The 903,824-nt window shown below is 40.0% G+C and overlaps 1 protein-coding gene, 1 non-coding gene and 1 pseudogene across 2 annotated transcripts; 1 reads left to right on the forward strand and 2 right to left on the reverse strand.

The window, feature by feature from the left end:
* The first annotated feature begins 303,345 nt into the window (after positions 1-303,345).
* OPCML (opioid binding protein/cell adhesion molecule like) lies at positions 303,346-844,101 on the forward strand. The gene is made up of 7 exons (XM_077112406.1): positions 303,346-304,119; positions 583,174-583,406; positions 722,008-722,133; positions 827,714-827,851; positions 828,239-828,359; positions 828,813-828,964; positions 843,819-844,101. The coding sequence occupies exons 1-7, from the start codon at positions 303,953-303,955 to the stop codon at positions 843,917-843,919; spliced, it is 1,038 nt and encodes a 345-aa protein (XP_076968521.1). The 5' UTR covers positions 303,346-303,952; the 3' UTR covers positions 843,920-844,101.
* Positions 466,096-498,669, reverse strand: LOC143643819 (PEST proteolytic signal-containing nuclear protein pseudogene; annotated as a pseudogene).
* Positions 527,298-527,368, reverse strand: TRNAS-GCU (transfer RNA serine (anticodon GCU)). Its single transcript has one exon. It is a non-coding gene; the product is annotated as a tRNA-Ser (tRNA).
* Positions 844,102-903,824: the final 59,723 nt, after the last annotated feature.

Raw genomic sequence — 903,824 nt, forward strand, 5'->3', positions numbered from 1 at the left:
AAAATTTAGACACCCACCATCCTGCTCCTTTCTGAGACGAAAGAGCTGTTTCCCCCTCTTCTCCAGCATGTTTTTCACCTGTCCAGCAAGTATTGCTCCTGGGACCTGGTGAAGTGGTGCAGAGCTGGCCAGTGCCCACAAAGGAAAGCTGGGATTTGAGCTGAGAAGTGGGAGCCAGGGGGTGAACCTCACATGCCACACTCCGCTGGCAGTATTCAACTCTCTGCAGACAACAGTCTCAGCCCAGAAGGAAAAGGTTGTATTATAAATTTGGTCAAGGAGTCATGTCATAGTCGGGCAAGGACACAGGGAACAGATATGATTCTACTGCAACCAGAATTGCAGCAAGAATCTGATTGTCATGAGAAGTTAGGAGGTCCTCAGCCTCGGCACTGTTGGCATTTTGGGCTGGATATGTCTTTGTTGGGGGGAAAGGGCTGCCCTGTGCATCATAGGATGTTTAGCAGCGTTCCTGGACTTTACCCATTAGATACCAATAGCTTCCCATCCCTACTGCCAATTATGACAGTCAAAAATTGTCTTCAGACATTGCCTAATGTCCCCTGCGAAACCAAGTTACCCCTGGTTGAGAACCACTGAGTTAAGGCAATCTCAGCTTTCCACGTCAGGATGGCTCAGTGTATGTTCCTTGAACTGACAGCAGCATCGTCACCAGGCAGGATGTTAGGAATACAAAATTTTGCATCCTGCCCCAACCCTACTGAACCCCAATTTCTAGGGTTGAGGCCCAGGGAGTTAAGCTTTAAAAATCCCTTCACGTGATTCTTATCCATGCTGAAATTTGAGAAGCACTGCTATATGGTAGTCACCTGTCACATATTTAGCTCGTTTTGATTAACAAAAGTTAACTAAAATTAAAAATCCCATTTCTCGGGTGCTCTAGCCATAGCTCAAATGCCCAACAGCCATGTGTGACTGGTAGTTACATATTGGATACCAGATTTCTAGAACATTTCTTTTTGTATCATAAAGAAGCTGCCTATAAACACCCTAAAACTGTCTCTTTTGCTATTAGCCTAACCTCATGGTGTCAGGCAGTGGGTTGGGAGGAGCTGCATTCTCCCTCTCTGATACTTGTATACCAGGTAGGTATAACAGCACTTATCTGCCGGGAGTCTATCGATGCTAGTAAGAGTCAAAGCAACTGAGCAGAGAAACAAAACATAAAGTACTGTTTGGGTTAAAATACAGAATATTGAGCATGTCTAAATCTCACTATAAGACAATGGATAAGGGTGGGGAAATAAAATCAGTCACATTTCAGCTACCAACAAGGAATATACAGGCCTTTGATTCTTGAAAACGATTGTATAAAATATAATTTTTAATATGTGACTGTGTGATTGTGAAAACCTTGTGTCTGATACTCCTTTTATCCAGGGTATGGACAGATAAGTAAAAAAATGGATTAAAAATAATAAATAATGGAAGATAAGGGGTAAAATAAATTAGGTAAATGGAAATACTGGTGGTCAATGAGAGGGAGGGATAAGGAGTAGGGGATATATGAATATTTTCTTTTTTTCTGGAGTGATGCAAATGTTCTAAAAATCATCATGGTGATGAATACACAACTATGTGATGAGATTGTGAGCCATGGATTATACACCACGTATGGACTGTGTGTGTGATGATTTCTCAATAAAAATATTTTTAAAATTAAAAAAAGAATATATAGGCCTATGTTTTCCTATATGTTTGGCTGGGGTACTTGGCTTTATGGTGGTGTGATGGGGACAGCTCCTTTTAGTGGGCTAAGGACCCCTATATAACTGCTGATCTTAGGTGAGTGCCAATCTTGCAGACTTCCTCACACCTTGTACAAGGTTCTTACTCTATCAGAAGCAGACATCGCTCGGCAGATCCAGAGTAGAACATATCAGTCCTGAGAGCACCAACCTCCAGGTCAGGTTAGATCGGGCTTGGCAATTGCCTATAGGCCACCAGGTGCCTGTCCTGTGTCAGCCACAGACACCATGAATTCAGCACCGTAGGCTTTCCTGTGAGCCCCCACCCCCACCCCCTGCCCACAGCCATCACCAGTCCTTCCAGGATTATACCAACTTTCTGTTTTCATCCCTGGGCAACTCAGATTCTTTCGCCTGCCTCAATTTCTCTTTGGGGAGCCAAAATTCGACATTTCTACCATAAGATATTATAGAGCTATTCTCCTTCAGTGAGCAGAAGAAATGTTTCTTGGCTTCCCACAGGTAGTCACTTAATGTTTACACGTCCGCACTCCCCTTCTATCTACAAGCCCTGTATTTCTGCACAAACTGTAATTCTCCCTCCTACACTATATTATCAGCATCTCAGAAGCTGGACAGAGCCGGGCAAAGTCAAAGGGACTCCTGGATTGGTTTTTAGCTGCTGCTTCTTAACTTGATTCCAATTTGGAAGACACCGCGCTTGGAATGCTCTATGATTTCTTCTCAACTGAAAAAAAAAAAACCACCAAAATAAAACACAACTTGAGAGAAAAAGGAAATACGTGCAACATCCCCATCCCAGTTATCCAAGACCCCAGCCCGCATCAGTTTCAGCGAGACCCCCTATACAGGAAGCCAGTCTTGAGTGAAATCTGCCAGATGATGAAAAGCTTTTAAACGTCGGCCGGAAAGCCCACAGGGCTCAGTGTAATTTGTCTCCCCTGCCTCGCTCCTCTCCCCTGAGACAGTCTGTGAGAGAGCTTCACTGAACAAGAAAATGTAAAAGGCGCTGACCCCCCCCCCCCCCCCCCCCCCCCCGGGCCGGACCCAGCAGCCTGAGCTCCCGCTGCGCAGCTAATCCACCTCTCCCGCCACCTGCTCTTTGCGCTGCTGGAGGGAAGACAGAGCACGAGGACCTGGCTTCCTCTCTCCTTGGGCACCGCATTTCTGAGAGGCTAGCCCTGCCGGCCACACCCTGGCTGTTCCCCCAGTAAGCGTCAGGGGTAAGAACAGACAGAGAGCTTCAGGGAGCCTCATTTTCAGGGGGGAAGGACCCGAGAGTCCATGGGCTGAGAACAACACCCCTAGTGTACCCCGGGGGGAGGATAGAAAGCCAAACAATATTGGGAAAATGAATCTTCAAAAATGGGGAGGGAAGTGGGGCAGCATACCAGGTGATAGAAAAGTCTAGAAAGAGAGATGCAAGAGAGATGCATGAGAGGCTGATTGGAAACCAGAGAGGCTGGTGGGTTGAGTGTAACTGCACCACAGACCTGAAGGAAGGGCCTGTTCCTGAAACCTGAAAAGAAAATAACTCAGCTCTTCCAAAGATGAGGTAACATGGGGAGCTTCTTGGGTGAATAAGTGTCTTTTTTTTTTTTTGCATGGGCAGGCACGAGGAATTGAACCCAGGTCTCTGGCATGGCAGGCAAGAACTCTGCCTGCTGAGCCATTGTGGCCCGCCCTAAATAAAAAGAGTCCTAGATACCAATCTCTGTATTAAACCAAGGCAAGACACATGCCCTTTCCAGGCTCTATTTCTACAAACGCACCCAATATCTGCTTCTGGATATATATATATATATATACATCCAGAATTTACTCACACAGTACACATATTTATATGTATATAAATTACCTACATACTCCTATATGTACATACAAGCATATATCTTATTTGCATCTAAAACACCACAATGAAAAGATTTTACTCTAAATATGTGTGTATATATATGTGTGTGTGTGTATAAATTATTGCATGATAGTAAAAAAGACATAGTTTTCACATTCAGATAGTTCTGGTTTTGAATCCAAGTTCTGTCACTTAGGAAGTGTGGCTTTGAGAGGATTATTTCAAAGGGCCTCACTTTCCCTTTTTTAAAGTAGGACTAATGATCCATATAAGCCTCAAGCAGATGTGATGGGGAGTGAATAAGATAATGTACATAGAATAGATGGAGTAGGCAATGCACAGTAGATATGGTTGTATCTTACTTCTGTTTCTTCTGCTAATGCTAGCTGAAGAATGGAGCCCTTATTTCTTGGGTGGGGGGTGGAAATCAGGACAGAGGCCTGTGACACTTCTGTTTGACATTTTCCAGACAAATTCATCCAGCATGTACCATACAAAGAATTCATAAAAAATGACTGAGAGAGTGCATTCAGGTGCCCCTGTTGCTAGAACACCTTGCGGCTCTTTTACAGCTGGGTGATCTATTGGAGGAATTGCCTGTCATTTGGGTTTATCAGATGCAAGGGTCCAGGTGGTAGCTTGTAGAACCAGTTTCTGGTAAATGTCAACTCCACATAAAGGAAAACTTCCTAAGCCAGTGGGCCCTGGGAGGAGGGAGGGAGTTCTCTGCTACACAAGATGCCCCAGCAGAGGCGCGGCTATCACACATGGGAATTCAAATATCAGATGAGGCTTGCACTGGGCATTCTCCGAGACAGTGTTGCAACCCAAAATCCAAATATTCCTTGGCTTTTTAGACAGTTCATCCTGCAGCGGTGCACCGTGGTTTCTGTTTCGCCTAGACACTTACCCGCCTTCTCCCTGCCCCCGCCCCCCACCTCCTGGTGGCCCCTATTCATCAGTTAGGAGGCCCTGAAGGGATCCAGTAGTGAGGAGGTGAGATTACATTCTGAGGAAATGGGTAAACTGAAATGGGAATGGGATAGAACTCAACCGGGCAGCCAGCTTTATTTAGAGGCTTGTGCAGTCTTATTAGGAAAACGCAGCTATCCAGAACAGCAGCTATCACGGTTCTTCTGGCAGGAGGGGAAGGCTGGGGTGCTGGGCTGGGCGAGGACCCCATCCGGTCCTTACATTGCGCCCTCCAGGCGCACTTGACGAGGGGCTCACTCCTTTCTGTTACCAAAGCAGATGGCCCTGACAGGTCAGTCCCTGTTTGCTGTGTATGCTCCTTTTGAGCCTCCTTCCAGAGGGACTGCCCCCCTAGCCTTGCTAAGTGTTCCCCCAGGCCACTGCTGACAGATATTTTCTCTTTGCCAATCTGCAGATATAAAGCATGTTTCAGTGGACCCTGGGAGTAGGACATAGAACATTGAGTATCAAGATTAGAACTAACCATAGAGATGGGAAATTAGGAAAATGATTTTTGAAATCCAGGAGAAGGCTATCTTCTGTCTGTCCAGTGTTATGAATGAAAAATGAGTGGTTACAATGCAAACAGAAGGTGTGAAGGTTGGTCTAGGGAGAAAGAATTACTAGAGTTCATAAAATTCAAACTCCACCCGTGGTGGACACATAATTCCAGAGATACCGTGTTTGTCCGATTCTTAAATCCTTAGACTCCCCTCCCTCCTCCTGCCTCCCTCTCTCTCTATCTCACTCACACACGCATATGCACACACGGTTAAAATATGACATTTTCTTTAACCCCCTGTGCTTCAAAGATAGGCTGAAAGGAAGGACCTCTGGCTCCCTGGTTTATATCTGCTTAAACTTTTCCCATCAGCAAAATGTAGATTCATTTGGAGGTGGAAGCAGGTATTTTTGCGTCCATGGCAAGTTCAAGATGTGTGCTTATGCCATTCTAAAGGCAGCCTTGGCAATTTTAAAACGAAAAATGTCACAGAAGTTTGAGTTTCTGTAATTATCTATTTATATGCTATGGCCATCCAATGAGGAGTCCAGAGATTGCCTCATTTGCTGGCTATAGAGACATTCATAAGTAAGTGTAATGTGACACCCTATATTGGCTCACAGGGATTGGAAAATTAGTTATGTCACATCTGAAAGCCACTTTACATTCATAGGTCATAAACTGAGAGGAAAAATGACTCAAAGTTTCAGTATTCAATTTGTTTACTCTGAGCAAAATGCATCCTCTTAAGCTGATGAGAGGAGGGTGGAAGAGATAGAAAAGGCTTTTAGGAGCTCACTTTGAAAGCTCAAAAGGTGTCTGGGACATTAAATAGCTGATAAGAGCTCTAGTTGGATAATTTAAGTGTAAATGAGTATGAACTATAAGGATTAAATTTGCCTTAAAACACCAGTCTGAAAAATTAAGGAATGACTATTTGAGACAGAGTTTGCCTTTTTTTTTTAAACCTGAACACTTCGGAAAAATAATTTCTGAATCTCCATGAAAGCTAAATGCAGTCAGATTTAACTGTCCTTAATGATTTTCCCATTAAAAGCTACAATTCAGTAATAATTATCTCCGTACTATAATAAGTACATATGTTTATACACACACAACCCACAAAAAGTGTATAAATTTAGGATAAGCTTTTAAAACCTATTCTATCATAAATGATATATATCAGCAGAAGTTTAGCCTGTGAATCTACAAATGTGGATTAGAAAACCTTTACAATTTGATATACTGATTCATTTGGTCCTTTTGGGTGTCAATTTTATTTTTATTATTACTAAAATTGGAATTTTATGTCCTTATATTAAGTATATTTTACCCTCAAACTATAACTAAAGCCCTTCATTTTGCAAAATTAATTTATAAAGAATGGCTTTACATTTGAAATCATGTTGCTCTCAAGTACCAAGTTTTCAACTTTAATTCTGACCTGTAAAAGCTGTCTTTCTACGTTAGAGGTTCACTATGCAATGAGACTACAAATGAAAAAGTGTCTTGTTGATTATTCATTATTATTATCATTATTATTCTTTTAAGGCCTCTGTTTTGCTTGATTTTAATTTTTTTTAGAAATTAAATATTAGAGCAGCTTTTAGCGAAAAAATACAAGCCCATTATAAACATGTATACTCTATTGCTCTTCTTTTCGAATATGGTGCCTTTCTCTCTTAACTCATCAGGGTATTGCAGGTTAAGAAGAAAGGGAACCAGGTTTGAGAGAGGAGAAAACTGAGGCATGGGAAAGTCATGACCTTGCCCAAGGTTACAGTGGCAGGAAAAGGGGGTGTTGGGCTGCAGAACGCCTTCCCATTTTCCAATTTCCAGGGTCATCCAGCGTGATAGCACTGATAGGTCTTTTGGAGTTTCTTAGGTACCACCGAAATTAGTTAGATGTGACGTTGAAACAAATGACACAGATACACATATGGAAATCCATATTTGGAGTTTTATGTCTGAGGTCAGTTCTTGGGCAGGCTCAGACATGGAGGGTTTGACATCTGCAAAGCGGGAACCTAAGTTTCACATCTCTGACTCACGTGGCCTGTGGCCATTGCTATGGGAGTGCAGTTTAGACATTATCCTAACACACAATTTCCATGAAATCATGGTTTAATGTGCAAGTTGCCCTTTGAAAAATACTCATTAAATCAAATATAATTTTGTTTAAATTTCCATCAGTATACAACCTAAAATCATTGAGCGTGGTAATTTGAAAACCCTAAGCTGGCTTTTTGAGAGAATATCTTCAAATCAATCCAATTCAATTCAACAGACCTTGGCCTGTTGAAGAGCCCATGAGCCCCTACGGATTAAAAAACGGAAAAGACCTGTTTCCTGCATCTCAGACCTTCATCAATTCTTTGTGTTCTAGCAGTAGTGTATAACCTGTGTATCACTCTGTTTTTGCTGTGTAACAAATTAACCCAAAAGCTTAGTGGTTTTCAGCAAGCACTTATTGTTTCTTCATAATTCTATGGAGGACTGGATTTCTGGCCTTGCTAGGCTGGCTGATCTCAGGGTCTCTCTGGACTCAACTGAGAGAGATGAGAATGAGTTTGGCCTCGCTCAAATATCCAGCAGTCAGTTTGATGTTGGCTGTAATGGGGAGGCTCGTCCCTATGTCTCTTGTCTTTCAGCTGCCTCGCAGGGACTTAGTGCATGGAAGAAGTCACGGGTGTTTCATGAGCAGCATGAGAACAAGCCGCAATAGACAGGTGCCTCTGCTGAAGCCTGGTTTGTTAATGGTCCATTGCCCAAAGCAAGCCAGTGGCCAAGCCCGCCCAAATTTAGGAAATAAACAGACTCCACCTCTTATTGGGAATGGCAACAAAGTCACCTTACAATGTGGCTGTGTACAGGGATGGAGGATTTTATGGCCACTTTTGCCATCTACCACATTACAGCTTAACCAATTTTAATGTTTAAGGGTAGAAATTGGCACAAGGCACTAAAATAAATAAGGAATCAGATTTGACCCATCAAGGAAGACTTTGGAGAGCAATTGACCTGTGCATAAGAATTTGGAGGATATATGGAAGTTCTTTGATTAGAAGAACTAGGCCCAGGAAGGACAGAAATAGAGAGGCTAGGGAGTCAAACTGCACAGTGGAGAAATAATCAGACTCTACTGCCCTCTTTAGAGAATAAGGCTGGGCCGTAACCATGCTTCTGGATTCACACGTAAAGTACTTTATTGTTCTTATGACTACTCTTATTGATCTTATTTCTATTATTGTAAGCTTTTTTCCCAATTTTAGATTTTTTTCTCAGCCCATATAAAAAATTGAATATGTTTTTTGTAGTTGTGACTTTGTCTTTTTATTTTCTACGGTGATGTGTTTGCAAGCCTTCCTTTGCAAATTAATTGTGAACATTAAACATGCTTTTCATTTGAAGGATATGGCCTAGAATAAGCAAGCAATCAAACAAAGGCCAGGATACTTTCTAGAAAATTAGTTCTCAGAACTTAATTTCCCCCAAGTTCCTCTTTAGTCATCTATCTCTATCTATTAAAACAGTCAAATGCTCGCTCAGCCACGGCATTGGACTCATCCAAAGGTGTAGCTGGATTTTTCACTTATTATTTAGTGAACTGAATGTTTGAAAAATAAGTTTAATCAAGATTCCTCAGTCCCATCTTTCTTTCAACAATTATGTTTTGAGTTTCTACTATGTGTCAGACTCACTTGTGTAGGCACATGGATAAAACAGACATAGGGCTGCACAGTCATGGGACTTCTCAGATAATAGCAGCATTCACAGTAAGAAAGTAAATCATACAGATTCTTATAATATGGAAAGTGCTTTGGATAAACGAAAAGTAGAGGGTAAAGGGGATCAAAAAAAAGTGACTGTGGGATGGGAGCGTGTGTTGCCCTTTCCGATAAGGTTCTCAGGGAAGACCACCTTGGAAATGAGACAGTTGAGCAAAGACTAGAAGAAGATGAGGAATTTGCCATACATTGGAAAACAGCTTCCCAGGCAGAGGAAACAGACAGTGGTGGAACGTGCCTGACAAATTCGATGGACAGCAGAGCAGCCAGTGTGGCTGGAATGAATGAGCAGTGGGGAAGAATGGCAGGTGGAGAGATCTGCGTGGCAAAGGAGGAAGAAAGAGGGCAGATTACACACAGCCATGGAGCCTACCATAAGGACGTCACACAGCATCTGATTTGGACACCCAAAAAAGACACCTTTTATTTTTGAGCTTGCTGGTTGGGTTGGTTGTGGTGGAGAGGGTGTGCGTGTCATTTTGCTGTGACTGGTGTGTTGGGGGATAGATGTTTTCCAGTTCAGTTTCAAGCAGCTGGGGCATCCCGGCTCCTGTGTCACTGTGCTGTTGCACCTTAGGCTTTTAGAGACTCTGCTCTCAATGATGTAGGTTGTAAAGATGACAGCAGGTATGCTTGGGGGTCTGTGTCATCAGTCTTTAGAGCACTAGGTTTGTTCTCTGGGCCAGGGTTCCTGCATCTGGACCACATCCTAGACCTTGTAGGGTATTTGTGATCATAGGTCTTAAGACTCAGTCAGTCCTGCCCTCAAGTCCACATTCTCACACTCCCTAACATGGAGACTTTGGGTCAAATGTCCCTACTCTTCAAGCCCTAGTGTTGCCTGCTTCCCAGGGCTGTTAGGAGCTTTAAGAGATGTGTCAAACGCACCACAAGGGGTTGGCAATGGGAATGAGGCAATGATTATCACACTGTTGAGGAACAGTTAATCCAACTCAGTTTTGCCACAAAGCTCAGCAGGAATGTCTTCCTTCTATTGATGCCAAAGTGAAAGTGTGGTCAGGGCTCTGGAGAGGGCTCAGGGTTTTCATGGCCCCCAACACATGTAAACTCACATCTCTTCTGGCTTATATGCACCTCATGTGTGGGAAAATTGATCCATAGGGACCCAAAGATGTTTATTAACAAAATCTCACTGCAGTGTGGGAAACACATCTTCCCCAGGTGTGAAACTGTGGAGTTCCGTTGGTCCAGGGGAATAAGGGAGCCATCTCAGGACTTCTACAGAACTTATAGGAATATTTGACTCTTTTGACTAGCACATCAATCAGCTAATGATTAGAAAGCTGTGTTGAGGTGTGCCAACCTCCATCGTGAATGGTATCTCATTTCATATTTGTTAACAGGGTAGTTGTGGTTGATAGAGAGATCTCCTTCCATCTTTTCTTTGATTCTGTTCTTTGGCTGGATTCCCCCATCCCCATCCAATCATATGGAGGTAAGGCAAATATGGCAATGATCAAAAGTTTGGGATAGGAGCCTGCTCCTGGAAAACACTGACAGGTGCAAGGAGACCCAACTCGTCTTTATTGTGGACCCATTTGGTACCAGACACTTTATTTAATCCTCATTAGACTCATAAAAGGAGTTTATATTCAGTAAAGCAAGTTCAGAAAGGTTAATTTCACATGTTATATAGCTCCTATGTTGTGGAAGTGGAATTTGAACCCAGTTTCTTCTGATTTAGGGTTCAGGTTGATTTTTCACGAGACAATGGCTACAGCCTATTCCCAAAATTCCTCCAAAAGAAAAAGAAATAATAATGCATGAAGGAACTTCAATTACTCTTCAGCCATTGCCTCGTCACTTCCATTTTGGTGGACCTGGAAATGAGGAAGACAACAAAGAGGAAATGTCCCTTTGAGCTCAGTTTCTGTGGCTTTACCAGTCAAAAAGAAGATGTTCAGTCAAAGAAGTATATAATGCTGAGGGGCTTTTTGAACAGAGAGCTTGAGGCCAGTCCCTCAGAGAACCAGCTGAGGCTGACAGAAGGAATCTCAGCCATGTGACTATACACACCAGAACCCTGAAGACAAATCCTGCAGACATAGAAAAAGGGAGAAGGAAAGCAGGGGCTGGTGTGCAAAGGAAAAGACTGGTGAGAGAAGTGGGGAGGGGCACATCGTTTTCTTTATTATCCTGTCCATTTGCCTCCATTTTTCTGATGTTCTGTCCATTGGCTGCTAATACCTAATTCTCTAAAAAATAAATACAACTTGAACAAATTAAGTGAAAAGGCTTTGGAGAGGCCAATTACTCTGTGTCCCCCGGATGCTTGGAAATGGACTTCATTTCCCAGTAATGAACAAAATGGTGAGTGACAGCCTGGCGAAATGAGGCGCGTCGCAGCTCCCGCTTTGACTGTCAGGCACACTCGCAGAAAGAGACTTATGAATTGTCGCCGGAGCGCACATGCGGGTATGTGTGAGTGTGTGTGAGTGTGTATGTGTGAACATGCATACTTAAACTAAATTGAAAGGCACCTGCTCCTGGGACAGCTGCTGTTTTTTCTTCCCAATTCATTATTACACATGCTACCTCTTGAAAATCTAGTAGGTTCCTGAGAAAAGTCATGTTTATTATGGAAGTCATTTATTAATATTGCATAGAGGTGAAACACAGAAACAGATATATTATGTTTCCATATAACTAATGTGAAAGCACTTATGGATGATTGAACCCTCCCGTACAGTTCAGACCCATTTCTTCAGTTATCGCTTTAGATATCTTTAGTTCATTCATACATTCATTCAACAAATACTTTATGAAAGTAAACTCCCTGCATGTGCTAGGTGCAGGGTGGTTGCAAAGCCAAATAAGCAACATTCTTCACAAGAAGTCCTGATTCAGGTAGAAAGAAGCATTGAAAGCCAAATCACTGGAATGGAATGTGTTACGTAGTCTACTAGAACATTCCCTATAAGGAATTCAGCCTATAGGTTTATTAACCATGGTTTTGCTGTTTTGCCAAACTCTACCTTGGCAGATGCAAGCTGGCACTTCTATATCCAAATGTCAAATGTGCCATTTAGGCAGCTGAGAGATGTCTCTTCTTGTGTGATGTGACCCTCTGATTCTTAAACTTCTCAATACTGAAAAGTTGCCATTTTATAATCATCCACTTAACAAATCATTGTTAAGTATCTCTTCCAGGTAATACCAGATACTATACTAGCTGTTGAGGCTACAGGGTTAAACATGGCTCATATACTTCTGCCCTCATATGGCTTTTAATCTATTAAGGAAAATAGACATTAGACAAGTAATTACACCAATAATCATTTAATTATAGCTGTAATGAAGTGATATGATGGAAATGGGCAAAATGTTTAAGTGGGTGTCATTAGGATTCAAGAAAGGCATTGCTGGTAAATAAAATCTGTAGTATGAGTTAGTTTGGGGAAGAGGGCACACGTCAGCTTTGCAGGTGAACTCTTTTATGTTGCTGTTGTTTTTTTATTTTTTTTCACATGGGCAGGCACCGGGAATCGAACCCGGATCCTCTGGCATGGCAGGTAATTCTTGCCATTCAGGCATGGCAGGCAAGCCACCGTGGCCCGCCCTGTTTTTCCCATACAAGCATAGCTTTTTACAAGAAGGAGTGGGTCTGGTTCTTAGACATCAGTGAATATTACAACAGAGCTGCCCTGGAAACAGTCACAAGAAAAAATTAGGCATGGAAGCCCCATGCCCTTAAGTGCAAGCTGCCAAAGAAATGCTTGGAAGGTCCTAGATAAGGCTTTAGATAGAATGGCTTTTTCAGTCTTATGGCACCTTTTGTTTACGTGGATCTTCTGCTGGGAGGGCTGGCATTTGTGAATTCCTGCGATAAAAGACAATGGGAAGGTGCATGAAAGTGACAGCAGAGAAAAGGAAACTAGAAAGTGAGACATGTACCAAAGGCACACTTCGGTTCAATATTTCACAAAAATGGAGAGCCAGACTTGCTGTCATATGATAATTATTGCATACTACAGACATACATCATTTCACTTTATCATTCCATTTTATTTATGCGAAAATTGAGTGATTGAGAAATTTAATGAGTTACCCTGGGCCACATCTTACACTCAGTTGACCCTAGAAAAACCCAAAATGCTAACCTCCTGTTCCTTCCATTGTGCTCAGTTGCTTTCCACAGTGATGCTATCTGCAGCAAAAGGCACAGAGCCATTTCTCCACTTGTATGACTTCCTAGGCACTTGGGGTACACCAGTGAGCAAAACAGGCAGAGCCTTCCCCAGTGGAGGGGAGAGAATCAATCCAGTGAGCCATTACAAGGCAGCATGCTAAGTTTCTTTGAAGGGAGAAGGTTTAAGAGGCCATGGGTACTTAGAGTGGCAGACTCTCACCGCCCATGGTGGTGAAATGCTATCTGTGTTGTTAATCACATGACATTAGTGATGCTAAGGAAACATGCCAAGAAATGAAGGGATTATTTTACAGGCAAAAGAGGAGCATGAGTGAAGAGCCCTCAGCTCTTCCTGAGCTGAGACGACCTCTGTACAAGCACAGACCAACAGTGTCTTGACCTCTGTCAGTCAAGGGCTATCTCAGAAACAGATTTCTTTTAATGAAAATATGATTTGAGACAGAACTTGAAGGTATCTGAGAAGTCATCTGGCTCTACTGCTCCTAACTCACCTTTGCAAACAAATAAGGTCTAGCTCTAGATGATGACTTGTAACAGTCATCTGTTTAGGTAGCAGAGCTACTGGCAGGTCTAAAGCTAGAATCAAGATCTTAAATTGCAAAGGCTTTAAATGGGTTTATCAGCATCATTCTTCATTTCTAGAAGACGAGTCTAAGAAGCTTGATCTTCAGCTGCTAGTATTCTTGCTTGAAGTCTGTTAATTTGGTCGGCATCGAAGTTACCATTTGGACTGAGATTATTTTTTCATGGCTTTCCTGCAGAAGGTCAAGTGTAGCTCACAGAGAGGGCAGGGGAATGGGGGGGGACTTAGAGCCCTGCATGGTGGAAGGCTTTGTTCAGTCTTTGCCCCCATGTGCCTGTAATCTTTCAACCTTAGACACAACAGATCACTGCAGCATTTTAAACATTGGTCGGAGCGCAGAGGTTGGAAATCTGTGCTTGATTCAGTCACAGATTTGATGACCATAATCATTTTTAAGTTAGTGCGTTTCTTATTTCCGTTTTGGGCCGAAAGTTGGTAAACAAGCCGACTTGCAACACACAAATACAAGACATGCAGGTAAGAGATGCAGTCTGTGTTCAGCTCTAGTGATCCCTCAGTATAATACTGAGTGTCGGCTTATTAGGCTAGCCTATATGTGGCCTACCAAACCCACTACCCTTTATTTTTTTAATGGCTTAGAATCACAAATGTTTCTGCAGGCACAGAATGCTCCAGAAGGAGAGAGAAAGTGAACAGTGAGTTCTCTTTGTTCCTTCTTCTCTTAACACACCACAGAACTATAACCAAAGAATCACAGAACCCAGCAGTTTTAGAGCTGAAAGGACCTTTGATCATCTCATTTTTCTATTTTATAGCTCTGGAAACTGAGGACCCCAGAAGTTACACAATTTTCTAAAAGTTCCATAGCTGGTTAGTGGTTGATAGAGAACTGAGTGAGTCAAACTTGCTAAGAAAGCGCTGTAGGAATGGACATATGTATGACAAGTTTGACTGACTGTATTTAATTACTTAGACCTTTAACAGTAATGCCACCCCATTTGTTGAACTTTTTTTTTTTTTAGGGACTATGAAGAACATTTTATGCATTTTTTTTTTCTTTTTTTTTTTCCGCATGGGCGGGCACCTGGAAACAAACCTGGGTCTCCGGCATGACAGGCGCGAATTCTGCCTGCTGGGCCACCATGGTCTGCTTGCATTGTCTCTTTTAAGCCTTAAAAGAGCTTTATGAAGTGTAGTAGACTCACCATCTTCCCTGTTTTACAGAATAATAGTTAGCATTTATTAAAGGCTTACTCTAGCACTAGACACTGTTATAAATCTTTTATGCGCATTAGCTCATGTAGTCCTCACGATAGTTCTAAAATCTTCATCTCATGGATCAGGAAACTGGGGAAAAGCGAGTATACAAAACGAGTCCAAGACTACAAAGCTAGTAAGCATTAGGAGGCAGGATTCGTAGAGCGCTCATTACACCTTTATGCTGCAGGATTCAAACCCAGATTTGTCTGACCCTAGAACCCCTACTTTTTCTTACTGGGCTGTACATTTTTAAGTTGAATAAGCACAAAATATAACTTGCACCAAATAGCACCCACTTGGGATTCTTGATTTCAAAGAAGAATAACAACAGCAATATTTCTTTATCCCAAACGGATTCAAGGTCAGTATCAACTGATGAACTCTGATTTCCGCACTCTGAGAAACAGCAGCTACCGTGAATAAGCACCCTCTTGCTATCCTGCCCTTTCGAAAACTAAGATTGCTTTTGTTCTTCAGGAAGTATCTTCATTCCCGAAGCATCAGGAAACTAATTGTATCATTAGTTGATGCATAAATGGCATCATTTCCAGGCCATCCAACATCTACCTCCTCCCCAGAAAGAAAATGCAAGCAATTGACTGTTGAGTTCCGTGGTGTCTCTGTGTGTATATCCACAGCTGTGTGGTGAGGCCATGCTGCAGTGTGGCTCAGGCCACAGGGGCATGATAAGGTGTTCCCCACTGGCCGCTGCCTTTACATCCTCACTGGTGCCCAGAGAGCAAACGACTTTTCTTTATAAAGGCTTGATGTGCACCCTGTGCTTTGAAAACAACGTAATCTATCTCTTTTTTCATATTCAGACTAACAGAAACTGGAGAATGAACATAGGTTTAAGAGATCAGGGAGAAACAGAAACTACCCATTCATATGAATATCAAAATAGAAATTTCAAAGTTGGGCTAAAAAAAATTCATATAAAGTCAAATGACCAATTTATTATTTTCTCTTTTAATTTGGCATTCAAGTAATAATGACCTTGCCTTGATTCTCACTTGTCCTTTTATTTTCAGAGTATCTATTTTTGTCCAGTTTTAGTAATTCCTAATTGATAATGTTAAAACTGAAGAAACGGATTCCTCATCTATTGGGTCTTTTAAAACTATTCTGCAATAAGTTGCAACTATGTTATTCAAAATGCTTAGTAAATCTGACATATAGATATGGTAATGCTTCATTAAACTGGCCTCTGCAAACTCAGAATTTTATAATAATTAAGTCAGGATTACGCAGAGGCTGCAGGTGATCTCCTTTTCCAAATAACTGATTTTTTAGTTCCACTTCTTCATATAGCTAACTCACAGCTAACTATGGGGTGCCTCTTGTGTAGAGAGTCTCTGAGCTGAACATCAGTATCTGTCTCCCCTCCAATGCCATCCAGGTACCTCTACAGCTCTCACCTGAAAGCATGGATGTTCCCTCTTGACCATATAGATGCTTTCACAGCAGTGCCTGAGAGGGGAAACGGTAGGCAGGGGACTGAAACCCAGGCCCCTTTCCTAGTACAACCAGTCTAAAGGTCTGTTAACACTGACAGTGTCTCTTGACACTGGTGCTCTGTGCATTAGCAATTCACATCTACAACAAAGAGCAGCCTCAGACATTGCACACTTGGAGATGTAATGGGAAGGATGGATATGTATAAGCAGAACAAAGATTTCTTGAATTCAACATCAAAATGCTAGTGGCATTTATTCTTCTCTCAGTTGTCATCTTGAAAGATAAAGGGTCAATTTGTTTAGCTCATCTCTTCATCTAGCTGACTGTGTCTCTCCCTGCTGTTTTATCAGGCTTCCATTACCCTGAGACTGGAAAGTCAGGGCCATGCATTGGCACACTGAACTGTGAACTTGATAAAAGCAGTTAAAGAAGAAATGATTTTTTTAAAGCTAAAAAAATTGATTACTAGTAGAATGATAGAGTAAATAGGATTTTCACAGGCAACAAATATCAGCATAACATTTTTCTCTTTGTTTCATCTGTGAGATAATTTTAAGCAAGAAATATTCTCAGTTCCTCTATCAAACGCTGCCTAAAATTCTCTCTTGCGCACCCTCTCATCAACCCCAGGGCAAGTTATTTTCCTTCTTTTCCTGAATTTCTTCTGCCCATGTAGAGCTGGGTGTGCCCAACAACTCTGGGTAAACAAGAGCCTCCTGGTCTTCACAGTTAGACAGGTTAAAACGTCCCCTTTTTGTATGCATCATTTCTTCTCTGAGAAGGAAATCACACTGTCGTTATCCATCACTTGTCTGCATTTCTCTGTGTATGGGGTGTAAGTTATTTATTTAAATGCCTTGAGTTATGTACCTTCCAGTAAAACTATTTTAAGATACAAAGAGATGGATTTCAGAGGTCATAGACTGCCAGTATTAGAATAAAGCGTATAGCTCATCTCTTCATATCCTCCAATCCCATGTTCATCTGAAACAGCCTCTGAGACTCCTGAGGATTTTTCTGCTACCTATTGCATCTCATGCTATTCTCCGGAACAATGGCTGCTAGGACCCTCTCTTACATGGCATGCCCATCTCATCTTTGAGTCCACCCAACGATACTGCTTCCACCCTTAGGAGCCATGAAGAATAAATGTGATTCTACTTCCACCCCACAACTTTTTCCATATCTGCAGGCAACTCTCCTGTCTCTCTGACATCCTCTTCTTTATATTCTTCCAGAGCCCAGTGATGAGCTGTCTTGGTTATTCTCTGCCAGATTGTCTTGGTTTAATAAATCTCTATTTTTATAGTCCCAGATAACATATTATTAAAGTAGAGTGGATCAGGCAGACCAGTTATTTTGATTTAGATACCTTGCTTGTATAATGTACTCACTATGTAAACTAAATGAAATTGATGCTCAAAATTTCCCTTTTAAAGAGGCTATTTCACTTTGTTTACTCAGAGCTATGAGAATACCAAAAAAAAAAAAAAACAAAACAAAACTCCTAAGAATTCTCCACACATGTTGGTATTAAAACACATCTCTCCATTTTGTGTTTAAGTTTTCAAATAAGGTCCCATAACAATCAAAATGGAATATATGTTAAACAGTTTCTTAACACCCATCAGTATACAAATCATCCAATGGCACAGAGATCTCTTGAATGCATTTTGGAAGGGTACCAAAGTGAATTATCGCTTGTCCTAGGAAAGTTGAAAAATGCCAACTTTATTCACTTTTCTATTAGTATAAAAAAAGTGGCTAAATTATGTGGAGAAGAAGTAGCTTAAAATAGGTGGTCTGTCTGGGTTGATAATTTTGTCTTTGAGGTAGGTTTGGCAGTTGTGCAGTTAAGCCTTCTGGAGAAAACCACCTTAGCACCTAGCACTCCCCTTCTTTTCAGACTCTCCGAAGGCCTAAACTTCCAAGGAAGCGCTTTCTCCCTTGCTCACCTGTTCTTTGACTAAAGAATGTTTGGGAACCATCCTATATAGGCACTGTTCAAGCAGGGGATCAGTGAAGTCAATCCACATAGGCGCCTGCAAAAGAAGCTGATGACTCAGTCTTACAACATCTCAAGCTTTTGGGAGATCAATATCCACTGCGGCAGTGTGCCTATTGACTTGGAATGCATGGCTGTAGCACTGATGCTGGCCTCGCAGAGAGAAGAGTTCATGAGCAGCCTAAAGAACTAGCTCTCTCCTGCAATTAGTCATTCCCATCTAATTGCGGTAAATGGCTTCTTTTCTTGGCATTTCCAGATCTTAGTCACCCTTGAGAAGCAGTGGGATGTGGAAATGAGTCCACTCTAGCAGGCTTAGTTATGTTAGTTCTCTTATTATAGCATTTATTAAGCAAGCACCATGTGCTAACTTTGTACACAATTTTGAAAGGATATGGTTTCTGCCTTTAATAAGTGAATATATGTAGGTTTAATGATCCTTTTTACCAAAAATCCAATCCTATCCTAGACAAAAGACGATACATCACTCTAGAAGTAGTTATACTCATTGTTTTTTTTTTTTGTTTTTTTTTTTTTTTTTACATGGGCAGGCACCGGGAATCAAACCCGGGTCCTCGGGCATGGCAGGCAAGCACTCTTACCTGCTGAGCCACCGTGGCCTGCCCTAGTTATACTCTAATGGTATAAAACTTTTCAGATTTCATACAGCAAGATTCCAAGGATCTATGATGGTCTGGTTGTATCTTTCAGGATGCTAATATGAGAAGGAGGGATTTTTTTTTTCTGTTAAAATTCTATATTGTTTACAATGAATATAAAATTTTCTAGGTGTCTGGATGGATTCCATCTTCCAGTGTGGGAAAGGCTTAACTCAATTTAATGTAAAACAGCACATTTCTGCTGGTATGCTGATCTGGAGCAAGACAACAGATTCAATATAAGTCATTTCCAGTTGACTTAGCTATGTCCTTCTGTATCAAGAAGGACAAGGTGCCTTCTCTTTGGGTAACGTCAAATAGTACACAGAATAGTGCCTGCTTCCAGTAAGCCTTTGGAGTCACAGGACTTATCGGAATAGATACTTCTGCCTCAGACATGTAAATGAATAGCCCCTTAGTATTTCAGTTGCTCATCAGTTACAAGTGTCCACACCTCAGTAAAACTGGGCAATTGACCATTGTCTTGGCTCAGAGACTTCACTTTTTTAGCATTAATTATTTACTCTAGCACCTGCAGTGTCCTGACTGTCCCTTACCCTCTTCACTAACAGAGCCCTGTTCTATCACTCTATTCTGGCTTTTGCATAAAAAGAATGATATTTGATTGCCAATAAATCTTTCAGTGAGTGGTGCTATTTGGGGGCAAAGTATTTTTACTTAAAAGTCTGTTTCCGGGCAATGGAGGCATTTCAGAATTGGTGCTTTCATCACCAGTCTATCCTCTCTGATATCAAGATGCAGTCTGCCTGGCAATAGAGTTAGAAAATAGCCTTTACCAAGATGCTTGGATTTCACTTGTCACTTTTGCAAAGATTAATATGCATGAGTATCTCCTGCGAGCATCTGAGAGTCTTATTGGTTGGAGGTGGGAAGCCCAGACATCGAAGTCCCCATGGAGAGAAGATAAGGAGTCAGAGTGAACAGCTGCTGGAATGAATGCATTAAGCTGATACTAAAATCATCAAAGTGCCTAAGAAATCCCCTAATAACACCTTGCAAAGCTCAGGGGGCAGAATCAATTTAAGGAGTTCAGGAAGTTCCACAGCTGACGTAGTGCAGTAGACCCCAAAGTAATTACGAAGAATTAGTTAAGCCCTCTTGTTCCTCCCACATTTATTGTCCTTTGATCCTATTTAGTTCTTTCCTCAATCTCCTAAGGTACAGGTGTACACTGATCTCAGCTGCCCCATGAAGATTTGCAAAGCTAAGGTTTCTTGCAAAGGAATTTAACATGCAAAAGTCCCAAATCGATGCCTTACAATTTTATCATCTGACTCTCTAAACTCAAGGAGATGTTTGGGATTGCTCAGAGAAAAAAGGTAGAAATATTCTGGTCCAGGTTATGCTACCATGAAGGGCATTGACTGATTCAGAATGGCAAAATACATCACTCAGGTAACAAATACGAATTGATTCTGCTTAGTGCTGGGGAATATAATTATGAAGGAGATAGATATGGTCCCTGTCCTCAGAGAAACTACCATCTAATGTGAAGATCAAGGTATACAAGCAGAAGATAATATGGTGTAATAGTAGTAAATATGATCCTTTGGGAAATAAGGACCACTTTCATAACTTTTCTTCCCATACTAATTTAATCCCACTCAGATCCTATAGAGATATTTTATGAACTGTGTGATTGATGGCAGAACACATTGATTTTGTTAATGACATTTGATTATGTGGGCTTGGCTGACATAATAAGTCTTGGAAATAGAAGAAATTTCAATATATTAAAGAAATAAAAGGCAGAATGAGGTTTGGCAAGGACAGGCTCAGGTTTTACAGAGGGGCACAGACTGTAAGTTTTGAAAGTACCAACATCTTTTCTCATGGATTATCTCCTTACCTTACCAACAGACTTCAGTGAATCTTTACTAAATTCTTACATGCCACGCAGGACATATGAGGAGATGTCAACATACCAGGGAGATGTTGGTGAATGTCAAGGTAAAGCTAAATGAGAACATGGTCAGGGTTTTACTAAAAGAATAGATCCTAAAATTTTAAGGTACCAGCATTTTCCCCCATGGGTGTTCTCCCTATTTGTAGCAATGGAATTTGATTAAGCACGTAATACATGCAAAAATATTGCATTTTAGACTCTTGGGATATACTAAAGGAGAATTCTGTATACGTTGCATTTTGTACAAGGAAAACCTAAATCAATGTTTTAAAAATGGTGCCATCATGACTATACCAGAGTGCAAGGGAAGCAGGAATCAATGTTAAAGCTAAATAAGACACCACTAGATAGAGGAGTAGCGAAGGAGTTGGCATTTGAGCAGCACCTTTCAGAAGTATTTCAGCAGGTTTTGAGGAGATGCAGTGAGTTCCATACTGCCAATCAGGCTGAGCAGGTGAAATACAAGTGAGTATGTGGTGCGTGGGGGTCACTATGGGTCTGTTGGTAGAAGAAAATCCTAAAGGGAATATGTAATGGGAAAAGCTATAGTGGGACCATGTCATCTACACAGATTTTGAATATTAATTCTGCAGGCAATAGGCAATCATGGAAGGGTTTCGGGAAAGGTGGTGCTTGTGTTTCATAAACATTTCTGTGAAGGCAAAAGGAAGGATAAACTGTAGGGGAAAGAGTCTAGGTGTGTGAATGGGGGTGGGGAAGAGGGCAGCCATGAGATGATTATAAGAATTCAATCTGAGAAGATGTGGCCTGAAGTAAAGCTAATATACTGTGGCCAGTATCGATAGCTGAAGCAATGGGCATGAGTTATTATAGGCCCTAGTAAATAAATCAATAACAATGTGAAATAAAATTAAAAATACATTTAAAAATAAAACTTCAACTGGCTGAAAAAGTAGGTTTGGGTGGACTTAAAGAGCTAGAGAAAGGCATATGCGTTTCTCTCTTCACCTGAGCTATGCCACCTTATTTTTCAAGCCAACAGACAAATCTTTTCAAGCCAGCAGACAAGCCAGTAGGCACTTGTACCTGGGACAAATCTTGTTGCTGAACCCAGTAATTTGAAATGATCGTGCTCTTGAGAACTTCCTCTTTTTCTAACACAATAAGTTGCATTATTCTGGGTGTTGTTTTCTTTGTCTTTTTCCTTCTATTTTATGGGCCACATAGGACATTGATTATTGTTGTTATTATTGTAATTCTTAAAATTGCATTTCCTTTGAATCATAAATCAATGGATTATCTTCCCTCAGGGAAGTTCTTCTATTTAAAGAGCCAGATCGATTTTTAGAGGATATGCCGACAGTAAATCTTTGGATCATTTGCTTCCTCCTGAAGACTTTTGGATCAGGATTATTATCATCATTATTTATTATTTATTGAGTTCTGTCAGTGGGCTTAGCAGTACACAAATATAAACAGATAGACATAATCATTAAATCTGTTTCCAAAAGGGGCAGGTGTTCGTCATGAAAGAAAGTATCTGAATTACCAAAATAATGCCCATTAGTGGTTTTCATTTCCTGGAAAATATTGTCTTTGTGGTCATTCAACTCCTGTGGCATTTTAGCTGGAATAGATGGGGCCGATTTCTCATTTCTGGCTTGTTTCCAAGTTGGGAATTACCTCCTGCTTTTTGAAAGTTGTCCATGATTGGATTGGATCACCTTTGGCTTCATCTCTTCTAATGCTTTCTGTTCATTAGTAACTTAAACAAAGCCCACCGAATTACTTCAGGGGAGAGTCTTTCACTTACCCCTTGACTTTCTCCCTTTGGCCAGTTAAAATGAAGCCTATCCATCCAGGAGCTGACTTCCTTTATGTCACAGATAGTGGTTGAGGAGAATAAGGGCCACAGCCTGGAAATTACAGACCCAGGATTTTTCTGCTTCCAATTAACACAAGTTGCAAAGAGCTGTGCTCTTTGATATAACCAAGAGGGACAATGCCACCCCCTCAAGCCTGTCACCACCTCAAGGGTCTCTGATAACAGAAGCGTGTTGTCCCAGCCCTTTGGGTCATGTTCAAGCAATGTCTGTGGACTCAAAGAGGCGTTTTTCTAGCAAAACCTCTTATATTCTGGGTTAGCAGAGAAGAAATACAAGGCCAAAAAAATCAACCTTTTATCTCCAACCTTTATTTTAGTCATCTGCTTTAAACTCTTCCCAATTACCACATTAACAGGAGCTGAGAAGAAAGAAAAACCATAAGCAACTAATCTAGTTGACTTGAGGTTACCAAAGAATTACAGCAATCACAACTAACATTAGTTTTGAGTTTAGCACATTGCAAGGTGACCTCCCAGAATATCTCAATTGATATTCACAAGCATACTGGAAAGGAGGGAAGCAGCTTATAATAGTTAGCATCCCAAATCTATGGATGTGGAAACTGAGACTCAGAGAGCTTATGTGACTTTCTTACAATTAAACATCTAATACATGGCAGAAATTGAATCCTTGACCCTTTTTATAATTGAATATGACCAAGCAAAAGCCAAAGGACAGGCAACTGAGAGTATAGAAGCATAGATGAAATTCAAGGAATGAGGTAAATCTTCAGAGAGTGAGTGCCAACTACAAGGGCAATAGAACTGCTGAATGAATGACTTTTAAAGAACCTTCTAGATCCATGAGTAAGCAGCTGGTCTGAGAATTACATACAACTTAGATCTGTTTATTTTCCCAGAACTAGATGAAAACCATCTCATGTATATATTATGACCTACACCGGGAAACGGACCCATTTGTAGATAGGGCTATCACTCTGCGAATGCGCTTCTCTCCCTGTCCAAAACATTTAGGGCCATCAAGACATTAGTGATATTGGCTCTGGCTTCAGAAGATCAACGACTTGCTGACCAGGAAGGAAATAATTCTGCCCCTTAGCTTGCCTTTCTAACTGAATAAAGCCGAGCACTTAAAACCCAATGTCTCACAAAAGTCTTCTGTGAATTTTATGCCTTCAGCTGACATTTAATAAACACTTACTATGTACAGAGATGCTTCATTATTCTTTTTTAATTGTTCTTATCTCAAATTCATATGACATCAGATTTACCTCAGGTTTAAATAGGGGCCATTTCATATGGCTCTGTATACCTCTAAGGTCTTCTACATTTTGAATTAGAGACAATGGACCATTCACTGAAAGATTTGTCCAATTACAAATATGGCCAATGATTGCCATAGGTTTTAACATGCAATAAACATATGGAAGTGCCAGTGAGACTACAGGAGGTGAGAAGAGTTACACAGAGACACTTTCATATTTTGGTAGAAATCAGAATAATTTACTTGTCTCTAATGATTTCTCATGTGGTAAAATATACATTCAATATTGCAGATTACCATCTTTAAGTATTTACATGAAAGCATCAGGAAAATATCTCTTACAATTCAATAATAAACAACAAATAACCCAATTTCAAAATGGGCAAAGATTCTGAATAAACACTTCTCCAAACATATAAAAATGGGTAATAAGCAACTGAAAAGATACTCATTATCATCAGAGAAATGAAAATAGTCATCAGGGAAATGCAAATCAAAACCATAATAGGCTATACTTCATACCCACAAGGACAGCTATAATAAAAAGAAAGCAAGATAATAGCAAGTGTTGGCAAGGTTGTAGAGAAATTAGAACCCTCATGCACTGCTGATGGGAATGTAAAATGGTACAGCTGCTTTCAGAAATGATCTGGTAGTTCCTTAAAGTTTAAACGTGAAGTTGCCATATGACCCAGCAATTTCACTGTTAGGTATACAGCCAAGAGAAATTAAAACGTATTTCCACCTAAAAACTTGTACATGAATGTTCATAGTAGCATTATTCATAACAGTCAAAATGTGGAAACACCCAAGTGTCCACCTGATAAATGGATAAATGAGAAATGTAATACAGTCATACAATAGAATGTTACTCAGCAATAAAAATAAAGTACTGACACATGCTACAACTTGGATGAACCTTGAAAAAGTTGTGCTGAGTGAAAGAAGCTAGTCACAAAAGATAACACATTGTTTGATTTCATTTATAGGAAATGTGCAGAATAGGGAAATCCGTAGAAGCAGAAACTAGATTAGCAGTTACCTAGGACTAGAGGGACTGGGGAAATAGAGGGATGACCATTAAAGGCCATGGGCTTTCTTTTTCAGGTGATGAACAAGTTCTAAAATTGATTGTGGTGATTGAACAACTTTCTGAATATACTAACATCCATTGATTCCACACTTTTAGTGGGTGAATTGTATTTGGGAAGTTGATCTCAATAAAGTTGTTACTGAAAGAAAGAAGGCAACAAGAATTCATTGGCAATGGTCATTCCAAGATATCACCAAAGCATTTCTGATGCACATTGATTCCTTCTGCCTTTCTCTTCCTTTCATTCCTTATAATAACTTTGAAAAAGGCATCAAGTGTTTGTATATGCAGCCTTACAATTTTTTCATCTCATGTCTCCAGGAGGAAATTTTAGATGTGGGGAACTGATGATGGCTTAGAGCACATTCCCAGCTGATCAGGTGCACGTTTGGACTCTGACTTTCAGGTTTGAAATTCATCAGGAACTTTTCTGTTTGCACCTCTCTGTTGGATTATTTCTTTATTAATGAGGCCTGTCTATGACCAATGGGAAATATGTGGAAATGGCGAAGTCCTTTGGAATGAAAGATGAGAATCTGGTGAGAACATGATCATGTCCCTCTAGAGAAGGATGAAGTGTCTGTGTGGAGTATGTCAATACAAAGCAGCAAACGCCTTGGATTTCCCTGTCCACTTGGAAGAGCATTCAATTGTCCTAGCTGCAAGCAGTCCCCAGGCATAGATGAGAAGTAACCAAGGCTTTTCCCCAATTACTTAGACAACTGGTTTATTTGATAATCAACCGTGAATAGATTGGATCCTTACCTGGTGAATGTCCTTTAACATATATTAAAAAGTTGGGAGTATGTTGTGTTATAAATTAGCAAAGGGTATCATCGATGAGATCAATTACATATCTAATATTCAAAAGTTATATTAATCTATGGAAAGCATAGTATTTTCTATTTTTTTTTACCTACATCTTGATTCATTCATTTAGCAAATAACTACTGAACACTTATATATGCTGATCATTGTACTAAGAACTGGGAATATCGAGGTCAAAAAGATGTACTAAGTCTCTGCCCTCATAGAGTTTACATTTTAGACAATGGGCACTAAAAATAAGTAAGCAAACAAATAAAGAAGTTATTTACAGAGTCTGATAATTACATTAAAGGAAAGAAACAAGGATGAAGGTAAAGCTTTACTTTAAGATGGGATGCTAAGAGAACTTCTCTGGAGAGGTGATATCTAAGTAAACACTGAAGAATGAGGACAAGCCAGTCATTTAAAGCTTTGAGGAGTAAAAGAGATATAGGGAAACAAGTTCAAAGGCCCAGAGGTAGAATCAAACTTGAAGGAACAGAGAGAAGTCATGTGTCAAAATCCTAAAACCAGGAGAAGAATGAGATGATGTTGGGGATGCAGCCAACAGGTAGATTATGGTAGGCATTGAAAAGGGTAGTAGACCGATTAACTTTTATTCCAAAGCAATGAGAATGCAATGAAGAGTTTTAACCAGGAGAGTGGGTAACTTAAATTAACTTACATTCAAGTAAGATCACTCTAGGGATTTTATGGAAGATGCATTTGGAAGTAAAGTGGAGGTAGAGGGGCTTTTGCATTAATCAAGGTGTAAGGATAGTAGTTTGAACACGGTGGTGATAGCAGAGATGGAGAGAAAGAAACATTTAAATACATGTGAAGGTAGAAAAGATAGAATATGCTGATGGATGGGAAGTCAGGGATGTGGGGTAAGAAGGAATCGAGGATAAGCACTTGACTTGAGTAAGGGGGTGGACGGCAGTACCATTTAACTAAATTGAGAAAAACTGGGAAGAAATAGGGTTTTTTGACTATTGGTTTGTTTGAGAGATTGAGTACAAGAACCAAAAGTTCATTCTGAATTTACTAAGTTTTGCTGAGAAATGTATTAGAAATATGAGGAGATATCAAGTGGGAAGTTGTACATGCAAGACAATTGATAAAACAACTCCCTACCAGTGTCAAAGATCAGAAATCTGGCCTGGGAAAGGAAGAGAGAGGTGGAAAGTGCATTTAAAAATGATGAACCTGTTTTTCTTTCATCTAGAACAAATCCCAAACAAATTTTTTTGGTTCAATCTTGTGTTTTCTATGGGAGAAGTATAAACTTGCCCCCCACTTTTCTTCCTCTTTGAAATGAACATTTTGCAAGAAGTATAGCCCTGGTAAGTATGACGACTAAAACTATTTTCCCAACTGTTCCACAGAGAAGCATTAAATGAAATGTTGAAATTATTTTGTCCTGAACAATGGGCTTTCATAGAAAAAACAATGGTGAGGACAAAAAAGAAGAAAAGCTTTTCATGCATGGTCCAGATGTTTGCTCCTGGAACAGGATGAGGCCCGTGCAATGGTCCAGTTGTCTCACAGCTAGGAGTGCAGCAAAGTCTGATGGTGTAGGGACATCAGTTTCTAGGGAGATACATTCGTTCTTTGCCACTCACTTAATCACTGACCGGAATTTAAGCTTCTAGTTGTTGACTACTGTCATTTCCTCCTAAGAAGAAAAGAGCAGTAAGATGTAGAGGTCCAAAACTAGATAAGCTGTTTTATACCTCAGAACCCATTGGCTCTTGCCTACCCAGTATTGACAGCGTGGAATGGACAGAATCATGCCCATAATTGAGGCGATTCCATCTGTGTCCCAACTTCCCTGTGTATCAGCTATATAGTCTGGGACCATTAACTTCATCCTTCTAATCTTCAGTTTCCTCTTTATAAATTGAGAAAAAATATGTAAATACTTATGACAATTCCATCTGTACATCACATGTTACAGGAGTATTACAAACATCACAAGAAATAAGAGATTTGACAGCCCTTTAGGAAGCGTTGTGTATAATATATGTGTGATATTGTATCCAACACAGGCGAAGGATATACGCTCTCAATTTTTTTAAAACACAGTATCTGTAGAATACATGGCACAGCTGCCGATGGCCCAGCTCTTGAGAGAGCTTCACGTTTCAACTTAATTTAGCTTTCTTGGCTTTGTTTGCTGCCCTTGGCATCTTTCCGTCCTGACAGGTAGGGAGAGGGGAAGTCCAAATAGGGATTAGAGCAGTAAAACAGGCAGACCAGGCAAAAAAGAAAGACTGGGTTCAGTTTGAGGCACACTGGCAGCTGGTCCAGCATTTGAAACTAGTACTTTCAATCAAAATCATCAGGCCCCAAATGGAAACTCTCCTCCAGTTTCCTCTCTGATTTCCTCTCCCATACCCTCTTACTTAGTCTGTTCCAGGTATGACAACTGCCTCACTATGGACACCTTAGCTATACTTTAGGTATTTTCTTTGCCTATTCTAGGATGTTCTTCTCCTAGGTATTTGTGTGACTGACTCTCTCACCTGCTTCAAATCTTTGTTAGTCACCAGCTTCTTGTGAGGCCCAGTCTGACCAGCATCTAAACCTGCAAAGTTAGCTCTACCCCCTGTCTGCTTTAAAACTGTTGTACAGCACTTATCACCACTGATCAGGCACCTTGTCGTAGAGAAGGTATATGAAGACAAGGATCCTTGCCTGTCTTGTAAACAGATGTAACCCAAGTAACTAGAATGGTACCTGGACACAGTGGACATTCAATAACTAGCTGTCATATGATTGAGAGCAAAGTTCATTGAAACAGAGTAATAGGGAGTGGGGGCTGACAATGGTGAGGAGGCCTAAGGAAGACACAAGGTCCTTCTCCCTTATTCCTCTCCCTTCCCCAGCATCATTTTCACTATTTCATCTTCCTCCTTTTTTTTTTTTTTTAATGGGCAGGCAGTGGTAATTGAACCCAGGTCTCCAGCATGGCAGGCAAGAACTCTGCCTGCTGAGCCACCGTGGCCCATCTTCATCGTCTGCCTTTTTTAGGCCTCACTCTTGCCTCTCCCGGATCCTAATGTGCCCCATCTAGCATGCATGCCCACTTCAGAGGTTAAGCAGCAGCAAGTGGTCCTGAATTTAGATAGCATTTCACCATGTGGTCACAGAAGGGATATATACAAATTAATGACTATCCCAGATTGACAGAGGCACATGTGCTATGTGCTGCTAAAATCTTAATTGTGGGAGGCTGGGTACTTATTTCCTACTGTGCCCCTTAGTTTCCCTTTTGGAAAAGTTTTCTCTTGGAATGATGGGCACAATTCATAGCACATCCTTTGGAATATGCTCAGAAATAACAAACCTCTTTCCCTCAAATGGAACCACTTTTGAGGAGCAATTAGGTACCTTATAGTGAATAAGCTAAGACCGATGAATGAATTAAATGATCAAACTGGATAATATCTGTTTGGAGCAGAACTGAACTAACTATAAAGAACTGAGGCTAACTTTCTGGTTTAAACCTGAACTGGCAATACTCAAAGAGGTATGCTTTAAATGTCTGCAATTGCGGTAGTGACATCTTTGGAATACATGCCCTCAAAGTGACCTCTTAGAGAAATAGTACTCGTATATCTTTTGAGAATCTAATTCATAAAAGCATCAGTCCATCATCATCTTTTATGTGTTTTATAGATTTCACAAGCCCCCTGTATTTAAATTTCTACATCTCTGGAGTTGTAGTAAAGACTGTGTTCTTTCCATGTCATGCTGGGAAAACAGGAGTACGAGGAAGTGAAGATATAACTGATGAGAGTTCCATCAAGAAATGGCACCATATCAACTATGAATCATTGTATTTTATCCTTAAATAAAGTAGCCATGGAGGTCAGAGAACCAAAGCACACTATTCTTGCTTCTCATTCCCCCCTGTCCTTTGCCTCCCACTTTCTCGTTGAGTTTTCTTAGTAGGTTTAACCTTCTGGATTATGCTCTATGCACAATTGTTCTCTAATTCTTTCCACCGCCACGTCCCCACTGAGCGACCGTTTTGTCTGTCCTGTGGGGATTCATTGTAGAAGGTTGTCTACTTTCCCTGTGATTGGCTGAAGCCTGCAGCAGCTCTCACAGAGGCCCTGCTGACACAGTGAAATAAAGTCAGAAAGCTGTATTAATTTAAATGGCTTTTCTTCACATTTAGGACTGCTATTATGGTGTTGATGGTTAGTAATAAAAGACCTTTTAGTGTGGGAAATCAAATAATCTTATACAAAACACAAATGGGCCCTCACAATGATTATCCTAATGTAATTGGAGAATGAGCTCTGATTATGGGTGTCAGTTCTCGCTTTTCTTAAGGTATTTTAGGGCTAATTTACTGAAGGATAGATTGACACTTCCTCTTTTTAAGGTGTAGAGTTTATCATTAATCTGCTTCATTTCTTACATTTGGCTTCTCTGTGCCCCAGACTTTTATGAATATGAGGTTTAAAAGCTGTATTGGCTTTGTAGAAATTTCCAGAAATTTTCCTCAATGAACTATAGTAGAGTGAAGGTAGGGGAAAAATTGAGCAGCGCATCAAAGAAAGTTTCCAAATGGCAATAAGTAAGGAAACATTGAGAATGAGATAAGAAAATTCCTGTGGGAAACAATTCTTTATTCTTCAAGGCAATGATTTTTCTGCCTAAGAAAACGTTTCCACTTACCTGGACAGTGTCCTTGCCCTGTGCCAAATAACATATGGAACAAATAACAAAAACATATTTGTTGAGATTTTATAACTTCACAATCGATATGTCTTCTGCAAATAGTTGCCTACTTGGTAGCAGAAATCTACTGTCTTATTGAACAGTTCCTTCATTACTTTAATTAGCTAGTTAATTTAATGGGCCTAGTTTTATAGATGTGTCGAGGGTGATTTTTATGTGTCTGTCATAGAGGGCCAGAGGAGCACCCACTGTCTAAAGGACAGACATGGACCATTGCCATCCTGTCTTTACTCACCTTTCCTCCTCCTCATTAGAAGTCGTTCTCCCTCCCTCAGCCTCCTCCTTCCCCTACCCTCCAGGCAGTATCTCCCTCAAAACCTCCTCATCCTTCAAGGCTGAGAGCCCAAATGTCACCACAGCCAGGAAGCCTCACTGGATTTCCATAAAATAACTCCTCCTCTGAAGTTCTACATGGCTTTTTCTTTTCCTGTTACAGCAGTCATCACTTTTTCCTATTCTGTCACATTCATCCTGTATCTCCCCAAACATCCAGTAATGTCTTATTACGCAATAAATGTTGGATGAGTGAGCAAATGAATGAATGAAGCTCAGAGGTGGAGTCTGCCCTCCCCTGAGGCATCTGTCTTTTTAACCTTTTTCCTTCTGCTCCAGGCCAGCAGCTGAGGCCCCATTTCCTCCCCATATTTTTTTCCCAATCTGAGGTCCTCTCAGCTGAATTTTGTCAAATACCTGTAATGAGTTTGTGCTGCATAAATAAGTGGGTCTCAGATGAGAACCCATTAATCATATTTCAATGCAAGTGCAGACTGAATTGAAAATCAAAGCATTTGTTTCGAGTATTGATATATAGGAAGTACTGGGAAGTTCTTTGAAGCTCTTGTAGAGTTTATTTCCTCTTCTAAGTATGAATTTCTTTCAGGTTCATGAAGTAAATTCTTTATTTTGTCACTAATTCATACACTTCCTATTTATGTATTTTGGGTATTTATCTAATGTCTTCAAATGTATTATGAGTACCTTGAAGGCAAAATTGGGTAAGACGGTGAAGAGAATTTTTTTTTTTTTGTCATCTGGATAATCCTTATCCAATAGTAGTTAGAAGGAAATATTTTATAGTCATGAGAGAGCAATTTCTCAGCTTGGATCCTGCCACAAAGCAGAATGCTTCTTCTATAGGAAATTCTACAGGCTTAGGTATTCTCCTTCAAGGAGTTAACAGTTCGCCGAAATGGTGAGATGCCACTTTGCAGAGTGAGATTGAATTTAGGATACAGTTTGAGATTAAGAATTTTTCTCTCCATTTTTATCCGGCAGAAACCATGCAGTCAGTCCACATTTCCTGTTTACTTTTGCCAGAGTCCAAAAAGAGCACATTTTAGCTCAAAATGGATTTTATTTCTTAGACTTTAATGCCAACTTCAAATTCCCATGAAGTTGGGATCAAGCAGTTTTCTTTTCTATAGATATTTATAATCAGAGATTTGGGCCCACAGATAGTTATAGTAATGAGATTTTGTTGCATGCTCCAAAATAATTTTATTTCAGATAAAAGGGACCTCATCAAAATTTAAAACTTTTGTGTATCAAAGGACTTCATTATGAAAGTAAAAAGAAAATCTGCAGAATGGGAGAAAATATTTGGAAACCACATGTCTTATAAGGGTTTAATATTCAGAATATATAAAGAAGTCCAAAAAAAGAAGACAAAAAATCCACTTAAAAGTAGGCAAAAGTCTTGAATAGATATTTCTCCAAAGATGATATACAGATGGCCAAAGCATATGAAAAGATGCTCAACATCATTAGTCACTCAAGAAATGCAAATCAAAATCACAACGAGATACCATTTTGCACTCACTGGAATGATTTCTATTTAAAAAAGGAAAATAAGTGTTGGAGAGGATGTGGAGAAATAAGAACACTCATTCATTGCTGGTGGGAATTTAAAATGATGCAGCTTCTGTTGAAAATAGTTGGCAGTTCCTCTGAAAGTTAAGCATAGAATTTCCATATGACCTGGAAATCCCACTTACAGGAATATACCCAAAAGAATTAAAAGCAAGGACTGGAGCAGATATTTGCATGCCAATATTCATAGACACATTATTTACAAGTTCCAAAAGATGGAAGCAACCCAAGTCTCCATCAAGAGATGAATGGATAAGCATGTATAAAATGTGGTATATACATACCATGGAATATTATTCAACCAGAAAAAGGAATGAAGTTCTGATACATGTGACAAAATGGATGAACCTTGAAGATATCATGTCTAGTGAAATAAATTAGACACAAAAGGACAAGTGTAAGAAGATCTCATTGGTATAAAATAACTAGAATAAGAGTTAGAAACTAGAATACAGTTTACCAGGGGGCAGGGTGAAGATAAGGAATAGGTCATTTGCTTAAGTGGTACAAGAGTTTCTGTTTGGGGTGATGGAAAAGTTTTGGTAATGAATGGTGTGCTAGTTTGAAATTATTTATGCACCCTAGAAAAGTCATGTTTTACTCCTAGTCCCATGTTATAAAAGCAGTCACTTCTTCTAATCCTTATTCAGTACTGTATGTTGGAAACTTTAATTTCCAGGTGGGTATTAAACCTGATTAGGTGGAGACATGTCTCCATCCATTCCATGTGGGTCTTGATTGGTTTTACTGGAATCCTTTAAAAGAATAAGCACTTTGGAAAAAGACAGAGAATGACAAGAGAGAAAGCCATGAGATTCTGAGAGAGCAGAATGCCACAGACAGTCCACCAGCCAGTGACTTTTGGAAATGAAGAAGGAAAATGCCTCCCAGAGAGCTGGAGAGGAAGCTAGCAGATGACGCCATGTTCACAATGTGCTCTTCCAGCTCAGAGAGAAACCCTGAACTTTGTTGGCCTTCTTGAATCAAGGTATCTTTACCTGGATGCCTTAGATTGGACATTTCTATAGACTTGCTTTAATTGGGACATTTCCATGGCCTGAAAACTGTTACCTTGCAATTTATTAAATTCCTCTTTTAAAAGGCTGTTCCATTTCTGGTATATTGCATTCTGGCAGCTAGCAAACTAGAACAGATGGTAATGATGGTGACACAACCTGTGAACATAATTAACAACACTGAATTATATATTTAAATGTGGTTAGAAAGGGAAATTTTAGGCTGTGTATGTGTTATCAGAATAAACATTTAAAAAAGTAAACAAGATATTAATATAAAACCCTAATACAAACTATGGGCTATAGTTAATAGTACAATTATAAGAATATTCTTTCCTCATTAGTAACAAAGGTAATGCAAAGTGTTTGTAATAAGGGGTTATATGGGAACTCTGCATTTTCTGCATGATTTTTCTGTAAACCTACAAGTCCTCTAATTTAGGAAATGAAAAAAAAATCCTTTAAAATTGGCTTGAAAATGTATTTTTAAAAACACTTTATTGCAATAACCAATACAGAGCATAAGATTTCCCATTTTAACCACACTCAAGTGTATACTTCAGTAGGAATTAATTATATTCACAATATTGTGCTGCCAGCACTGGTATTTACTTACCCCGCCCTCTTTTCTCTTCAAGCAGAAATTACTCACCCATTAAGCTCTGATTCCCTCTTCCTGCCCCACCCTCTCCCCCTTGCCCTTAGTAACCTATAAACAACCATCTGTGTCTATGAAGTTTGGTTTCTCCAGGTATTTCATATAAGCAAAATCATGCAAGGTTTTTTTTATGCATCTTATTTCTGTCAACATGGTGTCTTAATGAGATTTTATTTTGCACTAAAAAACCGGCAGTATTTGACCTCTTCACTAGCCTACCTCACGCGAGGATACTGACAAAATGAGCACTTACTCAGTTTACGGGCTCATCCAGAGTCTTGCCTGGGCTGTTAAGGGCTAAAGCTTCAGAATAGCTAACTGACTCAGGAGTGGGCTTCCTCGTGCTGTCTAAAAGGCAGGACATCGAAGACTGTTCTCATTTTTTTGCTTCAGTTCCATCAAGTTCCTTGACACTCCTGTAAAGAGAACAACTATAAATCACCTATTTTTATATTCACTTAATCAGAAACCTCGGTTTCCATTTCATTGTTTTCCTTGTGGGTGAGCTTTCCTTTGGCACCTTGGCTCTGACTTCCTCACTTCCCACCAGATAGCACTGCCCCTCTCTGCAGTCTGGGAAAATTCCTAGCAACAGGTCTTTCTTGCTGGAGGTTTACAACTCTCCTTGCAGAGGAAGGATGAAGCAGTATTCTACATTGAGCATTCAGTTGTCTTTCCTCACTTCCCTACAATGTTTTCCTTCAAGGACATGACTGGATCTCTCATGATAGCTTTGGGCTGGTGTAAAAAGGAAAGAATGAGAGATTTGTTCAGCTTAGAAAACCACACAAATTCCTTAACTGCATCTTTTTTTCGAGTTTTAAATGCTATAGGTATTTTCTAGCACCAAAATTATAAGAAATCAAGGGAATGGCTCATCTTCTGGTATCGTTTTAGCATGAATTAGTTACAGGAGATTAGCCATCTCTCAGAAGACTGACATCATCCAAAGAAAGGCGCCTTTTATTCCCGATACATGGATTTTCTGTGAGACACAGAGAGTTTGCCATCGCCAAGAGCAGGGACATTAGTTAGCATTTGGGATGAGACTACATTTTGTCTTGAAAATCTCAAGGTGTTAACCTTTTTAAAGGGAGGACACAGAAGAGCATTTTAAGAACACTTTTCAAAGGGGTATGTTTAGGAACTTCTTTACTGGAAAAACATGGTTCTTTCCAGGGCTCTCTAGGTTCTATTCAAGGCAGATTAGAGAAGTTAAGTGCTAAAGGAGGGCAATGGAAGAGATGATTTAATGCCAGCTACAGAACTGCCCTCCAGTTACTCAGCTGGGACACTCAGTGACAGGCTACTGTTTTTTGAAGACAGGGCTTTGAGAAAGCAGCCAGGAAGGAAAGTGTGAAATATGTCCAATTTATGTAAATCCCCACCCTACATATGAGCACATAGATTAGTCATTTGTCTGATGGCAGCTTTGTTCCAGTTTTATCAAGAGACATTGATGAATTCCAAGAGAGATCCATGGGAGCTCCAGGAGCTGCTAGCTTCTCCATAGCAGATTTTTTTGAGGAGGAAGGATCTCATCAGAGTTTAATTTTGGGACTCATGGTTTGTGGCATAAGTGTACATTTTCCCCTGCAAAACAATGGTGTAATTGAGACTTTAAAGGGTTTGATTTATAAGCTATTGTAAGATGTAGTGCAGAGGAGGCCTGTGTACCCTTCACCCAGTTTCCTCCAGTGGCAGCACCTTACAATATCACAACCAAATATTGGCATCAATACAATCCACTACTTTATTCAGAGTTCCCCCAATTTTACATGTACACATGTGTGAGTATGTATTAAATTTTATGCAGTTGTATTGCATGCATAGTTTCCTGTGTCTACCATCACATTTAAGATAATGAACATTTCCAACATCGCAAAGATCCCTAACCACACCCACCTCCCACCCACCCCACCCACCCACACCCATTTCTAATCCTTGGCAACCACTAGTATGTTCTCCATTTGTATCATTCATTTGAGAATGTTTTTTGCATGTTCAGGCACTGGGAATCGAGTCCAGGTCTCTGGCATGGGGGGCGGGGAAGAACTCTGCCTACTAAGCCACCATGGCCCTCCTGTATATAACCTTTTGAGACTACCTTTTCCAACCCAGTGTAATTCCTTTAGGATCCATCCAAATTGTCATGTGTGTCATTTGTCCATTCCTTTTTGTGGTTGAGTAGTCTTCCAAGGTATCGATGCACCATGGTTTATTGAACCACTCGTCCACTGAAGGGCATGTTGGCTGTTTCCAGTGCTGGGCAGTTACGAACAAAGCTGCTGTGAACATTGGTGTACAAGTTTTTCTTTGAGCATGAAAACCTGTGGGAGTGAAAGGTTTTTAAATCCTATTCCCTCCCCTTCCAGTCTCCCCCTCACACACATACACACTTCTTGGCTTCTCTGAACACTACTTGTTCTTACAATCAATCATAGTTATGGACAGAGTACCAGCTGCCCAGGTTATGCATTACACATAAGCCTAATAGTGTCCTCACACATTTACTTTCTCTTAAGCAGGCAAAATGTCTTTTCCAAAAGTGGAACAAGCAGGGTCATCTGCTTTTCATGGGGCTGGGAGATGCACTAAGGCCTGTGCATGCTCCTGGGTGCCCAGCTAATGCCCATGCTCTTAAACCAAGCTCCATCCTTGTCTTGGGAGACATTTGCACCTCTGATGGGACAGACCCTCCCTTCAGAGCTTTCTCACTTACCTTCTCACAGGTTGAAAGGAGCCTAGCCTGAGAAAAGATCACAGAGAAATGGGATTCTCCTTGCAGTCACCTTGCCTTCTGCAGATGGTTTACATGAAGCCCATGTTTGTTCTGATTTTAATTGGATTGACACTGAACAGGAAAGAGGGGTGGTGAAAGAGAGAAGGGTTCTGGGAAGAAGCAAGAGCAGTTCATTGATTGTTATGAATTTGTAATCAAATTCTGAGGTTACATGCTTTCCTCCGCAAGACAGGAACTGTCTGTTTCTCACTCTCCCTGGGAACCAAAAGACATTTCAGTCACTCACTAATGGGCACCCCAGGGCCTGACTCACACCACGAGGTCATGCCAGGGCAGCAGGGGCTGTGATAACCCTGGCACTGACTGTAGGTTTGTCCTGATGTATTCTCACTAAGGATGGAGGTGAGAAGGTAAGAAGGTTGTGTGCTAAGGGTCTTGCTTAACATGACTCTCTGAAAGGCATGGAGATGGGCTCTTCTTTCTATTCTGTTCTAGTCTCCTAGGATGTGTACAAAAATTAAAAATTTCCTCCAAGGTTTTTGTTGCCAAGAGGAGCAGAGGTATCTCATGCCTGACTATCAGCATGATGGTAAATAAATGGGTATGGTCTCAAGGAAAAGAGGCAGAAATGAATCGAACTGCCATTGAGGAAAAGACATTTTGCCTGCTTAAGAGAAAGTAAATCAGGCTCTTTTTCCCTCTGCAGAGAGGGCGAGGGGAAGCAATTGAAAAATCCAGAGTAGAAGTATTTTTTTCTGTGAAACATCTGCATACTGTATGTGTGTTTGTGTAAGCTAAATTAGACTTCTTGTCTCAGAATTTGAGCAATAATTATGTCAATTATGCTTGTTAAGCTCACCCCAAATTATTAATTAAAGTCTCTATGGAAAAAATCTACCTCAGTTGAATACTCTTCTTACTTGACCCCACTCTCTGAAATCATTGCCCTCTTCATATCATTGCATCTCATTTTGTACACTCAGAATAGACACTGTTCTGTGTTTGTGAAATTGTGTTGCATAAGGCTGATTCCTCTTCAAAATATTGCTTCATTCATTTCTTTTCCTTGCTCTCAGGGGAATTTGTGTCCTGTCTCCAACTAACCTCTGGGTTCCAGGAGATAGAAAACAATTCTTTTATGTACTCTGTACATAGGAAGTGTCTAAAATATATTTTCATATTAAAAGAATAATCTTCTCAGTTGAAGAAGGGCCCATGGACTGGGTCAGGCCATTGGGAAAGCCGTTCTTAACCATGCAACTCAAACCAGGCAGCCTGCAGATGGTGAGCCAAGGTCACCTTCACCTCTAAAGAACAGCATCCATATCGCAGGGGATGTTCACAACCCAGATTGCCTGGTCATAGAGCATGGAGGCCACCAATGCCTTGTACCATACAAGCTGGGATTCCCATTCTGTGTCTGAGGCCATTGAGTCCCAGGGGCATTTCATAGCCTTAGTACAGAAATAGCATGATTTATACTTTTAAGAGCTCCTGACTTTAAGTACTTATGAATTTGTTCACTTATTGTCATTTGTCTTTGGGAACCTATACCACTTGGCTGATCAAACGGCATCCTAAAATATATAGTACTAATGAATTTGTTCACTTATTGTCATTTATCCTTGGAAATGGATACCACTTGGCTGATCAAGATGGGTCCTAAAATATATATATCAACAAAGCTATCTTAAGTCTGCATTAAATCTTGGAATTGCCTCCTGCCAGCTCTTATTTATTTGGGATAGAACAAGAGAACAGAGGCATCTTGAAAATGTCCAGATGGCCCTGCACGCCAGCCCTGCTTTCTCTCTTTCATCCTCGTGGAGTGAATGAAAGTCTAACGTAAGTGATTTTGAATGTTTAATCCAGTCCTTTGATATCAGATTTTGAAGCCATTTCAGTTAGTTTGTGGCACTGAGTTCATAATGAGATTTCACATTTACTCAAGCAGCTGGAAGAATCTGTGCGCCTTGGTGAAATGCACCCCCATGATAGAGATTGCAATGGCTAATTCTGAGAAGTCACACTCTCTGTGAGAATCATGCCTTTGGGAAGGTCTGGTCAGGGTGAGGAAGAAAACAGGAGTTGCAGTCACATTTCCTTTAGCTACCCCAATAACTAGATTCTGGAGTTTCTCTCCCTAGAAACACTTGGCTCTAGTGCAATCTTTTATGTCTGGTGTTTGCAGGATGTTGATTTGTTTATTTACTTGCTCATTCATTTCAGTGGATTCAGCTAAGCTTAATAAAATCAAGCAACCTGTCCAGAATCATAAATTAGCATTAGTAACTCAAGATTACTGATTTCCTCAGGCCTCAACCAGAATTTACAGCACTCTTCTCTTCCTTTGAATCACAGAATCTTAAAAGGTCTTAGAATGTTTACACCCCTTATTAGCTGTCCCTTAGGCATGCATCCCATTACCGTGTATATCAGTGGTTCTTGACACTTATGCAGAAACACATCCGTGTGCCTTGAGTCCTTCACAGGTGTGCCCCTAAACATTCATAAATGAGTAAAGTTTATTTTTCAAACCATAGCATGTGTAGGTAATGGAGATACTGGACCTTGGAGCAGTAGCCTTTCAGGCTACATGTTGTGTCACATGGTGTTAATTTGGGCAGGGCTTCTGAGTAGTAGCACAGGCATTAGAGAACGTAGAGCCGCCACTAAAGAAAACTCAAATGCTCTTGGGCTGTGTGACACTCTTACCTCCGGAATATATGAAGATATGAAGAATAGAGGCATGGCAAGAGGGAGCTCTGCCCCACCCATGAGGTATGGCTGAAAGAGGTCCCAAGATAGGGGGATGACCACAGATGCTTTTGTAGACAAAGCAACGTATTTCATAGTAAAGCCTGTGTGGCAATTATTACAGACTTGCTAAATACTGTTTTGAAAATTTAGCGTTCAAATATTGTCATGAATATAAAAAGGCTTAGATTACTGGATTTTTCTCTTTTGCTAATGGAGTCTCTTTTCTTCATAAAGCATTCTATTCCAGTTTTGCACAGTTTTGATATTGCACATACCATATTAAAATACCATATTCCAGTTTTGCACAAATTTGATATTGCACATACCATATATTGATACAGCCTTAAAATCTAAATCCCTGCAATTTCCACCTAAGATTGTGTGTTTTCTTTTGAATAATGATAAATATATCAGACTCAACGTTTCCTACAGCTGGCTCTACATTCACTTGCATGGAGACACGCTTTAAAGTGTGGGTTCAGAGCCCCACCCAGAGACATTCTGTTTTAATAGTGGCCCAAGAAACCCATATTTTTATAAAGCTTCATAGATATTGCTGATACACAGCTAGGTTTGAGAAATACTGCCCTCCAATTATCCTTCAGCCAGTAGTGAAACTCCTCTAGATTAATTGACATTTTTTAATAACATCGAGGCACCAGTTTTTCATGGGGCTAAGAACCAGGCTTCCAATACAAAGATCTCATTCATTGCACATTCTCATTTCCCTTTCATTTAGAGCCACGGCACCAGCTACAAAAGAAGACAGAATTCAGATTCTCAAGCTGACCCACTAGTTCGTGCAGGCCTGGCCTGAGTGGGTCGCTAAACCTAACACTGATCATCTAGGGATGCTTTAAATCCAGACTCTCTCTTAAAATAAAAACGTCAGTGAAATATAGACTTTTCTTTTAGGACTCATCATCCTTTCCTGTCCTTTCCTTTCAATTTCAAGTTTCCTAATTAAATGTGTGAACAGAGAAACTGTGTTCTTGATAGATGTTACCTGTCATGAATGGTAGTCCATTATGGAAAACCTAGTGGTTCTGTTTGTCTTTTATTCTTTCCTTCTTCTATTACACTGGTAAAACTATACCAAAGTAAGGAAGGTATCAACATCTTTAATAACAAGAATAAATAAGCAATAGAGGAGATGACCTGTCAGGCTTTGAGAGAACTTTATCACCATGAACCCTAAAATAGAATGCACTATTCTTACTCATGACTCCGGTAGACTCTGAGCAGCTAGAAATCCTTCCTCTCAGCCACATCCTCTCTGACTGCAGCCTCTTCCATTTGAATCGAGCTGTGGTCTTCTTCTCTCTGACCACATGGATTATGGACCCCCCAAAACTGTACAGCATGGTCCCTTTCTTACATTGGCTCAGACGGAAACATAACACTGAATCAATCTTTTGTAGTATCGATGAGCTGGTGACAACAGTTCTATAATTCTTTTTCCAGACTTAATAAAGTCTATACTTAAAGTTTCCCTCACCTCAAGGCCCAAGAAATATATATTAATTGCAAATAAATTACAAAATAGAGCTTGATAGACTAAAATAACAGTAAAGTAGATGAAAATATAGACAGATATATTTTTTAGAAAACATGGAAACACACTATACTTTCAGTTGTTTAACTCACTCTTTTTCTTCACTAAATAACATTTCACAAGCATCTTTACGTACAAATAAATGTATATATTTGCTGTATAGATATAGTACAATTTATTTTTTATGATTATTGGGTACCTAGGTTGTTTCTGGTCCCCCTCTCTTATAGATGATAATGCCATAGCCATCTCTGTGTCATGAAAAGTAAACACTGATATATTTTTCTAACTCAGCTAAGAAAATCAGTCTATCTTCCAGAGATGAGGGTGAGGCTTTGGCTATTTTATTCCATCGTGAAACCTGGTCTCTACAAGGATCCCTCCTCTTTTTCATCTTTCTCAGATTGAGGAAATGGTTTAACGCAAATCGTACTCAGCCTTCTGAGTTCTACTATGTAGTTCATTTCCTCCTTCTTGTCATGGGAAAGTGGCACTTCCTCATTGCAGAGAAGGTGGAAAAGATGGGGAAGGGACTGAGCTGACAACACAGAAAACGCTGACATAAATTAATCAAACGAGGCATCTCACAAGATTGAATTAGTTCCTGATTTATGACTGCAGCACAGGACTGCCAGGCTATTTCTTTATGCTCATCTATTGTTCCCCCTGATTTATGTCAAAGTCTCAGTGCATTGGGTGACCAGGGATCCTTGTAGGATGGATGGAAGGGAGAGCGCTGCTCTAATACTGGCCATCCCCTGTCCAATCTTCATTCCACCCCTCAGAGTGCAAACTATATATCAACTTCATTATGTGCCTCATAAACTTAATATCTGCATCTTTAAGCTCTGTCATACTGCTCTGGAAGCTGGCATAGTGAGGAAGAAAGAAAATTCTATTTTCTTGACTTATGCATTCTTAGAAAACTTAAGCCTCAACAGGAGGGAAGTTAAGTCAATACTGATGTTTCCTGGGATTACCTGCAGGAAGTGTCCACCTGTATGCTAGCTTCATCAAATTACTGCTAATTGTAGTAATGAAAGGTAACTGGGGGTGATTTGTAAATTGATATGGCTTGAACACTGTTGCTTTCTCCTTTGGAGAAATAATATACCACTGCAACATTTCTATAGAGGAAAATAGTTGTTGAGGACACTTTGCTATTTATTCTACAAATCTATCTGTGACCTAATGAATGTTCAAGCTTTCATTTTTTCTTTTATGTTCTTACTATGTTGCCATATACTGAGTCTTCTCCTCCTATCTCCCTATATTCTTGCCGTGATACCCAACCTGCAAGGATTTAGGGCCTGCAGAGTGAAAGGTACATTAAATATATTACCATATAAACAACCACATGACTCTAGCTGTCACAGTGCTAATGACAGTAATTCTGGTACATGTATTCAAAGCTATGTGGTATATAGGCAAACACAGAAGAAACTGACACCTTGGGAACACGGTTGAAACATCCTTTTAATGTATTAAATGTAGGGGTGAATATTTTTTTAAAAGCATGGATTTGGTTGTTGGAAATGTCTGATATTAGTTACTTGGAAGCATTCTGAAAATTGTCCAAATGGTGTTTGATTATTACAGCATGGAACGCTTGTAAATTTAATCTTTAGATATTATAATTATGATCTCCAAATATATATTTCAAGCAAAATAATAATCTCTAACCTCATTTTTTCCTATCTAAATAGGAAAAAAATATTTTTCCTACCTCAAAATAATGATACAAAAATTATATGAGATAGTGTATTTAATATATCTAGTATAATCCCTGGCATATATATATAGATATTTAATAAATGCCTGCTTTTATTATACTAGCTTTTTTTCTAGCACAGATCTTGCTCCTGTGTTTCAGAATCACATATTGTTTATTGAACATCTCCAATTGGATATTCCAAAATCTTTCAAAATTGGAATATACCAAAGGACACTAGTTGAACTGTCACTCAAATCTGTGACTCTGGCTGCTCTACTGATATCCATAAATAGCTACCACCATCTACACCCATGTCAGAAGTCTTGTATAATCTGCCACCACCCCCATGCTATATTTCTAGGCTCTAGCCACACTGAGCTACTTTCTTTCCCTCCACCACACCTGCTATCCCTCACTTCTGAGTCTTTGCACAAGTGGTTCCCGAAACACTCTGCCTTCTCCTATTTCAAGTATGTATCTCCTATGAATTCTTCAGATCCCAGCTTAGAAGTCACTTCCACAAAGCTTTACTAACCCCCCCATGCTTCTGTTGTAGGCTCGGTCTTGGTGCCCTGCACTGTTCCTATCAGCGTGCTCAGCACGTTGGCTTGTAAATAACTCTTTGGGAATGGGCCATGGTGGCTCAGTGGCAGAGTTCTCATCTGTCATGTTGAAGACCCAGGTTCGATTCCTGGTGCCTGCCCATGTTAAAAAAAATAACTCTTTGGTATTTCTAGATTTGTCTATTGTCTCAATGACATCAATAACAATCATAGACATCAAACTATTATCCCCAGTGCCTTCCAGAATCTGAGTAGTTGCTGGATACTCCGCCACTGAATGATGAGTCTATCTTCAATGGCAATCCTAATAGTGCAGAATTTCAAAAATGACATAGACTAAATCAAAGAAGGGGCATTCTTGCAATTCAGTTCTAATCATCTATGGTCATATGGTATTACCATGCAGGGAGTTTCTACTATGTATTCAAATAAACGTTTACAGAGGGAGCAGACCAGCATTCAATCAATTTCAATGAATTTTCCAAGAAAGATAAAATAAACCAAATACATCTGTGGTAAGCAGGTCCTAGCCCTTGGCCTTTTACTGAGCATCCTGATCTCTTCCAGGAGATGGTTCTTTTATCCTGGAAAAATAGCAAAAATTCTTCCAAATCTCTCCCTTTGCTATTTCTTTGACAACTTTCAAGAATTTCAGCGTCAAAGTCCACTTTAAAAGTTTTGACCTCTTCTCCTGGGGTACCAGATTTTCAGAAGGTTTCTCCATTAAACCGTAGGGAAAAGATGAGCAGTCTAAGACCCTGACTGTGAAGTTGTTCCTAGACAGCCTGGCATCAGACATAAGCACAAACCATCAGAGTCTTTGGCTTCCTGTGTGGTATTGATTTTGCCTCTCTTCTATAGCATTTTCCTCATCCTCTTAGCATCCACTGAGAAAAGAAACATGAAATTTGAAAAACTGAAAATACTGAAAGTGACTGGTAATTCTGGCATCATGATTCAATTGAATGGGGACCAGTATTGTCCTTCAGTGCTCATGGAGTGGACTTTTAGATTGTGGAGCAGACCAAGGCAAAGGATAGGAATTAGGACCAGCAGAATGAAAATCTTTTAAAAAAAATGGCTTAGAAGAATACTGGGAGGCACATTGGGTGAGATGATGGAAGCCAGGGATAATGGCCCCACGTCGACAGCAGTGAATACCTTCCTGAGTTGCTCTTGTAGCAACAGAGTTGCTAACTATAGACTGTTGGAAAGTGTCGGTGTGGGTGACCAGTTCTTAAGTGAAACTATAAGCTGGATGGCCAACCTTGTTCCCTGAAAATATCATCATCAACTTGTCCTATGTCAGCGGGTGACTTTGAGCCCCACTGGTGGTGAGATATCCAATGCCGTGGCTAATCCAGTTAAGATTAATTAACTCTACACATAATTAATCCAAGTTCCCATAGTCTGTATCCATTCCTACCCTAGAGGAGGACATATTTGCAAATTTTCTCCTAACGCACTAAAACTTCATTTTATATCCTTATTTGTGTCTATCTCGCTTTAATTTAGCATCCACCTTCAGTTAACAAGTAGAATTATTGCTCCAGATATCTGTTTCTCACTTGCTCTCCAGTTCTGATTTCTAGATGGGGTTCTTACTTTCTGCAGCTGCTTTCCTTTATTGAAAACTGCCCTAATACTTTAGTTAAACCCTAGAATTTGTATCCTTCCTGGATTGTCCTTTTGTGCATTACACTTACATGTTGAAATGTTTGTGGCACTTCTTAGGGCTCTATGCCCCCAACTTCACTGCCTACAACTTGCCTCTGCCAACCGCCACCTGTTTGCTGTTTTATTTCCTTGAAAGTCTGTCTTTAGGTCATAGTCATACCAGAGCCATAGCCAGTACCTGGATACTTCAGAGGAGGAATTAGTCCTAGAATTTCCTCCCTGTCTTACTGTGATTAAACGAGTCAGACCCTATATCTGACATTTGACACTGGTCTCAACAAAGAGTGGGTGAAGTTGAACTTTTCTGCTTTTAGAACATGTCATTTAGTCTGTTTACACAAAAGGACTGACTGTACTTGATCCCCTGAGTTGATCCCCTGACTTTTATTTCAGTCTGCCCGTTGGAGTCCACCTTGGCCTGAATTTCTTATAAGAAATTCTAACTCAGTGTTTGTAAGCTGAAGTCATCACTTCCTCTGAAACCTGCTTCTCCTCCTCTACCCCTATTTGTGTTAATTCTACCACCATCTGACTACTTAGGTCAGAAACTCAGGAGTCAATCTTGACTCAGCTTCTTCCCTGAGAAGACCCATAACTTAGGTCTTCTACTCCGATCTGTCTATTCTTTCTCCATGCTCATCAAATTCTACAACTTCAATTAATATTATCTGAATTTTGAAAACACACAAATGTATACAGCCTACTTGGTACATGACTTGCATATCTAAAAGCATCTCATTTTGATGTTCAAAACAGAACACTTGATGTCTGGCCCTAACACCAACTTGCTCTTTCCTCAGGCTTCTCCCACCTCAGAAATGGATCACCATACTGCTTAAAGCCAAATCTTTATAGTGATTATTAATTCCTACTCTTTCTTCAATACCCACCCTTTCTATAGCCAATCTGTCAGCAAAGCTTTTTGATTCTTCTCCAGATTATATCCAGGACCCATTCATTTCTTTCCATCTCTATGGCTATCATTCAAACCCAGCTACCATCATGACCTGGACAAGTGAGCTGCTTTCCCACTGGTATCCTTGCTCCACTCCTCTGTGAACCATTCTGCATTCAGCAGCCAGAGCAATTTATTAAAAATGAAATCATATCACAATAGCCCTCCTTTTTAAAACCTTCCAACAGCTATTTACCATGCTTTGAGATCCAAATGTGTTCCTTTGTCTACAATGTCCTCCATGATCCAGCCCCACCTCACCTCACTCTCATCTACTTCTGATAAAGAAAAGGGATCCTCCTTGAGGGTCTCATTTTGTACATTTCTGTTTGCAAGTCTGATGACCCCACCTTTACTCACTATAGCGTTTCTGATCTAGGAGTTATCTGGCTGTCTTTGAAGAATGGTCATACACTTTTCCTCTGAAATAAACTATGTATATAGAGAGTGTATATTATTTCTTGGTCCTCAGAATGGAGAGTGGGGTTCACAGTTGTTTATTATAACACTTTGGCTGAAAGTCTACTTATTTTTCAAAAAAGTAACATGATATTTTTCTTTAAAATACATGCTTCACCATGCTAATACAGTTCCCAGAGAAGTTGAGTTTAAAACCTTTCCTTTAAACTGAGTCTTTACCTTCTCCGTGAAGTCTTCCTTGACTCCCTTCAGCCCCTCACTAGTCTTCTAGGTCTCAAAGCATCTTCTGAACCACCTGCCAATGCTGTTGAAATACTTTGCCTGTGTATTTCTGGATTGACTGAGCCCTGAGATGTTGTAGCAGAGCTCATTTGTTTTCAATTCTATATTTCCAGTATTTTGTAATTCCAATAAATGTGTGTTTAATGACCTTACTAATGAATGATTACAAGAATGAAGGAGGCAATATTCCAGCAGTAAAACCTGTATCCAAAGCAAGAAACAGTTGGCTCTGTAAGTTAGATTTTTGACTGAAAATTGCCAGGAATGAGGCCAAATCACTATTCAGCTTTGTTTCTCTCATCTGTGCTTATTATTTATTTTTATTTGATTTTTTTTTTTTTACTCAGAAAAGGGGCATTTACTCTCTTTTCTCAAATGCATTTTGTGAGCTAATGTGGCAAAATAGGTAAGGAATTTGACCTTGAACCCAGCCTGGTTAGGTTCAAATCCAAACTTTCTCACTTTCCAGCTGTCAACTTTGGGAAAGTTGCTTGATCTCCCTTTGCCTCAGTTCCTTTATCTGTGATGAAGTAAAAGTAATGTTACTTTCTCATGGCTTGAGGTAACAAATAGATGAATTACCACTTGTAAATAATTCACAACAATTCTAGAACATAATAATGGGCATGAGATAAGCATGGGCACTCAGGGCCAGCCTGGTACAAATGGCCTACCACTGTGTACAGAATCTAACATGACTTTTAGGCATGCTGCTGGCTTCTGAAGGCCTCTGGAAAGATGTGGCCCAGATACTCTTGTTATAATGCATAATAGCACAGACTAAGGCACAGGATCAATCAATTCACCATGAGTTTCCTAAACTTGTGTCATATCACATATTTCCTCATTTTATTGCTTTAAGTCCTCTCTCACTTTGAACTCAGCCTTATCGCTAAACCTTCAGCTTTCTTTGTTCCCAGGGCCCCATGCTTTGTCACTTTTTGTTGACCACTGCCTATCCTGAAGCACCGTTTCCTTGAACGCTGGAACACATGAGAACCTCAAGGCCACCTAGTCCGAGAAACAGACCCAGACTTTCCGAATCGCCTTACCACGTTTTCCTCTTCATACATCCCACCTTGTTTCTCATTCCCCAAATCTGACTGGGGAGGCCTTCTCCCCAGAGCTCTTTCCCACACCACACAACATTCTCTTTCTGGTGAGAAGGAAAGTCCCTGGCTTTCCTGCCTGTGGGTGCAATTGAGCTGTTCAGAGACGCACTTTAGCAGCCAGTCCAAGGACCCCAACAGGTGCATAGAACTCTCTAGCTGTCATTCATGATCAGGGGAGGCCTCTCCCTATTTTTTTATGGGAACAAGCAGCAGAGCTGAACTCTTTTGCCCTCTTTTCCAGGTGAATGCACTGACATGCATTCTCATTTTCATGTATTTTTGTAAGAACAGAAAAACAAGTGTTCTCTCTAATACACTAAGAGGATAACTGTTTTCTATAATTTTCTTGAGAGAAGAAGCAACTATGAAATGAATGAATGCATGGAACATAGATAGGGGTGTGAAAGAAAGGGACAGATGAGAAACCATGTAGATTTCCGGTTGGGATAACTAGCTAGATGATGTTAACTGGTAGATAGAAAAACTCCTGATGTCTGGAAATGAAGCCAGAGGAAGAAGAGTTAAAGATCATTCTTGTTGTATTTGATGAGCTAACAGTTGCAAAAAGGTTTGTGCTGAAAATGTGGGTTAGGGAATCTCAAGTGTGTCGACGGTAGTTCATAACTCATGGGATCACCTGGACATTATACAGCTGGAAATATGCAGAGGTCTCAGGGTCAAATCTGGCAAAACACCAACATTGAACCAACATTTTCCATAGGAATGGAAGAAAGGTAAGCAAGTTCATAGCCTGAGGAAAAAGAAAGTGAGAAAAAGTTTCCTGCATAATGGGCCTTCAAAAGGTCTGCTGAGGTTAGGCCTTTTGGCCCAGTTTAGAAGGCAACTGGATTTTGTGTCTGTTGGAAGGCAACTGATTTTAATAAGAAAATAAGTTTGGTTGTGTTTACCAATAATATCTAACATGGATCTAGTGTTTTCACATATATTATTTATTTTGCATTTCTCAACAATCCCATAATTTTAGGTCTTACTATCCAATTATTAGAGGTAAGGGGAAACAAACAGAAGCCAGGAGACTGAGGAGATGCGTCCAATCGACGCATCCTGGCTGCCCTACCCTAAATCCTAACTTCTTGAAAGAAGACATTCTTATGTGCCTCTGTGCCTTTTCATCATCTACTCATCTTACTCTATTTAGCCTAATTCTTTTTACCTCCTGGTTCTATGCACTGATATTTTGCTATCCTGATGAAAACCCTAAACTGATAATGAGAGAACAAGGACGACGAAACACTGGAGAGAAACATTCAAGCCTGTTCTCTGTTAATCATACACTTTTCTTCTAGATAACAAGTCGAGGCTGCAAGGGCAGTGATCCAAAACAATGCCAATACTCATTCAGCTGAACTGCTAAGAGCTTTTAATGCTTCCCCTCCCCCATCCCGAAAAGAGGACAGGTCTGGTAATTGCAAATGAGTTTAATCTGTTTCACATCTGAATTATCCTGGGCTTAAGTACCCAAACTGGTTTGCTTCTCCAGTTTGTCAGATCAGTCTCTTGCTTACTCTTTCTTGTGGAGGCAGAGGGAGGTCTGATGAGCGAGCAGGGGGCACAGCTCAGAGACAGTCTGCTCATCAGGCAGGTATGCACCCATCACCTATGCATGTAACTCAGTGTGACTCTTCTCCACCGTTTTCCTGTTACCCCCCTCTGCTCCCAACAGAAGAAGCTTCTCCCTCCTCTGGGTGCCCATTGCATATGCCAAAATTACAGCATCAATCACATCCCCCAGGGTAGCGCTAGGAATACAAATTCTGGAGTTAGGCTTCCAGGGCTTGAATCTGAACTCCAACTAGCATTAGCCATGTGATCTTGCATAGATCACTCAACCTCTTCCCCAACTTCCTCATGTATAAAATGAGGATATTAAAGTACCTACCTCATCTGAAAATATTGTATGGATTAAATGAGTTAACACATATGAGGGACATATCTTGGCGCCTTGAATCTAGGTGTTACACTGTAAATGTTAGTTATAATCATTAATTTGTTTGAAAAACTGCCTCCTGAACTAAACTGAGGATCTTTAAGCATGGTTAATTCCTTGATTATTTTATATATTTTTGCCCATAACAATATCTGGATTATAGAAGGGGCTCAGTTAATGCTGGTTGAAAGGAGAGATGGCTGTCATCTGATAATGATTGGCATAGTGATTGGAAATTAATGGCAATTGTTTAATTGAAGGAGGGAGAGAGTAATGAGCATAAAGCTTGTGCAGAACGGGCCTTCAATAACTCTTTCAAGATGAGAGGCGTGGTCTTTAGCAAGACATCCATTCTTTGTTGCTTGCTTTCATTTTAATTTTTTATTTTTTTCCAATTAACACCCCCACTACACACCCTCTCCTGGAAACCTCTGATTTACTTTTTCTCTCTGCGAATTTGCTATTTCTAGTCATCTAAGTAAGATATAATATTTGTCCTTCTGTACCTTGCTCATTTCACTGAGCATGTTTTCAAGGTTCTTCCATGTTGCAGCATGTCTCAGAACTTCCTTCTTTCTCTTTTTTTTTATTAGAGAAACTGTAGATTTACAGAACAATCATGCATAAAATACAGCCTTCCCCTATCGACCCTGTCATTAACACCTTGCATTGGTGTGTTACAATTGATGAAAGCACATTTTTATAATGGTATTATTAATAGTACTACATGGATTGACTGGTCACAGTTTGTGTTGTGTAGTTCCATGGGTTTTTCCCTAAAATTGTTATTCTGGTATTATATATACAAACTAACATTTCACCTTTTAGTTTCATTCAAGTAGACACATAATTCAGGGCTGTGGATTACCTCACAGTGTTGTGCTACTGTCACCACCATCCATCACTGAAACATCTCCATCATCCCAAATAGAAACTCTGTACACTTTGAGCCTTAATTCCCTATTATCTACCCCCACCCCTACACTGCTAGCCTATATTCTTGATTCTGGCTCTGTGAGTTTCCTTATTCTAATTATTTCATATTAGAAAAATCATACAATATTTTTGCTATTGTGTCTAACTTACTTTACTCAACATGATGCCTACAAGGCTCATCCATGATGCTATGTGTATCAGAGCTCCATTCCTTTTCATGACTGAATAATATTCCATTCTGTGTGTACCACATTTTGTTTACCCATTCATTGGTTGATGGATACTTTGGCTGTGTGTAAATATTTGTTCTAACCCCTGCTTTTAATTCTTTGGGGGTATATACCTAGAAGTGGGATTCTACACAAAACTTTCTGAAGAACTGCCAAGCTGTCTTCCACAGTGGTTGCACCATTTTACATTCCCACCAGTAATGAGAGAGTGTGCCCATCTTGCCATATCCTCTCCAATTCTTGTAATACTAATTTTTTTAAATAGTAGTCTTACTCTTGTAATCCTATGTTTGTTTTTTAATAATAGCCATTTTAGTGGGTGTGAAATGGATTTCATTTGGATTTTCTTAATGGCTGATGACATTGTACATCTATTCATGTTCTTCTTAGCCATTTGTATATCTTCATTGAAAAAAATGTCTTTTCAAATCTTTTGCCCATTTTTAAATGATTTTTTTGTCTTTTGTTGTTGAGTTGAAAGATTTCTTTATATCTTCTGGATATTAAATCTTTTCTTAGTTATGTGGTTTCCAATATTTTCTCCCATTCTGTAGGTTGTCATTTTACTTTCATGATAAATTCCTTTGAGTCACAAAAGTTTTCAATGCTCCTGAGGTTCCATTTATCTATTTTTTTTTCTTTTGTTGCTTGTGGTTTGAGTATAAAGTCTAAATAATATTGCCTAACACATGGTCCAGAAGCTGCTTCCCTATATTGTCTTCTAGGAGTATTATAGACCTGGTGATTATATATAGGTATTGGATCCATTTTTAGTTTATTTCTGTATATTGTGTGAGGTTAGAGTTTCACCTTCAGTCTTTTAATTTTTACAGGTGAATCTTTTTCATGTAATTTTATTGAGATATATTCACACACCATACAATCCATCCAAAGTATACAAACAATGGTTCACAATATCATAACGTAGTTGTGTATTCATCACCATGATCATTTTTAGAACATTTGAATTACCCCAGGACAGGAAATTAAAAGAAAAACCCCATACATCCCATATGCCTTACCCCTCCCTTTTATTGACTACTAGTATTGCAATATAGTCTATATATATATCAATTGAGCAAAACAAAATCTCCAGAAGTAGATCCATAGAAACATGGGCAACTGGCTCTTTTTCTTGTAACATAGTTATACAATTATTATAAAAAATCAGGGATAGTAGATTATGGTTCAATAGCTTAAGGTCTTCCCTTCTGGCTGTTCTAAAACACTAGATACTAAAAAGAAATATCTATATAATGAGTCAGTATTTGCAGTCATTTGTTAAATCCTAATTTCTCAGTTATACCTCCTTCCTCCCCTTTGATCTTTTTCTCAATCTTCAGGAATATCTGGGCAATGACCATTTTAATTTCTTTGTGCTGGAGAGGAGTGTTGACCTTCTGGGGTAGAGGAAGGAACCTGGTTGTCATTCTTGAAGAGATTGGTATCTTTGGGTTTCAGGACTTATCTGGCCTAAGATTAATCTGGAGGCCTTAAGTTTCTGAAAAAAAAAATAACTAAGAAAAACTTTTATAGAGACTTAGATAGAGCCTGGCACTTCCTAGGGTTTTCAGGAAAAATGTTGGAGCAAGGCATACTGTTGTAGTTTGAAATATCCAGCCAAAGCGTGCATAAGAGTAACTCCAGAATGATGTCTAGACTTATTGGAAATCTCTTAGCCTCTGACACTTTATATTGCTCCATTTCTTTTCTCCATTATGGTCATTCTCAAGCCCACAATATCAGGCCAGGCTCATCCCTGGGTGTCATGTCCAATGTAGGGGAGAACACTTTCATTGTTTTACAAATGGAAATTCAGTTTTCCTTGCATCATTTGTTGAAGAAACTATTCTTTCCCAACTGAGTGGTGTGCAGGTTTGAATCTGTGGTGGACTCCAGAAAAACCAAATCCTTTAATCCTCATTCAGTATTGCTGGCTGGGAGCTTTTTGATTGTTCCCCTGGAGATGTGACCCACCCAATTGTGGGTGGTAACTTTCCATTAGATGATTTCCATAGAGGTGTCTTCACCCATTGAAGGTGGGGTTGCTTTTTGGAATCCTTTAAAAGAGGAAACATTTTGGAGAGAGCCCCTTTTTAGAGCCACAAGAAAGCAATAGAAAGCTACAGTAGAGTGGAGCAGAGTAACGAGGCCGAGAGCCCATGCCACCAGAGATATTTCGAGATGAAGAAGGAAAATGCCTCAGGGGAGCTCCATGAAACTAGAAGCTGGGAGAGAAAGCTGAGAGACATCACCACATGCCCTTCCAGCCAAGAGAGAAACCCTGACCTTCATCGACCTTTCTTGAGTGAAGGTAACCTCTTGTTGATGCCTTAATTTGGACCTTTTTATAGACTTGCTTTAATTGGGACATTTCCTTGGCCTCAGAACCGTAAACTAGCAATTTATTTAATTCCCCCTTTTAAAAGCCTCTTTGTTTCTGGTATATTGCATTCCAGCAGCTAGCAAATAAGAACAAGTGGTAATTCTTCCTGTTCAAAAATCAGTTGTCTATAAATGTGAGGTTTAATCTCTCAGGTTTTGATTCAATTCCATTGGTCTGTTTGACTGTTCTTGTGTGAGTACCATGCTATTTTGATTATTGTAATGTTGTAATAAATTTTAACACCATGAAGTATGTGACTCTTCCAACTTTGTTCTTCCTTTTCAAGATAGCTTTGGCTATTCAGGACCCCTTACCTTTCTATATAATTTTTAGTCTTTCACCATTAAGTATGATATTCACTGTGGATTTGTAATATATGCCCTTTATCATGTTGAGGAAATTTCCTTCCATTCCTGGATTTCTAAGTGTTTTTATCAAGAAGAGGTGCTGTATTTTGTCAAATGCCTTTTTTTGCTTCAATTGAGATAATCATGTGGTATTTTCTCTTCATCTGTTAATGTGGTATATTATTTTAATTGCTTTTCTTGTATTGAATCACCCTTGCAAACCTGGGATAAATCCCACTTAGTCATGTTGTATAATTCTTTTAATGGACTGTTGGATTCAGTTTGCTAGTTCGTTGCACATTTCACATCTATATTTATAAAAGATATTGGTCTATAATTTTCTTTTCTTGTGATATCTTTATCTGACTTTAACATGAGGATAACATTGGCATAGTAGAATGAATTAGAGAATGTTCCCTCCTCTTCAAATTTTTGTGTTTGAGCAGGATTATTGTTAATTTTTATTGGAATATTTGCTAAAATTCCTCTGTGAAGCCATCTGGTCTTGAGCTTTCTTTGTTGGGAGGTTTTTGATTAATGAGTCAATCTTTTGCCTAGTAATTGGTTTGCTGAAATCTACCACTTCTTGTTGAGTCAGTGTAGGTAGTTTGTGTGTTCCTAGGAATTGGCCCATTTCATCTAGGTTGCTAATTTGTTGGCACACATGTGTTCATAGTACCCTCTTATAGTCTTTTCACTTCAGTGGGGTCAGTAGTAATGTCCACCTTTTCATTTCTGATTTTAATTACTTGTATTCTCTCTTTTTTTTCTTCATCAGCCTAGATAAAGCTTATCAATTTTATTGAACTTCTCAGAGAGCCAACTTTTGAATATGTTGAGTTTTTTCTCTCTTTTTAAATTCTCTATTCCATTTCCCTCTGCTCTAATTTTGGTTATTTCCTTCCTCTGCTTGCCTTATATTTAGATTCCTCTTCTTTATCTAGTTCTCCCAGTTTTGAGATTAGGTCTCTGATTTGAAGTCTTTCTTTTTAAATGTAAGCATTTAGAGCTATAAATTCTCTCTCAGCACTGCTGTTGCCGCATCCCATAAGCTTTGGTTTTTTTGTACTTTCATTTGCCTCAAGATGTTCTGTTATATCCCTTATGACTTCCTTTTTAACCCACTGCTTGTTTAAGAGCATGTTGTTGAATTTTCACATTTATGAATTTTCCATCCCTTTCTCTGTTAATGATGTCCACCTCATTTTATTATAGTCAGAGGAGTTATATTGTATGGTTTCGATATTATTGAATTTATCAAGACTTCTTTTGTGACCTAAGATATGGCTTATCCTGGAGAATCATCCAGGATACTATTGCTGTATGTGTAGAAAGAATGTGTATACTACTGTTGCTGGATGAGGTGTTCTACATATATCTGTTAGGTCTAGTTGGTTTAGAGTATCATTTGAGTTTTGTATTCCCTTATTGATCTTCTATCTAGATTTTCCATCCATTATTGAAATGGTATATTAAAATCTTCTGCTATAAATGTAGAAGCATCAATTTCTTCCTTCAAATTTGTCAGTAGTTGCATATAATTTAGGACTTTGTTGTTAAGGTGCATATGTTTATATTTATATACCCTCTTGTTGAATTGACCCCTTTATCAGTATATAATGATTATATTTGTCCTTTGTAACTATTTTTGCCTTAATAATAATAATATTTTATCTGACATTAATATAGCTACCCTAGCTCTCTTAAGATTGGTACTTGCATGGTATATATTTTTTCCATCCTTTCACTTTCAACCTACTTATGTCTTTTAATTAAAAGTGAGTCTCTTGTGGCTAGCATATAGTTGGGCAATATTTTTTTTTAATCCACCCTGCCAATCTCTGCCTTTTAATTGGAGATGTTAGTCCATTTACATTTAAAGTCACTACTGATAATGAAAGACTTTATTCTGACATTTGTTATTTAATCTTTGTATGTCTTATAACTATTTTGCCCCTCAATTCTTCCATAAATGCTTACTTTCATGCTTTTGATTTTTCTTATTTATATATGGATTTTAAAATAATTTCCTTGTGGTTACTATGGGGTTAAAATTTAACATTCTGATTATATAGGAATCATATTTCATTTGATTCTAACTTCACTTCAATATCATACACTTACATTATCCTTATACACCTCCTTCCCCCCACCCTTTTTGTACTTGTTACCAATTTTATCTTCATAAATTATATTTCCAAACCACAGATTTATCCTTATTTTTTATGCATTTGCATTTTAGCACATTTACAAAGTAAGAAGTCAAGTTACATACCAAAAAATTCAGTATAGTATACTGGCATTAATTAACTGGATTGTTACCTTTACTAGTGGTCTTTATTCTTTATGATACTTTGAACCACTATCTAGTGTCCTTTCCTTTCGGTCTGAAGAATACCCTTTAGCATTGCTTGTAGGCCATGTTTGGTAATGATGAATTCCTTCAGCTTTTTTTATCTGGGAGTGTCTTAATCTCTCCATTATTTTTTTAAAGAAAATCTCACTGGGTATAAAATGATTGGTTAGCAATCATTTTCTTTCAATACTTGAAGTATTTCAACCCGCTACCTTCTTGCCTTCATGTTTTCTGATGAGAAATCTGAACTTAATGTAATCGGGTCTCCTTTGTACCATAACATGTTGCTTTCCTCTTGCAGCTTTCAGGTCAGGACTCTCTCCTCGTACTTTGCATTCAACAGTCTGATCCATATGTGACAAGGCATTTTTTTTTTTTCAAGTTTACCCTGATTGGTATTCTCAGGACTTCTTGGATATTCATTGTCACATCTTTTGCTAAGTCTGGGAAGTTTTCTGTCATTATTTCTTTCAATATTCTCTCTGCCCCTTTCTCTCTTTCTTCTTCTTCTGGGGCTCCCATTATATGCATATGGGCATTCTGATGGTGACCCAGAGGACTCTTAGGCTATTTTCACTTTGTATAATTCTTTTTCCTTCTGATCTTCAGTCTGACTCATTTCAGTTGCCTTTAGCAATCATTTTCTTTCAATACTTGAAGTACTGAAGTACATTTGCTGATTTTTTCTTCTACCAGCTCCAATCTGCTTTTGAACCTCTCTTGGAGATTTTTCATTTCAGTTATTGTGGTCTTCAACTCCAGTAGTTCAGTTTGACTCCTTTTTTAAAATTTCTATCTCTTTATTAAGATTTTCATATTGTTAATTAGTTGTTTTCCTGATATCCTTTAGTTCTTTCTCTGTATTTTCCTTAATCACCTTGAGCATACTGAAGATCATTTTTTTAGGTCTTTGTCATGTATGTCTATAATCTGATCTTCTTTGTGGATTTTTTGTCATCTTCCTTTGGATAGCTCATCATTTCCTGTTTCTTTGCTTGTCTTGCAATCTTTTGTCGTACACTACATATTTTAATAATTAAAAATTTTAAGTCTGGGATTTATTTCCTGAGATGTCTGTTTCTTGAGTTTGCAACTAGCTGGGGTTATGACAAAGATTTTCTTAAATGCCAGATCTCCTATCATGAAGGTCAACCCAAGGTGAATGCAAAATACAAGTCTTTCCTATAGTTTCTGGTCCTGTGTTCAGGGCTTATGCTTACTAGTGGCTTAGAAGTTCCTCTATTTACAGGGGTTTGAATGCCCCCTCTACTTCTCAGGAGACTAACCATCTCCTTCTCCTAGGTGTTTAACTACTGGAACTAGAGCAGGTTAGCTTTTGCCCCAGACTATCCTCCACAATTGTTCTGTTGGCTCAAGCTGTTTTTGCCTGGAGGGCAAATTCTGGGAGGAGAGGCATGCAGGAGAGTATTTTCCCAAGGCAGTCTTCCCCATGGGGAACAATGCTAAGGATTCACAAGGGGAGCCCTGACCTCAAACTGCCCTGGAGTGGGGATAAGCTAGGGCCAGGAAGAGGATCAGGAGCTTCTTCCACAGCTCACCAAATCTGCACTTGTTTGAGCTACCCAGCAAATTCAGCCCTTTAACTGTCCTCTGCATCTCTGAGGATGTGTACCACCTTTAATCCTCCTCAGACACCTTTTTCCAGGGTGAGTTGGCATACAGTAGCTGCCCTCAGAGCTACCCCCCCTCCCTCCATGATCTGAAGTAGCTATTTAAAGCCTGCACCCCTCACCCCTGGGGCTTGGGGAGATAGATTTTTACATCCATTTTTGGCACCAGAAAGCTATGCCAGGTTCTGGAATCCACTGCTGCCTGCCACGTGAGTGTGTGGGTGATGGTAACCACCGCACAGAGAGAGCAATTTACCAGCTGCTTCTGTCTACTCTTCCCTGGATGCAATATATTGTTCTACTGGACGGTGATATATTGGAATAGTTGATTCAGGCAGTTCCTGCATATTTGCTGGCATACTTTTTTTTTTTTTTACATGGGCAGGTACTGGGAATCGAACCCAGGTCTCAGGCATGGCAGGCGAGAATTCTGCCACTGAGCCACCATCAAACCACGCCCTGCCTATTTGATAGTTGTTCTGGTGCAGGGACTGATTCCTGGTACTTCCTACTCTGCTACCCACTTCATTCTTTCTTATGGCTAAATTTCATTGCCTGAAGTACCACGTTTTCTTTAGCCATTCATTTGTTAATGGGCTTTTAGGTTGTTTCCACCTTTTGGCTTTTGTGAATGATGTTGCTATAAACATTGGTGCACAGGTATCTGTTTCACTCTTTTTTTTCTTTAGGTGCTTCTTTTTCAAAATTTTTACTGTGAAATATATATGCAAAAGTTCATTGTAACAAGTAGTTATAGAACAGATTTCAGAGTTTGGTATGGGTTAAAGTTCCACAATTTTAGGTTTTTCCTTCTAGCTACTCCAAGACATGGGAGACTGAAAGAAATATCAATATAATAATTCAACAGTCATAGTCATTTGTTAACTCTTATTTTCTCTGTTATAACTCCTCCTTCTCCTTTGATCCTTCTCCCAAACTTTAGGGGTATTTGGGTTATGCCCATTCTAACCCAAAAATGGTTATGCCCATTTTTTCCTGTTGGAAAAGGGTGTTGATAATATGGGATAGGGGGATAGAACTAGTTGATGTTCTTGGAGAGGTAGGCATCTCTGGATTTCAGGACTTATCTGGCCTAGAAACCCATCTGGAGATCGTAGGTTTCTGGAACATAATCTTAGTATGTGACATTTTTATAGATCTCAGATAAAGTCCTAGATGTTCTTTAAGGTTAACAGGAATTATGTTGGTTGGAGTTTGGCAAACTCTGGTAATTAGCAATATCTAGCTGAAGCTAGCATAAGAGTAGCTTCCAGAATAACCTTTCAACTCTATTTGAACTCTCTTAGCCATGGATTGATATCCTATTTTGTTACATTTATTATTCCTCTTTTTGTCAGGAAGGCATTATCAATCCCACAGTGTCAGGGCCAGTTTCATCTCTGGGAGGCATGTCCCATGTTGCCAGGGAGACTTTCACCCCTGAATGTCATGTCCCATGTAGTGGGGAGAGTTATGATTTTACTGGGCTTAGAGACAGGCCATATCTGAGTAACAAAGAGATCCTCTGGAAATAGTGCTTAGATATAACTATAGGTAGGCTCAGGTTCTCCACTACAGAAATAAGCTTCACAAGAGCAAGCCTTAAGTCAAGTAGGCTTGGCCTACTGACTTGAGAGTCCCTAATGTTTGAGACAATATCAGGGTTTCCCCAGTGGCAAAGCTTAATAGTTCCATATTTTTTCTCTTGCCACTCAAGGGACTTAGCCAATTCTTTTAAAGTATCTGCTCAACATACTGTGGGATGCATCCAAATATTACATTAAGCTCTACAGAATTACACACCCTCATTCCCATTCTGGGTTCCATGTGTTTAGGTTGTTTAAGTGAGCTATGCAGACATGTTGAGTTAATTTATGTGCTACAGAATATTTAGGCTTTGGATAACATACATCTCTCTTCCTTTGGTCTCATACAGTAGGTGAGCTCTAAAACATCTGCAATGTCATCCTTACCCCTGTATTCTGAGTTACCTTAGTCCCAACCCGATTGCCTTCAGTCTTATCTCTGTTTCTTTAACAGTTCTTGAATGTAGCAATGCTAACTTTCCAAGCTGCAAAGTCTTGACTCTTAGGTGTCACACAATTATTCAAAGTTCCAGAGAGATACCAAGTTATACATATTTAGCACAGCCTCTCAAAATCTAGAAATAACATTTACAACTTGGACTAAATGTGACTGCTACAAGAGCTTAAAATCTAGGTCCTAATTTCTAAGTACTTTTCTAATGAGACCATACAATATTTGTTCTTTTGTTCCTGGCTTATTTTGCATCATATAATGTCCCCAAGTTTCATTCACCTCGTTGCATGCCTCATGATTTTGTTCCTTTCTGTAGCCACACAATATTCCATCATATGTATATGCCATTCACTGTTCTACTTCTCAGTCAACTTCCATCCATTGAGCATCATGTACAATGTCCACAGTCAACAGTCCATGTCTCATATTATCCTCACCTAGTTGTATAATTATCAGCACTCTCAATTCCAGACAACCTTCATGGCTCTAAAGAGAAAAATAACCAACAAACACACCCTCATCAAGTAGAAAATCCAAACTTTTCCTTAATTCTTGTCCTTTCCCCCTGTTTTCACTCTTTTGGGGTGTCTTCTAGTTTGCTAGCTGCTGGAATGCAACACACCAGAGATGGATTGGCTTTTAATAAAAATGGATTTATTTCATTAGTTCTTCAGAGGAAAGGCAGCTAACTTTCAACTGATGTTCTTTCTTACGTGGGAAGGCACACAGAATGGTCTCTGTCGGCCTTCTCTCCAGGCCTCTGGGTTCCAACAACTTTCCCCAGGGTGATTCCTTTCTGCATCTCCAAAGGCCTGGAGTGAGCTGTGAGTGCTGAGATGAGGTATGCTAAGCTGCTTGGGTTGTGCTACATTGTGCTCTCTCATTTAAGCACCAGCCAATTAAATCAAACATCATTGATTGCAGCAGGCACACCTGCTAGCCGACTATAGATATAATGAGCAACAGATGAGGTTCATGTACCATTGGCTCATGTCCACAGCAACAGAACTAGGTGCCTTTACCTGGCCAAATTGACCACTGAATCTGACTACCACAGTGTGTATACCTAGAAATGAAATTACTGGTTCATATGGTAATTCTATATTTAACTTTTTGAGGACCTGCCATATTGCTTTGTACAATGGTTGCATTATTTTACTTTCCCATCACTAAGCCTTTAAAAGGATCCCATTGTCCTCCAAGGGCTTTATTATATAGAATATGCAGTTGGGCACGTTGGGTCAGAGGACTCTAGTGCTGAATTTCAGGACCTGTGTGACCTGGATTTGTCAGAGTATCCAAGGGAGAATTCTAGAGGTGAGTCTTGAAGGAAAAACAGGTACTAGAGAGCATAAGGAGGAGGAGAGAGCCTGCTAAGACATGCACCTAGCTTCTGCCTTCCTTTCTTGGCTTTGTGTGGTAAAGCAAACACAAGAAAGAAAACCCAAGTATGTAAACTCTGTCCACAGGGAAAAGAGCATGGAAATTATTGAATAATAAATTTATTTCAACTGACCCTTTAAAAATGAGAAAATGGACATTTAAAATCTTGGAAAGTGTCGAAACCTTAGGTTCAGAGTCAAAGAGGGAATGAGACCTTCTCAAATTGCAAGTGTATTCAAGGAGCTTCACTGGCCCAGCAGAGTAAGCTTGTTTCATTTGGTGAAACAAGATTCCTCATTCAGCACAGAGGTTTTTCACCAGGTTGCTGGCAGCTATTATGTACATGAGGGTTTCTCTGAGCTGAGCACAATTCAGTAGGCTCCTTGTGGTCTGAGCAGCCGTGATGTTCCCTGGGGTTCTTCTGCATATCCTCAGTATGCAGACATACGATGTTTTAAACCCTCGTCATACATCCCGGAGAAATGTGAGAGTTGGACTTCCCCACAGTTTGAAACCCTCTGCGTAGCTCTGTGGTGAACTGAGCCTATGTAGCTGCACGTGGACTCTGCACTACTGGGACTCAAACAACTCTTTAAGTGCTCTGGCTGTGACCAAATCGCAAATATGTTTTGCTCTGAGTACGTTCCCCCTTAATTTTTAAATGTATATGTACTTCAAGGGAAATTAAATCCATGGGTTTCTAGTTCATTTACCCTTAAATCATTAAAACGCTGTTTAAGAACATTAAACATCCAAGGAGCTTTGCAAGCCATTCTAATAAGCATTCAAGAGACTCTGTTCTCCCCTTAGCAACAGTTTCATCAGGAGCAAATGGACGTAGAGTTTCAGAGGAGGAAGTTGAGGTTTGGAATTTCAAGTCAATGTTTTATGTGAGGTACGGCACCCCAACCCTCATGAAATACGCACTTCTCCCAGCACAGGGAAGGTATAAAAACAATTCTCCTGTTTTTACCAGCTGTGAGTCCAGGAGAGGATCTTTAATACACTTCTTGGAATTCCTGAGGTATAATCATAACTCGAGCTAACATTTATTAAACACTGAAAGCACATGAACCCCTGTGCTCAGGGCTGTAACATTTTTAATGCATACAATATCACAAGCAAGCAATCATCCCCATTATTCAAACTAGGTGACTGAGGCTTAGAGAAATTAAGTCTCTTCCCTAAAGTCTCCAGTGGTGGAACTAGGATATAACTTTCTGACACTGAAGCTCTTTCTACCATTCCCCCGCTCGTTTGACATTTTCCTTGGGTAAGAGTACAAGCTAGCTTTTTTTAAATGCAATTTTACTGAGATATAGTCATGCACTACACAATCCATCCAAAGTATACAATCAATGGCTCACAGTATCGTGAGATAGTTGTACAGCTAGCTTTTTTAAGAACTTGCAGTGCGCCCAGAGCTTTAACAATAATCCATACAATAGTTAATCATCTATTCAGGAAATATTTGTCAAGATCTCCATTCCAGGCACTCAGTTAATACTTAATAATACTTCAAATTAGATATTACATCTCCATTTCACAGACTGAGATGGGGTTGGGGGACAAGGCTCAGATTAAGTTACTAGCTGAAGTCACCCAGTGTCACCTGAAAATCCTTTGTTCCCTTTGTGACACGACCTCTCTGAGACAAGAGTCTCAGGCAAATGATTACCTGGTGTCACTGCAGTGTGGCTGGTCTGATTTAGACAACTTCTTTTTAGTAGTGACTTGATATGAGTCACTTAAAAAAAGGCACATTGGGTGGTGCAATGGAGGCTCAGTGGCAGAATTCTCACCTGCCATGCCAGAGACCAGGGTTTGATTTCCGGTGCCTGCCTATGTCAACAAAAAAAAAAAAAAGAAAAGAAAAGAAAAAAAGGCGCCCTAGCTCAAACAGTGGCACCTTAAAAGCCTTGCCCTTCATGAAACCATTTTAAGTATAAATGTTGGGAATAAGATATCAACCCCCTACTTGTACAATGGGAGGCGTGACCTTATCTGGTTCATTAGCAGGCAGGGATTTATTGGTTTCTTCAGAGACACCAAGTCGAAAGCAATATGAGAGATTTTTAATGAAAGTCTAGCTGGGGTTGCTGTGATAGCAAAAGCAAAATGAAATTGGGGAGAGGTAATGGTGCCTACTCATTTGAAGTACAGCTGTTATTTCTCTGTCTGATATAATTATAGCAGAGTTAAAGAAGACAGGGGCAATTCTCTGTACTGTTAAAGATTAAAAATGGGTGGGTTAGGGAGAGCACCGAATGAAATTGCATCTTTCCTTCAGCACACAGAAGGAAACGTTTGGAGAAAAGGGACCACTAGAGGGCACTGTCCAAACAGTCAGACGGCCTGAGACCATGCAGTGTGCACCATTTATTGAAATTGACAGGAAGGCACTCGTTTAAGAAGTATTGCAATGGTCTGTAATCTTCAAACAAACTATTATTCCTGAATCACTCCTGCCTTATAAACTTTCACAGACATCCGCCCTCAGCTCTGGTAATGATGAACTTTTTGTTTTCTTCATTTAACTGAAGAGAGAAAAAAAGTTCCTCTGAGCACTGCATCCTATTCCTTTGCCACGTGCTCCCTGGATCAGTAATTTTCAGGTTTATTACATGTTTTATCTACCCAACTTTTTATATCCAATTCGACTGAGATGTATTCACACACCATACAATCCATCCACAGTATACAAGCAATGGCTCACAGTATCTCACATAGTTGTGCATCCATCACCATGATCAATTTCAGAACATTTGCATTACTCCAGAAAAAGAAATAAAAAGGAAACCGAAAATATCCCATGCCCCTTAACCACCCCTATTATTGACTCCTAGTGTGGTACATTTGTTATTGTTGACGAAAGAACATTAAGATTATTACTGTTATCTCAAGTCCATTGTTTTCCATAGGTACATTTCTTTCCATGTACCTCCTAGTGCTAACTCCTTGTAATAGGGTAGTAATTTTGTTCTAGTTCATGAAGTTTTTTTATATTTATACAGTTAATCAGTCATCGTCCACCACAAGATTCACTGTGTTACACATTCCCATGTTTTAACTCCCAGCTTTCTTTCTGGTGACATACATGACTCTAAACATCCCCTTTCAGCCACATTCACATACCTTTCAGCACTGTTTACTAGTCTCATGCTACGTGCTCCCATCACTTCTATCTGTTTCCAACCATTTAAGTGTGACCTAATTAAGAATTCTGCACATGTATAAGCAACCATGCCGCATTCTCTAGCCTCATTCTATCTCCTAGTAACCTATATTCTAGATTTTATGGCTATGAATTTACATATTATAATTGGTTCATATTAGTGAGATCATGCAATATTTCTTCTTTTGTGTCTGACATTTCACATAACAAAAAAAAAAGCAACAACTTTTACCCTACAGTCATCTCAGTACATACTTTAACATTGGCCTTAACTTGATGGTCTCAGAATATTTTATAAACCAGATTTCTACTTAGGTTGCATTCATTCTAAATTACCAAGAGTTGCATGACATGTAAAATAAATGCAAACAAACATGCAAAGAACAAACTTGGCAATTAATAGAATTAGTCTCAGTATGCCAGTGTCATCTCACTTTGAAGAGCAACCTTCAAGAAATTTTCATATATGTAGTTTATTTTATCATTTTATATTCATAACTACCTCAGGTTTTAGGATTGCCTTTATCAACACACCCAAATTATTGAACAGTTAAACAGAAGCTCAAGATGGCACCTGCCCTGGTTAAAATCTCAAGATAGGTGCAAACAGCTTCAGAACTCAAGTTTTCACTCTTCTTTTCTTAGTCTGAAATACACCCACCACTGTGAGATACCTCTTGGTTTTCAGCAGACATATCAGTGGCATTTGGTTAACCCTTGAGTTTTGGTAAGGAAACAAAGTTGTTGTGCATTAAACAAACTAAATCCATAACAGAGAGTACTGCGTGCTAGCTTCTAAGGTGTTGTGATGCTTAGGTTCTGGTGTCAACTCGGCCAAGTAATGATGCCCAGTTGTCTGATCAGGCAAGCACAGGTCTGACTGTTACTCTAGGATATTTCATGGCTGGTTGAGAAACCAGAAGGCTGGTGTATTAAATCATCTGTCAGTTGATTGCAGCTGTCCTGATTACATCTGTGATCAACTATGGCAGCTAGTTGATAATCCAATCAGTTGAAGACTTTTAAGGAAGAAGAGGGAATCTTTCACTGCTTCTTCAGCCAGTGAACCTCTCCTGTGGATTTCCTCAAGACTCTTCATCAGACCTGCCTGCCTCACAGGCTGCCCTATGGATTTTGGACTCTCCCATTCCCTACAGTTGTATGAGATACCTTTATAAATCTCCAATTTACAGATCTCTCCTGTTGGTTCTGTCTCTCTAGAGAACACTGACTAGCACAGATGTCTTCTAGCTGACCTAACCCCTGATCCTCTCCTTGCTCCCTTTTTGGCTGTAAGTGTAAACTTCCCCTCCTGTGGGTACTGTTGTGGTGATGAGTGACGCCTATTTATTTGTCATCCAATCTGGCATAGTGGCAAGTAGTAGGTGAGGTGCTACATAAACCAGCAGTGGTGAACCCCAGATTTATAGCCTCTCTCCCTAGACCCCCTATCATGAACAATGGCTTACAAGGTGCCCCAGCCAAGGGAAGGTGGACTGATACACAGGCACCTTTTCTTTTTTGAAGCAAACATGAACTAGAGCTGCTGTTCCATGTTATCTTCATGTCAGTCCAGCCTCAGGGCAAAATTCCCCAGTAAGCAGAAGGTAAAATCAGCAGCCAGCTTGCTCACCCAGCCTCAGAGACATTCAGCCCCTACATGCCCAGCACATCCCCCAACCCCACACCCCCTGCCCCTGGTTTTAAGGGCTGCCTCTCAGGCTCCACCCGTAAGATGAGCTTTCCCCCACTCTCTTTCATTTGCTGCAAGTTATTGACAGTTTGCATGTACTATCTCTTCCTCCCATCCTGTTCAGATTTCAGTATGATTGACACTGAATTGACTAAAGTTCACATTGGGGGAAATATGGTAAATGTGGCTGGTCAAATGTGAAAGACCTCACAACAGGCTCTAGTAGGGAATCTGTCCCACCTTTCAGCATTTTAAGAAGTGACTGATCAATCAACTGGTACATGCGTAACATTGTTTTATGAAAACACACAAACAGACTTCCTCTCTCAGGGCTAGAAAAACTCATGTTTGTTTGTTTTCCCTGATCTAGGAAAAGGATTAGGTACTATGCTGTGTTTTGAAAATGTTTTTTGAGCTTTAGTTGTACTATTTTCCAGCTTTATTTCTTTTTTGTGTCAATATATTGTTTGTGTATTTAGCATTTGCTATTATGTGTGTGATCCTATGGTATCCAGAAAATTGTGTTTGGGGGGGAGTTAGGAGGTACAAAGACATATAATATCCATGCTCTTAAGACAGACATATAAATACTTCCTAAAGTAATAATATAATAATATATATTGATAAGTTAAAAATATAGAAATAATACATTAGAAATTTTTCAAGAATCTTCTGTAACTTGTCCCTAAACTGTCCTGGCAGCTTGCATCCATACTTCTTCACCATACAAATAGACTCCATCTGCTAAACCCCAATTGCAGTTGTTTTCGTCTCTCTATTCCTGTCACACAATTACTCAATCTACGCTCTTCTCCACCTATTAGCATTCTAACCTCCTAGGGCTTCCTTCTATCCTCATTGGGAATTTTTTCTCTCATCAATTAAAAAAGCTCTCGCCCTCCCCCAAATGCCAATAACCACATATGCCTTTTGTTACCTCTTCTATTGAACTCTTTTTTTCTTCTATTGAATTCTTAAACATTGTTTTAAAATTGGTTATCTTTCAGTTTTCTTTTTTAACACTTTATATTTTGTCTCTGCAATGGGCCAGAATTGCCGCCTCCAATATTCTTTCAGTCTTGGGGCCACAGACACCATGAGAAAAGACATGGAAAAATAGGTGCTGAGTGTCATCCTATGGATTCCCTTCAAGTTAAATAACAAATGAAGAGAAATGCGAGGCAGGGGCCATTGCATTTCCATTCAGCCCACAGCCTAGTCTTCGTCAGGCCTGCTGCCTGCTTTCCCTTGGGCTCCATGGACCTGGGCAGGGCTGCCTCCCCTTGCCAGGGGGAAGATATTGCAGCCTGCTTGCTTAGCCAGGCCAGCCAGGTGGCTCTCCAGCTCTCCATACGCTTCATGAGCTTCATTTCCTTCCAGGACTTCATCAGACTTCTCCAGACTTCTTCCAGGAATGAATGCATTGTCCACTTCTTGGTGGTCTCTGTTTTAGCTTCTTAGCTGCTAATACAAATACCCTGGGTAGGCTTAACAACAGAAACTCACTGGCTTACTGTTTCAGAGCCTAGAAGGCTGGCTTCCTCTCAAGGTCTGTGTCTTCTTGCTGGGCGGCAATCTTTGGAATTCCTTGACTTTTCCATCATGTGCCAATGCACATGTGGCACCTTCTCTTTTCTTGTCTAGGTTCCTTTGACTTCCAGCTTCTAACTGTGCCTTTTTTATTCTGTATCTAGTGTCCTTTGCTTATCAGGCTTTAGTCCTGTTGGATAAAAGCCCACCTTCCTTCAGTTTGGACATACCTTAACTCATAACATCTTCAAAGGGCCTGTTTACAAATTGTTCACACACAGAGACAAGGCCAGTGTTGGGACCTGAATCTGCCTTTTGTGGGGAATATGATTCAATTCCCAAAAGCCTCTGAGCATCCTTCCAGTATGGAGGTAAGTCCAGCCAATCTGCCCAAGCTGATGAGGGTACAGGCCACACTTAATGGGGATTCTTTATCAGGCTATGGGCCCATGGAGACACTGTCCCAGAAGGGAGGTAAATCAGGTCAGGAGACAAGATACAAGAAAAGGCCACCCTTCACTTTGGAAGAGTCAAGGCAGATCAGTTTATGGAGAATCCTTTCTAATGCACATTTTTAGTGAACTCCTGAGATCTGGCCATTTTGGGGACCTGAAGTGGGGGCTGGACAGTCGTACCTGGCACACAGTAATGCTAAACACTTATGCTATCCTGTTTCTTCTCACCAGGAACTGTGAGAATGGGGTTCACTGTGGACTAATTCACTTTTCCTACTTAATGGGCAGGCATAGCATTAGTGATCATAAATGGAGGGATCAGGGAACAAGATCTAATTTGTGCCTGCATATCTCAAGTTAGTTTCTAAGTAGTTCTTTGAGGAGTATTTCTGAAGTAAATAAATAAAATCAGAGATACAAATCCTTTTTGTAAGATTTGTTTAAATGACAAAATGTCCCTGAACCAATGTCTGCATGCCTTGAAGCTTTACCCTATATCATATCACAATGTGCCGATATGTGACTTTGACAGGTGGTTCTTTTTCCATAAGTTATGTCCTCTTTGTCTTGGCTTCCCTGTACCTCAGGCAAAGTTGAGATCACAGGGCACCAAGAGGGAGGCCAGGTGACAAGTTTTCCTCAAAGCTAAAACTTAATGTTCTAGTTTGCAAGCTGCTAGAATGTGATATACCAGAAATGGAATGGCTTTTAAAGGGGGAATTTATTAAGTTGCTAGTTTACAGCTCTGAGACTGTGAAAATTTCCCAATTAAAGCAAGTCTATAAAAATGCCCACATTAAGGCACCAACAAGAGGTTAGCTTCACTCAAGAAAGGCCGATAAATTTCAGGGTTTCTCTCTCAAACTGGAAAGGCACATGGAGAACATGGCAGCATCTAGCTTTCTTTCCAGACTTCTTGTTTCATGAAGCTCCCTCTGGGACATTTTGCTTCTTCCTTTCCAAATGTCTCTGGCTGCGTGGGTTCTCATGGATCTTGGGGTTCCCACAGCTCTGTCTCTCTCTCTCTCTCTCTCTCCAAAATGCTTCGGCTTTGAAAAGATTCCAGTAAACAAATCAAGACCCACCTCGAATGGGTGGAGTTATGACTTCATAGAAACCATCTAGTCAAAAATTACCACAACTGGGTGGGTCAGATCTCCACAGGAACAATCAAAAGCTCCCACCCAGCAATATTGAATGAAGATTTAAGGACATGACTTTTCTGGGGTCCACCACAGATTCAAACCAGCACACCTACTGTGAAGACGTGGGGTGTCTATAGGGCTCTGTGGCTGTGGGGGTGCTGGGATGAATCTAGATGGAGACATGCTCCTTAGCTTTTTTGTGACTGGGCTGGAAGGACAATGGAACTGTGAGAGATTCCATAATCGTGGGGCCATGCATATTCCAGGCCTGGTAGAGCATCAGATACCACTGTGGGATTTGCAATATTAGTAAATATTTGCTTTCCTTCTCTGTGGGATGATTATTTATCCTTTTCCCATTGAACTCATGGGAGGCACATGACTTGCTTAGCCAATGAAAGGTGGGTAGAAACAACAGTGCCGATTCCAAGCAAAACTTTTATTCACCACGTCCCTCTTTTCCTCTAACATGAGTCTGGCATTATGCCATTTAAAGGCTGTTTTGTCTACTGTGGTCCAGCATGAACACAATGTGGGATGGAGGGTGGGGGATGTTCCCAGGAGTGAGAGGCAGAGTTGCTTGCAATGACCTTTAAGATTTGGTCGTTTGTTTTTGTCACTTAGCCTAGCCTGTACTGACTGATATAAACATTTTACCCCCAAACACATCTGACCTCTCCCTTTTCCACAGGTGCCCAGAACACAGTACAGAGTACTTGTAAGAATACAGTATCACACTCAGAAATGCTTGCCAGAACATGGGTAATGTGCTGGCTTTGCTTTAAAATGTTCAAATGTGTGAAGATTAAAAAGGACAATCCCTTGTAGTATCAGTTCACTCAAGCACAGGCCTGACCACATTATTTTACTTTCTATTGGCTTGGGATGTTTCACAGAAAAGAGGGCACAGAGGCAAGGAGGACTTCCTGAATCACTTCAAGAATTGAGGAATGATGCAACTATTTTTATTAACAAATCTGTGATGAATGGGACAAGACATCGGGGAGTGCACGTGTCCGTGCTGTCTCTTTGCCTAGTTGCAGATCCGTGCCAGGAGATGGGGTGCTAACAGCCCCCAGCTCTCACTGGTCCTGTGAATGAACAGTCTTCTCGACAGGAAGGAAACTGTCAACCCCTCTCTTTGCCCGGTTCTTTGGGCCTTTCCTTTCCTTTCTAAGTAGGGGGATTTCACACCTTGTGGGGCTTGATTTATAGATATGAGACTGAGACTCTTAGGAATTGCCACATTTATATTTGTGACACCTTCATTATAATCATCATTTGCTGATGAGATGTTCAGTTTTATTTTTGTTTTTCCATTTAAGCCTCTTGTTTCTATTGTGTTCGGAAAGACAAATTACTTTGGGGCAGCAGAGAGGGACTTTCATCCAGGAATTGAGAGACTGACGCCTGACCAGAAGTCTGCCCTCCCTTTTGGAGCTGGCCCTGACAGTCCACCAGTCCAGCTCCTTACCATAAATTCCCAGATAAGGTCATGCCTCCTGCCATTGCTTGGAAACACACATCTCCACATTACTCTGTTCCCAAAGCGAAGTTCCAAATGTACCTTTACGACAAAGAAGGGTTTGTTTTGCCTTCTCCCTGTTAGATTTCAGTTTCCTGTGGCTCTGCGCTTCTTGCTGGCCCTCGCTGGAACCCTGGATGCAGATCCCCGAGATGTGGCCTCTTCCATCACCAGGGCCCCACGGGGCCAGCAGAATGACTTGTTTTCAGAGATGTGCTTTTCTGTTTTCTCATTTTCTTTGGTCCAACAGAAGAGGAGGCAGTGCGAGGTCTCAGATTTTTGGAAACCAGAATCAAATTAGAAAGCTAGGTGGACATACCAAAATTGGACAATTTAGATTCCATTTTCCTTGGGTTGTTTCGACAGATTGGTACAATTTTAGTTTTCAGCTTGATCCAAAAGGGGAGTTGGGTGTTACTGATGCTGAAATGAGCTTCCTTCATTCCCTGTGTGTGCTGATGGAGAAGAGCTCATAGAAGCAGCCAAAGGAAGCCTGTTACTGGGAAAAGGAGGCGGTGAGAGAGAAGGGAAGCAGAAAGTGGAGAATCAAAGAAAGAGTGAGAAGGATGGATATTGAAAGTCCAGCTTGCTTATTACTACTGAGCTCTGCTTGCTGGTGATTAACCTGGTAATAAATGTTAACTCTGCAAAGCATCCCAGAAATCAAGAGAGACCCCAGAGTGGATGTAAAGCAATCTCCTTTGCTCCAGAATTGACAGCTGATGTCATCCCCCTGTGGAAGGCTGCAGGAGGTGCTCCAGTCCCCAGTCAGCATTCTGGATGAGCTCCTGCTGCAGCTGCCTCATCCTGATGAACCACTAGATGCTTCCGCACAAACTCGATAGGGTAAAAGTTTTCTCTGCAGCTTTAATTTATAAGGTCTTGTGATGGTTTTTCATAATCATGACAGCCTGCCCATGGAGCCTGCAGAACACCGCAAGCACACCGACTTTTCCTTGTCCTTCAGCAAGAGCTATTTTGCTCATTAGCTTCAGTGTGAGGGAGAAATTGCTGGCTCCCTCTGAAGACTTTGCCATTGGGTGACCTGATAAGCAGAATGCAAATGTGCAAATGTAGCTGGAGCTTAGCTCCTGGTGCCTCAAGGCTGTGAGGATGCATTTTTCTAAGTGTATGCGTAGACTGAGAAATTCAGGGGTTACAGGGAACCAACTGGCTGAGAGAGATGCTGAAATGGATGGAGCAACGCGGGCAAAGTCCCACATATCTTTGTCTGGTTTCTGGAAAGATCTAAATCCTTCGGTGTCTGAGTGAGGTAATTGGAGCAATGTATTTATAACCGCAATAAAACAAAACCCACTCTAATTTTGTCTTGTGTTTTTGAGGGGATTTGTTTTTTTAAAAACTTAGAAAGTCAATTTTTCTTCTTTGGGGATTAAAATACCCATTTACCCAAGGGACATCCTTTGGAAGACATCTTTATAAATAATCATTGGATTTACTTCATAATTCTTTGTAGGTAGCTTTATGGTGAATTATTATGTTATTATTATTTTATAAGCATAACTCAGTAAACCTTTAATAAGCTCCTATTATTTAAAAGACATGCTGCTAAGGAGATGTTATAGAAACATGATTCTTGCTCCCAAGAAGCTCTTCAGATAGTGAAATAATAAGAAAAATAAAAAGAAATTACTGAAACACATATGTAATTACTTTCATACAGACAGGTTCTGGGAATTCTATGACCATAGAGAAGGAATAACAAAGGAGTGTCCTTTTATGTATTCAGTGATGGAAGTCTGAGCCCTGCAGCCTTGAATGGGCATTAGCTAGGAGAGGCAGATAGACCCAGGAATTCCCATGGCAATGTGTACCTTCAGTTGCTGGTAGTATCTCAGAACTAGATGGAGAGTGTGTAAAGTACAGGTAAGAGTTGAAACAAAGAGATGAAAATAGGCAATTACTTGGGAATCTTTCAAACACTTCATATAAACAAAAATGGGAGCTCTTTCTGCAATGCCAAGGAATTGGGATTTTTAATTTGAACATTAAAGTGTGACTTCAAAAAAATTGAAGCAGGAGAGTGATATGGTCAAATGTGCATTTGTTAAAGATGTTCTGACAACAAAAAAATAGGCTGGAGAGAAGTTTATATACTGGTGGCAGAGAGTCTAGCTAGCAGGTTCTCTGATAGGTTAAATAAGGAATGATGAAGGATATAGTCAAAGCATTGGGAAGCCCCAAAGTCAGGTATCTTGGATGTGGACAACAGGATTACAGAAGACAGATAGGTTTGAGGGATGTTTATTAGATTGAGCAGAATCTGTCAGTAGTTTGGATATGGATGATGAAAGAAAGGGGCAGGCAAAGATGGTCCCAGAATTTTGCCTTTACTAGCTGGATGGATGAAAGCTTTGCTTAAAATGGGGACCAGAGGAGGAAGAATAAGCTAGAGATAAGTGTTTGGGGGAAGAGTGTAGGTGTAAATTTGGATCTGAGGAGATAGCCAGTAGATAGACAATTAGATAAATTCAAGTTCGGGAGAGAGTTGGATTTAGATATGGCTATATATATATATATATATATATATCCATGTATAGATTACATCAGAGTACTCATAAACATAGTAAATGTCAGTGGTAATGAGTAGATGATGAATAGTGGGTATACATAATGAGAATAGCTGAAGGTTAAGTAGGAGTCTAGAAGTCCAAGAAAGATGATATGATCAAAGAGTTGGGAGGGATTTTAGGAGATGATTTCATGGAAGTGAAGTAGGAAAGTATTTCAAGGATAGATTGGTCATAAGTGTCCGTAAGAGGAAGCCATGTAGTGATTAATGATCTTTTGTGTTTAGTGAATTAGAGCTCCTTGGAGGTTGTTTTAGTTTCCTTGGCTGCTCAAGTTATACCACAGAATGGGTTAGCTTAAGCAATGGGTATTTATTGGCTCACAGTTTTGAGACTAAGAGAAATCTAAAATCAAGGCATTACCAAGGTGGTACCTCTCCTGTAAGACTGTTGCATTCTGGGGCAGCCTGCCAGGGATCCTCGGTCCTTAGCTTTTCTGTCACATGGCAGTGGACAGGGCAGCCTCTCCTGGCCTCTCTGTTCTCTTCTAGGTACCATTGATTTCAGCTTCTGCCTATGCCCTCTGTGGCTTTCTCTCCATCTGCCTGCATTTCATTCTGCTTACAAAGGACTCCAGTAATAGGATTAAGAACCAACCTGATTGGGTTAGGCCCACCTTAACTGAAGTAATATTATCAAAAGATCCTACTTATAATGGACTCATACCCGCAAGAATGCATTAAATTTAAGAACACGTTTTTGGGGAACATAGATCCAAACCTCCACAGAGGTCAGCATTATGGTAGAATTGGGAACAAAATGATTGGAATGAAATCAAGTGTTGAGGGAGGTAAGACAATATAATATTGAAAGCAGACCCCTCTTTTATGAACTTTCTCTATTGATGGAAGGAGAAAGGGTGGCATTGCTGAGACAATAGAATGCACCAATGCATAGATGGACACAAAGGGGCCTGCTTCTTGCAGACTGTTGGCTTTTGTAGGATGAGTTTCCTCCTTCTCTGGTTCCTTTTTCTGGGTTTAAGTGGCCCTTCCAGTAGGATAAGAGGCAAATCGGGCACATTAGCAGTAGGTCTTTTTCTGTGTGTGTGGAAATGCTTAGCCACTGTTTTGGTTTCTTAAACTACTTAAAACAGAATACTATGAAATGGATTGGCTTTAAACAACGTGAATTTATTAGCATATAGTTTGAGTGTGTGAGCATGTCCAAATCAAGGCCTATCCTAGGCAATGCTTTCTTCCTGAACACAATGAAAAGCACATGGCCCAGTCTGCTGGTTTCTCCCTTCTCTTCTGGGTTCTGTTGCTTTCAGCTTCTTGCCTCCGTGGCTTTCTCTCTCTCCTGTCTTCATTCTGTTTATAAAGAGCACCAGTAAGAGGATTAAGACACAACCTGTACGGAGTAGCCTCATTTAAAGACTCTACTTACAATGGGTCCACGCGCACAGGAGTGGATTAGATTTAGGAACATGCTTCAGAGCTCCACAGCCACCTCTGTTAACCAAAGAACAGCATAAGATCTGACTACACCATCTATCACTCCTCAGGAAATATGCAAGAAACAGTAATGGTGCAAAGTTCTCAGAGATAAGAAATTTGCAGCTCAAGGCAATACAATGCCCATGTCTTCCATTCCTAGAAACTTAGATTCTTACTTTTACAATATTCAGCATTTTATTAGCCTCTTTGCTCTTATTCCTTTCTCAATCTTCATTCACTTCCTCTTTCCTTTCATTGCCCACTTTTCAATCTGGATTTACTCCCAAGTCCCAGCACCCTTTCAATAAGCACATTACATTTTGGATGGCATTTTCCCTCTGATATGCTTGAGCTTTTTCTCGGAGTATTCTGTATAATTTCTAGGAAGCCTTTTGAGATCATTTAATACTGATAATTAAAAATAACAGTAGGTGAAAGAGCCCTTTTCCCCAGTGAATGAAGTTTCCCAAATATTTGGACAGAAAGATTGAAACTAAAATCTACAAGGAAGAATAGTCATAATTGCATAATCTGTTGTAAAAATCCCAATCATGTGAAAAAAAATTCGGAGGAAAAAACAGTGATTTGAAGCCATGTACCACATCACTTATCTTGCCACATTTTTTTGCTAGGTCATTGTGCTCATGACGATGTCTTTTTAAAAATAAATAACATGCATGGGGCATGAACACGTTTGTGGAAGATAGCAACCATGGCATCCGTTTCCTTTCTGGTCTCATTCTGTTAAGCACATCCCCTGAGGACCTTCCATAGGTCAGGACCCTGAAGTAATTTGGGCTGAGCATGGGACCTCCATCAGAGCTCCCTGGATGAGATGCTCCTCGGTGCTATCTTTACAGGGCCACTCTGGTCAAGCCCCTGACTCCTAAGACTTTCTTATTCTTCCCCAGTATCCTACCAAAGAGTAAGGACTTCCTTATTCTCTGTGAAGAGACAAAAATGTCAGCTGGTAATAATGTGTCTCCTTGGTGTAACTGTACATGAATCTGATTAAATGGATCTAACTTCAAAATTCAGAAGGAACTTGGATGTGGTGACGTTTGACACCCATGAGATATTCTGGGACATCTGTGAGATATCCAGGGGCATTCATCTCATTGCATACCCCAGAGAGATCCCAAAGCATTCCTTCCTTTATCCTCCTTTTAACTTGGATGATAAGGAGAGGTGAAAGTGAGGAAGGCATCCAGAGTGGAAGCTTGAGATGCTTCCACCATGCCAGTATCCCCTTGAGTTATGCCACCTCTTTGGAAAGCATTGTGGAGCTGGATAATCTTGGGCTCTTCAAATACGTTGGCTGGTGCAGAACTGCTGGCTCTCTCTCAAGTAAGCAGGACTGCATCTCGAGTACTTTTTAGCAAACCACCTGAGAATGCTGCCCCATGTGGCTCAGAATGTAATCAAAGCACCAAGATGCATTTGCCTGCTGCAGGGAAGGCTAATACCCTCAGAGTTCTCAGCCCTTGCTTCAGTATAATTGCAAAGAGCTAGGTAACACCTGAGCCTACCATTTGGGCAGCTGGATTCTATTCTCTCCCTCTGCAGGTTTAGTTCACGCAATCCTGCCACAGTCTCCAGCAGAGAAGACTTCTTTGTGACTTCAACTTGGGTTCTTCCAAGCATAAGTCCCCACCCTGCAGCTCCCTTTGGAGCTAACAGAAAATGGCCTTATACCTCCCACCTCTTCCCAAGAATGACTGGAGGGAGCTGCCCGAAGAGCTGGCTCTCTCCCAGTAATTTCTAGTGCCTTCCTCTGAGCTGCAGCTGCCTCTGGGAGGCCTGAGCCAGCCCGGTTTCGGATGCCACATGCAGCTGTCCCAGGACTGTCCACACACCGGATGATGCCTTCAGGGTCTGGGGTGCGGGGCCCTGGAGAAGGTGACCCTGAGAAGTGCCGCCGTGCCCTGTGGACCCTCCTCAATTGCTGCCAAGGCTTTCGGGCTGTGAAAAGAATATTTTATTACCTTATAAAAGGAGGAAGGTTAAATTAGTGAAATGCTGATTAAAAAAGAAAGGATAACCTGACTTCAACCCTTTTATTATGCATCACACAACTAGACAGCAAATTGCGTTCTGGGGCTTCTGCTTAGATGGCTGTAAAGAATCTAACTTTTGCTTTCAAATTAACCTGTCAAATCATATATTTATAAAGGAGTGGAGGGAGGAAAATGAGGGGCCCAGGTATCCCACGCACCAATTAGAGAGAAATTAATTACAATTTACCTGCATTAGCAGGCTAACACTCCCCGACTATTGAAGAAGTGTGTCTGTAACAGGAAAAGAGGCACAACAGACCACTCGGTGATGAGATTGGGAGAGAAGGGGTTACCTTGCCTCCAAAGCAGGAGAGGAGGGGTTGGGAAAAACTGACAAAGACGGTAAAGGCTGCTGGCAATTAGACATCTCCCTGGTATGTGCTGATGCTGAAGCCACCAATGAATGATATATTGTGATGAGGCAACCTCTACAAAGAACCTCCAAGTTCTGAAATAACGAAATGGGCCTCACGTGGAATAATATGATGACGTTCAGATAATAATATGTATCTCTCCTACTGTCAAAAAGAATCCCCCAATAAAAGCAAACATCCTTTTTCTCTTCCCCTGGGGAATTTATCACTGAGCGAATCATAGGCGGATGGCAAGTTAGGAAATTAGAAAGGGTCTCTGACCCTCCTTTACAATATTTACTCAGTATTGTAAAAACACCTTGGATTTTGAAGGAAAGGAAAAGGAGACAGCTTGTGGTTCCTAAACTCAGGTGAAACAGCACATGGGGGGAAAATCAACTAGTGAGCAGGTAATAATTTAAATTTTCATCTCTGTTTCTCATAAATGGAAGTAAGGATGATATTTTGCTTCATATAAGAATCACCAAAACCCTCTGAAAGGTTTAGAGTTAGCAAGACGTATTTCCTTCCTTTCTGAGCCTGGTCAAGGCTCAATAAGAAAGCCTCTTTCTGCAGGAGGTTCAAATGGAAAGAGTAGATGATCCTGAGGTCCTTTTTCACCCCATGGGAATCAGCTGAGATGTTTGTTTGTTTTTGCTGCAGTCTAGAGAACTTTAGACTGGGCCTCCAAACTTGGTCATCCTCTTCTCTCCAGAAACCCTAATCTCTCCAGCAAAGATTCAAATACTAGAACCATGGATGTGGGTTTCATAGTATGAGAAATGATAACCTACTGGCCCAAGGTTCAAAAGACCAGGGATGCATCTTCAGGAAACTCTTAAGCTGTCAAAGATTCAGTTTTCTCATTTGAAAAATGAGGCTAGTTAAAACTGCGTTACTTTCACTCAGTGATTTAAGGATCAGAATTTATGTGTGAAAGCTTTTCATAAACTCTAAAGAGCTGTACACATTTCAGGCCTTGTTGTAGTCTGTTCTCCCTTTAAAAGGTATTTTTTTCCTTTTTTTTAAGCAAATAAATTCTCTTTCTTCCCTTCTCCCCCATCTTCCTGTATCTCCAGTAGCTGAATTTAAAACAAACAAACAAACAAAAAAGCTTCACTAATTGTGTGGGACTCTCTGAGGCCCATTAGGTCTTTGTTTTCCTATTTTTTACATTTTTTTTTCTTTCCCTACTGGGTTGTTGAATTATTGATGTCTCTGAAATCATTTCGGAAGCCACTCTCTCCTGAGGACAGTTCCTGTGGCAGGGGACTGTGTATTTGCCAAATAGAGCCCCAGCCACTGTCTCCCCCTCTTCCCTTCATTCCAGCACCTCTGCTCTCTCATCCAGCCTCTGCGGCCACTCAGCACTGCCTGAATCTTCGACAGTCCCCTCTTATGCTGGTGACAAGGACCACAGACCCCAGCAGAGGCTCCTGCAGACATGTGAAGAGCTGGGAAAAGAGGAGAGAGGAGGAAGGCTTTGTAGCTGCAGTGCTGGGGTCTGGGCATCTAAGCAGAGACTTCCCAAATGAGGCTGAGTCCTAAGGTAGCCTGCATCCTATCTTCAGGGAGCTACTGAGTCTGGAAGGTGAGAACCAGTTGCCAAAGCTCCCGGTTTCCCTTTTTAGAAAGAACATGATAAAGCAGCGTAAATAAAGCACATTAAGTGATAGAGCCTGGCAATCATAAATGTGAAGACTGCAGATGTGGGTTCAAATTCCTGCAATGCTGGTATTTGATAATACAATTCAAAGCACAGGCTTTGTGTCTCAACTCCAGCTCCATATTTAGTAGTTGTGCAAACTTGGGCAAATTACTAACCACGAAGGAGCCCCAGTTTCCTCGCCCGTAATAGGACCTCTCAGCATTGTTGAGAGGGTTAATCGAGATCAGTACTTTTTGCACAGTCCCTCGTGTAAAGTTAAAGTTTGATAAACCTTAGCTGTCATTAGTATTACCAGGAGGGAGGTCTTACTTACTATGAGGTTTGTTTCTTCATTGATAACTTGGGGCGCTTGATACCTAAGACATGTCTCTAGAGGCCATCAGTGAAGGTCTAAATGAGATAACGAAAGTAGATGGCTGAGCAGAGGGGAACGCAGAGAGGAAGGCCTGAGAGAGGGGAGCACAGTTCATCCAGGAAGCTCCTTCCTGAAGGGTCTGTCTTCAGGTCCCCAGGTTGGGACCTGTCAGTGGCAGGGACAGAGTACTCAGAGGGCCAGTTCTAGAAGGCCCATCCCTGGTGCTGAGTGAACATCATGCACTCCTTACGCAGCCCTTATAGCTCCTCTCCCCAGGCTCTACCACCCCTCTCCCCTCAAAAATAGAACCATTCTCAGTTCCCCAGGCAAACCTTCTCTGGATGATCTGGCTTAGGATCCAAATTGGATGCATGCTGTTGAGACAGCGGATTACTGAGTTGATGGGATGTGCGTACTGCAGCCTCAAAGGTCACCTGCACAGGTGCAAAAGGAATAAGCAGAGGCTTCTGTGAGCAAATAGTGCACCCACACCTTCCAGGAGGCCAGCGCCTGGCCCTAACAACTAATAACTCTTTAATAAATGGGAAGCTGGTATTTTCTCCTTCAAGAATAAAGTAGGAGGGCGGGCCGCGGTGGCTCAGCGGGCAAAGTGCTTGCCTGCTATGCCGGAGGACCTCGGTTCGATTCCCGGCCCCAGCCCATGTAACGAAAACGGAGAAACAAAATACAATAAAACAAGAAAATGTTTAAAAAAAAAAGATGTTTCCCTTTCTTCCTCTCTTCCTTCCTTCTATCCTTCCTTCCTTCTCTCTGTCTTTCCTTTAAAAAAAAAAAAAAAAAAAAAAAAAAAAAAAAAGAATAAAGTAGGAAGTGTGGGGATTGGAGGTGAGGGAGTTTGAAGGGGCAGGTAGTTTTTCACTGACAAACTGAAGAGTAAAAGGAAGGAAAGATAAGAGGCTTACATTTTAAGTCTTTTTAAGTAAGTAAATTAACTTTGATTTACTTGAAGCTGGAGGGATAGGTTTTGCCTGGGGCCTCTCTGCATTGCCTCAAAGTGGTAGCCTGGGATGAGCAGAAAATGGAATTTGCAAGGGAAACGTATGGGCTCCATAACGTAACATCAAATTGGAAGATTGTCTGATATCCACAAACTGGAATTTGTCAGAGTTTTCCATTTGGGACCTGCTCCAAATGTTATCCATACTGATCCTTAATTTATGTAGCTCTATTTGCAAATATCATGGCTTATAACAAAGCTAGGATGAACAAATCACAAAACCTAAAAAACAGACCTTCAGAGGAGAGGAGGAGAGCCATCCATTTAGATTTTTAACCTGTTAGGTAGAATTGAGGTGGCTGAGTGGCTATATTACTTTTACCAGCTCAGAGAGCAGGTGAATTGTGGTGTTCGGGGAAGGACAGGGCTGGTTGAGGCTGAAGCATTTTTGTCTCCCTTCCTTAGCCCCCCCTCTCTCCCCAAGAAGGTACCTCCCCTCAACCTTCCCAAGACCAAATGCACAAGCCTGATGCATTTATCAGGAACCCAAACCCCAAATTAAGAGCCCTCCCTCCCCCCAGGTGTTCTTACCTCTTTAGTTGTGGTCTTCGCCAAGATGACCCACTGGCATCAACATCTGCATAGGGGCCTTGTCAAAGCTATTGCCCACTGGGTCTCTGACCTTGGGCAGGTCACTCGAGCCCTGGCCCCCTCTGTGCCATTTGTGAAGTTGGGACCCCAGAACAGCCTCCGATTCCCACCTCGGGTGGGTGAGGGGACCGAATGAGAGAAGGGCTGTGATGGGGTGCCAGGGTGGCACAGGGGGCGTGATGTCAAGGTGGTCCCCTCTGCCCTAGCTGATTGCGTATTTGCCATGCCACTTCTCTCTCCAGGGAGCCTGAGGCTGAAACTCCTGCCAGGCTGGCAAAGTTTCCAAACCAGCACCCCGGGCCACAAGGACCCACAGCTTGGGGTCATTCTCCCTTCTTGTTTGCAAGAAGCCAAGAGTGAAGCAAATCATTTCCGTTTACTCCTGTAAAGAGCAGAGGCCCAGGAAGGCCGAGAGGAGCCCCCCAGGACTACTTCTTTCCATTTCTTTGCCTCCGGCTGGGTATGTGCTGCACAAATTGCCTAATCAACGGCACCAGGCAGATAAGCTTGGTAAATGTTAGAGCTGAAGCAGCGGATAAACATCACTGCACAGGGCCTGGGCCACCGGAGACAGGCCATTTAGTGGGCTGAGCTGGAGAGGGCTTGGAGCTCCAGGGACTCTTCCCAAAGGAAGAGGGAAGCTAGGTCCATGGGTTCTAAAGGAGCTTTACATTTTGAGGAATCTACTTAGTTTGCTTCTGAAAGGCAGCTACTTTTGAGGTGGACTGTGGCAAGAGGCCTGTAGGGTGGAATCCTAACCTGTAACTCTTTTTGGGCTCTTCTCTCCCCCCCAACCCGACTCTATAGGGGGTGAGGTAGACAGGAAGACAGGCAGGGAAAAAAAACACGTGTTGGGTGAATGCTGTATGGTAGAAAGTGAGCGAGTGTCATGAATGTAGAAGTGTGATCATTCCGTTTTTGCAGATGAAGAATTGGAGGTTATGAACTAGCAGAGTACGCACAGATGATAAATACCTTCACATCAGCATGGATTCTCCAGGGCAGAAATTTTATCGTATGCAGTTTTGGACAATCAGGTTCTGATATGGAGCCTGGCAATTGGTAGGCACTAATTTGAAAAAAATAGAAAAAAGAATTGAGGCAAGAGATGGTGAGGCCCATGGGGTGCAGTAACATTTGTTGGTCACCTACTTAAGTGTCAGACACTGTACCTGATAGCATCTCATCTGAATGTTACTTTATCTTATCCCAGAGCCTCCATCCCAGGGAAGCATTATCATCCCCTTTGTATAAACTCACACCGGCTGATGTCAAAGGCAATGCCGTTTATACTTGGAATGGGTCCTTGAGCTGCTCGGGGGCTGGGTGCTTCATATCTTGAAGTCGGTGAGCATTTCTTATCTACCTGTCTGTCCAAAGAGCACCCCCTTCTCCCAGGTGCTCACTGCATCCCTTGAGGCTGGGTTCAGTCTCTCTCATCCTAAGCTTCCACCCTATCAAAATCTGGTCATTCCTCAAATCCCCATGACCCATCACCTCCTTGATCTTCCCTCATCTGCCTCTCTCCTTTCTGAGCAGTCAGCAGGCTTGCTTTATCCTCTGTGCATTGCCAGAGTCACAGAAGCCAAAACCTGCCCACAGAAAATGGCAGAGCAAGTCCGTCAGGTATAGGGTTAGAGCCCCAGAAACAGGAACGTCCCCTCTGACAATCTCTTGGAAACTCAAATGATCAGAGCAGCCTGAAACCCTGGACATCCCAGGCCTGGGCCCCGTGCCCTCCTGCTGATGCGGACTGAGGTAGCACTATTCTTTTAATAGTGGATGGGGCAGCCTTGGGGACATTTATTTAAGTATGCTTAGCTCATCGGAGTTCCTACAGAGGAGAAACGTGCTGGGGAAGGCTCTACCGCTTCTTTGCGCTTGGCAAAGGTCAGGAAGGGAACAGCTGACAAATTGGACAGCTCTTTTAGAAGTCTAATCTGAGACGTAATTTTTTTTCTTGTCTATATTGAACACTAGCTCTAGCCCTGTCATGTCATTAGACCTGGCCTGCAAGTCCCACAGTTTAGCAGGAGACAGACAAGGCAGATAGAGTGAAAATCTCTGCACTCTAATTGACCCTGGCTTCTGCTCTGAGCTCAGAACATCTCATCTAGAGGTCAGCTCATTCATCATCCCACATCCTCATCAAGCAGGTCATTATTAGACCCATTTCTCTGCCCTGTAGCCAGAGTCCCAGGAAGGTGCAGTGATTTATCAGACAGCCCACAGCCAGGTAATGGTAGACCTATGGTAAAATTCTCTACATTCAGAGTTTAAGTCCACCTTGCTAACCATGCATTCTGGTGGTTTTAAATGGGACTAATAAAACATTCTTGCCGAGCTGCCACTGTTAGAATTGTATACAGGCAGCCATAATTACTTGTACGGTATTTGCTAATGATGGGTGTTTTGTTCTTATTTTTGCAACATGTATTTGAAGGTTAGCCTGGGGCCTCTAACTTCTTGGGGTCAAGGAGAACCACCACCTTGTCATCTGTAATGCTCAGAAAATGATGGTCCTGCACGTATTGAACTTAGAGTGACTGATGCCTTTCTTTTTTTTTTTCAATCAACTGTATCCTAAGCCTTCTACATTATGAATTACAAAGTTCTTATAGGAAGTTAAGTCTGAGAAGGCCTGCACCCAGTGGTTTCTGTCTCTAGTCCAGCTGGTCAGGCTATCTGAGATGAGCCATGATGTCCACGAATGCTAGAGGAGAAGGTGCATATCCGCGGGATCTACATTCTCCAGTGCAGGAGCGAGGCAGACGTCTCCTGGTAGGAAGGGCCCATCCACAAGTTGATATCATTCCTATCAACAATGACATTCAAACTTAACCAGTCTTTAAAAAATAGGGGAAGTCTCTTTATTGCTTATGCTTAATGCTCCTGCTTACCAATTCCATAATTACCTATCTCTGGTCTGTACTTAATATATCCCCTCTTGTTATAATCTTCTTTCCTACCTTTTTTCTTCTTCCATAATTGCCATCAACATCATCTTTAGCTTTCAGTGCTTAAGTAAATATGTTCTCCTCTTAAATATCTTACCGGATACACCGCCATCCCCTTACCTTGAAAACAATGCCTTTCTTTAGTGTTGACATAGCATTCTGAACTTACATTGTACCAATCATCATTAATCAAGGACACCCTTAGAGTAATTAGCAATAGATATTGCTCTCTGTCCCATTATATTCTGGTAAGGTATTAGTGACCAAAGTTCTCACTCTTTCTTTTGTTTACCCTATAGAATCAGGAAAGCATGCGTTAGGAGCCCAAAACTTATTTGCTGAAATAAATTCTTACCTGGACTTGTCTTCTTCCCCATTTCCTGCCAATTCCTGAAGGCTACCTGAGGGCTCAATCTCGTATGGTCTCCCTGTTGTCACAGGGTCTGGGATTTTTCTTGTCTGGATACCCAAAAGGCACTATTTTTTGTTTCCACAAATTCAAATTACTTCATTACTCTGTTTTTCTAATTTCCCCCAGAGCAGCATTTTTAATTTATTCCTTGAGCTTTAGACACATGGCCCCTATTATTTTCTTCTACAATGTGATAGAAGCATCTTTTACCTACCCATTTACAAACAACATTCAAAAATTAGCTTAATTTGTTAGAATATAGACATTTAATCATCTACTTCAATCTGTTTGAAATAAAGTTGGATATAAACAGATAAATAAACTGATGGAAATATGCACTTGGCCCACATTTGTAGGAAGTAAGGCCATAAACAAAGTCCTCAAATCATTTATTCAATCAGCAAATATTTATTAAGCTTTGACTGAGTGTCATCCATCATGGTAGATTCTGTTGATATGGAGGAAAGCTGGCTGAGCGCTACTTGGACTCAACTCTCACTCTTGAGTGGTTCATTCATATCATGTCCATACCTACTTACCATCATTTCTGGATTTAGAGATATTTGAAACTGATAGACCAATGTCTAATGGAATAAAACTCATAATTTATAGGAAGGGTCAAAGATTGACCTTCCAAGAAATATTGTGGGATGCTCATTGGCCTGTTTTGCCCTTTTGACATGGGCCAGGATCTGCTTGGGAGGCACGGTGGTGGGGGGTGAGGTGGGGAGGAGAGTAGGGAGAGTGACAGTCAAGAGTGCAGAACCTTACTAAATCTCTGGGAACCAGCCCATGGAAGAGAGCACAGTGAAGTAGAGTGGGCTGTTTTCCCTTCCTTTTTTTCCAGCAACTTAAGCACCATTGTGCAAGGAAGGAAAGTTACCCCATCTTCACATTCTCTTCTTGAAGCTCCTCTCCAAACCCTCTCATTAGAGAGGAGACAACAGGGTATGATGAGGCAGGCAGACCTTGACTAAGTGGCATCTCTTCACATTCAGACATAAAACAAGAAACAGACAAAACAGCAAGGGCTTAAGGGCTGGCACTCGCTCTTCTCCATCCTCATGCAGCAGAGTCTCAAGAGCCCTTATGCCTTCCTTCTCTCTTCCTTCTTCCTGCCTCTTAAAAAACAGAGCAATGTGGTTGATAAACCTGATCCGAAGTCAGTACCTCAGAGGTAGAATACGTAGATCTGTGGAAGAAAATGGAACTGTGGCATTAAGCAGTGGTTTTATATTTATGACAGAGAGTGTGTTAGAGTAGGAAGATAAGGAGACAATTTCTCAAAAGCCCCAGCTTCTACTTGAGGGATTTGGGGCAAACCATCCTCAGTTTTCTTACAAGGAAAATGGAATAATCAGATTTATCCCTCTTATATCCCAAATTTGCTCTGGGGTTCAACTGAAATGAGATGTGGGCAAGTATTTTGAACAATGCTTTAGTATGAATAATTCTAGCTGTTGTATTAAAAAAAAAAAAAAAAACAGAAGATCTTCGCAGTACTATGTGGGAGAGCAAGAGACCTCTGCCCAGTCAGTCACTTTAACTCTCAAACATCCTCAGTAGCAGGCTCCAATGTCTTCTGGTCATTCTAGCCAGCAGAGACTGGGAAGGAGAGAGGGCATGGTTTGAGACTGGAATTGCCACATTACTTCCATTCATATTCTATCTGTGAAAACGAATCACTTTTTTCCACTGAATGTCAGGGTTCTGTGAAGTAGAGTGTACCATGAGCCCAGGCAGAGATGGGGCTGGTGATCATCAGGCCAGTCCCGGGTTCAGTCCTAAATGTCAGGTGTCATTCATTTTGATAAGCTTGAAGAGGCAAGGCCACTTCATCCTCACAGCATCCCTCCAAGGTCAGGCTGCCCCGACCCAACTACCCAAGTTTCCCAAAACAGAGCAGACATTCAGTCCACACTGAGGCTGACCATTTGAGAGGCCTGTGGACTTTCTAGAAAGCTGTGACTTCAGGGATCCAATCACATCTGAGGACAATAAAAGGCAGGCAACGTGGCATGTGCTGCGGCTGAGCAATTTCATTCATGTTGAAGTAACTATGGTCAGGGAATGTGGAAAAGCCCCAGCAGTCACTGCCCAGGCTACACTGCACAAACACCCCTTGGAGAGAAAAAGTGGGCACTTGGCCCATTAGCATCAGAATGCTCTGTGTGGGAACAGCCATCTCTATGCCATGCTTTCCCACCAGGGTGCACGCTTGGTCTTTCTTACATATTCCCTTCACATCCTTGCCTGATTTATCAACCTCACAGTGTTTTCATAGACATAGGCATCTCACTCACTTTTATTTAGTAGAAATCATTGAGAACGCATTGTGCGTCATGTACTGCCAGGGCTAAAGACAAAGGTATGATCAAGTTTAACTCTGTCAGAACCTAGCATCTAGCAACAAAAATAGTAAAATATGTGTAATTAGTATTGAATGAACAATATCAACAAAAATGCAAAATGGAGTGAAAAGAAATTACAGCCGGGAATATCAGCGCAATGTTTGAATGGGATTTGGGCTCAAATCTGAACACATGTAGATTTTTAAATAACAAAGATGACATGGACATAGGCCTGACAAACAGTAAATCCATCCTTCCCACCAGAGTAATAAGAAGAGAGAAAGACTGCTGGGGTAATATTGATGTCTAGACTACAAGTTTCTGATTTTATTTATTAGATATTTGGGAGCATTTTTGGGATTGAGATTATGACATCATATTATAAGAACAATATGTTTGTTAAACTCTTCTATTGGTATAGGGCATGGTGGATTGGAATAGAGGAGAACCTTAATCTTAGCAACCAGTTTATGAGGTATGTACTATTATTATTTTATTTAATTGATCATGTAAAAGTCAGTGCTGAAACTCTAAACCAATTCTGCCAAACCCCAGAGCCCATGCCCTTAAATACTGGGAGCAAGGTGTAGCTACAAGGACAGCTTGAAATTTGGGTGGTGGCTACAAGAAAGAAAGATGAACAAGGCAAAGATTGTGAAACAATGGATTGAATTTACTGACAGATTGCATTTAGAGGGTAAAGGAGAGGTGAAACATCAATCCCTGTTTTCATTCTGGAGAATTTTAAGGAAAAATATTAAGAAAATTATGATGAAAAGTTGTTGAGGGGGAAGAAGGAAGTAATTTTTGTTTCAGGTCCACTTAGTTTCGGGTGGAAGTGAGTGAAGATAGGAGCTACACTGGTGATTCAGTAGAATAATTTGTCCTCTCCTGGAAGAGAAAGAGAATTTTAATTCCTGGTGGGGAACATCCAGGGAAGTGTGTCTAGGAGGCATGTTAATATGGGATCATAAAAGATCCAGATGTGGAGGTCGTCTGTGCAGAGGTGGAGATTATGAAGTACAATATTCCATAGATAATGAGGGAGAGAAATATGGGATTAGGGCTTAACTTGAATGAAAAAAACCTAGGTTACCCCTTACCAAGGAACAGTATAAGAAAGTCAAAAGAAATGAACACGATTTTGTCCAGTAACATTGGAACAGTTATTGAAACCAGTTATGCATACACAAGAGATCTAGATGAAATGAAAAAAGAGAGAGAAAAGGATGTTAGTATATTGTTAGGTATAGATCTGGAAGCAAGATGAAAGGGATGTCAATCTAGGGAATGTGCAATGGATGGGTGAGACTACAGGGAAAAACTGGACGAGTATGTAGATGGGGCACATCTGCTTTATTCTCCCTGTTTTCACTTTCCTCTTCTTCACCTACTGGAGTAGTGGTAATTTTGTTTCATGAAACAATCTCTCTTGATTTCACACACCCTTGCTTTAAACTCACTCTTCTCTTCCTTTCCCTCTTCTAGCTAAAGGCTCCTGAGTTACCACAGGAAAATCACACTTGCTGTCTTTTATTTCCATTTGTAAGGGGAAGATATGAAAGACAAATCGTGGCCCATTTGATTGAGAAGAGTCTTACTTAAGGAAAACCCAAGCCCTACATTCAGTTATGAAATCAGACATAGTGGAGGGTAGAATCCCACAGCCCCTAAAAGGATCAGATGCTCCCATTAAAGAGAACTATTCCAATCTGCCTCTCCTCTTCTAACTAATTGTTCCTATTTCTCAGCATAAGAACCCAAATAAATACAAAGAAGAGAGGAGCTGATGGACAGGTATATATAGTTGATAAATTCCTCTTTAACCTTTTCTCAGAAAAGCAGATACCTTGAGGCAACAGACTGGGTTCAAATCCAGCTCCACCACTTACTAATGGTGTAATTTTGGGCTGAGTCTCTGCATCTCAGTTTTTTCAAGTGTGAAATGGAGAGAGTAATGTTACTGGACAAAGGCTGTGGATTCTTTTGCCCTACATGCTCAATAACCAATTCCTGATTCACTGAGGTTTCAAAGAGGGAAAGAGTTTATTACTAGGCACCTAGTAGGAGAGCTGATGGCCTAGCAGCCCAAAATCTGTCTCCCCAAACTGCAGTCATTCTAATGTTTTATTAGATTAAAAGATGGGCAAGGTTTAGGATAATGAGCACAGCAGCCTCAGATGATGTTATTAGAGGTGATCTAATTATTGAGTAAGTGCAGATTGATTACTGTTAGACACAGAAGGCATGTAAGAAAATGGCAGAATGAGGTGTAGGTGACTTGTCCGTTAAAGTCTAAGCTACTGCACATGTCAGGTGGGCCCACTTTGAATAGATCAAGTCTTGGTTATTAAGATAACTTTGAACTTGGGATGGGTTAGTTCTGGGCTGACCCAAGACCCTTCATTAATACACATTAGGGGCTGTCTTTAGTGATCACAAGACTCTAAAGTTGAATAACTGGGTACAAACGAAGGTTAGTCTCAAGGTTTTTGCAATCACAGGGGCAGAACATAAAGGCTACACAGTCATTATCAGAGATCAAGGCAGCTGGATTACAATTCAGAAAATTCAGGTATTTCCCTCTGCCTATACCAATATACCAGAAAGCAAAAAAGGAATAGCTATATAGTGATTCAGCAATCAAAATCATCCCTTAAATCCTGATTTCTCAGTTATGGTAATAGAACCTACTTCATTGGGCGATGTGAGGATTAAATCACTTAAAATATTTAGACACTGAGAACTGTACCTGATATGCAAGAAGCCCTGCATAAGTGCTACTGATATTGTCAAGGTTGGTATTAAATGTCAGGTCCTGTGTTAATGTCTGGATATGCAAAGGTGAATATGATGTCATTTCTAGCCTCAATGAACTCACAATAGAAGAGAGTCTTATTTATTTAGGTTAATGTTTTCCCATTTTGTTTAATTATTAATGTCACAGTGGCGTTAATTAATTAATAATGCCACAATTATTTTTTGTGGGCCCATGGAAGACCCTGACAATCGTTATAGTATTATATCTGAAATACAAAGATACATACTGCATGCCATACAACAATGAACAAATGCCTCTAGAAACAAATTCCCTGAATTAAGAAACACTTTATGTACTTAATATGCTTGGTTTGTTCCCTTATCTAGAAAGTAGACTCATGTATCAGTGTAAGATGCTCTTTTAGGCTTATGAAGGAAATAGTCTTGTCTTCTAAACCCAGAAAAGGGAAGTTCATCACATAGGCATCTTGGAATGTTGTCTGGGAGCAAACCTGAAGAAGGCCATCTGCAGGTTCCAGAGAAGTTTCACTCTAAGACTTGGCTCTGGGAACTACAGTTAAACCTATGCCATCTGGGGGAGGAGGCTCTTTCTTTTAAGCATAAATGGAATTTGGTAAATCCAGGAGGAATATGAGGAATAGCTATGGAGGCCAAGTTGTATACTATGAAGTCACTGCAGAGACCTGAGTGGGCTCCTGATGCTCAGATGAAGAAGAGACTTGATTTTGAGAGGTTATGAAATGTGCTGCAAGTCAGAAGAAAACCCTGCCTTTCAGCCAACAGACAGGAGAGCTACATGTTGGGGTGATAAGGTTCCAAAGACTCTCATCCCCCCACAACTTGAACTTGATGGAACAGAGGGACCCCTTCTTTCTAGCAAAGGGGTCTTAAAAAGAACCCATATTTTAATTTCTTGGTGCATGTAATTTGCTGTTTGCAAACCTCTCTTGACTGTTCACACTTCAACTGGAGGTCGATTTTCCTGACATAAGAGCCCCTGACTTTGCTAGAAAGTGCAATTTGCTGTTAAAGTGTGAAACTTCGCTCTAAATGGAAAGGGGCGGAATTTGAAGCAACCACAACATCTAGGTTCTATTTCCCCAGGCGAGAGGTAAAATGTTACGTCAATGCGAGCCTTGCTGAGACCAAACTTGCATTGTGTGTCCTTGACCTTCACAGTGGGTTCAGGGGAGCAGCATGCCATCATAGTGTGAGTATATAGCAAATTCATCTTTATGACTCTTACAGATGTCACATATATAGGGACTATAGCAAACATTATATTGATTCTTATTGAAATGACTAATGGATGAGAGACAAATAGGACTCCTTGACATTCATTTTGGGCTATTCATTAGTTGTGGTAGTTAGATTCAGGTGTCAACTTGGCTAGGTGAAGGTGCCTCGTTCTACTGCTGTGGACATGAGCCAATGGCATGTGAACCTCATCTGTTGTTGATTACATCTGCAGTCAACTAGGAGGTATGCCTGCTGCAATGAATGATGTTTGATTTAATTGACTGGTGCTTAAATGAGAGAGCTCAACGTAGCACAGCCCAAGCAGCTCAGCATGCCTCAGCTCAGCACTCGCAGCTCAACCCAGGCCTTTGGCGATGCAGAAAGAAATCACCCTGGGGAAAGTTGTTGGAACCCAGAGGCCTGGAGAGAAGGCCAGCAGAGATCACCCTGTACCTTCCCACGTAAGAAAGAACCTCAGTTGAAAGTTAGCTGTCTTTCCTCTGAAGAACTAATGAAATAAATCCCCTTTATTAAAAGCCAATCCCTCTCTGGTGTGAAGCATTCCAGCAGCTAGCAAGCTAGAACATTAGTCAATCGTCCTTACTTGAAATTAAAAAAAGCAAGGAACATCAAATTATTTAGGACTAAAACAGTTGAATTCATGTTTTTTTTCCCCCTGGCCTAAGTAAAGTATCCCAATAATGCACACCTCAATTTCAAGTAGAGTTAAACAAATGAATAAATAAATATGAAAATGCCATTTCTACATCTCTAAAGAAAGTGTGATACCTTTCCAGAGGAGAGATTGGTTTTCTAGTTGTTCAGGCTTGATCTTGTTTAGAAAAACCCAGAATTAGAGGAGTTTTTCAAGACAAGTTCATCTAAGTGCTCTATAAAAATGTTTCTCATTTTTTTTGGCAACCTTTTCAAAAGTACCTTCAGCTTCCTGTTGTTAAATGGGAGCTAAACCAGTGATGACAAAATCATCCTTCATGTTAATGGGATTTTTGGCCTTTTTGGTCCTGTAAACATGCAAATTCTCTTGAAGGCATCTGTCACAATAGTTTTTCCTAAATCGTTTACCTTTTTAAAGGCAGAATTCTGATGACCAGTCTGATATGCTAAAAAATAATATCACCTTAAAGTACCCCCCAAAAACACAACAAACCCCTTTCCCCACCAAACACATACACACACACACACACACACACACACACTGCAGTGTTTTTTCCTTAAATTGTAAATACACTCCCCTCTCCTCCATGCAGGTCCTTCAGAATCTATCCACACCCCAAATTTTCCATCTCTTTTCCAGTGCATCATGCCCTCCTCCTAACTCCTTATTTCTAGATTCTCCCTTTTTCCCTGTCCCTCTTTCCTAGTAGCTCCTATTCTTTCCTGCTTACATGCTTGGTTCGTGGAGCCCCTCTCCCTGGAATGCCCACCTCTGCCCTCTACAAGCCTTCCCAGTGCACAAAGAAACTGCTCTATTTTGTGCAATTGTTAAGTTCCAAGCTGCTATAAACTCCAGTATGCTGCAAGGGCTTTGATATCGATCTGGAAGCCTACCCTAGGGACCCTTTATCCCATATCCTGAAATGCTCACAGAGCCCCATCTTTAAGGCACAGAGGAGAGCCATGTGCTCTGCCCTGTATGGCACAGTTCGCCCTGCCTTGTTTGAGGGAGGTTTGGGTTTGGAACTAGAGGTTTGGCCATTGCAGGAAATCGCTGTGTTCTCTTCCTGCCATCTTCTTCTGTCTCTCCTTGATTTCATTCCAGACTCTTACTTCACTAGCTTGACTCGCAGGAGCCCTTTTTCAAGTTAGAAGAGTAAACGGGCTTTACTGTATGCATTATTAATTTTTCTTACCTGTCTCCTGCTCCCAATCTCAGACAGTATATCCCTGAGCATCTGCAAATGCCAGTAATGAGTTTCTCATACTAAGTAGATAGATTCTTAGGCTTTTGAATAAATATGGGTGAGGAATAAGCTATCAGAGTCGGTCTGTGATGGGTAATATGATATTTCTTGGTCAATATTACTTTTTGCCCCACAGTGGAATTCTGCAGCTGTTGCGTATGGCCACTTTCCAACTTGGGTAATTACATTCTGCTTACCTCTGTTTCTCTTGTGGTTCTAACCAGCTTATTCTTCATGCTGTTTCCTAAATAAAACAAGGAAGCCTACTTTTGGCTTTGCTATTTGCAGAGGCAACAGAGATGAGGAGAAGAAGCAATGTAGAGAAAATGAGAGCTGTTTTAGAAGCTGGAGAGTAGAGACCCATGCCAGACATCCAGACGGGGTCATTAACTTTACAACAGAGCCTCAGTTTTTGCATCTGTAATTTGGGAACGTAATTCTCTTTTCTGAGTGCTTGTGGAATTATATAGCTTAATGCTAGTGAAAGGGCTTTAAAAGGTGCAATATATAGGATAATGTTAATGAAAGGGCTTTAAAAGGTGCAATTTTTAATGAAAATCCATGGGTGACTGTTGACCAACCACAAAGAAAATGTCACCACTAGGGACAGGTATAGCAGAGCATTTCAAAAAAAAAGAGGAAATTCTTCTGTCTCAAAAGCAGAGCCCCATTTGTATCAGCTATTAAGAAAAGTGCAGAGTCATAGAGGGTAAGGAAGAGAAATCACCATAACTGCTGCCAGCACAAAGAAACAGCTAATATTATTGAAGGAAAAAATGGCAGGGGGACAGGTGTGAACAGGTTTGATTCTGGTAAAATCTGAGCTGCTAAGGAGCTAACCACCTGTTAATTGATGAAGTCATTTTGCCTATCTTAAAGTCCTCAGTTACAAGTAGAGATATATCACACTTCGTTGTTATTTTTGATGAATATTGTTGTAAAGGTCAGAGAGATAAGTGTGTGAAACTCTATCAGAAAGGAACCTCTGTGTTGCTAATTAACCAGAGAGAAATCCCAGTCCTAGCAAGTGAGGTTAAAAAGACAAAATAATCCTTTCTGGAGCATTTCTTCCAGAAGTTCCCTTCCAGGGATTGTGCAATTCTGTGCACCTCACTTGATTCTAAAATGAATGTGAAGCTGCCTTCACTAAAGAAAAGGATCAGTACATTTGGGTACGATGAGCAGCAGAACAATATCGAAGAAATGAAGAGGCATAGGGGCTGGAAATGGGAAAAAATACTCCAGGAAATGTAAGTAAAATATAGCAACTATAATTATGCACAAAGGCTCTGAACCAAAGGACCTTCTTGGGGATTCTGCTCCCTCCTAGTTCAGCTGACTTTGGGGTTAGGGGAAGAGCACCCCCAGTGCTTTTGCTGGTCGAACTTCCATTTCACTGGTTTGGGCTTGGTGTCCTTAACTTTAGCCAGGTCCACACAAGAGTTACCCATCCAACAAAGAAGGCATAAGACCAGGGTACTTCATGGGGAAGAGTGAGAAGAAGAGAGTCCTGATGGACAGAGCAAGAAGAGAGGGATGCAAATGAGGGTTCAGGAATAGGAATGACCCGTCCAGTACTCTTTTTCCTCCTGCCTCCATTGCACCAAAGTCCAAAAGAATATGGATGTACAAGCACCCACCCATCCAGGACTCTGAAGCCTCCAGCTGAGGGCTGAAAGCCACAGTAGCTCAAGACTGTGGGTATGTTGGCCTTGAGTCCATCCAGTGTCTGGGATGAAAGATGGCGTGCCTCTGAAGAGCTTCCTTATACATTTTATGTGTATTTCATTTTGCATGTATGGAAACCGACCTGTGCACCTTTCACTAGTTAAGTCTGCAAACGGGGAAGTTAAGCAGGCTTTGAAGTGCTCTCACCATGTGAGCAGGAGAGGGGAGTGGGGATTCTACAGGAGGAAGATGCAAGGCCTGGGAGAGCCTTATTAATAGTTAAGTGGACAAGGCAGATAATGGGATATCTTTTTATTGGCCCAACAGATAAGATATAATACACAAGCTTGCAGGCAGTCCTGTGATTTGCATTGATACAATTCAGGCTGAGGTTTTCATTATTTGGCAGGGATGATACAGGAGCCTGTATTATCAAAGGCAGCTGAAAGGAGTTCGGGAGCTATGTCATATTCTGTGTCTGCATTTTCATTAATGGTTAGTAAGGTGCTTTGTCCCAGGTGGTACTGCATGTTTCATGGTGAATCATTAACAACTTGAACAGCTTCATACGTAGGCCTTATTGATGTGTAAAGTCATTGCAACCCCAGGCTATTCTGTTGTTCTTTTTTTCCCCCTGAATGGATGAGTTCTGTTTTATTGAAGTTTCTACAGAAAGCCTACTAAGGAAAAAGAACTTGTGCAGGGGCCAGGGCTGTTGCTGCTGGCAATCTGACATAAGATATGAAATGAAGAGGTGATGCACTTTTAAGAAAGAAGATGGAGGCAGGAGGTTTTATTACTCGAAGGGGGAGGGTTCTGTAGCTGTCCCCCAAGGCAGGCAGAAGTGGGGCCCGAAGCCATTTCCCGGGACAGATGGAAGGGTGGCTGTTTCTCCAGGTGGTCGGAGGCCCTTCTGGAAAGGGGCAGTGTGAGAGCAGACTGTGAATGGTGAGACAGAGGGCAAAGGGAAGGGAGTGAACAAGCCCTATGGGGAGTAAAGGACTGGAATGGGGGACAGAAGATGCAGGTGGCTGGAGGCAGGAAACAAAAATGGTGAGCCTCTGACAGAAAATGCAATGGCGAAAATAAAAGGAGGTGAGGCATCTTCTCCTGGTGGGAGATGGGAAGAATAAATGGGATCATAGAAACCATTTGTCTCCCACTGTGTGCCCAGGACACAGCTTTGGTGCCAGATTCCAGCTGCATGGTGCCCTCAGGCCTGGCGCCACCTAAGAATGGCCCCGGAGCTGAGTGACTTACAGCAGATTGGGTGTGAGCCCTCGTTATCACAAGACAACATTTTAGGGTCATGCCTTCTGAGTTCTAACAGAACAGAGAATTTCCTGGCAGGGTTGGACCTATTTGGTGGCAGAATATCAATCTCCGAGTCATTAGCCACCAAACAACCAGAAATCAACTTTCTGATTGCCCTGACTTCTGTTCTAAACTCTTGCAGGCTTCCTCAGAAAGTGCAAGTCTGAAAGTGCATCCCGGCTCTTAACTGCCATTCCCTCTAACCCACGTCCACCTCTGTGGTATGAGTTCCTATCAGTTTAGTCCATCTTAGACAAGCTTTGCCTACCCTACCCACCCTCTACCTCATGCATGATGTGGTGGTGCAAAACCCATTGAGCTGCTTCATTTGTTCCAGCTTTATTTCAGATATAATCGACATATGACACATTGTACATACTTAATGTACAACTTGATGACATATGTCATATGTATACACCCACGACACCATAACATCAAGAGAATGAATGTAGAACATGTCCATCACCCCACAAGTTTGTCATGCCCCGTTGTAGCTTCCATCTCCACCCCCAGGCTGTTCTGCTGTCTATCAGAGTATGTTTGTTTGTGTTGCTTAGTTTTTTAATGAATGGAATCATGGAGTATGTATTCTTTTCTTATCTGGCTCATTCCCCTCCACATAATTATTCTGAGATTCATCCCTGTGCATCAGTACTTCATTCCTTTTTAGTGCTGAATGGTGTTTCAGTGTATGGATGTCACAGTTTGGTTATCCATTTACCTGTTGATGAACATGTGAGTTGTTTCCAGTTTGGGCTGTTATGAATAAAATTGTCATGAATATTTGTACATAGGTCTTTATATGGACATATGCATTCATTTCTTTTTATAAATTCCTAAGGGAGGAATGGCTGCATGGATCCTGTGCCCAAACTCTTTGCTAAAACAGCTGTATCATTTCACATTCCCATCAGAAGTGAAGGGTGTGAGAGTTGCAGTTCTTTTACATGCCCACCAGTGCTTAGCGTGGCCAATCTTTTCAATGGGAGCCATTCACATAGATGTATAGTGAGGGCTTGTTTCAGTTTGCTAAAGTTGCTGAATGCAATATACCAGAAAGGGGTTGGTTTTTACATTGGGAACTTATTAGTTTACAAGATTACAGTTCTGAGGCCATGAAAATGTCCAGATTAAGGCATCAACAGGTGATGTTTTCTCCCCAAAGACCGGCTACCGGCAGTCCTTAGCAATTCTGGCACATGGTCAGCACATGATTACCTCTCCTTTCCTGGGTTTCATTGCTTCCAGCTTCTGGCTTCAGAGGCTTCCACTCTGTTTCTTGGTTTCTCTCTGTTTTCTGTGTGCCCTCTCTGAGCTTCTCTGGCTTTTTCCTTCATCTTCTTTTAGCCTCTTGGAAAAGACTCCAGTAAGAGAATTAAGATCCACCCGGAATGAGATGGGTCACATCTCAATCTTACGTCCTACTCACAATGGGTCTGTACCCACAGGAATGGATTAGCTTTAAGAACATGATTTTGTGGAAGTACAAATAGCTTAAGCCATCACAAGGTCACTGGTTTTCGTTTGCGTTTCCCTATCAACTGAAAACATTGAACATCTTTTCCTATGCTTATTATATATATATATGTATATATGTATGTCTTCCTTGGTGAAGTGTCCTTCAAATTTTTACATTGGGTTGTTGGTTTTCTTATTATTGAATTTTAAGAGTTTTTATATTTTCTGGATATAAGTCCTTTATTAGCTATAGGATTTCCAAATATTTTCTTCAAATACACACTTTTTTTTCCATTCACTTAATGTCTTTCAAAGAGAAGTTATTAATTTCGGTGAAATCCAACTTATTGATTTGTTCTTTTGTGGATTGTGCTCTTTGGTGTTTTCAAGAAATACTTGCCTAGCCTAAGCTTACAAAAGTTTTCTCGTATATTTTATTCTAGAAGTTTTGTAGTTTTATGTTTTACATTTAGAACTGTGTTCCATATTGAGCTAATTTGTGCATGGTATGAGGGACAGATAGAAGTTGATTATTTTGCATATGGATACCCAAGTGTTCTAGCATCATTTGCTGAAAAGACTCTCCTTTTCTCCATTGAACTGCTGTAACACATTTGGCAAAAATCAGGTATCCGTATATGTGTGGGTCTACTCCTGGATTCTTTATTCATTCTGTTGATTTATTTCTCTCTCTTTCTGACAGTACCACACTGTTTGATTCCTTAACTTTATTATAAGTCTTGGAATCAGATAGTGTCAGTCCTCCAATTTTTTTTTTCCAATGCTCCTTTGGATAATCTAGGCCATGGATTTTCATGTGAATTTTAAAATCAGGTTTTCAATTCCTACTAAGAAGTCTCTGGGATTTTCATTGAAATTAATGGATTCTATAGCTCAATTTAAGAAGAATTGATGTCTTTGGCTGGTTTGGGTGTTAGGGTAATGCTTAACTCATGAATTGAGTTTGTAATTATTTTCTCCTTTTCAATTTTCTGGAAGAGTTTTGTGTAATTGACATGATTTCTTTATTATTTGGCAAATTCACTTATGAAGTAGTCTGGGATTGAATTTTCTTTTTGGGAAGGTTTTAACTTCAAAGTCAATTTGTTCAATAGATGTAAGAATATTCAAGTGATCTATTTCTCCATGAAAGACTTGTGGTACTTTGTGTCTCTCAGTGAATTTTCTTTTCATCTAAGTTACAGAAATTATTGGCATAAGGTTGTTAATAACATTTCTTTAACTATAGCAATGTCATTTTTAAAAACTTGTGTATTTTATCAATGTAGTTGACCTCAAAAATTTTTTGTTTTTATTAGTTATCTCTATTGTTTTTGTTTCTTGTTTTATTGATTTATTTTCTGATCTTTATTATATCCTTTCTTCTACATCCTTTGGGTTAAATTTCCTCTCCTTTTTCCAGTTTCCAATGTTATAAATTTCCTCTCTTAGTGGCAGTTTGATACGTTGTGTTTCCATTTTCATTCCATTTAAAAATGATTTCTAATTCTTCATTTTGACATATGAGTTATTTGGTTTCCAAATAATTGGGAAATTTTCCAGAGATATTTTTATTATTGATTTCTAATTTGATTCCATTATCATTAGAGAACATGTTTTCTCTCCTATTAAATCTATTAGATTTGTTTTATGGCCCAGAACATGGACGTGCCTTGGTAAATATGCCGTGCACACTTGAAAAGAATGTGCATTCGGCTGTAGGGCAGCGTGCTCTTCAGATGTCGGTTAGAAAAAGACGATTGATAGTGTTAAGTTCTTTGTATCCTTTCTGGTTTACTGTTGATTTTTTTCTATCAACTATTGAGAATTGAGTATTGAAATCTTTGACTATAGTTATGGATTTGTCCATTTCTCCTTACCATTCTATCGGTTTTTAATTTATGTATTTTGAAGCTTTCTTACCAAGTACATAAGCACTTATGGTTTTTTTCACTTTTAAACAGTTTTATTCACACATTGTACAATCCAACCTGAGTGAATCACCACCATAATCTATATGAAAACATTTCCTTTCCTTCCACAAAGAATCCATACCCTTCCCCCATGCCCCCCACGTGCTAACATTTAGTTTTGGCATCATGCCCTTGTTACATTCAGTGGAAGCCTATTACAGTGTTACTGTTGACTATAGACTCTAGCTTGCATTAATTGTACTTTTTCCTGTACACCATCCATTTTCAACACCTTGCAATATTGACATCCATTTGTTCTCCCCATCACAAAAACGTTTTTATATTTGTACATTTAATCACCATCATTGTCTGCTCTAGGCATTCCGAAGTTATACCATCTTAGTCTTTATCCTCTTCCTTTCTGGTTTCATACATGCCCCCAGCCCTTCTCCCTCAATCATACATTCAGCTTCATTCGATGTACTAATATTATTATGCTACAATCATAATGTATCCATTTCCAATTTTTTACAGTCAGTCCTGTTGTACAATCTGTATTCCTTTAGCACCAATTTCCCAATCTCTACCCTATTCTTATCTCCTGATAGCCTATGTTCTTAACTTCAACTCTTGAAGTGCACTCATTAATGTTGGTTCATATTAGAGAGAACAAACAGTATTTGTCCTTCAGTTTCTGGGTAATTTCACTTAGCATAATGTCATCAAGGTTCATCTACTTATGATTGCTTTTCTTCTTTGTGAACTTCGGCTTTTACCATTAGGAAATGAGCTTCCTTGTTTTTAGTAATATTGTCTGTTTTAAAATATTCTTTGTCTAATATCAATATAGTCATTCCAGCTTTCATTTGGTGTACCTTCTTCTATTTTTTACTATTTCTTTTACTTCCAACCTATTTGTGTCTTTGTATTTAAAGTGTGGTTCTTTAAATATAGCATGTAATTGAACTTTAAAGATAGCATGTAATTGAATTTTTCTTTTTTATGCAATCTGATTTTATCTTCCTTTTATTTGGGTTTACATTTAATATGATTTTAAATTTATTCTTAGGTTTAAATCTGTCACCTTGCATTTGTTTTCTATTTATCCCATGAATTCTTTGTTTTCCTTTCACTCTTTTCCTGTTCTGTTTGGATTAACTGATTAGTTATCACTATTTGTTCTGTTATTTTGGAGGTTACTTTATCACTTATAATATTCATTAACTTATCAGAATCTACTTTCCAATGATATTATACCATTTCAAGTATAATATAGGACAATTATTAAAGTGTACTTCCACTTCTTTTCTCCCAATGTTTATGCTATTCTCATATATTTTACTTCTATATATGTTACAAATTCCATACTACATTGTTATTATTTTAAACCATCAATTATCTTTTAGGTAGGTTTAGATAGTAAGAAAAATTATGTATTTGTTCATGTAGTTATTACTTCCTGTTTCCTTTGTAAAGGTCCGTATTTCCATCTGAGATCATTGTCTTTTGTCTAAAGGACTTCTTTTAACATCTCTTGCAGGGAGGATTTGATGGTGGTGAATTCTTTCAGTTGTATTTCTAGAAGTGCTTTCATTTTGGCATCCATTTGTAAAGGCATTTTCACTGGTTGTATGTGTTGATAGTCCCTAAGACCATAGCTACATTCAGAGATACGCTGATTGGACTAAGTGGGCTAAATACAGAGTTGTCTCAGAGTTACAATTTATTACATCAATGTAGTAAGGAGACAAAGGCAGACCATAAAGCACACCCCCCGCCCTTATCAGTTAACTGTTAACTGGGAATTCTCTAGGAGCCAATTTCCCAGACATTAACTAACAAGCAACCTTGGAGACAGGGTTTTCTAAGGACAGCAGTGTCAGACCTGCTACATTACTTTTTTTCCTTGCACAGCATAGAATACTAAGTTGACTGTTTTCTGTCAACTTTATAGAGGTATTTCCACTCTTTTTAAAAAAATAATTTTAATTATTTTTAACAGGCAATACATGTTTTTATATAGTACAAAATTCAAGAAGTACAGACTTGGGTAAGGTGAAGGTCTTCTCCCATGTGTCAACCAGTTACACCAGTTTCTTTTATTATCATGTATATTCTTTCAGAGATACCAATTATATATGTATATATTTTCTTTCTGTCAGTTCTAAATGAAGGTGGCTGCTATACACACATACTGTAGTGAGCTTTGAGTTTCTCACATAAAAATAATCATGAAGATTATTTCATATCATTACCTTATAAATTCCTTTATTCCTTTTATATAGCTGCATAGTATTCTGTTGTAAAGATATATCATCTTTTATTTAGCCAATCCTCTCTTGATATTGTTCCAATCTTTTATTTGTAACAATAGTGCTATGGCAAACAGAGGCAATCTGATATATATACTCTTAATATTTTAATTGAGAAATCTCCACACATACTGTGCAGGTTTGAAATGATGTATGTACCCTAGAAGCCATGTTTTTAATCCTAATCCCATTTTGTAAAGGCAGCCATTTCTTCTAATCCCTATTCAGCATTGTATGTTTGAAACTGTAATTGGATCATCTCCTTAGAGATGTGATTTAATCAAGAGTAGTTGTTAAACTGGATTAGCTAGAGGCATGTCTCCACCCATTTGGGTGGGTCTTGATTATTTTCTGAAGTCCTATAAAAGAGAAACATTTTGGAGAATGAGAGATTCAGAGAGAGCAGAGCAGAATGACATAGTCACAAGTAGCAGAGTCCACCACCCAGCAACCTTTGGAGATGAAGAAGGAAAATGCCTCCTGGGGAGCTTCATGAAAGAGGAAGCCAGGACAAGAAGCTAGCAGAAGACGCCATGTTCACCATGTGAACCTTCCAGATGAGAGAGGAACCCTGACTGTGTTCACCATGCACCTTCTCATTTGAGAGAGAAACCCTGAACTTCATCAGCCTTCTTGAACCAAGGTATCTTTCCCTGGATGCCTTAGATTGGACATTTCCATAGACTTGTTTTAATTGCAACATTGTCTTGACCTTAAAACTGTAAACTAGCAATGTATTAAATTCCCCTTTTTAAAATCCATTCTGTTTTTGATATATTGCATTCCAGCAGCTAGTAAACTAGAACACATACATTCCATACATGGTGGACAATCAATGGCTCACAATATCATCACATAATTGTGTATTCATCACCATGATCACTTTTTAGAACATTTGCATCACTTCAGAGAAAGAAGTAAAAAGAAAACTAAAACAAAAACCTCATACATGCCATAACCCTTACCCTTCCCTCTTGTTGACCACTAACATTTCATCTATCCAATTTATTTTACATCTTATCACCCCCTATTATTTATTTTTTTTTGTCCTTAGTTTTTTACTCATCTTTCCTTACTCTGGATAAAAGGAGCATCAGACACAAAGTTTTCACAATCAGACAGTCAGATTGTAAAAGTTATGTATTTATATAATCCTCTTCAAGATTCAAGGCTACTGAAACACAGTTCAACAGTTTCAAGTACTTCCCTCCAGCCACTGCAATACACCATAAACTTAAAAATGATATCTATATAATGCATAAGAATAACCTCCAGGATAACTTTTTGACTCTGAAATCACTCAGGCACTGAAACTTTATTTTGTCTCATTTTTCTCCTCCCCTTTTGGTCAAGAAGGCTTTCTCTTGACCCGGGATTTCTGTCCCATGTTGCCAGGGAGATTTACACCTCTGGGTGTCATGTCCCACATAGGAGGGAGGGCAGTGAGTTCACCTGCCAAGACAGAGGCCACATCTGAGCAACAAAAGAGGTTCTCTGGGGGAGACTCTTAGGCCTAATTCATTTCACTTTTGCTAGTTTCTACTGCTTTATCTTCACATTCATTCTTTGTATCTCCTTCAAAGTCTAATCTGCTATTATTTCCATCTAATGTATTTTTTACCTCACATATTATTTATCTCTAGATGTTCAATTTGGTTCTCTTAAAAATTTTTCTTATCTCTGCTTAACTTTTTGAATATATGGACTGCAGTTCTAATAACTGTTTTAATGTCATTGGCTGTGAATTTTAACATCTATACCAGTTCTGAGTAGGTTTTAATTGACAGATTCTTTTTTCTCCTCAAGTTTCTTTATATGCCTGGTAATTTTTTATTGAGTGACAGAGACTGTGAAATTTATCTTGTTTAATGACTATTTTTATTTTTCTATAAATATTCTTGACCTATGTTCTCAAATGCAACCTTGGAAATAAGTTGATCCCTTTTGGTCTTGATTTTAAAATTTGTTAAACAGGATTGGATGTATGTTACATGTAGGTCTAATTACCTCCCACTCTTGAGGCAAGTTCTTTTTGTGTATTCTACCCAAAATCTTATGAAGCATGAGGTTTTCCAGTCTGGTGGGTAAGAAATTTCATGTGTGACCACCATGTGCCATTACTACTTATCTTTTTGAGTACTTCTTCCCCCAACCTTGTTAGTGTCCTCAAATGTATGCAGCACTCACTGATCAGTATGCAACTGAGAACTTGATGGGAACTCTGTGCAGACTTTTGAAATTCTCTTTCTGTATAGCTCTCTTGTCTTTAGTGGTTTGTGCTACAGAGTCTAGCTGCCATGGTCTCCCCGGACTTTCAGATCCATCTTGTCTCAGGCGCCATCAATGTTTACCCTGCCTGTAAACTCTTTTAAAGCAGTAGGCTAAGGCAATCATAGGGACCCCTTCCTTTGTTTCCTATCTCTCACGGATCACTGTCTTTTGTTGACTGATGTCCAGGGTCCTGGCAGTCAGAGTTTCATAGAGTTTTTCTTTTTTCGTTGTTCCAGGAGGGAGTGCAAATCTGGTTTCTGTTACTCTATAGTGGCCGGAAGCAGAAGACCTTGCATGCAAAGATTTCAATGGATGCTCATGAGAAAAATGGGCTGAGCTGCTTTACTTTGATTGGCATTGCTTTTGTATTCTTTTGGCTCCAGAGATTACTCCTGTTTTCTAGTGTCAATGAAAATCTGGTTCCAAAGATTCAAGTTCTGTCAAGAGCTGTGCTGGTAGGCTTGAGAATTTGCATCTTTTCTACCCCAGAGTCCACAGTCAGATGCCAAAAAGTTTACCCCCATCAGAAGCCTCCTTTGAAGCTGAAGCTGTGGCTGATGCTCATTCTCTTCTTCTGAGATACTCTTTCAGTGGTTCCTGTCACTGCCAGGGAAAGCCTGAGACATGCTTTGCACAGGTGGGGAGGAGCTCATTTTGTGGAGCAGATTGCTTAGCTCAGGGAGCCAACTATATAGATTGAGTCGAGAAGGAGCAAAAGGGATAATTGTCTTGGGATGCCCCTTTCTCTTTTCTCTGTTCTACAATAACATTTGAAAGGAATGAGAAGTTGAGAGAAATATCCTTCAGATCTCTGAGACTGGTTCTGGAAGGCTGGAGTTAAAACACCTGCAAGAGCAGCACTAAATTCAGGCTTTGCTGCCATGGGGATGTCTGGGAACCTCTGTGCCCTGGTCAAAGGATGCAGAGCTGCCGATGGCGTTCATCAATCTTTCGTTCTGTCAATTTTCCTTAAACCCCCTACATTCAGCAGCCACTGCCAGGTGCTGGGGATAAATGGATGAAGAAATCTGGTTTCTGCTTTCAGAGAGGGTACGGGCCAAGTGCAGTGGGAAGGGGAGATAAAACTGCAAATGAACAGTTGCGATCCAGTAAGGAACTTGGTATATAAGTGAAAATATTAGAAAAGCATAAAGAAGGAGAGCTTAACAAAGCTCGAGGGGTTTCTGGGAGAATTTAAGGGGGATTTGTTATGCTGTGCTAATATCTGCTGGTGGTGACCTCACAGTCCAGAACCTGCATGTCCTAAATCCGCATAGCTACACAGTCTCCTCAGTGGAGAATAAAGCACATGGCTGTCCCTCTTCTCTTGGCCTACTCACACTTATCCCTTAGGACTCAGTTTGACTTTTTCTCTATGAGATAGGAAACTGCTACCTCCCACGTCGAGATTAGGTTCTGCTTCCCCTTAAATACAACACATTTTCATGTTTTGCCATTTTCTTTGTTTCTCTTCTTCACTCGATTATAAATTCCATGAGAACAACCATTTGTCTTGTTCACAATTGCATTCCAGAGCCTATCACAGGCCTGCATGCATTGCAGGTACTCTAAATACTTGTTAAATAAATGATCACTGCTTATTTTACCCTTCAAATAGCCCTGTAATTTAAACGGAGGATGTGTAATTTATTACTACTTGGGCAAAGGAGACCCAAAGTGCCTGGATTTTGAAATCCTGGGATAATGGTACTTCACGATTACCAATAACTTGAAAAAAGTTCAATACAGGACATGGCAAGGATGCATTTGGGCTTGGAAATACAAGATGATGGGACAAAACAGAGGAAGGAGGCAGAGCCCTGGACAGCTCTAAGTGGCCCTTTCCTAGGTTCACAGACTCTATCCCTTTGAGAGGTTGGAGAAGAGAGAAAGAGAAGGGTCAATAATTGGAAGTAGAGCACCAGACTACCACTTCTCTGACCGAGAGCTGATTTTAAAAGAACCATGCATTTCCCTTACCTGTCATTCTTTGAGGCACTCCCTTCTTAGTTGATGGTTTTTCACGTTTTCCAGTCCTATCACCTTGTCAGTTTCTTGTCCGTGCACACACATACCTGTGGCTCAGAGACCTCAGAGAAGGTTTGTGTTCCAGTCCCAGATTTTCCTTTGGTGGGTATGCTGGGCAAGTTATTCAGGGTCTTTCAGCCTCACTGTTTTCCTAATCCAAAGGGCATGTGAATTCATAGCACTATGGACTCCATGGGCAGGAGTGTAGGGGGTTGAGGCTACCTATAAGGTTTTCATTCTAAAAAATTCTGAAGCAAAAATGGCAAAATGTAGCATTGTTAAATTTAGATGATGGATATGTGAGTGTTTGTCCTATTACCCCTGTCCTTTTCTTTATCTAGTCACGTTACAGCATTACAGGCTGGGGGGTGGGTGCGGTGAGACAGGGTAATAATATAAATCTCTCACAGTGTTTTGTAAAAACCAGGGATTCTACAGCTAAAGTGCAGTGCAGAGCTGACACGGCAGGTGCTGGCATTTATGCAGTGCCACGGGGTGTGGAGGGAGGGGGAAAAAGAGAAAGAAACTGAATGATGAAGGGTTCAGGTAGTAAAGCTCAAACGGAGACACCGGGAAGGCTTTGATCCATTAACCACAAATTAACCCTGGGGACTGGTGGAGGGATAAGATAATTTCATTTAGAGAAAATAGAGATTTCCTGGATTTAAAATATAAATAAGCACCTCTGGTAGGCGTGAACCATTTCGCAGCCCCGTGTGGGCTGGACGCTCTCTGCACACATCCAGAACTTCCAGGAAGGGGCTGCCCCCTCCCACCCCCGCTGTGTTTCTGATAACCAGGGGGTGTGAACTTGATGTGTGAACAGTGGTTAAAGCCTTCCAATCCAACCATCTGCTTAGACAATCAAGGATACCGCCCATTGGGCTTTATCGTCCTTATTTGCATCAATACCTGACCCACAGGTGGGTTAGGTGTGCACACTCAGGTGTGCACAGGTATGAAATGGTTCCATGCTGTGGGTGCCTAGGGAAAGCCTTGCGTCCTCAGGGCTCTCTGCTGGCCCCTGCAAGAGGACAGGTCGTAAGGAATTGAATGGAGAGATGGTTCTGGTCTCCTCTGTGGTTTAGGACAAGCTGTGGCTGCTGTAGGAGGAGACACCATGGAGGAAGGTAGAGGGGAAAGCGCAGGCAAGGGGAGTGTGTGTAGGCTTCCAGATCGGAGGGTCCCAGGCGGGTGGGCCTGAGGGGTGCTGGAGATGGCAGCTCAGCTGTCCCTCACGTTGCCTGCTGGGCCACGCTGTGGGGCTCTGTGATTAGAACGGGCACCTCTGCCCTCTGTGAATGCTCAGCAAATGTCAGGCTTTAATGAGATTTCCTACATTGTCAAGCGACTCTTGTGAGGTGCGTGCCCCTCATGGGAAGTCACCAGCTCACGGTGGCACTGTCCTGCCAGCGTGGGGACAGTCTGCTGAGCCTGCAGTGAGACACATCAGCTGGGCCCAGGAGCCGCTGGGCAAAGGAGGGGTCCAAGACCCCAGGCTTCCATACTGGTCCATCCCTGGAATTTGCTGAGTGCTCTGGGATGGAAGACTACGGGAGTGAGAGAGAACTGTAAATGTCACCCTGCTGAATGTTCTGCCTTCAGGAAAAGCTGCACTTTAAGAGAATCTGAGGATAAAAGCACTTTCTTAAAATGCCTTCTTTATTCCTTGAGGGCATGACTTGAGTGTTGGGGAGAAATGGACTAAACCTTCCTCTCACTGGTGCTCCTCTTATCTACTTCCTTCCCTCTGAGACTTCCCAGGCTTTGGGTCACACACCTGCAGAGCAGAAAGGAGGCTGCCCTTTGTGCCTTGAAGGTGTGGCGGCCACAGCTGGCATTTCTGCTACGGGACAGTGAACACTGTGGGAAACTTTCCTCCCTGACGTGCTACAGTCCTGTGTGAGCTGGCTCTCAAGAGCCCGTAAGCCTTCCTCTGGCTTAGAGGCCGCTCAGCTTCCACCACTTCCTTATTTCCATTTGATCTTCTGAAGCCCCAGATGAGCTGAGGAGGTTGATATCAATGGACTAATGCTTAGAAGAGTCATAATAATGCATCGATTAAAGCCCCACACTCCCGGAAAGCACCAGGGTGCTGACTCCCAATGCAAAACTACAGAGAGAGAATCAGGAAAGATGCCACTCAGGGCGAGGTGACCTTTGGCATACAGCCATTCAGGGTTGGGTGCAATGGTTTTTAAAGAACTCTCCAAGAACCCATCCATCTGGACCCCTGCACTGCTCTGCCAAGCATGCCGAGCTGCCCAGATGGTCCTGGATGAAGCAGCTTCAGAGGAGAGAGGCAGGGAACCATCCAGAATTCATTTGTCATTCTCAGAGGTTGCTGCCCTTGGCTCAGGCCCATCCCTTGTTTATATCTTTAAAGCAAAGAGTTTGCATGTGCATGTGTTGTCATTTCCACAGCATAAACAATAAAAAAGCTCTCCGGCAAGTACACATCTGAGGGAAACACAAATGGACCTTGATAAACAAGGACATGGTTTCCAACATGAGAATTTCTCCATTCAGGCTCTCTGCTTCATATTAATGATCATTTCTAAACACTTGAAAGCCTGAGAAACACAAGGGTAATGCAAGGACAAGAATCTCCTGTCACCCAAATGAATACGATCCCAAACCATATACTCAATAGATGATCTGCAACTGAGGGAACTTCTTTCCGGATTGTATCATGGGGAAGGCTGACCTCCACATCTGTGCCCTTGGGGTTTTCGTGCTGAAAAGGAACGTAGTCTGGGAGGAACTTGATCTTATAGATTGGAATATTTTGTCCAAGTCACTTCTTAGGATGAATTCATGGGGAAACATAATCTCTGCTTTAAGAAGACTAAAAACATTGCAGAACATCTTTGCACAGCATTTCAGAAGCACTTTGCTAGTGATTTCCAAATGAAAGGAGAAAGTATCTAGGGAACAAAAGAGTCACTTGATGTCCACACAGTAAAATGTCATAGCAGTGTCAGTGAGCATATTTCTAAGTCTTTAATGAGAAAGAGAAGAGATTTCAAGTTTGCCTTTGGGAGCAGATATATGAGATGCCCTACACTGGAGTTCCATGGGGTGGGGGTGGGAGATGTCAGAATTATATAGAAATTAATAGATGCCTAACTGGGTAACGGCTGAGCTATGCTGGAGAAAAGAGGAAAGGTTGGGCGCATTAAGGGGGGCAAGTATATTTTGACTGAAAGATCCTGAAGGATTCTGATGGGTTCTCTGCTTTCCACACCTCAACCTCTATGGAGAACCACTGTCCAATTGGTCTAAACACATGAAAAGTTTTAAACCTGAATAACCATATGGATAGAAAAATTAGAGGCCTCCTGCCCAGAAGTATAGAAGGAACTCAATGCTAATATTTTGGAAATCGAGAACTGAATTAGAAGTCAGAACACCTATTCTCTAGCCCCAGCTCTGTTGCCAACCAGTGAGATAACATTGCATAAACCCATTTTACTTAAAGATGATATCACTCTACCACTCCCATGGACAAGAACACTCAAGTCTCAAGACAATTAGCCACCCCTCTAGCCACCTCCCCCAAAGGTCAGACAGCCAGTTAGAAGCAGAGCAGGACCTAGGACTCAGGATCCCCAGCTCCTGAGATGGACAATGGACAAGGACACCTCCTCATTATCTCTGTTACTACCAGAAGCCATAAGTTTATACTGTTCCCAATGTGCTCTCACAAATGCTGTGTGGATGAGTATGAGTATAGGGGGATCCTGGAAATTATGGCTTTTCGATAGGCATCTGATGATCACTTCTCAGAATTTGGCTAAGATCAAGTGTACTAAGAATTTGACAAAGCTCTACATAAAGGAACATTAAAAATATATTTTATTGACAAATCTATACACACATACATGGTGTACAATCAGTGGCTCACAATATCATCACTTAGTTGTGTATGCATCATTACGATCTGTTCTTAGAACATTTGAACCACTGCAGAAAAAAAAATAAAAAGGAAAAACTCAAACATCCCATACCCCTTACCCCTCCTTCTCATTGACCCACAGTATTTCAATCTACCTAATTTATTTTACCCTTATTCCCCCCATTATTTACCTATTTGTTATCCTTATTTTTTTTTTTTTTACTTATCTGGCCATACCCTGGATAAAAGGAGCATCAGGCACCAGGTTTTCACAATCATACAGTCACACTGCAAAAGTTATGTTGTTATACAATCATCTTCAAGAATCAAGAGTACTGGAACACAGTTCTACAGTTTCAGATACTTCCCTCTAGGCACTCCAATACACCATAAACTAAAAAGGAATATCTATATAATCCATTGAGTAAACTCCAGGATCCCTTCTAGACTCTAAGGAATAAATTTTTAAAATAATGATAAGGAGATGGCACATAATATTTACTAATATATCAAGGTCAGAAATAAAACATAAATACAGATGATCATCTTTCTGGGAATGGGAGAAAATTGTGAGTTTTCTGAGTACTTTTTTAAAAAAAGATGTTTTATTGTGAACTATAACATATATGCAGAGAACTGAGAAATTTCAAAGCACAGTTTAACAAGTAGTCATAGAGCAAATTTCAAAGTTTGATATGGATTACAGTTTCACAACATCAGGTATTTCCTTCCAGCTGTTCTAATATGCTAGAGACTAACAAGAAATATCAATATTGTGATTCAGCAGTCACAGTTATGTGTTAAAATATTTCTTTTCTGTTACTCTCCCCCTCACATTTGATTCTTCTCCCAATCTTTAGGGGTATTTGGGGAATGACTGTGCTAACTTCCTGTTGAAAAGGAGTGTCAACCTAATGGGGGAGGGGGATGCAGTGAATTGTTCTTGGGGAGACTCGTACCTCTGTGTTTCAGGACTTCTCTGGCATAGGAACAATCTGAAAGTTCTAAGTTTCTGAAAAATAAACTTAGTGAGTAAAACATTTATAGTCTCAGAATCCTATGTATTCTTTAAGGTTTTCATTAATACTATTGGTTGGGACTTGGCATACCATGGCAATTTGCAATACCTAGCTGAAGCTTATATAAGAGTAACCTCAAGCATAGCTTCTGGACTCTATTTGAACTCTCTTAGCCACTGAGACCTTATTTTGTTGCATTTCTTTTCCCCCTTTCAGTCAGGAAAATATTGTCAATCCCATGATAGCTGACCACTTTTTGAGACACTCCTCAAATCTTTGTGCTTGTGTATGAGATTACATTTAATCTCAAAACTCTTAGAGAGTCTTAAGGATTGTCAAGAAATGATATCAGGAAAATATGCAGGCAGATTTCAAAAGCCTAAAAATGGGTCAGCAAGAAACAAACTTTATTGTGGTCAAATGTAAATGATTCGATTAATGGGAATGCAATCTGATTAGATGTAAACTGCTTCCCCAGATCTCACCAGCCTGGAGATAAAAATGAGACTGTAAGAATGGTGGTAAACCAATATACAGACTTGAACTCATCCTTTCTGACTGTCATGGTCAGGTTCAAGTGTCAGCTTGGCCAGGTGGTAGTGCCTGTTTGCTGGTTGGGCAACTGCTGGCCTGTCTCTTGCAATGAGGACATTTCATAGAATTAAGTCATGATTAGGTCAACTGCATCTACAGCTGATTGCATTTGTAATCAGTCAAGGGGAGTGTCTTCTGCAATAAGTTATGCATATTCTAATCACCAGAAGGCTTTTAAGGAGGATTCAGAAGAGACAGTCTCTCTTCCTGCTTCAGCCAGTGAGCCTCTCCTGTGGACTCTGTCCAGACCCTACATCAGAGTCATCAGCTTCACAGCGTGCCCTACAAATTTTGAACTCTATGTTCCCACAATTACATGAGACACTTTTATAAATTTTATATTTACAGATATTTCCTGCTGATTCTGTTTCTCTAGCGAACCCTAGCTAATACACTGACCTTTAGCCAGAACCCCTATACATTCCACTCCCGTATTCTACCACAGGCATTTTCGGACATCCCAATAGTGCTTTTATAACTCTAACGAGTATCTATCCCTGTTAACCACTCACTGACAAACGAATAAATACCCAGGTTTGGATGATTTGGTAAAGCAAAGAGACTTTCTGGAAATTTCAGCCAGAGGAAATGTCTCTTAGTTATAGACCCATTGAAAGCTAAAGTTTGCTGCATAAATCTGATATCTAAGTAGATATGATGGGATATTTGGTGAACAATAGAGAATAAGAGCAAGGTTGGGTATTTATCATAACAATTGATAATGCTTAGTGTCTTGCCTGCAGTTGGACACTCTATCCTGGAAATAGTCTACCACCTACTCACTGGGAACATCTCTAGGATGCGTGCATTTATAGCAAAGTGACCAAAGCATGAGCTTTTCAGACAGACCAGAACCACCAAATGATATTCACATAGCTGTTTAACCTCTCTGAACTTCAATTTTGTTCTTTGAAAAACGGAATCACTTCGTGCTTAACAGTGCAGGCTTTTAATATGTACAGAATTTTTAATGAGATTGAATTTAAATGTTTGCAAATGAATAGAGATGAAGGTAGTTCATTATTGGGATTATAAGTAATAGTGCTGAATTATAAGAATTACGCTTAATTGTAGGTGAATTTGGTTGAAAGGGGTTGTTTGGAGTTAACTATATCACTGATTAACACTACAAATATAAATAAGTTCTTTCATGAACTAGTAGAAATATACGACACTTGTAAAAAGAGTTAATAATAGAGTGGTACATGGGGGAAATTACCTATTGCAAGCTATGGGCTATAGTTAACAGTAATATATTAACATTTTTCATCAACAGTACTAGTGTACCACAATGGTGGGGGAGGGGGTGGTAAAGGGTAAGGAGTATTTGGGATTTTACTTTGTTATATCTATCTGCTATTTTTCTTTATGGAGCAATGAAAATGTTCTAAAATTGAATGTGATGGTGATTGCACAACTAGGTGATGATACTGTGAGATATTGTATACTTTGGATGGATGATATTATATGTGAATATATCTCAATAAAATTTGCAGCTTAAAAAAGAAGTACAGGCACTGAGTCTAGATACCCAAAGTTTAAATCCTGGTCATGCCATTTAGAGGGTGGTCTTGAGCAATTTTCTTAACCTGACCGTACTTTAATTTATCTCCTATGTGTCATAGAGGTGCTAATACCTGCTTTCTTAAGTTGTTGTTGAGAAGCCAATTGATCGATTCATATAAAATGCTTAGAACAGTGCCTGGCAATCAGTAAGTGCTCAGTAAGATTTAACTCTTGTGTTTTTCCTATTGGATTTTAAGCTCCATGAGGGCATGGGTTTTATTTTATCCCCCATCTCCACCCCACTCTACCCCCATGTCTAAAACAGTGCCTGCCTAAAGTAGGTGCTTAATAAATGTTTATTAAATGAAGTAGTCTTTGAAGTAGAAATGATACCTACTACATATCTAGGTACAAACCACCTCACTTAGTACATCTCCTGTATATTTCATATACATGTGTTCCAGCAGTGGTGCTCTGGAGTGCTGAGCATGCTGGGATGGAGCATTGAAGACAGGGTAGGACTTGCTTCCCAGACTAGAGCTAAAGAGTTTTGATCAGCTGTAGTGGAACAGGCCTGGCAATTATGCTGCCTCTTAGTTCAAGTTAGCCAGGTAAGACCCAAGGCTGAGAACAAGTGTAAAGATCCGAGCCTAGATTTTTCATTTCTGATGGCTCCACATGGTTCTTTCCTTTCCTATTGAAAAACCTCTCCTGCTTTCCCAAGCCGGCCAGAGGAGTCTACAGCCCTGGTGCAGCATCACCCACTTTGCCATCTTGCTCCAAACCACCTCTCCCAGCTTGTCTTCCCCCCCCTCCCCCCAACTGCTCCCTGCACCCTTGTGCACATAGTGCATTATCCCTCCCTGTCATGATTCCAGACCTCTGGGAAGGCTCTTTCCTTTCTCTATCTCTTCTCCAACTAGCAAACTTCTCATTGCTCCTGATCCAGCTCAAAGTCATCTCTTCTGTGAAGTTTTCCTCCTCTCCCCTCCTCGGTTTCAATTTTACCCTTTGAGAACGTCCCACAAGACTCTGTCAATACTTTTAATACGCTCCTATGTTAGTTTGAACTTCATATATTCACTGACTGTATTTTATTTCCTGTGGCTGCTATAAAAAATATATACCACAAATTAAGTGGTTTAAAACAACAGAAATTTATTCCCATACTTCTGAAGATGAGAAGTCAGAATCAAGGCTTTGACAGGGCCATACTCTCTCTAAAACCCCTAGGGGAAAAATCCTTCCTTCCTCTTCCAGCTTCTGAGGGCCCCAGGTATCCCTTGGCTTGTGGCAGCAGCATTCCCGCCTCTGTCTGTCTTCACACGGTCTTCTTTGAATGTGTGGCCTTCTCCCCTATGTGTCTCATGTCATGTCCTTTCCTTATAAAAACAGCAGTTGTTAGCCTGGGTCCACCCTAAGTCCAGGATGAGCTTATCTCGAGACCCTTAACTCAGTTCCATTTGCGAAGACCCTATTTCTAAATAAGGTCACTGTGCTGGTTTGAAGCTATCATGTATCCCAGAAAAGCCATGTCCTTTAATCCTCATTCAATATTACTGGGCTGGACCTTTTTTTATTGTTTCCATGGAGCTGTGACCCACTCAATTGTGGGTGGTAACTTTGGTTTAGATGGGAGATGTGTCTTCACCCATTTAGGGTGAGGTTGCTTACTGGAGCCCTTTAAGAGGGAACCATTTTGGAAAAAGCTTTAGAGCCACCAGAACCTAAAGAGCCCACACAACCAGTCCTTTGAAGCAGAAGGAAAATGCCATAGGGAAGCCTTATGAAATGAGGAGAGAAAGCTAGCAGATGTCACCATGTGCCCTCCCAGCTGAGAGAGAAACCCTGAATTTCATTGACTCTTTCTTTGGAGTTAGGGTATTGTTTTAGTTTGCTAGCTGCCAGAATACAACACACCAGAGACAGATTGGCTTTTAATAAAAGGGGATTTATTTTGTTAGTTCTTCAGAGGAAAGGCAGCTAACTTTCCACTGAGGTTCTTTCTTACGTGGGAAGGCACAGGATAGTCTCTGCTGGCCTTCTCTCTAGGCCCCTGGGTTCCAACAACTTTCCCCAGGGTGATTTCTTTCTGCACCTCCAAAGGCCTGGACTGAGCTGTGAGTGCTGAGATGAGGTATACTGAGCTGCTTGGGCTGTGCTACGTTGAGCTCTCTCATTTAAGCACCAGCCAGTTAAGTCAAACATCATTCATTGCAGCAGGCATGCCTCCTGACCGACTGCAGATGTAATCAGCAACAGATGAGGTTCATGTACCATTGGCTCATGTTCACAGCAACAGAACTAGGTGCTTTCACCTGGCCAAGTTGACAACGGAATCTAACTACCACAGGTATCTTTCTCTGGATGCCTTAATTTGGACATTTTCATGACCTTAGAACTGCGAACTTGAAACTTAATAAATTCCCTTTTTAAAAGCTATTCCATTTCTGGCATATTGCATGCTGCCAGTTTTTGCAAACTAGAACAGTCACATTCCCAGATTCTCAGGCTTAGGACTTGGACAAATCTTTGGGAGGATACAATTCAGCCACTTAAACAGGTTTATCTGCCCACCTGAAATAGGAATTTTGTAAATTTATTCAAATATATTATTAATCTGGGTGTCCCCAGTGCCCAGTCCTGGGCTTGGTACTAAGAAGATGCTTGATAAAGATTTGTTGAATTAGCCCACAAGTGAATGGGGGATAGCTTCTCTAGTTGCATTCTAGGTAGTCAGATATTTCTAATATGTGCAGTTCCAGTTTCCTACAAATCAAGGATAGTGGGTCCTTCTTGGATAATATATGTCCAAATATATCTTAGACATGAGAAAGTGGCAAAGGATCAGGCCCCTGGTAAGGAGAAAAGGAACCTGGAGCTGAGAGCAGAGTTCTGCCTATATCACATAAGCTTCTTCTCTGCAACCTTCTGTCCAGTACATTTGTCTCTAGCTTGACTGAAGGGATGAGCCATTTCCAGAGTCTGGGGCTTTATGGCCGTGGAAGTTGCCTGAATTGATGCTGATAAAAACATGCCAGCATGGCATTATGTGATATTTATGTGCACAGTTGGCCTCTAAAAAAGTGATTATCTAAAGGAAGTAATTGTTTAGAGCTTCACATTGAATTGCAGTCCTCCTTTGGTCTTTGGGACTAACACTGCTAATCAGTACCAAATTACTGCTATTTTAATACTTGAATTTAAAACAAGATTAGCCATTTGCTCAATGGAGGGTAGTAGTGAGATCCCATTCATGCATGGGTCTGTGCAGGAGAGCACTTTGCATATTCTTGGCTGCCAGTGCACTTTGGGGAGAGAAAGAGACTGGGCCAGGAAGACCTTGCTGTCAGGCAGCTTCCTGCCTTATCCACCCATCTTCTAGAGCTGCAGGGCTCCTGCAAGGATGAGTAGCGATGCCATGCTCAGAAACTGTGAGTGGGTTAGAGACATTTTTGATATGGTAAAAATCTGTTTCGTGTGAGAAAGACAAATGGTCATGAAGGTGGCCTCTAGGAGATTTCTTCTTCACCTTATATCCTCCTTGCTTTTTATCCCATTATGATTTTTGCTGCTGAGCCAGTGTCTCTCCATTCTGTCTCTTTGACCAAAGGATATAATGGCATGGTCCTTTCCATCTCCTTCTAGTTGTCTATTCTTTTTAAACAGGACCATTTGGTAAACTCTGTGAAAGGGAAGCCAACCCTCATGATAATTATTATTAAAGAAGCAAGTATTACTCATTATTAAAAAAATAACTTAATCCATTAGTTCAACCCTAGACACTGAATCTTGCAAAGCTAAAATTTTGTTTAGAAAGAACCTTCTTCCTACACCTCTTATGATATGAACAAAGCCTAGGACAGTGTGTCTTGTCAAACGTAGACTCTCCAGAAAGAACAAAGCATCTTACACATCGAGGCAGATGCTGACCTTTAATTTTAGAGTCATATTCAAAAGCAGTTCTTTGTAGTCCAGAATTTTCACCCCAGGCATTGTTATCTAATAGGGGAGGTGGGACTCAGGCTGTGATGTGTTTCTTTCTAAAGACCATTTTTACCTGCTGGAGCAGCATCAAACTTTGGTACCTCAGATAGAACACAAAAGCTGCTATTTGGTATTCCATCCATCTCCAACTCTCCAAGGATGGGGAATCCTGGGCAGTACCAATTCCCTTCTGGACACACTTTCTTGTATATTATTTGGAGATGTGGCAAGGACTTGGAAGACTTTCAATAATTTATTTTCAATAATCATTATCATTGGCAATATAACCTTTATCCAAGAGTCAGAGCATGGTCTACTTCTGATTTAAGCAATTTTTCTAGCCTAGCATTCCATTGAAAACTGTAGCTTTCTCTCATTTTTCTTCAGTGCAGTTTACAATTCTCATTTTTTCACTTTGAAAGCAATTATCAGGATGGTCACTGTGAACCCAATAACCAGGGATTTCCTCTTTTATGACCCACGCTTTAGGTTTAAATTCAGACACTCTCCTCTCTCATGTGAGTACAACAACAATTAGCAATTTTTCCTAGAATCAGTCATATAAAGTTTAAAAAGAGAAGAAAACTCTCATCCACTGGGGCCCAGGTGTCCCTGGTCCTTGAATAGCCTATTGTAGGGCTCCTCTCAGAGACCTGTGGTGAGCTCTGTAAGACCATGATTGTGGGAAGTTCAGTGAAAGCTTTGGTTGATCCCAGGCTCTCCTGAAGTATAGTCAGAACTCCTGAACTCCCAGGCTAAGGAAACTAATGTGGTGGAAGAAAACCGTACAAGCTATTCAAAACACCCAAAACTCCTTGGTGAAATGAATGGATCCAGGGTCGAGGTAAGGAGTTATGAGATAAGCCCAGAACATCTTCATAGGCCCCAAAATGAAGTGCTCAGAAAACAATGGGTGGGGGGTGCATGGATGGCTCAATAGTAGAGTGCTCACCTTTCATGCAGAAGAACCAGTTTGATTCCCAGACTATGCACCCCTCCCCCAAAACCAACCAACAAACAATGGGGACATAAGAAAGGACACAGGTCTGGGTTGAAAGCATCCCACTGGACAATCTGAGTATCAAAATGAATGACAGTAGTGACTTATTAAAACCAATTGAATAAAATCAAAGAGTCCATGCAAAACTAAATAGATAAATGAATGAATGATTGGATGGATGGATGGATAATGGCAAAAAAGGGAAAAATCACTCTGATGGTATAATCCCAACAAACAATGTAGAAGAAAAGATGGAATCACAAAATCACCATTTGCATTCATTAAAGCATTGCTTCAGACCCAATAACCTGTATTAATTAGTATTAATCCCCAATGGATTCTAAAACTAGTAGATAAAAAGTTGATGAGGGGGCCACGGTGGCTCAGCAGGTAAGAGTGCTTGCCTACCATGCCCAAGGACCCGGGTTCGGCTCCCGGTGCCTGCCCATGTTAAAAAAAAAAAAAAAAAGTTGATGAGGAAAGTATATATACATGCATAGTGTTAAAGTATCATACCACAAATTACTTATAAATTAGAAAGGAAAAATATTCAACTATGCATAGTAAAATCTGCCAGAAACCACCTTAACCAAGTAATCAAAATTAACATCACTAGTAACAAGATGCTCCTATCTCACATACTTCTTAAAGAGAGACACAGATAAGGAGATAGGGACATTTCCAGGTGTGCCTACCATTACTGAGAGTACATCTGCAAACCAAGACAAGTGCTACATTAAGGAGCAGTCAACAAATTCACTAGCCTGCATCTCCAAACAATTAAATTTGAAAGATAAAGATAAAGAAAGCTTGAGGAACGATTCCAGTTTTTAGAAAATTACAGATACATGACAACTAAGTGCAATGCATGATTCTGTATTGGATCCTGAACTTGAGGAAAAAGTGCTCTAAAGGTTACTATTGAGATAATCAACTTAATCTTAATATAAATTATGAATTAGATAATAGTGCTATATTGATGGTAAAATTTCCTGTGGTTATGTATGATCCTTGTTCTTAGGAAACATACACTGAAGTATTTTGGGAGTAAATGTGTTTGAAAATTCAAATTTAGTATTAATTATTAAAAAAAAAAAGAAGTGGGCACACAAGTGCAAGTGGTAAAGAAATTGGGCCAGAATGTTAACAATTGGTGAATTCTGGATGAAGCGTAAAAGGGAGATCTTATAATTTTTTTCTCTAAGCACGAAATTATTATAAATTTGCAAATTAAAAAAAAAACACAGCTTTGAACTGTGTTTTCTGTGCTTTGAACAGACCTGAACACTGACAATTTCACTGAATTTGGAGTCCCTTTGTCTTAGGAAAATGGACTATTTTCCCAAGATGCACAGAGGATGAGTTTCTTACATCTGTGAAACAGAGGCTGACATTCCATTAAGTATGCCTGCTTTGAACCATTGCAGAACTTGAAGTGATCATTCTCTTCTCAGGATGGCTCAGAATCAAAATTCTAGGCACTGAAATTCTATTGCAGGGATGCCAGCTTCTCAGTACTCATTTGCCTTGTAATCCCTTAGCACATAGGGTGGCGTCTCCAAAGGGCTTAGAGGGACATCCCCAGAGCCACTGCTGTGAGGTAGGCCAGGACCACCTGTCACTCTAGTTCACCTGTAACCTGACAGGCAATGAGGCTTTTGATCTGCAACCAAGAGAGCAAGTCTCCTTGGTGACCCAGGAAAGTGTGTACCCTTGTTGGGTGGCCACAGAGTTGGGCTGTAGATTGAACAGCTGTGAACAAAGGGGTTACTGGTATATAGGCAAACATTTCAGTGTCAATTTGTGATATGCTCCTTGACCTCCCACTCAATCTTATGTAAATAACAGGCACAGAATTTAACTGCAGTCCTATAAGACCCAAACTTTGATGAGTGTCTTATCAAACACAGAGTACAGTGACATAAAATAGTAACACCAAAAACACCTTCAGTTTTTATTCTGTTCTAAGAAAACATGAAAGGGAAGTATTGGACCACATTGGATGGAATCATGGACCACACAAAAGACCTGTTTAAGTTTTAACCCATGTATAGTGGGTGTGAACCCGCTTGTAAACAGGACCTTTTAAAGATGTTATTATTAGTTGTGCATAGGATCTTTGAAGATCCTAATTAGATGAGGCCATGTTGATTCAGGCAGGTTCTTAATCCAGATGACTGAAGTCCTTATAAGCAAAGGAAATTGGATATGGAAATAGAAACTAGAAGTCAGCAGCGACAAGAGGAGTAAACACAAAGAAAGGCAAACTGTTATGTGATGGAGGCAGAGATGTAAGCCAAGAAACCCACAGATTGTGACCTTGGGTTCACCAGAACCATCACCAGAATGCTGCAGATTCTTGGAGAAAGTGTCACTTGCCAAGGTTTTCATTTTGGACTTCTAGCCTCCAAAACCACGAGACAGTACGTTCCTGTTGTTCAAACCAACCATTGTGTGATATTTGTCCTAGCATGCTGCGCCGGCAAACTAAGACAGGAAGGGAGTACTTAATAATTCGCAGCAAAACATCTTAAATATTCTTTGTCTCCATCCCTTCCATTCCTTACTCCTAACCACCATTCTTTCTGAACCTCTCAGCCTAACCTTCAAGACTAACTTCCCTATATATTCATTCATTCAACAACCAATTATCTAGCAACTACTCTATGTCAAGTACTATTCTAGGTACTGGAATTAAAAAATTAGACCACATTTCCTGTCCTTGTGGCTCCTAGATCCTATAAAAAGGAACCATTATATGAGTAGGGTGCAGATAACATAAGATCCCTAAAGCCCATATATCAGAGTTTCATTTTTCTGAGAGTGGAATGCAGAACCACTAAAAGTGGTTCTTGAACAGCAGTCACTTGATCCAACCTGTTACCTTTAAAGGATCTCTCTGGCCATGGGTTAAAATCAGAGATTTATTGTGAGGCAGGCAACTAGGCAAATGAAACTTAAAGACTGTATGTTGGATGAAATGACAGAACCAAAACACAAATATTATCATGCCTCATTCATAGAGACTAACGATAATATAAAAACTTAGTGAACTGAAGTCGAGAGCATGGATTCTCAGGTTCCTACAGTAATCACATATATTCAGGAGTTGTAATTATCTTTTCTAAATTCTCAAATACTGAGTTGTTTGTATAAAACCTGGTCATTCCCAGAAACTTCGGATATTTATGAGACACCTGAGACTCAGAGCTCTGAAGATATGAAAGGCAGCACTACCCAATATAGGAACTGTTTAAAAAGCTGAAAAAGTGATCAGACTTTGACTAGATAGATGAATGAAGCTGATCTGGATAGGGGTAGGGTAGATCAAATACAGGGTAAAGGATGATATTGTCCATATTTTAAAACTTCAACTTGTATGTGAGACCAAAGGGAGAGATGCTTATTTGGTACAAAATTTATATTTTGGGTAGTGCATTTCTTAATTTAACTTGTATGATCAGCTTAGTTAAATATCATAAGTACATGGAGTCTTGAATAGGGAGTAAGATCTAATTGGTTTGTCTGGGTTAGTGTGATGCTCTGATATATCGCAGAATAATTTGGGCAGTGAGTAAATAAGTATTTACAAAGTCCCCTTGGAGGACTGAGGAAAAAATGGGAAATATTCACCTTCCCCATTTGGAGAATTTCTGACATTCTAGCAAGCAATAGGTACAACCAAATCAATAGGCTGAGCCCTCAATCTAGGGGCTTGCCCCTACGAAACTTATTTCTGAAAAGAATAGGCTAAGCCTACTTATAATTATGCCTAAAATTCACCCCCAGAGGACCTCTTCATTGCTGAGATGTGGCCTCTGTCTCTCTAAGCCAATTGGGCAGGTGAACTCACTGACCCCCCCCTCCACCACCACATGGGACATAACTCCCAGGGGTGTAAATCTCCCTGTCAACATGGGACAGAGCTCCTGGGATGAGCCAGAACCTGGCATCAAGAGATTGAGAAAGTCTTCTTGACCAAAACAGGGAAAAGAGAAATGAGAAAAAATAAAGTGTCAGTGTTTGAGGGATTTCAGAGTCAAGAGGTTATCCTGGAGGTTATTCTTACACATCATATAGATATCCCTTTTTAGTTTATGGTGTATTGGAGTGGCTAGAGGGAAATACCTGAAACTGTAGAGCTGAATTCCAGTAGAGATGTTTCTGGAAGTTAATATATAAGGATATCACTTTTTTTTTTTTTTTTTTTTTTTATTAACGGAAAGAAAAAAAAGAAATTAACACAACATTTAGAAATCATACCATTCTACATATGTACTCAGTAATTCTTAACATCATCACATAGATGCATGATCATTGTTTCTTAGTACATTTGCATCAGTTTAGAGGAACTAGCAACACAACAGAAAAAGATATAAAATGTTAATATAAAGAAAAGAAATAAAAGTAGTAGTAATAGTAAAAAACAACAACAACAAACAAACCAACAAGCAAACAAAAACAAAAAAAAACCCTATAGCTCAGATGCAGCTTCATTCAGTATTTTAACATGATTACTTTACAATTAGGTATTATTGTGCTGTCCATTTTTGAGTTTTTGTATCTAGTCCTGTTGCACAATCTGTATCCCTTCAGCTTCAATTACCCATTGTCTTACCCTGTTTCTAACTCCTGCTGAACTCTGTTACCAATGACATATTTCAAGTTTATTCTCGAATGTCCGTTCACAACAGTGGGACCATACAGTATTTGTCCTTTAGTTTTTGGCTGGATTCACTCAGCATAATATTCTCTAGGTCCATTCATGTTATTACATGGTTCACAAGTTTATCTTGTCTTAAAGCTGCATAATATTCCATCGTATGTATATACCACAGTTTGTTTAGCCACTCTTCTGTTGATGGAGATTTTGGCTGTTTCCATCTCTTTGTAATTGTAAATAACGCTGCTATAAACATTGGTGTGCAAATGTCCGTTTGTGTCTTTGCCCTTAAGTCCTTTGAGTAGATACCTAGCAATGGTATTGCTGGTCGTATGGCAATTCTATATTCAGCTTTTTGAGGAACCGCCAAACTGCCTTCCACAGTGGTTGCACCCTTTGACATTCCCACCAACAGTGAATAAGTGTGCCTCTTTCTCCGCATCCTCTCCAGCACTTGTCGTTTTCTGTTTTGTTGATAATGGCCATTCTGGTGGGTGTGAGATGATATCTCATTGTGGTTTTGATTTGCATTTCTCTAATGGCCAGGGACATTGAGCATCTCTTCATGTGCCTCTTGGCCATCCGTATTTCTTCTTCTGGTAGGTGTCTGTTTAAGTCTTTTTCCCATTTTGTAATTGGGTTGGCTGTCTTTTTGTTGTTGAGTTGAATAATCTCTTTATAAATTCTGGATACTAGACCCTTATCTGATATGTCATTTCCAAATATTGTCTCCCATTGTGTAGGCTGTCTTTCTACTTTCTTGATGAAGTTCTCTGATGCACAAAAGTGTTTAATTTTGAGAAGCTCCCATTTATTTATTTCCTTCTTCAGTGTTCTTGCTTTAGGTTTAAGGTCCATAAAACCACCTCCAGTTGTAAGATCCATAAGATATCTCCCAACATTTTCCTCTAACTGTTTTATGGTCTTAGACCTAATGTTTAGATCTTTGATCCATTTTGAGTTAACTTTTGTATAGGGTGTGAGAGATGGGTCTTCTTTCATTCTTTTGCATATGGATATCCAGTTCTCTAGGCACCATTTATTGAAGAGACTGTTCTGTCCCAGGTGAGTTGGCTTGACTGCCTTATCAAAGATCAAATGTCCATAGATGAGAGGGTCTATATCTGAGCACTCTATTCGATTCCATTGGTCGATATATCTATCTTTATGCCAATACCATGCTGTTTTGACCACTGTGGCTTCATAATATGCCTTAAAGTCAGGCAGCGCGAGACCTCCAGCTTCGTTTTTTTTCCTCAAGATGTTTTTAGCAATTCGGGGTACCCTGCCCTTCCAGATAAATTTGCTTATTGGTTTTTCTATTTCTGAAAAATATGTTGTTGGGATTTTGATTGGTATTGCATTGAATCTGTAAATCAATTTAGGTAGGATTGACATCTTAACTATATTTAGTCTTCCAATCCATGAACACGGTACGCCCTTCCATCTATTTAGGTCTTCTGTGATTTCTTTTAACAGTTTTTTGTAGTTTTCTTTATATAGGTTTTTTGTCTCTTTGGTTAAATTTATTCCTAGGTATTTTATTCTTTTAGTTGCAATTGTAAATGGGATTCGTTTCTTGATTTCTACCTCAGCTTGTTCATTACTAGTGTATAGAAAAGCTACAGATTTTTGAATGTTGATCTTGTAGCCTGCTACTTTGCTGTACTCATTTATTAGCTCTAGTAATTTTGTTGTGGATTTTTCTGGGTTTTCTACATATAGTATCATATCGTCTGCAAACAGTGATAGTTTTACTTCTTCCTTTCCAATTTTGATGCCTTGTATTTCTTTTTCTTGCCTAATTGCTCTGGCTAGAACTTCCAACACAATGTTGAATAATAGTGGTGATAGTGGACATCCTTGTCTTGTTCCTGATCTTAGGGGGAAAGTTTTCAATTTTTCCCCATTGAGGATGATATTAGCTGTGGGTTTTTCATATATTCCCTCTATCATTTTAAGGAAGTTCCCTTGTATTCCTATCTTTTGAAGTGTTTTCAGCAGGAAAGGATGTTGAATCTTGTCAAATGCCTTCTCTGCATCAATTGAGATGATCATGTGATTTTTCTGCTTTGATTTGTTGATATGGTGTATTACATTAATTGATTTTCTTATGTTGAACCATCCTTGCATACCTGGGATGAATCCTACTTGGTCATGATGTATAATTCTTTTAATGTGTTGTTGGATACGATTTGCTAGAATTTTATTGAGGATTTTTGCATCTGTATTCATTAGAGAGATTGGTCTGTAGTTTTCTTTTTTTGTAATATCTTTGCCTGGTTTTGGTATGAGGGTGATGTTGGCTTCATAGAATGAATTAGGTAGTTTTCCCTCCACTTCGATTATGTTGAAGAGTTTGAGGAGAGTAGGTACTAATTCTTTCTGGAATGTTTGATAGAATTCACATGTGAAGCCGTCTGGTCCTGGACTTTTCTTTTTAGGGAGGTTTTGAATAACTAATTCAATCTCTTTACTTGTGATTGGTTTGTTGAGGTCGTCTATTTCTTCTTGAGTCAAAGTTGGTTGTTCCTGTCTTTCCAGGAACCTGTCCATTTCTTCTAAATTGTTGTATTTATTAGCGTAAAGTTGTTCATAGTATCCTGTTATTATCTCCTTTATTTCTGTGAGGTCAGTAGTTATGTCTCCTCTTTCATTTCTAATCTTATTTATTTGCATCCTCTCTCTTCTTCTTTTTGTCAATCTTGCTAAGGGCCCATCAATCTTGTTGATTTTCTCATAGAACCAACTTCTGGTCTTATTGATTTTCTCTATTGTTTTCATGTTTTCAATTTCATTTATTTCTGCTCTAATCTTTGTTATTTCTTTCCTTTTGCTTGCTTTGGGATTAGTTTGCTGTTCTTTCTCCAGTTCTTCCAAGTGGACAGTTAATTCCTGCATTTTTGCCTTTTCTTCTTTTCTGATAAAGGCATTTAGGGCAATAAATTTCCCTCTTAGCACTGCCTTTGCTGCGTCCCATAAGTTTTGATATGTTGTGTCTTCATTTTCATTTGCCTCTAGGTATTTACTAATTTCTCTTGCAATTTCTTCTTTGACCCACTTGTTGTTTAAGAGTGTGTTGTTGAGCCTCCATGTATTTATGAATTTTCTGGCACTCCGCCTATTATTGATTTCCAACTTCATTCCTTTATGATCCGAGAAAGTGTTGTGTATGATTTCAATCTTTTTAAATTTGTTAAGACTTGCTTTGTGACCCAGCATATGGTCTATCTTTGAGAATGATCCATGAGCACTTGAAAAAAAGGTGTATCCTGCTGTTGTGGGATGTAATGTCCTATAAATGTCTGTTAAGTCAAGTTCATTTATAATAATATTCAGGTTCTCTATTTCTTTATTGATCCTCTGTGTAGATGTTCTGTCCATTGATGAGAGTGGTGAATTGAAGTCTCCAACTATTATGGTATATGTGTCTATTTCCCTTTTCAGTGTTTGCAGTGTATTCCTCACGTATTTTGGGGCATTCTGGTTCGGTGCGTAAATATTTATGATTGTTATGTCTTCTTGTTTAATTGTTCCTTTTATTAGTATATAGTGTCCTTCTTTGTCTCTTTTAACTGCTTTACATTTGAAGTCTAATTTGTTGGATATTAGTATAGCCACTCCTGCTCTTTTCTGGTTGTTGTTTGCATGAAACATCTTTTCCCAACCTTTCACTTTCAACCTATATTTATCTTTGGGTCTAAGATGTGTTTCCTGTAGACAGCATATAGAAGGATCCTGTTTTTTAATCCATTCTGCCAGTCTATGTCTTTTAATTGGGGAATTCAGTCCATTGACATTTAGAGTTATTACTGTTTGGATAATATTTTCCTCTACCATTTTGCCTTTTGTATTATATATATCATATCTGTCTTTCCTTCTTTCTACACTTTTCTCCATGTCTCTCTCTTCTGTCTTTTTGTATCTGACTCTAGTGCTTCCTTTAGTATTTCTTGCAAAGCTGGTCTCTTGGTCACAAATTCTCTTAGTGACTTTTTGTCTGAGAATGTTTTAATTTCTCCCTCATTTTTGAAGGACAATTTTGCTGGATATAGGAGTCTTGGCTGGCAGTTTTTCTCTTTTAGTAACTTAAATATATCATCCCACTGTCTTCTAGCTTCCATGGTTTCTGCTGAGAAATCTACACATAGTCTTATTGGGTTTCCCTTGTATGTGACGGATTGTTTTTCTCTCGCTGCCTTCAAGATCCTCTCTTTCTCTTTGACCTCTGACATTCTAACTAGTAACTGTCTTGGGGAACGCCTATTTGTGTCTAATCTCTTTGGGGTGCGCTGCACTTCTTGGATCTGTAATTTTAGGTCTTTCATAAGAGTTGGGAAATTTTCAGTGATAATTTCTTCCATTAGTTTTTCTCCTCCTTTTCCCTTCTCTTCTCCTTCTGGGATACCCACTACACGTATATTTGTACGGTTCACATTGTCCTTGAGTTCCCTGATACCTTGTTCAAATTTTTCCATTCTTTTCCGGATAGTTTCTGTTTCTTTTTGGAGTTCAGATGTTTCATCCTCCAAATCACTAATTCTATCTTCTGTTTCTTTAAATCTGTCATTGTAGGTATCCATTGTTTTTTCCATCTTTTCTACTTTATCTTTCACTTCCATAAGTTCTGTGATTTGTTTTTTCAGTTTTTCTATTTCTTCTTTATGTTCAGCCCATGTCTTCTTCATGTCCTCCCTCAATTTATCGATTTCGTTTTTGAAGAGGTTTTCCATTTCTGTTCGTATATTCAGCATTAGTTGTTTCAGCTCCTGTATCTCATTTGAACTATTGGTTTCTTCGTTTGACTGGGCCATATGTTCAATTTTCTGAGCGTGATCCGTTATCTTCTGCTGGCGTCTGGGCATTTAGTCAGATTTCCCCGGGTGTTCGACCCCACAGGTTGAAAGATTTTTCTGCGCAGTCTCTCAGTTCTGTTCTTTCTATCCTGCCCAGTAGGTGGCGCACGTGGCACACGCCTGTCTGTGGGTTCCACCAGCGAAAGTTGCTGTGGGTCCCTCAACTCTGGAAAACTCTCGCCGTAGGGGAGGTTCGGCAACCGAAGCGTCTTGGAAGAATGCCAGCCGGCCCGGGGTTCCAAACGCGGGGAGGGTCGCCGGCTGTCGCAGCACAGGAGAGCGTCCGGCCAAATTAGCTAGTCGGCCCGGGGCACCAAGCGTGGCGGGAGGGCGCCAGCTGTCGCAGCCCGGGAGAGTGCACTGTTCCCAGCCGACGGGGGAGTCACGTGTTTGGAAGGGATCCCCCGGTCACTGTTCTCCGCAGTCTGGGGATTTCCGACCCAACTATCTCAGTTGTTCCAGGGGGCCTCGTGTGGTGGGGGCACCAGCCGCCGCGGCCTAAGGGGACCGCCTGTCCAATTCTACCAGCTGGCCTGGGAAGGTGGAAGGAAGGGACTCCGGTCGCTTGCTGTCCCACCCAGGAAAGCCCGTGCCCCTTGGTGATCTCACCGGAGCTGGTTCTCCCAGATAGTCAGCCGTTCCAGGATGGGGTACGCTGTCCCTTTAATCTCCCTCGTGGCTCCGGGAGCTGCTCTGTATTATCTCCACTCCCCCAGTAGTTGTTCTGGAGGAGGAAAGGTGAGGGCGGCAAGGCTGTCGAGGCTGGTGGCGGAGGAGCACGGTGAAGGCGGGGGAAGAGGGCACCGTGTTGGTTGGAGAGCAGCCGGAGCAGGAGGGGGAGGAGGGGGGTAGGGAGGTCGGGCGGCTCGGCTGCTGCGGGGCGCGTGCGCCGCGCGGCGGGCCGGCGGAGAAAGAGAGGGGGTAGGGAGGTCGGGCGGCTCGGCTGCTGCGGGGCGCGTGCGCCGCGCGGCGGGCCGGCGGAGAAAGAGAAGGATATCACTTTTACAATGTGACTGTGTGATTGTGAAAACCTTATGTCTGATGCTTCTTTTATCTAGGGTATAGACAGATGAGTTAAAAAAAAGATAATAAATAAATAATGAGGGGGATAAAGGGTAAAATAAATTGAGCAGATTGAAAAATTAGTGGTTGGGCAGTGGCTCGGTGGCAGAATTCTCGTCTACTGTGCTAGAGACCTGGGTTTGATTCCCAGAACCTTCCCATGCCAAAAAAAGCAAAAGATTAGTGGTTAGTGAGAGGGAGGGGTAAGGGTGTGGGATGTATACATATTTTCTTTTCTCATTTTATTTCTTTTATCTGGAGTAATACAAATGTTATAAAAATGATCATGGTGATGAATACACAACTATATGATGATATTTTGAGCCATTAATTGTACACCATGTATGGATTATACGTATGTGAAGATTTGTCAATAAAACTATTTTTTTTCAAAAAAAAGATTAATTAAATAAAAAACAGAGAGTTAGAGGCAAATGGAAGAAAGTCAGAGATTGGTGGGAGACCATGGTTTGGTGCAGTGGAGGTAATGAACAATGACAAGATTCTGGATAAATCTTGATAGAAATTCTGATCACATATGTTGTGGATAGGGAATGGCATGTGAGAAAAAGAAGAGGATCAGAATGACCCCACGTTTTGGCCAGAGAGGTTAGAAAGAGGAGGCCAGGGTGGGCCACGGTGGCTCAGCAGGCAGGAATGCTTGCCTGTGGTGCCAGAGGACCCGCGTTCGATTCCCGGTGCCTGCCCATGTTAAAGAAAAGAAAGAGGAGGCTGCCAGTTACCAAATCTGGGGGACCATGACAGCAACCAGAGGGAAGGAGCTCAGCTTTGGTGCCAGTTAGTCATTCAAATAGAGCTCACAGGAGCATCTCAACATAGGAGGGCAGGTACACGATGGAAATGTCAGTGTGGGAGTCACTGGGGCAAGTCTAGTTTATAAGGTTTTGTGAGCATCATGATTCTAAAGCATGTGACAATTCCTTACAAACGGTGAGTATAAGAAATTATTATTCTTTTAAACTCATAGCTCTGTCCATTTCTAAAGAAAGAAAAGCTGGGTTTGTATAGATGATAGCAAATACTATGCTCTCTTTCTAAGCACAGGTCCAGATTCCCCCAGGAAAAAAAGCAGCTTTATCTGAAATACTCATAGGTTTCTCTAAGAATGGCTCTTACAGGAATGGGCAAAGCATTTAGTTTTATGCTGATGAAGGAAGAATCCAACATGTATCTGAAACTCAGAGGATAGAGCGCTGCGCTGGATAATGAAAACGAACAGCTTTCCTCATACTCTGGGTTGGGGGGGAGCCATAAATAGTTTTCATGTGGTGGTTTAAAAAAATGCTTTATAATTAGTTCATTCTTTGGTCCTCAGTCATCAAGTAAAATTGACTTTTCCTTTAATACAATAGGAAATCAGTTAGCTGCCGGTACTATTTGCTTTTCAGCCTTATATCTGATTCCTTGCTTTCGTCCCAAATCAGTATTCTACACTATTGTGTAAAGAACAATGAACTTGGAGTCAGAAAGTCTCCAAGTTTTCAAAGTTAAAGTCCTGGCTCTGTGTGCCCTTTGAACTTCAGTTTCCTCAGTGTGATGATCTCTTGTGTACCTATCCATCAGTGGCTTATGAGCATATACAATCATGAAACCATTAAAAAGTGCAAGACAAATACACTTCTATTATTTTTCTCTCTATCTTCGTTGCTCCTTCCTTTTCTTCTTGAAATGCTCAGGTGTATGACAATGCTCTAGGGAAACAAATTAGAGGGTGATTGATTTAAAAGATTCTTGTAGTGAATTGCGTTTTCTGATGTTTCCATTCCTTTAAGGGTAGGTCCAAGAAATGAAGCACATGGAAAAGTGGTAAAACAGGTTCCAAATAAAGCAGATAGAACCAGGTAGAAAAACTTTTATACCCATTCAGTTTACCTCTGGGCAAAAGGCCTTCTCTTCTGCATGATGAATGGAAAATGCCCAGCATGTAAATCTGGCTTTAAAGGCGTAATTTTAAAATGCGTTCAGCATATTCTCACTTTAGCTTAAGAGCTAGAAGATAAAAGGGCACAAATACTCTGTAATTGCAGATAAATAGCAGGTGGTAATTATAAATACCAGGCTCTGCCCAGGTCTGGCATGGAGCAAGTGGAAGACGTATGCTACGGTGTCTTTCCTTGGGGGCTGCTGGCTGATGCAAGCACAGTGAAATCCTCAAAGGGCAGGAGGATGACAGCTTTTTCTTCCTTGAGCCATTTGTAATTAAAGAGTTTTTCAGTGTCCTTTAACTTGCCTGCCCTTGGATTTCCTGGATGCTTGCTCTTGAAGTACTGGTGACAAGGGAATATACTTTGTAGAAAGGACAGGAGGGAGTGTTACTGAACTGCAATGTGAGAGAAAGACGCAACTTTTCTCTTCCTTGGCTAGTATTTACTAAACCTGGGGGACATTGATTTGTGAAACTGTAGGGCAAATACCCCCTAGTCTTAGATCTTCCACTGGGCAGTGGCTCACTGGACTCTGACCTCTTTTATTCTAAAAAGTCCAATCTTACTTGTCCCTCTGAAAGAAGAAAATACTTAAAGAGCAGCTCTTTTTCACCCATGGCTAGAACATCATTTGAAGATGTTGTGATTTGGGGAAAAGTGAGACTGAAACAGTTGAATTTTTAATTTTTTTTTTATAAATGTTACTCATTTTTCTGCTCATTTCATACCTCATATACACCCAGCATCAAAAGAGCTTATTTGTGTGTGTGTGTGTGTAAAACAATGATCATTTTATTTTCTTACCCTTCGGTGATCAGATATGTGTGTCAGGCTCAGTTGGGTGGTTTTTCTTCTAGTCTCATTTGGTGTCCCTTCATTCAGCCATAGTAAGGTAGAATAGTTCAAGGTGGTCTCATCCTCTAATCTGAAATCTGTATTTCAAGGCAGCAAGAGGGTAAGAATGTAGGCAGTATGGTGTCTTACTTGTGAGCTAGCTTTGGAACTCCCAGAGTATCACTTCCACTGCACTCTGTTGATCAAAGCAAGTCATAAGCTTAGCTCAGATTCAAATGGGTGGAGAAATAAACACCTCTTGATGAAGGCAATGACATTATCACACTAAAAGGGTATGCATACACGGTTTGGAGGAAATTATAGTTGTATTTTACAACCTACAACAAGCAATCAGATTTCTAAGGTAGAAATCAGAGCAAATCGTTCACCTGTATACGACCCTCCAATATCTTCCCACTGCTCATGAAGGGCTGGCCTCTGCCTACCTCTTTAGCTTTATTCCCTCACCCCTACCCTTTGTTCATTGGGCCCTAGCCACCTCTCTATTTCTTGGACACCCCTATCTAATTCCAGACTCAGGATAGTTCCTTCTTTTTTTTATTTTTAACTCTCTTTATTGTATGGTATAACATATACACAAAGCAATAGTTTTCAAAGCACTCTTCAACAACCACAGTTTGTCATGGGCTACTGTACAATCTTCTCATATTTTTCCTTCCAGCTGCTCCAGAATATTGGAGGCTAGGGAGCTTAAATATTTTTTTATTGTCAAGATCAACCTTTTTAAGAGCTTATTTTTAAGATCAACATTTTTTTTTTTAATGTATAAGGTTTTCCACTCATCTGAGTTTTCCGAGTACTGTGAGATAGTTTCTTTAGCCATTTTGTGTTTTCATTTTTTTGGTCAAGAGTCAATGAACTTGAACTTCAGAAGGTTTGGGCTTGGTTTAGAATTTTTTATATGTACAAAGTCTGATTTAAAAAAAACTTGGATAAAACCACCCAAGAATCCTAGAGTTAATGTGGGAAATAAATAGCTTTGCCATCAAGCTACCTCTCACCTTATCATAACCAGAGTAATAAAAATGCATAAATGGATTATTTAAATATTACATGCATTCTGGCAGAATAGTTCCCAAGACCCAGCATGAAAGTAGATGTACGGGACAATTTCCCCCAGTCCAGCATCTGTAGATCTATAACAACATCTTAAAGCTAGAAAAAAAAATAAAAGGAATAATATCCTTCACTACTGTCCTTGAGTGACAAAGCTGATGAAAAATAAAGTCACAGATAACTCTGGCAGACAATACGAGCATCCTTCACCTAACCTGCAGGTTATTAACAGGTGTCAATCACAGGTGGAAATCTAATCAAATCCCAATGTAATACCTTAGGAAATGATAGGACCAAAATAATCTATAAAAGATCAACGCCCCCTTACCCCCAAAATCCCTCTCCTCCCGTTAACTTTGTTTTGTGGAAGCCCTCATCTGCATAGGAAAGGAAAAGTCATCTAAGTCCATTGTTTTCCTAGGCAGGTGGTGCTCCATGAGCTTAAAGGGAGCTCCAGATGGGCAGAGATGATGAAAGAATCATCTGAGTGAACCACTTCCCTCCTGGGTGTTAAATATTACATTTACTGCGGCCGTGGAGCTGTTGAAACCAATAGAACTAATTAAGAGAGCTGGTATCAGAGAGAGACTTGCACTAACTAATATTGGAGAAACGTGCCAAAGGAAGAGCCAGTGACCTCTTGGAGGGCTGTGGGACATGGGGACTGTCATCTTGGAAAGGTTTTCTCCTCTGCCACAAGCAAAAGACAGGGAACAATATTCATCCAGGGACATTTGGGTTTTAATCTAAGTTACAGTGAAGGGACATATGGAAATAGAATAGACAGAGAAACTAGTTACAATGCCAGTGAGTATTTTTCAATTATTATTATATTGAAAATAGCATAAATGAATTCTGCTAAGACTATAATATATTTATGATTTTTTTCTCATTCACAGAGAATTAAATACATTACCCAAACTCAAAATAATGCTCAGAATTCTATTTTCTATGGATAACAGAGTGACTTAGAGGAGAAAAATAAGGTTCCTGTTCTAGTTTGCTAGCTGCTGGAATGCAATATACCAGAAACGGAATGGCTTTTAAAAAGGGGAATTTAATGAGTTGCTAGTTCACAGTTCCAAGGCCGAGAAAATGTCCCAATCAAAACAAGTCTATAGAAATGTCCAGTTTAAGGCATCTGGGGAAAGATACCTTGGTTCTAGAAGGCCAGTGAAGTTCAGGGTTTCTCTCTCAAATAAGAAGGCACATGGTGAACACAGTCAGGGCTTCTCTCTCTCGGCTGGAAGGGCACATGGTGACTATGGCATCATCTGCTAGCTTTCTCTCCTGGCTTCTGGTTTCATGAAGCTCCCCCGGAGGCGTTTTCCTTCTTCATCTCCAAAGGTCACTGGCTGGTGGACTCTCTGCTTCGTGGTGCTGCAGCATTCTCTGCTCTCTCTGAATCTCTCATTCTCCAAAATATTTCCTCTTTTATAGGACTCCAATAAACCAATCAAGACCCACCCAAATGGGTGGAGACATGTCGTCACCTAATCCAATTTAACAACCACTCTTGACTAAATCACATCATCCAGGAGATGATCTCATTACAGTTTCAAACATACAGTATTGAATGGAGATTATTCTACCTTTATGAAATGGGATTTATATTAAAACATGGCTTTTCTTAGGGGGCATACTTCCTTTCAAACCAGCACATTTCCTAACCTTTAACCTGAGACCAAATTACATTGGCTGGTTGCTTTAGCCCCATTTACTTACCCCTTACTTTGGGACTACCCTAAACACTTTTTGCGTATTGTCTCAGTTTCCCTGTCAACTACTGTACGAGGTAGGTATTGTTATTATTCCTATCTTACAGATGAGGGGGCTGAGGACTATAGAGATTAAATAACTGATTAATAGCCAAGAGTTAATAAGTGTCAAGGGTCAGGGTTCTAAAGCAAAATGACTCCAAAGTTCATGATCTTAACCACTGTACTGGATTCCACTACCCCCATTAAACTCCTCTACCCCCTTGTCTACCTATTTTCACTCCTTGGTGGGGCTCCAGTGTGCAATGGGAAATGCCAGTAAATAGTTGTTTGTCACCTGGCACTTAGAGCTAAGAGAGGATTGGATGAAAGAAAAAGCATTTTGCATATTATCACAACTGGAAGCTACCGAGCTGTGGTCCAAAGTTGCCCCCACACTCAGTAGGTGATGGAGAACTTGAGTCCCAGAATGGAGGTAATTCAACTTGTTCTAGGTCTTGAGGAAGTTGCAACTGAGCTGGAATTAAGAGATGAGTCTCTTGATTTTTATGTCAAGTTTCTTCTCAAAACTCTCCACTTCCTTCACCAATATGGCACCCCAGTTCTAGTTTCAGGAAAAAGGGTATCATTACCCACTGGGCCCTGCCACCCTCTGCAATGTGTCCAGAGCCTGAGTCCTCTAAGAATGCATGCCTGAGTCTCGGAATCCCAAGCTGAAGCAAGGCTTAGAAGGACAAGACTTTTCTGTACCTGAAGAATTTAGATTTCTCTGGTTATGCTTTTGCTCATTAGTATTTATGCATAATCACAACATATTCACAACTGAGCATACCTCACATTCTAAGGTTAGTGCTCTGTGGAGAATGGACACTCCAGAACCCACAATACAAAGTTTACCTTTTCTAGTCCATCCTTTGCTGTGGGCATTACACTGCTTTAGTGGACTAAATTAAACTTTAGTATTGTTGAGTTTTTGGACCAAACAGTGCTTTATGCATTATAGGATGTTTATCAGCATCCCTGCCCTCTACCCACCAAATGCCAGTAGCATCTTCCCCCAGTCATGGAAGTCAAATGTCCCATGATGTGGGAGCAAAATTGCCCCCAATTGAGAACCACTGGACTAGAAGCTTTTTGAGATTTAGTACTACACATTCTATTTGCTTTCTGATCTTGCCTCACTTTCCTTCACCTATAAAATGGAAGAGTTGGATTTGTTAAATTCTAACTTACCTCTTACGCACAAATTCAATGAGTCACCTATTTTCTGGGTCTGATCTTTCAGGACTCAACAATGCTTCTTTTATTTATTTATTTATTTTTATTTTAAAAGCATTTATATTGAGAAATCTTCACATTCCTACAGTCCATGCATGGTTTACACTCAGTGGCTCACAATATCATCACATAGTCATATGTTCATCACCATGATCATTTTTAGAGCATTTGCATCATTTCAGAAAAATAAATAAAAAGAAAAAACTCATATTTCCCATTACCCTTTCCCCTCCTTCTCATTGACCACCAGTATTTCAATCTACCTAACTTCTTATCCTTTATCACCCCTAATATTTATATATTTTATCCTTATTTTTTTACTCATCTCTTCATACCCTGTATTAAAGGAGCATCAGACACAAGGTTTTCACAATCACACAGACACGTTGTAAAAGCTGTATAGTTATACAATCATCTTCAAGATTCAAGGTTACTGGAACACAGCTCAACAGTTTCAGGTGTTTCCCTCTAGTCATTCTGGTATACCATAAACTAAAAAGGGATAGCTATATAACGCATAGGAATAACCTCCAGGATAAACTCTCGGTTCTGTTTCGAATCTCTCAGCCACTGAGACTTTTTTTTGTCTCATTTCTTTCTTCCCCCTTTTGGCCAAGAGGCTTTCTCAGTCCCATGATGCCAGGTCCCAGCTCAGCCTGGGATTTATGTTCCACATTGCCAGGGAGATTTACATCCTTGGGAATCATATCTCATGTACAGGAGCTGGGGAGGGCAGTGAGTTCACCTGCCGAGTTGGCTTAGAGAGAAAGGCCATATCTGAGTAACAAAAGAACTTCTCTGGGATGACTCTTAGGCATAATTATGAGTAGGTTTAGCTTATCTTTTACAGGAATAAGTTTCATAGGTGTGAACCCAAGATTAGGGCTCAGCCTATTGATTTGGTTGTCCCTACTGCTTGCGAGAATATCAGGAATCCCCCAAATGGGGAAGTTGTCAACAATGCTTCTTGACAGGGAAAATTAATGAACAAGTCCTGAAACAATTCCAAGGAAGTAAGCTACTAGTGGAAAAGCATTCTAGAGCTAAAGTGGTGGTCAGGAGGTAGGAGGTGATAAGGAGTTGACTAGAGAATACAGAAAGAATTTTGGAGCTAGAGAGACAAATTAATCCAGGCAAAAAAACAGGCAAAGTAGTCAGAAAATCAGAGAAAAATGCAAATATGTATTTAGAAAGCAAAATATGTATGAGAGTAGGAAAGTGAAAGGTTGCTCTGAAGCAGTGTGCTTGGGTATGAATTTTTGTTGACTGAGGCTTAGTAGGGGCTTTAAGCAGAAGAACCATACTGAACTATGCATTCGAGAAACAGTCAAAGCATTTCCTTACTTGGTGTAGGTATAAAGGTATGCTTCATTTATGTATTTAATGTGCATTGTTTTGTCACTTACAGTTTGCAACATGCTCTCTTTATTAACATGGGTGATATGAAGATTAATTAGATATGATATTTGCCTCAGTGGAACATAAAATCTACTGAGGGGGATATATTGGTATTCCATTAATAAAAGAAAGTAAATGACAGCCTTAGGGATGGATAGGTGGAATGCTTAGTATGGGATCATCATGAAACCATTAGTCTAACTTGTAAAATGACCTCTTTACACCACTGGCCACTTTACACCAATACTACCATTCTATCCACCTGGAAAGTTCCAGTGCAGAGAATTATGCCCCGGACTCAGGACAGGAGACAGAGGGTCCATTCTTCCTTGGAGTCTGAATGATTATTGACTGCAATTTTAATACCAAGAGTTGAATTTTTATTATGTATTCTTAGACCACAAGTGCATCAACACCCCACCAAGTAAATGTGTTGCCAAGTGTCTCTAATTCTAATTCTAATCTCACAATAAAACAATGTATGGTCACGTAGAAGAAGAACCTCCTTTTAAGGACGTAGAATGAAAATAGAATCGCATATTAATTCACATCAAATTCACCTCTTGGCTCATCCTCAAAGTATACCCTTACACTGATCAGGAAATGTATGCCAGCTTTTATCTGAGTTTTTTAAAAGTGTTTTTCTAGGCTTATTTCTTTGTTAATATAATTCTGTCTTGATCTAAAGTGAGCCTTCTCCTGCCATAAACAAGAATAATTTGGCTGCTGTGCCTTTGTGAGTCCTAAACCCTTTCCTTTAACAATCTTGATGAGCATGTGGTTGTGCTCTGCATACCGATAGCCACTCCAAGCCTGAAAAAGAGGTATTCGACCCAACCCACACCATCTGTGGTCTCAGCTAGATTTGTGGCATGCCTCCCTGAGCTACAGCAAACCTCCCTCTGTCTCGAGGAAGTTGAGAATCAGAAATAAAAAATAAATTAAGACAAGTAGGCAAACATTAAAATGAGTTGTTACAGAACGTTTGTGTAGATTCCAATCTTCAATGTCAAGAGAGCATCATTCTGCTATAACGGCTTCTTTTCATGAAAGCACTCTGTGGCAGTCAGTCATAAATAAGCAGCCAGTGAAAGAAATGATAACATGAAAATGGAAACCGAGTCACTGAGGATCTTTGTTACTGCTTAGACAAAGCATCTGTGACTATGAAGAGGGAAGGGTGAACAATAACCATGACGAAAAGAAATCCAGCTATTGTATTGCTGTCTTGTCCATGTCAACAGGAGATCTGGCTCCAGTAGGCTGACAGGTTGTCTGGATAAATAGGTTAGGGCCGGAAATGTTCATTTGTGATGAGAAGTTTCGCCCAGCCTGTATCAGGAGTTCCAGAAGCACTGACAAAGACAGCAATGGCTCTATAAATCAGCGAGGGTATTTTGTCTGGTTGAAAAGCATTATCTTAGCGCTTGTCCAGGCAATTTTGAAGGCTGCTCTCCCTCTCCCTTATCAGAGAGCAACAGCTTTAATGCAGATAGGTATCCTCTAATGAAAATGCAAACAAAAGTCTTCAATCCTTGTAAGTTCCAGTTAATAATTTAGTTATGTGTTCTGTGGCATTTCTATCTACATTAGAGCCTTTTGTGAATCCCTTACCTTACAAAAGTGGCCACAGTTCTAGCACAGATTAAGCTTCCTTTGTTGTCCTCCTCTTGAGTGGAGAAGAGTGCTCTGGCCTGGAGTTAGAGAGAGTTCTTAGTAAAAGGTTTAGTTAAAGGCTCTTGGCTCTTGTTTACCTCAAGTTCCAAATGGGATGGATGCTTATGACTAAAATATATTAATGAGAAGGCATTTATTTCCTGCTGAATTATTAGTAGCCATTCTTGAGAGAATCTTCTCTTCAGGAAAATCCATAGAGAATCCAGCTCTTTCTTTGGGCATTAAGTGGCCTATGGCCTCTTTCATGTTGAGGGGGTTAGGCAAAAGAGAACTGTTGAGGCAAGAGTAGGGAAAGATGGCCTATTTGGAAAGCATGAGTCCCTTTGAGAAGCATTGAGTCCCTCCGAAGGAGTATATGTTTGTATTTATGTTTATGTAGTGTATATTTACTTTTCATTTCAATCTCCTCCTCCCACCCAAGCAGCTGACTTTGACATGTGCTCCATTGTCAGATGCTGGATATGTCATTTGTGCTTACATTTGCTTTGCGGTTTGCTATTTGAAGTATCATTAGTTGCTTCCTCATCCTGGTTTTACCATCATTCCATTTGCCATCTGGATGGAATGTATTGCTATAAGCACTGCAGCCCCACATTCACAATTACGTAGCTCCTTAAACTGCTGGTGGGTTCATTTATTTCTTTAGAAAACAAGGATGTGATGTGCATAAAAGCTTAAGCTCTGATTTTACCATCTAAGGCATTTGACAAATTCTTTGAGGGTATTTCTAGCCCCCATCATATTTCTAGCACACAATCTGCATTATGAATTTTCATGGTGCTCTACTGAGTGTTCAAAAGTCTGCTAAGTGGGTGCCATCCTTGCTGTCTAGAATCCTGCTTCTCCCAATTGGACAGTCTCAACCTACATTGGTAATAAGACCCAACCATACAGTCTATGAAACATCATTTTCTCCAATGAGTTTTTGTAGTAAAATAAATTGACAAAACTGTTGCTAACTTGACATGAGGATATATATGTGTTATTTAGTAGTTGGAGCAAGTGTTCAAATTGGAAATTAAGAATTATGAATATTAGAATAGTCCAATTTGTCCAGACCCATATGGATCCAGATAAAGTATTGCTACTTCAAAATGATGCCATTGAACAGGTTTATATTCCTACAAAATTGTTCCTTTCGTTTGTTTGTTTGTTTATGGAATAATAATTTCAGTTGCCCTGGCTAAAAAACTCAAAATCTTCTTTGAGTCCTCTTCATCCTTCTTCTACTAAATCAAATCTGTCATCAAATCCTGATATGTTCCTTCAGAGCTTCTCTTAACATTCATAATCTTTTCATCACTACTTTAGAATTATCCCTGAACTTTTGCAGCTATCTCAAAGGAAATCTCCTTACCCTTGGCATCTGCTCCCTCATTAATCAATGGCTCTGACATGCGACTTATAGGCATCCATATCTTTTCTATATTTCCTGAACCTGGAAATCCCTTCTTTGTACCATTTAGTTATATAAATCTTACTGCTACTTCATGACCACTTCAAGGAAGCCCTCAGCCACTACATTTGGTAGTAAAATAAGTTATTCTTCCTTGAACTTTGTGTTGCTAGTTAGCACCACACTTACATAATTATCTGTTGTCTTGATTACCCAAGACATCCGTTTTTCTAGGCATTTTAGTTCTAGGTCTTGCATTTCATTTTTAGCCACTGTTTCATCAAGTGTAGAGTTGTTTAAATACACATAGTAGGTGAGCAACAAACCTTTGATTGTTTTACCAAGCATATCTCTAAACAATAAAGGTTAAGGATACACAGAAGGTTCTTAATGTGTCTAACAACCCATTATACATCTATAACATATAATTTGTTCAAATTATTTCATCCTAATAATATTTTGCTTTACATTACCTCTTGGGTTAACAGGCATTAGTGGTTGGATTCTGACGGAGAGTGACCTTTATCAAAAAATTATGGCTACAGTTTCTGATTTTGATTTGGGCATTTAATATTTTTCTCTATAGCTTGGTTGTGAACCATGATCCATTTAATTAAAATCCACTTTTAGGTACAAAAGAAATCAGCAATCTGAATAAAAATGAAATGTCACATTCTTCAACCCTCTCCCTTGAGTGCTCTGAAATTTTTCTTGAAGTATTTGCTGAAGGCATTTATAGACCCTTTTCATAAAAAATAAAACTTAACACCAGCTGAGTCAGAACCAAATCTTGAACATGTTTTACTTTCATGTTTCTCAATCCTAATGCCTCTATGAGTTCATGTTTTAGTTACCATATGCATATGGGTTATATACGTTCCAAAGCATAGGACAGACTGTCAAAGCACCACCAAATGAACAAATGACCAAGAGGATGGGAAATATCTCCAAAATGAACCTGTTTTATGTCATGTCCCCTCTTTAGCCAGACCCTATGAGGTTAGGATAAGTTTACTCTAAGTAACTAAATATTTGGATGCTTCAATTTGTGGCTCTCTTGCAGGCCCCAGTCTAAATGAAGGAAAGGGGAGGAATTTATGATGCCTCTTCAGTACTCTGGACAGCTCCTGCTGCCTGTCTGCCATGGAAAAGCTTCATCAACAGATTGTTAATTTCCCTTCTTTCTCTCTGAATAGCATTATGCCTTCTGGCAAGAGCAGTGTGTTGCATCCATCCACACAATCGCACCTGTGGACATGTGAACCTGTCTAATAGGCTACTGCTTTTTGCCCCACTGGGCTGTGACTGAGCAGGGAGACAGAGCTGCACAAGTTGCTAATTGTCTCAGCCTGTAACTCTCGAATGACGAAAAAGATTAAAAGGGAAGGAAAACAGCTATTATATCTCTTTCTTGAAAAAACTTGCACTGAGAAAGGCTTATTAACATCATTAGTGTTCCATTAACCTCTAGCCAGACAAAAAAGCTGGAGGTAATTTCAGAGCATGGGGAGAGAGGGACAGAAAATGGAATTTAAAAATTATCCATGTGTAGGTGACATTTTCCAGCTACCTCGATTGAACATTTGGACAGACACCAGCAACTTGACTTACTTTCATGCCAGCCTAGTAATGGAGTTCAGCCAGATCCCTGGCTGCTAGGAAGGGCTGTAGGTAATAGCAAGTGGGGAGATTCATTGATTGGGACAAAATGAAATTTATTTTAACACGACAACACATGAAATCTTGCAAAGGAACACTGTGTGCTACAATACTAGCTTAAATAATGTCTACTACAAAATTATGTTCCATTGTATGAATAAAAGCCTTTTTCTTCTTGTAATTTTCCCTCGTCACATTTTATTTTATTCTAAGCCACCCCTCCAGGACTGAACCTCCTCCTGTGGTCCCTACACGAGGTGTCTGGTAAGAATCTGGAAGTTCAACGCCAAGCATTGTTAAGGCTTCTTCTTTTTGTCTTTAGGTTTTGTGGTATAGAGAGGGCAATTTTGTAGATGGATGAAAGAAACCTTTAGCTTTTGTTCCTGACTCAATCCTAAATACAATGTGGATGGTGGTAATGCAGCTTTTCTTTCTATAAAAAGCAGATGCCCTAAGCACTCTGTATGAAAAATAGTAGGTGTGCAAATTTTTATCAAAGTGTAATAAGTGGTAAAACTATAATCTCCCAGTTATTTAATATAAGTCAAAACACATTCCTATGCTAAAGACATCTGTCTCAAAGTAGGAATCCCTGGGTCACTCTTAGTATAATATAGTGTTTCATTTTTAGGATTAAATTTTGATGTAGAAATGATTTGTATCATGTCTTTAATTTTGTATTCAAGTATGAAAAGTTAATGACAGTATTTAGGGTACCTTCATAAGGGTGCTTTCCTCAATGGCTGCTGATCATTCTCTATTTTACTCCCGGTCAAGGTCAGGGTGTGCTAGTTACTCTGAGAACTTGGTGTAAAACCTGGGGCTCCACATTCCTGTCCCATACCCCATAGAACCTATCTCATGTTTGGAGAGATTTCAGTTTCCATCTGTACTGACACATAACCTTGAACAGTCAAAGTCAAACTTGGCTTAGTCTCTCATGGTGTATATTTAAGATCCTTTCTCATCCCCAGAATGATTCTCTTAGACTTGATGGGGATGTTCAGCCTTTGTAATTATAATTCAGGAGCTATTGCATCAGTCGTTTCAAGTAAAACTCTCTTCATTAGCACGATGGATAAATTTTCTCTCCTCCCTTGGATTTGGGAAGAAAACTTTAATTTTATCTTCACCTGAAGAGACTTGGGGTAAAATCAGATGCATAAACACAGAGCCTTTCTGAATTCTCCTTCAAAGTTAATAAAACCTTCCTTCCATCACATAATTGTTCATTTATTTACTCTCTCCCTGACAAAAGTCTATTAGGCATCTTGCAAGACACTAATGATATAAATACCATGATGTCTCACCTCATCCCTCCCCATAACCACTTCAGAGATGATTTCACTTACTCCCTTTACTGCTTAGAACATATAGATATCTTGTCCTGTTTGCCATGGGCAGTAACAGATGTACAGTTGCAAAAATCTTTTACATTAAAATCATCCTAGCCTCAGCAAATCAGGCAATGGTGCTTTTTATTAGAATATCTGTATAGATTATCTTACTTACCAGATGAGGAAATGTGTGCAATTCATCATACATATTGATCCAGAGAAATACTGCCTGGCACCAGGAGGAAAGCTAGGTGAACAACATATTAACGTTAAGCACTGACAACCATTGCATGGAAACCTCCAGCATCTAATGGCTCTGTGGACTTTTCCCTTGGGGATACAATGTGACATATATGGCAGAATAATCAATTTGGATTACATACATAATTGAACTTTGTGTACTAAATGCCAGCTGCTAGATGAAGAAATATTTCCCCAAACCTGCAGATAGTTGAGTGTCCAGCCTCAACTGTATCCGGTACTCTCCTTACATCCATGATTTCATGAAATCTCTTTCCCAAGCTCAAACATCTGCTAGATACATGCTTCAAGACCCTGCTGTTGCAAACTCATTTCCAGCATCTCAAGAGAACTTTAAGGCAGATGTTTGAAGGTGTAATCATATAGTTCATTCCAGACATTGGCTCCCTAATAAGTTGTCATTTAGTACTGTCTTACTCTCTCTTGTCATTTGAATACACAAGAAATCTTCCTTCGTTCTGGTGATTTGAGCTTTCCTAGAGACCCTTGCATCAGGATAGTAGTAGCAAGACATCATCTACTGACAGGATAAACAATGCAAACACACTACTTGCAAGCAACACTCCTTTGGAGAGGCATCATCAATGCAGTGTGTCAGATACTGCAGGTGGCCAGCTAGAGGTAGTGCAAAGGCTGACAAACAACAGGCATATGCAAAGGCACTAGAGAGGGTGACTGAGGCTCTTTAGGGCACTTGTCAGGAGCTGCAGACTTGAAAATATCTGAGCATTTGCCCCTAGTTTGGTGAATTTTCATTCTGGAGTTTTTAGAGCCCTAACTCCTGTCTGATAAATTTAGCCTATAGGGGCGGGCCACAGTGACTCAGCAGGTAGAGTTCTTGCCTGCCATGCCAGAGACCTGGGTTTGATTCCCAGTACCTGACCATGAAAAAAAAAAAATTTAGCCTTTAAGCAAACTGACTTTAGCCGAATGTATTCATTGTTAACTGGGTGCTTTGTGTTAGATGTTTTCTTTCAGCTCTCCTTCTTGGCTTAACCTAATATCACTTTTTCATTTAAAGAAACTTCAACCTATATGTCTCAAAGGCAAAGTATATTTAACACCTATTTTCATATTACCCAGAGCAGATAACTATATCTGCACTTATATACATATATATATGTATTTTTTTTTTTTTTTTTTTTGCATGGGCAGGCTCCTGGAATCAAACCTAGGTCTCCAGCATGGCAGGTGAGAACTCTGCCTGCTGAGCCACCGTGGCCCACTCTACATCTATATATTTTATGAAACAGTTTATCCCAGATCCGATAAATAGAGTAAAGTTGTTAAATGGTTGTGATTATTCTTTTAGCAATCAGATCATGGCTAGCCAAAATCAAGATGACCTAGACAATGCAGTCACTGAAATTATTACCCAACTCATATTTTATACTTCAGTTTTGTTTTATATTTACTGTAAAAAAAGTTTAAGATTCACCATTTCTGTTTGTTTAATTGAATTGGATTGACTGAAGTTAATGTGGAGATGGTTTTTGCCTGGTAGGTCCCTCTTTTACCATACCATTCAAGAGCTCCAATGGCTATTGTTAAGGTTATAAGGGCAGATTTCTGATTTTGGCATAAAAAGCTCTACAGAACCCATACCTAACATCAATTTTCTACATCCCTTGGAAAAAGTTGTATTATCCAGTTGAGCAGTATGCTTTTTTGAACTACACTCAATGAATGCCTACTAATTGCTTGTTACTGACTTTTGAGACAGATAGAACTGGATTTGAATTCATGCTCCAACATTTTCTGAGAATAATATCAAATCTCACAGATCATTGTGAGGATTAAATGATTAAAAAAACCTGCAGGTTGTCCTGTCCACATAACAGGTGCTCAATAAATTATAGTCTTTCCTATTATTGTGCATTCCTCATGGATTGGTTGTGTGTTGCAGAATCCAGCTCACACAAGCTTAGGAAAATAATGGAATTTATTAGAAGGACATTAGACATTTCTTAGGGCCAACCTATGAAATAGGAAAGGTGCAGCTGGGTCTCAGGGATAATTGGCACAAAGAACTCAAGTGTTGTTATTAGAACTTCTCTCTCTAGTGCTCCTCTCTCTCCCCCTCTCTCCCTCCCTTTCTCTCTCTCTCTATCTCTCGGTCTCTCTCTCTCTGTCTCTCTCTCTCTCTCTGTCTCACTCTCTCTTGCTCTCACTTCTTCACTTTCTCTCTCCCTCCCTTTTCTTTATTTCTTCCTGTGTGTTAGATTCACTCTCTCTCATTATACACCAATCTCCTCTACAAGAAAGAGCAAGATAATTAACAGTTCTTGAAATTTATTTTGTAAATTTCACATAGAAACATACAGTCTCTGTGTTTCTCAGGTCAAAAGTTTCAGGAATGGTTCTCTTTGGTTCACCTTGCATTAGATGCCTATCCCTGAACAATTAACTGGGGTCACACATCTGTGTGTTGGATCAGCCTCAGGAAAGAAAAAGATTGCTGTGAGATGGGAAAAAGCAGGGATTATTCACTAAAATTGTTTCAGAATCTGAGCATACAAAGATAGCAAAACTAAATCCCTGACCTCAAAGAACTTAAAATCTAGGTGAGCAGGCAGCCAAAGACAGAGTTACAAAGTAATTATTTGTGAGTCACGCTAGAGTTATGTAGACCGTTCTGTGAAAGTAAAGACAAGGAACACCTAACTATGCTGGGGGGATGAGGAAGGCAGGGAAGGTGCTGACTTACGGGAAGTGGGCTGAATGCTAAAAGACATGGTGTATATGTGTGTGTGTACTTACACACATGTGCAGTAAGGTGGTATTGAGTGTAAAGATATTTCAGGCAAAAAAAAAAAAAAGAGCATAATTTGCAAATGCACAGGAATCTGGAAACATCTGCTGTCTTTGGAAACTCCTGGGTTAGTATGGCTCTTTATATAGTCCCATTAGGTCCTATGGAAATACAAGGATAATGGTTTGAAAAGCACTAGAGTCTGCATATCTTGGAGAACCTTTTATGTGATATGTAGGTTTTGAACTATGGATGGTAGGTAATGGGATCCATTCAAGGATTTCAGTTAGAAAGATGATATAATAAGATTTACTTTTTAGAAAGTTCCTTTTGATACGCGGAGGTCAAATTCAAAGAGAATTAGGGGGTTGGAGAGGAGAAATCCAGGAGATAATAAATAACAAGGTAGAAATGTTAAGACTGGATAGCTTATCTGATTTCAGGGAGAAGAGAAAATGAGAAGTCGAGGGTGACACTTACGTGTCTAGCTCAGGCTTTGAATGCCTGAGGTGGGAGAAGAAGAGAACAAGGCTTAGCAGAGAAAGATGATGAGCTCATATTTGTTTATGTGGCATTGAGATGTGTGTAAGTACGCTTTCAACCCACCCACAACTGCTCTTTTCATCCCTGCTATTGACAGTACTAGGCATCTGATACCTTTTCATCATATAGGACATCCTATGCAGGGTACTTGCATAGACTGCTCCCTTTGATTGCAATGCTATTTCCACTACTTTTCACCAGGTTAATTGCTACATATCCCTGAATTGCAAGTCAATAATTATCTCTGTCAGGACTCCTTTGTTTCCCCTATCTTTTCTCCCCTCTAGCATGGAGTCATGGCACCAGGAGCCTCTCCTTCACAGCAATATCATCTATAATTTTGGATTTGCGTGGGTGATTGATAATTATTGTTTTCCCCGCTAGAACGCAGGCTCCAGGAGAGGATAGAGAATCTGTCACTTTTGTTCTCCACTTATCCCCGATACCTAGAACAGTGCCGGGCACATGATATGTGCGTAATAAACGTGTGTTTATCAACTTGTGGCAAGCAGATGTCAGATTTTGTTTCTTAACATGAGCTATCACACTATCCCTTCTGCTCCAATCTCCTTCTCCAACATCGCTATCCAAACACAATACACTGTTTTTGTTTTTGTTTTTTGGTGTTGCCTGAAACCACCCTCCTCAATGAAGCATTCTCTTATAACTTTAACTCCAATGGATCCCATTTTCTGAACTTCTTTTGGAAGTTCAGGAAGTCATTCACTGGACGCATTCACATTCTTCTTCATTATAACTAGTTTTTATGTCCTGAGAGAACAGGACATTTGTCTGAAGTCTTTTTTTTTCCCTTTAGCAGACAGAATGTGGTTATTTTTTGGTAAATGCTCTGTCATTAGCTCCAAACAAGTGAATGCATTCAGTAGTTAACATGATTAATACTTAGCCCTAAAGATGTTTATAATATAAGAAGTCATATATAGTAAATACTTAAAATTTTACTCATAAAATAATATAACATCTATCTAGGTAAGTAAAACTCCCTTTAAAGAAATTGCCTTGAAGGATGATGCCATTGTTGTTAAAATAAATTCAGAATTCCTTTTAGCATAAGGTTTGGCATATTTCAGATGCTAACTGCAAAGCTATATTTGTCACATAGTAGCAGTGATCTCAACAGACAGTTGGCCCCGTACACTTACTATTATCAGAAAAAATGACTTAAGATCAGCTGTTTATATTTTCTTGCATTTGTCCTTAAAATTTAATGACCTTATCAGAGTCGAGAGGTTATTCTTATGCATTATACAAACATACCTTTTTATTGGAGTGGCTAGAAGGAAGTACCTGAGGCTATTGAGCTGTATTCCAGTAGACTTGATTCTTGAAGAAGACTGTACAATTATATAGCATTTATAGTGCGACTGTGTGATTGTGAAAACCTCATGTCTGATGCTCCTTTTATCCAAAATATAGAGAAATGAGTAAAAAAAAAACTTAAGATTAAAAAATAAATAAATAATGAGGATATAAAGGGTAAAAATTGTGTATTTTGAAATACTGTGGTCAATGAGAGGGAGGGGTAAGAGTTATGGGCTGCATGAGTTCTTTTCTTTTCTTTTCTTTTTCTGGAGTGATGTAAATGTTATAAAAATGATCATGGTGAAGAATACACAACTATGTGATGATATTATGAGCCATTGATTGTTTAACATGGTTGGACTATCTGTGTATGCATATTTCTCAATAAAAATATTGAGCAAAAAAATATAATGGGCTTAGATCCAAAAATTCTATATAGTGGGCCAAATCATTCCATTCCATTGTGATACATTTGGCAATTGGTGTGTATCAGAAGGTTCACCCAGAAATGACATAACTTAATATTAGTCTTCTTATGGGAACTTCTGGAGATGCTTTTATTGCTGTGATAGATACTTGATAAAACTTGCTTGAAAATTTTTCTGGTATAAAATTATTGTAGCCATGCTTTATATATTGGAACATGAGATTTGATCACTCATTATCCATGCTTTATAAGAACTATCAACCACAGCCTTCACTCAAAATATGGTCAAAGCACCTGGCTCTCCCTGAGTTTGCTCACATAGACTACCTGCATTCTAGTTGCTTGCCAGAAACATAACGACTTTTCTATTGTTGCACTCATTAAAGGTGTGGTTATAGGAAATGTTATTTACCAAAATCATATAATTAATTACATTTTTTGCTAAGCTGCTGGAATGCAATATACCAGAAATGGAAAGGCTTTTAAAAAGGGAATTGAATTAATTGCTAGTTTACAGTTCTAAGGCCATTTGAAAATGTCCAAATTAAGGTGCCAATAAGAGGATACGTTCACTGAAGAAAGGCTGATGCCATCTGGAACACCTCTTTCAGCTGGAAAGGCACAAGGTGACATCTCTTAGCTTTCTCTCCTGGCTTCTTGTTTCATGTAGCTTCCTTAGGGGTGTTTTCCTTCTGCATCTCCGAAAGTCTCTGGCTATGTGAGCTTTGCCACTTCGGAGGTTTCTCCAAAATGTTTTCCCTTTTAAAGTACTCTAGTAAACTAATCAAGACCCACCCTGAATGGGCAGAGTCACATCTCCATCTAATGAGAAGTTCACAGGCATAATTCGGTGTGTCACACCTCCATGGAAGTAATCGATTACTTAAGATTAAACCTTAAGCAATAGGTGTGGCCCCACAAGATTGGATTAAGACTAGAACATGGCTTTTCTGGGATGCATAATAACTTTAAACTGGCACATTAATCAATAACTGATTTAAACTAAGACAAATATGCACAAACTGCTTGTTTTAGCATGCTAGCAAATTATTTGCAGTGCACTTCCTTTAGTATTTTAATCTAACTATTGCAGGCCAATGGCAAAAGAAACTGAGGCTGAAAGTTGCTATTTTATATTTAAGGGTGATGAGGAAAGTGTCCGCAATAACTGTCATTTACTCTGAGCCCACTGTCTTTGAAGTAATGGCACAAATTGTCCTACCTCATGAGCGTGGCATTCATAGTTATGTGCATCATGTCCCATGTATGGAAAAGGAAATTGTGACTTACAAAAGTCATGTATTTTGTGAATCAGCACAGTTAGCAGGAGGAAAAGGTAGGACTCAAGCCTTTTCCTGTCATGGTTCATGTGTCAGGTTCATGTGTCAGCTTGGTCAGGTGGTGGTACCTGTTTGTCTGATTGGGCAAGTGCTGGCCTATCTTTTGCTATTAGGACATTTCATAGAATTAAATCATGGTCACATTAGCTACATCCACAGCTGATTCCATTTGTAATCAGCCAAGGGGAGTGTCTTCTTTAATGAGTGATGCTTAATCTAATCACTGGAAGGCTTTTAAGGAGGAGTTAAAAGAGACATGCTTTCTTCCTGCTTCGGCCGGCAAGCCTCTCTTGTGGAGTTCGTCCAGACTCTCCATCTGAATCATTAGCTTCACAGCCTGTCCTACATATTTTGGACTTGACATTCCCACAGTTATGTGAGACGTTTTTATAAATTTTATATTTATGAATATTTCCTGTTGATTCTGTTTTTCCAGAGAGCCCTAACTAATACAACTTGGTACCAGGAGTGGTTCTTAAGAAACAGAATATTAAAAATAGTTTTTTATGAATGGTTTTCTACTCTGACCAGACTCAAAAGCACTAAGGACTGTGATTCCCATGATCAGAATGATACTGCCAATCCATGGGGTGAGTTGGCAAAAGAGATAGTCAAAATATCATCATTTGATTCTTCTAGTGCATCGCTTGTATGAAGCCAAGCTTTGGGGAATAATGTTTTTGACACCTTGATGTAGTTCTGTGAAAATAGTAAGTATAGAGATGTTGGTTGGTTGTTGAAATTAATGAGTGAAAGGGATGGGCTTAAGGCTTCAAATGAGAAGCTTATGCACCGTCTGACCAATGTAGAAGTTTCTGTGAGTGTCTTGAAGGAAAATTTTATTTCCTGTTGCTGTAGACTTGAGATCTCCAAAAATCAGACTTGAATCTTACTGTTAGGGTAGCAACTCTACAACTTAAACTGAAATCTCAATCTTGCATGGTGTCTGCCATTAAAGTGAGGACACTGATTGGAAAACAATGGGGCCCTGAAAAATGGTATGGTGACATACGGAATGATAATGATGTCGGTGGAGAGATTGAAATCCTAGGTCATGCTGAGTCTTCTCTAGATAACCCTGTAATAGTCTGCCCTGAGGACATAGCCACCCCACCTCCAGTCTGCCTTGAGGAGTTGCCACCCAACCTCCTCCTGAAGGGATTAGCCCTACAGTGAGTAATCCTGTTTCACCAGATGAAACTGCAAATGAATGCCCTAAAGCAAATGACTTGGAAGATACTTCTAATTCTTTTCATGACCCACCCACCATCCCTCATTTCTTCCAGAAATAACTAGACTAATAAATAATAAGTGACTAGAAATAACTAGATCTATAACTAGACTAAATTCCCAATTGGCCCCTAAAGGTGAGGTACAAAGTATCACACCTGAGGACGTACGTTATGCTCCAAAAGAACTGTGTGAGTTTTCTAATTTATATAGACAGAAATCAGGGGAATATCTGTGGCAGTGGATTTTAAGGGTGTGGGATAATGATGGGAGGAATATAAGGCTGGATCAGGCTGTATTTATTGATATGGGCCTACTAAGCAGAAATTCTGCATTCAATGTTATAGCTCGAGGGGTTAGAAAAGGTATTAACGGTTTGTTTGGATGGTTGACTGAAACATGGATCAAAAGGTGGCTGACAGTACCTGAGGTTGAAATGTCAGAACTGCCCTGGTATAATGTAGATGAGGGGATCCAGAGGCTTAAAGAGATTGGAATGTTAGAGTGGATTTATCATACAAAGCCTGCTCTTACACCCCAGGAATGTTCGGAGGGTGCACCTTTTACCAGAACAGTGAGAATAAATTTGTGAGACTAGTGCCATCATCTCTGAAGAGCTCTGCAGTTTCAGTTCTCTGTAGGTCAGATATTACTGTGGGTACTGTTGTCACTGAGCTGGAATCTTTAAACACAATGGGGATGACCAGATCCCGAGTTGGCAGAAGCCAGGTGGCAGCACTTAAACACCAAAGAAAGGGTGGATGTGGCTATTATAATAAGCAGCGAACTCAAAGCAGGAGTCAAAATAATCTGACTGGCAGAGATTCATGGCATTGGCTAGTAAATCATGGGGTACCTAGAAATATAATAGATGGGCATTCTACTAAATCCTTGTTTGAGATGTATAAACAAAAGAGCTCTAGCTCAAGTGAACGGAAGTCTAACCTGAATTACAAAAATACAGAAGTATGGCCTCTTAATTGTTTTCCAGACTTGAGACCATTTACAGACCCAGAGCCCCTTGAATGAAGGGGAGGCCAGGTCCCTTTGGGGAAGAACCCTGCTACACTGCTACAAATCTATACTGTTAATCTTCTTCCAAGCCTTTCCCAAGGAGACCAACGGCCTTTTACTAGGGTAACTGTGCACTGGGGAAAAGGAAATGATCAGATATTTCAGGGATTATAAGACACTAGTTCAGAAGTGACATTAATTCCATTAATTCCAAAATGTCACTCTGATCCACAAGTCAGAGTGGAGGCTTATGGAGGTCAGGTGATCGATGGAGTTTTAGTTCAGGTCCGTCTCACAGTGGGTCCAATGGGGCCCCAGACCCATTCTATAGTTATTTCCCCAGTTCCAGGATGCATAATTGGAATGGACATACTGAGCAACTGGCAGAATTCCCACATTGACTCTCTAACTCGTGCAGTGAGGGCTATTATGGTGGGAAAAACCAAGTGGAAGCCACTAAAACTGCCCCTACCTAGCAAAATAGTAAATCAGAAGCAATACTAGATTCCTGGAGGGATTGCAGAGATTACTGCCACTCTTAAGGACTTGAAGGATGAAGGAGTGGTGATTCCACCACATCCCCATTCAACTCTCCTATTTGGCCTGTGCAGAAAGCAGATGGGTCTTGGAGGATGACAGTGGATTATTGTAAGCTCAACCAGGTGGTAACTCCAATTGCAGCTGCTGTTTCAGATGTGGTATCGTTGCTTGAGCAAATCATTACATACCCTGGTACCTGGTATGCAGCTGTTGATCTGGCCAATGTTTTTTTCTCAATAGCTGTTAGTAAGGACCACCAGAAACAGTTTGCTTTCAGATGGCAAGGTCAGCAATATACTTTCACTCTCCTACCTCAGGGGTATATCAACTCTTCAACCCTATGTCATAATTTTGTCCACCAGGACCTTGATCGTTTCTCCCTCCCACAAGACATCACACTGGTGCATTACATTGGACCTAGTGAATTAGAAGTAGCAACTACTCTAGACTTACTGGTGAGGCATTTCCATGTCAGAGGATGGGAGATATATAAAAAAAATTATAGGGGCCTTCCACCTCAGTGAAATTTCTAGGTGTCAGTGGTGTGGGGCATGTCAACATATCCTTTCTAAGGTGAAGGGTAAGTTGCTGCATCTGGCCCCTCCTACAATCAAAAAAGAAGCACAATGCTTAGTTGGTTTCTTTGGATTTTGATGACAACATATTCTTCATTTGGATGTGCTTCTCTGGCTCATTTATCAAGCGACCAGAAAATCTGCCAATTTTGAGTGGGGACCTGAACAAGAGGAGGCTCTGCAACAGGTCCAGGCTGCGGTACAAGCTGCTCTGCCACTTGGACTATATGACCCAGAATATCCAATGGTGCTGGAAGTGTCAGTGGCAAATAGAGATGCTGTTTGGAGACTTTGGCAGGCCCCTATAAGAGAATCACAATGCAAAACCTTTAGGATTTTGGAGCAAAGCCTTACCATCTGCTGCAGATAACTACTCTCCTTTTGAGAAACAGCTTTTGGCCTGCTACTGGCCTTAGTAGAGACCAAATGCTTAACTTCGGGCCACCAAGTTATCATGAGACCTGAGCTGCCTATCATGAGTTGGGTGTTGTCTGACCCACCAAGCCATAAAGTTGGGTATGTGCAGCTGCACTCCATCATAAAATGGAAACGGTATATCTGAGATAGGGCCAGAGGAGGTCCTGAAAGCACAAGTAAGTTACATGAGGAAGTGTCCCAAATGCCTATGGTCTCCACTCCTGCCACATTACCTTCTCTTTGCCAGACCAGAGCTATGGCCTCTTGGGGAGTTCCTTACAGTGAATTGACTGAGGAAGAGAAAACTCGGGCCTGATTTACAGATGGTTTAGCATGCTATGCAGGTACCACCTGAAAGTGGACAGCTGCAGCACAACAACCCCTTTCTGGGGTGTCCTTGAAGGACAGTGGTGAAGGGAAATCCTCCCAGTTGGCAGAATTTCAAGCAGTACACCTGGTCATTCATTTTGCTTGGAAGAACTGGCCAGAAATGTGTTTGTACACTGACTCATGGCCTATTGCTAATGGTTTGGCTGGATGGTCAGGGACTTGGAAAGACCATAATTGGAAAATTGGTGACAAAGAGATCTGGGGAAGATGTATGTGGATAGACCTTTCTGAGTAGGCTAAAAACATGAAGATATTTGTGTCCCATGTGAATGTACACCAGAAAGCGACTTCCGCAAAAGATGGTTTTAATAATGAACTGGATAAGATGACCTGTTCTGTGGATACCAGTCAGCCTCTTTCTCCCAGAAATTCCTGTCATTACCCAATGGGCTCATGAACAAAGTGGTCATGGTGGTAGGAATGGAGGTTATGTATGGGCTCAACAATATGGACTTCCACTCACCAAAGCTGACCTGGCTACAGCTACTGCTGAGTGCCCAATCTGCCAGCAGCAGAGACCCACACTCAGCCCCCGATATGGCACCATTCCCCAAGGTGACCAGCCAGCTACATGGTGGCAGGTTAATTACATTGGACCACTCCCTTCATGGAAGGGGCAGTGATTTTGTTCTAACTGGAATAGACAGATACGCTGGATATGGATTTGCTTTCCTTGCATGCAATGCTTCTACCAAAACTACCATCTTTGGAGTTACAGAATGCCTTATCCATCATCATGGTATTCCATACATCATTGCTTCTGATCAGGGAACACACTTCACAGCAAATAAAGTGCAGGAAGGGCACATGCTCATGGAATTCTCTGGTCTTACCATGTTCCCCATCATCCAGAAGCAGCTGGAATGATGGAATGGTGGAATGGCCTTTTGAAAACTCAATTATGGTGCCAACTAGGTGGCAATACCTTGAAGGGCTGGGGTAATGTTCTCCAGGAAGCTGTGTATGCTCTGAATCAACGTCCGCTGTATGGTGCTGTTTCTCCCATAGCCAGGATCCATGGGTCCAGGAACCACGGGGTGGAAATGGGAGTGGCACAATTCCCTATTATCCCTAGTGATCCACTAGGAAAATATTTGCTTCCCCTCCCTGTGACCCTGAGTTCTGCTGGTCTACAGGTTAGTTCCAAAAGAGGGAGTGCTTCTACCAGGAGAAACAACAGTGATTCCATTGAACTGGAATTTAAGATTGCCACCTGGTCATTTTGGGCTACTCATGCCCCTGGAGCAACAAGCCAAGAAGGGGATTACATTACTGACTGGGGTGATTTTCCCTGACCATCAAGGGAAATAGAACTGCAACTACACAATGGAGGTAAAGAAGAGTTTTCCTGGAATGTAAGAGATCCCCTATGGCATCCTTTAGTACTACCATGTCCATTGATTAAAACCAATGGAAAACTGCAACAAACCAATCCAGGCAGGGCTACCAATGGCACTGAAACTTCAGGAATGAAGGTTTGGGTCACCCCCACCATGCAAAGAACCACGGCCAACTGAAGTGCTTGGTGAGGGTAAAAGGAACATGGAATGGATAGTGGAAGAAGGTAGTGATAAATATGAACTATGACCACATGATCAGTTACAGAATCAAGGACTGTAATGCTGTTTTGTTCATGCTATACTATTTAAGTTGTAAGATATCAAGTTTAAGAATGAATATTACCCAAGAACTTGTACCCCATTCTGGAGAGATTTAATGTGTTTCCAGTTATATGCAGGACAGTTGAGTATTGTTAGGTGAGAAAAAAAGATGTGTCTTTTATTGTTTTCTATTTAGAAATTAAGTATGGTTTAAGGTGATGCATACAGCTGCCAAGTTGACAATGGGTGGACTGTCATGGCCAGGTGGTGGTACCTGTTTGTCTGATTGGGCAAGTGCTGGCCTACCTTTTGCTATGAGGACATTTCATAGAATTAAATCATGATCACACTGGCTACATCCACAGCTGTTTCCATTTGTAATCAGCCAAGGGGAGTGTCTTCTTTAATGAGTGATGTTTAATCTAATCATTGGAAGCCTTTTAAGGAGGATGCAAAAGAGACAGGCTTTTTTCCTGCTTTGGCCGGTGAGCCTCTCCTGTGGAGTTCATCCAGATCCTCCATTGGAATCATCAGCTTCACAGCCTTCCCTACAGATTTCTGGACTCTACATTCCCACGGTTACATGAGACACTTTTATAAATTTTATATTTATGTATATTTCCTGTTCATTATGTTTCTCAAGAAAACCCTAACTAATACACCATATAGACATTTCTGATAGGTTTCAGGACTGAAAGAAGCTGCAGTTCTCCTGAGAAATTGGCTTATTTTGAGTTTATGGACTATTTGTTTATGGTACATGTGGTAGTTTGAAGCTGTTATGTATCCCAGCAAAGGCCAGGTTCTTTTGACCCATTCCTGTGGTTACAGACCTATTGTGGGTGGGTGTGACCCCCTGTATTCAGTATGGGTCTCAATTCTCTTGCTGGAGTCATTTATAGAAGAACAAAAGACATGCAGAAACAAACAGATGAAATGGAGAGAAACTCACAGAAAAAAGACCCAGAGAAGCTGAGAGACAAGAAGCCACTGAAATGAGAAGCTGAAAGCAACAAAACTCAAGAGAGAAGGACCAGCAGATGCTACCCATGTGCCTTCCCAGTGACAGAGGTGTCTGAGATGCCAGTAGCTTGTCTTCAAAGTCTAGGCATCGCACTGTTGATGTCTTGAGTTTCACATTCCAAGAACTGTAAATTGTAAGTTGATAAGTCCCCATTGTAAAAGCCAACTCATTTCTGTTATACTGCATTTCAGCAGCTAATTTAGCGAACCAAAACAATAAGATGTTTTCTTCATTTCTTAGGCTAATAGAAAGCAGAGTCAAACTTGCTGTCCACTCTTATACATTCATATGAAACTTTATCACATAGATAATTGTACTCATTTCCTATGTAGCTGTATTTATTTCTCACCCATATCTTCTCTTCACACTAATTTTCTCATTTATTTACTTTATAGCCATGTATTTGTGCACTTTTGCTTTCTTCTGCAAATCCAACTTGATAATTATAGTTCATCCCTTCTACATATTTATACCATATCATTTGATCCTCTTATAATCTTGTAAGGAAGATACATTCTTATTTTCTAGGTGTGAACTCTGAGGTTCAGATTATATGAAAAAGAGACTGTGAACATCAGCTTTTGCCTGTGCAAAACTTCTGCAACTTTCTAGCAGGATGAAGCATTTCCCCAGCATCATTCACTGTACATTAGGGTATGAGATGTATTAATAGAAGCTCCTAAAAACTCTTTTTTAAGAAAGAGTCTGTAGTCAAACTATACTTGCCAAAGTACTTGTAAAGCCTTTGTCTCTCAGGAAGTTGCCTAAGGTTAGTTAACCAGTTAAACTCTCTGAGAAATCCAGCGGTAAATAAACCTACTAAATACATTTATGAAACACTGAATTAAATTGGCTTTTTATAAGTTTATCTAGTCCAGAACTACCCCCACCTTTTTTTCTCTTTCACTCAATATGCCTGTTAACATCTTCCTAAAAAGCACAGCTTGTAAAAGGAAATAAAAATCGTCTAAATGTCTAAGTAGCAACTCCATCATCCTCTCAGCAATCTGCTAGCCAGCAGAGTGACCTTCATTCAGTTACTTAACCTCTTTGGGCCTTAAGTTTGTCATCTGTTAAATTATAGGTTTGATCCAGATGATCTCAAGTGCCCTTCTCAGCACTAATATATTTTTATGTCTGACTCCAAGCACAAACTCATTTGAGCAGGATTCAAGTGTATACTGAGGTTCTGAGGGTTAATATAGCATCCAGAAGAGTTTTGATTTGAGAGTATGCGCAAAAAAAAAACAAACAATGAGGATTTAGTTCATCAAGATATATTAGGGCATCTCTTCAGAAGCATAAGGAAACAAGAGAGGAATATCATGGCCCAATTTCAGGGATAAGTGTGGGGCAGAAGGAACTTGGAGAAGCAGCATGAAGTCCTCTTTCTCCCAAAGGAAAATACGTCCTGAGTCGGAATATCCAGCCACAGAGAGGACATGGTGGGAAGACAATAAGAATATTTCAACAGGTGATAAGCTGACATTTTATTGCAAAGCTTATTTGCCTTGCCTTTCCTACTTATATTATTCTCCATCATGTAGGAAGCTCAAAAGGGGGAAAAGAGAGAAGGTATTAAAATCTTGATGTCCCTTGCAGAGTTAAAAAAAAAATCAACATCACATTTTATGTTAGGTTTTTAAAATGGGGGGGAAATAATTATACCTCAAATTGAGAACATTGTTTGACTGTAATATCTCTTTTCAAGTAGATTCGACTAATTCCAGATTTAGAAAATGAAAATGTGTTCATAGAAACCATCAGAGCAAGGCAGATGGAATAAGGTATTTGAAAATCTTAAAGCTGCACTTGAATTATCACCTTTGGATCTGCATTTTTGAAATATATTATTAAAAGCCTTTCTCTAGCAGTGTTTTATATCATCCTCTGAAATATACAGAGAAGGATCATTAACTGTTCTCTATTTTCTTGGAGGTCTGAATAAAGAGAAAAGGGATTTAAACTGCAGCAGGAAGGAGTTGAGTTAGATATTAGATGAACTAACAAGTTACTTAAAAACTGCAACTAGTTTCCAAGAATGTCTTGGCTACTGTAAAATCAACATAAATATGACGTCATAGAAAGACTTCTACTTTTACAACTCATTTTCAGGCTGAGTTTCCTACTAGGACTCAGGAAGTCTCTTTTCTACTTCATGCCCAGCTTAGAATGCCTATGCCTTTGTCCAAATCCCAGCTCTTCCTTGAGGCATGCATGCTCTTTCTTTCTTTTGGTATATGTGGTTCTTTAGTATACTTCTGTATTGCTTTTTACTCATGAATAGAATATGCTTTGGCACTTAAGTACATGAATATATAACTAGTGTTAAATAGGTTATGGCATTGCTTTATTAGCTAATTGCCTGGTTCATCTTATCAAATACATTGCACAATCTTTCATCTCAATTTAACAAGGGGAGTGTCTGCTCTTTGTGCCTGGGCAGTGAAGGGATCATGAAGATAAACCACCACCCGTGGTCTATAAAAGCATCCAGTGTGGTGGATGGCACACACTCACTAATATAACAGAGAGCTGCACGCAATCCGGCTGTGGTGGAGACAGAAGTGCCATCCGCAGAAGTTTCATGACAGAGAGCATCTGAGCGTGGGGTCCGGACCAGGTGTGTCTTAGGCAGATCTGAACCCCACACTGCAGCACAATGGTTGCCACATGGTAGGTACACATGAAATGCATTTAACTGCAGGACTGAATGAAGAGATGAATATACCTTTACAGGTAAAGACAACAGAGAAGGAAGCTCTAAAAGGAGCTGGGAACAGGAGTAATGAGTAACAAGAATTGTTACTTTGATCAGAAAGGAAAGTAACTTTGGTTTTGCATGAAGGGGTGTTGAAGGAGATTAATTTAGAAATATAGGTAGGAGTAAGACATTTGAGCCTTTGACGGATACGTAATGAATAACAAATAATCCTGATTCTGTAGGTAACAAAAATCAAGGTGGACTTTGAGCAGAGGACCGATAGGATTGGGGTTTAATGCCGGTGTATCAGCTTCTTGTAAGAAATCTATACTGGATTAGATGATGGTACATATCCAATGCCCGAATTGCTATTTGAACTCTAGCAAAATTCAAAAGGGGATATTTTTAGTAGAAAAAAATGGACCTTACATTGCTAAAACTCACTGATCTAGCAGGTCACCCCATCCTCACTGAGAAGAAGGATATGGAAGCTCAGTGAGTTTCAGCAAACAGGCTGGGATCAGAACCCAGACCTCCCGCTTCCACCCACCTGCCCCCAGCTGCCTTAGCCCCCGAAGTTCCCTCTGGGGTGATGTGCTACAAACTTCAGATAGGCTTCCCATGGAACCTAGTCTTTTCCAACTCCATTTTTAGAGGATGAAGTGCATCCAGTTTTCAAATCTAGACACCTGCAAGTGAAGCCTGGGTCAATATTTGCCTCCCAGGTATGACGTTCGTGGTATCTAAGCTGAATCTTTCAGCTGAGGCTTAAGATCATTTTAGTGTGAAACTAAAACTTGAATTTGAAAATTGACCTTCATAAAATTTTAACTATAGGTCTTAAAACATTAATGGTTAAGAATGAAGGATGAAATGGTCTTTATTGAGCGCTTAGTGTGTGCCACGCAGCGTGCAGGAGTCTGAGGCTGGAATCCCAGCGCTCTTAGACAAGCTATTACCCACCCCCATAAGTCACTTGCCTTATTTGTAAAATGAGTATAATAAAACCTATTTTCCAGGTCTCTTTTGCAGATTAGCTACAACGTATAATCTGGTCTCTGCTTGCCACTTAAAAATAGTCCAGACAGGTCTCCCCCTTCAAAGAATTTGCCATCTAGTTAGGGAGTGAAGGAAGGAGAATGCAAAAAGTTAATTAGCAACAAAAGATTAAAATAACAATTCCAGACAACAATAGAAAAGATGTCACAAACCTGTATAAGATTAATTGCTAAATGAATTCTATACACAATAAGAACTCAAAGAAAGAAGAAAACATTTAAGATAGGAAAGTCTACCAAATTTATCACCTCTTGTTCCAGGGTTAACCATTCCTGGAGCAGACTCCTCCTGCACCCACAGTGGACTCTCCTAGACGCACAACCAGATGGTGCCCCGTCCTGTCTTGAGAGCATCTGGGGGTCTACCTGACCTTCCTGTTTGGTGGTCAATGATCTTATCCCTCCTAATCATTCCTCAGTTCCTGGGATGAATGTCCCCCAGAATATATTATTATGGTGTTTAATAATATATCACCAGCTCTCTTTGGATTTCTAGTGGCAAAAAATGTAACTCAAACCAGCTTCTTAAGATGTGAATTTACTGGTGCAATAGCTGAAAAAGTCCAGGCTCCTGGCACCACCAGAGCCTCACCAGAACTCCCCCATCCCTTTTCTCTGCTTTCTTCCCTCTTGTTGCTCAAGAAGACTCTCTCCATGTGGCGGGTAGAGCTCAGCGTCCATCATCCAAAAACCTGCCCCCTCCCACAGAAAGGGCCCCCATATCCCCCAGCCAGGGCATCCATCCAAGACTTCCCAGGTCTCAAGTGTGCCTGGGTGGGTGGGACACACAAATTCCGAAAATGTTCAGGGCTGACAAATTAACAGCAGATGCCCATTTCATGATATATTCTAAGCATGTGAATATCATGATATATTCTAAGCATGTGAATATTTTCTTTTTCTCAACAGAGATACATGCAAAGCTGAAAAGAAACTTGTGCTTTTAAAAGCTTGCCTACATACCCACCCATGGGGGGCGGTGTTGGGTACATGATCGTGGGTGCGTGTATGTGCATGGGTGTACCTATGCATGTGCATGTGTCCGTGTGTAAGGGTGTGTGAGCATGTGTGTGTCTGTAGTAGACTGGGAGGAGCCCTGGGGAATATTAGCCAAAGTCTACAGCTTTCTCGCTGACACTCATGAATCCTCTGAGCCTTCCAAGCTCTTCTGGTGAGGAAAAGATGCTATAAGCTCATTGCGGTATTTCTCTATTATTAGCTTAATCCTCTGCTATGTTGTAAAGCAATGTTGGGTTTGGTTTTTCCTAGGGCTCTGAGTGGTCCCTTCTGGCTTCCATCTGTCTGTTGGGTTGAGCTCTGGGGCACCTGGGGCAGACCCCCTGGCCCCCCCTGGCCCCCCCTGGCCCGACTCCTGCCCTAGCTGAGGAGGTCCAGAGGGGCAAGTCACACTCCTCGTCTTGGCCTGGGGCCCTGGGCGTTATTGACCCCCCTCACCTGCAGGGCTCTGAGCTGTCTAATCCCTAGGCCACCTCCCTGCTTTGCCTCTGGCCGTAGCTCTTGCTCTTGAAATCAAAATAGTGAGCACAGGTCCCAGACAAGTCCAAACAATGTCGGGGCCAGTGGGCCCCCCAAGGGGACCAGATGGGAGGCGCCTAGAGCTGGGAAAGGAACGTTGAGGGAAGGAGCACGTCTCCGTGACCACCTTGGCTGCCTGGGAGAGTTGGGTAGCAGGAGAAGCCTGCAGGGCTGAGTGGTATGCAGAGCTGATGGTGATGGAGGGGCTGCGACCCACCCAGGGTGAAAGGGAGGGTGTCTCCTGGCACTGGGGACCCCGAGGAGTTGCGCTCTGGGGAAGTCAGACGAAGTGAGGGGGTCAGGGGCCTCTGTGCTGGGCTGCCCGGCCTTTGGGGATATTTTTGGATGTGCACTGCACAGGGCTAGGCCCTGGGGAAACCAGAGGACCCCGGCGTGACCCTTGCCTTCAGGAGCTTGGTTGATGAGGGGCTGTTCCCCCAGCCAGCTTGCTACCATGGCAGGGGTTGTTGGGTGCACACCCTGTAAAGGCCTGCCAGAAGTGGGGTCCCTCTTGGGGAGAAGGGATGGCAGTCTTTGGCTGGATGGAGATGAGGATGACATCCTAGTTAGAGAAGAGGACAAATGCAAAGGCAGAAAAGCATGGGGGGGGGCGCAGGCTCCTTTATATGCAGAAGTGTGTGCGGTGGAGCAACTGCAGAGAGGCAGAGCAGGATGTGGGGTGCAGAAAGGGGCTAAGCTGAGATGCTGTGGTGAAGGTATGCTTCTTGATTTGGCTTCAGGCTCTTTTTCCAGGAATAGGATTCTTGACTGGGAGATATGCACCACTGAAAAATGCCACAGAAATCCATGCTCTACTCATCCCTGGCCTGCCTTGGGGCTAAGAGGGGTGTTTGAAGGACTCTTAAACCAAACATGCCTTTTACATGCCACTGGCCATGGACCCTGTACCTGGGAGATTCTGATAGAGAGCCCATCTTCTTTCGTCTCTAGGAAAGAGGTAAACCTACCACAACCCCCATAATAGACCCAAATGCTACTGCATGTGGGAACTCTTCATTCACTCCTGCACTCAGGTATCTATGTGGCACCTTCATAATGCTGTACTCGGCAGTGGGAGTTCTGTTAGGTACCGAGAGTACAAGAAAACTGAGACTCTGATATTCTTGCAAGCAGTGGGGACAACCTAATCAATAGGCCAAGCCCTCAATCTTGGGGTTTATCCCTATGAAACTTATCCCTACAAAGGCTAAGCCTACTTAAAATTAGGCCAAAGAGTCACCCCCAGAGAAACTCTTTTGTTGCTCAGATGCAGCCTCTCTCTCTCAGCCAACGCGGCAAGCAAAATCACTACCCTCTATCCTCTCTACATGGGACATGTCTCCCAAGGGTAAAAACCTCCCTGGCAATGTGGGACAGAAAACCTAGGATGAACTGGGACTCAGCATCAAGAGGTTGAGAAAGACTTCTCGACTGAAAGGGGGAAGAGAGAAATGAGACAAAATAAAGTGTCAATGGCTGAGAGATTCCAAACAGAGTCGAGAGGTTATCCTGGAGGTTATTCTTACGCATTATATAGATAACCCCTTTTTAGTTTAAGGTGTGTGTATTACAGAGGCTAGAGGGAAGTGCCTGAAACTGTAGAGCTGTGTTCCAGTAGCCATGTTTCTTGAAGATGATTATATAATGATATAGCTTTTGTAATGTGACTGTGTGACTGTGAAAACCTTGTGTCTGATGCTCCCTTTATCTATGGTATAGACAGATGAGTGAAACATATGGATTAAAAATAAATAATAAGGGAACAAATGTTAAAATTTATATATATATATATATATATATATATATATAGGGTAGATGGGAAAAAAAAAAAAAGAAAACTGAGGCTCCATCCCAGGGGTCTCACAACTTGCAATCGCATAGATGGAGCAGGAGGATGCAGTGTCCTTAGAGATGTCCCTTAGGCGTGTACTGGATGTGAAGGCCTCACCGAAGAAAAGAGAGTGCGAGCCCTGCCAAGAGCAATCTCCAAAAGGGGATTTGGAAGGAAAGCTTTCATGGAAGAAGGGTTCGCCTGTTTGGCTTGGTGGAGAAACGCCTTTCCAAGAGATAGTGCGGTCAGCTCGTGGCGTCAGCCGGGTGTATTGCCACGCCCTCAACACCAGGGGCGCCAGAGGGCAGAGCTGAAACTATAGCGCAGCCTGGAAAAGGCGCACCGGGTGTCTGGCAAGGGACCGCCTCATTTGCAGTGTCTAGATGCCAGGGCCCTTTCATTTCTAAGTCTTCGTCTGATTTGTGTTTTGGGGGTATAATGTAGCAAACACTCCCCTTACCCCCCCATCCGAAGTTATGTAAAGCCCGTGCTATGTGCGCCTTCTGTCCGCAATCCTTCTGGCCCTAATACTCTTATTACTTGTCTCTACCTCTCATCGAGTTCAGTTTTTAAGATCCATGAACAGAGCCTTGTTCCATGGCGAAGCCCCAGCTTTGTGCACAGTCCTAGGCGCGCACCAGAGCCCTCAGGGAACGAATGAAGTAGTAAATGAATGAATGGAGTGCACAGACGTCTGCCAGGTATTCAAAAAATAGAAGCACCTTTGTGCGAATCTTCTGCCTACCCCCCAGACCCTCGGCAGTCTAAGGGAGAGGAAATGGACACAGGGTTCAAGCATCCTGCCTGTTTGAGGGCAAACTTGTTTGGTGGAGCCCTGAGCCTGCGGGTGTGCCCAGAACTGAGGTAGGTTCTTGGCTGTATTATGCCTGAAGCACTCCACAGGAAGCAGTGCAGCCTGTTTGGAAGAACTTCAGGAAAAGCCAGGGCTCACACAAAAAAATGGAAATGACTTTTCAGGGGTCCATTGTGTGCGCGAGGCCTCAGAACTGTTATTCTATTTCTTCCCCCAGAGGTTTCCCTTGGAACTTGTTAGAAATGAAGACACTCGGCCCCGCCCAGACTCTGTGAAGCATTTGGTCCCTGGGAGATTGGTGTATGCATTGAAGTCTCTCAAAAGCACCGCTCTGTGTCCTGTTTTGTTAATTCAAGGGTCAAGGTCCGTATGTCTGCCTGCCCGTGTGTCTGGCTAGGGTGCTGTAGGTCTCACCATGTGGCAGTGACTCTGGCACAGCTGTGGGGTGGGATGGGGCGTGCAGGTTCTGCTCCTGGGTCATTGTGATGCTTGTCATTTATTGGTGGCAGCTGGTGGGCACTGACCCCTCTGGCAAGATGCTTCTCCTTGTGTGGGATTGATTTTTAAAACTGTTTTTGCTACTATGATTGACATCCCAAAGGCACTCCCAAGAGCTGTTTCATTAAGAGTGCGGAGCGAAAGCAGCCTTCCCGCCCTCCTGGGGGCTTCCCAGCACTTCCCTGAAGTCTGCAAGGGCCGAGGCCAGGGAGAGGTGAGAGATGGGTGGGACTCTGGAGAGTGAACCAGAGTGAACCTTTATCCCTTCGGTAAAGGAAAGTGGAGCTGGGAGGCAGGGACTTACCGGGTGGCTGAGCTCACAGTCAGCTGGTGTGAGAGAAGGAAGTAGAAAGCAGCTTGCTGGAGCAGAGCCTCCCACCATTCCCAGGGTGCAGGATCGCTTGTGCTCTTTGTTAGGTTTTTAAACTCAGGTTCTCTTCACTCCTTAACAAGTTTGTAGTGGCGCTAGCAGATTCTTGAGTCTCCTCTTCTACATAAAAGGGATTTCAATTTAGTTGAAAAGAAATCAGATTGGAGATCACAAGTTGAATCCACATATTTTAAAAAAACACACAAATTAATGGTTGGAGGTCATCTTAATGACCATCGAGCTCAGCCACCCTCTACACCCTGCCAGCTTTGTGGATGTCTGCTCTTGAGCACTTCCAGGAAAAAAGGAAATTATTATCCAGCAAGATGGCCCTGCTACGAGCTCTCAAGGGTCATTTGGTCATTTTTTCCTTCTATTGAGCTGAAATATCCCTCCTTTGACTTGGTAGCACAAAATATGCATGAAAAACACATGCAAACAAAAAATGCAGGGCTGTATAGCACAAACAGTGAGCCGTAATGTAAACTATAGACTACAGCTAATAGTGTAATTATTGTGTCATTAACTGTAACAAAGGTACTACACCAATGCAAAGTGTATCAGGGAAAACACTGTGTGTGTGCAGAGTGGGGAGGTGTTGTATGGGAACTTTGTATTTTCTGCAAACCTACAACTTCTCTAATATAAAATTAATTGATTGAGAATGCATATATGCAAATGCATATCAAACAGCCTTCCCACAGCATATGTCTGTCTCACAGGCAGGCCTGGGAGAGCAGTCCAGCAGAAGTGTATGCTGAAAATTTGGTGAGATCAGAGTAAGCTGTGGGTGGGCAGATGAGTGGATGAGTGTTGGGGTGGGGGGTGAGCTGTGATGCCCAACAGGGAGAACAAGCAGGTGTAATTTGGGGAGAGGAAGTAAACCAACCAACCCTGCAAAGAGCTTTCTCTAACTCTGGATTTCTCAAAAACCTGTCATTCATTACTCCTTCATTAGGGCACATCTGTGTTTGTCCAGCAGTGAAGGAACAGCATTGACTAAAGTCCAGAGCAGAAGGGGGCAGTGGGGAGAGGGGAAAAGATCATCCCCAAATGAGAATATTTTTGGTGAAGTTTGATTTGGAATGACAGCTAGGATTATAAAAATCTGTGGGCAAGCTGCGCCCCTGTGTGGTTGTATAGAGCCAGTGCAGCGCTGTGAAAATAAGAACCTTCGCTATTTGGGAACCGCATGTATCCAATCTTAGCATGCCAGACGGCAGTTGATTTCAAAAGATGTCTGCTCCCTTGGCACAGAAGAGAAACAGGGAACATAGTCAGGAGTGATAGAGCAGGGGCTAGATCCCACGTCTCTAAACTTCTGAATCGTGTTGCTGCCATCCCCTCCTTTTTTTTTTTTTTTTTTAACTCAGGCAATAGTTAATGAAGAAGTCACCTCCTTTTTGTGTGTGTGTTATCACCCATGGCTTGCACAAGTTGCATCTTGTTCTTTCCTGCATTTCCTCTTTTGTTAACTCCCCACTCCTAACCCCCAAGCCCCCTCAGGGTAAAAGCGACCTAGAATGCTGCTTCTATTAGTGTGTCTTGGTGTAAAATGTGTATCGATTCTTATCTGTTGTTACTTTCACTGAGCGATTCTGTGTTATGTATATCTCGTCATTCCTACATGTTCCACTCAGCGCCATGATTTTCGGTCTGCCCACACTATCCTGTGTGCATTGAGTGCATTGCTCTGATAGCTGGGTTGCACTCTGTGCACACGCCCCTGCTATCTTTGAAGCACCTAGTAGATGTGCACATTCAGTATTTGCACTACACTCTGCTACACAACGCCATACTTTCATATTGAAGCAACCGTCCTTGCAGATATGTCTTGAGGATGCGCTTGCTATTTGAGGGTCATAGAATCCCTGAAGTAGAAATGAAGGGACGTAGGGAATGTCATTTATTTATCTAAGTGCTATCTGATTTCTTTCCAGAATAGAAACTTCCATAAGGTTTCTGCAGTTCCTCTATCATCATCCAACATTTGACGTTATCCAGTTTTCCAATTTTTCTCAGTCAATAAGGCATAAAGTGATTTTATTTTGTTTTTTTTATTTTAACTCAAATTTGTCTGACTGCCAATAAGATGGCCATCTCTTTCTGTCATTGATAGCCATTTAAGTGTCCACTTTAGATGGTCTGTTCATATCTTTTGTCCATATTCCATTGTGATTCTTCTTTTTCTGGTTGATTTGAGGAACTTCTCTGTACATACAAAGTATTAATTCCTTGGTGTTTTTATCCATTGCACATTTCTTCTCTCCAATTAATTGAGTATTTTGAAAACATTCCAGTGTTTCCTTCACTGAATGGAAACCCTTAATTCTGACAGTCATCATTTTTCCTTTGTGTGTTTTGCTTTTGAAGTTATTTATAGAAATTCAAAGAGTTCTTCCCCACTCTTGGTTCACAAAGACATACTCTGACATTTCCTTCTATTGATTTTATAATTTTTCCTTTCACATTTAAACCTTTAACTAATGCAGAATCTATCTCTGTAAGTGACACTAGGTCTGGTTTTATTTTACTCTTGATTTCCGATTGCTTTCAACCTCTCCTCACTCAAGCAAGGTGTCACGCCAAGCCCAGGACAGAACTGTTCAGCTTGAATTTGATCCAATGAATTCAGACCCCCGAGTCACAGGAGAAATCCTAACTCCTGTTCTTTAAGGTAGTTGGGGAACAGGACCTCTTGCAAATATTCCCGGGCATCTCAGCCTTCCTGAAATCCAGACAAGGTAGAATTCTTAAATAGAGGACAGAGGTGAAGAAACTTGGATATCAACCTTGTTTCACTTCTTCAGAATGAAACTAGGGAACCCAGGACTTGGGCAGAGATTGGCTCTGAATGTACAGAGACAAGTGATTCCATCTTCTGCAGAATTCCCCTGAGCACATGGCAGCACCCACCTGTTGTAGTTAGTTCCAAGAGGGGAGAATAAAATAATTCCTCTCCTGCCCCACTAGCGACCAGAGCAGACATCACTAAGTGATCACACATTTCCCATACTATCTTTTAAATAAGTGCCCCTGGTGATCAACTGAAGTTGGAGTAGAAACTGAAATCTATCTTGTTTGGGCCTTTGCCCACTTGAAGGAAGAGAATAGGGTGAAATCAGAGGGTGTGTGCCAGATAAGCAGGAGCCACGTTTTGCATCCAGCTCCATCACAGCCTGCTGGCCGACTCTGAGCATCCTTTCCTCTCTTTGGGCCTTAGCATCTTCATAATAAAAATGATAGTGGTGCACAGTCACACATGATTTTACAGGGTCTGTATCATTTGAGCTTCTCAGCAGATGGGGAAACTGGCCAAGGAGTAGGAATGAACTAGACTCCTATTGGCACTTATATGAAATTCAAAGCTACTCCTGGCCCCCAAACTCTATAATTTCATAAAACATCCCTTCCCAATGCCTTAATGTCCCCCCAGAATAACTGCATCCCCAAGAGCAGGGTTATTCTTCTGCTTGATCAGCAGTGGGTGATGCGAAGGAAGCAGTGGAGGGTCTCAAATCTGCCAGGTGTACATAGAGCAGAGAGGTCTATGCATCTTCAACAACCCAAATGATTCAGACAGGAACATTTCTGGAATGTGGGAAGGGAGGCGAATCATTTGGAAAAATAAAGGTAGAATTAACAGAAGCAGCCGATTTCTTCCTGATCAGCAACAATCAAAACGTCTTCATTTGACATCCCTCCCAGCCACCTTCCTCTGCCTGGCTCATGTTTCCCCCCATTATGAAAAGACACATTAAGACTCCAGTGTCACTTCAGTGGCCCACCACATTTTCCAGAGAGGAGAAGGGACCTCAGCCCAAGTTACTGCTTGACTGTGGATAAAAGGGTATTGACTTAAAAGCTCATAGACAAAATATTGTCGAGTAAAAAAAGTACATAAAATAGTGTGTATTCCGTTACCCTGTCTATACATAAAAGTAAGAAATGTGCACAGATTGTATATGTCTATACAAACAAGGAAATTATGGAAGAGTACACAGTAAATATGTGACATTCTAAAAAGTAGTAAAATCAGTGTAGATGGAGATGCAGAGACTACAGATTTTATCTTAGATATTTTACAGTTTCAAATTAGGGTTTGAAAATCAAATAGTTCAAGAAGAAAGGAAAGAAGGGAGGAAAGGAGAGAGGAAAGAGAGAGAGGGGAAGGGTGGGAGAGGGAGAGTGAGTGAGAGAGGAAGGAAGGAAGGAGGAAAGAAAGAAAGGAAGAAAGAAAGAAAGAAGGAAAGAAGCTGGCACCAGGACAGTTGGGATTTTGCCAGCAGAGTCTGTTGCTGTGGGCTCTTTCAGGTTCTCTCATAGAAGGATACATCTTCAAAGAGCCAGGACTTTGGCAGGGCCCTGCTCTCCCAGGCTTGGGCTCCTGCTTTCTGTCTGTAGCCTCCCAAAATAAAGAAGGCATCAGATACTGAGGAATGGGAGGTTAGGGTGTCCTGGGCTTGCCCTAGAGGATTTCTTCCTCCTGACTAAGAGGTCTGAGAGAGATGAACCATGTTTTTCTTGGTCAAGAGACTTTATGACCTCAGTTCTATGCAAAAAAATTAAAAGTCCCTGTGTGCAAACAGGGGGTCCAGCTTCAAAAAAGTATGGAAGACTAGCATGCAGCTTCTGAATCTACCGCCAAATTCTACTCTCTCCCACACCACTTCAACCTCCCCCCACCCACCAAAGCTTTTGGAAACATTTTCCTTTCTTTGGAGAGGCACAGAAAGAATAAAGGAATTCACCTGTTACACAACCTTGCCTGAGTCATTGGCTTCAGGAGAAGTTTCAAAACCCGACAAACCTTCTCTTACGTTGCATCTTAGGTTCCGTGTGACCTAGTAATAAAAGCCTGATGAACCTATCGCAGACTAACAAACTGGTGCTGACAATGTCATAGAAGTATTGATCCTACAGTCAACTCAGATATCTGTCAGCCTCAACATTCTGCACTGTTGAAGCTACTTTAAAGGCGAAAGAGAGAGACTGAGATGCCATGTTCCACCCTTCAGGCAGCCCAAGAACCCTTCTGTTCATATAGCAATGTTTTGTGACAAGCTGCAGCCAAGGCGGATGCACAGGGGCAGAGAGACTTGTGAGGTTCACCATCTGATCTTCCCATATGCTCCCATCTGCTCTGTTCTCTTCTCCTCTGCCCCAAAGCACATCTGCATGAGCTGAGAGAAGGACCCTAAGAGACCCCGAGTGCCTCATTTTTGGTGATTTTTGAAATGGGACTTAAAGGCATGGCTTTTGAGCTCTGTTTCCATCTATACCAGCATTTATAGTGCCTAAAGTCTGTGTTTCTAGGGCTTGGATAATGATGAATGATCGTGGATAAGGTCATTGTATTTTTGCAATTAGATTAATAATAGCAAGAAGGTCCTATCAGTCATTCTCTGTGAGCTTCAGCAAGGATCCTAGGGCTGAGGGTCCTGCCTCTTCTTTCTCCCACCCCTGCTACCCTGGTATTGGGCATCACCCATTTTCTCCAGGACCCTGTCTCCTTCCTCCTGGGAGCTAGAGGATGATCACAGAAGGACTATGGATATCTCTGTATGGCACACTCATGTTAAGGGCTTCTTCTTTCTTCTCTGTCTCAAAGGGAGTTGGGATATACTACAAGGCATCGTAACAAACTAAGACCAGACAGTCCGGTTAAAATAACTCTGTAGTAAATTTGGTTACTAAAACTCTGAGCCTCCTGGTAGCCAGGGTAAAGAGAGGGGCCGCCATTATACCAGCCACAGAGGGACAAATTCTCTGGATTGGAAAGACTTCAGAGGTTACAGGCACAGATCCTGCCTATAACATCTGAGGCCAGATTTCAGAGAAGCAAAGTAGCTCTTTTAGACTTGATGGTCTTAGAAAAATTAAAGATTGTCATTAAAATGAATTCCAGAAAGATACAGATGTTTCAAGTAGATTTGCATACTGAGAGAAAGAAATGTAGACTGACTTATTCTGTATGGCCCCAAGGGCTCTCTAAAGATTGAACAAGCTATCTCAGCAAATAATGAATGAAAGTCCCATTACTGGAATCATTGATGTAGAGAAAGGATGGTGTGGGATGGAGTAGAGATTAATATTTAAGAATATACCTTTTGGTTTTGAATCCTGGCTCTGCCATTTACTACCTATATAACTTTGGGTCAATTTCTAAGCCCCTTTCTTTATTCACAAAATGACAATTCTTCTAAGGAGTTTTGTGAATTTTCAACGATATAATACATATAAGTACACAGCTGTGTCCCTGGCTCAATACGTGCTCAAGAAATGATATATTTTTATTGCTGTTGTTTATAATTGTTTGGCAAAAACCTTGCTGAAGGCATTTCACACCCCTTCCAAGCTTGTGATGTTATGTTCTGTTGAATGTCACTCAGTAACTATTTATTGAGAGCCTGGCATATGGCAGGCACTGGTTTATACTGAGCGCACAGTGGTAAAGGCAAGTAACATAACTCTTGCCCTCATGGGACATGCTGTCCAGACTCTGTGATGGGCCACGTGAATAGCAGGAGAAGTTCTAGGGAGTAACAATTTAGATGGCACAGAGAACTTTCCTCCTCTCCCCAGTCTCCTGTGAGGTCTTGGGTTTCAGTTGTTGAACTCTGGCCAGTAAAGCCCCTTGGCATTGCTCTTCTTTGGTTTCAAATGTCCATGGGTGTCTTCATACCCAACTCCATCGTGCCCCAGCCCACACCCTTTCTGCCCACTTTTTATTCTGGCCAGTGCTGCAGTAAGGAGCTTCTCACAGATGTAAACTGACAGCAGCTCATGTCAGGTCAGCTGTACTTCGTTTTTCTGCCCCAGAGCTTGGCTGGTGCCTATAGGAATTTTCTGGACATTAATCTGAGTGTGAGAGTGTGAACAGCCCATGGGGTGATTGCCTTGACAAATAAGGGACTTGGAGACAGGACAGATTCCACCCTCTCCATCTCTTGAACAAGTGACTTTGAAGTGCATTTTAACTGGCTTCTTAGAAGGTTCCTGCAGGATTGCGCCTCAACTCAACTTCGATTTAGAGTTGAAGACTAACTCAAGATCTCTTCATCATATCACCTTTTCCTTCTTCCATGTTTCACCTTCCCCAGTTTCCCACACCTGCCACTTGGATTCTCTTCTAATATAATCTATTTGCCCACACACCCTTGCCTCTGGCTCTGTTCTCCTGGCTGAGACATCTGACATCAATATAGCATCAATCACACATGCAACAAGTGTCTTTACTAGATCTCTGCATCTCATGATTTGGTACTTAGGACCCAGATATGTGTTGGTGGGGTGTGAGGTCCCAGGTTCACTGTAAAGTCTAGAGCTGAGAACTCTCCAGCCTACTCTGCACTGCTCTTATTCAGAACTGTGCCTGGTCCTCTCAGCACTTAACTCTTCTCTCATAAGTAGCAGAACAGACTTCTCTAATTGGCAATAACACAGTAGTTCCTAAATACATTTTATGCTTCACAGACTTATTCCATGTCAATGATAAAACAGCCTACATAGGTAGGTAGGTAAGTCTGAGCATGAGTATCCTTTTGGGTGATATCCCACAGGTATAAATCAGTGATTTTGGTGTGCTTAACCATATCTACATTTAAAATTTTTCTCTTTCTAACCACTTTTATCCCTCCCTAAAATTCACAGGAGGATTATTCTGCCCTTGCTTTGAGTTATTTTAAATGCTTGGACTCCCATTTGTTTCCTTTAAATACAAAGTTCTTTAATACCATTTTGAATGATTGTCACAGTGGGTTTTTTAAAATTGACATATAACTCACATAAAATATTCACCATTTTGAAGTGTGCAATTCAGTGCTTTTTAGTATGTTCCCAAGGTTGTGCAGTTTTCACCACTAATTAGAGAATATTTTCATTGCCTTTAGCAGTCACTTCCATCCCCCTGACCAAGTAGTGCTTTTTTTTTTTTTTTTCACCTGGGAACAGTGAATTTTATTTGCATATTTTTGGGGTACACTTATTTTGCAGTTAGAAGAGAAGTCAGTCTGATTTGGGCTATTGGTCCTTGTGCAGGTCCACTTAAGGGCATGGGAAAGCAGTTTCAGTTGAAGAACTCTGGGTTTTGCTGAGAAACATCATGACAAGCTTCTGCCGGGGTCTGGCATGGCACCTCCATCTTAGTTAGGCTAGGCCTGCACCATTTTTCATGAGAATTGCTCTGTAACTCGTCTACTTCAGGAAGCCCGTGTTTGTGGTGCTGTGTTGAAATGAAGGCCTGTTGGGCACCAGAAACAAGTCTTTTAGGACATTCTACTCTTCACAAGTGTCCAAGCAAGTGGGCAGGTTTCCTTGGCCCTGGGGCACTGGGTGCCCTCAGACGTGGCGTGCTTGGCCAGCTCCCTGGAGGTGATGGCGGAGCGCTTGTTGTCATGAACCCGAGCGGTGCCTCGACAATGTCGTTGGTGAATGAGTTCATGACGCCCATGGCCTTGGGCGAGACGCGGTGCTGGGTTGACTTGCGTCGGCCCCTTGTGCACGTAGACCGAGTAGCTCTCCTCACGGCCGCACTTCCACTCCTTGCTGTCCTTCTATGCCTGGTCACCGCCTTCCCGGAGCTCTTCTTCTGGGCTGGGGCGAGTTCGCTGGTTCCGGCATCTTAAGAGCTCAAGTGACAAAACAAGCCCCATGTAGTGCTTTAATTTTTTTTTTTTTTTAATAATCTCAGACTTAGAAGAAACTTGCAAAAACCATACAGAAAACTCCAGCATACCACCTCCAGTTTCCAGAGCCACCAATTTTAACATTTGCTATATAATTCTATCTATCTATCTATCTATCTATCTATCTATCTATCTATCTATCTATCATCTATCTATCATTCCATCAATCCATCTCTGCTGGATCGAAAGGATTATATGCCTTAGAAAAGCCATGTTTTAGCCCTGATCCACCTGTGGAGGCAGCTGTTTCTTTTATTCCTTATTCAGTACTGTAGGTTGGAAACTTGATTAGGCTATCTCCGTGGAGATGTGACACACCCAATTGTGGGTATTAACCTTTAATTAGAGGGAGATGTGACTCCACCTATTCCAGGTGGGTCTTATTGGAAGTCTTTAAAGAAGAAATATTTTGGAGACAGCTTCAGAGCCACCAGAAGCAGCAGAGCCCACACAGCCAGAGATCTTTGGAGATGAAGAAGAAATGCATCCCTGGGGGAGCTTCATGAAACCAGAAGCCTGGAGAGAAAGCTAGCAGATGCTGCCATGTGCCTTTCCAGTTGAGAGAGAGACCCTGAATGTCATCGGCCTTCTTGAACCAAGGTATCTTTCCCTGATGCCTTAGATTGGACATCTCTATGTCCTTTAATTTGGACATTTCACAGGCTTAGAACTGTATATTAGCAACTTAATAAATTCCCTTTTTAAAAGCCATTCCATTTCTACTATATTACATTCCAGCAGCTTGCAAACTAGAATACTATCTCTTTCTCTTTCTCTCTCTCTCTTTCTATTATCATCTGTCTTCTGAACATTTGAGAGTCGGTTGTGTACATCACACTCTGTCTCTCATCTACCTTTCTATTATCACCTGCTTTCTGAACTTTTGAGGGTAGGCTGTTCACATCACACTCCTTCAACTCATATTGCTTCCATGCACATTTCCCAAGAACAAGGGTTTTCACTGTTGTAACCACCTTAAGTGCAGTTGCCAAGATCAAGACACAGAAGGTTTCTGACTTCCTGTTGCATAATTTCATTTTGCCTGTCCCAAACTGAGTATTGTGAATAACTGTACAGTGTTTTTTCAGGAGTAAGGAGAGATTGGCAGAATGGGGGCTTTCCAGGATATACAATCCTGATTTAGAGACTTACTTACTCAGCACCTTTGCTCAAGCATTCTTGAACTTGTTTCACATTCATAAAATAAGAGATTTGCACTTTATTAAGAAGAATTGCTCTTGGATTTGTGGGATAATAGAAGTAAAAGGTGTATAGTGGACCCATGAGTACAAGGTATTTACAATTTTGAGAGAAAATTCGTATGTGCCAAATTCAGCAAAGCTATCAGAGTCTGACACCCTCCCCAACACTGTCCTAAAATGAACAACCTATGGCCTAGGTGATAAAACATCCACTACAGCTCTAGCATCTCATTATCTTCTACATTTTACATCTGAGAAAATTGAGTTTTGGGGAGGGGCTTGCCCACGTGCCACAGACAGGATGAATGCGCAAACACAACTGACTTCTACCTTAGTGACTTCCCCCACTGTCTTTGAAAGAATCCAGGCTTTGGAATCAGGAAGATGTTCAAGTCTCCTTTTAGATATCTAAAAATGCAATTAGTAATACTTATCTCTTAGAGACAGCACAAAGATTTTATAAAGGTGTCTTAGACATAGTAAACACTCAATAAATTACGTTTTTATGCTCATCTCACTTTATGAGAAAGGCTTCTGCATTTAAAAAAAGTACCCTCAGGCAGGCCACGGTGGCTCAGCAGGTAAGAGTGCTTGCCTGCCACGCCCGAGGACCCGGGTTCAATTCCTGGTGCCTGCCCATGTTAAAAAGAAAAATAATAATACCCTCTCCATTCCTGTTCTTTATCACAAAACTCTTTTCTAATCTAGTTAAGAACTTAGCCCTTGGAAATGTACACTGTAAGGAAAATTGCTTTTTTCTCTTCCCAGCTACCTTTGCAGGTGACTATCCTCATCCTCATGCATCAGGATGAGTGGGAAGGAGCCTGAATGTCTAGAGAAGGATGTTGAGTGCATCTCCGAAGACTGATAGATGCCACTAAGTTTGCAGAAATCTAAGTGAGCTGAGGGTATGCCCTCTCCTGCTCACCTTGGAACCCTGGCAAATTGGCAGAATCTAGGGAATGGAAATCAGTCTACTCTGAGTACTAGCTTCCGTGGAATTCTCTGTGAAACAATTTTAATTCTCACATTCCCAGCTGCCTGTTCTGACCACCCAGCCAGTGCAAACCTTGGCAATGGAAACTAATTATGATATTAGCTTAGGCACAACATAATTATAAAGGACATTGCTAACAAACAGCAATAATTTGGCACTCCAAAAATCAATTGTATATTACTCTGAGTTGTGCCGTCTTTAGGAACTAACCAAACCACAATTTCTCTCCATAGAGAGCCTCAGAGTGGAGGCTGAATCTTCCTAGTCCTGTCCCATTTTTCCCCATGGGCTGGGCTTCTGGTCACCCACATCCTGCAGTGGAGAACTGACATCCACTTTTTCCCCAGGGAAGCTGGATAGAGATTATGAACCCTGAGCCTAAAAAGGACCAGTCAGAGAGACTTTAGCAGCTAATAGAAACAGGGCCAAGGGGGTTCCAGGAGCTTTAGTCAGAACCGGGACAAGCAATGAAGCACAGAAAATTGACATTGAAAGTTGCCTGTTTGAAAGACACGACAGCCTTTGCTTGCTGCAGAGCTAATTATTATGCAAATTTATGCTAATAAACTCTGCCTTGAATGTTGTTGAGAAGCTGCCTTTTCCCGTTAACATAGCTGTAATGAGAGGTAAATTTGTAATGCAGATGCCCGAGGTAATATATCCTAAATCACTTTATGGTGTTATGGACTCTCTCACCCTACCGACACAAATGTCAATTTAAATTAGCTTTTGCTTTGCATATTTATTGAAGCTTTATTTATTGTTAATATGTACTAAGGACACCAACTAAACAGTCCCCACTACTTGTTAGAAGTGGAATTTAGCAGGGAGCTGGGGATTGGCGTTTGTTCATCAGGAAATATTGCATTCCCCCTGCCCCCATCTCCAGCTAGAGATCGGTATCAGGGTATATTGGGTCCAGAACTGTCCATGTGGCTTCCTGCTCTTCTGAGCTCGCTCTCAGATTAGGCTTTGCAATGAGAGAGCAGCTCTATCATGATCATTACATGGCATATCTAGGAGTTAATAGTCATTGTCACCTCTGCCTTTGTATTTGTGACACCACCCAGGGCTGTGGAAACACTCCTGATCACAAAGAGGGAGCTACTGTTGAGGTTGTACCCATTTGTCCCTGTGCAATACTCAGACACAGCCATGCACACGTGCACACACACACACTTAAGCAACACACTCTCACACTCTTCTCTATGCATACTGGGGCTCACACACGCAGATGCACAGCCAGCTTTCCTTCTCGTGCAAGCTTAGACACATTTTCCTTCTCATGGAAGCTCTTATACACTTCCTCTCTCTTGGGCTCAAACACACACACCACCATTCACCCATGTACCCAGTTACCAGCTCACATATCTGACACCGACTCTTTTCCCAGTAGGTGTGGACAGCACATGTGCTTGGAAAAGTTCCGCCAAGTGATTCTGAAAGGAACTGCCACCATCAGATGGGAGAAACAGTCCTAAACCAGGAGTGATCTCATTTCCAGTTGTGCTTCTATTGCTTAAAAAAAAAACAAAGTGTCTACTATGAAGTTAAGCATTTTGCTCACACTGTTTCATTTGGTTCTTCAATGACTTACAGTGTAGCCATTATTATCCCCATTTGGTAGATAGAGAAACTGAGGCTGTGTAGGCTAAAATAACTTGCCCAAGGTTATCCGCCTGTGATGGATGGTAGATAAGTTGGAAATATATGTCCATCACGCTCCAAAGCTTATTTTCTTTACCCTATACCATTCTATGTCTTAGTTAATATCTCCACAAATTTGAGCTTGGGTGTCTTCTATAATTTAAGATGTTGAGCTTGAGAGCTTGGAAAGTTCTTAGCTCAATCTAGCTCCAAATTATGTTCTTGTATGGTAATGTAACTAATTGTCCCCTGGCATTTTTGTTTTTTTCCAATTTTTATTGGAAAATAAGCTTAAGCTAGTTATACTTAAAGTTAAGCTTAAAGATTCTTGACCAATGCTACCTACCAAGTTAGTTACCTGCAAATTTCTTCTAGGAAACCTCGGCCCTCAATTGTTTTGTCTGAAACAGACATGGAAAAATGGGTCTGTAAAGAATCTGCACTAACACAACACAGTAAAAAATGCAGACCAATGTGTTAAGTCATGTATATTTATATTTGGGGAAAGCCAAAATGTCCATCTGTCAAAAATTATCCCCATTGTATACATATTGGGTACCTACAATTTTTCTCATAAGAATAACTCTTTTGGGTCAAGTTATCCCCAAAGTCCCCTGTGAACATTTAAATTCACATAATATGGGCAGCACATCAACAGTTTTTGCAAGTAACTCCCTAGAATGTATTTATCAACTATCACAACCTAAGCAGGGAGCCCAGAGAGAACAGAGCACATGAATTCTGATGAAAAAGTGTGCTGGGAATGTCTGCAGCTATGTCACTTCCCCAAAGACAGGCTGATAGTAGGGTTTCTCTTTTACCGTTTGACATAAAATAAGGCTGCAGCTATAAATCTACCATTTATAAATAAATAGCCAGCTGATAAGAACTTTTTGTTCTAATTTATCATGGAAGGAAGAATCACTTCCTGGCAATTTGAGGGCAAATTGTACAGGCAGAGTTTAGGGTCTCTTCATCTCCCCACACTTATGCCCCAGTTCTAAGCTGTCTCCCCAACAAATTCGAATGCCTGTGACTCTACTTTCTAATTTCAGTTCTGTGGCTTAAAGAACTATACCAGGTCATAATGATGAGGCAGGGAAAAAAACACTCAGTCTTTTTTTTTTTTTTTAAGCATGGGCAGGCACTGGGAATCGAACTCCGGTTTTCAGCCTGGCAGGCGAGAACTCTGCCACTGAGCCACCATTGCCACCTTTCTTTTTTTTTTCACCCAGTCTTCTATACTTTACTATAAATAAGTTTACCAGGTCAGTTTTAATTGTGACAATGGCCTGAGGAAAGGCTTAAAAAGTGACATATTATTTTATGTTTAGAAAACAAACATATTTTCATGATTCAAAGGAAAAAAGAAACTTGAAAATATTGAACAATACAGAGAAAGATGTAATAATTATCTATAACTCTATTTCAGATGTATTTATCCTTAAAAGATTAATACCATCCTCTCTCTATGCCACTGGGCACAGCTGGTAGAATTTTGGTTGTAGATAGGTGGTTGATTGAAAACAGTACATCATGAATGTCTTCCCAAGTGTGAGGGAGACTGGTCAACACCTTTTCCTGGGAAGAGCACAGACTTGGGTTTGAGTCTCAGAGGAGATGAGGAACCAGGGTGCTGCTCTCAGAGGCAAGAGGTGACATGGGAGGAGAGAACATTTAAGAAGCAATGGGGGGCTACAAGAGACAAGTTTCCCCTACCATCATTCAGCCAAGATGTACTTAGACACTGGAAAGTATCTTATCCCATTGATTCAAATCATTTTGCCTCCCTGGGTCTTCACTTACTTCTTTGTAAAATGAGAAAGCTGGACTAGCAGATCTCAAAGACTCCCTTCACTCTGTGAGTTTGTTCCACTTAAAAAAAGCATATGAAGTTCTTCGTCAGTCTTCAGTTCTCCCAAGGGTTCGCCCAGGACCAAACATGAGAGCTCTCAAACCTAAGACTTCCTGATTCCTCTCTTAGAGGAATTCTCCCAAATAGAATAGCAAATCCATAAACTGGATTCAGAAGACCATCTTCAAGCAGAAGCTACATTTTTTAGTTGCTGTGGATCTCTGAGCAAATGACTTCACCTCTCTTATCCTCAATTTCCTAATCCAGTAAACAGAACTAATTCTACATCCATTAAAGGATTGTTGTGAGAATGCATTATTATATATGAAAGTGTTTTACAAATTTCAACAGACTTTATACCATGAACGATCAACAAGTTAAAGAATAAGAATTGTGTGATTCCTTAGACCCAAAATGTAATCACTCATTAATAATACTTTTCTATTCAATTTGTTTAGCACTTCATTTTCCAGTAGCATTCACCTCTGTAACTCTATTATCTCATTGTAACTTTATAGGCACCTGGCAGATACATGGAACATGAGATATCAGCTCCATTTGACAGAAAAAGGGAGACTTAGGGCATTTTGATGACTTGAACATGGGCATGTGGTGATTTAGTTGTCTGCTGTATGCCACAGACAGAACCTGGAATTGTATTCAGTCTAATGTAATGAAGAGGTTTCAAGACCCAACTCAGGCAACCTGAGTTTGGTTTCTACTTCTCACTCAAGCTATTAGTCTCAATGAAGTCCCTTAATCTCTCTCTGGATCTTGGCAAAATGAGGGGGTTGGACCAGCATTTTCCAAGTTTCCTTTATCATTGTTAGCCCATTATTTTGGGTATCAAAGAACATTTCTATTTTCTGGAAAACATCTGTGGTTTAAAGTCCACAGGCAACAGTCCTGGTTTGCTCTCTATTTATATGATGGGTTTCCCCTTCAAGGGGAATGGCCATTAGCGTGAGTGGATATGAGATAAGTGGAGGTTCTCCACTGACTTTCTCATTCACCCTGGAACCAGCCCACCCTCTTAGTGGGGAGGATTGTAATCCAGGTGCAGCTGGGCATGGCAATATGGAAACAGTTGCTCTTTTTTAGCACTCTGGGGAGACCAGATGCTGTGTCCTCTTTGGTTCTTTTGCCCAAAAAGGGTGATTTTTGCTCATGTCAGAAGGTAAGTAATGAAGGGCTTTCCCCTCAAACAGCATATCATCTGTTAGGAAGAGAGATGCAGTCACAAGAAAGAAACAGCAAAATAGAGAAGATGAGGCACTGTCTTAGTTTGCCACTGTCTCTATGATAAATGTCACAAACTGGATACTAGAAGTTCAGTATCAAGTTACTTCCAGGTTGTGTTTTCTCTTGGTGACTAGTGACCTGGTGCTGGCTCATGGGAGATCCTTGGGTTGCAGATGAATTTCTACTTACATCACATATGGCTGTGCCTCTCTCTCTTTCTCTGGCATCTACTTCCACTTCCAATTCACTTATAAGGACCCCAGTCATATTAATGAAGGCCCATATTCACTCAGTTTGTTCTCACCTTAACCAGAAAGATCTTCAAAGGTCCCATTCACAAATGAGTTTACAAGCACAGGAGTAGGGTTTAGGACTTGAGTATGTCTTTGCAGGGGACCTGATTCAATCCCCAGCACAGACCAAGCCTCAATGGGGGGATTCTGCCTCTACGTATTACTGTTAAGAGGAGGTTCAGAAAGGCTTCACTTGGATTTGAATGATGAGGAGTGTAGATGGGTGTAAGGGGCCAAAGAGAAACTTCTAGGAATGGCGCATCAGCATGAGCCCACCACAGCAATGAATGCACTGGATGAAATGCCCAGTGTCTCACCATCAAACTCTATATACCACACCCATCACATTCTCTTGACTTCCGTCAAAGTATTTGTGCACAAGGAGGAGGCCTCCGGGACAGTCCAGCAGAGGGGCATTGTGATCCCAGTTACCTGTCAAAATATAGACAAGTATGGGGGTATCAGGCTTTCAGCACAGTGTAGGGGTGGGGTGGGGCTAAGCCTGCACTATCAGAGGCAGGGTTGGCAGCTCTGTTGAGAAAAATATAATTCACATCTTCTCTGCATAGGGGAGAACACTTATGAGCATCTTCCTGCTTTCAGGTGTCTTCCGGCTTGGGGGGCAGCTGTGTGCTGTTGAAAGACCAATTCGAGTCTATAGATACACTTTATTTGGGACACCAGAAAGTTTTGTGACCATGAAGGAAGTCTGATCACTTGCAAACACGGAAGCAGCTTTGAGCTTCTAAGGATGGTAAACAATTGTTACAGAATAGAAAGGAAGTGAGCTTGACTCTCATTGATTGGATAATAATTTGCTCCTCCTACAGGGATGGCCTTAGGGCAGGCTGGTTTTATTTGTATTGGGTCAAACATAACAGACTAGGGGCTTGACTGGTTATCTGGGTCAGTGGTCTCAGTGGAGATTTCAAATATCAACAGATTTCAAGAGGAAGCCAAAGAGGAAGTAGGAGACAGTGTTTGAGCTCTGAGCTTTCCCTTTATAATTTTATCAGGACCATGGACAGTGCCCTGGAGACGCCTATGCCTCCAACGAACAGTCTGGCTACCGGACTGCTCCCTCCCTTCTCCACCCATCCCCCATGAATACAGGACCGCTGTGGGGAACACGTCCTTGGATTATGGTGGCAATGTCACCAGCACCCTTCTGAATGCAACTTGTCCTTTTGACCTAACCCACTCTGGGCATCTGCACAAACTGTTTGGAAATGCTGTTCTCAAGGCTCTGTCCCCTTTCACAAGGCCCCAGTCATGCTGCCCTCCCAAGAGGAGTTCACACCCACTCATGTCCAGCTTTGAAAATCGGTTCTTGTTCATCAAGCAAAACGTTGGAGGCACTTCCTCTACATCCTTCCCTCTTGCAGGTGATGCTCTGGGAATTTCTAGCACCTCCAGTGTGGCAGTCCTTCGTGCCCCACATGGCCCTGACCATCCCTGTCCCCTCCCTTGCTTTGATTTCCTTCTTGTTCTTACCACTCTTTAGAATATTATATGTATATTGACTTATGTATCCTCTTGATCACCTGTGTTGTTGCCGAAATACGAGCTCCGTAGTAGAGATGCTTCTCAGTTTTGTTCCATGTTGAATGTTAGCACCTAGAAAGTACTTAGCACCAAGTAGGTGGCAGCAAACATGTTTTAGTTTCTCATATTTATGGACGGGTTGGCCTTCCCCTGCAACGTGGATATTGAGATGGATATAACTCCATCCAGGCCCACACGGGCATCTGTAATTTATCGGGGTCTCTTCATATCCCCCAGTCCCTGCCATCTGTTCTTCATAAAGGGCTGGTCTGTTACCCATCCGTCCGAGGAAAGTATTTCAAGAAGTGCAACTGCAGAACACCGTGCATTTCCCTCCTATGGGAAATGCAGAACTGGGGTTGGAAGGGGACAGCCCAACCGGCTGGCCTCTGAACCGCCAAGCTGAGGCTCCCGAATGCTACCACAGTTCCTTCTCTCTCCCCTTTAGGCCAGCTGCACACAGATGGTGCATGCAACTACGGGGAACAGGGGACATCTGCGCTCAGGTGTGAGCCACCCACAGGGAGTGTAGCTAACTGTGGCTGACTTCTAGAAGGTAGAAGGTATGTCCTTGTGCAGGAACCCCATCTTCACTGGGGCCTCAGCCAGGAAGCTGGGAGGGGCATCTTGCAGTACCAGAGTCTGTCCACCAAGTGGAGACAGATGTCCATGGATGGAGCTCTTGGGTCTTCCAATTTCAGGAAGTACCAGTAGCCTTGTCCCCAAAACCGTCAGTTTGTAGACGCTGGCCTGCCCTCTCTAACACTCTCCATCTCCCTACCCCTAACCTTCCCTTCTTTCCTTTGAGAAAAGAACTCTTGTCTCAGGTCCAGTCCTTGGCAATAAGCCCCACTACAAGGCATTTTAGGAACTGGCTTTAAAGAAAAGATTTTGAAGCAGCATCTGCCCGGCCCTGGCTCTGACTGACACAGATATGTTTGGCTGGTTTCCCAAGTCAGGACCTGTTTTGAAGATCGATCACAAACTGCTCTGCACACAGCCTCTTCTGAGAATGAGACTGATGAAAATCTGCCATCAGAATGAGCCCCAAAGCCATCTTTGGAATCCTGTTAAGCCGAGGGTTATTGCAGACCCACTTCACGGTCTGAATTGCATGAATATTACTGGACAGTCTAGCAGCACAGCCCCAGGGGACTCTGCATAAGACCATAGCACATGTGGTGGAGACCATAAGAAGGTGGCAATTCTAAGAAAAGAGATTTGAGGTGCTGGGAAAGGGGCTTAGGGAGGGTCCCCTGGAGCGGGGAAAGTGAACCGTTTATATACTCCTCTCTCCCTTTGTATGATACAGAATATCTGTCATATCTCAGAACCTGAGCTGTCCTGGTTAAACCTGATAGAATAGAGCAGAAAGAATGGGACAGGATGGTGCAGCCCCTGAGAAGGGGGTCTCTGAGGAACAGACCCAACAACACATGCCAGTGAATGAGATGCGAAGGAGATCTGGTCCATCAGGTTCACGGATCTGCCCAGGGCAGGACGGGTACCAGGCAGAGGCAAGAAAGGTGCCATTGCCTCTCCAGACCATGCTTTAGGAAGGCCCCCTGGCAGCAGATACCAGCAGGCCTTCTACCAGCCTCAGGCATCTGGTAGGACGAGGCAGGAGCCCATTCAGAGAGAGAATGGAATATAATCTAGGATACTGAGCTGAGCTCCAGGAACAGGCAGAAATCCATGGGGACAGTGTTTGCTGACTTAAGGCAGAACTGGAAAAAGAGATCCAAGTTGGACTGGCATGAGGGCGATGTGGTGTGGCCCCCCAGTCAGCTCTAGCCTTAGCGATACCCTAAGTCTGTACGCAGGAGGTCAGGAGGCCTCATCCGGGGGAACAGAGACAGGAACCAGGCAGAACGTGGTATTCTGGACCAAGACCTTTGTGCAAGTCCTTCATGTCAAACTTACAATGAATGTGTTGCCAGAAAGAAAGACTCTGAGTCTGTTTCTGTTAGACCCCATTATCTGTGAATTCAAATACTCTGGGAAAATGCCTGAGGCGTCTTTGCAAATGTTGGTGGGTGCCAGTCAGGGTTTGAGAGAGAAGGCACTAGAAGAGGGGTGCCTTCACCTCCACCCAGCTGTAAGGGTCTGTGAGATTTCAGATGAGGAAGCTTCTGCAGATAATGGTCAACTTCCTTTAACTCAGGGATTGACTCATCTGGAAGATCCAAAGACAGCCTGTTGGGGTCAGACATTTAGAAGTGTCAGGGGTAGGGGTAGGGGTGTCAGTGGCGTTGATACGTCTTGTTCTGAGTGCAGACTTCAGTGGATATTCAGTGAGCGTGGCTGAGAATAGCACAACATAAACCCTGGAAATGACAGGGCACAGAGGCTGGGCTAAATGATTCCCTCTATATCTTCATATCTCTTTCTAGGAAACTTACTCTAACACGCTTGTTTTTGTCTCTCTGTGCAGCTAAACAAGAACCCCTAACTTCCCTTCCTCGTGAAAGATTCCTTTCCAATTTTCAAATTTTTCAATCCCACCCTCCCTGATTTTTCTTTCCTGTGCCATTTATGGCAGTGCCTAAGTGTACATAAATGGGAAAAAAAGAGAAAAGAAAGTGAAACCCAGATCCCTGTCTAATTTTACTTGCATGAAAGTTTTTGGAGGAAGAGGTGAGATGATCCCTTTTGCATTAAAATAATTTATGGAGAACTTCTCCCTCCAGCTAAGGAGGTGGTCAAGATGAGAGGATAAATCTTTAAAAGAATAATGTTTTCAAAATCAGGTTCCTTGTCCTCAGATCCTTTGATGTATGAGTGTAATAGCAGGAAGGACACATAGTGAAATATACATGAGAGTTCCTGAGAGGAGAAAGCAGAGTGGGGGGAAATATTAGTGTTTACATCAAAACTCAATTGGAACACTCGTTTCAAGATGATAGTTTATTATGTTGAATGCAATATAGTTCTGCGGGGATGTTTTCTTTCTGTCTCCAGGATTTTCTCCATCCCAGCTCCTCCTCCATTTCCCTTCCTGACAGTAGTTAGGTCTAAGAAAGCAAAACACATCTACAGTGGTTGCCTTCTTTTGAGTGGCTGTGGGTCTTTGCAGACCTCTTATATCCACTTTAAGAGACAATATCCACTGCAAAAGATAAGGGGAGGCAAAATCAATCTTGTTGGGAAGGCTGGCTTGGAAAAAGCAAGTTCTGCCTCCTAGAGGCAGGGGTTCCCTCTGGCTGACACAGACTCAAATCCAGGGAGAGGTTGGGGAAGCCATCATCTCTGCAAGCTGTCAGTCCCTCAGTCCACAGGGGTTAGTGACACACTGCTGTGTGCAGCATTCCCAGCCTCCATGCAGGCCTAAGAAGTTTGCTTTTTCTAAGGCTTTCTCAGCATTCTTCATGTGAGCACAGACCTGGAATGAAGAACCTACCTCTCAGCAAGCCAGCAGGATGCCTGTGTTTCTCACCTGCCCAAGCCCTGTTGTCGTAGAATGGCCACAGTTGCCTTGCACGGTGGAGCCAGCAAAGCTAAAGAAGGAATGACTACCTTTCCTCCCCCACAAACATACACACTTTGTCTTTCACCTAGAACCTCCATCATCACTGGGGGAAGGGGGGTTGCTCAGGGCATGTTGCAAGTGTCTGAGCACCATCCTGCTTGCATCATCCTGCATGTTGGTGCTAAATTACAGCTCAAGATTGGAGGAGAGCTGCAATTCTCCAACAACTTGTGGTTATTGCAATAGTGCCAGCATCTTTTGTTTTCAGATTGTGCAATTCCCAGGGGGTAATGGCAGAGAAAGAAGATCATTCCTTTCTAACAACTTTACCATGGAATTATGTATCTCTTCTTCTTAGAGGCTTAGAGACTGTGGAACCTAAAGAGGAAAAGGGAGAGGATAGGAAGGGAAGAAATGACTTAAACAATCCTTTATTCTCATTCAATGTTTTTAAAGCTTACTAATGTGAGACTCAGAAAGAAACATGGCTTTACAAAAGTAATAAGGTTAGTTGGTAGCAGATCTAGAATTTAAGAACATGTCTCGACTTGCTCTTCTTCTCCCTTGGTGGAAAGGCAAGGAGCTGAGGGAGGCTGAAAAAGGAACATGAGGACCATCTCCTGAATTCCCTAAATCTCATATTTTTGTCTGGTGATGGGCATACATCCTGTGGTTTAGTTTCTATCTGATTATATATTCTAGTCAGAAAGAGATCTGCAGGATTCTTCTAGATTGTTGCCCAGCACATAATAGCAGAGGTTGTCCAGCCAAGTCCCTGGCCAAAGACTGAGTTTTCTTTAGCTCTGTTCTTTGTGACATTTTGAAATTCTTCAGATCTTCCAATACTTTGGCTTCTTAAAGGGCTGGCTATGCTTCACAGTTGATGAGGCTCTGTCTTCACTATCACAGTGGTTTGCTGCAGAGTTTCTAGACAGCCCTTAGTTCAAACTTCTTAGCTATTAAAAAGACTCAATATCCTTTTGGCTGATGAGACCCATAAATAGGGGAAAGTGCAAATTCCTGCATAGTAGTTGGTGAAAATAAAACCCAATTACAGAATACATCAGATGTGTATTATGGTTGATTAAAGCTATGATTCTCAAACTTTTAGTCTCAAGACGCTTTTACACCCTTAAAAATTATTGAGGATCCCAGAGAGCTGTAAAAAACACATTTACACACACATGCAAACATATATACACACATATATATACATATACACATACTGTATTGAAATTTAAAATAGAAAATATTTTAAATATTCATTAACTCATGTAAAAATATGTTAGCATAAATAACACATTTTATGAAAAATTATGTTTCCTCCAACCAAAACAAAACAAAAATAGTGAGAAGAGTGGTATTGTTTTGTTTTTGCAAATATTTTTTCCACCTGCCATGAGGGAATTGGATCCTCATTTCTGCTTCTATACTCAATCTGTTGTAATAGGTTGTTTTGGTAGAAATATAGGAAGAAAATCTGGCCTCATCTGAATAGATAAAAGAGAGGAACATTTTCCTGACCTTTCCAGATAATTATAGCTATTATTTTTTGATACTACATTAAAATTTGGAAGCAGTAATTTCTTAGGATAGCTACAATATGAATCTGAAACATTACCAATGGATATTTTGTACTGCTGTGTCAAACCATTGGTCTCTCGTGTACTTTGAATGGCTATTTTTTGTAGCCTCATATTTTGTGACATCAGTTGCTTGGAAAATATTGGATCATTGAGTTACAATATCAAGAATTGTATTAATTAATATCACCACAGATCTTATCAGAAAAGTCTGTGTTTTGGAAGCCATAAAGACAATGGTGGCTGACAGAAGATTTTCAAAATTATAATTTTTGCCTGTAAGCTCAAATTTCATTATTGGCAACAGGTATTGTCAGTTGCTTTTCTTGAAGTCAGAAAACAGTTGTTTTCCTTGAAGTGACTGGCTCCCCTCATTCATTTTTGAGAAAATGACTGCCAAGTACCCAAGTCTAAATAACCGTAGATTGCCTGTCATTTCTCCAATTAAAAATAGTGTTCCATGAAACAACAGCTAGTGCAGCCTGCAAATCAAGCAAACATACAAGTACTTTTCCTTGTGACAACCATAGTACTTCAGAACACGGCAAAAGTGCTTCTTGAGAGCTTCCTCTTTCACCCCACAGAATGTTAAATATGTTTGTACTCAAGGGTTGAAATTTATTTAATTCAAAATTTTACTGCTTCATCCAGGTCATTCTTAAGTGAAATGACTTAAGCATTTGAAGTTTTACTGCAGGTGTGTGGAGGCGAGAATACAATGAACCCTAGTACAATTTTGAAGTCCCTCCCTTGATTTGTGTTATATGTCCACAGTTTCCCCACTCTCTTGGTTTGCTTGAGCTGCGATCACAAATAACACAAGTTGCTTTTGACTTAAATAAAAAGGATTATTTGGCTCACAGTTTAGGGGCTATTAGAAGTCCAAAATGAAGATATCAGCAAGGCTTGTTTCCCCCCAAAGACTGCAGTGTTCTGGTATTGGCTGTAGGTGACCCTTGGGGTTCCTTGGCTTCAATTTCTGCTTCTTGCCACATGATGATATCCTCTTCTATCTATCTGGATTCTCTTTATACATTCACCAGTGATCTGGATCAAGACCCACCCTCATTCAGTTGGGCATCCAGAAAGAGGATGGAGAGGTCCTCTTTCTGATAGATTCATACCCATGGGGACCTGGAGTAAGGTTTAAAACATGTGTGTGTTTAAGTACGTAATTCAACCTACCATATCCCCTTTTGCTTTTTTATCATCATTACAAATGCCAACACAATGAAAAATATCAATTATGTCTTAATGTTCTGTTTGTTTTTTGTTTATTTTTTCACATGGGCAGGCACTGGGAATCGAACCCAGGTCTCTAGCATGGCTGGTGAGAGTTCTGCCACTGAGCATAATGTTATTTTGAAAATTGCTCTGACCTCATACGCATTCTGAAAGGGTCTTGGAGGGATCCTTGGTTCCCTTTTTGAGAACAGCAGAATTAAAAAATAAGCAGAGTCTTTGAGTACAAAGGCTCTAGGCTCAAGCTTTTCAGTTTCCTTCCTTGTATTTTATCTGTAAGATAAGAGGGGCAGGGTGGAAATAAGACCCTAAACAGGTCTTCTGTAATATTGATCTATGTTATTACCTCAATGACATCTGAATCATACAACATAGAATCAACAGTTCTACTATTTTAGATTTTTCCTTCTAGCTGCTCCAAAACACTGGAGGCTAGAATAATTTTTTTTCTTTTTTTTGTGAAAAATAACGTATATATAAGAAAGCAATAAATTTCAAAGCACATGTTTGCAACAATTAGTTGTAGAACAGATTTCGAGAGTTTGGTATGGATTACAATTCCACAATTTTAGGTTTTTCTTCTAGCTGTTCTAAGATGTTGGAGTCTAAAAGAAATATCAATATAATGATTCAGCAGTTATACTTGTTTGTTAAACCCTACCCTTGTCTGTATAACTCCACCATCGCCTTTGAGCTTTCTCCCACTCTTTAAGGTTATTTGGGCTATGACCATTCTAACTTTTTCATGTTGGAAGGGGCTGTTGATAATATTGAATAGGGGGATGGAACTAGTTGATGTTCTGGAGAGATTGGCCTCTCTGCATTTCAAGACTTCTGTGGTCCAGGGACCCACCTGGAGGTTGTAGGTTTCTGGAAAGTTACCATAGGGCATGGAACCTTTGTAGAGTCTTATATAAAACCCTAGGTTAGATTGGCTGGAATGGTTTTGTCAGTGGCTTCCTTAAACAGCAGGCATCCCTTGTTTTCTGAAGCTTATCAAATTAAAGATAACTCATCTTTCTATTTTTATATTTATCTTTAAAATACATAGTATAAAGTACACAAAGGATAAAGACTCTCAGCAGTTGACGTAAACTTTGACAAAAAACAGAAAGGAAAATTCTACTGCCCTTTGTCCAGAGGCAGCAGAGAATCACTGAAACAGATTGATGTTTGTTGGGTGACATTTACTAGTACTCGATACTACTAGATACTATTACTAGGTACTAGATACTACTAGATAATGCCAGTGCTCTCTGAGACAGCTCAGTCCTTCCAGATGTTGTGTGGGGGAGGGTGAAATGTGAAGGCCCTAGTAATTGCACCATAAGATAGAATTTGAGGTAACCAGAAGTTCTGTATGTGGGTAAGGAGTGGTTTTCATTCTCAATGCATCCCACCTTCCCAACCTCACTTCCTTTCGCTCTTCCTAGTAATTCTCATATTTTAGTATACATCAGGATACTCACCTTCCCCCAAAATGTCATAATCCTCTATATCTTGGATGCTCTTTGTTCAAGCTGTTTCTTCTATCTGGAAAGCGCCGTTCAGATCTTCTCTTTCTAGGACATTTATACTGATCCTTTAAATACCCATGGCGTATCCCACCTCTTCTCAATGATCAGATTCCTTATGCCCTGATTCTATCTCACCAAGTCAGAATTAAGCTCCCCCCTTTGTTTTTGCAACCTCAATGATACTACTGTTAAACATGCATTACCTGGTATCATAGTTCATTGTTTACCTAGCTTTAAATTTTTTAAAGTTTAAAATTCCTCAAAAGCATTCACAAGCATAAATGATATTTGAGGCAAGCACTAGACCAGGTTCTGGGTATATGTTGAAGAAAGCAGATGGGGTAACAGGACACAAGGATTCACAATCTATGATGAAGGCAGGTAATAAATCAATAAAAATAAAGCATATTATGATGTGTTGTAAAGGAAACAAATATTCAGGGTTAGGGAAACTAAGAAATTTTATTAATTTTGTACTATGCTACTAATATCCATTTAGAACATTATCTTACACATTGTAGGATTTCAACAAATTTTTGTTTAGTGAATGCACCCTCATTTTGCACACAGGAAACTGAAGATGAGAGACATATCTGTCAGGGTATTGGTAGAAAACATCATGGATGTAATTGAAGAAGGTGTGATCAAGAGACTTTACAGAGGTGTAGGCAGGGCCAGCGGGCAAGCACATGATAGTGCAGTGCCCAGGGATTAGCAACAGGGGAGTCATTGCCTTCCTTGGGCAGACAAGGCAAAGGCAGGGGCAATGGGTCTCACTGGGGAGAGCTATGGCTGTGGAAGAGGGGCTGCCCAATAGGTACTGGGCTGTTGGTCCTCAACCCCCTCTGTTTCCACCTGCCAATCCCCACTTGGGCATTCCATTGCCAAGCACAACCTGGAACTCGGACAAGGGAGTAGTGGTGCCTGTAGAGTCAGCCTCCAAGGGCACAGAGCAGGCCAGGGAGGGGTGGAGAAGGGAACTGGAGAAGCAGTCAAAGAATAGCTCCCAGAAGAGGTTAAGCCAGATGTCATCAACTTTCTCTAGCTTTTGGCATTGCAAATTCTGAGTCAAGTCCTTTGCCGGCGTGCGATTGATGCTGCTTCCCCTGTTCACCTATTTTACACAAGGGAAATTCTTTTAGATTTTGGAGCCTAATATTTCACTATTCTGGCTGCCTATAGACATGATACAGAAACCTAGTCAAGTACCATTAAGAACAGACGATAAAAGAGTGAGGAACCTAATGTCTCTCCTCTTGAGGGACTGGAAATCTGTTTTCTGAAGAAAACAATGTCCTTGAATGAGATTTTACACTTACAAAACCACATATAACCATTAAAATTAATATAAAATCATCAGAATACAGCACATGCCTGAGGGCTTGGCAGAGATTAGGTGTGATCAGAATCAGGTTAACTTAATCAGGCACTAATGGTTTAGATGTAGGATAAAGTCCAGTTAAACTGAGTTTAAAGGAATGTCACCCAACTGTAAGAGCAGACGTTTTCCCCAGGGCATATGATATTGGAGGGATCCTTGAACTAACTAGTGAATTTCACACTACATTTATTCTTTATGCTTCCTAGTTCATTTCTACTTTCACAGAAAGAGATCTTCTCTCTACTATTAGAGATTTACTGAAACCAAGGAAAGGTTTAGCATTGATTTGGCTTACCCTATTGATTTCTAATCCCCCAGTGTCTAAACAGGTATTGATTTAGATGTTTATGCAGCTAATCATCATGTACTCATGTTCACTGAGGCTGGCCTTCTCATTTTTCCTATTAGAGCCAAACAAGGTAGTTTATGGCATTTCAATAAATTTTGTATCAGATGTTCAGGAATGACCAGTTGTGATTTCTCAGTAGGTTCCACAATAGAATAAAATTATTCATAATTCATTCTTTGCCCCCACTTCACTTCCCAACCTTTTTTGTTTCCTAATCCATGATATTTGGGCTTACTGACAGGGTAATTTGAATAGCAGGATCTTTTTATTATTATTTCTTTTATAATAGAGACAGTGTAGCTTCCATGGAAGGGAAGTCTCACCTCTTGGAAGTATATTTCTCAACTCCAAGACTCCAGAGCAGGGGGAAAGTGAGCAGTTAGACTCTCTAAGGTGCTATGAGTAGAGAGAAGACTCAGAAGTTTCTCTGCTACTCAGTGATAGACCTGAACAATCTTTGCCTGTTGCTTTCAAGTCCCTGTCTGTCTTTCAACTATGGTATGTGTGATAGTGCACCCAACCAGGCAAGACAGACCATGAATCAGTAAATAAATAATATCCTGATGAAAAAAAATGCAGAGGACAGATTAGAGAATGAACGGGGGTGGGGAGGATACTACTTTGGGCAGTGTGGCCAGGCAAGGGCTTTCTGGGGAGGAGACACTCCCCAGAAACATAGCAAAGAACTAAACTATGAGGGGCAAGCATGATAAGACCTAGGAGGGAAGGCAGCTTTCTGGGCAGAAGGCATAGCAAAAATGAGGCTGTGAGGCTAGGAGCAGGCTGGAAGGGTAAGAGGGCTGCCTGGAGCACAGTGGCTAAAGGACAGGGTATAGAAGGAATATGCAATGCTGTCAGAGGAATATGCAAGCACCGGGTCAGACAGAGCCATTTTAAGAAGGTGTAATGGGAAGCCAGGGCACATTCTGAAGAGGTAGAGGTGTGACCCGATCTGTCAGCCTGCAAGGGGGCAGATGGAAGACTGGACACCAACCAGGAAGAGCTGACTGCAGTTGCTCTGTGCTTAGGCTGGTGTGGAGGGGACAGTGGGAAAGAGAAGAAATCAGATTCAGAGTCAATTTGAATCAGAGCCTAGAGGGACTGGATGCATCTGTGGGGAAAAGAAAGGAAGCAAAGATGGTGTGTATGATTTTGGTCTGAGAGAAGAGCAATAGCATTCTGTTGACCAAGAAGGAGACTCCATGAGGAGGAGAGGGACGGGGAAATGAACAGGTCGGGTTTGTTCACATTGTGTTTATTTCAGAGCCAACAGAAGGTGTGGTCAGATCTAGGAGGATGGGCCTCAGAGGAGAGCTTGGGTCCAGGGCACATCTCAAAGCCATTGGTCATTAGTGTCTCAGTCCTGTTCCTGGCCACAGGCTGGAGGAGACGCCCCCCTAGGAACTAGGGTGACTGGAAGAGGAGGCAGCCCCAGCACAGGAGATGGAAAAGGTGGAGAGTGAAGTAGCTGAAAAGCCTAGTATACGGTTTCCCAGAAGCCCTGTGATGGAATTGTTCTGAGAGAAAGAATATGACCACTGCGATAAATGCTACCGAAGGGCTGCGTGATAGGAGAGAAAATCTAATCATTGTTTTTGGCAAGATGGAGTTCATGGGTGACCTTGACAATAGCAATTTCAATAGCAGAATGGGAACAAAAGCCTGATTAGAATGAATGGAAATCAAGGAACAGGAAGTGAAAAATGCAAAACAGAGAGGACATGTGATTTCTTCAAAAAGAGTTTTATTGTGAAGGCAAGCAGTGAGGCAGGGCCATTGCTGGCAGGGAGGGCGTGGAGCCAAGAGCAGGGGTTTCTGACGTTTCTGAAGATGATGATAACAGCCATTAACCTCATCATCATAATGACAACCATTTATCGAGTGCATTCCATGTGCCAGGCACTGTGTACCATGTCAACCCTTTTACATACATTATCTCATTTGATCATTCAGCAAACCTCTAAAGAAGGTTCTGGTATCGTTATGATGGAGTTGGGAGCCAGCCCAGATGTGTCTGACTCATGATCAGAGTCTCTCCAATGCACCAGACTGATATGTTCCCTTTAAAAAACAGCTGAAAATGAATGAAAGTTTTTACTGGACTTAGTCCTGGCCTATTTTGGCTGCAAGGGATAAGATATCTCAACTCCATGCAGCTTAGGGGGAAAAAAGAGTGTGGGAGGTTTAATTTGTGTATATCAGAAATCCAGAAGTAGATCTGACTTCAGGTAGAACTGTATTCAGAGGCTTAAGCAACCTCATTAAGATCTGGTCTCTCCCTACTGCTGGACGCTACCGCCTTTATTTGCAAGTGGGCTTTCTGCAGGCAATAGCAGCTCATGACTCACTTCCAATGGGTTGGAAAATCCATCAGCCCACGTTGCTATTATTACATGAGGCAGGTCAGCTGCTCATCTCTGAAACAATTGCTGCCCCAGTGGCCTGAGACCATCTCATTGGCTGGGTCTTGCCCACATGTCTGCCCCTGAAGCATAGGATAAGCCCTCTCCTAAGCCAGAGGCCTGATAATTGATGTAGGTGTTGGTATGGATGGAGGGATTGTTTGAGGTAAGGAAATTTCCAGTGCTATTAACAAAAGAAAAACGGGCAAGCAAGAAAGACGGATGTGCACTCAGCCACTATTGCATTTTGAGGTCTAAACCCTTGCAGACAGCATCCAGGTAGGCTACCCAGTATCCTATGAAAATAAATGTTCTATGAGGACAAAGGTCTTTTAGGTCTTATTCAGCAAATATTGTATCTCACAGAGTGACTGGCTCATCAGAGACTCAGGTTTGAAAAAATATTTGCTGAATGAATGAATGAATAAATGACCTCAAGTGGATCCACTGTCATTAATACTAGTCTGTTTCACTCTATTTACTTGTTATTTTAATTGTCATTGGAGAGCACTTCATGCATTTGAAACCCATTATTATTTTTCCTACCTGTAGTCCTCCAATTTTCCCAAACCTTTAGTTCACTGGGGAATAGCGTGTTCGATCAATGTTCTAGTCATCAGAACAGAGTTTTTGATGTTATTTTATACAAAGGGGAAAAATGGCCTCTGTACTAAAACTCCAGCGCTCTCTGTGATGTCCCCTGAGGGTAGGAACCCGATAGTTTAGCCAGAATTGAAAATCCCCATGAATTCTAATGAAGCTTTGCTTTGGTGAAGCCCTGTGGGTTTATTTTCTCACTGCTGGCGGACTCACTAAGGTGAGGCAGAACTCTGGGGAAAGGCAGGTACCTGACAAAAAACTGTTTGGGGGTTTTTTGCTTCTGATACCAGAGTGCCTGTGGCAGAACCAGCCATCTGGAAAACTCTCAAGTGGGCAGGAGATGAATATTGTACCATCTTTGGAAATGATCTGAAATTGTGTGCTCCGGGGAGTGCTGAAGGGTCTCTGTTTGCATAACAAGAAATTTGAGATCTTGTACAATGATTGTTGGGGAAGGCTTATAAGTGGAAACTCAGGTAGCCCAATCTTGTCATATCTTTACTTGGTGGCTTCTCCTGGACACATGTGTAAGAGATAGCCCTGTGCTGGTGAGCTGGTGAGAGAGATGGGTGAGAGGAGGCCAAGGGGGCAGCCAAGTTTGGTTTGCTTTTCTAACCTGGGAAAACCATTTTAGGTAAGTGTACAGGGGCGATGCATACCGTAATGTATCCGGTATGGGCAGTGGCCATTTGCTGTAAAGATTACAAGCATGGGCTCCAGAGCTGAACTGCCTAAGTGCAGACCCTAACTTCTCCCTCTTTTAGCTAGGTGACTTCTGGCAAGATGCGAATCACCTGTCTCAGTTCTCTTCCTGTTAAGTGTGGATAGTAATAGTGTGACCTCATAGAGGTTAGAAGTCAGTCGATATACGTAAAATATTTAGTACAAGTCTTGACACATAGAAATCAACATATGTGGCCTTGTGTCCATTGCTCTGAATTTGAATGGGGAAAATATGGGTATGTAAGTGTTAGTGTCCTTGGGAGAAGTTAGGAGCTTTGATCTGAATGTTTAGAGGAAATAAGCTCTGCATGTTTGTACATGTGGGTGAATGTGTCTATAGCAGGAGGAGGTGGAGAAGGAGGAAAGTTTCGTTCTGAGACTGATCTCTTCCGGCTGTACTCAAGGTATTTCAATATTCTGGGAACTCAGAACACCTGTTTGGTGTCTCACAGGTTTGAGAAGAGCAATTGCTCTGAAGTCAGAAATGGAATTAATGTTGTGGAAAGAACCAGAGGCTGATGTGAATAATTAAGCCTCCTAATGAGCGCATTAATATTTCCGCAGTAGATTGAGTTAGTGTTTCTTTCCCTGAGATTGTTGCACAAACTTACCTGAACTGGCCATCTATCTTGATTGACTGGGACAGAGTGCCCTGAAAAAAAAAAAAAAGCTGATGGACCACCTTATTTCACAGCGAAACTCTAAGGAGAGAGTATAACCTCCAGGGATCCATGAGCCACGGTGGGGCTTGAAAATGAGGGCTCCAAAGCTAGTCATCGCTGGACTTCTTGCTATGCTTTATGAATTCTTAGGTTAAAGGTGGGCTACCTCCTCGGCCCATTCCTCACTGCGTGATGGGCCTGGGGCTTGTGTCTCCCAAGGTCACTTAGACATGATGACAATCTTTCTTTTAGTATAAGAACTCCCCATGGAGGGAGCTGGGTGATCATTGTAGGCACATCACTGGGCAAGTAGGAAAGGATGGGCTACCAATCAAGGTCCGACCAGAGAAGCGGAACCAGCAGGAGATGTATATGTCTATAAACAGATTTATTACAAGGAATGGCTCACTGAATTGCTGAGGTTGGCTAAGCAAGTCCAAAGACCTTAATGCAGAAAGTCGGGAGAGAAAGGTCATGAGCAGGCTGGAGGCCCCACTGTTAGGAGCTGAAGCTTCTTGTCCACAGATGGAGATCAAGAAGGAAGGGCCAGTGAGAGGGGAGAGCAGTGGCTGATCCCGGAGCTAACTGGAGCTTCTCCGTCGGAGAATGGCTAGGCCTACTTTTAAAGCCTTCCAGCTGATTATGTCAGGCCCACCCAGGACCATCTCTCTTTTGATTAACTTAAATCAGCTAATTAGGGAGCCTAACATCCGCAAAATATCTTCCCAGCAGCACGTCGGTCACTATTTGTTTGAATAATTGGGAGAAGACATGTATAGGTTGCAAAATGGCCTCTGCTTCCCTTCTGGCCACCGACCCTCCTGAGAAAATATCCCCTGAAGACCACCCTAACCAGGAACACACTGGAAATGGGGGCTGCAGATCTCACATCACAAAACTATCACAAATGGAGAATAAAGGTCAGATGTGATATCAACCCCTAGAAAACGTTTCTCCTGTGCATCCTCAAGGTGGAAGCAGATCAGATTATAGGACTGTGTATATTTATCAAAGTTACATGCATTATTTTATCTATATTAACACTTTACATGTTCGTGTAATTTCAGATCCCAAGCACTTTTGCATTGCAGTCCTTTTCTGTCTTGTTTTGCTTTGCTTTGAGCTTTATGTAATTCTTCGAAATAGGTGCCATGGGGATGAGTCTCCCTCATTTGACAGGTGCAGATGCTGTGGGGTCATCACTTGTGGAAGGTGACACGGTTGGTGTGGGGTAGGACAGTCATGCCTTCTGAATTCAAGTCCGGGTCCATTCCACACCCCAGCCTGCCCAGGGGGAGACACAGCTCTCTCAGTGTCCAGAGCACTGTGTCCATGGTAATGCCTTCAAGACCACTGGGTCTCTTAAAGTCACCCAGAGATGGGTTCTAGACTTTTAAAGTCATTATCAGCCCTAAGAAGTTATGTCCAAATTGTGGCCTGCCCTAGGAATTAGTTCCATTTTGCATAGCTATCTCGTACTCTATGCAATTGACATAATCTTAGAAAGTTGAAAATCACAAAGAATTCAATTTTGCACTCTCAGGAAGATCAACATTCAAAGAAAACTGCTAGACTGTAAGCTCCCTGAGGGCAGGGATTTCTCTCTGTTAGTCATCATTTTGTCTATACTGCTGGGAGTAAAGTTCTAGTTTGCTGGCTGCCAGAATGCAACACACCAGAGATGGATTGGCTTTTAATAAAAGGGGATTAATTTTGTTAGTTCTTTAGAGGAAAGGCAGCTAACTTTCATCTGAGGTTCTTTCGTATGTGGGAAGGCTCAGGGTACTCTCTGCTGGCCTTCTCTCCAGGCCTGTGGGTTCCGACAACTTTCCCTGGGGTGATTCCTTTCTGCATCTCCAAAGACCTGGGCTGAGCTGTGAGTGCTGAGATGAGGTATGCTGAGCTGCTTGGGCTGTGCTACTCTGCACTCTCTCATTTAAGCACCAGCCAATTAAGTCAAACATCATTCATTGCAATAGGCACACCTCCTAGCCGACTGCAGATGTCAATCAGCAACAGATGAGGTTCACGTACTATTGGCTCATTACCGCAGCATCAGAACTAGGTGCCTTCACCTGGCCAAGTTGACACCTAATCTAACTATCACAGCCACATAGCTACTTTTCAACAATATTTTCATATAAGCTGTAATGTTTAATGAAGCTATGAATCCCCAAATCAACAGGAACCATTCGTTTGTTACTGAGGAAGTACTTTCAAACATTCTGACCACACTGGTTAACCTGTCACTTGTTCAAAATGCAGAATATATATGCGGGGCATGCTTACAAACAGATTCTGAAAGTCTCCTACAATCAATGACCTAGAATCATCCGGAAGACAGAGCTCCATGCTCTAATCTTGAAAGGCAGCCTCCCTCTGGGACAGCGTGGCAGAGCCTCTCGGCCTCAGCTGCCTGGACTAGTGGTGTATAATTCTATACATAGTATGTTGGAAGGAACTATGAGCCTGTAAGAGAAATGATTTTTTTTCCCAAAGGGGGGCTTTTATTTCTTCTCAAGGCAACACAAAATCGCAAGACGAATTAGTCGGTGATAAACTGAGAACTGTCCTTTGCCCAGTGGGCTCCTGCTGCCTATCTAGACCATGTAGTTTCTGACTTGAAGTGACATAGTGTTGGCAACATTCTTTTGTAGAATTATCTTTGATAATATTGGAAACAAAACTTATGATAGACAATATAGTGTTAAGACCGAGAAGAGGTGTCCTCGACTCACTCTGCCTGAGTTTGAAACTTCATTTCACCATTTATTAGCTGATGAAGTTCATGTGCCTCTCTGCATCTTTATTGCTTCTCTGATAATATGGGGATAATAATGATTTTTGCTAATAGTATATTTGCTACCATCATGTTGTTGTAAGAATTAAATGTCAGTTATGTGCCAGTTGCCTGGCCTAGAAGTTCTCAGGAAGAATTAGCGTGGTGGTTTCTAACCGTTCTTTAGTTAGCAGAACACTGCATTTGGGGAGCAGATGAGACTTCATCTCTTTCTGAAACCTGGGACCTCAGGCCTTGTCAGAGCAGTTGGAGATGGGGAAGGGGTTGCTCCCATGGCCTTGGGCCACCAATAGTGCTCAGGCCTCTGAGCAGGGCCGAGTGGAACAGGAGCTTCCGGAAGTCTCCTGCCCATACATGTCACAGCGTGGAAACTGAGCACGTCTGCTTCTTGGAGGAAGCGCCGCTAACGTCTCCCAGGGGACACTTCACATTCAGAATTCAGACAAATTGCTGCTTTTTAATTAACAGAGCCCCAACAACTCTGTTATCTATCTTCTCATGAATCTATTTTCTCTCTAATCCCTTCTCTTTTTCCCCTCCCTGTCTGCCTCAGAGCTGTAATCTTTCAAGATGTTCCCCGAGGAGTGGCTACGGGGAGGAAGGTACGGATGGCGATGGTGACACTGAGGGACAGTGATGGATGGCTGGTGATCAATGGCCAGCAATCATCCAACTGTCTGTTAACAGCTGCAAGAGACTCGCCACAGAGACCCCAATGTGGGCATGTGTGCGCCGTGTCATCCACAAACCAAGCGTTATTAAAGATGTGGCCGAATTCCCTTGACACAACCGAGTGGAGGACGTATTCAGGGATGCATCCCAAATACCCCATTAATTTAAGTGTAATAGGACAGTCATTGAATAATAAATAACAACTGAATCAAGGAAACATATTTATCAAGGACTTATACCCAGATAATGCCATTGTGATTACACCAGTTGAGACGCCATTGTCCTCAACAGCAGCAGCTTTGTAAAGAGGATACACTTGCAGGAGCACTCGGGGTTCTTCTCAACCCTCCAGGGATCCCCGTACAAGTGGCATGTATCGTGCACGGCAGGGCCACCCCCTTTGGCTGGGAAGTTGGGCACACACATTATCACCCTGGGCCAAGACAAGCTGTAATCAAGTTTTGTTCTGTAGAGTGTTCTCTGTGAGCTCTGTGCTATAGAAATGTAAGATATGTTCGCTTTGTCTCAATCACCGTTTCACATCTGACCTGCGACTCTCTTTGAAGCATTTCTCGGTTTCTAGAAAACAGTTTCTTTCCAGCTCCATTCCCAGAGGGACACTTTAAAATGGCTTTGGAAAAAAAAAATTCTGAAGTTAAAAATATCCCCTTCCACTCCCCTGCTCCTAACTTAGTAGAACAATGCCTAAGGCAGCAGAGTGTCATTGGGTTCTATTTGTGATGGGTCTGGAAGAGTTGAAATGTTTATGAATATTTACATCTCCGAGAGGAGACTGCTTGCTGTTAAGTAGAATTTTTTTTGTTTTAATTCTGTGAATCTCCTCAGCATTAAAATGCTACAGGCCATATATTCAGATGAGAAAAGGCACAGGGAAAGAAGACTGGGCCACTGTGTGGGCTCCCCAAAGCCTATATTTCACAGAACCCCAAATGTCAGTGGAGAAAGTAGAGGATGTGGGTGAGCTGTGACTGGTAGATGCCTGGAGTTGTGCTGTGTTCCCCCAGCTTTCTGTTCACACGATGCTTGTGATACTTTCTGACCTTAGACGAAAAGTTCCCTGGCATTGAAATCTTTTAACAGAGGACAAGGGGAGAGAGGCCATAGCTCATTCATGCAAGAGCGGAGTGTAAGAGATGGAGAAGGCACAGACTGAGTGTCTGCAGAAAGGATATTAAGATATGATGTTCTTTAGTGGACTAGCTGCTTTGCAAATTTGGTGATCCGTCATTTTCAAACTGTCAGATATGAACTACTGCTTCTTACTTGTCTCTATTACCTCTTCCAAGGAACTTAAACATTTAAATTACTGGAAAATTATCAAATTTCCCACATGAAGGTACGATGTGATTGTCCCAGAGAGTCTAAATAAGTTACTTGAGACCATACAACGGTCGAGAACCAATCTTCCAGCCAACCCTCAGGCTGGCATCTCTAGAGTGTGACAAATGCAAAATCCTTGGCTCTCAATGTCATATCTGATAGAGAGCAGAGAACAGGAATGGCTTCCATTTACATAAACCCTTTCATGCCCATGTTGTAGCTTTCTGCGTTAGCAGAGTAACTCCCAATGACTGTCAGGGATCTGTCTCAGCTCTCACTCCTTTTGTTACCGGCAGCCATCTGAAGCAGGCGACTATTGAGCCATTACTGTGCTCTAATTTGCAAGTAACTTTGAAAAGAACCTTCCCTTGGCAGGCTGTCGTACCATTATGAAGCTGTCTACCAGTAGGCAGTTTTGCACGTCCCTCAGCTAATTTAGAAAACCCAAGTAAATGTCTCTAGCATTGTAGAGGATGCAGACTTCACTGAATGTTCAGTAAATGGGTACCTGGTTATGGATGATGCTTCTGATTTGGCAAGTGGGAAGATGTTAGAGATCAATATAGATATGGCTCTTAGTGGAAAGCTTCGTCTTGCCTGGCCAAGCAGTGGGACCCTGACTTCTTATCTCTATCATCTATTTTAGGGGACCGAAATCTCACATCCTCTTATAAATACTGTTCAGCTATTGTTTGAAGGATTTAAAGCCTCTGTATTTTAGGTAATGAATGAAGTCATATGTGGCATCCTCTGAAGTGGGTTGGTCTTTTATTCATTCAGCAAACCTATTGAGTGTCTACTTGCATAAAGGTTTATAGGAGAACAGAGAAACCTGAAAAGCCCTCATGAAACCAACTTGCTGACACTCAAAGAGCCAATCTAGAGTGGGAAACAAAATGCTTATGGAAAATGATTAAAGATTAATTGGAAATCAACCTGTAAGCAGGCACAAAATAATAGAGCATGAAGCTAATACACCGATGGCCTAAGGTGGCTCAGGTAAGAGCAGAATGTAGGGGCAGGGGCAGGTTCCTGCTGTATGGCTTCCTGATTAGGATTTTTAACCAGCTCTTGGCAGTAGCAAACTTTTTCCTTGAACGATCTAAGTCAGTTCAGGAAGATTTGATTCTTCTTTTCTTTACAACTGGTGGAGATGCATTGAGAGAGGAGAGGTCTCTTTTTTTATATCATCTGAGATTCTGGGCTGGTCTTCAGTTCCCTCACTGCTGAATGAGAGAGTTATTTCTAAGGTGCCCTCTTTCACTAGTGTTTCCAAATCCTTGGCTATTATTTTCCTTTGACCTTTAAGATTTCATTCCATATGCTGCTGCTATGGATTGGATTTTAAGGGCACAGGCTCAAATCAGCCTTGTTGGATTCAAAGCCTGGTTCTCAACTGCATGATCTAGTGTAAGCAACCGAAACTATGGCTCAGTTTCCTCATCCGCGAAATAAGGATAACAATAGTACCTGCTTCCTAGAACTGAGGGTGGATTAAATGAGGTAACATTGTAAGTGAATGACAGAGGAAATATTCAATAAATATTACTTATAGACTCTGACTGCTCACTACCATCCTCTTTTATGAGCTCTCTCTCTGATGAGATTTTAATGCAATTTTATTGAGATATATTCACATGCCATAAAATCATCCAAGGTACACAATCAGTAATCAGTGGTTCACAATATCATCATATAGTTGTGCATTCATCACCACAATTTTTGAACATTTTCATTACTCCAAAAAATACATATAAGAATAAAAATAAAAATATAAATTAAAAAGGATACTCACATCATCCCTTGCCTCTTATCCCCCTATTATTTATTTATTTGTCTTTTTGTTTTTATTCATCTGTTCACCCACTGGATAAAGAAGTGTCAGCCACAAGGTTTTCATAATCACATGGTCACACTGTAAAAGTTATGTAGTTATACAATTATCTTCAAGAATCAAGGTTACTGGAACACAGTTCAACAGGTCCAGGTATTTCCTTCTAGCTATTCTAATCCACCCAAAACTAAAAAGGGATATCTATCTAATGCATAACAATTACCTCCAGAATTACCTTTCCACTTTACTTGAAACCTCTCAGCCACTGAAATGTTATTTTGTTTTCCATTTTCTTCCCTGTTTTGGTCAAGATTTTTCAATCCCATGATGCTAGAGCCAGGCTCATCCCTGGGAGTCATGTCCCACATTGCCGGGGAAAGTTACACCCTTGGGAGTCATGTCCCATGTAGTAGGGAGGACATGAGTTTATCTGCTGAGTTAGCTTCACAAGAGAGGCCACATCTGATGAGTTTGAATTACTGGTGTGACTCAGCCATCTGACCTGGACTTGCCTCCTTTCCCTCCCTTGCTGCCCTTTCCTAGACTCTCTTCCTGGTGACTTACCTATCTCCATGTTCTCCACCTCCCCCATTCCAAAGGTTCTGAGTCTTTACCCCCGTCCTGAGGTGTGCTGAGCTAGCTTAGGAGACCCAGTCATGCCATCCCTTTCCAACCCTGCACTCAAGGACCTCTTGTGGATAGCCGTAAGTCTGCCATACTGGATAAATATACACCAGGAATAGGTCAGTGCTGCAAATCAGGGTTTCAGTCAGTTGTTAAATAGCAACCAGCATACCTCTGTCTCCAGCCTGCACCTCTGGAGCTCCAGACCCATATGTTCAACTTGCTAAAGGCCATGCCCATCAGATGCTCTCTGGATACTTCAAGTTCAATATGTTTAGTACTAACTTATTCACTATCCTCAAAACTTGTCCTTTCCTGTTCCCTTTTCATAAAATGACACCAATTTCTCATGCAGAAACCGGGAAGTCAGCTATGACAATTCTGTCTCTCTTGCCTCCCACATCCGATCAGTCAACATTCCTATTGATTCCACCATGTATGCAAATACACTTATGCATATATATTTCTCCCTCTTCTCTCTCTTCACTGACCATACCCTTGTTGAAGTCATCACCTTTTATCACAAGAAGAAAATTACAACCTCCAAAGAAGACTCCCTGTCTCCCGAGTAACCTACCTTCATTCAACACCACACTCCGCAGCTGGTGTGATGACTGACAAGTGCTAGTCTAAGCATGTCATTCCCCTACTTACCTTGACCCCACCCCACAGTGATTCCTGAATTATTGTTAGAAGTAAGTAATTTTTAAAAAGCTCTGTGTCATAGCTTATAAAGTGTTGCCTGATCCAGCCACTGCTTATCTCCTTTATTATTGCCTTCCTAGACACATTCTTTGGCTCTAGGCCTCTCTATGTTGTTTTTCCCTCTTTCCAAGCTCCAGCAGGATTATGTGTGGAGAAAAATCCTCCCACATCCACATGCACATGCAAAAATGCATCCATGCACACATAATAACATTCATACACACAAGCACATGTGTGCATATGCATAATGCACACACACGGATTTGTATTGCACACATGTATAAGCACATGCACACACATGCAAATGCATGCACATGTGTGCACACATGCCCTCCCCTCACCTGGCTGACTCCTACATCTCTTTCTAACTTCAGCTTAGACCTCTGTTTGGCTTAGGAAACTTCTTCCTTCTTAGACAGCTGAGCTCTTGGGTTTCTCCACCAAAGCATTTGACACACGACTGCAGATGTCTGTTCACTTGCCTGTATTTCAGTTGCCAGCTTGACAAGAACAGGAATTGTCTATTGCATGCCCCCGCCTGGTGCAATGCCTAGCATCTGGTAGGTGACCAACAATTGAATGAGCAAATGAATGACTGAATGAAGATATCAATAAATGAATTCCCTATTATATACTCCTTTTTTTTGAAGTATTCCTTAGCTTGCAATTATTTGAAATCTGTAGGAATGATTTTACCTGGGTTTTTCCCATTATTTTTGTGTCCCTTCTTTGCTCTGGAAATTTCAAAGCACACATTCAAACAACTGCACACAATCACTTACTATTAGGAGCTTCAATGAGAGGACAAGAATGCATGAGAGAAAGGCTCTGCATGAGCAGAGATGCATATTGTCAATTCCTCCTCACAACTCTGAGCTGTGGGCACAGATCCTCCTATAGCAATATCAAGATGCAGCCGGAAATCTATTTTCCTGGGTGTGCACAGCTGCCACCTAATGCTTTGGGGGAACAGCAGGTGGTTCATGGAGAGGCAGAAAGGAAAACCTGGTTAATTTGGGAGCTGAGGTAGAGGGGCATGGTGAGGTAAAGGCCTTGGCCAGCCGGGTTCCCTTAAAGAGGGTGTAATGAGAAGAACAGCTCCTTAAGATGACTTGGTAGGGTTTCATATGTGTGCTCTCACGATCAGTTGCTGAGGAAATCTAGTCAGGTTTTAAGTCAAAATAGGATTTTTTTCTAACAGCCAGAACAGACCATTGCACCTGACCGTGGTTTTCCAGCTGGGCTCTCTCTGCCTCTGCATTCCCCCTGGCAATAAAGATTCCCAAACAAGAAGAGAGTTGATGATGTGTAAGAACAAAGGGAGCCCATCTGGGGTTTGCTTCAGCTGTCTTGGCCATCCAGGGTCCCAACTTGCTCATTTTGGCTAGTTGAGAGAGATGGCTGAGGAACCATGGAGAATTCCACCCGCGAGAAGAGCAGGGGCACTGGGGAGCACCTCACAAGGAAGTGCTTTCTGGGTGTGCCTCGCTTGGGAGACACTTTCTTTTCTGCATCTCATCCCCTAATTTTCTCTCTTGCTAATTAAATTACAGTAACAGTGATGCCAAAATAGAGAGGGGTCTTGAGTGTCTTCAACATTAAATTCATCCTGTGACAGAAATGCGATTTGGCTATACTGGAGCTTTTCCTGCTTCACTGAGTAGCTAAGGATTCCAGAGTTAACCTCAGCAGTTAAAGGTGTCCTCTGATGTTTGGACACTAGCCAAGGTCTAACCATTTGGTTCCCCCGAAGAATTGAATAACAGAGCCACCTTGGGCAAAATGCAAAGGGAGCATGACAATGCTAAAGAAAATTCTCTGACAGTGTAAGCTTGGGCTTCGTGAAGACAGGTGGGGACTGCATTTGGGATACGAGCCTCTCGAGCTAGATCCCTAGAACACTACTGTAGTAGAAAATGCAGCAGATTTCAGTGAGCTGGATGCTAGGACTTTATTCATTCACTACTCTTACAGTTCTATCCTGGCTTACCCTCTCTGAACCTCTATTGCTCTCTCTGTAAAGAGAGGCACGGCTGGTAGAATTGTCCTCCCTAACGGAGTTGTAGAAAGATTGGGCACACATCTGCCAAAGGCTTCACAAGTGCTCTGCATAGGAGGGTGAAATTTTTTTTTTTACTTTTTTTGGTACTTTGTGGTACCAGGACCTTCCATCCATTAAGCAACTAGGATCTTTTCTAATTAATACGGAAAAGGTTACCGTGCAGGGAAGGTGAGTGAAGAGGGGTGAGATGCATGGGGAGTGGTCAAGTGCATTGGCCTGCCTTCCCATCATGGCCACGCAGTGCCCTGAAGGTCGCCTTCATTAAACAATGAGTAGGTCCTCTCGGCATGCCTGTCACACGCGGCCGTGAGCCTAATGGTGGTGATCAGTCAGTGTCCAGCGAGGGAAGGAGGGGCCCCCGTTGCCCCTCCAGATCTGCACAGCATGCTGAGTGATGCATTCTAGAAAGGGATGGAAAGGTCATTAACCACGGCACTGGATATTGATCCAAGGAGTGGCCTTGGGATTAGGAAGCAAGTCACAGCCCTTTCTCGTGGAACACGAGCTGTAATATTTCTGGGAGTTCCGAGCCCCCAAAGGCCCAGGAGACTACTGCCCTTTGGGGGTAGTGGGGCCCAAAGAGAACCCTTGATGAATCCCAAATCAGGCTATGTCTGGTATAGAGTGATGGGTGATATGCCCTGACTTTGAGGGGTGCTCCTTTCTTTTTGATATTTCTTCTATCTTTTCCCATTCTTAATTCATGGCCACGTTCACAGGAGATGTGCTCTCACTCTGCTGATAAAAGATCATGCAGAATTCACACACGAGGGGGTGCAATGTGTTTCCTCTGGATAACACTGAATGTCATCCTTCAGCGAATGTGGTGGAGCCAGGTGGCCCACTGGCTGGAATAGGTGGGCTAGGATTAGCAAACATACCGAAACCAATCCTCAGCTGCTTCTCAGCAGGATTGTTTGGCGGCCCTCACACATGCAGAAGGAGGATGGGAGAGGTACAGGAGAAGGTGAGAGAGAAGATAAGAGGTCTGGGGGTAGTACAAAATTCAGAGGAAAGAGAAGTGATAATATCAAGAGGCAGATCGAGTAGCCATGAAGTTTCTCACTCACATTGAATGATTTGATGATAACAATAACAAAGATAAGACTCACTGATCTATTGAGCACTTACTGTGTACCCAAACCCAGGCTGACCGCTTTAGGTGCACTGTCTAATTTATCTTTGCAAAACCCTAAAAAGGGGAGGCTCCTGTTACTCCCTACAAAGTTAAAAAGAAACAAAACACAGAGAAAAATAAATACCCAAAGTCCAAAAAGTCTGAGTACCTTTCCCAAGGCCACCAGCTAAAAATGCTCAGGGGTTAAGAAGGTGGGTTTGAACTTGAACTGCCCACAGTACATCCGATCATCAGGCTTTGTCCTCCATGTTTGGCTAACTTGCACTCCTCTCAGTCTTTTCTCATCCAAGCCCTTACAAAGCTTTCTGACTCCTTCGCTGAGGGTTGCTACCTGATAAGAAGATATTCTGTCTAGTTTCACATTCTGTTCTTTGGGTTATGAAAAGTGTGGGCCTAGTGTTTAAACTGTCATTTTTCAGAGCGTGTGATAGGTGTCCCCTTCTTATATCCTTTCTCCTTCTACCATCCTGGTATATTATTCATGTAGAGATTGGAGAGCGTTTATTGAGCACCTATATTGCACAATTACATCATGCAAGTCATGTTCTAGATGACCTTGCCCTCCAAGCAACAGGGTATCCTCTTCATATGAGGGGCCCTTGCCCTGACAGCTCACCTCTGGGCATGTGCCCAAAACTTGTACGAGGCAGGCTTCCACTTCTCTTTCAGATGCATGTCAAAGTCATTAAAACCTCTCTGCGCCTTTTCCAGACACCTCCCCCCACCACATGCAAGAAGAATTCAAATAAATATTCTTATGGAGAAGTAGCAAAAATTTGATTTGGAAAGACAGAAGGGGCCAGTGAGGGACAGTCCTTGCTGCAGAGACAAAAGTGTTTGGCCTTAAAACTGAAATTGTTAGGAGACCATGTGAGGAATAGAGCTGGGTTTTAGGGAAGGTGTTTAAGCTACTGTTTTTTTTTTTGGGGAGGGGAGTTCAAACTTCAGGATGGAGCAGTTTTGATTAATATTAAGAATGAATTTGGAAAGAACAGAATAAATCTACATGTGGCCTGAGGATAGATGATGTGAGGGAATCTCAGAGAGGAGAAAACACCTATTGCAGGGTAGGGTGGGGCATACAACTCTATGGTTAAGAAAATAAAAATTAATTATATTTTATTGATATATATTATATATTCACATAAAATGTAACCACCCAAATATACATCATGGTTCACAATTTCATCATATAGCTGTGCATTTATCACACAATCAACTTTTTTTTCTTTTTTGAGAAAAATAACATATATGTAAAAAACAAAATTTCAAAACACATCACAACAACTAATTGTAGAACAGATTTCAGAGTTTGGTATGGATTGCAATTCTACAATTTTAGGTTTTTACTTTAGCTACTCTAAGATACTGGAGACTAAAAGAAATATCAATACAATGATTCAGCAATCATGTTCATTTGTTAAACCCTACCTTCCTGTACAACTCCACCATCACCTTTGATATTTCTTCCACTCTTTAGGGATATTTGGGCTATGGCCATTCTAACTTTTTCATTTTGGAAGGGGCTGTCAATAGCATGGAATGGGGGAATGGAAGTAGTTGATGTTCTAGAGAGGCTGGCCTCTCTGTATTTCAGAACTTATCTGGTCCAGGGACCCATCTGGAGGTTGTAGGTTTCTGGGAAGTTACCTTCATGCATGGAACCTTTGTAGAATCTTATATAAGACTTTTAGGATAGTTTTTTTTTAGGACTAGTTGGATGGTTTTGGTTGGGGGTTGGCAAGTTATGATAGGCAGCAATGTCTAACTGAAGCTTGCATAAGAGTGACCTCCAGAGTAGCCTCTTGACTCTATTTGAACTCTCTCAGTCACTGATACCTTATTTGTTATATTTGCAAACAATACATTTTATCCACTGTTCAGGTCTAGGGGTGATTGGGGGATATCAGTGATTTGGGGCTTTTTCCACATGGCTGGTTGAAGTTTTCATAAAAAGAGACCTTTGCACCTGATGCTCATGCAATGAAAAGCCTTCTCTCAGTCTGATACTAATCAAAACCTTTGGGTTCTCTGCCAGATGTACTCAAATGACCAATTCCCAAGACACTGGGGTTTCAAAAGAGAAAGGTTTATTTTTAGGTGCAAAGCAGATCAGATAGCCTCTTGGCCTGAAAATCTGTCTCCCTGAACTGCAGTATCTCCATGGCTTTGTAATATGAAAAGATGGGCAGGTTTTAGGATAATGAACACAGTGGGCCCAGATGATGTAATTAAAGGTGAACTAATCACTGAGCATGCAGACTGCTTACATGCTTAGTCATAGAAGGTGCATAAGAAAATGACAGCCTTAATATGATGATGGGCATGAGATATATATCTATATATCTCATATATGTATATATGATATATATATATATATATAATGAGATATATCATTTTTAAGCTTAAGCTTATATATATGTCATTTGGGCCTATTTTGGTTATGTCTAACTTCATCCAGCAAGATAGCTTTACAATTGGGGTGGGTTAGTTTTGGCTGCTCGGTCCTTCATTTACAAATACTAGGGGCTCTCTTTAGTGATCCTAAGACTGAAAAAACAGGATAAAGGGCATAAGTGGGGTCAGTCACAAAGTTTTTGAAAATCACAAGATAAAGTCCAGAGTTTACAGTCATTGTCAGAGATCAAGACAGCTGGATTACAGCTCAGAAATTCAGTATTTCCTCAGTCTATTCTAATATATAAGAGAGAAGAGAGATGTCTATAAGGATTCAGTAATCATAATACTTTCTTAAATCCTACTTTCAGTTATAAGTCTGTGGCACCGAGTTATTGGCCATAAGTTGGTTGGATTGATGGTGGAGGAGAGGAACGCTGTGACTCAGCACTGAGCCTTCCACCTACCCGTCCCTGCTCACACTGCAGCCTTACCATGCCCAGCCAGTGTGTTCCCACTTTTACACAACATCTATGGAAGAGGATAGTGAGTGTAGATCCCTTACTGTGGAGAACTCACCTGACCCAGAAGCCTCTGGCGAACGCTAAGGGCTGTGGAGAAAAGTTCTGAATGAAAGTTAATGAACCTAGAAAGCTTCCCTGATTCCTTAAGTCCTCTCAAGACTGGTTGAGTTTGCCTTGAGCTTGGGGGCCTGAAACGGGGGGAAATGCCAGTGTCCAACTGTCTCTGCAGCAGGAGTTGGCACCTGCTAGGGCAGGGCTGATGCCCGTGCTACTTTGATATTCACCTCTTCAGGGGCATAGATATTGAAATTGTCTGTTCTCATTTCCTTCTCCCCAACATCTCCTCTTTCTACCCTCTGCCTGGAATTTACCCTGAAAGACTTGAGAAAGGCCTGGAGTTCTGATGTCTCTTAACAAGCCCCTGCCAGGCAGCAGGAACTGGGGAGCAGCATTTGCCATTTTCCTGCTAACGGTTTTGAAAGGAAAAAGACAGGTGTGGGCTCTCTGACTCCTGAATCTGTCACAGGTGAGAAACAGCAGGAAATGGCAGGAGAGCTTTGTTGGCTGCAGTCTGGCACCCTGGCCATGTTCTCAGACGCTGGGGGGAAGAGCTGTTTCAACCGGAAAAAAAAACCAGCATTTTTTCACAAGTTAGTGGTAACAGTGACTAAGAAGAATGAGGAAGGACCAACCATACCTGACTATTGCCACTACTTTTTCATTTTTAAAACTCTTGCATGCACTCACTTTAGGCAGCAGAGAGTTGTGGGATCCTGTCTCCATTCCACTACTTGATAGCTGTGTGGCCTAGGGCAATGGGCATACCCTCTCTGTGCCCTCATTAAGGGTGAAGAAACCACAAGGAGGTTGGGAAACCACTACTTGATAGCTGTGTGGCCTAGGGCAATGGGCATACCCTCTCTGTGCCCTCATTAAGGGTGAAGAAACCACAAGGAGGTTGGGAAATTTATGTTTAGTAGTATTTAATAGCCTGAGCCACATGGCTGGCAATATATAACAGTTCAAAGCTAGCTGTCATTATTTAGAAAAGACATTTAAAAATCACAAATCCTTTTATATAGGTAAAGTTGCATACTTTGTTAAACCCAGCCTATTGACAATGACCCATCTTGGTAAGCCAACAACCATGAGGAAAGGAATTTATTTTCACACATTGTGTGTAAATAAAGACACTAAAGCCCAAAGGAGTTTATAACATCACATGGCTCAGTTGTAAAGAAAGACAGAGAAAATGGATCAGGCCCCCAGTTCAGTCCAGAGATCTTCTGTCTCCTTTCTCCCTCACACCCAGCCACGTGGGCATCAGACGGTAGAGAGAAGCTGAAATATGCACCCATAATGAAAAGGTCTCTAAAGTCTTCCTGATGAAACATGGAATTAACAAAGAGAAAGATTCCGCCTCTTTCGGTCTGGTACTTCAGGCAATCAGTGACAGGTCTAAAGAGGGGCTTCTGTTTTCAAGGTCTTGGTGTGAAGCAGAAAGAAAGGGGAAGAGCTGGGAGAAACACTCAGCCTCATCCATGAAGATCAAAGATGGTCTTAATTCACACAAATTCCAGCCATTTCAAAGTCTCGGCCCCCTTTCTATCCCTGGGTGTCCGTAGCAGAGCTAGTTGATGACTAGCTTTTATATGAAGGTAAATACTAATTGCAAGGGACAATGACCTTAGCAACACAAGAGGTGATGAGTCAAAGACACTGGGTTTCCCATCTTATTCTTCAGCGAGATCTGAATTTTTACCCGCAGCTGTGCAAAACCTAAAATTGACATTTGAGCTAAGTATAAATTTCACTCATCTCTGAAAAAGTGCCAAAATGTGCCCATATTAGGACAGCTTGCACTTTCACTCCAGCTTGCTCCAAAATAAAATATAGTCCAGCTAGGTGAGAAGAACAGAATCTTAAATTAGAAGCAACATTAGAGGTCATTCAGACCTACCTCCACTGTCTGCAAAATCCTACAGCTGGTGTAATGGCCTCAACTTGAATACTTTCAATAACAGGGAGTTAAGTATTGGCAAGATAATCAAATACAGACTTGAACAAGTCTTTCTTTTTAAGGCTCTTGCATATAAATTGAACCTCGTCTTTGGTTTCCTATGACTCTACCTGTTGGGGTTACTCCTAGAAATGATGCGTCCTTGGCCTCATGTGTTAACCTCTGATGTCAATTTTGTTGCTGCAGATAAGTCTAGACCTTCACTCCTATTCATTTTCCATTAACTGAGCCATTCATTATGATTTCCAGCCTTTCGTTTTCCTCAAGGCCCTCTCCTAGGATTAGGAAGACCTTGTATGAATGTTTTCTACTGGGACAAAGCGGATTAGCCAGGTAGAGACTTTATCCTCTAAGGCATGGTAGCTGGGAGAAAGCTGACACTGTGGGAAGGGAGTAAAAAAGGTCGTGGCCATGAAGCAATTCAGAACATCATCTCCCAAGAGGAGGCTGGCCAAGAAACAAGAGGTGGCAAAGTGTAGCAAGTGGATCACAAAAGAGAAGAAAGGAGGTAGAGAAAGGACAGACAAAACCATGCTTTGTCCTCTTCCCCATCTCAGCATTGTCTTGAGCCTCTGGTTCTTTGAATTCAAATACAAGACTTTATGTGGAATCGGTTCCACCATATTAGTTATATGTCATTAGTTTCTTCTCCAGACGTTGAGATCTTTCTGAAATGTGATTCTGTCTCTCTGGGTGTTAACTACTTTTCTCAGTTTTGTATGTTCCATAAGCAACATAGGGATCTATTCTACATCTTTTCTCAGGTGCTGTTTAAATGATATGTACTATAAGCCAGAGCCAAGTTAAGAACCCTGCAACTTGCCCCTGTGTCTGACCATATTAGACAAGCCTAAATCGAGTCCATTGCAAGGTCTGGGGATGGACTATGAGTTACGCAGAGAATAATGATGTTAAAGGAAGTATTCTGTCATCTAATTACATTATACGGATGTGACAACAAAGGCTAACAATAAAATTTGACATTTCTCTCACTAGACCGTGGAGAATACTTTGGTGGTCTTTGCTAATTTAGCAACGAAGCAGTGCCTGGCACACTGTGAGAATTTATCCATGCTTGTTTCTTTTACAGAAATGAACTCATACTCTTTGGTATCATCCTAGGAAAGAATGAGATTTGGAGATTCTCTGAGCTCTACGGCCCTGGGCTGAGATAGTAACCCTGGAACAGAACTGTGATCCCAGCAGCCTGGAATTGTGCCTGACAAATGACCGCTTCTCTCTCGCGCTCTCATATGGGGAGTAGGTTTTGAATCTGTAGTTTATTGAGGTCTCAGCTACCTTGAGAGAACCTGTTCTTCCCGGTAGGGAGTGAAATAGGAAGAAGGTGAGTGGCAGAGCGATTTGACTCGGCTTCAGGTCTATAAAGAGCAACACGCTGGGACTATACCTCCTCTTTGGATTTGGTTAGTATAAACCAGCCCTTGGACACTTTTCTTCTCATCAGTGCGAACTGGGAAGTGCCCCCTACACCTGAGGATCTCATTTTCCCCGTGATTCAAAGACTGAGCCTGAAATGGAGTTAACAGAGTGGCCTCCAAACCTGCACCTGAAACGTTACTTCTGTGCTTGATGGAGTAGAAAGTTTCTCTGGGAAGGAACAGCTTTACCGCTGCTACAGGCAGGGTGACAGATAAGTGTGTGGTGGCCCCGCGCCCACCTTCCGATCAGGCTGACTGTAAAGCTTGTGCATGATCAGGAGAGCAGGGGGTCGAATCAGCAGTGTCCTCCCTCATAAGAACCGGGAAGGAACAGGACTGATGGAAAACAGTGCTGCAGTGCATCCCTTCTGGGGTATTAAACACCTGGAGTTGAAGATCACCTCAACTCAATGTGGAGTGTGGGGGGCATTTGGGAGAGGAGGGGAGGACGGAGCTGATGGCAATGGTTGCGAAGAAGTCCACTTCATCATGCCAGGGTAGACAAAGAGCTTTGGCTGGCAACTCTGGGGACCAGTGGTGTGAGAGTGTAAGGGGGGAAGGGAGACAGGAAGAAAGAAGGTCCAGGTTCAGGATGGGGTGTTCTCCATGTCAGCATATGGGCTGTAGCTCCTGCAGGCTCAGTTCTTACCACCTCAACAGCGGTAAAAGCAACAAGGCCGATTAATGCTACTGAGCACCAACTATATCTTGGCCGCAGTTCTCAGGGCTCTTTGTATCTCATTTGACGGTCACAATGCCCTTACCAGCAAGGTACTGCTATCATTTCCCATCTTCCAGGCTGGCACATGGGGTACAGTGAGGCCCAGCCATTTGCCCAAGCTCACACAGTTAACGGGAAAGCTGGGATTCAAACTCAGACAGTCTCACTCCAGAACCTCTGTTCTTAAAATGCTATGCTCCATATTAATTAAATCTTATACTTATCAGGCATTTGAGATGTGGCAGGCATGGGTCTAAGATCAGCTCATACAACTAGTAATTGGATTTGTGTCATGTACATGCACACACATTTCAGGTATATGCATGTGTCTGTCCGTCTCCGTTCCTCTCTCTCTCTCACACACACATACTCAGCAACACTTCTAGCGTCTCACTAGCCTCAGTGAGGATGGAGATGTGATTAAGATGTGACCAAAACAGCCTTATCTCTGGGATGAACATATTCCCCAGTCCCTTTTGCAAAACAGGGCACCTTCAACCCTGCACTGGCAAACATGTCCTTTCAAACTTACAGGGATCATCTATGTCCAAATTAACCGCTATACTTGCTTCAATCACAACTAAGCCATGTTTGGCATCAAGAAGGTAAGATAATAAAGGATGATACTGAGAATATTGTTCTCAGAGACAAGTAGATTTGGTCATCCTGCTTCTGACGCACACTTGTGAGCAAATGATGTTCCTTTCTGAATCCCGGTTTCCTTATCGTTAAAGTTGGAATATCTATCTATCTCAGCACTGCTGAGAAATTGATCACACGGCTAGTAGCTTGCTGAGAGAGGATTCAAATCCAAGTTTCTTTCCATAGCCATAACCACTAGCTAAAGAGGTTTTTAATTTGACTGAGAGTCAGGGTCCCCATCTATAGAATGGGTGTTTAATTCCAATCTCACTGATTTGTTGTGAGAATGAAATAAAGTGATATATGTGAAAAAACCAGTGCAGTCCTGGGCATATTGTGCTCAGCATGGTAGCTATTTTTAAGATCAGGGTAAGCTACCATAAAAGCTTTATTCTGTGTAGTGGCTAGCAGTTTTGTTTACTATCAGAATGCACTTGTCTTAATTTGCCAGGGCTCCTAGACAAGACACCACATATTAGTTGACTTAAACAAAGAAAGGTACTTTCTCATGGTTCTGCAGGCTAGCTGTCTGAAATCAAGTGGTCGGCGGGGGCCATGCTTTCTCTTAAAGGGAAACATCAGTTCTATGGCCCTCTCCTGGCTTCTGGTGGTGGGCGGCCCGCAATCCACTGCATCCCTTCCCTTGAAGTGACTTAACGCAATCTCTACCTCCGTCACGTGGCTGTTTCTCTGCCTCTGTCTGTCCTCATTTCCTGTTGAGAACACTAGCTATCTTGGGTTCAGGCTCATTCCAGTCCACTGTGGCCTCACTTAACTGAAAACATTTAAAAGATCCCATTTACAAATAAGTTCACATAAGCTGGGTCTTAGGACTTGAGTATACCTTTTTTGGGAACACAATTCAGTCCTTAATGATACTGATCAGAATGATAGGCATAATATTTTGGAGTATCTGAAAATTGCAAACTAGCCAAAGAAGCTAGACTGGAAAAGGAGCTATAAAGGATGCAGCTAGCTCTGCGAGCATATGTTTGAGAGGAATGTGGTCCTACCCCATATAGAAGGAGGGGTGCCTGAGGGCTCCGTGGGATGGAGTTGTCAGCTTCAGAACAACCAAGGCACTTTGTCTTGTCAGCCTGCTGGTAATTTATCAAAGAGAATAAATGGACAGAGTGCCTTGCGTGAATCTAATCTCTCCTAACCTACCAGACTCAATTCCCAAGAAGGAAGGTGATGGGACGCAGACTGGAGCAGTGGGATGCAAAAGATGAAAGGCGACCTTTCTGTGCAAATCTCTGTGCATTCTCCTTTTTTTATTAATCCATTTTTAGTTCTCGAGCAAATGGACATAAATAATTCCCACCATTAGCAGCTAAAAATGGACAACCATTTCTGAAGCAGGAGAGAGACAGACTAATTATATTAATGTAGAGTAATTATATATATTTATGTTCACTATCTTCACTGCAGTTCTGAGACAAAATTCACTTGAGAAGGGAATCGGTGGAGTCAGAGGAGCAGTAGGGTGCTAGGCAGGTGTTCTGGAAGGTTCTGGTGAAATGTCAGCTGTCTGAAAGTAGAAGAAATGTTTGTATCTGTGTCTTTAACTTGCACCAAATTCTGGGTCAGAATAAATTGTACTTTGGTTGTTAAGAAGCCACACCAGTTGCTAACTGGGGGCTCACCAGTTGCTGTTAGGGTTCAGGGGAGGGGATAGGGAATTCTTTTATCAATGCCTTACATTAGGTCTTTGGTTTAAATGGCAGAGTGGAATTCTCCACCATCCTGTGTGTGTGTGTGGCATTATGCCTGGAAGAAGAAAAGCTTAAGTGAAATCTTTTGCCATTTACTGCTGTGAGTTCTGGATTGTTTGCCCCTGATTCTCAGACTTGAGGTGTCAGCCTGCAAATAATGTCTCCAAGACCAGTAGGAAGAGGTGAGAGTTTCAATTATTTCCTGAGTCCCCTCTTGATTTGCAAAGAAAGGAACGTACTAAGCCAAGCTCAACCACACATTCTGGATAATGACTGAGTCCATTGAGAAAGGCAGTGTCCCCATACAAGCCCTCAGGGATTTGGACTGCTCTGTTCTGTGCACAGCAAGCTAAGAGCCTGAGCCTTAAGGCAGAACATGAGGATGTTGTCTCATTGAACAGTCTTGGGGCACACATTCTACTTTGGGCCAATCATTTTGGCCAGAGAGATTAAGTGATGTGATTAACCAAGCCTAAGTCACCTGCCCTCTGTTGGGCTAGAGAAGAGCAGCTGAGGTTGGTGACACCATGAGAACCAATGAGTATGGAAGGAGAGAAGAAGCCTCTGCATTTAGAGAAGTTGAGAAAGGGGATGTTGGGCAGATAAATCTACCAGGCATCCCTATAGCCGTCTTTCAATCATTTTGGGAAGAGAATGTTAACTCTTCTACCTCCAGATAAATGGGGACCACAGTTTCTCCCTCACAATGTTGAAGATTAAATGAGTTAACATCCATACAACACAAGGTACTGTGCTTGACGTAGAATAGGCACTCAATAAATGTTCATGCTTTTTGTACCAAATTGATACTGATTTTAATTCTGTCATCTTGACGTGCTGATTTGAAGGCTTGGTTCTAATGTTCTGAACATTAGCAATTAAGAGTATATATATTATATTTTTTTTTTTCTGCCATATTGCCCTACATAAGTCCTAATAAGTCCGGAACTTTCTTGTTCTACTCTGCAGGGTTGTGTCTTTATGTTGCACTCTTTTATGGCTTCTGTAAATACCATCTCAGAAGCAAAAGCTATGGCTGCCCCTTCCTTCACTTCACCCAGTCCTTGGTAGCTTCTCATCATCCATCCATCCATCCATCCATCCATCCATTCATCCATCCATTCATCTCTTCATGAGATATTTTTTGAGCACTTACAATATGCCAGACACTATGCTGCATTTACACTTAGATTTTAATCCTAGCTCATGCCTTTTGGAATAAGACTCAGGTTGCCTTGTAGATCTGGGGACAGGCAGGAAAGAAACAGTCAAAGGTCATTTCCTCTACCTTCCATAAAACAAGTTTTAGTGAGACTTTTAAGTGTACAGTTGCTTATAGTATCGTATTTGAGAAAAAATATAAAAACAAACAAAAAACACATCAAAGCTCTAAGCACAATACAGAGGTTAATGGGGTGATTTGGGATTCTTCTGCTTTGTAAGGAAAAATTCATCACGGAAAAAAAGAGGCAGGAGTTCAAACTTTCCTAGATGGCATTGTCAGAGGCCCAGATCATCCAAATCATTTCCAAATAACCCCTTTAAATTGATACAGGACAGTCTTGTCAAGTAAATGTTTAATGGACACTCAAGCTAGCATATTAATTTTAGGTAAACTCTATGAAGCAGCAGGCTCATGTTTTTATGCTGCACTCTTTTATGGCTGTTGTAAGCACTGATAACGCCTCGCATTTATACAGCACCTTACTGCTGCGGTATGGGTGTGCTTTCTCTCTCATGAGCCTTCTGAGGATTCTGTTAGGTTGACGGGGCAGCTCCTTATCTTACAGACTAGGAAACAGAAGCTCAGTGTCCTTCAAAGTCTGGGTCGGGCATAGCGTATAGCACAGTGGCAGGGCCAGTTACAAATCCAGTCCCCATTAGGGTAAGTTCTGGGTGACTTCTGCTCTACTCTTATTGGCCCTGGATCCCCAGGGCAATGGAAAATGGGGAGGGGATGGTGGGATACATCTCTACCCATTTCACAGACCTTGGATGTAGTTGTTCTTAGTGCCTCAAGGATTTTACTCTGTCCCCATAGCGTATTGTTGCTCGTGTCTGAGACTTTTAGCATGGAGACCTTGGGGAGAGATGGTTTGGTCCTTCTGTCCTGGAAGGGAATCCACCCTGGGAGGATGTGCTTGCTCAGTGACACTTTCAAGCAATGCTGTGTGGCCAGCAGAGGGCACTGCTCCCCAAATTTGCGCTTGTGTGGAGGGGATTGGGTAGCAGACAGCAGAAACTGGGCCCTGGAGCCAGACTCCTGGGGTTCAAATACCAACGCCTCCATTTACAATCACGGTGGACTGGGCCAAGCTATGGCATCTCTCTGCTCCAGTGTCCTCGTCTGTAATGTGACGTGATCAGTGTTCTGTGCATGCATGGCTAAGAACATTAAATGATCACCTGCTCCCAGAGTTGGATGTCAGTACCACCCACTCTCTCTCTTCCTTCCTCATATGCACACACACCCCTCTACCCATAATGCAAGATTTCTGTGCACGTGACAAGCGGGTTCCAAACTTCTACACCTCACAGGAAATGATCTGTATGCTTCTCCCAGTGAATGACATGATGAAATTTGAATAGGAAAATTAACTCAGGAAGTTTCACATGAAAAAAGGAGATAAGAACTAGCTTGAAATATACCCTTACTGACACAGTATTGAAATCCCCTCACTGGTAAATTATTCTTCCAGGCTTACCTTTTTATTTTTCTCTAAAGGTCACTTGAAGTGCAAACCCTTCTAGGAAATCAGATCCTCCAAAGGACAACACTTATTGGGACCTAGACGTTTGAAGAGAGTCAAGTAGCAAGAGAATCCCTAAGTGAGGAAAGAGATGGGAGGTTTTGCAGCTCAAAGATACATACTTCCAGCTTCACTTTTTGTATGTGAAGGAGACTAGAAAGTCGTTTTTGTTTTTAATTTTAATACATTCACCATAGGGAGGAGTTGTAAAAGCATATTGAAGCTTTTTTGAGCTCTGACTCAGGCTTTATACATCTCCGGTCAACCTTTATTCCACAAAAGGAAAAGCTTTTAATATATATGAGCATACACGTGCATATGCACACCTGTGCACACATATGCACACATGTGTACACACACGCACATGTACGTGCCCACATGCACAGAAATAACCCAGGCTGTGTAGGTTCCTATGTTCCAGTCATTGCCTGTTCTGTGACGAAATTCCAGTCACAGTTCCCCTAAGGGACACTAAGTCCCTTAACCTTTCTGAGCCTCAGTTTCCACCCTTTCACCCCGTTAACTGGTATTGTTAACATCTTCCTGCCTCCCTCATAGATTGACTAGTCCGAGAGGACACTGAGAAAGTGCTTTATAAATGGTACAGGGCTCCTCGGGGCCAGCAAGCACAGTTCCCCTGCTGAGTGGACATAGCCGTGTCCTCATGGAAGATCAACATGAAGGTCCATGCAAGCTGCCCTCTGCATGCATCCTCCCAGCTTTCCATGCATGCAGCCACGTGCTGGGCATGTGTGCCAGCCAGCTCGTCGACCAGCACAGGAGATGTGACATCAGACACCACCCAAGGGGCCCCAACCACATGGAGAAACTCTGATGAGAAAATATGGCCTTGGATTAAAAATACCAGCTATTCCTACCCTATGAATTAGGACAACTGTCTAATTCTTCATTTTTGCTTTTACCTGCAAGTCTAAGTGCTACTTTGTAACCCACACTGAGCCTACATCATGCGATAAAAGCTGACTTTCAGTCAGCATTTCTGGGCACGTACCATGTGTTAACCCACAGCAGCTCCGTGGGTTTCTTCTCCTTCTCTTGCTTCTGCTTCAGCTACTTCTGCTGCTGCTGCTGCTCCTCCTCCTCCCCCTCTTGCTTCTTCTTCTTCTTCCATTAAATACAGAGGAGGAGACTGGTGAAGTAACTAAGCATCCTGATCTTTCCAGGACTGAGGGTGTTGCTCAGATACGAGACTCTCAATTTTGAAACTGGGAAAGCCCCAGGAAAACTGGGATGTGTAGGTCACCCTAAAACCAAGCCACAGATAAGTAAATTTTCCAAGTTACTTTCAGAGTTCCAGTTAGTAAGTGCTGAAGCTGAAATTTGAGTCTACCTAAGTGGTTTTGGCTAAGGATCCCTCAATCTCAAGGGGGACCTCTGGAACCTGCCTCAACTCTTCTATATTTCAGCTTCCCACTATGAACAGGCTATTAAAATAAAATTTTTGAGGTTAATAGTGTATCTCATAAGTTATTATGTGTATCAGAACATTCTAATCTATTTGTCAAGCTATATATCAAGTAACAATGGAAAAAATTAATGCATTAAAAATCTGATAAAATAATACAAACCAAAATTACAACATATACAGGCATAATATATGGTCCTTGTCCTAATGCACTAGCTGAGAAGATAAAACTAATATGCATGAAACTATTTAAGATTTATTACTGTTCAACACGTGCTGCTAATTATAAGAGTTATAGAATTTCAAACAGCAAAGAAGCAAGGGGCAGATTATGAGAGAAAGCACTGCAAAGATGTAGGACATTAGTTAGGAGGAATCTCTGTTTTACCTAGGGCTGACGTAAATATTCAGCACAGAGAGATTTCTAGGTGAGAAAGCAAGAGAAAAAAGATGCAAGCAGGAAAATATCAGTCCCAACAAGGATGTTAAGGATAGGATGGAAAATGAGAAAGGAGGATGAGGAAGAAGAGTGCAAACACATCTTCCTAAGGAGCTATGGGACAACTTTGCATACTTTATTCTCTCATTTGCAGTCCTGTATATTTTTCAGATATTTTCATTGTGGCTACTATGGCTTTATATTTTACATCTTAAATGTATAACAATTTAGTTTGAATTGATACCAACTTAACTTCAATAGCATACACCATCTCTACTCCTACACCCCTCAGTCTGCCCCACATTTAGGCTGTTTTGTCACATATTACATCCTTATATTTTGCCTGTCCAATGACAAGGAGAAATGAATATTATATGAATTTGTATTTTATATCATGTAGGAAATAAATAAGTAAAGTTACATATAGAAAATACAATTACCCTGCCCTTTATGTTTATCCGTGTAGTTATCTTAACCAGCAACCTGTGAAGCTTCTCACTGCCCTGCCTGCCCTTTCCTTTTAACCTGAAGAACTACCTTTAGTGTTTCTTGTAGAACAAGGTTAGTAGGGAGTTGCTCCCTCAGTTTTTGTTTATCTGGTAATGAGTTAATCTCTCCTCCATTTTCAAAACGCAGTTTTGCCAGATTTAGAATTCTTGGTTGGCAATTTTTTTCTTTTGGCATTTTAAATATGTCATCCCATTTCCTACTTGCCTCAATGGTTTCTGATTAGAAATTGACATTTAATCTTATTGCAGATTCCTTGTTCATGATGAGTAACATCTCTTGCTGTATTTAGGATCATTTCTTTATCTTTGGCCTTTGAAGTTTAATTATAAACATGTTTTATCGTGGCTGTCTTTGTATTTAATCTATTTGGAGTTCTTTGGGCTCCTTGGATGTGCATAGCTGTGTCTTTAACGAAATTTGGTAAGTTTTGGGCCATTACTCTTCAAGTTCTTTCTGCCCTTTTATTTTTTCTTCTTCTTCTGGGGCTCCATAGTACATACATTTGCATTCTTCATGTGCTCCCCAAGATCCCTTAGGCTTTGCTCACTTTTTTCATTTTTTTTTCTGATCTTCAGGATGAAAATTTTCAATTATCTGTCTTCTAGTTTGCTGATTATTTCTTCTCCTGTTCATTCTGTTGTTAAACCCCTCAAGTGTATTTTTTATTTACATTTTGCATTATTCGTTTTCCCGAATTTGCTTGATTCCTGTTTAAATTTTTTGTATTCCTCCTTTTGTTCATGCATCTTCTTAATTTCCTTCAGTTCTATGCCCATGTTTTCTTGGAGTTCATGGAAGTTGTTTAAGAGAGTTGACTTAATACATTCAATTAGTTGTTTCAATGAGGGGATTTCCTCTGTTGTTTTATTTGTTCCTTTCAATGAATTATCTATTCCTGTTTCTTTGTATGAATTGTGACCTTTGTTGAAGTCTTGGCATTTGAATATTTTGATGTGCTTACTTGGGAAGTATATTCTTTCTTTCCCAGAGTTTTGGTGTAGATTGGCTCTGTCTCAAGAGTTTTGTTCACACTTGACTCAGTTCATACTGAACCTCTAGGTAAGCCCATGATGAGCACTTAGGGTCTTCCCAGGCCCTTCTGAGTAGTTTTCATTCCTTGAGAATACATGGTGACTTTCAAAATTCCCAGTATTTATGACTCTTTCCCTTCCAAAGATTTTCCCTCACCAACTTCTCCTCCAAGTGTTCTAGGGTGTGTTTTTTTATCTCTATCACACTCTTTTGTCACAGGTGGCAGCAGTCAGCTCATCTGTTCTTTACCTTCCCATGCTGCTTCTCCACACTTTTTAGGTAACCCAGACACCTGCCTGGAGTCAGTCTTATATGGAACCAGTTGGGGGCCAAAGTACTAAGATACCCAGTTTGTTCATTTAGGTGTACTAGTAACCAGATCCAAACTTGAGTGGACGTGGGCTACCAAACCACCAAGCCACTGTAGGTCACATGAACTGCCATGTCATGTGGGAGAAGGAAGATCCCAGACAAGTCCTGCTGTTTTCCCACCAAGCTTAGGTTTTCTTTTCCTGATTTGGCATTTTCTGAGTCATTGTCTATCCTCAAGTATTTTTCAGAGTTTTTGGAAAATTGGTTTTGACAGATTGTGCCTGATGTTTAGAGTTTCTAAGGGGGATCATTTGCCAGGAGTCTTACTTTGCCTTCTTACTGACGTCACTACCTCAGATTACAATTTTTCACTATTACAAGGGCTATAAAAACAATAATTATTCAGATAGGTGATTTGTAAGTTATTATGTACAATAGAAAACTTCAACATATGTACCCAAACTACTCATCAGTTCATTATGGAGGAAACAATAATACATTAAAACTCAAATTAACATAACACAAAAACAAACACACAGATAACTTACTCTTTTACAACTCCCAGCATTGAGTCCAACTGTATAAGTCACTGTTTCTAAGAAACCCTATTGACTGGTTTTCCAGGTAAATAGTTAAAACCTAGAAAGTTTGCATTACTTAAATTCAGTCATTCAAACTCCTTTTGAGCCACAAAGTTTGGGGTGATTTTACCCAGCACTAGTTTCAAGCCAAGAGACAGCAATCTGTATAACCAAGATCTTAATAACAGCCATAATCACCCACGGAGATGCCAACATTAAAAGCTGACAGTCCCAATACTTGGAGGTGCAATTCACAAATGAGAAGAGACTGCATATATTTGCACAAATAAAAAAAATTTACATTTCTGTGAACTATGGAATGAGTCACTCCATATTTATGCTTACCACTGTGTTGTGTATTGTGGTCTAACATTCTAATTACTGCCAACTCAATCCCATTTTAATTTTTATGGAAAGAAATGAGCTATGGGCATACTTATGCATATTCTAGTTGCCCCAACTCATCAGCCTAAAGTGTTCTCAAAGTATAGTTTGAGGATTTCCTGCTACAGAAGCATCAGTGTTGTATATTAGAATGCAGATTCACAGGCCCTGCATTGTGCATAGTTTCAGAAATTAAAATATATTAAAAACCTGTGCTCTGAATGTGATCTTGAGCCCTCCAGTTTGTTAAATTACTGGCATAGAAAGTCCATGAAAATAGTTCCCTCCCCTCGTTGGGTTGCCTGTTGAAGTGGAGAACTGGGCCATGGATGAGTGACTTTATGCTCTAGGTCTCTGACAAAGTGGGCCTCCTTGCCTGGGCTTAAATTTGAGATGATTGGCCAAAACACACTGTGTGAAAACTTTCCCATTCTCCAAATATTTTACTGTCAGAATGACTTCACTGTATCTGAATTGTCCTGGGAAAGTATGAGCCTTGCTTGACATGTTTCACAAGTTACAATTAAATACTCACAGAGCAAAAATCCACATGTAGCTCTTTGTTGTACATGAATTATGTGCAAAGAGTACATGATAGCAGGTAAATAGCATTTCTTGAACAGCGCAACTTTATAACTGTGAAATTTAAGCCACACTGCCAGGTGAATGGCTTCTCCTTTGCATGACCTGTGTGCTCTACCTACAATTCTTCCATATTTTACCCCTCTCCAGAAGTCTCCCATGTTAAAGCATAAGTCCAAGGGGCATGTAGTCTGATTCACCTTTTGCAAAATGTTTCCTTCCCAAAGCACTCTCCTAGCTTCTATCAAAACTTCTCAATCCAGTTTCTCCAGTAACTCTCTCCTACCTTCTTCCCACTCCTAATTGGCTGAAATCCGTCCAGCAACTCTCCTTCTCCTTCCTGCTCTGTGTGCCCTCTCAAGCAGTATAGCACGTCCCTGCTGACATGTGCATGCATCCGTGACATGCTTATGTATTTATCTTAGTTTCCCCATGGACCATAATGAGCTCAGGGAGCAGAGCACTCTACTGCTTCCTTTGTGATACCTGCAGATACCCATGTTCCACACAGCAATTAACTCTGTGCCTCTGCACAAAGTAGATGCTTGATCACGGCTGACTTGGGGACCATTATTCTTCTTTCATCTGATGATGGATAGAATGGAAATGCTTCCTGCCACCCACAAAATGAAACTCGATTCCCCAAAGTGTTCATTTTATAAAACCAGGAGAACCAAACTCATGTGACTCCATCACAGTGAGTTAGCCTCAAAGCTCACATCATGCAGGCATTCCTTTCTCTTTTTCCTCCTTACAGCCTATTTTTCAAAATCCTAAGTAAATATATTTAATAATCAGTTGGTAAATTAGCATACAAAACTAGTCTTAACTAAATTTGAATTCCGTCTTTATTTGAGGCAGTGATGGCTAATATTGACTGTTGCACAGAGTTATGAGAAACCCCTGAGTAGTCAGCTCCAGTGCAGCCTCAGTCTATTTTTTAAAACAGTTATTGATTTCTACAAATAAGCTTTCCTCAAGGCTCTGGCAGATCATGGTCTTTAGGTGAAGTGTGGTAAGGTGATGGATAGTAAGGGCAAGTACATTTTCCCTTTGTTCATCTACATTCTTATTAATAATAATATCTTTCATTTATAACTCCTTTCATCCCCAAGCCTCGTGAAGTGCTTTGCAGATATAATAATGCTGTATGGAAAAATCCATCATCTACCTCAGAGGCGAAACCCAAGAGCTGTCTAGCCGCCCTGCTCAGTGAACGGGTGGCTCAGGACTCCAGAAGGAAGGCAACGGCCAACCAAAGCAATTTCGAGAAGACGATTACAGGTGCCTAGATTGGAGCGGGGATGAGCTCTTTGACCTAACACTTGTCAACTTGGAGCACAGATACTGCAACTGTTAACAGTGCCAAATTTCCCAACAACTGCATGAGGCCAGGGCTGCAAACTATTAGGATATCTCAGAGAGCTCATCCATCTAAGAACAATGCTTAACGGTCCCCCACCCCTCCTTAAACCAGGAAGGACACAACTAGAAAAGGCTGATGGGCGTTCATACAAACGTGGGCTTGTCTTCCATGGGCACATCAAGCAGTGACAGCATGCCCTGTTGTGTTATGAGGCTCAATGCAGATGCACACTTCCTCTTCAAAGCTTCTGTTCCTGTCTCTCTTATTTGCAAAGAGGCAACTATGGCATCATGATTGCCCAAGTTTAATGGGTAAACCTTAAAGAGGAAGTTTGCCATATTGTCACTAACTGATTGTGTGACCTTGGGCAACTGGCTTAACCTCTCTGCCTCAGTTTCCTCAACTGTGAAAAGACAGTCCTAATAGAACTTATCTCCTAGGGCTTCTTGTAGCACATGCCAAGTAATACTCACTGATTTTGGCTCTTAGAACCACTACTCTTAACCCACAGGCAAAGTCAGGAACTTGTCCAAAATTTGAAGATTCTGCTTTGAATACTCCATGATTAATTTTTATCTGAATCTTTTCCTACCACTTTGGTGGGTAGTGCATAACAAATATTCAAAAACATGTCATTTGCTTAAAAAGCAAAATGATAATTTTTAACAAAACAGTGGGAAAAGTGAGTAGGAATGACTGTTGAATTCATCCACTGTTTCCCTTCAAAGAAGTTTGACCTTGGGACTTAGAGGTATTTTCTTCAAGGATTTATTGAATTTCATCATTTTCCTCATTATGTGGACATGTCCCAAAATTCTACCTTCTCCAGAAAAGCTTGTGGAGAGCGATCAGCAAGGAAATTGCCAGCGCCTCTCAATCCATACAAGGAACTCACATGATGAGTCTTCAGGACCTCTTTCTAATTAGCAACTAGATCCTTCCACCCCCAAGCAACCCATCGACTCAATATAGGATGTTAATATCTTTCTCTCATTTATGACTCAGTTTGGTGGTTTTACTTCACTGTGGTTTAGCCTGTACATGTATATTTAGACGTCTTCTTGTGCTTAGAAGGCAAACTCTTAAAGTGTGAGCATTGGTCTGTCTTTTCCTCTAGCACAGGCCCAACACATGTCCTGTCATGGGCAAGTGGATGCTTAAATATCCCCTGATGCCAATTCAGGGTGGGCTCTTTTGTTGTGATCAATGAGTGCAGATAATTTTCGACCAGTTCAATATTGGCTGTGTGAGCAAGACACTGGCTTAATTACCTTTCCTAACGGCTGAAGGATCAAAGGATGGGTGAGCTGGAATGCTGACTGGTACCAGCTGCCATTTCCCATTTCTTTGCTGTCCTGAGCCTTGTCTATGAGATGCAGGATTGGAAATGACATCCACTTATCATCACTTTTTCTCCAATGACATGTGCCTCATACTTTTAAGTGGGCAGGGGTCTCCCTTTTCTGTAGGTGGTAAAAGGAGAGAACTATGTACTCCCTTCTGACTTCACTATCCTCCCTCTGGTAAAGAGATGCACAACCCTAATTGCTGTTGAGTCAGTTAAGATGGCATGGACCACATGAGCTATTTGAGTCCTCAGCTCATGAACCAGGATGTGTTATAGAAATGGAAGGCTGGGCAACAGGTCTTCTTAAATAGAAGCAAGTACTGAAGGCTGCTCCTTTGGAATATATATTTTTTTTTTGAGATTTTTTTTTTAAGTCTCTTTTCTCTCTGGAGTTACAGTCATTTCTGAGACAATATTCTGACCTAAAAATTTTGGGAAAAATATTTCAGTCTCAGAAGCCAATGACCTCTACACTTCTCTGCATTCATTCGTTGCCACGTATTTATCCACTTACTATACTGTGAACCCCAGGAGGATCAGACATTCCCAGTGCTTAATTCAGTGCTTGATGCATGTCTGCTGAATGACTGAAGGAATTGAGTAAGAAGTGGATTAGTCCTTTGGTGAATATAGAAATGGAAACCTCAACAAATGAGCAAGGATGCATTTGTATCTTAAATTAAATATCCTACGATGTCATGTGCATCTATCAGTTAGACTAATCTGTACAAGAGTCCAGGCCTGCTAACTGGGGTTGGAAGAAAGAAAAAGATCAAACTCCCTTCTTTGCACAGGTTGCTAATGCAAAATTTTTACCTAAGAAACAGAAAAAGAATAGAGAGGGAAGAAAAAAAATTCCTAGTGGGATCTGTTATTGTTGTGCATTGACCCAAATCTTAAAAAATGAGTATCATTCCTCCATACCATTAAGTCACTTTTTGGTCATGGAGTTGTTTAATTTCATCCCAACAATTCCTAGGTGCCAGCCAAGAGATTCAGAAGTTGGCTTATCTTCAAACATCTTGAAAACTGCCTTTGCCCTTGCCTTCATTAACCCTGAGTTCCCAGAAAAGGAAAGGGGAGGAGGGTATATCTCCAACTCCCTGCTTCTTCCACAATGCAGACAACTCAGGGAAGACAAAACCATGACCTCAGATGCTTCTTGGGCCACTGATAGCCAAACCCACTCCCTCTCCCCAAATACACACAAAGGGTGCACACCATTCAAACTCATTTCCTAGCAGACTTTCAGTGGGATGATCTTGAAGTAAAGACTTCCTAATGGGGGCAGGTTTGGGTGAGAGGTCGTCAAAGGGTTTAAGGTGGGCTTGACCAGACAGGCATACAAGATGTTTGTGGATGAAGGGGCAGGAAAGACAGATGGCAGAGGAAGGGCATACTCCTGCTATCCAAAACTCTTGAGTTAGGTTCACAATCCATTTTCAATTTAGGGAAGTCCAAATGTCAGGCTTGGCTCATTGAGATGTGCAGGCCGTTTTTGAAACTGTCTTCCTATGTATATTTATGTAGACTACCCAGCACCCCTGCAAGGAGCTACTGCTTGTTATTTTGACTGATTACAGGTGAGTGACTGTACTACAATAGCAGCAGCCACTCATTAGCTGTGGTGGGCCAGACAGAAACCATCAACTCATTCTGACCACAGCCACCCCTGGAGGTGAATATTCAACAAGAATTGATCCTCCTTAATGAGAACACAGCCCTTGCTGCTTCAATTAACAGCAGTAGAATTTTAAATAGTTAATTATGACAAAGGGTCCAGCATGTGTACATGTGTGCATCGGGAAGAACACGCTTGTGTCCCTGCCTGTTGGCATGCTGGTGGTGCACTCAGAGGGCACTCGATGGGTCGGTGGGTCAGTGTGTCTTTGGAGGATGTCCTTGGAGAGTGATTCCAGGTAATGACATTGAGCAACCAATGGTTGCTCTTCATATCCAGGAAATTCCTGAAATGAAGCCCTTGATGGTTTATCTTTCACTCTGACCCCAGAAGGACACCCAGGGATTGCTCCCTAGTATACTTCAGGAAAGAAACTTGTCCCTAGCCTGCCTCTTGCCCCTTTCCTGTGACAAACGAGCCAGGGAATGATAAAGATGAGTGCTGTGATCTAGGAGGACAGATATGTCCATTCAAAACAAAATAGCTCCCTTTCTCTAAAACTTGGCTCAAATTTCTCCTTCCTCAACCCAATGAACATAATTAAGAATAGGCCGAAATGGGCAAGATGACATGATAATTGATTGTGGCCTTTCTGTCTGGCAGCTGCACTTAATTAACCTTTAAATTCAAATATCAAGTAGTATCTAGATGGAGAGGCATGGAGAAAGAGTGGGCAGATCCCACTCAGTTCTGCTCACTGTAAGAAATGGTTCAGAAGCAAGGCTTGGGCTGGACTTGACCCTCATTCCCAACCAAACATTGTTCAGAGACTTAGAGTTTCTTCTCAAATCACCAAAGGTCATGAAACTTCTCACATTTGATGGTGCATGTGAAGTTCTAGTGACACCTGGAACAGTCTGTTTGGGTTTTGAGTCATAATATCCCATAAACAGGAGTTCATTACTTGGGCTCCTCTTAACCCGGTCTTTCAAAAGACTAGCAAAGCCATAGTGCACAGGTCAGATACCATGGGCTCAGGAAACAAGAGTGATGGTCTACTCTGGCCTTTTTTATCTCACCAGCATGCAGAGATCACAATCACCCACAATACATCCTCTTTGAGAACAAAGCCCCACAAATTCAAGAACTTTAGGTGAACTCAGGGATTTGGAACTCTGCTCACACTCGCTCAATAAACTGGAAAGGCAAGGAAAGGCAGTTTCTCTACATTTTCTGGGTAACCTGAGGGAGCTTTGGTTTTTCCGGTTCTCATTTGAAAGGTGACCTGATGCAACCACATCAGCTGTGGTCATCTGGAGGCATGTTGTTGGGGGATGGCATGACTGTACTTCACGGAATACTGGCTGTGAGGTGAGGCAATGAGTCCACTGGCCTCTTCTGCCCTCTGAGATCAGAATGAGACTGTTTCCAAGTATTAGCCCTGTTGGAACTCACTATACTGTATAACTTCTCAAAGGCTGGTGCAATGGACATTCTGACCTACAAATAGAGCTTGGAGCATAATTCATGTCTAGTCTCCTTCTGACTGGTAATATGGTTTTAAAAGAGAGTCAGATTTCCATGACCTACAAAAAGACAGGCCTGAATTGGCATCTATTTTGGAAGTTGGTGATGGTGTCTCTGGCTGTGCTTTGCCTGCCATGGCTGGCCATTTTGAAGAAGAGGAAAAGAGGGAGGACAGGAGAAGAGAAGAAAGGAAGAAGGGAGGAAAGAGAAAGAGAGAGAGAGAGAAAGAGATTGAGCACCCAATTGAAGATTAAAAGAAAGGAAGGAAGGGAAATTATATGCACGCACGTACACACATTCACATTTTTTCTCCCTTTTTTATCTCCTATACCTACTTTAACCCCATAAATTTCTCTGTTTAGTCCATATCTTAATATTGGGTCTATTCTTTCCCTTTCAGATCAGATGAGTTTTCTTCTCCTTTTGTTTTTCTTTTCCTTTCTCAAAACCAAAAAAAATAATAGACCATTAAATAAGAGAGTTTGTACTTTAACCAAATGAACAGCGGAAGCAGAGAGACCCCACCTCTTGAGCTGACTGCTAGTCTCCTACCTGGTACTACTTTCCTGTCATGGCTGCAGTAGTCAGGCATCCTACACATTCTCCTAGAGCCTGTACTGGGAGCCTGACCTTACAGACAGGTGCTTGGAAGGCAAAAATGTACACCATCTATGACAAAGGAAGCCAATGTTTCTTTGAATCAGTCTTTCTGCTTCTGCAAAACTGGAAGATTCATTCAAAATGACTCCTGGCCAATGATGGCCATTGGTTTCTCCCAGAGTGGGTGTTCACGTATTCTTTCACCTCCATCAAATGGCAAGACTGTGAGCTATCTGCTGGAACTCAGGTATAGAGAGAGTTGAGCATTGAGTGCCCAATTGAACATTGATATCATAAATAAGAATTAAAGCTAAAAGGTATCATCTAAAGAAAAAGGAGTACAGGCTAATGGGTTTTCAAATATCACATCACACAGGAATCATCTAGGAAGCATTATAAAAATGCATATGGTCGGGCATTGATTTGAAGTGGGGCCCAGGCCTCTGCATTTTAGCAAGCACCTCTGGTGATTCTGAAAAATGCATATGGTCAGGCATTGATTTGAAGTGGGGCTCAGGCCTCTGCATTTTAGCAAGCACCTCTGGTGATTCTGCTGAAAGGGGCTTCCTGGTCTCCCTTGGACAAAAATGATCAAGATTAACAGTGCTATCTTTTCTTAGGATATTGCTCCAATATCTCTTTGGACCAAGAACATAAGACCAGTTATGAAGGAACAGAATAGGGTAGGGTCTGTGATTCCCAGGGTGCTACTTTGGGTGTGATTGTATGTGAGGATGCTTGTGTGTACTTGAGTAGGATTAATGTGAGGTGTTGAAAGAAGCTTTGGATACTTCTTTTTTTTCTCCCCTCTCTCCATTTTACTCACTGCAGTGGAGACTGGTGTCTTGATTAGATTAAGTTATGCAGCACAGCTGACCTCAAAATAGGAAGATGTTCTTGGATTACCTAGATGGGAAGATTGTAATCAGAGAAAAGCAGAAAATTTTCTCCAGCTGGTGGCAGAAAGAGAGTAGTCAGGTGATTCAAAGCATCAGGAGAATTTGTTGGATGTTGGATAGCTTGGAAGATGGAGGGACAATTCCAAGGAATACAGGTGACCTTTTGGAGCTGAGAGTTGCCCACCACTGGCAACTAAAAAGCCAATAAGGTATCAGGGGCCTCAGGAAAGGAAAAGAAAGCAAAGGAAAACCTGAATGAGCATGGAAATGGATTCTTCCCCAAAGCTTCTGAATAAGAGACCAGGATGGCTGACACCTTGATTTCAACTTTGAGATACCCTAAGTAGAGAACCTGCTGAGCCCACCCAGACTTTTGATTAAGAGAACTGTGAGATAATAAACTGTTTTAAGCTGCTAAAAATTGGCGGTAATTTGCTGCAAGCAATATAAAACTACCACGCTGAGGGATTTAAAAATGAAGAAAACATTGCCCTGCCCTCCAGGATATCATCCTAGAGAAACCCAGCAATCCACAACCAATTCAAACATTCTGCATTATGCATTCATTGAAGGGATAGGTATAAAGAACTATGGAAATTGGCAGGAGACTTGTTCTTGCTTGGTGTACTGGAAATATACTGCAATGTTTTTAAGAGAAGGTAACATGTGGGCTGGATCTTGGAGACTGCATGAGGATTTGTAGGGAGAGAAGTGGGTAGGATGCAGCAAGGGGTGGAGTTTTCTAAATGCGCTTTGTTATGATTGGGAAAGAGGAGAGAAGAGTCAGTTGCAGCTGGAGCTTATCATACATGGACAAGAATTAGAAATGATGTTGGAAAGTTAGGTGGCTGTCAGGCTGTGGCAGAATTTTTCACATCATGCCAAAGGGACTGGAATCATCTGTGATAGGGAGTCCTATAAATTGGCAAACAGAAGAGGGATTAGTCAGTGTTTTGTTACCACTTGGAACTCAGGCATGCAAAATTGGATTAATTATAATTATGGGTTCATACCATACTCTCAAGATTAAGTGTGTGGTTTTTCTTCTCTTCCTTCCATCCTTCCTTCATCTTTCTCTCCCTCCCTCCCTCCCTCCCTTCCTTCCAATATAATGCATACTCTTGAAGATTGCCCCTGACACAGAAGCCAGAACATTGACAACTTACGTCTATCCGTGTGTATCCTCCCCTATGGTCCTGTTTTTTATCAGTCTATCATCTATCATGCATTTATCTTTTGTCACACCCATGTGCATTTCTTAATTGCATGTTTGTTTGTTTGCTTGTTTTTTAACTTAGAAAAGGGCATCATGCTGTTTGTAATCTTTTGTATTTGTAATTGTATTGCTAAATTTCATCCCATATGTTCCCTATAGCTATAATGATGGTTGTATATTATTCCATTGGGTGAATACACCAAAATGCTGTGGGAATGTTTATGCAAGAGTTCTCTTAATAGAAGAATGTGACACTAGAACTAAGACAACCGAAGTGAGCTGGAAAAGAGGAAGCAGGTTAAAAAATTATGTTAGATAAACTGGCCATGACCGATATTCAAAATGGCTGGCATAGGAAATACTTCTGTTCAACTCAGCTTAAAAGCATATACACTCTTTATTTCCCCTTCTCCTGCCAGACCTCACATTGCATCATGCAAATGGAAACCTCATCCAGCTGAGCCTTGTGCTCCAAGAGACAGAGTCAGAGCATGTACCTCCATTCATGGCCAAGTATCAGTATATTCTATGCAACATAGAGAAAAGCAATGAATCTTTTTCTGCAAGGAAATATAGCTCTAGGCAGCAGCCTTTGAGACTTTGCTGGTCAATGGATGGTGGTATTAATTAAGCAGTCCTTTAGTGCAGCCCCACCCTTCCCTCATGGGAAAGGAGTCATGATGGAATAACGATCTTGAGATAGAAAACGCAACAGGCAGAGAAAACCTTGCAGCCTGACAGGCAAGAATTGGAATTGAATATAGCTTTGAGTTTTTCTGACACTTGTCCTGGACCAATTCATCACCTGCTACAGGTATGAATACCACCGTGAATTTTCAGTAGATACAGGACTCTTCTTCCCTTAGCTATCAGCAACACTGAAGAATACTGGCTCAATACACTGTGAGTTTGGAGCTGTGAAGGCAGAACAAGGGGCAATTTTGGCCATTTCCCTTTAAAAATTTATTGCAAAGCAGGGTGGTAGAAAAGAAGTTAAATTTTTAATTTTTATTAGAAATTATCCTTACATTTTAATTCCTTCTGTCAAGTGGACCATTACACTTAAAATGAATAATCATCTTTATCATCTTAAAATATTTCATCTTCAAAGAAAATATTTAAATAAACCTTTGTCAGAGTACTTAAATATGATATGCTGTCCTGAGTTTCCCCTTAATGAAACTTGGCTTTCTTGTGAGGCTGACATAAATTAAACATGTACGTTGTTTAAACTAGTTTTTCCCATTCATTCCATTATTTAAATGTTTCATTTTTGAGATATTGTACACTAACCAAAAAGTGCTTTGATCATGAAAAAAAAAAGAAAACATTCTTGTATTTTTAAGATCCAAGGGAGGTTTTATCTTGCAATGATGAGCTGCCTTTCTCTCTGTAGAGCACAGCCTACACAGTGTGAGGAAGCCAAGTGGTCTTAGCCAGGAAACCTAGTTCTAGAATTAGTTTTACCACTTAACAGTATGTCACCAAGAGCCAGTTACCTAACCTTTTTTTTTCGCCTGTTTCCTTGTTTGTAAAATGAGGGGGTGGGTGAAAGGACGGTGGTGCTAATTCCTGCAGGAGATGCCAGCCCAGTTCAGATGCAGATAACATCCTGAAACCAAGAGGAAGTTAGCCATCTGGGAGTCTTGGTCAGAGTGCTAAGAATATCCAGGATGTTAAGGGAAAGTGTCAGTGCAAACCTAGTTTTTTTTCCAGCATTGAAGTACATCTTAATTCTACTTTTTTTTTTTTTTTTTTGTATGCTGTATGGTGGCAGTCAGATTTCATTCTTTCTCCATGTGAGTATCCCATTATTGCAGCACCATTTGTTGAATTTTTGTTTGTTTTGGGGAAGTGCATGGGCTGGATATTGAACCAGGGCCTCCTGTATGGCAGGGGAGAATTCTGCCACTGACCTACCTTTGCTTTTAATTTAGCTAATTTAGTATATAGGTTGAGTTTCTGCTAGTGCAACCCATACCATTATTAAAGAAAACAGGCTCTTCTGTGAGGTTACATTTAATAGTTTTGCAAACGATCTGAATTTCCAGAGCCATAGTTTCCCCCTCTATTTTCCAAGAGCCTCCAAACCAAAATCCTCAAGGGTTCTGTGTGGTTTGGGCCCCAAAAGTCAAGCAGAGTGTGGAGTATGCTGCTCAGGACCTTGAGTAAGTACAAAGGGGGCTTTCTTTTGTCTGGATGGAGACTTCCCAACCTTGGTACAATGATATTTTCAGCTGGGTAATTCTTTGTGGCAGGGGGCTGTCCTGTTCACTGTAGGATGTTTAGCAGCATCCTGCTTTCTATACCGAAGATACCAGAAGAATTATCCCTGCACTGTGACAATCGAAAATGTCTTCAGACATCACCTAACATCCTCTGTGGGGTAGACAAGTATTTCCCCAGTAGAGTGTCACTTGTCTACATCAAGATTCAGCAAACTGTATGCTGTGAGCCAATCCAGCCAGTCACCTGTTTTTGTAAATAATTTCATTGGAACACAGTCACATCCATGTGTTTCATATTGTCTTTCTCTGCCTTTGTGTTACAATGGCAACTGAATAGTGGCAGCAGAGATCATACGGCCCTTAAAACCTAAACTATTTACATAAAAAATTTGTCTACCCTACTCTAGACCAATACAAACAGTGTGAAAAAGCCTGGAAGCAGCTACTTTCCCAATTGACCAGCAATAAATTGTGGTTCCTTAGAGGAGAGTGGATGTGATGAGGGGGCGGCAGACGGACATGATGACAGTGGCAACAAGAACACATTCACCTCATAATTTACTCAATCAGTTTTTCTAGAAGTTTGCCATGCATACTATTTTATTTGATCTTTTCGATAACCTTTCCATATTGGGAGAAGAAATACTAGCCCCAGTTTGCAGATGAGCACATAAAGAGTGGGCTAAGAATGGCTAAGTGAATTGCCATTTTTTGGTCACAACTAGGAAAAGAAAAAACACCTGTTGAATGCCCAAATTCTTTCTACTTTATCTCAGGATTCTGGATATTGAAGAGATTTTAAAGATCATCTAGCCTAACTTCCTATGAAATACAGGGCCCCCATTATAATATCTCTGGAGGGGTAAAGAAGTTCCTGTTTATTCCATTTTTAAATACTTTTCATTTTTAGAAAGTTTTTCTTTAAATAAATCCCAGTTGGGTCTTCTGAAGATTTATAGCATGTTTCCTTCAGGTAAATGCACAAGGTCTTAGGAATCTAACTGTCATCCACTCCAATTACACATGAAATTCATAAATGTACCCAAGTGTGCACCTGCTGGCTATTCAGGGAGCTGCAGACCCAACACCCCGAGTGTCTAGTGATCTTACTACAATAGTTACACAATTGTTGCACAGCTGTAAGGGACAATTCCTCCTTTTATGGAATTGAAGTCAGTTTCCCTATGCCTACTACCATTAAGCATCATTTTGCCACTTAGAATCTACAGAAAGTACATGATCCTGCTTTCCCGATGCCAATCTTCCAGTTGTTTTTCATTTAGCAGTAAGACCTCTATTAAATGTTCTTGTCCCCGTATTTAGCCTGCCTGGACTCTCTCATTTCCTTAAACAACATATTTTGACAAATTCTTGCCAAATTTGGTTGCTCTTTTCTGAGCAAGACCTGAGGGAGGTTACCTGCATCCTTCTTAAAAAATGCCCGGATACCCAGTACCAATCATGCTTCCTAAGTCTGCATTAACTTTCAGGCTTTAAGTTGATTCACGATGTGAACTCACTATGAATTTACACAAAACCCAATTCCTATGGACTTTGACAAAACCTGCTGCTTACCTACAGCTTTCTCATATTTTACAGTTGTTTGGGGATCTGATTGCATGGCTTTCTATTTTTCTGTCTTTAATGTCAACTTAGTAAATTCAGCTCATAGTTCTGGCCTCCTGAGATATTTCTGGATCCTGGTTTTGCCTTCCAATTCATTTATTAGTCCAACTGGCTTCACGCCACCCACAAATTTTGACAAGTATGACGTCATATCTTCATTCAAGACACTGATAAAAATACTGAATAGGACAAGGCTAAAGACAGAGTCCTAGAGACATTAACAGAGACTTCCTTCCAGATTTGTCATGAATTCATTAATCAGAAACTTTTGGTTACAGTCATTAAGTTAATTACAGATTCCCTCCATTAAACTATGATCCACTCCATATTTCTTTATTGTGTTACAAGGATACTTTAGTAACTCTTTAAATATTTGGAGACACTTCCATCTCTTAAAAGTCTGCTCACTACCAAACTGCTTCCTCTTGTATTTAGAAATTGTTTATTCATTTGTTCATCTACTTTCTATTCATGCCTCTCATTCACTTATCAAATAGCTATTGAACTCTTTCTGTATATCAGACACTACAAAAGTACAGTACTCTGGCAGTCGTTGTGTAGATGACCAAAAAGAGAGGGGGAAAAGCCATGACAGCAGTCAGAATGAGAGGAGGGAATGGCCGCAGGGAGTTGGCATCACTGAGAAGGTGACTTTGAAGCCATTCCTTGAAGAGTGAACAGGAATATTCCAGATGCTAAGGGCAGAAAGGACCACTGGGACAATGTATGCAAACCCACTAAAGTAGCAACAGGACTGTGAGAAGGTCTTTGGTTTTAAATTGTAGGATATGAAAAGGGATGAGTGACAGATGTGATTTTAGAACTGCCCCTCAAATAAATGACTTTTTGCATCTTTTAACATTCTGGGCATTCTCCTCTGAATGTCTCCCATTCTAGGGCCGGCGTCCAGAACAGTATGAAGAAAGTTCTTTATGTTGCCTCACTGGTGTAGAACGGAGAGGACTGTCACATCCCTTAGTCCAAATATTCTACTGCCAGTGAATTAAATCACCTGGGTTCTTTGAACTTTTTAAAGCCAAGTTCACCAACGTTGCATCAATACAATTGAGTTTAGGAACTCAGGAACCAGATGTACACAATGTATTCTTACTGATACAAACTTATTTGAGTTGGGCAAACCATGAGAAACTTTTTTTATTCTAAATTCTATTATTCTTCACATTTTCCAGCTTTCCAAATGTACATCATTTCATATTGACAAGCAAGCCATTTATGTCTTCCTATTTACAAGACTTGAAGTTCCTTGAAATCAGGGAGTATGACTTCATATGGTTGAACCAAAATACATTTTTCTTGTGACGATAAAGAGTAAATAAGTGGTAACCAAAGTCATCACTCTTTGTTAGATAATACAGCACCAAAGAATGCTTTTAAGCCCCTGGGAGCTTCCACACATGCAGACTTTGGTTAAATAACCAGAACTTTTTCCTTAGATGCCCAAATAGTGATCAATCCATAGCTCTACATAAAACACACCAATGTCCTTAGCAATGTAAAAACTTGGCCACATTTTCTTTCTGCAACTCCCTCACTAGGAGTTGTTATGCACAGATCATTCTTATTACCAGATATCTTAGGTTGAAGGTGGTGGAAAGGAGTTTCAGGTGGAGAATTTGTGCATTAAGTTACTGAACATATAACCAGTGAAGGGTTCAGGATCAGGAAAGGAAAGGATGCATTTTGTAGCATTTGTACCCAAGGCTTCAGTCAGTTCTGTGTGTATTGGGGGTGGGGTGGGGGCAGGATGCCAAGCCAAGAAGTTCTCCAAATGGGGAGAGGGAGAAAGATCTTTGTGATCACTGCTGGGTGCATGGGTGTGGACTGCCTCTGTAAAGCAGGTGACCTTGAGTAAGTTTGTCCTCTGCCTCTGAAGGCAGTGCCAGGTGGGCGCAGACTGTGAACCTTTGTCCTGAAGGGGGATCTAGGCAGCACCCTGCAGCATCTGCTGCTCTAGAGAAACAATATCCTGAATCCAATCTTGGTTGTCTTCTGAGATTGTGCTCTGGTTTTGATGGGAATCATTCCTTTCACTACCTATTTCCCATTTCTATTGCAGCTGTTTAACAGGAAGTAGTGACAGGCAGCAATCAAATGCCAGCTCCTTGTGGCTCATCCATTCTCCTCCTATAGTCACCACTGACCAATCTGTGACCCAGCTCAGCTCTGCACCCAGTGAAATGGCCCAGAAATTTCACTTGGAAAACTGGAGAACATTAATAGGAAGCAAACTCTTTGGTGCACCAGCAAATTTCCAATGCATGGAGCCTGACTACACCATGCACTGCTGGGACATTATTGATACACAACACCCACTGCACACTTGAAGTATGTGTTGACATGTGTGGGCCTTCATGGAATTTTCTGCATTTCTGGGAAGAAAAAACACATACATTTATAATAGACCCAAACACAACATGATATGTGCAAGAAAAACATAAATGATTTCCCCCAGGAAAATGTAGGGGATTTCTCTCCATGTGCCAATTACAAAAAGCTGGGAGAGGATTGGCCCTGGCAAAACCCAATGCATATATTAAACTGTTCAAAATTTCTGTGCTTGGTATCTATGCCCCAGTCTGCTTGGGTCTGGGTCTGCTCGTATTACACACTGAATTTTCCCAGCCTAATTTCCTTGCCAGTCTCTCTGTGTACCTGCTATTTCCATGGCAGATTAAAAGAGAATAAAAACACAAAATAAATACAAGCTTGTGTGTCTCAGCCTCCAGAGAACTTTCAAAGTTTCAAGCTTTGCCTCTCAAGGCTCAAACCCCTTGAAATGTTCAATTCTCCACCCTGCTTTCTAAAGGAATAGGGAATCTGTCTATTGGACAGGTTCATTAACAAATTAATAGAATAATCAGCAGGACATTGTGTGCATTTTGGAGATAAAAAACTTGTAACAACATTCTTTGACTCTTTAATGGGCTGATAACCACCAAGTATCTGCTCTGTGGCTGAGCTAATCACACAGATAAGGGAAGTTAAATCAATCCAGAGTTCTGCAGAGGTCATTTATAGACAGAACTGCACTCAAGAGAAGCAAGGAGGAGCTCAGGCATTTTTGACTATGATAAAAGGGAACCTGTAAAAGAAAGGTGAGGGAGACAGGCCCCAATATTTTATTGTGCCTTGTGGTACAAAAAGCCCCAAAGCCAAAGTCTGAGGGCTGCCGTTATGGAGGTGCTTGGTAAGTTTTTGGGGGAAACAGAAATGCTTTAGGGATGTGCTCTTGCACTGGTTTGACATCTGACCTGAAAAACAGAAGAGAGAAGCATTTCTTCTGACTCCCCTGCCCCTCCTGTTTTAAATTAAATGGTTGCTTTTGAGAGTGAAGGATTCATAGCTCAGATTTTGCAGACTGTTCCAGTTTGCAAAAGGTGCCGGAATACACTATACCAGAAATAGGTTGGCTTTTACAAAAAGGGATTCATTAGGTTACCAAATTTATAGTTCTAAGACCATAAAAATGTCCAAATGAAGGCATCAACAAGAGTATACCTTCACTCAAGAAAGGCTGATCACATCTGGGGTTCCTCCGTCACATGAGAAGGCACATGACATCTGCTGCCCTTCTCTTCAGGCTTCTGGTTTCAAACGGCTCTCCCAGCTTCTGGTGACTCCTTCCTTCCGCATCTCTGAACATCTGTGTTTGTGTTGACCCTTCAAGCATCTGTGCTTTCTCCAAAATGTTTCCCTCTTAAAGGACTCCGGGAAGCACATTAAGACCCACCTTCACTGGGTGGTGCCTCATCTCCATGGTAACAACCTAATCAAAAGGTCTCACCAAACAGTAGGTCTTCCCTCACCAGATTGGATTGAAGGAAGAAGACTTTTCTCGGGTACATAACAGTTTCAAACCAGCACATAGGTCTTTATCAGGAAGGCCTCCCTGAGGTTGCAGAACCCTGGCAGGAGCATGCTGTGTGGCTGCGTCATCCACCTCTGTGCAGAGGGTGTTTGGTCTGTTTTGACAGTCATGTCAGCCTATGTTTTGTGCCTGACCACCCAGGGCATTGCTTGCTCCTGAGCAGAAAAGAGGAGCTGCAGCAAATGTTGGGTAGATGTGGTCAAGCCCATGCATTTGATTTCACACCTGATAGTGGAGAATGGGTGTAAGGAACGATCTCACAGTGAAAAGTGGAAACAGCAGGCACATGGTAAAAGTGTTGGTTGCCTTTTACATCATTCTGGCCAACGAGGCATGGCAGCTAGCCAGCAACCTTGGACGCCAACCTATGCCAGAAATTGTGCAGAATGACACAGTGTATTAGGGAAAACTGGGTTTGTTTGTGACAAAAAAAAATTAGGATGATTTAATCGAGATTGAACTTTCCAGTTTAAAGGTAAAGAAGTAGGTAATTCAAAATCTTATGGTGGCTTAGAATCAGAGAATCCACTTTTATCGGCAACGTTCTCCATTCCCAATGTCATTTTATGATTCCAGACAAAAAGAAGGAAGAAGGGGAAGGATGAGGGGGTGGAGTACATGCACTTTAAGAACCCATCCTAGAAGCTGCACAGATCACTTTAGCCAGAATTTAGTCATAGGACTACAGATAACCCAAGGAAGGCCTGTAAATACAGTTTTTAATTTTGATGGCTTTTTGTTCAGCTATGATTCCAGAACTCTATGATTAAGAGCCAAGATAGAAATAGATTCTGGGTGATGGTTAACAGGCTTCCCCTCACCCCCACCATGGAGGGTAACACCCATCTACTGAAATAAAGGCATTTATGAAGTAATGGGATGCACAAGAGAGATCTATAGGGAGAACTGGGATCATTGCAATACAAATAGACATATTTATTTAATGTATTGGTAAGTAACTATACATGCGTAACAGTTTATTTCTTGGATCTTTGAGCCATGAGAGAGGGGTGGTGTGAAAGTTCTGCAATGTATCTGCAACCTCTAAGAAAAGTGCCATATAGGGCGGGCCGCGGTGGCTCAGCGGGCAAAGTGCTTGCCTGCTATGCCGGAGGACCTCGGTTCGATTCCCGGCCCCAGCCCATGTAACAAAAACGGAGAAACAGAATACAATAAAACAAGAAAATGTTTAAAGATGTTTCCCTTTCTTCCTTCCTTCCTTCCTTCTATCCTTCCTTCCTTCTCTGTCTTTCCTTTAAAAAAAAAAAAAAAAAAAAAAAAGTGCCATATAAAAATTGCAGTCCCTAAGAAGTACCTCATGTCTGTAGAAATGCAGAGAAGACAAACTGTATTGTTGTTAGCCAATACGATATGCTGTGTGCTCTTACAAAGAGAAGCAAGTACCAAAGTGCAGAGAGGTGACAGGAGAGGAAATGGAGAACATGGGTATTGGGGTGAAAAGCATTAATTTAGAAACTGCATTTATGGTACTATGTTCACTTCTCATTTGCTGTCATACCACTTACAAACAATCACGGGAAAGAATCTAATCACTCGTTCATTCATTTATCACACCACTAATACTTTAGCCTCTTCTATTTATCAGGATTATGCTTGCAATAGGGATTCAGTGTGGTTAGGGTCCAGAGGCATGGAGAGTGAGGTGGGCAAGCACCAGAGCACATGTGGTTTTATTCTTAATTTGGATTTTATTCTGAGCTGAATGGGAAACTGTGAAAGAACTCGAAGTAAGAGTAGTATTTTTGGAAGATCCCTCTGACTGCTACAGGCAGTGGATTTGAAAGGAGGAAGACTGAAAGCAAGTATAGAACTAGGTGAGAAATGGTGGAGCTCAGTGCGTTGAGGGGAAGGAAACAGTAATGGAGATTTCAGAGTTGTTGAGGAGAGAGAGGGAGGGAAACATCATAACCCATTGATCATGTGTATGTGAACGAGCTTCCGCCAGAGCTGAGTGGGAGTTAGGTTCAGGCTGATAGAGCGGAAAGACCAAATTGTGACCCAGGAGCCCAAACCCTTTCCACCCAACGGCCTTGTGCAGACTGGGTCAGTAGAGGGTTGGTATCAACCAATAGCAGGGCTGGGCACTGAAGCAAAGAGGGGCATGAATTCCTTGCTGGTTGGAGTCCTGGTATAGCTGCTGGTTGTGGTGGAGGTGGATGGATCAGAGCTGGGTAGAGTGGAGCCTAGGATGGCCACCATCAGCCCTTATCTGGAAAGGGTGCATGCCCGTTTTTGTGTCTACAGGAAGGGGTTAGAATGACTATTAGTTGGATGCAGACATGACAGAGGCCAGGGCTGAAGAGGCTGGTCTCACACATGCTACCACCTCCTCTCCACAAAGTACTCCAAAGCTCCTCCCTTCCCTGCCTTGTTGGTCTCAGCTGCCAATCACCAAATGATAAACAAAATTCTGACTGCTTCAGAAGAGAAAGCAGGACCATTAATAAAACATCAAAACCACAAGCATTGAAGGAGTCATCAGAACCCAGAAGAGAAAGGAGAGGGCATTGTCACGTGACAACAAGGCAGGGATACAAGCCAAAGAACCACTGGGATGGTAACCAGACTCAGAATGCCACAGTCTTCAGGGAGGAGGCATCACCTTACAGATACCTTGATTTTGGACTTCTAGCTTCAAAACCATCCTTTCAACTCTCCACCAAAGTATACCATCAGGTTTAATGCAGTCTGAAGCTTTGAACAACCAGCCAGAATGGAAAGAAACATCTTTCTCAAGACTTCAGAAAATGGATTGTAATAATAAGATGAGAGCCAAATCTAGAAAAAAAAGCCACTTAAAAGCGGTAAGATCTCATGGTGTCTCCTGGGATAAGCCAGGACCTGGAATCATGGGATTGAGAAAACCTTCTTGACCAAAAGGGGGAAGAGAGAAATGAGACAAAATAAAGTGTCAGTGGCTGAGAGATTTCAAACAAAGTCAAGAAGTTATCCTGGAGGTTATCCTTATGCATTATATAGATATCCTTTTTCAGTTTATGGTGTATTAGAGTGGCTGGAGGGAAATACCTGAAACTATGGAATCAACCCTTGATTCTTGAAGACAATTGTATAATGATTTAACTTTTACAGTGTGACTGTGTGATTGTGAAAACCTTGTGTCTGATGTTCCTTTAACCTAGGGTAAGGACAGAGGAGCAACAAAATAAGGATAAAAATAAATAAATAATGGGGGGAAGATAAAGAGTAAAAATTGGGTTGATTAAAATACTGGTGGTCAATGAATGGGGGGAAGGGGTATGGAATGTATGAGTTTTTTTCTTTTTTCTTTTTTTTTCTGGAATGATGCAAGTGTTCTAAAAATGATCATTGTGATGGATACAAACCATGTGATGATACTGTGAGACTGACTGCATACTATGTATGGACTGTATGTGTGTGAAGATTTCTCAATAAAAATATTTAAAAACAAGAGGTCTCATGGCACTCTGATTGATCCCTTCTCTACGCACCACTGAATCACCATATGTATCCCTGGTCCTATTGAGGAGGGAGCAAAGGACCTCTTGTGCACATCCAGGGACACATATTTCAGGTCAATCTGTCTGGTAGTGGCCTGAGGGATGTGTTGTCCCAGAACTTGCTCTGCAAGTATAGGGCAGCTTACAGAACTCTCCTGCAAAACACTGTGGGGCACATACTCTTTGAGACCAATGGAAGAAAGGTTTATTTGGTTTGGAACTAAAATTTTCTGTAGTGCATAATCTAATTCAACCTATCTGTATAGCTCATTTGAACAATTGAAACACAGAGAGCATAGAATATGAAAGAGGTTCTTTAATCCTTTATAGATTATTACAATGCCTGGATACATCCTAGAGTATATTAACCCGATAATCAAAAAGTATTGGCAAATACTTTCTTCCCTGAGGGAGGGGAGAAGGACAATGGAACTATTAAACCTTACCTTTAGGGAATCCCTGATACTGTGTCAAACTTTAGGGACACCCAAATCAATAGGCCATGCCCTAGATCATAAGGCTTACTCTCATGAAGTTTTTATAGGTAGTGGAGAAGCTTAGACTACCTATAGGCATGCCTAAGAGTTACTTCTGGAGGAACTCTTTTGTTGCTCAGATGTGGCTTCAGTCTTTCTAAGCCCAACTCTGCAAGTGAAATCATTGCCCTTTCCCCTACATGGGACATGACATCCAGGGGTAAAAGTCTCCCTGGAGACATGGGAGAAGATTCCCAGTGATGAATCCAGCCCTGGCACCATGAGATCAACAATTACATCCTGACTAAAAAGGGGAAAAGAGGTGTAATTCATAAAATATCAGTGGCAGAGAGAGTTCAAACAGAGTCGAGAGGCTACTCTGGAGGTTGCTCTTATGCAAGCTTCAGGTAGAACTTGCTACCTATCATAACCTGCCAAACCCCAACTAGAACCATTCCAGCCAATCCTAAAGAACACCTAAAGCAATATATAAGATTCCAACAAGGGTTCCAGGCACTTGAACAACTTTCCAGAAACCTACAACCTCCAGATGGGTCCCTGTTCCAGATAAGTCCTGAAACCTAGCCCAACCTCTCCAGAATATCAGATAGTTCCATTCCTCTACCCCATAATAGTGACAGACCCTTCCAGTATCAAAAATTTAGAATTGTCATAGCCCAAACAACTCCAAAGAGAGGTATGGAAAGATCAAAGGTAATAGTGGAGTTATATAGAGAAGATAGGACTTAACAAGTAAATAGAAATGAATACTGAATCATTAAATTGATATCTCTTTTAGTTTCCAATATTTTAGAGCACCTAGAAGTAAAAAAATAAAATTGTAAAATTGTAACCCATGTCAAAGTCTGAAATATGTTCTACAACTAATTGTGGTGCTGTGTTTTGAAGTTTATAGCTTTTTTGTAAATATGTTATTGTTGACAAAAAAATAGAAGGAAAAATAAGTCAATGAAGAAGTATTAAAGCCCTCTAGCCTCCTATATTCTGGAGCAGCTAGAAGGAAAAATACGAAAGGATCATATGGTAGCCCATGACTAACTCTGAAATTTATCCTGTAACCACTTTTTGAAGAGTGCTTTGAAAACTATTGCTTTTTTGCTTCTTTGCTTTATATATATGCTATACTATACAAAAAAAAAAGTTGAAAAAAAACAAAAACAAAAACACCGTGGGAGAGCAGTCAAGTCCTGCTGCCTGCTGCAAGGGATTACTTGCTGTAGGACATACTGTGCAATGCATGGGATCATGAGAAAATTGTTTCTTATGGAAGAAGGGACATTTGGAACTGTGCAAATGGGGAAATCTTAGGGCCCAAATACATGCCCAAGACAAGACACATGCACAGTAAGCAGCGGCAAGGCCCTATGCTTTGGCATGGAGCTATTCTGTAAACTCACTGTATGAATAAACCCTGCGAAAGAGCACTTGCACAGCTCAATATGCAAAGACTGGGGAAGGTGTTTACTTTCTTCCTTCTTATTTATTTATTTTTAGGTGAGTTTCTGGCATTCAAGGAAAGCTGTTTCATACCACTAGCTGGGTAAAAGCTTAAGGAGCAGATGGTTCAGAGCGCAAATTCCAGAGATAACACATAAAAATATCAAAGTGTCCAACTTTCAACAAAAGATTACAAAATATACAAAGAAACAAAAAGCAATGGCCCATGCAAAAGAGAAGATTAAAGCATTAGAAACCAAGAATGAAGAGGAGCAGAACTGGGAAATACCGGACAAGACTTTAAGAAATGATCCTAAATGTGATCAATGAGCTAAAGGAAAACATGGGCAAATAACTAAGGGAAATCAGAAAAAAACAATAGATGAACACAAAAAGAATATCCATAAAAAGAAAGAAATAATGAAAAGGAACCAGACAAAACTGAAAAACAAATAAAAAATTCCCTAGAAGGTTCAACAGCAGATAGGCAAAAGGAAGAATCAGGGAACATGAAGATAAGATTATTGAAATCATTCAATCTGAGAGGCAGAAAGAAGAAAGAATGAAGAAAATTAAATAAAGCCTAAGAAATGTGTGGGACACTGTCAATCATGCCAATATACAAATTCTGGGGATCCCAGAAGGAAAAGAAAGAGAGAAAGGGTCATAGAGAATATTGAAAGAAATGATGGCTGAAAACTCTCCAAATTTAGTGAAGACAGCAATATATACATATCCAAGATGCTCAACAAATGTCAAATAGGACAAATCCAGATAGTCCAACACCATGGCATGTTATAATCAAATTGTTGAATGTCAAAGATAAAGAGAGGAAAAAAAAAAGATAAAGAGAGAATTCTGAAAACCTCAATAGAGATGCAATATGTCACATACAAAGAAGGCTCAATATGAGTAAGTGCTGATTTCTCATTGGAAACCATGGAAGCAAAAAAGGCAGTGGGAAGATAAACTAAAGTACCAAAAGCAAAATTGCCAACCATTCTATATCCAGCAACACTGTCTTTCAAAAATGAGTGTGAGATTAAGACTTTCCAATATAAACAAAAGCTGAGGGAATTTGTCACCACTAGACTGGTCCAATAACACGTGCTAAAAGGTTTCTGCAGTTTGAAAGGATAGTACAACAGACAATAGATAGAAGCTGCATGAAAAAATTTAAATCTCTGGTGAGGGTAATGACGTGGGCAAGTCTAAATTCCAGTACTATTTTATTTTTGTTTTGTAACAAAAATACTTTGGACTTTCCATGGGGTCTAAAAAGGCAAATACATAAAATATAATGATAAATCTGTGGGTTTGGACTCACAAGGCATATTGATGTAATTTGTGACAATAATTATATAAAGGAGTATAGTCTATACCATTGACGTTATTATCAAAATGAAGAAGATTGTTATAGTTTTGAGATGTTATCTTTAAGCCTTATGGTAACTACAAGGAAAATATTGCAGAATGTGCAAGCTCACAGAGACAGACTTTAGAGTACAGGTTCCAGGCGCGCAGGGCAAGGGTAATGAGATGCTAATGCACAATGGGTGCAGGGTTTCTGTTTAAGGGGAAGTTCTGATAATGGGAAGTTCTGATAATGGATGTTTTGGGGAGCAAAACACCGTGAATGTGATTAATCCCACTGAATGGCAAGCTTCTGTGCAATGGAGATGGGAAAGTTTATGTTGTATATATGTTTCCATTATTAAAAAGAAAGAGCAACTAAAGAGAAAATTACAATTAAAGGAGTACATGATTCTGAATAGGGTTCTAGCAAGGGAAGAGAAAGTCTCAAAGGGACATTGCTGGGCTACAAGAAAAAACTTGAATATAGACCGTAAGTATCTATCAATGTTAAATTTTTGATGTGCATTTAAGGTAGTGACAGGTGAATATCCTTGTTTCGAAGAAATATGGTGGTATTAAGTTCAAGGAGAATGATGCATACAATCTACACTCACGTGGTGATAAAATCGATAAATAGACCAATAGGTGTGTGGTTTGGTGGATAGAAAGATAGATAGATAGATAGATAGATAGATAGATAGATAGATAGATAGATAGATAGATAGATAGATAGATAGATAGATAGACAGAAAGATAGACAAATATGTAGATATGGCAGATATGACAAAATTTTAAAATTGGTGGATTTGGGTATCTAGGGAGGGCAGGTTGAGATATGTTGTTGTTCTCTGTATTAGATTTCTATTATTTGTGTAACTGTCCTGTGAGTTTGAAAATATTTCAAAATAAAAAGTTAACAAAAAACCCCACAGGAATCCAAAAGAGCCCCAAAATAAAACAAAAATTAAATCATAAGTCACAGCTGGAGAGAAATCACACTTTCTCCCCTCTCTGCACTCTCTAAGGAGTCAGCTCTGTCCCGAGTGGTGCTGACTCTGAAAATAGCTTTCTGGCAGTACAGATGGAGGAGCTCTTGGTGCTGATGGCACAGAAATGGGGACGCCTGGGGGTCCTGCTCCTTCTGCAGAAGTGTGTGTCTGTCCGACTTCCTTCCAAGCTAGAGTATATGTTCCTTGTTCTTTTGCCTCTTGGTCTACCCTTTCTCAGACTGCTTTTTCACCTGGTTCCAGTGGGGCAAGAGGTGTGTGACAGCTTCCTTAGAATGTGATGAGACTCCTTGAAGTCATCAACTTCAGATGGGGGCAGTGTGATGGCTATTGCCCACCTGTGCATTCAAAATACTGAGCATGTGGGGTGTGTTTTGACACCTGTCAAAAGGGATCTGGGGGACCAGACGGATGGCAAAGATCTGCTTTTTATCAATCTCTTGGAGAAGTTTTGTTTTATAATAGCTAATGAAGGACTGTCTCAGTTGATTTCCTGCTCAGGTTCCAATATATTCCCTGGCTCCAGGAAGTAAGTTAGATCTTCAAGAATTAGAGACCTTAATCCATCACAATAAGCAATAGGATACAACGCTTCACAGTTATGTTCCTGCAAAATAACAGAATACTGTGGCAGACTGAAAAATGCCTCCCTCCCCTCTAACTCACCAAAAAAGGATACCCACGTCTTAATCCCTATGAATGTTACTAAAAACTGGTCTCTGCAGGCATGATGAAACTAAGGATCTTAAGATGGGTTATCTTGGATTTTATATGTAGATGCTAAATTCAGGGAGAAAGAGTTTGACAACATATAGAGGAGAAGACATATTAAGGTAAAGAGGAAGGGAATTGGAGGGTTGGCCTTGAAGACTGGAGAGATGTGTCCACAGGCCAAGGAACACTGGCAGCCATCAGAAGCTGGAAGAGGGAGGAATGGACTCTCCCTGGAGCCTTTGGAGGGAAGGAGAAATCAATCAATTTTGACCCAGTGATACTGATTTCAGGCTTCTGGCCTCCAGAACTGTGAGAGAGAAAAAAAGTTTGTGTTTTAAGCCACTAAGTTTGTTGTAATGTATTAGAACAGCCACAGGCAACTAATGTAAATACCAATAGTGACATTTTCCCAGTTTACAGAAAGCAATGCTTCAATGGATAACCTTTTCTTTAAGTTTTCCACCACATTTTCTTTTCAGGTATTCAGTGTATGCTAGCATTTGCAATGAGTAAACAAATTGTTCTCAATATTTTATGGCATACCAGAAAATACACAGCAACTTTTGGATTGTTCCAATGAAATAAGGCAGATAGAACGTACAACTCTCATGTTTGTTTTAAATGAGACCAATTGTTTGCAAGTACTCTTCAAACTGTCTAGTTCTATACAATATGAGTAGTTTGTGAATTTATTTTTATTAAATTATTATTATCAGATTGATATACTCATAGAAAAAAATCAGCAAGCTCAGTCACACACACATGCACATTACTTATGGAAAACTATTCCATATAAATATGAGCAATAGCAGTATGACTATGTTTTGTATTTGAATAACAGTTTAGAGTTTATTGAGACCTTTTCTACTTGCCATCTCATCTAATGCTTCTGGCACTGCTATGAGCACCAAGAGCTGTCACAACATTCTCATTTATAGATGAAGATACACTCGAAAATGTTAAGCGACTTTCTCAAGGTAACATGGACACTAGGTGGTAAGCCAGGCATGAAAGTCAGACTTTCCTTCTACCCAATTCTGTGAAAGTGGGCAGCACTCTACACCTATCCAGACCTGGGTTTGAATGTCGGCTTTGCCCCTTAGTAGCTCTGTAACTTTGGCCAGCTTGAACCTCAGTGCCATCTTCCTCATTGATAAAATTGGAATACTGGTCCATTCCTCAAAGGCCTGAGCATTAAATTGAATACATTAAAGGAAAAATGCCTGGATTCATTCTTGGCTGCAAGAGGTCTCCTTTCCAAAGCATGGAGCCTATTCTGTTTTGTTAATTCCTGTCTAGTTGTTAAGGGGTTCAACTGCATTCATAGTATCTGATCTATTTTATCCCTTTCCAATGACTTGTATTCCATTTTCTCTCTTTCTGTTGCTCAAAATTAAGTTAGAATTCCAACCACCAGCCACTTAAATGAAATGTATTTCTCTTAACTAAAAAGACACCTATTACCACAGTTACACCACGTTGAAACCAGGGCCCTAAAAACATGCTTGGCAATTGCAGCATTGCTGCTTGGTGGTTACAGAGGGCCACTGGGCCTCCTGAGGTGGGGCTGGGACAGGGGGCGATGCTGGGGTGACCTTCAGACCCAGACTCTCTGACTTTCACGCTCTCAGCACCCTCGGCATTGAGCAGTGTTGTATGCAAACCCAGCTGGAAGCTGCTCCTCATGACTGCCCCACCACTAACTCATCATAGATCACTCTAAACACATGACAAATTCGCTCTTCCAGGTCCAAGCAAGGAGTAGTAGTGCAGCCTGCTGTGGGCTGGGCATCCGGGAAAGTTTGGAAAGCTTGGCATGGACCATTTATTGTCTCACTGCCACAAATGACCATGAGTGTTAGGGAACAAGATTAAAGTGAATTTAGACAAAAGCAGATTGAGGTGAAAGGCACAGTCTTCTTCTTTCTTTACCTTTTGCTGAGAAAGCTTTTTATCTTACATGCAGCCTGGGAAATAGAGATCATTCTCAGAAAGGCAGGGCGTATAATAACAATTGCAAAGCTTTGGGAGGTGGAGGGTTGGGAGAGAGAGTGTGTGTACCTTAAACATTTGAAATTGGGCTTAGGGCCCCCCGTCCTAGTGAACATAGTGACTGGTCATTTGTAATTTTGTTTTTCTTTTTAAAGATCCCTGTCTAACCATTCTACCTCCTTTCCTCAAGAATACACACACACACACACACACACACACACACACACACACAATATGTACATATACATAAACCACATATGAATAAAATATATATACATTAATACATTTAAAATATATGTATATATTTAATTCTCGACCATTGGCTTATTCTTTGAATGAAATGGGATTATGGTTTCTATGTATTCTTTATGACTTCTGCTCCTCCATCTGGGCGTTTCACATGTTTTCTGGAGGATTTTGTTTAGTATGACAAATGGCCAAGCTGTCTGCAGCTACCAGTATTGGACCTTTCCCAGTACAGACCTTGAGAGCTGCACTTGTTAAACATGGGCTATTGTTTATTAAGTGCTTGGCTCGGTCAACGGCACAGTATAGCAAATGTTAAGCACCAGGTTTGTTTCTCTTTTGTCAGCTTTGGCTTATTATTTGGCTAGTAAAGGGTCTATATAGGGAAGAGGGATTTCCCAGTTTGGAGGGTTGAATCCAGGCAGGCTTCCTGCAACAGGCTGCATTTGGGAATGCCTGTGTTTTGTTGTAGGAGGTCAGGATACTTCAGAAGAATGGAGAGGCTTAGCCTTTACTTCTATCCCAAGAGAGACCCTTATCTCCTCTCCCCTGTGTTGCTGAGGGAACCACCCTGAAGCTCCAGTTTTGTGATCCGCTGGTTTTCTTTTGGGGGAAACTCAAGCTACTTAGAACCAGTTCGGCAGTCTCCTTGGCTCCCAAGTGCCTGGCACTTCTCATGCCCGCCTCTGGCCGGCCCACGAGGTGCGCTCACAGCAGCAGGCACAGCTACAAGAAAAACCTAAATTTAAATGTTAAAAAGCTTTTGTTCATTACTGGTGGCATCTTCCCCCGCCCCCATTTGTCACTTGGAGCGGAGCTGTGACTCTTTTAATATCAAACAAATAATAAGCTCCCTCTAAAGTGATTTTTCTGACAAGGAGCTCAATATATTAAACTTTATCTATATTTTAATAGCCAATTTCACACCAAACTGCCTTCTTAATAATGTATTTACCACCTGGGGATATTATTCCAACCCATCTGGAAAGAATTGGAAATTAACTGTCCCTAAACCGAGTCTGTGTGTGCTGTATACTTGCTGTAGAAAACAGCAGTGTCACTGCTTGGGGAGGGTCGGGGGTGGGCTGAGACAAGAGGGGGACTCGCCACCTGGGGAGAGTGTGATCTGGAGGAGAAATGGTAGCTGGTTTGGAGACATGAATTCCTTCTCCAGAGGCAAAGCTCATGCTCATTAAGAGCTTAGAATAGCTGCAGCACCCACACAGGGCAGGGCTTCCGGGAGTGAGACGGCGGACAAAAAAGAAAGAAAAAAAAGGACTTTTTTTGCTACCTAATGGTGACTACTTGACCTTGGACAAGTTCTTAACATCTGACCTCTGGTTTCTTCATCTGCTATGGGAGAGAATTCGACCAGAAGACGTCACAGGTTTTTTTTTTTTTTTTATAAAATGGGTATGCATCTTTGAGGCTTGAGGTTCCCTCCTCAAAACACTTTATCCATGCCTGGACAGATGTGGATTGGTTCGGGGACTGTCATTGGCCCTCTTGGTTGTTAATACTCATGAAATCTGACAAAGGCTGAGAGGCCATAAGGAAGCTAAAGAGAATAAAGAGCCTGTGGAGTAGAGAGCAAAGCTTCTCTTTGGGGAGGGAAGGGGGGTGGTTCCCTTTCCCATGAATAAGTCTGCAGTAACCATACTAACAAATAAATGCAGGCTCCCTCCCAGTGAGAAGACAGGGAGAAAATGACACTTTGCCTTATAGCCCAATCTGGTGTCTAACGAAGTTGTTGGATGAATGCCTTCAATTCACCCAGCTAAATTCAACAAACACGGCTGAACTCATAACTACACATAAACAAAGGATTGCACTCTGGGGTGATACGTTCCAAAATGAGAAGAGCTGCAACTGAGCGACAGACGCAGGACTCTTCTCAGGGATGCTCAGAAAGGGTCACAAAGGAGACTGGAGTTTTTAACTGGGACTCAAGGGATGGACATGCGGCCACAGGACATTTGCTTTAGGGGGTGGAGGTGTGATCAAATGAATTGTGTGGAATCTGATGGGGAGACAGGAGAAAGGCACTTTTTTTTCTAGGGGTCAGACAAGTTCTTGGTCCCAATTTGGACAGGACATGAACCTCCGGTGTAGGATAAAATCAGTCAGGCTTCAAAGGGACCAGAGAGAGAAAGCTGGATTTTGTGAATCTGGAGACACAAAAATTGTGTACAGTATCATCCTGAAAGAAAAATATCATTCTGGGATGTGGCTGATAAAGGTCAAGATTTCAGGAGTGGGAGAAACAGATTAATTAATTAACAAATTAATGCTTGTGGGAAACACACAGGCTCTTTGAAGCAAACAAAACCAGATGGCGCCTGCTGAGGCCCCCATGAACCACCACCACCAGGCTCTTCCCTCCAGAGACTGAAGAGGAACGGTGGCGAGATGCCCTCACTAGCAACTCCGTCTACAAGTCTTACTCAGATCCCTGGCCAGCTAAGGAGCCAGGGGAGGTCTCCACAACTGCCGACGTAGCCTGTCAATGAACCAACACCAGCACCCTCTCTCCAGCAGAGTTCTCCATCATGGTGGGCCATGCAAGGCAGAGGGGCATGAGGAGAGGTGTAGGAGCAAATAGAGGGAAACAGCCCTCTGGTGTTAGAGCAAATGCATTTGATTCGCCAAAATTGAACAAAAAGATGTGTATGGGAAGGAAAACCTTTATGGGACATTTGGTGGCTTGTGTAGACAGCAAACCCACAGAAAGACCAGAAAGCAGTGATATCAAAAGGCTGCGCAACAAATCCTGGGTCTCTGTTTCCTTCCTAGGGCCTTGGGAGCACTTGTGAGGACGTTTGTGAGGGTGAGGGGGCAGGAATAATAGGTTTCTCTTAGGTCCTGGGGAACCCAAGTCCCAAATTAATCAGCAAGCACGATGGCTAACTGTGACAGACAGGCCAAGGAGCAGAGGGTGAAAGCTCCTTTAATTCTGAAATCGGGAGAAAGGCCATGCTTACAGTCACCTGGGGACACTGAGACACCAGATTCCCTAACTTAATCAGGCAGATAATGGGAGCAGCCGTGGCCAAGACCGTACCAGGAAGTGAGGAACAATACGAGATGCCCTCTCAGGACCTCGTGCTGTGACAGAGATAATAAACTATATAAAAATCTGTCACTGAGTGATAAGTGATGAATTAGAATCAATTATACGTTTAAAATAATAGACGTCCCCTGGCTTCCCTACTGGAAGCAAGCATGATGGTTTTGACTGGCCTCAGAGATCATGTCAGGGGGATGACTCTCTATGATGCTGTTCATTTTGGGGCTTTTAGGACTTTTCAGGTCAAACTGTCAGGGATTTTTTGTTGTTGTTGTTGTTTTGTTTTTGGTAAAAGGAAAGATAGAGAGTTGTGAGCCTGGTTTTCCTCCCCACCTCAAGGCCCATGCTTGTGCATTCATATCTTGTTGCAGGGACCCAATCATTTGACAAGCAACTCATCTAAGGGAGTCTCCAGTCTCTATTTTTATTTTACTTTTTAAATTTTTTTTATATAGGCAGGCACTGGGAATGGAATCTGGGTCTCTGGTATGGCAGGCAAGAACTCTGCCACTGAGCCACAGTGGCCTGCCCTCCAGCCTATATTTTTGAAAGTTTTATTTTTCCAGCTGTGTACAACACTCTCAGTAATTTGATCTCTGATGAAGACTGACATTTATTAAAAATATGCAAAGTGCTAAGGTCTATGTAGAATTTGTAACCAAAGTGAACCCATTGCTGTGAAAGTAGATGTGGTATGTCGGGTGAAGGAATCTAATTCTATTCCTCAAAATCTCCTTGTTCTACTCCTCTATTCCTTCCTCTAGCCACATGAACAGAGTCAACATTTGAAAAGAAACTCCAAGTATATGGAATGTAAAATTATTAACTGAAATTAACTGAAACTACCAACCGCTACTAGTATGTTTATTAAAAGCCTTGGCCTCTGGGGCGGGCCGCGGTGGCTCAGCGGGCAAAGTGCTTGCCTGCTATGCCGGAGGACCTCGGTTCGATTCCCGGCCCCAGCCCATGTAACAAAAACAAAGAAACAAAATACAAGAAAATGTTTAAAAATGTTTCCCTTTCTTCCTTCCTTCCTTCCTTCTCTCTGTCTTTCCTTTAAAAAAAAAAAAAAAAAAAAGCCTTGGCCTCTGGATCTAAATTTTCCCTTTATAAATGGAGAAAATCATATGTACACCACGCACCTGTAATATCTTCTCTTGCTCCTGTCTCCCTGGCAAACTTCTACTCATTCTTGAAAACCCTGGCTCATCCTTTGTCTCCTTGGCAAAGCTCTCTCCACCAACCACTTCCCTCCATCGTATTAAGCCCTCTCTCATTTATTCTAACTTTAACTGCAATTGACACATTTGATTATTTATGCACTTATCATAATACACTGGGAAATAGTAAAGTAACCGTTACTTAGAAGTGTGGCCTGGGTGTTCTTTTATCTTCTAAAAAATATCTGTTTCCTCAGCCAAAAACTGGGTATTGTAATAACAGCATCTGTTTTAGAGGGTTGTCCTGCATATTCAATCAAAAGTATCTGCATCTATTAAGTACTCAAAAAATAGTACTTGATTTGTTATAATGTTTTTACATTAATTTGGTTACAGGTCTGTTTTATTTCCAAGAAGGTGAGCACTTTGACAGCAGGGACTATGTCCCACTGAGCTGTTGGAGTCCCAGACCCAAGTTCACAGTCTCACATCTAGGGGCACCTCAGTGCCTTTAAATTGTACTGAAACAACGTAGATGGCAGAAGCTGAAGCCAGGTCTCCATGGATCCATTTGGGCCAGTGTGGGGTGCCAACGAGTGTTTCCAAGCAAACATACCTGCATCCACCCAAAGCAGCGCTCTGTCCCCTGTCTTTGGGTGTTTCCTTTAAGGGCACCCAAGGAATGTCTTATTATCTGAAACTCCAAATGAGGGAAGAGCCTCCGCTGGCTCCTCCGCCTGCCTCCCCCACCCTTACCTCCTCTCTCCTTTGCTGCCACCCCTCCATGGCTTTGTTCACTTCTTCTGTTGTGCGATCCGGTATCAAAAGTTTAATTAGAAAATCACACCTGGACGTTTTAGTCGCCGACCCACACTGCCCAGCCGCGGCCCCGGCGTCTCACTGCGCGCCAGCCCCTGCGAGCTCTGGGGATCTCGCCCTGAATCTTATTTACATTAGGACTAACAATAGCTCCAGAGCCTGGCTATAAATAATTTCTGGGGAAGAGTTGTCTAATTAAACGTGCAGCAGTAAGAAAAGTGCTTTAACCACAAGGCTGGTGTCCTAATGAACGTAATCACCGGATGGGGAGAGCTTAGGAACGCTTCTCGACGTCTCCCTGCGGAGGCAGAGGATGGGAAATACGGCGGAGAACTTCCAATCAATATTTAATTGTGTAGTGTGTTAAACCCGTTAGAGGGCCTTTTTTTCTTCTCTTTCTCTATACCCAGAGGGAACGAGGACTCCAAAATGCACCTTTAAAGGGTGGTCGCACTCAGATTCTAGTGGGAAATGTCTGCACGCTGCCAGAGTTGAATAAACCTCCTTTGAGCTCAGTACTGGGAGGCCACGTGCGCACCTGACAGCTGCCCAAGTGCAAGGTGAAGGCGCGGGTGAGGCCGGACTGCGTGGTCTTCTCCTGCCATCGTCGGCTGCACTTTGGAGCTCTAGCTCCTCAGAGGCCAGGGGCTTTGCATCTGGTGCGTCCCTGTGGGAGAAATGCCCACGCGAGGCCAGGAAGGAAATGCAATTCCAGCTTCCCTACTGGCGCTATTCAAGCGGGTCAGTGCAGTCCTGCGGACCTCTGGACCGTGGGGGTGGGGGTGGCCTGGCCCAGGGGGAAGAGAGCCCAGGCAGCCGCGCCCCTTTCTGCTTCTTTAGAAACCAAGGATAGTACATCAGGCTGACCCAAAGGATAAGATCAGGGTCCCCTGCAGGGTTACTTTCTCTCCATGACCTGGTACAATGCCAGCACAGAGAATGCCATCTGAAGAGAAGCTGACTCGCCATCAGACTGTCATGTGAAGCTCAGATGTACAGAAACACATTATGTGTAAATACACATACGTGGATGTGAACTTTGTATGTAGATAAACAGACATGGACTTATGCAAACACACATACATGTACACATAGACATATTCAAGCACAGATAGAGGCATATACATACAGATGTGTAAACACATATGAAGACACCTATACACACATGCACACATAAATTCACATATACACATACATGTTCATCTACAGACACATACAGAGACACACGTGTAGACACCTATACACATCTATGCACATTTTATGGACACATATAAGTAGCAGGTATGACATGGGCATATCGCTGTGCAACACGCAAGCAGTGGAAGCCAAGTCGAGCGAGGATGACAGGAGCACCAGCAGGGCAGTGGAGGCAGGGGCTGGGGAGGGTGAGGCTCTGGACCTGAGCACAGCGCTCCTATCCCACCCCCTCCCCACCTCGACTGTACACAGAGAATAAAAAACAAGTGTGGGTACCTGTGATTAATCTAACTCACCACTGGATGTCAACATTGCTTTAGCCAATTAGAGCCCAAGCAGAAATCCCAGTGTCCTCCTCTCCTACAGGAGGGAAGGCTGAGCTTCAGGTGGTGGGTGATCCTCTTCTGGTCTGAGCGAACCAGGGGAGGGCAGGGGTAGAAACCACTCCTCAGGTAGAGCCCACGAGGGACCAATATCACATTTCAGTTTGTCATTTTTGCTTTTCAGTCACCACATCTGCAATTCCTTTTCCCCATCTGGCATTCCCCCTGAAGCATCCTCTCTTAATTTAACATCCCCCATCCTCATGCACTTGGGTTTTTCCTGCCCCACTGAATGCAGACTCCAGAGGGCTGAATCTTTTGTCTTTTTTCAGTGTAGTAGCCATGACGCTTACAAAGGTGCTTGGCAAAAAGTGAGAGTTCAGCAAGTGTTTGTTTTGAACAAATAAATGAATAAATGACAGAGACATATTCCAATAATAATGGAAGGTCTCCTCTTCTCTGAATGATATTTGGATAGCTAGAAAAATGGGCACAAAAGCAGATGCTTAAACTCAAGGAACACCAGGTTTGGAAGAGTTTTTAGGTAAAGTCTTCCAGGGTGTAACTGAGTTTGAATGTCTGCCTCTATGCATGTTGTAACTTGAGAAAGCAATGTAACCTCTCTGAAGTTCAGCTTTCTTGCCAATACAGTTGGGATAATGACATTAATGTTTTATGAGATCAAATGTCTGAATATTAGTTCAAAATGCATTAACATGTGCCAGCTTCCACACACACACACACATTTGCACACACACACACCGACTGTAAACCCTGCAGAATTGCACACATGGTATTGTAAATATGGATAATATTATCCTATTCCAAAGGTGAATATGGATATTATTAACCTTTTCCACATAATTCACGATCATTCACTTAACGAAATTTCTTGACTCTTGAGGTAAATTGCAATGCAAACAGAGATCAAGAATCAATCTTAGGTGGATGAAAAGTAGTTTTTTCACCCAACATATGAACGCAGTACTGCAAAGAGACCCTTTCCATGAGAGGCCTGAGTCTCAGGTTGGATGCTGCTCTGAATCTCCCATTTGGGGATCTATTAAAGACTGCTATGAAAGAAAACTAGCATCCTTCCAAATCCATATGTTTAATTTTTAATAAATACATTAAATTAAGCAAAATTAGGCCTACAGTGTAGAGCCCGCTCAAATTATTTACTATGCTGTCACTTTGAGCTCATTGATGCTTGTTAATGTTTCAAATTTAATGATAAGCACCATTTATAAGCTAAATAAGACATTATTAACACTCTGCTGGCAGAAACGTACAAGGACATCGCTAATCTAAGGAGAAAAACGCATTATTGAATGAAATTTAATTAGTAGATTTTGTTCTATTAGTGGCTTGTATATTGCATTTATGAAAATGAATACAAATATGATCCAGGCAATCTTTCCACTGAGAAAATGTCACTGATAATCTAACTTCACTCCAACTCTTTAACGCAGATGCAGAATGAAATTGATGTTCTGGTCACTTGCCAGTCAAAAGATTTTCTAGTTGGTGGTTCAACTAGTAATAGTCAAATAGTGCAGAGATGCCTTGTGTGAGTTTGGCAGGGGTGAAAAAGGGTATCTGGTGAGGATTAATTGTAGAAATTTTTTACAGCAGTCTTTTGGGCATTTCGTCACAAAGAATTGGGTTGCAATTATGCTTTGCTTAGCAAGGGCAAGTCTACGTTGTCTAAATTATTCTCCCATGGAGTCATATGGCTTTGTCAGAAAGGGTAGGTGTTTGAATCATAGACCTGGGGTTTTAATCACACTTCTGCTATTTATAAGCATCATGTAATTTCTTTTTAAGTGAACACATTAGCTACCAGGTCTCATTCATCCCTCCAGTAACCCCAATGGGTCGTTATTATTATGATCTCTATTTTATAGAGAAGGAAAGAGGATCCAGAGAGCTTCTATTACTTGCTGTAGCTCACACAGCCATTACCCTGAATTCTCCAGATTTTCCATTTTCTTATTCTTACAATGGAAATGATAGTGCGTATCTCATAGTATTATTGTGAAGATTAAATGAGATAAAATTACAATGTACTCTATGCATCGTATTCAATAATTGTTTAGTCTGAGTCCACATTTCCATCCCTACCCCTTATTTCCTGGTGATGTCTAGGAAAGGACATATCAGGCAGGAGAGCAAAATTCTCACTTGTAGGTGACCCATGGAAGGTCTCTCCAAACCTCAGCTCTCTCAAATGACAAATAAACCAGAAAACCCCACCCTTCCTCCTCATGTTTTTGTGAGAATCAGTTGGACAGCATATAGGATATTGCAGTACAAATATAAAGTGTTGTTGTGAATATTGGCAATCATTTGACCCGGTGCCCAGTTGAAATGATTTAGGACATCTGGGAGAAGAAATGCCTGAGGCTGATGATATGAGAACATTTCTTTGCAGTGGGTTGGGGGATTGAAGCTGAGTGCAGACTCTTAGTGAGTTACTTATATTCAACTTATGAACATCCTGTACATATTAGGAACTGGGTAAACCCTCTTAACCACTCATTCCAGCAGACTATGCTTGATATTTTGTCCCTCTAGTCCTCTGACATCTTTCTGGAATCATTTAACTTGCTATAAAAAAAAAGCGTTTTTTTATTGTGAAATAGAACATTTATACAAAAAAGTAATAAATTTCAGAGTACTTTTTAGCAAGCTATTATAGAACAGATTTCAGAGTTTGGTATGGGTTACTGTTCCACAATTTTAGGTTTCTCCTTCTAGCTATTCCAAGACACTGGAGACTAAAAGAAATATCAATATAATGATTCAGCAGTCATATTCATTTGTTAAATCTTAACTTCTTTGTTAAAATTCCCTCTACTTTGATCCTTCTCCCACTTTTTAGGGGTGTTTGGGCTCTGCCATTTCTACATTTTTCATGTTGGGAAAGGATGTCCAAAGATGGGATAGGTGGATGGAACTAGTTGATGTTCTGGAGAGGCTGGGCCTTCTGGGTTTCAAGACTTATCTGGCCTAGGAACCATCTGGAGGGTGTAGACTTCTGGAAAGTAATCTTAGTGCGTGACACTTTTGTGGAACCTCAGATACAGTCCTAGATATTCTTTAGGGTTAACAGGAATGGTTTCATTTAAGGCTTGGCAGACGATGGTAATTAGCAATATCTACTGAAGGGTAGCCTCCAGAATAGACTCTTATCTCTAATTGAAGCCTGATCTTTTTTTTGGCTTCTTTAACAGTTATTGTATGCAGCAAAGCTGACCTTCAGAGCTCCAGAACTCCCCAAATTGCTTTTAATTGCCTCTAAGACCTGTATCTGATACTGAGAATGATCTGACCCAAGTTTTCTTCTTCACTACCTCCCATGTTCCAAATACCAAGTCATCATGCTTCTTTCCCTGTCTCTCCCACTCAGAATTCAGGTTATTTCAGCCAGTCTAATCCATTGATGCCTATTCATATCACCCATCTCCTACCTTTCTTTTCTTGCCACCACTTTGCTACACCAGGAAACTTACCCTAGGGTGATATAATAGGTGAATTTTCAGGGAGCTACCTCCATTAATGATAGAGTAGAAGGAATTTTTTTTCTCTAAAAGCCAGCAGACCTATATCGGGGTAAAATATATTTAATAGTTGAAGTGTTGTTTTTTTTTTTTTTTTCATTTTAAAAAGGACCTAAGATCACAAAGTTACATTAATTGAACATTGGTCTATGATGCACTCTTATCAGTAATCTATGCTTGACCTCCTTTTTAGTTTATTGAACGTCTACAGATACACTCCCTCCAAAAGGAAAAAGGACAAAAAATGGCACAAAGCTAAGTTTTTCGTATCAAACTATATCTCAATGATGGATCTTCCAACAGCCCATCCTCCTGCTTCCCTCCTACCCCAAAGCAACCACCACCCTGAATTCTGTGTTCCTCTCATGCTTTCATTTTTTATATAACTCCATCATTCATATATGTCTCTAAAATTAATTTTTCATTTTGTTGTTTTTCATATCCATATTAAGGGCATGCATGGGGCTCTCTGTGAAGTTTAGGACTCTTTCACTTATTTAATTTTTAAGATGATCCATGCTTTGGCATGTCACTGTATTTCATTTGCTTTAACTGCTGTATGTTATTCAAATTTATGACTATATCTCAGTTGAATTTTCTGCTTTATACTGATGGGTACCTAGTTTGAATCCATGGATTTGTCCTATTGTAAACAAGGCTGCAATGAACATTCTCCTGTTATAAATAGTTACATATGGGATAAGTTTCTCTTGGGTATATACAGAGTAGTAGCATTGCTGGGTCAAGGAATTTGGGAAGGTTATAATACAGAAAGTGATGTCAAATAGTTTACCAAAGCATTTGCAGCAACAAATACTACACCAGCTATATACGAAAGTCCTGAAGAATCCCAGCTTCTTCCATACTTGGTAGTGGCAGAAATTTTAATTTTTGCCAACTGAATCTGCATAAAATGCTTTCATATCTTAATTTAGAATTATGTAGAATATCTCTTCAAATGCATTCCATCCTTTATGCTATGCCTGTTCATTTCTTTTGCCCATTTTTAATTGGGTTGTTGTAGTCCTGTTCTTGACTTTTTGTTAGGAGTTCTTTAAATGTTCTTGACATCAATTTTTGTCAGTTTTATGAAAAGTCCCATTTTATGAAAAATCCCATTTTAAATCCAATTAAAATAATTAGTCCAGAGAATAAGGGAAACATGGATTTCTTTTATGCACTGATCAAATACACCCATTATGCTTGAACTCACTTCATCCCCTTTAATCTTCACTTCTTCAAACTCTAGCAAAGGGAGAGAAATTGTGTCAGAACCAGAGAAGGCTATAATCATTAGTACATTACAAGGAAAATGACAGAGCTAGTAAGACCTAAATAAAATGCTTCATTTTATTTATTCTGAAAGAAAGGCAAGCAGCCCTCCCAATTTTTATCCAGATTTAATTAATGGACTGTGTTGATACCTTTACCGTCTTTTCAGAAAGTGGACTTTCTTTCCCCAAAACAGCCAAAGAATTACAGGTAGAGTCTTTCTTCCTTTCTATTCTTCCCTTAGCTGAGCTGAGACAGACATTGGAAAGGCATATAAGGATTCATTATTCAGGCAGATGAGTCTCACAATTCAATAGAACTAATTTGGAAAATGATGGAGTAAATTAGCACTTTATGTAAGTTCATTAATATTAATAAAACTGCCATTTTTACCCTGAGGTTAAAACAAAAGAGGAGAAAACAAAACAGACCTATGAGTGTCTACAACATGATGGCCCTACTGGGGCATGGCCACCCTCTGTCAGCCTGGAGAATCGTGTTCCTTTTCTGCTATCCACGTTTTCATGAGAGAAAGGGAGATGGAGATATTTCAGAGGGATGGGTGAGCTCTCTTGGTTTCATTACTTGGCTGCATGAAAGAAAATTCCATATTTTCTCCCTCACTGATAATAATAACTAGGAGCACATTACTGTTCATATGGCAATTTTAAATCCATTATCTTATTTAAACTTCGCAACAAACTCGTGAGGTAATTGCTACTATTTTCCCATTTATAATTTAAAAATTTGTTCACATGTCTTAAAATCACTTATTTTTCTCCATATCCTTTGCCAGTAACACTGTTTTAGCTCCAGCCACCATCCTGGTTTCTATTCTTGTACCAGAAATCCATTCTGCAAACTCTCACGAGACTAATCATTAGAAATCACAAATCTGATCGGATTGTCCTCACCCTTGATTTAAAACTTTTGATAGTTCAACTTTGCTTTCAGAATTGACCCAAACTCTCTAGCATAGAAAACCCTTTCACTAACCAGCACTGCTTAACTCTGCACCCTTATCTCTGGCTGGTCTCAATTTCGCCTTCAGTGATTCCATATTCCCAACACACTGAACTACTTCTGTTCCAGGAACACATAAGGCAGGACTTCTGGGTCAGAGCTTCTGCTGTTACTTCAGTCTTGACAGCTTTCTTCCCTTGAACTCCTTCCCCTGACACATGAGGCCCCAGTATAGAAGATAGTCTTTTCCAAATGCTTTTGGGCCTCCCTGCACATTCAAAAAAAGTGTTTTCAAGGTATTTGATTGTCTTTGCATAGTCCTATCACTGTGCCATCACTTCTCCTCTACTCACCAGCCTTCCATACAGCATGGTAAGTTCCCAGAGGGCAGGTGTGGGGACTTGTCCATCATGCTATCGCCCCCCCTGCCTAGCACATTAGTTGGCACAAAAGAATATCAGGAGAATAAATGGATGTGGGACAGAGTGAATGAATAAGAATGTGGAGAACAATGTGGCCACTAGGAGAAGGAGGTTTTAGAAACCAGACTTGAAATTCCACGTTCTTCCGAAAATTCACATTGTCTCCTTTGCTTGTTTCTGAAATGAAGGTGAATTCCTGAGCCCTCTCTTTATCCTTCTTAGAGTGCTGGTTTGGAGAACCTGTGAGGTTATTCATTAGAAGGAGCTTAAGAGGTTCACATTTTCTAATAATCATTGTTGGAATTCTTTCTACATCTTCATTAGAGGGTCATGGAGATTTATAACAAATTCTTATTTTGGTTTACTAGACTTTTCTTTTTCCCTGACTGTAATTAACTATTACCACTCTTCTTTTGGTTTTCCAAATGCCAGATCAAGTTTTAATTCCAATTTAACAGAAAAAAAATTTTTAAATATTTTAAAGCTACATAGATCCAGAATTTCTGCAATCTTAAGTCTTTCTATGGTTTCTCAAATTGAATTATTCATTTGTCTAACCTTGGTTTTGTTCAAAAGCATTTATTGAGTAGGTAACCTACTGTGCTCCAAACAAAATGCTGGGATTAAATTTGGCAATAGCCAGGCCATATTCCTAAATCCATGATCTAAATTTCCCCTTAGAAATGGCCAGATGCCTCCAAAGCCTGTTATAAACTTGCTTGTTTCCCCTACTCTGTCTCTACTGAATGTGTAATAATCAGTGACTTATTAAACCTTAGTTATACTGTTTTTTTGATCCATGAAATGATTACTACACTTTCATTTGTGTAGCATGTATATGCAGTTATGTAATGGGTATGGTTTTTTTAAATGAAATGAAACATTTTCTCAAATCTCAGGGAATCTAGTCAGAGTGATAGATGAGTAAACCAATGATTATTCTGCAATGGAGTAAGTAAGCTTAAATAAAATTTTGCAAGGAAATTTTGCAAGGGAAAATAGGCTAGGCACCTCCATTAGACTGAGAGGCAGAGAGTGTGTCAAGAGAAAGGTTTTCAGACACAGTTGATGTTTAATTTTAGCTTTGAAGGACAAATAAAAGTTGGATATAGGAAGAAGAGCTTAAGAGAAAGACACTCCAGGCAGTGAAAAAAGTATGCTTGATTAGTCTGAAGCATGAAACAGCATGACCCTTAAGGAAAAGCAAATGTAAATCCAAACAAAACCAAAAACACACAGTTCAGAATAGAGCACATAAAAGCAAAATTTGAAGAAAGTAGAAAAGAAAATCTGGAGAGATCATTGGAAAACCAAAAGAAAGTATGATCAGATTAGTGCAATTGAATGGTGTCTTGTAATGAAAAGGAAAGAGCAAGTCCATTAAGGAGAAGAACAAAAAACAGATTTCCTTCCCTGGTGTGCACACCCCCTACAAGTCTCTTCCTTGAGTGTAGGTGGGACTTGTGCATATTATAGAGGATTTCAAGCTTGTGGTTAGGTTAATTTATATGAGAGAGGGAAGGATATTGCAGATATAATTAGGGTGCCTAATCAGTTCCTCTGAGTTAATCAAAGGGGAGTGTATCCTGGAAGGGACTAACCTAATCAGATGGCCCCTTTATGAGAGAGGGGTTTGAAGTGAAAGGGTCTCTATGGCCTTGACAAAGCAACCGGCCATGCTGTGAACTGCCTCCATGTGGCTGAGCATGGTGCCCAGTGACCAGCCAGTAAGAAAACTGGCACCTCAGTTGGACAACCACAGGGACTGAATTCTGCCAATGACCAGTGAACTTGGAAGATGGCCTTGAACCTCCAATGAGAATCACAGCTGCAGCCAACAACCTGGTAAGAGCCTGACCTGAGGACCCACTAACCTGCACCAGGACTCCTGATTCAGGGAAACTGTGACAATACATTTATGTTGTTTCAAGTTGCTAAGGCGTGGCAATTTGTTATGGCACAATAGGAAAGTAATACAGGGTCACAGGTGTTTGCAAGATAACTTTCAGTGGAAGGGAAGAAAGAAAGCCAGATTATGCAGGTTTAGTAGTGAATGACAGATGATGAATTTATGAGGGATAGAGAAGGATAAAGCAAGCAATGTTCTTATCTTATGAAAAAAAAGGTACTTGAGGGCGCTTGGGCTGAGTCAGTGGGAAAGTTAGTTGATGATAGATCTACCACATACAATGGAAAGAAGGAGGTGGCAAAAGTAGGTGGTGGGGTGTAAAGATGCTACTGAGAATGTGAGAAAGTACTAGAAACTAAAGGGATTTTCAAAATTCAACAATGTCACAAGGTGGCAGAGATAAAAAATTTGAAACTATTAACTGAACTCTCAAGATTTTTGCTGTAAATATGTAATAGCTTCAAACAAATCCAGGCAGAGGCAACAAGTGTTCTCTGAAACTGGCTAATGCTCACTTTTTGGGGGGTCCAGTAGGCAATCAGCAGCTTTGGTTGGAACTCTAAAAGGTCATCAGTGTTAGGTTGGGGGACATATACAAAGTGATGCCCTACACTCTCTAAAATGCGTAGTGATGGGTTTAAGACAGCCAAAGTTCCAATTCAGGTTCTACTCATTAGTTCTTTTACCCTGGACAAGCTATTTAACATTTTTAAGCCATACTTTCTTTACCTATCTACAAAGGGAAATAACAATGGTTAATAATGCCTATTGCTAAATGTTCTAATGATTTTGAAAGATCATAAATCTCATGGTGATTCATACAAGTATTTATTACTAGTTTTATTTAGTGTTCCAAATACTGTTGTATCTTTATTTCCCCCAAGATTCTGACACTGAGAGGTACAACATATGTAGATAGCGTACATTATAAGTACCTAACAAGTATTTGTGAAATTCAGCCTGAATGAATAATAATAGAATATCTTTCAGGTCTAAAATCTCCATTTCTGAAAACTAGCAAATGCTAATAAAACTGAGAGATAATTTCAAGTTGTTGTTTTATGTCTCAGCATATACAATCTTCAGGTAGAGATGAGGGCATAATTGGGCCTGAATGCAGGTAAAGGCAGTAGTTGGTCAGGTTTCAAGCCTTGGCTAAGCAAACCTGAAAGGTAAACTAAACTTCTGTGATGAATGGGCATTTCTGAATTTTGGGGTCTCTGTAAGCTCAGGCATTGGTCAGAATGTAAAAGCATAGTCCTCAAGGAAACTTCTGATGAAGACAGAACATTCAAAGCACAACTCTTAGTCTCCTCTTTCATTTCTTTCTTTGTTTTCCTTCAATTGACCAATAAGCAGTAATAGGTAATTGCATGGTTGTCTTGACCTCAGAAAGAGGCACTGCAGGAAACACACAGGGTCACGATATGCTTAGATTTTTGTTTATATATATAAGTATATGTATATATATACATACATATGTAACAGACATATGCAAAAATATATCTAGCTTTGTGGGTCACTCGATATAAATAAAGACATTTGCTGGGTAAGATAGATGATAAGGAAGAAAAATCATAAGACATGAGCCTCATTCTCATAGATTTCCAAGTATCTGATTAGCCATTCAACTATTGTCTGGGGCTTGAGGTGACAGACAAATAAGACATGATCTCTGTCCTCTAGGAGCTCACAATTTGATACCATAAATGATTTGACACCATAAATAAATGATTATTCTGTAAAGTGGCAAGAGAAGCGAGGACAGCATGCCCTAAGGTGGTAATGGAAGGTCACTCTCCAAACCGTAGCTTGGACATGATCCAAGACCTGACATGCCCTCATCTCGTAAGGTCAGTGCTGGGTGTCCTGCCTGGCACAGAGGAAGCGCTTAACACGTATTTCTGGACTAACAGAATGGCTTCTGTTAAAGTGAAATTTTGACTTCTCAGATTTGAGTCACTAAAGACGTGAGCAGGCTTGGGCCAGTCCCATAAGTGATTTACCCACTCTGGGTAAATCTGGTTCTGCTTCTGCTTTTCTCCAATGCACTGGTGCTATGGGATTGTGTCTGCCCATTTGGGAAAGGCCGCTTGGCAACGGCTTTAGCAGACATTTTGAGGGAGAGGAGAGGCTGGAGTTTCCTCTCATTTGCCAAAGTAACTTTCAAGGCTGGTCTGGCCAGGGCCTTGTGAGAAGCTGGAGGGGCAAGTTCTCCCTGTGGAGCCTGAAGTCTGTGGCATCTCCCGAGCAGCTGTTCAGAGACAGGGAAGACAGCTTCATTCAAAGGGCCCATAACCTGGCAAGGAGTGCTCCAATCAGCAGCCGTCCTAATGCGTGTAATTGTCATGCAAATGATCCGCGACACGTTATCCAGGCTGGGAACTGGAATATAAAACTCTGTGATTTGCAAAGGGCCCAAGAAAACTCTGGCTGGCATCCCACACTCAGTGGGCGCGTGTTGGAGCGGGGTTGGTTTATATTTTGGAGGACAAACTGAGATTCAGAGTGAAATGATGGCTGGTCTGAGTCTCTCAGCACGTATTTGCACCAGACCTAGCTTACTCGGCTCCAAGTTCAGGGTTATGCTGCACTGAAGTCCACTGTCTCATAAACTCACAAAGCTGCATGTTTGCCTTTCCCTAATCTCTGAGTCTTTTCTTTTTTAATATTTTCACTCTTTTCCTGTCCAAAACATTCTCATTAAAAGGAAGTATGAGAATCACTGGTCAGATCAGAGGTCATATTTTATTCTCCAGGTGCTGCAATCTAGTATTCTGGATGAGATGACACTCAGCTCCAATTTTAGTGGAATAAGGAAGGAGAGAAAGGTGGAGAGAAAATAAATGCTCCAAAGCAGGTGGGAGATGTGCACAAGCTTTGTAGGGTAAATGGGCTTTGAGATGGGTCTGTAAATGATAGATAGGGTTTTAAGAGAGATGAAGAAGGAGATGAGAAAGAGGTAGGAGAGAATGGGAGGAGTAGCCACAATGACAGATGAAATATAGGGCATGCATGAGGAACAGCAGTGGTTAAAGTGGCTGTGATTGGGGGAAGGTGGATAGAGCAGAGGTAGATTAGTGAGGTCAAGACTAAATCTTAGAACCAGGAAGAACTCTGTGCTGAGAATCAAAAAGCCTGTCTTTATATCTCATCCCCACCAGAGACTGGACACAGGACCTTGCAAAAGTAACTTTAAACCTCTAACTCTTGATTTTTTTCCCCGACAAGTGTATGGTGAAGATAAAATATGATAATGATGTCAAAGATCCAACACAGTACCTAGAACTTAATATGTGCTAAATAAAAATGAATTTCCCTTGCTTCTACACTACCTTGATTTAGAGACTTAGCTGGTCTCTGAAATCTGACTTAGCTCTCATGGCTGGCCAGTGCTCATTTAGTGATGTCACTTCACCCTAACCCTAGAACTATCCAAGTCCAAATTCACTTCATCAACCATGACTGTAGTAATTGCCTTCTTTTGGTTTCCCTTAGTAAAATCTCTCTTCTCCGGTCATTGTTACATGTAACTGTCCAATTAATTTTCCTTAAGCACTTCTTCAGTCAATAGTTAATTGTTAGCTGTTTATAAATGGGCAGCGGCTCCTGCATTTGTTCCTTGTCAAATATATATTCCTTAGGTGTGGCAATCAATGTCTTTTCCAACCAGCCCAAGTTACATAACCAATCTTATTTCTCACTGCTTCCCAACTCCCCCCTCAGCTCAGATCTCCTTTTCTTCTTAGATATGCTGCACATATCTAGATCCCTTTATTTATGCTTTCCCTGAACTTTGACAGCCTTTCCCCTTCATGCACTAATCCAGAAGGCACTGTGCCTTCAAAGCTACTTTTGCCCTCTGGAACCCACTCCTGTCACCTTTGGCTTGTCCATCACCACTATGGGGTCTGTTACAGTGCACTGTGACATTGCAGCTTATTACAAATTGCTTCTTCATCATTCCCTGTGTGCTATCTGTTTTACTGCTGCTATAGGACTCAAAGTACTTTACAGACTAATACCTTTTTAGTTTCTTTTGTGGCCTTCTTAGCACTGAGAACAGTGCACATAAAATAAATGCCTAATAAACTCCTGTGAAATCAAAGTTACCACATACCTCAAAGTTCAGTGCAGTTTCCATTCTTGCCCATAGGGATAGAGTGAATCGAAAAGAAACCCTTGGGTCTGTTTCCCAGTTCCAGGCAGAGTCTGAAGATGTGTCATTTACTGAATTATCTCTTGCCTGTGAACTGAGCAGAGATGGCCTGGAAACCACCCAGGGAGAGTAGAGACGAAACATACTTGTTTTTAGAGTCAATTTTCTGACTATAGAATGCACTTAAAAATTAAATTTGCTAAAGGCACTTCAAGTGCTTTCCTTGCTAACACTTCATTACAAGGTACTTATCAGTAATAAATCCACAGGGCATATATGTGTGTGTGTGTGTGCTTTTTTAGGAAAACAAGAAATACTTAGAACAAATAAAAACACCTTGCTTTCCTCCCACTCTCTGCTTTAGTTCTAGGGGAAACAAGTCATGTCTGTTTGAGTGGATTAAAAATGCCAAGCTATTATTAATATAATACATTTAATAATAACAGGAAATGCCAAACTTTTCTTTAATTCCTTTGTGCAGGAATTTAATATAAACAAGTAATTAAGACAGCAATGGGAGTTTCTTGCTGACATTGTATGTCAATTTTTGATCATCCAGCTAAAGAACTCTTTCACTGAAAATTATCCAGGAAAATTGTTGAAATTTTAAAATACCAGATAGCATCCCTGGCTTTCTTTTCCTACTTTCAGATCATAGACCAAGCCAGAGGGTGGTGAGACCTCCATAAATACCCTGTCTCTGAGAGTTATTCTCTGTTCAGTGTCCACCCTGTCATCTATTGTCCCTTCACAGTCCAACTTCTTAGAAAACAGGGTGATGGGCTACATGGGCCATTCATAAATCTTTCTCCCTCATTCACTTTTCAGCCCACTATAATCTGGCTTCTCCCTTTCTCTACTCAATTGAAATTAATTTCCTTAAGTTCACCAATGCCTGCCCCCAAAATCAGACCAGATGTTCAGCTTTAATTTTGCTTGCTTTCAACAGTGTCATTTGACACAATGCTTAAATCTTTGTTATAAAACTGGCCCCTCACCTTCTGAAAAGCAAGCCCTCTTCTTACTTTCATCATCTCTCTGTGTCCTTCACCATTAGCCCCTCTTCCTACCTACCTCTCTTAAATATTGTTTTTCTCCCTCTCTAAGCTTTTCCTGATTAAACATGTCCATTCCCACAGCTTCTAAATATTATGTTCTGATGACAATCAAATCTATATATTCAACTCCCATATTTTTCTGGAGATTTCAAGTAGGCGTTCCTTCAAGTCGAGGAGACGGTAATGCATTCATTCATAAACATGTCAATAAGAATGGAGTATATTAGGTGGCAATACATACTAGAAAATAAAACTAGGAAGGGGAATGGGGTTGCAATCTTAAATAGAGAAGTTGGAGAAAATTTCCCCAGGAAAATGGTCTTGGAAGAATATAAGCAACCTCACACTAGAGGCATTCCCATGCATGTTTTCAGGAAGACCATCTCTGGAATAGGGATCTGCAATTTCATATGCTTCAAAGCAAGAGTAAAACTCGAAGAGTAAGAATCAGAGAAGCGTGGCTGGGCTGGAGGTGTGTGCTGGGAAAAGAGGTCAGACAGGGGAAGGTGGGGAGCAGGAGGTGTGCACTGGGAAAACAGGTCAGAAAAGGGAAGGGGTAGCCAAACCACACAAGGCTCCAGGTGAGGACTTGGGGCCAGTGGAGGATTTCAGGCAGAGGATTGAAAATATCCGACTTGTTTAAACATTCCTACTGCTCTTCTGATACTCAGTTGTATGGCAGAAGAAGGGCTGGGATCCTGACTTATTCCAAAGGTGGATCTGGCATTAGTTGCTGATAGATTGGGTGTGAGGTGTGAGTGGGATGATAGGAGTCATGGTGACTCCAAAGTTTTGGGCCTAAACAACTGAAAGGATGAAGTTGACATTTACTGAGCTATAAAATATGTTGGAGAAGGCAGCTGGGAATGGGAAAAAATTAGGAGTTTGATTTTGGACATATTAAATTTTTCATGTTTAATGAGAATCCAAGAGAAGAGGAAAATGAGGCAGATGATAGTCAATTCTGGAGTTCAGAAGTCTTGTCTATATTATTTGATCCATTAGCAATGCAGGATATTTTAAAGTTATGAACTGGATGAGGTCTCCAAAGGAGAGAATCTTGATAGAGAAGAACAGAGATCTAAAGACCGACCCCTTCTCCCTCACCATGAATATCTCCTTGGCAAGTTTACAAAGCCTTTCCAATTTGATCTCAGAAATATCTGTTTTATTCATAACTTCTTCAAAGTCATAATTTGTGTACCTCAGGGCAACATTTATGCTATAATCTATTTAAATGGAGCCACTTTGGACCACAACTAAGTTGAGGGTAGGGACAATTTTGCTACAGTGCTGGTCTCTCCTTTCTTTACCTGAACAGCACACTTAATTTAGGCCCTCATCATTTTAAGCCTTCTCAGTGCAAAGACCTCCTGTTCCACTTAATTTTTCCCTCTCTTGTGACACCGGGGAACTGCTCTAAACCAAAGTCTGACCATGTTATTTTCTTAAAAACCTATAAAAACTTCTCACGTATTTGAAGTTAAATATTATTTTCTTTTATAGCCTACCCAAGATGCCCCAAACTATTTCTTGACCTTTATCTCCTACCTGCGGCTTGTTCATCAACTACTCACATTTCTCTATACCACCTCTGCTCTAAACATGGGGTCCCTCTGCACCATACAAAAACACGTGCTTTAATTTTCCCTCCTGCGTCCAGCCATTCATTTTACCTTTGCCCGTTTGACCACGCTATTTCTCAGTTCAGGGTTCCTTAAATTTCCTCTCTGTGTCTCGAAGCCCACACAATATTCTGGGCTCAAATCAGCTTGCACATCTTCTACCAAGACTTCCATGACTACACTGGCCCATTGTAGCTTTTAATCAATCATCTGTCATCTCTTGGTGTTCTGCATTGATTTCCTGAATGTATATCTTATCTCTCCATTGAGAGTATATGTTTCTTTCAGGCCTAAAAGCACACACACAAAACTCTACTATATTTCTTTTCTATTCCTCATATCACTAAGCAGGAGAGAGGGATTTTAATAAATACTTTATTGATTTGAATTAAGTATATTGAGCCTGCTTCCTATTTTAGCAAGTTTATAGATCAGGCAGGTCACCAAAGACTTCAATATGCTCCTATAATACTGTCTGCCAGCTCTGGTTGGGTACCACGGCTCCCAGTGCTCCTAAATATTATATTTACAATTCACTAGGATGACACAGGTTCTGCTTAAGTGAATTTATAGGAACCTGAGAAAATACAGCCATGCAAGTGCGAAGGTGGGGCTGCATGTACAGTGTGACACGTGTTTTCTTGTGATTTGTGAAATGCAGTACAGAGAGCTGTCTATGAGCTAAATCTAGAAGGAGGCTGGCTTGGTTCCAGATTCTGGGTATTTTGGGGAGTTATTTCATTGTTATTGGCACAGTTGAGAATTCGGCGCAGAGAATCAAGAGAGATAGACCTTTCTTAGGAACCCAGGTCAGGTGAACAAAGAGGCTGCAAATAGCCTAGCAATCAAAGCTTGCTATTTTGAGTAACTGTCTCTAATAAGCAAAAAACAAAACCCTTCATAAGCAAAAATAAATCTATTGAGCCTGACAATTCGCAAAATATTTCCAAATTTATTATTTTATTAAACATACCAACTACCTTGCAAAATGAAGGTTGAGAAAAGATGATGATCCACTTCTACAAATAAGGGGGTAAGGCTCCTAACCACTGAGAAACTGGTGCAATGTTGCTACAGTAGCAAAAACAAAATCAAGTGTATTGGGCAAAGGTCTTCAGAATCAACATCCACTGCTTCCTGCCATCAATCACATAACATCGCCAAGCCACAGAAGTTTCAAAAAATCCCTGTGGTTTTATCTAAAGATTCCTCTTCTCTCTCTACTAGCTTTTGAAATAAGGAATTCCCTAGAAACACAATCACTCATTCATATATTTGGCAGCAAAGTAAAAGTGATGCATTTTTTCCTTGAACTTTAGAAGGTAATTTAATAAATAAATGAAGAATAAACTGAGATGAGTAGCTGAACCAGGTCTCATGTATGTAATAGAATCATAAATGCCAGAAAGTGCCGGGAATGATTTATTATCCCGTTATTACAAGTGACTGGGAAGCTTTCAATGGAGTTCTTGCTAATTTCTAGCAGCTGCATTAAATCAGAAACTCTATTAGCTATTATAAAATCATCATTCCGTTTTTCTGCAAATCAGCTTGAATGCCTGATGGGGGTTAGGAGCTATTTGTTACTATATTTGCTAACCTCATCCTTGGCCTCAAAAGAGAAATAAACCCAAGTCAGAGGTGGCATGATATTGACCGTATCAAATGTTAGAGATTAATAAATGGCTGCCCACTTTTTATAGGACATATTCTTGATGTAAGAACTAGCTTCCTTCAGCAAATACCACTTCATCAAGAGAACAGGAACTGAGATATCATCAAATTAGACGTACTAATTGAGTGTGAGCCCCTCCCTCAGCTTTTTTTAATGTAGCCTTATTACCAAATCCAGCAGCTTTCTGCCCCGTGTAAGAACAGAACTAACAAATAAATACATAAAAATCCACCAGAAATTCACTTCCATTGCTGGCAACTCTACCTTTCATCAAGATCTCCTAAAGAAAATTTACCTTCAAAGGGTTCACTCTTTCACATGACCACATGATTTAAAATAGAACACCCATCACTTGCTGTCCCTTTGCTTTGCTTTATTTTTACTTCATAACATGGATAACTTCCTATCATTATATTTTTTATTTTTCATTTATGAAAAATATCCTTCCACTGGAATCTGAAGTTTCATGTGGCAAATGCTTTGTGTATTTTGCTCACTAATTTATTACCAGTGCATAAAACAATGCCTGGCCCTTGGTTGGTGAGCAGTAACTGTTGAGAGAATGAATGGTTGAGTCCCAAAAAAGATATTAAAATGACTGTTGGATATATAAGTAGAGAGTTCTATGCTTAAGAAAGTAATTAGTGAGTTAACAGTTCATAGGTAATTATTTAAGTCTTGGACTCTGGAGTGAAAGTATACAGTAAAGTCAGGGATTGTCATATATACACAAGACTCTTGGTAAAGTTCCCAATATTGTACATGTGCCTGAAAGCATCTGATCAATGCTGTTCAATCTTGTGACTCTGAATGATCAGGTGAGAGGGATACAGAATGAACTTTCTGGTGTCAAAGATGAATGAATCACTAGAAAGTAAAACAGTAATAAATTCAAAGAATTCCAAGGCATAATTCAGTAGCCATGTGTCTGCTAACTGTTCTTTGATAATGTTGGTGTTTTAACCAAATTTACTACTGACATTAATGGTAGTATTAAATTCCTGTGATTATTAACATCCTATTGCTTAGTATCAAAAAAGCAGCTTTGTGTTTGGGACATTTATTATCTGAATATTTGCTTTTGATTACTGCCATAGATAAATGAAAGATACCTAACATAGTTATCAAAATACACTTACCAAAATAAACTGAACTTAGAATCCAATCTAGAATCCAATTGCAATATAGCAAAGTAGTAAAACAAGAGTTTAAAAAATAAGGTAGTATATTTAATCATATTGCACTCAGTAATACATTTCAGCAATGTTACTATATAAAATTATATTGAAAAAAGTATACAGTAAAATGATGAGAGTTCCTTGGCCAAAGTCTTAAAGAATTCTAATATTCAAAAGTCAGATTGAAATAAATGAGCTTGCCATGAAAACAAAGAAGAAAGGAGAAAATCCAGGGAAAGTAATTGTTCAAGGAAGTGAAGTGTTGGATGATAAAAGACAGGTCAAGCAGATAAAGATTTAAGAATATCCAGTAAAATTAATAATATTGAGATCACTCATGAATATTAAAGAATTGCTGTGTTGGAGTGATCAAAGTCATATTGGTAATAAAAGTGAAATCGTAAATAACATGTTTGGAAGAGTCTTGAGATACTTGGCTGAAACAGGAAGGAAAATAATAGAGATGTAGCTGAAAGAATATGTGAACATTTCAAATAAATTTTGTATTTATTTTATTTTTTATATCTTAGAAGCCAGTTGGAAGGATAGACTTGGGAGGTTAAGGCTGAATGTATAATACAGGCAGGAGTAATTTTCCTGAAAAGTCAAAAGGGGACAAAATCCAAAGCACAGGTTGAGTTATAGGCTAATATAGGAGGAGGGACATTTCTATAGCCACAGGAAGAATAGAGGATACAAATGTAGATAGGTTTGTATGTATAGTAAGGGGGAAGGTTAGTGCATCCTCATGTAGTGGTTTCTCTTTTTCCCTAGAGTAGAAGATGAAGATCCTCTGAAGGTGAAGAGAATATGAGTGGGATTTAAAGGATTGAGGTGGATGCAAAGCATTTGAAATAGTCCCATGGAAAGTGGAGTATGAGTTGACCAATGAGTGGTAGAAAAATTGTAGAATAAGTTAGAGGGGCCACTTTACACTGGTGAACAAGAGTTTATATAATCATCAATATGCCTTGGTATCCCTTGACTCTGACTACTCAGCTGCAGGCTCAGAGAAAGTAGAAAGTTGGGTTCATCCAGGGTTAGAATTTGGTGACCAGATTGTAACAAAAACGTGTGAAGAGCAAAGGAATTCAGGGTGTTGGCCCCATTGGAATAAAGGACCATGGAATCCAAGTTGGCTTAGGAGAGAAATGAAGAGAGTAGAGGTCTAATGAATTGGATGAAAGTATAGGAGTCAATGAACAGGAACCCTGAAGGCGTCAAATACATATCATGGTGAAATGGTTAGTATGGTTAGTCAAACAAGTTGGAAGAAGACAGGATTATAGTATGAGTGGGATATTTGAATTTGTGATTTTGTAAAAAGGAGTGATTATATTTTGTGATAAGTTCCACTTGCTAAGAACAAGTCTGGCACCATGAGCTCCATAAAATCCCTTAGAGTGAGGGCAGCATTTGTTTTAAAATCTAGGCCAGGACAGAGGCTGAAGTAGGATTAAGAGACTCATCAATGAGCAGAGAAAGGTTGCCAAGGCAGGGCACTGGCACTAGCTGACAAGTTGATTAAAAACAAACAAGCAACAAACACAAGACTGCCATACTTAAGGTCACTGCTTTGAGGAGAGACATGGATGAAGGAACTTGCCAGATGAGACCCAGATGAAGTGCTTGCTGGATTTGGGTACACTGATTCTTCCTGACCCATGCTTCGAGGGGACAGGTAGTTGTAGGGCTGCTCTTTCTCACCAATAAAATGATGTTCCCAATGTACCCTCCCTCTAGTCTAGGGCATGAGTAAAACTAGTCTCTTGGTGCCTCAAGGACAGAGAAGCGGGCCCTGCTTTCCCATGAAGATCACATAACTCAGAGAACAAGGAAGAGCCTGTTCCCTGTTGCATTTTTGTTCAGCCACAGACTCACTTGTCAGGCTCATCGTCTTCACACATTGCCACTGTAGCAAGAGTTTGAAAGAGGGTAGAGGGAAATGGAGGAAAAAGACATTTAAAGGAAAATGTCACCATTTCCAAATGCCATATTATTTGACAGTTTCTCTTTATGTTGCAACAGCTGCTTAACATGACAAACGATGGCTTTAATAAAAATGCACACAAGGAGATGCAGCACCAGAAAATGAATAATGGCGCTTTCTGTGCTGATCCGTTGTGGAACACATTCACTCAGGTTGCTTTCAGACAACCCCCGGTAGGTGGTTGGCCCTTGTGTCAGTCAGGTTGCAGTCATAGAAAGCACAGAGCACGTTGGGGCTGGTTACTGCAAAAAAGATTCAGTATGGGGCATTAAATGGCTTATGCAATCATTGAGAGGGCTGACAAAACAGGTTGAGCTTTTGAAATGACTTCCAAAGCCACAGCATAGAGCTAGGACTGCCGAGAGATCCTCTTTTTATCAGCAAGAAGCTGCCACTATTCCAAATCATAGCCAATAAATCAGGAAGCCACCTCTATCAGGAAGCTACAGCTATTCAGAAGCTGTCCCAAGCAGGAAGCCACACCACACCTGCCTGTGTGACCAGCCCAGTCTTGGGGTACCTGAGGTAGCAGGTATGTAGGCACCAGGGCCCCTGCCAATGCCACTGCAAAAAACGAATGCTTCTATGTCAATGCTTGCCAACAGGAATAGCAGCAGCAGTGGTAGGCCTGTGGCTCTTGTACAAGTAATTGAAGTACAGTAAATTATACTCAAGGTGCAGGTGGTAGGATGCAGCTGGCAGAGTTTGGTGGTTTTAGGATCCTTTAAATCTGATTTGGGAGTAGAAGGTAAGGCAAATATTGGTAGGGTTTGGAGGAGACAGAGAAAGAGATTGGAGAAGAGGGTGATAAAGGTGAGAGTATACTAAGCAGTCTGTTGTCAGCCTCGGGATTGCAGTACACTGAATTTTGATAACCATGGGTTTTCACACTTCACCTGCTGAATTGTCACCTCAGTACAGTCACAGGAGAGGCAGAATGGCTTAGCCATAGAAAATTTCAAAAAAAATACCACTCTAAGGCACTGTTCAGAGTTAAATGTGCCACGTCAGGGAAAGTTACAGCATGTAGCAAATTGACACTGCAGAAGAACCATGAAAGGGATGGGATTGAATAAGTGGGATCATGAAAAGAATCATGCAAGGACAGGCTGTATTTGCAGGAGGCTTGAGGGCTTGCACAGGATACCAACAATGTCACAGAGGCCTGTTATTGTTTGTTTTAGCACCTTAGGAATGCAAGCATTAGGTAAGGGGAAGGAAAAAAAAGACAAAGAATGGTACAGCAAACTACACAGCAGTCATTGAATAGTTTAACTCAATATTTACTGATCACCTTCTATGTGCAAGTTATTGGAAAAAAATAATATTTACCCTGTGTCCTCACAGGAACTAAGACATGCATTAACCTCATCAGAGCCATTTATAAGAATTTAAAGGATGCAATTTTTCAGCTTACTTTTTTCTTGACCTCTTGAAAGAAGACTTCTTATTACAGTTGACCACTATGTCTAAAGGACCACAGTTCCTATAGTACTATGGTAGGAAGAATAGAAGGAAAAAGTAAAGAAGGAAAAATAAAGCCACTTCATAAAAATAAATTCACTGTCCCCAGATTTCAGCCTACTTGAGGAGGTAACACAAACTAGGGAAAAAGCAGTACACAATTTAATTGAAAAAGACTCAATAGAAGAGAAGATTCAAAATAGTAAATTTCTAACAGACAAAAGACAAACATATATGTAAGGAGTAAATATTATAGTAATTAAGATAAGTGAATGGTTACTTTAGCTTAAACACTGAAGGAAGTTTTTATAGAAGAGATGAAATTTATGCTGAGTCTTGAAGGAAGATCAGAACTAGCCCTGATTTAAAAGCAGGGTAAGAGTATCCTAAGCAAGGGCTGCGACACAGAGAAAAATATATATGGATGATAATGAGTGAAGTTTGACTTAACTGAGAGTTTATAGGATATTCATGAAAAAATAATTTTATTAAAAATAAAAATTTTAAAAGCAGGATAAAAGTTGAATTCATATTAAAAAGAGCCATGAATGTCAAGCTAAAAATTTGGAATATACGTATTCTTGGGTTTACAACATAATAGCTACTTTAGGCACTGTAGAAACTGACGTTCTAGAAGAGATAATCTTCATGTTTTCCAGAAACAATTGTATATGATTCTAGTCTTTCCATGAGCATGAGAAAAGAAGAGTTACTTTTTATCTCTATCCTCTCATATTTTTATATGTATGATTATCTTCATGAAAACATACTTTCCCCAAGTGAATGATTACCTTTTGGGCAAAGCAACTCCAGAGAAGAAAGAACAAAACATTCTGCATGTACCTACATAAGTATAAAGCTTGAGGATGTTCAAAGAGTACAACAAATATGGGAGAAATGCACTGAAAGTATAAAAATATATTTTGTACCTACATAAGTATAAAGCTTGAGGATGTTCAAAGAGTACAGCAAATATGGGAGAAATGCACTGAAAGTATAAAAAATATATTTTTAAGGTGGATGTGTTGAAAACAAGGTGTCTTTGAAATTTTTGGTCCTCTAAGGTGGAGATTGAGGGACACAATAAAAAAGACAACCATAAAGAAGGAAATGACCAAGTCACTAAACAAATAAACAAACCACAACAAACTCTGGGAAGTGTCCATGATACATTATCTACACTGTCCAGATTAAAAAAAAAGAGAGAGAGAGACATAAAGAAATAGAAATGTGTGATCCAAACAAGGGAAAGAAAGCAGGGAAGAAAAACCTGAGAGAAGGCCCAGATGTCGGATTTAATAGACAAAATGTGAAAGCAGCCTGTATAAATATTTTAAAAGAATGACAGGAAACCATGCTTAAAGAAATAAAGGAGTGTATCATAACAATGCATCATCAATATAGAATATCAATAAAGAATTAGAAGTTATTAAAAATGGGAATTCTGCACTTGAAAGGTACATAACTAAACTGAAAAATTCACTAGAGTGGCTCAACAGTAGATTTGAATGCACAGAAGAAACAACTCAACAGTAGATTTGAATGCACAGAAGAAACAATCACTGAGTACAAAAGTAGGTAGAAATGGTGCAATCTGAAAAAAAAAAAAACACAAAGGAAAGTGAACAGAACCTCAGAGAAAAGTGGGACATTATTAAATGCACCAACATATACGTAGTGGGAGTACCAGAAGGAGAAGTGAGACAGAAAAGTGCATAAAAACATTAGCAAAAATAATAGCTGAAAATTTGCCAAATTTGATGAAAACCATTAATTTATACATTCAAAGAAAAGAAATTGCAAGTAGGATAAATACAAAGAGATTCACACCCATGCACATCATAGTAAACATACTGAAAAACAAAGACAAGGAGAAGAATCTTGAAAGTGGCAAGAGAAAAGTGACTTATCACATACAAAGGAAACCCAATAAGATTAACAGCCGGCCTCTCTTAGAAACAATAGAGGCCAAAGTGCAGTGTTTTGGCATAAATGGGCTGGGGGAAACATCCTCAAAGAATCTTATATAAAAACGAAACTAACTTTCAAAAATAAAGGAGAAATAATTATATTCTCAGAAAAGACTTGGATAATTCATTGCTAGCAGATTTTCTTATAAAAAATTCTAAAGGAAGCTATTTAGGCTGAACACAAATGACCCAAACAGTAATTTAAATCCATACAAAAAAAGAAAAAGAAAACAAAAAGCACAGATCACCAATAAAGGTAATTATTTCACTATAAAAAACAGTATGATTGCCCATTCTTCTCATTTCTTCTCTTAGCAGATTTTAAAATCAAGTGAATAAAACAATATGTATCTAATTGTGTTGTTGGCAGTATAACATATAGAACTGTAATATTTTGGACAATAACAGCACAAAAAGGGTAGGTAGGAGCGAAGCTATACTGGAGTAAGGAAATGACACCAGATGGTAACTTGAATCCACAGAAGCAAAAGAAGAGAATAAAAAATGGCAAATAAGGTTAACATAGTAAACTCCATAAATATATACTTGCTCTCTTTTCTTCTTTCAGCTTCTATACAAGACATAAAATTATCATATAAAATAATAACTATACTAATATTTTCTTGGGTTTATAACATAATAGCTACTTTACTTAAAACAACAACAGCACAAAGATTGGTAAGAGGGAATAAAGCTATATAGGAGTAACATTTCTCTATCTGTGGTAGTTAAATTCAGGTGTCAACTTGGCTAGGTGAAGGTGCCTAGTTCTGTTGCTGTGGACTTGAGCCAATGGCATGTGAATCTCATCTTTTGATTACATCTGCAGTCAGCTAGGAGGTGTGACTGCTGCAATGAATGATGTTTGATTTAGTTGGCTGGTGCTTAAATGAGAGAGCATAACGTAGCACAGCCCAAGCAGCTCAGCATACCTCATCTCAGCACTCACAGCTCAGCCCAGGCCTTTGGAGATGCAGAAAGAAATCACCCCAGGGAAAGTTGTTGGAACCCAGAGGCCTGGAGAGAAGGCCAGCAGAGATCACCCTGTGCCTTCTCACGTAAGAAAGAACCTCAGTTGAAAGCTAGCTGCCTTTCCTCTGAAGAAATAACAAAATAAATCCCCTTTTATTAAAAGCCAGTCTGTCTCTGGTGTGTTTTATTCTGGCGGCTAGCAAACTAGAACCATATCCAATGGAACTGTTAGTATAAATTTGAAGTATATTCTGATATTAAGATGTATATGGCAAGCCCTACAGCAAGTACTCAGAGAACTTCTCAAATGATAGAGTGAAAATCATAATTGGAATTAAAATGCCCAACTAGAAAAATGTCCACTTAATGTAAAGAAAGCAATAAAGGAGAATAAAGGAACAAAAAAGTCATGAGATATATGAAAAACAGAAAGTAAAATGGCAAATAAGTCCAACTATATGAATAATAAAATTCAATGTGAATAGATTAAACTACCCAATCAAGAGGTAGAGATTGTCAGAAAGGATGAAAATACAAGATCCATCTATATGCTATCTATGCCTCTAGGAGAAAAACTTTACACTCGAAGATACACATAAATAGAAAGTAAAAAGATAGAAAAGGATAGATTAATCAAGCAGCAATGAGAAGGTTGGGTTTCTATACCACCATCAGACAAGATATCACAACAAGCAAAAATTTCCAGGGATAAAGGGACATTTTATAATGATAAGTAGGTCAATTCATCAGGAAGATATTAAAATTATAAAAATAAATGCACTTAACAACAGAGTCCTAAAGTGCATGAAGAAAAAGCTGACAGAACTGAAGGGAGAAGGAGACTATTCCTTACTGAAATTTGGAGATTTCAGCACTCCATTTTCAATAGTGGGTATTATCATTGTTTAAATTCTGTCCCCTCAATATGTACTTTCAAGTCATAACCTCCAGGTCCATGAATGTTATCCTATTTGGAAACAGGATCTTTGAGAATGTTATTAGTTAATATTAGGCCAGACTGGAGTAGAGTTGGTTCTGATCCAATATGAAGGCCCTTAGAAGGAAAGAAAATTGGACTCAAATAGACAGAGCTAGAGGGAGTGTCATGTAATGACTGAGTATTGCTCGAGGACTTCAACTGCCAGAAGCTAGGAAGAGGCAGCAAAGATTCTCCCCTACAGGTTTCCGATTTCTAACCTCCAGAATTTTGTCAATAAAAATCTCAAATCAATGAAATGATCCTGTAGCTAAGACAGTGGAAAAGTAAGAATAAATTGTACCTAAAGCATGCAAAATGAAAGGAATAAAAACGATCATAGCGCAAGTTAATGACATAGAAGAACAAGAGAGAGAACAAAAACTGATTCTTTGAAAAGATCAATAAAGTTGACAAAACTTTAGGAAGGGTGATAAGTGAAATCAGATAGAAGATGCAAATAGCAAAAATCAGAAATGCAAGACGAAACATTACAACTGATATTATAAAAGCAAAAGGAGTTATAAGATAAGACAATTAATAAATTTATGCCTACAAATTAGATAACTTAGGTGAAATGGAAAATTTCCTAGCAAGACATGAACTACCAAAACCAATTTAAGTGGAAATAGAAAATATAAACTGAAAAGTACAGAAATTGAATACTTAATTTAAAAACTTCCCACAAAGTAAGACCAAGAATCAGATTGCTTTCTGGTGAATTCTTCCAAATATTTAAAGAATGATTAATACTAATGCTTCACAAAGCTTTTCAAACAATAGAAAAGGAGGGAAATTTTCCTAACTCATTGCATAAGGTCAGTACTGCCCTGATATCAAAATAAGATAAAGACATCACAGGAAAAGAAAACTACAGATCAATATCTCTTATGAATATGGATTCAAAAATCCTCAACAAAGTACTAGAAATCCAAACTGAGCAACATATAAAAAGGATTATACACCATGACCAAGTAGGATTTATCCCAGGGGTGTAAGATTGCTTTAACATCTGAAAATCAATTAATGTAATACACCACGCCAATAGAAGAAGTTAATGGGAAGGATGAACTGCAGCCAGTATCTCTGCAGTTGATCCTCAAGGTCGCAACTGACACTCATCCTCTCTCGCCCCCACCCTCCCTCCATTCCAGATATCCTCACTCTCATTAACACCTCTCCTGGTCCCCCTGGCTTTCCTGGTGGTGTGTCACACGTATCCCTGAGAAGTTTGAGCCTCTTGTCACCAATCTCTTTATAAGCCAGTGTTGCTGCATCTGTCCATTTATCATCCCAAACAGGCATGGCAGTACGTAGAGGCCCCCATGTGGATCACATGAATTTTACATACATTTCTCTGGTTCCATGTGTCACAGCATGATCAGGCTAGGTGGGGGAGTTCGCCTGCCCTCTGTGGGATCTCAGAATAACAGTCTCAGAGAAAGGTATTCTCCTACCTCCATCCACCCTGCTTTCTCCAATCTCCTTTTCTTTTCTTATTTGGAATCTTGCTTTGTTTATAATTTCTCTCTTTTGTCACTTATTTGCAGCTTGTTCCTTCTCTGTTGTCTACAAATACATTCAAGTTCCAAGATGATTTAAAAAGCAAATACACAGCGAGAATGACAACAGCAAACTTCTCTCAGTACTCCCTTCTTTTCACGATGTTCTTTTCTTTCGTTACTTCGCTTTATTGTCAAACTTCTTAAAAGAATAGTCTCTATGTACTTCCAGACTTCATCTTCAAGTTGAAGTGCTGAAATCTCCAAATGATCTGCTTATATTGCCAAAAGCAGTGGACTAATATTTGTTCTCCATTTTCAATCTGCATCACGGGACAGTATTGTCCATAGTTTCTTGATACTCTCTTTCCTTTTGGCTTCTCTCACCGTTCTTTGGTTCTCAGCCTGCATCTCAGAGACCACTTACTCTGACTTCTTCACTGCATATATTATTTGCTTCACTCCATGAATACTGCTGCCCTCACAGGTTTTTCTTCAGTCTTCTCTTCCTGCATTTAGTATTACCCAATCACTAACAATCAACACTATTCTTAGGTATTCCAAGGCTCTCTCAACAGCAACTCATTTCCTCCTCAAGACAGCTCAAATTAAGTAAACCAAAAAAAAAAAAAAAAAAACCCTGAACTCTCTTAAAACCAACTCTTGCCATTATTATATTTACTCCCTTCTTTAACGTAACGTCACTAGCCTTGAAATTTGAAAGAACAGTTGAGTCATACTGACTTCTTTCTTTTCCTTACCTTGGTGACTATCAACTATCAAATCCTGTTCATTCTACTTGGAAACCTGTCTCTTAATTCATCCTTTTATCTCACTTCCCACAGATTTCAACCAAGACAATTACACTTTGACTGAATGGATGTGATTGACACTGACTGGCTTTCAGCCTGGCCTGGTCAGTTTTCTGGAGTGGTCTGGGTCTTGTTTTCTTCAGGCAGAACATAGGGGCAGCTCAGGTTTTGTTGCTGGACCTAGCAGGAATTTTGACTTTCCCTTTCATAGGGAAGGAGAGCAGACCTTAAAGATTCTATATTTCTACCAAAGGGAGAAAGAAGGGCTGAGGCAAACTGTGACAAGCTGTCAGGAAAAGTGGAATGGTTTTTTTGGTGGGCATACACTCTGGGAAATGGATTTTCACATGTGTCAATTACTTTTCCTTTGCATGCAGGGACCTAGAAAGAGGGTCTTGGCGGTGTCAAAATCAGATAGGCAGATGCGATAATCTGTAACACTAACTGAAGCTTTACAATGACTAAAATATTCATTTTCATTTCTTTATTTTTTTATACACTGCCATTGTTCATAAAACATTTTAGACAGTGTTTAAAACATTGTTTTTGGTTTGGAGGACATAAAAATAATAGAAAAAGATAAATAAAAGCTTCAGCCACAAGGGAAATAATATATACTAAAGATATAAAACCATATACATGAAATAGTTTAGGAACTTTAGAAGTAGGTACAGATTTCTCTGGTGCAATGAGAACAAAGGGGCTGCTATAGACTGGGTTTAAGAGGAAGTAATCTCTGAGATGGCAGCCTGACTTTCTGGGATCTGGAAGACCTAGCTATTGGGTGTTCCTTTCTCACCATGTGATGGGAACTATGGGTTTTCTGACAATGGGTCTAGACATTTCATGATTTTCTGTATAATCACCTCACCACCCAAAGGACAGGCACTGTTATTCTCCTACACTTGAATTAAGACATGAACTTGTCTTAATCTGCATTCCTGTGGATGTGAACCCATTTGTAAATTGGACTTTTGAGGACGTTATTAGTTCAGGTGGGGAGTCATTTGTGAATAAGCTCTTTGAATATCCGTTAAGGTGAGCCCAATTTGAATAGGAGTGTAAAGCACTGACTAAGCACTTTCTTCCCTGTAAAGATAACTTGAGTCCTTAACCCCCATGTCTGGAGTTCTGGTAAGAAAAGAAAAATTGAAACATAATCAGCATAAGCCAGAAGTCAGTGGAAATCAAAGGAGTAGATACAAGGAGAGAGGGATCTCCATGTGAGAGAAGATTGCCAGAAAGCTACAGATTCTGGAGAAAGCAAGCCCCGCCAATAGCTTGATGTTGGACTTCTTACCTCCAAAACCACGAGACAATGAATTCCTATTGCTTAAGTCAAGCAGTGTATGGTATTTTTCATAGCAGCCTGACAAACCAAGACCCTAAGCATCACACTGAGCTCTGGTAACACTGGTCCATTGGCTGGAAGGCCAGTTGACTGACATCTCTGTACAGAGCTTCTTACTGGGTATCTCAACTGTGCCAGCTCTGTCAGTGGAAACGTGCTCTCCAGGCACATAGTACACAGTGCCCTATTTCATGCTTACTTGGAAAAAGCTGATAATGATCATAAAGGTACGGTTGGTGTGACTGTGCCAACTTGCATTCTCAGAGATGGAGTTTAGGCCATAAAATGCTTATTGGGGAGTGCCTCTGGGATCAGCACCTCTGGAAAGGATGGGCAGTAACAGGTAGGGAGAGGGACAGCCCCAGGTGTGACTCTCCCGACCGCATCCTCAGCAGAATCCAGGTGAGCTACGGAGTAAATAAGGCCCATTGACGTTGTCCTATGGTAGGTGGAAATGATCAGGTCTTTCTTCTCTTTCTTGGTGATGAATGTGGGGGCTAGAGCTCCTTTCAGATAGGAAAGCCTGGAGACTGTCTTCCAATTGCACTCCTTGTAGGAAAATATAGCTAGCTCTTTTCCATGTCCACTGCAGTGATGAGAACTAAACTGTATGGAAGTGCTTAGTAAGTGCTTTACAGGGATGAATGAATTTAATCTCAATAGCTACCCTATAAGGTAGGACTGTTAACATTCTCTTTATCAGATGAGGAAAATAAAGCTGTATGGATAAGTAACTTGCTCAGGGTCACACGGCTTGTAAGTGGTAGAATCCAGATTAGACACCTCTGCTTATCTGAGCTTATTTTTCTACACTGTGTCACCCATGGAGTGAGAGATACACAGAGGTATCAGAAATGGTCAGCAATCTGTAAAAACACACTCTCTCATTAGGCAGAGAAGAATTATATCCTTGAGAAAGAGACATGTAAAATATATCGTGTTACAGAATAAAGGCTGCAGGGGCTAGATAAGTTTGAATCTACCAACTTCTGGCTGTGTGACTTCGAGCAAGTCACATATACTCTCTGAGCCTCAGATTTTCCATTTGCAATAGAATCTACACAGCATGTAGTACAATACTACTAGATTATATCACCACGTTTACCTGCAGGAGGGGTGAGCAGACCTCAGGGAGGACTATAAGGTTCATGGAAGACAAGGAGTTAGGCTGAGCTTTGAAAGGTAATGATGAGGAAAGGAAGGAGGAGGGAAATCTTGGGAGCTAAGAAGGAATGATGACTTTTTTAACAATGGGTCTAGACATTTCATAGGTTATTTGTGTAACTGACTCACCACCTAATGGATAGTTTTTGTTATTCTCATTTTTCATATGAGAGAACTAAGGCTTAGAAAGTTATGAGATATGCCTTGAGTTCAAATAACTACTGAATGGCAGAACCAGGGTTTGAACCTAAATCTGGGATCCCGAAGTCCATACTCTTTCCATCTGTCATGCTAATGTCTGTTACTTGTCTGTTATAACATGTAAGTTCTGAAAAGCAGCTCTATTGAAGATGACAAATCAAGCTTTGAAATGGAGAGTCCTCCCATTCAAATAATATTTTCATGTGGTCTGGAGTCAGCGTGATTCAGACAAGGTCTGTGAAGAAATTATTCTTTCCCTTTCCCCATGTTTCCTTCTCTTGCTTGCCACTGCCTCCCAGGCTCTGAGGCGTTTTTAGGATGTTCTTTTCTGCCTTGCCCTCTGGGTTCAGTACAGAAGGATTTATCTGCCTACCTCTGGAGGCTTCCTTCCCCGACATCGTCTCTGCTTTCAGAATAGGCACAGACTTGATCCTGCAATAAACATTCACTGACCTGAGCTGACACTGAAGGAGGGAATAACTAAACTCAGCTCCAAGTTTGTACTGCCAGAAGGGATCAGGATGCAGCTGTGGCCTGGAAATATCAGGTACTGCACTCTGATGCTGGGATGTAGGGAGAATGGGGACAGAGATAGCGTGCGAATGTAAAATAATGATAATCATAGAGCGACAATTATGATGGCAGCAACGATTAGCAATAATAATACTGTGATGGTGATAGGGAGAAGATATCATCTTTCCTGAAGGCAGCCTCCTCGCCCTCACATTTCTCTCCTGGTTGATTAGAATAGGGCAGTAAATGGAAACAGAAGGAACATTCCAATACCAAGAGCTGATCGGCAGCGTAGGGAGCCCTCTCCCTGCAAACGTCTGAGCTCTGCTGTCCTTGGATCAGGAATCACACAAGGGAGACGCTAACACTAACTTCAGGTTAGAGGAAGTGAGGGCTGAGGTCCCTTTAAATGGGAAAGTCAAAAATGCAGGGATTTTCTTAGCAATCAGGTGTCTCCCTGTCATGACATGAGGTTGTAGAGATGGAACGCGCAGTGTCAAGTCAATTTCAGAATGTCTTCGGACACGAGGACTGGATCAGGCTTCATGGTTGTGTAATTACAGGTGCCTGTAGATATGTCTCTGTGGCCTGTTGAGCAGGGATCCTGTGCCACCTGGCAGACACGTGGTCTTTTTTTTCTGTTTCTTCATCCGCTTGGGAAAGGCGGTTTGCTGGGAATGTACCGCTCCAAAGGTCGGAGGTGCTGAAGCTAAACTGAAAGCTAAAGCGAAATTGGTGGACAACTCTTGATTTAAAATAAATATTGTACAAAATAAGATAAAGAGTGAGAAAAATTTAAAGCAGTTAAGTGTTTGCCTATAAATAAATCCAAATCGTGCTCCCTCTGGCAGGCTCTTTCCCTGGAAGGTGGGGCTTTCTTTAAAGTTAGAACGGGTGAGTTCAGCAGCAGAGGCCAGGGTAAGTGAGGAAACCAATTTTAAAGATAGATTTTCACATTGGGTAAATTTAGAAGATGGAATACTCATAAAGAAATTAACCATCATGTCCTTAATTTAGTGTCCCGTCTATGACAAATACAGGAGTACTAGCCAGATTTTTCCTTTTGACCACAATTTTCCTGTCCTCTCACACCATGGTCTAGACTTAAATTATTTTCCTCAAGCTCTGAGTGGAAATCAGTGATGAGGCAAACTGCTGATATATGGGCAAAATGATTGTTTGCCACGTGGGAGTTTGCTAATTGCAAAGAAACTTGAGTTCACAGGCACAGTATCATCTGTCTGTGGGATGCTGTCTTTTCCATAACGGAGGAGGGGGCCAGGCAGAGAAAGAGTGAGATAATTGGGCTAAGTTCTGTGCTTTGCTTGCCTCTTGCTTGGTTTTCTCCCCAAGATGACTCACTAAGCAGCCATTGTGCAGTGCAAGAAGCAACCAGTTGACGAATGCCGCCGTGAATACGGGGCTCCTGTGGAAGCCTGCCACGCTTTTTCATTCAACGAGTATCTGTTGAGCACCTTTCCTTTGTGCTAAGTAAGCCTTGCCCTGCAAACTGAGAACAGGGACACATCTGACTCTCAATAAATCAGCAGAGAGCATGCCCCATACTACTAGGTCTAAGGCATGGAGGAAAGACTCTAATAATGAAGGGTAAAATCCTGAAGAGGTTCAGAAGAAGGAGGACTTGCTTATGCCCCTGAGAAGGTAACATTTGAGCTGGGCCTGAAAAGTGAGTTTGGGAACCTGATCAGCAAAGGAGACATTTCACGTAGGTGGAACAATGTGGCTAAAGCAGAGAGAGCTGCAAATGAGAAAATCATGTTGGAAAAGGCAGTGGTCCAGTTACAGCCATGGCTCTATAGACTACTACATCTGAAAGGGGCTTTGCAAAGGTGCTCTCCAATGGTTTAATTTACAGATGAGGAAATCGAGCCCAGGATGGTGGAATTCACTTATCTGTGGTCAGAATCCATGGATTGCTTGATTCCTTTATGCCAGCTCTGTGTGGGTATATTTGCATTTACCATTCTTAGGACATATTGATGGAATGGAGTTACTTACTTTTTGTGTAATTCTGATTGTGCTGGCTTTTCCCCTTTTGCCAAGTTCACATATAGCATTCTCTTGGCTCGTCTACGTTACAGGAATCAATCAACCACCAATCCATCACTCTATTTAGCAAATGTGCATAAACTAAGGGCAATGTCCAACTCTCGATACACTATTTGTTTATTTCTTTTGCTTAGTAGAAGCACACATTTCTTTGTCTTGCTCATCCTTACAATGGAGTTAATCCTGATTGCTTTCGGATGACAAAATCTGAGAATCCATTCTTGTTCAACTCTTTCAACATGCCTCGAGGCACACATTTCCAAATGGAAAGCACACTGGGATATAGCTCAGTGGGCCATTTCTGTGTCCGTTTTGCTCATATATGTTTCCAAGAAAACTATTTTTAGGACTCCCTGCCCAGCACCATTAGTTTCTGTTAATTAAGCTGAAGAGGATGAAGGTTCTTTCTGACAGACCCTTTCTTCTTGCAGAAGAAAATTTCCTCATGACCTATTTTGGAGTCTGGGGAGCTTGACTCCAGATGGAGGCTGTTAGGAACCAGAGCCTAGGGTGTGTATGGTAGCTCCTGATTTCGGCTTTTCTCGGTCTCCTGGCTCCTCACTTCACACTCAGCTCTATTGCATAGGTGCAGGGCTGTCCAACTGCAGACCTGAGTGCTCGACTCTTCTCAGACCCTCAGTGTCATGGGCTGACATATTCGAAGATGTCGGAGCAAATACCCTCCCCTGGGAATTGTCAGAAAAACAGTCTGTAGAATAAAAGGCACACATTGTGAAAAGGGAGGGGAGTTTAGAAAGCAGGCTGTCTTGACAGAAAGAGAAAAGTGTTGGAATTAATTCATAAACGTGTTGGATGGAAATTAGCAGCTGAAGATTTGCAAAGGGAGAAGAGACAGAGGGAGAGAAAAGAGGAAAGAGACAGACAGATGGAGAGGGGGAGGGAGAGGGTGGAAAATAGAGCAGAAGACACAGTTTTATTTCACACGCTTGCTTTACCATCAGCTGAGGCAGCCTGTGCTTTTACAGGAAGCCATCCTTGCCTCTGTGTTTTGTTCCCCTGTTAACCTCCCCCATTCTCATCCCCTTCTCCTGGCCTCCCCCCAAACTCCCACTCCATCACAACAGTTGTGCTTTTCACCCAAGTGGGATTCCCAGCTCTTAAGAAGGGGACTCTCTCTATACTAAAAGCACTAAACTTCTCACAGGCCCATAGCAAGGAAGAAAGAACCAGGGCTTTAGAGACCCATCTTGACAGCTGGCACTGATTGTGAAAAGTTACTGCACTTCTCTGAGCTGTAGTTTTCCACCTGCAAAATTAAAGTTGTCAGGCAGGCTAAAGAAGATTGTGCACACAAGATATTAATCTTCTAAACTGTTACACTGCATGCGCTTGGCATTATTATTATTATTATTGTTATTTTTGTCAGTAGTAGCAGTAGCAGTAGAAGTAGTAAAGTTTAAATCTTTCTCTGGAGTTCTATACTTAGTAGGGCACTCTTTCAGATACAGGCCCAGAAATCCAAGCAATATGTTTAAACTCAGTTTTAGAGCAAGAGCGGCATGTGTTCCCCAAATTCCACTCCTTAATTGGGCAAATGATGGCTGGAGTTTGGCCAGGTAACAAGTTTTGGTTCCATCCTCACCATAATACAGGCAATTCCCCAATTTCATTTTGAAAGCACAACGGAGATTACTGAGTGTGAGCTGAGACCAATTGAGTTAATTTCCCACATTGCAACTACAGTGGTTTGCTCCGAAGTATCTTCTCCCATTTCCTTTCTACCTCCTTAGATTCCAAAGAGGCACTGCTGATTTCTGCAGTACTCTGTGCCTGCATTTGCTACTGCACTTAGTACGATTGTGTGTAGATGCAGATTTTTTTCCAATAGTAGAAGCAGATAAACTGAGGCCCTGTGCACAGTCATAACTTTTAGATAGTTAGACTCCTCTATATTCCATTTTCTTTCTCGTCCTCTGTGGCCTAAACTCCCTTGCTCTTTACCATTCTGCTTTAGAACTTCTCCCAAATAGGGAAGTAAAAACAAATGGTTCTTTGGGTAAAAGTCAGTCACAAGGATGCACCAATTCTTTCCAAGTATTTTACAATTTGAATTATTTAAACTCTAATTGGGCTTAGCTTCTCATGCATCAGAAGTTGCTCCTCTCCCTGTCGTTTCCCCTCCCTGGCTTCTGGACTCCAGTTCCCCATCATGGGCAATTCTGAATCCGTTCTTCAAGGTGATTGGGAGCTAAGGAGGCTGGGCAGGGGTGGGCGTGAGTGGGGTTGGGGTGGGCAGGAGAATCGGTGGGGTCACTTATCATGCAACATTTCAGTGCTGGGCCAGCAGGTGGGGGCATGGGTGGAGATGAAGAGGCTGTTGAGAGACAGATCCTGAATACTGATGTTTTAATACGTGTGTGTGGTGATGGTGATGTTGCATTGAGCTTAGCAGAATTTTAGAGATTGCCCAGTACAATGCATTTAACTCACTTGGCCAACACCCACAACAAAAATGCATTTTTAAATGTCACAGAACACAAGTGTAGGGGTGTGAGCTTGAGGGCGAGTAGAAATGAATGAACAAAGCCTTGGCTCTTTCATGTAGTAATACTTTATTAGATGCTTACTATTTATGCTTAGCTACCATAGATCAAAATGATTATGTAAATCACAAGCTATGTTTCCGATTACCTTGGTTATGTTTTATTGATTAGAACACTAATCTCTGAAGCTCGTCTCCATTGTTTGTTAGCCATGTGGCACAACCACCTGCTTTCCCCTGAAGATGAATTTCTCTCAATATAAATAATAGCATGTTCCGACATCAGTACTATAGGGGCACAGGGACTTTAGAGTGATACAAATTGAACTATAATTCTAATTCTTCTTCACTTGCAGCCAAGTTGCTACTAATAAAATTGTATCCGATGTCCAAATGGGGACAAATATCCTCAATTATCTAGCATTTGGTTATGTGAATCTTCAACAGCTATGGTGTCTGTGAGATTACAGAGTATGGGTTGGAGATATATAACTATTTTATTATTAATTTAACAAATATTTATTGAAAATCTACTCCATACCAGGAACTGTTCTAGGTGATATAGAAATGAACCTTGAGGGGAACAGGAAAAGATTTAGCATTGTCTACTTCCAGCTCCTTGGAAGCTGCTTTGGCATGCAAGAGTTTTTCTTTATTTGCTAGTAATAATAATGCCTTTTTCATAGAGTTGTTAAAAGGATTCCATTAGATAGAACCTGGAAGAGGTGTTTACTGCAGCACCTGTCATATAGTAGGGTAAAAAATAATGTCGATAATCATTGGTGGTATTATTATTATTATTATTTAATTTGACTGATTGTTCTGCCTCCTAGTGGATCCAGAGACATAACTTCTGACCTGTTCACCTCTACGAGTAGGTATTGCACAATGCTGTGATTAGTACAGGAAAATCCACCATTTCTTCAAGAACCTCTTTATCTTCAGGCACTATATATAAACATTCAATCTCTCACACCAAAGATGAAGTAAAACAGATACAAAGCTAGCCACGCTCAGAATAGACCTGCATCTCTGTGCAACACAGCCCACAGGTTCTCCCTTTCCCTTGTTTCACAGCCAAACTGGCTGCATTTGCTGTCCACGCCTCAGCTCACCACCTCCTAGCTCTTATGGATGCCCCGCTGCAAAATCATTTTTGCCAAAGTCACCAGTGTTTCCCCTGGGTTCCACCGAGATACGGAAAAGTGTTCTCCCTGAGGTCACTGGTACCCGATGTTCCTTCTGCTTCTTTGGCTGCTCCTCAGAAACCCTATGAGCTCTTCCCCCATCAGTCAATTCACAGACTGCTTGATTCCTTCCCACTCTGAGCTCTTACCAAGTGGCTTCATTAGTATCTGGGGCTTCAGCTCCCCACTTACACAAAGATGACCCCCGAATCTATAATTGTGAGTGTCGTCTTTTTCTCAAGCTCAACCCCTAACTATCCAAATGCCAACAGATTATCTTTACTTGAACGTTTCACCAACATCTGAGCTTCAGCATCTCCCACCTTGCCTCAATTCAGTGCCCACTATTTTCCCCGTTTCACTGTGACTGAGAACACTGTCCACTCAGTTGCCCAAACCAGAAACAGGGTGGCAGCCTAAAGCCCACACAGACTTTAAAAGGAAGCCTGGTCTCACTTTCTTTTGCAGCTCTCCAAGACCTCCAACTTCATGTTGATGGCTGGCCTGACTCTGAGACCCCCTAGCATATATTCATTCAAAATCCCATCACACTGCACTATGATGTCTGATTTAGTTCCCCTGCTAGGCTATAATCTCCTAGTAGGCAGATAATATATCATGTTCTTGGGGTCCCACAGTCTTACATGTTCAGTGAATGTCTGTAAGGAAAAAAAAAAATGAATGCTTGAATGAATCCAAAGATTGTTCAACAAACAAACACTAACAAAAAATTTGGCAAAAAAGATCAAATTGAATAACAAGCAATTATAATATAAAATACAAATTTGAATTCCTCTCTAAGACTGAGAGAGGTCAGACTCATGTTGGCCCAAGTGAGGTGACAACATAGTGCCTGCTCATTAAGCATGTAAGATATGCCAAGCCCTCTGCTTGTTTAATCCTTACAGGTAACTTGTTTAATCCCTAAAAAAAGGTGTGGCTTCCCCCAACTAACCAATGTGAAAACTTGGGCTCAGAGGAGGCTGGTCCAATGCCCAGGGTCCAGCTCTTAGATGGCAGATTTGCAGTTGACCACTGATGGGTGACCTCTCCTGTGCTTGCTGGGTTTCCCTGCACCTTCTCATGGCAAAATCCACTTTCCACAGGGAGGAGTCTTTGAAATGGAGACTATGGTGAGCCTCAGGAGGGGTAAGACTGCAAGAACTACTATTGAATATTTAAAAGACATATTTTACACCTTGTAGGTCTATAATTTTTTGTTATTTGATTTGTAGAACGATATGAGATGTGAATATAAAGTAGCAAGGCTGATTTTATTGTATGGCTTGTGGAAATTTGTCCCTTTACAAGAGTATCCAGGCTTTCTAGAAGGAGGTACTTGTCTTCAGCTAACTTCTATTGATTTCCTACAAGATAAGGAGTTGGAGGAGCAGGGAGGGAATGAGAGGGCTATGAGGAGAGTCCCTTAGTAGGAATGGGGATGGATCCTGTGTCAGCTTCACAGACCCTCTGCAAACTATGGAGAGTGGACATCAATTCTCCCATTCAAAAAAAGATTTGCTTAGCACTTACTATTTTTTTTTCAGCTCTAATCTTATGGTGGAAGATTCGGGGATGAACAAAGCAAAGAGCCTGCTCTTATGGAGCATAGCTTACAATTCTAGTTGCAGGGAGACAATTACACCTGCATGTGCACACACATACTTTGGAGGAAAAAGAGTAGAATAAGGGGCTGATGTGGTGGCAACTGGATTCTATAGCTATCAGTAAAGCGGGCTCTAGGTCTAAGGGGATACTTCTTACACATCTTGCTGTACAATGCAAATTTTGCATGCCTCATTTTTTTTCTGTTGGCTGGTTTATTGCAGTTTGCTGTTTCTGTTATTGTTATTTTTGTTTTTCCTTGGGTTTATTCTGTGGTGTTTGGTTTGGTTGATTGCAGTCATTTTGGCATTAAGGATTGAGAAGGGAAAAGGAATCAATGTTCACCAGTTTTGATAGTTATCATTGCACCAGGCCCTGTGAGAGGACGTTTTTCATGTATCACCTCCCTTAGTGTTCACCGCAGCCCCAAGACTTAGCTCTTATTAACCCTGTTTATAGAGTAGGAGACAGACTCCCAGGGAGGGTAAGTCATTCTCTGAAGTTTAGAGAGCTGGGGTTCTAAACCAGGAATTGGAATAATTCATGCCCCACGTCCAAAGGCAAGTCCTACTTTGGAAAGTGTGTGATGTGATGAGTCGTGGCAAGAGCAACAGATTAACTGACCTGAATTCTGGTCTCAGATCAGCAGCTGACTAGGAAAACCATTTAATATATATTGGCTTCAGTGTTCAAGGGTTCAAAATGAGAATGAAAAATGAGAGCCTTCATTTATGTCTTGCATTGCTTATGTAGGATATTGTATGGGATTGCTTTGGGTTTTCGATGACGGTAATTGTGTCACATTTAAAATATTGTGTTCCGTCATGTGATCCAATCTCTTGAAACTTCTTTGAGCCTAAAAACCGAAGCCGCAATCAATTATTACCTCTCTGTTCACTAGCACAATATTTCTAGTTTACTACACCTCCATTTCTCTCCCGTGAAAATCAACTCTGCCACATCAACATCTTCAGCTCTGCCACAATGGTTCTTCAATCGCCCCTCTCCACTGAGGCTATGATTTGGGTAGGTTTATGTAACATAAATATGCATCAAACACAGGCTTCTTACTTTATGTAATGCATACACAGAGCAGCTTGGTGCAACCTTCTCTCAGATAAACACAAGCTGTAAGTTTTCCTTATTTATGAATAACGCACAGTTTGAAATTGCTTTTACAACTGGATACAAATTTCCCTACATCAATTCACATACTTCCTTTGGATCTAGAATTCTCCAATAGCCATCACCATCCACGGTACAATGAAAGTTTATTAATAACCATCAGCTAAATTTGGCTTTTCTTCAAAATCAGAGAAAGACCTCTCCTTGCTCCCCACATCACACACCCACAAAATCTTTGGACACCCTAGGGGTTTACCTGCCCTACTCAATCCAAGTTACTTGCCCTTAGAACCACTTCATAGAAGAAATTGGAGACATTGGGGGAATGAGGTCATTTTCTATAAGTATTAAGAGCTAACATTTGTCGAGTGCCTGTTGAGGGCCAGGCGTGATATTGATCACTTTACATGTAACAGATACTACACTTTCATTGTTATGATTGCCCCCATGTGCAAATGTGAATACTGAGGATTAGCAAACCTAAGGGACTATGCTAAGTCACAGAAACAGTCACCAGTAGAGGTGGGATTCAAAGGGATGTTGGACTGAGGCGTCTACCTGAAACCATTGCACCAAAGGCTTTCAAGTGGCCTGGAGCACAGAGAATGAGTTGCAATAGAGCTTTAAACCCAGGTCACTTGACTCACATGAAGGGTGCTGAGGGGGGCAATGTTTTCTTATTTTCTTAAAAGCAGAGTGATACATTCATGGCCTTGTCTCCAAATGATTTTAGAATCTGATCTAGAAAGCTGATACATGAGCAAGCAGAGGATATATATTAAGGGACAAATTTAAAACAGTGGAAGAGTGTGGATTCTATAATGTAAGACGAGGGACCTATTTCTAATATATAAATAAAAGCAGAGGAGCCTCCATGTCTGGGAGGAAGTTTCCATGAGTAATACGTCCCCTACCACATACACGTGCACATATAATACACAGCAGGGTTTTACCACCATTTCTTTTTTCCAGTAAGTAGAAAAGCAGGCTTGGGATGAGATAGTAACTTTATCCTCAGCTGTCTCCCATAACTTCAGAATCTTTTATTCCACTGCCAGCCTTTCATCAATGCGTGGCTGTCTCATTGAACTAATATCCTTTACAAATTAATCAGTTGGGACTCTTCATTCATTCTCCCAATCCCTGCTTCCCTAGACCTTTTCCTTCTAGAATTATCCCCATTGCAGGAATGGCACCACCCAGTTGCCAACAAAACCATAGGAGTTGCCCTCAATCACTTTCTTTTCCTTAACTCCCAAACCCAAATGCTAAATTTCCATCTACCTTCCCATTTTCCTCCATCACTATTGCTGCTGCCATAATTTCTTGCTGTTCTACTCTTGAGCCTCTCCTTCTTTGTACTCCTAATACCCATTCTCTGCACGACAGCCAGAGAGACATTTTATACTTGATAAATCAAATCGTGTCACTTACCTGCCTAAAGTTTTCAAAAGTTGCTGCATAGTACTTGTAATAAATTCTCAAAGCGTTGCCATGGCATCCAAGACCCAGTGTAATTGAGATTTCCTCTGTTTCTGGATCCAGGGGTTTCCTCAACCTCCTGCCTCTTCATTCATCCTTTGTTCTACCTCAGAGCGTCACACAGCTAGCTGAGTCTGTTCAGTTAAGTCACAGCTCAACTGTTCCCCTTAAGAGGCTTTCCATTACTATCCAATCCATCCACTTTCCAACCACCAAAGTCTGTTTTCTCCCCCAAATTTATAGCACTTAGCAAAATACAAACATGTGTCTATGTTGTTTATCTCTCTCTCTCAGCTATCTATCTATCCATCTATCTATCTATCTATCCATCCATCCATCCATCCATCCATCCATCCATCCATCCATCCATCCATCCATCTATCTATCTATCTATCTATCTATCTATCTATCTGTCTGTCTATCTATCTGTCTATCTGTCTATCTATCTATCTGCTCACCTGCCCTCCCAGAACAGAAATGTACATGGAAGTTGATCTTTCTTGTTGAACACTGTATCTCCAGCCCCTAGAACAGTGCCTGACATAAGGTTGACATGAAATACATTGGTACCAAACTATTTGATGACTAATAAATGAAACTAATATTAGAGTTTCTATTGGACTTCTTTTGTTTGTCTGTTTGTTTTTCCTCTTTTACTGGTATGTTTCCTTCATTACTTGTCTTGGCTATTCACTGCTGATGGCAGTGATTTTTGAGAAGAATCCAAGGCAGATAATGTGGTGCCCTTGGCAAGATAGTTTCACAGCCCCATTCTGGTTTGGGGCATTGGAGCACACCCACAGCCTATGAAAGATGCCCGTATGGATTGCAGGGGTCTGATGTGGGTTTAGTTGTCAAAACAATTGCTTGGGTTATGAGCAGAAGTTGCTGTCTGCAAAGCTCGCCTCCCTCATGTTTCTCCAGGTCTGCTCCTTACTTTGGTGGTACTTCTTCCTGGGATGCAGGTTTTTAGGGTCTGACCATAGGTTCATCACTGGGCAGGGTCCACATGCAAACAGGAAAGTAATGGACACACAATCTTATTTAAGCCAACTGGAAATTAAATAATGTTATCCTCACACTATTATAAGTGCGTTTCCCAGATGGGTTGCCTTAATTCTCACCTGGCTTCTCTGGGACATTCTATCTTCTTTAGGTTCCAAATACCAGCTTGCAGTTTTAAGTTGCTAGTGTCACCTGAGCTTTGAGTAGGTTCCAGCCCTTCTTTCTGCCTTCATCGTGCCTCTTTTCTCCTACCTGAGAGAATTCCTTTTGATGGGGATCCACATTCACAAGCCTTTCCATAATTAATTCTCTCTGCCTAGCCAGTGGTACCCTTTCTTTGTGGTCACTGTGTGCCTGTAACCAACTTTGCATGTTTTCCTGCAGAGTGCCACAGGTAACAGAAGTCCACAGATTTTCGGCTGAGGGTTAAGTTGTACGCAGAACACTGACCTCTCACTCACATTTCTTTACATGTCACAATTTTTTTTGTCACGTGAAAACAGGAGTTTTGCTCTGTGATCATAATTTATGAATATTAAGCTCTCCGAGTGTGCCATGCCATTGGTGAGGTGTTGCTCATATTATCCCACTAATTGTCCAACCTTATGAGATAAATGTAGGTACCAGTTACCCAGCTGGAGGGTCGAAGAGACAGCCAACTTCATTCTCCATAATCTTAGACATCATGCCAATGTGTCACCATAAAACAGTCCAAACACCAAGAGGGGTTTTGCTGGGGATCACTCTATCATGGTACTCAGCCATAATGAAAATTTTCAATTTTCATAGAAAATTCCGATAATAAGTTACTTTAATCTTTGTTTACTGGGAACCTCACCTCTTTTCCTCTTTCCCATTTCAATCTGTTGTGAGTCTTCTGTTCCATTAATGGGCATGCTTGTCCTGGCAATGCCCTACAAATGAATGAAATCTACACAAATTGTAGAGTGACCTAGGTTCACAAAAAGATCAGCCCTTTGTAGTGGTTTCTCTGATTCACTAGCCCTTAATTGACCCATTTAATCATTCCACCAGTAGTGAACTGGTAGAGAGTCTTACAGAACAGAACAGATACAGGCTCTTCTCTCTAGAGTCTGAGATAACCTCTAGTGGGGGGGAGCCAGAACTGCAAGAAATGGGGTACTGGGTGTATTCCCTCCCCCAAAGGCAGGACTTATCATGCCTTATTAAGTAATTCCATGCCTAGCTTTTTCCTGTCTCTACCTCCTTCCTCCTCTTCTTCCTCCTCCTTCTTTTTTTTAATTAGAGAAATTGTAGGTTCCTCTCTTCTTTACCATCCTCGGCCATTTCTCTTCTTCCCTGGAATCTCATGCTCTTTCCACCTTTCCTTTCTTTTCTCTCCCAACAACTCTTGCCATCTCAAGCAATCCTACATAAGCTGACTTAACACTGAACAGCTACATTTTTATCACCTGAGAAGCAATAGGGCCAACAGGCATCTAAACAGGGAATGCAATCTGAGTTCCTGCACCCAGCTGGCACTGCCACCCACCATGCTCAGAGTGCTCATTTCCTTGGCAGGGGGAGGCAGTGTTCAAGATACAAACTCTGCAATTGAAGAAAACCATAGGCATCATCTCCTCTTGCTAGTTTTGCACAGGTTGGACATTCAAGCCTTTTCAGGCTGGAGATCATGGACAAAAATATTGCAGAGTTCAGAGAATTAGGCACAGTGAGCATACAGAAAACCCAGGTATGCTCAACTCTTAAGGAAAAATGTACGCTATTAAAACTAGTGGGAGATCCCTGAAACCCTGGACTGTCTCTCCTCTCTGCATCCTTTCTCAGAGCAGTGCAGCCCCAAAGCTTACTGTGTCCTACTCCGCTCTTGCCTTTATTTATGTCTGGCTTTGGGGAAAGGATCTAATCCACGCTTTCAAGGATCTAACCCATGTATTGTTTCACCTGTGATAAGTATTGTCTCTTTCTGAGGTCTGTTACTCCAATTAAAAATTTCTGACCTAAAAATAAATGTGGGCTAACTGTTTCGCAAGCTGGGTCGGGGGGAAGAACAGTATTTATTTGTGTTCAGCCCCTTGCCACTGAGACCACACAGCATGCCTCTGCATCATTCAGCAACTAAGGTAATGCATTATAACAGCTTAATGCTTATTTTTAGAATTAAATTTTAGTTTTTACAATTGTTCAGAGGCCAACCTAATTTAACAAAAGGATTTGAGAAAGAACACAGCAAGGTATCACACAACCACCATTAAATGGGGACATGAGGGTAAGTCACATGCAATAGGGGTGGGGGCTTCTGCTTGCTGGAACAGATAAACCTGTGGTGACATGCTCTTGGATTAAAGCCTGGAAGAAATTCGTCTGAGCCCCAGGAAACTGAGGGGTTGGTCTCTGGGAACAATCTCACTGGGGCTTTTACCAACCCATTATGGCGTTACTACACGATCTTATCATAAAGCCACAGAAAGCTTCTGTGAAAATCCATCCCAATACTTCTTGGGCTGTCTGTGTATTTTTCTCCCAGTCCATGCTTTTAGGGCAATGAGCCACACTCATAACAAGCATGGGTAGAATGGGGACCATTTTGCACGTTGCGCAGAAAGAAGAGACTCAGATTTGCCAGTATGGAGACTGCTAGCGAGTGGAGGGGCTTGAGTGTTTCAGAGGTGGGTCCTCGGAGCAGGAGGCTATTCCATATTTTCGCAAAGGCCCGGGAGAGCTCTGGCAGGGGGCTGTAAGTTGGCTAGGGGAAGCCTTACTTGGGACGGGAAACGGAGTTCAGCACTCCGGGGGTGGGGTTTGGCAACTTGGGCATCCTGCATCCAGAGCAGGGAAGGCACGAGTCTCAGTTTCCAACACGCTGCTTTCCCCAGAACGCTCTCTCACGCCCTCCCTCTGCAGGTCCCCTCCCTCCTCCCCCACCAGCCACCCCCTGCTAGGCAAGCTGTGCAGAGGGGCGCCGCGTTCTCTCTCTCCCTGGCTGGGGCGTGCGCGCCTCAGCGGGCTGGGCTAGGGGAGCAGGTACAGGGCGAGAGCCCGCCGGCCCCGCGTGGACCCCGCGCCCTGGCGGCTGCGGGCCGGCGCGGAGCGGGTTAAGTGTCGCCCTCCCCGCTCCGCCCGAGCCCGGTGCGCGCCGAGAGTGCGGGGACCCAGCTGCGGTCAGCGCGCCGCGGCTGCCATGACAACCCGGGAAGCAGGCGCGGGCCTGGGCAGCGCGCGAGGGGACGCGGGCGCGGGACGCGGGCGCTGAGAGGTGCGGTCCCGCGCTGCGGTCGCCGCGGGCTCGGGGGACCGGCGTCCCGGCGGAGGCGGCGAGGTCCTCTCCTGCGCCCTGCGCGGCGCCGGCGGCTCCTCCGAGGGGACCCCGCCCGAGCTGGCCGGAGAATACCCAACGGACCCGACGATCCGCGGGCGGGAGCGCGGCGTGGCCTGGCCCGGGAACTTTTTACCGCCTCTGGGGTGTAGACCAGAAATCCAGGCTGGCTGATAAGTACATCTGTCCATGTGTGTGATCTAATAAAACAGTTTCTCCTCTCCTTGAAGCAGCAGCTTTTTATGGCAGCTCCTTTATGTCAGAGACACTTGCCTCGCTTCTCTGGGTTATAAACTTTTGATGCCAGACCTCTGCAGAACGTGCCCAACTGAATCCTAAAGTAGCGAGCGTCTTGAAGAGAGAGGCAGAGAAAGAGCAATCTGTGACCTTCATCATCAGTGAACCTTCCTTCTTCCTCTCCCTTCCCTGCCGCCTCCTGCCTCCCCAGGGGAGCAACGAGAAGGCTCTTTTTTTGGCTGCAAAGAGGGGGCACCTGGTTCTGCCGGGTTGGAAAGCTGAGGCAGGAATCAAGGAAGGACCACTGGACTCGGGAGAGCCTGAACTCTTTTTTTCTCTGGCCCCCTCTCTGCTTCTGGCTGGCTCCATCCCTTTCCTTCTTCCCCAGGCTACTTCCTGTGGCCGGCTGGTGTCGGGGGCCAGGACCTCGCTGCCGCCGGAGTTGTGGGAAGTTGTGTCTGCCGAGGATGGGGGTCTGTGGGTACCTGTTCCTGCCCTGGAAGTGCCTCGTGGTCGTGTCTCTCAGGCTGCTGTTCCTTGTACCCACAGGAGTGCCCGTCCGCAGCGGAGATGCCACCTTCCCCAAAGCTATGGACAACGTGACGGTCCGGCAAGGGGAGAGCGCCACCCTCAGGTAGGGAGCTCTACTTCAGTGGCGGTGGGGGGGGGGGGGGGAGAGCGGGGCACAGGCAGTGAGCCCCTGGGGTGCAATGACCCGGGCAGGGGTGAGGGAGCTTGGAGCATGTGAGAGGGCCTTGTGCGCGGTGGCACGGGCAGTGCCCACCTGCCCACAGTGGTAGCTGGCATCATTCTTCTGGACAAGTCTGGCTCTAGCTTGGGCTCTTCTGGAGCAGGATCTTACTTGTCAGTGGTCACCAAGTCCGTTGCTGGGGCTTCTTGTATCTACACGGCCATGACGTTGCTGGATTCACTTTGAGAACATGGGGACACTGGAATGGAGATATGGGTTGGCAGGCTTGGCGTTGCTCAATGTCTTGGTGGCTCTCTTGCAGGCCGGAAGCTATGTGATGAGTGTGATCATTCTCAGGACTGGCAGGCTCACCCCTTGCAAAGAGAAACCTAAATCCCAAGCCCCAGAATTGCTGGTGACTGGCCAGGGTCCTTTATGAGTCTGCTGGAGAAGCAGCAATTCATGTCAACTCTGTGTGGTTCTCCTGGGGCCCCTATTATAAATTATGGGGGCAGTTTTATATTTCCGGGCTTGGGCCAAGAAGAAGAAAGGCTTAGCTTTTATGCAGCGACATCACTCCTGTGTGAAAAGCACACTAGGAAAGCTTTTTGTTTTACCTTAATGAGTTACAGAGAATCACTTACAGGCTCCGGGCAGAGGGGTGGAGCTCCTTGGAATATGAACCTTTGGGGACTGGGCCTGCTGCAGCAGAGACTTTAATAAAAATGCAACCACCACTTTCCACCAGCTCAGCAGATATCATCTTTTATCCCTTTAATGAGGCAGTTCTGGTCCTGGGAGACAGATCCAGGGACAACTCAGCTCTGCCATGTCTCACAGTGTACATAGGGTAAATGCATTTGTCCCATGACTTTGATGGTTATGGGGAAAATAAAACATTCTACCCCAGAATCTATCTGCAGTCAGAAAGCCTGGCTTCTCCCAAGAAGAGAATGAGGTTTGGGTCTCCTCTCTCTGTTCTGGAAACTCTGGTTGGAAGCCTATTGCATCTGGATGTCTCTGTCCCTGGGGAAGCAAAGAAAGGCCTTTGGGTTGCCAGTTCTTCTCTTCTAATCCAAGTGCTAAGGATTCTTGCCACTTTGGGTGATTCTTGGATGAATCTTCTTTTGAAGTTGAACAGGCCCCAGCACCCTGTCTGCTGGTCCTTGAGGGATGTTAGGATACAGAAAAAAGCTGGAAAGGGAAGTCCCTCCTTAAAGGCATGAAGGAAGAGCCTTGCTGGGCACATGGGGACCCCTAAATCTGCCCTAGATTACTTAATTGCCCCGCAGATGTTTGGTGACACCTCTCTGAGAAATGATTTATGGGATCTGCATTTCCAGCAGAATCATTAGGCTCAAAGGCAAGAGTAGCTCTTCAGCTACAAAGCAAATGGATGTCAAGGGACGACGGTGCTGCCAATCTTCTCTCTTCTGGTTTAGTCTGTCCTGGGGCAAAGAGGTCCAGGAAACTCTCCAGAATGCTTCGTCCTCTTCCTGCCCCTTGAAGTTAACCAGAAACTTAAAAAACTTGATCTTTCTGCTTTCTGGGATGCAGTAAGACGATGCCACCAGCAGAGGGCCAGCTTTGCTGTGCTTTTTTTTTTTTTTTTTTATTAGCTGCTGGCCTGTTTTCATGATCTTCAATTCTAATGTTTAGCAGCTGGGCTTGGTAATGGGGATGGGAATAAAAAAGGAAACGCTGAATAGTTGTTTTTTATGCTTTGCGGGAAAAAAAGCCCTCCCACGTTCGAATATAACTGTTATCTGTTACCTGATTGCATGTTTTAGTATTTTTAACGTAAGCATGTTTTATGCTGATTTTGCCTCTCCTGTATATTTTTCCTTCCAATAGAGAAATTCAGCACACTGTCCACAATTTAATCTCTTTGTATTTCCTTTCTTTTATGGCTCGTGGTCTTTTCTTTTAATCCTTCCTTCATTTTTTATCTAATGCCGTCGTTATATGTTTTAGCCTATCCATTCTCTTCTCCTTTTCTTCCTTTCATTACTTCTTGTTACTCCCTGAGTTTTTAAGCTCTGATTTTATGGCTATCACAATATTTCTGAAAACAATATAAAATCCCCTGACAATTTCTGTGGGTCTCAATCTCTCTCCTCTTTTTTCAACATCTTTTGCTTTATTGACTAACTGTTGTATATCGTCTTAACAAAAAACTCATCTCCAGTAGTTTGAGGAGAAATCCATATTTCTAGGCTCTTAAAGGTCACAGCCTCAGACAGGCCACGGTGGCTCAGTAGGCAGAGTTCTTGCCTGCCGTGCTGGAGACCCGGGTTCGATTTCTGGTGCCTGTCCATGTGGGAAAAAAAAAAGGCAGTGGCCTCAACCCCAGATGACAGTATCATGTTGTGTTATTTTGTGTTATTTGCTTATTTATTTATGCTTTTAAAAAATGATAATCCTTAAGGATACTCACTTGCTAGTCTCCTGAAAGACGTGCCATTGAGAATTCTGTGTTCAGAATGCATCAGATGTTCAGAATGCACCAAAAAAAAAAAAAAAAAAAGAATGACCCACACATCAGTCACAGAAAGCCTTTTCCGATGTGACTGTTTGAAAACCTATTTCTGAATCTGGAATGACGTCACATAGGAGTCCAAAGACCTAGCAAGAAAAGGTAAGGAATCTAGAAACCTGAGTCCTCCTTCAAGTTCTCCAATGAAAAATCGCACAGCTTAGAGAAGAATGATTTCCTTACATGGAGAGAGCAGTTTCACTGTGACAGTTCTTGGCACTGCGGGACCTTAGGAACTGATGTGCTAAGACACACTGACAGAGTTCTGAATGTGGCTGAAGCTCATTTTATATGTGAGGCAATATTATCTTCCTCATAACTCCTTCATAGCACTCCTTAAAAAGTAAAAATAAGTATTGGAATATTGAGGGATTTTGCCTTCTTGGAGGAAGATGTGGAAAATGAAGGTGGTATTCACTGTTGTTGAATTAGAGCTTCTATGAATCTGATTTGAATTCATTATTACAAATGGGCCCTCTTGGCTAGAATCATTTCATTACAATTATCTGCTGTTGGGTTAAAAATGTTCTGTGCCTTTCAGTTAGATTAGATATGACAAGTATCTAGCAGGACTGCATCTGAATCAATGCTCGCGTTGGAAATGAGCCCACAAGCCTCAGTGGGGTCAGCTGGTATCTATTAAGCGTCTCTGTACAGTTGATGGCCAGATGTGCTGGCTTCGTGGGCCCCATTGGCTTCTAAATTTGCTTGAGCTTCTGCGCAGAATGAGTTGGTCTGTGTGCATGAACATCTTGAGGCGGTGGGGGAGGGTGGGGAAGGGGTTATTGCTGTAACTTCCCTTTAGTGGGAAATGCCCCCATCACTGTACTGGTTTGTTTCAATAGCAGAATATCAATTTGACAGATCCAGGTTTGTGGTCTGGGCTTATGCTTAGTGAGTCTTTTCTAAAATACTACCACATTTTCGTTTAGGGTTCTGTACTAATCCATTCAGGACCAAGTATTTGAGGGTCAACTAACAGCCAAAGAATCATCTTAGCAACAGGGTTTTGCAAAGCTACTGGGACAGTGGAGCTCCTAGGGACATGTTCTATTGTTTGTCTAGGCTGTTTGGGGGCTCTTATTTTATTTCATTGATATTTTGTACTCACCATCAGCCAGTTTTGCTTTAGTATAAATTAGGAAATTCAGAGTAGCCAATAGGTCATTCAAAACAAGTGTGAGACTTGTATTTCACTGCCTCAGTTTCCCAAACTAAATAAGATTACATATAATTACAAAGTCTTTGCTCTTGATCTGGGAAGATTGGGACATATAAAGACCCTTGTGTAGGGATCAGTCCAGAGGAGGCTGATAAAGGAGAAGTACTGACTTGTTTGCACATTGGGGTAAAACTAGGATGCTTTGCAAAAATGGCCATGGTAGGCCCCTGGACCCATTCAGTCAAAATCTCTGTGGTCAGGCATGGGTGCAGGCATCTTCAAAGCCAATCCAGTATTTTAATGTGGAGCCAGAGAAGAGGCTCATCTCTCACAAACCCTCTCCTGCCCTGGAGCACTTCAGCAAGGCTGGGCCGAGTGATTCTCAGACATCTGCTGATGTTCCTGGTAAATTTCTAGAAGGCCTCTGTGGAGGAGTCTCATCTCTGGTGGTCTGTGGGCTAGTAATTTGCCCTGCTGACCCAGGTTGCAAGGAGGAAATGGGCAAGGCTTGTTTTCAGTGTTGTCCTCACCTCCCATCCTGGTGTGTGCCTCCCAGCCCACGGGCTGCGTTAATGCTCTTTCTGAACACCTGTGCATGAGTCCCCCCCCCCCCCACTGAGTGCACAACCTGGAATAGTCACTTAGGCCTTCTGAGTGAAAATTGCGCACAAGTGGGAAATAATATCTATTAGCCTATGGCATTAGGTGAGATGAAGTATGCGCATTATTCTGTTAACAGTAAGACAGCAGGTGCATGCCAGTTGTTACTGGTGCGAAATGAAATCCTCACCAACACCCTGCAAAGCTCTAAACTTTTACAGTTCTCATCTGTTCCATTCCCTTCCCCCTCCATCCCCCACCCCCACCCCCTATACACAGCTTTAAACTTATTAGTCACGAATCCACTCAACATTTTCCTTTTTCCTTGGGGACAAGATCACCCTTATTTGAGTTCCTATAATTCTGGACTCAGCCCTCTGCTTTCACAGATGCACATTGGAACTGTTGTTTCTTCACCTGTGGTTGCAGTTAGTCTGTGAGTTCTAGGAGTTTGGACTCTATGCCTTAGATTTTGAGGACAGACGTTGCAGTGGATGCTAAGGATTAGAGAAATTAGTATTTGTGGCATGCTTTAATCCCTCCTAACTAGATGCAACCTCTTGTAATGTATTATTGCTTCTGCAGCAGTGAAGTGCTTAGCTCTAAATGGTTTCATTCTCTCCAAAGTAGGATGTGGGAACATTCAGGTACAGCAGTGGGCTTAGAGAGTGCTGTGGCCTACGGGCTTTTGGATTCCCCTCAAATCTCTTGCCAGAGGGGACAGTGAAGCAGCCAATGGCTGCAAGCAGATCTGAAACTATGCAAAACTCTTCACTCTCCCTGAGGCCAAGGCAGCAAGGCAGCAAATGGAAGAGGAGTCTTGGCTGCAGCAGGATGGGGGATGGGGGTGGGGTGGCTGAGTCTGCAGAGGATTGCCTTGCTATACACAGGGGATGTCAGGAGAGGGTAGGCAGACTGCTGAATGGGGAGTCGGTGTGTCTTGGATGGGATATGTCCCAGGATCCAGTAGGCCTGGAAGAACAGGGCCTGCTTGATTCTGCGACTATCTTTAATGTCACTTACTGGAAGAAATGCCACCCCGATACATACAAGCACAAGGGCACACATGCTTGTGCGCACACACACACCCATACTCCAAAGCTTGTGGTTGGGAGCTCAAATATGTATATACGCTCCATGACTGCGAATTGTTCTGGGAAACTCAGCAGCACCTATCAAAGCCCAGCTGCTCCTTTAATGGTCTTTATGTAAATTTGGTTTAGGGTCTCAGTTTTGTCTTGTCTTTCTCACTTCCCCTCCATCCACCTTCTAAAAAAGGACTCTTCCCTTGTCCTGCTTGCAGTGCTTACAGTCTGGCTGGCTCTAAGGAGTCAGCGAGCAGGACCCACCAACAGCGTGTTATGAATCTGATGGGATCCAGCAATGAGATGCAGCAGAGAAAAGGAGTAAAATGGGTTTGATTTGACCTTCCCAGGGGAAGACTTTTTAAATTACTTATTAACTGGAAGCAGTCTTTACAGTCTGGAGAGAAGAGGGGAATTGCCTTCTAAGAAGACTTCAGGGCTTGCAGAAATTTGCATTGCCTGTTAAGTTAGGAAGGAAGTGTTAACCTCTCTCTCTCTCTCTCTTTCTCTTTTTCAATGCAACAAAACAGTAGCAGGTTATTATTTGCCCTGCAGGGAGATGCTTTTGCCAATGTCGGAGTTCGCAGAACTGGTGATGAAGTTGGCATGTGGGTTGTGTTTGGGGAGCCGGCTGCATTTTTTCCCTCTTGGTCGATTTTTAGTCCCCTTCCATCTCTGAACAAATGACACCTTCCTGTGCTCATATGCTGGTGCATCCTTTTTTAAGACATAAAATGGAAGCGGTGAGCTCTCTGCATCTCAGCACTCTCCTTGCCTAGAACCTTGAGCCACTGGGTTAAATGGGGAAGTATTGGAGCTTCCTGTCATTTTCTCTACAGGGTTACAGACCCTTTCGTAAAATCTGCAAGGTGTTGCTTCTTAAACAGATAAATAAACCTGTTTTTTAAAATCATATTTAGCACACACACAGAAATCCTGTTTATGATTTACTGTGTGTCCAATGCCTGCCCAATTCCCTATCCTTTTGCTTAATTTTCAGAAAATTACAGCCCTCAATTAATTGTCAAAGAGATTGAGATTCAGGAAAGGCAAGCAACTTACCTGTGGTCACACAGCTATAGGGTGTCAAAGTCTAGGTTTGTGTCTAGAAGACCTTTTTTCTTCTTCTTAGGTTTTTCCCTCTCTCCCTTTACAAAGAGTACAGAGAAAGGTGCCATGTGCTGCAATCAGTAAGAGCAAAGGTACCCTTTCTGTCCTCTGCACACGTGTTTGCCAGAGGTCAGGCTTTCTGCATTTCAACTCTAGGCTGTAGCTGTCCTACTTTCACAGGCTCCTTTGCCCTCACTTGCCCTCTAACTCAGTCTTCTTTCCTGAGCTTGAAGCTGGATGCTGCCAATGAGTGCACACGACAGCATTGCCCTGATCGACCCAGGTAATGCAGGGCGGTCGTTGGCGCTCTTCACCGGGAAACTGTCCTAAATCCTGTGCTCGCCCATTAAGTCAACTCCCGGAGCTTGATGTGGTATCTCAAAGGACACTGCAACGTAATTTGTTGACAAGAATTACCCAATGCGTGAGCCGTTCTCACGAGAACTATAAATGAACACGTGAATCCGAAGTTCACAGCGAAGAGAAGTCATTTTTTTAAACCCTAAAATACCTGTAATTTGTTAATTCCCCCACTGCATCCCTATATTCATATTTTAATTTAAACCATTAAGGCTGTGAAAATAGAGCCCAGGTCTTACTCAATTTGCCACTGATTCATGGGACCTTTATTGATTCCTCTTTCCCGGAGAAATTACGCTTTCCTTAAATCCAAAAGATGCTGAAGGACTTGACCTGGCTTCTCATCAAAGTGCAAATCAATAAAATTTCTAAAAATTAGTTTGGAATGTTAAACATTTTTAGTAGGTCTGAAGATTTATGGTATCTCGATTAACCAAGTTTCCACTGCATAATAGGAACAAAGAATATTCTAAGTGGTTGTTAAGTTTTCTGGCTAGTCCACAGAAGATAATTTAACTCATAATTACCCAAAATGCTATGTACTAGCAATGAAGAATAATAGAAAACAACATTGTTGCAGAAGAAGTAATTACGCAAGAGAGAAAAAAACGAATATAATAATTTTCTATTTATTGTGAATGCCAATGCTGAAGAAAAGTAGGCATAATTAGAGGAAGATAATGTGGAAACATTTTCTCAAAGATATTTCTGAGTACTTTGAAGAGTTTTGAGTTTGGAGTGTTGTTTCTATTGTGCCTAATTTAATTTTAAAATGCATAGCTTCCTTTTTATTTGATTCAAGTATACATTTGTCACTACTCTGATGATTGGGGATAGGTTCATAAATATTGATGAAGAGAGGGAGAGACATAAAGAAAATGATAGATTAAGATAGGAAAACGACTGGGAGAAGACAATAGGAAATAGTTTGCAAAGGTATCAGCTCAGAGCTAAAGGAAAGGGAATGGAGAGGCTGAAAAAGGGGTGGATGTGTGTATGTGTAGGAACAGAAACTGCCTGAACTGGAATTAACTGAATAGCCAATGGGAGAGAAAAGGAGGAAAAACAAAGTGGTATACAAGAGCTGGTGTGTCCGCGTGGCCAGACTGTGGCATGAGAGCCCCTCTCTCCCTTCCTGGCAGATCTTTGGGACCATAACGACATGGATGACATTGGATAACATACAGTCGTTTTGCAAGCCCAGGCAAGAGCAGTTTCAAGGCAAGCCCCTGCTTGCTTCTCTGCCCCATCTCTTTCCAAACCTCAGATTCCATCTGCCTTGCAGCTGCAAATCCACTTACTGTCATTGAGTTCTAGTCCATGTCTTAGTGAGCTATGTCGAACCTACTACAGTTGCTGGGTGATTGGGGATCCTGCCTGGTTCTGCCAGGACTTCCTTCCCTTACCTGCCTGATGGCACAGGACTTCCCAGTGCTGACCCCTTCCTGCCTGGTGGCACAGAGCTTCCTGACATTGCCCCTCCAAGCCTGGTGGCCTGGGGACTTTCCAGTGTTATTTATTTGCCTTCCCACCCAAATGTCCACTTTGGAGAGCACATCACTTGCAAGCAACTGAGTGGGCAGGCCTCCGGCCTTGCTCATGTGCAATGCAACAGTTTACTCTCAGTTGCTCATGGACGTGCGGGTTGCTGTGTCAAGTATTTGTGCACCATCCATCGTACACCACTTTTTGATGCCATCACAATACAGGAACCCTTGCTTACTGTTTGAAACTTCCCCTGGGGGGTAAACTGAGGAAAGACAATGTGCAACTAACATCTGTATACATGTGAATGAAGCAGCCAGAGGTTTCAGAGTGCCATGCTCACACTGAGATACTAGTCTGCAAGGTGGCCTGTGTAAGGCGAGGGGATATGGCATGCATATCTGTGTCATTCTCTGCCTTTTCACCATCTCTAAAATTACTCCTCTTCCAGTTGTTCCCATGCCTCCCTCATGTTCTTTGTTAGACACGTGGCTACTCTCTAGTCATCTTTGTACCCTCAGTCTCCAAAGCAATGCCCAAAGCATGTATAGGAGGTGCTCAAAGTTTGTTGAAAGGCAAATACTTCTCTTTATCTCTCTTTTCCCCCTTTCGTATGCACACATCTACACACATACACATTCACCCATGCATACGTCTGCATACGTCTGCTTTTCAACGTAGATATTCTCACCCATTTCCAAATAATTGGGAAGTTACTGAATTTGCAACCAGAAATTCTGACATTTGACTCCTAGTTGAGATAGCACCTCTCCATAGAAAGTTGACATTTAACTCATTTGAGCTCCTCTTGCTTGTTACTTATAATTGCAGTATTTGAGAATTTCCCAATGTTTTTATTACCGCTGTCTGGAGATTCCAAGCATTCGCAAAGGAGATACCTCTGTCCCATCTCTTCCCTTCTCCTCAAGATCATGAGAGAGGAGGACACCTGAAAGTACATCTGCAAACTTCATGAAGGAAAAGCCAACATGAGTGATCTACCAAGGCTGGGACCTGTCAGAAGGAAGAGGCTTAGGGACCCACTTCCTTGGCTGGGGAGATGCAGCTGCTTCTGAGTAAGCTGTCACGGCAATATCCCTGATTCACTGTCTCAACAGTGTGCCCTGCTGGACTTGCGCAGTGCAAACTGCTCTGGGAGTATTCTGGATTATGATCAATTGGTTAATCAACGGGTGCTTATTGACACATGAGAGAAAGTATGACCCCTCCCAAGAGAGTAAAAGCAGACTTTAGCATCAAAAAGACACATTTAAAATCCCAAGTCTGGTATTTATGGGCTGTATGTGCTTGGGCAAGTGGCTGAATCTCTCTAAGCCTCAATATCCTGATCCAGAAATAAAAATGATGGGGAGGACTATATACCCACTTTACTGGGTTATTGGAGGGATACATGATATCAGATTTATGAGGCGCTTAGACTAATGTCTGGTAAACAGGAAGCTAACAGTAAACAGTAACTAACATTTAAAATATAAGTTACTGAATTCACAATTTGAAAAAGCAGCATTTAGTAAATGCCTACTAGATGTTATCCACTATTATTAAGTTGCAAGTTGCAGTTCCAAGGCTGTGAAAATGTCCAAACGATGGCAAGGCTATGCAAATGTTCAAGTTGAGGCATCCAGGGAAAGCTACCTTGTTTTAAGAAGGCCGATGATGTTCAGGGATTCTCTCTAAGCTGGAAAACTACATGGCAATGTCTTCTAGCTTCTATACAGGAATCTTCAGTGGCTTCCCTAGGGCTCTATCTGTTCTGCTGGCTCTGTTGGTTCTGGTGGCTCTAAAGCCTTTTCCAAAATGGTTCCCTCTTAAAGGGTTCCAGTAAGCAATCCCATCTTGAATGGGTAGAGACACATCTCCAAGGAAACTATCTAATCAAAAGTTCCCACCCACAATTGGGTGGGTCATATCTCCATGAAAACAGTAAAAAAGATTCCACCCAACAATGTTGAATGAGGATTAAAGAACTTGGCTTTTCTGGAGTACACAACAGATTCAAACCGGCACATCCCACCCTTTGGACCCCCCAAAACATGCTCTTTCCAAATGCAAACTATATTCATCCCACAACAATATCAGAAAGCTTAAACCATTTCAGTAACAATACATATGCAATACAAAGTCAGAAACAGTGCAGCATTTGATCAGTCAGCAGCTGCAGGCATGGTCTCTCCTAAGGCAAAATTCATCTCTGGCTCTGGACCTGTAAAACTCAGACCAAGTTATCTGCTGCCAATATGCGAAGGACGGATGGTCATAGGACAGATGTTCCCGTTTCCATAGGGAGAAATTGGAAGGAAAACGGGGGTCACTGGACCCAAGCAGTTTCGAAAACCTACAGGGCAAAGTCATTAGATTTCAAAGTCTGAGTCCTATGGCATCAGGGCTTTGGAAAGCAGCAGCTCCACCCTTTCCAAGGACCTATACAGCAGCCCTCCTGTCACCTTTTACTATAAGCTTCAAGGAAAAACCAGACCACACTTTCCACATTTCATTTGGAAATCTGTTGCGCTAAAGCCCATGGCCTTTCTTCATTTTTAGATTGCACTAGGATCATGCAGCACATTTAATTTTTATCATGTCTTTAATTGTGGGAACAGAACACTAAACTTGAAATTCTCCATGTCATCCACTCCGAAGTTTATCATTCAGTGGAGTGAATCAGCGTCACAATGTTTTCTTTGCCCTTTTCAAGTCAATCCTTGGCTTCTCCTTATCTCCTTTCTGACAGTGTAGTTTTATCTATTCCAGAATTTCGGACAGTGCAATGTTATAATATCATATGCTGGTCTTTTCAGCCTGGCTTCTGAAGTATTTGAGATTCATTCATGTTGCTTCTTGTACTACACTCCGTTTTCCTTGATCAGTAGTATTTCAGTAAATGGATATACCACGATTTGTTATCTGTTTACCTGTTGATGAGTGTTTGGGTTGTTTTTAGTTTTTGGCTATTATGAAAAAGTTACAATGAACATTTGAATACAAGTCTTTATAAAGATGTATATCTTAATTTTTATCAGGAGATACCTATGGGTGTAATTATTGAAGCATATGATAGGTGTAGATTTGAGTTAAAAAAAAAAACAAATAATAAAGACCCCACCAAATTGTTTCTCAAAATTGTCATGTCAGTTTAAGCTCTCACCAGTTATAAATGAGAGTTCCGACTGCTCTACTGCTTCACCAATGTGTGGGTTTGCCAGTCTTTTTTTATTTTAGCCATTTTAATGAGCGTGGGTAGTTTACCTTTGTAAACATTTAATTTGTGTTTTCCTGAGGATTAATTACTTTCCTTTCAGTGTCTGTGTGCATGCTCACTGGCTATTCCTTTAATGTCTCATTGACTATGACCAATCGAAGAGATTGGTCATTCATTTATTCATCCATTCATCCATTCAACAAATAGTTTTTGAGCACTTTGTAAGTATATAACACCATGTTACAATATATGCCAAAGAGCGTCATAGGAGCTGGATTACAAGGGTGAACCTAAGAGACTGAGCCTTTTCCATCATAAAGCTTACATTATTGTGCAGGAAGACAGATATTAAACAAGATAAATACATTAAAATATAAAATAATGCCATGGTGATGAGAGCTCCAAAGAATAAGATAATTGAATTGAGAAGTACAGACAACACTATTCTAGGGGCAGTGCTCAGACACTGACTCTCTGATGAGGGACAGAGACATGGAGGAGGGGCAGATGTTGGACAGGGGACAGAAACATTGGGCAAGGAGCAGACTTAGATTGGAGGCAGACATTGGACAAAGAGCAGAGACATAGGTCAAGGGACAGAGACTTTGACGAGGGGCAGATATTGAAGCAGAACCAGTTCAGAGGGTAAGAGTAAGCCATGGAAATATCTGGGGAAAGAGGTTCCAGAAAAAGGAAACGGTGAGCCTAAGGGTCTAAAGCAGCCATATTCTTGGAGCAGCAAAGGCTGGAGGATAGTAAGCAAGAGAATGCGTGGGGAGAGGTGACAGTCAGGGAGCAGAACTCACAGAAACGAATTCATCCAAACCAGTGCTGATCACTCTGCCTCTCCCCTTCAGCCTCCAACATTTGCTGACCCTACTAACCAAACAATTTGTTTATTGTCTTTTCCTCTGATACACTCATGTACACACGTACTTTTTTTTTTTCTATTTTCTTCAAGTGATGTTAGTTTCATGAAGGCAAGAATAAGATTTCAATTTCATTGCTTCAAATACCTCCTGTAGTGGATACAGGGGTAGTTCAGTGGTTAGAATGCCCACCTTTCATGCGGGAGAGCTGGGTTCAATTTTCAATTCCAGGACCATGCACCCCCCCCCCCCCAAAAAAAAATGCCTCCTGCTGTGCTCTGCAAACAGAGCATGGTGATGTCTGCTCCACAAGTGGCAGGCAGATTGCGTCTTTCTCTGCTCTTCTCCCCAGTTGGGTAAGTAGGCACAATCAGACATTTTTATTTTAGTAATTGTACCAAATATGGCAATAATAATGGAAATAGCAACTTGTATCTGTGCAATGTTTTGCAGTTTGCTATTTCTCTTCCTGCAAAGTTCTTTCCCAACCCCTTTCTGCATCCGGCAGATTTGAATCATCTTCCCAGCTCCTTTCAAATGCTACTTCCTCCTTTAAGCTTTGCTGACATTCCTCAGCTTGCTTCAGCTCAATGCTTTCTAATAGTCAACAGGGAAGATTTTTAAAACACAGATTTCTGCACCCAGCCCCAGATTTAGAATCAGCAAGGTTGAGGTACACAGTCGGGAATCTGATTCTCCTGCATTGTTTGGAAATATTGCCATCTGAATTTATTAGTGCTTCCTGCTCATCAGAAAGTGCAGGGGGAATAGGCTGGCCCTGTTCTCCAGCCCTTCGTGCCCATACTGCTAACTGTGACCTACTCTGCAAGTTCTCCAATAACAGGAATTCATGTCTCCCATGCGCAAGGCTCGAGTTCTGGAAGGCAGGGATACATATCTCCTTCATCTCAGTATCTCTGGTTCTGAGTACAACATAAAGCTTTACCTTAGTCTTTTGTTAAAACTTACCAAAAAAACACTCAAACTTCTTCAACAAAGAAGTAGACTATTAAAAGGAGCATAGAACCCAGTAGAGTGGAGAACTTTGGTTCCTGAAAGGCAGAACCAGGAAGTAGGCAATCTTAAGAGAAAAGGCAGCCACTGTCCTCTGCCTCTTTCTTTGTGTCCACTTTGTCTTTTATTCCTACTTTTGTATACACATCTTCTTTATTTTTCTTTTTATCCATGAGCTTTTCCCATTTCTATGGGGAGATGATGGCAGCCTACATCGTCTGAGTTCCCATGTTTTCATCTTGACCTAGTTAGAGTGTCTAGCAGCTCTCTGTCCCAAGTTCAAATTCCCAACAGGTAAAATATAAGTCTCCCAGCTTGGATTGATGTCCACCAACTCAATCAAGACCTGGAGTGGGTAGAAGGAAGGGAGACATGCATCAGGTAGGATGTTTTTGGCTCTAGGTAATAACATATAACACTAAAAGTGGCTTAAATAATAGTAATATTTATAATCTCACTTTATGAGAATGCTTAAAAGGGAGGCAATTCCATCTTTATTGTGTTGCGGTAATCACCTCTTATCACAAAAAGGCTGCAGCAGCTCCAAGCATCACATTCTCATACCACAAAATTCAAAAGTGTTATTAAAGGCTTGTAAGGGTCACTTTACAATATTTTCCAGGTGCTCCTTCCCAGCACGTGTCTCCTCTGATGCCATTGCCAAAATGGTGTTACATGTGCAGACCTTAGCTGGAAGGGTGGGCTTGCAAGGTGGGTTTCTGGCATTTCAGCCTCTGTAATGGGAGGTGGGCTCTGTCAGCATGTTACAGGTAAGAAGTTGCTGTTGAGTTTGCAAACAGTAGTACTGGTCACAGATCCCATGGTGTACACGTACTTCTCATGTCTTGCTGCTGAGACTGCAGGGAGGTTGGGTAGGGTGGTGATCAGAATTCTCAAAGAATGATAGGTTGTGACCTGAACAGGTACATCAACAGATGTTCTCTACAAGATTGAACATAGATGGGTGGAAGGTACAAACTGAAAAAAAAGTGTCTAATTTTCTCACTGTGGTCGTCCTTTCCTGATTGAAAGTAAACCGGCTAGGGTAGCCTCATGTCTCAGAGTCACCCGGATATCTTGAATCAATACACGTTAAGAAAAAAAAAAACTGAGATTAATGAGAGAAGGAGGAGGGTTCAAAGCTGTTGAAGGAAAGTTCTAAGTAGCACATTAGAATCAAGAAAGGAAGCATCTGCAATAGGAGGAGATGGAGGAAAGGGGAAAAAAAAACACAGACAACAGAAGTTGAGGTGAGGAGAAAATCCTCTGGGAAATAATCCACAGTGGGTAGCTTCTGGAACTGAATAGGTCAGAGCAGTAAAACTTCTTAAATCAAGGCTGACTGAGCCAAGAGACGCTGTGAGAGGACAGCAGCGAAGGTGCCGGTGGGAGAAAGGTGCAATAAATGGAGACAGGTGCTACCAGCCCCTGCAATGGGCACCTGAGAGGGACGCATGGGCTGGGAAGACACCTCTCTGTGGGGGTCAGTTACTTATTTATTTTGTAGCAGAACCTAACAAATTCTGAAACCAGATAAATCCAATTACCCGTGTTTTGCCTTCAGGGAGTGGAAAAGATTAATGGTGGTATTTTGGCAGCAGCATAAAAAGAAATAGATGGTAATAATGAGGAGGTTTCAGAAAAGGAGCCCGCCTGCAAGCTAGGTTTGGAAAGTTGACTGCAATTTTCCCACCATGGGGCACCGGCCTGGGTCCCAGATGCACTTGCAGACCTCAGCTTCCAAAGGGAGTGGAAAATGGGGCAATGGGCCCAGAGGCTTTCCTCTCCCTTTCCTCTCCCTTTCCACCAGCCCTGTTGCCGAAGAGTGTGTAGGGCATACTCTTTATTTTCCAAAAATATTCTGTCTCCTTCACAAATAACATTTATTTCTGGGATGAGGGGAGGGAGTGTCTGTTTCAGAGTTGACAAAGCATTTTCCCATGGGTTGCCTGTTGATCATCACAAAACCAAGGAATTCGTCGAGGGTACAGATATGGAACCTAAGTGGGGGAGAAGATTCTAGAATTCACTTCTCCTGACACAGGGCTTTTGGATTCAGGTTCTTTCTCCCTTTGCTATGGGGGTAACCATTTTTGGAAACACTTATTTATAAAAATGAATGTAAGTGGTACCACTTTAATGCAAACCGTAGATGGAGCCTGATAGTCATTGGTGTATTAGTAAAATGAAACTTCCAGTGTTTTCACCCAGTTTTCTATTTGCAGAGTGGTTTGTTTAGTCTGATAAGTTTAGTCTGATAAGACTTTGGTCTTTTCCCAGTGTAGCTTTTGGTATAAGAAATGTTGATTCCTAAAATGCCCTACTTGACATACAAATATACTGGTCTTTTTACTTTCGTTTGTGTATTGAAATAGAATTCATATACTTTAAAATTCATCCTTCTAAAGTGCGCAATTCAGTGGTTTGCAATATATTTACAAAACTGTGCACGACTATCAAATTCCAGCACATTTTCATCCCCTGCAAAGAAGCCCCATACCCATTAGCAACCACTCCCCATTCGTGCACGCCCAGCCTTTGACAATCGCTAATCTACTTTCTGTCATACAGATTCACCTAGTCTGGGCATTTTGTGTAGATGAGCTCCTACCACACAAACACTCTGCTTTTAACTTCTTTTCTCTTGCTAGACTCTTTTCAGTGACCCAAGCCTTGCAGTTAAATCTGGACTCAGGGCTGCTTTGAGTCCCAAGCATTGCCTATTTCTGGAATTGACATCATTATGCCCGTGTAAGTGACGGACTTCTCTGATGCCAACTAACACACTGAATCTTGCCACATCTCATGTATTTCGAGTTCCTTCCATTGTACATCTTACCGAAATCCAGATAGCTCCTCTGCCTGACTCAGTTTGCTCCTTTACCCTGCAGGTAATTGAGCCATCCAGTACCATGTCCCAAGACAAGACACCACTGGATCCTAGATGTCATCCTTACGTTTCTTACTCCCAGGTCTCCTGTTTCATGAGATGGATATAGTGACAAAGATGATAACTTTTTCCCCTCTAGCACTCTATGTTTTCAAGACTGAGTTGAGAAGGCGGTTGTGCAATAGACCCCTCTTTAACTTTCCTGGTTGAAAGGTTCTCATATTTATTCACTGGGTACTTTGAGAGTGACTGGGGAATTTTAACAAAAATATTTAGGTTTCAGAATTTAAAATTAAGAAATCTAAGACTAATTTAAAAAGGATTGGTTTATAATTTACGTAGTAAAGTGGTGCTGACTTACTTAAAAAATAAATCAAAGACCCCTGGATTTGATGTACTTATTTTTACTTTTAAAAATGAATGTTGTCCGGATACCCAGGATGACAATGTATGACTCCATTTTTATCAAGTGAGGAAGAAGCAAAACAAATCAGTAATGGAAGAAGTCAGTATAGTTGCCTCTGGTATGATGGTAGGAAGAGTTTTGGGGGTTACTGGCCAAGAATTGTTATGGATGAAACTTACAGGGTAGTTGAAATGCTTTAGAGTTTAGTCTGATTGGTGGTTACATATGTACATAAGCATATATATATATGTCAAAAGTCTTTGAGCTGTAACCTTAGGATGAGTGTCCTTTGTGGACTTTATATATGGTAAGCCTCAACAAACTAGACTAGAAAAATAAAAACATAGTAATACAAAACAGTTTATGCTATGAATGCTAAAATAGCTTTATAAGCAAGGTGAAATTAATTTTAATTAAGCTAGCAAACCAGATGTATACCTTGCGCTTTTACCTTATTGTGAGATTATTCTCAGGACTGTTGCTATAGAGCTAACCCTCATCAGAGAAGAAAACCTATTACACCAATAAAAACAGAGACTACTCCATATAGAGGTGGAGGTGAAGCAGCAGCTCTCAAAAATCGTGGATGATCCAGAAATGGACGAAAAGCTTGTTTATTTGGAGCATTGGTTGAACCTAAAGTCTTGTGTCTTTTATTGCAGTGTAAGAGGACAGGAGTTTGGAGTGGTCTTAGCAAGACCTTGAATTACATTAACTGCTGCCACCCCAAAATCCTTACCCAGTGTGGCCAAGATTGAGGGACAAAGCCTTTGTTCCATTCCCTGTTGAGGAAAGTAGTCGGACCCTGTGCAGGGAAATGAACTCTTCATCAGACTCCAGAGAAGGGTTACTATGGCTGATCTAGTTCCAGGTACCATGGCAACCAGAAGATCCACAGCATCTAGACTTAGACTTTCTTTAGAGGAAATCAGGCACTTCAGAACACTGAGCTGTGAATTTCTTCTTTTCCCAATCCCCAGTAGAAGCCAGGGGCCCCCAGACTCCATAGGTTACGAAGTCACTGCTTTTTGGATCAATTCACTCCATCTGGGAGTTGAATGATTCTTTTTTATGGCATATATAGATAGGAAGCAGCGAGTCAGGCTAAATATGGAAGCATGCTAACAATGCTGTAGTTAACCAAGAACATATATGCCTGATGCCCAGCCTTAAACTTTAATCGATGGATATTAATTAACAGAGAGCACAATAACTGTCTTATTAAATCAGCAGTGATAAAATCAGGCCAGCACTGCTATTGAATGGTAATTGTCAGTTGATGACTGCACTTACATTCATTTTTCTAAATAAGTGTTTCCAAAAATGGTTACCCCCATAGTTTCAGAGGATGAGCGTGCCCAGGCGAGGTATAATACAACGTTTTCAATACCTGCCATGCTGCTAACCCCTGGATGTGGTGTCTTAATAATCAATTGGACTTGGACATATGGTATTTGTCTAATTAACTCCACATTGACACCCGGAGCCAGCTGTGCTGGTCATAGGTGATGGATTGGTCATGGTGGCTGGACTTGATTACTGGAAGCCATGCCTTCCCTAGGCTTTGGGGAAAGCCCCATCTCTTGTTCATCCTTCCATCCACCCTAGACTGCCAAAGGCAATGCCACCTTCAGGCTCCTGTAAGATGGGAAGAGGCCAACTAGCTCTTTGCTGCCCATGTTTTCCACCCAAACACCCCCTACAAAGTCTCAGGCAGTCTTCCCTGATGTGCTCATTCTTTTTGCACCTGGCTTATTTTCCCCTTCTCTTCCGCAAATTTATACTACGCTGTTCCATCACTTTCCTTCAACACATGGAGGACCGGGTGTGTTCTGTTCTTTACTCCACATGCAATTTCACATCATCATGGTGTCCCCTCCCCTTTTCTTTTATTTCACCTCATTGTCTCAGTTAAGACTGTTAGCCCAAGATTAAGAATTGTCTTGAGAAGCCTGCACAGGAATTCCAGAAACATCCATGCCTGTCCACAATGCAGGTGTCTGTACAGCAGAAGGAGAATAGCCACATAGCTGTTTTCACCCCTTACCTTGGATTTCCTAGACCGTGGACTCCTAAGAGTCACAAAGAAGGGGAACCTTGGGGGTTGTTACCCAAATAAAGAACTCTTTCTCGTGGTTGGCATACCACAGGTGCATTTTTTATTATCTATCTATAGTGTCCTATTTCAAAGGAATATAAAGGCAATTAATGAGGATACAGATATAGCATATGTTTCCATAAGTTAGGAGTTGGTGAGAGTACATCATACTACAATAAAAAAATGAACGGCAGGTGGATCAGAGAGCTTAATATTAGTATAAATCTAAAAATTCTGACAGCATCAGAAAAATACAGAATTTTATGCACACACACACTTACATAATCTTGAAAGCTGGGGATATTTTGTAATTAAGTTGGCAAAAGCCATGAGGGAAAAGATTGACATAGTGATAAATGGATAGATTGGCCTCATTAAATATAAAAGATCTAAGCAAGAAAAGACGATATAAACAGTTTAAAAGGAAAGTGGTAGAATGGGAAAAAAAAAGATTAGCAGTTTATATCAGATTAACATCTAGATTATATAAAGAACAGCCATAAATCACAAACAAAAGGAAAAGAATATGAATCAGCAATTCATTGAAATAAAATTTCAGGTAAATATGTGAAAAGATGTGGTATCCCAAGGGTCCAGGGAAATATATTTAAAAACAGAATTCACATTACCGCTCAATAATTAATAAAATGAGTAGCAGTTTGTGTTCATGAAGACTCAAGAATTAGGTCATTCTCAGACACTATTGGTAAGAATATAAATTTGTGAATCAGGGAAGGCAAATGGTGATAGAATATCGATACAAATTAGAAATTTAAATAGTTACTGAATTCCAGTCCTCAAAGTTTCTGGGAACTTAGAAAACATTTTTGAGAGGTGCTCTGTTGACAGAGACCCACATGGGACTTCAGCCAGGTGAAACTTAGGAAACAAACTAAATGGTTAAATAGCCTAAAGTATCACCAGCCTACCAGCCTTTCTGTGAAATCTTATGCAGCTATTAAAAAGAACAAGGCATGGTAGCACACATTGACATTAAAAATGCACATGCTTTATGGAAGGTTAAAAAAGGCAGATTGTATAACATATTGATATAAATAATGTTTAAAAAACAGATATATGTGTCTCTCCATTCATTTATATACATGAAAAATGGAGAGGGAGACCCCATGGCAGTGTCCATGCTACAGGAATAGGTGACTTCCAGGAGGCTAATGAGAGAAGGGTTGGCAGGGAAAGGAGGTATTTGTGTTTTCTATATACGTCTTTGTTATATGAAGTGATTCTATGTATTAAAATGCTTTTAGACGGAAATGAAAAATAGAGTAGTCATAGAAATAAGAACAAAGCAAGTGCATCAGACCCCCGTGGCTGCCAAAGCCTAGAGGACAATTTGACCAGGTGTATAACTTTCAGTGTCTGTTTCATAAAGATGAATCAGATTCTGGGGAGAAGCATAACTGGTTCTCATTCTGAGACCATAGCAAAGCTCTTCTAGGGGGTGCACAGAGAAGACCTGTGCTGTGTAATAACATCGAGTCTTCGGTCACAACATGATTTTAGCCAGGGTTCTGCTCTCATGCTACCAGGATTCCCCATCTCCTCTGCCTGCTTCGTCCAGGCCTCGGTAACTGCTCTGGGATGTATGGAATGGCCAACCTGTAAGCCTGTTGACATCCTGTTCTTGTGAGCTGTCTTGGTGAGAACACACCTGTGCAGGTAGCACAGACGTGACTGAAATCAGGTAAGGAGCCTGCCTTCTGGAATGGCAGCTCATGCTTCTGTGAAGACCCTTTGTTCTCTCAGTCTAGTCTCAAATTCAGAGACAAAGGCATGAAGGCTATCGGAGTTTAAGTAGCAGTGAAGTTTAATTTCTGATCATTCTGCCTTATACAGAAGTAAGAAACTGGATAGCATTTGGTTGATTTAAATGATCAGATAAAGATATATATGTAGAGAGAGGCATATACAAGCATCGTAAGGCCGAAAAGTATACTCTTACTGACAGAGTAAGATGAACAACCACATATCTTTTTCAGAAAAGTGACAAAAATAATCAAGTTATGAAGGTCTAGGTGTGTTATCAAGTTCGGAATGGGTCAAGTGTCATTCCCTTATAACTGGGAGTGACGAAGCACAGTGGAGCTAGAGAAAAGTCTCAGTGGTGGGGCTGTGCAGGGACTGCTACCCTCTAAGCATACAAAACCAATGACTCTCCTGTGTCTTCTCCACTTCTGGTACAGAATGGGTGCCGGCCTGTTGCCAAGAGTAGTCCCAGGCACCTCCTTACAGTAGAGAGAACTGGAAAGTTGTTCAGTGAGAGCGGTGAGATGGATTATATATGGCCTCTGGCTCTTTGAGACAATCAAGTTGTCCTTCACACTCCAAGTGGATGTAATTAACTGCGCTGATAGGATGTTATGCCAATAGCAACGCAGAAAACACTAGAAAATGAGTCAAAAGGATGCCGAGTGGAACACAGCCGAAGCAGAAGCGGGAGCGGGAGCTGGGGGAGCTGGGTGGCTCGCCTTCGCTTGTGCCGCTGAGAAGAAGACTTGGGTTCTGTGCCTTTTTGAAAACTCATGCAAAGTTGTGTTATCTCCAAAAAATGAAGAAACAGGGTGCATGCTCTTTGGTCCCCTCTCTGGATGGTGGGTTATTTCAAGAGGTTAACGGGATGCAAAACAGAATCATGGACATAAAAGGGACTGCCCAGGAGGGGCAAGAGGTTAACGGGATTCAAGAGAGAATCATGGACACAAAAGGGACTGCCCAGGAGGCCAGAGCTGCTGGAACTGGCTGTACAGCCTTGGGGAGCATTTTCCCTATGCCAAGCCCAGGGGTCTTGCCTGTAAAACAAGGACAGGGAGCAGATAATGTCAGCACATTGCTTGTAATGGTTGCTGGTTCTACAAAATAGTATTTCAGTGAGAAAGATAGAAAAGGAGTGATGTGAAGTGAATCAAATTACTTTCAATGACATACCATTAGCCATTTTATTTCCTGATGAACCATAATCAGAAGTGATATTTGTAAGCAAAGTGTACCAATGTTTACTAGCGGATCATAATTTTAAGTAATTAAATACTAGTTAATTGATTTCCTGAATAATAAATTTAACTTTCCAGTAATTGTACTCCATTAATGGATGTTCTCTTATAAGTGTTTTTACTACAATAAGTCATTAGGATTTCCTGAATAATTACTCTTCAAATCATTGATTTTAAGTTACTTTCGCTAACACAGACGCATAAAATCTCATAATGCTGCTATGTATCAATTACAATCAATGTAGTTATGACAATCTGTGATTTGTTTATGTTTTACTTTTAAGTAATAAAAGAAAGGTTAGGAAAAAGGGAGATTACTGTAATAAGTGGAATATTTTCTAAATCACATGTAATATTTACCAAATTGTATCTCTAGTCAACTTTAATTGCATCAATACGTCTTCTAGCAGATTATTCGAAGGATCAATTAAGATTATAAATAAGGAAGCTCCAAATAATCCCTGACACATATTTGGTATATAGGAAAAAGTTGACTATTTCTTTGCTCATTTGTTTTCAGAAGACCCTCTGGCAGATCTGGCATGGTAGGCTAAGGGGCTGCATTTATCCTTTGGGAAACTCCTGAGAGGTTTTAAGTAAAGCTGTGATGTTTTATTGGGTCATCTGGTAACAGACAGATAATCTAATGGCAGACAGAGTAAAGTAGGCTGTGTAGAAAAAAACAAAATCTAGCATACAACCCCAATTAAGATGTTGATGCAAGAGGTGATAAATGCATAATCTTGAGAATTGTTGGGATGCATAAATAGAAGAGGATTGTTTTGAAAACTATCACAGGAGTTGATTCACTGGACCAGGGTATCAGATTGAATCTGTAGGTAAAGAGGAACTACAGTCCATCTTTTGGAGAGTGACAGGTCTGAAACAAGCTCCAATATTTGCTATAGAAATATCCCTGATATAACTGAATAGATCACCTACTTTTCTCAATCTTTCTTTTCTTCATCTTCCTCACTATTCCAAGGACTTGCTTCCTATATTTTGACCTTAAGAATGATATGTACAATGGAAGTTATATAAATAGATGAAAGAAGTGGATAGAGAAGGAAAGCAGAGGGAAAAGAAGAAAGGAGAGAGCTTATGGAGACAAGTAGGGCCTCTGCTTTAGACCGGGTGTGACAAAGAAATATTGACTTCACTGGATTTTGAATGATCCATTTATAATATTTAGATTTAAGGGGTGATGGAATTAGGTGATTTTTTTTCTTGGTGTCTGAAAATGCTAATCCATCCCACCCACTATATTTGAAATAATATTTTCCTTATCAATTTTAGTCTTTTTTCATTTACAAGTACTAGCTGATTGGATCCCACAGATGTATTTAGCTTTTTATAAAGTGCTTTGTGAAAATATACACTTTTTAAAAATACCATTGGTAATGGTGGGAACGGTAGAGTTAATAATTAATTGTGCTTCTCTGATCTCATAACAAAGAAGTAGAAAAGAGCTTATTATGTCCTGGTGACTTGTGCACACTGGTTCGAATATAACAGTTTCATTAGCATCCCAAACTACCCTAGTCACCCACAGAGTTCATAGGACTCTCTATTATATAAATATTTTTCTTATGCTCTTTTGCCATCATAATATGAAAATTTTATACTTTTAACATTACTGCTGAAGGCCCTGCAGGCTTAGCTGTTTGTCTTCCTTTTTTTATTGGAGTTTTTGGGAATTCTCTTTCTTCTCTCTGTGAGAAGGATTCCATGTTATTTCATGACTTTATATTATGGAATGCGGAAAACAAGCCTTCTTCTGGTCCGTTGAGTCTAGTAGGGAGAATAAAACCTACTGCAGCACATCCTAATGATTCCATTCCCTCAGAAATATTTTGCAAGAGGAATGATTACTTTCTGGTGAGTCTCAATTAGTCTTAGCATTTTCAACATTAGGCTCTAACATCATGTCCTGAAGAAGAACAAAAGAATAACTTGCCAACTACCTCCATCTCTCCATTATGAATCTAAGCTTAGAGGAAGACTGTCTCAACTGTTGGGTTGAACTTCTTGCTCCACAAGTACGGAAGCATACAAATGTTTTGTATTTAAATAAACAGGGGTGGGTCAATGCTAACGGTATCATTTTTAGAAACTAAATGGAGAAAGGGAAGTATCTTTGCAAACAGCCCTGGGTTCACATCGTTTATGCCCTTTAAAAAGCCCTGTGTGAAGACAGAGGTTAGGTTCTCAGGAGAAATCCCATTGCTGGAAAGTTATTGCAGCCCCATGTTACCCAGTGCTATCTGTTTGGCTTTCTCTTAAATACCACGTCAGTCTGCTTACTCCTAGGGGGGTTACCCAAAAACACCAGGAAAACTTTCCTGGGGGCATCCTGATGAATGTATGGAAAGTCAGGGCATTTTTCCCAGTGTGCTTTGAATAGGGGCTAATAGATCCCAGCTTCCTTGGCATGTCCCTTTCCGCACCATGGGATGATTTTTTTCCAGAGTTATTTTGGGTTAACACAATTGGTACCCTTGTCTTCTGGTTGTTTGGCAGCCCAAGAGACTGGAACACATATTTGCTGCTCAATTAAACTGATTTCCAGCTGTTGAGAGAGTCACAATGTCCTTGGAACTCAAAGACTGAATGCTGCCCATAATCCCTTGTGAGAGTGGAGAGGGAGGGAGGAATACTTTTTGCATGTGAAATCCTGCACAAACTGGTGGAAGAGTATTAGGGAGTGCCTAAGTCTTCCAGGGATGCTGTAACAAATTCCACAGACTGGTTGCCTTAAACAATAGAGATTTATTGTTTCACTGTTTTGGAAGCTAGAAATCCAAAATCATGGTGGCTGCAGGATCATGCTTTCTTTGAAGTCTTTAGCATTCTGTGGTGGCTTACCAGCAACTTGTCACTTGCTTTCTTCCCTCTGTCTCATGGCATGGCCATATGTCTCCTTCTTTCCTACTTTTCCAGATTTCTTGTGCTTATAAGGACTCTAGTCATATTGGATTAAGATCCACTCTGATTGAGTTGGGCCTCATCTTAACTATTAACATCTTTGAAGATTTGCAAGTGGCTTTACGTCCATAGGACTGTGAGGTAGGACTTGAATTTGTCTTTCTGGAGGATGTGATTCAGTCCATAACAGGGGCAAATGTAGGAGTTCCTGAGTCAGAGGTGTGAATTCCTAGTACAGCTCTAAGAGCCAGGTGTATCTTCTTAGATGGCTCCTTAACACTCTTGGTTTTGATTTCCTCATATTTAAAATTAGAGATATGCACTAAGATGATCTCTATCATCCTTTCTACCTCTAAATTCCAGCACCTTTCTATTTTTCTCTAATTTATCCCAGGTCTTTGTCCATTTACAATCATTATCTAGTTACTGTCAGGAAGCTCCCAGTGGTCCTGGAGATTTGTGTGAAACTCTTGGCTAATAATCTGTAGTGAAAACAGCAATGAATTGCAAATATAAAGGCTTGGCTTCTCCACTGAGCTCCACCTTAGTGAAAATTAGCTTCACCCACTCTGTATGTGCATATACTTATAGTTCCACCGATAATAATAGCAATTAACCAATCCCTACTTAAAGAGGACACCATGTGATGAGGACACAATCTCTCACTCACATTGTAGGAAGCAGTCCTCTGTAGATGTGCCCTAGTAGGATTTTGATAAAAAGGAAGAAAGTGACACCATCAATCCCCCCTTGCCCCCCCCCCGCCGCCCCAGACACGTAGGCTTCAGGGCTACCCATGGTTTGCACCCTCCCAGGTTTTAGAAATCCCATGTTTTATTCGGTAATTTCTCCGCATTCAACTCTGCCTTCTGGCAGTATAAAATTCAGAGACTCTCGGCCATGTAATTAACTTCACATCTGCAAAGTCACTCTCCACACAGCTCCAGGTTCTGGCCATTGCTTCAGACTGCTCCAGGGCTAGCCCTGCCTGTGTTGGGGGGATAATGGCCAGGGAATCTGTGCCAAGTCCCCACTGTCCCTTGTACCTTTGCCAACCCCCACGCCTGCAGACTCCATTAGGGACTGCAGCTGAGGTTTACCTTTGTCCTGTGGTTGCTTTAATTGCGGTGAAAGGAGCTTATTGAAAGCAGTGCTTCAAGAAGGCAGGCCTCCTGCACCAAGATTCCACATGCAGAAATGATTTCTATTTTCAGTACCAACTCTCTCGATGGAAATCTCTTTCTCTCCTGCTCACTTCCTGTCTGCTGAATAAAAATTCTCTACACAGTGATGGTTAAAAACATCAATTAACTCTAAAACAATTATTATTTTTTGAAATGCCATTTTATAAATGTAATAACACGACACAATAATCCAGGGTTATTTAACAGAGCATTTACCCTGAAAACAGTCATTACTCTTTAAATGCAGTAGACTCTAGAAGCCTCTTAACATTAAATGGCAAGCGAGGCAGAAGCAATATTGTCAGAAGTGCCGCATCCTCTGCATATATTAACAGCAAAAGGCTGGCAAATGCCCTGCCCACTGACTGCCATTTTCTTGGCATTTCTTGGGCCCCAAAGCTTTCCTGCTCAGACTGACATTGGTTGATACTGACATGACAGGCTGACAGTTGAACGAAATGCTCCGTGAAGCATTTTACCCTCTTGCCTTCACCCTCCTCGAGCTTCCACAAGGGATTGAAATTTCACATAGTGGTCAGCTGTGGTACCCTTCTTGCAGATTCGCTGTTGAACCTCAATGTGGAAAAGAAAGCACTTTGCAGCAGCAGAAGGGTTTGAAATCTCACTTGTCACCTAAACACTACCTGGGTTGGATGAGTACTGCTATCTTCCAACAACGCAGGATGCAAAAACTTTTCTGGCCCAGTGCACAGAGATAAGCAATGAAAGAGATATGGAGTGTCTTTTAAATTGTCTCCTAATTTTTAATTAAATCTGAACTCTATTTCTATTTTTGGATGCATAAAAGCATTTTGAGCTATATGAAATTCCTATAACTCTTCACACTTGGGGTCTAGAATTCCATCTGAAATTGTTAACAAGTCAATAGAATGGCTATTTAAAAAAATATATAATGTAGGTGTGTGGAATGTAGAAAAAGTACACCCCCCAGCACAGACCTCGCTCATGATCATTAACCCTGTGTAGCCCAGAGAACCAGAGAATCCAAAGGGTGGCAGCAATGACATATCTTTCTCTGAGATGTCTTTGCCATTTTGAAGAGGAGTGATTGAGCAGTGACACCACAGTGACGTGACTCCTCAGTGATGCACTAATTGGGGTTGATGGGACATTGGGGAACCTGGGAGCCATATGGCAGGGAGCTCGGGTGTTTGGATTCCTCATGCTGGCTCACACACATTGAGGCCTTACATTCATAGGGTAGACATTCTTAGCCATGATCTAAGAGAGATACCTTTAACCTTCTTTTACTAATATGAATGTGCAGAGTTAGATGTAGCTTTATTGTACATACAGATCAATTGTTTAAGTCTTTCAAACCACGCAATGTCTTATCTCTGTTTATGGTAAAGAAAACAAACCAACTGCTCAGAATTAGTGAAACTGCGGTCAGAAAAGAGGTGGAGGCCACGCTCCATGGCCTAGGTCTTCAGTTCCCTTGTCAACTTTTATGGAGTGAGCACAAGGACGCTTTTATTGACCAATTGAGACGGCTATCAGGACAACCCCAGGAAAAGGCTTAAAGGCACAGACATTTAGGGCAAAAATGAAACTTACAATTCATATATGCTGAACTTCCGGAAATTTTAAATTATTGGGACCCAGACTGATTGAGGACTTGCCTAAGGTTAAATAGGCAATTAGTGGCAGGGTTTGAATCCACATCCAGGACTTCTGTCTTTAAATTCTGTGTGTGTGAGTGTGAATGTGGTATTCTATAGTTTGGTAGAGGTTATTGCTTTCATTTTTATTTTTATAATATCATAGCACTTTTGTCCCTCTCCTGGTCCCTAAGCAGGACATATCTAGTAAACTGGAGTCTATCCTCCATCTAAAAGTCCTCTGCTTTTTCTCCCATGTTTTTTCCTCTTATCCCTAGAAGTACACACCACTCTTGGTGATGGTGGCCGTGAACTTCTTCTGGAAAATAGTTGTTCCAGATATCAGATTCCTGACTGCAATAGATTTCAAGGCACAGACCTAAGGTCCTCTCTAAAATAGCTTCTGGAAGCACTATGGTTTTTTGGAACACGTTTCTTCAAATTTGAAAAAAAGTTAAACTATCTCCTTCATTCAGTGTCTCATTGATTCATTCCATCATTCAACATCTCTTAGCCGTCTACTGAGGGCTAGCACCTGAACTAGGGATGGGGTGGAGAAGGCAAATAAAACAAGGCCTCCACCTTCAAGGATGTAGCAATGTAATGGAGCAGGCAGTCACATCAACCACTACACAGGCTTGAGCAGGGTGGGCATCTGATGGAGAAACATGCAGAGTGCAACTGGAGTGTGGATGAGAAAGTGACTCATTCTGTGAGGGCAGGGGAGAAGTCAAGAGAAGAGGTCATTTGGAGAGGTCAGGTCACCACCACAAGATGCTGAATTTCTTGAAGTGGGCAAAGAACAGATGGGTGAGGAAAAGCCTTGCAGAAAAAGGAAGCCTCATGAGGGCCTGTGACCAGGTGCAGAACCCATGTGGCAGCGGAGAAAGGGACATTGTTTTTCATGGCTACAGAGATTGGTAGATGATGGAACTGAAAACATATAGGGGTCATATTGTAAAAGGACCAAAATTAATTAATTAATTAATTAATTAATTTTAAAAGAAGGATCTTGTGTGCCCCTTTTAGGTTAGTAGGAGATTGTTATGGTAGTTGGGGTGGCTTTTAATGGTTGAGATAGGAAACAGTCATCACTTTCAGGAAACAGACCTGTTTTATTATCATTTTTATATTTTTATTGAGAAATCTTTGCACACATCTCATTTCTTTCTTCCCTCCTTTGGTCAAGAAAGCTTTCTCAATCCCATGAGGCCGGGTGCCAGCTCCTCCTGGAAGTTCTATCCCGTGTTGCCAGGGAGATTTATACCTCTGGAAGAAAGACACCTGTTTTAGATGTCACATGAAAATTGTTGTTTAAACTAGAATGATTTTAACCTCCTGCATTCTCCATTTTGCTGCAGTCCCTGCTATCTCTATTGCCTTACACCTAGCCAGTCTCCATGGGCCCTCTGGGCATTTGAGGCTCAACCAAGGACATACTCTTGGGGAAGCAGAGGAAACCCATCTATGCCAACCCAAAGAGGTATTTTGAAAAGAAGCAGTGCATTCCTTTCTGAAAAGATCTAGTTCCATTTTTAGTCTTCCCCTGAGTTTCCCAACCCTATAACAAAGGTGCTCCCCTTCCCTCCTTTCCCGTAGACTCACTGACCTTTTTTTTTTTTTTTTTTTTTTGCACCGGGAATCGAACCCGGGGTCCTCTGGCATGACAGGCAAGTGTTCTTACCTGCTGAGCCACCATGGCCCACCCTCACTGGCCTTTTTCATGCCTTAGGAGTATAGTACTTGCATCTGAAGGGTAGGGATTAACTAACTGCTCCCTGTGTAGCAGTTCTGAATGGCAAATGAGCCTAATGGAATAATATTTCTTTCCCTTCTTCATGTGCTGTTCCCAAACAAAGAATTAACATCACCCCCAAAGACTTGACTCCACTATGGAGACCTCCCAAGAAGCCATGCGCAGAGGCCTTTTGTAGAAAAAACTTTAGGGTCTTGTATGTGGGGGGAGGAGAGCCCTTTAGGGCTGACTATTCACAGAGCCCTGAAGTTAAAACAAAATAGCTTTATTTAAAGATTTATTTAAGATGTTTTAAAAATTGAGTAGAACATACATTTTTAATTCTGATTGATATTGCAAAGCATTCTAATGAGAATCTGCCCCCAGGCCCTTGCCAGTTCCACAGACAAGAAGCGCCTTTGCATTCCTTCCATGAGTCCTATTTTAGTCATGGATTAATACATTGATGAAAAGTGCCCCCATTCTGGGAGGGGCAGAGGGAAGAGAATATAGAACGGTGAAAGGAGAAGAAAGAAGGGAATTGTGGCATGCTCACTGCTTGTACCACGGAATGGCAGAGCGTATGGGTCTTAGCATGCAGTACTCTGATAATCATTGCATAGATCTTTTTGGAAGCCATCTCAGTAATGGCTGGAGAACCTCAAAAGTCAGATGTTTGGCTGCATTTCAAGAAATGCTTCCAAAAGAGAGAGACTTCATGCTCCTGTTCTGAAATATTCCTTCCGTTTAGAAAGTGTGCATTTGAGAAGTTGTTGAAGGCTGTGAATATATGACATGCATCATTAACTAAATTATGATCCCCATTTATTGATCACTGGCTATGTGTCAAGAAAGACTTCCTGCTTTTTTTATAAGCAGTAGTTCACTGAATTCTCATAACAAAGAAGTGGATAATGATACTAGCCCCATTATACAGATGTGGAAAATTGGGTTTAGAATCATTTGATGACTTATCCAAAGTTAAAAAGCACTGGAGCTAAGATTTATAAACAGGCGACTTGTCCTAAAGGCTCCCTTGCACACTCTTTTTATTTTTTAAACCACCAGGCTAGCCTATCTCTATTAAAATCCTCCTAACATGAAATCACTCCTAATTTTGCATGGTGAACATCCATTTCTCCCATTGATCCTCAGCCTTCCATCCTTTGGAAATCTTTGTATAACATGGTGGTTAAACTTTGGTCTCTGGAGTCAGAATTGCTTTCCTGTCCTAGCTGGACCCCTTGCCCTCTGTGAGGCACTGTTTAAGTTATAGCATGTCTCTGAGCCTCACCAGTTTTAAAATGGGTATCACATTGCCACCAACTACACAGTAGTGGTGTTAAAACCCAGAGAGATGACCCAACTAGGGCTTACACAGCATTTGGCCCATAACTCAATCCATGCACACCCAAGACAAAGCAGAGGTTTTCCAGTAAAGGGGGCCATGCTTTATGGCTTCGACTGTGCTTCCAAATGAACCTGGAACTCTGTTGGTCTCCAGTGGGTTTGCTTTATTACTGAAAAATGTGCAAACTCAGTTCAAGTTTAAGGTTTCAAGAAAAACTGCACTCCAAATAAATTCGCCACCTCCTAAGGGGTTCCGTCAGGTGAGTGTTTCACAGTTCCAAGGCCCCCACTCAGACTACCTCAGGAGAACCCACCAGGTCAGGCGGAAGGAACCCAGTTGCAGCTGTGCCCAGGCTTGCTTCCTGGCTGCTTCTCTCTTGCCTCAGTGCCTGGCTTTCTGCAGGCAGTTGTGGTGTTTCTTGCCTTTGAATTTATAGAACCATTAGCATAGAATCCAAACAAAACACCTAGTTTTAATCGCTTAGTCAGTAGGTGGTTCACCAACAATTTCAAAATCTAGAAGCAATACTAAGTCCCCAGAGGAGCAGCAGTTGTTGTTTGGAAATAATTCTCCAAAATGCATTGATTTCACAGCAGTCTGAGGTCACAAATTCCAGAGCATTGAGAACGCTCGTCAATTAGATATTTCGATCAGAATAGATCTGTCAAAATGACATGCCATCTAAAGAATCAATTGGGATGGAGAAATGAAATCTAGCCACTGCTGCTGTTATTTAGGATTTTTTTATTATTTTGCAATTTGTTGGAGTCAGTGAGCTGGGCATGGATGAGTGCCGAGGAGTTCATGGTGGGTATCATGTAATTTGATATAAATGCATCTTCCTCTGTTCGGCGTTTATGCTGTGTTAATGGCGAAACAGGTGGAAAACATTTCTTGAATGGCTAGATAGAGAACTACTGAGTTCAAAAAGGGGACATCTAGGACCTTTTCCAGCTGTGTGGGAGGCCCACACCTCTACTCTCTCCTCCTTCCCCACAAGGCAACACTTCAAAGAATCACCAAAGAATGCCAGCCTCTGGTCCAGTCACCTAGGATTATAAAGTGACATTAAAGTGTTATAAGATAGTTTGTTTTTCTTGAAAGTCACATATGCATTTTCTGATTTCAAACAGAGGATGTTATCTATAAAAGACAGGTCACTGAACTGAATTCAACACCACTTCCATCAACCTTCACCAATGAAAACTATGAAAAAGCACATGTATACAGATACACGCACATATCCATCCATCCATCTACATATACAATTTTTTCTCCCTCAGATCATAAAGGGAAAGGTGAAATAGCAATGAGTTGAGAGGTTACAGAGCATGTATTCAGTAAGAGGTTCCCAGCTTTACTGTTGTAGCATTTCATTATTTTAATCTTGACTGGAAGTGGGGTGAAGAGCTGACCCAAAGCCCCACCTAATTCTTTTTCCACCTCTCTAATTTTTCTCAGTAGTGAGCAATCCAAACTCATTTTGAGAGAATGTCTGTTATGGGGCCAGAAACTCCTATTCTTAGAACTGTAACCTGTGTCAGAGCCCAGTTGGACTCTTTCATGGAGAGAAATATGGCTCAGAGGCCGGGGTGTTGGCCAAGGTCACTCTGATGTTGAGGGCAGGTCCCACCTGTGACCCAGCTCTATTCCCTAGCCTGTTTCTCTTTTCCTCATTGAACACTACCTTTTAGAAGCCACACTTTATTTGGCTGTAATGTCAGACTTCTCAGGGTTTTAGATATATAAGAACAGGGAAGCGATAGCTACTCAGTATAGTTTTAGAACACAGCATGTTCTAGTTTGGGGCATAAATATTATCTAAAGTTCTCCCATTCTCTGATCATATATGGGCAGACTTCCACAGTGCTGGCCTTCTCTTTATAGTTCAATAAAAGGTCTGCTATCTCTTTTTGGAATTCCTCCTTTCTTCCTCTGGCCCCAGGCCTTTGTCTGGTTCTCTGGTCTTGTCCCTTAGTTCAGGATAATATGCATTTCTAGTGGCTAAATTGTGGAGTCACAGAAATAATGCCAGTGCACATCCCCCAGGGCCAGACACTCTGCCAAGCAATTCATGCTGAGGCTCTTACTCAGAGAAACCTTCAAGAAATTCTTTGTTTTTACTTCCTCCCAGCTTATTGAGCTATTAACCACCTCATCCCTGATTCTCGACTTCTTGAGTCTGGTCTTTGCTAGGATAACAACTGCGTGTGTGAGTTATGAGGAAGTTTTCCATGAAGAATGTTGGCCTCTAAGCATGTTGGATCTCTAAGTGAAGGTCTGGAAAGCTCCAACATGCTGTAATGCATAGGTAAGAAGCCCTAATTTATTGATCGCTTTCTCTAACTGGTCTCCCAGTTGATGGTTTTCAATCAGAAATTAACACTTAAAAGAATCTTCATTTACATAGACATACATAAATTTACATCCCTCTGGACTGAAAGGGGATTACATAATGTCCCTTATACATACACAGGGTGGCAAGGTTAGTCATCATGTTGGTGATTCCTTTTCCAAAAAGATTCAATAGAGAGTCCTTTTAAATACCAAGATTCCATGTGAATTCAAAGTATGATTCAGTTTACACATATTTTTCAGAAACACATCTGCCGTGTGTAAATCAAGATGCATTTGAATAATGTACTTGCCATCCTGAAAACTGTCATTCTTTTTCTTTTATGTCTCCTCATCTTGTCTCTTTTCACTGCTACTGATGACTTTCCTTATGTAACAGAGAAATAAAAAGCCAAGCTAAAAGTGGAGGAAGTGTGAAGGCCATCTCTAAGAAAGACTTTCTTGATAAGAGTGAAGTGGCCAGTGCTGTATTTGTAATAGTGGGGAATCTGTACCTCAAATGTGTTGCCCTAATTGTGAACCCTGTTCTATTTCATTTCCTCTGTCTCCATGTCATTATATGTGTATATTTAGCGGATAAATAAAGAAAGTTCATCTTCACTGAACATATCTTATATAACAAACTTGGTGCTAGGCTATATGAATATGTTATTTTATTAATGTAAGAATTTGAGAGTTTTGCCATGCAAAGGAGGACTCCAAGAGATGTTCTCTCATGCAACACGCAAGGGGTTTATTTACCACACATGTGTGGGGCTCACTGAACACGCAGGAATAGAGAGCCCCGAGCCTGGGTTTGGGAAGCCTTTTAAGGGCCAGGATAAGGGGGTGGGGTTTGAGGGTTGAACATGAGTTACAGGTTCTGCTTTATGCAGGAAGTAGATAACGAACGTTTTGCAAGAAGTAGATAACAAACATTTTGCAAGAAGCAGATAACAAACATTTTTCATGCATGAGTCATGGGAGCTGCTTCATGCAAGAAGCAGCTGTCTCGTTGTGCAAAACTCCCTTACTCAACCTTCTCAGTTGCATTCTTAGATAAACTTCCTCCGGCAGTTACAACCTTGCATAACCAAGGCAGCAGATAGCCTTGCATAACAAAGGCAGCAGATAACCGCCCCTGGGAAGTCCCGGGTTGTTTCTTAGCCTGATGGGGCCCATAACTCTTTTCTTTACAATTCTTAACTCACACCAAATGCATAGCAGTGAACATAAAATGACACAAATGCTTTTGCTGGATATTTCTATCATTCAGAAGCTAAAATATATGTAAATAGCTAAATTAAGCAGGAAAAATTAGCTACTGTTAAGCTTTATAAAATCCTTCTTTACATTAGTTGTGGAAACAGCTCTGTGAAATAGTTATTTTTCCATTGTATACTTTAGGAAACTGAGGCTCAGAGAAGGCAGTTATTTCATTCCATCACTTACTTAGCAAAACAAGGCACTGTTTATTGGTCATTTCCTTTTGGTGAAGTTTAATTATTAATCAATGCTTATGTAGTCTCCCCTATGTGTCAAGTACTGTGCTGTCCAGTATGGCTGCAATGAGGAACAAGAAACAGTGAAGACATTTGACATATTCACACAGGCTAAAGTGACTCCGTGTAAGGCATAAGCAGATTTGGTGGGACTGAGGGATTTGAGAGGGGATTTAAGCCTGGTTAGGAATGTCAGGGCAGGCATCCCTGATTGCAGAAAACAAGTTGGAGTGTTAGGGGGAATTTGTGACAGGAGCAGTATGTGCAAAGATCCTGGGGCAGGAAGGTGCCAAGAAGGCCAGTGCAGCTGAGGTCAGGGAGCATAGAGACAAGGCCAAGTCCAGTAGAGCACATTAAGGAAAATGATTTTTATTAAGCCAATAAAGAAACATGAGTGGGGAGAGACAATGGTTTGAACTATTTTTAACTTGTTTAAGGCAATTCTGGGTGCTGTGTAGAGAGTGAATATGAAAGGACTGGCTGGATTTGAGGGACCCCTTTTGGGGTCTGTGCAGTAGTTTAGATGAGAAATGATGGTGGCTTAGACTGAAATGATTGGTGGAGACAGAGAAAAATGCACAGATTTGAGAGAACCTTTTAGACATTTTGGTGATACACTGGATATTGGAGAGGAAGAAAAGAGAGATATCAAAAATGATACCCAGTTTCCTGATTAGCTGAAATTAATGGCTAGTGGGTCACTCACTGAAATAGAAAGCACAGATCCATCACGAGCTTCCTTTGGGTATGGCTTTTGCAAACTGCCTTTGAGGTAGAGTTGTTCAGGAGAGTGTAAGGCATAAGGTCTGCTGATCAGAAGAGAGTTGAGGGCTGCTAAGCAGTGTTAGCCACTGAAGTCGGGGCATGGATTAGCTCCATGGGGGAGAAAGTACAAATTAGAAACAAGAGTGTGCACTGGAAGAGTCCTTGGGGCTCTTCAGGATTTGGTGCTTTGAAGTTGAATGAGAGAAAGACAAAGATAAGCCAGGAAATAAACAGGAAAGCCAAGCTATTTTCAAATATCAAAAACCCAAGAAAGAGTGTTTCAAGAAGGAAGGAATTGTTCAAAGAACCAAATGCTTCTCTAAGTCAAGCATAATGACTGATAAAAGACACAGTAGATTTAATAACAAGATAGTTGGTGACATTAATGAAAAGATTTTCAGTCAAATGATGAGACCAGAACTTAGAAGTGAGTGAGTTTTGGAATGAATGGAAAATAATAAAATGGAGACAAAAAAGATGATGATTCTTCACAGAGGAGAAAAGACTAGGGCTATAACTAAAGGAATATAAATAGTGGAGCAAGTTGTTGGTTTTGTGTGTGTGCATATGTATGATGTGAAGACAAAGATGTTACCTTCTAGATGCTTACACTTGGGTGGAGGGAGTCAGACAAAGAAGCAATTAAATAGCACTTTGATAAATGGAAGTACATAAAGATAGCCCTTCATTCCCTTGAAGGTATGAAGCAAGGAAGCAAGGTGAAAGCATGCTACTTTTGGAAATGATGGTTTAACTTGGCATTCTTTTTCAGTTTTGACTGAGGCCCCCAAGCAAGATGCCAAGTACTTCCATGTTACAAAGCAAGGAGCTGAACCAGTGGCATGGCTTGCAAAGGAGTGGGTTAAAAACTGGCTTAAGAATATTGCTAAGTAACTGTTCACCCTGCCATCCCAAAGTGGTTGGCAAAGGGTTGGCAGTTGGAGAGATGTGTTCATGTGTCTTTCATAGAGAACCCCTGATGTTTTGTGAGTTGTACCCCTTCCGGCTGAGGTGTTATGGAGGGTAATTTTCCCTCACCCTAAGACTAAGTGGAGAAACTACAACTAGGCCATGCACAGAATTCAGTATCCTGACGCTTGATCATTTTTGTTGGACCAAACAAGAATAGAGACTGCAGACTGGCTGAGGGGTCAGTGGCGGGAGAAAATGGGGTTGCATATGGAGAAATCTGTTCTCTCAGCAGTGGTGTTTCAACAGTCAGTGTTTCCTGAGGTTGATATGTGAGCCAGACTGGAGAGTTTTGACTGAGTTTTTCTTAGATCCTGTCCAAAGGTCTTGAGAAATGATTCAGAACAATACAGAGAAATAAGGGCCCAGGAGCAAAGATTGGAATACTTGGGAATGTAGAAGGGTGGTAGCAGAGGATGAAATGTGAGTGGGAATTTGGGAATTATATGCACTTAATGGGCCAGCCTGTTATAGAATTTGGGCCAATAGAGAGGTACAGAATGTCCAGGAAGGGATTTTTCAAGCCCCTAGGCGTAATATCTGTGTGTGCCAAATCTGAGTGTAACTCATGTAAAGCAGGACTTTTTTGTTTCCCACTTATGATATTCTTCTGCATTATGCCCCATTTAAACAAACAGCATTCCTGCAATGACAATATCAAATATTCATTTGAAAGCAAATCAATCTATTTTGAAAACTAGGAGGGATCTCTCTTTATAACACACATCAAAGTAACTTAAAATCCTCTTTTCCAGTCATATCACAATGGCACATATGCTCAGTGGCTGCCCTCCCACTCCAAACAGACCTTTGCTCTTCTCAACCATCCCAACCTGTCCTCCAAATCCCATAAAAATAGACTTTTTTTTCCCACAGTCCCCTTTACATGCCTTGAAGAAGCAGTCTATAAGGAGATGAACTCTGCCCTCTGCCTCTAAATTTTGCTATTTCTGGCCTCTCCATCTTCCCAAGCTCCTTTTAGCCCCATTACTACTCTTAGTGAAATGATAGAGAACTTCTGGGTGAATGTCTAGGGACAAAGCCTTCTGCTTTTTTGAAGGGATAGGAGACAAGACCTTGGACATTCATGTTTTTAGTATTCTAATTTTAATCTAACCTAAATATTTTTAAATGCTGATAGAAGAGTGCCAGAGGGAATGGAAACAGAAAAGTTGACAGAGTGAATCCTTAAGAAGGAGGAGGATGAGATCAAAACACAGGTGAGGGAGATTCCTCAGAAAGCAGGAAGGTTCTTCCTTCATTGCAACAGATGGGATGGAGAGGGACAAACAAAAGTTAAAGTTAAGAAGTCTGGTTGTTAAGGGAGTTTCTTCCATGCACTAACATAATCACCCAACTAGAAATAAATGGTGAAGGCCTTTCAAAGGCAGTGGATTATTTTGCTTGTTGTGCTCAAATGACCAATTCCTGAGACACTGGGGTTTTGGTTAGATCCAATGTTGGTTATCAAGATAACTTTGGACTTGGGGTGGGTTAGTTCTGGGCTGATCTGAGGCCCTTTATTAATAACATTAGGGGTTGTCTTTAGTGATCACAAGACTCTAAAAAAAAAACTGGGTAAATGGGTATAAGTGAAGGTTGGTCACAAGGTTTTGACAATCACAAGGGCACAAGATATAGGCTATACAATCAATAGCAGAGATCAAGGCAGCTGGATTACAGTTCAAAGATCTCAGATATTTCCCTCTGTCTACTCTAATATACCAGGAAGTAAGAAAGGAATTACCTATATAATAATTCAGTAATCATGATCATCCCTTAAATCCTAACTTCTCAGTTACAAAAGCAGTAGTTGAACTAAGTTAGTGGAGGAAAGCTATCACCCCAAAGTTCACTGTTTTCACATGCCATAACATATTCATTCATTTGTTCATCATTCATTAGTAAAGCAAACATTCCTTGAGTACCTGCTCTGTTTGTGACCCCGTTCTCATTGAGGGCATGAGAGTAAACAGGACAAATAAAGTATGTGCTCTCATAGAGCTTATATTCTAGTGAAACTGAGATAGGAGAAGACCATTTACACAGAAACAGACTTAATTTCAAATATTGACAAATATTTTAAGGAAAATAATAGAAGGTGGTTGAAAGAGAGAGGAAGGGGTGTGAACCAGAGCATTAGCTAGAGTGTCAGAGAAAATCTCCCTTGAAATTATTTGATTTATGAACTCAGATCTGAAGTCAAAGAGCAATACCTGCAATTTTGTGCTCTTAAAGATGTAAAAGCAACGGTCAATGAAGTTGACAATTTGACCAAGGGAGCATGTCAATTTTAGGAAAGTAAACCAAAATATTTTTTGTAAAGTAAATTTCCAAAACAAGTAACTGGAATGACCTTACCTTGTTTATTTAAATGTGCTAAATTATGCATGTTGATTCTTTTAAGACAAATAAACTTAAATGTTGCTTAGAAATTGCATAATTCTACTAAATGGGTTGGTTATTGAGATCATGCTGATAAGCCTTAGGGGAGAAGGTGTTGATGTAAAGAAAGATCCAACTGAGATGGCTAAGCTCTGAATCCATTTTGATGCTTTCTTAACCTTGGGTCATTTTCCCTTCTTATTTTAAATTTATTTTATCTTGCTCTTCTGTCTGCATCTTTGCAAACCAACCCCCCTAAAATTCTTTGGGGTAAAAAGTTGGATGCACAAGCAAATAAATAACACATGCTAGAAACTCAATTGTTTTTCCTTTCTGGTTCTTCACTTCTCTGACCTCCAAGACTGACATGGAAATGTGCATCTGTCTATCTTGTTGAATTAAAATGAAAGAATCTAGATTTCTAAAAGTTTGTCTCATTTGTAACTTGCTTCCCCCATAAGCTGAGAAAGAGGTTTGGAGTGTGAAGACAGGTGTTGCCAGTGGAAATGGCCCTAGCTTTATAAGACTTTTTTGACATAGAAGATAAAGAAATTTTAAAACACTCGGATGCCTCCAGCCATACCCCTGATATCAGAATTCCCTGAAACTGGACATCTGGGGCATTTAAAACATCTAGATTGCAAAGGGAAGAAGGAGTGGAAGGCAGGAAAACATTATAAAAGCTCTTCAAAGAGGAAAGCTGCCTTTTTAATGAGGATAGAAATTTCAGCCAGAATCTCTTGCCTAAAATATGAAATTGTTTTAGATTCTGCCTCTCTTGAATTAAAAAACAAACACTCAATAGCATATCTCTGTCCACTAAAATGTACATAGTTAACAGTGATTGTGCCCTTTTTCATGCATGAAATTAAAGTTTTGACTTGTTTCTGCAGCTTCTATTTGTTTATTCATTCAACAAGCAAACATTTATTCACATCTACTACATGCCAGCACTGTATTAGGCAAGTCTTGGCAGGGTAAGAGTTCCCCTACAAGGCTGTCACCCATTGTGTTAAGGAAACATGGAAAAGGAATGACAAAAATATCAATAGCATAAATATTAATATATCCTGGACACTAGCTAAAAGAAGGAAACATCTCTGTAGGAAAGATCTGAAAGAAATCTAGTTCTGTTCTGCCACTTGCTATCCATCATTTTAAACTTTCAGTAACTGTCTTTCTAATGAGATGGGAAGTACATGGGAATGTTCTGGCCTGCTCGGAGGGAAGGACACTTTATGGTAAGGAGTTCTCACCATCCTGGATGCTCTTTTAAAAGTCTCTTCTAAGTGAAGTGCCCCCATTCCATATGGTCAGAAGCACCCACTTGCTAAGCATCTCAAGGTTGTGCCTGATGAACGCTTAAACAGCAGCCAACATCCTGGCAACTGCCCTTCTTGGTCGGAGCACATAAGGAGTGTTTGATCTAGAGAGCAATAGAAACTGGCAGTATTGCAGCTTCTTCCGTTGGTCCCAAGCTTAAACCCAGTTGTCTTGAGCAAAATCAGTTTGCTTCATTTGTCTATCTTTGAGGATTTCTTTGCAATGGTATTAAAGTTGCAGGCCCGAGGCAAACAAGTTGATATTCCATACATATTCTTTCTTTCTTAGGCTGTCATCCTCCCTTTGTGCATGGACTTAGGTCCTGAAAAGCTGTTCCCAGCTGCCAGGTTCCCTATAACTGTGGCAATGCTCTCAAATAAAGAAATCAAATGTATGATTTCTAAGAGTTTAGGGCTGATTTGTCCTTTTCATCTATTCTGACATGATTTAATGTTCCAGAACTTGTAAAGGGAACAGATTTTTTTCTTCTTTTTTCTGTTGTAAAATTTGTGAATAATTTATCAAGTTACTGAAAGAGCCGTGGCTTTCAATTATTAAAATGCAGTTTGGTTTTGAAAAGAAGATGTTAGAGATGTTTGCGTTGGCCCTTTGCACAATAGCAAGAAACTCCTACAAATTCAGGGACTGGGAAGGTGATTTTCAGTGATTTATGGGGTGACTGAGAGGGAGCCACACACACACAAAAATAATAATAAAAGATCACCAAACAAACAAAAGAACAATACGGACAACTTTCATTTATTTAAGACAGAACAAATAACCGAAGCAAATAACCTTTTGTCGCATCTCCAGAGAAATGACATTTTCTTTCCCTTCTCCTGCTTTGCAAGGACAGAAGATGAGTGGGGGCAGGGTGGGGGCAGGGAGAAATTGAAATATATTAAAAGAAAGGCATTCATTGACTGCTTCTCATTCTTCTTCGAGCAAGTTGAAGGCACCGCTATGCTTCCGTCTATTTGTCACACACCAGCGACAGTGCACAGCCTCTGATCTCTAGAGAATATTATCCGTTCCAGTTAGCCTGACCTAAATAATAAACTTGTTCTGGGCCTGGAAAACAAGCAGAAGCCAGATGGCTGGCATTTCATATTCCACATCCAGCGTGTGGGTGCCTGGCCTGGCCCATGTTGCTTTCTTATTGTGGGTGTGGCCCTCAGCAGGTATGCCCAAGAGAGCAGAGGCGCTCAGACCCCTCCGCCTGCACATAGACAGGGAACAACTCCACTTGAAACTCTCTTGTTCCTACCACCTTCCTTTACCCATCTGACCAGATTTGCCAATAACAGTCTCTTCAGTGGTGCTTCCACGGGCTACCTTTCCCTCTGAACATGTCCCACTGCCTAGGATGATGGGAGGAGACCATTCTAGTGTGGTCTCTGGAGCCACAAGATCTGGGATGGTACATTACCAGCCCCTAGCTTGATCCTAACTTCCTGTATACTGATTATAAATTCCTGAAAGAATTCTCTGAAATTGGAAATACATCTTACATGGCCAACAAAAGTCAAGTAAGTTACAAAGCTGAGGCATACTAGAAAGCCAGGGAGAGTTGCTGAGGTGTTAGTAGGGGCATTGAAAACAACAGTTCCTTTTATTGGTTGGCACTCTCTCTTAGGTGGAAAGTGTTTCTCATCCCATCACACGTGCCTGTATCTTTAATATTTTGATCCCGCACTCTGAAGAGGATGGGGAAAGTGAGGACACTGTAAGGTGCAATTTCAATACTCTCATTTGGCTCTTTTGCATAGTTCCAGAATGGGTCTCGCTATCCTCATGTGTAAGTCTAGACATGTTATAATATGTTTTCATCTTCCTGAGCTACTATGGGATAGTGTGGGCATTCTCCCAAGTTGCATGATGTCTGTTGCAGTCATCCATTCCTTTGGATTTCTTTAGGGATTATGCAAGGGCAAAAGCCTGGAAAACATCTTACTCTTGGTTCTCCTTCTCAGAACAAGGGATGGGAAAATGAATATAGAGGTAAGGTCTTCAAATGATAGAATTTTACAATTGAGAGTGGCTTGGACCTGACTTAGCCCAGTTCCCTCCTTTTGATCATGAAACTAAATCCCTATCTCCTGACCACAGCCCAGAGCTCTTCCATTCCATTGGGCTGTCTGTATTCTTTTTTTTCTGGCATGGGCAGGCACTGGGAATTGAACCCAGGTCTCTGGCATGGCAGGTGAGAACTCTGCCACTGAGCTACTGTGGCCCACCCTGTCTGTATTCTTTGAGCAACGTATGGCCACACTCTGGGACATGCAAGTTGGACCTTTGGAAATTCCCTCCAGAGAGGACTTATTTGTGAGGACTGGAGAAGTTCTTCAAGGAGAAAGTAGAGGCATGGGCTTTGAAGACAATGGTGGCAGATTGTGTTTCCAAAGATGCTGCAACCATGCCCCCATCCCTTCTACAAATTGACCCTTTCCCCACTCTCTTATCAAAAGGTAGAGTCTAAGTTCCCTCTCCTTGAACTTGGTCTTCCCTATGACTTCCTTTAAACAACAGAATGTAACAGGCCATGCAGTGTCTGCCCCTCTGGCTTGGAATGGTCATTCTGGATGAGTCATCCACCATGCAAGTCCCCAATCCAGAGAACACCATGCTGGAGAGGCTCCAGAATGGAGGACCCCCTTCCAGTCATCACTGCTAAGTGTTGCACATGTGAATAAACCATCTTGGAAGAGGATTCTTCAGCCCCAGATAATTCTGCCCCAGGTGTCTGAGTCCTCTCCAGTCATTTGAAACTCCCCAGTTGAATCCCTAGACACCATTGAGCAAAGACAAGCCATCCCTGTCCTGCCCCAATTCCTGACCCATAAAAGCTTCACATAAGAGCATGGTTGTCATTTAACTACACTAAATTTCAGTTGAGTTGTTATGTGACAATAGATGAGTGGAACAGTATTAAGTGTTTTTAATAAGAAAAACATACAAAGAGCCTGAAGGTCTATCAATATGGGACTGGTTATGCGAATTGTGGTAATCCGTACAATGGAATACTCTGGAGCCCTTATAGGAATATGATGGAACAATATATATTATAAGATGATGCCAAGACATATTGCAAGGTGGAAAAAATTGAGTAGCAAATCAGTGTGTGTACTGTAATCTTGCTTGTACAAAGAAGGGAAAGAAAACCATCTGTTTAATATGTGTGTGTGCATGCCTGTGTGTATAAGTCTGCTTCTGTCTGTGTAAGTCTTACATATGCACAAGAAATGTTTAGAAGGATACACCAGAAACTAGTAAGTAGTTAGCTCTAGATAGTGGAAAGGAGGAGTCAGGGTATGGAGATCATAGAGTGCCAAGAGAAATTTACTTTTCACATTATACTTTTCTCTACTGTTCGATTTTCTACCATGAGTTGGCATTACTTAGAAATTAATTCTTTCAAAAATTTAAGGTAATGAAGATTCTATACACTACCCCCAAAAAGAAGAAAAAATTGTTCTTTATTGCAGATGCCAGCTGAGGTTATGTATTTTCAATTTTAAGTGTCACAAGGACAATTAAAATGATTTTTAAAATTATTTGAGAACACCCTTTTACCCAATGAGGTATTAAACCTACTTCATTGTCGGTACAGCTTGGATCTGGGTGCATGCACAAAATACTATAAAATGTGATGTCACAGGAAGCAGATCATATTATTAGGGAATTCATTGTCATTTATTTCTGCACCTCCTGACCCCCAACCAAATCAGCATAAACAGCATGTTTAACCACAGGCAGAAATTAACTCAGTCACCCAAAGAGAATGGCAATTAGCAATATGTGGTTTTTAGATTATTGGACACGCTAGCTCTTTTGTAGTGGGTACCCATATTGTGTTTTGCAGCCATTGAAATGTAGACCTTCCCAGCAGTCCACATTGTGGGCATCTATTTCAAGAGGCATCCACCATGATGCTCTGCAGATAATGTCACAGTCCATTGAGGTAGACGGCTTATGCCATGGCTCACATGGAGAGATGTGGTATTTGGTGGTAGGGTGCATTTGTGGCTCATTGGTAAGTTAATTTATATGGTGGAGGAGGAGGTAGGGGAGAAGGGACAGCACATGGCGTGGGTAGATGATGTCCACTCTCAATGAGGATGCACTGGCCAGGTTCCACCCTGACTCCTGTGTTCTTGTGCCCATGCGTAGGATAAGAACTGATTCATGCAACTAAGCATCTTCCTTTAAGAGACTATTGGAAGCCACAGTTTCCATGCTGATGTGTCGCAGATCTGAGCCACCATTTTTGAGCTCTATGTGATAAAGCCTATACATTGTATGGAAATAAGCTTGTAATGCTCCTGAATTCTTTCCTCTTTTTTTTTTTTTTTAATTTTTGACATGGCAGGTTGGCCAGACTCTTAAACTTTTACTTATAGCCACTATTGGAATATTGCACAAAACTAGAAGGATCACTCTGAATTTGTATATGTCAGTTAATGGTTTTCATATGAATAAACTAAAACCCTGTGCTGTTTTGAAACTGGGATGCACATTTTCTTTTCTTTCCCTGGGTCTAGTCAAATAAAGAAACCCCAGGCAATCATTCTTACCCTGGTATTTGTCTCCTTACGTTATTTTCCTTGTTTCTTTGGCAAGTCCTCTCTAAGGCAACCTACCCTCTACTAATAGCCATCCACAATTACCTTTTCTCAGTTCTCCTTTGCTTTGGCTTCTTTAAGCCATTCAACATTTTTGACTACCTGCTGCTGCTTAAAAATCTGCCTTTCCTGGCATGGTGAGGACTTCACTATCTGTTCCCTGTTCCATAATCCTCTGCCCTACCTATTAAGCAAGCCTTGATCCTGTCCCTAAAAGGTGGATGAACCCAAAGGACAGTCATTGCCACTCTAATATATATTTTCTCTCACATGGCACTCTCATTCATTCGTTAGTGAGTGAATTTTTCCCAAATGGCTAACCCCGGCCTTAATCTCTTTTTGGGACTTTAGTTCTATGACTATACAATTTTTAAGATGCCTTCCAGCCTTATAGATGTATGACCCTATTATGTCTAACTGCTCACTAGTTATTTCCACTTACATATTCCGCCATTATCTCAAACTCACCATACCAAAGTCCAAACACATTATGCATCTCATCAAAACATGGGAGGCATGTTGAAGGGAGCTCACACAGAATTTGGAATATAGTAGATCCAGAATTTGGTTTTGGCTCTCCAATTTACTGGTAGTGTGCAATTGAGAAATTTGTGAAACATCCTGATTTGCAGTTTTTCCATTTGAAAGTGGAGATAATAACTTTATAGGGACTTTACGAGAATTCAATGAGCTGAAGAATGTAAAATTGATAGGTAAATAGTAGAAAGATGGGTGGCACGTAATGGATATTAGCTGTCTTCCCATGCTTTTGCTGGTTTTCCTGATTACTTTGGTCTGTCATTCCCTTTTTAATTAGACTCAAAACTTCAGTGTCATTCTTGTTTACCAACCCAACCTGAATTTAATCATGTTGCATAAGCCCCTCTTCAAAATGCCATTCATACCTATCCTTTGTTGTTATTCCCACTGGAACTAGCCTAGCTCAGAGCTTTAATTCCTTCACACCTGGGATATTATGGCAAGCTTCTTAAGAGCTTCTACAATAGCCTTCTTGTCTCTAGAGCTAATTAATCCTGCACTATGTGCAGGTATCTTCTTAATTCGCCTAAGATTTTCAAGAAGAATGATTACAAATGTATGCCTAATACAGTGTCTGACCCAAAAGAGCTATTTAATATGATGGCTTCCTCTCTTTTGTTTTATTTATTTATTTATTTATGTATTTATGTATTTATGTATTTATCTGCATGGGCAGGCACCAGGAATCAAATCCAGGTCTCCGGCATGGCAGGCAAGAACTCTGCACTGTGCCACCATTGCCTTCCTCTCCTTTATTTTTAAAAATAAATGGCCCCCACTTCCCACAAAATGCTTTTGTTAAGCACAGTGGTCTCTCTTTATGGTGGTCTCTATTTAAACACTGCTTCCACATGGCTTCAGTATTTTATTTCTTGCCTAACCATCTGCAGTATCTTCATCCTGGGGATGCCTCACTCTCAAATCTGACCATTCTGGTTTTAAAAGGAAAGTCTCATCTCCTCTGTATCCTTTCCTAACCATCCCAGCTGACATCTCTTTCTCTTTATTCTCAAAAATACATTGTGCATTTTGGGATTTATTTACTGGGGACTGAAATTCATGGATGCAAATGCTTTTATACACATAATTCCGTAATCCCCACTGACTGGAACTACTCCAATCCACCCCTCTTTCTCTGTGTATTGAAATCCCTTACTCTTTCAGCTATAGCAAGATCAAGCATTCTCTTCCCTTGGGGACCTCTCCTGGCCTCTTCTGCCCTGCTTTTCCATTCGCTCTCAAGTATATGTGGGCATTGGGTTATGTGTGCACTCATCCCATATTTCACAAGATTCTCTTATGGCTCTTATTACGCTGTGATCATTTTCTTAACAGCCTGCTTTCTACATGGCTTTCCTAGCAAGCTGGGTCTATATCCCTGTTCATCTTCATACTCTCAACCCAGTGGATTTCCTAACACAAAGGAACTGCTTCGTAAATTTGCATTAAGTGAGGTATGGGGGTGGGATGGGAGTCAGTGATGCATGATGAATGTCAAGATTCAAGAATATTCTAGAAATACTAATTGTCTGTCTAACCAGTGCAATGCCAAGATACCCCCCAATACCACAGCCTGGGACAGAATGAAGGACAATGTCCACCTGGCCCTTCACTACCTTCCTCCAAGGCTCCTGTGACTGCTGGCCCATTTTCTATCTGCAAACCCATTTATTTCCATCCTCATAGGAATTTGCATATTGCCAAAAGCATGATGAACCAGATCTGGTTTTGCACTACTTTTGTTTTGCTTTAAAGGGCTTTGTCTTATATTTTCTTATAAAAATGTTTATACAGTTCATCTTCACTTACTGTTTTCAAGTTGGCATTTTAAATGTACTTGGTAGATTGGTAAATGCACAATCCTATTTTTTAATATGATTGGTTGTTCTTTTCCTTGCCTCCTTCCCCCCTCTCCATCAAATTTGGGGGTTTTCTTTGAAATGTCCTCAGCCTGAATACCAAAAGACTTTTGTTCCAGAAGGGAAAAAGTCAGAAAGAGGAGGAAAAAGTTGGGTTAAGTCTCCTTAGCCCCTAACCACAGGGCTAGGATGCAATGAGAGTGAAATGTACTAATTTATCTTATTTTACATAATTAGAGTTAGGGGCTATTGAACACAGAATGCAAATGTATGCTAAATATGCAAATTGGTCACATTTCCCAGATTTGAAGAAGGGGGAAATGTGGTAGCCTTATGTTAGATGGTTCTCTCTTATCTGTGAACACAACTTTTCAGCACTACAAATGCAAGCAACTGCGCAGTCACAGTTGGGGCTGCTAATTTGGAATTCTAGTTTAAGCTGATTTGAAAAGACAACAACATTTTTGCAATCATTGGTGTATCTTTTATAATGGAGCTGGCCGTGCCATTTCTTGTTTTCTGAGGATAGTCTTTTTCTTACTTTTTTTTAAAACTTGGGACCTTGCCCAGCTTTTTAATATAAAGTCTGGGCCTAAATAAAACAGGGATTGGATGGATAGAAGTTTATTGGGATTGTGCTCTGATCTGGCTGCGGAATACCCAGAGATGTACCCTTATCCAGACCCCACACCAGGCTATGGTCAGATGCAGGGAGTGTGGTCAGCTCATGGCGTCAGCTTTTAGCTCCTAGTCCCAGTGGGACTGCCTCCTTCATGGCCTCGCCACCCCCTTCCCAGGGTAGCTCACACACGGTGACTGGGCAAGGCAAAGGAGGAAAGCTCTGGCCATTTTGTTTCAACAATAGCTATGGGTGGTGGATGTTTTTGCTCTGGGGCAGAGACTGGCCGAAGCTGTACTGGGTCAACATCTTTCTCTGCCTCTGCCTTGTACAAGGCAGGTCCTCTGGTCTTGAGTCCCAGACTGAAATTTAGCATCTGATTTAGGAAGCCAAACCTGTGACATGTCCCTTATTCTCCCATTCTGGAGAATATCCTCTAGATCCACAGACACATTGTCTTCCAAATATCCCTGAAAATGGGTCAAGTAAATTACCTTATCCAAACAAAGCTTAAATGGTGGTATTTCAGGCGGTAATGATTCCAGGGTATTGGACAGCTGGTCCGAGGCCCTTTCAAATCATGTCGTGAGGACAACCACATCGATCCAAGGTGGACCTCCTAATGACACTATTTTTAGCTTTGTATTCCACTGTATCATTACTCTGGCCAAAAATGATGAGAGGTGGGGGTTGGAGGGTGAGGGTGTTAAGTGTTGTCTTCAGATTAAAGCAATATCAAACTCCATTTCAGACTAGGGGAGGAAATACGGACACCCTGGATGGGTGGCAGGTTTTAAATTACTATCTGGACTTAGTCAAGAGAATTATGCACCATTACTTGAACATGGTATGTAACACTATTATCGGGAATAGAATAATATGACCATTCTGCCAGTAATTCGGCTAATAATTTGGTAGTCATCTCCAGTAATTACTGTAAATGCTAACCAGTTCATTTCCCAGTACACATTTCCTTTTGGGCGTTCGCTTTATTGGGTACATTTTAATTGACTTTTTGTGCTAACAGTCTTCTATAGTCCATGGCCTTACCTGGAGCTGAGTCAGGAAAGAGCAACTATGTCCCGCATTCTGCATGCTGCTGCTGTATAATCCGGATGAATCCACATGGGTCTCGGCCACCGTCATAATCAACTCAGCCTGTTTCTTTTGAACACTGACTATCTGTGTGACATTCTGATGGGGGAGATAATTATCAAGGAAATCACTGGGTTTGCCAACTGGAAGAGGGAGGTCGGCACTTAGACTTGTAAAGATTTTAACAATATATTATAAGACACTCAGAAGTGTGTGTTGTCTGTGCATAGGAGCGTGTGCAGGTCTTAATTTAATTTCATATTCTTGGTGAGTTCAACAATTTATTAGAGAAAACCCGAGTGGACTGAAAGAGAAAAGTTAAGAGACACTAAAAAGAAAAGTGATAAAAGGAGGTGATTGGTAGTAGGTTTTGGAAGTAAAGGAATTAAGGAAAATTAGAAGATATTTAGTGTCCATCTGGAAAGTAAACTGGATTACCATTATGCAAATCAAGGGTAGGGATTAAATCTGGAGGCAAGTAAACATGTGCTTGGCATATCTCAGAGTCTCTTTTTATCCTTCTATAAAATGGGGCTCAAAATGCCCCAAATTGCTAAGTTACTAAAAAGAAGGTATTATTGAAAAGTATGTGTTTTTGCTTATTTAGTCTCCAAACATGGTTTTTACATGAAACCAGCTCCTTGAATATATTCCACTATTATTACGAACACAAGTAGAAGAAAAATCTGTATTTTAACCCTGAACTAGTCTTAGAGTTAACTCACTATGCTTTTTCTGAGGATAGCTGTTATCTAGGAGTTATTTTATAGTTTCTCAGGACAAGAGTTTTAATAGATGTTTGGTGTAACCTCACATTGAAGTTTGTTATTCTCACCCATCATATTTTTATCACAAAAATGTCACTTTGCAGGGAGAAGCTCACTCTCCCAGTAGCTTTCCCACTTTAATTCTTGTAAAATGTAACTCAGTTCATGGGCTGGTGCTAATAACTTGCAAAGCCTAATTTCTATTTTAAATTTTTCTTTCTCACAACCTTGTTTTAAAACATCTCTTTGCTTTAATTTGTTTATTTCTGGAAAGCTGTAATATAGAGAAGGTTGTGTTCATTCATTCATGATCCCATGCCTTGGTAGTCTTTGGGTAATCAAGATTCTGTAGCTTTGGCTACACACTTTCCCTATTTTATTACCAATGTTTAAAATATCTTTTTTTTTATCTTGGTGGCTAGTGCAAAGTATCTCATACAGTGGATGTCTCATAAATGTCTGTGTAATAAAAACTAAATCGGCATCAGTGATTTCCATTTTGCTTTGTCTTAGATTTTTGGCTCCTGGAAGGACAAGCTCGTCCTTATTTTCATTTCATTTGTATAAAGTGCCTCCTCCAAGCCACATTAAGTGAGGTATGTTGAAATGGTGGTCCCTACTGTCACACACATTAACACATGGTTTCAGCCTGGGGGATGGGCCACTCTGTTCACCTGGTGAGCTTTTGGTGAGTTCGCCTTTTAACTAGAGTTACACCAAATGGAATGAGAGGCATTTAATGCTCAGCTCCTTGAATTCCAGTCATGCTCTATGCCATCCTTTGTTGTAATACCTGAAGAGAATGCTTGAATGTCTCAGATCTGAAATCTGTGATCAGCATTTCCTAGGCCAGCCACCTTCAGAGACCACCCCCAGCCAATAAAAAACATCCTACCAAAATGCGCATACATTCATGCCATGATTCATGCTATCATTCTTTATTATCTGACAAATTATTGTCAGATCATAAAAATGAATAAAATGCCAACATTTAGAATAGAAGCTTCTAGACCTTGGTCCTATCACCATCTGTATTTGGTAATCATCGTTTACATTGGTTTAGTCACTAGTGTTCAGCTCCTCCATCTTTCTGAGGAAGAGCCACTTTGCAAGACTCTGAATTTGAGACTGGGCATAGAAGAGGAGCCTGGAAAGAGATAGGGAGAAGGTGGAAATATCAGAACAGGTACCCACAAGAAGTGTAGCCTAATGAAGGAAACGTGCTAGTTCTCCTTCCAGACAGCTCCACACAGGAGGACTTGAGGTGTCCAGCTGGGAGAGTTTCCCAGCTAGACTTTGAGATCTGAGGACCTTGCTTTTAACCTTTTACATGTCCTCTGTGAAGACTCTAATGCTAGTCCATGAAAATAAGTCAGGTGACTATTGCTGCTCCTTTTTACAGATAGGAATTAAGAACTGAGAAGCCAAGTGAACTTCTGAGGCCCACAAAATCAGCGTGTGGCAGAGCTGGGACCAGCTTCCCTTCCAAGCCCACCTAGTGCCAGCAACTGTTCCTTGCCGAGTGCATTACGTGAGACCATGGTTTCATTCTTCATTATCTTAGGGCGTCTTCACCTTTCCCTTTACCCTCATTCCAGTGAGTACGGCATCAGCATTTACTTAAAGAGCAAAACACCTTTTCAGTGAAGGTTCTCTGCTATGAGCTTATTTTGTTGGCCCCCTCAGTTCCTGTCGATGACTGACATAAAAAATGCTGACTGTGAATTTCAGAACTGAAGGATTCAAACTTTCTCTGCAGGTTGAAAAGCTGCATTTTGCACATCCATCTCTGAAGAATGTACCTGCTGCTTCTCAGTTTGTGGGGCGTATATCACTTATAAAATGCCACCATTGCCTCTGGCCCACAGAGAAGCGGTAGGGTAGTTTAACCAGATTTCACTTGCATTCAATAGAGAAATCCGAAGCAAAGTACCTGATTCTTTTCTTCCCACAAGGACAACAGCTACCAGGTACATTCCCTTATTAAAAATCATTTCCTGGTGAAAAATTACACATTGTTTTGTTTTGCTTCCTTTAACTGTCTGGAATCTAAGGCCCCTTCCTAAACCTGCTTGTCACGAAAAGCAAAAACCCACATCTTTTACCCCCAGAGACCCCAGTCGGTGGGTGCCTGTACCTAGTCCCCAAGGCAGTTATGTTCTGCTTCCTCAGAAAGCAGCAGGCACATTTACCTTTTCTTTGAGTCCCCATCACCACCTTCCATTCTGAGCAGGGCAAGATAAAACTGGGGCACTAACACATGCCTGGCCTTTCCAAATCTCCTACCGTCGGCACATTTATATTAGATATTGATTTCTGTTTAATAGAATAAGCCAGGAAAAATCACACTCTTTGTTGGCGTTCAAAGGATAAACCATAAAAGCCATTAAGGAGTACTGTAAGCACAAGGATGATTAATGGAACTTGAGGTGCCGTCCACGGACCATTTCCAGATAATGTCTTTGAGAGATTCTATTGCTTCTGGCTGCAGTTCAGAGCTATTTATTTGCAAGGTGAAATTCTGAGTAATGATGTTTCTCGGGTAACCCTGACTGACAGTGTTAAAGAGACACATCTAGGCAGCCCTGAACTCTTGAGCTTGCAGGGGTGGTTCCAAGGAGTTTCTGGGAGACTTCAGGGGTCCTGTGTTGGAACATAGCGCCTCTGTCTTCGCGACTTCTGTCCCTCTGTGGGAAGCGAGGCCCCTCTCCATGGGGCCTACTGGGCTTCAGGTTCCTGAGGAAGAAGTTATTGTAAAGAACTGTCCATCTCTGTCTTCTGCGAAACCAGTGCGATTGCTTGCTTTCCTTGCATGGCAAAAGTCAGAGGACCCAAGCTGCCTCCATAAGTGGAGAATCCCTTGTGTCCAGATCAGGATCTGACACAAAATAGACCAGTTCTTGGATAAATGAAGAAACGGTCAGATAGAAGCTACCATCTTTTGAGCACTTATAAACCAGTGATTTATATGACAAATTGAAAGTTTGCTATTATTCTTCCTGTTGGGCAGAGGAGAGGAATCAGATTCAGGAGTGACCCGACAAAGGTGATAGAGGCAGGGTTTAAATGCAAGACTATTTCACTTTTTGATCTAACAACAAGAGGGGTTGGGTTCAATATGAGCTTCCTCATATAGCCTGTGTACATTGCATTTTCTACTTACATAAAGCAAATAATGATACATTTTATAAGAACGGAAAGCTTTCTGGATTTCTAAGTGCATATCCACTTTTCCTCGGGAAAATTTAAATGACAGTACTTGGCCTGCTTGAACACATATGTGGACTTATTTCAGATAATGCCAACATATCCATTAGGATCTGAGCCTGCCCATTAAACATTTCATTGAGGTGGGGATGTGATTTCTGCCTTTGTTCACAAAGGAATTTTTAGTTGTGCTAATAGAAGCACACATATTTCTCTACTGGACAACCTGGCCGTGTGTAAGAAGCATTCTTTGATTCCTTACTGCCCCCCAGTCCCCAGTAGCACCAGGCTCCTCCCTTGGAAAAAAAAAGTAGTTTTTTTCACTAATCCACCTTCAGGGTTCATTCATATTTCTTTCAATCCCATGTTGTGTAGCCAAGACCCATCTGCTGGTGCCTTTATCTGTCTGTCCTCATCAGTGGTGACAACTTTCTTTCCTTCTAAGACCAGAGTAAGGGGAGTCTCTTCCCCGAGAACAATCAGCCTGGGCTCCTAGCGCAGCTTCTGGATGAAATACATCCTTCCAAAGAAGATGGGTTTTGTTTTGTTTTTTTTTCTTTCATTTAAAAAATTATATATCTTGTGTTCCTTAGCTACTTCTTTTGATAATCTCAATGATTGCTTTCCCTGGACACTACTGCAGGTTTCTTGAAAGTAATCAGCCTTGCCATCCAGGATACAGATAGATTTTCTATCAGCCACGCCAAGCTCTAAGAGTCTATCACTGAAAATAATAATGATAATAATAAGAATAGCAAAAATAACCACCCCAATTACGATTGACAAAATGTCACAGGGAGAAAAGAAGGATATAATTGATTGTAGTCATTAAATAAAGATAGGAACTCAGGAGGGGGTCCTGTATCCTGGAAGGACACATTGCTTTTTTAACGAAGAATTACAAGAAACATAACCCTTGGTTGGTGTGAAAGTGAGGGGCTGATCCAGCGTGACAGGGTAATTATTTATTTCTTCAGCTACCGATTTTTAAATCACTGCAGGGGCAAGGAAAAGAGATAAATTTGTGGAATGCTGAGCAGTGTTTATTATTTTGAAGAAATATACAGAACTCTGTTACTAATGCTTTTTTGCATTTTAATTCTTCTGTCACCTTCTTTAATTTTCTTATGTTTTAGTTGCTTTAGTCACTCTTCATTTCTTTGTTACATTTAACCGACTCTTTAAAAAATATGCATTTCCCTCTTCCTTCATTATTATTATTGTTGTTATTTTGTCCACAACTCTTCACCCCAATCCAGTTGCATGGATCGTTTCTTATTTTCCTTTTTTATTCCACTTCCATTAGTAGTTCCCTTCTTAATGTTTATATTCTCCTTTCTTTCTTTCTTTTTCTTTTGCTTTAGTCTCTCCCCTACTGCCCCTTCCCTTTCCCAGTGCCGCATCTCTCAATCACCAAATGGTGATAAGGAGTCCTTTATCATGACTTTCAGTCCTGAGAAGTGAACATGGACTTTTCTTTTCTTTCTTTCTTTCTTTGTTTTTTACACGGGCAGGCACTGGTAATCGAACCCAGGTTTCCGGCATGGCAGGAGAGAACTCTGCACTGAGCCACGGTTGCCCGCCCTAAACATGGGCTTTTAATAAATTTCATTCCCTTCCATTGGAGAGGAGTACCAGTAAAGAACCAAAATACTGAAGGATGTATCTATCCACTACCCACAGCTGCTCTTTGATTCAAAAAGAAACCAAAACAGTTTATTTGAAGGCAAGCGTGTCCTTTAACTTGGCTTGAGTCATTATCAAAAACCCTACTTAAATATCCCAGGATGCTATTTTTTAATTAATTAGAAATTGTATGGAAGAAGAAACTAAAAATAATTAAGAGAATCGCCAAATGGTGAAGATGAGATTTTCATGAAGTCTAAATTCAGTCCAGCTTGCAAAATGATGAAGGGAATCCATTGACTGGCCTTTTGAGTGTCCCTGGAAGGAACAGCGAGCCTCTTTCTTGAAGGGTGGGACCCCGTTCTGAGTGGTCATCTCAGCCTTCACAGGGACATGAGGCCAAGGGCTTCGAGAGACAGATGGCTCATCACCACTCGACTGGATTTCGAGAATGACCGGAACCACTTGCCTCAGCTCCTTCCAAGATGTGGGTGTGTGGTAGCTGCCGGCCGCTGGGTTCCTGCACATGGAAACCCTTTCTAAAACAGAAGACCTTCCATCTGTGCTGTAATGGGTGGTACCAAACAGCCAGCTGGGCAGCAAGGCAACGTGCCAGAAGGATATCACATCATGTAGGCAAATAATGAAAGCAGGAACGTGGAGCTCTCTTCATACATTCATTTACTCTGACTTTCTCTGACAGATTCATATTGAACTCCTGAGTGTATCAGGTTGAGATAGTTTTCTGGAGTCAGACAGATCTCATATCTACTTTGCTTCTGACTCTCCACGGGATTAGGCAAGTTACCTACATGTTCTGGGCCTCATATTCCACTCTGTAAATAGGAGCACATTCACGTTTGCCTTGTGGGTTGGTTATGGTATTGCATGCTTAGAATGCAGATTTCTATTCTGACATTTACTAGCTGTGCCAACCTGGGCCAGGACTGGAACTGTTCCGAACTGTAGAGTAAGGTAAAGTCTTGCCCTTCCCTCCTCTGCACACCTTAGCTAGAGGAGAGGGTCCCATACGATGGAGAAAACCTTTCAGAACTGTTAATAATTCACCAATATGCACCATCCAAAACAGCTCAGCAACTTGTTTCCCAGCAGTCAAGTTCTAAAGGCTGATTTAATGACATTGGCAAAAAGTTTGTATATATAAAAAGAAACCACCTATCCTCTTTAAACTGTTTTGGAATAAAGGTCATATTATTTTGTATTTCCTTAAAGATGAGTTTTATTATTCTTTTCCTTTTGTTCATCTATGCAGCAAATATTGTTTGCGTCCAAACTATATCCCACAAGCTCAGAAATCAAGAGCACACAAAAAAGATAAAAATCTGCCCTCACAGAGCTTGCTTTTTCTTTTTATTTGAAGGAAACAGATAAATAATGTAAACCAATGTTAGAAACTAAACCAATGGAAGTGAAGTACTGGAAAAATGAGATGAAAATTTATATATGGATGCATTTGAATTTGAAAATAATTGAAAATCAACCATAACCTGGTTTGGTGATGGGAGTTGTTAATCAACCTGTTGAAGCAGGTTTTGTTTACAACTAAACAGCAAACCAAACAAAGAGGTACGTACATTAATTACAGGTGTCTATGACGTTAAGAGAATGATCACTCTTCTGGAGTGTTTTGCAAAGCAGAAGGCAATTTCAATAAGAGCAGCCATATGAATTCATTCAAAATGTGGCTCTTGAGTGCAGACTCTGGGCTAGGCACTGCTATGTAAGATGAGTAAAAGAGCAAGGGTCCTGGGTCCATGGGGTATATTCTAGTGGGGAGACAGACAATCAACAATAAGGAAAAAATAAAGATATAGCATAGTATTACTGGCTAGATCTCATCATCCTAAAGGAATGCAGCAGTATCGAGCCATGTTTAACTGGGTGAAAAGAGCACTCATGGACGTTTGAATCAGGCAGACTCTCTGGGAGCTACTTGTTAGTTCTCCATTCTTGAGCAAGTTATTTAAATTCCCACAATGCCATCTTCCATATTGTTAAAATGCATCACTAATAGCTATTTCATATTGCTGCAAAAAGGTCATGTAGTTAAAGACTCCAGTGTGCAGTAAGCAGACATATAGCAAATAAGAAAGAAGAGACTATATATATGTTATTATTCAAGTTAATCAATACAAGTTGTAACAGTACTTATGATTTCTACCTTAGTTTATATATAATATGTGATTGTTTTTCTCAAACAAAATGCATGGATAGAGGGAAGACAGTAGGAGAAATGAATAGAGAACAAATGAAAGAAAAAGAAAGAAGGAAAGAAGGAAGGATGGATGATAGAATGGTGTGGCAAACATGGCAAAATATTAAAAGTTGGTGGATCTGGGTTTCTGGGTGGGAGGTTTGCTGGAGTTCTTTATATGGGTCCTGTATTATTTTGCAACTGTCCTGTAAATTTAAATGCATTTCAACATAAATAACTTAAATATGTAGCAGAAATACATCATGCTCACACCTGCAGCACAGCCTAGTGTATTTCAGATTTTTGAAGATCTTAGTTTACTCATATGTGTTGAGGTCCACTTTGTGCAAAGTATGTTTGGGGCACTATGACAAATGCACCAAATTAGTATAAACAGTTGTGTTCTTTCAGAATCTAGCAGAAGAATTAGATGCCACATCACAAGATCCACAATATGAATCAGTCAGTTACGTTAAATGAGAGGTACAGATAATGCTATAGAATATTTTTGTATGCATAATTATTTAGGTAATATTACCAAGTTCAAGTTTGCCAAGTTCCGTCTAAAGAAAAAACACCCATTGTCCCACCACCATAATATTAGCATTTCCACATCGTTCCTTCCAAGCTGTGGGTTTTTTCAGATGCAGGTATGTATGTATCTTACATCCGCACACATACTGCTCATTGATGCTTGTACCTTGCCTTCACTTACACTTTTATGTCGCAGCATGCCCCTTTGCTCTGGCCCTCTGCGCCTGGCCCTGGGTCCTCTCTCACTCGTCCAGACTGACACTGTGATTAACCATGCTGTCCCTGCCTCCCTACCCCATGCAGCCTGCATTTTCCTCAGCATCTCCAACACAAGACTGGAGGTAAACAACAGACTTCCCTGAGTATTTGGGGATGCTTAGATGAAAAAGGAGAAGGAAAATGACGTGATGTTAAATGTTACTGTTCCAGCATCTGTGGCTGCTCTGGAGGGCCACCTCTCTCGGTTCTCAGAGGTCTGCATCTGCCCCAGCAAGGAGGGGCATGTCCCAGCAGGACCCTCGGGAGGCAGGGTAGGGGGTGCAGCCACCGCCCTCCTGTCGGGCCTGCCAGTGGGTTTGAGATCAGGCACACACTCTCACATACACACACATACACACTGCATACCACACAGCTCATGCACACACCACAGACAAACAGCATGTGTACCATGTATCTACTGCACATCCACCAGACACACACACACACCACACAACTACACACAAGTGCCACACCCATCACCTACTACACGCACATGACCACACTGTTTTAATTTGCTAGGCTGCACAAAGCTGATGCCAAGAAAAGGATTGGCTTTTAACAATGGGAATTTATTAGCCCACCATTTTGAGGCTGGGAAAATCTTCACATCAAGCCATCATCAAGACGATGCTTTCTTCCTGAAGACCATCTGCCAGCAATCCTGGGCTCTTCTGCCACGTGGTGAGGCATGTGAGGTCCCCGCTGCTCTCTCCCTCTCTTCTGGGTTTCATTGCCTTCAGATCCTTGCTTCCCATGATTTGCATTTTCTCTCTCTCTCTCTCTCTCTTAATCTCTCTACCCCCTGCTCCCTCTCCCTCCCTCCCCTTCTCCATTTTTCTTTCTCTCTCTCCCTCCCATTTATAAAGGGTTCTAGTACAAGAACTAAGACCCATTGTGAATGAGGAAAACCACACACCTTCTCTGAAGTAATCTCATTAAAACATCCTACTTACTATGAGTTCACACCCACAGTAATGGATTAAATTTAAGAACATGCCTTTCTGGGGTACATATAGCTTCAACACGCCACACACATCACACACTACCACCCCCCCTACATTACAGCCTGTACCACACGCACAGACACTCCACACATCCCACACGCACACCACGTGCACCATGTACACCACACATCCACCACACACATACAGAGCACATACACACCCCATACATATGCCTCACACACACACCTTGTATGCCACCCCCACACCACTCTCAGAAACATTCATCCCCAGAGACAGTGCAGCCTAAACCCACACCCAAGGATAGAAATCTGTTCTTATTAGCAGTGTAGCCAGGCCAGGTAGCCCTGAGTGCAACACAGAAGCAACAGCCTGGGTCTTCTCTCTCAACTCTAAGTACCGAGCCCACTGCCCTCGCGGGTGGAAGAAACAAGGCAGCACTAGACAGACTTCCTCCTGGAAATTCACCCTCAAAGTTCTCTTTCCCCTGGGCAAGAACAAAAACTTAGACTGAGTTTCCCACTTCCCACCGCATTCTATCTTGCCGGTTCTATTGGCAGTTCAGTGACGGGAAGGAAACAAGGAGTAGTCCAATTGTGCAAAGGATGAGGCATCGATAGACAGAAAAGTTAAGGCAAATGTAAGACGGACTCTTAAAGTCCTCACCATCCTGTTCTCCACACGGTTTCTTTTTAACGAGTTTGCCGCATCCCGTAACCCCAGACTTGCATGGCACATTCCCTCAATCACAGCAGCAGTGGGAAATATTAGAAAATGAGCAAGCTCTCTGTGGCTAGAAGATCTCATCCGCCACTTATTGTACCCTTGGCCTTGTTTGCCTGATGGGGAGAAACTGAGAAAGACACGTCAGCATGTAGTTCCTTGGTGTCTCCACCGAGCCACTGAGAAAATAGCCCTTCCTCTCTGCCCCACTGCCTACAGGAGCAGGTGGTCAGAATGTTGATGCCAGCAAAGCACTTTGCACTCTCAGAGCATCTTTCACAAGATGATACCAAAGAACGGTGCTGTCTATTATTACTAAGTAGGATTGGCCTGAGCACAGAGCGCCAAGAGAACTCCTTTGTCACTTGTCGCAACTAGATCAGGTGCCATTTTCTATGACCCTGTCCACTTTGCCTGCTATCCACCTGCTCATTAACCTAGATAATAACTCTATTTGTACTTTCCTCCTGCCTTTCATTTAGGGAACTTCAATTGTCTTGCTAGCCTCATTAAACCAAGCATTGCGTTTGTAGGTAAGCTATTACTAGTACCATTATGCTAAGCAAGAGGGTGGGTAAGGGTGCTGGAGAGGGCAGGGCAGGTGGGAGTTCTGACTTCCTGAGCTAGCTCCACTAACTGAGTTTTTGTTCCTGCCCCAGAAATGACTAATTCCGCAACACTGTGTTCTCTCCCAGCCTACTTCCTGAAAGCCCCGGCTAAATTGTAAGAAAATTGCCATGGATTCACTGCTGTGCTCTATTTTCAGCTCCTTCCATAAAGAAATCAATTAAATTTGTCTGACAGTCTACTTTTCCTGAAGCTCTGCTGGCAGAGAGTTTAACTTTATATCATTCTCCACAGCCCCAAAACAAAACAAGCATTTTATTTCATCCTCAATGAGAGTTGCTTCTATTTATCTTGGTGAGGTTCCCAGGCTAGCTAATCTAGAGTCACCAGTTGGCGTGCCTTTGTTTTCCAACCCCACTTTCTTGGCTATTGCATCTTCATGCCTGAGTCTCTGAGTCTATGATAGAGGAACCATGCTATCATTTTAATGAAGTGAGTTCTCTTCCAGTGTCACTCTTTTCCACAACTGTCCATTTCCATAACCGTCAAGATGTCACATGCAAAATAAAACGAGTTGCCACCCAGTGCCATGCAAAAGGCAATTTGGGTTAATACTGAAGTAGGTAGCTGGGAAGACTTTGAGAGATTGCTTTGCTCATCTCTAATTTTTTTTTTTTTTATATTTCCCTTTGAACCCGAATTTTAAGCAATTATGATAGAATTTTTCAACTTCAAAAGGCTTAAGCAAGTGGAAGTAAATGTGATGTTTGAGGCACTATATTTAGAAGAATCTCAGCCTGGGCTTGGTTCTCTCAGCCCTTTTGGCTGCTATCTCACACCTTTAGTGGCTGGTCAGTGATACAAATGAGCAACAACATAATATAGAAATAAGAACACAGAATTTGAAGTAGAAAGCACAGGTTCACATTCAGAGCTGTGGGGCCTGAAGAAAGATGCTTAAGGTCACTGAAGCTTGTTTTAGTCCTTGGAAGTGAGCATAATGGTATTGACTCCATGTACTTCATAGGGTATAAATGATATCTTTAAGACAGCATTCAAATGTTCTTGGTATATTGTAAAATACAATGTAAATATACTTTGTTATTCTTAACATTGTCAGTCAAAACAAACTAATCACAGAGAGAAACATGGAGTAAAAAATGTGAAATGTATCCAAAAACAAATAGAAAAGACATTTTGCAATCTACAATTGTCTCTTCTATTTGTGATGGTTTCTTTCTACTGGTACAATTTGAGGCAAACAACTAGAAAATTGGCAAGACAAGTAATAATACCTCTAGTGACCGACCTGGATTCTTTTCTTGGCAGGATGCTTTAGAAGAGACTCCTGTAGTGCTAATGTGAAGAAAAGACCACTGGATGAACACAATAAAGTTGTATCCACAGCTTCCAATGATCACATTAGCATTGGATGATTTAGCAATGAACTTTATAGCATCCTTTGTTTTTTCCAAATCCCCAGCTTCACAATGAACTTCTGTGAATGAATGATTTACCCTTTTTCTGTCTCAGTTTCCTCGTGAATAAAACAACTTAAATCCTCCCATGCGTTTACCGAATAATGTCATAAAAATCTAAGGTGATTATATGTGCAAACACGTGGAAATGCTCACTATCATTTAAGATCTCATTACAGCTGATTCTTGCTTTTTATGAGCTATCAAATTTTTTTGGCTACTTTTTATTCCTACAGGGCAGAGGTGGAGCAGAACTAAAGGACATCCAGAGGTGACAAAATTTCTAAGAATAATGGAATGAAGTGAAATATGGAAAATGTTGCTGACCACCAGGAATAAATGGATTCCTGAAAAAAGCCACTAATAGATCTGGAATTACCTCTCACAGGAAGCAGTAGAAACATTTACTGTTCAACTGGATAAAGCACTCTCAGGGGCTAGATGACCTGCCATTTCCCTCTGCATTATCTATGAGTTTTCTCTAATAATAATAGACAACCCAAATTGGCTGCCGTGCTATAATCACTCTGTATAGGTCTCAGGCTGCATCACGATTGCAGCTGGCCATGTTGGGAGATAATCACTCTCCATTTAGCCTTGGTCTTGGTGACTCCCCTCCCAACTATTGACCACTATGTCCATATCTACAGAGAGCTACAGCAGTGTCTACATTCGTATTACAGGCATTTAACCAGGTGGGGTCACGGTGCTTTTCAGATAGTAAGCTGGGTTCAGACAGCTTGGGAAACTCTATAGAAATGTCTGTGCTCTTTAAATGCTGACACTGGAGCCCAGAGTGTTGGGTGCCTGACACAGAGCCATATTTCCTCTGCTGGGTTGAGCATATGATTCCGTTTCTTCTGCTTGTTCAATCGTAGCAAACATTTTTCATGGACTCTACACAGTGTTTGCAAAAATGCCTCCTAAGCAAAACATCGAAAAATACACTTTCTTCTTTGTACAGTTTTCAAGTTCAAATTGCAAAAAGCTTTGTGAAGAATGGTGAACTTTTCACAAAGCAAACTATATTTGATATTGACAGATGTGTTATTTGCTTGTTTTTAAGTTCAGTCTGTAAGAAGATCATTTTTTAACTTATATTTTGATACTGGTCTCTGGAAGCAACTAGACATTCCTCAAAGGGGTTATTTAATAGACATATCATGTTTCTAATTCTATCCCCTTCTTTGACTTACCAAAAAAAAAACCTTAATTGAAGAATTAAAAGTAATAATGACTGTTTTAAAAGAATACCTAGGTGTATTTCAGAAAATTGAAGAAAGAGGCAGTGCCTGGCCCAGCATGGGCTTCCTGCCATCCTGTGACTACTCCTGGATAACCCTCCAGCAGCGTGGGCCTTGCTGTCCATCTCTTCTGGAAGCTGGGCCTCTGCCTCATTCTTCTGGGAATTTTTGGTGCTTGGTAGTTGCCTGTTTCATAAGAGATATGCTGTAATCCTCCATTAAAGTGTTATGCTCTGAGGGCTCTTCCTACTCTGTGCTATTTTGTTGTTATTTCTTAACCATTCTGGGAAACACTCTCAAGGAGACTTATGTACAAAAAAAATTGTCTAGGGAACCATTTCTTAACTGAGATATGAAAATCAATGGTCCATCCTTACCTGTGGCTCAGGACTTCATGTGTCTTTTCTTCTCTTCTTTTTTCTTTCATTTTAACCCAATGGTTGTTTCCATATCTTACTTCATGGAAAAAATTTCATCCAAATTTTTGAAAATCCTGCTTGTAATTTCCATTAAATCCACACTTTTAGATGAACAATGGCAGAGAACTTTTGGACCTAGTATTTTGATAATATTTTGCAGCTACTGTATTTTGGTTCTTCACTCTGACCCTGTGAAATGGAAGCAGAGGTATTCTGACCATGATTTTTCTGACCATGATTTTATAGATGAGAAAACCTGAGGCTCAGAGTACTTAAGGTGTTTGACTGAAGTTACACAGTGAGTTGGTGACAGATCTGAGTCCTAAACAACTGTTGCATAACTCCAAATCCAGTGCTGTGTCTGTTATTCTACAATTGCTGCAAGGCCTTTTGTGATTCTTTACTGCTGCTTACAATGTTTCAACTTCAGTCATCAACCCTACCATGTTTGAAGAACCCCAGTGGCAGAAAATGTTCCTCTCCTTGAGGCTGTTGGACTGCTCTGACTTAAAAAGTTCACAGCTCATGCTATGTGAAGTTAACCTCCAGGCAACACACCAATTTAAAAGTATTATTGAACACCTTTGGTGTCCTAGGTAGTTTTTTCCTTTCCAGTCGTCTGGAATGCCCATCATCATGGCTTAAACTTAGGAGCAATTAAAGCCAAGTCCTCTGAAGACTGAAAAAGAGAAGTTGGGGGACTAGAGGTGGTCAGAGAAAGGAAGAGTGGATGAGGGACAGGAGGCGTGGAAAGCAATAGGATTAGGGGAGTAGGGAAAGGGATTCATGAAAGACATGGAGGCAAACTGAGGGGGGTGGTGATTGATGTAGGGCATGAGAAAAACTGAAGGAATGAAGACTATCTGGAAGGGTGGAAGAGTTGGAGCTCATTCTTATATCTTGTATACATTCATAGAAAGAAGTCACTAGAACAGAATCTGCTCAACAGGAAGAGCATTGTTAAAATGCACATGGTTTTGGAGATGTTGAAATATTTAAAGAGTATTAATAAAGTGTATTTGTTGTTGTTTAGTGCACAGGATCACTCATAATTCTGTTTGTTATCTATGGTTTGATATTAAGCAGGTTTAAAACTGTTGTGTACCCCAGAAAAGCCATGTTCTTTAATCCTCATTCAGTATTGTTGTGTGGGATCTTTTTGTTTATTTCCATGGAGATGTGACCCCCCAATTGTGGGTGGGACCTTTTGATGAGATGGTGTTCTAGTTTGCTACCTGCCAGAATGCAACACACCAGAGATGGATTGGCTTTTAATAAAAGGGGATTTATTTTGTTGGTTCTTCAGAGGAAAGGCAGCTAACTTTCATCTGAGGTTCTTGCTTATGTGGGAAGGCACAGGATGGTCTCTGCTGGCCTTCTCTCCAGGTCTCTGGGTTCCAATAACTTTCCCCAGGGTGATTTCTCTCTGCATCTCCAAAGGCCTGGGCTGAGCTGCGAGTGCTGAGATGAGGTATGCTGAGCTGCTTGGGCTGTGCTACATTGCGCTCTCTCATTTAAGCACCAGCCAATTAAATCAAATGTCATTCATTGCAGCAGGCATGCCTCCTAGCTGACTGCAGATGTAAATCAGCAACAGATGAGGTTCATGTACCATTGGCTCATGTCCGCAGCATCAGAACAAGGTGGCTTCACCTGACCAAGTTGACAACTGGATCTAAATGCCACAGATGGTTTCCATGGAGATGTAGCTCTCCTTATTCAAAGTGGGTCTTAATCCACCTACTGGAATCTTTTAAGAGGAAAGAAAATACAGAGCCAACATGAGTCCCAGACATTTGGAGACACAAAAAGAAAATACTCCCAGGGAAGCTGTTTGAAACAAGAAGCCAAAACTCCCAGCAGACAACAGCTACATGGTTTCCCAACTGACAGCCGCATGCTTTCCCATTGGCCTTTCTTAAGTCAGGGTGTCTTTCCCTGGATGTCATAGTTTGGACATTTCTATAGCCTAAGAACTGTAAACTTGCAACTTAGTAAGCTCCCTTTATAAAAGCTGTTCCAATTCTGGTATATTGCATTTTGGCAGCTCTTGCAAACCCAGTACAGACATGGAATCCAAATGGACCCAGGTCTCTTCAGCATCTGAACACCATGAGACCACTGTCTTAGTTTTCTAAGGATGCTATGAAAAATCCCACATGCTAGTTGACACAGGAATTTACTGTCTCTTGATATTTGAGATTAAAATTTCAAGGTCAGAATTTTGGCAAAGCAGGCTTGCTCTCTCCTGGAGTCTGTAGAGTTCTGGCAATCCTCTATTACATGGCAGTCTCTCCTTGTGTCTGTTCATTTGATTTCTGTTGTTATCTGGTTTCTGACTTCTGGTTTCTACTGACTGACTGTGCCCAAATTTCCTTTGCTAATATGGACACAAGTCGTATGGATTGAGGCATTTCTTAATGCAATTTTTCCTCATCTAAATAGGATCTTTGAAGCAGATGAGTTCCCAACTTTAATAAAATAATAGCACCTTCAAGGTCTTACTTACAAAGGGATTCATGCATCAGGACCAGGGGTTACAACTTGAACATGCCTTTATGGGGTGTACATATTGCAACATGTACAATATTCCCAGCAGATCATATTCCATGTAGCTGTACTCATTCAAGGTGAGTATCATCATTAGCTACATGGTGCCCTCTTGGAACTTTACATGTGTGAGCTGGAGTCTGCATCCATTCTTCATGCATCCTCCCTGAGGCTGCAGCATCTCATTGGGTCTGTGGTTGGTCATGACCTGAGAAGATCAAATCCCTCTATGAAGGTGAAGTTTGGGGAGGTGGGAAAGAGAACACTACTTGTGCCAGAATATTGTCCAGTGGCTCATCAACATGACTCATTCAGTCCAAACTCTTCTCTGCAAGGGCTCAAAACCACTTCTGCAGGAAGACACACATCTGCCCTCTCCTCCCTCCTCACCTCCCCATCTCCATGTTAAAGCTGAATATGCCCATTTGTTCTATTTTCTCAGTGCCAAAAGCTCCTGCTAATATTAATTCATGCAAATATAATTCTGGTCACTGCCAACAAGCACACTGTGCTGCCAGAGGGAGCTCAGGGGCTCAGGATTCCCTGCTGCAGGAATATTATCATCTCTTCCATGCCCCTGCAGCCTAGCTACTGTGTGGGAGAGTCTAGCACAGAGAGGCAGTCCTTTGAAGTAGATAGTTATCTTACCCCAACGCGACCTGACCACAAATACGCACACATCTCCAATGGGAGTCATCTTAAAAGCAACAAAACAATACTTTGCATAAAGAAAATATTTTCTTAACCTCCAAGAAATATTGCAGCATAACCATTCAAGATAAGGTTCTGCATAAAGGGTGAGTTTTATGATTTATAATCTTCTTTTATGAAAGAACAGCCTGGAAACTTTAGGTTGTGTTATGTCTAAGGAATGGAAATATTTTAATCCAAAGAGAAAAGCTTTTGGGAATAACTGAACAGCCAAAGGGCTTCTTTCTGTAGCTTCCAAGTATGAGGCAAGGGAAGGTCCCACTAAAATCTTTTTAATACGCTTTGAAGTTACAGTCTTGTGTGTCCAAAATATGCAGCCCACCGTTTCCCTTAGCTGTTTCTGCCCTAGCCAGGAAACTTGGCCATGAGCAATACAAAGAGCTTTGGGTTTTGCAAGTCTTTCATCTGAATTTATTTCAACAAGCAGTTTGACCTATGAGAAGCCACTGAGCCTCTCTTACTCCAAATCTCTTTATATGTAAAAAAGGAGTTTGATGGGATGGCCCAAGATCCTCTCTAGCTCTGTTCTGTGGGAATCCATGAAGAAATTGCTATACAACTTTCATTGACAGGAAACCAAGGATACCTTGGGATGTTCCCAAACAAAGCCAAACTGGAAATAAATGATGAGACTGGATTATCCAGACTTCTGTTTCCATCTGTGATGCAGATATAAACAAATAAAGAGCTTAAATGGATAAGTGCAAAAATCGTTGGGTGCTTTAAAAAATGCTAATCATTGAAACTAATAATTAATTGCATAGGAAAAGATAGATCTAAGATGTATAGAATTATTTTCTGAAATCACAGTGCCCCCTTGCTAGCTATTTAAAATGGAGTTGTTTTAGTTTCTGTGCTACCTTTGCTTTTTTTAAGTTTCTTTTTTATTTTTGCTGCCTTTGCTTTTACTATGCAAACCATCATTCTAAATTGAAAAGTTCATAAGCATGAGGGTTGGAAATAATTGTTAATCCAATTAGCAATTTATTCAGATTAATATAATTTATATTGAAGAAGTGATTTAAAGAAAGAAAATGCAAACTGAACAAATGTTAACACCTAGTGGGAGGAAGCTCATTGTCAAAACTTAACTTGCTTAGAGCAAATTAATTAATTAAATCAAGCGAGAGAAAAATTAATAAAAAATCCTTTTAATTAATGTCTCTCCAACTCTGAGTCAGTACCTAGACACATATTCAGACAAGCACATACATATTTATGTATGATTGTGTATGTATTTGTAGTTATATGCATATATATGTACATATATGAATATATGATTATCTTGAAAGTTCAACCGTAACATGCAGGTGTTATTATCCTATGTTCCAGTTGAGGAAGCTAAGATTCAGAAGTAACTCAGCTGCAGTCTTTCAGCTAATGCAAGAAGCAGCTCAGATTTGGTATCAAGTGCCTGATCCTAAACATAATTGCCTTGACATTATACCCCATTTTCTTAAGTGAGGGTTTTTCTGTAAAATGTCCCTGGGGTCTGCTGTTGATAAAATGTTAAATTTAGCTTAAACAAATTATGCAAGTTTTCAATATTTTCATCTTTGGCTTCTTTTTCCATAAAAAGGGAAATGAAACAATTTACTTTGGGGGCTCTTGCTAGGGTTAAATGATACATAGTGTATGGAAATATCTACAGAAGTCCTTGGTACACCATCAGCTTATACAGAATATCAGTCCATTTTTTCCAACTTTCTTTGGACTTGGATCTTTTTTCCTTTTGCAAGAGATCCCCCTATAACCACAAAGAAGACTGCAAGTACTAATATGGAATATCTTCTAGTAGGTAATAACTTTTTATGTGTCAAAATCCAAAGTTGATTGAGGTAATAATCAAGAAACCTTTCGTTTGAGACAGTGATAGTTAAACTTTTAAGTTCAGTTTTATGAATCCCAGTTATTTCGATGTTTGCTAAGAATTCAAACTGCTTTTTTTGGTTAAAGTGAACTTTGGGATACTAAAAATTCACTAAACTTTGCTCTTGCACTACCTCAATCCTCTGGTTTAAGAGTTAGTTTTCCTCTAGGGTCCTTAAAAGGGAACGTTTCCTCATCTTAAAATTGGACACAATAGATTGTCCTGGATTCCACCTACATCTTGTCTTAATGCAGCCTTTAGGGGAGAGTTCATCCATATTATCCACTCTACAGAGGAAGGTGATTTAATAAGGTGATCATATTGTGCCTTTATAAAATGATCTAAGAACACCCTTTCTAAAGAGTCATGTCAAATGTCATCCCATATAAAAATCAGTTCATAGATAAGAAAGCGGGCCTGAATCCATGGACACTTCACGTATCTCAAGTTCTGAGATGAAAACCAGCCCCTCTAGATCTTTGTTCCAGCTGGGGTTCAGGAGAGCAGGGATTCTTGTCACCATTTTCAAGTCATCGAGGTCTCTGAACTAGAATGAAGTCAGTAGACAGTCCCAGCAAGGTATTGTCGACTTTCATGCATTCAGCTCTTTAAAAATACTTACTTTCCTAATTGTATTTTGATTTTGCCAAATCTCAGCCTTTCTACTGTGATGGATGAATTTATTTTACAGGCAGTCTCAGGAGGTGCTGTCTCTTGCCATGGTCTGGTTTCATAAGTGCTTCCTTCTTTGTACTCCATTTTTTGCTTGTACAGTTATTTGAATGCTTTATTGCCTTTTTGCCATTATTTTTTTCAATGAACAAAAAGCAGAAAATGAATGTATTAGTGATTGGAAGCTGAGATCTCATAAGTTTGGAGTAGCTGAGAGAATGGTGGAAATGAGTAGGCATGTCGCATGCAGAAAGCCTTTACACTCCATTATACTAAGGACACTCAAATTGCTTATTTATTAAAGGAGTACAAAATTAACAGTGTTTGAAATCCTGGAAATACAATGTTGAAAAGTATGTCTAAAAGGTATGTGCAACCAAGGAAAACTATGCTATTTTTGCTGTTTGCTCTCAAAATCTATTACACCTAGGAAGCCTGCTGCTGACCCTGGAACATTACAATTTCTTGTGTTCTTTCAAGAAAGTACTGTCTGGTGGAGTAAGCTGCTGTCTGTAATTATCAAACTCCTACTTGTCCTGCCTCTGATATATCTCTTCCCCAGGATGCAGATGCTTCTCTGGAATATTTCTTGGACAGAGAAAAAAAGATTTCTCTCACTTCTGAAGTCCACACAGCTTTCTCCATTATGGAAGAATGAATCTCAGGGTATAAAATCTAATCTGTGCAGTTGTATGTGGCTTGGGACCCAGTTAACTTAGAAATTGATTCTCTTCCTCTGCACATTCCAGGTCATTGAAATAAGTTGAATTTTTTTTCCCAATATATTTATCCACATTTAAGGTGTGGTGACCTAAATTTTCCCTTGAGAACTGGCATCTCTGAATATCTCCTACTTTTAGTCTTTAATAGTTGGTCTATGGGTGTTCTGGTTTGCTAACTGCCAGAAGGCAACACACCAGAGATAGATTAGTTTTTAATAAAAGGGGATTTATTGATTTAACATATAGTTCTTCAGAGGAAAGGCAACTAACTTTCAACTGAGGTTCTTTCTTATGTGAGAAGGCACAGGGCAATCTCTGCTGGCCTTCTCTCCAGGCCTCTAAATTCTAACAACTTTCCCCGGGGTAATATCTTTCTGCATCTCCAAAGGCCTGGGCTGAGCTGCTAGTGCTGAGATGAGGTATGTTGAGCTGCTTGGGCTGTGCTATGTTGAGTGCTCTCACTTAAGCACCAACCAATTAAATCAAACATCATTCATTGCAGCAGGCACGCCTCCTAGCCAATTGCAGAGGTAATGAGCAACAGATGAGATTCACATGCCATTGGCTCATGTCCACAGCTGTAGAACAAGACACCTTCACCTGGCCAAGTTGACACCTGAACCTAACTACCACAATTGGACTTAGGGAGCGTATCAGCATGTTAGTGTACTCATGTTGTTTTTGTAGCTGCAGGGTTTTCTACCCTCATCCACTTCCTTCAATCTACCTACCTAAAAATGTAAGGGGTGTTTCTTTTTATATTATTATTATCATTTTATTACTATTGTCATTATTATTTTAAACCACAAGAATTTCAACTGCTTTATTTAATGTATGCTTTATCTCTATTGTGGTTCCAAGCAATTTGTGGAATAAAATAAAGAAAGTAAATATTCGTATTTCAGAGAAATCTAGCTCATTGGAGGGGGAGAAAGAAACATTCAGTATTTAAATTAGTCAAGGTTAAGTATCATTGGCTCAGAGAATGAAGAGGACATAGAATGCTCCCTTTGAATCCCAGTGTATATAGTAGCAATGCTAGTTAGACTCTTTTGCATTTCTGTGCCGCACCACCCCATAGTCAGATGCATCTATGATATTTTATAAAATATTCATAAAGACCCTCTGCATTATGTATTAGAATGTGCTTTTAAATTTAATAACAATAACTTATATTTATAGAGGAGTTTTACATTTTAAAAATGTTTGAATATGTATTTCTTCAAATAATATGAGATTTCATGCCCCCTTTTGTGAGGAGAAAAGGAGACTGAAAAGTTAAAAATGCCCCAGCCTTGCTCTTCCCACCTTTGGGAAGAAAGAACCTCAGGAAAACCCTTTCAGGTGGGCAGGGCCTCAAGGCTCCTGCCTGGGGACCTTAGAGACTTAGCTTGGTGTGGTTAGGTGCAGCTTTGGTTGGTCCTGATACCTCCTGTGCTGGGACGGGTCCTCAAGAAAAGAGACACTGGGTAGCCTTAGTTCAGGTAACACCTTGAAGGCATGCCAGAGGTGAAAGCCAGACTTGCTTCCTAAAACTCCATAACTCTTCCATGTTGGTTATTTTATGTGCCCCTATCAATTTCCCATCACCACTTAGTAATAGAACCATGATTTTCCAGGGTGTGTGTGCTTGAACAAGAAAAGGGTAGCCTACTCCCTGCAACCTGGAGGGAGAAGGGGTTGTGGAGATTGTTCAAGAGAAGAGGAGGTAGGCTCAGTGGCTGAGGTTGGAGTGGGAAAGGGAGGGGGCCTGGGACCCTGTGGGAGCTGGGAAAGGGAACCCCAGAATTAATAGAAGGGCCCTAGTGCAAGCCCGTGGCAACAACCCTGGAGCCCGGGTGCTGGGCAAGCTAAGCTGTTGGATTTGGGTTTCTACCATATGTACCCTGCTGCTTTTAGTTTACAGCTCACTGAGACTCTTGTCTCTTCCTTCCTATGCCCCCTCAATTAATGATTTTTTTTGTGTGCATGTATGTGTGTGTATAAGAAAACCTGTCACTTCTGCCTCCGGGGTCCTCCCTTCACTCTGCTTCCCTGCAGATAACCCATCCTGCTCCTCAAGAAAGGCAGTGCCATCATCATTTCTCAGGGGTCCAGCAACCTTCTCGGCTTGTCTTCCCAGAGGAAACCCTCATGGATTAGATCAGCACTTCTCAAATGTTTTGGCCTCGGGACTCCTTTACATACTTAAAATTATTGAGGATCCCAAAGAGCTTTTGTTCATGTGTTGACCATATTAGAGATTAAAACAGAAATGCCTTAATGCTTATTTATTAATTCACTTAAAACTAACAATGCAAAGCTCATTACCTGTTAATATGAATACTACATTTTTATGAATGAGCTGTATTTTTCCTGAAAATAATGTGAGTGACATTGCTTTACATTTTCATTAATTTCTGAGCAGCCACCTGTATTCTCAAACCTGTTTCTGCATTCAGTTTGTTGCAATATCTTGCATTGTTTGAGGTATACAAAGAAAATCTAGCTTCACGCGGAGTGTTGTTGGAAAAGGAAGGAGTATTTTAATAGAATTTTAGGATACTTGGGGATTTTCTTCCTTTATACTTTATCCAAACTTAATAAATTGTAATTTCTTAAAGAGTAATTGCAATGTGAAATCTGAAGCCATATCAAATAAATTTTCTTGATCTGTTACACTCAATTCTACTGATCTTCTCTACTAGCTTTTCAGCTTCCTGTGGATCTTTAGGTACTTAAAAATTAAAAATAGGCAAAGAATTTGAATAGGCATTCTCCAAGGAAGAGATTTGAATGACACATTAGGGAAATGCACATCAAAGTCACTATGAGATATCACATTACACCCACTAGAACAGCTACAATCAAGGAATTGGACAGTGACAAGTGTGGGGAAGGTTTTGGAGAAACTGAACCCCTCATTCATTGCTGCTGAGTTGATACACCCACTTTGGAAAACAGTTAGATTGTTTCTCAAAATGTTAAGCATAGAATTACTATATGACCTGCTACTCCTATGTATTCACCCAGGAGAAATAAAAATATGTCTGTGCACAAAGTCTTGTATGCAAATGCTCATAAATCCATTATTCCAAAAAGGAAACAACCCAAATATCCATCAGTAGTGAATGGATAAACAACATATGTTTTATCTATATAATATAATATTATTTGGTAATAAAAGGGAAGGAAACCTCTTTTCATGAGTGAACTTTGAACACATTATAATAAGTGAAAGAAGCCTGTCACAAAATAACTCATTACATTTTAGTTTTATAAATGAAATGTCCAGCGAAGGCAAATATGGAAGGATAGAAAATAGATAAGTGGTTTCCTAGGGCCAGGGTTGGGAATGGGGAACAACTGAAATGGGCAAAAGGTTTCTTTGCAGGGTGATAGAAATGTTGTAAAATTAGATTTTGATGATATTTGCCTAACTTTATACATATACCAAAATGCATTGAATTGCACACTTAAAAGCGAATTTCATGGTATGTAAATTTCACTTCAGTATTTTTATTCACAACCACTAGTCTGTCTTGCCCTTTGAATAAATAGTTTATCATGCCCACTCTTGTAAAATCACACAGTGGACATTTGGAAAATATTGATTCACAGAGACATGCAGATCTTCCAAATGCTGGCACATTTAATTATGCAATATTTTAAAATAACTGTCTATGAATAAAACCACCAATCTCATCTCGAAAATCTTTCAAGTTAGCAGTGATGAATTCAACTTTCCTAAAATTCTTATTTTACAGTGGAAGCTCAAATTATATCACTAGCCAGAAATACTCTTAGTTTTCCTGAACATGACACTTCATTCATTTTGGATAAAATGTCTGCCAGACACCAATTCTGAATAACCACAGTTTTTCTATCTGTAGTTCATTCAAATAAAATAATGTTTCATAAAAAAATAGTTAGTTCTGCTCACAGTTCAATTCAGATATTCACACAATTGCTTTCCCCTACTAGCAAATTTTTCCTGAAAGAGGCAGAGGGTATATATTTTAGGATTTGTGAGCCACACAAAGCTCTGTCATATATCCTTTCTTTTTTTTACAAGTCTTTAAAAATATAAAACACACTCTTAGATCATGGGCCACCCAAAAGCAGATGTCTAGCCACATGTGGTCCACAGGCTTTAGTTAACCAACCCTGTCTTCTAGAAAACCCTTATACTTTGGTATGAAAAAGTGATGCATGCATGCCGCACATTAAACTCTGTGTATTCAAGAGTTAAGATAGATTAAGATTATTAATCTTTACTGCTTCATGAAGGGCATCCTTATGTGAAGTTGGCATTTTTTCTTACTCTGTTATTATATAGTGAATCATGCCCCCAACAAACAAAAAACTAGTCCAGGACCTTTGACAATGGAATTAGTTGATGTAAGACCAAAATGAATCAAGGCAAGCTTTAATTCAATATGACTGGATCCTTTATAAATAATGGAAATTTGGACACAGTCAGAGTCAAAGAAAGAAGAAGATAGAAGGCCATGTGACAGAAGCAGAGATTGAGTTATGAGTTTCTGGCAAGCCATCTGAACACTACAGACTTCAGAGAAGGCATGGCCCTGCTAACACCTTGACGTTGCACTTCTAGCCTCTGAAACCATGAGACCATAAATTCCTGCTGTTTAAGCCAATCAGTCTGTCGTGTTTATCATAGCATCCTGGACAAACTGAGACATGCCGTGAGTGCATTGTGGTGACAAATACAGTGCTTGCCCAATACAGTTTGGTGTCCCTCCTTGGAATCATGCTAAAGCACCTGAAATTTTACCCATTTTTGTTTTTGCACCTTTGGTGCATGTTAACACAATGAAAAAGGCAAATGCCATCTTAGCATTATTATGAGAACAGTTTTGATGGTCTAAGGGCCTTTCAGGGGTCCACAGACCACACTTTGAGAACTGCTATCTTAAATGTCTTTCTCTTTTCTTTCCTTCACATCATATTCCCTAGTGTGAAACAGTATCATGTAAAAATACCTCCCTGCTGTATAGCTTGCTGTAGGTTGAGTGTTATCAAACATCACTCAATCTCCTCATCTATAAATGAGTTTTAAGGGAATAAATGAGACTTTAAGTACTAAGCAGTGTGCTTGGGAAGAGTAGCTACTTTATTGTCAGTTATATTCTTCTTTTCTTTTTATGTTATGAATTAATTTCTTGAGTACTGCTAAATAATAGCAGGGAAGAAAGATTGTATTCAAAGTGAATTCTCTTTCTGGGGGACACCACGGCTCTGCAGCAGGTAAGTCAGGAGATGTGAATTTGGGAAAGGCTAAGGGAGGCTGTTGACCTTCGCTGGACCTTCTCACAGAGCCTCTTAGGAATGCAGCCCCATACCCTTCGTCACTTTGTCTTCATTATCTTTTCTGATCTGTGGACATCCTTTGACATGTGCAAAGGATTACCAAGGAAACCAATTCTATTAAAATACAGTTATCAAAATATTCTAAAAATTGTGATGTAGCATTAAATGATTAAAATCTAGTGGGAGTGTAACATTTGAAGAAGTACTTAATGTAAAGGATAGTTTGAGATATCATCAAGTATGATATGGTATGAAATCACTGTATTTCTCTTGAGAGAGAGTCATGGGCACTGCCAATGCTACTGTGATTGGTTCTACCTTTCAATTAAAGGTTAATGAGAACAAAGAGATAACTCCCCATTAAGCTAATAGAAATCCCTGAATTCATAGACTGTTCAGGGAGCTAGCAGACCTCGGGTTACTAGCCTTTGAAGCTCTGTTATCTCCTTGCATTTTTGGCCTATAGTTGAAAGGGTGTTAGATGTTGGAGAATTGTCAATTTTCTGATGAATTTTTAAGCTGAGCAACTAGGTAGGCCTGGAGTTTTGTTTTTTTTTTTACCTGTATTATGATTATTGGATTCATGTTGTATTTGCTGAATAATTGCTGGTTTCCCATCTACATTTAAGCTCAGCTGACTGAGATTTAGAAGATGAGAATGCTAAAATATCCTTAATTACAAATTATGAAGTTAAAAATACAAGCACTTTCTGACTCTTCAAACAATAATCTCTCACTCTGTGGGTAGTTTCCGCTCCAATCACGGATTGAATTATACAAACTATACACATGAGTGATTTTAAATCCGAACTGAAATGTAAACACACACACACACACCTTTCCACAGCGTAGCATCATGAGATAGACAAATTGTTTAACTTCCAACACCCTGTCTGGCCCTAATTGATTCTTCTTACCCAACTGTGCATTTTAACATGTTCCAAGTTGGAGAAATCTACCAGCACTAATTCGATGCTGCAACTGTTTATGAGCCTTTTAATGAGCAAAGGGGGATTGATCTAATTTCTAAGGATGACTGGGGAATGTGTTAAGTGCCACCCGATGGGTGTACTGAGATGAGGTAAGAACAGTTAACCGTAACTGTTGGGGTAAAAAGGGCTTATTTTGGTAACATGTGAAACACATCCTGGCAGAAAGGGGGACTTTATATAGGGACTTGATATCTTAATAATGAGGATTATATCATTAAGAGGGAGGGATACATGCAAAATCTTAGATTAATTGTATGCAATGCAGTTTGGACCTTCCTGGTTGAGGAAGAAAAATTTGTACTCTTTAACCTCACTTTCAGATTAAAGCTGAAAGTATTTAGGGAAAAATTTAACATGCATAAAGTTATTAAGGTAGAAGAGAGATGTCATCTCACCTGCTCAGGTGAAAACAGCAATGAATTTCAGAGATGTGCAAGAGAGTTTCACATTCATTCAGGACAAATTCTCTCTGTACCATGGCTGAAAGGGACCATGCTGCCTGCCTGACCTCATACTCATCCCCACTCCCCTCACTCAGGCAGCTGACCCACTGCCACCACGCAGACTCCCTAGAACGTGCCTACTTGGTCTGCCTTAAGAGCTGCACATTTGCTTCACAGTTTCTGATCCCCAGCCGAGAACACAACACTCTTCCCCAAGACATTTGTATGGACTCCCTTGAGTATAGAATAATTACCATCTTCACACATCCTGGCACCCTCTTCCCCCTTACTCCACTTGAATTTTCTCCATAGTACTTACCCCATATTCAACTATTCTGGGGTTACCAATTTGTTTCTTTATGGTCATCCACCTCCACTAAAAGAGTATAGCATCATGAAGACAAGGGCTTTGCCTGCTTTAGTCATTGGTGTAACTACAGTTCCTGAAAAAATGGCTTGGCATTCTATTGGTGCTCAATAGATATGTGGTGAATAAATAAGTGAATCAAATAGATAGCTCTTGTCTTTATATGAAGGTGCTAGAACAAATTAGATCTTACCACTGATTTCCAGAGTTCTTCTATAGCCAATAGTGATTGAGCAAGTTCTTTGACCTATATCAAGATAAGGTTTCATTACTATAAAGTGGAAAACATGGTATTTATCTTGAGATTGATAAGATAAGACAATGCAAGTGTGGTAGTTAGGTTCAGATGTCCACTAGGTGCCTAGTTCTATTGCTGTGGACATGAACCAATGGCATGTGAAGCTCATCTGTTGCTGATACATCTGCAGTTAGCTAGGAGGCGTGCCTGCTATAATGAATGATGTTTGACTTAACTGGCTAGGTGCTTAATGAGAGAGCTCAATGTAGCACAGCCCAAGCAGCTCAGCATACCTCATCTCAGCACTCACAGCTCAGCTCTGGCCTTTGAAGATGCAGAAAGGAATCACCCTGAGGAAAGTTGTTGGAACACAGAGACCTGGAAAGAAGGCCAGCAGAGATCACCCTGTACTTTCCTGTGTAAGAAAGAGCCTCAATTAAAAGTTAGCTGCCTTTCCTCAGAGGGAATATACATTTTTAACTAAATAAATCCCCTTTTATTGAAAGCTAACCTGTCTCTGGTGTGCTGTATTCCGGCAGCCTGCAAACTAGAACAGATTTGGTACCGAATATGTTTGATACTGCTGGGGTGCTGCTGCAATTTGCCAATACCAGTCATGTTGGACCAGTTTTTTTGATGGATAAGGGGAAGATTTTGGAGGAAAATGAAGAGAATGATGGAGAAGTCCTGGGAATGCTTGAAGAGACTGTTGGTGTAAATGAGACCACTGCCAATTTGGACAAAGCAGGACACAAAAGGGACAGTTTGAGGAGTGAGAACCATGGAAGTTCAGGTCTGAAGCCAAGACACCTCGGCCAGGAGAGTGGACTCACCCATATACACGGAGAGGGTGAGTTTGCCCTGAAGGGTGAGGTTGAGTCTCCCACCTCGTTGCAGTGGAAGAGTCATGCACCCTCAGGCCTTGGAGAAGGTACAGCATGCTCCTTGGGGACTGGGGAGAGACTGGCTGCCACCACATAGAGTGGTTGAGCGTGTGCTCCATAAATGACAGAGAGCTCAGGTGTGGCCCTGATGCTTAGAGAGGGTGGAGCCGAGAAAAGGTGGTCTCCTCATTGTCCCCTGAGGTTGATTCAGAAAGAGGCAGCCCACTGCGTAGGCCCTTGGAAAGGGTGAATCTACCACTTTCTAAAGCCCCGAAGATTAATGACTTTCAGACCTTGAAATCCAATGGAGTTTGCCCTGCAGGTTTTCAGAACTGTTTTAGTCCTGTGACTCCTGTGTTCCTTCCAACTTCTTCCTATGGAAATGAAAACATGTATCCTGTGACTGTCTTCCTTTGCATATTGGCACCAGATAACTTGTTTTGAGAGTCATAGGTCCACAGCCAGAAGAGAATTTTTGCCACTTTAATATCATTTAAGGTAAAATATGTATAGTTGCCAAGCTGACAGAGGGTGGACATGTGGTAGTTCAGTTCAGCGTCAACTTGGCCAGGTGAAGGTGCCTAGTTCTATTGCTGTGGACATGAGCCAATTGCATGTGAATCTCCTCTGTTGCTGATTACATCTGTAGTTGGCTAGGAGGCGTGCCTGCTGCAGTGAGTGATGTTTGATTTAATTGGCTGGGACTTAAATGAGAGACCTCAATGTGGTACAGCCAAAGCAGCTCAGCATACCTCATCTCAGCACTAGTAGCTCAGCTCAGGCCTTTGGAGATACAGAAAGGAATCACCCTGGGGAAAGTTGTTGGAACCCAGAGGCCTGGAAAAAAGGCCGGCAGAGATCGCCCTGTGCCTTCCCATGTAAGAAAGAACCTCACATGAAAGTTAGCTGGCTTTCCTCTGAAGAACTAATGAAATAAATCCCCTTTTATTAAAAGCCAATCCATCTCTGGTGTGTTGCATTCCGGCAACCAGTAAGCTAGAACAGCAAGTAAAGGAGCACCACAAACTATTTAACACTCTGAATGCTGTATTTCAGTAGACAAGTACCAAAACCTAAGAAGTTCTGATCCTGTGAAGGTCTTTGTGTTGTTGTTGTTACCTTGTTGTGGCTCCTTTGGGCAGTGTCAGTTGCTGGATGTTCCGATTATGGATGAGGAGAGACAGGAATATGAAGAGTGGAGACAGTCATTCACCTTCACCAACTTTGCCAAACTGCAGCTTGCCTTACTTTTGTAAAAGGCCTTATAAAGACTTTTGGGGGCATGATATAACTGGGTTTTCAAAATCATTCTGTGAAAAGGAAAGAAGTGTCCTTATTACCATTTTGCAGGAAGCGGAAGACAGAAATTAAATGACTTGCTCAAATCATGCAGCTAGTAAGAGGCAGTGTAGGAACAAGGATTTTGATCTTCCAAATACACCTCAGTATCTTATTTACTGTGCTGTGTTACACTGCATCAGGAAAGTTCTCTGTCCGAGTTATTCACGTTTCATTCTTACAAAGCTCAAGCCCATCCTAATCTGGTCCAGTCCCAATACCCTCCTCTTCTGGCCTGAACAAAGCTTACACATAGGTAGGGGGAATGCTTTCGGTGCTTGCTTCATTTCCATGGAGATGCTGCCATCACAGCATGAGCATGTACAGACCTTTCAATACTTGAGGAAAATGCTGAGAATTCCACACACATACTCAAAGCAGAGAATCTTGGCTGATGAGTTGCTTGGAATGTCTTAAGGGATGACTTTGCTCTTTCCAAAGTCACTGGAAAGACATGTTATATGTGAACATATAATATGCCACAATGGAAACCATCATCCATCACCTTTCTAAAACTGTATTCACCATGTTCACAACAGGGAGAATGTTCCTTAAATGTGACAGCATACTGTGAAATAGTGATATTGCTTGTTGCAGGAGTGACTGCAAATTTCCATAGGCTACTTGGAATCTGTACTTTCCCTTTGGATAGACAATCTCAGCTAAGAATATTTACACTTTGTTTTCAATTTTCAGCTGCCAAAAAATAAAACTTAGTTAATCCTTATGTTTCCCACAGATCTTTATATCAGAGACTTAGTGCTATGTGCTGGTACCATTTGCTTCTCAATGCAATAAGCAACTGCTCAGCACCATTACCAGTGCTGACAAGCCAGTCTGACCTACCTCTGTGATAAGTCTGTGTTGGGACTGGGAGGAGGTAGGGGATTCCTCCTTCTATTTTGTGATACCCCTGACTGCTGCAGAACTTTTTTTTTTTTTTTGACTGATTAGGGAGCTGGAAGTTGAAGCATCTGGCGCTTATGGGCAAAACAAACATAAATAAGAAATCATGTACAGATGTGGCTCTGACAAATCCCCAGCAACAAGAAAAGAAGTAACTCCAACAAATGAAAGGAGAAAAATCAATAGTAAAAGGAGAGAAAAAAAGAAACAGAGAATCCTTCAAAGACTATACTTCAAAAGTTTAACTTCAGACTCAAATACTTGACCAAAAAGATTATTTTAAGTAATAGTTGAGAGTCCTGAAAAACTAATTATGAAGCCTGTCTCAGTTTGTCAGGTTTCCCTGGCAGATACTACAAACTGAATTGGCTTAATAGCAGAAATTTATTGGGTCATTGTTTAGAGACTGGCTAGAAGGCTTGCTCTCTCCTAAGGTGAGTAGCCTTCTGGTGACTGGCAATCCTGAAGTTCCTTGGCTTGTACCCCAGTTTCACATTACATGGTGATGTCCTTTCCTGTCTTGTCTGGATTGTATTGACTTCCATCTTCTGGCTGGTCCACTAGGCTTTCTCTGACTATGTCTGAATTTCTTCTGCTTCTAATGGACTCCAGTCATCTCCATTAAGGACCACTGTCATTTGGCTGGACCACACCTTAACTAAGCTAGCATCTTTAAGAGATCTTATTTACAGTGGGTTCACCATCACGGGAGTGTAACCAAGAATAATTCTATATTGGAGTGCATAATTCAGTCTACCACTGGGACCAAATTATGAATTCACAATTTTCCTCTCTCTTCTCTCTCTAGGAATCAAGAGAGTTACTTATCAAGAACAATTGATGCAGATAGAAGAACACATATGTATTAAAGATCACTAGCATTTACTATAAGCTAAAAATAGGGCCCATGTATTCTACTAGATGAAAGTTAAGAAATGTGAGCAGAATCTTTGTTGTTTTTTAATCCAAACAACTAGGTAGAAATAAACAGAAGTCTGGAGACTCACTCCTAGGATGTTGTTAGTATATTTTATCAAGAAGATGCTCCTCTTATTTTAATATAATGGGTATGTATCTGACTAACAAAAGAGACATTTTAATAAAATAGAAATAAAATATTTAAGAAAATAGTGAGATGTTGGAGATTATGAACTTTGACAGTGTCTTTCCCCTTGGTATTTTTTTTTCTTTTTTTACTATTAATCCTAATGCTTGACCAGGAGAGTGTACAAATTCACCTTTAGTAGTCATGGGTTCATGTTCTTATTTGACCACAGATTACAAGAGATATTTTAGGCTGATACATTAGATGGGATTATGTAGCAGAAATAGAACATGTGGATGTGAATCCATTGTAAATAGGACCTTTTGAAGCCAATCTTTTCAGTTAAAGTGTGGTCAACTGAATCAAGGTGTGTTTTATTCCTATCACTGGGGCCTTATAGAGTAGCCACAGAGATGAAGCCAAGAGAAACAAGAAGCTGGAAGTTAACACAACCCAGAGGAGAAAAGAAGTCATCACTGTGTGCATTGTCATGTGAATAGCGAAGAACCAAAGTATGCCACCACAGCCCCAGAACACCAGAAAGCATCACCCTGCTGACAACTCAGTTATAGACTTCTCCCAACCTCAAAACTATGAGCCCATTAACATGCTTTGTGGAACCACCCTAATGTATTACTAGGTCTCAAAAAATTAATAATAAAGCAGAGGGGAGAGAGAGAGTGACAGAAACAGAGACAGATAAAGAAGGCTTTCATTGAGTCTGCCAACGACAGACAGGGGCTTCTATATGAAATAGAAAGTAGGAAATTTAAGGAAGATCCTGTTGAGTTTGTAGAGACATAGTCCTAGGAATCAGGCCAGACTGAGATAACATAGAGCCCCTTTATTGATCATCTATCCAACTTCAAAGCTTCCTATCCCTAGGAGCCCAACATCTGAGCACTGTGTATGAGCCAATTCCTGCCTAAGTCAACTGAAAAGAAAGCAGACCATAATATCCTATAACTTTTGTTTTGTTTTCTAGCTTTTTAATTTTATAATAAAACATATACAAAGCAAAGAAAGAAAAAACAATAATTTTCAAAGCACACTTCAACAAGTAGCTACAGAACAGATCCCAGATTTTGTCATGGGCTTCGACTCCTTCATCTCAGATTTTTCCATGTAGCTGCTCCAGACCATTAGAGGCTAGAAGAAATAAATATATGTATTTATTTATCATTACAATAAACTTTTTTCCTCTTTTGTGAAAAAATAACATATATACAAAAAAGCAATGAATTTCCAAAGCACATCACAACAATTAATTGTAGAACAGATTCCAGAGTTTGGTATGGGTTACAATTCCATAATTTTAGGTTTTTACTTCAAGCTACTCTAAGACACTGGAGACTAAAAGGAATATCAATATAATGATTCAACAGCCATACCCATGTGTTAAAACCTATTTCCCTGTATAACTCCACCTTCACATATGATCTTTCTCCAACTCTTTAGGGGTATTTGGGCTATGGCCCTTCTAACTTTTTCATGTTGGAAGGGGCTGTTGATAACACAGGATAAGGGATGGAACTAGTTGATGTTCTGGAGAGGCTGGCCCCTCTGCATTTCAAGATTTATTTGGTCCAGGGACCCATCTGGAGGTTGTAGGTTTCTGGAAAGTTACCCTAGTGCATGGAATCTTTGCAGAATCGTATATATGAGGTTTTCTTTAGGATTGACTGGAATGGTTTTTGTTGGGGTCTGGCAAATTATGGTAGGTAGCAATGTCTAACTGAAGCTTGCATAGGAGTGACCTCCAGAGTAGCCTCTTGACTCTGTTTGAGCTCCTTCAGCCACTGATACCCTATTTGTTACACTTCTTTTCTCCCTTTTATCAGGATAGAATTGTTGATCCCAGGGTGCCCACCATACTCATCCCTGGCAGATATGTCCCATGCCACCTGGGAGACTTTCACCCCTGAATGTCATGTCCCATGTAGGGGGGAGGGCATTAATTTCACTTGCAGAATAAGGCTTAGAGAGAGAGAGAGGTCACATCTGTGCATCAAAAGAGGTCCTCTGGAAGTAACTCTAAGGCATACCTATAGGTAGGCTAAGCTCTTCTGCCACAGACATAAGCTTCACAAGAGTAAGCCTGATCGAGGGCATGGCCTATTGAGTTGGGTGTCCCTAATATTTGAGGTCAGGGGTTTCCCCAGTGGTAAAGTTTAATAGTTCCATATTTTTTCTCCCATCCCCCAAGGGACTTTGCCTATACTTTTTGATTATCTGTTTAATATATTCTGGGATGTATCCAGGCATTACATTAAGCTATACAGGATTAAAGGCCCTCATTTTTATTCTGGGCTCCCTGTCTTTGGATTGTTTAAATGATTTATCCACAAAGTTTGAGTTAGATTATGTGCTACAGAAAATTTAGATTCTGGACAAAATAAACCTTTCTTCCTTTTGTCTCAAAGAGCAGATGAGGTTCTAAATTATAAACAATGTCTTTCTTACCCCTGTATTCTGAATTACCTTAATCCCAATCTGATTGGCTTCATTCTTATCTCTCAATACAAGGTTATACATATATAAAACAGCCTCTCAAAATCCAGAAACAGTAATTACAACTCCAGACTAAATCACTACTATAAGAGCATACAATCTAGGCTCCTGTTTTATTATAAACATTTTCTAAGTGAGACCATGCAATAATTACTCTTTTATTTCTGGCTTATTTTGCCTCACCAAATGTCCCACAGGTTCATTCACAATGTTGCATGCCTCATTCCTTTTTGTAGCAGCACAATATTCGATCATACGTATACATCATTGTTCGCCAATCTACTTCTCAGTCAGTGCATCCTTCCACACCTCCATTCATTGGGTAACATGTATAATGTCCAAAGTCAACAGTCTATCAACACTCTCAATTTCAGGTAACTTCACTGTTCCCAAGAGAAAGATAACCAATAAACACACCATCACCAAATAGAAAATCTAAACTTCCCCTTAACTCTTGCCCTCCCCTCCTCCACTATTTACTCCTGGTGTTGCTGCAGTACTGTTGAAGTTTTCCCGTAAAGTATAGCCCATATCATGCAATAGTAGTTCTTCCCTATTCCCTGATTATACCACTTTGTACAGGATCCATACCTTTGAAGTAGTTCATGCAAGAACTTATTTATATTTGTAGTGTTGATCAGAGGGACACATGGGTTTGTATAACCCCTTTCAGTCATGTTCATCTTAAATATGGTAATATTACTTAAAGACCTACTAATGAACTGCCTTCACTTCTATCTGTTCCCTTACATTTGAGTGCAACCTCGTTAGCTAACCATTCGCTCATCTCTGGCTTTTGTGTATCTCTAGGGCCCTATAGTCTATATTATAAGCCTCTGATTTTACCTTTTCCATGGCCATAAAAGTGAAATCACCCAGTATCTATCCTTTTGTGGTTAGCTTATTTCACTCAGTATTATATCTTCAAGGCTCATCCATCTTGTCATGTGCTTCAGGACATCATTTCGTTTTACTGCTGTGTGATATTCCATAGTATTTTCATACCACATTTTGTTAATCCATTCGTCTGTTGATGGGCACTTGGATTGTTTCTATCTTTTGGCAATTGTGAATAATGCTGCTATGAACATTGGTGTGCAATTGTCTGTTTGTGTCATTGCTTTCAGCTCTTCTGGGTATCTATTAAGTAGTGCTATTGCTAAGTCAGAGGGCAACTCTATATTTAGTTTCTTAAGGAACTGCCAAAATGTCTTCCATAACTGTTGTATCATTATACATTCCCACCAGCAGTGCATAGTGTCCCAATTTCTCCACAACCTCTCCAACATTGGGAGTTTCCTGCTTGTTTAATAGTAGCCATTCTTATAGATGTAATGTGGTATCTCATTGTAGTCTTGATCTGCATTTCCCTTATATCTAATGGAAATAGGCTTCTCTTCATGTGCTTTTTAGCCATCTGTATTTGCTCTTCAGAAAAATGCCTATTCATATCTTTAGACCATTTTATAATTGGGTTGTTCTTTGGTTGTTGAGTTGTATGATTTCTTTATGTAACAGAATATCAAACCTCTGTTTGATGTTTGATTTCTAAATATTTTGCTCCATTGAGTTGGCTGCCTCCTTACCTTTTTGACAAAGTCTTTTGAGGCTCAAAAGCATTTGATTTTGAGGTGTTCCTATTTATCTATTTTTTCTTTTGTTTCTTGTGCTTTGGCTATAAAGTTTAGGAAGCAGCTTCCTATTACTAGGTCCTGAAGATGTTTCCCTACATTTTTTTCTGGGAGCTTTATGGTACTAGCTCTTATAGTTAGGTGTTTGATCCATGTTGAGTTAATTTTTGTATAGGGTATAAGGTAAGAGTCTTCTCTCATTCTTTGGGCTATTGGTATCCAACATTCTCATGCCAGTTTATATTGTCCCAGGTCAGTGGATTTGGGGGTCTTGTCAAAAATCAGTTGGCCATGGATTTGGTGGTCTTTCTGCAATCTCAATTCTATTCCATTGGTCAATGCTTCTATCTTTGTGCCAGTACCATGCTGTTTGAGCACTGTGGTTTTGTAATAAGTTAAAAAATCAAGAAGTGTTACTCTTCCTGCTCCTTCTTTTTTAGGATGCTTTTAGCTATTCGGGGTCTCTTTCCCTTCCAAATGAATTTGATAACAAGCTTTTCAAAGTCTTCCAAACACATTGTTGAAAATTTGAATTGTTCTGTGTTGAATCTGTAGATTAACTTGGGTGGAATCGACATCTTAACTATATTTAACCTTCAAAATCCATGAGCAAGGAATGTCTTCCTACCTGTTTAGTTCTTCTTTGATTTCTTTTAGCAATTTTGTGTAGTTGTCTGTGTACAAGTCCTTTACATTCCTAGTTAAGTTCATTCTTAGTTACTTGATTATTTTGATGGCTATTTTGAATGGAAATTTTTTCCTTAATTGACTCCTCAGTTAGGTCACTGCTTGTGTATCGAAGCATTATTGATTTTGGCACCTTAATTTTATATCCTGCCACCTTGCTGAATTTGTTTATTAACTCAAGTAACTTTTTTTTGTGTGTGTATTTCGTCTAAGTTGTCTAGTTTGTTGGTGAATAGTTGTTCATAGTATTCCCTTATGATTTCTTTTATGTCTTCAGAGTCTGTGGTAATGCACACCTTCTCATTTCTGATTTTGTTTATTTGCATCTTCTCTCTTTTTTCTTTGTCAATCTTGCTAGTGGCCCATCAATTTTATTGATTTTCTCAAAGAACCAACTTTTGGTCTTATTGATTCTTTCTATTATTCTCTTGTTTCCCATTCATTTATCTCTGCTTTAATATTTGTTATTTCTCTTCTTCTTCTATTTGCTTTGGGATTAGTTGCAGTTCTTTCTCAAGTTCCTCCAGGTGTGCTAAGTTCTTGTTTTTTGCTCTCTTTTTTTTTTTTTCGGTGCATGGTCCCGGAATCGAGCTCAGGTCTCCCACATGAAAGGCGAGCATTTTTCTTTTCTTTTTTTTTTTTGCATAGACAGGCACCAGGAAATGAACCCTTTCTTATTTTTTAATATAGGCATTTGGGGCAATAAATTTCCCTCTCAGCACAGCCTTTGCTGCATTCTGTAAGTTCTGTCTGATCTATTGTATTTTCATTGTCATTCATCTACTGATTTCTCTTGCAATTTCTTCTTTGACCCACTGGTTGTTTAAGAATGTTATTTAATCACCATATATTTGTGAATGTTCTCATTTTTTGGTGGTTCTTGAGATCCAGCTTCATCCCACTGTGATCAGAGGAAGTGCTTTGAATAATTTCAGTGTTTTTAAATTTATAAAGGTCTATTTTGTGCCCCAGCCTATGATCTATCCTAGAGAATGTTCCATGAGCACTAGAGAAGAATGTATGTCCTAGTATTTTGGGGTGGAATGAACTGTATATGTCTGTTAGGTCTAATTAATTTATCAAACTGTTTAACTTCTCTGTTTTCTTGTTGATCCTCTCTCTGGTTGTTCTACCTATTGAGGAGAAGTCTCCTGCATTTATTGTTGAAATGTCTATTGCCCCCTTCAGTTTTGCCAATATTTGTCTCATGTAATTTGGAGCTCTTTGATTGGGAGCATAAACATTCATGATTGTTATTTCTTCTTGGTGAATTGTCCCTTTTATTAATGTATTGTGTACTTATTTGTCTCTTATGATATCTTTACACTTACAGTCTATTTTGTCTCATATTAGTATAGCTACTCTTGCTTTCTTTTGGTTACAGCTTGTGTGGAACACCTTTCTCCATCCTTTCACTATCAATCTATTTGTATCCTTTGTGTCTAAGATGAGTCTTTTGTAAGAAGCGTATAGCTGGATTATATTTCTTAATCCATTCTGCCAGTCTGTATCTTTTAATTGGTAAATTTAGTCTGTTAACATTCAAAGTTATTAATGTAATTTCCTTTCTTCAACCCACATCTTCTTCTTTGGATTTTATTTGTCAGCTCTATGTATTCTCTTCCTTCTACTGGTTTTTATGCTCTAAGTTACCCTTACTCGTATGCTTCAATTCTGTGCCCTCCTCCAGACACCCCTCCCCTGTCTTTTTATTTTTTATTTTTTCAGCTGGCAGAACTCCCTTTAGTATTTCTTGTAGGGCTGGTCTCTTGTTGACAGATTCTTTCAACATTTGTTTGTCTATGAAAATTTTAATTTCCTCAATTAAAAAAAATTATTAATAAAACCAATCAACATACAATATGAACATTCTTTTTTATCACATAGTTGTATATTCATCATCATGATCATTTCTTATAGCATTTGCATCAATTCAGAAAAAGAAATAAAAAGAAAACAGAAAAAATGCATACATACCATACCCCTTACCCCTCCTTTCATTGATCACTATCATTTCAATATACAAAATTTATTTTAACATTTGTTCCCCCTATTATTCATTTTTAATCCATATATTTTACTCATCTGTCCACAAGGTAGATAAGAGAAGCATCAGACACAAGGTTTTCACAATCACACAGTCACATTGTGAAAGCTACATCATTATACAGTCATCTTCAAGAAACATGGCTACTTGAACACAGCTCTACATTTTCAGGCAGTTCCCTCCAACCTCTCCAATAAACCTTAACTAAAAAGGTGATATCTATTTAATGTGAAAGAATAACCTTCAGGATAACCTCTCAGCTCCATTTGGAATCTCTCAGCCATTGACACTGTATTTTGTCTCATTTCTCTCGTTCCCCTTTCGGTCGAGAAGGTCTTCTCACTCCCTTGGTGCTTAGTCCCAGGTCATTCTAGGATTTCTGTCCCACATTGCCAGGAAGATCCACACCCCTGGGAGTCATGTCCCAAGTACAGAGGGAGAGGGCAGTGAGATAGCTTGTTGTGTTGGCTGAGAGAGGCCACATCTGAGCAACAAAAGAGGTTCTCTTGGGGTTGACTCTTAGGCCTAATTTTAAGTAGGCCTGTCCTTTGCATGGTTAAGTTTCATGTGAACAAATCCCAAGATTGGGGGCTCAGACTATTGCTTTGGTTGTCCCCACTACTTGTGAGAACATCAAGAATTCTCCACTTGGGGAAGTTGAAATTCCCCCTTTCACACAATTCCCCCAAGGGGATTTTGCAAATACTTTTTTATTCACTGTTCAAATCCTTCTGTCCACCCCTTTAATTTTGAAGGACAGTTTAGCTGGTTACAGAGTTCTTGGCTGGATGTCTTTCTCTTTCAGGATCTTAAGTATATCATACCACTGTCTTCTCACCTCTGTAGTGCCAGTTGAGTAGTCTGAACTCAGTACTATGTGGTTTCCCTTGTATGTAGTAGACTGTTTTTCTCTTGTCACTTTCAGGATTTTCTGCTTCTCTTCAACGTTTGATAGACTGATTAGTATGTGTCTTGGAGAAGGTGTATTTGGATTTATTCTATTTGGAGTTCTTTGGGTGTCTTTAATTTGCACATTTATCTCCTTTATAAAGATTTGCAGTTTTACTCCCAGTATATCCTCAACTAATCTTCCTAACCCTTTACTTTTCTTTTCTCCTGCTAGGCACCAGTGATTCTTATATTGTGTACTTTGTTTTGTCCATCATTTCCCTGAGATCGAATTCAAATTTTTTCCGTCTTTTTTGCCATTTGCTCTTTTGTGTTTTTGAAATCAGTTTGTCCTTCCTCTAGTTCACTTTTTCTTTCTTCTACATCTTCAAATCTGCTACTGTGTATCTCTAGTGTGGCCCAAATGTGCTTATGTCAGGGATGTGCTTGTGCTCTGAGCTGATCCGGGAAGGTTGTTAACTGATGAACACACACCTAGACCTGGGGTGGGGTGGGGCATGGGGAGGTTTCAGGACTGTATGGGCTGGGGGCAGGTGTGGCCTGTGTATGAAGGTGAGTGCCCGCAGCCTTGATGCTCCAGTGATGGCCTTCAGGGGTGGGGGTGGGGGTGGGTGAAGGGCTGGGTGCCTGTGTGCAGGTCTCAAGAGGAGCAGGGCAAGACTACGCTTTTGCGCATGAGAGGTTGGTCAGAATTGGGCAGACATGCGTGTGCTCACGGTAGGGGCATGGGGTGAGGTCAGGGTGGGGGCGCTTGGTGTGTGGTGGGGGTGGGTGATGGGGTTCAGGTGTGGGGGTGTGGAGGCAGCCCACGTGAGAGTAATGCATTCAGGGGACGCGCTTGTCTTACTTCTTAGTCAATTACCCCAGAGGGCTCCGGGCTTCAGTTTGGAAACAGATGCATTGGGTTGTTGGCACCAGCTGGATGGTCTCTGGTTCTCTGTGTCTCAATTCTTGAGTTTTTGTAACCAAGCCCTCCCCATGTGGTGTAGAAGACACTCCCAGGTCACTTACACTCTGGAATTGCTGTCCTAGTCACCTTCCTGTCCCTTCTCTAGCTTTCCCTTGGTGCAGGGGTGAACTCGACCTGTCCTATTCCACCATCTTCCTGGAACTCGGTGCACAACCTCTTAAAAGGTATCTGAGTTTGAAATGTGATGCTTTGCTCCCCATTTTACTTCCTAAATATGTTTTCTTAAGCTGTTATTAAAAGGAGTTTCCCCTCATCAGTTACAAACAACTGCAGTAGCCTTCCCCCATGGTAAATGACGGTGAAGGGCTGTTCTACTTGCAGAAATTCAAGTTAAAACTTTATGAGGGAAAATCACAAATGAATAATTTAACATGAGGGTGAGGCATGAGGCTAAAAGAAAACCACCAGGAATCATGCCAAGTAATGATTTTAGAGTAAAGTTGCAATTACCTACTTTGGGGTTTCTTAGAAATGATCTTTATAGAATGCCCAACAGGCTCCTGCACCACTGAGAGAAGGAATTGGTGTGGTGTGTGTATGTGAAAGTGAGTTCATTCGTGGCCTATACAGGTATAATTTTCTGATTTCCTTTCAAAATTATACTGAATTATGTTTAAATTTCCTTTAATTCCACACACCTTCTTCCATCCTTTCATGTATCAGCAGTGAATCCACTGTACAGGCCCACTTGTGAGTGGTGTAGTACATGGTGAGCCAGAATGTCTGTGCACAGCACACTACAGCCCAGAGACAAAATCTGGCCTGCTGTCTGCTTGTGTAAATACAGCTTCACTGGAATGGAGCCTCACTCATTTTAGTGGCACCTATGGCTGCTTTCACACTACAGAAGCAGAGTTGAGTCACAGTGGCAGAGAATATATGTCCTACAAAGCCTAAAATATTTACTATCTGTCTCTTTACAGAAAGGTTTGTTGTCCCTTTGATCTACTCTTGATCACCATCATTTCTTATCTGATTGGTTGACAAAATTCCCTCTTGCCCCCATTCTTTCTGACATCAAATATATATATTTCAAGGGATATCCCTAATATTTAAATCTGAATTGCCACTTCCCTTCCCATCTTCTGGGTAATAAAAATCTAGCATCCTACCATGGTGTCCAAGACAACATGACCTCCCAGAGCCATTCCTCAATGCCTCCTTTCTAGATACACTACTGACTCTCCCCAAATGGGTCATGCTCTTTTTTTCCTACTCTAAGTCTTCAGAAATACTAATTCATTTATTTGAGAGGATGAGTCCTTCTTTCTTTTCTTGAATAAACTGTTATGCAAAGCCTAGTCTAGGTAATAGTCCTTCAGGGAATCCTGGCTGTAGTTGGCTAGCTGAGGTCCTGCCACATGCTGAAGATACGTCTATTGAATGCATTGATTAATACTGTTCTTCCCAATATACCAGCTGAGTACCTAGGACAGCTCTGCCAATTAGGTAAAACATACCTTTAGATTTCTGTACAATGGGTTTAGTCTTCAGATACGCATGCAGGCCTTCTTTAATACTTCCACATATGTGTTCTTCTTAAACTATTACATGCATTCAGCAAATACTATGTAGGTGTGGTCAGCTCAACATAATCCTTAGCTCTGTCTCTGTCTTTCACATCTATGGTAGACTTTTTTCTAACTCATATGACAATTCTGCTACAATTTCAGATAGCTATGGTCAACATCTTAAAGACAGAATCTTTTCCTAAAGTCACTGTTGATTCATTAACAAATGTTGAGTGTGTGCTTTGTTCCAGACTGTTCTAGGTGGCAAGGAAACGTGTTGTAGAGCCACACACGTACACATGAATTTAAAGTGATGTTAACCGTGTGTTTCAGACTGTGTTTCTCCTCCTGGGCCAATCATCACCTCACCAAAAGTACACTGTTCTAGCTCTGTTGCATCAGATTCTTGATGGTAGATTGTGTTTATTTTGGAAAAAGATTTCCCAGCAGAGTCTAATGCCCATCCCTGAATAAGAATCACACTTTAAATGTTATTGAACACTTACCATTGTGTGCTTTCTCGAAAAAGCAGAAGGAATAGAAAAAAATGGGGTAGGACTTGATGACTTACTTCTACAAAAATTGGACTTAGATTAGCTTTGATTAAGAAGTATTTTAAAGGCAAGAATCACCCAAGCATGAGTTATTGAAAAATCCGTATACCTGGCAGCCAGCATCTTAGGCTGACGACTGTAAGCAGAGTGACTTAACTTTTCTAACCTTCAGTGTCTTTCCATTCCCTAGCGTCTTAGGGCATATAAACAACTTAGATGTCAAGGGAGAAGGTGGAAGGAGATAACGTCTAAGATGGGTTAAGCTTTAAATGTGTCTGCATTTTTGGGCAGTGTGACAGTGGCTCAGTGGCAGAATTCTTACCTGCCATGCCGGAGACCCGGGTTCAATTCCCGGTGCCTGCTCATGTTTTTTAAAAAAGGATAAATATGTCTGCATTTTCATAGGAACTTTTGGTAATGCATACAGACAGATCCCTAGCCTGTGAGCAGATTGACAAAAACCTCACACTAGGCATGGTGGGGGAGGCTTTTCTATTTCTATGACCAAGATTTGGAAACAGTATCTAAATCAAGTAGAAAAACTCTGAGAGATGAACATGAAATCAAAAAACTATCCAATATACAATACTAAGGTAGAAGTTTTTCTTAAAGTCTGTGATCAGTGGGGTTTTGTCCACAGGGTTGAGTGCTACGGCTTCCCTAACCCCCACGGTTGATAATAGAACAGAAAGAATTTGCTTCAATCCTTGGGTCCTCAATCCACCTTTGTTTAGCCCTTAAGCTACTATGAATATTGCCAGAAAGAGGGAAGGCTATAGCCAGAGCGGCTGGAGTGCAGTGATAGTCTCTCTGAGCCCTGCTAACGCAGGCATCATTCATCAGTGTGATCCTCAGCAGCCTCCTGCAAGGGCTGAAAACAGGGAATGATTTGCTCCAGCGCAACGGTGCATGGTGTAAAAGAGAGACTCGGTATTGGGGTTACTCATGGGACCTCTAACTGATCGCCCTGGAATGCCAGCGTGGGAGTAGGAAGAGGGGATGATAACAGATAAAATTCCATTAAAAAACCAGTTATCCTCAAAGGGCCATACCTGAGGGAATGATTCATGGATAGGAAAGTGACAGTGGCCGGTTGTCTTTAATTCTTGTAATTCAAACCCATGTCCATGGCTCCTGAATCTCCCCTGTAGACGTGAGAGACTGTCTCCTTAAGCTTTGCCCTTACTGATTAACTTTAAATGTGGCTTCTTTCAATGAGATGCAGATGAGCGAGTTGGGTCTAGCTAAGAAAAGGTCCTGTGCTTTGTAGAGATTGTTACACAAAGAAGAGTCATTAGAAATGGTGAATATGGTTTATTGCTCCTCCTCATCTTAAGGTATATTGTGTTTTTCTGAGTCCTTCTCTCCCTAAATTGCTCAATCTCCTCCCACAACCTGGGGGAGGTTTTGAATGTTTTCCATTGCTAGTTAAAAACGAGGGTTTGATCTGGTCTCACCCCTGGCTGGGCAGGTCCCTCACAGAGCCCCCATTCACAGTTGTGTGTTCAGCCAGCCCATTGTACTCAGAGCCCTTGGGTTTGCAACTTTTACTCACAGTACCCAATAGGACCTTCTATTTCTTTTCTCTTCTTTAGAAAAGGGAATGATTAGCTGTTCCATTTGGGGAGGGAGAAGGGAAGGTCAGTAGGTGCTAGATAAATGAATTATAAACTTCTGCATTATATTTAAGAATGGACAAGTATGTAATGTTTTGGCTTATAAAAAAAAAAGAAAGAAGGAAATGAAAGGAAAAAAAGAAAGGGACTCGTCCTATCACAGTGTGAAGTCCTGTGTAATTGCATGCAGTGTTCCCTAATGGCTAATTTAATGGCTAATGCTTAAGAAGCCCCCACATGGGCCAGATACTTTAAGAGCATTTTTTTCCTTCCGTTTTCAAACCACCCTATAGAATGAGCATTATTTTGCCCCTCTTTAAAGATGAAGAAGCTGAAGTTAGAAAGTTTGGAGAACGTACCTAAAATTTCATAACTAGTGGGAGCAGAGTCTGGGTTTGCACTTGTCCTGGGCCCCCATAAAGCCTCCACCTGGGCCCCAGTCTCGTCTTTTACCTGTGTCTTCTTCCCCTCACCCATCTCTCCGTGCTTTCTTCCTTCCGTCTTTACTGCCCTACATTTGTGGGCTCCTGCCTTAAATTTTCTATTGTCCTCCTTTAAAAAAAATCAAAGCATTCATAAGAAAAAAATATTAAATTATAAAAATAAATATGAATAACATTTTACAATTTACTGAGGGCTTAATTCTAGTACTTTTGAGCAGGCCTGTTGATACTGACTGTATCACACTCTTTCTTATGGACTAGGAAATTACTTTAGGGATATTCAAAGACTTTCCCCAAATGCTCCCAAAATCAGTAGCTGAGGCAGAGCGCAAACCTTTATGTTTTCACGCTATAGGGTTTTCCATCCACTAGTGAGACCTCAAACTCAGATTCCTACAGGGCCAGAGTTAACAAGAATGATCACCAAGACATCAGTGGGAACTGGGAAGTGAGGAGACACAGTGTCCAACCTCAACGAAGGAGAGAGAGCTTCCTGGCCCCATTAGTGGTTACCATAGGGGAATAAGGGCTCGGGGTTACTCGCTTTTTCTAGTATTTCAAGGGAGCAAGAAATCTGAATGTTTTAAGTAAAATGTCCTGTTCTTTAAATTTTGGTTTGTATTTTAGAGAGCTAAAAGCACTCCAGGGGAGGTGGACATAATCATGAGCAAGGTGACTGTGTTGTCCCACAAGGTGACACTTGTTCATTCCAAGGATATACACCAGAGCTGGAATTCCCTTTCTTTTTGTCCTGTCTTGTCCTAAACTCTCTGGTTATTGCTCTGACCCTATTCTCATTTGCCTATCTTTTCCTGTCTTCTTTCCCTCATTCTAATCTCCCGTCTTTGTCATAAATATACTCCCTTTAGTTTTCTCAGGGAGTTTCTCCTCCCTGCCTCCTGCCTCCTTCCAGTAAGCCAGGTTGCCGTATGATATAATCATGAGTGGCTATTTACAAAGCAGAAGGAAGTAGTGATTTGAAGAAGCTCCGTCCACAAAGCTAGAAACCCTCTATTCAGGCAGCCGATGAAGGAAAACAGAATTGGAAATGATTTTATTTCAATTAGATTTTAATTAGCTCCTGTCTTGGAACCATCGGATCTGTTGCCGAATAATTGGAAAAGCAACCATGTTTGCATCTGTTGCTCCTAAGAATAGCAATTTTGCAGCATCTGATCCATATTTTATTCAGGAGGTGATCAGGAGGAGGCTGGGGGCAGGGCTTCAGATGAAGTAATCAGTGTCAACAAAAGCAGTGGTGGTGGGTCAGCCCAGGAGACTTTAAGAGCAGCTCTCAATAGCCTTGCCCTAATTTTACTTTGCATTAATATAGAATGGGTGGCAAAAAGCATTTAATTAGCAGCCTGAACAAACTTACCATGAAGCTCTAGCAACCCTAGTTTAAGCACACTGAAAGAGGAGGGAAGGCAGTCATTGTAGCTGAGTGGGAGGGCTAAGCGAAGCCTCTGAGAGAGGAGATCCTCAGTGGGTACGAAGGTATTGGTTTCCAGCCCTGAGAACCTGCTCGTTCTTTCCTCATTGTCTCTCATCAGCACTTCTCAGCTATGATCTTTTGCTGAGATAAAAATGTCACACAAACTGTGAGTGGGCTCAGACCTATGTCTCACCTGATTTTCTGAGGCCATTCAAAGACTCTGTTCATAACTTTGCAAGATATCTTTTTTCCTGACAAGACAAAAAGGATTTCTGAAGCTATGAAGTTGATGAAAATGCTTTTCCTGTGGGAAATGCAAGTGGATGTCTCTGGGAATTTTCTCTGGAGGAAATGTGGTGTTCGAGAGACTAAACAGCTCATGCCCTTTGTTTTCTCTGGAGACCAGTTTTCCTTCTCATGGAAAAGTGTATTGCAGAAAAACATTCTGCCATTTTTCTCTATTGTTATGTGGTGGGTAATGTCTTTGAATAAATCTTAAGGGTCTCCTTCCTGCCACAAATTAATGACCGTGTACTTGACTATAGTTCTCTTTCCTTCTTGGAGGATGCTGAGAAGATGATTGCTCAGTGTTTGGTGCCGAGTCAGTGCTTCAAATGCTCTCCACAGATATGCTGCTTCCTCTTAGAACCACTTCAGGGAGGTCAAAAATTTATGACTTCAATTTAAAGATGAGTTAATCTCATCTTTAAATTCCCACTCTTGTTTTGTGTACTTCTATGGTATCTGAATCTTTATAGTGGGAATGTATTAATGGTAATGCCTGTATAATGCAAAACAGAATTTGTTACAAATCTGCTTTCTGAAAATAAATTTAAAATAGCAGATTGCAATTGTGCTATATGCAATCAGAAGTAAAATTATCATCACGACACTTGCAACAGCCTTATCTAATACATCTGTTTGTTCATTGTCTCTGCTGTTGATGCATCTTCTACATTGCCATTAGACAGGTAGTTCTTCTAGAATATCATAAATTACCTATAAGCAGTATCTGGGTGTTTTAATTTGCCAGGTCTGCTATGACAAATACCACACACTGGTTGACTTAAACAACAGGAATTTATGGGCTCCCAGTTTAGGTGCTAAAAGTCCACCATCAAGGTATCACCAGCCTATGCTTTCTTCTAGAGTTTGTAGGGTGCCGGTGTTGGCTCACTGGCAATCTCTGGGCTTCCTAGGTATAAAGATGCATCTCCACTTCCGTCATGTGGCATTCTCCCTCTCCTTGTCTGGCTTCTTCTGATTGCATCTGAATTTTCTCCGACTATATGGACTCTGATCATATGGATTAAGGTGTACCCTGATTCAGGTTCGACTTATCCAAAGAGGATCTTGAAAGATCCTATTAACAAATGATTTCAAACCCACAGGACCAGGGGTTAGAACATCAACCTGTCTTTGTGGGTGACATGATTCAGTCTACTACCACTCCGTGTCATTTATTCAAGCCGAATTATGACATGATATAAATTACTTGATAGCCCTTTTGCTTTTCTTAAGTACCCCACATGACTCAGTGGTCCCTATCCACCCCTGACACTTTGACTCTGTCCCATTATTTTACTTTTTTTCATAGGATGTATTACTATTTACAATAATCATGCATTTTATTTGCCTTATATAACTATTGAATGTAAATACCTTGAGGCCAAAGACTATATACCCAGTTCTTCAAGAGTGCCTGGAACATAATAAGATTTTAATCACTATTTGTCTAGTCAGTCATTCAATAAACATTTGCTAGATACCTCCTATTTAGCCAGAAACATTGTAGCATGAAGTTCCAGGAGTGAACATGATAGACAAGGTTCCTTCTCTCATCATATGTATAGTTTAGTAGGGTAAGATGGACATTATATAATTACATAATGATTACGTAAGCAATAACCTAGAACCATATTATAGAACACATATACATACTAGGTAGAGAATTTAAATAGGGTGATGTGACAGTGACTGAGGGACTGAACTTGAGTCACTCTAGTCCTGAAAACTGTATAGAAGAGGTGACGCCTTCATGGAATATTTATAATCAATGGTCAGAGTGGTCAGATGAAGGCAGAAGATGGCATGTCTTGGCCATAAAAACAGAAGGTGACGTGTCTTGACCATTTAGGCAGAAGGTGGCATGTTTTGGTCATAAAAGCAGAAGATGGCATGTGTTGGCAAGAAGTTACTAATATCGTTGGTCCTTTGTTCCCACTGCTTTCCTCTTTGGAATGTACTTTCTGCCTGGTGAACACCTGCTTTTCCTCATATTTTAGCTCCGTGTTCAACTCTTCTTTGAGGTTTTTCCTATCTTTTCTCCCCAAGAAGAACTAACCACTGTCACGTTGTGACAGTCCCCTTTCTCCTGCAATACATTCACATTAGTAGTTGTAATATTTTCATTTCATTCGTTTGCCCACATATTTTTTCAGGTGCTCAGAGGATGAGTACTATGAGCACTATACTCATAGTATCATGAGTACCCTTATATATAGGGTATAGCACAGACTCTAAGCTTTGAAAAATTATTTCCTAGATTAATGACCGGTGAGTATATGCAATAATGGGTTTTGGTGTGCTAAAGCTATCATTATGCAATATACCAGAAATAGGTTGGCTTTTTTTTCATGGACAGTTACCAGGACTCGAACCTGGGTTTCCGGCATGGCAGGTGAAAATTCTGCCTGCTGAGCCACCATCACACTGCCCTGGGTTGGCTTTTAATAATGGTGATTTATTAAATTACAAGTTACAATTTTAAGGGTATGAAAATGTACAAATTAAGGTATCAACAAGAGAATACCTTCTCTGAGGAACAGCTATTGGCATCTGGTTTCCTCTGTCATATGGGAAGGCACATGGTGAAATCTGCTGGTCCTTCTCTCTTGGTTCTGGTTTTAATGACTGTCTCTAAATGTCTCTTGGCATTTCTCTCTCAGCTTCTCTGAGCTCTCTGAGTTTCATCTGTCTTTTATCCTTTCATGAAGTACTCTTTATGAGCAAGGGAAATAAGACCCATGTTGAATGAGTTGGGTCACATCTCTATGGAAACAGCCTAATCAGATGTCCCACCCAGCAATAGGTCTGCCTCCACTGGTATGGATTGAGAGAACATAGCCTTCTGTGGGTTACATAACAGTTTCAAATCGGTGCAATGGATAAAGTATATGAAGGAGAGGAGTAGAAAACTACCGAAAGATTCTTCCATTGCTAGGGACTCCATGTTTCATCTTTAACATTTTGTACTTCCTCCTTTCTCCAACTCACCAACTCTCCTTCCATAACTTTTGACTTTATTTTTCTTGTGGGTCTTTTTGATTTATGTGACTGGTCACCTGTCCACTTTTGTCATCATGTGAATTCTAAAATTACCTCGAATCTACTTTTGCCATCTACTATCCAAATGATATCTGCCCCTTATGCCAGCTCATACCACCTCATTATTTCCTGTCTTCTGATTTTTCTACTAGAGCTTAAATAAATTTTAGATCTTATTTAATCATATACATTCCTGTTTCCAGACCTCAGTAGCTGAATCTATCTATTCTTTGTTGTCTGTATAACATAGGACACATATTAAGAGATAACATATTGGTAGCTTAAAAATGAAACAGGGATTTGTGCTAGTATATATTAGAGAAGCTTCAGTTTGAACTGTCACAATTCAGTGAAGTTAAATTTATTCTCAAACATATGAAATAACATCAGAGGATTCCCTACCAGCTACAGTAATTTAATTACCATCATTAAAACCTCATACGCACACTTCCTCTGCAACTTGAACTTCAGATTCTTTATACAGATATGCCATATATACTATTTCTGAGAGAATCCTCAAAGTACAATAGTCACACAGTGCTATGACTACTGGCTTCCTAGCATATGAACAATTCTGTGGAGAACACTTAATCTAACTTAATAGATAATGCCAAGTGGGCAGGGTATTAATTCTTTCAACACGGACAAAATTCTATAATGTTTTCCTTTTTCTATTTTTAATTATTTGAGAAAAACCAGCATGATATTTATCTGAGAATTACACACTATAGATACAGACATTAAGCCTTTGAGATATATCTGCCTAAGTTCCCTGTTAAATATGTAGGTGACTAGTGTTCTCTCTGCTCAAGTTTGCATTTTGAAATGCATCCTTTTCCATCTATCCTGGTTCAGGAGTGAGCATACAAACTCACATATGGCCATATATTTTAGAAAATGAATCCTTTCAACTTTCAGGTTCCCAATAAAAGTGGATAGAGGTTATGAACCAAAAGTAAGGGTATTGGTATGTAAACAATGCATTTGATTTTTGACCAGCAAAAAGGAGAAAGAAAGACAAAGGACTACTGTTTTCTTTTTTGTATATATATATTTTTTTCTTTTTTTTTTGGTTTGGGTAATTTAGTCAATGGTTATTACAGAAAAAAAAAAAGCACAGAAAGGAAGAGGTTTAAAGGAAAAATTATTCACTTGAATTTTAACTTATTGCCTCTTAGTTGTATGTTGTGTTCAAAGAAGAGATAGTAAAAAATATTTTCTATATGCCATGGCTTATTCTAGGGTCTGGGGGTTGGTGAATGTATAAAGCACAAGTTTTTCTCACAGGAGGTTTAGAATCTTAACGTACAAATGTAATTCACAAGGGGTTTAGAATCTGCCATGGATGGAAATATACAAACATTCAGCTATAATACAAACAAATGCAAATAGAATGTACTGCTTGGAATCTAGAAAAATCAGAATCAAAACCGGTCAGCAAGACCCTGGTACTTTCTAGGGAGAAACAGACTCTGGTTATACGTTACTGGTACAAATCCACTTAATTTATTCAGTAGGCGTTACTAAGTACTTGCTGCGTATACAGTACTTGATTCCTCAGTTATTTAATTATATGGAGAACTGCAATTCATGAAACTTTATAACTCAGTTGTGTTGAGGATATTTCTAACTCTTTTTGTATTGATTCTGTTGATCTTCAGTTGGTTCTCCCTGGTGGATATGCCCAGAAGGAAGTATCCGTAACATATAACCAGTCTCCTCTATCAGGCCAGGGAGATTTCTCACTGTAAATTGATAAACCACTGTGTTGGTTTATGTCAATCTTTGGTCAGATAAGTGGGCGTGGACCAGTCCTCTAGAGGCCAATCACCTGTGGATGAGCAGATAACACTGATGCTATGATCTACAGGGTGGCGGCTTTCACTCTGGAAGGTGGTGACCCTCTGCTCCCTTCTTCCAAGGGGTTGCCATCCCAGGGGACTCTGTCTGAAATGGCTTATTGTCTTATTCTTGTAGCTGTAGACTTCATTTCAGCAAATTTCAAACTCTTGAATTTGTTAGGTTTTTTTTGGGGGGGGAGGTAAATTTTTATTTAACTGTACTATAAGGAAAGTCTTTTTGACTATGACTCTAAAACTAGAGGCAAGAAAAAAAATGGAAGGATTGTCCATTTCTACTACCTAAAAAATTTACATGGCAAAAATGACCATAAACAATGTCAAAAGACAGCTGAATCTTCTGAAAACCTCCTATAACTAATAGGTGAGCTCAGCGAGGTTACAGGATACCAGAACTACACCCCAGATCAGTCACATTTCTATACACTAACAATGAACATGTGGAAACCAAAGTGAAAATCAGAAAACCATTTATGATCACTCCCCCCAAATGAAATGCTTAGGTATAAATGTAATAAAATAGGTACAAGATCTTTATGCTGTGAATTAGTTTTTTTTTAATATCAGTGTCATTGCACTAGTAAATTTCAAGCCAACAAGATTATGGTTAACTTTCACACTGGGCTTGGAATTCATATAGATTTTTCTCCCATGTATTTCTTCTCAGAAAGTAAAAGTAGATGCTGAATCCAAAAGTCACTGAAGGAACTCTGGATCTATCTTCTCTGATTTCATTTGTCTTTTCTCTCCCTTTACCCAGTAATCGAGAAGAATACAGTCAACCTCAGGCAATCTCTCAGAAAAGGAACTATGAGCCAGGAATTAATGACCCAGAAATATAAAGTAACACATTAAGTCTCATAAACTGCCTCCCCCCTGACCCCCCAAAAAAGATTGCCTGGAAGTAAGGCACCAATAGGTGAAGAGTTAGCATCTCCTTTCACTAAATTGTTTACTGTGCCCGGATGATTAGAACTTTTGCCTTTTCATGCTTCATCTCTTTTTCCGATTAGACCTGTTTTTCTCCATAGTCCTCACTGCAAATTGTTAAAAACGTATATGATAAGAAGGTGTCTGAATCACTCTTCTCAGATTTTTTGTTTGTCTTTGATTTTTTATGAAAACATTGACTCCTTTGAAAACCTGATTAATTGCTATGAATAAACACAGGTATACACACATACACACATAAATGTATGCGTGTGTAATTTGCACACCATCTCAGAAGGCTAACAAATACTGCCTGATTCCAGTTCATGGTCCATGTGAGTTGAATAATTATCAATGAGTAGAAGGTATCAGATTCCTTGATCGGGATAAAGAAATTCGTAAGAAGTCAGCATCAGTTAAACTGTAACATAATCTGTCTCTCCCAATTATGTTTTGAAATGTGGGTTGCTTTAAGAATGTTGGTTTGATCTTCTTTTCCTTTATTTTGGACTGTGCATTCAAGAGCTTTAAGTAGCATTTTTTTTTTCATCACAATCAAAAAAGAGGCAGGGAATGAAGATGCAATTAGATGCTTAATTGCCTTTTGATGAGGCTGAGGGTTGTAGAGTTAAGGCATGTGACTGGGGATTCTTTAGCTACTTAAAGCCTTGCAGGAGAAGGCTGTGGTTCAACAGGACCACTAGAACCATGGTCAGTCTCAGTCGTTGAGCCAGCATTGTCATGCTGTGAAGATCCTACAGGAGAGGTAAACATTGTGGGAAGGATCTGAGGCATGAGTACTTCTCTTTGACTGGAGGATAAGAGGTTGCTGGAGATAAAAAGGTGGCAGAAGTGAGCAAGGAAAATGAAGAGGGCAGATAGAAGGTATACTTTGAAAGACAAAGCAATTGCTATTTAAGACCATATTTTGTAGGACGGGACAAAAAGGAAACCTCCCCAAATGACATTAAAAGTCTTCATTATCACAAGGTTTGTGCAGGGCATTTGGTGCCTATACAGATTTGACAGCATAACTTTGAAGTGTTTAAAACTTGAAGGGAGGAAAGGGGAGAGGGAGTAGTTGTGTGGGAGGTGTTGAATGGGGGAAGGAGTTTTGGGAGGGAGGGTCAAGAGAAAATGACTGAAGTGGCCATTTCTGGCCCTATTACCAGTTATGATGGATGGGTTTTGGAGAGGCAGAAGAGTGTCTATTTAAAGATGGCAATTAAGAAAATATGTCTAAGGAGAGAGAAAATGGCAGTGCCGATTCTGGCTGTTGATGTGTCTGATGAAGCAGGACTGATTCACCTACAAACTGACACAGCTGCATTAATGTGGCTGAAAATAGCAGTTCTTGTCTGCCAGTGATAGAGCTGTGGTGGAGAGTGCCTCATCACCTGTGGGCTTATAAATGTTGATTATTCCCCTTTGACTGGAAATCATTTTACCTGGTTTCTTCCAAGGGTGTTGAATCACTGCCTTCCATTGTCTGCTGAATGAGCATTTAAACACCAATTTGTTGTTTGGAGTTTGGACCTCTGTCCATTGGGTGATAGTGAGGTATATTAACCTTATGCTTTCAAATTTCCTCTTGTATTTTGTGTGGGTCTTTTTTTTTTTTTAATGCCAAGTGTAATTGCCGTGATTTGCTCAATTGCTTTCATGTACATGTAGTGAGACAGGTTTATGATACAGGGATATACGAGTCAGGTATCGAAATTAAGCCTTCATTATCTGAGTCTATGACTGTAGTTCAGTTATAAGAAAAAAATGCAGGTGGGAGAAATTTGATTCTGAACCTAAAGAGACCTAGTCTCACACTGGTGTTTTCTAAATATATCTTACTGCATCTAAACGCCTATTGAATTTAGTTATGCTTCTGCTGCACTTTCTTTCACCGATATTGCTGAATATCAAGATTGCTGGGTGTAAAGAGATGCATTCACTTATAGTTTTAAATTGAAACATATTTTCATTTTTCACTCATAGATGACACCCATGTTTGTTTCTTGTCCTCAGAAAAGTAAGATTCATGTACACTCTAAGGAAAAAGTTAGAGAAGCAGAATTCATTAAAGAAAGGCAAGCCTTCTACCTTCCACTTCTTGTAGATTGTGTTCTACAAATGAGTCTCCTTGGAAACCTCCCTGGATTCTATATATCAGCCAACACCTCCTGGAGTTGTCTGTAATTGGGAATGCTTACACCAAAATGATTTGGGATTTTGATATTCTTGGGGGAAAGGACAAAAATAAAGGGTTTGATGATAAAGTGAAAGGGATCCGGGTAAACCAGCACTTGAGATAGAATATGCAAGTGCAGGGAAAGGCGCTAGCAAATCAAGGCTCCTATTTGTTGTTCCTCGTGCTATCAGTCCCAAACATCAAGGCAGGAGTGATTCCACGTAAGTAGGAGAAGAGTGTCCAACATAGCTTTGTGTGCATGTGGAGGTGAAATTATAAATCATATACCTAGCATTTGGAGAAATCAAAAAACTCAAAGAAGTTTGAGTTTGATTCCAAATAGTCATTAGAAGGAACATCAGAAGTATAATAACCTTTTGGACAAGTGATTAAAAGATATGACACATGCTGCATTGATGAACAGAGAGAAGGAATAGTGCAAGAATCAGTACAAATGCAACATATGTCCATGAAAATAATATGGATTGGGAGGAAAACTGAGTCAATACAGATTCTATCCTACTATTAGAAACTAGGTGATACCACATCTTGACATCTCTCAATTCATGGTGCTCTGTAAATGTTAATGTAGGATATTTTCTTTCTCTAACTGAATTTCATGGGTTGAAATCTGGATTCATCAACACACAGTTAATATCAAGGTAGAGAATAAAAGAGTGAAGCAGTGTGCCTTATGATGGGAGACAGATGGACAAGGATAGCCTGGACCAGAAGTACTGAGAGGTCAAGATAAGGCAAAGTAGAGGCCAAGGTCAGGAAGTCTAGTCAAGGTGGGTGGCAAAGACAGGCAGGTAGCAGAGGTATAGGCAGACAGGGTTTCAAGATGAAGAGATTTAGAGCACTGAGTCGAAGGGCATCAGAAGCATACAGTTTGTGAACTCTAATCCTAGAACAGAGAGGTTTTTTTCACCTGGCTGGTTTTGTTTGGCTAGAAGAAGGCAAGAAAGTGTTCCACTGAATCCTGTCCTCCATAAAGATAGGGCAGAGATTCAGTGTCTTAGCAGAGTTGAGTTGTGAGACTGCTCGTGTGGGCCAGTGTAGGACAGAGGGTTAGTTTGGAGAAATGGTCCTAGGCCCTTAGATCTCTGAACTTTTTGCTTTCCCTGAAGAGATGAGTCAATAGGGAGGCAAGAGGCCTTTATCAGATACCATGTGTGCACTGTTATTTTGATATTTTCTAGTAAGCTACCTGTTTTGTGCTTTTTGCTGGACCTATCCTGCTTTCCCACCATGCATTTACCGACTCATTCAGCAATATTCATTCATTTATTCAATATACCAGCTGCCATTGACTATGCCTCCATCATGTGTCATTAGATCTAACTTTTACTTGCTAAATAACCTTCCATTAAGTTACTCATTGAATGAAAATAATAATATTATCATCACAGAAGTTTTTTGTGAGGAATTGACAAGTTAAACCATTTGAGACTTTCAGCACATGATAAGGACCCAAGTTTATCCTAGCTGCTGCTATTTTTAAATCCAATTTTCATTGGCATTAGCTCAGCGTAATCACTATTTTGGACTAATTTGACCCCTCCAGAAATGGCAAATTATAGTTTGTCAATCCAGCAGGAGCAGGTATAGCTTGCTCTGATTTGTCTCATACTAGGGCAAATAATATCCTCGCTCAACTTGTTCAGATGAAAGCAGGTGAGCTTTGAACTTGGAATAATCTGGAATTTGAATGCCAATTTTTCCAATGACTTAAATCCTCTATGCCTCAGATTCTCTGTCTTTCAAGGAGATTGCTGTTTGCACAAAGTTGCTGTATGGAGAAAATGGGCCCACCTACCATGTCCAACAGCCTGCTCAGGGGTCAGTATTTGGCTAACCAATGAAATCTAGCCCCCTGTCCAGTGCTTTTTGCCCTACCCCCTCACTTAATCATTTGTGGAGAAACCCATTGAGGGCACCCTGCCATTTCTAAATAATAAATAGCCAGATATTCTAGATGACTTCAAAGTGGCTGTCTTTGGAGGAAGACAGAATTCTTCTGGTTAAGATGTGTATGTCCAAAAGTTTACCATTTGCACATGACATGGAGAAGAATTGGTAGACAGTAGAAAATGTCGATGATTTTTTTTTTCTGTCTGGATACAATAGAATAATTTTGGCTTTGTTTTTTTCCCCCCCGCTAGTTCCTAAAGCTTTAAAGTGGTAATGTCCTGTCCTTAAAAAAGAAACAAACATGGAAGAACAAAACTTTCTACCTCGAATTAAGTTTCAAAGTGTTAAGAAGGACCAGATGATGAATACATAACTATGTGATGATATTGTGAGCCATTGATAGTAACCGTGTCAAGTATGTTTGTATGTCAAGAATGTTTGTATGTTTGTTGCTTATAATAAAAATATAAAACAAAAAGAAAGAAAAGATGCTGAAAGGAAAGATGCTTAGATACTTACTGGATTTTAAAAAAACAATTCTTACTCCTTTTTGCCTACATCTCTTCCCTACGAGTTCTGGCTCCATGAATAGGGGTTCCTGGTAGAGGCTATTCATGGACACTAGAAAATGTTGGATAAGTCCTCTTTGTGTGTGCTCAGACAAGCAAGCCTTTTCCTGCTCTACCTCTTATTAGAGCAAAAGTGATAATATCACCTTCTCTGTGGTTATATACCCACTTATCTATTACTGAGATTCAGAAAAGTTAGGATAGAAAAAGAAAATTCTATGGGAACAACGCAGTAAGAGGTCAACTAAGAGATTTATCTTCTAATCAGACAAGTGGGCAATTGATAATTAAAACAATTCAGGCCATTTTGAGGAAGTGCACAGGCCAGGTACATAACTAGGCTTATCTGCTCTGTGGGGTGTCTTGGGACAAAGAGAAGCTGGAAAGGCCTACCACGTGACTGTTGGACATGAAGCTTCAAAGACTTCTTGGAACACCTTAGCCTTGTAAAGGCCAACATGGATGCCTTTTGCGTTCTCCTGGCCGCCCCCTCCCTCTGCATTTTCTCTTTGTTGTTTCCATTCACCGGGGCTTCTTTCAGTACCTGTAGTTCAAAGGAAACTATCACCATCCCGCCTGCCCAGCCTGTCAGTCTGAAAGTTTTGAAGATAAGAAACCCTTTCCGACTGAAATGCACTGTGGAGTGTGTTTGAAAATGAAGTTGTTAATGACAATTGTCATTAAAAAAAAATTCTCTTCCCAGTGCATTCTCCACAGTTTCCATGCCAAAAGGAGCTTTTCTTGTATTGGAATTTTAGACGGTTGGCTGACTGTGTGACAGATGAGCCAGCACACTCAAGTGTGTACAGGCATATATGCATGCGATTATCTGCACACATGGCTCAGAGAGGCAGATGGGACACAGGTGGGACTGCTACAAACAAAAACAGCAGCCACATCCTTGGGCCCTGGACATTTGTGGAAATTCCCCTTCTGAGAGACCGAAAGGAAACAGGACTTCTTAGGGTGTTAATGTGGTTGGACATGGACAAACAGAAAAAGGGGGGAATAAAAAAGCAAGAGCAATTTACTGGGAGGTGATCTCATAGACAAATTCCCTTGCTCCCTCAGCCCACCGGCTCTCCTAGCCCAAGCATATATTTCCTTCTCTGTCTGAGCTTTTCCCTTCACTTCGTTAAACTAACTGAAATTCTACCAATTAATAATGTATTTAGGTTAACTAACTTCTTCTGCGAAGGCTAAAGGCCAAGAGTTATTCACACACCGGCGTAAATTTGTTTAATTGGAGTTGTTCCACCCGCCCCTTTCCCTATGGCCTCCTGAGATAGTCTGCACTGAAGAGAGAAGAAAAGAGCGGCTGCTTGTGGGTCCTTCCTAGGTGCCACACACCAGCTCTTCATAAACTTGATCTCAACACTCACAAGCGTTTTCCAAAGTAGTTATTTTGACCTCATTTTATTGTGGAGGAAACAGAGGGGTTTGAGAATGTGGCCAATGTCTCCCTTTCAAATGGAGGACATGTGGGTTAGCTCCAGGCCTGCCCTGCTCATGAAGGGGAATTCTGCTGGCCACAGGGCTGGAGGAGGTGGTTTTGAAATACTCAGGTTTGTAATTTGGGCTTCAGACATCCTGAGCTTGCTGTGTATCTAGAGGCCCAGATGTAGTCAGGAATTTAGGCAGTAGATAATTTATTTATTCATTTAATAAATAAATATTGATTAAATTAGGCTGCATGCCAAATACTTTTCAAATGGATGGTGATATGGAGAGAAACAGAAAAGGCGAGGTGATGCCTGTCATGGGGTTCATGCTGTAATGAGGGGACACAGATGCTAACCAAAGATAGAAATGATTTAAGAGGAGATATCAAATGATAAAGGCTGTGAAGGATATAAAAAAGAGGTGGGGCAGGGAGGGAGGTCGGGCACTCATGGAAGGGTGTTTGAGGATTTTTTTTTTCTAATTGAAGTTTAACACCTTTGGAAGACTTTTTCTCGGATAAGAAAGGTCGCTGCTTGGAGGGGAGTGCATGCATGGGATAAGATGAAAACATCACTAGAGTATACAAATGGGACTTGAGGTTGCCTTCACCTCGGAAGGTTGCAAAGGAGATGGAAATCAGGGCAGATTCTAGACACAGGTGGGAGCTGGAATTGACAGAGCCAGCAGACGGACTGGATGTGAGAAAAAATGAGAGAAAAATGAAGGATGATGATTAGGTTTTTGTCTTGGTGGACGCCAGAGAAGGGACACTAGTTATTTTTGGAGGGGGGTGGGTAGATGGTGCAGAAAGCAAGATTTTAGATAACGCTTTCCATTCTGATTAAATGTTAAAATGGGCATGTAGAATAAGCAGTAAGCACTCAGGACTGAGATTTAACTCAGGAGTCTTCAGGATACAGAGTTTATAGTAAGAGTGTTGAAATTAGATCAATAAGAGAAGAATACATAAAGAAAAGAGGAGTGTCAGGATTCAGTCTTAAGGCACTCTGACAATTAGCTATCCAACAGAAGGGGGGCGGTCAGCAAAGGAATGCTACTGAATGCTCAGTAGTTGAAGAGCAATTTCAGGGGCGTTTCATAATGAAAGTCTGGTGGGGTACGTTTAAGAAAAAACAATTGACAGTAAGAGGAGGCAATGAGTGTATAAGCATGTGAAATTCTTTTATGGTGTTATGCTGTGAGGAATAAATAAGTGAAGTAGTAATTGGAACGAGCTGAGAGAGAAAAGGGGGACTTCGTTGAGTTGTTTTCTTTTTAAGGTGAATTATCCTAGATTATGTCTGGATGCTGATGAGAATGAGCCAGCAGAGAAGCAGGAATGGATGATGCAGGAGAGAGGCAATGACTGCAATCTTGAAATTCTTGGGTAGCAGGCCAGAGCGTCGGGACCTCTGCCACAAGGGGATGCTGGTCTCTGATAGCAGTGGAAATGATTCATCTCTGTGAACAAGAGAAAGGCAGAGGGCATGAGGACAGGTACTCCTAGTTTTGCAGATATGCTGGTGGGAAGAGGAAGTTGGTCCTCATGTGAGTGCTTCTATTTTCATCATAACTTATGAAGCAAGGTTCTGTTGTAAAGGGTAAGGCAGCAGGTTGCGTGAAAGTGAAGGTTTGAGCAACCTAGGGGAAAAAGTAATGCAGAGACAAGTGTGGAGTTGCTGCAGTGGTACATCTTGGGAACAGAAATTCAGGGCACAACAGACTCTTTTAGCAAAGGGTCTCTTTGTTACTTGCATAGCTTAAAGAGCGTACAAGAGCTTATAACTTCTTTGTTACTTACACAACAGGAAGTCCAGAAGATCAGGGGAAGAAGTTCCATCATGGCCAGTCTGCTGTAGTGGCTGAAAATTGCCTGGGTTGGGGTAGGTAGATGGCAACTCCATACACCACACTTTGCACTGGAGAAGGGAGACAGATCTATTTTCTTTTAAGGTAGTATTTATCCACTTTGGGAGGAGAGGCTCTGCCACTGGGAATTCCTGCCTTGATTAGCATCTAGAGCTGCTTGTTCTTCATTTCTGGATTTAAGGTCTGGCCAGGCTTTTTCATTAGACAGAACATTCCTTCTGGAATGTCACACAGTAGAAAAAGAGATGGGGTGTGGGGCAGGTGAATGCTAGGATATGAATACTTAGTGTGTCTCCCTGACTTCCCCACAGGAGGAAGTGGAATAGGTGAGGTCTGGGTGACGGCCACATAACAGATGTTTCCTAACAATAAGTGAGCAGATATTCTAGGGAAGAGCTGCCAGGCAGTGAGAGCCCATTAAAGTCCTAAACATAAGGTGACCTAGTCTCTTGATGCAATTGACATGGAATGTAACTGGTGAAGAAATGCATTCAGAGATTAAAAATTGACTTAGGACTTAGACATAATATATTCTAATGGTAATAAATATTCATTAAGCTTACTTTGCGTGCATTATTTCATTTAATTCTCATGATTTTATGAAGTAGAGGGAAATGAGACTTGGGGAGGAGGTCTCCTGATAGTTGGAGGCAGGGTCTATTAAATGACAAAGCCTTCAACATTGTGACCCTTTGCTGTACTGCCTCCTTAGAGCACAACGGAACTGTTCACAGGCATGACTTGCCCAAAACTGTGTGCCACAAGTAACATTAGGAAAATAGAAGGGCTTGTTTTCTGTTTTTGTCTCTTTCCCTTGACGATCACTTATCTGGAACCTAGGGCCACCAGGGAAGGGAAGGAGGCAGACTGGACTCTTTCTCAAGGAGGAGCTGCTTTCGCATGCACCCACATGCTCACACATACAGACACTCACTCCCTTGTCATCTGTCACAGATGCAAAGCCTTGCTGTTATATTTCTCCTTGTAATCCATTCACTACCTCAGAGACTCCTGATTCCTCAGGGGAATATCCCAGAGCTGCCTTGTATCCCTGCATGCATGGTTTTACATCTACTGCCAGAAGTTATCCGCAGGATGTGCAAGTGGCAGGAAGAAATATGGAGCCCCTGCTTTCAGGGGGGAATCTTAGAAGCATGGATGATAATGGAGACCAATGACAGGGGACTGGGGGCAGGAAAACTACCCAAGAACACAGAGAGCCGTGGAAGCCTCAGCTGCTGGCGGCTTTGAACAGGCTCTCTTGGTCTTCCATCTTGGAGAAGGTAGCTCTGTGCCCCATCTGCAGAGGGTTGGCTCTAGAGGAGTCCCAGCGAGTTAGGAAAAATAGTATCACAAGGGTCTCTAATCCCCACCCTGAGCCAGGTTTGCCAGTCCAAGGATAGAAAGTAAGCAAGGGAGGGCCGATGAGAGACAAGTCTCAGTTTGTTTACTCTGTGTTTTAATAATTGGCTGATTACATTCCATTTTTATTTGGTTCCTTTGGCAATCAGATAGAGAGCTGCAATACCCACTCACACCTTGTAATTACCATTAATTTCTTCCCTTTACTCTGAAGTCAGGACAAGGTTGGCAGAGAAGCCATGGGAGACGGAATCAGACCGGATGAAAATGCATATGCATGAGGCTAAACTAGCCAAGGCTCTGAGGAGATCTTTGGTGGGGAGGGGTGGGGAAGAGAGGAAAGGAAGGAGGCTGAAAGATGGGAAGAGGGAGGAAAAATACCTTGAATTGGAGACAAAGGCAGAAGGAGAAAAAGTGTCGAAGTCAGCACAACATTCTTGCTAGCTTAATTACCATAATGATGTAAAATAGTCCAATCAGCAATCTGGGGCTAATCTTTCATGTATTACAGGTCTCTCCTTCATAGAGCTCCACAGCTTAAATGCATTTTTAATGAAGATATTCGAGGCAAGCAGATAATTTCCCAGTCTTTACAGGAGGGAATCAGTGCACATTAAATGGGTTATTCCTCTTTCCTGTAGCTGTCCAAAGTTCTTGCTCTGTCTGGAGCAAGGGGGAATCACAGCCTTGCAGGATGGGATGCTGTCCTCTCTGGAGTCATGTGTCTTTCATCCACATGTCCGTCTGGCATAACCAGGTAGAAAGGGTTGTGGCTGGTCCCAGGGCCCTCCTCTCCATCCTGCCTTATTCCTAAGGGGCATCTGGATTTCCCTTCAGAAATGAGAGAGATGTGACTCCAGGGAAATCACCTGGGCCATGCACAGTCACACCTGGCAAGAGAAGCTTAACATCCCCTTGTCTGAGTTATGCTAAAGGTGCAGATACCATTGGGAGCAACTTGAACTCCATGCTTGGAACAAAAAATGCATTTGAAGCTATTGCTTGTGACCCTGACACATTTGCATGATAAAATGGGCAAAAGAGGAGCCCGAGCCAGCACTGACCCTCCTTGCTAGCTAGCTAAATCTTTCACTGTGGTCCCAGCATTCAGTGGCTCATCGTTTATAATAAGTTCAAATGATGTGCAATTAGATTGACTTGAAAAGTGGAGGTTTTTTCTTCAACCTTTAATATTGTATGGTCCAGGAGCCTAAAAAGGCTCAACTGAACCTACAGGCTCAAGGGTAGTAGGCATCTGTAATGAAGGATAGATGGATGGAAGAAGTGGAGGAAAGAAAGCACAGCTATGGATTGGCAATGTCCTGGTTAGGCAAAAGCAGGTTAAAGTAATTTCTTACTTTATTATTGGAGGGGGAGGCACATTAATTGTCCTTTTGCTAATGTTTCCTCCTGCCATGAACCCTCAGATGTAACTGTAACTTTTAGGTGTGTTTAGTGAATTTCAGCAGGATTTCCAGAACCTACCCTCAATCCCTACCTCAAACTCTTGGCTTCTAATGGTCTTCACCTTCTCAGTGATTTACTGTAGGGAAAAGAGCTTGTAGGACATGCATGTTTTATGGATTTCTTATTGATTTAATTATTCCACACAAGCTTATTTCGAACCTAAGACTGCCCATTATCCTAGAAGTATAATGGAGAAGTAAGGGTGGCAGAGTCCTTGCTCTCTTGCAGCTTTCAGTTATATGCCATTACTTAATGCCTTTGTTTTGCCCAAATGAAAATTTGAAACTTTTCTCATTGCTTTCTCTTTCTTCTAAGAGACAAAACATTTTCAAGGTTCATCTAAAATATATTAGATACACCTCTTTCAGTATAGTGAAGCTTCAAGAAAATGTCTCATACTGTTTGTTTTTTCTCCTCCATTGTACATCTCTCTTTCTCCTTTTAACACCCCTCAAGTTTTAATTTCTTTTCAAATGCCTGTTTCCCCACTTGAAGGCATAGATTTGTCTGTCTTTCCCACCCTTGTATTTAGGGTTTCACATAGTTCCTGGTACATCTTAGGTACTTAGGAAACATTTTAGGTATTTAGGAATGAATGAATGATGACTGAACCCATGCCAGTTTGCCAAATTGTTTCAGCAAAATATCTTACCCGTCCTGTGCCAATGTGGGAGACTTTCATCTCCCTCCATAAATGCCATCACTTCTCTCTTTTTTTTTCCTAAAAACATCTCTTTGCTCCACCCTCTTTAATTCTCTTAAATCTGAGTCTAGATTAATTCCTCCTAGTCCGGCAACATATCAGAACTCTTTGTTTTATTGTTTCATTTTCTTTCATGGGCAGTAGAGTAAGATTCAAAGGAAATGAAATGAAAGAGTTGAAAGACCCTCTTCCAACTGTGTCTTTCAACCATCCAGTTCCTAGAGACAAAGTTACCAGTTTTTGGCCTGTGTAAATTGTAAGAGATATTCTATTTATAGATAAATATAAATACATATACATGCACACATAAATATGTATGTATATATGCACTAGTTATGTTCTATACAATTGCTGCAGACACTATTAGCAGATACTGAACCAATTCTCCTAGGGAAAATGCAGGGTTAGGTTCTTGTGTACTTTTAATTGCAACATTTTTGTCTACTGATTGTAATTTTGTTTAATGTGTGCTTCTATTTAAAGACATCTTATTTGTTCTATATTAATGATTCATTAACTTTGAAGTCATGACCAACATCTCTATAATTTATGGCTGAACAGAGCTTATCTAGCACACATATTTTCTCTGTAAGGCACATCACAGCCTTCTTGCATTTAGAAAGAGGGACAGCACTTCATACTATACTTGGGGTCCATTGAGCCAGCAAAATTGCCAATAAAAACACAAAACTGAAAAAAATGTGTCTCTAAATATCCCAGATAAAGTATGAGAACTGAAACAAGAAAACCAAGCGTCTTCTTGTTCAGACTCAGCTGGAAACATGTGTGTCAGATTACTCAAATTTTTGCCATTCTGTGCATATCTGTGAAATACCAGAACAGTAAGTATTAATTTTACACTTAAAAATAAATTTTAGTGAACAGGCAAATTTTAAATATGGAATCCACTAATAATGAGGATCAACAGTTTGTGTGTATAAATATTTCCCTTTATCTGTCCACATCATACTGTATTGTGCATTCTTATAACTTTCAGTTGACAAAATATATTGTAAAAAAAGTACATAGAGAAGCTCCTCATCCTTTTTATGGTTGAATAATATTTATTGCATAGTCATACCATAATTACTATAACTGTTTCCCATTGGAGGACAAAGTTAGACTGATTCCAGTTTTTGATATTATGAATAATGCTGCAGTGAATAATGAATAATGCTACAGTGAATACACTTGCAAACCTATCATTTCACCCAGACATGAGCACTTATGTCTCTAGAATTTAAATTTCTAGAAATGATACCTGCCTAAAAAAGACTGCTTTTTATATTTTTTGAAGAGAAGGTTGGCTGACAACAAATTCCCTCAGTTTGTATTTATTTGAATATGTATTTTTTTACCTTACAGTTTGAAGGATATTTTCATTGTGTATAATAATTCTAGGTAGGAAGTTATTTTCATTCAGCACTTAGAAATAACTTTTTTTCATTGTGTTTTGACTTCCATCTTTTCTTCAAAGAAGTCACCTCTTGTCTTATTGTTGTTCCTTTAAAAGTAACATAGCTCCTGCCTCTGGCCACTTTTAAGATTTTCTCTTTGTATTTAGTCTCAGCAGTTTTATTCTGAAATACCTATGTGTGATTTTCATTCCACTTATCTTTTTTGGGGGATTGCTGAGTGTGCTGTTTTGACACTTTACATACCCAGAAAAGCCATGTCCTTTTACCTGATCCTCTCTTGTGTGGGAAGCCATGTTTCTTTTAATTCTGATTCAGTATTGTGGGGTGGAAACTTTGACTGGACTGTTTCCATGGAGATGTAACACACCCAGCTTTGGGTGGGAACTTTGATCAGATTATCTCATGCCTAGAATCCCTAAGTAGTCCAAGACTAGGAAAACAAAGTTTTCTCTAATACTTGCTTAACTTTGCTTCTTCAATTCTTCCTTGATTTAATTTGTTAAAGCTGCTGGAATGCATTTTATCAGAAATGGAACTCCTTTTAAAAAAGGAATTTACTACATTACAAGTTTGTAGTTCTAAGGCCATAAAAATATCCAAACTAAGGCAAGGCTGATGTCTGTAACATGGGAAAGCATATGGCTGGTGTCTGCTCGTCCTTCTTCCCAGTTCTGTTGCTTCCAGTTTCTGATGCCAGTGGTTTCCTCTCTAAGCGTGTATGAGCCTTCCTTTAGCTCCCCTGGGACACAACTCTGGCTTCTGGCTTGCTTAGCATCTCATTTGAAGGCACATAGTGATGTCTGCTGGGTTCCAAATGTCCCTGTCTAGGCATCTGCTCTCTGTTGGCACTCCAAGCATCTCTAATCCTTTCTGTCAACTCTGAAGAAACTGTTCTCCTAGCATCTCTATCGCTCTGAGGTTTCTCCAAAATGTCTCCCTTTTTAAAGGACTCCAGTAGACTAATTAAGACGCACCTTGGATGTGGGGAATGACATCTCCATCTAATCAAAAGGCGACACCCACAATTAGGTGTGTCACATGTCCATGGAAACAGTCCAATCAAAGTTTCCACCCCACAATATTGAGTCAGGATTAGAAGAAACAGGACTCTCCCCACCCCACAAGATTGGATCAAATGAAAGGCCATGTCTTTTCTGGGGTACATAACAGGTTCAAATTGACACATTCCTTTATTGACTCTTTCCAGCATGGTTCCCTCTTTCTTTTCTTCCTACACCAGAGCACACTGTTTTTTTTTTATGCTCTAACTTCAAGCTTATTCTGTCTTCTGACTGTCACTATCAATGCTCCATTTTTCCTATGTGAATTCACAAACAGTATGATAACAAATCAGACTATGATTCAAGGACTTCCAAGTGCAAAGAAGGATGTTGAACTACAGCTGTACCTGGAAGATCATGGCCTTGAAATCGTGACTGTGTGAGACCTGTAATTGACCCCAGGCATCCTGACCCAAAGGACCAATTCTTCATTCTGAACCTTATAGGAATCAAGGGCAAATGTGGGAAAACCTTGCTTACACAATGTTGCCACACTCATATCTACACTAGGAATGTTGATAAAGGTCTTTAATGCCATCTATTTGTTTGCTCATTCAGATGCTACATATACTTATCCAAGTGTTCAGCTCTGGGATGTGTGGTTATTCTCAGTCTATTCTTCACCTTCCTCAGGAATTGCAGGTCTCCTTTTGTCATGATCAGGTTCATGTCTCAACCTGGCAGATGGTGGTAGCTGTTTGTCTGGTTGGGCAAGTGCTGGCCTATCTTTTGCTATAAGGACATTTCATATAATTAATTCATGATCATGTTGGCTGCATCCACAGCTGATTCCATTTGTAATCAGCCAAAGGAAGTATCTTCTTTAATGAGTGATGCTTAATCTAATCACTGGAAGTCTTTTAAGAAGATTTCAGAAGAGACCTTCCTTCTTGCTTCGGCTGGCAAGCCTCTCCTGTGGAGTTCATCCAGACCCTCCATCAGGAATTGTCGGCTTCACAGCCTGCTCTACAGATTTTGGACTCTACCTTCCTATGGTTATGAGACACTTTTATAAATTTTATGTTTGTGGATATTTCCTGTTGATTCTGTTTCTCTGGTGAACCCTAACTAATACACCCTTCTGCTCCCTCACCATTTTATCCAGAACTTCTCTCTCTTGGTATAGTGACAGATATTGAAAGAACTACTTGCTAGGTAAAACAAACTGGTGATAACCAAAACAGAACAGGTTTAAAACGATAATGACAACAGCACAAAGATTCATATCTATTCTTATATATTCCGTATACTTGGAGAGGGCATTTTGGCAAACAGGTATAGCTGTGTCTCCCCTATGCATGTGACATCCCATCTAGGGGACACATTATCCAGATCATTCTTTTTTAGTTGACCCAGTTTATCTGACCAATAACTTATAATTTCTAACTTCTTTTCTCTACAAGCATCCATTTCATGTCTTATTTTACTTACTCGTTACCTCTTCACATCCAGGCTGTGTGGGGTGCTCTAGCAACCAGGGAGGGAGCCAAAATTTATTTATTGTTGGACTTTATCCAATTCTTTATGTTCCTCGTTATTCTGATACACAAATCAATGCTTTCTCATTTCCAGCTCTGGCTCCATTTCTTGACACCATATTTGCCTTGTCCATTTATCTACCAAACATTTATTGAGCACTTATTACAAATGTCCTTAGCAATAGGTTTAAGGGAATAAAACCGTAATAAGACATGTAACTCAGTCTAGCTAGGGAGACAGCTGTTTAACAAGTGGTCACAGAATAGAATGTTAAAAGCTGTATTAGTTGGATGTATAAGATGGACTGGCATGACAGGGGAGAGTGATAAATCCACCCGTGGGCAAGGACACAAAGGTAAAAGAAAGTTTTACAAAGAATACAAATCTTTAGTTTCACTTTGGAGTGCTCTTTCTCCAAACTCACTATTTCTACAATTGTTTCAATTGTTAAAAGTTGAGCTTTGGAACTACTCCAAGTTCCCAGAATGGTCCAACATTACTAGTGGGCCTCATACAGTCAGGAAGGGTTTATTCTAAGGTTTTTGGGCTCTTACCCAGGTTTGTGTTTTCTTAACACAAAATGTCTCTATTTACCACCTCTTCTATCAGATGCTGCTTTACGATGAGGTCCCATCTTGAACTGCCATATTGTGGTGAATACTCTCATTATTTCATGTCTTGATGGTGATTAAACTATTTTAGTTTGCCTCTTTAAATTAAATTAGAACTTAATTTTGTTTATTGCAAATAGTCCTTGAATCCATATGTAGATTTATGCAGTCACAGTATTTTCTCCTGATAATTACTAGACATCTCCTTCATATTTTTTGTTGGATTACACATTTATTGTCTCCCACAATTATACTTTTGTATAATCCACCCTTCTCTTTTGCCCCTAAACTTTAAATTCAAATCTTCCCTGCTATAGCTGAGTGGTGTCCTGCCAAATTCAAAATTCCGTTTCAGGGTTTGGGAGATATTTCCTGCCCTTGTCAGGAGAACATGCATCTGAAAGCATCTGCCTATGTCAAGAAAAGTAAGCTTGTTTTCCTTCGGTATCATTCACCTAGCCAGCTGTCTGCTTTACAAATCTGATTTTCTTTTCTGAAGGCACACACACACACACACACACACACACACAAACACACACACACACACAAAACAAAGGGAAGAAATGAAAACACCACCTGTGGCCCCAAGTCCTTCAGTTTCCTACCTGGGACTATAGAATCAACAGAGATACTAATCAGCTTTCTTCTGTGTGCCCTATACACACATACACACACACACATACACTCTAGCCACTAGCCTCCACTGGGTTGGTGGATTGGAGGACTAGAGAAACATTCTCTTTTCATAGTGTGTCTTCTTCAAAAGCAAAAGCACACCTAGTCTCCCACCCCACCCCAGTCATGTGAAACTCCAGTTGCATGATGACATATTTTTTCCTTTAAGATTGAATATGAAATTCTCAGCCATCACATCAAGCCACAGATCAATCGTAGATACCACACGGAGAAAATTACCATTCGGCAACATCCGTCACCTTTATAAGCACTACCCACATCTACCACCACCCGATCCAATGTCTATTGTTGCCGCCTCCTCCTTTCTTCAGAGTATCTGCATTGGACCAGAAGGGTCTTAGTTCCCATATTGGGGTAGGGCAGGAGGACAGAAATGCTTTCACGAGAGGCAGCTGTTTCTTTCTAGTCCTGGAGTTTGATGACAGCTCCCTACTCACCTTTGATTTTTATGACATCAGTAAAGAACTGAGGCTTTCCTTGTTTGTTTGTTGCCTCACCACCCTTCCCTCTCCCTTATACTACTGATTAGGAAAAGGATGGATACTGCTGTGAAGAGAGGAGAATAGTAACTACAGCCTAGGGTGAAGATAAAAATCATAGAAGGTCAATGTGAGTTGTGTATCTGTAAGTTTTAAATTCAGATCATGGAACTGTTATAATGTGAGGCCACCACAGACCAAAACTCACTCAAGACTCTCAAATTTGCTTTGTGATTCTCTATTTTCTTCCTCTCTGATGGGTAGGAGCATTGTTCCCTGAACATTTAGCTCTCTGATATATCTTCCTGCTATAAACAAAATGTCTTATCTGTAGTTGGAAGTAAATGCATATCACTTTTGTTGGAAAGATCAGCTTATTCCGTAAATGAGAAAAAAATAGATATGAGGGTAGACGTGTAAACAAATAGGAAAAACATTTGTGCTATTCCAGAAAAGGGTTAGTGAACTACAGCCCATAGTTTAAATACAGCCCACAACCTATTTTTGTACAACCCATGAGCTAAGAATGGATTTTATACTTTTAAATGGTTGAAAACAAATCAAAAGAAGAATGGTATTTCATAACACATGAAAATGGAACTAAAATTTCAGTGTCTGTAAGTTTAAAGTTGTATTGCTACACAGACACATTCATTCCTTTAAATATTGTGTATAGAGGTTTTCAAATAAAAACAAAGTTTTCAACAAAACGCAATGGTCCTCAAAATCTAGAAGATGTACTCTATCAGGCCTTTGAGAGAACGTTTATCCAACCCTGTTCTAGGGCTGCAAATGATCTAAGAGAGAATACTGGTTTATGATCATGTTAAATCACAAACAAATTGGAAACAATATTCTCCCACAATATTTATCTTGCTCCTTGGAAACCTTCTGGGTGCTTAGTCCTACTGCTCTCCATGTCCCAGAGCAGCTATTCCATCCTATTCAGTCTCCTCAGTTCCCAGGACTCTCCTGCTACCTTCACACTGACCGGCTGGTATCATGTTCTACCTCAAATAGCAGAAACTTGGGCCATGAGGTGTGAACTCCTTCAGGCTACTTCTTCCTTTCCTTCTCTTATCTGTCTCCAATACTCATCCTGTTTCCTTTCTGAGATCAGCATTTAAGGCACATCTGTCCATCTCTCTTTATTTCTCCTCCAGGATTTTACTCCACCAAATATCCTTTGCCTTTTTGAGACCTTCAACCTCAACTGGCTCTTTTGTCACAATGTATAAACATGATTGAAAAAATAACTTTGAAGAATAAGAATTTTAAAATGATCTCAACCCATACCCTCTTTTAACTGCCTCCCTTTTCTTTATTCTCCTTATAGCTAAGCCACTTGAAAGAGTGCATTCACCTCCCACATCCAACGCACAGAAAATTAAAGACATGAAAGAGCGTTAAATATTTGGAGGAACCAAATCTAAGATGGGAGTGCAGTGTCAGGTCCAAAATGACCTTAAATTTTACTACTTTTTACTTTGAACTTGATCCTACGAGTGAAGGGCACTTACTGAAGCAATTCAAATGCTATATCCTGTCTATTTATTGGTTTTTTTCCATAATAGAAGCCTTGCTGATGCACTAGTCTAATCATGTATGTGTAACCCCCTCATATACTTAATAAGAAGTGTTATTGATTTGCCTGCCATCTGACTTACAATAGAGGATTCTGAAAATACTCAGTTGGCCAATAAATCAAAATGAGAAGCCTTGCGTTCTTCTTCTGGAAAGATGTGAAAAGTCTTGCTGGGTCATCAAAAGGAGAAAGACAATCTGATACATGTTTTGGAAAGATATCTCACAACAGTATGACGAAGTGGGTTTGATCTGGTGAATCTGGAAGCAAAGAGATGAGTTAGGAAACTACTAAAATATTCCAGGCAGATGGGGATGACAGCTGGAACCAAAGGCTTCAACTTTATAGCACAGGGTGTTATGGGGTCACCGAAATCAGGTAAGAAATTAAATCAAGCTCCTTGGGGCAAGACACTTTTAAAGTTCTACAGTGACATGTTCACAATGATTAAGTATAACAATTTTACTTCTAAAGGAGTCACCATCCATTTAGTTCAAACATCTGCATTAACTGTGTGCTGTTGGAGGCAGTGCCAGCCTTATCTGCACCAATGAGAGTTCCTGAGTCCACAATGCTAACCTGTATTCCATTGGCATCCTAAGTCCAAAATCCTAATTTTCCCATGGTACCCCATGGAAAATTACCATTACAATAAATGCCATGACATCAGGCACTGAGTCCCACTTATTTGGCACAGTTCTGACATATGGTATGCATTTGATAGTGTTTTGAATGAATGGATAAATTAAATGAATAAACATATGAAGGAAGAACGTGTGACCCTGGAAGTGACTGTTGCTCTTCCCCCAACATCTATTAATTATTTGTTAAGCACATACTTTGTACCTGAAAACTGTCCTGGACATGGGGTTTGAGTGGGTAAAAGGCACATTCTTTTAGAAAGTTTTAGGGTCTCATTGGAAGAGCAGACCTCAAAAGAGGTAATATTAATACAACAGATGTGTCTTTTGAAAAGGTGTCATCAGTGTGTGTAAAACAAGTACTTATTTCAGGAAAGGGGGATGAATCCTGGCTTCTAGGATAAGGTTGTATTTATACTGAGGCTGAGGGTGAAGAGTAATTAGCCAAGGGAAGGTAAGCTCAGGGAGAACAACACAACAGAGGAGCAGCAGAGGAGGGAGAGAAAACGGGGCTTGAACCAAGTGAAGTAGTACAGTGTTACTGGAAAGAAGAGGTAAAGATGCACAGTGAGGCATGATTTTGGAGAGAAAACATATGAGGAAGGGTCTGGGCTCTGAAGAGTCTATATCTAACCCTGAGGGCAGAGGTGAGCCTTGGAGGCAGTTCCCCTCCAATGTTGATGGTATATAGGTTGAGATGAGATGTAAAGGACTCAAAAGAGCTCCTTCTGCAGACTTTGGTACTGTGGTACTGGTGACGTAGAGTATCCATGGTTGGATTTTTGGTGTGCATTGTGCAATGAAATGCTTAACATTAGAGGTTAGGTTTTATATGCCACAGGGGGATGCTGTAGAAGTGGAGAATTTACCTGCCTTCCCTGGTAAAGTAACACCTTTAATACTCTTTCTATGGGGCAATATGTTCAGAGTATGAATTACCAATTTAAAAATGGACTTCAGAAGTGCCAATTAATTCCAATTTAGGTAATGTTCCTAGTTATGTTTTAGATTAAAGAAAAAGAAGAAGAAATATTAGGCCACCCATGCAAACACAGAGCAGTAATAGATGTCTAACAAAATCTATATAAACTTTTGAGTTCTGACTTAAGGTAAGCTGGGAGAGAGAGAGAGAGAGAGATTTTAAAAGTATGTGAAAAAAGTTGTATTTGTACAAAATGGAAGCTTTAAATGATGGCAAATAACTGTAAGTTGCAAGAGAACAGGGACTCTGCCACCCTGGTTCTCCATTATATTCCTAGCACAATGGGCTGGGGTAGGTACAAAATAAATGTGGGTGAAATAATTAAATCAGTAATTCCTAACTGCTATCTCTAATAGTCTTTCCTCAGCTTTCAGTTGCATATCCTGTTTGTAGCATTTGATTTTAAAACTTTCTCCATCTCCGGTCTCTGTAATCTGTATATTATACGTCACACACACACACACACACACACACACACACACACACGTATATACATACACCATTTCCTCAGTTGGATTTTCTCCCTCTGTAGCATGGCTCAGGCTCAGGTCCATTTACTGCAATAGATTATATCTTGCCTGCATCCCTATCTTTTATTGGGTCCTGTTGGTCAGGTGCACCTCTCTTATACAGGTAATAAATATGAGTAAATTGGTCCTGCAATTTTCAATGACCAGTGTGAGGATTTTCCAGTGGCCTTCCATACTGGCTGCTCAGAGGACTGCCCTAAGTAAGAATATGCTACTTCCCAATCCCCTTCCTTCCTTAAGCTTCAGTAAAGCTTGAGGTGGGCCCAGGGGTATGCATCTTTTAAAAGAAAAGAGAGACTAAAGTTTTAGGGGATCCACCCCAGTACAAGGATCTTATGCTGCCAACCACTGCATCTAAGTTAGGTTTGCACCTAAACCAAGAGGTAGAAGAGAAGGCAAAATCGCTGCATATATATTATGAGCAAAAAGAACTCATTGTTTGGTGATTATGTCCCTTTAGACCGCTGACCAGGACAATGCTTTAATCCATCCACCTTTGGAGTGTTATTCTCTCAAAACCCATGGGTTGTTGTTGTTGTGCTCTTAAAATAGGATATGATTGTGCTGCTGTCTCTGTGTTTGAACCCTTGGTGGGCATTGACCTTTCCAGTCTCCAAGTGATTAAAGCTCTTATTAATTTCCTGTGGGGCTGCTGGCACTCTAAGGCAGTGGAGTGGTGGGAGCTCATTAACATGTGGGGCTCTAATTAGCCAGCAAAGGATTTGTCTCTGTCCTCATCCTGATATCTAACAAAGATTTAAAAATAGATCTATATGAGAAAAAAGCATATAAAATCACAATTGAGAGAAAGACAAGTGCTGACTTGTCAAGAGAGGATCTTTATAACAAAACAATCACCCGGTTTTCTTCCCTCGCACTCTCTTGGGGCATAATCAGGCTCTTCTGGAAAACTGCATCTGGGTGGGATGTCACAGTGGGAGAGACAAGAAAATCCGAGGGGGTCTAGATTAGCACTGGAAATAATTATTGATTGGGTTATATTTTGAAGTCCCTTCTGAACTTGTGGGTCTATGAATAGAAACACTAAGGGAAGAGGGAAAGGAACTGGAGTTACTCAGTGTTCAGAAGAGAAGAAAGAAGGCTTTAATAACGATCTTTATGTCTTGGTAGTGTTTTAATGGAGAGGATGGTGGCCACATTCTCCATTTCCAGAACTAGAGAGGAAATGAGTTCAGATTGCAGTTGGGAACAGTTTGATTTGTTAATTAATATTTTGGGAGTGCTTACAATGTAGTAAGCCCTGTGCAAGGAACTTCCCAGTAGCTACTTCACAACTCTTTGAGGTACCTAATTATACCAGATGTGCATTAAAAAATCCCGACATGGACAGTGAGCCCATCAGTTTGTCTCTGGAAGCATATGAAGGTTGTTAAAAGGTCAGAGTATTCTCAAGAAGGCCGTGCCAGTTTCCCCCCTCCCTGAAGATTTTTATGAACAGGAAAGGAAATCATCAAACTTGAGTTTAAGGAGCTGGCCTGACCTGCAGAGGTGAATTGGCTCTCTAAAGCTTCATCCTTTAGGAAGGGCAACAGGTGACCCTCTTCCTTCTTCAGTTCCCCGTGCTATGCATTTGAGGCACCAAGAGTAGACACTTTGAAGACTCAGGTGCCAAATTCTATTTTCAAACAGCATTCCTTGGCATTTTGTTATGATCCAACTGTACAGATGCAGAAGCTTGGAGGTCTCCACATGTGTATCCACTGAGACAAATTTTATCATGAGTTGGGGACTCTGGATGCGTAACAGAAAGTATTCCCAGGGCAAAAATCTACTTGCAGGTCTGATGTCCTTTTTTGTGTTCATGATTCTTCGATTTCACTTTCCTCAGGTTTGGTAGCCTAGGTACAGAGTTACGATTAGAAGCCCATTTCAGCCCAGAGAGGGAGTGGAGTCTGCCTACCTGTTACCACAGATGGACAGACTCAGCTCTCTAAGCTTTGCTTCTTTGCCAGCCTGTTCAGAATCAGTATGCATTAAATGGGAATGAATGGGCACTACTCAGAGACTGCTCCCCACAGAACTCAACTACTGAATCATAAACAAATACTGGAGATGGCATCTTTTTAATTAAACTTTTTTAGTTCTGAAGATGGTATTTTAAATAAATGGGCTATCAGTGTACCATGCTTATTGTCTCTTATTAACCCTAGGGAGCTTAGAAATGTACTGTTAAAAATATCAGTATTTACAATCTCTGTTAAGGAACATAAAGTAGAAACTCCATATGCCCATGTGATGTTAAACAAAATAATCCTGGCAAGGCACATAGCATGCATTTGACACACAATGAGCATCCAATAGGTGTTAATTATTGCATGGGCTGCTTTGTCCAAATGAGGCTCCTAATAACTTAGGAGCCTCATGATTGTGGAAGCAGGGGTAGAATGGAGAGTAATTCTGGTGTTACCTAGTTCCCTGACAACGCTACTCACTTCCTCCCTCCCATCTTCTGTCTTCTGTCTCCTTTGGCTGTTTTCCTGCCTATTCACCCCAGTGGATAAAGGAAATAAAAGGAAAGATGTCTTCAGTCATTTTTTACTTCTTATTAGTTTAAGTGAATGGTTCAGTAAGGGAGCTAATTAGCATCATTGACTAAAATGATTTGAGCATTCTTTTGTGCTCTTCCTGTTTTTATTCATTTGTTTATTTTTAAATCCTGAGTGTTTGTGGCACTTCTATTATAAGCTGTCTAGACAGCTTCTTATACTGTGACCATGGTGGGGTAGGGGTAAGAGGAGAGAAGGAATAAAAACAAAATGAAATGAAACTTTTCTATTTGGACTATTAAATAATACTGTGTTGGTATCTGAATGATATTCATATCCAAAAGTGGAGAGCTTTGGACAGCTCAGTCCAGTGGTTTGGCTACAGACACTGGCTTTTCATAGAGTCTTGCTCAGTGCAGGCTCCAAAGCATATTAGTAGGATAATCAACGATGTGTACTGGTGTTAGGAGAGTTCTTTTCAGCTCTGTGATTCCAAGTAATTTGCCAAGAGGAATTCAGTGCAACCCAACTTGCTTTAAATCCTTTACAATAATTAGTCAGCAACAAGTATGTGGAAGGAGAAAACAAGGCAAGGAGAGAAGACAGACCTTCACATTCACCATCCTGCTTCATTGATGCTAGTGAGTGAAGCATGTGCCTCATTCTTGGGTTAGACCCAAATCTTGAAGATATGATCACAAAACTGACATCAAATTTCTTTGTAAAATACGTGGTGCCCTTCATTATCTAGGTTACAGCTTTCACCTCATGTGCTCTGATTCTATCACTATTCTTAGTTGTCTTCACTGTGGATTTTTTTGGTTTTGTTTTGTTTTAACTGTATGAATCTATTCAAATATCCTTAACAGGATATGCATCCTTGTAGCTCTGTGCAATTGCATAATTCTGTTCCCACTGCCAGGAATTTTTTACCTCCTGCCTGCTGATCTCCTACTCATTTATTACAACAAGAAAGAATACCTAGGGAGCTCTCATGCATGTTTTTGTAAGGCTGTTACTGTGCCTATACCTTTGAGAGCTGTAGCATTGGCCCCATGTTCTTGTAATCATCCCTGGAGATGTTGGCCTAGCTTCTCCAAATTGCCAACCTCCTTAGGTAGGGAGCTGCATTTCATTCATCTCTGTATCCCCAAACCCTAGTATAATACTGAATCAGAAAAAAGTGACATTGCAGATATTTGACCCTTTTTTTTTACCTCTTACAATTTGTATAACAATTTCATACAGTTTAATCTAATATATTGCTAGAATAAAGAACTGTCAAAAATATCTCTACTGAATGGGAGAAGGCCTGAACAATCCACATCTACTCATGTAATATGTAATTTATACTCATGTAATATGTAATTTTCTTTCATTATGATGTCTTTGCCAGTTTGTGTGAGACTTTATTAATTCTTTCATGAATGGTTGCTAGAAATCACCAGTGAAAAAAGCCTGTAGTTTTCTTTTTTTTTTTGTATGCTGTATGGCAGGGGTCACGTTTCATTCTTTTTCCTTGTGAGTATCCCATTATTGCAGCACCACTTGTTGAATTTCTGTTTGTTTTTATTTTTGTTTGTTTGATTGCTTGTTTTTTGGGGAAGTGCATGGGCTGGAATCCAACCCAGGACTCTCATATGGCAGATAAGAATTCTACCACTGAAGTATCCCTGTAGTTTTCTTTTTATGAAGATTTTTAAATTGTGTATCCTATTTCTTTCATTGATGTAATACTTTCAGTTAAACAGTTAAATATATTGATAGGAAGTTGTTAATGCTACATCCCTATCATTGTTTGTATAGCCCACAAATTTTGATATTGTTATCTTTCATTAGTACTCATTTTGAAATAATTTGTAATTTCCCTGTGGTTTATTCTCTGATTCATGGGTTATTTTAAAACACACACACACACATATATACACATACACACATATATATTAAAATATGCATGTATTAAAATATATTAATATATGTATATTAAAGTATACATATTTAATTTAAATGAACATACATACACATACATATATATTAAAATTAATATTCAGATATGTATATAATGAATGCATATATTAAAATATATACATGTGCATATTTTAAACATCAAATTTGTATGTACTGAAATTTCAAATTGAGTCTTTGAAATCTATTTAGTTATTTTATTACCAATATGTGCACTTGGAAAGAATGTATATTCTGTCATTGTTGCTGTTTTGTAAGTATTAATTAAATCATGTATGTTGATAATGATATTTAGATGTATTGTCCACTTCCTTGTTTTAAAAATCTGTGTAGCAACAAAAGTGTCTAGTATGCTTCTTCCTATCTATAAATCAGAGTTCCCATCTGATAGCATTTTTCTTTGAAGAATTTTATCTGATAACGTCTTTATTTCACTTATGCTTGAGAATTTTTCCCTGGAACCGAATTCTGTTTTGACTTTTCCTTTTCTTTTAGCGATTTAGAGATGTTGTTCCATTGTCTTCTGCCCTCTGTTGTTTATGATGATAAGTCATAAGTATTGTAATTGTTGTTCCCTGCATGCAATATGACTTTTCTCTTTGGTTTTCAATAGTTTCCTTTTTTCCTTTTATTAGAGAAGTTGTTATTTTTCAGGAAAATCATGCAGAAAGTACAGAGTCCCCTTATACTTACCATTCACACACCCAGGTTTCCCTATTACTTACATTTTGTTTTAGTGTGTTACTTTTGTTAAAATTGATGAAAAATATTATTATAGTTATGCAATTAACTATAGCCTACTGTTTACATTATGGTTCACTCTTTTTGTTGTACACATCTATATTGTTTTTTGTTGTTTCATTTTTGCAGGGAGTAATTTATATATAACCTAAAATTTCCCTCTGTATCCCTTTCCAAATAGACAATTTAGTGGCATTAATCACCCTCACAAAGTTGTGTTTCCATCATCATTATCCATTGCCAAAACATGTCCATCACTCCAGAAAGAAACTCTATAACATTGAAATATTAACACATTATTTTTCCTTCCCTACCCAGCCCCTGGTAAACTATATTCTGGTTCTTGGCTTTATGAATTTGTCTATTCTGCTTTTTTTCCTAAATCACACTGGATTAGTCATTTTTTGTTTGACTTATTTCATTCAGCATGAGAACTTCAAGTTTCATCCACATTGTAGCCTGCCAAATAGTATTCCATTGTACATGTATGCCCCGTTTTTTAATCCATTCATCTGTTGATGGACGTTTGGTTTGCTTCCACCTTTTGGCAATTGTAAGTATGTACATGAGCATCAGTGTGTAAATGTCTGTTTGAGTCCCTGCTTTCATTTCTTTGGGGTGTATACCTAGAGGTAGGATTGTCATGTCATGTGATAACTATATACAAACTTTGTGAGGTGTCCCCAAAATGATTTCCACAGTAATTGAACCATTTACCTTCTCATCAAAAATATACAAGGTTTCCTATTTCTTTTCATCCTCTTCAACACTTATTTTCCATTTTTTAAAATAGTAGCCATTCTAGTGGGTGTGGGGTGGTATCTAATTATGATTTTAATGTACAATTACCTGAGGATTAATGACAATGAACATCTTTTATGTACCTATTGGCCATTTGTATATTTTCTTTGAGAAATGCTTGATTAAGTCTTTTTCCCCCCTTTTAATTAAGTTGTTTTCCTTTTTGTGCTGAGTTCTAGGAAAGCTTTATATGTTTTATAGGATATTGTTTCCAAATTATTTTGCCCACTCTGTTAGTTGTCTTCTTACATTTTTTGATGAGGTCTTTTGATGAGCAAATTTTAAAAAATGATTAAATCCCATTTATGTATTTCCTTTTGTTGCTCATGCTTTTAGTGTAAAGTCTAAGAAACCAATGCCTAATACAAGGTCCTGAAGATGTTTCTCTATATTTTCTTCTAGGAGTTTTGTAGTTTTAGTTCTTATATTTAGGTCTTTTATCCATTTTGAGTTAAATTTTATCTACTTTGAAGTAGGTTTCCATCTTCATTCTTTGGCAAATGACTGTACAGTTTTCCCAGCACTATTTATTGAAAAGAATACTCTTTCCACACTGTGTGCACTTGAAGCCTTGTAAAAATTCAATTGGCCCTAGGTGTGAGGGTTTATTTCTGAACTCTCAGTTTGATTCCATTGGTCTACATGTTGGTCCTTGTGTCAGTACCATGTTGTTCTGATTACTATGACTTTGTAATAAGTTTTAAAATCAGGATGTGTGAGTCCTCCAACTTTGTTTTCTTTAAAGAAAATTTTGGCTATTTTGGGCTGCTTATCCTTCCATATGAATTTAATGATTGGCTTTTCCATTTCTGAGAACAAATCTGTTTGAATTTTTATTGGAATTTCATTAAATCTGTATATCACTTTGGGTAAAATTGACATCTTATCTATATTTACCTGCCTAACCATGCACATAGGAAATATTCTTCCTTTAATTTAGGTCTTCCTTATTAATTTTAGATATATTTTGTAGTTTTCTGTACAGAAACCATTCAGATCCTTGGCTATATTTATTCTCAGATATTGGGTTTTTTGTTCCTATTATAAATGCAATTTTTCTTTAAATTATACATTGCAATTGTATAGAAACCCCACTCATTTTTTGTGTTACTCTTGTACCCCACATTTTTTAGGATTCTCTATGTATAGAACAATACCATCTGAAAACATGGAAAATTTTGTGTTTTCCCTTTCTGATTGGGTGAGTTTTATTTATTGTTCTTGCCTAATTGCTATGGCTAGAACCTCAATACAGGGCTGAGTAACAGTGGTGGCAGGTTGGAATCCTTGTCTGGTGTCAGATCTCAGAAATCTTTCAGTTTTGTATCATTGAGTATGACATAAGCTCTTTTTTGTGTGTGTTTATTTTTTTCATATATGCCCTTTATAATGTTAAGGATGTTTTATTTTTCAGTTCTTAATTTTTTGAGTGTTTTAACAGAAAGGGGTGCTGAATATTTTCAAATGCCTTTTTCTATATAAATTGAGATGATCATGTTTTGTTCCCTTGTTCTATTAGTGTGATGTTTTACATTAAATGATTTTCTAATGTTGAACCATCCTTGTACACCTGGGATAAATCCCACTTGATCATGATGTACAATTTTTAATGTGCTGTTGGATTTTGTTTGCCATTATTTTGTTGAAGATTTTTCTTCTATATTCATGAATTTTATTGGTCTTTAATTTTATTTTCTAGTGATACCATTATCTGCCTTTGGTATTAAGGTGATATTGGTCTCATGGAATGAGTTGGGAAGTGTTCCTTCCTCTTCAATTTTTGGAAGAGTATGAGCAGGATTGTTAATTCTTCATTGAACATTTGTTAGAATTCACCAGTGAAAACATCTGGTCCTGGGTTTTTTTTTATTCGAAAGAAAAATGTTTTGTTCTTCAAGGAATTTTTCCATTTCATCTAGGTTATCTAATTTGTCAGTATGATGTTGGTCATAATATCCTCTTATGATCTTTCTTATGTCTGTAGTGTCAGTAGTAATGTCTCCTGTGATGGTAATATTCACGTGTCACCTTTGCTAGGTTATGGTGTCCATTGTTTGGTCAAGTAAGCATTGGCCTTATTATTACTATAAAGATATTTCATGGCTTTAAATCATTAGGTAGTTGATTGGATCTATGCCAGATTGCATCTATAATCAACTAAGGAGATTGTCTTCAGCAGTAAGAAAAGTCTCATTCAATCAGTTGAAGGCCTTAAAGGGAGAATTCAAGAATTTCTTTCTCTACTTCAGCCAACCAGTTTTAGAGATTCATCGAAAGCATTTTTGGGGATCCCCGTTTATGGTTGGCCCTACAGAATTAAGTCTTGCCAATTTCCATGGTCATATGAGTCAATTCCTACAATAAATCTCATAATATTTACATATCCTATCCATTTCCTTGAGAAACTTAATAAAACCCCCTTCAGTCCTGATTATGTGCATTTGCATCCTCACACTTTTTTTCTTCATTCTAGCTAAAGGTTTGTCAAAGACCCAAGTTTTTGTTTCATTGATTCTCTCATTTGACTTTATTTTTGTTCCTATCTTATATGTGCACTGATCTTTGCTAATTCTTTCCTTCTGCTCAGTTTGGGTTTTCATTAATCTTCTGTTTCTTCCAAGTGTGAGGGTTGAATTGTGATTTGAGATCTTTCTTCTTTTATAAATGTTATTACATTTAGAGTTATAAATTCTGGGTTGACTTTTTCTTTTTCCTTTAGCAATTTAGATATGTTGTTCCATCGTCTTCTGCTTTTATTGTTTCTGATGAAAAGCCAGAAGCATTTTGATTGCTGTTCCTTATATGCAGTGTGTCTTTTTTTCTTTAGCTATCTGTAATTTGGGTATGATGTGCCTAAGGATAGTAATCCTTATATTTATTCTTCTTGATGTATGCTGAGTTTCTTAGATCTATAGACCAAAATTTTCTTTTTAATTAAATGTGTCAAGTTCTCTGCCATTACACCTTAAATATGTCTTCCCCAATATCACTCTTTTTTTTGTTAAACCAATTGCACATATATTAATACATCTGATATTGTCCTGCAGGCTCCTGAAACTCTATTTAATTTTATTAAGTCTCTTTTCTCTCTGCTCTTAAAATTGGATAATTTCTATTTAATTCAAATACACTGACTTTTTATGTCATCTCAGATCTACTTTTGAGTCCATCCAGTGAATTATTTCAGTGGTGTAATTTTCAGCTGAATAATTTGCATGTGGTTCTTTCTTCTATAACTCCCATTTCTACATTGAGATCCCCTGATATTTAATTTAGACCATGGTTTCCTATAATTTTGTGAACATGTTTGTGCTAAATTCTTTAACCATTTTAACTACTTGTCTGCTAAGCCCCAAATCTAGTTATCTTGGGCTCAGTTTCTATTGACTACTATTTTTCTTAACTGTAGAACAATGTCCTTTTTCCTTTCATGCTTTTTGCTTTTTTGACTGAATACTGGTCATTGTAGATAATATAGAGAATCTAGATTTTGTTACTTTACTAGAAGACTATTGATTTTCTTCTACCAGGCAGTTCAGTTACTGGCTGAGCATATTGATCTAACTTGTGAGTACTCAGCCTCCATATTGTGACTTCATTTTCAAATTTTTTAGGGCTTCAGTTTAGGCTTTGCAAGAGTGAGCCTAGGTAAAGTTTATTCTATATGGGGTCTTTACCCCTTTGCTAGAAGTCAGTAGTTTTAAGGAAATGTTAGAGAGAGCTTACCTGTACCTAAACTCCAAAATACCCTGTCACTACTCTTTCCCTTGCAGTGCCTGTACTAACCGTGTTCTGGTTTGTCTTCAACTCCATAGAAGCTGTCATCTGGTAAGCTTTAGGTGGTCTTTCCCAGTGAGTTCTCATCAACTACAGACATACAGGGGACTCTCCTCCTATCGTATTCTAAGCTCTTTTCTGCAGTTTTCTCCTCTCCATTTTCCCACTCCCAAACTTTAGCATTCCCAACTGACTTGAGCTTTGATCTCTGCCACCCAAGCTCAACATGATCATAGTAGTCTGCTCTGTCTCCAACTCTTCTCAGTCTTGTTGGGAAATTATACTCAGGTAGAAAACTAGACAATTGTGAGACTCACCTTCTCCCAAGGATTGAAGTTAATCCTTTCTATTCTTCATTGCCTAAGAACTGTTGCCTTATATATTTCATTATAGCTAGCTATTTATGCCCAAAGGGCTTTTCTGCAGTTACTCTATTATGGCTAGGAATGAAATTAATGATATAATCTGTACTACCTACTCTCATCAGGCATAGTAATTTTTCTTTTCAACAAACACACTGAATAAAAATAGGTAATAGCATGACGTATAATATACTAGGTACTGTTTTGAATACCTTATTGTTAAACTCAAGTAATCCTTGCTAAAACTCTCTAAGTTGGGTATTCCTCTGGTCCATGTTCCTACATAAAGAATTTAAAATACAGAGAGATTAAGTAACCTGCTGTAAGTTAGTACATCTAAAAGGACCTTGAGTCAATCACTAGCATTAAGTCCTGTACCCTAAGTACTATACTATCCTGCCACAAGTATAAAGTGAATAGTGATTAAACAAGAGGAAATGTCAGACCAGGAAGCATTTAAATTCATTAATAAATGGATGAGTATTATCACTTGTATCTGAGTGAGTCTCAGCTTGAGAATTTTGTCTCCCTGTTACAATGTGCAACTATTTTTACCTCATCCCACCAAGTCATTGTGTATTTACTATTGAGCACTATATAAACACAGAAAAGTGCTTCAAATAATAGTGAGATCCATTCCTATTCTCTTTCCACTCCCACCCATTGCCTTTTCATTTTCTTAGTTTGAATGTGAGCCATTAAATGTGCCACTGAAGAAAGTTAGTTTTAGATGTATACCTTTATGTGGAGTAATATATGTTAGATTGGCCATTTGATCTATCTGTGACAAGTGTTAAAACACATGTGCATTGATTTTCTTTGAAGAGTGTTTCCAAATGTAATTTATTAGTAGTATTGAGCATAGCTTTTACTGGTGGAGAGGAGGAGGGGAGAACAAATGAAGAGAGGATGCTGCTAATGGTGTTTCCCTAATACAATTGCTTAGGTCAGTGGAAAGCTGCCACAGCTTAATGCACTTGCTGTTTGAGGATGTTATCATGTACAGGATTAAGTCATTCCTAAGCACAAAAACAACAGCATCTTTGTACAATGGAACTTGTTAAATACCTTATATTGAGCACTTATGATCATTTTGAAGAAAGAAGCTATGGTTCTTACCTTTCCTTCCTTTAATTCTAAGTGAAGCCTAAGTGCTAAGAAGGAAAAGCATTTAATTTTCAAAGGAGGGTGGGAGATACCACAATAAATTCTTTCAAAGGCCCCTCTCTTCTATCTTCAGCCACTTGTGGATACCAAAATTTGTTTCTAGAGGGAATTGAGGAATTTTGTTCTAAAATAAGATGTTTCTAGAACCAGGATATAGTTTAATAGATGAAAGGTCTTTGACTCAATGCACCATTTTGTTGTTAAGGATTGAAGGGTCAACTTTTCTTTGACACCATGTCTTCTGATATTTAGAAAAATGCAGTGAACATTCTGGGATATAATCTAAATTCATATTTATTTCTGCTCTTATTTTTTCATTATGTTTAGGTTATATAGATCAGAAATCCTCTCTAATAAGGAGGTAATTAAGATGTTGCAACTGGATCATGATGAAGGTGTTAGAAATAATTTCTAAAAATCCTTGAGGATTAGTTCTTCATTCATTTCTTAAAATATATTTCTTAAGTACCAGGACACTAGTGTGCATGGATCATATTGGGGCAATAAAAGGGATAACTCATGATGAAGCTGGAGAGGTAAACATGGGCTGCATGCATAGCCAAATCCATGTCAGAGACTTCAGATTTAATTTTAAGTGCAATAGGAAACTATGGAAGAACTTTAAAAAGAGAGAAGGGGTGGTGTTACCTGATTTACAGTAAATAATGTTCATCTGGATTTGAGGTAGAGAATGGGTTGTGGGCAAGAGGAGAAGGGGATATATGTAAGAGGTTGGAGATAGTGATGGTTTGGAATTGTGAAGGTAGAGAGGAGTAGAATCATTCCAGACATATATTTGAGGCAGTAGTGATCAGATTTTTCCAATGGTATTGAAGGAAAGAATGACTTGAATTCCAAGAACCCTTTCCAGGATTTTGTGTTGACCTTGGTTATTGTTACTATTTATTGAGGTAGCAAAGGCTGGGCTCAAGGCAGGGGTGATGGATATGGGGAGAAAGAAATCAAGAGTAGCATTTGGGAAATAGTCTTGAAATGTCTTAGATAAATCTAACAGGAGTTTACAAAGTTGGCAGTTGCATTTGGTATAAGTTGTAATTGCTTTGAAGGCAGGGACAACATCTGTCCTATATAACAAGCACATAGAATGCTGTATGGCACATAATAGCAATCAAGAAACATTCCTCAAATTAATGAATCTAGAACTCAGAGAATGAACCTAGGCTTGGAACAGAAACAGGAGAGATATCAGCATGTAGAATTTATTTTAAATATATGAATGAGCAAGCTCAAGATAGGTATTAGCAATCTATCTGTTTCAGTTACTTACCAATAAAAAGAAGTTTCAGATGATAAAATGAGAGATTTTTTAAGGGCTAAAAGTCAATACAATTTATTTATTTCAATTGGAACATTTCTTAAATTATGGAAAGAACAGATAAATTATAGAACCCCCCCTTGTTTGATTTTATTAGGAATTGTTTATATGTGAAGAATGCAGGGCTGGCATGCCCTGTCTGGAAGACGTATTTTCCTCCCCAAGCAAGAGTCATTGAGACTTTTCTCATTTCTTGTATAAAAAAAGACCAAAAAGCAGTCTGCTTCTGTCAAAAATCTTTTAAAAGCTGAAGTACCATGTTATTACACTCATGTGAAATAGCTACAATATACAAACACAATAGATAGAAAGTAGAGTAGCATTGCCAGGGATGGGGGATTGGGCAGGAGGAATGGGGACTTAATGTATAATGGATATCAGGTTTCTGTTTGGGGTGATGGGGAAGTTTTGGTAATGAACAATGTAAGGGTAGTACAACATTGTGTATTTGATTAATCCCATGGAATGGTATGCTTTGGGAGTGGTTGAGATGGGAAAGTATGTTGTATATATGTTAACACAGTTAAAACAAAAAGAGCAACTGAAGAGACAATGATAATTAAATATGACATTAAAGAAAGAGAAAAGGCCCAAAAGGAAGTTTTTGGGACATATGAAGAAAATAAACTAGACTATTAGACAACAAACTTTATATCAATGTCAAGTTTATTGAACGTAGTAACTGTACTTAAAGTGGTTACATAAGTGGATATCCTTGTTTTAATAGAATGTACATGGGTGTGTGGGTTTTGTAAATATTTCAAGTAAATATTTGAGAAACAAAAAACAAAACTACCAGTTGGTTAAATTATGTACCAATCTGACAAATCTTTACTGAGACTGAACAAGAGAAAAGCAAGGAAGGATAAACTTAATAAAATAAAAAATGAAAGAGGGAACATTACTACTGACCGACAAAATAAAAAGGGTTATGAGGGAATAAAATGAACAACTATATGCCAACACATTAGATAACTTAGGTTTAATAGACAAATTTCTAGAAGGACACAAACTGCCAAAACCAGATGACTTTGCTGGTGAAATATGATAAATATTGAAAGGTTATGTATCACCAACTTTTCACAAACTCTTCCAAAAAATGGAAGAGGAGGGAAGATTTTCTGACACATTCCAAGTGGTCAATATTATCCTGATAAAAATCAGACAAAAGCATCTCGTGAACAAAAACTGGAGATCATATTCTGTGAATGTTCCCCATGGACTTCAGAAGAACACATATTCTGCTGGAACTAGTTGAATCATAGTGATGTTTAAGTCCTTTATTTTCTTATCAATCATCTGTCTAGTTTTTCTATTCATTTGTGAAATGGAAAATTGAACTGTCTGACTATTATGGTAGAACTACCTACCATAATACAGAGTTATATGTCTATCCAAATAGACACATATTTACTTTTTTCTCCATGTATTTTGGTGTTCTGCTGTTCCCTGTATATAAGTTTATAATTTTTACATGTTCTTGATAGGTTGAAACTTTCTTTTTAGTTTTTTATAATTATGGTTGTTTTAATTTTTGTCTATTTTGTAGTGTGCCTATTTAATTTCTAGGTATTATTTGCATGTAGTATCTCAGTACTGTTTTCCATTCCTTTGTTTTCAACCACTCTGGTCTTTGTATCTAAAGTGGTTCTCTTATAGGCAATAAATGGTTACACCAAGCTCTGTTCTAATTAAGTAATTACTTTAAATGAAAATTTATTAAGATAAATGAGAACAGAGCTTGGAATAATGAATAAAATTACTTACAATGAAAAACAAACAAAAAAAACCTGGAGATCAATATCTCTCATACATATGGATTAAAAATCTTCCACAAAATACAAGCAAACTAAATGCAGCAATATATTAAAAGGATTGCACATCATATCCAAGTGGACTTTATCCCAAGAATGCAAGATTGGCTTAATATATGAAAATCAGTAAGTGCAATACACTGTATCAATAGAATAATCAACAAAAACACAAGAAGAAAAAAATGCAAGGAAGGCATTTGACAAAATCCAAAACACTCTCATAATAAAAACACTCAAGAAACTAGAATAGAAGGCAACTTCCTCAGTCCTTCTCCACATGGGCCTTTGCCAGGGTTGCTGGAGTGTCCTCATGACAGCTTTTGGGTTCTACCAAAATATAACAGAAACTGCATAATATTTCATGACTTAGCTTTAAAAGTCACCTGGTGTCACTTCCATAGTGTTAAACTGGTCATTTAATGTGGGAGGGGAATACACAGGGTCATAATCTCAGGAAATGAAAAACACTGGGTGCCATCTTCAAGGCTGGGTACCACAATCACCTACGTAAATGTGGGGGCAGTGCCCTCTTGCCATTAACTGGAAGACCTGTATTAAATAAAAGTCTGCAATATCCAAGGAGTTCCTAATTATCACCATCCAGTGCTTTATTGTGAAAATAATTTGTCCTTTGATTTAAAATTTTAATGTTGATAAGTCTAAGCAAGTTTTCTATGTTTTTCTTGAGTCAATATTCATAATATAATATTTAAATAAAATTTCACATTTGGGCATTAAATATATTTATGATATGTTTATTACATATAAACATATTGTATACATAAATAATGTTCTTATATTTACTTCCTTCTTTCTGCTATAAATTTCCCTTGAGATAATTTATAAGTTGCTTTATACTAAGCATTTTTGTTGTCATTTGGGTATATATAACAATTATTTATAGTATAATTATTCTGAACCATGGTTGTTTAAGCTAAGTTTAGTTGTTTTCAAGCATACAACTGTACAGTTTCAAGTTCTTTTGCCTCAAAAATTTAAATTATTGATTACCAAATTTATTTCAGCTTGCTTACACTATATGGTCTGAATGATATTGTTTCTGTTGTATTTTATCGAGGTTTACCTTGTGGCCTGGAATGTGGTGATATTTCTAAATGTGTTAGGTGTGCTTGTAGAAATTACTCAATCTCTAAATTTGGGGTTCAGTGTCTTAAATGTGACCATTAGGACAAACATATTTATTATACTTTGTCTATCTGATATAATGATTTCTGAGAGAGCTATATTAAAAACTCCCAGTATGATTGTGAAGTTTTAAAATTTTGTCCTGCAGTTTTGTTTGGATGTACTTAATAAGGTTGCTTTGAGTTAACAAGTTAGTTAACACATTTGGCATAATATGTGACTCATAGCCAAGACTCAGAAATGTGTGTTGCTTAGCTATTCTGTTATTTTAATTATATTGACATTGCTATAATAACATATTACCTTTTAAAACTGTTTGCATGATATATCTCTTTCCATAATTTCCCTTTAAACTTTAAGAATTTCTATGTTATATATATATATGCTTTTTGTAAAAAGCATATTGGGGTGTGTGTGCGTGTGTGTGTGTGTGTGTGTGTGCATTGAAGAATATATTTAAGATTTTAAACCCAAAATTTAGAGAATGCATATTTTCTTCAAGTGTAACCAACTCATTAAAAAAATAGCACACATATGCAAACAAAATGCTGACCACACTCTAGGCCATAAAGCAAATATATTTATATACACACATAAAATCTAAATATGTTTGGCAGAGCTCAATCATTTTTCATTCATTAAGATTGCTAACATATTTGAATTTATACTTAATATATTTAATATTGTAGGTTTTTGTACTTTCAGTTCAATTTTATATTTCTCTCCCCTTATATCATATCTCAATTTTTGTATTGCTTTTTCTCACTTCTTCTGGAAGATTACACTTAAATTTTTGTCACCTTTATTTTTTATTGTTAACATTTGACTCAAAGTTTAAGTTTAATTTTTGACTCCATCTTCCTCCTAGTCAATGGTAGGACCACAGAATATTTTAGTTTTTATCATCATTAATTGTTTTGTTAGTCAGTGCTTATTTGTGTTTATCAGTGTGTTTATGAATTTCTTCCCCAACCATTGATTCCTGCGTTCTATTCTTCCTTCTGGGTTCCATTTCCTTCTACTTGAAGTACAACCTTTACTGATGGTCTGAAACTAACAAATTATTATTATTATTTTACTTAAAAAAAAACACAACACCTTATTCAGGTCTCACTCTTGATTAGAATTGAGTGTAAAATTCCAGGTTGACAATTTTGTCTTACTTTTAAATTCTCTTACTAATTTGAATATGTTTGATGGTCATCTGGTCTCTGTTTTGATGATTGAAAAGACTGCAGCTATCAGTTTAATTTTGTTCTTTTAAAAGTAATCTACATAGTTTTCCCTTGCTATTTTAAAGTAAACTTTGTGTCTTTAATGACTGTGGTTTCATTTTGATGTATCTACATTTGGAATTTTCTTTCTTTACCTTTTATGCTTGGGATTGAGTACCCTTCATTAGCCAGACTTCTTGTGCCTCACTTCTAAAGTTCCCATTAGTGACATGCTTGACTTTTCAATTTACTATTCTTGGCTTTCATATCTTCCACCTTCTATTTATATCTTCAGCTCTCCATGATTCAATTTTTGTTATTTCCTCAAATGAATTTTCTATGTCCTTATTGTTCTCTTCAACTCTACCTAAATTTCTGTTCAACCATTGAATTTAATTTTAATGATTATAATTTTTAATTCCTTAGATCACATAGTTGCAAAACTTATTAAGAGAACCCTTCTTGTGCATGGAAACCTGGATTCACATTCTGGCTTCAATGCTTAGGCGTTGTGTGATCTCGAGCAAGTATGTAACCTATCTCTTCATGCCTCAGTTTCCTAATCTCTAAAATTGTAATAATAATAGTATCTACTTCAAAGAGTTGTGTTAAAGAACTAACAGATTAGAGTAATTGCAATCTTTTATATGTCTTATGTCAATGTCTGGCATTTAGCAAGAACTCTACCTTTTTTTTAAACAAAATTCCCTATTCTATCATAAATAACTTTCCATATTTTCTATTCCTCCCCTTTGTTAATTTAATTGCTTTAAACAAAATGAATTTTCTGTATTTCAGATCTGGGGTTTGTGTGTCAGAATTGGGCCTCTTCTATGATTCATGCTACAATGTGTCACTTCCTCAGTGGTTGTAGTTTTCCCAGGGTGCTCATTATTCTCATTTCAGTGAAGCTTACTTTTTACTGTTTGTTTTCTTGAGAGCCTCACTCACTTGCCTTGGGTTGTGGCTAAATTTTTGAAGTGTTATTTCATGTGAAAGTCTAGCACCATGTAATTTCAGATACTGCAGTAACATGTGGTATATGTCTAAGGATCTGCTATCTATTGCACTTATACTCAGAAATCCAAAACAGATGAATCATTGTTCTCAGCTTCCCAAGCCTGGTAGGTGGAGTTTTTCTATTCCTTCTCCCTTCTCCCACCCATGAAATTGGCAAGTGTTTGAGAGTACTGGCTCCATGAAAGACTCACAGTTCAGCTTTGCATTTTGTATGGGCCCATGGCCACATCTCTTTCTACATGGATGTTTGAACCTTAGCTTCCAGCCCCAGAATCCATGTCCAGGTTCAATAACTTCCTGAATTCCCACAGTATCAGCTCAAATGGAGAGCTCTCTTTCTTTTTTTTTTTTGTTTTTTGTTGTTGTTTTTCTTGCACTGGGGAATTTTTATTTTCTCCTTTGAAATAAAGTATACATTTTGTCATCCTTTATTTGATTTTACCTGGCATTTCCATGCGTCTGTGGAAGGTGGAGGTCTGGGCTAAACCATGTCCCCATCACTTCTTTGTTCTTCAGTTTATTGAAGTTCAGAACTAGCCTACTCTGTTCTCCCTGAGGTTTATGAGAAAGGGGAAAGGGAATGAGTATTTATTTGCCAGTCCTAGTCCCAGAGGATCTATTTATATTTTCAATGTATACTATTATTATTCTTTCTACCAAATAGATAGGAAGGCCAATGGGGATTCAGCCTGACTTCATTCCATGCTCTTCCATTACGTCATTCTGTAGTACTTTAATGCAAAACGTAGTAGTTGAATACTGAACTCTCTGACTACACTTAACCAAGTAAAGTTTCTGATCATGTTTGTTGAATGCACATTCTTTTTCAAATTCTGTGCCCCATTCTTATTGTCCTTAAATGATACATACTTCCACTGGTATCCAACATAGCACAGCTTCATACATGCTTTTTAGTAATGATTCAGTCATTCTCTCCTTGTTGGAGTATTCATTCAGCAGATATGGAGCTCCCTTTGCTGCTAGCAGTTGGCTCAGATTACGTACAGCATCACCCTTATACTAGGCAGCAGCGATGCCTGCCCTGGGCCTCATACCTCAAACTGCTCTTTTTTGAGACCCTTCCCTTGGGGTGAGGAGTTAGATCCAAGGGGACATGACCATTGGGGACATCCCTTTATAAAGTGGTCAGTATGCTAAGAACACCAAAATCCTGACCAATCATCCCAAACCCCCTTCCATTCTGGACCACTCTGCCGGTGTGTGCTTGTAGGCCCAAGAAGCAGTCGAATGCAGGGTGGTGACCAAGGACTATGTAGGTGGCCTGGGGTGCACTCCCATACAAGTTCACAAGGTCCTTTCCAGAGTGAGATAGACCCAGGGGTAGGGACAAATTATGAGAGGGTCAAGAAGCAAGATGGTTATCCTGGCATGCCAGATTGCAGCCAAGAGCTCTGAGGAACCCAGACATCTAAAATTGAACTCTGCCTTCTAGGTCATGACAAAGGAATATTTATCAAGATGGAAGCATAGAATATATTTTTCTTAATGATTTGATAGCTCAGTTTATAACTTTTAAATCTTTAGAACTGGTATGCAGGCCATTTGAACCCTAGCCCTGGGCCCTGCAGATGTTAGTTGTGCAAAGACTTTAATAGTGTCAGAAATGGGTTCTTAAAGAGATCATTAGAATAAAATGTGGCACACTCCATGCTAAAGCATGCTCGGAGTATTATGGGAATATAAGGGTAGAACACTAATTTAGCTGTCACTTAAATGTGAAGGAGTTTGCCTGGAGACATGAAGGAATTGAGTACTGCAAATATTTGAGACAGCACAAACAGCCTCATGAAGGTTGGAAATGGCATGGTGGATGTCAAAGAATTTCAAATGGAGATACATTGATAGTGAGGGAAAAAAAGAAAAGCTGGAAGGCACCAGGGTTAGATGATACAATTGGAATGGGATCTGGCTTTCTAAAGGAGGCCGTGGATGGTTTGGTCCAGTAGCTGACTTTGTCCCCTGTGTGGGGGGAGACAGTGTTGGAATTGGAGCAGCTAGAGACCCAGGCAGAGACCCAACCAGAACCATGTATCATATAAATGTTTTGGAAGTTGCATGGAGACAGATTTTGAGGTACAAGACCCGAGGCAAGGAAGTTTAGGTAGGAAGTTGCTAATGCAAACTGAGTAGGAGAAGATGACAAAGGGCCAACCTAAAGCAGTAGTAAGGTTAGAGAAGGGGAGAAATTTAAGAACTACTGAGATGACATTGGCGTGACTACCTAAACTCTCATTGTCAGACTGATAATTGCATACCCTCTAGGAGATGGCGACTTCTCAGGCTGCTTGGATGTTAGAACACTAGAACAGACATCAGCCCCAAAGAGAATTTAACACTCTTAAGTAATCTGTATTGATTTGATCTCTTTTGTGGGTGCTAATGCTCCCATTTCTACAGATCCTGTAAAATGTTACAGAAACGTCATACATTCGCTTTGGCTGTAAGGCAAAGAGGGCATTAGAGGCCCTAAGTGTTTCCAGCCCTGGGACAAATATCTTTTTAATATTTTGGTGTGGAAGCTGTGTACATATTTTTCTGGGCGGTAAAATAGGTGCATCTACAAGATTATGAAGTGGGAATAAAAGACTCATGATTTCTTTGGACAAATCCTGACCTTGGGGAAGTCACAATGGCATGTCCCAATTTCCCTCTAGTTTTTGATCATGTGTGGCTACCTCACACATTGGGGGTCTGAGATGAAAAGAGCTGGGTCAGGGCAGGCAGGGTCAACAGGCCACAGGTCCATCAGTCTCTCTTGTGCCATTCCTCAGCCATCTGTCAGGTGGAGGAGATAGAGATGGAGATTTCCTGGCTGTTGGACCCCAGCCTGCCTACCCACCTGTCTGGCCATCCGAATCCACAGTGCCTGCTCATGGAAATGCACGTAATCCTGCTGGAAACATGAGTGCTGTCAGGAGCACCCAGCTCCGTCACGCTTATCAGAAATACATTATCGGGTGGGGATTAGACAGAAGTTAGTACTGGTGTGCGGCCACACCGGCAAATAATGAATAATGAAAATTCCATGCACTGGAGACAAACACAGTTGACAGACAAGGGCTGCCAGAGCTACCCTCTTGCTTGATTTAATGGAAAAAGCCAAGTTCCTCAAGACTTTCCGCTCCACTCCCCAGGCATGGGGACTGGGGATGGCCAGGCAAGGGTGGGAAGCTGCAGATTCCCTCACTCTACTCTCTCCACCCTTCGGCCTTGGTCAGTTTTGCTTTAAAATTTATTATGTCCAGCAAATACATTGTTTTTTTTTTAAGGAACGTATGGAAATATCAGTAGAAAGAAAAGAGGAGCAAGGAGAAACTTGTACAAATGCCCAAACCCTTTATTATGGAAATGGTCAGCTCAGGGAGGAAAAATAATCAACCACCATAGCCACAGTGGGGTTTACTAAGAGCTTTAATTATTTTGAACTTTAAATTCCTCAGTTTTTCTCAGAATTGAGCTGGCGTTGAGAAAAGTAGTTGAAGTTTTTCATGCAATATGGTATTTACATATTTATTTTTTATTTATTTTATTTTATTTTTGGCATGGGCAGGCACTGGCAACAGAACCCAGGTCTCCGACATGGCAGGTGAGAACTGCCACTGAGCTACCGTTGCCTGCAGGTACAGTATTTATAATAAAAAGATCAAAGTGTACTTTAATTCCCTATATTCCATACCTCTCCCACTTTCATTATGGCAGAAGAGACTAAGGAGATGGAATTAGCAGCTTTAACACAGAAAATAGGTAGCAGTAATGGACTCTTTGACCACAAAACAATGTCCCTCATTTTTAGGCTATGAGGGTATAATAAACAGGACTCACAATAGCCTATTGCAAAGAAAATGGGGGAAAATCCAGATATGAAGGGGCTTTGATAACCAGATCTACTTTTTTGCTAAAAAGAGGACATAGCACAGGTTTTTCCCAGTCATAATTGGTGTGATTTTAAAAAGTCAGTTTAACTGAACACACTGATCCTGTCTGTCAGATGGCACTGATTTCCCCACCTCTGCTCTCTGGCACTGCGAGAATTACAATCCCTCCCTGTTGACTCACGCTTACAGCACTTCACAGCCAAATCAATCAAATAAGAATATATTAATAATACAACGATTTCCACTGCTGCTACTATTTATATCTGTTTTAGTTTCCTGGCTGCCAAAGCAAATATCATGCAATGAGTTGGCTTAAACGATGGGAATTTAGTGGCTCATGGTTTTGAGGCTAGGAGAAGTCCAAATGAAGTCACCATCAAGGCACTGCTCTCCTCCTGAAGGTGCATTATCCTGGGCCTGGGTCCTGGCAACTCTTGGTCCTTGGCTTTCCTGTCACATGGTGGCCTCTCTTGGCTTCTCCTTTCTGTTTTGGGTTCCATTGACTTTTAGTGTCGACTCCCTCTGGCTTTCTCTCTCTTGGTGACGGTCTTCAGAAATAGCATTAAGACCCATCCTGATTGATGGGGGAGTCACACCTTAACTGAAATAACCTCATGAGAAGGTCCTATTTAGAAGAGTTCACACCCAGAAGAATGGATTGAGTTTTAAGAACAGGTATTTCAAAGGTACATAGTCTCATACCACCAAAATGTCTAATTACTGTTCTAAAACTACAATTGCAGGTTTTCCTGAAGGGCTCCACATTATGTCTTCACGGCAGACTCAGAATATAGATTCCTTTTCTCCCAGGCCCTGTTTTCTGCATGATCTCTCTGATGAGATGGTACTGTTCTCCCTCCTCCAGGATAACCACATATTGGAGGATGGTTGTTTACATCCCAGGTAGTCTTTGTACACAAGGCTGTGTGTGTGTGTCTGTGTGAGCCTCAGGCAGGAGAGGGAAAAGTAGCTCTCCTGGCACCTGCTGCCTTTTCCAGTAATACTTTTGCAAATCGATGCCAACTTCATTTCAATGATAGCCATGTACCACGTTGTTCTCACAGTCACCACCACATGCTCAATCACCAAGAGGATATTAGGAATTTCAAGATATCCAAAAGAATGCCGGCAAGAGCCAGCGCAGTTCCTATGAGTCCATGGTGTTTGGGCAGACTTTTTTCCTATTCTGCATAGTCTGAAAAACTCGACCCCTGTTGTCTTGATTTAAAAAACCAACCCTGTTGGTTTTATGAGATGTCTAGCGAAGGAATCCAAGGAAACATTCTAGGATAAGGCTGCTGAGGGCCAATGCAGCTGTTTAAGGCAAGGTTGAACTCTGAGACTTGTGAATCCCTTCAGCACCCTCCCTGTTCATGGCACCTTCAACCACACACTACTCAGCCCAACAGGAGGGCAGTGATGATTTGGGCCAATTATGACTTGTGGCAGAGGGCAGTGTACCAGCGTGCCTGAGCGTCTATGATAAATATCACGAACATGTTTTGGCTTAAACACAGGAGTTTATTGGCTTATGGTTTTGGAGCTAAAAGAAATCCAATGTCAAGATACTGGCAAGACGTGCTTTCTTCTGGAGTCTGTATGTTTTGGGGCAGGCTGCCAGCAATCCCTGGGGTTCCTTGGCTCTTTCTCTGCCCCCTGTCACGTGGTGATATTGTCTACTTTCTGGTTTCTGTGACTTCTGAGTCTTCTTTGTAAGGCCTCCAGAAATATGCCTTAAGACTAACCCTGATTTCGTTGACCACACCTTATCTAAAATGTCCTATTACAATGAGGTCATATTTATCATGGGTTCTTATTCACAAGGACATAGACCAAAAGCAGGAACATGTGTTTGTTGGGGTACATGAGACCCTTGCCAGTATAAGGGAAGCACTTATGTTTATTTTATATTTTCATCTGTTTCTTATTTGTTTCAGGCTCACTCCTTCCAGCTTACCGTGAGGTCTTTTGCTCAGTTCTCCATTCCCAAGGGAAATAATTGTTCTTTCCGTTTGGGTATGTAGTACAGGATTTACTAAACCTTTAGGTTCACACCTAGACTGCTCTATAGGGGAACTCTGTTCTTCCTGGTCTTCTGTCCAGAAATCCTTTTCATTAGTGCCTTTTCTAGGCCCTCAGCTGAGGCCGTACCAGAGTCTGCTTCCTTCATCTGTTCTTTAACCCTTCTCAGCTCACTTCTTGTAAATTCTTTCTCTTCTCATTTTCAGCTCTTCTTATCAGCATCTCCTGTCTCCCTGCTTCTCATGTACGTTGACAGATTGTCCTCTGTTCTGTCTTTTTATCGATTGTTTTTTTGTAGAACATTCATACTCATTTTACCAGGTCTGCATCCTGATCCCTGTCCTCTGGGAGCCAGATGAGAAAAAAAACACTCGCACAAATAAATGCTGAGACATTATATCAAGTGTTACAGAAGAAAAGACGGGACAAGAGGAAAGTCTAATTTAGGCTCATAGGGCCAGAGAAAGCTTGCCAAAGTGGTGAGAGCCAGGCTGAGGGAAGAGCATGTGCAGAGGCCTCTGAAGTAGAAATATGTTCAGGTAACTGGCAAAAACCAGCGTGGCGGATCATGGTGAGCAGAGGCGTAGATGAAGTGATGCTCATGAACTATGCCAAGGACAGACTATACAGATCCCTGAAGACCCTGAAAACGATAACAGATTTTATTCTAAGGGCAATAGGAAGCCATAATAGGGCTTAACCCAGGGAGTCACACTAATTTAAGACCATGCAAGAAGCCATAAAATCTAACATGGGCTCTGTTACCTGTAGCTCTGCTGCTTCTAAGCATAGAACTTTGCATAATTTTTTCATCTCTGTGTTTTCATTGCATCCTCTCTAAAAAGGCGGGGTTGAGGGGGGAGGTAATGATAATACTACAAAGGGTTGTGTTCCTCTATAAATGACTAAATATACAATTCTTATATAACACACAAAGTGCTGTATAAATGTTAGCAATGATTGTGACGATGGGGATAGTGATGGCTCTTCAAAAAAGTCCCAGTCTCTGCTGTAAGGAGGTGAGATGGTAAGGGCAGGCTGTCAGCAGGAAGGCAGGAGTCAGGGAGACTGATTAGGTGAGCAGTCTTCCACTAGTCTGGGAGAAAGATAATGCCATCTTAGATCAGGATGGTGGTAATGGGGTGGGGGGAAATTAACGAATTAAAATATATTTTGGAGACAAAATCCATAGACTTGGTGATGGATTAGATTGGGTTGAGGGAGAGGGAGGAGCCAAGGATAATACTAAATTTCTGACCAACTGGATGGTTGGAAGTACCATTTCTTGGGGAAGAGCAGATTTTCAGCAAAAAGAACAAGAGTTCAGTTTTGGACATTTAGTTAGAGATATGTGGGAAATCTTCAAGTTGAAATGTGAAGATGCGTGTTGGATTTACATATCAGGAGCACAAAAAGTCTGGGTCAAAGAAACAAGTTTGGGTGTTTTCGGCAAAGAGATTGGATTAAATGGGCCATTTAAGAAAATAAAATAATCAGAAGAAAAGAAGATCCTGGAATAGTTTTGAAGAACTCTAGTGCTTAGGATTTCAAAGAGAAGAAGTCTGAAAAGGCAGGGGCTATCTTTGCTCAGATCTAAATAGAACATAGTAAAATATCACTAGAGACGATATAGAGCTTGAATATTGTCTGTGGTGTTTAAAGTACTTTTTCCTAACATAAGCTTACCTGATCCTATTGGATTGACGGCTTGAGAAATATCCCCATCTGAAAGATGGGACTGAGTGAATAAAGGTTGTGTGGTTCCCCTCAGTTAATAAAGAGTTTGAATCATTTACAGAAAGTATTTATGTCAGTCAGGGTTCTCCATGGAAACACAATGAGAGGGGGATATATATATATATATATATATACACACACACATATATATCAGTTATATATACTATACATATTATATAAATATATTACATATTATATGAATACATAAATGTAATATTATGAGTTATTATGGGAATTTATCCACACAACTGTGGGGATTAGCAAGTCCAAATTCCACAGGGCAGGCTACAAGCTGGGAACTCTGATGAAAGATTTTTGACGAATTCCTCAGGAAAAGTTGGCTGGCTGAAGTAAAGATGGAAATTCTTCCTTCTGACTGCTGAAATCATCATTTCTCCTTTTAAGGCCTTCAACTGATTGAATGAAACTTCTCTCATTGAAGACAAACTCCTTAGTTGATTGCAGATGTAATTTAGCCATGGATACAATCAAACTTATTGATAATTTAAATCCACAATCAGGCCAGTGCTTGCCTGACCAAATAACTGGACACCAAAATCTAGCAAATCAACCCAAAACTTAACCATCACAATATTCCTAAGGTGCTTATTGTGTACAATCAAAGAGGACATACTCATAAAACAAACAAATTCTTCAGTGTCCACATTGATCAACTAGGTGCACATGTTTGTTTCAGATTTAAAAAAATGCAGGCTCAGAGAGATTGCCCACAGTTGCACAGCAAGTCAAAACATTAGAATTTTTATTGGTAATGTTCATGTTGAATTTAGGATGCAGTATGTGTAGAGCACAATGATGCTAGAGAACATCTCCCTGTTTTCCAGGGAAGATTGCAGGTTTGATTTAGTCTAGACCAGTCTAGCACCAACAGGATTCCCTGGGAGCTTGTTATGAACACAGTTTCCTGGGCCTTCCCCAGACCTACTGAATCAGAAACTGTGACGATGGGGCCCAGCGTGTGTGTTTAACAAGCTCCAGAGGATTTTGGTGCATGCTGACATTTGAGCACCACTGGTCAAGAAGAGATGAACTTTCCACTAGTCATGCGGTCTTCGTCCTTGATATAACGTCCTCACCCAACCTCCTACCCTCATGCAGTCTGAGGAGCACAGGTTTGTCAAGGCTTGACTCTAACTGGTGAGGAGTCACTTTTCAAGAATGATGAAAAGCAGTGTGTATATGTAAAATGTGACATGCTTTCAATGCAGCAGACATTGCTCGAGCACCTACTGTATGCACGTCTTGTGGGTGGAGAGAGAAACACGTACGTACCACAATTTTCAAAAAGTAGAGTTTGCTCCCTAATCCATCTTTCCCAGAGTCCTTCTAAAATATTAATATTCTTGAGAGGCACAGAAGGCAAATGTTATTATCATTACTTTCCAGGTGGGTAAGAAAAGGTAAAGGGAATCAAGCTGGGAAACACCAGATGTCAGAATCAAAGCTATTCATTTTCTCTAGAAGTGACAGTGAAATCACTTACTTTATTTGAGTTATCCAAAAAATATCTATGGTGTTAATATCATTCCCCCATTACTTTTCATTTCAGTTAATACCTTATATTTGTACTATTGTGTGCAGTTTTAAATTAATTATTATACTCTTAAGCCTAATTTTGGTTAACACTTTAATTATGAAGTCATTTTAGCTTTTAGATGAGTTACAGCTGAAGTTAATGAACAGTATTTACTTTCATTAATGACAATTTTCATAACTCTTCTCTTCCACAATAACCATGCAGCGAGAGCTTTCAAAGCTAGGCAGCGAGAGCTTTCAAAGCTAGGAGAGAAATCCAATAAAGGAGAAATTCTAAAGCCCACTGTTCTCTGAGGAGAGCAGATGGAGATGGCACGGGATGAATTGTGAAGCTGCAGAAGGTGGAATGTGGGTAAAGAGAACCTTTGATATCGAGACCAGTGTCCCCAGCCTTTTCCATTGTCCACCTGAGCAGTGAGAGCTACAGAGCCCAACTCTATCAGATGTGGCTATCTGACCGTGGAGCACTGTATTCTTGCAACTCCAGCTTCCCTGGGTGAAGTATTCTTTAACTTGTCAATCAATCAAGTCTGTGCTTTGTTTATATGATTGGCTACCCTTGGTTATTTGGAAAAATTAGAGCTGAGGTTCCCAACCTGGGTATATATCAGAATAATCTGTGGAGTTCTTTTAGAAGATCCATGCCTGTCCCGGAATCTGGGAGAGAAGCCTAAATCTCAGGGGGTCTGGGGTAGGTCCTAAGCCTGTGTGTGCTTTCTACAATATTCACAGAACCTCTTTTTCTCCGTTTTTTGTATGTTTTGTATTCTGTAGATGTTCTAGGTTGCTTGCTATATATTTAACTAGAATATTTATAAAAACTTTCTTTTCCACCTTTTTCTTTATGTTTTGTATTCTGTAGATATTTTGGGCTGTTTGTTAAATATTTTATAGGGATTGCTGTGTTTGGGGTTTGTTGTTACTGTTTGTCTGGTTTTAATGAGAAAAGGGCATATTTGCTGCTCTTTTGTGGAAGCATTGTGCAGTTTCTCTTTCTCTGGACTTTCCTTCTTAGTTCAAGCCAGGATGAGCCTCCTCACGCTGAATCGTCATTTGCCAAATGGGTCAAGTGCGTGGCTCCAGAGACTGTTTGTTGTTGAGGAAGCCTGTACCTGCCATGCACTATCTGGTGACTCTGCCAGGCCTACTTGACCCTCAGATCCCTCATCTGTTAACTGGAATAGGTAACAGGCACTGTCTGGTATGCCTGTTCTGAGGGTTAAATGTATTAATGCATGTAAGGTGTGCTGGTGGGCCCATGGCATGTAGTGCATGAAATGGGCTGCAGATCATTGTGTCAGAGGCACCTTTACCAACATTGGTATTGCTGCTGTCGCCATCAGTGGAATTGCTGCCTGGGCTGCACTGCTGTTTCCACTGGCACCATAGAAAAAGAAATCAATTTCTAAGCAAGGAAATTACGTATACGTGAGGTCAGGGGTGGTGTATAACATACTTAAAAAATAAACTATCTTAAGAGAAATTTTCATATTGATTGTTGGTATGCCTATCTGATCATTAAATCAGGATTAAACCTGGACTTGTACATTAAAGCTGTACATTAAACATATACTTAGAAATTCTTTAAATTAAAGTAAACTTAAAGTAATAAATTTGCATTGATTTTTCAAATATTCCCATAGTAGTTAACTAAATGAATAAGTGCTTCAGATCAAATTGATTTTAGAGCTTATTTTAATGTGTGATGGTTTTTCTCCCACTGGGTTTAGAGTGAGGTTTTACTTAGATTCACTTAGATTTTTAATAAACTCAATGAATATTTCTATGCCCTTAGATAGGGAGAGGGGTAGTAAATTACATCATTGAAAATATACATTATTAGAAAATAGCTCAGTAATTCTTTTGGGAAGTATTGTGCCTTTATTTTTTCCCCCTGGATTTTTTGTTTAAGGTTTATTTACAACTTTGCTTAGAATAATTTTATGATTTGATTGAACTATGTTCCTGGAGAACACTGAGGTGGAAAATAAACTGAAATGTATTTTTGATAGAGATTATCTTGTTTATGAGTAAAAATTGGCAAGGGGCAAACCACCAAATGGAAGGCAAGAGTTAATTCTTTAACAGAATGATACATTTTTGGATTAAGACATGGCATTTAAATATGACCTCTTTGGTTACATTTTATTGCCTTTGAGGTATATGACTTAACTCCATTAATGCAGAGGGGTTTGATATTCCTGGAGTTAAGATGAATGATATATGGAAAAGGTGTGACTCTGGATGTTTTGAAAACCTGTAAGGCCAAGGTTTGTTGGCCATTTTCATATCGTGTCCTCTAGGCTCAGTCCCTCCCTCTCTGGCTCTTGTGCTCTAACTTTGCCTCATGTAAGAAATAGGGATGTTGAGACTTTTAGAAATGAAAGAGATTGTAGGAATCGACTCTTCCAAAATTTTCAAGTTAAAGATGAATAAATAGGGACTCGAGGAGATGAATTAGCCTTTTCAAGTTTGCACAGTGAGTTAAAAGCAGATTCAAGTTCACATGGTGAACTTAAGTTTCTCCTCTACCCTGCTAAGCTGTTCTGGCTCTCTGAAAGTAATGAGAATACAGCTGGATAGCAGATGCACACACACACACATCCAGCAGTGAAAATATTCCCCGACTCTGCTTCTGCCTGCCCATTGTTCTGAAGAAATGAGAGATGCATTGCTTTTCGTTCCCATTAAGGAGAGGGGTCCTTGGGAGAAAGAACTTTTATTCTTCTGGGGATAAGTTAGGGCAGAACTTGGCAAGTTCTTTGAGCTTTTTATGTCTGAAATCTCACCAGTAACCAAAGAGAAAGGCAAAAACCAAAGCTGTGATCTCATCTGTAAGTGATGTCACATTTTAGTGTAATTAAATGCATTCCTAGCATTGCCGTTTCTCTGGCCGAGGACACTAGCATTGCTCACTGTTCACCTTCCCAAGAGACAACCATCTCGCAGCCAAGAGAGGAAACGTTGATCCTGTGAGCACCGTGGAGAAGTTGGCCCTCATTGGCATAGCTCCTCTCTACTGGCGAGCAAGGGGGAGGTGTGGGCAGCACCGATGGACTGCCTGGCACCAGCTTTTCCACCATCTCCATGGAAACCCAGTTGGCCATAGTGAATGAAATCTTCACAAGACCCACCTGCAGCTCTTGCCTCAGCCCATTTGCTCCCCCCACCCTGCTTCAGTCCCATCTTTTTATTATGTGTGTGGATTTGTCACCACTGACTCTCTCAGACAGCAGCCCAAGGGTCCAGATTTCAGAGAAAAATAAAACTTCCATTTCAAACATTTGCAGAGACTCAGAGTCATATGGCGGTGCTGCAGATGCAACCCAAGTTGAGGCAGCCCTCTTGGGATGAAGTGACTTAATTACTCTAGCTGTTCCTTCTCTGAGGGAAAAAAAGTAGAGCAGAAGCAGTGAGCTACCTTCACTGTTCCTGTTGATTAAGTCAGCGATGGTAGAAACTATCAGCTTAGTTGTGCAGCTATAGTCTCAGGAGTGTATTAAATGTGAACTGCAGCCTGGTTTAAAAGTTTACTTAACCTAAGGACTATTTTCCTTCTTCTCAGAAGCCTTCCTCTGTTATTTTCCGAAGTAGTAATAGCTGCTCTTGCCAGCCTCATCTGGGAGCGTCCATCCCATGGGCATGGTCTCTGCATGCCTTGGGTACCAGTTTGGCTTTAACCTCTAAAATAGGACCTGAATTGTAGCCAGCATCTGATGAGATCTCTCACATATGTTATGGAAAGGGGTAGAGCATTAAGAAATAAATGGAAAATATACAATAGAGACAAAGGCACTCAGTTCTTCCCCTTTATCATTTTTCATGCCTTGTAGCATATGTAAATTGTCTCCATGACTCTTTGTCCACTAGCCCCTGGAGTCAAAACTTCAAAACCCATAGCCTGGGCATGGCTTTTTGTTTATTTGTTTGTTTACGGCTAAGGGGTTGACATTTGCAGCTAGCTACTTATGAAGAGCTTCCAAAAATAAACAAAGTGTTCTAGGGCCTCTCACACTTACTAGCATGAGGTGAAAACAAAATGGGTCTGAGCACACAAACTCACACTCACTCTTACGAGTGAATGTGGACCTCTCATCGATAATAAACCACCCTGATTCTTTACAAATCTATATACCGATAATATTTTTGGGGGTGGGAGTGGGGTGCAGGCAATGGTTTTTTTTTTGACATGGGTAGGCTCCAGGAATCAAACCTGGGTCTCCAGCTCAGTAGGTAAGAATTCTTGCCACTGAGCCACCGTTGCACCACCCTCAGGCAATGCTTTTAAATCCACATTTTCCAGTCATCCACTTACAGAAATGCCACTGCATCAAGCTCTAGTCATAACCATTTTTTCCCAGATATCAAGGATAGAAATATGAAGCTTAGGAAAGGTATGATTTAACTAAAAAAAGAAAAAAAGAAAGGAAAAAGAGACAAACTACTATAACGGAGTGAATGCCCTGTGACTGTCCCAGCACAAAGCTTCTGTGCCTCCTCCTTGTGCTCGCACCTGCTGATCCTGCATTCATTAGAACCTGCAAAGCCCTCTCAGTCCTTTACCTACAATGTGGAGCAGAGTTCTTACCACTAATTAATGTCGCAAACTACAGCAAGCAAATGGGCTGGTGTCCGCAGTACAAAAGGTCAGCAGAAACGTGTGCCCTTTTATTGTTTACTGAGCCCCATAGTATTTGTTTAAGGCCTGATAATGCGTGTTGATGAGTAGCATGATGACAGGTATGGATTTAAAAAGCATTTGGGTTCTTCTCTTGGGAAAAACACACACAAGTGCACACACACACACACACACACACACACACACACACACACACATGATCCACCCAAGAAGCAGAGCAGCAGTCACTGAATATTAAACCACCAGAAAATTAAAAAAAATAATAAAATAAGGAAGATGAAGAAAGGAAAGTGGGCACGCATGAAAACAAGCCAAAAAGGCTAAGATCAAGAAGAGAATCCTAGAACAGTGTCGGTCTGTTCAGAATGAATTAATCAGACGATTAAACAAATCTTTTAATCTAAAGTATCCCTTTCATTTTCTGTACCCTGTAAAACAAAGTGACTGGTGTGTCGATGGAGGAATTTGCCGCTGCTCCTTATTTGTATTACACAGACTGGCGTTCTGGCCTCATTAACATTCCCCTGGAGTCCAGGACCACACATCGCGGCTGAACGCCGGAGTAGGAAACTCTGAGCATCCCTGAGCTCTCTCCCAACGTGATATGAACCACCTTCCATTGACTAGCCAGAGGGGAGGTCCCTTCTTCTCTGTTAGTTATTTATTATCACCTATAACTCAGAGAATATGATGAAATCTCTGAAGAGCTTCTCATGCCCCAAAAGTACCTAAGTCCCTTTATTCAAATTTGAGCACAATTTCAGGAAGTGAAGGGACCCCCCAGCCAAAGCCCATCCATGGACTTGGAGCTTAATGGAAAGGAGAAAGTCAATTTCCTCTCCACATCTGTACTGATATTATAGAGAAACTGTGTTCAAGTCACTTAGGTGGGACCTACTTTGAGGCTCATTTCAACTCAATGAAATACATAATTTAAGTGCCACGTGCTGTGTTACCAACTGCATGTCAGAATTAGTTGAACCAGAGATTCAATTACAATTCTCTCGGTTGCATTTTTTATCAAAAGGTACATTGGCAATGGAAGCATTAAGTGGGAGAGTGGGGAAGCATAGATCTAAATCCAAGATCTCCCAGTAACTGACCCTATGACTCTGGGCAACTCAGTGCATTTCTCTGGTTGATTTCCTCGCCTTTGAAATGACCTGGTAGACTAGATGACCTCAACGGTCCATTTCAATTTTCATTTTCCTATTCTTATATGTTGATGGCATGGAATAGAGAGAATTATAGTGATCATGAAAGGAACAAATGGAAGGTATAACAAAATATAATTACCAGTATAAGACAGTAAAATTCCATAGAAGAACAAAGATGTAAAATACATCTAAATGTTTCTTGCTGTGTGGATACTTTTTCTATCAATGTAATAGTCACTGCTATTTATGCTTTATCTCCTCACAAAACTTTATGCTTCTTGAGCCCATGATTTCCATTTGATTTTTCTTTTGAAAATCTCCTACGTCTTCTTTTATTACACCTACTGTCAAGGGTATGCTCGAGAAATATTTGTAGGATGAGTAAATGAGCATGCAGAGTGAAAAGTAGGGGAAGGGTTGAATGGGCATCCGTGGGTAGTCTGGTCCAGAAAAATGTCTGACTGCTGAATGGCCAATTCAGTAGAGTTCTTGGAAGTGGTAAGTTTTTAGTAGCTGTTTGATTAATACAAACAGAGAGCATTTGGCAGGCAGAATGGAAAAGAACGCTTTATGTAAAGCTATAATGGCACAACACACATTCTCTCCCTGGTTTTTCTAATCACATCTGCATTTCAATGCTTCTGCTGTCCTGTGACTCTCTGTAAATTATTGTGGGTCAGCATTCCAGGGGAACACAAACCTGTCTTCTTTCATAAAACAAAGGGGATGCTTGGCTTAGGTACCTCATGGAAGTTACTGCTGCTCATCCCGGAAACCACAGGCGAGGAATGCCAGATGGAACGATGAGAGCTCCCTGTCCCTTGAGTAAAAAGAAAAAGAGAGAAAAGTTTTATCTCATTACTTGGGAATAAAAAAAAACTAAGCTAGCTTCATAGTAGTGTGCCTTGAAACCCCCGTTGAAATTTCAAGTGTGAGACCACATTTGAATAAGGAGAACACATTTTAATAAGGAAGCTTCTTTCCCCAATTAGCTTGCAGCCTCTTCCTCTCATTCTCCTTCATCTCTGTCTCTGCCTCAACTCCTACTCTTCCCTCCCCTTTTTGGAATCTAGCAAGATTAAGTGGCTGGTTTATCTCCTCAATGCTGAAATTTAAAGGGAACAGTTAGCTGTGTGATCCTATTATTAATATTTATACTTTGTCACCAAATGTTGACAGATTAATTATGCAACATAGTATAAAAATCAGCAGGCAGCGTGGGTGAGTGGTGGCAAAGTTCACATATTAATAACTCAGCTGGTGGTGAGCACGTGGCCCAGGATGCCTAGAGCTCCAGAGCTCCAGGCCTCAGTCTTGCTCAGGGATACTACCTGCTGGCTGCATTTCCCTCTACTTTACAGTTCAGCATATCATTCTTTGCGACATCAAAAGTCAGTGTTCATTAAGCCTTCTTTGTGCAGTAGATCTAAAAGAATTAAGTGGGTCTCTGGGAGCTGACACCATCAGTCATATAGGAAACACACATCATCCAGCAGAGCCAACAAAGATTCGAGAGCCGCCAAATGCATGGGTTTCCTTTTCTTAGAATATAAAGAGTCACTGATTGATTAGTGAGCATCATCAGCACACAACATTCTCCTAGGTACTTGGAGGGGACCACAAAGTTAAGAAAATATGGTGCCAGAGTTCAGGGGGCTTTGACTTTATTTAGAGAAGCTGCAACAATGAAAGGAGACACAATGAAGGCTAATGTCAGTAGGCCTTCCCAACTTTGGGGCTAATGGCTACTCTGTGTTGATAAGCTCCTTTATCTCCATGGATGTCAGGTTCCTCAGGTGATGCTGGGTTGATAGAACAGTCGTTCTGGTCTTTAGAGGGTTAAATTCTATACAATATAGAAGAAAAGAACATAAAGATCAACCATGTGGTTGTTGCAGAGCTGTGAGGCAATATTGGCTTCAGTGCTGTGTGCTCTTGGGCAAATTATATCAACTTTCTCAGCCACCAAAGTCTTTCTTTGTGAAATGGGATTGTAGCACTTACCGCCAGGGATTGTTATATAAGTGGTGTATGTGTACATAAAGCACTTTAGCATGGTGTTGAAAAGTAAGTAATAAAATATTAAATGACAATATAAGAGATGTTCCTAAAAGAAGCAGGATGCATTCAGGTTACTTGAAAGCCTCTCTTGTCTCAGATCTTGCTGTTTTGCAACTTCCCTTCTCTCGTCCCAAATTTAATTTGTGTACATAAAAGAGCAATATTTTGTCATTAAATATGACAGACAATATGTGCAATGTATTATATAGCATCTCTTCCTAGAACCATGTCTAGCACGATGTAAGAAAGGCCAAGGAGTGCTGGTAGATTCTGTGAGCCTCTGTAGGAGGCACAAGGTCCAGCATCCTGGGGAGCTGTAGCAAATGTTGACTAGTGTTAGAAATCGTGGTAGCAGGATGCTGCCAACCAGTCCAGGAGGGGCCCTGCAGTGGCCCTTGACTGGTGGGCGGCTCTGAGAGTGGTCATGTCAGCTCAGGCTAACCTGCCTGCTGGGGCAACAGATGTTCCATGTGTGCAGTCTGTCACCGTTAACCTCTTTGAGTTTGTGCATGTGCGTTTGGTGGCCATTGAAGGGAGATGAATAGTTAATTCTGCAGAGAAGTTCATATTGGGTCACATCAGAAAGCTGTTACAATCATGATATATGGACTGGGGGACAGATATGAAGCATAAGATACGGTCCTTGCCCTTAAAAATTAGTTGTAATAAATGACACGCAAGCAGCAAATGAGAATACAGTGTGGTAAATATTATGCTCTTTGTGTTTAATCAATAAGGATTTATTAGTCACCTACTGTGTGCCCAACTCTTAATATTCGCGCAGTCTTGGAAGCAGAGCCCATGATAATCTTTGATCTGGAGGAACTAACAACCTACTGGAGAAGTAGAAAAGGGAAACATAGGATAAAGAGAAGGGTGATCCTAAAAAAGGGAAGGGTGAATGGATTCCAGAGTATGGATGCAAATCTCCAGGAAGCTGAAGTTTTGTGCAACATGCTTGCACAACAAACTTCTTTTGATAATGCCCCTCCCCCTTGGAGTTGTAGGCAGTAGATATTCACTCTGTTTTACAAGTAGAACATGAGAATCACCAAAGCGCTCGGGGGTGTACATCATAGTAAAAGAGGGGCTGGAGATGGAGCCAGGCTTTTAGACTGCCAGGGCACTGTCCCACATCATCATCTATTTGTCACATCCTCTGTTCCTATTGTAGGCTGTACAATGAATCAACCACCCTGGAGGTGGATGTAAGGTATTTGGGGAGGTAATTTAGTGCTCTTAAGCCCTTAGAATGTCATTTAGTGCATTAGTAGTAAATTAATAGTGCTAACAAGAAACGGGGTATTATTCAGTGTGTGGATCAGAATGGCAGGGAGGAGCATATGCGAAGCTGCATATTCTAAGCCTACCAGTGCTGCATTTGTATGTGTCAAATAACCTCCTAGAAGGTGCCTCATTTAAAATGGACCCAAGTGAAGATTAACATGTACAGTACAGTCTGTTTAAAATGAGCCACACCGTAGGGAAATTTGACAGTGTGGCGCAAGATCTATCCAGACAGGCTGTGTTGTAGGACACGACTTCAGTCCAGAAATCTTTGAAAGTCAAATCCGTACTATTCAGCTCTGACTACAGAGTAGTGGGTGCTAAGTAGAGCCTTTCCTCCTTTTCTCTTTACAAAACCCAATTAAAATGTGCATGTACAATAATCTCACTGTTTCGAGCTCCGTGGGTGATTGATAGAGTTATTTCCAAGTATGTTTAGGCTCTGCAGAATTGCATAACCCAGTATGGGACATAGACTAGAAAGGGAGAGAGGAGATAAAAACGAGAAAGCCAAAGCAGGAGGAGAGCATCCAGAAGAAATGGGGGGGGGGGGTACAAAAACAATTACGCTAGTGTGCAACAAAAATGAGAGGGGAAATGAGTTCTCTGAGAATTGTGCTCTGTACCCATTCTCAAAAGTGAAGAAAGTTCTCGAAGGGCGAGGCACCGTTTTCGATGCCAAGCTTACCACGTGTTTGCCATTGCTGAGGTTAATTGTGAGGCAAGAACATGCCTCCGTGAGGTTGTGCCTTTTTCCATGGCTGCTTTTTGTCAGCATCTCCGGGAACCTGCAAATGCAGAACAGGTCCTTTGATAGCTGCGCTGGCAGCCCACGTAGCTCACCGCACTCGGGCAGGTTAATGTACCGCTGCCAGCCCTCCAGACTGAAGCAATCAGAGGCACCACTTGATAGAAATAAAATGAAATGTGGTGGGGAGGAGGGGGTGCCTGCGGTTGGTATTTCAGCTGCTGGCAAAGCATTCTCAAATTAAACTCTCGGTGGAGGGAGGGTGTTTGGGGAGAGGCTGAGGGCACCTGCAATGCCTAGATTAGTCCCCTTTTGTTTTCTTTCGGGTCTATCGAGGCACCGCTGAGTGGAAGCATTTCTGCTGCCCTCCTTCCTGGAAGGGAGCTGCAGGCTGACAACAGAGGATGGGTGGTCATATGTCACCTCTCAGCGTGCCTCTGTCCCTGTCTGTCTGTCTCTCTGCCCTCCTGCCAATCAGCCCTGCCTGCCTTCTACTTCTCTGTGATTTGTTTTTGTTGGTGTTCCCTGAATTCTTATCTCATAGTAGAGCAAGACAATGGCCGACTCTGATAACAGAGCCCCAAAAGGTGTTTCTCTCTTTCTCCAATGCAAGACATGTCATACTTTCAAGACAAGTATTAAGTGACCAAGGGGAAACTAAACTGGGCTTTGATCCCACTCTGGTTTCTAGTCCAGACACAGTTCTCAGGCTATGCAGATGTCTTTTGCAAATTAACAAAAGCTGTGCAAAATATCCCTTGGGGGCCCTATTGAAAGGTAAAATGACCTGATTTCTGACATTGGTCTTCAACATTTTTATTTCAGCAGTGGAATCAATGCTTGGCAAATAAAGTATGATTTTTAACCTCTCTATATGAAACATAAAAGTAGATGGCTCCAGTTGCTGGAGGAGTGGGAGGCAAGTGAGGGGAGAGGTGGACTCAGCTCAGTGAGCTACCCACTTCCAGGACACCCCCTCCTCATAATTAGGAAGGTATCTGTAGCTGTCCCTGCTCCTTGGTCTAGTCTGGGTCATTGGGATGGGGGCGCCTTGCTCACGTCCATACAGAGCTACCCTATGGGCTAGCCGAGGCTGGACCCCATCCTTGAAAGACAGATGGGTCCCACTGGGACTCTTGAAATCCCATGTACTAAGGGAGGGCTCTGCTATATTTTCACAAAGGAGGTGCCATCTCCTAGTATATATCTGATTATTAATCAGCAGTACCTGTCCAGCATCATTTTGTTGACTGCTTTGTATGTGCATTTTCCAGGGAGGCCATATTTAGGGTACAATTTTAGATCTCAGATCTTTGATAGCTGGGTTCTTAGTCTTTCAGATAAAGATTCTGCCAAAAATTGTAATTGCTAGTTGTTAACTATTTGCATTTTGCAGCATCAGGTAACAGGAAAGGTGAGTTTATCCTTGCATCTTATCTCTTATCTGGTATTTCATCTCCCAGTTATGTGAGCAGTGGAAACATTTTGGGTCTAGGAATCAGTACTTTGGAAAAATAGCATGTACCCTACTGTGGTGGTGCCCAGGTAGAATTCTCTGCTTTGGATCATGTTGCCTGATGCAGGGAACTAGAGGACTATTCCCAGCTCATGTGTGAGATGCTTCAATGTCCTGCCTAACTGAGCACAGTGATGCTTCATTGTCAAGAGGAGGCAGCTTTAGCGCCTATCTCATGTGGTGTTAAATGGATATGAGATGTAACCCGTTTTTCTTCTAACAGCACAAAACTCCTTCCCAACAAGAGTCACCTTGAAGAGATATGGTTTCTTGCAAAGAACTGCTGTCTGGGTAGTTAAATCAGACAACCAAAAAGCAGAATTCTGAGTTTATATTCTGTGTATTTTCATTGACTTGGTCTGTGGCTTTTTGGAGAATTACATTTCCACTTTGGAATTGTTAGTTGAGGAAGTCTCACAAACTTATAAGGGAATGCAATATGCACAAGCATGTTATGTGAATGAAACAGGCCATACAAATGTATGTACAAATTTATGTATGTTTAAAGGGAAACTTACTGGGAGGGGAATTTAGGCAGCCTTGACGTAAAAGAAAAATGGGGGGTTAATGGCTCCTCTTCCAATTGTCTCTGCTCTTCTGCCTTCAGCATCGGTAAAAAGAGCCAGTGGCACATTTAAATGCATTTCCTTGCTGCGTAATTTGCTAATTGATTTATTACAGGCATGGTCTTTCTGCTTTCCTCCTTAGGACACTAAGGTGAGTTTTGTTCCCTTCTTGGCCCCGTTTATTGCATCCCCATCCTGCAGGTAACTGGTAAGCTGGCACTAAGCAGACAGGGGGAGAAAAACACATTTTAGAAAGCTTGGTGGTTAAATGCTGGCTCCTTCTTAGGGGGATGGCTCCCCGGTCCCAATGCTTTTTGAAATATGCTCTAAATAACCTATCTTTCCCTGTGAACATAGGGCTCTGTGGATGACGGTGATTTCCAAGTAGCACTCAAGGTTAAAGTTGGTTGCCCTTCCAGATGGTTTCTATCTAATGCTTTGGATGATGATATTGAAACGCCCTGTGATCAGATCTCCTAGTGCCAAGAATAACAAGAAGTGGAAGCCAGCCGCAGTGAGGGCTGCTGCTCCGAGGGCATGCAGAGATGTAAGGGTCAAGGCCAGACCATATGGTCTATCAAGGCCCCACTGCAGTAACCCCAGGAAATGCAAATCATCCCACAGAACTGCTCATCATCTGTTTCCTATTGCATCAGTCACTGTCCCGCCCATGTCCCCTCCTCTCCAACTCTGTCTTGCACTGATTTATGCCACAGGCTTCTCTCTGCAGTAGCTGGTTCAATTCCAGCTGCCACAGTTTCTAGCAGGCTCCTCAGGAACTTGTTTGAAAAGGGTCCCATAGTTGAATGGAACGACCAAGGGGCAGGGGGCAGGGTTTACACATTCAAGGGATTCAGACACCTGGAACCCAGCCACCCTAGCAGGAAAACCAGATGTGAAATTAGTTCACCAACGAAAAGCTTTCTAGTTGTGGGTGATTGGCAAGCAAGTAAACTTGGCTCTCAATATGGGGCATTTGGGCACAGATCACTTGAGAGAGTAGAGACATATTTGTCTTTGTTGTTTTCCCTCTCTCTCTCTCTCTGTTCCCCCTCCCTCCCTCCTTCCATCCATCCATCCCTCTTCCCCTCTCTCCCACTCCTCCTCTCCCCCCTCTCTTTCTCTCATTCTCTCTTTTACTCTCTTTTTTTTTCTTTACTCTGAAAGTAGTTACTCAGCCACAAAGCTAACTGCCTTCAGATACGTGCTTTCTCTCAGCAATCGTATCACAAGGCTAAATGCCCTTCACCGAATATAAGATGCCTGAAGGTCAGCTTCTGTGTCTGTTTTGCCCTGTATTATTCCCAGCCTCTAAAACAGTGCTTGTGACATAGAAAGGGTCCAATATCTGTTGAGAAAATGAATGGCAGAATAAAGTTGAAAATAAAAGCTGAAATGTTGAGCCCTTTCCCTTTTCTCATACCACCCCCCACATACCCCAGCCTCCAATCAAATCTGGAGGATCTTGCTTGAGAATCATTTAAAATTGCTGTCATTGCCGTTATTTTTCCATGAGACACATTCAAATGCACAACCACCCACTGATGAGAACTTGATTCTGCTCTTCCCCCTGCTATCCCTTTGCTAAGTCTTCAGAACAGCACCTAAGAGACAATTCTTGTGTTCATACATGTAGGGTTTCAATGGACGATCTTGAAACTTCCATAAACTATATTTCACTTGGGTTCTTTCTGTTAGTAGATGAAAGAACAGGATGAATGGTGTTTGTACCACAGAGTGATAAATTCAGTGGGGACCTAATACTTTGAGCTCTTCCTGTCAAAGCCAGTTTTGGGGTGGTCAAGTTCAATTTTTATGTGCATATATACATGTTTTCATCTTGTTTTTTTCCTCTTTTCTTCACACCTTGAGGATTGATCCTGCCTGGTCACAGAAAGGCAAAATCGACTTTTGGGTGGGGGTGGGTGGGCAGATGGTGAAATGAAAGTTGTTTGGAGATTGTTTTCATTTTTAATGATTGGTGCCTGTCCCAGCCCTCTGGGAGGGTGCAGCAGCCTGATGCTTAGCAGGGCATTTTCTCTTTTGGAGTGAAGGTGGTTCTGGAGTTAAATAACCATTTATTTCTGCTACAGTCACAAACTCTTGTTTGCATGGCTGTTTTCCTTTATTAAACCACTCGGCGTGTTTACCACTTATTTCTATGCAGACCCCAATAAAACAATGGAGCAGACCCAATGTACCCACACACCCCCAATTCCCAATAGCACGGCAGGGGCCACAAACCCACTCAGCAGAACAGCCCCTTGTCACACACGGAAACAGTTATGGGGCTGACTTGAAGACCAATTTCGGTCAGGAGCAGAGAGGCTTGGTTGTTCATAAACCTGACATTTATTACTTGGAGATTCTTTCTCTACAGCCCAAGCTGCCCTTTGCAATTTTACAGTCTTTCATCAGTGCCGCACTTTCCCACCAGTTTCCTCTCCTTCCCACGGATCGCTTTACTGATATGTTTTATGGCAACAACTGGAAATCCGGTGATGATGGCCTGGAAGTCAGTGATCTGGCACCCAGAGTACAGGATGGACACTTCTTTCCTTTTCTTTTATTTAGGCAGCAGTTAGCAAGAGTAAGGAGGGACAATGATGTGTTTCCCATCTTTAAATCCATCAGGCTCTTTGCACTTTCTGGTTTGCCAGCTCAGACCGACACTTATGTATTACAAACATTTGAAGTTCACAAATGGTTAGCATATGATAAAAAAAAATATATATTTCCCAGGCTGAAGAAAGAATGATAAGGCATGATATAGAATTGCTATGCTTATAGTATTTTAAATAACAGCTGACCCCTACCCCCCCAATTTTCTGATCGCTATATTTCCCATCTTGATTTAATTAAACTCATAATTTTAGAAATGGAGAGTCAGGAGCTGTGCTCAGTGGTCTGGGGGCAGGGGACCATTTGAATGGATCACACTGAATTAATCCTACTACAAATTATTCAGTAGTATATTATATATAGATAGAATTTAGGGCAATCTCTTTCCCATTCTGAAATCATAGATGGTCTTTAAGACAGTTGTAAAATCCAAAGTGAAGACGGTAGAGTTGTAAAGAACTGGGAATAGTCTTCAATAAATACAATAGAAGCTTTACTCTGGTCTCAGGATGAACAGGAGGTTTGTTAATCAGAAAAAGCTGTGTCCAGTGGGGATTCATAGACAATAATGTCAAATATCATTTTGTATTTTAAACATGTCAGTGTACCTTCATTTCCTCTGAGAGTAAGTCTACCCTGGAACTTGATTTTCTTTCATAGACAGCATTCATAGTTTGTCACTCCTGATTTCTAGTTGAGACGTCTTTAAAGTGGAGTATGATGGTGAAGGTTCTTGTTGTGAAACTTGTGTGAGCAAAAAATGTTTCTAGAACTATTGCATTTTTCCCACACCTAATTCAACAGCAAATTTCATTTTATTTCTTTGTAACTTTCTTTTTGAGCCTTTCCAAATTATTCTACTTAGTTTTCATAGAAATAGCAATTCTGTTTTCACACTCACATTGTATCCATCTATGAAGAATTTAAGTAAATATGTGATTACAATAAAAAAAAATACAAGAAATCTGGGAAAAATTGTAGCTGATTGTTAGTGAAAGCATTAGTACCATGAGATGGGAATTCAGTGTACAATATGACTGACAGAAAAAAAAAAAGGAGAATGCCAGTTAGTTTAGCATGCCAAGTACCTGGAAGTTAAGAAATTAGTTAAGAGAGGTTTCAGTTCATGCTTAAAGTGGACTCAGGTTTTCTGAATTCATCTGCTAATATTAGTTATTGACCTCAGAAAAATCATATCAACTCTCCGAGCTTCAGTTACTTGTGTGTAAAATGTGGATATTACCATCTAACCTGAGCACACGTGCATTCACGCCACCCGGGGAACCTTAAGAAGATCAAATAAATTAATATGCATGGTTGCTCTGGCAACTGTGAGATACTCTACAAATATAGGCTTATTTTTGACTTTTTACTTTTAAATAGTTTCAAAGTTACAAAAAAAAATGCAGGAATAGTACAAAAACTCTCATAAGTCCCCTCAAAAATATTCCTGTTATTAAACTTTTGTTATATTTGTTTCATCATTCTGTCTAGGGATGGATGCATGTATGGATACAAAGAGAGTTGATATATAATAGGTAGAAAGATAGAGTAGATGCTTGATGATAGACAGATGATACATAGATAAACACAAGACAGATTAGATAGAGATTACATATCTATGCGTGTTACTTTTTTCTTCCCATTTCACTGTAAGCTGAAGACGTCATACCTCTTTATGCCAACAGTTAATATGCATTTCCCTAAGAACAAGATAAGTTCTTAAAACGATTAAAATTAAGATATTTAAGCTTGATTTAATGTTATTATTCGATATATAGTTAACATTCAAAATTTTTTTCCCAGTTTTCCCAAGAATGTCCTTTAAAGCATTTTTTTCCACCCAGCATCTTGAAGTACAGATTCACACCATGCATTTAGTTGTCATGTCTCTTTAGTCTCCTCAGCCTTTCTTTGTCTTTCAAGACATTGACATTTCTGTAGCCTGCCCCTCTGTTTGAATCTGTCTGATGTGTCCTTATGATTGGATTCAGGTTATGCACTTTTTGGCAGGAATGCCAAACATGATGTGTCCTTCTCAGTTCCTCCTGTCAGGAGGTATATCATGTTGGTTTGCCCTGTTATTGGTGATGTTAAATTTAATCACCTTGGTTAAGGTGGTATATGCCAGGATTCTTTGTTGCAAAGTTATGACTTTTCTCATTTTAATGAGTTAGAAATTTGGGAGAAGATTTTTTTGAGACTTGTAGATAACCTGCCCTCATCCAACTTTCACTCGTTAGTGATTTTCTTTGAATCCCATCATTGCTTCTATACTTATTAGTTGGTACTCTCCTGTAAGGAAGGAGTTTTCCTTCTTCACTATTTGTTTAGTTTATTTTTAAATTATCAATATGGGATAATGAGGTTTTGTTGTATTCAATGGATTGTGAGACAAATGTGTTATCATTTGCTTTGATGTTAAAATCCCCCTAGATTTGGTTAGTAGGTATCCTGTTGTACTGGCTCCAGTGTCCTTTTGAGATTCCCATCATTTAATGAATGGTTCTCTTCTTTGGGCCCAACAATATAGACTCATCTCTGCTTTCTTTTCTCTAGTCCTGAGAATGGGCATTTCCCCAGTGAACCCTGTTTTTATTAAGTAGTAATTGGTATTTAGAAACCAAGATCAAGAAGCTCGATGTGCTCAAACTCCTGGAGCATTATTGTTTCTACCCTTTCAGCTGATAAGATCTACATACAAGTTATCTTTTAGACATTTCTCTCTCTGTAATATTTTCCTTCTTTTAGACTTCTGCCTTTGTCCTCATATTCTTCATTGATAACTATAACCATTGTCATTAGTTCACCTGCTTGTACTCTTTCAGACAGCACAGGGTTAGAGATCCCACAGTGAAGTGGAAAGTTTCCTGAAAGGGCTCCTCCCTTAGGGAACACCTTGGAAAGTACTATCATTATTAGGTATTAATAATTCTATTTATAGTATCCGTTGTACTCACTGATTGTTTTCTGTTTTGCTTAATATTCACTACAACCCTCCTCTTAAAATCCTATGACAACTGAGAACAGAAACAAAAATGTGGATGAGAATCAAAATACCTAACAGTTGTATCCTCTGAAATCTAGGGCTCCTTGCATAGTCTTAGAAGATGTGTCTTTGGCTCCTGCCACCTCCATCATAATGAGATCCTGTGGCCCTGTTTGGAGAGAAGCTGGATCAGCAAAGTGATCACTAGTCACCCTCACACCTGCCTTCTGAATGGGGGGTTGGGTCCTGCTTCATATCCTATCAAGTGCAATGGGGAGAGAGCGTAAGTAAAAGTAAAGCAAGTTTCAGCACAGCTGGAAGGCAGGCATGGGTCTTGCCCAGCTAAACTGGCTGAGTAGAAGCAGAGGTGGGGCAAGGGATGGGGTGTGTTGCTAGAATCTGGATCTGACATAACAAGGGAAAAAATCCAGGTCACATTTGAGCTTACCTATCCTTAAATGTGGCTTGAGGAATTCCAGGATATCACAAATCGGTGAAATCATTCTTCCTTCATTAGATATCAGTGAGCAAGAGGCTGGAGAAAGCAAATTGATTCATAGATTCTGTAGACAGAAGGTCTATATTTGGACATTACTTTCCACTTATGAGCCATGGGATATGGCTTTACCACCAGGGGTGAGTTTCCCCATCTGTAGAATGGGTATGGCTAATACTGACTATAAAAGATTATTGTGAGCATTAAACCAGATAATGAATGTAAAAGTCTTACCACAGAGCACACAGTAAGTATTGAAAAGAAATACTTACTCTACACTTCCACCCTTGTGTTTCCGTAGAGGACTTCTACTTCCCTTAACAGGAAAAGTAGGATCAACTCAACACGTCTGCTTAGCCTCCAAATCTACTCATTTTAGGGAAAATAGGAAGTGAAGGAAGTGTTACAGGCTGAGTATTTACATGCTGGGTTGGAGGAGAGAGCAGTCATGGGAGCGTGAGTGTCCAACAGATGAAGTGTCAAACTCAGAAGCCATGCTACAGTTCCACTGCAGCCTTTTCCTTGACTACCAGCAGTTCAGTAACCACTCCCCATTCTGAGTTTATTACCAAACAGAAGATGATAAGAGGGATTTCTTTCAATTCTCTATTATTTTTTCCTTCACTCTTTAGAACATTTTGGTGCTGAGAGATCAATGTCTGCTGCTAATGAGCCATCTAGCAGCCTAATGAAAATTTCAAAATATTATTTTTAATTTCCTTACAACATCAACTGTCCTCATGTTTTTGAGCCCTAGAGCTTGGGAGTCCTTGTAGTCACCAACCAAAGCAAGCCCTTTGAGACTAGCAGACGTGTTGGCTTGATTTTCATAGTTCTGTTGCTTTAATGTTAGATTTTTGAGCTTGTTGAATTGTGGAGCAAAGTTGGTGGTAGGATCAGACATGAGAGAAGGTCAAGGAGGCACCTACCTAGGAGTGCCAGTCCATTTACTTAGCTGGACAGTGCTGTGTCGACTCAATCAATGCTATGTTTATACCATACAGAGATCTGGAACATTCTGGCACCACGGTTTCTGTTTGCTTCTCTTATTCTGTGTTAATCAGTAGCTCCTTTTAGAAGTCTCAGACTCATGAAACCACATGTTCTATGTAGCTCTAATTGTATGTTCCTAGAGGTTCCACTTCCTCTCCCCATATCCCCTTCTAATTCTTTCTGGACTTCTCATTTAGAAGAAATTCTGATCATAAGAAGCCACAGAGTATCATGGAAAAAGCCCCATTTTTGAAGTTAAGAAGACTTGAATTTAATCCTAACCCTACCACTAGCAAGTTGTGAGACCTCTGGAATTGCTTTAATTTTTCTAGCTCTCAAATTCTTCCTCCATGAATTGAGACTAGTATTTTTCTTTTCAGTGTGATTGGCTGATTAAATGAGTTAACACATACAAAGATTTTGAAAAGTGATTGGTTCTTGATAGGCTACTCCTAAATTGTAGTCATTGCAATTACTGTAGAAATTGCTTTTTAATTGCTAGTATATCTCTTATCCCTTCTTTGGGGGTAAGGCTTTGACTTCTGTAAGTCATAGATATGTTCTTCACCATTTTATTTCTCATGCCATATGCATGAAATACAATTAACATAGGTCTTTAAAGCAAATGACTTAATCTTGTAGTTGCTTTCTTTAGTGCTAAGTGTTAAACACAGCTATACCTTTTGGTTACTATAACAATGATGATGATGATGTCAACAATTTTTTATGAAAGGAATCACTTCTCTTCCTGTTTTGCCGTTATCAAATGACTTTGTTCAGGGTGTTTTAATATTGGGAGCATTGCTAGTATCAAATTATTTCAAGAACTAGATTAACAGTTACACACAATTACACATGCATTTAGTAATAGTTATTACTATTGACCACTACGTTCGTTTAGTCAATTCAGAAAATTAAGTCTTGAAGCACATACCCCTCTCCACCATGGATACAGGAGTAGGTTCTGAACTGCAGTTAGGCATGGCAGATGACTATACAGAGACTGCCACAGTTGGGTTTTCTTACAGACCATATGTAGGATTCTGAAGACAGAGTTGACTCTCAAATGACTACTTAGACTGGTGACAAGGTGTCATTCCTTGGGCGAGCCACTGGACAGCTTCCCTCAGTGTCCTGGCTATCCCCACTGTTTGGCACAGCTGTAGCTGGCCACTTTGTCTAGGTGAAGAGTTCTGCATTCCTCCTCAAGCATTTTGGTTTCCTATCTGCTAAAACAAAGACCTTACAATGCGTTGGCTTAAACAATAGACATACATTGACTAACAGTTTCGAGACCAGGGGAAGTCTAAAATCAAGGCATAAGCAATGCAATGCTTTTTCCCCTAAGACTGTGTCATTCTAGGACTGGCTACCAGTGACACTTGGTCCTTGATTTTTCCATCACAGGGCAATATACATAAGGATATTTCTTTTTCTCCTCTAGATTCTGTTGACTTTCGGGTCCTTCTGTGGCTTCTCTCTCTATGTCTGAATTTCATTCTTCTTACAAAGGACTTGTCATGGTCAGCTTCATGTGTCATCTTGGCCAAGTGGTGGTACCTGTTTGTCTGGTTGGGCAAGTGCTGCCCTGTCTGTTGCAATGAGGACATTTCATAGAATTAGATCATGATCACATCAGCTGCATCCACAGCTGATTCCATTTGTAATCAGCCAAAGGAGAGTGTCTTGTGTAATGAGTGATGCTCAATCTAATCACTGGAAGCCTTTTAAGGAGGATTCAGAAGAGACAGGCTCTCTTCCTGCTTCAGCCAGCAAGCCTCTCCTGTGGAGTTCATCCAGACCTTCTATCGGAATTGTCAGCTTCACAGCCTGCCCTGCGGATTCTGGACTCTGCTTTCCCACGGTCATGTGAAACACTTTCATAAATGTTATATTTGCGAGTGTTCCCTGTTGATTCTATTTCTCTAGAGAACCCTAACTAATACAGGACTCCATTAATCTAAATTAAAACCCAGCCAAATTCAGTTGAGCCACCCTTAACTGAGACATCTTTAAGAAATCCTATTAACAATAGATACATGCCACCAGAAAATGAACCAAGATATAAGACAATGTCTAAATGGGGTACACAGTTCAGTCCACCACATCAAAATCATCTATGCTCCAGAGATGTATGAATAACCATATCAGTGTTGCTTGTAGTTTATTTTAACTTTGCAAAGGACTTACATGATTTGACACATTCCTGTATGATACAGGACAAATGAAGTAGCCATTTCATAGTTCAGTTTGCCTAACTGAAAAAAGTGTAGATTAGAGTAGATATCATTCTAATTTTATGAATTAGTATAAATCATAAAAATTATTCTGTCATTTATAATATACCAGGATCTATATTGTATAATAAAACATAGCAGCCCTAGATATTTTGCTCTAAACTATGCTTTTAAAGCTTCCTTTTACTTAAGAATAAAACAAACAAATGTAATATTGGGGTTTTGATGAGATCAGAGTTTAAATAAATCAGGATTTACATAGAATCCTAATTTGAGTAAATTAGCTATGAAAAATATGTTTGAGACAAGTAGTATTTTGAATATGGACTATTAGGTGATATGAAGGCACATTTGTTGATTATATTAGCCATGATAATTAAATTGTGTTTATGTAGAAACCCACCTATGTTTTAGCATTCATATTAGATATTTATGGGAAATATGGCTAAGTGATGGAATTTCAAATAGTTCAGGGAAGAAAGGTGAAAGTGAAGCAAAATATTTGCACTTGCTAAATCTACATGAGTGGTCAATATCTTGATCTTGAGGCATATTAATTTGCTATTTGATCTCTTTTGAACTTAAAAATAGCTATTTCATAAGGTTCAACCTTATTCTAGTCTCTATAATTTTCTGTATTTTTATTTTTTATTTTTTATTTTTGGATGTGAGGTCTGGTAATTGAACCCGGGTCTGCTGCATGGAAGGCGAGCGCATTCTACCACTGAACCACCATGTACCCTGTATATTTGAATTTTAATGAAAAATTGTTTTAAAGGTTTCTATTTGTCTATAAGAAAAATTCTGGATTCCTTAGTATGGTACGAAAGACTATTAGTAGGTTGGTGTCCACCCTTACTTCTCCAACATGTCTCTTTCCTTTCTACCAATCCCCGCACCCAGCACACAAAATGAAACTTCCAAGGACTGTCCTTATTTTGAATTGCTTAGTTTATCTATGCAGGCCAAGTCTTTTCTTGTGTCTTTGCTAAAGTTCCTTCCTTTGCCTAGAACATCATACTCCTCAGCAGTCTAATAGCAACTCACCTTCTGCCTTTTTTTTGCCAAATCTGCTGTGACAAATACTGCACAATGGATGGGTTTAACACCAGGAATTTGTTGGCTCACCAGTTTCAGAAGCAAGAAGTCTAAAATCATGGTATTAGTAAGGTTATTTATAATTTATTAATTATTTTTTTTGTAGTATTGGTTGCCAGCAGTTCTTGTGATTCCTTGGCTTCTCTATCTACGTCTTACCACGTGGCAATGTCCTCTCCTTTTTGGCTTCTGTGACTTCTGAGACCTCTTTATAAGGCCTCCGGTAATCCAGATTAAGGCTCATCCTCTTTCAGTTGGGCCTCATCTTAACCAAAAATAACATCTTCAAGAGATCCTATTTATAATGAATTCAAACTCACAAGAATGTAGATTAAGATTAACAACATGTGTTTTCTCGGGTACGTAACCATCTACCACACCTTCAGAACTAAACTCATGGGTCTCATTCATCTGAGCCTCTCCCTCTTTAGTCTCTTCCTCTCTTACCCTTATTGCCCCTTGGCTTCTTTCTGAGTAGTTTTCACCAGGCTCATTAGACATCATAGCATTTGTGTCTGTCGAGGCTGTTTTCCTTTATAGATTAAGTACCTCAAAGTTATGGAGAAAACCTTATCAGTCTTGTGTCTTCAGGAGGGTCCCCTTGCTTGCTGTCTAGTTCAGGAAGCTGGGGCCAAAGGGCTGTCCTTCTGACTGTACTGTCCTGCAGCTGCATGGCATCTGCTTAGCCTCCCACCCATCTCAGCACCAGCCCAGGGTCAGACCCCCCCCCAAGAAGGCTTACTTGTTGAATGAATATACAAAAGTTGTGTTCTGCCTCCAGCTAGGTCTTCCTTCCATGTACCATTTGTTATTCTTTCTTTGCTTTTTAGGGAAAAATAAAATAAAATAAATGATCAAAATGGCAGCAAAACCCAGAAAGACAGAGAGGTAAATGCATAATCAAAGCATGTGGGAGTTAAGGTATTATTTTTCCCACTGTGCCTGTAATAGATTTTTGCGTCAAGGGAAATATTTTTGGTTGGTTGATGTTCTAGCAGTAGGTTCTTTGAACTTTATTCAAGTTCTGCTTCTTGCATAGGACATTTTCACTGTTCGTACCACCTGAAATCATTTTCACATTCACTGATCCTCCTAAGTGCTCTAGTATTCTCATCATCTATTCACCTTCTGTTCTAGTTTGCAGGCTTCCAGACTGTGATATGCCAGGATTGGAATGGCTTTTAAAAAGGGAAATTCATTAAGTTGTAGGTTTACAGTTCTATGGCTGTGAAAATGTCCAAATTAAGGCATCACTTCTTGAGAGAAGAGCTTTTTACTTAGTAAACTGTGTTTCCTGTATGATAATAATAAGGATAAAGATAAAAATAGCACTCAATACTTACGTACTATGTACTAGATACCTTGTAAATATTTTAAATAAATGAACTCATTTAATCTTCATGTCCCCTAAGAGGTAGCCATTATTTTAGCTATATTTTACAGATGAAAAAATTATGAGGAAAGAAATTAATGTCTTCCAAATTAGTTAGTAAGTTAATATGTTTATTAAATGACTGTATGTATAACTAAATGGTATTTGTATACAGTGGACACTACGTTTATATTGGTTGAAGAAGAAATGAATGAAGGCAATTATAATTTCAATAGCATTCTCTTAATATATTATTACTGGACTTTGCACCTCTCATAATTCAGGAATGCATTTTGAAGATGAATGGAGTGAATGAGATAGACTTTAAATTCAATGAATTAAAAATAATTATTTAATTACTCAGTGTGGACAGTGTCCTGCAATAGTATTGCCGAGGGCTAGGGTAATGGATTAATAGGGTCCCTGAGAGAGACTGAGAGCCAGGGAAAGAGCAGGGCCACTTAAGGGGCTACAGAAAGGTCACAGAGCAAGTGGAGGAGTAGATATGGCAGAGTCTTGTAAGGAGGGTGACTCTGTAATTCATACTACAAACTGGGTCTCATTTGTAAGTAGATTTGGGTGCTTAAATTATTACACCATAAGCACAAATCAATCAAGAGTGGATGCAAAGAGCCACTAAGGAAGCAAGTACAATTGTTCAGGGAGAAGATGATAGTAGCTAAGATTGTGGTGTGGTGATGGGAATGGAGAGAATTGGATAAATCTGATTTATGTTAAGAGGTACATAACAATTCAACAAGACACAATTGAGAGAACTAAACATTCTCAGGAACTTCTCAAGAGGAGATTTCTCTTTCTCACTCTCTCATCTATCTATGTCTTTATCTATATCTGTATAGCTATGTCATCTGTCAATCATTGATATATCCATATCTATTTGTCAATATATCTTTATACTAGTCATCTGTGTATCTGTCATCTATTTAATCTATTTATATATCATCTAACATCTATCTTTTTCCCTGTAAATGCTGTGATTATGGCACAAATTCTATAATATATACCAGTAAGAGGAGAAAACCCATCAAAACATATACTGGAACTGATATTTTTAAAGTATTGATTAAGTAAGGACTTAGAGAGAATGCTAATGAATCTCTTAGCCATAGCTCTAGGGGATTAAATTCTACAGATTCTTTATTTTCTCTGGATTTTAGTGGGGCTTTTTTCTTACTATTCACTTCTATGGCAGTGAATTGCGTTTCTCTCCAAGGCTCCTCAACAAACAATTTACAGTGTAAATATATTTGTTGGCATGCAAATCACTTTGCATTATGAGCCTTGATTAATATTATAATGTGTTTATGAAAGCCTGTAAGTGGTTCTTGGAACCAAGGTTTCAGACAAAGATGTGCTGTTTGGGTGCAGAATGTTTGTTGAATATTAGATTAGGTTTTTTGTTTTGCTTCCCTTTTTATTATTATTTTTTTAATTTTAAGGAGCTGCTGAATGTGAAGTACTAACAAACTTCAAAATATACAATTAATTAACACAACCAATCTATCACCGAAACTGCACAAAAACACTCCTCCCCATGCACTTATGATGCCTGATCATACCCAAGGCTGCTTTTGTGTCTGGGGGTCCTTTGGTTCACCCATTTAGCCTCTTGCTCATTGCCAGCATCCTGTCTCCAGAGAAGTATTGTTCTGTAGCATCACATGCCTTTTAATTCCTGCATGTGCATGGGGGTTGATTAGACCTTGTGTCCAATTCGCAATCTGTCCACTGAAATGCAGAGATACTGCTACTGGGCTTTGCTTTTGTGAAGCCTGGTTTCTCTTTAATAGCTTCATCCACACTCCAGAACAGAAATGGTGGGCTTTCCACCTCAAGCGACTCAAGTATTGAAGACACTTTTCTTTCATATAGGGAGCTTGAATAAACAACCATTCAGTGGGAAACACATAGACTCAGAAATTAAGCTGTAATTAAGAGCGTGGGGCTCAGGATGCAGGTGGTATCTGGGAGAATTCCAGCTCTGCTACCTAATAGCTATCTGACCTTGACTAACTTCCTTTGTAGCTCCAAGTTTCAGTGTCCTCATTTGGACAGTGGTCTTACAAATCCCTATTTCTTGACTCTAGAGTGAAGATTAAATGAGATCATATATTTGAAGTGCTTTCCTGCCCCCTCTGCCCAATAAATAAGTAAGTAAAAGTGCTCATTAAATGGAGGCATCCTCAGCCTCTGATCCAGTAAGGAAGAGAGTCTGGAATTTGACTGAAATCTCCTCGAAGCCTCTGAGTTTTATTTGATCTGATGATCTTTATGTGCTTAAAATGAAGAATTTGGACTTTACTCTGCATGTCATCCCCTTTTCCAAATGGGTGCCTGAGCTCTCATGTCAGTGTTTGCAGAACTTTAGGAGCATACTGAGTCCTTTGGGATGCGGTGTTTGTCATGACTCTCTGAATGGGTACCAATGCACACAGAAAATGAACTAAAAGCTGAGCCAGGGGCCATAAAGAATGAAATAAGGAGACACAGAATGAGGTGTGGCAGAGGAGCTGACTCTGTGTAAAGGAAGGCACAATAGAGGCTGAATTTTCATGCAAACAAGACACAGAGGCATGATCAGATTTGTTCTTGCTGTATGACTCCTCAGTGAAGAGACAACACTTGAGAACAGAAGAGTTCTATCCTCTAAGGCACATGTGAGTTGCTAAAGCCCTTTGGTAGATTATGTTGCCCACAAAATGACTGAATTACCCACTCAGGAGTAAAGAAAATACTCTGTGTTTGTCCCCATTAAGTCAGCTTGAAATGACTTTGGTGGGAGAGTGGGAGGAAACCTTTCATTGCAAATGACATTCTGAACCACCAAGAGGTATTCATCAGTAGCTCGGGATTATTGTTTCAGCAAGTTAACATCCCTTATTTTCCTTTTTTCATGAAAAAGTGGATATGGGTTTGCACAGAATATTTAAATCCACTGCTAGACTGATGAGTATTTATGCATTAGTGAAATTAAATGAAATTATATTTGTACCTCCAGCTTTCTCTTTCCCTCCTTGTTCTTGACTTGCTGCTATTCATCAGAAGGGTGTGTGCACACACCTTGTCACTGAACCTCCCCACTCACCTACTCTGCCTTCCTCCTGTTGTAATGGATGTCCATTATATTTCCATTGTCAACTGAGCTCCTTCTGTGCTCTGGTCCTGTAATTGTCCTTTCCTGTGGCATTGGTTTTCCTTCTGTATTGAATCTTTCATTCCCATAGCAGACACACAGGTACCAATATTTTCCATCTTTAAAAACTTTCTTTGACCCATAGCTGTCTGCAATCTATCACCTTATTTCTCTACTCCACATTACAGCAAAATTCCTCAGGAAAATTGCTATATTCATTGTTTCCATTTCATTCCATCCTATCCTCTTTTAATTCCACCCCAATCAGGCCTCCATGCCTATTATTTTACCAAAATTCCCCTTGATAATAACTGTGATAGATTGAATTATAGGCCTTCCAAAGGCATGTTATTAATCTTAATCCATATTCGTGTGTGCGTGTGTGATTTGTAAATTGGACCCCTCAAAGATGATATTTAAGGTGGGGCCCAACCAAATCAGGGTAGACTTCATCCTATATTGTTGAGGTCCTTTATAATCTGAAGAAATTCAGCTGCAGTAACACAGAGATGGCTGTAGAAAGAAGTCACAAATCGGTGGAAACCTCAAGAGTGGACACAAGGGAGAGAGATTGCCGTGTGACCAGGGGGAGATACGAAAGCCAAGGAACACCAAGGATTGTGGCAAGCCAATGCCAGAACTCAACAGGCTTTAAGGAGAAGCATGGCCTTGCTGATGCCTTCACCCTGGACTTCTAGACTACCAAACTGTTAGCCAATGAATTTCTGTGGTTAAGCTAACCCATTGTGTGCTTTTTGTTATAGCAGCCTGGCTATGACTTCCACCTTAAATGACTTCCACCTTAAATTCAGTAGTCACATTTTACACAAGTTTCACTGCTACTTTTTTAAGCTGTTTCTTCACTTGGCTTCTAGGACATCCACTACCCTCCCCTGCTTTTCCTTTTACTGGCCTTCCTTCAATGAGTTCTCATCTTCTAATCCCTGAATATTGGGAATTCTCAGAGTTGTGATGCTCTTCATTTCTCTATCGGTGCCAGCTCCCTAGGTGACCATATCCACTCTATTTCTTTTTTTTTCTTTTAATATTTTTATTAAGATGTCTTCACATACTATATAGTCCATCCAAAGTAAACAATCAGTGGCTCAAAATATCATCGCATAGCTATGTTTTTATCACCATGATCATTTTTAGAACATTTGCGTCACCCCTGAAAAAGATATAAATAGAAAAAAAACATACATCCCATATCCCTCACTCCTCCTTCTCAGTGACCACTAGTATTTCAATCTACCCCCAAATTTTTTACCCCTTATCCCACCAATTGTTTATTTATTTTTATCCATATTTTTTACTTACCTCTCCATACACTGGATAAAAGGAACATCAGTCACAAGGTTTTCACAATCACTTGGTCACATTTCAAATGCTATATAGTTATATAATCATCTTCAAGGATCAAGGCCATTGGAATACAGTTCAACAGTTTCAGGTGCTTGTCTCCAGCCACTCCATAGACAATAAACTAAAAAGGAACATCTGTATAATATGTAAGAATAACCTCCAGGATAACCTCTCAACTCTGTTTGAAATTTCTCAGCCAGAGACTTTATTTTGTCTCATTTCTCTTCCCCCTTTTGGTCAAGAAGGACTTCTCAATCCCATGAGGATCCCATCTAATCCTTGAGAGTCCTGTCCCATGTTGCCAGGGAGATTTATTACACCACTGAGAGTCGTGTCCCACATGGGGCTGGGGGGGGGGTGGGGGAGGCAGTGAGCTTACCTGCTGAGTTGGTGTAGAGAGAGGGAGACCACATCTGAGTAACAAAAGAGGTTCTCTGGGGATGACTTTTATGCATAATTACAAATAGGCTTAGCTTCTTCTTTGCAGGAATAAGTTGCATAGTGGTGAACTCTAAGATTGAGGGCTCAGCCTGTTGAATTGGTTATCCTCACTGCTTGGGAAATATCAAGAATGCCCCAGATAGGGAAGTTTAATATTTCCTCCTATCTCCCCAGTTCCCCAAGGGAGCATTGCAAATACTTTTTTATTCTCTGCCCACATTATCTGGACTATATTGGGACATCACACTGACCTGTAGAAGCCAATAAGATCTCACTTCTTTTTCACGATTCCATGTACTTGTGGTGTTCAAGCAAATTGAGCATACAAGTTATATTAATAATGCACTACCAAAAATGTAAATTTTACACCAAATAAACATCTCTCCCTTTGGCTGCACATAGAAGTTGAGGCTTGAAAATATAGACCATATCATCCTTTACCTTGTATTCTGATTTACCTTAGTCTGCCCATCTACTTTCATGGTTTTGAATACCATTCTCTGCTGAGGACATACACATTTATATCTTTAGCCCTGATCCATCCCTTGATCTGCAACCTTGTATATTCATGACTTTTATATGACATCTCTGTTGAAATTTCTAAGAGGTTTTTCAAACTTAAGTGCCAAACAATAACCTCTTAGGTCTAGAAAGTCATAGCTATAATCCTCCACCGCCCACTCAAGAATCCTGCAAAACCACTGCCCTTTCAATCCTTTCTATCCCCTTCAATGACAATTCCACTCTTATTGCTCAGGCTAAAAAGCTTAGTTCTATCTTTGACTCTTCTTTTTTTTTTTTACCCTATATCTAATCCATTAGAAGGTCTCCTACCAATTCTACCTTCTAAAATTTTCCAGAATCTGAGCTATTCTTAGCTCCTTCTTCCCAACTCATTGGGTCTGAGTCCCATCATCCTGTATCTGACCTCCCAACTTCCACTCATGCGCTTCAGCACATGTCCTCTCAACAAGGCAGTCAGAGCAATCCTATTAAAACATAGCCCAGCTCATATTACTCTTGTGTTCAAAACCCCCCAACAGCTTTCCATTTCACTCGGAGTAAAAGCTCTGCAGGATCTGTTCTGCATGCCCTCTCTGAACTCAGCCCCTACCACTCCTTCCAAGCTCACTCTTCTGCCACACAAGTCTCTGCTTTACTCAAGCACAGGCACTTGACACCATTCTATTCGGCTTCCTTTATTTTTCCTCATTCCACTACAACATCTTATGTGTTTTTTTTGTTCGCGTAAATCTTCCACTAGAAAATAAACTCCACAAGGGTGGGCACTTTGTTGTAGTCATTACATATCTCTAGCCCCTAGAATGTCACTTGGAAGATAATAGATATTCAACAAATATTTGTGAATGAAGGAGAGTGTAGAAAGAGGGGAAGACCCAGTGAACTGAATAGGATTCCATAACCTGGTTGGCAGCAGGATTTATGTGGCTAACCTAAAAGAAGTGAATTCTAAAACCTTTAGTCAGTGTTCCAACAATTCCCTTAAATATCATCCAACGTTAAAACCTATCTGCTACTAAACTTGTCAGAGTAAACCCTCACTTTCTCAATAAGGGAAACAAAAACAAAAGCAGAAAAATACAACAGCAAAAAGAAAAGAAAAGAAAAACCTAAAAGAAAAAGCAGTGTTCATCTCGCTTTCAGCAACTTCCTTTTTTTCAAAAAAGGCAGACGGAGGCAAAAATAATATAATAGGATTTCTAAAATAGAAGAATCTGTTGTTGTAAGGGAAGGGTTGGGCATAGGTTGATGCAAACTCTATTAAACACTTGCTTGCTTAACTCATTAAAATATCACTAAGTCACCAAGACAGCATATTGCACCCTCCATTAACCTGTCTGAAATCTACTTCAGAGAACGAATTCTTCTTGACAGAGCTAATACCTCTTTATTATCCAGGTAGATCTAGTTATCTTTCTATCCCTTTATAATTCCCCCTCCCTTCTGGAGTTTTGTCTTCTGGGGTTCTGTAGGTCTTTCGCCTGAGTCGCAGAGCAAAAGCAGCCCTCAAACATGGAAGGACACAGGACTGACGAAGGCACTCTGGATTAATTGCACATACCTACATTATCCTCCAGCTCATGGATTGCTGGGTGACTTCCTGAGATTACTAGAGTTGCCAAGGACCGTCCCTATTGGGATCCTATTTGATGAAAACCTTCCATGATCCTACCTTATTGGGAACAAATCCAACTCTTCTTTTCAGTAGCCAGGCCCTTCTTTCCAGCACTATTTTCTCTCTTTTCAGAGCCCACAGAATCTTCACTCTGCTTTGACCAAACTGGTTATCTTCTAAACTTGATTCTTCCCCTCTTTACACCTTTGTTCATGGGTTCCATAGCTGCTGGAAATACCTCTTGGTTTCTTTCCTACATCTAAAAATTCCTGGTCAAGCTTAGTTCTTTATGAATTTGTCCTGAATGTCAGCTCATATTCATTTCTTCTTTCTCTGAGAGTCCTTAGAAATTAACCTATCAGTTTGACACTTCATCATATTCTGGTTTGCCTTTCCATTCCGTTATCATCACTTCAATTATAATATAAGCCAATAACAATAATACCAGCTACCCTTATTACCTGACCCACACTTCTCTTACATTATCTTATGTAATCATCAGAGTGATTTGAGGGTGGACTTCCTGTTATTACCATTTTATAAATGAAAAGGCTCAGATAACTCATCTGCATTCGCACAGCCAGTAAATGGCAGGGCATGTCTCACTTCTGGCTTAGTGCACAGCTAAATTCCCTGTGCTTGAGCCACTTGAGCCACTCTTTCCTGAAAGGACAGTATTTGATTTCAGGCTTCTCTTTTAATTCTCAGAGGCTAGGCATATTAATTCATACCAATAAATCAAGATTTTTTACAAACCTACTTCTGTGACACTGCATTATTGAATTAATATCAGTCAGAGGAGGTTTGGTAGGATTCCATTTTTCCAGATATGTATTACTTAGATGGATGAAGAACAAAAAGCTTATCCAGTCCTATTTCGCATGAAGGCCTGAGCCCCCACCTACAGCTGACCTTTCAGCTTCGTTATGTGATGTCATTGCTTCTGTGCTGCAGGGGGGTAGGAATGGTCAGTGGAAACCTTATGGCCTTTCTGAAGTTAGACAGTGTTCTAGTTTGCTAGCTGCTTCAATGCAATATACCAGAGACAGAATGGCTTTTAAAAGGGGAATTTAATAAGTTGCTAGCTTACAGTTCTAGGGCCGAGAAAATGTAGAAGTGTCCAATCTAAGGCATCCAAGGGAGAGATACCTTGGTTGAAGAAAGCTGATGAAGTTCAGTGTTTCCCTCTCATGTGGAAGGGCACATGGCAAACACAATCAGAGTTTCTCTCTCATCTGGAAAGGCACATGGTGAACATGGCCATGGTTTCTCGCTCATATGGACAGGCATGTGGCGAACATGGCGTCATCTACTAGCTTTCTCTCCTGGCTTCCTTTCACAGAGCTCCCCAGGAGGCATTTTCCTTCTTCATCTCCAAAGGTTGCTGGCTGATGGACTCTGCTTCTTGTGGCTATGTCATTTTGCTCTGCTCTCTCTGAATCGCTCAGATTCTCCAAAATGTTTCCTCCTTTATAAGATTTCAGAAACTAATCAAAACCCACCTGAATGGGTGGACACATGTCATCACCTAACCCAACTTAACAACCACTCTTGATTAAATCACATCTCCTGGGAGATGCTCTAATTACAGTTGCAAACATATAATACTGAATAGGGATTAGAAGAAACAGCTGCCTTTACAAAATGGGATTAGGATTAAAACATGGCTTTTCTAGGGGACATACATCCTTTCAAACCAGCGCAAGAGTCCACATTTCTACCAAGTTTCTCATCAAAACATTCTAGGCCTTCTCCATCAAAATTCCTCACAATTCTTCCAGAACCTTCTCCTTATCCATTTAAAAAGCTTCTCCAACATGTTTGATATTTGCAAACCACAGCAGCATCACCCCACTGTCCAGTACCAAAATCTGTTCTAGTTTGCTGGCTGCTGGAATGCAATATACCAGGAATGGAATGGCTTTTTAAAAGGGGAATTTATTAAGTTGCAAGTTTACACTTCTAAGGCCGAGAAAATGTCCCAGTTAAAACAAGTCTATAGAAATGTCCAACCAAAGGCATCCAGGAAAAGATACCTTCGTTCAAGAAGGCCGATGAAGTTCAGGGTTTCTCTCTCATCTGGAAGGGCACTTGGTGAACACAGTGTCATCTGCTAGCTTCTTCTCCTGACTTCCTGTTTCATGAAGCTCTCTGGGAGGCATTTTCCCTCTTCATCTCCAAAGGTTGCTGGCTGGTAGATTCTGCTTCTCACAGCTATGTCTTTTTGCTCTGCTCTCTCTGAATCTCCTTCATTCTCCAAAATGTTTCCTCTTTTATAAAATTCCAGAAACTTATCAAGACCCACCCAAATGAGTGGAGACATGTCATCACCTAATGCAGTTTAACAATGACTCTTGCTTAACTCACATCTCCAGGGAGATGATCTGATTACAGATTCAAACATACAGTATTGAATAGGGATTATTCTGCCTTTATGAAATGGGATTTTAATTAAAACATGGCTTTTTTAGGGGACATACATCCTTTCAAACCAGCACAGACAGGCTTGTGTTCAGCCCGTAGTCAACTACTTAACTTCTGAGCATTAGGGAGTGGGTGGGAAGGAGTAAATGCACATGAAATAAGAGTAGTATGGGGGGCTACGAGGATAGTTCAGTGGTAGAATTCTTGCCTGCCATGCAGGAGACCCAGGTTCGATTCCCTACCCGTGCACTTCTCCCAAAAACAAACCAAAATTCAACAAATGGTGCTCAATTCAACAATAACGGGATACTCACATGGAAAAAAGAAAGAAATGTGACCCAACCGTACAGAACACACACACACACATGCAAAAAAAGAAAAGAGTGGCATGCACTCAGGGAGTTGCCTGGGAGATTAAATAAGGTCACTTATGTAAGCCCTTCAATATGATTCCTAGCCCATTGTTGGCACTTCACTTTTGCCCTTCCTTTCCTAAAGAGGAGTCTTTAACAAAGTTCAAGAACTGTAAATGAAAGCTCCATGTCCTGACCTTTATTAGCTGCTGCTTTGTTCTTGCGATGACAAGGAGTCCTGTAAAATATCACATTTCCCCTCGTCTTCTTGTCTACTTCCTGGAACCAGGAGATTTGGGGTTGGTGAAACAAGGACATTTTCTGTTAGTTAAAAAAAAAAAAAATTAAAACAACTACTACAACAAAAAACCCTCAAGGAAGCTGTGGGGAGGCAGGGCAACCATGAGTGAACTGGGCACCCACTGTATCTCAACCATCTCTCTGCATGGACTATGCAGATGTCCTCTAACCATAGCCTCCTATCTTCATCTCCCTACAGATGTCTCTGCTGGGCTGGCAGCTGACAGCTGGAGTCACTGCCTTTTACACAGAGCTCTCCCTAAGATTAGAGGTTTGAAAGCAGCCCAAGCTCCTCACTGAAAGCTTTTATTGCTATATTTCAGCTTTAAGTACGGTTCCACCCTAGTCCAGGGGCCTCTTACCTGACACTGAAAGCGTAACTGTAATCGCAGAGATGCTGCTACCCCCTGGCCTGAAGTCCACCCCCTTAATTACCCCCCACCCCCCCCACCCCGAGATGGCTCTGGAGGCTGCACACCCCCAAGAGCCAGGAAAGTGGTTGGGAAGATGGAGAAAAACCCCAAACAAAGAGAGAAGGCTTAGGACCATTGTCCTTTTCTGTCCTTTTCTTCTAAAGACAACAGTGCCTTTTGGAGTACTTTTAAATGGTTGCCAGGGAAACAGAGCCAGGGAGAGGAGAAAGGTTATATGGATACTGGATAAAGCTAATGCACTTTTTAAAAACATGAACTGACAAGTGCTTAAGACTCCAGAGGTTCTGGAAATGTCTCAGTTACAAAGTTCCACTTTCTAGAGCCTCAAGTACCTCACTATCGTCATTAACAATATTTTAATCATTTGTAAACTACAGTTCATCTCCATCAAAGGCTTATGCCAATTGGCCTTATGAGTTAAGTTGTAAAGGGCCCTTGGAATGAAGTGTCTGGTGTGCTGGACCACAGGTCCAGAGGCCTTGGCTTAAAGGAATTTGACTGAAGAAATCAACATCTCCCTCCACTCATAAGTGGCAACTTTTAAATGCAGCTGAAGGCTGTGAACACCACAGTTCATTAAGCAGCCTCAGAAGGCAAGTGTGGCTGTGTGCGTGTGAGGGTGTGAAAAGGCTTGGTGGAAATAAAACAATGCGTGTGTACCACATCTGTAGGTGGGAGAACATTTCCACTGGACAGTGTGGTTCCTCAGGGAGCCACTTGCTCTTCTATTTAGTGAATATTTACACGGGCCGTTCGCTTCAGTAAGCATGCTCTTGAATTTTAGTTCAAACTTCATTTTGCCATTGTGAACTCCAGTGGGTATTTATAACTCCTGCTCCCCAGAGTATTGTCCCACTTTATATTTTCTATGCCCCCTCAGCATTTATTTGCTCAATTTGGTTGTATTAATTTGCCTATGTTTATTTATGGACTTGAGTTCTTAAACATCTCTATATTTCCCAATCTAGTCTTCAGCGTAACTCTCCCCAGCAGTACCTAGCAGCTTAAGTTTTAGTGAAAGAACAAGACATTCGATGCTTACTGCGTACCAGCTAACTCTGTGATGCTCAGCATGTTCTCAGAAACAGGTAGAGGAATCTATATAACCAATTAGCACTGGAGCTTTCCACACAGCCCCATCTGCACCAGTACTCCTGGTGGTTTGGCTGTAGGAGGTAGAGTCAGGGTTTGAAATGAGCCAAGACCAAATCTTCAGGAAAAGACTGAGCTCAAATACTAGGAAGAGCAAGTTTAGAGAGAATGGAGGCGGGAGTGGACATAAGAACGATGAGCCTAAGGGTTCAAAGTAGGGAGGCACTGGCATCTAAACAAAAGTATCAAGGAGGATCCTGTGTGAGTGCTAGAAAACTCCAGCTATAACTCAATGGATTGTCTTTTGGGGCACAGAAAGTGCATTGCAAATCGTCCAGGAGTACTCTGGGCTGGCATAGTGAAGTTACATGGTGTACTCAAATTCAGTAGAGAAGCTGCAGTGTAGTCACACATTTACTGTCATCAGATTCATTGTTATGCTCCCCCACCTCTGCATTAGCCATGCCATGGTCAGGAATTAGTGACTAGTGACTAAGGGTGGAATAGGCAAATGAAGCATTGGTACCAGAGTAGGTATTAAACTTCAAGGACCACTTAGCATGAGGTTCTCATGACTAGTACACAGTCATACACAAGGTAAATTGAGTGGTAAAGACCTTCCATCTAGCATGGTCTCATCTCATAGAATATGAGCTGAATTTGTGGCAAGATAGAAATAACATGCACCTGTTTTTGTCCCTCTTTGTCATGGAGATGCTACTGTGGTTTAGATGAAAAACCTTTTAAGACATCAGGTGGAGGAAATGTTGCTTTAATATGAACATGGAGAGATACCTCAGTGAAAAGCAATTATGGTTTAACTCCAGGAAGACATCCCTTGGTTCAGAGGAGGATAGCGTGAAATGTGGGACTAGCATGCTTGATCGATTCATAATCTTATTTTGGATTCTCCTACAGAAGTGTCGGTTTTGCTTTTGATTCCAGGAAGGAGAGCACTTCTACTTTTCTGATCTGATCAAAGACATGGGAAGGGCGATTTCTTTTTGAAAAAAAAAAATATTACCAAGAAGATTTCATGAGCTCACTAATTATTTTTGCCCAACCACTGAAAATGTTTTCAGGCAGAAAGATCATTGGCTTCTGATCTAAAATTGCAAACTGAATGATGACCCTCTCTTCCATTGTCAGTACAAGGAGCTCAGCTCCTGTGATTTAGCCTCCTGTTTGAAGCTCTGCTTTAGCTCTGCTATTGGACAGGTCATAGCAACATAGCAGATGTACAGTGAATATAAGTAAAGGTAAGATGGGAGGAAGCCAGAAATACCCAATCCTGTCCTCCACATAATCTCTCATTTTTGGAGGGGCTCTAAGGATGATGTCACAGGGTTGGTGGTGGGGGTGGAGTGGGAAATACCACTTAATACTGGTTGATCCAGTTCGCAGTGAGTCCCAGTGCAGAAGTGAGGTACAGTTAAGTTGAATGAGCAGGCCCTGAAGGGACCCCACACCTCCTTTCAAATCTAAATCTTGAGTATTTGCTTATTTGCCATATTGTACAATAACCAGAAGCAATAACCAGCATTATCAAGTACAGAGAAAGAAAGAACCCAAAGAAGAGACCTTAGCTCAACTCACCAATTCCTGAACACAAAACAGAAGAGGCAAAGTGCTATTCAAGTGCACAACCCTGGTTATTCTAAACATGGCCTGATTGAGATCTTGCAAACTGATTTATCACATTGGCAGCTCCATTTGAACCGGGAGTTCATAAGAAGTTGGGAAAGAAGCAGGAGACGTGGACAGAGGGCAAATTTAGAAAGAAAACCTTAGGGTGACATGTGGTCACTTCAAGTTACCTGGATTCTCATCTAACCTATTTTGGATAAATGATGGAAATAGTGGTCTTAGTATCTAACATATTGACGTGTAGTCACACGTCAATATTTTGAAAGAGTTTTTACCTGTTTTATATATATATATATATATATATATTAATGGCCAAGAATTGGCATCACTAGTAGTTTTGTATCATCTCTGCAATCTTCTGTTATGAGCTGCACCATGTATAGAGGACTCTAAAACTCCTCTAACCAGACATTCACAGCCAAAGGGTCACACCACTTTGGCCTCTCCCCACTCACTAAAGCAAATACTTTTTAAATTATTACAATTTTAAATGGGAGAATGTTTTCAAATATGTTGAGAACAGTGTCATTGTTGGATGGCTTTAGTGGTTAGAATCTATTTAGTCTGACAAGGCTGGTATAATAACCGAGTAACACAGACTGGTTGGCTTAAACAATAGAAATTTGTTATCTCATGGTTCCAGACCTTAGATGCCTGAAATCAAGATGTTAGCAGGGTCTTGCTTCCTCTTAAAAGGGAGAATCTATTCAGTTCCTTTCCCCTAGTCTCTGGAGGGTGGCTGGCAATCCCTGACATTATTTGGCATCTGGCAAAACTCAGTCTCTGCCTCCATCACATGGCCCTTTCTCTCTGCCTCCTATTGAATGTGTTCAAATGTTCTTTGCTTATGGACACCAATCATATTGGATTAGGGTCCACTCTAATCCATTTTGGCCTCATTTTAATGATTAATCCCTTCAAAGATCTTATTTACAAATATGTTCACATTCAGAGGACTGGGAAATACGACTTGAACATGTCTTTTTGGAGAACACAGTTTAATCCTTAATCAATGGCTTACATTATTTTTTGAATGGAGGGAAGAACTCACATTTATTGTATAACTTCATAGTCACTTATTGACTAACTTTCACTGAGAGTTTATGATGTTTTAGTTCTAGCCTCCTAAGATGTTAGAACCACTATTCTTTTACAGTAGAAGGACTCAAGTCATGTTACTCAGTTATTATATAAGTAGCAGAACTGTACTTGAACCCTTGTTCATATGACTTCCACGGTAATACTCTTTCTAGCATCCTAATGCATCAAAAATATTTTCAGCTTTTGAACCTAGGAACACTTTCAAGAGATAGGTATTTGGATGGGGGAATTTATTTACTGATGAGGATGCTTAGTTTGTTTCTGAGGTGTGAGTGTGAGGCAGGCAAAGTGTCAGTAGCTAGGAACATAGCACTGAAGGTCGACTGTGCCTGGCCACCTCAATTTCACATAATTTGAGACAGCATATTTTCTGCATGACTGAGGATTATTGGGGTGCTTGCCTCAGAAGCATACTTAGGTAATGTTAATTATGAGGAAGATGGACTCCAGGAAAAGTTAAGGAACATAGGATAATGCAATCATACTGCATCTCCATCATATTACCCATTGAATAAGCTCCATTAAAGCAAAGGCTGGGTATTACACTCATTATATCCCAAGTACTTGGTATAGTGCCCAGCAAAAAGTAAACCTTTAATAAATATTTGTTGGTAAAAATGATTATCTAAATGATACAATAACTACTTTGGAATGAAGCTAGATTTCCTAAAGTATTCTGGTTTAGAATTATGTTCTTCGTTTTATAATACCTTCTCTTCATGTATCATGTTTATTTTTAAAAATTAGATTGAATGAAAATTAATTTTATGTCAAGAACATTTTAAGATGCAGTGGCCCCATAAGAGATATTATGAAATAGGCTTTGGGAATCACTGACCTAGATTCAGTACCAAGGTGATAGGTGCTACACGAATATAATAAATTATACTGAGAGGTTTCCCCAGGCCTTTCTCTCCAACCAGTGCAGATGATCCAGAAATAGTCTGAAGAAACATTGAAGAATATCTCAGGGCTGAAAATCTTAGCCCCTCAGGCTGCTTTTGCTACCCATATTCAAATTGATTTATTTAATATCAAATCATTCATTCTCCAACTATATTCTGAGTGTTTACAATGTGCCAGGCAGGGGACTAGGCTCTGGGAAGGCAACAGCAAACCAGCCTTCCCTGGTCTTCCTCTTATGTTATATATGCTGGAGGCGGGGCAGGGCAGGCATTAATTAAATGTACATATGAGTAGATATGCAAGATCTGTTATGACTCTTTTTACTTCTGTGGATAAGATGTACACAGTACCAATAAGCCTGCTTTACTCTTACCATCTTTTCCCTGACTCCTTATCCTTTGACATATGTCAGCCTTTTCTTTCCACAGCATCTGTCTCTTCTAACCACTGATGCAAGTATAGGACTGAAATGTTATATCCACACACTCATCCAGTTGCACTTTTTGGATGGGGGAGAGGTTGAGCAAATAAAAATCAGACGAACCTGTCTGATTCATGATTGTACCTCCATAGGAGAAGCTCAATTGGTATCATTGAAATAAATTGAAGTAGCAAGAAAAACTCCAAATGACCAATTAATACCATAACTCAGTACCAAAGCTGACAGGGTAGATGGGAGTTTGATTTGGATTATACCATAAATCTCCTTAGGGCACAGTAGATATTAATGATGGTGATAATAAGCTAGCTGTAAGACTCTGGTACATGAGAAAGGACATCACTGAGAATTCGGAAAACAATATCATGAGCACCAATTTTTATACTCATCTTTCCTTCACAATTTCCTCATCACACAACTGTCTTTCTTTGCCCCTGTTCCCAACATACACATATACACAGCATCCTTATCATCTTGTCATCAACTGATAGGATGTCCCAGGAGGTAATTATTAGATTTGTATTGGTTCCCACACACAGCACTCCCTGCATTCATAGTAGCACTTTTCTTGGCCATAGCTAATGAATCAAGTGCCTATGAATAGTTCTCTTCTAGATCACCACCTCTGTTTGTGAAGCTGGTCCCAAAATACTGATAATGCTCTCAGTATTTTCACCTTTCTGAGAGTTTACCACTCAAGGTTAAATGCACCACACACCACAATAGACTTTAGAAAAAAGTATTACTTGTTCAAAATTATTACTCCAACTGCAAAATGTATAAGAAGCTTAAATAAGACAACTTTCAATGAAGGACATAACTGTTGTTTCCAAAACATTGGAAGCAATAAATATCTACAGTGTGATAAACTGAACTCCTAACTTATAGAAAACAGGTAGCTGTTGTATGAAGTAGGAGCTGGAACAGCAAGCACAACTCAAAGTAAAGAATGAGCTAAGCTAATAAAGACAGATTGCAAGTTTTTTGCTTTTTTGTTTTTTTCTGTAGGACACACTACAAGTTGCAATCACCTTCATAGGTTGGGGATAATCCTCTACAGAATTAACCATTTAAAGTATACTTTGGGTACCTCAAATGCAAAAATCAAAATAGGAAACACTAGTGGAAGGTGTACATGCTTGCATGTGTTAGGAAAGAGAGGGCAGGGAGGTATTTAAACTTCATAGACCAAAGAATACCATTTCAACAGACAAGCCTGTGACTTGGTGACACTTAAATTTTCTGGTCCTAAGCATGAAGTAAGAGGTACCATTATACACATAAAACCATGTTCACTAGAAAGATGACAAAATTAGTTACATTTTGTAATTAGCACATTTTAAACGTGATTTTAGAAAGGATCTTGACACAAAACTATTTTTTATAAGTTTGGAAATGTGTCAACCACCTATATGGAAGAATTTTGATTAGAAGTCATTAGGCACCACTATTTGGTGTGCTATAGAAGATTGGGAATGAGTTTTGAGGAGTGTGAACTGAGTCCTGATTCCAATACTTCTTCATTATTCAAACATTATCACACCAGCACCATGACTGCTTGATGCTTACTTTAGTCCAGTGCAGAGTTATCCAGCTTCTCTGCATGGTGTAGGTTGAGTGAACTAACTCATAGATTGAGAGATGGGGGTGGAGGCCAATGGAGGAATGGGGAAAATTTATACAAGAGAAACATAAGCAAACTCATTGACTAAAATCTGAACATGGACATACTCATGGCTGAAGGTCATGGCTGTGGGTCCAACAAAAGCCACATATTTCCACCCTTGATCTCTGGGATAGCAGTTTAGCAGGCAGTCAATTTCTGATGCCCAACTCTTTTTTTTCTACTTTCCCATTTTAGTTAACCCCAATAACATCCAACAATTTATTCTAGGTCTAGACTAGGAGGAGAAAATGTGTATTTTTCTGTTTAAAATAGCCAAGAGCCTTAAGACTAAGTAATATCACCCAGGAACATTTTCATAGAGAAATAACTGAAAAGAAGGAGGAAACTCCCTACCCAGCAAAACTTTTAATTGGGGGTAAAATAAAATAAAAGTCAGCAATATGGGAATGGCTGAGCAAATTATTCTATATTCATTCAAGGAAGTATTTTAAATAATATTTGTGACTAATATACTACTATATTTGTGACTAACATAGTACTATATTGTTACTAATATACTACATTATGTAAAATGACTATAGCAGATTAATAGGTTGAAAAGGAAAATGTAAATTTTGCTTATAACTATGTGATTATTCACATACATATATCCACGAATATTTATATATGATCTACAAAACTACATGATCTGTTCCTCAAATAGTATTACATCTTTTTCATCTGTATTGCGTTTGTGATAGTTATAACATTCTTGAGACAACAAAAAATCATGGGAAAAAGTGAGCACAAATTTGGGGGCACAATATTGCTTTTTTGGTCTTTAATCCTTTTCCCTTGTAAAATGAGTGAGGTAAAGATTCCATCTCTTTTGAAGCTTGTTTCACTATGGTGTCTATTCTCATGCTATAATGCTTGACTTCCTTGCAACCCACCAGCACACATTCATAGAGAAATTTGGAAATTAGGTGATGGTATTCCAGTGTTCCAGATTATGCCATTTTCCAGGAAACATCAATATCCCCATGGAGACGTTTCAACACTCGAACGTTGAATTGTTCTCTTCTCTCCAAGGAACAAAATCCATTTCATTTCCATCATTCATATTCCATAGCCAAACTGATTATTTCATCATCTAGGATGGTCACAATTATCTATTGCTGTGTAACTAATTACTTGGAACTATAGAAGCTTAAAATAACAATAAACAGTACTCATAATTTCTATCAGTTCCTGAGGGTCAGAAACTCAGGAGTAGCTCAGCTGGCTGATTCTGGCTCAGAGTCTCTCAGGAAGTTGTAGTTAAGATATGAGCTGGAGCAGAACACCAGGAGAGAGCTCACTGCCAGGATGCATCCTCATCTACCTCAGCCACCCACCACAGACCCCAGGCTGCTGATGCAGGAGGGTCACTCTCTCCCCATGCCCATGACCTGAAAGCTGGATGGGACAACTATGCATGTGGCCTGCATGGCTACAGGTCCTTCTGCACTACCCCCCTAACTTACCTCATCACAGGGATATCCACCTACCCCAGGTTCTATAACATCCACAGTCAACATGTCACCTTGTAACCTGCCAATTAGATTATCATTGCCAGAGATTTCCCAGGCTGCAGAGCATGGACCTCACTGACAAAAACTTAAAAACAAACCCTCCTGTCCTGTGTGAACAAGATAACTGCCTGGAGATGCAGCCTGGGAGGATGGGGGAATGGTCAAAGTGACCATGTCGGGCCCCTCCCCCATGTTCCGGGATGCAGCCCAGACAACTGGGCATTGTATGCTCTAGCCCTAACTCATCTATCCCATTGCTTCTCTTGTTGCTGCCTGGACCATAACTGATGAGCTGGACCCAATGACTGCAGTTCCAAGAATGCATATCTGGAAGGCCTTGTATTTTTAATCAAAGCTTATTCATCAGGGCTGGGCTCAAATGCTTTCCTTCAAGAAGCCTTCCTGATGCTTCTCAGGTAACCTAAGTTTCTTTCTCCTTCTCTGCCACCCTCTTAACAGCCCTAATATATTGTCCCCTGCGCTAGCATCTAGATTAGGCTTATACTTACTTATGTCACTAGGGCTGAGTGCAAGATCTGGTCTATAATCAGCTGGCCAATAAATACTGGCCTTATGCCTACACTGAACTTAAATACAAGTGAACAAAGTGTTAGAAATATACATCAGTCAGGCTGCTTCTCTGGAGTTATTAATTACCTATTAAAAGGGATCAGTAAGCAGTTACCACCATTAAAATAGTCTGAAGTTGCCTCCTAATTTAACATTGTGGGAATTTTTAAAGAAACCATTATGCTGAATGTTTCTTTTATTTATGACTACACTTATAAAGATGCATTTAACTGTCAAATTAAAGAAAAGTTCATATACAATACAAAAATTCCAAAAACAAATCAAATCCTATAATACAGAGAACTATCAAAGTATATGTCATCAGGAATTTCATGAAACATGTTTGAAGATGCATTCTCTTTCCTTCTATTTCACTAACATGCTTTTGAGAGGCCATTGGTCTGTACATATACACTTAAAATAAGCCATATTAACCTATTAATAAGAAAGTTCAATTCAAATTGGATTTCATAAGTTATTTTTAATGCTTTGAGTAAGTACAGAAAGTACATTTTCTTATTTTCCATCTTAATGCCATGTTAAGTTTTTTTGGTGTTCATAACTTATAAAAAATAAAAATAGTCAAATATTTAAGCAATATACACATTTATATTTTTTGGTGGTGGTTTGTATTTTAAAAGAAACAACTTCCTCAAGTTCTGGTGGAAATGTTATAGGAACTCGCTAATAACAAAGACCAACAGAAGCACATTCAAATACAGATTTACTTCAGTAGCAAAAGATGAATGAAGGTAGACAAAGACCCATTAAGGTAGGTGAGCTATTTCAAGTACTCAATAGTTTACATCAAAATTTTTTTTAAATGTTTATTTTAAAGAGCTAAGCATCTGTAACAAGTGATGACTTGAAACAAAACAAATGCCCATAGAAAAAGGTTGAAATGTGACCCCACCATATAGCGTACAAAAAAAAAAAAAAAAAATGCCTGTAGAAAATAAAGTCATATTTTAAGTTTAAATCTAGATTTATATTCAGTCAATAGTCCAGTAACATTCTCCTCTCAATACAATACTCCCTTTCTATAAGGCTATTCCTAGGAGCCAGACAGTTTAGGTAATGAGGAAGTTAAGAAAGCATCTACTTACATTTTGGACCAGTTTAAATAGACAATAACTTTTTGCTTCACTCTTAATGTCCTAATAATTGTGTCTAAAAATATGCAATTTTTAAAAACGTGCCAATTCTGATTTCTTTATTATCTGTAATGTTTGGAAACTAATCACATGAAGCTACAAAGTTAGCAAATGTCTTGAAATTTGTATATAAAACATAAATTACCACTAATTTCAAACTCTCATTTATTAGTGTACCACTCAATCTTAAAAAAAAAAGGAGGCTCCAATGATAGTCTTATACCCTTCTTTACAAGGAAACTGTTCCTTTTAACTTTACACCCACCCCCACACCCCAATTTCAAAACACATAATTTAATTTTGTCTTGGTCATGGACATTTCTAAGGTGAGATTTTATGTCACTCCCATAACTTCTGGTTATCAGAAGACTCATGCTTTCCTTTGTTGAAAGGGTTTGGTCCTGCTGTATGCCTTCCAATTTTCTTCATCCTCATCTCTGCTTCTGGAGGTATTTCCTCTGGTTCACTATCTTAATCCTCATTAAAAGCAGAGAGGGTTTTTGTAGCATGAGTTGGAACAGTTTCTTTAGGCTTCTTTGATCCGAGTTTGATGGATATGGCTGATGATTTCTTTGTCTTCTGACTACCTATGGCAAATCCAAACCTGGAGATCTTTGTTGGCTTATGGAGGTCTCCAGCTTCTTCTTCAGCTGATTGCTTCTCAGTGCTGCTACTGGAACTTTCCCCTCCATTATTGGAAGAACAGCCTTAGCTTTCACAGGTTTTCTGCTTCTTCTTCAGGTCCCCCAGTGGTTCCAGCTCACAGCAGCTTCTCCAGCTTCTCCTCTCCTGCCTTCCAGTCCGCCATTTTCCCTCTCTCCATGGTTCTTGGCTCTGCCCTTTGGGCTCTTGGTTTCACTCTCTGAGTCATCCTTATTTTGTGTTGTGGGTAGCTCCTGTTTGAGGCTAAGTATTTTTGTTTTCCTGCCAGCTTCTTTTGTACAAAGGTTTGGGCATCGAAGACTTCTTTTCTTTTTTTACTTTCTCTGTCCTTTTCAATCTAACTTGGCAGTATTCCTGCCAATAAAATCCTTTAAAAAATGTGTGGGTCCCCTATTGGAGTTCACTCCATTAGACAAAAGCAATATTCCAAAGTCTCTTCTAGAAAAGCTTTTTTCTACCTTGGCCTTGGGATGAAGGACAAGATATTTAAGCTTTTTTAGAAGCTCTTATTGTGTTACTGAATGGTTCTCTGAGGCATCAGCCTAGATCCTTCTGAGATGATTTTTAAAAGTTTACAGCTAATTTTTAATATCATTTTTTCTTGAGAGTGGCTTGGAATTGATTTTTTGCACAGTAGCTATATTTTTTTAACATCATTGGATGTCTAGAGATTCTGGTGTTCTTCAGACCAGCAAGTTCTAGTTTCTTTATATTTAATAGTCTGTCCTATTAAATAGTTTATCTCTCCTTTCTCATTTTACAATAATAACATGAAAATCCAGGCAGCATGTTCAACACTCTGCCTGGAAATCTTATCTTGATTACCTAGTTTATTAGGTACATTTTCTACTTGCCATGGTTTTACAAGCAACCATCTTGCTCAACATCTGTCCCCTGTAATAATATTTTTTCTCTTTTCTCCAATTAGATTTTCCTTACTTTTCTTTAAACTCTCAATGATGGCCTTCCCAACATCTATGAATATTTTGCCAATAGTTTCTTCAAGCCATTTTAGACTTTCACTTGCAGTCATCTTAAACTCTCTTCTGCTTTAGCACTTACTGTACCTTATATTTTTATTATTGACAGCACCCCTTTACTGAGTATCAAAATCTATATTAATTATTTGTTGTTGTGTAACAAATTGCCCCCAAAGTTTAATGTGTTAAAGCAATAATAAACATATGTCATCTCACATAGTTTCTGTGGTAGCTCTGACTTGAGTTGTCTTATGACTTTGCAGTCAAGATGTCTTCATCTGAAGGCATAATTGGGACTAGAGTGTCCCCTCCCAATTTTGTTCACTCATATGGTTGGTAACTGAGTTGACTGTTGGCAAAAGGCTTTAGTGCCTCACTTGTGACCTCTCTGTAAGGATTCTTGCATGATTTTATAGCATTGGTGGGTGACTTATTTTGGAATGAGTGATCCAGGGAAGTTTAAGCTAGAAACTGTAACTTATTTTGTTACCCACCTTGCAATCACATGACATCATCCTCACTTCTACTATATTCAGTTAATATCACTTGAGACTTTTCTGTTTTATTTCATATAGTCCTTGAGAATTTTCCCTTTTCATACAATTCAGCAATGTCTTTGGTTTTCTTTCCAGGCTAGGCTTTTCTTCAAGATATTCTTCATGAACCCATCTCTCGAGAGCTGCCCCTCACACACTGAGGCTCCCTAGGGTTTTACCTTCAGATTGTCCTTGTTCTCAGTCAGTCTAAGTTAGAATTCAAATCTATCATCTTGGTTCTAAGTATCATTTTATGATGAAAGTTTCCATATTTATATCTCCAGCCCAGACATCTGTCCTGAGATTTGTACATGGAAATGCCTACAGGGACCTCAAACTCAGTATGTTCAAAATAAGCTAATTAAGTCCATCCCCATTTGGCACTTCCTTTATAACCCCTCACTCTCTTAATGGCCTCATACTCCTCATCCCCCCCTACTCAGTTACTGTTGTTAGAAGCCTAAGATTTGACCATGATCCTTTCTCTTATTTGTATCCCACAACTAAGTAGTCATTGTGGATGGTAGGATTTTGCTCTTAAATGTTCCTTGAACCATTTACTTCTTTGTGCATGCCGTCAAGTTCCTTACCAGTGACTTAATTTAGGCCCTTATTGTCTCACATATGAATTATAAAAAATATTCTAACAACAGAAAAATATTCTCTGCGTACAACCATTTCTACAATCAACATCCTTTATACTTTACTTTACATGTCCACCCTCTACACAGAAGCCATACTTCTCTTTGTACACAAAATGATCCATTTAAAATAATACTTACTAGAATCATGCAGGATTTCCCATGCTGCCAGAAAATTGAAATGTATTTCCTTACATAAATTTGAATCACTGCCTATTACTTTTCTACTCTTACCTTCCATCTCTTCCTCTCCCACCACATCTCCCCCTACTTAATAATCATTATAACCTTAGTTGCTTGTCAACCCCTACGGGCACTCTCCAGTTTTATTTCTTTCTGTCATTGCTTAATTTGTTGCCTCATCCCAGAAGGCCTTCCTTAGTATTTCCATCTCCTTACCTGCCTATTCAAGTTCAAGAATCAAATCAGGAGTCATATTTCTTGAGAGAGTGCTCCTTGATCCCATGGCATAGTTATATGACTTTCTGTGTACTGCCACAGAACTTTTGAACATAGCCTGGAGACACATACCCTTAATATGGCCTAATACTGTGCTGAGCAAATGTGCTGATTTTAGAGAACAGTTCACATTTATACAGGAATGTTTTTCTTGTAGTATGCAGAGCAATATGTTTCACGAACTTTTCCTTGTTTTAAAGTCTTATCTAATAAAGCAAGCTTTTTGGATCTTTCAACAAAAGTTAACTTAAGTTTGTTGCACTGCCAGATTGATCAGAAGTATTAGCCCCTTGTAACTTTTTGCTTTCGATCCATATTCATTTCTAAACCTCTAGTTGGTCAACTTTCTTGAGTCCTGTACTTGTTCTTGAACCTCTAGATCTGTGCTAATACAGTGCCCACTGTATTAAATTTAAATTAATTAAAATTAGAATTCAATTCCCTGGTCCCACCAGCCACATTATAAGCATTCAATTGCCAAATGTGGCCTGTGGCCACTCTACTGGATAGCATAGATTATAGAATATTTCATCATCACAGAAAGTTCTATTGGACTGCACTGATCTAGATTTAAACAACAATAAAGTATCAAAACAAGACAAAAAACAACACCTTTGTCTTCCACCAAAGGATTTCAGACTGTCTTAAACTTGAGTATTCATTCTTTTGTGTTCAGTTTTCCAGGCTTATATTTACCAGCTGATTCCCTCTTACTGCATATATGGACTTCACCTGATGTTCTAAGTCAGCTTTGGGTTTTAATCTTCCTGGTGGACAACTGGAGTCTCCATGGCTCTGCATTCTCCCTTGCTGGTCTAGCAGATTTTCAATCCCTTTCTGTTCTCATGTAGGAGCTGTCTCGCAGTTGGGCTGAGGGACACAAATTTCCAGTTTATTTGTTTAGCAGAGATAACATCCACTCTTGAGCCCCATAAACATTCCAAATTTTCTATGTCCAGTTTACCCGATCAGCTCACTTCTGCAAATTCTGACAATTCATCACTGAGGTGCTTCTCTAGGGAGTGATTTTCCTGAGTCTCATCACCACATTTTTATAATATCAAAATTACATTTCACAGAGAAGAAAAATAATTGACGTAATATCTATCAAGGGAGGATTGGAGCTGTTCTTTCACAGCTGCTATACTTCATTTGCTTTCAGAGCATTTTAGCTGATATATGACATTTTTTAAACATGATTTTTGTCATTTGTTTCGGTTTCATTTTTTGTAGTTTTACACTACTGTTGAAATAATTAACATTAAAGCATAACCTTAAATTATGTCTGCTATGTTCTTTGTTTATTAAACATTATTTAATTAACCAAATGCACTGGGTACCTGCTATATGCCAAATTATGTTGCATGAAAGGCACAGTGGCAAATGCAACTTGAACCCTGTTTTCAAGGAACTCACAACCAGTGTCTGTCTTCCTGGTAATCACTAAGGATAGTCTGTCATGGGAAAGCATCCATTTAATACCATGTGGAAGATGCTCCAATTGACTTCTGTAGGTGATTATCTTTTTATCTTGCTCATCCCCTTTGTAATGTATCAAGACCTTGCATTTTTCTTCACTTGATTCCTGACAAGGGCCCTCAATCATCAACCAACAATGACTATTCTTCAGAAGGCATTTGAATACAAACCACATTAACTCATATTTTAATTTCTAGAAGCATTACAAAGCAGCCTGAACCTCCCTCAAGCTGGAAGACTCCTTATGATTGAATAGATACAATGGCTTCAAGTCTTTTCCAAATGGGAGAGTATGATTTTAACTGTAGTGAAAGAACCTTGGAAAAGCAAAGGAGATGATCCAGGAAAACCCAGAAGAAAGAACTACTAGAATTACAACACTTAGAATCTTTTAACACCATGTTCACAATCTAGGCTGAGCTTCTGCTTAATCTCAGTCAAGCCCCATAAACTTTTCCCAGCCTCAGGAGTGCCTGTGATTGAGTGTGTGTTCAATCTGTAAAATGGGAGAGTTCAGTTTGGCTTATCACAGCTCCAGGATGTAATGAAATACTTCAGTAGAATGTGCTGTTGCCATTTTAGGATTTACCAAATACCTACACATGAGGAGTTTTGAAAAGAGGTGTCTGGGTATGCACGGGTGTTTCAGCTTTCACCTGAGCTGTGTGAAAATATTAAGCAAACTTCATTATGCACAATGTTAGTTGACAAGAAGTCCAAGTGTATCAGCAGAAAGCTCACCAGGATTTATTTTTGCTTGCTCTAATACTGTCACATCTCCTATTAAGAGAGATATTGGAGAGGAGTGGCCATCCCTTAATTCCTTAAACAACATTTTTCCACAATGTACTTTTCCACTTGCCCCTGCTTTGACTTCTGCTTCTCCTGCTTCTCTTCTTCTGCCTTCTTGTCCCTTTTTCTTCATTTTACTGGAGTTCAGCATTGGTGTGTTAGAAAGAACACACACTTGGTAACAGATGAATTTGAATTGGAGACCCTGCTCTACTGCAGATTTGCTAGAGGATCTGGGAGAATATATGTCACCTTTCTGAGCCTATTTCCTCATCTTCAAATGGCATGGGTAGCGTGCACTTTTCATGCTTACTTTGAGCATGAGCCATGTGGGCTCAATGAATGGCACTTGATAGGTGATATTTTATTTAATTATTTAAGCAGATGTATATTATCATTTATTATGTCTGGCATTGCTCTAGGCACAAGTTCCAGCAGGAACAAGTCATGCTCCTGGCACCATGGAAACTGTGTTCAAGTGCAGGAGAGCTTGAGAAAACAAACAATTGTTTGTGATAATAAATGCTATGAAGAAAATGGGCAAGGCTGTTGTTTTTTAATAATGCTTTGTCTTCTTGCAGGGCCCCTCCTGGCTCCCTCGCTTGGTCTTGTGTTTCTTCCTGTAGCTCTGCACACTGTAAACATGCCTGCACCTTGATTCCAGGGCATCAGGTTCCCCAATGAGCTGACATCACTCCACTTGAAAAAGAGACCAAGTACAGGGAAGGAATGATTTATGAGACTTCTGTCACGCAGGCAGGACAATCTCAGCATATTCTCAAATAATTCACAACTCCCTCTCTGTCTGGGGCTAAAGGAGGCTGACCGTTGGAGAAGAAGTGCTGGCAAGTCCAGGGCAGGTTTGGTCCTAGAGCTGAGGTGTTCTAAGGGAGCCTGGATTGCTCAAGGTGGGCATATCTTTTAGTCTTTGAATGGTTTCCCCCGTGAATCAAACAGTGAAGCTGCTCTTGAAGCAACCTGGTAGCTGTTTTAGTTTGTAAGCTGCTGGAATGCGATATGCCAGAAACAGAATGGCTTTTTAAAGGGGGAATTTATTAAGTTGTAAGTTTACAATTCTAAGTAAGTGAAAATGTCCAAATTAAGGCACCAGCAAGGGGTTACTTTTACTAAAAAAAGGCTGATGGGTCAAGAGCACCTCTATCAGCTGGTTAGTCACGTGGCTGGCATCTGCTGTCTCTTGCTCCTGGGCTCTGTTGCTTTCAACCTCTGTTCCTGTGGGGATTCCTCACTTTGCTTCTTGAGGGCTGGATTTCATCTCTTGGCTTCCCTTGGCTCTCTCCACATTCTGGCTTGCTTAACATCTCTTGGTGATGTCTGCCAGACTCCAAGAATCTCCAAACATCTGTGTCTCTTTTCTCTAAAGTAACAGTTCTCCAAGCATCTACATCTGCTTTCTTTGTTGGTTCTGAGGCTTCATCATTTCTGGATCTCTCCAAAGTAGTAACTCTTTTAAAGGATTCCAGTAAACTAATCAAGACCTATCTGGAATGGGTGGAGTCACATCTCCATCTAATCATAAGATCACACCCACAATTGTGCATGCCACATCTCTGGAGATAATCTAATCAAAGTTTCCACTGGACAGAATTGAATCAGAATGAAAAGAAACAGCTGCTCCCACAAGATTGGATCAGGATTAAAACTTAGCTTTTCTAGGGTACATAATACTTTCAAACCTGCCCATAAGCAATGTGTCTGAAATGCTAGTAGGAAGGTTCCAGAGAACAAACCACCGCTAACCTGAGCGCCAATGTCCTGTGTTAGCTTTGGGAACTTCTTGGAAGCCCAAGCCCTAAGCAAATAGGGTATTTTCTTAATTAAGGCTCAAGTTCTAGCCCTATTCCCATCCTTAGCATTGCTTATTATATATTTTATATATATATATATATATGTATATATATATATATATACACACATATTTGCATGGGCAGGCAGTGGGAATTGAACCTGGATCTTTGGCATAGTAGGCGAGAACTCTGCCACTGTGCCACCATTGCCCTCCTAGCATTGCTATATTTTAATAGTATGCTTTTCATCTTCCCTTTTAAATGGATGATATGTTTCAGAAACAAAACTGGAAACTCATCCTTTTCAGGAAATAATTTTGCATGGCTCTAGAGAGATATTTCATCCCATGAAGCACTTTCTAGATTGGATGTTCCAGAGCAGAGGTTCTCAGTCCCGGCATACTTTTTAAATCCTGATGTCCAGAATATACCAAGACCAATTCCAGCATAATTTCTAGATGTGGGGTTTGGCTGTCGGTATTTTTAAAAGATAGCCAGAGAATCTGGCATTAGGAATGACGGCAGCAGGCTCTAAGGCCCAGCATCTGCAGAGATAGCAGCCAAGCCTCCTCAGTTGACTCCTGAATGCCCCTGAAGCTTTAGGGATGGATAAGAATGTTGTGTCTTTTAAAGAAAGCAGTGTCTGGTGTGTAGGAGGGCTCCGTGCACATTGGTGGAATGAATGAAGAGATAAATGAATGAGTTTACAAGTTACTGGGGAAACAGGGATGCAAACCCTCCAAAACTTCTTGGCAGTGTGACCTTGGGAGAATGATTCTACCTCTGTGTTCCGATTTCCTATTCTGTAGAAAGGAGTACCTAGGAGCATCTACCTCCAAAGGATAAGGAGATTAGTTGATTGCTATAGAGAGAGAGTGCTGATAGCAGCATCAGGCACAAAACCAGTGCCCAGTTTTGCCAGCCGTCAGGGTAATGCTGAGTGTTGATAGCTGTGCAGTATGTGTGTGGAGTTTCAGAAGCACCCAGGGATACTTGACTCATTCTGCAAGGGGCAGGGAAAGGTCCTCATATCATGTGACATTAAAATTGGGTTTGAGCAGGTTGATTTTGTTCTGAAAATAATAGGAAGAAGGAAGACATTCTAGGATATGGAGCCACATCTTTTAAGTTTGTCAAAGGAGCTATAACTTAGAGGAACAGAAGCAGGGCAAAAGTAGACTTGTCATTTGCCATCACAGAGAATCCTGCTGCCTGAATCTCTGCTTCTTCCTATGTGGTTCTGCTTTGGGCTATAGCCACTGTCCTGCCATCCCAACAAATCCATGAGGTACCCTAACCGCCTCTTTAGTTCTGCAAGGGACCAATTCAATATTTATTTTATAACTGGAAAGGATTTCACAAGCCACAAACCAAGGCTAAAGTTGCAAAACCTATTCCTTGGTTATTATTATTTTTTTATAACTACACTTAATATTTCTCTCACTCCATCTGCCCAAGGCAAGAGCTGATTCTTAGTCAATTCAAGGTAAACTAGGTCAGATCATGATTTCTTTAGTCAGTTCTATTTTTTTTCCATATACGCCCTTCCCCGGGTGACCTGGAAGTTTGGGGGTACTTATTCAGTGAGCATGTTGGGGAATTGGTGGTTGGGGGGTGGTGGGGCTTAGGTCTCTGGTTGTCATCTGTCCTAGGCATCCATGACATTTCCTTGTGCCAGTGGGGCCTTTCACACTAGTCCACAACTCTCTGAGATGTCTGTAGGTCCTAACTCAACTCCTGCCAGGCCAGAATACCTGGGCTGGTCTCCTGGGTACCTCAGGGTGACTCCCTGAGACCATCTTCCTACACTCTGCCGCCCAAGGTGGGAACATCCATTTCACTGTACATCACATGGCCTGGCAAGCAAATCCCTTACCCAGGAGCTTTCCAAACCCCTGGAGCTGGAGGCAAGGTATGGGCAAGGATCCTGGTTCCACAAGTAATCATACCGATATTTCAAGCAGGATGACCAATTCAGAAATGCCAAGGACATATGTGGACTTCTGTTAATTATCTTTGCATTTCTGTTGTCTTTTGCTGCCTTGGAAAGGGATGGGTGAGGTGGGTAAGAGGAGAGAGAAGGAAGGATAAAGTAGCTGGATTTAATAGGGAAAGAAGTATTGGTAAAATATTACAAAATTCTGACTTGCCATACCTTTCATAATGATTACATCACTGAAATTATTGAATATTTACTATATGCCTTTGTTCTAAATTGTTTTTCATAATTGGCTCTTTTAGTTTTTACATTTACCGTAAGAGGCAGGTATATTATTGAGGGGTTCAGAAGGGGTAATGAACTTGCCCTGCATTATACAGTAGTTAAATGGCAGAGCCTGGCTTCCACCCCAAATCTGTTTGGATAGAAGCCCACACTCTTAACCACTCTGCTATACCACTGTAATGTGTGAAGATGTGCAATAAGGAACCAGATGGAAATGCTCAAAATGTTGAGAAGTTTGGCTTTAATTTGGGGGGGGAGGGTAAATAAATGCATTTTTTAAATGCACTGTAATTATTCTTTATTTAAAAGCATCCTGTGGTGAATTCCTTTGAAATGCTAATGACCATTCATTCTCTAATCACCTGGCTGTTTGTTCTGTTGTTTGCTCAGTAGGCTCTTCATATCAGGTTTTCTTTAGGCAAGGTGCAATGCCAGGCTCTCTTTAGTCTAGGATATTCCATTCTCTGTAATTGAGCTGAGGCAACTCCAGAATATCATCTCTTGGGTCATAATGAAGCGTCCCCATTAGCCTTCATCTCTTATCATTCCTTCCTTATATTTTCCTTGAACAATAGGATATAAAGAGCATGCTGTGAAATTTTCACAAATGATGAGAAATAATATGGCAGAATAGTGTCAAAGCTCACTACCTTTCAGATGGAAATACTAGTGGTCAATGAGAGGGAGGGGTAGGAGGTATGGTATGTATCATGTTTTTGTCTTTTTCTTTTTCTGGGGTGATGCAAATGTTCTAAAAATGATCATGGTGATGAATACAAAGCTATGTGATGATATTGTGTGCCATTGATTGTATACCATGTATGGAATGTATGTGTGTGAAGATTTGTCAATACAAATATTAAAAACAAAACAAAACTCTCCACCTTTAAATGCAAGGGAAAGACCTGAGAGGTCTCCGTGTGGGATTTGGCCTCTTCTTGATGTTATTTCCAGCCCCTTGGAAGAGTGATAGTTGACATACAAGGCTGCCTTTCACTGAAAATCTCTCAATAAATAAGCAGGGGAAGTGATGCAAATATATCAATTAAAGGTGATGTTACAATTGTCCAGTGAGCTCTTCAATAGAAATTATGAATTTCTACTTGTTTGAGGATTTACCTAGGAAGAACAGGCCATCCTTGTCCCTTCTGAGTCTTCCAGCTCCAAAGCCATTTCTGTGACTTTTACTGCAAGAAAGTGCTAGGGGACTGGAGTAATTTCTTGAAAGGTTATGTTACCTGTTGGGTTCTTTTGTTTTGTTTTGTTTTGTTTTGTTCTTCTTTTCAGTGCAAGAAGAAAGAACCAACCATTTTAGATCAGCATGCCTTTTTAAAATGCAGAGTTTTTTTCACTCTAAAATCCAACTTTTCAAAATGGGTATGAAATGAGTTTAGATACTTGTTAGAAGGAAGGATGAAAGAGAAAATATGTTCTTTTTGCTTCAGCACATGAATGTCTCCCATCTTAAAAAAATAAAAAATAAATCCCCAAATAGCTTCAAACAGGCACCCTTTTTTAGTCACTGATCTCTCTCCTTTCCTTCACCTCCAGATGTCTTGAAAGGCCTGTCTATTTTTATTGCCTCCACTTCCTTATTTCCTATTCAGTCTTCATTTACTGCAATCCAGTTTCCACCAACCTCCTCCACCCCTGCACGGAAACAGCATCTCAGATATGTGCTTCCCTGTCCTTACATTTCCCTCATCCATCTGTCCTTTCTACCACCAGAAAAATGGTTGCAAAATGCAAATTGAATCACAATATGTCTGTGCTTAAAATCCTATCTGGGCTTTCTGGCAACCAGAGATGAATTTATAGTCCTTCGCAGGGCATTTGAGGTCTGTGCCCCTTTTCAAAACTATCTCCTGTGGCTGTGCCTCCTGCGTGCTCACTGTTGCTATCTCACACTTATCTCTGAGCATTGGTAACTCTTTTAACAAACTGTTTGTCTGCTTCCATCTCTACCCACAACTCATACATAGCTTGAACATGTATCTATTATAATATATATTTCAGTACACTGAAATTTGTAAGTGTCCTTTAAGGCACACACACTCCAATTAACTGTGACCTCCCTTGAGGGTTGAGCAGTTCTTATTTCTTAGTTTTGTGTCTCCAGGGTTGAACAAAGCCTTTGGCACATTATGCTTAATGAATGAATGAGTAAGCAATCAAACTATCTTTTAGATCCTAAGATGTCAAACTGTGTGGGATAAAGTCAATGAGAAGAAATGGGGATTATTCATGATGGATTTAGAATTTTAATTTAATTTAAAATGATTGCTGTTTAAATTATCTGCAAAGATAATTTTAATTAACTCATCCAATACTATAAGTTATGCTTTTGTCTTATATTAAAAACAAAACAAAACAAAACTGAGTGTGAGGTTTTTAGAGAAAAAAATAGCAGCCATGTCGAATTAGAGTTATAAACTAGTTTACATAGACGAAGTAATATAATTATTATGTGACATTTTAAGAAAAAAAAAATATATAAATAGGCCAGCTCTAACTAAGCAGTATCTCCAGCTACTTTTTTTTTGCTGGTTATCTCAGTAATTGGATCCTAGGTCAGACTTCAGTTATATAAGAAGAGTTGACAATAAAATGGACATTTAGAAATCACATCTCGATAATTCTGTCTAGAATAAATTCCAGGATAAATAGTGAGCCAATTAAAGGAATATATGTGTGCTGATGAAATTTTGAAAACTATGCCAGTGAGCTAGTAGAAACTTTGTAAATGCCTGGATTCATCAGTGACTGAATTGACAGCTTCTTTTTGGCAAATCCAGTTTTTAACTGCAAATAGTTTCTTCCAGAGATTTTAAAAAGAGTTTTGGGAGGAATCAGTTGGGAATTTATAATGGGCAATCATTTGTCTTTCTTTTCCTGGCACAAAGTAAAGGCAGTGAAATAGGGACAGCCCGAAGAAGCCTTGAAAGAGCTGTTTGAAAATAGAGTTCACTTTGACCTTTGAGGACAGGGGAGTGTCCAGGGCTCAGCTAACAGGCTGACTTCTGGGACAGAGAAAGGATCTCATTGTTTTGACAATGGACTATGGTTCAAGGTCTGGTCCTCAGTCCTATGAGGCTAAAAAATGACTAACAATATGCCTAGAGTTAACAATCCTTTTGCCATGGGCTGGACTCACCAGAGATTGACATATAATGCAAAGGGTTAGTTCATTTATTTAATATGGGAAGTCTTAGTTTGCCTTGACTGCTATCACAAACACCATGGACTCATTATGGCTGAAAAAACAGGTATATATGACTGCCTTTTTCAGAAGCTAGAAATTCAGAATGTAGGTACTGGTAAGACTTGGTTTCTCCCCTCAAATTAATGTTGTAGTGCTGGTTGACCAGAGTCCTTATGTTCCGGGGCTTTCCCATCACATGGTGATGTTGCCTCCTTTCTCTTCTGGATTCCCTGCTGACTTCCAGCTTCTGGCTCCTTCCTGTGGCTTTCTCTTTATAAAGACCCACCCTGCTTCATTTGGCCACACCTTCACTAAAAGTAACATCTTCACAAGGTCGTAATTACAGTGGGTTCCCACGTGCAAGGATAGGGATTAAGATTAAGACCCCATGTTTGTTGACATGCATGAGCCAGCCTGCCACACGTGGTGCTCCCCTTTGCTGTAAGGGGAATGCCTAGCTCTCCCACCTAAGGATTCCGCAGATATATTTAGTATAGACATTCCATTTTGTCCAGTTCTGACATCTTCTCTCTGTGCTATGCCTGGTCTTTCATGAAGAAGGGAGCAGATGCAGGTAGAGATCCACATAGTGGGCCTCCAGGTTCAACCAGTTGACCCACATCCAACCTTTGAGTGAGTTTAACCAAAGGCTTTCTAGAACTGAATATGGGGGAGATGACCACTGCAGCCCTAAAGCTTATTTTTTAAAAATATTTTTATTGAGAAATCTTCACACATATACAGTCCATCCGAAGTGTATAATCGATGGCTCATATCATCACATAGTTGTGTATTCATCACCATGATCATTTTAGAACAATTGCATCGCTTCAGAAAAAAAAAGAAAAGAAAAAGAAAAAACTCATACATCCCATACACCTTAGCCCTCCCCTTCCTTGACCACTAGTATTTCCAGTTACCCATTTTTAACTCTCCTAAAGCTTATTCTGCGAGAAAGAGCTTGCTGTTTGGCAGCCCGAAGAACCCTGCCCCTGCCTGGCCTGTCCTATCTGATGAAGGTTGATGAGCTCTCCAAGTACACTTGCTAGGAGAGGAAGCCATTTCTCTGACTTTTTCAATCATGGCAAAGTGATTTCCAATGCAGTACTGCTCTTTGCCCCCAGCCCTATCCCTTCCTTACCTTTCCCTCACCGTTAGATGAACTTGTGAGAAGAAATGTGGGTGTATGGAAATCAACTGTGTCTGGGTTCTCTTTGGTAGGCAGCCTGGCCACAGCCTTCAGGTCTGTTCTCTGGTGTCCCAAAAGAACCTCCCTGTGACTGTGAGAAAACCCTTGTAGTCATGGCTAAACTACCTCCACCTGTATCAGGAATACAGCTGACACAATGATCTCAGTCTGCTCTGACAATCCCTCAGGAGAAAAAGAGATTGCTTCCACCCTGCCTCCGCCCTAACCAAAACCAAACGTGGTATATGGTTTGGTAAAATTTGGTATATTGTATATGGTTTGGTAAAACCTGGTAAAATTTTAAAAGCTTCATACACCATAAAACACAAACCATTATCACACAGGAAATACCCACACCATGCATAAAGTATGACTTATTTCTATGTTTCATCAAAAAGTCTGGAAAAGAAAGCTGCTTCTGTAAGTTTTCAGAAAAAGTGCACCGTGGAAGTAATCTGTGGAAGCCGGGTAGGACCAAATGGCCAGGGCAGCAACCAGGAGCAGGTAGGCCTTGTCCATCTTTCTCCTAATTTGGAATTCCCTGCCTACAAGGACTCCCCTTTCCAGAGTGGAGATAATGCCTGGAGTTCTCTATGGCATCATTTCCCTGACCTCAGGCAGTGAAGGGTTTATTGTGAATTAATGATGCTAAATTTTAAGCCCCTCCCTTCCATGGGTCCCTAAACTCTAGCGAGAGCTCTAGAAATTTATTCAAATAGTCATTTATTTAGTAAATTTTGCATTCTAAGTGTGGTGGTCAGAAAACCATGTTCTTAAACCTTATCCATTTCTGTGCGTGTAAAACCTATTGTAAGACCTTTTGATGAGGTTACTTCAGTTCAAGTGTGGCCCAGGGTAGGTCATGATCCTATTAATGGATTTCTTTATAAGGAAATGGAATTCATACAAAAAGAAAAAGCCACTGAAGTGAGAAACTAAAACCAATGAAATTGCAAAGAGAAGAGAATGGCCAGCAGACACCACCATGTGCCTTGCTATGTGGCAGAGAAGCCAAGGATCACCAGCAGCCAATCTCCAGGAAGAAAACACTGCCTGATGATGCCTTGATTTGGTCATTTTATTTAGCCTAATAATTGAAAGCTGAAAGCTAATCAGTACCCATTGTTAAAGTCAATGCATTCCAGGGCATCTGCTTTAAGCAGTTTAGAAAACTAAACCACTAAGATGTTTTAACTTCTAGAGATCATTGTCACTTTCCACTTAGTCCCCCCTACCTTACACTTCCTCTTCTCCCTGGCAGATGATGTTTCCATGGTATTTGTGGAATTCACCTTACAGAAGTCGCGTGAGGAAAACAATGTAGTTTAATTTTATAAGTGTGTGTTCTGCGACATAGTTATGCCATAACTGTGCTGGTGTGGGAAAGCTTCCCAGGAATACTCCTGCAGCTACAGTGTGGCTCACCCAGCATCATGACCAAAGGACCAGGAGCTGTGTAGATGACCATGTGATGCAGGGCCCAGTGCCAGAAGAACAAGGATGAGATGGAATAAAATTCTGGTCTGGGGAAAATTCATCGGGTCATCAGAAAGTAAATTTACAAGTGCAGTATTCAGTGCTCTTCAATGCTGTCTTAGCTTTCTAGGGCTCCTGGAACAAAGTGCCACAAACTGGGTGGCTTGAAACTATAGAAATGCATTGTCTCACAGTTTGGGAGGGAAGAAGTCTAAAATCAAGGTGTCAGCAGGTAGTGCTCCCTTTGAAGCCAGTAGACAAGAATTGGCTCTGCTGCCTCTCTTAGCTTCTGGTGCTTGTTGACAATCCACACCACCCTCCCCTCTGTCTCTGTCTCTTTATCCCTGTCTCTCTGTCTTTCTCTGTCTCTCTCTGCCCAGATTTCCTCTTCTAATAAGGAAACCAGTCATATGAGATTAGGCTCTACCTTCATCCACTGGGCCTCATTTTAGCTAAGAACATTTTCAGAGATCCCACTTCCAAATAGGGTCACATGCATGAGACCAGACATTAGGACTTGAACATGTGTTTTGGGGAACACAGTTCCATCCATAACAGATGCCTGCTCAAACTGGTATTGCTCTCCTGCTAGGAATATACACAGTAATGCAGCATATACAATTATAAACACACTATCTGTAATGTACTGTGATTTATTTTCTCATTCTAAATACTCATTTTGTGCCTAACTTAGTATTCATGATTTTCCATTCTTTTTCTTTAAAGAGTTCCTCTTAAATTTTAAAAGCTTCATATACCATAAAACATGGTCCTACCTCTAGCTCTACAGGATCAGCTGATAAAATCTTGCCTCCTGCCTTTGATGTAAAGGAGAATCTGCTTTTGAGATATCAGATAGATGAGCATCAAACCACCTCCAGGGACTGAAAAAAGAGGGCAGGTGAAAGTGTATGTCCTACAGATTAGTGATAATCACTCGGACCGCCTAAGCAGATTGGACCTGCACTGTGTGTCTCATTTCTCTGTCTCACCAGTTGGGCTGGGACATGAGGTTTGCTTTCGCTTCATCTTGTGGAAGTTAAGAAAATGGAGATTTCCTCCTCCCTGTTCCTTGGGCAATAAACTACTCATCAACCTCATGAACGATAGCAGTGTCCCATACCTACTTCGTTTTTGTAAACTGATCCATTGGCGATTCTCAGACAACACTACCCTTGGCTCCTCACATGTATATGGCTCACTGACTTTGGTTTTTGGTATCTTTTGGAAATTCCCAATTGCCCCACACAGAGGGAGGCAAAAATTCAGGAGAGAATACAAAAAAATACAGTGTGAAGCTATTCCTTAGCTTCTAAATATGCAGATTTTCTAAGGTCTCTTCCTTTCTATTTATTTTTCTGAATTTGTTTGTTTGGTTTGGATGTGGGAGAAATTGGGAAATGTCATCTTTTTTACTATAATGTAACAAATTTAATTTTAGAAAATTTGGAAAAGAGATAAAAAATAAAAAGGAGAGAAAAGATTTCTCATAATTCTACCACCCGGAGATAATGTCTGTTAAATTTGTGATATTTTTCCTGTCCACCTTTTATTTTAATGCGTGTTTCTTTTACATAGTGTCGGTGATATTTATGTACTAGTTTGTATCCTGTCTTGTTCACTCTTGATTCTATGAACATTTCTTAGGACAGAAATTATGACTTAACACATGAAGTGATGGTCTGCATACTGTTCTGTCACACTACCATGATCGCCTCACTCAGGTTCCTGTGTAGAGCAGCAGGGTGTTTTCATGTTTTTACTGTTAGAAATTACTCTTTGATACCCTCTTTGGCTATTAACCTGTATGCGCTTCTCTGACTACTCCTAAGTAAGATTCCCAAATGTCAGGCCGATGGGTCAAAAGCATCCAGTGAGGGTGGGTCACGGTGGCTCGGGAGGCAGAGTTCTTGCCTGCCATGCCCTGGACCTGGGTTCAATTCCCAGTGCCTGCCCATGCCAAAAAAAAAAACAGTGTCCAGTGACCCAGCCAATGGTCATGGTGCTTAACGAATCTACTAACCATGAATTCTGGTGCTGATTCCACAGGGCCCCTGCTCAGCACTGTGCAGCATTACCATTGCTGTTACTGATTTTAAAGTTTTAACACACATTATTGTTATTGTTATTATTTCACTCTTATAGTTGCTTAAAGTGGCTCATGGTTTTAATTTCTAGTCATTTGTTTATAAGTAAGGTTGGTTTTAGACATGATTACTAACTGTAAATCCTTTCTGTGAAGTTTTTTTTATAATTTTCAATGGGAGGAGTTTTAAAAAATAATGTATAAGAAAGAACTCTTCTATCTTCTAACTTGAAGGCATTTTAAATGTTGTTTGTTTAAGGCACTAACTCTGTACATTCCACATGCCTAGCCTGTACTAGGTGCTCAATACCTGATTATTCAGTTTTTGGATCTTCTTGATTAATTAGTTAAAATTATGGGATTAAATGCAGAGTGCTATTTTTTATAGTGATTACATTAACCTCTGTGTTGTAAAAACGTGTACATTCAAGTTATATCAAATAGAAAGAGTGTACGTTTTTAAGGGAAATTGTATTAAGTTGCATCTCCTAGAGAAGTGATTTAAATTAAATTTTCCTGACAATTTTTATCCACACACAACCAATCATAGGGCCCTCTTATCTAGGGAATTTCTGTTGTTATTAAGGAAATTACAAATAGATAGATGGCTAGACAAGGATCGATAAATAGATAGAAGACTGGGAATTGATCAATAGATTGATTGAACAGTAGATGATAGATAGATAATATATTTTTACCCTGTGCCCTCACTGTAACACAGGTCCTTTAAGCTGTCAGTCTGCATCCTTAGACAGGTCCTGTGAGCCTCTGGTATTTGAATTGGAGACGCTGTGAGTCAAGGATGAGGACAGAATGAGTTTTAGTCTCTATTGTACTGTTGTCACTTACCTGCGCATATGTGGTGCTGGGCTACAATGAAAGTCTTCAGCTGGCTCCAAAAGCAGCTTTTTTTTTCTAGAATGGCATCTCCTTTTTTTTTTTTTCTGTAGATATGTTTGAGAAAGATAGCTTTCCACTGCTGTCTGTACTGAATCTTCTAGCAGATAGAGTTCTGAAAGTTAATCAGCACTTACTTTTCTTCTGAGACTTGACTGATGGGTCAGGTGGGTCTACCATTTTAAAAAGGTCCTTCATCAGGCCTCTACTGTGTGTCACCTATTTTACATACATTACCTTGATTTCTCCTAATAATCTGTAAAATAGGTCTCATTATCTCAGTTTTACAGATGAGAAATGGGGATTTAGTGAGGTTATGTAAATTGTTTAAGCCTCCACAATTTCAAAATCTGCATGCTCTTTTTAAAAAAAAATTATTATAGTAACATGTACACAACACAAGATCCCCCATTTTAAACTCTGTACAATTCAGTGATATGATCTTCATTTATAATATTGTGCTACTAATACCGCCATCCATTAACTAAAATTTTCCATCACTCCAAATAGAACTCTACCTATCAAGTAATAGCTTCCATTCGACATTAGCCCATGGTAACATGTGTGCTATTCTCTGTCTCTATGTATTTGCTCATTCCAGGCATTTCATATAAGGATAATTATGTTTTCGCATCTGCTTTATTTCACTCACTATTATTTTTTAGAGGTTCATCGACGTTGTAGCATGTCCTTTCCTTTCAATCTGAAAATCTCTTTGTTTCTCTAGGAGTATCTTAATCTCTCCCTTACTTTTGAAGGACAATTTTGCAAAATGTAGAGTTTTGGGTTGGTAATTTTTTTTAAGCATTTTAATTATGTCAACCTACTGCTTTATCACTTCCATTGTTTCTGAGAAGAAATTAGCTCTTAATTTTTTGAGGCTCCCTTGAATATATGATGTATTGCTTCTCTCTTGCTGCTTTCAGGATTCTTTCTTTGTCTTTAGCATTCAACAGTTTAATTATAATGTGCCTCTTTGTGTTTGTCTTATTTGGAGTTCATCGAACTTCTTGGATATGTATATTCATGTGGTTTCTTTGCTAAACTTGGGAAAATTTTAAGTCATTCTTCAGTCAAATATTCCTTTCCCCCTTTCTCTCATTTTTTCTTCCTCTGGGACTTAAATAATGCAAATAATGATACACTTTCTGGTATCCCACAGGGCTCTTAGGCTCTGTTCACTTTTCACATTCCTGTTTCTTTCTGTTCCTCACACTGGACAATTTTGATTGTTCTGTCATCAAACTTAATGATTGTTTTTTCTTTTAAAAAATCAATCTGCTATTGAACCCTTCTAGTTTTTTTTTTTTCCTTTTCTTTTTTTTAAGTTCCAGTTACTGTGCTTTTCAGCTCCAGTATTTCTGATTGGATCCTTTCTCAATTTCTTTGTCCTAGTTGTCCTTTAGGTCTCTGAACATTTTAAGAAATTTTTTTTTCAGTCTTTGTACCTCTCCAACTTTCTGCAGAATTGCTTACTGATGTTTCTGTCACTTTGCTTTATCCCTGTGAATGAGCTATCATTTCGCAATTCTTTCTATGCCTTGTTATTTGTTGCTGAAATCTGGATATTCGTATATTTTAATGTCTTAAATCGGATTCTTCTACTTCCCTAGATTCTTCTACTTATTTTTGTTGAAGTCTGTACTTATCTATTCGTTTAGTGATCCTTCTGTACTGTTTACACAAATACTGTATCCATTAAGGTTTGCAGAAACTGAAGTTTCTGTTCCTTAACCTTGTATGCAACTAATGTTTTGGAGAGTTTTCCTGAATGCCAGGCTCTAACCACAACAAAAATGAAATAAAACACCTTCCTCAATCTTTGCGGACTGGCTTTGTGTTTTTCTCTCTCCTTCAAATCTTAGCCAACCTTAGAGTGGGCCAAAGAATAGCCAAAGGCAAAAGCATATGATCTCCTCAGGTCTTTTCTGGTCCTGTGTCTTGTACTGGATGTGCACACATGCCCTTTACCATTCCTCAGTATATTTTGATGCTTGGTATGTGCCAAATTTCCATAGGAAATTCACAGCCCTTCCTACCAGCCCAGGCACAATGGTATGTCTCAACCAGTAATGCTTTTAGCCCCAGACAGCAGTGCTTTGAATGGTTTTCTTTGCTATTTCATTGGCCCTGCCCACTGCTTCAACATCCAGAGCAAACACTGATCCTGGCCAGACAGAGAAGAACTTCCTGAAACAATCCTTGAGACACGTATGCACTCTAATATGTGCATAGGATTGATTCTGCTCCCTGCAGAACCAGAGAACCCCACCATTTTAAAATTGCCTTTCTCTTGATTCTGTGCTCATCCCAGTTGCTGCAACACTTCAACTCTTTTCCAGAGCTCTGACAAAGTTTTTGCCAGTGTCTGCTGGTGTTCAATGTTGTCACAGAGGAACAGAGTTTCTCACTCTGCCATACTGGCCTTACTAGTCAAAGTCTGTGTTCTTAACACTATGGCGCATGCTCTTTGTGAATATTCACATGCAGAAAGAAATATGCATTATTCATCTGTCTACCTGTCACATTGAACATGGTGCCTGGCCCAGGGTTGAAGCTCAATTAAAGTAAATTACATAAATTTAGTAAGTGAATAAAAGGGAAAGATTCCCATGAAAAGTCATCTTTGACACAAGCTTTGTCTTATGGGTTGCAATAACAGGAATAGAGAGAGTTGGAGTGCAGGAGTTAAATAATATCGAGGAGTATAAGACTGGAAGTTCCTCCAGATGTCCAGGTGTATTTTCTGCTAGCTGGCCCCTTCCCCAGAGCGGGGAAATCAGGAGAGAGGCCAGTCGGGGGTCACTAAGGGATTGAAGCAGGGACCAGCTGAAAACCTTTGCTTTTCCCAGACTTGACTTTCTTTCCCTGGAGCCCTCCTTTCCTTGAACTGTGAGCTGTTTTCTGCTCCATTTCCTTTCCAAGCCCTCAGATTACCCTCAGAGGTCTCTGTTATCTTCCACATCATCCTCCCTGGAATAAAATATAACTGTATCTGAAAAGTACAGAAATCAAAGCTCCCCTTGGGGATTTTTTTCCCAGATCACCTGTCGAATTGAAAACCGGTGTGTCCTTGGAAAGATATATATTTCAGGCTGCAGGGGTGCTAATTTGCAAGGCCCATTACTCAAATAAAACATTAAAACTGTCTTCAATAAGCCGGTGCTCTTGGCCTATTTCCACTCCTGCACAAACATCTCCAACTGTAGGTTTCCTGTCAAGCTTGAGAGCCCAAAGTAAAGATTTATCAATTGATATTTTGACTCTAACTTTTACAGTTTCATTATGTCGTTGCATTTGCAAGCTCTGTTGCACCTCTCCAACTTTGTGCAAAATTCTTTTTCCTGTCCTTGAAGCCAATGTAGAAGAAGATGTGGTTTTAGTGTGAAAATCCTAATTTGCAATCGGCATATTACTTTTAAGGGAAGGAAAGACTTATTTGCAGCCTGGTATCCTTTAAGGTAGACATAATATTAAATGGTATTGAAGAATGCCCGCATATTGTGAAATTCTTGCAATGTTTTTTATTCTTTTTTTTTCAATTAGAAATGTCTTCACTTGACATGTTTCAATGTCTTCAAAAGAGAAAAGAATGGGGAAAATGAAGGAAACAAACTACATCAGCTAGAGAGAGCTAGTGAACACTACTGGATATTCTTTTAGTTTTTATTGCATTTTGATAGATTCTGAATTATACTGTATCCATGCATTTATACCAGTACTTATGATTTCCTTATCATTCATAGTTTTTGTAAACATTTTGAAATTTCTGCATAATATTCTGTCCTGCGACTATACCATAAATTCATTAACTAATCCCCCTCATTGTTTACTTAGTTTGTTTCCATTGTAATGGTTAACACTATAATGATTGTTGTTTTCCATAAGACCTTTTCAGGGGAGAGAAGGGAGAAGATCATTTTCATGGGAGAGCTTCCTGGGTATGGAATCACTGGGGAAATAGTTATGAATATTTTAAATTCTTAATAGCTGTTGGAAACCAGGTTTCCACAAGCAGAGCAGAAGCACACTAGGGTTCTTTGACCGCTCTCTTTTTCTTCCTAGCATTCGTATTTGTAGCACAGGTACATAATTGTTGGCCTGAATGCTGAAATCAGCGGAATGAAATCTGGATCTCTGGTGAATCCCAGATTTCTGACTGAGCGCTTGTAGGTTATGTATGAGTTCCTGGAAACACTATACCTGTCCCTTCTACTGAAGCTGTTGTCTTCTCTTTGTAACAGTGATTCCTAAGCATTTTGTTGGAGAGTAGCCAAATATGGTGTGTCCTTGAAGTGAGTGGTGCCATTTTTGTTAAAAACTTCAAAAGTCACTTTTAATGACTGAAAGTGAATACATTGGAGCCTACCTTTAGGTGTTTTAGGATAGAAAATTTGGGGCGATTGTTTACCCCCTCTGTCATTTTAATTCCCGGAAACCAATTTCTATTGATAGCAAATAACGTTTCTTATCTTCTATTTGCTAAAAGACTGTAAATACATTCACATTATTGATAAAATGGATGATTCCTGACCAAACTGTTCCTGGAAACTGAAAGAAGTAATTGTAATTTTGGAGCAATTACTGCAAACTACTGCACCTGTAGAATTAGAGGCCATTATCCTAGAATCTTGGCTGGATTAATTAATGAATTGGCAAATAAAGCACATGATGAATTACAAAGCACAGTGTCATTATGGTTTGATGATAAATTATCTTGTTCTGCGTGGTATTACATTTTCAATATGAAATAATGACTGGCTCCCTCGAAATCTTAAAGGAACTCTCAAGCTGTTTAAGATAGAAGAGAGGAAACAGGCAATAAGAATAAAGGAAGGAAGAAACAGCCAGTTCTTCTTTGCCTTTTTTAAACAGGCCCACATTGGGATGTGAAAAGCAAATGAAGATTCTGGTCCTAGAAAGCAGTGATGAAATTTGTTTAAATGCTACATGGTTGGACAGAAAGGAATACCTCCAGCATCCATACAGAGAGATGTGGTTTTAGCTGATTTGACTACTAGGGTTCATTTATTTAATTTTTTCTTTCTTTTTGATAAACTACATGTTAGTTGCCCTCTTGTCCTCGGGCCATCAGGCTGCCCAGTGCCTGTATTCTTCATAGAAACTGGAACCCCTGCAAGAAACCGGAGCGGAAATTGCTTTTTGGTGCGCCCGATTTCATGCTGAGCAGGAAGCTGCAGCTCAGAGATGAACTGGAAGGCCACGCTTGTCAGCGAATGAAATGTGATGAAGCTCAGAGTTTTATTGACATGTGGCGGCTGCGTTAGCAATAGCAGCGGGCACAGCACCTCCTGGATGTTGTCTTTTTGGGGTGGGAGTTTCACCCCAGTACTTTCTGTTAGAGATGATACATATTTATTAGACTATAGAGCTCAAAGGAGAGAAGTAGTGTGCCTGGTGTCAGATGCTATTGGAACTGAACCTATCTCTTATTAAAATAAATACCAACCATTTCCTTGTGACAGCAGCTCCACCAAGAAGGAGCTTTATTAAGTGGTGACCTTCATTCTCTCTGCAGACGCAGGCAAACTCGCAGCTGACCACTTGTTGGCGAGAAGGGACACGGAGAAGGTGGGGGCACCTGTGGAGCGTTTTATGGGAAAACTAGCCTGAAGTCCTGAGTTGCCTGCAGTTGCACTAATTGTACTCATCCTCCCATTCGCCCCTACAAAATCTATTGCAGAAAGCATCCAATCTCATTTTCCTTGGTTCATTTCTGCAAGATACAGCTGTCCTCCCAAGCCTTTCCTCCCCTGCAGGGATGGCTTCCTGCCATCTCCCTAGGGGACAAGGGATTTAGAATGTGAGGGACGTGGAGAGTGGATAAATCATAAACAAGATAATTCTTAGGATTCTTTGCAATAGGCTTGGCCAAATTGTGAGAGCAAGAGGCATCTACATACTTAAGGCAGGATACTGTTGATAATTTGGTTGAATATTTGTTCTTAAGCTACTATATATTGGATACCATTGTTGTATGTGTTTATTTTTGTTCCTGTTGTTTTAAGTTAAGGGAAAAGTGAAAAGGAAAGACAGGGAAAAGAAGGGAGGATTTCCTTTTTCTTTCAAGCATGTATATACCATATATATGGTGTACACAAACATACACACTGTAAAGAGAAAAACTTTTCATGCAATTTAGAATCTCACAGCTTTATTGAGCAATTCATGAATCAGACAGGATCCCATTCAGATAGTAGAAAGAAGAGAGCTCCACTGGGGAAGTGGAAAAGGGAAACTTAAACAGGGTAAACTGGGAAACAAGCTAGAGGATGTAGTGATTGTCTGGCATTAGGTTCCACTTCACTTGGATGGTTGGGGGCTCTTATAAGGTGGGGGGCAAATACAGAGTCTTATAAGCTAACTCTGTTGGACCAAAACTATCACCAAAGGTTGTGTATTTGCAGTTCTGAAGAATATGTTCCATTGTTCCACTTTCTCAGAATGCTCTTACAGATCAATCATTTTTGTCTTCTGAAAAATCCTTTCTTGGGCAGGGGTCCCTACTGACAACACCCAAGGCAAGTGACCAATTTATTTTATTTAACAGCCCCCACCCCACCCTACCACCCTCACTTTTGATCATTTTCCCAGTGATCTTATTGAAAACTTGACCAAAACTGTCCAGTCCTCAACCGTCAAGCAGTTTAGGGAGCTCAGCCATTCACTTTGTTCCATTCATTTTCCTTTTTTGATTGCAGTGAGGTTAGTTGGGTAGCTGTTCAATGGCATTTAAGACCCTTGGAGTGGAGTTACTTACTCAGCTGAGTGGGCTACAGGTACAGCCCTCTCTCTGTGTCAGGGTCTAATATTTTTATTTTTTATTTTAATGTTGGTCCATTATGGATTATCCCACCTCTATCTCATTTTCCATTTGATTAGTTATATTAAAAGCAACCATCTCTCTTGAGGGTGAGAAGGAATTTGAGCAGAATACTGAAACACAGCTTGTACAAGACAGAAAAACCGTAAAGACATAAATCCTAAGCATATTAGTTTGTCCCCATATTCCATTAAACAAAGATGCTTGGTCAGAAAATAGGTTTGTCCATGTGAATGGTTAAGCCTGACTGATACCATGAAACACCTTAACTTGGTCCTTTAAAATATTCAGGTTAATTATCACTGGATCAGACTTTTTTACATAAATGCAGCATGGCTCATGGGCAGTCCAGGTATCCGGAGTCCATCTGTTTTGTCAAAAGGTTGAGCTATGCTGTCTACTTCAGCATGCAGGGCCTGGAGAACATTGAAGGTGGTGGTAAATCTGTTTCATAACCTTGGATGTATTTATAACTGCTCACCTGAGTTCAGATTTCCTACAGAGGATGTGATGGTGTGCCTGAAAGAGGAGTAACCTGTATTCTGGGGGTAACCTGATTGGGCGAATTAACCATCATTTGCCAGGTTGAGCTCTGATGTATGAAAGATCCTGTTAGCTTTTTGACTGACATCTAGGGTAGACAATATATGCAAGGTCCCAGGATCCAGTCCGATTTGCAGGTAGGTAACAAAATCATGCAGTTATCTGTAGATTACAAGGGGATGCAAAATATACCAGACAATGATCAGGAGCATAATCTGATAACCCGTAGGGGTGTGGTATAGTTTTCTATTGAAATATGCAGTTGTTCTCCTTCTGGCCAAACAATAATCCCCAAAACAATGTCCGTATTTCTGGCCTGATTATTTACACAGGTGCAGCAAGAATGCTGATTTACCATGTATGTTAGCTCGGCAGGTAGCTTTCATGAGGAAATTCCTGTTGAATTTTTTTTTTTTTTTTTTTTTTGGTGGGGTGCATGGTCTAGGAATCGAACCCAGGTCTCCCGCATGGAAGGTGAGCATTCTGCCACTGAAACACCCATGCACCCCATCACCCCCATTGGATTTTTAAAAGCTTCTCTAGGCCAGGAAGCAAAGTCAATAACTTGACACCAGAGTTTACCTGTATACCTATAGATTTGGTTGACTTGCTCATTCTTGAGACTTCCAAAGCAGCAAATGTTTCCTATGCCTGCCAAAAAGTAATCTTCTTTACTGAGCTGTAAGGCTGGGGACCCTGGAACCTAAGTTTCAAAATCAGTTTTTTCAAGGGGTTTTATAAACACAACATTACTTTGTTAAAAGTCTCTGGCCATATCTGATCAAATGATCATCGTTCCAGTCAAAGCCTTGGTTATATACCCAGTGTCTCCAATAATGTCTCTCTTATAAGAAGGAATGTTCTAACTGAACCTGTGCAAATAATGATCTTGCCATAAAAATAAAAATACTCAATGAGATTTTTTTGAATTCTGGTAGGATCAGGCAGGGAGAAAAGAATGAATGATTTATGAATTATAGATAGCTTAAGGGAAAAGAGAAAAGGATTCCATGTGTCTAGAAAATAGAATGTGAAAACATGAGCAAAAATCCAAACAAAACCAAATCATTCTTTTTCGGTTTATTCAGTCGTAGGTAATCAGTCACGGCTCTATTTGACCTTGTGTCAGCAATCTCATGACCCATTGGCTTCTTCGAAATTCTGGAGGTCCTGACTCAGTCCAGTGATGTGGTCTCAAAGTTACTTAAGCAATGTGAATAGAGGCCTGTGTCCCAGCCCTGCTTAGTGCAGTCTTTCCAATGGGTTTCTGAGGTAGTCCTTTTGATTGAAGACGAAGCACACTGGTCTGCAACTGATTGCAAGTTAAGAAAAAACGAAAAACATCTGTAGATGACAAAAGACTTAAAATGACCGTGGTTAAATTATTGCTGTTTTACAAAAGTGAATGCTCTGGGTGGGCAATGGTAACTCAATGGCAGAGTTCTCGCCTGTTATGCTGGAGACCCAGGTTTGGCTCCTGGTGCCTGCCCCTGTTAAAAAATAAATAAATAATTGAACGAATAAAAAAAAAAGTGAATGATCTGATGAGAGTTCACTGAAAACATTATTTTAAGAATAATTGAAACTATGACCAATAATGCTATTGTTTTCTACTATCAGGAAGGTCAGTACTGGGACAACCCATAGCCAGTAAGGACCTTGATAAATCTCTAGGAACTTTATAGAATTTCTGAAGTGTTTATATTAATAACATTTTACCCATACAAATTTAACCAGCAGAAGGTTAGAAATCCTTTGTAATTTGACATTTTCTATTCAAATCATAACGTCAGATAAATCTAACTCATTTCAGCACTTCACTTTTTACATGAAAAGAAAATATCATTTGCAATTTCCAGCAGCCCTCTGAAAAACCCTAAAGACAGTTTGAGATCAAGGTGACATCATTTAGGGTTTGATTTGGGAAAGACAGAATGTCAAAAGTTATCAAAAGTTTGAACATTTTGTTAAAAAAGATCATGGGTCATTGTGAAATAAAATTGGGCTCCCTGTTTAATCAAAGTGACAATAATAGAGAAGTTAACATGATTGTAAACAAAACAAAGCAAAACAAGAGTTCTTTCACAAACGAGAAACCGTGTTCTCTAAAACAACAAAAGACGACAAGGTCAATGTAACTCAGAAGAGATTATTCTGATAATCAAGATACAGAATCGAGATACAGAATCTCTGCCTTCTATATGCAGATTTCTCAAGTGTCTAAGAAAAACCTGTTCCAACCCTCTAAGGACAGACCATTAATCCAAGGAAACATTGTCATTTTAAAGCTAGAAAACACAATTTTAGTTTTTCATGAAATACTGTCTGATAAGAAAACTCTTTACAATCTTATAAACTTATCAAATCTTAGCTATCTTTGACCATGACAAAATTCATTTTCCACAAACCTTTTACAACTTTCTCTATTCATTCAGATTTTGCCCTACATGTTCTTATTTCTCATTCTGCAACAATCAGTCATTTTACCTTAATAAAAAACTGTTCACTTTTTTTTTTCCTGGCATGGGCAGGCTCCAGGAATTGAAATCAGGTCTCTGGCATGGCAGGCGAGAATTCTGCCACTGATTCACTGTTGCACTGCCCCCAAATTGCTCACATTTTCCTTGACAGAAATACATCCTGCATATCTTATATATTTGTTACCAAAAAGATCTTGGAAACTGTCTTCAAGCCAATATCTTACAAAATACAATTACTCTTGAAATAAAGTAAATAAGTAAATAATAATAAATAAATAAAGAGTTACAACTCAGTTTGGTTAAAAACAAAGTTGTATCTTTCACCATTTTTAATATCTAGTAGGTAAAATGCTAGCTTCTTTGATCAGTAAACCGGTATAAATTTAGGAAGAACATTCAAAAGTTAAATAAAATTGTATGCTTGTATTGTACTTAACATTGATAACTCAGAAGATACAGCTGTTTTATATTTAACTAACATTATTAAACCAGCCCCTTTTGTCCAAGTTTTATCTGAATTATGTGAACCTGAATTTTTCAAAATTGTTTGGCTTTCTTAATTTCTAGGGCATTATAGTATTTTTATATAAGTACTTATTTATGTTTATACCAATTTGAATAGAGCTCTTTTAAGAAGTTTTATAAATTAATTCGGTAGTAGCATCCAGAGGCAGGAAAATATCATACATCAAACTCCAGACAAACAAAGAGAGTTACAGCTTCAATCAAATACTTTTTAGCCATGAATCAAACATAAAAACACAGAAAAAATGGAAATACAAAACTCACTAGTTTATATAAACTATTTTAGAGTCTTGAAGCTTCTTAGTAAACTTGGAATAACAATTAAAATAGGCATTCCATTTGACCTGTTTAATCAGGGAGCCTTTTACTTTAATGCATTTTTGAGATGAGTAAGTTTGTCTAATTGGAGCATTCTCTGTAATGGCCATTGCAACTATAGGTTGTCCTTGGTGAGATTTTGACATTTCTTTAGATAGGCATAGCTTCCAGTTCCTTACTTTTTTTTTGTATGCTATATGGCAGGGGTCACATTTCATTCTTTTTCCATGTGAGTATCCTGTTATTGCAGCACTGTTTGTTGAATTTTCTTTTCTTTGTTTGTTTTTGGGGAAGTGCATGGGCCAGGAATCAAACCCAGGTCTCTTGTATAGCAGACAAGAATTCTACCACTGAACTACCCATGCACCCCCACTTTTTTTTCAGAAAGAGATGATTTCTATTTTATGGGTACTGTTGCAAAGCATACCAATATCACATCAAAATTATATCAATTAATTTACAAATGTAGCATGATACTGATAAAAAACTCCATCAAATTTATAGTTATTTGAACAGAGATATAGATATGAAGATGATCAGCTTAGTGGTTTTTTTGGTCTTTTTTTAATCATCACAATCAACTGTTTTTTCTTTTTTTGTGTGAAAAATAACATTTACAAAACAATACATTTCCAAGCACATTGCAACAATTAGTTGTAGAACAGATTTCAGAACCTGGTATGGGTTACAATTCTACAATTTTAGGTTTTTACTTCTAGCTGCTCCGAGATACTGGAGATTAAAAGAAATATCAATATAATGATTCAGCAATCAAACCGATGTGTAAACGCTGCCTTCTCTGGATAACTCCACCATCACCTTTGATCTTTCTCTCACTCTTTAGGGTTATTTACTCTATGCCCATTCTAACTTTTTCGTGTTGGAAGGGCTGTTGATAATATGGGATAGGGGGATTAACTAGTTAATGTTCTGAAAAAGCTGGCCCCTCTGCATTTCAGAACTTATCTGGTCCAGGGACCCATCTGGAGGTTGTAGTTTTCCGGCAAGTTACCCTAGTACATGGAACCTTTGTAGAATCTTATGTAACACCCTAGGTGCCCAGCACCTTCCTTTTTGAACATGTAGTATGCCAGGGTGCAAGCGGTGGAGAATTGAAGTTTTTAGAGTTGAAGAATCCCATCTTTATCTTGTCACCTCTTACTTTGTGCACAGGCCAAAGAGACCAGCAATAGCAAAAGTGGAACTGTGGCCTTTACCAAAAGGCTAGGGACTTGGGATTTATGATCTTATGGCTTTACTGAGCAATTCACAAATTGGGCTGCATTCCATTCAGAAAATAGAAAGAATCTTCTCCAAGGAATGAGAAAAGAGTAGCTGATTTTGGGCGAAAAAAGAAGCAAGCACAAAAATGTTCTGACTAGCTAAATTCCTGTTCTACATAGGGGGGTCTTACAGAATGGGGAGCAGATATACATCGGTTAGTATGGTATGCAGTCCATTCTGGTACTCTCCCTGTCCTGGACTGAAACTGGATTATCACCAGGTATTGTCTGTCTGCAGTCCCGTAGCGTATATTCTATTGTTCCAATTTCTTGGAAAGCACCTGCAGTCAATTGTTTTTGTCTTCTGGAAAATCCTTCCCCAGAAAGGGGTGCCTCCCAGCAATGCCCAATGAAGGAAGTCATTTTATTTACTTAACAACTAAGTATATATACATATATGTGTGTGTGTGTATATATATATATACACACATATATGTAGAGAGAGAGAAAGTGAGAGTATGTGTATATATAATGTTGTTAAGTAAAATAAAACGTTTATATATATATATATATATATATATATATATATGCTTTCATACATGCACATACATCCACACAACCCCACACACATGTATATAGATACATGTAGATACATGTACATACACAGTCATGCTACATAGTTCAATGATTCCTACTGGATGTGAACTTAAAAAACATGGCTCTGCCAACTCTTTTCCTGGACAATTCACTAACAGTCTGTGAGCTTGAATTTCCTCAAAGGTAAATGAAGATACTATCTGGTTCAAGGGCCCCATATGACAATCAAGATCAGGTAATTCATTTAAAATTGCTTTATAAATTTATGTCATGGCCTAGAACCCTTTGCAGTCCCATTATATTTTGTGGGTGATTTTATCTGTTCTTTATGTGTACTCACTTGGATTTGTTCTATTTAGTGTCATTCTTTTTGCTTCTTTCCATTTTTTTTCCCATTTGCCAACATAATTTTTTAGTGCAGTTTTACTGAGACATATTCACACACTATGCAAACCATCTGAAGTGTACAATAACTGACTCATAGCATCATATCATTGCATAATTGTGCATACAAACCCATGATTGATTTGGAAACATTTTCATTACTCCATAAAAGAAATAAAAAGAAAAAAGAAAACCCAAATCTTCCCATACCTCTTATTCCCATATTATTGACCCACAGTAATAGTGTAGTACATTTGTTACTGTTGATGAAAGAGTATTAAAATACCACTGTTAGTTCTAGTCCACAGTTCACAATAGGTGCACTTTTTTCCATTTATCCCTCTATTATCAACTCCTTGTAATAGTGTCATACATTGTTCTGTTTCATGAAATCATTTATAATATTTGTACAGTTAGTTACAGGCATTGTCCACAAAAGATTCACTGTTATATATTCCCATGTTTTAACTTTCAACTTTTCTTTTGGTGACATACATGACTCTAAACTTCACCTTTCCACCACATTCACAAACCATTTAGCACTGTTAATTATGCTCAGATTGATGTGCTACCATCACCTCTGTCCATTTCCAAATGTTACCATAGTCTTCACATCATCCAGCATTATTTGGGTAACCTCACCTGCAGCAAATCATATGAGAGTTTGCTGAGAGGTGAAAAATGGATTGGTTTTCCTAAGCACCCTATCAGGCTGCTCCCTTACTGAATCCACATGAAGTTCACATTTTTATTGTCTGGCATTCAATGTTCTCCCAAACAGACCTCATTCATCCACCCATCTCTCTGTCCCTGGCATGGATCTGTGACATCTAGAGGAGGCTCTTTCTTCCTCTTAAAATTCTGTCTCCTCCCCATCCTCTGCTAATTACATCTTTAAGTATCCTTCTTTCAAGTCACCTCTTCTGATTTCTCCAGCTTTCCCATATTCTGGGACCCTTTGAAAATATCATTCCCTTTCTATGACCCTCTGAAAAATATTAAACAGTTAATGAACTAATTGTTTATCTTTCAAACCAACCATGAGCAACTCTGGGGCAGAGCCAGGACTTACACACTTTTGTGTCTCCTCTAAACCATTTACCATATTGTAGTTCTTTTACTTACTAACCATTTGAGGGATGGGATCACATCTACTTTCGGAAAGTGTGTATCCAAATACTGGAAATGCTATTTATTTTATACTCTGCCATTTACTAATTTTTCATTGAGAAAAATGTGTGTTTTTCCAAATAATTTTTGAGACTCTTATCCACTTATATTTGTACTACATGATGTCCATGTTCAGCAAAAACAGGTGTGGCCCAAGTCTCTGCACTTTTAACACGCTCCGCAGATGACCCGAATGTGCACTAAAATTGGAGAACCACTTCCACATGTTCATTGGGTCCTGATGTAATAAGTGAAGGATATTAATGAGAGCACTAATTATAATTCAGATATTTAGTAAACACTAAAATTTGTTTCTTAATTGATATGATATTATATGGTAATTTATTTAAAATATACCCATATATCCCATTAAAGCAAACTTGTGTTAAGAAGAATACCTGCTTGAGGCAAGATCCACTGATGAATGCTAAAATTGGTGGGCAAAATTTTAAGGAAAAACAGGATATTTGCAGTCTCAAAGTATCTCCCCCCAAATGTTTATTAGTCAACTGTGCTGGTTTTAACAAATCATAAATTATTTCATACTCTTTTGACTAAGAGGTAGAATTTAATTCCTTCTAATTGAATGTGAACTGGACTTAGGGGCTGCCTTCGAATGCATGGAGCATAGGGAAAATTTTTATCTTTATAGTAGAGAAACACAGCAGATAACACTTTAACCAAAGGAGGCTGACACCAAAAGTGATGTCATGTAGATACCATGTACCCCATGGTTTGATGCAATATGAAGGCACATCAGCTGTATGGTATCTTTCCTCAGTCTAATCAAGAGAGGAGAAGGCAAACCCAATTTCAGGGATGTTCTACAGAATAGGTGGGCACTGCTCTTCAAAATGTCAAGGTCATGAAAGATAAGGAAAGGTCAAGTTACTGTCATAGATTGGAGGAGACTCAGAAGACATGACAACTAAATACAGTATGAGATTGTGTACTGGGTTCTTGAGCAGTAAAAGGTCATCAGTGGAAAAAACTGGGGAGATCTGAATAAATCAGTAGGAATTAATGGTATTGTACCAATGTTAATTTCCTAGTTTTAGTTATTGTATCATGGCTATGTGATGTTAACATTAGGGGAAGCTGGGTGAAGAGTAAATGGCCACGTGCTTTTTATGTTATCTTTACATACGTTCTGTATGTAAATCCAAAATTATTGCTCTCCCCAAAAACTTCTTTTTTAAAGAACATGAGAAAACAATGCCTGCTTGAAAGGCTTCACTTTTTATTACAAACCATGCTGGAGTACCTGCTTCCACCAGGCAGGTGAAAGGTACTCCACAGATGCAGGTGAGATGCAGGTGAGATGCAGGTGGTCTGCTGTGCAGTACTGATGGGTATCCACACAGGAAGTTAAAGTGTAGTGTGTCTGGAAGCTCTGCAGAGGGTAAGTGACAACTGGTGATGTTCGCTTCATGTGTCTTAAACACCCGCTTCCCTATTTTAAGGAATGTGAGACGATATAACCCATGAGGCTAAAAGTAACAAATACAAGTTAAGGGGCAGTCATCCATTCCATGTTAAAATGCCCAATGTGAAAGAAGTATTCAGAAAGAACGAAAAAAAGTAATCATTGTGTTAAGCTGTTCAAGCCTCTTCATTCTCATCGTCCATCTCCCGATGCTGGCAGTCATAATGTAGATGGGAAAAGGAAGGTATCTTATGATTTTTGTCAAATTTTTAGAGCTATCTGCAGTTTCGTTATTCTGTTTCACAGAAATTTTCCTAGCTTTACTCCATTCTCCATTCAGGAAACTTTGAATATTGTCTGAGGAGAAAACATTTTAAAAACTATTCATCTTCTCTGACTTTATTAGTAGAGTTTTAGTAAATCACGTGTACCTCAATAACATGACTACCAAACATGGTATGCACTTATATAGGGATCAGGTGAATTTTACTCTGTTACTATTCTGTCTGATTTTTGGTTCTCTAGTTAATATAGAAGCCTTTCGGTCATAACTACGCATAAGGTAATGATGATTCTTTTAGCACCTAAATTACATTCTAAATTGAATGATCTGCATATATGGAAATGTCATTGATTTTTAAGAGTTTCTTTCTATTATTCATAATACTCCTGTGCTAGTAAGGGTACTCATATCTTTTCTCTGAGGTATTTTGGACTACAACGGGAGGAATAAAATATATATTTGGAGGAAAATGCCAATGCCTTCGTGTAGAATTATTAGCCTTGCATTTAAGAACTGCAGGCCATAGAATTATAACTAAAGAGTTCAGACAGAGCCAAAGAACCTCTCCGTCTACCCAGGCAGCATAGGAATTCATTTTCTGGTATTTCTTCACAAATGATCATTTAGTCCCTACTTTAGATATTTGTAGTGACAGGGGTACTTTTTTTTTCTGTATGCTATATGGTGGGGGTCACATTTCATTCTTTTTCGATGTATCTTGTTATTGCAGCACCATTGTTGAATTTTTGTTTGGTTTTTCCTTCTTTTGTTTGCTTGCTTGTTTTGGGGAAGTGCATGGGCTGGGAATCGAATCTGGGTCTCCCGCATGATGGTCAAGAATTCTACCATTGAACTACCCTTGCACTCTTTTTTTTTTTTTTTTTTAAAGCATATTCCATCATCAGTTGAATTTGGGGTAAAATATAAACATGCAATTTCTATCATCCTTGAAATTCTATCTCTTGGTTCAATTTTCTCTGAAGTTTCTTAGAACATGCTTTCTTTCTCTTTTACATTACAGTCCTTTGCATTTGAAGGGAACTGTCATACTTGCCCCAAGTTGAATGTTTTTCAGGCTCAGTATCTCCAGTTCCTTCAAACAATTCCTCCTATAAAATGGTTTCCAGAAACATGAATGTATAATTATGATCCTCTCAAAATGTGCTACCAAGAACTGAACAGGGTCTGTACCAATTAATGTGAATAATTACAGTTATGCAACGTGTTTGTGCATATCAGACTTGGAAGATACACACACACACTCTCAGAGTGTGTGGAATAAGACTTCTAAGGCATGCTATAGATGACTGTATTAAGATAATTTGTGAAATAATTCTGCAGAGGGGTTTAAACAATTAATCTCCTTTTGAACCATTTTTCAACAATACCTCTGTATTATGTAATAATGTGGCTCTATAAGGAGTCCTCATAAGTTTGTCTTACTCTTTTTCTCAAAGTCAGTTTCAGGTCATTAGGGTAATGATATTTGGTATACTCACAACTAAAATAAGCTATATGAGGTTTTGAACCTCAGGTGCCTAGCAGAATGCTGGCAGATACTAGGTATTTAATAATAGCTAGCAACTTCCTTCTTCCTTAATGTCTCTGCTAGGAGTGAAAATATCATTTATTCCTTAATTTCCCACAGTCTGCTGAAGCTAATGAGAGGCTAGAGCATATGTGTGCATTGCTCTCTGGTTCTGGCATTTGACTGGGCTTTGGCTCTGAAGCTCACTGAATTGGTTTCATATATCGCTGTGCCCAAGCTCTCTCCCACACAATGAGTCATCTGTCCCATTAGCTCTGTCAACTTTACACAGCCATGTCTCCCTCAAAACCTGCTGAATACTTTTACCTGTGGAAACAGTATCTATTTTATCATTTCACTATTTCAATTAAATTACATTAAAAGCACATACAGTAAGGTTAAAAATGATCACTATATCACTCCAACTTTCTCCCATCTTCAGAAGGTTAATTGAAAGGCGGCCATCTTGGTGACGTTTAGACAAATGAGGATAATTACATGTTCTCCAGCTCTGAGAGGTTAATTGCTTAGATGTACAAAGCCTTGAAGAACAAAGAAGGAATAAATCAGATGCAGGACTATAATCTGATAATGTAATTTTGTATATACATGTACAACTCAAACAAATAAACCCCTAATTAGATGAACTCATGGACACCGCCAATTCACCCATATCAGCCTCCCCAAACCTCTGTACTTCATCCAGAAGTCTTTGAGGGGAGAAGGAGGATTACAGCTGTGCACAAGTAAAGTGGGGCTCAAAGGGGTGGTGGGGGAGGGGCTCGCGTAATGGAATTTCACTGTCTTTTCAGGACACTTCCAAGTAGACGTAGAATTTTTACCTCTTAATCAGAGGGCTGATTCCTTCTCTCCTCCTCAAATGCAGCAGCTCTTCTTTTTTTCAGGAGCCATCATTTCCAGCATCTAGAGAGAAGTCAACAGCTTGAAAAATATTGCTCTGAAAATTAGAGTAGACCAACAGTGCCTGCAGTGGGGGAGGGCACTGAGAGTATTGGGTCTCTGTGATTCGTATCCTTCATCAGTTTGTCATCCATCTTGGTTGTAGGCAGTAGAAAGCCTTGGAGTCCAGATAGGGTGAAATGACTGATTCTAACAAGGTATGTATACTGTAGTTGTTCTAGTTTGCTAGCTGCCGGAATGCAACATACCAGGGACGGATTGGCTTTTAATAAAAGGGGATTTATATTGTTAGCTCTTCAGGGGAAAGGTAGCTAACTTTCAACTGAGGCTCTTTTTTACATGGGAAGGCACAGGGTGATCTCTGCTGGCCTTCTCTCCAGGCCTCTGGGTTCCAACAACTTTTTCTCCAGGGTGATTCCTCTCTGCATTTCCAAAGGCCTGGGCTGAGCTGCGAGTGCTGAGATGAGGTATGCTGAGCTGCTTGGGCTGTGCTACATTGAGTCTCTCATTTAAGCACCAGCCAATGAAATCAAACATCATTCATTGCAGCAGGCATGCCTCCTAGCCGACTGTAGATGTAATCAGCAACAGATGAGGTTCATATGCCATCGGCTCATGTCCACAGCAATAGAACTAAGAACCTTCACCTAGCCAAGTTGACACCTGAATCTAACTACCACAGTAGTCAACTTTTTTTTAACACTTTTCTTATCAAAGTCATACATGCGCATAATATATAAAGAAGTAATCATTATACATGGGTTTATAATAGGAATAATAATGCATAACCCCACCATTCCTCATTTCTAGTCCAGGTTTTAAGCATTCTAAATAATATGCTTTTATCAGCATTGCATGTATCTCAGTTTTACACCCTATTTATTAACTCCTTGCTACAAAAGGTGAGTGGCTAGTTTATGTATATTTTTTCTTCTTTACTCTCCATTTCAAGTAATTTGTTGTTATTTTTATGTCTGGTTCTTTCCTAAATGGCTTTCTTTTTTCTTGCTAAGAAAATAAATATATACATTTTCACCATAATCCTAATGCCTTCCATTTTTTAATATGTTCTATTCCAATATTGGAATCCATTTTATTCTTCATAAAGCCATTTTGAGGGATTCACTGGCTTCCTGTGGCCTAAATTAAACTTTGCTTTCTAAGACTGACATGCTGCTGTTAACTTAAGATTTATCTCCGTTGGTTATTGGGTTAACACCATATTGTCCACTTTCTTTGTTTTCACCTTTATTTGGATGGGTACCAGGAAGACTTTCTTTGTTTTGTCCTTAATTTAACTTCAGTACATCCTCAAGTAACTTTCTCAGAAATATGTAGGAGAGATAAATTGTCTTGATCCTTGAATATATGCCTGATTTTTAATGGTTTGCCCCTACATTGCATATAGAAATTTAGTTTTGAAACAATTGTGTCACATTTAGCCTCTTTCTTCCAGGATTCAAAATATAAGAATTACTGTTTCTCCTGATTATTGATCTTTTATGGAGAACCTATGTTGAATGTACTCAGGACTTTTTTTTTCCTTTAGAAACTTTCAGTGTTGCTTTATTCTTTCTGTTTTGAACTTTCACAATGATAATCTGTACGAGTCATTTTTCATTCATTTGGTTTGGGTACGCAGCCAATTATTATTATTATTTAGAGCAAGCAGGTGGAAAGTTTATTAACTACACGTGCAAGAAGACGTGGGCACCCTTACAAGGAAAGAGGTGAAAGGCCAGAGGCTCCAGCACTGTGGGACAATCTGCTTTTTTTGCTTGGCTTTACTTATCTCCCTCCCCCATCTTGTTCAGAGTTCTTTTTCCTACCCTCTTTTCTCTCCAGGGTGGTATCTGGTGGTAGATAGTGCTTTTGGTGGTTCAGCTACCACTGGGTGTTTGCATAGGTGGATAGTCCAAGACAGGTTTTCTATGCAGGACAGGCCCTCCTGACCTTGATTAACCATCCTTGCTCATGGTATCTTCTCTCCCCTCCTAGGTCCCTTCTCTAGCCTGCCTTAACTTCCCCCTCAGAGAGTTCTAGCCCCTTACTCTTAAGAGTTATTGAGGGATGAGGGTCTGTCTTCTGTAGCTGGTTCCTGCTTGTCAGGGGATAGACAAAGGCCCTACTGATGGGGAGTAGCACCTTCTGGCTATTTTGTTTAGGTTGAGAGGGGGGGAGTCTGGAGGAGTGTTTGGAACAACAGCCAATTAATTTTTTTCTTTCTATTGTTTATTTAATACTTTCCTCTCTTCTACTTTCTCCATTCTCTCATTCTCTTGATCAGTACTGGACCTTTTCAGTTGACTATATGTTTGTGTGTGTGTGTGCATTAGTATTTATGCAAGTTTTGAAATACTAATACATGACAGGCACTGTTCTAACCTGTATTAAGTCATTTCATTTTTTCAACAATTCTACGAGGGTGGTACTAATAATATCTCAATTTGTAAGGTAACAAAATCTAGCCACAAATTGATAAAGAGAATGTTCTAGGTTCCAGCTATTAAGTGACAGGCAGTATTCTAACCTAGGTAATCTGGCCCCATGGCCTGTTCTCTCAGCACTTCAGTGTACAACATCCTCACACACCTAACTTCTTTGTCCGTCTTAAATGTGTTCTGAGACGTTCCCTCTATTTTATCTCATAGTCTAATTTATCTTAATTTAACAATGATATTTTTTATTGCCATGGATTTGTTACTCTTTACCCAATGAATACTTTTTCACAGTGTCCTGTTTTTATTTTATGGATATCGAATCTTCTCAGATAGCTGAGAATCCAAAGTAAAGGCACTTTTAAAAATGCTTTCTCTTATGTTCCTTGAATCATCAGTTTCTTCTGAGATTAGTTCTCTTTGTTTATCTTGGCCTTTGTCTTTTTTTTTTTTTTTTTTTCTTTTTTTTACTGGGCAGGCACCAGGAAACGAACCTGTGTCCTCTGGCATGGCAGGCAAGCATTCTTGCCTGCTGAGCCACCATGGCCCTTGGCCTTTGTCTTTTATTTTACTGTTCAATCTTATCATTGTCATCTATACTTAACAATGTAGAGCTAGGCTGATATTTCAGGAAAGCTAGTGTGGGTTTTCTCTCATCTTATCAATGGAAATCTCTTTTCCCATTAGGTTTCTCCCATAAAATCCAAAGGTAGGTATTCTTTGTTATGAAGCTTCTTGTCTGGCAGGTCCCATGTTACTTACAGATACAGAACTGACCCATGTGGTGGAGTATTGCCCAAGTGTAAGAATAAGGCTGATGCCCAGGCAGCTGGTTATTTATTTATTTACTTTTTTTTTTTTTTTTGCAATGGCAGGCACAGGGAATTGAACCCCAGTCTCCAGCATGGCAGGCGGCGAGAATTCTCCCACTGAGCCACCATTGCACCACCCTTTATTTGCTTTTATTTTTAAAAGAAAAAGAGCCACATCTGTTCTATGTGGCTGCCATGTCTGTGTACGCAGGGTTTGTGTCCAGGGGGACACAGTTGTTTTGCCACTGAATCTGCTTCCAGCCTCACCTGTCGTCCCTGCCCTCCACACCTCTGCCTTCAGGCCCACACCTGCCCAGATTCTGTCTCACGTACTCATGCTCTGCCACACCCTCTCCGGCAGCCTGGCCACTCGTGTCCATCTGTATCAGACTCCCAGCAATTTGTGGAAATTCCCAGGCTGCTGCTATCCTCCCTTCTATTTTCTTTGATGTTACGTGACTATTCCTTACTACCCTTTCAGTGAGGTGTCAGGAATGAGAAGAAACCAAAGCCAAATGGCCTTAGAGAGCTCCCCCTGACCCAGGAGTTCCTAGTTCCTGTCGCTCTCCTAGCTTGTCCAAGAAACCGATTCCCTCATCCTGTGTGTCAGTAAATCAATATACTGTGTTCACAGTTCTGCTAAATGTATTTGTTTCGCTTTGCTTCCCCCCTTATGCATCAAATAATAATAAGCCTCCCTTAGACTATTGAAGGTGTTTGCCACCCCCCTCCCCTGTGACCCTTAGTGGCTCATGCTCTCATTCAAAATAAAGCCCTGGCTTCTTAGTCTATGATGCAAGAGCTCTTATCGCCTTGAGCTCCCTTATCTCCTTCCTTGCCAGCCTTCATAGTGCATTGCCTGCTTTGAAATGGAGGCTCTAATAATACTGTTCATGCATTTGGGGCCTCTGTGCCTCTTTCACCTCCTCCCCTCCTCCCTCCTCCTCCTCTTCCTCCCCCTCCTCCCTCCTCCCCTCTTCCCGCTTCTTCTCCCTCCTCCCTCTGTCCTACAATGTGCCATATCCCTACTGCTTTCTTCTTCAGCAGACTAACAGTCCTCATCCTTTAAAGACTCAGGAAGCATATTACATTCCAGAAAGCTCTCCTAGACTACCACATGCTGTGTTTCCAAAAAACACACTCTCTCCCTTTTTGGGTCTCTCCCTCTCTCTATACCCTCTATTTCACAATCTAAATCTTTCACAACATTTACCACATTCCTTTTCTTTGTATGCTGCATGTTGGGGTCACCTTTCATTATTTTTCCATGTGAATATTCGTTATTGCAGCACCATTTGTTGAATTTGTATTTTTGTTTGTTAGTTTTTTTTTGCATGGGTAGGCTCTGGGATTTGAACCCAGGTCTCCAGCATGGCAGGCAAGAATTCTGCCACTGGGCCACTGTTGCACCACCCTTTGATTGTTTTTTGTGGTTTTGCTTGTTAGTTTTTTGTGAAGTGCACAGACCAGGAATCGAACCCGGGTCTCTCGCATGGCAGGCAAGAATTCTACCACTGAACTACCCTTGCACCCCTACCACATTTTGTTTTAATTTATTTCTGTATGTATTTGTAGGCTCCTTGTTGTGCCAATAGCAAGAATACACTGTGTCAATTGAGGTTTTATTTGGCTGCAAGAAACAGAACCTGAATTTAACCAAATAGGAGTTGATTTTTCTCAAGAAAGTCTGAAGGTATGCTTCCAGGGATAGGCAGAGCTTCCCTTATGTGATTAATGTCCCAGTACTTCTCTTTTATCTCTGCAGTCTGCAGTGTATGGTTTTCATTCTAACTCTTGTTATTTTCTGGTCTCAAGATGCCTGCTCCAGATCTACCTTGTTTTTTCCCTCTAGACCAGAGTTAAAATTAGGAAGGAAGGGAAGAGACACAGCATAAATATCTGGAAAGTAATAATTCCCAGAATTCCAAGGCATGTTTCTGTCTATATCTCACTGGAAAGAACTGAGTCACATGGTCACCTCTGGCTGTGAGACAGTCTAGGAGGACGTTTGTTTTAGCTGAGCTCATTGCCACCTCGAATAACACCTGGGTTCCTTTTCTTAGTAAGGAAGAAGGGGCAAATGGATATTAGCAGTGACTAACACAGCTGTTCTTATTTTTATACCTTCCTTGTTTAGCACAGTACCTGGCGCATAGTAGATATTTGCTAAATATTTGTAGAAAAAGACATTGGCATTAAAATATGAAAGGCACTTCCCTTTTAGGAGAAGAAAGTTGGGCTCCAGAGAATTTAAGTGATCTCATTAAGATCCACAGTCATGGATATGGAAAAACTTTGAGAAGTTCTAGAAAGAAAGTCAAAGCTGGGCCTCTACCTGCATTCCTGCAGAATTCATCCAGTTGGATAAATGGAAATAACGAGTCATGTGATCTTGTGTAGCTGGAGTTTGAGATTCTTAGTCTTGGGTCTCAGCAATTTCTGGGCAGACTCATGTGACTCCTATTTGCTGAAACCAAACCATTCAGTCTCCCACTGAAGTGTGTCTGGCTCCCTTCGTGGTGGTCCTTGATTATTTCTAGCCAATAATGCAGAATGGAATTCCAATTTCTAAAGGAAAATAAAAACAAATTACTGTAAACCTTAACAAGGAAAATAAGGTGGTGGCCTCTCACCACTCCACTTCCTCAAATGGCTTATTTGATTTTGCTTAATTGTTGGTGAAATTTTCTCAAATTGGCAATTATAATCTAGGGCTGATTGCTTACCCAGGTAATTTACAAATTTCTCATTTGGCAAGAATGCTTCATAACAGTTCTCATGAAGTCTGGTTGTATCATCCTTTAGCTGAATTCTCCCTTGCTTTCGTATATAGCCTTTCTTCAAAGGTGTTATTACTTTGGTCCAGAGTGAAGTTTGGGTGCTAATTCTATTAGCTGCATGTTTCTGATGAAATCAAATGATTGTTTTTACAATTTAATTTAAATCATTTAGGGCCCCAGCTGAATTGATTAGGTATTCCCCAAGGCAAGAAAAAATAATCAAGTAAAGATGGATATTTATCAAAATTAGCTGCAGTGTATCAACAATTAAGATTTTTTTGGTACTGGCAAGGAATCTTGGAGGTCGCTACTACGCTGTCCTTCTCTGCCTCTGTCTTCTAATGCTGGGTCCTACTCACCCCTTGTCAGCTTAGTCTGAAATCAAAGTTTAATTATCCTTATTTGCTCTTCTACTGTGCATTAAGATAGAGTTTATCCAGCAGTCCAGCTGTGTTGAAGATAATTAGTAGAGAATTCAACCTGATGTAAAGTAATCTTCCTCGGCAACGAGCCAGACACTGAAGCTTTATCCTCCGAAGATACCAAATTCTACATCACTTGTAGAATCTATCTCAAATCAAATACTGTGCATTATGTTATCAATTTTTTTTGGCACAAACATGAGTGGTAGAAAGTATCTTGCAAATAATGTTAGTGCTTGCTTTGTTTAATTATTCACTCATTAAACATTCAAGGAACACCTATTAGGCTCCTGGCACCACTTTAATCACCTTGAATGATGTTATGGACAAAACCTGCATACCTTCAGGAAGCTTACTAGTTGGGAGGGATGATACTTCTGTGGCTTCTTTCCTACAGCAGTGAAAGCATCTCACTTTGGCGAATGTTTTATTAATTTTCCACCAAATTGGCCAGCTGGCTCTGGATCCGAGACTGTGTAGGAAGCAATATGGTCAGGTCCTCTTTCATGCCTCCTAGTAGTGTCACATGTCCTTCTGCACACTGTGCTATAGCTTGGAGGGATACTAGCCAAGCCCCAAAAGATGTCCAATCCTATAGATGCAAGAGCTGAACGACAATGAATGTTAATTACCAGCACCCAATTATAGCACTCATTTTATATGGAATATATTTATTGCTGCTCATTGTGCAACCTTCTCCCACTTTCTTGGAGACTAACAGTTCATGCTTTCTGCCACCTCCCAAGAAGCGGAAGTAGAGAAAAAGAAGAACCTGATCTTCCTATTGAACTTCAGGTTCTTGAATTTTCAGGTCTGCTAACATTGCTTGTGATAAATGATGCTTTTCTTCTGCTGCTTTTGATTGAAGAACACTAGAAATCAGTCGGGGAGCAGGTGCTGCATTGTGTTAGATTAACGCTGATTGAATTCTTACACAGCCAGCTGATTGAAGCACGTGTTCTGCAAGCTTATGAATCTACAAACCCTAGGTTGCTCCCAGGAGGGTATTTTGCCATATCATGTCCTTTAATCAACACCCTCAAATCTGTCAATACTGTCAACCAGAGCTTAGATTCCTTGGCCTGCTCTGGAATAGCCGGATAGCCTGGTCACAAGCACAGAAATGGATTTCCAGAAGGAAGAGGAGAATTGGTTTTGAATGCTGTTTCCTTCTCATGCTGAGTAGGTGAACTCTTAATTTGTGGAAATCATCAGATGTTAATCAGACTAGATAATGATGCAGGATAGATGTGGGCCTTTTATTCTATACACCCTGATTTGCTACCAGGATGTGAAAATATGAGTTGTTGGCACCAAAATGCTTGAGCCTCCCCCGGGAGGGCAGCAGGTGCTGTCTCGGGGATGGGCTGGCCCCAGGCATGTGGCAGACGCTGAATGACTGTTATCCTACATTTTAGAAATGTGGTTTATGTAAGCTGTATGGCACTTTGAGGCCATCCTCCTGGGAAGAAAATGGAGTTTGTTGCTAGGAGAAATAACACTGGGGTAGACACAATTGAAAATAAGAGCTTGCACAATCATCTGAAAACCAACAGACCACTTTTCCAAAAGGACTTTGATTTGGCCCAAACAATTCCTGGTAGGCTAATGGTCCATTCTGGCTGGGAATAGCTGCACACGGGAAGAAGATCAGAAGGTATCAGCAGTGAGCTAAAATGTCTTACAGCCACTGAATGCATACTGGTCCAATCTTTCTTCCTTCCTTCCTTCCTTCCTTCCTTCCTTCCTTCCTTCCTTCCTTCCTTCCTTCCTTCCTTCCTCCCTCCCTCCCTTCCTCCCTTCCTTCCTTCCTTCTTCCCTCCCACCCTCCCTCCTTACTTACTTCCTTCATTCTTTCCCTCCCTTCCTTCCTTCCTTCTTTCCCTTCGTCCTTAATATATCCAGGTATTTTCCATCAATTATATATTGGATAACATAAAATCATCTTGACAGAAAAGAAGAAACTATCTGTGCCTCAGCTTCCTCATATTTTAATGGGCATGATGAGGGCGCCCACCTTGTGGGATTGTCGTGGGGCTAAAATGACTAATGTTCTGGAGAATGTCTGCCACCTAATATGAACTATATAAATCTTTGCTCTAATTATTACTCTGAAGACAGAATAAATCAACCTGAAATTCTCTCTATTGCCTATTTCCCAGGCTATCTTTATACAAATGAACTTTCTGTACAGAAGGCTCATGAGGTCTTAAGATGTTTCCTTTTAAATTCACAGTGGCTTCCCAGTTAAGTCTTACAGTGAAGTGCAAAATCCTCCTAGCAAAGAACTGAGGTGATGCTAGCCTGTTACCACTCCAATGTCAAACTCCTTGTCTGTCTTGTTTTATGCAGTAAACCAGACTCTATCACTCTGCCTGGTATGCACATGCACACACACACATCATACCCACATAAACATTTGGATGGATGATTGGGTAGATGCATGCATACCCAGGATAAAAGAAGTGTTTGTCCCACTAACCATTTCATTTCTCTGCCATTGCCTCAACTACTGGCCTTGATATTTAACATGAAAGGGAGACGTAAGCAGTCACTTCATGTAATAAGCTCTCTTTGCTTTCCTTTTACACTCTCCAGCACTTTATGTTATTACATTTCTGGGCATGGAGATATTTCAATGTAGTGTCTAAACCAGTGGTTTTCAAAAATTGCTCCCCAGCCCAGCTGCATCAGCATCACCTGGGAACTAGTTAGAAATGCAAGTCTTCTGGTTCTTTTTTGGACTTCCTGACTCAGAACCACGGGAAGTGAGTTTTCAACAAGCCCACCAAATGATTCTTCTCTTTTTTTACTCCTGACTGTAAGTTTGAAAATTTAATGCTTACCTCCACATTATTCGGATGCAGCCTGAAGTTTGAGAACCACTGATCTAAATTAAATCTAAACCCGCATATTAATGGGTATTCTGAGTCCTAGGCCAGTGTGACACAGGGTTGTTGCATATAAGCTTCTGGAAACTTGGTTAGAATTTTTCTTCTATATATACCTGTTCTATGTTTCAGAGCAAGTCATTTTCCCTCTGGATGAGGCATTAGCACTCCATTTTTTTTTTTTTTTCTGAAAATGTTTATTTAAAGTACTCTGCAAATTTTAATGCTTTCCTAACTTCCTAATAAAGTTAGCTTGGCAAAATGAATTTGCTCTATTTCTATGGTAAATTTCACACAGTTTATCGCCTGAGATAAGAAATTTTTTTAATCACCCTATTATAGAAAAATAAATGGAACCAGAGAGGTACAGCCACTTGCAGAGGGTAACACAGGTAAGTGAGCAGCAGCAGGAACGTTTGAAAGCCAGTGGCATTCTGACTGAGACCGTGCTCTTAAATCTCATGGATACTGTTCTCCATATCACACAGCACCTGACTGTTAAATAATAAACTGAACCAATGAGTTAAGTTGTTTGTATTTTTCTCTCCTTCGGTAGGAATGTAATTGCTTTGGAATCACAATTCTATCAATACAAGTAGCAGACTTTGTCCTATTCTTCAGAACAAAATCATTAGTGTTAACTGCAGATTTTGGACTGTCAGTCATCCAAAAATCTTTGCTCTTCATAAACTAGCTGTCCCAAATCAATGGGGGAAAAAGAGGGTGCTTATTCTGAGTGAGGAAAGCTCACCGCCTAATCCAGTGAAAATCCCAATGTAACAGTGAAATCATCCTTCATAACTTAAACGGCTTTATTGGATGCTTTCTCTGTATATTCTCAACATAGGCCTTAGAAAACATATTAAGATTAATTACTGAGACTTACTCTACAGACTAGAGCAGCAGCCTCAGGATTTCTTACACATCACAAATAATCCATGGGACAGCTCAGGGGCAAATAACAGCCAACTCATTTTATAGGCACTTTATTTTTCAAATACCTGCAAAGGAACTCTTTTCACATTTCAAATCTATTAGACAATACATCCTTTCCCTGAAAAAATGTAGCCTACTTTTACTTAACATAAGATTGTCCAGTAACAATTTCATCAAAAACAGAGATACCATCATTATTAGGTGAAAAGGACACATTATAAAGTATAGCTTCTAATTGGAAAAGTCCTGGCTACCATTTCTTCTAGCACTAACCTGGTATTTCTGATTGGATAACTGAAAAGTCATTTGATTTTTCCAAGGCCATAAATATCTAGTCGGTGGCAAAATAAAGACTAGGGGGCACCACCAGTTGAGTATTTTTATTTTCCTCCCGTCCATTTATTTCTTGCCTGGTCAAGGAAGATGATTGTGGTAGATTGAATCATGTCCCCACAAAAGACACATTCAGGGACCAACCGTAGTTCCTGTGTGTGAGAGCTCATTTGTAATAGGATCTTCCAAAATTCTATTACATTGAAGTCAGGCTGAATCAGGGTGGATTTTAATCTGGCAGGACTGGAGTTCTTCTAATGAAAGGGAATTTGGTCATAGACACATAAGCCACAGGAGGAGAGAGAAAGAGAAAGATGGCCAGGAGACAGAGGCAGAGATTGATTGCCAACAATGCCACCATTATAATGCTACAGACTTCAGAAAAGGCATAGTCTGTTGATGCCTGGATTTTGGATATCTAGCCTTGAGGCTGTGAGCCAATCAATAGTCCAGCTGTTTAAGCCAACCAGTCTGTGATATTTTCTACAGAAGCCCTGGCAAACCAAGACAATGACTAATGCAAAATATGTCCAGTCATTCTGCTGTTTTTTCATGAGAGGAAAGTTTATGTTTTACCTTTACCATGTAGAGTTTTTTTTTTAATTTACTTTTTATTGGGAATCATGGAAACATTATTATTCCTGAACAGAAATGCAAGAATAATTATCACTATATCCAAAAAAAGGAAATATTTCCAAATTTTCTTTTAGGAATCTGCATAGATTTCCCTTTTGGTAGAACCATCATTTCCCAGATAAGAAACATGAAAACCAGAATAGTTAACTAACTTCGTGAGAATGGCACAGGGAGTTTTTGAAATCTCTGTGAGTGTAAATCACAGAAGGTTCCATTCCCAAAGCAGATTAGTGGGTTTTCTGTTTTATATAAAATATTTCACTTAAAAATGTCTATTCCTTTGCTGTTCAGAGTATGGAAGTAGCTGCATATAAAAGAAAGTAAAATGATGGATGCAAATGAGCCTGGATATATTATAGGAACCAAATCACTTCCTAAATACTTGGTACTTAGTACTTCAATTTGGCAGTTGATTTTGTGACAAGCAAGAGACTTGCTTTCAGATGGAAAACATTCTGATATGACATAAAATGGTGAGATTAAGATGGAAGAAGCTGATTTAAATGTGAGTACTGCTTTTAATTCCCTGAGCATTTAGGGATTAAAAAGAAAAGAATGGAAAAAGAGATATATATTTTTAAAAATTAGTTTCCTATACTAAAGGCTCAGTTTTAAGTTTTGCAGAAGAACATAGGATTTTGTGCCAAGGATCTCAAATCACAAATCAGTGCTATCCAGGTTGATAACAAGACGCACACACACATGCACATATGCACACCTGTTAAGGCAGGCCAGTTCATAATAACTACATAGAATGAGAATTAGAAATCCCTATCTTGAACAGAGCATGCAAATCAACATAATGTTTAGTTTGGCAAAACTGGCCTTAATGGGATGAAACTAAATTAAGGAAAATTTAGTCTAATGGTAAGTAGGGACGATTTCTAACAGCGATACATAAGAAAAAAGGAAAATACTTTCCTAAGGAAATCATCATTCTTCCTGTTATTATTTAATGTTTATCAAGTACCTACATTTACAGGACATCCTCTTTAAAATAGAATTAGATAACAGTCTCAGCCCAATGACTCTGTAATATTTGCATGATGGATGGAATTGAAATATAGGCTTCAGCTAGCTCTAGAAACATCTTGGGGTATAGCTGAGCAGTCTGAAGAAATACCCCAGACATCCAAGACAGTTCTCCATTTTCAAACAGGGAAGTTGCAAATCAATTTTCTGGACCTTATGCATCAACTGTCTTTTAACTTTAATTTCCTTCAAGAAAGATTGTCTTTCCTCTGAAGATGGATTTAGGTGGTGTGTTAGTGTTAAGCTGTTAGGTATCCCAGAAAAGGCCATGTTATTTTAATTTATTCCTGTGGATGCAGACCTGTTATGGGTAGAACCCTTTGGTTAGGTTATTTCAGTTTAGATGTCGCCCACCCCATTCAAGTTGGGTATTAATCCCCTTGCAGGAGTTCTGTATGAGAGGATAAAAGACAGATGAAACTCAGAAAGCTCAGAGAAGATGAGAGAGAAATGCCAAGAGACTTTTGGAGACTTCTTTGAAACCAGAATCAGAGAGAAGGGCCAGCAGACATTGCCACGTGCCTTCTCATGTGACAGAGGAACCCCAGATGCCAGCAGCCTTTCCTCAGAGAATGTATCCTCTTGTTGATGCCTTAATTTGGACATTTTCGTGGCCTAAGAACAGTATAAGTTAATCGTCCCCCCATTGTAAAAGCTGACCCATTTCTTGTATATTGCATTTTGGTAGCTTTAGCAAACAAAAACAAGTAGGAAGGAAATGCAACAGATAGCCCTGTGGGTAATGTGTCCAGATCAGGGCACCCTAAACATCAGTATGAGATTTTAGAATACAGAGTGAAATCAATTGAAACCTGGGATAAATGGACAACTTAAGGAAATTTCTCAGGACAGTGAAGCATAGGTATAGTCCTCAGTAGGAAATGCTCCTACTGAAGTATTTTAAGATAAACAATGAAATTGGAATATTAAGAGGTTATCTCTATTTTTGCTCTAGAGAATTAATATACTGGCCAGAAACTGAAACTGTCTGCATTAAAAATTTGGTGCTTTGGAAAAACTTCCAATCTGGCAGAGAAGGAAGAGTGTGAGGGGTGGAGTTCAAGCAGACGCCTTGATAGCAAGTTAATACAAAGTTGTTCTCCTTAGATTGTAGTGAGTTTGTCTCTGTCTTTCGTGGTGGATCCTCCTGGTGGGAACAGCTCAGACCTTCATTGAATTAGCCAATCATACAACAAAACCCATAAGATCACTGTTAAAGCTCCATTTTTCAGGGCAAGGCATTATGATTTCCATCTTCATTTTCAATGTTATTGTATTTGAAACTGTCATGTTTCCCCAAGGCCCATTGCACAGTCTTACTTAGGAGTGATGGGCTGCACACATCTGCTTCAGGGAAGCTGGGATCAGCACGTGAAGGGACAGCCTAACACTGATCAACCAGAAATCTACCAGAAATTTGGGAGAGCAGCCACAGATGGACCAGAATCAAAAATGGGCAGCTCCATGGGTTAGGGAAACAATACAATGACAGCAGATGGGAATAGGTATTAAGTGAACACACCTCGTGCTCCAGGACTCAAAACAAATTCCAACTAGAACAATAATAGAAGCCCAAAGGAAGTTGCTACTCCTTTTGGGATCCCTTGTATTAAACCTGAAGTTACACACTACAGATGCCATTGAACTAGAGGCTAATTTAATAATTTACATTGTTGAGAAAGGATTAGTGATACCTCGTGTTTCTATAGCCTGTTCCTAATTTGCATCTTTAACGAGGTGGGACTCAAGCCAGGTTCTGTTCCTTTGTGTTTATTTCCCAGGAACTGTGTTTATTTCTGATAATTACAAATAAATCTTCCTTCTTTTTCTCAAACTGACTGAATAAAAGATGTTGGGAGTATGGTAACTCCATAGCTTGAATAACTATCATAAAAGGGAGAAGTAAAATCCAATTATAACTCCCTCAAAAATGTAATTAATGTTTTCTTCCCAAAGAGGTTGGTAGCTATGTTTAATTTTAAAACATTTGTCTTCTCTTTGTAGTTTCTTGCAGCTTGTCTAAGAGAAATTGCTCCACAGGGAGCAGTGACTCTAAACCAGTGTGTCATGACCAGAGTGTCATGAAAAAATGATAGAACCAAAGAAAATGTAGGTTAGGGAGAACGAATATCTAGACTTTAAAAGTTGATAAAGAAGTTTTCCAATTCATTGTCAAATAACTCAGAAAACCAAAGAAAATCTCTCAAAGTTGACTAATTGTAAAGCTCTGTCACAGAGCCAAGAAAGAGCTGTCATGTGTATTTCCAAATTCAACTAAGACTGTCACCTTTCAGAAGTAAAGAGCCATTTCAATGACTGCAGAAACTGAAAGGGAAAATCAGTCTCATCTGTTGTACTGGAATACTGGTTTGGAGATAGCAGGACAGGATGAGACCTGATATTATTTGAAGCATATGTAATCCAAAAGCACTCATCTGCAAGTTCCACTGACTGTAGATAATTTAACAAGGTTGGGGCATTAATCCTGCTATCAAATTAAAAATCATCACTATATAAACACAACTGCATTGAAGATAATTTCATTATCTCTTACTAGGTTAATAGGAATTAATAAAAGAGCTATTAGTGGGTATGGAAGAACCATGATTTTAATACCTAATATTTATAACAGTCTGGAGACAAAGCTGTTACTTTTCCCAATAGCTTTAAGGCAAATGGGAAAATCAAATGAAGAAAATCAATCTGAATGATATATTTATCATCCTAAAACAGTGACCACCAAGTTATTTATATGTCAGTTTGTTTGTTATTGAGAAAATGTATATATATATAAAACTCAGCTCCATAAGAATAAAGATTTTCATCCATTTTTCACTGTTCAATCACAGTGCATAAACACTGTTTTCGTTTCCTAGGCTGCTCAAGCATATACCCTGAAATAGGTCAAGTTAAACAATGGGGATTTATTCGCTTACAGTTTTAAGGCTAAAAAGAAAGACGAAATCTAAGTATCATCAGGGTGATGCTTTCTCCCCAGAGACTGACACTCTGGGGCTGGCTGCTGGTGATCCTGAGGCCTTAGTGTGCCAGATGGCAATGCACTTGACGGCCTCTCCTTGCCTCTCCTTTCTATGCTGTGTTCTGATCAATTTCAGCTTCTTGCTTCTGTGGCTTTCACTCTCTGTCCAAATTTCATTCTGCTTATAAAGGAGTCCAGGAGTAAGATAAAGACCCATCCTGATTAAGGTGGGCCACACCTTGACTGAAGTAACCTCATCAAAAGGTCCTTTTTACGATGGGTTCACACCCACAAGGATGGATTAAATTAAAGAGCATGTTTTTTCTGGGGTATATACAGCTTCAAACCACTGCAGATTTACTTAGCACGTAATAGGTATACAAGTAATATTTTTTGAATTAATGAATCCATGGTTTGATAATTATAATCTTTATTTTTAAAATAGAATTAGGAACCTTTTTTCCCTTTTGAGGTAGAAAAATTATGAAGCCCACGTAAGTCAGCAAAGAGATTAATTTAGATGTAATAGTTTTGTTTCTTGTGGGAATGGCTTTATAATATCATGCATCTATTTTATATTAAAGTCATGAGAGTTAATATGAATCAGCATGAATTTTATAGTCACAATGGGCCTTTAGTCCAATTCTATGCCACTCTTTACTAACTATTTGACCTTGAGCAAGATACTTAATCTTTATGAAGATCAATTTAATAATTTATACAATGGAAATAAGATTTCCTGTCTCAAAAATTTTGAGAGAATGCACATAAAGGATCTGAACACAGTGCCTGGTATATCTTTTTTTAAAATTTTTATTAATAAAACCAATCAACATACAATATATACATTTTTTTCATCACATAGTTATATATTCATCATCACGATCATTTCATAGAACATTTGCATCAATTCAGAAAAAGAAATAAAAAGAAAACAGAAAAAAAATTCAACAAGCCATACCCCTCACCCCACCCTTTCATTGATCACTAGTATTTCAATCTACTAAATTTATTTTAATATTTGTTCCCCCTATTATTTATTTTTAATCCATATGTTTTGCTCATCTGTCCATAAGGTAGATAAAAGAAGCATCAGACACAAGGTTTTCACAATCACACAGTCACATTGCGAGAGCTATATCATTACACAATCATCTTCAAGAAACATGGCTACTGGAACACAGCCCTACATTTTCAGGCAGTTCCCTCCAGCCTCTCTGTTACATCTTAACTAAAAAGGTGATATCTATTTAATGCATAATAATAACCTCCAGGATAACCTCTCGACTGTTTGGAATCTCTCAGCCATTGACATGGTATTTTATCTCATTTCTCTCTTTCTCCTTTCGGTTGAGAAAGTTTTCTCACTCTTTTGTTCCTGAGTCCCAGCTCATTCTAGGATTTCTGTCCCATGTTGCCAAGAAGGTCCACACCCCTAGGAGTCATGTCCCATGTAGAGAGGGGGAGGGTGGTGAGATTGCTTGTTGTGTTGGCTGAAGAGAGAGGCCATATCTGAGCAATAAAACAGGTTCTCTTGGGGGTGACTCTTAGGCCTAATTTTAAGTAGGGTTTACCTATCCTTTGCAGGGTTAAGCTTCATATGAATAAACCCCAAGATTAGGGGCTCAGCCAATTGCTTTGGGTGAACCCACTGCTTGTGAGAATATCAAGATTTCTCCACTTGGGGAAGTTGAATTTTCCCCCTTTCTCACCATTCCCTGAAGGGGACTTTGCAAATACTTCTGACTGTTCAGATCCTTCTGGGATTTCTCAAGGCATCACTCTGGACAAACCTACAAAATCTCATGCCCTACTCAAGGTTCATTACTTATGGTGTTCAATTAAGCTGTCCATATAAGCTATATTAGAAAGTGCAGTAGTCAAAATATGAATTTTGTAACAAATAAACATTTTTTGCTTTAGTCTCACACATAAGTTAAAGTTTTAAAAATTACCATCTATTTTCAACACCCTGCATTACGGACGTTCCTTTTTTCTTCCTCATGCAAAACATTTTTAAATTTGTACATTTAGTCACTATCATTATACACTCTAGGCATTCCTAGATTACACCATCTCAGTCTTTGTCATATATCTTTCCTTCTGATTTCATTTGTGCCCCTAGGCCTCCTCCCTCTATCATTCTCACACTCAGCTTCATTCAGTGTTCTAACATTATTGTATAACAGCTAGGTAGTATTGTGCTATCCATTTCTGAATTTTTGCAATCAGTCCCATTGCACAATCTATATCCCTTCAGCTCCAATTACCCAATATCTACCCTATTTCCATCTCCTGATGGTCTCTGTTACCAACTGAAATTCTCCAAGTTCATTCACTAATGTCAGTTCATATCAGTGAGACCACACAGTATTTGTCCTTTTGTTTCTGGCCACTCTCACTAAGCATAATGTCCTTAAGGTCCATCCATGTTGTTACATACTTCATAACTTTATTCTCTCTTACAGCTGCATGATATTCCATCGTATGTATATACCACAGCTTGTTTAGCCACTTGTCTGTTGATGGACATTTGGGCTGTTTCCATCTCTTTGCAATTGTAAATAATGCTGCTATAAACTTTGGTGTGCAAATGTCTATTTGTGTCTTTGCCCTCATGTCCTCTGAGCAGATACCTAGCAATGGTATTGCTGGGTCATATGTCAATTCTATACTTCGCTTCCTGAGGACCTGCCAAACTGCCTTCCACAGTGGTTGTACCATCTGACATTCCCACCAACAGTGGATAAGTGTGCTTCTTTCTCCACATCCTCTCCAGCACTTGCCATTTTCTGTTTTATTGATAATGACCATTCTGGTGGGTGTGAGATGATATCTCATTGTGGTTTTGATTTGCATTTCCCTGATAGCCAGGGGAGTTGAGCATCTTTTCATGTGCCTTTTGGCCATTTGTATTGCCTCTTCTGAGAAATGTCTGTTCAAGTCTTTTGCCCATTTTATAATTGGGTTGTCTGTCTTTTTGTTGTTGAGTTGAACAATCTCTTTATATATTCTGGATACTAGATTTTATCTGATATATCATTTCCAAATATTGCCTCCCATTGTGTAGGCTTTTTACTTTCTTGATGAAGTTCTTTGATGCACAAAAGTGTTTAATTTTGATGAGTTCCCATTTCTTTCTTTCTTTCTTCAATGCGCTTGCTTTGGGTGTAAGGATTAAGAAGCCACCTCCAATTATAAGATTTATAAGATATTTCCCTACATTTTCTCCTTACAGTTTTATGGTCTTAGATCTAATGTTTAAGTCTTTGATCGATTTTGAGTTAATTTTTGTATAGGGTGTGAGATATGGATCCTCTTTCATTCTTTTGCATGTGGATATCCAGTTCTCTAGGCACCATTTATTGAAGAGACTGTTCTGTCCCAGGTGAGTTGGTTTGACTGCCTCATCAAAGTTCAATTGTCCATAGATGAGAGGGTCTATAGCTGAACAATCTATTTGATTCCATTGGTATATCTATCTTTATGCCAGTATCATGCTGTTTTGACCACTGTAGTTTCATAATACACCTTAAAGTCAGGTAGCGTGAGACCTCCAACTTCATTTTTCTTTCTCAGGATACTTTTAGCTATTCGTGGCATGCTGCCCTTACAGATAAATTTCGTTATTGTTTTTTTCTATTTCTGAAAATTAAGTTTTTGGGATTTTAATTGGTATTGCATTGAATCTGTAAATCAATTTAGGTAGAATTGACATATTAACTATATTTAGTCTTCCAATCCATGAACACAATATGATCTTACATTTATTTAGGTCTTCTGTGATTTCTTTTAACAATGTCTTATAGTTTTCTCTGTATAGGTCTTTTGTCTCTTTAGTTAAATTTATTCTTAAATATTTTATTCTTTTGGTTACAATTGTAAATGGAATTTTTTTCATGATTTCCCCCTCAGATTTTTTATTACTAGTGTATAGAAACACTACAGATTTTTGAATGTTGATCTTGTAACCTGCCACTTTGCTGTACTCATTTATAGCTCCAGTAGTTTTGCTGTGGATTTTTAACATACAATATCATATCATCTGCAAACAGTGAGAGTTTTATTTCTTCCTTTCCAATTTTGATGCCTTGTATTTCTTTTTCTTGTCTAATTGCTCTGGCTAGAACTTCCAATACAATGTTGAATAACGACGGTGATAGTGGGCATCCTTATCTTGTTCCTGATCTTAGGGGGGAATTTTTCAGTTTTTCTGCATTGAGGATAATGTTAGCTGTGGATTTTTCATATATTCCCTTTATTGAGGAAGTTCCCTTCTATTCCTATCCTTTGAAGTGTTTTCAACCAGAAAGGGTGTTGAATTTTGTCAAATGCCTTTTCTGCATCAATCGAGATGATCATGTAGTTTTTCTGCTTTGATTTGTTGATATGGTGTATTACATTAATTGATTTTCTTATGTGGAACCATCCTTGCATACTGGGATGAATCCTACTTGGTCATGGTGTATAATTCTTTTAATATGCTATTGGATTCAATTTGCAAGAATTTTGTTGAGGATTTTTGCATCTATACTCATAAGAAAGATTGGTCTGTAGTTTTTTTTTTTAGTAATATCTTTGTCTGGCTTTGGTATTAGGGTGATGTTGGCTTCGTAGAATGATTAGGTAGCTTTCCCTCCTCTTCAATTTTTTGAAGAGTTTGAGCAGGGTTGGTACTAATTCTTTCTTGAATGTTTGGTAGAATTCACATGTGAAGCCATCTGGTCTTGGGCTTTTCTTTTTGGGGAGCTTCTTAATGACTGATTCAATTTCTTTACTTGTGATTGGTTTATTGAGGTTGTCTATTTCTTCTCAAGTCAATGTTGATTGTTCATGCCTTACTAGGAAGTTGTCCATTTCATCTACATTGTTGAGTTTATTAGCATAGAGTTGTTCACAGTATCCTCTCATTACTTCCTTTATTTCTGTGGGGTCAGTGGTTATGTCTCCTCTTCCATTTCCGATTTTATTTACTTGCATCCTCTCTCTTTTTCTTTTTGTCAACCTTGCCAATGGTCCATCGATCTTATTGATTTTCTCATAGAGCCAACTTCTGGTTTTGTTGATTTTCTCAATTGTTTTCATGTTCTCAATTTCATTTATTTCTGCTCTAATCTCCAATATTTCTTTCCTTTTGCTTGCCTTGGGGTTAGTTTGCAGTTCTTTCTCTAGTTCTTCCAAGTGCACAGTTAATTCCTTGATTTTTGCTCTTTCTTCTTTTTTGATATAGGCATTTAGGGCAATAAATTTCCCTCTTAGCACTGCCTTTGCTGCATTCCATAAATTTTGATATGTCATGTTTTCATTTTCATTTGCTTTGAGATATTTACAAATTTCTTTAGTAATTTCTTACTTGACCCACTGGTTGTTTAAGAGTGTGTTGTTGAGCCTCTATATATTTGTGAATTTTCTGGCACTCTGCCTATTATTGATTTCCAACTTCATTCCTTTATGATCTAAGAAAATGTTTTGTATAATTTCAATCTTTTTAAATTTACTGAGACTTGCTTTGTGACCCAGCATATGGTCTATACTTGAGAGTGATCCATGAGCACTTGAGAAAAAGGTATATCCTGCTGTTGTGGGGTGTAATGTTCTATAAATGCCTGTAAAGTCTAGCTTACTTATTGTATTATTCAAATTCTCTATTCTTTATTGATCCTCTGTCTAGATGTTCTGTCCATTGATGAAAATGGGGAATTGAAGTCTCCAACTATTATGGTAGATGTGTCTATTTCTCTTTTCAGTGTTTGCCTCATGTATCTTGGAGCATCCTGGCTCGGTGCATAAATATTTATGATTGCTATGTCTTCTTGTTGAATTGTTCCTTTCATTAATACATAGTGTCCTTCTTTGTCTCTTTTAACTGTTTTACATTTGAAGTCTAATTTGTTGGATATTAGTATAGTTACTCCTTCTCTTTTCTGATTGTTATTTGCATGAAGCATCTTTTTCCAGCCTTTCACTTTCAACCTATGTTTATCCTTGGGTCTAAGATGCATTTCCTGTGGACAGCATATAGATGGGTCCTGTTTTTTAATCCATTCTGCCAGTCTGTGTCTTTTGATTAGGGAGTTTAATCTATTAATGTTTAGTGTTATTACTCTACAGGCAGTACTTTCTTCTACCATTTTGCCTTTAGGATTTTACATGTAACATCTAATTTTCCTTCTTTTTACCTTTACTGATAGTCTTCATTTCTATGCTCTTCTCCACACCTCTTTCTCCTGTCTTTTTGTATTTGTCTCTAGTGCTCCCTTTAGTATTTCTTGCAGAGCTGGTCTCTTTGCTACAAATTCTCTCAGTGATTTTTTTTTGTCTGAAAATGTCTTTATTTCTCCCTCATTTTTGAAGGACAATTTTGCTGGATACATTATTCTGGGTTGGCAGTTTTTCCCCTTTAGTAATTTAAATATATCATCCAACTGTCTTCTCCTTCCATGGTTTCTACTGAGAAATCTATGTATAGTCTTATTGGGCTTTCCTTGTATATGATGGGTTGCTTTTCTCTTGCTGCTTTCAGATTCTCCCTTTCTCTTTGACATCTGACATTCTGATTAGTAAGTGTCTCGTAGTATGTATATTTGATCTATTCTGTTTGGGGTATGCTGCACTTCTTGGATCTGTAATATTAAGTCTTTCGTAAGAGTTGGGAAATGTTCAGTGATAATTTGCTCCATGATTTTTTCTCCCCCTTTTCCCTCCTCTTCTCCTTCTGGGATGCCCACAACACATATATTTGTGTGCTTCATGTTGCCATTCAGTTCCTTGAGTCCTTGCTCATATCTTTCTATTCTTTTCTCTACATTTTCTTTTGCTTGTTGGATTTCAGATGTCCCATCCTCTAGTTCGCTAATCCTATCTTCTGCCTCTTGAAATCTAACATTGTAGGTTTCCATTTTTTTCATCTCTTCTACTGCACCTTTCATTCCCGTAAGTTCTGTGATTTTTTTCAGACTTTCAATTTCTTCTTTTTGTTCACTCCTTGCCTTCTTTATATCCTTCCTCAATTCATTGATTTGATTTTTCATGAGGTTTTCCATGTCTGTTTGAACATTCTGAATTAATTGTTTCAACTCCTGTATCTCATTTGAATTGTTGGTTTGTTCCTTTGACTGGGCCATATCTTCAATTTTTTTACTATGATTCATTATTTTTTGCTGGCATCTAGACATTTAATTACTTTAGTTTATTATGGAGATTGCTTTCACTTTTTTTACCTAGGATTTTCTTACTGGATGACTTTGTTGTCTATCTGTTCTTTGACATTCAGTTCAGCTTCTTCTGAACCTCTAGCTTAGGTTCTGTTTAACAGATCAGGATTTTTCAGTTCTTGTTTCTTGCCCTGCCTATATGGTGCCTTTTTTTCACCCCTTAGGAGGGTCTATTATAAACCCCAGCCAGAGTCACCTGTGTCAGTTTTCCCTGAGAGTGAGACCCAGATTGAAAGGCTTTCCTATGAAGCCTCTGGGTTCTCCATTTTTCCTATCCTGCCCAGTATGTGGTGTTTGTCTGCCTGTGGGTCCCACCAGCATAAGGTGATGCTGTACCTTTAACTTCAGCAGACTCTCCCTGCTGGGGGCATGGTGGAGACAGAGGAGAAGTTGCAGTCTGATTTTAATTGCTTCACTTTTCCAGACCCTGGGGTCTGAACTCCTTGAGGGAGGGATTCCACCTTAGCTGGGCCCCACCCCTCTCCTGGGGAAGGCACAGGCTCCAGACAAACACTCAAACAAGCTTAATTTTGCCTATGCCTGGGGCAGTGGAGCCTGAGAAGCCTTGCAGCTGTATCCAAAGAGTAGTCAAGCCATAGAAACACAGCCACCAAAATGAAAGAGAAAAATCTTTTTCAGAGCAGGATCCCTGTTCCTCAGGTTTGCCAATCAAGAGCTTAAGTTGGTACATTGCTCTGTGTATCTCCAGGTCGTATGTGCCCCCTCCTTTCCTTCAGGGCCCAGACCTTTTCAAATGCAAAAAACTGTTTGCTTTTTTTCCTGTCAGCCCTGTCCCCTCTGTGCCAGGGCAAAAACCAGTGACCTCTGCCTTTACTCAAGGTTCAGCTGAGCTAGGGGCCCATTTTTAGTTGTCAGAATTTGTTAATTAATTCCACAATTGGAATTTGGTTGCACTCAGTCTCTGCTGCTGGTAAACTCTCTTTCCTTTCCCCTTTGGAAAGCAGCCTTTGGGGGAGGAACGCCAGCTGCCATGGTTTGGGGACCTTACGGTTCTGGGTGGCCTTGCAGCTAGTCCAGCTTGTTCAGAATGGGATACACTGTGTGCCCAGTCACTGATGTGGCCCCAGCAGTTGTTCTGTCCTGTTCCTGGCTATTTATTAGCTGCTATGGAGGATGAACTAAACCCCACACCTCACTAAGCCACCACCTTGGCCCTTGTCCTGCCTGGTATATTCTTAAGAAGCATTTAAATAATGACAATGGCTAACTTAATTATCATCAATATTAATTGGTCTGTCTCAGCTTGTAAATTCATTAAGGACAGTTATGGTAAGTTTTTATTTTATCTATTTTCTTTTAAATCAATCAAACCACAGATCATTGTCCAACATTCTATAGTTACTCAACACATATTTGTAAAAGTGATTTAAAAAAAAGTTGAGATTAATAGCATTGCATTATTTGCTTTTCAAATAAAGTCCATGGAAAGATAATAGAATATTTAAAAAGATTTAGTCCTAGTATAGAATTGAGGGGAAACATTCAGACAGAGACAATTTAGGGAGGCAGAATTATAAGGAACCCATAAAATAGTACTTGGAATCATAATATATTAATGGTAATGAGAGGGATATGAGTTATGATTTAACACAATCCCTTCATTTCACAGATGAGAACACCTTTTCAGTGAGTTCCTTACCCCAGTCCACTTGCCCAAGGCCACTCAGAGACTGTCTTGTGCTTTCACAGGGACAGCTACTCAACCTGATCCATGAATGGGCACAGTTGTACGCAATGTCACTCAGAGAGGACGCATTCTGCTCCCTAATGATGGCTCCTTAAAGCAAAGGAGTGGGAATGATGAGAATATTAGACACTGGTAATAAACAACTTTGATCCATGCCATGTGACTTTTAAATCTCTTTAACAAATCCCCCATTTTATTCCCACAATCGTTCCACAGTGGAGTCATCATGATTTTATGAATGAGGAAATTGAGGTTCAGAGAAGTTGTTTAGTTTACCTAAAATCATATAGCTGTTAGATAGTAGGGCCCAGCCTTAAAATCATATTTTGTGACTTGAAATAATTTACTTTTTCCAATACTGGAGCTGTCTTTTAGGACATATGGACCATTTTATGCTTTAAAAATAAATATTATTTTTCTAAGAAAATAGCATAACTATCTTTTTTTTTTCTTTTTGTTACAAGTCATTTAAAACCCAGTATGTTTCAATGGAAAGTGTAAGAGGTAACCATCTTCTGCATGTAGGGTATAACTCCTCCAGGACAAAATGTGAGAGTTACCCATTGTATAAATTATTATCTAATGTTTGCTATGCTTACAATGGGAGAGAACAACTTTGACTTATGCCTGATTGTTCTAGTTTGCTAGCTGCTGGAAGGCAACACACCAGAGATGGATTGGATTTTAATAAAAGAAGATTTATTTCATTAATTCTTCAGAGGAAAGGCTGCTAACTTTCAACTGAGGTTCTTTCTTATGTGGGAAGGCACAGGGTGATCTCTGCTGGTCTTCTCTCCAGGCCTCTGGGTTCCAACAACTTTCCCCAGGGTGATTTCTTTCTGCATCTCCAAACGCCTGGGCTGAGCTGTGAGTGCTGAGATGAGGTATGCTGAGCTGCTTGGGCTGTGCTATGTTAAGCTCTCTCATTTAAGCACCAGCCAGTTAAATCAAACATCATTCACTGCAGCAGGCATGCCTCCTAGCTGACTGCAGATGTAATTAGCAACAGATGAGGTTCACACACCATTGACTCATGTCCACAGCAATAGATCACCTATTGCTGTGGCACCTTCACCTGGCCAGGTTGACAACTGAATCTAACTACCACACTGGTTTTGGTCCTTTACGTGGGTTCTGGCCCAGAAAATTCCATTCTCCTTCTGGTTGCTCTCTAAAGGAAAGGTTAATTATCTCCTTAGCACTTCTTCATTGCCCTGTGGGCATAGACTGCTTTTGGATTGCCATAAGCCAATTTTTCTCTGAACGTACTTTCTCAAAATGCAGGTGATTAATTAATGAGCCAAGGTTGATTTTTTTCTCTTGTTTTATTCTTATGTTCCTTTTAGCAAGCATTTTGGAGAGATTTGCCCCATTTTCCCTTATGAACATGGAAAACACAAAAAGGGGGAAAATAAATTCAAATAAATGATGGTCCATTATAAACTATAAAAAAAAATTTAGAGTTCTCTTCGTGGCCACTTCTTTTGAGTAACATGAGTGACTCTGTCTGCTTAGGTAGGAATTGCCACCAAAGGTAGCAACTTTTGGGGGAAAGTCCTGCAGCTTCAGAGCACGATGGACAATTAACCTCACTTCTTTTTCTGTTACCCTCTTCTCCAGACTTAGGCTACCACAGACTGCCAGATATTTTTAGCTGGAGTAACACATGTAGTCTGGGATTATCTAGCAACTTCCACAATCCTCTCCATCACTAATGCCATCACGAGTCTAAGGCTTACCTGAGAGAAGATTTTACTTTGTGCTGAGAGGGAGAGAGCAGAATTGTGAGTGAGTGAACTCAGGCGATCTCTCTTGTTTAATCTTCCGTGTGAGGGAGCAGCATGTCAATATCATTAATGAAGCAAGGCATGCAACTGCCAGAGTAATTCAAGCAGGGGCCTAGCTAATAGGTCCCCAGAGTGGAGACTGACCAGTCTCTCTTCTGGAATATAAAAAGCTTATCAACAGTGTGATCTGTATTGTTGACACTAAGTAAAATAATTCTTTGGAAAACTTCAACATTAGCATGTAAGGATGAAGAACCGTTGCAATTAGAGCAGAGATAGTAAAGCCTGCTGCTGCCCCCAGCTCCCTTCTTGAATGCATCTTCTTACTTGCTTGCACATAGGGTCAGAACACTTTTCTCTTTAAGGTTCCTGCACCTGAGATTTTTATCCTTTGACCCTGATCGAGGCAAATAGAAGCTGTCTTTGTGTGGGCAAAGGAAGTAGCTGCTTACGTGGGAAGGGCTGATTCTCCTCCTATTTGGAAGGAAATCCTGCTCATTAGTATCATGCCTTTACACAAGCTAATGCTGATAATTGCCCAGAGAAGACAATTACTAAATCTCCGGGTTACCTGGAGGATGAGTGTTGATGAGAGCGACTCACACTACCGTAGGCATTAGCATTGATGGGGGGTCCTCAGAAGAGGTTTTTCATGGTATACATCGAAGCCCAGCTGTACAGGGATGGGCAGAGGGCAGGTCTGTTACACAGTGACCTGGCCATGACTTTTCAGCTCCAGAGATAAACCGGAGTGGTTCACTGTCCTCACATTTACCCCAGATACGTGGGAAACTCTGATCCATACATACAGGTACAATCTGAAATGCACACATGTTTTACAAAGCATTTTGAATCCCCAAAGGAAAAGAATAATTGGTAGAGGAGAAAATTGAAATACAATTTTCTCTACTATTATGACTTCTAAAAAGCCCTTCTTTAAGCGTCTGCATCACCTACCATTTCCCAGCCACAAAGGGTTCCCTGGAATAAACATCAATGTGACTCTTTACCATTACAACATTAATTTTATCAGGTAAAAACAAAATGCAAAAGCAGTGAGGCTATCTTGTTCAATGACGATCTCCCATGGTTTAAGCATCCTCCCTTTTTTATAGCAGTTTTATTAAGATATAGAGTCACATATCACACAATCCACCTTCTTAAAATGTACTTTGATAGCTCTTAGCATATTCATAGCATTGTGCTACCGAGAACATAATTGATTTTCCAATATTTTAACACCCCCCCAAAAAAACCCCAATACTCGTTAGCATTCACTCCTCATTTCCCCTCAACCAACACACCTAAACCCTAGGCAAGCACAATTCTACTTTCGGTCTCTGTAGATTTGTCTATAATGGACATGTGATACGAATAGAATCATACAATATTTGGCCTTGTGTGACTGGTTTCTTTCATTTAGCATAATGTTTTCAACTTTCACCCATGTTGTAGTATGCATCAGAATTTCATTTATTTTTATTGCTGAATAATATTCCATTGTATGGATAGATCACATTTTATCCACCCAATTATCAGTTGATGGACATTTGGGCTGTTTCTATCCTTGTCTGTGAGGAATAATGCTGCTATGAACATTTGTATGCAAGTTTTTGCTTGGATGTGTGTTTTCTTTTCTTTTGGTTATAAATTTCAGAATGGAATTGTTGGCTCATATGTTAATTCTATATAGAACCTTTTTTGTGAACTGCCACACTGTTTTCCATAGTGACTACACCATTTTACATTCCTGTAAGGTCTAAGTGTCCATATTTCTCACCAACACTTATTTTTATCTCTCTTTTTTATTATAGCTTTCATAGTGAGTGTAAAGTGGTAACTGCTTATGGTTTTAATTTGCATATACCTGATGTTTAACAATAACCAATAAATGGGTATTGGCCATTTGTATATCTTCTTTGGAGAAATGTCTATTCAGATGTTTGCTGATTTCTTAATTGGGCTATTTCTCTTTTTGTGTTGTTATAAGAATTATTTACATATTCTAGACACAAGACCCTTTCACATATATGATTTGCAGATATTTTATCTCATTCTTTGACTTACCTTTTTCACTCTTTATAGTGTTCTTTGATGCACAGATGTTTGATAAAATCAAATTTATCTAATGTTTCATTTGTTGCTCTTGTGCTTTTGATTTCACATCTAAGAAACAATTGCCTAATTCAAGGCCATAAAGACTAACACCCATCTTTTCTTCTAAAAACCTTACAATTTTAGTCCTTGAATTGTATTTTTGATCCATGTTGAGTTAACTTTGTATATGGTATGACGTAGCGGTCCAGCATCATTCTATTACATGTGGGTTTCCAATTGCCCTGCACTGTTTGCTGAAAAACTAGTTTTCCCCATTGAAGTGCCTTGGAATTCTTGTTGAAAATCAAGTAATTCAAGTGTGAGTGTATATTTCTGGACTCTCAATTCTATTCCATTTATCTATAAAGCCTGTCATTTTTCCAGTGCCATACTAGTCTGATTAATGTAGCTTTGTAGTAAGTTTGAAGTTTGGAAATGTGAGTGCTCCAACTTTGTTCTTTTTAAGATTGTTTTTTGCTATTCTGGGTCCCTTGAATGTTCATTTGGATTTTAGGTTCAGATTGTAATTTCTGCAAAGAAGCTGGAATTTTGACAGGGATTTAATGGAATGTTTACTCCACAAAATCCATTAGTGGAGTATTGTCACCTTAATAGTAAATCTTCCAATTCATGTACAATATGTCATGTCTTTTCCTTCATATAAGTTTTATTTAATTTTTTCAAAAAACTGTAGTTTTTAGAGTGCAGTTTTGCACTTTTTTGTTAAAGTTGGTTTCAAATATTCTGTTCATTTTTATGCTATTCCAAATGGGATTGTGCTCTTATTGCCTTTTCAGATTGTTCATTGCTAGTGTACAGAAATACAGTTTATTTTTAACTGTATATTGGCCATCTATCCTGCAATCCTGCAACCTTACTGAACTTTTTATTAGTTATACTAGTTTTTTAAATTAAAAAAAAAAAACTTTGAAAGGATTCCTTAGGGTTTTCAATATAAAAGGCCATATTGATCTGTAAAGGTATGGTTTTAATTTTTCCTTTCCAATCTGGAGGCATTTTATTTCATTTTCTTGCCTAATTGCCCTGGCTACAGACTCCAATGTAATGTTGAATTATTAAGTAGAATCCTTTCACATTTGCAGATAACTTTATGTTCTTGTCTATTAATACAGGAAAAATATTGGAACATTGGATTAAGCACATGTATGTGCAATCAGAACTCTTAATTGTCTTTCTAATTGCTTTCTAATGTTACTCGATCTGGTCTCTCTTCATGGAGGGTATAGTTTTAATCATGCATTGAAACTGACTAATGTCAATAAGCAGCAATATGAAAAGTAGTTAATTTAGAATTGTCGAACGAAGAAGCTTAACCTTAGAAAGAGAAAACTTAGAAGAAATAATATTTTTTATCTACCCGAACAGTTACCATGGATAAGAAGTATTGGATTTATTTGAGGCTTCAAGGGGAAGAGCTGGAACCAGTAGGTGCACATTAGCAGTAGATTGCTACTCAGTGTAAGAAGGTGCTTTTTTTGCTACAGCTGATGAAATGCACTATCCCAGAAATAGGTTGGCTTATACAATAGGGATTTGTTCACTTACAAGCTTACAGTCTTAGGCTGTGAAAATGTCCAAATCAAGGCATCAACAGGATGATACCTGGACTCTGAAGACAGGCTGCTGGCATTTTCAGCTCCTCTCACACATGGCAAGGCACATGGCCCACTGCTGGTCTGTCCCTTCTCTCCCTGGTTTCGTTGCTTCCAGCTTCTGGCTCCAGTGGCTGGTCTTTGAGCTTTTCATGTTTCTCTTTTAGCTTGTGTCTCTCTGAGCTTTGGTGTATCCTTCTCTAAACTTCTCTGGGGCTTTTTTTGTTTTAATGTCTTAAAAAGGTACCTAAGAGATTAAGACCCACCTTGAAGAAGGTAAGTCACATCCCAGTTGAAATCATCTAGTAAAATGGTCCCTCCATAATTTATCTATCCCCACAGGAATGGCTTAAAAGAACACAATCTTTTCTGGGGTAAATACAGCTTCAAGACATCACAGAAGGTCTTTCAGAAAATACCACAATTCAATACTAGAAACCACTTCCTGAATACTCCAAATAAAATAAAACCGATACATGGAACTACTATGATCTTAAAAATTGATGAAAGGTCAAGAAAAAACAGCCATAGTTGCCCATCAAAGTTATCAAGCCTTGTTTTTGACATTTATTTAATTATAGAAACCCAGGGCTGCCCCACCTTGGTTCCTAATGTGACGCATCAACCTGAGTACGATTTCATCTTTGTCAAGAGTCTGGCAACTTAAATTGGCTAATTTTCCACTTAAACATTTTTAAATAACCTGATTATTCACTGGAGATTTCCCCTAGCTGAAAAAGTTCAACCTTGAAAGATGGTGCCAGGTTTTCTCCTGGGCCATCTATTGGGCCTGGCTTAGCTTGCAGCAAATTCAAAGGTTTCTTGTTTCAGATGTGCTTGAATTTCCACTCCCTAGATGGTCCTTCCACTCAGGGTAAAATTACAAGCCTCTCCAGCATCTCTGCTTTCCCTCTCCCTCTCTTTGCTCTGGCACTGAGCTTTCTCTTTTGGATTTACAACAATATAATTTCTTCAGAGGTGAATGAGATGCCTTGAGGAGAGTGTTAATGTCCCTTTGTTTTTGTTCTTAATTAAATTCCTTCAAGGGGAAACCTCCTGGCCTGCTTTATTATCTAGCTTTGTCAGAGCTCTTTCTGCTTTATCTCAGCACTTTGAAGAAATCTCACCAATATAGCACTTGGGTGCTTGTAGGGTGGATTTTCATAATACTGGTCAATTGGAATAGGGTGGAATGTGGGTGGCACAGATAAAGGAATGCCTTTGGGTAAATTGCAGGTGGTTCAGAGAGGTGGGTGAGGGGGTAAGGAATGGAGTTGAACTTTGCAGAATCTGAGACTACTACCTTTAGAGTCATGCTGTCTTATTACTATTTAGTTTTTACCCCAACTCTGCTTCTGGAAAAATTTAAGATGCTGTTTTGACAAGTCATTATAAAATGAGAAAACATGGGTGCAGAAATTCTCCTTGTGGGGTTCTAAATGGTGACGGATGAGTTTTTCTTCCATTCAGAAGCATAGTTCCCAATATACAATGTGACAAAAGAATGTTCTTTTTCTCTCCTGAATCTTTCAGGATGCCCCGTTTTAAAAACAGAGATAATTTCCATATCCCTCCCCTCCCCTAGAGCTCAAATGAAGCTAACAATGTGGATTTCTGGGTTTCCTGGTTTTGCTAAACACTCTCTCCTCGTCAGTGGCAGGCTGCCTCTATTGGCATCTAGAACATTTGCTGAGGTTCTTGATTCCTGCTGCTTACAACATACTCCTACATGGTTACTTTTCTGGTTTTCTAGAACAGACATACAAACATTTTCTGATGTCTGTTTCTCCTCTTTCCTCCAGTATTTATCTGTTTCTCCTCTTTCCTCCAGTATTTAATCATCATCATCACCCATTCCCATTTGTTAAAAAGTGTTAGAAAATATATTATTTATAGGAGTTTATTTGAGCAATTTATGATTCATGAAGTGGGCAGCATCCAAACCACACATGGAAAGGAGGCCACTGAGAAGGTGGAAAGAGATGGTTTTAAAGGGCAAACACAGAAGCAAGTGAGGAAGTATTTTGATTGTATATCTGAGCTGCATTGCCTTATTTGGGCTTTTTCCAGTGAGAAGCCCCTTCCTGAGATGTCTATTCTTCATTAGTTGAGTTTCTGTATCTTAGTACAGCATGCTTTTATGGGAAAGGTATGGCAGGAGTTTACAGGAAAAGCAGCTTTTCTTAAATATTTATTTTGTTACTTGGGTTTGTTGGTGAAGGATTAGCCAAGGCTATTCACCGCAGTCTAATTTATTTCTTGAATTTTATTTTAGCACGTTTTGCTTTATTTTGTGTATGTACACTGGTTTGAACCTTGGCCATGTTCTCTAATGGCAGGCCAAGGTTGAGAGTAGACGATTAATTGCTCATAGTGTAAAGAAGGATGTCACTACTCTCCAGAAAATAGGGGCAAGTGGCTTGTGCCACCTGCAACATTTAGATAAATCTTTCCTGCTAGTAGGGATGGATGATTTAGGAGTATCCACAGGACAAATGACATTCGGGATTTTTATTTTCTAGATGTTAGCAAGTGATGACTCAGAAAGTCTCTTATTTCTTGAGTGAATGAAGCCTGGGGCCCCAGAAGCTCTTATATCCTGAGTTCGTGTACCCTGACCCCCGAAGGAATAGCACAATGCTCAGTGGGGTTTTCAGAACGCCTGGGTGTGTTTCATTCTAGGCTTGTCCACATAACAGTGATGATGAAATCTAGTAGAAAGCAATGAACCTAATTAAGCATGCTGCTTCTTCCAGATGGGCAGGATCTCCCATTAGTGTGAGAAACGGTCTGCACGCTATGGGGTGGGTGCGGTGGAGAACATTTATTGAATTGGAAGCAGTTCTCTAATTACCTCCTGATGATGGCTACAGAAAGGCAAGCGGAGGTCCCGCTGAGACCCTCAGGTTGCTTCCTTGACTTTGGAGCTACAATAAAATAACAAATATGTCATAAACAACCTCCGCTTTAAGTGGAGCTGCACACACAAAGCAAGGTGGAGTGGAAGCTTGATTTAAGCCTCTCCCCCCACCCCCCCACCAAGATCTCTAAGTACTTCAGTCCTTTAATAAGGGAAGAAGGGTGGCTTTTGGAAATGCCTTAGACGGGTATTTATAGGAACCCAGATTCACCAGTTATCTCCCTTAGGTATTTCTGCCCTGATTCTTCAGTGTACAAGATGAATAATTTACCAAAAAGCTCATGTAAGTATCTCTTTATTATTCATTATAATGAACTAAGACAGGAGTAATTCTCCACTCTGCTGGAATCCTCTAGGGCTTAACCAGACTGCTTTGCTTTCCCACAGTTAATTTGGTGAAAGGAGACTCTCCTCCCTGGGCTGAGGCCTAGCTGGGATTTGTTCTGGTCTCAGTGTGCATGGGAAAGGAGAGTGCAAGGCCAGGACTACCTGGAACGGTAAGGGCAGTGTACAGTCAAGGCTTAAGAGCACTGGCAGATGTGTTAGGTGCCAAGGAATGAAGTGTTACAAGGAATTGTCAAAGTATAACAGGAATTAGCAGTCAGTGTGTGCTCAGGAAGGGCATAATTACTTTCAAAATTCACATGATTAGAACACAATTCAGACTCTTCATAAGCTGAAAAGTTTAGGGTAAGTCATGCATTTTTCAAACAATCTAAAGATTTATGCTTCTATCGTCTGTCTGTCTGCTTATGCATCCGTTCATCTATCCATCCATCCATCCACCCGTCCATCCATCATCTATCATGCTATGTATCTTTCTTTTTCTAATAATCTATTTATGATTTCTATATCTATCTATCATCCATCTAGATCATCTGCATCATTATCACCTTCATCTAATCTGTCTTTCTAAGGCCATGATAAGGAAATTCAGCCTTACCTTATTATAGTGAATAATATTTTTTTTTCCAAAGTTCTTGAACCCACTCACTAATAAATTTTTCTGGAAAGATACTACTCTCTACAGAGCTCAGCCTTCATTACTGCTTTGTAGCTTTGAGTTCTACTGCATACCTTCTGCTTTGCATGTTCTGTGTACTCCTGCATATATGTTTCTGCCTTCTTTTCAACACATGAATAAAATGGGGAAGGGGAAGAAATTCAGGATGTTTTCAGGTCAGACAGCATCTCTCTTGGTTTCCACTGAGCAGTCCACAGAGGCACAGGAGCCAAGAATACCTCTTCCTCCTGGACTGGAAACCTGTGGAGCCCAGCTCTTGAAGATATAAATGAAAAGCAGTGATGCTCTTGGCTTCAACTGGAGACAGTTGCAGAAGTGAACCCTGTGACTTTATTGCTGCAGGGAATATCTCTCTCATGGCCCAAAGGAAGAGTTTTGCCTTCCATTTTATTTTTTTTTAAGACAAATTGGCTTGCATAATCTATACTGGAAAAGATGATTAGGTTATTAAAATATATATCATATTTCTAAATAGTCAGAGTGGACATTCTATAGGAGAAGGGTTTCTTAGAATGGTGAAGTGATGGTGAAGGCATCCGTTTAATGAGAGTTTTGTTTTAAAAACTCAAATAGGGTTCTGTTCTGATGCTTGGTCTATTTAGGATGGCACAGGATGAATCAAGTGGTCTTAGCGGCCTCCTGATTAACCATTAAACCACAATCACTTAAACACACAGGATCTTTATTTTCTAAACTTGAAACATCATGCTTTATTGGTTGGGATACAAAGAAAAGGATACCCCTGCTTAACTTTCCAGACTTTGTATTTGATATTTATGTAGCTTTAGAGATGAGCACCAGGGGAGAGTGAAAATCATCATCATAGTTGGTTTATTATTCTTCAGTTTTGAGTACTTATAGCATAGTAGCATCTCCACACTGGGATGGTAGCATTGAAAATGGTTATTTCTTTGAATATGAACAAGAATCTATGGTGTTTTTTAAAATATAGTCCAGTTTTATAAATGAACAAAATGATGCTCAGAAAGGATCAGGGGTTTAGTGAATTGTAATGCTTTGGCAGGATTGCACATACTTCATAATAAAACACTCATTGTCTCGGCCAGTATATTACACAGAATTCTTATAGATAGGAAAAACACAAATCGATTCACAGCGTATTTTCTGGTTTCCTAAATCAATCAGTCCTTTAGCAGTTCCTGGTATGTTCTGCCTGAATAAACAAAATGGAGGGGTTTCCTTAGGCACAATCTTGGAGCACAGTTCTGAGGAAAGAAGAATGACCTTTGAAGTTTGTCTGTCTGTGGGATTCCAGGATCCTCTGCTTTATATTCAGGAGGGTGTTTGCAGGGAAATCCATGGGCTGTAATTTCTGCAGTGCCAGAGTCTCTGCTCCCATAATCCTCATGCTGGGAGCCTGTGGCTGGCTTGCTCCATTCTTCAAAAAGATATCAGGCTCCCCAGACTCTTTGCTTTTAATTTAAAATTTTAATTTATACTTTTTCATGGATGATCCTGAGACAGACATGGCTGTGAGTAAATATGTCAGGATAATCTATTGAATGGAATTAAAATGGTGTGTGCTTGGGAAACATTTTAATTTCATCTCGCTCAGCTCTTTGCCAAGTGTAATGAACAAATCGGGAGGTAGAGTTTTAAAGCTGTCCAGGATGTGGAGGCTGGGGAGGGCGGAGTGGAAGCCAGACAACAAATAAATAATGGGAATTGTTCAGGGTGACTTTTCAACGCCTCCCTGACTCTCCCTGGGCAGCTCCTGAAACTGCTGTAGATTGCGAGCAGGTAGGTGTGAGTGTGCCTGACCTCACTGGCTTCTACAGCCCTGCATAGAATTCCATACCATTGGCAAAGGATCAGAGGGGCCAGGAAATGGACCGAATGAAGGGAAACAAGAGACTTTCATCCTTCTTATCTTAAAAGACAACTTTTCTTTTTCACCCAAGGGCTCATTTCTTCTAAAATAGCTTTGCCTTATGCTTTGGCACTAACAGTTTAAATAGAAATCACAAAGGAAGAAGGTAAAACGAAGCATCCCAAAGTCAGACTGTGGTTCAAAAAAAGAGATGACTATATATCCCAATGAGTTGTTTACTTGGAACATTTTTCTACCAAGAAACCCCTTGCTAAAATCTGTGCTTGTCCTTCATCTGGGCTAAGATATTTCCACTGCTTCTGAAAAACTTTCACCAGCTAATGATAACTCCTTGGGCTGTGAGTGTGACCTGTAGAATCATTTTCCCTTTCCCATGATGCCCTCTCCATGCAGTAAATGTCTCTTAAGAGAATTGGATTATTTTCTCTGGAGCTCCTTACCTCCTGTGGAAAACCTCACCCAACCCATCTTTATTCATTCACCTGTGATCCTATCACCATTACTCCATTGTTCTCATCTTCAGCACTTACAGTGTTCATTTGACTCCAGGCCAGGTGAGAATGAAATGTTCTCAATATCTGGTTCTTCAAGATTGAGGGTGGTCCTATTTATACAATGAAGCTGACTACAACAAGGACACAACTTCAGCTTTCGAGGCCTGCAGGCCCACTGAATTCTCTTTCAGGTGTGCACAATTGTATTGATTGATCTCTCAATTATGTATTTTTAGAAATACAGCACTTTACTAACCAGGGGTCATCAATCTAGAAACCAGCCCATCAACCATTGTGTCAACACTGTGAAAGAATCTGATAAAAATACAAAGTTAAAGTTTTCTTGATGACTTTAGCCGTAGAGGGAAATGAAATCTTACTGAAAAACTCCACACAGGTCAAGCACAAAATACTTCTGAAAAGTTTTCTAAAAAGAAAATCTGATTAGAAGTGAAAGAATCTAAGGACAGACTAGAAAAGCAATGGCTCAATTAATTTAAAGAGATAACACTAAAAATGTAAATCTGAAAGTATTTCTGACTTTTTAGTCAACAGAATAAACCTGGCCTAAATTTGGCTGAAACAATCCTAGCTCAAAATCCATTCTTTGTAGATTTGAAGATACAGGAGAAGGCTTCAAAACTCCTTGGAAAATGATGAGCAAATGGATCCAGTATTCAACTTAAATGTAAGCTGAGATAATTGAAGTTGATTTACATTTGTCCAAATGAGTCAATGGAGCTCTCTGGCAAAAGAAATAGAGCAGGACAGTTTAAAGAATGTCAGGGGCAATTCTGGTCCTTGTAAATGCTCAGCCTCACTGAGTGAGTCCTCATAATAACACTGAATAACTCTGTGAGGCAAATATGTTCATCCCACTTTACAGAAGGGGAAATGGAGGTTCTGAGAGGTTAAGTAAAATGCCTATCCTATGGTGCTCATTTAGCAAGTGGCAGGGCCACGTCTGCGTGATGCTAAGCCCACCACAATATACTACTTCTTCTTTTTTCCTTTTTTTTTGGGGGGGGCAGCATGGGCAGACATCAGAAATTGAACTTGGGTCTCCAGCATGATAGGCAGGAGTTCTGCCACTGAGCCACTGTCACACTGCCCAATATACTACTTGGAAATGCTCAATTCATATGTGTCATCAAAGCTCAGAAAGAACTCCCACCTCCCATCATCTTCTCTGTGATGTTAAGATCCACTTAGATGGGCCAACTAATCTCTGTTAGTTGACCCCTCATTGACATTGGCTACTACATTCACACATCTCACTACCCATGGGTTTCTTTTATTCCAGCTCATTTGTTCAAGGATCTCATCAAGAATTCCAATGCATTGAACCCACTGCTTTCCCCTAATCCATCAGCATCTCCTATCTTCACTCCTCTTACTCAATTATTTCTCAATTCTTTGAATCCCTGGAGTCTTCTCTCTTGCTCACCTGGTACTCTCCAACACTGGATGAACAAACCTTCCACATTCTCTATGCCTGTTCCTGAGCAGCTGAAAGTTGTTGGAGACTATCCTCAAAACTGGTAGAGTGTTGTCAGTACAAATCCATGGCCATCACTTACAAATGTGACCTCTATTCTACCTCACAGTTCCCTCACAATTTTGCTCTCATTCTCTGCAACAGCTAATTCCCTTTTTCTTGCTTCCTTTATTTTCTCTCCTCTACTCCTCCATTTACCTTTCATTGATAACTTTGCCATCTAATCTGAAGACATTAGAGACCATCGTTTGTTGCCTTCCTTGCTTTCCTTAGCCAAATCCAGAAGCCTACTGTGTTTCTCTTGTTCTTTTCTCACTTCTGATACAAAGAAGACCATTCCTTCATGTCTCTTATATCCTCTGCTTTGTCACCTTCACTGTGACTTTTCTCAGTGAGTTATCTCCTTTTTCCCACATCATCAGACATTCCCATTCAATAAGATCTTTCTCATCAGTGTATATTCATCTACGGGATCATAAGACAGTAGAAATCTTGTCCTAGTCACTACTGAATTTCTAATGCCTCAGATTAGCCATCACACCTTGCTACACAAAATGTGGTCCCCAAGACATCAGCTCATTAGGGAGCTTGTCAGAAAGGCAGTCCCCACCCAGACGTTGGGAATCAGAATCTGCAGTTTAACAAGATGCACAGGCCATTTGTGGGCACATTAAAGTTGGAAAAGCACTGGCCTACACCCAGGAGGTACACAGTAAATGTCTGCAAAATGAATGAATGAATTCCTAAGAGTTTCTAATAGTGAAAAATCAATCTAATCTATGAACTTCTGGAGAGCATAGTGCCCTCTATCTCCATTTTTCTCCCCACATTTGGTGCCAAACTTCTTGAAAGTGTAGAAACATTATTATTAACATCTCACTCCTCCTTAAGGATTCATTTCTTAATCCCCCTTTTTTGGTTTCCACTCCTGGCTTAAGCTACTTAACCACCCTGGCTTAGCTGTCTAACCACCCTGGCTTAACCCCTCTTGTCAATCAAGTTAAAAGGGATACAATGGTCCCTTTACTTATCCCTCTGCCTCTTTGCCCTGTTATGACCCATTTTCCAAAGAGAGCACAATATATTCTCTGGGAGAAGATGCTCAGACCATGACGTACCTGTCTGGAGATGTATTCAGGGCCGCCCCATCACGCCTGCAGACATTGACGATGGAGGTGGGTACCTCCTCAACCTCATGCGTCGGGTCTGCTTTCTCATCCTCCTTTCTGGCGCCATTCTGGCTGCTATTCTGCTGCACCCAACTCCTTGTCTGAGTCTCTATTGGCTCTGGCGCCCTCACATCTCCCCTGGACTCCGTCTTCTGTGCCCTCTGGAACCACGACATTTGCATGATGCTCTTTCTTGTTTTTTACCCTTAGAAAAAAATTATTTACTTTTCCAAAGTGACCTGTCTCCAGACTGCACGTCTAAGTAGGCCTTTCCCACCCGACCCCCTGTTTATGCCTATGCTACCCATCATCATGGTACAGTCGTTATTAGATATGAGCGTCTGTACAGTTCTTTATTGTCTAATGACCTCACCAAAACGAAAGCTCCTTAAAGGAAAAGCCAATGGCTCTGCTCAACTCGCGTCTTATTCTTAGGGCCTAGCAGTCAGTGTGGGACTTAGATGCCTAATACATGCCTGTTCAATGAATGGGTGAATTTACAATGGTAATGATAGTTTGCAGTTTTTATAACATCCATGAATGCAGCAGGGTGTCTTTTAATGCTTTTGCATGCTATCCTTTGCCAAGGACCTTAAGAATCTTGAAGGCAAGTATCATCTCTTATGATGGCTTTGTTGCTGTTTTATGTTGTTCTTGCCTCTCTCCCCTTAGGAAACAAAGTTATCTTCCTACACACCTTTTGGATCTACAGTGTAACTTGAAAGCTGGGAAGAAGCTGGGTCAATCATTGTATTCAGAGAACTTCCTCTTCCTTTCTGCCTACCCTTTCTTCCCTTAATCGTGTTTAACTAACCCTACGCTTTACCTTCTGTTACCAACATAGGAATTCTCCTCTTTCCAACCACAGCAGTGTGGTTTAATTCCTCTCTTGGACTTCTAAGCGATTTCCACTTTGCTGATCCATCTTTCCACATCCATCACTCCCTTCATTTTCCTTCATTGTTTCAGAGGCTCTGTTCAGAAGCAGTTCCAGCCTGAGCATCCCGTGGGCTGTGAGGTGTGTAGAGTTGTCTCTGTATTCAGGCAGCGCCCTCACTGCTCTTGTGGGAGCGGAAGTTCCCCTTGCCTGCTTCAGGACACCATGAGCACTTTTCTGATGGACTCATATATCACCGGTCATGGCTGAAACCACAGCACATCATCATCTGAGAGCTGATTTTCTGCCTCAAATGACACCATTTTCGGGACGCATCACACCTTCCTTGGTTTTGTTTCAAGTACTCTGTTTCCTTCAGAGCACTTACCCTAAGGTATTTATCTAAGTTTTCTCTGGATATACATCTCACCTGCCCACCCCAAAATACACACAAACATGTAAATAATATGTGTGCACATGCACACACATGCAAACACACAGAGAGAAACACACATACATACACGTATATATACATGTGCACACATTCATACACCTTCACACACAAATACACACATAAACACACCCGCATGTGCACACACACACTTCCTCCCTGTGTATTAATGTCATTTCCCACTCAAGCTAGTGTTAGTGAAGTGCCACCTTCCAATTAAGCATCATCAGCAGAAGTAGTGCAGATGTGATATAGTCGATTCCCTTGCTCTGCTGAAACATTTTGTACTAGACCCTCTCTGAGCAACTTTCAGTCCTCACCACTATTCTGCAGAGGCTCTCTGAAATGTATGTTCTAAACCAATACTTTTTCAGAACAGATTAGCTCTTGTAGAGTTATTGCTTGTGTTGAATTTCCAACTATCTGAATCATAAAATATTCACTTTTGTCATGCAGGGTGCTTGTTGATGCTTTAAAGTTGGCTCTATTTGTAACTCAGGAAATAACTGAGTTGTTAAAACCTCCCAGGAGGACAGCTTTGTGCAATTTAGAATACTTTGGGAATTGGTCTAAAAATATTTCATTTTGGCTTACCTTTTCTCCTTTTCTTTTAAAAATGTATTTCTTACTGGTCTCGGAATTTTCTAAAGATCTTCTTCCTCCCATTTTTCCACTGTCATTATTAACATATTTTGGTACATAGCAGCACTACTACTAATTTCTTAACCGAAATTGAATTAACTCTCAATTTATGAAAAAATGGAAATGATAAAAAAAGAAAAAAAGCAATAAGTTAATATAAGGGGTGCATCAGAAAAAGATATTCTAAGAAACACATTGTGAGGCTTGCCCACTCAACCCCATCATGTCTACCAGCACTTCCTAAGTTGAGGGCTCAATGGGCAGCCGTTCACAGGGATAAAACTTTTATTTTATTCTTATATACATTTATAAATGCCATAAGTTTATACCCTGGTAAGACTCCAAATTCTAAAATTACAAATTATGCACATATATAACCAATGAAATCTAAATTAACAGCATTACTTCAGTGGAACAGACGATGTTTTATTGAAGTTACATTTCAAGCTGCAATGTGATTATTTGGCCTTAATTGCTGGAAGACAATTACATTGCTATGGGATGACTGAATTTTCCTTCCACATCAGTTTATTCCAACTCTTGCAAACCTTCCTTCCTGCAGCATATCCCGGCATCATTCAGCCTTCATTGGCAGGAATGCCTGGTAAATCTACCTCTGTGTTTTTCTCATTAGCTTGAGACAATGAAAGAAATACCTTTAGATGCCAATGTGACAATAAATGCAGATGCAAATCTGAACCTCTTTATAGAAGGGTCCCTCCTTATACAGTGGTTATATCTAGAATATGTGTATATTCTAATTTTCCAGATTATTATGGAAATGAAAGCATTTACTTTAAATATACATGTAGAGAAGCCTTGGACTCTGAATATGTATTTTTTTGTTGTGTATATGTGTGTACGTGTACGTCAGAGGTACTCATGATAGAGTGTATAAAAACCAGAGGGGCTCCTGTTTCTGTAGTATTTATAGCCTATCAAATAATTACATACATATTTAATTTAACTAATGTATCTTCTATGAAGAGGCCAATATCTTCGATATTAACATTATACTACAGAGACAATGGAAGTTGAGAATGATAAGTCTGTCTTAGAGATTAAAGTATATTTGCCACTGTCTACTCATTAAGGCAGAGAAGTATGTCACATATTTTAGGTATTTTCTCAGTGTCAAAGGTAGAAATATAAAGAGATATTCTAGCTAACTCTCAGTTTCCCCAAGTTTTAATGACTGATTCTTTGAACTCGTATATTATTGTTATGGATAGAGGAGGCTGGCTGAAAAGACTTGCTGTCTTGCTAACCAGATTATCGAAATGTGTCTTCTGAGATCAGTGTATATAGGTGGTATGTAACTTTTACTTTTTGGTTAATTTGATTATGACTTTCAGACATGTATCTTACTGCATTCACATTTAGAGGCATAAACACTTCCACACTTAGCAGGCAGGCCACAGAGGACATTTCCTGACCACTGTGTGAAAAACATGCCCCCAGTTCCCAGGTCACTTTCCTTTCATTACCATGCTTTATTTGTCACCACGCTTACTATCTAAAATTAATATATGCACTTATATATTTTCTTTGTCTCCCAATAGATATACCTTCATGGGATGTAAGCTTTATCTGGCCTTTCCCTGTTTTCTCAGCACCAAGAAATTTGTCCTGAATACATTAGGTACTCATATGAGTACCTGTTGAATGAATGAACTATCATTGCACTTGTATTCTTTTGCATTTGCAGAAGCAAACAATAAAACTAAAGAACATAAAAAACACAAAGCTGGCCAACTTCACATATCAAGAAGAATGTATTATTTTGATTTTGATTAAATTTCCAATCTGTCTCTTGTCTGGTTTCCTTATGACAGTGGTTCTCCAAGTGTGGTCCCCAGACAGCAATGTTGGCATCACCTGAGAGTTTGTTAGCTATGTAATTCTCAGGCCCCACCCCAGAGCTGTTAAAACCAAAGCTCTTGGGGTGTGTGGGGGGTGGGGCACAGCAATCTGTGTTTTAAAAACTTTTCTAGATGGGTAAGATAACCATTTAAATTTGGAAAACTGCTGCTTTAAGGAATGAATTTCTCCGAACTTTCCTCCCCACCCCCCAATAAACAAAACAACCCTGTATCTTATTCCACCTCCCATACTCAGTGGCTTTCCAATTAGATACTTTGTCTTTCTGATCCTACCAGATGTCTGACCTTCAATGTCTTTCCTGATTTTTACCTCCTCTTCCTCTCCTCATACCAGGCAGTGTAAGGATGTGCAAAATTCACTTTGAAACATCTTTCCTTTCTCTGAAACTATTTTACTGCTTATAAATAAAAGGAATAAGTGCCATAAATTTAAGATAAACTGATAACACCTACCGGCCTTATTACTTAGATTATCAAGCCATAAGCACTTTCTTTTTAAGAATGGAAAGGCCACAGCCATTACATATAGGAGCTCTGGGCTGGGCTGCCTAAATTCAACCTGAGCTCTGCACTGATACATACCAACTCTGGCTTCAAGAGAGTTACTGAAACTTTTCTCAGTTTTCTCTTCTGTAAAATGTGGATGATAATGGAACATATCTTAAAGGGGAGTTATGAGGATTAATGATTTCATATATATAAAGATCTTGCAACTGGGCCTGACACATAAGAAGCACTATATAATTTTAGACACTACTCGTAATGTGTTCTATTTTATTGAGGACTAAAAGGTAGTTTGCTTGGAAGTGTAAGAATTGCAAATGCCTAAAAGAGTTTTGAAGAGATCAGAAAATTCTTACTAACCTTTCTCAATTTTCCATTTGGGTTTTCCTTATTTGAGATAAGAACCCCCCCCCATTCATTCCTTGTTAATGGGGGGCCCAGCCATTTCAATAAACAACAGGGAAGGAACCCAGGTTTGGAAAAAACACTTAAGCATGCTTTCAAATCTTTCCCAAGTTCTTTTTTTTCCCCTGCTGTTCAGAAGACAGTGGAAGAGCCCCAAGACAATAGAAGGGAACAAGAAACCATGAAACTATACTTTCTTGTGAAGAACCTTGTCAGGATGAGGAAAACAATTTCTCTAGGCCAACACCATGGTTCCACTAAGTTTCTTTATCATTAGTAGATTGTAGGAACTGTAAAAAATTTGTGAACCATCTCTCTCTTCCCCTTTCAGAGGGGGAGCTTTTCTCCAGCTACCCCTCTCCACTGGGGTTAGAGAGGGGTCCAATCATCATGCTGGCTTAAGAGCAGGTTACTTGGAATATTTGTATACCAGAAGGACACAAGACTTTCCAGGAGATGGGTGCAAGGGCTCTGAGAATAGGATCTGGCTCTGGTGGAAAAAAACTATATTTGAGCCCAGAAGTGTAGATTTCAGTTGAAATGCTTCAAGGTCTGTTGCTACTGGACCCTATAGAAATTAGAACAGCTTTCTGCCTGCATGTGATAATTTTAAGGGCATGCATTGTAAGATACTCAAATTTCCTATACTTGACCTGCTTGAGAAAGTGCCTAAAGTTAAATTGTAAATCTGATTCTGCTTTCTTACTGCTTTCACTTTACAAAAAAAAATGAAAATCCACACCTTCAGGAATACCCAGGAGACAGTGAGTTTGCTGAAGAGACAATTACCTTTACTATCTTTGTCACTTCCATCAACACAATGTGATCAAACAGAGCATGGTCCTTAAGGGAGAAAACCACAAAAGTAACATAGAAGAATACTGAAATCAATGGCAAATTATTGCATCAGCAATCAATCCATGGCACAGCCAAGGCCTTTACTACTTTACATTTAGAACTCAGAAGTAAGGGACTTTTTTTTTCCTGACAGAGAGCAGTATGAGTTGGCATATTAAAATAAACAGTATTGAGATTTTTCCCACCTTTTTGAGTACAGTGAGCTAAGCAAGGTGCTTCTAAGTGAAAGAGTAACATATCTTTCATGGTCATTTGATAAGACCTGCTAAAACATTAAGGCATACTTTCCAGATATTGATAAATTGAATGAATCTTATACTGGGTTACAGACCCCTTTGCAAGTCAGATATTTTCCAATTCATTGCTTTTGACAAAGTTGAAGGAGGAACTAATTGAGTTGTCAGCTGTGAGATCATTAAAATAATTTTCAAAGATATACTACCATGTGAGTTTTGGCATATATCTTGGAAAAGATTCAAAGAATTGAGTGACACTGCTTTACAAAATTTTCATTTAATCTCTTTGCTTATGTGGGTAAGTTTCCTCTAAAAGTGAAAATATGGATAGAATTCATCCTGAACACTATTTCATTCTAGCAGTAAGTGATATTTATCTATGGTATAATGATGAAAAAAAATGACTCATCCATCTTATTAAGAGCCAGATTTCCCATAAAAGTTTACTTTTTATGTTTAATTATCACTTAACAAAATGTGAAATGTATTTATGTTGTTTTATCAGTTTTAGGCTTGTAATGATAACTCAGCTGAAAAGAATATATTATTATATAGAACTTTATGGTCACAGAACATAAAATAAGTTTGCATTCAATACCTAAACATATTTTGCTGCCAAGAAATATGATGGGTGATCAATAAAAGATTTTGAAGCATAAAATATTATTTTGGGATAAAATCCTGCAGAGGGCAAATAACAGAAATATGAGTTCAAGTTAAAAGAACAAACAATGTATATTTATGATTTTTAGAGAAGAGCTTGTTCATGGATTTTTAAAATAGATAATCATGAGTGTCTAATCACTATGGTATTTACATTTCATTGAATATATATAAAGGAATATTGTGACAATTTTATTTCAAAATGTGAATATTTTCTGCAGGCTGAAACTGCATCATTTACATCTATAATTTAAATTAAAATTTTTATGTCAACTTAAAAATGTGCAGTGGTGTACGTAATTGTCCACAGTGTAAGCAAGAATGTTTGTTTGCCCTTAGCCAACCAGGTTGGTATAATTCCAGGGGCCAGAAGACCCCCTGCACTTTGGAAAATTCACCATCCACTCCCAAGCATACTGATGCCTGGGATTCTACCACTAGAACTTCATTTTTTGGAGTTGTTCAAAGAGGGACTTGATCTTTGTGAAAGCACAGTTGTCATCAGAAAATGCTGCACAGTAACCCTGATAATGCACTTAGAACTGAGAACAAATGAATGAACTTATCATAAGCTTTTCCTAAGAATTGATTTTGAAAGTGGGGAGCAGGGAGAGGACCCTTCAGAAGGGGAGTGGAAAATTGTCATGAAAGGAAGGAAAAGCCAGGGTCTCCGAATGTGGAGGAAACAACGTGAGATTGAATTTTCCTTCTATCAGTGACAAAGCTTGCGAAACTGGGAAAGAATCATTCAATGGTACCTAAATTATAAGGTCCAAATAGTGACTGCAGTTGGGCCCCAGAAACTCACTTCACTCATCCTAGACTTGTCTAGAAATATATGCAGTGTATTTTTTTTAACAACAGACTTACTATGCACCTTAGTTTCATCTTTGGAGTCCCTTTTAGGCAATGAATAAGCTCAAGTCTACTTGGGAAGGTTGTCTCTGTCTACTAAAACTGTTTTAGGGAGGGCAAGAACTATGTGCGTCTGGAAAAAAAAAGGCTTAAGGAAAAAAGAAAATGGACTGTGATATATTAATATACCATAAGTGTTATGTAGTTGTTAAACATAATTTAAGAGATATAGCAACATAAATTTGAAGGAAGTTCCACCAAGTATTCTGAAATAAGAATATTAAGATGCTATCTTTGTATCTGTTCTGCAAATCTGAAATTATTCCCAAAGAAAAAAAGTTTGTTTGAAAAGTTAAGCACACTTTCTAGAAGAAGCCGTGTTTATCCTAGTAGATATACTTAGTTTCCAGTGAAGTTGGGGGTGTTCTTGGGGGGAGGGGCTATGAATCCTGCATGCACTACATTATCCAGGGGTTCCTCCGACCTTTTGCATTAATCTTATAGCTAATGCCCTAAAGCAAGTTGGGGGAGCAGACAGAAATTATTTATTTAAAAAAAATAAAGAGCACGACAGAGATCAAGCCTGTTCACATGCATACGTGTGTATATGCACGTGTGTGTACAGTGTCTAGAGTTATTAAATATTTGGAAATACAGTACAGAAGAAGTACAGGGTGATGAGAACAGGTTACCTGGCCAGGGGCATGGAGCAGATGCAGAACCTGGATAATGCAAAGAATGGTGATGGTGAGGAGAAGGCAAAGGAAAGAAGGAAGGAAGGGGGAGGGAGGGAGGTAAGAAGGGAGGGAGGGAGGGAGGGAGGAAAGAAAAAAGGAAAGAAGGAAGGAATATTCAGCATCTATGATAAAGTCTCAATTGTGCAAACTGTAGTAAATATGTGTACATATGACTCGAGAACTTACAAATGCAGACAGAACTGAATCTTTAACAACAGGTGTACAAGGATGTCCATGGTTAAGTAGGGGAAAAAACTTGTATAGAAATATTGGAGTTTGATTTTTTTTCCCAGGTAAAACCAAATCAACAAAAGCTTTGTTTACGGGAATATATATTTGTAGGGAGTAAGATATGGATTGAGAAGTAACAGGCTACTCCCAAGCCAGTGACCTCCGGGCAGGGCGTTGGGTGTAGAAGGATGAGCCTAGCCTTTGTGTACCATTGGATTATATCCCATCTGAAAATGCTTATTTTTACTTTTCTAATTTGAAAAACAGCAGATAAAGTAACTTAAGAAAACTCTTCCTGCCATCTTGTGAAAGCATCTAATGGACCCCACTCATACACCACATCAGTGCTGCCCACACCTGCTGAGTAGCACCTGCAGAATAACACCTGAATAGGTCATCATAGACCTCTGTAACTGGAGACTAGGACTATTTCTGTTACTTCATCCCTGGGGAGACCACCTGGCTACCTGTGACTTTCCCCTCAGAGGAGGAGCCGGTGCTCTGGTGTATGTCTGTTCCACCACCAGACCCTTGATCTCTCAGGCCAAATCAAAGTGGTCACTTGGTCAATGTGTCTACCCCTTGGAAGTGTCTCCCATGCCCTTGTCTCTCCTGAGCCCTGTCAGATGTGTCTCTGTTGTTTGGGGAGGTGGTAAGTTCTGGCAGTTCTTCTTGCCAAGAGTCCACAGTTCACTTCCTCTTCAGGAGGCTCACCTCCCCTCTCTGCTGGTCCTACTGAGGCAAGTCGGATCAGTTGTGATCTCACGTGCTCTTATGCCATCATCAAAACTCAGCTCCCCATGCCTCACTGAAGACCGGGTGGGGACACTGGGTTTAAATGCACCCTTCAAAGTAAACCCTTATTGGATTCCTTCTCTTCATGTTTCCATTCCCATATTCTAAGTTTCTGGGCTCATGTGCAAATGTTCTTTCTGAATGGAGGGCACGATGGTTTGTGCATAGGCTCGATAACCTATCAGTCGTACACAACAAGAAGCCAATTCCATTTGTGTTTATTGTGGGGGGTGGAGAGAGAAGGTAGAAGGGTGGGGCATGGATTAGAGCTTTACCTTGATAACCGCAGTGGTATCAGCCACACAGTGCTCTCTTAACAGGAGTAGGAAAAGAGCGTATGAATGAGGATGAGGCTTTGCTGACAATTTGTTTTTTCCCTCTCCTGAAATATTAAGAAGTAGTCATGATATCCTCAAGGTGATTATCAACATGAGAGAAGACTGGAAGCAAATATGTTCAATTTTTGATTAGTTACAGTGTTTGCTTTGTGGATTATCGGTGACCTAATTGAAATATAGAACAACTTTTGCTTTCCTGTACCCCCCAGGGCCACTTCTCCCCAAAGTCGGTAAATGAGCTCAAGAAATATGAACTAATTTTCACCTGAGCCTAAGGGAAAAATAAAATGGAAAGCAAATATACAGCAAGGATACTCACATATATGTCCCTAAATCAAATAGAAATGATTTTGTCTCATCAGTTATTTGGAATGATCCAGGTCACATTCACCCTATATTTAGGACATTTCATCAATAATAGATCGTCCTCTTTTGACAATGGGTTATGTTTTTATTATTTACTACTGAAGACTGGCAGCTTCACTGACATCTCCCTCTGTCTCTCCCCCCGCTCCCCTTGCTCACAGGTGTAGCATAGATGACCGGGTCACCCGGGTGGCCTGGCTGAACCGCAGCACCATCCTCTATGCTGGGAATGACAAGTGGTCCATAGACCCTCGTGTGATCATCCTGGTCAACACACCGACCCAGTACAGCATCATGATCCAAAATGTGGATGTATATGACGAAGGTCCTTACACCTGCTCTGTACAGACAGACAATCATCCCAAAACTTCTAGGGTCCACCTCATTGTGCAAGGTGAGTCACAATGGGTCAGGGGCATTGTGTACTTGTTGGTGGTGGAGGGGGGAAGAGGGATCTCAGTCTTTTCTTTTATTCATATATGGAGACACAAAAAGCCACTTTCCTTGACTGAATCCAGAGATTGGATGTAGGTCCTGAATTCCTTCCCATCTGATGGGCTCTAAATGAAGGACTGAACATTTTCACAGAGTTTTTCCATTTTATCTCTAGACCTTCTGTTCCGATGGCTAAGCCACTTGGCAAATACTGGTTGAACTTTCTCAAAGCAACTTTGTAGGATATATTCAAGAATAGATATGGTGCTACTCTCAATGTCTTTTATTATATTTCAGAGGCTTGCTTCACAGTAAAAAGTTGGTGATATTGATGCAAACCAGTGTGACCCATGGCTGTTTTTGTATAGTTGATGGATGTGCTTTATCCAGAAGGTATTCAGAAGTGCTGTTTAGACTGGCACTGTTGGAAGTGTTTACGGACGCTCCTGTCCCATGATGGAGCCAGGATCCATAAGGAATTTTAGTGAAAATGATATTTCATGTTCTACTTTGGAAATAAATCTATAGAATAAAACAAGAAAGGTTATGGAAATCCTAGCATCCTCCTCCATTCTCCTTTCAAAAAATCTAAATCAGTATGACCCAGACATAGTACCAAGAATGCATATTTTGACCTCTCACCATTCTCACCTCTGTCCATACGAGAGTGCCCATATAGCCTCTTATATGTGTTCTCAGTAAATCTGCTGCTTGCATTATAAAAAAAGAATGCAAATTTAAAAATTATTAGTTAATGAATGTATTCATTGTTTTAATCAGAGAAGTTGTAGGCTTAAGGAAAAATCATGCAGAAAATGAAAAGTCCCCATATACCCCCGAATTATTAAGTGTACCTTGTGGTTCATTTGTTACAACTGATGGAGGAATGTTGTCTTACTTATACTATTAAGTATAGTCCTTGGTTTACACTATATTTAACTGTTTGTAAGTGCAATCCTATTTTTTTAAAATTTTTATTCTTGTAACATGTATACAACCTAAAAGTTACCGTTAAAACCATATTCAAAATATGGTTTTATAATCCAGTGCCATTAATTACATTCACAATGTTATGCACAATGTTATGCGACCATCACACTATCCATTACCAAAAGTTTTCCGTCATTCCAAATGCAAACTCAATTTAAGCATCAGCTTCCTATTCTCTACCCTAACCCCAGACCCTGGTAACCTATATTCCAGTTTCTACCTCTATGAATTTGCTTATTTCAAATCAGTATGATCTTATAATATTTGTCCTTTTGTGTCTGGCTTATTTCACTCAACATGTCTTCAAGGTTCATCCACATTGTTGCATGTATCTGAAGTTCATTCCTTTTTACAGCTGAATAATATTCCATTGTTATGTATAAACCACATTTTGTTCATCCATTCAGAGGCTGATGGTTACTTGGGTTGCTTCCATTGTTTGACAATTGCAAGTAATGCTACTGTGAACATCAGTGTGCAAATGTCTATTCAGGTCCCTACTTTCAATCTTTTGGGGTATATACCTTGAAGTGGGATTGCCTTATGGGACTGAGATATATAAACACTTCCAGCAGTGCCAGGCTAAACAGCACTCCCAAATACCTTCTGGATAAAGCACATCCAACAACTGTACAAAAATAGCCATTGATCACATTGGTTTTCATCAATATCACCAAGTTTTTACTTTGAAGAAAACCTCTGATATATAATAAAAGACACTGAAAGTAGCACTGTATCTGTTCTTGAATATATCTTGCAATTACCTCTTCTGGACATTTCATACAATAGAATGATACAATATATGAACTTTCCAACTTAATACAACTTTTTGAGGTTCATTCATTTTGTGGCATGCACCAGAATTTCATTCATTTTTATGGTTGAATAATATTCCCTTGTATGGATATGATGAATTTGTTTATCCATTCATTGCTGATGTACAATTGGGTTGTTTCCAATATTTGTCTATTGCAAGCAGTGTTGCTATAAACCTTGATGTATTTGCTTGAGTACTTGTTTTTCATTATATTTGGTATATACTACCTGTTTTATATATATGAATTTATTCATTTCATTTCATTACATAGGGAGTGTCTGAGTAGGCGTTACTGTCTATTCATGCTTTGGTCATGTATACAGTTCAGGATAGCCATTTTTCTCTTTTGGCTGGTCTTTGCTAGCATAACATTCAGTTCTCTGCCCAGGAGGCTTGCAGATGAGGGACTTTGCTCTTGTTAAGGAAGCCATATAGAATGGTATGTGCTGTTCCAGAGAGCTATCTGCTGTAACTTCTGCTTCCCAGCAGTCCAGGTGCTGCCATACTTCTGGGCACCTTATCTTCTCCCTTCTGCCTTAGAACACTCCTCCCACCCTCACCTGCTTTCAGGTGCCTACATCAGTCCACCCTATGACAGATACCTACATGCTCTACTGTTTTCCATCCTCCATACCTGTTCCACCCAGGGGCCACCTGGAGGTAGACCACTGTCACTGTCTGATGCCCACCCCTCCCTCAACCCCTGAGGATGGTAGAGGTGCTGGGTGAGATCCGTCATCTAAGATGGGCTGGCATGTCTGCTGAAGGTTCCAGAGGATGTAAAATATAAGAAGCATGACTTCCCACTCCCCCACCTGCCACCTGGGCTTGGTTCTAGAGGAGATGACAATTTTCAACATGGGGAGTGGTGCCTCAGTGGCACTTTCACAGCCTTGATGGCACAGTTGTCTCTGAATTAAAGAAATGCAACACTGAAATAAACAAAGAACCACCAGGTGCTGTACAGAAACAGACTCAAACAGAACAAGGCAGTGACTTTTCAGGAAATGAGGCAGACTGTGTATGCATGCCAATGTCAACATAGACAACAAAGAACTTCAAATGTGGAGCTTCTGGGGATCCTGTTCTTCAGAATCCAGTTTGAGCTATTCCTTGGGGTGGGCATGGAAGCCTGGGGTGGTTCCCTGGGGGCCTTACAGCATTGGGGTCAGAAAGTGTCTGACTGAATCTTCAATTCTGGAGGAACAGGGACGGAGGATGTGGGAGGGGGGAAACTTCTGTAAGAACCTTTGGCAGATTGGGCTTTATATTTCCTGAGAGGTTAAAGAAAAGGGACTCCAGGGGCTGTATTCTCTACTGTTTTGGTTAGCAATGGGGTGACTTGCTCCTTCTTTAGAAACAGCTGAAGTTCCAGTGGGTGGAAGCAGGGTCCCCACCACTCATTTTGAAAGAAGCCCGAGAGTCCTCCTTCTTCCCAGCAGCTATTGGCTTTTGTCCAGTCCATAGATTAATTTTTCAGAGTTAGTGTTAGTTCAGGTTAGATAAAGATAATGAAAGTTTCCTAATCCTCTTAAAGAAGATTTATCTGACTGAGTAGAAAGCTTTTGGAATACAATAAGGCATGTATAAAACTGAGGCCTAATCTTTCCTTTAATTTCACACTGCTGATGGGTATTGATTTTGCAATGAGAAAAACTGAAAAATGTCCGAGCTGCAACATGTCTGATTTTTTTTAAAAGTTGTTTATTTATCTTCCATCCGTTTGAGAATGTTAGTATCTCATTACCTCTGCCAGCCAGGTGCTGTTATAGAAGGGAGAGAATTCCCTGAGGCATCCCCACCCTGTTGTCCTCTGCTCCTGCAGCGTGAGGAGCTGAAAGACGCTCTCTCATTACCCCCAGAGCCTATTCTGGACTGCTTTGTAAGGTGATCTCTGCCGCCTAGCTGATAGAATTAATTTCCAAGACCCCCGTTTTGGAGAAGAAACTGTCTTCATTAAAATATTATCACTGAAAGGAGAGGTACATCACGGCTACTTAGCGGATCATTTCAAGGCACCGCGTGAGGGTGTGTGATTGTGTGATCTAGACAGTGTCCTGGGTGTGAGGTTAATTCAGGGCCAGGGATATTGGCACTGTAGGATGTGATTAGTCACGGCCAGAAAAATCAACCTGACAACAATGTCCAAGAAGTGAGAAGAAGCTGGAAGGACAAAGACAGGTGTGAGGCTTTTCCTATCCCCTCAAAGGAATGAGGAGACAGACTGTGGATAGAACTGTAGAAATGGAGACGACAAGTCCATGGGAAATGCAAAGGAGAGATACTAATGTCTCAAAAGAGGACAGGCAACAAGGATAACACCCATGGTTCTGAGTTTGGGGAAAAACAGTAGGCATTACGGAGTTAAGATCAGGTACCACTGGGAATGGGAATTCTTAGGCTTGTGAGCTTTAGGAATAAATAATATACAGACATGACAGCACAGAACCGGGGAGAAAGGGTAACTTAAGACTATGTCGTAGTTTGCCAGGACTGCTGTGAGAAGTACTGCGGACTATTTGGCTTAAACAACAGAATTTATGTACAGAATTAACAGAACTCTATTAGAAAGAATTCATTGCTGCACAGTTCTGGAGGCTAGACATCCAAAAGGAAGGTGTCGGCAGGGCCGTGCTCTCTCTGAAGTCTATAGGTTCTGAGTGGCAAACCGTGATGTGCCTTGGCTGGTGGTATAACACAATCTCCCCCATCTGAAACAAGCTGCCCTCTCTCTGTTGGACTCCTACTCACTGTGTCCAAATTTCTTTTCTTTATAAGAACACTGATCATATTAGGTTAGAGTCTGCCCTAATCTAGTTTGGCTTTGTCTTAACTAATAGCACCTTCAAAAATCCTGTTTCCTAATAAGGTCACATTCACAGGACTGGGGTTTAGAAGTCAAACATCTCTCTTGGGGGCCACAATTCAATCCGTAATAGGCCAGAAAGGGTCCATTTGAGATTCAGCACAGCTTTACTAGCTTGAGAGTAGGTAAATTTTCTGAGATTAACTATTTATAGGGCACAGCAGGGGGCATAATTTATTTATATCTATTCCCAGCACTTAGCACAGTATCCACCGACACTCAGCAAATGTTTGTTACAAGAACGGAAGAACAAACTGATGCAGCAACTGAAATGGCATTCAAAGGCAGCAGTCACACGGTCTCCGTCAGCCTGTAGGGTGGATATGAGTCCAACGTTGTCCAGACGTCTTGGAGCGGACATTTATTGGGAAGCATTCTCTGGGGGGAAGATGGGCTTCAATGTGAGAAGCTGGGAGATGTGTTAAAACAGGGTTAAAATGAGTTCCACACATTTGCTTAGCACTTTACAGAGACAGTTTCACTGAACCCAACAGCAAACCCTGTGAGGCAGCAGCACCAGGATGGTGTCTCCACTCTGCATAGCAGATGAGGGCAACCCAGGGAGGTAAAGACATTAACTCCACGATCTGTGCCTTCCCAGCACCCCTCACCACCCCAACATGGTGACACCCAGGGCAGAGGTCATTTCTCTGATTCAGATCAATGGTAAATTTCCAGGTTATTCTTTTTTTAATTATTATTTTTCTTTTTTTTTCCTGCTTAATGATACTGCATTGTACCAGCAGAAACTGAAGACAAAGCTCAAGAAAGAAAATTAGCGGTAGGAGTGGGACATCAAAGCTATAATAAATGGTGTAGAGAGGCTGAGAAAGAGGCAGAGAGGAAGATAATTAATTTACTAGTAGCTCATCCCTTAAGGGATAGACATTTTAAATGTTACCACTTTCCCCTATGTAAGTACTTAAAACTCCAGCCCCTTTGAGAATGCAGTATCTAATTGCCATCCTAATTTGTCATTAACCCCTTCTGCATTCTGAGACTGTCAGATCTATTGGCCTATGTGGATATTTGTGGTGTTAGGGAAAGAAGGAGTAGGGAGATCCCATGATTCTTTGTTTCTTGAATGAGGAGATTCTCTATTTGTGGTTGTGGCTAGTTCAGAAATCTGTTTACTCCCAAGAGGTTCCTTTCATGGAATGAACTCCTTTTGCTAAGCCCAAGCTTTTGCAGGAAATGATGAATTATGTTAATTTTTCACATGTCAGAATCCATGTCAAGCGTGCACAGTTTCTATAAATGCAAGACTTTCTTTTAGCCTGGAGTCAGCTCAGGTGAGACTGAAGTTTAGTTTAGCTGATAGAGAGGCTTTGACTTTGAGAGTCTGACTTCCCAGACAGCAACAGTCCTAGATTTTCTGAGCGCCTGGCAGCATCTGTGTTAGATACATTATATACGCATCTCATACCCAGCTGAACTTCTCTCTCAGGGACTCTACAAAATCTGGATAATTTTCTCATTTTACAAATAAAGAAACTGAGGCTCCGAAAGATCTAACATCTTGCCCACGTATGACGAAACTACTAAATGTTTAAAACTCCCTTCAGTGGATGTATTTGTTGGAGTTAAGCTTTTGGTTGAGAAAAAGCTATAAAATGCAAACAGTTGACAAAGCATTTTACCTGAATTATCTCTCCTGTTTACCATTCACAAAAGCCCAGAAAGACAGAATAGTCACTACTTTTCAAGGCTAAAATTTAAAATTCTGTCAATCTGAAGTGATTTGTCCAAGTTAAACCAGCAAATGGCAAAACACTTAACTCAAGTGTTTTTACTCTGCATTCAATGTTATTTTGTCCACCATACCATGGTGCCAAGTAAATGGACAGGTAAGCAAGGTTCTGAGGCATTGTGGAGAAGGTGGATACCAAGGAGGCAGTTACTGGGCGTGGGGTTGGGCCAAGGTAGGGTGGGGGCCAGGAGTCACGTGCAGGGCTAGGCTCCTGGGGACTCAGGCCAGAGGGGCAGACAGACAGGGCACCTGTTTGCCAAGGTCTTAACCTGTTCTGACTTCCTTTGTATTCAGCTTCTTTGTTTCAGTTCTCTCCCCCTCTTCTCCCAAATATTAGTCATTTAAATTAACATGTGTAATTGTGGGCCTAAAGAAAAGCAGGCAGTCAACCTGAAATGCATTTAATTTATTCTGCCTCTATTTTAAATTATAATCACACTTGTTCTTCGGAGAGGCAGGGTGTAAGGGTGGAAAACAGAATTACTGAGTATCCAAAAACTCGCTCCCCAGATTGAGTGAGGCTTCAAATATACAGAGGTGTGTCATGGGGGGGGCATTCTCTTCCTAGGATTTGTATCCTGATGTTCAGAATATAGTTCGATATAGTGGTTTTATTTAAATAAATGCATATACGCTTTAAACCTATGGATTTAATTATTTTGCATTTGAAACAAGAATCCATAAAGGATTCTATAAGCCTCAACAGACAGGGAAAGGGGTGTTAGAACTTCTCTCGGCCTCATTTTCTTTACTTAGAAATGAGATGGGTTGAGCTGATGATGAAATCATCTCTGGGTATCATATTGCAGGATGCTCTAACGCCATTTCTCTGGCTGCCCATATTTTCTACCTATCTTCCAATGAAGTGGCAATCAGAAGCTTTGGTCTTACATTCTTAAATGCTGATAGTTTATTCATAGCCTTTAGGATTTGAGGTCCTCTTGATAACCCCACTAATTAACACTGACCCACATTAGGGGAGGCGCCCTCCTTGGTTGGAGAGAGTAGAAAAGAAAGGACACCCTTCCCTAACCTGTCTCACCCCCATATTTTTAATCTCCAAGACTCACATCAAACCAAATTATACAGATTAACATTTTAAATTTGCGGATCAGGGTAAACTCAGAAGCAGCTGGCACATAAAAGGACCAAGGATGATGTTCTGGTCGTTACGACGCCCTCTACACCGAGCTCAAGAAGGTGCGTCCGGAGCCCCTTCCTCACCCCCACCCCCACCCCCACCCGAAAGACTTCCTCCCCAGTGGGCAGACAGCCCTCCACAGGAAGGGCTCCTACAAGAAAACTCCTACTGGACGGCCTCCCCTCAAGGGTTCTCCCCACAAGAAGGATACCCACCTCTGCTGGAAAGACCCCCCAACAAGAAGGGCTTCCCCCAAGGGACATAGCTCACAGGAAGGACTCTCACGCTAGGACTCCACCCACAGGAAGGACCCTCCGCCAGGAGGATCCTTACGGAAACCCCTCCCGCCAGAAGGGTTCCCCAGGAAGACCCCTCCCACCGGAAGGATTCCCCAGGAAGGTCCCTCCCACCAGAAGGGTTCCCCGGGAAGACCCCTCCCACCGGAAAGATTCCCCAGGAAGGCCCCTCCCACCGGAAGGGTTCCCCGGGAAGACCCCTCCCACCGGAAGGGTTCCCCAGGAAGACCCCTCCCACTGGAAGGATTCCCCAGGAAGGTCCCTCCCACCAGAAGGGTTCCCCGGGAAGACCCCTCCCACCGGAAGGGTTCCCCGGGAAGACGCCTCCCACTGGAAAGATTCCCCAGGAAGACCCCTCCCACTGGAAAGATTCCCCGGGAAGGCCCCTCCCACCGGAAGGGTTCCCCGGGAAGACGCCTCCCACGGGAAGGGTTCCCCGGGAAGACGCCTCCCACGGGAAAGATTCCCCGGGAAGACCCTTCCCACTGGAAAGATTCCCCAGGAAGGCCCCTCCCACCGGAAGGGTTCCCCAGGAAGACTCCTCCCACCGGAAGGATTCCCCAGGAAGACCCCTCCCACTGGAAAGATTCCCCAGGAAGGCCCCTCCCACCGGAAGGGTTCCCCGGGAAGACGCCTCCCACCGGAAGGGTTCCCCGGGAAGACGCCTCCCACCGGAAAGATTCCCCGGGAAGGCCCCTCCCACCGGAAGGATTCCCCGGGAAGACTCCTCCCACCGGAAGGACAGCCCCTGGAGAGCCCCGTGCCTGGCTCACCCTTTCTGCCCTGGAGTTGGAAGAGAGCCCCACCCATCCACGCTCCGGTTGGCTATCCTAGCAGTTTGTTACTCTCTGCATCTGCTTCCTCACGTGGTCTGAATGGAGCTGATGTTCATGGATGCCGGATCTCCGTTTTGAGGAGAATGGTATCCCCATTATCAGCTCTCTTTTCCCAATATTGTGAGAAACTATGGGGCTGTTTCGTGCTCTAAGGAACTAAGCCCACAGATACACTAAAATGCTCATGTGCACACACACATGCATGCATTCATCCTCACGAAGACACACAGGCACACACATAGACCAACACACACAGACACAAACCCACCCACACATAGACACGTACATACCAACACGCTGGATGCATGCACATATGTACATACATACACACACTGAGACACACTCACACATTCTTTTGCCCGTGCACAGTCATTCCCACAAATTTGCAGATTTGATGCCCACTTCTTTTGTGGCCTCTGGAATTCCATCCCACCTTCTCTTAAATATGTACATTTTACCTCCCTTTAGAAGAGGTGAGAAGGGAAGCATGTCCGATTCCTCCTGCAACACTTTAAATATATTACTTTTAAATATGAAGGTGGATTACAGATACTGTCACAGCTGAAGAAGGTTAGGTAGACCCTGTGTGCCCTTAAGGTGAAAAGTCCATTGGAGAGTCATGGCTCTGAGAGTGATTGGGCTGGTCGTGAGGCAAAGGTGGAAAGACTCTTCATCATGGTCCAAAAGGGCACTGCTGGACCTGGCTCTGGTTGGATGATGTGGACAGGAGCCAGAAAGGGAAGTGGCTGAGCCCAGGGCTGCCATCTGCCTCGTTTCCAGCAGACTTAAATAAACAGAGCTGTCATAAAGTCTGTTCTCAGAATCATCAGTGATGTGGGAGATGGAGGAAGAAACGAAATGCCATTTCTGTTCTGCCCAGTGTGTATTGAGACTTTGGCTCATTTCCTAAGAGACTGGTTGCCTGAGAGCTTTAGCGAGTATAAAGGGATCTTTTCTGCCACACCCAATTTCTGTGGGCAAAGGAGCAATGACACTCCAAGAAGGGTATATTAGTAAAAGTCGATAAATTCCCTAATAGATTAAAATTCATTGTGAACCTCATATAGTCAGGATCCCACATAACATTTTAAACATCAATGCACAGGAAATGAGTCATGGTTTAGCTTAAGGTTCAACTCTTGAATTCAGAATAATAATATTTTCCTATATGCGGCATATCTACACGTACAGTCCAAACTGCATTTGTGCTCCTAATTGACGAGTTTTAATCTCAAACATAGTATCTTGCTGACTGTGACTGTTGTTTAGTATTTATACCTTATTCATAAAGGTATAAAAAGGGCTTTGATTATTCTCCATTAATAATTTTCCTCTATGGATAGAGAAATTGAACAGAAGAACCAAAGATTTATTTTCTTAATAATTATGAATCACAGTGCAGTTCTTAGGATGGAACTCATTCTATAGAAATTTCCCAATTGTATGTTCCAATTAACCCCAGAGGGGGAAATCATTGTCCTAATTCTTTGAATGAGGGAACTGAGGCATGAAGAGCCTAAGGAACTTGTCCTAAGTCAGCAGTGGGTAAATGCAGAGTCGTGATTTGAGCTCAGGTCAGTCTAAAATACAAGCCCGTTCTTGGTTCCAATGCTGAATTTCCTTTAGATTCCCCTTTTTACCAAGCAGAGAAGGCAGACTGGCAGTTCATGTACAATATGCATGCTTTCCTTGTCAGGTTATCTCCATCATCCAAAGCAGTTCATTCTGCTATCTTTGCAGCCTCCTTAACCCTTACCTCTCTTTTAAAAAATTCACTTCAATTTTACTGAAGGCAGTATTAAGTACTGCCTTCTTGGTGTTATATCAACCTATGACATTGGCTTCTAAATCTGTATTTCCCATTCTTAATTTTCTTCTCTAATTCCAGTTGTCTATTTCTGCTTCTTTCATGAACTTCTCAGTTGGGTATTTCATAGGAGTCTGAATTTATCCTCTTCACCCCAAAGCCTGTTCTTCTTTTAATCCACATTTCTATTCATGGAAGCATTGTCCTTATAAAAGAACTTGGTATAAGCTTTGATTCTTCTTTTTCTTTTTTGCCCTTAAATCAAAGCAAATGTCATGTCCAATAAAGTGCCTCTCTTCTTTTCTGTTCTTACAATGACTTCCATCATCGCGCACTCTTCCTTTCCATGACTTATCACAGTTTAATCCTAACTGATCACCCAATCTTCAATCTCACCCTTCTTATAAGTCATTTTCACAATATTGTCTAAATATTCCTGTTACACACATCTGCTTATGGCACTCCCCATTCATAATATTTCAGTGATTCCCTGTTGGCTATAAAAGAGTCAAAATCTCTTAGATTATTAAATCATCATTCCTAAGTGCTACATGATCTAGGTCTGAAACTACTTTTTCATTTTTATTTCCTATTTCTCCATCTTTACATGGTATGGAAGGTAGCCCAATTTTTCCTTGTGCATTCACACATACCAAGATCTTTGCTCTTCTCCATGTCTCACACAGTTCCATTTGTCTTGAATGTTCTTCTTGTCTCTGGATATCCACATCCAACAGATCTTCTAGAGCAGCACTGGCCCATAGAACTTCTGGTGACGATGGAAATGTTCCATATTTGTAGGGTCCAACATGGTAATGACTAGTCACAAGGGGCTATGGAGATCTTAAGATTTGACTCGTATGATTGAATAATTGATGTTTTAGTTTTACTTAATTTAATTAAAAATAGCCACACGTGGATAGTGGCTACTATATTAGACAGCCCAGTTTTAGAAGTTAGCTCAAATTCCCAAAGACTTCTCTCAACATCTCAGCTGAAATAATCATCTGTTCTTTGGAATGCCAATGTTACTTTATCTGCACTTCCTTATTATGCCTATAACTTTTTGTTTCATATTACAGCTACTGGTAGATCTAACTCTTTTCCTTCCATAGATTATAATTTCCTTGAGAACAAGAGCCAGGCTGGCTCCTGAATTTTCTATATAAGTACAAGTTGGGAACTGCAATATGAATTGTCATTATCCTATCATTAGCTGTTTGACAAATTTAGATTGAATTGTTATCAACCCATAAAAATAAGGACATTTCTTACTGATGCTATTATTAATATTTTATGAAAGATTGAGAAAAGTATCAGTTACTCTTACGAGAGAATAAAGGGTGGCTTTACTGGAGGTTACTGGAGGGCCCATCATGAAGGAAGATCTCCACTTCAGTGAATTTCCTTTGTCCCCCCTATGCCTAGCACTGTACACACCAAAACATATCTGTCTGATAATGAAGTTATTAGTGAAACCTTCTTTAAAAGTCCATAATTTAGAGCTTCTGGGGAAAGTTTCTGACACAGTCCATTTCCCTTAGTGGTGTTGGAAATCACACCCAACAAGATGCCCAGACGCAGCCCTGGCAGGCAGTGCTGGAAGTGCATGCACCCAGTCTGCCGCAATCAACTTAATCTGTTGGGTTATGTACTGTGATTGGCTGGCAAGCAGACATTAATGACCAGTTAGCAACTGTGTTCAGGTCAATTAATTTATATTTGTATTTTGCAAAGTAAAAGTTGCCCTGTTAGATTATTGATTCTTTGTCCCTGTATTCAATTTGTTTTTAATTGCACCATTGCTGGGCCAAGTCCTCCCTCCTGGCACACTGGAAATAAATCTGCCACCATCTCAACAATCAACAATAAATGTGTCTCTTCATGTCATTATTAATATGTCTCTGGGATTGGTTCATTACCACTGTTAACAGTTTTACAAGAGCCAGGATGGCATGGTGCCAGGAGGATTCCTTTTCCCAAGGGCTATTTTGTCATGATAGGATTGATATTCTCAGGCTTGTGTGTATCTGAGGACTGAGGGCTGGGATTTAATTTAATATATCTGAAATACAAGCTATCTAGCCCTCTTCTTTTTTTTTTTTTATCATAACCAGCTTTTACAAGAAGATATTGTTGAAATAGAGGTTTTACCATGTCTTCTAATTATTTTTCTTTCTTCTCACTTCTTTTTCTTTTTGCTTTTAAAATTCCTTCTTAATTCATATTTAGATAGATTATTTTCCCTCATGGACAACATAACAGTTACCTGGGTGAACTAAAGCCATCAGGTAAATGAGCCATGTGTCCCCTGTGAGTTGGTGTTTTATTATTGGATTATTGTTAGTTGAGAGCAGAGGGGAGTTCCCCTCTGCTTCACGTGGGAGTAATGATTAACAGAGCTGTAGAAATGCTGCTGTACTCAGAATATTATCTCAATTTGGTCAGTAATGAAAAAGAATAAGCTCCATCTTATAGGAGAGATAATCATTAATTATAGTACTGTTTTTGGTCCTTTTAGTTATTAGAATTTTTCAGGGGGTATGCACAGATTTTAAAAGAATTTATAGGTTGGTAGAAGAGATCGTCTGTGTCCCAGAAATGCCAAGTGTGAAATCTAAATGGAACTAAGAGAGCTTTAAAAAATCCCACAGCAGCCTGGAATCTCATGACAGTGCAGAAAGGTTTCCAATGCATGAGTTGCTTGAGGACAAGAAATTTGGTTTCCCTCAGATACATAGTTAGCAATCAATTTGGGGGTGCTCAGGATATAGATTTTATACTTAATTTATTGTTAAAAAAATGACTTCTTTGGCAACTAGCTCTCCAAAGAGAGTAAAACGGATCTGTTGAAGGAGAGGAGCACCAGTTTCTCTTGATAAGAATCTAAGTAGGCCAGTGAAGTGGATGGCAGAGCAGTGGGGCTCAGATCCAAGGACACAGAGACAATTTAGAAGAAGGCATTTATTTAAAATGTGTGCAAAGGTCCGCAAAATAAAAGATGTGGTTGAAACTGAAGGAAGCAAAGAAAGGTAGATTGTGGTCAAGAGAAAAGGAAAGAAGGGACGCAAGAAGCCCAGCCAAGGGGACTGTGTTTCAAGGACCACCTTCCCTGGTTGACATAAGGAAACCATTTGGCTGAGCTCACCTGAACTTCTTGCTGCTGAAGCTCCAGATCTGGGCTTCTTTTCTGTGCAAATGCAGTTCTCCCCTCAAATGGCCCCTGCCCAACTTGAGGATCTCTGTTCTCCTGCTGCTTTGTTTTCATTCTTTCTTCATGATAAAATGAGTAACTGTTTAAAACAAGCTCACGTGGATGGAACAGAGCCTGCTCGGGAAGGGCTTCTGATTTCCACCTGCTGGGAATGGAAACATGCTTCCCACAGAGAAATGCTCAAGTCTTAATCCTTTTTCCTGTGGGCATGAACCCATGAGTAAACAGGATTTTTGAAGATGTTTTTGTTAGTTAAGGCATGGACTCATTGCAAATAGGATCTTTGAAGATCCTGTTTAGATGAGGCCAAATCGAATCAGGATGGACCTTAATCCATATGACTAAAGTCTTTATAAGGAGAGGAAATTTGGATACAGCCAGTCAGAAGAAGCTAGAAGCCAGTGGGAACCAGAGGAGCAGACAGAAAGAGAAAGATTTCCATGTGACAGAGGATTGCCATAGGCTGCAGACTCCAAGAGAAAGCATGGCTACCGATACCTTGATGTTGCACTTCTAGCCTCCAAAACCAAGAGATGATAAATTCCCGTTGTTTACATCAACCCAATGTGGAATATTTGTCATAGTATCTCTGACAAACTAGGACACCACTCCCTTCCCGCTCTAACCAGGACCAATGAAAACTAATCCCTCCCCTGGCAGCTGATGGGCCTGTGTTTTGGATGCGTTACAATGTCAGAGTCAATTCAATAGAAAAGGCAATATTAATGTCAACTAAAGTCTTAATGTAAATATATGCAGAAAATAAACCTGCATACTTGGCTGCTTCCAGAAAGAAGGTCTGCGAAATTCATTCCTGGTTGTTGTAAGGTATGTGACCTTAACCTTAATAACTTTAGTATCTACACCTATAAAATGTGGGAAATAAAGTTTGCCCTACTACCTTCATCAGGTGACTGTGAATTAAGTGCAGACAACTCTATACCTTCAGTAGGCCCTATTCAAAGAAAGAGATTAACATTATTTTAAGCTGCTAGGTTGTCTTAAAAATGCCTTAAAATTGCATGACAGGAGTTATGCCAGGGTGGTTTGCTAATACTTAGAGCATTAATCCGCTACTCATCCTAATGTGGTTTTATCACCTAAAGAGGTTGTCATTCGACCCATATGTTTTAATAAAGTATACTGGATTTGTGGGGGGGGAGGGTGGGCAGGCACCAGGAAACGAACCCGGGTCTCCGGCATGGCAGGCGAGAACTCTGCCTGCTGAGCCACTGTGGCCAGCCCAGTATATTGGATTTTTTGTGGATTATGTTTGAAGAACTATGCCAACTTCTGAATGTCTCTGTGTATATGTCTATGTGTGTGACATTCCTTGACCTCCCCATTTTAACATTATTCTTCTTATTAGTTTTAGATATTCTTCTCATAAATGTATTTTTAGTATTGTTGTCATAATTTATAGACTTATGTTCAAAGGGTACTTTTGAAAAAGTATATAAATATAGTTATTGACAAAGATTTAAGAGATGAGGCAGGTAACTAGGAGTGAGAGGAGAATTAATAATTACTGAGTCATCATCAAAGCTCTCATCAAAGATTTTTTTTTCCTCAAGGATTGCCCATCCGAATGTAAATATGATTCAGTGTTAAGAAATGCAAATCTTAGAAGACAACATCATTAAGGGACAATACTAACTACCAAATGTCATCTCTCCATTTAAAATAGATTCCTCTTATCTGTTATCTCAGCCAAAAAAATAAAAATCTATACCTCAGTTTCAAAAGAAAAAGTCTGTACCTGCAGCCCACATATCCCCAAGAGCCCACTTTAAATGACCCACCAACATCGAGTATTAAATGATAAGCCTTATGTCCCAGCCATGGCTAATCCAAAGTACCAAAAACTAATAACAGAATCAGAGAAAGCAAAATAGCTACTTTAGGAATAAAGCATCCCAGTCCTTGGTTTTGCAACAGCAGGGTGGAAAGTGAAGGGACAAGAAAATCAAAGTTCCTTTAAAAAAATTATCACACATAGAGGCAAAATGTCCCCACAGCAGGAAATGATGTGGAAAACACACCAAATCAATCACCTTAAAAATAAGGCTTAAAATCTTCTAGTACCTAAGATGTAGGTGGGCAGGGAAGAATGGGCCCAGGAGCGTGAAAATGTTTTATTAAACTGCACGCTGGCTGCCACGGCACATACAGGAAAATACAATTAAGGTCAGGCCATTAAAAAGACACCCAAGTATAGCTCTGAGAACCACCAGAGGCGACCAGCAGGCACCTGGGCAACTTTCAAAGGAAACCTACTTTGAAAAAGTGCCAAGCAGGGGGTGGAAGCACCTCAAGTCAGATAGCCCTGAAAGGAGACTTCCACCGCCTTACAGGGTAGGAGGTGAAGCCCTGGCACCTGAGGGCCAGTGAGCAAGGGCGTGTGACAAACCTGCACCTCCCGGAACCTTCCTCAGCTGTGTCAGTCTGCTTGTCTCCTGCTTCTGACATCTCAAATACAAAGTCACTTGATGTCCCTGTGGGCTGGCAGGGAGCTGAGGACATCAGGCCTAGGTCTCTGACACGGAGATCTGCCAGGCCTCACGGTCCCACATTAGGGCAGAGACCACTGCGTCGGGTCTTGCTGAGTATGAATTGGCTGGTGTAGTCCCCTCAGGACTTCCCAAGTAGGAGAACGAATCTCTTCAATGGAGCACTGTCTTCTCACCAGAAGGACCAGAAAATGCCCAGAGCAGGCCCATGGGAAACTTCTCTAAGAAGAGTGGTGTATTAGTTAGGGTTCTCTAGAGAAACAGAATCAACAGGGAACACTTGCAAACATAAAATTTATGAAAGTGTCTCATGTGACCGTAGGAACGCAGAGTCCAAAATCCACAGGGCAGGCTGCAAAGTCGATGACTCCGATGGATGGCCTGGATGAACTCCATAAGAGAGGCTCACCAGCCAAAGCAGGAATGGGACCTGTCTCCTCTGAGTCCTCCTTAAAAGGTCCCCCATGATTACATCCAGCATCACCAATTGCAGAAGACACTCCCCTTTGGCTGACCACAAACGGAATCAGCCGTGGATGCAGCCGACGCGATCATGACCCAATCCCATGAAATGTCCTCACTACAACAGACAGGCCAGAGCCCGCCCAATCAGACAAACAGGTACCACAACTTGGCCAAGTTGACACCTGTCTCTAACCATGACAAGTGGTGTGCTGGGGATGGCAATGACTCCACCCCCTCCCTTCCTCTTCAGGGTATCCTGCAGGATCCACCTGTGCTCACGCAGTTTGGGGACCACCCCTTCTCCACACCTGGAGGTGCTCTTTTACCTCCAGCTCTCCAAATCCAATCATCGCAGGTGTAACTCTGTCCCATGGTGCTGGAAGCATCCAGCTATATGCTTGACTACCCCCTACCCACCACAAGGATGGAGACAACATATCCACTTTGACCTCCAATGTAGGGCATAGGAAGTCACAGAGATTAGTTGCTCAGAAATGCTTAAGAACATGTCTAGCATATCAACATTTAAATGAGGAAAATGGTTGGTTGAATGGAATGGAGCTTATGATATGAAACAAATTGATTTAAGCTTATGTATGCATGCATGTAATAAACTACAAATCATACCTTCTAGATAGAACTCTAGGGTGAGTCTGGTCTTGACTATTTTTAGTAGGATAGAAGTGAATTCTTATGTCAGGATGGATTAAGGCAGTATACACCTCACTTCAGCCCAAGCCCTCCTCTGCCATTGTAGTGATTCTGCAGCTCCCAATTCTGTATTCCACATTGGTCCAAGCCGCCCACTGATATTTAGTCTCCCACATCACCTGCTCCTTTCCTTTATTATGGATGACATGCTAATTGCAGAGTTTTCTCTGTATCTTCAATATTTGGGCTTTTGGATATTCCAGAGTTCATATATCATATTTATCTTGCTCTAGTCCTTTCCATTCCTCCTGTTGATTACTACAGAAGTCTCTGAAGTCCTGGGAAGACAACTTTTCCAGTATGAACAGTTTCTTCTAAGCTTTGCTGCAAGAACATCTGTGTCAAAGAACCTACTGTAACTGCTACATGAGGGTTTCTTATAGACTTTATCTGACTTTAGGAGGGGAAAAATAATTTCCAAATATAATACCATTTTGGAACACACTACTGTTTTCTCAGAAACTATTGCCTTTTCAGTGACTTTCTGTCTCCCTAGACTGCAACAACCATCGTTAAAAAGCAATCCCATTGCTACCTTAGCAGGGTTCTCCTCTTCAGTCTTTCTTGTTTACTTACTTGAGGGTTATGCTTACATTTTGCCTTCCCACTTTATTGCTTTCTAAAGTTATCTGATGTTCCTTTTTCTTTTCCACCTGTTCCATTATCCTTCTCCTTCTAAGCAGGCACTTTTGCAGCAGGAACTGCCTCTTAGGAAAGGGCTGAGGGCCAGGCCAGCTTTACCAGGGTATTTGCATACATTTGCATTTAGTTAGCCTGGAAGCATGATGATTATGGCAAGACTCTGTTCTCAACAGTGAAAGGTTTTTGTTTGGACACAGGAACTTTAGGCTCCATAGTACACAAACTAGGTAGCCGGAGCTGTAATTATTGCTATTCCCAGAAAGAATTTATGAGTGTGATTTTTGTTAATGAGTGATGGACCCAGGTGACATTGAGACATCTCCATAAGTCATCCAGCTGTGCTCTGCCTTTCTGGGCTTCAAATCAACCCAGGTGTCTGTCACCTTGCACACAGTTAGGTGAGGGATTCAGATGCCAACATTTGATAGCGCGCCCTCAGGTAAGCTGCCTGAGCTTTCCTCTCCATAAACTTGTTTTCTTTTTCAGTCTTGGTGCTTCCCTCCTTTAGTAAATCCAATATATCTTTTTGCCTAAATAATTTTTTAGATCACTAGCCTGTCCTTTCTTACATGTTGAAATCTCCACTGAATCCCTAATCCATTTGGTTTCTTCTGAACAACTTAGATCCTTAGGCAGAGTTGTGTAGTCAACTCCTTTTAAATGCAAAAGAATAGAGCTCTATATGTAGCAAATAATCACATTGTTATGAGAACCTGGTGTGGTTAGTCAAAGGATTGAGAAAACTCTTCTGGGATTCCTCCCTTCTGCCAACATTGGCACATGTATTAGCCTTTCTGGATCTCTTTCCTGCTGTATAAAACAAAGAAGTAGAAGTTGATGTCCACTGAAACCAATTCCTGCTCTAAAATTCTAGACTTTTATTCTTGGGATTATAAATATCATAATACTTTTTGTTCCCCATTACATGATTTTATTTATATAGTATTTTAGCCATTGTTAATTCACCAAAATGATTCTTAATCTCTATGAGACAACATCTTCAAGGAGAATTTGTAGACATCTATCTCCACATTAGACAATGCATTACATATGGAGGGAAAAATAATGCGAACTATCAGACTTCCTGTTATAGGCTTATTTCCACACACATACATCCCATTTATTTCAAGCCCTTGGAGAATGGAGACTGTCCAACCTCAGCATCTAGAATGCATCATCTGGATGATAGTGGACAATAATGCTTGCTAAGTGAAATTGTGTTGTGCCCACTTTCATTCAAATGTTTGCTTTTGTTTTTTTTTTTCTATCAGTTTTGTTTTTAATGGGGTAGGGAGCATTGACAAAAAAGAGTGTTGTCACAGTTATCTAGTTCTCTTTCTTATTAATTAAAAGTACTGTAAAGAACCAGAAATAGATAGCACAATCCTATCTGATGGTAGCTCAATATTGTAAATACACTGAACCAAGCTGAGTGTGAGTATGGTTGACGGAAGAAGACTGGGGGCATGTATGACATCAGAAGGAAAGATGGAGGATAAAGACTGGGATGGTATAACTTAGTAATGCCTAGAGTGAACAATGAGGGTGATTAAATATACAGGAATGTTTTGCTTCAGAAGAACACATGAATGTCAACATTGCAACATGTTGGTATATGGGAAAATGTAATCAATGCATACACACTAGGGTCTATAATTAACAGTAACATTAAAATGTAACAAAGGCATTTTTTGTCCATTAAATGTAACAAAGGTAATATGCTAAAGTTAATGTCAGTAAGTGGAGGATATGGGGGAAGGGTATGGGATTCTTTGCAGAAGAAATGGAAGTGGCCTCGTATAGATTGGGGTGGTGAAGACATGACTGTGATTATACTGGGAAACATGGATTTTTGGCTTAGGTTGCATTGCATTATGGGTGAATAAAACCGTTTAAAAAGGAACAGAAAGATATAAGTGCTGGAGAAAATATGAAGAGATTTAAAAAAACAAAAGTACATTTTGACGTTTTGGTATATGTTGCTGTAAGGGCTCAACCATTAGTCTTGTGCTGCTTTAAACATTCTCAGACAGAATGAGTAGGTCTATGTCTCTTGGATGCCAAAGAGCCAAGGAACTTAATTACACTCAATCATTTACTGAATGTCAATTATAATCATGATATGTTGGAAACTTTGGGATACTGGCAAAAATGTACAAGTATGTTTTCAGTCTTGAGGGGAGACAGACCGTGCATGAAATAAGTAGAGACAATTGTTTAAATGGCTCAACAGTTAATATATGGTATATACAGTAAGAGCCTATTTACTTTCTAATTAAACAGACTATCTGATGCCTCCTCTTGGGTGTCTTAGAGGAAGGTTACATTCAACATGTTGAAAATTGCTCTCAATGCTGATGGAATCTCTGCCATGGCTACAGTGTTGGCTCTGGTCATACACATACAGCTGGCGGAGTAGAGGAGGGTAAGATTGAGTATAAGAAGGTTTTATGAGTTGTTTGATGGTGATTTTTGTTTGTTTTTCTTGCTTGTAATTGGCCAGTCTTCCTAAAGTGTGCAGACCATTTGTGTTTACATTCCTTTAGCGAAGATTTCCAGACTGGCTCGAAAATATAGTCAGCCATGTGTTCAAGAAGAAAAGAAAATAGGTTTTATGAATAGTTAGTCTGTCTCTGCCCCATCAAATCTTGCTCACCACTCTTCAAAAATGCTTCTTGAACCTGTCAACTTTTTTCCAAGTCCACTACCCAATAATCTAATACAAGTGACTATTGTCACTAACTTGAATTACTGACAAAAGCTACAACTGATTTATCCATACCTAATCTTGACAACCTCCGATCACCCATAAAGACAGAACAATTTCTTTAAAAAGTCTGCTTGTCGCACACACCTGCAAATGCATGTACACACATACGACATGCATATTCAATGCTTAGAACCTTATATGGTGTCTGTTGCTTCAAGTAAAGCTGTAAAAATCCCTACTATGGCCTACACTTCTCTGAGTATTCTGACCCATATCTGTCTCTCTAGCTTGATATAAAAGCCCTCTCCAAATCAGATTCGGAGCTCCATTTAGCCATAGTGAATTTCAGTCGGAAGTTCATGTTGTTCAGGTTCCCTCTGGACTCAGGGTCTTTGCTTGTGCTGCTTTCGTCTAAATGTTCTTTCCTCCCCCATTCCCCTAGTCAATTGCTCTTTGTCTTACAGTTCTCATCTTCACTATCACTTTCTCAGTAATTTTCTCTGAAAATCCTAACTAGAGCAGCCTATCTGCTCTAGGATCTCATAGAAGTTCCTATGTCTCTCCCAAAATCTTGTTACATTATTACACATATTTTCCTAATTATTTAATAAATAATCTCAGACCTTAAGCTCCATGAGGGTGGAAATTGTGCTATTTATGTTTGCTATTTTATTCTGGCTATCAAACACAACACCTAGCCCATAGTAAGCACTTGATGAGTAAATGATGAGTGAACAGATGAATGCTATCAGCACCAGAAAGAACAGAAGTCAGAGCTACAGAGAGGGTGGCTTAGAAGGAAAGACCAAGGAAGCACTGGTAAAATTGGCCTGAGAAATAAAGAGGAAGATACCCCCTACTGCGTGAAATGGTGTAATTATTTCACTGTTTTATGATTTACTCATTTGCCATTAAATCTATTTAGCAAGTCACTTCTATCTTTAAATCATAGTGATAATGTTATGATGGTCATGATGATATTGAAAAAGAATAAAATTTCACATTCCTATGGCACATGTTTCTTTGAAGGAAGTGGAAAGCTAAACAATATCATTAAATTATCTGTTCTGGTGGAGGCAATTTCACATAGTACCATATCTGATATTAAGACTCCTTTTACATGGATTATCTTTTACATTTTTACCACACCCTTGAATGGCTTCACAAGAAGTAAAATTCATTGAATAGAGAGCTGATATATGTATATGTATACAACAAAAGACATGAATAACAATGTTCATAGCAGCTTTCTTACAGAAAACCACCCTAGAGTTCACCAGCCAAAGAACAGATAACTAAATTATGGTACACATGCAATAAATATCTACAAAGCAATACAATAAACTACTGATGCATGCAACAAAATGGAGGTATCTCAGATCTCATGTTTAGGAAAAGAAGCCACATTCAAAAGGGTGCTTATTATATGATCCCATTAATACAAAATTCAAGAAATTCATAATAGTAGTAATCTTTTCAGGAGGTATTAAATGGGAAAGGGCATGATGGAACCTTCTGTAATGATAAGAATGCTTTACTTCTTAATATAAGATTCAACTAGCTCAACCCTTAAAAAAATGTACTTCATAACATATAAATTATGCTTAAGTTTACACACACATACACACACACAGCCCCTAAACCTCTCCTTTCCCTTGGTTTTATGAACTGTATCATAGGTTCTTCATGAATACGTATGGTTAAGGAGAATTAAACTCCAGAGTTTAGGGATTTGTCTATTAAAACCCTTTGTTTAAGAGATACGGTATAAGTTGTCATCCATGGAATTTGTAGACATTACATGAAAAGGACTGATTTTCATTGATGGGGAGTGAGTCCATCCATTGTCTCCTTGCACCTCTGGGCCTCTAACAGCTTCAGTAAAAATCATGAGTTGTCAAAGGGAGAGCAAACATTTAAGTCAAAGCACAAATCACCAAATGGATAACACACGCAAAAAAAATTTCTTTTTTGCTCTAAGAAAAATGATGAAGAAAAAAAAAAAAGACTCACAAAGAAAACACAGAAGGTTGACAGAGCTTTAGTCCAGCAGGAAAGATCAAAATTCAAGTCCATAAAGTGACAAGAGAAAACTCTCAGGGAGAATAACAATGAATAGAGGGGAAGGTATCCTGAAAAGTGGAGTCAAACAACAAAGACAACTGAAGAAAGAGGGCCTCTTACAAAAGAGCCAACATGAAAAGAGGAGAGAGAAGTGTGAAAATCTATAAAAAGGCCACTGAAGGAGCAAAAAGCACACAAAAAAGAAGGACTTGAGATGAAAAATAAAAATAAAAAAAGATTAAAAGGAAGGGGTGAAATAGCAGATGGAGAGGAACTAACCAATTGCTTTGAGGAAAAAAAAACATGTTTTTGCTAGAAAATTGATGTTTTTACCCAGCAGTGGAGCTGAGATAGATGCCATTTGGGAGGATGGGCTCCATGATCCATGCTTAGCTTGACTGGGTTTGTCCTAGAAGGCCTAATACTTGAGTGTAACGAAGGAGAAACTCGGGGATTAATCCAAGTGCATCTTAGACTGTGTAGTTCTCTCTTAAAACAGCCTAGAACGGTGCTTGTGATAACTCCCCCTTTTTATCAAAGGTGCTCCGTATTGGTTTGGGTGCTGGTCTTTGTCATCTGCTGATTGAACATAGTTGAGGGTATTAATTGGATTTAACTGTGCTAGAGAATTGCTTTCATATGGTGGAGACCGGGTTTACCATCTAGCCATTCTATCCACTGCATAGCCCCAAGTAATTTATTTTATCTCCTGGAGCCTCAGTTTTCTCAACTGTAAATTGGAGGTAATAGTCACTCTGACAGGCTTTCAAATGAAATAATGGAGATGAGAGACATTGCTTCCAGAATAAAACATTATAAACATTTTGATGATTATTGTTATCAGCTTTTATTATTGTAGAATGTTAGGTAGAGACCTCAAGTCATTTGCTTAGTCAAAGGGAAAAAGCACATGCATTTGAATAGATGTCTTTGGCTTAATGCTCGCTTCAGAAGAGAAAATGCTGACATCTGTTTCGGAGTGGTAAAACCCCTGAGACAGCGTGCATAAACCCAAGTTTATTGAGCAGTGCGACTACCTGTGAAACATGAAGCAGCCTGAGCTCCAAGCTTCACTTCTCCTGGAAATTTTAAATGGTCTTTCATTGCCCGTAGTTGTGCTTATCTGGTGCATTTTGAAGAACAGAATCATTAAAAACCACAACAAAACAGAGCTGATTAATTACTCCAAAGGCTGTTTTGGGGGGAAAAAGAGAAAAGTTGTTGTCCTATTATATTTCTGAAAAAATGAGCATTTTATTGCTCCCACAAATCGCTCCCTGGAAAGTACTTTCATTTTCTAATTGTTCATAAATTTACTGACAGGTGGTTACACAGTAGGTGTAACATCGTTATTTTCATTTTATTATATACACTGTTTTAACGAGAAAATCTGGAAGGGCTGGGTATATCATTCCACGTATTCTGAAAATGTGAGTGAGGGTAGGCAGAGCCTGAGGCTGCCATCTCCCCACTATGGCTAGGTCTGGTTTCTTTCAAACAGGGTCAACTCTGGATAGCTTTTGACTGTTTGAATATATTAACAAGGTAATAGTAGAAATAAATTGTTCTTATATGATTACTCTTTGTCTTAAAATGTAAGATTCAAACATAGCTTTCAGTTGCACGGAAGGATCTGTCATTAGTTTTCATTCTTAAGGACAAAATAGATTTCAGGGTTTATATGTACTCTAAAAACATGGTATTTCATGGCCATTACTTGGGTTGGACAGATTCTTCTTTTTAATTTAACACATCTTGGTGCCTCCATATTAGACTTTTATCTCTTTGGAGCTAGGAGCCACTTTGTCATCGTTTAGCATATTCATAATGCTTAGTGTTTTGACTAGATCATAGCAGATACCTAACGAATATTTGTGATTTATGGTTCCATCTGCTGTTCATCATTTATTTGCAGAGCTTAATATATTGATAAATAAAGCTATCCTCTCATGAAGATAGAAATCTTACAATTTACATGAGGGAAACCACATGCGAATGAATTCAGTGACTGGATTCAACTGTGAATTAGAATTGAGGCCATGGAAAGGACATGTATAATTGGCTTCTACCCCTATTTCACTGAAAATGCTCTTATCAAGTTTATCATTATCTTCCAAGCAACTGGCCTTGTGTTTCTTCTCACACTTCATCTCTCAATAAATTCTGAAGCTGTTTGCCACCCACTCTTTTTTTTGCAGCAGCAGCAGCACTCTCTTTCCTTATGTCTGTGATATCTCTCATTTCACATTGTCTGTATGACTCTACTCACCCTTTATTCTCCTTTGAGGACACCGCTTCCTCTGTTTAACCTTGAATGGCTTATCTGACCAATGTTCCACCTATGGCCCTTCTCTGCTCACTCTACATCCTCCCCTGTGTTGATTTAATCCATCTGCGTGGTCAGTCACAATGACTCCACAACTCAGATACTTCCATTAAGCTTTTAAGCAGCTGTCTACTACACTCAAACACCTGAGTGTCACACCGATCATCTCATGCTCAACATGTCCAAAACTAATCTCTAAGTTCTCCCACCCCAATCCTTTTGCACTTTCTTCTTTGCTTTTCATTGTCATATATGTCCCCTACCAGCATTATTATTGCCTTATATGGCTCCTATCAGGGTTACCAGATTTATCCAGAATAATAACAGCAATAGCAAAACAGAATACCCAATTAAATTTGGATCTCAGAGAAACAGCAAATCATTTTCAGTGTAAGTATGCCCCATTCAATATTTAAATTCAAATTTAAGTGGATGACCTGTATTTTATACAGTCATCTATTTAATTACTAAGTCTGAAACCAGGGAACTACTCCTGATCCACCCTCTCTCTTATTCCTCCTAATACAATCAATCACCATATGACCATGTCTACTTTTTAAATGTTTTTAGTTATCTGACTCCTTTTATTAATATTCATAGCCACTTCATTAATACAGATTCTTGCCACTTCTTACCTGAATGCCCTCCAGAGCCTCCTTGTTATTTCTAATAATAATAATAATTTTTATTATTGTTATTATTTTGAATCTGTAACTCATAAGGCTGTTGTAGTAACTTTTGCAAGATATATTAATAATAGCAAAGATAGCTAGTGGAGGATATCACATGGGGCGGTGGTATGAAAAAATGCACATTTCAGAAAGTCACCAATGATCTGAGTGGGGTTTAATGTTTTCTGTCATCTCAGATGTTTCTACTTCCACCAACCCTTATATCCAACAGGTTGTCCTGGTTATGCTTTTATAAATCACCACTTCAATCTTCACAACTCTCTGCCATGCCCATTGCTTATGCTTTTGCCGTAAACACCTCGATTCACTCCATCAGATTGCAGAACAGATGTCATCAGGAACACCTCCACTAAACTGAAGATTAAAGAAGGTTCCTCTCCTATGTGCTGCCACATCACACATTCAAACAGTGACATAGATATATGTGCATCACAATTGTCCATTTACAGATAGTGAGCTGCTTGAAACCAGACCACGAGCCCTTGACCTCCTTTACCCAACATCTACAGGGTCCCTGGCACCATGGAGCTCTCCACACCTATTTGTGGTTTGAGGGCAAAGAGTCTGTCTACAGACTTCCATCATTCCTAAGAGTCTGCACAGTCCCTACCCATATTTAAAATTCCTGAATAGAGCAATTAAAGCCATAGACTATGATCTCCTGTACATCTTCTACCCCTTCATATAACACCTATTATACTGCATTTTATGTATATGTTTAAATACCTGCCTCCACTTATTCTTTCAGGAATGATTGGGAACTCATTCATTGAGTTCTTGTGATGGGATAGGCCCCAGGTCTATCTTCTTGGAACTTACGATCTTTGGTAAAAATAAGACAAATAAAAACATTAATGTATAAAGCATTTCAGGCCCTACTGCAATAGACATATGAACAAGGAACAATGGGGCTTAAAGGAGGAAATGGCTGTGCCTTCATAGGGACAGATGGAAACATCTTATATAAAGGTTAATACCAAATGGATTCTGGATGGGTGATTAGGAATAAACTCTGCAGAGAAGGTGGGTGCAGCCATCGCAGGCATGAGACTCTGCAGCAGCAAGACCTACTCACAGTACTCTAAGGAGCTAGCTGTAGGGGGCTAGAACTTGTGGGTGAAAGAGAAAAACTGGACAAAAGGAAAATCAGATACTATGAGGAATTAATACTAAGGAAAGATATTTGAAACCACAGGAGGTTTTTAAGCTAGGAGAGAAATATGATTAATGTGACTCGATTTTTATTTTTAAAATGTATGCATTTTATTGTGAATGCAGATAAGACATATACAAGGTATGGAAAGGGCTGGGTAAAGAATGAAAAACTGCCTTATCTGTATGAATAGATTTTCCTCTTGGAAATAGCAATCCAATTAGGGTACTTTGACATGGACTACAGAAATGACTATAACCATAAGAAAAAGGAGGGGGTAGATAAATCAAACAAATTGGTTCATTTCTATAATGTATGAATTTTTTTAAAGTAGAATTACTAATCAAACAGCTTTCATTTTGTATTATATTCTTTTTAGATTTGTTCTTTTGCTGAAAATATCTCTTGTGTACAGAACATTTTAAAGAAACTTTCTCTCTCTCTCAACTTTTCTTATGATATATAGAAATGATGAAACATCACACCTGCCAACACTGAAAGGCTATAAATAGGGAGTGAAGTATAAATCTAGACAGGAAAATAAGCACACCTAGTATATGCAATTAGGAGAACATTTTGGTAGTAGATGGGGAGAAATGGTTATACAACTGCTTAAAAATTTAATAACAGGATATATATGATACATAACGTCCAGAAAATACTACGTGTTTATTTAAATAATTATTATGGAGGCAATATGTACTATTTAGTAACACTAACATCACAAATGAATTGAATGGATGGATCCACTTAAATAAAGTTAAAATTAGAAGTGTCCTCTAGGGAAAAACAATAAAGAATACTTCAAATCAAATAGTATGGCAGTCCTTACAAGAGGAATATTGGGGGTAGGTGTTGCATCCATGATTCCTAGTCTTTAATATTCATGCTTCAAATATATATTTAGCACCTCCTGTATACCATGCAACCCACCAAGCTATGACGATACAACCAAGTACAAGTACAAGGACAAGTAGTCCTTGTCCATCTGTAGTTTACACTAAGATGTTGGAAACACGCATGCAAAATAAATCATTGTGATGAATATGAAAATGCAGTTGTGTTAAAAATCCAAAGGCTTTGTGGAAGAGGGGGTGTCTGAAGTAGTTGTGGAGGTGTTTAATGAGCTGAGTTTTACATGATAAATGATTCTCAAGTTGAGTCATACCAACATTCTCTGTAGAGAGAACAGTATGCAGATTTGCAGCAGTAACTAAGTACTGTACTATCCTAGTAATGGATGGAATACACGTGCTTCCTCTCAGGGAGTATCCACTCTGGAGATCAAACTCAATCAGGGCTGTTATAGCTGTCTATGGGAAGACGAGTTTGAGGAGAATATGATAGTGCTTTGAAATGGACATGGTGCTTGTATTAGGCTTTGAACAATGCGTAGTATGTGAAAAGGTGATGGCAATTTAGAAAATGGGATTTTCAGAGAAAGGATATTTTAAGTCAGGCTGGAAATTTTTTATTTGATATGAAAAAAAATAAGAGACTGCTTACAAATTTGCAAGTAAGTGAGTGACCTGAGAAAAGCAGTGTTTAAAGATGAGGCTGTTCCAGATAGGCAAAAGAGCTGGAGAAGGGAAAAGACAAGAGTCAGGAAAGCCCCCACCAGAAGGCATTGCAATAACTTTGACACAAATGAAAGAACTCAAAAAGAGAGGTGAGACAGTCAAGGATATGAGGAGAGAAATATAAGAGGAAATCCAAAAGGAAAACTGATTGGAATTGAAAACCGCTAGAATAAAGAGGTTAGAAGAAAAGGATGATTACCATGTTTGGAAGCTGTGTGAGAAAGAAAATTTTTAAAATTTTATTTGAAACCTAAAGCAATCTGAGAAGGGTTTTTGTTAACAGACTGCATACAATCTTGTTGTCTCTTGGCTCACTTAAGTAGCCTAACTGATCAGAAGATGAATATAACTACCAATAAGAATTGTGCACATCTAAACCATTGCTTCCACCTTCCACTTGGACCATATGGATGTAACCTTAACAAATGATCTACTAACTTATATTTAAGCATCACTGAAGTTTTATATGTGCTAATGATTGTATTACTCAGGGCTCTCTAGAGAAACAGAACCAACAGGAGATATCTGTAAATATGAGATTTATAAAAGTGTCTCATGCAACCATGAGAATGAAAGAATCCAAAATCAGTAGGGCAGGCTGTGAAGCTGGCAATTCCAATAAAGGGTTTCAATGAACTCCACAGGAGAGCTTGCTGGCTGAAGAAGTAAAAATTCTCTGTTCTCCCTTAAAAGTCTTCAAATGATTGGATCAAATCCAACTATTTGGATTATGTCCTTGCAGGAGACACACCCTAATTGATTGTAGGTGTAATCAGCCATAGCTGCAATCAACTGGCTGATGATTTAATGAACCAGCCTTCTGGTTGATTAACCAGCTATGAAATATCCTTGCAGTAATGTTTAGGCCAGCGCTTGTCTGACCAGACAACTAGGCACCTGGCCAAGTTGACACCAGAACCCAACCATCACAATGATGTTCTTACTATGTATAAAATCATATGGGAACTCTAAAGACACAGAAATCAGCAGTGAAATAGTGCTCAACTAGCAATTGCTTTTATTCCACTAGCAAAATCCTTCTTTAAAATATCAGAAATATCTGAAAAGGATTTTCTGCTTTATTGTTTTTTTTTCCTAGCTGGCCTCAGGTGCAGAAATGAGTTCATCATACACTTCAGTAAATGAGATTTGGCCATCTTTTGGTGGTGAAAGTTTGTGCTATTTAAAACAAATCAAGCAATTAAGAAAATTGGAAAGATGTATTCACCATAAATATGTAAAGCAAAGTATTAAAATATTCTATACATAGATTGTACTAGCTGATTTAAGAAGAGTAAAAGGCACTAATAGATAAATACAAGGAAAATCAGGAATACAGACTACAAAAAAAGATGAAGGACTCATTATGTACATATCTTTACTATAGTGATATATTTCACTTATGAAGATATTTAAAATTAAAAGGTAAATTTTCAATTATAAAGTTAGCATTTAAAAAATTAGAACACTCAATACTGTGAAAGTTGTGGTGAAAAGAGCACTGTCGTGTTTTTGGTGAGATGAGGACTTTAAAACATTTTTATTCCATAAGCTGGTAATTACATGCCTGTTAAATTTTACGAAATAAACAACGCAAAAGCAAAATCAATGTACAAAGATGTTTAACAAAATGTTATTTATAATAGTAAATTTCTTTGACTCAAAGAAATTATGGATTATTATAGTCATCGGAAGTGTTAGTAAAGAACTTTTGGGAACATGAATGTGTATGTTACAATAATAAGTAAAAAGAGCAGGACATAGATATATACACATATGGGAGTTGAGTGCGTATATTATATGTACCCACCAGAATGGCTAAAATAACTGAGACTGACAATACCAAATTTTGGTGGGAATATAAGCAGTTGCAATCCTCATAGATTGTGAGAGTATAAAAAAATAGCAATTTCTAATAATGGCTGGTAGTTTCTCATAAATTTACACTTGTTCCTCTACTATGACCCAGCAGTTCTGCTCCCTGATATTTATCAAAGAGAAAGGCAAAAAATGCCTACAAGGAGACTTGTATGAGAATATTTATAACAATTTCATTCAGTGTAGCAAAAACCTGGAAATGATCCATATAGCTGTCGATTGGAGAGTAGCATAAACAAATTGTGATACATTCTTAAAATGAAATATTACTTAGCAATAAAGATGATGATGAAGTATTGCTATGTACAACACTGAAAAATCTCAAAAACATTATGTCAGGTGAAAGAAGGCACATGAGAGAAATAAGCTCTATGAGGCCAATTGTAAGAAGTTCAAAAATAAGCAGAATGAATCTGCAATGATAGAAATCACAACAGAAGTTCTACTGGAGAGGAGCCATGAGGGAACTTTCTAAGGAAATGTTCTATATTTTGTTTGGAATGGTGGTTTCATATATATGTACATTTATGTATGAATTCATACACTTGAGATATATGTATGGAAACTTTACTCCAATTAAAATATATTCATATGAATTAAAAATGTATTGAATACTTAAATATTTAAAGAGCAAAATAACTTCAGAAAAAATGTATGTATGTGTATATGTATACGTAAAATATATGTATACTTAGGTTTTAGGAAGAATATTTTTTAAACCAAGACAAAGAAGCTAGAAAGTAAAGGAAAAGATATTGCTGGTTGACATTATTTCTTAAAAATATCCTATGATAAAAATATTACTAAAAAGTCAATAGATGAATGGCAGAAGGAAATATATTTGTAAGCATGACAGATAATGTCTATAAAGTAATATAGAGTAGTGAGATGTATCATGGAAGTTTTTTTTTTTTCCTAATACCTAAGACATGTTTAAGAATCCAAGAATGTGCTTACAATAGGCCACTGGATCATAAGTTTTGTCCATGTTTGGCAGTTTGGTGGGCAGAGATTAACTAGAAATGAAATTCTGAGCTGGGCTGTTAACATGGTTTTTACCCTGTCTTAGTCTGCCTGATCTGCTGTGACAAACACTACACAATGGGCTGGCTTAAACAGCAAGCAATGATTGTCTCACAGTTTTGAAATCCAAAGTCAAGATGTGGGCAAGGCCATACTTTCTCATGGAGACAGTAGCTTTCTGGTGATTGTCATCATCTGTCACTTGGTGTTCTTTCTCTTCTCTCTGGTTTCTACCAGTTTCTGGCTTATACTGACCACCCGTGTCCAAATTTCCTTGCTATAAAGCCTCAAGTAATATGGATTAAGACCCACCCTAATTCAATTTGGCCAGACATTAATAAATGATAATGTCTTCAAAAGATCCTAGTTCTTATTTAGAAATAGATTCACATACATGTGAATATGGATTAAGATTAAGGACATGCCTTCTGTTGAGGTGCATAATTCAGCCTCCCACACACCCTGAATGAACCCTCTTACATATCTTCCCAGGTCACAGGTACTTTTTGCAAGAAAGCTCGCTTTTTTATCTGTTTCCATCAGGCCACAAACAAGCAATCATGGATATATGAAGGGGAACAGCTCAAGCTTGGAGTAGGAATTGGGGTCTAACGACAACCACAAACATACAAACAGGTGAGACTCATGGTGTAGTTGTGCCATGCAGAGATTTGTACAGTACTTCTCAGGGCCCTATGGAACCTAGGACATCCTACTCCAGTGTATTTGGGGGATGGGAAGGGGGGGAGAGAGATCATAGATTTGCAGAACTGCCATCAAAACAATATCTGGCATTTATATAATGCTTTATGATTTAAAAGGTTCTTTTGCATTCATTACTCATTAGACCTTCACAACTCTGAGAAGTAAGAACAGTGGGTAATACGATTTCCACATTCAAGATGAGAAAATCAATATTCAGAAAGATAAAGTAATTCTGTAAGGTCAGATATCTTTCAAGTAATGGAGTTGGGACTTAAACTGAGGTTTGTCTGTCTCAAATGGCTATATTATTTTTCAGTATATTATCCTATCTCTGCTACAACATGGTGTCTTCTCAAAGCAGTGTCTTCATGAAAGGTTCCAAGATATTTAGCCTGGATGTATCTATTTCTTTCTGTCTTTTTGTGTTAGCACACCTTCAGCAAGGCTATGCAATCATTGTTTTTTCTTAGTATGTGAAACATATATCCATTCTGTCATATCTATCTCTCAGCTGTCACTTAGTGAAACTATGCTAATTTGACTGTCTCCATATCTCCATGCAAGTCACTGCCTTCAGCATTGCTATTGCTCTAACTCTGGACTCCTTCCAACTATTCAGATGGGAAGGGAGGAGTTTAACTGCCAGAGAAATAAAGAAACATGACTATTCAGCCTTTTGTCACAGATCCATAGAATACCTAACTAATGATGTTCTTGCCATATTGGCAAGAACAAAACCAAACAGGATGATGGAATCATCCCCTGAGTGCCTTCATGATGAACAAGTCAGTTCATCATTGGCCAAAAGTACATGTATACTGGGTGCTAAGTGCAGAAGACAGAGGAACCTAATGAAATGATGTCTGTCCTAACTCTAAGGAAGGGTTCTGAATCTAATCAGAAAATCTGGATAAAAAATGTAACGCAACAGTTTCTGCTACAAGTAACAAAATACTCGACTGCTGCTGTTTGAAGGGGCAGTAGGTAGCATCTCTATCCCTGCCCAATGAGAACTAAGAGATAGACAAGCATAAAAACAGATGGAGCTCAAAATACCACTTTTATTTCTGACAAAATTGAAAATCAAATAAAAAATTAAAATGCAGCTTATGTCTTCAGGCAAGTGAGCATTTCAAAATGGAACCTCAGAATGAGACATCCATATCACCCAAGACAGGGAACTGTGAGGAAAGCCTGGATCACCCTGGCTAGGCCTGGGCTCTTCCACTGTGCCAGAGAGAGAAAACCCAGAATGGAATTTCCATGGAAGGTCCACTCCTCACGGAAAGGAAGGGGCTGATCTTCCCTTCTTTTTCCTTCCATATTTATTAACCAGCTTAAGATAAGCCTCCTTCCCAGGCTGGGAAGTGTATGTGGAAGTGGGGTGGGCAGGTGGAGAAACCCATGAACTGAGAAAATCCATTAGTGTTACTTGCTGGAGTTTCCCTCGGGTAAAGGAAGTATCAGTACTGAGGAAAAAACTCCTTCTTCCCTGTGGTGGTTTGAAGCTGCATGTACCCCAGAATGGCGTGTTATTAAAGTTAATCCATTCCTCTGAGTGTGAATCCATTATAAGTAGGACCTCTTGAAGAGTCTACTTCATGAAGGTGTGACCCATCCTGATTGAGGGATCCTATTATGGGAGTATTAATCTTATCACCAGAGTCTTTTATAAGAGAATGAGACTCAGACAGACAGAAAGAATGCCATGGAAGAAAGAAGCTGAAATCAGTGAAACCTGGAAGAGAAGGGAGAGTCTAGCAAATACCGCCATATGCCTTGCCATTGACAGAGGAGCCAAGGACCACTGTAGCTGGTCTTCTGGAAGAAAGCATCACCTTGACGATGCCTTGATTTTGACATTTTCTGGGCCTCAAAACCGTATATTTCATGGTATTTGCTTTGAGCAGCCTAGGAAGTGAAAACATTTCCCAAAATCATCAGAAAGGGGTTTAAACAATCACGACTTCGCTATTTCATGTAAAAACGTGAGAGTGGTTCAGGGCTTGAGCAACAGCCTCGCAGACCCAGATTCTTTCTGTCTGGACCTTGAGGTTTGAATCATCACATCCCAAAGATGGTAGTAACAGTTGCAGGCAAGCATGTGGACACACAATATTTAATAGAAGATAAAAGGAAGGGCAAGTCTTGCTGTGTTTAGTTAAAGAAAGAAACCTTTTCTAGGACCCATCTATAGCCTTTCCCTCAGACCCCACGGACTCAGGCTGGATCAGCAGCCCATGTCCTGCTTAGCTGAAAATGAGGGTCAGAAAGTGAGTTTCTGGAATGTTAGACTCTTTACAAGAAAGTGGCCTCTGTCATAAAGGAAGCAGGTTGGCGGTAGTGGGGAGGAAGCTAAGGCTATTGAGTAGGTAAACAATGTGTTTGCCATAGTTACACAAGGTTGTGCAAAGAACACCAGCAAATATGAAAAACGTCTACATTACAGACTACATAGAAGACCTCTTAATAACTGAACATATTTTGGAGTTCTCATTACATCTCCCAAATTAAGTTCCAAGCACTTCCAAATATGAATACTATTTTCATGCCCAAGTCCATGCTGTGTGGCTTCAAGAGTGTGATCATAAATTCAGGAGATTGATCAAGTAAGTTTTGGACCCTGAGAATTATTTAGTCCTGTTTCTTCCTCTTTGAAGACATGCAAATCAGGTTCTAAACAGTCAAATCATGTTTTTTTTGTTATCAACTATCGCTCAGGTTGTTGGGTGAGGAATGACTGGGTTGAAGACTTAGGAGCAGAATGCAAGGTTCTTATTGTGAGATAAGAAAATCAAATCTTACTTTTAAATAGCATCTCCAGAAGAGTTCATGTTCAAAGAGGAACCATTTTCTGGAGCTCTCAATGATTTAAGAGCCATGTAACATTCTTTTGAGATCCAATATGAATTTTAAGTGTGATAAAGGAAAAACATCATGCAGCTTAGAATCACACAGCTTTATTGAACAATTCATGAATCAGGCAGCATTTCGTTCGGAAAGTAGAAAGGAGCCGCACCAAATGGGAGGAAAGGAAAAGCTCCTGTAGGGCAAAAGGAATCAAATGAGGATATGTTCTAGTTGGGTGATATTGTTTCCATTTTACTGAGCAGGGTCTTACAAAGTGGGAGCACATCTACGTAAGTTAGTATGGCATACTTGCCCGTTCTGGTTAAACTTTCTCTAGTGGACTGCAACTAGTATTGTCAGGTACTGCTTCTCAGTGACCTTGCAGGGGGTTTTCTATTTTCTCAGAAAACCCCTGCAGATCGATTGTTTTTGTACTTCACAAAAGCCCTCTCAGAAAGGAGTCTTCTCCCAGTGACACCTGATGTAGGTGGACATTTTATTTTACTTAACAGTTCTGAGGCAGAAATGCTACCCATAAGTTTTACAGTATGGAACAGTCCTTCTGGATGAATCTTTGTGTGTAGAAATTTGATGAGGAATTATTAAGAGGTCTCTTTTTCTCTAAATATCTATAAATGCTGTGAAAATCCAGATCCCCCTGTTTAAAACCACAAAGTTTGCTTATTTTAAAAATATAATAAAATTCCTTCTGTCATCACAAAATGGTGACTGGTATAGAATCGAGAAGTCCAATGGACACCTAATTTGTTTCCAATTCCCTTGTTCATATCCCTTGTTCTTGAGAAAAAAATATAAAAATTAGTCAAATGCTGATATGGTTCAGAAATGAATGATGGCTCTTGTAAAACGCCTCTTTGGAACACATGATTTAGAGAAAAAAAGTGGCTTATTCTTTCTTCCAATATATTTTGTCACAAATTTTTTCTTTATAAGAGTTTTATTTAAGGGGAGAAACAAATGAAAAAAAGCAAAATGTCACAATATGTTTTGCCTTGTGGAAGAATTTGACCAAAAACAACAACAAAAAATATTTTCTTGACCAAACTCTACTGTCAGACCTATTCGAAATTATTATCTTGATAAAAATCATCTCCAGGGAAGATTTCAGATTGTGCTGTCATCAAAACTGATTTTATCAAAGAAGATATTCATTGCTGTCAACAAGTATCACTTTCTTAAAATTCCTAGCTCTTAAAATTTCCTCTAATCTTTCTATCCTGCTGTCCTGCTGTCCTTGGAAGCCAAAAAATTCGCAAGACAATTATGATCACAAGTCATCATTTAGAATCCTCCCAAAAAGAAACAAGCAGCAGGAGGTTGAACTTAGGCAAGCAGCTTTCAGGCCACATTCACATTTAAGGAAAAGAAAGCTAAAATGGTAAATTTATAAAGCTACTTGTTGAAATAAGCCCCCCAGGACACAGGATGTCCATTGTTTGAAGCAATAAAGTGCAAACAAAACCTGTCTTTGCATGCACAATTGGGTCTATACTTCCATAAATGCCTGATTGTGTATGCAAACGAGTGTTCTGTGCACTCGTCTACCTCTTTGCTATATACACATTTTTAGGGTCCATGTAAGTGCTTTCATTATTTTTTTTTTAATAAAATTGTTCTAAATTGTCTGAGGGTGAATGATGCTTCGGAAAATTGTTATTTCCTTAAAATCCAAATTTAAACAAGCCTCTCTGAAACCATTCAATGAATAGATCTGTTAGCAAAGTGAAATGCAGAATTAAAGCAATTATCTGGTTGATTCAAGGTAAACATACCACCATGCATATATTTGCCACATTGTTCTGGTATTTTAGTCAGAAGAAAGAGCCTAAATTGTCTGGTTCATGATTGAAACTTTGCACTTCACTTGGTCAATCGTCTGCACTGCCACCACGACCAGTGAATGAAAGGTGGCCTTTCTTTTGAATATATTCTGTATAGAAAAGGGAGTCTATTGCACCAAGTGATCATATGGCCAAACAAATAAGCTTTCTATATAATGTATCCTGCCTTACATTTTATTCTAGCCTTTCTTGGAAAAGAAGCAGCAAATGTGAAAATACACTAAATTAAGGTTACCAAACTGTGAGTATGGAAAAAAATCTGAATAATTTTCTTGACACTACCCATTCAGGACCCATTCAGGACCCAAGGTGAAAAGGCACAGAAGATATATTTTCATGTGCAAAATCCCAACTCAGTTCCCCTGGGAGATGGCAAAGTACTCACTGGGAGGCTCAGGGATAGTTTTTATTTATCAGGAAAAGTGCTGTCTGCTCACTAATAAGCTTCATAAATATTTTTCCCTCCTCTAAAGAGAACTAAACAAAAGATCCAGTATTGCAATCTCAAAAGAAAAAAAAAAAGAAAAGAAAAGAAACAATTTTCTGGTAGTTCTAATATCTTAGTAGAAAAATGAGGTTGAGAATAGTTCCACACTTAGATCCCTGGGTCCGACTCATATTCTTATGTCTTTGTTTATTTTTGTGTGCTGTATGGTGGGGGTCACGTTTCATTCTTTTTCCATGTGAGTATCCCATTATTTGCAGCACCATTTGTTGAATTTTTGTTTGGTTGTTTTTTTGTTTGTTTGCTCGTTTGTTTTTGGGGGAAGGGCATGGGCAGGGAATCGAACCCAGGTCTCTCTCATGGCAGGCAAGAATTCTACCACTAAACTACTTCTTGCACCCACTCATACTCTTACTTTGATACTTCTTATTACTGTAGTTGTTTAACCTGGGGAGAGAATACAATTTTCAAACTGGATTTGAAGGTTTCTTCTTGTGACGATCTAGGTGGAAGTCTTGGTCTACCAGATGTGCAGAATAGTCCATTCAATTTGCCTGCTTCCTTCCTGTTCCTGTCTTTAACTAATCCTAGCAGTAAGTCCTTCTTAAACTTCACTATTAGGATCACTTCACCTCCATATGTCATGCCCAATTCTGGTCCTAAGTGGAGCAGATATCTGGAATTTTATGCCAGCCTTTCTTTGAGTCAATATCAAGTCCGTCTTCCTGAGAGAACTGTTTAAGAATCGGACATCTAAATCTTTTTGTGACTATAGTCCTACCCTTGAACCTCAACTTTAAAAAGAATATAGCCTGTGACCCTATTGCCCATACCCGGCAGATTTGGGCTCCTGATATTTTTTACCCAATCTCTTTTTGGCTGAATTTTATCAGTTGGTCCATTACTACTTCTAGACTGATACCCTAAATTTAGGCCCTTCTTCGATTTTAGTGATCACATTCACTTTACCAGCCATTCTGTATCTGAAATAAGATATTCTTTTTTTTCTCACCCTCTTTCCAGGGCTTTGGTTTATAATTTTACTCTTTCATAGAAGGATTCTGAAAGGAACCCAATTAAACACAATAAGCCAACACTAAAAAATAAAGTGCCTGCCATCAGGGGATTTACAGTCTGGTTTGGGAGATTGGGAAATATTAATTTATTGAAAAAGCTACTACTCTCCCACCCAATTCACTGGGCACGAGGTTGGAGTTGGGTACAGATCTTAAGTACTAATAACATGGAGCCTAAATTAAAGAGGGGCTTGAAGATCTGTGAACTTCTATTTTCATCTTCTTTAAGGGACACTAAGCAGAATAAAACAAAGTTGGATATCAACTGAGATCACTGTTTTTCAGAAAGCTAAATAGCTGTACACTGTAGAGTGCAATATGGCATAGAACATGCTCAGTCACCCAGCAAGGTTTATGTGTCTCTTATTGGTCTGACATGGTGAAGACTTTGTAAGGCAAAAATAAATACAACACAATCTCTATCCTTAAGCTACTAACAATCTAGTGAGAGAGATAGGTGCACATTTTATCATGTTCAGATGGCTACAAAAGGTATGCATGTCAGGCAAAGTGAGTGCTTCAGTCTCTATGAAGGGTATACGCCTTGTAAAGTGGGAAAATACAAGAAGCAGGCAGCTAATAAGCCACTCATTTAGTTTTGTAGGACTGTAAATTACCCAGTCTGACCTAATCCATAAGTTAATATGCTTATTCAAACCTTACATTTAATAGATATAACAAATCACCATGGCTGGAAACAGAAAGAGAAATCATGTCATATTGCTTTTGGTCAAGAAAGAACTATATCTAAGCAGTGCAAGCTATATTTTTCATATTACATGTCACCTCAGTTTAGCTCATATGTATGTATAAAATGTGGTCAAATGTATATGATTGAGTGGGTTTCCTTTTGCTGCTCAAATCCTTCTTCTAACAAGAGCAGTTCACATCTAATTTTAAAACTCATTGCAAACTACATCTCCAAAGATGAAGGTAGAATGAGATGTTACTACAAAACATTTTTATTGAGCAGAGGTAATATTAAGTGAGCTCTTCATTTCTTGCCTGCTAGGTAGGTGTTGGGGATATCAGGTAGCTAACTTCTTTAAGTAGAGTCTCTATTCCCTAACTCTTCTTCCTCATTTCACTTTTCTTGCATCACCTGAATGTGTAGCTTTTGCACCATTAAACTGTTCCCTTCTGATATTTAAAAATGTCCTAATCATCAAACTAAAAGCCCTTCTGAAGCACAACTACTTTTACAGAAGACTGTAACTCTTGATCTCTTTAATCATTTACTCTACTATTGTTTTTTCCTGCAGCTACTCACCTTCTGCCTATTCTTGAAACATGGACTTTGCCTAAGGTCCTTCTTTCATTACAGGCTGTATTCGTAAAAGTAATAACAGCTTATTGGATGTTTTCTACATGCTAAGCACTGAGATATGTCCTTTACATGCATTACCTTATTCAATCTTTATGGCAATTGTTTGGGGTTAATATCATTATAGCCCTATTTTACAGATAAACAAACCAAGGCTTGGAGTGATAAAGTGACTTTGCCATGATTCCAACACTAAGAAATAACAGAGCAAAACTGTATGTGAGTTCTGATGGTCCGTATGACGTGTACTCTTTAGCCCTGTGCTAAAGGGCCACTCAGGGGCCACACATATCAACTTCCTGCATGCTTGTCAAAAGCCAGCAATGTTTACTCTTTTAAAATTGTTATTTGTGGCCTATTTCATCTGCTTTGTTGCATCCCCAAAACAAATACACACACACACACACACAAAGTAAGCTCCTTAAAGCCCAAGGACTGTTCTTCCCATATTTGAATGCTTTGTAGAATCTAGCTGTTCCTTGAATAAAATATATGTACATTATTCATATGTGCAATAAATATGTCATATTTTAATTTGAATTGAACACTCCAGCTAATCAGCCCCTTGGCAATAAAAGCTGTCAAACAATCAGTACAGTGGTGAAAGTTAGGGAGTGCTTGTTAAAGTAATCAGGTTTTAAACTGTTAGTGATAAAAATGCAAATTTCAATATATCATTTATATTTTACAGCTTAAGAAAATGAACAGATAGTTTACATGTGCATCCTTTTTTTTGATATAACTCCTGGCATTAAAAATCTTCGATCAAATTTTAGGTGGGAAATGCCTATCATGTTATCAATATCATTCTAAAGAATTCACCTTTGAATGTAGGTAGAATTTGAAGAAAGTACTTCCTTTTTTTCTCCATTTATTTCAATTAAATAGATTAATATGTTTAAGTCATTCCTCTAGGTATTTCAAGAATTCAACACTTCATAAGACCTTGGAGTAAAGAAGTATATAATTTGTGGTCTAGGCAGAGGATATGAAGAATGTAATAAGACAGGTACACAAACCAGTAGAATGCAGAACACATTAGCACAAAATGCCAAGGAGGGCTAGGAGAGGCAAATATCCCTGCTGCTAAATGGCTATGCAATCTTGAGCAAGCCTTATTTCTCTGGGCTTCAGCGCACAAAGATATTAAATCAGGGGTGTGGTTTAGGGATCACTCAATTTTTTTTTTTTTAACTCAGAAACAGTATATCTTTGACTATGGCAGAGTTCCAACAAGGAGGTGGAATTTTTGCTAAGGAAAATTTCATGGGAAGATGCAAGGAAGAGATTGTTCTGAGGAAAGAAAAACACAGAGAGCCAGCCAAGCAGGTGGAAACAAAAAGGTCTGTGTAGCGAGTAGCAAGCAGATCAGTGCAGCTGACTGAACTTTGAAGAGAGTCCTTTGAGCAGCTGAAGTTAAGGAATGGGATCTTGGGTTGGGGGTCATGTTTGTGAGGGTGTGAATGCTTTTATTCAACTTGAGAAAGGCACGGGAAACAACTGTGATTTTCATCAGATCTGCCTTAGATTTAAAGCACATTGGTTGTTGACTTATGTTCTGGATGCTACAACAAAAAATCCCGTTTGATATCATGCTTCACTCCTAAAAACAAGCAATTGAGAATTCAATGAGCATATCAGGGAAATTTCAGGAAGCTGCTGTTTCTTCTGCTCCGTCCTAGCATACCCACACTCCCACATGCCACCAGAAAGTTCACCAGTAATCAGAATTTGATTTCCCAGAAGCCTTCTTCCAGCCATTCTGCATGCTTGATGATATTAACTGTTTCTGTTTTCCTCAAGTAAAAAGATACGTGTATTCTCTAAATTCAGTGTTAGGTGTTACGTGTTGCTCTCTCTGCAGCCCCTGCAAAGGCCATTTATCTTCATCTTACAGCATCTGTGGATACCCCTAACTAAGATTCTTGGGTCCTAAGAAGTGGGGGAAACAGCAGAGATTCAAATAGCTGTTGAACATTTGACTCTCTCAGTGGTGTTTTGGGACAGTTTCAAGTTTAGCAAGGAAAGATCCCAAAAGAGTTCTGTTATGGGTGAATGCTTAGGTGCATAAAGCAAATTTGTTGGTTTTGTTTTGTTTTGCATGCATGTTTTGAGTTAATGCAGACAGTTCTTTCAACAGTCTGAAAATGTAGGAGTTTTTGAGGTTTCTTGGAACTGATTCAAGACATGAGAATGCCCTAATGTAGAGCCTTGAACACTGAGCTCTTCCTTTTGAAGTTGCATATGTAACCTGTATGTAAGCTGACAAAGGTTTATTCAATAGGCAGTTTTCAAAAGAACACCATTATAATGTTGTTTTCTGTTCTCCCGGATAAAAGCTATTGGCCAGGGCTTGTGGGCTCTTCTAGAGCCCTAGATGGGCATATAGTGGAACATTCCTGAGCAACAGTTCATCCCAGGCCTTTTCCTCTGCGAGAAAAGAGATTATTTCCCTCCAGTTTATTGTCATTGGTTATGCCCCATCTAATTTTAAATGACCCTTTTAGAAATGGAATAGGGTCCAGGAGTAAGCTTCTAAATGCACTGCTTAGTCACAGATTTTCTCTCACCATCTTCTGGTTGTCTGTCTAGAATGAACAGAGGCTTTTCCCGAAAGCTGTGAGAAACTACACCTGTACTGTTTAAGGTTCTCTAGAGGAAAGTTTCCCTCAAACAGAGCAACAAAGAAGAGGACCCAGACAGCAGAACCCAACCATCTACCAAGACCGAGCTAGCTCCTATGAGAACAAATGTTGGTTCTGGCTGAGAGTTTCTTCCCTCAGCCTCGTCCCATCTTGGTTTCTTATAGCCCCTTAACCTTGTTACTGGTTTGACCTGCTTTGGCTTCTGACATACCTGTTTGTGTAATGACACAACTAGACTAAATTTATCTTGCTAATATTTGTCTTCTGCTCCTGCCGGTTGTCAAGCCCCAGCCTCTGAACTCTGGTGCACTTCCCTCCTCCCAAACCTGCCCACTTCTGATGGAGGCAGTATGACAGAATTAGCAGGTTGAGGAAATTCTTAGGATTAATCAGGTCTCACAGTCTGCTCTTTGTATAAAACTTGAGAAAAATAAGAGCAGCTAAGATTGGCTCAGTTGGTCACTTTACCTGGGTCACAGAATTAAAGTCTAAGCTAATTTTAATATGTGGCCAATACCAGTTATTCATATTACAAACATGTATTTAATAAGTGCATGTTTGTTTTTGGTTGTCCAATGAGTTCATGTTGAAAGTTGGTGCCTCCAGAGCTTCTTAGTTTCAAGGAAAAAAATATTTTTGGATGCAGACAACACATTTTATTTTCTATGAATTGAATGTAAGAAAGCTCTTCCTGATCTCCAGCCTAAATATTTCATCATGAAATATAAATCAACCCCATTAATTCTTTTGCCTTCTGTAAAGGTGTAAATAGCTATTTACCAAATATTTTAATAACCACAGAGAAACTTGGAGGAAATAATTACACACCTTTTTTAGGCAGTATAAATAGTCAGACACAGAGGTCAGAAACTCTAGGTTGCCACTTTTCTGCTTTTATTAAAGGAGACTCTGCACTGCCTATGAGCAGTGCTTTCCCTTCTGTGTCCTGGCCTTCAGAAACTCAAAGGTAGAACCTTGGAATCCTGCCTTGCCCCCCACCCCAGGCAGAGCAACAGCAATGTGGGGTGGAGGGGGAGGGCTGTGAGGTGCCCTTTTAAGAAGGCAATTAAGTAAGATGAATAAGAACAATTTCTGATGGCCCCCAAGCCATTAGGTTTCCAAACAACATATTTTACAAAAGATACGCTGTCGTCCCCAAGTTCTTTCAACTCCCAATCCTGAAGCACACTTCGTGGGATTCAAACTTACATGAACAGAGTCTTTCTAAGAACTGTTTATAGGAAGATCCCAGAGTTGGTAAAAAATATCAGAAAGGATCCACACAAATTCAGATCGATCACTGTCCCTGATCCTATTTCCTCATGTCTCCCTTGCATATGTGTAGGGTGTATAAACTTCTCACCCTGAGTTCTCTTTACACAGCCACTATCTTCTTTCTAGTCTTATACCCACTGCATTTGTTTATGCTAACAAAACTAGTCTATGTGGTATTGCTTCAAAAATGCCCTGTGACATCCCTTCTCTGACTCTGTATAGGCTGTTTCTCTTGTGGAATGCCTCCGACCTCTTTTTCTTATGTCATGTCTCCAACCATTTCTATTGTAAATAAGCTTTAACCTTGAGTAGGGTGACCACTTCATCCTGATTTGCCCAGGAATTTCCCAACACTGAAAATCCTGCATCCTGGGAAACCTCTCAGCCCCACACAAATCAGGACAGTCAGTCACCCTAGTCTTTAGATACTACTGTTTCATTTAATTTAATTATATTCTTCTTTCATTTGAATCTGTAGAGCATTTGGCTTTTGTCTCAAAAATGGATCTTTGTCTACTTCAAGTTGTAGCAATTTCTCCCCTCTGTCCTGCTTATCAATATATATACTTTGAGGGGCTTATCCTTTCATTACAATATGCATGTGTTTCAAATGCCTGCTGCATGCTTGTCTCTGGTAGGATACAAAATTCATAAGATAAAAGCCTTGTCTTCAAGTAACTTAAAGTCTATTCAGGGAGAGAAGAAAAATAAGTGACCCTATTACAAGGTCATTAGCCATCCATGTAAAGAGAACATGCTGGATGAAGGATTATGGGAAATTCAGTGGAAGACATTATTATTTCTAGTTTTAGTTATCAGCAAAACAGGTATGGAGAAGAGTGGTTTGAAACTGCACCATAATGGATATGATTGGAGAAATAGAGGAGGGTATTTTAACCCAAGAGACCAACAAAATTAGGGCTTGCAAGTTTTCCCTAATCACTTTTGTGTCTTCCCTGGGTCTAAGTCTAGGGATTGATATTACTCAATTATATTTGTCAAATTAAGCTGAACACACATTGTTAGTGCTAGAGACCCCAACTGCCCCAATTAAACACTATCCTACCATCGATCTGTGCACGTGAAAACCCAGTGAGCTAGGTCTTCAAAGAAGTCCAGGGGAACACCATGGAGTTCTCCTAATTAAAATCAGAACTTAATTTTCAGGTGATTCCTTCGCTGTGCAACTGGAACTAAAGTAAATCTTGAGTCCCTGGCATGACACTAGCAGGAGGATAGAAAAGCCATCTCTCCCCATGGGGCTCTAACTGGGATATCTCCCCTGAGGTAGAAATGAGATTGGAGAACAAAGCCACAGGGAAAAGAGAAAATCATTCCAAATACAAAGTGATCAAACCACTTTAATTTTCTGTGTAAAATGTTTTTCATTCCAGTGATTCAAGGAGGTTGAGGTTGATAGCTTCTAACACGACAGATCACAAATTTGCAGTCATCCTTTGCATGTGAGAAGTAATTAAACATTAGTAAAATGACAGTTTTCAAATGAAATGTCTGACCAGAGTCTCCTTCAGAAATAATGATGTGATTTCTTTGGCTGCAACTAATGACAAGATGGTAAAGCCTCTCCTCGCTCTGTCCTCCACTTCTGAGCAGTAGTCTTTGATGGCAATTAGAGAATATGGTGCTCTAGCTGAGTTTATTTTTTCCCAATGTTCTTTGGTAGCCAACGATCCCTTGAAATAACATGATATGAATACCTGTATACTGCTGTAGTTTAAATCTTGTACTTTCTTTGACTTTTGTCATAAACGATGACATCAGTGGAGATGGCAGAGCTGGAGCTGTGTTGCTGAAGGATCAGACTAATAAAGAGTTAAAATATAGACGTCCATATATCACTTTGCTTTGAGAAAGGCTTATTTAAAAGTTACTGGAAAGGGATTTACAAACAGTTGTTTGCCTGAGAGAAATTTGGCATCTTCTTCAATCTTTTTGGCAGGACTACCCAACTGACCTCAAGACAGAGCTGAGAAAGTCCCTGATGCTTGCTTTTTTGTTATATTATGAGAGGGAGGTTGAGGACCTGGTTACGTATGTGCCTAAACTCATTTATCACTTACCTGGGTACCAGGACAAATATTTTTTAAAACTGGGATGTAGAGTAATTGATTCTCATAATCATGCATAGTTGCTTGAGTCATATAAGAACTGGTTTAGCATTCTCCTTGGTGCACTTATTTGAAGAATCTTCACTTATACTAACCTGAATTCACAAAGAGAAGAAGTATTTTTTTTTTATGATGGTCATAAGATGTCAGTAAAAAGAGAATAATTCTAAGCATTGCTATTTCATTTTTTTCATTTGCTCTCATTCACTTAACTGGGATTTGAGCTCCCTCCATGTTTCCCATGCTTTGCCGGGCACCAGAGATTACTGGCAAGATAGTCCCCAGGCATTGATTAAATGAGGGCAGGCAGATAAGCAAAATCTAGGATGATGTGGATATCAAGATAAGTGAATGCTACTGTAGGGCAGCAAAGAAGGATGATTTAACTCTGGCCAAGGCCCTAAAGAAACTTTTTTGTATGAGGTGGCATTCCAACTGATTCTGTCAAGGAAGAGTACTGCTTGAGCTATAATGGAATGAAGGATGAGGGGTGGTGGTAATTATGTGTTAAGCACCCAGCCACCTGTACGGCGGCTTGGAGACCTGACTGTTTATGGCCACAACAGAAAGTTGGATTGTTTGGTGTGGTTCTAACCTGGGGATTAGGAAGATAGGAGTAAGACTGTGAGGCTGGAGATATGGATGGGGGCCCACCACGAGTAGTTTGTGAGAAAGGTAATAAGATTAGTGGAAAGAGTATGGCTTTAGAGGTTAGATAAATGAATTCAAATAGTAGCACAAGACTTTTGACAAGTTGCCAAACCTTTCTTATTCTCAACTTCTTTAAATTGGACATGAGAATAATCATAAAACTTTCCTTGTTATATCATCAAATTCCTGACACAGAGTAGGCAGTCCTAAATATTCATTCTCTTGAGAACCCCTTCCTTTGGATGCCACCCATGTAAACTTTTGGAGTTTATTCTACATTTAGCAAGGAGTCAATTAGGTAACTGAATCAAGGAAGTGACAGAATTAGTCCTTGGTTTATTAAAAAAAAAAATTCACTTCTGACTACCATGAAGGAAGGCTTGCATTAGAGTGAAGCTGGGGGCATGAGGAATATTTGGAAGTCTGTCACAACATTTCAGAAAAGGATCAATAAAACACTTGAGCTGATGATGGTGACGACAAGAAGTAGAAAAATTCCAGATGCATTAGAATTCATGACAGATCAGGTAACTACAATGCAAAGGGAGGAGTCATGAGTGATTCAGTTATTCTACTGTCATTAAAGAATCTCCTGGCAGGAAGTTGCATACTCATCTGGAATACCAGTCAGCTCCTGAACCAGCAGCCCATATGAGAGATGCCCAGGAGAGGCTGGTCTCAAGGTGTACATCCATTGGTAAAGGGTAGCTTACTTCCTGTGGACTCTAATCCTATATAATTATCATTGGTTTTCATTCTGCTGCAAATTTGATTTGCAAAGAGCCACATAATTTTTTAATTAATTTCCCTCCACAACAAGATGCTGAGGTAGGTCACGCAGCATCATCCGTTAAGCTAGGACTAACACCCTGGGGTCTGGTTTCAACCAATGAACCTCTTCTCCATTACTTGGGATTTACCAAAGCAACTGCTAAAAAGCCCTACTTAATTAAAATCATGAAAACAAGATGCAGTGGAAGGATTTGAACAGCCTCCAATGTTAGTAAGAGATAAAAAATAGCAGTCCCTCATCCTTGGACTGGTCAGAATTATAAAAAAAAAAAAAGAGAGAGACCTAGTATTCTGTCTCTGAATAGAATTCAGAGCTAAAGATGCAAGGAGTTGGCTACTGAATAAAATGACTTACAGCTCTATGATGGCTTATAGAAATTAAACAGAACAGATATGAGCATGTGCTACCTGCCAGGTGCTGTGGTCCACGTTTTGTGCGACCACGTCAGCTTATTTCATGCTTCCAGTAAGTCTTTATTTAACTCTTGGTAATACCATCAATTTCATTGATTCTCATAAAAGGAAACAGAAACACTGAGAGATTAGATGAGTTGCCCAAGATCACATAATCAATAAAATCATCAAACCAGAGCTGGAGCTTGAGTCTGTCTCTAGTACCTATCCCCTCAACTGCTTTATTGTATGCCCTCAATAGAGGAAAGTGGGCGGTTTAAGGTGGTATTCTTAACCTTTGAAGGTGTGCTTCAGGTAAGCTCCTGTGTGCCCCATTACCAGCTCAGTGATGGGTATCAGGGGAAGAACAATTGGATTCAGAAACCATAGACCTCACCCAATTCAGTCTGGCTTGATCAATATTTACTGAATGCCCCCTACTATCTGTATGAGTTGGGGTTTGGTCCTTCAGGGAGGGAAGCTTACTGAGAAATGTTCTGGTATCCATCATTTCTGCTGAAGCAATCAAAGAATCAAGACATGGATTAGCCCTGGTGGACCCACCAACATCTTATGATGCCAGGCCTTTTTGGGTTGCATGATCTCAGTGCCCTGGGAGCAATGAGATAAGGTTAAGGGGTCTAATTAGCTTTTTGGGGGGGGCAGGAATGCATGGTCTGGGAATTGAACCCAGGTCTTCCACATGGAAGATGGGCATTCTAACCACTGAACTACCCATGCACCCCCGTAATAAGCTTTTGGAAATTAATTTCATTAAAACTTTCCCAACTTTTACAAAAACTCTATACTCATCAAGCAACAACTTCCTCTTCCCTTCTTCCCCATTCCCCTGGTAACTTTTAATCTGCTTTCTGTCTTCATGAATTTGCTATTTCTAGATACTTCACATAAGTGAAATCATGCAGAATTTGTCCTAGTGTGCCTGTCTTACTTTACTCAACGTAATGTTTTCAAGGTTCATCCATGCTGCCACATGTCTTAGAACTTAATTCCTTTTGATGGCTGAATAATGTTCCACTGTGTATATATACCATATTTTGTTCATCCATTCATGTTTTTTTGGATGTGGAGGTTTGGAACTCTGTGTACCCCAGAATATCAAGTTCTGAACCTAATAAGTTCTTGTTGGTATGGATCTGTTGTAAGTAGGACCTTCTGATTAGGTTACTTCAATTAAGGTGTGATCCAGGTTGGTTCCTAAACCTTTACTGTAGTCCTTTATAAATAGGATGAAAGAGAAGGAGAGTGGGGAGAGAAAGGGAGAAGGAAGAGGTGAGAGGAAGGTGGAAGAGAAGGGGAGGGAGTGTGTGAGAGAGAGAGAGAAACAGCCACAGAAGCAAGAAACTGAAAGCAATGAAACCTGGGAGGGAAGGGAGAGGCCAGCAGATGCCAATACGTCCTGCCATGTGACAGAGGAGTCCAGTATTGCCAGCACCCTGTCTTCAAGAACAGAACGTTCTCTTGATGCCTTGATTTGGACATTTTCATGGTCTCAAAACTGTCAGCTTCTAAGTTAATAAATTATCATTGTTAAAAGCCAACTTATTCTATGGTACCTGCTTTGAGCAACTTAGAAAACTAAAACAATGGATATTTGAGTTGTTCCCACCTTTTGGCTATTGTGAAAAATGCTGCTGTGAACACTGGTGTATAGTTATTTTTGAGTATGTGTTATACACACACACACACATATGGAAGAGGCATTGCTGGGTCATACAGCAATTCTATATTTAAACTTTTGAGCAACCACCACAATGCTTTCTACAGTGGCTACACCATTTTACATTCCTACCAATGATGTAGGAGTTCTAATTTAGTGGCATCCACTCCAACAACTGTTATTTTCTGTGCATGTGTGTGTTTGTGAAGTGGTATCGCCCAGTGTGGTCTTGATTTGGACTTCCCTATTGACTAATGATAAGAAGCATCTTTTCATGTGTTTATTGGTCATTTGTATATATTTTAATTTACAAAAATTAAACTTTTTATTGTAGTTAAAAATCTACATCTCAGTATTTCCCATTTTGGCCACTTTCAAGTGTACAATTTATTAGTATTAATTACATTAAAACACTTTTCTGCTATCACCAATATCAATAACCCCTAATTTTCATCACATCAAACAAAAACTCTTTGCCCATTAAGCTGTAACTCCCTCTTTCCATTCCTCTATTCCCAGTGACCCCTCATAACCTTTTAGCAGCTCTCTACTTCTATGAAGCATGCTTCTTCTAGGTATTTCATATAAGCAAGAAAATACAATATTCATCTTTTTCGTAGCTGGATTATTGTACTCCATACTATATCTTTGAGATTCATCCAAGCTATAGCATGCCTCAGAACTTCATTCTTTTTCACAGCTGAATAATATTGCTTTGCATGTATATACTCATTTTGTTTGTCATTTCTTCACATCCGTTCCAACAATTATAGTTTCATGATTGTTTAATAGTGGTCATTCTAGAAGGTATGAAATGATATCTCATAGTTTTCATTAGTATTTCCCTAATAGTTGGTAAATATGAGTATCTTTTCATGTTCTTTTTAGCCATTTGAATTTCTTCTATGGAAAATTGCCTATTCATGTCTTTTGCCCATTTTTTAATTGGATTGTTTGTCTTTTTATTTTTGAATTGTAAGATTTCTTTATGTGTTCTGCATATTAAACCCTTATCAGATATGTGCTTTCCAAATATTTTTCCCATTAAGTCAGCTGCCTTTTCAACCTTCTGACAAAATCCTTTGAAGCACAGAACTATTCGGTTTTGAGGAGGTCCAACTTATCTGGGTTTTTCTTGCTTTGCTTGTGCTTTGGGTATAGGGTCTGAGAAACTATGACCTTGATCTCAAAGATGTTTCCCTACATTTTCTTCTAGGAGTTTTATGGTACTGGCTTTTTTATTTAGGTCGTTGATCCATTTTAGGTCAATGTATAAGTTGTGAGATAGGGATCCTCTTTCATTCTTTTGGATATGGATATACAATTGTCCCACTACCATTCATTGAAGAGACTGTTGTCTTCAAGTTGAGTGAACTTGGGAGCCTATCTTGATCATAGAGCTGGATCTATTTCTGAACTCTCAATTAAATTCCATTGATTAATATATCTATCTTTATGCTAGCACCATTTGTTTTGGCTACTTGTAGCTTTATTATGTTTTAAAGTCAGGAAGTATGAGTCTTCCCACTTCATCCTTTCTTTTCAGGAGGTTTTTGGTTATTGGAGGTCACTTACCCTTCAAATAAATTTGATAATTAGCTTTTCCATTTCTGCAAATAGGCTACTGGAATTTTGATAGGTATTACATTGAATGCATAAACCAATTCTGGTGAAATTGACATCTTAATGACATTCAGCCTTCCAATCCATGAACATAGAATGGGCTCCCATTTATTTAGGTCTTCTTTACTTATTTTAGTAATATTTTGTAGTTTTCTATATATATCCTTCGCATTTTTTGGTTAAGTTTATTCCTAGATATTTGTTTCTATTTGCTATTTCAAAATAACAAATATATATATATTACTTTATTATATTTTTGGATAGTTCATTGCTAGTGTAGAGAAGCACTATGGGTTTTTGCATGTTGATCTTGTATCCTACCACTTTGCTGAACTTGTTTATTAGCTCTAATAGCCTTGTTGTAGTGTTTTCAGGACTTTATAAATACGGGATCATGTCATCTTCAAATGGTGAACATTTTACTTCTTCTTTTCCAATTTGGATGTCTTTTTTTTCTTGCAGGACTGCTTTTGCTAGAACTTCTAGCACAATGTGGAATAATAGTGGTGACAGTGAGCATCTATTCTTGTTCTCGATGTTAGAAAGAAAGCTTTCAGTTTCTCAATGTTAAGTATGATGTTAGCTGTGGTTTCTCATATATGTCCCTTATCATTTTGATGAAGATTCCTTTGATTCTTACCTTTCAAAGTGTTTTTATCAAGAAAGGATTTCAGGATTTTGTCAAATGCCTTTTCTGTATTAATCCAGATGATGACGTAATTATTTTCCCTTTTCAATCTGTTAATGTGGTGTTTTATATTAATGTTTTTTTGTGTTTCATTATGTTTGCAAACCTGAAATAAAATGCACTTGGTTATAGTTTCTTATTCTTTTAATATACTGGTGGATTTGATTTGCAAACATTTCATTGAGGATTTTTACATCTATGTTCATTAGAGAAATTGATCCGTAGTTTTCTTTTCTTGAATATCTTTATCAGGTTTTAATACTAGGTTGATGTTGTGTTCATAGAAAGACTTAGGTAGTGTTTCTTCTTCAATTTTTTGGGAAGAGTTTGAGCAGTACTGGTATTAATTCTCCTTTGAATGAATGGGGTAGAATTCACCTAAGAAGCCATCTAGTTCTGAATGTTTTGATAATTGATTCAATCTCTTTACTTGTGATTATTTTTTTTGAGGTCTTCTGTTTCTTCTCGAGTCAGTGAAGTCATTAGTGTGTTTCTAGTAAATTGTCTATTTCATCTAAGTTATCTAGTTTGCTGGCATACAGTTGTCCATGGTATCCTCTTAAAAACTTTTTTTTATTTCTATGGGGTCCATGGTAATGTACATGCTCTCATTTCTGATTTTATTTATTTACATCTTCCCTTTTCTGTCTTTGCCAGTTTAGCTAAGGTTCTGTTAATTTTATTGATCTTTTCAAAGAAGCAACTTTTGGTTTTATTTATTCTCCTTATTCATTTTTATTTTCCATTTCATTAATTTCTGCTCTCATCTTTTTTATTCCTTTCCTTCTTGCTTTGGAATTTGTTTGCTGTTCTTTCATTTGTTTCTCCTGGTAATAAGTTAGGTTTTTGATTTTAGCTCTTTCTTCATCTTTAGTGTAGGCATTTAAGACTATAAATTTCTCTCTCAGCACTGCTTTTACTGCATCCCATAACTTTTTTTTTTTTTTTTTTTGCATGGGTAGGCACCGGGAATTGAACCTGGGTCTCCAGCATGGCAGGTGAAAATTCTGCCACTGAATCACCATCGCACCGCCCATCCTATAAATTTTTATAAGCTGTATACTCATTTTCATTTGGCTCAAGATATTTGCTGATTTGTTTTGCAATTTCTTGTTTGACCAACTAACTAAGAGTCTCCTGTTTAACCTCCATATATTTGTGAATTTTCTGATTCTCTGGCTGTTATTAATATCCAGATTCATTCAATTATGGTCAGAGAAAGTGCCTTGTATAATTTCAGTCTTCAAATTTATTAAGACCTGTTTTGTGCCTCAATGTGAGGTCTATCCTGAACAATGTTCCATGAGCACTGGAGAAGTATATATCTACAGCTACTGTGGTTCATGTTGGGTCTAGTTCATTTATCATAGTATTTAGGTTCTCTCTTTTTTTTTTTTTTAATTGTTCCTCTGTTTAGATGTTCTATCTATAGCAGAGAGTGGTGTGTTGAAATTCGCACCCCTTCCCCATTGTAGAGACGGCTATTACTGCCTTCAGTTTTGTCAGTGTTTGCCTCATGTACTTTGGGACACCTTGATTATGTGCATAGATATTTATGATTGTTATTTCTTTTTGGTGAATTGCCACTTTCATTAATATATATTGTCCTTCTTTGTTCCTTATCACACTTTCTCATTTAAAGTTTATTTTGCCTGATATTAGCTACCTCTGCTCTTTTTGTTTGTTTATTGTGTGTGCAGACTATCTTTTTCTATCTTTCTATTTTCAGTTTATTAATATCTTAGGAACTAAAGGTAGTTTATTTTAAATAGCATATAGATGGACCTTTTTTTTTTTTTTTTTTTGACATGGGCAGGCTCCAGGAATTGAAACTGTGTCTCCGACATGGCAGGCGAGAATTCTGCCAGTGAGCCACTGTTGCCTGCCCAGATGGACCATATTTTTAATACTGTCTTCAAATCTATGTATTTTAACTGGGGGGTTTAATAATTAGCATTCAGTGTTATTACTGTAAAGCAGTATTTAGTTCAACCATTTTATGCTTTGGTTTTTATTTGTCAGATCTATTATTTTTCCCTCCTTTTATCATTTTATTTATCCTTATTAATAATCTTCATTTCTGTATTCTCCTCCAAGCATCTCTCTCTCTCTCTCCTTTCTTTTGTTTTCAGCTGGCATAACTTCCTTTAGTGTTTCTTGTAGGGTAGGTCTTTTGTTAAGAAACATTTTCAGACTCTGTTTATCTATGAATATTTTAAACTCTCCCTCACTTTTGAAGGACAGCTTTGCTGGAAAAAGAATTCTTGGCTGACAATTTTTCTCTTTCAGTACCTTAAATATATCATACCACTGTTTTCTTGCCTCCATGGTTTCTGATGAGAAATCAGCACTTTGTCTTATTTGGTGTCACTTATGTGTGGTGAATTGCTTTTTTCTTGCTGCCTTCAGTATTCTCTCTTTCTCTTTGGCATTTGAAAGTCTGATTTGTATGTGTCGTGGAGTGGGTCTCTTCAGATTTATTCTATTTGGAGTACATTGCACTTCTTGGATTTGTGTATATTTATCTTTTATAAGAGTTGGAAATTTTTCAACCATTGTTTTCTCAAATATTCTTCTTGGCCCTTTTACTTTTTCTCTAGGGAAGTGTTTTCAGGGAATGTCTTATGTCACCATATTGATGGCATCACTGTCTAGCTGACTTTTTTTTTGTTAATGTTATGTTAATGCAATCTTATTGCATTAACACACACCATATATAATATATATTCACATACCATATAATTCACCCAAAATATGCAATCAGTGGTTCACAGTATCCTCACATAGTTGTGCATTCCTCATTACTGTCAATTTTAGAACATTTTCATTACTTCAAAAAAAGGGAATAAAACTCAAAATATCTCATACCCCTTATCTTTCTCTATTATTTTATACAATCCATCCTAACTGTACAATCACTAGTTCTTAGTATAATAATACAATCATGCATTCACCACTACAGTTAATATGAGAACATTCTCATTAAAAAATAATCCCATGCCCCTTATATCCCCTTGTTATTGACATTTAGCTTTGGCATAGTGTCTTTGTTACCATTAATGCAAGAATATTACGATGTTACTGTTAACTATAGCTTACATCAATTGTATTATTTCCCCATATGCCACCTGGATTAGCCACGGTTCTCCAGGGAAACAGAACCAACAGGAGATATTTGTATGTCTGAAATTTTATAAAAGTGCCTTACACAAGTTTGGGGATGCACGAGTCCAAATTCTGTAGGGCAGTCTGCAAGCTGGTGCTCCAGGGAAGCGTTTCCATGCATTCCCCTGAGGAAGCTGGCTGGTTGAAGTAGAGATGAAAACCCTCTCTTCTGACTGCTGAAGTCATAAAATCTCCTTTTAAAGTCTTCAATCGATTGGGTTAAATCTCTCTTATTGTGGAAGATAATACCCTTAGGTGATTGAAGATATAATTAGTCATAGATGCAATCAACTTACTCATGATTTAAGGCCATAAAATGTTCTCACAGTAGCAGTAAGGCACTGCTTGCTTGACCAGACAGCTGGGCACCGTTTTTTGAGCAAGGCGACCAATGAATCTGACCATCACAGTCCGCCCCTTGTCAACTTGGCAGCTGTACACATCACCTTAAACCATACTTAACCTCTGAATGAAAAAAACAATAACAGACACTTTTTTCACCTAACAATACTCAACTGTCCTGCTTATAACCAGAAATATACTAAGTCTTTCCAGAATAAAGTACAAGTCCTTGAGTAATGTTCACTCCAAAACTTGATATCCTATAACTTAAATACTACAACATGAACAATCCAATTTATGTCATATAATAAGGGCATACGATAAAGAAGAAAACCAAGATATTTACTTTATACACAAATACAAGCATACTCATAACAAAACAAGGAAGAAATAGTCATAACAATACAGTCCTCATTTCTGTAACCGGTCACATGATTGTAGTTTGTATTTATCACTACCTTCTTCCACTGCACATTCCATGTTCCCTCTACCCTCAGCAAGCACCTCAGCTGGTTGTGTCTGTTTGCCTGGCATGGTGACACAAAACTTCATTCCTGAAGTTTCTCACCCATTGGTAGCCTGGTCTGGATTTGGTTGTTGCAGTTTTCCACTGACTTTAATCACAGAACATGGTAGTACTAAGAAGCACCCTAAGGGATCTCCTTCATGCCATGTAAACTCTTCTTTACCTCCGTTGTGTAGCTGCAGTTGTATTTGCCTTCATAGTCAGGATCATCACCCAGCCAGTACAGTAATGCCCATCTTTTCCTGTTGATTCAGAGGCATGAGAGCTCCAAAGGAACAAAAAGAAGCCAAACAGTGGTCTTAACTTCCAGTTCAATAGAATCACTGTTGTGTCTCCTGGTGGAAGCACTCCTCCTGTTGGACCAAAGACCTGTAGACCAGCAAAACTTAAGGTTGGAGGGACAGGAAGCAGCAGTTTTTCTAGTGGATAACTAGGGGTAGCATTTTGTGGTGCCAGTCCCAATCCACCCCCTTGATATTTGGACCTGTGAATTTGGGCTATGGAGAAACAGTACCATGGAGTAGACACTGATTCAGGGCATACACAGCCTCCTGGAGAATATAACACCAGCCATGCAAGGCATTGCCATAATTGAGTCTCCAAAAGGCCATTCCACTATTCTATTAATCCAGCTGCCTCAATGTAACAGGGAACATGGTAAGACCAAAGAGTTCCATGAGCATGTTCTCATTCCTGCACTTGATTTGATGTGAAGTGGGTTCCTTAATCAAAAGCAATGCTGTGTGGAATTACCATGATGGTGGATAAGGCATTCTGTAAGTCCACAGACAGTAGTTTTGGCAGAACTATTGCATGCAGGGAAGTCAAAGCCATATCTGGAGTATGTGTTTATTCCTGTTAGAATAAATTGCTGCCCCTTCCATAATAGAAGTGATCTAATGTAATCCACCTGCCACAAGGCTGATCACCTTGGGAATGGTACCATATCAAGGACTCAGTGTGGGTCTCTGCTGCTGGCAGATTAGGAACTCAGCAGTGGCTGTAGCCAGGTCAGACTTTGTGAGTGGAAGTTCACGTTGCTGTGCCCATGAATAACACCCATCCCTACCACTGTGCCCACTTTGTTCATGAGCCCATTGGGCAATGACAAGAGTGGCTGTGGAAAGAGGCTAACTATTATCAACAAAATGGGTCATCTTATCCACTTGATTATGGCGACCTTTCTCTACCGAAGTCATCCTCTTGTGAGCATTCACATAGGACACAAATATCTTCATGTTTTTTCCCACTCAGAAAAGTATACACATACCTCTTGACCACTTCTTCATTGCCAATTTTCCAATCATTCTCCTTCCAAGTCCCTGATGATCCAGTCAAACCATTAGCAATAGCCCATGAGTCAGCATGTAAATAAACCTCTGGCCAGTTATCCTTCCAAGCAAAATGAACAACGTAGTACACTGTTCAAAGTTTTGCCCTCTATGAGGATTTTCCCTCACCATTTTTCAGGGACATCCAACAAAGCACTTCAATGCAGCAGCTGTCTACTTTTGTATGGTACTTATATATCATGCATAACCACCTGTAAACCAGGCCTGGATTTTCTCTTCCTCAGTCAGCTGATTGAAAGGAACTCCCTAAGAGTCCATATCTCTGGGCAGAGAAAGAGAAGGTAATATGGCAGACATGGGGCCATAGACATTTGGGCCACTTCCTCATACATCTTACTTGTACCTTTAGGAAGCACTTGAACTCTATCTTGTATATACTGTTTCCATTTTATGATGGAGCATTGCTGTGCACACCAAACTTTATGGCTTGGCAGTTCAGATAACACCCAACTCATGATACACTCAGGTCTCATGGTAACTTGGTGGGCCATGGTTAAGCATTCACTGTCTATTAAGGCCTGGTAGCAAGCCAAACACTGTTTCTCAAAAGAAGAGTAGTTATCTGCAGAGAATGGCAAGGCTTTACTCCAAAATCCAAAGGAACTGTGTTGTGATTTTCTTATAGGGGCCTGCCAAAGGCTCCAGACAGTATCTCTATTTGCTAGGGAGATTCCCAACACTGTTGGGTTTGCTAGTCATATGGCCTAGGTGGCAGTGCAGCTTATACAGCAGCCTGGACCTGTCACAAAGCCTCCTCTTGTGCTAGCAGCTTTGTTGGTCATTCGCTTAATGGGTCAGAGTAATACACACAAATGAAGAATATGTTGTCTCCAAAATTCAAAGAGGCCAACTACCTCTTTTTTGGTCATAGGAGGGGCTGGATGCAACAGCTTATTCTTTACCTTGGAAGGGATACCTTGACATGCCCCACCCACTGGACACCCAGAAATTTCACTGAGGTAGTGGAACCCTGTTGGATTTATCTTCCATTCTCTGACTTGCAAATGTCTTACCAATAAATGTAGAGCAGTTGTTACTTCTGGCTCACTAGGTCCAATCAACATGATATCACTATAATGGACCAAGTTGGTATCTTTTGAGAGGGAGAAGTTATAAAGGACCCTACAGCCAAGATTATGACATAGGACTGAAGAGTTGGTATACCCCTGAGGTGGGACAGTGCAGGTATACTTCTGTCCTTGCCAACTGAAAACACACTGTTTCTGGTGTTTCTTACTAATAGCAACTGAGAAAAAAAGCATTTGCCAGATCAATAGCTGCATACCCAGTGCCAGGGAATGTGTTGATCTGCTCAAGCAATGACACCACATCTGGTACAGCAGCTGTAGTTCGAGTCACCACCTGGTTAAGTTTACAATGATCCACTGTCATCATTTAACCCCATCTGTTTTCTGCACAGGCCAAATAGGAAAGTTGAATGGGGTTGTGGTGGGAATCACTACCCCTGCATTCCTCAAGTCCTTAATAGTAGCACTAATCTCTGAAATTCCTCAAGGAATCTGGTATTGCTTTTGATTTGCCTTTTTGCTAGGTAAGACCAGTTCTGGTGGTTTCCACTTGGCCTTTCCAACCATAATAGCCCTCACTTCACAATTCATGGAACTAATATAGGAATTCTGCCAGTTGCTGAGTATGTCAGCAATTCCAGACTAATCATGCATTCCAGAACTTGGAAAATAACCACAGACTGGGTCTGGGACACAGTGGACCTACTGAGATGGCCTGAGCTAAAACTCCACCAATCACCTAACTTCCATAAGCCCCTACTCTGCTGGTGGATGTTTTAGGTCTCCTGGGGTTAATGTCACTTCTAAACCACTGCATAATAATCTCCAAAATGTCTGATCATTTTTTTTTCCCCAATGCACACTTACCCTGGTAATAGGTCATAGATCTTCTTGGGGAATGCTGGTGGGGGGAGTGAAATGGTCCAGGTATTGAATCCAGATCTCCCACATGAAAAGTGAGCATTCTACCACTAAACCATCTGTGACCCAACAGTGTAAATTTTTGACAGTATAATAGGGTACTTCCCCACAGGAACTGGTGTTCCCCACATTCATGGCATTCTGGGTGTGTAAACTGTCTCAAGTCTGGGAATTGATTAAGATGCCATGATTCCCTGTTTTTGTAATTCAAGTTAGACTTTTGTTAACTTGAACTAGAACACTGATGCCTATACAGCTCAAACAAGAATTTAGTAGTCTGCTCATCTATTTTACTTCTAGGTACCCCATGATCCACTAGCCAATGTCATAGGTCTCTGCAAGTCAGATTATTTTGACTGCTGCTTTGAGTCAGCTGTCCATTATGATGGCCATGCCCACATTGTCTACTGCAATTAACTGTTGCCACATGGCTTCTGCCAATTCAGGATCTGATCATCCTCATTGTGTTTAAGGATTTCTTCTCAGTGATAGCAGTTTCCACAATAATACCTGGCCTATAGAGAAGGGCAAATGCAGAGCTCTTCAGGGATAATGGAGCTAGTCTTACAGATACATTCCTCATAGTCGTGATGAAAGGTGTGTCTTCTGGACATTCCTGAGGTTGGTGAGCAAGTCTTCCATGACAAATCCACTCTAACATTCTAATCTCTCTAAGCCTTTGAATCCCCTCGTCTCCATTATATCAGTCCAGTTCTGCCATTTTAACCTCAGATAATGTTTGCCAGCTTTTGGTCCATGTTTCTGCCAACCACCCAAACAGTTAATGTCCTTTCTCATTCCTTGAGTTACAACACTGAATGTAGAATCTCTGCTTTCTGGGCCTGTTCAGCCTGAGCCAACTCCATATTCCCTCCATCACTATCCCACACCCTTCCTTAATATCCATTCCACATATATTCTTCTGATTTCTCTCTATATAAATTGGGAAACTCATGCAGTTCTTATGGAGCACATCATACCTCTTCAGGGGTCACACTTTGTACCTTCCCTTTTTGAGGTCTGTTGGGACTTTAGTCTAGTTACAGGTATGGGAGAAAAGAGGGATAGTGGGGGTAGGTCTTCTAAATAATTAGAAGTGTCCTTCAAGCCAATTACTCTCGAGTTGGGTGAGCAAGGGCTTTTTCCTCAGGGGAGGTCATTACAGGTTTAGCAGACATTGAAGTGTTAATCTCTTCAGGTGGAGGTGAGATGGAAAACTCCTCTAGGTAGACTGGAGTTTGGGAAACTGTTTCCTCAAGGAAGGCTCAAGGTGAAGTAGCGTCTCCAAGGGCAACCTGGAGATTGGGTGGTTATTTCCCCAGGGCAGCCTAGAGGAGTGGTGGTTTTTTTTCAGGGCAAACCATTGCAAGTATATGTAGCAAAGACTCAGCAACTTCTAGGGTTTCAGTGTCCCACTGCCACCATTATCAACCTATGTATCCCCATCCCCATTTTTAGGATCCCATTCCTTTCCAGTCAATGCTCTCACTTTAACAGCAGATACCCTGCAAGGTTGAGAATTTAGTTTTCATTATAAATCTGCTACTCACACAATGAGACTCTGGGTTTTCTGAGATCTCAAGTCTGTGAACAGAGAAATAAGATTTTCTTTTAGGGCCCACATAGAAACTTCTGCATTTTCATATGGCACTTAAGTAGCAACTTTGAAGAAGGCTCAGCCCTATCTTTTATAATTTTATCCAGCATATTTAGGAACAACTAAACAACATCATAGAGTTTGATTACACAAAACTCTGTTAAGATATCAAAAATATTCTCACCCAGAGTCTTACCTCATATAAGTGCATGATTAGCAGATTCAAATGATGATATTTTTCATACCTCTATTGCCAACTCATGCCATCGGTTGTCAATGCCATCTTGATTGTTGGAAATAAAATGATTAGTTCCTTTGAATCTAGTCAGAATAGAAAACCAAAAGCAAAACCCATTTTTAAGATTCTGTTTCTCAAGAACAACTCTCAGTTCCAAAGCTGTATTAGTCTGTGTTCTCTAGGGAAACAAAACCAAAAGGAGATACCTGTAAATATGAGATTTCATAAAAGTGTCTCATGCAGCTGTGGGGATTCATGATTCCAAATTCCGTAAGGCAGGCTGCAAGCTGGAAACTCCAGTGAAAGTTTTCAGTGAGTCCCCCAGGAGAGGCTGGCTGGCTGAAGTAGTGATGAAAATTCTCTCTTCTAACTGCTGACTGAAGTCAAATCTCCTTTAAAAGCCTACAACTGATTGGATTAAATGTCTCATTGAGGAAGACACTCTCCTTAGTTGATTGTAGATGTAATTAGCCATAGATGCATTCAACTTAGTGATAATTTAAGTCTATGAAATATACTCATGTAGCAGTTAGGTCAGTGCTTGCTTGACCAGACAGCTAGACATCATTACTTGGCCAAGGTGACACATGAACCTAATCATCACACGTGTTATTGACACTTTGTAATAGTGATGCACTTTGTTCTAGTTTTCTAATATTTATACAATTTATCACCATCATTGTCCACTTTAAGTTTTGCTAAGTTGTTATATTGTCCCAATTTTTTATCCTCTAGCTTTCCGTCTGGTAACATACATAACTGCAGCCTTCCTCTTTCAACCATACTTATACACAGCTTTGTTAATTCCACTTACAGTATCGTATAACCATCACTTAGCATTGTGTTATCCACCTAACTGACTTTAAAGATACTGTTATAGTCATTTTATAAACTTTAAATTGTAACAGTAATAATAAAAATCATCATATCACCATCAGCAGCAGCACCATCATCCCAATATTAGTTACAACAGCCAGCATTTGTTGGACTTTTACTGGGAAATTACTCTGCTTCTAACATTAGTCACTTACTGAAAAGTGATATGATTAGAACTAAAATGTAGTCTACCTGAAAACAAAACTCCAACACAAGTCAAAAGTAACTCCTTTCTCCCAAGTTTTACTACAGTTGCTTATGTATCTAGAATCTAAAAGACAGAATCCTCCTAGGAAGCAATATATGAACTCTCTTTCCTAGATTTTCTCTAAAAGTATTGACAGAAACAGGAAATGAGGATGGGGTAGGGACTGCTCATTCACTTTTCAATTCCAGTCGAAGTCGAATAAGTGTTTTTCTGTACATCACTTACATTTTTTTTTTCCAATCCAGTTCATAAACTAAACTATCTCTCTGTCTTTTTTTTCTAGCCCCTAAAATCAGGAACATCTCTTAATTGGCTCCTGGATGGATTCATAATTCCATTGTTCCAACAAAAGGGGAAGAGGAAAGGCTTGGAGATTAACAAATGAGACTTGCAGAGTGGCTTCCCTTTATATCGAGACAAAAGAGAGGGGAGGGGTGAGTGGCAGGCATCCAGGGGTCAGCTCATCCAGGAAAAACCTCTGATTCTGTGCCTTTTTCCCAATTACAAAGCCAAATCAGCCAGTCATTATCATGTGAGTGGAGATGCTCAGACAGATGAAGAGGAAGCAGGCTGCAAAGGTCTAAATAGAACCAGGGTGGAGGTCAGGGAGGTCAGAGTCTGGCTGAGAGGTCTGGACTACTGCCATCGACAGAGCAGGAAGAGAGTCTTCCCCACAGGCAGTTCCGAGGGCAGCTAATTGCCCATTTCTATATATATATATCCGGCTACAGCAAGGACAACTGTGTTCAGAGAGAAACCAAAAGAGATGAAGATAGATTTAGAAAGGCACAAAGATCCATAAAAGTAGCTTACTAAATAAAGGCATTAATTTTTTTGGGGGGGGTTTTGACCATTTAATTATTTTTTTCCATAAATCTATAGCAGACACAATAATCTTTTTTTATTAATTAAAAAAATTAACAAACAAAACATTTAAAAATCATTCCATTCTACATATATAATCAATAATTCTTAATATCATCACATAGTTGCATATTCATCATTTCTTAGTACATTTGCATCAATTTAGAAAAAGAAATAAAAAGACAATGGAAAAAGAAATAAAATGATAATAGAGAAATAAAAAAAAAACAAAACTATACGTACCATACCCCTTACCCCTCACTTTCATTTACCACTATTTCAAACTGAATTTATTTTAACATTTGTTCCCCCTATTATTTATTTTTATTCCATATGTTCTACTCTTCTGTTGATATAGTAGCTAAAAGGAGCATCAGACATAAGGTTTTCACATTCACAGAGTCTCATTGTGAAAGCTATATCATTGTTCAATCATCATCAAGAAACATGGCTACTGGAACACAGCAGTACATTTTCAGACAATTCCCTCCAGCCTCTCCACTACATCTTGAACAACAAGGTGATATCTACTTAATGCTTAAGAATAGCCGCCAGGATAACCTCTCAACTCTGTTTGGAATCTCTCAGCCATTGACACTTTGTCTCAATTTACTCTTCCCCCTTTTGGTCAAGAAGGTTCTCTCAGTCTCTTGATGTTAATTCTCAGCTCATTCTAGGGTTTTTCTCAGTCCTTTGATGCTGAGTCTCAGCTCATTCCAGGATCTTTGTCCCAGGTTGCCAGCAAGGTCCACACCCCTGGGAGTCATGTCCCACGCAAAGAAGGGGAGGGTGGTGAGACTGCTCATCATAGTGGCTGGAGAGAGAGGCCACATCTGAGCAACAAAAGAGGCTCTCTTGGGGGTGACTCTTAGGCCTAAATTTTAAGTAGACTTGACCTATCTTTTGTGGGTTTAAGTTTCATGTGAACAAACCCCAAGACTGGGGGCTCAGCCTATAGCTTTGGTTGTCCACACTGCTTGTGAGAATATCAAGAATTCAACTTGGGGAAGTTGAATTTCTCCCCACTCTCACCATTCCCCGAAGGGGGCTTGCAAATACTTTTCCAGTCACTGATCAAATCATTCTGGGATTCATCGGGGGATCACTCTGGACACACCAACAAAATCTCAAGTGCTACCTGAGATTCCAAGTACTTATGACATTCAATCAAACTATCTGGATGAGTTATATAAGAAATGCTCTAGTCAAAATCTAAATTTTGTAACAAATAAACATTTTTTGTAAAGGCATTAATTTTTAATGTAAATAGAACCTAGACATTCTTATGAACTTATTTCTAGAAGATAAAAGAGCAAATTCCTTCTGCCAGTTTGAACAGCTTTGAAGTGTACTTGGAGGCCCTTGGAGAGAAGAAAAGGGGACCCAAGTATCAGATAATATGTGCTTACAGATGCCAAGGGTAGCTCAAAATGTTGCAGAACTGGAGAAGTGTGCTATTCAAATAGCAGTAAGTATAATGGAAGAGTAAGGAAGCTGGTTACTGGCAAACTATGGCTTTTGCCCTATTCATTCATTCATTCATTCAAGACTTACTGAGATCATCAAAGTGTCAGAGGAATTTATGTTTTGTGAATATATAAATGAGCAAGTATGACAGTGCTCTCAGGGGCTTGCAGTCAAAATTGAGGATAGGAGACAGAACGCTATAGGATTGGCTGAAGCTTAGGGAGTTCAGAAACAATGTCAACCCTCCTTGTGACTAGGCTAAGTTGAAGCTGGGTCTGAGGCTTAAATAAATGCCCTATAGGAGTAATGATTCTTAAAACCACAGCAATAGGTCATTGAGTGCCTCAAATGTGCTGGTACAGTTACAGATGCTTTTGCATATATTATCGCTAACCAAAAAGTCCTCCTCTCAGAGACAGTATTACCTATGAGTCACACAGCTGGAGGCTGATTGAGATGTGAGCCTGGGTGTTTTAGCTTTACACGCCCCTCTCTCACCATTCTAACCTTTCTACTTGCCAAGACCAGCTTAAGCTTTTCTAAAACTCAGTTCCTATAATATTATACTCATTACCCTTAAAGTGTCCTTTAGAATGAACTCCAAGTGCTTTGGCTTAGAATTCAAGGCTCTGCCAAATATGGTTCTCTCCTGACATGTTGCTCTTACATTCCATCAGTGCTTTTAATATATCCTCCACATCAATTAAACCAAGCTGTGTGTCATATCTGAAAACTCTGTTAATATCCCCACATCCATATTAATTAAAAATCTTGTTGTTACTGATTAAATGTGGGAGGCATAAAAGGAGAAGATAGCAAAGTTGATTCTGCATTTTCAAGGCTGAGTGATTTAGAATGTTAGTGCCTTCAAATAAAACAGAAAAGTCAAGAGGAGGGGCTGGAGGAAATGTGATAACTCCTGTTCAATGCCTTGTGTGCATTGATAGAACATTCAAGAGAACAGCCCAGCTTTCATTCAGAATATGAGCACAGAGTTCAAAAAGGCAGTCAGTGCTGAAGTTGGAAATTCTGGAATCTTTCGCTTGCAGGTGTTTAAAGTGCAACTGTGGGAATTAAGAAGTGACCCATAAGGTCACTCTTAGGGGCTTCCCTTAACTCTCCAGGGTAGAGACATAGAACCAAACACATGAATCTGAGCTTTTGCTCATCATCATATGTTGGACTGTCCTTTCCAAGTGAGTATTTGGGAACCTTCATTAATAAATATGGGCACCAAGTACTGAGGTTACAATGGTGAACAGGAATAAGGACCTGCCCCTATAGAGTTTACCTCCTAGGTGACTATATTACTTTGCAAGTTGAGGGATAAAGCCAACACAAGGTATCATGGGCATCCTAAGGGAAGATCTGGAGCTGGGTCTTAAGGGATTAGAGGCAGTTGCTAAGTTTGTGATGCTGGATACAGTTGAGTTAGTCAGGAAGATATGATGAAATTTAAGAAATGAAAAATGACAGTGGATATGAGAGATGAGCAGATCAGTATTGCTAGAGAACAAGACCCAAGGCAGGAAGTCAGTTTTTAGGCATGCGTGAGAAGAGAGAGAAAACCATGAGGCAAATCAAAGTGGGAGTACCATATACACCATGCAAAGGATTTGGGGTTTTATTCTTCAGATGATAGGGAGCCACTGAGGATTTTTAAGTTGGGTAATAACATAGTTCAGATTGTATTTCAGAAAAATGTCACTGGCAAGTGGAGAGTTTGGAAACAACTACTATTCCTGTCCAGGCAATAGATGATAAGGGTTTGAATATTACTGTAGAGATAAAGAAGAATATATGGCTTCAAGAACTTGCTTAACTGGTGATGAAGTGAATTCATAGAGGATGTGAGTGGGGAGTCACAGAAGACATGACCATGATAGTCTACGGGGATTGAGTGAGATTATAACCCCAGAAACTGAAGTACAAGTACAGGAGTAGGAGATGGCTTAGATGGAAAGGCATTAAGGTCAGGTTGGGCTGTGTTGTGTTTGAGATTCCTGTGGTAAATCCCTAAAAATACTTGGCAGGAATGGGAATCTGAAGATACAAATCTTGAGGGAAAGTCTAGTCTGTACATGTGGATTAAGCTCCTGGGAAACATACTTAGTACTAATAGGACAGAAATCACAGAGCAGCTGTCAAAAAATACTAAACTTTGGGAAGTACAAGTTTTACAGAAGCAAGGAGAGCCCAAAATTCCAAGAAAGAGAGCATACTGATCCCAAGTAGAGAGGGGAAGTTCATTATAAAGAGGACTGAATTAAGAAATCAAAATAGTTGGTGGTTCTCATGATACAACTCCCACCCTTCATGACCTCAGAACTGAAACAATCTCTTTTCTCATCAGTTTAGAGAAAGTTAGCAGGCATGTGCTCAGATACTCTCTGGTCCTTTGGGGTTTCTACCACCCCTCTCCTATTTTTCTGAGCTCCAAGGTTTATGATTGTTCTACATCTCATCATGAACTGTTTTTAGTTTATATGGTATGAAAGTGCCCTTATTAGTAGAAGTTAATAATGTACAGATAATGCCAAGGTATTTGCAGGCAAGACCATTTTCAAGAAAATTAAAAGGAAGTGGAAAATATGCTAAAAAACAAGACATTGGGGACCCCAAAATGAAGGCATAGGAAAGCATCGTCAATGCTGTATTGTAGCAGCTTCTGAGCATGATTATTCAATAGGTATAAAGGAAGCAAATTCTTGTTTTCTCAATCTTAGAAACAAATACATTTTCTGTAGTAGCAAAATTTGGGATGGCATAATACTGTTTGCATATATTACTCTATGAGACAAAGCTATTTCGAGAATTTTGAAAGGGAAGAATTACTTCATGGGAGATGCTATGTAAAAATCTTTAAGCTTGGGGAGGGTTTCTTTTCTCATTTCCTTGAAAATAACACATCTCATAGGTGAGAATATATGGTATAAATGGTAATTAACTTTTTGCTTGAGCTGCATTTTTATTTTCCTCCCCTTCTCCTCCAATATTAATTATCAAGTCTAAAAATAGTCCATTGTGGGATTTGTGGGCCTTGGGGAGGCACTGTGGAAATCTGACATCTGTGCAGGAGGCTCTACAGAGATGTGTGTTTCTGTGAAACTGTCTCTTGTTTGTGCATTGTGTAAACACTTGCTAGTGAATGCTGAATTGCTCTGTCTCTCACAGTGACTGGTAGTGGCAGGCTGTGAGAACAGTATCTTTCTGAGGAGACATGACTCACAGTGCCTGGAGGAAGTAATGAAGGCATGGAATATTTATGATTGTAAGTATTAATGATGATAGATATTGTTACAATAACATACCAAAATATTTGCAACAAAAAATCCAAGGTCTGTTATACTTTCTCTTTTGGTGTGTGCCTATAAATAGCTGTAACCCCGTGTCCCATTTTGAGACAAAAAAGGAAAAAAGAATATTAGGAAACTTAGAAAACAGAAAAGTTACAGAATGATTTGCATGCAGAGCCAGTTAAGGAAGACTGATGTGCCCTGTAAAACATACTTACTAGAATTAAAGATACATGGCTTTGAATGTTCTCTTCCTTAAAATACAACTATCCTTGTAGGTTAGGCCATTCATCATTTTATGAGATTTAATTTTATCAGATATTATTCAATTATCTTTTCTGAAAGAATGGTAGGTGTAGTTGTTAGGAACAGCTGTCAGTTTGGCCGGATGATGGTGCCCAGTTGTTGAGGACTTAAATCATCAGCATGTGAAATTCATCTATGGCTGATTACATCTGCAATAGGCTAAGGGGAATGCCTTCTGCAGTGAGTGATGTTTAATTTAATTAGCTGGAGGCTTAAAAAGAGAGGTCACACGGGAGAGAAGGAGCTCAGCCAACGCAGATCCAGACGTTTGGAGATGCAGGGAGGAAATGCCCTGCAGAAAGCCATTTGAACCCAGAAGTCAGGACTGAGGACCTTCTACATCACCACGTGCCTTCCCAAGTGACAGAGAAACCCAGATGAAAGCTGGCTGCCTTTCCTCTAAGGAACTGTAAATTCTGAACTGAATAAATCCTCTTTTAAAAAGCTGGTCCATCTCTGGTGTATTGCATTCCAGCTGCCTTAGCAAACTAAAACAGTAGTTTTAGTAAAATGAAGGAGTTTTGGTAAAGTGAAGGAAGGAGGGATAATTTTGTAGCAAGGATAAAAACAATTCCATATTTCCTAATCAAGACATGTTTTGATGAGTGAATGTACTCTTCAGGAAAATAAGACTGATAATTTTAAAATTGGGCTCCTCTAGAAGGTCTGAGATACATGGCCATGTAACTATGGAGGACTGTCTTGTAAGAAGTCTTATTTTTAGTTTCAAAATGGGAGCTTTGTATAATCATGGTGCAGAATCAGAGCAGTGCTGAAAGCTCTAGAAGAAGGAAACAGTGGACTCCTGAAGGAGGGAGGGGTGCAAGAAAAGAGGAAAAGAAGTTCTGAGAACAAGGAACAACATGGGGGCAGAGTTACAGATACTTGGTGTTACAGAACATTTTAATTTAATTTCTAATTCACAGTTAGCTTTTCTGGTTTACCTTCTGATTTTTATTTAATTCCCCTCAAGTGCTTCAATATGTATATGCAATATACACTGACAATCGAAAAAAATTTAATTAAAGTTAACGGTTTGATCCAACAAATATTAACAAGTATCTAATATGTGTAAAAATGGTACAAGTCACCAGGAATTATGTAGTATGATATTCATTTAAATTGTGAGGAATTTATTTATTGCACAAATCAACAACCTGAATATTTGTCTATTTTCATAATTTCTCATTTAACAGTAAATGAATTATCCTCTTGAATTAAAAAATAGATTTGGTCTCAAATTACTTTCGCGTTGCCCAATATCATCATATATCAAATCTGTTTACTCTTCTCTGACAGTTGGTATGCATAGGAGTTGAAAATCCACTTTATTTTTAGCCTAAGGAAAACATAATTTGGAAGACAAATTTGTTGCAATGAAAAAAGTTCTCACTGTCCATCTCGTACCAAATAAACTATAACCACTCCTAATCTTGAAAAATAAGATGCAAAACTGAAACTCTATACAGAAGGGCTGAAAAGACTCTCCTTGGCCTCCAGTCCTTCTGCATTCATGCGTATGAAAAGACTGTTTCCTGAGTCCTCTCAGTTGTCATCAGCAGACGCTTCATGTTTACAATTTTCTCTAATTGGGGGCTGACCCCAATCCTTTGCTTAAAGACACCTATTCCAGTGAGTTCCTTTCTGATCTCTGGGCCAATCGGCAAAGTACCCTTATCTCTTAGAATAGAGGATGATTATAGTGCTTGTCTCTATTCTTTTGTTTCTTGCAGGATGTTGTGGGGCCACCGAGTTTCCCTTAAAGTCCCTCAGAGGCTGAAGCAGTGCCTGTGAGGCAGACAGAACGGTGTAGGAGGAACCTGCACACGCCCCTTTCCTGCAACTTGAATTTGACTAGAGCAAGCCAGCTTGCATTTATTATATTCTGTATTTTCAAGCTATCTGCAGAATTTCATTTGAAAATAAAACTGATTTTTCAGTTATGTAAGTTTGAAAATCATTGCTTGAGATTTTATCCATGAAAGGGTATGAGGTTAGCCTACAAGCTCACCTAAAAGGGGAATGTATTTAATATACTATGGCTCAGTTTTTTGGCTTTTTTAAAAAAAAAAATTTATTGTGAAATCTTCACACACATACATTCTATCCATAGCATACAATCAATGGCTCAAAATATAGTTGTGTATTCCTCACCATGATAATTTTTTGAAACATTTGCGTCACTCCAGAAAAAAAGAAATAAAAAGAAAAACTAAAACCCCCTACCGACAAAACCCCTTACTCCTCCCTCTCATTGACCACTTGTATTTCCATCTACCTATGGCTCAGTTTTATTGTGGATATAAAGAAGCAATCGAAAAGAATGAAATAGATCAATGTGATGTTATATAGGGAAATCTAGTCATAGTGTTAAATTTTAAAAAGGCAAGTCATAAAATGATACTAATGGCATGATCCCATTTGTCTGGATATATGTAACAATCAAAACCATAGGCTCCTTTATGTCCAGCTATGAGTAAGCCTCAGAGGCTTCTGATAAACCAAACTTTGGGGTAATGGAATAAGTGGAGCCCACCAGGGGTTATCAGGGAAAGTGAAAAGTCTGTTACTTTTAGCTTTTTTTCTGGGTCAGGGACCTTTGGATTGTACTTGGCCCAAGTTAGTTTCTTCTGATAAGCAATAGAATTGATCACAGAATTAGAAAAGCCCCCTTCCTTCACCTAGACAAAAATCAGGACTGAACTAAAGCGGGAAAAACAACTTCTGAAATAAAAGGCAAGTTATATTGAAGAAAATATTTTAAAGGTTGGCTTTAGTATCCAGCAGAGAAAAAAAGAAAGCAACCTGAAGAAGAAAATACATACAAATATTGACCAAACTGTGGGAGAAAGAATATCAAGTGATTCAAATTTCAATTTATAAAGGACAATCAATCAGGAAGTTATTTGCATTAAATTTCAGTGGCAGACCATTCTCATTGCAGTTCTCTCCATGGTCTCTCTAAGAAACAAATTATAGTGCAAATGTAGTTTTGGGCGCACCAAACATTATGTACCAACTTATTCTTGATTAATATTACAATGTGTTGATGAAATTTTCTAAGCACTGCTTAGAGGTAAAATGAGAGGCTTTTTTTCCTTAAGTGAAATGTGTTGATACTTGTTTTCATGATGACTTTTAGTGCATATTCAATTTTAGTTTCATAGAAAAGCAATACTGAGCTTGTCTTTGTGCTTACTTTCTTTTTTTAAAAAATGTTATTCCAAATTCAACAAAGTTATAGAGAGCCTACTGTGCTCTAGGTAATATGCAAGGACCCAGAAAGTAGAGATAATTTTTTAAAAAGATGCTTCCGAAATCAAGAAATTGATTGTCTACAAGATGAAATAGGAACATGAATTAAAAAAAAAACTGCAATAAAAGTAATGGGTGTTGTAAATTAGGTGGTGTTTAGTGGTATGGAACAGACGATACAAAGAATGTGAATTCCATATATGTAAGGGCAAAGCTATGTCTCTTTTACTCCTCTATATCCCATGCCTAATACCTGGTATAGGTTTAATTATTTGATGAATGAGAGAATGAATCAATCTGTGAATGAAGCAAAAGTTCTCAAGGCAAGCGTCATGGAGCATATGGCCTTTAAGCTTGGTCTTGAAAGAATAAGAGAATTGAGTAAAGTGCAAAATGAGTAAGAGGGTCTTCCTGATAGAGACTTGAGAAGATTTAAGAAAACTCATGTCAAATTTGCGGAATAATGGAAAATTAAGCAACACTAAAATGCATGTATTTAACATTTAAAAATAAAGCATGCATGCATATGTATGTATACATATATATATATATATATATATATATATATAAAGGATATTTGTGATGTATTTGTTTCATGCTTGTATGTTTTATCCTAATATGCTGTATTCCATGTGTGCAAAATAAAAACATGGAACAGCAGTAAAACCATCCTTTCTGCATAATGGACTATGGTCTGGCTACACTTCACATGCTCTCTGCTAATAGCATTTACCATTTCTATTGTCACTGCGTTCTATGTAAACCTCACGCTCTTCGGACTTCACTGTTGATTTCAATAAACACTGTCAATACTCACCACAAAACCTTTTAGGAGCTCAAAGCCTTGATCGGAATGTGTTTGTTCCTTTTCTTTGTATGAGCTCTGATAAAGTTTGGGGCTATTCCAAAACTTGTTAACAGGAAGGAATCAAGAACAAGGGGCCTATAGGACCCCTTGAAGCAACTGTGGCACCGGGTGCGTATCAGCCATATGTTCAAAACCTTTAGAGCTTGGTTAAATATAGTCTGTTCTAAATGCCTTGATGTTATCTTCTTTTATTTAAACTTTATTCATATTTAACAATGAGAAAAATGTGTTCCCATTATTAAATGCCTTTGCATATGGCATATTATGAAAAGAAACAGTAATAATAATAATTCCATATCAAGCTGTTTTAAAGCAGGGTTGGCTGGGAAAAGTTGCTAGAAAAATAGAAGGAATATCAGGTTCTGCTTCACAGACTAAGTGACATGTTGGTTCTTTCTCTTCCTTTGATTTTATATATTATCAAATGCTTTGAAAAGACATCTCTTATATTCTATATTTAGCCAAAAAGATGGCCCCTCCATAATTACTAAATACTGTCTATATAGTCTTGATAAAAGAGAAAAGAAACAGAAGTCGAGTGGAGGGGATATGCTACAGCCATTGGAAGTTCAAGAGGTTCAGGAAGACAAGCTGTTGACATCTGTAGCTCTGCTAACTCGGAGAGGGGGGCTTATAGTCTCCCGAATCCTCTTAAGCCTTCTTGTCCATTTGCAGCACAGCTATTTCAATGGGAAGACGATTCTTGTGGCTCCATTAGGAATGCTTTTCAAATCAAAGGTGATTTCCACATACTTTGGAAAAGATACATATGACACCTAGGACTTAAGAGCAAAGAAAATAGTTTACCCCAAGATTAGGGGCCCAGTTCAGTCTGAGCCCCTTGCATGGAATTCATCAAAGCTGGAGAAGTTTATCCCTACCCTCCTACCTTGGTTCACTTATCCTCCAGGTGCCAAACACAACACAGTGCTAGAGGGTGTAGATTCTTAGGACAAGTTACTCTGCCCCAGTGGATTGTACTTTTACTCTTAAGGACTGGGGGTGGAGGCAGATGGGGGCATTGAAAGTTACTCTGCTTCTTAGTCATCTCCTCTCTTTGTTGCCCTCCTTTCTGGCCCCAACACAAAAGTTAAGAGTAAGGCAGAAGTTGAATTTGACAGTTTTTGTAAAAAAAAAGAAACAAAAGGAAAGAGGGGGCTACAAAGAAAGAAATATAGAGATAGAGGCAGGTGTGTGTCTGTTCAAACCATTCTGGCCTCTTTGGCATTTGTGCAATTAATGTTATGTATAACCTGAATAATAATAATAATAGCAACAAATAATAATAATAGTCAAACTTTATTGATACTTCTCTTCATTATGTGTCAGGCACTGTGATAAACACTTTAGGTTCATTCTCTCATCTAATCTGCACAAAAACCATATGGACATATGATAATTAGGTCAATATAACGTACAGGGCAATCCGTTCTTAAGGGTGGTTCAATCACTTGCTCATTCTCACACAGCCAACAAGTCAAAACTGGACTCTGCTCAGATTCCAAAGCCATTTCCCTTAACTGTAACAATTTACCACTTACTAATAGAAATTATAGACAAATTCAATGGAGGAGCTTTTTTCAAATGAAAAAAGCTGTATTTGAGTCACAGACAAACTGAATTCAAGCATACACTGTCCATGGTCCTGAGTGGATCTTACCTTTCGCTTTCCCTGGGAGAAACAATAGCATAGACATAGCCCAAGAAAGCAAAACTCATTCAAAAATTCTATGACTGACTCTTCTACTCTGTCCTATTCTTGCTCAAAGTCTTACAGCCTAAGAACTGGTTTTTATTTCTTCCAAGACTATTAAATGTCATGAAAAGAATTTCTCATTTTATTCTGGATGCACAGGTGCTAATTCTGTGGGCTCAGAGTGTTCTGTGGTGTCCATGCAATAAGCTTGTGTCCCATCTCCCCCAAATACCTTTACCTTTTCAATAGTGTAGTTGATTGACTGTAGGAACTTTCCAGTATTGAAATGGATTTCAGAATTTTCAGAGTTTTCATTAATGGAAACCTACAATTCAGCAAAAAAAAAAAAAAAAAGGAAAAAAAAAGGAAGTAAAAGGCTTATTGTACAAACAGGTGTTAGAGAGAACTATCTGCTTGTTAATAACTTGCCCAGAGATTTTCATGCAGCAGGACAGGGACACAATTATGTGATGCAGGAACCATTCCATCAAGCTATCAATTTTGTAGAAATATTATTACTTGCACAGTGTGCTGTATTTTTTAAATTAACTTTTAAAAATCCTCCTCTCCCTGGATCATGTTCTCAGTATGCTTTTCTCCTGCCTCCTCCATCTCCTCCGCCTGTTTCCTGATGGAAGCTCCTCTTTTTCAACCCTCCTACAGACCACAACCAAAGCCAGAAACAACCACGAACATCACCAGCAAGAACAGTCTCTTGCTTCATTGAGAAACAAAGCTCTGGTTAGTTTATTGAAAATGGAATTTTCAAATGCAGGTCAAAATATATCCAACAAGTTCAAGGATTTTTTAAAGTTTCTTTACAAGTATACATACATAGCTTGAAATAGAACAGCCGCATCACCTAAGGGTTGGGAAGTCCGGGAGGCAAGCAAGAGCATGATAGTCATCTTTGCTATTGACCAGCAGCATGGACTTTTGTTTTATCTGCAAGATGCATGTATTGGACTAGATTGACGGATGAATTGATTGATTGATTGATTCCATAAATATTTATGTACTTCCTTCCAAGAGCCACAAGAAAGGTCAGATGCTTGAACTCTGATGTCAGGAATTTCACTCTCCATGGGAAGAAGCAGGCAATTGCAAAATGATACATTAAGTGTTGTGATTTAAATATGAACAAAGAGCACAAAGGAAAATGGTTTGAAAATTTTGCTTGCTTTGAAAGTTCTTGCTATTTTTCTTATGCTGGAAGTTGTGGTAATGGGACTTGTGTAACAACTGTGCAGCAGAAACCCAGACTTAGATTTCTTTGACAAAACCTGGCACAATGATGGTACAGTGAAAGAGAAGTTCTTTCAATAATCTCTATCATTTGACTTAAGGCAATATTCTCTTGATGCATTCATATATATATGAAAGTGAAGGTCAGACAATAAATGATGTCTCCAGACTTCGCCAGCATAGATTTTTGTTGATATGGCTAAATAAATTCATGTTCAACCTTGACCAAAACAGAACCTCTTGAGTTCAGATAGCCCCATTTTCCTGGAAGCTTCCATTTCTTGCTCCCCATTCCTGTGTATGTGGGTATTTGTCAAACATCCTATGCTCATGAGATTTTCTGAATTAAGTACAATAGTCATGATTAGACAATTTTTTGAACTGAAAATCCATAGATATGAAAATTCTTGCAGTTGTTTTCAGAATAAAATGTTGAAATTAAGAACATATATCTCAATATTTTAACAATGAAAATATATTTGCCCAATCATCTCATTATTATACTGATTGCTGTACTTCTTTCCAATCTTTTCTCTTATGCATATGTTTTAAGAAGTTTAGTAATTTACCAATATTATAGGACAGTTTCAATGTTTATTCCAAGGCAGGATAGTATAATTTAAAAATTTTTTTTGGCAGATCAGTAAGTAAGAAATGTTATCTAAATATTATTTAATGTTCACTTTTTGAGTGCTTATGGTTTTATGCTTTGTCTCTTTTTGAATATGCCTTTTAAAAATATTAAATCTCACATAAGGATGTATTTAGTATGTTGCTATTATTAAAAGTAAGGTTGAATGATATGAAATTGAACTTGCCTATAAAATATCACTGCAAAGTCATTCTATCCTTTAGAGATTCAGCAGCTTTGTAGACTCATTGGTGGGAATTCGGTATACAACCACAGCAAAGAAAACAGACACCCAGTTTGGCTCTTCCCCTTAGTAGTCATGTGACATAAGTAGTTACTTAACCACTCTAAGCTTGGAGAAAGGGCTGGAATGCAAGTATTTTCCTCATTACTGCTATAAGAAAATTGCATGAGGCGATGCATTTATGCGCTTAGCACAACATTTAGTACTAGCAAATACTCTTAAAATGTTAACCATTATGATCATTATTTTTTCTTTAATCTAATAAATATTTCTTTTTCCTAGAATTGATTTTCTATGGTTCCAGAACAAGCATCACTAATTGATCAGTTAATTATTTAATCATTCATTTATCCATCCATTCTTTATTCAACTAATTCAAGGAGTCATCACTTATTCTCTTCCTTATGCCCCATCTCCCAATAGTTGCTCCATTGGTCAGTCTTGTTTTCTATGCCTCCAAGCATTATCTCAAATCCCACCACTCACCCTGCCCACATCCCTATGGTCACAGTGATCTCTCACCTGAATTTTGCTCAGTCTCCTGGCTGGCCCCTCTTTCTCTACAACTCTTCCTTCTTTGGTAGCCCCTGAACCCCGTCACAATCCATTCTCAACACTGAAAGCACAGCTCCTCTTTCACTCTTTGAATTGGCCTACAGCACATCACAGCTTAAACCCTGGAGGGTGGACTCATTGCATTTGTTCAAAAATGCAAACTCCTTGCCATGGTCTGCACAATACTCATTGATATGCCCTCTGATTATCACCGCCTTTCTATCTACCACACACACAGTCTCTGCACTGCAACCACACCAGGTTCTGGAATTCACTCTTCTCTGACCTTCACATGGGTCCTGCCCCAGAACACCTCTTCCTCAAGCCCTTCCCTGATGACCCACCTTGACTGCAGACACTCATGCTCTTTTGACACTCATATTCTTTTATCCTTTTTTGAATTTGATAATTGCCCCAATCACTATCTAAAATTATTATCCTTTCTACTTATTTCCTTATGTACCCCTTGACAGTGGCCCATCCTCCAGAACTTCATAAGCATGCAAACTCCCAGAAGGGAAAGGCTGTTCAATTATTGCTGTATTCCTTACAACCTTGTCAGGCTTATGCAGTATCATGCAGTAGCTATTATATAACAATTGAGCAGAGCTCTTGCATGTGTTCCACCTGTCAGGCACATGCAGTAGCAGCAGGTTCAGGGCCAAGCTGTCTACCCTATTGGCCTCTGCTCATCTTTGTATTTCCTGGGCCGTTCCTTTGTTTTGAGATCTACAAAATGAACTCAGTCATTTGCGTAACAGAGAAAGAGCTCTGCTCTAAGAATCCAGGCTGTGTCCAGTCTGCATGTTTATGTGGAGGGAGTCAGGGAGGCCATGGGGTGGAGAACTGAGAGCCAGGCACCTGAACGACAGGTCTCAGGACACTCGTTCACCTGACCACTGAGGTACAACTGTAGTTTATACACATCAGGTAGCTCAAAGTCTTGGCAAGCCTTGGCCTGGACAGTAACAAGTATCTAAGCAAGTGAGGCCCCTGCCACATTGCCTATATCTCACTTATCATGCTATTAGATAACCATGCTTTTCCCTCTTCTCTCCAGACGCCCCACCATGTACTGGGTTCCTTCCTGTCACACACCCCCCAGTCCCTCTCCCTTAGTTCACATCAATACCCTGTCCTAGGAACTTTCTTTTCCCATTAGATCTCCATATGCATGTGCTAATATGCCCACAGAAAAGGCACTCTATTAAAAACGGCTCCTGGGCCCTGACACACTTAAAAAATATCCTCTACTTAGACAAAGCATAGAGTGAGGCTTCTCTCCTACTTTAGCTTGATGAGTTGATATTGCTCCTTGTGCAGCTTTCTATTTGGAAACAACTCTGTTTATATAACACACATTTTCTGAATTTCTACTCTCTCATTTTTTACTATTAAGGACACTTGGCTGGAAACAGAATCTGTGCTTTTTTTCATGCCTTCATCTCCTACTGCTGCCTGTCTCCCACCTGAGTATATCATATTTGATTGCTATGCCACAGAGTTCGGCACAACTTTATCCCACACTATATAGTATCAATCTGCTGGCCCATCTATCTTTCTTCCTATCTTTATACACACAGAAGCACATAAATGTCCTTAGTGAAAATGTATACTTGCTAACTTTTCTTTGGCAATGCAGGAATTGTGCTTCCTTTCATCTTTTGGTAATACAAAAAAATACTACTTAGCAATTTTTTTTAACATCTTACATTTTTAAAGCAATTAATCCCCATAGGTAGCCACAGATATATTAGGATAACTGCTCTTCCCATTTTAAAGATGAGGAGACTGAGATAAAAAAAAAAAGATGAAATGACTTGTTCAGTGCTGCATGGAAATCTCTCAGTACAGAGGGGGATTAAAATTCAGAGAGCCAGACTCCATCAACCTGTGATTAGATTGTCAAAACAGGGCACCACGTCTCAAACTCTTACAACTTGGAGAATTGAGTGCTTCGTATTGCTAAAGGAAGTTGATCAGTAGGTCAAACATAAAATGTACAAAGTGCAGCATCTCTTTCATTCTCCAAGTAATGAAGCAGATTTTTCAGTGTTTAATGTAAGAGCCATTTGGTATATGAAATACAGTTCTTAGAACTGAAAGAGAAGAAACGGTTTCATGCCCGGGTGCCAATTTGGGGGAATTATACGCACCTGCCTAATTCAAGGATATGCATTTCTGCAAAGCTCCTCTCCTGTGCTGCCTCCCTGGTCCCCAGATGCTCCCCTTTGAGTTGCAGTGGAAATTATGATGGCACCACAGACAGAAGATTATATAACCTCCAATCAGGGATAGCTAGCAGGAGATGGATTCCTAATTCCTTACTGCACAACAATCTTGCTTTGCGCAAATCCGAAAAGGAGAGGAGGGAAGGAAGGAGACACACTGGCTATCTATGATCTGAACGGAAATTGTCTTTGAATAGGTTGTTTTTCCAAGGTTTCTGGGAGATATTGGTTCTTCCTAAGAATTACGGAAAGCATAGAGATAATTACCCTAGCTTCATAAACTTTTTTTAAAAGTTTTTTTGAAAAGTGTCTTTGGTGTTCAGCAAGCTGTCAGATAAATTACCAAGGAAACCAGAGTCCCTACAAGGTCCGGAGTAAAGGGACCCCAGCAAGCCAAGCCCACAAAGGAACAGCAAAATCTTGGACAACGACCCAGCCCATGACCCTAGCCAATTGCTTAACTTTTCTTTGGCAATGCAGAAATTGTGCTTCCTTTCATCTTTCAGGAATGCAAAACATGCTGGTTAGCAATTTTTTGCTAAGCAGCCTCTGTGGCTGCTACTTGCACCTGGTGGCAAAGACAGAGCTGCCACATGTTAATTTCATGCAGAATGGTGGTTAGAAGCAGGGGGCTCAGGAGTCAGGAAATCATTGGCTCCATCCCAGCACTAGGTGTGCTTTTTAAATTGTTTTTCTTCATCTGTAGGAAATGACTTTTTCCTATTTGGTGGGTTTGGTGTGAGATTTCAGTGGTACAATGCATATAAGATATTCATCACATCGCCTGGCAAACAGGAGGTGCTGAAAGATCACAATTGCTTTCATTCTCATTATAGTGATTACCCAAAGGAAAACAATTTGCTTAACACACTGATTCCTTCTAAGTATACCTTGACTAGGCAGGGTAGACATTGTCTTAGGAGAGTCACTTTTGTCTTAGCCTTTGTTGCAACATTTTGTCTTGGCATTCACCCATATCCACTTCACCCCAAGAAATATGTGACGTAACTTATAGAGATATACAAAATAAATTTTTACAGGATATAGAAAAATGCAAATTACCTAGGATAGGGGTCTACAAACTAAGCCCAGGAGGGCAAATCCAGCCATGTAGCCTGTTTTTTTGTTGTTTGTTTGTTTTTTTACATTCTGTGAGCTAACAAGGTTGTTTTTTTGAGTGTGTTATTTAGTTTAAAAGTGACATAAATATAATACAAAATTTCCCTTTTTTAAATGTAAACATTAGTGATATTAATTATATTTACAGTGTTGTGCTACATCACCACTGTCAATAATCAAAACTGCTCTATCACCCCAAATGGAAATTCATATCCATTCAGCAATAAATATTTATCCCCTCCCACTCCTAGCCTCTGGTGACAACTAATCTACTTTATGTCCTTATGAATTTTCTTATTTCTAGATAGTTCGTATAAATGGAATCTTGCAATGTTTGTACTTTTGCATCTGGCTTATTTCACTCAGCATAATGTTTTCAAGGTTCATCTAGGTTGTAGCATGTATCAGTCCTTGATTGCTTTTCATGGCTGAATAAGATCCCATCCCATGTAGACATCGGCTTTCGTTTATCCGTTTGTTTGGTGGGCACTTGTTTTCATTCCGTGTGTTGGTATTACGGATAATGCTGTTATGGGCGTTGGTGTACAGGTATCTGTCTGAGCTCCTGTTTCCATTATTTGGGGTGCACCTGGAAGTGGAATTGCTGGGTCACATGGAAATCCTGTGTCTAACAGTTGGAGGAACTGCCGAACTGTTTTCCACAGTGGCCGCACCATTTTATATTCTCATCAACATAGTTTAAGAATTTCAATTTCTCTGCATCCTCTTTAGCAATTTTTACTTTCTGTTGTTTTTTTTCTTAAATAATCATCCTAGTGGTATGAAGTGGTATTGGATTGTGATTTTTATGTGGCTTTCCTTAATGACTAATGATGTTGAGCATATTTTCATGTGTTTATTGGTCACTTGTATATCTTCTTTGGAGAGATTTCTATTCATGTGTTTCATTCATTTTTAAAATTAAAAAAAATTAATTGTTTGTTGTTGAGAAGTTTGTAGTTCTTTATTCAGAATATTAAATTTTTTACAGATATCTGATTTGCAAACATTTTTTTCCCTTTCTGTATGCTGTCTTTTCACTTCTTCATAATGTCCTTTGATGCTCAACATTTAAAGTTTTGAGAAAGTCTAGTTTATTTTTGTTTCTTGTGTGGCTTATGTTTTTGACATCATATCTAGGAAATCATTGCTAAATCCAACATCATACAGCCCTGTGTGTTCATTTAAAAATTTTATGGTTAGCTCTTATATTTAGTCATTGATCCATTTTGAGTTAATTTTTATATATGATGTCAGGGGGGAATTCTCATTCCTGTGCACATGGATAGCCAGTTTTCTTACCATTGTGCATTGTCGGCAACAACATTTATGTAGTTTCCCCAATTAATGTACTTGACACCCTTGTTGCAATTCATTTGGCAATAAGTATGCTGGATCATTTCTGGAATTTTAATTCTATTTCATTGGTTTATAAGTCTATCTTTATGCAGGTAACACACTGGTTTTTCTTTTACTGTATCTTTGTAGTAGGTATTGAAATCAGGAAGTGTGAGATTTCCAACTTTGTACTTTTTTAAAAAAGATTTATTTGATTCTTCAGGACCCTCTGTGAGTCCATATGCATCACAGGATCAGAGTTTTCATTCCTGCCAAAACAGGCTGCTGGAAATTTGCTACAGATTATGTTTAATCTGTAGAATACTTTGGGTGGTTTTCATATCTTAACAATATTAATTCTTCAAATCCACTAACATGAAATATATTGCCATTTGTTTAGGTCTTCTTTAATTTCCTTCAACAGTTTTTGTAGCTCTCAGTGAAAAATTATTTTACCTTTTTAGTTAAATTTATCCCTAAAATAAAATATATTTTATTCTTTTGGATGCTATTGTAAATAGAATTGTTTTCTTAATTTCCATTTGGATTGTTCATTGCTGGTGTATAGAAACACAGCTGATTATTGCATGTTAATCCTGTACTCTCCAACATTGCTGAATTCAGTTTTTAGCTCTACTTGTTTTCTTGTGGATTTTTTTGGATTTTCTGTAAAGGACCATGTCATCTGCTAATAGAGGTAGTTTTACTTCTTCCTTTCCAATTAGGTGCCTATTAATTCTCTCTTAATCTCTCTCTCTCTCTCTTTCTTTTCTCTCTCTCTCCCCTTGCCCAATTGGTCTGATAAGTACTCCCACTATAATGCTGAATAACGTGGTAAAAGCAGGCATCCCTGTTATTTTTCTGATATGTGGGAGAAAACTTTCAGTTTTTCACAATTGGGTATATATATTTTTTTTTAATAATTTTTTATTAATTAAAAAGAAATTACAAGAAAGAAACACGAACATCCGTAATATATGCTCATTCCATTCTACATATATAATCGGTAATTCACAATATCATCACATAGTTGCATATTCATCATCATGATAATTTCTGAGAACATTTGCATCAATTCAGAAAAAGAAATAAAAAGGCAACAGAAAAATAAAACAAAAACAGAAAAAGAAAAAAAATTTTTACATACCATATTCCTTATCCCTCCCTTTCATTGATCGCTAGTATTTCAAACTGAATTTATTTTAACATTTTTTCCTCTATTATTTATTTATTTTTTTTCCTGAATCTACTATGTGCTTTTATTTTTTTATCCAATTAAAAAAAAATTTTTTAATTAATCAAAAAAAAGAAAAGAAATTAACACAACATTTAGAAATCATTCCATTCTACACATGCACTCAGTAATTCTTAGTATCATCACATAGATGTATGATCATCATTTCTTAGTACATTTGCATCGATTTAGGAAAAGAACTAGCAAAACAGCAGAAAAAGATATAGAATGTTAATATAGAGAAGAGAATTAAAATAATAATACTAATAAAATATATATATATAAAAAGGAAAAAGAAAAAAAACAAAAACAGAAGATACAAACAAACAAACAAACAAACAAAAAACCATATTTCAGGTGCAGCTTCATTCAGTGTTCCAACATAGTTACATTACACTTAGGTATTATTGTGCTGTCCATTTTTGAGTTTTTGTATCTAGTCCTGTTGCACAGTCTGTATCCCTTCAGCTCCAATTACCCATTATCTTACCCTGTTTCTAACTCCTGCTGGTCTCTGTTACCAATGATATGTTCCAAGCTGATTCTCGAATGTCGGTTCACATCAGTGGGACCATACAGTATTTGTCCTTTAGTTTTTGGCTAGACTCACTCAGCATAATGTTCTCTAGGTCCATCCATGTTATTACATGCTTCATAAGTTTAGTCTGTCTTAAAGCTGCATAATATTCCATGGTAGGTATACACCACAGTTTGTTTAGCCACTCGTCTGTTGATGGACACTTTGGCTGTTTCCATCTCTTTGCAATTGTAGATAATGCTGCTATAAACACTGGTGTGCAAATGTCCGTCTGTGTCTTTGCCCTTAAGTCCTTTGAGTAGATACCTAGTAGTGGTATTGCTGGGTCATAATCCATTCTGCCATTCTATGTCTTTTGATTGGGAAATTCAGTCCATTACCTTTTAGTGTTATTACTGTTTGGATAATATTTTCCTCTACCATTTTGGCTTCTGTATTATATATATCATATCTGATTTTCCTTCTTTCTACACTTTACTCCATACCTCTCTCTTCTGTCTTTTCGTATCTGACTCTAGTGCTCCCTTTAGTATTTCTTGCAGAGCTGGTCTCTTGGTCACAAATTCTCTCAGTGACTTTTTGTCTATAAATGTTTTAATTTCTCCTTCATTTTTGAAGGACATTTTTGCTGGATATAGAAGCCTTGGTTGGAAGTTTTTCTCTTTTAGTAATTTAAATATATCATCCCACTGTCTTCTAGCTTCCATGGTTTCTGCTGAGAAATCTACACATAGTCTTATTGGGTTTCCCTTGTATGTGACGGATTGTTTTTCTCTTGCTGCTTTCAAGATCCTCTCTTTCTCTTTGACCTCTGACATTCTAACTAGTAAGTGTCTTGGAGAACGCCTATTTGGGTCTATTCTCTTTGGGGTGCGCTGCACTTCTTGGATCTGTAAATTTAGGTCTTTCATAAGAGTTGGGAAATTTTCAGTGATAATTTCTTCCATTAGTTTTTCTCCTCCTTTTCCCTTCTCTTCTCCTTCTGGGACACCCACAACACGTATATTTGTGCGCTTCATATTGTCATTCAGTTCCCTGATCCCCTGCTCAAGTTTTTCCATTCTTTTCCCTATAGTTTCTGTTTCTTTTTGGAATTCAGATGTTCCATCCTCCAGTTCACTAATTGTAGCTTCTGTCTCTTTAGATCTACCATTGTAGGTATCCATTGTTTTTTCCATTTTTTCTTCTTTGTCCTTCACTCCCATAAGTTCTGTGATTTGTTTTTTCAGCTTTTCTATTTCTTCTTTTTGTTCAGCCCATGTCTTCTTCATGTCCTCCCTCAATTTATTGATTTGGTTTTTGAAGAAGTTTTCCATTTCTGTTCGTATATTCAGCATTAGTTGTCTCAGCTCCTGTATCTCATTTGAACTATTGGTTTGTTCCTTTGACTGGGCCATATCTTTAATTTTCCAAGTGTCATCCATTATTTTCTGCTGGTGTCTGGGCATTTGATCAGATTTCCCTGGGTGTGAGACCCGGCTGGTTGAAAGGTTTTTCTGTGAAATCTCTGGGCTGTTTTTCTTTTCCTGCCCAGTAGGTGGCACTCGTGGCGCTCGTCTGTCTGCGGGGCCCACCAGTAAGAGATGCTGTGGCTCCTTTACCTGGCCAGTCCGAATCTTGCAGTCAGCCCGGGAAACCGCACGTGGAGGGGGTGGGTCGCCGGCCGCCGTGGCTTGGGGGACTGCCGGTCCAAATTGCCCAGCTGGCCCGAGATGCCAAGCGTGGCGGGAGGGCCCCACTATCCAACGTTCCCACTCAGACCGGGGAGCCACGTGCGTGGAGGGGACCCCAGTCGCCAGCTGCCCCGGCCGGGAAAACGCGCGCCCCTTGGATATCTCACCGCAGCGGATTCTCCCTGCCCGTTCAGCCGTTCCAGAATGGGGTACGCTGTCTTTTTGGTCTCTGTCGTGGCTCCGGGAGCTGTTTCGTATTGTTTCTGTTTCTTTAGTTGCTTTTCTGGAGGAGGAGCTAAGACCCGCGCGTCTTACTAAGCCGCCATCTTCTCCGGAAGTCCCCACAATTGGGTATATTGTTAGCTGTGGCTTTTTTGTAAAAATGTCTTCACCATTTTGAGGAAATTCTCTCGTATTCTTAGTTTTCTGGACATTTTAATCCTGAAAAGATGTTGAATTTTCTCAAATATCTTTTCTGCATCCATTGATATATCATATTTTTCTAGTTTCTAAAACTGTGAAGTTAGGTATTGATTTGAAATTTTTCTTCTTTTTTAACATAGGAATTTATGGCTATAAATTTCCCAATGACCACTGACTTTGTTGCATCCCATAGATTAGGGATTTTGTTTCCTTACTTTAATTCATCTCGAAGAATCTTGATTTCCTTTGTCATTTATTCTTTGACTTAATGGTTGTTTAAGAAAGTTTTGCTTAATTTCCACTTATTTGTGAATTTTCCAGTGTTCCTTTTGTCATTCTAGCTTCATTCTACTATAGTCAGAGAAGATGCTTCAAGTTATTTCAAACTTATTTTGATTTACTGGGACTTGTTTTGTGACCTAGCTCTTCCAACCCAGCTCAACCCCCAGACCAAAGAACACATTAGGCAAAAAGTTCCCCATGAGTTTAATTGGGACGTACTAATAGGAGACGGCTCTTTCCTGATGGCATTTGGTCAAGAATTGGAAATCAGTGAGCTTCAAAAAACATGTAAAATGCTTTATATAGCAGAGCCTCATGAGACTTGGACACAAAGAAATCTCAGCTGAGTCTGGCTAAAGGTCATTACCAACAGTGAGTAGGTTCAACGACTGTAAATGCCTGTGTTTGGTCACAAGGGTCACTGCATGCACAAGGCTCCACCTTTACCCTAAGGTGGGAGTGGGTGGAGGGCGGGGTTCCAACCTGGCCTGCCACACCTAACATGTGGTGCACCTGGAGAATGGTCCATGTGTACTTGAGAAGAATGCGTATTTTGCTGTTGAAGAGTGGTGTGTTCTGTATATGTCTGTTAGGTCTAGTTGGTTTATAGCATTGTTCTGTCTTCTGTGTCATTATTGATCTTTATATAGATGTTCTGGCCATCTTAAAAAGTAGTGTGCTGAAGTCTCCAACTATTATTGTAGAACTTCCTATTTCTTCAATTCTGTCAATATCTTTATTATGCATGTGGGGACTCTTTATTAGGTGCATATGTAAGTATTTTATCTTTCAATGAATTGATCCTTTTATTATATATTGTGTTCTTCTTAGTCTCCTGCAACAGTATTTTACTTAAAGTCTACTTTATCTGACAGTAGTATAATCACTCCAGCCCTCTTTTGGTTACTATTTGAAGGGATTTTTTCCCCCCATCCTTTCCTTTTCAAACTTATTTTGTATATAGATCTAGTTAAGTCTCTTGTAAACAGCTTATCATTGCATCATGCTTTTTTTTTTATCCATTCCACAGTCCTGCCTCTTGATTGGAGTGTTTAGTCAATTTATATTCAGAAGTAATTACTGATATGCAAGATTTAATTTATCCATTTTGCCATTTGTTTTTTAAATATCTTAAATATTTTTGGCCCTTCATCTCCTCTCTTATGTCCTCATTGCTGCCTTATTTTGTATTTAGTTGATCTTTCATAGTGGAACACATTGGTTCCCTTCTCACTTCTTTTTCTGAATTTTTTTCTTTTTTTTAGATATTTTCCTTGTGGTTGTTAGGGGGTTTGTATTCAGCATCTTAAATAAACAGCACTCCAGATTGCATTGATACCAACTTTACTTCAATAAGAGACATAGTCTCTAATTTTATACACTTCCACCCGCCCCCTCTATGTTATTTTTCTCATAAACTGAATGCCCAATAATGTATAATTATTATTCTATTCTGTATGCATTTGCATTTTAGATCACTTAAGAAATAAAAAGTAGAGTTGCAAACCAAGAACATAATAATATTGGCTTATATTTTTGACTATGTAGTTATCTTTATCTTTACCATGTAGTGTTCATTCTTTTTTACTGAAAGTCTCCTTTAACATTTCTTGTAGGCAGGTCTAATGTTAACAACTCCCTCAGCTTTTGTTTATGTGGTACTGCCTTGATCTCCACCTCGGTTGTTTTGAAGGACTTAGAGGGCAAAAATATTGCAATTGACAAAAAAGTATAGCACCTGGGGCTTGGGTGGCAAAGCTGAGGGTAGGATTTCTTCTTTTGAAAGGTAAACTAGGAAACCCCAGGAGCATTCATTCATACTGGAGCATTGGTGAAAGACAGCGTTTGTAACCTGGGCAATATATATAGCATTGTATTGTCCCCCAGGCCAGATATAGTATTCTTGGTTCACAGTTTTATTTTTCCTTTGAGCACTTTAAATAGTCATTCTGCTTTCAGAGCTCCATAGTTACTTATGAGAAATTGATACTTGATCTTATTAAGGATGATTTATTTATAATGACTCCCTTTACTGTTGCTGCTTTTTGGAGACTCTCTTTGCCTTTGGCCTTCCAATGTTTGACTATAGTGTACCTTCACGTGGATTGCTTTGAGTTTATTTTATTTGGAGTTCATTGGGCTTCTTGGCAGTGACTATTCAAGTCAACTTTTGTCAAAATGTGAAGTTTTCAGAAATATTCTTTCTGTCTCTGTCTATTTCTCTTTTTCTTTCTCCTTCTGGGAACTTCGTAATACATATGTTGATGTGCTTCATGATTTCCCACATGTCCTTTTGACTCTGCTCACTTTCTTTTATTCTTTTTTTTCCTACTACTCCTCAGACTGAATAATTTCAATATACTATCTTCAAGTTCACTGATACTTTGTCTTCATTTTTATATTTGTTGTTTATACCTCTAGTGATTTATATTACTTCAGTTATGGTACTTGTTTGAATTTTTTTACAATTTTTTGTTTGTTCCTTTTGCTTATATATCCTTTTCCCAATTTCCTTTACTTTTCTGTCCCTGTGTGCATTTAGCTCATTAAGCTTTTCCTGTTGTTTATATGTCCTATGTTCGTTGTTGTAAAATCAAGACATTTGATATTTTGAGGTGTTAACTCTAGAAGTCAGATTTCCCCTTCCCTAGGATTTGCTGTTTCATTTCATTGAATACTACAGTATAGATTGGCTCTGTGTTGAGATTCTTCTTCAACCCTCAGCTCAGTTCATTGTGAGCTTGTAGATCAGCCCAAGGTGAGTACTGACTTTCTTCTCAGGTCTTTCTGAGCAAATATCTTCCCTTGTGTACAAATGCTATCTCTCACCAATGCCCCAAATGCATGAAAGCTCCTGGAACTTCCTAGTTTACCCTTCAGGAGAAGAAAATCTCTCCCCAGCTTTGCCATCTGAACCCCAGATGCAAAATTTTGTGTCAACTGCAATGTTTTGCACTAAGAAGTTGTGTTTTGCTTAGTTCTATGTCACTTCCTGCACTGTTTCTTTGCTGTGAGTAAATTCTGATTTAGGTCAAATGAACACCTTGATTCAGTCTTTCAGAGACTGGATTGTGCTGATAACCAGATAGCAGGGACTGACATTATGAACGTGGGCCACTGTACTGGGAATGCTAGCTGCTGTCATTCCCACATTCTGCCGACCGGGGGGTGGGAGTGGTGGGTCCAGGGCAAGTGAAAGTGCCATGCTGCTGCTCTCCTATTGTTTTTATGCTTTCTTTTTTACTGATGGAACCCACTAAAATGTTCTTAAAAAGAAGAATATGTGACAGAGGTTGTATATGATCCTCAAAGTCTAAAATATTTACTGAAAGGCTTTTCCATTTTAAGTGTTGTTTAAAAAAGAAGACAAATAAGTGAAAAAAATTGTACATGGTCCCCCAAATTGAAAATATTTACTGTCTGGTCTATTATAGAAAATGGATACTGACCCCTGGCTCAAGAGAAGCATTTTTTAAAAAAATTCTTGGCAAAAAATAATGCCTAATAACAATTCCTTTCTTTCTTCCTTTGAAGGAAGTATCTTCAGCCTCATTTTGCTTCACATTTCTTCTTGGCAATGCTTCAATCATTCTAGTCCTTTTCCCTGTTCTGACCTCCTGGGTTAAGCTCTTTCTCTTTTGATCACACTTGACAAGTCCTTCTCCAGGATTTCCCAACCTCCCAAAATACCATTCACCTGCAGACTTGCCTGGCTGTTCCCTTGTCATCCTTCAGGTCTCCACTTAAATGGCACCTTCTGAGAAAACCTTCTCTTACAACCTTAGCTTATTGTCAGCTTGTTCTTTCTCATCATAGCAATGGTCAAATTTTGAACATGTTTGTTCAATCACGTACTCAGCCACTTCTTCATTCATTCACTTGTTTGTTTAATTCTCCCTGAGTATAAGGACCATGATTGAATATTCAGTGTCAAGCCCAGTATTTGCCCATGACAAATAGTAAGTAAATAATTGCCAAATGCAGAAATAACCTGAGAAGGTCAGATGGTCATTTTTATAGCATCCTCAGTGTAGGACGAGGGAAAATATCAGTGTGTCCTTTTTAAAAAGAATTCCTGGTGTGGTAATGAAATGTAGAGAGGAGATTTGGAGTTGGTGTGCAAAACATTGGGTTCTTTGCATTCTTGTCTGGCTGGAGCTAAAATTGAGAAGCCTCAAAATAGAGGATGGACTGCATATCATTCAAATTATCTTTCACCACTAAACTTTTTATAAGAGTAGAGGAGCTAACCATTGTGACAAGAGAGCCCAGACATTCTTCATAATGGAATTAAGGCAAATCCCTATATATTAGTCAAGATAAGCTGGGTTACATTGTGATAATCATAAATACCTCAAAATTATTGTGAATTAAGTAAAAAAAATTGTTTCTTTCTTATTCATACTATATAGATATTACAGTTATGTTGGGACCTAGGCTGATTGTCTTAGGATGCGTTTTCTTGGAAATAGATTGAAACAGGGTTTCATACAGAAGTTTATTGGGGAACCCTGGGAGTGAAAAAGGCAGGACAGGCAGAAAGAATCTGAAATCCACGTTGTTGCCACTGGGGACTCACCAGTACTTGGTGAGATCTAGAGCTCACAGGCTCTGAGGGCTAAGTCTCTATTTTCCAGAATCAGCCAGCTCTTGGCTATGGGCACCTCCTGAGTGAATGTAACTTCAAGTAAGGTAGTCCCTGAACCCAAAAGCAGTTCCCACTGGGGAACTCACTCTGAGCTACCATCGTAGGAATTCCCAGCAGTCAATGGACAGTGGCATCAACCTGAAAGAAGGGGCCTAAGCAGAGAAACAGCCCACAACTTGCACTGATCCCTTTTCTTTGCTTCTTACAGTAACTTCACCTCTCTGGGGGCAGCTCTTAAAATATTTTGGCTGGTCTTATTTTTTGGATTGGGTGTTAGAGCCTCACTGCTGCAGTGATTTCGAAGGTATTTTGGGGACCTACACCCACATCACCTCTGCTGACCTGTGGGATGACCCATACCATCATCCCTGAGGGGTCTGAACCCTTGTTTACATAACCTTTTCTGCTATGAATGGCATATTTATCCATCTACAAGAATACCAGCCAGGAAGCACTGAGATGCCTTAGTGGTGCCCCTGACCTCAAATATAGTCTTGCCTGCTTCCTCCCATCACTGTGGTACACGTACCATTTCCTGGTGATCAGAATCAGTGGGCACTTCCAGTATTGTGTATCATTTTCTTGTTTGCTTATCACTTGACATGAAGAAGCTGAAGTGACTTTTGCACAAACATAACTTAAAGTGCAGTGGGGCTCGTCTCTGTTCCTAGGTGGAAGTGCTCCATCTTTAGGAGCCAGGACGTCCACATCCACAGTCATATCTAATGTTGCAAGAATGGGAAGCAACAAAGAATTTTCCGAGTGGACAACTAGGGGTCATTCTGAGTTCTACCCACTGGTTTCTGTAACCAGGTGTTTCATCTCTTGAGAAACTAGTCCTCTAGAATAGCTCCTTACAGCATATTGTCTCCAAGTTGACACCTCAGCTGCACTTATAAGACCATTCAGTTCCCTTAGGTGGGAAGCTTCATGAGAATGCAGAATGAGATAGAATCATAGGATCCTCATGGGCTTATACTCTTTCAGTTTCCAAAATCAATGGTAATCTTATATTAGAACCTTAGATATGACTTTATTTGTTTACTTACTATCTTTGGGGGCACAGAGGGCATGGGGAAAGGACCAAATATTTCTACTTGGCCTTTCCTACTATGATAGCTCTTCATAGGTAAATAAGTGAATGTGATGCTTTAGCAGCTAGCAATTAGTTCATCTCCATCTTACATTTGAGAACTGAAGAAATAAGCATCAAGTGGGTCTGTAGACTCAGTGCATAGACTCTGAACGGGGCATGGAATGAGACCCCGTTTATCCTTAGTACACCCTTATTCTAAGATGCACATCAGGAGGTGTGTACCTTCTGACAATCAATGTCAGTTCAGACCCTTTCTTCAAATGCATGGATGCCTGAGCAAATGGCTTTCTTTTAGGAAGAATGAAGGGAATTACCTTTGAATATACTTGCCAGGCTGCTGCAGGATCCTTTCTCATTGGGAGCCAAGGAGTCAATCTCTCTCTGTCAGTGGGTTCTGAGTTTGAGAACAATCTCATTTCCAGAAACTAGGCAAAAGATGGTGACCTTTTATTAAGTTGACTATCCCCAGACTCCTGATTATCCATATTTGATTTCTTTTAATTGTATAAATTAAGCAAAACACATCTGCCTTGAGAAACCATTCTTTTCCTCATCTCCAGAGCTCTTGGCAAATTGGGCCCCTACAACTATGACTTAAAATACTGCTTCTCCTTGTGATAATTGTCCTCACCTGCTTTTAACAATACATCACTTTCATTTGGCCTCGATTATATGGGAATCCTATCACCTATCAATTATTATTTGGGGATCTGACCCTTTTCACTGTTTTCAGGGATCTAGTTCTGTACAACATTTCATATAGTCATCAGTGCACACACACACACACACACACACACAAACAGAATCTAGCTAATGAGTAGCTCTGTAGATTGATGTGTTATTATACTTTATAGAATTGAAATGACAATGTAGATTTTATTTTTACTAAGACATATTAATGCAAATTTTTATTTGAACTTAGCATTTAAAAACCACAAAAAGACAAAAAAAAAAGGAAATTTTACTCCCTCCAATGAAAAATGAGTATGATCGTTTCTCTTGTATTTCCCTCCTGCCACTTTCTGACCTCTGTTTGTTATATTATGTTTATATATTCAGGTACTTAAGTTACTTTTATTCATTTTCTAGCCACAATTCACCATAGTTATTTTAAGCTGTTCAACCCTGCCACCTGTAGTTGATCATGTCTTCTCCATTCTCAAGTTCTTTTTTGATTCACCAAATTTTAACATGTAGCATTCTTTTTCTTCCTGTGAGCATTGACAGGTGTTATATTCCCTAGGTCATTTCCTGCTTGAAAACTACTTGTATGTTACTTTATTAGGGAACCACAAAACATCAGACTGGGAGAAATACTATGGGCTCAAATATGCTCTCCTTTAGAATTTTAATACCCCCAACTGTATGCATCTCATATTGCTATGGGAAAAGTCCAAGTTCAGTCTGTTTATTTTACCCTTGCAGGTGATTTTGCTTTTGCTGTCTAGAAAACTGAGGAGTCATGTCTTCCTCCTTGAAATTCATCAGCCTGAAGACTATATGCCTCGGTATTGAGGCTCCATCTGAAAATTTCCTGGACACCTGTGTGATCTTCTGATTGTTAGATTCAGGTTTTTCTTCATTTAAGTGAACATTTTCTTGTATTTTATCTTTGAAAATCTCTTCTGTTTCATTTCTTTAGTTGAGCACTCTATGAACCCAAATTACCCTTTTTATCATACTTCCTGCCTACCACCAGCATCAGTGATTTTAAAACTGCTTTAATCTGTGTTTCTATTTTTGCCACTGTTGTTTGTCTGCATCACTGGGATTATCTTGAGTATTTCTGCTGTGTTAGTATTTTAATTTTCAGCAATACCTATTCTCATCCTTGATAGTTCTTATATATTTTCTGTGACACATTGTTTGATCATGCTCTCATTCACTGAGGTATGTAATCTTATTCTTAATCTTTTCTTGTTAGCATAAGCTCCCATTTTACCGAATGCCAATACTTTTTGGTTGTTGTATAGCGAAGAAATTTTAAGAAAATTTTTCTCTTTTCCAGTTCTACTTAGGATCCTTTGTCTTTAGCATGCAATCTTGTCTTCTCCCTGTCTCTTTCTGCCTCTGGACCCTCTCTCTGTCTCTCTGTCACTCTCACAGACACACACTAAAACACACACATTTGCATAGTTGTTGGACCATATCTTTTTACTTTGCTCATTCTTAGAGTGTCTGCACTGAATTGTGGGTGATTTATTCTTACTGGATCTGAGACCAGTTGATTGCAGTCTGTGGGTTGATTGTCCAGAGCTCTACCCACCTGTCTGAGGCTTGGGTGGCATGGCACTGGGCACCAGCAATTGGATGGCAATGTAAGAACACTTGAGTTTTGTCGGTGCTCACTGCCCCATGCTGTGAAGTGTCTTCCTTTCCCTGAGGTGATACCTGGGTTTTTAGAACAACTCAGTGCTACTCACCGCTCCATTTTTCAGGCAGAGGCGCCCCCATTTTTCACCTTGTCATGATTAACCAATAGCCATCGCCTCTAATCTTTAGTCCAAAGAGAAAAAGATGAGGCTGACTCTTTGTAATTAGGTTTATTTATGAGACACCTCTGGAATGTGTCGAGTCCCTGTTCATGATTAAAGGGTAAGGATAGGATTAAGAGCTGAGCCTCTTTCTCTCTCTCTCTGCACCGCCCCACCGTCGAGGCCTCCGAGGCCAGCAAAATAAAATACTAATCAAAATAATTCTTGTTACCTTGATGTAAACCAAGTAGGTAAGACACAGCTTTTATTCTCCTGGGAGACTGTCATTTAGTTGCATGTAACTTCACACATAATAAAAATATATACCAAAATGCAGAAGACCTAGCCCATAATCTTTACAATCTGTCTATGTTATTTGCATTCAGTTTGACTAAAAACATGCATCGACAGAAAGGACAAGTTGATGTGTTAGTTGTAATGAACGTTGGGTATTATTGATATTAGAGTAAACATAAACAATAAAATAAACAACCCCACCACTATGTAAATGCTTCACCTTTGGAATGATCTATATTAGGAATTATTTATTTTTTGATACAAAAAAGAGTAAATTTTTTTCTGAACTTGGGTCAATCACAACTTAATCACCATTTCTCCTTTAATTGCCTCACACTAAAGGCCTTTCTCTTTTACAGACCTAACATGCTAGCACTCCAATATATTGTCAGTCCAGATTACCCCCCAGATACATGCAGAGACACCTGAACCTACTCCAAATTCCCAAGATCCTGCATTGCTAGTCCTGTTAAATAAAAATAACTTGTGTTTTAGAACATCATTTAAAACAAAAACAAATCAAAGTAATGAAAAGGTCCTCTGTGGAGCTAGCTCTTCTTTCTGCCCGGTATGCCTTCATTTGCCTGCATGAACTTTCTATTACATGAAGTCCAGGTTTGTTGCTTCAGGCACTGAGGAATGAGTACAGTGGTCGTTGAGGGACTAAATCATTCATGCACGGAAGAAATAAAACGCCTTCCCTCTCCAGTTACACTCTGACTGCAGCTATGGTAGAAAATGAAGTTTGTGTGCTAAAAATATTTGTCATGGATAATGACTAAGCAAGGAAGACAAAGGGCAATAATAAATTAAATTAGCCACTATTTTATATGGATTGTTAAAAATAGATGCCTTAAGAATATGCTATTATAACAAGGTTAAAGGCATTTTGCACAATGGGTAAAAAAGTACAAAAACACATGATCTCTTTCCTCTGATATAACTAGTTGGGTCCTGTTTATATATATTGCGTTCCTGTCCTGCACGCTACGAATGCACGGTTTTATAGTCTACATCTATTCTGACAGTGCTGTCTGCATTTTCATTTAATGTGTTTCTTTCTATTTAGTCTTTATAATGATCATTTTAATAGACTCATCATATTCCACCCTGTGGACATTCCACAGTTTACCGAAGTATCTCCCTGTGATTGGATAATTAAGCTGTTTTCTGCAGCGAGGTAAAGGAATATGTTTCCGGTACCTCCATGGGACAAAGACATAAGGAAAAACATAGCTTTAGAAATAAAGCACCTGCGTTGTCCCAGGGGATCAAACAGACACTTCTTTGCTGGCTCGCCCTCGTAAGAGCCTGGGTCAGAAAGTGGGGACGTCACGGGGTCTGTGTTTTCTGCGGGGGAGAGTGTGGGGTGGCACCTTCCCTTGAGGAGCTGGGGAGGAGCGAGCTTCTGCGGCTCAGCTTTCAGGTTTTAGCTACATTTCTCACCAGTTGTCAGCATTCGGTTTTCATTTTTGGATTGCAGGTTTCCCCTTAAGGACCCAAACTATCTCCCTTTGATATAACAGACTGTACTTCTATATTAATGTGTCAAGTTGCTGTAAAATTTACTGCCTCCCTGGGCCCATTAGGCTGCTGAGATCCAAACCCGCCTCCGCTGGTTCCAGTCTTTCAGAGCTCCAGGCCTGTGAGCTGCTGAGCCAAAGCCCGTTCTGGGATGAGTGCAGATGAATTCATAAGGTTTTAGAAACTCAGGAACTAAGAGACCCTGGGCAGAACATTCCAGGGCTCTGGCTTCTAAGAGTATCTGTTCCAAATGTCTTGCGGGGCTTTTGAGACGCTGCCGGTACTCCTGCCACTGTCTCAAAAACTATCACCATTTATTATTTTTATCCTATTTATGTATCACTACAAGTGGCTGTAGGTCTCTTTAGAAAGGATTGAAGGAATTACCACCATTCTTTACTTCCCTCAACACACAGAAGCACACTTTGACCTGCCCATCTCAATTGTTTTAACTTCTCTATCTCCCTGACAATGTCCACTCAGATCCTGGAGGTACATGGATTTGTCATTGATTATTGTGAGAGAAACACTCTTCTGAGGAGAAACAGATGTCCTTGTCTCTTGTCCAGACATGGAGACGGATTCGATGATACGCAGGAGACTGGCTGGGACCCTGGAAACTGTGATTCTCAGTGTTTATTACCAGATTTGCTTGATGATGCCAATACCCACCAGTCCTTCCCGAGGAAAGTGGGAGAGAGAAAGTCAAGGTGCATTTTAGGATTGTTGCTGTCCTTTTACATATATGTAGCTAATTTTTGTTATTGAGGAAGAGGTCTGCTGTCTCTAATTTCTTTTTCTTTTTTCCCAGGTAGGGTGGGGGGCTTGTGGGCTTAGGGAGGGGCAGGGGCCAAGCCTGTGGGGAACCCGAGTGTGACGGCACCATCTTGTTTTCACCAGCTATGCATCAGCTGTTGTCATGCCTTGACTATGTAGCATTGCATTTGATAATGTTCCCTAATGGGTGTTCCAGATAGAGTCAGAATCCTCTGCAGCAACACGTGTCATTCGGTATTGTTAGCAAGCTCAGATCAACACTGTTGTTTTCTTTATTCAAAAATCATCCCTATTGCTTTGTCACAAAGACGGGCAGAGCTACTGGTACAATTTTATTTTTAACATGTGGAACTGCTGTAAGCCTAGTGAACTGTTTAATATGCTACATTCAACAAGGATGGTTTATACAGTACCACAGCTCTGGAACTGTCGTGCTTTAAAATGAATACAGGTTGTGGACAAAAGTGCTTTGTTACAAATCTCCACAAATGCAGAACCAGTTACCATTAGGACTTAAGAATGAAGTAGCAGAGTTTTATTTTTTTGTGTTTTTCAGTTTTTTTTTTCTCTTAATGATAGATAAGGAACAGCCTGTTCTGCCTCAGAATATACTGCTATTGTTTTCATTCAGGCTCTTGCTGAATTCATTTCTCTTTCTGTAGACTATGATTTCCTAACTGAAAGGTTGGTTGAAAATGGTACTTTTAATTCAGCAAACTCAATTTGGAAAATAATATTCTCTGGCTGTACTTGTAAACAAACACATGAGACATACAGTAAAAGTTGTCTGGCCTGGAACTTCATATGTGGAAGCCAGGGGGATTAATTCCTTTCTGAAAGCCCAGAAATGAAAATGCAAGAGGCACTCATGCATACATAAGACTTAGGTACCAGGTAAAGCCTGCTTTTATAAGACAGGACAAAATGCCAAAAGTAAGTCACATATTGACCTTTTCAGTGTATCTTTCATACATGCAGAGTCCTCTGTCAGACTGTCAGGGCACATTAGAGTATCAGGATGTTAGATCCCCTATTCTGGAGCTGGGAACTCCCCAGGTGAACCTGGGAACATGGCTAATTCACTAACGGATGTCCCTTCCTAAGCAACAAGATTGGAAACAAAAAGTCAAGCTTCAAACTCAGTGTTTTGGAGAAAAGAAGAAAATTAATTGAAGAAAAAATTATAAAACTATAATGGGTTAACTGTAGACAGATTTACTGGTCACCTGCCTAACTAATAGCAGTCTGGCAATATATGGCTGATTTTCTAACACAAAAGACTGGCTGACTCACCCAGCCAGGGAAAAAAGTCTCGTTTCTGCTCCTGCTCTTTGAACATCATCGCCTCAGTTTCAACACTTGTCTTTGAAGGGTTGATATATTTTCGATGATCATAATATATTCAGAAATAAGCTGATTGTGCCATGGAATTAATTATTTGTGGCTTCTCTCCACAAATAATTAACTGCCAATGCTGATACTTTCCTGGCTGGTACATTTTGGTGAGGCATGCATCATTCACTTTTTGATTTCTGGTTTTAAGAGTGATTTATATTTGGTATTGAAAATTTAGAAAGTATAGAAATTTTTACAAAGGGAATAAATTGTCCAAAATTCACCATTCTGGGTATTTCTTTTCCTTCTTGGTAAGATATTCATTGCCAAGACTGCGTTTATGTACTAGCTATGGGGAAGTACTACTGCTCACATTTGATATGTGTGTTCTCTATTGAACACATTTGTGTTTGTGTTGAGTGGGCGTATATGTATTGCTGAATTGCGATCACATATTTCTATAACTGTTTTTGGATTTATATTATTTTACTTTGAGAAGTTTAAGTTTGCAGAATATTAAGAATAAAATGTAAAAGAACTTTAGTTCCTATACCAAGAATCAACACTTTGCTCTGTTTCCTCCTGATAGAAGCCACCAACATTTTATAAATGAAGATGATAAAAATTTATGACAACCCCTTTGTCCTCCATCCTCATGCCTGTCCTTTTACCACCACCGTGGAGTATATTTTCAAATATTTTTACAGACACACACATCCGTGAAATATATTATCTTTTTGTTTCCTATTTACTATTCTTTTTTTTCTCGGCTCCCATTATGTCCTATTTTCTACTACTTTATAATGATTTTAAATTTTAATTACCTCCCCCTTTTCACTTTACCAGTTAAAAGATAAGGCACGTAATTTGTATTGTTTTAATTGTTGACCTTAATGTTTTGACATGCATGCATAGTTACATTTATAATTTGCAATGACATTAAACAAAGCAGTATGTCACCCCTCCTTCCAAACAGTGTGAAGGTCTTAATAAACGTTTAAGTCCCTACAAACTGTCCCCCTCATTTGCAACGTCACTGTGATCTACAGCAGGGTTGGCAAGCTTTTCTGTCAAGAGCCAAGCAGTAACTATTTTATATTATAAGCCTTATGGTTTCTGCTGTCACTACTCAACTCTGCAGTTGTAGCATGAAAATGGCCGTAGAAAACTTGCAGATGAATGAGTGTGACTCTATTCTAATAAAACTTTATTTGCAAAAACAGGGGAAAGGTCAAATTTGGTCTGAGAAGTACAGGTTGTAGACCCGTGAACTAGACCCGTAGCGTCAGCTATATCCAATATGAAAAATACTATTAAGTAAATGTTTAGGTTTTCCTAATTTTGCTGATTTGTTTTCACTTTTGCTTTTTAAAGTTCGTTCTTTTCACCTGGATGCTTTCATTTTTCTCCCTTTACTACAGTATGCTTTTTGGGAGTAAAGTCTCTAAGTAGTAAAATCTATTATTTGTTTCATGTCTGAAAATGTTTTAATATAATGTCCCTCTGTATGATATTTAAGGTGGCATAAAATTATTAGTCAGTTGTTATTTTTCTTTTGAACTTTGATTGCAAAAGCCCATTTTCTTATGCTGTCAATTACTGCTGCAAAGAAACCTGCTGATTGTCACTTCTTTGCAGGTACTCTGGCTTTTTCCTCTAGTGGTTTTTTTTTAAGATTGTGTATTTATCTTTGGTACCCTGCCAATTTCTTTATTGTGTCTAAGTTTATATTTTATTTAAAAATGTATTTATCTTGTTGGCATATATCAAGTTGTTTATTTCTCATTACATTATGGAAAATATTACATTATGGATGCTGTCTTTTAATTCTGGAAAATCCGTAGCCAAACCTCATCAAATACTCTCCCCATTTCCTCTATTCAGGAACTCTCATCAGTTATATAATTGATCCTCTCCCTCTTTTCTTCATGCTTTCTAACTTCTTTTTATATTTTTCTTTTCTTTTTCTGTTGAATTCTGGTTGTGTCAATTAAATCTTCTGATTCGCTAATTCCTTTCCAAGTCTACCTGACAAGGGTGTCTGTTTTCTCTCAACAGTGCCCCATTGCCACCAAAAGTAGGCTCGTCTGCCCGAAGTGAACAGAAATCAGTGCCATGACCAGGGTTTTGAGAAGAGAGTTTATTGCTTAGTCACCCAGTAAGAATATCATTGGAAAAACCTCAGATCAGACTCCCAGAACGAAATAGTTTCTGGGGTTTTATACTGTCTGGGGAAAGTGAGCTAAAAGGAGTGGCTGAGGATGAGGTGAGAGGTTCAGCAGAGCACACTGTTCAAACTATGCTTGGTCTTAAAATGGAGTCTTAGTATGCTCAGTGGCTAGAGCCAGTCAGAGCTGACTTTAGTAGGTACTGCAAGGGGAAAGGAAACAGTGGCTTTCCTTGCAGTGAAGCAAGCTTCTTCTGACTAAACATGAGGAGGGGTTCAAGCAAAAGAAATGGAAGCATTTAAAAATTTTTCAATAGGGGAGGGGCTACTTCAGCAGGAAAAAAAAAGAGGGTTGATAAATGGCCATTTCGCTCCTCTCCAGCTGGTTTTGTTGCTGCCTCAAGCCTGGTCCTCTGGTTTGTACTAGCCCCTTGGCTCCTGTTTGTGGAGTGGTTTGTCGCCAGTGTGGAGAGCACAGCTCTAGGCTTCTCTTCCTGCTCAGTAACTCTTCTTCTGAGCCTCACGCAGATTCTCTGTCTCCATCCTGGAGTATAGATGAGCAGCAGATCTCGGCTTCTGGCCGCAACAGCCCAAGTGCCACACGGAGTAGTATCATCCCTGTTCAGACAGAGGCACGTAGCCTCTGCCTCCACTTCTTGCAGAGAGTCCAGTCCTGGTGGCTGCTAAATCATGGGCACAGTCACCTCCATTCCCATGCAAGCATTAAGCCCAGCGCCCCACACTGCCACTTCCCGCAGGCACAGCAGCAATCCCCACTCATGCCTATGATTTCCTATTTTTGATTTATATTTTATTTTTCCTCGTGATTTTAAGTGTAGTTGTTTTCTTTTTAAGTAATAAAAGTATTAATAGGTACAATAACCTAATTTTTCCACTGAGCATACTTGTCTATTTTAGTCGTTACTTTTCTAACAAATGAATGTTAATGGTTGCACAGCATTCAGTTCTACCTAGATGATTCCTTAAACCAATCCCTACATGTTGGAAATATAGGTTGCTTCCAAAGTGTGTGTTTTCTCCTATTAATAACATGACAAAAAAATAACTCTGTACTTTGTACATACCAGTGACTATTTCTTTGGGGTAAATCCTAGGCATTGAAATTCCAGTTACTGTATTCCAGATTAATACAGTTACTTCTAGGTTTTATCTATCTATAGCTATTGGCATTTGCACATCTGGCAGTATATTTCACTGCTGATCAGAAAAGTTTGTTTTCTCCAACCCGACTTACGAGAAAAAAAAAAAAAGGAGAGAGGAAAGAGGAAAGGAAGGGACTCTCCTTTATTCTGGCCATTTGCTTTATTAACTGCTGAGTTATACTCACCCATCCATTTGCCTAGGCCTCTATGAATTCCATGTATATGTCCAAACTCAAACAATGGGCACTGTTACGTAAATCCCAGGCCTGCCGCCAGTCCTTTAGTTAAGAGCATTATCATCTCTCACTAAAGCTTTTTAACTACCTCCAATTCATTCTCCAAGCTGTAGCCAGAGTGATCTTTCTAAGGGATAAATCAGAGCTTATCTACTTCTGAGTCTAACTTTAAAATAAATAAAAGCAAAACACTCCCTAACCCTCTCTGCCACTCTTGAATGGTTTTTCATTGCCTTCAGGATAAATCAATCCCTTCTTTTAAACCTGCTTTTCAAGGCCTTTTACGACCTGAACTTTACTTTAATAATATGATAAGCTTTATGATACAAGTCACAACCATATTTAACTACTCACAGTTCCCTATAGAGGAAACCCACGGGGTTGTCTCTGTACTTCCCGGTGTTTCCCACTTTCCTGACAGATCCATCAACCCCTCCACATCTCTTGCTGACTCCGGAACCCCACATGGTTACAATGGGAGAGATGTGTTTGTTCAATATCACTTTATTCCTTGGTCACAAGTCATTGAACGAAAGGTAACCATTGTCCTGAATTGAGCTTGTGACTCCTTTTGTCAAAGAATTTGGGATCAGAGTGCAAAATGTATTTCAGCTGTTTTCAATAGCAACTCACTTCCTGTTGGTAATGGCAATTTTTCACCATATGAACTGGGAAGCCGTAAAACTGTCTGATTACCAGAGAAGAATAATAAGACAGAGAAACAAAGTCAAGAGATGGTAAGAGAAAGGACTTTCTGCATCCCTTCTATACACTTATCCCTGATCCCCATCTATTCCTGGGGCCTCACTCTTATTTCTGCACTTGGTGTATATAATATAAACATATATGCTCATTTAAAAGCTCTCCTTCATGCCTACACTTGCTATGATACTGACTTATCAATAAAAGACTCCTGACTAATGCAGTTGCCATTTGCCTCTGTTTTCTCTGACCTCCAGACTTTGTTTTTGCTGGGCTCCCAAACTTGTCTTCTGTCCTCATCCCACATCCTCTCTCACTACCCTAGTTTCACTGCTTTTAGTAGCTGCTTGTTCCTTGCATTTTAATTTAGACAAGACATTATATCCAGGAGCCCTTCCCCTGAGCTTCCAAAGTTGTTTAGGTGTGCCTACCCTGGGATTGGATAGCACCTGTTTCCCAAACTCTCTATCAGAACATTGCACAGCAACACAACAGAAATGACAATGCACATCACATACCGCCCAGCAATACACAAGCTTCTGTGAGTTGTCATCTTCGCCATTGCTTCACCCAGCATTATCACAACGTTTGGAAAAAAAGTGGCCACTCAGACAAGAAAAAAAAAAATGTTGATGTAAATTGAATAACTCATTTGTGACAGTTCACACATTTCCAGGTGAGTGCATTGTTATCACTGTGATAAGTCGGAACAGTTTAACTCAGTGAGTCAATCTATTAACAAGTAGCATTTTCTAGCCGTCTGTCTCTCTTGATGTTCTGGTGGGGTGGTTCTGGGCAAAACACCTATAAAAAGAGCAATACTGAGGGAATAGAGGTTGTAACAAATTCAGACACCTCCCTTCTCTATGTTGTGTTCACGCGATATAGCAATTCAAATTTCAGACCCTGTATTAGATAGCTGTAGCTTTCGTAATAATAAATAAACAATGCTGTTTTCTGGATTTGGACCCACGTTTTTCACTAGGAATCAAATAAAGGAAAAGGCTTTTACTTTCTTCTCCTATACATGATTATATCACCTGCAGTACCTAACACGATCTTTTACAAATATTGGGGGCCTCACATATATTAATCAGACAACAGATAAATGAGAGTTGTCAAGAAACACAGAGCATTTAAAGCATGTCTAGGCAATCTGATTCAAAAATAGCAAAAGTGGAAGACACCCTGGTTTACTACTTATTTATAAATTTAAGTACAAACTGAGGATTCCTTGTACACAGTGGGGAATCAGTCAGCCATCAAGGTGGTTTTGAAAGCACAAGAGAATTTCACTCTATAGTAGTCAATGCCAGACCTGCTGTATGCAAGCTTAGGGGAGGTCTTGAGAAAGGACAGAGCTGACGCAGGAATTGATGAGTGGTGATAGTGGGTGCTCGATGAGTGGCGATAGTGAGTGTGAGTTCTATTTAAGGTGAGTGGAGTCATATGAGAACTAATGTGCAAATTTAGGGGTAAGAGTGAGTACAAATGATTCATAACATGCTATACAAGAGTGACAAGTAGCCATAGTTTGGTTCAGGGAACTGCTGTACAGGGAATTACTCTGACAGATTTTACCAGCAGAAAGAACTTGAACCATTGAGAGCAAGCATGCAAGTTTTGGAAATAATTGCCATGAAATAAAAGAAGAGATTCTTGGGTTGTTGGGTCGGAGCTGGATCTGGCAAGTAAAGGAGAGAACATAGAGATCTTCCTATGAAGCCAAATAGTTTAGCCCTCATTGCCCTACTTGGCTTTTCCATTCCTGATTTTTATTGGCTAATAACATGAAAAGTTTAACAGATTGTGGAGATATCATATGGTTATTTAATAACTAAAGCATTTTATAGTTCTCAGAGCACTTTTGATGATGTCTTCTTGTTGGAAACTCACCAAGACATTACCTGGTGAAAGTTGCAAGGTTGCTATTATTATTATTCTTTCTTTTTCAAGGATAGGGAAGGAGAGTTACTACAATAATGAGTGGAATGCTCAGGATCCCATGGAAAAGTGGAAAAGTCAGGAGTAGCCTTAGTCGTTGTCTCTGAGTTCCAAATATATATATATATATATATTTAATATATATATATTTTGTCAATTGCACTTTATCGGCTAATTTGACTCTCTAGGGAATGTTCACCCTACTGAATTTTCCTTGCATTTTTAACCCAGTATATAAAACACAGCCTTAGGGATGAGAATCACAGCTATTCGTCTTTCTTTTTTGTCTTCTTTTTAACACTATGTAGTGCATAATGCATGTGTAGAAGGGGAAAAAAGATCCCTAAGAGGAGTGCAAATGATTTTTTTCTCATCATATCATTTAGAAAGCTGACTTACCAAGTGCCTTGTCACACTCTGAGAAATGGAGGGGCTACAACCGCTGACTTGTGCAGTGTAATCAGTTTATGCTGTGCTCCTGAAATGGCAACATCTACTAGTTACTCAGTGAACCTTATTCACTGAGTTTTCAGAAGAAGTAGGAGATCATGTTTCTACATGTAGAGAACTGGAAATCTGAGAAGAATTGTCTAAACATGTTCACACAAAAAAATAGAATATACATTTTATGAAGTGAGGCCAAAGCAAAGACTGGCCTCCCTGTAACTGAAAAACATGGGTCTCCCAACAACTTCTTGAAGCAGCCTTTGGGAACTCATATATGTCAAGGCAAGAAGGGCTGTGTCTTAATGGAGTTGCATTTTATTAAGATTGTTGAGGTTTTATTGCTCAAAACCCAAAGGCCCCCCACAGTGTGATGCCAATATATATACCTGTTGGGCTAGCTGTAATCAAAAGTTCAGATAACAAGTGTTGGCAAAGATGTGGAGAAATTGGAGCCCTCATACAATCTGTAAATGTACAATGATTCAACCACCTTGGAAAACAGTATGGCAATTCTTCAAAAAATTAAACATAAAGTTACCATAGGACCCACAATTTCACTCCTATGTATGTACCCAAGAAAAATGAAAACATACATCCATGCAAAAACTTTGTTTACAATTGTATATAAATCTTTGTATACAAATGATCATAGTAGCATTATTCATAATAGCAAGAGGTGGAAACAACTCGCATTCTCATCAGTTTATGAATGGCTAAACAAAATTTGGCATTTCTATAAATGCAATATTTATTGACCATTAAAAGAATGAAAAACTGATACATGCAATAATATGGATGTACCTTGAAGCCATTAGGTTAAGTGTAACTAGTCAATCACAAAAGACTGCACATTGTATGATTTCACTCATACATAGAGTCCAGAATAGTGAAATCTATAGCAGAGATTAGATGGGTGTTTGCTTACAACTGGGGATTGGGGTGGGGGATAGTTAAAGTCATGGGTTTCTTTGTAAGGTGATGAAAATGTTCTAAAATTGTTTGTGGTGAGACTGCATGTATCTGTGAATACACTAAACCCATTAGGTGGATTGTATGATATGTTGAGTTATATTTCAATAAAACCACTTTTAAGGCCCTTAACCAAGGGCCACAAGAGCCAGTGCAGTCAACTTAACAAAGCCACAAACTAGGAATCAGTCAGGAGACATCACAAACTTTGGGTGGAAATTGGGGCAAGTTGCATCACATTCCTTAGCCTCAGTTTCTTCATCCATAATGGGAACCATGGGCTGATGTGCATCAGAAATTTCTGCTTTGTAAATGCCCCTCTTTAGATGGTAGTGATTTTCATAGTGTAGTCATTGAAATGTGCACACATAAGACATAGTTATCTGGGGGTAGTGGCATCATTGGATGCAATCAGAAGTTTGGAGGTAAATGTTGCAACATCTCAGTAAGATGCTTCACCCTATCTCCACAGCAAAGTTTTCCCCAGGTAAAAAAAACTGCTGAATCAGTAGAGTGTCATCATCATGCAAAGGCTGACAGTAGTACTTCAGTGCTATAAAATTAACTCGTAAAAATTACTTGCCCAGATTATCCTCATAAGGGATAAATGAGCACTGAAAGGAACATTCCTTGGCCAGAGGAGTCAGAACATGGAAGGACCTTGGACAAGGCATTTTTGAATGAGCACAACCGCTGACGGTGGGAGGTGGGTATGGCACCACATTTCCCCACCACCCCCAAACACACTCACATACCCTTCCTTCCCTCACTCCCACATACAGCTACAAATTTAACAGTAATTTTTTCTCCTCCTCACTTTTATCAACCCAGAGCAGAACAGAGCGCTATTGAATACAAGTTTCAAGGTCAACCACCTGGCTTCAACTCCTAAGTTTGCCACTTACTGATTGTATAACCTTGTGCGTATTGTTTTAAACATCCTGTGCCTCATCTCTATGATGGGCTTATGACAACATGTACTTTAGAGGAGTAATGAGATGATTTGAAGTAATCCTGTGTGTTGGCATGTATCTTGGTGAATAGAGAATAATTATACACTGCCAACAAAAGTGGGAGGGTTTGCCATGGAGGAGGGGAATTAGTCCTTTCTTTGCACTACTGAAAAGCAGTGACTATGGCATTGAACATGATTCACTGGTGACCTTGTCTATGAATCTGTTACTTGATCTCTATCACTATTTACTGAGCTCAGTGTATAGTTGGAGACTCTAGAAGTCATTTCCAGTGGCTCATGCCATTATTGATGCCATTTGAGCTTCAACCATTTCCTATTTGATGGGAACCAATTTGTTAAAATTTGTTCGACCTTAGTCAAATTATCGCCCCTATGATGACTTGCATTCCCCAACCATAAAGTCTCCCAGAAATCTTCACTTCTGCTTGGATAAAATTCTGCCAAGATTCACCCAGAACAAAAATTCATCTCAGAGAATTTGACTTTTCTTCCTCATATCTCCTCATTATTTCTGTCTTGATTGTGACCTATCAAGCGCATTGGTCTATTCTGCAACTTAAGAATCCTGAGATGTTTTCTTTATATAAATCTGATACTCTAAGGGTATGGAGTTCTGGTTTTTACCATCAGTTCCAGGTCTATTTTTTTTTTCAGTTCCAACCATAATTTGCTTTTAGGGTTTTGTTTCCTTCTTTGACCGTTAGGAAGGACAGTTCTTAAATTTGGCCTATAGATTTCCTCTTAGTTACAAAAATGTCAAGAGCTACTCTCTTTATAGTCACCCAAACATCAACAAAATAACTCCCCTGGATTATGCCCTTTTTTGGGGTGGGGTGTTGTTTTATTTTGTTTTGTTTTACAACAGGCTTTGTCAGAGACCTGTATCCTTCAAATAGTGCTTCACAGAGTGTCTATGTGCCTCTACTTTCTGAATCCATACTTTCTCTGGAAGTGCTAAGCAGTTACAGACTTTGCTGAAAATATCCATCACTAGAGCTTTGGTTTTTAGTTTTGGAAAAGAACTGTTTCCAGACCCTTATCTTGGAGTGCTAATTATCTGTTCTCAGACAGGAGTACATATTGTAACCCTAATCCATTCTTCTCTGACTCTCTACTCAGTCAATGCTTTCAGTTCATGCATGCTTGGGGGGAAGGAAATTTACTGCAAACTTCTCCAAGAATTCTCTTTAACTTTGGATATGCTCAGGTTCATCTAATTCAAATGTGAACTTTTATAACTCTATTTTAGTCAAGGATCACTGAGAATGCGGTAGGATGGGAACTATATAGGGGCTCTAAAGCCTAGTAATTTCAACTGGGAAGGTAAATCTGCTGCAAAATGGATTGCACTTTGTTTTAAATTTTAATGTTCATACATTTATTTGGCTCCCAGAGCCTTACTCACTGATGCTGTTATTGGCCATTGGGTTATATGTGGTGTTTAGTAGTTATGTCTCTTTCTAAGTGAGCTCATGATTCAGGATTTCAATTCACAGAACTGGTTAAGTAGGGCATGAATTCATTTTACAGTGAATCCCTGAACTTGAATAATTTCCACAATGCATTGCAGCACCAGCTATGCAATGGCTCCCTGCTGCTGGCAGGTAATGAATCCTTGCTACTGGCACTTAGTAGCATCTATTAAACACCTAGTTTTGTCAGACACCGGAACAGGATACAACTCTTTCCATCAGGGAGTTTGTATCTAGTGGGCAAACTAGGTATATAGGGCACATACAGGGGCACAGCAGGCAATGCATGTATGGAAATTGGCAGGGAAGGAAGGAGCTGAGGAGCCAGTGAAGGATTTTTTAAGAACTTTTTTATTGTATAGTATAACATGTATACAAAGCAAAGAAATAAAAAAGCAATAGTTTTCAAAGCATTCTTCAACAAATAGTTATAGGACAGATCCCAGAGTTTGTCATGGGCTACCATACAGTCCTCTCAGATTTTTCCTTACAGCTGCTCCAGAATATGGAGGCTAGAAGGCTTAAATATTCTTTTGTCATCACAATCGACACGTTTTCCCTTCATTTTTTTTGTGAAAAATAACACATATACAAAAAAGCAATAAATTTCAAAGCACAGCACCACAATTAGTTGTAGAACATATTTCAGAGTTTGGCATGGGTTACAATTCCACAATTTTAGGTTTTTACTACTAGCTGCTCTAAGATACTGGAGACAAAAAGATATAACAATTTAATGATTGAGCATTCATATTCATTTGTTAAATCTGATCTTCACTGTATAACTCCACCATCACTTTTGATCTTTCCATCCCTCTCTTTAGGAATTTTGGGGCTGTGGTCATTCTAAATTTTTCATATTGGAATGGTCTGTCACTAATATGTGGTAGGGAGATTGAACTATCTGATGTTCTGGAGAGGCTGGGCCCTCTAAGTTTCAGAACTTATCTGAACCAGGGACCCATCTGGAGGTTGTAGGTTTCTGGAAAGTTACTACAGTGCCTGGAACCCTGTGGAATCTTATATATTGCCCTAGGTGTTCTTTAGGATTGGTTGGAATGGTCCTGGTTGGGGTTTGGCAGGTTATGATAGGTAGCAAGGTCTACCTGAAGCTTGCATAAAAGCAACCTCCAGAGTAGCCTCTCAACTCTTGAATTCTCTCTGCCACTAATACTTTATTAGTTAAACTTCATTTCCCTCTTTTTGTTGGCAGTGAAGGTTTTAAGAAGCAAGGCCAAGGAGTCAACTTTGCATTTTGTTGTTGTTTCTATATTGGTCTCTCAACAATATGGAAGGGACAATAGAGTCACCTTGAGGCAGGCAAACAAGTTAAGAAGTAGTTTGGGTAGTTCAGGTAAGAATTGATAAGGGCCCCATAAAGAGCTCAGTAATAGAGATGGAGAGGAATGGATAAATCCAAATCATTTTAGATAATGAAAATTGCCAAGATGTTTACCTCTTAAGTATTGGAATGAAGATGCCAAGACGAGACTAAAACAGCTCCCAGGTTTCAGGTTTGAACTAGGGATGCTAATGATTAGGTGATTGGGTTGGGGTGGAAAGAGGACCTAGATGCTGATTTTTTATATTACTAAGACTTTGATATAATAGTGAGACTCAACTTTTAGGTAAAAAGAGAAAGGTAACCGAGTTCTGAAGGTTGTCTGTGAGGAGTCACTTACCCCAAACAAATGTTGATAGAAATTCTTGTTACCTGGGAAATGGGGACTAGGCAAAACTGTGTGGGCAAGAAGATCATAGGATAATCGTGGTCTTATTGATGTCTTTGTCACTTCCCACAAATAGATATGTATAAAGTATAGATTTTATTCTGCTGATATTTTATATGTGTCTATTTATGGGAAATGACATTGGCTTTACATAAATTTCCTTGATTTGTCCTGGAGCTAAGTCATAGCTTTTAGGTGAGGTTAGGGATAACTTTTAAAGTGGCTTCTACAGATTCTTTCCCAAAGCTTCAAAGTCTCTTAAATGGCTTTTATCATGAGCCATGGACCTGGTTTAGAACTGCCTTCCATGGGTTTTAGCACAATCTTTAGAGATGCAACCAAGGATGAGAGTGGCTCTGGAAGGAACAAGGTATTTATCCAGGTGTTCATATATTGTTGTTTTCTTTTCATCTTATCTTCTTGAAATGATTTCTTCTCTCTTTACGAATTGACCCATGGGGTGAAGATTCCCTCATGTGTTAATATAATCTCTGAAGGAGTCGAATTCCCTTTCTTTCAGCTTTTATTAATTTGTGTCTCATAATTCCAGTGATGCTTTTGGATAGGTTAAGAAAAACACATAGGGAAAAGAAAAAGAAATAATAATAAAATTCAGAATGCCCCCCAGTAGCAAGCTGGTGGCATCCAGAGGTTGCAGATAATGGATTAGCTTTTACCTATTTCCATAGCAACAGCTTAGCTGCTCTTAAACACTTTTTTAAAAGCTTCTGATAAATGTATCCTGTGACCCTGAAAACTTTTCCATCTCCCTCCTGACTTCTTTAATCTTCAACCCCTCCTTTTCCCTTTTGCCCCATAGAAACATCAATTATTACCCATAACCTTATAGCCCTTGTCTTGGTTTTCTACAGACCTGCTTCCTTTAAGGACCTGAGATGGATTTGGCAGTGGGAGACAGAGAATGCTTCTCTCTTTTCTCACTCCCTTTTGCTTCCCTCTTCCTCTACCTCTTCTCACCCTCTTAATTCTCTTACCTTCACTTGTCTTTCTTCCCTATTTCTTTTATTCTTTACTTTTTTCTCTTGACTTATTTTATTTTGTCCATTTTACACACTGAATATGAATGACCGTCTTTATTATATGAGTCACTGATTCTCAGGCATGTGAACATATCCAGCACCTCAACAGGAGCTGGTTCTGCAACTGTGGTGGTGGGTGAGTGGGAGGTTAGATTATGAGCCTAAAAGATTCCCCTAACCTGTATCATTCATAAGGAATCAAGGTTCTGGTTTAAGACATGGCAAGCTCAACTGTTAAAGAAGAAGCACTCGGGATCCTGGAAAAAATATAGGTTAAAAATCTAACGGCAGGTCTTCTGCTTCTGGCTGACCACTTAACACATGACTTGTAGAATGACTTATGATTATTATTTTTTTAATTATCATTGAGTGTATTCTCATTTTTTAAATCTGTAAAATGGAGCATGTCTCAGTTTCCTAGGTGGTACCACAAACTAGGTGGTTCAAAACAACAATGTATTTTCTCACAGTTCTAGAGACTAGAATCCCAAATCAAGGTGTTGGCAGAGTCATGCTCTCTCTCTGAAACCTGAAGGAGAGAATCCTTCCTTGCCTCTTCTGGCTTCTGAGTTTCATTGGCAATCTCTGTTATCCCTTGGCTTGTAGGTGCATCATCCATTCTCTCCCTCCATTTTCACATTGTCTCCTCCTCTCTGTGTGTCTCTGTACCCAAATTCCCTCTTCTTATAAGGACTCATCATATTGGTTTAGGGTTCACCCTAATCCAGTTTGACTTCATTTTAACTAATCACATCTTCAAAGACCCCACTTCGTAATAAGGTCATATTCACAGAACCAGGTGGTAGTACTTGAACTTATCTTTCTGGAGGCCACAATACAACCCATAATTAGGTGTGTATTGCCTGAAAAGATGTATTATGGGAATCAAATGGGATGGTTCATAAAAACACAATTCCATCTCTCAGATATCAATTTTGTCATTATTGGCTATTGACTGATCTCCCCTAAAACAAAATCTAGGAAATGAGTAATAAATGTGGGTCAGAATGTTCTTAAATAGTTTCATGGAGAAGTGGAGGTATTTAAGCTTGGTATGAAAAGAGTAAGAGAATTTAAATATGTAGAAGGGAAGAGGAGAGAACTCAAATAAGGGCGAACAAATATTGGGGAAAGAGAAGATAGGAAGATGTTCTCCATCCCTTAAATCCCCTTAGCTAGTTGCTGCTACGCACATATACCTCTCTGTATTTTCTTGGGAAAGAGACCACTATCCTTTTGTTTGTCTCATGTTATGATTTGCTGGTTTATAACCCTTCACACAGCATATACAGAATTCAAGCAAAGAAGATCCCATATTTGTTCACACTGGTGTTTCAACAGGCCCAAAATTCTGAAGAGCAGGGACCCAAATACATGAGAAAATATGATTGCTAGTTGTCTTATCTTCAGAAGCTTAGGTAGCTTTGTCCTTCCCCTCCCTTCTTCAGACTTGTGAATTTGTCAGCCATGAGATTTTATTAAGCCTTCTGGAGATTGAACCACCTGTCAAGATAATCTAGGTTAAATTTAGATTTGTTGCCTCCCCCTAATCAAACAATCATGTTTTCCTCTTGCGCCAGTTTGAAAGGATTTATATAACCTAGAAAAGCCATGTTTTAATCCTAATTCAGTCTTGTGGGAGCTATTGTTTCTCTTAATCCCTATTCAATAATGTAGGTTCAAAACTTGATCAGGTTATCTTCACAGAGATGTAACTCACCCAATCGTGGGTATGAACTTTTGAATAGAGGAAGATATGACTCCACCCATTCCAGGTAAGTCTTGATTACTTTACTGGGATCCTTTTAAAGAGGAAGCATTTTGGAAAAGCCATGAGATTCCGAGAGAGACAGAGCCTACACAGCCAGAGATCTTTGGAGATGAAGAAGGAAAATGCCCCCAGGGGAGCTTCATGAAACAAGAAGTCAGGAGGGAAAGCTATCAGACACCACCATGTTTGCCATGTGCCTTTCCAGTTGAGAGAAACCCTGAATGTCATCAACCTTCTTGAACCAAGGTATCTTTCCCTGGATGCCTTAGATTGGACATTTCTGAAGCCTTGCTTTAGTTGGGACATTTTCACAGCCTTAGAACTGTAAACTAGCAACTTATTAAATTTCCCCTTTTGAAAGCCATTCTGTTTCTGTTATATTGCATTCTGGCAGCTAGCAAACTAGAACACCCCTCAAAGAAATTGAGATTTCTCATACATGGTGTGCTTGTTTGAAAATATTATGTATCCCAGAAAAGCCATGTTTTAATCCTGATCCAATCTTGTGGAACCAGCCCTTTCTTATTCAACACTGCAGGTGGGAAAACTTTGATCAGATTATCTCAATGGAGATGTGGCACATCCAATTGTGGGTGTGAACTTTTGATTAGATGGAGATGTGACTCCACCCATTCAAGGTGGGTCTTGAATAGTTTATGAGAATCCTTTAAAAGAAGAATGGATTTCTCCATTTTTGGAGAAATGGCAGAACCAAAAGAAACTTCAGAGCAGAGCTGACACAGATACTGATTTTGGAGAACAGGGACACAGATGTTTGAAGATGTTTGGAGCCCAGAAGACCTTGTCATGAGACAAGCAAGCCAGAACCTGGAGAGAGCCAAGGGAAGCCAAGAGATGAAGCCTAGCCCTGGTGAAGCAAGGTGAGGAACCCCTATAGGAAGAGAGGCTGAAAGCAATGGAATCCAGGAGCAAAGGATCAGCAGATGCCAGCCATGTGACTACCCAGCTGACAGAGGTGTTCCTGACCCACTGACCTCCATTGAATTAAGGTATCTTACTGGATGCCTTAGTTTGGACATTTTTATAAGCTCAGAACTGTGGAGTTGTAACTTATTAAATTCCCCTTTTTAAAAGGTGTTCAAGTTCTAGTACATCACATGCTAGCAGCTTGCAAACTAGCACACGGTTTTTCCTTATAGAACTAACATTCATCCCCAGCCTTTCAAATGGCTCACGCAGGCATAAATTATCCAATGATCCACTATGTCACGTTGATGGATCAACATTTATGGATTTTTCTGGGGATGTATCCAAAGGGCCTGTACTAGGAATAATATTCTCATCAGGTGCAAAACCCAGTAAGTGTGTACACATCTGAAGTCTTCCCTTTATCTTAGCCCATGCCCCCTCCCACTGTTATTTTAATTATTTTTAATAGAAATGATTTAAAATTATAGGGTAGTTGTGATTTTGTAAAATAAGTACCTGGAATGAAACTTCACAGTGTCCTTATCTTTACTGAAACAGGCCATCACCTAAGCTCCAACTCAAGATGTTTAGAATTTCCAGTGGATTAAAATGGGGCCTGAATATAAACTTTTGTGAGAAATTGAAAACTGATGGAGCTGTAAAAACAATACTTACAGCTGAGATTCTCAAACCAGTGAGGATGGCACCTGGGAGTCCCAGGTGGGAGATTCCGCTTGTTCTCAGCTGGGTGACAATTTGTGTGACTAGTCCCTGCCCTTCTCTTGTAAAAAGGAGGCTGTGTGAGTGTGCCCAGGGTCTGACGATGGAAGCTGGCTTCTCGCTCCTGTGGTGAATGCACTCTGGAAATGGTTCATTCCTTCCCTGCCACAGGACCGGTTCTGTCTCTAAGAGGCTTCAATTTAACACAATGTTGAAGAGAAAATTCCATGCTCCTCTTGTTGTCTGCCTTTAGAGTGAAGCAAATGCCAACAAAGGATTGTGTATCTTTGCCCTCAAGTTTTTGCTCAAATTGAAACTGGATAAACTTTGTAAGGACAATTTGATGGTTGTGGAACTGCTGTATGACTTGAAACTAAAGAGAGAGGAATTTGGCTGAGATTTTTAGAGTTGGGGAGGGGGATGCTTCATTCCCAAGTTTAAAACTATGAATTTCAGATCTGGGTATGCTCTCCTTTGTGCTCACATCTGCAGGCCTCGAGAAGCTAGAGCAGGCTGGACAGTCTCCCCCAAAGGTCACTTGCAGGCAAGCTTTTCATAGGTTAGTTCTCCATTGCCCTGGGGGCAGAACAAAGATGGTGATGGGGAAAGGATGGGAGGAAGGGGTGGAAAGTGGTTTCCAAATTTAGACACTTCTCTTCTCATTCTCCATTCAGAACCACACACAGTAGATCCACTTCAGTTTCAGGCACTTTCATCTGTGAAGTCAGGTTGTCAGAGAGTTTGGGAAGGAGAGGATATGGGGGACCTAAGGAAAACGTATAGGAATGCATTATTCATTCCACATTATCAGATAATGAGATGTTCCGAATGAGTGAATCTTCTCCATAACTGAATCTTCCTTTCTAAATATTAAAACTTCTTTTAAATTATAGATTATATTTATATATTTTGTTAAAAGTATATTATAAGCACTTCTAGCTTGAAATAGAAAACCTGATTATAGTTTAACCATATCTTGCTTACTCATCATCCTAGTTCAGACAGAAATTAATTATGTTTCTCTGCCTCACAAAGATGTTACCCAGGTATGCCCTTCTGAGGGCCTACCTTTTTTAGCTTTTCTTCTTGGTGAATCTGTCCTGTCCTTTTCCCTGTGGATTATCACTTGTCAGTGCATTGGCTGATAGCACTCTTTCCCTTCCTTACTTTTAATCTTTTGTCCACAGTGACTTAGGAATAAATGAATGCCTCCAGGGAAAGGAAAATAATCAAGCCTATTAAATCAGAAGCTTTATTTTCTGCATGATTCAAAGTCCACCATTCAGTTCAGATCAACAATTATTTCACATCTGTTAAATGAGGATGCTGTGCTTGGTATTGGGGATTATAAAAAAGTGCCCTCGAGTGGTTCCCATCCATTAGAGGAGGCAAACAGCTGCTTCCCATTTATCAGGGATGTCAAACAGGTAAGGACCACAGGTCAAATGCATTGTAGGAAATATATCAATAGAGGAACACCCAGGACAGAGAAGGAAGTGATTCGTTTTTTTTAGCGAGGTCCCATGAAGGCTGGAGAAGTGATACCAAAAAGGTTTCATAGAATGAGTAGGAGTTTTCTAAGAGGAGAAAAGTTAGATAAAATGTTCTAGGCACAGGGAACAACAGCTATGTCCTTAAGCTTGGGAATGTTGAATTCTATCTTGTCTCTAAGAAATTTAAACACATATGTGAGTGATTGCATTATTTAGTGTATTTAGGGTCCTTTTTCAAAAACACTTTCTGGTCTTGGGAAAAAATGTCAGATGACTGAAACTGCTGCTCAGTATTGACTCACAGATGTATATGGGGGAATACTGGAGAAGGAGAGATGGATCAATTGCGTTCAGGAGATCATTCCCCTTACTCGGGTTATAGCTTCTCCTAGTAAAGGAAAGTGATCCCATGGAGTGTTTCTTTAGTTGTAAGCGTGGTATTTTGTGGTTCTCCAATTCTTTTAGCACTTTGTTTCTCAAAATGATGTCCCCGGACCAGAAACATCAGCATTGCGTGGGAATTTGTTAGAAATGGAAGTACTTGAGCCCCACCCCAGACTTTCTGAACCTGAAACTAGGAAGGGGACCCCGGGATCTGTGCTTTCGCACACACAAAAAAAACACAGATCACCTTTGTACATATGCAGTGACACAGCCAAAACCACACAGAGATGCCGTTTCTCACTGATCGTATTGGCACAAAAGCAAAAGTTTAGTAATCCTTGCTGCTGGAAAGACGGTTGGGAAAACAGGTGGCCTTAGAGATTATTAGTGTGTGTGGAGAATGGGAAACCCTGATGGAAAGGGATATATCAACAACCACCATAACTGCATGTGAATTTACACTTCAAATGCATGGTCAAATTGAGAAATGCCACTTGGGGGTACACATAGTGGGGCTCAGACTCACACAGAGACCCTGAAAAATCAGGATCTGAATTTGGGAATGCACAGAAAAAGATATTTGTTTTTCTCTTCTAGTTCCTGATTGCTGGCTTGCCAGTCATATTGGGGCACAGAGTCCTTTTCTTTGGTTGACTTCCTGGTCTAGGGTTGGCCCTTAGCTCTGAAGACTCAAGAAGTTTTATTTTGGGGTGTTGGTCTCTCAGTGAGATTCACAATAAGGCACTTCTCACACTTCTAAGTGGTAGTTAGATTCAGTTGTTCAACTTGGCCAGGTGAATGTGCCTAGTTCTGTTGCTGTGGACATGAGACAATGGTAGGTGAACCTGATCTGTTGCTCATTACATCTGCAGTCGGCTAAGAGGCATGCCTGCTGCAGTGAATGATGTTTGATTTAATTGGCTGGTGCTTAAATGAGAGAGCTCAAAGTAGCACAGTCCAAGCAGCTCAGCATACCTCACCTCAGCACTCACAGCTCAGCCCAGGGCTCTGGAGATGAGGCGAATGAGGTGAATAAATCACCCCAGGGAAAGTTGTTGGAACCCAGAGGCCTGGAGAAAAGGCCAGCAGAGATCACCCTGTGCCTTCCCATGTAAGAAAGAACCTCAGTTGAAAGTTAGCTGACTTTCCTCTGAAGAACTAATAAAATAAATCCCCTTTTATTGAAAGCCAATCTGTCTCTGATGTGTTGCATTCCGGCAGTTAGCAAACTAGAACAGAGGCAAACAAGAAAACCATTGGCTTCACTGAGTCTCTCTCTTAGTCCATTTGCTTGCATAGAACATCTATGTGAAAACCTAAATTTTATTTAGACTCTGGCTAAAATCCGTCAAGAGGATAAAATTACCCCATTCAAAGGTGATATAGCATCAGTTATAATGACATAATCCACTCATCATCACAAAATGGATTTCTGCCATAGAAACCAGACGGATTGTTCCTATCTCCCAGGATAAGCCCTTTCCTTGGGCAGTAGTGGGTGAAAACTGCCCCCTCCCTTCTCTCAAACATATCTCATGCTTCCGTATTTATCAACTTCTGACTGATTAGTGCAGACTTTATTTAGAGATGCTAATTAATCACAGATTACTTTAATTTTATTTCTTCTCAGCCCTGGGAACCATTTTGTGTATCTAAGGTGCATTTATAGCTATATGATTTGATTCATTGTGTATGATGTTTATTAATTAACCTGAGGTGGGAGGTATTGCCCCTCTATATACATTCTACCTATGTTTAATAACATGTCTGTATTCCAATTACACTAGCCATTATATGAGGACAAAGGATGGGGAAGGGAGAAAATAATGGAAGAAAAAACTGCCTTGGATAGAGATTCCTTCTGGAAAACAAATGAATAAAACCTTGCTGAAGAACATTAACCTTTAATTTAACATGATTTAAGCCTCAAATTAGCTCTTAGGAAGTTAGGTGTCCCTTCCAAACCTGGAGATCCCTTGACATCTCTTGACTTAAAGAGATTGGATAGAAGCCTGCCTGACTTCCCTGTGCCCAGTTTGCAAATATTGCTACTTGATATGAGATTATTAATGCTTGAGATTTGTCCATTTACGTAGGTTTTAATTTTCACTTAATTCAGGAGAAAAAGGAGCAGATGAATGCAAATGACATGGGGGGTATGATGTCCCCAATATACCTTCTGTCCTCAAATATATCTTCCAGAGTCACAAGGAAGCCCATTATTTCTACTCTCCTTTTTTTTTTATGGGGCGGGGAGTGACAAGGCAGAAGGGAAGCAGGAATTCTTCACCTGTTCCTAAGCTAAGACCGCGTCTTCAGAATATTCACTATCCCTTTCTTCTTTTCTCCCTTTTAAGTCTACTTTCTTCCCCTTCCAGTCTTTTTATTCCCACTTATTTCATATACATCCCACCCCTCCCAACTCAACCCCTATACCCAGCCCTAGCAAACTTGGTGAGTTAATAAGTCTTGGTCAGGGTTAGAGAAGGAAAGGCAGGATAACTGCTCCGAGTCTCTGTTCTCCCTCCCCCAAGTTATAAGCCCTGACTTGCTTTGTTGTGAATCATCCTAAACAACCTATGGTATTGTTTCGACACCTTCTCTAGGGACAGTCTTTAACTGTAATGAGATTTTATCACCTTAAGAAGAAGCTCAGTAGGCTCCAGCTCTCAGTTTTCTACCCCAAGGAAAAATGAAATCCATTGGAAATTAATCATCCATTGCTTGAAGGCTGCTTTGGGTCTTCCCCTCCCACCCTCATCATAGATGCCTCCATGTTTCTTTTTTCAATGGCTTAACATGGTTTCACCATTGGGTAAATGGCAGTGTCTGTTACCTTTTCTCATTGGGGTTTTAACTTACCCCCTTCAGAAGAGTCAGGAGATATCTAATTTAGCTATTTTTTAAAAAAGGAAAATAAAACTCTTACCAAGAAAATGGATGATGTGTTAGCAAGCTGACCTTTCCCTGGGAGAGCAGACCCAGTGCAGACTTTGTGCTAAACTTAGGGAGATTTTTATTTTCTCTAGAAACAAAATATCCTATCTCGTTCAATATTGGATTTGGAACCGAGGCTGTCAATTTGCTGGATTCCTTGCCTTGCTATTTCTAAGAATCTTTTTTTTTTTTTTTGACATAACCATCCTCTGTGTTACAATCTCACCACACCTGATGACCCAACGGGCACGGCTAGCACAGGGTTCCTCTTATTCTCTTTCTATAGAGGCCTAAAGACCATTTGCTCTTGACTCATCCCAATTTCATAGTTTGGGCTGAGAGGTGAGGATTTAGGAACACATGAATACGTCAAGATCAGTTTTGCCACACCATCCCACCTTTACTTTTCTGCCCTTAATTATCACATCTCCCCCAGTTGTATATTTCTTTTCCTGCACTTTCTAATGAGGGAAGAGGGTGTTTTGTCAATTTTAGCTCAGATATAATGAGGGTCCGTGCCCCCACTGAGTTCTCGCCCAGTGTGGACTTTACTCCATCACCCTGCAGTGTTCCAGGAGCCTCTAGCATTTCATCTGCTGACATTTACTTAAAGTGGCCCTTACATTTGGTGCCCCTATTTATGAGAAGTGCCACTGCAGGGGTTTATTTGTTGGTGGAGAATAATTATTAGACTGACTTTTACAAAGCGACTCTGATTCCCCATCAATTTTTTTCTCTGCCCATCACTATGGAAAGCACAGAGCCCTTCCTTTGCCTAATACTGATGTAGACCATCACACCTGATCCACTGGGGGAACAGAAAGTACCTGGCAAGTTTTGATATGAGTGGGATATTAGGCACATGATGTCCAATGATGTGATCCACACTGTTCAAGAAATTATATGTACTAATCCATTGATCATTGTTGATATATTCCTTTCCATCAGGGTCTCCCATCCTTCACACACACTGACAATCTCTGAGGCCACCTGTTTTCTGAACTGTCTCCCAAGCAGCAAGGATTACCAAACTTTTGTGTTTTTGCTAATACGATCAATGGGAAATGGCATCTCTGTGTGGTTTCAGCAGTGTCACTGCACGTGTACAAGGTTGATCTGTGCTTTTTATGGTGAACTTTTGCCTTTTGTCTAACACAGTTGGGCCTGCCAGGTCCTTTCACGTAATTCAGTCAGTGTCCATTTGCTGTGTTGATTAGAGCTCAAGCTCTCCTGTCAGAGGGCCTGGCTCTCTCATTCCCTGGCTGTGTGACCTTGGGAACATGTCTAACCCCATCTGATTCTCAATATTTTCATCTATAAAATAGGTATAGTTTTCATATGTAGGCAGTAGTTTAACCTTATAACTACAGGTAAATTAACAACTTTAAAACAGTTCTAAAGATGCACGTTACATGTCTATAGTGGTATAACACACACACACACATACACACACTCAAATAATTTTGAGACATTTTAATAAAAGATTGACTAGAAGTTCAATATTCTATTGTTCTGTGTTGATAGGGGATTATTTAAATAAACTATGCCTAACCAATGAAATACTATGCAGCTCTGAAAAATGTATCAGGATGTTTCTATCAATACGGAAATAGCAGTGTATATACACCTTGTTACTTTTTGTATTATGAAAGAGATAACAATATGTTTTCTTGATTGTTCCTTTTGTATAAATGAACAATGACAAAAAGCAAAATACTAATATAGAGTTGTAGGAATGGTAGGATAAAGTGATGGGGGATAAAGGTGCATGTACTTTTTAAGGTATTTTAAAGTTTAAGTCACTTAAATGTATTAACTGTTTGAAAGATTAAATGAAATTAATTGAAATAATATATTATGTAATTCACAGAATGGTGGGGAGTGCAAATGATTGTGGTGAAGGGACAAATGGTTGCAGTGACTCTCTCATTTACAGGGGGGAGAGAATACTATTTTTCTGTGCAAAAAAGAACTGTTCTCCATCAGATCCCTTGCCATGCCACCCATGCCTTCCAATACCAAGGTATGGCAGTGAGCTGGTTTGAAAGGAAGCATGCCCCCTAAGAAAAGCCATGTTTTAATATAAATCCCATTTCTTAAAGGTAGAATAATCTCTATTCAATATTGTATATTTGAAACTGTAATAAGATCATCTCTCTGGTTGATGTGATTTTAAGAATGGTTGTTAAACTGGATTAGGGGATGACATGTCTCCACCCATTTGAGTGGGTCTTGATTGGTTTCTGAAGTCCTATGAAAGAGGAAACATTTTGGAGAATGAGAGATTCAGAGAGAGCAGAATGACATAGCCATGAGAAGCAGAGTCCACCAGCCAGCGACCTTTGGAGATGAAGAAGGAAAATGCCTCCCGGGGAGCTTCACGAAACAGGAAGCCAGGAGAAGACGCTAGCAGATGATGCTGTATTCGCCATGTGCCCTTCCAGCTGAGAGAGGAACCCTGACCATGTTCACCATGTGCCTTTCCGGATGAGAGAGAAACCCTGAACTTCATCAGCCTTCTTGAACCAAGGTATCTTTCCCTGGATGCCTTTGATTGGTCATTTCTATAGACTTGTTCTAACTGGGACATTTTCTCAGACTTAGAACTGTAATCTAGCAACTCATTAAATTCCCCTTTTAAAAGCCATTCTGTTTCTGGTATAATGCATTCTGGCAGCTAGCAAACTAGAACAGGCATTAACATTTATTTACTGGTCTTCTACATAATAAGTTAAACAATGAGTAAAAAGTATTTTCTTCCTACATCTCCCCAATTCACAACCCCATAATCAAATCAAGCCTGGGGATGACACTCCTGCCTAATATTTGTGTAACCCATGGATGAGCTCCAGAACTGCAAGACTTAAAAGTAGTGGGTTCTTAGGCACCCTGTATGTGGCAATTATCTGGGAGGTGAAGTACCTAAAAATAGACAATGTTTAATAAAACAACTGAAAATATTATTAGAAAACCCATCATATTAATTTGATTTAAAACCTACAAAACTGTCTGGAATCTAGCTGAGCATGCCAGGGGCTCACTGTGATAGTCATTTGGAGAATCCCTCTAAAACCTGGACTGGGCAATCCTTTCCTACTCAAGGCAAGTTCTCAATGTGTGATGCTTTTCTTCCTGCCTGGGTGGTAGTGTATGGTGCATGCCATGCAAAGAATGCTAATTAGGTAAGTGAAAAGGAAGGATGCAGTTTCTCTTCTTTCATAGACTCCTAGAGGGACAGAGAAGGTGGAGAAGAGACTTTTCAGGGAAAGTGGTCTCCTTTAGCAGCTGAGCGTCCCAAACTTGAAGCTGCTATCATAAATATCAATGCTTTCTTACCTGGAATGCCGGTTGAATGTTATTAACATGACATATTTCTGGGCTAGTGACACGGAGCCTCTAATCACCTCTTAGCCAGACACCTCATTGCTTAATATATTTAAAACATTTTGGGGCACAACTGCTTTCCAAAGAGGTCCCAAATAATATTTTTAGCCTATAGCTGTCTAGAATATTATAGAACACTTGTTGCTGTGAATATTTTCCATGATAAAATTCCTGCACTTCCATGATAAAATGGGAAATGCTTCCCATTCAGAGCTAGCTTCATCTGTATCTTGTGTTTGTAGTGAACAAGAGCATCAATTCCTGGTGGGTGGGCAGTGGGTCTAGAAGATATGCTCCCTCCTCAGGAAATGGCATAAAATATCCAATGACATTGCAACTTGGAGTACTGGGAGGATGCATTTTTTTTAACATGCTTTAATTGCTTTTTGCCGGGGCCAGGGATATTTATGGGTTAGGAGATTGCCAAGTTATTTATTAGATGGAGTATCTAGGGATAGAATAATATAAATCACTTAGGCTGGTATTGAATATACCAGACACTCAGTAATTTAAAAAGCTTTAATAAAAATGCTAAAATATGAGACTTGTCTTTGGCTGTAATGAGACTCAGTTATCATCTTTTTTTTATCAGTGATATTCAGTCATGGATAACCTCTCCCTTCCCAATGTAAGAAAATGTGGATATAATCCATTTTTCTATATTTTCCAGATTTGCTAGAATTAAGGGAGGATTTAAAGATTTGAAGAAAAACTCACATAAGAATTAGATCAGGGGCTAAGTTCTTTTCCGTTAGAAGTTGAAGCCTATTCTTTCATTTTAGAAATCTTGTCTTTCATGGGTCTGCCATGGCAATGAATGAAAAATGGGGTTATGTAAGATTAAGCACGGACTACAGAAGGTTTCCATGTCATGTCTCCTATACAATATGCATCACATTATTGAGAATGCTACATCTATTCCTTGTTTTCCAAAGCAAAGTTAGAATTCACTGAGTTTAGAACCAACGGACTCCCTGAGAACACAATATGTAGCTTTTATTTTCTTCATTCTACTAAATTATAGGTATATGTCATTTTATAGTTTTGTAAGTATATTTTTTATGATCTCATTTATTCATGACCAGAACCTTTACAGGAAAGCTTTATCATCACCATATTCCCAAAATAGCACAAAGATGGGTAAAGTAGGCAAACTGCTCACTTCCACACAATTACCTAATAGGAGAGTGACACCTGAATTCCAGGTCCTGTACTCTGTCTTCCCACGGTGACATACAGCTCTGGACCAGATTTTGGACAGGTAACCATTTCTTTAAGCTCTTCCAAGTCACACCTTTCTCTCATGAAGAAGATTTTCTGTAGCTGATCATGAGTTATTTTTTTTCTTCAATTCCATGGCAGCCCTGAGCAGGTGAGAGGAGAGAAGTGTGTGCATGTGCATGGGTGGTGGTGGCAGTGGTGTTTGTGCTGATGAGCTCCAGCCTGTAGGGCAAGGAAATTACCTTGGAAAATATTGAGACTGATCCCTGGTGGACAAAGTATGAGACCACATCCAATGGCGCAATCAGCTCTGTTGAGATGGAGCTTATGCCCTGAGGTTGCTCTTCGGAACAGAACATGGTAGGAGCTTGCAATCAGGGAAACAAATGATTTACCCTTGTCATTGGAAAGCTCTGGGGTGAGATACAGTTTGGAGCAAGTCAATAGGTAGCAGACCAGAGCATGAAGCATGTCAGGGAGGTTCAGAGAGGTTGGGTATACCAGCTTTCTACTGTGTCATCTCCCAAAAAGTATGTTCCAGACCCAGAGAGAGACTGAGTATTAGGCAGTGATGTAAAGACAACCTGAGAAGAAGATCATGGAGAGAGCTCATTTCTTCTCCCACTCTCCATTCAAAGTAAGGCTCTTAAGATTTAGGAAAGAGGGACAAGATGGACACATGAGTAACCATTACCTATATATGTGGGTAAAGAAAAAAATCAGAAAGGCCAATAGTTGATGGGGAGAATTAAATCTTAGGTAGGGACATTAGGCCTAACTCTGAGTCGAAACATCCTTTGTCTCTCGCCTACTTCAGCCGTGAATGTCTTAAAATGCAGTGGGACCGGGATTGACAGTTGGAGGCACTGGTGAATTTTATCTTTAGAAGCTAGAGAGCAGGGTCTGTTAAACATGGGGCAGGCAGTTTCCTTCTCAAACTTTCTTACTGGGATTGATAATCTCTGACCTAGGAAAATAAAATTAGGGGTCTAGGAATTGGGGCAGAGAATAAGAAGGGACTGGAATAAAAACAATGTTAGAGTTCGGCCTGCATTACCTCAGTTGCTTCTTATTTACCTCAGTGAAGTAGTGTTGTTGTTGTTGCATTTTCATGTCATCAAAGACCCACCATTGGTCCAAATCCTACAAAACATTCTTCTACATTGTACCCAAATAAAAAGGCCAGCAAACTCAGATAGAAAGAGCATGGTATTTGGGGCCAGGTTGACTTGGATTTGGAGCATCCTGGTGCTTCAAGTTGTATGGCTTTGCAGCAGTAGAGATCTTCGAGTTGGGAGTCAGTCAGAGGTGCACGCATGTATTAAGCTATCCTCTTTTGGCTGCATGTCAGGAGATGGTTGGTTTAATCTCACTCTCTATTTCCTCTGTTTCCTCATCTGTACAATAGTGATCCTGTCTCATAGAGTAGTTCTGAGGATGAAATAAGTGACACATCAAAACTCTTGCACAGTTCAGTAAATGACAGTGACTGGCAAAAAAAAAAAATTGCTAGAACTAGGTCAAGGAGCCAGTTATCTTGGCATTTACTATGTGCTAGACACTCTGATAAGCCCCCTTTACATTCATTTACCATTTATTTCTCACTATGACCCTAGGAACTTCACACTATTGTTACCCTCTTTTGCAGCTTTGGAAACACAGCTTAGCAGCCTTAAGTAGCTCCTTCAAGGTCATGCTGTGAATAAGAGGAGGGGCCCAGGTTGTACCAACAAAAGGCAACTGTGTCATAGGTAAAGAGGGAGGATAGCGAGGTGGAGAGATTAGGAAGTAGTGTCGAGGAAGACTCCATGTGCCAAGGGATCCTGGTGTAAAAAAGACTTGGGCTGAAAGAGGTTTGAAGATGTGTCTACCACCTCACCAGACCTAACTGACAGAATGGGAACTAGAATCTAAGTTTCCTTATCTGCAAAATGAAGAGGTTGATCTAGGTTGATCTCTAAGGCCTCTTTTTTTTTTAATTAATTTAAAAAAAATAACTAACAAAACATTTAGAAATCATTCCATTCTACATATACAATCAGTAATTCTTAATATCATCACATAGTTGCATATTCATCATTTCTTAGTACATTTGCATCGATTTAGAAAAAGAAATAAAAAGACAACAGAATAAGAAATAAAATGATAATAGAGAGGAAAAAAAAAACCTATACCTCACATGCAGCTTCATTCAATGTTTTAACATAATTACATTACAATTAGGTAGTATTCTGCTGTCCATTTCTGAGTTTTTGTATCTAGTCCTGTTGCACAGTCTGTATCCCTTCAGCTCCAATTACCCATTATCTTACCCTATTTCTATCTCCTGATGGTCTCTGTTACCAATGACATATTCCAAGTTTATTCACTAATGTCAGTTCATATCAGTGAGACCATACAGTATTTGTCCTTTAGCTTTTGGCTAGTCTCGCTCAGCATAATGTTCTCTAGGTCCATCCATGTTATCACATGCTTCATAAGTTTATTCTGTCTTGGAGCTGCATAATATTCCATCGTATGTATATACCACAGTTTGTTTAGCCACTCGTCTGTTGATGGATATTTTGGCTGTTTCAATCTCTTTGCAATTGTAAATAACGCTGCTATAAACATTGGTGTGCAAATGTCCGTTTGTGTCTTTGCCCTTAAGTCCTCTGAGTAGATACCTAGCAATGGTATTGCTGGGTCATATGGCAATTCTATATTCAGCTTTTTGAGGAACCGCCAAACTGTAAGGCCGCTTTTTGGTTTGAAACTTCTATGATGCATATTAAACCCTATAGTTCTAAGTGTGTATGGCAAGAAGAATTCTTAGGGAGAGTCTGCATGTCAGGGAGGAAGGGTCAAAAGAGGCCTCCCACAGCAAGGGGCGTCTCCGCACCCTAGAAAGAGCCATATGAGGTGCGAAGGGCTCTTTGACTGTATGTAATTCCTCTGACAGTGGTCAGATACTGGAATTGTGCAAATTAAAAATAGGAAATGTGTGTCTAAGCCTATAAATAATTTATATAAGAGACACTGTGGAGACAACTGTTAAAAACGACCAGAGCCATGCTGCAGTGGTTTTTGAAGTCACCCGACCTCTGGCATATATTTAGGTCCATGTAATTCATAATCATTTGTTTTTATTTCCTCTCATTCTTCTCATCAAAATAGAATTGAGGAGAGAAAAGCAATCAGAATTGAGCAGTTCTAATCTTCCACAGCATAATATAAAACCCAGCCACACCAGGACATGAGGGGAGTCTGAGTTGATATTCTGAGTCTGTAAAATCAAAATAACCTGAATCTGGTCCTGACTCTAAGCAATTGGAAATGACCTCCTTGAGATCTAATTGCATGAGGCAATGTTCTCAACAGATTCACAGAAGTTGTGTTTCCTGGAAAATCTCCTTGAACTCCTGGTTAAATTCAACACTCCTGAGTGAGCACCTGTGAGATAACAGATATTGTGCTGAGAGGCACTAGGAATATTGAGATGAATAAACAAGTCCTTGATTATAAGGTTCTCCAAGCTAGCAGGTGAGAGGGACTTAGAAAAAAATAAAAGGCAGAAAAAGTGCTTTGATGCTCAGTACATATCCTGTCAATCATCGAGTTTTGGCCATTTTACCTCTGTAATGACTCTCAACTCTATCCCATTTTCCCCACCTGTCCTGGCCACCAAATGCCCAAGCTACCACCATCTCACTGTTGAACCACCTCTTCACCAGTTCCCCATTTCCACTATTGCTTCACTCTTCACACTTCAACCAGGAGTGACCTTTTCTAAATGTGAATCTCTCCTGACCCCATCCCCCACATCATCATCACTATCAACATCACCATCACCACCATCATCATCACAATCATCACCATCACCATCATCGCTATCATCACCATCATTATCATCATCACCATCACCATCACCATTGCCGTCCTCATCATCACCATCATCATCACTATCACCACATCATCATCACCATCACCATCACCGCCATCATTATCATCATGATCATCATCACAACCATTGTCATTACCACCCCCATCACCATGACTATCAACATCACCATCATCACCATCACCATCACCGCCATCATTATCATCATCATCATCATCACAACCATTGTCATTACCACCCCATCACCATGACTATCAACATCACCATCATCACCATCACTGCCATCATTATCATCATCATCACCACAACCATTGTCATTACCACCCCCATCACCATGACTAGCAACATCACCATCATCACCATCACCATCACCACCATCATTATCATCATGATCATCACCACAACCATTGTCATTACCACCCCCATCACCATGACCATCAACATCACCATCATCACTATCACCATCACCGCCATCATTATCATCATGATCATCACCACAACCATTGTCATTACCACCCCCATCACCATGACCATCAACATCACCACCATCACCATCACCATCACTGCCATCATTGTCATCATCATCATCATCACAACCATTGTCATTACCACCCCCATCACCATGACTAGCAACATCATTACCATCTTTAGATGTTTTAATGCCCCTGTCATAGTTCTTACAAAAAAGATCTAAAACCTTAGTGTTTCATCCAAGAATTTGTAATTTCTGATCCCCATCTGCATTTCCAGCCTTAATTTCTATGATTTCACACTCAGCCACAATCTCCTAAACTATCCATACTCCTTATATCTACAGAGCCTTTGCATTTTCTGACCCTTCCTCCTGGAACAAACCCATCGTCCAAATCCACCGATAAGGACAGATCCCGTATAATAGTCTATCATAGATCCTGGTCACTTTATAGTAAATGCAGAGGGATAAACACACATTAATTAATGAGATTATTTATCAATGTCAATTTTCTCATCTAATACTCAGCTCCATAGTTTACATAAAACAGGGGCCTTGTCTGTTCTATAGTCTAATGTCTAGCACATAGCAATTACTCAATAAATATATTGGAAAGAATTTATTATATCATTATGCATAGGTTTCCATGGAGCACAGAATTGTATCCATCTCTGGAATGAGAAGAGCTGATGGAGATAGGGTATTATATATTTTTATTGCCCTCAATATCAGTTTTTAAGTGAGGACAAGATTTGAGCAGACAGATGAATAGGGAGTAGAGCACATGTGCAGAGTTCATTTTTATACCTGAATACTATTCCATCATATGTGTATACCATGCTTTATTTACTCATTACTGGTTGATGGACATTTGGATTGCTCCCATATTTTGGCAATTGTGAATAGTACCACTATGAACATTGTTATGAAAATATCTGTTTGAGTCCCTGCTTTCAATTCTTTAGGATATATACCTAGAAGTGGGATTGCCAGATCATATGGTAATTCTATAATTAACTTTCTGAGGAACCACCAAACTGTCTAAAGAGGTTGATATGGTTGGAGTAGCAAGTACAATCTTAGAAAGAGAAGGGAAAACAGTAGACAAGTAATGAATGATGGACAGTTAAGCAGGCAAAGTTCAGCATTATGCAATAAAATTTTGATAAGTGAAAATGATAATTTCTGAGAACCCACATGTGTTGAGTTGACTCTTTTCCCTATAGCACAAGAAATGCTGGTTTTACCTCCTAAAAAGGTGTGGACTATGGTTGATTTTTATAAGTTTATTGAGATATAATTTATATACAATAAAAATCATCCTTTAGAAGTAGTTCAGTGGATTCACAAAGCTGTATAGTTATCACCACTGTTTAATTTTAGAACATTTTCATTATCCCTCCCCCAAAAATGTCAAGTCTGTTAACAGTCACTCCCCACCCCTTCCCCCTACCAGCTCCTTGTTACTGCTAATTTATTTTTGGTCTCTATGGATTTGCCTATTAACATTTCATGTTAATGGAAAAATACAACATTCTGTGTCGAGCTTCTTTCACTTTGGACATTATCTTCAAGGTACATTATGTTGGAACATGCATCAGCTTCATTCCTTTTCATGGCTGAATAATATTTCATTGTATGGATATACTATGTTTTGTTTATCCATTTTTCTGTTGATGTGCATTTAGGTTGTTCCCACTTTTGTCTATTATGAATAATGCTGCTTAAAAACATTCATGTACAAGTTTTTATTTGAACATATATTTTCATTTCTTTTGAGTTAAATCACTAGGTCATATGGTATCTCTATGTTTAACCTTTAAGGAATTGTCAGATTGTTCTCCAAAGTAGCTGTACCATTTTACAATGCTATCAGCAATGGGTGAAGTTTCCATTTTCTCCACATCCTTGCAACCACTTATTTTCCATCTTTTAAAACTGTATTCATCCCAGTCATTGTAAGGTGGTATCTCATTGAGTTTTTTCACTCTCCTTTTTTTAATTAGAGAAGTTTTAGATTTACTGAAAAAATCATGCATAAGTACAGAGTTCCCATATACCACCCTATTATTCACTCTTTACATTAGTATGGCACATTTGCTATCATCCATGAAAGAACATTTTTATAGTTGTAATAGTCAGTATAATCTACAATTTACCATAGGATACAATTTGTCTTATATGGTCCTATGTTTGATTTTTTAAATGTTTATTCTAGTAGCATATGTACAACCTAAAAGTTCCCCTTTGTACCATTTTAAAATGCATAATTCAGAGCTGTTAATTATTTTCACAATGTTGTGCTATCATCACCACCATCATTACCAAAATTTTTTCATCAACCCAAATAGAAACTCTGTACAATTTAAACATCAATTCCCCATTCTCTAACCTGCAATCCAGCCCCTGGTAATCTATGTTCTAGTTTCTGACTCTATGAATTGGCTTATTGTAATTATTTCATATCAGCAAAATCATAAAATGATCGTCCTTTGGAGTCTGGCTTATTTCACTAAGCATGAAGTCGTCAAGGTTTATCCATGTGGTTGCATGTATCAGAATTCCATTCCTTTTTATATTTGAATAACATTCCATTGTGTGTGTATACCGTATTTTATTTATTCATTTACTGACACTTGGATTACTCTCATCTTTTGGCAACTGTGAATAGTACCACTATGAACATTGGTGTGAAAATATCTTTTTGAGTCCTGCTTTCAATTCTTATAGGGCATGTATCTAGAAGTGGGATTAATGGGTCACATGGTAATTCTATAGCTCCACAGCAGCTAAACCATTTTATATTCGCGCCAAAAATGCACGTGGTTTTGATTAGCATTTTCCTAATGAAAAAGAAGTTGAACACCTTTTTCATGTGCGTATTAGCCGTTTGTTTGTCTTCTTTGGAGAAATGTCTAAAAAACATTTCATCAAATAATTCATCTATTTTTAAATTAGGCTTTCTTTTTTTGAGTGTGACATATAAGAATTTTTATATATTTTGGATTCTGGTCCTTTATCAGGTATATTATTTGTGAATATTTTCCTTTATTCTATGACTTGTGTTTTTCAGTTTGTTAATAATGTCTTTTGAAGCACAAAAATCTTTAATTTTGATGAAGTCCACTTTATTTCGGTTTTGTTGTTTAAGCTTTTGATGCCTTATCTAAGAAAACATTGCCTAATCCAAAGTCTCCATAACTCATCACTATATTTTATTGAAAGTCTTAGTGCTTACATTTTGAGTTAATTTTGACACATTTTAAGTTAATTTGTATGAATATCTAGGTGTCCTGGCACCATTTGTTGAAAAGATTATTCTATCCCCAATTGTCTTGGCACTCTTGCAGAAAATCAATTGAATGTAAATGTATGAATATATTTCTGCCTTCTCAATTCTCTATCATTGATGTATAAGTCTATCTTTATGCTATTTTTTAATAATGAATATGTCCTGGGGATATGTTGAGGATTAAAAGAAATAATGCAATACAGCATTTAATGCTAGGCTTAAAGTATTAAACATTAGCTATGTTTTGGTTGGTTGCAAGGTTATCGCCCTTGTTTCCAAGAGTAGCCCCTTTATGGACAAAGCTCACAGTGTTGCTAGAAAATCATCAACTCATAGAATTTTACACCAAGAGGAACCTGAGAATTCACAATCCAACTCCTTCATTCTAAAACTAACCCAAACAAACAATAACAAAAGCACCACACAGAAACACTCACATACAGACCTATTCCAGCAGGATTAAGTGATTTGTAAAAGTTCACACAAGTATGGAAGAGTCAAGATGAAAACTGACCTCTCCTGATGCTTTTTGCACCATACTGTGCTATTTCAGTATGCAAAATAATGCCTGGCCTGGCCCTGTATGCCAACCACAATTCCCGAATTACTCTTGCCTCTGGTTTAGGAAATAATCTTTCCTATCAAAATCCTAAAAGGCAACTCTAGAGGACTAAAACATTGAGTTCCTAAATGTATGTACTGTGCTATATTTATAAACTAGCTTTGAGTATTTAAGATACAATAAAAAGCATTTCATATTTACATTAAACTTCATAATGGTTTCTTGGTATGTTGTTCTTTCCTAGGAATAATAATTAAAAAAAGAAATAAATAATAATATCTATAGAAGGCACTTTAAAATCATTATCTCTCATCTTCATAGCATTCTTGTAAAGGAGATGTTATGCCAATTTTACAGTAGAGGAAACTGAGCTTAATGGGATCGAGTATTTTTTCAAAATCACATATTTAGGAAGTCATTGAAAAAGTAATGATATTCAGACTTTGGCTTCTATGCCTCCAAATCACAAGCTCTTATTCCATTTATTTGTTTACTTTTAATGTGCCATGTAGCCTTAAATAAAACTCTTAAAGTGAGATTGTCAAATGCCATGACTGAAGAGGGAGAGGGCAGAGTCCTGATGGATAAAATCCTTGACCTTGAAATGACTCATGGAGCAGCAATATCCTTGGAGGGCAGGCCCCTGTGCATGCAGGATGCTGGAGAACAGAAAGCAAACCAGGGTGTGTGACTGGAGGTGACTCTGAGTTGGGTGCAGTCATCACTCCCAATCTTGGCAACTGGGAACTTTTTAATAATGTGACTTCCTGTTCTGATGCAAACCCACTTATTTGCAATTAAAAATAAAATAAAAAACATAAAAACCTCCTCAGGAAGTCCTTTCTGGTTGGGAAACTCTAGGTGCTAGAGAAAGGGGTAATCAAAACTAGACAGAGGGCCTGGTATTCACTGAGCACCTGCTCTGTGCCATGCATTGAGCCTGGAGTGGCATCATGTCTTCACTAACCTCTACCAGTCGGTGTATGAACTTTGCTTCACAGAGGTAGAGAATGAGTCTTGATGTAAGGCATTCAAGTGGTAGAGGGTGAGCAATGAAGGCGAAACTAGGTTGCTGCATGTGAAGTCTCAGTACATTGTGAAGGACGCTGACTGCCTGGCTTTGGGAGAACGAAGGACCACATTCCAGTTGTGCTTCTATTCTCTCACCTGAAGTGTGGGTCCTGCCAAGTAGGGTGTGGAGCTGAAACCCTGGGCCCTGTTCTTTCTACAGACAAATAGGTAAGGGAGAGACAGTTTCTTTATAGACATGTGGAGGATTTGCCCCATGCATTTCCTCAGACCTAATAGTTCAGCTTAACAGGAAAAAAGCCTGACAATTGCTTATTGAATATATACTTTTTACTCTGATTGCACTCTTTCTCTATGTGTGCTTACGTATAGATATGTGTATGCGCATATGCATATATACTGAATTCTTCCCAGTTCTCCAAGGCAGTCTTCATCTGTAAACCCTGTTTTAAAAATTGAAGGAACTGAGCTTTAGAAAATGAGCAGTATGGCCCAGACTATGCCATTTATCTGATTCCAAATAGTATGAATAATATCAATAATGAGTGCATAAAAACAAAGGACAACTAACTTTCATTAATCACTTACTTATTGCCAGGCCCTTCTCCAAGAATCTTCATACATTTCCGTTTAATCCTTTTAACAAATTAGAAAGATAATTTTTTATCATCCTCATCTTACAGATGAGGAACCAAGGCTCAGAGAAGTTAAGTGAAATAGTCCAAGGTCACACAGGTCTCTTGGGCTCAAGGACCCATGCCATGGTACACGGCCCTTCATATGCTGTCTCCGCCATATCGTATCAGCTTTCGGCAGGGTGGTGCTGATATGTCTAGAAGTACATACTTCGATCTCCAATTAACTTTGCACAGAGGGAAACTTTTCACTTTTAGAAAAGCCTTTTCTAGCTCAAGTACGCTCATGTACAAGCACAAAGTAATTTATACAGTGCAGAATATATAGTGAACCATTATTCATTCAGTGTATTTTTATTAAGCACCTATTATGTACCAAAGGTTCTGAGGACCGGGGTTATAGTGGTTTATAGAGCCTATAATTTAGTGAGTCAGAGACATTAAACAAATAACCATACACACAAATATAAAAGCAAAAATCCATGTAAGTGTCATCAAGGAGAATTTAAAAGTTGAGGAGAGATTGTAACAAGAGGACCTGAATTAGATATGCAGGGACTGGGGTTTCATTAGCAAGGACTTCTCTTGAGGAAGCAACATTAAAACTGAGCCCAGAAGGATAAATTATGTAAATGAACAGAGTGGAGAGTGTTAGGGAAATGGGAAAGGGCATAGCAAAATCTCTAGGATGTGAAATACGTGGCAAGTGATAAGGCACTCAATTAAAACCCTATACACTGGGCTGATCATGGTGGCTCTGCAGGCAGAGTTCTCGCCTGCCATGCCGGAGACCCAGGTTTGTTTCCTGGTGCCTGTCCATGTAAAAAAAAAAAAAGGAAAAATTACCCTATGCATTTATACATTATACCTGGGGGGATGGGTGTCACTACATGCCAGGTATTGTGTTGTGGATAAATATAAATATAACAGGATAAATATAACAGGATCCCTTCCATGGAATAGCTCAGTGGCAAAGATAAATGTTACAATAAAGACATAAACAAGAATGCCTTGGGAACAGACGGGACAGCAACCAAGACAACATAAAGAAGCTCATATGTGAGCAGAGTGTTGAAGGATGAGTGGTTCATATGGCACAGAAGTGGGGAAGTGCCTTCCAGGAAGAGGGAAGAAGAGAAGTATGTATAAAGGCACAGAGACAAGAGTACGATGCACCCCAGAGATAAACCTGGGGCTGCTGGTTAGAGAGGGACTAGGCTGTGGCCAGAAAGTGGACAGTCTGGTAAAGACTGCTTGACATCTGAGCACTTTAGTCTTAACAAAGGGCAGGTTTGGGGTAGGGGAGGTTTAGGCAGAAGCAAGGCTTTTAAAGATAACTGCGACAGGACTATGGGATTTGAATCGGAAGGTGGCAGCAGACTGAGAAATGCAGAAACCTTTGTGATATCCCAAGCATGACAGGAGGAAATTCCCAACAAAGTTAAAAGCAGCGGGGTTGACGAGGGAAGGCCAGATTCAAGACACATTGAGGATAACCAAGAGCAGGTGGCCATCCTGAGGATAAAGAGAATATGGGTAAATATTTCCTGAAACCCAGAGTCCAAAGGCACCTCTGTGGTAATTAGAAAATCTACCTCTTCCTCAAGATAGTTGATTACAAACTGGTATATCTTTTTCTCTCTTTGTCTCTTGGTAGATAGAAGATAGACAGATACATAAATACATACATACATATGTGGGTGAATAGATTGGTAGATAGATGGGTGAGTCAGTGGATGAATGGATAAATAGATAGAAAAATAGATGGATGAATGGATGAATGGATAGATAGCTAGACAGACAGACAGACAGATAGATAGATAGATGTACAGTCATTGTAGCTGTTCACTGAACAATCTTCACCATCTATGTAAAGGCCCTGATGTTACATTCCTCCATTAATTAAAAGAAAACCAGGTGTGTGAACTAACAGTAAGGTGTGATCACCAGCGTCTGCAGACATGATTGAAAACACTGCAGTTTGTCATCCCTTAGCTAGAGGCTGTGGTTGTAATCTAAGTACTTGGGGTAAGATTGTTACACATTTTGTGTGTTTGCTCATATATTTATTGACACAGACACTTGTCTGCAAATTTAACTATTGTTTCCTGTCAAAATACGGATTTTCTGGTCATTCCCAAGGGGTCCTATCTTCAAAAATTATAATGGAAATGAATGAAGGATTACGAACGCAATGCTGACTTCAGTTCAGATTTAAGATGAAAAGTATTGAGTATCTGCCTTGACAATGTGCATGGCATTGTGTATCTCCCATGACAATGTGCTTTTAAGGAGCTTGCAGCATGCTGGGGAGGAGGATTGAATAAGATGGTTTCCGTCCATTGTGCCAAGTCTTGTGTAAGGGACCCTGTCCTGGGAAGATGTTTGAAGCCCAGGAAACGAAATATGCAAAGACTTCGTATAAAACTAGTGTGTATGGGGCATTGGTAGGAGGTTAAAGGAAGAGGTAGCATCATGTAACAGTAAGTGTTCTGCCATTCACTAACCCTGCAGCTTTAGGCAATCTACTTAACCCTACCTATACCTCAGTGTCTTCATTTATAATCACGCAAATATGTGTTCTATTTATCTTTTAATTTCTGAGAAGCACATGATAAAGCTTACATGAAAGCCATTGGAAAACAATGAATTACATATGAATGTTAGTCTCTAAGGATATTGCAACTGACAACAGAAGGAACCTTCTTATTCCCCCAGTACATTCTCTGCACTGCTTTTCTTTTTGACTACCTACACCCTTGAAACGTTACTTATCTTTCCTCCTGTGAGAAAACGACACAAAACTCTAAACTTGCAGAAGGTAGCAGAAAGTACTGCCTGGGTTTTGTAGGGAATGTCTGCATTAACCTTTGGGATTTAACTGCAGGCATCTCTCTCCCAATGGGTAGCAGTGGCTGAACATCTGGGAAATGAAGAGAGCATGCTTTCCATGGGATTTTACAAATATCCCTTAATCCAGCACTCCTCAAGCTGTCAGAGGAAACATACTTCTGTGAAAAAAAATGTCTCTGAGTTAAAGGATTGTGTTGAGAGAAGCATGGCATGGATGGAAGACATCATTGCCTCTGTGAGTTAATTCTTCCCAGACTACCCTGACTGCCTCCTCAAGCTGTGTCTAACTTATTATTGCTACTAGTGGGGCTCTAGGGTTTGCATAAGGAGAATGACAGAGTGCTCAACATATCCATTTAATGAAGACGAAATTTTTAGAATATTTTGGAAGGTGCACGGAAGTTTTTGCTTTACAAAAATGAAATATATATGTATATACTTGTATTGTCATTTCTAAGCCCAAGACCTGTTTTTTCAGCATTTCCCAGTTAGGAAATACTGAAAAGCAAGTAGAACGCTTTTCTCAAGAGAATGCAGTGCAGTTAGAATGTACACAGTATTTTTCCCATTGTGTATTTGGGTAAAATATGTGCAGTGAGATTTCAGCCAAAGCCTAATGCAGAAATAATCCAAAATATGACAGATTTATAAGCGAGGAAGTTTTTATTTATTTTCTAATATGGATTCCCCTAAGAGCTCAAATGTTTTGCTTATTACTTATGGCTTCTCCTTGAAAAGAGTTACCTCTCAGGTCTCAGCAGCATAAAACTCCAGGCTGTATATCGTTGGAATCAAGTATCAGCCATAATTTTCCTTTGCCACTGGCTCAGGGTGTTTGGGAGTCTACTTAGTTCTTCCTGTTTGGTAATTAATAATTAATTATTAAACAGGCAGTAGGAATAAATCAGAATGACTCTGGGACTTGCACTACCTCTCGTTGTTATCCTCACTTTTATCTTGAGCATCTGACAGAAAATTGGGAAGGAAGCTTTAGGTATCTGAAATCTTCTATTTGAGAAATGTTCACCTCTCTTATTTTTTGGAGTTGTTCCGTCTGTTCATTGGATCTTCCAAAGAGGACGCAGCAAGACTTGGCCAGCCCCTGTGCCCAACACTGAGGAGATACACTATTACATTTTTATCCTCAAGAAACTCACTCTAGGTAGACCCAGGCACCAAACAGTCAACTGTGTAATACAACTGCCTTGTTCACTCACTGAGGGAGGTTTGGACAAATTGTTGCAAGAGAGATGGTTGTTTCTACTTTGGGGATTGAGGGAGAGTTAAGGAAAAGTGCTGAGCAAAGCAGAGACGGCATAGGACAACTCCATGGAAGATGGTTGAGTTGTGTGTTTTCAGGTGAGGAATGAAGAGAAGAGGGAGGAAAAGTAAAGCTCTGGAAATGCTGATGCTCTGATGGCACAGTGGTTCCTGGTTCATGGTGTGCTGTCAGTGGGCAGCGTGCCTGGAAAGGAGGCTCATCAGTGGGCTTGGGGTTGAACTTGCTGAGTGCTTGGGTTATGCAAACCTGCTAGGCCAAGGGGTGCTGAGAAAGCAAGTAGGGGAGTCGCTTCATTAGATTATCTCCCAGGAAGGTCACTCTGGCCACATGTTAGTGGATATGTTGGAGAGAGCCAACATTGGAAAGAGGCCAGATGGGAGGCTATTGCAGTTGTCCATGTGAAAATTGGTGAGAAAATAAACTAGAGCAGTGACAATGAGAAGTTAAAAATTGAAGAGCACTCTAGGCATTTTCCAATACTGAGTTTCAATTCATTGAAAATCAGGGCCTGGAGGTGGGACAAGGTAGACAGTAAGACCAGATCTCTTGATACCCTTTACAGAGTTAAAGTTAAATGGACATGGCTCCAGCTGTTGAGAGAAGTGGTCTAATGGGAAAGATGTTATCCTTACTCTTATCATTGTCATCATCATCATCGTCATGTTAGTAGCTAACACTTATTGTGTGCTTACTTTAGATAATGCACTTTGCTAAGCCCTTATTTGCATTATTTAATTTTAATCTCACAACAGAGTGAATTTAGCTACTGTTGTAATTTGCATTTCACAGATGAGGTAAGCAAAGCTCAGAGAAGAAAAGCAACAGGTGAAGAGTTGAGCTAAGTTTCAAATCTGGCTCAGAGCCCTGCTCTTAACGACCAGGATTGATGCTATTCAAAAAACATTTTATAATATCATCTTACAGTCACAGTAGCAGGTTCACAAATGCATTGCTGGTGAGGCTGACAGGAGAAAGCAACTAACGCTTATCAGGGTAGTCAGAGAAGATTTTGCTGAGTCTTAAAGGATATTTTTTAAGGATGATTAGGAATTTTCATGTAAAAATAATGAGTGCATCGCAGGATGAAACAACTGGTGTGAATCAAGGAATTCTAGAGGAACTGGAATGTTCAGGGAATGCTAACTAACTCAGTGTGATTGGCTTTTAGAGTGAGTTTTTGGAAAAGGGCCTAAAATGGGAGAACCTCTTGGTTGTCTGCATAAGCTTTTCATTCCGTTAAATGAAAGGAATTTGGGGGTAGGTGGGAAATCATCGAAGACTTGGCTTTGCCTTCCAATCAGTAAACAGTGAAACCTGAAGATGCTGTTGTCAGTTCCTCTGCTTTCTCCTCACCCCCACCCCCATCTGCTCCCAGCTACAACCAGACATGATACATGATTTCTTCTACTGGGCGGCACCATAAAAACTGTTGTCAATGTCTAAAATCTCAACATATCAGGAGACTTGGAAATTATTTTTGAGAATAATATTCATCCTAAAACATGCTGGATGGGAATGTACAGGTGTAAATCTCCTTTTCAGTGTGAAGAGTCATTCTTAGTTATTTCTTCTGCCCTCTGTTTCTTACAGTTCCCCCCCAGATCATGAATATCTCCTCGGACATAACGGTGAACGAGGGAAGCAGTGTGACTCTCCTGTGCCTCGCGATTGGCAGGCCAGAGCCAACGGTGACGTGGAGGCACCTGTCGCTCAAAGGTAAGGCCCTTACCTGGTGGGCATTTCCAGAGTTAAGATGTTAACGATTTGGTTCTCAAATGCAAGAAAATTTCAGCTATCAAAGAAAAGGTATTAAACTTGTAATATGGTAACGTAACATCAAAGGGGTCATGTCCATCGTAACAAGGTGTCCCATTCCTAAAGAATTTATAGAGAACATTTATTGAATTATTTTTGTCATTTGTGTGACCTCAGAACATGTTTGCTTTCCAGTTGTTAAGAGCAGAGGTACCATAGGATACCTTCCAGGGAAGATAATAAATTCTCACGGGGAAAGATGAGTGGTTTGACTTTTCTTGAAGCAGAATAGTAGGATGCCGGCAGGTCCACTGAGAATTTTGGAACTACTGTTCATCTGGGAGATAAAATATCTCCTTGCTTTAGCACCTTTTGGACTTTAACCCAGAGCCACACCTGTTTGATCTGTGCATAAATAGTTCACCCTGCGTAGAAGAAGGATGACAGAAACGATTAAGTGTACCTGAACATAACTGGGCTGGGAATACTTGGGCTGGCATTAAAACAGTGGTTAGGATCAGCTGCCAGTTAATAGGAAGCGAACCCAAATGACTGTGGGCCTTGCCTCCTTGAAACTATAAAACTGTTCCCAGCTGAGCTTGAATATATGAGCACAGAGCCATTTGATATATTTACATGGTTATTAGACTCTGTGACTAATTGTAGGAAGTGTAGTAGAACTACTGCTTCTCCAGACAATTGGAAATCCTAACACAAAATCCAGTGAATAGGAAGATGATTGGAGTGTGCCTGTGTGTGATGTAAAAATAATATAGATGTAAACGAAAATATAGGAGAAAAGCTTGGTAATCTTGAGGTAATCAAGGTTTCTTAGGATACATAAATCTATAACCATAAAAAAGATAAACTGAGCCTTATCAAAATTAAAAACATCATTAAAAACAGATGAAAAGTAGTCAAGCCACGGATTGGGTGATAACATTTGCCATACACATATCAGACAAAGAATTTATATCTAGGATATATAAAGATTTCTTTCAACCTAATTATAAGACAAATAACCCACTTTAGAATGAACAAAAGATTTGAGCAGATAATTCACAAAAGTATGTGAATGGAAAATAAGCACATGAAAAGATGCCTAAGATCTTTGTTTATCAGAAAAAAGAAAATTAAACCGCAATGAGATTTCACTGCACAACCACTAACAGGGCTAAGATTAAAAAGACTGATGACATTGATGTTAATCGGGATACAGAACAACTGAATCTCTCATACTTTAATGTCAGGAAGTTAAAACAGCATCAGTACTATAGAAACCTGTCTGTTATTGCTGTATAAAAAACATACCCTTAAAATATGACCCCCACAATCCCTCTCCTAGGTATTAACACAAGACAGATGAAAGCATATGTCCACAAATATGCATTGTACATGAAATTCATAGCAGCTTTATTCTTAATAACCCAAAACTTAAATACCCACATATCTGTCAACAGGTGAAGACATACATTGTGGTATATTTGACAACAGATGACTATTCAGCAAGTACAAGGAACACATTACTGATACACATAACAAAATGGTTGAATCTCAAAAACATTATACTTAGAAAAAGAAACTAGTTACACAAGAAATGCATAATGTATGATTTCAGTTATATGGAATTCTAGAGCAGGCACATCTAATCTATAGTGACTGGAAGCAAGCCAGTGGCTATTTAGGGAAAATATCTGTGGGGCACAAGGGAACTTTTGGAGGTGGTGAGAATGGTTGGCATTTAAATTAGTCAAAACTAATCAAATACTACCTAAAAACGTGTGCATTATATTGCATGCAAAAGGAACCTCAATAAAATTATAAAAATAGAGAGGAAGGGCTGAAAAAGACGATGACCTGGAATTCATTCCTTAATTTGGAATATCAATGAGAGACTGGATTTATTACTGGGAGCATCATGCAATTTTTTCCTCCATGCAAACTAAGAACACTTATTTCAGCTTAGCATTATGTGTATAAAGACCTCAGATATTGAAATCCAAAATGTCAGTATTATAAAGTAATATTAACAACAATATTAGAATATACATAAGGGACTTCACAAAGTGCAATTTTAATACACAGCAACTTTTTATGCCCCCAAAACATAGGCCCCTATGGGGATTTTGCCAAGTCTGGAGATTTTTTGGATTTATGCTGTATTCAATATATGTCTAACCATGAGAACAAATTGTATTTGTTTGGTAAAGCCATACGTCTTTACAAATATCGGAAATCCCAGAATGTACTTGTTTGATCCTAAATACATAGTTCTTTAAGCCTAGACATTTTTGAAAAACATTTTGACTTTGTGTAAATGTTTTGCAGTGATTCTTTATAATGGTACACCAGTAAAATTTCCTTCTTAAACTAAAGAAGATTCATCGAAATTCTCAACCTTTTATATAATGTAGTAATTGCAATTCAACATCAGAGAAGCCTGGAATAGCCTAAATTTAAATTATCCCTCTCCTCTCTAAATCTCACAAGATATGCTCTGCTTTCATGTTGCCTTTTGCTTTCTCCTAACCCTGGCCTTCACATTGCTATCTCTCATTCCTGTATGTCTTTTACTTTCCTGTCTTAATGACATTTAAACATTTAAGCGCAAAGCATTTTTTGTCAAGTTGGAAAAGCAGTGCAACCTGGAGGTTTTGAAAGTTTAAAATTTGCATCTGCAAGGTGGCTACTTGCGTTTATTTTTAGAAGGACGTTGCTTCTCACTTGAGGTGGAGGAGGCTGGAGGAAGTTGTTTTAAAGGTTCAGAAGAGCAACAAATAAAATCAAGCTTTAAAAACATTTTAAAACAATTTAGTACTTAGTTCAGCATGTGAGAATTAGAGCTAAAAGTTGCAATCACATTTCCTGTAAAATACAATAGTGCTGCATTAGAGGATTTAGCTTATCATATTTGAAGGATACTGTTTATATTTATGGATTTTTGTTGTAAGAAAGAATAAACAAGCTCACATTTAGAGGAAGAGATTATATATATTAAGATATATTAAAGATTGAGAAAAGTATTAACATTATGATTTAAAATGACAGACTGAGAATACTCCCTAGAATTTACAGACTATTTTAATGAATAAATAAAGCCATAATCAAACAAGAGAACAATAATGGTAAGCTTTGATGGGTAAGAAACTATGAGAAATCTCTGGAAGTAGAAACGGTTATAGGTATAAATGAAGGAAAATACAGTTAAAAATAGATTAATAGAATTTGCACCTGGAATGATAACTAGTTGAAAAAACAAAATTTTCAAGGGTGGAGGAATGTTGGTAGCATTTGCTAATTTCCATGGTATAAATATTCCCCCCACGGCTATTTTCAAGTTGCCAAAAATGCGGGCGATTGTAGCGCAGTGGCAGAGTTCTCTCCTGCCATGCCAGAGACGCAGGTTCGATTCCGGGTGCCTGCCCATGCAAAAATAAATGAATAAAATAAAAATAAATGAACAAAGTTGGAAAGAGGAAATAGCAATCAGGTCTTATAGTCTGTAGAAGCCAGCTCAAGTGTACCTCTGGTTTCGGGTGCAAATCTTAGAGGCAACTGATTATATTGCAGTAGGGGAGCTAGACCCTATCCTTGCTCCTGGGTCAGTCTCTAGGAAGGAATATCAGTCAAAGAGACCAGAGAGCTCTCCAGGTGAATTTTAGAAAGAGAAAGCACTCACTCCCAGAAGATTAGCCTGCTCATTCTTCCTCTACACACATGTAAAAGAGGCTAGAATACACCCCAAAGTAGCATTGCCAAAGTTAGTACTGTAAACTACAGAATTTCCAGTTAAATTTTAATTTCAGCTTAAGAACAGATAGAGTATGATATATATGTATAATATGCATCTATACATATAGGATGTGTGACCAAATGTTGCATGGAGTATGTTATACTAAAAATTGTTGTTAACTGAAATTCAAAGTTAACTGGTGTTGTGTATTTTGTTTTGTTAAATCTGGCAACCTCTACACCAAGGCAACATATTTTGACCTCTGTACAAACTACTCAGGCATTTTAAGAGAATATCAGTTTAAAAGATTGCAAAATCAAGAATTCTCATATATTTGAGTAAGTCCAGTACCATAAAGGCAATGCATTGGTCGTATAGAAGCCCTTCCAATTTTTGAAAAAGGATAAATAAAGCAAACAGATTTTAGAATATGTGTAGTTGATGCTGTCAGAGATACCAAAGGACTTTTATTAAAGCCTTCTAATCAGTTGCACAGCATTGTAAATGTAATATCACTGAAATGAATACTTAAAAATGGTTGAAATGGTAAATTTTATGATGTATATATGTAATATATACACAGTAATTTAAAAAATACCAAAAAAAGAACATGGTATCACAGGAATAAGATACAATAACAGTGTCAGTGATTTAGTGAAGATGGAGAGAAAGAACTGGGATGTTTTAATGATTGTGGAGACAGTGGTCTTTGAAGCCAAATCAACTTAAATAAACTTGCAACTTATTTAAAAAAAAGGGATCTAATGGGAAATAATTACATTTAAAATGTGATTGTCAAACCAAACCAAAACAAACCATACTTATGCACAATAGGAGAATATACTTAGCTGAAGAATGGATTGATGACTTGGAAGATCCAGGCAAGGAGTTTTCTAAGAATAAAATCTCTATGGGAAAAGGAGACAATAGAGTGAAATTAAAGTTAAAAGAAATGAAGAATAAATCCAGGTGTTTCAACATATACACATTCACATTTGTTTATTCTATCCAAAAGGAGCGGATAGAGATTCTGAAGAGAAGCCAAACCAAATTGGGAATAACCAAAGTTTCCTCAGAATGAAAGAGTGGCATGAGGGCCACGCAGGCTATTCTTATGTACCCACCCCTAGACAAATGGTGGTATAAATTTAGGACACCAATGGTAATCATGAAATCCTGTGACATTTCAGGGGGAAAGCAAAAAAATAAGGGGAATAGCCAACAAAGAATGAAAATGAGAATGGCATCAGACTTCTCATCACCAACCCTGGATGCAAGAAGACAATGGAAAAGTGATTGTTAAAATCTGAGAAAAAGTAATTTTGAACTTAGAGTTATGTGCCAAATTAAAGTCATTGAAATGTTAGGTCCAAATAATAGACTTTTAATACTTTCTAAGCCTCAGAGAGCTTATCTCGAGTCAAAATATAGATGTTCTCTGATAAAGAAGAAAAAAACCTACATGGAGGAAGAAATAGTGAAAAACAACATGCAAAAGTGTAAAATTTACTATTAGGTCAAATAAATATTGATTGAAAAAATCTAGAAATTAATAACTACTTAAGACTAAATAAAAAAGGAGCAAGTGAATTAAATTAATAGAATGTTAAAATATTTTCCTTATTGAGTGAAGGATATTGATGCTATAGAGGTTATAATATAGCCACAAATGTAGGATATTATCCAGCCCTTAGAAAAGATGGGGCAAGTCTGTATGCATTGATCTAGAAAGATGTTCACAATGTGTTGCTATTTCAAAGGTAAAACAGATTTCAGACTAGTATAAAGTGCGGGATGACGTTTATGTCACAAAGATGCATATATCTAAATCTACATGTTTATATGTACATAAGACATGTCTGGAATTATATACATCCAACTGTTAATGTTTATAAAGGGAGTTGGGTTATAAGGTAGAAGTGGGAGGAAGGCAGAAAAAATATCAGTTTTTATCATTAGATCTTTTTTTATAAGAAGCACATTAGAGTACTTTAGAAAATAGAGTAATATCTGTTTCCAATTAGAATAGAAAATTCAAGAATGCTAGTAAGGAAAGTATAACCAATTATTTTGCACAGGCTTCTTGGGAATCTTTTACCTTAGGCAATCGATTAGCTTGGTGTCTAAAATGGTGCACGTGAAGCAAAACGCATAGATGGCGAAGTCATTTGTCATAGCAAGTGCCACTTTTCTGGGAGGGCATGTTCCTGGGAGCCCCTTTTAACCAGGTAACTTTGTTTTTCAGGCTCATTTTCTTAAAAAAAAAAAAAAAGGAGTTGTTTTTATGAAGGTAGGATGAAGTGTTTCGCAAATCCAGTGTGGATCTATGAAACTCCCAGCTTTTGTGGTCTGCAGGCTGGATTTGCAGCTGGACACCTCTTTACCTCCAGCTTCCTTTGCAATATTAACAGAGTGTGGATGTACCAGGATTAAAGGAAAGAAGGCATTCCCAAGGACATCTGCCTCCCTTGTCAGGAGAGCTGGAGATTTTATGGGATCATGATTAAGTGCTGAGAACATCTCAAAATGAAGTACAATGTACATACACATTCGGGGTTTTGCTGTTGATGCACAAACTGCTGAGCATTTGGCAATGTATGTGTTCTTCATCTTTAGACATGAAAAGTCATAATAAAATTTTTGAATAGCAGATAATGTTTCTTTAAATATACACTCATAGATTTACTAGAAAAGCTGTGCTTACAAAACAGCTTTCACACACCTAGAAATCTGTACCGTGTGACCCACAGCTTAGGAACTAGGATCATCACGAAAGCAAAGGCCAGTGTCGCAAAGAATTTTCCACTGAACAGAGTGGGCAGGACCCAAAACAGACTTAGCAAAGTGAACTGGCAGGCAGCCAGCGTGCTTGGAATCCGTTTGTGAAACAGGTGGATGCCTAGAGATATTTTAGTTTCCTTTTCTAAAGGACAAGAGAAGGGGAGCTGGGCCATTATTAATTGGGAAGCTGTTCCGGGCACTTGAGTCATGTAAAGACGAAGTTCTGAAGAAAGGGGTGGCAGAAGGCGGCGATCTTGCCTTCTTCTAAGACCTCCTTAGGTCTTTGGCTCTTACAATGCCGGAGCGATCCACTCTAATGCCTTGTACACCTGGCCCCATTTCCAATATGACACATTTGGAAAGGCCAGATGTTTGGGGGAAAATAATAAAGTCATCTTTTTTGTTTCCTCTCCACTGAGATTTAAAGATGACAGTCATTCACCTGTGAGTGAGTGGCTCGTACAATCTACTCATATCCCGGAATACCTCAGGGAACAAGTGAATGAGTTATTTCACAGAAGTGAATTTTCCAGGTAACCTAAGCTGACTCCTTTATGCATTGACTTGAGTCATTTGTAATGGAAGTATTTTAAAAATGTATTATGTTCTCCTCTGTTTCCTTGAGTATATTGAATGTCATTTAGCCTCTTCTTTATAATGTAACATCAACACTATACATATCAATTATTTGTATCTCAGCATTCTATTACTGGGACAGCTAGAGATATGGACCCAAAACGCTGTGTTGAATTCTTGTGTCTGTTTTGTTTTTTTTAATAGTAGCTCTGTTTTTCTTTCCTTCCCTCTACTCAGACTATTAGTTGTCAAAGTCAGAGCACCTGACTTTTAGCAGCTGCATTTCTTCTTCATTTTCTTTCTCTAGTTTGTTCCGTATAACCAGGTTGACTAAGAACCGAGTGGGGGGAGAGGGATGCCTCTAAGAAAAGGCTGTGAGGATCCAGGAATGTTATGAGTGGCACTGGGGACAGCTGTTGAAAAGGAAACAATATTTCACTTTGCTCCTCGTATTTGAGTTAGTTCCATGCAAGTGAAGAGCTAATAATCCATGGCCCTGACTTGTTGGGCAGTTGTTTTGGTTTTCTGTTCACTCTGCTGATTCTAGGGTTAGGAAATGCACTGACCCAGGATGGTTTTTACTACAGCTCTTATTTTTCAAGAAATTTCTAAATTTCTGAGAAGGAAGTCCAAGAAACTGTCAAGTACTTAACACTCCAAATAAAAGAAGTACTATTCTCATCTATGAGTATGTGGTCATACCGTTTGTCTAGTCATATAAGGTTGTAGACAAAGCATGGATTTCGCAGCCTTATCAACTTGAGCTTGAAATTGGGGTTCAGCTATTAACAAGATGAGAGGTCTTAGAAAAATCATTTCGTCTCCCTGATCTCCAGTTTCCTAAACTGTGCAATGGGACTATTTATGCCAAAGTCATTGTACTATTTGAAGGATCAAAAGATAAAATTCAAAAAAGGAGAGAGAAAATGAATGGAAAGCATGGAATAGGTGCTCAGCAGTTCTTTCTAAATAACAGTTCTGCCACGTTTTTGTTTCCATTCACCCCTCTTAATTCTTGTATCTTATAGTTAGCCTGTGAGACATTTGTAGTAGCATCATAATTATTAGGTGCCAAGCTCTGTTCTACACACTTAACACATTTAACTTATTTAATTTCCAGAAGCCTGGACTAATATTTATTATTATATTCTCTCTATCTGTGTCTCTTATTCCTTGACAGCTCTGGATTATTTATTTAGTGATAGAGTATGTCTTTAGTCCACCTAAAAAATGGGAATAATATTTTTATTTGTAGTGATGTTTTATTTTTAATAGCCAAAAACTGGAAATGACTTAAATGTCCTTCAACAGGTGAGTAATTAAACAAACTGTGGTTCATCCATACTCTGAAATATTACCCAGCAATAAAAAAGCAATGCACCATTGACACCCATGCAACAACTAGGGTGGATCTTAAAAGCATATGCTGAATGAAAAAAAAGCCAATCTCAAAAATTTCTGTACTATATCGTTCAATATCTTAACATTCTTGAAATGACAAAGTCATAAAAATGAATGACATATCAGTGACAATCAAAGGCAAGATATGACTGCAAAGGGGTAGTAAGAAGGAACCCTGTATGGTGAGGGGACTCTTATCTCTCTTTATTGCTGTGGTAATAAGATGACTCTCTGCATGTGATAAAATGTCATGCACAAAGATCCTAAAAATGAGTACACACAAAAACTGGCAAAATCCGAGTAAGTTCCATCATCTAGTTAATTGTATTGTGCCATAATCCATTTCTTGATTTTGGTAATGTACTTTTACTTATGTAAGATGTCACTATTGGGGGAACTGGTAGGGAATGCATGGGACCCCACACTAATATTTTTTTACAACTTCTTGTGAATCAATAATAATTTTAATAAAAAATATGAAAACTAGGAATGGTAAACAAATTGACCTCTAGTTTTGCACTAATCACTTGAAACAAGGGAATTTTTTCTTCATAAATTATTCTCACATGCGTCATCTCAAATGAGTTTTGCAGAACCCCTATTAAGTAAGTCAGAGAAGAAATTAACCTGCCTGCTGTACACGTGAGAAACAGACTTGGAAAGAGTAAGTAATGACTGAATGACACAGCTAATAAAGTGATGGATCTATCAAAGGAATTTCCTGATTTTCCAATCTGGAGCTCTTTATATTCTACAAGGAGACATCCCTTGGCTTGAGGTTGGAAAGAGTAAACCATAAAATGATACTTTTAAATCAAATTCTTCTTTTTACTTGGGGCACCCAAGGGTGGCCATTAGTTTGAGCATCACCATACTCTTACATTTCTTTACCTAACTCCACCCATACCATCCTTTGCCTAGGCACACCCAACCTTCCATCCACTGTTCTTCTAACAAAAGCACAGTCTCCAAAAGAAAACCACACTCACGCCATTGTCTGCTGAAGGTCCCTACCATTCCTTTGCTTCAATTAAAATAAACCTGCTAACACCTACCAACCTCAATCCACTTCTGAGCCATATCAGATGAAACTTCCAATAGGAATTGGCTATTAGTTGACCCTTGGCATTAACCAATTTTGCTACTAAGTTTTTTGTCTCTCTCCAAGGCAGCCAGGATCCTTTTTTCTAATCTAAAGTCTTGTTTAGAGCCTAATTAATCCCCAGAGTGTGAAAAAGAGGTGTCAGAGATGAGAAACCAAGGTTATACATATCTTGCTCAGTGGAACAGTTATGGGCAAACAAGCTGTTCCTCTCACATTTTAGCAAAGCAAATTTATGTTCACTAACTTTGTTTCTGGTTGTAAATGAGAAGTGTATGAAGGTCTACCAGTGCGCTTTTCGCCATATGGGCACCCATATGTTTTCCCCCTTTGCTTGCGTACATTTTGCTTTGGCATGCACATATGCCTGTATTTTTGCAACTTAACAATATTAAAACTAATCCCACTTATGCTCCTTTTGGGTGAGTTGATTGATTCATAAATTTCTGAGAATCTCTTCCTTGGGTGGCCGAGGTTCTTTTGTGTGGGGCAGGGGGAGGGCAGAGCAAGCTGTTCTGGTAGACGATGCAGCCAGCTGGCTAGATTGTACAACCTGTGATTCTCACTCAACCCCAAAGAGGGAGCCTGACCCCAGAAGACCAGGAAATCTAGGTTCATAATGCCCTCTGGCCCCTCCCTACAGAATTAAGTCCTAAATGAGGAAAAGATAGTAATTCCCTAGAGTTCTCTTTCTAAGGGCCCTGATGAAATTATACTTTAGAGAAGACCATCTTGATGCATTGAGGTGTGCTTCTCAATATGTAGCTTCTTAGTACTTCATATACACTTTACACTTGAGCTGAGAAACTGTGTACCCTAGACATAGGACATCTCAAAATGAGCTTGAGTTAGAAAAATCCGTAGCTTCTTCACCGAGCTTTTTTTTCACAGCCATTGAGAAGCCCAACTAACTCAAAAGTAAAATTGGAATTCCAGTGCTGCCCCCCATCTGTTGTAGAGTCTTCTCTATCTTTATCTCTCATTCTCATGTTCATTCATTCCTTCATTTGATACATACTTATGAGGAATGTTTCTAGCCCCTTCAGAAACAATGGTATATAAAATAGGTGTTGTTTGTGACATTATGGATTTGTCTGGTGGGGAAGATTGTTATTAATGAAATCATCAAGAATACGTGACATTGATATATGATAACTGTTATGAACCTGGGCAATAGGGAGGTATGATGTGGTGTAGTATAAGTCTTTCCTGAGATAATGATGCTTGAGCTGAAACCTGAAGATGAATGGGAGTTAACTAGGAAAGAAGCTGTGGCATGTGTTTGTGTTGGGGATGGGCTGGTGGAAACCTTCCAGCCTAGAGGGTAGCATGCCTATTCTGAGATGAAATGAAAGCACTCTATCTAGAATATCTAGAAAACAGGAAAAAGGATGGGCTGAGATGAAGTAGTCAGGGGACTGGTCACTCAGGATCCCTTAGAGAGTTTGATTTTTATTCTGGGTGAAATATAGAAAATTTGCAGGAAGTTTCAAATGAGAGAGCTTGGAGAGGAGATATTCATGTGTCTGAACTTAACTGGGAATACTTCATTTCTGATCTACTCATTATCTATGTAAATATGCAAATCATTAAACTCTTGTCCCTTCTCCCCACCTATAAAACAGAAAGGGGTTAATAATAACATATAGCATGCTTCCCTTATTGAGAAAGAGAGCGTGGATTTGAAGAGTATCTATTCCAAATAATTTTCAAATTATTATGTAAGAATGGATATTAACATGTATCATGGCAAGCGAAAAATCCAACTAACTCAAAAGTAAAATTGGAATTGGAAAGGCATCTAATGCTGCCTACCGTCTGTTGTAAAGCCTTCTCTATACAATTGCTGTATCAAATTATACTATTGAAATCAGTCAGCTACTGGTAAAATGGAGACCAGCTTTATAAGTACTACAGATCTAATTGGCTCAGTGGTAGGTCCACAGTGACTCTTGCTGCTGAACAAAAATTGTGGGCTTCTGTAGAAAATAATAAGTGGCCTGATTCCAAACTAGCACACTGCAGCCACGTCTGAGATAATGTCCCTTAATTTAGATACCACAGTCCCTTTGTCAGACCAGGCATTAACACAAAACACCAGATAACTTTGTTTTCTCCTTCCTGCCTTGACCACAACCCTTGGAAATAGATTAAAAAGTCCCCAAAGGTCCTCCTGTCATCCTTGGTGTTCTCTTTTCACAGCCATTTACATCTCTTTCCTGAAAACCTGTACATCCCTAGGTAAAAGTTCCTATAAATCACATTTTTCCCACTTAAGCTATTTTAAATTGGGTTTCTTTCACTTGTAGCCAAAATGTTGTTCTGACTAAATTCACCATGCAATGTACAATCCTATATTTATCTAAGGTAAAGAAAACCTAGTCCCTGCTATTACCTCACAGTAGGATAGGACAGAAACATGTAAACAAACAAACAAAAAATTGCACCAGCACATAGTAAGGGCCAAGCCAGCTCTGGGAAGTCTTCTTACACCACAGTCCTTGATTAAGGACTCCAGCCCACAATGGGCTGGAGAAGACCTAGTGACTTGGTTTAGAAGCTCTGGATGCTACTGAGGAGATGCCAGGTCCACAACAGCAAGGATGAAGCTGAGACAGACACGTGTACTCTGGTTCCAAGGTTTGGAGCAATCAGGCCGTCACCCCCTGAGCGCATCTAAGTGCCTAGAGTTCATGTGGGCATTAGCAGGAGTTGATAAGCATGACCGCAGCAAGTGAGGCACTGGGGACACAGCTCTGAGTGACATAAACCCAGTCTCTGCCTCCACTGAGTTCTTGCTCTTCTGGGTGGGTAACATGAAGAGCAACCATAACTGTACCTTAACTGATGAGTTCACTGCCCTCTCCTTGAGGTGGTGTGCTCACCCTGCCCCAAAGTGAATATTCCCCTGAGGACAGGCAGGTGGCTTATACATGTGCGATATTCTCTGCCACCTACCGCAATGCCTTGTACTCCAAAAGTGATACAAAAACACTTACTGTATGCATACATGTATATGCATTTATCTTGTATTATACCAGAGAAAAAGAGCAAGACGTTATGGTTATGGAACTGTCTAGACTACTCCTCAGATCGAAGAAGCAATATCTGGAGGGCGAAAGGGAATTTTGATACATAGAGCGAGGGTTGTTTGGGGAGGGTGCTTCAAGTTTTATCTATATCAGAAGGCTGCAGCAGCTTGTAGTCTTATCTCCAAAATTCCTTTCTTCCCACTTCCCTTTCTTTATTTATCATCCATTCTCCTATAAAAATGCTCTTCTGGACTTGACACCAGGTGGTCTTACTGCTTAGATTTTATTCATGCCACATTTTCACCCAGTGGTGTGGCTCTCATCTCTAGGTCTCTACATGATGCCGTAGAAGGTGCTCCAGTTACTGAACAATCAAGTTCTCATGCAAAGCTTAGGGCCTGTGCTGGGAATGCCTTAAATTTATGAGTGGGTACACACTCCGGAGTATGAATGACTTGCCTGGACACACGTGGTTCAATTTTTGACAAGTTGGGTGAATGATCTTAATATTCTACAGTCATGAAATTCTGTCTGTGACAAGATGTTGAGCTTCCTTGTCGCTAGCAGACTCTTTTCTTACTTCTCTTGCTTCATAGTATCCCAACTATTCTGGGTGCGAGCTCAAAGATGGCTGAGGCTGAGGTATGGCTCTAGCCATGGTGGTAGTGGGGGAATACTTCCCTCCCGGTTTAAAGGTAGTGGTCATGCTTAATGAACTGCCTCTCTTTCTGAAAGAGCTGGGTTTGGAGGATTTTAATTGGAGCCTTCCAGTCTTGCAAGAGTTTCAGGGTGGAAAAGGGACTGCCACTGGAGAGGGGGACAATCAAGAACTGATCTCATTAAGCAGAAATAGTTGATTGTCATTTTGAATCTGGGCTTCATGGCTGGGGGCTGTGATTGAGTCAAACACAAGCAAGAGCTGGAGTAGAGAAAGGGGGTGAGGGAATTTGACCTCCCATTCAACACCTGAAGCATCACCCTGGGGCCTCCCACTCCATTTCCTTCCCAATAGCTTGAGAAGCCTCATTAGTCAAAGGAGTCAATCATTAAAGTGCTTCCTTGCTTTTTCTTTTTGTTTCTCCTCTTATATTTTCATTATACTATCAACAGTTTCCCCACTTCAGAATCACTTATTGGTAAGAGGATCCCCTCTGGGGTGCTGGAGATAGTTTGGTTTTAATGAGACTCTGGATAGTTTTGTTTCCTAAGAGAAATGCTTGGTGATATAACTGATGTAAGGAGAAATACCTATGCATGTACTCTGCTTCCCTGTTTTTCTCCCTTGTCCCCACCAGCTCTGCTTAGCTAACCTCTGTTCTCTATATGACTACAGTCCATAAACACTCCCATCTCAGCCTCTCCTGGGCCTCCTCCTGCTCCACGGAGCCCGTGCTTATTCGCTCCCTCACGATTTGGACCGGATGCAGTAATTACATCTGCAATAAAAGGGTTTGTCTCCCCTATGGGCAATAAGGATGTTGCCAGCTGCTAGTGAACACAGAAGCCTTTTTTTTTCAGAGCATCCTGGGACTGAGAGGCGCTCTGGGACATCAGGCTGAAAGATAGAAGCCAACGCTTGAGCTTCGTCTTCCTGTCTCGGGCTATTCCCCAACCCACCCTGCCTACTAATCACAATCTCCCCTGCTCAGCTGCAACCCTACAGAGATTTTTCAGCAGGATTTCCTGTCCTGAGGGCAAGAGCAAGAAGGCACCACTAGAATAAAAGCAGTTTGGCCAGAGGGTTTTGAGTCCTATTTTAGGAATCTCCTGATGTCCCTTGACATCCCTCCCGTCTCTGGTTCTGCCTGATATGAATAAGACCTGGAAGCCTCTGATTCCTCCTCGAGCTAGAATTACATACCTGTGAACCCAGGCCACCCAAGACTGCAGCAATCCAAAGAGAAAGATCTCTGAGACATCGGGCTGGCTGTCTTCTAGTGGTGCTGCCTCAAATCACCCTACCTCCTCATTCTCAACTTCCCTGCCTACGCTTTAAAGACCTATGGATCCTTCAAACCTTGTCTCATTGAACTCCTCCCATTGCCTCTCCTGATCATTGGTTCTTGCTAACCCTTCCATTATTCGTGGATGTTTGGACATTCGATTGTTTCAGTCTAATAAAATAATGCAATGCAATTGTTATCATCGTCATCACTATTACCACCAGCATCGTTCTTTAAATGTATTGACATACCACTTTGACTTAATCTCAGTTGGTCTTCACGAAAATGTCAAAGGACTGACAGAAAAATAAAATGAAATGAGAAATAGACAGGGAGCAGTGCACATTTTTCAAAAAAGGAAATGGAGGCCCAGACTGCTTAAACAGATTGCAGCTGGAAACAATATCCTTTCAATTTTATATTCTTTCCTGAACTCATTCCATCATTCAAGGAGGAATAGTGAGTGGCATCAGGGTTAGAATGATAAATACAATCAGAGTTTTCCTTGCGAAGCTCACAGTTAAGTGAGATACACCGACATAATGTATAATTATAACACACTATGGTATGTGATTAGTAATATATTCAAAATATTGTGGGATCACAACATGTGGCCTAACTCTAACTGGGAAATAGGGAAGAATCAGGGATGGCTTCCTGGAAGAGGTGGCTACTAATATAATTTTTAAATTTATTAAGTAGTCAAAGGTAAGGGAATTATATGGATGAGGTATAGGAAAAGAGGAATAGAGGAATATTCCAGGCAGAGGAAACAAGAGGAAATGAAAATTAGCATGGTGTAATTGGAAAGCAAAGTGTTTCTGAAACATTCAGTGTGGAGTTGCTAAACCCAAATAAAATGGGGTCCCTTTGTAAGTGGATCCATCATGACATCACATTTTAAGGAAACAGTCTTGTTCACACCCACCAAGAAAACTCAAGTATCTTAATGGAAGCTAAATCTTTGCTCAATTCTCTCAAAAGGAGAAATGTGTCACATAACAGCTAGTAAAATACTTGAATAATGCTTTGTACCAATCATTCTCTCTAATTTTCACTAGCAACATGACAGTTTTTCCAAACATTTCATAAGAACTCTAGTCAATCCTGATCACTATTTTACCACCTTCACCATCTGCCCTCTTTCTTCAGTACAGAATTTCTCAGTTTACTTACGTAATGTGAATCAATGTAGCTTTTCTCTTACCTTCTTTAGTTATGCAACTCTACCTATTATCCTGTTCAACATAAGGTTCAAGAACCCAGAACAAATCCATGCTTTGTTATATATTAACATTTTTGTACTTATGACACTGATGTGAGACACTTATGAAGGATGTGGGAAGCAAGTCATGAACTGCTAAGCAGACAGTAAATATAAAGAAAAAATTAGTTTTTGAAAAATAAATTTGGGGGTGGACATAATTTAAATTAAAGAAAGCTCACCTATTTTAAGTGTAGAGATGAGTTTTGACAAATTTATACATCTGCTTAACTACTGCTCCAATCAAGATAGTGCATTCCCACTATCTTAAAAAGTCCCTTTATTCTTCTTCCCAGCCAAATCTCATTCTCACTTCCCAGCTCGAGGCAAACACTACTCTGTTTTCTGCTACTATATATTAATGAGATTTTTTGAAAGATACATTTATATATAATCTTAGAATATACCCCTTTGTTTGTTTCTGGCTCCTTTTCTCATCATGCTGATTTTCAGTTTTATCCATGTTGTTGTAGGTAATCCATTCCTTTTTATTGCTGAGTTGTATCCCATAGTATGAATATTCCAAAGTTGATTTGACCACTTAGCAATTGAAGATTTGCTTGCTTCTACTTTTTGGCTATTATGAATAAATCATGTTATTGGCATTTTTCAAAAGTTTTCATTTTTCCTGGGTAAAGACCTGCAAGGGGAATTGGTGAGTCACATCATGAGTTTTCCAGAAAATGCCAAACTGTTCTCCAAAGATTTACCATATTGCATTCTTCCAGCATTGTATAGATGTTACAGTTGCTCCACAGACTTGCCAACATATGGTATTCCCTCATTTAAATTTTATCTCTTTAGGTGTGTAGCATTTGTAAAACATATTCTGGTTTGAAATGACATTTCTCTGATGATTTTGCACATCTCTTCATGTGCTTATTGGCTATTGATGTATCTTCTTTTGTGATGTTCCAGATGAAATATTTAACCATTCTTAAGAGGATAGTCTGTCTCCTAATTATTGAGTTATAATAGCTTTTTATAGATTCTAGATGCAAATCCTATGTTATATATGTCTTAAGGATATTTCCCTTCAAACTGTGACTTGGCTTTTTACTTTCTTCATGTCGTTTCTCAATAGCCAACACATTAAATTCGGATTAAGCGCAATTTTATCAGTATTTTACTTCATAGTTCCCATTTTCTGCATCCTCTGAAAAAAATAGAATTTACCTTGAGGTTATGAAGTTTCTCTAATGTATTTCTTCTAAAAGTTTTAGGGTTTTAGTTTTACAATTTAAGTCTGTGATCCATGAGCATGGTGTGAGGTAAGGATTTAAGTTCATTTTCTTTTTTCTCCATATGGCTATCCTGTAAATCCAACATCATTTGCTAAAAACACTCTCATTTTCCTGTTAATTACCTTGGTTTCTTTGTCAAAATCAATTGACAAAGTTGACTTGGTCTATGTATGAACTCTATATTTTTCTATGAATTTATAAGTGTATTATTATGTCAGTATCAAACTGTTTTGGTTACTTAGCTTTATAATAAATCTTGAAATCAGGTAGTGTAAGTCTACCAACTTTGTTTCTTTTTCAAAATTTTTGTTATTCTGTATCCTTTGTATTGAAATATTTGACCATTCCTAATAGGCTTTTCTTGTCTCCTAATTACTGAGTCATAATAGCTTTTTATATATTCTAGATACAAATCCTATGTAACGTATGTACTATATAATATTTACCATGAATGAATAAATAAATTTTAAAAACTGGCTAGAATTTTGATTGGGAATACATTGAAACTATAGTTTAATTTGGGGATAGCTGACATCTTAGCAATATTAAGGAAGATTCTTCCATTTATTTAGGTTTTGTTTAATTTCTCTCAACAAAGTTGTATAATTTGCAGCATATAGTTCCAAAGTATTTCATATTTTTGAGGTGCCATTATAAAATAGTTTTAAAATTTTTCATTTCAATTGTTTTATACTAATATATAAATTACAATAGGCTAGCCTATATTGACTTTGCATCCCATAACATTACTAAATTTATTGGTTTATTCTAGTAAACTTTGTAGATTTCTTAGTATTCTTTACATAAACAATTATGTCCTCAGTGAGTAAAGAGAGTCCACCTTTGAGAACAGGGAGAAATTCAACTTCCCCAAGTTGAATTCTTGATATTTTCACAAGCAGTGGGGACAACCAAAGCTATAGGCTGAGCCCTCATTCTTGGGGTTTATTCATATGGAACTTAACCCCATAAAGGATAGGTCAAGTCTACTTAAAATTTAGGCCTGAGAGTCACCCCCAAGAGAGCCTCTTTTGTTGCTCAGATGTGGCCTCTCTCTCCAGCCAACACGACGAGCAGTCTCACCACCCTTCCCCTCTCTGCGTGGGACATGACTCCCAGGGGTGTGGACCTTCCTGGCAACGTGGGACCGAAATCCTAGAATGAGCTGAGACTCTGCATCAAGGGATTGAGAAAACCTTCTCGACCAAAAGGGGGAAGAGTGAAATGAAACAAAGTGTCAATAGCTGAGAGATTCCAAACAGAGTTGAGAGGTTACCCTGGAGGTTATTCTTACGCATTAAGTAGATATCACCTTGTTATTCAAGATGTAATGGAGAGGCTGGAGGGAACTGCCTGAAAATGTAGAGCTGTGTTCCACTAGCCATGTGTCTTGATGATAGTTGAATAAAGATATAGCTTTCACAATGTGACTGTGTGATTGTGAAAACCTTGTGTCTGATGCTCCTTTTATCTACCTTGTGAACAGATGAGTAGAACATATGGAATAAAAATAAATAATAGGGGGAACAAAGGTTAAAATAAATTTAGTTTGAAATGCTACTGATCAATGAAAGTGAAGGATATGGGTTATGGTATGTATAATCTTTTTTTTCTCTATTTTTGTTTTATTTCTTTTTCTGTTGTCTTTTTATTTCTTTTTCTGAATTGATGCAAATGTTATAAGAATGATGAGTATGCAACTAAGTGATGATATTGTGAATTACTGAATATATATGTAGAATGGAATGACCACATGTTAATGTTTTTGTTTGTTTGTTGTTAATTTTTTTAATGAATAAATAAATAAATTTTTTAAAAAAAGAGTGTTCACCTTTCCCTTACAAATCATATGGCTGTTAGGGTTTTTTCTTGCCTTATAGCACAGGCTAGGTCTTTCAACAGTACAATATTAAATAAAAATGGTGAGAGCTGACATCTTTGCACTTTTCCTTATTAGAGGAAAAATATTTATTAGAATAGTATTAGCTATAGATTTTTCATAGATGGTTTTCATCAGATTGAGGAAGTTCCTTTCTATTCTTAGTTGCTAAGAGCTTGGTTTGTGTGTGCATGTGTGTAAAAAACATTTTGCATTTTGTTCTGCATCTATTGAAAAGATCATATGATAATTTATAATGCTTATTTGAACATTGCACCAACCTTGAATTCCCAAGATCGAACTCATATGGTCATGATATACTATCCTTATTTTATAATTATGACTGGATTCAATTTGCCAATATTTTGCTAAGGATTTTACGTCTCTGTATATAAGGCAATCAGTCTATAGTATCAGAATAATTCTGGCCTTATAGAATGAGTTGGGACGTGCTTCCCATTATCTTATTCTCAGAAAGAGTTTGAATATTATTGGCATTATTGGTATTCCAAATAGATTTTTCTAACTTTTTTATTGTATAGTATAACATATATACAAAGCAAAGAATTAAAAGAGCAAAAGTTTTCAAAGCACTCTTCAAAAGGTGGTTACAGGACAGATCCCAGAGTTTGTCGTGGGCTACCATACAATCTTTTTATATTTTTCCTTCTAGCTGCTCTAGAATATAGGAGGCTAGAAGGCTTAAATTCTTTTTTATCATCACAATTGACTATTTTTTCCCTTCTTTTTTTTTTTTTTTTTTTTTTTTTTTTAAAGAGAGAGGGAGGAAAGGAAGGAAAGACAGAGAAGGAAGGAAGGGAGGAAGAAAGGGAAACATTTTTAAACATTTTCTTGTTTTATTATATTTTGTTTGTTTGTTTGTTTGTTACATGGGCTGGGGCCGGGAATCGAACCGGGGTCCTCCGGCACGGCAGGCAAGCACTCTTGCCCGCTGAGCCACCGCGGCCCGCCTCCCTTCTTTTTTTGTGAGCAATAACATATACACAAAAAAAGCTATAAATTTCAAAGCACAGAACCACAATTAGTTGTAGAACATATTTCAGACATTGACATGGGTTACAATTTCACAGTTTTAGATTTTTAATTCTAGCTGCTCTAAAATACTGGAGATTACAAGAGATATTAATTTAATGATTCAGCATTCATATTCATTTGTTAAGTCCTATCTTCTCTGTATAACTCCACCATCACCTTTGATCTTTCCCTACCTCTCTATGGGGTTGTTTGGGCTATGGCAATTCTAAATTTTTGATATTAGAAGGGTCTGTCATTAATACGGGGTAGGGAGATGGAACTACCTGATGTTCTGGAGAGGCCGGGCTAGGTTTCAGGACTTGTCTGGACCAGGGACCCATTTGGAGGTTGTAGTAAGTTTCTGGCAAGTTACTCTAGTGTCTGCAACCCTTGTGGAATCTAATATATTGTCCTAGGTATTCTTTAGGATTGGCTGAAATGGTCCTTGTTGGGGATTGGCAGGTTATGATAGGTAGCAAAGTCTACTTGAAGCTTGTGTAAGAGCAACCTCTAGAGTAGCCTCTCGACTCTATTTGAACTCTCTCTGCCACTGATACTTTATTAATTACACTTCTCTTCCCCTTTTGGTCAGGACGGAATTGTTGATCCCATGGTGCCAGGTCTGGATTCATCCCTGGGAGTCCTCTCCCATATCACCAGGGTGACTTTCATCCCTGGATGTCATGTCTCACGTAGTGGGGAGGACAATGATTTCACTTGTAGAGTTGGGCTTTGTGCTGATTTGAAGGGATGTATGTCCCCTAGAAAAGCCATGTTTTAATCAAAATCCCATTTCGTAAAGGTAGAATAATCCCTATTCAATACTGTATGTTTGAAACTGTAATCAAAGCATCTCCCTGGAGATGTGATTTAATCAATAGTGGTTGTTAAACTGGATTAAGTGATGACATGTCTCCACCCATTTGGGTGGGTCTTGATAAGTTTCTGGAGTCCTATAAAAGAGGAAACATTTTGGAAAATGAAGGAAATTCAGAGAGAGCAGAGCAAAACGACATAACCATGAGAAGCAGAGTCCACCAGCCAGCGACCTTTGGAGATGAAGAAGGAAAATGTCTCCTAGGGAGCTTCATGAAACAGGAAGCTAGGAGAAGAAGCTAGCAGATGATGCTGTGTTCACCATTTGCCTTTCCAGATGAGAGAGAAACTCTGAACTTCATCGGCCTTCTTGAATTAAGGTATCTTTCCCTGGATGCCTTAGATTGGACATATCTATAGACTTGCTTTAACTGGGACATTTTCTCAGCCTTAGAACTGTAAACTAGCAACTTATTAAATTCCCCTTTTTAAAAGCCATTCCATTTCTGGTATATTGCATTCTGGCAGCTAGCAAACTAGAACAGACTTAGAGAGAGTGAGACCACATCTGAACAACAACAGAGGTCCTCCAGATGTAACTCTTAAGCATGCCTATAGGTAGTCTAAGCTTCTCCTCTACCTACATAAGCTTCACAAGAGTAAGCCTCATGATCAAGGGCCTGGCCTATTGATTTGGGTGTCCCTAAGGTTTGACACAATATTACGGGATTCCCTGATGGTAAAGTTTAATAGTTCCATGATCTTTCTCTCCTTCCTCAAGGGATTTTGCCAATACTTTTTGATTATCTGCTTAATATACTCTAGGATGTTTCCACATTACATAATCTCTACAGGATTAAAGGACCTCTATCTTATTCTGTGCTTCCTGTATTTCAGTTGTTCAAATGAGCTATGCAGATAGGTTGAATTAGATTATGTGCTACAGAAAATTTCAGTTCCAGATCAAATAAACCTTTCTTGCATTGGTCTTAAAGAGTATGTGTGGTTCTAGAGTATGGACACTATCTTACCCCTATGTTCTGAATTACTTTAACTCAAATCTGTTCGGCTTCATTCTTATCTCTAAATATCAGGTTATATATATAAAACAGCCTCTCAAAATCCAGAAATAATAATCACCACTCCAGACTTAATGTGTCTGCTCTAAAAGCTTATAATCTAGGCCCCTATTTTCTTATAAGCATTTTCTAATACCATTGTTGTTTTTATGTTTCTGGCTTATTTTGTCACGCCAAATGTCCCACATGTTCATTCACATCGTTGCATGCCTCATGACATTGTTCCATTTTGTAGCAGCACCACTTTTGTTCATAAGGATACAGCATCGTTTGCCAATCTACTCCTCAGTCAGTGCATCCTTCAGCCACCTGCATTCATCGGGCATTATGTAGAGGACCCAAAGTCCACAGTCCATCAACATTCTCAACTGTAGATAATTTTGTTGTTCCCAAGAGACAGAAAACCAATAAACACACCCTCACCAAATAGGAAATCTAAATCTCCTCTAATGCCCCTCACCCCATTATTTACCTCTGCTATTGCTGTGGTAGTGCTGATGGTTTCCTGTTGAACATAGCTCATAGCATGTAATGTCAGTTTTCTCCCTGTACCCTGGACTTAAAGACTCTTTGTACAAGAATCATATCTTTGAATTAATTCTTACAAGAACTAATTCATATTTCTAGTGTGAGTCAGTGGGACACATAGGTCTATACAACCCTTTTCAATCTTATTCATCTTCAATATGGTAATATTACTTCTAGACCCACTAGAGAATCACCTTCACTCCATTCTATTCCCTTACATTGGAGTTCAAACTCATTAGCTAATAGTTCACCCATCTCTAGCTTCTTTGTATCTCTAAGTACCATATATTCTGTATTATAAGCCTCTGATTATACCTTTATGCTGGTCATAAAAGTGGAATCATCCACTATCTGTCCTTTTGTGTCTGGCTAATTCTGCTCAGCATATGTCCTCAAAGCTCATCCATTTTGGCATGTTCTTCAGGACGTCATTTTGTCTTACTGCTGCATAATATACCACCATATGTATATACCATATTTCGCTGATCCACTCATCTACTAATGAGCATTTGATTTGTTTCCATCTTTTGGCAATTGTGAATAATGTGGCTATGAACATTGGTGTGCAAATTTCTGTTTGTGTTGTTGCTTTCAGTTCTTTTGGGTATATATCAAGTAGTGCTATTGCAGGGTCATAGGGCAACTTGATATTTAGTTTCCTAAGGAACAACCAAACAGTCTTCCATAGTGACTTCACCATTATACATTTCCACCAGCAGCGCGTAAGTGTCCCAGCTTCTCCACATCCTCTCCAACAGACTTTCCTGTTTGTTTAATAGCAGCCATTCTTATAGGTGTGAGGTGGAATCTCATTGAAGTCTTGATTTGCATTTCCCAGTGAAAATGAGCATCTCTTCATGTGCTTTTGAGCCATCTGCATTTGCTCTTCAGAAAAATGCCTACTCATACCTTTAGCCCATTTTATAATTGGATTGTTTGTTCTTTTGTTGTCGAGTTGTATGATTTCTTTGTATATACAGGAAATCAAACCTTTGATATGTGATTTCAAAATATTTTTTCCCATTGAATTGGCTGCCTCTTCACCTTTTTGACAGTCTTTCGAGGTGCAGAAGCATTTGATTTTGAGGAGTTCCTATTTATCTATTTTTTCTTTTGTTGCTTGTGCTTTGGGCATAAAGTTTAGTAAGATACCTACTATTACTAGGTCTTGAAGATGGTTTTCCTACATTTTATTCTAGAAGCTTTATGCTGCTAGTTCTTATATTTAGGTGTTTGATCCACTTTGAGTTAATTTTTGTGTAGGGTGTAAGATAGGGGTCCTCTTTCATTGTCTTGGCTATTGATATCCAGGTCTTCCATGCCCAATTATTGAAAAGACTATTTTGTACCAGTTCAGAAGATTGGGGGCCTTGTCAAAAATCAGTTGACCATAGATTTGGTGGTCTATTTCTGCACTCTCAATTCGAATTCGATTCCATTGGTCAATGCTTCTGTCTCTGTGCCAGTACCATGCTGTTTTGACCACTGTGGCTTTATAATAGGTTTTAAAGTCAGGGAGTGTTAATCCTCCCACTTCATTCTTCTTTTTTAGGGTACTTTTAGCTATTTGGGGTCTCTTTCCCTTCCAGATGAATTCGCTAGTTAGCTTTTCCAAATCTTCAAAATAGGTTGTTGGAATTTTGATTGGTACTGTATTGAATCTGTAAATCATTTGGGGGAAAATTGATATCTTAACAAAATTTAGCTTTCTTATCCATGAGCAAGGAATGTCTTTCCACCTATTTAGATCTCCTTTGATTTAATTTAGCAATGTTATGCAGTTTTCTGTCTACAAGTCCTTACATCCTTAGTTAAGTTTATTCCTAAATATTCAATTCTTTTAGTTGCTACTTGGAATGTATTTTTTTTCCTTAACTGACTCCTCAGCTATGTCATTTCTTGTGTATAGAAATGTTACTGATTTTTGCACATTAATTTTGCACACCACCTTGCTAAGTTTGCTTATTAGCTCAAGTAACTTTGATGTAGATTTCTCCGGATCTTCCAAGTATAGCACCATATCATCTGCAAATAATGAGAGTTTTACTTTTCCTTTCTAATTTGGATACCATTTATTTCTTTGTCCTGCCTAATTGCTCTAGATAGAATTTCTAGCACAATGTTGAATAACTGTGTTGACAGTGGGTATCTTTGTTTTGTACCTGATCTTAGGGGGAAATTTCAGTCTCTCTCCATTGAGTATGATACTGGCTATCAGTTTTTGATATTTTTCCTTTATCATAGAGAAGTAGTTACCTTTGATTCTTATCTTTTGGAGTGTTTTTATCAGAAAAGGATGCTGAATTTTGTTGAATGTTTTTTCAGCATCAATTGAGATGATCATGTGATTTTTCCCTTTTGATTTGTTAATGTGCTGTATTACATTAATCGATTTTCTTGAGTTGAACCATCCTTACATTTCTGGTATAAACTCACTTTGTCATGCTGTATAATTCTTTTAATGTGCTGTTGGATTTGATTTGCTAATATTTTATTGAGAATGTTTGCATCTATGTTCATTAGGGAGATTGGCTTGTAGTTTTCCTTACTTATAGCATCTTTACTCAGTTTTGGTATTAAAATGATATTAGCTTTGTAAAATGAGTTAAGTAAAGTTCCTTTTTCCTCAATTTTTTAGAAAAGTTTGAGCAGGATTGGTGTTAGTTTTATCTGGAATGTGTGATAAAATTCCTCTGTGGAACCATCTGGCCCTGGGCTTTTCTTCATAGGAAGATTTTTGATGACTGATTGAATCTCTTTACTTGTGATTGATATGTTGAGATCTTCTATTTATTCCTGAGTCAGTGTCGCTTGTTTGTGGGTCTCCAGGAATTTGTCCATTTCATCAAAGTTGTCTAGTTTGTTGGTGTATAGTTGTTCATAATATCCATTTATCATTTCTTTTATTTCTTCAGGGTCTGTGGTAATGCACCCCTTCTCATTTCTGATTTTGTTTACTTGCATCTTCTCTCTTTTTTCCCTTGTCAGTCTTGCTAGTGGCTCATTAATTTTATTGATTTTTTTCAAAGAACCGACTTTTGGTTTTACTGATTCTTTCTATTGTTCTTTTGTTCTTCCATTCATTTATCTCTGCTGTAATCTTCATTATTTCTCTTCTTTTATTTATTTTGGGGCTAGTTTGCTGTTCTTTCTTAAATTCCTCCAGGTTTGCTGTTAAGTCCTCAATTTTTGCTCTTTCCTGTTTTTTAATATAGGCATTTCAAACAATAAATTTCCCCTTCAGCATAGCCTTTGCCACATCCCATAAGTTCTGATAAGTTGTATTCTCATTTTCATTCATCTCCAGATAGCTTTTGATTTCTCTAGCAATTTCTTCATTGACCCACCTGATTCTTTAAGACTATGTTATTTAACTTCCGTACATTTGTGAATGTTCTTATTCTTTGGTGGTTATTGAGATCCAGCTTCATTCTACTGTGATCAGAGAAAATGCGTTGAATAATTTCAATATTTTTAAATTTATAAAGAACTGTTTTGTGCCCCAGCATATGATCTATCCTGGAGAATGTTCCATGAGCAAGAGAAGAATGTATAGCCTTGCACTTTGGGGTGCAATGACCTATATGTCTGTTAGGTCTAATTCATTTATCAAGTTATTTAACTTCTCTATTTCCTTGTTGATCTTCTGTCTGGTTGTTCTAGCTATAGAGGAGAGTGGTGTATTGAAGTCTCCTACTATTATTGTTGACACATCGCTTCCTTCAGTTTTTCCAGTGTCTGTCTCATGTACTTTGGAGTTCCTTGATCGGGAGTATAAACATTTATGATTGTATATCTTCTTGCAGAACTGACCATTTAATTAGTATAAAGTGTCCTTCTTTGTCTCTTATTATGTCTGTACATTTAAAGTCTATTTTGTCTGATATTAATATAGATACTCCTGCTTTCATATGGTTAAAACTTGTGTGGAAAATCTTTTTCCTTCCTTTCAGTTTCAATATAGCTGGGTTATGTTTTTTAATCCATTCTGCCAATCTGTATCTTTTAATTGGTAGGTTTAGTCCATTAACATTCAGAGTTATTACTGAAAAGGCATTTCTTGATTCTGCCCTCTTATCTTTTCATTTTATTTGTCAGAGCTATATATTCTTTTTCCTGTTTCTCTTTGTATTACTTAAATTACCCTTAGTGGTACTCTTCAATTCTGTGCCCTCCTCCAGACCTCCTTCTCCTGTCTTTTTTTTCACCTGGAAGAACTCCTTTTAGTATTTCTTGTAGGCCTGGTCTCTTGTTGACAAATTCTTTCACGACTTCTTTGTCTGCAAACTTTAATCTCTCCCTCGGTTTTGAAGGACAGTTTCGCTGGGTACAGAATTCCTGGCTGGAAGTCTTTCTCTTTCAGGATCTTGAATATATCATACCACTGTCTTCTTGCCTCCAGAGTACTAGTTGAGTAGTCTGAACTCAGTCTTATTTGATTCCTCTTGTATGCAATAGATTGTTTTCTTCTTGCCACTTTCAGGATTTTCTGCTTCTCTTCAACTTTTGACAGACTGATTAGTATGTGCCTTGGGGAAGGCCTATTTGGATTTATTCAGTTTGGAGGTCTTTGGGCTTCTTTGACTTGTATATTTATGTCCTTTATGATGGTTGGGAAGTTTTCTCCCATTATATCCTCAACTACTCTTCCGAGTCCCTTACTCCTCTTTTCTCCTTCTGGAACACCAATATTTTTTATATTTGTGCACTTTTTTTTTTGTCTGTCATTTCTCTGAGTTCCCATTCAATTTTTTTCCAGCTTTTTTTTTTTTTTTTTGCCATTTGCTGTTTTGAGTCTTCAAAATCAATTATCCTGTCCCGTGTATCACTTATTCTTTCTTCTGTCTCTTCATCTGGTGTTGTGTGCCTCTAGTATGCTTTTTATTTGGTCAACAAAATCTTTAATTTCTGTGATTTCTGCTATTTTTCTGTTTATTCTTTCAAATTCCTCTTTGTGCTCTTCTACTGTCTTTTTGATCTCCTTTTTGTCATTTTCTATCCCACTTATTTTATTAAGTAGAGTTGTATGAACACCTTTGATCAATTGTTCCAATGTCTGGTTCTCCTCCGGTGTTTTAATTTGGTCATTAGACAGGGCTATATCTGCCTGCATTATAACATGCTTAATGAACTTCTGCTGTCTTCGTTGCATATAAATATCTCAATTGATTTACTTTGGAAGTTGATTTCTTTCAGTAATCTAAGGCTCGTGTTTGCAGGATGGTTGTATAGCAGGGAGCAGGGCATGGGGTAGAGCACTCAGTACAGTGATTTGTTTCAGGACAGGTATGGTCACAGGTTGGGGATGTTACTCTCATTCTTGTGGATGTGGGTGCCCAGCGGCCAAGGTGGATGTAGTTGTGCGGGTCACCAATTTGGGAGTGTGTAACCTTGCTGTGCCCTAGTCTGAGGCATGGGGCCCTTTGTGCACATGCATAGAGCTATGGCAGCAGGCCAGTGTTATGCCTTTGTGGATTGGGGCAGATGTGTCCTGGCTGCGCAGGTCAGCACTTTCTTAGAGCTGGGAAGTGAGGCTGAGGTCTGTGTGCATGCACAGTTCTAGGGCTGCTGTAAAGTGTGGGCCCCAGAGCTGAGTGACATGACTGGGGGCCTGTGCACATGTGTGGACCTGGGAGTGCTATAAACAGATGCACTGAGCTCAGGGAGAGCAGGTTGAGGCTGTGCAACACTATGGGCAGGGGGTGGGGATAGCCTCGGTATGGAGGTTAGTGCCCCCAAACTTTATGCGCTGGCAACAGCCTTCAGGGAACAGAGAGGGGGAGGTAGTGCTCGGGAGGGGTGTAGGAGCAGTGGGTTGGGCTGCCCTTGGGGTGGGGGGGTGGCTGCAGGTACAAGCTCTAGAGGCTGGTGGGGTGGGGATTCCTGGAGCCTGGGGAATGGGAGTGAGTGATGGGGTTCAGGTGTGTGGGGTGTGGAGTGAGTTGTCAGTCAGGGGGCTGCACTGGTGAGGGTAGCACACCCAAGTCCGTGGCTTGGTTTACTTCCTAGTCCTGAATTCCCATCTGTACACTCCTAGAGGCTCCACGGCTCCGCGCCTCCACCAGGCTCCAGCTTTTTGCCTCTCAGGTTCCTGGCCTCTGCAACCAGGGCTGCCGCATGTGGTGCATAAGGCTTTCCCAGGTCAGCCTCACTCCCAATTGCCACCTCAGTCACCCTCCTGTCCCTTCTCTAACTTTTCCATGGAACAGGGCTAATTCCGAGCTGCTCTAGTCGGCCATCTTCCTGGAAGTGGCCCAAATAGATTTTTAATAAGAGTAACTGTCAATGATATCTGCCATTTTCCTTTCTGTAATGGAAACATTTCCGCTGTTTGCCTATTAGGTATGATGCCTACCACTGTTTACAATGTGCTCCTTTATCATATTAAAGAATAATGCCCACTTCCAATTCTATTGAGAATGTTAGTCAGAAATAGATAATATTTCTGAAATAACTTTTTAAATAAGTTAGAAACATTATCATATGCATGACTTCCTTTGACTTATACCTAGGACAAATAATATTTTTTAATATTGAAACATTCTGTCACATGCGGAATTCTATTTCTTATTTTACATATATTTTTTGCATTAATAGTCATAAGTAGGAAGATCTGTTATTTATGTGTTTTTTAAGAAACGTGTTTGTCACTTTTGTTCATAATGCTATGGCCAAATAAATTGTTAGACTTTTCATCTTTTTGGATTCTGGATCATTTTAAGTGGCAAAAATGTTTTTATTCCTTAAAAGTTTGATAAACTTCTCTATAAAATCATACAGTTCCTGAGCCTAGTTTGTGAATAGATCTCTGACAATTTGTTCAAATATTTTCCTGCTATTGTTGTTTATTTAGGATTTTTACCCCCTGAATTAATTTTGGAAACAATATGATCAATTTTGTTCAATGACTGTCATATTTATAAATATGTATGCTAATTTATCAGCATACATAAAACAGTATGTAGTGTATATATGTGTGTGCTAAAAATACACAAATTGTATACATATGCACATAGTGATAAATAGTTTATATATTGTTAAATACAAATACCATCTTCTATATGGGACACATGATACATATATAATTATAAATTTGTAAACGCAGGGCAATAATTCTATTATTTTTAATTATATTAGTCAGATTTTGAATAGCCATATTTAATCATTTGTTTCTTCATACTTTTTGAAATCAAAGTAGCTATTATTAGACTTTGTTCTAGTTTGCTAGCTGTCAGAATGCAATATACCAGAAATGGAATGGCTTTTAAAAAGGGGAATTTAATAAGTTGCTAGTTTACAGTTCAAAGGCTGAGAAAATGTCCTAGTTAAAACAAGTCTATAGAAATGTCCAATTTAAGGCATCTGGGGAAAGATACCTTGGTTCAAGAAGGCCGACGATGTTCAACGTTTCTCTCTCAGCTGGAAGGGCACATAGTGAACATGGTGGCATCTGCTGGCTTTCTCGTGGCTCTACCAAAAGGGACTCTCTTCAAAATGTTCCTTCTTTTAAAGGATTCCAGTAAGCAACTCCACCTTCAGTGGGTGGAGACACACCTTCATGGAAATCATCTAATCAAAAGTTACCATCCACAATTGGGTGGGTCACATCTTCACAGAAACAATCAAAATGCTTCTACCCAGCAATATTGAATGGGGATTAAAGACCATGGCTTTTCTGGGGTCCACCACAGATTCAGACCAACACAGAATTTAATACAGTATCGTCAGTTTATCCATGCATTCCTAAGATTGTTTGCTTTATACATTTCATGCATAAAGTTTAAAAATAGTTTTATTATAAATTCCACCTTTTATAAATATAAAATATCCCTCCTTTTAAGTCTTTTTTAGTCTTGCATTTAGCTTTATCTGACATAAATTTATTTTCTGCTTTGATCATTCTTTAAAATAGAAACTTATTTGTCTTTATTTGAACAGAGAGATATTCTGTTTTCTTTTTTTAATCCAAACTGAGACTTTAATTCTTTCTAATGGGGGAGTTTAGATCAGTTGCAGGTATTGCTAAAACTAATGTGTTTGTTGCTTGTCATACTGTCGTTTTCTGCTTTTTGTTCTAATAGTCTTTTTGTTTTATATCTAGTGCTATTTAAAATACACTTTCTTTGCTTTTATCATCTATACCATTTTGGAATTAATATATCTTGTTTTTATTCGTGCTGGTACTTATGTTTAAGTTTCCCAGAAGCATTTTTGCCTATGTGAATCTAACTATTCAAGCAGAGTAAAATATTTTTTTGCATGCCTCCAATTTGAAAAAATAACTGCAATGACTTCTTTCCACCCCCACGCTTATCTTAACACTCCCACTTCTTAAATTATCGAAATCATATATTGAACTTGAAATGCAGGATTATATTTGAGACATTCCTATTTGCATTTAGAATAATCATTAGATTTATAAAAATTTCTTAGCCTCATCTCTTTAGATCCTTTCTCCACTCATTCTCTCTCTTGTACGATGAATCCCTTTTAGTCTCCATTTTTCTGGCTTTTCTTTTTCTTATATTTCTAAGGTGTGTGGAATATGTTCCAAGAAGTGTTACTAAAAAGGCATGTGCAGAGGTATTTTTTTTTGATTCTTCGGATATTTCTTCTTTCCTGAGATGTGTATGGAAAATCTATTTTGCAACAATAGTTGTGCAAAGGGGCTAGGAATTCAATAGTGAGCAGCATAGACACATCCTCAAAGAACATATATTGAGGAAGATTGTGTCTTGTTATCACTGAATGTGAGTGACCCCAAGCTTGCATATAAAGTCCGAGTGTCACCAGTCTTTAGCCTCAAAGTTCCTATCATTATATCCCATTATATTTGGCATTTAGTGACGATGTAGAGCAACTTGAGGCCCTTTTCCGCTATTTTTGTAATTTTGTGAGTAATCTGCTGTCTGAATGTAGGAAGATATTTCTTTATCTTTGGGACTCAGAAGTCTTCTGTGGAAATGCCTAGGTATCTCTTTTAAGTGCTTTCTCCCGATACAGGGTGCACCCACTCTTATGCATGCAGAAATTTCTCTTCAGCTCAGCATAACTTTTATTAAATATTTGATTGTTAGTCTTGGTAGTTTGTTCTGAGCGCCCCTTAGGACCTCAATTATACCCACATCGGCTCTTATTCTTCTTTCCTTCCTAGCAGTCACCTCTAGCTCTTTCTTCCTTTCTCTCCCTCTCATTACATATTTCTGTGTATCTTTTCCAATGTATCCAGAGAGAGCTTCTCAAGTTTGGCCTCCATATCAGTAATTAGATGTTTTTGCAGCCTGAAATCTAATATGTTTTACTTCCAATGTCGATTTAAATTTTGTGATTATTTTAAGACGACTTCCATATCTAATTAATTGGACTTTTTAGTTCACCCTCACTTTTCTGTTCAGAGCTTATGATTTGTTTATTTTAATTTTAGCTTCTGCTCTTTAATTCTTTTCTTAGAAACCACTTTTTTTCCGCTCCTTTTGAGGTTAACAGGTAGTTTTATAAAATTTTTAGCAACTTCTTGCAAGTCATTTTTCATTATGCTCTTCCTGGAAATAATGTGAATAGCCCTCCTTTTCCTTTTTATCATAATGTTTTCTCAGTACCCTTTCTGAAACACGGTGCAGTCTGTGTGGTGAGTGAACATTGCCTTCTTCCTTATGATCTGCTTTTTATGTGCTGTTTGATCCCCTTTTAATTCTACTCCTGAGAAACATATTACAACATAGAGTTCCTGGTTCTTTTCTCAGACTCCAGCTGGATTTCACCTCTGCCTTATTGAAATGATACTTTTCTGTTTGTCCTCTGGTATTTCTGATGTACAGTGACAGCTTAAGAATTCGACTTAAAGAGGACATGGGGCACTTATTTACTAATCTAGATGAAACCTCATTGGCTCTACAAGACCGTTGTGTTGCTTTAGATAATCTGCTGTGGTAGTAGGCTTCCAAGAGGGACCTCAACGATTTTCGCATCCTAATATTGGTGTTTGTGTGTAGTTCACGCTCATCTTCTATCAGGATTGATCTGTGTGGCCATACCATTCAGCCAGAGTGCTCATCCATGACTTCAAAGGCTAAGTACAGAAAGCGCGTAGCCCTCTTTCTTGCTCTTTCTTTTGGATAACACTCTGAGGGAAACCAGCTGCTGTGTTGTGAGGATGCAGAGTGTATCTGTGGTGAGAAGTTGAGTTTTCCTGCCAACAGCCAGCACTGATGGGTGAGTGACCCTGTGAGTGGCATTGGATTGTTCAGCCCCAGTTGGGGCTTCAGATGACTGCAACTCCAACTGATGTCTTGACCGCACCCTTAAGGAAAAACCTGACCCAGAACTGCCCAGCTAAGCTGCTCCTGGATTCCTGACCTGCAGAAACTGCAGAGAGAACAAATGTATATTGTTCGAAGCCACTAAATTTTGAGGTAATGTGCATCCTTAATTTGAGCTAATGTTTGCATTACCCATTCTTCTGTTTTGTCTGAAGCCTTAATTATCTGAGTAGAGGGAAAGAGAGTAATGAAAGGGTAATATTCCATCCTGCCTTCTTTGCAATCTTTGTTTCATGAAGATAAATTATGACATAATTTGAAAATAGTCCCTTTTTGCTAAATCCAACTCCCCCTCCCTTTCTGGTTAATTTTTGGAAATAAGCTATTCTTGAATCATAGTTTCCCCAAAAATATGTTTCTTTTTTTAAATTTAAAAGTTGCTTTAGTAAGAATTTAGGAAAGATGTACTTGAGTACTCTATTTCAATATTGTTTTGAAGCAGATGTCTCTCATTCTTAACATAGGTGAATGAAATATATTTCTGTATCTTTAATATGCTGCTATTTAAAAAATGTTTCAACATATCTGCATATCCTAATATCAGATTTGGTAAGACATGTAAGATCTTTGTTTCTTGAGGTAGAAAATCACATCAAATTTAAATAAGGCTGATTTATGTTTTATTATTCTTAATATCTCTCTTTTTTTTTCCTGTCTCATTGCATTGGCTAGAATTTCCACAAAATGTTAGAATATTAGTGAACACAACTGGCATCCTTTGTCTTATTTCTGCTTCATAGAAGTGCTTCTAAAGGTTTATTCATTAAATATGATGCAGGATTCAATCTTCAGAAAGCTCTTATTGTATTAAGAAAGTTTCTCCTAGTTTTAGTTTACCATGAGTTACTCAACCAAGAATGGCATTTAATTTTTATTCAATTCATTTTTATAATTTATAGAAATAATCATATTCAAAACATTGGTACATCTTTACTAAAATTAATTTCAAATGTTATATTTGTTTAAAGCATTGCCAGATTATATTGTTAATGAAACTGAATTCTTTTAAGTAATGTGCTATAAGTAGTGGTGAAGAGAAAAAATGCACATTGCCTGAATATACATAGGTGTCATGATTAATATATCCCAGCAGTAGAAGTAATGGTAATTAACACTGCAGTAAGTGCTATGATCTACAGTTTTTTAAGCCCTACAATGCTCATGGTACTAAATATGGCACAAAGGTGGGGTGGCAATTTTCCTGCCAGGCACATCCCCACATATTTTGATAAAATGACATCAGCAAATGGAGGTAAACAAACTATTTTTTCAGCTTTGGCTCTTCACATTGCCTCTTCAATCAAACCATTTCCATTAGCATCTAGATGATGAGTCTTGCAATGTAGAACATGGAAACAAATCCTGGGTGACTACTATTTACCAGAGTATTGAATAAGGCATCTACCATTTCTGAACTTCTAGTTCTCAATTGAACAGTGAAGCTGACCAATCAGCCCTAAATTCCTTAGAATTTTGCTTTGAGGATTAAATACAAGAGATGTGAAAGTGCTTTTGAACCTGAGTCCTCTATTCATTCGTAAAAGTGTACTATCATCATCATCATCAATCATTATCATCGTCATCAGGTTAGAGTGATAGAGTGATACTAAGTGAAAGCTTAGCATTTTCTACATAAAGCAGTGTCCTTCTGTCCTTCTGCTTCCATATGTTATTACAGGCATTGTAAGGCATGGGTTTACATTTCAGTGCTACTTAATTACCCTTCCTCATCCCCCAGCTATTTTTACATTTAAATAAAACTCATTTTACTTAACAATGGAAGGGCTAAAATTTGCATATTAAATGTGAGTCAGTGGCACAGATATCTAATTAAAACCTTTTTCCCCTCTTTTTCCCCTTTTCATTTTCTCCCCTGAGCTACTGACATTATTGTAACTGTATTCAGTGTCCCCATTCTGTCAGTGAAAAGCAGGGAAGAGGGTGCCAGGAAGAGCAGAGCTTAAGAGAGAGCAAGGGGAGGGAAGGGGAATAAAGGAAGGGGGAAGGTAACTAAAGAAGACAATGGATGGCAAACAAACAATAAAAGGATGGTGAATTAACTAAGGTTCTCTAGAGAAACAGAATCAGCAGGAGATATCTGTAATTATAAAATTTGTAAAAGTGTCTCACATAACCATGGGGATGTAGAGTCCAAGACCTGTAGGGCAGGCTGCAAACTGGCATTTCCAATGTAGGTCCTCAACAAACTCTCAGAAGAGGCTGGCTGGGCAATCGTGGAATGTAAGAGTCCAAGTTCTGTAGAGGAGGCTGCAAGCTGGCAGCACCAGGAAAGGCTGGCTTGGCAACTGTGGGGATGTAAGAATCCAAGATCTGTAGTGCAGGACACAAGATGGGAAGCACTAATGAAGGTCCTCAACAAACTCTCAGGAGAAGCTTGCTGGCTGAAGAAGGACAAGTGATTGTCTCTTCTGAATCCTTCTTAAAAGCCTCCCGGTGATTAGATTAAGTGTTGCTCATTGCAGAAGACACTCCCCTTAGCTGATTGCAAATTCAATCAGCTGTGGATGCACTCAACATGGTCATGATTTAAGTTCATGAAATGTCCTCACAACAACAGACAGGCCAGTGCTTGCCCGACCACACAACTGGGTACCACTACCTGGCCAAATTGACACATGAAACTAACCATAACAAATGGCAATGGGGAAAAATCATACACAAGATAAAACATGATGGTGGGGGCTGTGAAAAGTTATTGTTTTGTGAAAAGGGGACATGAGGGTGAGGAAGAGAGAGTCTGGAAAATGGAAACACCAGACAGGAGAAAATGAGTAAGAATGTTAGAGAAGGGATGGAAGTGGCCTTGACTCTTGGTATGCAGCAGTGTCACCTATGGATGACAGGATGGGTGGAGAACAGCCCAAGAATCTGATAGAAAATGAGAGTATGTTATTGGGGGAGGTGGTGGTTCAAGGGACTGAGAAAAGCCATGGATGAGAGCAGAGCAAAGGGCAGTAGGTAAAGGTAATAGAGCATTTGGGGAATTGTTTGTACAGGTCCAAAAGGGTGTCTGTAATATATTACCATGGAGAAATTCTGCTATAAGACATGTCTGCTGCTTTTATATGAAACTTTTTTCCACTAGCCTACTGAAACATCCATGGTATTTAACAGAACAAGTCAATTTTACATATTTTAAATCCTGGATCTTCTTTGTTTTCCTCCTTACAGTTCACACAGAAACATGACTCAGAAAAGATTCCTTTGAAATTATGTGTATATCTTCAAGACATGACCAAACACTAGGGTTGTCTTCTCCTCCCTCCCCTTCTGTCATTAAGTCCATGCTAGTATCATTTTCCAAGCCTTGGTTAAGGCTGTCTGCTCAATGTTCCTTACCTAGTGTGCTCATGTAAACAGGTTACCACGTTCTAAAATTATAATATCTACAGAGACAGTCATCCACTGATAAGGGCACATGGTGCCTCCCATCAAGAGGTGATACAACTGAGTGGTGTCGTCATACCTTTTCTACCATCATCAGGCATGGTGGCCTTGCCTCGTGGCATGCAGCATTGTTGTCTGTCCACGTCCAGTTTCTTTGGCAGAAACAGACAGGAAGGGCCTGGAGATTTTAGTGGATCAAGTCTGGTTGTCAAATGGTAGGTCTCAAAGAAAGAGGTGAAAAAGAAATGAGTCCTTTTAAGTACAGGCCCCAGCACTATGGCACCAGACAGCTGAAATTCAGTTAGATAAAAACTCTATGTGAATCCATGATCTATAAAAGGACTAGGCAGCAAGGCAAAAGGCCATTTGAATGATTTTTCCAGACCCTTTTGCCCCATATTGTAGGTTGGCTTGGGAAGCTCTTCCCTGTGTCTGTGGTTGAGTTCAGGGGTAACTATCCTCCTGGAGCAGTGTTTCCAAAATTTGCCTGGTCCTAAGAGCTTCTCAGGTTCCCCAGCACAGATCCATGAAATCAGATTCTTTAGGAAAGACCCCTGAGGATTATATTCTTAATGAATAACCAAACAAGGTTGGCAAATACCAAATCTTGGTGGAGTGGAGTGATTTTAATTGAGGGGACATGGGAACATAGTAAGATCCAGACCAGATGCTATCTTTAAGGCACTGTGTAATGATTAAACTTCATTTCCCCAAACAACCATTTGGTTTTAACATTTTCAGACTTCACTTCAATGTCCTGACTCAGGTCTGATTTGGTGGATGGCATAATTAAGCAACTTTAGATCTTCATTCCACAACTTATTACTGATTTTTTTCCCTGATACTCCAAGCATTGCTTGAAGCCCAAGGTGGTATGGGGGGGCCTACATCTGAATCTTGACGTCCCGTTTACCTAGACTCTGCTATGCTGTTTTCATTCTACTTCCCGGAAAGTAAAATGCTGTCCCTGAATGCTGCTTTACTCAATATGAAATAGTTTTTGAGCATCATTCCCTACGAATAGAGCATTCATGGATGCTAACTGCCTTTGGTTAAAATAACTAACACTACCTGAGATTTTCCAGTGTGCCAGCACTGTCCTTGCAAATACTAACCTATTTCATCCTCAGGACAACCTTAAGATGTAGGTCTATTATTAACCCCATTTTACAGATAAGGATCCTGAGGCACAGAAGGGTAAATGTATTGCCCAAGATCACATAATTAGTAAATGGCGGAACAGGAATCAAACCTGAGCAACTAGGCTCCAGAGTTTGGGCTTCTAAGCAGGAAATTTTTCTTCCCCATCTGAGATGTCCCATCACTGTGCTTCTCTCACCCATGTAAGATGTGTAATAGGCATTTCAAGCTGGTTCTACCTCCACGGGTAACCTGGTTGGCTTTGTTCTTTGGGATCATCACATAATGCCAGACTTAGTAAGGATACCTATGGTGTGGTACTGAGCCAAGATGGCCTTGGCCCTGACAAACCTTTAATCACAGCTTCCCAGAGGGAGTTGTGGCTTTAGTCATGACTTGCCATGTCTATTCCAACTGGCTAGTGATTCACTTGGCAATTGAACTTGCACTGCTTTCGCAGTCTGCCTGTCTGCTCCTTGCTTGGGTGTTGCTTCTGCTCTTGTATTGCATCAATCTTGCCAGAGGGACCCTTTCCTCTTCCCCGACCCCACACTGAAGACCATCTCATTCCCACCTTCAGTCTCTACTGGCCTGGCCAGGTTCTGGTTCTTGTCCTTTCTCTGTCTGGTCAATGTGATCTAAGTCCCTGACTGCGTGTGAAGATGTGCTACTCCACAAAGGAAGCCCACTCACAGGATTCTGAAAGCATGGTTTATGATTTAGTCCCTGAAGGGTCAAATAGTATCTCTAAGAATTCTGTCCACATTTGAATTCAAGTCCATTTGTCTTGTGCACAACTCACTTCTGTTGACTTCCGTTTTCCCCCAAATTTGGAAATACCAAATTTTGTCAAGATGTGAATTTCCATTGCTTTTCAAATTTGCAAGGTGTCCAATTATCAATGATGCTTGCTATCCACTTGGCCTTAATGCATATGGTTTTATAGCAACAGAGCCTGCTTCAAATTCCCTTTCACGGTATTAAAATGAAAATGCAACCTCCTTTGTACAGAGCTGAGTAATCTGGACATGTGCCAGGATCCTTAGACATTATTGATAGGTGCTATCTTGGGTAAAATTTTCTAATTCATCTGAATAAATTGAAGTGACACATAGTGGACTCTGAAGCTGGGTGGCACAAATCTATGCAGTGATTGGTGGTTCTTTGAAAATGATGAATACACAGTTAGAGTCTATTGAAATGGGGTGAGGAAAATATGGACACCCATAGAGATAGAATGGCTATGAAATTGGTGAGAAAGAATATAAGTTGATATGGGGCCTCTGCCCTTGATGTCTAGGATTTCAGGTATGTAGTTAACACTGTGTTTAAAATCTCTCAACTTATATCTTCTTGACTCTAAGTGTTGTAAATTCACTTTAAAGCATTGTTTAGGTCCTGCTACCAAGATTCGTCTTTTGATTTGAAATGGAAGTATTGGGGAAAAAACATTCCTCTATTTACTTTCCAACTTTATTCAGAAAAGAGAGTTAAAATGAAATCTGTAAAAACAGATAATATATTTAGATACAGCTCACATTCCTAAAAGCAGGAGCTTCTGTTCACACTTTTAGCTTCCATCTGATTAAATAGGTGGGGTTCTAGGCACTGCGTTTTGAAAGTTTTTTCAGAGAAAACTGGTCATGACTACTAACTGTAAGCAAGTGTATTGATCTGCCATGCATAAGGCATGAAGACGTAAACAAATAAACAAATAAATGATGAATGGATTAGATTGTTTGTCCATTTTGGTGTGTGATTGACACTCTCTCCTATCTGTGGCCTTTTTAAGAAATGACAGAATGAAAGCCATAGGATTTGGCTTAGTGGGTCATGTTTTACCTGGCTTGGTTACCAGGAGCTTTCTGTTCCCCTAAGAATACTGAGCTTGCTCCCTCTTCAGAGCTTTGGTATGGGTTCCTTCCTCTGCTTGGAATGTTCTCCCTCTATAAATATGCACAGCTTGCTCTCCTACTTCATTTATGTCTTGCTCAGGTGGCTTCTTAACCAATGAGACCTTCTCTGGCTACTCTCTATAAAAGAGCACCCTCCCCACTGCCACCCCAGTGTTCCCCTGCTCCCTGTCCTCTTACCCTGCAGTATTTTCTCCATAGTATTTATCACTGCATGCACACTCATGCTCATACCCACACATATTCTTTATAGTTTCTGTCTGCCTCACACTAGAATGCAAGCTCTATTACCAGGACTGTGTCTTTTGTGTTTACTGAGCTCCAGTAACGAGCAAACCTAGCAGTTGCTCAACGAATATCTGCCATATGAATAAAGGAATATACACATGTTTATGTTTGCAAGGAACAGAAAACAGGCAGTGGCTTAAACAAGTAGAGGTTTACTAGTCTCAAGTAGGAGAAGTAGAGAGTCCAAGGAGTCTTGTGGTCATGAACACCCTTAGCATATGGCTTGTCAATTGTTATTCCAAGATGCCCCCATGCCCAGCCATCGCTCCCATATTCTAGATAGGAAAAGGGAAAATTGGAAATAGATTTCTCCCTCGAAGGCCTTGTCACTTCATTCGAGAAGGGAGGTGCTTACTGACACACTTCCACTCACAGCACCTCAGACAGAATTCTATCACATAGCCATGCCCAGTGGCAGGAAGAGCTGGGAAATCAAAGGTTGCCTACTTGGTAAGGATGCAGTTTTTCAGGAGCAACTTGATGTTGCATATTACCTGAGCCCATCGACATAGCATTGTTAGACTTAAATTAAGCAATGTATATAAGGCACCAGCACACAGCGATCATTGAAAAAAGATAGCTTATTATTGTTATGAAAGGCTCAGTAGGGCAGCATCAAATCCATCCTTATCTTCTCTTTGGTTCTTCAAAAAATAGTGAAGACTAATTTTCTATATCTGCCTGAGAATATTGTCATAGCAATTTATCATATTTTTGTTGTGACTCTCTTTGTCTTCGAATTGTAGAACTTTAAACTATAATCTTGGTTTTATGTATTAACAAATTTGGAGTGTAAAGAGTCCTACAACTTTTTTCCTGATTTTGTTCTCATGGCTATCAACTCATTAAATGATTAGCCCTATTAGAAACAGATTTTGGAGCTATATGGTCCAAGTTGGTAAGAGAGCAAGCATAAAGGACTGACCAGAGCCGGTAGTAGCCAACCTGTGGTGCCTCAACTTACTTCCTTCATAACCAAGAGGAAACGAGTAGTGGTCCCAGGAGGAGATAAATTATTTCCTGAGAGGGGAACTGTGAACATTAGAAATAATTTTCAGAAAAATGTAAAATATATATTCACCATAATTCTGGCACTACTAAAAATATGATTGTAAATAAAAACACCTTTTATACATGATACATATCACCAATATGTTCTGAAATGTTTCCAGAACTAATTCAAATAACACCTCACCCTCAGCCATATAGCACTTTCCCCTTTAAGAACATTTTCCCATGTATGAATTCATTTTCTTCTTACCACCTGGAGAACTAGGAGAGCCCAATTCACTCCTCCCCTAGATGGAAACTTTAAAGAGTGGTCATCTTCTATCTCTGTGGTAGAACTGAGAGGAACATTCACATATCTTGGATGCTGTGTATTTCATTTTTTTTTTTTTTAGCATTTTTAATTGTGAGATATATGTATGTGCTGGTTTGAAAAGATGTATGTCCCTTAGAATGTCCATGTTTTAATCTAAATCCCATTTCAAAAAGGCAGAATAATTCCTATTCAATACTGTCTGTTTGAAGCTGTAATCAGATCATCTCCCTGGAGATGTGATTTAATCAAGAGTGGTTGTTAAACTGAATTAGGTGATAACATGTCTCCACCCATTTGGGTGGGTCTTGATAAGTTTCTGGAGTCCTATAAAAGAGGAAACATTTTGGAGAATGAAAGAGATTCAGGGAGAGCAGGGAATGCTGCAGCACCACGAGCTAGCAACCTTTGGAAATGAAGAAGGAAAATGCCTCCTGGGGAGCTTCAGGAAACAGGAAGCCAGGAGAAGAAGCTAGCAGATGATGCCATGTTCACCATGTGCCCTTCCAGATAGAGAGGAGCCCTGACTGTGTTCACCATGTGCCTTTCCAGATGAGAGAGAAACTCTGTATTTGCCATGTGCCCTTCCACTTGAGAGAGAAACCCTGAAATTCATCAGTCTTCTTGAACCAAGGTATCTTTCTCTGGATGCCTTTGATTGGAACTTTCTATAAACTTGTTGTAAGTGGGACATTTTCCCAGCCTTAGAACTGTAAACTAGCAACTCATTAAATTCTTCTTTTTAAAAGCCATTCCATTTCTGGTATATTGCATTCTGGCAGCTAGCAAACTAGAACAATGTGCAAAAGGCAATGAATTTTAAAATGCATTTTAGCAAATAGTTATAGAACAAATTGCAAAGTTTGCTATGGGTTACAGTTCCACAATTACAGGTTTCTTCTTCTAGCTGCTCCAAGACTCTGGAGACTAAACAGAAATATCAACATAATGATTCAGTAGTCATACTCATTTGTTGAATCCTAACTTCTCTGTTATAACTCCTCCTTTTCCTATGATGCGTCTCCCAGTCTTTAGGTATATTTGGGCTATGCCTATTCTAACTTTCTCATGCTAAAACGAGGTGTTGATAAAATGATATGGGGGATAGAATTGGTTGATGTTCTTGGAGAGATTGACCACTCTGAGTTTCAGGACTTATCTGGCCTTGGAACCATCTGAAGGTTTTAGGTTTCTGAAAAGTAAACTTAATATCTGCAACTTTTGTAGAATCTCACGTAGAGCTCTGGATGTTCTTTAGGATTAACAGGAATGATGTGGGTTGGGGTTTGGCAGACCATAGCAATTAGCAATGTCTAGCTTAAAGTTGCATGGCAGTAGCCTCCTGAATAGCTTGTCAACTCCGTTTGAACTCTCTTAGTCACTAATACTTTAGTTTGTTACATTTCTTTTCCCTCTTTTGAACTGGAAGGCATTGTGGATACCATGGTACCAAGGCCAGGCTTATCCCTGGGAGTCGTGTCCCACATGTCAGGGAGACTTTAACCCTTGAATATCATGTTACATGTAGGGAGGAGGATAATGACTTTCCTTGCAGAATTAGGCTTAGAGAGGAGAGAGAGGCCATGTTTGACCAACAAGAGAGGTTTTCTGGAATTAACTCTCAGGCATAATTATAGGCCTATTTTTTTTTTTTTTTGAAGTCTATAATGGTTTAGTGAGTGCCAGGGGTTTTCCAGATGGAAAAGTTTAGTAGTTCCATATTTTTTCTCCAATCCTTCAATGGAATCTACCAATACTTTTTAAAGTTTTGTTTGTTTGTCTGTTTGTTTAATTAAGAAATATAACATATATGCAAAGAAAGGAAAGAGAAAGCAATAATTTTCAAAGCACCCTTCAACAAGTAGTTACAGAACAGATTTCAGTGTTTGTTATGGATTACCATTCCACTATTTCAGATTTTTCCTTCTAGCAGCTCCAAAACACTGGAAACTAGAAAAAATATTAACAGTAACTCAGCAGGCATACTCATCTGTTAAATCCTATTTTCTCTATTACAACTCCTCCTTCTCCTTTGATCCTTTTCCCAATTTGTAGGGATCTTTAGGTAATGCCCATTCTGAATTTTTCATGTTGAGAAGGAGTGTTGGCACTAAAGTATAGGGGAATGTAATTACTTGATGATCTTGGAGAGGGGGTTCCCTCTAGGCTTTAGGATTTATTTGGCCTAGGAACCCTCTGAAAATTTTAGGTTCCAGGAAAGCAAACTTAGTGCATGGAACTTTTTTAAAGTATCACTTTGAGTCTTAGGTGTTCCTAAGAGTTAGTGGGAGTGACATTGGCTGCGGTTGAGCAAACCATGGCAATCAGCACTATCTAACTGAAGTTCACGTAACAGTAGCCTCCAGAATGGCCTCTTGACTCCATTTGACCTCTCTTAGTCACTGATGTCTTATTTTATTACACTTCTTTTTCCTTTTTTAGTCTGGAAGGTGTTGTCAATCCAACAATGCCAGGGTCAGACTCAACCCTGGGAGTCAATCCCCACAATGTCAGAGTGATTTTCACCCCTGAATATCATGTCCCATGTAGATTCCCATGTAGAGGGGAGGGTAATGATTTTATTTGCAGAGTTGGGCTTAGAGGAAGAGAGACTACATCTGAGCCATGAAAGAGGTTTCCTGGAAGCAGCTCTTAGGCCTCATTATAGTAGACTTAGCTTCTCCACTACAGAAATAAGTTCCATAAAGGCAAGCCTCAAAATCAAGGGCTTGGCCTATTTTCTTGGGAGTCTCCAATGGTTGAGAGGGTACCTGGGGTTTCCCAAATGGGAAAGTTTAATAATTCCATTTTTTAACTTCAGGCCCTCAAAGAACTCTATCAATACTTTTTAATAATCAGCCAACCATAGTCTGAGATATATACGGGTATTACATAAAGCTGTACAGAATCACAGGGCCTTGTTTGCATTCTGGATTCCAGGAATTTGGGTCGTTTAAATGAGCTATTTAGACAGGCAGATTTAGATTGCGTGTGACATAAAATTTAGGTTCTAGTCATGATACACCTCTTTGCATTTGGTGAAGGTCTAGACTACATACGCTATCATCTTTTATGCTATATTCTGATTTACCTTAGTTCCAGCCAGAATGGCTTTGGTTTTATCTCTAACTGAAGCCTGATCTCTTTTTTTCGTTACTTTAACTGTTATTGTATATAGCTATGCTAACTTTCCGGGCTGTAGCACTTCATTTCTGGGTCTTAGGTGTCACAGAGTTCCTCAAAATTCCAGAGAAATACCTGCTGATGCACATAATAGCTCAGTGTTTCAGAATCTAGAAGAACATTTACAACTTCAGACTAAATGTGGCTGCTATAAAGGCTGACAATCTGGACTCCATTTTCTTATAAGTATTTTCTGGACAAGACCTTAGCATATTTGTTTTTCTGGTTCTGGCTTATTTTGCACAGCACGTTGCCCCAAAGGTTTATTCAGTTTGTTGCACACCACTCGATGTCCTTCCTTTTTGTAGCTGCACCATATTCCATCATGTAAACATATCACCATTCTCCATCCTGCTACTCAGTCATTGTACCCTTCAGCTCCATCCATCTATTGGGTGGATGATTGGGTATCATGTATAATGCTCAAAATAAGCAAACCATGCCTTACAATATCCTCACTCGGTTGTACAATCAGCAGCACTCTCAATTTTAGGGAATTTTCATTGGACCATAGAGACAAAGAACCCACAAATAGAGACCAAATGTCAAATCAAAAGTACTCCTTATCTCTTGTCCCTTCCCCCTCCCTGAATTAGTTGTCCCTAGTAGTGCTGTATTACTGTTGATATCTTCCTGTTAACTGTTGGTCTTAGCATGTATTTTTAGTTTCTCTTTGTCTAATGTCAAACCTTTGGAATAATCTATGCGAGGACTTATTTATAATTATAGATCTAGTCAGTGGGAAACTTAGCACTATACATCCCCTTTCAACAATATTCACCTTCAATGTGGCATTGTTACTTATAACCCCACTAATTAGTCAACATCACTTTCATCTTTTCCCTTGCATTTAAGTTCAACCTCATTTGATAGACTTTCCCTCATCTCTAGCTTCTCTGTATCTCTAGGTCTGCTATATTTTGCATATAACCTCTGAGATTACCTTTACCAGAGTCATAATAGTGAAATCATGCAGTATCTGTCCTTTTGTTTCTCACTTATTTCACTCAGCATTGTCCTCAAGGATCATCCCACTTTGTCATAGGTTTTGGGACCTCATTGCATCTTATTGCTGCATAATATTCCATTATATGTATACACCACATTTTGTTTATTCATTCATCTGTTGATGGACAGTTGGATTGTTTCCATCTTTTGGCAATTATGAATAATGCCACTATGAACATTGGTGTGCAAATGACTGTTTGTGTCACTGCTTTCAGCTCTTCTGGGTATATATTGAATTTTGGTATTGCCAGGTCATAAGGTAGCTCAGTGTTTAGTTTTCTGAGGAATCACCAAACTGTTTTCCATAGCATCTGCAACATTATACATTCCCACAAAAAAGTGAATAAGTGTTCTAATCTCTCCACATCCTCTCCAATATTTGTAGTTTTCTCATTGTTTAATAACAGTCATTCTTATAGGTATGAAGTGATATCTCATTGTAGTCTTGATTTGCATTTCCCTTATATCTAATGAAGAAGAGCATCTCTTCATGTGCTTTTCAGTCATTTGCATTTGCTCTTTAGAAAAATGTCTATCCATATCCTCTGCCCATTTTACAACTGAGTTGCTTGTTCTTTTGTCGTTGAGCTGTATGATTTCTTTATGTATACAAGATATCAAGCCTTTTTTTTTTTAAATATGGGCAGGCACTGGGAACAGGATATCAAGCTTTTATCTGACATGTGTTTTCCAAATATTTTCTCCCATTGAGTTGGTTGCCTCTTTATCTTTTTGACAGAGTCTCTTGAGGCACAGGAGCTCTTGATCTTAAGGAGTTCCCACTTACCTATTTTTCTGTCACTGCTGTGCTTCAGGTGTAAAGTTTAAGAAGCTACCTGCTATTACTAGATCTTGAAGATGTTTCCCTACATTTTCTTCCAGAAGTTTTATGGTACTGGTTCTTAAATTCATATCTTTAATCCAGTTTGAATTAATTTTTTGTATGGGGTGTAAGGTATAGGGTCTCTTTCCTTCTTTTGGCAATTGATATTCAACTTTCCTGTGCCCATTTATTGAAAAGACTATTCTGCTCCAGTTCAGTGGATTCGGGGGCCATATCAATGACCAATTGTCCATAGATTTGACGGTCTATCTCTGTACTCCCAATTTGATTCCACTGGTCAATACTTCTATCTTTGTGCCAATATCATGCTGTTTTGACCACTGTGGCTTTATAGTAAGCTTTAAAGTCAGGAAATGTTAGTCCCCCTGATTTACACTTCTTTTTAAGGATTTCTTTAGCTATTTGGTGTCTTTTTCTCTTCCCAATAAATTTGATATCTAGCATTTCCAAGTCTTCAAAGTAGGTTGTTGGGATTTTGATTGGTATTTTGTTTGTTGTTTGATTGCATTGAATCTGTAGGAAAAAAATAGGTAGAATTGACATCTTAATGACATTCAACCCTCCTATCCATGAGCATGGAATATCTTTTTATTTGTTTTAGCAATGTTTTTAGTTTTCTGTGTACAAGTCTTTGACATTCCTTGTTTAGGCTTATTCCTAGATACCTAATTCTTTTGGTTGCTGTTTTGAATGGAATGTTTTCCTTAATTGTCTCCTCAGATAGGCATTAGTTGTGTATAGAAACATTACCATATTTCTTGTGCATTAATCTTATATCCCACCACTTTGCTGAATTTGTTGTAGCTTTGCTGTAGTTTTCTCAGTATAGGATCATGTCATCTGCAAATAATGGAAGTTTTACTTCTTCCTTTCCTATTTAGATGCCTTTTATTCCTTTCTCTTGTTTAATCACTCCAGCAAGGATTTCTAGCACAATGTTGAATAATGGTGACAACGGGCATCTCTGTCTTATTCCTGATCTTAAGGAAAATGGTTTCAATTTCTCACCATTAAGTATGATGCTGGATATGAGTTTTTCATATATGCTTTTTATGATATTGAGGAAGTTTCCTTCAATTTCTACCTTTTCAAGTGTTTTTACCAGGAAAGGGTGTAGAATTTTGTTGAATGCTTTTTCAGCATCCATTAATATGGCCATGTGATTTTTCCCTTTTGATTTATTAATGTGCTGTGTTACATTGATCAGTTTTCCTTTGTTGAATCACTCCTGTATTCTTAGCATAGACTCCTGTATTCTTAGCATAAACCCCACTTGGTCGTGATATATAATTTTTATAACGTCGTTGAATTTAATTTGCTAGAATGTTGTTGACAATTTCTGAATCTACGTTCATTAAGGAGATTACTCTGTGGTTTTCCTTTCTAAAGTAGCATCTTTATCTGGTTTTGGTATAAGAGTGGTGTTAGCTTCATTAAATGAGTCAGATAGCATTCCAGTTTCCACAATTTTTTCAAAGAATTTGAGCAGGATTGGCATTAGTTCTTTTTGGAATGTTTAATAAAATTCTACTGTGAAGTCATCTGGTCCTGGGCTTTTTTTTTTTAATGGGAAGATTTTTGATAACTGATTGAATCTCTTTACTTGTGATTGGTTTCTTGAGACCTTCTATTTCTTCTCGAGTCAGTATTAGTAGTTCATGTGTTTCTAGGAATTTGTCCATTTCATTTTGGTTGTCTAGTTTGTTGGCCTATGACTTTTCACACTATTCTCTTGTGATTTTAAAATTTCTTCAGGATCCGTGGTAATAATCCCCCTCTCATTTCTGATTTTTTTTTTTTTTTACATCCTCTTTCTTTTTTTATTTGTCAGTTTAGCTAGAGGACCATCAAAATTTATTGATTTTCTCAAAGAACCAATTTTCATTTTGTTGATTCTTTCTATTGTTTCTTTTTGTTCTCTAGTGCATTTATTTCTGCTTTAATTTATATTAGTTCTCTTCTTTTATTTGTTTTGGGGTCAGTTTGCTGTTCTTTCTCTAATTTGATATAGGCATTTAGGGCAATAAATTTCCCTCTCAGCACTGCTTTTGCCACATCCCATAAGTTCTAATAAGTTGTATTGTCATTATCATTCATTTCCAGATATTTACCAATTTCTTCTTTGACCCACTGATTATTTAAAGGGTTTTTTTGTTTAATCTTCATATATTGTGAAAACTCTTGTTCTTTGGTGATTATTAATTTTCAGCTCCATTCTGTTATGGTCAGAAAAAGTACTCTGGGTAATTTCAATATTAAATTTATAAAGTCTTATTTGTGTCCCAGTACATGATCTATCCTGGAGAATGTTCCATGTACACTAGAGCAGAATGTATATCTGGTGTTTTGGGGTATAATGATCTAGCTATGCATACCAAGTCTAATTTTTTATCACATTGTTTAGGTTCCCTATTTCCTCATTGATCCTCTATCTGGTTGTTCTTTCTATAGTGGAGAGTGGTGTATTGAAAACTACCACTATTATTATTGAAACATCTATAGCTCCCTTCAGTTTTACCAATGTTTGCTTCATATACTTTGGAGCTCCTTAACTGGGAGCATAAACATTTATGATTATTATTTCCTCTTGATTAAATGCCCTTTTATTAACTGCAGTATCCTTCTTCATCTCTAATGACATCTTTATACTTAAAATCTTTTTTATCTGCTATCAGTATAGCTACTCCTGCTTACCTTTCCTTCCAGCTTGCATAGAATGTCTTTTTTCTATCCTCTCACTTTCAATCTATTTGTGTCTTTGGTTCTAAGATGTGTCTCTTGTAAATGGCATATAGACGGATTATATTTTTAAACCATTCTATCAATATGTATCTTTTCATTGGTGAGTTTAGTCCATTAAAGTTTCAACATTATTACTGTAAAATGAGTTCTTAAATCTGCTGTCTTATCCTTTAGTTTTTATTGGCCAGATCTATATATTCTTTTCCCTCTCTCCCTTTTTATCCTTTAAATTACCCTGATTGGTAAACTTCAGTTCTGTTCTCTCCTCCAGACCTCTCTCTCCTGTTATTTTTCTTCAGCTGATAGAACTTCCCTTAATATGTCTTGTAGGGCAGGTTTCTTGTTGACCAGTTCTCTCAGTCTTTGCTTGTCTTTGAAAATGTTAATCTCTCCTTCAATTTTGAAGGATAACTTGGCTGGATAAAGACTTCTTGGCTAGAAGGCTTTTTCAATCAGGATCTTAAATATATCATACCACTGCCTCCTTGGTTCCATTGTGCCTTTTGAGTAATCTAAAGTCAGTCTTAAGTGTTTTCCTATATCTGTATTTATATGTATTTATGTAAATTTCTGTTTTTGTTTGCTAGCTGCCAGAATGCAACATACCAAAGATGGATTGGTTTTCAATAAAAGAGGATTTATTTAGTTAACATATAGTTCTTCAGAGGAAAGGCAGCTAACTTTCAACTGAGGTTCTTTCTTATGTGGGAAGGCACAGGGTGATGTCTGCTGGCCTTTTCTCCAGGCCTCTGGGTTCCAACAGTTTTCCCTGGGTTATTCCTTTCTGCATCTCCAAAGGCCTGGGCTGAACTGCGAGTGCTGAGATGGGGTATGCTGAGCTGCTTGGGCTGTGCTACTTTGAACTCTCATTTATGGACCAGCCAATTAAATCAAACATCTTTCATTGCAGCAGGCATGCCTCCTAGCTAACTGGTGACGTAATCAGCAGCAGATGAGGTTCACATGCCATTGGCTCATGTTCACAGCAATAGAACTGGGTACCTTCACCTGACCAAGATGACACTTGACTCTAACTACCACAATTTCTTTTCCAGTTCTGCTTTCACACTTTCTGCTCCTTTTCAACATTTAACAGTTTGATTAGTATGTGTCTTGGAGTAGGCCTATTTGAATTTATACTATTTGCAGATTTTTTTGAGTTTGTGTTGCATATTTATGTCTTTTATAAAGGTTGGGAAGTTTTCTCTGATTATGTCTTCAACTAACCTTCCCAGTCCTTCACTCTTCTATTCTCTTCTCCTTCTTGGACACCAGTGATTCTTTTATTTGTGGAGCTTTTGTTATCCATCGTTTACCCATGATCCATTTTTTTCCATCTTTCTTGTCATTTGTTCTTTTGTGTACTCTAGTTCAATTGTTCTTGTCTTCTAAATCACTTATTTTTCCATCTGCTTCTTTGAATCTGCCATCATGTGTCTCTAGTATACTTCTAATTTGGTCAACTCTATCTTCCATCTCTGTGAAAGCTGCCATTTTTCTATTTAATCTTCAAATTCTTCTTCATGCTCTTCCAGTGTCTTCTTGATATCCTTTATCTCTTTATAGATGTTCTTGAGTAGTTTTTCTGTTATCTGTGTTCCCTCCAGTGTTTGGATTTGATCCTTTGACTGAGCCATTCCTGCTTGGAGTTTCAAGTGCTTTCTGTTTTTTTCTTGGGTTTGGGGCATTTGATTATTTTAATAAGGTGATTTGCAAGTTGGTTTTCTTCACTCATGTAAAGTTTTGTATTTACTTGGTTTTGCTTTAAAGGTTCCCTGTTGCACTTGTTGTAAGTAATTCCCTGCCAAACCAATGCCCAGATCTCATGTGTGGAGTATAATTCTACTTGAGGGTCTATTGAAAGCTAGGTGGGGGTGCACATATGTTTCAGTGGCAGAACACCTCCCTGTTACGTAGCAAACCCCGGCTCAATTCCTGGCTCATGCACCCCCCAAAATAATGATAATATTAATAAAATAAAAAATATATAAAGAAACAAACATAAAAAAACACATCTCAGCAGTAATAGACCCCAAAGTCAGAAAGAGACACCCTAAGATATATTGGGAATGAATTCAGACTGGTGCCGATCAAAGGAAGAGAAAATAAAAAAATAAGAAATAAAAAAGTAATACATTTTAATATATATAAATAAAAATTAAAATAGTAATAATACTACTAAAATATAGAGAAAAATAAATTTTAAAAAAACCTAGGCAGATAGGGAGCTGCCATACTGCACTTACTGGTTCTCCCCAGAAGGTGGCATGCTTGAGTCACTTCCTCTCCTCACCCCTCCTTGTCTGCAGCAGCTGACTGGGAAGATGGCATGCATGGAGGGAGAGCTGCTGTTGGTGTAGTGGCAGGATGGTTGGTTCTGGAGCATAGGATGGGGGGAGCCAATCGAAGCATCTGGCAGAGCAGATGATCCATAGCACCTGGTGCCCAGTGGATTTGCCTTTCACCAAACCTGATGGGATGGCCATTCACTGTGCCAGGCCGGGCAACTGCTCCCAGCACCCAGGGGTGCAGCTCTTCTTGGTGGACAGCCAGGCATACCTCTGGGCTCCCCACAGGTGCTGCCAGCTGCAGTGCTGCTTGGGAAGGTTTCTTCAGCCAGCAGCTGGGGCAGGCTGGAGTGGAGGGATGGTCAGCTCCCTCTGAGCCACACTTCCTTGTACCATTGCCTGCCCCAAGTGGGGGTCATGATCCATCTGACCCATCTGCTCTCCGTGTCCTGATCTCCCTGCCTCTCCCCTCCTATGAAATACTGAAGATATTGAAGACCCTCTTCAATCATTCACTTCTTAATCATTTTTTCCCATCCCCTATATTGTCCTACAGAGCAGGGATGAATACAGTCTAATCTACTCCACCATATTCCTGGATTCTGTGTATTTTTTTATTCCATGCCATGTTCTTGATTAAGAAGACTTGTCCAATACTGTGCCCTCTCATGACTGCCTCGAATCCCTGCACAGAAAAGTGATGATAAAATCCTGCAAAATGAACCAATAGATACAAACAAGGACTGTGTGACCTGGCTTAACTGATCTGATCACTTAGGTTGTGTATTTCATTCACTCCTATCATACAAGTCACAAATAGTTCCACAATCGTGTATAATTGTGTCATTGTGAAATGTGAGTGAGAAAAACTGAAATCACCCTGAGCTATCCTGGAGTGAGTTGAACAATGTATTTTAAATAGATGCATGGCTGGATTAAAGCTTGATTCATTATTGGTCTGATTTTCGAGGGAAGAAAACTGTATTTTAACATCCTTGCGCAGCAAATCCACAGATGTTTCCATTTTCTCTTCTTAATTCCCAGGGTATGCTTTGCACTTTTATTTTAAAACATTAATAGTGTACTTGATATTTTAGTCACTTTATTATAGATATCCATATCGGTGCCACTGCCCTTGTCACTCCTGCTTAATGGAGAGCTCCTAAAAGTCAGAGACTAAGTTACATTGCTACTTTTGCGTGATGGTTGCAAAATAAATGTTTGTTGAGTGAGAGGGAACAGGATAGAATAAATGGAATGGAATAGAGTGGAGGGAATAAAATGAATGGGATAACGTAAATGCATATTGAATGTCCAGAAAAGATACAAAGGAGAGAAACTTGCTTATCTACTCCTAAAAAGGTGACAATGATGTAGTACTTTCAGAAAAGCTGGTCTATATCCTAGATGAACAAAATGTAGTCCACAATTGTTGAGACAGAAAATCCTTCTTAGTAGAAATTGATTCCGTCTGGAGTTTCAGTTTCATTCTCAAAGCACAGGTTGTTTGAAGGTGAGCTTAAGCCAATTAAGGGCCTCACCTCTTATTTATCCAAAAGAGGGAGAGACAAGGTTCTTTAAAATTTCCAGTGTCACACTTTATTCCCCATAGGACACCCTTAGACATGGTGTTAGTCTAGAGTAGACAAAGATATGTTTCTGCAACACTTTTTTAAAAGCACAACACTGTTTGAGTCGGACCCTCTTATAGAATGGCCATATTCTCAGTTGTGGATTTAACTTACTTGTCAGAAAAAGCATGAAAATCTTCAAGAAGATAATGCTAGCGTTTTATTCTTTCCTTCTGCTGACTGAAGACAGCAGAGTTGTCGAGCTTTTAGTTTGCCTTCCTTATGCGGAGCAGTTTTCTTAGAGAATTATTAGGGTTTTGCTGACATCAATCCAGAAAGAGACAAGAAGGGGAAGAACGTGGAATAGGGAGAGAGAAAAAGTCCTGTTTCTCTTTTGCTGTCAAAAAATATATACTAAGATAACTTTTGCTTGAACTCACTGTGTAGAGAAACAAACTGTATTTCATACTTTTGCAAAATCCCCAACATCATGAACACTGCTGAAAACGGGAGAAAAAAAAATCTATTTTAAAGAGATAATTGTTGCAGCATTTTATTATAGGCAGCAATACTTGGGGAGTGCACATGATTCATGTCTTTGTGTAAAAACAAACATAATACATTTGCAACTCACATTTTCCTTCTTGCATCTATAGAAATATTTTTGAGAACAATTTCTTGGATTTGAAATGAAGCTGACATCGGCACCTCTGCCTCCTGGGGTCTGAGGTGACCATTGCAAGCTAATTTGGAGTGAATTGGCAAGTCAGGAGGCCTGGCAGGTAGCCAAAGGCCTCCAGAGCAAGAGCGCGCCCCCTGCGGGAAGCGCAGCTGGCAACAGCTGGGGCACTGTTTTCAGAAAGCTCACAGCACTCCCATAGCCAGCTGAAATTGTTTTGCACATGGAAAACAAAACAGATTAGAAAAGAGGTGTAGAAAAACAGGGTAAGAGCAGTTGTCCTGTTATTTTTGAAGCATGGGGTAAACAGGCTCCTATGTCTTGCATTCCAAGCCCTTTGGATCAGGGTAGAACTAAACTGAACAAAGAAAATGATGTTTTATTAATGTTAGTGTTTCTTTTAAAGATTTGATATGGGCAGATACAAAACATTACATAAGAAGGGAAAGACTCATCAAAATTGGCAATGCTTTCCCTTCAGTTCTCTCCCAGTGGGATTTACATCTTTTCTCCCCTTCTACCTTTTTAGGAGCTTTCTGAACAAAGAAATGGGAATCCAGGAAAGAGAAGACAAAGAAAACTGCAAGGCAGAGAGGGCAAGGGAAAAGAAACCATACAATCTACAAGGGGAAATGGGCAGAGGAGTCAGAGGGGAAAACCGTCTGGAATAAAAATTAGGCTAGGTAGTGAGAGCACAAGGGATTTCGATGTACAATACTCTATGTGCAGTGTAGAATCTGCATTCCTCAAGGGAAAAATATTTGCATATCTCAGCACCTGTCTGAGTAAGAGGAAAAAAGTTGTTTATCCCTTCCTTTGTCCCCAGCTCTAATGATGCACCCTCCTCTGAGAATGCTGGCCATGGAAGCATTTATGACACTCGTGGTTCTATAACTGATTTGTAATGACCAGCAAGTCTAGTGACCAGCTTTACACAGAGATTCTAGCCAAGAATCACTCAAAACTTCAAAGGAAAAGAGGGAGATGGAAGGATTACACTCTATAGTTTTTGTTCTTAAACCTGGTCCCATGAACAGGCAATCCAGTTCTTTATTGGCTCACGGCTCATCTGTCAGTCATCTGTCTAGTGTTTATTCATCATCCATCCAGTATTTATTGAGCAGGTGCTGTACCCCAAAGACCATGTTAGCTCTGCTGGAGGGTGTTGTTCATTCATTCAACAAATATTTGCAATGCACTTAGTACATGCTAGATGTTATTTAATTGTTCATACATTCAAAAATATCTATTGAGCAATGACTCTGTGCCACTCACTGTTTTGGGGATTATAGATATAGCAGTGCACAACAAAACTCTTCAGTGATGGAACTTACCTTCTGGTGGGGCCAACAGACAATAAATTGAACCACCCTCATGGTGTTAAATGCTATTTACTTGCTAATGATACCTAGACCCCTCCCCTGAGCTCCCAAATCATATATTTAACTTCCTCCTTAACATTTCCACTTGAAAGCCAAATGTGACATCTCAAAATTTAGTATGTCCAAAATCAAACTACTGATTTTTCGTTGCTTCTCAATCTATTGCTCCTACATTCTTCCCCATCTTAGAAAAAGGCAATTCCATCCTTACAGCTGCTCAGAATAAAAAAAAATAATGGAGTCACCCCTGATTCCTCTCTTTTTCTCATGTCTTGTGTCCAATGCATCAGGAGATCCTGATGATTTTACCTCCAAAATATATTCAGAATGTAAAACCTTCTCACTACCACATCGTGCAAGCGTCCATCATTTGTGCCTGAGATTTTTGTGGTGGCTTCCAAACTGTTATTCTTTTAGCCACTGTTGGGCTTTCCACACCAAAATGGACTGATTAAAATATAACCCCAGTCACATCACCCTTTGCTTGTGGACCTCCAATGACCCTCCTTAATAAGAGTAAAGGCTAGAATCTTTATAATTAGCCACGTGATCTGATGGTGGTTACCTCTCCACCTTCAGCTTTTACTCCCCTCTCCCTGTTCCCTTGTTCTCAACTGTGGCATCTTTAAATTTCTAGAACATACCAGTCACTTTCTGTTTCCTCTGATTGTCACCTTCTCTCCCTAGTGGCCTGGGTGACACACTCTCTCGTTTCATTAAGTGTCTGCTCAAGTGTCACCTTGTCTTTGCGACCTTGTCACTGGATGTAAAAAAGTGCCCAGCCTCACACTTCATATCACCCTCATCCCACATTATTTTACCTCCAACACCTACTGCCACCCAACATGGCATATCTTTATTTGCTTGGTTGATTATTACCTGTCCTTGTCTACCATAATGTAATCCCTTTCAGTGCAGGGCCTCGCTATGTCTTTCATACTGGTATAAACCCAGCCCATAAAACAATGCTTCACTCTATGCAGGTGCTCAATAAATATTCACTGAACAAATGAATGAAAGAACAAATGAAGTGATTAAATATATAATGTCGTTTCAGGTTGTGACCATGCAATGAGGAAAAATAGTAAGGGCATAGAGAGTGAGGGGGTCCTATTCCAGTTCAGATGCCATGGGCAGAGAAAGCCTCTCTGAGGAAGTGTTAGTTCAGCAGAGATATGAACGAAATGAGGCAGGGACCAAATAAGTCCCAGGGCAGAGCATTCTAGCAAAAGGGATGGAAAATAAATCCTGAGTAAGAAAACCATTCTGACTAGATGATGGTGAGTGATGGGAGAGGGGTGGGAACAAAGAAAAAGAAATGGGACCAAGTAGGATCATTTGTGCCATCATGACGTTCTTGTATTTTTTATTCTAAATGTGTTATAGAACTATTGGTGGGTTTTGAGAGGGACATAATCTGAATTACATTTTAAAAGATCAGTTTCCACAGCCTGTGGTGACCAGATTGAGGAGAACAAGATGGAAGCCAGGAAACTACTGAGGAGTCTTTTTGCAGTAGCTCAGGTGGCAGATGACGTGGCTTAGCCTGCATTTTAGTTTGCTAAGACTACCAGAACACAATATACGAAAGATGGACTGGCTTTTATGAAGGGGGTTTATTTAGTTACAAGTTTACTGACTTGGGAGAGCACATAGGCAACATCTGCTGGGTTTCTCTCCGGGCTTCTGGGTTTCCCTGGGGCAGTTCCTTTCTGCATCTCCAGATGTCTGGGCCAGAGTCAGGAGGAATGTCATGCTGAGAGAGTTGGATTTGGGATATAGTTTAAAGGTGAAACCAGGATTGTTTAATGGACTGGAGATGGGATGTATATGTGTGTGTGAGAGAGAAGTGAAGGACTAGACTCAGTATATTGACTGAGTTACTGGGTGAGTGGTGATGAACAAATCTGTGAAGTGAGGGTGGGGTTTGGGCTTAAACAGGACCAATATATGGTTTCCATTAGATACCAAAGTAGAGTAGAAAGTGGAATAAATAGATCTGTAATTCAGGCGAAAGATCAGGGCTGAAGATCTAAATGTGGAAGTCAATTGTGTATAAATAACATTCAAGCCTTGATGCTGGATGATACTGCCTGAGGAGTGAGCAGAGTTAGAGGCAGTGCCTGAGTCCTGAACCTTAGGCACCTAAACATTTAAAAGTTTGAGAGAATGGGCACAACCAACAAAAGAAACCAAAGATGTACTTCAGGTGAGGAATTAGACAAACTCAAAAGTGTTTTCCTTAGAGCCTGGAAAATAAGTTGTTCTCAAGAAAGAATGTTGATGAGTAGGGTACCATCGTTTTTCTCGAGTTCCTCTCAGGCTTGAAAACAGATTATAGAACAGCAGCGGTAATTCTACAAGCGAGGGGAGCAGAATGTACTGCGGAAACTCAGTGCTTCGATCACTTTGACCTATATGATGGGAGGGGATCAAATAACATGACCTGTCAGGAAAGTAGATGTGTTCCAGCTAAAGATGTCCTAGACTCTCATGGTGGGAAAGAACATGAATATGTAGTTCATGCTCTAAAGCAGGTGATTGGGAGAGTCCCGTGTGGCTGAGACATCTAACATATAGTCCAGTAGCAGAAGGCAGAGCTGGAGAGGACTGCGTGAGCCAGTTTGGTAAGACCTCCACATAGCAACCTGAGGATAAATAAGATAAATAGGATAAAATAGCTTGCATTTTATCCTGCAAGGAATCGGGATAAAACAATAAAATAAATGTGTATGCATGGACATCAAGCTCAAAGCATAGAAGTAGTCTTCCTGAGAAGGCAAAGCTAAGATGCCCATAAGAAAACAGTAATAAGACCTTGCTGTCTTGTAAGATAAGAATTATGCCCATTCAGGAACAATGTACTTTAGGTTCACCACTAATGGCAGTTTCCTCAGTGTCTTCAGATGTATGTTGAGGAGAGTGAACTGGAAAATTTCTGAGATCCTTTCCAATGAAAAAAATATTTCTGTGAATCTCTCTGGAGGACGAGCATGATCAGGAGTATTTCCAAAGGGAAATAAATCTCAAACTTGGTCTTAGCAAAATTAAGAAGCCAAGAGGAAGAGAAAGGGTAGTCTAGCAATGGAAGCAGCATGAGGAAAGAAAGAATGAAATTACTTGTGCAGAAAACAATAAACTCTATGAAGACAGGAGCCATATCTGTTCACAGATGCCTGGCATCTTCCTGCCATGAGCCTGATAAAAATGGGATTCTCAATAATTCTTATTGAGTGACTATGGAAACAGATGGATAAATGGAAGGAGATTGACCCCATCTGTATGTTGGAAGCTGTGGCAGATGATGTCCTGAACTCAAGCAGGACTCAATCATGAAGAACTTTGGAAGGCAATGCGGGAATTACACTGCGGGCCTCCAAAAGTGACAGCAATGGAGAATGGCCATCACAAGTATTCATTAGAACATCATGACAGTTGAATTTTCCTCCAGATGCAAGATGGGCTGAGAAATAGTGTCTCAGTGACCCAAGACAACCTGTTTCCTCCATGTAGCAACTGTTATTTGTTTCAGGGTGAAAAATTCCCACTGGAGATGAGTAAGCCCAGCTGTGTTTGGATTTTGCAGTCTGTCTCAAGATTTCTCTCAGATGTTTTGGTTTATGCCAAAGTTGAAAATGTAGTATTATCATGATCATTATTACTATTATCATTTATTCAACTACCACTAATAATTAATGTTTACTGAGTACCAATAATGTGCAATGACATTCAACAAGCACTGAATTAATCTTGGCCTCTGTCCAGTGGGCCTGTAGTAAAATAAGAAAAACCAAGTTATTAACCAAATTTTAGTCTCTTCAGAATACGTTTGTTTCACGGGAGCCCCTTGATTATATATCAGAAAACTGAAACTGGGAAATTCAACTTACCGTTGATATCTTTGCCAACATTTCCCAAAATACGTTTGGTGGAAGAGGTACCGATAGTTGATAGAGGCAAAAATGAATCCCCAGACAAATAAATTTGGAAAACCATGGATTAAATAAAAGTAAATATGTTTAGTTCAGTGGTAGAATTCTTGCCTGCCATGCGGGAAACCTGGGCTCCATTCCCAGCCCATGCACTTCCCAAAAACAAACAAAAAATTCAACATATGGTACTGCAATAATGGATACTCACGTGGAAAAAAAATGAAATGTGACCCCCGCAACAGAAAAAAAAAAGAGTAAATACGTTCAACATTACAAGATTTTTTTTGCTGAGGTTTGAATGGATTAATGTTAGTTTGTAAATCACCATGAGATAATATGTAGCACATTCTAAACTTCTTTGAGTATGGAATCATTCTCTAACCGTCTATAAAAATGCTATGTCAAACTTCTGTTCTTAAGTTTGGAAAGGACTTTTTTCCTACAATGAAGGAATTTAATTGCTCAAGACTCTTCCCTGCCCAAAACCTTGGTATCACCTTCTTATTACTGTTGTAGAATCAATGTGGCTTGAGATGAATACCCACCAGGTGTCTGAGTTTGCCAGGGCTGCATGAAAAACACCATATACTGGTTTGGCTTAAAGAATGGAAATTTATTTTCCTATGTTTTGAGGGCTAGGAGTCCAATATAAGGTACTGGCAAGACCATGTTTTCTCTGAAGTCTTGTGGTGGCTCAATCTCTGCCTGTGTCACATGGCAATCTCTCTTTCCTTGTTTCTGCTCCTCTGATTTCTGCTGACTTCTGACTTTTGTTGACTGCTGGATTTTACTGAGTGGCTGCATCTGGATTTCCCTTGGTCATAAGGACTTCAGTCGTCTGGATTAAGGCCTACCTTGACTCAATTTGGCTTCATCTAAATAGCATATTCAAAAGTCCTGTTTACAAATAGGTTCACAGCCACAGGACCAGGGTTTGGGACTTGAACATGCTTTTGTGAGGGACATGATTCCGTCTACAACACCAGGAGTCAAGTAAACCACTGCTCCCTGCTAGGAAATGGCCATGCAGTCTATAGTTGGTCCAGCAAGCCTTCCCCAAGGGCCCCACAGCGCTGGCGAAACAGACGATTACCATTGTTTGATTCCTTCCTTCCTTTCTTTTTATTTTTCTATCTAGTCAGAAAATATTTCCCTCTCACTTTTATTGTCTCCCTTGTTAGAGTGTAAGATATGAGGAGAGTCTGTAGTTTTCACTGCAGCGTAAATACTTGAACACCAAGCTTTTATGAATACTTACACAATTAGAATCCTTGACATTCATGAGAATGAATGAGGCTGATGACACCAAATGCTGGTGAAGATGTAGAGCAGCTAGAACTCTTGTCTACTGAGGATCATTGCTCAAAGTGTACTGCAGTGCAAATACTTGGAAGATTGTTTGGCACTTTCTTAGCAAGTTAAGTTCCATTCGTAGTTATTTATTGGTGAATATGTCCACAAAAATATTTGTAAAATAATACTTAAAAAATAATATTCAAATTGGAAATGTTTAAATGACCATCTCCAGGAGAATGGATATATAAATTATGCAATTTCATCAGTGGAACAAAAATCAGCAATAAAACCTGGCATTTTATATACAGCCCATTTTAATATAACTCATTGTTCTGTGAAACAGTATGGATGAATATCAAAAAAGAAAAAAATATGGTGCAAAAGAAGGCACACACAAAAGACTGCATATTGTGTGACTGTTTATATGAACTTCTAGAACAGTTAAAACTCGTTTACGGTGATAGAAATTACATCACTGGTTGCCTTGGGTCAAGGAAGTGGTGGTGGCTGGGTGGGCAGGAGCTGACTGGAAATATCACAAAGAAAATTCTGGGGTAATGGAAATGCTCTACATCTTAATGAGGGCGGTAGATACGTGGGCATTCACAATTGTCAAAACTGATCAAACTAAACACTTAAGATCTATGCATGTGACTGTATGTAAATTATACTTCAATTAAAAGACATTTGGGACTCTTTTCTTTACCTAGAAGCTTTGTGAGTCCTGTTAGAGAAATACAGCTATGAATTGTGATGGACACTTGCCTAGGAAGTAAGTCCAGAAGGTGCAAAGTAGCTCATTTGTCATGAATCAGAGACCAGTGTTCATTCTAATCTTTTGGAATAAAAATGGTTAATACTCAGACACTAATTTTCAGAACCACTTGGACAACTATCCTGATGAATGATATTAAGAAGTGAATCCAGGTATGTGTTCCATGGTATACTGTTGTGAAAAAGCACATTTCTGATACAGTCTTCTGATAAGTAGCTCTTTATTCTTCACTCAAGGCTACCACTGACTGTTACAGTTTATCAGATATATTTTCTTTATCTCAGCCTGACGTTTTGTTTATTCACTGGCAGATGCTATCCTTATTCAGATGCTTAGAGCAACAAATGAATATTGAGATCAACACCAATTAACCTTGGAAACCAGTGAGTAAACACAAGCAAAACTAATACGTTTATAGGCTCAAACAATATCATTTTGATGATAAAGACTACAGCTATCAATTATTATTTAACAAGTCATTAGCCTAAGAACAGGAGCAGTATGACAAGTCCACTAATCAACTTAAGATTAATGAATAAGGCATATTTTGCTTTTTCTTTTTAAGAACTTTTTCCCTCTGTGTCACTGTTAGATTCCCTACCTGGACCAACAAAATCCTTTAACTCCCTTGATTCAAATGACTGTTTGGGGAGCATATGTCAAATAGATTTTGTATACCCCCTTACTTTTCTCTTTTCTTCCTCTCTTCCTCTTCTTTCTTCTCAATTACTTCCTCCTCCTTCTCTGCCTCATCATACCCCATGCTTATTCAGTACTTTTCTGGATGACAGGCACTCTGTGCTCTTTATTTTCACATGCATTATTTCTACTAATCATTTCTTAGCCTGTTGTCATAAATGATATTATTGGCCCATTTTTTTTCATATTAAGAAATTGTGAATTAGAAAGCTCATGGAATTCATGGAAAAACAGATAATTTAAAATAGAAAAATTGGCATTTAATCCTAAGCCTGCTTGTTTCCAGAGTCCAAGTTCTTACCAACTATATAGTATCACGTCACAGGTCTTGATTTTTATTTCAGTGCAGGTCAGGTTCTAATGAATAGGTAAGTATACCCCCGCTTATGTGTGGAGTGTCTAGCTTGTTAGCAGCCCTCAACTTCAAATGCTCTATATGCATTTTAAATGAATAAAATAATTTTATTTGCTGTCATCTCAGAAATAAAGGCAAAGTTCATTTGATAAGATATTTTCATTTTAGAAATGTTTTCTGGGGATCCTCACTTGTAAATCAGAACTTTTAAAGTTATTTACTCTATGCACCCGAAGAAAGTTTATAATTAAAAGTGAAGAAATAGAGGACACTTTCATAAAATGATTACCTGCTTTAATACATCCATTTATGATCCTGTTCTTTCTCCACCCCATCTACCATATTTAAACACCTGAGACTAAAAATACAAGACGATCCAGAAAAATATGTATTCTTTATTCCTAATGGGCTTTGATCTTTGATCCTTGCCTCTGGTTCCTATTTTGGAAGTTAGGCTGTTCTCCTTCTCTTAAGCCCAATTTAAAACAACACAAAAACTGCCATTGGCCTTTTCTGTGAGCTGCTTCTTGGCCCTTCTTTGTTTTCCAGATTCAAAGTTGCCCCCAACACAGAAGGCATGTACAGCCCAACAAAAGACTTCTTTCATAAATAGCTCCATACCCTCAGGTCTGGTGGATTCATAATCTTCTCCCTCCTTGAAATCCTCCTTCCAAATTGTGTGGCATCCTCTAGTCTGAGAGAGGAGAGGGGTGTGATTTTCTCTGGCTGAGGTTCCTGCCCCACTGGAGAGGAATATAATTTTCTCCGGCTGAGGTCCCTTTCCCACTGAGTCTGCCCTAAGGAGACCACACTCACTATGGGTAAGGTACTTAGACAGATGCATCTCATGGGTCTGAGATCTACAGACTGAGCATTTAAACACTTGGCTTCAGGAGTGGACTTGGGCAAGTCCGTGGTTTTTAAACTGAGAAACCTTAGCTGTCATGAGCTTCCACAGATTACTTTCAATGTTTGCACAGTTTACCCAAATCCACAAATGGTTTACAAATTTCTGATTAAAATCATATCAACCTAGCAAAACATATATTCAGATGAAAAGAAAAACTTGCATTTAACAAATAGAACTCAGAATTATAAATACAGTTTTTCGGTAGACAAAATACTTTTTTAAAAAAATGAGCTCTACGGAGAGAATAATTATTTTAAAGGGGGCTTAATGCCGAAAAGATAATGAAATGCTCTATGACTTCTAAGGTGCCTTCGGGCTTCATGAGTATGGCTCTGTGATTCAAAGTTTGTGTACATATCCTGTACAGGATGAAAGCCTGAGTATGTGCACATGAATCGCTTATATAGTGCCTATTGGTGTCAGGTCCTTTTACGAATTCTACACGTCTTCACAACAATCATCTGAGCTAGGTACTCTTACTGTCATCATTTTACAGATGAGAAGACTCAGGTGGAGAAAGGTTAAGGCACATTCCCAAGGCCATGCTGATCTGTTTGTCTGTCCATCTGTCATGAACGCAGATGGATGGGTAGACCTGTATATCTATCTCTCTATATATAATGTATATTTGAATTAATAGTGGTGTCTATAGTGTGGAATATAATAGCTTCTTAAGAGCTCATGTATGAAATAGTATCTTATGGCTGCATAGTTATCTGTGCTAGAAGCTAGGTCAATAATTTTTCCATTAGAGCCGCATTGTATAAGAAAATGTTCAAGATTCCTCCCAATAACGCCTTAATTTCCATAAAATCAGGAATTCACTTAGTAAAATGCAATGGGAGATATAGGAGAAGCATACTATCTCACAGTGCTGAAATTTGAGGACAACCCTAACACCTTCTGAGTTTTCAAAAGACAACTCCTCCAAAAAGCTTCCTGTGTTCTTGCCCGTGCCCCTGCTGCCACTCAGTCGGACACCTCAGCAGTACGTGGGGAGAAGGGAATCGGAAAGCACCAGAGACCTAGGGCTTGGTGAGATGAGCCAAGAGTGTGGCAGGCAGGAACAGTATTTCCAGTCCTGGCAGTCGAGGAGACACAGCTACTGCGCGCTCAGGCGGGCCAGTGTCGGGGTCCTAGTGGTTCCGCCACTGTGTGCTCAGGGGTGTCTGTTCCTCTTAGTCAGGTGGGCCTCCATGTCAGGTGCCAGGTATGGCTGTTTGTGCTACCCAGCTGCAATTACAGCTCAGGACTTTGGGGGAGAAACACAGGAACTGGGCACATATCAGGGTTCCAATAAAACATGCTGAGGTTCAGGGTGGTGCTCCCTCCTGGAGATGAAATGCATCTAAAGAAATTGAGATATAACACCACCAATCCCATGAATTGTGGGCTCCAACAGTGAGCTCAGAAAGGGAAGTGCAGGGGTTTTCAGCTATTTAGAGGTCACCACCACAGAATAATTCTTGGTTCTGCCCGTTAGTGGGAGGTGAGATACTTAATGCCCAAGCTGGCCTGATCAGGGCTGGACTGGGTTGGGTGGAGGCAAAGGGTGTAGGTCTTTCGCTTTGGGGTATGTCTGGGGCCACCAAGGACTGGCAAGGACCGGCTAAGGCGACCTTGAGATCTCGTTTCACTGTGCTTTTCCCCTTCCTCTGTGAAGAGGTCCAGTCCTTCTTAATTTGATCTCTCCTTGACCACAGGTTCCAGAATGCAGTCTGCCCTGGTGCTTTCTCACAGCAAATTATGAACCAGATAAACACTGGGCCAAGGAATTTACTCTGGGGAGCAGTGTTAGAATGGCAGAAGGCGGACTACCTGACCCAGTCTGTCCTTTTCCTTCTCTAATGCTTCTGAATCTATGATTATGATTCTCAGAAGATGATTGCGGCCACACATTTTCTCTGCCCGCTGGTTAATGTAGGCCAGCCCTCCCCTCCCCCAGGCACGGGCAGGCTCTGCTCCCTCACCTGAAGTCATCTGTCTTTCCCATCCTTCCTGCTACTTGTTCCAGGGAAAAAGCAGTCGCCTGGCTGAAGGCTGGTGAGTACACCAATGGCTCCTGCTAGGTAAAAGGCTTTGGGTTGCCAGCGAGTGCTGTTAGTAGCTCCAAATACAGGGGTCTGGTTAGTTATCCCCCTTTCATGCTTTTCAGGTTTCCTGCAAAGTTGTTCATCCTTTTTCAGTCGACGTTTTGGATCTTGGCTTTAGTAAAGAGCCATACCAGCAGAAGCACCTGTGTCAGTATCAGGAAGCTGCTCCCTCTCAAAATGCAATCTCCTTTTCAGTTCCATAATTATGTGCCAAGTGTAAGGATCTCAATCAAATCTTCCTGAGCTTCATCAAAGGGGAAGAAAATGAATCCAGTTACATTTCCTTCAGTGACTTCAACTTAGTATCTGTGAAATTAAGTGTTCACAACAAAAAGGAAAAACAAAAAGAAGATGCTCTTTCATAAAATGATGACTTGCTTTAATGCACACATCTATGAACCTGTTCTTTGTACATCCCATCCACCATTTTTAAACACCTGAGAATAAAAATCATGAATTAGGTCTGTCCTAGAAGGGAGGACCCTGTAGAGGTGGTTTTTGCATTTTCTTTTGCTCAAGGACTCTTTTGTACCCTTCCATGCTTTTCCCCTTTGTTGCATTTTCTCAAATGCCATGCCTCCGAGAATGACTTTGCCACTGGTCATTCACCTGACTGGTGCCTCGTGATAGCTCCTGTCTTTGTTGCAGGGGTTTACTGATGTGAATGGGAGGCTTCCAATGCTGTACATTAAACAGCTATTCCATCTAACCAAATGCTTAATCTGGTTCTTATTTAAGCCAAGTGGAGGGGCAGGACCCACCAGCTCACAGTGGAGAGAAACAATCTGAGAGCCTAAGGATCCAGGGGCAGAACTTCTTGGTGATTTGGAATAACATTTCCTTCTTGGGTTAACTTTCAGAACATAACATGAACTTTTAGAGCTTTCTAAACTGCATTCCTAGGAAATATGCATGGATGCACTCAGTGTTAAAGAACAACATGCATGCAACCTACTTTCAAATGTTTAGAAAATACGTTGAGACATAGATAGATGCTATAGATAGATAGACTGAAAGAGAGGAATAGAAATCAGAATACATAGATAGAGATGATAGAAATATATAACAGATGTGGCAAAATGTTCAAAGTTGGTAAATCTTGGATCTGGGTATCTGGGTGGAGGGTATATTGGTGTTCTCTATATTATTATTGCAACTTTCCTGCAAACTTGAAATGACTCAAAATAAAAAGGTTGACAAAATAAGCATGGGAACATGATCGGGTGGCCTGTTGATTCGGTGAGATTATAACACCAGTGCAGCAGCTTTGAGGTAGTGCTATGGATGCAATGCTTCCGGATGTGCCGCCCTCCCCTCCCCAGACAATGATGGCATGTGGAGCAGCAGTGCTGTGGGCTGCAGGGCCCCGTGAGGGAGAGTCCACTGGGTGCAGGCTCCACCATGCAGAACGGTTTCTGCTGCCTCCCTTTCTGCTCGGCTCCATTGATTCCATTTATCTAAAGCCCTGGTCCAGACCACATGCTGCTGTGACCCAGTTACCATGGAGAACTTGTAGTCTTGGCATCCTCGCTGCTTTTACATGCAGAAATTGCAGAATAGAATGTCTTTGTTGCTAGGAAATATAAATATTATGGAGAGATACTCATTTTCTCCCTGTCTGATTATTATGACCAGAAATATTCAGAAGACTTCATTACAGAGCATTGTCCTTCCTAACAAGCCCTCAGGAGGCTTTTAAGGAGGTGTGTAAGCCTGCTAGGAATGGACGGTGTTAATCCTCGGCAGCTGCCTACTGCATAGGTATTAAATAGAACTAGTTAAGCATTCATTAGGTACTGGTTGAGTGCTTGCTATATGCTGGGCACCATGGATAGAGCAGCAATGAAGAAACTGTCTCTGCCCTCAAAAGCCTTACTATCTAGTAAAGGATGATCAAAGTTCAAACAAATAAATGCAGTATAATTAATAAGCATAGTTATAGACTCCTGTAACAAATGCAGAGGGGAATAAAAGAGGTAGGAAGAATTATAGACATAGTGGAATGTTTCGTCACCAGGAGCGAAAGGCCACTCCAGATCCATCTCTAGCAGATAGCTTTTGCCCTCCTGGTATACAGGTGTTGCTCCCCCTCCAGCCATTGCCTCCACATTCCAGCTAGGGAAAAAGAGGGGGAGGAAAGGCAAAAGTCAAAAGGCACATATGCACTGTGCCTGTTTGCCAGCTGTCTTAGAATTCCCATCTAGTGGCATGGCTTCCCCAACTATAAGGGAGACAAGATTGCTGAGGGTTTTCAGGTGGGTACATGAACATCCTGAAAAAGAGGGAGTTTGGTAAGCAAGATAAAGTAGACAGGCTGCAAGTGAGTGTCAGCTCCTGTTATCCGTAACTTTGTGCGGTCCATCCCACTTCATTTTGGAGCAAGATTGTGTCTTGGATCTGACTTCTCACCATATGAGTGAATGCTTCGAAGTGTTTCTTCCAGTCCCAGCCAAGCCTTCAGATGACAGCAGAACTCCCAGCTGACATTTGACTGCAACCTCAGGAGAGACCTTGCACCAGAGTCACTCGATCAAACCATTCTCAGATTCCTGCCCCATGGGAACGATGTAGTAAAATATCAGTGTTGTTTCAAGCCTCTAAGTTTGGAGTTGCCATGATAGATAACTAAATAATGAGAACAGAAATACAAGGTAAAGGGCAGACAGACAGAAGGGTCTGCCACATCATCCAAACTCCTCTACATCCAAACCTTTCCCATCTCCGCTTTTACATACACAAAGTGCTGCACCTGCCATCAAAGCACCACGGCTCCAAGAATTGTGCCCTGGAACTCATTCCTTTTCACTCTCTCAAGGGCCTCCCACTCTGTGGAAATAACTTTTAACAAGGTCGGTACTGCAGAATGTGTTTCCGTTGATCATTTCTTGTTCTCATCTTCAGTGAGACCTCAACACAAGCTTCGTTCAGAATCACTCTTTTCTTGAAAACTAGGATGTCACATTCCCGTGCTTCCCTCCCTAGCTTCCCAGCTCTTTCAGTCCTGTCTCTAGGTTCTTCTTTTTCTGCCCAATGGCTGGGTGTTGGGGAATCTTAGAGCTAGGTCCTGGGAAACTTCCTGTCCTTTATTAAAACTCATTGTACAAATAAGCCCACTCAGCCCCACTGCTGGAATGCCAGAAATAAGGTGAGGATTCCCAAATTCACACCTGGAGGGACAGTTTACTGTCAAGATTAAGAGCTTGAAGACAGGAATCAGAAAACCCGAGTTTCAATTCTACATCTGTCACTTGATAACTGGGTGACCTTGGGTAGGTTACTTCATCTCAGTTTCCTCATTTGGGTAGTTAGGATAACAATGGTTTCTATTGTCCCACAGCAGGCAGAACATCAGCCTGAATAGCTACTACTTCTATCACTATTGCTACTACTTCTACTTTACTTCTGCTACTACCACTGAAATTCTACAGCATTTGGACATTTATATATATATATATATATAAATGCCTACTTGGCATCTCTACTACATGTCTAATACATATCTCAAGCTTAGTTATGCCCATACAAAGTTACTTATTTCTCTGGATGTCAAACTGCTCCCCCCCACCCCGTACTTTTCATCACAATGAATGGCACGATTATCTGTCTAGCTGTAGCATATATAAAACACCTAGGAATCTTAATTCTTCACTTTCCTTCATCTCAAATATTCATCTTAATGGCAAGCCCTGTTGTACTTCTCCCTAAGACAGTCAGATCTAGCCATGTGTCTCCAACTTCTCAGCCTCTCTCTCCTGCTTGCACTAGGGAACTGGCCTCTGCCCCGGTTTCCATGCTGTCTTTTGTACCCCTTAGCAATAATACATCCTCCATACAGCACAATTTTCTTTTGAAAACATGAATGGAGCATATCACATTCCTCTTTAAATTCTGAAGTTGTCTGAGAACAAAGCACAAAATTCAAAGTTGTCCTGCATAGTTGGGCTCTTGACCTGCTCTCTGGCTCACCTCATGATCCTTCTCCCTGCGGACCTCTGCTCACTTTGCTATGGTCTCGTCAACCTTCTTTCTGGTCTTCTCCTGCACCCTAATACTCATAACAGGGCCTTTGAGCCTTTGCAGATGCTGTTCCTTCTTCCTGCAACATTATTCCTTACATAGGCACGCGGCTGCCTCCTTCTCAGTTTGCAGAGTCAGCTTCTCGTATCTTCCCATCTGAAGTGGTCCCCAGTCACTCTCTAACACGGTACCTTGTCTCATTTTTATTTTCCTATATTTAATTTTACTTTCCTTGATTTGTTTCCAGCTCCCCCTATGAGACTCTGAGTCTCATAATAACATGCGTCTATGTCTCTTATTGATTGATGAAAACCTAGCAGTTAAAGCAGAACTAAGAGCAAAGCAGGAGCCAGTAAAAGTTCATGTGTTTGCTTGTTTTAATGGATAAATGCCAGTAAGGCAAAAGAAGTAGTACAAATACTTCTGACTTGCCAACTAGCTAAAATATTAAAGACGAGATCATTAGAGTTGAGTTAATGGGTCTAATTTGGGATGTCTTGAGTTTGGTATGCCTTTGGGAGGTTTGCATGCGATTGGTTCAGTATGCAGTTAGATCTGTGTTTTTAGAGCACGAGGGAGTTCTTGGAGGTAAGTGTAGTTTTAGAATCTGTTGGTATTTTCCAGAAATTTTTTAATTTAATGTGGAGCATTTGAAACATTTCCCTAAAATTAGCCCCTAAGAAAAGAGAAAATTGTTTCATCTTAGTGTCCTTAGAGAACATTTCATAATCCAACAAGCTCTCTTAATTACTTATTTGGAACAATGAAGTAATGTCTGGGCAGCTATATCAACCTGGAACTACTTCAATCAATGCTACTTTAAGACACTTAGGAGATTGTCTGATACAATCCATTAAAAGAGAAAAAAAGGAGGCAAAAGATTTTTTCACACAGATTTTGATAATTATATTTGTGGGTGAGACCTAACAATTAATATTAAATATCATTATAAACAAGACTTTTAAAGATCATTTTAAGAAGCAACAGTAAGTGGCGATCACAAGTATATGCAATTCTGAGAGAAATAAAAGATAAAAATTTTATAAAAACAGGTACTTGTTTGCAATGCAATCCACTTATGTTATCAGGAGCAAACTCCTAGTTTAGACATCAGAGATGAAGTGAAGATGCTATGCTTCAGAAGGGTCATACTTTCTCCTGTGCAGCCTAGAATCTGATCTCATAATGTATGGGAAGAGAATGATTGGTCATGGATTGAAAAACAATATTCCTAAAATTCATATGTTGGTTTGTATAATATGTTATTTTAAACATGTGTGCATATTTACATTAAATAACTAAATATTCCATGTAGAGATTTGGTTATTTAATCTACGTTTCAAAAATTGGAAAAGTCCTATTTTGTTTCTCATCAATTGACAAGTATAAGTTTGCCTTATAATCAGAGTTGTCTTGGTCTGACCTTCAAAGTAGGTGGTAGTTGAAATATATTACAAGAAGATGTTGCAGAATAATAAATACGTTATTATCCCATTTATGGAGACTAAATATAAATATGCATATACAGATAGTTATACATATAACTACACAGAAAATGTAGTGTTAGAATATACCAAAAACTTTCCTCTGGGAAAAGGATGGGAGAAGGTAATTGTGAATGGGAACTATTTGCACTACTTAGGCAACATACTTCCTTGTTGTTTGAAGAGTTTCACTGAGAAACAGAAAGGGCTGAGGATAGAGCCTTCAGGGTCACAACACTTAGAACTTGGCAAAGATATAGACGTATGTATAGTTATGAGAATTTTAGGGGTAAGGGAATCAAGAAAAAGTAATGTTGCAAAACCCAAGGGGGGAGAACAAGTCCAAATAAGGGTGTGGTTCACAGTATAATTTTCCACAGAAATATCAAGTGTAGTGAAAATGGAGGAGTACCCCTTGTGTTGATAAGTTATTTCTTACCTTGGCCAGCTCCAGTGTAAATGAAGTTGCAGGGATGTGAAGAACAGAAGGGAGATGCGTGAGAGTTCTCCAGAGAAACAGATCAGAACCTACAGGATACCTTTGTGTGTGTGTGTGTGTGTGTGTGTGTGTGTGTGTGTGTGTGTGTACATATTAAAATATTAAGAAATTGGCTAACACAATCTTGGGGATTGACAAGTCTAAATTCTGGGGGCAAGTTGGAAACTCTGATGAAGGTAAAATTAAATTCCCCAGGAAAATCTTGCTAGCAGAAGTATCAGAAGGAATTCCTTTCTTCCTCTGAAATTCTCCTTTCTGGCTGTAATATGCATACCCGTTTGGATAAGAAGACTTCCCACATCGGGGTGGGCAATTTCTTTTGTTGATTGTAGATGCAGTAAGCTGTAGATGTAATCAACTGATTATAGATGTAAATCCCATCTCAAATACACTTACAGTAATAAGCAGATCATTGTTTGACCCAACAGCTGGAAACCAAAACCTAGCCAACTTGACGTGAAATTCACCATCACTGGAGTAGAGTATAGGCAGTAAACATACATTCTTTTATGATTAATTTGACTGTGCCAGGAAAGAGAAGTATGTACTTTTGGCTAAAGGGGGAATTCACATTTAAGGAGATTTTTCAAGGAGAGGAAAGTATTGGGCATCTATCTAGGTTGAAGAAAGAGAGCTAGAAAAGAGTGAACAGTGTAAAAGATAGACTAAAGAAGGGCTTATTGATAGTGAAAGTTCCAAGTGGAGAGGGTAGGAGATTGGATCCAGAGCCCAGAGTGAGAGATTAGCTTTATCCATAAGCTGGAATACTCTTCCTTTGGACAGGTAGGCAGTGAGATTAGATACCAAGAGAAATACTTCCTTAGGGAATGGAGGTCAGAAAGAGAACACGTGTCACTTGTCTATGCAGCCTTGCTGTGCACGTGGCCCTGAAGGTATATGCCCTTTTGCCCTTGGAATCATGGTGGACTATAGATGGAGGAGTCTGAATTTGTGTTCAGAATCCTTGATTCTCACTGAGTTGCATAGAGCACCCTTAAAAGTTGGGAGGAGACCATCAGTCTTTCCAACTTTTGTTGTACTTGATTCTCTTTTCTCCTGACCTGGAAATCCCTTTCTGACACTGCTGCCTTGGGGAGAGGGAGGAGAAAGTTCATTTCCCCACCCAATGTTCTTCAGGGGACACTCACTTCTGGGTGTAAGCCTAGAAAAAGAGAGGGTTAAAGCACATCTCAAAACTCACTTCCAATTCTACTATGCATCTATAAACACTGAAAGCATAGGATGCCTTTAAATAATAAAACAAGGTGGAATATAATTAAGGGGCAAACTGAGTTGTACAGACAATTTGTGCTGTGAACGAGTCTTTTTAAGTTGACTAATGTGACTTTGTTCTCCCGGAAAAGACAACTTCAGCATTTTATTGCGGAATTACCCTGATCCAAATTAGGTCATGGCAGTATGTGAATGTTGGGGGAGAGAGAGGATTGGAGATGGGTAGGGGGGTTGAAAAATCCCAGGGCACCTATCGGATGATGAAAACTCTTGTTTTCTTTGTAAAGACACTGAAGGGAGAGGAAAGGCAGAAGCAGCATGGCTGCAGGAAGACAAACTTGCTTGCTTCTGTCCAAGGCAGAATTTCTGTTTGCAGAACGATGAGCCTTCAGGCCATGGGATGGGCCTGTTATCAGCCTCAAGCAGGCTGCGAAATAATCTCCAACCACTAGCATCAGTGGGGGCCATATCTCAGGCCAGGTAGAGAGGAGTCTTTAAACTGTGTCAACTCAATTTTATTATCCTTTAATTTTACAATTCTCAGTGCAGAATAGTCTTATCTTTCCCTCTTTTTGTTGTTCTGTAGAGCTCTCCCCCACACACGTACACACACTCCAAAAAGGAAAAGATATTAGGTAACCTTTCTTTTTCCCTTCCTTTTTCAGATGTGAAGCCACTGCATTATAAGAATCATCTATAAAAATACACATATGAGCATGCATAATTAAAATTACCTGCCTCAGTTTCTTATGTTCAACCTCTGATCCCAAATAGACAAGCCATGTCTGCTGCAAATGAAGGATGCCATCCCTGGGTATTTATTTAGTCTGGATCTCTGAGCAAGGAGAAGGTTCATCACATCTGCTCAAGGCCCAGAGATCCTGCTGCCAGAGGCCTTTCCTACCCCAGCTTTTGTACATGCCCAAAGAGACCAGAATAAGAAATGGGGTCTTGGGCTACCAAAGTCAGACTGTTTGCACATTGCTGAATTAGTCCAAACCATTAATTGGTCCTTTTGATTTATTTTATTTCTTTTGAAAACTATTTCTTATTCCAGTAGGGATTGACCAGTCTTTTTTCATGCAGTCGCTTGTATTTTTTCCCATGATATTTCCTGTGTCATTGTATTCTAACTGTAAGGAAATCTGTGTGAGTCTGAAGGGAAAGAGATATAAATATGTTCATTTTTCCAGATGAGTAGGCATGGGTCAAGACCTTAACCAAAATTATCCCTAATTTTTAAGAAAGAAAAAGACAAGAATATGAAAGGTGACCTGAGTATGTATAAATATATGGAATAAACTTTTTTTTTCAAATTTAAAGACATGTATAGTTTAGTGGTGAAGAACAGAATTCAGTTTAATCAAAATAAAAGTATTTTCAAGATTTCAAAATGAATTCCAAATGAGTTAAGAAGTTAAAGATGAAAATGAAAAAGTGTAAAAAATACATAGGAGGTTTGTATAGCCTTGGGTTTGGAAGTAAATTCCTAAGCAATATACAAGCAACACCCAAGTCATAAAGAAAAGACTAACAAATTTGGCAATGTTAAAACATATTTACAATGAATGACAGACTCAACCAATGAGATTAAAAGATACGTGACAGTGTAAGAAAATAACTGCAATATTTTTAGATAAAAAGGGGAGAAGATAAATAACATTTGGCTTTTATAAGGATTAGGGCAGCGAGCCTTCTCACATATCACTGAACAGAATGAAAACTTCCAAGACTTTTTGTAGCCAACTTGGCAACATTGATCAAAAATCAACTGAACGTTTCAAAGAATCTTTTCTAAAGAAATTCTTGTAACACATCCAGATATATACATGTTCATGACAACTCAGTAGTGGCTAAAAATTAAAAACAACTTAAATGTCCAATGAGAGGGGATTATGTAAATACATTATAGCATATCTTTTAAAAATGCAGCCCATAAAAGGAATGGGGAAGATCCATATGAATGTGGAGGGGTACATTATATGAAAATGTTGCAGAATAATAAGTATTTATTAACTCATTTATGTAAAATAATTATAAATATGCATATATAGGCAGCTATATGTGTAACTGCACAGAAAATAAGGTATAAAGCTATACCAAGAACTTTCCTCTGGGAAGGGAAGGGGAGAAGGTGGCTGTGAATGAGATACTTTCACATCTTATGCAACATACCTCTTCATTTGTTTGAACCTTTAACAATGAATCTGATTAACCATTACTTGTAGAAGAGGAAAGACAAAAAGGAAAAATGTGCAGGACTTAGTCATATGGTTTGTTTATTAATAATAAATAGTGAGTTTTCTCTGTAATTTGGAAAGGCCTGAGAAAGCATCCATGATGTGTTTAATTGCAACTGTAGGTTGTGTAGAGTATTTGCAGTGTACCAATCACTATTCTAAGTCCCAGACATGTGGCAAGGAACAAAGCTAAGCTTTCATCCTAATGGAGCTTAAATTCCAGTGGCCACGTAGGGGGGGTCAGACAATACACAAATAAATAGGTCTATATTTCACATCAGCTGGCATTAAGTCCTCTGATGAGAATGTAAGGCAAGATAAGGTGGCTGGGTCCTTTGGTAGAGAGTACCTGTGATTTTTTATCAGGGAGTCAATTAAGGTTTCACTGACACGATAATTTTGAGTAAAGTCCCATCTGAAGGAAGGCGGAAGCCAGCAGAGTTTGGGAGGCAGGCTTTCCAGCCATCATGACAGTGTGTGCAGAGACCTGGAGATGGTAAACTGCTGGCCGTGTTGGAAAAGTAGAGTAGGAAAGGGAAGTGATAAGATTTCAGGGAAATGAGAGTGAGATTGGGACAAGAATAAAAATAAATGCATTTTGTTAGTTTATATGTGAAAGGATTTACACAGATTACATAAATGATTTAATTGAATCATTCAAAGTTAAAGGAGTTGGCAACATTATTTCCATTTTCTGGATAAAGAAACTGAGACTCAGAGCAATTAAGTAATTTGCTGATAGGTACATGGCTATTATGTAGCTGACCTGTGTTTGAACCTGGGTCTCTGAATTTGGGAAATATGTGCAATTCTAGACTAGTGATTCTCAAACCTAGAATCTAGAATCTCTAAATTCCTAGGAGAGAGGTCCAGTTATATGTATATTTAGAAATTTACTTAGCTGATGCAGATGATTGATCAGCCAAGTTTAAGAACTAAATACCTTGTCTAAGCTCTTCTTGGCAGATGAGAAAATCGATGCCCTCAATGGTTGAATGGCTCCCTTCACCTTCAGTTTTCTCAGCAGTGCAATAGAGCAGGGCTTCTCAAAAGGTGCTGCTGTAGAATGAATCACCTTAGGCCTCATTAAACTACACACCTTCCCTGAAGATGTGGGGTGGGTCTGAGATTCTGCATTTTTAGCCAGCACCCACTTGGAGCCAGTGCTGTTGGCTCAGGGACCACATTGAGCAGCAAGGGTTACCTGGAGAGACTTCTACCCCAGGTTTCGAGATAAGGAAGATAAGTGCTTCTGTTTGCCTATATGACGATGACCTAATACACTGCTTCTATGCTCAGGGATAAATAGTGGTGTTTGTGTTTAATGTGCGATGCTGTTGGGGAAAGGAGTGGTGTGAAAGGGTCAAAAGGGCAAGGAAAGGAAAGGAGTTGCTGAGAGTTGAGGATGTAATGAGATTTATAAAAGAAAACCCACAGATTATATACACGCAGAAACTGTGAGGAGAAAGTTGAGGCAATTATGTAGATAATTCAAGTCAAATCTCCCAGAGTTCTTGCTCCATTGATCTGGATAAGTGGATATTTTTAACCTGATTAATCCAGATAATTAGGATAGGAGAATTTCTTTAATCACTTCCTAAACTAGTCCCACCAGGCAGACTTTGCGGCAGTCAGCACGCTGTGTTCGGGGCCTTCTGGAAATCCTGGGTCTCTTTTTTCCTGAAGTCTGACGTCTACCGTGTTTGTTAACCCTGTCCCTCTCCCTGCCTGCCCTTCAGGGTAATTTCCAGCTACAAATCTGTGCACTACTTTCCAGCAAAATCTAATTATCCCGGCATGGTCACTAGCTACTCTTTCTCTGTAGAAATTCACTTTGCTCCCACGAAATACACGATTGCTGAAGAGGCGGGTCAGGCTAATTAAGATATACTATCTTGATCATTGGATGGCCATTCTTTTCTCCCTTCCTGAAAGGTTGTGTTGCAGTGTAATTGAAGTTGTGTTCTTGTGTGCCTCATGGCAGAGGAAACTGCTCTCAGGGTCCCTAACAAGGAGACTCAGGCCAGGAAGCAAATGTGCCTGCTTTATTTAGATGTTATAAATCATTATGTCTTTTCCAGTGCCACTAGCTCCCAGCTCATAATGCCTGATAGGCAGACAGCTTAAGGCATGGAGTTCATGTCCAACATTACTAAATAATCATCTTCCCTCGATTCTTTTGGGTTGGGTTCAACTTCTCAGTGTTGCCGAGGTTATGTGATTTCACAAATGCTGCAGGACAGTCCCCTGGGTAGTTCAGGAGAGGTGATGTGGGTATGGCACGAGTGTGCATGAGATTAGAGATAAGAAAGTACTGATTTACCTTCACTGCCTCCTTGGGTTCATTCAGTATTCTCAAGTTTTGTCATTAATCTCACTAAGTCCGATAGCCCATCTATAAAGTAGGTTAAGTAATCCTATCAAATTTCATGGATTTTTATTTAATTACCCAGATGCTTTGCTCCTTTATCATCTGAATTGAGCTACTCTGCACAAATGGGTGTCTAAACAAAACCCCAAAACAGTTTTTTAAAATGTGGAATATTGCTGCACAAATCATTCTAAGGTAGTCTAAGAGAAGTCTTTTTCTTCCTTGGCTCTTTCAATAGAAGACGTTTAATATTTGGTGACCTTATTTATTTACTTATTTTTGGAGAGGATGTAGAGATATAGAACAATCATATATATTTGATGGAAATGTAAAATGGTGCAGCTAATGTGGAAGATAATTAGGCAGCCCCTCAAAAAGTCAAGTGTGGAATTACCATATGCCCAGAAATCCTACCTCTGGGCGTACAACCAAAAAAATTTAAAGCAGGAGACTGAACAGACATTTGCAAGTGATGTTCGGAGCAGCATTATTCACAATTGGCAAAAAGATAATAGCAAACCAAGTGTCCATCAACTGTGAAAGGATAAACAAAATGTAGTATGGACACACAATAGAATACCATTCGGCCATCTTACTATTGCATAATATTCCATCATATGCTTTTGTAGTTTGCTAGCTGCCAGAATGCAATACCCCAGAAATAGAATGGCTTTTTGAAAAGGGGAATTTAATATTACAAGTTTACAGTTCAAAGGCCATGAAAATGTCCCAATTAAAGCAAGTCTATAGAAATGTCCAATCTGAGGCATCCAGGGAAAGATACCTTGATTCAAGAAGGCCGATGAAGGTCAGCGTTTCTCTCTCAAGTGGAAAGGCATATGGCAAATACGGTCAGGGTTTCTCTCTCACCTGGAAAGGCACATCCTAAACACAGCATCTGCTAACTTCCTTTCCAGGCTTCCTGCTTTATGAAGCTCCCCAGGGGTGTTCCCTTTCTTCATCTCCAAAGGTTGCTGGCTGGCGGACTGTGTGGTTCCCTCGGCCTCATAGCTCTGCTCAGCTCTGCTGTGGCTTTCTTGTGGCTCTGTCACTCTGAAGCTTTCTCAAAAGGCATTATTTCCAAAAAATGTCTCTTTTTATATGATCCCAGTAAACTGATCAAGACCTACCTGGAATGGGTGGAGACATGTCCACTACTCAAGTTTAATACTCACACTTGATTGAGTCACATCTCCATGGAGATAATCTAATTAAAGTTTCCAACATACATTTTGAATAGGGAGTAGAAGAAAAAGCTATCTTTAAAAATGGGATTAGGATTAAAATATGGCTTTCCTAGGGTACATAAATCCTTTAAAACCAGTACATATGCATATGACCTATCTCATCTACACTGAGTAATGGTATTGCTGGGTCACAGGGCAACTCAACACTTAGTTTCCTAAGGAATCTCCAAAGTGTCCTCTATAGCAGTTACATTGCTATACATTCCCTCCAACAGTGTGTAAGTGTTTCAACTTTTCCAAATCCTCCCCAACATTTGTAGTTTCCTGTTTGTTTAATAGCAGCTGTTCTTATAGGTGTGAGGTGATATCTCATAGTAGTCTTGATTTGCATTTCTCTTATAACTAATGACAATGAGCATCTCTTTATGTGCTTCCTAACCATCTGTATTTACTCTTCGTAAAAAAATATCTATTCATATCTTTAGCCCATCTTATAGTTGGGTTGTTTGTTCTTTTGTTTTTGAGTTGTATGATTTCTTTATGGATGCAGGATATCAAATCTTCATCTGATATGTGATTTTCAAATATTTTCTACCATTGAGTTGGTTGCCTGTTCACCTTTTTGACAAAGTCTTTTGAGGCAGAGAAAAAATTGATTTTGAGGAGTTTTTATTTATCTAATTTTCTTTCATTGCTTATGCTTTAGGTGTAAAGTCTAAGAAGCTACCTCCTGTTGCTAGGTCTTGAAGATGTTTCTTTATATTTTCTTTGGAGTTTTATGGTACTGGCTCTTATATTTAGAGCTTTGTTCCACTTTGAATTCATTTTTGTATAGGGCATAAGGTAGGGGTCCCATTTCATTATTTTGGCTATTGGTATCCAGTTGTCTCAGGTCCATTTATGGAAAAGACAGCTTGTCCCAGTTCAGTGGACTTGGGGGCCTTGTCAAAGATCAGTTGACCATAGATTTGGTGGTCTATTTCCAAACTCTTTATTTGATTCCATTGGTGGTGACTTTATTTTAATGAGTTAAAGTCATCATTGTGAACAATGCTTGCTGCCCACTGCTGACTGTTGGTGTACCATCAGAACTACTGAAGTGCATAGTTCTTTATGCCCATAAAAAATGGTCTCAAGTCACTATGCTTTTGAGCTCTTCTGTCTACTTTTAGAGGTTCTTCTTCTTCCTTGCCATCAGGATATCAGTTGGCAACTCTTTTTTTTTTTTTTTTTTGCATGGGCAGGCATCAAGACTCGAACCCAGGTCTCTGGCATGACAGGTGAGAACTCTGCCTGCTGAGCCACTGCGGCCCGCCCAGCTGGCAACTTTTGCTTCTGATATTTCATTTACAGTTAGTCCATATACATCTGGACCACTTCATTGCTTCTAAGTTTCTATTTTGGCAGCAGTTCTCTATGTGTGGTTTGTGGACCCCTGGAGTTTCTTGAGACCCATTCAAGAAGTCAAAATAATTTTCCTAATAATACTACGATATTGTTTGCCTTTCCCACCACATTGATATTTGAATTGATAGCACAAAAGCAATAGTGGGTCGATGTGCTGGCACAAGCCAAATGATATCAAACTTTGCTAATAGTTAGTGTGTCTTCACCACCACATATTTGTAAAAATGTGTAAGATTAACTTTTCGTGTTGAGACAGCAGGAATTAATTTCCTTACCTCTTAACTTTTGAATGCGTAACTTTTTAACATTCTGCAAGGTGAAATGGTGAATTTATGTATGCATAGAGTACTTTATCTGCAAGGTGAATTTATGTATGCATAAAGTACTTTTGTGTACACCAAGGTATATTTTCTCAAGGAAATTCACAAGCTAAAGAGTTCGAGTCATGAGCTGAACTAGCCACTTTTTCCAGAGAGTATCATTTTTACTAGAAAGACAACTGACAGTTAAGCTGTGGTTGTTCAGACTTGGTTATTTGGCAGATATTTTCTTGAACATAAATGAAGCAGTTCTGTCACTTTGGGGAAAACAACTGACAGCAATTGTAGCCAAAAACGGAATTTGAGCTTTCAAGCTAAAATTAGAATTTTGGAAAACTTGAACGTATTCTCTATCATGAGCTTGACAGCTTCCCAATATCTAAAGACTTTTATGATAAGATTGTTGGTGATTTTAACAGATGTGATTTTTTAAAAAAATATTGTATAATAAAGTGTTTCAACATTTGGAAGAGCTACATATCTTGGTGAATGAAGATTTCTAAATAACCAATATACGATATTATGAAATGAAGCACAGATAAAAGATTCATTCAAAGGAGAAGATAGACCAATGAATTTTAAAATAAGAGTACAAAACATGCATTGATATGGCTTCAGATTCCACATAGTAATTAAGCTTTAAGAAACTACCACTTGTTGATTTTTGGTGTATATCAAAGAAGAACATCCACAATTATGTGAAAAGGCTATTGAAATACTCAATTTTCTAACTACATCTCTGTGTGGGGGCATATTTTCTTCTCATGCATAAATAACCTATCAAAATAGATTGAATGCACAAGCAGATGTGAGAATTCAACTGCCTTCTATTAAGCCAGACATTATAGATATTTGCCAAGCATAAAAACTCTTTTCCCTAATTTTTATTTTGGGTAATATTTGTCATAGAAATAAGTTAGCAATTTTAAAAAGGAATGTGTTTATTATTGTTATTTAAAAATGAATCATTAAATAAATATTTTCAATGTTTCCCAAATTAAATTCCAAAGTGATAACTGCCAATAGATGCGATCCAAAAAGCAAAAGTTCTTTGGGGTCCTTGGTAATCGTTATTGGGTTCTGAGACCAAGAGTTTAATTACTGCACTTTTGTGGGGATAAGCTGAATCTTCCTTTTGAATTGGGCCTGCTGTTTTGTGGTCTTATCAGTGCCTTACATAGGCTATAGAAATTAGACTGAGAAGGAATCATCACCTTTGCCTTGCTGAGTAATTAAATTATCGACGTAGATAAGAATCTACATATAGTAGCTCCTAGCAGGGACTGTGTCACCTTACAATTGGCGGGTGATGGTGGTGGGTTTATACAACCAAATTTGTGAGACTTTGACATGAATGTAGAGGATGAGGTCCAGGTGGGCGCTGAGGACTTGTTCATGGCTCACATATGCTATCTGATGCATCAACTGTACATCATCTCTCTTTCATCTGCTCAAATGCCTTTGTCTTCACCATATCCTTCTACTCATTTCCTTACTTCCTTTACTCTCTGCTTAAATATTACCTTTCCAGGAAGGCCTTTTCTGGCACCCCAAAATAGAACAAGCCCCTTCCATCACTCTCTGACCTCTTCAGAGTGTTTGTTGTGTTTCCATGTGCCTCTCATCCATGACAAATTCTGTGTCACTAGATTAACAATTAGCTCTCCATACTAGACTCTAAACTCTTAGAGGCCACGTGCTGCCTGCCCTGAGCATGGCTGTACCACGCACAGCACTGTGCCTTGCAAAAAGTGGTGGTCAGTATTCAGTGAATGAAAGAACACATGTCTTGAGAATTTTTTTGGATGTGTTTGGAAACTATGATCTTACAGATCAGTATTCTCCAAAAGAAGTGTTGTGTCATGGTAGATTGCCATTCATAAGTCCCCTCCCTCCTTTGGACACCAAACTCATGTATAGTCCATCCCACTCAGGGGGAAGTAAATGTCGTAATGAAATGCTGCACTTCTTCTTCCCTGCATTAGCTTACTCAAGAAACCATTCTAGGCCTCCATTTCTTGAATTATCCTGAATGTCTTAGAAAATAGTCTCTGAGACTAAGAATTGCTTTGAGGGGTTTAATGGAAGTTCTCTAGGGAACAATATCTGGAATGGATTGAGAGGAGCAGGGTACAGGTGAATCAGGTGAAATGAAAAGCAGTTATAAAGAAAACAGCAGGAGCTCTGTTGCTGGCTGGTTCTCCAGAGCATCCTCTGTTTAGGCAAGGCCCATCTTTGCAACCCCTGGTCATGGGATTCAGGCTGCACTGAGTAGAGGACAAATCCTTGGGTAAGACAACCCACTTTGGCAATTTGCCAGATTGCTCAGCTATGGAGTCTTTAGCCAACAGTACTCCCAATAGCTGGGGGAATCTGGGCAATAAACTACAGCTCTCACCACAGAAAGAAAACAAGGTGATCCATATGAAGTACATGGCATATAGCAATCACGCAGTACATTGTATTTATTGTGGATGATAATGATGATGACATGTTGTGGTGTTAGGTTAAGGTGTCGACTTGTCCAGGTGAAGGTGCCTAATTCTATTGCTGTGGACATGAGCCAATGGCATGTGAAGCTCATTTGTTGCTGATTACATCTGCAGTCAGCTAGGAGGCATGCTGCTGCAATGAATGATGCTTGATTTGATTGGCTGGAAGCTTAAATGAGAGAGCTCAACATAGTGCAGCCCAAGCAGCTCAGCATACCTCATGTCAGCACTCACAGCTCAGCCCAGGCCTTTGCAGATGCAGAAAGGAATCATCCTGGGGAAAGTTGTTGGAACCCAGAGGCCTGGAAGGAAGGCCAGCAGAGATCAACCTGTGCCTTCCTGTGTAAAAGAACCTCAGTTGAAAGCTGCCTTTCCTCTGAAGAACTATACATTTGTAACTAAATAAATCCCCTTTTTATTAAAAGCCAATCCATCACTGGTATGTTGCATGCTGGCAGCTAGCAAACTAGAACACATGTCCTCATAGCCCTTACTATAGCATGTCATTATTTTCACTTTTTATTTGGTTATTCATTTACCATATGTTTTAGTTTGCAAACTACTGGAATGCAATATAAAAGAACTGGAATGACTTTGAAAAGGGGCAATTTAATAAGTTACAAGTTTACAGTTCTAAGCCTATGAAAATGTCCAAACTAAGGTATCTAGGTAAGGCAATTTAATTTAAAAAGTTACTATGTATGGAATGCCTCTGTCAGCTGAGAAGGAACACTGATCCCTTGTTTCTGGGCTCCATTGCTTTCAGCCTCTGTTCCTGTGGGGGGTCCTCACTCCAAGGCTGGCCTTCATCTCTTGGCTTCCCTTGGCTCTCCCCAGGTTCTGGCTTGTATAATATCTCATAGCAAGATCTGCTGGGCTCCAAGCATCACCAACCATCTGTGTCTCTGTTCTCCAAGTGTTGGCATCTGTGTCAGCTCTGCTCTGAAATGTCTGTTGACTCTGTCATTTCTGACTCTTCAAAATGTTTCCTTTTTTAAAGGATTACTGTAAATTACTCAAGATCCACCTTGAAATAGGTGAAATCACATCTCCATCTAATTGAAGGTTCACACCCACAATTGGGTATGTCACATCTCCATGGAGATATGTAATCAAAGTTTATCAACCCACAGAATTGAATCAGGATTAAAAGAAATGGCTACCCTTACAAGATTGGGTCAGGATTAAAGCATGGTTTTTTCTGGGGTACATAATAGATCCAAACCAGCATTCTATATGTCCCCCTCCCTAGAAAGCTGGGATTTTGCATCATTCACTGCAGTATAACCAGGCATTAATCAGTCTGTCCTTAGCACATAGTAGGCAGTAAATATTTATTGAAGGAATGTATATTCTTATTACTAATTCCATTAATAATTGTAAATACTCAACATACATAATCAACTACTGTATTACCTTACTCAACAACTACATCGTAAGCTTTTTAAGACCTGAGTGCCTGCCTTAATCCTCTTTTCCATTTTCTCTGGTGTCTTATGCAAGTAACAATTCCTTAATTGTCCAAGGCTTTTGTGATTGGGCTCCACTTGTCTTACTGCCTCATCTCACCTATTGACCTTCCTAGAGCTGTCTGACTTACTTCTGTCTCTGCTCTGGGGACATAGCTACCTTCCTGCCTAAAACGCCTTCCAGTGCTCCTTGGCTTTGCCAATTCCTCTCCATTCCCCCAGTTTCAAACTGCCTCATCTCCTCCTGGAAACCATCTGCACAGTCTGGTCACGCGCCCTCCTTTCTCCTCCCATGACCCACACATGTCCCTCTTTGACGACGAACATCTCTTCTCTCTGCATTCCCACTATTTAACACAGGCATTGTCAGGTTGATGATTGTGATTAATAAGCTTTTATATAACTGGGAAATTGCAATAATAGGATATTATAAAAAGTACTATTTAAATCGTATAATAATTTTAGCTAGACTATGTTGAACAATATAAAAATAATACCATGAATGTATTTGATAACGTTCCCCTGACAAGTTCAAAGTACTTTACATGCCCACTATTGTTGTACCCCACACTTGATGGTGTAGGTGAATTATGTTGCTTCTTGATGGAAGTAAGTCAGGCCTCCACCCTCATACCCTCACCATGTAGCAGACAGAATCATTTATCATTTTTTGAAAACATGGGTGGATACCATGGTTAGGGACTCATTTTGAAGAGCTGAAGTCATTTCAGCTATTTCTGCTGCGACTAACAGAGCATTTGGAAATGTGCAGGATTGGATACATAGGATCTTCTTCCAATTAAAATCTATAAACTTGAGTAAAAAAGAATTTTAGAATTTCCTGGCCAACGTGACCTCTCCTGCCTTAAAATTCCTCTAGCAATTATTGTAATTATTAGCTATTTAGTTCACCTGGCCTCAGGCATCATTTCTTTTGTTCTGAGTTGCTACTTAAGTCATTCATTGCTATTCAATGGCTCAGGTGTTTGTATATTATCTCCTTAGCAATAGAAGCTAGAAAATATGTTTATCCTTAATTGCAGTGCATAAAAATCCTAGGGGTTTCCCCCATGAGGATTAGAGGCAGCAGACAGAGAGGGGTGGTGGGTGGGGGTGTGCAGGAGAGAGAAAGAGAGATGAGAGGATGGATATGAACGATATGAGAATGAGCACTGTACTATAATCCTGTTTTCTTACTCACTCCCACCCAAAAGAGCAGCTCAGATTTTATATCTGGATGAAATTTCAATGTAGGATTTTATTGGCAGAGAGAATTCCCCCGTTATAAACAAGTTTAATAATCACTAATGTACATCATCTGTTATATTAGCAATTATTGGTCCTTCCCCATTAAAATGCATGTCACATGAGTGCATGTAGTAGGTAATCTTAAAAATATAGGATGATTGTATGAATGTGTGAATGAATGAATGAATCTAATAGAGGTGTTACACAAAAGTTTGCCTCAATAGATACTTAACTGGCTTACGGTATTTAAATACAAAGGAACTTCTCTTCAGTGTGGGATGATTTAAGAACCTCAGCTCTGCTATCAGTACTTCCCTAACTCTTTTACTTAAAGTTAGCTCTAATACTCTGACATTCTCTGTCAAAGCACCTTCTTTTTCTTTCAAAGTTTTCTAAAATTTTATTATTTTCATTTTTTGACTTGTTAACATATTCCTACCTATAAAGTAATGTGAACTCCATGAAGGTCAGAACATTGTCTGATTCACCACTGAATGCTGAATGAATGACTATTTAGGTGACAATATAACATATTGTCTTAACTTCAGATGATTTTGAAAGACAAAGATGTTCTATTCAAAGTTGTAATAGGTCCGATACATGTTGTAGCGTATAACAGAACTCCATTCCTTTTTATAGCTGAGTAGTATTCAATTGTGTGTGCATATGTGTGTACAAAAGACAGATACTGCATGAATTTCTGCATATGAAAAACCTAGGATAAGCACATTTCATAGAGGCAGTAGCAGGTTGGAGGGGACAGATGAGGTAGGGGAAAGGAGAGTTATTTATATTTATTTATATTTATTATTTATATTTATTATAACAGAAAGGGTGCAGACTTTCTGTCTGCAGTGATTAAAAAGTTGGGGTAATAGATGGTGGTGATAGTAGTACAATATTTGCAGTATAATTAAAATAACTGAATTGTACACTTAAAAGTAAATTGGGTATTATTTAAAAAAAAAAAGTGGTTTAAAATGTGAAATTTTGAGTTGTCCACAAATGTAAACAAGAATTCTTTCTGGCAAGTTAGGACATGTAGTCACACTTTAGATATTGGTTCTTGTTTGAAGATAAATTTTAAGGTTTAATATTTGGAAAAGGGCCCTCAGGTACTGTTTGTTTCTGCTTTATTAGAATTTGCCATTACCTGAAATGGTACATTCTAGGCCTTGATGCAGATTCTTTTAGCTCACTTTCTCCAAGTGTTTGGGGAAGTAAAAATTGAAGCCACAGCCAGAAGGGCTCAAGGTTCCTTTTAGACCCAAATGGAGTGCTCTGTCAGTATTCTTGGTTATCTGGCATTAAGTGATGCATCAATGAATAAGCTTTCCTGCTAAGAAAGAGAGTAGTGGAAAAAAAGCCACCTTTGCTTGCCACAACACTTCCAAGCCCCTTCTTGGACTTCTACTGGAAGCCTCAGAAATCTAAGTCTGAGAATGATGGCACTTATCTTAGGACAATATCAAAGATGAGTGGTGCACAATGGTTAATAGCAGTCACCATGGGAACAAGGTGACTCTCTGATTACAGGGCCCCCAGCTGTAGCATGTAGGCTGTCAGCAGGACCTCTCTCTGTTCACTGCACCTTCCAGCTCATTTTCCATCTAACCAGGCAGTCAGCATCTCTACACCATCTATGCAACGGACGTGTGCTTCAGTATGTGGTCATCCCTGGGTAAAGGAATGTGTGATCCTTTGCTGGAGTTAAGGGGTTTACAATTAAGTAGGAATAAGGTGGGCAAACTCATTGAACTTCCTTTATGATGCTGGTATTCAGCACACAGGATTTAGATCAGGTCATTTAAGTATGGAGCTGTTATGTTTTAGGAGACAGCGTTTGACCTGTAATATATCCCAGTTTATGTGATACATTCTGTTATAATGGTGTTACACTCTGTTCATAAAATCACAAATGTCTCCTAGGACAAGGGTGAGTCAGTGTTTCCCTGTTTCCCTGGCACTTGCCCCTGACGTGTTTATTGGGTACTGTGTTGGGGCATGGTTATTAAACCTTAACAAAAAAAAATTAAATTGACATTTGAGACTGAGAATTACATTGCTTCTAGGTGGCATTCATACTGGCTGTGTACAGATATTATGAATCCCTGCATGAAGCAATTTATTTGCTGGTGCCCATTTCCTAGAAGTCAGTCCATCCAGTTTCCCATAGAGCAGGTTGATTGGATCTGAATGCTGCCCCTCTCTCCTCTCTGCATTGGCACCATCTAATCTGTCACGCAAAGCCGTAAACCCAATTTAATTCTCTCCATGGAGCTGCAGCTTCCCTTCAGTTCCCCTCTGCCCCTGCAAGGCCCCTGGTGCAGGCTGCCTCCTACCGTCTCTCCACCACCACTCCCCAAGAGGCTCTCTCTGGAAGCAGAGTCCTAGAAGGTGCAGTGGAGTGTCTCTACCAGGCAGGGGCCATTCCGGAGCGGATGATATGCTGCTTGCTGGCTCCTGATTAGATGTGAGAACACTGAAACCTGACCTTGAAGGGTAGCCTCTGGCTCACTGACCCTTCTGAATCAGACTACCATGATCAGACTTCAAAGATTGCTTCTTCTGAGGTTGACCTCTTCAAGGATTTGGATGCAAATGTGCTGGTTTACTCAGATCTTATCTCCCAAGAGCAGGTTATAGCCTGGATATAGCTGGGTCTAAAATGCTAGGAAGAGTAGCTGGAGGTGACCCTCTAGTTATTTATCATCTAAAATTAGAGACCGTACAAATGAGAATAGTATGCAACAATGGGCTTTGGATGATTCAATTTGATAGATGTTTATTTAAAGATTGCTATGTGCCAGTGAGTTGCTATGTCTCCAACCCAAAAAACTGTGCTACTGCCTGTCCTGTGCTTCGCATGTAGGAAGCATACCTTCCTAACCATGTGAGAATGGGAGACTATAATAAGAAGGCAAACGAAAATAGCCATTGCTCCTGACTACGATTTCCCTTAGATCATTCAACAATTTAACAGTAAAATGTTCTCCCAAGTGCCAAAACCCATTCCTCAAGAGCCATCAATAATTTTCCTCAGCAAAGCAACAATGGTGAACTAACTTATGTCATTTTCAGGCTTTCTCCTTCCTTTCAGCCCAGATGCATGCCATCCCTTCTGTCTGTTGAAATGAGCACATCTCTGGTCTGCTCCCAACATGACCTCTTCTACTTCCTAAGCTATATCTCTTTGCACCACCCTCACAAACTAAATAGGATCTAATCCCCAATAGGATTGAACCCCCAGATGAGGGGTTTAAATGCCAGACTTTTATTGTGCTATTTTTTGCTAGACATTTATTTATGTGTGAATCAATTGCATCCTCAGCCCTAGAGAGTTAGATGATGGAGGACAAAGAATGTGCTTCAGTAGTGAATTAAATTATTTACTTTAGTAAGGCTTTTCTTTGTTCTGAGAGTTGTACAATGCATAGGCCGTGCCACCGTGAGTGAGATGAACACTCCTTGCCTTCATCTAGCTTTATATTAGTGAGAGATGTGCACCTCTAGTCCCACATTTATGCCCTAATGTCAGGGTTCTCAACCTTAGCACCACTAACGTTGGGCCAGACAATTATTTGTCATTGGTGGGAGGGCTGTCCTGTGCTTTGTAGAGTTTTCAGAGGTATTCCTGGTTTCTAACCATTTGATGCTGGCAGCATTTTCTCACCCCAAAAATGAGAGCCAAATTTTCTCCAAACATTACTTAATATCCGGTGGGGATTAATTGCTTTGGTTGAGAATCACATCTCTAAAGCAACAGATACAATGATAAATACAGGCTTCATGGGACCCTAGCGGAAGGAAATTGAGCAAGAACAGGTCAAGTAAGGTATATCAGTCAAGACTCCAGCAGGAAACAGAAGGCACATTCAACCTTTAATATTTCTAAGGATTATTACTTGGGTATGAGCAAGGAAGAAAGAAATCATACATGATATCGGACTACCCAAGGCCAAGAACACAGGACTGTCCCCACCCAGGCTTTAAGTGTGAGGTGAGGGTGGTTACTGGAACAGGAAGGAGAGAGCAGGGTGGGGATGACTGAAATGAGGATCTGTGTCCTTTGTTCAGTGACTCAGGCAATCAGAGGGACTCTCCTGAGAAATAAGTATCTGAGCTTACTATTTCCTTCCTCTGATCACTGGTTGGGGTTTCCCATTAGCCGCTTCAACCAGAACCAAAAGGTAAGGGAACTAGTTGATGTAATCAATATAAGACAGACCCAAGGGAGAAGAAATCAAGGCAAAAAAGGTGAGAAGTGCATCTGAGATGTCTAATAGAAGATATGTAGCATAGAAGGCTTCCATGAGAAACCCTAAGCTGAGACCTGATAGGTGAACTGGAGTTATTCAGGGGAAGAGGATGGATGGAAGGAGAGAATACACATGGGGGGACAGCTTTTCTCCCTAGACTATCTTGGGCACTTAGAAAAGGGTTTCAAGTTTTCAGTCCACAGTAGTCTTCTGTAAGAGGCTCATTGCATAATAAAACTCAATAAATGTTTGTTGAATGAAAGAATAAAGGCTGAACGGAAGGAGGGAGAAAGTGAGGGAGGGAAGAAGAGTGGCTAAGCAGACTGCTGCTTCTGAATTCATCTTTATTCTTACCCAAACTGAAGTACATTACTGATTCGGGTTTTGCAGAGAAAACGAACAGGTAGGTCTGCCCTTATGGGAACCCCCTCCATCAGCGGTCATATTCTGACTGTCTGTCCTTCACAGATTGATCCACTTCCACCTATGTAAGCCTAGACTCTTGGTTTGCTTGTTTCTTTGAAACAAAAACCTAGACGGTAATAATCTGGGTGCCTAGCAACCGCTTTAGACCTCACGACACAGAAGTCATTAACAGCCCTGAGGCAAGAAGCTCAGAACGGAGAATTTACAAAGCCTGGCAACTTTTGGGGATGGGAGGAGAGGATGTCTCTTATTTCTTCCAGTCTTCTACAGTTCTGAAAACAAAACACAAATTAGATCCAATAGACTAGCCTGTCAATGTTACAAAAGGGTGGGATTGAACCCAGAGAGTGAGCGAGGCAGTTTAGGGGAATTGAAGCCTGTTTTATGTGGCACAGAAATCTAGTGAGGCCAGCGTTTGAAAAAGTGATGAGATAGAGGAAGATAGGAAGCGGGGAGCAAAAGGATCTTCTAAGTCATTACATTGATCCAACTTTTTCCTGAGACTAGTAGCATCCATTTTGTAACCACAAAACATCAAAGGAACACAAAACAGTCTTTTGTTTGTGTTTTCATACTCCACTTAGCTCCATGATGTGCAGGTGGGATAAGTTGTCTAGTTGACAAATACCACAAACTGGCTTAAACAAGTGGATTTATTATATTAGAGCTTTGGAGTTGGAAGTCCAAAACCAAGGTCGTGGCAGGGCTACACTTTCTCGGAAGTTTGTAATGGTGTGACGGTGGCTTGCCTTCAAACCATAATTCTATCTCTGCTTCTGTCATAGGCAATCTGTCTCCTTCTGTCACCTTCTCTCCCACTGTGCCCAAATTTCCTTTGCTTCAGAGAACTCCAGTCATATTTGATTAGGGCCCAGTCTGATTCACTTTGGCTTCACTTTAACTAATACCATCTTCAGAGATCCCATTTGCAAGTTGCTTCATATCCACAGGACTGGGGGTTCGTAATTGAGCATGTCTTTGAAGGGAACATGATTCAATCCATAATAGGCTGCCTGTGGGCCTAAAAAACATGATTTCCCCATATGTAAAATACATTTACCCCATTGTAACATGTGAAAAACATTAAGCCATCTCCGTAATAATTCTAATTTCAAAATCCCATCTAAATCAGTCATGGGACGGGTCCAGCCTGGGGCAAAAATCTTCTCCATCTATGGACATGTGAAACATAAAAAACAAGTTATATGTTTCTGAAATACAATGGTGGGACCTGTGTAGGATAGATATTGCCAACCACGAAGGAAGAAATTGGAAGGAAAAAAGAAGTCATGAATCCCAAGAAAGTCCAAAATTCAGCAGGGCAAATTCTATTAGATTCCAGAGCCTGAGAATTATCATCAATGCCTTGTCCTCTGGATCTGCTGGAGCCATAGCCCAACCGTTTCCAAATGCTGGAGTGGAGGCCATGTTCTCCCTGAACATTAGCCTAGATATTCCACCCTCTGCAATCACTATGGCGTCTCCTCTCTCTTGGCCAAAAGTGGTCCCTTTAACCCAGACCCTTGCATCATCCATGGTTCTGCTCTTGAGATCATTCTTTCTTCATTTTGTCCCCTCTTTGTCCCTTGCAGTCCAGTCTGTCAGTGTTTCTCTTGATACAGAATTCTCAAAAGTCCTGTTGTTCTGTGTAATTCAAAGGGGTCTAATCCATTAGACAAAATAAACTTCCACAGATATTTCCTACATAATTGCATTTTCATTCCTCCCTTCCTTTTAGATGGTTGATCTAAATTATGCCTAATTTATTTAGCAAACAATGATTCAGCCACACCCATGTATGGAGCCCTGATCTCTGGGGACTCTTTTTCCGTGAACTAAAGGAGGCTGTTTCTTGCCTTTGTCTATCTGAATAGGCTTTGAATTTTCCAAATCAGCAAGTGCTGGTTTCTTTTTGTTTATCAGTCCTCCATTTACACCTTTCATCTTGCGTCTTACTGTAAGTGGCAAGGGGAAACCAGGCTGCATCTTCCATGCTTTCCTGGAAATCTCATCTAAATATCCAAATTCATCACTTACAGTTTCTTCTTTCCATCAGACATCAGAACTCCATTCCATCAAATTATTTGCCCTTTTATTATAAAAAGGATAGCCTTTCTTCCAGTTTCCAACAACGCATTCCTTTCCTTCCAAGACTTCACCAGAAGCATGCCCATATTTCTAATACCAGTCTCTTCAGGGCAATCCAGGATTTTACTATCAAGCACATAAAAATTCCTCCAGCCTGTATCCATGATCCAATTCCAAAGTTTCTTTTACATTTTTAGGTATTTGTTACAGCAGCTACCCACCTCTCAGTGTCTTAGTTTGCCAAGGCTGCTATAACAACTACCAGAACCTGATTGGCTTAAACAACAGGAGTTTGTTTCTTCCTAGTTTTGGAGGTTCAAAGTTTGAAATCAAGGTGTTAGCAAGATTAGACTTTCTGTGAAGTTTGTAGCTTCCAGGTGGTGACTTTCCAGCAATACTTAACTCAATCTCTGCCTCTGTCACATGGCTGTCTCTCTCCCATCTGTTTCCTTCTGTCTCCTTCTTTCCTGCTGTATCCACATTTCCTCTGCTTATAAGGACTTCAGTTCTATTTAGTTAACATCCTCCCCAATTCACTTTGGCCTCACCTTAAGTAATACTGTCTTCAAGGATCCTATTTACAGCTGGTCCACATCCCCAGGACTAAGGGTTTGGATTTGAAGTTGTCTCTGTAAAGGGAATGAGTCAACCCATAATCCAGATAGTCCATACTTTCCACAGAGACCGAGGCACCAGGACATGCAGGGGCCTAGATGGAGAGCCCCTAGTACAGGCAGCTGGCAGAGATTTCTACCCAAACCTAAACTCTCTATATCATAAGATTCTGATGCCTATTGCAGCATTCACAGGACATCTTACAAACAGAAAGTAAATAGCCGGTATATTGTGCATTATTTATTTATTTTTATCTGTATTGATTCATTGGGAAGTAAAACACCTGATGAGCATTTTCTTTAACATAGCTGCTTAAGTGGCAGACCCCAGGCTCTGTGCTTCTCAGTTCTTAGTGCCCCATCTCAGGAATAACTCTGCCTTTCCTTGCCCTCCTGAATCCTGCTTCTCATCAGTGTCCTTGATAATTTGACAAAGTTAATACCTGATTAATAACCCCTGTGATAGTAGAGTTCTCTGATGAGCTTTATCCCCCATTTACAATGTGCTGGTGATTGAAAAATTATGTTCAGTTCAGTAATAATTGATGGAAATGATCTCTTCCTTTCTGCAGCTGATTGGCTGTGTAATTGTGATTTAATAATGTAAATATCACTTGTTTTCTTCTCAAGATGAATTGCCTTCTTATTTGCTAAGCTCATGGCTCTTTGGGCTCTCATACCTTTGTCTTTTCATGAGATGCTAAGTGGATTTTATTCCATATTTTGTGGTATTTTTAATTTACACACATGTACATGCACATGTTGGCTCAATGGTGAGAAGGAACACACATTCATTTTTCAACCAGCTACTGAATATGGAACAATTAAGCTGAAATTATTTTATAGAAATAACCTAACCCAAATCCTTTACTCTTACCGATGATGAAACAGGAGACCTAGCGTGATTAAGTAAATTATTCAAACACACAAAGTTAGAAATTGCACATAAAACTAGAATAGTGCTATTTCCAAAATTATGAGGAAAGCTTTAAAAGAATGGCTTTGTATTTACTTTATCTATTGAATGCTTCTTCTTCATTATGTATTTATACTGTGTGTTTATATACATAATATGCAGAAAGAAATACAAACCACACTGTTACTTACTTTAATTCTGTGACTTATAGAGTCCAATAATTTATTATTGGTAAAAGAAACAAAACTAAACAGTTGAGAATAAGTAAGGTAAGCTCAAGCTCACATTGCAAAGGCAGCAAAACTCTATCTTATCACCCATCTCTTTAGTAGCTCCCTGTACAGGTTGCCCTGCAAACCCACAGATACAACATGGCTGGGCACCAAGCTCCAAACACCTGTCCTTTATGCTCGGTAGGCTCTTTCCAACCTACCTATTTTTGTTCAATATCCAGCAATCCAGGCTTGCCCTACTGGACCACAAATCACCCATAAGATCCTCCCTGCTAATACAAATGGCCAAAAGGCACATGAAGAGATGCTCAATGTCCCTGGCCATTAGAGAAATGCAAATCAAAACCACAATAAGATATCATCTCACACCCACCAGAATGGCCATTATCAACAAAACAGAAAATGACAAGTGCTGGAGAGGATGTGGAGAAAGAGGTACACTTATCCGCTGTTGGTGGGAATGTCAAATGGTGCAACCACTGTGGAAGGCAGTTTGGCGGTTCCTCAAAAAGCTGAATATAGAATTGCCATACGACCCAGCAATACCATTGCTGGGAATCTACTCAAAGGACTTAGGGCAAAGACACAAACGGACATTTGCACACCAATGTTTATAGCAGCGTTATTTACAATTGCAAAGAGGTGGAAACAGCCAAAATGTCCATCAACAGATGAGTGGCTAAACAAACTGGTATATACATACGATGGAATATTATGCAGATTTAAGACAGGATAAACTTATGAAGCATGTAATAACATGGATGGACCTAGAGAACATTATGCTGAGTGAGTCTAGCCAAAAACTAAAAGATCCTCCCTGCCTAGCTCCTTGATATTCTGACACTGCAGAGAATCATGGCTCCATGTCTCCCACAGTCATAAAAACAAACTGAAAAGCTAACCTGCACTAGGGTGAGGGATGCAAACTCTGTAGGATCCTCCTTCTTTTCCAGGGTAGAGATGTTCATTTTTAACAGAGGAGTTTGGAGATGCTTGTTCCATCACTGAGGGCTGCAACCCCCTAAGGGTAAGGCTCTCCTGCAAAAGCAGGCAGCGAGGGGGCATGGCAGGGTCTAGGGATGGTGCTGCTGAGCGCTTACTTGAGCCTTCTTCTTTCACTGGGGATTCAGCTGTCCCTTTGCCAGGACTGGAGCCAGTGCCAGCTTCAGGGACAGAAACACGATTCATGCCTCACCTTCACTTCCCAGACGCTCCAGGCCCTGATCTAATGCTAGGACTGTCCAGAGACTAAGATAGTAGGTAGAATCCCTAATTCCCAGGCCAGAATAGAGGCAGGAAAGAAAGAGTGGGTTAAGAAACCTGTGAAATAAGTCTGCCCCATCTTGTCATTATCCAGAGAAGAACATTGAAGCCGAGGAAGGGGAAATGGCTTGCCCAGCATCCTCTGACCTGCTAAATGGTAGAGAAAGGACTAGACTTCTGTTTGGCTCTTGAGAGCTGGCTGGTTATGTTTTGGTCTAAAAACTGATCAATTCTGGTAGAAGTGATGAAGGGGACATTTCTGGTGCGGAACCAAGCATTTTGTCTTCACCGCTGGCGATGTCCATTTCCTCCTCTTTCAGTATCTATTCTCGTGGCAGCGCAGAGCCTGCCTGGTTGGGCAGTATTGCCCAAGTGGGTCACATAACTGGGAAAGGATGTTTTTAGCAAAGGCGAGGGAGAACAGAAAGCAGAGAGAAGCATCATTTTCCCGCATTTGGATTGCACCCTCAGACCCATAAAAATGAGCCTCAAATTGTATAAATAAATGATTAGTTATACCTATAAGACATTTTCTCAATCTACGCATCGAAGGGAGGGAAGGAAGAACGACTACTTGTCAAAATCTGCATGAATAGATGTCTTCAAAAGGAAAGGAAAGAATTAATTCCCCCATTAACACAAGACATTACCCTCAGACAACACAGTCTTTCATAATTGTCAAAACCTTTCCTTCCTCCCCATCACCGCACAGCTACGGCACAGTGACAGATGACAGCTACCTTGAAATTGCCAAGGTGTCTCTATTCTTATACCTGCATTGTCAAGACCTGCCCCCACGCCCCCAAAAATAAAAAAAAAAAACACTGGGGTGTCCCAGGTCAGTTCTGCAGCATGTGTGTCTGACTGCAGGGACAGCTCATGACCAGGAAGCCTGAGCTTCTGGGCTGGAACTCCAGTCAGTTTGCAGACCCTAAGGGTTTCTTAACAATTCCTGGCCATCAGATCAGGAAAGATTTGGTGCTAAAATGACTGACTCGAAATTGCATAGCATATTAGTGGCAAAACTGGAATTAGATCCCTGGTCTTCTGATGTCTACTTGGTGTTGTGTTTTGTTTTTTCCACTTTATATCGTTACCACATCATCGAAGGCTGTGTCTGAAATGACTGATTCAGGGACTGGGCTAAGAAGGGAGACGAGGGAAATAGATGCCTTTGGTGAAAGGTCAGTTTAAAAATAGTCCGTTGGTTGGCCGGAGGGAGACAGACTTGTCTAGAACAGGGTACAGAGCCCCCTCGACAAGGAGCTTTCCTAAGAGATCCAGTATTGCTTCAAATTTTCTTGACTCCGAGAGCAGAGACGCTGTTGTTGAATACACAAACCAGGATCTTTTCCTCTCTTCTGGTGCTGTGGCTGAGCCAGAGGGCGAAGCCATCTCCCCGTGAAGCTTCCCGAGCCCCCTCATGCTCCGCCGAGTGTGCAGGATGTTTCCAGTGGTTGCCTGCATACTAATTGTGCTGCCCAGTTTAGTGGGTATTTTGCCTGGTAGCGAATACAAGCATTTCAGAAGTACTAATGAATGTTGATAATTAGCATCATTGTGCTGCCATGATGTTGTGAACTTATATAGGGAGAGAATTCAAAAGACAACAAAGAGAAGAAGCAAGAAGAGTCAGCAATTGGAGCATACTCTTTCTCAAACAGCATTTCACCAGGAGCCTGTCATGCTCTGGGCCACTCAAACCATTGAAATGGTGCAGGCCTGGGATCTCGAGTGCAGGTCTTTGGGCCAGGACCCCTTAGATTTCAGCTAAGTTCCCCCGTGCCGAGCTGCAGTGCAGATCCACAACTCTGACCAGTTTAGGCTCCAACCAACTGCTCCTACCTGTATCCCTGAGAAGAGTGCAGCTGAAGGCGACTTAGCTCTGGAAGAAAGATAGCACTGAGGGTCACCCTTGCCCCTCCATCTCCCACAGTCCTTCATTCGAAGGCCCACATACCCCGCTTCGAGGCTGAGCCTCCTGCTGGATTGTGATGTCTAGTCCAGAGAACCCCCTGCACAGTTTCCAATCAGCTGGCAACGTCTAGGACTAGACTTCACAGACCTTTCAACAGGCTATATAAATAGGGTGGTCTAGTAAACCTTACCCAAACCAGCCACCAGAGTGAAAGGGGATTATGAGTTAATATGCTGAGAAAACAGGACTAAACTGGGACTGTCCCAGGCAAATCCAACTCTATGGCCAACCTACCTGTAAAAACAACAAGGCTATGCAAATCAGTGTATCCCCAGGGTGAATGAGCAGGTGCAGTTGGTGTTAAGAGGAAAGCTTTGGTTCCCCCAAAACAAGCAAGAGATAAAACACTCTTTCTGATGATGCTTTATTATTAGATATAATATGGATATTTTGTACAAAGCCTATATGCAGTAACATTCAAACTTCCGTGTGAATAAACATCACGGGGCAGGGGGAGTGGCTGGAAATGAAGATCCCTGGGCTTCAATAACTGTCCCCCATTGATTCTGACCCTGTAGACCTGCTGTGGACTCAAGAAATCAATTTTCAAAAGACTCTCAGGTAATTGATGATGGATACCCACTGGCCACACTTTTTTGTTTGAGAAAATGGACCTGAGTTACTTGCTGAACCTGCTTAGGCTACTGCAAGTGGGGTTGAATGAAACTACCTTAAGACATGTGTCAGTGAAAGAGGTGGTATCTCATTCCATGCCTTCATCAGTTGGCCTTTTAATTGTTGTGTTATTTTTTTAAGCAGTAGTTTATTTAGATCAAAGCACAAGAACTAATTTCATTTTTTATTTATTAATCCTGAAATAATACAGTTGGTTCAGAGGGCAAATAATAGTAATATAAGAAGATAATGTGCAATAAATACAATTTTTCAAATGTCCTTTAATATTTTGTCAATGACATAACTGTTTAGGCTCTGCTCTTTGCAAACAGTAATGCATTTTTTTCTTACTCCTCTAGATCCTTTTGGTCTGAACCTTTGTTTCAGTTTATATTTAGCTACTTTTTAGAATATAAATGTTAGCAACTTTTTAAAGCCTCACTAGGCAATTTTGTTCAGCAAATGGAGTTAAGCTTCTGTTCTCAGACATTTGTCTGCTTATTTGGAATTTCAGCCCTCCGTATCCTCATTTGCTCCCTCTCCCTCTCTCTTTCGATCTCTCTCTCTCTCTTTCTCCTCCTGTCTCTGCCTCCCTCTGCATCCTCTTTTTGTCTCTCTCTGTGTTAGTGTCCATCTGCCTCTCTGTTTGTCTGTGCCTGCCTGCCTGTTTATCTGTCTCTTTGTCTCTCCTTCTCTCCCCACCCCTTCCTTCTCTCTTTACCACATCCTCTAAAATTCTGTTTCCAGGGCATGCGCCTCATTGCTTCAACTCCCTTGGCCATTTCTGTATTATGCAGTCTGGACCACTGTCTCTGGGTTAGCAGTATTGTCCAGATTCAAAGAATCTCATGCCCTGATTCTTCCCACACACACTGACTTCATCCCAGAAAAGAGAACATAGGCAGAGCCATGTTTAACACCTGTCTTCACTCTGCTTTGGGAAGAAGTCATGCTTGCCCTTGTGCTCTGCTGTTGAGCATCGGGGGCCACTATCCATGATGCGACAACAGGGGGCAGGAGACAAGGCCTGTCCTCACCTTATAGCGAGGCAGAACCCCTTTACCCGCCTCACTTGCCCTCAAGCTCTGGGGCCAACATTGTGGCTCTGCATCTTGTACAGAGCTGGGCAGGCAATGGAGGGCCTGGGTGCACAGCGAGGAGGCCTGGGGGCTTCACACAGAACTGGTCCCCGGAAAGTAACCACGAGAGGCCTCCTCCATCCACACACCCAAGCTCTCATCCCTGCTTGGACCTTAGACCCAACCAGGGTAATTTTAGGGGGCCTGATGCCACTCCCCACCCCAGAGCACCTCTACCAGCCTTAGTGGTGCACACACGCTCTGCATTTTTATAGAGCTCCTGGGTGATTCTAAAGTGGAACCACCTACTCAACCTCCTTGTCCCCTCCTCGTACACTTCACCTACAGAAGATCTTGTTTCTCCCTCACCTGCCCTCCACCTACCAGGCAAAACCTGCTTTATATCCTCAGGCTTTGATTTTGCTGCTGCCGGGCAAGAGCTTAAGAATCTCGGTGTGTCCAAATTTATCTTCTAGGCTAGGGATCTTGGAGGGGTCATTCAAGTGCCCCTCTTCCTGTATCATCCCCAGTGTCCCCCGGGGGTCACCAATTGCTTTTTCACCCTTGCCCTTGTACAGAAGAAGGTCTTAGGAAACTCCCGATGAACATGGGACTGGGAGTCCTCTGAGCCCCTAGCTATGGGGAACGTTATTAATGGACTCCTTCCCTTCACAGAAGCTCAGCTAACTTTCACTGTAACATATTGATCTAGTCATCAGCCAACGCATTGTCAGCCACAGGAAAGGCGGCCAGCCAAGAAACCCCGGACAGAGCAAGTCACCCCTCCCCTGGGGAGGGTCCTAGCAGCCACATCCTGAGAAAGGTCATCTGAGCCCAAGACAAAGAGCCTCTGTCACTGCAAGCAAGTGAGACGTTGACCCAGAGGCTCAGTCTCCAAACCAAAATGACTTTAGCACAATTCAATTGCTTGTATTAATTAAAGGAAAATGAAAAGTGGGTTTATCACACTTTTCATTAACTGCAAGGCAGTGATGAGAACATATCTGGGAGTTGGGAGCAGGCAAGGATGGAATGTGCTTCTGTCCACATGCCCTGCTTTAATTAACAAGGGGGACCTGGAGCTGCTGATTGCCAGCAGTGGTTAGGGGCACGAGGTAGTGTGGAGAGGAGGCTAACAAAAGAAGGGAATATTAGATAAGAAGAGGGTGGACGTGGTGGTGGGAGTTGTGGGAGGGATTCAGAGATTCAGAGTTTCCAAACATCTGGTCATCAGGTCTATAGCTAGCATTACTGTATGCTTCACCTATACGAGACGCCATAGGCAATCCGAGAAGTGAAAGGTGAACCTCCTCCTCCACAATGCTCACATTTAGACCATGGGATGAATGACCACCATGGAGGAAGAAGCTAGAGCAAGTATTGCACCATTGAGGTAAGGCAGGCCACACTGTATTCAAGGGCTGAAGCCCTACCCCAATTCCAAACTCAAGCATGTCTCTATTCTTTCAAAGATTAGAGTTCTTGTGTTGGGAAGTATACGACTGAGAGCAATGCCATTGCCCCTCGAAGAGAGGGAGTGCTGGGACCAGCCCCCAGGTTGCCAGTAGCTAGCTTGCCCTCCACTAGCTAGAAAGAATAGCCCCCATTTCCACCCCATTCACTCTTTGGAGGTGGGGGGGTAGGATATTTGGTGGGGCATCCATGGACATAGTTAACCAGGGGTAAAACCATTCCAGAGAATTGAGGGGAACATTGCTACATGTCCATCACCTTGATTCACATCAGTTTAAGTCTCCCAGAGTCTCCTTATGCTGTACTCTCTGCTCCAACAAAGCCTTTACTTTCAGTTCCAACATTTAAGCCTGTGATGGAGTACCCAAGTCAAGTATTCCTACCATGTAAGTTTCATCATCTTCAGTTCAGAGGGAGAAAGACAGGAAGCCACATGTCTACCTTGGATTCCAAGCCCAAATCATATTCCAGCCTTACAGCAATAAGACTGATATTTTGGTCTACATGTGGCTCATTTTATCTGGTTATGCCTTTTTGGCCATAATCCTGGAGAGATAGATAGATGGATGAGTGACAGGACTTGGGCACAAGTCCCATCATGAGCTTCTACCTCACCTTGTGAGTCTCAAGGCACAGAAACAGTGGGGGAGAAGACTGCTTCAGGCATTGCTAGACTTTTCCTTGGTCATATCCTGCTCTGAACTCTAAGTTATGATTTCCAACAAATCCACACCTACACCAGTCAATAAACACTTTGTACTAGGCATTGCTACGTAGGCTTGGCGAGTACCCAACTGGCTATTTTCCAGGAAGAATCAACAAGCCTCATTGCTGACAAGCAGGTCACAAGCATACAACAGCATCTGGGCAATTCATTCCAACTTTCCAAGTGTAGTAAACATGGGGATCATGGATAATAGGCCCCTCCTTTGGATAGCAGGGTAACTTTTTTTTTTTTTTTACCCAAAAACCCTACTATTTCAGCAGAATGAAGCATTGGGCACCCACTCCCTTCTTGCTCCCATGTCTTTCTCTCTATCAACACCATCTCCTCTTGCCTTCTTCTGCATCTGAGTTCACTTTCCTCTGGCCTTTTCCTCCCTCCATGTTCCTCTCTGTATGGTTGCACCTGAAATGCTTCTTCTCCTCCCTGCTCTCACTCCTTTTCTGCTCATCTCTTATATGGCACATGCCCTCAGGCATGCTCCACTGTGACTCACCTCTTGGCAGGTCCTACAGCAAAAGCTGTGACAGGTGCTGATATTTAACCTCACTGAACAGTTTCCGTAGAAAGAGCAGCAGCTTCACAACGTATATTTGGAGGGACAGTGGGGGACAGGCAGGGCACCTAGGAAGAATCTTTAGTCATTTCCAAGACAGAAACCAAGTTCGTCTCAATATGAAGATGATTCTTGATGATGTGAACAGTCTAGCTAAGGAAATTGTCCCTGGGGATATTTAGATTAAGGAGAAAATATTCTATCAGGGACGATTATCCACATGCAGTGCAAGGCTAAAATCTTTGACCCATAATAGCACTTTCACCTACATAAATCTAAGGAATTGGCTGAGGAAATAGAAGGGGCAATTAGATACACAATTTATGGTAGAGGTAGAGCTGGCATGGATGGGGAGGGTGGTGAGGAGAAAAAGAGGTGAAGAAGCAGGTCAAGAAGCCTCCAGCAAATAGGGGTTTTACTAGCATTTTCCCATTTGATCTCTTCCTCTCTGAGTGCATAGGTTTCTTCCATCTGTAATAAATCCTTCTGACCTTACTTGGGGAATCTAGAATCCACTAAGAACTGAAAAATTGGGTCTTGGAGAAGGAAAACAGAGACTGCTTTGAATTATAGGTAGGTTAGATTGTAAACGACACAAGATCAAGGACTGTGCCTTCTAAGTCATCTCTACCCCATGCACCACAACATCTAACTGTGCACATGAGAGGTCTGAGTAAAATAGCTTCAGATGAGGTCAGGGGGAACAGACTGAGCTAGGGAGCCTTCTTCTGCTGAGGCAGTTTCTCTGTCTGTTCCCCCATTTCTAAGATGGAGTAGACCCTGTTGATGGCTATTGTTTGCTCTTTGCTCTCTATGACTGTGTGTATATGTGTATATGAGGAAAGGCACCCTAACAGGAGAAGCCCTTCATGCCCACAGAACCAGAGGGCATGTTCACTCTATCCCAGAATCCTGGGATGTCCCAAACCCCCTGATAAATGGACCTATCTGTGTCTTGGCAGTTCTTAATCTTGCTAAATGAGTGGTTCAAACGTATATCCTTTGGAGATCTTTTCATTGGGAAGAAATCACCCTTCTTATAAGTATTTCTATCCATGATTCTGAGTCTACTCCTTTTGTTTCCAATCATGTTGTATCAGGATGCCTGGAAACACAGGGAAGGTCTCTGAGCTGTTGGCTTATTACAGAATATATATTAGTATAAAGCAAAATTGTTGAGCAGACTTGGAACTCCTTTTTCATATTTTGTCAGAGAAAATATTTGTAAGCGTTGCAGCTTATGTCTTTATATCTTCTTTCTTTTCCTGTTTTAATCCCTTTTGTATATGGCTTCAGACTCTTTCCAATGGCTCATAGGTCATCTTCCATACCTGCTCCATCTGCCTTTTTTTGCTTCTTGCCTCCTCTCACAGCAAGCACAGTCCTCTTTCTCCTCCTTTCTTCCTCCTATTCTGCAATTCCCTCATCTGTTTCTCCCCCTGCCCTTGTTTTCCTCCCTCTAGCTCCAAAGTCAGTGATTCTACTTCCTAGCAGCTAGCAAGGAGGATTAAAACAAGTGTTGCCGTCTGCACCTTTCTCTGCAGCATGGAATCAGAATTTTACATTGCAACCAGAACTGGGGAAGGCAGGGGAAGCATTAAACCCCGCAGTTTCTTAGGTCCCCAGGCACATTGCAACCTAGATTTATTCTGGTTTAAATATCTCACTCAGCAGAAAGAAGTTAAGAAAATAGCACCTAAATCAACTGGGTCTGAGATGGGGAAGCATTTAAACCTCCTATACCCATTTTGCAACAAAGATACCTTTGTTTGGGGAAGATGTACATTTTTCAAAAAGAGCCAGTGTAAAAGTTATCTCTAAGCGTCCCGATTGTCAGTCTGCATTTTTCTTCTGAGCCCTATACCCAAAGGAGATTGTGCTCTTTGAAGTTCCACAAGGACCTCAGCAAGTTTTGCTGACCAGCTGATTACTACATAGACCTTGATCATTTTAAGAAAGAATGAACAAATGGATAGTACTTGCATCACGACTCAAAGTGCAGCCCCAGGACCAGCAGCATCAGCACTACCTGAAGACTTATTAGAAAGGCAAACTCTAAAGACCAACTCCACACCGCTGCACAAGAATCTCTGTTTTCAAAAGATCCCAAGAGATTCATATGCAAATTCACATCTGAGGGGTACTGGTATATAGTACAAACTTGACAAAATTCATTTTCTTGCTTAATGAGGTAGCATTACTGCAGCGATCCCCATTTTTCATGAAACACACTCTTCCTTTTCCCCTTTTGTGCTGTTATATAATGGTCCTGTAAAAGCAGCATGACAGACAGAGAAGATAAATTCCCACATTCAAGATGGTTGAATGCTACCTTTTAATTCTCCATGAAATTGCCCAGGCTATGGCCTCTATTTCTTTGGAAGTGATCCTTTTCTGTTGTGGGGTCAGCATCTTTCCAGTTGGTTGGCAGTCACCGATGTCACCATTTCAGGGACTTTCAAGACGTCTGCATGAAGCATGATCTGGGCCTGTCTTATTCCCTTCAAGGAAAGCGAATGAGGGGCCCTGTTACCCCATCACAGGTAATTTGATTAATTGGTTGGGTTTAATTTCTTATGCCCAATACTCCATAGGTCATTTTGAAAGAATAATGAAATCTTAGTGGTAGGAAGTCAAACTTGAGATTCTGTCATATTTATTCATTGCGGTAGGAAAAAAGGATAAGGTGAGATTGGGAAAGTCATTCTGGCATCTGATTTCATTGTTTATTTCTTGGAAATATTTGGCTGATAAACTAGCCTCAATAACTGAGGCAATTTTCGTATCTTTGTTAGAATTTCTGCAATAAGTAATCTCAGCTTCCTCCACATCCTGTAAGTCTAATAACTATATAGAAAAAAAGAATGAGAAGAAGTTTCCATTCTTCTAATGAACGCTGAGCAATGTGGGTATGAACTCAGTTGGATAATTAGGCATCAGCAAACAGGTTCCCTGCCCAAGGCTCCAGGTCTCACAGTCCCCTGTGCTTCAGAGTCGCTTCTGTGAAACTCTCTAACACCCATCATATCTGAGACCAGCAGGGCCAGCAAAGTTGTTGAGGAGAGTAACAGCACTCCTAGGCTGTGTGGGCTGTGTGGGGCCTGCTCCAGTCCCCATTTCTTCCTTGCAGGGAATTCTTTCACCCTCTGCCCCCTCTCTTCCTCCTCACACCTGCTTTCAAACAGATTCCCCGAGAACCAACGTCTCTCACCATGGGTTTGTCCCAGGGTTCTTTTCACCAAGCTCTGGCCCCAGGGAAGCAGCATGGCTAGGGGACTGACCCACTAGCCTTTATTATTTCTTTCATGGGATTGAACCTCCAGAATGGGCCATCAGAATGCTGCCGATTGGGGGTGACTCAAGATATTTATATAGATAGGATCCCCTTGAAATATATTAGACTGGAATCCCATACCTTGCAGGGGTGGCCTTGGAAACCAGCATCCAAACAGGGATGGTGAAGCCTGGGTGGGCCTGGCCTGGAGAGGTGGGTAGAGGCAAGAAAGGCAGAAAGAGCCAAAGTGAATAGTTGGGAAAATGGGCAGGGTGCGTGGCGGAAACTGCCTCAAAGCTTAGACTTGGAGCAGGGTGGAAGGACCGCAGCAGCTGTCCCCACCCCACTCCTCTCCCCAGAAACATACTGCCTTCCTTATGCATACTCACCATGGACCCTAGCTGGGTTGAGTGAGTACCCATTATATCAGAATATGCTTTGACAGGATTGTGGGGAAAGTTGTAATCATTTGTAAATGCCCTGAAAACTAAACTTGGCCCTGGCACCTAGAGCACAAAAAGGAAGCAGTAAGTCTATAAGAAGTACAAATGGCATTGCCTCTTACTTTGGCCTTGTGTTGGTTGAGTTTTCACAAGACTTTAGTGTTTAGAGGAAACTCAGAACATTTGTGCTTCACGACAGGAGATTTGTTCACTTTGCATTAGACCACAGGGAGTGCAATACAGGGAATGAACGGTAAAGAGGTTAGCCTGTTGCAAAGGCATGCATTGCTGGGGGAAAGCAATGCAAATATTGCAGACCCAGAGAGATTTGGATCATGAATTCCAGGTTTGCAAGTGCTGAAGAGCAGAGACTCCAAAGTGGCTCAGGAAGTCAAAATCATTAAAACCATCAGTGTCCTAGCGACCATGGTTCTACACTTTGGAGTGAGCCATCACATTTATTTCATGCCTGCAAACATTTATTGAGAACCTATTATACACCTCCTTCAACTACACTCTACTCTGTCTTCTTCAACACACTTCGAAGCTGAACCAATTCCTTCACAGTCGTTTGTAATAGAGCATTAAATGTTCACTTCAGTCTGCAAGTAGTTAGTAATTTGTACTGCTTATCTAGAAAAGGCACTTCTACCTAGTGAAAAATTAAGATGTTGCCTCTAGTAACATACCCTAAAGTCACCCCTACATTTTTTTATTATGCTATTGATCATGACAATTCTTTTTAAATGATCACATTTCAGTAATGTGCTGGACTACTTTATGTCTTCTCTCAGTTCATCCTCATAATAATAAAAAATTAATGATACCCACTTTTTTTCTGAATGGTCAAAGAAAGCCAAAGTGACTTGGCCAAAACTGCATGGGTCCAGGACCCAGGTAGAGAAGCTTTCTCATCACTTGCCATGTTCTTTGGCCCACCTGGTGTCCTCTGTTTTTGACTTCATGTTCAAGCCCCATTTTCATGGCGTTTTCTATTCCTTCTACAAAAGTAAATCCCTCCTGCCCTGGTTTCGTTATTTCTGGATTGTTTCCCATCTCTTTCTTTCCTCCCAGAAGGCCAGGGCTTCGTGAGTGAGGATGAGTACCTGGAAATCTCTGACATCAAGCGAGACCAGTCAGGGGAATACGAGTGCAGCGCCTTGAACGACGTTGCCGCACCGGACGTACGGAAAGTAAAGGTCACCGTGAACTGTGAGTGGGCCCGCCGGCAGGGAGAGAAAGGGGAAGGGAACGAGCTGGCCTGGCAGTGCCTTTTGCTGAAAGGCTCAAGATACTGCCAACTGGGAAATGCCCAATGGGCTGCTTTGCCTCTCTATTGGGCCTGCTGCCATTTGCTCCTGGAGTCTTCCTGTGACTGAGCTTTAGCTAATGGGGAAAGCTGTTAACTTTAGACCACTTTGAAGGTTTTAAAAACACGCTAATAAAAATTGAATATTTTTAGAATAATTTTTTTTTCTAAATCAAATGGCTTGTTAACTCGGAGGGAAGGGCATCCCAAGACGGTCATTTGCACAGCAGGTACTCAAATGGGCCTTTCATTTATTTCACGTGGAATAACCCTGCATTTTTTTCCCATAGACCCTCCCTATATATCAAAAGCCAAGAACACTGGGGTCTCAGTTGGTCAGAAGGGTGTCTTGAGCTGTGAAGCCTCTGCAGTACCTGTGGCCGAGTTCCAGTGGTTCAAGGAAGACACCAGGTACCTTGCAATGGGACTAGGGCAGGTCTGTAGCCGAACTGATGCATCTTGTCCCACAAAGTAAAGGGGAAAAGCACGACACAAACAAAATGCATTGCAGCCTCCATGGTAAGAGTGTCTCCTTTTAAACCCAGAAAAACAAAAATAAAGGAAGCTGAGAAGTAGAAAAAAATGAATGGACCTTGTTTCAGAATCTGAGACTAGTTTTAGGCATGGCAGTCTTTCATAATTAGAATCCAGTAAATTCAACCTTTTGACCATCCTTTTCTATTTCTTCATGTTAGAGGTGGAGATATTTATGGTTTGAATTGAAAGAGAGGGGTTTGGAAAGAAAGGCTCTTGGTAGAATTAATCTGTTGTGACTTTGCGCTCCATTGCTCTCCTATGTCTGTGGTTTTAACTACTTTGTAGAGCCAGGTCAACACTGGACCAGTTGACTCTGTCTTGTTGCAGGTTGGCCACTGGCCTGGATGGTGTAAGGATCGAGAATAAAGGCCGCATATCCACTTTGACTTTCTTCAATGTCTCAGAAAAGGATTATGGGAACTATACTTGTGTGGCTACAAACAAGCTTGGAAACACCAATGCCAGCATCACATTGTATGGTGAGTGCAGGAAGCCCAGATGCAGTAAGTTCAGCCAGGTGGTAGGCATAGGGAGAAAAGTGCCGTCTGCTTGGCCCCTGTCCACCATATTGCTCAATCCACCACACTTAGATATAGAAATGCTCATTTCTTCCAGCATGTGATACAGTGATATTTATCAAGTAATTAATATCTCTGTCTTTTGAAAGCAAGATGGGCACGTTACTAAAGGAGTAAACCTAATTCTAAACCAAGTTGTGTTATAGAAACCATGAAGAAAACAGAGCCAGGGGACAGTTCAATTATTGTAGTACTATCTAAAAATCTGAGTGGATGAATTAGATATAATTTTAAGATATCATCAAAAGAGTCTATGATTCTCGGAGTTATATTTTTAGTTTTAATGATATCAACTGCTGCTTTCATAATTCCCATGCCATGTTCTCATTCATTGGAATGAATGGAGCAGAAGTTTGAGTCCTTCATCAAGAGAACTCTTCCACCCACAACTGGAGCATCTAACTTTACTCTGATGGTCTTTTGCTATGTCATATGGATGGAGAGGTCTGCAGAGCCATGACTGGCTTACTTGGAAGCCCTCACTCCATCTTCATACACTGCTGTGTTCATCTCCTTGTACAACATTCCACACCATGGGCCATGGCCAGCTTGTTGAGATTTTACGTGTCTGTGTACCTGTTTATTTGTTGAGGTTGGTTAGTGAAGCATCTGATAGTAGGGTAAAGAGGTATCTAATTTCCACGTGTACCTCAGACCCTGAGCAAGCTTTCAGCGTTGACGTTAACTAAATTTTGTCCACCAACCATCTGAAATGTGTGATCTATGTCTTCTGTTTTCTCTCTGCATTGTGTGTGCATTGTGCTGTGTGTGTCTTAGAAATAAGCCCCTCATCAGCAGTGGCAGGTGGGTACAGCATGTTCCTTCCTTCCTCTGCCTGCCTGAATGCCTATGCTTTTGAATTTAAGCCTACTTCAAAAATAGGCTTGCCTGCTTCACCTCCCTGATTTATTTCTCCTTAAATTTAAGGGTTTTGGTTTGCACAGTTTAAGTAACAAGCATAGGATGCTTTGGCACCCACACATCTGAACTATCATTATAGGTTTCAGGGAAGTGCTTTGTGCCCCAGAAACAATCAACTTCTACATGGACCATACTCTGCTATTTCAGCACATAGCAGCACCAAGAGAAACCCAGCCCAGAGACCAAATAAATTATTAGAGGATTGTCGCCATGGGAAAGTCACCCTGATATAAATGTTTTATTCTCACAGCCCAAGGCAAAGAGGGATAATGACATAATCCTAAAAAATTTATGTTAAAATAGAAATTCTTGGAGACATTGTTCATAATAGTAGTATCTCCCATTTACCAGATATTTAGTGGGTTTCTAGGTGCCTTATTAGTGCTGGGCAAAGCAGGGTATGCCCATTTTATAGTTGAATGAAACAAGGACCAAAAAGGTTGGGTAACACATGGGTATTTGTAGTTAAAAAAATAGGCATTTGCTAAGGCTCAGACTCAGAATCCTCCAGAGGATAAACAGAGTCACACATACACATTTGCACAAACATTTGCACACACACATGCTCTCACATATGCTCACACATACATGCACACACACTCACAAACACTCATACGTTCAGATGAAGCAGCAGCTGGACTCAGCTCTGCTTCCACACTTGGAATCCTTCCTGCTCTGCTCCCCTATGATGTCAATCTCAGGCACGAGGAAAGGTAACGTTTGCATTTTCTAGTCCTGGAAACAGCTTTCACAACTCTGGATCCAGGACAGTCATGGGAAACTAGACCTACCACTCCTCCCTGATGAGTGTCAATGCTTGGTCTGTATAAATGAGGGGCAAGGATGAGCAGGGACCTGGCCCTGCTACTGACCCTGCCTCGGCTTTCATCAGTGGGGTTGCCAGTAGCAGGAAAGATAGTTAATAGAGATCGCCTAGGAATGACAGCCAGACAACCTGGGTTCTTTTCTGCTCTCGGTCATTAAGTGTCATAATTAACTAACTGTCACAGTATATAGATAATGATAGCAGACATATATTAACATGTACAGTCACATCCCAGTTCAGCCCATGTCAGCACATGGGTTTGGGTAAGTCACTTAGACTTGCTGATCCTAGTTTCTTCATGGATGCCTTTGGGACATCAATTCCTGCTTCAGTGCTATGCTTAGATATCTGATTTGACAACACAAACAACTGCATGTCTCAGTTTACTCAGCTCATTTAAGGACACTGTATCTTGGCCCAATGACTTAAAAATGCCATTGTGAAGTATTAATAAGATCATATGTATCAAGGTTATATAAACAACTAAAAAACTTTTGGATAAATGCAATGTATTATGAGTACTACTGGTATCTGCTAGCTCCTTTTGTGCCAGAATTTTAGCTCAACTGGATTTCCACTTTCCATTCCTTCAAAACCTAATGTGCCTGCCCACCCATATAATTCACCTTATCGTGTTTAATGTCCACTCACCTTTCAGATCTTTGTTCAAGCATCCTTTCCTTAGGGCAGCTTTCCTTGATGCCCCAACTAGATCAGTCCTCCCAGTATACTTCCCGGTATCCATGCTTTGACTTTGTTGTACTCAGCACAAGAATGCTCACTGACATCCATTCAACAAACATGCATTGGGCACCTAGTTTGAGCCAGGACCTGTTCCACACCACAAAGATTTGGTGGTGACATAACAGACTCCTGTTCTATAAGTTTCATGTTACCATTGGAATTTTACCTCTGTTTTAATTATTTAGTTCCTACGATTAATACTTCTCTTCCCCTTTAGTCTGTAGGCTCTTGAGACGAAGAGCCATGCTGGGTTGAACTTACTGTTTGAACCCAGAGCCCAGGACAGTTATTCTTACACAGTAGCTGGTCAGCAGAATTTTGCGGAATGAACAAATGGACAAATGTTTGCAGATATTGAAGGGTTTTGCCAGTGATACCAGGAAGAGGAGTTCAGCTGTTAGGAAGTAAAATGCAACTACACTGAGTGTTTTTTGAGGTGAGAGTCTGCTGCTAGTTGATTCTAGGGCTTTAGGAAAGCACTCTCCCTGTCCTTGTTTTTGCTTTAATATTATTAGTTTTTAATCCATGAAAGCCTTTTAGATAACGATGTCCTCTGTCATCGCCATGAAGCCTAATTCTCTGACTTTATGACAGAGTGGCAATAGCTTCAGCAAAATCGCTGTGACCAGAGATAACAGAGTTCTCGTGCAGCTGGTCACCTTTTTCTGGGGAGTCATGGAAGCTCTTTACAGTCCTCAATGCCCCATAAGTATGGCTGATTATTACCAACCACTTACTATGTCCAGGGCACTAGGCTAAGTGTTTGCATGTTTTATCTCATTTAACAACTTGATGAAGTGGGGAATTTATGAATCCCAATTTTACAGATGAAGAAATTGAGAGTTTAGGCAGACTGCTCAAATCATACCAGCTTAAAATGCTTGGGCTAGGACTCAAGCCCCTGCATTCTGATCCCAGGATCTGAGCTCTTCAGTGTTCATTCAATATAATGCAAAATCCTGGGGATCCCTATTGTGGGGATTGGTGGGTGACTTAAGTGGAACCCCATATCAACAATGAGTCTGCCTGGACTCAATTCCCAGACCACTATCTCTCCTCTTCTAATTATCTAACCCTGAGCCCGATTTTGAAAGGAAAGTTTTCACATTTACAATCCATATATTCATGTTCTCGTGTTTCCTAAACACACACACACACCACATTCCCAGTCATGCAAGAGCATTTGGCCTCAAATTCTGTAGATTTGTTTTCTGAGACCCCCTTTGAATTCACACCTGTGAAACCATCACAGCGCACACTTGTAATTGGCCTCTCACACATATATTTTTCATATATTTCTACAATTACATGCAGAGAACAAAGGAAACCGGGAGAAAAGCAATTTCAAAAGAATACAGGCAACAAATAGTATGGAGACAATGGATTGATGAGTGGGTTGAAACAGGAAGAGTTAGGATAAATGTGAGATGCAGTGAGAGTTAGGATAAATGTGAGATGCAATGTAAATAGGTAGTTGATCAGCAAAGAACCTGGGTGTGGCATTAACACGAGATGCCCCTTCCTCAGCATGCCAGGTGACTTCCCCAGAAAATATCACTCACCAAGGCAGAGTACAACTCAAGTGGCATTTCAGGCCTATAGACCACTCACTTCCCTTAGCCCCAGATGACTGCAGGCCCTAGAAAGGCAGCAGAATGCAGAGAAGAGCTCTGAAGTAGAAGCTCAGGACCTGGATTCAAGTTCTTACCCAGAAACAGACCAGCCTTAACTCTCTCTAGTCCTTTGTTGTCTGTAAAATAAAAGAACAAAACAAGGGTGCATGGGTAATTCAGTGGTTAGAATGTCCACACTTCATGTGGGAGACCCGGGCTTGATTCCCGGATCATGTACCCGCAAAAGAAAAGACAGAACAGGGTGGGCCACGGTGGCTCAGCAGGCAAGAATGCTTGCCTGCCATGTCGGAGGACGCAGGTTCGCTTCCTGGTGCCTGCCCATATAAAAGAAAGACAGAACAAATGGATTGTCCACTTACTGTCAGCATTTGAAGTTTCCGTTTTGAATTTCAAAACAATGGGAAGACAAGGTAAGGGATAGTAGTCTCGAAATCTTAAAACCCTTGAGCTTAGAAATCATGTGGTGTGCCCTGAGCTCTTGAAGAGAAGCCTACACCAAGTATTCCTTCGCTCTGCTGACTGGACATGGTCATTTGAAGGCCCACCTGGTGCCCTGGCACCTTGAAATCTCACCAGACCTCTAGGCAGCAGGGAGCTGGCTGGATACAGCCTCTGTTCTTCTGGCTTACTTATCTGAACACAGCTGTGCCTCTCACTTTCCCTCAACTCATGTACCTACTTTAACTCCTCTGGCCCTGGAGCCAGGCCCTGACCTCTCTGTCCTTTCAGTGCAACCAGGAGAGATTCTGGACTTGATGGCATTGTGCTCTAAGGAAAGTGTGAAAAGCTTAATGAGGCAGGGGAACGGGATAGAAGTTGCAAAAGGAAGCCAGGAAGGAGATGACTGCTGCCAAGAGAAAAAGAGATTTTTCACATTATCTGTGAAGTTGTAGCAACAGAAATGAATAATCTTAAGAGTTAAGTATCAGGAAGAGGGATAATTCAAAGAAATGCTGTCACTGCAACTGAAAATGGCAAAATGCTCAGGGTAAACCGAGGTCTGGTTCTGAATATTTCCCCAGACAAAGCCTTGGCCCACTCAGATTAGTGTTGACCACTGCCCAGCCCCACAGTCCTGGATGCCAGAAGAACAGGATCCAAGTTTTCTTCTGCAGATGGATACTCATCCAGAATAAATACACATCTCAGTCTAGCTCTGCAAAATGGCTTTTCTTCAACTAGAGCACCTCCAAGCCTGCCAGGTGGAGCACCCCCAGGCCCCTTACCCTCCGTTTCATGTACCTCATCTCAGTTCTTCTCCTTCCGTCCCCATCATAGTGTCACAACCATCATACCTTATCCCATGTGGCTCCAAGCAAGAATTGAGAAGGGAAGTATACGGATCTGAGGATTCTCTTCCCAAGTCCAGAAGGCTGCCTTTCATGGATTGCCTCTTATCTTCCCTTCCCTCACCTCCAAGCCTCTTGGAAGGGAGAGCAAGCACTCACACTCTCCACTCCTCTGTTCACACTTTAAGCTGCACAATTTACCTCCCTCTTCATCCAGCATCCGCTCGGGACCAGACCAGTCTCCCCTCTACCAGCTTTGATCCTCCCAACACCCCATTCCTGGTTTCAGTGATATAACCTTGTGGAGATGTTTTTCATGCCTTACCCCTCTCCTGCACCACTGCCCCATAAGTCTTCCCAGAGATGGAATGACAAGTGAGAGGAGAAGAGTCTTCCGTGTCTTCACGCAGCTTACAGAGCAGTTTCCTTGGCCTGAATGAGACTTATTTTGGTTGTCTTAAAATTGAACACTCTCAGGTTCATTTTCTGGTGCCTGCCCATGCGAAGAAAAAAAGTGAGCACTCATAGGTCTTGCCCCCACCCCATTTAATCAGAATCTCTGGGGAAAGCCCTAGGAATATGCTTAAAGCAAACTCTCTAGGGGAATCTTACACACACCGAAGATTGATAGCCTCTGAGTGATAGGTTGACAACTCCCGAATCTGTATCCCTGAAGCTCTACTGTATTCCGAGCAAACCACTCTTCCTACCTGAACATAATACAGAAATCTCAGCCTTTATTTCCTGAGCAACCCACCCCCTCAAACATATACCTTCATGTCTATGCGCTCTCACTAGAATCTGGACAGTCATTTTTGACTTGTAGCTCTCTTTCCCCCCTTACATTTGTCATTCAGTGCATCCTATAAAGTTGCTAGCAGGCTTTCCTCTACATCATCGCTTTGCATTCTCATGTGCACCGTGACATGTATCTCTCCTGGGTAATTATGATATTCTCTCAAATGATTGTCACATCTTTGGTATCTTCTTCTCCAGTCTATTTGCCACTGCAGGGCCAAACAACCTAACTAATACTTTATACCCCTGCTGAGAAGTTCTGCCTACCAGAAAGGCATGGCTCTCTTTTCTCTGTTCTGACTGTGAGATCAGCCCACCCTTAGAGTTTCAAATTCTCCCATTAGCTTATGCACCCTTGAGGCTTGACCTTCTCCTTCCCCAAAATACCAGATCATGTTGTTTATGCCCTTTGTAACCACCTATTCATTCATTCATTCAGCAGGTTTTTGTTTAGTGCCTATCATATGCCCAGAATTACACTAAGTACTGGAGTACAGACTAAAACAAAAATTTCCAAGCTTGTACTGACAAATAGACAATTACATAGAATATTTAAGTGCCATGCTAGAGGAAGGAAGCTTCTACCTTAGTTTTAGACATCCAAGAACCCATTGAAGTAGGTATGGTTATTGTTTCCATTTCACATAAAAGAACCTTAGCTAACAGAGAGGGAAACTTGGCCTCTTAAATTCCTGATAAAATTTTACTACTCCCCCTTGTATGTCCTCAATGGTGCTCCTTCTGGAAAGCATTCTCCATGCCCACTGAAGGAGTCATTTCCTATTCTGGGATCTCGTAGTATCTCCCCCTTAGGCTTGTATCTTGTTTGCATCTGTTTCTGCACTGAGAGATTGTAGCACTGTATCCTGAAATGGTTGTTCCCCAGCAAATGTTTGTTGAATTAAATATATCTTCTAGTCAATAGGAGCATCAGTTATTGCTTCTATGCAGTTTGAAACTCTTCACTAACCAAAGAGAAATCCAAAAGGACTTGTAGTCTTATGCCCTTAGGGAATAGCCATTTCTCTCCCTCTTTTCCTTGTATTCTAGCCTCCCCAGATTCCTGGTTATAATTAGAAATTTAGTACCCCCACTTTCCCACCCTCAGGATTCCTGTGTGAGAAAGATTCTTTCAAGGCTTCTAATTCACTATTTAGGAAGAAGTTCATCACAAGATTTCTTTTTGCAGAGATATCCAAAGCAGTACATATTTGTCTATTTCCTGCTGATAACGTATATGATTTTTATTTTCCAAATCCACAATTTAAATCCAGGTGGGAGGGAATGAGTCAGAGAGAAATACCATTGCTTTTGGCTGATGACAGCAGCGTAATCATTTGTATTTTCCCCAACCTGCAAAATGTCAACATATTAAAAAAAATATGCAGACATTTCACATTTCATTCCTGATGAGGTTCCTTGTCATTCCCCCTCCTTTATCTGAATCATTGACATCTGGCTATTAGCCTAAGTGGAGTTTAACAGGAGCAGTCAGCCCATGCTGATGTCAGCATAGACGCCAGAGCTCGTGGTTCATCAGAGACTAAAGTCTTGTCTTTTTCAGACTTGTGATGAACTGACAGATTTGAATTAACTTCTGATAGTAACTTCTTAAGCTTTGGTCTTTGTGGTAAACCCGAAATAGGAAATATTAAAGAGAACAAAACAAAGATGGCTGCTACTGTACCTCTTTATCTGCACTTCTTGGTTGTGCTGCAAAGCCCTGCTAATCGTACTTGTAAAACAACACGGTGCCTTGTTTACCGCTGTAATTAAAGACAATGGAGGAAAGAATCCCTTTGAAAGGGGATCATGTGCCTTCATCAGCCAAGACTGCTGAAAATAGGTTTATATTTCACCAACAAAGGTAACACATCCATCCTCTAATTAGATTTCCTCGGTCCTCTTTTAATCACCAAGAACATCATTATCCTTTTTGCTCCTCATTAGGAAGGTCACACGGTTCATAATCATATTTATAAAATCCATCCGAATTTCAGAACAGGATTGCATCTTCTTAGACTTCAGATGTTTCATTGATCTCACTGTGCTATCACTGAATTCGACTTGCCTGTGAGATGTTATGTTTAATGTTATCATCCTACCACCTGCCATTTTAGTAGAGTCACAGCTATACAGTCTACAGTTACTGAAAGCCATACCATATTTTCAGTATAGTTGTGGAAAGGAAAAACAGTGACAGATTCCAATACCATTATCACCTGTATTGTACACTCCATTTTTAAGCTTCTGTATCTCTTACAAGGCAGGATCTCATCAGTTAGCTTGTATATTTTTCTGGGAGCTCTGTGCTGAGTTTGAGCACTTTGATTTCTCATATCTGCCACTTGACAGAGTGATCAGCCATTCCCTGTATGCAGCAGCAAACTCTTAGGTTAAGGATAACGTGGCCTGGCTTAGTTATATTTTAAACCCTCAATTAAATTTGGCTTTTAAAAATATGGTGTTTACTACATGTCATTTATCAAAATAAATCACTTCTCAAAAGTGTGCTTCACTTTTATTTACTTATTCATTTGCTTGTTGTTATTGTTTTTGTCTCACCAGCTTTGTTTCTGGTCACATAATCCTCTCTCATGCCTGTGGTGCATGTACCAATTGACCTTTATGCCATTTTGCCATTTCTGATATTTACCTCTTAATCATTTCTGTTCCCTTAGCTCTTCTTTCTGTATGCTGAAGACTAACTTGCTTCCCTGTGCACATCTGTCCCCAAGGTATTTTGTTGGTGTGTTGTTGCTTTTGCCATTCACAGTTGGTTTTGTTGCTTTGCATTATCATTTAAACTTTTACTTTCAAAGATGCTCAACTTCAGGCAGGAAGGAAGCAATTCATTTTTAGCATTTCAGAGGGGAAAGAAGAGGGTTTGAAACAAGGGCAAGAGTATAAATGTGTTCTCATTTTCAGTTTGCCCCTGAAAAATATTTAATTAAGTCTGATCTTTCTAACAGCTATTCTAATGAATTTGAATCACTGGTGAACATAAATAGAGAAAGATTCCTTGAAAGTGCCATTTGCCCAGAGACTTGGGCTTGTGAATAAACTTCCATCCTTGTGAAGCTTTCATCTATGGTTAGCAGTCACCTTGGATTTCTCCATGGGGCCATTCACTTGCTTATTAGCTATGGCTAAGTTTGCTTTCAACTGTTGTTTGACAATTATCTCCAAGAATCTGAAATTCCAGAGGGTCTCTTTATTTAGATCAGGATCCTCCCAAAAGATGCTGCTTTAGGGATCAGCAATCATTGTCCTGATTCTAATTCACCTAATATTTATTCAACACTTACTATGTACTTGGTGATTTTACATATTATCTTGGTGGCTCCTCAGAATGACATTGCAAAAGGTAAAGCTAATGACTCCCTCCTCCAGTTATATGGATTAAGAACCTACTTAAGAAAAGGAGTAAAGTCCAAAGTCACCCTGCTTGTGAATAGCAGAGCTTGAATTCAAATTTAGTTCCCTCTGGATCTTAGATTCAATATTCTTAATATGCTCCAGTGGGTAGGAAGCTTCTGAAATGAAAGGGATTATGAGTTATTCCACATGGCTTTCTCCTCAGAATATGTGAGGGATTTTAAAGACTATCTATCTATCTACCTATCTCTCTCTCTCTCTCTCTCTCTCTCTCTCTCTCTCTCTCCATCCATCCATTCAACCATCCATCTACCCATCCATCTATCCATTCATCCATCCATCCATTCATCCATCCATCCATCCATCCATCCATCCATCCATCCATCCATCCATCCATCCATCCATCCATCCATTTAGACTAGGGCACACTAAAATATAAGCTTTTTGAAGGCAGAAAATGTCTATTTATCACTTTGAGAAACAAAGTCTAACTTTCTTGGGCTGGCTTTGCAAGGAAGGCCTCTTTATCCCTTGAACCTCAACCACAGAGTATGACTTTCGTCTTCTCCCTGAGCCCTGTTATTGCCCTATGTTCCCAAGGCCCTGGTGGCAAACTACCTTTCTCAGTAGCCAACATCCTGAACCCTAAACTATCTCACCTTTTCACTCTCTTCCTCATCAAAATCAGCCCCCAGATTCAAGGTAATTGAAGAAAATCTAAATTAAATAATATTAGCCTCAGATAAGTAGTGGCAAGTGGGATCAGGGCCACCAAACCAAGTGGATCCAGCTTACCTAGCTACCTTGCACCGGTCACTGTACATATTTCTATGAGAGATACATATCTCATCTTGTTTACACCTTTAGAGAACTCTGCACAGTCAGAGTTAGGCCCCCTGTTTCCAAAAAGGAAAATGAAAGTACCGTGTCTAGGATCATGTAGCTGGTGAGCTGCAGAGTCAGGATTTAAACCCAAAGTAATCTGATTCCAAAGTTTGCCAGGTTCATTGTATTTTAATGGTAAACAGTACCTTAGCCCACCCAGTAGGCTTGAAGACCTCAAGAATAGAGCAGAGGGACAAGGTGGGTACATCCACTAGGGTTACTAGCAGTTGCCTGCTCCTCTTCTGCTTCCACAGATCTGCTTGCTCCTTAGTCTTTCTTACAAACCGATATTTTCCTCAAACTCTTACCCTTAACCAGGAGAAGTTCTTGCTTGGTTTTCTGTAGTTGAACAGGTAATTGAAAGTACACCTCACATTTCTAAATCTTGGATTCTAGGTTTGAAATATGAATTACCTTTTTCCATTTTCCCACAAAAACAAAAGAGTAAAGACACCATTTGAATTATTGACCTTGTTTATGAGATTAAAGCTGGTATCAGCTCAGGCACCAAGTACCTGAATAAGCCCTTGGTATAGGAATACTCTACTCAACCTGATGTCCCAAGACTATGCACAAGCTTTAGCTCTGCCACATCTCAACTTAGGATGAAGAGTTCCTTTAATACCTTGTTCTGCTCTGCAGAAGAGAAGATGACCTACAGTACAGGCTGCCTCTGTAGTTTCATTGAGTTGCCATTTGCAAAAGCCTCAGAGAGCCATGAAACAAATGTGAGTCCTTAGTGGACTTGGTACCTCATCAGTTAGTTAAGCAGCAGCAATTCATCCCTCCTTCACAACACAAAGAAGTACTGGCCTACATCTTCTGTGCATGCAGATTATACTAAAACCCAAATGGAAGAGACCCAACCCAGATATTTATTTTGCTTATTTACAGACAAATCAGGGTTACTGTAAAGATGCAATTAGAGAAGTGAATCATCATTGTTGGTGTTTGTCTCCCACTCCTCCTACCTAGTGAGTGATACGTAGATTGGGCCACTCTCTTTCTGCTCCAAGTAAAGCCCAAGAGCCCTCTAGTAGGGCCCCAAATGTACTGACATTTGGTCCAGCTGCCAAATCTCAAATCTGTCCAGGATCTGTACAAGGAAAGTAATGCTAGTTTTAATCTGTATCACAGTGGATTAGATTAACTCCTTGGCTGGAATAAGCCAGCCATTTCTCACAGAACGATTGAGCAAAGATACTTTGGCAGTAAATTGCCATATCATCTGATACAGTAAAACAGGTGCTCAACACACCTACTAATGAATAAAACTCCCTGAAGCTGCATAGAAAATGGAGTCAAAAGGGGAAAACTCAAAGGTCTAAGAACAGTTAGTACCTTCTTGTTATCTTGGGTGGAGATGACATTCAGGGCTGCAAAAGACAGAGAGGTGATGGTTTTGTAGCAGTTGGATAAAGCAATCTATACCTTCTAGCACCAGAGGCAGTTTTCATTCTTGCAAGACCCCAGAGTGCTAATAGGAGAGGTACCTTACCTAGCAGATGGAAGAGCCAACTCAGAGAAAGGATGCCCCACAAGTGGGAGCTGCAGAGTCACATATGGAAATCAGACCTCGAGACTCCCAAGCTGCTATTCCTCTCACCAAATACCACTGTGGTCCCTGCACAGTGTGCACACACGATTATTTTCTGCAGAGAGAAAATAGAGCAAAATAATCAAGGGCAGAGTCTCTGTGCCTCAGTTCTAATCTAGCTCTGGGTGCGTATGTTGTGTGGCCACATACTTGCCTCCTCTGTTCCTCAACTTCTCCATTTATAAAATGGGAAGGATAAAAGTACCTTGCTCACAGGGTTGTTACAAGGATTAGATAAGTTAATGAATGTTCAGCATTTATAACCGTGTTTGCCAAATACAAAGCTCAATACTAATGTATGTTATCAGCATCATCTTAAGGAAAATGAGCAGCCTGGATATTTGCTAAATCACCCTCATGGTTAACACTTTCTGCAATGTTGAATGGAAGCTGAGCTGTGGTTGGAAACCTTACAACTGAATAACACAGAGGATTTTAGGACAGCCGATGTTTGCACTCAGCTACATACCACTGCAAGCAACCATTTCTCTTTTTGTCTCTGCCTCCTTAGCTCAGTATATCTTACCCTCTTATGCTTTGCTTTCCTTATATATTTCTCCTCCCCTCTTTGCTTTGGCTATATCCTGAACTTAGTTGATAACATGACATCTACAGAAATTCTAACCTCCAATAGTAGAACTTAGAATAATGTGATTCCTATACTAAAGATGTATTTCTCTAGAGTAGAGTGGATTAGAGTTTCAATTCTTGCTTAAGTCAACATCAACATAGTAGATTAGACTAGGTACATGGGTATGTATATACATAGAGACACACATATATACACACATACATATGTGTGTTCAAATATGCATATGTATTAGTCTATTTATATATACATATATAAATATTTATACATATACAAATAATCGAATATGTATGCTACATGGATATGTAAGCATAAGTGAAAAATACTTTCTTAAGAAACATGTGGACCTTAGAATCCTTCATTGTTCATTTCCTTACACCCTTATTTAAAATATAATCCATTCATCTTTTACAAAAGACAGTTATTCAATGTAGATTATGATGTTGAGGTTTAACCTTGGGTATTTTCCTATTCAGTACCTATTGTAGGCCAGTGTGCTGCCTTAGGACATGTGCCTGGATTGCTGGAGACCTCCAGGGTCAAGCTGCTACCTTCCAGAAATACTCTCACGGAGATATAGAATTGTACTCAGCCCAGAGCCTGCCTTTGTCTGTGTGACAAATATGCACAGCATGATGAGTTAGGCCCTCAAGTTATCAAGTAAATTTGAGCTTTTAGTTATGACATATAGTTGTATGTATGGGTAAATCAGAGGAAGAAATGGTGTCCATATCAAAATCCCTGCAGTACGGACAGCTGGATGCTCCTTACTGAAGGGGAAGACTTGAACTTTCCCTAGCAACAGGGTAGTTCCAGCACCCTGCCAAGGCAAACAAGGATCCATGTCATTGGGTTAACAGAGGACAACTGACTTGGTCCCATCTGAGGAGACTGTGCATCTCCTAAGTTTCTGAAGGACCCAAGCTTGTTTCAAGTAGGACAATCTGCTTCTAAGACAGGCAGGGTAGTCCTGGCTTGAGGTGGTAGAAGAAGCATGCTGAGTTCTGTCTGCAACTCTTTCCCTTTGTTACTTTGTCTCACAGGAATGCCTTGATGCCTTTTAATCCCTTGGTGATATCCACTTGTGCTTTCCATGTGATAGCACACTATTGGCTATCTACTGGTCTTGCTTATGACCCTACAATCTTGTGGCTCACAGATAAATATGATGGTGGAACCAAGGGCATATTTAAGCACATCTCCGGCCTCTTGCAATAGATGCGGACAATTGTAATTTCAAGTGTTTTCTTTTCCTGAGGCTTAGTGTTAAGGATCCCATATGTGGTTCCATGGTCCTATTTCGCACTGATATGAGTGATTCATTAAGAAAGTGCAAAAGGAGCAGAGGGAGGAAAGAAGAAAAAAAGAAGTCAAGGGAGAACTACTTCAGGAGAATCATTATGTAGCAGATTGGACTGGGCATGGTACATCATTTTTGACATATTAGGAGAGCTGCCATTTGCCACTGGAATAAAACCAATCTCAGTCTTTAAAACTCCCAAGTACAAGTATTCATTGTTCCTGAGCTGCTTCAGGGGTACCTCTGCAGTACCTGAGTCATCCATTCTGAGCATGAAAAAGTCTGTCTCATGTGTACATAGAGTCCTTTGAATCCCAAATGTTTTCATCGCTCTCCCCTTCTCCCCTATCACCTGCTTCTGGCCACCCTGGACACTGTCTTTCCCCCATGTCCACTCTTTCCCCTCTCTTCTCTGTCTGTTCTAGAAGTCTCTACAGGAACAGACCATGAGGTGTTTTACCAGGTCCTGCCATAACATTTAGCCCTATATTCTAAACTAATAGTTTGGCCCACAAGCCAGTATGACCCAAGTCAGCTTAACAATTTATTTTTTAGTCCCAAGTCTTTAAACATCAGTGTGGTGCTCAAGGCGTACCATTGATTCCCCACTTTGAATTTTGACATCCATTCCATCAGGCACTTTCCCTTTATCCAGTCATGAATGGGTGAGGGTTATGCTGGGTGGAGGTGGAGGTTGCTCACAACAAAGCATGGCTGGGTTTCTGCTTGTCAGTGAAGAAGTGTACTCACTTGGGGTGGATGCTAACCAGTCTCTCTCTTTTGCCCCCACACAGGGCCAGGAGCCGTCATTGATGGTGTAAACTCCGCCTCTAGAGCACTGGCTTGTCTCTGGCTATCAGGGACCCTCTTTGCCCACTTCTTCATCAAGTTTTGATGAGAAACCATAGGTTCCTCTGAGCAACGCTTGCTTCTCCATATCACAGACTTTAATCTACACTGCGGAGGGCAAACCAGTTTCAGCTTTTTTGTTTGTTTGTTTCTGTTCTTGTTCTTGTTTTTTGATTTGTTTCTGTTTGTTTATATGTTTATTTTAGTTTCCAGCTTGTATGAGTTGGGGAGGGGTGGGCAGGGTTCTACCATGTGTAGGATAGCCATTCATTGGTGTGTCCAGAAATGGTATCTGTCCCTGCTACCTTGGCCCTTCCCTCTCCTTTGTGTTTCTGTCATTATCTTCACCACCACCACCAACCCCCCAAACTCTCCAGATCATAAGTTCCATTTGAGCAAAACCGTGCCTCATTAAAACACCCTAAAGACACAACTTGACTCATAATGCAGTGCACAGGCAGAGGTACCTCCAAGTGTCCTATTACCTCTGTCTTTAAGACTTTGGACTATTTTCCTGATTATAATGTACATACCCCACCCCATACCCATCCATGTTTATTACTATCTGATTACAATAGGGTTCACATCTTTTCTTTCTGGGAAGTTATCTCAATATATGTAGATGTACGAGAATATGCATATTACCTTGCCATCTTCACTAGCCATTCTGCCCCCTGGATTCGTCCACTAGCCACAAGGATTAGAAGTATGGGGCTAAGGATGTAACCCAATACTAAAAATTTGCAAGACAAGTGACCAAAAAAGGGGATGATATTTTTAGGATAGTATTTCTCCTTCTTTAAGAAATGCTGGCCAGCTCATAAAGAATGATGGATAGATGGCTGATTCTTTAGGTCTTATCGAGGCTATCTATCAAAGTAATCATATGGTTATCCATCTACTCAGCTGTCTGATTTATCTATCCATCCAATTATCTACCCACATATCTTCCTCTCTAGCAATCTATTTACTCTATTTATCAATCAATGTAATTATCTAACTCATCTTTCTATTTCTCTCCCCACTACTCACTCTTGACTCATCACCATATTAATCTCTAATCACATTGTAGCTGTCCAACTCTATTCATTTCTCTTCTACCATCAGCAGACCTCAGCACCTTCAAAATTACCTATCAGCTTCTTATGTGAAAGCCAATGATCCACAGGTTAATGACATAGAAAAACAATACCCTGTGCCATGCTGTGGATTCTTTGAAAGGTTGTATCTCATTCACCCAAAGTAGGCTCTGTTCACAAATGGACCAAAGTAGCAATATAAGGATCTTTCTACTCCCAGACAAGACTGTGTGTCCTAAAACATCTTCTTGGAAAGCAGATCAGCTTTGGGAAAGCCTTGATTATTACTATGTTTTCCCTTTGACCCTTGAAGGGCCAAGGCACCAAAATTCAGGCTTCTCTCAACTTTTCAAGAAAGTGTGTATCAGGAATTTATGGAACTTGCTCCACGGCTGACATTCCTTAATGGCAAGACTGCAAGAGAAAGCACACAAACCTGCCTCTGCAGTGAAAGATAGCAGTCCACCTGTTTGACTTTGGCTATTGTCTCTTCTCTGCTCCAGTTATGGTTTAGTCTGTTTGAAAACTAACCAGTACAAAGCTGGTGGAGGCCAATTACATGACAAGCATGTTGACGGTTCTGGTATTTGTTTCAGGAAGCTCTTCTGAGCTGAGGGCACTTGAGTAACTGACTTAATTTCCAAGCACTTGATTAACACAGCACTGCAAACAGAGGGGGAAAGTATAAGTGATGCACAATTCACTCAGAGACAGGCTGCAAACTCCAGATGCTATGGGGGACAGTGCCACCAGAACCCATGCACAGAGCAGATCCAGCTTACAAATAATGCTGGCCTGGAGTTTCTGAATTTTCTCCTGGGACAAGAGGGATCCAGGCAGCAAAAGCATCTAAATTCCCACACAAATAGCCATGAAGATCATGCGGGTTGTGCTCCTCTTTTTATGTGCTTCAAGGATGGACCTACAGAAGAGAATAAGATGGAAGTTTCAGCAAGGACATTCTCACAGACCTGCCCTGCCCTCAACTGGAAAACACTGGTCCACAGTCTAAAGCATTGATAAATAAATAAGAACTCAGTAGAGTCCCATTCCCTTCATGTTTAATGAACTTCTTTTGATATAAGTAGCCTGTTTGATTTTGTCCATGATGGTACATGGATGACATACAGAGCAGGAAGAAAGAAACTAACACTGGCTCTCTTAGCATGCAAAAAGCTAGGCATGGTCATAAGGTTTGGAGCAGGTGTAAGTGAAATTAATATTGCATTTGCCAGCGGTCAACAGACATCTGCATTTTCCAAGGAGCTGCCAGGAGTCAGATTCTGGGAGTATAAAGGATGCGCCAAAAGTAACCTGTCTATTTCAAGTCCCAATGACAATTGTGAGGAGGCACAAAGAAAGAATGACGGGTCAGACAGAAACGTCTACAATCTTTCACCATGTTCAGCACCTAACTTGGGTTGAGGTCAGATACTAGAAGAGAATTAGACATTGTTGTTGAGTGCTCTGCTGATAATAAATGTCTTACTTTGCAGTGCAATAAATGCGACCTTTGTGGGAAGTGGATGGTCTTTGGGAGTACACTGCTAGCCTTGCAAAAGCTGTCTGTGTTTTAAACTCTGAGACACAGTCTGAAGGAAAAAGCCCATCCTCTTCTGTCCAGGAAAGTCATCTCCAGCTTCAAAGACAGCGAGACCTGCTCTCAGTCACGGTGGAGCTCTGCTCTGCCCCATCCCATGGGGTTCCTGTTCCACACGTTTCAGAGGGCAAACGAATCCTACAGTCAATTCTCCTCTTTCTAGGATCAAAACAACCAAGTAAATAAGACCTAAGGCAACTGGGATACTGAGAATGAAAATTACTTTGCTTCAAAGAAGATAACGTTCCCACTTGCTTTTTTTGGTTCACTTTGGTGGAGTTGGCTCCATGCAATAGGAGCTCTTACCAAACATTTTGATGCATAGAGTACATCAAATGCTCGCTGAAGACAATGTCCATGCTTAATACACTTTTTCGCCTTTGCATTTGGCCTGTTGGAGTACCAATGTGGGGGGCGGGGCAGGAGAGGGCACATCAGGGAGCAAAAATAAACAGATACCTGAGCAACCTGTAACTCTTCCCAGGTTTCCCACATTGGAAGGAAACCAAATAAGGCTTTTTAGGAGATTAGGTGGGAGGAATTCAGCAATGCAGTTAATCTGAATCTCTTCTTCCCTTCCCCCATAGGAGTTAACATGTACAACCACCAAAGGGATGCTTATGTCAAGGCTATAGCCAAACTTGTTTTTCAGCTGAAGTTTAATGTCAAGTGCCTGATACAGTCATCTGCAAGTCTAAACAAAAAAAGTGTGTTCAGTTTTTCTCTTTATTATTTGAATTGGGGAGTGGGGGGAAAACATAGGAAAGTGGTAGTCAAAACTTGCACACATTTTGCTCAGAGAACATTGTTCATAGTCATTCTGCTGCGATTGTGTACACTGGGACAGAAGTGGTAATACTTTGTGTCCAAAAGGGACCCGGTTCTGTCCGGGGGCCTAGGCTTCACATTAGAGGACTTGATTCACAAGCTGGGGAATTTGCTCTCAAAACCTGGGGGAGAAGTGAGCTCTGGCACTGTAAGGGCTCCACAACTGAGGCTGAGTTTAACATCTGTTTTTGTGTCCATGCAATAACTCAATGCAGAGGAGTTAGCAAGTTCTATGTGGGCAGGAAAAAAGCAGAGAACCGCAATGTGGGCAATCAATTCAAAAGGGGGTTGTAACTATCTGTGTATCAGAAGGTATAGTAAATGGAGTTTTCACGCTTAGGTCAATGCCTCCAGTGCCAGCAGAAGTGCCCTCTCTTCTGTGGCTGCATGTGATCCTCTCAGCTACATCAGAAGGGGTGGAGGGGTGGGTAGTAGCTCAAGATGAGTTGAGATATGGTGGCAGGGCCCTATTTCCCAACTGGACCCTGAATTCCCACCAGGAGAACACTGGCTTTGCAATCGCTGGAACTGGTCAAGAAAAAGCAAATTTAGTTCCTTTCCAATTAGGGAAATTGGCATAAAATTCTGATTTTTTGGCAAAATTAATTTCTTTGTCTCTAACAATAAGACTGTTTTGTTTTTTTTTTTTCATTTTGCACAACTTCTACTCCTGGAAAATATCATAGTGAATTTCCTCCCCTCCTACTACCCAGAGCTTCCCTGGCTTTTTCATTTAAGACAAGTGAGTTTGAACAGGTAAAGTAAAACTTCACAGGTGGATAGCTAGACTGGCAACATTAAAATAAAAAAAAAAAAGACCATATGATGAGAACTCCTAATGATTACTAAAAGCAAACAAATAAAAATTGCCAGTCTCATTTCCCTCATTGCTTGCTTAAAGAGAAGTGACGAAAAGAGGAAGAAATATATTTGCAATTAAAAGATGTGGTGCAAAGATATGGTTGAACCAGTGCAATTTAGCCTTCAGGTACAAAACACTCAGAGTCCAAAGGAATGTGGTGCAGACGTCATTAAATACGATTGTCTTCATCCCAAAAATCATCAGCAAATCTTCATTTCCAGCATTTTGAAGAGGACTCTTTTTTATTTCTTTCACTGGTGCCCTTTTTAAAGGTGAACAGTTTTGTTCCATAGCCCTGGGTGAAGAAAGAAGGATTGTGAACCCTCTATCATCCTTTTGGAGCCACATTCTACATTATCTGGCAGATTTATAAGGATATTATTAATAACAAGGATAAGTAATAATCGCTGCCCTTCTGTTAGTTAAAGGGAGCATTTTTAATCATTCGAGAATTTTTGTGGCCTGTAAAGTGCAGTTGTGAGGAATGTGTGGGTGTACGAAAATGTATCTGTTAAGTTCAGAGTTCTCTAGATTAAAAAATATATCTATGACTTATCAATGGTGCCGTTATAGCTGTGTCAGACGATGGGTGTGTTCATGCTCACAATTATCCTTAAAACAAATCTGTGTTCAAATGCTTTAAAAATTTATCACATGATGCAAGAGTATAACTTGGTCAGCCTTCTAGAGTTCTTTTTCTTTTATTTTTTTCTTTCTTGCTTTTTTTTCCTTCAAAAATCAATGAAGACTTGACTCTGTCAATAATTGTATTAAGGGTGAATATACTACCTGGATTTTGTGCATGTTACATTGTAGTTGTAACCTTTTCTAATTCAGGATGAATACGAGATGGTTGTGATTGTGCAGTGTATCAATAAAGTTTGAAGAAATTTGTAATTTTGGGGGGCTGTTTATTAGGACACCTCCTCAAGTGTCCAGAAATGGAGAAAAGTGAAGCAGGTAAAATTCTTCACACATGGACATGTGGTTTAGGCATGGGGGAAGAGATGCAGTTGGAAAACTGAATAGCTTAGAATTCAGTCTCTCTCACTATATCTCTCTGTCTCTCTCGCACACAAACAGAGGATAGAAGAAAGACTATTTAAGCATTTTCCAGGTTACATCTGTGCATCAAATATTTATACAGTTTACAAATAATTATATCAAATACAGCTGTAACTTCAATGTCTAAAGCGTTTATTGATTTAGGCTAAAAAGAAAGCAGAAGTTGCAGAAAAATAATGACCAGATAAAACCAATTTGGGGCATTCCATTCCTTAATAGTTACTGCTGTTCAATTCCACTTAATTAAGCATCACTTTGAAAGGTAAGTATGAAAAGATATGGTGATTTTGCCATGCACTTATTTTTAAAATGTAGGCCATTGGATTAATTTTTCTCCATTTTCAGTTTTCCTGCATGTAAAGAGCCCTGGAGAAGGAGTGCCTGTTCTCTGAATGTCTTTTTAAAAATCTTTCTCTTCCAATAAAACTCCAACTGCTCTCTTACACATTCATCTGCTTTTCTGAGGACTGGACATTAATCTCTTTTTTACAAGTGAGCTACTCATCAATCATTTATATATCAATCAAGCCTCCGTAGTCTTCCATTAACTAGTTACATGACCTTGGACTGAGCACTTAACCATCTTAAGTTCTGTTTCTTCATCTGTACTATTTGTGAATTAAATAGACCTCTTAGTTTGTTCTCATTCTACAATTCATAGACTGATTTGTGTATCTTTTTCAGCCATTGGATTTCTCAAGACTTCCCCCAATAAAGCTTAGGGCTAGAGACAGATTATGTTTTGGAACTCAGTCGTAAATGGGTTAAGATTCTTCAGCTAATCTTACAGCAACACCAGATTCTCTGAAAAGTCCCTGACCTAAAGCCATGAGGCCCGTGATCTTGTTTTCTTCCTATGTAGATAGAGGCTAATCCTGGTATCTCATCACTCAGCCTCCCCTTTAGGAGACAGCACAGAATATGGATAATATAATTGACTAGATGCATGTTCTTTGTAAATTAAAATGCCCAGGAAATGCTCGGTGCTGATGATTGAGAGTTTCCAATTTCCTTAGCCTCTAGTAGAGCCATGAGTTGTCAAGCAAGCTTATTTCCAGCTCCCTAACCATCCAATACCTTGATTGCTCCCTTGTTACCCCTTCATTTTCTTCTTCCTTTTCATCCTCCTCTTCTCGTCTACACTGGCCCCTCCTCTGCTCCTGTTTGTACCACAATATTTACCCATCCATCTGCTCTCCTGCTGGCACAGGGATTTATCCTTCTTTCACTCCATCTGGCCACTCAGCTCCATCAATCATCGAGGTACCAATTTATTCCTGCACCAGCTAACCACTCACCTATCCATTCCCATATCATTTCCCCATTTATCTAACCCTTATTCCATCTATAGAGCTATCCACCTCCCTAATGGGACTGTTCCCCATCTATTTATGTAAACCATCTATCCATTCCTCACCTATCGATCCATCCACCAAGCATCCTCCAACTAGCCTTTGGCAGATATGCCTATTTACCAACCCACTTCAAGGTAATGGAAATCTTTGCTGTTATCTCTCCATTCAGCAAGGGAGGCTTTATCTAGTTATTTTTAAGCACAGCAGCTAAACGATTGGATGCACTTTCTTTATCTTCCTTCAAAATACACCCTATTAAAACAAATACACAGAAAAATGCTTTCAGAGATATATTAAGGGGCTACCTGTTTCTATCAAGATGTATTAAAACAGAAAGAAAATGGAGACTTGGGAGTGGAGTGGAAATACCTAAATGAACAGATGCCGATCTTTAACTTTCAAACAGTAGGAATGTAGTCAAGCAATGAACATAACAAATGATGGGAGAAACTGACAGTAGGAGTTTTAACTGGCAGCTGCCCTTTCTTCTCCCACAGTTTACTTTTCTGTTGACTACATCACTTACTTTGATGAAAACTGAGGGTGTGGGTGCTGATTGGTACCAAATTTGATGGTCATAATTTTGAAAACCAAAACCCTCAAATGACAAATGATGCTACCTTCAAGATGAGCATGTTGTCATTAGAAGATATTTTTTCTTATTTTTTCCCCATTTATGCACTCATTAATGCATTTCACATTTATCCAGGAACTTCCCCTTAACAAACTCCCATTTACAATATGAAATCAGCTCTATAATAAGAAAAATTACAGTACCATATCACAAGTATTATGATAGATCTGACAAAATGACTACATTGGGTGTAACTATTGGCAGTTGATCAGGAGCCTTTCGTTTTTCCTTCATTTCTTCTTTGCCAAGGATGAAAAGCTGGATGGAGGTAGCTAATCCAGGGGATGAACTCAAATATATTGCAGTAAAAATAAATGGGCCAAAAAAAGAGGATGGTGCAATGGTGGCTCAGTGGCAAGAATTCTTGCCTGCCAAGCTGGAGACGCAGGTTCAATTCCCAGAGCCTGCCCATGTCAAAAAATAATATTAATAATAATAAAGAAATAGGCTACCAGGACAACAGCATATTCAGTATGACAGAATTTATTAATGAAATTAAAAAAAAAACAAACAGCAGAGGAGTGATTGAGTACCATGAAGGAGATTGAAATAATATTTAGCTAAAGGTCCACACTGTGCAATTGATGATAAAGCCAACACAAGACCACCTGGAGAGGGAGTGGTATCATTTAGAATGTCAAATCTGTTCAGAATATAAGAATTCATTCCCACATAGGATTATGGAGTGTATTATTTTTCATTGGATCTCAAAGCTCCATGAGCCTCGCTTATGTGGGAAGGAAAAAAACCTATGATTTGTAGTACGGGCCATCAAAGGGACTTGAAAGGTGATGCACAGAGGTTAAAAGGAAAGCTGACGCTGAGAAATTTTCTCTGAATTGAGTTTCTCCAGATAGCACTTACGTAAAACTCAAGAATTAGGGATGAAATATCTGGCTTATTTGCATGTAAGTGTTTAATAGTATCTCCCCCTCAAAATAAGAATATTTACAATCTCCCATGTCTCTATTAGTTGCTATATTCTATCTCCTAGAGTATATTTCCTTTTATTGAGTTTCCATACTTCTCTATTAGTTGCTATCTTCTGTCTCCTAGAATATATTTCCTTTTATTTAGTTTCCATCCTTCGATCAATTTGTTTTCTTTGGAGACAGTGTGATGTAAATTGAGGACACTTGGTTATAAATTCTGGCCTCACACATTCCTGGTTACACTGCTTTGGGCTGTTTTCTTACCCTCTCTAAGCTTCAGTTTCATCTTTGGTAAATTGTGGTAATAATACCCACTTCAGAAGACTGGCTGAATTATTAGATGCAAATAAGTAAGGATTTTTAGCATAGTACTTGGAACATAATCGTTAGCTGCAAAACAAATATTAGCTTTTACTCCTATTATTTTTTTCACTCTACTTTCTCTCATAGTCCTTATTTCCTTGAGCTTCTACAGATATAATCTCAACTGTGTATGCTTCCCTTCCAAAAATGAAAATCACATTTTATATGTTATTTCTTTATTGAAGTTGGAAAAGGAGAAACATGTTTCTGAGTGCTGGATTAAACCAGGTCACAATTTTGAAAGATGGTATCAGTGAGGTTTTTGGTTGAATATCACAGGAGTGTTGGAAAAATAGAGAATAGAACTCGATTTTCAACGTACGACACATGCATTGGACAGCTAATATATATATATGTTAACAGGTCCTTAGGATACTGAGATCAGAGACGGAGAGTCTATCTTCAGGAAAGTCCCAACCCAGCAGAGAGTTTAGAATGCCAGCATAGCAAGGTGGGAGCTAAATGAGGCTTGGGGGAGCCAGTAGAAGGCACATAACCCAGACGGCAGAGTCTGGGACACACTTCTAGACGACGAGATGCCCCAGGGAAGCAAGTGAGTAACTGAGGGAGGGATCTTCTTTGATGACATAGGGTCATGAGAAGCATAGCAAGGTCAGGTGATCTCCAGGGCAGGTTGTCCCAGTAGGGGGAGGGACAAGGAAGGGTGGCAGAAGAAAGGGTAGACAAGGGTCCAATCCTAGAATACTTCACAAGAAATGCTGAGGTTTTGGTATTTGAGATGGGAAAACACTGAAGAATTTATTCAGCAGAGGGACTAGATGGGATTTGTGCTTTAAAAGATCACCAATACCACAGCCTAAATTGATTGGCCTTGGTCAAACATGAAATAATTCAGGTGAGATGATGTGTAGAAAGAAGCAGTTTAAATGAATTTTAGGAGGTAGATTTAATGGAAGGATTAGAGGTATGTAGGGTGATAGAAAGTGAGGAATATAGAGAATATTCCATGTTTTCAATTTAGCTAACTGGGTGGAAGATGGTGCCATTCCATGATTCTGCAAATTTAGGAGGATGAGGTTAAGGCATATCCAGTTTTGAGCGTCTGTAGAACTTCCAGGTGGAGATGTTTAAGCACCATCAGCATTTCCCCAAATTGTCTAATTATATGCACTGTCATCCATAAGGGATGCCTGATTTCCTTCCTCTGCCTCCCACTTTAATTCCATAGGAGCTGTAGCTCCCTGGCTCATCCATCTGTAATTCATTTGTCATCCTCTATTTCATCTGTATTTTGATTTTGTCTTTAAAAAGTACTATTTTTAATTGTTTGTTGCAATGGGAGGGTAGAGAGCCAGTCTCTGGTTAGACAGTCAGAAAGTATTAGATGATTTAAGCAGGGAAGGGGGAAACTAGCACAGCTGCCCCACTGCCCGGATGGGATTTGACACCTCCCACGTCTAACACAAAGGGGCAAGCCATTATTCCCTCCGTGCTGTGAGAATAGAAGGATGCAGATTGAATGTGTTTCATTACAATTCTCCTGTTCTGTGTTTTCAGTGTGTAGTTTAATGCTAACTTGCTTGTGAACAAATTCTGGAAAGGTTCTTAAGCTTCCAACCTTTGTCTGAAAGTGATCTCTGGCTAAGAGGAATATATTCCATTTGAATAACTCAAGATTAGAGATATGCTTCAATCTCTGTCCATTTTCCCAGTGATCGCAGAGAGGCCCTCCTAAAACTAGGGAAGGACAAAGTTCAGCAGAAACTTACAGTGCCTGACTGCATCTCACCATCTCACGGTAACATGAGTTTCCTAGTGGCCCTATCAGGATTCACTCAGCACAGAGCCATATGTGTATAGGCTCATGTGTCTGTGCTATAGGAGACAAATCAGAGGGAAGTGAGTTTGATTCAACTATCTACTAATTGTGTACCTGTGAGCTCATCACATAAGTGCTTACAGCCTCCATTTGCCCCTCTGCAAAGCTGAATCAGTAACTGCCCCAGTGACATCACCGCAAGGCATGAAAGAGAAGATGAGACAGAAAGCCTGACATATAGAAGCTTTCCAGAGAGGTAGCTCATGAGGTCATGCTTTTCCCTCATTCTAGTTTCTGTCTCATGTCTCTTCTAAGCCACCCCATCAGCCATGATGATCTAGAAGGTGTCGGAGGAATAGATCTGCTTAAATGAAATTTTCTCAGATTTGCTGCTGGGGTCACACAGAAAAAACATACAATGGGTCTAGCAAAGTGTTAAGCCTCTAAGCATGCATTAGTATCCATTTCCCTCCCCCCTTTCCCTATGCTTCGGTGCAGGCACTGGAGGGTATCTGCAAAAGCCCCAGTGCTTAGAACCTAAGAAGTATGTAGAAGGTTTTCTGGATTTTCTGTCTCAGGCAGGAAGGCTGATTCAGCTCTGCACACATAGTCTTCCTCCTTTGCTCTCCCTGTGGTTCCCAGCACAGTAGATTTGCAGGGCTGGTTGCTCTGGTTACAAGACAAATCACTTCAGTTTCTATCTCTGCATTGCTAAAGGTCTCAGGAGAATCAGTTTATTGGAGAAATAGCTAGGGCAGAGAAGGGACTCACTAGAGGTCCTCAGATACAAAGGCTCTGGCTTTCCCCTTGATGCAGCTGGAGTCCCAATTTCAGCTCTCTAGCAGCATGGACCGTTCCACTGGTGACTTCTCTCTGTTTCATATTCTCTACCCTGTATGATGGCGGCTCCAGGACCTGAGTCAGTCTGCTCGTTTGAATGCCTCCTCTTTGATGTAAATTCTTGTTGAATTAGTCTCAGAATTCCCCATTGTCACAGCCTCCCTTTCTCCAGTATTACTCTCCAGTTCAAGGGCAGTTCCAGCTGCTTCCACTAGTTCTTCTTCCTCCTGTCAATTCTTCCCTTAAGAAATTTGACACTGCCTAAGGAACAAGGTAAGAAGAAGAAGGTGTCAGAGGGCTGAAGACTACGTCTTATGAGTGAGAGTACACAGGTGAAGCTTATATTTTAGCACATTGATTGCACAATAGAATTATGCCAACAATGATCTTGGTACAAGGGAGAAGGCATGCTGGGAAAGAGCTGAGCAAGGGCAGAGAGAGCTGCTGACAAATATATTTATTGAAAGCATGCATGGAGCTAAGGGCTTTCATGTGTGTTAACTCATACAATATTCAAAGCAAACTGTGAGCAACACATTTCCTTGTGAAGCTCCAAGTCGCGTGGTTAAACATCGAAAGGGTGGGAGATCAAATGACAAATGCAATCCATCAGCTCCAAAGCACATAATCTTTCCAGTTCAACCCCAAACTGCCCCGTGGTCTCAGAGGGCATGTTCCAAAATACATAAGGCTCTATTTATTGAACACAGAGCAGGTCCTTTAAAAATCTCTCGTAAGTATGCCTTCTTTATGAGCATCCAGATGCTTCTTTGTGAACCCCTAGACAATCTCCTGGCTTCAAGGTTTAGGTCCAAAAAGCTGCTGTGCCTCTCCACTCTGATCAGTTCAACCTTTCCCAGGAGAAATGAGCCCTGGTAATGTTGGTTTGTGCCATTCTGACCTTCTCTAAGCAAGAGTCTGAGAGCCTCAGGGAAGTGACAGAGAGTAGAGAGCCTTGCAATGCTGTAAAGAACTGAGGAAAGAATTTAATTCCAGGGTCTAAGCATATTAACAGATATGATGTGAATTAGAGAAAGTTGTTTTTCTTTTTTTATTTCAAGTTTGGATGAAACAAGAGAGATCAATAAAAATCACAGCCTAGGAAGGTGGATTATGGACAATGAAATATAAACTATTCAGTGGGCAAATAGGAGCTACAGGCTTTAAATACATATAAACATATGCCTATATAAAATATCTATCTACCTACCTACCTCTCTAGGTATCCATCCATGTCTTGTCTATCTATCTGTCTACCTACCTATATGGCTATCATCTATCAATCTGTCTGTCTATCTATCTATCTAATCATATCATCATCTATTCTCTGCTACCTTCCTCTTGAATTTAGCTCAATAGCAGCAAGTACTTTGTGTGTTTTCTATTTGGCCCAGCACCTCCGTTAATGAAGACGTGTGTAGGCCTCTGTTTAGTGAATGAATGAATCAGTGGCTTTTGAGGTGAGGGATAACATGATCAAAGCTATCCTTTAAGCAGAGGGAAAGGTTGGACAGAGTGAAAGGGAGAAAGCCAGTCCCAGGGCTGCAGTGTGATGACTGGGAATTCTCCGTGGTCCATGTCTGTGACCGCGTGTGTCTCTTGCAGGAGGTGGCCATGGGGTTGGAGAGACTCACAGGTGTCAACGACACAGAGAGGAGAACATCCGTGGGCTTTGCCTCCTACTTTGTCAGAAAGGAAACAGGCCTGAGAGGATGGGTGGTCTGTTCTGATCATGTTTTGTTTTTCGGTCTTACTCCTTTGTGTGTCATATGACGCCATAATCCTAATAGTATATTTTTATAAATGCTCCTATTTTAAGAAGCTCAGGTTTCACTGTTCCCATTTTTCAGATAAAGCTTCTGTAGCACAGAGGCCAGTGACTTGCCTAAGATCTCATGCTTCTTGGTGGTGGCCAGGTGAGCGCGGACTCCAACTCCAGGACTTGTCACCTTCCTCTCATGAGGAGCATTGGGTCTCACCTCAGCGCCTGGCTATCCCTGCCCACTTCCCGCCTCCTGCTCCTCTCAGCAAATTTCCACTTCCTCCGCATTTTTCTCTGATACTCACACACAAGCCTATGACCTGTAAAAAGTACCGCCGGGGCCATGCCCACTTCTTTGCAGACCACACCCTGCCCCTTTGTATTCCAGCTTAGGGACAGAGAGAATGCAATGAGCAAAGAATGGAAGTAGCCTCACTTCTGGTGAACTAGCATGAATGAAGGCTGACAGGGGAAATGCAGCCAGGAGGGGATTACATCCACACCTCTGGACCAGCGGATTCACAAAGTGCATGGCCCACTATGGAGCAGTGTTGTATTAAGTACAGTAAAGGATCTAGTGGTATCACGCCTCACCTCTGACTCCCAGGAGGATAGGACAGAATTAGGACAACAGAGACAACACGCACACACACACTTCCATCAAAAAGATGATTTAATGGTAAACGGTGAAGAATTGCGTTTGGAGGTCACGTCCTACAGGGAGAAACTTTAGTGGGTGATAAAATCTCAGAGATGAATTTATATGCACAAATGCCCTTCCTTTCCTATACACATCCGTTCCCTCCCAGTTGAGCTCAGGGAAATCTTCCTTAGGGAGAAATGCGGGGAAAGAGGTCACAGCCCCTACCCAGAACCCACGGCCCACAGAGGTCCCTTGTCCTTTCTCCATAAAAAGTAAGCGGCAATCACAGAAGAGAGGGCACAAGTACAGGGTGGTTGAGCGCCCAGCTGCCTGTCTTCAATGCCACATCAGCAAACAGCACCATGGCAATCAATTTGGCTTTTTTTGATGAAGACAAAGCCATGGAGGAAAACCATTAGAAGAGGTAATAAAGGCCCTTCTTGTACAGTTAATAGACAGCCTCCTGGATGGAACAAGCCCAGCTGTTCCTGCTGAAAATTTACTTCTGTTTTCAAGTTCAAATAGAGACTAAAACATTATCTTCGCGGGAATTGATTTTACGTCTTCCAAACACATATGCCACCTTAATTGTGATTTGTGTGATAGTTCAGCTGCTGAAAGCTTTCGTTTATCTCTACCTGGTTAAACAACTTTAAATAATAACAAGTCAATATATCTGTCTATTGACCAGGTATCCTCTCACATCCCCAGAGCATACCGTTGGGGAAGAAAAAGTTGTTAACCATTCATTGTGCCATTCTCTGCCCCACATCCATTTCCCTGCTCAGTTTCAATGGGAGACACAATTATCTAAAAAATAAAAATGAATAGAAATATGGGGCAGCTTTCTTCTGGAAAGGGTATTTTTTTATTTTTGTTTTACTTTAATCTCAATACATTCCTTAAAAAAATAGTCTGAATTTCATCAAAAGCTTCAGCAGTGAATTTCCTCATTCATTTTACTTGCAAGAACTTTGCTTTGGGCACGAATGTGAGACAAGGGCGTTTAAAATGTCAACTGATTTTGGAAAGCCCACAATAGAAATCCAGATAAGCCACAGTTTCTCTGCAGCATTTCACGGGAGGGTGTAAGGCTATGTGAAGTGTGTGTGTGTGTAAGGGGAGAGCGAGATGAGTCATTCAGTCATGTGAACTCAACCCTAGCGTTCTTTGGGGAGTGAAGGCGGTGGTGATAATGATGGTGATAGGGTTAAGCTGGGGGGGAGGGTTGGTTGTTTGATGGACCCCATCGTTTGTCAGCCAATAAGAAACCAAGACCTGGAGCAAGGCAGAGCTTTCCTTGGTCCCGCGAGGTCTGTGCCGTCTGTCTCTTTCTTGATTTTAAGATTGCGATGTGGGAGGACTTCAGAGAGAGGGCACTTCTGGATTGCAGCTGCCCCTACACCCACCTCTCCCACCTCTGTACTTCATCTAATGTTGGTCCAGCTTCTGTAGCTCAACCAGCAAGTGGCATGTGTGTGCTGGGCAGGGGTGTCACAGAGGGGTGCAGTCAAAGGGCTAAGCAGATAGGAAAAGAGGAGGGGCAAGAAGGAAGGAGTGGGCAATCTTTGGCATCGTTGTTTGAGTTCAGGATTCATTCATATGTTAAATGATTTTTCAAGTTTTCACAAATTCTATTTTAAAGCTTTGTTTTCCAATTAATATCATCCAATCCAAATTTCCATTTAAAATGTACTCCCTCCTGTGATCCTTACTTTCTTTTCTCTATCCTACTTTTTCCCTGGCAAACCTATACACAGAAGACTAAATAATAATAATAATAATAATACTTATAACTGGCAGATTACCTATCAACAGTGAGCTTCCAAAATAGGAAGGCACCAATAATTGCTAATGAAGAACACACTCTGGGTGTGTGGTCACCTAACAAAGAACATCTCTTGCTTCTTTTTTGTTTGTCTCTCCAGTATTTTCCTCCCAGGTGTGAAGTGTGTATTAATTATCTTTATATTTCCAGCCATGAATGGATACAGGAATGAATGGCTCTATTTATTAGCTGCTTTATTCCACAGCCTGATCCTCTAGATGTGTGAACATTCTCCTTTAATGCTGACGTTCAATGTGTCTGTACCAAGGCTTTCTAGACTTCCTCATGAAAGTGACTCTCTGCTGCCCCAGTCTTATGATATTTGCCTCTCATTGCTTGTTATTTGAATCTATATGTGTGTTTGCCTAGGCAACAGTACAATAATAAAAGCTGCACAGTGTCCTATCAAATCAACTCTTGTCTTATTTTTTTTTTATTTTCCATATTTCTCTCCACTCCTTGTCCACATGCATACACACTTTCTGTAAGCAGAGCAAAGATCTAATTCTAAGATGCAAGTGAGTATTTGCAGATTACCAGTTAACAAGGGGTGCAGTACTTTCTATAGCACTTGTTTTTTTTTTGTTTGTTTGTTTTTTTAACCAGTAATGAAAAATAAATCTGTCAAATTGGATGAAATTGAATTAAGGGAACAAGAGTGCTGCTTGCCTCCTGGATAGGATTAGACATTCTTACATGGATTGTAAACTGAAGCCAGAGGAACCCTAGTAAACATGTTCTTCATTTTCCAATCAAAATAAACTATCTTGCCCATAAACCATCCCCATGCTTTACAACTGAGTCCAAGGCAAAAGATAAGCGTGAGGAGGAAAGGGAGACAGGGGTGGTGTACAAAACAATTACTGCTGATCTGAGAGTTGAGAAAGGGGTTAGAAATGAAACAATGCAGACTAACTCCCTGCCCCATCCAACATGCCCAGGTACCTATTTCATAGATGGAGAAACTGAAATCAGTAGAGCAAATTGAATGAAACCACACAAGGAAGACATAAGCCCCCTCCCCATCCCCATCCCCCCATTGCCAGTTCTTTCCACTAAGCAGAGCTGTCCCTTTGCGCAGAGTCCTGGCCAAGAGTGAAAAAACTGTCTCCCAGGATGGGTTCTCCAGCCGTCATCTCCCACAGCACAGCTAGAGAAGGAGGCACTGGGACCTCAGGCAGCCTGCCCAGGGTCTGGGCTCTCCCTCCACAGCAGGGCTCGGGAGGACGTTTACACTCTGCATGGAAAGACCCCTATTACCCATTCCTCAGACTTAGGGGGCTTTTGCACGTTTTTGGCTTTGGTCCCAAAGCCTTGAAATGCAAGTTCCTGGCCAAGGGCCCCACTAGCTGCAATACTCCTCCTGGCCTGTGAGTGGCTCATTCTCGCTTCATGCACAGGGGGGCGCTAGCAATACACTGCGCCGGGCGGCCCCTGCAAACCTGCGCGCTCGGTGGAGGATGCTAGGAAGGGCTTAATTACACTCACTTTCAAGTGAGCAGAGCTCGCTCTCCCGAGGAGCCCAGCTCTGCATTGCAGACTTGCAGTTTGCCAGCTTAGATGTCACCTCGTTTAGGAGACCCGGCCTTCTCTGATTAACCCACTTAACCAGGAATACCTCTAATCGTCGCGTCTCTTGAGGGCGTGTTGGTCTATTGCACCTTTACCTACTGAGATCGACCCTGCTGCTTTTAAAGTAGCCCTAAGCATTTCTACCTCTCTCTTTTTTTTTTATTCTAATTTCTTTTGTGGAAAGGCAAATTTCCACAGTAAATTTCCTGAGGAGGAGGCACAAGATGTGCGCTCAAATCCTCACACTCTCTATCACCACCTAACCCCTAGGCGAGGCGTTTTACCTCTTTGACACTCAGTTTCTCTATTTCTTGAATGAAAATAATCGCACCTGTGTCCAGGGCCATTTGAGAATGAATGAACAAAAATGATGCACAGACGCTTGGCGTGGTGCCCTAGCCAGCTAAAAGTGACATCTGTATGATTGGAGCATCATGACATTAAATGATGCTTTAATTCTTCACTGCACTAACAAAGCGTGTCCGTTTTGTGCCATTTATTTATAGCCAGCTTTGAGCTGGGCACTGGCACTGGCTGTAAATTCAAGTCCTGCCCTCAACAAGCTGGAAGTCCTACAAGAACAACTAGACAGTAGTCTATTGAAGTACCAAGCAGAAAGTGCCACGGAGATGCTAGAAGAACAAAAAGAGGAAGTTATTAGGGACTACCCATGTGAAGTCAGACGTCTACTCTGTCTTGAAGGATAGGGTTACAGAAGACTTTCTGTTGGAAGAGAACTTGTGCTGCTTACTTACATCCAGATACAAGGCTATTGAAGTGTGTAAGGAACGTGGGGCCATATACCCTTCTGCTGTTTTCACCCCCTGACCTGGGCACCTCCAGGATGATCCTGATCCTGGATTGAAGATAAAGAAAATCCTGGGCTGGAATATTGTCCCACTTGTGACCCTGAACAATTAATATCTCTCCAAGGCATTCTCTTCTATTTGTAAAATGTGACAATCCTAGAGTCACATGATTGCGGAGAAAAATTCAATGAGCTAACACATGTGAATATGGTTAGCACAGAACAGAAAATAACTGGAGTCTTCTGTTCCCAGGGGCTTACCAAATCTCCAGGCTCCAGTTCCTCCTTAGATCTCCCCAAGTTCTTTATCACCTGTACTATTATTCTGAACTCATAACTACTGAAGTCAGATGTTCTTACCTCAGTCCTATGAACTACAGCCAAATGAAGGCAAGATGATTATTCTATTAAAGATATTCACACCGAAATCTATAAATGACCAGTTGGCTTGCTCCTTCTGGTTTTATGTTTCATTTTAAAGGGTGACCTCTGTTAACCTTTTGATTCTATGTGGTACAATGTATTGGGGAGATCATCGTGATGAGGTGGTAATGGAGGGTGGAGGATTTATACTGAAGACCTATGCCAACCAATGCTTCACAATTTTTTCCAGTGACAGAAGAAATTACTTGGGTTCTCATTTCTAAAAGATGGCTTCCCTGTTCTTTATATTGAATCTCAGATAATGCTCATGCATTTGCATTTTCTCTGATCTGTTTTATTTTCAAGAAACATCTCCTGTTCTTAATTTTGAAGAGAGAACAGCACTAAGTTAGACTTCCGACTTGACATGGGCAGCCCTTAATAATTTCCTCTTGACCCTTTTGAACTTTTGGTTTATTGAACTTTGTGCAACTTTTTTTCACATGGCCCCTATAGGCTAGGTTTTCTCCACCCACTAATTTTAGGAAATACACTCTTCTTACAGAAAATGCCTCAATTTCTTCTGAGGAACTTTCATTGGCCTTTGACTGACCCTGGTGAACTTGAAATGAATTTATTGATCTCTATGTAACCCCATTGCTGATCTTTGTGTACCTTATGCTTCTGGAATTATTGAAGAAGGGGTGCATGACGTAATACATTTCACTTGTTTTATTCCATTAGCCAATCAACACTATTATTAACTTTGTTAATTCCATTAGTAAATATGCTTGCCTAGGGATCAAATGAGCTATGAATACTTTGGGGTGTCAAAGGAAGCTCCACTATCTTCATTCTAATCATTCTTCCTGGTAGAATTCTCCATGGGTCACAATAATTTCAAAACTGTCATCTCTTGGATATGAGTTCTAAATTGTGACTCAATTCATACCCTTTTCAATTCATAAGTTTCATATAGAGCTTCCTCTGTAGAAATTGATTCTCCTTGTCTTGGCTTCCATGTTCCCAAGATTCTTGCTTTCTCCTTCCGAAAGTGTTGCATTAAGACGCTTTCAGAATACTTTAAATATCTCCGTTTAAAGTGATCATCACCATTTGTGGTAGGCTGGGAAATAGACCCCTCTCCCTCAAGATATCCCCATTCTATTTTCTGGAATCTGTGAATGTTGCTGTGTATGATTTTAAAACAAATGTAGACCCGGTTAAGGATCTTAAGATGTGAAATTACCCATCACGTGTAGACTTATAAGAGAGAGTCAGAGGGAGTTTGATGTATGCACACGTGGAGAGGGACAGGGGAAAATGAGACAGAGAGAGACTTGAAGATGCTGTCCTGGAAGAATGGAGTGATGTGGTCACAAACCAAGAACACTACCATCCACCAGAAGCTGTGAGAGGTAAGGAAGAGATTATCCCTTAGGACCTGCAGAGGGAATATGACCCGCCAATACTTTGAGTTCGGCTGAGTGATATTGATTTTAGATTGTTGACCTCCAGAATTGTAAGATAATAAAGGTATGTTATTTTAAGCCATCAAGTTTGGGGTAGTTTTTGCAGCAGACAAGGGGAAGTAGTATACCATCTGTTACACCTTTTCAGACAGTTGGGCATTTTTCCCCATACTAGTTGCACCTTTAGAGTCTCACCACATTCCAGCAGTATATACCACATTTTCATCACCACTGCTACCATCATTATAAAAGCATCTATTTAAGAAACTCTAGGGTCATCGTATTGTTGTTGGCATTTTAAAAACAAGAGAGAGATTACTAGTTAAAATTGTATATTGAACCAATATAGGAAGCCACCTTCCATTTGAAACATAAAATGCTATCTAAAATATGCTTTACAAAGAAATAAAATATATAGCTGAGCTAGAAGTCAAGAAGGAAATAACTCCACTCTCCAGAGGCAAAGATGGACCACATAGTGGAAAGAAATGTTGAGAACATAAGACCTATGATGGCAAGTCTACAGGATGCACATGTGTGTGCCCTTAAGGCTGGGATTTTAATGTCTGTGTGGGATACAAAGCAATTACCAGTCCTGCTTGGGCTGGGCAGCTGAAATATGGCCCCTATACAAAGCTAGGAACCTATAAAATGTGCTCTTAGAAAATTCTCCCCTTCTTGGACTGAAGACAGCAGGGAAGCAATACCTGTAGTAGACCATAGGTGGAATGTGATTCAGCTGCAAGAAGTAAAGGATCTAGTCTGAATTGTGCTAGGATGGGAGATTCAAATTTTTACATTAAATAAAATTGATCTTGAACCATTAAAATTGCTAACAATTTGGCAGAAGCACACAGGAAACTGCCTCCTAGTGATGCCTTCATAACCCACAGAACATACAGAGACCCACAGAAGGGAATTCCTGGAAATATGAGCTCATAATCCAGACCTCTAAGCAAACAAGAAAATGTAACCTCATGAAATTTAAAGTAAAGTATGCAACAATTGGAAGAAATGATGATCAAGAAACCATAGATAATAGAGCAACTTAAATCTGATTACTGGTTCTAAGAGATAAAGAAGAAACAAAATCCCTGAGGTGAGAGGACTTTATAAACCAACAAAAAAGAGCGGGTGGATTAAATGAACTCTAAATGAAGTTAAACTATTCTAGATATGAATGTGTGTATGTATATATACATATTGAAGGTAAAGAACATACCATGCATTTAATCATTCATTTATTCATCAAAATTCACTGAAAAAATGCCTATTGAATGCCAATCATGATCCAAGCACTCTTTTAAGAATTGGGAATAAAATAGTGATAAAATGATGTCCCAGCTCTTGGGGTTTTCATATTTTTGTAGGCGACAGAAAATATTCAAATACGTGTGGAATAAATTGTCAGTGATAAAAACTTTGAAAAAGTATAAAGTAGGCTTAAGCAGGTAGACCAAGCATAGGCGTGAATTATGTGAAGAACAAGCCACAAAGATCTTAGAACGCGAATTCCAGGCTGCAGAAGAAGCAAGTGCAAAGGTTTTGAGGCAGGCACCGACTTGGGTGTTGGAGAATAGCAAAGACATCAAGCTAGAGCTGCATGAGGCAGATCAGGAGAGGAGATCACAGTGGTAGCCAAGGACATGGCCATGTAGGTGCATAGAATCCTTGTTTGTTTTTTCCTATGTGAATTAAGAAATCACTGGAAGCTTATGAAGGAGAAATGAGGTGACGATTTGCATTTTTAAAGTACATTTTCTGGTTGCCACGTGAAAAGCAGATTGTAAGGGAGAGAGAGAAAGAAGGCAGACAGGTTGAAAAACTCTTGCAGTCATCATGGCAAGACATTTTGATAACTTCTCTTAGGTGGTATCTGTGAAGACCGTGAGAAACAGTTGGATCTAGGACTTTTAAGAGAATGCTAATGGATTTGCTGTGTATTAATAGCAGAATGGGGCTAAGAAAGAGTAACCAAAATGTCCCCTAGGTTTCTTTACTGAATACCTGGGCGAAATGTGGCACATTATACTGAAAGTGAGGAAGGGAGGGGAGAGTGTGTGTGTGTGTGTGTGTGTGTGTGTGTGTGTGAGTGTGTGTGTGTGTATCTTAAGGAACATGAGGAACTCAAATTTTTTCTCAAACATGCAGGCAACAAAAAGGTGGTTGGCTATATTGGTCTGGAGATTATTGGAAAGGTTGAGGCTCCAGACAAAAATTTGGCTGCCCTCATGGATGGAATTTGAAACCAGAGTCTGCAGGAAGTCATCAAAGAAGAAATTATAGATTAAGATGAGCAGTGATCTGGAACTCAACACCTGGGGACCAGAAATAAATGATAATGTAATCAAGTAAAGGAGAGTGAGAATGAGCATCCACAGAGGTAGGAAGGAAAAGAAGGAGTGGTATTCTAGAAATTGAGTGAAGAATGTATTTCAAAGAAGCAGTGAGTAATGAGATCAAATGCAGAATCAGAAGGTATAACAAGGTTAGGACTAGCCTTGAACAGTATATTTGGCAGTAAAATTAATTTTGAAGACCTCAACTAATGTAGATTCAGTGAAATGGTGAGGGTAATTGTTAAAGAAATAATAGATGAAGAGGAAGTGGAGACAGTAGAGTTATTTAAATGAGTTTTTCTATATGGATATCTGAGAAATGTGTAGGAGTTATAGGAGGTGAAGACAAGGGATAGATATGTAAAGATAGGAAACATTAGAGTATTTTGTGGCCTATTGGGAATTACCCAGTAAAAAGGAAGTAGTAATGCAGGAGAGAAAGGAAATAGTTGCAAGACAAAGACTTTTGAGTCTGACTGGGGAAAAAAAGGAAATGTGACCTTTTAACACAGAGGGTTGCAATGTTCAAACAAATGTAAGGATAATTTATTTGTTGTAAGAAGAGGGAAGTTTGGATGTTTGTGAATAGATGAAGTCTGATATCTTAACCAGGAGTCCTTAGAACACAAGAACTACTGAAGTGTGCTTTATCTGAATGGTGCAGGCCCAGATGAGTAAGGGAGAGGGAAAAGTGAAGTACGGCAAGAAGAGATGGAAAATGATGACGCAATGATATGCTTTACCATACTGGCTGCTACTTCTCAGTGAGTGCAAGCCGAAGAGACAAAGCAGCTGCTGTCACCGTGGGGTCTTCTTTAGTCAGTATGTATGGAAGAACTATCCCTGGAATAGTCCACAGGGGAGAGGAAAGGTGCCATTAAATTCTCCAGTGTCCTTCCATCTCCAGTTTTCCATTGGTTGCAGTTTGCTATACAGTATAAAATCTGTTGAAATTCTGGCCTTCATTGTTTGACCTTTCTGATACATACTTAGGAGGTGAGATATTGTGCATGCAGTGTAATGCTGAAGCAAAATTTTGAAGTATTGGGAGGAGCTGTAAACACTCAGCAAACAGCTGCTTGGCAGTGGCAAAAGAGCAGGGTTTGGCAGCAGGACAGAGATTATAAGGAAGCATGCAACTTCGCTCTTGTATCATTTTCCCATTATATTCATATTTTGCATATTTTCCCATTATGTTCAGTTTACTTCCTCCAATATAAGGCCACCATGGTGTGTGCACGTGTTCATGTATGTGTTGTGGGGAAATGATACCTTCATGCCTTCCCCAGGGAACAGGGAAGGGGCACAAGTATAATCATTCAGAGTTTCCTTTAAGAGTATGGTCAGTTGTGAATTCCTGGGACACTTAAGGAAAGAAGGTTCATGATGCAAGTACAGTACATACTGTTGCAGCTGGTCCCATGGCTACAGTCAATGCCCACCATCTCTCTCCTCTACTGGCAGTCCCCTAAAGGGTGGTTCCCTTACCCTTTAACAGAAATTCAGCTGCTCAGGAGTATGAGCCTGGTGGCATGACCCAGACTCTGAGTTATTAGTTTCCTTTTCATATGTTGGGTTGTGTTTGTTAGAATTGCCCATTGAATTAGTAAAACACATTAAATTCTAAGAGACATCCAATGATCTCATGGGTGCCAGCATACTCATTTGACCCTATCATGTAGTACCAATTTTAGTCCTCATGGTAAACAAGACCAATTACCCCTACCAGTTACAATAACTCATTTCTTTTCCTGTTTTTCCATTAACTTGAGAAGCCCAAATTATCCATATGGGAGTCACAGCTTCCAGTTCACTGGAGTACTTAATATATCTCCTAGGAGAATACTTCACACCCTGTGAATCAGGACTTCTCCTTCAATGCACATCAAGGTCGAGGGGACAAGGAAAGAATTTCTGCAAGGGACCACTAGGTACGATATTGAGAAATTTCATCCCCTTTTCCAACCTTTAGTTCCAGAATCCATATATTCTAGCTTTTGGAGATACATAACCATATATTAGTGGTTGAGTTTAAAGCATATGCCAAATCCCAGAAGATAAGAGTCACACTATTTTTACCTTAGCTTAGTTTTCAGTGGGCTAGTTATCACACTGTTTTACTTAGCTGACTGCTTTTGGGTGATGCAATAGATAAGACTAGTATATTCCATGGTAATGAGACCATTGTCAAATCTCCTTTTCTGTAAATGGTGTTCTCTGATTTTCAGTAATGCTTATTATACCATCAAGATGGGGTATTGTGAAAGCCTTGGATGGTGGTGATGGTAGAGGCACACATATATAATTATATCTATTCTAATAAAGACAAATTTATACTCCTCTAAGATGGAAACAGTCCAAAGGAATTGACCTCTGCCAAATGGCCGGGAGGTGCCCTAAGGAATGGTGTTATGTGTCATTTTCTGTTATATCAGAAATATAGCATGGTGTGAGTGGTCCCAGTGGTCCCTGGATCCATTAACAGCATCCATTCTACCACCATGGCCCATTTGCCTGAATTAGGATGGCTGAGGAAAAGGCTGGTACTGGAGAAATCTTCCCCATCTGGTTATTGGGGAGATACCCTGCAATAGATGTGCTCTACTGGGCATTAATATGAGGTAAAAAGATCGCCCATCTTTGTGTCCACTTCCAGATATCCATCCATGTGCTCTGCCCCAGAATTCCTTATCTGTGATCTTCTACTCTTATCCCTTTAAGACTTTGACCAATCAGCCAAGCCATTTGCCCAGGATTCAGTCTGCACCTTTTTCTCCTGGCCACATTCCCCTCTATACAGAGAGGATGATTAGCTCTACCTTAACCTATGAAGGTCTCCCTTTGTTCCTGTCCTTCAGGACCTTCTTTGGGTGGACTCTAGTGTGGCAGCATACTGACACATATGGGATTAAGTTCAGAGTCTTCTCCTTTTCTGCCAACTGAGTATTATGACCTCTTCACACCACAAAGAGGTCATAACTGTGGGTTGAGGGCAAGAAGGCAGTATAGCAAATGCAGATAAACATCTGTTCATATAGCATATTTATGTTTTGTAGATTGTTCTGTTGGAGCTTGGTCCAAAATATACCACCTGCATTCCATGGTGGATTTCTGTTCAGCCTTTCCAGCTTTATACCTTGGTAGGTGTGATAGATTACACTATTATCCAAAAATATTCACTGCTTTCACCTCCATGGGAGGAATATACTTCCCCATTCCATGACCTGCTCATGTGACTTGCTTTGACTTCAAAGTGGGTAGAGTGCATTTTGATGTACCTTGACTTTAGGTTAGCCTATGCTGATGGAATGCTAGCAGTTGTAGCTCAAGCTGAGCTTGGGATGAGCCTCTGTGTTTGTTCTCTGTGCTCCCCTGCCATTGCAGGTTACTTAGTCAGTATGTTTCCTGTGATTAGGTGCTTAGTTTCTGCTCTTCCCCTGTATCTCACAAGAAGCTGATTTTCAAATGGAAAGTTGTTCTCTGATACAGAAATCCTGTGTTTTCTGTAGAATCTTATGTGTCTTCCCTATAACTGTTATAGTTCACCCAAAATCCACAGAACATCCTTGTCCACCAAAGGCAGTCTACCACATGAATTATGTAAGAGTAGAAGTGCAGCCTTTGAGAGCACTCAATAAATGCTCCAAAGCAATATCCCAAATGAAGCATATTTTATGTCCAAAATCCAAAGAGAACAGCCCATTGCCATGTCTCCTATTTAGTGAAAGGTAGTACAAAATGCAACAAACTCTACCTTATTTGAGAGAGGGTGTCTCAGCATATCACAGAACATAGGACTTAGGGTGCCTAAAATTTTCACTGTTGTGCCATGTTCCAAAATTTCTGTATTCTCTTTATACATTTTCTATATTTTATAAATAAACATTTAGGCATTTAGAGTAGTACTACTCAACGTATTATCCTGGACTGCTGATGGTCTATGAACTGTTTATTACCAGTACAAAACAAGATAAGTACAGGGCAGGCCACAGTGGCTCAGCAGGCAGACTTCCAGCCTGCCATGCCAGAGACCCGGGTTTGATTCCTGATGCCTGTCTATGCAAAAAAACAAACAAAAAAAAACACAAGATAAACACAGAAACTCAGACAGTGAAAGTGTGCAGTGAGAGTGTTTAGAGAATTCAATGTCATTTCCACACTTCTACAACTTCTAACTTTTTGTGTCTGAGTTTCACCAAAGCATTGGTTGGTGAATGAATGGAATGTAAACAAACAAAAAAGAAAAAGAAAATGTGCACAGTGAAAATTTTGAAAACTGATCCTAGGCCCTGGGATAGTTTAAGAAGCATCATTCTAAGGTTCTACTTATGATATAAAGCAGAATATTTATCATGCCTCTAAGCAAGGCAGTAATGTATACCACTTTTCCTGTCTTATAAAGCCAAACTGCTTTCCATTATCAGAAATTAAGACAACAAACAATAGCATTTGCTAAATCATTAGCTCCATACCAAGTGCAGACACTATGTCAATCTTTTCAGCAACAGCTGTGATTGAGACTATCAATTCAATAAATTATTTCATGTTCCACAGTCATCTACCATGATCTGATTGTAGGGGTTAAACTGGTAAATTGAAAAGAGATATTATAGGGTCTATCACCCTTGCATCTTTTCTGTCTTTGGTTGCTGTATCATTCTCTTCATTTTCTTCAGGAATACAATACGATAATGGAAGCAGGGATGGTGGGTAAGCAGTCTCCAAGTTTACACTTGTTACTTCCTACACTATCATCCACTTTTCCACAGGTCAGAAAACCAAAGTGAGGGTTCTGCCTAGATGTTAGGAATATCTATCCCAATTTTACGTTCAGATTCAGGGCAGTAAGTACAGGTGAAACTGCTGCCTCAAGGAATCCACAAATGAGAACCTCAGGACAAAACTGATTTATCAATTGACTTTTACAAGCCCCCCAACCTAATTAATAGGGCCATGTTGGTGTTTGCTATTCCATGCTGTTAGTGTAATTTTAGATGCCATAGCTACCAAGACCAGAAATACCTATTTCTCCATTGCATAATAGGGACTTCTCTTCACGACCTTTCTGGGAAAGAATCAGAAAAAAATTGACTTCAAATACTTGCAGTGGAATTGCCAGGTAGTTCCTGAAGAGGTCATTTGAAGAGTTAATTCTCCTTTTCATACAATGAGTTTTGACTCTATGACCAAGCCACGCTCTGATAAGTAGGAAGAGTGGCTGTGGTTCACCATTGCGAGAGTTAACACCAACTTTCTACTTATTATCTCTCTGTTTTATTTTTTCCTGATTACATAAATTGAATAATGCCCTATTTTCCTGTCCTTCTACCCTTACTCTTCTTGCCCTTAGAAACACCATGATCTATTAGCTACCACCATATGTTCCTGTGGGTGAAGGCAGCCTTACAATCTAATGTAGTGATTATACTCACCTTGCTATGATGGTTATGCATTGCCACATGCCCTCTGCTTTTGCATGCACACATTATTGAAATAGATATTAAAGAGGCCAGGTCAATGGTAACAACCTCTAAAATCTACCATAGTCTTCAGAAAATAGCTGTTATTCAGCTTCCCAACAATGCCTGTATACCCCTCACTAATATATTCCTTACTGCTCTAGTGAGGTATGTGTCCTCCAGGCCTTCCTGTGAAATAGCATCAGATGGTACCTTCCAAGGTCATAAATCATAAATACATATTAACATTCTTACTTTCCGGAGTTTTCTGATTCCTTCTTCAAAACAGACATCTCTATTTACTTACTTTTTACTTCAATACAGACCAGTGTTGAGTCCAGGATTCAAGAAACAAACTTGTTAGGATATATAACAGAAGTGCTTGTCAAAATATTGACCCCTGGCTAATGATTCTTCACTATCTAGCCTTATCATGAATCACCAAACTTTTTCTGACACTTCCAAGATCTACATTCACAAATGTTCTCCAGGTTCTTGGTATCCATGTTACTAACCCCTGACATTCTTTCTGTATGTAGACGACATCTTCTTGGAGAAACGCCTGCCCCACCCCCTGCAACTGTGCTTAGATTTGGCCTGGAGGCAATGAGAAGTGCTAAAAGTGGGTCTTTTGGAGAGTGAGATGTTCTTGTGAGGCACATACCTTAGGTGAGATTATCACATGGTCTCCCAGCAAAGGGTGCCTATTTTTCTATATGAAGACAGAAAAGACTCCCTTTTTCCTGCCAAGAATATTCAAGAAAATTTGTGACTTCACTATTCTAAGATTCATGCATAAAAATGATTGTGCCCCAGGTCTGTGGATCACACTCTTTCACTATTAAGATCCTGGCTTTGATAAAAGAAGAATTCTATGGCTACAATTTAGTCCCCTCTATATATCTGTCATCTTAACTCAGATTTGGAACTCATTTTCAGCTCAGTCTACTCTGAGACTGCAGAACATTAGAATCTCCTTCAAAACTGACAGAGGACCTTCGCTTTTAGGACATGCTTTACAAGTTGGCAAATAACTGTCGTGAGCCTATTACTTTTTCAAATCCACCTACTATGCAAGCCTTATCATTTCCATGGTTCCCATACTGATTGCTATGGAAACCTACTCTTCAATACATTTTATGCCAAGTAGCCATTGATGAACATCTAGAGAATTCCAGTTCTAGGGTTTATGATCATCCCAATACCATCTGCAATAAATTCTATATTGTTTTTAGACAGGTGCATACTCCACTCAACTATAAACATTCCTGAGGATATGCTTTCCAGATTCTACTTCCAATATTGATTGTTTTAGTTGGGACTTTCCTTGATAACAGAGGCTGAGTTAAACATCAAAGTGTTGATTCCAGATCGATAAGGGTGAGGCAAAGAGAAGTGAAACAAAGAGAGATGTAAACCAATGCATGTAATGTTTAATTAATAGGGTCCCACTTACAATGATGCAGAGGAAAAATACAACGGACTGTTTAACAGGTGCATTGGCTCAATATAAAGGACTCGTTGGATTGGCTAAAAGTAAAAACTATACCTACCAGTAGCCCATGGGAGAGAGGATGTGAACCAATGTATCTGCTTAGTTCAATCATGTCTACTCTTTTCCACTGGTCAAATTTCACCCCTTGTGGTTTTATCTCCCTTGTTTGCAGGTTGCATCATTTGGCTTCTTCAGCGACTACTTGCAATGCCAGACCACATAACTTTTAGTGCTTTATTCAATTCTTAAAACAGTAGGAAGTGTCATAAATTATGGGCATGCAGCTTGTGGCCCATATTTCCAGGGAAAATGACTGGTTACTTGCTGGTAGCAGAAGCATGGTCCAGAAGGCAGGGGTTATTGAGAGAATCTGAGGAGACCCACACTGTTTGTTCAGCTATAACACATTTATAGATTTGGTGATGAAAAATAAAGAAATTTTCTTTGAAATATTTCTGTTTTCTTAGTGAAATAATAAGCAAGGCAATCAGCTAAGAGTGAGAAAAGCAAGAAAGTGTTGAATATTTGAAGAGGGAAGATGTGTGAAGTAGTCATCTGTGAAGATGGAATTACAAATCAATCAGAGAGGCAGTGAAAGATATCTGCATAGTGCTGAGAGTCCCTTGAGATTTGTGGTCATAAATATGAAACAAGACCAATTAGCAGGTGTGGTAGATTGAATTGTGTAGCACAATTTGGATATGTTCTTGGGCTTAGTCAAAATATAAAAATCAGACGATAGAGAAGCCATGGGGAGCAGCCAGAAGCCAGAAGTCAATAGAACTCGGAGGAAAAAGGAGGTGACATCACCATGTGCATTTCCATTTGATGGAAAACCAAGGAACTCTAATGACGGCCAGCCAGCCAGGTGATACTGACCTTTGGAGCAAGTGAGCCTTCTAGCCCCCGAAATTATAGGCCACTAAATTCATGTCATGAAGTCAATCCATTGCATGACATTTGCTTTAGCAGCTGGGAAAGTAAAATAGTAGGTTGGTATACATTTCTCTAGTGATCTTCAACTTTTCAGGATAAAATAGAGAAAGGGATAGTACAGTATTTAACAAAGTTTGGAATGATCTAAGAGAATAAGAAGGAAGAGATGGGGATAAAGGAATTAAAGATATGTACTAGAGTGATTGCAGTGAGACTATGGCTTCTAGGCTGTATGACATGGTAAAAAGGGCATGCAGGAGTCCATTGGTAGTGAAAAATGTTGGTTTATATATATTGAATGTCTTGTTGGGATCAAAGAGCTATTGGAGTAGAGATTCTATAAGAATGTGCCTGAAAATAGAGCGCTGGCTGAAGGCCTAGGGATCATGGACGCGCAGATCCAACCTAGTTTGGTTTTATTTTGGAGCTGACACTGCCTTTCATTCTCCCCAACCCCCAAACCCTAAAGATAAAGCTTTTAGCTTGCCCCTCTGTATGAAAGAGGCCTCAGAAGAGAACAGAAGCTATTAGTTAAGATCCAAAGCCATGTTATACCAGGACATCATTATAATGGGGGTTTATATGTATATTTCAACATTTATCACCAATTCTAAAGAAAATAAATAATGCAGACTGTTCCTAGAACAGAAGGCAACAATATCATCAAAACAGAATATCAACTCCCTCCCATAAATTTTGTAACTTCAAAAGATAATTTTAAATGAGCTATGAATTAAAGAAATCATAATAGAATTATGAAATATTTATATTTGAATGGCAAAGAAAGCTGTGCATAGTTAAATTGTAGACTTCAGCTAAAGCAGTAATTAAAGGAAATTACACATTTTCAGTGGAATTTTATAATCTTAAATGTACACATTAAAAAAAATAAGAAAATTGAAAAGTTGAGTTACTCATTAGTGAGATATACATTCAAATTCAAATCTAGATCAATGAAAAGAAACCACAAAATCAATAAGGAAATAATAAAAATTAAAGCAAAAATTATTCACACTGAAAAAATCAAGTAGATCTATAGAAATTTTCAACCAAACCTGAGGCAATTATAATTCTTTGAATGATAACAGACTAGAAAATGTATAGCAAAACTTCAAGAAAAAAAAGAGAGAGGTGTAGAAGTAGAAAATTATAAGCTCTCCCAACACTTTGATTTAACTTTGGTGAAATTAGAAGAAATCCTAGTTAAATAATGAGAATTTTCAAGTAGAGAAGTTGTAGATACAAGAACTTTTTAGCCAGTTGGATTAAAGTTTTGTGGGTTTTTTTTTTTAATTTGATCTATTTTTTTTACTATATTTTGTCATAAAATTGCTTCCCTGGCTAGTATACTTACAAAAAGTTCTCCTAGGCGATTACAACCAAAATAGTTCATATTTATCCCATGGAATATAATATTCAGCTTCAAGACTATGATGCTTCCAATGTTTGTTTTAGTTGTTGATGTTGTTAATTATATTTACTTATTTCATATTTGTCATGGAAAGTGAATTTTACTCATAAATCTTTTAATATATGTCCACTAATGAACTCTTCAAAGATGTTCTTATAATTTAACCCAAGCATATACATTCCCATGGAATTAGAAAAGTAATGTGAGACATTTCTTCTTACATTGTCTGTGTAAGTCAAAATAAATGCCGACAAGATTAATCTTGAAAACATTGTATGCAAACATACATCTTTATAAGACAGTGAAGATGGAAATGGTCACATACATCAGGTATGGTGTGTATTTAAAATTATTATAATATTATCGAGGAAAAGGCTCACTGTCCAATGCATATAGGAGTCAATTCTATGACATCAGGATGTTGAGCAAAGAAAGAGCTTTATTGTGATGTCAACCAGCAGGAAGACAAGACGCAAGGATCAAGTCTGCCTTCCTGGGTTGGGAGCTTAAGGGAGATTTTATGGGGATAGGCGGTGAGTGCTGCTATGGGGAAGGCTGATTTGGCATGGTCTGATTGGCCAGGGGTAGATTTGTCCACATGTGGTAAGGCAGGTTTTAGGTCAGATGTTCCTGGTTGAAGAACCTCACTTGCTGGTCTTGCTGCTCAGTCCTCTTGATTCACACAACTATGGTTCCAAGGGAAATTATTTTTTGTTCCTGATATCTCAGAGGCCATCTAAGTATTTCAGACTGTGTTTCTGCACGTGCTCAGGTTATGTCACTTTCAGTCAAGATGACTGCCTGCAAAACAAGCTCACAAGAAAGAAGTTACAAAGAGAAGAAGTTGCTATGAACTTCTGGGCAGCATAAGACAATGCCATAGAATTTTTGTCCACATGATCTAAAAAATATAAGAAGCAGCTCATTTCTCACTTCCTTTGAAGTCAAAATTAACTCCTAATGAAGAAGAAAATCTGAATTTACCAATAACTATGCAGAAATTATATCAGTAATATACAATCTCCTATAAAGGTATCAGTACTAGACAGTTTACAGCCATCACCAAATCCTCAAGAAACATAGTATCCTGTCTTATATAAACTGTTTTTTAGGATATATTTTTGATTGAGGCAAAAGTACCCAAGTCGTTTTAAGCATATACAGTGTTGACCAAAACTGGGCAATGATCATGCAAAAAATTTAAACTAATTTCATTTATGAACATAGAAGTAATGTTCTTATAAAATATTGAAAAAAAAATCTAATGTTTTACTAAATACATCATGATTAAGTAGTATTTATCTCACAAATGCCAAGATGTTCAGTATTAGTTGAGCTGGTAATTTACCACATTAATAAAGAAGGAAAAGAATGTGAACATCTAAACAGTTTGCAGAGAATAATATGATATAATTTAACACTCAGTCATGATTAAAACAAGTTCTTCGCAGAGTAGAAACAGAAGAAAACTTCCATGACTTGATTAGAAATTTCTATTAGCCCTGTCTAAACCAATCTCCCCAGCTGTATACTAGATTTCATTCCCTCTAACTTACTTGAGGATATCACTTCTGCAATTCTATTTTTTGCTTCCTACATAATTAGTTTTCACGTTTGCTATTGGATATTTTCCATAGGCTTTGAATCATGTTATAATTTCTTTCTCTCTCTCTCTCTCTGGCTGTCTCTCTTTCTTCTCTTTCTTTCTCTCTCTCCCTATACCTCACTTCCCCTTACAGCTATAAACAGTGTTTTTTCTTTTGCAACAAGATCCAAAGCTGTTTTCTATGTTGACTATCATATTTCTTACCCTTTCTCTCTATTTGGCTGTTCTTTCTCCCTTGCCATTGCTGGTCCCTCAGCCTTTCTATAATCTCTTAATTTGGTGATATGCCAGAGCTCAGACTTTATTCCTTGATGATTTCATTTAGTCTCATGATTTTAGATGCTGTTTATTTGCCATGATTCCAAAAATTTCACCTCCAACCCAGACCTCTCTTAAAAGCTGCAGATTGCATATCAAATTGCCATATCAGCACCTTTATTTGGATGTCAGTTCAACACTTCAAGCTGTCCATGTCTAAAGCTGGAGTCTCAATCTTCTTCCACTACTCTCTTTTATTCTTGATCTTTCTCGTTCTGATTGCCTAGGCTAAAAATCTGAGAATAATCCATTCTCGGTATCTTCTTTCAGTAAAAACAAACGAACATCTAATTCAACAGAAAACCCGGAATTTGATTACTTCTTTTCCTCACCTTCTCTGCTGCTTTGAACCTTGTTTGAGAATCCAGTTGCCAAGTGTTCTTCCTTCAGAGAAGTGCCTAGTCAAACCTCACCTCCTTCAAGTCTTTCCTCAAATGCCACCTTCTTCTTAAGGCCCACCCTGATAATACCATTTTTAATTGCAAATTTTGTCCTTTTAACTGCTATAATTTTAGCTTTATAATTTTCCTTAACTGGCTTTATAATTTTCCTGTAACACTTATGAATATTCAACATACTATATAATGCTTTTATCTTAATCTTTTTTCCCCCATTAGAATATGAGCTACAAGAGAGAGGTAATGCTTGCTTATTTTATATACTGTGCATTGTAGTCATCTAAGTAGGGTCGCCCATATGATGGGTTCTTAAATAAATATTTGGGATACAAATAAATATTACACATTTTACTGTAGTTTTTAAGCAATAAAATAGGACAAGAGAGGAACAGAAAAGATGTTTTAGGACTGGAAAGATGAGACTCTTCATGATTTATTTTAAGTGATGTGATTGCTATGGCAGGAAACCAAATAATCTATATGGATGAAAAATACAATATGGTTGTTGGATATCATTGGAGTATTTTAAAGAATAATATTTTTTTCTAGGAAAGAACAATGAAAAAATGCAGAAGAAAAGATAAACTCTACTGCAATAACAAAATATTATAAAAAATATTTAGGAATAATCTAACAAAAAATGTGTAGGTCTTATGAAAATATATAAAACTCCTGAATAACATAAAAGAAGACCTAGATAGAAAGATAGCTATACCCTCCATTGGAAACTTAATGTCATAAATATATAATTCTTCCTGTATAATCTTCAATTGCAGTGAAATTCCAACCATAATCACAAAGGACTTTTTGTGGAACTTAAAACATTATTTTTAAAATGAAATGGTATATGAACATAAATAATCAATACGAATCTAAAAAAATGAAAAAAAAGAACAGTAGACTTTATTACATATCAAATTAACTGTAAAGTTATATTAAATAAAACAGCATCATAAAACAGTATAAGAATAGAGCAAAGAAATCGTCAAAGCAGAATAGAAAACCTAGAAACAGAACAAAGAATTAAAAATTCTTATAATTTTATAGCATTGGTATTTTAAATTAATGTGGAAAGGACACATAGTTAAAAGATATGTCAGAATAATTTCCTTTTCATGTGGCATACGGAATAATCCCTTCCTTATCCCACGTAAACTAAATTCCACGTGGATTTAATGCTAAATCATCAGATTACTAAAAGAACATGCAGATAAATATGTTATGAATTTGATATAGAAAAGGAATTCTTAAACAAGGGGTGAAACTAAAATAGTCCACGTTTTAAATAAAACAATTAAGTTAATTTATATCAGAATGTAGATATCTATATGGTCAATCTACTGTAGACAAGGTAAAAAGCAAATCAACGAGCTGGAAGAAATACTCACAGTATGTATAAAACACAAGAGGTCATCATCCATATAAAATACTTATTTTAAAAGCAATAAAAAAGACAAACACAGCAATAGAAAAATGTACAAGTGATGCATACAGGAAATACACAAAAAAGAAAGTCAACATGACTAGTAAGCATTAAAGAATGCTACCTTTTACTAGTGATCAGTAATTTACAAATTAAGACAAGATCCCATTTCACCCATCTGATTGAAAATATATTAATGTTTATTATTTAGGTCTTTTGCTCATAGTATTTTGTAATTTTCTGCATTTAAAGGAATGTTCATTTAAATAGTTAGAGAAAAAATTAATCAAAGATTGGTGTCTAAATGTAGAGAGGGGGAAGTCTGTGTCAGTTTTGAGATCTATGGTGCAGAGCCGAACACAAATGCATCTTAGCTTCTGGCTAAAAACAGGAGTGCTAAAGCAAGTGATAAAGAGTGAAAAATAAAAACAAAAATAATACCTTTGAACAAACGCGGGTGTTTCCAGTGTGGTTACATGTGTGGTGAAGAATCAAGTCCAGAAGTAGGCGGAAAGGCGAGTCACCTTCCTGCTTTCTGTTCTCTTAGCCTTGGTATCACCAACAGGTGGCACTTTTCAGACAGAAGATTTTCTTTGGGAATGGAAACCTCTATCATGCTTCACATTGCAAAAATAAAATTAAGAGAACAAAACAAATTTCCTTGTAGTAAGCCAATCTCACAATCACATAACATGGTGGAGGGGGGACAGTGTTGAGAGGGCTTATGAACGAATAAAATGTAACGTTCAGAAAAAACCGCAGGGTCACCATCGCCCAGCCATATCTTGGATGAGTTGGAAATATCCTTCATTTTCCAGGCTTTCTAACTGATGCCAAACTGCATTTATCCTTTTCCTAAAATCTGTCATGATAGAGATTTCATATCCTGCTCTGAAAAGACAGCCCTTGCTTTCCACAGCCCTCACAATCAGCTAGTTTTTTCTTGGGTCTAGCCTATATTTGTGTGGCAGCAACTTGCTAATTTCCTGTGAGGTTTTGACCTCTGTGGAGCGGGTGAACACAATGCTGCCTCAATCATTCTTTCATGGATCAGACATAATAGACTGAGTCCCTTTTACATTTCTGCACATCTCTCTTGAAAGACTAAGATTCATACCAGATTTAATACAAGGGGCTGACCAAGAGCATAAGCAGTGAAAGGATAAAAGTGGTGCCAGTTTCTGGAGATAATTCACATACTTCTTAGCGCAGGAGGATTTTACCTTGGATTTTCCTAACAGTGCCATCTAAAAACCTCCCTTGTTACCTGCAGTCCATTCAATGTCAGACATCCTTGCTGTAAGATGGAGGCTGCACGAGGCAACGGAGGGGTCACTGGACTTGGAACCCATGATTCCAGTTTATGGAGCTCTACCACGTATTTGCTCTTTGACCTTGGACAAGTGGTTTAAAATCTCTGCTTTCCTTTCTCATTGTGAGGATAATTAAGATCTACCTCTCATGTCTCTTGAGCTTGAAGGATAGGATTTAATAAAATAATGTGCCTGAAAAACACCTCTCAAACTGTAAACCCGTAAAGCCATGTAAGTACAAGCCCTATTCACAGGCTCTTCAACCAAGGGAAGTTTAGCCATGGTGCTCTAGAGTAGGTTTTAAGACTGTCTGAAGTCACAAAGCCTTTATTGCAGGCCTGAAGACTGACTGGGTTCCTAAAATTTGTCTGTGAGTCTACTATTTGTAACTCGCAATGCATTTGTCTTTGCCTTTCTTTATAAGTAATTGAATGGGTAGTACAATTTAAAGACAGCTAAGAAAAGTCTATTGCTTCATCCAGCAGACACTGAGCACCTGCTGTGCCCTGCACTAGGTAGAAAAGATGTAAAGATGATACAGCTTCCACCCTCATGGATTCACAGTTAAAGGAGAGAGTCTGAGAAGTAAACCGCGGATTATTGTTCAATATGTAAAATACTGTGATCAAGGCATACACGTGTGCTAAACCATTCAAATATCCTTTATTACAAAAGCAGGAAAAGGATCAATCTCCTTAAGTAGAGCACAGATGGTTCTTCAAAATTTGAATCTCTAATATTTTCTCACTCCTTTGTACCTTTCACCCGCCCTATGTCTCAGCTTATCAAAATGACTTGATTTTTCAAATGCGGGAGGCTGTTTCCAGTTCCTGTAAGTTTGTTGATACTGTTCTTCCCTCTGGCATACCTTTCCCTGCATCTCCCACTCAATATCCACACGTTATTCACTCCACACTGAAAACTACCTTCTAATACATTTTCCTTGATCCCATGAGTTAACTCTATCTCCTTGTCCTCTGCAACCTCTCCTGTTGCCATATATAATCTGAGACAGAAGTATGTTCGATGAGCTGTCTTCATGGACATGGAAGAATGGGGTAAGAGAGGATGATAATGAAGTAAGTGTTCAAATATTTAATGAACTACTGGAAATGATGAGGAAATCAATAGATGGGAGGAACAAAGAGGGGAACTGATAGGTATAGCTTGATGGCCCGGTTTAGGGACTTGGAAGGAGGAAAAATAAGTGATGTGGAGACAGCAGTGGAGAGCAAGCACTCTTCCAGATGATGAAGTATTTGGAGGTGGGGACAGTGGGAGAAAAATAGCATCCATTCTAGACAGGACAACAGTAAGATATATCTTTAGAGGCAGTTAGGAAAAGAAGATGAAAATCACTTTTAGGTCAGGAGTTCAAGACACTGGGGGAGTTTGTGCTGAGAGTCTGCAAGTTTCAGACCAAAATATAAAGGCTGCTAAAGAAGGGTGGAAGACTGGACTAAAGAAGCAGCTATGTGAATGATTTAGAGATAAGGTCTGGGTGATGTAGGCTGCTGATGTAGCTTCTGGTAGAATGAAGTAAATAGGAATGCTCTACATCTCCCACCAGTTAACTGTTTTCATTGTGGCTGCAGGACCCAAGATAGAACAGTAGAACTAATTCCCTAGAAATGTTCAAACTGAAATTAGGAAGAGAGACCCAGGATGCTCTGTTGGCCAAATCTGTGACACACAAGGCTTGTGAACTGTGTGTAACTTTGTCTCCTGCAACGCAGAGGAAACTTGATTGTGATAAAGAATGAATCCAGCATGCAGAGAAAATTAGATTGGAAAGATAGAGTGAGCATACATTCGCGACATCTGATTCCCAGGTCCATGTTTGTAGCATCCAGCTGCACTCTTGCTCTAGGATTTACTTACAGCTTGTAAAAGGTTTCTCTTTTTGTCTAAGCTAATTCAATTTGGCTATCTCTCATTACAACCAAAGAAGTCCTAATACACTAATCTAATTTATAAAGAAAGAAATCATTGGCAAAATTTGCTACTTTATTATAATCAACAAATTGCTTGTGGCATGCCTCAAAACTGCCTGTGACACCACTAATTAGAATAGACAGTTGAAGACTACTTGCTTCCAATGCAGATATAGGGACTCTGACCAGCTTGTGAGAAAGCCTAGAGATTATACCTTTCCTCTTATTGCCTCCTTCAGGTCACTCAGAGGCCCCAGGTGAAAGAGTAGCAGCCCTGTGGTCTGCTTCACTTTTGCTGGGGCCCTAGCCAGTTGGCAGCTAACTCATTGTGACCTGACTGGGTCTGATTCTCTTCCCCAGTGAGACATCTTCACTTGGACCCTTCTGCAAAGACTCTTAACTTCCATATCAACAAGCAGAACCACTCAGCAAAAACATACCGGAGCCACTACTCCTTAAGGAAGCACATTTCCAGAGACCTAGACTTAGAAAGATAATTATAAAAGTTAACACCGCGATTTTCATATTGTGGTAGGTGCACAGTGACACACACTGATGGCACATAAGGTTAGTTGTAAGAGTAATTGATGGCAACTTACGGGAAAGAGTAGCAGTGTGAACACAAGATCTGAGCCCCTCTAGCTCTTCCATGGAGAGGTGAAACCCAATGTCCCATGTAAGCAACCTGTTCCCGACACCCAGAGGGGAGAGCAGAGAGCCACCAGGCCATCCATCTGTGCTCGGGGTGAGTCTATTCCCAATATCTAATCTCTATCTCTGGAGACGTAATTTAAGCATCTCTTTCCACTACCGCACTCTGCATACTTATAACCCATATTCCTCGAACCTCTTTAATACTGAGAGAAAATTAAATAACTTTTCTTACACACTTAGGAAATAGAAGTTCTGAGTCTCATCATTAATTTGTTACTATATATTAGTGATAGTGACAATTTCAATATCTAAATATAACCCTTATGACCTACTTCACTGGTGTGAGTGCAAAAAAACATTTAATTTTCCAGTTGGTGATCGAAAAACCCTCATACCCCCCCAAAATGGGAAGCCATATTTCGTTTTCTTAAGGACATCCTCTCCCAAAGGGGATCTTAAGGACCACCTAGTCTGAAAGAGGAGGGAGGAAAGAGAAAACAGGAACAGTTCTTCTCTCCAATGCTGGACTGAGAAAGAACAGGAGCACCCTCCTGTCTGGTACCGTTTCTTCTGGCTGCAGTGTATTGTTATTACTAAGGAGGACAATGCTTGTCTGTGCTGTTGAGAGACTTTTGCCATCAAAATCCTTTATCACTGCAGCATGCCACATGCTTGGTGTCCAAGGTTCTTGCTTTCTTAGCTCAAAGATACAGTTTATTTCCTTAAAGCACACCAACGTGTCAGGGGGCTGGGTCCTGAGCAGTTTGCCAGCACGGCACACATGGCCAGATCCAGTTCTTCCCATGACCTCTTGTTTTGAGCAAGCCCTACCCCTATAGATTTTACTTTTACTCAAAGGAATGCCCTTGCTACCCAGATCCCTTTACTCTGGAGCTTCAGGGCTTCAAGTGCTCTCTCCTGATTTTCTAAGGCTGGGCTCTTAGCCACGTTGGCTTTCATTTGAAAAGTACATGTGTGCAATGCCTTCCCCAAATATCCCAGTATCACCGGCTAAGTTTTCCAAAAGCAAACACAGAAATGGAGTTTGGAGTGCTAAATATTTATTGGAGGTCAATACCCATGAAGGGAAGGGGAAGGAAGCACTATTGGGCAGAGGGAGAATTTGAGACATGATTCAGGGCCAGTAACACCTTGGCCAATCCACTGGAGAGCTCTGGAATGAATGCTGACTTCCAGAGTCTTCTGCTTCACTTCCAAGTGGCTATACATTTAAGTTCCTGCTTCCCTCAGCTATTGGATGTGGCCTGTTCCAAGAAGGGTGTAGCCCTCGGAAAGGAGGCAGGGCTCAGAAGGTGACCATTAGAGGGTGTCTGGTGATCACACTCCCCATGGTTGAGCATCATATCTTTTTTTTTCTTTCAAAGAGGAATGCAGGTGATGCAGCTCTTTATGTACCATTCCCAGATGACTTGATGTAGCCTGGTCATAGAGCAGAGGATTTGGCCTCCCCCACAGAGGTACCACGTAGACCAGGCTTTCTTACCCTAGCACCAGCTCTTCTGAAATGAATGCTATAGTCATTACCTACTAGCCTTTATCCTGGGGAAGTAATTTTCAGAACCTCTGTGGTTTGAAGCTGACAGCTGTTTTCAAATCAAAGAGAGTGAACCTGGAAATCATTTTTGGCCAGATGGATGGGCATGAATTCCTACACCAAACTGTAAGCTCCAGTTCTCTTCATTCATAGGTCTGAGCTTTAAGAATGCATCACTGTCTCCTATGTGGTTAGATGGAGACCTATACCCCATATTATACTTTTGAAGTTTCTTACTTAAAATAATACAGCGCTCTATCCACACTGTCCTAAACAAAATGCTGTTATCACTATTATCATTGATGGTTGACATTAGCAGTGAAGTCTTTCTGCCCAACTTTCATATTGTTCATTTCCTCTCCATAGTCCCAAGCAATCGCAGAGGAAAAATACCTAATATGAGGAACTTGTATTAATCAGAATTCTCTAGAGAAACAGAATCAACAGGAGATATCTGTAAATATGAGATTTATGAAGGTGTCTCACACAGCCATGAGAATGAATGAGTCCAAAATCGGTAAGGCAGGCTATAAGGCTGGCAACTCTGATGAAGGTTCTTGACAAACTCCACAAGAGAGTCTCACTAGCTGAAGAAGCAGTGAAAATTCTCTCTTCTTCCTTAAAAGTCTTCAACTGATTGGCTGCAACCCAGCTGACTGCATTATCTCATTTGTAGGAGACACCCCCTTAGTTGATCACAGATGTAATCAACCACAGCTGCAATCAACTGACTGATGATTTAATAAACTAAGCTTATGGCTTATCAACCAGCCATGAAATATCCTTGCAGCAATGGTTAGGCCAGTGCTTGCCTGACCAGACAATTGGGCATCATCACCTGGCCAAGTTGACACCAGAGCCTATCCATCACAGAAGTGATTTCCTAACTCCCTTACTTGAAAGTAATGAAGAGGCCCTTGCCTTGGACCTTCCTGGTTTACCATCATCCTTCCAGCAGGATATTTGCTCCATGATTACCAAGGATATATTTCCAATATCTTTATATTCTACCACACTTTGACCTATTGAGGTTGACTGAAAAATGCCCCCCAAATATATTGATATCTAATCCCCGGAACTTGTGGATACCTTAGTTGGCCAAAGGTACTCTTCAGATGTGATTAAGGTAAGGACTTTGAGATGGGATATTTTCTTAAGTGGGCTCCACATATGTGTCTTTATAAGAGAAAGGTTAGGGGGGGTGATGTGATGAAAGACATGCAGGTCAGCGATTCAGAGAGGGATTTGAAGACAATATGATGCTTTGAAGATGGAGGAAGAGGCCAGAGCCAATGAACACAGGTAGTTTCTAGAAAAGGCAAGGAAAGATATTCTCTCCTAGAGCCACCAGAAGGAACCACCCTGCTGACACTTTGACTTAGTTCGGGAAGACTGATGTTGGACCACTGGTCTCCAGAACTGTATAATAATAGATTTGTGCTGTTTTACTACACTGGAAGTAATTTGTTACAGAAGCAATAGGAAATTAATACACCTACCTCACTGAAAATAGATAGTATTTTCCCTCACAGTCTTAGGGTTTTCTGGAAGTATTCCTCTTTCAGAGCTGAGTGGCAACTGCTCTTGACCTTGTTGCTGTAGAAGCAGCGGCATAGAACCCACTCAGAAGAACTCAATCCTGGCCCTCCTGAAAGTTTGTGCTTTTTTCCAGAACTACCTCCACTTGAATCATAATTTTCTCAGTAGTAGAGGGTGGTTTCCTTGACTGTTTTGCTTGTTCTTATACTCCTTTTGAGAGCAGAACACTGGGTGTAAAGGGATGCGGAGAGCAAGACTGATTCCCCTCCTTCGCAACAGACATCCACTCACGGTGTGCGGGGTCCACTTTGATCCTTTTCCCTGTGAAAATTCAGTTGCTGCTCCCTCTGCCTTCTTCTTCTCTCTTCTGCCTTGATAATTAACATCACTAACAGTGAAAACTCAGGTCACACCATCATTTTAGTAGAAAGAGTCTAATGTCCACAGATCCATCTGAACCCCTTTGCCCATCCCCATCTTTTGCTTCCACTCTGTGCCATGTTGGCAGCAGCTTGTCCAAGGTCAACTCTGGGCCAGTCTTCTTGGCCTCTTGTGCTCTGTGTTAAACGATCACCACGCAAGTTTCCATGGGCTTCCACAGTAGGAGTCACTGCCTAAATGTTGTTAAGTCCTCTGCAACAGGTACGGAGCATAAGCAGTTTTCAGGCCACAGGTGACCTTCAGTGAAGGTGCTCTAAATCTTTTTAATATTATCCTTCTTTGCCTCTGGGACCTGCTAGTCTTGAATTATCTAAATGGCTTGGGAGTGTCATCTTAGAATGTCTGCCGTAGAGTTCCCTTCTAACTCAAGAGCAGATACCATCATTTTAGAAATCCAGTATCCATAGATACTGGCAGTCATATTAACTTCCAGAGCCTTTCTTAGCCTGATACTTTTGAGAGATTATTAAATATTTTACCACATTAGAGAGTTCATTAAAAAAAAATCGCATAGCTCTGTTCCTTGCCTGATATATCCAAGTTCTAATAGGATAACCCTCATCGGCACCAATTCCCATATCAAAGTAATTTCAACACCTTGGTGTGATGTGCCAATGATGGTTGGTGAAGGGTAGGTCTGAACTCTGTGGGGCCCCTCAGCAATTTGGCAGCTGTGGCAAAAATACACATTCAACTCTATTCTAAAAATATGGACTCATGCATGGTGAAAATGGGCACCATACCAGAATCCCCTAAACCTTGCATCCAATCACCAAAAGTGTAACACAAATACTGCTGGCTTATCCTACCTGGTTAACCATGGGACCACACACTCCCTTTCCTTCCCCAACTCCACTTGAAGCCTCCCTAGTTTCCTCTCTGCTCATGTATCTTATCATCTCCTGGTATGCTGGAATGGTTTCCTTGATGATATGGGGAAACAGCAGTGCTGGGTGAGCCACCTCCGCATTTCCATGGCAGCTCCATTGCGCTGTGAGAATGCTGATGCCTCTTGGGGGTTCTATATTTGGTTGCAAGAAAATAATAAGTAAAATAAAATCCCAAAATAAAATCCCAGAGAAGACATAACATCTCGGTTTTCCTTGGAGAATGCAATGTTTCACACAGAAGCATGAGAAATCTTTTCACCCGAGGGCCTAAACTTATTCTATGGGCTGGAATAGGAAGCAGATCTCAACAATGGCTTCCAGTGACTTGTCTCTAATCTTTCCCTGGGCCCTGGAACAGAAAAAAGTCTTCCCAGGCCTGATACTTTCTTTGATGCAGATCAATTCCTGAGGAACTTTAGGCCCTGCAGACTCCACAGCCAGTGTAGGCTCAGCCGCCATCATCCAGCTACAGTATTCAGAAAAATAATGGACTTTCTATATTCACAAAGGGCAATTTTAGCTGCAGCAGTTCTCCAAGTCTTTTTGTAGCTGAAGTCAGGACTTAGCCTATTGGAGCAGAATAACCCTAAAGGAATGTTAGGAAATGTACATGAGATTGAAACACATTAAAAAAAAAAAAAAAAGCATTTCAGTGGTTTTGATCTATAGCACTCGGAAAAAAAATGCTGCAGGGGAAGGTTTGTCTACATCAAGGTCATTGCTTAAAAGTGGATTATGTGTTATCTTGAAGCCGTCCTGGGATTCCTACTACTGAAACCCTCCAGAAGGCCTCTCCAGACCGAAGAAACCACAGAGTAGCGAGAAAAGTTTCAGAGAAGAGGTTGAACACATGCTTTTCCTGAACTCTGACACTTCAGTAATGACAATTAGCAGGAACACATCTGTCCCTGAGTAGGTGCAAAAGAAAATGCATTTTCTTTTCTTTTGTCTACTTTGCTGAAACATCATGAAATTACCACTTATTTCTTTAAATAATGGCTATGGAAGAAAGGTTGATGATAGCATCAAGTGTAAAATAGCAACTGAATTTTCAAGTCTCCACGTCAGATAACCAGAATTTAGTTGAAGCTGGATATTGGTTTGGTTGAGTAGATTGTGACTTTGCAGTGGGATGGTAGAGGATCAACACCGTAGTTTTTGTTTGAGGGTAATTTTCCAGAATCCTGATTTGATCTTTAGATGGTTACTGTATTAATTTCCACTTTACCCCCTCTGCTTGGGTTTCAGGAACGGTATATTGAAATAGCTCCCACCTCTGCCAGCACTTCCTTTTCTTATTGTCTATAGCAGGAACATTACACTACCCCCGAGACTCACATTTTCCTTCCTTGCTGGGGAGTTGGCCCGGAGAATTGGCTGCCCAACCAGGACGTGCATTTTCAAGAGCCTTTGTGATCTAGGTGGGGCAATGTGACTACATCATCCCAAATTAGGAACTGATTTCATTGCTACCTGGGTCAAGTGGTAAAGAAATGGGTATGCTTTCTTCACTGTCTCTTTCTTCTCTCATCTGTTGGTAGACAGCAAAGCCTAGGACCACCATGGAAGTAACAAATTGAATATAGCCAAGGCCTCCCAGCCTAGGTTCATGAATACCTGTAGATTTCCTCCCACTTTGGGACTGACCAGGGATACCCAGGTTGGACTGTCACATAAGTATGCAATGCATGTTTGTTGCTTTAAGCAACTGATGTTGTTTTCAAAGTCAACTACGTGGAAAGAAGACTGTCCTCTTTGCTTATTGGGAAATAAAATTATTCCCAGTCCTGCTGTAATTCTTGATGATTTTTCTGCATGATTCTTTCTGAAGATCTTTAGCTATACTTGAGAAGTTGTCTCAATACATACATATGCTGATCAGTATTCAGAGGAAGTCTTGATGAGAACCTTCTAGAGATCTCTGGAGTTCTCTATCTCTGAACCTCTCTTTCCTCTGACACTGTGTCCTCTGAATTCTTGTGGCCTAGTCCTCCCTAAATTCAGAATTCTGGCTCAGCACAAGAGACTGCCCTATTCTGGGTGCCTGCTCCCTTCACTGAAGCCCAGAGACTTTTTTTCAGGCGGAAACTGAGGCAATCACTGGCCTCCCTTCATTTGTGTCCCTCCTCGTCACCTTACACTGCTTTGGTTTTGTTGTCCTATTACCTAACACTGATTTTCCTAAATCTAGTCCAATTTTTAGTTATTGGAGGCAAGAGGATAAATCCATTGTCTGTGACTCCAGCAAGGCTGAAGTGGAAATCTTAACCAGCACACTCTCATGAAACTAGTTTCCTTAGCTAGGGCACTGTCCTCAAACATTTTGAATCATGAACTAAAATTAAGAAGGAAATCTCTCATAGAAGAAATCTCACATTGGAGAATGCAGCCTCCTTTAGAAAAATAGGGGCTGAGTAGGTAACTCTGTCTTTCCCAAGAAAAGGATAAGCAAGATGTTTGCTTTTGAGGGGTGAAGAGGAGTGCTGCTATTCTGGAGATGCTAGCCACCAGGCAGGGAAAGAGGGCAGGTTCTTACCATTGAGATTGTGGCTACCAGAATCGCTTCATTTGCCAGTGTGATCAAGTGTTGACAAAAGGGGTATCCTGGCAGTGCCAACATGGGGGGCTTAGGCCTCTTGGAGTACAGGGAAAATGGAGGCAGCAGCTCCTTCTTGGGAGAGTATTGTGGAATAGTTCATAGCTTGTGACTGTGAGAATGGCCTGAACAGATTTGACTTCTGCTGCTGAATAATTCCAGATCTGACTTTGGGGATTGTTTCGGTTTGCTAAAGCAGTACACCAGACATAGATTTGCTTTTACAAAGGAAAAACTTTTGTAATAAAAAACTTTTATTAAGTTACAAGTTAAAATTCTGAGGCCATGGAAATGTCCAAAATAAGATATCAACAAGAGGATACTGTCACTGAAGAAAGGCCAGTTGCCTCCGGGCTCCTCTGTCATATGGGAAGGCACATGCCGGTCAGCTGTCTTCACCTGGGTTGGTTTCAAGCAGCTCTCTCTCAGCTCCTGTGTGTCCTTCTGGCTTCTACTGGGGTTTCTCAGTTTCTCTAAACTGTTTGGGCTCTCTGAAAGGACTCCAGCAAGAGGATTAAAACCCGCCTTGAACGGGCAGGCCACATCTACATAGAAACTACCTAATCACAACTTCCCACCCAACCATAGGTCTGTCCCCACAAGATTGGATTAAAAGCGTATAGACTTTTCTAGGCTACATATCAAACCAGCACAGGACTACCTTGCTGTTGAGGTTAAACTGGTATCTGCTGACCATTTCTGAGGTGCTTCCTTCTTTCCCCAGGGAGACTCTATTCACATTAGGCATTGAGGCAGCTTCTTACCCTTCAGGTGCTTTGTCAGGACCCAGTGGTCCTCCTCCCTCATAGTATTATACTCTTCCATCTCACGTCTGTGTGTTGAGAGGCCTGGGAACTTGAGGTTATGTTTTCCAATTCTCTGTTTACTTGGAAGCTCCATTCACCAGATGATAGAAATTAAATTGTTTTATTAGAACAGACCCTAGATGATTTAGTTGTGAATCTTCCACTGAGTATATCTTTGTTGGATGGCATGCTCAGCATGCATAGATGTGCTACTAGGAAAAAGGCACTGTTTTAGCATCCACGGCTTTGACTAGAGCTGGGGTTTGTCTGGTTTCCTTGCTTCAGATGCAACTGGACACAGGCAGACTCTCCTCACCTAGTAGGCATATCAAGGAGGCTTCAGTCTAACTGGGATTCCCTTCGTAAGAGTTGTCCTGAGCCCTTGGGGATCCTGGATACATAGTAGGAGACTTGGGACTCTCTTGGGAGGCACAGTTACCTCCCACTGTCTATGGAGAGCCCAAGGCCTACAGGACTTCATACAGTTTGGTCTCTAGCTTCATCCCACACCTTTCTCTTCTCTTTACCTGCCCTCCACTCAGCCCAATGTCTTCACAAAGACCATCCCTCTACTGTAGGGCTGTCTTTGAACCTTCATCCCTACCTTTGCCTGATTAATCCCCATTTGATCTCTACATCTCTGTTTCAATGCCATTTTCTCCAGGAAGCCTTTTCTGATCCCCCAAAGTAGGTCAGGTCCCCAGGGATTTTTTTTTTCCTCTCTCTCTCTCTCTTAATTTAAACTTACCTTTCCTCTATGACACTTATACATTGCTTATTATAGGCCAGACATTTTCCAACTCATTCAATCCTAACAAATCCCCCATCATAAAAAAAAAAAAACTATATAAAAAATTCTACAGTAATTGAATAATTATTGGAAAAACTTGTTGGTTTACCTCTAGCCCTTACTAGAATGCAAAAATAGTGCAGGCAGGGAAAAAAGCTATCTTATTCCTAAACCAAGTGATCAGCACATCCATAGTGTTCCCTGAGTGGGTGAAAGAGTAAACAAACAAATTATACTGACTTTATTTCATTTTCCATCCGTTTTGAACTGAAGAACTCTCTTGGGCAGGCCACATGTTCTTTGTGCCTGACACAGTGCCTTGTACACCAATGGGGCTCAATATCTACCCCTTCAGTGAATGAATGACTGCTTCTCACTCCCGAGGTCTTCACATTCTTTTGCTTTTCACTGCAATGGGTCCAACCTTCTGCCTATCAGCTCTTCGCTTTGAGTCTTTGCTTAGTTGGCATTCAGTTTTGCTCCTTGCTCCTGCCTGCCCTGAGACCGGATTTCTTTGCTCACTGTGTGCACAAGGTTAGTCCAAGAAGTGAATCTGGCTAAAGGGATTTATATTAGACAAGAGGGGGTATGTTCACACAGTTGGGGTGCCAGGGCCTGGGAAGGACCCCATAGGGGCTCTGTCTATTGTCTTACACCATGTAGAGTAAGCACATTTTTATGTGGAAAAAATGTCAGTCCCTTATACTGTATGAAACAGCAAACGGTCCCATCAGCACAGACCCCTCCATAGATAGGCTGCTATTTAGAGACATTTGTTAAATGCCCCAAATATGTTAGACATTGTGCCCAAACAAAGAATTAAATAAAGTCTTTGCAATAATATAGGCCCTTTCCAGGGAGCAGAGAAGCTAAATTCATTGAGTTGGAGGGGGAAAAAAAAGGCCCTCACAGGTAAAGAACATGAATGCAGCCAAGGTTCTGACCCTTTTGAAATAATTTCTTACATGTTTCCTTTACATGTCACGGTTATATATATAGAACGTGGCACTCACCATCCTAAAAGGATTCATAAGCTGTTACCCCCAAACCCTTGCAGACAGGAAAATTATAATGGGCCATTTCATTTGACCTTCCTGAGTCTTGGTTTCCTTATTTGTAAAAATGATACAAGAGTGAGATACAGCCAGCACCTACCTGTACAATTGCAGCAATTACTAAAATACTGAAGTGCTTCCCTACCAGTTGGCAAACAGCCACTGCTACCAGTCCTCTGAATACCCCTGTCTTCTCTGGACAACCGAGTTATCACTTCCCCAGAATCTCCTTGGCCTTCCCAAAATTCAGCTATGTTTGTATCAGCTAGGGTTTTTGCACGAAAAAGCTGGTATTCACAAAAAGACGACAGAAGTGAGATTAAGAGGAAAAGAGTAGGGATGGTGCAATACCCCCAGTCTAGCAATAGCAGAGACCTGAGACTATCCCTGGTCCTGAAGGCTCAATGGCATGGAGGGCTTATCAGAGCTGGCTCAGAAGTATAACCATAGGAGAGAGGCCCCTGATGAAACCTGAGGGCTTCAGGGAGCCACAGAGCCACTGCCAACCTTAGCCCAGCAAGGAGGAGACCCAAGGAATGACTACTCCATTCTCTGCCCTCCCCTCTCTGCTGTCTGGCTGCTGCCTCCCACAGTCAACCCTGATCAGTGACAGGGGAGCCTAGTCAAGACTGGCCTTGGAGGTCAGCTAGCCTCCAGGGATGCAGAGCAAGGTGCATAGGGTAGGGAGGTGATGTTGGGGCGGGGAGGGAAAAAGAAGATACTCTGCAGTGAACATTTAAGGCCTGGCCAAGCAGGGGCTCCCAAACATGCTTCTGAAAGGGCTGACATCTGTCCTGATGGGTCAAAGGGGTGCCATACTTACTGTCAAAGGGTTCACACCCCTGTCAGCTGGTTCTTGTTAAAGCATGAGATCTGAGGATGCAATGCACCCTTTTCTCCTTGCTATGCTAGTTCTCACTGTATTTTGCTTTCCAGTAAAATACAACATTCTAGCAACTCTTCCTGTTTCTAGTGCAGTGTCTCTAAATAAGACATATGTAGTGTCTCACAGGAGGTCTAGTCCTGCTCAGGGGCTGGGGGCCTGGCGTCAAGCCTTACAGTAAAAGCCAGATGTGTTTTCCTATTATGCTCCCTTTGTCTACGGCTTGTGATAATGTGTGTTAGAGTTAGGCAGTTTGTAAGGGATTGAGGGATACATGGTTCTAGCCATCTCTTCTTACCTCTTTTCACTTGAAAAAGAGGTCTAATTGCTATGTTCATGGCCACCTCTGAGCTTGCGCTTTCCCCCTGTGGTTTCCCCAGCTGGAATGCTTTATCTTCTTATCCAAATCCTATCTGTCTTTCTGCAACCCGACTCAAGTCTACTCAATGGCTTCCCCCACCCTTTAACATTCTCTCCCTCTCTCTCTCTGCTTTGAACATCTACAGTCTTTAGTGTCTGTGCTACACCACCAGGTGTTTCATTGTACTCTGCTATTAAAAATAAAATCTCTGCTTTACCTATAGAAGCTATTGTAAGAAGTATCTTGAGGGTAATACCATGAGTTATTTTTCTGAAACTTCTGATGCCCCTAGCACAATAATGAGTGCATGGGAAAGGCTACCAGAGAAAACTGAGGTCTGCTGATTGATTGTCATCTCAGGGTGTGCTGGTGCAAAATGGCCTCAACAGCAGATGCCAAGAAGCTTGCTCTTATCCCCACGAGGGTTCTGAAGACCTGCTGCCCAGGAAGAAGCCATTTCCTCCATCCAGCTTCCTTGCACGAGATACTTTGAGTTGCAGGGACTGCTTCCTTCACCCAAGCCATAGGGCACATAGGGGACATATGGCATAGGGGACATTTGGCATCTGAGTGCTGGAAAATGATGTAGGATCCTCTCATACTGCAATACACAAACAAAATTTGCTCAGCCTTGTGGTTTGTCATATTTCGCATCACCACCATCAGCTGTTCTCCCACCTCCTTACATGCCATGGTTAGTTATGTAGAATGTTGCATTCACCATCCTAAAAGAATTCTTAAGCGATTAGCCCCAACCCCTTGCAGACAGGTAAATTATAATGAGCCATTCCATTTGACTTTCCCAAGTCTTGCTTCTTTATGTGTAAAAATGAGACTGAAGTGGTGAAGACTGAGGTGCAGCCAGCACCCACCTGCTAGGGAGATGCATGTCTGGAGTACTGCACTTTTCCATGCTTATTGCCTTTTCAATACTAGATGAGTGAAACTCTAACCCTCACAAAAGCAGCTTACAACCGATAGGAGTTCTCATGTCAATTTCAATTTAACCAGGTGTTGCTTTTACTCTGTCAGTGGCCTCCCTGAGACTTCCTTTGCTTAGCAACAACCTTGGCTTTCCATAACAGCTTCTCCCTAAGCCTCTGCAGCAACTCAGGAGCCGCCAGCGGGATGAATGCATCTTGGCTTTAAATGGAATTGAAAGTAAAAACTCCCAGAGGTTGTGGGTTCCTGGAGGGTCTTAAAGTCTCTGGCACTACTGCTCTGTTTAATGGCTGGGCTCTTAATCCCATTTAACATGAAGGGCTGCTACCCACATTGTATTAATGGGTTTTAGCTACTTGCTCTTGCTCAAGAGTTCCGGGTTAACCACAGAGGATGTGTTTTGGGCATGAAAACTAGTCCTAGCACTATTTGGCCCACCAGGAACTCTCTCCTAGGAAATGCATCTCAACAGAGCAGGGAAGCTATGGAAATGCTTATGAGTCCTTGGGAGACAAGAAGGAGGGAGAGTGAGGGCTGAGCCTTACATTTCTTCTTTGGAAATTTAATTCCCCAGAGGTGATAGGTTGATCCTAGACATTTTTCAAAGTGCTCAGACTTTTCAATGCCCCTTATAGTAGCACAGGATGACTTGAGTCTTCCAACTGATGTGATGTTGCAGAGAGAACAAGCTCCGGGACAGGGAAGGCAGGCTGTGCACCCCATGACTTTGAGCCCATCTAGAAGAGTTGTTTCCGGAGTGCAGAGAGTATTCAGAGAGAAATATATTTAAGATACAGAGTGTAGTGGGCCATATTATAAAATGAGGTCAAATATGTGAAAGCCCTCAGTAAACTGCATAGCAATACGTGGGTGTGGATTTTTATTTTTAATCATACTATTAGTGTCTATTACATGGGCTGTTCATAAACCTGTTGTTTATAATGCTACAAACCCTCAGATGTACAGGCCATATCATCCACCTGAAGTAATGGAAAAAATGCATGCAGACAAATAGAAAGGCAATTGTCACCTCTACCTAATGGGGATTTTTTTTCCCTCTAACACAAGAAAATATCAGGATGTGTTTTGAAGTGTATGCTCACAAAGAAGAATAACACTGGTGACAGTGGTACTAAAATCAGGAACATCTAATTCAAATCATTTAGAGTGTGGGGAATGGAGTGAGCTTAATGCCTTTAAGAAATCTCACGACAATTTGCAAGAAGTATTTTACTGCTTGAACATTTAGTAGTCACTGAGAAACGTTAAACAAAGGGTGATTTACTCTAATGCAAATTTGGTATTAAGTTCTTTTCATTAAATAAGTTTAAATATAGTGGATTGAGGTCATAAATAATTGACCTTGTTAAGGGTATTAGGTAGGTCTCAACTTTTCCGAAGTAGTCAATGTGTTATCTATGTGCCATCTACATGCTGATCCTCTGAAGGCAAAGACTAAAGCAGAGGTGTGCGGTTCAGACCACTGACCTCCTACCTCCATTGGTCATTCCAAAAATATTGTATTTCATCTGCTTAAATAAGCCATCACAAGTAAGGCACACCATTATTTTATGAACCATGAGAAACACATTCTGTCAATTAAACTATAACCTGCCATTGGTTGCAAGACACAAAGGTCAAAGATTTTTATGTGTGGAAAAATGCGCATCTTAGAATGGAAAAAATTGATATGTATGGAAGATGATATGATTCAGGGGGCAGGCTTATAAGGTCCAGAGCCAGACTGCCCATGTCTAAAATCCTAGCTTCTCCTTTTGGGGACCTTGGGTGTTCTCTCCATCTAACTTCCCTCCCCTGTAAATGAGGTTCACAGAAATACCTACAAACCAGAGTTGCAGAGATTAATTGAATTAAAATGAGTCAAAACCTACAACAGGGGCATGGAATAAACTGTTTTTTGTGTGTATGTGTGTTAATCTAACTGAGGGAGAACACAGGGATAGCAGGGAGATCAATTAGAAACCATCATATAATAGGTAATGGGCTATTTAGAATAGTTCAAGCAATAATGGGGGTTTGGATGAATATGGTGCAAAGGTTGGGAGAACCATTCACATAGGAGATACACATTTTCTGATGTATGTAGAAGGCGAAAGAAAGGGAGACATCAAGGACGGATCTTAGGTGTTTATTCAGATAAATTCAAAGAATCAAATGTTCTGCTTTGGATTTACTCATTTTGAAAGATCACCTCAGGAACCTGTTCAGAACATGCATTCTATAGTCCCTTCTTCAGGAACTTCTAGTCTGGAAGGGTCAAGAAATTTAATTTTTATAAGCTCCAGCAGTGGTTCAAAGGTGCTGTGTTAAGGTTGCAGAATAGTCTACATCTTGGAGTACATAGCACTTTTATATCTAAAAAACAATATCCTGGCATAAAAATTGCATGTAAAAGTGCATGCGAGATAAATGACATTTATACTGGTTAGTGAACAGTTATAAATATGAAGGCTCACCGCACCTGAAAAAAGTAGTAGAGTAACATGATGTATAAGAGAAGAAGGTGAGAAGAAGGTTGAAGATGAAGGTTTTCTTTGTCATGCAGTCTTCCCTCATGCGTTGGGACCTTTGTGATTGTGGTTGGAGATTCTTCCTCTTCCTCTCCAATTCACACAGTGAACTCCTCATCCTTCACTGTCAGTGAAAATCTCACTTGCCTCATCATTGAGAAATTACCCTTGATTCCCCAATCAGCTCATTGTGGTGTATGTTTTCATAGGACCCTGTCCTCTCACATGAAAGCACATTCACAGTTGTGAATGATAATTTTATCATTGCCTCTCTCTTCCCCACCGTATTGTAAACTTCTTCGGGCAGGAACCATTTCTCTTTTGGTCACCATTTCACCCCCAGCATCTAGCACAGTGTCTGGAACATATTAGGTCTTCAATAAAATAATGGGCATATTAGGAATGCATGTAGTTTCTCATCCAGTTCCAAATGTGGTCAATCTTTTCCATGCTTGCTTCACTGATTTCTAAAACCTCTTTGGTTGCTCTTAGGAAGAAATGTACCAGAAAGAAGATTATATATATATATATATATATATATATATATATATATATATATATTTATATTTATATTTATATAGAGAGAAAGAAGGAAAAATAATTGGATAAAAAACAGTCCTTACATAAATTTAAAGGTCAAAGACAACAAGAAAAGTGTACCAAACTCCTTTCAAATTTCTGTAGAGCACTAACATCCCCAAAAGGACATTTTAAAGTCCTGGTATGCTATTTATGTTGTAGTGAGAACTTTCAAGGACCCTGTATTGAGCACTGCCCATTGTCAGAAGCCACTAGCCCCTGGGAAACTAGAATTCCATATGATCTCCTCCCTTCCCTCAAGGAACTTTTGAAATAGCCTAGCCTGGCAGTTCTTTGATAATTGTTCTGTCCATGCATCTAATCTGGCTGAAGTTGATTAAATTTGCCTAGATCCAACCAATTTTATTGGCTATTTCCAAAGAGCTAGGGTCTGTTGCTGCAACTTCCAGTATAGAAGCTGCCTCAGAGGCCAACGTATCCCCTAACACTGATGTTTATGTCAGGTTACTGGACATCTAATTCAAGGTCTATGTAGACAATGTTCATTCCCAGGGGCGGCCCAATCAGATCACATTTCTTTCATGGAAGTCATGTTACTCTCTGAATGTCTAGTGTAGACAAGACTGTATTGGCACAGCCTTATGAAATGGATCGTTGTTCCAAATTGGCTCTTCTTAGATTCTTCGATTATTAGTGCAAATAAAATATCACTACTATAGTAGTGGAAGAGCAGGGAGGAAGAATGAAGACAAACAGAAAAACATGTAGAAAGTGCTACTAAAGAAGATGTGCATGCATGTAGGTTAGTGGATTATTTAGTCCAAAAGACTTTCTCATTGCGAGTGCAGGTATGTGCCTCTACTCTGCTATTGAGGCTAATCAAACAGACTCTACTGCTACTCACAAATGCAGATTTGATACACGGGGTTCAGAAGCCTAACCTGTTCCATGCCGTGGACCCACTTAAATGATATTCTTTAATGTTTTGCAAGACAAGGAATGACGAGACATGAATGTAGATTGTGCTAGCATGCCAGCGTTTAAAAGAGAAATTCTGTATGTGGCTGGGCAAAAAGACACATATTGATGCAAACCTGAGCATGAGAAGGCCAGAATGTCTGAAGTCTTTGTAAAACCTGGTATTGAGGTTCCCGAGACAAATGGCAAGCGACAGGTTGTAATGGATTTATTGCCCTTGTATAGCTGTGTTTATGGTGATTACTTCTGACTAGTGAATTACTCCATGGAATATCGATTTCCATGCTCAGAACTAGACCTGACCCTTGTACTTATGTGCTATTTTAGTGTTGGTTCAATCAAATTCTCATTATATGAAAAAATAAATACAAAAAAAACCAAAAACATTTCACCCTTGGGGTTAGAGGCATCCTATACCTAGAACAAGAGGAAGAAAATGCTAGCTCAAAGGATGAAGTGTCCTAATATTCTGGAACTCTAACACGCAGGAGGGTTTTGTGAATTAGGTTTTATTAAGTAAAACGCCCTGACTACCTTCTGTCTAAAAGGCATGGTATGAAACAGTGCCGATTTGATTTGCTTTCCTTAGCTCATTCTGAGATCTGAGCTATTTGGCTGGCAGGGAGAGTCAGTTGCATTAGCTATTTATTACAAATAAAAGCACAGAAACAATTGGTTTCATCTAAACTGGTGTGATCATCTGAGTAAAGAAATGCAACAAGTGGAGTCAGTTAGCCTAAGATAGTGTGGGGCCAAAGAGCTTGTGCAATTATTTCATTACACTTTTGGCTCCTAAGGATTGGGTTTTGATCCATATGGAACCCCTTAGTTATCCAGGAGGATACTGTACTAGTTTATTTACTTAACAATCAAAACATATATGATGCAATTCTTAGTTAAGGAGTGGTGATTATTGAGTATACTTGAAAACTGCAAACAGCCTATATGAAAATTCAGTATGAAATTTCTTAGCATCTTTTTGTTTGTTTTTGCATAGGCAGGCACCAGGAATCAAACCTGGGTCTCCAGCATGGCAGGCAAAAACTCTGCCACTGAGCCACTGTGGCTTTTTAATGTGGGGTTTACCAGCAAAGTTTGAAGCTACTTCCCACAAGCTACTTGAAACTCCATAAAGCAGTTTGTGTGTTGATATTTAGGTGGATTTTTTTGCATTGACATTGTTTCTGTATTTTCTCATGGATTCTTAAAAAGTAGTCTAATGTTCCAAAATTTAAGAATGGTAGGCTATTTGAGCTTTATGTCATGCCAGAGAAAAAGACTATTCCAAGTCATGTGTGAATAGAGATAACTCTTACTTATCTTCCACAAAGCCAACATCTGCCTGAAATTTTTGTCTTAGTTTCCAGTGTGGACTTTCATATTTAAAGAAATGGATATGAACTATGGAAGAGTAAGAAGGTGACCCAGGGGATGCCATATCAAGAAAGATATTCTGAGATCAACTTGTCCAACATTTATTTTACCAACCAAAAAATTGAGAGGCTGGGAAGTACAACAATTTTGTCACAGGTCCCACAGTAAGCAGAGGTTCCCATTTGGCCTGAAATACGCCTTTGTCTGCTTGTTTCCTTTTCTTTGTACTCTACCCACACTTGGTCCTCAAAGAACTGGGGGAAAATCAGGGTGCAATAGCACATGCTACCTCTAATATGCAAAATCTGATTGAACTTTGTCAAGAACTTGTCTGGGATTGGTGCTAATTGGAGCTGGGGGGCAAGGAAGCAGGACTATGCCTCCATTCTCTAAAAAATTATTTTTAGCCCAGCAGAACACATTTGATATGTGTATATAGACACTCCTCACCCCGGATATGCAATGGCAACTTTTAATCTATGGGGATTTCCCGCCACCACTTAATTTGTCATTTTATTTTTATTTTCATTGTTCTTGTTTGTTAAACTATAAGATAGACACTTAGAAAAAATAATAATAATTTTGTATTTAATGATGCCATATATTGCTACTTGTCTTGTCTCTTTATCCCTTTCTGAGTTACCATATTTGTATGAGAAGAATCAAAGTCCTTGATGAAAAGACTGACAGGTGCTTACTTGACTCTGTGAAGTCATGAAGTATTTTTATCTTTTTCCTGTGCTTTCTCCCTCATCCTTCTGAGAGAAGACAAAGACCCTCCTCCCCACATTTGGCATAGGTAGCACACTTTATATCTGCAGAGGAACTTTTCCACGTGGTCCATCTATTCACTCTGAAAGCTAAGCTTCAAAGGATGTGGGAACCTTGGGCAGTGCAATTGTGGTTCAGTGGCAGAGTTCTTGCCTGCCATGCCAGAGACCTGGGTTCAATTCCCAGAGCCTGCGCTGCAAAAAAAAAAAAAGAGTAGGATTTGGGAGCCTCAGAGGAAAATGAGTGCAGGCATGTGCGAAAATAGCCAGGACTCCCTGTTCTCCATGCAGGCTCAATCTTTTGTCCACTGGCTCTTACTACCTCAGGATCTTCACAGAGGAGGTTAAAAATGAATGATATAGTCTAGGGAATAGGATTGAAATGAGAAGAGGACACCGTGAACTGAAAATTGATCCCAACAGCGCATGGGTGGATCAAATGAAACCAACACAGACATTTCTGGGCCCTTGAACAGAACACTTCTCAAGATGATGTCATAGCCTTGAAAACCTTATCTGGAGACCTCTCTTTTCATTACTATTGTCTGTTGTTTTAAAGATGAATCTTGGGAAAAAACATGTGCCATCTGTTTGGCAAAATTAAGTAATTAAGTAATCAAGACAAGTCCCATACACACAACACAACTCACACACACAAATATAGACACAATCCTTAGTGAACACTTGGAGAACTTTGCCTAGCCCCAATATCTTTTACTTTCTCAGACTTGAAGAAATATGACGGCTATTCTCTCTTGTTTTATATGTGTTCTATAGAGAGCAAGAATAAACAACCGTTTGGGCTACCAGAATTTCCTGTTAGGAAAATGCCACTGTACTTTATTAGACAAGCCCATCTCCAAGTGCTGCAGTGTCCATCCTTCCAGTTCTCTTTAAGAAATTAGTTCAAATATCTGGCAGCTGTGATTATGTATTTTCCCTCCATAGGAGCCATTCTTGAAGTGAAGATAACTAATTGGCTGTGGAGCTTGCCCAGATTCTCACCTTCAAATGTTACTTATCAGGAATGCTTCTTTCCCAAATTGTTCTTGGAGAAATCATATATAATCTGGCATCCCTTGATTATTGAATTTTAAAGGCAGAAAGAATATTAGCAAACTTATGCCATGACATCCTGTGTTAAAGATAAGGGAAGCTAAGCTGTGCAGAGGTTCTTTTTGAGGCGATAGAAATGTTGGGGTAATGGATATTGGTGATGATAGCATAATATTGTGAATGCAATTAATACCACTGAATTGTACACTTAAAAGTGGTCAAAATGAGAAATTCTGAATTGTGTATATGCTGCTACAATCAAAAGTTACAGAAATAATTTAAGGAAAGGGAACTCAATTAACTAATGACAATTAACTTGTTCAACTGACTAGGAATTCAGTGCTATGCCCCAAATATGCACTGACCTCAGAAATTCCATCTCAAATATTCACTAGAACCAAAGGGCAAGGCCACCTAATATTTTAAAGAGGTTTTAACCAAATAGACATCCTGGAAGAGGAATAGTTTTCAAATAATACTCAGGTTCCTGAAAGTATAGAAATAAAGTCAAATACTTTCATGATATGCCAGAACCGGACACCTGAATTATCTGGAACCTCACATCAGAGCAAAATTAGCATGCAATAAATGAAAGCTAAACTGATTCTCTTCCACACAGGAAAAGCACCAAAATATATCAGATAGAGATTGCAGCTTAAGCTAAAAAATGAGGGAGTATCCCCTACAATGAGCTGTGTTATTCTAATGATATGCAGAACTAAGAGTGGAGAAGTATGGAGTTGTTGGAGACAGGGGATCTGAGCAATGCTGCAGAGACTCAGAAATCTCAGTTACTATGAATCATGGATATGTTAGTTTATCTTTATCATTTGGAGGGGGAGAGAGTTGGAGACTCATTGAATTAAGAATTTGGTACTTCAGAATGCCTTGATTGAGGCACTGATGACCAACAGCTACAACAATGCAATTAACTCCCAATGATCAAGTTCTAGTATTTTGTTTTTATGTGCTTAAAAGATGCAATATTTAGTTCTTCTTTCAGGTACCTATGACATCAAGTATTTTACATTGCCTATCTGATAAAGGACAAATGATTGCTATGTGCACATACATGTGGCCAGTTATTGCACAACAGCATGCAGGCTCATCATGAATAAGGACCATCTGCTTTTTCACATCCCTCCTTTTACATAAGCTTTTCACCTCTAGTAAGAAGTAGCTCACCATTATAAGCATAGAAAATTGCTGGCTGATGTTTCACTGAATACACATTGCATTTTTAATCAAACTAATTTACACATTTGAGGGTCATACCTGTGATTGATTGGTGCTACTCTCTCTCCTTACAAATACATGGTTCAGGAGGTTTAAGATAAAGGTGGTGCCACCCAAGGAAATGTAATAAACGTTGATATGATTTTTGCATTAGTTCGTTTGCTAACTCATCTCCAGTTTGAAGAGCAATGATTGTCATTTATCACCCGTTGCTATCTGTATCATCACCATAACCACCCACAGAAACAATAACCATCATTTATGGCAAATTAACCATGAGCACAGCTCCAGCTTTGGATGTGCCACTGATCAGTAGGGTAACCCCTGGACAATTGTTCACAATGCTTCAAATTAGGCATCTGAGCTCATTATTTAGAAGACTATATCTGGGCAAGATTTAATGATAAGAACCTAAGTGTCCTTACACATCTGTGAGTCTGAAAAGCAATGGAGTGGGTTTCTAAAAGAGTGTTGGGTTGGTTTTCTTAAGGTTTGCACATCCCCAATCCCCCATGCATCTCCCAATCTTATAAGAT

This window comes from Tamandua tetradactyla, chromosome 8 (assembly GCF_023851605.1).
Source record: "Tamandua tetradactyla isolate mTamTet1 chromosome 8, mTamTet1.pri, whole genome shotgun sequence".
Lineage (NCBI taxonomy): Eukaryota > Metazoa > Chordata > Mammalia > Pilosa > Myrmecophagidae > Tamandua > Tamandua tetradactyla.

Bases quoted from the DNA above. Each gene is read 5' to 3' on its own strand.
- OPCML (XM_077112406.1), top strand. From the start codon at position 303,953: ATGGGGGTCTGTGGGTACCTGTTCCTGCCCTGGAAGTGCCTCGTGGTC. The intron at 827,852-828,238 runs GTGAGTGGGCCC...TTTTTCCCATAG, and splicing joins AGTAAAGGTCACCGTGAACT to ACCCTCCCTATATATCAAAA. The intron at 828,965-843,818 runs GTGAGTGCAGGA...GCCCCCACACAG, and splicing joins TGCCAGCATCACATTGTATG to GGCCAGGAGCCGTCATTGAT.